This window comes from Schistocerca piceifrons, chromosome X (assembly GCF_021461385.2).
Source record: "Schistocerca piceifrons isolate TAMUIC-IGC-003096 chromosome X, iqSchPice1.1, whole genome shotgun sequence".
In the NCBI taxonomy this organism is placed as follows: Eukaryota; Metazoa; Arthropoda; class Insecta; order Orthoptera; family Acrididae; genus Schistocerca; species Schistocerca piceifrons.
In genome coordinates, this window is record NC_060149.1 from 492,133,020 (window position 1) to 493,286,452 (window position 1,153,433).

Sequence of the window (1,153,433 nt, forward strand, 5' to 3'; positions counted from 1 at the left end):
GGACCATTCGCAACCGTCTCCATGAAGCTGGGCTACGGTCCCGCACACCGTTAGGCCGTCTTCCGCTCACGCCCCAACATCGTGCAGCCCGCCTCCAGTTGTGTCGCGACAGGCGTGAATGGAGGGACGAATGGAGACGTGCCGTCTTCAGCGATGAGAGTCGCTTCTGCCTTGGTGCCAATGATGGTCGTATGCGTATTTGGCGCCGTGCAGGTGAGCGCCACAATCAGGACCGCATACGACCGAGGCACACAGGGCCAATACCCGGCATCATGGTGTGGGGAGCGATCTCCTACACTGGCCGTACACCACTGGTGATCGTCGAGGGGACACTGAATAGTGCACGGTACATCCAAACCGTCATCGAACCCATCGTTCTACCATTCCTAGACCGGCAAGGGAACTTGCTGTTCCAACAGGACAATGCACGTCCGCATGTATCCCGTGCCACCGAACGTGCTCTAGAAGGTGTAAGTCAACTACCCTGGCCAGCAAGATCTCCGGATCTGTCCCCCATTGAGCATGTTTGGGACTGGATGAAGCGTCGTCTCACGCGGTCTGCACGTCCAGCACGAACGATGGTCCAACTGAGGCGCCAGGTGGAAATGGCATGGCAAGCCGTTCCACAGGACTACACCCAGCATCTCTACGATCGTCTCCATGGGAGAATAGCAGCCTGCATTGCTGCGAAAGGTGGATATACACTGTACTAGTGCCGACATTGTGCATGCTCTGTTGACTGTGTCTATGTGCCTGTGGTTCTGTCAGTGTGATCATGTGATGTATCTGACCCCAGGAATGTGTCAATAAAGTTTCCCCTTCCTGGGACAATGAATTCACGGTGTTCTTATTTCAATTTCCAGGAGTGTACATAAATGACCTTGTGGATGACATTGGAAGTTCACTGAGGCTTTTTGCAGATGATGCTGTGGTGTATAGAGAGGTTGAAACAATGGAAAATTGTACTGAAATGCAGGAGGATCTGCAGCGAATTGACGCATGGTGCAGGGAATGGCAATTGAATCTCAATGTAGACAAGTGTAATGTGCTGCGAATACATAGAAAGATAGATCCCTTATCATTTAGCTACAAAATAGCAGGTCAGCAACTGGAAGCAGTTAATTCCATAAATTATCTGGGAGTACGCATTAGGAGTGATTTAAAATGGAATGATCATATAAAGTTGATCATCGGTAAAGCAGATGCCAGACAGAGATTTATTGGAAGAATCCTAAGGAAACGCAATCCGGAAACAAAGGAAGTAGGTTACAGTACGCTTGTTCGCCCACTGCTTGAATACTGCTTGGGGATCCGTACCAGATAGGGTTGATAGAAGAGATAGAGAAGATCCAACGGAGGGCAGCGCGCTTCGTTACAGGATCATTTAGTAATTGCGAAAGCGTTACGGAGATGATAGATAAACTCCAGTGGAAAACTCTGCAGGAGAGACGCTCAGTAGCTCGGTACGGGCTTTTGTTAAAGTTCCGAGAACATACCTTCACCGAGGAGTCAAGCAGTATATTGCTCCCTCCTACGTATATCTCGCGAAGAGACCATGAGGATAAAATCAGAGAGATTAGAGCCCACACAGAAGCATACCGACAATCCTTCTTTCCACGAGCAATACGAGACTGGAATAGAAGGGAGAACCGATAGAGGTACTCATGGTACCCTCCGCCACACACTGTCAGGTGGCTTGCGGAGTATGGATGTAGATGTAGATGTAGATGTAGACACATTTCGTGTGACCCCTAGCCTTATCGTTATGCTGAACTGCACACCTTTACTGTCTGTTATACAGCATAACATGCATGGAGACGAAGTGATACGAACATATTGTGTACACGTGTGAAGTCGAAAAACTAGCCGGGCATTGTCAGACTGTTTTCAGACAATGTGAGTGACTATTACTCCAAAAACGCTATTTAATATGCACTTTACTAATACAAATCAATTAAAAATTATCACGATAACGCTACGAAGGAAAGGTTCGTTTCAATAAAACACCGCCATAGCCGGTCGTAAGTCCAGTTGAGAAAGGAGGAGGGGGAGGAGTAACACCTCGTTCAAAACTCTTGGTTCACCTGGCCCTGGTGATAGCACATTGCGAGGGTCCCTTGTTGGGGTACGACGAAAGCCTCAACGGTAGCAACAGCAGAAGAGATGGACGGGGGTACGCTGAAGCTGACGGAAGAGGCACCCTTACCCAGTCTGGGAAGGAAATTAAATCCAGAAGCGCCTGTTTCATATTGAGCGGCTCCCTGCTAGGCGTCTGGCCACCATGTGAGGTGCGGCCGTTTCCTACACAAGTTACCTTCAAAAGTAAGAGGTGAACCCGATTAGCACAAACTAATCACCAAAACAATAATCAATATGGATAAGGAAGCTTTATGTGATCAGAATACCTGAGGAGTTCAGTCCTCCACCATATCCATTGGCGAGGTGTCAAATGGCCATCCAGATTCTGGGGGACCACAACATACAGTTTTGGGTGAATTGGAGCAACATGAATCTATAAGAGCAAGTCCAGCTGCAAGTACATCTACATCTACATTTATACTCCGCAAGCCACCCAACGGTGTGTGGCGGAGGGCATCCATTGTCGGCAGTCGTTTCATTATCTCTAATAAAATAATTGACTCAGTAGTAAGTTTTGACCCAACTGACGAAAGAACATCCTCTCTATCATTTAAATTCACGAGCAAAGTATACACAATTCTAAACGTCCATGCCCAATCAAGTGATAGAAACCAGAAGGAAACCAGACATATTGTAGATGAATATTGGAGAAATTGTGCTGGGCGACTTCAACTCACAAACTGGAAAAGAAGAAAATGTAGGAAATCTGTTGGTAAACATTATATTCAAAAGTGTATCAACAGAAACGGGAAACGGCTAATAGAACTATGTGATAACCATAGCATAGTCGTAAAGTCCACGTCCTTTGAGAGAAAACCTAAGAAACTAACGACGTATGTGTCACCTAACCCAATCTGTGGGGAAAAACAGGTAGACCACATAGTAATAAACAGGAAGTCATCTAATGAAATAATGAATGTCAGAGATAGAAAACCCGCAAATGTCAAATCGGATCACTACATCTCTGTAGCTAAGTTTAGGGTTAGGCATGAAGTACGCAGGAAATACAAGAGACAAAGAAGATCCCAAAGTACAACCATGATAAACTGCATCCGAGAAAATTAAAGGCAGAACTTCAAAACCAGGGACGATCTTAGAAATGGCATCATCGAAGCAGCAATCATAACGGCACCACCTACCAAACTTAAAAAACAGACATGGTGTAACGACCAATGTGTCAAGGCTCTATAAGAAGACAGAAATCATGGAAAAAGTGGAATGCAAACAAAAGTCAGAAAAACAGAGAAAACTCCCAACAAAAGAGAAGCTACTAGAATTTTCAAGAGAGAGAAGAAGAAGTTGATCATCACGAATGAGCTACATCAGATTAATGAAGATTTCATAAGGCATAAAACGAGAAATTATTACTAATTATTTAAGAAACAACTAAACAAATTTATACCGCCAATATTAAAACTAGTAAGCCCAAAGACAAACCAAATGACCCATACAGGATAACTGTGACAAAATATCAAAATAATTTGAATATTTACACAGTTGTCATAAACATGAAACCAAATTCACTTTTAGTGAAAATTATACTCAGACTAACAAATCACCATCCCCGAACTGGAAAGAACTTAAATAAATCATAAGGCAGACTGTGAGCATGGGATTAAGACGGAGCTATGGAAGGCTCTGGATAATGATATCATTCTTAAACTTAATAATATAATAGATAAAATCTGGTAGAAAGCTGAAATTCCGGAAGACTGTAAAACTCCCATCATACACCCTGTACACAAGGAAGGCCCTAAAACAGATCCCAATAATTATAGAGGAATATCGCTTCTGGCAGTAACATATAAAATCGTATCTAAAGCACTACTCAGTCGGGCGGAACATCAACCAGATCCACAAATAGGGGAATACCAATGTGGATTTCGGAAAAATAGATTATGCACTGAACAGATCTGAAATCTAAAAATTATCCTCGAAATGAGAAAACTGAGAAACAGGCACACAACTGTTACCTTCGTAGATTTCGTGAAAGCATGTACTTCCATTGACGGAGAATCCCTTATCAGCATAATAAAAGAACTCAGCTTAGATCCAAAAACTACAAACATTATCAAAGACGTACTGGCAAACACCTCATCTAAAGTTAGGTTTTGTGGAGATATCTCCAAAAGCTTTTAAGTGAAAACAGAAATCAGGCAGGGAGACGGCTTGTCGCCTATACTTTTTAATTGTGCTCTGTAAAAGTGATAAGAGAGCCGAGAAAATCAAATACGAAACGCATCAAATTGGGAAACGGAAAGGAAACATCCATATTGATTGCTTGGCATTCGCGGATGACATTACCCTGATCACAGGCCGCCGGAGAATGCGAAAGTACAAATAGGAAACCTAATTCAGTAAACAAAGAAAAATTGTTTAAATATTTCTTTCACAAAGACAGAGTTTATAACGAATATAAATATTGTCTAAAAAACTACACATAAATCAAAACAGAATCAAGAAAGTCAGTTCATTCAAATATTTAGGTGAGTCGCTAACAACGAACAATAGTGAGAAAGGAAGTATAGAAATGAGAGCAAAAAGATGGACATCGCATTCCAGACCACCAGAAACAAATGCAAGAAGAAGGAATTATCATGGAACGCCAAAATGAAACACTACAGTACAGTGTTGAGAAAAGAGGCTCTGTATGATGCCGAATAACTAAGCCTAGTACACAAAGGTGGGATAAATAAAGTAATGAAAATAGAAAGGAGGCTGGTTAGAAGCATATTCGGCTCAAGAACAATAGGAACAGAATACAACAGACCACGACCCAACAAAGAACTCTACGAACATGTAGAGAACATAATACATATTACACGCAAAAGAAGGATGACATTCTTTGGACATCTGGGGAGAATGGAAAACGACAGGTTCACAAAAGAAATCTTTAATAAAGTAATGAACCTTAAAAGACAACCAGTGTGGTTTACGTAGAATTTCAAATCCCCTTAAAGAAGCAGACATTGAGATAATGGACACAAGCAAGAGGAACTTATACATGAACGTTATTCAGAAGATGATGTTCAGTGAAAAATAAGAAAGAAAATGAAAGCAGCTTCATAACTTCGAGGAGTTTCGAGGACAGATATCAGAACGCATGGAATAAATGTGGACAGAAAGCAAGAAGAAGGAAGAAAGCATGAACTTTTTTACTGATTTAATGTGCTATGTAAAAGTGCCATTCGAATAAATAAAATAAAACAAAGTGTCCCAAACTGTCACGAATTATCAGGAGAATACGCATTTACAGCTGTGAAACGGTCTTTCAACAGTACTGCAGAAGTGACGTAACAGGAAGTATTACCATGCAAGTATGCAGATGTAAATTATGGTTAGATACACAATTAAATTCGTTTAACGAATCATTTAGTGGCACGGCAATACAGCTGATAGAAACAGAAACAGTGGGTATTAACGCTTCTGCTACCAACGGAGTTAATGGAATTACCACAGCATTTTTCGTGTATAATTTCACTCGTGCTTACAATAGGGAAGTCTTTGTATTTGTTCAGTATATATCCATTAGCGTTATTCACTTAATATATCCCAATACACTTATCGCATTTTTAGAATTATTTTCCATGACTTGTGTGGTGTTCGTGTTACTCTAGTCGGTAGCGTAACATGCGAAATTTATAGCTAACAAAATTTCATTTATAACCTTGTTATTTCATGCAGATGTAAAAAATATAATACTGTCATCAATATTGTTGTCATGGTGTACTTCGATTTTCATTGCTGAGATATAAAAACAATGAAAAACTGAATTAATAATGGGTCTTTGATGTTATTTTCGTTTGTAGCATGCCTAGCTTGTACTTTTGAGCAAAGGTTACAGTGTGCAAGAGTTTTATAGGATTACAAATAATCATAATCCAAGTGAACTGTGTGTCGAAGATTATGACGTGTACAATTTGCGGTGTGATGAAGATGAAAACGATAACGTTGAAGTTACTGAAGAAGTTATTGATGTCACTGAAACGAGTGAAATGCATCAAATGACAGCGACACCAGGATAAGAAAACTTATCAGAAGATGACACTGAGGATGATTATCCAACCATTTCTGGTATGTTTAAATTTAGAAGGCCAGTTCCCAATATTCTTCGACGAAAGGCTGGTCTTATAAATGACAGTAAAACTGTAAATTCAGCTGCAAATATATTTGGTCTCTTTCTTCCTGAAAACATGCTTGATATTATATGTGGGCATACCAGAGGGAAAAGTAAGGAAGCTCATGTTTCACATATACAATGAAATTCACCGAGGACAACCTAAAGACTGGCACAACAACGTAAAGAATGGCACATGACGAATCAGGAGTTGTTGGCATTCATTTCCATACAACTGGCTGCAGGAAAGACGGAGGGAAATCGGAGTAATGTTTCTATGTTATAGACTGGCCTCCCAGATTTCCGAAATCAATTTTCTACGGCTGTTATGCCACGTGCCAGATTTCAACAGTTATTACCTATTTTGAGGTTTGATGGCATAAGCACTCGCACCATGAGAATTGTAGATATAAATGACAAGCTTCAGGCAATAAGAGAGGTTTTTGACATCTTTGTAAATGAATTCATAAATAATTACATCACTAATGAGTACTTCACTGTTAATGAAAGACAGCTAACTTTTCGTAGCAACTACCGATTTCTAGTATTTGTAACATCGAAACCAGAAAGGCATGGATAAATATATGGGTATACGCAATGCCAAAGATGGATATGTATGCAATCTATAAGTATATACAGGCATGAAGGACAACCAGAAAGAAGAAATCTAAGGACAACGTATTGTGTTGGACATGGGTGGACCATATTTTCAGTCTGGAATGGGAATCACTACAGATAACTTTTTCACTTCCATGCCGCCAACTGAAAAATTGTTGGATCACAATATTAGTTTGAACTCTCAGTACAAACGAAAGAGAAATGCCACAAGAGTTTTTGCCTGAAGCAACAAAAGAGGAAAAATCTTAATTATTTGGATTCACAAGAGGGTAATCATTGTCTCATACGTTCCAGAGAAAAAGAAGTGTGCTATGCCGCTTTCAAACGAACACCATGACGGCTCAGTCGAATGAGAAAAAGGTAACAAGACACCTACCATAATTGTTCCCTATAATGAGACTAGAGGGATAGTAGATATGGGAGATACGCTGATAAAACAATACAGCTTTGTAAGTACAACAAAGTCCTCCCGGTTAGCCCTACGGTCTAACGCACTGCTTTCCGGGCGGGAAGGCGTGCCAGTCCCCGGCACGAGTTATGTGTATAGTCACTTTGATGAAGGGACAAAAATCAAAGTTTTATATAAAAAACATATTTATTCTTTTTAGATTGACTTATCGAAAAGCTGAGAACATTTTGTGACAATTGTGTCTCTTCTATTGCTTTTACTCACTGGTTTTTGCACTTTCTCCACATGAATCTAGCCCAGTCTTCATTTCTCTGACACAACGCACATCTTTTCCTTGTTGGTTATTTCGATGTCTCTTCTTTGGTACCTCTTCACTTCAATTACAAGTGCTTCAACGGCTCTTACAACTTCTGTATGTAGTCTAATTGTAGTCTAATTGGATTTCTTGTTCCTTCTTCCACGTGCTGTTACGCTAAGCAGTCTTAGGCACCTTGTCACTATTCGCGCGGCTCCCCCCGTCGGAGATTCGAGTTGTCCCTCGGGCATAGGTGTGTGTGTGTTGCTCTTAGCGTCAGATAGTTTAAATTAGGTTATGTTGTGTGTAAGCCTACGTACGGATGACCTCAGCAGTTTGGTCCCACAGGAACTTACTACAAATTTCCAAATTGGCACTCCCTCTCACACAGAATAACACAAATGGTTTCTTGATTGGTGTGGTGTGGTGTGAGGGGGGGGGGGGGGGGAAGAGATTAAACAGCTAGGTCACCGGTGCCATAAAATTAGTAAATTAGGGAACGATGGGGAAGGAGGTCGGCAGTACCCTTTCAAAGGAACCATCCCGGTATTTGTCTGAAGCGACTTAGGGTGATCACGGAAAAGAATAAGCAACCCATGTGGCTGACTAAATGGATAAGGATATCATGTAGAACGAAGCGGGAATTATATCAAAATGTTAGAAGTAGTCACAATCAAACTACAGTAGCCCGTTCCAAACAGTATTGTAAGATGCCTAAAATGGTATTAGGAAGGCAAAGAGTATGGTATGCAAATGGAATAGATAATTCACAGGATAAAATTAAAAGCATATGGTCAGTTGTGAAGGACGTGTCTGGTCAGCAGCACACGGTCGGCAATATAAAGTCAGTTCGTAGTCGAAATGTATTCTTACTGATAAATCAGATATATGTACAGTATTTAACAATTAATTTCTGGGCATTGCTGGTGAATTAAAGAAAAATTTAGTTTCTACATGGAATCATATAACTTTCTTGGCAAATGACTTTCCGATATTGATGTTTGAAATGCTGCTCTGTGATAGAGATAAGGGAGAGATTGAGTCAAAAATTACAGCACTGAAAGCTAAGGCCTCTCATTGATATGATGGTGTGCCTAGTAGAATATTAAAATATTGTGCTGCACATGTTAGCCCTGCATTTAGCCATATTTGTAATTTTTCCTTTGGGAATGGTCAATTATTTGAACGATTAAAGAACTCAGTAGTAAAGACGCTTTATAAAAGGGAAGAAAAGGGTAATGCAGACAATTTTAGAAATATTTCTATGCCATCAGTGTTTGCTAAAGTTATTGAAAAGGCTGTTTATATAAGGATAATTGATCATTTTATGTCACACGATTTGCTATCGAATCTACAGTTCGGCTTTAGAAGTCGTTTAACAACTGAACATGCTATATTCTCTTTTCCCTGTGGGGCACTGGGTAGGTTAAACAAAAGGTTTCGAACGCTAGGCATTTTTTTTTGATTTAACTAAGGCGTTTGATTGTGTTGGTGACAAAATATTACTCCAGAAGTTAGACCATTACAGAACAAGGGGAGGAGCTCACAATTGATTCACCTCTTACTTCAGCAACAGACAGCAAAAGGTTATTATTTACAATGTTGAGAATGGCTGTGATGTGGGGTTTGAGTGGGGTTCAGTCAAGTGGGGGGTGCTCCAGGGATCAGTGTTGGGGCCACTCCTGTTCCTTCTTTATATAAATGACATGCCCCCCACTATTACAGGTAACTCTAAAATATTTCTGTTTGCTGATGACACAAGCTTGGTAATAAAGGATACTGTGTGCAACGATGGCCCTGTTTCAAATAGAGCAGCTCATGATCTAAGTTCATGGCTTGTAGAAAATAAACTAATGCTAAATCACAGTAAGACTCAGTTTTTACAGTTTCTAACACACAATTAAAAAAACCTAAAGTTTTAATTTCACAGAATGGGCATATGATTAGTCAAACTGAACAGTTAAGATATCTTGGTGTTCAGATAGATAGTAAACTGTCGTGGAAAACCCACATTCAGGATCTTGTTTAAAGACTTAATGCTGCCATTTTTACTATACGAACGGTATCTGAAGTGAGTGATCGCTCGACACGAAAATTAGTCTACTTTGCTTATTTTCATTTGCTTATGTCGTATGGTATTATATTTTGGGGTAACTGTTCCCATTCTAGAAGGATATTTTTGGCTCAGAAACGGGCGGTTCGGCAATAAGTGGTGTAAGTTCATTAGTCTCTTGTCGACCCCTATAAAGAGTCTGGGTTTTTTGACATTGGCCTCACAATGTATGTATTCCTTACTGTTATTTCTTGTTAAAAATATTAGCTTATCCCCAAGAATCAGCAGCTTTCACTTACCTAAATCAGGATGGCTCCCGAATGCGAGTTCAGTGTACTAACCACTCCACCATCTCACTCGGTAATAAAACAAATAAAAAGACAACATAAACCTAAATACACAATGCGAATATCAACAAAGTAATTTCATAAGCTGCTAATAATATATAATTTAAAACCAGAAAAGCAAACGGTGTGACGATATCTTTCGCTGTGACCCGAAAGTTGGACTCAAATGCCGTGAAAAAGATTAAACCAGTGAATGACTCCAGTGAAATTTCGAGTCCTCCTTCTGATAACGTCAAAGGAGAAGCACCTGTGATGAGAATGGAAAACAGGCAACAAAAAATGGCTACATTAAATTGTCGAATACGTCCTTTTTAATCCAAACTGCCATTCATTCTATAAAAACCCAAGGGACGACAAGCATCAAACTCGTAATAATTTCAATGTAACTATCAGTGATGCTGTGTCAGTAAAAGTGAAAAGAACCTGATGAATGAGTTTATCAATTTTCAGACAACTTAAGAAAGAGGTGAATGAATGAAACAAGAAAAGGTTGCCTAGGCGAGAGAGTGACAGAATTTCTATGCAGTACCTCGCAGTTGGCGCATTTTGCTCGTAGTTTAGTTCCTGGTTGTGTCACAATACCTCTAGGCTATCACAACATTTATATGAGAATTATCGAAATTTAATTGTTTAAACAGACTGCTGTGTTAAATATTGCGGTACTTTGTGCCGAATTTGACCCAGTGATCTTGAGGCTTCTTTCAAGATAGTCCCTGTGCAAATCTTCTTCATTGCTTTCATATGCATAAACATCAATAGAAGTATTGGAGTTCTGTTCAAATTTTGGAAATATCTGTTAATGGAACTTGACAATTAGTTTTCTCTTTTTCAAACATTTCTTTGAATTCTAATCCAATATTTTCATAATAGTTTATTCATTTTGAATGGGCATTTATTGGATATAAATCTAATTATATAGAATAAAGAAATTTTTGATCATTTTTAACATTAATTACACCCTTTTTCATCTTTAATTACTGTTGATAAATCATTATAAGAAGAACTAAAAATTACAGTGTGTTTATTAATATTTAATTCTAATTTATCTATATGAAATAAAGACCACCCAGATTTTTTCCTTTGCATTGCTTCCATTTCGGTTAATAATTTATTCATTGATTTTTGATTATAATCTTTTAAATCAGTTGCTCTTAATGAAGTGGGCCGTTTGTTTTAAAATTAAATTCTTGTATTTCTTCTTTCCTTTTAAAATTACAATAAAATCTTATATTAACTTTAATTGCTCTTCTTTGTATTAAGATATTCTTTAATTTTGTGATTATTCCTTCTTTAATTTGATTAAAAAATTCTTGTACTTCAACAACATTATCATTATTACTAATTCCATAAGTTATTACTCTTGATTTGAAAGCAGAATCTTTCATGTAAATATATTTAGTAGATTATAAGAACTCTTCACCAACAAGAAATTTTAAACCTGGTAAATTTTTCTGATTACTTTTTTGTTTAATTTCTTGATATTTGTCTACTAGAAGACATGAAAATAATTTTCATTATATTATTAAAGTTTTTCATATTAAAGTTAATATTAACGTTGTTCTCACTTCAATATATTTTAATCAGCTCCATATCTTTATTAATTTTACCTCCAGCTTTTCTGATAAGCTCAATTAATTAACTTTTTGTACAGTTAGAATATTTTTTGTTTTATGATCTGATGAAGCTCTTTAAAGATTTTTATTACATTCATTATCATTAACACTGTTATTAATATTGTCAACAGGATTAACAATACGTTGATTAATTTTTGTTTATTAAGTTTTTCAGTAATTCTTCAAATTTTCTGTTTTAAAGCAATTGCTTGAAGTTCTTTTAAAGTTTTATATTTCAGTTCCCTCTTCTTCATTTCTTTTTTAATTTCTCTTCATTAAAATAATCAATCGATTGCAAAATATCCTCCCTAGTTTCATTTGAATAACCATATTCCATGCAATAATTTTCTAAATCTTCATAACTCAATCCATAATTTCCTTTACTATAAATTTTCTTAGTTTTTAAATAACTCAAATTGTTGGACAATTTGTTATCGTTCTATTTACACAGAATGAAATTCGTTTATCTACTTTTTAAATATGTTTTTGGTGAAAATGTACCTTTTGAGAGTTTTAATTTAAGTTTCAGTCGATTATATAGATAGGCAAGGTTTGATGGTTCTCATTTATAAAGAATAAAATTTATTAGATTTGAAAATTTGTAAACGAGAAATGAGAAGTGATTCTTGAGTTTCTCCCGGCGTATTTGATAATCAAAATATCCACGGGTGTGCTGCCGGCCTATAGTGTCCAACGGGCACAATATTTCGGCGATCATACACAGGCGCACTCCCGGGGAAAATCGCCCGCATTCTGAAGAAACACCGGGACGGAACTGTATTTTGTCCTCCAAATAAAACTCGTGCACTGGTGGGGAGCGCCAAAGATGACCTCGGTTTGAGGAAGGCCGGCGTGTATCAGATTCCGTGTCAATGTGGCAAGTCGTATATTGGTCAGACGATGCGTACCGTCGAGGATCGATGCCGTGAACACCAGAGGCACACTCGACTGATGTATCCGAGCAAGTCGGCGGTCGCTGAACATTGTTTGTCGGAAAATCACGCCATGGAGTATGACCGTACGAGGATTCTGGTACAGACGTCGAGATACTGGGACAGCGTTGTTAGAGAGGCCATCGAAATTCGCACCAATGACGACCTCATAAACAGTGACTGTGGCTATAATCTTAGCAAGGCTTGGGAACCAGCGATTGGGTTGATCAAGAGTAAATCGAGCAAACGTATAGTTGTGACAACCACGGCGGACAGAGCCATCACACCGATATCATCTCAGACGCCGTCGCAATCTGTTCCACCGCGCGACCGTGGCGCGGGGCGCGGACGGCGGAGGGAGCGCGCCGCGGGCGGAGGGTATTTAAATCGGCCGCCGCCGCGACCGAACCCAGTTCCCTCTGAGCAGCCATAGCGTACGGATCTCCGTGCCGGCACGTTCACAGGAGCTCAGTCCGTCAGTTCACCTGATGAGTGCGACATGTATGATCGCCGAAATATTGTGCCCGTTGGACACTATAGGCCGGCAGCACACCCGTGGATATTTTGATGAGAAATGAGAATTTCCTTTTTTCGATTTAGGCGAATGAAAGTTTTTGGTTAGGGAAAATTGCGAAATTAGATTCTTGGTTTGCAACCTGGAATTTTTACTCGAGAATGCTCTTTATCTCAGAACTATCATCAATATACAACTACCTTATGATGATCCTTATTTATAATAAAACATATTTTCAACGTTTGAGTACCACAAACAAGCATTATGCAAATCAGGAATGAAATTTCTACCACAAATACATCACAGTGTAAAATATACACTCCTGGAAATTGAAATAAGAACACCGTGAATTCATTGTCCCAGGAAGGGGAAACTTTGTTGACACATTCCTGGGGTCAGATACATCACATGATCACACTAACAGAACCACAGGCACATAGACACGGCAACAGAGCATGCACAATGTCGGCACTAGTACAGTGTATATCCACCTTTCGCAGCAATGCAGGCTGCTATTCTCCCATGGAGACGATCGTAGAGATGCTGGATGTAGTCCTGTGGAACGGCTTGCCATGCCATTTCCACCTGGCGCCTCAGTTGGACCAGCGTTCGTGCTGGACGTGCAGACCGCGTGGGACGACGCTTCATCCAGTCCCAAACATGCTCAATGGGGGACAGATCTGGAGATCTTGCTGGCCAGGGTAGTTGACTTACACCTTCTAGAGCACGTTGGGTGGCACGGGATACATGCGGACGTGCATTGTCCTGTTGGAACAGCAAATTCCCTTGCCGGTCTAGGAATGGTAGAACGATGGGTTCGATGACGGTTTGGATGTACCGTGCACTATTCAGTGTCCCCTCGACGATCACCAGTGGTGTACGGCCAGTGTAGGAGATCGCTCCCCACACCATGATGCCGGGTGTTGGCCCTGTGTGCCTCGGTCGTATGCAGTCCTGATTGTGGCGCTCACCTGCACGGCGCCAAACACGCATACGACCATCATTGGCACCAAGGCAGAAGCGACTCTCATCGCTGAAGACGACACGTCTCCATTCGTCCCTCCATTCACGCCTGTCGCGACACCACTGGAGGCGGGCTGCACGATGTTGGGGCGTGAGCGGAAGACGGCCTAACGGTGTGCGGGACCGTAGCCCAGCTTCATGGAGACGGTTGCGAATGGTCCTCGCCGATACCCCAGGAGCAACAGTGTCCCTAATTTGCTGGGAAGTGGCGGTGCGGTCCCCTACGGCACTGCGTAGGATCCTACGGTCTTGTCGTGCATCCGTGCGTCGCTGCGGTCCGGTCCCAGGTCGACGGGCACGTGCACCTTCCGCCGACCACTGGCGACAACATCGATGTACTGTGGAGACCTCACGCCCCACGTGTTGAGCAATTCGGCGGTACGTCCACCCGGCCTCCCGCATGCCCACTATACGCCCTCGCTCAAAGTCCGTCAACTGCACATACGGTTCACGTCCACGCTGTCGCGGCATGCTACCAGTGTTAAAGACTGCGATGGAGCTCCGTATGCCACGGCAAACTGGCTGACGCTGACGGCGGCGGTGCACAAATGCTGCGCAGCTAGCGCCATTCGACGGCCAACACCGCGGATCCTGGTGTGTCCGCTGTGCCGTGCGTGTGATCATTGCTTGTACAGCCCTCTCGCAGTGTCCGGAGCAAGTATGGTGGGTCTGACACACCGGTGTCAATGTGTTCTTTTTTCCATTTCCAGGAGTGTATATGCGAGATCTTTTAGACGCCAGCGTTTGACAGCACAAGCACCCTCCTCCACCACAATGTTCCACTAAACATATCTGTGAAGAAAAACAAAATCCTACCGACCACACAAACTAGCTATCGCGAGGCACGCGCTGTTCGTCATCTAAAGCGTAGTCCGCGTCCACACCGACTAGTAGAGAGACCCATACACGAACGAATGCATGCGCGCAATACAACTATTGAAAACGCGAGTTGATTATAGGATTCCTAAACTGGTACTCTTCGCTACATTCAAAAGGAGGGAGGAAGTTTCTGGTGCATGATAGAATAGAGACAATAGTAAATACCACTGCAATACAGAGTCCAGTGCGTAGTATTGAGAAGCACTAAACATGGCGCTCTTAAAACGTGATGCCATCGCTAGTAACAATCTGTTCATGGGTAAACGTCAGAGGTCGCTATCATTCGGAAATCTGACGTCGAGAGTGGGATTTTAGAGCACTATATAATCCGTAAGTTGCTTCTCTCCGCTAGATTAGGAAGAGAGAGAAGGAGGGGGGTCTACTGCATGATAAGGTAGAGGTAACAGTAAATAATAGTGGAAGACAGAATCCACTGCAATGTATCGTGTGAGAAGCACTAAACACGACACAAAGAAACCATAATACAGTCCATAGAAACAAGTTGTCATGGCTAGCCGTCAGAGACCTCTACCAATCTAGAATCTGACTATGCAGTTGGGTTTTAACGCACTATAGCATTCCTAAATTGTTTTGCTGTGCTACATTCGGAAAGAGACCAGAAGTTTCTACTTCGTGATAGAATCGAGACGTCAGTAAATACCACTGCAAGTCAGCACATTTGTCACTTCGCCAGCCCTCGCTGTCTCGGGCAAGGTCAGATTGGTAGGCGCATCCTTTGTACATATAAAAGGCTGAGCTAGTCTGTTACTTCCGGTAGACGACTCCCTGTGACTCCCTTTGTAGGCAGCCACGGTAGACTGCGGAACAAACAGCTGCAGCTTGGACGTACGTAGCAGTTCTAAGCAATTCCACCCCTACGTAGACCATCCAGTTTGAAAACTCTACTTTACCTAATCCGAGGCAGCGATGTTGTTGACCATAAACCTCTAATTAATCGCCGGAAATGTAGATTTCTCTTCTGTATACTATTTATTTTCGAAGATAGAAGAAATCAGACAATACTTGCACTATCACATCACCTAAGTTTGATTAATTGTTGAGACATTCATGTACAGGACTATGACATATATTATATTCCCTCTAATTATTTCTTCATCAAGGAGAAAAGTACCTTTTCTTATCTGCCTCGTCCTGCATCACAAGACTAGAATGTTAAATTCATTTTTGGCTCATGGCGAAGAGCTAAGATGTACCACTTTCACAGGACGCCGCCTCAATTTCGACCTCTCTCTTATGCCAACCTGATGTCTCGGCACATTCGAAGTCTATGAAGGTGGACGATTGAAATATCGTTAAAAGATATCGCCAAAATGAAGAAAACATGATGTGATGAACCATATCCGTAGTGTCTTAGCCATCGCCTACACACACAAGGAGGCATGTCACTGGTATCAAATTGATAGGTTAATTAATATAATGGATCATGAGAGTCACTTAGCATGGCGAGTAATTTTTCATTTCCAGTAGTAGGATTACATTCACCAGGTAGTTCAAACGGGAATGCCTGGGGGGCAGTCGATGTTCTTTTCGAGTAACTCTATTGACAACAGACATTTGAAGCTGCACACAGAAGGATTCTACGGCCAGCAACATACATTCACGGCAGGACCGCGCTATTAAGAACACGATCACGATGACTATTTTATCGTCACCACACATAAAAACCAGTCTTGGTTCTACAGGTACACACAAGAGTCACTGATAGTGTTGTGCTTCCAGGTAGGAATGCTGTATGCGATTTGGAAACAAGGCTTTCCATTCAACACATACCTGAGTTGGATTCTATTTAGATGTCTTTTAATAATCACAGCGACTAGTGGATCATATTCGTGGCACTCTCATATCTCGAACCGAGTCACCTTATCCGAACCTTTGAGCTACAGTGAAATTCCAATGTGGGTTTAGATAGTCCCTATCGATCTTGTAACTGCCCCTCAATCTCTGCCGCGCTATCCCTCCAGCTTTGTGAATATTATCGTTCCCATTTAAGTCGGAACAGAGCAGAAGTCTGAGAATGCTATATCCACCACATTCTGCAACCCTTGTAGAAACTGAGTGAGCTGACTTAATGCGACAGGACTGTGTTTTGAACACTCGGTGGATATGGGAACATGTTGCCATAGTTCCGCCAACCATGTGCGATGTGTAAGGTCAGCGCCATACAAAGCCTGCTCCCGCAACACTAGGTAGTATAAAAGACAGTACGGGAACTGAGAGAAGGATGAGGACATTGCTACTGCATTGCAATGCGTCCCCAAATTACATACAGGTATTGCAGTCTGAACGAGATCTGGGTCTCTCGGTGTGCATTCACGTCTGTCACCCAAACATTCTCTTTATCATGTACCACCCAACGGAGAACAAAAAACTACAAACTATAAGAAGCTCCACTAACGTCATGCTAAAGGGAATTGTATATATACAGGATGGAGAAACCGAAACTACTAAAATTACCAAAATTACTAAAGTTGTTCAGGTCGACAATGCACCATTATTAAACTACAGAAAGTTGGCGTCCCACGCTTCGATTGACCGTGGAATTGTCCTGTTGCCATTCATCGGTTGACCGGCAGCGCTATGGTTGTTGGTTCACACATACAAACGTCCCTCGCCCTATCACTGCCCCAATATCATACGCACACGTGTCGAATAGGTCTTGCTGTTTGGCCCCACCTCACGTCACAGGCATTCACATGTAAACTTCACTTTGGAGCACACACACGTCACCTGCGATTGAGTCATACAGTAAGCATGGGGGTACAGTATTCGTTTGAAGAATAATGAGATATGGTTTTTGTTTATGGCCTATCTGACAGAAATGCGCATGAAACTAGGCGGTTCTATGAGCAACGATACCCAGCAAGACGCCACCCACACCTGCAAACGTTTACAGCAATTAACTGGCGACTTGGTGAAACAGGCTCGTTAGTGGGATATAGCAGTGATGCTGGAAGACCTCAAACACGACAGGATGCTGTATTTGAGTGCTTGCAGGAAGCACCTATGACAAGTACTCGAGCAGTTGGACACGACATGGGGTCACTCATCAGTTAGTCTGGGAGATTTTGAGGGATGACAGCCAGCATCCGTTTAGACTCCACCCTGTCCAAGACCTATATCGTGTGTCGGACTATGAACAGAGGCTGAGGTTTTGCCAGTGGTTTCTGTGACGTGTTGCACAAGATCCTGACTTCCTTATCATTGTGTTGTTTACTGACGTATGCAACTTCCGTCAGGATGGCCTTTACTACACTCGCAATGTTCCTTACTGGGCAATGGGAAATTCTCACGTCACGTGTGTCCACGGATACAAGGAACGATTTTCTTGCAACGTTTGGGCATTGTGGGTAACCAATTGATTGGACCAGTCCGTCTACCTCCTCGGCTCACTGTTGCAAATTACCTCCAATTTTCCCAAGAAACTCTATCTAGCCTGCTGGAACATGTTCCCCTGGACATATGACTACACATGTGGTTGCAGCATAATGGGGCGCCCACAGATAACAGTCATGCTGTTTGCGGGTATTTAAATGAACTCTTTGAGGCCAGGTAATTGGCAGAGGTGCTCATAGGACATGGCCCCCGCAATATCAGACCTAATGCCACCGAAGTTTTTCCTGTGGAGACTCTTCACCGTTCTAGTTCACTCAACCAGGCGCAAACCACCTAGAAACGAAGAGTAATTAGTGTATCGCATTCAGCATGCCGCCAATCATAACAGGGCAGTGCCAGGAATCTTTGAAAGAGTTCGGCAAAACACTGTTCGGCGTTACCAAGCTTGCGTAGCGTCAATGGGTCGCCAGATCGAGCAATGACTTTTTGTAAACTTTGTCCTAGCTACAAAAAAGACCTATTCAGGGACGACACAATTTTTAACAGACTTTCTGTACGCAAACTAACATCTGTCGAGGGGTTTTTCCCAGTATATCTTATCATGAAACTATAATGGATGTGTCGGGACCTAGGCAGATTCGCCCCCAGGCCCCCAGAGTGCGTGGCTGGCGCTCTGCTACCGAGCATGCGGGCTTCCTTTTACACATCGGAATCTCTGGCAGGCAAAGCATTCATGGTCATGCATTATCCAGAGCATCCGGCAACAGGGCAATCCCACGGTCAATTAGAGTGCATGGCACCAAGTTTCCATATTTTAAAACCTGTACATTGTCGACCTACATAACATTAGAAATTTTAGTTCCTACTGGCATCAGCTATTCAGGGTTAAAATTTCGTGACACACTTTTCCTCCACCCTATATATATATATATACACAGGGTGTTACAAAAAGGTACGGCCAAACCTCCAGGAAACATTCCTCACACACAAATAAAGAAAAGATGTTATGTGGACATGTGTCCGGAAACGCTTAATTTCCATATTAGAGCTCATTTTAGTTCCGTCAGTATGTTCTTCCACCTACGCTCAATGGAGGACGTCGTCATGATTTCATACGGGATACTCTACCTGTGCCGTCAGAACATGTGCCTTTACAAGTACGACACAACATGTGGTTCATGCAAGATGGAGCTCCTGCACATTTCAGTCGAAGTGTTCGTACGCTTCTCAACAACATATTCGGTGACCGATGGATTGGTAGAGGCGGACCAATTCCATGGCCTCCACGCTCTCCTGACCTCAACTCTCTTGACTTTCATTTATGGGGGCATTTGAAAGCTCTCGTCTACTCAACCCCGTTACCAAATGTAGAGACTCTTCGTGCTCGTATTGTGGACGGCTGTGATACAATACGCTATTCTCCAGGGCTGCATCAGCGCATCAGGGATTCCATGCGAGATTCCATGCGACGGAGGGTGGATGCATGTATCCTCGCTAACGGAGGACATTTTGAACATTTCCTGTAACAAACTGTTTGAAGTCACTATGGTACGTTCTGCTGCTGTGTGTTTCCATTCCATGATTAATGTGATTTGAAGAGAAGTAATAAAATGAGCTCTAACATGGAAAGTAAGCGTTTCCGGACACATGTCCACATAACATATTTTCTTTCTTTGTGAGGAATGTTTCCTGAAAGTTTGGCCGTACCTTTTTGTAACACCATATATATATATATATATATATATATGCACCCTGTATATATATATATATATATATATATATATATATATATATATATATATATATATATATATACAGGGTGAGTCACCTAACGTTACCGCTGGATATATTTCGTAAACCACATCAAATACTGACGAATCGATTCCACAGACGGAACGTGAGGAGAGGGGCTAGTGTAATTGGTTAATACAAACCATAAAAAATTGCACGGAAGTATGTTTTTTAACACAAACCTACGGTTTTTTTAAATGGAACCCCGTTAGTTTTGTTAGCACATCTGAACATATAAACAAATACGTAATCAGTGCCGTTCGTTGCATTGTAAAATGTTAATTACATGTGGAGATACTGTAACCTAAAGTTGACACTTGAGTACCACTCCTCCGCTCTTCGATCGTGTGTATCGGAGAGCACCGAATAATGTGGGGATCCAAAGGGAACGGTGATGGGCCTTAGGTACAGAAGAGACTGGAACAGCACATTACGTCCACATGCTAACACCTTTTTATTGGTCTTTTTCACTGACGCACATGTACATTACCATGAGGGGTGATGTACACTTACACACATGGTTTCCGTTTTCAATTACGAAGTGGAATAGAGTGTGCCCGACATATCAGGCCAATAGATGATCAATGTGGTGGCCATTATTTGCTGCACACAATTGCAATCTCTGGCGTAATGAATGTCGTACACGCCGCAGTACATCTGGTGTAATGTCGCCGCAGGCTGCCACAATACGTTGGTTCTTATCCTCTGGGGTTGTAGGCACATCACGGTACACATTCTCCTTTAACGTACCCCACAGAAAGAAGTCCAGAGGTGTAAGATCAGGAGAACGGGCTGGCCAATTTATGCGTCCTCCACGTCCTATGAAACGTCCGTCGAACGTGTACTTCACCCCTCATGGTAATGTACATGTGCGTCAGTGAAAAAGACCATTAAAAAGGTGTTAGCATATGGACGTAATGTGCTGTTCCAGTCTCTTCTGTACCTAAGGTCCATCACCGTTCCCTTTGGATCCCTACGTAATTCGGTGCTCTCCGATACACACGATCGAAGAGCGGAGGAGTGGTACTCAAGCGTCAACTTTAGGTTACAATATCTCCGGATGTAATTAATAGTTTACAATGCAACAAACGGCACTGATTACGTATTTGTTTATATGTTCAGATGTGCTAACAAAACTAACGGAGTTCCATTTAAAAAAACGTAGGTTTGTGTTAAAAAACATATTTCCGTGCATTTTTCATGGTTTGTATTAACCAATTACACCAGCCCCTCTCCTCACGTTTGGTCTGTGGAATCAATTCGTCAGTATTTGATGTGGTTTACGAAATATATACAGCGGTAATGTTAGGTGACTCACCCTGTATATATATATATACACTCCTGGAAATGGAAAAAAGAACACATTGACACCGGTGTGTCAGACCCACCATACTTGCTCCGGACACTGCGAGAGGGCTGTACAAGCAATGATCACACGCACGGCACAGCGGACACACCAGGAACCGCGGTGTTGGCCGTCGAATGGCGCTAGCTGCGCAGCATTTGTGCACCGCCGCCGTCAGTGTCAGCCAGTTTGCCGTGGCATACGGAGCTGCATCGCAGTCTTTAACACTGGTAGCATGCCGCGACAGCGTGGACGTGAACCGTATGTGCAGTTGACGGACTTTGAGCGAGGGCGTATAGTGGGCATGCGGGAGGCCGGGTGGACGTACCGCCGAATTGCTCAACACGTGGGGCGTGAGGTCTCTACAGTACATCGATGTTGTCGTCAGTGGTCGGCGGAAGGTACACGTGCCCGTCGACCTGGGACCAGACCGCAGCGACGCACGGATGCACGCCAAGACCGTAGGATCCTACGCAGTGCCGTAGGGGACCGCACCGCCACTTCCCAGCAAATTAGGGACACTGTTGCTCCTGGGATATCGGCGAGGACCATTCGCAACCGTCTCCATGAAGCTGGGCTACGGTCCCGCACACCATTAGGTCATCTTCCGCTCACGCCCCAACATCGTGCAGCCCGCCTCCAGTGGTGTCGCGACAGGCGTGAATGGAGGGACGAATGGAGACGTGTCGTCTTCAGCGATGAGAGTCGCTTCTGCCTTGGGGCCAATGATGGTCGTATGCGTGTTTGGCGCCGCGCAGGTGAGCGCCACAATCAGGACTGCACACGACCGAGGCACACAGGGCCAACACCCGGCATCATGGTGTGGGGAGCGATCTCCTACACTGGCCGTACACCACTGGTGATCGTCGAGGGGACACTGAATAGTGCACGGTACATCCAAACCGTCATCGAACCCATCGTTCTACCATTCCTAGACCGGCAAGGGAACTTGCTGTTCCAACAGGACACTGCACGTCCGCATGTATCCCGTGCCACCCAACGTGCTCTAGAAGGTGTAAGTCAACTACCCTGGCCAGCAAGATCTCCGGATCTGTCCCCCACTGAGCATGTTTGGGACTGGATGAAGCGTCGTCTCACGCGGTCTGCACGTCCAGCACGAACGCTGGTCCAACTGAGGCGCCAGGTGGAAATGGCATGGCAAGCCGTTCCACAGGACTACATACAGCATCTCTACGATCGTCTCCATGGGAGAATAGCAGCCTGCATTGCTGCGAAAGGTGGATATACACTGTACTAGTGCCGACATTGTGCATGCTCTGTTGCCTGTGTCTATGTGCCTGTGGTTCTGTCAGTGTGATCATGTGATGTATCTGACCCCAGGAATGTGTCAATAAAGTTTCCCCTTCCTGGGACAATGAATTCACGGTGTTCTTATTTCAATTTCCAGGAGTGTATGTTGTTGTGGTCTTCAGTCCTGAGACTGGTTTAATGCAGCTCTCCATGCTACTCTATCCTGTGCAAGCTTCTACATCTCCTAGTACCTAGTGCAACCTACATCCTTCTGAATCTGCTTAGTGTATTCATCTCTTGGTCTCCCTCTACGATTTTTACCCTGCACGCTGCCCTCCAATACTAAATTGGTGATCCCTTGATGCCTCAGAACATGTCCTAGCAACCGATCCCTCTTTCTAGCCAAGATGTACCACAAACTTCTCTTCTCCCCAATCCTATTCAATACCTCCTCATTAGTTATGTGATCTACCCATCTAATCTTCAGCATTCTTCTTAGCACCACATTTCGAAAACTTCTATTCTCTTCTTGTCCAAACTATTTATCGTCCATGTTTCACCTCCATACATGGCTACACTCCATACAAATACTTTCAGAAATGACTTCCTGACACTTAAACCTATACTCGATGTTAACAAATTTCTCTTCTTCGGAAACGCTTTCCTTGGCATTGCCAGTCTACATTTTATATCCTCTCTACTTCGACCATCATCAGTTATTTTTCTCCCCAAATAGCAAAACTCCTTTACTACTTTAAGTGTCTCATTTCCTAATCTAATTCCCTCATCTACATTCCATTATCCTCGTTTTGCTTTTGTTGATGTTCATCTTATATCCTTCTTTCAAGACGCTATCCATTCTGTTCAACTGCTCTTCCAAGTCCTTTGCTGTCTCTGACAGAATTTCAATGTCATCGGCGAACCTCAAAGTTTTTATTTCTTCTCCATGGATTTTAATTCCTATTCCAAATTTATCTTTTGTTTCCTTTACTGCTTGTTCAATATAGAGATTGAATAACATCAGAGAGAGGCTACAACCCTGTCTCACTCCCTTCCCAACCACTGTTTCCCTTTCGTGTCCCTCGACACTTATAACTGCCATTTGCTTTCTGTACAAATTGTAAATAGCCTTTCGCTCACTGTATTTTACCCGTGCAACCTTCAGAATTTGAAAGAGAGTATTCCAGTCAACATTATAAAATCTTTCTCTATGTCTACAAATGCTAGAAACATAGGTTTGCTTTCCTTAATCTAGCTTCCAAGATAAGTCGTAGTGTCAGTATTGCCTCACGTGTTCCAATATTTCTACGGAATCCAAACTGATCTTCCCCGAGGTCGGCTTCTACTAGTTTTTCCATTCGACTGTAAAGAATTCGCGTTAGTATTTTGCAGCCGTGACTTATTAAACTGATAGTTCGGTAATTTTCACATCTGTCAACACCTGCTTTCTTTGGGATTTGCATTATTATATTCTTCTTGAAGTCTGAGGGTATTTCGCCTGTCTCATACATCTTGCTCACCAGATGGTAGAGTTTTGTCAGGACTGACTCTCCCAAGGCTGTCAGTAGTTCTAATGGAATGTTATCTACTCCAGGGGCCTTGTTTCGACTCAGGTCTTTCAGTGCTGTGTGAAACTCTTCACGCAGTATCATATCTCCCATTTCATCTTCATCTACATCCTCTCCCATTTCCATAATATTGTCCTCAAATACATCGGCCTTGTATAGACCCTCTATATACTCCTTCCACCTTTCTGCTTTCCCTTCTCTGCTTAGAACTGGGTTTCCATCTGAGCTCTTGATATTCATACAAGTGGTTCTCTTTTCTCCAAAGGTCTCTTTAATTTTCCTGTAGGCAGTATCTATCTTACCCCTAGTGAGATAAGCCTCTACATCCTTACATGTGTCCTCTAGCCATCCCTGCTTAGCCATTTTGCACTTCCTGTCGATCTCATTTTTGAGGCGTTTGTATTCCTTTTTGCCTGCTTAATTTACTGCATTTTTATATTTTCTCCTTTCATCAATTAAATTCAATATTTCTTCTGTTACCCAAGGATTTCTACTAGCCCTCGTCTTTTTACCTACTTGATCCTCTGCTGCCTTCACTACTTCATCCCTCAAAGCTACCCATTCTTCTTCTACTGTATTTCTTTCCCCAATTCTTGTCAATTGTTCCCTTACGGTCTCCCTGAAACTCTGTACAACCTCTGGATTAGTCAGTTTATCCAGGTCCCATCTCCTTAAATTCCCACCTATTTGCAGTTTCTTCGGTTTTAATCTACAGTTCATAACCAATAGATTGTGGTCAGAGTCCACATCTGCCCCTGGAAATGTCTTACAATTTAAAACATGGTTCCTAAATCTCTGTCTTACCATTATATAATCTATCTGAAACCTGTCAGTATCTCCAGGCGTCTTCCATGTATACAGCCTTCTTTTATGATTCTTGAACCAAGTGTTAGCTGTGATTAAGTTGTGCTCTGTGCAAAATTCTACCAGGCGGCTTCCTCTTTTATTTCTTATCCCCAATCTATATTCACCTACTACGTTTCCTTCTCTCCCTTTTCCTACTACCGAATTCCAGTCACCCATGACTATTAAATATTCGTCTCCCTTCAATATTGGAATAATTTATTTTATTTCATCATACATTTCTTTAATTTCTTCGTCATCTGCAGAGCTAGTTGGCATATAAACTTGTACTACTGTAGTAGGCGTGGGCTTCGTGTCTTTCTTGGCCACAATAATGCGTTCACTATGCTGTTTGTAGTAGCTTACCCGCATTCCAATTTTTTTATTCATTATTAAACCTACTCCTGCATTACCAATATTTTACTTTGTATTTATAATCCTGTATTCGCCTGACCAGAAGTCCTGTTCCTCCCACCACCGAACTTCATTATTGTCCACTATATGTAGCTTTAACCTATCCATTTCCCTTTTTAAATTTTCTAACCTACCTGCCCGATTAAGGGATCTGGCATTCCACGCTCCGATCCGTAGAGCGCCAGTTTTCTTTCTCCTGATAACGTCCTATTGAGTAGTTCCCGCCCGGAGATCCGAATGGGGGACTATTTTACCTCCGGAATATTTTACCGAAGAGGACGCCATCATCATTAACCATACAGTAGAGCTGCATGCTCTCGGGAAAAGTTACGGCTGTAGTTTATCCCTGCTTTCAACCGTTAGCAGTACCAGCACAGCAAGGCCGTTTTGGTTAGTGTTACAAGGCCAGATTAGTCAATCAACCAGACTGTTGCCCCTGCAACTACTGAAAAGGCTGCTGCCCCTCTTCAGGAACCACACGTTTGTCTGGCCTCTCAACAGATACCCCTCCGTTGTGGTTGCACCTACGGTACGGCTATCTGTATCGCTGAGGCACGCAAGACTCCCCACCAACGGCAAGTTCCATGGTTCATGGGGTATATATATATATATATATATCTCGACGGCCGCGGTGGCCGAGTTGTTCTAGGTGCTTCAGTCCGGAACCGCGCGACTGCTACAGTCCCAGATTGGAATCCTGCCCCGGGCATGGATGTATGTGATGTCCTTAGGTTAGTTAGGTTTAAGTAGTTCTAAGTTCTAGGGGACTGATGACCTCAGATGTCCCGTAGTGCTCAGAGCCATTTGAACCATTTTTTTACATATATCTCGAAAACAAATACCATTTATTTGCTGGCATCGAGCATATATAGTGATCCTATTAAATATACAGGTATTGATCCATTGAAGCACGTGGCCAGTGATCGAAGTCGCTTGCACAGACCAACGTAAAGTTCCATAGCCTGTACTATCGGAAGACCATATCTCACAGATTATCAGTCCCAAGTGAGGGTCCCTGTTTTGTTGTTAGACACATTTTACTTTTTGCTTTTTCCGCCCCGACTTTCAGGTCTGTGTCAAGTTCGAATCTGACATTAACATGTTTTGATCCATTGCCTCTCACAGAAAATTAGACATCACACAGTGTGAACCATGTTGCTGGTGCTCCAACAACACAGACATAAGATGATGTTAAATAACAGACAGACACAACATATGGAAACTGGAAGAGTTTTGTGGCGTTTTGGTGCATTTCCAAACAGCTGTCCAAAGGTGGTTGATGGCCTCTACAAATCATCATTTGCCGTGATGGAAGAGCTGATGCCTCGGTGTTCCATTTCAATTGGTTCCTCATAATCCAGTCATGTATTCGATCACTGTTTCAGTGCTAGCCATCCCTGGAAGGTTTTGCCCCTCGACCAAGACACTTTCTCCATCTCAAACAAGCGATTTCAGTTAATCTTCATGTGGTAATCAACTGCGTGCCAGTGAACTGATGGGATGGAAAAGACACGTTCGATACACTGTAATAATAAGCATCACACTTGATAGTGCGATCAATTTTCGCCATTTTGCCATAATATCAACACCAACTAATGACACGACAGCATGATTCCCAGTAACTCTATCATCGCCAGACCACCCCTTCGATATTTTGCCAGTACCATTCCAAATGTACACTCCTGGAAATGGAAAACAGAACACATTGACACCGGTGTGTCAGACCCACCATACTTGCTCCGGACACTGCGAGAGGGCTGTACAAGCAATGATCACACGCACGGCACAGCGGACACACCAGGAACCGCGGTGTTGGCCGTCGAATGGCGCTAACTGCGCAGCATTTGTGCACCGCCGCCGTCAGTGTCAGCCAGTTTGCCGTGGCATACGGAGCTCCATCGCAGTCTTTAACACTGGTAGCATGCCGCGACAGCGTGGACGTGAACCGTATGTGCAGTTGACGGACTTTGAGCGAGGGCGTATAGTGGGCATGCGGGAGGCCGGGTGGACGTACCGCCGAATTGCTCAACACGTGGGGCGTGAGGTCTCCACAGTACATCGATGTTGTCGCCAGTGGTCGGCGGAAGGTGCACGTGCCCGTCGACCTGGGACCGGACCGCAGCGACGCACGGATGCACGCCAAGACCGTAGGATCCTACGCAGTGCCGTAGGGGACCGCACCGCCACTTCCCAGCAAATTAGGGTCACTGTTGCTCCTGGGGTATCGGCGAGGACCATTCGCAACCGTCTCCATGAAGCTGGGCTACGGTCCCGCACACCGTTAGGCCGTTTTCCGCTCACGCCCCAACATCGTGCAGCCCGCCTCCAGTGGTGTCGCGACAGGCGTGAATGGAGGGACGAATGGAGACGTGTCGTCTTCAGCGATGAGAGTCGCTTCTGCCTTGGTGCCAATGATGGTCGTATGCGTGTTTGGCGCCGTGCAGGTGAGCGCCACAATCAGGACTGCATACGACCGAGGCACACAGGGCCAACACCCGGCATCATGGTGTGGGGAGCGATCTCCTACACTGGCCGTACACCACTGGTGATCGTCGAGGGGACACTGAATAGTGCACGGTACATCCAAACCGTCATCGAACCCATCGTTCTACCATTCCTAGACCGGCAAGGGAACTTGCTGTTCCAACAGGACAATGCACGTCCGCATGTATCCCGTGCTACCCAACGTGCTCTAGAAGGTGTAAGTCAACTACCCTGGCCAGCAAGATCTCCGGATCTGTCCCCCATTGAGCATGTTTGGGACTGGATGAAACGTCGTCTCATGCGGTCTGCACGTCCAGCACGAACGCTGGTCCAGCTGAGGCGCCAGGTGGAAATGGCATGGCAAGCCGTTCCACAGGACTACATCCAGCATCTGTACGATCGTCTCCATGGGTGAATAGCAGCCTGCATTGCTGCGAAAGGTGGATATACACTGTACTAGTGCCGACATTGTGCATGCTCTGTTGCCTGTGTGTATGTGCCTGTGGTTCTGTCAGTGTGATCATGTGATGTATCTGACCCCAGGAATGTGTCACAAAAGTTTCCCCTTCCTGGGACAATGAATTCACGGTGTTCTTATTTCAATTTCCAGGAGTGTAGGTAGTTGACTGTGCAGTACGGCCATTCATTGTTAATTACCGAACATATACATCAAAGTACATCAGATAGCGATCTATATATTTCTACCACTTCGAGCATAGTGCGTAATTTACGATCTTTCTGTATGCGGATAGGAGTCATAGGGCATTCTTGCATTCTTAGGATGAAGTTATAGACTGAAATATATCTTCGCATTGTCTTTGACCAGGCCTCCCTGCAGCACTGTCACCGATTTAATCTGCAGCTGGTCAGATGTAGGCCACATCTTGTGAAGGAATAGACCGAGCCAAGTCCACAACTGCGGTTCCATACAATCTTACTCACGGTACCCATCCAAGAGCACAAGATTTCTTTAGATGCGCGAATGTCGAGGGAGTTAGCATCCATTATCGGTTATTAGTAGTAGGTACAAATGTCATGTGACGTAATAGGAGACGGTTAAGAAGAAAATGAAAGTAGTGATTTTTATGCATGACGGAGCTCCTGGCGGATGGAATCTGTAGCATTTTGCGTAAATCAACTGTGATCTTAATTCTAAGGTATTGTTGTAGTGTCTGGCATCCAAAAAGGTACTGGTAAGAGACGACGTCAATACATGCACTCCTAAGGCTACAATGTTCTGCACTTCAAACAGGCTATAATGTTAGAGCGGTGCAGTTTCCGACCTTTTAGTCATGTGGAATGCAAAGCTGCCAATATTATAATGTAACAAATATATTCCCAGCGCATAACACACATTCTCCTGGCAGGTTTCTGTGCCATAAACTATGGTGACAAATTGTAAAATGAAAAAACTACTTCCTTAAAACATCGATTCTGTGTTATAAATGCACAATATAGCTTTCCAAAGGTGTATAGCGCCCACTGTTCACACCCGATCACAGTTTAGAAATTATATTATGCTCGCATTAGTCCTATATAAAATGATCGTTAGGAACGGAGAATGCCTCTTACAAGGAAAGAGACAAGTAGATAGCGGCGGAGTTTGACATGTGAAATAGTACATCATGTCACCACTAACTCTGTAAACAGGACATCTGTCAACCAGATGTGTACAGGAGATTTGCAGTACCTCACAAGCATCTGTCGCTAACTTAGAATGACCGTTGTTATGAAACTGAAGGCTCGATTTTAAGCTCAAGATGCGGCAGGAGAATGTACTACATCCCATAAATCTTCATTCATCTAGAGAAAAGCGCCGAAACAGGATGGACATGGCTATCAAATCAAATGTGTGTGAATTATTAAGGGACCAAATTGCTGAGGTCATCGGTCCGTAGACTTACACACTACTTAAAGTAACTTAAACTAACTTATTCTAAGACACACACACACACACACACACTCATGCCTGAGGGAGGACTCGAACCTCTGGTGGGAGGGGGCGATGGACATGGTTTATCATCATCACACAGCAGATCGAAATCCTCTGATGACTGAGGGGTTTGCTGCTAACGATCGTAAGTAGATACTGATGTAAGTCTCACACAGAACACGCAGTTGTACACGTGTCGAATTCAGGTTACGTCACGAAACTGATGCACGCCAACAGAACGACGTGAAAAAATGTTTAAATGATCTACAGCAACATCTCCCTATCTCTCTAGAATGCATCATCAGTCTCTTACCATTAAGTCATACCTTGTTGCAACTCAACCGATCACTCCATCCACTTTCTGTCATCCTTGAAGGCAGATGCACGTAATTTTACAGGCAGATGGTTCTCTTTTTTCCAGGAAAGCATCAAAGATAGCAGTCCACTAGCGGGTATCACTATTACCTCAATAGGCATACAGTAGAATGTTGCATTACAGCAGCTGTTTGTTAGCTGACGCCGCAAGGTGGTGATTGGCGGAGAGTACAGAGAAGCACATTGTAATGCTGTGTGTTAGTGTTTGAAACACGTAATCAGTCCTAGAGAATGTCAAACACGCGGTCCATTCTGTAGTTGTATATTGGAGTCACACAACGCTCTTTAGCTAAAGACATATACCACGTTAAACAGACTGTCCCAGCCATCTTAGCGCCGTCCACGAAAAAATGACTTGTTTTCCTGGTGCCTGGCGCTTCCGTGTCAACAACGTTTTCTCGTATTCCTCTTGCTGTCGCATACTCGTTCCCATGTACAGGAATTCTTCCGCACCAACCAGAAGATATGCAAGTACTCCCTAAATTTTCCCTCATTTCGCCGTATTTTCCCTCAATTTATAAGTATTTTCCATCTTTTCCGTAATTTTATCGATTTTATGTCACTTCTACCCAACTGATTGCGACATCATTTCTCCTTCCGTATTCTAAAATAGCTTATAAATGTAGTACAGCTGCCAACAGCTAGCGGAAATGCACAATTTTTCAGGCCAGGCGGTATAGTATAGCACTGTACGCAGTCACGCCCAGCCATATATTCTACAGTTGCAGTGTGTTTGCTCTGTTTTCTGCATGTCTTTATTTGTGGATGTCTCGCGGATGGCTTCCATTACTCACAGTAGTCACAAGGTAGCATTCGAGTGTGGATCCGCCACGCGTTATATCCGTAGTGATATTATATCTTAATGGAGATCCATAATATTCCACATCTGGGATAGGGATTGAAGGTGGATCTGCTGCATATTACTTCAAGAGCGATGTTCAGAGGCGGATCCACAACACGTGATATCTAGGATAGGGCTCGAAGGTGCACCAGCCACACGTTACATACAGAGCTGTGTTCTATGTTCGAAGTTGGATATGCCAGCAGGAAGACTTGGTCATAGGAGCCGTCCATTACACATGCCAAGAGACAGACACACAGAAAACAGAGCAAACGCACTGCAAGCAGCTCCGTCATGCGTAAAAACCACCAGTTTCTTATTCTTCTTAACTGTCTGCTATTACATCACAACAATTTCATATATACTCCCATACACCGATAAGGGGTGCTAACCTCCTCCACATGCACGCATCTGGAGAAGTCCTGTGCTCTTGGATGGATACTGTGAGTAAGATGGTGAGGAATAGCAGTTGCGGACTCGGCTCGGTATATTCCTTCATGAGAAGTTTACTATTTCTGGCCAGTTGGAGATTAAATCGGTGACAATGCTGCAGGGAGGGTTGGTCAAAGACAATGCGAAGATATATTTCAGTTTCTAACTTTATCCTTACAATGCGAGAAGGCCCTGTGGCTCCCATCCGCATGTAGAAAGATCGTAAATTACTCCCTATGCTCCAAGATCGCTATCTGGTATACTTTGATGCATATGTTTGAGAATTAGCAATGAATGGACATACTGCATAGTCATCTATCTACATTCGCAATGGTACTGGCAAAGCTTCGAAGGCGCGGTTTGGCGATGGTAGAGGTATTGGGAAGCATGCTGCCGTGTCATTAGTTGGTGTTGAAATTACGGTAAAATTGCTAAAATTGATTGCACTATCAACTGTGATGCTTATTATTACAGTAAATCGACCCTGTCTTTTCCATCCCAATCATTTACTGGTAGCCGTCGGTCACAGGTTCGAATCCTGTCTCGGGCATGGATGTGTGTGATGTCCTTAGGTTAGTTAGGTTTAAGTAGTTCTAAGTTCTAGGGGACTGATGACCTCAGAAGTTAAGTCCCATAGTGCTCAGAGCCATCTGAACCATTTGAACCATTCACTGGTACGCTGTTGATTACCACATTACGATTCATTGAAATCGCTTGTTTGAGTTGGAGAAATAGTCTTGGTCGAGGGGCAACATCTTCCATGTATGGCTAGCACCAAAACAGTGATTGCGTACATGACTGGAGTAATGAAATGGAACCTCAGGGTATCAGCTATTCCGTCACTGTGAATGATGATTTTAAATGTAGAGACCGTCAGTCATCTTCGGTCAGCTGTTTGGAAATGGCTCACAGCACTGCAAAACTCTTTCTATATTTTGTGACTGTCTTTTATTTACAATAATCCAGTGTCTTTTTGTGGGAGGAGCAACAACATGATTCACATCGTGTGATGTCTAATTTTGTGTGGGAGGTAATGGATCAAAACGTGTTAATGTCTGTTTAGAATCTGACACAGAACTCGAAGTCGTGGTGGAAAAAACAAAATGTAAGGCAGTGTACAAAGCGTGTTATAGAAGAAATAACAATGTATCAAACAACAAAACAGGGACCCTTTCTTGCGACTGATAGTCTTTGGAATATGGTCCTTCTACTGTACAGGCGATGAAACTTTACATTTGTCCTTGCTATCGAATTCAATCATTGGCCATTTGCACCAATGGATGAATAACTGTATATTTAATAGGATAACCTCATATATTAGATGCTGGCATGTGGAAGGTATTGGTTTTCGATATATATATATATATATATATATATATATATATATATATATATATATATATATATATATCTCAGATGAAGTTACCGGAGTTTTATTGTTCAGAGTTTTTTTACAATTCGTAGCTTTTTATTCTCTGTTTGGTGGTACATGATAGATAAAATGTTTGGGAGACAGACGTGGCTGCACCCTGAGAGACCCAGATCTCGCGGGACTGCAGTACCTGTATGTAGCTTGCGGGCTCACTGCAATGCAATAGCAAAATCCTCCCACTTCTCTCAGGCCCCGTACTGTCTTTTATACTACCTAATGTTGTGGGAGCTGGTTTCATATGGTGACCTTACATATCGCACATGGTTCGAGGAACTATGGCAACATGTTCCCATTTCCATCGACTGTTCAGAACACTGTCCTGTTGCATTAAGTCAGCTGACTCTGTTTCTACAAGAGTTGCAGAATGTGGTGGATATAGCGCTCTCCGACTTCGGTTCTGTTCCGACTTAAATGGGAAAGATAAGATGCGCAAAGCTGCAGGGATGGCGGGGCAGGGACTGAGGACAAGACTCATAGGAATTGTCTAAAGCCACGCTGGAGTTTTTTGTAGCAGATATGTTCGGAATAGGTGACTCTTTCCGAGGTATGAGAGTGCCACGAACATAATTCACTAGTGGCTGTAATCACTAAAAGACATATCCACAGGAACCAAATCATGTATGTGGCTGAATTGAAACACTTCTACCAGAAAGTGTAACACTATCAGCGACTCTTTCGTGTACCTGTAGGACCAAGACCGCTTTTTATGCTTATTGACGGTAACATAGCCGTTGTGATCGTGTTTTTACGATAAATAAATGTAACTGTAGTGCGACTAGGGCCTTCCGTCGGGTAGACCATTCGCCGGGTGCAGATATTTCGATTTGACGCCACTTCGGCAACTTGATCGTCGATGAGGATGGAATGATGATGATTAGGACAACAAAAAACCCAGTCCCTGAGCGGAGGAAATCTCCGGCCCAGCTGGGAATCGAATACGGGCCCTTAGGATTGACATTCTGTCGCACAGGCCAGTCCGCTACCGGAGGCGGACTTTTTACGGTGCGGTTCTGACATGTAATGTATGTTGCTGGCGGTAAAATACTTCTGTGCTCAGTTTCAGATGTCAGTTCTCAACAGCGTTCCACGAAAAGATCATCGTCTTCCCTCCAGGGATTCCCATTTGAACTACCTGGTGAGTGTAATCTGAATCTGACTACTGGGAAAGAAAAATTACTCGCCAGTCAAAGTGCCTCTCATGGTCAATTATATTAATTAGCCTATCAATTTGATATCAGTGACATGTCACCTGGCAGGCGTAAGCGATGGCTAGGGCACCATGGATATGGTTTTCACTTCATGTTTTCTTCGTTGGACGACATCTTTTAATGATATTTCAAGCGTCTACCTATACAGGGAGAGAGAATCACCGTAATAAAATCAGCTGTGTTGCCGAATTTATAAAGTGATACATAGTTTAAAACTTACTTTTACAATTTCTCTGCGCTATTACCTTAAGAGATTTCGTAGTTGGCGAGACAACTGGTTGCCTTAAGTGAGAGCTCCAAATTGAGGGAACGTCCTGTGACAGTGGTAGAGCTTAGCAGTCCGTCATGAGCCAAAATTGAGTTTAATATCCTAGTCCTGTGATGCAGGACGTGGCAGATAAGAAAAGATATTTAATTACTTGATGAAGGAATACAGAGATGGTACATAGCCTATGCCATAGTACTGTACATGATTTTCACAAGTAACGATACCTCAGCGACATGTAAGTGCATGTATTGTCCGATTTCTTCTATCTTCGAAAATAAATCGTACAGACGGGAGGAATGTACATTTCGCGTTATAAATTTGAGGTGTATGGTCAACATCAACGCTGCCTCGGATTTGGTAAACTAATTTTTTTAAACTGGGTGGTCTATGTCGGGTTGCAATTGTTTAGAACAGCTATGTACGTCCGAGCTGCAGCTGCTTGTTTCGCATTGCACCGCGGCTGCCTGCAAGGGCGGTCACGAGGAGTCGGGAACCGGAAAAAAAACGGATTAGCTCAGTCTTTTACGTGTACAAGGCTACCTGCAAGGGCGGTCACGAGGAGTCGGGAACCGGAAAAAAAAAACGGATTAGCTCAGCCTTTTACGTGTACAAGGGATGCTCCTACCTGTCTGATTATGGCCACGGCCGCGAGGGCTGGCAAAGTGACCAGTGTGCTGGATGAGGGAAACAGAAGCGGACGAGTGTGTGTTACGTGAAAGAAGATTCAGAATGATGGACATTTATGCTGGATGTACTGATAACATCAGTATTTCTTACCATTCCAGTCATCCCCAGATGCCCTCCATGGCCGGAGGTGGTGCACTCTGGAAAACAAGCGACTGCGACTGCTGCCGCGCCAGTAATTTTCACAGACCCTTTTACTCGTCGCTGGCGGTGTACTTGGGGAAGAGGGGTGCCCCGTGTGGACGTCCAGAAGGTGGGTACATGGGATGTGCGACTGTTTCCAGGTGTCTCCGACATCTATCCCTGATAGCTTCTTGCTACGGACTGGATCGTGAGTTAAGTGTGTCGTGTTTAGTACTTCTCAATACATCGCAGTGGACTCTGCCTTAGGTCGTGCGGTAGCGTTCTCGCTTCCCGCGCCCGGGTTACCGGGTTCGATTCCCGGCGGGGTCAGGGATTTTCTCTGCCACGTGATGACTGGCTGTTGTGTGCTGTCCTTTGGTTAGTTAGGTTTAAGTAGTTCTAAGTTCTAGGGGACTGATGACCGTAGATGTTAAGTCCCACAACGCTCAGATCCATTTGAACCTGACTCCAGATACTGGAATAATACACTAGACCTGATAGCACAGACCTCAGAAGTTAAGTCCCATAGTGCTCAGAGCCATTTGAACCATTTGTTTTTGGACTCTGCCTTACAGTGGTATTTGATGATGTCTCTATTGTACCACGTAGTAGAAGCTTCCTCTCTCTTTGCGAATGTTGCGAAGAGAACCAATTTAGGAATTCTATAGTGCTTTTAAAACCCCATAGCGACGTCAGATACCGGATTGGTAGTGATCTCTGACATCTAGCCATGACAAATTGCTACCATGGACTGGATCGTCGTTTCAGCGTGTCGTGTTTAGTGCTTCTCAATACATTGCAGTAGACTCTGTCTTCCAGCGATTTTTTTCTGTTGTCTCTACCTTATCACGCAGCCTTTTACGTGTACTAATATAGCTGAGAGAAGCAATTTTGGAAATTTGTGGTATATTCCTATGGGACCAAACTGCTGAGGTCATCGGTCCCTCGGCTTACACACTATTTAATCTAACTTAAACTAACTTACGCTAAGGGCAACACGCACACCTATGCCCGAGGGAGGACTCAAACCCACTATGGGGTGGGGGGGGGGGGGGGCAGCCGCGCGAACCATTGCAAGGCGAATCAGACAGCACGGCTACCCCGCGCGGCTGAGAGAAGCAGCTTCCGGATTATATAGTGCTTTAAAAACCCAATCTCGACGTAATATTCCCGATTGATAGCGATCTCAGACATTCAGCCATGAACTGATTATTACTACTGATTGGATCACGGTTTAAGTATGTCGTGTTTAGTGCTTCTCAATACATCACACTGGACTCTGGCAGTGGTATTTGCTATTGTCTCTGTTCTATCACGCAGTATAACCTTCCTCTCTCCTTCCGAGTGTAGCGGAGAGAACCAATGCAGGACTTTTCTAAAACCCATCGCGTTTCCAATAGTTGTTCTGCATGCGTTCGGGTAAGGGTCTCTCTAAAATGGTTCAAATGGCTCTGAGCACTATGGGACTTAACTGCTGCGGTCATCAGTCCCCTACAACTTAGAACTACTTAAACCTAATTAATCTGAGGACATCACACACATCCATGCTCGAGGCAGGGTCGAACCTGCGACCGGAGCGGTCGCGTGGTTCCAGACTGTAGCGCCTAGAACCGCTCGGCCACCCCGGTCGGCAAGGGTCTCTCTCCCGGCCGGTGTACACCAGGGCTATGCTGTAGACATCGAATGGCTAGTGCCTCGAGATTGCTAGTTTGTGTAATCGGTAGGATTTTTTTTTCCTCACCAGATATGTTTAGTGAAAAGTTGTGGTGGAGGAAGGTGCTCGTGCTCTCAAACGCTGGTGTGACCTCAGATATATTGTATTTCGTGCTACGATCTATTTATTATGGAAATTTCATTACCTGATTTGCGTATTGTTTGTGTGTGATACTCAAATGTTGAAAATAGACAGCTGTAAATTGTTAATGGATTAATCTGAAAGGGTAGTGTAAAGGGATTATTTCACTCTATTTTTTATATCGAAATTGTATCAGCTCTCCCTTTGCCTCCAGCATTATCTGATAGGAATACTGTATTCTGAGGAGAGAAGCAAACCTCCATCCACTTGTTTCCGGACGTTGGTTCACACAGACAATCAGGGAACGATCTCTGGAGGAAGACAGAGACAGGAAGCAAGTCTGGAATTTCCCGACCAACGGAATGCCCCCACTTTATGCTTTGTTTGGGGGCCATGAGATCAGAGGAGGCCGATATGTGGTGTGTGGTCTGTGGTATTTAGTAACTTGATCTGTAATTAGGACATCTGGTGCTTTTGACCTTCGTTGTGGTGCCTTGACGATAGAGACACACGGGAGACCCCCAATGGTGGCTACTATACCGCACTTCATTCCATTCATGATCTGTAGACCACTTCTGCAGGGTTTAACTGTCAGTGCAATATGACTGGTATATGTTTCTCGATCTGTACAAAATAGTTTGCTACTGAGCTATAGTAATTTGTCCGTGTGCAGAAAGTGACTGTGGGTTTCGATATATGTCATGAACTTTTAGATATGTAATCGTTCCGATTTCCCCGTCTGTGCTTAGACACCAGTGTGCTTCGAGAAGAGAGGAAAATAAATAATAAGAGCCGTAGCATCCCTGACTCTGGCAACAGATATGAACTCAGCGTTTCCACGTGCGTTCCAAACAAGAGAGCGTTGCAATTGTTCAAATATTCGGTGCTATGATCGATTTCCTAGCAAATTCTTTAAACAAACTATATTCCATACATCATCTTGTATCCTATAAGTTATTTATGTAAACAGTATTCCATACACTGCAACCAATATTCCGACAAAATCATTATTTAAATAAATAAACTGTATTTCAAACACTACTTTGCATCATGTAATTTGTTTAAACAAACAATATTCCACACATAGTCTAAATAAATAAACTATATTCCATATACTGCCAGAAATAAATAAACAATATTCCACACATTGTCTAAATTGATTAAAAATGTTCCATAAACTGCAGTCGAGTTCCCTCCAAATGACCGATCAACTGTGTCTTTTTCCCGACAATTTCCGGGAAGGGGAGCGCAGGGGGAGGGCTGGGGTTTTCCCAGAGGGTGTATTTACTTAACTGACTGGATTAATTAATTATTCCATCAAACTGATACCAAAAGTGTGGTTGTATCAGTGAGGGGCAGGGTGGGAGGTTTGGGGGTTTCCTGAGAGGTTGTGAGGAGGTGGAGAAGAGGGACGGATAGGGGAACAATAGATTAAGAACCTGTCAATCAGATGGGTGGATTATCACCAGGGGATCATAATCTGTCAATCAAAAGGGTGGATAATCCCCAGGGGGTCTCTAGGTTTGCCCCTGAATGCTACATGCCTCTCAGTGTAGGCAACACGCACTAAAAATCTGCCCTGGTGACGGCCTTGTCCCCCTACTTATACCTTCTGGATGCCAGATGGATGGGTTTGGTGAATGCCTGGAGAACATTACCTACCATCATATGTAATGCCAACAGTGAAGAAGAGAGAAATTGGTGTTACTTCAAGAGGGGTGTTTTTCGTGGTTACGGTGTGTTCTCCTTATTGTACTTGACAAAACGCTAAAGGCAGAAGGATATGAAAACGATTACAGCAATGTGTACCACATACAATAAAGAGACAGTTCGGAGACGATGACTTCGCATCAGCATGACAATTCTCCCTGTTACATCTACATCTGTAAGGAAGTTGTTCGCGGGCAATAACGTTCCAGAAATGGACTGGCCTGCCCAGAGTCACGACCTAAATGCAACAGAACACCTTTCGGATGATTTAGTACTTCTATTTCGCTCCAGATCCTAGCATCCAACATCACCACCTACTCTGGTTTCGGTTCTTGAGGAAGAATAGGCTGCCATCCCTCGACAGACATTCAGACACCTGATTGAAAGTGTCCTGTGCACAGTGGAATCTGTCATAAAGGCGAAGGGTGGGCGCATATTTTTGATCACAGGGTGTATTTTGAGCGTTTTTATACAAGGAGTTACAGCAGGTAAACCTAGCAAATATTCCAATAATTGTGGTGAATTAAATAGACAATAGCAACGATTGAAGAAATAAAAAATAGAGATAAATTCTTTTAACAATACAATAGTAAAGCTAATAAAGTTAATCGGTTAGTAAAGAAGAAATCTGGAGCAGTGGCAGAATGTTCTAAATGTAGGAAGCAACAAAGAAAGACGAGGAATTAAGTTGGAACATACTTCTCATTGCTGAATACCGAACCAGAAGTAAGGTATGTTTAGGGAAATATCTAAAATGACGGAAAAGAAAGTTATTTCTAAACAAATAACTTTAATCGTGTATTAATTAATAGAATGGGAAAATATTAAACACATCTACAGACAACAGACGCGGAAGTAATTAGAGTGAATGGCTAAAGTAAACAATTATTACAGCTCATCAGTGAAACGTAAAAAAGAACGTAAGTGGACAGCACGAACTGGAATGGAAACCCATAAAAAGTATTTTAAGAACACAGGATTCAATGGACACAATTACAGTTAGTTAAAGTCAATTATCGTTAGAGCTGATCAATGAAAAGAGAAGTAAATGGACAAGGCGTGAAATTTTTAATGATATCTACTGAATAATTCAGAGAAAAATGGCTCTGAGCACTATGGGACTTAACATCTTAGGTCATCAGTCCCCTAGAACTTAGAACTACTTAAACCTAACTAACCTAAGGACATCACACACATCCATGCCCGGGGCAGGATGCGATCCTGCGACCGTAGCAGTCCCGCGGTTCCGGACTGCAGTGCTTAGAACCGCACGACCACCGCGGCCGGCAATTCAGAGAAAGATCACTTATCCATCGTTCACTGGTATCAGATTAATAGGTTGCGTAGTACAATGAAATTGTTGGAAAAGTCGGTGTCACTAAAAATATTGTCATGAATGCAAGCGTTCCACGTACGAATCAAAATAAAGAGCATGTTGGCAGTCGGAAAAACGACTCTATACAGGTTCATTTATCTACCAACAGAAATTAGATTTCAGCTATATGTATCTTTTAAGTCCTTTTAAGTTACAGTGAGGGCGAGAAACACACACAGGCAGAATGTAGTCTCGGGTGTGAGAGCAGATTTCATCGCAAAGCTGCTGCGAAGCGGTGCGGCCGTGGGTGTTATCTGATAATCCGCTACCCATCGCACCAGCCAGCCGGACGGCTGTGTGCTCGTCCTCTTGAGGAGGCCGCTGAACAGATTTTGTCGGCCATTTCTTCTCTGTCTCTGTCTTCGCAAAAAGTTTTCACAGACCGTGTCGTACATGTAGTACGAGAAACTGAGGTGTCTTAAAACATTAAAGATTTTTTGCTATGAAAAAATTTCATGTTTTCTATACAATACATTAGAAACTCTTTTACTTCGTTAGAAAGGAAACGAATCTGATTGCTTTAAGAAAGAACAGATTGTGTCAACTAATTAGTGGGCATCTGTTTTTGACATTGAACTGTATTCTTATGTTGTGATCTTGCGATCCATCTGAATAGTTTCTGTAGAGGAGTGATTATATAACCCGCAGACTGCCGCTGTAAACTTTTGTACTCACCTAATTTATTTTCACACAAGCCTGAATGCGTTCGTTCCTCTGTTTCAAAACGTTACTCCACATCGCTTTCCATAAAGTTGCGTGATACTGAGCCCTAGCGTCTTGTTATTCGTCGTAGACGAAGATGTGCTCTTATCTCAACCGAATGGATAAATTCCGCAGTCTTCACGACACAAACCTTATAATGCACACACTTCTTTGTTAACAAAGGATACATTTCTCTCAGTCAGGTCCAAATGGAATTTGGCCTTCAGGCGTAGGGAAAGATCTGGTCTGTAGTTAACTGTCCGTTCACTGCCACTGAGTGACAGAGTCTGATGAAATCTCTCATAGTGAAACGATACATTTCAAAATATGGAAACAGTCAAGAGCTAATACACAAAGACAAATACTTCCTTCATAGCCCGAACAATTTTATTCGTTTTTCGCCGAGGTGGCATTTACAAAGGGTTGAGAACGTGTTCTCACATATCGGAAGGTGTTCATTTCAGTCAGTTCACGCGTGCCAATAATTTACTAATGACTAGATGCAACGTCATAAGAATTCCTCAGACTGCATATTTTAAGTACTATGATGTTCACTGATAAGGCGGAGTTTCTTCCAAATGTTTAACACAAATTCAGGAAAAACCCTTGTGTGAAACAAACCTTAATTTTTCCCCACGCGTTGTCTTACAAATAGTAGATGTAGATCAACACGTATATTTCGTCTTTGTCGATTTCGGAAAGATATTCGACACTATACGACGTGGGCTACTAATAAAAAAGATCCGATCGTCTGTGTTTTCTCGATGATATACAGATGCCTCCACGAATTTTTGCCTAAAAAAAAAGATGAAAAAAGCCAGTATATTAAACTAGACAGATAATGTTTTACAGAAACTGCACTGATGAGCTAAAACTATGACTACCTGCTTAATAGCTTGTTTGTCCGTCTTCGGAAAGAAATAAATCACTGACTTTGGAAAGAAATACATCACTGATTCTGCGTATCAGGGATCCGACAGTTTGTTGGTAGGTTTGTAAAGGTATGCAGCATGTGACATCTACGCACAGGTCACGTAATTCGGGTAAATAACGTGTCGCTGATTTGTGTACGCGGTAATGGCGCCCGATAGCGATGGGTTCCATAGGATTTACATCAGACGAATTTGGGCTCAGAGGCAGCAACGTGAGTTCCCTATAATGCTCCTCAAACCACTGCAGCACGGTTCGGGATCCGAGACACGACTGCTGAAACATGACAGGGCAGAAATCAAACACGAAGGTATGCAGCATTTTTGCAGCTTTTGATGTGCCTTCGATTACTACCACAGGTCCCATGCAAGCGCAGGAGAACGTTCTCCCGTAGCATAACACTGCTCCCACCAGCCTGCGTTCCTGGCGCACTGCACGTTTCGAGCAGTCGTTCAGCTTGATGACGGCATTTGTGGAGAGGAACATCGACCTAGTGCAGCAAAAACGTGATTCACCCGTGCCCACTGCAATCGTAATTGACGATGTCGTTGGGTCTACATGTGCACATGTTGGGGTGGTCTGATGCGGAGCTCCATGTTCAACAGTGTACGATGAACGGTGTGCTCCGAAACATTTGTGCGTGCACCAGCATTGTGCTCTTTCGGCAGGGATGCCACAGATCACCATCTATCCTACTTTCACAGAGCAGACAAGCCTCCGAACCTCACGTTCTGTGAAGAGACGTCAACGTCATTTAGCTCCTAGTGGTAGCATCATTGTCTTTTTACCTCTTTCTGTAGGATGTTCACGACAGTATCACGTGAACATTCGACAAGCTTCGCCGTTTTCGAAATACTCATTCAAAGGCTTTACGTAATAACAATCTGTCCTTTGACATAGTCCCTTATGTCAATGGACTTCCCCATTTGCAGCACATACCTTGTTCGCTAGGGTGGTCCATCAGTCTCTGCTGCGCTTACATACTTTTCATAGCACATCACGTGGCCGCAACGTCATCAGGCGGCACCCAACATCGCAGTGGGCAATGGTCATAATGTCGTGACTTATCAGTGTGTACTGACATTAGGTGTAACCAAATAAGTGTAACAGACACACACATGTTCTTAATATACATTTCTGACATTAAAATTGCGACACAATGAAGGAGGCATGCAACAAACGTCAAATGAGCAAGCACAGCACTACATTTCAATCGCAAGCCACATGACATATGGGCACAGAAATCCTTCCGCTGGATTACTTAGGACGCACCAAGTCCACTAAACAACAGCACTCACACTCTGGGCTACTACTGTAGAAGTCTTCCGTACCACCCAGATCACCGACTAGACTTGGCAGACACCAGTCAGCATTCACCCAACTAAGCTGGACATCAGCTAAAACACCATCTGGACCACAAACTACGACATCAACCGGACATGAACTGGGCACTGACTAAGCTTCAACCAAGCACACTGAGCTGGTCAAAAGTGAGAGACTTTATCTTCTGCATTAAGTGACATTATCATTATACCTATAAGTGCATACTGTTCTTTGTTGCACGTGAAAACTGTGAACTGTCTGCTTCTGTGTTTAGTAATAAAGATGTGGTTGACCAATATTATTACATAATGTCCTTGCCATCTCATAAGGACGAAGACACGAGAATGGCGACTAGGATGGTTTGGCTCCATAATTAACACATTACTCCACTCCAACTCTCACTCCTACAGTTTTGCCAGTTAATGGGACAGCAGCCTCACTGCGTAACCCAGGACAATGCTTGCTTGATTCAGCAATGTTGAATGACAATGCCCCCACCTGGTGATCTTCTGTATCATGCACGGTGCTTTCTGCCCACCTCTGAATTTCTTTGATGGCACCTTACACATCCCCTGATGCCCCTGCACACCCCCCTCAAGAATACACACTACTGCATCAGCTTCCTTCGGATATCGACACTACCTTGTATTCATGGCCCACCTTCCTTGCTGCACTGGACTGCCTCCTCCAAATTGATGTACTTCCAGAAGTTTTTTTCCTGTTTGTCTGTGGCAAGGATTCCTTAGGCTCTGTTGTCCTCTCTTACTCGAACGCATCCTTCGTCACTGATATCCTCACCAGTTCTGACATACTATCTAGCTCCACTGTTCTCTTCAGCCCAACTGTCGCCTCCTTAGGCTCTGCCACTAATGCCAGCTACTCCATGCCAGTTCCTGCACCACAGATCCGTCGGCTCCTGTGCAACAGGCCCCGCCAGTTCCTACGCCACGTGACCCCCTGGTTTCTGTGCCACAGGCCCCACTGGCTCCTGCACCATCAGCGCCACCCACATCACCAGTCTGCTATGGGGATACCTGCTCTAGCGCAGCCAGCTCCAGTGCTTTGGCTCTGGTGGCGCCCACTCCATCGCCTCCAGCTTCTGCGATGCTCAGTCTGGTGCCACTGGTGTCCTCGGCGCCCCCTCCGCTGGCTCAGGCGCCTCTTTCAGTTCCAATGCCACTGCCGACCTTCCTGCTGCCCCATTCGACACACTTATCAGCCACGCCCTTGTGGTTCCTGTGTCACACTGTCACGCATGTTCTGTAAATCAGTCCGTTCTGCCACAAAAGTTCTCTGCTTGGACTAAGTCGCAATCGCCATGGTAGTGTGCGCACATAGACTTTGTGGGACCTTTTTGAAATACTCGTTGGTTGATTGTGGTTGACTCATAGTAAGTTTCCTTTTTCTGTGCGAATGAACTCGACAACGTCACGTAGATGAATTCAGGTGTGGTCATCGATTTCTTGCCTAGAAGGTTTATCTGAAGTAATAGTGTCAAACAACGGACCTCAATTCACGTCAAATGAATTTGAAACGTTCTGTGAACGCAATGGCATTTTGCATCTACCTAGTGCACCGTACCGGCCGGCGTGGCCAGCGGTTCTGGGCGCTACAGTCTCGAAACCATTTTTTTTTGCGTTCTCACTTCAGGTGAAGACAGGTCGTACTTGGGTAGCTCTGTTGGAGCTGGGTTGGGTTGTTTGGGGAAGGAGACCAGACAGCGGAGTCATCGGTCTCATCGGATGAGGGAAGATCGGGGAACGAAGTCGGCCGTGCCCTTTCAAAGGAACTCCCGGCATTTGCCTGGAGTGATTTAGGAAAATAGCGGAAAATCTAAATCAGGATGGCCGGACGCGGGATTGAACAGTCGTCCTCCCGAATGCGAGTTCAGTGTGTTAGCCACTGCGCCATGTCGCTCAGTTCACTTCACGGATGCAGTCTGCTACAAGTGAGTTCTCAATAGACGGAACCCCCAACCCCCTTTTTGGCATTTCCTCCCCCCCTTTTTTCCCCTCGTCTGTTCAGGTCTCCCCCCCCCCCCCCCCAATCCCCCATCTGCCTTAGGCCGTGGTGTGTTACCTTCGTGTCTACTCTACAGTGCAGTGTTCAAGTGAGTGTTCAGTGTCGTATGTCCCCCTTTTTTAAGCGTTGAAAACATAAACCATACTATCGCTAGGTGCGTTTTTTATCTTTTGCGAACAGAAACCAGACCGTTGCCGTGTTTTTTAAATTGTGCCTGTCTATTTACTGTGTGTTTTCAGTAGTATCGTCAACCCCTTGTTTTTGTAATTTAACTTCCACAACTTTCCGCCATTTTACAGTTTCAAAAGTCATATTTTTATCGCCTGTTCTTTATTATTTGTTATCTTCTCATTATGTTTTTTAACTCTTCTGTAGGCTGTAGAGCGGCATATTAAGCTGCTGCCTTGCCTTTATTAAGTGATTTAAGCTGCTTCGTTGCACCGAGGATATCTACCTCTATGTTTCTCATCTTGGCAGATGTCCTTGATTGGAATTCAGGAATATTTACTTCGTCTTCTTTGGTGGAGGAGTTTCGGAAAACAGTGTTTAATAACTCTGCTTTAGTGGCACTGTCATCAGTGACTTAACCGTTGTTATCGCGCAGTGAAGGTATTGATTCCGTTTTGCCACTGGTGTGCTTTATGTACGACCAGACTCTCTTTGGGTTTTCTGCCGGATTTCGAGACAGAAATTCGTTGTGGAAATTATTAAAAGCATCTAGCATTGAAGTATGCGCCACATTTCGACCTTCTGTAAAACTTTGCCAATCTTGGGGATTTTGCGTTCTTTTAATTTAGGCATGCTTTTTTCGTTGCTTCTGCAACAACGATCTGACCCGTTTTGTGTACCATGGGGGATCAGTACCATCACTTATTAATTTATGTGGTATATATCTCTCAATTACTGTCGATACTATCTCTCTGAAAACATTCCATAACTTTTCTACACTAACAGGATCAGATCGGATGAAGTAAAGACTGTCTCTTAAAAAGGCGTTAAGAACATTTTTATCAGCTTCTTTAAATAGATATACTTTGCGTTTCTTTTTGATGGTTGTTGGTGTTACGGTATTCAGCCTAGTAGCAACTGCCTTGTGGTCGCTAATCCCTGTATTCGTCACAATACTCACTATTTGTCCAGGATTATTTGTTGTTAAAAGGTCAAGTATGCTTTCGCAACCATTTAACTCTACAATGTCACAGACTTTCAACAAAGTGCATTTAACATATTTATTGCGTCTTCTAAGGAACTGTCATGGAGGCAGCAGCTGAAAAAGACCTTCACAGGCAGCAATTAAATCAGTTTTTTCAAATTAAAGTAGCAAAGTGGAATCACTCAATGAAGGTCTTGAAGAAAGTTGTGTTACAAATACAGGAAGCTGGCTCTGCTTTCACTTCTTGTTCCTAGTTGGGATGTTGAGAGAGGACAAGTCATCCTCTCACTTAGTTTCATATGCAAGGCTGTTCTATAATGTTGTTATTAAACCCCACACATCATTTTCTGTGAGATGATAAGAAGTTATCAACATGAGCAGGCATTGATGAGAGCACGTACATTGTTAATGCAGGCAAAATCCTTATGGTAGCTCTCCTTTGAATAGTATTTTCAGGAGTGGAGAACAAGCAGGCGGCTTGGTTATTTAACAGTAAATCTTGCAATGGGCATTCGGTAATTAGAAGCGAGGTGCAAGTTTAAGGAGAGGAGCATCTCCAAGCCCTCACTGGAGACAGAATGCTGGTCCCAGTGAACTCTTGCACCAGCATGCAGACAGTGCTTTCAGCTGAAGAGGTGAAAAACTGACTGCTTGGCTCTACCTTTTAGGCGTTTCTGGCCACGGCAGGGACAAGGGTGCAGGAGAGAAATTGGGGCGCCTGGCCAAGGCCTTTCAGCAGTGTAATGAACTGGCGTCCATAAAACTCCACGAGTTTCCATGCTCACCTTGGATCAGACGCTACAGACAGAGCCATTATGTGGTGTTGTCCCTCTGCCTGCTGAGTTTTTTTTAGGAAGCCTTGGGCCTTCGGAAGAATTTTAGGATGGAATGCAACATTTATGGCTGCTCTCAAATTGTCTATGGTTGGAGACAAAAGCACTTCTCTTAGGTTAGCTGAGTCCCCAAGTTGGACATGCAGTAATATTAGGCTATCAAGATACTGACCTCTATGATGAATGTGTTGTTCACATTAAGTTTAAAAGAAAACTCTTAAAATACGCTGCCTAAAGTGCCCGTAGGATACACAATTCGGAAGCATAACGTCTTCTCCTCCCTGTGCAGAAATTTACCCAGTCAGGGGTTGGCTGCTGATCCAGCAGGGAAAAGGATATTATTAACATTGGTTAGGTTTGGCCGGGGAGATAGAGCAGTCAAGCTAGAGGAGACACATGGTGCTGGTGGAGTCTTGTGATTGGCGCGAAATCGATGTGGGGTAGTTGCGTTGGTGCACTTTTCGCGTTTACCTGGTTTTGATGGAAGGATATGAGTGTAGAAATCGCTTCTGATTCAGACTCCAGTCTGGAGAGAAGATTTTGGTTTTGACCCTTGTTTTGAGTGCATTACATTTGGGACACTCGTCCTGAGCATGACTTCTCTCTAACACAGTCTTGTCTGGGGAGCCTGTGACAAAGTCTTAGCTGTACCGACAGTTTGTATCTCAATTGTCTCAGACAACTCGCTGTGCCGAAGACATATCTTATTCGTGTGAGGTCTGACGTTTGACCTCCTTGTGTACACTGCTGTATAAGTGAGTCGAATTCGTCCTTGGTATGAGCGGCGCACAGGAGTGTCACACACTGGAATGTGCCGAGATACTAAGGTTCCATTAGAGAGTAATTTCGATCAGACTGACAGATCGCCCTCTCTGTGATAAAGAATTAAAGCCCTCCCCCCTTCCCCGCTACCCGCCCACCCCACACCATCGCTACTCTGCAGACGCTCGCACCACTACCGTCACCTGAGAAAGCTCTATGCATCGACAAAGGGGTATAGCATTGCTGCTCCGTATTGTTACAGCAAACTGAATCACATTATCGCCACTTGTTCTCGTCTGCACCAACGTATTGAGACTTCTGTGTAGAATAAATCCATTAATGTTTATTTAGGGTTGGATAATTTCAGATTGCGTTATCGATGTTTTGAGCCCTGGTAAATAGATTAAACAAATAAACCACAGTGTTTGCCAACCCATCGCCACCCAGTGGAGTGCTACTTATTTGCCGCTTCTATTTTTGTTTCCAACAGTTCATGATTTATTTGCCATCTCGTTTGTGTTATTTGTCCTATTTTATGATTAACAAACTCTTCTCATGTTTATAAAAGATTAATCCTTTGTTGATATGTTAATCACCCATCATTAATTGCCTACAGTAATGACTGGGCAACGAATTCATTAATTTTTCTCAACATTTAAGTTTCGTTTAAGATACTGATAAAAGTGATAACCTCCAGTGCAGACAAGCAATATCAACCACTGTCAGAGGGCTGAATCAATTTATCAGGCGCATGTCCAGGTAGACAAGTGGAAGGTCTACAAGTTAAAGTGATCACTGTCAGGGAGTAAACTTACAGTCGCCTGTAGTCTTTCAAATCAAACTGCAAGACCAGTGTAGTGATTTCCTGTCAGAGAGGTCAAAGTTCATAGTAATCGATAGGAAGCCTTTGAGTAAAACAGAAGCGATTTCTGGCGTTTCTTAACGTAATGTTACAGCTCTCTGATGTTCCTATATAAACGATTTAGGAAAAAATCTGAGCACCCATCTTATGCTGTTTGGAGTAGATGCTGTCGTTTATTGTCTAATAAAGTCATCAGAAGATCAATACAAATTTCAAAACGATACACAAAAGACGTCTGTATGGTGCGAAAATTGACAATTGACGCTAAATAATGAAAAGTGTGAGGGCGTCAACATGAGTGTTAAAAGGAATCCGTTAAACTTCGATTACACGATTAATCGGACAAGTCTAAAGGCCTTAAATTCAACTACATATCTAAGAATTACAATTACGAACAACTTAAACTGGAAAGAACACATAGAAAATGTTGTGGGGGAGGCGAATCAAACACCGCGCTTGTCCGTCCTCCTTTGGAATACTGCTGCGCGGTGTGGGATCCTTACAAGATGGGATTTACAGAGGACAGCGAGAAAAGCCAAATAACAGGGCACGATTTGTATTATCAACAAATAGGAGAGTGAATGTCCCTCGTATGATAGAGGATTTGGTGTAGACGTTAAAACAAAGGATTTTTGTTGCGGCGGAATCTTCTCACGAAATTTCAATCACCAAGTTTCACCTCTGAATGCGAAAATATTTTGTTGACGCCGATCTTTGTTAGCTAAAGAACAAGTAAAGCAGCCCAAAACAGAAATGTGCAAAACCAAACGGTTCTTGCCACGCTCCAAAAACATAGAAGAAGGATCGTCCAGGAAACAAAAGAAACGCTGGCGAGAACGTGAAGTGTATTGAAAAGATCGAGAACAAACAGGCAGAAATATCAGAGGACAAAGAAGAGTAGATTTGGATCACCTCACACCTACATCACCAGCACAAAGTGGAATGCCGAAGGAGAACACACCAGCCGCTATAGGGCGCACGACAGGGCGTGCGCCGTCGGTGACACAAAATATGGCGGAAACAGAAGCAGAGCATAATTGGATACGTCTTCAGCAGACTGATACATAACACTGTGAATCTGACGGCATAAGAGGAGGCCTTAACAGTGTTCAACGATTGTTACGAAACACATTTGTGGAGACGGTCGCAGAAGAACCGATGGAAAATTCTTTCGCAGGAAATGTCTTTCAGTTGGACCACAAGCTTTTCTTATCCATTCAAAATTTCCAAGTGTACAAAGAAAACAACAATGCATTATATCCAAACAGCTGGATATCTCAGTGAGATAAAGTGCTACCATAATCGTGCCCACTGAAATACAAGTTGGAATTTATCTGCGGAGTGTTGTAGCTCATACAAAGAGATCAAGGACACGTTCCTTAGACATATTGGTCGCAAGACACTCAAGAAAAAATCGAGAAGGAGACTATGCTGGGCAATGACCTAGAAACGTCAGGGTTCCATAGTCCGGTTAAGTTCTTTGAGTCGCTCGTTAAGAAGAACCGTTTCTAGGACCAGCCACACAGTCCCAAGGAAATTATGAGTCACTGTTGCATCAAACTACCTTCGCACTAACGACAACTCCTTAATTCCACTGATTCACTCAAGAGCACGCTACGCAAATTAGACCATACCAACGAAATACGAAACGCAAGAGAGAAGAACATACACAATGACCGTAATTGGGAAAGCTCATCAGAAAGGAACGGCGACAGACGAAATGGGCGAAATTATCGATCACAGGGAAACAACAACTCGAACTATAGATTGAATAATCAGCCACCGGGAGAGAAAAGAGGTAGACGAGACAGTTACAACAATAATTACAACGAATGGCAAAACGGAAACTGGGAGAACCAATTAAACAGAATCAGTTCCTGCTGGATACTTGAGAACCACAGAAACAAAGAAACAACTGGGAGAAAAATAATCATTAAGTTCTAAATATGCAGTTTAGGCTGCCTAACCCGTCGCAGGGGAAACGTAGCAGAAGTATAAATAGAAACTGACGCTCGGCTTCTGCGGACACAGCTCTAAACAAGACCGCAGGAACCATCGGAACGAGCAACATCAACACCTTAGAATATGAAGACACAAGAGAGCTTTTGTGTGAGGAAAAAGAAGTTATGACACGACCGGATCTACATCCCATTATTCAACTCACCACAGCCAACTTCAATCTGACCGGGATTGTGGACAGTGGACTCCGGATATCGGAATCTGCGTACAAGAGATGCATTGCAAATCTTCCGTGGCCAATAATCACGCTCAAGAAAACTAAAATGACTGGCGCGCTGAGAAGAAAGCACAAGGAGGTGCGACAAAAAAAAAAAAGAAAAAAATGGTTCAAACTGCTCTAAGCACTATGGGACTTAACATCTGAGGTTATCAGTCCCCTAGACTTAGAACTACTTAAACCTAACCAACCTAAGGACGTCACACACATCCATGCCCGAGGCAGGATTCGAACCTGCGATCGTAGCGGCAGCGCGGTTCCGGACTGAAGCGCCTAGAACCCCTCGGCCACAGCGGCCGGCCGGTGCAGCAACAAACCTGATTAATATACAGCTGCCAAGTACATACCTTGGAAATAAACTTTCTGGTCGTCCAAATGCTGGCTATTGAAAGAATATTCGGCATGGATTTCCCGAACCAACATTAGGCCGTATTGGACATGGAACGAGGAGAGCTCACACTTCAAAAAGATGGCGTCAGAAAAATTACATTTGCTGATTACGCAATACGTGCACAAAATCCTACCGAATGCCTCAACATAAAATACATAACAAAACGGCAGGAAGATAGAAATCAATTGAGGTATCACGAGATTAGACGTATCCCGGAAGAAGATGAACAAATTCGACAGGAACCTTACTATACTAGTGATAACATGTTACGAAACTTAGACAACGTTCCAACGTATGCCAAGGGGTATCTGGAAGAAATCTTGTTTGAAAACGCTGATATACAGGGTGATCATAATTAAAGTTACACTTTCAGAACGTTGTGGAAATAACACCATCGGTCAGAATGACGTCAAATTGCAACTGAATACAATAGGAAAAGGGGGAAAACGTATGGCAGAAGGAAAAAAAAACAGTGTGAAATTAACCAATAGATGACGCTGTATGTGTCAGAATATGTAAATGAAAACGGACGAAACTTCAGAGATAAAGAGTTTCATGGGCCACAGTCATACAACCTGGAAGAATTCTCAGCAGCAGAGACATACGGTGACGAAAGCCTTCATTGTGTGAGGCGGTCATTTTACTGGAGACAGCACTGGCAGCTGTAGGATAAGAGGGAAAAGCCGTGCACCTGGCGTGTTTATACCAGCTTCAATGGGTTGTGTGCATGACAGGTGTTTTCATTTACATATTCTGACACATACAGCGTCATTTATTGGTTAATTTCATAGTGTTTTTTTTCTTTCTGCCATACGTTTTCCCCCTTACCCTATTGCATTCAGTTGCAATTTGACGTCATTCTGACCAATCTTGTTATCCTCCCTGTCAAGTCATCCAAGTACTAGTCAGCGCTCCACCGCCTTACTGGTAGCCATCTCACCCTGCATTACACTATTCACCATGACAATAGCCTCTTCTCTGACAACCTCAGTAAGGCTAACCATTTTGCTTCCTACCTATCCGAGGTCTTCTCCATTCCTGACGATCCCCATTTTGATCACTCCCTCTTCCTCACCGACCTTGAAAACACTAATACCTCTGTCCCACCGCTTGCCCCTAGTTTTCAGTCCTTGGGTCAGTTACCCCTTTCAGACATCAACACTCTCATCACCGCACACATCATAATCGCCCTCCACTCCGAATGCCATACTGCCTCTGGCCACGATGATGTCACCTAATGTTACCTCAAGAAGTCCCTCCAATCCTTCCTGGCTACCCTTGCAACCCTGAACAACGTCCTCCTCCCCACTGGCTTTTATCAGACCTGTGGAAGACTTCCCGTGTCCTGTTGTTCCCTAAACAGAACAAAACCCCCTCTGACATCTCTTCCTATCTTCCTATGTTCTTTCCCTCCAACTAAACTGCCATCGCTCCACTCTCTTTGCTTCCCTCGACCTCCAGAATGCCTGCAACCGTGACTGGCATTCCGGGTTCCTCTTCAAACGCCATACCTACGCTCTCCCTATCACTTTTGTCCGTCTTGTTGCTTCCTTCCTCTCCAGTCGTCCCTTCTATGTCACTATTCACAATTCCAACTCCAGTACTTTCTATCCCTCTGCTGGCGTGCCCCAAGCCTCCAACCTTTCCCCTCTCCCCTATGTCCTGTATACTGCCAATATGCCCAAACCTCACCCTCCTGTTTATCTCCTCCAATTTGCTGAGGACACCACCTTTATGGCCCTTTATCCTACCCTTCAACGGTCTCACCATACCCTCCAAACCCACCTTGACCAGTTCACCACATGGTGCAACCTGTGGTTCCTTCATATCAACCCCTACAAGACCCAGACAATCATCATTGGCTGAACCCCCTGCTCCCTCCACTTCATGATTTCTGCCTAACCATGTATGGTCATCCTATCCACCTCACTCCTTTCATAAAATACCTTGGCCTCACTCTTGACCGCCACCTCACCTGGACTCCCCATCTCCTTATGATACAACACAAAGCCCATAACAGACTCTGCCTCCTGAAACTCCTGTCTGGCCAGACATGGAGATTGCATCCTTCCACCATCCTTCACACCTACAAATCCTTGATCCACACCATCCTTTGCTATTCGAGTGTCACTTGGATTTCCACCATTGCCAGATTCTATAAAGCCCGACAAGTCCTAGAATGCTATGCACTCCACCTCGCCTTCCGCATCCGCATTCCATCCCCATGTGCATCCTCTATGACCTCATCCCCTTCCACACCTTCTTCTTTTCCTTGAACGCATCCACACCCTGTATATCGACTGTCGAATTGTTCCACCCCACCCCACAGTGTCCCTCTTCCTCTCCACCCCCAGCTCGTTGCTGCATCTTTACCGTTGTGTCCTACCCTCTTTCCATCTCTCTACCTTTCGCCTCCTTTCCCAACGCAACTTCCATCATCTACCTGTCCCAGATGATGAGCTTCGCCCTGACATCTACCCCTCCTACCAACTCTAGCCCCACCTTCCTCCCCCTACTCCTCAGAGCTCCCTCTATCCTCCCCTTCCCCTCCCCTTCCATTTCCCTGAGGAGTTTCCCCCTCCTACACCCCCTCCCTCTCCCATGGCGCCCTTCTGTGTCTCTGCACTCCCTCCTGCCTTGTCTTCACTTTCCATCTCCCACCTTGCTCATCTCCTGCCTCTTGGTGTGCATCCTGCCCCCTTTTCCCTCTTCCTCCCCCCCCCAAGCACCCCACTGCACCTTCCTCCCCTCTTTTTCCCTCCTCTCTGGACTCCAGTCCCTTGGCAGTTGCCTACCATCGGTTTTTATTCTTCATGGGTGTTCCCTCATTTCCAGCGTTTTTTTGTAAGTGCCTTGCTTGTGTGATTTTTATACTGTGGCCGACCTTTAAGTTGTTTGACTACAGTGATTTTAAGTGTGCAACGAATTGCCAGCTACATTTTTTTTTAACTTTATGTCAACTTTTTAACTGTCCCCCAGTTCATGTCCCCATATTAGTGTACATTTTAACTCCCATCATCTTCATTTAATGTGTTTTTTATGTCCCCCTTTTATTGCCCTTTTTGTGTACGAGTTCCTCTTTCATGTATTTTTGTAAAGCCCTTTGGCTGAAGATTGGTGGACTATGCTGCTGCCAGCCCTCCCCTGCCCATATGGGGCAGGGGCATGAAATTACAATAGAGAAAAAAAAACTTTTCTTCCTTTCGTGTCAGCGACGTTCACCGTGACTGTCTCAATGCAAGATCGCGCTCTGTTGTAAAGCTATATTGCAAGAATGATGACTGTGCACACATCGCTCTGCAGAAGTTCCGGACACTGAAGGGTTTGAAAAAAGGCGTTGGTCCAATGACTGCTGTGGGTCTGCAGAAAATGATTCGGAAATTCGAAACGATGGGTTCTTTTGGTGTGCAACCTGGTAGAGGGAGGAAATGAATTGATTCGACATAAGTGGAAGCAGTGGCCACAGAAATGCAGGAGCAGACGAGTAATAGTGTGCATGGAGAATTGCCCTAAAATTGGACATATGCATGAGCACAGTGCGTAAAATTCTATTAAGCATCCTTCTTTGCTATCCATTCAAAATTACCCATTACACGAGTTGCTTCCTGTTGATCTGCCAGCAAGGAAGACCGTTGCTTCAGAATTTCTTGCGCGCTTGGAAGTTGACAATGATTTTGTGGACAGACGAAGCCCACTTCAATCTGACAGGATATGCCAACACACAGAACTGTCGAATATGGGCAACGGAAATCCACACGGAAATTAACCAGTACCACATCATCCTGAAAAGGTCACTGTGTGGGTTTACGGCCTTTCTTTTCCACAACCACGTCATTCCAGCTCTCCAAACGCTTGGATGGGATCACTTTTATGCAAGATGGCGCACCTCTGCACATTGCAAATCCAGTTAAGCTGCTGCTGAAGCTCCATTTCTGAAATACTGGAATTATCAGCCACCATTTCCCTCAAGCCTGGTCGTCCCAATCACCTGATCTTGATCCGTGTGACTTCTGGCTGTGGGGCTATGTGCAAGATGTAGTGTTTAGTGTTCCGATTGCAAACTTAGCTGCATTGAAGGCACGCATTGCGGAACACATTCTGCACATGACGATGATGATGATGTTTGGTTTGTGGGTCCCTCAACTGCGCGGGTAGCAGGGCCTGTACAAATTCCAGACCTTCGCTCAGGTCCACACTCGTCGCTTTCATGAATGATGATGAAATGATGAGGACAACTCAAATACGCAGTCATCTCCAGGCAGGTGAAAATCCATGAATCCGGGAATCGAGCCCGGGGCCACGTGCTCAGGAAGCGAGAACGTAACCAAAAGACCACGAGCTGCGGACTACGAACGTGACCCTGGAAACACTTCGATCAGTTGTGGAACATGCTGTTTCTCGATTTCAACTTGCAGAAAACAGTGGACAACATACTGAAAATGCTTTGCGCCAGTCGTACAGAAATTAATAATCATATTTGAGTTTTATTGATGCTTTCTATGCAGTTTTTGGTCTCAGGACAATTAAAAACCGATTTTTCCTATCCGATGTGATATGACCTTGACGTGGTGGATGGGCTTACATAACTAACAGTATCACACCTGTACATCCATGCACACTGAGTAGTACAGTATGTTTAACGTCAAACTTACACCTTAGGCATTGTTGTATGATTCATTCGTCATTTGTAGTCGACCACTACTAAATTATGATGCTCACAGTTCCATATATTGCTACATTTTGTAACTATTTATTTTTCTTCTGCCATATGTATTCCTCTTTGTCCGACAGTATTCCGCTGCAATTTGACGTCGGTCTTACCAGTGGTGTTATTACTACAACTGTTTGAAAGTTTCTCACCCAGTATTTCTGCCGAAAACTGGACAGTCCGTAATTACGAATACGCATTTCGAGTGCGTGATCACATAAAATTATTACTGCCACCTTACCAAATTCCACTCAACTACCGTCACAAAGTTTTCTTAGAGAGCAAGAGGATGCTAGACGATGACATCACTGAACCTGCAACTTCCACGTACAGCAATCCCCCACATGGGTAGAAAAGTTCCACAACTCAATTAGTTTGGTGCTGGATTCACGCCAAATTAATACCATGATAAAAGCAAAAACAGATCATCCAGAGATGCTGGAGGAACTACTACAAAACTTCCATGGCGTCCCTCGACTTGCGGTCTAGTTACTGGCAAATTACACTCCACCTAGGCTGCAGAAAATACACTGCATTCCTCGCCTTCGGTAGACGTTACCGATTCAAATGGCTACTAATCAGTTTAAACGGGTCCCCAGCTGACTCATTAGGTGATTCGATAGTATCTCAAAGGATTACGTAAAACAAAAGAATCACCACTGATGTAGATGACCTCTTGCTCGCGGAACTGACGTTGAGAGGAAACAATGTGATCTTAAGGGAAATACTGCAGACCTTCAGGGATAACTGCGTAACTGCCAACATCTTGAAGTTATGCATTGGGACCTCACGAGTAAAATTCCTCAGCCATATTATTTCCATGGAAGAAATCTCACCAGATCCGGACAAGATAGAGGCAACAGCCAAATCTGTAACACGAACAACTAAGGAACAACCCTGTGACTTTCTCAGTGTCGCAAATTTCTTAAAGAGATTCATTCACGTGAAGAAACTAGCTACACCACGTTTATGGCAGCTCACTGGGAAGAAGATGCCGTGGGACTGGGACGATATGGCGGAAGGTGAAATTCAGACCCTCAAAACCGCGCTGGTCAATGCACCGATTTTGTCGCACCCCAATCTGGCGGAGGAATTTTGCATGGTGATGGTTCAAAATGGCGCTGAGCACTATGGGACTCAACTGCTGAGGTCATTAGTCCCCTAGGACTTAGAACTAGTTAAACCTAACTAACCTAAGGACATCACAAACATCCATGTCCGAGGCAGGATTCGAACCTGCGACCGTAGCGGTCTTGCGGTTCCAGACTGCAGCGCCTTTAACCGCACGGCCACTTCGGCCGGCTTGCATGGTGACGGACAGCTCATACTCTGGGCTTGGCGTAGTGACCTTCCAGAAATATCAGCAAAGGGTGAAACATGGTGCATTAGACCCTCGCGTTTGGAAGCCGTGTTCTCAGTAAATGCGAGAGAAACTACGCTGTAACCGAGGTGTAAGCTTTGGCGGTAGTGTTTGGCCTCGAAAACCTCGATTTTTCGTGTGTGGGGGAAAAAGAAGAGTCTTGCCTTGCAATTCTCACTCACAGCGAATCTCCGCAATGAGAGACTGATGAGATGGACATTCATGCTACAGGAGTAAGATTTTACAAGTACGCACGTACCAGGAGAGGAGTACATCATCGAGGGTGCGCTGTCACTTTCACCTGTGGGACTGGAAGGAAGTAGCCCAAACTCATTAGAAGAAGAAAAATACAGCCCATGTTATATTAAAAAGGTGGCGTTTGAGAATTATGTCACCAGAGCATAAAGGCCATCAGTAGGGAAAAAGACAAGGACCCAGCTCTACTTGCTCTAAAGAAGATGTTAAAGGACGGGACAGAACGTAAGCTCAGGCAATTCTACCTATTGTGAAAGGGAATTGCAGTGAAGTGAAGGTGGGTTGGCATTTCAGATGAACCTACGAACAAGGTCATCTGGCGCTCTCACCTTAGCTATGGACATTTTCGAGTCGGAAGTGCTACCTGAAATTACGAACACCGTGCAACTTTAAAGATATGGACAGAAGAATTGGGAGGGCTTTGGCGGTGTGTAAAGCCTGTAAGGGAGCAAAACATGTTACGGTGACAATGCAGTCACCTCTGCATCCTCATAATTCCATCAAAACTAAAACATCTCGCAGCAACCGATTTAATGTGCTCTATTGTATGCACAGGTAGAGCGTATAGTAACTTCCTGGTACTAGTGGAGCTGACATTTAAGTATGTCACCTCAATCCCACTGAAAAAGGCAACTGCACAGACAGTGTGCAGAGCCGTCTTCACAGACTTCCTGACCCAAGTGGGTCATTTAGATACAGCTATATCCGAGACTGGACCCCAGTTCCGGGAAATGGAAAGCAATGTTAAGAAAACACCGGCTTCAACCAATATACGCATCCATACCGTATCCCCAGTCATCCACAACAGAGAGGATAATGAAAAGCCTGGGAAACCTTTATTGTGTATACTGCCTGAAGCGACACGCCTCCTGGGATGTTTCCCTACCCGATTTCCAGGATATGATGAACGAGTTGCAACATGGAGTCTCTAAGATAGCACCAGTGACTGTTCTCAAGAACAGGTAACCCAGAGACGTAATCCATAAAGTCGTAGACTTTCCCCCAAGAACCCAAGAGCAGAACAAGAAAATTGTTAACTTGGCACTCAGGAGATTGCGTGAGGCGGGAGTGAAACGAAAAGAGATGTGGGATGAAAAGTCATGCATAAGAGAACTTCGCATTGATCAAAAGATGTTGGTTAAAAGTTTATGTCTGTCTAACAACAAGAAACAGCTATGCCGCAAATGCTACCCTATCTATACTGGACCTGTCTAAGTCTGCAGGATCGCTCACATAGACACACTGGAGCTCGAGAAACCGAAATAAAGGAAATCTCTTGACATTCACCATATCTGTCATGTGGAACCATTTGTAGAATAAACGTATATAGCATTTCATTTAGGTCGGGAGCAGTTTGTACATAGAACTTACATGGATGAGCAAATTCTAGGTGATATTGTGTAGTGTAGTCTAGATTATCCATTTACTGAAATCTGATGTACTTGTAATAGTCATTTATTAGCTTATGGTATGAGTGCTTGTGGAATGTGGTCAAATGAGTTGCTTGGCTGTAACATCATTGTTCAATGTGTTCACTGATTGCTTGAAAATCAAACTCCGGATAGAATAGAAATTCGTTATAATTGATAACTCCTTATATAAGCTAATATTTTCTTGTGGCATGACAACCCACGCACATTGATGAACTAAGCTCTTTGTTCAACCAGCATTTTACCTATGTGACAAATGGTTGGTTGGTTGGTTTAAAGGGAGGGGGGGGGGGAAGGGAAAGTGAGCAAACTGCTTAGTTATCTGTCCCTCGTTCTTATTAAAACAATTCCAAGAGGGAAAGAATAAAACAGACGAGACGTACAGCACAATACCGAGGGGACGGAAAAACCACAAGAACAACAGAAGGGCAACAAACACTACAAGAAACAGGATAGGACAAGAAAACCACAGAGATACGCAAGAGTCAGGTAGAAGAGATTAAAACAAGAGAGCAGATTACCATGGCAGTCTGATCACGAGAATATAAAGGATAAGCCCGCCACTCTGCAACACATTAAAACCTCCAGCCTAAAAGCAGTAGGGGAGAAAAACAGAGGGGCAATGGACAAGCTCTAAAATTTAGATAGAAGGATAGCCCCCCCCCCTCACGGATTAAACGTAAATCTAAATCATCCGATAAGGCGTTGTCTCCTAAAATTAGCTGTAACGAGTCCGGGAAACGAAGATTATGACGCAGGGCAGCTAAAAAAGGACAACTTAACAGTATGTTGGCCACTGTCAACCGGGCGCCGTACCGACACTGAGGTGGGTCTTCACAGTGCAGGAGGTAGCCGTGGGTCACCGAATCATGGCCAATTCGGAGCCAGCAGAGATCCACAGGGTCCCTGTAAGAGGATCGCATGGAGGAGGACTTCCACACATTTGTTGTCTCCTTAATGGCACGCAGTTTGTTGAGTGTACTGAGATTATGCCATTTCATCTCCCAAAGCCGAAAAACCTTGTGGCATGATAATGAACGCAGGTCAGTTACCGGGATGCCGATCTCCAGAAGAAGTTTCCCTGTAGCCTGTTTGGCCAGCCTGTCGGCAAGTTCATTTCCTGAGATTCCGACGTGACCTGGGGTCCAGACAAACACCACTGAACGACTGGACAGTTCCAGGGCATAGATGGACTCCTGGATGGTCGCTACCAAAGGATGGCGAGGGAAGCACTGGTCGATAGTCTGTAGCTGCTCAAGGAGTCAGTACAGAGAAGAAACAACTCGCCAGGGCATGAGCGGATGTACTCAAGAGGACGAGATATAGGCACCAGCTCTGCAGTGAAATCACTGCAGCCATCTGGCAAGGAGTGGTGTTCAACATGTCCTTTGTGAACATAGGCGAAGCCACTGTGACTACTAGCCATCGAACCGTCGGTGTAAACCACTTCAGAGTCCCGGGACAGGTCAGGAATGGAGAGGACGTGACAGTGGAGGGCTGCGGGGTGAACTGAGTCCTTAGGGCTATTCGAAAGGTCCAGACGGAGCTTTGGCCGAGGTTTACACCATGGAGATATACATGAATGGACCTTGAGTAGAGGTGGTAAAGGGAAGGACTCCAGTTCAGACAGAAGGTTCAAAATGGTTCAAATGGCTCTCAGCACTACGGGATTTAACATCTGAGGTCATCAGTCCCCTAGAACGTAGGACTACTTAAATCTGACTAACCTAAGGACATCAGACACAGCCATGCCCGAGGCAGGATTTGAACCTGCGACCGTGGCGGTCGCGCGGTTCCAGACTGAATCAGACAGAAGGGATCGGACGCGAACAGCAATCGTAAGCCCTGACCTGGGCCACCGATGTGGGAGATGAAACGCTGTGGTTGGAAAAGGGAGACGGTAATTTGGGTGCTCAGGATAGCTACGAATATGTGCAACGTAACTAGCGAGCAGTTGTGCATGTCTGATCGGCAATGGAGGGACACCAGCCTCCACCGGTACACTAGTCAACCAGACTCGTCCTATAAGCTCCCGTCACGAGTCGAACACCACAGTGGTGCACTGGGTTCAGCTACCACAACGCTGAGGGCGCCGCTGAGCCATAAACCTGACTCCCATAGTCAAGGCGGGATTGAACAAGGGCTCTGTAGAGTTGTAGCAGTGTAGAGTGATCTGCACCTCAGTTGGTGTTGCTCAGGCAGAGGAGGGCATTAAGGTGATGCCAGCACTTCAGCTTAAGCTGACGAAGATGAGGAAGCCAAGTCAATCGAGCATCGAAAACCAGTCCTAAGATTCGATATGTCTTACTACAGTGAGTGAATCGTCATTAAGGTAAAGTTCTGGTTCTGGATGAATGGTATGACGCCGACAGAACTACTTCATTTATTTATTTATTTCATCAACAGTACAGAGTAACCCACCGCCTTGAAGTGTAAGGTGGGTCGGATGCTTCTGAATCTAATAGCAAAGACTTCTCATTGTTACAATCTTATTGGCACACAGTTGTTAATGCTTCTTTTTTAATAGTATAAAGAACACAATATATAAAGATTTCTCTGAGGTTACAGCGAATTGAATGATTCACAATTGTTAAAATGGTTCCATATAATTTGTTACTACCTAGTTGATGAGAATTAATTTGTATAATGCAAATGTGAAAGAAAAATGTTACAGAATGAACGTGGTGAAAATAATTTGTAGTATGCAGAGGGAAGTGATATGCGGTATTTGGATGTGTAATATAGTCTAAGTAGCATGTTGGTTAATAATGGTCTATTTCAATATATTTCGGATGAGAAGGTGTCTGTACAACCTCGAGGTATTCTCATCTGAAATGGTTTGTGCTAATGTATGTTTACAAAGATTATACAGATTAAATACTGATTGAGCTCTTCATACATGGAATACATGAATTTTAGCTTTACATGAGAAATACACTTATGTTTGTAACTTGTTAGTATAAATAGAATCTAGTTCATTGCTACTTGAATGCAATATACCTTAAATAACTTAATACATTTCTGATATATAAAATTCATTGATTGTAGCTTTGAACAGAGAAGAGAATATACTTCTGTCTGCACACAATAACACGAGCATACATTACTGCTTGTGTGCAGTATTGTTTAAACACTATGCAGGATGTCACTTGGGAGGAGGAGCCTCTGAATAAAAGTTCTTCGAGCCTTCTCCTCCCAAGCGACATTACCTTATTACTACAGTCTTAGCATGTGGTGCCGGTGTTTATTTGTTTTATGATTGTTGTGTTGTTTGTGACTGTGTTGTTGCATGCAGTGGCATGGATTGTTGGTTTTGGTCCCTTACATGTTGATCCCTTCTGAGTCATGTTCACTTAGTTTTCCTTCCTCTGTTTCGGACTCTGTGTTCGTGTTTGTATCCTTCCATGTGTTTGTTGTGTTGTTTGTGCTTGTCTACGCCTCCTTCCATATGGGATTTGGCGCTTGTATTCTTCGTGCAGAATGTTCGATACAATATCGGGTACGCTATTAATGTGTTCCAGTCATCGGGATTACGTATTATTCTGGCGATGTCGTTGTCGTTCTGTACAGGTCTCGCTTGTGCTAGCGTGTTGCAGAGCAGTGTGACATGTTCTGGTGTCCCAGTTTCTCCCATACGGTTTAAATGTACCGGATAGGCCCGTGGCCTGTCAGGAAATGGATCATCCCCCAGCTTGGGTCAACATGTTTCAGTTGTAGTATTTCGTGTACATCAGGAAAGAAAGAGTGTACTCAGCGACCCTTGTCGGATATATCCCGATCTTTCTGTCATGTTTGAATCTGCCACTGTTTCATTTGTGTTTTGTTCATAATGTTGGTTCCCACGATTTCGGTGACTTTATCGAGCCTGTCCGTCTTAAGCCAGTAAAGTGCAGCTCTGTAACGTATTGTTATGTCTATAGGGAAGGTCCCCATCACAACGCAAAGTACCTCTAGTGACGTGGTGCTGAAGGCTCCGCTCATTCTCAGGATTACACTACGTTGACGTCGTCTTGCAATTGTTCTGTTAGTCTGTATGTTCAGTCTGTGAGCCCAAGCACTTGCGGCGAAGCATGCGATGGATTCAAATATCGCAATGTGGTAGGTCCTTATCGTCTTAATAGGTCATTTGTACTTATTTGTGTTTAGTCTTGCTAGTTTGAGCATAATTTTGGAGGCTTTGTCAACTGTCAATTTTATATGATGGTTGAAAGTCTGTTTTTCGTCTAGATGCAGTCCGAGATAACGTGTGGCTTGTTTCGTCTGTATGCTTGTAAAGTCTAATTTTAGAATTGGATTCCTCTGTAGTGTCCCTCTAAGCACTAAATATACTGTTTTGTTGGGAGCTATTTTTAATTTATTTTCTTTGCGCCAACTGTTAATTTTCTGAAACAGTTGCGTGCCTTTTATCTCTAGTGCTGCTCTCGAGTTGGCTGACACTACTACGAGCAGGTCATTTTCATAAGCCACCACACCTCTTACCCTGTCGTCACTGTCCAGGGTGTCCATCAAGGGCTCGATTGTGATATCCCAGAATATTGGTCTGCAGATCGAGCCCTGTGAACATCTCTTTGTTATTCTCTTGTCAACCTTCTGTGTACCAGCCCTCCACTCCGCCACTCTGAGTCTGCAGTAGTCGAGGAGGATATTATAGAGGGAAGCTGATAGCCTCATTTCCCTTAACCTGGCGAAGAGGGACGGCCACCACAAGTTGTCAAAAGCCCTGGCTATGCCGACGGAAGTGCATGACACACGACTTCGCAGCTGAAAACTGGAAGCCGTGGGCTAGATCCCATGACTGCGCCTTGTGGATGTGTCGCTTAAGGCGCCGCCCAGCAACACCAGTACTGGAGGAGCAGTAAGAAATTCAAAATCGTCTGCATGCAGAGAAGGTGAGACAGACGGCCCTACAGCTGGTGCTAGATCGTTAATCGCCACTAGAAATAGAGACACACTCAATGCAGAGCCTTGCGGCAGCCTATTTTCCAGGATATGGGGGGAACTATGGGAGGTACCAACTTGGACACGGGAAGAACGGAGCAAAAGGAATTTTTGGATAAAAATAGGATGTGGGCCTCGAAGACCCCAATCATATAAAGTGGCAATGATGTGATGGCGCCAGATTGTAACATAAGCTTTCCTTAAATAAAAAAAAAAGACGGCAACCAGGTGTTGGCGTCTGGAAAAAGCTGTTCGGATGGCAGACTTGAGGGACACGAGATTATCAGTGGTAGAGCGACCCAGGCGGAAATTGCTCTGCCATAGAGCCAGTAGGCCACGTGACTCCAGGAGCCGACACAACTGCCGACTCACCATACGTTCTAGCAGCTTACAAAGAACGTTGGTAAGGGTGATGGGCCGATAGCTATTGAAAGGTCTCTGTTGGATTCCTTTCATGTTCGATTTCTTAAATCTGTTGTCATTTATGGAATAAATTCCTCTTCTAAATTTACTGTGGCGTTTCTGACTATCTGGGAGAAGACTGAGTAGTGGAACGTGTTACTTTTACACGTAAACAAGAACGATCTGACACACTACTACACTTTAAAACACAGTTTATATGTAATTCATGTCACACAGTCTCATACGGAACCTACATCCGCTTTCTGTTATATACTGTATATGATAAGATACTGTCATCCCCCTTCCCTTCTGTGTGAGAGGATGAATGATCAAATGTGTTTGTAGTTGCATGCTTGAGGGTAGCAGACAAGCCTGTCGGCTAGAGAACAGTAGGACCAACGTCGGAACAGGTAGCTACGCTTCCTAAAAGCAAAGAGGTTTCTATCCTTAGTATGGTTCTGTCCGTCCGTTGTCATGTTGGTATAGGAAGCTGCCCCTCTGGCCACTTCCGTTTGTCTTTGTGAGCCAACCTCAGGAAGCACGCTCGGCAGTAGGGAGTTGCAGTCTGGCGGTGACGAGCGTCTGAAGTGGTAAGATCTCCGGCTAAGCGCGTGTCTGCTAAGTCCATAGGACAATGGATTTGTTAAGTTCAGCCTAACTGAAAATTTAATCATCTTTATCTCGGGTTTAGCTCTAAAATATCTAAGGTTATCTTAAATTGCAGCGTAGTGTAATTCTCGTGTGAAGTTCAGATTATTTTGGGGTGGTTGGTTTGTCATTACTTTGCGAGTAAAGTGGAACCACGTGTTGATCAGTAACTCTAACTAAGTTCATCAATCTTAAATGTGAATGCTTGTGTGATTATAACGTCTCGTCTGGACAATATTTTACAATATAGCAACTTTTCTTTATGCTTTTCTTTATGTTCAACCCACGTGGAGTGTACTTTGCGAGACCAGTACCACGTGCTTATATAACTGTTTGACCCATCAGGTTAATAGTAAGACGTTAGTAACCAGTTCAAGGTTTTGCTTTTGTCAATTGCTTTTCGATCTAATGTATTTTAATTATCAAAATTATTGTGGAGTTGTACGCTTTGTGTAAACCAAATTGACCACGTGGAGCATGTGGTGTAATCATCAAAGTAGCCCTCAGCTATTCTTTTTGCGAAGACTTCACAAAGAGTTAATATGAATTTAGTATACCAGTGTGTGGTAATTACATGACGGACAGGATTGTGGTATGAACGTAATTTCTTTGGGTATAAAAACTGAATCTGTTGGTTGTGGTTAATTTCTTCTTGCTTATGTTTCAATGTTCTTCGTGAGTTATTTCATGAATGCAGTGTCGTATGCAGTCTACCAATCTTGGCTCCATATTTTATGTGTTCCGTAAGATTACAATCTCACATTTTTCAATCGTAAATAAGGCACCAGCTCAGTTATAACTCACGTATAATATGCTGAAATTTCAATGAACAATCTTAAAATAAATTTCCAAATATAAACTGATTTCTTTCTTTTTATTTAAATTCTCTTTATATATATATATATATATATATATATATATATATATATATATATTACCGGTTTTGTATGACTATTAAAAGATTATCATTAATGTTAGTCTGCTTGGTAAACCTAGACTAAATATCTGATGAAACAGTTACCCAGTAATCCACGGTTAACGTCCCCAGACAGATCACGGCTTTTAACCCACTTTCATTGTCAATTAGCACCGATATCAGCATAACAAATTAAGTTACAATATTACACATGGCGACCCTGTTCTGTGATTCCGCTAGACTCTGGAATCTCTGAAACGTTAGATTGCGAGCGTGTTATAATCTTAATTTTTTTTCCTACAGCGCTCAAACAACTTCTGTGTTGTTTCCGAGCAGACTTTCAAAAGATTCACGGCGTTGTTGATCGGCGTTGCGTTGTTTGTCTTGTTTTGTTTTTTATATTTGTGTGTGTTATATGTCTGTGTGTTTTTTATTCTCGCTTGTAAATTCCACTGTTTCGATCAAAGATAAAAATTTGTTTTGCGTGTGAAAAAGTGTGTACTAGGTTGGGTATCTTTCGTGTGACTGTCGTAATTTTTGGGGGACACATTTATTATGATTAGTGTGTTGCGGACTGAGTATAAATTGCACTAATGCAAACACGTAACCAAGCTAAAAGTAAGCGGTCCAACAACTTAAGCAACATGGACCAAGGGGATAATTTGATTTCCAATATTAACGCGTCGGGCGGTTCCGAAAATGCAATGGGGAATACTTCAGACGAAATGCAAAACAGCACGAACGGGCTCACAGCAGAGCCAGAAATTAATTTGCCTCCAACTAACCAAATTGATTTAGCAGAACTCATGAAAGCCTTATTGCAACAAAATAAAGAAAACACAGAGAAATCGATCCGCGAGCTAGGGGAACAAATGACGCAGAAATCAGAAAAATCGTTCGAACAAATGACGCAGAAATCAAAAAAATCGTTCGAACAAATGACGCAGAAATCAGAAAAATCGTTCCGAGAACAAAAAGAATCATCCGAAAAATCGATCCGAGAGCTAGCCGAACAAATAGACGAAAAACTAATCCAGCAGACAAATAAAGTCGACAAGTCGATGCAGAGAGTGTCCGATGATATCTCACAAAGAATAAACAATCTGGCAAGTGAGATAAAAAGCGATATTATGAAAGAATTAGGCCGTACATTTGAACAAATCGATGATCGTCTGCAAGCCTTAGAACAGAGCAAGCAGAGGGGCGATGCCGAATCTAAAGAAAGCGAAGAACGGCTACTTAGGAATTTCCAAGAGCTGAGGGAAGAATGCCAAAGGGAGCACCAGCAGGTACTCTCGAGGGTCCAAGAGGCAGAAACGCATTGTCCCACGTCCGTTAGCAATACAATAGCGGACAACAGTTTAGCGATCCACGCGTTGGAACAGCAAGTAGAACAATTGAAGCAGACTGGGGCGGAGGACAAGAGACAAATAGATGATAAGATTTCGGCATTAGCGGACATTGTAGGCACGATGAAGCTGACGGAAAGCGAGAACAATACTACACCGGTAGCGGCCGCAGAGACCGAAGAAGTGCGTTCGCTTCTGAGATTTCAGAAGGGACAATTCGAAGTGAACAGGCAACACAAGGCTGTAACAGGCGAATTACAAGAACGCGTGGCGCATCTGGAAAACCGCATGGCGTGTGATTCCGAACTCGCCAATAGCACTAAAAATAGCCGTACGAACAGTGCAGAGAGGGACTCCGGCCACGAGGGAGATTTTGACGACAGGGAAGAATGTAATTTGAGGGGCAGACATGAGAAAAATAGAAACATTCAAGGGCCTCGACAGGAGGAAATGCGGGGATTTGATTTCAAACATTTCCTTACGGTAAGAAAGTTTGAGATATTCCGAAATTCGCAAAAAGGAATACATCCACGAGCATGGCTCGAGCAATTTGAGTTCTGTCTTCCTCCCGACTGGGCAAGTTCACATAAGATAGAATATATGTGTGGCTATTTGGAAGGCGAACCGGCGATTCGCATGAGGTCGGCAGCGCGTCACTGCAACTCGACTCGGGAGTTTCGACAAGCCTTTCTCTCCGCCTATTGGTCGGAAGCGGCACAAGATAGGGTCAAACATGGCATAATTATGCTGCCAAATTTGAACCAGTCTGGTTTCGGCAGCCCTGCACGCCTATTCGACCACATGCTGCAGGCAAATCAATTTTTATACGACCCATACGGGCCTGCGGAACTAATTAGGATATGCATCACCAAATTGCCGATGCACTTGCGGCACGTCATTCTTGCGGGACGATGCAAAGAGGACGTGGAAACGTTTAAGACGCTTCTCCAAGAGTTGGAATACAATACAGCAGAATGCCCGCCTAATCAGGCACAAAGTTATTACGGGGCACAGCAGCGCGACCGCAGTCGTGGCCGTATTACTAATCAACGGCGTGACTGGTCGTCGCGACGGGAACGAAACAATAATCGGGACCGGCCGTATAGAAACTGGGGTAACAGTCGCGAACACAGGTGGAACCACGGAAATGATCGAGGACGTGGACAGAATCGTGAACGCTACAGGTACGGCAACCAGAATCGATACTACGGTGAACACGGTGGGAATAGGACTATAGGCGGAGCACCTCATGATGTTGAAATTCGGCCAGCTAACCCTAGACATAATCCAGCAAATGGAAATGAACAAAACCGGCAATGACAAACGATCAGCGCAGAAGGCGCCCAATCGGAAACAATGAACGACATGGCAAAGGAGTGCATACGGTATATAGAGAGGGAAGATATTAGAGAGGATTTGTTGCAAGAAACTACGAGTACTAAAATTTCGGGAGTAAATCCAGTCGTGACAGTTGCAGTAAACGAAATATGTTTTAAGTGTGTCATTGACACTGGAAGCCCTTTCTCGATAGTGAGCGAGGCAGCATTTCAAAAATGCGAAGGGACTGGCACTTGGCCCGTTTTTCAAGTGCGAGGAATTAAGGTGAAGGGCGCAATCTACGGTAAGAGCATAGAAATCCGAAGGCAAACTCGGCTTAATTTCACCTGCCAGGGAAGAGAGTTTGAGTACAACTTCTTTGTGCTCCCAATGCTGAATGTGGCAATGATTTTAGGAAATGACTTCATGAATGCCCACCATGCAGTAATTGACATGGGTGGAGGAGTAATGACAGTTCAAGTTGGGGATCAGCCAATTTGTTTAGAATTTGATGAATGCATATTACGTGCCGAGTCAGAAATTAGTTGCCTAAAATTTCAAGCTCAAACCGAGTCGCAACCCAGACTGGAGCTACTCGTGAACTATATAAGTGAGTCGTGCTCTCCGTCTGGTGAGCAGGGGAAAGATGTTGCGTTTGCTGATGCACTGAAAAAGAGCATCGCGGGTGTCAGAACCACGGACAGGGAAAAGGAGAAATTGTATTGTCTACTTAGGAATCATGAACGGGTATTTTCTGAGACTCCGGGGGCTATTAAGGGTTTTACGTACCAATTCAGAGTACGTGACCATCAGAAGTTTTCTGTTAGACCATACCCTATTCCCGTGGCGTATAAAGCCCAGGTGGAGAAGGAAATAAACAAGATGTTAGAACAAGGAATAATTGAGCGGGCAGTAAGCTCGTACAACTCACCCTTGCTTGTCGTGCCAAAACGCGACAACTCAGTTCGTTTGGTGCTAGACTCGAGACAGATAAACACAATTATTATGTCGGAAACGGACAGGCCTGAGAGCCTTGAGGAACTCTTACAACGTTTCCACGGGGTAAAGGTACTATCATCTGTCGACCTCCGTTCGAGTTTTTGGCAAATCGTGCTACACCCATCTTGCAGATTATATACAGCGTTCCTGTGTTACGGAAATTGTTTCCAATTCCGGCGTCTCCCGTTCGGACTAAACGTCTCATCAGCTGCTTTTATAAGGGGATTAAATAGCATTTTACCTGATGATCTGAAACAGCGAGTGACAATTTACGTGGATGACATATTAATTGCGGAAAAGTCGTGGGAGGACCATAATGACGTTCTGAACAGACTACTGGATGTTTTTGAGAAGGCAGGTGTAACAGTCAACTTAGATAAGTCACAGTTCGGACGAGAGAACATAAAATTCTTAGGCCATATTGTCTCAGCAAATGGAATACAACCTGACCCGGAGAAAATTGCGGCGATAGCGGAGTGTGCAATGCCGACAAATAAAAAACAGTTGCGAGCATTCTTAGGCCTGTGTAATTTTTAAAAGCGATTTATAAATTTTAGTGTACTTGGTACACCCCGTCTATGTGGTCTAACAGGGAAGAACGCTTTGTGGGTCTGGGATCAAGAGGCACAGGATGAATTTTATAAATTGAAAAAGGCATTGGTAGAGGCTCCCATCCTCGTGCATCCCGACCTGACACAAGAATTCTGTTTAATGACGGACAGCTCCATGTCAGGATTAGGTGCGGTACTGTTTCAAACGGAAGGAAATGATGATATTACAACTTGGAAAACAATCTCGTTTGGGAGCAGGGTGCTCTCTCGATGTGAAAAAAATTATTCCGTGACGGAACTCGAAGCACTCGCGATAGTTTGGGCATTCTCAAAATTTAGGTATTTTTTATTTGGGAGGACCACCAAGGTGTACACTGACCATCGTGCACTCCAATTTCTGATGAGCACAAAAATCACGCATGGGAGACTAGGACGCTGGGCACTATACCTACAGGAATATAACTTCACTGTAGAATACATTCCTGGACAGAAAAATGTAATTGCTGACGCTTTATCGCGTATTCCTATAGGTTTGGTTCACACAGAAGAAAGGGAACTCGGTGAAAATAATTTTAGCATCCTATACTTACAGAATGTAGCGTTCGAGAATTTTGTTACCACCTCTTTAGGAAGTATAGCGGACGAACAGGATAAGGACGCAGTATTGAAAGATATAAAGAAGAAGTGGGAGGACAAGGAGAATGTAGGAATACGCCAGCACTACTTAGTGCGCAATAAAATATTATTCAAGAAACGAGCCCCGGACGACTCCAGATGGGTGTTGGTGATTCCGGAGGAACTCGTAAACAAAATTATATGGTACATACATTTGAGTTATGGTCACTTTGGAGCACAGAAATGTTGTGAAAAACTGAAAGAGACATGCTATTTTAATAACATGCTACGGCGTATTCGTGGTGTACTTAGAGTGTGCGGACCTTGTCAGCGAGCAAAGGCGGCCACAGTGACTTATGCTGCATCATTGCACCCGATAATACCAAGCAAACTTTGTGACCTCGCGGCCGTGGATCTATTTGGGCCACTAATACGATCTAAAGCAGGTTTTGCATATGTTTTCGTAGCGGTAGAGCTAACCTCCAAGTTTGTGTGTCTGACTCCGTTGAAGCGAGCCACAGGAAGGACAGTGGCAACTGCATTTGCAAAGCAGTTTCTGCATGAAGTTGGGAGCGTGAAAAGGGTTATCTCGGATAATGGACCACGATTTAGATCGCAATACTGGCAGCGGATGCTTCGAAGAAAAAGAATTAAACCTATATATATATCTCTCTTTCACCCCAGCTCGAACCCCAGTGAGCGTATTATGCGTGAATTAGGAAAATTATGTAGGTTATACTGCAGTCGTGATCACCGATCGTGGGACATACACCTAAAAGGATTTCAGAACATAATTAATGAGTTGCCTAATACGTCAACAAAGCTTCCGCCAATCACTGTGCTAAAAAACAAGGAGCCCCCAAGCAAAATCAAAGAGGTGGTGCCTTGGCCACTAGAGCCGAGACTACGCCGGAACGCAATTGTTGACTTAGCTTTACGCAACATCAAGCGTGCAGCAGAAGCCAGAGTCAAGGCGTATAAGAAACACGTGAGAAAAACAGTGTTTCATGTAGGACAAAAAGTTCTTATCAGATCACACAAGCTGTCTAACAAACGGTCAGGTGTCTGCAAGAAATTTTTTAATCTCTTTAACGGCCCGTATCGGATAAGGAAGATTCCCCATGAAAACGCCATAGAAGTGGAAACTCTTCGATCGAAGAAATCAAAAGGGCTACACCATGTGTCAAACGTAAAACCATACATTGAGTAGAAAGGGCAGTGGGGAGTAGAGAGGACGGTGAAGAGAATGAATTGATTAGTTTAAATTTGTGACATGCATTTTGAATAATATGTTGGTAAAAATTAATGATAATGATGTTTTTATGTGATTGATTGAAGTGATGTTGTTAATTTGTTTTCTTTCCTTGTGCAATTAGGATTTAGTTTGATTCAAACGTAAAGATAAAAGGTTTCCTTGTGAACGAGTGAAATGCTGTTTTTTTTTGTGTGTGTAAATTGAAAAGAGCCGCTCCTGAGAGAAGCAAGATCTGTGTTGAATTAATGTAAAACTCAGGGGAATATCCGATCTGTGGGTATTATGGGTCTGGCAAACCCAGGTCCCCAGCTGTTAGTAGCCTTGTTTCCGATTTTCTGCTTTCAGTGCTACTATCTATCTATTACTATTCTATATCTGTCAGTATAAATGAGGATCTCTTACTATAGTATGCGTGCTGTATGAATATTTTAAGATAGGAGAACTCTGAGAAAGGAATGAGTAAGTTTGGAATCTTGAAAACAGGATGCGATAATACGATTGTTTAACCATTGGCTTCCCAATATGCGATGATATGTTAATATTGATGATATATGTCTTTTTTGTTCTTTATAGCTGAGTACGTAAAGTGCTGTCTGTGGATTTCGTAAGTATATTGATTCCCTTCAAGGTGAAAGAAGAATTGTGGTTTGTGTCATTTACGTGGCTCTGAAATATTATAATGGCAGTCAGTACGAGCAGTTTTTCAGCAAATGGAGAATGGTACAGAAATATGGATCCATTCTGTAGTCATGATTGATGTTGAGCCAAAGCCTGGAAAACTTATTCTGCGTTAATACTTGTCCCAGAAAAGCGACGTTTATGTGTTTTGCTGATGCTGTGAGCATTACAGCTTACTGTTTTTGCTGGTGCGGGATGCACTGCAGCCTATATGATTTGTACTGAGGAAATTTCCCTCTTGAAGGTAGAGGATGATTAAATAATTTTGATTATGGGAACGAAGGAAAGCTTGGTTTAAGGTAATAAGGACGAAGCAAAACATATGTCATTTAAACTGCAGGAGGATTCGGATCTTTTGTGTCTGTTGTAAGTTCAATATGTTAAGATGATACTGTTTTACAGAATAGAGGTGACCACAATTTTGCCATTCATGAGAAATGAATCCAGAATAACCACCACAGGCGAAATGACTGATTTGGAAGCGAGAGGTAACTTAAAGAAGGAACGAAATCGCAGCAAAATGGGTAAGAAAATGTAGTATAACCTGTATAGTGCAGACATTTTTACCGTTCTCAGAGCCATCTGTGTGATTAATTCTTGTGATAACGTAATTTTAGATGAAATTTTCTTACTGTTTTATGTGTGAATATATGAGTATGATAAATGTATAATTGCGAGTCTCTTTTCAGGTGTGCGAACTGGTATATATGTTTTGGTGTGTAAATAACCATTGTTCTTTTTACTGTGTATGTTTAAGGAAAGTTTCTCCATATTTATCACGTGACAAGACGTATGCCGCGAGCGTCAAGAAGAGGACGAATTAGAGCAATGTTGTAGTGGTATATACACGGTGTTGAAATAGCATTGAAGTAGCTTATTGGCTTAACTAGTAGTGGATAGAAGTAGAATATTGAGTAATGCATGTTTATGGGTAGTTAGTTTGTAGAATAGACAACAGGTGTGCATGTATGTGTGTGTAAATAACATGTGAACCCTATGCTGACACGACCTATACTTGCACAAGGCATAATCCTATTCATTTATAGTGAATTAATAAGTAGCATTTGATTTATTAAAACGTAAGTGAACCACATTAGTGATGTGGATTTAAATATTATATTGTCAGTTCATTTAATTCTTATTTTTTTTTACATTGTAAAGTCATTTCACTTTTATTTTTTTTTACATTGTCAAGTCATTTAAATTTTATTTCATATTGTCGATTCATCTAATTATTTTTATTAAAAAAAATTAAGTCTCACGTTTGTTCTTAAAAATTGTGAAAGGCAATACTAAGTGGTATTATGTATGACATTGTGTAATCACATAACTACGATAAAAAAAAAAAAATTCTGTGAATGCAGTTGAGAACGTGAAAGCGAACCGGCTAAACTCTTACGAGACAGCGGGAGCAGCCGGACTAGTTGTAAACTGGCGGGTTTCCCAGCGGGGGACGCTGTCAACCGGGCCACTTCGGGAGCGCGGTCGACAACAAAAGAAGGGCATGCGGCAAACACTTTCCCTTGCACCTGGAGCTAATGGGCGGCCGTCCCGGGCGACCCTTCCTCGAGACGATGACCTGAGATGGGCGAGCGGTCCACCGCGCGGATATCCATCTGCTGGCAACGCACCACACGCACGCGACCGTGACGAGACGGCCGCGGAGAGACAACACAAGGGGCGTGGAGCCTTTTGACAGGTACTGTCCAGAGAAACTGGCAGACTTCAACGACGCCTATCAACATCTCCTGACGGATGCCCACTGTCAAGCGACAGTAAACCATGGTTCGATGTTCTCTGGTCGCTAAGGGTGGCACAAAAGAAGAGCCACTAAGTGCCATCCTTGCCCAGGAATATCAACCTGGCGTGTCAATCGAGGATACCGCACGAATTTGACAACACAAACATGGAACCAAATCGAGATGTACGTGACACAGACCACCAAGAGAAACTTCATGAGAGGGCAGAGACGGCGGGATTGCACGCAACAGATGGACAAAAAAAATCCCTACTGACAGCTGCGGCGACGCACCCCCTTCCCCACCCCTTACACTGTGCCTCGGAACAGTGGACCTTGTGAGTGTATCAGTGAACAGTGATTATACGGTTCTTAGTTCAATGCATATTCGTGTGTTTCTGTCACAGAAACTTTGACTCGTGTGTTTTGCAGGGATTCGATTTATTGGTGTTTACTAGACTGACTCTTGTATTTTGCAGGTGTTCTATTTATTAATTTTTTTTAGACTTTGACTCTCGTATTTTGCAGGTGTTCTATTTATTAATTTTTTTTAGACTTTGACTCTCGTATTTTGCAGGTGTTCTATTTATTAATTTTTTTTAGACTTTGACTCTCGTATTTTGCAGGTGTTCTATTTATTAATTTTTTTTAGACTTTGACTCTCGTATTTTGCAGGTGTTCTATTTATTGTTTATTTTAGACTTTGACTCTAGTATTTTGCAGGTGTTTTATTTATTGGTGTTTTTTATTAGATATTGACTATTGTACTGTTTTATTGATCAATGTTTGTTTTTGTGTGATGTATTAGATTTGTGTTATTTTGTTTCGTAAATTCATTCATGTGGCATTGCTTCGTTTATCAGTCAGATTGCTATTCATTCTCATCGGACTGTGATCGATTAGCCTTTGCATGAGGCATATTTATAGTGAGGAACCCCTTAAGGGTAACAATCACATAATTAATTGTATTTTCAGGATAATGACACAGTGCTCATTGTTTGCTAACTAACTGAAATATAGTAGAGTGATTAAATTAATGCCACATAGTTATGTTAATTCTACAAATTATTAGTTTTATAAGATATAGAATTTTTTTTGCGATAACGACTTTGTAAAACATGGTTTTTTTCTTATCAATTTTTGCTTTTGCGGATTGTGCATTGTAATGTTCTGCTTGATAATACTGATGTTGTTTCATGTTCTTTTTTTAATTGCTGTGGCACATTTGCTATTTTCATAAATTTTGCTTGTTAATAAACAGTCATAAATTTGCCTGTGATCAGTTGGCTCTTGCAATGAGCAAATACTGGTGAACTCCATAAGGGTAACAACCAGAAATTGTTTTCATATTAATGACACAGGAACCATTGTTTTTACTTGCTGACCGAATTAGGTCTACACTATCTTTTAAATAGGTGTCACAGATTGTGTTTTTTTTTTTTGTTTGAAATTAGTAGATTTTAAAGATTTGTTGAAATTATTGTGTTTTAGCAAGTAGCTGGTGACCTTTTGCCTTTTCTTTACACTTTTGGTTTAAGTAGGGTGTGAGAAGCCTGCTTGGGAATGTCCTAGCATGGCCAGAAAATTCCCTGCACAGTCTTTTCCCGGAGCGTTGGGGTTATGAAAGGTCTCTGTTGGATTCCTTTCATGTTTGATTTCTTAAATCTGTTGTCATTTATGGAATAAATTCCTCTTCTAAATTTACTGTGGCGTTTCTGACTATCTGGGAGAAGACTGAGTAGTGGAACGTGTTACTTTTACACGTAAACAAGAACGATCTGACACACTACTACACTTTAAAACACAGTTTATATGTAATTCATGTCACACAGTCTCATACGGAACCTACATCCGCTTTCTGTTATATACTGTATATGATAAGATACTGTCATCCCCCTTCCCTTCTGTGTGAGAGGATGAATGATCAAATGTGTTTGTAGTTGCATGCTTGAGGGTAGCAGACAAGCCTGTCGGCTAGAGAACAGTAGGACCAACGTCGGAACAGGTAGCTACGCTTCCTAAAAGCAAAGAGGTTTCTATCCTTAGTATGGTTCTGTCCGTCCGTTGTCATGTTGGTATAGGAAGCTGCCCCTCTGGCCACTTCCGTTTGTCTTTGTGAGCCAACCTCAGGAAGCACGCTCGGCAGTAGGGAGTTGCAGTCTGGCGGTGGCGAGCGTCTGAAGTGGTAAGATCTCCGGCTAAGCGCGTGTCTGCTAAGTCCATAGGACAATGGGTTTGTTAAGTTCAGCCTAACTGAAAATTTAATCATCTTTATCTCGGGTTTAGCTCTAAAATATCTAAGGTTATCTTAAATTGCAGCGTAGTGTAATTCTCGTGTGAAGTTCAGATTATTTTGGGGTAGTTGGTTTGTCATTACTTTGCGAGTAAAGTGGAACCACGTGTTGATCAGTAACTCTAACTAAGTTCATCAATCTTAAATGTGAATGCTTGTGTGATTATAACGTCTCGTCTGGACAATATTTTACAATATAGCAACTTTTCTTTATGCTTTTCTTTATGTTCAACCCACGTGGAGTGTACTTTGCGAGACCAGTACCACGTGCTTATATAACTGTTTGACCCATCAGGTTAATAGTAAGACGTTAGTAACCAGTTCAAGGTTTTGCTTTTGTCAATTGCTTTTCGATCTAATGTATTTTAATTATCAAAATTATTGTGGAGTTGTACGCTTTGTGTAAACCAAATTGACCACGTGGAGCATGTGGTGTAATCATCAAAGTAGCCCTCAGCTATTCTTTTTGCGAAGACTTCACAAAGAGTTAATATGAATTTAGTATACCAGTGTGTGGTAATTACATGACGGACAGGATTGTGGTATGAACGTAATTTCTTTGGGTATAAAAACTGAATCTGTTGGTTGTGGTTAATTTCTTCTTGCTTATGTTTCAATGTTCTTCGTGAGTTATTTTATGAATGCAGTGTCGTATGCAGTCTTCCAATCTTGGCTCCATATTTTATGTGTTCCGTAAGATTACAATCTCACATTTTTCAATCGTAAATAAGGCACCAGCTCAGTTATAACTCACGTATAATATGCTGAAATTTCAATGAACAATCTTAAAATAAATTTCCAAATATAAACTGATTTCTTTCTTTTTATTTAAATTCTCTTTATATATATATATATATATATATATATATATATATATATATATATATATATATATATATATATATATTACCGGTTTTGTATGACTATTAAAAGATTATCATTAATGTTAGTCTGCTTGGTAAACCTAGACTAAATATCTGATGAAACAGTTACCCAGTAATCCACGGTTAACGTCCCCAGACAGATCATGGCTTTTAACCCACTTTCATTGTCAATTAGCACCGATATCAGCATAACAAATTAAGCTACAATATTACACTATCCACATCAAGTGCGTGTTTATTGGGTTTGAGCACTGGTATTATGGTACGCTCCCGCCATTGCGACGTAAAAATACCATCGCACCAGATCTAGCTGAAGATGATGAGGAGATGTGACTTGTCGTCGGACGAGACATGTTTAATCATGTGACTGTGGACCCGATCTGCCCCAGGAGCTGTGTCGGGGCAGTGTGCAAGGGCGCTGAGGAGCTCCCACTCAGTGAATGGAGCGTTATAGGATACACTGTGACGTTGAGTGAATGAGAGGACTTACCCTTCCATCCACCGTTTGAGGGTACGAAAGGCTGCGGGGTCATTCTCCGACGCAGAGTCTCGAGCACAGTGCTCAGCAAAGTGCTTGGCAATTGCGTTTGCGTCGGTAGATAACACGCCATTGATGTTAATTCCAGGGACAACTGTCGGGGTCTGGTACCCAAAAACACGTCTCATCTTCGTCCATAACTGAGAAGGTGACGTATGGCACCCAATGGTCGAGATGTACCTCTCCCAACACTCCTGTTTCCATCTTTTTATAAGCTGGCAAATGCGTGCACGGAGCCGTTTAAAAGCTATTCGGTGCACCAGGCAAGAGTGTGAATACAGGAGCAGTGGTAATAAGAATATTTAGTATAGGCATAATCTAAGAGCAGAGAGGGTTTAGAGATAAAGTTGATAGGTGTTGAGTAAACAAGAGAAATTAATTCCAAGTGTTGTGTAGAGTGAGCATGTTTGTGTGATGTGTGGATGCAGTGCCGGCCTAACATAGGAGTATGTGTGATGGGGAATGATACTAATACAACTCTCACCCACAGACCAGAGACAATTCACACCATATTTTTATGACGATTATAACTGGATGTAATGTTTAGCCAATACTATAACACTTATTTCATATATACTATGTGATCAAAGTGATCCGGACACCTGGCTGAAAATGACTTAAAAGTTCGTGGCGCCCTTCATCGGTAATACTGGAATTCACTATGGTGTTGGCCCACCCTTAGCACTGATGACAGCTTCCACTCTCGCAAGCATACATTCAGTTAGATGCTGCAAGGTTTCTTGGGGAATGGCAGCCTATTCTGCACTGTGTACTGCTCTGAGGAAAGGTATCGATGTCGGTCGGTGAGGCCTGGCACGAAGTCGGCATTTAAAAACATTCGAAAGGTGTTCTATAGGATTCAGGTCAGGACTCTGTGCAGGCCAGTCCATTACAGGGACGTAATTGTCGCGTAACCACTCCACCACAGGCTGTGCAATATGAACAGGTGCTCGACTGTGTTGAAAGATGCAATCGCCATCCCCGAATTGCTCTTCAACAGTGAGAACCAAGAAGGCAATTAAAAAATCAATGTAGGCCTGTGTCACTTAAAACAACAAGGGGTGCAAGCCCTCTCCATGAAAAACACGAACACACCATAAAACCAGAGTCTCCGAATTTTACTGTTGGCACTGCACTACACACGCTGGCAGATGACGTTCACCGGGCATTCGCCATACCCACACCCTGTCATCGGATCGCCACATTGTGTACCGTGATTCGTCACCCCACACAACGTTTTTCCACTGTTCAGTCGTCCAATGTTTACGCTCCTTGCACTAAGCGAGGTGTCGTTTGGCATTTACGGACGTGATGAGTGGTTTATGAGCAGCCGCTCGACCATGAAATCCAAGTTTTCTCACCTCCCGCCGAAATGTAATAATACATGCAGTGGATCTTGGTGCAGTTTGGAATTCCTGTGGGGTGGTCTGGATAGATGTCTGCTATTACACATTACGACCCTCTTCAACTGTCGGCGGTCTCTGTCAGTTAACAGAAGAGGTCGATCTGTACGCTTTTGTGCTGTACGTGTCCCTTCACGTTTCCACTTTACTCTCACAGCGGAAACAGTGGACCTAGGGATGTTTAGGAGTGTGGAAATCTCGCGTGCAGGCGTATGTCACAACTGACACCCAATCACCTGACCACGTTCGAAGTCCCTGAGTTCCGCAGAGCGCCCCATTCCGCTCTTTCACGATGTATAATGACTAAAGAGGTCGCTGATATCGAGTACCTGGTAGTAGTTGTCAGCATAGTGCAGCTAATATGAAGAACGTATGTTTTAGAGGGTGTCCGGACGCTTTTGATCACATAGTGTATGTGTTCATACGGCTTTGATTCACTCATTTTTGTTTTGTTGCTCTAATCATATGAAACTATTTGTAGATAAAAAAAATCAGTTTAAAGACATGGAACTGAAGCACACCATGAGGACTGCACAGACCTTTGGAGCTGTCAAACTCGGTATAGACGTATCCTGTGACGACAATAACAGCTTGAAGTAGAATGCCTGCGACGTGGTGACCCAGAATATTACTGAGTGGAGGGCCAGTCGGCGGCTCTGAAGAAATGCTGCGACAGCTGGGGGCTATCCAACTGCCTCAACAGCCGAACAAGAGTGAAAGCAGAGGGGAACTCCGCCATGCTAGCATAAACCAACCTATCCCGGGTGGCTACGATTAGAGGTGGCCTGACAGACAAATGTGGTGTACCACTGACATCATTCCACTCCCTCAAGAGCCTTGCAGACAGTCTAGCGCCAAGTAACTGACAGCTGACATCAATCACCTGCTGAGCGCTTGTGAATGGAAAGTGCCAGATAGGAGCCTCTTAATAGATATCACGCCAAACCCTTCAGGGACCTGTAGGTAATCCGGTACCTCAACAAGTTACGGAGGAATTCATGCATTTATGTAATATTCTATTTGAAAAATGTGATATGCAAATATCTTGTAGGTAGTAGAAACAATATTACACTGCCTAGGAAATAATGTTTCCTGCTTGTTTTGATTTTCAGAATGAATGTGTTTCTTAAATTATAATTATTGTCCAAGTGAATGACCTAGCAGAGGTAAATCACTGAGGCAGAGAACTCCACAGAACTGTAATCTGGTTAGGGACATCAGTCGTCTCTGACCACAGAAGTTGTATGATATAGTAAAAAATACTGCAGCAAGGTCTTTTTAACAGCTTAGTAATTGTTAATCTAAAGGCTGTGATACAGCAACGACCGTAGGGTCCACATGAATCATACTACACACAGGAATGTTCATATGTGTTCTTACAGGCTAGCAGCTTTGTGTGAGTGAGTGATGCCTTTTCTGTATGAGGTCAAGTTAGGAAAGCTTTTTTATGTGCGGTATTGGTTGGTAAAGTCGCCCCTATCGCTTACGTTATCATTGTGAGATCTGAATACTATATGATGATTTCCTCTGTGCCATGCCACACTGTACCGTTTTGAATTGAATCACTATCCATGCGAAAATCAACTGGTGTCAGTGAGGGAGGACAAGTCACACTCCCCCTTATTTTCATACTCATGGCTATTCTTTAATGTTGTTGTCACACCCCAGATATCATTTTCTGCGAGACGACAGGAAGTTACGAACAGGAGCACGGGTTGATGGCAGCATGTACACTGTTTATGCATGCGTTATCATTATAATGGCTCGAATTCGAACAGTATTTTCTGGAGTTGAGAACAAGCAGGCGGCTTGGTTATTTAACAGTAAATCTTGCAATGGACAATCGGTAATTGGTAACTATGTGCAGCTGTTAGGGAGAGGAACATCTGAAACACCTTACCAGGGACAGAATGCTGGTCCCAAGATCTCTCGCACCGACAATGCTTTCGGAAGAAGAGGCGAAAAACTGCCTACCTATATCTAACTCTGCAGACGCTTACGCCACTACTGTCACCTGAGACCGCTCTGTGCAATGACAAAGGGCTATAGTATTGCTGCTCCGTATTGTTTGGGCAAACGGTCTCATAGTCTCGCCACTTGTTCTCATCTGCACGAAAGTATTGTGACTTCTGTGTAGAATAAATCCATTAATGTTTATTTGGCGTTAGATACTTTCAGATTGCGTTATCCATGTTTTGAGCCATTGTAAACATATTAAACAGATTAACCTTAGTGTTTGCCAACCCAGCGTCACTCAGTGGAGTGGTAATTAACTGTTACGTCTATTTGTGTGGCCAACAGTTCACGATTTATTCGTAGACTCATTTAATTTGTGTTGTTTGTCCTATTTTATGATTAACAAACTGTTCCCTTTTTGATGACAGATTAATCCCTTGTAGACATTTTAATCACCCATCATTAATTGACTTCCATAATGACAGGACCATCAATTCATTAATTTTTATCAGCACTCAAGTTTAGTTTAAGATACTGATAAAAGTGATAACTTCCAATGCAGGCCAGCAATAACATTCACTGTCAGACGGCAGAATCAATTTATCAGACGCATGGCAACGCAAACAAGTGGCCGGTTTACAAGTTAAAGCGATTGCTGCACAGTGTAATCTTACAGTCGCCTGTAGTCTTTCAAATCAAACCGCAAGAGCACTGTAGTCTTGCAATGTTTCACGCAGTAATCCTTAGTATCGTCTGGTTTAAACTGGTACGGTGTGTCCATTGTAGTTTCGGCTTCGCGAGTGTGGAGCAGAAAGAACGCTGTGAAACCTGTAGAGTCTTATTTCGCTGTGATGTATATGTGAATGTCACGATAGGTAGAATTGTGTATCAGTCTCTCTGATCGACATCAACGTACATCGAAAACATATCTACAAATGTCTTATTAAGATATTCTTTGTGACCATTTTTGTGTGGTAGGTAGGCAGACGATATTTGCCTTCCATCACGACTTTCAACAGCTGCAGTGGCCCGGAACATAAAATAATTTGAGATATCATTTTGTTTGTGATGTGACAACGTGAAGTTACGTCTGATCCTAGTCCCGACTGGAAATCTTTTCCACGATCGGAGATCATCAAACGGGGTGTTCTGTCCTTCAAAATGATATCTTCCAAAAGGAACCTTCCGATTTCCACAGCTTTGGCACTCGTAAAAACTTTGGTGACAGCGTAGTGGGTGTAGTGTTTGAAGTCGTCAGTGCTCGTTTGTCGACTTCGGGAACCTCCCCAAGAAGTCGATTACAGCCTGACGGAATGGTGCTACTGCAGGCAGAATTGGTATGAGATGCTCCAGAACTGACTGAGGAATTTGCTTCCGTCGACATTACTTACAGTTGCTTACATAGTATGCAAAGGATCGGTAGAGCCCTGGCCAGTGATATCTGCATCTGATTCGGTCTAGAGTCTTCAGAAATCTGAGGTGACCAGATGTTGGAGCGTCATGAAAATACTTCACAATAACTGGCCACAGATGGAAGAAAGAAAGGAAGGAAGGATGATTAGAGTATCAACAGTTTGATCGTTAGAGATGGGCCGTAGATGAGCTGGGACGAGGAGCAATTATTTCCTCCATATTGGATCATATTTCCTCTTTTACACTTCAGTTATCCGCTTATTAACTGGAATTCTCCTCTGATTGTGTCTCGTTCTTCAATGCTTTTATCGTTTTTAGGAGACGAAGATATTTCCCCTGTTCAGTAGCAATTTCATTTAATACAGCGATGACTGAAATTTCTCCCACACTGCTACGTTCTTCCATAGGATTCCTTGAAAGGCAATCGGTGTCCTCGTGTTTTCTTTCGCTTTTATGTACCTTTCTAACATCGTACTACTGAACCCTCAGTACCTGTTTTCCCAATCGATCTGAGGAGTCCTTAAAGGTAGTCAGCCGCCATATAGAATACGATATTGCAGAAACCTTGTATCGTAATTCGGAATAACACAGGATCTCCAATACCGTATTTATCCGCCGACACCGGGCAAGCGATTTTTCAAGGAAAATATCTCACCTGTGCGTGAACATACTTAATGGATGTACGACTACAAGTTGTAGACACGTAGTTGACTACATATGGAAGTTTGGATCTAGCCGTGAGTCGTAGTCGGGTAGCCTAATGGTAAGGAAACAAGTCGCGATAAGCGGAAAATCCGGGTTCGAGTCCCGGTCTGACGAAAATTTTCACTGTCGCCATCCCATTATACAGCTGATGGTGGTATATATTCTCAATTGTAAATACATTACACGTATACCATAAAAAATGGTTGTCGATCACAGTGGTGAAAGGTTTCCGAAATAAAAATGCAAAACTCATTCTGTGTAGTAGAGTAGTTCATCTCGGATTTGGAGAGTACTCTGGAAACATAACAAATCACTTTTTCAGCACTGGCCTGAATGTAACTAGAACTGCCCTTATTCCGTAACTGCCAACGTCGGAGGGAAGTTCTGTCTCGGCATTCTCTTCACACAATGCTAGAACTCGAGAAGATGTTCTCCTTTAGCGAAAGGAAAGCTCTTTCTTGTACCTAGTTCCAGGAATATTCGATATCTATCTGTTGTTGTTCTTGAGAGGGACGTGATCTGGAATAGAAATCCTTTCTGAATCGCTGGTAGTATGGGAACATCCCGAGAAAACTCGTATCGTAAACGTTATGATGAGTCCGAAAATCTGTGACTTCTCGTATTTTCTTTGGATCGGATCGACGTCCACAGCAATCAGTTTGGTGTCCCAAGGTTTTTATTTTTTGTGCATTGAAGATGTACTTTTTAGGATTCAGTCAGAAGTCTCAGTACAGTTCCAGACAGTTTTAGGGTCACTCAGATGTTCTTCAAATCTGTTACAAAAAGTGACAGTGTCATTCCAATAGCACAAGCTAGTCCTTCATTTAAGTTTCTAAGCAGATTTACCATCATAAGCCCGAAGGTGGCTGAAACATTACGCAGTCCATAAAGCTTAAGTTTGAACTCATAGAAGCCATGAGGTGTAATGAAGCCAGCCTCTACATCCTCTATTTGGCATCAGCCTTTCTGCATGTTCCTAATTGACAAATGCTTTGATCCTTTCAAGCAATCTGAGGTGTCATCAGTACACGGCAAGGGGTACACATATTTTTCCGAGATTCTGTTTAGTCGTCTGTAGTCGACACAGAAGCGCCATGTGCTAACCTTATTCTTCAGAGGGACCACAGGAGAAGACTAAGGACTGTTTGAACGTTTACTGATATCATCTTGAGGGATCTCCTCTGAATCATTCTGGATTATCCGCCGTTTGATAGAGGACACCTAAGTGGTGGATAATCCCCAGTGTTGATACAATGTCTTATCACTGTCCGTTTGGTCCGTCTTTTGTTCACTCCGGATTTGGAAGCATCCGAAAATTGGCGCAGAACGGTTATTTTTAGCCGTCGTTGTTCTTCTATCAGACCAATTCCTACTGGCAGTAGCTTCCTCTTCTACAATGGATAACGGAACACGATTCTTCTGGACTCAAATCCTGCTCCTTCTGGGTGGAAGGCCAAAGTGCAACCCCCAACACAGACAAACTGTCCAGAAACAGGAGATGAAGGATAGGTTAGTGTACTTTATTTGATTTGGTTGGGAAACTGCAGTCAGATCTAATTACATAATTAATCACAAAGATTGGTCCTAATTACGCATCTATGTGCATAGTGCTTCACAAGGAGCGACTAAAGTCGCAATACAGTTCAAATACTGACGATGTCATACAACTAGTGTTATCATGCTGGGAAAAAAAATTCACAATACCACTCGAAACAAGTAGCAGACATACTCCACCTCTACACAGAATGATCCCTTCACCTACAACCTGGTGGGAAGAAAGCTGGAGTGGAAGGTACTATCTTCATTTTTGGCAGGAATTGTGTTCAGCTAATGAGATGTTAGTGTTGGACAGAGAGGAGTTTAATGAGTGTATTACCTGTAAACATAGAACTGAGAGCTGGGCCTACCGCTGTTTGACGTCAGAATTCGCTACAGTCGTTGCTCGAGAATCACCCTGCCGTGCAGGTGATCTAAATTCAGGAATGCCAATACACGGTACCACAACTGATTGGAAATGCTTCACTGTTCTACTTAAACGTCGAAAATGTGGTGAGAAAAACCAATACTTGTAAACAATGGGTCATGATGCAACACATGTACTGGGGATTGGGAAAAGTCATCGTCCCAAAAGATTGCACCAGGAGAGAGAGTTAGCAGTTGCATGTGTGTCCTCCTCAATGTGCGGTCACGAACTAACCACCTTAGAGCCACTCTTACCTCCTCCCTACCACCTCTCATTCCTCCCTCTCCTCACTGTAGGTGGGGATATAAGCCTGTTCTATCTTGTCGCTGATGGTCTACAATGAGGTATATCCCGTGGAAGTGTTAGTCTCTGGTCTGAGGAACTCAGTCACAGATGGACATTTCATGCAATCTGTTAAATGTATTTGTCAGAAAGATTGGAACCCCCCCCCCCGCATGGAACAACAACGACATTGGAAAATTTGGAAATTTGTGGTAAGATATTGTGGGACCCAACTGCTGAGGGTCATCGGTCCCTAAGTTTACACATTATTTAGTCTAACTTAAACTAACTTACGCTAAGGACAACACGCACACCCATGCCCGAGAGAGGAATCGAACTTCCGCCCAGACCGTGACAAAGCGCCTCAGACCGCTAAATTTTGGAGGACTCTCTAGATCACTTTTTCAAACATCTGCTGCTTGTGGGACACGCATCTGCCACCACCTATGTAGACTGTAGCCCCCTGCCAAATCTGGGAACAGAGTCTTCAGTCCAATGCACCCCTAGTGGAACATTATTGATGCCGAAAAAAGGTACAGACACACAGTAGGCTGCGACGCCAGTGGGCCACACAACAAAGTGAGATAAATGGTGGCTATCCTGACAGCTGGCTGTTTGTCTTGAGGAGCACCTGCGACCTACTATGGAGCACGGCACCATGCCTCCAGCAGCTCCACCCACATGTGCCGGCCATTCTCTGAGGGAAAACACGTCACTGTAACAGGATGTATATAACGTCAAAACACCTTTTATAGGCGAATATCAGCCAAAAAGTACACAATAATGATGACAATAAGAAACAGTCTGTTTTCCAAGAAAATAGGCGCAGTCCATTTTCTCTTAGTTTCACGAGCAAAATCGGTATAGTTCTTTACGTTTGACTACAGGATACAGTTTGCATCTCCCTCTTCTCCCCTCACCACCCGTCATTTTGCAACTTCCAACGATATGAAATAAAGTACAGCTCTGCTGCCAATTAAAGATGACCAAACTGCAGAGATCAGTGCTTTATAGTGGTAAATATGACAAATGAATTAACTTATTTCACAGTTCCTATACGGACTTACCCTGTACAAAATCGAAAAAACTTCCACTCTTTTGCTGTGAAAAATACCGACCACTGCAGAATGTTCTCGTTATTTCGAAACATTCATCGGAGCAAAGAAAAAGCGAAGATTTAAACCCAAAGTACATCTTTGAGAGTGTCCCTGGTGTTCAGGTCAGCGTCTGTAAATAAATTGTCATGCACGTGGGTATTACAACCATTTCAGACAAATGAAACAGCATTACAGAATACAGCCTCAGATATACTAACAACAAATACCGTGCTCCATAACTCCCCTCTACAGACATGTGTGTAAAGTTTCTGCCACGGTATTTGAAGTAGAAGTCCACATCCAGCAGACTATCATTTGCAATAGCAGCAGATTCTTGTGTTGTAGTTTCGAGAGCAATTTGATCATCACAGAACAGCCTGTTTCACGCAGTCTACTCCAGTGTCGGAAAAAACACTATAATTTCTAGATTCCATAATGAGCTATAATTCAGGTGGAGTCTACTTTATAATTAGAGGTTATGAAGTATGAAACAACACAGGGCTTGTGGTAAGACATATTTTTAAACATACAATAACTACGATAATAATAAAAACAGTCATGATTTCATGGGAATATATACAGTCGATTTCTATTACTTTTCTGCGCAAAATCAGTGCAGTTTAAGAGCATTCCCTGTGTTCAAATTACAAATTGTCTTGCAAAAGAGCATTACATTCGTTTCAGTCATATGAAATATTGATACAGATCAGCATCTCTACAGTCATTTATTACGTTTGAGAGCTCTCCTCATCGTTATTTTGTAACATCCAGAGCGGGTAAATAACTATGAACTACACCTGCATCCAGACTTTAACCAGTCATACCACTCCTTGTAATAGAAGGTCCTATAGGGTTTCATCGCATCTCTCTCTTCCGATGTATCGAGAAACAAATATGGTCTATGTGTTAACATTACATACACCGAAGTCGGTTTCACAAACCTGTGTAAAGTTTTGCTACCTGCACTGATTGGCTTGTAATGGGACATTCTCCTCTAGCATTACTTTTCCTCAGCAGCAGTTGTCGATACCAGTAATATTTTTCGAATTTAGGACAGGTCAACATTATCTCAGCTGCTTTTCTGAAAAATTTCATGTAATTTTATACACAATATATTGTATTTCAGGCTAAACTTTTTGAAACAGGAATTACTTTATTTTCAATGTTATAATCGATAAGTACTAGCTCTGAATGTGCAGTTAAAATTATCTTTTTTGAAACATTTGAAATTACGAATTATTTGGACACTTAAAATTTCTATTATTAATTATGCCATCTAGTAATGTTTATGCTTATTTCTGGATTCATTTACGGAATAATAATCGAAACTAATAGACGTTCACGTGTCAAGAAAAATTGTAAACCCTTTGCAATATGGTTATTACCGCAGAGTGAAGAGTAGTAAGCATGTCTCTGATGTGATTGGACATATTTTTGTATTTTGGGCGAACAATGTAATTTCAGATTTGATTGTGTATAATTCAAAAGAATGTATGGTATACTAAAATGTGACAAAGTGTACTATCGTAAAAACAAAAATTCTGCAACAACAATCTTCAAAATTATTTAGATCAGTTCAACCATGAGGACCTAAAACGTGAGAATTTCATCTTCAAGATACAGACCCCTAGACAAGACGAACTGGAGCCAACTCTACAAGAAAAGATAAGTGAACTAAAAAGTTTATTGTAATCTTACTCCTTTCAAATCTTCAGAAAAGACTTTGCTTATTGTGGACCATATCTGGAATTAAGGAAGGAGGGGGGAGATTACAAGTGTGGGCATCATCCGTGATTAATTGACTAATAATGAAGTTTTGTCTGTTGCAGAAAATGCTCTGTTTCATTGATTTTTGAAATTTATGTACCAATAAGTTTTTGGTCACATGGAGCAAAAACTGAAGGCTGCTCAACAAAGTAAATCATACCAACAGTGACGACGTACTACCAACAATGAAGGACCAGATCGAATGAAAGTGAAGAGGACTTAACAACTACAACCAGAGACATAAAGAAGGAAAGCTAAGTACAAACTATTTGTGAAGTTAATTTGTCTGTGGACTTGTGTGCTTGTTACCAAAATGAGTAGGGACGAAAGCAAAAGTGAGATAGAAATGAAAGCTGCAGGATCCAGTTTGGACATGTTTGGCCCGAGTAAAATCATAGTCAGTAAAGAAACATCAAAAACTGATACGTTGCAGTTAATTTTCGCAAAACTATAGGAAATGAAGACATACAGAAATAGCAAATTTAGAGCAGTTAAGGGTCAGTTAACTGAAATAAGAACTCAAAACAACAGCAAAATGGGCTGAGTACAAGATCAGATAGATCAACTTAATAATGAAGTTTCACTGCTATAAAAATGGGTTGTCAGGGAGGTTAGAAATTGTGAATGAAAAATGTGGAGTTTTAGAAAACAGAGTTATTGTTTTGGAAAACGAATTTGTAGCTGAGTCGAAATGAGTTTGTAGCAGAGTCAGCGAAACAATCAAAGAATGTTGATGACAACAGTGTTGAACAGAAGGCTGTAGCAAAAAAAAAAAACCAACAAAAAATCGCTAGTTTAAAGTAAAAAATTTAAATGTAGAACACAATATGCAAATTAATGTAACTGTTTTAGATAGAAACATTTCTACAGTTGAGGAAATTTTCATTCACAAAAATCTGTGTGCAAACTATAGTATTGCGTAGTCCAATACTAGTATCAAAAGTTTTCCTTTAGAAAATTTACATCCAGTGGATTTTCTGCACCATTGCCGAAATAGCTTTGCGTCAGGCATGGATGACTATAAAAAAAATAAAAAATAAAAAAAAACAAGATTCCTTGAAGACGCAGCTCTGTCATGAGTAAATTTAAATTTAAGTTAGTGGAAAACGTATCAGAGTTTGAAGAAAAGTTTTTTAAATAATTTTTGGTCAGAAGCTGAACAGGGGAGAATCAAAAGTGAATTTTCGAATGCTCCAAATTATAGGAATTTGGGCGGAACTTTAAAAGAATTTTGTAAGAACCAACTTAAAAAAAAAGGAGCACATGTTGACAAACCATTTGACGAAATGACCTTAGCTGATGAACTTTGCAGTATATTACCAGAAATACACTCCTGGAAATGGAAAAAAGAACACATTGACACCGGTGTGTCAGACCCACCATACTTGCTCCGGACACTGCGAGAGGGCTGTACAAGCAATGATCACACGCACGGCACAGCGGACACACCAGGAACCGCGGTGTTGGCCGTCGAATGGCGCTAGCTGCGCAGCATTTGTGCACCGCCGCCGTCAGTGTCAGCCAGTTTGCCGTGGCATACGGAGCTCCATCGCAGTCTTTAACACTGGTAGCATGCCGCGACAGCGTGGACGTGAACCGTATGTGCAGTTGACGGACTTTGAGCGAGGGCGTATAGTGGGCATGCGGGAGGCCGGGTGGACGTACCGCCGAATTGCTCAACACGTGGGGCGTGAGGTCTCCACAGTACATCGATGTTGTCGCCAGAGGTCGGCGGAAGGTGCACGTGCCCGTCGACCTGGGACCGGACCGCAGCGACGCACGGATGCACGACAAGACCGTAGGATCCTACGCAGTGCCGTAGGGGACCGCACCGCCACTTCCCAGCAAATTAGGGACACTGTTGCTCCTGGGGTATCGGCGAGGACCATTCGCAACCGTCTCCATGAAGCTGGGCTACGGTCCCGCACACCGTTAGGCCGTCTTCCGCTCACGCCCCAACATCGTGCAGCCCGCCTCCAGTGGTGTCGCGACAGGCGTGAATGGAGGGACGAATGGAGACGTGTCGTCTTCAGCGATGAGAGTCGCTTCTGCCTTGGTGCCAATGATGGTCGTATGCGTGTTTGGCGCAGTGCAGGTTAGCAGCACAATCAGGACTGCATACGACCGAGGCACACAGGGCCAACACCCGGCATCATGGTGTGGGGAGCGATCTCCTACACTGGCCGTATACCACTGGTGATCGTCGACGGGACACTGAATAGTGCACGGTACATCAAAACCGTCATCGAACCCATCGTTCTACCATTCCTAGACCGGCAAAGGAACTTGCTGTTCCAACAGGACAATGCACGCCTGCATGTATCCCGTGCCACCCAACGTGCTCTAGAAGGTGTAAGTCAACTACCCTGGCCAGCAAGATCTCCGGATCTGTCCCCCATTGAGCATGTTTGGGACCGGATGAAGCGTCGTCTCACGCGGTCTGCACGTCCAGCACGAACGCTGGTCCAGCTGAGGCGCCAGGTGGAAATGGCATGGCAAGCCGTTCCACAGGACTACATCCAGCATCTCGACGATCGTCTCCATGGGAGAATAGCAGCCTGCATTGCTGCGAAAGGTGGATATACACTGTACTAGTGCCGACATTTTGCATGCTCTGTTGCCTGTGTCTATGTGCCTGTGGTTCTGTCAGTGTGATCATGTGACGTATCTGACCCCAGGAATGTGTCAATAAAGTTTCCCCTTCCTGGGACAATGAATTCACGGTGTTCTTATTTCAATTTCCAGGAGTGTATTATAATGGGATTTAGTACACAGACCTGACAATTGTCTTGAACAATTTTTATGATATGCTAAGAGGCTGGATAGGGCTGTAGAAAGAAGAATGTACATAATAATCGGAATGATAGAAATAGCAATGGGAGTAATCACAGAAACAGAGATAATGGTAACTTCTATCAGGATCAAAGTGTCAATAGAGAGAGAAATCCTGAATATTAGCAGGATAGGAATAATGGGGACAACCATGGACATTTCAATAGAAGAAACAGTCATAGAAGTAACTAATGAGGAAACAGCAGTTAGTATGAATGGACACCCACAGTATTGGGGCGAAGAAACATAAGAAGCACAGGACCCCCAAGGCACTTGCAAATAGACAATAATAGCAGTGTTAATGATATGGCACATGTATCTGAAATTGAATAAAAGGAATATCAAATTTCTCATTTATGTTTTGATCAAAAGTTTTGGAATAATATGTTTAATTACAGTGATGTAAATGCTAATCACAAACCAGAATGTGGGAGTAGTGAGAATTTTGATGTAATTTGTACTAATGATTTCTTCTCTTGGGCGGAAAACAGTGTTACTGATGTATGTGACTCAGGTGATGACTGTATGGGTTCTGAACTAGGTGGTATTTTTTATGTAGATGTGAATGAGGGCTGTGAAGTAACTGAGGTTGGTACGTCTGAGACTGGTGGCTTATTCCAAATGAAAATAATGATGTAAGTGACTTTGATGGAGATGAGACTTTTATTGTCAGTGATGTTGTCGATGAAGTAATTTTGGAGGAATATGATGATGACGAATATCAGGTATTTGTGGAGTTTAAGAATAATGAAATTTCAGAGTTATTTGTAAGCAATGTTGACACCTACAGGTAAGGTAAGTGATATATGTGATGTTGTATAGTGAAAACTTTTTCAAGTGTTTGGGACCAGATTGATGGTCAAATAGATGAAGGTCTATTCTGGAATAAGTTTTCTGTGGTTAGTCAGAATTTTTATCCAAATTGGTGGAATGAAGTGAAAGAGGATCTAAGCAGGATGTGTAATTTTGACAGTAATATATTTTGTGTTCCTTCTGTTACAAGTTATGTTAGTTGTGCCATGGAATCTATTCATTGTGTTCAATCTTTACCTGACAACATAAGTAATCAGAGTAAAGTTATGATACCTGTAAAACTGATAAAACCTTGAGAAGACAGTTTTGATGTAGCATTTGATAAAATTGAAAGTGATCTTTTGCATGAAGTGTCTGACCACAGAGAGGATGATTCAGATTTTGGGGTATCTTTACATTAAGATTACGATTGATCAGTGGGAAGGTAACTGTTTGATTGACACAGGTAGCCCGATTTATGGTATAGCTGAACAATTTAGAGACAAGATCAAATGCAATAAGAATTTTGTGGAAATGCCAATTGTAGGTGCAAAGATAAGAGGAGCTGAGGGTAACCAAAGCAAATTGGTGAAATCTCAGGTGCTTTTAACTGTAAGTATAGAAGACAAGACCTCTGAACATGGATACTTATTGACCCCTAGTCTGGAAGAAAATATACACTATATTTATAGGTTCATACAACTATTTAATTCTGTTTTGTAATAGGTATGTCCGTTAGAATTTGGTACATATATGCCATGTGAGTAAATTGGTAGATCCTTTTACAATTTTGAAATGGGACAGTGCCATTAAATAACTAGTGATAGATTTCTGATTTTAGAATGCTATTAGTGTTAATTATTATTATTATTATTATTATTATTCTAGTGTACTCTGCAGAGTATAATCAAATTTAATTCTCATTAACTCTTTTGGGTAAAGTCATGAGTGTTGTGGTAAATTGAGTGAAGACTCGTTTTATTCATGTGTACTGTAAATATCAGGAGTAGTATCTTAAGGTTTCGTATGTGCAAACCAAACACTTATATATGCTAAACACAGAATTATTATTTCGGTACATCATGGAATATGGTCCATACCTCGTTTGTATGCATTTCTTGGATGTTCTGTCAGTGCAGTCCAACTTGTCTTGCTTCTGTACATAATTTCTTTTAATCTGCTAATTGCCAAGTGAATGTTACTTTGAGATATCTTTAGTGAATATGTGTATATTACCTTACTAGTTCCCTTAGTCATTGCATTTATCTCTGTTTATTTATGTACCATATGTGTGAACACTTTTTAATCCATTCTGACATAAACCCTGAATAGATGGGCAAAAAATAGGCTGTGTGATGTGAAGGAGGTATTGAACAGCGTACTTAGTACATAAAACAATGTTTCAGAATTCGATGTGAAAGCTACACAGTAAGTTACCTATCTGTTGGAGCATGTATAAAAATCTCTCGGTGTACATGGCGCGTCAACTCAGGATAAAACCCCAAGCTTTCGACCACTACCTCCATGGTCGTCGTTAGGGCTAAAACTGACTGTCGTGAACTAGCGACGTTCCCACCTCTGTCAGTTCCCGCCTCGCTAGTTCACGACAGTCAGTTTCAGCCCTGACGACGACCATGGAGGTAGTGGTCGAAAGCTTGGAATTTTATCCTGAATTGACGCGCCATGTACACCGAGAGATTTTTATTCAAGAAATACGTCGCGAAAGACTTCGTAGCCATGTTGGAGCATGTGATGAGAAATCTAGGAGGAAACTGAAAGATGTGGGTAGATCCACTGCCAAACACCTCAATGGCTGCATCCTTGTTGGTCCAGTCGACTTACAAGAGATCATAGGTGCTGGGTAATGTACCCAAGCTTGTGTCAACTACATCAGTCTTGTGACTGAAATTTGTAAATTGTTAGCGAAGAAATTAACTATATGAAAAATTCATGGAACTATTTGTTTAGAACAGCAGTCACAGCTATCGACGGTGTTATTCCACATAAATGTACTTTTTTTTTCAAGTAGGGGGACTAACTTCCTAGTACATGACGTAACTTTAAATAATGCTGTGGAAGGTTGATGTTCTGTGACTCATGACTTGTTATGTTCAACACAGAAATGTGAAAACTTAGAAAGTTCGAGAGTACATTCTATGAACCATATTGTAAATAATTATCAGAATCTGATAAAATTAGACTCTGTTAGGTTAGTATTCATAAATTTAAATGTATTTTTTTAACTTCACACTGAGTATATATTTTTTTATGAATTGTAAACGAATCTTCCAGGTTTCTACATACACTCATGGAAATGGAAAAAAGAACACATTGACACCGGTGTGTCAGACCCACCATACTTGCTCCGGACACTGCGAGAGGGCTGTACAAGCAATTATCACACGCACGGCACAGCGGACACACCAGGATCCGCGGTGTTGGCCGTCGAATGGCGCTAGCTGCGCAGCATTTGTGCACCGCCGCCGTCAGTGTCAGCCAGTTTGCCGTGGCATACGGAGCTCCATCGCAGTCTTTAACACTGGTAGCATGCCGCGACGGCGTGGACGTGAACCGTATGTGCAGTTGACGGACTTCGAGCGAGGGCGTATAGTGGGCATGCGGGAGGCCGGGTGGACGTACCGCCGAATTGCTCAACACGTGGGGCGTGAGGTCTCCACAGTACATCGATGTTGTCGCCAGTGGTCGGTGGAAGGTGCACGTGCCCGTCGACCTGGGACCGGACCGCAGCGACGCACGGATGCACGCCAAGACCGTAGGATCCTACGCAGTGCCGTAGGGGACCGCACCGCCACTTCCCAGCAAATTAGGGACACTGTTGCTCCTGGGGTATCGGCGAGGACCATTCGCAACCGTCTCCATGAAGCTGGGCTACGGTCCCGCACACCGTTAGGCCGTCTTCCGCTCACGCCCCAACATCGTGCAGCCCGCCTCCAGTGGTGTCGCGACAGGCGTGAATGGAGGGACGAATGGAGACGTGTCGTCTTCAGCGATGAGAGTCGCTTCTGCCTTGGTGCCAATGATGGTCGTATGCGTGTTTGGCGCCGTGCAGGTGAGCGCCACAATCAGGACTGCATACGACCGAGGCACACAGGGCCAACACCCGGCATCATGGTGTGGGGAGCGATCTCCTACACTGGCCGTACACCACTGGTGATCGTCGAGGGGACACTGAATAGTGCACGGTACATCCAAACCGTCATCGAACCCATCGTTCTACCATTCCTAGACCGGCAAGGGAACTTGCTGTTCCAACAGGACAGTGCACGTCCGCATGTATCCCGTGCTACCCAACGTGCTCTAGAAGGTGTAAGTCAACTACCCTGGCCAGCAAGATCTCCGGATCTGTCCCCCATTGAGCATGTTTGGGACTGGATGAAGCGTCGTCTCACGCGGTCTGCACGTCCAGCACGAACGCTGGTCCAGCTGAGGCGCCAGGTGGAAATGGCATGGCAAGCCGTTCCACAGGACTACATCCAGCATCTGTACGATAGTCTCCATGGGAGAATAGCAGCCTGCATTGCTGCGAAAGGTGGATATACACTGTACTAGTGCCGACATTGTGCATGCTCTGTTGCCTGTGTCTATGTGCCTGTAGTTCTGTCAGTGTGATCATGTGATGTATCTGACCCCAGTAATGTGTCAATAAAGTTTCCCCTTCCTGGGACAATGAATTCACGGTGTTCTTATTTCAATTTCCAGGAGTGTACATATATTAATTTGTATGAACAATTAGCAAATAGTGTGGAAGACGTGTACGATTGTGATCATAAATCGAGTATAGATTGTATAACAAGATGTATACATTTCTGATTTTCTACAATGATTTTGGTCCTCAGGCTACTCGGTTGTGTCATCATTCAAAGGTACACACATCAAAAAAAGTTTTGGCTCACCTCAGTTCCGAGACTTCCGGCACCTGTACGGAAAATTGGAATAGAGATCAACATAAACATCATTTCCGTCCTTTTCATTGCTCATGAAAACGACACACTGCATGTTGTACCACCATACAGCGAGACCTTCAAAAGTGGTGGTCCAGATTGCTGTAGCCACTACTACCTCTAACACCCAGTAGCACGTCCTTTAGCACCGATGCATGCCAGTATTCGTCGTAGTATACTATCCACAAGTTCATCAGGGCACTGTTGATCCAGAGTGTCCCACCTCTCAACGGCAATTCGGCGTAGATCCCTCAGAGTGTTTCGTGGGTCACGTCGTCCATTAACAGCACTTTCCAATCTATCTCAGGCATGTTCGACAGGGTACATGTCTGGAGAACATGCTGGCCACTCTAGTAAAGCGATGTCGTTATCCTGAAGGAAGTTATTCACAAGATGTGCACGATGGGCGCGCGAATTGTCGTCCACGAAGACGAATGCCTCCATAATATGCTGCCGATGTGGTTGCACTATCGGTCGAGGGATGGCATTCACGTGTCGTAAAGCTGTTACGGCGCCTACCATGACCACCAGCGACGTCGTCGGCCCCACATAATGCCACCCCAAAACAGCAAGGAATCTCCACCTTGCTGCAGTCGCTGGACGGTGTGTCTAAGGCGTTCAGCCTGTCCGGATTACCTCCAGACACGTCTCCGACGAATGTATGGCTGAAGGCATATGCGACATTCATCGGTGAAGAGAACGTGATGCCAATCGTGAGCGGTCCATTCGGCCCGTTGTTGGACCCATCTGTACTGCGCTGCGTGGTGTCGTCGTTGCAAAGATGGACCTTGCCATGGACATCGGGAGTGATTTTGTTCGTCATTTAGCCTATTCCGCACACTTTGAGTCGTAACACAACGTCCTGTGGTTGCACGAAAAGCATTATTCAACATGGTGGCATTGATGTCAGAGTTCCTCCGAGCCATAATCCGTAGGTAGTTGTCATCCATTGCAGTAGTATCCCTTGGGAGACCGGAGCGAGGCATGTCATCCACAGTTCCTATCTCTCTGTATCTCCTCCATGTCCGAACAACATCGCTTTGGTTCACTCCGAGATGCCTGGATACTTCCCTTGTTGAGAGCCCTTCCTGGCACAAAGTAGCAATGTGGACGCGATCAAACGGCGGTATTGACCGTATAGGCATGGTTGAACTAAAGACAACACGAGCCGTGTACCCCCTTCCTGGTGGAATGACTGGAACTGATCAGCTGTGCCCCCCCCCCCCCCTCACCCGTCTAATAGGCGCTGCTCATGCATGGTTGTTTACATCTTTGGGCGGCTTTAGTGACATCTCTGAACAGGTAAAGTGGCTGTGTCTGTGATAAAATATTCGCAGTCAACGTCTATCTTCAGGAGTTCTGCGGCTGGGGTGATTCCAAAATCTTTTTTATGTGAGTTTGTGACTCTTATTACCTGTATTTATCATGAGTACTGCATTATTGTATCTCACTGGAAATTCAGTTATGTGCAACCTCATGCTTAAGTCTGTTTTGGGTACCCCTGGTCATCGCAACTGTATGTGTGTACTCAAGGAGTCCGTGCAACTATTGACTGGGGCTAGATGCTTCCTCTAATTATTCTTTACATATGACTGAACTTACTGATATATGATCATGAACTTCGTTCATTTTATTGTGTCAAAACATTTCTGCTGGTGTGTATGTGGCGTGGTTTGGATTCATGGGTCGGTGCCCACATCGTATCCATAGGCCATAATATATTTTCATTATTTTCTCCTTCCATGTGTCAACAAATCTTCACATACTCTGGTTTATGTGGGTGATTGATTTTGTGCTCTACTCCTACTTGTAATTGAGTATATTCTTCTGGTATGTACCCGTCGTTGTGAGTTTTTCGAGTCGGCTCACTCGTCATACACTTAGGCTCTGAATATTTTTTTCTTCTCTTTTGGTGATTTTGAAGAGGTGACTTTATAGATGTAAATTTGCAATTTGTTATTCTAGTAATTCACATAGCCTCTGCCCTTATCTCTATAGTTTAGTGTTGTTGTATTGTAGCTTTGGCTTTATATCATTTGTCTTGAGATAAAATGTTCCACAGATCTGAAAATCTAAATGCCATGTCTTCATATATGTGTAGATTATGACTTGTACAGTAGTTATTTTTCTTTTGTTATCTGTAATATGTTATGTATTAGATACTTCAGTACATCTGTATTCTAACTTTTGGCATCATTTTATAAACCGTTTGGCAAACCTTATAGCAGGTCACAAAATGTCGTGAAAATAATGTTTCCATATAATGTGAGTGGGTAATTCTGACGGGACATCCTCTTCTAGCATTACTTTAACTCAACAGTAGTTGTCGACACCAGCAAATAATTTTGGAATTTTGGAAGTTCAGCACTATCTCAGCTGCATTTCTGAAAAATTTCATATAATTTCATACACAATATACTACATCGTGGATAATGAATTAAGAAAGGAGTGGGGAGACAACAGGCTCTCACAGAAACCTGGACATTCCATGGTGTAATCTATGCTGCTCCAACAACACACACACAGAGGCGATGTTTCGTATTGACAAAAATGTGGACGACATCGTAACATATGGAAACTGGAAGAGTTCACGGGATTGTGGAGAGTTTCCAAACAGCTGTCCGAAGGTGATGACCGATACAGGTAACCTCATCTTCCACAGTGATGGGGTGGCAGACGTCTCGGTGTTCCATTTATAAGAGCATTGTTTCTTCATTTTTCATTCGTGTACATTATAACTGTTCGGGTGTTGACCATCGCCGGAAGGTGATGTTCACAACACGCACAGGGTAGTAGAAATACAAAGAGGTATTGTTATCTTATTGGTGAAAAAAATGTGGAGAACATCGCAGCATATCGGATAAAGCGTCTGACTACGGATCAGAAGATTCCAGGGTCGAACAAATATTTTAACTGCTGCATTGTTTATTTACAAAAGTTTTCAAGAAAGAAACGGGCTATTTATGGAGATAGGCTCAGCGTGTAAATATGACGAGTCTGCAGCATCGAGGAACGCCTCCAAACAATTGTCTGAAGGTGATGACCTCTCCATTTAATCCCATGTTCCACAGTGACAAGTAGCAGATATCCAATGTCCCACCAAGGCTTTCCCCATCTCAAACAAGTGACGTCAGTCAATCATTATGTTGTAATCAATAGTATGTCCGTGGATGGATGGGATGTAAAAGACACGGTTGATATGGAGCGATGTACTGTAATAAGCACCGCAATTGATAGCGCGATCAATTTTAGCTATTTTACTAGTTGTTCGCCGGCCGGGGTGGCCGAGCGGTTCTAGGCGCTACAGTCTGGAACCGCACGACCGCTACGGTCACAGGTTCGAATCCTGCCTCGAGCATGAATGTGTGTGATGTCCTTAGGTTAGTTAGGTTTACGTAGTTCTAAGTTCTAGGGGACTGATAACCTTAGAAGTTCAGTCCCATAGTGCTCAGAGACATTTTCACCACTTGAACTAGTTGTTCCGTAGTTCTGACGCCATCCAATGACACAACCGAATGCTTCACAGTTTTTGTATCATCACTAAACCACCCCTCCACTACCTCGAGGGTACCATATACTAGACTGCAAATGGAGATAGATGACTGTGCAGTACGTCCATTCGGTCACACACACCAAAGTGTAACAGACAGCGTCCTATACCAATGCAGTTAAGTTATCTACATATTTCTAGTATATTTGTCATAGTGCGGAATCTACGATTACTACTGGCAACCTTTCCCAATGGATGGGTGTCACAGAGTATTCTCGCAGTCATATATGAAATTAGAGACAAAGTACCATGAAAAGCGGGGAATTGTGGGGTTTGGAAATATCCAAACAGTGAAGACCGAGAAAAGCTTAAACAATATGCTCTATCTGCATTCAGTTTTAACCCTCCCTCTCCCCCTGTAAACTGCATACGTTTTTGTACCACATACTTCAACAAAGGCGATACAACTACTACACAGAAGCGCTATATTAATGCAGGCGAAACATAAGTATCCCAATTCAGCACTGTGTTTTCACACGTACATATAGATGTTACCGAATTACGGTTGGTTCTCATAAGCAATGTTATTCCGTAGGTACTGAGTAGAAGAATCAATGTGTTTATCAGATTTAAGCAATTTCCCTAGCGGGTTCCGTAGGAGAGTGGACTGGTGCCGCACATATCAAGCTTAAAAGTGTGAGAAGCGTGTACTGTAGAGGTGTGGTGTTAGGACGAAATCGCTATATTATCCTACACATGAGCAAAACTAATATCAAACCAGGGCTTCTGCGTGCAAGAGGAATGCCACCATGGTCGTGGTCGCTACAGTAAACAGTAATAAGACCTTAATATTTCCTTCAGCTACTGATCATGGTGCTTACTCCTTTGTAAGAAGTCTCTATTTCTTCGTGCGCATTTTCGTGCAGAAGGGCATGGGTGGTAACTAAATGTATCAACTAACGACAATATTCATGTCGTTTATTTCTTGCTCTATTTCCTAGTGAGTCATTAGTCGCATTCATCAAAACCGCTACTACTAATAATAAGCACGAATGATGTGGGAAATTGAAAAGACGTATTAGAAAGACCTATAAAATCCATAAATTTCGTAAGAGACAGAACAGTAGCCTTCCGACTTTGTTCTAGTTGGTTTATAATCAGCTCGAGAGGTGTATACACAGAGACGACACCTCCGTAGTGAGGGGCAGCTCAGTCACTATCTAGGTAACCAGAGTAATGTAGAAGGAAGTAGTTTTCTCATTTTAATGTTTACCACCGTAGTGACTAAGATAGAAAACTTGAAGAGTGGTTGTTTTTCAGATTTTGGACGTATGTATCCTGCATTAGAGTATTAAGAGTATTCCATTCCGCATGACTAATAGTTCAGAAACCATATAGCTTTAACAATACAGCGTTTTTAGGTGCAGAACTGTGTAGCCATAAGAATGTGTTTTTATGCTCAACAGTCATTTCTCTCATCCCGATACCTGACTGCAGAGCCGGCCAGTATGGCCGAGCGGTTCTAGGCGCTACAGTCTGGAACCGCGCGACCGCTACGGTCGCAGGTTCGAATCCTGCCTCGGGCATGGATGTGTGTGATGTCCTTAGTTTAGTTATGTTTAAGTAGTTCTAAGTTCTAGGGGACTGATGACCTCAGATGTTAAGTCCCACAGCGCTCAGATCCATTTGAACCTGTCTCCAGATACTGGAATAATACACTAGACCTGACAGCACAGTTGATTTACGTAAAATGTTTCAAACTCCATTCATCTGGAGTTCCATTTTGTATAAACCACACATTTCTTCTTAACCGTCTGTTGTATCACCACCATACTCTCTTGTCTACTATGCACCGATAGGGATGCTAACCTCCTCGACATTCGCGCATCTGGAGAGATCTTGTGCACTTGGATAGGTGCCGTGAGTAAGATTGGTGCAGAGCAATCTTCGCTCAACAGCAGTTGCAGATTAAATCGGCGACCGTGTTGCAGAGAGGGCTGGTCAAGGACATTGGGGGGGGGGGGGGGGGAGGGGGATCTGTTAATCTCCGAATTCATCCTATGAATGTTTGAATACTCTGTAAGTTCCATCCACACAGAGAAATATGGCCAATCGTAATCATATATTCCACATTATGATTGATGTGCTAGAAACATGTAGATAACCTAACTGCATCGATATAGGACGCTGTCTGGTATACTTTGGTGTATATGTCCGAATGGACATAGTGCACAGTTATCTGTCAGCATTCATGGTCACTAGACTCAAAGTAGTGGGCGGATGGTTTAGCGATGATACAGAAATTGGGAAGCATTTGGCTGTGTCATTGGCTGGAGTTGAAATTACGGAACAACTGCTAAAATTGCTAAAACTGATCGTGCTACCAACTGCGGTGTTAATTAAAGTACATCATCCCATGTCGACAGTGTCTTTTCCATCCCAACCGTCCACTGGTACGCTGTTGTTTACTACATAATGACTGGCTGACGCCACTTGTTTGAGAGGGAGACAGCCTTGACGGGACACTGAATATCTGCATTTAGCAACAGGACAATCGTTTGCAGAGCATAACGTCATTTAATGTCCACTTATTTGCAAAAGTTGTAAACGTAAAGTTCTGTAGGGAAATTCCATAACAAAGTGCCGCAGAAGAGCTGGTAGCTCATATCCAGGAAGATGTGGGGTGTTATAACAACAGTATTATGCACGAAATAGGAGGCAAGGTAAAGATCGCCGAATGCTGTCGTCTAGAACAACTGCTGGAAGGAACAGAGCTAACTGTAAAAGCCATAAAAATCCATAGAGGAAAAAAAAGAGATACGATTTCGAAATCGGGAACATTCCTTCTTTGTATCTGTCAAATTACTGGTTGGAGAAAGGATTAGGAGAGTTCAATGAAGATTTAAATTATAAGATAAAAATTTGGTGAATGTTATTAAAACCACACCAAGCAAACATAAAGAAAGAGTAGTTTTCTGTGTATAAATGTACCTACAGAAACTAATAAAGGTTTTGTACGAGAAAATTTGTTTTCAAATTCTCTCTATCCTACGAAAATATACTAAGAAAAAGATTGTTATTTATGGTGATCTGCTAATACAGGATGTGCGTAGTTAGATGACTTGAAAAGTAGTTGAAACTAGGTAGTTAATGGTAAGGCAATCCTCGTTTCTTACCTATATGGTGCATTTTCCATCAATTGTGGTAGCTTGAATTGGCATTAATGAATTTCGATCACCTGGGCTATAGGGTGGTCGTTTAGAAATGCATGGGAGGCGACTGTAGTGAACTCTGACATCATACAGCGATAGACACGGTCCTCAGCTGTGTAGTTACAGGTAATACACTTATTAACCTCTTCTCTGTCCAACACCTGCATCTCATCAGTCGAACACAATTCCCACCAATAATAAATATAGTACCTTCCACACCAGCTTTTTCCCGCCATCTTATAGGTGAAGGGTTGAGTACGTCTGAAACTAGTTTGGAGTGGTATTGTAAAATTTTATACCAGTAGGATAACACCAGTTTATGACATCGTCAATTTTTGAGCTGTATGGCACTTTTAGGTTCTGCTTGTGCAGTGCTATGCATATAGATGTGTAATTAGGACCGATATTTATGATTAATTACATAATTAGGACCGATCCTTACCTTAGTTTACCAACTAAAATAAACAAAGTACATTAATATAACTATCCTCTCCGGCATCTGGACAGCTTCTCTGCATTGAGAGGTGCAATTAGACTATCTGCCCACAAGAACAGGGTTCGAGTCCTGCTTCAGGCGCCACCATTTGGAGTTTCCCGCCAATTCCCGGGTGGGAGCAGGGTGGGACGTCGGCAAAGTTGTGAGACAAAGAAATTCCTTCTATTTTGGAATTTCCCACAATTTTTTGAATTTCCCACTGAAACTCGGAATTCCCGCCAATAGGATAGGTGGGGGAGGGGGAGGTGATGGGAGAGTGAGGATGAGGGGAGGTGTGGGGAGGGGGTTTTGGACCAATGTGCCGGCTGGGGAAAATTCATAACATTATCCAGGGGCAGGGGTGGTGGTAATTAATTCAGCAATTTGATTAATTTGCATATCAATTTGTTATCAAAAGTGCACTCATGCTGCCCTTACCCCACAACTGGCATAATTGCATGACGTAGTGGGATCGTATGCTACATCGCACAAGGATTGTGATGATGATAGTAACAGACGGTGGACACTCCCCACCGCGATCTCAAGTCACCAAATTAAGTGTCTGAAACGACTCGAAGAGATCTTCAACGACATGTATTTGCCATTTATTGAAAGTGTAGGAGCGAATCCAACACGGCAATGCTTATGAAAGCACTTAAGATTCATACCGAAATTTTTAATTTATTTCATCGTCTTATATCATCTAGAACTGTTGTCTTACCAGTTTTCCAAGTTACACCAGAGCGATACCAAGAGTGAGGTGTCTTGCCTCCATGTCTATTTGTCGTCCTGGTTCTGCTCTACTTACGTGATCCACCAATTTTTTTAAGCGAAAGCCTGTCAGCGTATTATTAAGCTTTTCCAGTAGTATCCAAGATGAAACCTTATTACAATTAGAGTTGTCCACTGAGTCAGATTCAGCTGCGACTACTGTAGCATTTAATGTAGCAATCTGTTCTAACAATTACACTACGATGAAACAATCAGAAACTAAACTACAAGAAAAACGCGCCGTTGTGAGAAGCTGCATAGAAATTATGTTCTGCCATAAGTATTACGTTAACTTTTTTTCTGCCTTAACCTGTCTGAAAATGGAGAAGCTCACTCACCAGGCGCTTTTAGCTTTTATTGAAAGAGAATCACCAGCAGTTATATTGTAATCGTTTGAGCAGATGACACATTTCGTCCCTTTTATTGTTCATAGACTGAATGAAAGTTTTGCTTAAGAAAGGAATATTAGAGACATTACTGTCAAAAAGGTTAGTTCCTTCTCCTACATTCTCATCAGAACTGACACTGTTTCATTGTTATCAGAAGCTGAAATCGAACTTCCAATGCACTCATTCATTTGTTTTATTTGCTTCACTGCTTTATGTGTCCGTTTTTTTGTCATTCTGCAAGATTTCCGTGCGCAGTTTGCTTCCTTGATTTGAAACAGTGTGTTATCCACAACATACGATTTTTTTGTGGATGTTCACGTTTTGTGATGACTGCTAGTTTCCCATTTCATTGTGTTGTAGATGGTGCCAATGAGAAGATTTCTAGGGAAAATTGTTTTTAAGCGCAAAATATTAAAGATAATGTTATTTACTGATAATTTTGATAGTGTCTGGTACTGCAAGAAAAGTTAATCGTCCCTGGTGAATAAGCTTTTCAGCTTGCAGTATGCTTAAGACAGAAAAAGGTCATGGAGGCTACTGAACAGAAACGCTCCCATCTCAATGCAGTGGAGGTATCAGAAAGATTAGAGAGCCAGCACCAGAAGTTACGACGCTTCCATTCAGCTGATAAATCGAGGATATTTCATCAGTGAAACTTGTGTAGAAGGCCTGAATTCTCGTTTGGAATAGCACTGTTTCTATAGCGTAAGAGGATCGTGGGAAAATGTGGTGCTCCACGCTCTAGAACCAGTTACTGAAAAATGATGCTCAGATCAATGGTAGCCTGAAACCGCAGCGCCACTACAGACGATTTGTCCAAAATCAGGCACCAACCACACGTTAGTCCTTGGTGGAAACGCTACAAAATATCACTCATTTATCTTCACAGGCTCTTTATTGCTAGTGGACTTAAAAATATTGAAAAAGGAGTAAGACTGGGGTTTAACGACCCATTTACAACGAGGTCATTGCATCTGGAACCGGTATCCGGCGGTCATGTAGCAATTAGGAGCACTCATTTCGCGATACGAACCAGCCTCTCAAGGAACAGCTAGTGGATTCCCAAAAATTTCTTCCCGCATGCCGAGTGCTTCGAGAATTTCCGATAAGCCTGGTTTCAGACCTTCTGCATCCACGTGTTATGTTATTCGTCGTTTTGCATTCTTTGGTTCTGTTTAATTTTGCTCGACACTTCACCAAAAATGTTCACCCTTCTGAATTTCCATTTCTGATTTTATGTGATTTTGCTGTTGTTAATCTGCATCTTTACCGAAACATAAAGTTGATCTCGATTACATATTTCTGGTTTTTTAAATAGTGGAATAATTTTATTTTCGCTTTAAACTTGTCCATAATTTCTTATTACAGAACTTCTTTCGTAGCTGAATCACTTTCTCTGGGGCTCTTTAATTTTCTTTTAAACTACACGAGGTTGTTTGATGATTTTTTTCACTTTTTTTCTCTCCTAGGAGTTATGTTTTTGCTAACAGCTGCCTCGTACCGATTTCATGTCTTGGTTGCGTAAAGTTCGATTAACTTAATTTTCCGTTATAGTAGTAATGTGTTCATGAACTGATTTAATAGATTTTTTTTATTTCAATGTTTCATGAATAGTTCTCAAAATCTCTTTTCCAGTCCTATTATTCGTGTTTTGTCTCTAACAATTGCTCTTTAAGGGTATTTACATCCTTATTCTGACCAAATAATTTCATAGTTGTCACTTATCGTATCGTTTACTTCTGAGTTATTTATTAAATTATGTTAACTAAATTTAAATTGTCAACTGCCTACTCATTATCTGCACCAGTCTACGATTGACAGTCCGCAACATAAGTCTTGACCTCGTGACCAGTCTTGACATAGGTTAAGTGATGTATATCATTATCTGCTACTGTTTGACGAGTGCAATGGTTTCAATAAATCATCAAAAAAATAAAATAGCAAAAATGAAGCAATATATGTGTGAAACATAAAGATATTGACTAGAAAATTCATTTTGTTGTTACGACAGTCGAAATACTCATTAGATATCAGCTGATCTTTAAAAGGCTTGTCTCATATAGCCAGAGCGGAAAAGAAATAGAACGGTATCACTTGTAGCATGAGTTCGTAGAAAAGTCGACACTGCAGTTTCGAAAAATCGCGACAGTAATATCGAGACTCTCATAATGATATGGAAAAAAGGATCAAATGTGCAATTACTCATACACACATTATGATTCTGAACTTTTCCTACCAACCCATAATTTCCGATAGGTGCGTGAATACTATACTGCAGCTATTTTCCAGAGAACTAAGAAATACAGAAAAGGCTCACACTCATTCATGCAGGACAATACAAGAGTGCACACCACTACTGTGTCTATGGCAGTACTACCAGGTGCTTTTGATGATAGCAAATACTGCGTCAGTACGTAGCAGCTTACAATTTCATGCCTGAGCAGTAAACAACCACGGCGTAACGACATTATACAGACGTAGCTATGCGAAAATTTGAGCACAGCGTTGACGACGGTGTCTACTATGCGCACACGAACTTTTCCTCTCTTATCCAGTCTCTCAACAAAGAATGCAAAACGGCCGAAAAGAAAGCTTCTTGGCTCATATCTAATGCACCGTTAATTTTCAGTGACGCACCCCTCCAGCGTGTGCCCACGCAACTGTGAAGATCTACTTGTACCATTACATTTCTTCATCTGGATGAAAAAGAAAGGATTCCCGGGCAGTTTCAGCGATAGTGCAACAGTTACTTAATTGTGAAATATTTTATTTCTAAGGATGTGATGAAATACAATTTCAGCACAGGTTATACTTTTACATATGAAAAACACGTGAAACTTAACCCTGTTCACGTAATTTGAAGATCCGCAATACTTAACCCTTTCACTGCGCAGTTAGTCTGAAACGCTGCCTGACATGTGTAAGTAATTTTCAAGTGGTGCGTATATATACGACTGTAGCAGTTCATCGCTATTATGGAGAAAAAAGATAAGGCCCAAAATGCAGTAATATCGTGTTAAACTCGTTCCTTTTTTAATCTTTATAGAGAAACAGTTCAAAAAATACTTTATTAGTAGACAAATCTGAGGTATTACAATACAAAAATTTCAAAGAGTGGTATCTTTCTAAATAGAAATTCAAACATAAAGGTGGGTAACAATTTATACAAATGTATCTAGTGTCACTTCGTTTTTCAAGTTTTGCACCTACAATACACATTCTCTGGAAGGTCTTCTTCTTGATGTTCTTCGGATTAGCGAGATACAGTGGCGCTCGATTAGGCGTGATGGATTATCAGCATCAGTCGATCTCCTTTCCCTCTGTTTGTGGTCGGTAGTAAATCTCTGGGATGTCCTTGATGAGTTTTAGCTGAAAATCAGATCTTAAAAAATTTCTTTCCATTTGGGTTATTTATAACACATCCGCGTTTGGCAGACACAGATCCACTAAATGAAAAATCTTTTCATACCGTTTTACAGTTTTTCGTACACATTCTACTGAACTTAACTTCATCTCTCTCCTGTTGACGGGACTGACATTTTGAGCGTAGCTTGCGCTGCAAGGTGGTTTACTTTTTGCTTCATTTGTGCTTCTGTAAATTTTGTTAGTCGCTATAATTTCGCTGTTATGAAGAGTTGAAAGCAGTCCTACTTTCCGCTTATCCTGCTACTTGTGAGCAAGAAGTTTCTCTGTTGACAGAAACTCGATCTCACCTGTTTTACGATGTCTTGATAAAGCAGGCATGCCTTTACGCTTTTTCCTTACAGTCCTCAAGCATTAGTCACTTGGCCACGTAGATAAGAAAATAACGCCGGGCTAGTATACCAAATGCTAATATGCAGTGTATGATATTTAATAAGGTAGCGTTCCAATAACTTAAGAACAATGCTTCCATGTTTCCCAACATTTACACCAGAATCAGTTTATTTCTTTACATCCGTTGCTGCACACACAGAAATAATAAAACCAAGCATTATCCAGTTTCACATTTACACAACAAAGAAAATTTTACACCAAAGCTATGCGGTTTGGATGGAATGGACTGTTTGAGGAAGACACGACCATTGTAGAGCACAAAACTTTCATCACTGCACGAATTTTCAAAAGGATGGTAAGCATCCAGCCCGTGTGGAGTTGCTAGTCACCCATCGGGCGCCTCCCCAGGTGGCGGATTGGGGAACGTTCACCAGATATGGTGGACACTGGGGAAATAAAATACCCGGGGCGGACAAAAACTAGCAAAACAATAACTGCTGCCTTGCAGTTGGGAGTTGGGTCTCCAAAGGTTAAGGGAAGAAAACCCTGATTAAAAATCACCCGTTGGTGTTGGACGCAGGGTTGACAGCCCGCTCTGTAAAAAACAAATGTTGCGAAACTTCTACAAAGTAAAGTCGGACGGATGAAGGAAGACGGACCTGGCCTGGAAAAGGACAAAGAGGATGGAATACAAGTAAATAAAGGAGAGAAAATTAGGATGAAGAGAAATATAAGGCGTAGATCAGATCTATATATTGGTACTTGGAATGTAAGATCCCTATATCGACCAGGAGCACTGAAAGTAATGCTGGATCAAGTAATGAGTCTGAAGCAAAGTATAATAGCACTACAAGAAATTAGATGGACAGGGAGTGGAGTTTTAGAAAAGAAAGAGGCGAATGTATTCTATAGCTGCAGTGAAAGAAATCACCAGCTGGGGGACAGGATTTGTTGTACATCATCAATTAAAGCATTTGGTAATCGGGTTTGGACCCATTAGTCCAAGATTATCAACACTCACGATAAAGGAGAAATTCTTTACCTACTCCATAATTAATGTCCATGCACCAACAGAAGAATCAGAAGAAGAAGAGAAAGAAGTATTCTATGAATCTTTGGAAAGAGTATATGATGAGTGCCCAGGGCATGATATTAAAATAACAGCTGGAGACCTAAACGCTCAGGTGGGGAAAGAACAGATTTATAGACCAATAATTGGCCCCCACAGCAAACACGCAACAAGTAATGATAACGGAACCAGGTTTATACTGTTCGCAGCATCTAGAAATGTGGTAATAGGATCAACACTGTTCCCCCATAAAGAAATTCATAAGGGAATACGGAACTCACCGGATGGAAACTCAGTAAACCAGATCGACCATGTGTTGATAGATCTGAGACACAAATTGGACCTATTGGACGTGAGGAGTCTCAGAGGCCCAAACATGGATACAGATTATTTTCTGGTATGGGCACGGGTGAGGGCAAGGATATCTAACGCAGCGAAAGGAGACCGACCCAGGGCACAGAAATATAATATAACAACTTTAGAATCAGTGGAAGTAAGAGAACAGTATCAGGAGAAGATAACTCGGATTCTGGAAAACGCTGGAGAATATAACAATATTGAGGATCAGTGGGAAGCGATAAAAACGAAGGTGGAGACATCGGCAAGAGAGATACTTGGAATTGGGACAAGACAAGCAAGACCATCATGGTTTGATACTGAATGCGAAATAGTAACTGAAGAAAAGAACAAAGCTTATAGAAGGACACTGCGATCACACTGTACGAGGAGGATAGTAGAAGAATACAAAGAAAAACGGAGGATTGAGAAGAGGACTCACCAAAGAAAAAAGAGAGAATGGATGAAAGCAAGTGTCAAAGAAATGGAGCTCATGAGAAGCAAAAATGAAATAAGAAAATTCTATAGAGAGGGGAATGCGGCACAGAAGCCTTTTGATAGCAAAACAAGCTCAATAAAAGGTGAGACAAGGAATATAATAAGTGAAGGGAAGGGAATATGGGAAAGATGGCGCAGGTATATTGATAGTCTCCTCAACCCTAGAACAACTATACCAGAGAACCCAACAGACACCAATGGGGAAGAGGACCCAGACAACAACACTACCCCACCAAATATAGAAGAAGTGAAAACTGCCATGAAGATATTGAAAAACAACAAGGCGGCAGGGACAGATGGTATTCCAGCAAAACTGTTTAAGCAAGGAGGCAGAGAGCAGGAACAAAGCCTTCTGAAAATGGTCACCAGAATATGGGAAGAGGAGAAAATGCCCCAACAATGGAAAGAGGGTATCATATGCCCCATATATAAGAAAGGAGATAAGATGGAGTGCTACAATTACAGAGGGATCACACTACTTAATTTGGGATATAAAATAATCTCTAATATACTATTCAACAGAATACTCCCAACCATACAGATGGATACGGGGCCATACCAATGCGGATTCCTTCCTGGGAAGTCAACCATAGATCAAATATTCACCTTAAGACAAATCCTGGAAAAAACAAACGAATTTGGAGTTGGCACGCATCACCTCTTTATAGATTTCAAAGCAGCTTATGATAGCATAAATAGAGAGCAGTTATATCAAGCTCTAGATGAACTGGGAATCTCTAGAAAGTTGGTGAGGCTGGTGAGAATGACAAGATAGTGTAAGAATAGGAGGAATGATGTCCAACACATTGAGTATTAAAAATGGAGTGCGACAAGGGGATGCATTGGCATGCCTTCTCGTTAATGCCGCCCTGGAGAAGGTGAAGAGAAACGCAAACCTTCTGAACAGAGGAACGATCTTCTATAAATCGGTGCAGATACTGGCCTACGCAGATGACATAGATATAATAGCAAGAACCCAAAAAGCAATGGAAGAGACATTTACAGCTCTTGAACAGGCCAGTAGGTACATGGGGTTAGTTATTAATGAACAAAAAACATAATATATGGCAGATGGAAAAGCATATAGAGAAAATATGCCAAATGCAATAACAGTGGGCAATTGTACATTTGAGAGAGTTGAACATTTGAAGTATCTAGGCTCGACAGTTACACATCTAAATGACACCTCCTTTGAAATTAAGCAGAGATTAATACTGGGCAACAGAGCCTATTTTGCCCTAACAAGACTTCTATCCTCAAGGCTCCTGACTCGTACCACGAAATTAACTACGTATAAGTCACTTATACGACCAGTGCTTACATATGCCTCTGAAGCCTGGTCATTAACAACTAAAGATATTGAAACACTGGATGCATTTGAAAGAAAGGTACTTAGACGAATTATCGGCCCAATCTGTGAAAGAGGAAGATGGAGGAGGAGATACAACCATGAGTTGTATACAATATACAAGACCAACCCGTCAGAAGGATAGTAAAATCATCCAGACTGAAGTGGGCGGAACATGTGGCTCGCATGAATGATACAGAAGTACCAAAAAGAATATTACAAGGAAAGCCAGGAGGGCAGAGCGGACGTGGTCGACCAAGAGCCAGATGGGAAGATGGAGTAATCGAAGATCTTAGGAAGATGGGCTATAGAAACTATAGAGTATTGGCAAAGGACCGAGAGAAATGGAAGGAAATTGTAGAAGAGGCCAAGGCTCATCATGAGCTGTAGAACCAAGAAAGAAGAGGTAAGCATCCAGAAATGCTTTCCTTAGGTGATCCACAAATCCCATGATTTTCAGATTTTGTCATCTCCAGGATCTTCATTGATATGCACAAAGTGTAACATTCTTAATAAGAGATGGTACCTATCTCTTGGCATGATTTGCGCAAACACTGAGCTATCGGAAAATTTACAGTAAGGAAGCAGTAAATATCATCACTGTTTGTGCTTCTCCAACGCCGTAGTCTTGATTTTTCACTGTCATTGTCTCAAACGTGTTCGTAATACACATCACGTTGCTCAGCTGTGTAGTGTTTACAATTTCTTTGCTACAAAAACTTGAAAGCAGTAGTATAGAGTAGATCAATCATATAGGCTGACGATTTTGCAACCGGAATGTGCTATGGAAATTATACGTTTTGGGTCCAAATCAGAGTCTATCTATTTAAAGTCATCTGCTTTGTATATTTTAGAGATCTGTTAGGCACATGCTCAGCCCCTTGTTCGGAATCGGAGGAAGAAGTGATGCTAATATCAAAATCTGGATCTGCGTTTACTGGTTCGGCGTTTGCTCGTCCACTGATATTTTGAATACTTGTTGTGACGGATTCACCTGCAGGCTCAACAGCATCTCTATATATCGAACCATCAATAGCTGGATTGGACATGATGAAGTCCTCGTCGTCACTTCGATTCAGAAGACTGAGCAGCTCATCGTCTGTAAACGGAGGGTTGCATCGCATCACTTTATTCGATAATACTGAAAGCGCAGCACGCAAACTAGGTAATGTTACGGTACCAATGACCTCCAAAGAGAATTCACGATGCTGTGAATCGTTCGGGTAATTCCCAGTATTCCAACAATTACATCGCACACTCGTGCAACGATCATCTCCGGCTCAGTGACCGTGTAGTAAATGTTATACTTATCTCTACGATTGTAGCAGGGAACCCTGTAACTATGTTTCATAGCAGGTCGTACATATATACCTGCAGCATTGAAACAGGGTATATATACGTCAGCAGCAGTGAAAGGGTTAATAAAAAGCGGCAGAAGCCAAGACGAAAGGGACATCGTTGTTTTTTTTTTTTTTTTTTTTTTTGGTACTTCTGCGAAGATGTGAACTGTCCACTGCGTAGGACAGTGTCCGACAACTTGCTTTAAGTTTCTGCGTAAATCTCAGTTCATATCTTTCTATGAGGCAGCTTCCTTATGTAATTTTTCCGCCGCCTTAAGGCTAAAATCGCGTGTCTATATTTAAACCTCGTGTTAGCACACAGCGTATTGATTAGATCAGCGCTCTAGAGTTTCCATATTTATTTCCTGCAGTAACTATCGAGTAAGCAGAATTTCTAGCAGATACATCCATTTTCAGTAGATATATTTATTTCTGTTTTGAGAGGTTGCGGACCTTCCGTTCTCAGGCTATAATGACGTCTCTGAAGAGCAGATTTTGGTATTTGTTTGGTCTCACTGTTATATTTGGTATACATTCCAACGTCAGCAATGCCACAGTCTGGTGATTATTTTCTTTTGCGGGGTTATTTAGTACTTTCTAAGTTACTCCGCACTGCTTAGTTTGTACTTTTTGAGATCTTATTAAATTTTTTACACAGTACGTTATGGCTAGGAATTATGCTTGTTGTGAGAGGACACAAGAAAGTCTCACTGCTCCGTAAACAGCTGGCAGTTGGGTAGGCCATGGTCAACGAGCTTCTGGCTACTGCTGAAAGCTGCGGCGACACCAGGGCACCAGTGACGAGACATGCGACGTCTTTGGTTCAACTGGAATCCCCTGACGGCCTGGTTGTCACTGCGACATCTCACCGGTCCGTAGCCACTTGAGAGTGAGTGGCGGAGAGTGGTACATTATCTAGTCATTGGGTGGAAAGCGAAAGAGGGAACGGGTCACGCGGCTTAGGGTTAATACTTTTGAGCCAGAATTGGATGCCTCGCCTATTGGGCCAGGGGCCCATTTTCCTGCCCAATCCAGACAAGTGCAGAGGGAGCTCCAACGTCCTGCTGGTAATGGAGCTCGTCAGGGAAATAGCATGCAGGGCAAGAAAGAATGACGGTGAAAACTCGTCCGTGACGTGAAGGAGGCTCTGCTTGAAGCTATCGAGCGCACTAGGTACAACCGGCTGCAAATAGTGGCACATGTCATCATGGATGATGCCTGCCGCTTGCGTTCTAAGGCCATTCTCTGCTACTTTCGGCGGATGGCTAATCTGGTGAAGGCCGCTGGCATTGCACGCAGGGCGCAGATTAAGTTGACTGTTTGTAGTATCGCACCCGTAGTCGACCGCGGTTCTCTGGTTTGGAACGAAGAGGAAGGTTTAAACCAGGGGCTCAGGCGATTCTATGACGGTATCTAATGCTAATTACTCGACCTACGCTACCGGGTGGAAAACTGTAAGGCTGCCCCTAATAGATCAGGCGCGCAGTAAATGAAGGAAACGGCTGTTAGGGTAGCGGAGAACGGGTGACATGCACATTGTTTTTTTAGGTTAGAGAAACCTTCTTTGGGATTAGAGACAAACTGCTTGCCGAATTCGAAGTTACATCAACTACAATATTCTCAGAGAATGCTCGTCTTCGCAGATCGATTACAGAATAGGTTAATATGACATTATTAAACTGCATGAGCATCCAAGGACACGTCCCAGAATAAGTATGATTTACTGAGGCTATGCCCAACTAGTATTAGGAACAGAAAATAGGCTGAAACCGGAAGTGAATAGCATCGAAAACCTATGTTAAATTGCAAAATTTATCGTAAGGATAGCTTAGTCGCCAATGGTGGCAGCGTATTTATAGCAGTAAAGGACTCGATAATAGCAAGGTTAACAAGGATTCCGAACATGAATTAATGTGGGTGAGGTTAAGCACCAAATGTCGGTCAATAGTGGTAATCGGATGGTTGTATAGACCACCTGGGTCAGGAGCTGCAGTCGTAGAGTGCTTCAGAAAGAACTTGTAGAATATCGTTAGTAATATTCCTGATCATGTCATTGTAATCGAGGGTGACTTCAACTTGCCAGGTATAGTTTGGGACAGTCATGCTATGAAAGCTGGTGCCAGAGACAGGAATTCGTGTGTTATTATTATGTATGTCTTGTTCTTCGAGCAGATAAAAAGAGAAACAATTCCTAACAACAAACAGTCGTGAACTTCTCTAATCAGTTATCGTAGAGGAAGGTACAGGGTGACAATTGTTGAACTATATGAAGCAACATCGTCATAACTTCTGAACGGTTTGCGTTAGGACGATCTAACTGCACGATTGGCAGCGGGGAATGATGGGAATTAGTGTGGTTTGGTTTAGCGACGAAGCCCACTTTCTTTTGGATCGGTTCGTCAATAAGACAAATTACCTCATTTAGGGGACTGAGAATCCGCATTTCGCGATCGAGAAGTCTCTTCACCCTCAATGGGTGACTGTGTGGTGTGCAACATCCAGTCACGGGATAATCGGCGCGATATTCCTTAATGGCACGGTGGCTAACGAAAGGTATGTGAAAGTTTTGGAAGATGATTTATCTCCATTGTCCAAAGTGACCCTGATTTCGACAAGATGTGGTTTACGTAAGACGGAGCTCCTGGAGGAACATCTTGGCGGCCGCATTCTGGCTCTGGTGTTCCCAGAGGTTACTGGCATGGGCCTCGATTGGCCGCTATTGAGGTGTACATCAATAACCCCAAAGCCATTGCTGAGCTGAAAAAAGTCATTTAGGAGGTCATCGATAGTATCGATGTTCCAACACTTCAGCGGGTCATGCAGAATTTCGCTATACATCCGCGCCACATCATCGCCAATGATGGCAAACATATCGAATATATCGTAACCTAAAACCAGATATCCGTAGTGACGTCCACATGTTGAACAAAGTGTGTGTACACCGCAGTTTGTTGCTATTTTACGTTTTTTTCCATATAGTTCAATAATTGTCACCCTGTATCAGTGGTCATAAGATTGATACGAACTATGGCTACGGTTGTTACAAACAGAGTGTTATCACGGCCTAGCAGAAAATGCTACGATAGCAGTTATTAGTGATCCATATCCATTGTTTGTTTGGACATTGGCTATAGCGAGGAACATTACTGTTTGCATGTCGCCCATCGCTTGTGACACTTGTTGTAAATACAAGTATTGTTATTCTTCTTATTTGTAATAAAAACTATTAATGTGGTTTTGCTTGAATTGTTATGTAGCATACTGAGAACGCAGCATTCTTTAGGCACCCTATATGGGACGAGTGGCCAGGACCCCACAGAAAGGATTATGACCCCCTGGGAATAATATTCCCTTTTGATTGACAAGTCCTTAACTCATTATTCCCCCATCCCTCTCTCTGCTTCTCCTTCCCCCAAACTCCTCAGGAAACCGCCAACCCTCTTGCTCTCGCCCTCGCCCTTGCTGATCCGGGTACACTTTCATGTCTGAGTTATTCAAATAGCTTTCTTTTACTCTAACATTTTGATTGGCTACTTAATTAAATTGATCAATCAATTAACCCCTCTCTCTCTGGTAGACCTCCCCTGTCCCCTTCCCCTACCCGGGAATTGGCGGCTCTGTGCCGGAGAGGAAGGATCTAATGACAAACGGTTCAGATGGCTCTGAGCGCTATGGGACTTAACATATGAGGTCATCAGTCCCCTAGACTTAGGACTACTTAAACTTAACTAACCTAAGGACATCACACACATCCATGCTCGAGGCAGGATTCGAACCTGCGACCGTAGCAGCAGCGCGGTTCCGGACTTAAGCGCCTAGAACCGCTCGGTCACATCGGCTGGCTGATCTTATGACAAAAAAATTCAATTACATGGCAGAGGGAATATAGTTTATTTGTAAAAAATTGATTTTGCAGGGGTTGGGTCTCTCTTGCTCATCATTTTCTGCTGTTTGGGAAAATACAGGTCATGTAAAACACATCAAAAAGAAGTAATTAAATCAGTCGTTTCTTTTATTCTGATCTCACAAGGAATACCACCGCGAAACACCCACCGCACACAATGACACTGTTAAAAATGTTTCGATGGCGAAGCGTACGCCGTCCACTGGCCGAAACAGAATGCCATTCGCATAAGCTGCCCAGAGTCGGGGTGCATCGGCGGCCCACGCAAAGCGGCGAGGCCATCAGCAGCCGTGCCACAAACAAGAGTCTAACAGGTGTGCACCTAGGCCCATCGACTGACAGACCGGATGCGCACAAAAAATTCCTGTCGGACCACTTGCGCTCCCTCTCTCTCTCTCTCTCTCTCTCTTTCCTTCTCCTCCTGTTCTGCTGGGGCCCGCATCCGTCGTTCGTCGTGGTCAGACCAAACTGTAAGCAAAGCAGCGTTTAACCGGGTGAACCTCTGTGGAATACCGACGCACGTGAGAACACCTTCCAAGGCAAATTCCTGTCTGAGAATGGTTTCCGCCACGGGCTCTAAATTGCCCCAGCCTTTCTGGTGCAATTCCTTGTGTTGCATTTTACGAACTACTTTGGGAGTTATTACATCTGGTGTTGCGGAATATTGTCATATACATAACCTATCACAGGTATTAAATGTACCACTGCACAGAGAGAGAGAGCTTTGCAGATGATGCGACAATATTTAAAAATTCCGAGGAATACCAACACTGCGACACTTGAACACGGAGTCTAAAAGAACATATCACGAGACACTTTTGAAACCACCCCTGAGACACTTCGCACGCTTTTAAAGGAAATGCCCTTGTCTTTGACTAAGAGCTGCTTCAGGAACTACTAAATCCAACTGAATTTGTCTCTAAGTGCACTTTCAGAAAGATCGTTGTACAGTAGCTTGCTTCAATTTTGCAATGAATACCGCCAGTGATACTAAAAAAAAAAAACAAAAAAAAAAAGATTGCGGCACACTTGTGAGACCTCTCAATCTTACTCCACTACTCTGGAACATTTACGTGCATAAACAAATTCGGTAAAGTGTTTAAAACCTCAATACTTTTACAAATGTTGCTTTAAGCAATTTGTTTCAAATACATTCACACACAAAACGCTGCACTGTCTTTTGAGATGCACGTGGAACGAAAATACATCATGGCAAAATACACTCGAAAAAAAAAGAAATAAATCGCTAAAATAAATGACTGGAAGTACACTGCGTCGATACTCTGAAGACGATTCAGCATCACATAAAAAATATTGTTAAATACACTACCACAGTACTTTGCTACATGAGGCCCGCAAAGTGCCGACCGTCTGTTGGCGGCCGCAGCTCATCACAGAGTGAAGTCCAGATCGGAAGCAGAGTTTTTCGGCTTCATCAGCGAGCGCACGAAAACGGTAGCTGGCCAGACCAGCACCAACTTGTCATGCGAGCTCAAACCATCTCACGGCACGAAATTCAAGTCAAAATCAATAATATACTCATAAATATTCTTTATTCAACCAGTTTGTGGGAGACGGGGTTTCCCTACTTGGGCAGATATCATGGTTGCACCCCCTACCCTTGCTCCCCATGTCTTAACAACTGTAATCACAAAGGAATGGAATGAACTGCGGTATAGCAGCCACCGTTTGGGGTCCCCCACGTGTGTGTCTATCGTCAGGGCGCTGTCACGATGGTCAAATCAGCCCAATGTCCTAATTACGGATCACATTACTAAATACCACCGACCAAAGGTTCGATATTGGCCTCCATCGATCTCGCGGACCTCACACAAAGCAAGTGGTGGCATTTTATTGAACGGCAAATTCCAGACTCGCTTCCTGTCTCTGTCGCTCTCAAGAGGTCACTCCCTGCTTGTCTGTGTGAACCAACATCTGCAAATAGGAAGATGAAGGTTTTTATCTCTCCTCAGAATACTGTATTCCTATTGACTAATGCTAGAGACAAACGGAAAGCTGACCCAATTTCGATATAAAAAATTGAGTGAAATATTTCCTTTGCACTACCCTGGCAAAATAATTGTTTAACAATTGACAGGAGTCAAATAGATCTCCGAAAACGCTCACTTCCACCTTACTATGATACTTATTCATAATGAAACATATTTTCAACGTTTCAGTATCAAATGCAAACATTGCGCATTTTTAGTAATGAAATTTCCATCACAACTAGATCGTAGCGCTAAATATATTCGAGGTCTTGTACACGCCCTCCTCCACGAAAACGGTTCCATTAAACATATCTGGTGAAAAAAAAAAGATCCTAACGATCACACTAACTCGCGATCACGAAGTGCGCTGCCCCAGGGTAGTCCTGTCTGCGCTGGCTGGGAGAGAGAGACTCACAACCGTGTCGACCATTCCAACCTATACCGAACGCATGCGAGCACGCACTACACTATAGGAAACTATAAATTGATCTATCGGAAATTTGAAGTCACGATTGGATTTTTAAAGTGCTATGGACTTTCTAAATTACTTCTCTCCGCTACATCTGGAAGGTTCTACTACGTGATGGAATAGAGACAACAGCAATTGCCACTACAAGACAGAGGTCACTGTGATGTATTGAGAAGCACTAAATTCTACACTCTTAAACCACGATCCAGTCATCAGCAATAAGCCGTCGTGACTAGATGTTGGAGACAGCTGATAACGCTCAAACGTCCCGCTCGCTCATGTGCCAGGTCCACTAGCTGCGCGCCTGTCACCCTCGTACACCGCCAGCGCAGACGTAAGAAAGTCAGTGGACGCGCGTATGTTACAAGGATGCAACACCCCTGGCCATGGAGGGCATCCGGGAATGCTTGGAGTGGTAGGAATTCGGATGTTATCGATACATCCAGCGCAAACATCCATCATTGTGAATCTTCTGTCACGCAACACACAAACATACGCTTCTGTTGCTCTCACCCAGCACACTGGTAATTTCGCTAGCCATCGCTGCTGCGGGCTCGTTCAGATAGGTAAGCGCAATGTTTGTACACGTCACAGGCTGCGCTAATCCATTACTTCCAGTTTCCGCCTTCTCGTGACCGCCCTTACAGGATGCCGCGGTGCACTGTAAAACCAGCACCTGCATCTTGGACGTATACAGTAGTTCCAAACGATTCCACCCCGATGTAGACCCACCAGTCTAAAAAATCTGCTTTACCCAATCCGAGGCAGCTATGTTGCTGACCATATACCTCGAATTTCTCAAGCTAAATGTAGAATCCTCCCATCTGTACGAGTTATTTTCTAAGATAAAAGAAATCAGACAATACACGCGTTTTCACGTAGGGGAAATAATGTTACTTATTATAAAAATCCTGTACAGGACTGTGGCATAGGTTATGTTTCCTCTAAGTAATCTTTCATGAGGTAGAAAAATATCTTTCCTTATCTGTGACGTCATGCATCACTAGACTAGAATATTAAACTCATTTTTGACTCATGACGGGGAGCTAAGGTCTAGCACTGTCACAGGACTCCCCCTTAGTATCGAACTCTCTCTAAAGATAACCGAATGTCACACCACATATTAAGTCTCGTAAGGTAACAGCACATAGAAGGTGTAAATGTAAGTTTTATACTACGTATCACTTTAATAATTTGGTAACACATCTGACTTTATTAAGATGGTTGTCTCTCCCTGTATAGGTGGACGATTGGGATATCGCCAAAAGATATCACAGTAACGAAAAAAACGCCAAGTGAAGAATCATATCGACGGCCCCTTAGCCATCTCCTACACCCACCAGAAGGCGTATCACTGATATCAAATGGATAGGCAAATTAATTAAATTGATCATGAGAGTCACTTTGCATGACGAGTAACTTTTTTTTCCGTAGTGGGATTCAAATGGGAATCCCCGGAGAGCAGACGATGTTCTTTTCGAAGAACACTATTGAGAACCGACATTTGAAGCTGACCACAGAAGGATTCTAACGCCGACAACATATACTATATGATCAAAAATATCAGGATACCCGGCTGAAAATGACTTACAAGTTCGTGGAGCCCTCCATCAGTAATACTGGAATTCAATACGGCGTTGGCCCACCCTTAACCTTGATGACTGCTTCCTCTGTTGCAGGCATACGTTCACGCACGTGGTGGAAGGTTTCTTGACGAATGGGAGCCCATTCTTTACGGACTGCTGTACAGAGGAGAGGTATCGATGTCGGTCGGTGAGGCCTGGCATTAAGTCGGCGTTCCAAAATATCCCAAAGATGTTCTATAGGATTCAGGTCAGGACTCTGTGCAGGCCAGTCCATTACAGGGATGTTATTGTCGCGTAACCACTCCGCCACAGGTCGTGCATTATGAGCAGGTGTTCGATCGTGGCAAAAGATGCAATTGCCATCCCCGAATAACTCTTCAACAGTGGGACGCAAGAAGGTGCTTAAAACATCAATGTAGGCCTGTGCTGTGATAGTGCTACACAGAGCAACAAGGAGTGCAAGCCCCTTCCGTGGAAAACACGACCACATCACAACAACACCGCCTCTGAATTTTACTGTTGGCACTACATACGCTGGCAGATGACGTTCACCGGGCACTCGCCATACCTACACCCTGTCATCGGATCGCCACTTTGTGTACCGTGATTCGTCACTCCACACAACGTTTTTCCCCTGTTCAGTCGTCCAATGTTTACGCTCCCTGCACTAAGCGAGGTGTCGTTTGGCATTTACGGACGTGATGTGTGGTTTATGAGCAGCCGCTCGACCATGAAATCCAAGTTTTCTCACCTCCCGCCTAACTGTCATAGTACCTGCAGTGGATCCTGATGCAGTTTGGAATTCCTGTGTGTTGGTGTGGAAAGATGTCTGCCTATTACACATTACGACCATCTTCAACTGTCGGCGGTCTCTGTCAGTCAACAGACGAGGTTGGCCTTTACGCTTTTGTGCCCTAGTGTCCCTTCACGTTTCCACTGCACTGTCATATCGGAAACAGTGGACTTAGGGATGTTTAGGAGTGTTTAAATCTTGCATACAGACGCATGACACAAGTGACACCCCAACCTGACCACGTTCGAAGTCCGCGAGTTGCGCGGAGCGCCCCATTCTGCTCTCTGACGATGTCTAATGACTACGGAGGTCGCGCCCCATTCAGCTCTCTGACGATGTCTAATGCCTACTGAGGTCGCTGATATGGAGTAGCTAGCAGCAGGTAGCACAATGCACTTAATATGAAAAACGTATGTTTTAGGATATGTCCGGATACTTTTGATCACATAGTGTACATTACGTCTGAGGACCGCGCTATTAAAACACGATCACAACGACTACGTTACCGTCAACCTGCATAAAAAATGGTCTGGGTTCTACAGGTGTACACAAAAGTCGCTGATACTGTGACGCTTTCTGGCAGAAATGCTGTCTGCAATTTGGAAACAAGTATCTGCATTCAACGACATACTGTATTTGCGTTGCATCCTACGGAGACGTCTTTTAATAATTACAGCCACTGGTGAATAGTATTCGTGCCACTCTCATATCTCGAAACGAATCACCTTTTTGAACCTATCTGCTACAGCAAAACTCCAACGTGGTTTTAGGCAGTTCCTCTGCATCTTGTAACTGTTCCTTAGTCTCTGCAGCTTCGTCCATGTGATCGTCAGAATTTAAGTCAGAACTGAATGGAAGTCGGAGAGCGCTGTATCCACCACCTTCTGCAACCCGTGTAGAAACAGGTTGTGCTAAGTTAATGCACCAGGACTGTCTTTTGACTACTTGGTGGAAATGGGAATACGTTGTCATAGCTCCGTCAACAGTGTACGATGTGTAAAGTCAGAGCTAGAATGAAACTTTCTCCTCCAACACGAGGTAGTATAAAAGGCAGTACAAACAGTTATGGTGGTGTTTCTCATTGGAAAAATTAGAAAGACTCCACATCATACAGGAACTGGACGAAGGACGAGGATTTTGCTACTCTATTTGCAATGTGTTTCAAAACTACATGCAGGTACTGCAGTCTGAAGGAAATCTGCGTATCTTAGGGTGCATTCACGTCTGTCACCCAAACATTCTATCATCGTTAGTTTGGACTGTCCAAAAGAGAAAAACTACGAACTATAAAAGCTCCGCTAACTTCATCCGACAGAGAACTCAATTTACAGCATCTCTCTCTTCCGATGTATCGAAAATAAATACCGTCTTTGTACTGGCATCGAGAATATGTGACGATCCTGTTAAGTATACAGGTATTGATCCATTGGAGGAGGTGGCCAATGACAGAAGTCGCTTGCACAGACCAGTGTAAAGCTTCATCGCCTGTACCATAGGAAGACCACACCCCACAGGCTATCAGTCACAACATGGGTTTTTATACATGATGGTGCTCCAGACGGACAGAGTTTGAAGCATTTTACCTAAATCCACTGCGCTATCAATTTCAAAGTATAGTTCAAGTGTCTGCGGTCAGTACCAAGAAGGAGTTGGTAAGAGAGAACATAAACACTTGCACTCCTAAGGCTACACAGTTCTGTACTTAAAACACGCTATAATGTTAGATCGTTGTGGTTTCCGACCTATTAGTCGTGCGGAATGCAACGCTGTTACTATTCCAATGTAATAAATATATTTTTCGATATCGAAATTGCGTCAGCTTTCCGTTTGTCTTTAGAATTAAACAAATAGAAGTACAGTACTCCGAGGAGAGATGGATAACCCATCTTGCTGTTTGGAGATGTTGGTTCACACAGAAAAGCAAGGTGTGGCGTCTTGAGAGCGACAGAGACAGGAAGCAAATATGGAATTTGCCGATCAACAGAATTTTGCCACTTTATGCTTTGTTTAGGACCTGTGAGATAAAAGGAGACCGATATCCGGTCTGTGGTAGGCGGTATTTAGTAATGTGAACTGTAATTAGGGCCAGCCGGAGTGGCCGAGCGGTTATAGGCGCTACAGTCTGGAACCGCGTGACCGCTACGGTCGCAGGTTCGAATCCTGCCTCGAGCATGGATGTGTGTGGCGTCCTTAGGTTAGTTAGGTTTAAGTAGTTCTAATTTCTAGGGGACTGATGACCACAGCAATTAAGTCCCGTAGTGCTCAGAGCAATTTGAACCATTTTTTTTGTATTTAGGAAGCCGCGTGGGATTAAGCGAGCGGTCTAAGGCGCTGCAGTCATGGACTGTGCAGCTGGTTCCGCCGGAGGTTCGAGTCCTCCCTCGGGCATGGGTGTGTGTGTGTTTGTCGATTGGTTTGTGGGATTAAAGGGACTAAATGTGTGTTTGTCCTTAGGATAATTTAGGTTAAGTAGTGTGTAAGCGTAGGGACTGATGACCTTAGCAGTTAAGTCCGCTAGGGTTTCACACATATTTGAACATTTTTTGTAATTAGAACATTAGGATGTTTTGACCTTCGTGGTCGCGCCCTGACAATACACCCTCACACACCAGACCCCGAATGGTGGCTACTATACCGCAGTTCATTCCATTCCCTTGTGTTTACAGTTATTATGTCATGAGAAGCATGGGTGGGGGTGCAGTCAAGATGCCTACCCAAGTGTCGGAGCCCCTGTCTCCCACAAACTGGTTACAGAAAGAATATTTATGAATATATTATTTACTTTGATTTGAATTTCGTGTGTGAGTGTATTTGTCTAAAGCAACATTTGCAAAAGTACTGAGGTGTTAAAAACACTTTTCCTAATTTGTTTATGCCCACAAATATTGTGACTGAGATGTTTCACAAATGTGCCGCGATTTTTTTTAAAGCCAGTGGCGGTGTACATCGAAAAATTGAAGCAAACCACTGTGCAGTGTTCTTTTTGAAAGTGCATTTAGAGACACATTCAACTGGATTTAGTAACTCCTGAAGCAGCTCATGCTCCAAGACTAGGATATGTGCCACAAAAGTTTTCAAGGTGTCTCAGGTGCAGTTTCACAAGTGCGTTCTCATCTTTTCTCTTAGAGTCCGTTTTCAGGTGTGGCGGAATGCCTCAGAATAGTTTCAATATTCTTGTGTCATCTGCAAATCTCTCTTTTTGTGCAGTAGTACATTTAATTCCTGTGACATCTTCAGTTTATACAGGGTGGTCCATTGATCGTGACCGGGCCAAATATCTCACGAAATAAGCGTCAAACGAAAAAACTACAAAGAACGAAACTTGTCTAGCTTGAAGGGGGTAACCAGATGGCGCTGTGGTTGTCCCGCTAGATGGCACTGCCATAGGTCAAACGGATAGAGAAGCTATGCAAATAATAGAACACCCTAACAGCATGCACAGGGAATGGTTACATGTTACCAAAGGCCTGGCAGCTTTGAACCCAACCTACCGACAACTCGTTTTCGCGATCCAGTAGCCCCACTTGACCCAGGTTCAACAGTAAACACGTGCAGCCACAAGAGAACTGCCGAGCCACATAAACGTCTCGATTCTGGAAAATACTACCCATAGCGTAGATACAAGCCGCCGATTCGCTGTTGCCTTCCAGCCATCTGCCAGAATGGTTCGGGCAATAGCCTACCACACAGCCAATCCTCCACAGCAATGTTTACGTCGAATTTTCCAAAATAGACAATATATCACGGTGGATCATCACCAGAATACAGCAGTTAATTGCCCTCAGGAGGATTGCTGCAAAGACGGTCAAAATTTCGTATTTGAAGTGTTCTTAGTCTTTCATAATCATGCAGTCAAATGTCCAAAGCGATTTCATTGTAACTGAAATGTTAAGTTTTTCTTGTGGCAGGTGGAAATTTATGCAATTATTTAAGGAACTTCGTGTTCAAGGAACTTTGTGGGGCAGAGATAAGAGATAACTTGAATACTTTGTGAAAACTGAAAATTTACGCCAGGCCTCGACCCCAAGTCCTGATTTGCTGATTGTCGTGACCGGTACACCGAACCCTTCCTCGCGTTACAAGCCACCTTATAATCACCGAATTCCTCCTCGTCAGTGTAGCCACTTGGCTAAATTAATTCTTCTTTCTAAGGCTGTCCTTCGTTGAACATGTTTCTTCTTGAGTTAGTCTGATATATATGCAAAAAAGTACAAAGAATTTTGTCTTGAGGTTAACGTAAGTGAGAAAAAAAACTTAAATTCCGTGAGGAGGTGATATCCTGATAAATGTATTTAAAATACCATACTTCTGGTCAAGACTGCACTCGTAGCTTAGTTTTTGAAGATTTAGTGCTGTGTGTTGTTCATTTCGCCTGACATTTGAGCATCGCCGAAGCAGTATATCTGATATTTGTTACAGGGCTTTATGTAGTAGATAAGGTACCACTTATGAACTTTTGGACGATCTTGCTATGTCGTTTATTAGGCTTTGAATTTTGTGTTAATATTTCAGTGCAGGTTGTAAAAATACAAGGGGCGCACAAGAATAATAAAACGCTGAAAATACAACACAGTGCCATGCCTAATACCGATTAGGAAAACCATTGGCATTCAAAACTATCCAGTCGCCTCGGAATGGATAAATGTAGGTAATGCAAGGTTTTGAAGGGAACTTTTACCATTCCTCCTGCAAAATACTTGCAAGTTCAGGTAACGATAGTGAAGTTGGATGTCAATCCCACACCTTTCTTGCCGAAGGAGACCACAAACCGTCAATAACATTGATATCTGGTGACTGTCGTGGCCAGGGAGATGCGAAAAATCAGCCACGTGCTCACAAGAACAGTCCTGAACGATGCGAGCTATGTGAGCGGGCGCCCTGTCGTGTTAGAACATAGCATTACCATTAGGCAGCAAATATTTTACCATGGGATGGACCTGATCAGCCAAAATGATCCGTGGCAGTAATGCCACCTTTCTGAGTACTCATGATACCCATGGAATACCACTATATGGCTGCCCATATCGTTACCGAATATCCGCCATGTTTCACTCTTGGGACGTAAATTTGTCAATATTCGGGAACAGTGTGGAACACGATTCATCCGATCAAATTACAATATTCGATTGCCCCATAGTCTAGGTTATATGGTTTCGCCACCACGTCTTCCTGTTACGGGAATTTGCATCATTGACGAGAGGCTTTGGAATTTCAGCTCGTCCTGTAATTCTCTGCTTACGGAACTCCCTTCTTGTTGTTTTGGCGCTGACATGGTTCGCGAGTGCGATATTCTGTTCTGTATTGACCTCTGTAGTTGCAGTACTCTTAAATCGGGTGGCAGTCACTCAACACACACTTTCTTCCACGTTGTGACCTAGTGGATGATGGTATTCCGCTTCCCCTCCATGCGGTATAAATCTTCGATGTACCTTGGCTAGAGGAGCACCCACCATACGAGCATTAACCATTTTCCATGTTTCGAATTCACTTAGTTCCGACATGCTGCACTCACAGTTACTCAGAACACTGTTCTGACCATGCCTGACACTGGTAGCGTATTGAAGAAATTGTACAGGAGCATTTCGTAGTCAAATACAGCAAAGGAACCTGCAGGCTTGGCTAGCATCTGCATTAATATTCAAGGATACATTTCTTGTGAAATTTTCATATTTTTGTACAATCCTTGTAGGTAAAAGCCTCCACACTAGAGTGCATGTGTTGTCAAATATTAATGAGGCTTAATTCCTGCGTTTAAGTTTAAATTTCCTACCTGTAGTTGTAGATTAGTGCCTCATATCTTCGGCATAGGGCATAATTAAGGGAGGATGTAACGGAAAATGTAAACATTTATTTGAAAAACCATTACAGCCATATTTATTTCTGGACAAATCTAAAATTTTGCATTTGTAAAGCAAATAAGCTTTGTTTTGAGGGAAAAATATAATAAAATATGCATGATGAATATTTTGCCAGAAATTTGAATTTTTAATTTTTTGTCTTTTTTATAAAATGCCATAACTCAAATTATAAGCATGCAATTAATCTGAAAATTTTATTGTAGTGTCCTGGGAGGGTTATAAGACCACTGAACTACAGTTATTAATTTATGGTACAAACTGTGTCAGTAACAGAGTTTTTAATTTTTCACATCCTAAATTAACTTTTTTTTCTACATACAATCATCTAAAAATCAGAATGTAATTGCGCGATCTCGTTCGTTTTAGTACCAGGGACCCAGTTGCGATCAGTTTCTGAAAATTTCATAGCATGAGTGCATTTACTTTTCAAGAAAAGGCTTCTAATAACGTAAAAGATGTAAAACAGAGAAAATGAGGTTCAAAGGTTTTTTCTCGTACTTCTACATGTAATGTGCTTACCTGAATTTTAAAATTCTCCATACTGATACTCCTCATCCTCTAGGTTTCTCTTCTCTCCTCTCCGATTCTGCCTGGCCTGTATTTGCTGGTAAGACAGTGATCTGTTAGCCTTTTTAACCCTGCTCTCGTCGATGGTGTAAAATGCTTTCGTTGTAAACACACCAGGATCTACACTAACTCTCTTCAGCACTTCAATTTTGCCATTATTTCCGTTATTGTAACATAAAACTGCATCATAGACACCTATTTTGAGTACTTCAAGTCCACAGAATGGCCTTTTTGAGCACCTAATCCAAATTAAATTATTGAGACTTTCATTTGCATTTTGTGTCTTTCCATGAAGACACTTCCTCAATAAATCAGGGTTTGCAAGAAACCTGAATATGGGCTTAATTGCATTCACAACAAGTTCTGGTAATGAGTGTTTATGTGAAAAAGTCTCATTTCTGTTGTTGAAGTTGCAGCAATCGCCTAATCCCCTTTCGGACATAGGGTGTGCATTGGTGTTTTGTCAGTGGCTAAATTGTGGAAAAAAATTTCCCACACAGCACGCCTCATTGCCTCTAAATTATGTGTGTTTTTCCTGATAGCTCTCCCATAAAATAACCGAATAGAATCAATTTCTTTCAGAGTAAGCCTGCCTTTTACTCCTAGTGGTTTTCCAGCCTAAAGTATTTCACGTTTCATCTCTTTCAGCAAGCGACGAAACCTGGCACAAGCCTCTTTTGGATGTGGCCAACACATTTTTGTATTGTACGGATTTTTATCTGTTACAGCTTTGAACGAAGAGGAGCCCCATCGCCAAGGTATTTAGTATATCTAACACCATACTGGTTCTAATATCTGGAGAACATCCTCACAACAGCAGCAGCCTCCATGCCACCACTTGAGCCACTATAACTTTTAGAGCATGCTACTGCATGCTTTTTTCCATAGTTTCTCACTGTCTGCATTGTTGGACATTTTCCTTGTTGTGCATCTAAAACATCTAAAACATTACCTGAGTCAGTACCAACGACAGATGCAACTCCACACAGAGATGTGTGACCCCTTTTCATCCACGTCCCATCTACAGACGTACACAGTTAATTAACATTTGTAGGAGATTCAGTCATGAATATCTACCCTAGGATCTATTTCTTTTGGTTTATTTCCATCTACTAATAAGTGTTAGTATTTTCAAAACGTAGATAAACCACATGCAAGACATCTTTTAGGCAAAGATATAGATGTCAGCCAGAGATATAGATGTTAGCCAAAGATATAGAAAGAAAATGGGCTTCACACGGACCAAAATTCTGCAGAAGCTAGCAGTTTCCCCAAATGTTGGGATGGGGGGAGTGGTCGCCAGTGCAGAGTTAATCAGTTTAACTATTTAAAAGCATTTCTAAAGCTGCTATCACGATAAAATTCACACACAACATAGATTAAACTGTGTAGATCAAGAAAATAATGTTTTTGAAAAATCGATTTTTTGGACCAAAATCCATTACATCTCCCCCTGAACACGCAAAGTATGATGATTGAGGGATGTCCTATGAGGTCTCCTACGATGGAGTAATTGGTCCTTGGAGTGTGATTATATGTACATCTGCTACCTGCAGAGGTCGTTTAAGAATAAAATACTGATGCCCGTAGTTATCCTGTCGAAATTATAAATTTTTTGTCTTCATGACAAGCTGTGTGCAGATAGTACTGTAGAAATTGGAAGATGTCCACAGGTTCAAAATTTTGTTTCTGAAGGTTACTATCGAATCGTTTCAGAGTAAGATGGATGTCTTTTGAGGTAACTCTGCTAGATAGGCCTGCACTTTACAGTTTGTCCTAACTGATCTTGAAGTACGACGGTGTATCTTTCTTTTAATTTTATGTCCAGTTGATCATTTTAAGGGTACACTTGGCTCTATCCGTCTCTAATTTACAAGTTTCTATACCATTGTACTGTTACAGCGTGTACATTCCTTATCAAGTAGGGATGACAGCAGACACCAAAAGAAGTCAGAGACGCCACCGTAGACACAAAGCCAGGACTCACCACAGTGGTACAGGTACGTATGCCTACTAAATATGTAGACGATAAAAGGATTGAAAAAATGTGTGATGAGATGCACTAACTACATTAATGGAAACAAAAATGTAATTGTAATTGGGGGGACTGGAATACGATAGCAGGAAAAAGCAGAGAAGGAAAAATGGTAGAAGAAGAAGTAACGGAAAGGAAGCCACCTGGCAATATTTAACACAGAGCGCAAGTTAATCATTGCTTACACTTGGTTTAAGAATGATTAAACGAAGTTGAATACGTGGAAGAGACTTGGAAACATCAGAAGATTTCAGATAGATAATATACTCGCAAAACACAAATTTGAAAGGAGATTTGAAACTGCAAAACAATGTCAGGGGCAGATAAGAACACTGACGATAGGTTATTGGCTATGAACTGCAAATTCAAATTGAAAAAGCGGTAGAAAGGTGGGAAATTAAGGAGAAGGGACCTGCGTTAATTGAAAGAGTCACGAATCGTTAAAGATTTCAGTGGAATTATTAGGCAACTACTGACTGGAACAGGGGAAAGGAACACAATAGAGGATCAGTGGCTATGTTTGAGAGATCAAAGAGAAAAAGCCATCAGACGATCAAATATGCGAAAAAACATGGAATTGTGGAGATACTTGAATAATACACGAGATATTGATTTTAAATGACGAACGAAGAAGGCATAAAATGCAGTAAATTACTTAGGGATAAAATAATTCTAGGGTCTACCAAATGAGATAGTCAGCAAGTGTGTAATAGCGAAGCAGGAATATCTAAAGAATAAATGAAAAGTTATGGTAGCATGCATGAATATGGCAAAGCCAGACGTCGCTTATAGGAAAATTAGAGATAGCATTGGAGCAAGAAGCAGCAGCTGTGCAAATACGCTACTGGCCATTAAAATTGCTACACCAAGAAGAAATGCAGATGATAAACGGGTATTCATTAGACAAATATATTATACTAGAACTGACTTGTGAATACATTTTCACGCAATTTGGGTGCATAGATCCTGTGAAATCAGTACCCAGAACAACCAACTCTGGCCGTAATAACAGCCTTGATACGCCGGGGCATTGAGTCAAACAGAGCTTGGATGGCGTGTACAGCTATAATTCATCAAGAGTAGTGACTGGCGTATTGTGACGAGCCCGTTGCTCGGCCACCATTGACCAGACGTTTTCAATTGGTGAGAGATCTGGAGAATATGCTGGCCAGGGTAGCAGTCGAACATTTTCTGTATTCAGAAAGGCCCGTTCAGGACCTGCAACATGCGGTCGTGCATTATCCTGCTGAAATGTAGGGTTTCACAGCGATCGAATGAAGGGTAGAGCCACGGGTCGTAACACGATTGAAATGTAACGTCCGCTGTTCAAAGTGCCGTCAATGCGAACAAGAGGTGACCGAGACGCAATAGCATAAACATAAATGAAGTGCCTGATTAAAGGGTTACCTTGATAGGATAAATCAAGTAAATAAAATTACCTTCATTAAAAATTACATAAGACAGAATAAAACTACCTCCTTTAGTATGAAAAACTAACGTGCATCATACACCTTAATGTAAAAAGGTAAGCTAAACAAGCTAATGGGTTCATACCCCATTTATAGAGGTATCAATCCTCTCCTTTTTAATGACCAACAACTCTACAAAACTTCTCTTCCTATCAACATTAATGATGATGATGATGAGCGTTTGGCGTCATTGGCCGGGAGGCCCCTCGCGGGGCAGGTCCGGCCGCCATATCGCAGGTCTTATTACATTCGGCGCCACATTGGGCGACCTGCACGCCGGATGGGGATGAAATGATGATGAACACAACACAACACCCAGTCCCTGAGCGGAGAAAATCTCCGACCCAGCCGGGAATCGAACCCGGGCCCAGAGGACGGCAATCCGTCACGCTGACCACTCAGCTACTGGGGCGGACATCAACATTAATGATAGGAACGATCCTGTCCATTTCATCAAACTCCTGATTTGGAGTTTGAATAGGATTTGAGACCAACTTACTTTCATTTATTCCGCTCCTAACAAGAAATAAAAATATAATAATAAATGAATCATCAATTAAATATTTTATTGTCCAAGCAATAGCATCGACAATACTATTATTTTCAATTTTGCTGATTCAAATAAAGTATCCAATAGGATGAGAAACAGAATTTATTCCATCAATAATAATTAGATCTAGATTATTATTAAAAATCGGGGCTGCACCCTTTCATTTCTGATTTCCAGAAGTAATAGGAGCTTCAAGATGAAATAACTGTTTAACACTAATAACATGGCAAAAAATTGCCCCAATAATGGTATTATCTTATTGTATTCAACTAAGAATTATCATTTGAACAATTATTATTCTAAGAATTATTATTGGGGCAATAGGTGATTTAAATCAAACATCTCTACGACAACTTCTAGCATATTCCTCAATTAGACATTTAGGGTGAATAATTAGATCCCTAACCGTTAGAGAAAACATTTGAGAACTATACTTTATTATTTACTCACTATTAAGATTAATTATGGTCTTATTATTTAAGCAAATAAATCTATTTTTTATAAACCAAATTTATTCAGCCAGAAATATAAAAACTGAAATTAAATTCATAATATTTTTATCTCTTTTATCCTTAGGTGGTTTATCGCCATTCCTTGGATTTCTACCAAAATGAATTGTAATACAATCATTGATAGAAAATAACATAACAACTATTATAACAATTATGGTTGTATTAACTACAATTACACTTTATTATTATATACGTATTAGATTCTCAGCCCTAATTATGTCATACACAGAAAATTCGTGATCTATAAAAATAAAGTCTCAAAAATCAAGAATTAATCTTCCTATAACAGTAATAATTTCAACAATAGGATTAATCTCAACATCAACCTTAATCTCATTATACTAAGGACTTAAGTTAAGCAAACTAATAACCTTCAAAGTTATAATTAAAAGAATAATCTTTTAGGCCTTAGTAAAATTTTACACGTCTAGAATTGCAGTCTAGAATCATAATTGAATATAAGGCCTAAAGCATGGTAAGAGAGAAACATCTCATAAGTAGATTTACAGTCTACCACCTTAAAGTCAGCCATCTTACCACAAAAATGATTATTCTCAACAAACCATAAGGATATTGGTACTTTATACTTCTTATTTGGAGCATGAGCAGGAATAGTAGGAACATCAATAAGAATACTTATTCGTGCTGAACTTGGTCAACCAGGGTCTCTAATTGGAGATGACCAAATTTATAATGTCATTATTACAGCCCACGCATTTGTAATAATTTTTTTATAGTAATACCTATTATAATTGGTGGATTTGGTAATTGACTCGTACCATTAATAATTGGTGCACCAGATATAGCGTTCCCACGAATAAATAATATAAGTTTTTGATTACTACCACCTTCACTAACCCTTCTTCTTACATCTTCTATAGTAGATAACGGTACTGGTACAGGATGAACAGTTTACCCTCCTCTTGCAGGAGCTATCGCACATGGGGGGGCATCTGTAGACCTAGCTATTTTTTCACTTCACTTAGCAGGTGTATCATCAATTCTTTGTGCAGTAAACTTCATTACAACAGCAATTAATATACGATCAGAAAGTATAACTCTAGATCAAACACCTTTATTTGTCTGATCTGTAGCTATTACAGCCCTTCTCCTCCTTTTATCGCTTCCAGTATTAGCAGGGGCTATTACTATACTATTAACAGATCGAAATTTAAATACATCATTCTTTGACCCTGCAGGAGGAGGTGACCCAATTCTATATCAACACCTATTCTGGTTCTTGGGCACCCAGAAGTTTACATTTTAATTCTGCCAGGATTTGGAATTATTTCTCACATTGTATGTCAAGAAAGAGGAAAAATTGAATCATTTGGAACATTAAGTACAATTTATGCTATATTATCAATTGGACTAATAGGATTTATTGTATGAGCACATCATATATTCACAGTAGGAATAGATGTTGACACACAAGCATACTTTATATCAGCAACAATAATTATTGCTGTACCTACAGCAATTAAGGTATTCAGATGATTAGCTACACTATATGGAACTAAATTCAAATTCAATCCACCGTTATTATGAGCTTTAGGATTTATTTTTCTATTCACAATTGGTGGATTAACAGGATTAGTATTAGCAAATTCATCACTTGACATCGTATTACATGATACATATTATGTAGTAGCCCACTTCCATTATGTGTTATCCATAGGAACAGTATTCGCAATCATAGGAGGTGTTATTCAATGATACCCATTATTTACAGGATTAACTATAAATAATACATGATTAAAAATCCAATTTACAATTATATTTATTGGAGTAAACTTAACATTCTTCCCTCAACACTTCCTAGGACTAGCAGGAATACCACGACGATATTCAGACTATCCAGATGCATATACATCAGGAAATGTAGTATCAAGAATCGGGTCCACAATTTCCATTGTAGGAATCATTATATTCATTGTAATTATATGAGAAAGAATGGTTACAAACCGGGCAATCATATTTAGAGCTAATATAAGAAGATGAACAGAATGACTACAAAATAATCTGCCTGCAGAACACAGTTACTCAGAACTACCATTAATTTCTAGATTCTAATATGGCAGATTAGTGCAGTAGATTTAAGCTCTACAAATAAAGGTTTCACCTTTTATTAGAAAAATTCATTAATGGCAACATGATCAAATTTATCCCTTCAAGATGGAGCTTCACCATTAATGGAGCAACTATCATTCTTCCATGATCTTACTATGGTCGTATTATTATTAATTACAGTAATTGTAGGCTATGTCCTAAGTTACATATTATTCATTGCCTATACAAACCGAAACATACTTCACGGACATTTAATTGAAACAATCTGAACAGCACTACCAGCAATTACAGTAATTTTTATTGCACTCCCATCATTACGACTACTATATTTACTTGATGATTCAGTAGACGCAATAATCACAATTAAAACAATTGGACGACAATGATACTGAAGATATGAATATTCAGACTTTATAGATGTAGAATTTGACACTTATATAACACCAGAAGAAAACCTAGAAAACGACAGATTTCGACTTCTAGATGTAGATTACCGAACAATTCTACCAATAAATACAGAAGTACGAGTATTAGCAAGAGCATCAGACGTTCTACACTCATGAGCAGTACCTGCATTAGGGGTTAAAATTGACGCAACGCCATGTCGACTAAACCAAGGAACATTTACAATAAACCGGCCTGGACTGTTCTTTGGACAATGCTCAGAAATTTGTGGAGCAAACCACAGATTCATACCAATTGTAATTGAAAGAACTTCAGTAAACTTATTTATCAAGTGATTATCTAAGATAATCTAAGGAGTTAGTTAAAAATATATAACATTAGAGTGTCAATCTAAAATAACTAAATAATTAGTACACCTTGAAATACATCAGATGACTGAAAGTAAGTAATGGTCTCTTAAACCAAAAAATAGTAATTTAACGACTACTTCTGATGGGGAAATTCAATACAAATCCCTCAAATATCCCCTCTCATATGATTCTCCCTATTTATTATATTTTCGACTACATTAATTTTATTTAATCAAATAAACTTTTTCTCATTTAAACCAAACCTTATTAAAAGAGCAGAAAAAAGAACAATTGATATAAAGAACTTGAATTGAAAATGATAACAAACTTATTTTCAACATTTGAGCCATCAACTAATATCTTCAATTTATCATTAAATTGAACTAGAACATTCTTAGGATTATTATTAATCCCATCAATATTTTGACTTACACCATCACGAATTAATGTTATTTGAAATAAACTAAACTTAACCTTACACAATGAATTTAAAACATTACTAGGACCAAAATCCTTTAATGGAACAACATTCATCTTCATTTCAATCTTTATTATAATACTATTTAATAATTTCATAGGATTATTCCCTTACATCTTTACTAGAACAAGACATTTAGCATTAACATTTGCAATCGCTCTACCTATATGATTAAGATTTATGTTATTTGGATGAATTAATCATACCAATCACATATTTACACACCTTGTTCCCCAAGGAACACCACCTGCATTAATACCATTTATAGTATTAATTGAAACAATTAGAAATGTCATTCGACCAGGTACGCTAGCAGTACGACTAGCAGCAAATATAATTGCAGGACACTTACTATTAACATTACTAGGAAATACAGGACCATCTATAGGAATAAACTTAATTTCACTATTAATTATTGGACAAATACTTCTGTTAATTCTAGAATCAGCAGTAGCAATAATTCAAGCCTATGTTTTCTCAATTTTAAGAACTTTATATTCTAGAGAATATTACAAGGACTATTCTTCACAGTACTACTAGGACTATACTTCACTATACTTCAAGCATACGAATATTGAGAAGCACCCTTCACCATTGCAGACGCAGTTTATGGATCAACATTCTTTGTTGTAACAGGATTCCATGGTCTACATGTAATTATCGGAACAATTTTCTTATCAACATGTCTACTTCGACATTCAATAAACCAATTCTCACCAAGACACCACTTTGGATTTGAAGCAGCAGCATGATACTGGCACTTTGTAGACGTAGTATGATTATTCTTATACATTTCTATTTATTGATGAGGTAGATAATTGTTTTTCTAGTATAAATAGTACATTTGACTTCCAAACAAAAAGCTTGATATAAATCTAGAAAAACAATCCTAATTTTATCTACAAGAATTTTTATTAGATTTATTATTCCAGTAATTGTTATAATCCTTGCAACAACATTATCAAAAAAATTAATTAATGACCTAGAAAAAAGATCACCATTTGAATGTGGATTTGACCCAAAAAGATCAGCACGAATACCATTCTCACTTCGATTCTTCTTAATTGCAGTAACTTTCTTAATTTTTGATGTGGAAATCGCACTAATCCTTCCAATTGTAATTATTTTTAAAACTTCAGACATTATAATCTGAACAGTATCAACAATATTTTTTATTAAAGTATTATTAGGTGGACTATACCATGAATGAAATCAAGGAGCCTTACAATGAGCAGAATAAAGGGTTGTAGTCAACTATAACATTTGGGTTGCATTCAAAAAGTATTGATATAATCAATCAACTTTAAATAGAATAAGAAGCGAAGTATTGCAGTCAGTTTCGACCTGGAAGGTTGGTAAATAAAATACCCTTATTCTTATTAATTGAAGCCAAAAAGAGGCGTATTACTGTTAATAATATAATTGAACTATAAAGTTCCAATTAAGGAAATGTAAAGCCAATATGAAAGCTGCTAACTTTTTATATTAGCGGTTAAACTCCGTTAACATTTCTAAAATTTATATAGTTTAAATAAAACATTACATTTTCACTGTAAAAATAATATATGTATATTTATAAATACCTAAAAGTAAAAATACTTCCTTAACATCTTCAGTGTCACGCTCTAATTATAAGCTATTTAAGTAAACGAACAATAATACCACCAAAATAAATATTCAAAAAATAAAAGTTAAAAGATAAATCTTAAAATTAGAATCATATCAACCTTGTATATAACTAATTAAATAAATAAATAGTCTATAGAAATCTCGACCACCAAATAATTCACCTCAACCATAATCAAATGACTTTGATGAATAATAACCCAATTTTAAAGGAACATATCTAATAAACTTAGTCGAAATAAAAGGTATAAACCACATAGAACCAGCAAATCTAACAAAAGAAAGTATACTTAAAGAAAATAAATTTTGAGAAAAATCAAAATTAGAAATAAGATAACCCAAATAAGCACCCAAAACAACTACAGTAATAGTTAAAAACTTTAAATAATAAGGCAAGGCAATCACATGAGGAACAGGAAAAATTAACCAAGACAAAAGACTACCACCACAAACAGCAACAAACAATAAACGAATTATACCAAAATAAATATAATAACCCTTATCGTCAAATGAAAATCTAGAATAAAAATTATTATCACCAGATATTGAATAATAAAAAAGACGAAAAGAATAAGAAGCAGTTAAAGCAGTAGAAAAGAAATAAAGAAAACAAAAATCAAACAATTAATTCATCTTAAACAAACCATCTCAAGAATTAAATCATTTGAATAAAAACCTGGTAAAAATGGTATACCACACAAAGACAAACTAGAAACATTAAAACAAACTGAAGGTAAAGGCATAAAATTAACAATTGAACCTATAAAACGAATATCCTGAGTATCCTTTAAATTATGAATTATCGAACCTGCACACATAAACAATAAAGCCTTAAATAAAGCATGAGCTAATAAATGAAAAAATGCAAGTTTTGGATAACCCATAGCCAAAATTCTTATTATTAAACAAAGTTGTCTCAAAGTAGAAAGAGCAATAATTTTCTTCAAATCAAATTCAAAATTTTCTCCCAAACCAGCCATAAACATAGTTATACAACCAATTAAAAGTAAGAATCAACCACAATTATAAGTATCTAATATTGGTCTAAAACGAATTAATAAATAAACCCCAGCAGTAACAAGAGTAGAAGAATGAACCAAAGCAGAAACAGGAGTAGGGGCAGCCATAGCAGCAGGAAGTCAAGAAGATAAGAGAATTTGAGCTCTTTTAGTTATAGCTGCTAAAACAATTAATATAGTAATAAGCTTTATTTCAAAAGAATTAGAAATAAAATCATAATAATAAATATAATTTCAACCACCAAAATTCAATATTCAAGCAATAGAAATTAAAATAGCAACATCACCAATACGATTAGAAAGTGCAGTTAACATACCCGCACTATAAGATTTCACATTTTCATAATAAATAACTAAACAATAAGAAACTAAACCTAAACCATCCCATCCCAATAAAATTCTAATCAAATTAGCACTGATAATTGAAAAACCTATAGAAAGAATAAATATTAAAACAATAATAATAAAACGATTTATATTTTTTTCTCCAAATATATAATCCTCTCTATAATAAATAATCAAAGAAGAAATATACATAACAAAAGACATAAAAATAAGAGACATTCAATCCAAAATTAAAGTCATAACAACCATAGAACCATTTAAATTAAAAAGCTCTCAGTCAACAAAAACTCTATAATCAATTATTAAATAATAAATACCCAAAATAAAAATTATAGTTCTAGAAAAAATAAAGAAAAAAACTCAAAGAACAAATAGAAAACAAATTCACAGCCTAAGATGAAAAATTCATATAATTGATTCCACAAAACAACATTTTTAATTAAAATACTTAAGCAACCTAAACAAAAAAATACTCTCCCTTTAAACAAAGAATATTTAAAGGCAATCAATTTAAAAGTAAAAGATGATATTCACGAAAATAATCAAGAGAACAAGTATAAACACCAGAATAATAATTACCATGTTGAGAATAAGAATACATATATAAAGTATAAACAGCTCTAAAAAACGACAAAAAAATTAAAGCAAAAAATCTAAAAGAAGATCAAGACATAATTCTATTTAATAATCTAAGTTCACCTACCAAATTTAAAGAAGGAGGAGCAGCTATATTAGAAGATCTCAAAAGGAATCATCATAAAGCCATTCTTGGTATCAAATTAATTATACCCTTGTTAATTAATAATCTTCGTCTACCTAAACGCTCATAAATAATATTAGATAAACAAAATAAACCAGAAGTACACAAACCATGACCAACCATTAAAGAAAGAGAACCTATACAACCTCATCAATTCATAGTTATCAATCCTTCAATAACCATTCTTATATGAGCAACAGAAGAATACGCAATTAAAGACTTTAAATCAACCTGACGAAAACAAATAAATCTAACAATAACCCCACCAGATAAACCTAAAGACAATCAAAAATAATTAAACTTTAAACCCAAATAAGAAATAACCTTCATAACACGAAAAATACCATAACCACCTAACTTTAATAAAACACCAGCAAGAATCATTCTACCTGAAATAGGGGCCTCAACATGGGCCTTAGGAAGCCACAAATGAACCAAAAATATCGGCATCTTAACTAAAAAAGCAAGAATTATAAACACATAAAATATAAAATAATAAGAACCAAAATCAACCAATAAAGGAAAATATAAAGTATTAGAAAAATCATAAACTCTAAATAACACTAATAATAAAGGCAATCTAGCAACCAGAGTATAAAAAGTTAAATAAACACCAGCCTGCAACCGTTCAGGTTGATAGCCTCAACCCAAAATCAAAAGTAAAGTAGGAACCAATCTAGCCTCAAAAAAAAATATAAAAAGAAAGAAGACTCAATCTAGCAAACGAACAATAAAGCATAATCATTAAAATTAAGACTATAAAAACAAAAAAAATTAGAATGATAAGAACTTAAATAAACTGAACCTCTAGCAGTAATTATTAAGGAACAAATTCAAAAACTAAGCAGAATCAAACTAAAAGAAATATAATCAATACCAAAATAATATCTAATCATATTCAAATCTGCATATGAATAAACACAAATCATAAAAACAAAACTACACAGAAACATTAAAGAATGAACCAACCATCAACAATTATTAACCAAACAAAGAGGGATCAAAAAAATAGTTATAAATAAATACTTTAACATAAAGATAAACCAAAAGAATTTAAAAAATCATTCCCATGAGAACGAATTATTGAAACTAAAATAGAAAGACCTAAAGCACCTTCACAAACAGAAAAAACCAAAAAAATTACAGGAAAAAATAATCATAATCAAACTCAATAAGAAAAACAATAACCAATATAAATAAAGAAAGAACAATATATTCTAATCTCAAAAGAACCATTAATAAATGCTTATGTTTAGAAGAAAAAACATAAACACCAGCAAAATAAATCAATAAAGAAGTAAAGACAGAGAATATAAACATTAGTTTTAATAGTTTAAAAAAAACACCGGTCTTGTAAACCGGAAATAAGTCCAGCCCCCACTTTTAAGACTTCAGAGGTGAAAAGCTTTCCATCATCGGTCCCCAAAACAGATATTTTTAATAAACTAACCCCTGAAATGATCAAAATAATAATTATATCGCTATCAAACGTAATAAATATTAATTTTATTAAATTAAGACACCCAATATCAATAATGCTTTTCATTATCCTACAAAATTTACTAGTTGGACTAATAACAGGATCAATAATGGAAAGATATTGGTTATCATATATTTTATTTTTAACGTTTCTTGGTGGTATATTAGTTCTATTTATTTATATTACGAGAATTGCATCAAACGAAATATTTCAACTTAAATCAATTACGATAATTATTACCTTAACAATATGAATATTTATCATATCAACATTAATTATTTTAGATATAACAATATTTATAGACTTTTTCAAAAATCCTGAAACTATAAATATTGATAATTCAATGAATTATCAAGAAATAACAATATCTTTAGAAAAACTGTATAATAGACCAACATTCATTATTACAATAATAATAATAATTTATTTATTTTTAGCACTATTAGCAGTTGTTAAAATCACCAACATTAACTGGGGACCTATTCATAAAATAAGATAATTTACTAATGAATAAACCCTTACGATTGAGACATCCTTTAATTAAAATCATTAATAACTCTTTAGTTGATTTACCTGCACCTACAAATATTTCATTTTGATGGAATTTTGGGTCACTACTAGGGTTATGTTTGGTAATTCAAATTGTAACTGGACTATTTTTAGCTATACATTATACATCAAATATTGAAATAGCATTTAGTAGTGTAGTTCACATCTGCCGAGACGTAAATAATGGCTGAATTATTCGAACCTTACATGCAAATGGAGCTTCTATATTTTTTATTTGTATTTATTTACACGTCGGACGAGGAATTTACTATGGATCTTATATATACATACACACCTGAATAATTGGTACAGTAATCCTCTTCTTAGTTATAGCAACTGTTTTATAGGATACGTTTTACCTTGAGGCCAAATATCATTCTGAGGTGCGATAGTAATTACTAATTTATTACCAGCAATCCCGTATTTAGGAACAGATTTAGTTCAATGAGTATGAGGAGGGTTTGCTGCTGATAATGCAACATTAAATCGATTCTTTCCATTCCATTTTGTACTACCATTTATTATTGCTGCCATGGCAGCAATTCATTTATTCTTCCTCCACCAAACAGGGTCTAATAACCCCTTAGGGCTAAATGGAGATATTGAAAAAATCCCATTTCACCCATACTTTACTTTCAAGGACTCTATTACATTTGTATTAATAACATCATTATTAATTATACTGTGCTTGATTAATCCTTACCTCCTAGGAGATACAGATAATTTTGTACCTGCCAACCCATTAGTAACCCCCGTCCATATTCAACCAGAATTATATTTCTTATTTGCATACGCAATTCTACGATCAATCCCTAATAAACTAGGAGGTGTTATTGCATTATTCTTATCAATTAGAATCTTAATAATTTTACCATTTTATAATAAAACACCATTCCGAGGTATTCAATTCTATCCTATCAATCAGATTTTATTCTGAATTATAGTAGTTGTTGTATGCTTATTAACATGAATTGGAAAACGACCTGTTGAAGAACCTTACATTATAACAGGACTAATTAATGTACATGTTGCAAACGCATGAGAAAAACTAATTAAGGAATAATAGGCTAATCAGCTTAGGAAAAGCATATGTTTTGAAAACATAAAACTAGAAGTTTAACACATCTAGTATTAACTTTTCTTAAAAAATTTCACTAAATAAATGAAATAAATAAAATCTTTAAACCAACAAAGAAAATAAAAAATTTAAAGATAATGGCATAAAACTTTTTCAAATTAAGTATATTAACTTATCATAACGAAAACGTGGTAATGTACCATGAACTCAAATAAAACCAAAGGACATAACAGCAAGCTTAATAAAAAATATAAAAGAATAAAAGTCACCACCTAAAAAAATTAAAGCTAATAATATTCTTATAAAAACAATTCTAGTATACTCAGCTAAAAAAATTAAAGTAAAACCGCCTCCACCATATTCAATATTAAAACCTGAAACTAACTCAGATTCACCTTCGGCAAAGTCAAAAGGAGTATGGTTAGTCTCAGCTAAACAAGAAGCAAAACAAGCTAAAGCTAAAGGAAAAGAAATAATAATAAATCAACAATAAAGCTGATAATTTATAAAATCAAACATGTTAAAACTACCAATTAAAATAATTAAAGATAATAAAATTAAAGCCAAACTAACTTCGTATGAAATTGTTTGAGCAACAGAACGAAGAGAACCTAGTAAAGAATAATTTGAATTAGAAGACCAACCAGCAATTATAACAGTATAAACACCTAATCTAGTACAGCATAAAAAAAACAAAAATCCATAAGAAAAAGAACATATATAAGTTATATAAGTTAAGTAAGGGAAAATCACTCAAACAGCCGAGGAAATTATTAAATTAAAAACAGGAGAAAAGTAATAAAGTAAATAATTAGATATAATAGGAATTGGCTGCTCCTTACAAATTAACTTGATAGCATCACTAAAGGGTTGAGGAATTCCAACAAAACCTACTTTATTTGGACCCTTTCGAATTTGAATGTAACCTAAAACCTTACACTCTAATAAAGTTAAAAAAGCAACACTAATTAAAACACAAATAACTAATAAAAGAAAATTCAAAATAAACATAAATAAATCATAAAGTATCAATACTATTTGTAGAAAAAATCTACATAAATGAATTCTAAATTCAACACATTAATCTGTGAAAATAGTAATTTAATTAGTATTAATCAATAAAATAAAAAATATTTCAACCATATGGTCCTTTTGTACTAATATGAATTAATAATCTTAGGATAGAAACCGACCTGACTCACGCCGGTCTGAACTCAGATCATGTAAGAATTTAAAGGTCGAACAGACCTAATTACTGGGCTACTGCACCCAAAATTTTTCTTAATCCAACATCGAGGTCGCAATCTGCTTTGTCAATATGAACTCTCAAAAACAATTACGCTGTTATCCCTAAGGCAACTTAATCTTATGATCATAAATTATGGATCAAAACAACAAACATAAATAAATGATATAATAATGAAGAGTTTATTTATTCTTCATGTCACCCCAACAAAACATCATCATTAAATGTAGAAAGACAAACAAAAAACTATATAAAAATAAAATGTTAAGCTCTATAGGGTCTTCTTGTCCTAAAGAAAAATTTAAGCCTTTCGACTCAAAAGTTAAATTCAAAAATTTATTAAGAGACAGTTGATTTCTCGTCAAGCCATTCATTTCAGCCACTAATTAAGAGACTAATGATTATGCTACCTTTGCACGGTCAAAATACCACGGCTCTTTAAAAATCTGCTCAGTGAGGAGAGGACATGTTTTCAAGAGGACATGTTTTTGATAAACAGGTGGAAATCAATTTTGCCTAGTTCCTTATAATAAATTCACAAGGTAAAAATTATATACAAATAAATATACTAATTCTATCATTATTACAAAAATTTTACAATTAAATTTATAATCTTAATAAAAAACCTAAAATAATTATAAAATCAAAAATAAAAATAATGAACTAAAACATAATATTAGAAATAGCTGGTTTAAAGCTTACTATTATATTTTATAAAACAAATTATAGGTTATTAACTTCAAAGCTTATCCCTTAAAGAATAAATAAGTTAATATTTATACCTAAAAAATTAAATAAAAACAATTAACTTCAAATATTAAATTTTTTCTTAAGAAACTAGATATCTTGGGAAACGATTAACATCTCATTTCTATAAATAATTTAATTATAATTATGATACATTAACAATAAATTATTTATAAATCAACCCAAATCGAGACAAGTAAAGTAAATACTAAAATTTTGATAAACCCTGATACAAAAGGTACAATAAATAAAATCTACTTTTAAAAATTTAAAATAATATTTCATAAAACAAATACATTACCAATAAACTATAATCTAAAAAATCAATTCTACAAAATATACTAAGACAAAATTCGACAAAATTATTTTTATTAAATAATTAAATAAACAAAAATAAATATAATAAAATAAATAATCAAGATACCCTGATTTGCACAGAAAAATTTTCAGTGTAAATGAAACACTTTACTAATAAGTTATATCTTGAAACTCTTCCTAGATACATTTCCAGTACATTTACTATGTTACGACTTTTCTCATCTAAATTGAAGCTAAATTAAAATAATAAAATAGAATAATCAATAATGGGGAGCGACGGGCGATGTGTACACACCTCAGAGCCAATATCAGTTAAATTAAATAAATTAAATTACTATCAAATCCACCTTCATTAATAGTATTTCACCATCAAATCCGTAATAAACAAAAATCTATTGTAACCCACCTCCTCTTAATTACAAGCTGCACCTTGACCTGAAATATTTTATAATTATAAATCTTGAGAATTATAACTCTAAAAAGATTCTCTGATAACGGAAATATACAAACAAATAAATTAAGTAGAGTAAATCATGTATTATCAATCACGGGGTAGGTTCCTCTGAATGGAATGAGATACCGCCAAATTCTTTGGGTTTAAAGACCTCAACTAATAGTACCCTGGTAAATATAATTAACATTTAAAATAATAGGGTATCTAATCCTAGTTTATTATTCAAATTTCACAGATTCATAAAAGAGCTATAAATAAATTTTAACATTTCACCTTACAAATTTATATTTTAACCCTAAAAGTATAAACAACTGTTTTAACCAATAATATTCACTTGTATCAATCGTATAGCCACGGCTGCTGGCACGAATTATGCCGATACTAAATCAATTGCTAAATCCAAAATCACTTAATAATTAAATCAAATTACTGCAAAATAGAACATTTAGTTTAACAATACTTACATATAATACAAAGAAAAAGTGAACAAGTAAGCAAGAATAAAACTTTTGGAAACAAAATAAGAAATTGAAAAATTTATAAAAATAAGAAAAAATAAAAGATTCAAATATTTAAAGAAAAAAAAAACACAAAAAATGACAAAAAAAAAAAGAAACGTACCCTCGAATGACCACAACAACTTGTCTATTATATATAAATAAAGATTAATATGGAACATGTATACCAATAAATGTATTATATTCTTTCTTATTTAATCTTTCTTTTCACTAATAATAAAGAAAGATTAAATAAAATAATAAATATATTTTATACAATTATGTAAATTAATGTAATATGGTATTAATATAAAATTAACTTTATATTAAGTTAACTTAAATATTAATTAGTAAAATAATCTAATTATAGATAATATATTGAATTATATTATTAGAATTAAAATAATTATATATATTAATATATACTTTTTATATTTAATAATATTAATTATATTTATTATATCCAATTATAATAATATTTAATATTAATTTACATATTATTATATAATTTATAATATAATAACCTATTTTAAGCTAAAAACATAAGTAGCTATAATCCTAGGTAAATAAATGTATAAATTATCATTTAATAATTATAAAATAACATTATAGGTATTTAAATTAAATTAAATGTAATATATTAATATAATTTTTATTATATAAAATAAATATTCAGATTATCCTAACCGAGATAAATTAATTAGAAATAACCAAAATAATACGTAAACAAATTATAAAAAAATTTTTTAATTTATATATTAAATAAAATGAAGTGCCTGATTAAAGGGTTACCTTGGTAGGGTACATCAAGTAAATAAAATTACCTTCATTAAAAATTACATAAGACAGAATTAAACTACCTCCTTTAGTATCAAAAACTAACGTTCATCATACACCTAAATGTAAAAAGGTAAGCTAAACAAGCTAATGGGTTCATACCCCATTTATAGAGGTATCAATCCTCTCCTTTTTAATGACCAACAACTCTACAAAACTTCTCTTCCTATCAACATTAATGATAGGAACGATCCTGTCCATTTCATCAAACTCCTGATTTGGAGTTTGAATAGGACTTGAGATCAACTTACTTTCATTTATTCCGCTCCTAACAAGAAATAAAAATATAATAATAAATTAATCATCAATTAAATATTTTATTGTCCAAGCAATAGCATCGACAATACTATTATTTTCAATTTTGCTGATTCAAATAAAGTATCCAATAGGATGTGAAACAGAATTTATTCCATCAATAATAATTAGATCTAGATTATTATTAAAAAACGGGGCTGCACCCTTTCATTTCTGATTTCCAGAAGTAATAGGAGCTTCAAGATGAAATAACTGTTTAACACTAATAACATTGCAAAAAATTGCCCCAATAATGGTATTATCTTATTGTATTCAACTAAGAACTTTCATTTGAACAATTATTATTCTAAGAATAATTATTGGGGCAATAGGTGATTTAAATCAAACATCTCTACGACAACTTCTAGCATATTCCTCAATTAGACATTTAGGGTGAATAATTAGATCCCTAACCGTTAGAGAAAACATTTGAGAACTATACTTTATTATTTACTCACTATTAAGATTAATTATGGTCTTATTATTTAAGCAAATAAATCCGTTTTTTATAAACCAAATTTATTCAGCCAGAAATATAAAAACTGAAATTAAATTCATAATATTTTTATCTCTTTTATCCTTAGGTGGTTTATCGCCATTCCTTGGATTTCTACCAAAATGAATTGTAATACAATCATTGATAGAAAATAACATAACAACTATTATAACAATTATGGTTGTATTAACTACAATTACACTTTATTATTATATACGTATTAGATTCTCAGCCCTAATTATGTCATACACAGAAAATTCGTGATCTATAAAAATAAAGTCTCAAAAATCAAGAATTAATCTTCCTATAACAGTAATAATTTCAACAATAGGATTAATCTCAACATCAACCTTAATCTCATTATACTAAGGACTTAAGTTAACCAAACTAATAACCTTCAAAGTTATAATTAAAAGAATAATCTTTTAGGCCTTAGTAAAATTTTACATGTCTAGAATTGCAGTCTAGAATCATAATTGAATATAAGGCCTAAAGCATGGTAAGAGAGAAACATCTCATAAGTAGATTTACAGTCTACCACCTTAAATTCAGCCATCTTACCGCAAAAATGATTATTCTCAACAAACCCTAAGGATATTGGTACTTTATACTTCTTATTTGGAGCATGAGCAGGAATAGTAGGAACATCAATAAGAATACTTATTCGTGCTGAACTTGGTCAACCGGGATCTCTAATTGGAGATGACCAAATTTATAATGTCATTATTACAGCCCACGCATTTGTAATAATTTTTTTATAGTAATACCTATTATAATTGGTGGATTTGGTAATTGACTCATACCATTAATAATTGGTGCACCAGATATAGCGTTCCCACGAATAAATAATATAAGTTTTTGATTACTACCACCTTCACTAACCCTTCTTCTTACATCTTCTATAGTAGATAACGGTACTGGTACAGGATGAACAGTTTACCCTCCTCTTGCAGGAGCTATCGCACATGGGGGGGCATCTGTAGACCTAGCTAATTTTTCACTTCACTTAGCAGGTGTATCATCTATTCTTGGTGCAGTAAACTTCATTACAACAGCAATTAATATACGATCAGAAAGTATAACTCTAGATCAAACACCTTTATTTGTCTGATCTGTAGCTATTACAGCCCTTCTCCTCCTTTTATCGCTTCCAGTATTAGCAGGGGCTATTACTATACTATTAACAGATCGAAATTTAAATATATCATTCTTTGACCCTGCAGGAGGAGGTGACCCAATTCTATATCAACACCTATTCTGATTCGTTGGGCACCCAGAAGTTTACATTTTAATTCTGCCAGGATTTGGAATTATTTCTCACATTGTATGTCAAGAAAGAGGAAAAATTGAATCATTTGGAACATTAGGTATAATTTATGCTATATTATCAGTTGGACTAATAGGATTTAGTGTATGAGCACATCATATATTCACAGTAGGAATAGATGTTGACACACGAGCATACTTTACATCAGCAACAATAATTATTGCTGTACCTACAGGAATTAAGGTATTCAGATGATTAGCTACACTATATGGAACTAAAATCAAATTCAATGCACCGTTATTATGAGCTTTAGGATTTATTTTTCTATTGACAATTGGTGGGTTAACAGGATTAGTATTAGCAAATTCATCACTTGACATCGTATTACATGATACATATTATGTAGTAGCCCACTTCCATTATGTGTTATCCATAAGAGCAGTATTCGCAATCATAGGAGGTGTTATTCAATGATACCCATTATTTACCGGATTAACTATAAATAATACATGATTAAAAATCCAATTTACAATTATATTTATTGGAGTAAACTTAACATTCTTCCCTCAACACTTCCTAGGACTAGCAGGAATACCACGACGATATTCAGACTATCCAGATGCATATACATCAGGAAATGTAGTATCAAGAATTGGGTCCACAATTTCCATAGTTCGAATCATTATATTCATTGTAATTATATGAGAAAGAATGGTTACAAACCGGGCAATCATATTTAGAGCTAATATAAGAAGATGAACAGAATGACTACAAAATAATCCGCCTGCAGAACACAGTTACTCAGAACTACCATTAATTTCTAGATTCTAATATGGCAGATTAGTGCAGTAGATTTAAGTTCTACAAATAAAGGTATCACCTTTTATTAGAAAAAATTCATTAATGGCAACATGATCAAATTTATCCCTTCAAGATGGAGCTTCACCATTAATGGAGCAACTATCATTCTTCCATGATCATACTATGGTCGTATTATCATTAATTACAGTAATTGTAGTCTATGCCCTAAGTTTCATATTATTCATTGCCTATACAAACCGAAACATACTTCACGGACATTTAATTGGAACAATCTGAACAGCACTACCAGCAATTACACAAATTTTTATTGCACTCCCATCATTACGACTACTATATTTACTTGATGATTCAGTACACGCAATAATCACAATTAAAACAATTGGACGACAATGATACTGAAGATATGAATATTCAGACTTTATAGATGTAGAATTTGACACTTATATAACACCAGAACAAGACCTAGAAAACGACGGATTTCGACATCTAGATGTAGATTACCGAACAATTCTACCAATAAATACAGAAGTACGAGTATTAACAAGAGCATCAGACGTTCTACATTCATGAGCAGTACCTGCATTAGGGGTTAAAATTGACGCAACGCCAGGTCGACTAAACCAAGGAACATTTACAATAAACCGGCCTGGACTGTTCTTTGGACAATGCTCAGAAATTTGTGGAGCAAACCACAGATTCATACCAATTGTAATTGAAAGAACTTCAGTAAACTTATTTATCAAGTGATTATCTAAGATAATCTAAGGAGTTAGTTAAAAATATATAACATTAGAGTGTCAATCTAAAATAACTAAATAATTAGTACACCTTGAAATACATCAGATGACTGAAAGTAAATAATGGTCTCTTAAACCAAAAAATAGTAATTTAATGACTACTTCTGATGGGGAAATTCAATCCAAATCCCTCAAATATCCCCTCTCATATGATTCTCCCTATTTATTATATTTTCGACTACATTAATTTTATTTAATCAAATAAACTTTTTCTCATTTAAACCAAACCTTATTAAAAGAGCAGAAAAAAGAACAATTGATATAAAGAACTTGAATTGAAAATGATAACAAACTTATTTTCAACATTTGATCCATCAACTAGTATCTTCAATTTATCATTAAATTGAACTAGAACATTCTTAGGATTATTATTAATCCCATCAATATTTTGACTTACACCATCACGAATTAATATTATTTGAAATAAACTAAACTTAACCTTACACAATGAATTTAAAACATTACTAGGACCAAAATCCTTTAATGGAACAACATTCATCTTCATTTCAATCTTTATTATAATACTATTTAATAATTTCATAGGATTATTCCCTTACATCTTTACTAGAACAAGACATTTAGCATTAACATTTGCAATCGCTCTACCTATATGATTAAGATTTATGTTATTTGGATGAATTAATCATACCAATCACATATTTACACACCTTGTTCCCCAAGGAACACCACCTGCATTAATACCATTTATAGTATTAATTGAAACAATTAGAAATGTCATTCGACCAGGTACGCTAGCAGTACGACTAGCAGCAAATATAATTGCAGGACACTTACTATTAACATTACTAGGAAATACAGGACCATCTACAAGAATAAACTTAATTTCACTATTAATTATTGGACAAATACTTCTGTTAATTCCAGAATCAGCAGTAGCAATAATTCAAGCCTATGAAACTTCCTGGCTGATTAAAACTGTGTGCCCGACCGAGACTCGAACTTATGTTAACAACTCACTCAAACCACCCATTCCACTTAGAAGATTACAGACCTTGACCATTAACAGGAGCAATTGCAGCAATAGTTCTAGTATCAGGATCAGCAAAATGATTTCACCTATTTAACATTAACTTATTTATAATCGGATCTGGAATTACCCTACTAACTATAATCCAATGATGACGAGATGTAGTACGAGAAGGAACATACCAAGGACTACATACGGGATTTGTATCAATTGGATTACAATGAGGAATAATTTTATTTATTGTATCAGAAGTACTATTCTTTGTTTCATTTTTCTGAGCATTTTTTAGAAGAAGACTAGCACCTACTATTGAACTAGGGATATTATGACCCCCAATAGGAATTCAACCTTTCAATCCTATACCAATTCCATTACTAAATACAGCTGTTGTTTTAGCATCAGGAGTAACAGTAACATGAGCACATCATAGTCTAATAGAATCTAATCATACTCAAGTATTACAAGGACTATTCTTCACAGTACTACTAGGACTATACTTCACTATACTTCAAGCATACGAAGATTGAGAAGCACCCTTCACCATTGCAGACGCAGTTTATGGATCAACATTCTTTGTTGCAACAGGATTCCATGGTCTACATGTAAATTGGGTTATTATTCATCAAAGTCATTTGATTATGGTTGAGGTGAATTATTTGGTGGTCAAGGTTTGTATAGTCTATTTATTTATTTAATTAGTTATATACAAGGTTGATATGATTCTAATTTTAAGATTTATCTTTTAACTTTTATTTTTTGAATATTTATTTTGGTGGTATTATTTTTCGTTTACTTAAATAGCTTATAATTAGAGCGTGACACTGAAGATGTTAAGGAAGTATTTTTACTTCTAGGTATTTATAAATATACATATATTATTTTTACAGTGAAAATGTAATGTTTTACTTAAACTATATAAATTTTAGAAATGTTAACGGAGTTTAACCGCTAATATAAAAAGTTAGCAGCTTTCATATTGGCTTTACATTTCCTTAATTGGAACTTTATAGTTCAATTATATTATTAACAGTAATACGCCTCTTTTTGGCTTCAATTAATAAGAATTAGGGTATTTTATTTACCAACCTTCCAGGTCGAAACTGACTGCAATACTTCGCTTCTTATTCTATTTAAAGTTGATTGATTATATCAATACTTTTTGAATGCAACCCAAATGTTATAGTTAACTACAACCCTTTATTCTGCTCATTGTAAGGCTCCTTGATTTCATTCATGGTATAGTCCACCTAATAACACTTTAATAAAAAATATTGTTGATACTGTTCAGATTATAATGTCTGAAGTTTTAAAAATAATTACAATTGGAAGGATTAGTGCGATTTCTACATCAAAAATTAGGAAAATTACTGCAATTAGGAAGAATCGAAGTGAGAATGGTATTCGTGCTGATCTTTTTGGGTCAAATCCACATTCAAATGGTGATCTTTTTTCTCGGTCATTAATTAATTTTTTTGATAATGTTGTTGCAAGGACCGAGACGTGTTATTTTTAATATATAAATTAAATTTTTTTTTAATATATAAATTAAAAATTTTTTTTAAAATTTTTTTATGTATTATTTTGGTTATTTCTAATTAATTTATCTCAGTTAGGATAATCTGAATATATATTATATATAATAAATAATTTATATTAAAATATTACATTTAATACCATCACGCCGGAGATACGCCAGTATGGCGGCGACGAATACACGCTTCCAATGTGCGTTAACCGCGATGTCGCCAAACACGGATGCGACCATCATGATGCTGTAAACAGAACATGGATTCATCCCAATGAATGACGTTTTGTCATTCGTGCAGCCAGGATCGTGGTTGAGTACACCATCGCAGACACTCCTGTCTGTGATATAGCGTCAAGGGTAACCGCAGCCATGGTCTCCGAGCTGATAGTCCATGCTGCTGCAAACGTCCTCGAACTGTTCTTGTCGGTGGTTGCTGTCTTCGTCCCCATCTGCTGACTCAGGGATCGAGACGTGGCTGCACGATCCGTTACAGCCATGCGGATAAGATGTCTGTCATCTTGACTGCTAGTGAGACGAGGCGGTTGGGATCCAGCACGGCGTTCCGTATTACCCTCCTGAACCCACCGATTCCATATTCTGCTAACAGTCATTGGATCTCGACCAACGCGAACAGCAATGTCGCGATACGATACACCGCAATCACGATAGGCTACAATCCGACCTTTATCAAAGTCGGAAACGTGATGGTACGCATTTCTCCTCCTTACACGAGGCATCACAACAACGTTTCACCAGGCATCGCTGGTCAACTGCTGTTTGCGTATAAGAAATCGGTTGAAAACTCTCCTCACGTCAGCACGTTGTAGCTGTCGCCACCGGCGTCAACCTTGTGTGAATGCTCTGAAAAGCTAATCATTTGCATATCACAGCATCTTCTTCCTGTCGGTTAAATTTCGCGTCTGTAGCACGTCATCTTCGTGGTGTAGCAATTTTAATGGCCAGTAGTGTATTAAGAACTTAAATGGCGAGCGAGTACTAAACGAAGATATGAAAGCTGGATGGTGGAAGGATGTATAAAAGAGCTATACATAGGAAACGGACTTAAAAACAGTATTATGGAAAATGTAGAGGAAGCCGATGAAAAGAACGGGGTATGTGTGATATTGTGACATGAATTTGTTTGAGCACTGAAAGACATAAGTCGAAAGTAGGCACCTAAAGTGGATGATATTCCATGAGAATTCTTAGGCTCTTTGGGTTACCCAGCAATGACAAAGTATTTCACTTGTATAAATAGCTATTTAACATGTCTAAATAAATAAATAAGAAATGTATTCCAGATACACGAGACAGGCGAAATAGAGTACAACATCAAGCAGAATATACCAAAAGCAATTCCAAAGAAGGCAGATAGCTGACAGATATATTAGCGAATCACCAGGTTAATAAGTTATAGATGCCAAATACTAACAAAAATTATTTACAGAAGAACAGAAGATATGAAGAAGCCTACCTCCGGTAGCCTTATGGCTACCAAAGAAATGTAGGTACACGTGAGGCGGAACTAACGCTACGACTATTCTCAGAAAATAGACTGAAGAATGGCTGACATACGTTTATAGTGTGTATATCTATAGAGAAAAGTCTGACACTGTTGACTGGAACACATTTGTTTGAGATTCTGTAGGTATCTGAGGTAAAATATACGAAGTTAAAGATTATCCGTAACTTGTACAGAAGTGAGACCCTAGTTAAGAGAACCAAAGGACAGGGAAAGATAAGAAGTAGTTGAGAAGGGAATGAGACAATGTTGTAGCCTATCCCTCACGTTGTTCGGTTTGTGCACCGAGCAAAGAAAAAAGTAAACCAAGGAGAAATTTGGAAAGGGAATTACTCTTTAGGGAGAAGAAAAAAGAACTTTATATTTTGTAACAAAAAATTTATAAAATGAGTTGAACTGACTTAAATAGTATCTTGATAAGGCTTTAAAAGATGAAAATCAACAAATGTGAAACACGGATAATGTAACGTAGTTGTTTTGAATGACACATACACACTACTCTAGTGTAATATTCCACAATATTTATTATTTTACAAACAAAATCGGTTTGTAAAATTATAAATATTGTAGAATATTACGCCAATCCATGTGTGCTTCATTCATAATATATAAAATATTCTACCAAGAGCCAACGAAACAGTCAGTCAGTGGAATGTAGTTGGATTAAATTAGGTGATACTGAAAGAATTAGATTTGAAATCGAGACACCGAAATTTGTAGACGAGTTTTGCTATTTGAGGATCAAAATAACTGATGATGATGGAAATAAAGAGGATATAAAATGCTGTCTTACAATAGCAAGAAGCAATTTTTTGAAAAAAAGAAGTAAATCAAAATATAAAACAACCCCAATGTTAGGAAGTTTTTCTTGAAAATATCTGCCTGGTTTGTAGCCCTACACAGCAGGGAAACGTGAACGATTGATTAACAGTACAGACAAGAATGATATAAAATCTTTATAAATGTGATCAGACGGTATAGTGCTGACACTTAGCTCAGTCGCACAGATAAGTAATGAACAGATACTGAATCGAATCGGGGATGATGGAAATGTAAGGCACAAGTCGACAAAAAGAAAGGGTCGGTTGATGGCACACATCCTGAAGTATCAAGGAATAGTCAGTTTGATAATGGGAGAAAGTGTGTGAAATTAAAATTGTAAAGTGAGACCAAGGCGTAACAATAATAAGCAGGGACAAATGGATTTATGTTGCAATAGTTATGAAGACAAAAAGAGACATGCAAAAGATACACTAGCGTAGAGACATGCAGTAAGCCAATCTTCGAACTAAAAAGCGCATCAGCACCACACGACGGGATGAAACTACGCTGTGCCCCGTGCTTTGTTCTGTAAATCGAGCTAACATCCCTCCTATTTTCTGAAATATTTTCTCTACAAACATTAACGGGTGGTAAAACACCGTACTTCTTTCTTTAAAGGACATCAGAATAACTCCAGGAGATATTCCATTTAAAAACTGAAAAAGGTTGCATTCGTTTCGGTATCTTACTAGGAAAAACAGTTACGAGTTTTCCTTTATCCACAAAGCAAAATATTATCCCCTATCCGTACTGCTGTACCTCGGATATCTTGCTTAAATTTCATAAAGCGATTATGAAACACAACAGATGCCCTGCCTGTATTTTTCCGTGGATCGAGAACATATAATCTGATTTGCATAGTTGGTTTCAAACGTAGAGGAGCTTATGGTTTTAAGGCGCAAGATTAATCATTCCGAGAAGGTCAGAAGTCTTGGAATCAGTACAGTACGTAATATGAAGTTACATACACCACGTCCCTAAGTGCTGGCTTCAGCAATTGACATCGACACAGAGCGTTCCGTTTTGAAATCTTTCGTCTAAACGCGGAACTTTTAGTAAATTTAGATATAGTCGCTGTAGTAAACCAGCGGAAAATAAAAAAAGGCGATATTTTAAAATGGAGAGATGTCATCCAGAATTTGCTGGTTGCAGTTTTATGGGCTTTACCGAGTAGATACTGGTGACATACGCTTGCTGAAAAACGTTCTCGTGTATTACACTGCTACATTTTTCATCCTCTATAAAACTTTTTCTCAGTGTCTGAGTAATACTTCGACATTTTTCCCTACATCCTACGGTTATCTCGTGTATGTTCGTGGGTGTATTAAGGCAATTCCAAAACAATGCCAACAGTATATTGTAAAGTCCATACTGTTGATATACACTACATAAAGGCTATTGAAAAATACATTTGATATTATAAATAATAGTTAAATAGATGAACTCCATAACTGCAGAAAAAATTCCGTATTGTTTAATAATACATAAACCAAGTTCTCTATGTGTTTTGTTACACAGCTATACACAATTAACTGACACAAGCACATGAATATTTGTTCATTGGAACACTCACACCAACGTACATCTTGTTCAGTCAACGAACATTCTGAGACGAAGGCAGTGACGACGTCACTGCCCAGTCTATGGTGGTCCCTATCCTTGTGTGTAGTTTACTTGTGGGTGGCTGATTCCAGGCCGGTGGCAGCCCTCTTCCGACTGTTGCTAACGTGAGTTCCGGCCTCCAGAGATGATGCCATCAGACTGATAACGGGAGTTGATGATGAACTGCTGGTTGTAGAAATCCTGAAGACTTGGCTCAGCTGATGATGAACTCCGCTGAATCCCAATGAACTGTGCTCTGACTCGTTGAGACACGAGTCATAAAGAGGCGTGGATTACTGCATAGAATCTGCGCTATTGTTTATGCTGCAGGCGATAACGGGCCCCGCTCTTTGGTTTGTTGTCGTCATTGCCAGAAACTGTTGCACTTAATGTGGCCAAATACTACGGTTGCAGCTGGTGGTTCTGGGGAAAACAGTTCAAGTTCTAGCCGCTTTTGTTCCCGCGTGGATACAGGCACGTTGAAATGCTGCTACAACAAAAGGATGGACTATCCAGCAGGGATATGGACGTGGAACACAACGTCAACCAATCTAAAATACGTGGTATACACTGAGGTGACAAAGGTCACGGGATACCACCTAATATCGTGCTGAACCTCCTTTTACCCCACGTAGTGTAGCAACTCGACGTGGGATAGACACAAGAAGTCGTTGGATGTCCCCTGTAGAAATGTTACACCATCCAGCCTCTATAACTATCCTTAATTGTTAAAGTGTTAACGGTGCTGCATCTTGTTCACGAACCGATTTGTGGATTATGTCCCATAAATGTTCGACTATGGAGCCACCACCAGCTTGCACAGTCCTTTGTTGACAATTTAAGTCCATGGCTTTTTGGGGTCTTCGCCACACTCGAACCCTACCATCAGCTCTTACCAACTGATACCGGGAATCATCTGACCAGGTCACGGTTCTCCATTCGTCTAGGGTCCAACCGATACGGCAACGAGCCCAGGTGAGGCGCTGAGGGCGATATCGTGCTGTTGGCAAAGGCCCTCGCGTCGGGCATCTGCTGCCATAGTCCATTAACGCGAAATTTCGCCACACTGTCCAAATGTACATCCCATACCGATTTTCGCGATTGTTTCAGGCAGTGTTTCTTGTATCTTAGCACTGAAAATTCTACGGGAACGCCACTGCTCTTGGTCGCTACGTGAAGGCCATCGGCCACTGCGTTTCTGTTCCGAGAGGTAATGCCCGAAATTTTAATACTGAATTCTCTAACGATTTCCGAAATGGCAGGTCCCATGCGTCTAGCTACAACTATCATTCCGCGTTCGAAGCCCGTTAATTCCTGTCGTGCTGCCTTAAATCACGTCGTAAACCTTTTCATGTGAGTCACCTGAATACACATAATAGTTCCGCGAAGGCACAGTTCTTTTATACCTTGTGTACGCGATACTAGCGTCATTTGCATATGTGCGTATCTCTATCCCATGAGTTTTGTCACCTCAATGTATGAGCATAAGGAGTGCCAAATGTTGACTGCCAGGGTGCCTGCAACGAAACTGTATAGTCACTGCCAGTTATCGGCCATGAGAGAGACATGGAGTTTAACCGAGTAATCCCTTAAAAATTGAGAGCTGCTCAATGGGAAAATAAAGAGATGTAACAGAAAAAAAATGATATCGAAAAAGAATATCGAGGTTTAAAGCCGTGTCGCGAATTAGGTCAACAGATGCAAATCACAAGCCCAAAGTAGGGAATGTAATAGTTCATGTCTTCAGCAAAGGAATAATTCCAACATTTGACTGATGTAATTTAGAAAAACTTAAATCTGTTGCTGGACGGGGACTGGAACCGCTGTCCTCACGAATGTTAAGTATGTTAATACCGTACCACATCTTCTCGCGACCAGAAAAGGAACATGGCTGGAGTGCACAGCCATTGAATTGGCGGGATTCAGTTCTTGTTCTTGTGATAAGGAACGACATGGAGTTAGAACAATCTACGACGGACGACACTGAAGCCAAATGAAAAAATATCAGCATGGACAGAGATGTAGTTGATTCCAATGATTTTTGTTTCGTAATATTGGTACATGTTGCTCAGTACTGTAACGTCATATGTCAACTTTGCCAGCAGAACTCTTGTATAAGTACTCCACTTATAAATGTCTCGTTAAAATGGATAGACTACAATACTGAGTCGTCGTAAAAAAAGAGGAGTTTCATCGACGAAAGAAGTGCATCAGTAGTGTTTGAGGAACTATAAGGGACTGTCTCTTCCATTTGATAAATGGGCAACTGAACTCAAATGCTTCGTACTTGTCTTGAGGATGAAGCGCATGAAGAGCACCTCACCACCGCAGGTGATAATGTCGAGAAGTTCCACAGTATATTATTGTATGAACGGCAATAGACTAGTTTGTAGTAGCTGAGGTCACAAGTGCAGTCAACAAAACAAAACTGGTTCGCCCAGTTACGGATGCAGTATGGAGGGGTATGTGGTCAGCATACCGCTCTCCCGGCCGTTGCGTAGACTTCCCATACCGTGGAGCCGCTGCTACTCGGTCAGGTAGCTCCTGAGTTAACATTACCAGGTTGAGTACTTCCTAAAAAAGTCCTCCGACAAAGAAAAATAATTGGAAGTACCGCGAATCGAACCCTGGTCCTGCGCATGGGAGGCATCTTCACTGACCACTTTTCTGTTGATCTCATCTTGTTCGTTATTGTATGTTATATTTGTTTTGGGCGGACACATCATGATACCATTTCAAGTCCATGATTGATCCATGTACTCAGTTTCTTTGTTATTACAGAGGGCATCTACCCCTCCGACCGATCGCGCTGAGCTACTGTGCCGGCTACACTCAGCTACGGAGGCGGACTCGAAACAGATATGCAGGTACGACATTGGTTCAAATGGCTCTGAGCACTATGGGACTTAACTTCTAAGGTCATCAGTCCCCTAGAACTTAGAACTGCTTAAACCTAACTAGCCCAAGGACATCACACACATCCATGCCCGAGGCGGTATTCGAACCCGCGACCGTAGCGGTCACGCGGTTCCAGACTGTAGCGCCTAGAACCGCTTGGCCACCCCGCCCGGCAGGTACGACATTGCACGATCTTTCAGTTGACAGGACAAGCACCGAATATGGGTTTTCTACGGAAGCGTATGGTTTATTTCCCCCTTATTTTCAAGGTAAAATAGAACGCAGTTACGGCGGTAGTCTGTAGGAATGAAACTACAGATGCCAGACGACGGAATGTACTATTCTTTGCCGTACTGAAATAACAATTTAATTTGAGAAAATGAGTATTTATGTTGTAATCTGACATTATTTTCAATTTACCCAAAAGATACTATCATTATTGAAAATGATTTCAAAAATGGAAGAAATGTGCCTGTTACGGAAGAGTTTGCTAATGTGAGATAGGTAGATTCTGGCTAAAGTAAGTGCTCAGCTCTGTTGGGATGAATCAGAATTTAATTCTCACAGCGCTTGAGGCATTGAGCAGTTACAGTAAGACAATTACGAAGCCGGTTATTCTCGAGAAGCTACGTTGGGCTTATGTGCCTGTAGGGCTATAATATCTGAAGCTGAATAGCTGTTGGAACAATATTCATATGATTATATTCTTCACAAAGTACTCTTCCATTCGCTGTCATGAACTGTCCGTCAAATCTAGTGTAAGATGGCTTATTCGTAATATGCAACACCACGCGTATCCTAAACGCGACAACAGTGCATGTTAGGACACGTTATCTCATAGTAGGGAAGATTCATCTTACCATCCTGGTAGCTGGTTTTAGACTAATATTTTTACTAAGTGGTTTGAGAATTTTGTGAGCTTTGTGAAGCCATCTGGTGATGATCCTGATGTGCTAATACTTGATGGTCATCGTACCACATTTTTGTGACAGACAAAACAAGAGAAAATCTTGTCCACATCATCATTCAAATACCACAGGTCAAGCAGCAACATTATTTTTGATTAGAGGTTATTTGGACCGGTCTACTTGAGAGAAATGACTACTGAAAATGTTACAAACCGACTCTGGGACTGGAACTATTTCCACGTAACAGGCATATACACTGAGACAGACTAATGTGACGACCGCCTATGTTCGACTCAAATATGCAAAACAATTCACAGATAGCAGGTGGCAGCAGTAGCAGTGAAGGGTATATAAAACGTGCCGGGAGGACGTGAGAAACAGTGTAATCGTTGCAATGTGGAAACGGAGCAATTTGTCTGACGTGCAAAAGAGCATGATCATTGGCTTTCGGGCTAAGGGTGGAAGCATTTCCGAAACGGATGAGCTTTTAAACAGTTCGCGTGCGGTCAGGGTAATAGTATACCGTCCATTGCAAAATTACGAAATCCAAAACCGGAATCGAGGCCATAGGTAACGGCGGTGAATGACGACTGCGGAGATGTGTACGGGCGAACAGACGTGCAACTGCTCAGCAACTGACCGCCCAGATGAACTAGCGGGCTGCCAACGACGTTTTCTCAGTAACAGTTCAGCGAACTTTGTTGCGTATGGGCCTCCACTGCAGGCACCTGGTTCATGCGTCCATGATGACTACTGTTCGTCGTCGACGAAGGTTGGAATTTGCAAGTCAGTGCCTTGAATGGACGACCACAGAGTGGCGACAGGCGGCTTTTTCACATAAATCGCGTTTTATGCTTCATCGGACAGATGGCTGTTGGCATGTATGGCGTGAAACCTTTAAAAGCATACACCCGGCAGCCAGGAAGAAGCTTTATGGTCTGGGAAATGTTTTTGCGGCACGATCTCGTCATTCTGTAAGGTACAATGGGTCAATACAAGTATCCGTCTATCCTTCTAAACCATGTCCACACCCATGTGCAGTTTGTTTCTCCTCGGCAGGATGGCATCTGCCAGCAGGAGAATGCAACGTGTCACACAACTCACAGTGTTCGTGAGTGGTTTCAACAGCACCAGTGTGAGTGTACCGTATTCGAGAATCTGTGGGACCACCTCGATCGTGCTGCTAGCGCCATGGATCCTAACCGAGAAACCTAGCGCAACTCGTCACGGCACTGGACTAGGCATGGCTCCACATCCCTGTCGGTACCGTCTGGAACCTCACTGACTCTCTTCCTGCGCGTCTGGCAATGCAAAAGGCGGTAATTCAGGATTCTGATAGGTGGTCACATTAATGTGACTGGACAGTGTACTTAGAAATGACTTCGCAATAGAGCAGGAGTTTGACTTAAAAGCTCCGGACTTCTTCCAAAATAAACAATCCACATCAAGAACCACCAGATGTAGTAAAATCAGTACGTTCTTAATCTTTTACGTATCTAAGATCGTTTCCATACAGGGAACATTTTAAACATTCAAAGAGGTAAAAGCTGTAGCGGAATCAAAGGATACAAAAGCAAAAGTTTTATTCTTGGAAAAGGAAAAGAGAAAATTCAGGAAACAATCAACTTCATGTGGCAGGGTCACTACGCTGCATATTTCCAGCAATTACCCACACACATGGCTTTGTCATTTGCTGTGGTAAGGTCTGTCACTACGCAAGTATTGGCTGTTTTTCGTCATGTCATTAGATGTTGATGATCTTGTACAGTACCGTACTCACAAGAGTCGCTTTCTTTATAGCCCCATTTTCTCAGACTGGCACCGTGTAACGCCATTTCTGTATGGTTAAGCACCCCAATGCCGGGAACGGTAGATGATTCCCAGCAGCCAATTATTCTTGAGGTTTTATTAGTGTCTGATTAATAAAGTTTTGCATAAATGTTCTCGCCGTGTTTCAGGCGGCTCGTCCGAAGGGTTGTTAATTTGCATAAAACTTTGCCGAGAGTTCAGTCGGTTGCGGCGTAATTGGTAGCTGTATAACGGGTGCCTGTAATCATCAGACTGTTTCCTTCTTTCGGACTCAGCTGCAGCATGCCTTCTGAATGTGGGTGGAGCTATGCTGACAATGGAGTAAATTTGTAGAACTGGCTTTGATTTTAGGCAGCCAGACACTATGCGCACTGCCTCATTAATTGTCACGTTGAGATATTTAGTGTGTAGGGTTGTACCAGACGGGTGTTGCATACCCTTCTGCAGAGAATCTTAGTACGAGAGCCGATGTTCTCAGAATCTGAGACTGAGTTTCCCATTTTGTGCTGGCGAATTTTCGAATGATGTTATCTCTCGCAATACTTTTCCCTTAACGTTTTGACAGTACTTCTGAAAAATGTCAAGGTCCTCTCAAGTCTCATATCCAAATATTTCAAGTCATCATGTTTCAACTCCTGGCCCCGCCACATTACTTTCGATTGCCCGTCTTGTTTCTAATGTGGAAGCTATACATCTGAGTATTATAGGGATTTCCCCCGCAGTAGACAGCTAAGCCTTGGAGAATTAGTTCCCCTTCAACTTCCTCAAATGATTTCCCTTGTTTGGTCACGGCACATGTAAGTTATCTCGTCTCACAAGGTTCACCTCTGACCTCGAACGCTCGAAATCGCACGAAAACCTACTGAGACTAACACTCGGTCTTAAAAACAACAATGATTTTTATTTTTATTTATTTACACGTCTAGTTCCGTAGGACCAAACTGAGGAGCAAATCTCCAAGGTCATGGAACGTGTCAGTACATCAAATTACAACATAAAAATAATAAGTGTCATTTCTGTGCCAAACTCCGCACATGTCTCCTAACGACATCGGACGGTGTCACGTTCCAGCTACACTAACTAGTGCTCTAGTTGCGTGAATGGTATAGCTGCAATACGACTGTGTCTCTTGGAGTGTTCGCATGCGGGTTATTGTGTAAACTGAGTACAGTGATATCATGAAGAGAATTAATCCTACTAATGTACAAAGTTGCGACTTGCTGAATATGGAAATGAAATCGGGGTCGAGGAGATTGAGTACGCGGATATATTACATAAATAATAATCCAGAAGTATAATGGAGACAGCACAGAAATACATGACGTTACGCTGGAAGGCTGTGGCGATTATGGACAGGAAGAACCTGAACCTGAAAGTGGCTGTTCAGGCAGTACACGAAGTTCATTTACAGAGCAACAGGAACAGTCCTGTCAAAGTGAGTACGAACTATCTCCACCAAACCATCGAGGGCCGATGTATTAGAATGTACTCATGACGGAGTACTAGAGAACATTTATGAAGATTATTAAAATTGTGGCTTCAACTCTTATGGCAAACTACTGAGGTGCTGTAAATGCATTAAAAGAAAATCAAACAGCAGATTAATTCTAAATTGCGTGTATAGCAAGAGGCGAGCACGAGCTCGTTTCAAAGGAAACATACTGTCGCAATTACAAACTCTTAAAGAGAACATAATATGGCAATTTGATAGAGCAAGGTTGTCTGGATCTACAGTTCACTGTAGGCATCCGCAGATGTGAGCACTAGAAGCGTCTAAAATGGTTGACTTGCAAAATCTCAAAGCTTAATTTCTTTCAGCGACAATCTTAAAGCTGAATACGGCATTTCATTCATGCGTTTTACCACATTTGTTACACGTAAAGACATAGAAGACAACAATAGTAGCATGAGAAATTGCAGTTGTCTGTGGAGGAAATGAACATGTTTATGACCGAGCAGGGTATGAGAAAGGAAATGTTTAGAATAGTGAACAGAGTCAATCAAAGTATGAAATGTCTTTATCATCAACACTGTCTCACAGAGAAGAGAAAACTACAGCTAGGATGTTGCAGTCTGTCCATAGCTCTATCCACAGCTATACAAGTGATGTGGGTTTATCAATCACGAGGAAGACAAGCAGAATGTCGTACATATGTTTTCAAGAGGTGCAAGGCACTTTCCGCCCAAACATCTCAAAGAAAATTGAAATAACCTACCTACGAAACATTCATATGGAGGCAGGCAAAAGTGGGAAAATGAGTAAAAAACAAATGAAACCTTTTATAACTGCAGTCCTTGGCGAACACGTAAGATGTGAAAAGAGCCTATTACTGTGCGATTCCTGGTCAGGTCATACAGATGAAGTTTTCCAAACAAAGGTGTTAGGCTGAACATATTGCCACCGAAAACAACAAAATATTGCCAATTTCTTAATACTTAGTTCTTTGGACAATATAAGCTCTATGTCAGAAGGACTGCTGATTTTGGAAGACAAAATGTGCCAAATTACAAGTGATGATACATGATCATTATTTCATCATCAAACTTCGCTCTGAGATTAACAATTAATTTTCTGCACCAAAGTATATGTCTATGTTGCAATATACTTATTAAAAGGCAGGTTATGACATTGACATACCCGTATCATCATTCGAAATGTAATTTGTGTGGCTGTTGATATTGGACTGCTTGAACGAGCAAGTGATTTTGATAGTAAAAACGCGGCTTTAGTGAGGTGTGCACACTGTTTTTTTCCACCTTGTTTAAACCACTTCATCGAAATCCCCCATCTGTTCTATGAGTACTAATATAAGCCCTATCAGCTGTGTAGCATACGTGTGTTTTGCCCTACTATATTTACTTTAAGCAGAGGGCTTTTGGCACTGTTGATTGAAAAAGTGAGGGTACACTGACATCGCAGAATTACGTAAAAATTCCCTAATACGGTTTTAGTATCTTGTTACTTTGTTTCTCAGTAATTAAATGTAACTTATGGTACAACGCAATATTTTGCATGTAAATGACAAAGACCAAAGTTGTATTTTTAAATTTTTATTTTTTAACGATCGAGTGTTATTCTAAGTACGGTACCATGCGACTCCGAGCGTTAGAGGTCAAAGGTGTTCCTTGTCAGTGTTATACGCTGGTCATTTTTATAGATATTATATAAAAATGGTGACAGGGCACTGCCCTGGCGTAGACCATTCATTTATCTTCTTCAGCTGCTATTCCCCCCCCCCCCTCCCCGCCACCACCGTAGCATCACATATAAAAACGTATATTTTTTGGAGATATTCTACTACTTTTGTCATTCGGAAGCTCTTTGTTATGTTACAAAATTGGACGAGCAGCCATCAGTGGTTTACACTGTCATAGGTAGCCGAGAAATGTACAAAAGCGGCTGCAGTTATCTGCTACCGTTCGAAGGCGTCATCTATGTGTATTGAGAGATTGTGTATTTAACCACACCCTGATTTACCAGGAATAAATCCTGCTTGTTCTGGTATGATTTTGGTTTCTGTTATGACAAAATTCTCTCAAGAACCATTTTTTCATGGGCCTTGTAGAGACGACACAGGGTGATAGGCCCAAAATTTTGTGGGTCTGTAGGCTGTAGCAGGCCTACCATCTTGGCTTTCCTCCGGACTTTCGAAATGTGCATAGTGGTATATAGCTATTCATTAACTGTACAATCCATTTTACAGCTGCAGGCCCCAAATGCTATGTTTCGTCAGTGTGGATATGACCCAGGCCAGCAGCTTTGTTTCCTTCATTAGGTGATCGTTCTTCTTAATTCTTCAGTACCGAGTGACATGGAGAGGGTGTCCACAGCATTACTCAAACACGTTGGATTTTCACCCTTTTTCCCTTTAGACGTTATTTTTCCATTTGAAAGAAGGCAGGGACCTTTTCTGTCTGGAGTTACTACAGTACATCAGGTGCTAGAGCTGTAGGATGATTGTAGAGACTTTACTAACTGCTACACTCACCGGCCGTTTTGCTTAACGTTCCCCTCGATTTATTTAGTCCTGAAACCTCTAGGTATGTACTTTCTGGATATTTTATCTCAGCAGCAGAACAAAGGTGTGACGTGAACTGGTATGCGGTACCGATTGCATGATTTCTGGGCCCAGTTCTTCTGTAAGATCCTGCCACTTTGCTTTTTTAAAAGTAAAGCGTATTTTAAAGGGTACTATTTCTGGTCTAACAGCCGCACTGACTATACAAGTTATTCGTCTGTGTTGCGTCCATGGTATCGAGTTTACCACAATTTGTATGTATGGCCACTGATTATGTCACCAAGAAAGATACTGTCCAGATTGTACACTCTGTGCCATCTTCCACTGTTGAAGGATTTCTATCACCGTTAATATCTGTTTAATAGTAACCCCAGTCCGTGCTATGTCAGTTAAAATCGCCAGTAACAAAGTCCTGGAGTCGGAGGAGATCACACTTTTTCCTTGCACAGATTAAATAGTAACATCTACAGAAAGGTATTCGATATTTATCGAAGTTGTCATTAAAGCTCGCTTTGACAAATGCCCTGTTAGTGGATCAGGCTCAGCTTTTGATGTAACTGGTGCTCCGGTTTCTAAAGGATTAGTTACCTGGGACGCCCGAAGGTTTTCAAACAATCTGAAATACGGTGTGCGAGGAGGACCTTCCTTAAACGTCGTCTGGTACAAATTTAATGTAAGACAGTGCTTCAGTTGTGGAAACAGAACAAGAAACTGAATGCATATTCGGAAGTGGTCGTTTCGTCGAAGACTAACGTAGAGAAATAGGCACAGTGCATGGAATGCTCTCCCTGGGCTTCTAAGGAGTGCTAACTTGGGAAAGTGCTCTGTATATCAGGAATGCACTTTCGAAAAGCAGTTGACCCTTAATGCCAATAAATAAAAATTATTGATCATAAGTAGGTGGAACGATCCAGTATTAGATTCAATTACAATATTGGCAATAAAGTAACTGAAAATACGTAGGAATAACCATCCAGAAAGACCTCGAGAGGAATTGTCATTTAAGAAATAGTTTTAGGAAAAGCAAGTATCAGACTGGAATTCGTTGGAAGGATCTTAAAGAAATGTAATTCATCTACGGAATTTGTGACTTACTAGACGCTCGTTTGACCGATTCTTGAGGATTACTTCTCGATCTGGAATCGTTGACACGTAGTATTAATAGAAAAGGCAGACAAGATAAAAAAAAGGAGCACATGTTTTATCAAGGGTTCGTTTAGCAAAGGTGAGAGCGTTACCAGAGATGTTCATAAAACATTTGTGTCAGATGCTACAAGAGGAATGTCGTGCATTATGGAGAGATTTACTGTTAAAATTCCGACAACGTACGTTCTAAGAAAGACCTACTGCCTATTATTTCCTCACATATACACTGAGGTGACAAAAGTTGTGGTATAGCGATATGCACATATACAGATGGCGGTAGTACCGTGTACGTAAGGTATTACAGGGCAGTGCATTGGAGCTGTCTTTTGCACTCAGTTGGTTCATGTGAAAAGGTGTCCGACGTGGTTACGGCCGCACGACGGGAATTAACAGTCTTTGAACGCGGAATGGTCGTTGGAACCAGATGTATGATGCATTCTATTTCGGAAATCGTTGGGGAATTCAATATTGCCCTATCCACAGTGTCAAGAGTGTGCTGAGAATACCAGATTTCAGGTATTAACCTGTCACTACCGATAATGTAATGGCCTACGGCCTTGACTTAATAACCGAGAGCAGGGGCATTTGTGTAGAGCTGTCAGCGCTAACAGGCAAGCAACACTGAGTGAAATGACCTCCGAAATCATTGTGGGGCGTACGACGGATGTGGGCCAAATTTCGCTTTAATAGGCTATGGCAGCAGACGAAAGACGCGTGAGCCTCTGCTAACAGCACGACATCGCATGCAGCACGTCCCATGGACTCGTACCTCTCGGTTGGACTCATGATGACTGGAAAACGGTGGCCTGGTCAGATGAGACCCGATTTCAGTTGGTAACAGTCGACAGTAGTGTTCGAGTGGGGCGCAGACCCTACAAATCCATGGACCCAAGTTTTCAACCAAGCACTATGCAATCAGATGGTGGTCCCATAATGGTGTGGGCTGCGTTTGCTTGGAATGGATTGGGTCCTCTTATCCGACTGAAGAGATAATTGACTGGAAATGGCTATGTTAGGCTACTTGGAGACTATTTGTAGCCATTTATAGACTTCATATTCCCAAACAACGATGGAGTTCTTATAGATATCAATTTGCCATGTCACTCGGGCACAGTTGTTCGTGATTGGTTTGAAGAACATTTTGGACAATTCTAGAAAATGATTTGGCCACCCAGATCGCCCGACATGAATCCCATCGAACATTTATGGCACGTAATCCAGAGGTCAGTTCATGCACAAAATACTGCATCGCCAACACTTCCGCAATTATGGACGACTATAGAGGCAGCATGGCTCATTATTTCTGTGTGGTACTTCCAACTTCTTGTTGAGTCCATTCCACGTCGATTTGCTGCACTATGGGAAGGGCAGAAGGAGATCCGAGACGATATTAGGAGGTATAGCATGACTTATGTCACCTTACTGTACATGTCACGATATAGCCACGAATAGCAAATTCGAAATTGCAACTCATACGGAAGATTACCGACATAATCGAGGATGGATAATGTTCGCTGAATAAGAAGCCGGACGTGGACCAGTATGTACGGAATTACACAGTTACCTGAAGCATTAGCACCAATTCAATCGCTCGGGAGGGGCAGAGGGAGACAGAGAAAGAGAGAGAGAGAGAGAGAGAGAGAGAGAGAGAGAGAGAGAGAGAGAGAGAAGGAACACAGACAGAGTGAGAAACACACTCATTGATTCTATATTGACAAAAAACAAGGTAGAAACCAAGTAAGTGCACTGCTTGACAAAAAATTGTATCACGCAGAAGAAATATTCGGTCATCAGTGTAACTTCGGAAACGTATACACCATTCGCGAGTAGGGTATAAAAAGGGGTGACCACTGTCAGATGCTGAGTGATGACTGTGAGGGACACGGAGACGCTACGTTCTCGTGTGAGACAGCGTTATCATTACCTGACGCTTTGAAAGGGGCTTCATTGTGTGTCTCCATTTGGCCAGCTGCTCAAATGATGCAATGTCCAGAACTGTGGGCATTCAGATGTGACCGGAGCCTGATGTTAGACAACGTGGGAACATGAGGGCAAGTATATTCGTCTTCGAGGTTAAGGTCGACCACGTCTGCCCATCACAAGACAGGATCGGCGTCTTGTGCCCCAAAAACATCATAAACCATTCATACTTGCGCCTGCCATCCGAGAGCATGTGATGGACTCCTTGCAACATTCTATGTCATCACGTACCATTTGCTGGAGACCACCAGCATCTAGATTAGGGAGTTACCGTCCCATGTGTAGCCCGCCGTTAATATGAGAAAACAGATGGCTGCGTCTGGGGTGATGCCGTGACCAGAAAGTGTGAAGTGCAGTTTTACACTAACCCAGATGACAACCGTCAGCGAATGGGGTTGGCGACCTGGGGAGAGATTCCACTCTTCCAATGTTTTACAGAAGCACAGCAATGTTACTCCTTGCCTCATGGAGTGGGAAGCCATTGAATGTTTCAGGTCACGGAAGGTAGTGGCTGATGGAACTCTACTGCGCAATGGCACGTCACGAGCATCTTGCGTGCTCATGTGTTACTTCTCATGTGACATTATTCTGATGTCATTTTCCAACCGGACAATGCTCATCCATACATCGCACGTACATCTATGAGCTGTGTGGACGATTTCGAGGAACTCCTGTGACCAGCAAGATCCCCAGACCTGTCCCCGATATACACTCCTGGAAATGGAAAAAAGAACACATTGACACCGGTGTGTCAGATCCACCATACTTGCTCCGGACACTGCGAGAGGGCTGTACAAGCAATGATCACACGCACGGCACAGCGGACACACCAGGAACCGCGGTGTTGGCCGTCGAATGGCGCTAGCTGCGCAGCATTTGTGCACCGCCGCCGTCAGTGTCAGCCAGTTTGCCGTGGCATACGGAGCTCCATCGCAGTCTTTAACACTGGTAGCATGCCGCGACAGCGTGGACGTGAACCGTATGTGCAGTTGACGGACTTTGAGCGAGGGCGTATAGTGGGCATGCGGGAGGCCGGGTGGACGTACCGCCGAATTACTCAACACGTGGGGCGTGAGGTCTCCACAGTACATCGATGTTGTCGCCAGTGGTCGGCGGAAGGTGCACGTGCCCGTCGACCTGGGACCGGACCGCAGCGACGCACGGATGCACGCCAAGACCGTAGGATCCTACGCAGTGGCGTAGGGGACCGCACCGCCACTTCCCAGCAAATTAGGGACACTGTTGCTCCTGGGGTATCGGCGAGGACCATTCGCAACCGTCTCCATGAAGCTGGGCTACGGTCCCGCACACCGTTAGGCCGTCTTCCGCTCACGCCCCAACATCGTGCAGCCTGCCTCCAGTGGTGTCGCAACAGGCGTGAATGGAGGGACGAATGGAGACGTGTCGTCTTCAGCGATGAGAGTCGCTTCTGCCTTGGTGCCAATGATGGTCGTATGCGTGTTTGGCGCCGTGCAGGTGAGCGCCACAATCAGGACTGCATACGACCGAGGCACACAGGGCCAACACCCGGCATCATGGTGTGGGGAGCGATCTCCTACACTGGCCGTACACCACTGGTGATCGTCGAGGGGACACTGAATAGTGCACGGTACATCCAAACCGTCATCGAACCCATCGTTCTACCATTCCTAGACCGGCAAGGGAACTTGCTGTTCCAACACGACAATGCACGTCCGCATGTATCCCGTGCCACCCAACGTGCTCTAGAAGGTGTAAGTCAACTACCCTGGCCAGCAAGATCTCCGGATCTGTCCCCCATTGAGCATGTTTGGGACTGGATGAAGCGTCGTCTCACGCGGTCTGCACGTCCAGCACGAACGCTGGTCCAACTGAGGCGCCAGGTGGAAATGGCATGGCAAGCCGTTCCACAGGACTACATCCAGCATCTCTACGATCGTCTCCATGGGAGAATAGCAGCCTGCATTGCTGCGAAAGGTGGATATACACTGTACTAGTGCCGACATTGTGCATGCTCTGTTGCCTGTGTCTATGTGCCTGTGGTTCTGTCAGTGTGATCAGGTGATGTATCTGACCCCAGGAATGTGTCAATAAAGTTTCCCCTTCCTGGGACAATGAATTCACGGTGTTCTTATTTCAATTTCCAGGAGTGTATGTGTGGGACCAGCTTAGACGTCACGTCCGTCCTAGCGTCAGTTTCCACGACATCACAGACTTGTTATAACAGTTGTGGACTAATTTGCCTCAGGAGAGGATACAACATCTTTATGACACCCTTTTCAACCGAATATCTACATGCGTACAGACCACAGGTAGTGCAACGTCATACTGATAAGTGGGCTCATACTGCCAAATACTTTGTAAATCTGACTGAATTTTGTAATCACTGAAATAACGTCACATACCATCACAATCCGTGAAATTTCACTTCATTCCCTTTACACTTTCTGGGTGATTCACTAAGGTAGTTTACATTATTAAAACAAGAAATTAAAATTTTGGTACAGTTGATATGAGGCGTAAAGTCTTTTAAAAAAATACCAAAAGTAAGGATAGATTTGAATAACAGTTTCCGAAGCAGCCGAAACTATTTCTTAAAGCATTTCTTATTCAGATATTTTTAATTTAAAAGTATTTTAAGGCCATCCATGAAAAATGAGGAGCACAATTTGACTTAAAACTCATAATGGAAGTCACCCACAGAAACTGAGTGAGACAATCAGACACTTATTTAAATAATAATTTATGTGAAATGCGCCATTTGCCTTCCACATTAGGTGTTCGATGTTTTACCACACCGGCTAATTCTGTAGAGCAAAGAATACTTTCACATGCATAAATATTTTCTTTTCGGAACATACGCACGGAGAACTTAATTAGTTAACTGCGCCATTATCAGAGAGGCGGGCGAATTGAAAGCATTAACATCCAACAGTAAAACTACAGATGTCGAGTTACTTAACATCACGTCAGATCCTCGTACAAATGAGCATTGACTGGCACGGCATTGGCGACCAGATTTTTCAGATATCCCAAAATCCGTCGGCAGTCGTATTAATTGTTAATCCTGATAATAACGGGCGACAAAATTCGCTTACACTATTGAATTATTAACCACCAGCTTTATTCATCAGCTAGATAAACTGTGAGTGCTCTGCAATATAAATGATAAACACAGGTTCAAATGAGAATACATGTGTTGCCCAAATAAGCTACCCGCTCTTGACGTCGTCATCACATCCAGGTTCCATATTTGTAATGCACAATGCGCTGTTTTTAAGTATTTGGTATCCATGTCAAATCTCTTTCACCATATTTTATACATGACGGTATTTTGAGATAATATTGGCCGTATCTATGTTTTATTATCGAGCAGTATTACACACATTTTAATAATACTATAATTGATTCACTTGGGACACATACGAAGTGGAGCATACAAACTTTGTTGATAATGTCCGTAAATTGATGGTTTATCGATTTTTTTTATTCAACTATGCGTATTTCAGAGCAAAACTCCATTTTCAGGTTTCTCAAGCTTTTCATTATGGCCCGATGTGGTACTCACACCTGAAGGGAGTTGTATTGACAATAAATAGGAAAGACGCATGAGCTTTAACAAAAAATAAGCCGACCGAAGTGGCCGAGCGGTTCTAGGCGCTACAGTCTGGAACTGCGCGACCGCTACGGTCGCAGGTTCGAATCCTGCCTCGGGCATAGATGTGTGTGATGTCCTTAGGTTAGTTAGGTTTTAGTAGTTCTAAGTTCTAGGGGACTGATGACCCCAGAAGTTAAGTCCCATAGTGCTCAGAGCGATTCGAAACATTTTGAACAAAAAATAAACTATAGCGTTACTAAGTACCAGAATTTTGCTAAAATCTGCTTCACTTTTTGTCCAAATTGCAGTTTTCTACAATGGATATTATTACACGCGTGTCGTAACAGCAGAATGATGTACAAAAGTTTTGGCTACGTGAACTGTCTAGTTCCAAGGTCATTTGATTAAAATATGTCTAGTCTACATGTATGCTACATTTTGCAAATAGGATCGTTGTCAGAGACTTTACAAAATTTCCTCATATGTCCCAGTAATAATGTGTCGACTCGCAAGTCACCGAAGTGGCGTCAAATCGAAAGACTTACACCCAGCGAACGGTCTATCCGACGGGAGGCCCTAGTCACACGACATTTACAGTAATAATGTAAATTGTAAATGACATGAAGCAACGGAGGTAGCAACAGTGACCCCTCATTTGTCTGAAAGTGCAAATATTGCAATTGACTCAAATATACTTCATGTGTAACACATAAGCGAGTGGACATTCCACAAAGTCTAGAAGTTTTGAGATACTAAATTACACAATCAAAACTCATGCTAAATGTAAGGACAGATGTGAATGTACCATATATCTCAATACTTTGAAGTAATTATAGCGTAAGAAATCTCACCTGCCGTAGATCTAAGTTTCACGGTTTTTTTCCGTTCCTTCTAAAGCCAACTTCTCGCTAGTTGCATAAAATCACTTAAGTGGGAAAGTTTAGTTGGTTTAATTAATTTAGTTATAAGCAAAATAAATTTTTAAGGTCTATGACAGAAAGCTTATTTCTACAACGTAGTACGTCTGCAGAGTAGAACTACTCAAACATCAAGTGAATGTTTATGGAAATAGCAAATCTATGTGTCCAATATTGTGAATACGTTTCTTGCGATGATATGTGTGATAATGATGAAACAATGTAAAGCAAATTAACATCGGATAAAATGCATATCGTTGCATGACATATGATTAAGAATCATATGTTTTTGCCATTGATTTAACAATATAGAGTCCCTAGACAGAATTATGTATAGGTCAATACAACATCCCAAACAATAACAGCTAATGAATCTTTAGTCGTAAAATAGGTATCACACAGAGATGAATGCAGCGTGATCTTAAAAGAATTTAGTGTCTCCATCGAGGATATTTTTGATCATCGTCACCATGTGTTAAATAACTTACAGATGCAAACAGCTGCAACCATCCACTTAACGAAATATTTCTTTATTTTCCTAATTATTTTATAAATTGTTCAGACCCAATTTGAGATATGGTGTGCATGGAGCTTACAGAATCATTCTTAAGAATCCATCTGGAGACAGGATGTAGTTTCAGTGTAATAAAATGTATTAATACGAGTAACGTCGTGTCAAGACGGCTGGCTAGGTGAGGTACCCGGCTATAGGTTACAATGGTGTTGACTTCGATGAGCAGCGCGGCGGGATCAAAGAGACAGGTAAATGTTTGACGGAAGACCCAAAACCTAAAATTACGTAGATACGTTTATTCCGAGTGAAAGACACAACAGATGTAATGTTACCTGGCGGCGGTCACTACCCCAAGCTGCAGATTGGTGTCGAGGAAAGCTGTTCATTCGGGTTCTCCTAGGAGCAGGAATTTTGCGCCGCGTAGTACCTGAAGTGCCCGGTGTAAAGCATCTTCATCTCGACAGTGACAATGTACCAAAGGTTTTTCCGAGGCAACGCAACGCTTAGTACGTCAGCGCTTTACATAAGGCGTGACAGGCCAACTGGTTGTGGACAAGTCTATCGCTTTGTACGCTGTATTCCAGTAAAGCAATTTCTGCAAGTTAGGTGAAGTTCATGTACAAAATGGCTACAAAACTGTCCTAAAATCGGCAGGTGCGTTTCAGTGTAAACTGTTAATCGACGCAGTGTCAAAAACATGTTGCTGACTACTTTTCTACGCTTCGCCGAAGTGTGACCAAATAATCCTTTTCTTTGTCGTCCATTATATGTCAAGCTGTGAGTACACCAAGGAGTTTCCTTTTCTCTTCTCTCAGGTAGTCTATCAATACTGTATTAACACTTTGGTTAAATTAACAGCACTTTGAACAACTCTTCCTAGCAACACGTGTGGTCGGAATAGTTAATGGGTGTCATTTTCTGGCAAAACACAAATGCGCAACGTATTTAAGTTTTGTATTTCTGCTGGTGCAAAACGCCCTATCCGGTTTGCGCGGCTCAAAATTCCTGCTCCTAAACCGGGTATTCTAACGAGCAAACATTTTGCTGCGAGTGTGCAGGGCAGGGCGTTTACGTCGGCAGGGATGCAAAACTGAAATATGTTGCACGTTTGCGTTTTTCCAGACAATAAAACCAGAAGCGCATTAAGTATTCAGTATACATATGCTGTTACAGAAGATTGTTGTAACAGATTGTTGTTACTTTAACATTATTTCATCTGAGTTTACTTACTAGACCTGTTGACAAATTCCCCATTTTTCTCTCCAGATCACGTCTTTCTTCACTATGTTTTTAAAGTATGAGTTCAACTTGTCTCATATACACATGTATGTACGCGTAAAAGTAACAATTCATCTTCCTCAGCACTGAAACCCACTTCTAGCTTCTCAGGAAACTTTGTAGTCGTTTTGCACTTGTATTTTACCTGACGAACAGCAATTTTTTCATTAGAGTGCGGCGTACAACGCACAAACTCGTCCAGAACCAGCTGATTTTTGACGTCTGACAAAATGCGCTGGCACACTACATTTCGCCCTGTTGGGAAACAGTTCCACTGTTCTGTCACTGTTGAAGGGACGACATGCTACGCTGGGCGCATTATGTACTACGAGGCACAAAATTAATGTTTCTAGGAAAAAGCGGCTCTACGAAAAACCCAGTTTCCAGTTCTGCAAGCAGCCTCAAGTAACGCGCAGCATGCGCCGTCGCCTTGTCGAGCAGGCATTAGCTGAGATGAAGTTACATTGTTAGCACCCTCAAGGGATCAGCATTCGTTTGCTGGGTACCGGGTTGGCGATCCCGGAGTTCCTGAGCTGGGGACTGGTAAGTGCTGCAGTCGTCTGTCACCGTAAGCTCTGGGAATGCTTCAGCGACCACCTTGCAGCGCGGCGGCGGAACATGGTGTGTGTCACGGAACGGGGATCTGGCTTGACCACCCGGATCGTGAGGTTGGAATAAAGCTCCACAAAAAAAACCGCCAGTCTCAAGGTGTGCTGCGTACTGATGAGATTCATGGCTGTTGAGGTGGAACAGTCGTTAGCGGGCAAACTCTGGGGAACCTGCCGCAACTCAGTTGCATAAGGCTTACTCAGGCAAGCGGGGCTCTGCCCGAGGGGACCCCTATTTCCCTAGCTGTTCGTGCGACCGAAATGGATCCTCCGAAATTTTCTTTTCATCCTCCCAGCGGAAAGAGTGGGCCGCTGGAAGGTACCATCACCCAGTCTAACAAGAGGGTCTCGTGTAGTCGGTTATCCTGATTCAGTCAGTGGTAGCAGAACGCACACTGTTTGTGAAAATGTGTCTATTATAGTTAAAAGAAAAGAGGGTAGTTTCGGGAAAGTTTCTCCATTTTGCCGGCCGCGGTGGCCGTGAGGTTCTGGCGCTGCAGTCCGGAACCGCGGGACCGCTACGGTCGCAGGTTCGAATCCTGCCTCGGGCATGGCTGTGTGTGATGTCCTTAGGTTAGTTAGGTTTAGGTAGTTCTAAGTTCTAGGGGACTTATGACCTAAGATGTTGAGTCTCATAGTGCTCAGAGCCATTTGAACCATTTTTGGAAGTTTCTCCATTTTATGTACGGAATGGTTTAGAAGGCACTGTTCGAACCTTAAAATCTGTTAAGCGCTGGCACTACGGGACTCTGTTGGTCGAAACATCTAACTCCCAACAAGTGAAGAACCTTCAGAAAGCTCAATGCCTAGGGGAGTATACGATAGAAACTGAATTTCACAACACCTTGAACTACAGCAAAGGTGTTGTGACTTGCAGGGATCTAGTTCATATTCCTCGAGAAGAACTGAAACCTGAGTCGTCCTGGGAAGGCATTGTCGATGTGCAAAACTTTATGAAATCGGTGGATGGATGTCTTATCAAAACAGATTCTTTCAACCTTACTTTTGACAGCACCAAAATACCAGAACATGTCCAGGCAGCTTCCCTACGCCTAAGAGTATGGCTTATTTCCCAAACCCAATGTGGTGTTTTAAATGCCAGCACTTTGGACACACTACTGTTGGTTGCAATGGAGAAGCCACTTGTGCGAAACGTCGTCAAGCCACCCACGACGGAGTTGGTTGTTCCTCTCCTCTAAAGTGCATCAACTGCTCTGTGGATCATCCTGTTTGAAGTAGGGACTGCAGGAGATCAAAACAACAAAGAACATCACGTATGGTGAAGCCAAGAAGTTATACAAGTACATGCAGCTACCCATGTTCGCTGCCTTCTTTTCATTCGTTCTCAAACAGCCAGTCCAGGAAACCGAAGCCGCTACATAAATGGAGGGTTTGTCAATGCAGTTGTGCTGCTGCAGTTCCTTTCAAGTCTGCCCCTCCCCCCACAGCTTCAGAAAAGGCCATAGTTGCTGACAACATAGATCTTCATGCAGCTACAAAGGTTAAACCTTGTCCAACACCCAGCCCTGCTACAACCGCTACCACTATCACTTCTGAGATTGTGGTTCTAAAGCTGTCTCAGGCTGAAAACACCGAAGTCGAAAGCGAAGAATCGCCCTTTAGGGGAGACAGGAAGTACACAGTCTGACGATGTCGACGTCATCCTATCTGATATCTGTCTCGACTTTTCTTTGGAGGCGGTAGAGCTTGGTGTCGGATTGAGGCAATCATCCCGCCACAAGAATGAGGCTTTACCCATTGTGGGCTCCCCTCACCAGCCGAAAGTCGGGACGAGAGTACTAGGTAGATGGCTCCCATTCTCCAGTGGAACATTAATGGGTTCAGGACACACACAGAGGAACTGAAACTGTTAGCACAGGGCCAACCCCTGTTCATGTGTCTACAGAAAATATACTTTAAAGATAATGACACTTATGTGCTTCAGGGTTATAAGCTTTACTGAAAGAATGACCTCACTGGGGACAGAGCCAACGGAGGGGTTGCTGTGTTTGTCAATAACGTGCATCGCTCCTCTGCTCTCGTCCTTGCCACTGACCTGCAAACAATTACTGTTGCAATTCATGTGTGTTGGAGGATCACTGTGGTGAAATCGACTCTGAGGCTTTTGCAGATCTTGTGGAACAACTCCCAAAACCATCTCGCCTCCTGGGAGACTTCAGTGCCCATCATGTCTTGTGGGGATCGACATCCTCATGCCCTTGGGGTCGGGTTTTGGAAAGCCTCACGATATCTCACGAGCGGTACATCCTCAACGCGGGTACTCACACTTATTTTTGTACTGCTGCTGGGTCATTCTCAGCCATCGACCTCCCTTTCTGATCTCCAGCTCTCGCACACGTTATGCAATGGGAGGTCATTGATGATCTTCATTCTAGTGACCATTTTCCACTCTGCATTCACCTACTGGATGGAGCATTCCCTGAAGAGAAGCCACCAAAATGGATGGTCAGCAAGGATAACTGGACGCTCTTCAGCCCGTTGTCTGTGTTTGAACACTGTAACAGAGTCCAGGAATGGGCAGACAACATCACATGTGTGATCCATCATTCCACTGACCTATCGATCCCAAAGTCCTCAAATCATCTTATGAGGCGACCTGTACCTTGGTGGAGAGATGAATGCCGTTCAGTAATCCGGGACAGCTCTTAGAGAGTTTAAATGGCACCGGACAGCAGGAAACCTCATTGCCTTTAGAGTCAAGAGCCAAGACTCGACGTGTAATTAAGGAGAGCAAGAAAAGATCGTGGTAAGCGTTTCTGGACTCTATCAATCGTTTGACTTGTTCTACTAAAGTATAGGAAGCCGTCCAGAAGATTTCCAGTAAATACAGTCGTTTACCGACAGGAGCACGCTGGCAGAGCATTTGGCGAGAACTACTGCGAATGCCAGTCAAGATCCAGTGTTTCGCCGCTAACGTGCAACTGTAGAGAGGGGCAAGTTGGATTACATATTTCACGATCCTGAATCTTACAGCTGCCCTTTTTCCATTTGGGTGCTGGAATCGGCACTATCTGAGACTTATCATACTGCACTCGGTCACGATCAAATCAGGTACTGCATGCTTCGACATTTGCCAGCAGTGTCAAAGGAAATTCTCCTCGAATGTTTTAATTTAAAATGGGTGTAATGTCAATTCCCCATCTCGTGGAGAGTGGCTAGTTTGGTACCCCTCCTCAAACCAGGAAAGGATCGAACATGTCCCAGTTGTTATCGGAGTATTGCCTTAACGAGCTGTGTAGGAAAGATCCTGGAGCGAATGGTTAACCGTCGCCTGGTCCGGTTTTTAGAGATCGGGGAGTTTGGTCCACTGTCGACAACCTGACTCTGCCAGAGGCAGCTGTTCAGCAGGCTTTCTCACGTAAACATCAATGTACTGGCATTTTCTTCGGTATCAGTAAGGCGTACCACACTATTTTGGCACACGGCATTCTTGCACAACTGCGACGATGGGGCTTTCGTGGCCACCTCCCCATCTTCATACGGTCTTTCCTTTCTCAGTGGTATCTTAGAACCCAAGTTCGTGACACAATGTCAGATTATATTGAACAGGAGAATTGTGTTCCTCAGGGCAGAGTTTTAACTGTTGCCCTCTTTGCCATAGTCATCAACACCATCACGTCAGCGGTAAGGAGTCCTGTACAGTGCTCCTTATCTGTGGACGATTATGGTGTTTCCTGCTCTTCCTCTAGTGTTCCAACAGTAAACCGTCAGTTGCAACTTATAATGCAGAGGTTAGAGGAGTGGCCTGCAGATAAATGTGTGTGCGTTCATTCTAAACGTTGTCGTCGTATTTTTAATTTACCTGACATGCATATGAGGGACCAATCCTACATTTTAGAGACTTATTGAGGTTTCTAGGACAATTTCGTCTCCTAATTTTCGTGTTTTCAACACCTGAGAGACCTGAAAGCGAGAACCCTCAAGGCACTGAAATCATGAAATGCCTTAGCCACAGGTATTGGGGAGCGGACAGGGCGCGTCTGCACCAGTTTTATAGGGCTTTCGTGCGTTCGTGGCTGGACTATGGGTACCTGGCGTGTGGATTGGTGAGGTCTTCTTATCTAGAGATCATTGACGCTGCCCCTCTTAAGGAGATTCGGGTGGCAACGGGTGCTTATAGGACATACCAAGTCCCTGTACTGAGACCGGTAACCGCCACCCACTATCCAGTGGCAGCTCGTCATGGTGCGCCAGGCATGTAAGTTCCTTGCTGCTCCGACGTTACCTGTATACCGTATTGTTACTCGTCTTCCTCTGGAATGCCTTTTCTCCAACCGTCCACGAATCACAAGGCCGTGTGGAAAATTTGGAAATTTTTCATAAGTTCCTATGGGACCAAACTGCTGAGGTCATTGGTCCAAGACTTACACACTACTTAATCTAACGTAAAATAAGTTACGCTAAGAACAACACACATGCCCGAGGGAGGACTCGAACCACCGACGGGGTGAGCTGCTCGAACCGTAGCAACACCCCATAGACCGCGAGGCTACCCCGCGTGGCAATGCCGTTTGGGATCTGCGTGCAGCGTGTTCTGGAGTCAGTCAGTGTAGAGCAAGTACAACCCCAAATCCAGGGTTTTAATATTTGCCACCCTTGTTTCTGCAGAGGCCCAGAGTGATTTTATATTTAGTCAAGTACAGGAGAGGTGGAACTCCTCCTGTTTTTAATGCGATATTTTCCGATATTTTGTATGAGCACCACAACTATGTAGCTACCTTTACTCGAAGGTCCAAACAGGGGGACTCCGTTCCTTGTTCTGTCGTTTTTCGGATCGTGTCCTCAATGTCCAACTGCCTCAAAAATTTACTTTCTTCGACGGAGAATTACATGTGATGTTGCGGGCACTGGAGCAGATGCGACGTTCTTCCAGTGCTAAATTTCTTATCTGATCCGATTCTCTCTTCAACGTTTGTATCCAGCAGTTAAAGTAATCCAGAATATCTAGGATGCCGTCGTCTACCTACAACGGCTGGGGAAGGAAGTATCTTTTTGCTGGGTACCAGGGCACATGGGTATTGCGGGGAACGAAACTGCGAATCTAGCAGCCAAGGAAGTGTGTCGTAATTTCCAGGTATTTCAGTGTGCCATCCCCCTTCATGCCATAGCGTCGTTTCTGAGGTACAGCATCATGCTTCGATGGGAAGACGAGTGTCTGGAAGTGACAGAAAATCAAGTCCGACTAGAAAAGCTGACAACGCGGCCCTGGCGTACCTCCTTCCAGCCAAGTCGACGGGACGAGGTCATCCCTACTCGTCTTCGTATAGGCCACAGCCCTATGACGCATGGCTTCTTGCTGCGGCGAGTGGACCTTCCAGTGTGTGGTGCTTTTGACATATAGATCACTGTGCGATATACCTTATTGAAGTGTGTGTTATTTTCCGACCAGTGAGCCGCGGCGGATTTAGCAACGATCTGCCCTCGATTTTAAGTAACGTTTAAAAGAATGTGGTTCGAGTTTTAAAGTTTTGTGAATTAACCAATCTCTTTCCCAAGATTTTAGGGAGATGGTTTTAATGTGTTTACAGGGTGCGTGGGTGAGTGGTTCACCCAATTTCTTTTTCCTGGTTTCTTTTCTTCTCTTTTTTTTTCGTGGTCAGTCAGTGACATTTGCCTGTGCCTTTCTTTTAGCCCCTTTCTCGCTTTACTTCTAATTTAATCTCATGTATAGCTACTTTTACTTTTACAGCGTAGTTTTAGCGCGTGTGAGGTTGATTGATTTTGTGATCGCTGCGAATAAACATGGGTGTGGAACAATTTTCGGGGTTTTAGATTCATTCGTTTGTTTTAATGGGTGTAAGGGCACTGACAGCCTCACAGTTGAACGCCCATACACAAACACACACAAACACAAACCACACACGCACACACACACACACACACACACACACACACACACACACACACATATTGTCAGCACTGCAGCGAAGTTGCGCAACATCAGACCCCAGGTAGGCTGGCGGTACAGACTCTGTAAAAGTCGGCGCGACTCAGTGCAGGATGCACTTGAGCCTACAGAGTTGAACCAAGGACCCCAGCGCGGGTTCAACGACTGTGACCTGCAGGAGCAAGCCTGCAATAGTAGTTTGTGCCTACGCAACGCAGGGGATAACTCTGTAGCTAGCCAGGCCCAGGCACGAACCGTGAACTCCCAGGTAGGCACTCTGAAACCAGCATAAGTCAGCCAGCAAATGGTCAAAAATGGTTCAAATGGCTCTGAGCACTATGGGACTTAACATCTGTGGTCATCAGTCCTCTAGAACTTAGAACTACTTAAACATAGCTAACCTAAGGACATCACTCACATCCATGCCCGAGGCAGGATTCGAACCTGCGATCGTGGCGGTCACGCGGTTCCAGACTGAAGCGCCTAGAACCGCACGGCCACACCGGCCGGCAGCAAATGGTCCCCTGATTGGCAAACACCAGTTCGACTCCTGGCGGAATTATGCCTAGACGAAGCCATTAGTTCTATAGTTAGCGAAGTCGGCGTCTAGTAGTAGTAGCTAGCAGACCCATGTCAGGTTAACGACCTATCGAAGTTTGCTACAGACTTTGACCGACACTGAATAGCTGAAACGGACAGCATTTATGGTGGATCGGTTCGCCACTGTTTTGCCAAACCATCATTCGTTGACACGAAGTAGTGCAGTGCCGGGCTTGAATGTATCGTAATCCAGGTAGCTGATGATATGGTCTCCTTACGTACTTTGTTGATGTCAGCGGTGTTACAACAGCGGCAACGATTCTTGGTGTGCTGGCAGAATCCACTCGTAGCTTCCGCCTGCTTCCCTTCAATAAGGCTTCTTACATTAGCCCGTAGAGACATTTTCTGCTAACCTGACTCCGGGCTTCCACTCACCAAGTGAAAGAATCCGCGGCGCAAAAAGTGGTAGTTATTCTTCCATTTATGTTGAATCTTCAGATTACTCTTACTGGAGTCGCAAAGCAGGATTAGTGTCAAAGTCCCGTTGGCATCTTCCATTATTTTGAAAGGTTCCGGGGTAGTCACGCCTCATTCTATCCATAGCACACAGTTTAAATGTTTACATTTGTGAACACTCACATACTTAGTCATTGACAATGAATTCCGTTAAATTCGGATGATGACTATTTCACTTAACAATATTACTTTTTTCTTGCAAGCTTACCATTATGTAAGGACAGTACATTTGAATATTAAAGGCGTTTGTAGTGAGCTGCAAGCTACAAATACAGAGACACGTGGTTTCCTGTGCCATTCGAGCTCAGCTTGTGATACGTTCGTCTGATTCCTTAAACCGACCATCTAACCATACAGCAGTCTGATGTTCGTTTGATTTCGTAGGTCGCGTAATGCGCATAAGGTTCTAAATTGCGGCAGCAGCTGTTTGTACAAAGCCGGCTCCAGCAACGCCTGTTGAGCTCAGTGAATCCGAAGTACAGTGAAATATTAATATACTGAGCCTTCTTCCTTAATCAGATTTTCCAGTACCCTGATTTCTGCAAAAAAAAAAAAAGGTTCAAATGGCTCTGAGCACTATGGGACTCAAATGCTGTGGTCATCAGTCCCCTAGAACTTAGAACTACTTAAATCTAACTAACCTAAGGACATCACACACACCCATGCCCGAGGCAGGATTCGAACCTGCGACCGTAGCAGCAGCGCGGCTCCGGACTGGAGCGCCTAGAACCGCACGGCCACCGCGGCCGGCCTGATTCCTGCAGAAATCTCGTAAAGAATTTTAAGAAAGTCTAAACTTGCAGTACAACACTGGCCTTGTCACTTCTCATTCCATGGTTATAAGCCAGGCAGTGGTCGGTGAGAGCAGATTTATTCGGGGAAAGATACAGCAGCAGCTGCTTCTTGCATTTTATCTTTGTCGGTGGGCGTGACACACGTAGGATTACGTGATATTTTTTCCAAAAACTGAGCGTAGCAGCAAGTACTCTATAGTCTCATTACGCGGTCCGCAGAGTGATAACGTGTGATATCATAAATCTTAGAATATGAAAATAGATCCACGCTCTTCATCAAACTATTTCGTGAAAACCATTTCTCCGACTAGAAATAGGGGAAATTTTCTCTTCATATAAACGTTGTGAATGCCCTTGAACATCTCGGATAGGGAGTACGAGAATTACTCCCTTTAATACACTTACGCGAGATATTTATTTGTTCTACAGTTACATAGGCAAGATGATCCTATCTAAGAACTGCTGATGCCGTCTACTTAAAAAGGACTACAACGACACATAGGAGTTCGTGAAGTAAGAGAAACGGAAAGACCTGAATTTCACTGTCGTCCTTCCTCAACAACAAAAACTGCCAAAACGATTTAGAACAAAACTTGATGCGGAGACTTTAGGAAGGGCATAACTCAATAAAACAACCTTCTTTCTACAGGACGATTCACTGTAACATGACATATCTGGTTCACAAACTTTTTTAAATTACACTTTAAATAATCTAAGTGTTCCTCGCTATAAATTTGCTACTCCGATTAGAGTGGGTCACTATTTGAGCTGATGAATGGGAGAGTTAAGTGGCCGCTTCAAATGTTGATGTGGTAATTTAGTTCAGTTCTTTTCATGTTCGATGGATGATATTGCCAACTGCTCTCCGAAAACTTGGAACATGTCAGCAGTTTCACAAATGCGATACCTTTCCTTGTGAAAACATGGCTACATGGTAGGCATTTACATAACTGAATTCTTTGTTTTAATGTTAATCACCAACGAAGTTGGATAAATAAAATCCTGTACCATATACAGTGTGTTCGGTAATTTCCATTAAAAGCTTCTAGGGCTTGTATAGTTGACTAAGTAAATAATATTTCGAATAGGAACCGACATCCGAAAATGTACCATTTCCGTGCTACAACCGTTTGAAAACAACAGGGTAGCCATGGTAAGGGTGGTTACGTGGGGTCGGCTGATGTTATTTGACGTCTATCCTATCTCTCTGACCTGATTCGAGCCCCATTCAGTTGTCTGTGAGAGTCAGAGCAACACGGTTGAGTGCACGTTTGCCAAATACAGAAGCTCACGATAATGAAAGAGCTGCTCGTCGCCTTTATCAAGATCATTCTCCCCAACGTCCGACTCCACCACATAACCTTTTCGCCACAATTACGCAACGGCTTCGAGGAATGGTACCTTCACCGTCCGCAGACGTGACTGTCGTGCTCCAAGAAAACGCCGCACGCCAGAGTTGAAAAAGTCCGTATTGCATGATGTTGAAGAGAACCCTCAACAAGCACACGAGCAGTTGCATTGACTATTAATAAATAGAATTGTAAAACAAGTGATGCACTGGACACGTCTGATCAATTACTTCTAAAAGTGGTCGCACTACCAACATGTTTTCATACTCCATGTATATCAGCTGCTCAGAAATTATTCTATGGAGTAGAAGTTGTCAATTAGAAAAGATATTAATTTGCTTTAAAAGCTGAATTCTTTGCCAGGACATTTAATTCACAAGAGAGGTCCTCAATATTTTCATGGCTGTGTGTTTTATCCATTCTGTGCAAAAGTATTGTTAAGTTGTGCATATTGGAAGCTATTTTGGTTCCTTATGTTACATTTTTAATGCAACTATGATTTTAAAATATTGCCTGATTACTGAGAACTAAATTCATAAGAGCGTTAGTGGACTGTGAGGTTACTGTTATTATGCTCAGGTTTTCTGAACAGTTGCCTACGTGAAGTTCGAGTATGCACAGCAGATATTATTTTTACAGCACGTTTCTGTGCAATGAACACCTGGAGTTCATGTGTGGAATTGCCCCAGAAAATTGTTCCATACGACATCAAAGAACAGAAGTACCCAAATTAAGCTAATGTTCTGATGATTTTATCACCAGAATTAGCAATTATACAGGGTGAAGCGAAATTCGCGCACTCGGGCTTCGCAGCGCGGCACATCGCATGCCAGTGATAAAAAGATGTCTCTCCCAAAACTTCGTCTGGCTAGTATATCCGGCAGAAAAAGGACGTTAAAGAGTGACAATCTGGCAACACTGTAACCACATGCGAGTTGCGCAACGTTTCGTCATGCCGGGAGATCGCTTTGAGCATCTGTTGTTCTGAGGACAACGTATTCTGTTATGAAGGTCATGCGGTCGTTAATATGGACATTATTCTTGTCACAGGAAGCTAATGTGCAACGTCTGAGCGCTCATATTACACGTAATATAAATGACAGGTAGATGTTGTGTTATTGTACTGTGCTGTCATCCTTAACATTTCTAAACTGATATGGTTTTTGTAGTTATTCTGTCCTATGACAGATAATTTGTTTCAACTGTCTATTTCTTATTTGTCTAACCATGTATTTGTTACATTCAGCGTTACAAAAGTTGTAAATTTAGGATACACGTGACCTAAGAAATGGTGAATATTACAGAATAAAACGTCAGAATGAAATTAGCAAATAAAAAATGCGCACTAAGAACCCTCGACCACCTGCATGCTAACCCAAAACTTTCTACACTGTACGAACTACAAAGTATAACCAAGGTCTCCTGACGAGTAGTCACCATACATGTGGTTACAATGTTGCCAGATTGCCACTCTTCAACGTCCTTTTTCTGCCGTATATACTCTCCAGACGAAATTTTGGGGCAGACATGTTTTTTATCGCTAGCATGTGAGGAGTCACGCCGCGAAGCCCTAGTGCGCGAATTTCGCTTCACCCTGTATTGTGAGTAAATCTTACTGAACTCAAGCGTAGGGGAAGATCTAGAACATGTGATTTCAAGTTCACGTTTTTGTCTAGATGCCTACCCAAAAATTTTGTTTCACAAGTTTCCCATAGTTTCTTTCTCCGGTATTGTAATTGGTGGTGATGTATCTTGCCTTGCAATGAACTAAAGTAACTGTGATGTTTTCTAAGTTATGGGATAGTCCACTTATCAAGAACTTGTTAATACCACTTCATAACACGTTATTTATTGCTCGTTTTGTTGCAACTTTATTGGGATTGGTTATAATGCTAATATCCTCAGAACAGTGCACAATTTCTACTGCAGTGTACTATGGAAGCTCATTTATATATGGCAGGAACAAAAGCGATGTCATATTTGAATTCAGTGTTGAGCGTAGAGTGAATAGACGAATGTTATCTCTAAAAAGTGAGCAACACCTTGAACGAACACTGAAATAGGTTTCTATAAGAGTTGAACGCTGTAAATTATAAACCATAAAGTTGAACGCCTTAATTTTTTTTATGGGACTTAACTTCTAAGGTCATCAGTCCCCGAACGCCTTAATTACATGAAAAGGAAGTGACAGTTTTCAGTTTCTTTTAAGAGCTATCAAAGATTTAATATCTTGAACTATCAAATATATTCCTGTCCAGCCAATATATTTCAGTACTTCTTAATTGTGTTATGTGAATGTAATTCACTGAAATGAATGGAACAGTAAATTATGTATCTCATATATGAGTACTTCAGGTTCACATGATAATATTATGATGATAATATCTAAGCAAAATTAACTAAAATTTGGGAAATTTGTTTTTGTAGTGTGACTACATGCTTATTTACTTTATGCATCATTCATTATTTAAACTTTTGTTTTTGCGAATACTGTTTGTATTTCTAGCGTTCTACAATGTTAACTAAATTCTTAGCAGAACAGAATTTTACGTATGGGATAAAAATGAAGTTGCACTGTTTTAAATAGACTGGTCACGTATTGTTGTGGTTGGCGACTCCAGTCTATATCCGGCAATACTGATTTAGGATTTCCGTCGTTTCCCTAAATTACTCCAGGAGGATGCTGGGGTGGTTCTTACTATGACGTCATCATAGACTACATGTTCAATCCTTGTTAAACCAGATCTATAAACATACATGAATTTGGTGTTCTTTTGTTCCTAATTTTTAACACAATGACATGTCCAATACCCTTGCAACATTGATCCACGGATGGCTAAAAGTACTAATACTATTATAAGAATAATGATAATAATGTCGTTTTTGTGTTCATTTTATAAATCCTGAAACACGTATGTATTCAGTAGCAGCGATGGCGAGGCATGACAGAATCTCTGACCAGAGAGTTATTTATCGTTGCTAGTCTGCGCTTGACCGCGCATGAGCGCAGTAGTTGTACGTAGCGAGTCGCGAGAGCATGTAGTTGCGAGTTGCGAGTCGGAGTTGTGTGAGAGGAGTCGGCGGGCGTCGACATGGGTCTCTGGTCAAGGTTCACGACGAGGTATATTGTTAAATAAGGTAATGAAGCAGCATTGCGCACATCTGATAATGTAATGTATGTTAATTGTAATTAATTTGTTCAAGAAATGCCCCAATAATAATTTTGTTTTCAAAGCAATCGTTTTTAACAAAAGAATCATTCCAATTGAAACAATATTTCCTATGCTTTTCCTTCCAGAATCAATTTATCATGTTAATTATTGCACAGGGCCTAAGGTCAGCGCAGCTGCCCTTATAAAATTTATCAGGTTCACCTTAACGTTAATTTTGTGGAGACGTAACATTTTTGCACAGTTTTATTATCATTGATTTTTATTACTGTGGGAAGCTAACATTTGGCACTATTCGCAATTCTATTCAATTCTTTTCATTTTCATATTTTTACGGGGAGGTTACACTTGGCTCCATTTATATTTAATAATTATCTTTCATTTTTGTGGGGAGGTTACACTTGGCGACATCTGGTCCAGGATCGTATTTCTTTGAGAATCTTCTGAAAAGTAGTCAGATATCTGCTCTTATTTACTTAATATAATTAGCATTTGGCACAACGCTTTTACTAATTTTATGACTTTCTTTCTTCAGATCATCGGCAATTCGTTGCTCTCTGTTGTATTTGTATTTGTTGGATTTTTCATTGTCTTTGTCTCATTAGTGAATAGTTGTGATTAGTGTAAAAATGCCGCAAAAGACTGTGAATAGTGCATCGCGAAGTATAATGAATGAAATTACTGATTTAAACAACTTCACCGATAGTACTTGTGACACGCAGTGTAATGATGACAATCCTGCGTTCACTGACAATCAGTGCGTTCCAACCACCAAAAATGATGTAGATCTTAATGATGAAAAAGCGAACTTAATTGTGTCCTCTGTTAATTTGACGACAATTGATGACGCGGGGAGCTCTATTGTAATGAGCGCTGCCCAGCTTAACACACCCGGTTTGGAAAATTCAAGTAACGTACAGACAAATTTTTCTAATCAAAAAGGACAGTGTACTGAAAGTACGACGGATTTATTTAATTCCGAAATAGTGACTGACAGTATACATTCAGCTGGCAAACCTTTTTGTAAATCTCAGAATGACCAAATGGTCACACAAAACGCGACAATGGCGGGTACGCAATCAAACAGGACAGATAATAAAGTAGATAATGTTACATTAGGTCATATTATGGCAATATTGCTACAAAATAGGGAAGATTCCAGAAGACAGAATGAAAAACTAGACAACAATAATGAAGATCTCAAACAACTTTGTGAACAGGTGAGACAACAGAGTGAAGATAACAAACAATTTAAAGAAAATTTCAAACAGCTTAATGAAAATAACGAAAAACTCAAACAATACTTTCATGAAACATTAGACAACAATTCCAGACAGCTTAGGGAACAAATTGGAGACGTCGCCGCGCAGTGTCATGATACTAAGGAACAGTTACGCGTGGAAATTGAGGCTTGTTCAAAGAAGAGTAGCGAAGAAATTAGATCTGTTGCTCAAGAATTAAGGGATATGCAAACAGCTACAACAGAAACACTTAGAGAGGAAATTAGTGCAGTCGGTAGACAATGCTCTGAAAAAGCAACACAATTACGTGACGAGTTTAAGTTAATGACAGCAGAACTTTCGCGCACAATGGATGCAAAGATTGACGCGAAATTTGAACAACAGAACAGTCAAATTGACGAGCGTTTTAATCTTCACCTACAAAACAGTGATACGCGTTTCCGCAAATTTATACAGGATCAAAATAAAGTAAAACGTCAAGTCATGGAAACAATCACTGCACAGAGACAAGAAGATAAACGTAAAATGTTCGCGAAAGCAAAAACATACGTAGACAACAATATTGCTACAGTGTCCGACGAAATTAATACCATCAAACAGTCAAACACAGAATTACGTGACGAAATTTCCGATCTTAAATCGAAAACAGACACATACACAACAGACTTTCAGACAGTGACCGACAGACTCGAACAATTAGAAGTAATACAGGATTCCGATGTCGTCAAAGCTGACGTTAAAAAACTCAATGAAACCACACGTAAATTACAAAAACAGATTAATGCTTCTGACACTAAAACCGATGATCAGGTAAAAATACTGACTGAAAAGTGTGATGAATTGGCCAGTCGTATTGATATTATTGAAAGTAATAATGAGAACAAAGCAGACGATACTGCACCGATTTCATTTAATCAAACACCTGAATTCCAAAATCTACAACAGACAATCAATGAGATCGATTCATCTAATAACACCTTACATAGAAAATTGTCAAGTTTACAGCAAGAAGTAACAGAGATGAAAAATATTTCAGTTAATAACACATCACAGCAGACGCCATTTTGCGAACATTTGTCAGACTCACGTGGCGCGCATAATTTGGGTAACCTACAGAGAGTACGGGACTTAGATTCTGAACAGGCACAAACGAATAGATTCTCTTACAATACTGAACCTGTTCCGTCATACAGAAACGATAATTTCGATTACAAACATTTTCTATCAGTGAGAAAATTTAAAGTGTTTAAAAATGACAGAACACAGATTCATCCGCTAGATTGGATACAACAATTTAGCTTTGCTTTTCCACCCACTTGGCCCGTAACGGATAAACTTGCATTTATTTGCAGTTTTTTGGAAGGCGAACCAGCAACTCGTATGAGACCGATCGCGAGGCAATGTTATTCGGTAGAAGAATTTCAGAATGCTTTTCTGTCAGCGTATTGGTCGAAGACGACACAGCGCAGAATTAAAGATCAGTTAATTAGTTTACCAAATTATGAGAACACAAATTTTCCCAGTGTCACGCAATTTTTTGAACATATGGTCCAACAAAACCAGTACTTGAGTGAACCATATAGTGAATCTGCACTCATTCAATTATGTATTTCTAAATTGCCACGATCATTAAGAGTGTCACTTTTAACGGGTCAGCAAAAAGAAAATATTTCGGCATTCAGGGATCTGCTGCAGCTTTTAGAAATACAGCAATCGGATTATTCCTTTATAAACAAAAATTTTTCATATAATAACCAAGGCCAGCAAACTTATAGTAATTACGATCAACCAAGTAATTTCAATAGTAAAAGTAACAGACGCCTTAGGAACGACAACCACCAGAACCTTAATAGCACACAAAATTTTAGTTATCAGTATCGTCAAAATTATCAGCAGCAGGAACCATATTTTAGTAATAATAGAGGTTTTTCACAACAACAGCAACAAAACCAGCCTGTTAGCATACCTAACCAACAATGTAATGCACAAGGTCAACCAAACTTAAATGTTTCGCCACGTGGACGTATAGTCCCTGGTACAACAAATAGTAACGCACGGCAGCAAAGGAACAACTACGTACAGAAAACACAGTATTTTAATTCCAATCGCAATGCACCGTATAGGAATGACTATTACGACAGACGTAAAAATAATGAGGACAATTTTCAGCGTACATCTAACAACAGTCGGTCTTACCAACAGCAAAATTATCCACAAGAACATATTCTCATGAATGAACCCGACAGTAGGTATCATCCAGAGCGTAATACGTCTGGAAGAAATAACAGAACGGTTCAAATAGTCGAAATGCCACAACATCCTCCAGAAAATAATAACACGTCGGATAGAATCTGACTAGATACTGTACAGATCGCATCTTCCAGTAACGTAAGCAATAATTTTGACACGTAGAATCTTTTTCACGAAAAGGTTATTAATTTTGACGCCATCCGACACACGTTTGCATGAAAGACATTATCACGACGTACGTAGACGACATTCTTATTGCAGAAGCTAACTGGTATGAACACAGTATGATTCTTGAACGACTGTTGGAAACTTTTCATGCACAAGGACTCACAGTTAATCTCAGTAAATCGCACTTTGACAAAACTTCTATAAAATTTCTTGGACATTTAATTTCAGCAGAAGGCATTGCGCCTGATCCGGAAAAACTTCAAGATTTACGTGATATTACTGTTCCTACGACGAAAAAAACAACTACGCTGCTTTTTGGGATTAATTAACTTTTTCGTAAATTTATTCATCACTCTGCTTTAGACACACCTAGATTATGCCAATTGACAGGTAAAACACTATTTGGTCCTGGGATAAGCAAGCACATTCTGAATTTATGAACCTGAAACATGCTTTGTTAAATGCACCACTTTTATCGCACCCAGATCTTACCAGAAATTTTTCCATTGCCACCGACAGTTCCAACACCGCTTTAGGCGTGCATATTTTTCAGGAAATTGAAGAAGATGGCTCTACAATAATTAAAAACATCGCATTAGCAAGTCGCATTCTGTCACCTGCTGAACTAAATTATTCTGTTACAGAATTGGAAACGTTATGTGTTGTTTGGGCATTTACGAGATTTCGGTATTTTCTTTATGGGAGACACACTACAGTTTACACAGACCATAGAGCGATACAATTTTTACTTTCAGCTAAATTTACACACGACAGACTAAGTAGATGGAAGCTTTATTTACAGGAATTTAATTTTACAATTGTTCACATTCCCGGCACACAAAATGTTGTAGCAGACGCACTATCTCGTTCTCTCAGCAACAATCAGCAAGACGTCGCAACCAACTTCTGCAAAGTAAATTTCAGCATGATGTACATTCAACAAGTTGCATTTGAAAATTTTATTTCGTCGTCATTGCAGGACATAGCAAAAGAGCAAAATAAAGACAACGTGTGGAAAGAAATTAAACACCTCTGGCAAGATAGGAATAATGTTACGATTAGAAACCATTACACTGTACGCAATGACATTCTATTTCGCCGCTCTCATCCTGACAGCAACAATTGGTTATTATGCATTCCTGATGAACTGATTAACAAATTAATCTGGTACACTCATTTAAGTTACGCACATTACGGAGCCAGAAAATGTTTTCTTATACTGAGACAGAACTGTTATTTTACGAACATGGAGAAACGTATTCGACGAGTTTTAGCATCATGTGGAATCTGCCAGAAAGCTAAGTCAGACACAACTTCACATATTCCTCCATTACATCCAATTGTACCTATTAAATTGAGACATACGTCCGCTGTAGACATTTTTGGTCCAATTCCGAGAACTAATAGAGGTATCTGCTACATCTTTGTCGCTGTTGAACTCACATCAAAATTTGTTACTTTCACTCCGTTACGCAAAGCTACTGCTAAAACCGTTTCGAAAGCATTTGTAAAGCATTTTCTATTTCATGTAGGGCATGTGTTGAAAGTAATTTCTGACAATGGATCACAATTTCGTTCTGCTATATGGACACGTATGTTACGAAGTAGAAACATTTCTCCGATCTATATATCCAGGTACCATGCTTCTTGGAACCCCTGTGAACGATTAATGAAAGAAATTGGTAAACTGTGTAGAATATACTGCCACAAAAGACATATTGATTGGGGCACACACATATTCTCATTCCAAGATGTACTTAATTCCATTCCAAATGAATCCACTATGCTATCTCCGTCTGTTATACTGAAAAATGTTGAACCACCCAACAAAATTACAGAATTAGTAAACTTTCCTACATCTCGTCGACTACGACACCATGAAATAATTAACATTGCGCTGAACAACATCAAACGTGCCGCAGAGCGCCGGAGAAGACAGCAAAAACAAGTTTGTATACGCCGTGACTTTCACATTGGACAGAAGATATTAGTACGTACACACTATTTATCCAGCAGAATAAAAGGTAAGTGCAGTAAATTTGAACTTATATACGCAGGTCCATATCGGATTCGCAGCATTCCTCACCCCAATGTAGTACACGTCGAAACTCTGAGAACCAGAAAAAGTAAAGGCAACCACCATGTCTCCAATATTAAACCCTTTATTGAATGAAGACACTTTATGATTTAACATACTATGATGCCATTTACTAATTTTTATGATCACTTATGCAATTATATTCACATGACTAATTATTGATGATTATCGTATTTTTTCTTGGCAAGTGCCCGGCAAGGTAAGGTTAGCAGGTCGCTCTTCTTGTCGTTACATATCAGACTGTGCACATTTTTTCAGAGAAACTTACGTATCTTATGAATAATTATGCAATTTTATCTAGTGACATATTAATTTTATTAAATTCTCTCTCCATTAAAGTCCTTAATTCTCGCCTCTACTAACTACACAACATACAGGATGAACTCAAAGAAGGTCACATTTCTTGTCATCATTTTTTTTATGTATGTACGATTTTTTTTGATATGCACTGTGAAATAATTAAGATATAACACACACCAGTTGACTTTGACGTTTTTGCCCTATGATATCTCAAGATCGTGACTGTTTTACATTTTTTGCTGCTGCATTGTGATATTCTGTGTACATTTTTGCATTTGAACACTGTCTTTTTTTTACGTTTTCTGTCATGGTATGCTGTATGCTTAATTATGTTATCATAAACCAGTCATTATTTAGTGAGTATACGATGTAAATGCAAGACATTAATCTTTGTTCATCAATTTCAGAAAGAAATGATGCGTAAAAGAAATAAATTAAACAGAAATGGGAATTTCATCTTCGGAATGAACGAAAGAAGATGCAAACCTCGTGATGAAGAGTAAATGGATCAGGATTAACAAGCATTAACAAGAATATACTATACACATCGTAGAATAGCAGTCTTAACTAATTTTTTCTTTCAGAATACAAGGCGATTGATGCAGGCTGTCAGACAGAACTACACATCTTAGTTTTAGTGATGGAATATGCTAGAGATAAGGAATAGTTATGTAATGAGTAATGAAATGATTTTTTTGCAGATGATAATGAATGCTGATGAATAATGATGAAGAATATGCTACTATAGATAATGAAGTTTTTCTTTACAGGTGATGATAATAATGGAGTTATGATATTGAAGTGATGGATAGTGAAGTTTTTTCTTTACAGATGAGGATATTGTTGAAGTTATGTATTTATGCTATGTAGTTATTTAAGTATTTGTTGCAGTTTGCTTTGACAGCAGGTGTTACATTGCATAGTATAATGACGGAAGGTTTTGGAAAGGACAGCTATGGAACACATTTTTATACACATTTCACTACCTGTTAATTCGAAGTTCACTACTTTTCAGCATAAAATGCATTTCTTCTTTCAGCTTAATAATCCATTTTTTGTATATTTTCGCAGGAGAAATTATTTATGAAATTAATGTGCTATAAGCAGTTGTTCATTAAATTTATATCATTTATGAATGTGATTACATATACTCTACTTGTTTCATAATCTTGCAACAGCGGACTCATGACGAGTGACGTTACACATTTTCATTTACAGCAACAACCCAGAAGCAATTTTTTTTTCTTGCTTTCCCCTATAATTACCCAAAGCAATGCATTGCTAACAAAAGAAAAGTATTACCAGTTCCAAATAATGATACCAGTTTAAGAGAGTTCTGAGTAATGCTGATTAGCTATGAATAATATGCACTTGACTAATGAATGCTACTGATTACGGTATTGAAATGACCAATGATTAATAATGCTTTGTAACTAGGAAATGAATGCTACTAATTATGCTTTGTAAAAAGAAATGAATGCTGCTGATTATGCTTTGTAACTGGGAAAAGAATGCTACTGATTACTGTATTGAGGTGATTACTGTATTTAAAGGACCAATGATTAATAATGCTTTGTAACTAGGAAATGAATGCTACTAATTATGCTTTGTAACAAGGGAAAGAATGCTACTAATTATGCTTTGTAACTGGGAAAATAATGCTACTGATTACTGTGTTGAGATGATTACTGTATTTAAATGACCAATGATTAATTAATAATGCTTTGTAACTAGGAAATGAATGCTACTAATTATGCTTTGTAACTGGGAAAAGAATGCTACTGATTATGCTTTGTAACTGGGAAAATAATGCTACTGGTTACTGTATTGAGATGATTACTGTATTTAAATGACCAATGATTAATAATGCTTTGTAACTAGGAAATGAATGCTACTAATTATGCTTTGTAACAAAGAAATGAATGCTACTGATTATGCTTTGTAACTGGGAAATGAACGCTACTGATTACAGTATTGAAATGTCCAATGACAATGTTATCTGTAAATCAATTAATGAACATTTTTCTGTAATACTAGATACATGGTACAGAAATGTTCAATAACTGGGCTATGAATGCCGCAAACTACTAATGTAATTCCCAATGAAGACTAGTATGTGACGTAATGTCCTTCACCTTCTGACCTAACTACCCTGAATTACTGCAATATCCATTTTTCCTGTATATCCTCTTGATCATGGAACACTATATTTGGTTTTTGCACTAATTCTACGTTGGTGTGCCTTGTAAGAGCGTGGTGTTGACACGACATGCTGTCCACCACCGTGCGCGATGGAGACGTTATTATGGTCGCACTGTTTGGTGTACCTGATGTACTGCCAAAATGATAACATGGAATATTACTACGACATTTCAGTGTCTTGGGTACGCTGATAAATACTTCTGGGAAAAGAACTTCAGATTGTCTGACTTGGTGTTGTACTTCTATGGAAAGATATGGACTTTCAGTGCAGCTGCGTGCAACCTAAAGTGCTACAACCATGATGCAATCCTTCCCTTTCATATCCTAATTCTTGTAACATAGTGAAAATCATTTTCTTGCTAACATCATTTGTATTCATGACTATACATTTTTTTTCGAACTACAGTGCGAGTGCACATTTGTTATTTTCTAACATGATTACTACTCATTGTTTGTACATTTCGATTTGCTGATATATTCTGAACTACAGTGCGTGTGCACTTTTGTCATTTTTCTAACATGATTTCTACTTATTGTATATACATTTAGTGATTTGCTGATATATTCTGAATTTCAGTGCGTGTGCACTTTTGTCATTTTCTAACATGATTACTACTCATTGTATGTACATTTTGATTTTCTCATATATTCTGAACTACAGTGCATGTGCACTTATGTCACTTGTCAGCATGATTTTTTGCCATTATGTTTATTTGTTGTGAAAATACTAAAGAGTTTTTCAGTGCGTGTGCACTTATGTCATTTGTTTTGTACTCATTGTATATATGTTTTGTACTTGGTGCATATGCACCATATTTACTTCATGTTCTATATCTGTATATATGCTGTAATTGTAAAGATAATTAATTCTGAAACAATTTGTTGCTCATGGCAAGTCCAAATGACTCACCATCGCTGCCAAATTTCCCCCCCCCCCCCACCCAGTGGAGGGTTATGAAACACGTATGTATTCAGTAGCAGCTATGGCGAGGCATGACAGAATCTCTGACCAGAGAGTTATTTATCGTTGCTAGTCTGCGCTTGACCGCGCATGAGCGCAGTAGTTGTACGTAGCGAGTCGTGAGAGCATGTAATTGCGAGTTGCGAGTCGGAGTTGTGTGAGAGGAGTCGGCGGGCGTCGACATGGGTCTCTGGTCAAGGTTCACGACGAGGTGTATTGTTAAATAAGGTAATGAAGCAGCATTGCGCACGTCTGATAATGTAATGTATGTTAATTGTAATTAATTTGTTCAAGAAATGCCCCAAAAATAATTTTGTTTTCAAAGCAATCGTTTTTAACAAAAGAATCATTCCAATTGAAACAATATTTCCTATGCTTTTCCTTCCAGAATCAATTTATCATGTTAATTATTGCACAGGGCCTAAGGTCAGCGCGGCTGCCCTTATAAAATTTATCAGGTTCACCTTAACGTTAATTTTGTGGAGACGTAACATTTTTGCACATTTTTATTATCATTGATTTTTATTACTGTGGGAAGCTAACATTTGGCACTATTCGCAATTCTATTCAATTCTTTTCATTTTCATATTTTTATGGGGAGGTTACACTTGGCTCCATTTATATTTAATAATTATCTTTCTTTTCTGTGGGGAGGTTACAATCCGTACTTCAAAGTTTTATTGTTTTCATTTTTAATATTGTTGCTGAACGTGTTACGACATATTCTATAGCCTTCTGTTTTTTTTTTTTTTTTTTTTTTTTTTTTTTTTTTTTTTTTTTTTGTAATTACCAAGCACTCGTTCATTCTAAGATGTTTTTCGTGGCGCGTTTCTGGAAAGCTAAATATTTCTGTCAGGGACTTTGCAGTTATCACGAATTCGAGTTCTTTGAATGAACGGACGGGCGTAAGCAGTGTAACTAAGCGCGATATTGGGACATGAGGAAAGTCGTGCTGTTCGTTGGCCGTTGTAGCTGCTGAGTACGAGGTCGTCAACCTCGGCAGTGATGTGTGACAAATAACCTCCACACATAACAAGCCCACAATCACTACTCGCTTAGAAATTACAAATGTTAGGAAAGTACCCGGAGCAATGCCGCTGGCCGTCCTCCCTCTTGTCATATTCGTCTGGCACACTCATTAACTCTCGAAAGTAAATGTCGTTATTATTTTAGTGGTGACGTTAAATTTTACGAAGCGAGCAAGAGTTTAAGTACACACGACGAATATGTTATTACGTTCGGACCGAAAAAAAAGTGGCAGGACAAGAATTAGGAATGGATCGGCTGCGTCCTTATCGAAGGAACCATTCCTGCCCTCTCCTTAAGCGGCTTAAGCAAAGCACGGATAACCTAAATCCGTATGGCCACACTGGGATAGCCCGCTCCTCCCGAGTGAGAGTTCAGCATCTCACTCAATATCAGGAACACTGTGATAAACATTGTGTTCGCATTCCGCCAGTGCTCTCTTTTCCGGGTGAATTTTTAATTCACTGCACGAAGTTTTTACAACTTCGTCGAAAACGTACGTGAATTAACTAGGTATAACTAGCGACCCTCTTATTCCCAGCTGCTAAGATTTTATCGGATGTGAAACATTTTTACACAGGGGAAAGACCCTGTAGTTCTTTTCATTTATACTTAGGAAAATTTTGTTAGGTTTCCGGCAACATTAAATGGCTGACGCTGTAGATTCTGAAAATTTGTTTATAACAACAATATTTCTATCCGTTTACAAAGACAAAAGCGGCTTAACATAACTGGATGACCCACTGAATGCACTGTTTGTGCAATCACAGGTTATTTAAGCATACAGACAAGACAACAAAATCTTACAGTCGTTTATTTATAGGATGAGTCAATGGAAATTTCTGTGCCCAATTAATGCATCAAATCTTCTCCCATTTTGTCAGAGAGCGTTCACAGGAGGTGAATGCAAAGGTCATTATTAGTGATGTCATGGTGAAGTGTACACATCAGTGATTGACTAAATCCAACCATAGTTTTGGGAGATCTAAGAAAGTAAACTACTGTGAGCGCCAAAAGCGTACTTTTCGCACCAATCGTCATAAATTTTTGGTCACATGTTGCAGAGGACCTCAGTTGCGGTGAAATCAGTGGCAGAAGGATCGACCGAGACGCGATAGGACCGGTTTTCCATAGCCATAGTGCTACTAAGAAGCCATGGATCACACGATCTAAGACACGTCGTCACCCAGAATGGAATTAACAACAAGCCCTATATTGTGCAAGTTTCATCTTCTGAACCCGACATCCACTCTCTCCTGCATTCCATTCTTGGTCCCCCTCTACCTTTATGTCGCGAATTATATTTCATTTACTGAGCGAGGTGGAGTATTTAGGAGGATGGTGGTTCAAATCTACCTTTGGCCATTCCGATTCAGGTTTCCTGTGGTTTCCCTAAACCAATTAAGGCTTGTCCTGAAATAGATCTTTTCAAAAGGACACGGTCGATTTAGTCTTCTATCATTCCCCAACCCTAATTTGTGCTCCATCTACTAACTCTAATATTATTTATCTTCTTTTACACAATAACTATTCCATCAAAGAATGGCCTCCTTCTGATAGAGCGTTCCATTCCTTCACCAACACGGTTGACAATGCTTGATGGTCGTCGGTGCATGTAGACGTGTTGCAATACGTATCCCCAACGGATCTATGCTCTATGGGATTTAAGTCATGGGAGCGGGCAGACTTCGTTCCATGACCTCTTGCACCTGCGCTGTTCGATGCGATCCCGCATTGTCAGCCATAAAAATGAAGTCAGTGCCGAATGCAACTCTGAAAAGACGGAAATGGTGAAGTAGTAGTTTCACAGTAACGCTTACTGGTGAGTACACCACGTTCAAAGATCTAGAGGTCAATACGTTCATGCAACATTATGCCTCCCCATACCATAACACCTGGACCACCAAAGAAACATTTTTGACAATGTTCTTGTGTGCATTATGTCTTCCTACCTCTCATCACATTAGGATGCGTCCAGAATCACTACTCAGGCTAAATGTGCTCTGGTCCAAGAAGAGAACGTGAGGCTCCGGTCCCTAAGCTCTTGGCACCATCGCAAACGGTGCCACCGTTGTGAAAGTGTCGTCGAAACACAGCGTACTGGTAGTTAGGTAAAGACAGGTAAAGAGATCACTCCCATGCAGTCGCCATGCCATTGTAGAGCGTAGAACTTAGTGCCTTACAATCTTGTTAATGTGGTTTCAATTGCAGCCGCTGTTTGACCTCTTCTTGCCCGTTGCGCAATGTAGCGGTGGTCTGATGCTGTGTTTAACCGTGGTCGACGCCTCCTCTCCTTTCCAAGCAGTGCCTGTAGTTAAGAACGCTCCCCATGCAAGTCAAACAACTCATTCGACACACTTCATCCTTCTTCCAGTTTCCCGATGACGTATGAAGTCATCAAAATGTTGTCACCGGGCCACGCTGTAATGGATAACGCCACCCCTCCTTGCTGTTCGACACAGTCTTTTCCCATTCCTTCAACTGCCTCGTGTTGCTGGGTCAAACCCATTTGGCGCTGTAGTCATGCTGACTTCATGGCATGTGACATCGGACTTTCTGTGTGCGACTGGGAGACTTCTGGCAATATACTCCCTCACCTTCGTTCAGTTCCCCCGAATAGTTAATAAGTTACGTTACGTTATTTGTTTCGTTCTTGTGTTTTGAAGAGCAGTGTTGTTTCAGTCTCTGTACATGTTTTTCAATGAGTCGAGTTCGAATTTAGAAAAGTGATGAAACAACATTATTTTGAAAATTTTCAGAGTAAAACCTAGTCTGATGTAATTGTTGCCCATTGCTGGTCCACTGATACCGCGTATCTACTACCTACCAAAATAATTGGAGCGTGTACCTCCCTCGGTTGTTCAGTTTTATCTTTTAATGAAAGGCCACGTCAATCGCAAGGCCGAGAAATGGAACAGGACTTATGACCAAGCTAAGGAAGCAGTACCAGTGGAGGTGTATTGTACTGTATAATGAGTAATTGTCTGTAAGGAAAATTTGGGACATCATGTATAATTCAGTCACTCATCATCTACAACCTACATCAAGAAATATAGCCACAAGAGGAGATTTCATGTAGAACGGATGAGTGATGCGCGTTCCTCAATGTCAGTGCAGCTGTGTGCGGTGAGAAGGGTCACAAATTTCCGTCTAGCATCCCCATTTAGGTTCTCTAAATCGCTTAAGGTAACTACCGGATAGTCCTTCTGAAAGGAATACAGTCATTTTACTTCCTCATCTTTAGCCATTCCGTCCTGTGTCTAATGACCTCCTGGTCGACCGCATATTAAACTCTAATCTTTTCATTAAGATCAGTGTTACACAAGTAGATTATGTTTTCCCAGAGTAGAGAGTCCGAGTGCCAGACGGAACCAGTGGTAGATAGAGATCTGAGTTTTTCCACAAATCGAAATGTCTGATGTTTGAATAGTAAAATTTCGACGTCCGCCCGTCTCCTAGTGATCATGAGAAAACAATGCCTGCACCTCTCCTACACTTCCCTCCAATCTCAAAACCACTATTCCTTGATGCATCAGGATATGTCTTATTAATATGTTTCTTTCTTTAGCCAATGCTTTTCTCTGATTTGATTCGATACCCCTTTGCTAGCTTTATCAGGATTGAATCCACGGGGAAGCAATTGTGCCCATCGAGTGTATTTATTTCAAGTAGTAAAGGGTACAGCAACCATTAGCAAATAATGTGTATTGTTTATCCAGATTTCGGTCACTGTGTGGCCATCTTCAATGCAGTAAACGTAAGTTAAAACATGAAAACCATTTACATATGCACATAGTCCCAATTCGACTATTTATGTCAAAGACTGAGTTCATACTCGTATTTACTGCATTGAAGACGGCCACGAAGTCACCGAAATCTGGATATGCAACAAACATTAATTGCAACTCATTGCTGAAAAACTCAATAGGACCCGGGGCAAGTAAGGCTAGCAACCTGCTTCCCTGGTACTTTAAATATGATGCTGGCAACAATCAGAGCAATGTGCCTCGGACCTTTGGAGGTGACGGAGTCCCACCTCTAATTGACAAACCAGGGACTCCTAAGATACGACTCGGCAAACGAATGGTAACGAGATGGGGAGCTATTAATATCAATGGGGGCTACTCTGGGAAGAAGGCAGAGCTGGCAGAGGCTACAAATAAGATGAGGTTGGATGTTTTAGCTGTTAGTGACATTCGGGTAACGGGTGAGAAAGAAGAGGAAGTGGGAGAATACAAGGTCTACCTGTCAGGAGTCAAAGCAGGAATAGCACAATGCGATGTAGGGCTTTACATCAGGAAAGAAATGGAACCCAGCGTAGTTGCAATAAGGTATGTAAACGAACGGCTGATGTGGATAGATTTGACAGTGTCTAGCAAGAAAATTACGATTGCGTCAGTATATTCGCATTGTGAAGGGACAGATCAAGATAAGATGGATAGTTTTTATGACGCACTCAGTGATGTAGTTGTTAGAGTAAAGGACAAGGACAGTGTTCTGCTCATGGGTGATTTTAATGCCAGGATAGGAAATCGAACAGAAGGGTACGATAAGGTAGTGGGTAAATTTGGAGAGGATATGGAGGCCAACAGGAACGGAAATCAACTCTTGGATTTCTGTGCCAGTATTGGCTTAGTAATCACAAACCTCTTTTTTCAACATAAGAACATTCACCGGTATACTTGGGAAGGCAGGGGAACCAGATCTGTCAATGACTATATAATAACAGATCAGGAATTCAGGAAGGCTGTGAGGGACACACGTGTATTCAGGGGATTCTTTGATGACACTGATCACTATTTAATCTGCAGTGAAATTGGTACTGTGAGGCCGAAGGTGCAGGAGGTCAGGTCCATATGTAGGAGGATAAGAGTGGAAAAACTTCAGGATAAGGAAATCAGGCACAAGTACATAACAGTGATCTCAGGAAGGTACCAGTTAGTTAAATGTAGTCAATTACAGTCATTGGAAAAGGAATGGACAAGGTACAGGGACACAGTACTAGAAGTGGCTTAAGAATGTCTCGGAACAGTAGTGTGTAAAGATAGGATGAAGCAAACAGCTTGGTGGAATGGCACAGTCAAGTCAGCCTGTAAAAGGAAAAAGAAGGGGTATCAAAAATGGCTACATACTAGAACTCAGGTAGACAGAGAAAGTTATGTTGAAGAAAGAAACAAAGTCAAACAGATATTTGCAGCATCCAAGAAGAAATCTTGGGAAGACTTTGGAAACAGGTTGGAGACTTTGGATCAAGCTGCTGGAAAACCATTCTGGAGTGTAATTAGCAATCTTCGAAAGGGAGGTAAGAAGGACAGGTCAGGAAAACTGCTGGTGAATCTTGTTGATGCCTTGGGCAGATGGAGGGAATATTTTGAAGAGTTGCTCAATGTAGGTGAAAATATGATCAGTAATGTTTCAGATTTCGATGTACAATGGTATAGGTATGATGAGGGAAATAGGATCACATTTGAGGAATTGGAGAAAATTGTCAATAGATTGCAGTGCAATAAAGCGGCTGGAGTGGATGAAATTAAGCCGGAACTCATCAAATACAGTGGAATGTCAGGCCTGAAATGGCTACACAGGATAATTGAAGTGGCATGAGAGTCGGGACAGGTTCCATCAGACTGGACGGAAGCAGTAATCACACCAATCTTTAAACACGGAAACAGAAAAGATTTTAACAACTACAGAGGTATCTCTTTAATCAGCGTTGTGGGTAAGATCTTCTCAGGTATTGTTGAAAGGAAAGTGCGATTATTAGTTGAGGACAAACTGGATGACAATCAGTGTGGGTTTAGGCCTCTTAGAGGTTGTCAGGGCCAGATCTTTAGCTTACGGCAAATAATGGAGAAGTGTTACGAGTGGAACAGGGAATTGTATCTATGCTTTATAGATCTAGAAGAGGCATATGACCGGGTTCCTAGGAGGAAGTTATTGTCTGTTCTACGAGATTATGGAATAGGAGGCAAACTTTTGCAAGCAATTAAAGGTCTTTACATAGATAGTCAGGCAGCAGTTAGAGTTGACGGTAAATTGAGTTCATGGTTCAGAGTAGTTTCAAGGGTAAGACAAGGCTGCAACCTGTCTCCACTGTTGTTCATATTATTTATCGATCATATGCTGAAAACAATAGACTGGCTGGGTGAGATTAAGATATGTGAACACAAAATAAGCAGTCTCGCATATACGGAGGACTTAGTTTTGATGGCAGATTCGATTGAAAGTTTGCAAAGAATATTTCAGGGCTATGTTAGAAATGTAAGGACTATGATATGAAGATTAGCATCTCCAAAACGAAAGTAATGTCAGTGGGAAAGAGATACAAACGGATTGAATGCCAAATAGAAGGAACAAAGTTAGAACAGGTGGACGGTTTCAAGTACTTAGGATGCATATTCTCACAGGATGGCAACATAGTGAAAGAACTGGAAGCGAGGTGTAACAAAGCTCATGCAGTGAGCGCTCAGCTACGATCTACTCTCTTCTGCAAGAAGGAAGTCAGTACCAAGACTAAGTTATCTGTGCACTGTTCAATCTTTCGACCAACTTTGTTGTATGGGAGCGAAAGCTGGTTGGATTCAGGTTACTTTATCAGTAAGGTTGATGTTACGGATATGAGAGTAGCTAGGATGATTGCAGGTACTAGTAGATGGGGACAATGGCAGTAGGGTGTCCACAACGAGGTAATAAAAAAAAAAACTGGGAATGAACTCTATAGATGTAGCTGTCAGGGTGAACAGGCTTAGATGGTGGGGTCCTGTTACACGCATGGGAGAAGCAAGGTTACCCAAGAGACTCATGGGTTGAGCAGTAGAGGGTAGGTGGAGTCTGGGTAGACCAAGGAGAAGGTACCTGGATTCGGTTAAGAATGATTTTGAAATAATAGGCTTAACATCAGAAGAAGAACCAATGTTACCACTGAATAGGGGATTATGGAGGAATTTTATAAGGGGGACTATGCTCCAGACTGAACGCTGAAAGGCATAATCAGTCTTAAATGATGATGACGATGATGATGATGCTGTAACCTTTACTGCTTCTTTATTAGTCATCCGATCTGCCCAACTAGTTAACAGCTTTCTTTTCTAACACAATTCAAGAGTTTGTCTGTTGTGTTTATTGTCCATGTTTCGCTTCTGTATGAGACCACACTTTAGACAAATTGAGGGGGAGACGACATTCTAACACTTATATCTGTCAAATGAAACTATATGGCTACAGAGACCTTTCCAAGTCTGAAACGTTTATGATATGTACATGAAGACTGATGCGACGAATGAAAATTTGTACCGAGGATGGGACTCTAACCCCAGTCTCCTGCTCCCTAGGCGGATGCACTAGCCACTGCGCAGGCGGGAATGGGAAATTTGATCGAGGAGGCAGTTGTACAAAGCTAGTGTGCTTGGGTGGCGTAGTGGTTAGCACATCTGCCTAATGAGCAGAAGACCTGGGCTTGAGTTGTGACCTAGGTTCAAATTTTCATTCGTCGCTTCATTCTGCATGTATACTCAAATTTGTATTTGACGTTGAGATAGACATATTTTAAAGGTTTTTCTCAGCCTGCATTTCCAGTCCTCCTTACTTCATCATCGTCATTCGCCTTGCTACCCAAATATCAAAACTTTGTTACAATTTTAGTATCTCTGTTCCTACACTAATTCCCTCAGTGTCATCTGACTGTACTGTAGTGCATCGCTTTACCCTCGTTTTACTTTTGATACTGTTCATTTTATTACGTCTTTTCCAGACTGCATCCATTCCGTTCATTTCATCTTCCAAGTAGAGGAAGATGTTACAGAACATAGTAGTGTGGCATAAAGGTCTGCATCTGGCATTTGCGCTCGCTCGAATTGCTTCGAGCATGTAGTTATAGGAAAGTCCGGCAGATGACAGTATAGCTGCTATCGACGAGGAGAACAAATGCATTCGACTTCCTCCACCCTCGTTCGAGCGCGCGACGCTCGAAAGTCCCGACCTCGTACTCTTACCCGATCGCCACTCAGTCATTCACTGCATGGTCATATCGCGTGAACGTAAGACGAATAAGACTGTGGGAGGGAAGCTTAATTCGAAAGAATACATCCTGAGTGCGAAAGCAGGTGGTCATAGCAATGTTTGGGACAGATTTACATTAGTAATTGATAAGGATGGAAATCATGTTAGTTACGTGTACTGTGTCAGGTGCTCTGCTCTCCTGTCATATAGATCCACTGAGACACACCTGAAGATACATGTCTACAGAACATAACATAATGGATGTTCTGAAGCATTGCCAGCTTCAGTGAAAGTCTCTATAACTAAAAACGCTAAGAAATTACGCTAGGAACATTCGTCCATTTACATTGTTATCTGGCAGAGGATTTCGCTCTTTATGTCAGGTGTTCCTAAATGTCTAACATTCTGCATTAACCTACAAAGTCGGCACGAAATACTGAAAGACAAACAAATGAAATACTGGCGAGTATTGTGCCAAGTACTGTCCAGGCCATAGCTGTGAATGAATGTTAATGTACTGCTGATAGGGAACCGATCCCTATCGGAAAAGGTGTTATCTGTCGATTACTGCACACTTTGTTGATCAAGACTGGACTCTGGAAAACATGGTATTAGCAACAACTCACTTTCCAGAAAAGAGAAGATCTGGGGAATTAATTAAGAACCATACAGAGGAAACATTGTTTAATTTAGGATTAAATCCCCAACACCTTAATAAGACTTCTTTTGTCACCGACAGTGACGCTAATATAAGCAAGGCACTGCAATCCTTTCCATGTTATACATGCGCTGCACATCTTTTGATTATAGTCCTAGAACACGGTTTCGAAGACGATTGTTTGAGTAACGAGATTCGCCAAGATATGATATGTTACAACCCAAAAATCTGAAGGTGTTAAGATGTTCAATAGTTCTGGTTTCCAATATGAATATACATCTGAAAAGTTATGAGTCTTCAAATGTCATGGACTTGGTTTTATTTGTCGATATACTTAAATTATGTTGCTTTGCTATTTTACATAGCTCATGTAACGCCCTCTGTAAGTTATCTTCGTTATAGGCAACTAGAATCTGGTCGTCAGTAATCATAAAGAGTTATAATAAAATTTCTTTCTTTGAAGATGTTCCCTATATCAGATTTCAGAATCCGTTGTTTCCATTCCCTCAAAATGTCGTCTAAACATAAATTAAATGAATCAGTGAAATATACACTAGTCTGAGCTCTCTATTAATATTTCTTTGGAAGATATTTCCAGATTCTAGCCCAAAATTTATATATATAAGTACTTCGAATAACTTCGATGAGATGTAGTAGTATACGATTTTTTTCCTAATATCCATAGTTTTCTTGTATGTACCCTGCAGAAGGCTTTCTTATAATCGGTAAAGACCACACAAGTCATTATATCGTATTCTCTTCTTTCCTGTTATTTGTTTTAATGAGAAAATATTGTGGTAGCAAGATCTTCCTTCCTGAAAAGCAGTTTGTTCTTCAAGGAGTATACTGTCTACGATGTTTCTTATTCTCTTTACTGCTATCGTCACATGTACTGTGTATGCTGTGTTTAAGAGGATCGTAGCCCTACCTCTAATTTCCGCAATCTGTTATTTATCTTCTTTTGAAAATGGGTACTGCTATAGCTTTCTTCCATTGCATTGGTAATTTTGCTTGCTGTCAACATTGATTTATAAAATCTAAGGTATATAATAAACTTGTTATGCTCAGTATTTAAAAATTTGTATATTTAGAGTGGCCGTTCTGGGAGCTCTTCGTATTTTAGAGTTCTGTAAAGCCTCTTGAAGTTCGTAAAGGTCTGTTTTATCCATTTGTCGTAAGACATCAGATGATTATTTTTTTTTTTTTTTTTTTTTTTTTTTGCTTTCTCATTTTCCTCTTCGTCCGACAACTGATTATTGATCTAGCATCGATCTACAATCGCGGACGCCCGGGTAAATTTTAAACCTCTCTAGTTTCCATTCGCAACGAATCTAAATTCACGAAGACTCGTAACAGTTGTTCATTTTGATTAACTGCTGATTCGTCATTTATTCCGATTGATTCCTTACTGGCTGTATGCATTCTAGCATTCAGATCTCCACCTGTGACAGTACAGTCTTTCTTATGAAGAGTACTTCACAAACTCTTGTAAAATTTATCATATAGTCTCTTTCATCCTCCTTCTGGGGCATATACTTCTTTCATTTACGCAAACGTATGATGTTACCCTGCTTCTTCCGTTTCTGTAATATTTGTGGTATATTTATTTATGTCCGTTTACAGAGTGTCAGCGGCGCTTACCAGTCAAATAAAAGTCCATATTTTCGGAATGACTGTAGGCCACACGATTTTCAATCCACTGATGAGGTTGGCCTGTATTTAACGCGAAGGGATGGTGATGATGACGACGCCCCTCATCTCGGACAGACTTGATCCGAAACAAGTCGATTGCATTCTAACAATTCATTGCAGTTACGATGCTATCGAAAAATATTTAGGAGACAATTGTTTTTAGATTTCTGTTAACATACACATACGTAAATTTGAACGAATAGAGCAGATGATGTTATAAAAACAGCAATGAATTTTGTTTTCACTCCAAGATCGACCGTCCTTACAGAAGATGGTAGTTCCTTAGACTCCATTGAGATTTTTAACTGTTCCCAAATTTTTTGTCTAAAGTAAACTTTCTTTTCTCTTATGGCTCATACTGATGTCACGATTAGACGCTACTGTGCAGGAATATGCGTCTACAGCACAACTAAATCGATCTTGGGGTACTTCTATAAGCTGGGAGGAGGAACACTAGCCTACAGACACACAGGGATACTGCAACGTTAATAGCGGAAAAGCAGCGAGCGCATCAAACTCGGCTGCCTCTGCCCTCTGCGCTGCGCCTCGCTCGACCGCAGCCTGCACGCTGCGAGTTTTCATACTCGCGCACGCCATGGTCGAGAGCGGCGCGCTTGAGCGAGTACGGAGAGCAAAATTCCTGACTTGCGACGTATAGTGTGGTAGAGTGTCGCAGATGTCGAGAGGTCGTGGCGAAGTATGAAACAACACATCGACACCAGTACGTACTGTATTCTTGTTTGTTCTGTGTTGATGCGTTTATCCTACAAGTTTCTGCAATATTCAGGCCTTATATCTCACGAAGGGAGAACCGATAGAGGTACTCGAACTACCCTCCGCCACACACCGTCAGGTGGCTAGCGGAGTATGGATGCAGATGTAGATGTAGATGTAAGTAAACACATGTTTGTTACAGTCAAAATAAACTGTCACCACTGTCTCGGCGGTATCCTCTGCTTTATTTTCAAGCAGTTTAAATATTAATTATAATTTATTGTGGTCACTGAATGATACGTAATCTGGAAGTAAGGTCTTGCGGCAGAATTGAGTAGTACCCCATTCTGCCCCGTGCTGATTACTTCTGCATTTTTTTTAGATTTTATACACTAAAGATTTTTTGCTGTCCGTACAGAACGATTCGAGTCTACAAAAGAAAAAGTAACTCGCAAATTTGGTCTATTATATCTATACAAGAATCTGTAGAATCTATAATAACTGGAGTAGTGGGCCATAAGACAGCAGCAGCTCAGCTCAGCATCTACTGAACCACAGTAATCATACGAAGAAAAAACGCGAAAACAAAGACTATTATTTGAAAAAAAACAATGAATCGATTTAATTGTGTCTTTACTGTATAACAAGAAGCCAAACTAGTCGGATATTTGACTAAAATCGGAGCTCAACTATTTGGTTTAATAACAGTTGAACTAGCCTATGACCTGGTTAATCGTAACAACTTGGCTCTGAGCACTATGGGACTTAACTTCTCAGGTCATCTGTCCCCTAGAACTTAGACCTACTTAAACCTAACTAACCTAAGGACATCACACGCATCCATGCCCGAGGCAGGATTCGAACCTGCGACCGTAGCGGTCGCGCTGTTCCAGACTGTAGCGCCTAGAACCGCTCGGCCACTCTGGCTGGCGTAACAACTTGCCTCATCCGTCTGACAACGATGGAACAGAAGGAGTACAGTGGTTAAGATGATTTTTGAGGCACAATGAAACACTGAGTTTACAGAGGCCAGAGGCTACTTCAGCGACTCGAACTATGGACTTTAATAAATCAGCAGTTGACAAATTCTTTAACTTCTTCAGTACAGTAGTCGATTAATACAGACTTACTGGGTGGAATACTTGATTGTGATGAGACAGGAATATGAGTAAGCCCTAAAGGCCACTCAAGAATACTTGGTCTGAAAGGGCGTAGGCAAGTGCGAACTCTCACCTCTACTGAAATAGGTGACATTTCTCCGCATATTTTTTGTATGTCGCTCCCTTGTTAATTTTCCCAAAGAAACGGATGTGTCAGGAATATCAGACTGATCTCCCACCTAGTGCAATATCAGAGGTTCACGAAACAAGCTGGACAACTAAAGAGCTCTTTGCAATACGGTTCAAAGACTCGTTTACAGGGGTGAACAAACAAAATCGAGATTTTCTCATTCCAGACAGACATTCGACTCACACAAAAAGCTTGGTCTAATCATTCTAGAAAGGGATAACGGGCTATAAATTTGTATTTACCACCACATAACTCTCGAAGGCTACAGCCATTGGCTGTATCCTACAAGAAATCCCTAAGAAATTATGACAGGGATGAAAGTCATAAATGTGTTACATCATAACCTGGAAAAGTGATCACACTGCTACAGATTACGACTTAGTTTGGCAGAGAGTATTTGCAAAAAAAATTTCTCTGAGCACTATGGGACTCAACTGCTGAGGTCATTAGTCCCCTAGAACTTAGAACTAGTTAAACCTAACTAACCTAAGGACATCACAAACATCCATGCCCGAGGCAGGATTCGAACCTGCGACCGTAGCTGTCTCGCGGTTCCAGACTGCAGCGCCTTTAACCGCACGGTCACTTCGGCCGGCGAGTATTTGCAGTCCTCATCATTGTTACATGCGGTTAACGGCTTTCTAAAACCCGGAATTTGTCCTGTTGACAAGAATGTATTTAGAACTGAAGATTTCTTACCATCAGCAGTCACTGATATTACATTACAAACTTCAAAGAAAACTGTATCAGGTCCCCTCACAGGGGACAATTCCTACACTAATCTCATCGAGCATGCCTCATTGTGAAGTGGCGATATCTTTAGAATGTAGCTTCCAAATTTCCTGATCAGAGAGCATATTATCACTTCCAGAAGTAGTACTGAAAACAAACGTGTATCAGAAAATAAAGGCAAAACAGCTGCTCTTCATAAAATGGATCTAATTAACGCAGAGGAAGAAATATCAAACAAGGAAACCAAGACATATATGTTAAAGTCAGCAAAAAAGTGCCTTGAATTAGTACAGGACGTCAAGGAAAATCTGAAGATAGTAAAAAATATAAAGCTACCACGCGATCGAAAATAACTAAAAAGAGTGGTTCAAGCTCCAAAACATCCTCAAAACTAAAGGAGCCGAATTTGTCCAACGAGTGTGGTAAATTATAAGAAGCCGGTAAATGCCTTTGCTGGCTTTACTTCTCTGAAGAGGGTTGGATCAGATGTAGCGTGTGCCTCAACCGGGAACACAGTTCGTGTACGGGGTCGACAGAGGACGCAGTCATCCATGTGTGCGCTACATGTCAAGCATAAACGTTGTTTGTATACCATTTATCATTTATGACTAATTTTTGAATGTGAAATATTATTCTCCATTTTTCCCCATTCGTGGTGGTAAACGGGGAAAATTATCAATTCTCAAATTTTTCAATAAGAGTGCAAATTTAGGCAGTTAAATACTGATATGGTGATATATTTTGAAAGTTAATATTATAACAAAGAGGTCTGAACTATTTTAACGGCTTATTATCAGTTTCTCACACGTCAAGGGACTGTTGAACACGAAGCACCTCATTCTGCCAAAATTTCCCCCTACTTTCGCCGTCTCAGACCGAATGGCAGTGCCATTTAGAAACTATGACGTTTTTGATAGTTCCCTCTGAATTAGAATTCCTTTTCAAAACTTCATCCTTAGTTTCTATTACTGCTGCCTCAGCGTACAGATCGTACTCGATTAACATGAAGAATAAGCTGAAAATTTATCATTTTCATTCCAATTAGTGCATCCCTTTCATTTCCTTCGACTGTTACAACTACAGACTGTTTTCTGTACAAGTTGAGATAAACTTCCATTTATTGTGTTTGGCAGCAAGAAGGAAAATATTGATTTTTTTCTTCTGCTTCAGGAGCAACGTTTGTGACAGAACATGTTGGAGAATGCTTGTGTGTGTGTGTGTGTGTGTGTGTGTGTGTGTGTGTGTGTGTGTGTGTGACCACTGAGGAGAACGTAAAGTGTTTCGCCTCTATGCAGTTTATTGTGTAGAAAAAAAGAAGAAAGGGACATGAGTGTCGGTGAGAGAGCCCGCAGCAGGGAGACAGCTCCGCAGAGCGATAAGGCGGGTCAGTGGCGTAGCCGCAGCCGCAGTCGGTTTAATTTTGCGGCAGGCCGTTAGCCGCGTATCAGCGGGGTGGCCGGAGTTACTGGCTCTGTAAGCTCTCGGAAGGTCGGAGGTCGCCAGGAGCGAAACGTCTTCTGCGACTTCCTCGTGTCAGCAAAGTTTACGTGAACAAACATCTGCGCACGGGGCGTCGCCCGAGAAGATTGCATTACTCCAAGGGTGTAAACGTTTTTACAGCAACCATGTAATCAAGCGCGACAGCAAATGAAAGCAATATTAAACTAGACTTGCTTACTCAAACCATCGAAATCTAATAAAACATAGCTCTAGTCCACAAATACGTATCCGTAATGTGGGAGAAAATGAAATGGGGAGTGACCAAGAAAAGCAAGCAGAAATAAACAATAGACTGGCTACGAATGGTATCCCACAGATATTCGATAGAAGAGCAAATGCTGACGAAAATATTTATATTTATAGCTGAATAATTAACATGCTGCATACAAGCTGCAAACAAACTGGAATAGATTCAGACTTGAGTGGAAAATGGGGAAGGAAGATTAGGATTTAAAGTATTGTTAACGATTAGGTTGTTATAGTCGGAGTAGAAACTGGATTTGAAAAGGTTAGAGAAACACCCAGGTATTTGCCTTAAGCAGTTTAGGGCAACCAGAGTAACCCTAAATGTGGACGGACGGGCGGAGATTTGCGCCACAGTCCTCAAGGAAGTGGGTTCAGTGTCTTACCATACTTAAGTATAACCCTACTCCAACCTGCCTGTTAAATTCAGTGGAAGGAAAGCCGTTCATACAAATAAAAAAAAAAGAAGAAATAATGTCCGAAGACAACCCCAATAGAAATGTGTGATTTGCAACTAGTCGCACTAAATCTACCATGACATCCAACACACTATTCTCTTTTCACAGAAAACCCTTCTTCGAAAATACCACCAGGACTAAACACGGATCTATAGGAAGCACAAAGAATTAGAACCAGATCTAAGTGGTCCATTATCAAAGTGGTGGAAATTTATCACAGAAATGGCTTCAAAGGATCTGAAGAATGGGACACACACAGTAAGGAAGTGCAGCGTCTCATTTTAATATTTGGTCATCCTGTCATGTTCATGTAACTTTGTTGTAGAACGTGGTTGTCTGTTGTACTTTGCGATAGGAGACTAACTTATTTACTGTATAATTTTTGGCCTCATTTTACTACACGTTAAACGGCGATATAACTTTTGTATTAAGTATTTTTTATACAGGGGGCTTCAGCTGCACCTGGGTTTTAGGCAATCCGCAACACCTTCAGATCATTTACTTTTTCATATTCTCTCCCCCCCCCCCCCCCCCCCTCTCTCTCTCTCTGTACGCCCTAACTATTGACTTCTACAGAAAAAAATGAAAAGGAAATTTTTGTTGGACTTTAATGTCGTTAAATTACTCAAGAGAAACGTACAAATGTAATCTTCAAACGCGTTTCTTGTTGAATCACTCGAAAACCGTAGCCTCCAGAAAAAACGTATCTTAGTACAAAATTTAACTACATTTAACTTACTACAAAAAGTTCCCATTAATTTGCTGTAGGATTGGTAGATGGCGCACAGATACTGAGAGAATACGAAAACCTCGGATGTGATTTCTGAATGCATTGCGGGTTGCACAAAACCGATGGGTAGGGGCAGTTGAGCCGAGTCACCCTGTATTGACGATTATGATACTCTACTTGCGCGAGTACTATAATACAATTTATTCTTTACATCGTTCTAGTTTGTTCTTGAACATATGCTTCACAGATGACTCTATTGTTGTTTCACAGCCGCGCGGGATTAGCCGAGCGGTCTTGCGCTGCAGTCACGGACTATGCGGCTGGTCCCGGCGGGCCGGCCGCTGGTGGCCTAGCGGTTCTGGCGTTACCGTCTGGAACCGCGCGACCGCTACGGTCGCAGGTTCGAATCCTGCCTCGGGCATGGATGTGTGTATTGTCCTTAGGTTAGTTAGGTTTAAGTAGTTCTACGTTCTAGGGGACTTATGACCTCAGCAGTTGAGTCCCATAGTGCTCAGAGCCATTTGAGCCATTTGGTCGCGGCGGAGGTTCGAGTCCTCCCTCGGGCATGGGTGTGTGTGTTTGTCCTTAGGATAATTTAGGTTAAGTAGTGTGTAAACTTAGGGACTGATGACCTTAGCAGTTAAGTCCCATAAGATTTCACACACACGTTTTTGTTGTTTCACACTCACGACTGGGATTTTAGTACATAGTGTTTTTGTGAACTTTTCCTTGTTTGCTTATAGGGTTCATTATACGATGTATAATGCGTTGATATCGGTTATCATTCATGCTCACCAGTAACATGATTATCGTAATACATGCAGATAACATCTATGTCACGTAACCTCTCCATGCTTTTACTGCTGCTGTTCACGATGTCGTTTAATATAACTTACAGTTCTTTTGCGCGTTATTTCAGCCGTATTAGGCAGATTAGAAGCTGCTATGGTATATTGAGCACCATCACTATCAAAGGTTACGTGCCCATGTAAATGGATGCATTGCACTAGTATTAAGGTCTGCGTCAACTAACACCTATTTACTTTTCCTGCGGAGCTGGACTGTGAGGCTATCTGCGTTTCCCACTACGTGTTGACACCGAACTTGAATACGAGATGCACTTGGTCGGTTGATTCTGTACGTTTACGATGAGCAGTCGGCTCATTCAGGTTGGCTTTTCTTTAGATGTTACAATGCTTGATGCTACTACAACATTAGGATAGGTTTAGATTTATTACTCGACAAAGCGAACAGTATACTCCGCTATGACGGTAGCTAACTGTCCTATGAGACTAGTAAAGCCACATTCTACTTCACAGTTGAGCGTGTTGTTAACTCACAGTGCAAGAACGGAAAGGGATCACACAAAATGCCTTGGGAAACAGGCACTATAGCTTTATTGTTAACTTTATTAAATTAGTTGTCCATGGGTAGGAGAAAGGGGTGATATTGTTGAAGGAAAAGGTGACGGAAAGTGACAGTCGAGTAAGTCGATGGTGTGCAGATTTCGACAGCAGGAACACGATACTGAGATGAGTGGGTTTGAAACACCTCCTCCAAAGAAGAGAAACATGAATTGCATGCAATAAACATCCCATTGACGACATGGATAAATGTGTTATTATGTAGCAATAATGAGGAAGTATTGAATAGGATTGGGGAGAAGAGAAGTTTGTGGCACAACTTGACCAGAAGAAGGGATCGGTTGGTAGGACATGTTCTGAGGCATCAAGGGATCACCAATTTAGTATTGGAGGGCAGCGTGGAGGGTAAAAATCGTAGAGGGAGACCAAGAGATGAATACACTAAGCAGATTCAGAAGGATGTAGGTTGCAGTAGGTACTGGGAGATGAAAAAGCTTGCACAGGATAGAGTAGCATGGAGAGCTGCATCAAACCAGTCTCAGGACTGAAGACCACAACAACAACATGTAGCAATGTCTGCGATATTATAAACTACACAAGTAAATAGCAATTTAGGCGTCTTCCAAAGTGAGTGAACCGTTGTGAGTGCGCGACATCAAAAAAGTTGCCAGCGGTTGAATTGCACTATGTGAGCACATACCAGCAGGGCATGGCGCGACGCGCGATGCGACGAATCGGATGCGACCAGTTGGTTTGCTATTCTCGAGCGAGGTGGATGCTATTTGTGGTTTGTGATTCATGTTACAGTGTCTAAAGTTTTGATCAGTGCTTTTCGGGAACGTTGTACATAAAATGGTTCAAATGGCTCTGAGCACTATGGGACTTAACTTCTGAGGTCATCAGTCCCCTAGAACGTAGAACTACTTAAACCTAACTAACCTAAGGACATCACACACATCCATGCCCGATGCAGGATTCGAACCTGCGACCGTAGCGGTTGCGCGGTTCCAGACTGTAGCGCCTAGAACCGCTCGACGACTCCGGCCGGCGGAACGTTGTATATATCTGCATCAATATTTATACCCTGCAAACCACTGAGAAGTGCATGATAGAGGATATGTCCCATTGTACGAATTATTATGCCTTATTCCCGTTCCACTCAAGTGTTTTATGCAGCGATGGCTTTTTCTGTTGAATCCAAATATCATCGAAAGGGCAATAACTTGATTAATTACCTGTCTTGGGGACGCAGATTAATCAAAAGCATATTCGGTATTTAGGCAATCAAATAGCTAATCTAACATCGTTCCATTACAATTCAGGTTGACATGTTAAACCTAATTATTGCCCTACACAACTACTAATCAGTCTTTGATCAGACGAAACGCCCAGATAGCATGCTATGTTGTTCTAGAGGACTTATGAATTCTGGAAATGGTGACATGTAATTATATTTGGTACTTGGAATCACAGGATAAAAGAACTTGAAGTAATTAGATGCCTAGGAATAAAGACCATTTCAATAACGTTGCTGGAGAGACTAGTTTGATAGCTGGTATTACTACATGTAGCTATAAATCATTCTAAATGTTGTAAATAAACAAAAGATCTTTAAGGAAACTGAAATAATCAAAATCTCTAGTTACTTAGCGAGCACAACTTGTGACTTAACAAGAAACAAGGTTTCAATTAAAGTTCACTAGCCCACATACATCATCGTAAATGTTAACGTTTGCAATGACACGGCATGCTTGTCTGAGGAGGTTTTAATTGCTGTTAAAAAGGTGCACTGTTACCTCGAGAAGAACTAAAGTTACTTCCATATCTTGATAGACAAGCAAATGTTTCGAGTACTAATCATACCGCAAAATACGCAAATAATTGCATGCTATCATTTGCAAAGCATCTTGTTTCGAGATCTTCAACCGTTTATAAAATACGACGGCTGTTACGACCATATGATTCACATTGACATGAGCAAGACTGGGTGTACTGCGTGTGAGGTAGATATCATGCTGCTCTCAATTGTAAATACAATTTCGAAACGGTAGCTGCATTTCATAAGCAGTCATGTAAAATCTAAAGTGAACCATACTCAAAATCTACGCATTGCCTTTTTAACTCTGTCAACTCTTAAAATATTGTGCAGTGATTTACAGAATTTGATGCAGCACAGTAACTATGAAGAATAACAAAAAGAAATTCAGGCCTTTATGAAGCAAAGATATCTGACTGTAAGATGTAAGGAACGTTTTTTTACCAAACATCTTAAAATCGGATGATAAGTATTTCACAGTGGCAGGCACTTCCGCGATACACCGACAATAAAGCGGCTGCGGTCCCGCGAACATAGGACGGAGTTAACGCATCGCGTCGCTTCGCTTTGTATCGCTTCAATATTAGCACGGTCCCGCAATGCGCCGCGTTCGCATCAATCGCACGCGTGGGCGTGGGGTGTTAGTGAAAACCTCACAGCTTATGGCCGTTTATGTAGTCCCACTATTAGATGGCGTAGTTACAGGAACGTTATAGTCCAGACCAAGTGCAGATAGGTGCAATGGTCGTGGCTAATGTAGGCAGTGCAGTCACCACGACCCTGGCGTCCAGCTGTAGATAGTTCGTGATATAATGTTCCTGTTACCACACCATCTGATAAGCCTGCAGCGGCTCAAAAACCAGAGTTGTCGTCCGTCATTCAAACTGGGCTTAATGAATTCGCACCTTTTGCCACTCAGAACTGGACTTCGAGACTAACGAGACTAGCGAAGAAAACCTGAAAAACATTTTTCGGTCTAAGGAATTTTCTTTTAAAAGGATAAAAGGGGTAATGATTTATCATGTGAGAATGAAACGACATAGTTTCAAATAAAACAAAATAAGTTACACTTTTACAAGAATATGGAGCATCGAAATTATAGCAGGCAGTGGTTTATTTAGACCAAACCTGAATTCATAAATAATAAATGACTAAAAGTTGCGATGATACAATGTCAGGAATATTGTCAAACAGAAGGGCTACTTAATGTTTAATTGTTCTGCTATACAAGGCATTGGCGTTTATACTTGTAGAGCGTGACAGTGCGCCACTTACAAGAATACTGTTTCTCGGGTGTAAACATGTCAATACTGTCACCTTAGTACGGTCTTCCGTTCACTTTGCCGGGAAGTGCATGTTAGTGAAACTATTCTGATATATGACAAATGACTTCACAAGACGCCAGGCATTTGTGAGTATTCAATTATTAACAAAAATCTTAAATGTCGTGACTTATGGCGACAGACACGCTTCTTAATGTGTGTCTGTTTAGTTGTACTGTAGGTCACCTGATGGCATTCAATGAACCCATCTCGCCGTTCCTACACGTTCAAGTAACCTTATCTTAATTTTCCAACACCCGGTGCCTGATAGTCTCGTGGGGACTTACTCATTATACACTCCAGGAAATGGAAAAAAGAACACATTGACACCAGTGTGTCAGAACCACCATACTTGCTCCGGACACTGCGAGAGGGCTGTACAAGCAATGATCACACGCACGGCACAGCGGACACACCAGGAACCGCGGTATTGGCCGTCGAATGGCGCTAGCTGCGCAGCATTTGTGCACCGCCGCCGTCAGTGTCAGCCAGTTTGCCGTGGCATACGGAGCTCCATCGCAGTCTTTAACACTGGTAGCATGCCGCGACAGCGTGGACGTGAACCGTATGTGCAGTTGACGGACTTTGAGCGAGGGCGTATAGTGGGCATGCGGGAGGCCGGGTGGACGTACCGCCGAATTGCTCAACACGTGGGGCGTGAGGTCTCCACAGTACATCGATGTTGTCGCCAGTGGTCGGCGGAAGGTGCACGTGCCCGTCGACCTGGGACCGGACCGCAGCGACGCACGGATGCACGCCAAGACCGTAGGATCCTACGCAGTGCCGTAGGAGACCGCACCGCCACTTCCCAGCAAATTAGGGACACTGTTGCTCCTGGGGTATTGGCGAGGACCATTCGCAACCGTCTCCATGAAGCTGGGCTACGGTCCCGCACACCGTTAGGCCGTCTTCCGCTCACGCCCCAACATCGTGCAGCCCGCCTCCAGTGGTGTCGCGACAGGCGTGAATGGAGGGACGAATGGAGACGTGTCGTCTTCAGCGATGAGAGTCGCTTCTGCCTTGGTGCCAATGATGGTCGTATGCGTGTTTGGCGCCGTGCAGGTGAGCGCCACAATCAGGACTGCATACGACCGAGCCACACAGGGCCAACACCCGGCATCATGGTGTGGGGAGCGATCTCCTACACTGGCCGTACACCACTGGTGATCGTCGAGGGGACACTGAATAGTGCACGGTACATCCAAACCGTCATCGAACCCATTGTTCTACCATTCCTAGACCGGCAAGGGAACTTGCTGTTCCAACAGGACAATGCACGTCCGCATGTATCCCGTGCCACCCAACGTGCTCTAGAAGGTGTAAGTCAACTACCCTGGCCAGCAAGATCTCCGGATCTGTCCCCCATTGAGCATGTTTGGGACTGGATGAAGCGTCGTCTCACGCGGTCTGCACGTCCAGCACGAACGCTGGTCCAACTGAGGCGCCAGGTGGAAATGGCATGGCAAGCCGTTCCACAGGACTACATCCAGCATCTCTACGATCGTCTCCGTGGGAGAATAGCAGCCTGCATTGCTGCGAAAGGTGGATATACACTGTACTAGTGCCGACATTGTGCATGCTCTGTTGCCTGTGTCTATGTGTCTGTGGTTCTGTCAGTGTGATCATGTGATGTATCTGACCCCAGGAATGTGTCAATAAAGTTTCCCCTTCCTGGGACAATGAATTCACGGTGTTCTTATTTCAATTTCCAGGAGTGTATTTTGAATGAAATCTAATTAAACCAAACGCCACTTTCTGATGTAGCGCTTTTTATTTCACCACTCACATCTCACATTCGTTTAGCCAGCTTTATTCTGAAAAAAAAAGTTAGAAGCCGTAACATGCAGAAAGTTTAATATACTTTTTTTAAAGACATATTCGCAAAATAAGTGAACATACAAATTTGGAATCTCTTAAAATAAATAGTTTACCTTTAGTCACTGTTCGTATTTATTATATGACCTCTCCGTCTTTTAACTCGTTGAAGTAGCGAGAAATGTGACTAGTATATCTAGCTTTTTCCGTAATCCATTTTCCTGGGTATTCCAAACATTAATGGTTAAAACTATACAGAGAATACGGGTTCCTAAGCCGATTATTTTCAGATGAGAGACAAATGGCCAGAGTTAGTTATTTCGTTCACATTCACACTTATATCACTGCTCTGCAATTCACGCTTGAGTGTTTCGCAGAGAATTCCTAGAACTACTTTTACGCTAATTCTCTACCGATCGACTCTCGAATAACACGATGGAAAAATAAACATCTAAATCTTTCAGTGCGAGTTCTTATTTCTCTTATTTTATCACAACGGTCGTTTTTGTAAATGTCAGTCAAGAAAATACTAGGTCTTACGGTTGGTAGTTACAATTCCATGAAGCGTTCTCGTCCCAGCGAAAAACTCCTTTGTCAAATGATTGGTACCTCAAATTATTTGCCATATCGGTGACACTCTCTCCATTATTTCGTGGTAATACAAAACGAACTGCCCGTCTTTGAATGTTTTCGATGTCCTTCATCAGTCCTGCCAGGAGAAGCGTATTGTAGGCAGTCTATTTAATAGATTTATTGCACATTCTGAGTGTTCTGCTAATGAAGCATAGTCTTTCCTACGGCTTCATCATAACATTTTTTATGGCGATACTTCCAGTTTCAGTTAATGGTAATTATAAATCCGAGGTATTTAACTGTATCCATAACTTTTAAACTGCAAATGAAATTCAACGGAATGTAAACTAATTTCTTCGTTGTCACTTTTCGCACCATGCATACATTTTGCCTAAACTATTCTCTATTTTCATTCTCATTTTCTGAGGGATTTATTAGGCGATGAACGAAAATATTATCTGCAAACAATCTTAGAAGGAGGTTAACAGATCATTTTCTAAGTAGCTGATATAGATTAAGAAACGCAGATAGCCTGTTACACTTCCTAGGAAAACCTCTGATATATGTTGGCTGTCAATAGGTGACTTTCCCCTCAGTAACTACGAACTGAGGTGACCTTTCTGACAAGAAATTATGAATCCAATCACATAGCTGAAATGATACTTCATATGCAAGCAGTTTGATTAGAAGCCTCATGAGAGCAAAGAAGTCAGAAGCCCTCCAGAAATCTAAAAACATGTAATCAGTATGGGATTCTCTATCAATAACAACGCTACACTCAATGCGACTGGAACTGCAAACCATAACAGATGCTTTTTCACAGGTCAGCACGTTACCACAGAGCTGGCGGAGAAGTATGTGTCTTAACTTCTTCTTACGAGACCAATAGTAGCTAGAAATCGTAAACCGCTATTTGAAGGACGAGATTAATTGGGCCTCCCAGTGCAACGACTTTCCTGGGCTGAAAACCGTAAATTTACAATCTTTTGTTACGCCTCAAGCGATAATAACTCAGATTATTCAATGGAAATGACAGGTAAAATCAAGTGAACTTCGAGGCTTAATTCCGTGCACACCAGGAAGTAACTCGTCGATCACAGAGTTGCCAAACATACATTGCCTTGTTGCCAAATCTCAGTTACAATTCCAGCAGGAAGAGGACGAACCGATGTGTTCTTATAGTGGGCTGGGAAGTGACCATAGGTGGTGTCTCCAAGTCGCGGCTGCTACGGCCTGGAATACGTAATGCGTCTCATTCGCATTTCTGTAACTAGATTTAGGGACTGGAGCGTAGTTACTAATAATACTCAGAACTGACTGCAAAGTAAGCATCATAAATCAGTAACTCTCATAGTTGTTTTTATATTTCTTTCGTAAGTGTACTCAAAACTGAGAAACTCATTCACAGACGTTTTGGTGCCTCGCCGACAGTCGAGCACAACAAACAAATAAAAAAAATAATAATGTGTGTGTGTGTGTGTGTGTGTGTGTGTGTGAGACAGAGAGAGAGAGAGAGAGAGAGAGAGAGAGAGAGTAAAAAATTGTAAAGAAATTGAATCATGGTATGTAAAGAAATCATTTGTTAAAATGACATGTTCCACATAATTACGAAATACCGTATTCATGATCTATGAAACAAGAAATAATCTAATGTAATCTAATCTAATCATATCATATTGATGACTAGCCATGAAGAGTCATGAATTACAGAAGTTTTGCCAATACCAGTAATCAAATCTAAACTTGAAAATAAAAAACGCCAGTTTTTGTGATAAACCAGGACGTCTTTCAAGACCCTTTCGTCCCTGTTAATTAACCACGAAAGATATCTGATATACCTCTATTCTGAAGTAATAAAGTGTGCATGCATTTAAAGATGAAGTGCATGATGTGAAGTTCTGTGACAGAGATACGAACCGAACACGGTTCTTTCCCTGTCTACGGAATCCTTTTCATGTTAATATCAAACATCAGCAATTACTCGTAGATTAGATTAAAACTATAGTAATTGATGAAGACGTTACTTCTGTGAAAGAGCTACAAGTAGTCAGATCAGACATCGATAAGGAAATCGCAAGAAAACACTTTCTGCTCATAGTGCAGTGGTGAAAAACTTACAATGCTGCACAACGGGTAACGCCTCTTTCCGCTGCTGACAAGCAAATTTCTTAGCTTCTAGGAATACATAACTTTATTTATGAAATGCCAGATTTGCATACATCTTGCGTACAACACAGCATACCAATTAAACACAGACCCAATCAAAATCTAAGTTAGTAGTATTTTACCAATTCGTGTCGATACAGGCATGCTCGTGTACAGATACTCAGTTTTATTAAAACACACTTTCGTCGTAAGGATATTGTAGGTAGTTTTATTACATTTCTTATAATACAGCTTACAGTTATCGTAAGGTTTCCTTTAATGTTGTTAAAACAATAGTAAACATTAGAGAGAAATTAATCATAAACGATATATGCGAATTCTCTGATGTTATCTATAACAGTCTGAAAATGCACATGCGGTTTATTGATTACATGCATGTAGAAAACTTGTTCTGAGTTAAAGCTGTCAAACAAGTTTTGAAGAAGAATAAAATGCCACTACCAGACAACAGCTAATGTAGAAAATACTTTTCCGACGTATTTTGGCACGATGCGCTTTCCCCATACATAATACAAAAGTTTCGAGATGCGTCTGCTGCCTGGTTGTCTGTTAAGCCTGAAATGAACAAAATGTCATAGAAGTTAGCTATTATTCCACATGCGACTATTTTGAGTTGAGAATTGAAGGGAATTACGTTACAAGTTCCATTAGATTGATAACTTTAGCAGACAACAGAATTGCGTTTTAAAAAATATACCAGTGTATGTATACGAACTCGAGACATCTTATTTACCGCACGCGATATTTAGCATTATGCTACTAGCTCACACATAGCTACAACAGCTCCAGAAGTCAACAACAATTCCTCCAACACCTCTGCATTCTACAGCACTTTGGGAAAATGCATATGGCCAAGTCAATACTTATGAGAGACAAACAGTTATACCTTTTCTTTTGCACTGCACGACGTTTTCAACAAACAGATAGCGCAATAGAGTAGCTCCAGTGGAAAGGAACACTTCCTATTTAAATTTCTGCATCTTACACTGTTGGCAGTTCTGTGTAGGTAGCAGTTACGTGATTTTATTTCGGTGATTAGAAAATAAATTTGAATATATGCACTGGGTAGCAGAGGCATCTAGTTCATGGTGATTTGGTCAACCAAGTAAATGAATTTACTGAAAATGCTGCAAATTGATACAGGGTGCCTGTGTGTCAGAATTCTCAGCCAGTGTGGCACAACTGCGTTATGATAGAAAAATGAGCCACTGAGGAATGGACCTGGTGGTCTGGTGGGCTGATGATAGGTTCATATGTCTATGATCTGGGTTCTATTTCAACTTCGGTCAGTGATTTTAGATAGGGAGAGACAGATTCCATTCTCTTCTGTCTACACCAAGTGAAGAAGATATAATGGCATTGTGGTCTGAAATTCACTTTAAAAATGATATTCCTACTCTACGAAGTAGACGTTAGGTTGAGCCACAATAAAGTTTGGAGTGGCGACATGTAGAAACTCTATCACCAGTAACCTTTCTTATTCTACACTCCTGGAAATGGAAAAAAGAACACATTGACACCGGTGTGTCAGACCCACCATACTTGCTCCGGACACTGCGAGAGGGCTGTACAAGCAATGATCACACGCACGGCACAGCGGACACACCAGGAACCGCGGTGATGGCCGTCGAATGGCGCTAGCTGCGCAGCATTTGTGCACCGCCGCCGTCAGTGTCAGCCAGTTTGCCGTGGCATACGGAGCTCCATCGCAGTCTTTAACACTGGTAGCATGCCGCGACAGCGTGGACGTGAACCGTATGTGCAGTTGACGGACTTTGAGCGAGGGCGTATAGTGGGCATGCGGGAGGCCGGGTGGACGTACCGCCGAATTGCTCAACAGGTGGGGCGTGAGGTCTCCACAGTACATCGATGTTGTCGCCAGTGGTCGGCGGAAGGTGCACGTGCCCGTCGACCTGGGACCGGACCGCAGCGACGCACGGATGCACGCCAAGACCGTAGGATCCTACGCAGTGCCGTAGGGGACCGCACCGCCACTTCCCAGCAAATTAGGGACACTGTTGCTCCTGGGGTATCGGCGAGGACCATTCGCAACCGTCTCCATGAAGCTGGGCTACGGTCCCGCACACCGTTAGGCCGTCTTCCGCTCACGCCCCAACATCGTGCAGCCCGCCTCCAGTGGTGTCGCGACAGGCGTGAATGGAGGGACGAATGGAGACGTGTCGTCTTCAGCGATGAGAGTCGCTTCTGCCTTGGTGCCAATGATGGTCGTATGCGTGTTTGGCGCCGTGCAGGTGGGCGCCACAATCAGGACTGCGTACGACCGAGGCACACAGGGTCAACACCCGGCATCATGGTGTGGGGAGCGATCTCCTACACTGGCCGTACACCACTGGTGATCGTCGAGGGGACACTGAATAGTGCACGGTACATCCAAACCGTCATCGAACCCATCGTTCTACCATTCCTAGACCGGAAAGGGAACTTGCTGTTCCAACACGACAATGCACGTCCGCATGTATCCCGTGCCACCCAACGTGCTCTAGAAGGTGTAAGTCAACTACCCTGGCCAGCAAGATCTCCGGATCTGTCCCCCATTGAGCATGTTTGGGACTGGATGAAGCGTCGTCTCACGCGGTCTGCACGTCCAGCACGAACGCTGGTCCAACTGAGGCGCCAGGTGGAAATGGCATGGCAAGCCGTTCCACAGGACTACATCCAGCATCTCTACGATTGTCTCTATGGGAAAATAGGAGCCTGCATTGCTGCGAAAGGTGGATATACACTGTACTAGTGCCGACATTGTGCATGCTCTGTTGCCTGTGTCTATGTGCCTGTGGTTCTGTCAGTGTGATCATGTGATGTATCTGACCCCAGGAATGTGTCAATAAAGTTTCCCCTTCCTGGGACAATGAATTCACGGTGTTCTTATTTCAGTTTCCAGGAGTGTAGTAATTTATTTCTAGTGACGAAACAAACGCTATGTAGGATCACAGGACACTTATTCCATCTTTTATCTGAGCTTCTGTATGTCGATTAAATTGGTTCTGAACTGGGAATGCAATTCAGACCGCCCTTAACGCGGAATTTGATCCCTTAGTGACAATAAAGCTCGGCTACAATTTGTTGTTTGTTCAAAACTGCAGATTCCTCAACATCTCCACATATTGCGCGTGAATGGGTTCGAATCCTAGCCCGGCACTAAAGATTTCATTATGTATTATCAAGCTCTACCATGAGAACACCTATCTGCTGGTGGATAATAATTTCGATTTTTAATGTATTTTCATTCGTTGTCAACACTAACAATATTTGACGTTTTTGACTCCCAGTGAGACACACAAATATTTGAGAGATCACTTAAGTTCTAGATGTTATTCCGAGCTGCTGGTGGATAAAAATTCAGTAGCTGACGTCTCTTTGTGTGTAGTCAACAACGATGTGTGTGGAGCTCCATTCTTAGTCAGCACCGAACTCTTCGTCATTTTATTTCTAGTTCAAACATGCTCACATGTCGCTGCTGGTGCAACAAACCCATATTTAACGTTCGTTTTCTCTACAATAAAACAGCGATAGGTGCTGGGTTGGAGTCCTGGCAAGGAAAAAATTAATGTTTCGTCTCGTCATTTCAGTTAAAACATCTAGCTACTGCCGAGACAATGCGATATGTCACAGTTGATTGTGCTTGATATCTATCCGATTAGGTTCTGGGTTCGAATCCCTGTCCAACACAAAGCTTTACCTCATGGAATTTCAAATAAGTTACTTGTTATGAAGCAATATTATCATCTCTCGTAGTTCGTTAACAGGGACAATAGGTGCTGGGTAGGTAATAGCGTCCGTTAAAAATGTTTGCGTTATGTAATTTAAAGTTGGTATTTGCTAACTGATACTGTCTAAAATCGAGGTATATCACTCTCTGTGTGCCTAATCAGGAGTGACTGTTAGTTTCCGTCAGTCACGAAATCTTTGCTTAGTCTGCATGACCTGGGTTTGAATCCATATGCAGAACGAGACGGTTCGGCGTGTCATTTGAAGTTCACACATATTCTCAAATAGCTGCTAGTGAATAACTTAAATTTTTTTTGTCATTTTGTGTTAAATAATAAGTACGGTATGTTACTTTGAAGAGGAAATCATGAATACGACGAACTTACTACGTGCATTACCTATCTCACGTAATAATGAGAGTGGTAACATTTCAGGCATGTCATGTATTGTAATAAATGTGAGCTTACAAGCCTTAAGCACAGTCTCACCTGTGATAAGGTGTTCCCTGATATTTGTAATATCGTAGTATTACTTTACATCTTGAATTATTGCGATACAGAGCAGTGTTTTCTAGTGGTGACTTGTTGGAACCATTTTCAATAGTCAAACGACTGTACCAAGGAGCGATTAGAGGACCTGCTAGACAGCTGCGTTATGTGGGTTGTATACGAATCAGGCGAAATGCAATTCAGGTCGTTCGGATACTTTTGAGCTCGACTGTACCTACTATGTTTTATAGTGTTTTATTGATGTCGACGATCGTGCATAATTCAACATATTAAATTTCCAGCATGCATTTGATGTATAGTGCTGCGGAATATAGCGGCCGGATAGCGGAACGAATGTACAGAGTAAGATTTAGCGAGCGGAAGTCGTCCTCACTGAAAGAAATTTATGGTTGTGATCAGGAACATAGGAGAAGCAGAGTCGTTTAAGCCACAGAGCTGGCCGTGTTTCTTGACAAAGAATTGTTCACTAAGCAGATTTTGAAGGATGATGATGGATAGTACTAGATACATCAATAACCATCCATTAAGGTGTTAGTGAAAAGCATGCTTCGAAGACTGCAGCGGGGAGAGCTTTTGCTGGAGGAGAAATTACACACCATTACATACCTATCCAACAACGTTTGAAAGGAATTGGGTCAAATGAGTATTATCCTAGCTTTCAGTTCTGTGAACAGCTTATCCCCCACAGTACTGTATTGCTAAAATTCGCTCGTCACTCTGAACAGCCGCTATTCGCATAATTTGTTGCTATGAGGCATGGGTTAATTATACAGGGTGTCCGAAAAATCTTTCCCTGATTACATAAATTGATAACTCAGGCTAGAAGTAAAATATAAATATAAAACTGGTGTCTAATTATTTACGAACTATCAAAGTTTTTTTCACACATCAGTAAACTTCCACTTCCATTGTTACCCAATGACGGTAGCCGTCGATATGAGTTTGCGGTCGAAATGCTATCACGTATTGAGGACGATGATGGTTATCTCAGACGAATTGCCTTTTCCGACGAAGCGACCTTTTTTGTCAGTGGAGTAGTGAATCGCCATAATGTGGGCATTTGGGGTTCACAACGCCCTGGCGAGGTCATGGAGTGCAACAGAGGCAGTCCAAAGGTGAATGTTTGGTGCGCGCTATTGCACGATCGAATTATCGGGCCATTCTTCTTCGCTGAGGCTGCCATCACATCTGCAGTGTATCTGGATATGTTGCAACTGTATGCTGTTCCTCAGCTGCTTCAGTATCACCCCGATGTCTTGTTTCAGCAAGACGGTGCACCGCCTCATTGGGGTTTGGCCGTCCGTGCCTATCTCGAGATGACCCTTCTGGGCGATGTATTGGTCGTGATGGGCCAACGGTTTGGCCTCCACGCTCTCCTGTCATAACCCCATTAGACTTCTTTTTATGGTGTTATGTCAAGGACGAGGTCTACCGAATACGTGTACCAGATCTCGAAACCCTGCGGCAACGGATAACCACAGTCGTTGAATCAATCCCTCTAGTGATGTTGGCTAATGTGTGAACGGAAATTGAATAGCACCTAGATGTGCTACGTGCCACCAAGGGAGCTCATGTGGAAGTTTACTGATGTGTGAAAAAAACTTTGATAGTTTGTAAACAATTAGACACCAGTTTCATATTTGTATCTTACTTCTAGCCTGAATTACCAATTTATGTAATCAGGGAAAGACATTTCTGACACCCTGTATAAAAAAAAAACTAAATATTAATTTCCGACTGTTACAACCATACCTCGAATTACTTTTTTTTAGCATCGTTTGATATCTGTATAATTTTGATCTTAAAGGTTTGAGGGGCTCTGTATATAATTTCATTGCTACATTATTTGTAGAGCTGAAACGCAACAGAACTGTTCTAATAGCACCAATGACTGGCGACAGTTGGTGATCTATTGATATGAAACTTTTAACTCCAATAGAATAATGGAGCATTCATTTAATACAGTTGTCTCTACCGTACATTCAGATACAGAAATGCTACTATGGAGTCAGTCAAACGCATCTACTCATGCTGAAAGACATCTCATGGTATATATGATAAGTGAAAATCGTGTCCTTGGCAAGCTTAAACAGTACTTGCGCTTTTTGAAGAGAGTGAGAAGAAAGCAAGCACAGAATCAACGCTGCAACGAACGAGCAGCAACAAAAATGTAAGGAAAAGATGGAACATCTCAACGGTGTACTTTAATACATTGTTTGACAATTACTAAGAAACAGAGACATTGTTGGACAGCAATTATCATAGGAAATGATATACGGCATGAAACACAATACATACGTAACAGAAGTGGAGTGGTATATTTATGACGCAAATTGGTACACATTTCACAGCATTGGAAAGCAGGATAACAGACACAAATAGCGTCCGTGTTTGACACAGACCAGATTCCGAACTTTATGGTCGCTATCGGACCGTCAGTAAGGTACATGCTCTCCTCGGGTACTAATGCACATTTTGCACCTGTTACTCTTGCTGGCTGCTAAACTGTTGAGGAGTCCTTGTGGGATATTGTTCCACTCCTCTCTCAAGGCGGCTTCCAGCTCTTGCATGGTTTGGAGAGGAGTTGTTCGTTGAGAAACGTCTGCCATGAGCATCCCAGGCATCATGCTCAATGGAGTTTAGGTCCGGAGAGTACGCAGGTCATTCCATTCGTTCAACCTCTTCACCTTTCAGTGTGTCCGAACCTCAGCGGTCCTGTGTGGGCAGGCATTGTCGTCCATAAACAGAGAGTCGGAATCTACCACACACCTAAACAGATGGACATGATCCAGAAATGTAAATGAGCGTATGGCATCAATGGGCGGGAGGCCCCAATTCGGGAAAGTTCGGCCGCCAAGTGCAAATCTTATTACATTCGACGCCACATTGGGCGACTTGCGCGCCGGTGATGAGGATGAAATGATGATGAGGACAACACAACACCCAGTCCCCGAGCGGAGAAAATCTCCAGCCCGGCCGGGAATCGAACCCAGACCTGCTGGCATGGGAGGCGAGCGCGTTACCACCCAGCTGAGCAGGCCGACATGATCCAAAAAAATCTCCCTTAACATTACTTTGCTGTAATGGTACATCGTGGAAAGATATGCAGCGGTGTTCAGCCATTGTGCATAATGCCTGTCCACACCATAATGCTCAGGCCATACCGATGACGTTCATGAACTTTCTGTGGCTTGTGACGTGTTTCCTTCCCTCACCGCCCCCCCCCCCCCCATCTCTCCCCCTCTCTCTCTCTCTTTCTCTCTCTCTCTCTCTCTCTCTCTCTCTCTCTCTCTCTCTCTCTCTCACACACACACACACACACACACACACACACACTCCATACTAACTGCTGGCCAGAATCATTTATCACAGCAAAGCTGGATTCGTCGGAGAACATCACTCTGGATCAACCAACATGCACCTTTCACCAGCGTACTTTTTCTCGATTGTGGTGTGGTCTGAAGCGGGATGCTTTTAACGGGCTTCCGAGCGCACAAACCAGCCCAATTTAATCGCCACGAAATGGTTCTGGCAGACACGTGTACCGGTAGCTGTTTCAGGGTCTGCAGCGATATGCCAAGGAGTGAGATATTTGTTCCTTTTCGCTATCTGGAACTACTTATCTATCCTCTTGCGGCGTCTGTCTACGACAACCTGTATGATTTCACATAGCTTTTACACCGTCAGTGGCCTATTTTAATCGTGAAATGACACGTTTTGACACACTCATTACTATGGACGCACAGTTATACTTTAACCGGCTCCGAACCGTCCAGCTGCTCGTCCACGATCGTAAGTACTCAAATGGTGTCTCACAAACGTACCAAATGGAATGTCGCACTAACTGGTTCCACAAGAACCTTCATCAAACATTGTACTACATGTGCTCTTCGAATACAAACAGAGTGTTCCTGCAAAGGCTTTGCTGCAGTTAACACGTCCCGCCCTCTACATTTCCTCTTCCTATCAATGGTCGGTTGCTCCCTAGCAATTATCGGTTGTTCCGTAGCATCTGACAGTTGTTCCTTCAAATGGTTCAAATGGCTCTGAGCACTATGGGACTTAACATCTGAGGTCATCAGTCCCCTAGAACTTAGAACTACTTAAACCTAACTAACCTAAGGACATCACACACATCCATGCCCGAGGCAGGATTCGAACCCGCGACCATAGCGGTCGCGCGGTTCCAGACTGAAGCGCCTAGAACCGCTCGGCCACACCGGCCGACACAGTTGTTCCTTAGCAAGTATCAGTTGTTTCTTAGCAGTTTGCAAGCAGTGTAAGTAGTAATGGGAAAATATTGTTTCATGAGGATACAGAAAAATGTAATATGAACTAATCAGATGGAAAGGTGCGTGTATGATGTAACGCCAACGAAACATCTGCAAGGAAATACCTTATGAACACAGTCAAACAAGGCGATGTCAGACTGTTATAAGAAAGTGTATCTTCGACTAGAATGGGTGACCTTACATTTATTGACAGCACAAGGCATTATACAGTTATGTGAAAATCTTAGTTTTGTGGCGGCGTTCGTAGCGACAAGCAATTCGCTGTAGAAACGGCTTACGAAGTCACCGCCACACTTTTAATAGCGGGCCGACCGGTCCGCTGGAACAGTGAACAGAAAGATGAAAACCCAAATACTCTGATTAAATAAAAGTCGGTACTTATCTTTATTAACGAAGATACAGAAACACAGTAGTGAACTCCGTGTCTACAGAGATCTGTCTAGTTCGAGTCGGAGCGGCTAGGTCAGCGTCGGCTGACGGCAAACAACAACTCTGCTGCGATGAACACACAACTGACTAGCAAGTACACAATTCGGTGGCGAGTATACAACTGAGCGGCGAATACAGAACTGTCCTAGCGCTCGAGACTCCAGCGCTTAAGAAACCAGAAGCCAGCGGTGGCGCGCGCAGACTTGCGGTGATTTCCTGTCTCGCTGGCGCTGCTTATGCGGACGGCGTCCGGACTTTGATGCTGCCAACCTTTTGGCAGCGGGCTCGGGTGGCATTACTGGCTAGGATATAACACTTAGTATCTTGTTGATGATTCATGGATATCTGTGAACTAAGGACTAAGACATAGACTAATTTCAGCAAGGTGGCGGCTGCAGTATAATATGTGTTAAGTTCGGCTCCCGAAATTTAGTTGAATTCGAAGGTGCCCTCGCCTGTATTTTTCTCTAGTACCAGTGGAAATTGACTAAACAACAGTATTCTGTGCAGTAGTGCTATTTTTTTCTGTGCTTCATCAGTACCTACGCTGGAAAAATGGTAAACAGGAGAGTCAACAGCAGCGCGTCCATCGGCGGAGAAGCAGCAGATGCGGCGGGCCTGCCCTTGCCGGAAGGTGTGGCCGCGGCTCCCGGTATAGTGGAGCTGGTCCGCTCTGAGGTAAATGCTGCACTTCGCGATAAACGCAATCTCGATCTGATAGCAGGCACTATATCATATACAGTAACGGCAGCAGTACTGGCCAAAATAAGTGAAACTGTTGAGAGTAATACCGCCGAAATTACAGCATTAAACAAGTCTGTGTCTGAGTACGAGAAAAAGACACAGGAGTTGGAAATAAAACTATCCGCCGCGACAGACGAGCTAGAACAGTACCAAAGGCGAAATAGTCTACGACTGTTTGGCGTAGCAGAAAATAAGACAACCTGCTTATACAGGCTGCACGTGAAAAATTAGTCGTTGAAGTGACTAAGGCAGACATTGACAGGAGTCATCGGGTGGGACGAAAACTAACAGGTACTACCGAACCTCGTTCAACAATAGTTAAATTCGTCTCATACCGAAAAAGAGCAGAGATATTTACCCAGAAGAAGAGATTAGCAAGGACAGAGCTTGCAATAAGAGAAGATCTGACACGCGAACCGATTAAGATTTTAAACAGTGCCATATCCCATTTCGGTCTTCAGTATGTGTGGGCACAGGATGGCAGAGTAATCATCAAGACAGCAGCTGGAAAGAAGACAGTCACAAACATGACAGAACTGAATAATATTAAGTGAAGCTACTCGAGCCTAAAGTGCACACTCAACACCATTTGCCTAACAAATTGTAACATCCCCTACACTCAGATATCGTGTCTTGTAATTGTATTAACTTTTTAATTATCCCCATATTTGTGCCTTCTACTAATTGTTTTTGTAATTTTATTAACCTTATTATTTTTTGTACCTGTAGCTGTAACGTTTACTTAATTTTAGTTACCGCTAATACTATTTTTATTTGCTTAGTTTATTCTCTTCCATTCTGTAATAGTACCATTGTAATTATTAGTCTCTCCTTTAGTTCATTAGTCACCCATCTCTTCCGTTTAAATAGTTCATAACAAAAATCAGTATCAGTGTCATTTTAGTAAATTTCAATTTAACTGTAGCTTCCTACGATAATCTATTAGTTATTAAGCTTACTCCTCTCTGGTAGAATCATCGGCCTTTTAAATCACTCCCCTTTTCTTTCTTTCCACCTTAAGCAGTTTCAAATACACTAATTACATTTCATCTTTTACGTCAGAGGATACACGGTCACACACAACCGTCACTGTTTCAGTCATACTCCCCTCACACCGAATACTTCTACTCCATTTTCTATACCCCTGCAACCTCAGGAAATTTCTTGCGATCACCTATCTTTCTGCACTCGCGGAGTCGCAGACAGGGCGTCCAAAATCTCGGACACCCCTGTGGAATGTCACTTCGCAGAAGCAGCGGCCAGCGCCCCTCGTGGCAGGCAGTGCCTAACAAAGGGACAAACCAGTCTACCACCCTACTCCAGGCTGCTCAGCGGAACGCGTCAGAGCTTTTAGTAGCGCAATGCAACATCCAGTTGTTGCAAGTTACGAAGAACTTATCCTCCTCTTCAACAAACTAAACTACCACGTAATCATCCCATCCGAAACGTGGTTAAAACCACACATATCCTCTGCATCTATTCAAGAACAGATCTCAAAGCGAAAGTCTTATGTATGTCAAACGCTGCTGAAGATAAAGAGGCTGAATTCACGTTCACTGAAATAAATATACGAAGTCGGAAGTGCTTCATTGGTATCGTCTACAAGCCGCCAAAAATAAGCTCAATGAGCTCCTTCCAGTCAGAATTACATTCACATCAGTGTCAATACGAACATGTCATCGTAATGGGAAACATGAACATAGACCTGCTAAGAGACACTCCCTCTGCAATAAACCTAAGAAGATTCTATACCTGCAATAACACGAAGTTCCTTCCATTACATTCTACACACCATACGGCGCACAGTCATACTCTTATAGACATAATCGCAACGAAAAAGACTGACAAAGTAAGAGATGTTGGTCAAACCTCGGCCCCAGGCCTCTCAGCACATGATGTAATATTCCTGTGCAGCCATCAAAGATCAGATCGCATTATATCACTTGTGGGGAAATGAAACGTATTGATCTTGACGCTCTAACAGCCGATTGCTCAGAAATCTCATGGCATCAAATAATCAGAGAACCTACAATCAATGGAAAAATTAATGAACTTGGTGATAAACTCACTGACCTCTATGACAAACATGCACCTGTACGCACAATCCGCGTAAAAAAATCTCCTGCTCCATGGCTGACAACTGAATTACGTCAAATGATGAATAATTAGGGATGCTGCCCACAGGCGTTTCAAGGCAGATCCGAAACCCGATCGTTTCGAAGAATATAGAAAGCTACGAAAGAGAGTGAAACAATACATTCGCAACGCTAAAATCAGGCACGCTCGCTCCCTTGTATGGAGCGATCTGACGCCCACGACTCTGTGGAGGAATCTCCGTAGCTTTGGCGTCGGAAAGGCAAAATCGGTTACTGCTTTTCATGTCTCAGCTAACGATTTAAATGAATTATTCTCTGCACCTCTGAATACCCATATGGCTGATAATTATCGTCCACAAGAATCCCCTAACTGGATAACTAACCACGATACCTCCCATCTAAAACACTTAAGAATAAATACGGCAAGAATAACAGTAATGAGAATCTCTTCTGATGTGACAAGCAATGACAGTATGTATCAGCATAATCATGATTAAGAATGTTGCCGATTTCTTAGTACCGGTCATAACTGACGTATTTCATTTTTCCCACGAGACGGAATATACCCCAATGTATGGAAAAGAAGCATAATTCGACCCACCCCTAAGATCGAAAACCCGCAGCTGCCTTGTGAGTACCGACCAATTAGCATACTGCCTGATGTTTCTGAAGTACCTGAATATTTTGTTCATGATCAAATCACTGAACATCTGCAAAAATTCAACGTATATGACAAATTTCAATCCGGTTTCCGTAAACACCACAGAACAAACACTGCTCTAATTAAAGTAACTGATGACCTGGAATATGGCATCGACAGCCGAAAAACAACAATATTGACGCTACTAGACTTCAGCAAATCTTTTGACACAGTTAACAGCTTAATTTCTCAGATAGTGGTATGAGGTGATTTGAAAGTTACTTAAAAGACAGACAGCAATGTGTTGTCTGTGTAAACGAAAAAGCTTCCTGGAAACATGTCTCCTGAGGAGTGCCACAAGGCTCAGTTTTAGGGCCACTTTTGTTTTCTTTATATGTCAATGCTATTTCGCCGGTTCTTTCCCCCTGTAAATATCATTTCTATGCCGACGACCTGCATCTTTACCTAAGCGTCAGACCTGAAGAAATAAACGCTGCAATCGCTCAGATGAATGATGATCCGTCTTCAGTGGTGACACGGGCCAAAAACCTGGAGCTTAAATTAAATGCAAAGAAGACACAAGCAATCTTAGAGCTCATCAGAAATTAATAAGTTCAGATTTCCGCGAACGGCTGCCTCCTAATCTGCTCGACGTTATTCCAATACCATATCAGAAAACAGTTAAGAACTTGGGCGTGACTTTGGATGAGCATCTCAACTGGGCAGATAATTCAGTCGAAGTGTGCCGGAAGATGTCCGCTTGTCTCTTTGCTCTCAAAAAGTTTCGGAACGTATTTCCACACGACATGAAACGCCAGCTCGTGCAAGCACCCGTTCTACCGAATTTCCACTATTGTGACGTAATTCAACAGGGCATGAGTAGTGAAAACAAAAGACGGTTATAGCTAACCACGAATGCTTGTGTGCGTTACACCTGCGACATTCGCCGATATGATCATGTTAGTGCTTCATACTCTCAGCTAGGGTGGCTGCGGCCGGACAAGTAACGTGACTACCACACTCTATGTCTACTTCACCGGCTCCTCGTAACGCAAGCACCCCAGTACTTTGCTTCAGAGATTAAACACCTTTCATGCCATCATAATCGAAACACGAGATCACTGTTATTTGGCATCCTAACTGTGATCACTCACAAAACAAAAACATTTGCAAACTCCTTCTCTGTTGCCGCTGTCTGCCTCTGGAACAAACTACCTCTTACCTTGAGCAAATTTCATCCCCTGCTGCTTTGAAGAAGAAGCTGAAGCATTTCATACTATCATCCTCATAACATTTTCGACAAAATTAATGTACAACGCCAACCCATCCCTCTGTCAAATAGCAAAGCTAGTGTCTCTTATCTTGCGCCTTTCTCTTCTTCTACCTCCATTAACCACGCAAACATGATGTTTCTTTAACCGTGTTTCATCATATCCCTATTCTTCTCCACCCTTCACCATCAGTCTCCCTCATACCCCCTGCTGCTAGCACTCCTATCTAAATTCTCTCTCTATCATAATGTCGAATTATAGCAGTACTCATCATCTACGAATATAAACTGTATGTGTATGTATTTTTCCAAGTGTAGCTTTGTAAGTGTTTATTTCACTTTTTGTACTAGATGTAGTTTAATATGCCTACTAAAACATATGAAAGCAAAATAAGTAGAATGCCTGGTCAGATGTAAGAGAAGGCCTGATGGCACTAATCTTGCCAGGTTAAATAAATCAATAAATAAATAAAAATAAATAAATATTTTCATGAAGAGAAGAGAGCGCAAGCGTACATCTGAAAAGACATGCCGAAAACTGAGATCAAATAACCAATAAAAATTGTAATAAACGCGAAAGAAAGTTAAAGAGATGTAAAACAATGGATGCCAAACGAACATGACACTAAAAAAGGAAACAGAACAGCTTTTGTATTGCTAAAGGTTATCACTTTTCTTCACTCATTTATTTACTGTTTTGTATATTTATTGTTTGACTGAGATAAGCTGTAGAAATTTACAAGTATCGGACCTGCACAATTTGTTTTTCATAAGAATGTTAGGAGTATTGTGAAGACATCGGTGGCATAAGAGCTACCAAATATTAAAGTGAGACTACCAGTATGCAATTCTGATTTTTCGTGAATAACCTGTGCTAGCGATATACCCCATAAAATGTAGAGGACGTCAAACATAGTATAACCAAGATATGGGATTTGTGTAGGCAGTACAGAGCTGTACGGCAGCAGTTAATGATGTGAGTGTGGGCAAGTAATCATCATATCACAAAAGCGTACAAATAATGGTACACCACAACAAGATGGTACACGACAACAAGATGCACGAATCTTCAGACTAATTCTTGGAGTAAGTGGATAGATTGTATCATCACTTTTGTATCTGTCAATTACTGAGGAAACGTCATCATAGATAATAATTACATAGAACTGGCTTCTTCTGCATTACGAATAAAAAAGTGGACTGCATACGAGATGTCTAAAGTGCAGTTGTTTAGTTTTGGTGACTGCGATGCATGTTTGTAAAGAGTAGTGTTTTGATTGTGTTGTTGATAACGGTTAGAGGGAATGGAGAAAGTGAAACTCTGAGTAGGCATATAAGTTATTCCTCTCAAGACACACCAAGGGCGCAGCCGAATGTAACAGCTCGATTAAGCGGAGGGGTAAGCCCTCACACCAAAACACACTGTGAATAAGTCTGCAATTTAATCCAGGATATTTTCTGTCTCTTCTCCCTCTGCCGACCAAAGACTGGAGATGCAAATTTCTTACACAACCATGGCACGAACCTCTTTGAGTTAGTGGGAGAAGTAGATGGGAAGACATTCTAGCACTTGCAATCGCCATCGGGCAATTTCAGCACGTTATTAAGGTCACCGGACAAAATATTATTCACCCCTTAAGAGAGCACCCTGGTAAATTCGGACCGCTGTATATGGTACATAATTGATACCAGGTGGTCATGTAACCCTCCAATGTTGTCATAAGTTATGAAAGTGAAGCGGCGTGTACGTGCCAGAAGGTTATATGGAGTTTGTGCGGTAATATGGGTCGACGTGGAAACGTGACAGAATGGCAGAAAGGAGCTACCTTGTTCGGACATGCCCATGACTACATCGTGATAGAACTTTCCTGATTTGTTGGTATTGATCCGCGATCAGCTTAACATGTTTGCAAGAAATGGTGTAACATTCGCAGCCAAATGACAGTGCGTGAGAACAGTGGTCGTAGTAAGATCCTAACATTCAGGAGACGACTTCACGCCTTGTCAATGACATTGGCTTCAAGCCCGACTGGAAGTGCTGACGTCAATGATTGCAGATCTATCTGAACCAGTTCCCGAGTCAACTGAATGCCATGGAGATTTATAGCTGGCTAAACCAAGCCATCGCTAGTAACGGAACATGAAGCTGCACGTCGTCAATTAGCAAAACAACACTGGACAGGGGGTGACTGGAGGTGTGTAGTGTGGTCTGACGAGTCACGATTTTGTCTCTTTTTTTCCCTAATAATGTAGGACGTTGAATGCCCCGACGTCCCAATGAGGCGTTTAATCCGTAGTGTGTGGATGGCGTAGTTAAGGCCGGAGATGGTCCTGTGACATTTTGGGAGTGTTTTTCGACATATGGTTAGCACCACTCATTCAGGTTGCCGTGAACATGGATCAGGATATTTACATCAATTATCTCGGTGGATGTTTATTTTACATGTTCATGACGAGTATGCCGTAAACACTCCTATTTTACTAGATGATAACAGCCGTGTTCCCAGGGGTGCGTGCATACTTTCCTGGTCTGATAAACACTCAGGCACCGTACCGCACCTCGAGTGCCCCACTAAATCACCCGAATGCAGTCTTATAGTGGTATTATTTGGAACAGGGGGCGAAATGCATCACTTAACATTCTAGAAATTTGTAAGCTCGTTAGGGTTTATTCATCAATGAGTGGCTTCAGCTGAACTGGTATGCCTGAAAAAAACCTGTAATGTCTCTTCCTCGTAGAACATAGGCTATTATAAGGCTAGAGGCGGTATTAAACCACATGTCTCCTGGGTATTATTGTAACTTCCTTTGCACATTTTGTGGTTCTTTAGTGGTTACAGGAGCGAGGAAAAGATGCAGTTCGTGCACAGAGAATTCAGATATTAGTTTATTCTGCATCTAATATCAAAAAGTAAAAGTAAACCATAACTTCGTTTACTGTAGTTGCAGCCTCAGTTGCTAACAGTAGATTTGAATATAGAAATATATACAGTTACGAAGGGTTAAAATTCAGCCAGTCTTCAATACAATAACTATTCCGTAGTTGACGAGCCCTGACTGCTAAGAAAGTATGGAAGTGTTATGAAACGGCAAACACACAAAATGGGCTCTGTGTATCGATGTTTGATCTTAAGTAGATCCGACTCTGGGCCTCCGGAGAGGAGATGCTTGCATATCATTGGCAGCGGCGTAAGTGATCGTGCCAGCGCCCTCATGACAAGGTAGCGATTGTGGGAAACACGGCGGCGTGACTGGCGGCGCGCGTTTTTAAGTGCGGCCGGCCGGGTGGCGACCGATACGGCAGATACAACTAATTGTTTCTCCGCTGTGCCCGTTCGCCGGATCATATTCCGCACTGACAAATCTACTACATCTAATATTCTAACGTGAAATCCAAACTTGTGTCCCACTCGTCGAAAAACACACACACATCTTTGCGAGTCGTCGATAGTTACTAAGATGTGCTTTGTTTCTGTCTATAGCTATAATTCTTCCCACTGCGATAACGGCTCTACTAATGTTTCATCTTTTGTCCGAATAACTGAATTCTATTTATTCCATGTTTTTATTGTGTTTCTTGTGTTCAAAGTAGTGAGATCGGTTCTACCTGTCGTCGAAAAATGCTTGAAATTAATCTATGTATCGGATATTTCTGTAATGCTTCTAACAAATGACGTGTCAGCGTGCAATGCAAGCAAGTAGAAATTTGTGTGTTATAATCATGGCCATGGAAAACTCTGAAGCTGTTAACAAGCCATGTTACATAACGCAACTTACTCGTAACTTTGTTTAAATGATATACAAATCAAACTGGAGTCACAGATAAATATAATGTTCGATTTACTTATAAATTATTACCAAATGTTTTAAATTTATAGGTGCCAGCGGCAAACTTCTCATTGTATAATATGAAAAACTGTGTTTAATGAAAGAAAAAATCCTAATGAATTGTAATTTAATATCAAATATGCGATAAAAGTAGAAATCTGCTCAGAGCTACTACTAGCTTGGGACTTACATGAATGAACGTAGAAAGGAGAACTGAGTCTTTATTAACAGTGTTTTTAAAGTTCTTTTATTCTGGAAGGTCTGGTACATTTGGAGGAACTGTAAATCGGATACAAATTGTACAACGTATCACCTGTGATGTTGAGCAAATTCTGATTCTCGGTCGGAATCTATAGATTCGTAGCGACGGGCGGTGTGCGAGATAAATTATGCAACGTACGGCTCGACTGATTCAAAAAACTCTTATAGACAGACCGGATCAGTTACTGTTGCTGTTAAACCTACGAAACAGTCTCAATAATGGTCGCCAGCCTAGCACTGGCAGGTGAGATAGGGTTAAAATGTCAATTAAAATGTTAACAGTCCAAATAAGAAATAAACGTCCTGCAGTAATCTGACTGCTTTCAGAAATATTACGACATCCGACCATTGTAGTGGATGACATACACCGTACACAGCCAATACACAGCCTGCTGTTGGTTCTTTGCAACATCCACCGACAATTTCCACAAAGAAATACGAGATAACCGTTCAAAGCCAATAGGTCAAAAGTCACTCAAAAGCGAAGTGCTTCAAGTTTCCGCGGAAACATATGCAGATTATGGGTTTCAATTAGACTTACCTAAGACCGTCTCTTTCACTGAGCACCCCATGGGATTAATTAATGTCCCCACTACTGGATGTGATACCTAATCCACCAAACAAATTATGCAGACTCTAAGCAGAACTAATCGCCTGAAACCATCGAAAAACGATTGATAAGCCTTCTTCTCCCTCGGTGATGCACCGGGGATATTTTTGTGGAAATTCCGTGTTGGAAAAATAGCTTTACTGATTGCTAAGGATAATTAAATCCCAGATTTTGATATTTTATACACTTTTTAAACTCCACTTCCACTTCGGTGGGCCTACGACTTGTCTCCTAAACCCACAAAGGCAGCAGGCTGACATCTCTGTTTCGCGAAATCAGAGAGGCTCCAATTTTGCTTTAACATTCAATTCTGTCAACCAAAAAGCGTCAGGAGTGGAATGAGTGCATGCTTTTGGTCATTACCTTCTACCCAGGATGTTGGCTTTTGGGTCACTGACGACCAAGATCGTATTGTCCGTGCCCCACCGTCTATCATGCCAAATCCAGAAGAAAGAAAAGTAAAATTCTTGTCTTATTGAACTCTTTCTCAAATAATACTTTAAGGCTTTGAATTAAAGCCCAATGGGGAAATACTGACAAATGAAGAGATGGATGCCCTAGCTAAGGAGAGGTTCCAGGACAAAGTGTTATCATCTCTCAAAACTGCCGTGGCACAGTACATGCGATGGCATTATACATACCATCCCCAGACGCCCGTGGTAAGAGGGCAAGAAGTGTAGTCAAAATTCCACAGTAACAACTTTCAGACTAAGATTTCACCGTGGTAACTCCTGCCAGCGCCTTACCCCTTTCATTGAAGTCCTATCTCTACCTGCGACTGTGGCATGATTGAAGATACTATCACCTCTCTTGCGATGCCCACTGTATCACCAGGACAGTATTGACCTACCACTGAAACTTGTGAAACAGGCTTATGTCCTCATCATACGTCTGAAAACTTTGCTCGCTTCTAACGACATTTTTATACATAGAATTGTATGCGTATCTTAAGGCTAAATGGATTTACGTACATACACAAAATAAAAGTAAGATGAGAGTCGTTGGGACGATTTTTAATAACATGAGTGCAGCGAAATGGAATATACCGGACGCAGCAATATCGCTGGCGTCGCTGACAAATAAAATTATTACGTCTACGTCTACGTGATTACTGTGCTACTCACAATTGTCAGGCAGAGGGTTCAATGAACCACCTTCAAGCTGTCTCTATCGTTCCACTCTCGAACGGCGCGCGGGAAAAACGAGCACTTAAATTTTTCTGTGCGAGCCCTGATTTATCTTATTTTATCGTAATCATTTTTCCCTATGTAGGTAGGTGCCAACAGAATGTTTTCGCAATCGGAGGAGAAAACTAGTGATTGAAATTTCATGAGAATATTCCGTTGCAACGAAAAACGCCTTTGTTTTAATGATTACCACCTCTATTCACGTATCATGTCTGTGGCACTATCTCCCCTGTTTCAGATAATACAAAACGAGACGCCCTTCTTTGAACTTTTTCGATGTCATCCGTCGGTCCCCCCTGATGTGGATCCCACAAAGCACATCAATACTCCAGAATAGGGCGGACAAGTGTGGTGTAAGCAGTCTCCTTAGTAGACCTTTTGCACCTTCTAAGAGCCCTGACAATGAATCGCAGTCTCTGATTTGCTCTACCCACAACATTATCTATGCGATCGTTCCAATTTAGTTTACTTGTAATTGTAATGCCTAAGTATTCAGTTGAATTTACAGCCTTCAGATTTGTGTGACTTATCGCGTAAACGAAATTTAGCAGATTTCTTTTAGTACACATGTGAGTAACTTCACACTTTTCATTAATCAGTTTCAATTGCCACTTTTCGCACCACACATATATCTTATCTAAATCATTTTGGAATTCTTTTTGGTCATCTGATGACTTTACAAGACGGTAAATGACAGCATCATCTGCAAATAATCTAAGAGGGCTACTCAGATTGTCTTCTATGTCGTTAATATAGATCAGGAACAATAGAGGGCCTATAATACTTCCTTGGGGAATGCTGGTTATTACTTCTGTCTTACTCGATGACTTTCCGTCTATTACTACGAACCGTGACCTTGCCGGCCGCGGTGGTCTAGCGGTTCTAGGCGCTCAGTCCGGAACCGCGCGACTGCTACGGTCGCAGGTTCGAATCCTGCCTCGTGCATGGATGTGTGTGATGTCCTTAGGTTAGTTAGGTTTAAGTAGTTCTAAGTTCTAGGGGACTGATGACCACAGATGTTAAGTCCCATAGTGCTCCGAGCCATTTGAACCGTGACCTTTCTGACAGGAAATCGCAAACCAGTCGCACAACTGAGGCGATATTCCATAGGCACTCACTTTGTTAGAAGACGCTTGTGAGGAACGGTGTCGAAAGCCTTATGGAAATCTAAAAATATGGAATCAGTCTGACATCCCCCGTCGATAGCACTCATTACTTCATGAGTATAAACAGCTAGTTGTGTTTCACAAGAACGATGTTTCCTGAATCCGTGCTGGCTATGTGCCAATAAATCATTTTTCCCTCGAGGTAATTCGTAATGTTCAAATACAGTATATGTTCCAAACGCTACTGCAAATCGACATTAGCGGTATGGCCCTGTAATTCAGCGGATTACTCCTATTTCCCTTTTTGCGTATTGGTGTGAAATGAGCAATATTCGAATCTTTAGGTACATAACTTTCTGTGAACGAGTGGTTGTATATAATTGCTAAATATGGAAGTAGGTGGGCAAGGGAGCCGCTGGCGAACATTGTTAGTGCAGGTTACCTACATCAGGGGAAGGTGTATACTCAGGGGCAGACCTATTGTTCTCCTTTGATTGACTGGTACTGAAACTATTGTTCTATTAAGTGCTTTTCCATGTCACCACCATTTCCTTTTGATTGATGGGCCTAAACCTATTGTCTCCCCTGACCACTCCCCCTCCCCCAATCCCCTCCTCCCATGCTGCTACAGGTAGACTTTCAGATCAGAGTTATTGGAATAGACCCCCTCTCACTCTTATCAATTTGATTGACTACTTGATTGACGAAATTGATCAATTTATTAAGCACTCTGGTGGGAAAGTGCTACACACCCGAGCCACACCCCCCTGGGGGGAAGTTCAAATTCCATCAGGACAATGTAACCTCTACTAACCTAAGAAAACAGTGGGAAGATATGTCACATTGACTACTTAATTAAATTGATCAATTAATTAACCTCTCTGGTGGGAAAGTGGCATCCCCCCCTGCCATGCCCCACTACCAGGTGGGAAATTCAAATTTTGTCAGATCCTTGCGAGTGCCATGCCCACCATAACTTGGAATGAAATGGTTAAAGTCTCCACCACAATCCTCAACGGAATGCCAAATCCCCTTACCAACCCATGTTACCAGGCTAACATGTACTAACGTGTACTAATGTAAACTAATGTGTACTAATGTGCACAGTGCTCGACGTCATCCAATATGGTGGTGTGTAGACTTGGCAACAGCACATGAAGTCATCCAAGATGGCGGCCATGACGTCATTCAAGATGGTGGATTTTGGCGAGAAGTTTGAATTTTAGCAGGAAGATAGGTCACTTAGTCTACATCCACTAACCTCAGTCACCCAATCACCACCTCTTCCTACGAACTGGCATCAAGTTTGAATTTTGGCAGCAAACAAAGGTCACTTCTTGATTCGCCACCAACCTAAGAAATTGGTGGTAAAGAAAGGACGCTTGTACTAACCTCAGTCACTGGAGCACCACCTCCCGCAGAAAAATTGTGGGAAGTTCAAATTCCAACAGGACAATGCAACCTCTACTAACATAAGAAAATGGCGGGAAGAAAGGGCACCTCCACTAACCTAAGTCATCCGACCGCCACCTTTCGTAGGAATTGGCGGGAAAAAGACTCAGTTGATCGATCATTTGGATGGAATTCGATTGCTCTGTGTGGAATATTGTTTAATTAATTTAGACAATTTATAGAACATATGGAAATGATATATTGTTTATTTATTTAAAAAAAACAGTTTGAGGGTTGTTGGATTTCTCTTGTTCTTTGTTCTCGGCTGTTTGGAAGCATGTAGATCTAGCAAGAAGCAGTTACATGGGGCAAACATGTTGCATAACCTAATGTTAGGCACTGTACTCAAAATGGTTCAAATGGCTCTGAGCACTATGCGACTTAACTTCAGAGGTCATCAGTCGCCTAGAACTTAGAACTAATTAAAACTAACTAACCTAAGGACGTCACACCATCACACACATGCATGCCCGAGGCAGGATTCGATCCTGCGACCGTAACGGTCGCTCGGCTCCAGACTGCAGCGCCTAGAACTTCACGGCCACTCTAGCCGCCTTAGGCACTGTACTCTGGGTGTCTTAACCTAATGTTTTGGGCCCTTGTCGGCACTTAACCTATTGTTCCATTAACTGTTATTTCATGTCATGACTGGGTGTTGGTGCCGGCCGCGGTGGCCGTGCAGTTCTAGGCGCTGCAGTCTGGAACCATGGGACTGCTACGGTCGCAGGTTCGAATCCTGGCTCGGGCATGGATGTGTGTGATGTCCTTAGGTTAGTCAGGTTTAAGTAGTTCTAAGTTCTAGGGGACTGATGACCTAAGATGTTAAGTCCCATAGTGCTCAGAGCCATTTGAACCATTTGAACTGGGTGTTGTGTGATGTCCTTAGGTTAGTTAGGTTTAAGTAGTTCTAAGTTCTAGGGGACTGATGACCATAGATGTTAAGTCCCATACTGCTCAGAGCCATTTGAACCATTTCAAGTCACCCCCATTTCCTTAAACGATTGTACTGGCTTTGATACCAAATTAAGTAAGCAGTTATGTCCTCTCACCATTTTCTGGTACAGGTTTCGAATTTGACATGCTTTTCAACACTATTTCTGATGCGTTCCCCTTTGTCACCCACCCTCTTAAACTATTGTACTGTGTTTAAATAAAAATTACGCAAATTAACGTGGTGTTCTGCCCATAACCTGCTGTTCTGCTCCATATCACCCACTCACACACTCCCTCCGATTACCTACTGTACTGCTAGCAACACATTGATATAAAAAAATTATGCAAATTAATTAAATCTGTATTCTTCACATGTATGGGGTAGTTTATCTTAATTTGCAGCATCCTGTTGGTTGTTGAAATCTATGGAATATAGTTTAAACAAAAGATTGCTAATAGAAAACGTATCCCGCCAATCGACACCCGACGCTGACGCCGCCCCCGCATCAGCTGCCGCCGCGAGTCTCTGCTAGAGGTAACCCACCATGAGCCATCGCTCTCACACAGCTGCAGGGGAAAGTTGGGTCTGTTTTCATGTTTGCAGTTAGAATTCCCTTTTGCACATGCCGGAACAAAAGCACATACATTATAAGCCTGATGCTCAAGGTGGACCTATCTCACATCCCCTACTGCTACTAAGTATAATACTTGACCAATAAATGATTCCAAACGATGCAAAATAATATGTTCCCAAAATCAACGATGGGTAGTCATGTGTCATTAGGTTTTCTTGCGAGTGCAACCATTGTGTCTTAGAAAGAGAGACATAATCGGCCAGAAAGTTACCGATAGCAGCAACTACTGTTACAAGCGGTCTTGGCTCTGCTGGTGCAAACAATTATCGATGTTAAAAGCTACACTGGCTTTATAAATCGAGGTACGACATTACCTCTGAGTGAAGTGGTTTTTTCCGGACAAATACCGCGACAGTGATTGTATTAATGTGTATTATCAGACCAACACGTATCCCACGATGCAAATTACCGCATTTTGAAAGTGATTCGGCTAAGGAACGTGGTATGTAAGCGGTATTTACGACTCCCTCACACTACCCCAGCTAGATAATTCCACAGTATTGTAAAGCATTCTCTCTCGATGCAACGTGAGAGGGTCGGTGATATATCCACTGGGCTATAGGCATGGGTTGATTGAAATGGATCACAAACAATAGTACTAGGTGTGGTGATTGAGATCGCAAGAAATGTTCACAAGCCTTTCAGATCTCTAATGCCACGCTATTCGCTAGAAATGCTATCTGGTATTTGGAATCAAGTCTTTCCATTCAAGCACATACCTGAAATGGGTCTTTTAATGATTACAACCACTACTCAATCATATTTCTGGCACGCCCATATCTCCAAACGATCCACCTTTGTCGGATCTATCTGTTACAGTAAAATTACCGCGTCGTTTTAGGTAGCCCCTATGCATCCTGCAAATGCCTCCTCAGACTTTAAGAAACCATCCCTGCACCTTTGCGCACGTGATCATTCCAGTGTAAGTCAGAACTAAGTAGGGGTCAGAGGAAACTTTATCTACCAACTCCTGCAATCCGTACATCGCATATATCAAAGATCGTTTAGAGGAATGTGTCAAGTTTCATGACACATGAAATGGAAGTCCTCTGATGACCGACAGGTTTACCGTTAATGATCGCAAAGAGACTGTGCTTTAAACCAAAAGATTGCTAATAAAAAAACATACCCCTCCAATCGACGCCCGACGACGACGCCGCCCCCGCATCAGCTGCCCACCTTCTTGCAGCGGTGTACCGTACGTCTCTAGAAGAGCGCAGCGTTCCAAATGATTGGAAAAGGGCACAAGTCATCCCCGTTTTCAAGAAGGGACGTCGAACAGATGTGCAGAGCTATAGACCTATATCTCTAACGTCGATCAGTTGTAGAATTTTGGAACACGTATTATGTTCGAGTATAATGACTTTTCTGGAGACTATAAATCTACTCTGTAGGAACCAGCATGGGTTTCGAAAAAGACGATCGTGTGAAACCAGGCTCGCGCTATTCGTCCACGAGACTCAGAGGGCAACAGACACGGGTTCACAGGTAGATGCCGTGTTTCTTGACTACCACAAGACGTTCGATACAGCTCCCCACAGTCATTTAATGAACAAAGTAAGAGCATATGGACTATCAGACCAATTGTGTGATTGGATTGAAGAGTTCCTAGATAAAAGAACGCAGCATGTCATTCACAATGCAGAGAAGTCTTCCGAAGGTAGAGTGATTTCAGGTGTGCCGCAGGGGAGTGTTGTAGAACCGTTGCTATTCACAATATACATAAATGACCTTGTGGATAACACCGGAAGTTCACTGAGGCTTTTTGCGGATGATGCTGTAGTATATCGAGTTTTATGGTTGTAACAACGGAAAATTTACTGAAATGCAGGAGGATCTGCAACGAATTGACGCATGGTGCAGGGAATGGCAATTGAATATCAATGTAGACAAGTGTAAAGTGCTGAGAATACATAGAAAGAAAGATCTTTTATCATTTAGCTACAATATAGCAGATCAGCAATTGGAAGCAGTTAATTCCATAAACTATCTGGGAGTAGGCATTAGAAGTGATTTAAAATGGAATGATCATATAAAGTTGATCGTCGGTAAAGCAGATGCCAGACCGAGATTCATTGGAAGAATCCTAAGGAAATGAAATCCGAAAACAAAAGAAGTAGGTTAAAGTACACTTGTTCGCCCACTGCTTGAATATTGCTCACCAGTGTGGGATCCGTACCAGATAGGGTTGATAGAAGGGATAGAGAAGATCCAACGGAGAGCAGCGCGCTTCGTTACTGGATCATTTAGTAATCGCGAAAGCGTTACGGGGATGATAGATAAACTCCAGTGGAAGACTCTGCAGGGAAGGCGCTCAGTAGCTCGGTACGGGCTTTCGTGGAAGTTTCGAGAACATACCTTCACCGAGGAGTCAAGCAGTATATTGCTCCCTCCTACGTATATCTCGCGAAGAGACCATGAGGATAAAATCAGAGATTAGAGCCCGCACAGAGGCATACCGCCAATCTTACTTCCCCCGAACAATACGAGACTGGAATAGAAGGGAGAACCGGTAGAGGTACTCAAAGTACCCTTCGCCACACACCGTCAGGTGGCTTGCAGAGTATGGATGTAGATGTAGAAACCACATACAGAACACGTGGCTGTATACGAGTATTGCGCAGGTTGTATCACGCGACTGATGCATCCTGACAGAACAGTGGAAAAATTGACCTGCTACAACTTCTCCTTCTCTAGTAGGGTAAATTCGATAAGAACCGATCATAATGCTAGATTCATTCACAAGACAGGCTTTGTGCCGGGACGTAGGAGAGTGTACAAACTGATTCGAACAAGATGGAGATAAAGTATGTACGGAAAGTTCTGAGAAAACAAGAGTTCAAAGACAAGTTGAAGCAGACCATCCATCTCTTGCAGGGATGCCGTTACTCATCCGCCACTGTGGCATTAGGACATCTCCAGACCTGTAGCTGTAGGACACCAAAAATTGCGCCCATTTCTTTCTCTTGTGTAAGACAGTGCTTAGAATTCTGTTAGCGTAATTATTCTTATTTCCCTGTCTGTGCTTAGAGAGTGCTCTCTTCCCAAACAAAAAGAATGCTTTTATGATCAACGGTGTTTTCGCGAGTGTGCACAGGCTTTTAGCGGTGAGAACGTTTGCGTTTGTTGACAGCAGGAAGGGTAACACGTGATGGACGGGCTGCCACGCTATTCTGCGCTATTTTCGTAAACAGGTTCTGTTAGGGCAAGAATTTCCGTGCATACAAGCAGAGACATCAAGAAAATTTCTACAAAAGCGCACGATAAGAATTTATGGGACACTATGCAATTTGCGACACTTCGCTATAGATACTGAGATTCATTTCAGAACCACAGCTGACAAGAGGAGACATTACCTCTACATCGATCGGTGGCAGACTATAGCAGCGATCATAATATTTTATTGTAATTACACTGGTAAATATGTTCCTGGCTTTTAATATTCTTGTGAGTCCTGTATTTGATGATCTGTAGATAACTTTTGCAGTGCTTAACTGTCAGTGTAATTTAGCGATCTGTGCAAAATAATTTTACCGCTGAAAGTCCCATCTGTAGAAAACAATGGCGAAATGCACCCTGTGCTATTCTGGGAAGCATTGAAACATATCTCTCGGTGCTGGACCATACCACAGCTATGCATCATCGCGTATGGGACAAGTATGAGCGCGCGGCTTGGAGTTCTGTGACGTCAGTATAACACTCGAAAAATTCTAACTGTATACACGAAAAAAGACCCAACTTTCACCCGCAGCTGTGTGAGAGCGATGGCTTGTGCTGACTTGCCTCCGGCAGTGGCTCACGGCTGCGACTGCGGCCGCAGCGGAGGCGGCGTCGGCGTTGGCCGTCGAGTGGCGCAATGTGTTTTTTTTATTAGCAATCCCTTGTTTAAACTATACTCCATCGATTTCACCAACCAATTGGATGCTGTGAATTAAAAAAGACTACCCCATACATGTGAAGAATACAGATTTAATTAATTTGCATACATTTTTTATATCAATGTGATGCTAGCACCGCAGAAGCTAATGGGAGGGAGTGCGTGAGTTGGTGACATGGAGCAGAACAGCAGGTTATGTGCTGAACACTACGTTAATTTGCATAATTTTTATGTAAAACGCAGTACAATAATTTAAGGGGTTGGATGACAAAGGAGAATGCATCAGAAATGGCGTTGAAAAGCATGTGAAATTCGAAACCTCTACCGGAAAAAGGTGAGAGGACATAACTGATTACTTAATTTGGTATCAAAGCCGGTACAATCGTTTAAGGAAATGGGGGTGTCATGAAAAACCAGTTAATGGAACAATAGGTTAAGTGCCGAATAGGGCCCAAACCTTAGGTTAAGACACCCAGAGTACAGTGCCTAACATTAGGTTATGCAACATGTTTGCCCCACATAACTGCTTCTTGCTAGATCTACATGCTTCCAAACAGCTGAGAACAAAGAGCAAGAAAAATCCAACCCCCCCCCCCACACACACACACACAAACAGGCTTTTTAAAATAAATAAACAATATACCATTTCCATATGTTCCATACATTGTCTAAATTGCTTAAACAATATTCCACACAGAGCAATCGAATTCTCTCCAAATGATCGATCAACTGAGTCTTTTTCCCGCCAATTCCTAGGAAGAGGTGGCGGTCAGATGACTTAGGTTAGTGGAGGTGCCCTTTCTTCCCGCCATTTTTTTAGGTTAGTAGAGGTTGCATTGTCCTGTTGGAATTTGAACTTCCCGCCATTTTTGTGGGGCAGGTGGCGCTCCAGTGACTGAGGTTAGTACAGGTGTCCTTTCTTTCTCGCCATTTTCTTAGGTTGGTAGCGAAACCCCAAGTTACTTTTGTTTACTGCCAATATTCAAACTTGATTCCAGTTCATAGGAAGACGTGGCGATTGGATGACTTAGGTTAGTGGAGGTAGGCCAAGTGAGCTATCTTACTGCCAAAATTAAAACTTCCCGCCAAAATCCACCATCTTGAATGACGTAATGGCCGCCACCTTGAATAATGTCATGTGCTGTTGCCAAGTCTACACGCCGCCATCTTGGGTGACGTCGTGCACTGTGCACATTAGTGCATGTTAGTGCACATTAGTACACGTTAGACTGCCAACATGTGTTGGTAAGGCGACGTGGTGGTCAGGTGAGGATTGTAGTAGAGACTTTAACTATTTCATTCCAAGTACAAGTGGGCATGGCACTCGCAAAAATCTGAGAAAATTTGAATTTCCGCCTGGTACGGGGGCATGGAAGGGTGGGCATGGCTCTTTCCCACCAGAGAGGTTAATTAATTGATCAATTTAATTAAGTAGTCAATGCCAACTATCTTGCCACTGTTTTCTTATGTTAGTAGAAGTTGCATTGTCCTAATGGAATTTAAACTTCATGGCAGGGGTGTATGGCACTTTCCCACCAGATAGGTTAATAAATTCATCAATTTAATTAAGTAGTCAATCAAACTGATAACAGTGAAAGGAGGCCTATTCCGATAACTCAGACCAGAAAGTGTACCTGTAGCAGTGAGGGACCTTTGCTTTTCGCGGGCAAGTGTTCTACCAGCAGGAGAGATTCTGATAAGTTTGGAAGATAGGAGATGAGGTACTGGCAGATATAAAACTGTGAGGATGGGTGTAAGTGGTGCTTGGGTAGCTCAGATGGTAGTGCACTTGCCCGTGAAAGGCAAAGGTCCCGATTTCGAGTCTTAGTCTGGCACACAGTTTTAATCTGCCAGGAAGTTTTAATCTGCCAGGAAGTTTAAATCTGCCAGGAAGTTTCATATCAGTGCACACTCCGCTGCAGAGTGAAAATCTCGTTCTGGAAACATCCCCCAGGCTGTGGCTAAGCCATGTCTCCGCAATATCCTTTCTTTCAGGAGTGCTAGTTCTGCAAGATTCGCAGGAGAGTTTCTGTAAAGTTTGGAAGGTAGGAGACGAGGTAGTGGCAGAAGTAAAGCTGTGACGACGGGGCGTGAGTCGTGCTTGGGTGGCTCAGATGGTACTGCACTTGCTAGGGAAAGGCAAAGCTCCCGAGTTCTAGTCTCGATCTGGCACACAGTTTTAATCTGCTAGTAAGTTTCATATCACCGCACACTCCGCTGCAGAGTGAAAATCTCGTTCTGGGTTAAGTACCTGTCAATCAAAGGAGGACAATAGGGCTGCCCCTGAGTATTTACCTGCCCCTGATGTAGGCAACCCGCACTAACAAAATTCGCCAGCAGCCCCCTAGCCCCCCTAGTTATGGAGCTATCATATCAGCAAATTCTGAAAGGAACCTGCCTGGTATTCAGTCTGTACCGGAGGCCTTGCCTTTAGTAAGTGATTTAAGCTGCTTTGCTACACCGAGAATATCTACTTCTATGTTTCTCATCTTCGCAGTTGTTCTTGACTGGAATTCAGGAACATTTACTTCGTCTTCTTTGATGAAGGAGTTTCGGAAAACCGTGTTTATTAACTCTGTTTTAGTGGCGCTGTCATCAGTGACTTCACCACTGTTATCACGCAGTGAAGGTATTGATTGCGTCTTGCCACTGGTGTGCTTTACTTAAGACCAGAAACTCTTTGGGTTTTCTGCCAGATTTCGAGACAGAGATTCGTTGTGGAAGTTATTAGAAGCATCTCGCATTGAAGTATGCACTATATTTTGAACTTCTGCAAAACTTTGCCAATCTTGGTCATTTTGCGTTCTTTTAAATTTGGTATGCTTTTTTCGTTGCTTCTGTATCAGCAATCTGACCAGTTTTGTGTACCATGGGGGATCAGTACCATCACTTACTAATTTCTGTGCTATATATCTCTCAACTGCTGTTGATTCTATCTCTTTGAAATCGTTCCACATCTTTTCTACTCTTTCGTGATCAGATCGGAATGAGTGGAGAATGTCTCTCAAAAAGGCATTAAGAGCATTTTTATCAGCTTTTTTTAAATTGATGTACTTTGCGTTTCTTTGTTTATGGTTTTGGGTGTTACGGTATTCAGCCTAGCAGCAACTGCCTTGTATTCGGTAATTCCTGTATTTGTCACTATACTCCGTATTTGTCCAGGATTATTTGTTGCTAAAAGGTCAAGTATGCTTTCGCAATCATTTACGATTCGAATGGCCTCCTGAACTAATTGTTCAAAATAATTTTGAGAAAGCATTCAGTACAATCTCGGATGACGTTTTATGCTGCTGCCGGCTTTGAACGTATTATCTTTCCAGCATATCGACGGTAGATTGAAGTCACCACCGACTATAATTGTATGAGTGGCGTACCTATTTGAAATGAGACTACAGTTTTCTTTGAACTGTTCAGCAACTTTATCCTCTGAGTCGGGGGTCGGTAAAACGATACAATTAATAATTTAGTCCGATTGTCAAGTATAACCTCTACCCATACTATTTCGCAGGAACTATCTAATTCAATTTCACTACAAGGTAAACTACCTCTGAGAGTAATAAATACTACACCACCAATTGTATTTAATCTATACTTCTCGAACACTGTTCGGTCGTTTGAAAAAATTTCGGCTGTACTTATTTCCGGCTTTAGCCAGCATTCCATATGTATTACTGTTTGAACTTCAGTGCTTTCTACTAGGGCCTGGAGTTCTGGTTCTTTCCCAACACAGCTACGACAGTTTACAACTACAATACCGGTCGCTTCTACAACTACCTTACTGTGTTTTACCTACCATCTTTTAGACTTACGCCCATTCTGAGCTTCCCTGAGACCTTCTAACGTAAAAAACCGCCCAGTCCCTTCCTCACAGACCCCGCTAGCAACTTCCTGTGTGTAAAGGACTCCAGACCTTTTAAGCGGAACCCGGAATCACACAACCAGATAGTGTAAGTCAAGGAATCTCCATCCTACAGGGTCACAGAACCGCCTGAGCCTTTGATTCCGACCCGCCACTTGGCTCTCTACCAAAGGACCACAGTCGGTTCTGTCGACGATGCTGCAGATGGTGAGCTCCGTCTCAATCTCGCAAGCAAGACTGGCGGTCTTTATCATTTCCGCTAGCCGCTCAAAACGCTGTGTAGGTTCAATTACTTTTATTTATCTTTATTAACACAACTCGTACATATAATTCATACTTCAGGGAATGTAAAGCACTGCCATGGTAGAGCGCCTTAATGTACAAAGTAATTGGTAAAAACGTTTCTGTACTGTGAACTGGATTCACGTCTACGTATTCGTTGTGGATAAACCTCATGAACTGAAGGATATCCATCAGTATATCTAAAAATTGAACACCATCACTCTTTCATACATAGTTGTGCAAAACACAACATGTCTTAACAATGCCTATGGCGACATCAACGTCCACATTCAGGGGTCTGTGGAAGATCCTCCACTTATTTACCATTATCCCGAACGTGCAATCTACGAAACGTCTTGCTCGAGAATGACGATAGTTGAATACCTTTTTTTTTTGTATCAAGTCGCAGACCTACGTATGGACACATAATTATGTGTGACAGCGAATATGCGTCGTCAACAACAAATACATAAGGCACTGGCGTTTTGTTCATGTCCGAAATGTGTTTGTCTTCCGGAATGTTCAAGTTATTAGACAGTATTCGCTTATAGAACACTGATTGTTGAAATACCGTTGCCGCGCGGGATTAGTCGAGCGGTCTTGGGCGCTGCAGTCATGGACTGTGCGGCTGGTCCCGGCGGAGGTTCGAGTCCTCCCTCGGGCATGAGTGTTTGTGTTTTCTTTAGGATATTTAGGTTAAGTAGTATGTAAGCTTAGGGACTGATGACCTTAGCAGTTAAGTCCCATAAGATTTCACACATTTTTTTGAAATATTGTTGAGTACTACATTTAGAGTACGATCCCTCATCTACAGCGACAAATTTATAGTTTGCTTCACAAAGAGCCATTAATACAATAGAGAAATATTTCTTGTAGTTGAAGAACACTGATGCACTGTTTGCTTGTTTCACCAGTCGCACATGCTTTCCATCAACGACGCCGAGGCAGTTTGGGAAAGTGGCCTTAATTTCTACATCTTTTGCTATTTGCAGCCAGTCGTTTTTGGTCGGTTCTGACAAACACCCATCTTTTAAGATAATCCTAATTGATGAACATACTCTTCTTACAATATCTCGGATTGTTGTTATTCCAAGTCGGAAAGCATGATGTAAATCAACGAACGAATTTCCAGTTGCCAGATATCTGAATGGGAGAAATTATGAAATCATTTCACACTTTTGCGAGATAGATTAGTTTTAAGGCAACCTCTTTCTGAACAAAATGTATTGAAATATTTTTCTAAGATAATCTAATAAACAGAATAGTTCTAATCATTTTCTTTAAATTAACGTATGTCCAACCAGTTCCTACCACATATGGTGTGCGGAAACTCATCTAACATATCACTACTTGTAGCTTCCCTTTACAAAGAATAGACATTATTGGTAGCTAAGATAATATTTCATTTTTACAGGTATATCGTTACAGAAGAAATGGCGTAACATTAATGATTGATAACGCCGAGAAAAACGGAGATTAACAGGTAAAAGTGGTTCTACAGCTGTGAGAAAGACGCCATATCTGTATTTTAATCTCCTATCATGTCTGTATATTACCAATCCACCGTCGCATACACATAGCAGCGTGTCACCTTAAAATGCTGAGAATCAGGCGACAGCAGAAAGTGAAGTTCCAAGTGGACCATACCAGGCTAGGGTGCTCGGTAAGAAAAGGAAATCAGAAGACGAAATTGGAAGACTACTAATCGATGTTCTGCAAAAATTTGCAGAAGCCAGGCAGCAACTGGACATACGAATAATGACAGATGAGGAGAGGCTTTTTTTCGCGTCTTTGGTCAGCGATTTCAAAAAAATACCTCACCATCTGAAGTTGTCTTTAAAACGAAATTACTGAAGAAGCTCAACCACGTCCTAACTGTCTAAACACATCTTCCTACGAACATTATCCAGCGTACACTTTTCACCGTCCACAATCATCAGCCGCATATTCCTCACAAAATCAGCCTCTATCTACATTGTTATCTTGTGATGGAACAGGATATTATCAGAAAACCTATCCCACGCAGTCTAGTTCTTCTTCTTCTTATTCTTCACAAAATAATAATTCACCACAGTAACCACCAGAAACTACCAATGACGGCAGTATTGATAATCGTGTTAAGTCACCACTACTTACACATTTCGGTGAATCATCAAGTTAATTTAACTTCCTACATAATGTAAAATTAACAATTTCATTATTGGTAAAAATTTTCTTTAGTAAAACTTACCTTAATATGATTAGCAATTTATCTTCATTCCCTATGCATTGGCCGGCCGGTGTGGCCGAGCGGTTCTAGGTGCTTCAGCTTGGAGCTGCGCGACCGCCACGGTCGCAGGTTCGAATCCTGCCTCGGGCATGGATGTGTGTGATGTCCTAAGACCCATAGTGCTCAGAGCCATTTGAACCATTTGAACCCTATGCATTGTCGCATTGCTGTGTCTGCATCCCTTATGCTGTCTCCTATTTTCTTTAATATTTTATCAACAGTTTTTATAGACATTATAGTGAAATTGAAGAATTTGTATTCATGTTCACGAAGTTCACAGAAAAAGTGACAAACATTCTGTTTGTAGAGCGGGATTGCAATGTAGGATGTACCCAGTATCTTTTCTTCTTTCGTTTCGCCTGGCGATGCCAGAGGTAAACATCCGTTGCTATTTCCGTAATCTCCATCATGCGACTGAGCTGCGGCCAGCCGACCGCCAGCCGTGCCGGCCAGCCGCAGTCCTGGTCGCAGTAGCTGCGGCCACGGCCAGCCGTTGGTTGTGGCCGCTCTAGTGCGCTATTGTCCTAAGGCAGGGCTTCACAACATATATGCTCGCGGAGCAAGCTGTGAGCAGCCAGGCGCGAGCACGGAACAGCGCGAGCACACTACCCCTACTACTGGACCAGAGCGGAGAGTGGGGAGAGTCACGTGGGGCACACAACAGCTGCCGCCAGTCAATGTAAATCCGCGGCCACCTGCAGGGATATCACTCACGAATTATTACTGCGACAAATGAAACAAATAAAGGAGAATGTACAAGTGCCACATAATTTTATTAGCTTAGTGTATGCCTCTACATTCGTATTAATTTGTGAACTGTTACACAATAAAAGGCGTCACTGAAGTGTGGGATTCGCGGTTATCTTGTACTTTTTGCCCTTTACAATTGCGTCTATGTTCGGAGTAATTGTTCTTGTGCACTGTAGGCGCAGCGTGCAGTTTAAAATTCGATCAGACAATGCGTTTCTCAGGCGTGTCTTGTTACATTTCATTCCAGAGAACAGTTATTCACAAACATACGTGGAACCGAACATTGATGTTATTGTAGCCGCCAGTTTGTGCAAACGAGGAAATCTATCCTGAGGGAAGTGTCTGAAGAATTCCAAAATGTTTTTCTTGTTCTGAAATTTGTCTCTGTATTCTCTGTCACACTGCAGGTCAATAAGTTCTAGTTGCAGCTCAGGACGAATCAATATTCGCTGAATATGGAGAGGAGAACAGATCATAATCACTGTCTAGTGCTGTCAGATCTTGAAAGCATTGATCAAATTCTTCCTTAAGGGCAACTAAACTATGTGAATAACGTTCACAGCCTTTGTGAACATCTTGCATGGATGATAATTTGGGAAAATGATCTAGATTTACTGTTTCCAGTTGACTCACCCAAAGTGTCAATTTCATTTTAAAAGCTCGTATTCGATCTATGAAATGAGTAATTAGCAGATCTTTACCTTGCAGTGAAATGTTCAAAGCATTCAGATGGCTAGTTAAATCTGCTAAGAACGCGAGATCACATTTCCATGAAGGCTCTTTCAATTCAGGAACACGCATGTTATTTATTTCCATGAACATATTTATCTCATCTAATAGGGAAAAAAATCGATTTAATAATTCGCCAAGACTAAGCCAGCAGACCTCGCTGTAATAAGGCAGGCTACCATACTGGCTTTCTACACTCCTGGAAATTGAAATAAGAACACCGTGAATTCATTGTCCCAGGAAGGGGAAACTTTATTGACACATTCCTGGGGTCAGATACATCACATGATCACACTGACAGAACCACAGGCACATAGACACAGGCAACAGAGCATGCACAATGTCGGCACTAGTACAGTGTATATCCACCTTTCGCAGCAATGCAGGCTGCTATTCTCCCATGGAGACGATCGTAGAGATGCTGGATGTAGTCCTGTGGAACGGCTTGCCATGCCATTTCCACCTGGCGCCTCAGTTGGATCAGCGTTCGTGCTGGACGTGCAGACCGCGTGAGACGACGCTTCATCCAGTCCCAAACATGCTCAATGGGGGACAGATCCGGAGATCTTGCTGGCCAGGGTAGTTGACTTACACCTTCTAGAGCACGTTGGGTGGCACGGGATACATGCGGACGTGCATTGTCGTGTTGGAACAGCAAGTTCCCTTGCCGGTCTAGGAATGGTAGAACGATGGGTTCGATGACGGTTTGGATGTACCGTGCACTATTCAGTGTCCCCTCGACGATCACCAGTGGTGTACGGCCAGTGTAGGAGATCGCTCCCCACACCATGATGCCGGGTGTTGGCCCTGTGTGCCTCGGTCGTATGCAGTCCTGATTGTGGCGCTCACCTGCACGGCGCCAAACACGCATACAACCATCATTGGCACCAAGGCAGAAGCGACTCTCATCGCTGAAGACGACACGTCTCCATTCGTCCCTCCATTCACGCCTGTCGCGACACCACTGGAGGCGGGCTGCACGATGTTGGGGCGTGAGCGGAAGACGGCCTAACGGTGTGCGGGACCGTAGCCGAGCTTCATGGAGACGGTTGCGAATGGTCCTCGCCGATACCCCAGGAGCAACAGTGTCCCTAATTTGCTGGGAAGTGGCGGTGCGGTCCCCTACGGCACTGCGTAGGATCCTACGGTCTTGGCGTGCATCCGTGCGTCGCTGCGGTCCGGTCCCAGGTCGACGGGCACGTGCACCTTCCGCCGACCACTGGCGACAACATCGCGACAACCTCACGCCCCACGTGTTGAGCAATTCGGTGGTACGTCCACCCGGCCTCCCGCATGCCCACTATACGCCCTCGCTAAAAGTCCGTTAACTGCACATACGGTTCACGTCCACGCTGTCGCGGCATGCTACCAGTGTTAAAGACTGCGATGGAGCTCCGTATGCCACGGCAAACTGGCTGACACTGACGGCGGCGGTGCACAAATGCTGCGCAGCTAGCGCCATTCGACGGCCAACACCGCGGTTCCTGGTGTGTCCGCTGTGCCGTGCGTGTGATCATTGCTTGTACAGCCCTCTCGCAGTGTCCAGAGCAAGTATGGGGGTCTGACACACCGGTGTCAATGTGTTCTTTTTTCCATTTCCAGGAGTGTACATCCTCAAGGAAGCTTTTAAATTGCCTGTGTTGTAGCCCATGCTTCCTTATATAATTGGTTGTATGAACAACAACACTCATCACATATTTTAGAGTGATACTCTTTGCACTTAAGTTTTCCTGGTGGATCACACAGTGAACGCCCCTTATTTCATTCAGCACGGTCAGTTTTTTCATTTTCTCCTTCAACAGCGCAATGAAACCTGATTTTTTCCCTGTCATCGCTGGTGCACCGTCTGTAGACACTGAAACTAAAGAATTCCACGACAATCCTATATTTTCAACACTTTCTTCAACACTACTTAAAATATCACCTCCGGTTGTAGTGTTCTTCATGGCTACTACATTGAGGAGCTCCTCCCTCACCTGAAGATCTCTAGTAACACCTCTAATAAATATGGAAAGCTGCGCTGTTCCAGTGATATCAACACTTTCGTCCAGAGCTAGAGAATACGTCATCTGCCATTTCCTGTATGCGACGAATAATGGTCATGTTAGATAATGGCACAATCCGAAACTGTTCAACTTGAGATGGACACAAATGTTCCGCTGCAACTACGAAGCATTCTTTTATTAAATCGCCATCAGTGAAGGGGCGCAGGGATTTTGCTAAAAGCAAAGCAATTTTGTAACTCACTCTGAGAGCTGCCTCAGTTGATTTTTCTTCGTCGTCCAGATCTTCTTCGGATAGATTCCTTTTAAGTTTAATAACTTCCTGTGCACGATCTGATCCATCACATTTTCCACTTCCGTAGTCTTTCGCGTGGTACGACATATAATGTCGCTGCAAATTAAATTTCCTAAAAGAATTCAGCGTTTTGTGACGTACTAAACATTTTGCAAGATCATCTTTTACTGTAAGCAGATACAATTCCTCCCAATGGGGGTTGAACTGCGAAAACATGGTTGGGGTTACACAACGGTGACTTGACATGATTCTTAACCTGCGAAGTGACTGTTTGAGCTGATCGTAGTACTTTAAACGTTACAAAGTCGGCGCGAATTCAATAGGCACGCTGCGGCCCTGTTCAAACATGCGCGTGCATTTCCCCTCCCTCCCCTACCTCCGTACTCCGCAACCTTGCACCTGCTCGCGAGCACGTGGCTGAGCAGACGCAAGTACTCCCGCTCAAAACCGGTCAGTTGTTAAAGTGGTTGGTTGGGATTAAAGGGACCAGACTGCTACGGTCATCGGTCCGGCCAGTTGTTAAGCCCTGCCCTAAGGACTAAAACGCACTAGTGCGGTCACGGCCACGGTCAGACTTGCGGCTGGTCGGATGAGGCCAAATTTACACAAAAAGGGACAGTACAAAGCGTGTCGACCGCTGTTAGCCACCCTCACTGCCAACACTTTGTTATGCAACGGATCTCTGTCCAGTGAACCGCTGCGGGAAAAGTTGTGTGTAGTTCAATGGGGCATCGCGCATGCTGTACTGATAGTCTGCGGTCAGCTGTCAATGCCACTGCAGCCGTGTGGATCTTTTCCATTTCATTATTTAGCGCAGTCAGTGAAGATCACAGAAGGTTGAATAGGGGAAACACCGTGTAGCCGCATATTTTTGTACAGTGCTGTGAGGGAGTGTCCTGGAAATAACTTCACTGAAACAACGTTTATACAGTTAATTTCAGTGTATTAAATGAGTACTTATATGCAGTTGTCAGGTGAGGTATTATGTAAAATACGTTCCATGTCTTTAATTTGTACGTGTGATGTTGTCAGTAACATAGGTAGTGCTTCTGGGAACCCTTTCCCTGTTTGGTAAATGTGGCACCTTGCTGTTGTCTGTTGTCGACATCATGTTGTAGTAACTGGCAGTCAGTTATTGAATGACCTAAAAGTTCGCATCATTTAATTGCTGTCCTGGTAGACTGCATAAATCTCTTCCATTCAGAAATAGATGGCACTTATAGAGTGGGCTGGACTGAGTGCAGCAACTTACCGCACATCCACAGTGTATCTTCCTTCCTACATAGGCGTGAATATGCCTGATTGCACGTGAATGATCATGTTCAAGTTTAGAACAGTAATCTGCTGTAATGAATTGCTTGACTTGTGTTGAAATATCCGAAGTTCTACGACACGTAAATGGCCTACTTCTGTTGCAAATAGAGATAACGTAAGCCACTCGGCTTTTTCAGATTTTGGGAGAGCTGATGCTAGGGTGATGCAATTGGTTCAAATAGCTCTGAACACTATGGTACTTATCAACTGTGGTCATCAGCCCCTAGAACTTAGAACTAATTAAACCTAACTAACCTAAGGACACCACACACCTCCATGCCCGAAGCAGGATTCGAACCTGCAACCGTAGCGGTCGCGCGGTTCCACACTGAAGCGCCTAGAACCGCTCGGCCGCTCCGGCCGGCGGTGATACAATTGATACCCCCCATTATGTGAAAACTATTCCACACAGTGATAGTGGAATCAATGAACTCGACATTGTCGAATTTATGTTGGCAACGTTTTACATTTGGAAAAGAGTCGTCAGGTGGTGTCTCCAGTTGTTAAGGTATAATAACTCGTTCAACAAATGCAAATAAGCAACCACTTAATTGACAGAAAATAACTTCGCTTTACAAACACAAGGTCACTGAAGTCATTTTGTCTACTCACATAAGAGAAATGGACTGGAAATGCTGGGTAGGTATAGTCTGTCTGTAACCCCCACATTGGGGAATTTGCCTTCCCAGAAGAACAGTGCAGGTACTGTAAAGGATGACTAAGAAGCAATTTCTCGTCTAGAGTCCAGAGATAAACGTAGATTCTGTCCGTATGCATTACCTGCGTTACTGTTATTAGTAACTCATATCTGCATTCCATGTAGTGTTAACGCATTTTGTGCAAAATAAACACCCCTGCGCATGTCTGCATACTGCGTCGCCAATGATTCATAAGGCGCGCCGTGTAGTGCTTGCATAACTTCGTGAAACACTCTGTAGTTGTTTCTTGTGACGTAGTGGGTATATACAGTGGGGAATCACCTGCTTGACCTTCAGTTTGCAGATCTCTGAAGGAGGTAAATGCATGACCACATAAACTGACAACCTACTATCCCTTGTACTTCTACCCCCTCGAACCTGTTACACCCTCAGAACACAATTTAAATCTCAATACCGCTCTAATGCACTTAGATGTAATACACTTATTTAGTATATGTCTTTAAGGGGGATGTAATGGATTTTGGTCCAAAAAATAGATTTTTCAAAAATTTTATTTTCTTGATCTACACAGTTTAGTCTAAGTTGTGTGTGAATTTTATCGTGATAGCAGCTTTAGAAATGCCTTTAAATTGTTAAACTCATTAACTCTGCACTGGCAGCCACTCTCACCTCTTCTGATATTTGGGGAACTACTTGCTTCAGTGGAATATTTGTAAGTGTGAAGGCTATTTTATTTCGATATCTTTGGCTGACATCTATAACTCTTGCTGACATCTATATCTTTGCCTAAAAACTTTCTTGCATGTGGTTTATTTACGTTGAAAATACTGACACGTATTAGTAGGAGGAAGGTTGAATTCGCAAACCTTTATGTGGAAGTCAAGATTTATGCATAATGGGTGGTGAACAAATTGTGTTTAAGAAACGGAGGTTTCAGGGAAATCGGTTTACCAACAAAAAAGAGGATGCAGCTCGAAATGACGAACATAAGCTCTCAGCTTCAGCATTGAAACTTGGGGCAGGAGAATTGCACAGGTTCGTAAATGATGCTGATATGGATTCCACTGGATTCAGACTTATTGATTTAGAACTTCTCTGCCAGGCTATAAGGTTTTCATGTTCATGTGTTAGCAGTAAAAATACGGAAACCGTGATTGTTGTTGAAGAAATAAGAGTGGGAATAGCTCGTGATTTTAAATTAAACTGTAATTTGTGTGGCTATGAATTTTCATTTTCCTCCAACAAAACTGACACTGATACCTATGAAAGCAACTTTAGGTTAGCATATGCACTGAAATGCCTTGAACAGGGCAGGGAAGGAGGTAATTTATTGTGTGGTTTTCTGGACATGATCCACCTTGTGCAATGTCTGAAAAAATAAATAAAGAAATGTCTGATGCTGTATGTGATACTACCAAAGTTTCTATGAAGAAAGCAGTAAAGAAACTGGTGGAAATAATCCAAAAATGGATCCTGGGTAGGATACACTATGTAATCAAAGGTATCTGGACACCTAGCTGAAAGTGACTCACAAGTTCGTGGCGCCCTCCATCGGTAATGTTGGAATTCAATGTGGTGTTGGCCTACCCTTAGCCTTGATGACAGCTTCCGCTATCACAAGCATACGTTCAATCAGGTGCTGGAAGTTGTCTTGGGGAATGGTAGCCCATTCTTCACAGAGTGCTGCACTGAGGAGAGGTATAGATGTCGGTCAGTGAGGCCTGGCAGGAAGTCGGCGTTCCAAAACACCCCAAAGGTTTTCTATAGGATTCAGGTCAAGGCTATGTGCAGGCCAGTCCATTACAGGGATGTTATTGTCGTGTAACCTCTCCGCCACAGGCTGTACATTATGAACAGGTGTTGAAAGATGCAATCGCCATCCCCGAATTGCTCTTCCACAATGGGAAGGAAGAAGATGTTTAAAACATCAGTGTAGGCTAATAAAGTGCTTACCTTATTTGAACACTGCTTTCCCCCAAAACTTACCAAGGTTAGAGCAAAGTCTACAAAGAAGCCATGGATTACTCGAGGAATAGGGGTATCTTGTAAAACAAAAAGAAAACTGTATCTGTCAATCCGAAACATTTCCAATGTTGATGCTATAGCACATTATAAGAAATACTGCAAAATATTAAAGACTGTAATACGGATGTCAAAGCAAATATATTACAAGGAAAAGATAGTCATATCAGATAACAAAATAAAGACAATATGGGATATAGTGAAGGAGGAGACCGGTAGAACCAGACATGAAGAGGAACAAATAGCATTAAGAGTAAAAGATGCATTGGTGACAGATGTGTATAGTGTTGCAGAACTTTTTAACAAACATTTTATAACTGTTACTGAAAAGATGGGGTTGTAGGTTCGGTAGATGCTGCTATGGATTACCTTAGACCAGACATTTCAAGTAACTTCCATAATATGAATTTGACCCTCACTACCCCAACAGAAATAACGTCATCATAAAATCTTTAAAATCAAAAACATCTAGTGGGTATGATGAAATATCAACAAAGTTAATTAAAGAATGTGATTCTGAGCTAAGTAACATATTAAGCTATCTGTGTAACCAGTCATTTATCAGTAGAATATTTCCCGAATGGCTGAAATATGCTGAAGTTAAGCCACTGTTTAAGAAGGGAGATAAAGAAATAGCATCAAATTTCCGTCCAATTTCACTGTTGCCAGCATTCTCAAAAATTTTCGAAAAAGTAATGTACAGTCTTCTTTATAACCATCTTATCTCAAATAACATACTGTCAAAGTCACAGTTTGGATTTCTAAAAGGTTCTGATATTGAGAAGGCTATCTACACTTACAGTGAAAATGTACTTAATTCATTAGACAAAAAATTGCAGGCAACTGGTATATTTTGTGATCTGTCAAAGGCATTTGACTGTGTAAATCACAATATCCTTTTAAGTAAACTAGAATATTATAGTGTAACAGGAAATGCTGCAAAATGGTTAAAATCTTATATCTCTGGCAGGAAACAAAGGGTGTTATTAGGAAAGAGACATGTATCAAGCTATCAGGCATCATCCAACTGGGAACTAATTACATGTGGGGTCCCACAAGGTTCCATTTTGGGGCCCTTACTTTTTCTTGTGTATATCAATGACCTTTCATCAGTAACATTACCAGATGCCAAGTTTGTTTTGTTTGCTGATGATACAAACATTGCAATAAATAGCAAATCAAGTGTAGTCTTAGAAAGATCAGCCAATAAAATATTTGTGGACATTAATCACTGGTTCCTAGCCAATTCTTTGTCACTAAACTTTGAAAAAACACACTACATGCAGTTCAGAACTTGTAAGGGGTGTCCCAAGAGTATATGTCTAACATATGATGACAAGAAGATAGAAGAAGTGGACGGTGTTAAATTCTTGGGATTACAGCTTGATAATAAATTCAACTGGGAGGAGCACACCACAGAACTGCTGAAGCGTCTTAACAAATCTCTGTTTGCAATGCGAATTTTGTCAGACATAGGGGATATAAAAATGAAAAAGCTGGCATACTATGCTTACTTTCATTCCATAATGTCATATGGGATTATTTTCTGGGGTAATTCATCAAGCCAAGCTAAAGTTTTCCGGGCACAAAAACGTGCAGTAAGAATTATATGTGGTGTGAACTCAAGAACATCCTGCAGAAGCCTGTTTAGGGAACTAGGGATACTAACTACAGCTTCCCAATATATTTATTCCTTAATGAAATTTGTCATTAAAAATATATCACTTTTTCAAACCAACAGCTCAATTCATGGAATCAATACTAGAAATAAGAATAATCTTCACAAGGATTTAAAGTCACTTAGTCTTGTACAAAAAGGTGTGCATTATTCAGGAACACACATTTTCAATAACTTGCCAGCAGCCATAAAAAGCTTAACAACCAATGAAATTCAGTTTAAGAGAAGCCTAAAGGATTTATTGGTGGCCAACTCCTCCTACTCCATTGATGAATTTCTTAGGAAAACCAACTGATTTGTATATAAGTACAACATAACTTCTGCACAATTTCAGTGCAGTAATGTGTTCACTGAAAATTTGTGTGTGTGTGTGTGTGTGTGTGTGTGTGTGTGTGTGTGTGTGTGTGTGTGTGCTTGGGTGTGTGTAAGTGTGTAAGTATAATCTAACTTCTGCACCATTTCAGTGCAGTAATGTGTTCATTGTAAATAAGTATTACAGTAGTTGTATTACATGTTTCTTACCTTATAAATAAATAAAAAACTTTTTTATTTTAAATTCAGTGCAATAGTATTTGTAAAATGACTCTTAGTGTTCATTAAAAAATGACGATCATTCCACTTGGGACCTGTGGAATGGTACATTAGCTTATTTGTTTTAGTTGTAAATATTTGTCATGTATTGTTGTTTTTCTGACATGTTCCACATCCTGGAGGACCTCCTCACTACGGATCAATTGGAATGAAAGTAAATTTAATCTAATCTAATCTGGCACCCAAAACAACAAGGGGTGCAAGCCCCATCCATGAAACACACCATCACGCCACAGTACCATCGCCTCCGAATTTTACTGTTGACACTACACACACTGGCAGATGACTTTTGCCGGGCATTCGCCATACCCACACCCTGCCATCGAATCGCCATATTATGTATCGTGATTCGTCACTCCACACAACGTAGTACACTGTTCAGTCGTCCAATGTTTACGCTCCTTACACCATGCGAGGCGTCGTTTGGCATTTACCGGCGTGATGTGTGGCCTCTGAGCAGCCGCTCGACCATGAAATCCAAGTTTTCTCACCTCCCGCCTAACAGTCATAGTACTTGCGGTGGATTCTGAAGCAGTTTGCCATTATCTGTGTGATGGTATGGATAGATGTCTGCCTATTACACGTTACGACCCTTTTCAACTGTCAGCAGTCTCTGTTAGTCAACAGACGTTGTCGGCCTGTACGTTTTTGTGCTGTACGTGTCTCTTCACCTTTCCACTTCACTGTCATATCGGAAACAGTGGACTTACGTATGTTTAGGAGTGTAGAAATCTCGCGTACAGACGTATGACACAAGTGACACCCAAATCTGACCACGTTCGAAGTCCGTGAGTTCCGCGCAGCGCCCCATTCTGCTCTCTCACGATGTCTAATGACTACTGAGTTCGCTGATGTGGAGTAGCTGGCAGTAGGTGGCAGCAAGATGCACCTAATATGAAAAAGGTTTGTTTTTTTGGGGGGGGGGGGGGGTTATACATATACTTTTGATCACATAGTGTATTTATGACAGTGAAACTCCTACAAATGTTACTGACCTGTGTGTGTCTGCAGGTGGGACCTGGATGGAAAGGAGTCACACATCTCTGTATGGAGTTGCATCTGAAATTGGTATTCACTCAGGTAAAGCTTTAAAAGTAGAAATTATGTCTAAATACTGCCACCAGTGTGCAACAAGGAAAATATCCAAAAACGAAGACAGTGAGAAACTGCCAAGAAAAGCATGCAGTAGCATGTTCTAAAAATTTTAGTGGCTCAAGTGGGGGCATGGAGGCTGCTGCAGTTGTAATGCTAAATACCTTGGTGATGGAGACTCCTCTTCGTTCAAAGCTGTAACAGATAAAAATCCATACAACACAAAAGCAGAAAAGTTGGAATGTGTTGGCCACATCCAAAAGTGTCTTGGTGGTAGGCTTCGTCCTTTGCTGAAAAAGAAGAAAGGTGAAGTACCTGAGGATGGAAAATCACTAGGAGGGAAAGGTAGGCTTACTCTGAAAGAAATTGTTTCTCTTCAGTTATTTTATGGGAGAGCTATCATGAAAAGCACACATAATTTAGAGGGAATAAGGTGTGCTGTGTGGACAATTTTATTCCACAAACTATCCACTGAAAAAATATCAATGCACAATCTGTGTCCGAAAGACGATTGGTGTGAGTTCAACAACAGAAATGAGACGTATTCACGTAAACACTCATTATCAGAACCTGTTATGAATGTAATTAAGCCCACATTCTGGTTTCTTGCAAAGCCTGATTTACTGAGGAAGTGTCTTCATGGAAAGACACAAAATGCAAATGGAAGCCTCAGTAATTCAATTTGGATTAGATGCTCAAAAAGGCCATTTTGTGGATTTGAAGTACTCAAAATTGGTATCTTTGATGCAGTTTTATGTTACAATAACGGAAATAATGGCAGAATTGAAGTGCTGAAGACAGTTGGTATAGATCCTGGTATGTTTAAAACAAAACCATTTTACATCATCGACGAGAGCAGGGTCAAGAAATCTAACAGATCAGTGTCCTACCTGCAAATACAGGCCAGGCAGATTCGAAAAGGAGAGAACAGAAATCTGGAGAATTAGGAGTGTCAGTACGGAGAATTTTAAAATTGAGGTAGGCATATTATGAGCAGAAGTATGAGAAAAAAATCTTTGACCCTCATTTTCTCTGTTTTACGTTGTTTATGTTATTAGAAGCCTTTTCTCAAAAATTATATGCGGTAATGCCATGAAACGAAATTTTCAGGAGCTATTCGCAACGTGTTGCTGTCTTCCTGGAACTAAAAAATACGAGATCCTGCCATTTCATTTTGCTGCATGAATTAGATTCTCACTGTCTACAAAATTTTCCCACACAGAGAGTCCTTAAGTGGCCCCAACTGATGGAAGACCGAGCGCACCAGGTATAGATTATAGGTTACATACTTGGAACACATCTTTATCACACCTTCTAATATTCATCAATCTTTGTTGTTGCACATATACTTCCCATGATCATCGGTAACTCTATTGCCTGTAGTTGAGTTATGATGCATCGGTCTGGACGAAAAATAGCATTTACGCAATTCACATCATCGGAAGCAGTGGCTGTGACAGGACTTCCAGAATGTGGCTGATCATGAAGTTCAATTTTGGCAATTCCTTATGCTTTAACTCTCGTTATCTATGACCCAAAACTACTTCTTTCAAAAATCAAATGGCTCTGAGCACTATGGGACTTAACATCTATGGTCATCAGTCCCCTAGAACTTAGAACTACTTAAATCTAACTAACCTAAGGACAGCACACAACACCCAGCCATCACGAGGCAGAGAAAATCCCTGACCCCGCCGGGAATCGAACCCGGGAACCCGGGCGTGGGAAGCGAGAACGCTACCGCACGACCACGAGATGCGGGCCTACTTCTTTCAAATGCTTGATTAACATATGCAGCTCACAATGATTTATGAATGTTCATCACGGTTTCGTTTTCAGCAACCACCAACTCAGTTATACGACGTTTCTTGAAACGAGTGTGTAACGTAGATGCCACTGTGATGGTTCACTACGTCTGTCCTATCGATCGAAACTGTTCGAAACTTCGGACATGTCATCAACATTATTGCCAGTGTTCTGCCAGAGACAGGTTTTCACATGGTAACTCTCCACGCTCTCCTGTCTCCTGCCGTCCTCTTAAAGTTCGCGTAATTTCCGCTTCCCTTTATGTCGCCTATCGTCTTACATCCTCTCCCTCAAACTAGACCTTCTAAATATCCTGTTAGCAAGCACTCCCATCTCAACGAATGTTCCACCTAGTTCTTCTTCCTTTTTTATAACCTGCAGCAGTCTTCTCCTCTCACGAACACTTTCCAACACTCTTTCGTTTCAGCATATCCTCTCCATTTCACATCTCAAATGCTTCTAGTATTTCTTTTTTTCTTCGTCCTCTCGTGTCAACGTCTGTGTTTCTGCCCCACAGAGTGCCACACTTCAGCTAAATCGTTGCCAAGTCTTTTCCTCAGACTTTTATCTAGTTTGTTACGTAATAACTTCTTCTTTCTGATGAATGCCTCCTTCGCCGCAGCAATGCTGGTTCCCACCTGTTGATGGCACAAGTCTTCAGTTATCGTATTTCGAAGATATTTAAATGCTCCCACTTGGCTATTTAAAGCAACTAAAAGAACGTTCCCCTGAATCTAGTGTCCCGACACACAGTTAACATTTGAAAATTCAATACTTCACGGTATAATGTAGGAAGCGAGATAAAAATTGGCGCGCATGCCTGATATGACATGAGGTTTTACCGAAAGTAAGAAATTTCTCAAAATCACCAAGAGATGGCGTTTTCTGTGATAAAACAGCAATAATTAGCATAACAATCTATTTTTACCAAAGATGATGTTCTTTGTAAGAAATGCTCAACACACGCAATAAGGAAATGTGTTTCTGCCTTCTGCAAAAACAACTTATCTTGTTTCACTGTCCATAAATTGTTTGGAAAAGTTCCTCCATCTTTAATAGGTTTCATTTATTACCTGTTGAACAATACAACAGAAGAATACGAATCACTGAAGGGCTTACGGAAAAAATCAAGCACATCAACATAGCAACAGCAGCCAAACTCACATAATTTGATATCACATCGATGTACACCAGCATCCCCACCACAGAAACCATCAACGCCATCAAACAATATTAGAACAACAAACAAACAATTCCGAACCCTACATAAAAAAATAACAAACATTCTAAAACAAACCACAGAAGTTAGCTATTTCACATTTGACAACCACTTCTACTCACTATACGACGGACTCTAACATGGGTCATTCGATCAGCACTCAGTGGAATCATAGGCAACATCATCTTAAATCACAATGAAAACGAAATATCTGAAACAATAGTGAAACCCAAACAATACAGAATAATATATAAGGGGCATTCAAGTGAAACCTGGTCACTAGTGTAAAGTAACGGTAAGGAATTTACTAACTCAGAAATGTAGTTATATACAGAACACATACTCAAAAATAGTCGCCAAAACTGTTGGTACATTTATCCCATTGCGACAGTAGCCAGTAGATTCCATCCTTGAAGAAGCTAGTAGGCTGCTGTCGGATCCAGGCCTGGACCCAGTCACACCCTTCGTCGTCCGTTGTGAATTGATGTCCGCGAATAGCTTTTTTTAGCTAAAGCAAGCTTTACCTTTAGCAAGACTAAATCATTCACTTCCGCAACCATTTCCGGTGTGATGACACGATGAGATTGTCCAGGGCGAGCATCGTCTTCCAGTGACTCGCGCCCCTCAAGGAACCGTTTGCACCATTCGACAACATTTGAACGAGTCGGACTGTCCTACCCGTACACATCTTTCATCCATCGATACATTTCACGGCCTCCACCTCCCTTCGCCGCCAAAAATCGAATCACTCCTCTTTGTTACAGCTTACTCAGCTGCATGTTGGGTAGTGGACGATAACTTGTGTGACCACCTTCTCTTCGGCGTGAAACCTCACTGCCCCTATGCAACATCAAACTGTGCGCACGCATCAGTCTCTCTATCAATAGATGGCACTACCATATCCGCAGTTACGTAGTGCCACCTTACATGTAAGGCAAAGGTAGATGCACTGACCAGCTCAGTCTCTCCACCAATACATGGCGCCACCATCACCTCAGTTACATGGTGCCACCTTGCGTGTAAGGCAAAGGTAGATGCACTGACCAGGTTTCATTTGAATAAACCTCATACTGATATCATTATGTAGATGACACCACATGCCCTTAGATGAAATACGTGACTTTACAAAAATTCCACAACGATATAAACACAGCTTATCCACGGATAAAATTCGTCTTAGAATCAGAAAAGGACAAAAAGCTAAGTTTATTAGACATCGCAGCATACAGACACACTAACCAACACAAATTTTCCATGTTCGGAAAACCCACAAACTCCAGCACCAACATACATCAACAGTCAAGCCATTGCACTACCCACAAGGTGCACAGGTTGAATAAAACTTCCTTAAATGACGAGAACTACAGAAACGAGATACAAATAGTCGAACACGTAGCAGTTTAAAATAGATACAAAACAAACATCATAGTTAAACTAAACAAAAAAAAATGCACCCGTCACACAGTAGCCAACAGATCAACACACAGGCTCACAGAACATAAACACACTCAACACAAACACACGCAACGCATCTGAAAAAGAAGCATCCACAAAAACAAACAAATGGCACACACTCATTCACTACAACAAAGCTGCTCACAGAATATATAATATATACAGAAAACACAGACTGAAAATTTCCTGCCGAACAGAGACATCTGTACAAAAAAAGCTCAGGGCAACTAACACTAACACAGACTAACACAACATACCTGGGATCTACCACCTCATGTATCAAGACAGCAACTCAACTTACTTTGGACAAAGAAGTAGAAATTTCATCAGATTCGCTAAAGCAGAAGGAGTAACAGCGGTCATTCCAAATTTGAAGATCATTTCATTGACAAGAAACACAGACCAGCAGACGCAAACACAGACCTATAAATTCTTAAACGCAGCAATAGCTCTCCACATCAATTTATAACAGAAGAAAACTAGTGGAAGGAAAAAAATGAAAGATGAATACACAACATTATGCAATGGAACCCTATACTCACACCTCTAAAAGGAATTATCAGAAGACCAAGAAACATAACAAATGACAGTAGCGCTAATAAAAATTGGTATCACATTACGGCTAATATTTGAGAAATTATGTAACAAAACATTGTTAATCTGTTATGAACTGCAGATGACATGTTGGAAGGCAATAATTATAGCTGTGCTATAAATACTAAACAGACTTGCGAACACCAATATGTAAGAATAAGGTATATATTTATTTTTCTTGTTAATGTTCCTCTCCATGTATAAATACTATAATCTCAAAAACTGGTAAATATCATAACGTACTAGTTCTTTGTATCTTCAGTATATCCATTGTGGACAACAGACTGCGACTGTGAGTTAAATAGGCTATTTATCTGCTAATAAACATGCAACCAGTGGCTTTTTTTACTTTTCTGATACGATTTATTGAACTATAAACATGTTTTCAAGCTACTGCAGGCTCATCATCAGATGGAACTGTTACAAGAACCGTATGCTGTGGGCCAAGTGTAATAGATGCAGTGCTGATGCTGCTCGAGGAAAAGACAGGAATTTAGTAATCGGAGACGAAACGTTTACGAAACCATAAGTTTCGTATGTTTAAGGTAATTGCAGTGCAATGCCTTGTGGTATCCATATCAAATCTCTTCCTATGATGTACGTTGTTAACCTATGTAATCTAATATACACAGTATTTAGCTGCATTTGGTTTTACACTGATTCATATAAAGTAAACACTGGATGTTTTTACAGTGAATATGGATACCATAAATATTACATTTTACTACATCGTGGTCTTTGGAATTAGAAAATTGTAATACAGTACAAATGTTGCTATTACAGTTATTACATTTCAGTAGATTTTGCTAGCTGCAGGAGTGTTTTTAGATTGGCAACATGTTTATCATTATGGGTTAACAGTAATACAAAGGTAAACAAATGTAGTGGATATTTACTATGTAATCAACATTTTTTTATAAATTGCAGAATGCCATAGTGGATACACGGCAGGGAGAACAGCATTTATGCAGGAAGATGAGTAAGTGTTATTATTGCCATTTATGTTTTTTTGGTGCCAGGATGTCCTGGAAATTCTGGCAGAAAAAGTTTTGTGTTGATTCATTTTGTTCATTTAGGATTTTCTGAGGAGATTTTAGTCTGTGGCAGTAAATCTCTAATTGTTCAAGGAGGTCCATCCATATTCCTTTTCCAGCAATGTGGAGTACTAAAAGATTGTCATTGATATCACCAACAGTGTGTTCATGATGAGCAATATGTGATGCAAAACTAGACTTGATTAAGTCTTTGAGTCTAAAGGTGTCCAAATGTTCCTTGTAATAGGTTGCAAAGTTTCTGCCTGTTTGACCTATGCAGAAGCAAGAAAGGAGCATGTCAGTGTGTATATGCCAGGATCTTTATGCCAATCTCCAGTAGATTTATCATTGTGAACAATTTTGTTTTGCAGTTCATTGACAGGAAGGATATTTTTATGTTGTGTGACCTGAAAAGCTGTGCAAGTTCACATGACACATTGCTAAGGAGTGGAAAACAGACAAATTTTCGTATTTGTTTTTTAGCTTCTAGTGGTGATAGTGATTGCTTAAGTTTACTTTGGAGTTTTTCAACTAAGGTGTTTATCGAAGAGGCATTATAACCATTATTTTGGGCGATGGATAGAAGTATGTTGATTTCTTTAGATTCATCTTATTCACTGATACGGGTGCAGAGCATATGGTTTACAAATGACCTGAAGAAAGCAGTTATATGTTTATTCAGGTGACATGAGGTGTTTAAAATGGCAACGTCACTGGTTATGGGTTTTCTATATATCTGGAAGATATGTTTGTTATTGTGAGTGGAGATAGTCGTGTCAAGGAAATAAATTCCTTCAGTGGTCTGGTGTTCAACTGTGAATCTGATATTTGGGTGCATCTTATTCATTCCTTCTGCTAGGTTATTTAGTTCTTCTTTTGGACAATTGAGAAGTATTATAAAAGATATGTGGTATCTTTTATAATACACGATATTGTCAGTAAATTGTGGGTGTGCTAAGAAAAATTCTTGTTCCCAGTTATTTACGAATATGTCAGTAAGCTAGCCTGCAAGAGTGCTACCCATTGCCAGACCATTGCTTTGCATGTAAAATTTGCCATTGAATGGAAAAAAAGTTATGTGAGAGGACTAAATGACGCAACATCACTTGTGTACAAACTGCTGCATTGCTTAGCTTTTTGAATTTCATTAGATTCTTTTGTATTATGGGTGAGATTGTCTTTCCATGGGATATTGGTGTAGAGGTTTACAGTGACAAAAGAGGCATATGTTTCTGTGTCTGGCTCTATTAGATCTTTAATGCGGTTGATTAACTCAAAACTGTTGTTAATGGAAAAACTATTTTCAAAGGTGTAATTTTTCTTCAGTATATCAACAAGGTTTCTGGTAATTTATATCCTGGGCTGTTTATTTGGGTTTACATTTGGATTTCTGGGACAACCACTTTTATGAATCTTAGGCTGAGGCCTTAACATAGGGGCCTATGCATTCATTAGAACACAGTACTGAGCTTCTTTACTGGTCACTAGAAAATTGCAGTTTTTAAGTAGTATTTTCAGCTTCTCTTGACACTTTGGGCGGTGTCTATTCAATCCAGTTCAATTATATTGTTAGATTCAAAAAATTAATGTGTTTTGTTATTATATCACTTTAGTGTGTGATAACTACTGTGTTACTTTCATCTACCTTTATTACTAGGGATTCATGACTAGTAAGCTTTATATTGATATTTGTGTTATCTGTTCACCGTGGGCTGATATTGTAATTTTATTTTCTGTAAGATTTTTCTTCATAATTTGATTTGCTTTATGTGCTATGGCGATCTGTGTATTATGGCTTAGTTTGCCAAGGATAGTTTGGCTGTGGCACAGGCTATTTTGGTGCTAATGATTAAATTTTTGATATTCTCCTTATTTAGTATGGGAGCAATGTTGTATTTCAGCCCATTATTTAGTAAGCTCAGCTCATTACTGTTGAAAGCTGTATCAGAGTTGTTCACGACACTATGATAAAATTTATGTGGTGTAAATGCATGGTCTACAGATTCGTCTTTTGATTTGTTTGATATCAGATCTGAAACTATTTTCTTGGTCTTAGGTTTAGTTTCCAGTTGTAATTTATTAACCTGTGCATCAACCCCGTCAAGAAATGGCGTAAGGTGAGTTGGGTCGATGACACCACATAGTTCACAAAGCAGCTCATAAGGCAGTTTAGTTAGCAGGGCGGTCTTTTTGTAGTGCTTTCTGATTTCCGATTTTAGCAAGATGATTTCACAATTTCTTTTGGCTTTCTGTGCTGGCTTGCTTTTAGTATTGATCATTACGTTAATGTACTTTGGAATGAGTTTTTCTGTGGGACACTTCTTATTAAACTTGACAGCTCGGATAGATTGCATCAGTTTAAACTGTTTGTTCCTGTACGTGTTCATTGTTCGTTTACCTGGCGAGGTAATGGTAAGTTTAGTGTATCCATTATGGATGATTAACTGCGACTGTGATTTAAATTGGTAATTTATCTGCTAATAAATATGAAACCACAAAAAATTTAAAAAAACTAAAAAAAAGCGTTTTTGATACGATTTAGTCAATCATAAACATGTTTTAGAGCCACAGCAGGCTCATCATCAGATGGAGTTGTTACAAGAAAATTACGCTCCGTACCTAATGTAGCTAGATGCAGTGCTGATGTTGTTGGCAAAATGACGGAAATTTATTAACTGGTGACCAATTGTTTACAAAACCATAAGTTTCTTATGTTTAATGTACTTACAGTGCTCTGACTTGTCGTATCCGTATCAGATCTCTTCCTATAATGTGTATTATTAAACTATCTACTCAAATAAACACATTATTTACATGAACTTGTTCTAGCAGTGATTCACAGAAAGTAAGCACTGGATGGCTTTACAAACAATATGGATGTGACAGATATTAAATTTTATTACATCATTGTCTTTGGTATGAAATACATTGTATTGCAGTAAAAATATTATTGCTACAGATATTAACATTTCAGTACATTTTGCTAGCTTCAGGAGTGTTCTTGCTTCTACATAGATCGAACTGGGAGAAATTTTACAATTCACCACAAAGAACATACAGACGCCCTTTGACTAAAAATTAAAAGGTCTAGTTTTGCATCACACACTGCTCATCATGAAGACTCTGATGGTGATATCAATGATAGTCTTTCAGTGCTATACATTGCTGACAAAGGAATACACATGGACCTTTTTGAACAATTAGAAATTTACATCGACAAAATAAAATCACCTCTGAAAATCCCAAATGAACAAGATGAATCAACAAAAAATTTTTTCTTCCAGAATTTCCAGGACATCCTGCCACCAAAACAAAATAAGCGAAAATAATAACTCTTTATTCATCTTCCTTCATAAATGTTGTTCTCCTTGTCATGTAACAACTATGGCATTGTGCAATTTATAAAAAATTTTAATTACATAGTAAATATCCACTATATTTGTTAATCTTTGTATAAATGTCAACCCATAATAAAAAGTATGATGTCAATCTAAAAACACTCCTGCGAAGAGCAAAATTTACTGAAATGTAATACCTGTACTAGCAGCCTTTGTACTGTAATGCAATGTATCTCATGCCAAAGACCATGATGTAATAAAATGTAATATCTATCGTATCCATATTCATCGTAAAAACATCCAGTGTTTACTTAATGCGAACCACTGTAAAACCAAATGTAGCTAAATACTGTGTATATTTGAGTACATAACTTAATAATGTACATCATAGGAAGAGATTTGATATTCCACAAGACAGTGCACTCTAAGTACCTTAAACATAAGAAACTTTTGGTTTCTTAAACGTATCGTCACCGATTACTAAATTTCCTTCATTTCTGCTAGCAGCATCAGCACTGCATCTATTACACTTGGCCCACAGCATAATGTTCTTGTAACAGCTCTATCTGATGGTGAGCCTGCAGTGGCTTGAAAACGTGTTTTTGGCTGAATAAATCGCACCAAGAAACTAAAAAAAGCGTTTGGTTCCATAATTATTGCGAGACAAATCTGCAGTTTTTTGTATATTGTTCAACAGGCAATAAATGAGACCCACTGAAGGTGGAGAAACTTCTGGGAAACATTTATGGACAGTAAAACCTGAAAAAATGTGTTTGCTCAAGGCATAACCACATTTCCTTATTACAAGTTCGGAAACAAACACGGACAAGGAAATAATTTCAACCAAAAAATGAAATGTTCAGCGTATCAGTCCGTATTCATCAACAAAACCTGAAGTCGTGGGACAATGTCGTGGACAGCATTGTACAGCGTGTCAGTAGGTAAGGTGAGAAATTGCCGTTGGATATTGTCGTTTAGCATCCCTGACGAGGTAGGACGATCGCGGTAGACTTGTGACCTCAGGTAATCCACAATCAATAATCACACGAATATAGATCCGGTGATCTGGGAGGCCAAGCACGATGAAAGTGGCGACACAGCACACGATCCAAACGACATGCAAGAGATATTGCACACGTGTAGCAATATGAGGTAAAGTGCCATCCTGCATAAAAGTTGTAACTTTCAGCAGGTGTTTATCAGCCAGGCTAGCGATGATGCGATTCTGTAATGTATCGGCATACCTCAGACCTTTATGTCTGGCAATTGATGTGATAAATTAATATCATATCGTGACTTTGTCTTCAAGTCATAGGGTTTCCATGACAGCTCTAGGATCTTCGGTAGCTCAAATTCCCCAGTTGTGGATGCTGACAGACATTCCGAGTATGAAATGGACTTCGTTGCTTCAAAACACGTTAGACAACCGTCGTCATCTTCCTCCATTTGTAGAAGAGCCCACACCGAAAATACTTTTCGTGTCACAAAATCAGTGGGGAATAGTTCATGATGACACTGAATTTTGTACGGATAGCATTGTATGGCATTCCTTAGTGTTCTCCAAATAGTAGAGCGTGGAATGCCAGTGCGACGTGCCACTTGATGAGCGGTGTCTTCACCATGCGGGCATGAACCCGCTGAAGTCTCCATCTCTTCCAGATCTGTCATAGCACAATAAGCACCTGTGTCTGGTCGCCCACCAGTGGCTTCCAACTTCGTGATGATTTTCTTCACACTGACACTTATAATAGGACCTTTACCCATTCGAATACCCTGTTAGTAATGCTTCACTAACAGTGCCTTTTCTGTTAAAGTCGAAATGCCGCCATTGCTGGCACATCTGACTCCTTCTCTCACTGCAGCTCATTTTATACATGATTCTCATGCGGTCTCACTGACGTGTTGTTGTCTAGCGCCATCTGTTGGGCTCTCTGCCTACATAACTCCATGAATTAATGTAATTGCAAATGAATAACATACTTTGCAGTCGTCCTGTACATTAACGGATATAAAAATAATTACGGATCATTCATTGATTATCCCATGTATTTCTGCATGTCGTTTACCATGATATCGCGTAAGCACTTGGCAGAGTGTCTGTAGTAATCTCGTGCTCTACCACTGAATTGGCGGGATGAACTGGAAATAGTCACTGCATGACAGTAATGGAGCATCTCCGGCAGTATTCCGCAAGGTTACCGCCCTTCGATTGTGCCGTTCCAGCACTAATTGAAGTGCTAGGTTTTTCAGGTGCCAGCCAGCCAGCTAGCCGAGCAGCAGCAGCAGCAGCAGCAGCGGTCCCGGTCCCGGCCAGCAGCAGCGGTCCAGCCAGCAGCAGCAGCAGCAGCAGCAGCAGCAGCGGCGGTCCAGCCAGCCAGCCAGCCAGCCAGCCAGCCAGCCAGCCCAGCAGCAGCAGCAGCAGCAGCAGCAGCCCCGGCCCCGTCCGCGGCAGCGGCAGCAGCTGCGGCGTTCCTGCCACCCGCCGTCGCCGTCGCCGTCGCCGTCAGCGCCAGCAGCGTGGGACTCTGGTCTTCATCCGTCTTTGTCTTAATCCGTCTTCGTCTTCCTCCGTCTTCGTCTTCCTCCATCTTCGTCTTCCTCCGTCTTCGTCTTCCTCCGTCTTTGTCTGTCCCCAGTTTTTGTCCTTTCTTTTTCGTCCTGTGCGTTTTTGTTTCTCCCTGTCGTCATGTCCGACCCCACCACCACTACCACCACAGCCATCGTTTATACTTCCCCCTCTGCCACCACCACCACCATAACGTGGTGTGCCCAGTCACACCCCCCTCTTTCCATCCTGCCTCTTCTCACTCTCCCTTCACCCTCTCTCTTTGTCGCCCCCTCTCCAGCTTCTTCCTCCCGCTCCTCTCCCTCTGACCCTTTCCCCCCACTCCTCCGGCCTGTCACTGCCGCTCCGGCTAGGGTGGTGGCCCATTGGACCACTGCCCATGCCCAACTCTCCCCATCGCCTTCGCCGTCACCGCCACCACCGCCACCACCACCACCACCGTCACCGTCGCTGTCGCCTTCACCGTCACCATCTCCGGCGCCGACTGCTGCGTCCACGCCAGGACCTGCCCCTTCCCATCACCTCCCTATAGCTCCCGTCCCTCATATCACCACCCACCCTTCTGCCACCGTTAAACGCCCTAGTGGCACCACCACCTCCTCCGCTCCCAAAAAGACCCCGCCGCATCCTCCTTCCCCCCCCCCACCCCCTCAGAATGCCACGGATGTCTCCATGCCTGACCCCACTCCCTCCGCCTCCTCCTCCTCCTCCTCCTCCTCCTCCTCCTCCTCCTCCTCTTTATACAAATACCTCCTCTCCCATCCTGATCCTTCCCTTCTTGAGGCACGGAATCTCTCCCTCCTCCTCCGCCAACACTTCCCTGGTGCTCCCATCTCTCTCCTCACTCCCAGATGGGATTCCATTCTCATCTCCTCCCCCAGCCCAACCCTCCATACTGACATCCTCTCCCACCTCCCCATCACCCGTTTTGGCCCCAACGTCTCCCTCACCCCTGCTCCTTCTCTGTCCCCTACCTGCCAACCCCCACCCCTGCGTTGCCCGCCGACCCTCACCGCCGTGATCACTCGGCTTAGTCTGATGATCACGGAGGAGGAGGTGTTGGCGGAGCTCAAGGCGCATCCCATGCTGGAGGTGCGGGCGGTCTGCCACATTTTCAACTTGGCTGGCCCCACCCATCTTATGCGGGTTTTCTCCGAGGACGTCCCCTCCATTGACTGTCTCCTGAAGGAGGGTGCCCTCCTCTTCAACCAGCGCTACAAGGTCGACCCCTCCCATTCCCGTCCTCAATCCCTGTGCTGCCAGAGGTGTCTGCGCTATAACACACACCCAACAGCCGAGTGCTGCGAGGCCTCCACCTGCCCGCATTCTAGGCAGGCGCACTTCCTCCGCCAGTGCCCTAACTTTCAATCCCCTCCCTCTTGCAATACCTGCAATCTCCCCCTTCCCACCTACTCCCAAAAGTGTAAAGCCCGACCCCCTCCGACCACTCCTGAACTCACCGTCCCTGTCCATCCTCTGGATGCCCCCACCCCTCCAGCAATTCCCTTCGCCCACCCCCTACCGCTGAGGACATCATCAGATTCCTCACCATCGTCCTTCAGAATGTTCATCCTTTTTAGCGCCCCCACACTCTCCAACAGATATCCCTCGCCACCCGTTCCATTTTCCAACTCAAAATGTACGCCACCTACTCCAACAACCAGGCCCATTTCACCTTCTCCCGTCTTGACACCCTTGTCTAAATCCCTGACATGGCGCGACAGCACCGTATCCTTTTCAACAATATCTGCTCCCTTCCCGCCAACAAGAACCTCTTCCTGCACACCCTTGCCACCCACCACGTGGATGCCTTCCTCCTCAATGAAACCTTCCTCCAACCCCACCACACCATCCACACTTCGCCCTATCTCCTCCACCACTCTCATAATCCCCTCCCGATTGTGCGTGGCGGAGTTGCCATTGGTCACCACCGCCAGATCCCCGTTCCGCTCCAACCTCTCCTTCCCGACCCCACCGAACAACTGATCCTTAGTCTCTTCTTCCCCGGCCTTACCGTTACCTGCGCCACCATCTATGTCCGCCCTAACGCCCCTATTCCCCTCAACTTCCTCTCCCACATTGACCGTACCTTCTCCTCCTACGTGATCGCCGCCGACCTCAAGATCCATAGTCGTTGCGCCGTCCAGTTACGGCAGTGGCATCGGTTCCTCTCCTCCCTTCAAGGCGACCTCATCCCCATCCTCCAGCACACCCATCCTAAATCCAACTCTACTCCCGATGTTATCCTTTCCTCCCCCAACCTCCTTGGCTGCATAACGGTGGATGTCCTGGAGCCTATTGGTAACGACCATCTCCCTGTCCTCCTCACCATTTCAGACAGTCGTCGCCCCCGCCCTGACCCTCGTCATGACCCTGCCCGTAAGTACATCCATGACTATTCCCATGGCAACTAGAATGCCTACCGGGATACCCTTTCCACCCAGGTCAATAGCCACCCTTTCACCCGCCACCAGCCTAACGATGTAACCCATGCCGCCTCCTTTCTCCAACAGACCTTGTCTGAGGCCGTGGAGGCCCATGTCCCTACTGTCACCATCCACCCCCACCGTCCTACCTTACCCCCACAGGCCGTCCTCCTCCTCCGTGAATCTCGCCGTCTCTACCGTGCCTTCCTCCGCACGTGTGACCCAGACACTCTACGACGCCACTGGCAACTCCAGCGACACATTCGTAAGTTGCTCACGGCTAAGAAACGCCGGGACTGGCGACAGACATGCACCCATTTAAATGCTACCCTACCTATCAACTCGTCCAAGTTCTGGTCAGCCTTCCGTCGCCTTACTGGATCTAAACCCTCCCCCTACTATCCTCTTCTGCATGATGATCACCCCTTCCCTGACTCCCTTAGTAAGGCCAACCACTTTGCGTCTTACCTCTCCGATGTCTTTTCCATCCCCGATGATCCCCAGTTCGATTACTCCCTTTTTCCGGATGTCCGCGATCGAACTGACACCTCTGTCCCTCCCCTCGCTCCTGGTTTCCAGTACTTGGACAACATTGCACACACGGAACTCAATGCCCCTATCACTACACAGGATCTCATTGCTAAAATCCGCACGAAATGCAACACCGCTCCTGGTCATGATCGTGTCACCTACCGTCACCTTCGTGAAGCTCCTGTCTCTTTCCTCTCCACCCTGGCCAGGCTCTACAATGTAGTCCTGTCCACCGGTTACTACTCCGACCTGTGGAAAACCTCCTTATCCTTATGTTCCTTAAACCTGGCAAACCGCCGTCCGCTGTCTCCTCCTACCGTCCCATCATCCTTACCTCAGTCCTCAGCAAGGTCCTGGAATCTATCCTCGCCCGACGCATCCACCAGCATCTCCGTCAGCACCGCCTCCTTCCCGTTACCCAGTGTGGCTTTCGGCTGTCATTCTCTTCCAACGACCTTCTCCTTCACCTCACTCATCTCCTTTCCAACCAGCTTAATTCCCGTCGCTCTGCAATCTTCCTCTCCCTGGACCTCGAACGAGCTTATGACCGCGTATGGCATTCCGGTCTCCTCTTCAAGCTCCAAACCTTCGCCCTTCCCATTAACTACGTCCGTCTGATCGGCTCCTTTCTCTCCCGCCGTCCTTCCTATGTCACCATCCATAACACAGATTCCTACACCTTTTTCCCCTCCGCCGGTGGGCCCCAAGGCTCCGTCCTCTTCCCCCTTCTGTATCTTTTGTACACGGCGGTCATGCCGCCGCCGTCACCCCCTGTCCACCTTCTCCAGTTTGCCGATGACACCACCTTCCTTGCCCTTGCCCCCACGCTGCAGCGCACCCAACACCTTCTCCAATCCCATCTTGACCGATTCACCACTTGGTGCAACCAGTGGTTGCTCAAGGTCAATCCCTCCAAAACCCAGGCGATCATTGTAGGCAAAACCACCCCTTCCTTCCGCCTCCTTGATTTCTATCTTACTGTCTATGGCCGTCCTATCGCCCTCACTCCCACCCTTAAGTACCTTGGCGTCACCCTCGACCATCACCTCTCCTGGACTCCCCATCTCCGGACAATCCAAGCCAAGGCACGCTCCCGACTCCGTCTCCTCAGGCTCCTTTTCGGCCGTACATGGGGTCTGGACCCCTCCACCATCCTCCACACCTATAAATCCCTCATCCGCCCCATCCTTTGTTATGCGCATCCGGCCTGGATCTCCGCTCCCCCTACCTTTTATAAATCCCTACAAGTCCTTGAACGCCATGCTCTCCGCCTCGCCTATCGCATCTGTCTCCCCTCCTTCACGTGGATCCTGTATGCTCTCATCCCCTTCCCCCACCTCCTTCTTTTCCTTGAAAGGATATGGATCCTGTACACCTCCCGTAAACTCGATCCTCCTCATCCGCTTGTCTCACCCATCCTCTCCCACCCCCGCCCGCTGCCGCGCCTGTATTCCCACGTCCCACCCGGTCTCCATCTCTCCACCCTCCTTACTCTCTCCCAAGGTGGCTTCCGCCAGCTCCCCCTCCCTAATGATGTCCTCCTCCCCTCCATCTGCCCCTCCTATTAACTTTGATTCTCCCCCCACACTTCCTGTGTCCTTTCCTTTAGGCACTCTCCCTCCCTTCTCTCTCCTTTTCCCCCCATCCCCCTCCTTCCATCCCTCTTTCCCTGGGCTACCCCTCCCCCTTCCTCCCTTCCCCCTATCTCCTCTGCCCATGGCATCTCTGCTCTCTCCCTCTTTTTTTTTTTTTTTAAATGGCTCTGAGCACTATGGGACTCAACTGCTGACGTCATTAGTCCCCTAGAACTTAGAACCAGTTAAACCTAACTAACCTAAGGACATCACAAACATCCAGCCCGAGGCAGGATTCGAACCTGCGACGGTAGCGGTCTTGCGGTTCCAGACTGCAGCGCCTTTCACCGCACGGCCACTTCGGCCGGCTCCTCATCCTCTTCCTCCACCCCTCCACCTCTCTTGGCAGGTCCCCAGACTCGCACACGCTCCGTGGACTTTCGCGCGCCGGAGATCATCGCCATCAGTGTCTCGTGTGTGTCGTCGTGTTTAGTGTTTAGTGTTCACCGTCGCACTCCATCGTTCACCTGTGCCATCGCCATCTTCAGTGTTTGTGCGTCGTATCAACAGTTTGCAGTGTGGATTATCGTCGAGTGTGAACGGCTTCGTGTTTGTCTTTATGTGTCTACTGTTTTATTGCCCACCGTTCTGTAACTTATGTGTCTTCTCACTGTTTTTTCTCATTGTGTATCCTATGGCTGAAGAGCAGCGTAGAGTGCTGCTGGCAGCCTGCCTGTTGTACAGGTTTTCAAATAACAATAAATAAAGAAAAAAAAGAGTAATGGAGAATATTAAAAAAACAGTGGCGCGCTGGAACGTAATGACAAGCAATTCCATCATGATGCAGAAAATGAAGCTATCCTTTTACACCAGCAAGAAAAAGTTTGTGTGTATGATACTTTATTCGAATAGTAAGGAACATAAAAAGTGATGACGTGTACGCTTGGAAAAATCCTATCCTTCACCAGATAATTAGTGCCAAAGATGAGCACACAACCGCAATGCCATGCCAGCACAAATTTCTTTGATGCAATTACTCTATAACAAGTTTTAAGTGCAGCTGCATCTGCATAAATTTATAAAGAGTAGGAACATGTAATGTTACGTTACTGTTTTAACCAAGCCGTCCTGTATCTTACGTAAAACCGATAAGAGAAAGTCACATTAAATAGGAATAAATTAATCTTCACCAAATAATGAAATGTGAATTATCAGTAGCGATTGCCAACACGCTACTACTTAGGTTTTGATTTACTGTGTTAAACTGCATGCGTAGCTAAATGAGAAACTACTGTGGTAGTAGGGTGAACACCACTGAGGACAAGGGCTGCGCTTGAGGCACTTGTAGGCTTCACTTCCAGAACTCGCCTTCGAAACTTCTCCTCATCTTGGACGAGAGGTTCTCATCTAGCTGAGTTGAACTTAGATGCACGAAAAAACGAGTTGTTGTTCTTGAGACAATGACAGATTTTTCAGACACTTCAGCTGCCACTTGCAGATTTTAAGTATGATGAGATCCAGCCGCAACAGTGAAGCGAACTGTAGGGCAAGAGGAAGTTTTCATAATGATGTTCAGTAATTCAAGTCTTCTTTTCGAAGTTTTATTTGCATTTTGACCTCCAATATGCTTTCGACTCCGGCAGTAGATGCACACGCTGCACATTCATATCCTTCCATTGTATTTCCTATCTCTATGCACTAATCTATGGCAATCATGTTACAACCTCCACGAATAATGTTTTGCTCAGATACCCATTAAATTTGAAATACCATTCCCGATTCCTTGTCCAAGTTTGCCAAGGATTTAGTTTATCGATTTCAGTTACTGTTAAATTCGTTCCTTATGTAATTTGATTACTTAAGAGTAATGAACTTAATTCAATGTGATCATTGGTTGATTTAGTCGTGAAATTCATCCACTAATGATTGATCTGCTGATGATTTACATGTATAAATTTTTACAGGGCCTAAGTAATTTTTTAATTAAAGTATCCACTTAACTAACTCCAGCCACTCAATAAGAAAGGAGTACATACAGGTTGCTAACACTGTATCTTTCTTTTGGTGTCAGACGTCACTTTGACTTCATTTAGCTTTTGTTGCTAAACTACATCCAAATTATCTTCAACTTTTCTGAAAACTGAATTAAATAATGTTGAATATTTCGGAAGTGTCTCTGTCAGCCTTCTGGAGTGTGGAAGATATAACGATTATCCACACTAGGCTGAACGATGTCGCGAAGGAAGGAAGGAACGAAGATTTGAATTTAATGGTCGGTCGACGATGAAGTCAAGACGCACTGAGCAAAAGCTAGGACTGGTGAGGGAAATCAATGGCGTCCTTTTCAAAGGAACCATTCCGGCATTCAGCTTAAGCGAATTAGGGAAATCATTTAAACCCCAAGTTGGATGGGGATTTGGAGCACTGTCCTGCTGAAAGTGAGTCAATTGTCTTAGCGCTGTGCCACCTCACTCAGTGCATTTACTTTTCGACCCGTTAGTACTGTGAATCATTTGGAAGCTGTACCCAGATACGAACCATGGTTTTACAGAGGTAGGCCAATATAAAACCGTTCAGAAAAATGCTTTCGGCACTGTCTGGCAATCTAATCGTTTAAAAAAAATTACTACACCCCGACCACATTGGTGGTCACTTGCAGTATTTCTATAAAGTGCGGAATAACTTATTAACTTTAACACTTAAAGCATATTGTATCTTGCAACTTTGGTTTTGTATACGGGCGTCGCTTGAAATAGACTAAAGGTCGAAACTAGTCACGATGTAACCAGAGAGGGTCGGTGTAGATCAGTGGAGATGTGATAGCGTTTACATCCTTCTTACATTCCGAAATACAGTTCTTTGGAGATTACAACGAAAGCATTCACCATTGTATGCATTTACAATTTATTCAGAAGTATACGCCTCTGCCGCAGCAACTCGACTGTTCCACGCAAAAATGTCTACGAAGTGTACGTGATAGTACCCAATCTCGATAGTAGAACAGATAAGGAGCTTCCTAGAGAGATGCTATGCAGGTGGCTCTGTACTCACATGTAGGATGGCAGCGGGAAGCCCTGTGCAGCGCACGGCAGCTCGACCGGCTGGCGGTAGTGGGCCTGAACATGGCTCCGCGAATCCGTGATACGTGGCGGCACCGAATTCTGCGGTGACGTCACGAGCAGCCTACGAGAAAAGACAATTATGTGGATCGTCACACACTTCTATAAAAGCTTCTTTTCATCACAATAATGGCGTTACAAACAACTGTTTGAATCAATAGCAACATTGGAAATGTGGTGGTGAATCAATCAGCGTTCAGTTTGGGGTCTAGTACTGTTTCTTACATACGCGAACCCCCGCTAGAGCTCCTCATAACATGTGTCAAGCAGAGCTGGTATTTTTTGCAGATGACATAAATATTATAATTAATCCGTTTCGGTTAGACACCAAGCCAATAAATCGTAAATTTCTTTTTGAAAGAATTAACAAGCGGTTTTCTGTAAACGTATTCTACCTTGATTTCGAAAAAAGCACTGTATGTTTATTTGTATACAATAAACCTAACCTGATTCACGATTTCGCTGTGCATTTTGCATTGAGTAATGTTTCAAATTTCGGGTGTGCAGCCACAGAGTTTCCATTTCTTCAGCCGATATTTCCTAAGATGGTCAAAATACCGGTTGATGAACTGGAGTTCCTGCGCCTGCAACCTCAAAATACTACGGATCAACAAACAGAACAACTACGCCAACGTGTGACGTCAAGTGTGCTGGACTGCTGTTGAAGTTTCTCGTCAATATTTTATAAAGCTTTAGTCTTCACTTACTTATTTTAAAGTTTATTTGCGTTAATATTTTATGTAAAAGTAACTTAATATTAGATTTTCATTAATCTCAGTCATTCTTCCTGTGTTATTAACTCGAGCGGTTTGTTATCCGAGAGTGTGCTTCCGTCGTTTGTCCAAGCCTCGCGCCTCAGTAATGTGTTTAAATTTTGCGGAGTGTAGTTGCAACTGTAGCGGTTGTTGTTGTTGTTGTGGTCTTCAGACCAGAGACTGGTTTGATGAAGCTCCCTGCTACTCTATCCTATGCAAGCTTCTTCATCTCCCAGTACCTACTGCAACCTACATCCTTCTGAATTTGCTTAGTGTATTTATCTCTTGGTCTCCCTCTACGATTTTTACGCTCCATGCTGCTCTCCAATACTAAAGTGGTGATCCCTTGATGCATCAAGGGATCACCAATTTATTATTGGAGGGCAGCGTGGAGGCCTGTAGCGGTTATAAAGCTAAATACTGACAATGTTATTTGTGTTCTGTTGTACAGTTATTAAATGTAATAGTTTTCAGCGGTATTTCGTGCTGTTCATGACGAAATAACGATTTATTGAACTTTGGCAACGTTCGCTTGCTGTGCGTTGAAGTCGTTTAGTAAACTTGGTGCTTTAGTTTTCATCTGACGTATCTTATTGTTTCTAGTGAAATATTTCAGTAAAATTTTCATTCAAAGTTTTAACTTCGTTGAGTATTACAGTGGCCGCGTGACTTTTTGGTTTTAGCTAATAATTTTGTGAAGTCTTGTTGGTATTGTTATTAGAATTTCGTGAAGGTTTGTTGGTGTTGTTATTAGCTGCGGCGTAACAGTATTAATACAAGTAGTTCCTTTCTTCGTAGACAGAGAATTTCGAGACCGCTATTGTTAGTTCTCTAAATAGTTCTACCGGTGTAACTGAACTTAGATAACGTAGACTTATAGTTTTTTTCACTAACTGTAAAATTTTACCATGAGTGAGAAGTGTGGGCTCTATCGTAGGTTTGTGAGTAGTAGGTTGCGGTGTGGGATTTGTTTAAAGTATTTTCATTGGGGGAATGCAATGGGCAAGCCAGTGGGCATTCTAACGAGATCCTCTCCTGGAAATGAAGAATCTGTAGTAGAAATAAGTTGATAGAGGTACATGAGCGTAAGATCTGTGCCCTTCAGGTGCAGTTACACTGCGCAAAGGAAGAACTAGGTAGATTGAGGAGGGTGAAGGGTGGTGAGGAATGGGACCTGGCAGTTGGCAAGAAGACAGATAGGAGGAGGAGGTATCCAGACAGTTATAATTTGGGTATATGCAATAGATTTGACCAACTGTCAGAGTTGAGTGGAGAGGAGCCTCTAGTAGCTGTAGATATAGGGAACATGCAAAAGTCCTCAGCAGTTAGGTGGCGTAGGTCAATTGCAAAATCTAACAGAAAGAAGAAGGTTCTGCTGCTACTAGTTCGCACGGTAGAGGTGTGGGCCAGTAGTTTCAGGAAGAGTTGGGGAGTGGTCATTGTGAAGCCTAGTGCGGGGTTGGCTCCGGTGATTGACAGCATAGGGGAGTTAGTAGGAATTGTATGGAGGATCAGGTAGTGATAGTGGATGGAGCAAGGAACAGTCTTGATAGAGTTGGGGAGTATAACCTGGTAAAGATAGCTACTCTATCTGGTGGCACTAATGTGCATTTCGTGCAACTGTGTCAGCGTCATGATCGGCCTCATTTTAATGCGGCTGTTAGGTGCGTTAACATGGGGATGGGGAGGGCGCTAATGGCGCAGGGCATGGGTCACATTTCAGTGGTGCCGTGGGGTCTATAAGTAGATCGGGTTTCATTAGGCATGGCCTGCACCTCATCAGGTATGGGTAGGGGAGGCTGGCAAAGCTTATAGGTGACAATGTAGTGGGTGATGGTGGGATTAAACGTTCATATGTGTGTGAATTTCTAAGGGACTGAACTACTGAGGTCATCGGCCCCTGGACTTACACACTACTTAAACTTACTTATGCTAAGAACATACACACACACACCCATCCCCGAGAGAGAACTCAGTCCTCCGGCGGGAGGGGCCGCGCAGTCAGTGACTTGGCGCCTCTAACCACGCGGCCACTCTGCGCGGCGTCGTTAGATCACTCATAGAAAAATTCCTGTAGTAGTTGTTGTCAGCTGACAGGTATACCTGTTTAAAGGAAGTCCCTATAACTAAGGGCTCACTTTCAGAGAACGTCAAGTTTCCAAGTAGAGAAGGAATTAGCAGGTATTTGAGATAAAGTTAGTGAACTGCTTGTAGATGTTGGCTCTAAGATTATTGGTATGTCGGAGCACCACTTAAGTAATTTGGCAATTCAGAGGCTTCGTTTACCAGGATACATATTGGCTGGCTGTTTTTCAAGGAGTTCCTTGCTGGGTGGGGGAGTGGCTATGTACATAAAAAAACATTATTCCATTTAAGTCCATAGACGTATCAAGGCCCTGCACTGAACAGATATTTGAATGTTGTGCAAGGGCAGTTGAATTTCGTGAAACTAAACTTCGAATTGTTGTTGTTTTTAGGTCCCCTAACTCTGAATTCAGAGCATTTCTGCTCAAGCTAGAGAGGGTTGTTGATTCACTTTGTAGGAAGTACCAAAAATTAGTTATATGTGGTGACTTCGATATAAATTTTGTATATGATGGAGCAAAAAAAAAAAAAAAGGGATGTTGGTAGATATCCTAAATTCATATGATCTGATGCAGACTGCGTTTTTTCCAACCAGGTTGCAGGGGAAGAGTAGCACAGCCATAGACAATTTTTATTCATTCTTCATTACTAGATGGGCATTCTGTTAGTAAAAGAGTAGCCTTTCAGACCATGAAGTACAAATTTTAACGCTAAAATGCTTTTGTAGTCAAACAAATGTCACATATACTTACAAACTATGTAGGAAAGTTAAACCAACGGCAATAGAGAGTTTTTTAAACCTTGCTAAGGAACAAGAGTGGCGGGATGTTTATAGTGCCGGTAACACAAATGATAAATATAATGCTTTCCTTAACACATTTCTCATGCTCTTTGAGAGTTGCTTTCCATTAGAAAGTTCTAAATGGGGTACTAGCAGTAAAAGGCAGCCTGGTTGGCTGACAAGTGGGATAAGGATATAATGCAGAACATAGAGGGAATTATATCAAAATATTAGAAGTAGTCACAATCAAGCTACAGTAGCCAATAACAAACAGTACTGTAAGGTGCTTAAAAGATTATTAGGAAGGAAAGAGAATGTGGTATGCAAATAGAATAGCTAATTCACAGGATAAAATTAAAACCATGTGGTGAGTTGTGAAGGAAGTCTCTGGTCAGCAGCACAAGGTCGACGATGTAAAGTCAGTTCGTAGTAAAAATAATTTTGTTACTGATAAATCAGATATATGTACAGTATTTAACAATCATTTTCTGAAAATTTCTGGTGAATTAAACAAAAATTTAGTTTCTACAGGGAATCATATAACTTTCTTGGCAAATGCCTTTCCGAGATTGATGTCTGAAATACTCCTCTGTGATACAGACAGGGGTGAGATTGAGTCTATAATTAAATCACTGAAGACTAAGGTCTCTCATGGTTATGATGGAGTGCCTAGCAGAATATTAATGTACTGTGCTGCACATGTTAGCCCTGTATTTAGCCATATTTGTAATTTTTCCTTTAGGACTGGTCAGTTTCCTGAACGATTGAAGTACTCTTCATATAATGATAACTCATGCATATTGCATTTTTTTCTTTGGTAGGCTATATATTTTGCTATTAATAATATTACTGATTATCTATATATTTTTTTCTTTTTCGTTGTTACAGAACCTGTGGAGAAACTGTGGTCTATCACCCTCTTCCTCTTGATCAGCCACAGTAGGAGAACACCACGTGAACTTTGAGGACATCATTATCATCATCTTCATAAGCGTCGTCTTTGTCATCAGTCTGAGACAGAGTAAAGTAATACTTTACACATAATAATAAATTATGGTTGAGCCATCCACCCTGTCTCGAAAAGAAGCGGTTCGAAACATCTGAAATCGCCATTCGAATTTTTTGTCCAAGACCATATTTAGTCTGCTAAGCCTAATGACGACAATATTTCTATAAAAAAATAATGCTCCTTAGGAAATCAGGTTTTGCAATTAAAGCAGCCAGTCCCAAGCTGCTTTCCCATGACTTTGAAAGTCTGATGCCCCACATCTTCCGCATGTTTTGTATGGTTTTCCGAATAAGGTATTGTTCACGAGCTTGAAGAAGTTTTTCTAAAACTCATTTCGTGCATCATACAGTTTTGTGGATTAATCTCTACGTATATCTTCATCGAAGGAGTTTGCCTGAATGATAAGCTTCGATGACTCTTATTTAAAACCAGTTGGGTTTTCAAATACTGTTTCAAATTTCTTTAATGGATGACATAATTTTTAAGGTCGAAAACAGTTTCTTTGATGTATTACTGCTTGATGGAGTTGCTATTTTTTCTGGACATAAGAGTAACTCCAAATGTAAATCGTGCATATTTCCAGGATATTCAAGATCTACACTCCTGGAAATGGAAAAAAGAACACATTGACACCGGTGTGTCAGACCCACCATACTTGCTCCGGACACTGCGAGAGGGCTGTACAAGCAATGATCACACGCACGGCACAGCGGACACACCAGGTACCGCGGTGTTGGCCGTCGAATGGCGCTAGCTGCGCAGCATTTTTGCACCGCCGCCGTCAGTGTCAGCCAGTTTGCCGTGGCATACGGAGCTCCATCGCAGTCTTTAACACTGGTAGCATGCCGCGACAGCGTGGACGTGAACCGTATGTGCAGTTGACGGACTTTGAGCGAGGGCGTATAGTGGGCATGCGGGAGGCCGGGTGGACGTACCGCCGAATTGCTCAACACGTGGGGCGTGAGGTCTCCACAGTACATCGATGTTGTCGCCAGTGGTCGGCGGAAGGTGCACGTGCCCGTCGACCTGGGACCGGACCGCAGCGACGCACGGATGCACGCCAAGACCGTAGGATCCTACGCAGTGCCGTAGGGGACCGCACCGCCACTTCCCAGCAAATTAGGGACACTGTTGCTCCTGGGGTATCGGCGAGGACCATTCGCAACCGTCTCCATGAAGCTGGGCTACGGTCCCACACACCGTTAGGCCGTCTTCCGCTCACGCCCCAACATCGTGCAGCCCGCCTCCAGTGGTGTCGCGACAGGCGTGAATGGAGGGACGAATGGAGACGTGTCGTCTTCAGCGATGAGAGTCGCTTCTGCCTTGGTGCCAATGATGGTCGTATGCGTGTTTGGCGCCGTGCAGGTGAGCGCCACAATCAGGACTGCATACGACCGAGGCACACAGGGCCAACACCCGGCATCATGGTGTGGGGAGCGATCTCCTACACTGGCCGTACACCACTAGTGATCGTCGAGGGGACACTGAATAGTGCACGGTACATCCAAACCGTCATCGAACCCATCGTTCTACCATTCCTAGACCGGCAAGGGAACTTGCTGTTCCAACAGGACAATGCACGTCCGCATGTATCCCGTGCCACCCAACGTGCTCTAGAAGGTGTAAGTCAACTACCCTGGCCAGCAAGATCTCCGGATCTGTCCCCCATTGAGCATGTTTGGGACTGGATGAAGCGTCGTCGCACGCGGTCTGCACGTCCAGCACGAACGCTGGTCCAGCTGAGGCGCCAGGAGGAAATGGCATGGCAAGCCGTTCCACAGGACTACATCCAGCATCTCTACGATCGTCTCCATGGGAGAATAGCAGCCTGCATTGCTGCGAAAGGTGGATATACACTGTACTAGTGCCGACATTGTGCATGCTCTGTTGCCTGTGTCTATGTGCCTGTGGTTCTGTCAGTGTGATCATGTGATGTATCTGACCCCAGGAATGTGTCAATAAAGTTTCCCCTTCCTGGGACAATGAATTCACGGTGTTCTTATTTCAATTTCCAGGAGTGTACTTCCAGTATGAACCACGTCTTCGAATCGTGTCGTAACTTCTTACACATCAAAATTTTGGACTGTCTCTGAAGGAAGCCATTTCAAAACTGGTACGGCAAGATGCTGCTTCATTATCCAGCTTTATAAGCTATTCATATCACATGGAATATTCGTCGTATTTCTCATCTTAATCGGACAGGACTCTGTTATTGGCAACTGCATGTCTGCAAGAGAGCGATGAACAATTGCCCCTCTGATGCGTCGTTCAACAAATTGGAGTTGTTGGATGTCGATTATTAACTGCAACTACTCTGCCACACCTCAAGGTGCCTGTGAGGAATTTATTGTCACGCATAAAAATGAAATAATAGGAATTTTCATGAAGTTGAGGAAGCAACCAGTTTTGCAGCATGTCCAGGAATGACATGCTTGTGACAGTTTCCTCCGCAAAAAAGGCATGTCCATAGACTTTGTGAACAGAAACGACACAAAACATATTCAGTTTCGGTAGTCTCTTTTCACGTTCGTCGACGACGCCAGTATTTTGTAACACCCAAATTCTTACAATCTGACAGTTTACTTTACTCGATAGAGGAAACGTCGATTCGACCGAAAGGAAGAATCATTCGGGTGAAGTGTTCTCTCCATATCCTGGAGAGCTGTTATGCAAAATTCATACCTTCTAGTGTGGTCGTTGGGGTACAGTTGCTGCAGTAAGTGTAACTTGTAATTCTTCGTATGCAAACGCCGTTTCAAAGTACACAACACTATTGTTTGAGTTGAAGTTTCTGGCCTGCACGTCTTGTGGACATCTGAGGGCTCCGTGTGAACGCATCTCGGATATGCTCGAGATTTTCATCAGATTTGTGTGGCCGACCAGTGCTCTTCTCTTTTGTATCTGCAGCCAACTTCCAAGAGTTTTGTATGCCAGTTGTAAATAAACATGTCCAGCGGCGACTTCTTGCTCATTCGACGACGGAATGCACGTTGCACTTGAACAGTGGATTGTGTTCACTCAAATTCCAACATAGAAAATGATTTTGAAAGTTATCCTGGCATGAGACGCCACTATGAAAGTTAACCCGTGGGGTGACTATAGAAATTGATTGAGAATCTATGCAAAATTTAGTTTACTAACAACATTTATTTTTCGAAAGGAGAAACAGACATAAATTATAGTTATTGACTGAATACTGTAAACAACTAACAGTTGGGTTATGAGAACAATTGACAAGGATCCTGGGTGACATAAGTATGTCAAGTACTCTGGCCCTAAAATTGTGGATAATGCAATCTGACACTGAGCAGACTTTGATTGATAATCTACAGAAGTTTCTCAACACAGGTGCAGCTGAGAGTAAGTGGCGATTGAGATCGGTACGCTCTGACAAGGCCAGAGCAGCAGTACATTACCCTGCTTGCTTTGTGCGGCGATGTAAATTGCAGCCGGTGAGAAGTGCGCGGCGGTGGTGAGATGTGGAGGTGCCTCCTGTAAATAGAACGTGGCCACGAAAGAAATGCAAAAATCTCACTGTCTAGCGATCAGGCAGACGGATCGCAAGTCACTCTATACCAGAGCCTTGGAATCATGGTAGATTTCGGTGTGAGACACGCCCGTTCACTGGTCACACCAAGGAACAATTTGGCCCACTTATACGACATAGCGCACAAGCATACCAAACATCAAAATTGGTAAACTAAAATCGAATAATTGTGCCCCTGGCAAATGAGTAGTCTGAGATGTTTGAAGTCGGTACAGTAAGAACTTCACCACAGGCTCTCCATTCTAACTACTTGCAAGTGAAGTCAGTCTCAGGACAGGTCCCAAGTACCAACCACACATGCCAAAGCTTTGCCGTTTCTGCGAACTAAGAACCACAAAAATACCCCATGCTTTTAACGCCCTACCTGGCTCCATCTACGTCTGCTTAGGCCATTAACGCTCTAGGGTATCGTTCAAGGTTCGTAATGTTGTAACCAAATCTTTAATAATTTTCCGTATACGAAAAATAGGTGAGAGAGTAACTTGTCCTCTCTCAATTTCTCTTGTGTTGTAGTCACCATGTTGCTACAAACAAACAACGGTGCAGCTGTGTCAAAAACGTTCAATGTTCCCATATTCGCATTGTGTTTCTGTCTTTCATAGTTCATCAGTTATAAACAATTGATTAAACTAATTTTCTCATTACACTGATCGATCTTTAATGATCCATTGCAATTGTAGTTTATGTAGAGAGCACTGAATGTAAATCTCTTCTTTAATTTAAACCACCCTGTATACGTGTGTATGTAAATAATGTGTAACTATGACTTCACAATCACTTTTTATTATTAAGCTATGGGTATGGTCTTGTTCTGAATCAGCTTCGACTTTTCACAGATATTATTTAATTTGACACCATTTTTATGCATCATAAATTTTCTTAGAGAATTGTAATTATAGTTGTACGTATATTGGAATAGCGTTTAGCATTTACCATCAAGGGTTTGCTGTTTACCATTTAGGTATTTCCCGTAATGCATCTAGCGTTGTGTGTTTAGCGTTTACTGTTTTGCGTTTAGTTTTACCTGTTTATGGCTTAGCGTTTACCTTTTGGTGCTTAGTGTTTGTCGTTTAGCCTTTGGGATTTAGCAGAGGTTTAGAATTTACCATCAGGTGTTTAGCATTTACCGTTTACCATGTGTAATTTACCGTTTAGCATTTACTCTTTAGCATTCACCGTTTAGCATTTGCCATTTAACATTCAGCATGTACCGTTTACCATTTAGGATTTACCACTACGCGTTCAGTGTTAAATGTGCAATTACTGGAGGGACTGAGGGGTGTAAGGCACACTGTTGGTCTATTTCCATCGTCTTGGTTTTTTAATGTTGTGTTATGATAGGTTTGAAAGAAATAGGAGGGGGATTATAACGCACACAAACCCTCTGTATCTAAATTATGCAATGTAACGCCACTTTTATGCCGAAAATAACGCCTAGTTTTGGCCTTCATGGAAACAATGAATATATTTGACCTTCAAGTGGAGGTTAACGAAATTTTTACTACATATCTGCCATCATTTTCTAATACTATGTACTGATCGGCTGGAAAAAGAGGGAAGGGTGAAGGGATAAAACACGCTATTTGCCTGTTTCCATCATCCTTACTGGCTTCAGGTAAGGAGAGAAGGGGGCACGACTTCATGTGTCCCATTCTAAATATTGTCATTTGACACAATTTTTATACTATGTTCTGATTGGTCGGGGGCAGAGAGGAGTGGCTTTGGGTACAATGCAAAATTAGTTTGTTTCCATCATCATGTGTTCTTTATAATACTGCACTTTGATTGGCCGGAGATAAGAGGAGGGAAGGAAAAGAGTGCAATGGCGGTATGACGGCCTGTCAGCCGTGAGCCTTTCTATTGAAGCACCCGAAGACTAGAAACTCACATTTAGAGTTTTTGTTTGTTTTCATAGTTTAGTTCTTAAATACTTCACATGTTTTTGTGTGCATGCATAGTTCCAGCGTACCCGACGCAGAGTATCTGCGCTTACTGCAAGGAGTGTGGAGGCTTCTTAGGCGGTAGCGTCGCTCGAGGCGGAGTGTCAATGGCGACGCTGGCCCAGTGACTTTGTGAGTGGACCGGTAATCGCTTCTTCAGGTGGTCTGAGCAGGCACACGGGATACTGCTTTACTAGTTATTCGAGCTTCAACTTTAGGCACGTTATGGAACCCTTTAGGGAAATAGCGTCCATGGCTGGAAAGAATTCCGACGTGCAACCCACGAGTCTGGCGAGGGGCCTCATCGGAGATGTGGAGGAGACCCTGCCTGCGTCTGTTGAAAGTGCAGTGTGCAGTAGTCTGCAAGTTGTTGGTCTTGCCAGCACCAGTGACACCTGTTGCTTGGGTTATGAGGCCATCTTCAGTTCCTATAGGCGGCTGGCGCAAGTGGAGTAACCTGCTGGCCTCGCTCGCGGGGTGCAGGGAGAGCTCAACATCGTACTCAGAGTACATCGAGGTCCTTTGGTTTGCAACCGAATGGAGGATCTCAGCCATAGGCTCCGTCGATTCTGTGACGGTCATGGCTGTAGACTGTTGGACATGCGCTCTGGGGTGGAAAGTTGCACGGCTCTTCTTGAAAGGTCAGTGGTGCATTACGAAAAGGAAGCAGCTACTCGGGTAGCAGCGTGCTTGTGAGGTTACATGGGGTTTTTCAGGCTAGGCGATAATTTGAGGACCTCTGATGAACCCTCACCAATCGATACGCAGAGAGCGAAATCAGATCACGTACAACGTTGAGACACGTAGACTGTCAAAATTTTAATAGTAAATTGTTTAAGTATTCTTAACAATGCTCCTGATTTTAATGTTCTCCAAGAAAGTTCACATGCTCCAATAGTTCTGGGAACCCCGAGCTGGTTGAAACGTAAAGCAGAAAGCTACGAAATATTTAGCGAGGCATGGAACGATTATCGAAAAGAGCGATTAGACGCAATAGGAAGGAGAGTGTTCATTTCTGTCTACATAAATATTGCATCTACCGAGGTTGCAATGGAGAGTGATTGTGAAGTTATCTGGACTCTAGCAGCAGGTCGAAGTTAACTCAGGTTAATTATCGGATGTTTTACCGACCACCTGCTTCTACCAAAACAGTTGTAGAATGATTCAAGGAAATTCTGCTCTCAGTAGAGGGGGACTACATAGATCATGCAGTATTACATGGGGGCGACTTTGATCCACCGTGTATAGACCGTGACGTCTATGGATTCACTGCAGGTGGTACGGACGGATAGTTTTGTGAAGTACTGTTGCACATGTTTTCTGAAAACTGCCTTGAATTACTGGTTAGACAACCCACACGCAATGGAAATACTTTAGACCTTGTAGCTACAAACGAGCCTGACCTTATCTACAGTGTCAGTATAGAGACAGTGATTAGTGATCATTACACCACCACATTTTTTTTTTTTTTGGAAATTTGTGGTAAGTTCCTATGGGACCAAACTGCTGAGGTCATCGGTCATTAGGCTTACGCACTATTTAATCTAACTTACGCTAAGGACAACACAGACACCCATCCCCGAGAGAGGACTCGAACTGCCGACGGGGGAGCCGCGCGGAACCTGTCAAGGCTCCCAGACCGTGAGGTTACCACGCGCGGCGCGCCATCATAGCAACGATGCTTACTAATGATATTAAACGCGCCAAGAAAGCTAAGAGAGTATTTGTACTAGAAAAAGCAAATACGAAGTCGTTAGCATCCCACTTAGACAATGAGTGAACATCATTTAGCTCCAATATGAGGGACATAGAGGCATTATGGACAGAATTTAAACTGATTGTAAAGCGTGCTGTGGAGGCTTATATGTCAAGTAAGTGGATTAAGGATGCGGAGGACTCTCCGTGGTTTAATAGTCAATTCCGGGAGATACTGGGGAAGCAGAGATTGTCGCAATCTCGGTCCAAAAAAGAACGCACAAATGTTGACAGGAAAAATTTAATAGAAATTCGTGCGTCTATAAGAAGATAAATGCGCGGAGCGTGTACAACAACTTCCAGCGTCATACCTTAGAGAAAGATCTTGACGATGACCGGAAAAAAATTCAGGTCATACACAAAATCAACAAAATCACTAAGTGGATTGAAGCTTTCTATCCAGTCACTCTTAGACCAGTCTGTTGTGGCAACAAAGACAGCAAAAGGAAAGCTGAAGTTTGAAGCTTCCCGTTTAAGAAATCATTCACACAGGAGATCGTACAAGCATACCGTCGTTTGAGTGTCGCTCGAGCTTCCAAATGGAGGACGTAGAAATAGGTATTCCTGGCGCAGAGAAGTAATTGAAAGAGCTAAAAGAAATTGTTCAAATGGCTCTGAGCACTATGGGACTTAACATCTGTGGTCATCAGTCACCTAGAACTTAAAACTACTTAAACCGGACTAACCTAAGGACATCACACACATCCATGCCCGAGGCAGTATTCTAACCTGCGACCGTAGCGGTCGCGCGGTGCTAGATTGAAGCGCCTAGAACCGCTCTTCCACAGCGGCCGGCCAGCTAAAACTACTAAGTCTGCCAGGTCCAGATGGAATCCCAATTGGGTTCCCATTTATCGCGAATATTTCATCCAGCACAAAGTCCCAAGTAACTAGAAGACTCTAGAGTATAAGACTCAAGAATATAAGACTCTAGAGTATAAGAAAGGTAAAGGAACGAACCCACGTAATTACAGAGGAATATCCTTGGCACTTGTTTACTGCAGATATATTGGGCACTTTCTGAGTTCAAATATAATAAATTTTCTGTATACAGAAAAGCTTCTATCTAAATATCAGCACGACTTAAGAAAGCATCACTTTTGCGAAACTCAGCTTTCCCTAGTCTCACATGATATCCTACAAACTATAGATGGAGGGCTACAAAACATTGTTCAAATGGGTCTGAGCACTATGGGACTTAACATCTAAGGTAATCAGTCCCCTAGAACTTAGAACTACTTAAACCTAACGAACCTAAGGACATCACACACATCCATGCCCGAAGCAGGATTCGAACCTGCGACCGTAGCGGTCGCGCGGTTCCAGACTGAAGCGCCTAGAGCGTCTTGGCAACACCGGCCGGTGGAGGGCTACCGACGGATTCCACATTTGTAGATTTCCGGAAAGCAGTTGACATGGTGCCCCATTACAGAATGGTGACGAAGGTCCGAGCAGGTGGTTTAGTTCTCAGTTATGAGAGTGGTTAGAAGACTTTTTAAATAATAAAATCCAGTACGTTGTCCTCGATGGCGTGTTGATCAGGCAGCAGCAGTTTACCGTTATTTGCTGATGACGCTGTGGTGTACAGGAAGGTGTTGTCGTTGAGTGACTGTAGGAGGATACAAGGTGACTTAGACAGGTTTTATAGTTGGTATGACGAATGGCAGCTTTCTCTAAACGTATATAAATATAATTAGTGTGAATTTGTAGGAAAAACAAACTTGTAGCTTTCGAATATAGAATTACTAGAGTGCTGCTTGACACAGTCACATCAGTTAAATATCTATGCGTAACGTCGGAAGGTGATATGAAATGGAATGAGCACGTCAGATTTGTAATAGGAAAGGCAAATGCTCGACTTCGTTTTATTGAGAGAACTTTGGGAAAGTGTAGCTCATCTGTAAAGGAGAGGACACATGTAACGTTAGTGAGGCGCACTTTCGAGTAATGTTGAAGTGTTTGAGATCCCCAAAAGGTCAGATTAACAGAAGACAATGAAGCCGTTCAGAAGCGTGCTGCTGAATTTGTTACTGGTAGGCTCGAGTATCACGCTAGTATTAAGTAGATGCTTTGTGAACTCAAATATCGAGTAGTGGAGGATAGAAGACTTTCTTTCCGAGAGGCACAATTGCGGAAATTCAGAGAACCTGCATTTGAGGCTGAATGTACATCGATTCTGCTACCACCAACTTACAATTCGCGTAAGGACCGCGAAGATAAGCTGGGAGATAATAGGGCTCGCTCTGAGGCCTACAGACAGTCGTTTCTCCTCTGCTCTATTTGTGAGTGGAACAGGAAAGGACATGACTACATTTACATCTACATCTAGGTGATTACTCTGCTGTTCACAATAAAGTACCTGGCAGAGGGTTCAATGAACCACCTCCAAGCTGTCTCTCTACCGTTCCACCCTCGAAAGGCACGCGGGAAAAACGAGCACTTAAATTTTTCTGTGCGGGCCCTGATTACTCTTATTTTATCGCGATGATCTTTTCTCCCTATGTTGGTGGATACCAACAGAATGTTTTCACAATCGAAGGAGATAACTGGTGATCGAAATTTCATGAGAAGATCCAGTCGCATCGAAATCGCCTTTATTTTAATAATTGCCTCATCCGTCAGTCCCACCTGATGGGGATCCCAGACCGCACAGCAATACTCCAGAATAGGGCGGACACGCGTGGTGTAAGCAGTCTCTGTAGTAGACCTGTTGCTCCTTCTAAGTGTTCTGCCAATGAATCGCAGTCTTTGGTTTGCTCTACCCACAATAAGTATTTAGTTGAATTTACAGCCTTCAGATTTGTGTGACTTATCGCGTAATCGAAATTTAACTGATTTATTTTAGTACTCATGTGAATAATTTCACACTTTTCCTTATTCAGAGTCAATTGCCACTTTTCGCACCATACAGATATCTTACCTAAATAATTTTGGAAGTCGTTTTGATCATCTGATGACTTTACAAGACGGTAAATGACAGCATCATCTGCAAACAATCTAAGACGGTTACTCAGATTGTCTCCTATGTCGTTAATATAGATCAGGAACAATAGAGGACCCATAACACTTCCTTGGGGAACACCGGATATTACTTCTGTTTTACTCGATGACTTTAAGTCCATTACTACGAACTGTGACCTTTCTGACAGGAAATCACGAATCCAGTCGCACAACTGAGGCGATACTCCGTAGGCACGCAGTTTGTTTAGAATACGCTTGTGAGGAGCGGTGTCGAAAGCCTTCTGGAAATCTAAAAGTATGGAGTCAATTTGACATCCCCCGTCGATAACACATATTACTTCATGAGTATAAAGAGCTAGTTGTGTTTCACAAGAACGATATTTTCTGAAACCGTGCTGAGTATGTGTCAATAAATCGTTTTCTTCGAGGTATTTCATAATGTTCGAATACAGTATATGTTCCAAAACACTACTGCAGATCTACATTAGTGATATGGGCCTGTAATTTAGCGGATTACTCCTACTTCCCTTTTTGGGTATTTGTGTGACTTGAGCAATTTTCCAGTCTTTAGGTACGGATCTTTCTGTGAGCAAGCGGTTGTATATAATTGCTAAATATGGAGCTATTTTATCAGCATACTCAGAGAGGAACCTGACTGGTATACAATCTGGACCGGAGGCCTTGCCTTTATTGAGTGATTTAAGTTGCTTCGTTACACCAAAGAAATCTACTTCTATGTTTCTCATCTTGTTAGTTGTTCTTGATTAGAATACAGGAATATTTACTTCGTCTTCTTTGGTGAAGGAGTTTCGGAAAACCGTGTTTAATAACTCTGCTTTAGTGGAACTGACGTCAGTGACTTCTCCGTTATTATCGCGCAGTGAGAGTATTGATTGCGTCTTGCCAGTGGTGTGCTTTATGTATGACCAGAATCTCTTTGGGTTTTCTGCCATATTTTGAGACAGAATTTCGTTCTGGATATTATTAAAAGCATCTCGCATTGAAGTACGTGCCATATTTCGAACTTCTGTACAACTTTGCCAATCTTGGGGATTTTGCGTTCTTTTAAATTTGGCATGCATTTTTCGTTGCTTCCGCAACAACGGTCTGATCCGTTTTGTGTACCATGGGGGATCAGTACCATCACTTATTAATGTATGTGGTATATATCTCTCAATTGCTGTCGATACTATCTCTTTGAAAACATTCCTCAACTTTTCTACAGTTAGACGATCAGATCGGGAGGAGTGAAGATTAGTAGTGGTATGTGGCACCCTCTGCAAGGAACTGTATCGTGGCTTGTAGAGTATGTATGTAGATAAAAAACACTACTGGGCAAGAAAGTTGTTTATGTTAATTTTATTCTGATGGTACGCCTTCTTTTAATACTTCGCTGTAGTTGGCTGGGGAATAGAGTGGGGCGGGGGGGGGGGGGGAGGGGGCACTTGGGGCAAAAAGCGTAATAGAGCTGGTTGTAATTTTTAGAAAAGTTCCTAGCAATTCGTTTTAAATTTCCCACCAATGTCATATTGTATGAGAATGCAGGGTTTCTCGGCGAATCTCGATGGTAAAATCTTCTCAGGTTGACCGCCGTGTCAATGTGTTGTTCTCCAGCAACGTTTCAGCAAGTTTCTTGCTTGCCATCTTCGGACTACGCCTGAAGACGGCAAGTAAGAAACAACACATTGACTCGGCTGTGAACCCGAGAAGATTTCATCAATGTCATATTGGATTTTCTTGAATTTACTGACATCTGCTAGCTTTGGTTTTTAAATTTCCGGTTCTTTTTTAAAATTTTCTACCAATTTAAATTTGAAATATTTCGAATTTCTTACTAGTTATTTGAATTTTCCCGCCGTCTTCCATCTAGGATTTTTTAGACTTTCTGCCAAAATTTGAAATATTTCGAATTTCTTACTAGTTATTTGAATTTTCCCGCCGTCTTCCATCTAGGATTTTTTAGACTTTCTGCCAAAAGAGACTGCAGCACTATGACGGTGGTTCCACCTAATGGCAGAAACTTGAAGTGTGATCCTTGACGTATATGTCGTTACTACTTTCTCCCTCTGAAAAATTTCTGTGGCCGATGGAATTGGGATATAGGAGGTAGCATTGTCGGAAAATGGTACATGTCGAAATTCTGTGCTGAATACAGCTGGAGTACTCAATCTGTGTATGCATATGTTATCCAGCGAGATGGCTGCTACTAGTGACAAGTAGCGACGGGCAAGTTGCCCTGGATGAAGTTTATCCTACATATAGATTAATTCCATATTATCTTATTATGACAGCTATCTCTTCACAATAGTTAAAAGTGGATGTCTGGTTGCAAGATCCCCTCATGTTTTAAACATCCATAAATATTTCTAAGCTGAGCCACGAGTTCGTAAAATGTTGTATAGGCGATGTGCACTACACTTGTTCTTCCTGCCCACTGTAGACTGCATAATTAAAGTTAATCTATTCCTGTGGACCAACTTACTGAACTGGTACTAAGACAATTTATGTCCCAGTTCGGTGCTTTACTCTTGCTGACACTTCCTTGTGGTAGATCTCACAGCGTACTGGAATCGTTCAGAGCTACAAACAGTCTGTGTCGTTATTATAGTACTTGGGAGTTGCTGATCTACTTTAAAAATTTCGAGTGATGCCATTACGGTGCATTTGTCGACAAACACCTCAAAATAATTCACAGTCACTGAGTCAGATACATCTAACTTCAAAAAACGTGGTTAGCTGTATCTCACTCAGTGACTGTGAATTATTTTACGGTAAAATATGGGGGGATGTGCAACACAGAGATCAGAACCTGAGTGAATCGTAACAATGACAGAAGTGCTTAGAATGCAACAGAACTCTAGCACACTTTGTATAGCACAGCTATGATTTGCATGTTGATAGAAAAAATTAATCATCGTTTGTTTCTAAATATAAATATACTGTAGGAAAACAGTCGGAGCACCAAGAAGGAGTTGTGCGACATATATGAAAGTTGGTAGGCGTTTCTTACATCTGAGCCGGCCGGTGTGGCCGTGCGGTTCTAAGCGCTTCAGTTTGGATCCGCGTGACCGCTACGGTCGCAGGTTCGAATTCTGCCTCGGGCATGGATGTGTGTGATGTCCTTAGGTTAGTTAGGTTTAAGTAGTTAGAAGTTCTAGGGGCCTGATAGCCTCAGAAGTTACGTCCCATGGTGCTCAGAGCCATTTGAACCATTTTTTCTTACATCTGAAAGATAGAAGGTTCTTAAAACTTATGACAAGTCTCAGAAAACAAAAATACCTACAGATGAAATATAATTTATAAAGAGGTAGTTGAGCTGGCAAGTGTATCTGGGCCTCTCACAACAACTGAGAGTGGTTTTAATTACATATTAGCGATAAAGGAGGTTTTTCGAAATTTTTGAAAGTGCATTAATTAAGTGGCAACGGCCTTGCCGCAGTGGATACACCGGTTCCCGTGAAATCACCGAAGTTAAGCGCTGTCGAGCTTGGTCGGCACTTGGATAGGTGACCATCCAGGCCGCCATGCGCTGTTCAAAATAGTTCAAAATGGTTCAAATGGCTCTGAGAACTATGGGACTTAACATCTTAGGTCATCAGTCCCCTAGAACTAAAGACTACTTAAACCTAACTAACCTAAGGACATCACACACATCCATGCCCGAGGCAGGATTCGAACCTGCGACTGTAGCAGTCCCGCGATTCCGGACTGCAGCGCCTAGAACCGCAAGACCACCGCGGCCGGCGCCATTTTCCGGGGTGCACTTAGCCTCGTGATGCCAATTGAGGAGCTACTCGACAGAATAAGCAGCTCCGGTCCAAGAAAACCATAATAACGACTGGGAGAGTGGTGTGCTGACCCCACGCCCCTCCTATCCGCATCCTCCACTGAGGATGACACGGCGGTCGGATGGTCCCGGTAGGCCACTCCTGACCTGAAGACGGAGTGCTTTTTATTATTTAAGTGCTAAACTGTAGTACCGATGATCATAGAAAATGAAACGTACAAACCATGGACGTAATAATTTGATAAAGAAAAATGTAACTTGAGAGTATGGGTCACATTTTTTCGGGAGGTGGGGAAGACTGTGAACATCATGTCAGTGACTGTCGCTTGGTTTCAGAATATTACTGGCAGCACCAGATTTCATTTCCTGTAATGATGATGTGAACTTCCTTCAGATGAGAGTCGCATCCCCTGCGAGCAGTATAAACGAAACAAATAAAAACATCCTGCACGTTCTGGATCACGGACTTTGTAACAACAACAACGCTGTACTATTGTACATATAATAATTTTTGCTTCTGTTTTTCGATAAATTAGTATAATCGATGTTCTGATTTCATTTCTTTTTTGTTTCATGCCATTATGTTAAAGGAACTGTAAACAATTTTCGATGTGAATATTAATGTTTATGTCAAATTGCAAGCAATATTATAACAAAATGGAAATGTAAGAAATGTTGAAACTGTTGTAAGATGTTAAAGTTGTAATTGTGCGCCTGGTCCATACGTAGGCAATGTATTAGAATATGTAGAATGTAAAACCTCTGGTGAATACCCTATCTGTAGGGGAGCGGTAAAAGGTGGATGGCAGACGAGCGCGGGAAAATGCACACGGGCGCGGCACGGCATAACGGGCTCAGCAGTAGTAGTCGGAGTTGGGCATCGGTCTAAGTAACACGTTCTGGATCGAGGAGGCTCTCCTGGAAGACGTAGTTTCATTGAGCCTCGGATGTGCCGTTTCCGACGACTATAGAGCATGGCAAAATTACATAGGCACTAAATGGAAAAATATTGCGACGCTATGAAGAAGTAAAGTGCCGATACATTAAGAGCCATAGCTGTGATTGTATGTGTGCTCTGCGCCTCGCCATCTCGCCACCCGCCAACCGCCGCATCGATACAAACAGGTTGAATCTTTTAGTACTGTATTCGTGTGGACCGGTGTTACTTTTGTTCCTTACTGTTCAATAACAACTTAACTTTTACCAGAACTGTCCTATCATTTAATTATCCTCATCACTAACCTAGACAGGATCCTCTCCACATGTTGTGCAATCCGAGTGTCCCGAGATGAAGATTTAAAGTTTATGTTAATAATAATTACCTGCAGACCTATTTATGTTAGAATGATATTTAAAGAACTTTGTTGTTAATGAATATATAGGTAAATAATATAGGTATGACGAAGTTGGAAGATAATGTTGAAATTGGTTTAGTAATGAAGGCTAATTAATTTGAGACAAAAATAATGGTAGTTAAATGAGCAAGAAATAAGACAAAAAGAGTAGTAACTCATATATTGGAAATCTTGAGTGCTTAACGATTTCGATAATCAAAAATTTCACTACAGTGATCATAACAGTTTCAGGGTCCCCCCCCCCCCTTTTTTCTTTTCTATTCATGTAAATTCTGAAATGTACTGAACTGATTTGACCAGCAAAGTTAAAGTCAAGATAAAACCAAAAGTTATTAGTGTTTTACCTTTTTCAAAATTGACATTGTATGTGTGTTTCGAAAGTGTTATTTCTAGGGTAACCTATGCCCGATTTTAATCAGATCAATAGACTGTAGAAAGTTTGTAGTAAACATTATAGTGTATTGTTGTGTATTTATGGCTTGTTCATATTAGTACAGAAAGGGTAATTATTAGTTCAGTAGATTTTCTGGTTCTAAAATTTACCATATTATGTAGTGTTATTACGTGTTGTTTTGCATACACGTACTTCAACTTGTACAGGGCAGAAACTCAATTAATGCCTAATTAGGCTGGCGACCGTTTTATTAACAAATTGGTAGCATCTGCTGTGTTGTTTCTTGTCCGTCATAACGTGTAGTTGCACTTCAGACTTGCTTGACGTATCATTGTTGTTACTGAGTGGGTGAAAGTCTGATTTTGCCTCCATTCTGGTACACGCGGTCAACATATATACCAAAATCCTTTATTATAAGGTGAAGCCCGTCAACTTACCATAGTACAGGCTTTAATAAGTATCGTGCGCAGTAGCGTAGTGTTACAACTTGAACTCTTCTTCATGAACTGTAACATTTACCATCTTCACAGAAGGAAATTCCAAGCTCGGCACGATCTAGTTTCAGACAAAATCACTGAAGGGCCAAAGAAACTGGTATAGGCACGCGTATTTAAGTACAGAGATAAGTAAACAGCAGAACACGGCGCTGCGGTCGGCAACGCTTATACAAGACAGCATGTGTCACTGCTGCTACAATGGCAAGTTATCAAGATTTGAGTTTGAACGTGGTGTTATGGGACACAGAATATCCGAGGTAGCGATGAAGTGGGGAATTTCACGTACGACCATTTCACGAGTGTACCGTGAATATCAGGAATCCGGTAAAACATCAAATCTCCGACATCGCTGCGGCCGGGAAAAGATCTTGCAAGAATGGGACCAACGACGCCTGAAGAGAATCGTTCAACGTGATAGAGTTGCAATCCTTCCGTAAGTTACTGCAGGTTTAAACGGTAGGCCATCAACAAGTGTCAGCGTGCGAAACATTCAACGAAACATCATCGATATGGGCTTTCGGATTTAATGGCCCACTCGTGTACCCTTCATGACTGCACGACACAAAGCTTTACGTCTCGCCTGGGCTCGTCAACACCGATATCGGACTGTTGGCGACTGGAAACATGTTGCCTGATCGGTAGAATCTCGTTTCGAATTGTATGGATCGGATGAACGTGTACGGGTGTGGAAATAACCTCGTGAGACCATGGACGCTGCATGTCAGCAGGAGACTGTTAAAGCTAGTGGAGGCTCTGTAATGTTGTGGAACGTGTTCAATTGGAGTGATGTGGGACCACTGTTACGTCTAGATACGACTCTGACAGGTGACACGTACCTGGTCAGCAGCATCCATTGACATCCATTGTGCATTCCTTCGGACGTGGTTAATTCCAGCAGGACAATGCGATATCCAACACGTTCAGAATAGCTGGAGAGTGGCTCCAGCAACACTCTTCTTAGTTTAATAACTTCTGCTAGCCAACAAACTTCCCAGACATGAACATTATTGAGCATATCTGGGATGCCTTGCAACGTGGTGTTCAGAAGAGATCTCCATCCCCTCGTACTCTTGCGGATTTATAGACAGCCCTGCAGGATTCATGGTGTCAGTTCCCTCCAGCACTGCTTCAGACAATTTTCAAGTCCATGCCAATTCGTGTTGCAGCACTTCTGCGTGCTCGAAGGTGCCCTGCACGGTATTAGGCAGGTGTACCAGTTTCTTTGGCTCTTCAGTGTATAATAGTGTTCTCGCTTCTAGTAACTTCAATTCAGTACGGTGCGATCACGCTCCCAATAGAAAAAGAGGCGGTTCGAGTCAAGGAGGTTTAAATTTTCATTGGAATACACATTACAATGATCATGATGAAGAATACAATGATAGAAAGGAAGAGAGGACTTGGGAAAAAGTAGTGCTGAGAGGGAAGGCTAAAGGGGAGTTTGTGAGAGGCCCTACCACAAACTCAGGTACTTGTCAGACTGATTGCAATCAAACAGAGGATGAGGAAAGACTTCTAAAATGTAAGAGAAGCCCGTTTAAAGAAACAGAGAACGAAAATAAAGAGTATTATCAGCTTGTAGTAAGTGTTGAAATTAATGGTATTGCCACAGGTAGCTAACTGTGCGTCATTGCAAAAAGGTTTTGCGATCAAATGATAAACAAAGGAGAAGTACCAGTGTTACCTGTACAAGGAGTTAGGTCACAGGTTCTTTTGGAGGAAACAGTAAAATAATAAAGAAATAATAGAAGTGAGAATGCAACAACACTATTGAAAGTAAATGCTATAGTGGTACCAGACTTTTGTATTGGTCTTATCATAGAAACAGATCTTTTAGTAAACCATACAGCTGTCACAGACTCTGGGAGAGGCAATACGATAGTGACAGCAAATGATACTAATAATGAAGTCAAGTGTGCTAATAATTTTAGGCTTCATGAAGAAGCACAGAATAGATGCTACGTAAATATAATGCGTGAATATTTTCAATGGGAGGCCAATAAGAACTGAAGTATGTCATAGAAAGGATAGCGGGATTACAGTAATATTCTAACAAAAGTTTTAGATGACGAAATAAGGGCTAAAGAGTACGAGATTAAAGTAACTAACCAAACTGGAAAGGATAATCAGAGTTACTGCTTTTGAACTATAAGAAGGAGTTTTCATAGGAACTAGATTTATGAAATGTGACCCTTTCGTGTTCTGAGTCAATCCTCACAAGCCATTTAAATTAAAACCTTGTTTAACACCATTAGCAAAAATAAATGCCGTAGTAAGGAAAAGTTCAAAGAATGCTGGATTTAAAGATCGAATCCACTGGTATATGTGACTAAAAAGGACGGTTCAGTGCGAGTAACCTTAAACGCCAGTTAACAGAACCTCAGAAAGACAGGTCAGAACCTCATGTATCATTACTACAAAAATTTTAGGGGGCCATCATGCACTTTAAGACAAATAAACGACACACCATAAATGAGTTATGCAAACTGGTCACAAACTGATGTTCATACACGCATCAACGGGAAATTTTCAACTGTAAACTTTGGCGGCCTATGCATGAGTGTGTGTCGCTGCAGCGCAGTTTCACCGAGCACCTGGCAAGGGTACTACACAAGGGACATGCCGATACTGTGACATAAAGTCATTTCGAATATCATTCCGTGTACTCAATTGGACAGTAATTATTACTCGCAGACAGGAGCGTGAAAAATATACGCAGGAGTGTAGTTGGGGTCAAAGAAGCCGGTTGCAGTAAACGTTCAATCGTTCGGCATTTGAATAGGAGCGATGGGTCAACTAAATATTTTCGGTTTTGGAGAGAAAGATGGTGACTGAAGTAATGTGAAAAGCTTTCTCTACTACGAAGAATGCATGTCTTAGTGATAACCAGCTAAGCCTGCATACCATATCTGTGACACCCTCTCATCTGTTCCATGATAATACAAACAGCCCTTCTTTAACCTTTTTCAATGTCTTCTGTTAATCAGTGCGTTAAGTATCTAGTACTACCCAGCAATAATTTAGGAGGCAGTATCTTTTGTTCATTTATTGCATTTTCTACGTGTTTTCCAATGAAACGCAGAGTTTGGTTCACCTTACGCACAAAATTTTCTATGTGATGGCTCTAATTTATGTTGTATTTACTGGAATTGAAAACCTTTAATTTTTATAATAATTATCACCCAACCGAAGCCTAGTTGATCCTTTTCAATACTCATGTACATTGCATCTTTTAATGTTTGGGGTCAATTGCCACATTTCGCACCTTGCAGGTATCTTGTCTAAATCATTTTGTAATTTATTATGATCTTATCTTGAATTTACTAGACGGTAAATAACATCATCATCTGCAAACAATCTCAGAGGACTCTTTCTAATTGCGGCCAAATCGCTGAAATACAAAGTGAACCTAAAAAGTTCGGTGAACGATAGTTAGTATGAGACACCCGTACATGTCAGAAAGAACAGACGCCACTCATTAATATAACTGATTCACCTCGATGGACAATGATTTCACCACCTTCAGTGCAAATACACTGTTACGTTCGACCTATTGTGGGAATCTCAAAGCAGCGAGCATGAAGGACATAGATGGGAAAGTGTTGTGTAACGAACAAAGCAGACTTAGGCGAGGGCTATCAGAAGTTCATAAATTGAGTTTTGTTCCAATAGAAATCTGAACTGTCAGTTCTTTGTTAGGTCGTAACCCTCTTTGACTTCAAAATGCGACACTGTGTAGTCATAATACTGTGGTGATTTCAGCCCACAGTTCCAATTTCTGCTACCAAGTGGTACCACAGTCATGCACTGCAGTTTATTTTGGCAGGAAATTAACAAAAATCCAAGATGACGGACGGCCGGAATTCAAAAACTTATCAGGAATTTCAAAATATCTCAGTCATCCTGCATCTAAAATTTTTACAAAACTGCAGGTGATTTTTGAAATTAAAGGTCTACGATGGTCGGAAGTTAACAAAAAACTGGAAATTCAAGAAAGTCAAAGATACCTTGGTAGAAAATTTAAAAATTTGTGGGAAATTTAAAAATTTCCGACTGGCCAACTGTGCTTTATGCACAAACCCTCCTCAATCACAGTGAAGAATTAGAATGAGGTGTCTAATCAGAATAAATTCCAAACTGAAAATTCCATCTAGCTGAAGTCTGCTTTCAGCTGTTATCCTCCTCCTCCCCCTCTTCATCTCCCCTCCCTCCCTCTCTCACTCCTGCTATCTGCAGCCAATCATAATGCATTACCGAAATGTCAAGATGGCGGAAATAGCCCCAACTGTGTTCATGGAAATTTTAAAATCCTTCACAGCCTCCAGACAATCATAGCACAGTATTAAAAATCGAGGATGATGGAAACAGGCCAATTTTGCCCTGTATACCTTCCTCTCTCTTCTTATTGCGTAATTAGACCATAGTATTTAGAAGATGAGTAAAAATGAGGCTAGATACGTAATAAAAATTATGTAGCCTCCATTTGAAAGTAATAGATACTCATTATTTACTTGAAAGACAAGAAGTATCCGAACAACCAGAATAATCAAGAAACATCATAAATCTCCTTCTCCTCTCTTCTTTCTATCAGAGCCTAGTATTTATATGACAGACCCAATTACAATGTAGCCCAATCTGGGGTATACTGAAAAGCATCTGAACGCTCTGATTTATCTTCATATAAAAAGTCTCCTGTTGCATTTATATTAAATTAAATTAGATTCAGTTCTTGTTCCATAGACCCAATAATAAGAGGATTCTCGTGGGTGTGGAACATGTCAGAAAGTATAACATAAAAAACATAAAACATTTGAATATAATACTCATTAACCTGACCATTTGTCAGAATATGATCAAAATTGGTGGTTACATTACACTAAACTGGAACTGCTAATATTTACAGAATTAATACATTGTCAGAATGAAATACAGTTGTACACTTTTAATAAATTTATCATATACAAAATGCCAAATTTTTTAATATTGTGACCAAGTACTGTCAAAACTAAAATCTAACAGACATTTTTACTTAAGCTGGTATAACAATTCCTGTTAAGATATTAATTTATACAATCAAAAAGTCGTTCAAACTCTGTTTAAACTGTGCTTTATTTGAAGCCAAGTTTTTAATGGTTGCTGGGAATTAATATAAAACGTGTATTCCTCAATATTGGACCCCTTTTTAGATCAAGATAAGTGATTTTAGATCTTTATATAGATTGTTCTTATTCCTAGTATTGATACTATATATTGAACTATTGACTGGAAACAGAGATTTATTACTTGCAACAATTTTCATTAAGAGTAAGTATACTGAGAAGCAGTGGTTAGAATAAAAAGTTCCTTGAACAGGTTTTACATGATGTTCTTGACTTTATACCACAAAGTATTCTTATTACACACTTCTGCACGCTGAAAACTTTTGTTCACTTTGATGAGTTACCCCAGAATATGATCCCCTATGACATAATAGAATGAAAGTAAACAAAGTATGCATGTCTCTTGCTATGTTTATATCTCCTACTTCTGACATCGTTGTTGCAGCAAAGACAGACTTGTTTAGGCGCTTCAGCAATTTTGTAGTATGCCCTTCCCCACTGAATTCATTACTGAGTTGTAATCCCAGAAATATAACACTGTCAATCTCTTCTATCTCCATGTCTTCATGTGTTATACACATACTGGAAGGAAATCTCTTGCAGGTCCTGAACTGTATGTAGTTTGTCTTTTCAGAGTTCAATGACAGGTAAATTTGCTTTAAACCATTTATTAATGTGAGTGAAAATTTGATTAGCAGCCATTTCTAAATCTGTTCTTAACTTTCTGCTTATTGAAAGAAACTTAGTATCTGGCAATGTGACGTATGAGAGATCATTAATGTACACAAGAATAGGAAACGAACCCAAAATGGAACCTTGAGGAACACCACGTGAAATTAATTCCCAATCAGATCAAGACTGTCTGCTTACTGCACAGGTATTTCACAGCAACACCCTTTGTTTCCTGTTAGTGAGATCAGTTTCAAACCATTTTGCAGTACTGCCAGTGACATCATAATATTCTAATTTCTTTTAGAGAATTCAATGATTACACAGTCAAAGGCATTTGATAGATTACAGAAAATGCCAGGAGCCTCTAGTTTGTTATCTAATGAATCAAGTACATTCTCACAGTATATGCCAATAGCTTTCTCTACATCGGAACCCTTAAGAAAGCCAAATTGTGACTTGGATAATATATTATTGGCAGTCAGATGCTTAAGGAGATACTTGAACACAACCTTTTGAAATATTTTTGAAAAAGTCATCACAAGTGAAATTAGTCGATGGTCTGAATGAATTTCTTTATCCCCCTTCTTGTAAAGAGGCTTCATTTCATCATATTTTAGACAGTCTGGAAATGTTCCTTTCTAAGAGATTGATTACACAAACAACTTAAGATAGAACTCAACTCGTATTAGAACTCTTTGATTAACTTAGTTGATATGTTATTGTAACCAATATAATACTTACATTTTAAAGATTTTATGATGGATGCTTCTTTTTTGGGAGATGTGAGTGTCATTTCCATTTTACTGTTGGTATTTGTAAAGTCTGGTCTCAGACGCTCCATTGCACTGTTTACTGAACCTGATAATTCCAAATTGTCAATATCAGAAACAAAGTACTTGTTTAAGAGGTTTGCAACACAACATGCACTTGTTACCAGTGCTCACTTATTTTTAGAGGTATCTGTTCCTCTACCTTTTCGGCCCCATAAGGCTCTGTCTTCACTATATCCCACACAGTTTGTATTTTGTTGCCTGATGTAACTATCTTTTCCTTATAATAAAGCTGCTTTGACTTCTGCATTACTTACTTCAATATTTTTCAGTATTCTTTCCTTTGCATTACAATGCTAACATCAGAGCTTTTTCTAGGTATTAGATACAGTCTCCTTTTTGCCCCACATGGTACCTTTACTCCTTGTGCAATCCATGGTTTATTTTTAGACTTCTTTTCATTTGAGTTACCTTTATGAGAAAACAATTTTCAGAAGAAGAAGTAACTTTATTAATGAATACTTCATATTTTTCATTTGAGTCAGAAGTATTGTAAACATCTATCCAGTTCATGTCTTTGGACAGGATCCTAAAATTCACAGCTTTTGTCTGACTTATTACCCTCCTGTACTTTCATTTAATAGATTTTTTATCCTGACAGGTTTCAACATTTAACACAAGATGCTGCATGTCATGATCAGATAGCCCATTTACTATTGGTTTTGTGATGTGCCTTTTTTCCCCAGATTTGGCTACAAAGATGTTATCAGTAGCAGTCTCAGAGCATTTTCATACCCTAGTTGCAAAGTTCACAGCAGGAACTAAACTGAATGACAGTGTTACTGATAGCAATACCTGTCCACTGACACAACTTTCAAATAAATCCACATTAAAATCGGCAGCAACCACTATTACCTTGTTTTTTACTCTGAGGTGGGACAACAGAGCTTCAGATTTTTTATAAAGAGATTAAAGTTTTCTGAAGGTGCTCTATATATGCTTACTATTATAACGGACCTATTATGAAATACTGCTTCTGTTGCACAAGCTTCTAGCTGCTGCTCTGAGCAAAATTTATTAATATCAATTTCCTTGAAGTCAAAACAGTTTCTGACAAATGTGGCTACTCCTCCTTTCTCCATATTTACTCTACAGAAGCAAGAAGCTAACTTGAATCCTGTAATTGTGTGTAGCTTCATATCCGATTCGCACAAAAGTAGCCAAATTATTTTTCAAAAAAATACGTCAGAGTATCCGAATTGCATAAAATGTTAAAAATGTTGTCAACTATGTTTGCGTTACTGTGACAGATTTCCAAGAAAACGTTTATTGAAGAGCTCAGCTGTCACATCCAATCATTTAATTCGAAGATATATATCATTCGCTATGGAATACTGGAATGAGTGTATAACATATTCACTATAAACAATTAAAAAGTAATGTCTGTTTGAAAAAGGCACCTAATGGTTTAGTAATACGTAGTTGTCGAGCATGAGTTTTAATTTAAATCGTATTCTGCAAGTAGTGAAAAAAGTGAAATAAAATCAACTACTGTTTTATGTCCCAGGCGCTTACTGTCAACAGCAGAGAACTACACTGTGTGCTCTGAGTATATATATATATATATATATATATATATATATATATATATATATATATATATATATATATATATATATACGTGTGTGTGTGTGTGTGTGTGTGTGTGTGTGTGTGGGTGGGTGGGTGCGTGTGTGGGTGGGTGTGTGTTAGAGAGAGAGAGAGAGAGAGAGAGAGAGAGAGAGAGCTTAGAGGGAGGTTGAGTTTTGGAATGTATAATTTTAATAACAAACTAGTCTTTTGACCTTCGTGAATTTTCAACATTTCATGTCTCTGTCGTCATCTACTTCTCAGATAAAAATGTAACTTGCTTCTACATCACACTGTGTATATTTTAGTGAAATGTTTCAGAAATACCAAAGAGAAATAACAATAATAAAAATACATATGTTTTGAACACAGTTCTGGTATGATAAAACAGTATTCTTTACCCAAATGCTTCCTGCATGTATTGTATTACTATAGAATGGGTAAAATAAAATTTGTCCATAAAATATTTTATGCACCAGTAACGGGGCGGTATTTTGGCACCTTACAAAGGTCCAGTCCCACTCCTATACATGTGATTATATAGTGCTTAGACATCTATTCATAGGTTTGGAACCGTTATTTAAAGGTAAAGAATATAACTAACATCGTCAAGTACACGTACATAACAATATTTGCAGTTCACTTATTTTTTAGGTAATGGTCTTATAAAATGGTTCAAATGGCTCTGAGCACTATGGGACTCAACTGCTGAGGTCATTAGTCCCGGTCTTATATACGAGGGCTATTCGTAAAGTGAGGAACGATCGGTCGCGAAATGGAAACCACTGTGAAAATCCAACGAGGCTTTTCACAGTCGTTTTAGGCAGTGTCTCCAGTATGCCCGTCAATCGCTCTTTTCAGTTGAGAGCGGGGTGTGAGCAAGTAAAGATGCCTAGAACAACAATGTCTCCCGCCAAGAAGGAGGGATCGCTGAGAGGCTTCGCCTTAATGAATGCAGCCCACCTAACACAACTGCCACGCCCTTCCTTCTTCATGGCAATTCTCAACCGCACTCTGCCAGGGCAGCGAAGACGCTCCTGCAGCTTTTTTGACGGGAAGTGTTCAATCACCCACAACACTGTCCTGATTGACTCGTCCTGAGTATCATGTCTGATCACATGAAACGCTGGATGCGTAGAAAACTCTTTGGCGCAGGCTCCGCGCTGTAGACCACCGTAGAGAATTATCGGAAAGCACGGGCGACTGCCTTCTATGACGATGGTGTTGGAAATTTGGTACAACGCTCCGACAAATGTCTAAGTCGGAGCGGCGACTTTGTAGAGAAGTACCTGGAAGGTGTAGATAAATGTGCAAAGAAAACAGTTTTGACTTTCACTGTGGTTTCCATTTCGCGACTAATCGTTCCTTACTTTCCGAACAACCCTCGTAGAATGGCTGCATAAGCGTAGTGGAGCCGTGGACCCGAGGCCGACGTCCACGGCTGGGGGCAGACAGGGGGCCCAGTGGGGTGTCTCTGGGCTGCAATAGCTGGTTCTTGGACGGACTCTCGCCTTGGACGGTCGACGAATCGCGCAACGCGGTGTGGATGCGGTAACCGACCCAGATCAAGGCCAAGGCGCCAAGTTTTACGAGGAGCGCGGGTGCTGTATGAATGGTGAGGTCTGTTTCACAATGACCGACACCATATAAGCGGATGCAAATTCTTTCAAACACTGCTGTGGCGAATTGGAAGCGGTCAGGCGACAGGCTGGCGCCTCGAGTCGTTAGCTCTTTTGGCATGTACAGTCATGCTCGAAAGTATCCGAACGACCTGAATTGCATTTCGCCTGATTCGCATGCAACCCACATAACGCAGCTGTCTAGCAGGTCCTCTACTCGCTCCTTGGTACAGTCGTTTGACTATTGAAAATGGTTCCAACAAGTCACCACTAGAAAACACCGCTCTGTATCACAATAACTCAAGATGTAAATTAATAGCACGATACTAGAAATATCAGGGAACACCTTACCACAGATAAGACTGTCCTTAAGGCTTGCAAGCTCACATTTATTGCAATAAATGACATACCTAAAATGTTTCCACTCTCATTATTACGTCAGATATGTAATGCACGTAGTAAGTTCGTCGTATTCATGATTTCCTCTTCAAAGTAACATACCGTACTTATTATTTAACACAAAATGACATTAAAAATTTAAGTTATTCACGAGCATCTAGTAGAGAGTATGTATGAACTTCAAATGACACGACGAACCGTCTCGTTCCGCATATGGATTCAAACCCAGGTCATGTAGACTAAGATTGCGTGACTGACGGAAACTAATGGTCATTCCTTACTAGGCATACAGAGAGTGATATACCTCGATTTTAGACAGTATCAGTTAGCAAATATCAACTTTAAATTACATAACGTAAACATTTTTAACGGACGCGAATTCCTACCAAGTATCTATTGTCCCTGTTAACGAACTACGAGAGATATTAAATATCGCTTCTTCACAAGTAACTTACTTGAAATGCTGTGAGGTAAAGCTTCGTGTTGGACAGGGATTCGAACCCAGAACCTAATCGGATTGTTATCAAAAACAATGGACTGTGACATATCGGATTTTCTCGGCACTAGCTGGATGTTTTAACTGAAATGACGAGACTAAACTTTAATTTTTTCCTTCCCAGGACTCTAACCCGGCACCTATCGCAGTTATATTCTAGAGACAATGAACGTCAAATATAGGTTTGTTACACCAGCAGCGACATGAGAGCATATTTGAACTAGAAACAATATGACGAAGAGTTCAGTGCTGACTGGGAATCGAACCTCACACATATCGCTGTTGACTACACACAAACAGTCGTCAGTTAGCGAATTTTTCTCCACCAGCAACTCGGAACAACATCCTTGAACTTACAGTGATCTCGCAAATAGTTATATGTCTCACTGGGAGTCAAAAACGTCAGATATCGTTAGTGTTGACAACGAATGACAATGCATTGAAAATCAAAATTATTATCCACCAGCAGATAGGTGTTCTCATGCTAGAGCTTGATAAGTCATAATCAAAACCTTAGTGACGGGCCAGGATGCGAACCCATTCACGCGCAATATGTGGAGATGAGGAATTTGCAGTTTTGAACAAACAAAAAATTGTAATCGAGCTGTATTGTCACTAAGGGATCAAATTCGGCGTTAAGGGCGGTCTGAGCTGCTTTCCCAGTTCAGAACCAATTTTATCGGCATACAGAAGCTCAAATAAAAGATGGAATAAGTGTCCTGTGACCCTACATCTACATAGCGTTTGTTTCATCACTAGAAATAAATAACTAGTATAAGAAATGATACTGGTGATAGGGTTTCTACATGTCGCCACTACTGACTTTATTGTGGTTTAACCTAATGTCCACTTAGTAGAGACGGAATATCATGTTTAACGTGAATTTCAGAGCGTAGTGCCATTATACCTTGTTCAGTTGGCGTAGCCAGAAACGAATGGAATCTGTCTCTCCCTATCAAGAACAATCGGCAGAAGTTGGAATCGAACCTAGACCGTCAGTATATGAACCTATAATCAATCCAACAGACCTCCATATATTCTTCCATATCATTCATTTTTCTATAATAACTCCGGTGCGGCACACTCGATGAGAATTCTGACACACAGGCTCCCTGTAGTGGTTTGCAGCATGTTCAGTACATTCATTTACTTGGTTGACCGAATCGCCATGAACTAGCTGCCTCGGGTATCCATTGCATACATTCAACTCTATCTTGCAATCACTGACATAAAATAACGTAACTGCCACCTACACAGAACTGCGAACAGTGCAGGATGCAGAAATTTAAATAGGAAGTGCTTCTTTCCATTTGAGCTACTCAATTGCGCTACCTGTTTGTTGAAACCGTCGTGCAGTGCAAATGAAAAGCTGTAACTGTCTGTCTCTCAGAAGTCTACATCCGGCCATATGCATTATCTCACAGCACTGTGGAATGCGGAGTTTCAAGAGGAACTGTTGTTGACTTCTGGAGCTGATGTAGCTACATGACAGGTAATAGCGTAACGGTAAGCGTCGCGAGTTCTACTACATTCGCTGCTACGGTTTTTAAAACGCAAGTCTGCTGTCTGATGAAGTTATCAATTTAATGGAAGTTTGAACATAATTACCTTCACCTCTCAACCCAAAATAGTCAAATGTTCGAAAAGGGCTAACTTCCGCGACATTTTGTTCTTTTCAGGTTTAATAGACGGCCAGGCAGCAGGTGCACCTCGAAGCTTTTGTGTTTTGTACGGGGAGAGCGCATCGTGCCAAAGTAGTCAGAAAAGTATTTTCTACAATAGCTGTCGTCTGGTAGCGGCATTTTATTCTTCTTCAAACCTTGTTTGACAGCTTTAACTCAGAACAAGTTTTCTACATGCCTGTAATCAATGAACTGCATGTGCATTGTCAGATTGTTATAGATAACATCAGAGAATTCGCGTATGTCGTTGATGATTAATTTCTCTCTCGTGTTTAGTACTGTTTTCACAACACTAAAAGAAACCTTATGAAAATTGTGCACTGTATTATAAGAAATGAAATAAAACTACCCACGATAACCTTACGACGAAAGTCTGTATTAATAAAACTGAGTATCTGTACATAAGAGTGCCTCTATCGCCACGAAGTAGTGAAATACCACTCACTTGGATTTCGATTGGGTCTGTGTTTAATTGGTATGCTGTGTCATGTTCAACAGGTATGCAAATGTGGCATTTCACAAATTAAGTTATGTATTCCTAGAAACAAAATTTGCTTGTCAGCAGCGGAAAGGGGCGTTACCTGTTGTGCAGCATTGTAAGTTTTTGACTATTGCACTATGAGCTGAAAGAATTTTCTTTGCTTACCGATGTTTGATCTGACTGCCCGTAGCTCTTTCGCAAAAGGGATAAAAACGTTACAATCAGCGAGACTGGAACCGCGAACCGTAACAGACGCTTTTCTGCAGGTCAGCACTTCACCACAGAGCTAGCGAAAAGATACTAACTGTTCCTTCCTCTTACAATGCCAATTGTGGCTAGAACTCGCAAACCGCTATTTAAAGGACGAGATTAGTTGCGATTTCCAAGTGCAACGACTTTCCTGGTCTGAAAACCGTAAATTTACAATCTTCTGTTACACCTCAAGCGATAACAACTCAGATTATTCAATGGAAATGACAGGAAAAATTAAGTGAACTTCGTGGATTAATTCCGTGCACACCAGGAAGTAACTCGTCGATCACAGTGTTGCCAAATATACATTGCCTTGTTGCCAAATCTCAGTAACAGTACCAGCAGGAAGAAGACGAACCGATGTGATCCTACAGCGGGCTGGGAAGTGACCATAGCTGGCGTCTCAAAGACGCAGCTGCTACGACCTGGAATACGTAATGCGTCTGATTCGCATTTCTGTAACTAGGTTTAGGGACTGGAGCGTAGTTACTAATAATACTCAGAACTGACTGCAAACTAAGCATCATAAATCAGTAATTCTCATAGTTGTTTTTATATTTCTTTCGGAACTGTACTCAAAACTAAGAAACTCATTCACGGACGTTTTCGTGCCTTGCCGATAGTCGAGCACAACAAACAAATAAAAGTAAATCGAGAATGTGTGTGTGTGTGTGTGTGTGTGTGTGTGAGTGAGAGAGAGAGAGAGAGAGAGAGAGAGAGAGAGGGAGAGAGAGAGAAATTGAATACTGGTATGTAAAGAAATCTTTCCACATCATTACGAAATGTTGTATTCGTTGTAGGGAAGCAGCCTACTCACGCCGTAATAAATGCACATCAGTCTTTCCATTGTGTGCCAGCCAGTCCGCTGTAACTAGCTCTGACGTCATAAATGTTGCGCAATACTTTAAAAATCAAGCAAATAACCTAAAACGTTTCTAGCATATCACGAGTAATACTAAATCAATATGTGTTGAATGTCAGTTCAATAACTTTAACCATTTTCGAAATTTGGACGTTTTTCTGTAAAAATCATTGGCGCAACAGAAAAGAGCTAGAGATTTAAAAATTTATACTTAGATTCCTTTTCAATAATAATTTAATAGAAACAGTACTTTGGAGCTCACAAATTAAGATTTTAGTTGAAATTCATAATTTTCTGGTTTTTGTCTTAAAACTTAAGGAAGCAAGATAGATTAAGTAGGCTAATAAATAAGGCTAGGATGTTCAAATTTAAGTAGAAGGGAGATTCGCTATAACCATAAAGATGTGAGAAGTTTCAGCTCAATAACTGTAAAACTATAGCGATAGCGTATCTCCAAAGGGCAGGTTCAGAGCTCATCTACTGCGTATAGTGTAATTAAATTAATTCTCTCGCCCAAAATATTTAACTTAGCCACGTCAAACTTTTATTATGATTACTTACCCGTGTGCTGAATGCACATTTAAATTGAGAGCTTCATCGGCCATCAGCAAAAGAAGCTATGATTTATTCGGTAACTTAATGTGGAGCATTACTAGCCCAGCGGCTAGTCGGGAGAGCCGATTTGATCAGGCATTCCCTTAGCCGTCCGCACCGCGGCTTTATATATAAGAACGCTGCGTGAGGAAGCAAGGCCCCAGTTCTCTCCAGACGCTAAACAGCACGCCGTCTGTGTCGGGAGTCGCGTCGCGTCGCGTCGGTATCATTGCTACAAACAGCCTCGGATGCCGTATTAAGTTACTCGGGATACGTGTAACCATGAAATCATTTTCGAGAGAAGTGTTAATTCTGGGATGACTTTAATGATATATCTTCAGTTTGCGTATGTGGTATTTTCACGTGCCGCCGCGGGATAGACATTCTACCATTATTTAGCGTGGCGTTTGATGAACATTATCATCAAATTATGGCGAGCATTCATTTAAATATTTAATTTGGACAGCTATAGTGGCATCAGCGCATTAGACTCTGAACTGCTCTGTTAGTTAGATTGTGTGGATTCTTTTTTTTTTTTCATCTGTGACTTTCAGAATATAGAGAAAGTTTTTTTTTCACGATCGTTTTCGATTATAAATCCCAGGCAATCTCCTAATTCCTCAGAGCTATAAGCTGTAGCTATAAGTGTATTTCTCAGATGAAGTGGGCACTAGGAATTCTAATTACAGGCTTCACGTTTTGCTAATCACTTTCTGGTTGCCAATATTGTAGTTAGAGAGCCAGTGTTGAGAACGGCAAACAACAGCATAAATAATAGGAACATTTATATAACAATTAATTCCACCCGCCGCCCCACATATGGTTAATCGGCCAGGTAGTGTTTCAACATTCAAACATTTATACAACAACAATAAATATCCACCCGCTGCCCCACAAATGGTGCATCGGCCGGGAAGTGTTTCTACTTTCTACAAACATTTATACCACCGTAAAAATATCCACCCGCCGCCCCACATATGGTGCATCGGCCGGGAAGTGTTTCAACATTCAAACATTTATAAAACAATAAAAATATCCACTCGCCGCCCCACATCGTGATCTAATCTAAACTAATCATATTGCTGACTAGCCATGAAGAGTCATGAATTACCGAAATTTTCGACATTGTCAGTAACCAAATCTAAACTTGAAAATAAAAGACTACAGTTTTTCTAATAAACTGGGACTCCTATCAAGACCCTTTCATCCCTGTTAATAACCACGAAAGATGTCCGATATATCCCAACCCAGAAGTAACAAAGTGTGTGTGCATTTCAAAATGAAGCGCATGATATGAAGTTCTGTGATGGAGGTACGAACCCAACACGTAATCGGATTGTTAACTAAGTAAAATCAAATTTTAGGTATCGCTTTTTCTTACCAGCTGCCAGGTGTTTGAATCTAAAATATGGATACAATTTTTTGTGCGTGAGCGACAATCGAACCGCACTCCTATCGTTCTTCATTATCGTCCACGAATATAGCTTTACTATCAATTGCTTACTCACCAATAGTAAGATATGTGCTTGTCTGACCAGAAATTGTTGGCAACACATGAACACACATTAAAAATGCACGTTCATTTTCACTAGCAGGCCGGTGTGCACGTGATAGTGCTTGAAATGAAATTACGAATATTTTTGTACTGGATCAGGATTCGGACCTACATACTTAGCTTTGGAGGAGACTTAGAGAAGATTGCAGTATTGGGAAAAGGAACGAAATGATTGAACTATACTGTTCCGAGAGATTCAGATCCTCGAAAGAGGAGATACGAATTCGAATCACAGTCCAGCACCAAATTTTTCAACGTCTCTAGTTCAGTCAAGTACAAGTAAAACAAGAGCCCTGTTCCTTTAAATGGCTATCGGTTCATCAAATAAAATAAAATTTTCTAATGTAAGTAAGTTTACTGGATACAGTATTTCTGTTTACCATGACCTCCACCTATATCATTTCCCAACGTAAACCGGCTCTGCCCAGTTCGGAATATTGGAACGTGATGTTTAACGCGGATTCTGGATTATAACATCTTTCTCTTCAGGTTACCAGAGGTAAAGTAAATCTGTTTGTGCCTCCACAAAGGAAGTGCCTGAACCCCTATTAACCAGTTGGGTAAGTCAACTCAAAGGTCGGAGGAATACAACGGCATACCACCTCCAACAAGACCGTGCCTATTAAAGCACTGTGGTGTTCAAACCTCTCTTCCGACTGATGACTGCTTTGCATTATATGGGTTCCAAAATTAGTGATCTTCGGGTTATTAACATTTTTGTGTTTTCATGCTGTAGGTTTGATACCAGTAAACCTAAGTAACCGGGCGAGCACTGTCACCGTTTGAGTTGTCAAGGTGGTAGACGACGATGCTGTCGACCCCAGTTACAATCTTGGTCATGGCTATGTTTCAGTCGAATGCCTCAATGTGCCTTTTTTCGTATTTCAAGATATACTTTAATACACTTGGTACGCATTCAAATTGGTATCTGATAGAGCTGTATTTAGCAACATGAATCAGATATGTTTTCAGTGCTATATATTGGACAACACGTCAGTGCAGCGAGATTTTGTTTGTGTGTTGCGCATGGTGCAAGAAATATATGTGTTTTGTTTGCTTCTGTGATAGGTTTCACCCCACTGAATGCGAGCAAGCTCACAAATAGACTGTCAGTAACTGTAATTACGAAATAATACAATTAAAAGTTGTATTTTCGCATTATGTATCCCGATGAAAATAACTGTAAACAGGTCATATACCTATCTGCTTATTGTTCGCGTATCTCGATGCTTTCCTCAAAAAATAAAAAGAAAAATAGTAAGAGAGAGTGGCGCCATGTTAGTATCGTGATGCTGCAGGGATAGTTGATAGGTAATATAAACGAGCGGGGGCGCCTTATACACCTTAAGACAGACTACTCTGCCTACATTATCTGTCCCGGGTGTAGTCGATTAAGATGGGCTGCCTATCTTAGAGAGTATGATGTACGAGTATTTTACAGGCTAGTTTAATTTTGTCTTCCTGTTTTATCTGCATACAGCCATGGGTTTCATGCCACAGAACACCAGAAACTAGTCTAAGGTTTAAATGTAAATACAGTTTTTATAAATGGAAGTAAAAATCTTTATGCAGTGTCGCATTTCCCGACTATCCTTGCAACGAGCTGTACCAAACAACGAGTTCGTGGTAAAACTTTAATGAGTCTGTACTCTCTTTACCATCGCTTAATTTTAAAGCTCCAACAGCCACACATTTTTTCGAAATGGATAATGGGAATATTGTTCCACCTGTTATGGAAACAATTAACCTTTTTACTGCGCTAACATGTTTCAGCATCTTTGTGCCATCATAGGTGACTACTTTGTTCAGGTCTTATTTCCTAGAATGTTAGGTTGTGTAGGATCTTCTTTACTTCTTTCAATTATATTAGAGCTTGTCACAGTTTCTCTTGTGGTCTTTGTCCTAATCTTCATATACCCCTGCATACTGCATCCAATAATGCCATTTGCAGAGAATGACATGGCGGACGGTCGGGTCCTATTGGCCAGACACAACGCGAAACTTTACCTTACCTTTTGTCCTAATCTGTATGCTCCTTTCTTGCAGGGATAGTCATAGTAACACGGTAAGTGTTTTTAATAAACAATATTGCAGCTTAAGATCCATGTTCATAGGTTCAAGGATTACAACAGAGGTGGAATAATGCAGAGTGTGTAGGAAGAAATAGCAAAGAAATCAGGGTCCAATTGAAATCATTATATAACACACGAGATATTAGACTGATGAAAGGTGGAAATTCAGCAAAAACTGCTGGGAAAGGGGAATACAAACGTCTAAATAATGATATTGATAGAAAGTGCAAAATGGTAAAACGGGAATGGCTAGAGGATAAAACCATAAGAAAGATAGACGCCTCATATAGAAAAACAGACAAAAGAAGCGGCTGTATTAATATCAAGAGTTCAGGTGACAAGCAAAGAAGCGGAGACTGGAAGGTGAAAGGAATATACAGAGAAGATACAAAAAGGAAAGAAACTTGATGGCAGTAGTAAGGATGGCGACGAGGAAGCCGATGAAGATGAGACGAGGGATAAGATACTAAGAAAAGCATTTGTCAGATCACTGAACGACCTAAGTTGAAACAAGACACCTAGAATAGATGGAATTCCCTCAGAATTACTCAACATCTTCGAGAAAAACAGGGATTACGAAATTATAACACCTCTTTTTTAAGTTATGTGAAATAGGCGAACTACCCCCAGACCCTAAGACGAATATAACAAACAATCTCTGTACCAAAGAAGACAGGCTCTGACAGGTGTCAGTGTTACCGAAGCAACATTTTATTAAGTCAGGTTTGAAAAATACTAAGCAGACTGTCTACAGAAGAATAGGTCGACTGGCAGAGGCAAAAATGGGGAAGATCAGTTTGGGTTTTGGAGAGATGAAGGTGCACGCGAAGCAATTATGATTTACGGAAGCTGGTTAAGGAATGACAATCGTACATTTGTACCATTCGTATATTCAGAAAAAAATTTAGAAAACATTGGCTTGAATACACTCTTTAACCCTCTGAAGGTAGCTAGCCATAGGTTATCTTTAACTTGCACCAAAAACCAGGCCGTAGCTATAAGAGGTACCATATTGTTCAATGTGTACGTTGAACAAACAGAATAGGAAAGTCAGGAGAAATTTGAAAAAATGTGTTAAAGTTAGCGGAGAAGAAATAAATAAGCCATGATTTGCTGATAACACTGTAATTGTGTGAGAACATGAACATCAGCACACTAGGGTAATGCAATGAAACTGAATTAAATTAGGTAAAGCTGAAGGAACGAAGAGTAGGAAATGAAGTACTAAGAGTGGTACGTGGAGTGCTTTATTTCGACAAAAAATTAATTGACGATGGAGAATGAAGGAACATATTCAAAAGCAAGTGCTGAGGAAACGTTAAAAAAAAGAAAAACACATTTTTAAATCTAAAAAAATAAATAAATTTGTTAGGAATTCTTCTCTGTGATGGTTTGTCTGGAGTGTATCTAATGGAATCAAGGAATAGTCAATTTTTTAATGAGGGAATTGTGTGTGTGTGTGTGTGTGTGTGTGTGTGTGTGTGTGCAGCACGGTGTAGACTGCAGCAATAATGCACAGACGCTCAGAGATTCGCAGGATAGAATAGCGTGAGGAGCTGTATGACTGTCGAAACAGAGAAAGGTATGTGACCAGCGCATTACTCTGCGAACCGTTTATTGGCTTTCTAGTCCTTCGAAACGCTTGGGGCTCCTCAGTTGGCCTCATAGGTCGTAGAGCACCCCAGTCCTTTTATTCCACAAAAAAATACTACCTAGTAGTACTGGGAAATAAGCCCGTGCATTCTACACGAGTGCTAGAAAAATTAAGCTGCGTATTACAGTGTCATTTAAAAAATGTAAACGACAAATTTCTGGTAGATGTAGTAGTAGTAGTAGCTTTATTCATCTGTAGATCTCTTTTTACAAGAATGTAGGACATGTCCAAGTATTTACAAGTTTAGACCAATTTAAAATAAGCTAATTCGTATACACATACATTTACAGACTTCTACTTAGAGACAAACATTAGATTTACTCTTGGTATACAATACTTATTTTACAAATAACTTATTAAACAATGTAATGCCACACTGTTCACTCATATCTCACTATCAGTTACTGCACACAAAATACACATATTGTTTCGTAACATTTCACTCACTACACACATAAACACACACACACACACACACACACACACACACACCGGTGATCTCTGGGCCATTTTCTGTACCACAACTTCCTATTTGCTATCCTGAAATACTGAAACAGCATTCGTCTACAATGAGTGAGATATTGACCTCAGAAAGAGGAAGAGGTGTTAGCTTGAAGCAGTTCTGCAGTAGGAGTTTGCCATTTCATACAATGATAGTACTACGTTTTGGATTTCTGTGTCTCTACACCACTGCTCAGTAACACAAACTACTGTGCAGTTTAAAGATTAGAGCTCAACTTCTAACTGTTGTATTTTATTTTTTATTGATTGCATGTTTTGCTGGAGGATTGTTAAGCCTGTGAAATGCCCCATGTTACTCTTTCCAATGGTTTGTTTTTCTTTGTGACATCTGGTATGTGTGATATTTGAAGTGTTAAAATCTGTCTTGTGAGTGGTTGTTTCAGTAATTTTTAAACAGCTGGAGATAATCTTTAGGCCGGGCAACCTGTTGTCTCGATTTATCCTAAAAAAGACCTACTTCTCCTACCCACGACAAAAGGTATTTGACAATGTGTGGCCCGAGATCCACCCCCTATACTTTCATGAATCAGCTGTATCAATCTTCCGTTCCCAGTCCTGTTTAGGTGTAGGCCATGCCTAGTGAAACCCCATCTGTTGGTAGTTCCGACGGGCACCAGAGGAACATGAGCAAAGTTGGCTGCCCTCAGAGACAGCCCTAATCCCATATTGATTCGCCTCACAGCTCCATGAAGTTGTGGTTGATCATGACTCCGGAACAGCTCAACGAAGTGTACGTTGATGCCATGAGTCATGGAAGCTATCTTGTCCAGATCACCACCTGTGTCATACGCCCCATCCCGCTCCAAACTGTACCAGACCCACCCACTATCACTACATGGTCCTCTTTTATAAAGTCCTTAAATAAAGACCCTAGGTCCTCCATCACATGACATAGCCCTGCATTTGTCTTGAAGATACTGGTGGCCTGGTACGCTGCCCCTAAACTTTCCTGTAACTAAGGGCCTACACTTCGCCCATGGCTACTACCTAGCAGCAGCACTTTCTTCTTCCTAACACTTTGTAGACTCCTAGGTTTCTTGGCCTAGGTTGAAGTGTGCTGCACACTTTCTGCTCCTCGTTCTACCTGAGGCTCTTCTCCACTTAACTCTGGCAGTGGTAGATACCTGTTTTTGGTGTTGATGATAAAACTATCAGATCGCGTTCTCTTTCTTCCTATCCTCCTACCAGCTGCCAGTTCCCAGCCACCCTCCTCCCCCCTATCTTCCTTGATCCCTATCGGTTCCTTCCCTCCTTCCTCCAACTGTGCCTGATGGGTACAGATTTTCCTTTTCTGTCCCCCAATCAAAATGTTCCTTCTGCATACTCTGCAGTTCCAGGAAAGAGCCTCTTCTGTTTCCCCAACATTCTCCCCACTGCATTCCCCCCCAGTGAAAATATTTCCTGCAAGATTGGCAACAAATCCCTCTACTCACTACCTTATAACAGCTCCCACATTTCTCTCTAATGGTCAGTTTTGAAAGAATAATTAAGTGTCAAGAATGTTTTAAATTTGTCAAGGACGCGAGATTGGCAGTATGTAAACAAAAAGGACATAAAGTTTTATGTGCGGTTGTTGTTGTTTTTGTACTGATTTAGAGATACAGGGTCAGAACGCTGACTCAGTAATTACTTTGCTTTTAGAGAATTTAAGTTATCAAGCGTGTTGGTCAGGCTTTTAAACGTTTATAGCTCGGACAATTTAGGCCTAGGTCACGTCTATACAACTGGTAAACAATACGAAATGTTAAATACGATTTAGAAACATTTAATTACACCTGTCTTGCGACAATAGACACTGATGAAACTTGTAGCTGTCTTTCTTAAACGAATTTTGCGCTATCAAGGAAACTTGAATAGAATTTTTTTTGTTTAGGTCACGCAAAATTTCAGGTTATGTCGCTATTATCGGGACTTCAGATAACAAGAAGTTTTTTCAAGAATAAGCTCTGCTAGGACGCTAATATTCAGTTGTGTGACAAGAACGGACACTACAGAAATATACGAAACAAAATTTAAATTTGCCTCTATTTCCTCTTACATAAGTTCTTTCAGCCGACGAAGAAAATACCCGTGATCTCACTCGGTGGACATCTTGCTCGTATGGTATTGTACCGATTTCTTTCAGTATGTTTATTGTTGTCAACTGGTATCATGTTCAGCTTAAAGGTTTGTATCCATACAGCCCTTATTAGCACGGAGCTAGAAAATGTAGAGTTAGAGACAGTTTTCCAGTTAATTCTTCGAGTTAAGCAGTGAGTTGTATGCCAGAATATTAATGACATTGCCAAGCTATCTGGTAAGATGGCAGCCATTAAAAGTTTCTGCGCTGTGTGTACTCCGACGGAATTCCCCTTAAGAACGCGGGAGAGTGCTAATAAATTCTTGTTTAGTAGCAGCACTTAAGAGCACACTTAGCACCGAGACAAGCAGGAGCAAGCATACCAGCCACAGGCGATCCACCGTGCCAGAACAATCGTTCTCTGTAATAAAGACAGCGCTGTTTCATCGTTCAGCGAACACGGGTTAAGGGCCGGTGTTTGGCATGCTTTCCTAGCTAAGCCAAGAGACCTCCTCTAGCATGTTAACAAGTATGTAGAATCAAAGTGGATTTGTTGAACGGTACTCTCGTCAGGCTAGCCATTCCATCGAGAAGCAGTAGGCACCGGTTATTTTTCTCGCCAGGCAGTGAACGGCAATTGTTCAGTAAAGCGATGATATCTGCGGATGACTGTCGGTTGTTGTTTGTTTCTGTGCATGATATTTCTACTGGACATTTGTCAGTTATGTTCAGGTGAGCCGTTGAAGGAGACAGACAGTTAAAGTTTTGTCCAGTTGGGCAAAGGAGCTCCCCAAACGGAAACCATGCTCAAGGAATAATGGTTACATCACTCTACAGGCTTCATAGGGCACTATCAGCTAGAACCAAAGGCCGACAGTTGGATAAGGACGGTAGCCAGGCGTTAAATTCACAACTTCCCTTCCACATCATTGCAATGTTCCTTTCAAAATCAACAGAATTTCCGTGAAATTTAAAAATAAAGCAATTTTCCGGCCATCATCTACGATTCCAGCGATAAGGCATATCTACATATGACGTTTTTTGCTTCAAATTAGCGTTCCTGTCATATCCCTGAACACTGACCATTCCTCCTGGGACACCCTGTGTAATACTCTGCATCCCGTCAATTGTACAGTCTACTGTTGTAGACACCTGAGGCCATGCCGTGCGTCAGTCATCAGCAATGCAGGTATGTTGACAGTCTTTGTACAAACGTTAGGACTCCTGTGTAAATATGTACAGCTTGCCAATAAGCAGCGCAATCTATAAATCCTCTCTTCGTCGGTTGACCAGGAGGTGCCTGCTAGATGACCAGTGGAAATATTGTGGTGGGAAGAAAACGTCGATTAAGTGCAGTCCTGAAATACTCTCGAGTATTCACTGTTCCGGTAAAATTTGAAGCTTCACAGTACTTTTCGTTTTATGATGTATATACGACTCATTAATTATTATTTCATTCATGTTTCTGCTGGAAACAATGAAGTCAATAAAGCCGGCCAGGGTGGCCGAGCGGTTCTAGGCGCTACAGTCTGGAACCGCGCGACCACTACGGTCGCAGGTTCGAATCCTGCCTCGGGCATGGGTGTGTGTGATGTCCTTAGGTCAGTTAGGTTTAAGTAGTTCTACGTTCTAGGGGACTGATGACCTCAGAAGTTAAGTCCCAAAGTGCTCAGAGCCATTTGAATCATTTGAAGTCAATAACTATCATACACATATTTTGCCTGCTTGACTGAAAATTTCATTTTGTTCCACCTTCCCTGGTGACCCTATGAGATGTTTCAATGACACTCTTAAGCTTACGTAATATAGAAAAGAACACTTGCTTACGAATAAAGCGAATAGTATGATGTCGTCTACAAAGTAAAACAGTATAGACATGTGACGGTGATACAGATCTGAAACAAGGCTAAATGTTTTTAGTAAATAAGACTGCCAATGGTAATGTCAGAATTTTTAGAATTTTTGCAATACTTTGATGAAACTTAGAAACTGTAGAATGATAACCAGTTGTCTCCTAGATGCAGTTATTCTACATGAAGCGTTTTTTGACACCTGTCATCTACACAGATGTACTATAAATACGGTTTAAAAATAGGCGCATAAGTGCAGTGAAGAGTTTTCCAGTGATTTTTTAGTTTTTGAGTAAAGTATTACGTTCCAAAAATTACTTTTTCAAAGGTTAGAGATACTTCGCATACAGTTTATTTCACGTCTGTAAAAATCCAAATACATGAACTACTTGAGTCATTTAGATTTAAGCAACAATTTTTACCCAACACTAGAATCATCTAGATTTCATACACCGTAAGTAACCATAGGAAAACGTTTTGCAACTTTTTTCCTGCTGAACATACATAATTTCGCCGCTCTATAGCGGCTTCGATGAGAAACATGAACAATCTTTCGTAAAAGGTACAGCATATATATTACAAATTATCTTCGCTCTACGATGTGTCAAGAACGACTAGCCCATCGGTCTATATTACGAACAGAACGAAAAGTTTCAAATGAAATAGTTATCAACGTTATTGAGAATTTCAATGAAATAAAGGTGCGGTAAAATGTATTATAATAACATCAACAATAACTGCTAACTCGTACTAAGATTACGAAACTAACTGATATTAAAACTGTACGGGTTTCGTTTCCAGTCACATAAATAAAAAGGGAATTTTCCTACTGTAGCTTGTATTGCTTCTTTGCACTCTACCTGATGGTTGCTGTGCTAAATGCTGATCCTATTCTAAGTTTCTCACCGATATCTTTAAGTACGTGTATTGTAATCACTAGAGCGTAGAGTACAGACATTATAAATAATATATATATATATATATATATATATATATATATACATATTATTTTTACTACATATACAGTACAGATGTACCATTGCCAAGCAGACCAGAGGCCTCATTTAGTTTCGCCGCCCCGGGTCTCCGATGGGCTTAGTCTGCCACTGCGGTAAGGTGACTCAGTGGTTGAAGAAGATTTAGATGAAGCATTAGGATAATTGAAGAAGGGGGAAGGATTGATACGTGAGCGTAGGGGGCTATGTTAATGAGAGGTATGATCAACGACAGCGCTGATCATTAAAATTATAACACCGGATAACAAATAATGAAATTTTGCTTATTGTACGGATACAATATAGTGGGAAGTATGTACAGCGTTTTCATAAACAGTGTGAGATGTTGCATGGCTATTGCTGGGTAGGTTATGCTGAGAAATAATTCTTCAGGAAAAAATTCGATACGTTGCGCCTCTCCCGAGTTAATTAGCGATGATGTTAGCCAAATCTGGCCATTGCGTTCGCAAATTCAAATGGCCCGCCAGAAACGGCGTCGCCAAAGGTGTACTTCGTTTGGTTTCCTAAAACTGAACAACAGAGAAACAAAAAAATTGGATATGGGACGGTAGTAAGGATCCAACCCGAGCAAAAGCATAGCAGTCTCGTGCGGCATAATCTACGCTATCAGAACAACACACTATTTATGTATGGCGGTCCGCTTGAATTTGAGCACGCAGCGACCTGATTTGTTATCTGCAATGGTAATTAACCCCGTAACGCCACAATTATTAATTTTTTTCTTAAAGGAGCTACAGTCTGGAACCGCACGATCGCTACGGTCGCAGATTCGAATCCTGCCTCGGTCATGGATGTGTGTGATGTCCTTAGGTTAGTTAGGTTTAAGTAGTTCTACGTTCTAGGGGACTTATGACCACAGCAGTTGAGTCCCATAGTGCTGAGAGCCATTTGAACCATTTTTTCTCCTTAAAATTTATTTCTCGGCACAGTCCACCCTGCAACGGTCCTTCAAGCTTTTCATACTGCTTCTGACCACCCTGCAGAACTAAATATGTAGTTGACTTGGCGGTATACCGAAAGCAAAATTTAGGACAAAGGGCTGGCACCTCTGACAGCAACAACGGCTGCGCATCAAATGTAACTGAGCTTGGGTGACAGATGCGGGTATGCAATTCTATGCAGCTTCAACTTCATCAGCTGTTGGAGGGTGGTGGTGTGCCAGTTTCTCAGCAACGCACGACCAAATGCTTTCAGTCCGTGAGGGATCTGGAGAATGTGCTTGTCAGCATACTAATACAACGTCCTCTGTACCGAGGTCGGTCAGGATAGCGTGGGCACAATGCGGTATTGCATTATATTGTTGAAAAACAATTTCACGGATTCTTCAAAGATACGGCACAACAATCGACCGTAACACGTCAGAAAGAGTATGCCTGATGGACTGGCTATGTGAACCAGAGATGATCATTATGTGTACCCAATGGCGCCCCATACCATCACACCATGTGCTGGGCAAATTTGACGAGGACGAATGCAGTCTAGCAACGTATGTTTTGAAACTTCCTGGTAGATTAAAACTGTGTACCGGACCGAGACTCGAACTCAGGACCTTTGCCTTTCGCGGGCAAGTGCTCTACCATCTAAGTTACCCAAGCACGACTCACGCCCCGTCCTCACAGCTTTACTTCTGCCAGTGCCTCGCCTCCTACCTTCCAAACTTTACTGAAGCTCTCCTGCCAACCTGCAGAACTAGCACTCCTGAAAGAAAGAATATTACGGAGACATGGCTTAGCCACAGCCTGGGGGATGTGAATGTACGTTCTCATCGATGCTTCCACACACAGATACGTCAACAGTGATGATGTACACAGAAACAGAACTCATCTGAAAAGATGTCGTGATAATACTACGGTGTCCAGTGTTGATGTTGGCAGTAGCACTGCCAGGGCGCTTCTCTGTGTTACCGTGAGAACGGAAATTGTAATAATAATCTCCATACTGACATAAGTGGTGTTGCACAAGTCGTCGGACTGTCCGTGTGGATACTTGTCTTACTGAAAAAGGCCTCGTTCTAAAGTCAAGATACGACACGTAGCTGTGCACTGCTGCACGGCCGCGTGAACAATAAACCTTTCCTCTCTGGTACTAGTCGTGAGGGTCCACAGCTGTGTATTTCTTTGAGTACGACCCTCGTGAATCGACCGATTACATTTTAGCATGACAGTCATGGGAACCTGACCGACGCGAGAAGAAATATACCGGAACGATAAACTGCAGTCGAGACATACTGTACCATGATCATGCCGCTGTCGAATTCCGACACGTGCAGCTAGACGCTTCTCCCATGTTCTCCTTCTTACACGAAACATAACATATTCTAGTCACAAACAACCGAGATTAAAATTTCGGAATGGGAATTATACAGGTTGAGTCAGGAGGAAAGATACATGCTCTGAGGGGTGACAGTATCAATATTCTGAACAAAAGACAAAAGACCTCATATAGACATATGCCCTACTGCGAATGGTTTCAGAGATAGAACATTTATGTACATTGTTATTTGTTTTCTGTATTATTTAAATATTGTCATTGTTTACGACGTATCACAGTTGGGTGGAGGACGTTGAAACAAGAAATTGGATAGGGGGCACATGTGGTCTATCAAGTCGGGAAAATACCTCAAATGGGCCTACAGAAACAACCTAAGCTATAGGGAATTCACGTAGCGCTAGATTTTAAATATTCTCGTCCTTTCCCGTGAACTATTAGTTCCAGAGAAAAAATAAATGGGACCTTTTTTTGTAGGAAATTTAATGTAGTTTATTTTTTTACTGTGGCATGTTTTGTCTGGAGGGTGTGGTTTTCGGATAATTCAGGAAAACCGTACAAAAATGATATTTCATGTGCTTTATCTCGGAAACTATTCGGAATCGGGCACATGCCCATATGAAGTTCATTTTTCAGAATCACTAATACTATCGCTCCTCAAAGCACGTACCTTCTTCATGACTCACCATGTATACAGAATGTAGATGGGGTTAGTGTATTTTGTGCAGTTGTGCTGAAATGATAATTATTTGAATATCCAAGCGTATAGTGCACTGGTTACTGATTGACGTTTGTTCCGTTCTGCTTTTATGGTATTACACTTAAAATGACCACCATTGCAAAAGGAAAGGAAGGAAATTAAACGAGACCATTAGATACTGAGCACGAACTGCGATTGGACAAGAACATTTGGGTGTTTCCTCAGGATACATCCGAGCATTTGTCTCAATTGATTTAGGGAATCTACAGGGAAGCTGGATCAGGACGGCCGGACAGTGGTTTGAAGGCCGCTCCTCACGAATACCAGTCCATTGCATCTAGTCTCTGGAGAGCTATATGCGATAATAGACTGAGTGGAATCCTGGTGTCTTTATCTGTGTAGAGGGTAGAAAATAGGGCAACACTCGATGTGACAGATAAATTGGCACTCCACTCCAAGAGATCACTCGAAACGCTCAGCGCGCCACGGATGCAGGCTGGTGGCAGCAGTATTATGCTATAGGTGACATTCTCATGCGCTTGCATGGGACCTGTGGCAATAATCAAAGACACACTGACAGACGCGACAATCTGCAACCCTGGATGCTTCATGTTTTTCCCGACGGCAATTTAGTCTTTCAGCAGTATAACTGTCCGTGTCTCGGAGCCAGAACCATGTGACATACACTCCTGGAAATTGAAATAAGAACACCGTGAATTCATTGTCCCAGGAAGGGGAAACTTTATTGACACATTCCTGGGGTCAGATACATCACATGATCACACTGACAGAACCACAGGCACATAGACACAGGCAACAGAGCATGCACAATGTCGGCACTAGTACAGTGTATATCCACCTTTCGCAGCAATGCAGGCTGCTTTTCTCCCATGGAGACGATCGTAGAGATGCTGGATGTAGTCCTGTGGAACGGCTTGCCATGCCATTTCCACCTGGCGCCTCAGTTGGACCAGCGTTCGTGCTGGACGTGCAGACCGCGTGAGACGACGCTTCATCCAGTCCCAAACATGCTCAATGGGGTACAGATCCGGAGATCTTGCTGGCCAGGGTAGTTGACTTACACCTTCTAGAGCACGTTGGGTGGCACGGGATACATGCGGACGTGCATTGTCCTGTTGGAACAGCAAGTTCCCTTGCCGGTCTAGGAATGGTAGAACGATGGGTTCGATGACAGTTTGGATGTACCGTGCACTATTCAGTGTTCCCTCGACGATCACCAGTGGTGTACGGCCAGTGTAGGAGATCGCTCCCCACACCATGATGCCGGGTGTTGGCCCTGTGTGCCTCGGTCGTATGCAGTCCTGATTGTGGCGCTCACCTGCACGGCGCCAAACACGCATACGACCATCATTGGCACCAAGGCAGAAGCGACTCTCATCGCTGAAGACGACACGTCTCCATTCGTCCCTCCATTCACGCCTGTCGCGACACCACTGGAGGCGGGCTGCACGATGTTGGGGCGTGAGCGGACGACGGCCTAACGGTGTGCGGGACCGTAGCCCAGCTTCATGGAGACGGTTGCGAATGGTCCTCGCCGATACCCCAGGAGCAACAGTGTCCCTAATTTGCTGGGAAGTGGCGGTGTGGTCCCCTACGGCACTGCGTAGGATCCTACGGTCTTGGCGTGCATCCGTGCGTCGCTGCAGTCCGGTCCCAGGTCGACGGGCACGTGCACCTTCCGCCGACCACTGGCGACAACATCGATGTACTGTGGAGACCTCACGCCCCACGTGTTGAGCAATTCGGCGGTACGTCCACCCGGCCTCCCGCATGCCCACTATACGCCCTCGCTCAAAGACCGTCAACTGCACATACGGTTCACGTCCACGCTGTCGCGGCATGCTACTAGTGTTAAAGACTGCGATGGAGCTCCGTATGCCACGGCAAACTGGCTGACACTGATGGCGGCGGTGCACAAATGCTGCGCAGCTAGCGCCATTCGACGGCCAACACCGCGGTTCCTGGTGTGTCCGCTGTGCCGTGCGTGTGATCATTGCTTGTACAGCCCTCTTGCAGTGTCCGGAGCAAGTATGGTGGGTCTGTCACACCGGTGTCAATGTGTTCTTTTTTCCATTTCCAGGAGTGTATATTATAATAATGAACTCATGTTGATGTCTCGGCGACCAGATTCGTCTGATGTAAATCCTATAGAAGCCGTCTAGGTCGCCATTACCGCGAAGCAAATCAGCGGCACGTTATTTTTTCGAATTACACGACCTTTGCCTAGAGATCTAATGCTACGTACCTCAACAAACTTACCAACAAACTGTCAGACCCGTGATACGCAGAGTCAGTGATGCATTTCGTTCCATAGACGGACAAACAAGCTATTAAGCAGGTGATTGTAATGTTTTGGCTCATCAGTGTAATGTGTTGACTCATAAACACGCATTCAAAAATGGTTCAAATGGCTCTGAGCACTATGTGGCTTAACTGCTGAGGTCATCAGTCACCTAGAACTTAGAACTAATTAAACCTAACTAACCTAAGGACATCACACACATCCATGCCTGAGGCAGGATTCAAACCTGCGACCGTAGCGGTTCCAGACTGTAGCGCCCAGAACCGCACGGCCACTCCGGCCGGCCAAACACGCATTACTTCATCAACCAAATAAGCAGAAAAAGATACAGATACTTTCTTCAACACATCTGAATATCCGATGTTAGTAGAAAGTAGGATCAACATGGTTCAACTAATGTGAAACTAATCTCTGAGCTAGGTCAAAAACTCTGAGAAGTACCAAGCAAAAGTTACACTCCTTTTTTAAAGAAGATATAAATTATTAATGAGTTAGTTACTGTACATTATGCACTTCCGTCGTTTGTTTTTCACACAACGTGATTTTAACTCAATAAATTTGATCGTTGACACTAGTAGCGAAACGTTTGTGTCACCTCACTCTGTATAATGGCCACATTTATTCAAGATGACGGATCCAATTTGTTGGCCATGGATATGGCAACGATGCACTGACGTTATGGCAGGATGTTCAAATTTTGGTGTGAAAACAGGTCATTTGGGCTACCTCCACTAACCTAACTCCAGCCCCCCTCCCCCACACGTACTCTTTCCCGCCGCCCCCCCCCCCCCCCAAATTGGGAGATTGGCGGCAAAAGGACTCAGTCAGTGCTGGGCTGCTGGGTAGGCTAGATGTAAGTATTTATTTTGTACGCATTGCTTATTTAAACAATTTGAGTTGTCATAGACAATAGCTGCATTCAGTGTGTTCAACTTAAGGGCACTGTTGGCCCTCGCCTCTCCCCTCCTGTGATGTAATCCAAGACGACGGTCTGGGGAAAAAATGGTGGAAAAGGATTCAGTCTCTGTCTGGCTGCTCGAATAGGAGGATGGACATAATTGTTTACTGTGTGTACTAGGTGTTCAATGGATGAGATGTCTGTGCTGGAGAAGGAGGAGTTTAATTGATATATTAGCTGTAATCAAGCAGCTGAGGACTGTATCCATGATCACCTGGAGGCTGTTTGGAAAGCAATGTTATTTGGTGAATGTACAAAGAAGACAAATATGGTTCATCCAATAAGGAAGATGCTGCAAGGTGGGGCTAACTTACACTTCACAGCTCATGCTGATAAAAGTGTGTGGTGTAATTGTAGATCAATCGATAGAAGTGCTGTCAGTCTCCCAAAGCACAACAGGCAAGACATTCACTCTGGTGCGCGTGTGTCCCTCCCCTGGAGACCACGCACCAGGCTTAGGCACAACCACGCGGTAACCATGGGGGTGCCCACGTACTTCTGTCATGATGGAAATACCAGCACCCATCGTCTTTCCCATGCCCAGTGCACGGATACCCTTTGTCATTGAACACTAACTACTATGGGACTTATTAAATTGATGCTTAAGCGATGTGTGGAATACTGTCACATACATAATGTGAAGATGTCACGGGAACTAAATGTTGTGTTGTTGTGGTCTTCAGTCGAAAGACTGGTTTGATGCTGCTCTCCATGATACTCTATCCTGTGCAAGCCTCTTCATCTCTGAGTAACTACTTCAACCCACATCCTTCTGAATGTTCTTAGTGAGTTCATCTCTTGGTCGCCCTCTACGGTTTTTACCCTCCACACTTCCCTCCAGTACTAAACTGGTGATCCCTTGATGCCTCAGAATGTGACCTACCAACCGATCCCTTCCTCTAGTCAAGTTGTGCCACAAATTCTCTTCTCCCCAATTCTATTCAGTACCTCCTCGTTAGTTGCATGATCTACTCATCTAATCTTCAGCATTCTTCTGTAGCAACACATTTCAAAAGTTCCTATTCTCTTCTGGTCTAAACTGTTCATCGTCCATATTTCACATCCGTACATGGCTAGACTCCATACAAATACTTTCAGAAAAGTCTTCCTGACACTTAAATCTACACTTGATGTTAACAAATTTCTCTTGTTCAGAAATGCTTTCCTTGACATCGCCTGTTTACGTCGACCATCTTCAAGTATTTTGCTGTCCAAGTAGAAACATTCATCAACTACTTTAAGTGTCTCGTTTCCTAATCTAATTACCACAGCGTCACCTGCATTCCATTATTCTCGTTTTAATTTTTTTGATGTTCATTTTATATCCTCCTTTCAAGACACTGTCCATTCTGCTCAACTGTTCTTCTCAATCCTTTGTTGTCTCTGACAGAATTACAATGTCATCTGCAAATTGCAAAGTTTTTATTTTTCCTCCCTGGATTTTAATTCCTACTCAAAATTTTTCTTTGGTTTCCTTTACTGCATGTTCACTGTACAAATTGAATAACATCTGGAATAGGCTACAAGCCTGTCTCACTCCATTCTCAACCATTGCTTCCCTTTCATGCCTCTCGACTCTTCTGGTTTCTATACAAATTGTAAATGGCCCATCGCTCCCTGTACTTTACCCCTGCCACCTTCAGATTTTGAAAGAGAGAGTTCCAGTCAACATTGTCAAAGGCTTTCTCCAAGTCTGCAAATGCTATAAACGTAGGCTTGTCTTACCATAACCTGGCTTCTAAGATAAGTCACAGTGTCAGTATTGCCACACGTGTTCCAATATTTCTACAAAACTCAAACTAATCTTCCTCGAGGTCGGCTCCTACCAGTTTTTCCATTCGTTGGTAAAGAATTAGAGTTAGTATTTTGTGACCGTGACTTATTAAACTGATAGTTCGGTAATTTTCAGTCCTGTCAGCACCTGCTTACATTGGAATTGGAATCATTATATTCTTCTTGAAGTCTGAGGTTTTTCCGCCTGTCTCATACATCTTGCCTACCAGATGGATGAGTTTTGTCATTGCTTTCTCTCCCAAAGCTATCTGTAGTTCTAATGGAATGTTGTCTACTCCTGGGGTCTTGTATCTACTTAGGTCTTTCAGCGCTCTGTCAAATTCTTCACCCAGATTTTATTTTGAGCTTACGTCGCCAGCGACGTGCACCCACACTTTCGGTCTGTTAATATACAACCGTCGATCGTCGTCTATATTCAATGTCTCGGTATTTGTTTGGAAAACCACTTCATTCGGAACCAATGCTGAATCTCGATTTATAGAGCTTGAATAGTTTTTAACATGGATAAATTTACCATCAGCTTTTAACAACTCTTGGAGTGGCCTGGCTTTGATAAAAAAAGTCTTTGATAAAACTACGGTAATAAGAACATAATCCAAAGAAGCTTCTTACATCTCTAGTACTTTTAGAATTAGGAAATTCGGTTATAGATTTCACATTTTCTGAATCTGGCCGCACACCTTCGTTTGATACAAGGTGTTCAAGTATTTGGATTGCTTTTGCTCCAAAGAGACACATTCTTGGATTAAGTTTCAGTCTGCCTTGTTGGAGACACTTAAGAACAGCCCTCAGTCTTTTTATATGTTCATCAAATGTCCCTGAGAACACTGTAATGTAATCTAAATAACAAGGACACATTTTCCACTTCAGGTGCCTTAGAAGATTAACCAATGTCCGTTCCAAAGATGCTGGTGCATTACACAAACCAAACGGCATTTTCTTAAACTCATACAGGCCCTCAGGGGGTGAAGAATGTAGTTTTCTCACGTTCAGCCTCATCTACTTCGATTGGCCAGTATCTCGAGTACTTGTCCATGATTGAGAAAAACCTAGCCCCCTTCAGACAATCTAGTGTATTGTCAATTCGTGGAAGAGGGTAAACGTCCTTTTTAGTTATCTTATTAAGCTTCCTTTAATCAACACAAAAGCGCCAACTGCCATCCTTCTTCCTGACGAGGACCAATGGTGACGACGATGGGCTCTGCGAAGGCTGAATGATGTCATTCTTCATCATTTTCTCTAGTTCGTGGCGAATTATTCGAGCGTACGGTATGCTCTCTGGCTTATTGGTTGATGGTCTCCAGTGCTAATCCGGTGCTTCACCGTCGATTTGTCTAATTTGCTCTTCACCTGTGGATTGAATCATTCAGAGAACTCTTGAAGAATGGAAAGTAGCTTCTTCTGTTGTTCCTTAGTGAGATCTGGTGATAGTCGAGCTAGAAGATCTTGTTCGTGGTGGTAGCGCTAATTTCGCCTACAGACTCGGCATGGGAGGTTTCTATAACGCTCAGCTGTTCTTCAATTAACGGCTCAGCATTTGCTACGCACATGCGTCTTGGAAGGATCTGCGGTTCTCGGCGACAGTTAACTATCCACAATTCACCGAATCCGTTCTTGAACGAGACGACAGAGGCTGGGATGACCAAGTTATTCTTCAGTGGTATGCTTCTCTTACATTCCACTACAAGATCTATGGGTTGATGCATGGCATGACACGTGACAGTTATCTTTCTAGCACTAACTGCACGAATGATCACTTCATCCAGCACACATAGTCTCCACACACTCGGATGCGCATATTCCTGTCCACAGTATCTCATCTTGTCCAGCATAATCTTCGAGCGACCACAATCTATATTTTCTTGAGAAGCTTTCAAAAAGTCCCATCCGAGAATGACCTCATGACGACACTCTTGTAAGACGATGAATTCTAAGGGCTGTGTATGGCCACTTATACCCACACGAATGGTACATCTTCCTGTAGGTTTTACATATTTCCCATTAGCCACCTTCAGCAAAGATGTTTTGTCGTCAAATACGGTTTTCTGCAACTGGCGACGGTACTTCACCGAAATGACTGAATATGATGTTCCAGAGTCTGGAAGAGCTTGGACTGGTCAGCCATCCATGAGGATATCGACTTAATTTCCTATCATTTTTGTAGTTATCGACGGTGGAGGATTTTTCTCTTCGGCAGCCTCACTTCCAAGGAAGGTCGCACCCTTCAGTTTTCCAGGTTGCGGCGGCTAGGTGATCGGCTGGAGCTTCTAAATGGCGATGCAGACCTTCATCGACGTGTTGGAGAGTGTCCTCTCCAGCGGCTAGCTTACGGCGATGGCGACCTACGTCGTCCTGCACCCACATCTTCTTGTTCATCATCGTCGTCCCGGAGTTGGCCTCGGCTAAGATCGGTCTGCTGTCTTCTGGCGCGGGCGTCATCAAATATCCGCCCCCTTTCTCGACAATAGCGCACCACATGTCACAGTCGCCCACAGTGGAAACATACTGGTTGGTTATCCTGGGTCCTCCAGACGTCAGTCTTCCTTGGTGCCCAAACAGGTTCCTCATGCGGCATAGTAGGAACGTAACTCCGCATGGGTCTCGACTTTTTCACCGTTTTAAAGGGAAATGGTGGACAAGAGATTGGGTTCAATGTCTGTTCCACTTCCTCCGTATGACCTGTTGAAGCGTCTCGGTTTTTTGCTCGCCGTGCAAAATCCAAGTGCCTTCTGAACTTCCACTCTCACTATCTGACGAAGAACACTTGTGAAATCAGTTGCTTCCTCCATCACAGACATCGATACGATGTTTGGGAGCCGTTCATACTTCTTGCGTGTAATTATCTGTTGATGCATTGTCTCGATATACTGGCACCACATTATGAAGTCGTCTGCTGTTGAAACCTCCTTAAGGAGTAGGGCTTGATACATGTCCTCAGCAACACCCTTCATGAGATGTGCAACCTTATCTCCCTCCTTGATTCTAGGATCTACAATTTTACACAGCTCCAAGACGTCTTGAATGTAGGATGCTGTAGTTTCTCCTGGACGCTGTGCCCTGCACTTTATCTTCAGCCTTGCACTTCTGTCGTTGTGTGTCGCCGAAATACTTGCGCAGTTCCGCCTGGAATACTTCCCAGCTTGTGATCTTCTCCTCGTTGTTCTCATACCATTGCTTGGCAGTGCTCTCCAAGTAGAAAAATACGTTAGCCAAACTGACACTGTTAAATTTGGCTATACACTCATATACCTTCAGACACTTGTTTGGATCTTGGCCATCGTCAGCACAGAACCCGGAAGGATGTCTCATGTTGTGGCACGCAGTTGCTGTCACCGTAACGTCCTCTTCTTCTTCTTCTGTCTCCGATAGATTGCAATCTGTTGAATATGGCTCGAACTCGGGTTTCTCGCCATATAAAAGGCGGCTCTGTCGTGGCCTGATGGGAGCCACTGTGTCGCCGATAACGTGCGCTATCACAAGTTCCAATACCCAGCATCTCCACCAGAATAATGTCACGTAGAAGAAGGTGTAATTAGATGAACTTAACGAAGGTTTATTCAGCACTTGCACATACAAGAGCGCGGAGTGTACTGCCTCCGGCCAGAACCCCTATAGTATACATACAGCTACAGAACATTCCCGTACAATGATTCTTCACATTTGTGGATATTTCTAGAATGTACTCGAACTGAATATAGAAATTAAAATTGTACAGTCTAGGGAAGTTTTGAACTCACTACCCTCCATGCAACGGTTTAGTATCATAACCACTATACCACGGTGCTGCTCAGCCTCTGCCGCCACAATATTGTTTGGTGTAACCAGCATTCAGTTACTTGCGAAGTATCATACTGAGTGGGGGATGTGTGATAGATTGTGCTCAGCAGGCTTATAAAGTATGTGTACTGTGGCCAGCATTCTGACATGTGAAAAGAAAATGTCTTTTTTCCGTCGCAAGGAAGGTATGGGTTTCACATGGAAAGTACAATAGTCTCCGGGGAATGTAAGATTTTTCTACGTGGAAAATTATGTCCACTTATAAGGAGGACATAGATTTTCATATGCCCAGAGCCATCGTCGTAAGGAAGGGGTATTTCCAATATATCGCTCGTTGTCAAATGTCGTTAGATTGAGGCTGCAATCATAATATTTAATTGTAGGAACAGTGATACAATATATGTGGTTGTGTTTCCTAGCATGACTCTGCCTGACATGTTGGAGGCACATATCGGCAGTAGCCTGTGGCCGGAACAATTGACATATCCGGTTTACGGTGGGAGCCGCCCGAAAAGCACAGGGTGGAGTACAAGAATGCAGTTGACCTAACCACGTCGCCCTCTAGGAGGCTGAATAGTGAACTAATACTCAGTATGTGTTTGGCAGCCTTTGTGATCATGTGTGTTGTCTGTGGAAATCTGAGATGATTCAATATGGACATGTGTTTACGCTGGATAATTATTCACTCCCATGTAAATTGTCCAGCTGAGTTCTTCTAGACATTTCCCATCTTTAATTGGTTAAGCAAACGTCGATGGTGATTTGTGTTGTCTGTGTAGAGGGTAAAAAACAGGTGGAAGAGACGTTTACTAGTTCTCTAGACTTGAGAAACACCTTACTTGACTTTTCAATGTACGAGGATGATTTGGAATCTGTCACTGGCATAGGCACTCGTTACAAAATGCGAGTAGAACTACTAGTTTCCTCTTTTTTCCAGTTTCGTAGTTCAATATCTTCACAGACAAGGTAAATTTCTAGTTACTCGGCGGATTGCAGCACATCCCTCCTCCCTAAAGTCTCAGGTCTTAGAGATATAATTTCCGCTCTTTATCTTCGACATTAAACTGTGCAAGTGATCAGTAGCACACTGCTATGTCCTTGATATCGAGAACTATCTCGTAAATGGTATGGTATTCTGGCAAACCATGTGAAAATACGTATGTTGTTCTTAATCCCAGGGTCTCGAGGTGGCTGCAGAAAGTATGGCTCCAAGCAAGTAAGAAGTTGGGCCCAGAAACCGTAACGCCTTTGTGCCAGGAGAAACCAGCCCAGCATTGGTAGACCAGTTTGGAGAGTGACCGCGGTTTGCTGAGAGCGGTCTGATCGCGTATCAGGCAAGCGTGTTTGGGGGCAATTGACTCGTGACCGTTGGCCAGGGTGGATGCACGTGCTTATGAGTTTTTGGGATGTGTCTGTCTTCATGGTATATGTACGAGTGCCTAGTTGTTGTTAACTATATGCAGGATGCAGAAGTGGTGATTTTGTATGCTGCAGGATACGAATTGAATTTACTACATCGACATAGTTTGTGGTAATATAGCCCGGTTTGAGATCGATCACCGGCTGAAAAGTCTGCAGCTCATGGTCTAGTGGACAGTGTTGATGCCTCTGGATCACGGGGTCCCAGGTTCGATTCTCGGCCGGGTTGGGAGTTTTCTCTATCTGGGGACTGGGTGTTTGTGTTGTCCTCATCATTTAATCATCATCATCATCATCATCATCATCATCATCATCATTCGTGACAGTGGCTCGATTGGACTGTGTAAAAAACTGGACTGTTTAAATTTGGGACTTGTACAGGTGCTGATGACCGCACAGTTGAGCGCTCCACAAACCAAACATCATCATCACCGGCTGAAAAATTCATATTTTTCTAGACAGAAGCATAGCATAGTAATTGTGGAAGTGTCTTTGGTAGTAATTTTCGTATTTCATGATCTGTAGACCACTTTTGCCAGGTTTAACTGTCAGCGCATTATGGCACCTGTATGTTTTTTTTTTCCATCTGTAAAAAATATTTTTGTCGCTGCGAGTCCGTAATTTGTCTGTCTGCAGAAAACGGCGGACAGTGCTCCCACACCGGCAGCTGCAGCAGCAGCAGCAGCAGCAGCAGCAGTTGGGCGTGTAAATTCAGTAAGAACCAATCATACTGCACCGTTCACAAGAAGTTCCATGGCAGCAGAGAGTTACAAGAAAATTCCAGCTGTATTCTTCATCTGTAGGACAGTGCTTCGAATTGTGTTCGTGTAATTGTTCTGGTTTTCCCATCTGTGCTTAGACATTAGTGTGTGCTTCGAAAAGTGAGGAAAATAACGTCCCCGACTCCAGCAGAAAATATAAACTAAGCCCATTCACCGTTTCGGAAAAGTGATGAACATCTCAGCAGCTGTAGGGCTCAGAAATTTTGCTCTCTTTCTCTCTCTCTCTCCCTCTCTCTCTCTGGAAGTGCCTTCAAACAAGTAACTAATGCTCTAAAAGTAGTGAGCGTCCTGTTTAGAGTTACAGACATATTTATTTTGACTTCCAAATATCGTCGTTTTGGCGTGTAAAAGCAGATTGCAGTGGATATCGGTTTCGGGATCTATTTCCGACAAAATCGTGTGAAGTGTCTCAGGCAGATGTCACAAGTGTACCGCGATCTTTTCAAAGTCCGTGTTTGAAAGTGGAGGTATACATCGCAAATTGAAGCCGATTACTATGCAGTAATCTTTTTTAAAGTGAATTTAGAGACATATTCAGTTGAATGGTTCAAATGGCTCTGAGCACTATGGGACTCAACATCTTAGGTCATAAGTCCCCTAGAACTTAGAACTACTTAAACCTAACTAACCTAAGGACATCACACACACCCATGCCCGAAGCAGGATTCGAACCTGCGACCGTAGCAGTCCCGCGGTTCCGGACTGCAGCGCCAGAACCGCTAGACCACCGCGGCCGGCATATTCAGTTGAATTTATTACATTCTGAAGCAGCTCGTGCTCAGAGACCAGGGAAGGATGTGGTACTTCCACAAAAGCGCGAGAAGTGTCTCTAGGCTTCACATGTGTGCCACGCTTTTTTTATAGTCAGTGTTCAAGTTTGACGGTATACACCACAAAACTGAGGCAAACTATTGTGCATGGTCTTATTTAGAGAACTATTGAACTGGATTTAATAGCTCCTGGAGCATCTGGTGCTGAAAGAGAAGTGTATTTCCCACAAAAGCGTGCGAGATGTCTCATGGGTTGTTTCGCAAATGTGTCGCGATCTGTTTTTAGAGACCGTGTTCAAGTGTGGTGGTGGTATTTTTTGTAATAAAACGTGTATTTACATCGCAAATTGTTTAAACATTCTTGCGTTATCAGCAAAGCTCTCTCTCTCTCTCACTTTCTGTAGTGGTACATTTAATTCCCATGACATCTTCCAATTGCATATGTGATAGTATTCCGCACATTTCGTAAACACCAGATTTAATAACTCCAGGAGCAGTTCCTGTTCAGCGTCAAAGGGTATCTGTTCAATGAGGATGGGAAGGAGGAAGGCTGCTGGTATTTCCAACGTGACAGGAAGTACGTGGCCACCCCGGTGGCAGGTGGTGCCATGAGCCCTGCGTGTGGCAGGGAGCACATTGCACCAGAGTGAACGTCTTGGTTTTTGTGCTTCGGAAGACTGACTGGACCTTTATCAACTGATCTACTGTTACAGCACACTCATTTATCAACATGAGTTGCCAAGTGCAACTTAGCCCCATCCTGCAGTACCTTTATTATTTGATGAACCATATTCATCTGCTTTGTAAATTCACCAAATATCATTGCTTTCCAAACAGCCAGCAGGTGGCTATGGACACAGTCCTCAACAGCATGATTACAGCTAATATACCCATAAAACTCTTCCTTCTCCAGCACAGATATCACATCTACTGAACACATAGTACACACAGTAAACAATTATGTCTGTCCTCCCAGTCCAGCAGCTAGACGCAGACTGAGTTCCTTTTCCATCATTTTTCTCCAGACCGCCATCTTGGATTATGTCACGGGATGGGAGGGGGAGTAGGGCCAACAGTGCCCTCTGATGGTGGTGGTGTTGTGAACTAGGTCAGTTGGACTCAATCTCAAGATGAACACACTGGATGGAGCTACTATCTACGACAACTCAATTTGTTTAAATAAACAATGCGTACAAAACAAATCCTATCTGGCCACCCAGCACTGCCTGAGTCCTTTTCCCGTCAATTTCCAGATGCAGGGGGGAGGGGAGTGAATGAGGGAGGGTAGAAGGAGGGGGGGAGATGGGGCTGGATGTAGGCTAGTCGAGGTAGCCCAGTTGATCTATTTTCCCACTAACTTAAACTTCCTGCTATGAAATCAGTGCAATGTTGCCATATCTGTAGCCACCATCTTGGATCCGCCATGTTGAATAAATTTGGCAGAGTGGGGTGACATGAACTTAGCTCTGCTATAGTTGATCAGTAACGGATTTACATACTCACCCACTAGGCACGGGTCTAGGGGCGGCACCATAAGGGGGGTGGCATTTTTTGCTATGTACTCATTTTAACCATTTATATTTTAAAATAACTGCGCTTACAAACGACATAAATTTTTAATATTGTTAAACAACTTGCTAGTTTAAATAAGCGTTAAGAATGAAATTCGACAATAAAAGCTTGGAAATACACTGTGATTACTTGGTGGCTGAATCGAAATTTAACATTGGGTTCTGTCTGGTATCATCTTCATGATTGTTCAAAAAATTTGGAAGTAAGTTGTCACGATTGCCTTCTACAATACAATGTTTGAAATATTATTATTCCGAGAATGTTGTCGGCTTCTACTTAACCCTATCATATTTTCCCCAGGAAAATACCAGAACCCCTGAAAATCTGTGATAAACTAATCAGCAGTTTCTTCAATACTTTACCATGTGTGGGCCTCAGTATTAAAACCTGAATCTACTTAAATTTCTTGTACAAAGTACGGGGAAGTATCAAGTCAGCCCTCGATTACTGTAATTAATGTGAAAGCTCTGTGATCTTCAGTATCTAAGCTTTGATTTCATGACACCCGTTTAGCAAAACATGTAGATTCTGGTAACGTTTTATATTTTTAAACACATGTTTATACGAAACGAACATAAGCAGAATATCTAATAATGTGTGAAATACACTTCACAGAAGTTCAAAAATTTTATTTATTTATTTACTTAGTTACTTTTTTTTCGAAAAAAGAAGAAGAAACCAACTTTCGTTTGTCTCATTTACTGCGCTGCAGCCTGCACGATATCAAAATTCCCACTCTGTGTAATCGACTAGTACATGGCATTCCAAATATTATGTTAAACTTCTGAACTAAGCTTTTTTCTTCGAGGAAAGGTTCTTTTTATTTTATGTGGGAATAAAAGGTATATTTGCATGTAGACATAACAACAGTGTTCACACAAATGACAACGCACCACATCAACTGCCAACAACACTACTTAAACTTTGTAGTCTATCTTCTCTGCCCACAGAAACCGCAAAAGTGTTATAAGAATAAGTGGGATAAGTGTCGATCCAGGACAGCTAACTGCAAGAAATTACTAAAATTATTTGCTTTTGAAATTAGAAAGACAGTGTCAAGAATATTCAGAACATATTTGCGTCCCAGTTTAAATTCCGGCGACGCGGGAAACGAAAGCCAAAAAATGGACTGTCCCGTTTTCTTTACGCTACGAATTCCAGCCGGCAGGTGTGCTTCTACTGTTCACTGACAACGGAGAAACAGGCGACAATCAAATTAAATTATTCTTCATTTTCGTTCTTTCATAGCACAGTTATGTCGAGATATCCGAGTTGGTCAGTTCATCGTTCTGTGTTTAAAAGAAAAACCTATGTGCTTGTGTGCTGTGTTTAAAAAGCTTTGCGCTCATGTGCGGTGTAGTAGGATTGGAACTGGATGCAGTCTTTCTCTGTTCCCTTTTACAACTTTTTTTCTTTTGTTTTGATTGTTGGTTGACAATTTTGTAAGTGCCTTAACATGAATAACAGTGAAAAAAGCAAACGTGCAAAATTAAGTGGGGTGGCATTTCGGAAACTATCAAAGGAAAGGAGAGAGCGAGAACCAATGTTGTAAAAATGCTTGGCATAGTATATAAATTTTTCGCAAAAAATGTTGCTCGTTAAACTTCGAGTTCAAGTAGTATGTATGATAATTCTGGCAGTGCAGCTGTTGTAAAAGAAGTAAATACAGACGAAACAAAAGTTAAAAATGAAGAGGAGCAAATTGCTCTTGATTTCGAGTTTTACGAAAAACTAGGCATCGAGTCAGACATTACAAAAAAGAAATATCCTCGTTAGTGATGATCCTGCAGAATGATATGTCAATGAAACAACAATCGACATTCTCTTACAACGTGGCATTAATCAAAATTGTAACGGTGATTTTTCTAATTCAAGAGGATCAATAGGCGATGAAACCAGATATTTGAAGAAAAATATATTTTACCGAAAACTTTTAAGTGGTGAATCAACTTTGTGTGATTTTCTGGTATACTCCTGTAGCACCGGTGCTGTTTTTTGTGCACCATGTAATTTGTTCGTAGGTAAGGCTGCGATTGCTATTAACGGTATTGCAGATTTGAAAAATATTTCTAACATTTTATCTCATCATGAGAATTCGCTTGAAAACAAAAATTCTGAGTTACCATTCTTAACAAAAAAAGGTCACTTGGAACAATAGATAACCATTTCGAGTCATATGGTGAAACAGAAAAAAATGTACTGGAGCAGTGTGTTGAAAAGCGTGTTTGCAGTAGTGAAGAAGCTAAGAAGTCGACTTTAATCCTTTTCCCGCAGAGCACATTGAGCGATATGGAAATACAGGGCAGGGACATGCAAGTTATGTTTCTTCAACAATCTGTGATAAAATAATAGAACTTCTTCCTGAACGAATAAAAAGAATTATCATAAGTGAAGTAAAACAGGCCAAATATTTCTCTATAATGGTAGATTTTACTGTGGACATTTCACATATTGATCAATTATATTTCATATTAAGATATGTGAACGAGAATGGTGAACCTGTTGAACGTTTCCTTCTGTTTTTACCAAACCAGGGACACAATTCGTAAACTTAGCTCAGGCCGTACTAAAAGTCCTGTCTACAAATTCCATTGATATTACTGACTGTAGAGGCCAGTCATATGACAACGCAAGAAATATGTCAAGAACCTACACTGGTTTTGAGGCACGCATTAAAGAACGAAATCTGAAAGCGCATTATGTGCCTTGTGCAGCACATTCTTCGAATTTAGTCGGCACTAGTGCTGCAAGCTATTGTCGGGAAGCATGCTCATACTTCAGTGTAGTGCAAAACCTTTATAATTTTTCTCTGCTTCTACACTGCGCTGGGATGAGCTTATTTCTTTCATCAAACCAGGAAACAAAGCGGTAAAAAGTTTATCAAAAACACGTTGGTCAATAAGAGAGGTAGGGTGTGTAAGTCTATATGAAAACTGGGAGGGCGTTATCAATGCCCTCACACATATTGCCAATAATACGTTTGAAAAGCCACTTGTGCGAATTGAGCCTTCAGTTTTATTGAATCAACTCAGCAAGCTAGAAACAGTATTCATGATGAGAGTTTGGAAGGACATACTCCAGAGGTTTAATACTGTAAATCTGAAATTGGGAAGTGTAAATATTGATACTAAAGTAGTGCATGAATTATATGAATCACTTGTAGGATTTATTGCACCTATTCGTGGCAAGTTCGACTATTATGAAAATAAATCCTTACGGATTGTGACTGATATATACTATGAATGCACCTATAAAAGATCACGAAAACGCTAACTTCATGATGACGAAGAAGCGGACTCTGAAGGAGTTATTCTGACTGGAAGGGAAAAATTTAGAGTCGAAACATTTCTCCCAGAAGTCGACAACTTGTACGCCGAATTAGTGAGGAGGAAGGATAGCTATAGAACGCTGTTGGACTCATTCACAATTTTCAGTAACCTTACGAATAGTTCACCTGACGATGTTGCTGAACGTGCAGCAAAACTCCAAGCGTCATACGACACTTCCTTACCTAGTGAATGTGTACATTTTGCGGAACTTTTGAAATCTTCTGCGATTAGTGTAATACCAGTCGAATTGAGTAAATTTCTACGAAAAGAGGGGTTACAGTCCGTGTTTCCGAGTGTTGACATTGGTCTTAGAATATTTCTATTTGTGGCACCTACAAATTGTTCAGAAGAACGCTCGTTTTCGGCTCTTAAAAGACTGAAATCGTACCTACGTTCTACGTTGTCTGAGGAGAGATTGAACGCCTTGTTCATTCTTCACGTCGAAGCCGACCTAACTGATAAACGTCTGAACTATGAAGATATGATCAATGAGTTTTCTGCCGTCAAAGCTAGATGCAAACTCTGCTGAGTGGTGATTTTTTTATTTATTCATATTAGTTCTAAAAATTTAAGATTATAATGTGATTTTTATTATAACTTAGAGCACATTCATTGGATTCACAAACAACGTATTATCTGTATATTTTACAACTGCCGATGGCAGAACGCGGAACTAAACCTCGTTTACGTGCAGACGTGACCGAAGGCACCCGACAATACTTAAACAATACCCGAATGACCCAGGCCGCTCGGCGCTGTGCAGTCAAGTCATACTGATACTGTAGTATATTACAGCTGATGTGTATTCTTGGCGTCTGCTGAAATGTATAGTTATCGCGGAAATATACGTTATCGGAGAGTACGCTCACACGAAAAAGTGTTAATAAATAAAGTAGTTCGGTCCTGTCGATAAATTCCGTAAAGGCTTTGCTAATACCGTTAGAAAGAGCTATGGTGAGAGCAGTAACTGCAGCGCAAAACTGTTCAGTCTCACATGGATTAAAGGTATTGTGTACACTTATTATGCAGTATCTAGCTACACAGACCCTAATGCTTTCACGTTAACTACTACATTATAAAACAAAGTTGATTTTTCCACACTGGTCTGTAAAATTATGTAATAGCAATTCCAGTTCTGTGTTTGTTCGTCTGCATTTAGTTATTAGTTCGTGCACCGAAATCTTTATTTCATTTTCATTTCTTACGCTTTCCTATAGATTGACGTATTAATACCGAATGTGTTTTTCTTATCTGCTACAGTTTCAAGTTATTAGATCGTAAAACGACAGTTTAATTTAAATTTTGGACGGATGTCTGTAAAAGTAAGTATTAATTTCCAATATATATGACACGCTCGCTTCAATTTTTAGATCGTAACACAACTTTTTTATTTTCAACGGTTTCGTGGAAAAGAACATATTAAAAGTGAATGTGTAACCAAAATCCGTTGTCTCCTACACGCTCTGCTGAATTTTTAGCCCGTAAAAGAAAAGTTATTTTCCTTGTGTTCGTTTCTGTTATCTTTCGAGAGAAGAATGCGTTAACACAATGTAGTTTTAAATTTGTTTTATCCGTTGCCGTACACCACGTTCAGTTCAGGAACCATATTACACTTTGATTGAGCGCGACTAGACCGCTGACGCGTCCTTCAGAACAACGAATAGCAGAGTACGGAAACAGCTCACAACGCTCCCACCCACAACGTCAGTTGTGAAGTGATCGGGTAATAGGTATAGTTTAAAACTTTTTTTTGGGGGGGGGAGGGGGGTGGGGGAAGGAGCGCATATAATATGGTGAGCCTAGGGCACAAAATTTTTAAATCCGATATTGTTGTTGATGTCTTATCAACAGTGATGTCCGCCCCAATAGCTGAGTGGTCAGCGTGACGGATTGCCGTCCTCTGGGCCCGGGTTCGATTCCCGGCTGGGTCGGAGATTTTCTCCGCTCAGGGACTGGGTGTTGTGTTGTGTTCATCATCATTTCATCCCCATCCGGCGTGCAGGTCGCCCAATGTGGCGCCGAATGTAATAAGACCTGCGATATGGCGGCCGGACCTGCCCCGCGAGGGGCCTCCCGGCCAATGACGCCAAACGCTCATTTCCATTTCCATCAACAGTGATCTAACGTGCAGTTGTTAATACGACAGGAAGACAGGAGGGTGTACTACAAGGAACATGCAGAGAGATGCAGAAACAATATTTCATCGTGTCCTGTAATCATTTTCTCGCTTCAACTATCATTAAGATCCACATATGAGGATAGTATGTATGAAATGTGTCTTTTAACTTCAGGCACAATGAATCATTTTGTTCTTCTGGGAGCCCGTAAACATTTTCTTTACTTGTTGACCGGATTTATAAAGAGGAACGCCTACTGTAAAACAGCGCGATGTTTAGTGCGCAGAGATTTGTGTATTTTGTGCACGGTTTCAGTATAAGTCATAAGATGTTTCCTGGCACAAACTAGGGGAACTTTGTCTACATTCCAGTGAATAACGTAGGTTTTCATACAACTGAATTTCTTTAATCGCAGCTGGCTCACTTAGCCAAGTCGTGAAACAGCGTTAAAGAAACACCCAGCGAATAAAACGTCAGATAGAACTATAGCGTAAGTGGAATTATTCCTATCGCATTGAATAGTTCAAATAATACTAGTATTTCTGTCAGACACCATCTCAAGCAACCAAGTGATTGCAGCAAGGTGTTCTCGCTATGCAAGTAAATTATGACAGGAAAGAGGGGAAGTAACAGTGGTACACATATTATAAGGTGGCTTGTGGAGTAAAAGTGTAGATGTGGAGATAAATACGACTGAAGTTACTCTTTAATTACTGACGCTGTGCACATGCGTTTATAATTTTGTGTACTGGACTGTTGGGAAATGTCTGATGATATTAGTTTTTATATTTTTTGAAAGAAACTGCTGCCATTTGACTGTTAATTGTTCATTTATTGTACACAATCATGATTTCTGCTTGTTTGCCATTATCAAGTGCATGCTGAACTGGAAATTAATAAAGCTTTCGGAAGGAAATATACGAATATTAAAGGATCATATACGTACACGGAAGAACATCGCCGAAGTGTTAACTCGTTTCTTTTTTATTTGTTGTAAGCTTGCAATATGGAGATGTTCTGGCCCTCTCACATATGGTAGTAGACCTATCGCGCCATTATTTAGTTTAATTCTGCATACATGCAAATTGCCTTTAACATACGATGGACATACATCGTTATGCAAATCAGTGATCGGATACTCTGTAGCGACGTGTAAAGGCGGTCATTTGCATGGGTGACAGTTTTTTTAATCATGTCTCCTTCCACTTTTTGGCCGCTGTAGAGGTTTCAGCAGCCAGCTTTAAGCGTTCCCGGCGAGGGAAGAAAGCTGATGGATTTCCGCAAACGAGACCGGCCTATACAACAGCCGCGCCGGCCCAGCGGTTGAATAGACGGGGTCGGGTGAGGTCACCGGCCGTAAGAAAGGCGCCTAAGACGTCGCCCGTGGCTCGCCTTCTGATGTTAGCAGTTGGCGGCAATCGGACGCCCTGGACCGTGCTATACGAGGGCGAAAGTTGTTATGTAAAGCGGCTTGTTGCGAGAGAGGGGACAGAGGATAGACGCCACGACCTATAGTATTGTCTGCTGGGGCTTCGCGGAAGCGGGCATCCGTCTCGACGGGGAGTGCGCCACGGCGGCGTCACACGTAGACTATCTAATCAGCATAGTCCGTTGGTGTCCCACGCACGAGAGTTTCCAGGGCCGACATCTCGTGGAGGCTGTGATTGGAAAGCTTACACTTACGTCAGCTCATGAGAACACCCGCCGTGGAGATTCGCAGGAAGTGCTCTCATTGGTGGCTAAGGTGACGCAGTTTTGTAGTGGGAGGTTTGCTGTTTTTGTTTAATAGCCATGATTGACGGAAAAAATGTTGTTGGGCTCCGACTGGTTGAAAACTAGCGAAACGGAACAGAAGCTCTGGCGGAGCCGTGGAAGAATCATATGGAGAACAGTCCTTACCATTCCAGGGGTCTAACGGTACTTACCCTTCTGTACTTTAACGAAGAGTGGTTTGTTAGTCTTACCTGCCTGGTCACCAGGAGAAATGGTTTCGTGTTCGAATTTGGAGCCCTCTATTTTGAATGCCATAAACCTCACCAAAGCGCAACCGCCCACGAATCGCGGAAGTCGTCTACACGCCAAAATTTGCTTTTTGTGGTAATACACGCTGCTCCGGCTAACAGGGAATCTGTCCGTCGATTTCACGCCCCAGCGCAGCAGCCTTGTCTTCACAACGGATGCACTTAGCACCACTCTCCTTCATTAAAAAATAGGGTGGAAAAGAGTTCTGTCACTGACACGTTAGCTGCGATTACAATTAATTTGCATCTCGTTGCAGCCCCTGTCGCATACAGATGCTTCACAGCAGTTTGTTCAGATAGGTCCCCTATTGGATTTTGTCAGTACCTCTATCTATTTTTGTCCATAACTTTGTCAGTGACCCACGGCGCTTATGATTCTGATACACATCATATTTGAATTTCATGTTAGTACAGTGCATATCCTTCTGGTAAAGACTACACAACAGTCGGTCTGGTTATTTCCAGATCATACATTTAAAGTTGTAGCTCTAGGTATGCACTACGGTTCTGACATCAGGCCTCTTGCCAGTCCGGCTTAAAACCTTATACTTTATTGCTTATTGTTTCTAAAGACGTTTTCCGTGCACCTTGCTCCATAGTCACAGTATTATACAGGGTGTTTCAAAAATGACCAGTATATTTGAAACGGCAATAAAAACTAAATGAGCAGCGATAGAAATACACCGTTTGTTGCAATATGCTTGGGACAACAGTACATTTGCAGGCGGACAAACTTTCGAAATTACATTAGTTACAATTTTAAACAACAGATGGCGCTGCAAGTGATGTGAAAGATATAGAAGACAACGCAGTCTGTGGGTGCGCCATTCTGTACGTCGTCTTTCTGCTGTAAGCGTGTGCTGTTCATAACGTGCAAGTGTGCTGTGGACAACATGGTTTATTCCTTAGAACAGAGGATTTTTCTGGTGTTGGAATTCCACGGCCTAGAACACAGTGTTGTTGCAACAAGACGAAGTTTTCAACGGAGGTTTAATGTAACCAAAGGACCGAAAAGCGATACAATAAAGGATCTGTTTGAAAAATTTCAACGGACTGGGAACGTGACGGATGAACGTGCTGGAAAGGTAGGGTGACCGCGTACGGCAACCACAGAGGGCAACGCGCAGCTAGTGCAGCAGGTGATCCAACAGCGGCCTCGGGTTTCCGTTCGCCGTGTTGCAGCTGCGGTCCAAATGACGCCAACGTCCACGTATCGTCTCATGCGCCAGAGTTTACACCTTCAGCGCCGCTACCATTGCTGCACGAGAGACATTCGCTAACGATATAGTGCACAGGATTGATGACGGCGATATGCATGTGGGCAGCATTTGGTTTACTGACGAAGCTTATTTTTACCTGGACGGCTTCGTCAATAAACAGAACTGGCGCATATGGGGAACCAAAAAGCCCCATGTTGCAGTCCCATCGTCCCTGCATCCTCAAAAAGTAGTGGTCTGGGCCGCAATTTCTTCCAAAGGAATCATTGGACCATTTTTCAGATCCGAAACGGTTACTGCATCACGCTATCTGGACATTCTTCGTGAATTTGTGGCGGTACAAACTGCCTTAGACGACACCGCGAACACCTCGTGGTTTATGCAAGATGGTGCCCGGCCACATCGCACGGCCGACGTCTTTAATTTCCTGAATGAATATTTCGATGATCGTGTGATTGCTTTGGGCTATCCGAAACATACAGGAGGCGGCGTGGATTGGCCTCCCTATTCGCCAGACATGAACCCCTGTGACTTCTTTCTGTGGGGACACTTGAAAGACCAGGTGTACCGCCAGAATCCAGAAACAATTGAACAGCTGAAGCAGTACATCTCATCTGCATGTGAAGCCATTCCGCCAGACACGTTGTCAAAGGTTTCGGGTAATTTAATTCAGAAACTACGCCATATTATTGCTACGCATGGTGGATATGTGGAAAATATCGTACTATAGAGTTTCCCAGACCGCAGCGCCATCTGTTGTTGACAATTGTAACTACTGTAATTTCGAAAGTTTGTCTGCCTGAAAATGTACTGTTGTCCCAAGCATATTGCAACAAACGGTGTATTTCTATCGCTGCTCGTTTAGTTTTTATTACCGTTTCAAATATACCGGTCATTTTTGAAACACCCTGTATGTTACTAGCTTAACTGCTCTATAGAGGTGGATTTATAGACAAAGAAAGTTGGAGTTTTTGGAAATCGCTGACTTTTTGTGCTCTTCTCTTGCAGATGTTCACTATCAGCATATCATTTGTGTTATATTACATTTAGTATGCATATTTTTTTAACGTTTCCTATATGTTTTCGTTTTTTATATTTATAAAGCAGAAGGGGTATTTACGTAGTAAAACTTATATACTTGTACACATTTAATTTCATTACCTTAAAATGTATAAATTAACAGACAGCTCCAATGACCTTCTCAGTCTAGCTATTACTATATGATATCGGCGGCCAAATGTGTACAAATGATTAGCTGCATATCGTAGAGAAAAGGCGGCACTTCAGGCGTATCTATTTTCAGGATTTTTGGATTCGTAGCCGTAGTGCTGTCCTTCACTTGTTAAGATATTAGGTTATTTTGAAAGTAAATCGGGTGAGCTATCCAGAACGTAACTTTAGTTCATGGTTGCTTATTAAAGTGGCTTACGAAACTTTCCCATATGACCTTTGCTTGTCGATATCTATTGCGAAGGTAGATCTGGAGTAACTGGTATAATAGGAATCGTACGATATCACCTCGAGTTCATCGGAGGAGCAACCACTATTCCTGTTTCTAGGGATGTTTCTAGGCCTAAGCTAGAAAAGTAGAAAGAAAGAAGCAAGGAAGGGAGAAATTAGTATTCAACGGTCTATTAACGACGAGATAGTTCTAAACAGAACACTAACTCAGACTAGAAAAGGATGGGGAGTGAATGCAGCAATGTCCTTTTCAAAGGAATATCCTAGAATTTGCCTTGAGCGATTTAAGGAAACCATGGAAAACTAGATCGTGATGGCCGGACGGTGACTTGAAACACTGTCTCCCAGTGCGATAAGCACTGCACCATATTTTTCTGTCACTTCTTCTATGACGAGGGCTACAGAATAAATCCAAAACACGGATGAATTGAGTGAACCTTGTGGCATGCCGTTAGTGTTGTATATGGTAAGCCGTTGTACCTTAGTCAAGCCGATCACTTACCATCTACCGTAATATGAAGGCTGTGGTCGAAAGCGTAAGGGGTATGGACACGAGGCATCCACTAAAATATTGAAAGCGTCGAAAGTTGCAGATGGTAGTTACAGTTTCTTTCATTAGTGCAATCATGAACATTATTTCTGTAGCAAGTTATCTGCTAATCCGAGTTTCTGGTTAATTCCGTAATCAATAGATCACTCATTCCTAAAACCAAATTTGTCCTGAATGGAAACCAACACACAGGAATAGCTATTGGGGTACAGTCAATGCAATTGTTAGCAACTAAGAATTTATTGATGTTTACAGCTTTCAGTACTTGTCAGACTTACGGGATTCTTCCTATTTGTAACTCGTCCTTCAGCAATTCCGTCAAGCGGGCGGTAATAATCTGTGAAGCCAGTCTCTCTTAGCTTTTTAGTGGCCACCTAAAATATGTCATCAATAGTAAAGCATAAAAGACAATGGAACGAATGATGATACAATAGTTACAATACGAAAATTAGTTCAGTGCCGTAGTGGTGGTGGTGTATCAGAATTGATTACTAATCTATCTACCATGAGGTTCATGACTTACAAAATTTTATTTGATTTCTTATATTTAAAATAGATAGTGATCTTAATCGACGTGGAATCTAGTAGCTTGTTGAATCACTGAACTATGGGAGTCTCTACACTCACGAAGTGAAAGGAAAACTTCCAGTACATCTTACATAATAATATTTCCAAACGTCTTATTTTCAAGTAGTTTATAGAGAACAGAAAACACGCGATATGTGAGAACACTAACTTCCGACTGTGTATGTCAAACGGCTTAAAATAAATGAAACTGTGCAGTTGCACATGTTCAGAATGAGACTGCATCACACAAACGACTAATTAACTCAGTTGTAATATTTTTGTACGTGACTGATTGAGCTTAGGGTACATTTTTCTTCATCAATGGCAGATGTTCCTCATAGCCATTGGGCTACCGGTGAAACAAATATGGAACATCTGCTTACAACTACGTAATAACAAATATGGAACATCTGCTTACAACTACGTAATAACAAATATGGAACATCTGCTTACAACTACGTAATCGTGAATTTTCACCGCCATAGTATTAATACTACGTTCAATATATTTAGCCATTTCGACACGCATCGCATGAAATCTATATCATGTGGTCCATAATTTCGTTTGATTCTTTCAATAAACTGTGGCGACATCACGATGCACGAACAGATTTCGTCATCTGTCTTCTTCATTCGATAAAATCAGGAACTGTATGCTTATAGTACGAATTAATTTCTGATCTGACAATTCTAAAAGAATTTCTCAATAACATTTTAGTGTTTTCTTATAATTCATTCATGGCAGGCATTGCTTGAAATTAGATGTCAATTCATGTATGCCACAAACGGAGTCGTTCATATATTTTTAACTGCAATGTAATGCTATAATACTTCTAGATATCATTATTTGTTTTAGTTCCATCTGTTAACTCGTATGTATTGCTGTGTGGCGTTTTATCCTGCTTCAGTACTTGCCAGACTGATTCATTTGCTTTCAGTATTAGAAGGCTGGAAATAGCTTCCTTTTGCCCCAATTTGAGTCAGAAAGTCGTGGGTGGAGATACGGTTGCCCATGTGCGCATAACGTGATTGTGATGTGTTTATCCCGCTATAAATGGGAGAACTATTGCCGTTTTAGAAATTAACAAATTCAGTTCTAAAAGAACATGCAGTTCTCGGAGTTTCTGTAACTCTCGACTGCTCATGAGAGTTACGTTTCCTTTCTTTTAACAACCATACTTCTGTCTCTCAGAGCAACTGGTGACTTATTTTGTTTCCTATCATATCGTGGAAGGGACGCTAACTGTTTACTTCCTACTACCATTTCCTTCCGAGCCTTCTCGGAAACAAAAAGTCATTATTGCCAGCTTTTATTCCGGCCGAGAGATAGGGGCGCGCGTGGGTGTGCGTGTGGAAATTCAGTCTCCCTTCTCCTTGCGGGACGCTGAAGCTTTTGAAATATATTCGCCAATCAGTTTTGTACCTGCGGGGAAGAGGAAATTCGCCAAAGAAGAGCACTGAGACGTGAAGCTAACGAGGAGTCGCTTTCCAGCGAGAGGCAAGGACATGTTTTTCATAGGAAAAGGAGCAAAGGAGCAAACGCGAGAGAGACGGCGCCAAGTCTCCGCTGGTTTTGTGGAAACTCGGAGAAGGGGGAAGGACTGCTAATTCAGGCGAAGCTGGCGCGCCAAGCGGAGGCTGCGGGAACTAAACACGGTATGGAAGTGTAGGAGGGCGAGCTGGGGTAATGCGGCGCCCCTTTAACATCTCCGTCTGTGCGTGGAGGAGGAGGGAGCTTGGCAGATGGGGCTGGTGAGACGGTAGAGCAGATATACAACCTAATGCAACTAGGCTCGGAGCACACAGATAATTCATACTGGCAAAATTCAGCAGAATGCCCAACCAGACTTCGCAGATGTCGCCTACAAAAGCATCCATCAAGCGTTCTTTGAACCATTATTCTATGTCTCTACTGGAAGAGGATATGATGACGCGAAAAGCAAGATCCACGTGGTAAACGGACTGTCGTAGGCAAAGAGGAAGTGTGTACGAAGGAGACTCCCATATTTCCACGCAGAGCAGTAACAATTTTCCCGTGCACTGCAGTCACAATACCTACGTCTTGTACTTGGAAGAAAGAAAAACAAACAGCTGTACAGTAAGCATACTTATCCGAGAATGTCGTCGCAGTTACCGCTCGCAGCTACAGGTATTAAGAAGTTCTTCATTACTCATTCCAGTTCAAAATTCATGAGACGACGCAGCTAAATGAAACAATATTGCCCATTCAAGGAGTACTATACAGTATTCAAATACTACTACACATTATTGGCGGTGTGGCCATGCGGATCTAGACGCTTCAGTCTGGAACCGCGTGACCACTACGGTCGCAGGTTCGAATCCTGCCTTGAGCATGGATGTGTGTGATGTCCTTAGGTTAGTTAAGTTCTAGGGGACTGATGACCATAGATGTTAAGTCCCATAGTGCTCAGAGCTATTTGAATCCATCCGGGAAATTGCTGCTCGTCTTGAGCGAAGTGTTTCGGAAGTGTAACGGATGTGTGCTGAATGGTTTACGGAAAGCCGTAGAACAAGACGAATCGGGTGAGGTCGCAACAATCAGACCACCCCCTGAGAAGACTTACACTTCATCCGAACGGCATTGCAGAACAGAACTGCATCCTCCTCAGCTCTGGTGCAAGAGTGGAACAGTGTAACACATCGTACACATTAGGGGTGACAGTCCGTCGCCGTTTATTACAGCATGGGTTACGTTCGTGTCTTCCACTTCTCCACCTGCCTTTGACGAACATGAAAACACATGTTAGACGGCAGTGGTGTATGGAACGACGTCACTGGGGACAGGAATGGCATCACATAGCGTTTTCGAACTAATCTAGATTCCGCTTGTTTGAAAATGATGGCCCCATTTTGATTCGCCACAGTGAGGGGAAGCGACATCATAGGACTGCATTCGCACAAGACATACAGGGCCAACACAAGGCCTTATGGTGTGGGGTGCTATTGGGTACAACCACAAAACACAGTTGGTGTGTGTCCAGGCCACTGTGATCAGTGTGACGTACGTGAATACACCCTGCTACCCGTAACCATACTCTTTCTGCACAATAACCCAGACGCCATTTTTCAGCAAGACAATGCGCGACCCCATGTTGCTGCGCGAACACGTGCCTTCTTGGTGTGACAGGATGTCAGACTTTTGTCCTGAACCGTAAGATCACCAGACTCATCGTCAATCGAAAATGTGAGGGATATGGTGAAATGATAGGTGCAGCATTGTGACCCCGTGCCAACCACCACAGATGAACTGTGGAACCAGGTGAATGCTGCATGGATGACTATACAACGGGACGCCATTCGTGTCTTATTCGCGTCGGTGCCATCACGGCCGACCCTGTGCCTACTTGGAAACAGGATACATGCTGAACAGATGTGACTGAAATGCTAATCATTTCTGCAGAACATACCAATGTACATGTCCTGTGAATACTAAAGTCCAATCTCTAGTCTTTCAAACTGTTCTTTTTTCTGAACATGAGTGTATATTCGAGATGTTAGATCTCTCCCTTGCCTAATCCTCCCCACTCAACCTGCTGGAAACCGCCCATGGCGATGTCCTAGGACGCGATGGGAGGATAGAGTATTAACAGCCCTTAAACTTGTGGAGTCTGTGAACGGTGGAAGATGAGGCTACAGACCGGCAACGCTGGACTACCATACACAGTAGATATCTCCACTGTTGTGACTGACTTCCTTTTTTATTGTGTTTTATTTTTATTGTGTTGTTTTACAACTTTTATTTATTTTTTCTTTTACTGTATGATTAGTTCCCTTGTTTTTCCGCCGTGGGATTTAAAGGCGCGTTAACTCAGTAAATGGTGGTGATAATTATTCGATGTTAAAAAATTTCTCTCTCTCAGAAACGTTTCTCTTGGAACTGTCAGTCTGCGTTTTATATCATCAAAACGTCGGACAATGGCAGTTATTTTGCTGCGCAAATGGCGAAAATCGTGTCATTCACTAAGCTAATTCCCTCAGAATAATACGATTTTATTCGACTACGTTCCGTTAACTTCGTTCTATTTTAGTTGATGTTTGACTTTATAATCTCTTTTTCAAGGCATAATCCATTCTGTTCAAATACCGTTTCACGTCCTTTGCCGTCCCTCACCGATTTACAGTGACATCGGAACCCTGAAAATATTTATTTCTTCTCCCTGAACTTGAATTTACTCTCCAAATTTCTCCCCAGTACAAGTTGTAGACAACATTTCACTCCCTTTATTTTATCCCTGCTAGCTTCAGAAATTAAAATAGTGTACCCCGCTCACCACTGTCAAAAGGATTCTCTAAATCTACAGATTCAGTAAATGAGCTAAAAGTACGAAGTCTATCTTCTACGATAAAAAAACGGCGTGTGGACATTTTACGGGTCGGTCTGTACCAGTATTTTCACTCTTCTGTAAATAATTCGTGCCAGTATTTTGCGACCGTGATCTATTAAACTGAGTGTTGAGCTAAACTCATACCTCACAGAACAAGCTCTCTTTGCAATAGGAATTATTATATTGTTATGGAAGTTTTTCACTAGCCTCATATATCTCGAACACCAAGAGAAATAATTTTGCCATGACTGGCTCTCCCAAGGATCTCGGTAACACACAAACCAGGGGCTTTGTTTCGGCTTAGATCGTTCACTTCTCGCCATAATTCCTCGCAGAATCATGTGTCCCGTATTATCTTCATATGTTTCCTCTTCTCCTTCTATGATATTGGCTTTAAGTTTGTTTACCTTATATAGATCCTCTGTATGTTCCTTCCACCTTCCAGCCTTCCCTTCTTTGCTTTGCATTCTTAGCTCTTAATGTTCATACAGGACCTCATTTTTTCTCCATGTATAACTCATAAGTTTCCTATACGTGGTAGTGGTCCTTCCCCTAATTGTATATGTTTCTACAGCGGTGCATTTCTCGTTCAGTTATTCCGCTTTACGATTTTGCCCTTCCAGTCAAAGTAATTTTTGTATCTCTGTGTTCCCTTTCATCAGCGTCTTCTGCTGAAATTTTATATTCTCTCCGTTCTCGAATTAAATTCAAAATATCTTGTGGTATGCATCTATTTCTATCGTGCTTAGTCATTTTGCCTATTTGATGTTATGCTTCCTTCACTATTTCACCTCTGAAAGCTAATAATTTGTTTTCCGCTGTATTGCTTTCCCCTGTTTTGATAAATTTTTACTCAGTGATCACTTTGAAACACTCCAAAACTTATGATTATTTAAATTTATCCATGTTCACTGGTCTTAATTTCGTACTTTTCTGCTGTTTTCTCTGTTTTATTTTGCATTTCGTAACTAATAAATTATGGTCTGAATGTGTAGGACACGTAATCTCAGTGCATTTGATTGCAGCCTGGTGGTGGGTGTCCTACATACTCCATCTTTGAAGTCGTGCTGGAGTTGAGCTTTGTGTGGGCTGCCATGTAAAGGTGTACCACGAGTATTTCCATCTGGGGAAAACCATTTCCGCCAGAAACAACGGCCATAGGATCCGTGTCGATGAGACATATCGCCGTCGTCTATCACATATCGCTACAGTGTAGCACAGCAGATCGCTCGCCATCCAAATTCTGGACAATAACCAGTGAGCAGCCACACTAAGCAGACTGAGTAGCCCCAAAATGCATAATCTTTGTCATTCGGTTGCTTTATAAAATATAAATAATGTTTCCATGTAAAGCTTCATTTCGTACCTGTGAAAGTACCTCTGTGGGAATTTTCCCGTCCCACATTTTAAAGTCGACGTAGCCACTCAGGTCAAGAGACGAATCAAAATGTATTAAAAATTGTATGTATTTTGATGGACTTTGAACATATCGAGAGGAAGGGAGGTTCAAATGGCTCTGAGCACTATGGGACTCAACTGCTGAGGTCATTAGTCCCCTAGAACTTAGAACTAGTTAAACCTAACCAACCTAAGGACATCACACACATCCATGCCCCAGGCAGGATTCGAACCTGCGACCGTAGCGGTCTCGCGGTTCCAGACTGCAGCGCCAGAACCGCGCGGCCACTTCGGCCGGCTGAGGAAGGGAGGGGTGCTTATCTGCGGAGAAGGCAGACTTACGTATGATTTTTGACTAGGGGCATGAGCCTTTACAGTGGTTGCAGGAGAAATAGTAATGACGATCGATAATCTGAGTTTGCAACATTAGTGTACATCCATGCTACCTTGGCACTGCAGTACAGTTGGCAGTAAGGGAAACCACAACCATTATTTTGTCCTAAGAACAGACAGAACAAGTAATTATATAAATTAATGTCGCTGGTACCTCCAGTTCTCCCATTATTTCACCCATCCCCTTCCACCTTCAGTAAATGGCGGGAAATTTTGTCGAAAAAAGTTCAATTCCGCTACCTCCACGAACCTAAGTTCATAATACCCCTTCCCCCTCCCACCCAGTTCTCCCATGATGTTTCCCCTGAAAATGGAAAGTAAAGGTCAGTTGCGCCTACCTAACTCATGGAAATGGTTAGAAACAGTAATTTTGCAAGGATGTAAGGCAGAGTACTATGTTTATTTATTTATTTATTTATTGCTCAATTGGGATAAATTTATTTATTTATAGCTCAACTGGGATACCTCCAGTAATTTAACTCGATGAAGTAAGTGCTCACCCTGATGTAATAGGACGGACTGAGCTAGTTCACATTACATCCACCAGAAGAAGCTGTTGACCTTCCCTCCTCCTCCATTCTCCCCTACTCCTCCCTCACCTCCCCCACTTATCCGATTGTGCAGAAGCTTCAGGCAGTGCTGAGCTCCGGGATAGAACGGACATAAGGTATTTTTTTTTTTTTGGCAGAAATATGTTATTGGTGGTGTTATTCTGCTGGTGGATTGTCCTCCATCTTACCCGCTCCCACTTTCCGACGTGCATCGCCCCCACTTTTGCCGATAGCGCATGTGTGTGTTCGCCTTGAAGTCTGAAGACCGACTGCCCTTGTCCACAACACCGCCACCGGAGGGTGCTCGAAACTATCCTGCAGCCACGCCCCACTTTCTCCCGCGTCCTGACCACCCACATTTCGCTTTTCAGTTGCTTGTTTGGAGGCACTGTAAGAGATAAATAAATTTCAGAGTCCTACAGCTATTGCTGTGTTCATCCCTTACATGCGATTCTAAGTTGATTTAGTTTGTTTTTGTTGCTGGATTCATAGATGGTACGACACTTATTTTTTTATTTCTCACTTTTAGAAGCACAGTTCTACAACGGGAAACTAACATTTGTGTCTAAGCACAGACAGGAAAATCAGGACAATTACATATCTAAAGTTGATGACACATTTCGAAACCCACAACAGATCCCGAAAAAAAAGAACACCGACACACAACAGATCAGATGTTTAAAACATTCTCCTAGAATTCGAAGTACTTTCTTACAGGCGAAAATATGGCTGGAATTTTCATTGGATTTTCGATGTCTTATAACTCCTCATCTGGAGATGGTCTAAATCCACAATGGCGGGACGGGGGTGACAGCATCCCATCTGTCCAAACCAGAGGAATCTGGTCTGTCTGGACTTGCCTCCAAACACTCACAAAAGAAGAAATGACGTGACTCTGACTTTACAGAACTTTCTGTAGGTGCCTTGTTCTTCACCAGTCCTTTTCGAAACAGTCTGTAGAGACCCCTGTTCTCATAAGAAAGGATGTCTTGTGACTCTCGGACGTCATGCAACTTCCAGTGAATGGAACATCCCGATTGAGTCTTACTAAATAAACCCACCATAATGCTGTAAGTTGGGGAGCACTGTGCCCCATTCTCTACAGATGGCCAAATTACGAGAATTTCAGCGAAAAACTATTTTTATAGACATCGAAAAAAGTAAGAAGAGACTACAATCATATGGCACCGACAGTTACAGCCTACAAAAGTAGTCTACAGATCATATAATATGGAAACTATTGCCAAAGACACTAAGTCAATGACACGGATGTGCTAATGTCCAGGAAAGTTTGAAGTTTTCGGCGTGAAACCGATCTACAACCAGACTGTTTCACCACAAACGATTATACTGCCATTCCATATCGCTGCAGTAAAGACAATTCATATCCTCACATGTACAAAATGATCTCTTCTGGATCCTGCGTATAGCTAACGACCACAGGACACTCATACATATACTGCTAAGACACGCAAATGCCGAAAACAGAAGCATATGCACTATATATAGTCGCAGTGCTATATATCCCCTTAAAGGCTCGTCACTCAACGGTCATGAGGCAACAGATCCCGTACATGCTGGCCTGGTGCATTATTGTGGCCGGCCGTTGTGGCCGAGCGGTTCTAGGCGCTTCAGTCTGGAATTGCGCGACGGCTACGGTTGCAGGTTCGAATCCTGCCTCAGGCATGGATGTGGGTGATGACCTTAGTTTAGTTAGGTTTAAGATCAGATGTTCTTGGGGACTGATGACCTCAGATGTTAAGTCGCATAGTGCTCAGAGCTACAAATTCAGAATCGCTTCCCCTCGGCACAAACGCGTTACTGTATCTGCTCCGAATCTGTTTCCTTGCTTGCTCACTTTTCTACGCACATCACCAGACTCGGGGATTACAAGAACACACGTATTTTTGCAGGGTTCGCCATAACATTATACATTTTCGCGGTACTTCTCGATATCAAGCACTAGGCAGCATCCTACCGATCGCTAGCGCAACATAATTCCCAAGATATAAACTCAAGATTATTTCTCTACAAACCCCAAACCTTAGCGAGGTGCAGTATACTGTAAACCACTGAGTAACCAGAAACAAATAGAGGAAACTGATATTTTCACTATCGAATACCGACGTCGGAGATGTAACAGATTTCTAATCATTCCTATTATTTACAAGCCAACTAAGGTATTTCCCATTTCTAGAGAACAGGCAAACGTGTTTCCACATTCTAGATGCACACACCACAATTGATCTTCTCTCAACTAAATAAAGGCGCGAAATGTTCAGAGGCAGTCAACTGAACAATTTACATGGGAGGGAATAGCGGTCCAGAGCAAACGCACCTCCATACACTATCGTCTCAAATTTACACTTGATCACGGAAGCCACCTAACACATAATAAGTATCAGTTCGTTATTCAATTGTCTCGACGACGGAAAAGTTAACTCAGACGCATTCCTACACTCCAACAGGCCTCTACATTTAGACAGCTGCTGCCGTTAATGGCAAACGTGAATCATTCCTACCACAGGCCATGCATACACAGAATCATTTTAGAAAACCAGTGGCATATATATTTTACCATTATACCTACAATTAAAAGTTACCATCACATAGTCAAATGCGAACATATCACGCACCCCCCACTCCTACTAAGTATAATACTTGATCAGTATATGATTCCAGACGATGCAAAATAATACTGACCAAAAATCAACTATGAGTGGTCATGTCTCTTAGGTTTTTCTTGTGAGTGCTACCACTGTGTCTTAGTAAGACATAGTGTCAAAGAAACTCGATCGCAACAACTACTGTATGTTACCATCACAAGCGGTCTTGGTTCTACAGGTGCACGCAAGTAACCATGTTAAAAGCTATACCCGCTTTACTAATTGAGGTATGACGTTACCTCTGAATGAGATGGTTTTTTCCAGACAAATGCTGTGCGGTGACTGTAGCAACGTGTATTATCAGTCCAATATGTAATCCATGAAGCAACCTCGTGATAAAATTAACGCATTTTGAAAGTGGTTCACTCTCCGAATGTGGTGGTGACTGGATACATTCGAGTACAGTGCTATATTATGCCTCCCGATGAGTGCATTTGGGCTAGTCGTTGGCAGGTGTGCTACATTTACAGGTAATTTTAGAACACAGAACGAGAGGTTATGTCATGATCGCATGGATAGATCTGACATAAAATCGATAGAAACGTGAATAGTGACGAGGGAATAGGTATAAATTGACCCAATATACACCGAAATGGGGGAAATTGAGGATGTACTTGTGTATCTCGTGGTTCACACCGAACAATTTGTACATGGGAACAAGTATGCTGAAACAAGAGGAATCCGAGAAAACATCTACATCAAAACGAAGGGAATCAGGGAGCAGTCAATTCTTTTCTGTCGAGGCAGCGTTATACCGTATGTCTATTGAGGTACCAGTGATACACGCAAGTTGACTACTGTATTTGATGCTTTTCAGGAGGACAGAGAACCATTCACCTCTAAACTTACTTGCATGTGCGTTAAATGGCAACGTCAAGGGGATGGGGTGATCGATTGAGATGGAGCTGTAACGAGGTACGATTTAATGGTTAACTGATGCATTCTAGAGAAGGAGAAGTTGCTGAAGGTCAAGCTTTCCAGTGTTCTGCATCAGTCATGTGACACAGCCTGCATTTTAGTTGTAAACAGCCACGTGTTCTGTATGTGGTTTAAAGCACTGTCTACTTGCGGCAGTTAATGGTAAACCTGTCGGTCATCAGAGGACTTCCATCTCATGTGTGATGATACTTGGCACATTCCTCTAAAAGAACTTCGATTTATGCGATGTACTCCATCCCCCACCCTGTAACATCTTGGGTGTAAAATCGAGCTTTCAGCTTCATAACTAAGTTAGCGATAGGTGCATGTGAGGTGCTGTAATCCTTGTGTACGCATTTACACAACAGATGTGCTGTTTACAGAGTTAGTGATGGAATGACTTGTAATTTTCATATGTCGGACGCTGCTGCTATACATTTATATGTTTCCTTGTAGGAGGTATTCCCCACTACTAACGATAATTTTATATAGACCTGATGCAGGCATCATATAATTTATGAACCATAATCGTATATGAACAGTGGACACTATACATCTCCGGAAAGTTATATTGTGCTCGTATCATGCAGAGTAAGTGTTTTACGGAAGTAGTTGTTTTCGTTTTACCGTTCGATAACATAGATTATCGTAGAGAAACAGGGAAGAAGGATGTATGTCATGTGCTTGAAATATATTTCTCACAATGAAATATTAACAATACTACATTCCATACAACTGGTAGATCGGAAAGGCAGGCGATCTAACATTATAGCCCGTTTTAAGGGCAGAACGTTGTAGCCTTAGGAGTGGGTGTGTTTACGTTCTCTCTTGCCAATACCTTCCAGGTACCGATCCTAGACTCTAGAACTATACTTATGAGTTGACAGCTTGGTTGATTAACGTAAGAATGCGTCGAACTCCAACCAGCTGGTGCTCCATTGCGCATATTTAGTTTCTTGTTCTTCTTAACTGTCTGATATTACATCACAGAACTTTGAAATCTGTTACTATACATTGACAAGGAGTGTTAAGCTCCTCGACATGAGTGCATCTCGAGATGGGTGAGGACTCGTAAAGCTCCATTCATTCACGAGACGTGGAGAGTAGCGGTCTTCTTCTGGTTGGTTGCAGGTTAATTCGCTAACAGTGCTGCAGGACAGGTTGGGCAATGAGAGTGTGAGGAGGGTCTTTCACTCTCTAATTTTGCCCTAAAACAGCGAGAATGATCTGTGACTCCCATATGCAGAGAGATAGATCGTAAATTAAACACTAGGCTGGAGGTGATAGAAAGATGTTTATCGCTGTCTGGCATACTTTGATGATTTATGTGTTGGAGAATTCACACTGCATGGACGTACTGCACAGTCATCTATCCATGTTCACAACGATAATCGCAGAGTGGAAAGGGGTGGTTCAAAAATGGTTCAAATGGCTCTGAGCACTATGGGACTTAACTGCTGTGGTCATCAGCCCCCTAGAACTTAGAACTACTTAAACCTAACTAACCTAAGGACATCACACACATCCATGCCCGAGGCAGGATTCGAACCTGCGACCGTAGCGGTCACGCGGGGAAAGGGGTGGTTTAGCTATGATACTGAAATTTGGGAAACATGCTGTCACATCATAGGCCTGTGTTGAAGTTACCGTAAAACTGCCAAAATTGTTTGCGCGATTATCAACTGTGATGCTTATTATTAGAGTACATTGATGGTGTCTTTTCCATCCCATCCGTGCACTAGCACACTGGTGGTTACCACATAATGATTGACTGATATCGCTTGTTTGATTTGAGGAAAGACTTTTGTTGGATGGACAGCACCTTCTGGGGTGGATTGCACTGAAACATTGATCGCGTACATGGGTGCAATATGAGGAACCAGTCGAAAGGGAACGCAGAGTCGTCAGCTATTCCGTCAGTGTGAGAGATGAGTCTAAGTGTAGAGCTCGTGTATCACCTTCAGACTGTACTTTTTAAACTTCTGCAAACGCCATAAATCTCTTCCGGTTTCCTTATGTTGTAACTGTCTTTTATTTAATATCAGCGGATGTGTGGCGTGTTATGCTATCCACCATAAGAACATGATTTACACCGTGCAACGTCTAGTTTCCTGCGAAATGCCGTGGGTCAGAACTTGTTAATGTCAGTTTAGAACCTGGCACAGGCCTCGAAGTCATGGCAGAAAAACGAAATATTTGGCATTGTGTTTCAAGCAACAAAACAGGAACACAGGAAGCGTCTCATGCGGTTTAGTGTGTCTGTGGGATACTATCATTCGCCTAATCTTTAAAGTGGCCTCTGCAGTGCCTGTATATTTAATAGGGTCGTGCCACACAGGCGGCAGTAGCAGCAGCAGTTTGAGGTGTAAATTCAGTGAGGGACGGCATATACTATAGGAATGCTTGGAGGGCTAAACGCTGCGCTATTGTGGGGAGTATTGCGAAATCTCTTACTCCACGCTGGACCGCACCGCAACTATACATCATTGCGCCAGCATCGGTGCCTAGGTGACTTCTATATTGGATGAAGTTAGTGGGTTTCTTATAGTTCGTAATTTTTCTCTGTTTGGGGGGGGGGGGGGGGGGGGAGAGGATAACGATGATAGTATGTCGGGCTGATTGATTTGAATGGACGTGTATCTGCTTCGGACTGTAGTATCTGTATATAGTTTTGGTATGCACCATATTTCCCGAATGGTCAAAACAGTTCCGACTTAAATGGAACGATCACATGCGCAAAGTTGTGGAAATTGGATCAGTTGCAAGATGTATAGGTACTGACTGAAACCAGGTTGCAATTTTACTGTAGCAGACCAGTTTGATTAAGGTGACTCGTTGCGAGATATGAGAGTACCAGGAACATGATTGAGTAGTGCTTGTAATCATTAAAGGGATTTTCAATAGGATCTGGTGCAGGTATGTGCTTGAATGGAAATACCTGATTCCAATTCATGGACAACATCTCTAGCGGATAGCGTAACACTAGAGATTTGAAAAGCTAGTGTACATTTTCTTACGACCTCAATCAGCACATCATCTACTACTACTGATGGTGTTCCTTCTCAATCAGTCGTCTCCAATAACTAAGTGGAAATATAGCGGAACCTCTGATATGGTATTGAGACAGAATGCGCTACAAATACTGTAGAATTATCTAGCTGGGACGGTGTGAGGGAGTGGCAAATACCGTTCCTTAGCCAAATCACTTTCAAAATGCGTTAAATTTATCACGAGGTTGCATTGCAGGCTACGTGTTGGTCTGATAATACACATTCCTATGATCACTGTCACGGTATTTGTCTGGAAAAGAACACCTCGTTCAGAGGTAATGTCGTACCTCGATTTTTAAAGTGGGTATAGCTTTTAACATCGATACTTGTGTGCAGCTGTAGAACCAAGACCGCTTGTGATGGTAACATACAGAAGTTGTTGCACTTGAGTTTTTTTAACATCTAACTGATTACACCTCTCTTTCTGAGACACAGTGGTAGCACTCACAAGAAAAACCTAAGAGATATGCCCACCCATCGTTGATTTTCGGTCAGTATTAGTTTGCATCATGTGGAATCATTTATTGGTCAAGTATTATACTTACAAGGGAACCTCCCCATCGCACCCCCCTCAGATTTAGTTATAAGTTGGCACAGTGGATAGGCCTTGATAAACTGAACACAGATCAATTGAGAAAACAGGAAGAAGTTGTGTGGAACTGTGAAAATATAAGCAAAATATACAAACTGAGTAGTCCATGGGCCACATAAGCAACATCATGGAAGAAGTGTTCTTAGAAGCGCCGTGGTCCCGTGGTAGCGTGAGCAGCTGCTGCACGAGAGATCCTTGGTTCAAGTCTTCCCTCGACTGAAAATTTTACTTTCTTTATTTTTGCATAGTTATTATCTGTCCGTTCGTTCGTTGACATCTCTGTTCACTGTAATAAGTTTAGTGTCTGTGTTTTGCGACCGCACTGCAAAACCGTGCGATTAGTAGACGAAAGGACGTGCCTCTCCAATGGGAACAGAAAACATTTGATCGTAAGGTCATAGGTCAACCGATTCCTCCACAGGAAAGCACATCTGATATATTCTATAAGACACTGGTGACGCCATGTGCGTCACATGACAGGAATATGTTGTCGACCCATCTAACTTGTATACTTGGCGAATGGGTAAAAAGATTCTTCTACCTTGCCCGATTTAGGTTTTCTTGTGGATGTGATAATCACTCCCAAAAAAGTGATGAAAACATAAGAGTTTGTCACATAAACGGAAAATAAAATATTAAAATTTACACTCGATGGAAAAATGAACCTAGGACCTTTCGTTCCGCAGCAGCTCACATTACCACGAGACCACGGCGCTCCTGCGTTCCTATTGTCCTTATTGTTGCTTATCTTCCCTTGAACTACTCAGTTTGTGTATTTTGCTTATTTTTTCACAGTTCTACACAACTTTTTCCTGTTTTCTCAATTGATCTGTGTTCAGTTTTTCAAGGCCTATCCACTGTGCCAACTTATAACTAAATCTGAGGGGAGTGCGATGGGGAGGCTCCCTTGTTAGCAGTAGTGGGGTGTGTGTGATATGTTCCCATTTGAACATCAGGCTTACAATGTATGTGTTTGTGTTCCGATACATTTAAAGGAGATGACTATGTCCAGTCATAAGGAAGGTACAGATATTTCCATTTCCAGAACCACAGACATCAGCAGGGTGAATTTCCGATACTTCGCTCATTGTCGAATGCCGTTCAATTGAGACCACGATTATAACATTTAATTGTAAGTATAATGATAAACCAATATGTGACCAGTTTTCTAGAATGATTCTATATATGCATGGCCTATGGTGGGAATGATTCACATTCCCCGTTAATGGCAGCAGCTGTCCAAATGCAGATGTGTGTTGGAGTGTAGGAATGTATCTGAGTTAACTTTGCCATCGTCTAGATGACCGAATAGCGAGACACTGCCTGCAAAATAAAAACTTTCGTCCAGCACATGCAGAATCGTTTTTCTGCTATTTCCCACCCCCCCCCCCCCTCCACCACCATCTTGGATTATGTCACGAAATGGATGTCAGGTCCCTCTGCTGGTGGCAGTGTGTACTAGGTCCAGACCTCATGGTGAACACACTGTTTGCTGCCATCTTGGATAACAGTACTTGCATCATCACCTGATGTCATGGTCACTATCTTGGACGACAGCACCCTCTGGTGGTTGTGCTGTGTACTAGGTCAGTTTGAGCCTGGGCCTCGTGGTGAACACACTGTTTCCATCCATTTGGACCACCATCTTGGATTACATCACAGATGAGAGCACCCTCTGGTGGTGTTACTGTGTACTAGGTCAGCTGGAGTCCGGACCTCATGGTGAACACACTAGATGGCTGTGCCACATGAAATTGTTTAAAGAAAGACTGGTGCATGCAGAATAAAGACTGATGTCCAGCACTGGCCAAGTCCTTTTCCCATGAATGCTTAGGAGGAGGTGGCGGTCAGGTGACTGAGGCCAGTCCAAGTGTCCTTTCTTTCACGCCATTTTCTTAGCTTAGTACAGAAACCCCAAGTGACCTTTCTTTACTGCCAAAATTCAAACTTGGTGCCAGTTCATAGGAAGAGATGGCGGTCGGGTGACTTAGGTTAGTGGAGGTTGCCAAAGTGACCTATCTTCCCACGATTTTCTTAGGTTAGTAGAGATAACCATAGTGCGATGTATTATCCTGTTGGAATTTGAACTTCCTGCCATATTTCTGGGGTAGGGGAGGGGGAGGGGGAGTGACACTTTCCCGCCAAAAGCCACCACCTTGAATAATGGTACTTGCGTCATCGTCTGACGTCATAGCCGCCATCTTGGATGATGTTATCGCTGCCATCTTGGATAATGGTACTTTTGTGTAGAATGAACGTTGCTCCAATACTGAAGAGGCTAGCAAAGGATAGACTAGCATGGAAAACTGCATCAAAAACTTCTTCGGTCTCAAGACTGCTACAAAAGATCTGAAGATAGCCTTTAATAGCCACATAGCCACAACTGACCCAAAAACTGAAGGTGGCCTTTTATGGCCGCAATCGGGGAATAGTTTCTTGCAGACGTGATTGAAGGTAGTAAACAGCTACTTTAATTAAAAGCTTTGTTCTGATTTATTTTTTTTTTTTTTGAAGAGTAAGACCTAGAGAGAAGTCTGTAAGTACTGTACTGCATTGAGATTGCAATGTTCTCGTCGTAAACCTGGCTTAGTCTTCATGGCATCTCTCCAGAGGCTGTGTCGAGCTCGCAGCCTAGGGTTCGCTTTTCTGATTACATTACCTATGTAGAGCAGTGTATGCTTGACTACTCTCATTTTATTAGCTTTTTGACTGCGTACGTACAGCACTTGTTGTAAGTAAGATACGGATGTCCTTAATCTGAAGATTGGTTTGAACAACACTTTATTTGACACCTGCGAGGCCTTTACAATGCTTTGATAAGGCAATAATTCATCACCCTACATCATTTCGGCATAGTTCTGACAGTTGGGCTTACGTGTCACGTGACAACCGGTAGGGGAAGTTACGATACACCGATTTAACAGTATGTCTGTATACCAACGGGAGAGATGGCAATAATGCGTACATTTGAGGTCGCAATCTATTTAGCTTTTCAAATTATCGTCTCGACACCGGTATTTTACGTAACATATTTAGATTGGACGATTTCAAAGGGCTACAAAATCGTTTGAGATCAATATTATTCATAATTATAACGTAACATTTTCTCAATGTTGAGAATACAGCGACCAGCCTGTTGTACCCTCCCATTAAAGGTCTGTAGATGGCACATATCATATTTTATTTTATTGTGTTCAAGGAAAATACGGCTACTAGTATAACACATTTGTAAATAACAAAGTCTTGGTCAGTTAAATGGTAAATTGCAAGGACCATTTCAATCGTATACAAATTTATGTTACAATTTTTCTGTCGTGGAGAAAACTCTGATCCTTTTATCTGTTTATCACCGTATGCCAGCACGACGAGAAAGCCGGTGGCGTGCGCAGTCTGATAAATTTCGCTAAATAGCTGTTTGCATACCGCAGCCTAAAGCGGCCGCTTATTTTTCAGAGGCAGCTACAGGGAGCGGAAAGTGTCCTCTGCGTGTGGTGTAAAGAGCACAAACTTTACTAAATTTTCTTCTCGAACGTGAAATTGAAATTCTATGGATTGCTGGCTGAGGATGTCATTTCGGAAATTGGAATTAGAGCTATATATTACCAATGGAACAGTTCTGGTGACTGATGATCGTGATCTTCATCGTCCAACATCAGAAAATATTCTTGATGTGAGAGACTTTCATACACTAAGGTTACCGAGAGCACTTGGGCACTATGCTGTTAGATATTACTGTGCAGTGGTGAGACACTAAACTCCCATTTGGGAAGTTCAGGGTCCAAGTCCCCTTCCATTCATGCTAGTATGGGTTTTCCATGGTTTCTCTTAATCGCTTAAAGTAAGTGTCTGATGGTTCTACAACAGCTTTTCTTCCTCGACCCTCGTCAAAACGAGGTTGCGTTCAGTCTCCAAGGAATTCGTCATTCACCTCACACTTCACACTTCTATCCTTCCATTGACAAACTCTTTGACCTGATATTACATCAATTATACCAGAACGTATGAGACTGATTACGTAGTCAGTTTTGCAGTTCTTTGTTGCAGAAATTCACACGTTATGGTAGAACTGTAATACCTGTAGCTTGTCGTAAACGTTCGGCAACCATGAGTGCAATGGGTTAGTATCCCCTCATGTCCGTGATATGCGAAGAATGAAGTTGTTTTTGTTTTAAGAGGTATATTTTCAGTATCAGTTACTATCAAAAGAACCAACTTTTACTGCAAAGTCAGTGGATCTAGTGTGATCTTTTACTTACTACGTTGCAGGTCAAATGTTATAATTAATTCATTCAGGAGCGGATTTTGTTTTACTTGTATTTCAGAAATTTCGTTATGCAAAAATTAATTACGGTAAACATGTCCAATTAAATGCAGTTATCCTCAGCGAAATTTATTAATTAGAAACGAAATTAATTTTGAAGTGCTGTTTAATTTCATTTTTCACAGCATATTCACATCATAACAGCATTTATTCGTGTTTGCTCTCCCTCTGTTCGGGCATTATGAAACTTTCAGCATTGCATTCTATATTGCAGTCTCAAGGCCAATAACAAAAGGGGAAGTTTTGTATTCTGCAACGTGTAGTTCGCCAGAGCTTTTTCTTAATTTACACACACACACAATTATTTCCTTTTCAGGTGTTATTGCTAAATGCCATAGACAACGGTGCAACTACTAAATGAGATGATATAACGGTTAAATAACTGGTTCGGAAGTAATGGTCTTCATATGTCTGTAGGGTGACACTTGGGTAACATTGTCTGATGTCTCTGATCCATTTCAGCTAAATATTTTGATAGTTCTTTTATTTATATTTATCTACGTATTGCTACCCACTACATTAAGATTTTAATACGACTATTATCTCCAGATTGCTGTGTTTTCTCTGCACTAAGTCGCAATGCTTATGGCAATAATTCTCCTCTACCTAACTTTACCTCTACCGCTACGGCTATAGCAGATGAGTTGGACTACGGTGAAGGATTTAGTCCGTGCCGTTATTGAATGATCTCAGCAATCGTCAGCAACGGCGTAGAACAACTCATTCCGGAATGGTTACTTAAAGGTTTAAAAATAATGCTCCAGATTGAAACTTTAATAGCCTGTAACTACATTTACTTGTATTTGCAACGGATTATGAAGTGCAACCACTGCACATAATTTTCTGTGTTAAATTTGATTTATTAGCGCCTGCCTCATGGTTCAAATGGCTCAAAGTACTATGTGACTTAACATCTGAGGTCATCAGTCCCCTACACTTAGAACTACTTAAACCTAACTAACCTAAGGATATCACACACATCCTTGCTCGAGGCAGGATTCGAACCCGCTACTGTAGCAGCCGCGTGGTTCCGGACTGAAGCGCCTAGAACTGCTCGGCCATCGCGGCCGGCCTGCCTAAGATGCGATGCATTTTTACCCTTCTAGGTGCACAAATTTCCGTAAAATTTTCGTGTTATAGCTTTTTTAGAAATAGCAAATAGATTAATTTAATGAAATTTCCGCGTTAGTTTTAAGTAATCGTTGAACTGATGTAACGACAGAGACGGATAATCACAAGACGACAGGGGGAAGTCTGCATTTGTTTTCAGCGTCTATGGCCGAACCGCTAATCCAATCCAAAAGGGAAGGGTTTAATGCTGAAGACTGTGTTGAAATGTGTTTTACAATGTGATCGAATAGTCGCAATAGTTGCCGGATTGATAAACGCAAACAGTGAAAACTTAGGATGTGAGAATTGACACAAGGTTCAAACACTGAGATTAACTGAGTAAACGGAATATCAACCATGGCAGGCGAGTTCCAGACTATGCCGAGTTTGTGAGGTAACGGGCGAATTGTGGCGCCTTGAAAATATTCTAAGTTGGCGTGGTCGCACGGGCCGCTCGGCCAGCCGGAGCCCGGCAGCAAACACGTGGTGGCGACTCTGTGTAACCTTAATGGCAGTCATTTCACAGTTAGTATAAAAATTAATAGTAGCCAGATGAATCATGATAACTCAAAAAGAAACATGTACATTACTATTATTTGCACGACGATTCTGATGGTATAACCAGATTTTCAATATCTTTATTAGTTTAAAGTTCAGTATCTGACGATAAATTATACAAGTAACACCCAGCAAAGAATTTCCAAAATATAAGCGCTTCATCCGATTTTGTCGATCGCGGTATCTTTATAAAGCTATCGGTGTAAACCTAAATTGGTATGAATTACAGGCATGTAACATGAATAATACATGAGTTATTGGAGGTCAAAGTGGCCGATTACTATCGTTCGCGTCAGGCCATAAGTACCCCACAGTTGCACGAAAAAACGGTAGCAGCATGCTTATAAATTTATTTATTCATCTATCTACATCTACATCTACATTGATACTCCGCAAGCCACCCAACGGTGTGTGGCGGAGGGCACTTTACGTGCCACTGTCATTACCTCCCTTTCCTGTTCCAGTCGCGTATGGTTCGCGGGAAGAACGACTGTCTGAAAGCCTCCGTGCGCGCTCTAATCTCTCTAATTTTACATTCGTGATCTCCTCGGGAAGTATAAGTAGGGGGAAGCAATATATTCGATACCTCATCCAGAAACGCACCCTCTCGAAACCTGGCGAGCAAGCTACACCGCGATGCAGAGCGCCTCTCTTGCAGAGTCTGCCACTTGAGTTTATTAAACATCTCCGTAACGCTATCACGGTTACCAAATAACCCAGTGACGAAACGCGCCGCTCTTCTTTGGATCTTCTCTATCTCCTCCGTCAACCCGACCTGGTACGGATCCCACACTGATGAGCAATACTCAAGTATAGGTCGAACGAGTGTTTTGTAAGCCACCTCCTTTGTTGATGGACTACATTTTCTAAGCACTCTCCCAATGAATCTCAACCTGGTACCCGCCTTACCAACAATTAGTTTTATATGATCATTCCACTTCAAATCGTTCCGTACGCATACTCCCAGATATTTTACAGAAGTAACTGCTACCAGTGTTTGTTCCGCTATCATATAATCATACAATAAAGGATCCTTCTTTCTATGTATTCGCAATACATTACATTTGTCTATGTTAAGGGTCAGTTGCCACTCCCTGCACCAAGTGCCTATCCGCTGCAGATCTTCCTGTATTTCGCTACAATTTTCTAATGCAGCAACTTCTCTGTATACTACAGCATCATCCGCGAAAAGCCGCATGGAACTTCCGACACTATCTACTAAGTCATTTATATATATTGTGAAAAGCAATGGTCCCATAACATTCCCCTGTGGCACGCCAGAGGTTACTTTAACGTCTGTAGACGTCTCTCCATTGATATCTACTATTCATGAAGAAATTGGCTAAATATTTACTGTGTTTTAGAAAGCAGAGAGACATTAGGTTACTGGCCTGCCTATTGTTCTATTCCTTTAATACATATTTATTTTATTTGTTTATGTATCTAATAATGTGTGTTAGAGCGTTTTCATGGTCCAGCCGTAGGAATATTTATTTAATTTCAAGTATTTAAATGTAGATCCCATATTTCGAATATGTTTCATTATGTTTGTGAGTGTGCGCTTGTTTGAAGACAGGGTGGGAGCGCTCTAGCCAATCACAGCGATCATTGCAAAAGACACGTGGTGAGACTGTATGGAAGTAAGAAGGAGCATCGGTTCCGGAGAGGACAGGAGGTAGTTCGGGTATCGGTAGGATAAGTGCGGCAGTTCTGGACAGTACGGAACAGTCGGCGGAAAGACTTGCACATGGGAGCAGTTTGAGCGTGGTCGCGACGGATGGAAAAATTTCGGAGTGCCGACCTGTACTCTTGTGTGATTTCCGTATCTTCTGCAGTGAAGACGAAATGTGCGTTTAGAAGTGAATATCTCGCGAGCTATGTTGTTGCTCAAAACTAATTACGTGCAGTAGGAATCTATTGTTTCCCTGTTATTGAACTTATATTTTATTTAACTGCTGGACCATCGACACCAATAAATGTTTTGCAGAAATATACCGCATTCTCGAAAGTACTTCTACTGTCGTACTCATTATTTAAAGTCGTTAAGACAGCACCTGCAAATTTTATTTAATTGCAGTATTTCATTTGTAAACGTCTATGATACGTTCAAAATTCGCAATTGCCGAGTGATAGGAACTTCGACCATTCGATTCATGTGTGTATTCTTGTTGTATATTGTAGACTCAGCAGTATTTGGACTGTAAAGCGGCAGTGACGTATCCCAGCCCCTACACAACGAAACCAACCAAACCTTATAATATTGCAACGTTGAGTCGGAGGGAGCGTAGTCATTATTGGAAAGCGCGCATTTAGGGCTCGTCCGGAATTTGTGCCTTGCAAAGTGGTAATTAATTTGCTCTCTGTTATCCAACATACTATGCGAAGTGTAAAAACCTTTGCAAAACCAGTAGAGATATCTGTAGAGTGAACCTCTCGCTAAACATAGTGTGAGATCGGTTTTCTTCCGCAAGTAGGTTTCTGGAAGTAGTGAAATTACGCAGTAATTTCCACTTTTAACACGTGCTGGCGATAGAGGTCCTAATCTAACACGTTTAAGGTAATCTGCATGGGAGCCCAGAGTCTAAATAAGTTGAGTGCAGGGGAACAGTTGGGGTTAGTGCGTTTAAAGGACAGCGGTGTCGGAGACGGTTGGAACACGCGGTCATCGGCAGCAGGTACAGTTACATCAGGCGGTTTTCTCCAGTGGCGGACGCAGTCCAGCGGCAGTACGACGGCAGCATCTCCGAGTACTCCAGAGCAGTCTTCAATGTCGACTTCCACTACAACCGACGGCATCGCCATGGCAGAGGGAACCATTTCTGATCAGATAAGTGCCTTCGCATATACTGAGAGAGTGTTTGAAATTCAAGTTCCATTTATAGATCTCGCGAATACAAAATAGTCACCTAGTATGTGTAATTATGAAAACGGAAGTGAGACGGTTAGTCCGAAATTAAAGCGCGAAAGTGTAACTAGAGGGAATTCAGGCAAGGGGAATGAACTTGGGGGAGATATGTCTCAGCTAATGCCGATGATCCAGGGAATGGCCAATAATATCATTGCAGTTCGAACAGATATGGGTTCATTGCGAACAGGTATGGGCACATTGAAAACAGTTACGGATACAATTCGGACTGATATGGCTACAATAGAAATGAAATAGGTTCCGCTGAGAAAGAGGAAGTTGAAAAAAATTATGGGTAACCTTGAAAAAGGAATTGATGATAAATTAAAATGTTTTCCAGTGGATATGGGGAAAATTACAGACGAAGTTGTAATAGTAAAATCTAAAGTCGAATCAGTGGAAAAAGATCTTGGGGAAAAAATGGATAAGACACAGACGGAACTTGGGGCCAATGTAAGAGACTGTATAAAAGCGCAAGATGCTCATAAAAGCGATGTAAATTTAGGAATTAGTGACATTGCCAATCGTGTAGGTGAGGGTCAGACAGAAGTGGGCAAAATTAAAGATAAAATAAAGTCCAGTACCTCTAGTGAAAATGAATTTAAAAAAAATGCAACAGATAAAAAATGATTTAAATTCGTTAGCCTCCCAACAAGCCACGGCGACTATAAATATCCCTTAGGAAAATACCGGATCTGTGAAATGTTACACGGATGACGGAAGGTATCACCCAGTAGATTTCTTGGTTGCGCGTAGGGACCCTTTTTTTCACGGCATGTCGGACGAAGCGAAAATAAAATATTTTAAACGGCAGTTGGAGGGAGACCCACAGTCTTGGGCAAATGTTAGATGTAGTTAGTTCGAATCGTATGAAGAGTTCGAAAAGTGTTTTTTGAATAAATTTTGGAGCGAGGCAAAGCAAATGCCGACCCAAATTGAATTCTTAAACGGGCCGAGTTACAGGTGTGGTAATGGGATAATGAGAGCTCTTTGCAAGCGCGAACTTGGCAAACTAATGCATGTGAAAAATACGTTGGGTGTTTTAACGGAAATCACCACGTTAAATAGGCGATTACCCGAAGACTTGCAGTGGGATCTTGTCCATAGTCCATGTGATTCCATGGACGAATTTCTAGAATTTGTAGAAAAATTAGAGAGGGCTTTGAAGTTCAAACCTCAGAGCAAACCGAATGGTAGTTATCAAAATGGAAATCCAAATAATCACCATTAAAAAAATTGGTTCAAATGGCTCTGAGCACTATGGGAATTAACTTCTTAGGTCATCAGTCCCCTAGATCTTAGAACTACTTAAACCTAACTAACCTAAGGACATCATACACATCCATACCCGCGGCAGGATTCGAACCTGCGACCGTAGCGGCCGCGCGGTTCCAGACTGAAGCGCCTACAACCGCTCGGTCGCCGGCCAGTGTGGCCGAGCGGTTCTTGGCGCTTCAGTCTGGAACCGCGTGACTGCTACGGTCGCAGGTTCAAATCCTGCCTCGGGCATGGATGTGTGTGATGTCCTTAGATTAGTTAGGTTTAAGTAGTTCTAAGTTCTAGGGGACTGATGACCTCAGATGTTAATCCCATGGTGCTCAGAGCCATTTGAACCATTTGAACCGCTCGGCCACTCCGGCCGGCTCACCACCAAAATAACAATCACGAGAGATATCAAAGGAATTCTCAGGGAGATAGTAGCGGGAATGAGCAGAATGGTCGGAGAACGAACAGGAGTGATAACTTCCATGAAAGGGATCCGAGTAAACAACACAAATTTGACAGGAGAAATTCGCACGAAGTGCAACCGCGTAACAACCGGTCGGGAAACTGATGTTTGCCACATCTCAGGTCCGGGGATGGCGATCTAAACAGTCTATGAAAATGACTGGAGATAATGGTAGAAATGTTGATAGGTTTGGAGAAAGGCAACAATTATGTAATATGAAGAATGCTAAATAGGAAGGCTATATATGTGGCTCTTTCAATAAAAGAACGCGCGAACGGCGGAAGCATAGATTAGTGAGTGATTTAAGTAAAAATAATGGGAATAAATTTGCGGGGAATGATGTAAGTTATGCATGTGTAATGAATGAGTGTGTGAATGGTGATAAATGGAAAGATTCAGTGGTTCAAAAAGAAGTTAAAGAGGAGATGAACTTTGTGAAAGCAAATCGTATGGAGAGTTCTGAAGAGGTATTAGCAAATGCTAGCAATTGCAGTAAGGAAGGTGTTGTTGTAACAAGTATTTGTGAGTCGGCGTAAAGCGTCGATGTTAGTGAAGGCGGCGTAACTTTGGTCTCACCAACTGCAAGTGACGGTGATTGTGTTTCGGCGGAAAGCATCAGTGTTACTAAGGGAGGCTTAGCATTGGTCTCGATAGCAGTTGAAGTTAAAAATATATCTGCGTAGGTAGATGATTTCTGTTTATAGGAACAGAGTAATGGTAATTTATGTAATGATGTAAAAGCTACTGATATTGATACTTCGGAGGAAGGAATTTACGTGTTTCTAGTCACGAATGAAGGCAAAACGAAACTTATTGATGGATGTGTGAATATAAAACGTCTGTCAGAGTGTGAACGTGAGAATGTATGTAAAATAGGCTCGGGGGTTAATTTAGATGAAAGGTCTGTGTGCGATCACAGCGGAATGTAGCAAGTATAGAAGTCCTAAAATTATATGACAAGGTAGCAGCAATTTGTGTAATGTAGCGGCGGAGGATAAAGTTGTGTGCGACTCACATAAATTTAATTTGTTGACGGAGGAAAACAAAGGTTTCTGATGTGAATTTTTGTAGTGATTTAAATGGTGTATCAGCAGACGAGGTTGCTGAGACGTCTTGGGAGTATGTGGGTGGCAACCACACGGGCTCTTAGCTAAGCCTGGCATTACTTTCACTTACTTGTGTCAGGCTTCTCCTGTTTCCGTTTCTATCCGGCCTCCCTTGGCCAACTCTTGGTTTCTTCGACCCCAACGGTATTAGGTTTCTGAGGCCCAAGGGTGTCTTTCACTTTCGTCTCTAGTATCTATTATCTACCCTTCGACCCAACAGCGAAGCGAGCGTAAGAATAATCTTATATCCCAGGTTCTCAACGATCGTGGAGGCGGAAGAAGTCATGCCAGACGAACTGGCTGTAAAGGCGCCGCTCAGCCATCATCGAGCTCGCGGCAGTTCGTTGCAGTTCTGGTACCTGAAGTCACATGTCACACACATATGTGCCGTGGTGAATTGTTCCAGAATCATACTGTGTGGGTCACTTCGCCGCAAGCTGTAATCCACCTTAAAAAAATTCACGTAAATGGCAATTTTTCCTGCCATTTTACCTAAAGTCCAATGGCGATGGGATAAGGACGATGGTAGCAGGCTCCGAGTGAGGCTGGAAGCTACTAGTCTGGACCTGCACATTGGCGGCAGGTGTGTGATGGTCGCCTTCCTGAGAACCCGTGTGACTACTCGGGAATCTGGTCCTGCATCTGCGACTGGGCAGGCCTATTTAGGACGAACGCTGCCCACCCTGAATGGGGAAGGCCCTAAAAAATGTGGGCTAAACATCGGAAGTCACTCTTGAACCGGGATGGGAATCCGCACCCAGTAGGTCACTTCTTATACTGCGGACGTAAACAAAAGAAGAATGAAATGATTATGACAGTAGGGACGTGGAATGTCAGGACCTTCCTGGACGTGAACAATTACAGGCCAGAGACAAGAACCGCTCTTATCACCCAAGAACTAGCCCGGCTAGATATAGATATAGCTGCCTTGAGTGAGACAAGACTCTCAGGTGAGGGACACATTAGTGAGGTACGTTCAGGGTACACCATCTTCTGGAAGGGAAAGGATGCAGGAGAACCACGCATCCATGGTGCAGGGTGTGCCGTAAAAACGAAACTAGTGAAAGATCTTCGACTTACACCTGTCTCAATTAATGAAAGACTGATGACTCTTAGAGTACCTATTAGTTCAGACAGTTTCATCACCTTCGTCTCCGCATATGCTCCTACTTTAGACAGTGATGAAGACACAAAGAATCAGTTATACCACCAACCGAACAGTACTCTCTCTAAGATACCCATTAAAGATAAATTAATTTTATTTGGTGGTTTCAATGCCATAGTGGGTAGGGACAACTGTTTTTGGAAAGACGTCATGGGTAAACAAAGGGTCGGAAACTGCAATGCAAATGGGTTGTTACTTCTTGGTCTATGTGCTGAGCACGAGCTTTTCATCTCCAATACCCAATTCCGCTTGCCTAACCGCTATAAGGCTACATGGATCCCCCCATGCTTCAAACATTGGCATCTTATAGACTACGTTATTACTCGACAGCGTGACAAGAAAGACATTCTCATCACAAAAGCAGCACTGAACACCGAAGAGTGCTGGACTGACCATAGATTTTTAGTCAGCCGTTTGGGAGTACCAAAGTATCGCAAGCCACGATCCCACTTTTCAAACCCACCACGCAGAAAATTCAACATAAGCAACCTGAACAACAAAAAACGTTCGCTCACACTTCCAAGACATACTGTCTGAACAACTTAACAAAGCTCCAGCATCCACAGATGATGTCGAACAAGAATGGACCACATTGAAGAACATCATCAAAGAAACTGCTGAGAATGTTGTTGGTTTTAGTGCACGGAAAAGAAGTGACTGGTTTGATGACAAACATGGAGAAATCCAAGCCATCATCAATGCAAAGCGGAATGCTTACCTATCCCTTGCACAAGATCCGTCCTGCGCAGAAAAGAAAGCACACTTTCAAGAACTCAAGCAGAAATGTCAAAGTGAAATACGAGCAATAAGAACAAATGGTGGCAACAGAAAGCCACAAAACTCCAAAATCTTTCCAATGCAAGGAACCTGCATGGCTTCTACGGTGGTATTAAAGAGCTGTATGGACCTATCCGCTCCTCATCAGGAACACTGAAAGCTGCCGATAACTCCAACATTCTTACTGAAAGTCAGGACATCTTAAATCGTTGGAAAGAGCACTTCAGCTCACTGTTAAACCGCCCTTCTACTGCCGCTGGAGATTGTCTCAAAAATGTCCCACAGCACCCTACACAACCCTGGATGGCTGATCCTCCAACTTTTCAAGAATTTTGCAAGGCACTCAAGAGTGTGTAACCTGGGAAGGCTACTGGACCTGACAGCATCCCGATGGAGCTTATTGAGGGTGGCGGCTTGCCTCTAAAAACTAGACTCCTCTCACTCATGCTATTAATGTGGGAAACCCGCACGGTACCAGCTGACTTGAAGAACGCCACAATTGTCACCATATTCAAGAAGGGCGACAGAAGCGTCTGTGGTAACTACCTGGCAATATCTCTACTCTCTGTCACCGGCTAAATTGTTGCAAGAATCCTTTTAAATCGCCTCCAGACACTTTCAGAGACAATACTACCTGAGTCTCAATGCGGGTTTCGACCTTCAAGAGGGACAATTGACATGATTTTCTGTGCACGACAACTACAGGAGAAGTGCAGAGAACAGCAAAAGGCCTTACTACTTGTTTTCTACGATCTAGAAAAGGCCTTTGATATAGTTGCCAGAGAAGCCATGCTGATGGTATTGAAACACTTCGGCTGCCATGAACATTTTGTTGACTTGATTGAAGCTCTCCACGATGATATGACTGGACAGGTCCTCTGCCAGAATGAAACAACCGGTGAATTCCCAATAACAAGTGGGTTTAAACAAGGATGCGTTCTTGCACCAACATTATTTGCATTGTATCTGGCAGCTATCCTTTACGAGACATCCGTAAACAATGTAGGAATAGAACTAAAGTACAGGTTCGATGGAGGATTATTCAACCAGTCCAGACTCCATTCAAAAAGGTTAACCAGTACCACTCGTGTGAAAGAGCTGCAGTATGCTGATGACAATGCTTCTTCAGCTCATTCACCAGCAGAGTTGCAGCGGTCAGTTGATTCCTTCAGCAGGGCGTACGAACGATTTGGTCTCTCCATCAATATTCCAAAGACAAAGGTGATGGCGCAACCAACTCCTGGCTCCTCCGTTCCTGATTTCAGCATATCCATTTATGATACACCCTTGGAAGAAGTAGACCATTTCCTCTACCTAGGAAGCATACTGTCATCTAACTGCTCATCTGGAAAAGACGCGGAGAATAGATTACGTGCTACAGATGTAGCATTTGGACGTGTTACAAAGCGTGTCTTCCTGAATAACGACCTAACACTGTACACCAAACTGATGGTGTACAAAGCTGTAGTCATTTCCACCCTGCTATATGGTTGCCAAACCTGGACGTTATATTGCTGTGATCTGAAGAAACTAGAACGCTTCAACCAACAGAAGCTAAGATATATCATGAACCTGAAATGGGATGACTTCATATCCAACACGGCTGTTCTTGAGAAAGCAAAAATGTATAGCATGGAAGCTCTTATCATTAGGCATCAACTGAGATGGGTCGGACATGTCCAGCGGATGAAAAATGACAGACTTCCACGCCAAATGCTGTACAGCGAAGTGAGCAAAGGTAAAAGGCCACGAGGTGCCCCTCTCAAACGTTATAAGGATCAGTACAAGAAAAATCTGAAAAACTTGAACATCGATCCGAGAAACTGGTCCACAATCGAAGAAGATCGTAATCGCTGGCGCTCAGTTACCTCAAATGCTCTTCAAAACTTTGAGCTGGAACGTCGAAGAATGGAGAATGACAAACGCCGGAGACATAAACTCCTCCAGGCTCAGCCACGTCCTCCACCTTCCATCAGCTGTAATGTCTGTGGCCGCCTGTTCCACGCTAGGATTGGATTGCTAAGCTATCAACGACACTTTCACGCCTGAACCATGACAAAGGAAATTTCAGGAGAGAAATGAAAACTCGGATACGAGTATCAGCCGCCGCCGAGGACGACGACGACGATGGCTTAGGCATCGATGTACACTACTGGCCATTAAAATTGCTACACCAAGAAGAAATGCAGATGATAAACGGGTATTCATTGGACAAATATATTATACTAGAACTGACATGTGATTACATTTTCATGCAATTTGTTTGCATAGATCCTGAGAAATCAGTACCCAGAGCAACCACCTCTGGCCGTAATAACGGCCTTGATATGCCTGGGCATTGAGTCAAACAGAGCTTGGATGGCGTGTACAGGTACAGCTGCCCATGCAGCTTCAACACGATACCACAGTTCATCAAGAGTAGTGACTGGCGTACTGTAACGAGCCAGTTGCTCGGCCACCATTGACCAGACGTTTTCAGTTGGTGAGAGATCTGGAGAATGTACTGCATACAATTCGAACATTTTCTGTATCCAGAAAGGCCCGTACAGGACCTGCAACATGAGGTCGTCCATTATCCTGCTGAAATGTAGGGTTTCGCAGGGATCGATTTAAGGTTAGAGCCACGGGTCGTAACACATCTGAAATGTAGTGTCCACTGTTCAAAGTGCCGTCAATGGGAACAAGGTGTGACCGAGGTGTAACCAATGGCCGGCCGGTGTGGCCGAGTGGTTCTCGGCGCTTCAGTCTGGAACCGCGCGACCGCTACGGTCGCAGGTTCGAATCCTCCCTCTGGCATGGATGTGTGTGATGTCCTTAGGTTAGTTAGGTTTAAGTAGTTCTAAGTTCTAGAGGACTGATGACCTCAGATGTTAAGTCCCATAGTGCTCAGAGCCTTTCGAACCATTTTTTTGTAACCAATGGCACCCCATACCATCACGCTGGGTGATACGCCAGTATGGCGATGACGAATACACGCTTCCAATGTTCGTTCACCGCGATGTCGCCAAACACGGATGCCACCATAGTGATGCTGTAAACAGAACCTGGATTCATCCGAAAAAATGACATTTTGCCATTCGTGCAAGCAGGTTCGTCGTTGAGTAAACCATCGCTGACGCTCCTGTCTGTGATGCAGCGTTAAGGGTAACCGCAGCCATGGTCTCCGAGCTGATAGTCCATGCTGCTGCAAACGTCGTCGAACTGTTCATGCAGATGGTTGTTGTCTTGCAAACGTCCCCATCTGTTGACTCAGGAATCGAGACGTGGCTGCACGATCCGTTACAGCCATGCGGATGAGATGCCTGTCATCTCGACTGCTAGTGATGCGAGGCCGTTGGGATCCAGCACGGTGTTCCGTATTACCCTCCTGAACCCACCGATTCCAAATTATGCCAACAATCATTGGATCTCGACCAACGCGAGCAGCAATGTCGCGATACGATAAACCGCAATCGCGATAGGCTACAATCCGACCTTTATCAAAGACGGAAACGTGATGGTACGCATTTCTCCTCCTTACACAAGGCATCACAAAAACGTTTCACCAGGCAACGCCGGTCAACTGCTGTTTGTGTATGAGAAATCGATTGGAAACTTTCCTCACGTCAGCACGTTGTTGGTGTCGCCACCGGAGCCAACCTTGTGTGAATGCTCTGAAAAGCTAATCATATGTATACCACAGCATCTTCCTCCTGTCGGTTAAATTTCGCATCTGTAGCACGTCATCTTCGAGGTGTAGCAATTTTAATGGCCAGTAGTGTATTATTTCAAGAAGATTAAACGTTTAACAGTGAATTGATATGTAATTTTGTTGAAGCTGCAAGTGTCGATGTTTTGGAGGGGAAAAACAGTAAAGCTATGCATACTGTGGGAAGTGAATCGGCGAAATGTGTGGAAGAACTAACAGAAAATTCAGAGAAGGCTGAAGTAAATAGTGTGGATGGCGACAGTTTGTGTACAGAGGTTCGTACAAATAAGTATATGAAGGAGGAATGTGATTCTATAGAGACTGATTGGGGTTGGTACGGTAGACCGTTACAGTCGTTGCTGATACGTATGTGGAATTGAGAGAAGTTTAAATTTGATAAAGGTATATAGAGAAAGGGCAGAAGTGAGAAGCTGTCCTAAACTGTAATTAGTGGTAGTAATTTAGAGGGATAATTTATGTTTCTTTGGGGATTCATTAGTAACTTGTCGGTTTATTGTGTCACTGTACGTTTGCAAGACGGGCAAATTTAGGCACTGAGGGAGCATGGAGGTCAGTGACCTTGTGAAGTTAAATAATATATGTATCGATTTATGCTTTGTATAAGGGTGTGGCAAAGAATTTAGTGGTCAATTTGAAGGGTATTATAATTTTTTGGTGCGTGGAGGTAGAAAGGATTTATTAAAGTGAATTAAATAGAGCTTATGGGAATTTGAGCTTACTGTGATTCAGTCATTTGTCTTGTGACTTTGTTCCTACAGTATCGTTTTCCTCTGGAGGGAATTTTTAGCGAGGATCTTGGTTGGTTTTGGGAAGTGGTTTGTTGAGGGGTTTTTACTTTGGTTTACGTTGTAAAAAGATTTGTCACGATAAACTGTGGAGCTCGAAATGCAGAGGGAGACACGATTTCTGCAAGGCACTTGGTCAAAGGACTGATGTCAGTTGATCAATACTTTGTGCTAAAATCCGTGTGAGCGTGTATAGGGCGACGGGAAAAATTAGTGGAAGAAGGCGCCGTAGCGCTGAGTGAGTAGCACAAGAAGGGATTACAAAATCGCACATAAGTAAAAGTGCATTTAAAAATTTTATTTCTTGTCCAAAAAATTATTTATGCAGAATTGTAATGCAGGCATTTATTTAATGTACCGTTTCGTTTTTAATTTGTGTCAGTTTAAGTTACTTCGAAATTCATGCTGCTCCCACACCACAACGAAAATTTTGTGAACACTATTGGCCTGGCGTTTTAATTGTTTAATTCTGTTCTTTCTAATTTGTGTATATGTGCTAGTATGATCTGAAGGGTGCTACTTCTGAACATTCTGGCAAGCCAGAATGTTAAAAACTGGAGGTGTGTGACGTTACGGGCGAATTGTGGCGCCTTGAAAATATTCTAAGTTGGCGTGGTCGCATGGGCCGCTCGGCCAGCAGGGGCCCGGCGGCAAACACGTGGTGGCGAACATTAGCCGGACGAGAGGGGCTGCCCCAGTGCATGGACCAGCCGCGTGGCGGGGAATTCCGTTGTGACGAGGACGGTGCTTTGTGTCAATGAAGGAGATGTCTATGCCGGGAGAGCCAAAGATGGCGGACTTTGTGAAACCTTAATGGCAGACATTTCACAGTTCGTATAGAAATTAATAGTAGCCAGATGAATCATGATAACTCAAAAAGAAACATGTACATTAATATTATTTGCACGACGATTCTGATGGTGTAACCAGATTTTCAATATCTTTATTAGTTTAAAGTTCAGTATCTGACGGTAAATTATACAAGTAACACCCAGCAACGAATTTCCAAAATATAAACGCTTCATCCGATTTTGTCGTTCCCCGTGTCTTTAGAAAGCTATTCTTTTAAACCTAAATTGGTATGAATTACAGGCATGTAACTTGAATAATACGTGAGTTATTGGAGATCAAAGTGGCCGATTACTATCGATCGCGTCAGGCCATAAGTACTCCACAGTTACACGAAAAAACTGTAGCAGTATGCTTACAAAAATGTTCAAATTTGTGTGAAATCTTATGGGACTTAACTGCCAAGGTCATCAGTCCCTAAGCTTACACACTACTTAACCTAAATTATCCTAAGGACAAACACACACACCCATGCCCGAGGGAGGATTCGAATTTCCGCCGGGACCAGCCGCACAGTCCATGACTGCAACGTCTTAGATCGCTCGGTTAATCCTGCGCGGCCAGTATACTTATAAATTTATTTATTCATCTATGTCTTTAATTACATCCGATATATACTATTGATGAAGAAAATGGCTATATATTTACTGTGCTTTAGAAAGCACAAAGACATTAGAATACTGGCCTACCTTTTGTTCTATTCCTTTAATATATGATTATTTACTTTGTTCATGTATCTACTAATGTGTGTTAGAGCATGTTTATGGTCCAACTGTAGGAATCTTTATTTAATTTCAAGTATTTGAATGTAGATCCCATATTACGAATATGTTTCGTTATGTTTGTAAGTGTGCGTTTGTTTGAAGACAGGGCGGGAGCGCTTTAGCCAATCACAGCGATCATTGCGAAAAAGACACGTGGAGAGACTGTATGGAAGTGGGGAGGAGCATCGTTTCCGGAGAGGACAGGAGGTAGTTCGGGGGCGGTACGGGAAGTGCGACAGTTCTGGACAAGACGGGACAGTCAGCGGAAAGACTTGGACATGGGAGCAGTTTGAGCGTGGTCGCGGCGGATAGAAAAATTTCGGAGTGCCGACCTGTGCTCTTGTGTGATTTCCGTATCTTCTGCAGTGAAGACGTAGTGTGCGTTTAGAAGTGAATATTTCGCGAGCTATGTTGTTGCTCATAACTAATTACGTGCAGTAGGAATCTATTGTTTCCCTGTTATTGAACTTATATTTTATTTAATTGCTGGACCTTCGACACCAATAAGTGTTTTTCAGAAATAACCGCTTTCTCGAAAGTACGTCTACTATCGTACTCATCATTTAAAGTCGTTAAGATAGTACCTGCAGATTATATTTAATTGCAATCTTTCATTTGTAAACGTCTATGTTACGTTCAAAATTCGCAATTGCCTAGTGATAGGTACTTCGACCATTCGATTCATGTGTGTATTCTTATTGTATACTGTAGACTCAGCGGTACTTGGCCTGTAATGCGGCAGCCACGTATCCCAGCTCCTACACAACGAAACCAGCCAAAACTTTTAATATTGCAACGTTGAGGCGGAGGGTGCGTAGTTATTTGAAAGCCCGCAAGCTAAAAATACACTGATCAGCCAGAGCATTACGATGACGTTCCTAATAACCTGTATGTCCACGTTTTGCACGGATAACAGCAGCAGCGCGTCGTAGCATGGAAGGCATGAGGCCTTGACTGGTTGCCGGAGGACGTTGCCACCACATCTGCACACACAAGTCACCTAATTCTCGTAAATTCTGGGGAGAGGGGCCATGAGCTCCTACGCCACGTTCTATTGCATCCCAGATTTGTACGGTCTGGTTCGGATCTGGCGAGTTCTGGTGTACGGCATATCAACTGTAACTCTCCACTGTGGTCTTCGAACCACTATATCACAGTCCTGAGCTAGTATTATGGCGTATTATATCGCTGAAAAATGCCATTGCCGTCTGGAAATATGGTCGCCATGAAGGGAATAATGGTCTGCAGCCTGTGTACGATACTCCTTAGCCGCCATGGTGCCATGCACGAGCTCCACTGGACCTATGGTTGCCCACGTGAATGCTCTCCAGAGCATAATGGAAGCGCCACCAGCTTCTCCGTATCACAGTACAGGTGTCAGGGAGCTGTTCCCATAGAAGACGACAGACTCGCGTTCTCCCCTTGGCATGGTGAAGAAGGCATCGGGATTCACCAGATAATGCAACGTTCTGCCACAGCGCCAACGTCCAGTTCAGATGGACACGTGCCCATTGCAATCGTAGTGGCCTTTGTCGAGGTGTTAACATCGAAACATGCATACGTCGTCGGCTGTGGAGGCCCATCGTTAAAAGTGTTCGGTGCAATGTGTGTTCAGACATACTTGTACTCTGCCCAGAATTACAGTCTGATGTTAGTTCCACCACAGTTCGCCGCCTATCCTGACTTATCAGTCTGTCCAACATACGATGTCCAATATCTGCAATCAGGGGTGGCCACCAAACCCCATGACGACTGGACGTGGTTTACCTTGGTTTCGCCACATGTTGGCCGCACTCATCACAGCATTCCTCGAACACCCAATGAGTCGTGCTTTTTCCGGAACCCTCGTGCCGAGCCTCCGGGCCATTACAATTTGCCCTTGGTGAAACTCAAATAGATGACTCGCCTTCCCCATTCTACACAAGGACAGCACGCTCACTGACACTACTTGCACCGTGCATGTGTCTAACTAGCAGTCATTCCTCGCCAGGTGACGATGCTGTCACCTGGACGGGTTCATACAGATAGTAGGTTTGTGACCATAATGTTCTGGTTGATCAGTGTAGATCTTTAGTTGGCACTGATAATATTGGGGCTTCATACGTGTGTAGCTAAATTATAAATAGAGAACATTTGCTTAGAAAAAATTAATCTTAATTAATTAAGGGACGTGCGTACTACTTTCTGGGATGTACTCAAACGTATGACGATAATCAACATATACACTGAGGAGCCAGAGAAGCTAGTACACCTGCCTAATATCGTGTAGGCATCCCGAGAGCACGCACAAGTGCCGCAGCACGACGTGGAATGGACTCGACTAATGTCTGAAATAGTGCTAGAAGGAATTGGTATCATGAATCCCGCAGGAATGTCCATAAATCCGTAGAGTACGAGGGCTTGGAGATCTCTTCTGAACGGCACATTGCAAGGCATCCCAGATATGCTCAATGATGTTCATGTCTGGGGAGTTTGGTAACCAGAGTAAGTGTTTAAACTCAGAAAAGTGTTCCTGGAACCACTCTGAAGCAGTTCTGGAATTATGAGGTGTCGCATTGTCGTACTGGAATTTCCGAAGTCTGTCGGAATGCACAATGGACTTGAATGGATGCAGGTGATCAGGCAGGATGCTTATGTACGTGTGACCTGTCAGAATGATATCACTCAAACTGCATATACCCCACACCATTACAGAACCTCCACCAGCTTGAACAGTCCCCTACTGACATGCAGGGTCAATGGATTCATGTGGTTGTCTCCATACCTGTACACATCCATCTGCTCGATACAATTTGAAACGAGACTCGTCCGACCAGGCAACATATTTCCAGTCATCAACAGGCCAATGTCGGTGTGACAGGCCCAGGAGAGGCAGCGCAGTCATCAAGGCAACACGAGTGGGCCTTCGGCTCTGAAAGCTCATATCAATAATGTTTCGTTACATGGTTCCCATGCTGGAGCTTGTTGATGGTCCAGCATTGAAATCAGAAGCAATTTGTGGAAGGTTTGCACTTCTGTCACGCCGAACGATTCTCTTCAGTCGTCGTTGGTCCCGTTCTTGCAGGATCTTCTTCCGGCCGCAGCGATGCCCGAGATTTGATGTTTTACCGGATTTCTGATATTCACGGTACACTCGTGAAATGTTCATACGGGAAAATTACCACTTCATAGCTACGTCTGAGATGCTGCGCCCCATCGCTCGTGCGCCGACTATAACACCACCTTCACACTCACTTAAATCTTGATAACCCGCCATTGTAGCAGCAGCAACTGATCTAACAACTGCCCCCGACACTTGTTGTCTTATAAACGCTTTGCCGACCGCAGCACCGTATTCTGCCTGTTTACAAATCTCTGTATTAGAATACACATGCGTATACCAGTTTTTGGTACTTCATTGTATTTTAACATTTGTTGGCTGTATATACGTATGTCGATTTCCAGTGGAAATGGTCTGAACCAATAAGGAAAAGTTTCAGTTGAGTTCTATTCTTTCTTTCGATTTCTAAACCCAACTGAAAATCACTTCCGTCATTGTGAAACTGATAAACAGCGGTATAGGAAACACAACGGGATCCAAACGAAGATGAAATTTCATCGCACTACAAGGCAGGTAGTGTCAATTAGCAGGCGAATGAATTACGCACACTCGAAACTGTCACGAGTATGACAGTTCAGAAAAAATTATTGCTTTTGTATAAAAGAAAGAGAATCACATCACAATAATACTTCTCTACTGAAATTTCATTCAGTATTACATAGCAATAATACCACATTCGTACAGGTAGTCCAAACAGCGTACTTTATGCGAAATGCTCCTGAACTCTGAGAATGTCAGATTCTGTTTGTGTCTGCCACATTAAATATAAACCGTAGTTAACTGTGTAACAAAACACAAACAGGATTACACTTCAATATTTCTGTGTTCTACGTAGCTCCCTGAGCTTCGCGTAGGATTTATTTGATGAAAGATGGAAGTATCTCTGTTGTCGAATGTTCACATTCAGCATAATTGCTTGTACTAACATGAGGAATTGCGTTTCCGTTGCTAACAGCGTCTCTGAAGCAAACAATCTGCAAAGTGTCTCAGTGTTAAAAACATGACGCTAAGGAATACCTAGTCGTGCGGAATGAACAATTGTAAGCAGTGCAATATGTGATACTATGAATGTTTATTTAGTCATGCTTTTGTAACAAGTATGTGAACAAGTTATCCTTTTCCGAAGTGTAGTTGATTCAACCTGATACATTTATTTATCTTGGAATGATTAGGCTGATGTGATTGTCTCTTAGATATGACAAATCGTCCTTCAAATTCCGTCATTACAATCATAATGACACATGTATTGCAATAGCTCGCGGTTTTACTGTGGAACCTGACAGTTTAAGTTTGCAATGTTTCTGCTTTATGCATGTGCGCAGTTAATGTTTCACGGAATCGAGATCATATATTAGGATAATGATGAGATCATAGCTACATCTACACCCGTGCTTCGTAAGCCTCTTTAAGGTGTGTTGTGGAGGGTGTTTTGAGTACAACTGTCATTTCTCCCTTTCCTGTTCCAGTCGCGAACGGTTCGAGGAAACAGCGATTGCTGGTAAACCTCTATATGAGCTCGAACGTCTCTGATTTTAACTTCATCGTTTTCTCGCGAGATATTCGTGGGGGAAGCAACGTACTAATTGATTTTTCTAGGAACGAATGTTCTGGGAACCTTAACTGTAAGGCACAGCGTGATGCAAAGGGCCTCTCTTGCAGCTTCGTCTGTGACGATTCTAATTGAATCGTTGTAACTGGCGGCATGGGACACTGCGAAAGTTGGACGTCTAAGATTCTGCTGTGTGCATACACAAACTCTGACTCTGAGATATTATTATCGCGAGTAGTAACGAAAGAGCCGTTGTCGACGGAAGTCGGAAGTGCTCGGACGCAGGATGCGCTGGAGAGAAGCCGCGCGACACGAGAGGTCGCAGCTTGCCGTGATCGTGGTGATCGTGTTAGTAGCGTCGGAGTAGACTTTGGTGTTAATTGAGGATTTTTTGGTAATTTGCCTTTTCAGTGCGCGTAGTTGTTGGTTGCTTGCTCACTGGAGGGATTTCGTTAGATTTCTGTACGGATACACTCACAAGGGAACCTCCCCATCGCACCCCCCTCAGATTTAGTTATAAGTTGGCACAGTGGATAGGCCTTGAAAAACTGAACGCAGATCAGTCGAGAAAACAGGAAGAAGTTGTGTGGAACTACGAAAAAAATAAGCAAAATATACAAACTGAGTAGTCCATACGCAAGATAGGCAACACCAAGGACAGCGTGAGCTCAGGAGCGCCGTGGTCCTGTGGTCAGCGTCAACAGCTGCGGAACGAGAGGTCCTTGGTTCAAGTATTCCCTCGAGTGAAAATTTTACTTACTTTATTTTCGCAAAGTTATGACGTTCGTTGACGTATCTGTTCACTGTAATAAGTTTAGTGTCTGTGTTTTGCGACCGCACCGCAAAACCGTGCGATTAGTAGACGAAATGACGTGCCTCTCCAATGGGAACCGAAAACATTTGATCGCAAGGTCATACGTCAACCGATTCCTCCACAGGAAAACACGTCTGATAAATTCTATACGACATCGATGACGGCATGCTGCGTCGTGTGTTTCGATGTTTGTTTAGGTGTAGCGTCCCCATACTACGGCGCAATCACCTCGCATCGGAGGGACGGACAGATAATAACTGTCTGAAAATAAAAAATTAAACTTTTCACTCGAGAGGAGACTTGAACCAAGGACCTCAATTGCCGTAGCTGCTCACATTAACCACGGGACCACGGCGCTCCTGAGCTCACACTATCCTTGATGTTGCCTATCTTTCACGTCGACTACTCAGTTTGTATATTTTGCTTATTTTTTTCATAGCTTCACACAACTTCTTCCTGTTTTCTCGGTTGATCTGTGTTCAGTTTTTCAAGGCCTATCCATTGTGCCAACTTATAACTAAATCTGAGGGGGGTGCGATGGGGAGGTTCCCTTGTCAGAGTAACATTCGTAACTTCGTTGCAGGCAGAAACGTGTTTATTGGGTACTGAAACTGTGGAATAACTAAATGTCTGTGTGAAGTTTGTCAGCATTTAAATCACCAATTTTCTGAATGAAGTATATTAAAAGTTTTTATTGGTTTCTTTCATTTTACATCGTTTATGGTTAGTTGACCAAACCTCTCCTGATCATTCAATTTCTATGTATAAAAGTATGACAGTAATTTTTGCAATCAGTCTACGAATTGCACCCATCATGGATGGCAGTATCGCTTCTTGAAATATTTTAGCATGTTACTGATCACGCAGTTGCAAAGGCTAGATGAGGTACGTTGTCTGTTGCGTACAGGAGCATTGCAGAACAGTTGTTAGGAGACGTTAGAGGATATATTACAACTCGTAGTCAGATGGTTGAGATTTGTTTTCTTTATAATTTGTGGGAGAATAATTAATTTTATGTTCCTATTTTTTGTTTCTTTTTGTTTTCAATCAGAATGCTATCACTGTCTGAGACGGAACATCACACGCATATTTCAGTACATGCCTTTTAAAATAATTTACAAACCTGTTTCAACTGATACGGTGAAACTGGTGGATAATACAAACATGCTGGAGACGAGCATTCATCGTTGGCTCCAATCGTCTAGACTAAGCTGTTCACTGTTCATGCCTCATTCAATTACTACGTGATAGCGGCCTTTCGATAGAACCTGTGACTGCACAAATTTCCGCCATATTTTCTTCAAATGGTTCAAATGGCTCTGAGCCCTATGGGACTTAACATCTGTGGTCATCAGTCCCCTAGAACTTAGAACTACTTAAACCTAACTAACCTAAGGACATCACACACATCCATGCCCGAGGCAGGATTCGAACCTGCGACAGTAGCAGTCGCGCGGTTCCGGACTGGGCGCCTAGAACCGCTAGACCACCGCGGCCGGCATATTTTCTTCGAAAGTTTTGGGAGGGAATAGAAACAAGCGAACTTTTTACTGTACGTGGCGTCGATATTTTATGTCTACATAGCATGATCATCTACAGTCAAATCCTGATCCTAAATAATTTTCTGATGCTGTGTTACAGCATCTTCAATGAGTGTAGGGCAAGTGTTTACAGATTTCAGTACTGATGAACTATTAATAACGCACTAAAATTACTTGGGACTTCTTCATATCAGATTTTAGGTATAGTTTCTTCGACATTCTGAAGACTGAAGACACATTGTAGGTCATCGACCTAGAAAAAGCGGTTACGTGAGGCTAATACCGACGGGATGTCACTGACATACAAGGAGAAAAATTGTGGCCAGAGAGCTCATCTTTATGGCACTCGAAATGGAAATTGCCTCTAGGGCGACTTTTCATTCCCATGCTCGACGATGTTGTACGTTTCTCAAATATCTTTTAATTCACTTCAGTTTAACAATTTTAGCAGTCCCTTGTTTGTGAGCTATGTGTACCAAAGTTGCCTACATGAGATACTTGATTGAAGTCTAGTTATGACATCACAAAATTTGTCACTGTTGTTCTGTGGCTTATACGTCGTAATCGGTTACCGTAATTAGTGAAGTGTCAGTGCCGCAGTAGTCTGTTAATTTTAACAAAAGTAGTCGGTCTTAAATTACTGAGTTAATCGAAAACAATGTATCGCAGGGCACTGGATTCAGTGGGTAAATTACTTATTAATTTATAAAGGATTTACCATTTTAAGGATTCGTCGGATATGCTTAGCCTCTATTACTGTGTTGTATATTATTACGGTATGCTGATAATTTTTACTTTTGGACCGTCTAATTACAACTGAACGAAATACAGTAATACGTTCATCACGCGTTTCACCTTTATTCTTTGTGAGACGTCTTCAGTGGTAGGTTAAGTGAATGTAATTCTACATGTTGCGATTTTGTTCCATTTTTGGCGCTGTTCTTCTTATTATAATTGCCATTTGAATATCTGTTTTCCTGACTTCACAGCACTAGGAACCGAACAAGTTCTGGAAAAAAAAATATTCAGATGGAAATTATAAGTAGAAGGCCAGCGCCAAAAATGGAACAGAAGCGCAACATGTAGAATTATGGAATCTGCCATTGAAGGTGCCTTACAAAGAATAAAGGCAAAACGCGTATGGCAAGTATTATTGTATTTCGTTCAGTTGAAATTATACGGTCCAAAAGTTAAAAATATCAACGTTCCGTAATATTACACGCAACTGAGGACGACAAGAGTACAAATGTTGAAAAAAATTTACTGCATATCGGGTACATTACTACCTTCTCTGAACATGTTCCGTGCTGCAGATTGTCGGCCAGAACGTTGTCACCTTCAAGTAACGAAAATTGAAACATTGCAAGTGAAGTATTTGGCTGCATCGGTAAACTTAATCTGAAAATTTGTAGCTGGTCCTCACATTCGTATAGCATTTCACTCAACAGTCTTAGATTCTCTTGAAGCCGTATTTAACTTTAAATTTATATAACCTGGGCTCACACATTTGTACTATCTTGTCAAGGATATTTAAAGTGGAGTCAAGGAGAGTCAAGGAGATTTAAAGTGTTACCTGATGAGAGGTACAACAAGTTTCACTGTAGCATTATAAAAAGGCTGTAACATCAAGCGTGAATAAGTCAGTGACTTCATATTACTCTCCCATAAATGGCTCTGAGCACTATGGGACTCAACTTCTGAGGTCATGAGCCCCCTAGAACTTAGAACTAGTTAAACCTAACTAACCTAAGGACATCACACACATCCATGCCCGAGGCAGGATTCGAACCTGCGACCGTAGCGGTCTCGCGGTTCCAGACTGCAGCGCCTAGAACCGCACGGTCACTTCGGCCGGCTACTCTCCTATACTGTACGCTTATGAATCATGGAGATACCTGCAGTTTTAAAGTTACACGGACGCCATAAATCAAAGAGACAAAGTTAAAGAGTGGCAGTTAAGCCGGCGCTCTACAAGTTAGACAGGCAATGTGGAAATGCTAATTTGAAGTGAGACAAGTTTCAGAAGAAGTCCACAGATGCCCTGCCCGTCAAGAATTTAGCTTACGCCAAGAATACATTTACTGGTAACTAGCAACTGGTGCATACGCGGTCCTGTCCAATACAGTATATGGAAACATTATTCACACGTATAACTTTCTTCATATATTTGGCTTGTTTTTATTTTCGGTCCAAGGCATCCAGTTAGCTTATAAAATGAATAATGCGCAACATAAAAGTTGATTTATGAGTCTAAAAGACTAAGGAGATTGTCCTACGTTGTAAACCATTCTCTGTTTCTCTGACACTGTAGTATTATGTGTTTCAATGGTTTGTTGCAGTAAGTCATTCTCTACCAAAGAACACAACCTTAAAGATATAGTATTAATTAAATTCAGACTCAGAGGTCGTTTAAGTGGAATGAGTACCTGTCATTAATATTTTGTAGTTGCTCATAAACGTAACAAAAAACGACGCTGCTGAATTAAAAACCATACAAACATAGATAAAGTCATGGTGATTCTGGATGTAAAATTACACGGTTTGGCAGCCACTGAACACCGATGAAATTTTTTGTATTGAAATGACATAGAAATACATGGTGCACGCGACCCACGTCTCTACAGAACTGTTTCCAAGTAAACAAGACTCTACATCGCAAAAGGACACGCTAGACCTTACATAGTGGTTTCGTCCAGGATAATAGAAGGTCTTAAATGGTTCAAATGGCTCTGAGCACTACGCGACTTAACTTCTGAGGTCATCAGTCGCCTAGAACTTAGAACTAATTAAACCTAACTAACCTAAGGACATCACACACATCCATGCCCGAGGCAGGATTCGAACCTGCGACCGTAGCGGTCGCTCGGCTCCAGACTGTAGCGCCTAGAACCGCACGGCCACTCCGGCCGGCAATAGGAGGTCTCACTAATAACATTTATCCATACTGGTTTCATTACATGGATTAATAAGGCACTTAATTTGTTTCCATCACTGCGCATTTTCGGCCATAAGGCTGATCTCAAAAATTTGCATAGTACCGGAGACTAAAATAAACGTTTCCAGATTAGAGCCCAACCACTCATTAAATCTCACAGTCGTAAAACGTAAAGTTGGACCAGACTTCAAAATTAAAGACAAGGTGTCAAGTGTATCTAGAGCAGCAGTCATGCAGTGTACCAGTTGGCATATTCTTATACTCATAAGTAGTATGCTGCAACACTGTTGCTGTAGACACTCTTGACGTTATGTGTTTCAGGAGATCCCATAAGGATTTAACTGTAATGTGATTTAGTGAGAATAGTCTAAAACTTCTCCATCAGGCCCTTAGAACAGGAGGAGACACTTAAATTTAACCGATATGTGAAACATCCGCAAAAGCCACAAAGGGATGGCTTAACTGAGGTTCAAAATGGCTCTGAGCAGTATGGGACTTAACATCGGAGGTCACCAGTCCCCTAGAACGTAAAACTACTTAAACCTAACTAACCTAAGGACATCACACACATCCATGCCTGAGGCAGGATTCGAACCTGCGACCGTAGCAGTCGCGCGGTTCCAGACTGAAGCGCCTAGAACCGCTGGGTCACCGCGGCCGGCCGCTTAACTGAGGTGTTTTATTGGTAAAAGCACAGACATTCCCGTTACAAAGTAGCAGGTTAGGTGCTGGGTCGTTTCTTTATTGAGAAGTCAGGAATGCAGGCAAACCCTTTAAGCAGTACGCTAGGGAGCTACAAGTGTAAAGTACAGCAACATGGAGTACCTGAGAATTGGATGAGATTTCTCGTACTACATTTCGCCCACTGCAATATCGGAAATTGTTACCTTGGTAAAAGGCTAGAGGGAATGGTTATGCAACATCGATTATTCATTTGTTAGGATTGTAATTTGAGCCCAAAAATGATAAAAATCATGGCGTGGAAAATTCAGCGCCCTGGAGGACAGAGTGACGAAGACTAGTAGCAAAACTGCGAAGCAGGAGAAGAGCGAAGTTCAGACAGTCAGGAACAGGATCAGACAGTCAGCAGTCAGTCAGGTGGATCGATCAAAAGGTCAGTAATCAGAGAGTAAGGAAGAAGATCAGCCTGTAAGTGAATTTACAAAGCAAAGACAGAGAGAGAGAGAGAGAGAGAGAGAGAGAGAGAGAGGGAGAGAGAGAGAGAGGAATCGTACAGGAGGGGAATAACCCTAGGTTTGCCTTCTGGTAGCATGAATAGCCTATTGACAACATAGTATTCGTACCTTGAGATAGACGCCTGTAATCATTCTGATGTCTATCTTCACTTTCAGACGTATTCATTTCCTCTCCATGTTGAATGGATATTCCTCACAGTGTGATGCTAAAATCGTTATGTATCCGACTGCACTTCGTTGTCTGACCTCAGCCTCCCAAAAGTACGCTAACGCCGCCTCTGCAAGGTAATAACCACTGACAATAATTGACAGGAGAGCCAGCACAAAAAAACTGCATTGGATTCAAAGTGCCCTCTGCCAGAAAGATAAGGTCAGAGGTCAACCACTGCAGAAGAATTAATAACTTAAAAACCCGTGACGGTTTTGCCGTACATCCAGAAAAAACGGAAAATGAATCTGACGGCTCTCAACCTGCACTGACACCATCAACGAGGGATGACTGATGGTTTGTGCTGACTTCACATCTAATTCACATGACTTCATGCAAAATGGTCTCTGTCGAGTGGTGACATGATACTGCAATTCTCTCCTCCCCCCCCCCCCCAACCCCCACCCACCCCCCGTTGTGTTGCTGATAGATTAATAAACGTAAATAATCTGCTGATTAATTTTCCTAAAAAATATCTGTTTTACTTCACTTTTTGCACCCAGCGCGTGTATTCTATTTGATCATATCCCCATTTATTGCTGGTGGGAAGACGTTGAAACTATTAGACACGGAAAAAATTAACCGACGGGAAAAAAATTGCAACACCAAGAAGGAGTTGTGCGACATAAACGAAAGATGGTAGACGTGTTTCTGCAGCAGAAAGATAATGTCTATTCAAATTTCGCCTTAGTCGCTTAAGAGTAAGATAATGTCTATTCAAATTTCACCTTAGTCGCTTAAGAGTGGCGCTAGTAGCGCCACTATGAGAAAGCAAATCAGGTTTGATTTAAATAAAAGTTGTAAAGGTCATGAGCCTTAATTATCTTTGAGATTGGACGTGGTGAGCTGATGTTGGTCAAGAATGCCTTTAAGGGAACGAAGTCACCGTTACCAACACCTCACTGGGTTTGAACGAGGGAGTGTAATAGGGCTACGAGAAGCTGGATGTTCCTTCTGCGAAATTTCTGAAAGACATGGCACGACTGAAGCCACTGTACGTGATTGCTGGTAGTGGTGCTCACGAGAATATACGGTCTCAAGAAGACCGGACTCCAGACGGTCACGTGGCTCTACCGAGAGGGAAGACCATCGTGTTCGGCGTAAGACTCTAACGCATCGTACTGCATCTGCAGCAGCAGTAGGAGCAGGGGTTGACACTACGGTGACCCAAGGAACTGTTACAAATCAGTTACTTCAAGGACAGCTCCGAGCCAGACACCCTGTAGCGTGCATTCCGCTGATCCCAAACATTAACGAGTTCAGTGGTGTCAAGCGTGAGCTCATAGGAGGGCAGGGTGGAGGTCAGTTGTGTTTTCTCATGAAGATGGTTCCGCCTCGGTACCAGTGATAGCCAGTGGTTAGAAGGAGGCCAGTTGAGGGCCAGCGACCAACCTGTCTGTTTGCTAGACACACTTGACCTACTCCAGGAATTATGGTCTGGAGCGCTATTTCGTATGATAGCAGGAGCTCCCTCTTGGTTATCCCACGCACTCTCACTGCAATTTTGTTCGTTAGTCTGGTTCCTTGTTTCAAAGATATGCGACATAGAAAGGGGGCGGATCCTCCTCACCGAATTCCAAGGAAGATATGAGCCAGTTAATTCCATAATAAGAAGTTGTAAGTTAAGAGGAAAGTGTAAAATACTTTAATATCGCATACTAGACCAACCCCTTGTGCAAAACTCTTAATTAGCTCTTTCAATATGGGAGTGCTTACCTGACTGTACACCGCATTCTTAGCACAGTGTTCCTGTACCTGGAACACCAAAGGCACAAGCAACTGCAGCGTCGGACCACTGTCGGCTTGCACAGCCTTCGTAACCTCTTGAAATATTCATGAAATCTGAATTGATTTGTCAGGCACCTGGTAATTCCAGTTCCCAGACAAGTGTAGTTTCCCGAATTCAAGTACAACGTCAGCAATTTTTTCATGCTGCAAAGACACGGATTTTAGTGTGACACACAACAACGTACTCTCAATGTACTGCTTTACAGTTAACTGTGACCGTGAGTCTCTCACATGGCCACCTCTTTTTAAATAAGTTATGGCGTTTGTCTTTGATTCCAAAGATGCATAAACATTAGGGTATTATTTCAGAAACCATTTAGCCTCAAGGGTGTGGCTGAGAACAGTGATGAGGAAGGGCCTACTGTATCGCCGACACGGTAGTTCAGCGTGTTCGGTCAGAGAGCTCGTTGGCCTCTGTAATAAAAAACGGAGTGGAAGGATCTACAAACGAACTTTACCGGATGTCATGTGACGTCCGCAACGACCAAACACAACAACAACAACAACAACAACAACAAAAACTGTATAGAAGGCGAGTGGCACTTTTCTCCATATAATGTGGGAACTCTGAAACAAAGAGGACCACATTTTTTCATTCCAGCTCTCGCGAAATTGAATGCATAGTAAGAGTCGTATAGTGCACTTTAGAGTACGCGTCCGTCCATATGTCAGGTGTACTATCAGGCTTAAATGTATACAAACAACTTGAATTGCGTTGCGTGTGATTTATGTGCAACAAAGGTAACATAACTGTCCTCTGCTCTTTTCAGGATTGTTGTCTGACTACACAAAATGTTTAAGGCAAGAGACCACAAGAGAGAACTGGTCGCTATGACTATCAATCAAGATGCAGAGTAGTACCACGATAATATCAGAAAACAGGTTGTTAGAGATGAGACAACCATTACACTGGTAAACTCAAATTTATTACAATAAATGATATTTCTAAAAGCAGCTTTGGCCTTGAAATTATAGGACGAAAATTTCTGTAGTGGACCGGAATCCGTGACTCTAATCGACCAGTTATTGTTTCTGTCAACTAGACACGATAGATCTTAAATATCGTTATAATCACAAGTAACAAAGTCTGCACACGTTTAAACTTGAAATGGCACGGCACATAATTTTGTGCTGGACGGGGATTCGAACCCTGTACCTAATCGGCCTGTTAACTAAGCACAATCAAATGTTAGAAATCAAAATTTTTCACCAGTAGAGAGAGGACTGAAACAGAAATTATGAGACGAAAACGTTTTGCCCTACAGAAATTCGAACTCTGGGTCTATCGTCGTTGACTTCTAGTTAGGAACACACGTCAAAAAAAAATAGTTTTATTTCACTAGTAGCGAGCAGTACCCATGCCTGACCTGGAAATAACATGATTAAAACTTCTGTGCTGACTGGGAATCGAACCCTACACGTATCATCGTTGTTGACTACGCATGAAGAGGCACTGACTATCGGATTCTTTTTCACCAGTAACTAGGAGTGGCATGTTTGAACCTGAAACAATATGACGAAAAGTTCTGTGTCAGAGTGGGAGTCGAAACTGGTATCCTCCTTTATTGTTGACAAAGGACGGAGAGGCGTTAAAATTCATAATCATTTGTCACCTGTAGTCTGGTGCGCGTGCGCTACAGCTTCAAATGACAAGATGGCCACTTTTGTGCCAGACAACGTTTCGAACTAAGACGCACTCCTTTCGTGGAGACCTTGAGGTGTTTGGAATCAGGGGGAAACGATGAAACAGCGGAAATGTACGATCTCAGAGGAGTCAAACGTAGCGAAAGAGATATCTGAGTTTCAATCCCAGTCCATCTCCAATATTTTCCACATCTCCGGCTCATACAATAAAATATAAAAGGTCTGTGACTTAACCTGACGACTGGCTCAGTAATACAAAAAAACTCGTGTAAGGAAGTTTACTGATGACAGGGTTTCAAACTAGCGGCGCTTCCGCCTCTGTCGTGGCCCAGCCTTCACCGACTCACCTGCAATCGGTAGCGAAGGGACGTCGTGTTTAATGTGGATTGGAAACCCCAGTGCAACACTGGACTATTAAAGAGGCGTTACCAGAGGTGAAGCGAGAGTTTTTGTACTTGTTAAATTGATTGCCTGGGGTGAGAATGGAACGCAGACGTTAAGCATACGTAGATAAAATCATTGCAAGCTTTTTGTTTTATTTTTATGCTCTGACCACTTTTATATCCTTTTTTTTTCGGCCACTAAGCAGTCCGACCCAGTGACCACTTTTTTTTTTTTTTACAATAGTTTCATTTACACAATCTTAACATTATTTCACTTCACGTAAAAGAATCCTTACAAAATAAAATCAACAAAAGAAAATGCTCCTCTCATTAGCCAGTGTACTGCTTTTCTCTTCGTTCTCGGGTATGGGATGTCGTCAGGGTAAAGTAAGGACAACATAGAAATCGCATGCGACGCTGTGCGTTGGATGAAGGTGAATAGGGGCAGAGCAGTTCTCACACTCCCTTTGCGCCCCACAAACTAGTTGGTGGATGTCTGCATCTTGCACAACGGCGTTGCCGCGTCGTGTATTTACCATTCACATAATAGTACCATATAGTTCGCGCCGCCGTCGATAAGTTGGGGGGGGGGGGGGGAGTATTATTGCACCAGACCGTATTCCAGTCAACAGTTGGATACTTGCTTTCGGCCGCATTCCGTCGCTGTTGCAAAATGAGGGTGCTATATACTCTGCGGACTGCTGGTAGATCGTCAATGCCCAGCATACTGCTCAGGTAACTGTAGTCTTGCAGAAAAATACGGCAGTGGGACAATGCTGTAAGGATGTGGTAAATAACTATCGGCGGGCCCAGATTGGGTGGCACAATTTCCGTACGAAGGACTGAGATCAGACGGCTATGGTCATAGCCTCAGTCGGAAGAATAACGCCAAAGCCTTGGCGTACACACTTGTGAGTCCGAGGCCGCTACCAATCACCGGGAGAGTGAGCGTTGTGTAACTTACTTTGAAGAGATATCCTTGGTTAGCGTAATGGTCGAAGGATGCCTGGAGTCTGTCCTCTCGCGGCATGGGAATTATTCTTGCCAAATATACGAGAGTTGGAACTTAAATAGTGGCAACTATCTGCTCACAACCGATACATAAGAGTTACATGTTTGCACCTGTTACTGTCCTTCAAAGTAGTCAGCAGCGTTGTAGAACCCGTTGCCAGCGACGTGGAAGGCGTAGTATACCATTAGCAGAGCCTTCATCTTCGGAATCAAATCAAAGTCACAAGGACTTAAGTCCGGGGAGTATGGTGGATGGCACAGTACTTTCCAGTCCTATCGACCGAAAAGAGAAGCCACAGCTTCCTCTGCATGCCCCCGTGCATTGTCGTGCAAAATGATGGGTGGGTTGCGCAGAAAGTGTCGCCGCTTCTTTCTTATGGGTCGCCGCGAAAGTCGAAAGTGCGTCAGAGCCCCAGTACGGTGAAACTTATGGTGGTTCTCGTGTACGACTGTGATGGTGTTTTCCTAACGCATTACTTTCCTCCATGGCAGACCGTCATTGCACAGTATTACTGTTCGTGTTTGGAGCATCACCTGCGACCAGCTTTTCGAAAGAAGCGGCGACAAAAAATGGTTCAAATGGTTCAGAGCACTATGGGACTTAACGTCTGAGGTCATCAGTCCCCTAGAACTCAGAACTACTTAAACCTAACTAACCTAAGGACATCACACACATACATGCCCGAAGCAGGATTCGGACCTGCGACCGTAGCGGTCACGCGGTTCCAAACTGAAGCGCCTAGAACCGCACGGTCACACCTGCCGGCAAGCGGCGATACTTTCTGCGCACGCCACACATCATTTTGCACAACAATGCGTGGGCGCATACAGCGCAAGCTGAAGCTGCTCTGTTCGGTCGATGGGACTGGGAAGTACTGTACCATCCACCATACTCCCCGGACTTAAGTCCTTGTGACTAATTTGATTCCGAACATGAAGGAACCACTTCGTGGCATTCGCTTCAGAAATATTCCAAAGATTCGACAGGCAGTAGACCGCTCCATTTGCATTATCAACAGAACAGGCTCTGCTAACTGTATACTACGCCGTCCATATCGCTGCCAACGGGTTCTACACAACGCTGGTGACTACTTTGGACAGTAACAGGTGCAAACATGTAACTCTTTTGTATCGGTTGTGAATAAATAGTTGCCACTATTTAAGTTCCAACCCTCGTATAATATTGACACCAAGCAGACGTTAACTAATTCGACCTTTTCCAGCATATCTAGGGACCCTAAGGAGCGTAGGCGGATAAAGGTCCTGATATCGCTCAAGAGGCGTTTGTACGAGGGCAGTTCAATAAGTAATGCAACACATTTTTTTTCTCGGCCAATTTTGGTTGAAAAAACCGGAAATTTCTTGTGGAATATTTTCAGACATTCCCGCTTCGTCTCGTATAGTTTCATTGACTTCCGACAGGTGGCAGCGCTGTACGGAGCTGTTAAAATGGCGTCTGTAACGGATGTGCGTTGCAAACAACGGGCAGTGATCGAGTTTCTTTTGGCTGAAAACCAGGGCATCTCAGATATTCATAGGCGCTTGCAGAATGTCTACGGTGATCTGGCAGTGGACAAAAGCTTGGTGAGTCGTTGGGCAAAGCGTGTGTCATCATCGCCCCAAGGTCAAGCAAGACTGTCTGATCTCCCGCGTGCGGGCCGGCCGTGCACAGCTGTGACTCCTGCAATGGCGGAGCGTGCGAACACACTCGTTCGAGATGATCGACGGATCACCATCAAACAACTCAGTGCTCAACTTGACATCTCTGTTGGTAGTGCTGTCACAATTGTTCACCAGTTGGGATATTCAAAGGTTTGTTCCCGCTGGGTCCCTCGTTGTCTAACCGAACACCATAAAGAGCAAAGGAGAACCATCTGTGCGGAATTGCTTGCTCGTCATGTGGCTGAGGGTGACAATTTCTTGTCAAAGATTGTTACAGGCGATGAAACATGGGTTCATCACTTCGAACTTGAAAAAAAACGGCAATCAATGCAGTGGCGCCACACCCACTTCCCTACCAAGAAAAAGTTTAAAGCCATACCCTCAGCCGGTAAAGTCATGGTTACAGTCTTCTGGGACGCTGAAGGGGTTATTCTGTTCGATGTCCTTCCCCATGGTCAAACGATCAACTCTGAAGTGTATTGTGCTACTCTTCAGAGATTGAAGAAACGACTTCAGTGTGTTCGTAGGCACAAAAATCTGAACGAACTTCTCCTTCTTCATGACAACACAAGACCTCACACTAGTCTTCGCACCCGAGAGGAGCTCACAAAACTTCAGTGGACTGTTCTTCTTCATGCACCCTACAGCCCCGATCTCGCACCGTCGGATTTCCATATGTTTGGCCCAATGAAGGACGCAATCCGTGGGAGGCACTACGCGGATGATGAAGAAGTTATTGATGCAGTACGACGTAGGCTCCGACATCGACCAGTGGAATGGTACCGTGCAGGCATACAGGCCCTCATTTCAAGGTGGCGTAAGGCCGTAGCATTGAATGGAGATTACGTTGAAAAATAGTGTTGTGTAGCTAAAAGATTGGGGAATAACCTGGTGTATTTCAATGCTGAATAAAACAACCCCTGTCTCAGAAAAAATTCTGTTGCATTACTTATTGAACTGCCCTCGTAGTTGAGAGACATCGTGCTGCGCATTGTCTTAGAGTACACCACGCTCAAACATTTCATCTGAGTAACTACTTTAATGCGTCCTTCCGGTTGCGTAGGTAACCCGCGACTAATGTCCATAATTCCCGATTTTCACCTGTTCATTTGTGCACCAGCCGCTTTTCCATATCTCTCAACCAGAACCATGTCAATCTCTTCGTTAGAACGTACTAAAAGGACTACATCATCCGCATAAGCCCGATACACAAATTTATCTCTTCGCACATTGACTTCCCATAGCGTTTTGTGGAGCTGAATCAACAGCGGCTCGATCGCGAGTGCAAACAGGCCCATGGGGAGGGGACCCATCTCTGACGGAGCATTGTATCTGTATTGGTCCTGCTAAGAGTCCGTTCACTAAGACCATTGGCTGTGATCCGTGAAGAAGCCGTATTACCGTCGTGCCATTTAAATAGCGCGGTTGTCACCAACTCCTGTCTGATCTTTTCCCGTCAACAGTGTAAGGGCTAGTTTTAAACGAAGTGCCAAAAATCTTCCAAAGAGTTTATAATCGCTGTTAACAAGTGTTATTGGCCGGAATTGATGCACAGAGTATCCTGACGATGTCTTCGGAATGGGGATGATCAGATCTTGCGTAAAATCGCGAGGTACAGTCACATTAGGGGTGAGTAACTCCTGGAACAACTGTTGCAACGTCGGCGTTAGTATATCTTGAAATTCCCTGTAGAACTCTATGGGTAGTAAATCGGGTCCAGCGGATTTACTCATGCGCCCCTTTGCCAAAGCCGTCGTTACGTCCTCCTCCGTCATATCCGAGTGCATTTCATCGGCAGTACCGCGGTCCAGTCGGTGCGGCAGTGCCGTGAGCATTTCATCGAGTGCCGCTCCATCCGGAGTATTCTACAAGTACAAACGGGCGTAGTAATCCGCAAACCCCCTTTTTATTTCTGCCTGAGTTTTTAACAGCTGGTCGTCCTCTGTCCGAAGTGTCGTTGCAAGTTTTCTTTCGGACTACCCTTTTTGTCCTACTAAGTGGTGAATGGAGGATGGTTCATGCGCAAACTCATATCCTCGCCGTGCTCTAATGACTGTATCATTCATCTTTTGGGACATGAGTTGCGACACTTTAGCTTTGATGTGGTTGATTTCTATAAGACGAACCGGTTGCTGATGTGGATTGTTGTACAGATCACGAAGGACATTGAAGTAAAATTCCACTATGTCGTTGAACCATCGCATTCTATCTCGGGAGTAGCTCATCAGTGTCCGCCCCAAAGCCAGTTTGGCGCACTGTATCCACCACAGGAGCACCAACTGATGTAGATGTTTGCACCGTAAACATTTTGTCCAGGTTTCGGCGACTACTGCAAGGTAATCTCGATCCTTCAGAACGGCTGCATTCAGTTTACTCAGCCCTCGACTGCGACAGGTTACTTGGCGCGCCAATGTAATGGTGCATATATGTGCCAAGTGGTCTGAAAAGATCGTCGGCCAAAGTTCCTACCACTGAAGATTGGTACGAAGCTCGCGCGACGTATACATCCGGTCCAGGTGGCTCGCTGACGTAGCCTTAAAGTACGTGAACCCCGGCGCGTCCCCATGTAGGCAGGTCCAAGAATCCAGCAAGACCGTGTTACGTACGATGGTGGAGAGCCTGGGCACGTGTTGCAATTGAGTGTCTGATCGCGGGGTGACAACACGTAGCTAAAGTCACCTCCGAGAACGACGTAATGGTACCTGCCCGCTAACAGGGACATCATCTCAGTCCGATAGAATTCGAAGCGAGCGCGTCCGTTGCTGGAGCCAGATGGAACAGTGTTTACGTTCACCGACATCCGGATTATCAATGTATACGTATATTGATAATCCGTACGTCGACGAGCGTAAGCGCTGTTTCTCTCGCCGAAAGTGGAAACTTGATATTCGTAACTTCGGTACCCACCGTCAGGTGGTTTGCTGAGTATGGATGTAGATGTACATGTAGATTGCAGTGCCCATTTCGTGTGCGGTATCAGGATCGATATGAGCGCTATAAGCACGTACGGATTGGAGATCCGACTCTCTTACCTCCTATAACAAGGAGATATCGACCTCTGCAGCCCGTAACATGTCACTTTTACGTCAACTACTGATTTTGTTGATGTTTATCGTCACCGTTCGATATGTCTGTTGAGGGTTCATTCTGCACAACTCTGCTACATGTTCTGCAACTCGCCGTTCCGAGACGTCAGCTGTCTCACTTGCACCTCCTCGTAATGCACTGTCCATGGTACTTTGGTTGTCGGCCGCGTCCTGTGATGCTGTCGGTATGTCCGTCGTTCCTGCATCCTGGTTGTCACGCTCAATATCATCCGCCCATTTGACGGGATTGTGCTCAGGGACGGCTCGGTGCAGGGTCGGAAAATGTCGATCTGGACCACCGTATGGTTCGGGTTGTCGCACCGTACGCACAGCCATGGGTGTCACACAACTGTCTTCGCCGCCATAGTAACGTCGGGTAATCACTTGCTGTATGGGTTCCTGTTCTTTTGCATGGCCCATTGCGTTTGTGCTATATGTTTGATCTGTTCTCGATATGAGCGAGCTGCCTCGCCGGCATCAGGTGGTGAGATGCTGTTGTTCCTTGCGCTTCTTTTGTTGGTGCCGATACGTGTGTCCTCCTTCCGTGTCTGATGTTTGAGACAGCCCCATACTCGGAGTTCCAGAATCCCCTCCCATCTCGTGCACCACGTCAGTGACCACACACATCTCTTCCGTTCGTATAGGATCAAAGGGCGTTGAAACAGCGTGACCTGCGGCGTTTTCCACCCGTCTCACTGGTTCATACACTACGGACCCATCCTGCACGGCTGCTGTCTCCTGTGGTTCATCGGGAGGTACTTGTGCCACGGGGAGTGGTGCCGTAGTTCCTCGTGCAGCCTAGACGTGTGTGAGGGGGCATGCTTGGGATCGTTGCGATTCAAGGTTCTCTCCCACTGGCAATCGCGCAATTCGTCGTTGCAGGCACTCTGATCGCACGTGATCTTCTTTGCAACAACTGGAGCTTCAAATGGCTCTATGCACAATGGGACTTAACATGTGAGGTCATTAGTCCCCTACACTTAGAACTACTTAAACCTAACTAACCTACGGACATCACACACATCCATGCCCGAGGCAGGATCCGAACCTGCGACCGTAGCGGCCACTCGGTTCCTGACTGTAGCGCCTAGAACCGCTCGGCCAACCGGAGCATGTGCGAAGTTGGCCCTCATACATAATGACCGTACTGCAGCCACAAATGTGTGCATAAGAGGGAACGTATTTCCGAAGATCGATTCTCACTTAACGTACACCATTGAGAACAGGATACGTCACAAAGCTCAACCACTTTTCCTCCGTATTTGCGAGGACCGTCCCGTATTACAGCAAGTCCGACGTTAGTTGTTGCGCTGTCACCTTAAGTCGTAATTCAAAAACACGCACCGTTCTTATTCCAATGCCCGCTGGCTCCACAAGGACATTTCCTACATTTCCATCGGAGTGAAGGAACTTATAAGACCCGCCTGATGTCCGAAGGAGTCGGTCACAGCTATCGTCATTGATAAGTTGTACACATACGACGCTTGCTACTATCGAAAGATGAATGCTCATCAGTTCCTGAAGATCGAGTTTCACCACTTCTCTCAAAAAAGTTCAACTTCAAGCACTTTTGGTCGGGCAAGTCGGTCCTCGAATGTGAACTTCACTGTCGATTTTCGTAAAGAGGTAGCCATATGAACGTCGTCTGTGTACTCTGAACGCTTCGCTGCTATCACAACACTCGCCGCTTCCTCTACGCTGTTTGCCGTAGCTAGAACGAAAACAACACGTTCTCGCCTCACGGTTACTCAAGCCCGACTTGATCCAATAGACCACCAACCTACACAGAGGATTAGTTCATTTCGTATACTCACACAGAAAGAGAATTTGATTGTAATCTGTTGAAAATTTTTATTTCCTTGTTCGTTCACATCGATATACACTAGCAGACTGTGTGCTTCTGACTTGATTTAGTAATCACTGAAATAAAATAACGTAACGGCCAGCTGCACGAATTGGCAACAAGGTATGATTCGGAAATTTCTGCAGGAAGTGTTGCTTTCCACTTGCGATATTGTGCTGATGTATATAGTTATGGTCTGCTAATAAATATGACGCTGTGTAAACACAAACGCTAGATATCGAGCACACTCGTCTTTACGTTTTGAACTGCATTTCATCTCAGATAACGATCTAGGTAAGGTCCTGGTGACATTTTTTCATGCAAAGTATTATGTGAAAAGTATTGCTGTATGTAATCCACCAGGGTACAGCTTACCTAAAAAAAACCGGACAGGTTCAAGTAGGACTCGGTGTCTGAGGATTCCGTCTAAACTTAATTTGTGATGATAATAATAATTTCGTGTAGCTCAATGCCATGGTGCAAGTCTTTCTATTGGAAGCCACTTCAGCGACTTTCGTGTCCCTAGCCGACCCCAGATATCCAACAGGGGAGAGGGGTCCTACAGTTTAACGTGGAATTCGAGCCACTTTTGTTACTGGCGACTCCTCACAATATTGAGAGGTCAGTAGAACGTTAAGATGAAGACTGAAGAAACGTGATCCAGCCGAAACTCGATCCGTGACCAGTCGGGGTGCAGGCACGCACATCACCGCAAGACTATCAGGACCGGCGTGTATTTTAACTTTCATCTACAGGATTTCATGACAGTCTGCGTGTATCAATATATGTGAAATATTAAATATATGACCGTGTCTTTTGATTAAGTTGACTTAGAATCTTAAATATTTTACATCACGAAAGACTGTAGACGTTAGTATTTTACATATATTTCAACTTGACATTTCTATTCATTCCAGAGAAAAAGAAGTCGTAACAGACGAACAGAGAGACGAAATAAAAAATAAAATAAAATAACTGGAAACCACTGTGTATTAACCTCATAAACAGAAGATAATGGTTGACCATAACATAAAACAAAGGCGTGTGTGAGTCCTCAGAATGTAACAGTATGCATCTAGTGGCACAAAGAAGAAGTTACATGTTAAGAACTGCATTACGCGGATGCGTTCGCCGCAGTTGTGATCTGGTGTCAACAACGCAGACGCCATGCGTTCACGCAACATACGAAAAACAACCAAGGAAACTCCGACTAGTATTGCTCCTGTACGAGAACGCCCGTCTACACCTACTGATTTTAGAAAAGAAACTGTCCCAGGGGTTGGCTGGAAAGCGATCCCTAGTGCACTTCGTATGCAGATTTAGCACCCTCGAACGGTTACCTTTCTCGCTCCTTATCTAACAACCAGATAGAACATTTCTTTGTGGACGGAAATTCTCATTAAACTTGGATTAACGACATCCTTATCTCCTAAAAATAATTCTCTACAGGCGTGGAATCCAAAAACTGCCTAACCATCGTCAGACTATTTTAGTTAATGGGGGGGGGGGATACTTTGTTGATGTTTAATTTCTCTGTTATGTTCCATAAGCCAACGACATGTGCCATGAGTATATGCTCTGTTCTAATAAAAATGAATTACAACTTACCATGTAACCTTACGACTAAAGTCTAATATAATAAAAGGAATACGATCTGCAACTCGAAACTGCCCAAAACATCACAATTTAGCATCATATTACGCACCTCTGATTCCGATATGGTCTGTGCCTAAGTGATATTCAGTGTCCTACCCTAGAATCATATCGGGCTTACCATAGAAATGTATAAGTCTTGCAGTGATAATAGACCCACAATGAACCCAGTTATCAAATTATTCAGTGCCACATATAATCAACTGAATTGTGTAGTAAAATAATTAAGATGTGTGTCGATATAAACAGGAAGACATAACTTTTAACAAAGGTGCAAGGTTCCAGTTTCTTTTTTTCTTTTTTCTTTCTTTTTTTTTTTTTTTTTGCCCCTAAATTCAAACTGATGTGAGACTTAAGATGGTGATATTAGATTTCCTTAATGGTTTTCGATATGGAAGCTTATAGCTTGATAAAAGAAGAGGAAAGTAACCGACAAAAGGTTTGGGCCGCTGGCGTGATCAGAACCTATATCAGTGGCAGCATTTGCCGCACAGATCAGTCACGTTACGGCTTAGCTGGCGAGCCATTGCTGCTAGGAGTTCGTTCTCAGTGTGGTACTCTTCATTAATAGAGATTATTGGCAGTATTAAATATGGTTCTGTGTGAAATGACCTTTATGAAATCAAATAATAAATCTGACACCCTAATGTTACAAAACGGTTCTAATGGCTCTGAGCACTATGGGACTTAACATCTGAGGTCATTAGTCCCCTAGAACTTAGAAATACCTAAACCCAACTAACGTAAGGACATCACAAACATCCACGCCCGAGGCAGGATTCGAACCTGCGACCGTAGCGGTCTCGCGGTTCCAGACTGAAGCGCATAGAACCGTTCGGCCACACCGGCCGGCCCTAATGTTACACCTGAAGTGAAGATCAGTGAGATTATTTATCGGAATTGGCAACGAAATGTCAGGCAAATTTACCAGGACAATCCTGAATCACATCAGGAAGTAAATCGACCATCACATAGTTGCCGAGCGTATTCTATAACACTGTTAAATCTCTATTAGACTACTGACAGGAAGAAGACGTATCAGCTGATGTACTGACCTGGTTAACAAAAAATGGCTCTGAGCACTATGGGACTCAAATGCTGTGGTCATCAGTCCCCTAGAACTTAGAACTACTTAAACCTAACTAAACTAAGGACATCACATACACCCATGCCCGAGGCAGGATTCGAACCTGCGACCGTAGCAACAGCGCGGCTCCGGACTGGAGCGCCTAGAACCGCACGGCCACCGCGGCCGGCACCTGGTTAACACTTGGTAATCTCTCCTTTCGAAGACGTGGCGAAGCTGTTGCTACCGCTTTTCACTGGCATGTGAAATATCTGAAGCATAGCCCAGAGACTTAATTTTTCTTATTTTTTTATTCCATTTCTGCAACTATGATTTCGATCTACAAGATAGTTATAAATAATATCCAGATTCACTAACTGACACAAACATTTGAAATTATGGGTAGGGGCCCTACAGTAGTAGGGCAAAGTTCGTTGTGGCACAGTTTGTTGGTGTGAGTTGCCTACATCAGAGGCAGGTATGCACTCAGGGGCAAACCTATTGTTCTCCATTGATTGACAGGTCCTTAACATATTGTTCTGCTAAAAGGATCCTTTCTTTTGATTGACAGGCACTTAACCTATTGTAACCTATTGCTCCTCCACCCCTCCCCCTCTTCCAAACCCCCTCCCTCCTTGCTGCTACAGGTACACATTTTAGTCTGTGTTATTGGATAGCCCCTCTCACTCTTTATCAATTTGATTGACTACCTAATTAAACTGATCCCCCTCCCTTCCCATCCTCCCTCCCAGAAATTGGTGGGAAAGAGACTCAGTTGATCGGTCATTTGGAGGGAGATCGATTGCTGTGTATAGAATATTGTTTTAGGGGATTCAAGGCAGTGTATGAATACATGGAAATCGGTGGCTCTTTGGTGGAGAGGAAAGATCTCATAACAATAAAAATTCAGTTTGTGGAGGTTGGAAATCTCTTGCTCACCATGCTCTGCTGTTTGGAAACATGAAGGTGTTGTAAGAGGTAATTACATGAGGCAAACATGTTGCAGAACCTAATATTCAGCACTGTACTCTGGGTGTCTTAACCTAATGGTTGGTTGGTTGTTTTGGGGAAGAAGACCAGACAGCGAGGTCATCGGTCTCATCGGATTAGGGAAGGATGGGGAAGTAAGTCGGTCGTGCCCTTTGAAAGGAACCATCCCGGCATTTGCCTGGAGCGATTTAGGGAAATCACGGAAAACCTAAATCAGGATGGCCGGACGCGGGATTGAACCGTCGTCCTCTTAACCTAATGTTCGACCCTTTGTTGGCATTTAACTTTTTGTAATGTTAAGTGGTTTTCGTTGTCACCCCCATATCCTTAAATTATTGTACCGTCTTTGATACCAAATTAAGAAATTAGTTATGTCCTCCCAACATTTACTGGTACACTTTTCGCATTTCACATGCTTTTGAACTCCATTTCTGGCGCATTCTTCTTTGTCAGCCACCCCCTTAAACTACTGAACTGCGTTTTGCATAAAAATTATGCAAATTAACTTATTCTTCAGCACTTAACCTGCTGTTCTGTTCCATGTTACACACTCACGCACACCCTCCCATTAAGTATTGTACCGCTAACACCACGTTGATGTGAAAAATTTATGCAAATTAATTAAATCAATATTATAATTCTTCAAGCTTTCCTTTATGAGGCGTTGCCAGTTGAGATACTGGGACAGCGTCATCTAAGAATGTATTGAGAATAAGGTTGCGGAGAATCTCATTAACCAGGACACCGGTTTCCAGCTGAGCTCGGCCTGGAACCCATCACTCGACCTTCTGAAGACGCAACGTAGACAACAAAATGGTTCAAATGGCTCTGAGCACTATGCGACTTAACTTCTGAGGTCATCAGTCGCCTAGAACTTAGAACTAATTAAACGTAACTAACCTAAGGACATCACACACATCCATGCCCGGGGCAGGATTCGAACCTGCGACCGTAGCGGTCACGCGGTTCCAGACTGAAGCGCCTTTAACCGCACGGCCACACCGGCCGGCCGTAGACAACATCCAGACCCCAAGGGACATAAGTATAAGATTGGAATTAGAGATGACAGCCCAGTACATGTAACTAAGGACGTACGTAAATTGGCACCTCAGATAACAGACAAAGTATCTGAGGACACTCTTCCGAGTCTCGAGCGACGATTTGAACACAATCGGCCTGAGAATGGTGCTGCAGTTGCTCCTGGGGGCAAGAACGTCGGACGGAACGTCTAACACGACACAGCACGGTAACAGAACGTCCTAATTCACAGAAGGACTCAAATGACGACAGTCGGAAGATAAAACGTCTAGCACAGCTTGGACGCTATTCAGACTTTAATTCATCTATATTGACAACGGATAATAACCACAAAGTACGCGCTCAGCGTTCGGAACAGCCGCGGCTAGAGGAAAATGCTACAGCCGTTGCTATTGGTCGGCGCACACCAGGGACAGAGGGCCAGACGCGGCGCAGACTGCAGAGGGAACGCCTATCACAACGTAGGCATAAATACCATACAGGAATCAGTATCAGACAGCACCTGAAGAAGACTGCGAGTTACGTAGTTGAAATATCGTGCAGAAAAGCCGCGAATAACCGGCAGAAACCCGATTAATCAACATAAATCGATATTCTTCACATGTATGGCGAAGTTTCTTTTTCAATTCGCTGCATCCTATTGGTCAGTGAAATCGATGGATTATAGTTTAAACAAAAAATCGCTAATATAAAACACATCCCGCCACTCGACGCCCGACGCCGACGCTGCCGAATCCGCACACGTTGCCAGGAGCCGGGATGCGCCGGCGGTCCCCTCGAAGTGGCGACAAGTGGTGGCGCCGTAGTCAGCTGCCAAGCGACGCGTGTGGGTGAGTTCGGGTCCCAGAAGGGTGGGGTCGCGGCATCTCTTTCATACTTTACAAAAAATGGTTCAAATGGCTCTGAGCACTGTGGGACTCAACTGCTGAGGTCATTAGTCCCCTAGAACTTAGAACTAGTTAAACCTAACTAACCTAAGGACATCACAAACATCCATGCCCGAGGCAGGATTCGAACCTGCGACCGTAGCGGTCTTGCGGTTCCAGACTGCAGCGCCTTTAACCGCACGGCCACTTCGGCCGGCCCCATACTTTACACCTGAGAAATTCCTGTCGAAATATGTGTTCACGTAGGCACCGTTGCTGGCGCGATGATACTTAGCTGTGGTGCGGGTCCAGCACCGAGAGAGATGTTCCAATGCTTCCCAGAACAGCACAGGGTGCATTGTTCCTAACGATCCTAACGGGACTGTCCGTTCGTCACTAACCGACAATCTGCTGCTGCTGCTGCCAGTATGGCAGCACCGTCTGCCATTGTTTGCTGCAGACGAGACTTACAGTGGCAAATTTATTTTTTACAGATCGCTACATTGCACTAACAGTTAAACGCCGCAAAAGTTGCCAATAGATCATCAAATAAATACAAGACTCACAAGAGTATTGTGAGCAAGGAATATATTTACCAGTGTAACTACAATTAAATATTACGATTGCTGCTGCAGTCTGACACCGATCGATGTACAGCTAATGTCTCCTCTTGACGGCTGTGGTTCTCGAACGAATCTCAGTATCTACAGAGCTCATAATTTTCCACGTAGAAATCTCTCTCATCCCCTCGCTGTTATCTATGCGCTGCATCTATACATCCCTCACGATAGGACACACATTCATTTTCTCTGGTCATGCCACTACGTAAGCCACAGTAACATTACCCTGTAACATATACGCATTTTACACAAACAGTGCAGTTACCTTTTATATCTGTACAGCGAATGAAAAAGTTATAGTATACCTATAATCACGTAGGCTATATGTCTCAATTATCCTCATTCCTAGGAAATTACCTCACCAAGTCTTCGAATCAGCGTTTCTGGCCCGCATCTCGTGGTCGTGCGGTAGCGTTCTCGCTTCCCACGCCCGGGTTCCCGGGTTCGATTCCCGGCGGGGTCAGGGATTTTCTCTGCCTCGTGATGGCTGGGTGTTGTGTGCTGTCCTTAGGTTAGTTAGGTTTAAGTAGTTCTAAGTTCTAGGGGACTTATGACCACAGTAGTTGAGTCCCATAGTGCTCAGAGCCATTTGAACCAGCGTTTCTGGAAGGTGCTGCATCCTGCCAAGATTCTCTCAAACAAGTGTTATGAAGGACAGGCGTCCATCACTATGTGACGATGAATACCATACCTGCGGATGTAATGCTTAGAAAGATATCATCGACGCGGGTTGGTGTACTGTAATCAACATCACTATCGATAGAAGAATAAGGAAAATGCGGGGGTACGCTTAGGGGTGTCGATGAGGGGACGTATTGTTACAGCCGTATTGCCCATCCTGTTTGTACACTATAGCAGATCCGGTTGAACACTTGCATTGCTATATTGTGCAGCTGTTTTTACATCATTCGTATAGCTATCGGCCGCCAGACACTCGTAAATATACTGCGAAGACAGAAAGCATAAGCACATGCACCGTAGGTATACTCCTCGTTTCCCTAGATATTTCCCGCGAAGTCGGACAGTCATCCTTTCCTGACGCGTGACCATAGCGCCCTCAGCGGACCGAAGTTACTCTCAGAACTCTTCTACAAATTGGGGGTCGGCTCCCCTCGGCACAAAAGCGTTACTGCTTCCGACCTCGACCTGCTTGCATGCTCGCTTTTCTGCACCCATCTCCAGACTCTGGGATTACAAGAACGTATGTAATTTCGCATGGTTTGCCAGAATATCATATCATTTTCTCAATAATTCTCGATATCAAGCACATAGTAGTATCCTAACGATCGCTCACGCAACGTAATCCCGAAGGTATAGACTGGAAATTATTTCTCTACGAACCTGAAACTTTTAGCCAGGTGGAGCGTGCCGCAAACAACTGACTGACTAGAAACGTATTACGTCTCTGAAGACCTTTACGTGAAAACTCTAAAATAAAATAGAGCAAACTGATATTTCGACTCGCGAATACTGATGTCAGTGATGTAACAGATTCCAAATCATCCCTATAATTTACAAAATTAACTAAGGTGTTTCTCATGTCTAGAGAACCAACAAACGTGTCTTCCACCAATCCTTCACCTGCGAGATGCACACACCACAATCGATGTTCCCTCAACTAAATAGAGGTGCGAAATATGCAGAACCAGTCAAGCAAACAATTTACATATGAGGAAATAACGGTCCAGCGCAAACACACGTCCATATTGAATCTTCTCAAATTTCGAAGCGATCACGAAAGCTATCCAACACGTAGTAAGTATTATTTCGCTATTCGGTCGTCTAGAGGACAACACATATAAGTCAGCTACATTCCTACACTCCAACAAGCCTCTCCATTCGGACGGCTCCTACCATTAATGAGAAACCTGAATCATTCCCGCCACAGGTCACCAGCGCCCTAGGGAAAAGAACCGGTCTCATATATATTTTATCCCTGTATTTACAACTAAATGTTACGATTGAGGTCTCAGTTGATCGACAGTCGGCAACGAGCAAAGTATCGGAAATACACCCTGCTGACGGCTGTGGCTCAGGAAATAGAAATATCGGTACCATTCTCATGACTTGACATACTCTGCCCTTCGCTATCACAGTACTCCACATGAGTCCATTCCTTCTTTACGACTGAACATAGTCATTTCCTATGCACATGTTGGAACACAAACACATACTTTATAAGCCTGATGCTCAAGGCCCTACTACTAAGTATAATACTTCGTCAATGACTGATTGCTCGTGATATGAAATAATACTGATCGAAAATAAACGATGGGTGGACATAATATTTTCATGTGAGTGCTACCACCGTGTCATAGAAAGAGGTGTAATCGTCTTACAAACCACTATATGAAAAAAATAGCACAACCATATTACCATCACAAGTAGTCTTGGTTCTACAGGTGCACACAAGTATCCATGTTAAAAGCTATACCGGCTTTATAAATTCACGTATGGCATTACCTACGAATGACATGGTTTTCCCAGACAAATACTGTGACACTGAATATGGACAGTGATCGCCGGAGTGCTTATTATCACCACCAGCAGTGCACCATTGTAATAAAATTATCGAATTCTGAAAGTGATTCGGTTAAGGAGCATGGTATGAAACCTGTATCTGCAGCTCACTCAAGCCGCCGCTACTATATATTTCTCCAGTATACTGTCTCGATGCCATGTCAGAGGTTCCGCGATATATCGTCTGAGTTATAGGCGATGACTGATGGAGAAGGATCACAAACAGTAGTAGATGGTGTGATGATTGAGGTCGTAAGAAATCTACACTACCTTTTCAGAACTCTTGGGCTACGTTTGTGGTAGAAATGATGTCTATGATTTGGAAACAAGTTTTTCATCCAACCACATATGTGCGTTGGATCCTATGGAGAAGTCCTTTAATGATTACAGCCTCTAGTGAATCATATCTCTGGCACTCTCATATCTCGAAACGAGCCACCTTTCTCGAAACTATCTGCTATAGCAAAATTCCAACATGGTTTTAGGTGGCCCCTATGCATCTTGCAACCAACCCTCAGACTCTCCACTACTGTCCCTGCAGCTTTGAGCATGTGATCGTTCCAGTATAAGTCTGAACTGAGTAGAAGTCAGAGAAAGCTGTATCTACCACCTTCTGCAATCCGTGTAGAAACAGTCGAAGCTGAGTTACTGTGACAGAACTATGTTTTGACCATTCAACGGAAATGAAGCCTGCTCCTGCAACATGAGGTAGTGTAAAAGACACTACAGGAACTGGGGGAAGGATGTGGATTTTGGACACTGCCTTGGGGTGCTTATCCATACTACAAGCAAATAGTACAGATCCACATCCCTCAGGGCCCATTCACGTCTACTTCCCCAACATTCTATCATCATTGTTCTGTACCATCCACCATAGGAAAATTACGACTAATAAAAGCTCCACTAACTTCATCTGATAGAGAATTCAATAAGATTTTTACCACATCTCTCTCCTCCCATACATCGAAAACAATGCCTCATGTGTGCCGGCATCAAGCACATGTGATAATCCTATTAAATATACAGGTATTAATCCACTGCACAAAATTTTCATCACCGGTTCTGTAGGAGGATGACTGTATCCCACAAACTATACTGTAAGTCCCAAGAGATGCTCCCTGTGACCCTGCGATGTGAAAACAGTACTGCACTGAGACTAGTTTGAACTCGATAGCCATTCCCACCAAACCAGACCGACGTGGGCTATTAGGATTAGTAGAAAGCAAGGAAACCGTACGTATCCGGATGTGGGTTCGTATTCAAAATATTATGTACTCACTCCCCTCTAAGTCCTAGAAGTTTGTAACGGGAATTTATGAACACACTATATATGCACGCACTGAGTGTGAGCGCTACAGGCTTGCTGAGATAATACGTGAAAATGTAAATTACAGTCATACAAAACCGAAGCAGATACATGGAACTTACGTGTAATTATAGTTTTACTGTACAGGTATGTAGTATAAATGTCATATTAACACAAGAATATGCAATGGAAAAAGTTGATGTGTTTCATGTGAAATAGTAATGAGAGGAAATGCATTCAGTGAAGACTGCGATTGAATTATGTCGCCACCACAGCATATTCGGCGTAGGGACCATAAGAGGGTTTAAGGGATGTACAGAGGCATTTTCTTCGATCAGTGTGCTGAAGTGGAATAGGAAAGAAACTCGATAATACTGTTACAATGTACCCTCCGATATGCAATGTACAGCTGCTTGTTGGTTATTTGTTTATATGTACATATAACATGTTCACTGATGATTCTGTTGTCTGTGAGAATTGGTAGCGAATTTCCGGAAGACCTGTAGAGGACTGGTCACTTGTGCAAATACTGGAAGTTGACCTGAAACTACATAAATGTAAGTGTTTCACATTTATAGGCCCAGAAATTGTCTACTGTACGATTACACTATCGTACTACTGTAAAATGCCTTGGGGTAAGCAACTGGAGCGACCTAAAGTAGGAGCTTTATGCCGGGCTCAGATTAATTATCAGGAATCTTAAGGGAGCGCAATTCATCATCCTCGAGAAGTTGCTTACAAAACATCTGTTCGACCGATCTCTATCTATGAGTATTTGCTCGTCAACCTGAAGCGATAGCCATGCTGGATTAGTACAACATATAACGAAGATCTGAGCGGTTTTTATTTCTTTCTTTGTAGGATCGTTTAGTCGAAGTGAGAATATTGTGGGGACGGTCATCAACAACCATCTGTGGTAGATGCTACAAGAGATATGCTGTGCATGATGGAGAGGTTTGCTGTACAATTTCTGAGATGACTACGATGGGAACACAGAGTTAACACAGAGGTTTATGGAAAACCAATCATTCTACGTGAATGGAGCAGGATACAATGTGTTTTATGACTGGTAGACATTCCCCATTTTAATGTCTGATATCCAGATAATATTAATCAGGTGGCGTATACAGGATGCTGACCACCAGCCCAGGAATTCCATATGGGCATGTCCTAACAACTCTGAAATCGATCTATGTATACCAGGCAAATGGCAGCAAATCCCATGCAAATGTCACTCAGAGACTCTAACCCACAATTCGGTACCGTTTTCGGATAGAAGTGGAAGTAGTAGGTTTGTTTCTACAATATTTCTATCGCAATACATATGTTAGGTGCCCATGTTGAAGTACATATACACAATTCTAAGTGAAATCATATCACAAGTTTAGTCATATCGAACATTACACTCTCGAGTAGTACAGGCGAAATATGAACAGTCCGCTTGTTATAAAATGATGTTTCTTAACCATCTGCACGATTGTCTTCATCTGTTAAACAGTGTCCAGCAGTAGCTCTGTTTATCTAGGTAGCTCATTTGACAGTTTTGGCGGTAAGATCCTAGTTCACTTACGGTAGGGTTCTATAGCACCATATAATAAACTTTTCAACTTACAAACCCATCGCCATATGCAGCGTGGAACCAGCGCTGTACCGGTAACTGCTTTATACATTACGTTAAATAGTGCATAGATCGGCAGATGATGTAAGCACTTTCTGTCAAATAGGATTATACTACAATATAAGAGGGAAACGAGTGGACATACCTATATTGTCATAAAGGACTAATGAAACATTCTAGAATAGGTATAATACAAAGTGAAGAAATGAATCAGATTCCTTTGCGCAAGTTGTGAACACGTCCAAACAGGGGAACCTCGCTATGGACAGCATGCCAGGGTGATTGCTTGTTACCGTTATTAGCTCAGTTTTATTTTAAAATGTAAGAATGATGGCCTCTATGTGCATACACACCGTGAGTGTCAGACGCTGTCTCCTGGCCGTCGACAGGAATGTCAGAATATATGTTCAATATTGACGTTGGGCTGGTGCCTTTGTCTACACATGTGTGGTCCCCAGCCACTTTCCTCTGCAGATGTTAGTTATACCTAGCATCTTAGGTAAGCTGTGCATAAGTTGTTCCTCAGTCACTCAGTAGCAATGGCTGTGGCATTTACTTATCGCTGTGAATTTTTTTATAATAAATACTTCTTTATTGTTTCTGTGCTATCACTGTGGTGGTGATAACAGCCCAAGTGTACAAAACTGTTTATAATGTTATTCTACAAGTGTTTACATACATCTCTGTAGAATCTGGGTTTGATTCCACACTACATTTAAATGTCCACAATAATTTCATGGAATTAAGACTCCTCTTAGGTGCCCTGCTAGTAATTTCATTATTTTTGACACACTAATAAAGCAAGGGGAAAGTTCCTTACTGTGAAACATAGAATTGGTATGTATTACTTCTTAATATAACGTAATGTGCCAATTGTTAAACATTAAACTATTGAGATATCATTGGATCCATTTAAAAACTGCACCGTGGTGTTAGACTGTTAAACATTAAAAGCCACAGATGTATATGTTCTTTTAGATGGTATTGTTGAAAATGGGTACTTGGATTACTGGTGGGAAATCAAAAAATTTTAACAAACGGTCCGGAAGTCGTAAATAGCAATGGTAGCTGGTCGTACGCTGGAGTGACAGCGGAAAATTCCACTAGCCAACATATGCTGATTCAAACTGCAAAACCAAAATTATTTGTTGTCAAGACTGTCTGACGTCATTATTGGTTTATAAATTATGTTAATTAAAATAATTCAGCCAGATCTGACATAGAACAATGCCCCACCAACCTGTTTTCTTTTCCTTCCCATTCTTTTAAGCCGCTCAGTTGATCCAGAGATGCGAGCAGAATAAATCTGGCTGACCTCATCCTCCCCAACCAAGAGCAAAATGCTCATCCATCTGTTTTGTTTTTCCCATACTTTTTTAAGCCACACAGCTGGCTTTACCACATATTAAAATAACCTGGAAACTATGCAGGTTGCACTCATATACCAATCCAACAGCAAGCTAGTTCTTTTTTTAATTTCTCGCCATTATTTTAAATTTTACGCCATTTTAACTAATGTAATCGCCCTCGAAGCATTGGCCATGGCACATATCATACGGGTAATTTTGAACTGTCACATTCTAGATCATAAGTAAAACACCCATAAATTTGCGGGACCATACTGGTACTGATCCACTAGTAACGTCCACTAAGGCCATTTCATGCTCTTTTCACATTCCGCGAAATGCACATTTGCTCAGCACATCCCATCCGTGGTAGATGTGACAACCGGAGATATTACACCGATTGACAGACGCCAAGCCGTGTTTAAAGGGAAATCTCTGTTCCTCTTTATTAGGTTTTCTGGCTCCTTTATTTCTATTATATCTTAATTACACTATCCAACAAACTTGGCGTTTGCACTACGATACTGACCTCATTGTATGTTATTTTATGATTAAATTCCACACAGCACTCTGCAAGAGCTGATTTGATTGGTTATTTTAGGTGGATGTATGGCTGATGGTCCTTGCAAATCTCCTCGACTGTTTTGTCTGATCCATACAACTCTAGTTGTTATCAATCAAATATTCGGTGATGATGATACAGATAGAAGCCGTTGAAGAAAGAAATCTATCAGGGAAAAAATAGAAACAAGTGATGACGAAAAATACTATCAAGCAAGTGAATCACGACATTTGGTAATCTATGTACTTGATTTTTCATGGTTTACGATACTGTTGCACAATGCCAGATGTAAATACCTAACCGAGCCAATCTTACAAACTTAAAGCACATTACAAAGGCTAATACTTCATTAGAAGTTTAGTCTTATAATTAGTTTCCTTAAAAACGTACTTTACATCGATTTAACTGATCGTAGATTAAATTAAACTTCACAACTAAACTGAAAATGTTATGTTCAATCTTTTAGTACGTTATCCTCCTATGAACCATTTACTGACACTTTTTAACCTCAGGAATTCAAGCTATTTCTGATGATTATTAGCGCCGTACCTTGTGCGTGTGTCGGCAGAGTTCCTTGTAAGGAAACAGTCACCCTTAAGAGATGGCAGCCTTTTGGCTACAAGATGGCTACATGTAGACATATCCACCCCAGCCCTACGTTAAGAAGTGTTCACCCTTTTTGCCTGTACGATTTGACGCTGCCTGAATACTAACCGAATGATGAGGCCAATTATGCGGAGTGGTGGGCGTTACGCTGCTATTTCAAACCACCGTCGAGGCTTCCAGTTGTCATGGAAAGGAGGAGGATTAATAGGGTTTTGCTCCCCGCCGCCGACGAGATCATTAGTGATGGTGCAAAAGCACGTTTTGTAGAAGGATAAAGAAGGGGCTCGGAATTTCAAAGAAGCCATTCAGTCATTTAACTCAAACGAGTCAGAGAAACCACGAAATAATTAGACCAAGATGGCTGGCCGGGGATTAGAAACGCCGTCCTCCGGAATGTGAGTCCAGTGTCTTGCACTATACCACCTAGCTCGGACTCGTACACGTACTAGAGGATAATTCTTAGTAGCTACCTCCGTCAGGATTTGTCAGATGACAAACTAGCTGGACATCTGCCGGAAATATTAAGAAGTACAATGAAGTTTTGAATTTGTTTTTGTAATTTGTGTGCCATGGAGAAAAAAATCATTGGTAAGCTTTGGTGATACGCTGACTGTGTCGTAATCACTAGACCCACCAGGAGCCGTTGACCGCTACCTTAAGAGAACATTTTACACTGCTGAGGAAATTTAAGTGAAATGAAATCGTCGTAGGGTACTATTGGCTGGGAGACCACATCTGGGGTTGTTCAATGTAATTTGGAATTCGTTTTTGTAATTTGTGTGTCATGGAGAAAAACGATCGTTGGTAAGCTTTGGTGATAAGCTAACTGTGTAGTAATCAATAGACCCACTAGGAGCTGTTGACCGTCACCTTAAGAGAACAATTTACACTGCTATGGAAATGTAAGTGAAATGAAATGGTCGTAGGTCGTTATTCTCTGGGAGACCACACCTGGGGCTGTTCAGCCGCCAAATGCAAGTATTTTTATCTGACGACAGTTTGACGACTTCCTTGTCGATGATTATGAAATCATGATGAAGACAACACAACACCCACTCCTCTAGCGGATACAGTCTCCAACGCGGTTGGGAATCGAACCCTGGCCCCAGCATGGCTATCAGCCACGCTGACCACTGAGCTACGGAAGCAGACAGGAAATTTAAATGATCAGATTCAAGATTTTCGAACGTTAGTCTAGTGTGTTGACCATTGTGGAATATAACTTAATAATTTTTTAAACTGTGGAAAACGTTCCATATAGGAAGGGTGCTCACTGAACTCGCGTGTTTGGATATAATAGAAATTGACTTGACTTCATTTCTCATAACTCCTGTAAATTATCAGGTTCAAATTTTTCCGAATCCCACTGCTCGTGAGTCGCTACGAAAGTAGTGGAAACGAGGGGCAGCGGAGCTGGGTGATTGCAACAATCTGTCCTACTGTCACAAAAGCAGGAGCTCGTAGTGATAGTGCTGTTGTTGCTGTAACTGGGTCCTGCGCTGCTCCTAGTGCTGCTGATGCTGTTGCTTCAATAGTTCGTAAACTCTTCCATAGAGGATGGATACACGTAGTAACGACCTCGCTGCCACCTGTCTGTACCACTGGATACGAACAAAAATTGTTCTTCACACGCACGACAGAGGAGGCGCACTATGCGGCGCTCCGAGAAAAGTTCAGCTTTCTGCGAAACACGTTCATAAACAGCACAGCCGCAAAAAGGCTAAGGGCAACTTCTTCGAGGAAGCTGCACGCCGGATTATTCCAGAACGGATACTAGCTCCGACGTAAGCAATAACGAACAGTTCCTGATGTATCCAAATCGAAATCCAATCCATAGCGAGGTACTCATAGAATATTATAATGCCACATAATGGAGTGCTTCATGTAACTAAGCAAACTATATACTCTGCCCTAGTGCACGCTCGTTTAAAGAGGCCGAGAACTACAGTGTTTGCCCATTTGAGCCATGCCTGTTGGCGTCCTGTGCAGGTGTTTGTCTCAATGACTATGCTGTGCACACTATCAAGACACTAATCGATTCCGTATCCATGCCGGTGCCTGCTGGAGGAATACCATCGTTGCTACATGATGGAGATACTATAACCTGTACGGAGTGTAGTGGTTGATACAAATTTCTTTGACAGTCACATAATGACGTCAAAGTCCTTTGGATTTTTTTCAACTATTCCAAACATGAGTTACAAATAGCAGTTATCTAGCCTTATTGGTCTGTAGACAATGGTCATGACACCCACTGCACGCTTATCCTTTGCAGAACTTCCTTCTGGATATTGTGTGTGCATTCATATACATTGCCACTCGTGTCAACACTCTCGCAAGCCGTCGTGACACGTCTTAAATCATAATCTGGCTGCCATTTCCTTGTTAAAACCCTCAATAAAGCTTCCAGCATATCGGGATTTATTTAACCACGTGTAAACTATTTTATCTAGTAATACGCGTCATTGAGTGTTGCTACATACTAACCATACACCTCCTTCCTCACTATTTCCAAGACGGGGTTTGAATAGGAATAGTGTGAACATTTGATCTAGTGGATACGCACTGAAACTCAGTTTGTTTTTCTGTTATTCGTGCAGTTGTATCCGAGTTGCACTAGGCGGCACGATTAAATAGTGGTTGTGCATGATGATAATGCGCTACGCTATGGAGAAGTGGAAATTCATGCTTTAGTGTGGTCATCCAATCCTGGAAGCGCATCAGGGAGACTGATGTCATGATTACAAAAGAGACTGCCGCTGGCGCCCTCATTTCAGTTTGTGTGCTTGTTGTGAAGAGGGACACCTGAAAGTGATCTGATTTTCATTAGTTTTCTACAAGCAAACGTACATTTCCGGACAGGATTCCTTATCAAAAGCTTACTAAGTCCCTCTAAAATGCCTTGTAGCCAGTAATAAGAGCTGTATACCTGCCACGCCGTCCTGGGTTAATGCTCCGTCTTAGGCGCCTTGCCACCGTTTCCCGCGGCTCCCCCAGTTGGAGGTTCGAGTCCCCCCTTGGGCATGGGTTTGTGTGTTGTCCGTAGCGTAAGTTAGTTTAAGTGGTGTGTAAACGTAGGGTCCGATGACTTCAGCAGTTTGGTCCCACAGAAAAACGTACCACAAATAAAAAAAATAAAATAAAAAAAAGGATGCATACCTGCCGCGGAAAATGGCCACAGCAACAAGCCTGTTAAAACAAATTATTAGTGTAATATCACTGCACGAGATCCTTCATAGAGTAATGAACAACACAAAAGTGTCGGCATAATGAGTCCATCGCTTGTTAACACCATTCAAGAAGAGAAGTGCATGACATCTGTGCCGACAATATTTAAAATGTGCACCTTCAAAAATGGTTCAAATGGCTCTGAGCGCTATGGGACTTAACTTCTGAGGTCATCAGTCCCCTAGAACATAGAACTACTTAGACCTAACTAACCGAAGGACATAACACACATCCTTGCCCTAGGCAGGATTCGAAACTGCGACCGTAGCGGTCGCGCGGTTCCAGACCGTAGCGCCTAGAACCGCTCAGCCATACAGGCCGGCAAAATGTGCAGGTACCCGAGGAACAAATCTAATCACAATTTATTAATGTTGATGTCACATTAATACCCAGAAACAAAAGAAAAGAGCTACTAATGAAATACTCGGACTCCCTTTCAGCAAATAAGGCAAAGACACAGTCTTTTTCCACAAAGTTTTTGCTACAATTATTTTGAGATTGTCCTAGACTCTTCCATACCGACTACCCGAAAAAGGACATACTATTACGGTGACGTATTAACAAACTCTTCGAACGAATATGTGCACTTCGATGAAGCAGAAGACTTCTCGTCTGAGAAACATGTATGACTAGAACATGGCAATGCACCCACTCAAAGTTTTTTGTTTATTCACGTCAGGACTGTGAAAACTTATCTCCGCCTTATTCGCCGTATCTGGCACCTAACGACTTCTTCCTCTTTTTAAATATGAAGAAATCTCTAAGTTGATTCATTTTCACCAGTCAATAGGAGGTGTTTGCTGTGGTGAATAACTTTTCCAAGGCCAAAATAAAGTCTTCGTCAGTGATGACATACGACATATCTAGAAAAGATGCGACAACTGTAAGGGACCATGAAGGACTGATTAACTTGTTACAGTTGGATAACATGTGTAATGGGCACAGGGTTCGCTTTGACCCTGTGCCCATTACACATGTTATACAAATGGAGATGATATCTTAATTACTGACGACGCCTTTGGCATAATTGTTTTATTATTCTCCATTGCATGATGTAATTTTAGAAGTTTTACTTCTGATGAAGGTATATTTATATCTACCGAAACCTTGGTCAAGAATTTTAATAAAAAAAAAATTATCCTGAAACTGTTTTTGGCTGTCATCTTTTTATTGTGATGTATCTGACATTCAGTCTTACAAATTTACTCTGTCTGATGGACCACGTCCAGTTCATCCGCTCTCAAAACTCCGCCATCTCACTCCCCACATCCACCACTGCCGGCGGCTCACCTCCAACTGCGCAACGCTACGTGCTGTTCACATTCAACTGCCCAACACTAGAAAAGCGAATATTCCAACAATGCCAACCAGCCACAGAGTGCACACAGCACAGCCAGTGATTTTCATACAGAGCGCTACGTGGCGTCATGAATATAAAAACCTAAACAGCCTACTTACAGATGTCCTTAGGTTAGTTAGGTTTAAGTAGTTCTAAGTTCTAGAGGACTGATTACCTCAGATGTTAAGTCCCATAGTACTCAGAGCCATTTGAACCATTTTGAACCAAGCGAAATGCTGAGTGCTGGCTTGCGACAGTATGGGTGGCTTTGTTGTTAATATCCATCTATCTGCTTCCATGGTGATGAACAGCTGGTAACACGTCACCCACTTTTATAGAATATGTATATCCATATATACCGTAAACGAAACCTTGCCAGAAGTCAGCATATGCTGTACAACAGTTGTACAGGATACGACTATCGTATGCGTGTACAACAAATTTTATCTGTATCCAGTAAGATGCAAAACAAGCAACTGCATAAAAAATAGTGAGTTATCAGGAGTAAAAGTCGACGGAAGAAAGTGTTCGTTTTCTTTTTATGACGGGGTGGCGGCAGGGGGCAGGTGGGGGGGGGGGAGCAAGGGGTAGGGGGGCGGACGATGGGTGGTGGGGGGGAACGGTGAATCAGTGTCTAATTATGATTAAATATTTGGAAGGTGATGAAGGAATAACTGTCACATACTATCCTACGTCACTCATCTATCTACGTAGTTAATAGAAGCCAAAGCGGCAAAAATTAGCTATAGGTGGGGCCACGAACCTAGTCACACGTCAACACTCATTTCTCCAAACATCCATTACGTGGGCTTTGAAACAGTTCCTGTCACACCCCGTTCTCCACATTTCAACACTTGTGTTTTTCTTTACCCAAGGCCAAAATATTTAATGCAGGTAAGAGGATGCACGAAATGTGGAAGGCAGTCTTCCGTAAACGTAAAATCTATGGTAGTGGAGACCATCAATGGAAGGAGTCTTACCACTTCACGACAGACGGCAGTAAATGCAGCATCAGGTCACCGACAGCTAAACCACTCGGCCACAAGGCGAACTATTTAATATTTACAAAAGGACACCACGAGCCAGGAAAAGCGATCCGCAAATTACGCCAGCAGATGACAGACTGTGGAGCTGCAGGCACGCTGCTTACACCGGCAGGAATAAACAAGTCTGTCGACTAGCTTCCGGCGCCGATTCTAACTGACTCTGTGAGGCAGCCGCCGTAAACGCCCGATTCCGCCTCGCCGTCGTTCTTAAAGTCCTTTAGGCCGGTTCCCACTAGAGCGCGGCAGCGCTGCGTGCGACAACGGCAGCGGCAAGCGTTTTCCGCTTTGACGCGGCGGCACGCGGAATTGGCGTTCCCATCTGGAAGCGGCAGACGCTAGCGGTAGCCACAGAGGTATGGGCGGGACCCATTTAAACGCCCGGTGCGTTTGATTAATTACACCTTACACCTACATGAAGGAAAGACGAAGTTGGGTGAAGACATACAAAGTTTTCATTTTCTGTACAATGTGCTCTTTTACATATTTCACTATTCATGTTTTCTCATTTCATCGTAAACAGATTTCATGACTACGGTTCATGATTGTTCACTATCTCCTAACACATTGAGACAATGTACGAAAAAGAGATTATTCATATAGGTAAGAACATAAAGGCTTGGGAGAAGGGATGAAAGTGGAAGCTACCTGATAGAATTTCGCACAGAGCATAATTTAATCATTGCCAGCACCTTGCTTAAGAATCATGAAAGAATAATACCATACATATTTGGAACAGAGTTTTCGAAACCAGATTTTAAATTGTAAGACATTTCCGGGTGCAGACGCAAACCGACAATAATTTATTGGTTATGAGCTGCAGTTTACTGCTAAAGAGACAGTAAACGGTAGCAAGTTAAGGAGATGGAACTTGAATGAGTCAGGACCCACAGTTTTTCGATAATCTTAAAGTTACCGTAATGCAACGACTGACTGAAACAGAGGAAGGAATCCGCTAGAATACGAATGGATATCTTTGAGAGAAGAAGTGGTGAATGCAGCATAGTATGTGAACGTGAAAAAGGTACAGTAGAAATCGTTGGATAAAACGTGATATATTTAATTTAATTGACAAGAGGAAAAAATATAAAAATGCAGCAAATAAAGTAGGCCATGGGAAATGGAAATGTCCAAACATGACGTTGACAGAGAGTCCAAAATCGCAACGCGGTTTTGCACTTGGAAAACATAGGAGAATGAAAATGAGAATGAAAGAAAACCTTGCTCAAAGGAGAAGCAACTGTCAAGAACTCATTTGGCAAGCCAGAACTAAGCAAATAAGAGAAGGCTAGAAAGTGGAAGGAATATGTAGGGAGGAGAGGGGGAGGGGCTATTCAAACTAACATAAGCAACATGTTGGTATCCTGTGAAATGTCTTAACATGCAAGGGAATACTGGTGGTCCGATGAACGCTCTGCCAGGCACTTGAATGTGATTTGCAGAGTACCCATGTAGATGCAGATGTACCACTTAGCTAAGTAGACAGACTCAATACCGAGCGAGGTGGCGCAGTGGTTAGACACTGGACTCGCATTCGGGAGGACGACGGTTCAATCCCGCGTCCAGCCATCCTGATTTAGGTTTTCCGTGATTTCCCTAAATCACTCCAGGCAAATGCCGGGATGGTTCCTCTGAAAGGGCACGGCCGACTTCCTTCCCTAATCCGATGAGACCGATGACCACGCTGTCTGGTCTCCTTCCCCAAAAACAACCAACCAACCAACAGACTCAATAACTGCAAAACTGAGTTTGTAGCATTTGCATGTTTAGAGAAGGGTTTTGACAATCTTAATTGAAAAACACTCTATGAAGCTCTGGAGATGTCATCGATAAAACACAGGGACAGAAGATTATCTACAACTTGCACAGAAACCAAAATGCATTTCTAAGACTTCAATGACTTTAAAGGGAAGCAGTAATTGCGAAGGCAGAAGTTGAGAGGATATAAAATAAAGACTGTCAATAGCAAGAAAAGCGTTCTGAAAAAGAAAATTTCTTCAGATTGAATATAAATTCTAATGGTTGGGTACTATTTAACAAAAAGTATTTGTGTAGAGCGTAGCCTTTTATGTAAGTGAAACGTGGACGATGAAGAGTTCTGTCAAGAAGACAATGGATCCTTTCCAAACGTGGTAATAAATAAGAATGCTGAAGATTAGATGCGAGGATCGTGTAACTAAAGAAGAGGCACGGTATTAAATAGAGGAGGAAGGGGAAATTATGGCACAACTTGACTACTTAGTTGACGGGACATATTATGAGACCTCAAATAATCGTCAGTTTGGTAATAGAGGCTAAATGGTAGAGTGAGACCTAGGCTTAACAGCGGTAAGCAGATCAAAATGGATGTAGGATGCAGTAGTTATGTAGAGATGAAGAGACCTGCAGAGGATAGACTACTGTGGAACACTGTATCAACACAAAAGACGAATTGAATTTCTTGTTAATGCAGCCCAACAGCAAATAACATCACATTTCATTAGGTAGGTCTGCTGTGTACATATTGCCAGAATATTTCTTTATTGTAGCCTCTAGCACATATATTTGTTATGTATTTGTGTATACATCTCTATTATTCTCTGCAAACAGCCTTATGTTAGGGAAAAGTTACAACTTGAATACAGTTTTCTTATGGCGAGGTTAGACACTGGACTCGCATTCGGAAGGACGACGGTTCAATCCCGCGTCCGGCCATTCTGATTTAGGTTTTCCGTGATTTCCCTAAATCACTCCAGGCAAATGCCGGGATGGTTCCTTTGAAAGGGCACGGCCGACGTCCTTCTCCTTCTTTGTCTAATCCAAAGAGACCGATGACCTCGCTGTCTGGGCTCCTTCCCCAAACAACCCAACCAACCAACCTCTTATGGCGACTGTCAGAAAATGAAGAAGTTTAATTACTGTTATGGCCACTCTGCCATTTGTAGCATTTTCCATAAGACACGCATTCCTTCATGAAACAATAACCAGTGACTGGTTACGTTTTATCCATGACTTTCGAATGCACTGGAAGTTCTTAAACTTCGTAGAAGTCATCAGTGACAAATGCATCGTAATGCACTTTCACATATGCTGGCATACGTTTTTTTTGTGCAGTAGAGGCTTTTCCGCTGACTTCAGATATCATGTTACCGTTCTCAGGCATATTAAAAGCAAGTTAAACAAAAAATAAATACGGTATGTTGGCAACCTAATATGGAATCGGCAGTTGGATTATAACGCCTAAAGTGGTAACTGTGAAAGCAATTATTATGACTGGTTCTTCATAACTACTTGCAAGACCGTGATGAGCGAAACGTTATGGATATTGCAAGTGATACACATAATATTATATTTGGTGCTTTATGCTAAGGTGTTTGACACAAAGATTCGATCAGGAATGGCAAGTCTTTCGGTAAAAGAAATCGACTTATCAAATACTATACACCTGACTGTAAACACTGTTTTAGCGATGCTGGAAAGGATAATTGGCAATCAAGTGTTATTACATGTAATTATAAAGTATTCTAAACGTTGCAAATAAACAAAATATCTTAAGGCAAAAAGAAATAATAAATAATAAATTTGTTTACGTGGCCATCACCTGCAGCAAGCACAGAAATATTCGTTGTGTAAAAAACGAACGCCAGTTTCTTCCTGTGACGTATTTTTTCTTGTTCTACACGCTTTTCGCCTTTTACTTTAAGGCACTTCCAGTGGAATCTTTGTGTTATTTGTAGATTATGAAACAGTTCAGGTCTCTTTTTACGTAAATAGGTGATTACTGACAGTTACTTGAATTTTTGGCTGGCGTCTGCGTTTCCACTCACTTGGTCGCAGGCTATTGGTCGCACTATAAAATCACTTACGACACTAAGCACATTAATTTCATGTTACAAACTTTTTCCTTCACAATTTTTATGTTCTTGGCGATAATTGGTGTGGAGCACAATTATTCTTCTGTCACTAGCTGCAAATATTTTACCAAAACCTGATTTAGAGTCGTAACAACTGTTTTTTCAATTAATGTCTCCTCTTATTTGGTTTCTTAATGTACACGTTGCCAACCTAACGAAGCATATGCTGAAAACTAAAGATGACTGGGTGTTGTGTGATGTGGCTCTGAGCACTATGGGACTTAACATCTATGGTCATCAGTCCCATAGAACTTAGAACTACTTAAACCTAACTAACCTAAGGACATCACACAACACCCAGTCAACACGAGGCAGAGAAAATCCCTGACCCCGCCGGGAATCGAACCCGGGCGCGGGAAGCGAGAACGCTACCGCTCTTGTGTGATGTCCTTAGGTTAGTTGGGTTTGAGTAGTTCTAAGTTCTAGGGGGCTGATGACCATAGATGTTAAGTCCCATAGTGCTCATAGCCATTTCAACCATTTTTGAAAACTAAAGTCTGTTCATTCTGTTTTCTTTAAAGCTGTTTGTGTGTGCGTGTAATTAGTCAGGCTGAGCTGAAGAAATTGAATGTGAATGTAATATATGCCAGAGCGTAGTTGAAAGTTTTATTTAAATATATTGTGGAGGAGTTCATGTAAGAATGAGGACAAAGGGGTTGGGTGCTAGTATTCTGATAATAATCACATGTTGAAATGTTATTCTACTATTTTATCTATCAATGTAAGCAGTGAATTTACTCTTACATGAACTCTTCCACAAAACATTTAAACCAAGACTGAAATCAGCTGAACACCAAACCTTTCAACCACTGTCTGAGAACTACTGCATTAACTTTCAACATTCTATAACTACCACTGGCTAGCCACACACACATACAGTTATAAGGAGAGCAGAAATAAACAGACATTAGGTTTCAGCATACAATTCTTTTGGTTGGCAACATGTACATAAACAAATCCAACAGGACGGGATATGAAGTGAACACACTGTAGTTACGATTTTAAATCAGAGTTTTCGGTAACATGTCTATAGCTAGTGACAGAAGAAAGAAGAGCGAACATGAAAATTTGTTTATGTTCCATAAGCTAAGTTTTAGTTCAACCTCCAGCATGGTGACCAGGTGAGCGGAAACGAAGATGTCCGCCAAGAACTCGATTAACTGTTTAAGTAATCAGTTATTGACGTAAAAAAAGATGTGAAGTGTTTTATAATCTGCAAGTATCACATATCAAAATAAAACTGAATCATTCTAGAATCCAGCGAAGATGCCTTAAAGTAAAAGGCAAAATGTGTCTTGAACAAATAAAGTGCACCGGAGAAAGAAAAAAAAAAGTTTGTTACTTACCAAAGGAAGTAATCATCTTATGACATACCAGCAAATTTGTTTCGGTTTAACTACTGTAAGTCTATATAGAATATTGTAAACATTAATGTGTTCCATGTCACTGTAATTCTCATTCCACATGCTATTAAATGCCGTTTAAAAAATTCATCTACCCATTCTGAAAAACTGTAGTTACTTTCATGTTTCGGTAGATAAATAGATTTTGGATATTTATCATGCGATGAAATACGTGGCTTTTTACAAGTTATCGTTTGCAAAGAAACACGTTTCGATTTTTTGAGCCGCTTACGAAATTTGCGATTGATATAACCACATGGTTTCGACGAGCAAGAAGAAGTATCGTCGCATCGCGAGCGACCCACTCGCGGCCACCGAACTGCCCGTCCGCTGACATATCGTTCAACATCTCGAGAATGGTGATAGCTATCGTTCTGCTCTCAGCCTTAAAAACAATTTCGATATGTTGACTAAATTTCAAATGGTTCAAATGGCTCTGAGCACTATGGGACTTAACTGCTGTGGTCATCAGTCCCCTAGAACTTAGAACTACTTAAACCTAACTAACCTAAGGACATCACACACATCCATGCCCGAGGCAGGATTCGAACCTGCGACCGTAGCGGTCGCGCGGCTCCAGACTGTAGCGCCTAGAACCGCATGGCCACATCGGCCGGCTGACTAAATTTCATACGCAATAATGTATTACCTAAAATGAACTGTACGCAAAGTCCACGCAATGCGTTTTTACCTCTGCACACTCAATAAAATTTCGTGTAAAGGTTTACGTAAATGCGATACAGCAAGTAACCACTACGAATAACGAAAATAAATTCGGTCTCGGGAAAAGATGTCAGGCTGTAACATGCATATGAATCAAATTTTTCTACCGAATAGTTTCCTTGAAATCGGATGAGAAGTGTTTCATAGTTTCCGCCGCGTCCGCGCCAGCGGTTCAGTTCGTTTGGCCCGAGGCTCCGTACCTGACGTCACCTTCTGCGTGTTCTGTGATTGGCGGCGCGGACCTGAAGCGCGGCACGCGGCAGCGGCAGCGATTCGACATTGGCAAACCGCGACGCAGACCCGGCTGCGCTGCGCTGCTGACGTCGTTTCCAAGGCAACCACGCCGGAGCCGCGTGGTTTTGACGCGCGGCAGTCCTAGTGGGAACCGGCCTTTATGCTCGAGGCGTTTCTACAGTCAGTAATGCACCACGAATTACGGCCTCTCCATGGAAGTCAAAACAGCTTATTCAGTTGTCACATTTTAAAAAATTAACACATGAAGTAGACTTCCTTAGTTGCTCATCAAGAAATGTAAAACATTTTCATGAATAAAAGGAAATTGATTTTATAAGCTTTACTAAATGGCCTGGATATTCATTTTGAAAATTTTCTGGTAGAGAAGGAACCAAAAGATGAACTGTTTTTGTAGTGAAGTACCGAAGACATTTCATTTCAGTGTATTCATAAAAACACCATTCAAATTATGAAACAGTTGAACAAAGTAATATGCATAATGTGTATACGTATACTTACAGGATGAAAATTAAGAAAAATGATCCTGGACAGCTTCTGTACTTCGGGCACAGTGGATTCATGTGCAATAAGTATTTGTGGTACCGTGATATACTTTTGTATGTTCATTTAGTGTCATGTATGGATACTGCCTGCGAAATTTATTGCGAATGGAGTTGTAGAAAGAAGCAACACATTTAAACATCATGCATGTTGCGACTGTTTTGTAAACGTCCCAACGGCGTCGCCTCTTCCTGGCTATATAGCCTACTATCGTTTTCACCTACAGCCATTGGTGTTTCACAGTTAAAAGCTGTCAAAAGCGCTGTCAGGTGTGAAGGATTTCCTTAAGTTAACTCGACAGTAGGAGTTTATTAGCAGTGAAGGATAAAAGTATTAAAACTTCATGCATGAAACGGCATGTTTCCACGAATCTCAGTGTTTATGACATCATATCTCTTGAACTACGTGCCGCACGACGATATATTTGAGTAGATATAGTCAGCAGCGTATGTATACTGTCAGCAAAACATGTTACGAATACAGTTAGTAGAAAAGAAGTAATAAATTTAAAAGTCACTCACAATTCCACGGTTTTTCACATACTTCAGTGTTTATGATGTCATCTCCTGAAGTATGTGTGGTACCATGATGCACCTTTGTATGTGCATCTAGTGGCATGTATGGATACTGCCAGCGAAATTTATTGTGAACGCAGATAGTAGATAGAAGCAACACATTTACATTTCAAGCATGTTGTTTATGACGTCATATCTCCTGAACTACAATAGGTGGATAGTTCTCACTCTCACAGTGACTGTTGCCTGACACTAAGGAATATGTGCACCAAGTTCGGCTGAAATCGGTCCAGTGGTTTAGGAGGAGACGTGTAACACACACACACACATACACACACACACACACACACACACACACACACACACACACACACACTTACACATACACAGATCAATTTTTATTATATATATGGATTATTGCTGGGGCACAGCATAGTCCTCAGTCTGTAAAGACTCTTCATATCACAGAGCACGAATATCTACGGGGTGAGTGGAACATATTGCACAGGCAGCCAGCAATTTTTACGTGATTAACGTATAGCACTGTTCGTTTACATTTTCAGCAAAGACTGATACAACACAACTACACTTACGTGCCATATTTTTACACACTGATTAGCAACAGCAATGGTGAATAACTGTTGCCACTACCGATACAGATACAGGGTGGTTCAAATCAAACTTTCGCTACTTGAGAGGGCCCTCATGAAAAACGAGTGATCGTAGGAAAAAGAACGTGGTGGAAATGTTTGTAACGACATGAGAAATAGAAATAATGAATGAACTGTTGAACGAAACACATTTTAACTTTCGCATGATAGGGTAACACGTCGACCGTTTGGAATGACAAATTTTCCAATTGACAAAACCAAAAGAAAACGAGCTGTTAGTGTGGCGGGGTTCTGTCAGATTTCTGCTACAAGTAGAACGTACCGAGTGATTATAATTGAAGTACAGCTACTTACAGATGACCAATGATGGCTGTAATTATGGTATGGGAGCTAAACGTGGTAGATATGCTGTTGCGTTTATACGGCAGTGAATTACGATGTAAAAAAAGTTAGTTCCAATTTTGACCAGCGGATGAAACTTAGCACTGTGAAAAAAAAAGTATAGAAATGTTTTCATATTTAATGGACTAGGAACGGTACGTTGGCAGAAAGCGTCAAACACCGAGGATCAGGCATAAAGTTCATTTTATTATTAACTCCACTTACACAGTTTCTTGAATATGAGCGCTGGTGACGTCGCGAGATCTGTATCTGTAAAATGAGGTGATCAACAGTTGCTTGCAGCATTTCCGGTGGAATCTTAACAATGTGTTCCTGTATACTAGCCTTCAAATCAGGTGCAAACTAAACATGTCCCTAGTAAATGCGTTCTTTTATATATCCCCATAGTCAAAGGCGGCATCGATTTAGATCAGGTGATCCTGCAGGCCCTGCATCTGGAAAACCTCTAGAGATAATACGTTCGTGAGAGGTTGCATTAAGCAGATCTTTCACTGTTGGAGAGACATGAGGTGTTGCCCCATCATGCATGAAAACAGTCGTTCCCACACTGTGGCGCTTTCCCAAAGCAGGAATCACATGCTGTACAAGGAGATCTTGATAACATGCAGACGTCAAAGTACATCTGACTGAGGCCAGCGAGAAAGATAAGCCGCAAAGTGTACGTCACAGAACGTGAAGCTACGGGTCTTATGAGTGCTGACAGCCGTCTCCAGCATGGAGTGAGTAACTATTTCAGACAAGTTTAATAATTCTTAATTACGTACTTAAATGTATATGAGGTCTCGATAGCAAACGACAGATTTAAGAACTTAGTGGATGTCTTTTCGCTGATATATTGATTTTCCGTGGGACCAACATGGAGCCAAGTGTTTGCGTAGAATGACGGACAAGGCTACTAGTTTGACGTCACAAGATTGTTGTGGGGCGCGTATTTCTCTCGGGCCCCAGCACCTCACAGGCCCTTTGGGTGTATTCTTTTTAAAGAATGAAACGACAATAATAGTGCCTGTTAGTCCACACACACACACACACACACACACACACACACACACACACACACACTCGCTTACGATGAGTACAATGACCCTTCACGCACAACATGCTGTTTAAAAGTACCCCATATTCGGTATTTCCGTGTTTTCACTGCACTCTGTAGTGTAGAATGTGCTTCTTCCAGGTGCCAAACCAACGTCACCCACGTTTTAGGATTTCATTACCATCTTCTTTAAACTATTTAATGACATCGGGCCTCCCCTCAAACATTACAATTGGCAATATCCTCTCTATGCAGCACTGCAATTGCTGTTGTTCACATAACGCAGTTTCACTAACAGTGCACGGTGTCTCTTCTCGATAGCCAAACTGTGCACTTACGTCATGGCTTGTCGTATGACAGCGTGGATGCCATACTGTAATACTAAGAATGTAGAGCGCCAGATCTGCACATGTTGGCTAAAAGTGGAATTAATTTTTTTCTGATATAAGTCGGTCCTGCTGTAAGGCATTAGCATATCTACCAAGTTTCGCTGCCATACGATAATTACAGTCCACACTGGACCTCTGTGAGTAGCTGCACTTTGATTATAACCAGCTTGTGCTGCAATGTATGGATAAATTGCCCAGTTACAAGAACGCCAAAGTTCCAAGTGATACCATTTGTTTGCTCGTTGTGCAACAAAGTTCTATTTGATAGGTGAAACTTAATTTTTTTATTGTTGAATAATTTTTTGTAACTAATGATAAATAAAGTTAAATTTTTGTATGTTTATTAGATTTCATTATACAATCTTACCATCCTAACAAATATTAGGATTTAAATGGGGAAAATATCTGCCATGTAATCTGTTAATTTTTGGGAGGGAATTTATTGAAGAAATAAACATAGAGGTAAGTGAAACGTGTAAATTCATGAGACGCTTGAATAGCACGATCAGAGACCATGTTTTTGTAGTTTCCAGAGGTTGTTTGTAGCAGCAGTTTTACAAAGAATGATGTAGGGGGGAAGGTTAACACAGTTATGTTGCACTTTTATTACAACATTTTTTTAAATGTTCTTTGCAGTTCACTTTGACAAGTATTGACCAGTACCACATCAAAAAATTACTTTTGTAGGTGCAGAGACAGCTGAATAATGAGTTAATGAAACTTTGTCATCAATTTACATGAAACGAATGAACTGTTGTTTGACATCTTACCATTCCAAAGGGCCGATTTGTTAATTAAGTGCCATGTTTACGTTCCAGGTTACAAACGTTGCTCAACGTGAGGACGATCTGTATCCAGGAAAGTCTGGAACCGCACTAGTGATACCAAAACACAACTGTTTGCTGTACTTTTCGAACGGAGCACCATGGAATGTTCAGCCATCGTGACACAGATCCTGCACTGCTTGAAAATCGCACATTGTTTCCATAATTCTCAGTCATGGCGAGAGTAGCTTCTTCAACAATTTGTGGCGCAACTGGCCGTCTGTCTCTCCCACAAGAACTTCCCAAATGGCCAGTTAATTTGAGCTTCCGAAGCATGTTCTTCAACCACGGTGCGGAAAGAAGACCTCTCCGTGTTTCTTTAATGTAACTATACTCGCGAAGAGCACCAGTATTAGTGGTGGTGTTTTGGTAAAATGTAATGCATTCTTATTCTTGTGTTTCAGTCCTGTATTGCTGTATCAGTAACGACGCTAACGGCAATGATGACACTAACACTACTGACAACGCAAACCTGCAGCGCACATTCTGGACATCGATGTATAAAGTTGCGTACCCAGACAATAAATAGTTTTTCGTCTACACTGGCTGAGGTAGCGAAAGTCTTATTATAATCACCCTGTACATTAAAGGACGAAAATTACCTTTCATAGGTAAATACCACAAATGTTTCATCATAGTTGTCATACTAATAAGAGGCGCTTATGTGTTGAAAAATATCGGGACATGTACTAAGTTGTTAATATCGTAGGAATAATTTATGTTATTATATGGCCATATATTTATGAGACAAAATGCTGGATTTCAGTTACATGGGAGTGTGCTACCAGTCAATCTGTTGAATGTACACATATTTTGAGCAATTTTCACTTACAGATAAGACATATTAGACAGTCTGAGTCACTGCTTCCACATTATACAGTTCTGCAAACTATTGTGCTTACTTTTAAATTCTTCTGGGGATGCAGCGTTATATATGTCAAGGACATTAAGTGTACATTACGCCAAAACGCTGCTTTGTGTAGCAGTTGCTACTGTTGTGACTTTATTTTCATTAGCTGTAGGCCTATTTCGGCTCAAAGGCCATTTTCAAGCACTCTGCAACATATAATACAGTATTTAGATCATATATCTGTCAGTTTTCGTGATAAAAAATTATTTTGTACATTTGGCATAAGACTTCCTTCCATATTACGTCGTTGACGCTGTTGCTGTCAGATATCCTACTTGGTGCGTTTTTAAGCAAAGCACAGGCGAAATTATAAATTACTCGCTAAGTAATGTCTCAGCAGTGGAATTTTTCTTTGTTGGCCAGTATCGTTAAGATCTTGTTAACATTTTGTAAGTTTGAAGGCTTCGAGTTATGTCAGCGATGTTACATTGTTACAGATTTGTTTTTATAAATCTATGGAGTTGTGTGATAGTAAAGTCTTTGCAGCTCTATATTGGTGTTCGTTTTATGAAATTATCCGTGGTCAATAATTTCAATTGAAAGCCTGTGCTTTGCTTAAAAACGCACCAAGTAAGATATATGACAGCAAGAGCGTCAACGACGTAATAATGAAGTCAGTCTTGGGCCAAATGTACAAAATGATTATTTATTACGAAAACCCACAGATATATGATCTAAATACTGTACTATATGTTGCTGAGTGCTTGAAAACGGCCTTTGAGCCGAAATAGGCCTATAGCCCATGAAAACAAAGTCACAGTAATAACAACTGCTACACAAAGCAGCGTTTTGGCTTAAGGTACACATATTGTGCTTACTTTAGAATAGCCACAATTGGAAACTATAGCAGTAATAATGCCTATGTCATGGAGAATCAGTAAGTATAATTAATAATGCAGTTCCCGAAAAACGGATGAAGGTTATACATATGTCACTGGAAAGGAAAAAGGAAAGAATTCTGTCTATGATAAATCAGAAAAATGCTACGTGACACTGCTCCAAATTCGGTAGTTTTTTTGCTACACATACACCTGGACACGCTAGGAAACCATTTCGAAATGCTGCCGCAGAATAATTTATTCAAAAGTGATTCTCAGAAATCCAATCAATCGTAGTACAAAGCATAATAATAGGGGTGATTATTCATTATTTTCTCATAACAAAATGGAAAAAATTACCTACATTTGGGCTGTGACACGTGTTTCAAACAAGAGAAATCCCCTTGCAATTATCTCTTCCATGCTTTAAGCCAATTCCATTCCAGATAACGAGTGTAAATGTCGACGATACAAACGAAATGCATGTACAGAATCCGTGGTACTTTTGAACGATATCTGTTTGTACTTGCGATGTAATGACGTTTTGAATCTCCAGAATGCTCATGGACACGTTTTAGGCTACGCTTTATTCACCTATGCTGTGTATTAGAATAGTCACTCCAAAGATATTTCTTCTGTATAGTGCTGTATAGCGCAGCGTTGTCTGCGGCTCATGCAGTGTTTCCCCTCGGTCGCTGCTCGTCTCCTGGTACCAGCAACGCGGTGTCAAATCGAACACGAGACACGACTGAGCACTTCTCGCCGTAGGGAGGGGGTGACGTAGCGACGCACCCGTTCAACCGCCAGGTGGGCCGACGACCACAGTCTCTTTAAAGTGACTAACACCGTATTACACTGTCAAAGTTATCCGAAAAATCTTACATAAAGCAAAGATCACGCTCTTCAGCGTCAATTACGAAATGAAGACCTTCATAGGTATGTAAATGACGAAGCGGTCCTCCCCTTCTCTGAGGAGGAAGTTGCTGCTCTCATCAAGTCCTTAAAGAAAGGAGAAGCCCCCGGGCCAGACGGCATTGTGGCGGAGGTGGTGCAGTTCTGAGCCCCACAGCTAGTTGCGCCACTACACATCTCTTTAACGAATGCCTCAGGCAAGGCAAATTTCCAAAAATATGGAAAACCGCAAATGTGGTAATTATTAAGAAAGGCCCCGAGAAGGACCCTGCTGAGGCCAAATCCTATAGGCCCATCTGCCTGCTGGACGGTTTTGGCAAACTCCTCGAAAAATTATTAGCGGACAGACTGACCGCTCACCGCATGCTGCAGGGGATGAGCGGCAGGCAATTCGGTTTTAGGGCGGGGAGATCGGCATCTGATGCAATCGCCCTGGCGGCCGAGATCTGCGGCGCAGCCCCGTGTAAGTATGTTGTTGGCATCATGGTGGATATCGGTGGCGCCTTCGACAACCTGTGGTGGCCTTCGCTCTTCTCCTGTCTCCGGGAGAAGGAGTGCCCAGGGCTGCTATATGGATGTTTGAGGAGCTATTGTGAAAATCGGGAGGTATGGCTATCATCCCCTAGCGGGAAAGTCCGGAAAACTATCACCAAGGTTTGCCCCCAGGGCTCTGTGTTGGGTCCCCTTTTTTGGGACATCCACATGGAGCCTCTTCTGGATAGTCTGCAACAGAGCGAAGATGTGCTAGAGGTGATAGCCTACGCTGACGACCTCCTCCTGCTGGTCGGCGGCCGAAGTCGCGAGGACATAGAACCAAAAATAGAACGAGCAACAGACAAACTACAACTATGGTGCCGCAACACCAAAATGACTGTCTCACCAACCAAGTCGACTTACTTATTACTCAAAGGACAGTTAATGAGAAACCCGACTGTGCGAATTGACGGTACGCCCGTTCTTCGGAGACGAGAAACGCGCTACTTGGGAATCATCATCGATGAAAGGTGGAACTTTGCAAAGCACATAGAAACCGTAACCCAGAAAGCACTACAACTACTAAATAACCTGATTTCCATTGGACATAAGAGATTCCACCTCCCGCCTCATTTAATCAAGCTCTATCATAACAGTATACTGATGTCAATAGTGGGTTATGGCTCGGAAGTCTGGGCTCACAGGCTCACGAGGGTGGTGCCTGCCGTGACGGGAGCATACAGAACATCCCCAGGAGGAGCCCTGTTAATTATAATGGGGCTCTGTCCCCTAGATATAAAGATTAGGGAACAAGCTGCATGGTACTGGGCCAAAAAGGACATTATCACCAAGGCAGAGGAAATTATGGGGGCACTAGTCAGGGGAAAAGGGGAGATACGGGGAAGGGGGGTAGATCTATGGCAGGAGATATGGGAGGCAGATGAAACTGGTAGTAGAACCTTTCAGTTCCTACCAGATGTTAAGGAAAGATTGAAAATGAAATACTTCGAGCCAACTCGGGGATTGTTCCATTTTCTCACCGGTCATGGCCCCTATCCGACTTATTTATGTCGGTTTGGGAAAAGGGCGACGCACGCGTGCGACTGTTGCGCACCGGAGGGTACTCCTGACCATGTGGTTTACGAGTGCCCGCTTTTCGATGATGTAGCCGGGACATTGAGACGACAACTACAAAGTAAGAACACCTATGACCTTCTAAGACAAGAGGAGACCTTTCAGAGACTGAATACGCTAGCAAACGAGGTATCACAAAAAGCATTGAAAACTTTTTTGCGAGACCTTCATGCCTAGATAAATAGAAATCACCGATTGTGACCACTGCCCCAATCCCGTGCCGCCTGTTCGTGGATAGGTCGACTTTACAGTTGGAATCCGCCACGTCCAGGACCAGGGGGACTGGGGTGAACCCGAACTAGACAACGCACCGATTATGACGTAGAATAGGAAGTAGATTTAGTTAATTAGAATAGGATAGTAAGTTACGAACCTGCAGCGATAAATTACCCCTTGCCTGCCCTGTGCCAGGGGCATGCTCATAGGGATTAGCTCTATGAGCAAGGCATAAGTCGGTTTATATATTAACACTGGCACAACTGTAACGCTGCAAGCTGTTAATACTAACCTTTCGTAGTAACCAGAAAGTATGCTAACACTAGTTAAATAAGAATTAGTCTGCCTAGTAATAATCATAGTACTGTCTGTAGTCAAGTAAATGTAGAAGCTGCTATTGTAAAGTTAGAAATATAGGACCCACTAATCACTAAGGTGGTGGGTCATTTTTGTATAATTATTATGTTATGAAATAAAGAAATTAAAAAAAAAAGATCACGCTCTTACTTGTGACAAAAATGTTATAAAAGAACCGCAGATAGTCTAAAGCGTCATTTATAAAAGACTAGTTGTTATCCGCTGCGCTCACTTGCATGTCATTAGTTTTATTATGATGAATGATGGTAAGTAAGCTAATGATTTTACGAGAGCTCTGTGTATATAGAGGTGTGGAGATGTGTGTATAAAAATGTACGGAGTGTCGGTATCTAAGTACGTAATGAATGTGCTTATATTATTTTGCTGTATGTCGAATGACGACTAATTTGCAATTAACATAGTGACTTAATACATCAGAATCAAATACAGCCTTAACAAAAGCCTCCCACGTTCCACATGTAAAGGTACGGCTCTATGTTTGTCGTACAGCCTTCAAATGACGCCGTCGTTGTTAATCTTCAAGCTTCTTCGTAGTTGTAACAGGTATGTGCGCTCAGCGTCTAAAATGCAACGGGATTGTTACTGTTCTAATGTGCATGTAGCTCTTAAGGCCGCTTAACGTCCTGCAAACAAGTTCCGGCGGACATGAGATTGTCCTGAGGTTTGTTGGATTCGAGTAACACTCGAAACTTGAGCTCTCTTAGAATTATGCGCTAAATCAGAATTACGTTTTCGACACTTGAAGTAATAGTTTTAAATATGGTTCTCCGGCCTGTTGTCCGATTTTACAGTTGTATGTCCGCCAAAACTCTCCAGCTACACCATGTGGTGCAGGAACTCAATATCATAAACCACGCGCACAATAATATTGGATATGCACAGTCACAGAATAATCTATAGACACAAAGAGTCACCGACCATCGCTCCAGCGTCCTCTGTACGCCACTCACGTATACCATATTTAACTATGTTAACAATATTAAAAAGGAGAAAGGCTTTGTAAAGTAGCCTATGGTCTTCGTCAGGTTTCAAGTTATCTCCATACCAAATATCATCGGAATCTTTTCAACGGTAGAGTCGTGAAAACGTAACAGAGACAGATTCTTTCGCAGTTAATAATACTGGTATTAGTATGGATGTATGAACTAAACACGTTGAAAACTGAATAAGCATTGTACTGACTACGTTGTATCATAATACGTACAACATATCAACCCAGACAAGTATTTTGACGAATGTGATAAAATTCAAAAGTGAAAGAGTAAATATCTTTTCCAAAGAGTAAGAAGGTTTCCTTAATTTGCGTAATAATCTTCAAATCAATAAATATCCTGTTCTACACACTTTTCAAAAGTGCGTATCTTCTTCATCAAAGTTCAAACTATCTGATGCGAAATTTCATGGATAACAGTCGAACGGTTTAGTCGTGAAAACGTAACAGACAGAGTGACTTTCGCATTTATACTATTGGCATGGAAGCACTGTATTCTAACAGTTAACCCACGGCTGCACTCGCGTATCAGTAAAATTAAATGAAATGTGCTTGTCCCTTTATTGGTCGGGAGACCCCGGTTGGGATATTCGAGATCTTGGTGAAAGTTTACATATTTGATGCCATTTCGGTGACTTGCACGTCGATGATGATAAAATTGTGACAACGCACATATCCAAACGCGAGCAGGAAATTATTGACCAGGGCGGGAACTGAGCAGCCTCGCCAAGTGGCCTTGCGGTTCGAGGCGCTATGTCAGGGATTGCGGGGTCCCTCCCGCCGGAGGTGCGAGTCCTCCCTCGGGCATGGGTGTGTGTGTGTGTTGTTCTTAGTTTAAGTTAGTTTAAGTAGTGTGTAAGTCTACGGACCGATGACCTCAGCACTTTGGTTCCTTTAGGAATTAACACACATTTGAACATTTGGAACTGAACACGGGAACCGATGATGGCGAAAAAGCAACGCTAACTGCGTGACTACGAGGTATTCATGCAAATTTGGACACAACAAAGAAGTTATAATAGGTACATAACGCACAGCGCCTAAAATGTGATAATTTTGTGACTGTTATTAGCATAGAAGTATGGATTAAGCACGTAGAGGTTTGTGTAAGCATTCTTTTCATTAGGTTGAATTCTATTCTGTAGAACATATCATCATCATCATCATCATCATCATCATCATTTAAGACTGATTATGCCGTTCAGCGTTCAGTCTGGAGCATAGTCCCCCTTATAAAATTCCTCCATGATCCCCTATTCAGTGCTAACATTGGTGCCTCTTCTGATGTTAAGCCTATTACTTCAAAATCATTCTTAACCGAATCCAGGTACCTTCTCCTTGGTCTACCCCAACTCCTCCTACCCTCTGCTGCTGAACCCATGAGTCTCTTGGGTAACCTTGTTTCTCCCATGCGTGTAACATGACCCCACCATCTAAGCCTGTTCGCCCTGACTGCTACATCTATAGAATTCATCCCCAGTTTTTCTTTGATTCCCTATTGTGGACACCCTCCTGCCATTGTACCTGCAATCATCCTAGCTACTTTCATATCCGTAACCTCAACCTTATTGATAAGGTAACCTGGATCCACCCAGCTTTCGCACCTATACAACAAAGTTGGTCGAAAGATTGAACGGAGCTCAGATAACTTAGTCATGGTACTGACTTCCTTCTTGCAAAAGAGAGTAGATCGTAGCTGAGCGCTCACTGCATTACCTTTGCTACATCTCGCTTCCAGTTCTTTCACTATGTTGCCATCCTGTGAGAATATGCATCCTAAGTACTTGAAACCGTCCACCTGTTCTAACTTGGTTCCTCCTATTTGGCACTCAATCCGTTTGTATCTCTTTCCCACTGACATAACTTTCGTTTTGGTGATGCTAATCTTCCTACCATAGTCCTTACATTTATGATCTAACTCTGAAATATTACTTTGCAAACTTTCAATCGAATCTGCCATCACAACTAAGTCATCCGCATACGCGAGACTGCTTATTTTGTGTTCACATATCTTAATCTCACCCAGCCAGTCTATTGCTTTCAACATATGATCCATAAATAATATAAACAACAGTGGAGACAGGTTGCAGCCTTGTCTTACTCTTGAAACTACTCTGAACCATGAACTCAGTTTACCGTCAACTCTAACTGCTGCCTGACTATCTATGTAAAGACCTTTAATTGCTTGCAAAAGTTTGCCCCCTATTCCATAATCTCGTAGAACAGACAATAACTTCCTCCTAGGAACCCGGTGATATGCCTTTTCTAGACCTATAAAGTATAGATACAATTCCCTATTCCACTCGTAACACTTCTCCATTATTTGCCGTAAGCTAAAGATCTGGTCCCGACAATCTCTAAGAGGCCTAAACCCACACTGATTTTCATCCAATTTGACCTCAACTAATACTCGCACTTTCCTTTCAACAATACCTGAGAAGATTTTACCCACAAGGCTGATTAAATAGATACCTCTGTAGTTGTTACAATCTTTTCTGTTTCCATGTTTAAAGATTGGTGTGATTACTGCCTTCGTCCAGTCTGATGGAACCTGTCCCGACTCCCACGCCATTTCAATTATCCTGTGTAACCATTTAAGACCTGACATTTCACTGTATTTGATGAGTTCCGACTCAATTTAATCCAACCCAGCCTCTTTATTGCACTGCATTCTATTGACCATTTTCTCCACTTCCTCAAATGTGATCCTATTTCCATCGTCATTCCTATCCCATTGTACATCGAAATCTGAAAGATTACTGATCGTATTTTCACCTACATTGAGCAACTCTTCAAAATATTCCCTCCATCTGCCCAAGGCATCAACAGGATTCACCAGCAGATTTCCTGACCTGTCCAAAATACTTGTCATTTACTTCTTGCCTTCCTTTCGAAGACTGCTAATTACACTCCAGAATGGTTTTCCAGCAGCTTGATCCAAAGTCTCCAACCTGTTTCCAAAGTCTTCCCAAGATTTCTTCTTGGATGCTGCAATTATCCGCTTGGCTTTGTTTCTTTCTTCAACATAACTTTCTCTGTCTACCTGAGTTCTAGTATGTAGCCATTTTTGATACCCCTTCTTTTTCCTTTTACAGGCTGACTTGACTGTGCCATTCCACCAAGCTGTTTGCTTCATCCTATCTTTACACACTACTGTTCCGAGACATTCTTAAGACACTTCGAGTACTGTGTCCCTGTACCTTGTCCATTCCTTTTGCAATGACTGTAATTGACTACATTCAACTAACTGGTGCCTTTTTGAGATCACTGTTATGCACTTGTGCCTGATTTCCTTATCCTGAAGTTTCTCCACTCTTATCCTCCTACATATGGACCTGGCCTCCTGCACCTTCGGCCTCACAGTACCAATTTCACTGCAGATTAAATAGTGATCAGTGTCATCAAAGAATCCCCTGAATACACGTGTGTCCCTCACAGCCTTCCTGAATTCCTGATCTGTTATTATATAATCATTGAAAGATCTGGTTCCCCTGCCTTCCCAAGTATACCGGTGAATGTTCTTATGTTTAAAAAAGGAGTTTGTGATTACTAGGCCCATACTGGCACAGAAATCCAAGAGCTGTTTCCCGTTCCTGTTGGCCTCCATATCCTCTCCAAATTTACCTATAACCTTTCCATACCGTTCTGTTCGATTTCCAATCCTGGCATTAAAAACACCCATGAGCAGAACACTGTCCTTGTCCTTTACTTTAACAACTACACCACTGAGTGCGTCATAAAAACTATCCATCTTATCTTGGTCTGTCATTTCACAATACGAATATACTGACACAATCCTAATTTTCTTGCTACACGCTGTCAAATCTATCCACATCAGTCGTTCGTTTACATACCTTATTGCAACTACGCTGAGTTCCATTTCTTTCCTGATGTAAAGCCTTACACCCCATTATGCTATTCCTGCTTTGACTCCTGTCAGGTAGACCTTGTATTCTCCCACTTCCTCTTGTTTCTCACCCCTTACCCGAATGTCACTAACAGCTAAAAAGTCCAACCCCATCCTACTTGTAGCTTCTGCCAGCTCTACCTTCTTCCCAGAGCAGCCCCCATTGATATTAATAGCTCCTCATCTCGTTACCATTCGTTTGCCGAGTCGTATCTTAGGAGTCCCTGGTTTGTTAATTAGAGGTTGGATTGCGTCACCTCCAAAAGTCCGTGGCATTTTGCTCTGATTGTTACCAGCATCATATTTAAAGTACCAGGGAAGCAGGTTGTTAGCCTTACTTGCCCCGGGTCTCATTAAGTTTTACCCCTAACGGTTGAGGGACTAACCGGTGGATTTGGTAGTCTTTGCCGTCTGAGTACAAAGGTCACCACGACTCAGAATATATCCGAGATGCCCAGCCTTATTCCAAAGTAACTGGTATCCCGACTGTCAGGACCACTTACTTGGACACTCATACGTTGCTCGTGGTTCATGAACTAGGACATGACAACAGGAACCCACACCATGAACATATAAACACTAAAACCACTAACAAATATCATTAAGTTCAAAAGTGAAATAGTAAACAGCTTTATCAAAGAGTAGTTATTGTGTCATAATTCGGGTTATATCCTTCATATCAATAAATAAGTTGTATTACACACTTTATATAGTAGCCTACGTTTTCTCTCAGCGTTCAAGCTCTTTCCATACCAAATCTTATTAAAATCTGTTCAGTGGTTTAGTTGTGAAAGCGTAATAGAGAGAGTTACTTTCATATTTATAATAATAGTATGGATAGTTGATGGAGATCGTTTAGAGTGTCATGGGGCTAAGGAGGAAACATTTCTGGTGCAAGAGAATCTTTCGACAACAACACGAGTTACGGCACTGATAATCTCCAGAAGGGCTAGGTTTCCCGAAGTAAAAAGTCATTTAGAATTAAACAGGTAATCGTTAGTTAGAGTAAAATGGACTGAGGAACTGAATGGAGGAGTCGTAGTTTAATCGAACCTGTCATCAATTAAATTCAGGAGCAGTATTGTCTTAAAGAAAGTAATTACGAGAGTAAAGATCAAAGAAAGTATTAGTCTCTCTCTTCACGTGTTTCAAGCAAGGAGGCTAGTAACTGTCGGATTCACCTTCTTTACACTCGTTAACATTATCGTAGAGCATAAAAAATCAAGTCCATAGATTTACCTATTTTTTAAATCACTCCATTACTTGTATTTTGCGCCGGCCGCGGTGGCCGTGCGGTTCTAGGCGCTCCAGTCCGGAGCAGCGCTGCTCCTGCGGTCGCAGGTTCGAATCCTGCCTCGGGCATGGGTGTGTGTGATGTCCTTAGGTTGGTTAGGTTTAAGTAGTTCCAAGTTCTAGGGGACTGATGACCACAGCAGTTGAGTCCCATAGTGCTCAGAGCCATTTGAACCATTTGAACTTGTATTTTTCCACAGTACATATGCATGTTTCTGTCTTTCCCACGACGGAATTCCTGTAGTTTTTGTTTCAATCGCATATATCACCGCCTTATTTCTGAGAGCAAATTTTGCAACCAAATCACCATAATGAATAACCCTCACCTACAGATAAGAACGGAGACTCAGGTACTAACGACGCAAATCATCATAGGTGGTAGTCGTTCGGTCAGGATATGCACGAGAACGTCTCATTCTTACAGGTAATATACGCAAAAGTGTAGCGTACTGCCCACTGTGCGATAGTTGAGGATCATAACTTGTTAACACTTGCAGGGCAACTTCCATACTTCTAGCACTTGCCAACTCGCCACTAGGAGGGGCATTGCTGATATGTCCCGGGCTGGTCACTGGTTGAACACTTTTGACATATGTTACAACGTCGTCTCACCACCTTCTGCTGATGGCCATGATACAAGACAGTCTAATTGTATGCTCCAGTGTACTGTCGGTAACTCGAAAGTGAAACATCGCGTCGTATCACTGTAGGAACTCTGGTACAGTTCCGGACAGTCGTGTACTCGTAGTGCACAAAATCCGACGAGCTTTTTGACTCGATTCAGGACTTCCTCCGAGGCAGAACTATATGTTTAGTTGTTAACGGATTACAGTTATCACATGTAGAAGCACTACAAATGTAGCCCAAAAGAGTAGAATAGGGCTGGTCACCATATTCGGGATGTCTTTTCGATGTGTATGGGAACGACGCTTGTAGAAAGTACAGGTAATTTACAAACTAGAATTTCTCTTCCATTATTCTTTTTTTTGTTTGGCCAATGGACGCAGCCAAAGGTGCCCTGTTACCATTGTGACATCTGAAATGGCCTTATCCAGGAAAACCCGCTATGGGTTATGGGTAGCACTAAGGGTGAGAAATGTGACCTGCTGTTGGTATATGGAATAGTGGCCTGTCCTTCTGTGGATCACACCGTTCAGCATGGTGTTCTCTATCTTCTGTTTCATAGAGTGGATATTATGGCAGACCGCAGGGACGTTACGTATACGTATGTAGTTATACGCATACATATATTCTACCGCGCTTCTACATCGTTTTGTATACCTCCTTACTTGTTTATTTATTTATTTATTATAGTTTCGACGTTACTTGACGTGTACGGAACGGTTCTGCTGTAAGCGGGGCGCTGTAATCAAACCTTTCCCCATTTTCCTCACAAATCCTACTTGTAGAAAATGAACTCGACTGCGAACTTCGTGGCACGGATAAATATTATTATATACTGATGCGAAGAATATTCCCTCTCGACTTGTTTTTTGTTGATAAAATGAAAGATACCGTGCGATATGTGTTTTAACCATCTGGTGTGCCGTTTCCATGAATAACCACAATAGTAGAAAAAGGAAGGAAGAATAGACAGTACATTGTAAATGCCTGATCTTCAAATTTCGATCAACAGAAATGCTTCGATTTAGCACGCGTTCAATGGATGCCAAAGAGGATCAAGTGGTTACTCATTGCACGATTAATATTTTTGCTTTTGCACCGCCTTTTGGCGTAACTGTACGCTACGCGCAAAACAGCCACTCGCTTTTACCGCTAAGAGTGGTGGCTTGAAGAGCTGTTGTGTTATAAACATTCATTCGACATCCACTGTGGGAGGAATAGTTTCTGATAAGGTATGAACAACGATTTTCTTCAACGCTTGAAGGCCTGTAGTGCTTACAATGTGTGGTCAGTTTCTTTATTTTGTATCTGAAGGCTTAATTAGATTTTTTCTTCTCTACAGAGACGGAAATTTATTCATAAACATACTCTTTTGCAATAACTTAGAGATGCCAGCCAGCTCAATGCTGCCACATACGTGAAAGTTAATAAACGTGAAGACATCTCATTATTTGCAGGTGTAGTTATTTTCAAAACTGAATTTAGACTATTTATTCACATGTCATCAAGGTGCACTACTCACATACACACGTCGCACACGTTCTATACCACACACACATCTTTTCAGCTGAATCAGGACAATGGCGATAGTCCTGTCTCCTCACCGTGCATTAACGTCTGTGTGTCTGGGAAGCATAGGCAGCACCATAATCTTGATTATACTGTGCTTACACGACTTAATAATATTAATGTTAAGCAAATCACCACATATCTTCGTCGTCGCATAATAAATGCACCTAATATAACACATCTGGTTATTTTCTCAACAGTCAGCGTCCATCCATAATGAATCTGTTTGCTCCAGGAAAATGAAAGTTAGCATTTTATATCATAGATATTAGGGGGGGGGGGGGTGGATCTTCTAGTAACATGCATTATACTCTGAAAGTCTATTGTGCAATAACAAAAACTTTATATTTTAACACTCCTTCCATTTTTTGCCAACCGCTACAGTGTTTTAACTGAGTGATTCCTTAGTGTATGTTGTGTGTTATTTATAGGATAGTTTTGCCTGTCATTTAAACGCGTTGGTTGTACTCACCTCTTTCATTTCCTTGGACAATTTGTTGTATAATGTGTACAGTTTAATTACATTCTACAAAATACTGAGTTCTTCGTTTACTTTTTGTCAGTACGTGTAAGTTACGTCTGGCTGTTGTTTCCTGATAATGAACATAACTTTTAGTATAAAATTACTAATGTTTTCCTTACTGTACGTAATGGATGTATAGATGTACTGAGACAGTGCTTTTGCAACCCCTAACGGTTCCAGAATATTTTGAAAAAGAACAAGGAGAGAGCAAAAACTTCCCCAAGAAATTGCTTCACTTATAACACCAATCACCTACCTAATAACGGTAGCCCAGTTTGCGTATGACTTTTCAAGCGTTTCCCTCTTGCGACTAGCCGTGATCAACTCAATACAGAACATCACCGCCTCGCAGTCCAGACCGCACCGCAGACGGAGCGTCTAGTGGATACCATCTGTCTCGGCGAATCGCAAGTACAGTAAAAGTGCCGGTTCCACCCGTTACAGTCAGTGTTATCGCATACGAAATTCCCCTTCATGGTGGTCCATTTTGATATTTGCGCTACGGATTTTATTTCTCTCAGGCCTTTCTTTAATTGGTTTGTGTTAGTCTGGTATCTGAACACATGCTACGCACTTCAACATTCCTGGAACATTCTTGTACCGGATTTGTATTGAGGCCACTAAGATTGTACGTATCAGAATATGTTCATCTCGAGTTACCACCGGAGAGCTTAAATACAATTTGTAGTCCAAACCCAAAAGACTTTACTTGCATGACGTTTGCTTCATCCACTGTGTCTGTATCTGCGACATTTTTTTGTTTCTGGGTAGTGTGAGACTTTATATAGGGTCTCATTTAATGACAAAACCTATGGAGAGGCCTACAGAAAGAGAAGAAAACTCTACTTCATCGTAACAAATAAAAACTCCCAGTATTGTTACCATATGCCATTCTATACTTATGAAACAGTGCTGACATAATAGCAAATACCCTTGCGGAAACGTATGTAAGGATGTCAGACAAGAGCGTAAATTTTGTTAGAGAACATAATATTAACACGTTGAGGTGACAAAAGTCATGGGATAGCGAAATGCACATATACAGGTGGCGGCAGTATTGCGTACACAAGTTATAAGACAGCAGTACATTGGCGGCGCTGTGATTCATGTTAGAATGTTTCCGGCGTGGTTACGGCTGCACGACAGGAATTAACAGACTGTGAACGTTGAATGGTAGTACGAGCTAAACGCATGGGACATTCCATTTCGGAAATCGTCACTGGATTCAATATTCTGAGATCCACAGTGTCAAGAGTGTGCCGAGAACACCAAATTTGAAGCATTACCTCTCACCGCGGAAACGCAGTGGCCGACGGCCTTCGCTGATCGACGGAGGACAGTGGCGTTTGCAAAGACTTGTCAGTACTAACACACAAGCAACATTGCGTGAAGAAACCGCAGAAATCAATGTGGGACGTACGACGAACGTATCCGTTAAGATTGTACGGCGAAATGTGGTCGTAATGTCCTATGAAAGCAGACGGCTTACGCGAATTCCTTTGCTAACTGCACGACATAATCTGCAGTGTATACATTGAAAGTAGAGGCGGGAAAAAGGAAAGGAAAGGGAAGGGACTACTAATGTCGGCTGCATCGAGACTTTACGTGAGTTCAGCAGCGATGTGTGAAAATGTGTGGTGGAGAAGAAACTCGAATTCGGGATCTCGTGCTTACGAGTTAGTTGCGTCAGCCACTGCGCCACACGGACAAGTGCTTATAGGAATTGTGGCCCGCCTCTCGGCTGAGCCACATTCCAACGTAGCTTCACTTGTCCGCAGTCCCTGTCCATATTCTCCATGCTATCTACTGTGAGATTCCCCCTGGAGGCCACATGTAATAGTGCATCCGCACTGAAGAAGGTGGATCCGTTTGACCAACGAGGCGAAACATGTCGGAAAGAACAGACACCATGCATTCATATTACTGTGTCGCTTTGATGGGCAACGGATCCACTTTCTTCAGTACCGATGCAAGAATACGTCTGACATGGCCAAGAACTGTGGATGGGTGGGCTCTAGGTGGGAATGTGGGTCGGCAGAGAGGTGTGCTGAGATAGTGGCGCAGGGGTTAACACAACTGCCTAGTAAGCAGCAGATCGCAGGTTCAAATTCCGGTCCGACACACATTTTCACTCGTCGCCGCTGATTCTGTGTGAAGTCCCGATGCAGCTGACATCAATGATGCGTTTTATTTCCTTTCTCCGCCCTCCACCTTCAGTTTAGTTTACATATAATATATCACAGCTGCAGATTACGTGTGGAGTCCGTTCTTTCGGCCATGTCCTTAAGAACGGAGACCACACATTCCTTTAAGAGAATGCAGCGCCTCTCGTGGGCCCGTGACCATTTAGGTTAGACCATAGACGACTGAAAACCGTGGCCTGGTCAGATGATTCTAGAAATCAGTTGGTAGGGTTCAAGCGTGTCGCAGACCGTACGAAACCACGGACCCAAGTAATGAAGTAGGTACTGTGCAAGTTGGTGGCTGCTCCATAATGGTGTGAGCTGCGTTTACTTGGAATGGACTGGATCCTCTGTCCCACACAACCATGTAATTTGTGTGCAATGCACCATGTCGCCGGGCCACAGTTTTTTTGCAGTTGGTTTGAAGAACATTCTGGGCATTTCGAGGGAATGATTTGGCGAGCCTTATCTCCCGACATGAATCCCATGGAACATTTATGGAACGTAATACACTCCTGGAAATGGAAAAAAGAACACATTGACACCGGTGTGTCAGACCCACTATACTTGCTGCGGACACTGCGAGAGGGCTGTACAAGCAATGATCACACGCACGGCACAGCGGACACACCAGGAACCGCGGTTTTGGCCGTCGAATGGCGCTAGCTGCGCAGCATTTGTGCACCGCCGCCGTCAGTGTCAGCCAGTTTGCCGTGGCATACAGAGCTCCATCGCAGTCTTTAACACTGGTAGCATGCCGCGACAGCGTGGACGTGAACCGTATGTGCAGTTGACAGACTTTGAGCGAGGGCGTATAGTGGGCATGCGGGAGGCCGGGTGGACGTACCGCCGAATTGCTCAACACGTGGGGCGTGAGGTCTCCACAGTACATCGATGTTGTCGCCAGTGGTCGGCGGAAGGTGCACGTGCCCGTCGACCTGGGACCGGACCGCAGCGACGCACGGATGCACGCCAAGACCGTAGGATCCTACGCAGTGCCGTAGGGGACCGCACCGCCACTTCCCAGCAAATTAGGGACACTGTTGCTCCTGGGGTATCGGCGAGGACCATTCGCAACCGTCTCCATGAAGCTGGGCTACGGTCCCGCACACCGTTAGGCCGTCTTCCGCTCACGCCCCAACATCGTGCAGCCCGCCTCCAGTGGTGTCGCGACAGGCGTGAATGGAGGGACGAATGGAGACGTGTCGTCTTCAGCGATGAGAGTCGCTTCTGCCTTGGTGCCAATGATGGTCGTATGCGTGTTTGGCGCCGTGCAGGTGAGCGCTACAATCAGGACTGCATACGACCGAGGCACACAGGGCCAACACCCGGCATCATGGTGTGGGGAGCGATCTCCTACACTGGCCGTACACCACTGGTGATCGTCGAGGGGACACTGAATAGTGCACGGTACATCCAAACCGTCATCGAACCCATCGTTCTACCATTCCTAGACCGGCAAGGGAGCTTGCTGTTCCAACAGGACAATGCACGTCCGCATGTATCCCGTGCCACCCAACGTGCTCTAGAAGGTGTAAGTCAACTACCCTGGCCAGCAAGATCTCCAGATCTGAGTCAACTACCCTGGCCAGCAAGATCTCCGGATCTGTCCCTCATTGAGCATGTTTGGAACTGGATGAAGCGTCGTCTCACGCGGTCTGCACGTCCAGCACGAACGCTGGTCCAACTGAGGCGCCAGGTGGAAATGGCATGGCAAGCCGTTCCACAGGACTACATCCAGCATCTCTACGATCGTCTCCATTGGAGAATAGCAGCCTGCATTGCTGCGAAAGGTGGATATACACTGTACTAGTGCCGACATTGTGCATGCTCTGTTGCCTGTGTCTATGTGCCTGTGGTTCTGTCAGTGTGATCATGTGATGTATCTGACCCCAGGAATGTGTCAATAAAGTTTCCCCTTCCTGGGACAATGAATTCACGGTGTTCTTATTTCAATTTCCAGGAGTGTAGATAAGACAGTTAGTGCACAAGATCCTGCACCAGCAACCATGGGCAATTCTGGACGGCTGTAAAGGTAGCGTGGTTCAATATTTTTGCAGGGGATTTCCAACGACTTGTTGAGCCCATGCCACGTCAAACTGCTGCACTACTCAGGGCAAAAGAAGGTCCGACACGATATAAAGAGGTAACCCATAGGTTTTGTCACCTCAGTTTACGTACTGTTGGGCTACTAATGACGCATCAGTAGGAGGCAGAAGGAGCTGATAAGAAAGTCAAGAGTTGGAATGCAACTCGTGCCATTGACATTAGCAATTCGTGATCTCTGCTTATTAAAAACGACACAATGCACAAATCCCGATGTGGTGGATATGGTGTAAGTTGGTTGATTTGTCACGTTTCTAATACCCCACCTATTCATCACTCCTGACGCATGGATCTGTACGACGAAAAGTAGGTTTATTAATATGTTGTATATTACTGAATGTTACAAGTCTGATATTTTACAGGTTATGACTGAGTGTTTGTAATCAAAAATTAACTGTGATTAATGAGGTATATGTGTCAAAAAGAATTAAATCTCAAATATTTAACGCTATGCGCTATCCACTCGAATAGATGCTAATTAATTCACTAGCTTTATTTGTAGCTCTAAAGATATTCATTATCTGATCGGAACTACAGGGCGAGACAGTCAAAGGGGAAAATTAAAAAAAATCGAACAAACTACGGATTTAAGTAACTTTTTTAGATGAATATAGTGTAACTCAGTAGAAACTGATAGTTCACATTGAATGTTATCGTGTTTTTAAATTTGACATCACAAAATGGGCTTCCTTTCTTTCACACATATCGTCGGAGTCAAAGATGAAAGCGCCCATGAAGCTGCGTAGCATCTCCAGTGGAACATTGTTTACTTAATGGCGAATCTGCTCGTTCAAATTATCTCTGGTCCTCGAAAGCTATGGACTTGAGGAACCCCGAAGAAATATGTCTGTATACGATAAATTTTGTGTAAAGGGGAAGGACGGAATATCGCCATTTCTGCTGATGTGACAGCCAGGAATGCGAGTCCAATGAAATACGTTGACACTGAATAAATATGCCTTGTTGAACCATTTTGCTGGAACTGTGTTTATTCATTTGGATTGGACGATGGCATCTAAGGTCGTGGTGGTAAATTAAACTCTCGATGGAAAGTACGTTTAGCTCCAACAAAACCATCTGAGGTATTGTAACACGCCGTTACAGGAAACACATGTGACAAATTTGACAAATGATCCATGACAACTAAACATTCCACCCGCCTACATGCGCAAGCTTAAGTCCCCAACTACCATAATCCCCTCACAACGTGTAACATTGTAGATGACCTGCGACAGCAATCGCACAACTTGCGTACGGGCCGCTAGACGCCGCCGCGAGCGCAACCGTATATAAGTGCCGATGGAGTTCGGCCAGCACTCATTTTGTTGGCATCTCATTCTTGCCTATTCTCCGATTTGCTTAGTTGCATAGCTTTTATTCGTGTATGGCTAATGTTATTGTGCTCTCTTTCAGCCATTCTGATTGTTCTGATTTACACCCAACTGAGAAGTGCTCATTTTGGCATTTCACTTTTGCATATTTCTCATTTTGCTAATAATATGCTCCTTAGCTTTTTTACAGTTGAATTGATTAACATAGTCTCATGTACTGGTAGTACATTTCAGCCTGTTAATACTTTGGTGTTCTTTAAACACTGTAATAATTATCGGAAGCATTTCTTCCCTTAAACTTGTGTAAAGTATTCGCGATGTAGAATTTGTTCTGTGACACAGGTGTAAGGTTTTGAATATAAATTATATACGAAACTGTGCTTCAAAAGGAATTTATTTTTTCAGTTTGTACTACATCAGACGACAATTTTGTGATATGAGGGAGGAATTTGAGGGACGAACCCATGGAAATAGTCTTAAGTGATCCCCTTTAAAAATAAAAATTTGTGTGACACTGTAGGCACCGAAAATTTTTATACGTCACACAGACAGCCTTTCCTCAAATATCCATGCTTCACTGCTTCACCCTGTACTTATCATTTGTGACAATTTGCAACTTAGACTATTAAAATAAAGATTAAAAATAAATAAAAATACACAGTTGCGATAATTCCCATGACAATATGTCATCTGTTATTTTTATATGAAAATCATCACTCTAATTGGTGTTTACTGTGACCTGACTTGTGGTTAGACTGTCTTTGGCTTGTAGCATGCCCACTAGCTAGTTAATCCGTCAGACTTTGTCCCAATGGTCGTTATCATTAAGTACGACACTGAGTGCACGGTTAATGCCGTTCCAGTGAACGAGGGTGATAATTTGTACTATCAACCTCCCCATGTGGTTGATAAGGTTCATGAAGATAAGAATATCGTAGTTGATGCAGTGCTGCTGTGAAGCTCTTATTGAAACAGACGACATGCATTTCTAAGAGATAATTTTAAAACAGTGAAGGTGGAAGATACATGGAAACATCATGTTTCAAACATAAATTGCTTATGTTAAGTGGTTAAGTTTGGGGTGTGTTGAGTGAATAGCTGCTTCATTCTTATCTTCTTATGAGAGTACATGCCATGGTACCAGATAACTATCCACCTCATCTTGAGCATGTAAGCTAGTTCCTGCAACAGGCTAATGAACACCCTCGTTTTCCTGAATTTATTATGTTTACAGATAAGGCTAAATTTACTCGGGAATTCAGTTGCAGTAGTTGCAACTTCTGGAGAGCAATCACTCACAGCACTTACTCAGTTTCAGAGCCAATAAATTAGCTCTTTGCTCACTGCTATTGGCAGACTGATGGATGCACAACACACTGTGAAAAAGTAAACAATAACCACAATATAGGCAGACTTTACAAATGTGCACAGCCGAGAAATCAAAATCTCCTGGTGGTAACATTCAGTACCTTATTTCTCCTCCACATTCACTGTAACATGCTTTCATCCTGCTGTTTACAAGGTGAACCAGACATTGCTGCTCAAGCCAGTCCCACTCTTCCATGATGGTGTTTTTGAGGTAATCCGGTGTATGAGGAGCGTTCCTGTGACGAAACACTGCATCTGTAATAGCCAAACGGTATGCCAGAAAATACCGCAGATAATTCCTGCGGTATCAACAACGTCTTCGTCGACCACACTCGACTCGTCACGTGCTGCTTTTAGCTACGCGGGTTACGGCACATTTCAATCTCCCGCCAGCCCGCCGTTGTGTAAGCTCGATCTTCCATCGCTGACTGTCTCTGATTTTTTTTTGGGGGGGGGGGGGGAAGTCCCACGACTACACGCCTCCAGCGGGACTCTAAATAATTGGCATGACGTCACTGCGCGTGGCTCTCATCGGCCGGCGCGTCTTTTCAAGCAGCCGCAATAATGGCTTAGCCTCAGACTCAGTGGCTATACCGACTCTGAGATATTATATAGATCTAGCAAGACACTACGTAGCATTATTATGCCAGTGACTTATCAGTTTGCATCAGAATTCAAGACAATTTGTTTCTATCAAGAACGTCACTCCCACTGTATACAGGTTGTTCAAAAATTCAGTACCCAAACAACAGGGATGACATAGAAGACAATACAAATATTTTTAATTCGTAGAGCAACTATGTGTCGGAAACCAATCTAGCATGAGCACTGAACATGCATAGGTAATACACGAGTGGAGTAGATAAAAGCAATTGTGTGTAACATTGTTGCACCAAATATGAGTTTGAGATACGTAGTTGTTGTGATGTTGTGCTCTTCGACGCAGAGTGAGTAAACAGCGGGTAGCACTAGTGCCTGCGTGACAATGGTAGTGTCAACATTGGGTGCTACACGTGAGGAGAACTACGAGACATGCACTTTGTATATTGTGTGGCTGAAGGCAATAGCCGAAGAGCCCAGCGAATGTACCACGAATGTTTCACTTCACGCAGATGTCCACTTTATCGCACATTTACTGCAATCCTCGCACGAGTGGGAAATAACGAAACGTTGATGATAAGGAGGGCTAATGCGGGCAGACCACAGACGGTGAGTACACCTAACGTTGAAGAAGAATTGCTGTTACACTTTGAGAACAATCCGAGACAAGTACACGAAACATTACTGCTGTCCTCAGTATTCACCGTGGTTAAGTTTGGGGTGTGTGGCGTGAATAGCTGCTTCATTCTTATCTTCTTACGAGAGTACATACCATGGTACCAGATAACTATCCACCTCATCTTGAGCATGTAAGCTAGTTCCTGCAATAGGCTAATGAACACCCTCGTTTGCCTGAATTTATTATGTTTACAGATAAGGCTAAATTTACTCGGGAATTCAGTTGCAATTAGAATGTATGGTCGGATGAAAACCCACGCATTACAATTGTGCTAGGTCATCAGAGACGTTTAGGAGGAAACTTCTGAGCCAGTATCGTGGGCAACCACTTACTTGGGGCCTTACATGTTGCCTGCTCGATTCAGGTGGCCAGTGTACAGTGTTCAAAAAATGGTTCAAATGGCTCTGAGCACTATGGGACTTAACTTCTGAGGTCATCAGTCGCCTAGAACTTAGAACTAATTAAAGCTAACTAACCTAAGGACATCGCACACATCCATGCCCGAGGCAGGATTCGAATCTGCGACCGTAGCGTGTACAGTGTGTTCGTGGAAATTCACCGGCCGAGGTTAATGGAGAAGGAACCACTACATATCGGAAGGAATGTGTTGTTTCAGCCCCAACGCACTTTGCAAAATCACCCCAAGCAGTAATAACCAATAGTTTTAGCAATCGGTGGATCGGCCGGGGAAGACCTTTACATTGGCCTGCAGGATTCCCGTATCTTGCCCCATTAAATATCTTTCTCTGGAGCGACATGTAAGCCGAAGTGTATTCTTATCCAGTTGTCTCGGAAGCGGAATTGGTTGTGATAATTCCTGCAGCTGGCACACAAATGCAGAACACACCAAGCATTTTCCAGCGAATACAGGACTCCCTGCCACGTCGATACCGTTCTGCGCTGGGTTAATGGTGCTCATTTTGAACATTTATTGTAATGCAATAGTGATTAGGTCAATAAATCATCGAAGAACATCTAACACCATTTAATTCTCAAAAAAAAAAAAAAAACAACAGTCTGCATACTCAGTACTCCAACAAAACACGCTTCCGACGCGTGGTTACTATTTGTTTTTGCCTCCGTCATATCCGTTTTATTTCGGGCGGTGCATTTTTGAACACCCAATGTAAGTCAGTATCACAGAAGGACCTTACCGCACTACAAAGTTAAGCGTATCTCAATTATTAGTTGTACATATCACAAATAAACTTAATGTGTCACCTTTTGTCTTTATTACGGACATATCAGACATCAATTGCCAAGGAGTATGCTGCTTAAGCTCACTGGTACTCGTAACAGTGGCTATTCTTAAGAGTGCAGTTGCTAGAAATTCGTCAAACTTTTCACAATTTCATAATTTGTGTGTGCAATGGCGACTTCTGGAGAGCAATCACTCACAGCACTTACTCAGTTTCAGAGCCAATAAATTAGCTCTTTGCTCACTGCTATTGGCAGACTGATGGATGCACAACACACTCAGAAGAAAACAATTACTGAAGCACAGAATGCTAGCGGCAAGGTGCCGCCTCCTCCCTTCCACTCTTTCGATGCAAAACAAGAGGAATGGACTGTTTCGTGTGCAGCTCGAGCAACTTTCCCCTGCATACCACAAATTAGGTGAATCACGGCGCTCTTTCTCTTTTTCTGAAGTAGGAGGTTATATTTCTACATTCTGCAGGAAGTTGCTCCATGAGTTAAGACAGCCACATTCCACCCTATGAACGCATTGTTCAGAAAGTGGATAATTTCTTTCATGCTCGGATTCATGTAGCTGCTGCTTGGTTCACGTTTTCTCATATGCATCGTCATAATAATCAATCTTGCGGGAAATGGATCGCTGAACTTAACGGCATGACTATGAACTGTAACTTTATCCGATCTTGTGAAGACTCATTTCAAAACGAGATGCTTCGTGAAGCCATTGTTCACAATCCTGTTCATAACAGAATTCAGGATTGTGAACACTGACACACTGTCTGTGACGTGTTTAAAGTAATCGAAGTTCAGAAAGGGCAAGACTGTGATGAACTTGATTGTAATGTGCCTGTATTTGCAACGCTGACTGCACAGCTCACAGCAACCCCATTTTCGCATGACACGCAACAACCGCCGACTCACGCAACTGCATAAACACAGTTCGAGATGCTCAGCCGCTTCCTCAGATGATTTCACCTATCGAAGTCTTGTCTGACATGTCATATGACGTATGACCGCAAAAACTGATTTCTCGACCACATGGAATGCCGACACTGGCACAAACGAAGACACATATAGCAAGTGTGCATGTAAATGAAACGCGAAGTAAATTCTGTTCCACACAATTCTCAATTCGAGAAAATGTAAATAAATGTTATGTCTCATTTGGCATCCAATCCACTCCTCATGGAAAACCACACAGGAAGAGCAGACGAAACCGACAGAAGTGCATAGCAAAACGCACAGCGCAAAACTTACTCATTCTAACCAGCTCTCCTCTACGAGACGAGCAGCTGAAGCGCTTCGTCAATCACAGTTCAGAAAAAGACAGTCTTCCGCAAGTCAGAACAAATAGTTCACGTTCACACATTGAACTGCGAACTGTTCATCTCTTTGTGGATTTGGAATCAATCTGTACCACATCAGTCAGGTACTGGAGCTTCAGTCACAATGATTAATCAACAAACTTATGAGCAATTGGGACACAATCATTTTCGAAAATCATACTTGCACCTCACGATCTATAACGACGAAAGTATGCTGACGAGCGTAAATGTTATGACCACCTGCTTAATAGCTTGTTTGTCCGTCTTTGGAACGGAATACATCACTGATTCTGCGTATCATGGATCCGACAGTTCGTTGTTAGGTTTATGGAGGAATGTGGCATTAGATGTCTACCTACACAGCTCATATAATTCGTGCAAGTAACAGGCCACTAATTTGCGTCTGCTGTGATGGCACCACGCGACCCAGATGGATGGCATAGCATTTCCATCAGGTGAATTTGGTAGCCGAGACATCAAAGTGAGTTCACTATAATGTTCTTCAACCCAGTGTAGTTCTGACTCCGAGACACGGACAATTACACTACTGAAAAATGACATCGCCGTCGGGGAAGACAGCAAGGACGAAGAGATGCATGTGGTTCGCAACTGTCAGCGTGTCTTTGATTGCTACCACATGTCCCATGCAAGCGCAGTAGAATGTCTTCCATAGCATAATACTGCTCCCATCAGTTTGCGTCAATGACACGCTACTCGTTTCTAATCGCCGTTCACTTTAATCACGGAGTTTCTGGAGACGACCATCTACCTAGAGTAGCAAAAATGTGAATCACACAAAGAGCCGACGGTCGGATCACACTGGTCCCGTTCCCACTTCAATCATAACTGACGATATCCTTGGTTCAACATGTGAACACACAGTAGTGGTCTGCTGCGGAGCTCCATGTTAAACAATGTATTCATATGATGAACGGTGTGCTAAGAAACACTTGTGCATGCGCCAGCATTGTGCTCTTTCGGCTGAGATGCCACAGATCACCATCTATCCTATTTTACAGAGCATAAAAGCCTCCAGACCCCACGATCTGTGAAGAGTCGTAGCCGTCCAAAAATTTAGTGCTTACAAGGGAACCTCCCCATTGCACCCCCCTCAGATTTAGTTATAAGTTGGCACAGTGGATAGGCCTTGATAAACTGAACACAGATCAACTGAGAAAACAGGAAGAAGTTGTGTGGAACTGTGAAAAAATAAGCAAAATATACAAACTAAATAGTCCATTGGCCACATAGGCAACGTCATGGACCACGTGGTCTCCCGAGCGCCGTGGTCCCGTGGTAGCGTGAGCAGCTGCTGAGTGAGAGGTCCTTGGTTCAAATCTTCCCTCGAGTGAAAATTTTACTTTCTTTATTTTTGCATAGTTATTATGTATCCGTTCGTTCATTGACGTCTCTGTTCACTGTAATAAGTTTAGTGTCTGTATTTTGCGACCGCACCGCAAAACAGTGCGACTAGTAGACGAAAGGACGTGCCTCTCCAATGGGAACCGAAAACATTTGATCGCAAGGTCATAGGTCAACCGATTCCACCACAGGAAAACACATCTGATATATTCTATACGACACTGGTGACGCCATGTGCGTCACATGACAGGAATATGTTGTCGACCCACCTAACTTGTACACTTGGCGAATGGGTAAAAAGATTCTTCTACCTTGCCCGATTTAGGGTTCCTTGTGGATGTGGTAATCACCCCCAAAAAAATGATGAAAACATAACAGTTTGTCACATAAACTGAAAATAAAAAAGTAAACTTTTCACTCGATGGAAGATTTGAACCAAGGACCTTTCGTTCCGCAGCTGCTCATGTTACCATGAGACCACGGCGCCCCTGCGTTCACCGTGTCCTTGATGTTGCATATCTTACCATGAACTACTCAGTTTGTATATTTTGCTTATTTTTTCACAGTTCCACACAACTTCTTCCTGTTTTCTCAATTGATCTGTGTTCAGTTTTTCAAAGCCTGTCCACTGTGCCAACTTATAACTAAATCTGAGGGGGGTGCGATGAGGAGGTTCCCTTGTTAGTAGTAATTCCACTGCCCTTTTACCTCTTCCATAGATGCCCAAGACAGTAGTACGTGAATATTCGATCAGCTTCGCCGTTACTCGTTCATGCTCTGCGTAATAATAATCTGATTTTTGTCAAAGTCGTTTATCGTAATAGATTTTCCCATTTGGACCCCATATCTTTGCCAGGGTGATCCCCCGTCCGTGTGTGCTCCGCTTACATCCTTTTGTTATTACGCCACGTGCCCGCAGCGTCACCACGTGGATTCCAACGCCGCCGTGACCACTGGTCATAATGCTTTGACTCATCGATGTATTTCTGTTGTCAGTACATGCGCTTTGCATACAATATAGAGAAATACTACCATATCAGTGCCATTCACAGTAGTTCAGTCACGTTCCAGTTAAAATATTTTTAACATCGATGCTTTTGACGTGCTACTGATACACAATTTTCCCATGCCAGTATTCATCATTTTGGTGAAAAATATGGACATTTTATGCGGTGGCACTCTGGGAAATACGAAAAATTTTCATCCGCACATTACGCTCAAGGACACTGCTAAACATAAATTTGGCAGCGCTAGTCCGCTACTCCACGCCACTGACAATGACGTTCCATTTGAACTCAAAAAGTTATAACAAACCTAAAATTTGAAACCCATCACAGCTAGTTAGTGAACATCTCCACTTCTCCTCAAACGTAAAGTGAACAGGAAGACTAGATTTTTTGCCAACTTCAAAGCTATAGTTAACGCTCAAACAGTAGTTAATTCCTTCCCGCCTCCACATGTTGTTATGAGTCGCCTAGGAGACGCATGTGTCTTTTCAGAAACTGATTTAGCCGATGCTTATCTTCAGCTCCTCTTAGATGAGGAAAAAAAATGTATGGTGGTTAACATAAGTGTCGGCTTATATCAATACCAGCGCCTCCCCCTATGAAGTGCCCGTGCTCCGTGTTTTTTCAAAAGGACCTTCCTGTTCAAGTCATTTAGAATACATTATTATATCCCACATAACAAAGGACCAGTATCAAAAATTTTTGAGTCTCTTTTTCGAATTCTAACTGACGAAGGGGGCTCAAGTGTAATCTACAGAAATATTCATTTTTCGGTACTGAAGTCTAATATTTGAGACATGTCATTGATGCCCATGGCTATTGTCACTGGACAGACGTTACCTTCTCCTACAAATGTATGAGAACTCCAAGCAGTTCTTGGCAAACTAACATACTACATCAAATTTATTCCGAACGCAGAGTAAAGAACTGCTCCTTTGTGTTGCCTGACTTGTGACTTACTCTGAAGATGGCCGGAAGACACGCGGCCGAAATATCAGTGGAAGAAATTTTATTCGAGCACCTGCGTGCCCAAAATTTCATGGAGACGCGCATTGTTCATACCCCATGTCTTATGCATTTCGATCGGCAAGAACCAATAGTGTTAGCAGTGGGCGCAACATCACATGGAATAGGATCATTTTTTCTCACAAGGTTGTCTACACGGATCACCCCGTGGCATTCACGTCTAAGACGCTGAACAAGACCCATGTCAGCTACAGTCACCTGGGAAAGGAAGCTTCAGCTATAGTTTAGGGTGTCACAAAATTTCATCCATATCTGCAGGGTAGAAAATTTTTTCTCGTGACCAATCATATGTCCCTGACTGCTCTTTTCATCTGGCGCAAGATGTACCTGATCGTTAAGTAAAGAAGCTACAACGATGGTCAATACTTCTTTCCATTAATTAATATGAAATTATACACCGACCTACAGTACAGCATATAAACCAGGTCACTCTGTCTCGCCTACCTATGAGAATGGTCCACATTTCGACGCATCAAGAGTTTCTTGTCTTCAAATTGATCATTTTGATTCACAAGCACTGCAAGCTTTCCCACTGTCTCTCAACGGTTCGCACAGGCTACTGAACACATTAAATCACTATACTCGCTCAAATACTACATTGAAATGCGTTGGCTTCCTAATCCGTAATCAATCTCATACGCAGAAGTTCGGAAATCTCATGTGCCACGCTGAACAAACGCGAGTCATGTTTGCTTCATATTTACTACAACAAGTGTTGAAACTATTGAATTGAGGACATTGAAGAATTGTTAGAGCTACGTAGCTAGTGCCCCAGTTTTGGTTGTGGCTCGGCTTGATAAACACATGAAAGATCTGATGGTCCGCTGCCGCACGTGAGCGGATAACTAGCCTACGTCGAGTTAATGATTTTTAAGTTGGCCTTGACCTGGTGGTCCTTGGCAATGTATTCATATCACATTTGCTGGTCCTTTCTGGAACAGAAGATTGCTCGTTATCGTCGATGCCTACAGCAAATATCCTTTTGTCATTCCAGTGCTAATGATTACTAGGGCTAGCACTATCAAAGCACTCGCTTTAGTCTGTTGGTTAGAAGAAGTGCCGATAAACAATGGGCTTCGACAATGGTCCACAAGTTTCTTCGCCAGAAGTTCAAAAGTTTTTCCAACAAAATGGATTTCAGCATATGCGAACTGTATTTTTCTCCTCGCAGTCGAACGGCAAAGCTCCTGTTCTCAATCTAACGGTGCAGCCGAAAGTTTTGTTTGCACGTTCGGTGCTTAGATGTCCCATCTTCATGTTTCTCCCTCGAAGCAACAGCTGTTTCTGAGCACTTATGGCACTAAGCCTGATAACGTTTCATCAGCAGAACTATTACACAGTCGTTGCCACAGTAGTCTGTTTCATCTTTGTTTCTCTTGCCGCTCCGTTTACAATGCTAACTTCGCAACGAAGTTCCGTCTGAAGGACAAAGTTTTCTGTTATGTCTAAGAAATACTCACAAGTTGGAATCCGGTATTTTCACTCTTACTTCTAGCCATGCTCAGTATACCACTCACGGCGTATCGGGCACCCATCGACGGCACCAAAACAAACTTCGTTTTCGTGGTTATAGTAATCTTGCCATAATTTTCATTTTTCAGACACGCCGCCTGCAACTCAACCCGCTGCCTCCAAACAGCCCTTGCCGGTGCCTGGCGTCTGGGCACATGGGTCTTCCATTGACTCTGACATGGAGATCGACCCCTCCTACCTACTCAGCCACTGCCGCCTCCGCAGCCGCTGCCGCAGCCGCCGCACCTGTCACCATTTGCAGTAACAAAAGTCGCTTACAGGGAGTCTGTATTAACCGTACAGCCTCCTGTGTTCTCAGCAGTGCAAATGCTGCAACCACCTGTGCCGTTGGATGGACGTCCTACCTCTGGTTTTTCGGCAGATGTCAGGGCGCAGTTTGGTTTGCATCATCTGCTGTCATGCCTCAGCCAAAGCCATCAGCAACGCCTCACTACAGACCTCCCCTCCGTCGTCGCCCGCACCTACACTATGCGATTATGGTGTGAAATTTATTTTTCGGTGTGTGTGTGTGTGTGAGTGGCGGCGGGGGGGAGGGGGGGGGGGGGAATGTGGTGTCGATATCATCTTCATTAACTGCACCCGGGCCGCCCGGTGTGGCCGTGTGGTTTTAGGCGCTTCAGTCTGGAACCACGTGACCGCTACGGTCGCAGGTTCGAATCTCGCCTCGGGCTTGGATGTGTGTGATGTCCTTAGATTAGTTAGGTTTAATTAGTTCTAAGTTCTAGGCGACTGATGACCTCAGAAGTTAAGTCACATAGTGCTCAGAGCCATTTGAACCATTTGAACTGCACCCGGCGCACTGTGCGCTGCTCATAGTACAGGGGAGGCGGCATATTTAAATCTCCCACCAGTGAGCCACCGAGCGAGTTCGGTCTTCCATCGTTCGATGTCTACAATGAGAAGCACTATCTATACACACCACCTAAATACGAATGTCCTTACTGTCTGCGTCTCTGGCCGGCGCACCTTTCGACGTAGCTACCCTCAAAATTTACCTCGGACTCAGTGAATCTACGAACTCATACCAGCCTTAGTACGGACGACTGCAGTGATTAATTACATCAACACAGCACAACACTACGAAGCATTATTAGTTACCAGTAACTTATCGTATAATAATATAATGATGCTGGCGTGTGACGAGGGCCTCCCGTCGGGTAGACCGCTCGCCTGGTGCAAGTCTTTCGATTTGACGCCACTTCGGTGACTTGCGCGTGGATGGGGATGAAATGGTGATGATTAGGACAACACAACACAACACCCAGTCCCGGAGCGGAGAAAATTTCCGACCCAGCCGGGAATCGAACCCGGACCCTTAGGATTGACAGTCTGTCGCGCTGACTACTCAGCTACCGCGGGCGGACAGTTATCGTATTGTATCTACATTCAAGACTATTTGTTTCTATCAAGATCATTACTCTCCTATACATACTTAACACCACAGAAGGACCTTTCCGCACTACAAAGTTTAGTATATTTCAGCTATTACGTGTACCCACTGTAATTGAACTTAGCGAGTTATCTTTTCGTGTATGTCTGATTGTCTTTTTTGACCACCTATCTTACTGACACATCAATTCCATTCGGTTAAGTCCTGATTTCAACATGTCAAGTAGATCTGGGTGAAGTGCACTCGTGCTTTATCGTCTTGGTAGAAGAATCCATCGTTGACATGTTGTTTTCAGGAACAGGTAGTAGGTTTAGGAACAGTATGACAGTACTGAAAGCCCTAAAAATACCCGCTATAGCGATGAGAGACGTCCAACATCCCTGCATGGTACTTGTCCAAATGTACAAATGTGTGTGAAATCTTATGGGACTTAACTGCTAAGGCCCTCAGTCCCTAAACTTACACACTACTTAACCTAAATTATCCTAAGGACAAACACACACTCCCATGCTCGAGGGAGGGCTCGAACCTCCGCCGGGACAAGCTGCACAGTCCACGACTGCAGCGCCTTAGATGTACCTGTCCAAACCAAGGCTAACTCTTCTCCCAGATGAACACGAGGGCCATGCCTCAGTCGTACATTGGTAACTAGGTTCCTCCACAGTCTTCAGCGATGACCATCAAGCGTCAGACGTATGCTTCAATCGTCGATCAAGAGAACCAGACACCACTTATCTAAGTCTAATTCCAAAGTGATGATTTTCTCACCTTCTTCTTGCATCACGGTGCTGGAAGATTTATGACGCCATTCGTAATGGATGTCTCGAAGTCAAATTGATAATGAGGACATGGTAGCCTAGTGTCTGGATCTACACGGTCTTACCAGTTTCCTCTACAAACGCGGGGCGCACCATTGTTACGTCATTCTCGGGGTACCTATGAGTCATAAGTTGTTGGAAGGGGACATTAGCTGCTGTTGCTGATCATAGGTAACCACTAAGAGTTAGATCCGCAATCATTTTCTGTCTCATGGTTGCGCGTGAATGTTCAGAAGAGGTCGCTATGGTGTATGGAAATTCGACGGGCTACTTTCCGTAATGACAAACCTTCCTGCCGTGAAGTGGCAATGCGCTAATGGTCTAAGCTTGAAGTGACACCTGAGACACTTTGACAGACTGATGAGTATTCAGTAGCCGCATACCCCGTTCACACACTTAAACACAGCGTGGTCTACAGAACTGCACTCAGAATGATTACTTTTACCTCCCTTACACATTTGATTGTACATAGCGATTTAATTTGGTGTAGTGTACATTGAGAAATGGGTTTCCGACAAAAAATCAAACTATGCAAGTCATCATGGGGTTGCGAATCATGGTTTGATGAGATTCACTCGAAGCCCAGGGATATTGGAGCACATTTCTGTAAAGGTTTAGCCGGCCGGTGTGGCCGTGCAGTTCTAGGCGCTTCAGTCTGGAACCGCGTGACCGCTGCGGTCGCAGGTTCGAATCCTGCCTCTGGCATGGATGTGTGTGATGTCCTTAGGTTAGTTAGGTTTAAGTAGTTCTAAGTTCTAGGGGCCTGATGACCACCGATGTTAAGTCCCATAGTGCTCAGAGCCATTTGAACCATTTTGTAAAGGTTTATCTTCGTATTTTGATCCAGAGATCACTCTCTCGACATCCGTATGATTATTTATCGAACGCTCTGGTTGGGTTATCTAAAATGAGGTGACAAAAGTCATGGGACAGCTCCTAATACCGTGTCGGACCTCTCTTTGCCTGGCATAACACAGTAACTCGACGTGGCATGGACTCAACAAGTCGTTGGAAGTCCCCTGCAGAAATATTGACCCACACTGCCTCTATAGCCGTCTAGAATTGTGAAAATGTTGCTGTTGTAGGATTTTGTACACGAAATTACCTCTCGATAATGTCCCATAAATGTTGAATGGCATTCATGTCGAGCGATGTGGGGGAAAAAATCGTTCGCTCAAGTTGTCCTCATGTTATTCAAACCAATCACCAGTAGTTGTGGCGCAGTGACATGGCGCATTTCCATCCATAGAAATACTATCGTCGTTTTGGAACATGATGTCCATGAATGTCAGCAAATGGCCTCGAGGTAGCCGAACATAATCATTTCCAGTCAACGATTGGTTCATTTGGAGCAGAGCACCCAGTCCATTTCACGTAAACAGAGCCCATACCATTATGTATCCACCACCAGCTTGCACAGTGCCTTGTTGAGAACTTGTGTCACACTCTGACCATACCATCACCTCATACCCATTGAAATCGGGTATCGTCTGACCAGGCGTCTATGATGCAATCGACGTGGTCACGACCCCAGGACAAGATCTGCAAACGATTTCGTGCTCTTCGCAAAGGAACTCGCGTGTGTCGTCTCCTGCCACAGCCCATTAACGCCAGATCTCGCCTCATTGTTCTGACAGATATATTCTTCGTACATCTCTCATTGACTTCCGAGGTTGTTTTACGTAGTGTTGTTTGTCTTTTGGCACTGACAAGTGTTCGCATTCACAGCTGCTCTCAGTCGTTAAGTGAAGTCCGTCGGCCACTGTGTTGTTCGTGGTGAGAGCTAATGCCTGAAATGTGGTATTCTCAACACACTCACGACACTGTGGAACTCGGAATACTGAAACCCGTAACGATTTCCGAAATGGAATGTCCCATGCGTGTAGCTCCAACTGCCAGTCGACGTTGATAGTCTGTTAATTCCCGTCGTGCGGCCGTAATATCGTTGGTAACCTTTCCACATGAATCACCCAAGTACAAATGACAGCTCCGCCAATGCACTGCCCTTTTATACCTTGTGTGCGTGATACTACCGCCTTCCATTTACGTGCATATCGCTATCCCATAACTTCTGTCACCTCAGTGTATAATTATTTCACAATGAAAAGAATGTTTTACCTAAGAAAGGAAATATAAAGTTCTCCAATAATATCAGGTAACAAAATAAACTGTCGCAGGGTCAGAATAGGCACGGAGTCCATTTGAAACAATCGCAGAATATGCATTGTGATCGAAAGTGCTAACACTGGACTAAAAAGAACATAATAGCGGCTAAATGTGGTAAGTGGTACTGGCACAGGTCAAAGGACTTGGCTGTAGCGTCCTCTGTGAGTAGCTGAGTGAATAATGAGCGATTTGTTCAGTCGTATCAGCTGATGAGTAGGAGCAGGAGCACCAGAGAGGTAATGAGTAAATGGCAGTCTGAGCACAGAACTTGGAGATATACGACGCTACAGGCTGATCGTCTATAACATGAAAGGCTGCAGCCGTTAGATGGCTCTCACTGCTCGGCGAAGCACACCTGCTCTTTTCCCCTGAGAGGCAATATTTGCCGGATGGTCTGCGCCTTTGATTGCGGCGGGGTCTGTTTGATACGTCACTGCTTCCCCACGGGACGGCAGCTCTCACATCAACGATGGAACAGTCGATAGCCTCTGTACATGAGCTGATCGACGAGTAAACGGAAAAAGAATATACCTTCTATCGTGATTCTTCAGCAGGACAGTCACTTTAATTTTGCTCGCAATACTTAGTTCAAAATATTTTAAAATTTCATTTGTATTAAGAGCAGTCATTACGTATTAGGTAAATGCAATTTCCACGGAAAAAAAGGTCGCCAATTCAAGCCCCCTCAGAGTAAGACCTTTATTGTCACGAATATTTGCATTTATATTCGGCTGTTTAGAGAAACATTTCTTCAAACGTTTTTCTTGCACAAGGAAGCGAATACCCGAAAGACCATAACAACTGACGCAGACAATCTCTTTCAGTACGCCGATCTACGTGTTTATTTCTCTTCAGGTCTCTCTATCTTTGACACACGATCTTACGAAATGTAATTGCATATCTTGATCATTTTGGAAGAATACATCAGAAAAATCTCTCATATCCTTGTTCTTATTGAACTGTGAGGTATCTGTAATCCCGGAAACGTATTTTCGGTAGTGGTCTCTTCCTCAGGGCAAATACAGTTTGCGGAAGCTAAAACAGACCACTGTAAGTACCCACATCAGAAAAAGTTTTACATCACCTCGGTTCCGACAGTTCCGGAACTTGTACAGGAAATTGGAATAGAGATTAACATAAACATCATTTCCGCCCATTTTACTGCTCATGAAAACCACACATTGAATGTTGCACCACCATACAGCGAGAACTTCAGAGGTTGTTGTCCAGATTGCTGTACACACTAGTACCTCTAATACCCAGTAGCAAGTCCTCTTGCATCGATGCATGCCTGTATTCGTCGTCGCATACTATCCAAAAGTTCATTAAGGCACTGTTGGTCCAGATTGTCCACTCCTCAACGCCGATTCGGCGTTGATCCCTCGGAGGGGTTGGTGGGTCACGTCATCCAAAAACAGTCCTTTTAAATCTATCCCAGGAATGTTCGATTGGGTTCATGTTTGGAGAACATGCTGACCACTCTAGTCGAGCGATGTCGTTATCCTGAAGGAAGTCATTCTCAAGATGTGCACGATGGGGGTGCGAATTGTGTCGTTCATCAAGACGAATGCATCTCCAATATACTGCCGAATTGTTGCGCTATCGGTCGGAGGATTGCATTCACGTGTGGTACAGTCGTTAGGGCGCCTTCCGTGACTACAGGTGGCGTACGTCGGCCCCACATAATGCCACTCCAAAACGTCAGGGAATCTCCACTTCGCTGCAGTCGCTGGAGAGTGTGTATAAGGCGTTCAGCCTGACCAGGTTGCCTCCAAACAAGTCTCCGACGATTCTCTGATTGAAGGCATATGCGACATTCATCGTTGAAGAGATCGTAATGCCAATGCTGAACGGTCCATTCGGCATGTTGTTGGGCCCCTTTGTACCGTGCTGCGTGGTGTCGTGATTGCAAAGATGGACCTCGCCTTGGACGTCGGGAGTGAAGCTGTGCATCATGGAGCCTACTGTGCACAGTTTTGAGTCGTAACACAACGTCCTGTGGCTGCATTAAAAACATTATTCAACAAGGTGGCGTTGCTGTCAGGCTTCCTACGATCCATAATCCGTAGGTAGCGGTAATCTATTTCAGTAGTAGCCCTTGCGCGGCCTGAGCGAGGCATGTCATCGACAGTTCCTGTTTCTCCGTATCTCCTCCATGTCCGAACAACGTCGCTTTGGTTCACTCCGAGGCGCTTTGACACTTTCCTTGTCAAGAGACGTTCCTGGCTCAAAGTAACAATGCGGACGTGATCGAGCCGCGGTATTGGCCATCTAGGCATGGTTGAACTACAGACAACACGAGCCGTGTACCACCTCCTTGGTGGACTGACTGGAACTGATCAGCTGCTGGACCCGCTCCGTGCAATAGGTGCTGCTCATGTTTCGTTGTTTACATCTTTGGCCCGGTTTAGTGACATCTCTGAACAGTCAAAGGGACTGCGTCTGTGATACAATATCCACAGTCAACGCTTATCTTCAGGAGTTCTGTGAACCGGGGTGATAGAAAACTTTTTTTATTTGTGTATATACAGGAGGAGTAATATTTGTGACGTACGCTACTAATTTTTAACGTTTGTAACCGCCGAATTATGAGACTGAATTTGATTTTTTTTCATTGGAAATATACACTCTTATGTGGTACTGGAAAGTAAATTCGAAGCCGAACATGAGTGTATTTCATAAAATATTAAGAAAATAACAAAGCCATTAATATATAGTGAACATGTGTAAAATTAAGTAACTGCCTTTGCATATACTAAAACAATGAACACAACATAGCATTATGTGACATGACTTTGGTAATCCATTATACAAGACAAGACATAGCAAGCTGTCTCGTTTCTAGTCATCTGCGTTAGATCTTTTACTGCAAAGGCACGCAGAAAAGTAATGGCACCGAATCTGTTATGTGAAAACTCTTGACGCTGTTTAAATAAAACAAATGCTGTTAACGTTATACATCTTCATTCTTCATGTATACATATTTATTTATCTACTCTGGCAACGAACGTATTTCTTCCAATGAGAGACCAGTTTGTTGATACTGTCACGGTAGAATGTTTGACTTAGTTGATGGAGCAACAACCTCACCCCCACTTCATTACTATCAAAGTGAAGTCCTTAAAGGTGTTCTGTAACTCTCAGAAACAGACGAAAATCGGATGGGGCCAAGTCGGGTCTGTATAGAGGAAGATCGATGATAGTGAACCCAAAGCGTCGCATTGTTGTAGAACTCGGAGCGCTCGTATGAGGTCTGGCATTGTATTGCACCATGTGTGGATGAACTCTTCAAATTCGAAACTCGATAACAGTACGACGTTTCTCACGCACCGACATAGTTACGTTACGCACCGCCGCGCTACACACTATAATTCGGAGCTCTCTAGAGGAAGACAGCTGCAAATATATAGTCATGAAGAATAAAGATAGAGAGTATTAATAAAGTTAGTTTTATTTAAAGACACTACTTGCAGCTAGATACAGGCTGACCAAAATAAAACTTTAGCAAGAAGTATTTCCACCTTTTGTCAGCGTATTGAAAACACTAAAGAGAGCTTCGGAAAACTGCGGGAAAAGCGTCCGAATATCACGTAACATTCTGTAAGTCAAACTTCGGCTGCAATGTTTTGCGACTAAATCATAACGCCTGTTAACTGTGCAAGTGGGATTTCAAAGTTCACCGTCGTACAACGTTATCGGAATGGACCTTCATTTTTCCTTTACAACGTTTTCTTAGGCATCTCTCCTAGCTGTCCAGACTAACCTACGAAAGTTCAGTTCGGCCGCTGGTTTGTGAATGAAGTGGTGTGTGGACATTTGGATTCTCAAGTTTTCGTCGCTTTCAGTTAGTCTACTTCACTATATCCGCTTATGTGAACGGACAGAATCTACACCATTATGAATGAGAAAATCCTCATCCGTACGTTGAACATGTGTTTCATAATGTAAATATTGCGTAATATAGCAGTCACCTTTTTCCCCATCTCACTCCCTCGTCATCTTAATTAGTCCATACACACTGAGGTGACAAATGTCATGGGATACTGATATACATACATATACCGGATGATCAAAAAGTCAGTATAAATCTGAAAACCTAATAAACCACGGAATACTGTAGATAGAGAGGTAAAAATTGACACACATGCTTGGAATGACATGAGGTTTTAGTATAACAAAAAAGAAAAAAAAAAATATTGCTTGACGCGTGAAAGGTCTCTTGCGCGCGTCGTTTGGTGATGATCGTGTGCTCAGCCGCCACTTTCATCATGCTTGGCCTCCCAGGTCCCCAGACCTCAGTCGGTGCGATATCATTGGCTTTGGGGTTACCTGAAGTCGCAAGTGTATCGTGATCGACCGACATCTCTAGGGATGCTGAAAGACAACAACCGACGCCAATGCCTCACCATAATTCCGGACATGCTTTACACTGCTGTTCACAACATTATTCCTCGACTACAACTACTGTTGAGGAATGATGGTGGACATATTGAGCATTTCCTGTAAAGAACATCATGTTTGCTTTGTCTTACTTTGTTACGCTAATTATTGCTATTCTGATCAGCTGAAGCTCCATCTGTCGGACATTTTCTGAACTTTTTTTTGTTCTAGTAAAACCCCATGTCATTCCAAGCATGTGTGTCAATTTGTACGTCTCTATCTACATTATTCCGTGATTTATTCAGTTTTCAAATTTATACTGACTTTTTGATTACCCGGTAAATTGCTGTAACAAGGCGTACACGAGATATAAAAAGACAGTGTATTAGCGGAGCTGCCATTTGTACTCAGGTGATTTATGTGAAAAGGTTTGCGACGTGATTATAACCGCACGACTTTGAACGCGGAATGGTAGCTGCAGCTAGACGCATGAGAGATTCCGTTTAGGAAAGCGTTGCGGGATTCAATACTCCGAGGTCGACAGTGCCAAGAATGTGTTGAGAATACCACATTTCAGTCGTTATCTCTCACCACGGACAACGCAGTGGCCGACGGACTTGACTTAACGACGGAGAGCAGCTGCGTATGGTAGTTGTCAGTGATGACAGACAGGCAACACGACGTGAAATAATCGCAGAAATCAAAATGGGACGTACGGCGAACGATTCAATTACGACAGTCCGCCGAAATGTGGTGTCTGTGGTGTCACCGCCAGACACCACACTTGCTAGGTGGTAGCTTAAATCGGCCGCGGTCCATTTAGTACATGTCGGACCCGCATGTCGCCACTGTGTGATCGCAGACCTAGCGCCACCACAAGGCGGGTCTCGATATACGAACGAGCACTCGCCCCAGTTGTACGACGACATTGCTAGCGACAATACGGACGAAGCCTTCTCTCATTTGCCGAGAGACAGTTAGAATAGCCTTCTGCTAAGTCCATGGCTACGACCTAGCAAGGCGCCAATTGTGACAGTGCATGTATCTTACGAGTCGCATTTGTATAGTCAAGAGAGATGTATCACAAGGATCATTAAAGTTAAGTATAAAGCAGCTACGTACTTTTCTTGCTACCATTCAATAGTTATCCTGTTCCAGACTTGACGCCAGTCGGCGTGTGTGTACGCGTGCCTTTCTTTCGGCTACTACCGTGTGGCGTAACAGTCTTGTTACGTCACTACAGTGTCAATCGGCTATGGCGGTAGACGACCGGTGCGAATGTCTTTGCTAACAGCACGACATCGCTGGCGGCGCCTCTCCTGCTCTTGTGACCATATCGGTTGGACCCTAGTTGACTGGAAAACCGTGGTCTGATCAGAGGAGTCCCGAATTCAGTTGGTAAGAGCTGATGGTAGGGTTAGAGTGTGACGCAGATCCCACGAAATCATGCACCCATGTTGTCAACAAGGCATGGCGCAAGCTGGTGGTGGCTGCATAATGGTGTGGGCTGTACTTACATGAAATAGATTGGGCCTTCTGGTCCAACGTAATCGATTATTGACTGGAAATGGTGACTTTCGGCTACCGGAGGTCATTTGTAGCCATTCACGGATTTGATGTTCCCAAACAACGCTGACGTGTCACCGAGCCACAATTGTTCGTGAGTGGTTTGAAGAGCATTCTGGACAATTTAAGCGAATTATTGAGCTGAGTTTGTGAACAAAATTCTGGACCTCAACACTTCCGTAATGATGAACGGCTATAGAGGCTGAATGGCTTTTTATTTCTGCAGGGGACTTCCAACGACTTGTTGAGTACAAGCCATTTCGAGATGCTGTACTATGCTGGGATAAAGGAGGTTCGACACAATATTAGAAGATATCTGATGACTTTTGCTAAGTGAGAGTACAATGAGTGGCAAAAATTCATAGGACGGTACTGAGACACAAATATAGTGTCTCAATACAGTCGTGGTCGAAATGGGTTGCTGATACAATCAAAGACAAATCGGCGGCGACCTGACTCACAGCAGACCTTCGATCGCCTCATATAAATACGTGGAACGTGACGTCCGTGTGTCCAACACTTCTGATCATCTTGTTCGTCGGTTTACGCGCATGGAAACACTGTATTATAATGAAGATACACCCCAGACACTGTTGACCACGGAAACCTAAATTATTGTATAATCTCAGACATGTAATGGACATGCGTCTTGCACCGAGTGTTGTCTGGTGTTGGAAGACGGTGATCTCCCGACCCACTGCCGTGTTATTACACGTGGCACACTGTTCAGATAACGTGTCTCCACTAGTGCTAGACAGGGCATCTACCCACCATATACAGGACGTACATATATGATCAACAAGTTTTTTATAATTTGTAGTGCAGAAGGATTTGTGAGTATCTTTCGTTTTCATGTGGTCCCATTCGCTATTTCCATCTTATTCATCTAAAAACGTACTACCGTGACTCGCACTCCACATGATCACGTCTCGTAATACAAACTCCTCCGATTACGCGCCTCTAAAGCTGGCGATCTACACTCGAAATACAACAAGGCAAACATCATCACATTACTGGCTATAATCCATAAGCGATAGCCACAGATGAAAAAATACTACCAGCGAAAAGTACCGCACCGTAGGTGATTCTCCTTATGTGTAACCACACTCGAAAACTACCAAAGAGAACACATCGCTCCACTGGCGATAGCACTAATAGAACCACAGCGAGATAAAAAGAAAGAACGTGCTCGAACGTGTGATGGCGTGCGAGTATGGCTTTTCACTTTTTTCGCTGTGGTTGGATTAGTGTTACCGCCAGTGAATGTGTCATCGTTGAGCGTGGACAGCCCATCTCCATCTCGCAAAACACCCATCGATATCAGTGGCATGATGAAAATCACATGAAGATCCACTGTCGGATCGCAAATCATCTTCTGTTGCACTTCTATCGCCTCCTGGCTCCGAATGGTGGAACAGAAGGTGCATACCCCCACCCCACTGGTAATGAACACAATGTCAGCAGAAGCAACCAAACCATTGTTACAATCCAAGATGAATTCTGAGAAGAACTGTGTCTCCAAGATTTGTACAATTATTTCTGAACCAGAACTGGAATTTTCACATTGTTCCAACACATTTGTTTGCTGTGGTGTGACATGCTACTAATACCAATTTTCAGTAAGTTATCAAAGTGCAAAATCTGTACAGAAAACGACAAATGCCAAACTCACTGATAGGATGTCACTGGAGAAAATCTTATCCTCTAATTAAAATAATAAATCATCCGGAAAAAGTAAGAGCCAACAAATAAAGAGAAATGCACTAAATAACTACGTGAATGAATTGGAAACAAATGATTCTTAACACTAACGTAATGATATAATGAGGGCGCAGCGGCCGACTGTCAATTCCCACGTGGACTTCTGCTGCAGTTTCTGTTTGAGGGGTTAGCTGATCTGATTTCCAGTGCGTCGCTATGGAGATCACGTTACGGACTTCACCTTCCAATTCCTCCATTATTCCTTGTTTGCCCTGAGCTACAGACCGGCTGCATGAAGTGGTTAGAATTTTGCATTTTTCTCCTGTTGCTATTATTGTTTTCGTGAAGTTAGCGCCAGACGTTCAGCCGCCTACTTCTGCCCCCTACTTCTATCATCCCACTGAGGCTCATTATTAAATCTTGGGCCTTGATATTGGTTTCTTGTGTTCTGGCGTAACCACAAGCGCCGGATCGAAGAGGAAGTACGCAAGTCCAGAGAAGGTGGTGACGCGAATCCAGCCAATACCCGCTGACAAGGAGCGCCTCACGACAGTAGCAATTCAAATGGTTCAAATGGCTCTGAGCACCATGGGACTTAACATCTGAGGTTATCAGTCCCCTAGAACTTAGAACTACTTAAACCTAACTAACCACGGACATCACACGCATCCATGCCCGAGGCAGGATTCGAACCTGCGACCGCCGGCCGGAGTGGCCGAGCGGTTAAAGGTGCTACAGTCTGGAACCGCACGACCGGTTCGGTCGCAGGTTCGAATCCTACCTCGGGCATGGATGTGTGTGATGTCCTTAGGTTAGTTAGGTTTAAGTAGTTCTAAGTTCTAGGGGACTTATGACCACAGCAGTTGAGTCCCATAGTGCTCACAGCCATTTGAACCATTTTTTCGAACCTGCGACCGTAGCGGTCGCGCAGTTCCACACTGAAGTGAATAGAACCGCTCGGCCGTAGTGGCCGGCGACAGGAGCGATCTCTGCAATAAGTTAATATAAGCGCCGCTTCTGCCAACCTCGGCCGAACATTAATGGACAGTATTTGCGTAGTATTAGCACGGCCTTACAGAGAGTGCTACGATAGCAGTTATTAGTGATCCAAAAATTGTGTGTCAAACTTGCATGAACATTATATATAGCAAAGGACTCCGATTTATGTTCATGTCGAACATCGCTTGCGACACCTTTGTTATTTCAGAATTAAGTATTGTCAAACTGCTTTATTGAAATAAAACTACTAATGTTATTTGCTTGAATTGTTGTATAGCATTCCGGGAAGGTAGCATCCTTTAGGCACCCAATACGATACGAGTGGGCAGGATCCCACAACTGGCGACGGGTATCCTCCGTACCCTGTGCCTGACGTCCTCAGATTTTTTTGTGTTTTTTGCTGGTGCCTTAATTTTCTCTTGTCTTTACTTTGCAGGGCCACTTATTGCTTTAACAGTTTCTTGCCGTTTTTGCTCATAAGTGCTTTCAGGTGGGTGGAGCAGAAATTTTACTTGCCTTGTCCATTTGTCACATTTGTGTCTTCCAATATGCCCACTCCACCTGTCCCGCTCCCTGCTCAGGCGCCGCAGCTGCAAGCGTCAGATGCCACACAGCTAATGCAGATGTTTCAATTCCAGACGCAGCAGACCTTAGCACTACTCAACACACTGATGCAGCTAATCGCCAACACTGAGCGCTCGACGGAACAAGCACCGTCTACTACAGCTGATATGCCAGTTTAGTGAACAAGACAAGGAATGGCTCGAGTGGCTGCACCAGTTCGATGCCCATATGCTAGCTCACAACGTCCCAGGTGCTGCGAAACTTCCATGTCTATTATCCACAGTAGGAAGTGCAGTGTTCAGATTAATTCAAAAACTCTTTTCTAACGCCACTCCGGGTGAGCTTGCGTATGACAATGTTATCTCTTCGCTGACTAACTATTACGACCAACAAGTGAATGTGGTAGCAGCTAGTTATCAATTCTTTAATCGCAAAAAACGGTCAGAACAATGTTATCTCGAGTGGGTAACAGTTTTGTAAGGTATCACAAGGAAATACAAATTTAAATGTGCTTGTGGTGCTTTATATTCAGATGTCATGGTGTGTGATGCGATCATGTACAACGTACCTGCTGTCAAAATCAAAGAACAAATTTTTAAACAGTCAGATCCGTCATTTAACAAGTAGCGCAAATACTAGATCAGTACGACTCCGAGCCTTGTCGGGTCATACGTCTGAGGAGCCAGGTATTTTTCAGGTTGAGTCCCTCGCTTGTGACCGCCCCATTCCGCACCGGCGGCTTGCGCTAGCCAAGCCGAGTAAACAACCGTCCAAGCCGCGTAAACAGTTCGCTACACAGGCGGCTGCACAGGAGAAGAGAATGAAGTCTAGACCGAGGTGTTATTGACGGCACAAACGCAAAGAGTGCCTCTTCCGACCAGCTCAGTGCTACGCTGGTGGTACGAGAGGACATGTGCAATCCGTATGTTTGCAACGGAACAAACATAAGAATTCGACCCACTCACAAAAATCTGATCACGAGGCCCATGTCATTAATGCAGTAAATTCAAAGTCTGCAACTGGCAATCGCAACACTAGTAAGCGTGCAGTTTCTTCAGGGATACGCTAGTCGAATAAACTTTTTGATCATTTATTTCTTTGTAGGAAATATGTGAAATTTGAGTTGGGCACTGGTGCCCAGAAATTTGTTGTCACATCGATTCTCAGGATTCTGACTTGCTTCAATCTTTTCCGCTGAACTATAGGAAAATTGCACAGGCCACGGTAGCTGATTCAGATTTGAACATTTTGCTTACATTCGCACATCTTGGCCTCGTTCCTTGCATAGCATGAAGAACTCTGTAGTCGTCGATACTTTGCAAGTCGGCATAGCCTCGCTGTACAGAAAAGTGTGATTCTTGTTCAAAATGACAGTGGACAGTCACGTGTGTTGATCCCTAAAGTTTTGCAAAATGAAGTGTTGCAGTTACTTCACCAGGGACACTGGGGTATTGTTCATACGAAACAGTTAGCGTGTCGACACTGTACATGGCAGGGTATGGAGGTTCAAATAGAGCAGATGAGGTCATAGTGTCGCGCATGTACGGAAAATCAGTCCGCTCCGCCACAAAAATTTTCTGCTAGGCGTAAGTCGCAATCGCCGTGGCAACTTGTGCACATAGTCTTTTGCGGGACTTTTTTGGAACACTCGTTGGTTGATTGTGGTTGACTCGTGCAGCAAATTTGATTTTGCTGTGCCCATGAACTCGAAAACGTCCCGTAGCACAATTCAGGTGTTGTCATCGATTTTTTGCCTCGAAGGTTTACCTGAAGTAATAGTGTCAGACAACGGCCCTCAGTTCACGTCAAGTGAATTTGAAACATACTGTGAACGCAATGGCATGCAGCATCTAACTAGTGCACCGTTCCATCCACAGTCAAACCGCGAAGCGGACTTCCTTTTGTCACAACATTCGAGCAGCAGATGGTGAAACTTCGGTCCGCACACACCAAAGATCAAGCATTGCAACTGTTTCTCGCCTCATATCATTCGCACCCACAATATAATATATTACTTGACAGCCACCGCCATCGGATACTTCTCCACCTGCTTCACTCTCCTCAGCATCCGGCGCAGAAGGAAGGCCGCAAGTATCGGTTCGCTCCACATGACATTGTCTTTTACAGAGTTTTTAGTAGCAGAAGGCGGTGGGCGCGAGGCGAGATCGTTCGTCGACTTGGCGCTTCCCTGTACCTTCTTTCAGGTCCAGATGGCTTGCAGCACTGCCATCAAAACCAACTTCGCCTCTGTCATGTACACGACGATCTTACAGTCCCTCTTCCTCCAGATTCAGAGACCCAGAGGACAGCGCGGCCACAGCAGCAGCAAGAGGGTGTCCTCACGACACTGCATGACGACCCCATGGAGACGGCGTCATAGCCTCCTACACCTCCTCTCGTCCAACCGATGGAGCTGGATCCGCCCACACCGCAGCAGTCGCCCTCATCTGGTCCATGGCAGCAGAGGGTGGACACGTATCCTTCTGGGTGTTTTCCGGGGACGTTTCCTCCTGAGCGCAGGCCAGATGTCGGGGTACGACCGAGAGCATGACGTCCCCCGCAGCCACAGCTTCCGGTCCGACGTGGAGCTCACGCTCCTGCCTCCGCCGCCGTGGTCGCACGCCCTACACGACGACGGTCCTTCGCTTTGGGGGGAGGAATGTTCTGTCGTAACCACAAGCGTCGGAACGAAGAGGAAGAATGCAAGACCAGAGAAGGCGTTGAGGCGATGCTAGTCAATAGCTCGCTAACAAGGACGGCGCCATGACAGGGGCGACCTCTGCAAGGAGGTAATATAAGCGCCACTACTGCCAACCCCGGCTGGACATAAGTGGACAGTATTCGCAGAGTATTAGCATGGGCTTGCAGCGAGTGCTACGATAGCAGTTATTAGTGATCCACAAACGGTGTGGCAAACTTGCATGAACATTATTTATAGCAAAGGACTCGGATTCATACTGCATGTCACGCATCGCTTGCGACACCATTGTTATTTCATAGTTAAGTATTGTCAATCTGCTTTATTGAAATAAAACTACTAATGTTATTTGCTTGAATTGTTGTATAGCATTTCAGAAATGCAGCATCCTTTAGGCACGCAATACAAGACGAGTGGGCAGGACCCCACACCTTGTTGCCCTGTTGCTGTTTGTATTTTGCCCGTCATTATTTCCACCAACTAAACCTTGCGAATTTCGTTCATTATGTCTCATTCGGTCCGTCACAATTTGTGCATTCTTGACAAAGTGTAGCTCTCGTAGAGCGCTTTTGAATGACACTATTGTGTCTTTGAATTTGCCAATGAGCAGTTCTTGGTTCCACAATGGCAGTCTCATGTAGCAGTGTCGCATTACCTCCTTGTCTCTATACGGTTGGCTCATGTAACCGTTCTTGTTGACAAGCGTCTCAAAAAATATTACCTGACAGCGGCACCCCGATGCTTCATAATCCTTCCCTAGCATAATCTCCTGTGTAATACTTCGGAGTCCTGTGACTAGTAGGTCTTTAAGAAAACCTCTCTGAATTCACCATAGCTGAGGCACTTCGTTGCAACGCTACCCATGTGCTCTGCTATTGAACCCTCCATCCACAGACAAATTTCAATTTCTATTCTAGTGGCCATGAATCGAGAAGCAGCCCTATCGTGTTGAGCAGTTCATGACTGGGGATGTAATGAATTGTGTTTCGCTTTGTAGACCTGAAAATTTTGTGTTGAGAGAAAATGTTTTAAGTCAAAATATTCATAATTCGCGCCACTGGATGTTCACTAACCACTGGCGCGAGTGCGCCCGAGATTTCATGGCCGACTGATCCCTGAATGCTTTTGTACTCTCGTCTCGTGCCATCAGAGTCACGTAGTAATGTTCCCGTACGTCTGAGTCGCCTGCAATTGTTGTCCGGATCGGTACTCTGTAACTACCGGCCACTGACTGCGCGGTCGGCAGAGCACAGTACTCCGTTAAGCTGGCGTTCCTTCTGTACATCGGCCTGTGCCGGGGATGTGGCAACGAAGTAAGCTGCGAAATTTTGCCTTTGACATTCGTGATGACCAACAAACTCACACGGACATACTGTTGCTTCTGGCTGAATTTCTACGCGACCTAGTCGTTCGCACATTGGTCTCGTCTTATCTGCCAGCTCATCCTGCTAGGTAGTGAGACATGTTTCCTTGTCTTTGATTTCTAACATTTAATCCCAAGTCTTTTCAGCTACTCTCTTTCCCTTTTTTTTTTTTTTTTTTTTTTTGACAGCACAAATAGACTTCTTGGTTGCGCTCACTTTGGCATTTGCCAGCGCTCCCTGACCTCGCGCAGCTTGGGATTTTTGCCGCGCATCTCGTACTACTAATCCGGCTGCCCTAGGCGTACGTTTGGTCTCTACTGCTACTTCTCGCGTCTCATCTGAAGTTCTCCTAACGTCTTTAACCTCCGCCATTACACCCGTAAAATCATTCCTGACCTGATATACATTTTCGACAAACTCATCGGCCCTCCTTCGAATTTCTTTAATATCTTACATAACTTCGTTCTATCGCTTTTCCTTCTTGTACAGTCGCTTCTGAATTTCCCTAATTGCATTAATGAGGATTTCTTGTCCTTGGTTTTCTTCCTACCATCTCTTCTTCTGTTCTCTGCCTCTTGAATTAATTGAGTGACTGATTACACTTGCACACTTTCAGTAACGTACCGAGGACTAGATGCACGCGATTCAACTGCTCCATGACGCCTTGACCGCGAAATCGGACTGTTACTTCCCCTGACTGTACCTCTTTCCGTGTTTACAGAACCTACATGCCCTGCCATCTCGGCATCGTTTTCACTTTCATTTCCTGAGTGACTGGACCCCCATCATCGAAGTATTCTGCATTTGACATTTTTTACCTGTTTGCAGACTGATTTAAATTAATTTCTTCCGCCGTTCGATCTTGTTGGTTGACTGGTTGATGTGGGAGAGGGGCCTAACGGAGATGTCATCGGTCCCATCGGACTAGGAAAGGATGGGGAACGAAGTCTACCGCGTCCTTACAGAGGAACCATCGCGGCACTTGCCTGAAGTGATTGAGGGAAATCATGGAAAACCTAAATCAGGATGGCCAGACGCGGGTTTGAACCGTCGTCCTCCCGAATGCGAGTCCAGCCGCATCAATGGCTGGCTCGTGTTCCGTACTGAACGATTTTAGTGTGTAACCTTTCTCACTACACAAACGTGCTTTGCTTCTCGTAAGTATTCAAATCGATTACTGGTTCTGCAAGCCTCCGACTCTAATGTATCTGCCGGCCGGTGTGGCCGAGCGGTTCTAGGCGCTACAATCTGGAACCGCGCGACCGCTACTGTCGCAGGTTCGAATCCTGCCTCGGGCATGCATGTGTGTTATGTCCTTAGGTTAGTTAGGTTTAAGTGGTTCTAAGTTCTAAGGGACTGATGACCTCAGAAGTTAAGTCCCATAGTGCTCAGAGCCATTTGAACCATTTTTCTAATGCATCTCGCTACTCAACTCTATTCTGATCTTCTTTTAAATAATGCACAAATTCATGCCTAAGCTCAAATGGCTCAGATGGCTCTGAGCACTATGGGACTTAACTTCTCAGGTCATCAGTCCCCTAGAACTTAGAACTACTTAAACCTAACTAACCTAAGGACATCACACACATCCATGCCCTAGGCAGGATTCGAACCTCATGCCTAAGCCCATGAAAGAAACCTACTCTAAAATGTCGTACACATCCCCGTAGACCGATCTGTTCCACGAAAGCTTGCTCAACGCTGTTAGCAATGACGTAACATCAGACAAGAAGTGACACAGAAGCCGCTGACAAGAAACAAGTAAACAAAAATAAATGACACAAACAATACATACACTGAAATAAAATAACTACAACATACTAAAAATTGCTGAGTTACATCGCCTAGAGCCAAATGCGAGTCTTAACATTCTCAGTGCACCATAGTCTCACATTGAAAAAAGAAAAACACTCTCCTTTCCCCCAAATTCTGTTCTAATGAATTCATCTGCGGCCAAGCATAACACAAACCATGGTTCACCTGAGAACAGGGAGCTGTGAATGTCATTTAATAACCGCAAACCAATGCAGCAATACTTTACCCTTTCACCTTGATTCAGGCGGCAGCAGAAAACGGCGCCCTATGGGCGATCAGCGGTGCGCTGCGGCAGCTGTAATTTCTGATGCATCCACGAAAATTTGCAAACTACGCGGTCTGACGTCCTGATTATCAGAACGCGATAAACTTCCCTATCAGAGCACTAAAATCCCTAACAAATTTGACACACAGGCAAGACGGTGTCTGCTGGAATATTCAAACATCAGGACGAATAAGTTCACCCTCCTGATACTCGATATGTCCGAAATGATATGCAGTTCTACGGTCAGAATAGTTGGAAACTGTCTCACCCACTAAGGAAAGACCTGAAATTCTCCACCAGGGAATGGCCAGAAGGCGAGGAAGGCATAGAATCACAACCACTTTCCACCAGGCCTAGGTACAGGAGCCAAATTAGCAAATCGAAACCGCCCCCTACTGCACAAACCAATCGAACTATTTTCTATTCATTGAATCTCCCCTCTTGACTCTTCTGTTTTCCTAGTACTTATTCCAGACACAGCACAGGGCTTCCCACACTGAGGGGTCAAGCCTCCACTTTGCGTATCCAGAGAGGAGTTGGGGTTGGGTTCTTTGGGGAAGGAGGCCAGACAGCGAGGTCATCGGTCTCATCGGATTAGGGAAGGACGGGGAAGGAAGTCGGCCGTGCCCTTTCAAAGGAACCATCCCGGCGTTTGCCTGGAGTGATTTAGGGAAATCACGGAAAACCTAAATCAGGGTGGCCGGACGCGGGATTGAACCGTCGTCCTCCCGAATGCGACTCCAGTGTCTAACCATTGCGCCACCTCGCTCGGTCCATCCAGAGAGGAGCCAATCAGCACTTACAGATATTTGTTGTCTGAAAAAAGAAGATTTTAGACTAGGGAGGCGTCATTCTCATGGTAAACATGACAATGTTTTGGCAAAAAATGGGACCACAATCCCTCATTTACGGATAGATCTAATCTTTCTGCCGTCTACAGGTACGATCCACTGAGCGCTGCTTTCCAGAATCACTCGCACAGCCAGGTCGCTGCACTCAGCATTTATGGCCCCAAATTTATCTCCTTCGTTGTTCTCCATTGACTCCACTATGGCCCCTCGGGTACACGTTCTCTACAGGTTACACATAAGTTATATGGACATTCTGTTGACAATTTCCTTCTGTAAAAAGTCATTAAACACATTTAGCAAATGTAGTACTGGGGAGATCATGACCTAAAATATGATCGTCAACCTGACTGACAATGTTGTTAAAGTGAGAGAGTGGAGTTCCACCTCCCAAGTTATTTAAGTAGTTACTTGTACAATGACATAGTTGCATTGGCTCAGAGGACCCAGTGGAATCTTAGAAATAAATGGACCTTATTTATATTGTAAGTGGCAAATATACATGAATTACTTGCAAATAAATACATCGGTGGAACGCCAGAACAGAAGAACGGGGAAGTAAAAGAGAAAAGGAAAGGAAATGAACAACAGCGAGTTTGTTAATTGTCTGCTAGTTCCATGGAACAAAGTGGCGAACCCCATAACTAGGTGGAGCAATTCAGTTTGTAGCATAGTTTTTCAGTGGCAAGTGAATGCTGATCAGTTACTTGATAATTTCTTACGATGTGTTTCAGATCACCTCTGTTTTTTTACATGTCTTCATTTATATACTAGTACACAAAACTTAAGGATGAAATAACTTTCCAGTTATGTGTCACTGTCAAGTAACACTGCTAACTGAAAACTGTATGGTACATAGAAACAACTGCTACCGTATAGTGCAGAAGGTAAGTAAGTGAAGTATGCAGTGAGACAAACAGAAATAACTCGTTTATTCAAAGACAATAGTTACACTGAAGTTACTGCGATTTCCGATGGTCCCCTGGGCATATCAAACGCCAGTACATGGTTCTTAATAGAATGTGTGATCACCACGCACTGCATTGTCTGCTCTGGAATGTACTCCCATGCTGGCCACAATGTCGGTATGGAGTTCTTGTGGTAGGCCTCTCCTTTCCTCCACCAAAGCGCCTGACAACTGCTGGATGATCATTGGTGCATGTGGACATGCTTCAGTCGTAACACTGGACCGCTAAAATGATCATGTTTGACAACACTCCTGAGTGTATTACATATTAACACATCTTGCCAGATGAAGGCAGGTCCTGCATTGTCGAACATGATCGTTTCGGGATTCTAGGTGTTATGGTGTGGGGAGGCATAATGTTGCATGGACGTATCGTCCTGGAGCTCTTTTAATATCGTAGATTCATCAGTCAATGTCACTGTGACAATGTACGCCTTCCTAATGTGCGTCTTTTCATGGGTTCATTGGGCACTGACTTTATTTGTGTGGATGACAATGAGCAATCGTATCCAACAGTGTAGGTGGAGGAGCTCTTGGACAAGAGGACATTCGGCGAGTGGATTGGCCTGCCCGTTCCCCTGATGTAAATCGCATCTAGCACGTGTGGGATAAGTCGGGAAGACGTATTACAGCACGTCCACATACAATAACGACAATCCAGCAGTTGTGAAGCGTGCTGGTGGAGGAATGGAACGCCCTACCACAAGAACTCCTTACGAACAGTTTGGACATCATGGGAGCACGGTGCAGAGCAAGAAGTGCCGTCCGTGGTGATCGCACACCCTGTTAAGTACCATATCCTGCCTTTTTTAATGTCTATGGTACCATCATAAATGGTGGTGACCTCGGTGTAATTACTGTTTTTTAATAAAAATCTCATTTCTGTTCTTTTCATGGTGTAATTGTTTTAGTTACGTGCTGTACTGCACTGTACTGCTGCAGTTCTTCCTATGTATGGTACAAGTTTAACCGACCTACATTACTTGTTAGTGACATGTCATGTCAAGGTTACTTTCGTCTTTAAATTTTGCACACCAGTGTACTTTGTTTGAAATTTCTCTCTCTCTCTATCTCTCTCTCCCTCTTTCTCTCTCTTACGCATATGCATATCCATATTGTACTGTTATACTTTCAGAGATTCTGCTACGGAGTAGAAGAATTCGTCAAGCAATCATTTCAGATATTTTACGTTGATTTTTGTTACCTTATACATTTTTCAAATCGCTGAGTAAGTGGTCGAAGAATTTTACATTTCAGTACATCGCTGTTTTATGTGCCACACAAAAGCTGAGTAACTGATAGCGTAAGCAATTTATACTTCTAGTATTACATTTATCAATATTAGCTGAGAATCTTGGCGTTGCGTGGATATTTATTTATATCTGTGAGCGAGACCTCATATGCGCGGAATCCATTTTTGACTGATATACCTTCTTTGCACACAAAGTTCGAAATAACGTTATTGGTGACTTGGGCGAAGAGCTTGTTTGCTTCAGTAAGATGGGAGACAGTCATATAGAGCAGGCTGTGCGAAAAGCAACTGACACTAAGATCCACGCCCACAAAACACAGCGCCTGGACTTGTGCTTTGTTTATGGTCATGGCATAATATAATCTCACCAGACATTGCGTACGCGAAATTGTAAATTTTTAGGACTAAGTGGTGTTTAGGGTAGAAAAACAAGGTCGCCTGAACCACTTCCCATCAAAATATTTACGTCTATGATGTTATGTTGGAGAGACGTAGCTATAAGCCTCTGTTAATGAAGGACTCTGAGGTGCGAGGAAATGCAAGACACTCTCAATCAGAATTAAATCACGCATTTCTTTCGGAAGGAGTTCCCAAGTATCGAATTAAAGTTGATGTTCTCGAACTGCAGTAAGTCTCCCCTCATGATCTTCATTGGACCTGTGAGGCCGTGCAGCCATCAGTGATACTGCCGTTATAGTGTGTTCGAAAAGACTCAACCGTATTCTAGGCTTTCTATCCATAAATAAAACGAAATGAAAATGTAATAAATAGGCACCCAAATCAAAAAGCAAACGTAATATATTCGCTTTTCCTGGAAGAGAATATAAACAAAAGTACTGAAAGAACCAAAGCAATGACAAGTTTTTAACATAAAAAGTGAAATCCGTAAATCCATTTATCCTGGCCAAGTAAATTCACTCTTAGTTAGCATTCGACGTAAACCTCTAAAAACACATCTGACACTAAGTTAATGAAAAAGAAAACCTAATACACCATCTATTGATTCTTTGCTGTACTACGTAACTAACACCACCACCAAATATTTTGGTTCTTTAATGTACTATGCCATGGTAATTAAACATCCAGCTACTAAGGTGAGCAGGCTATTATAGATAAAATTTTGAATTACGATATATATTTTTGTGTGTTTCGATTTTCATGAAGTAAAACCTCACATTGCTCCTAATTACACTTAAGTTGCCTGTGGCAACTCCATAAAAATTCGTTTAGTACTTTATGAGATTAGGGTGTTCAGACTGGTAAACCGAAACACATAGCCCTTTTAGATAATGTTTCCGTAAGGCGAGGTTCAACAGCTGTAAAGTATTTTATGAAATGCATTTTTTACGATCAGCTGTTTATTTGTTCCATTAGTCACCTGCCGGCTTTGGTTATTAACCATGAACCAGGACGTAAGGTATAACAGATTAGTTGAAAGCATCCCATATTCCTTTGAAGCTGAACAATATCGAAATTAACCATCATCCAGGATGTAGGTTGCAATACATTAGTCAAAAGCGTCTCATATTCGTTTGTGCTGCACAGTATAAAAATTATCCACTGAATTGTGTTTGTGCAATTTCACTGGATAATTTCGATAGTTTTCACCTTCAAAGGAATATGGGATGCTTTCTACTAATCTGGTGTATTCTACTACATCCTGAATGATGGTTAACAACCGAGATCGGTACATAAGGAATGGGACAAATAAACGGCTGATGGTTAAAATGCATTTTATAAAAAAAAAGATTTAGTCAAAGCTTTAAATGACAGTCTCTTTTTTCCGTAATTCGATTTTGATAGAATGAAGCCTGTATATTTCCCTAAGCTGCGCTCTAGTTACCTGATGAAATACCTTTAAATTTATATGGTAGTTTTGAAGTTTTACGTGTTCAAACAACCAGACCCAATGGTTTTACAGTTTTGTTAGTAGTATAGATAGATATAGGTTACTGTTGCTTTCGAATTACGATTGGTTGTTGATATAAAATTTCATAAGGGGGTAAATTTCATAAGGGGGTAAATTGCATAAGGGGGTAAATCAATTCGCCCCATAGGGGTGTATTCTGGGTTCCCGCGTGTTTGTCGGTCTCCCGGCTTGGCGATCGGGCCCACTAGAAATACGGCCCTCACACTAGTCGGTCTGTCCGCCACACTTGTTGAAAGCTGTGTTCCACGCAGGGTCTATGAAAAATAAGTGTGTTATTCAAAAGGTACCCGCGGAAGTTCGTAATTTTGTCATTTGCCATCTTGAGTTTCATGCACTTAAATGCGCAGTCAAGAATTATTAAACTCGTCTGAAATGGTCACACGCTCCCTGCCGGAGATGGTTGGTGGCATTCGGAAGACATGCAGTATCACATGCTGTAAAGTACGCGCCACGACCTGTCTCTCTTGTAGACCTCGCCTGATGATGAGGCCTTACAAGAAACAAAGGTCGTGGCGTGTAAGTCACAGGTCGTGACACTGAAGGTTTTACGTGTGCCAGCAGCTGTCTACAGGGAGCAAGTAATTATTTCAAACGAGTATGACAATTCCTTACTGCACGTTTGAATGCGTGCAAGCTCGTAATACTCGTGGCCTCCGCGTGGCGACGCGTGACATCACTGGGCAGCTACTGCACAGTGTTCACGGTGTTAGGGCAGTTGCTGGTAGTGCTTCCGTGAGTGTAGTTCGTGACCTGTGGTGTATTCCGGTACGAAGTGGCATCTTTTGTAATCTTGCGCGTTGTCAACAGTATTTTCCGAGTGAAATATGCAAAAACACTTCGGACTGTACTGTTGATAAGTACAGTAACTCTGGGTGTAGAAACGACGGCTTTCTTTACCACCGGTTTCCGAAAACTTATAGCTCCAACGTGAATGGTCGTCTCGTAAATGAGAGGACAAGATCAGTATTAAAAATGGAAGAATATGTTCCGAACATTTTCGTCTACAGCATTACAAACGGATCTTACAAAATGAGTTATTCAGTACACCTACAAGAAAGTTTCTGAAGTCAGACGCAATTTTATCCCAGAAAATACCTAACTGGCATGGAAATAAACTTATTGATACAGGTCCCGGCAAGAGAACACAACGTAAGAGAAAGAGAACGTCGTAGTGTCGTCAGAGCAATGCGGAAGAGGGTTCTCGAAACATTGGAATTCTCTCTCCCAAGAAAACAGAACTGGACAAGTCTGTTAACACAGAAGTTCCTTCCGATCTGGTCTATTTTTTCTACAGAGCAAGAAATTTAGGACTTCAAGACTGAAGAAATACTTCATTGCAGAAAAAGAATTGCTGGCATGAATAAAGCTAAGGAACAGAGACTACCTCTCAAAGCAATTGTTCCACCTAGTAAGAATAAGGGGAGAGTAAGTAAGGAGGTTAAAACTATACTGTCTCAGTGTTTCACTAACGGACGGCCGGCCGGTGTGGCCTAGCGGTTCTAGGCGCTTCAGTCTGGAACCGCGCGAGCGCTACGGTCGCAGGTTCGAATCCTGCCTCGGGCATGGATGTGTGTGATGTCCTTAGGTTAGTTAGGTTTAAGTAGTTCTAAGTTCTACGGGACTGATGACCTCCGATGTTAAGTCCTATAGTGCTCAGAGCCGACCCACTAACGGACGAATTCGGTGCCTGTTGAATAAAGAAAAAAATTGTGAAGTGGCGTTTGGAGGACGTGGTCATTGCCCTTACTTTGTGAGTCTTGTCTTCAAAATCATATCCTTATATAGGAACAAAGAACCGTACTTTGCCCTGTTTATCAACGCTCCAAAACCGGGAAAAGCAATTTATCTGTCAACCAGGCATTTTAAAGGAAATACTAGATTTCATGAAGGCTAGATCACCAATTTTGACACCATCTAAAGCCATGGCAGTGCTAAGCTGTGATAAAATGAACATTGACAGTCGTGCGAGGTACGAGTCATCTGACGACGTCGTAATTGGACCACACAAGAACGTTCAAGTAGCCATGATAGAAAGTTTATTTTCAAAGTGGAATTAGCCCATATATACCGATTTTGATGTGGCAGTGACAAGCAATTTGTTGCACACGTTCACTACAGAAATTGAAGCAGCTAGGATTCTTGTTGTAGCTGTTACATGTGATATCTGAGCAAATAATTCAGAATCGTGGAAACAACTTGTGCACCCACAAGTGAGACGTATTTTTTGAACACTATGCATGGATATTATGGTTTGTTTTACGACCTACCACATTTGCTAAAGTTATTAAGAAATTACTTTGTTGATTACGGAATCACCACGCCTGACAATACCGTATTTACGAAGACTGTAATAGAAGATATCCTGTAGCATCACACACCTATCAAATATCGGAAGCTGTCATGCATGTGTGGGGACGTGCACGTCAGAACGTTAGAATGGCTACACAAATATTTGAACGTCGCGCTGCCAGAGCTGTGAGGTAAGCCCTCCATCATGATCGCGTAGGGAGTTTAATCGGACTGATAAACCACATTTTCAGTATGTTGACCTCGAGGTACACCCCAGATCAGATGCACCTCATAGAAGTTGTATGGTTTCAACCTCAGAAGCTAAGACAATTCCCTGAAGAAGTGTTTGGAAACTTGCTCGAATATGTGAGTAGAGAAAAGAAACAATCTTCTACCATTTCAAAATGGTGTTGATCAATAAATTTCATTTTTAGACTTTTCATAGATGTGAAAATTGCACGGGTGACCTATATCTTGCCTACCAAACCGAATCACTAGTGTGTCAAAAATTTCTTTTCTAGGACTCGTGGTCTTCGTGAATTTTGTAATATTACGACGCCCTCCGAAGTTAAAAAGAGATTTCACAGACGAATGCTAACTGACAATGAGACAAGCATATCTTTGTCCCTTGGAGCTTCCATTACAGAGGACCAAGTTGAAACCCCCACAGAAGAAACTGGGTGATTCGAGAATTTTATTTGTAGTGAGTGGGCAACAAAGTAACAAACATGTCACGTCAGTATACTTCATACGAAGAAGACTTGCTTCGAGATTGCTATCTTAGTGATTCAGCGTGCTCCAGTGAAGATGCTACTCAAGATGCCTCGAAATACTTGGCAGGAATGCTAACTTTCGTTTCTGCTGCAGCACATCAGAGAACACCGTTTGCGTCTGAGAGTCCGACACAACGTTTCATAAGAAGCGACATATTTTAAAATTCCTCTGTGCTCTTTAAACTCGTTAAATTCTTGCCTGTTTGTTTATTTATTAGGCACAGTTCCACGTTTATTGACTGTATAGAAAATATTTCGCCCATTTTTAGTATGGATAGGAACTGTGATGGCTGTGTTCAGATGCGATCTGAGTTGTAACCCTCCATTTACAGCTCCAGGTAGCGTTGGTTTCAGTCCCACATCTTGAGACTGCTGCCAGTGTGCATCACTGAAGGTAGCCGGACATGGATATCCGAGGAACGTGCAGCACATCCCACATTTCTACCGATTGGTCCACTTTTGTAACCGCTCCAGGTACTGCGTACACTGAGGTTGACCCATCACCCGTGGTTTGAGTGGATGACGTTCCAAGATGTGTCAGGCAGCGATAGACATTCAGCGGGGATGATCAGAGAGCTTTTCCAGTTTGTGTGACGTACAGATTCCGGCGCTATCTGTGACTGACAAAAACCCTGAGGCAGGTGCAGTCTCTCGACCTGTTCCAGAGGAAACCTATCTGCCTGTAACGTCTGTGCATTCACACAGGGTGGGATTAATGGTAGCTAAAAGCTCCAACATTAGGCGTGTAGTGGGTAATACGGCAGCCAGGAAGAAGAGGAATGCAGTATGCACTCTGCGTGCATACTGGGAGGAGTCGCTCCAGATGTGGAAAAGATGCTTCCGGATGTCAGGAAGACCACAGGTGGCAGCCAACTACAGGTGGTGGCCCATGTCAGTACTAACAATTAGTGCCACTTGGGTCGGAAGAAATTCTTTCTGGTTTCTGGCTGCTAGGTGAAGTGGTAAAGACTGTTAGTCTTGCTTGTGATATGAAGGCAGAGCTCACCATCTGTACCATCGCCGACAGAACCAACAGTGGTCCTTCGGTACAGAGCCTAGTGGAGGACCTGAATAAGAGACTAAGATGGTTCTGCAACTATGTAGGCTGCAAATTCGACTTGCGCCATCGGGTGAAATGTTTCTGAGTTCCCCTTTATAGGTCAGGGGTCCACTACACACAGAAAGCAGCTACTAGGGTAGCGAGGATTGTGTAGATGGGGCTGGGCGGTTTTTTTAGGTGGTAGCCTTTAAATCGGCCGCAGTCCGTTATCATACGTCGGACCCGCGTGCCGCCACTATCAGTGATTGCAGACCGAGCGCCGCCACACGGCAGATCTCGTCTAGAGACTCCCTAGCACTCGCCCCAGTTGTACAGCCGACTTTGCTAGCGATGGTTCACTGCCTACATACGCTCTCACTTGCAGAGACGATAGTTTAGCATAGCCTTCAGCTACGTCATTTGCTACGACCTAGCAAGGCGCCATATTCAGTAATTAGAATGAATTCTGAACAGACAATACTGTGAATTATGCACCGTTAAGAGCGACGTTCATCATTAATGGATTAAAGTCAGCCCGCATCTCGTGGTCGTGCGGTAGCGTTCTCGCTTCCTACGCCCGGGTTCCCGGGTTCGATTCCCGGCGGGGTCAGGGATTTTCTCTGCCTCGTGATGGCTAGGTGTTGTGTGATGTCCTTAGGTTAGTTAGGTTTAAGTAGTTCTAAGTTCTAGTAGACTGATGACCATAGATGTTAAGTCCCATAGTGCTCAGAGCCATTTGAACCATTTGATTAAAGTTAAGTATCAAACTAATTACGTCCGCTTTCTGAACTCTAATTCCTTGTCATGTTCCAGACCTCACGTCAGTATAGTTCTTCCCTAGTCACGCCAGCCTGCGTGAGCTAAAATGCGTGCATTTCGGCCTCCATTCGTAACACGGTGTTGGCTCTTCTGCCAACACAACAAGAAGGTCTTGGGAAACTACAGAGAGGTCATCAGTCTAAAAGGTTGCTGGACAAACACAGGAAAGTAGACCTAGCAACATTATATATTGTAACTGTAAATTGTCATAGATGTGTTGGGAAAGAACCAGAGCTCCATGAGGTAATAGTAAGTGATGAAGCTTAAATCGTTTACGTACAGAAAGCTGGCTAAAGCCAGAAATAAATTCAACAGAAATTTTTCAAGTGACTTAACGGTGTTCTGAGTGGATAGATTAAATACAGTTGGTGGCAGCATGTTAATTGCTCTCAGAAACAGTTTACAGTGTAGTGAAATTGAAGTAGATTCATCCAGTGAGTTTGTATGGGTACAGATTATACTTGACCACCGGAAAAAATTATTAATTTGTTCCATCTATCGACTGCCGACTCACATGACACAGCTGCAGAACAGTTCAAAAAGTTTCAAATAGGTACTCCACTCATTTAACCACACATGAATTTCAATGTATATGTGTGGTTAAATGACTACTATGTTTTATTCATAATGACAGATGGTTTCGTTTTATTATAACATTTTGGTTGTTTCGCTAGTATGTATTTCACTGCCTACGTCACGCGAGACTCTCGCGCATTACACTAGTGCCCTTTCTCGTTAGATGTTCCAAGCGCAAGCTTTATCCGTTTGACACTAGGACACAGGTAAATTGGTTCTATATTTCTATTTTACATAAATATCTTTAATTGGCCTGATACGTTTTATTTATTAAGACAGAGTTTGAATTAACACAACCTTTAATAATTTTTGATGCGCTTATGTACGTATTCATGGGTTTTTTAATATGCGCGAGTCTGGCATATGCAAGTGCCCTCTTTCGGCGAAACCATCTGCCCTAGTGCTTTCACACTCGTGTCTCAATAGTTCATAAGCGAAGTAATGGTGCTAAACTGTTCGCTTTGACCCTGTACCCATTACACATGTTATACAAATGGAGATGATATCTTAATTACTGACGACACCTTTGGCATAATTGTTTTATTATTCTCCATTGCATGATGTAATTTTAGTAAGTACTAAAGATTTTGTGCCTGTATTACTTTGGTAATTTCACCGTTACTTAAGCTTCTGCTTCTCACTTTAGTTGATATGGCTTTTCTAGTGACTGTGTCTTTCTGTTCAGGAAGTATTATTTCTGATGAAGGTATATGTATATGTACCGAAACATTGGTCAAGAATTTTAATAAAAAAAAAAATTATCCTGCAACTGTTTTTGGCTGTCATCCTTTTATTGTGAAGAATTTTAACAGTTGCTGCTACAGCCATGTTTAAAATCTTGTAACGTCGTTTTGTTGGAGGATATTTCACCAGATACTATGCTCGAATGTAACGAGTTTCCTAGAGAGAAGGAAAGCTCCTGCCCATAAATCAACATGGATCTGGCTAGCATCGCTCTTGAGAAACACAGCTGTCTTTTCTCACACACGACATATTGCGGACCAAGGATACAGACCAATAGACAGATTCTATATTCATAGATTTCCGGAAAACTCTCAACACTGTGCACTGTTGAAAAAGGATCGAAATATGGAATAGATTGTTGACCATTTGAATGGCGTAAGATCTCCTTGAGTAATGGAAACCAGTACATTGTACTGGTTGGAGAGTACTAATAAGAAAGAAAGAACGCGTGTTGAGTGCCCCAGGGAAGTCAAGCAATACCGTTCCTGTCTTCCATGTGTATAAAAGATCTGTCGGATATGGCGCGCAGCAGTCTGAGACTGTTTGCTAATGACACTGTTGTGTATGAGAAAGTATGAAGTAAGGAATGATTAGGATTTAAAATCCCGTCGACGGGGTCAGTGGAAAGGGAATATAATCCTCGCTTTGGGGAAGAATTGAGAAGGAAATCGCATTTTAAAATGGTTCAAATGGTTCTGAGCACTATGGGACTTAACATCTGAGGTCGTCAGTCCCCTATAACTTAGAACTATTAAACCTAACTAGCCTGTGGACATCACACACATCCATGCCCGAGGCAGGATTCGAACCTGCGACCGTAGCAGTCGTGCGGTTCCTGACTGAAGCGCCTAGAACCACTCGGCCACTGCGGCAGGCAAATCGCATTTCAGAGAAATTATTTTGGCTTTAGTGTTAAACGATTTAGATAAAGTGCAGGAAACCGAAATCTGAATATTCGTATGGCGATTTGAATCATTTTAAGAGTCCAGTGTCTAACTACTGCTCCAACTCACTCGCGTATACGAGAATGTGTCGTCGGTGAGTGTCTGTAGTATCGGCAATGACGTGAGCAAAATCTACATTTGGTACGATGAATACCAGATTTCTTTCAGTGTGGACAAACGAAAGTTGAAGCAGTTAGGTGGAGGAAATATAGTATTACTGTTCGAGTACGGCACTAATGGCATGCCAGTCACGTCGATTAACTGTGAAGGCGTAACGATGCAAAATGGCATGGAATGAAACTATCACATACAGTAAGTTCCTCAACGTTCCTTTTTGGGACCGACACTGCTTAAAATAAATTATATTTGTCTGACATACGACATTTGTATCCAGTTAACATAGCTTCCTTCGTTGATCTCACAGCGATATATTGCACTGACAACTCTGTAACGAACATTTACGTCTGTCTCCAAGGGGTTCTTTTAATGCTTGCAAGATAGTCTACAGAATGACAGATAGGAAAAAAATCAAGCAACTTTTCAAACAAGAAAAAGTCAGGACTTTCAAACCCCCCTGCTGTTATTCAATGAAAGCATACATTGGATTGAATCCCTAAATATTTTTGGGTTCACTTGGATAATCGCATTACCGTCAAGAAAAGTATACCGTAACGGACATAGGAAGTAATACAAACATGGTGTTAAATCGCAAATTTTACCTACAGATAACGAAACCAACAATGTTATTTGTCTGCCCCTTGTGAGTACGTGTTGCGTCCACACATATTAACAAGCTTTGCGTTGTCCAAAATAAAACATTGCTGACTATGTTAAATGCTCCGTGATTCGTTAGAAACTCAACAATCCATAACGACCTAAAACTATTTCAGAAGAAATCCACTCCGTAACTGAAAGCTTTTAGAGCAATTTTCCTGATTAAGCTAACACAATAATTAGTCTGTTATTCACATATGACATCCAAGACCAGCACTAAAGTGAACGTCCATAACTGGTACTCTTAACAAGTTAATAATAAAAAATAGGACTGTCGTACATAATAAAAATTTGCAGTTACACACACATGTGTGATAGAGTTGTCCAATAAATACGTGTAAGAATACTTGTAAACCTATCATTGCTTAAAATTTAATGAGGAACCAATCAAACTGTAAAAGAAATACTTGAATCTACGTTATATAACCATTAGTACTTTGTCATGTTGTGAGGAGGAACCATACAAAAGGAAACGAAAGAAAAATACAATAAAGGCCAACTGCGGCTTACTGGGAAACTTGTAGGAATGTAAGGGCACCGATAAAGAGACCGCCCACAGAAAGGTTATGTAAGTCGTTTGTGAGTCCTCGAAAGAGATCGGAGTAAAGGAAGAAATCGGAGAAATTCAGAGGCATGCTGCTGATGTGTTATCGGTCGATTCGGTCAATGCGAGAGTGTTACAGAAGCAATCCGTGAGCTTCGTTGAGAGTACTTGGGGGGGAGAAGACGATTTTTTCCGGAAGCGGAAATTTAGAGAACGAGCATAAACGACAGGGGAGTGGTTTTACTGCCTCCTGGGGGGGTTCACTCTGCTCAATGACCGTACCTAGAAAATACGCGCGAGTAAAGCTCGTTAAGAGGTATACTGTCAATCATCTATCCCGCACTCAATTTCAGAGTGGAACAGGAAAGGAAGTTCTGAAAAGTACTTTAAGGCATACAATGTACAGTGGCTGTGGGTGTAGATGCAGATGTAATGCTGGTTTGTGTGTCAAAATGATTAACTGTGTCAAAAGCAGGAGCAAAGTTCCGTCAGGCAAGGCAGTAGAAAGGCTAATGAAATAGAACGATTTCACAACACGAGACTACTGTGTATATTCGGATAGACTAATCAGGCCGCTTTGTTGTTGATATAAATGACCAATGAAAAGTGCAATACTTAATTATCAACGAAAGTAATTTACAACAAACTTTGTCATGAAAGGGTGAGTAAGCACATTAGTTATGACAACCATGAGCAGCTGGATTAGGAACACTGACGTAGTAGCGTGTAGCAGTCCACGCCATCCTGAGGACGGCACGGACTACTATCAGACGCGTAAAGCGACCCATGACGCACAACCGTCGCTCACAGCTGATGATTGGTGGGAGGTACGGCCGGAACGCGCCAATCTCCATCGATGGCGTTCCAAATGTTCTCAAATAAATTAAAGGCAGCCTATCTGACAGCACCCTTACGTCTGTGGAGTATTTCTGACACGAATCGGGTCCCCTCGTCGGAGGTTCGAGTCCATCCTCGGGTATGGGTGTGTGTAATGTCCGCAGCGTAAGATAGTTTAAGTTAGATTGAGTAGTCCGTAAGCTTAGGAACCGATGACCTCAGCAGTTTGGTCCGATAAGACCTTACCGCAAATTTCCAAATTTCCACAAATCGGAATCGGTGGGCTAACGAATCGTCTTGCTGAAAGCTCATGTCGTCTTCAGGGTACTCTGAGCCAACTAACGAATGTACATGACTGGAAACCATTACTCCGCAAAGCGAAGTAGAGAACCGGCTGTAGCGGGAACTAACTTGGACACCGCCAGGCTCCAGTTTAAAACAGAGCGCGTTTTTGCTGCACAACGTAAGCGAGGAAAGTGTCGAGAGAAGTGCCTTATGGTGTAGCCACTGCGACATGCCATCACTATAACTCAAATATTTGGTAATGAAATGGAAAAGCGGCGACAATCCAGACGGAAACGGCGACAGGACGTGCAAGAAAAATAATAAAGCTGAGTTCGTCGATGGTGTGCAGATTGCGTCAGGAAGCACACCATGACGAGGTGAGTGGAATTAAATTACTTTCTTTTCCCCCCAAGAAAAAGCTGAATAGTGCACCCATTATGCCACTGACGATATTGATAAATATATTAGTAATCAGCAGTTTTGCGATATTATGAACTATAACTTTGCGAGAGCTTCACAGGATATGTTGCATATAACTTTATTTCAAGGCTAGAAGAGAAACCTGAGAAGGGGAGAACACAAGATGGGGTATGTGGATCGAAGAACGGACTGAATAGTAAAATGATTGGTGCAAGAAGTCTCATCCTGATGTACTTACGTTCAGAACATATTCCCCTTGGAAAGCGGATGAGATACATTCAATTAACATCCATTAAAATTGTCTCAGTTTTCGGAACAGCACGATAGAGTAGAGGGTAAGTAAAGAATAAGTTGGAAAATAACTTATGGGATCATTAGCTAGTACGTTGGAGGGGGGGGGGGGGGCGTGAATTAGATCATGGTCAAACATGAACTCAGTTTTTCTACTCTCTTTTGCTCTATTTTTGCTTTACTTACACTTCTGATAACGTCTGATAACTGCTTTCGTTACATAGGTTACAAAACAGATGAAGAAATGGTTCAAATGGCTCTGAGCACTATGGGACTTAACTTCTGAGGTCATCAATCCCCTAGAACTTAGAACTACTTAAACCTAACTAACCTAAGGACATCACACACATCCATGCCCCAGGCAGGATTCGAACCTGCGACCGTAGCGGTCGCGCGGTTCCAGACTGTAGCGCCTAGAACCGCTCGGCCACACCGGCCGGCCAGATGAAGAAGTGATACAATACAATTGATTTTATATTTAATACGCAGCAAGCGGAAACAAATTTATATACCATCTATCGATTCGTAATTTTTAGAGTTGTTGTCGTCATCGAAATATTATTACAGAAATGGTTCATGCACAATGAACGGTCCACCAAGACCATCATCCTGTAGCGGTATTTGAATATCAATAACTTTAAGGGGAAACTTTTTTCATTAAAATTGTGTAATATTGGTTTTCCGTGTCTTAATTTTGCAGCAATAAACTAGCGTACCTAAATTCTTCTTGACCTCTTTCCAAAGATAATATTTCCTGTACGATAGGCGACTAGGGTGAACGGCTTTCGGGTGAGATATCTGGTACAGTACACTCCGTCATCATACCATTTGTTCTCGAATCACCATTCCCGACCCCCATCCTCCTCTTGTGGGAAACATTGCCCTTTATCTGAAATTTGTTTTTAGAAGGTGCTTGAATAATTATTATTATAAATTATAATTATTTAGAGAGAAAAGGCAGTTTCAAAAGAGATAAACCACATTTAATTTTTACCGAAAGACGGTGTGTCAATTAAAGTGGCCAGTGGTTTAATTAGACGAATCGGGTGTTAATACATTTAATTCTATGCACAAGTGTTGACTGAGAAAGTTGCTGTGTCCAAGGAGTATTCTCAGACAAAATTGCCGGTCTGTGTTTAATACCTGTGTTATGCAGGGCATTGGCGTGGAGACGAGTAGCGTGTGACAGCGTTCTACTTCTAACAATGTTGGCGTCTACACTCTTATTACATCCCCTCCCTATTTCTCCGGCCGGCCGCGGTGGCCGTGCGGTTCTGGCGCTGCAGTCCGGAACCGCGGGGCTGCTACGGTCGCAGGTTCGAATCCTGCCTCGGGCATGGGTGTGGGTGATGTCCTTAGGTTAGTTAGGTTTAAGTAGTTCTAAGTTCTAGGGGACTTATGACCTAAGATGTTGAGTCCCATAGTGCTCAGAGCCATTTGAACCATTTTTTTGATCCCTATTTCTCGAGCGTAAACATGAATGTGCTGCCACCTGGGAAAGTTTCAGTTTGCTTTGCCAAGTAATAGGTTCCCGTATTTTTAACAGGAAAGAGACAAGTTATAGAAATATAAAACGTAGCATTTCACTCCCTTCAAAAGTTCCACACGTGAAAATAGCTCCATCATCCGTACGAAAGCTCTCTGTAGGCGACAGTCCAATGGCAATGTTCGGAATCCCATGCTAATTTCTACACTCTATGAAACGTGGAGCCACACATATGGTGAGAGTGCAGATATCGACGGTGCCATTGTGTAGTAGACTCGTACTCTCTTGCCTCTGTATACCAGTACTGACAGGATGAGCAGGCTATCTGATTACAACTGCTTGAGATTTGACACTTGAAGCCTAGTATGTTAGTTCATCCTGTCAGTGCTTTCACCGTCACAAGAGAAATGCCAGTTTGCCACAACCAAGTGTCGAGAAGTGCAGATTACAGAAGTAATTCGCCTGCCACAATTGGAAAGATACGTTCTGCCCGTGTTGGCGGACCGTTCTCTGCTCTCAGAGGCCTAACCGAACAGTAGCTGAAGGCTTGTGTGGTTAAGCTGAGCGCCACCTGACAAACATAAATCTATACCAATCTATACCAATACTAAATTCGAAACTAAAACCGTCACTATTTGTGTGTTTGAACACGATAATCTCCAAAACTACTAGAGGAATTTTCATGAGATTTTCACAGGTTACTTAAGCATAGCTTGAAGTTGCATACAGACTTCACTTCATCAAAATCGGATCACAGGAAAAAAAGAGAGCATCATTTAAACTTTTAAGAGTCTGCTCACCCTAAGAGTTCGGGTATTTAGCTTAGTGACATAATCATCACGGCGTATTACAGCAAAGAATCAATAGATGGCCTTGTTAGTTTCATAATACATCAAAGAACCGGTAATTGGCACTAATCGCTTATTTTACCTTTGTTACAGAAGTATTGTCCAAAGTTTACATCAGTGATAGAACTAAGTGCCGCAGACTTGTGAAAACATGGCTAGGATATAAGAATTTCCTGATTTCGCTTTGTGTATTAAAAACTTAAGGAAGTTGCTTTGCTTCTTTCAATTAGTTCTATTTATATTTGACTTCTAGGCTAGGAAAAAAAGAAATTTCCTGAGTTTCTTTTGTGATTTTCGTACCTACTTATTACTTGTTGATTTCGTTTGGTTTATGAATAAATATGTCGAGGAAGCTGTCAAATCATTCCCAATACACTAAACCAGCTAAAAGACTAAGGGCTATGCGGGTTCAAGAAACCAACGATTATCGTGGTTCCATAAGATCAGGCTTTAACTCACTCTTTGGATACTCTTTCAAAAGGGAGGCGCGACTTAACTCTAATTGAGAGCACAAGTATTTTCTCGCTCCTCACTACAATTCACGAAAGTATCGTTCACCAATAGGTATGAAGTGACTGCTTGACAGAGCTGGGGCGAGTCACTGGTAACAATTTGAAACACAGTGAAAGTAGTGAGACGATGCGGCTCCTGGTGCACCTTTGATACCAAATTGAATTCAAATTCATATGCGCATTAATTATCTGATCAATTAATCACCCCCTCAGATAATGTCATCGGCTATCCCGAGCCTGCACACGGGTCCCCATTACCTCCCCCTCATCTCCCCTCCCCGCCGCATCACCGTTCACAACATGGCCTATTGGCAGGAATTTCGAATTTTGGTGGCAAATTTAAAAATGGTGGGAATTTAAAAAAATGACATTTTTGTACCAGTGTTTTCCAGACCTCCCACCGCACCCCCTACACAGGAATTGGTGGCAAATTCAAAATGGCCCCAGCACTTTCTGGAAATCGAGCCCAGGTGCACCCCCTAGACAAGAAAATGTCGATCTGTAGGAGGGAAGGTAAAGATCAGCCCTAATTATGAAATTAATGATGAAGATGAGGCCTAATTACCCGTCTATATGAATAGCGCTACACAAGGAGCGCCTAAAATCACAATACGGCTCAAAAATTGACGATATCGTGCAATTTGTGTTACCCTGGCGAGAAGAAAAAATTCACAATACCACTCGAAAGCCGGCCGATGTGGCCGAGCGGTTCTAGGCGCTACCGTCTGGAACCGCGCGACCACTACGATCGCAGGTTCGAATCCTGCCTCGGGCATTGATGTGTGTGATGTCCTTACGTTAGTTAGGTTAAAGTAGTTCTAAGTGCTAGGGGACTGATGACCTTAGAAGTTATGTCCCATAGCGCTCAGAGCCATTTTTGAACCACTCGAAACTAGTGGCAGATGTACCCAAAATAAACTCTGCATAGGATAATCCCTTTACTTAAAAGTCGAAATAGATCTCTTTTCTCCACTTGTGAACTGGTGGGAGAAAGGCTGGAGTGGAAGGTACTATCTTTATATTTGGTGGGGAATGTGCTAAATTGACGATATGTTGGTGTTGGAAAGAGAGGAGTTTAATAAGTGTATTACCTGTAAGCATACAGCTGAAGAGTGTGCCTCTACCATACTAAACAAGGAATGGGATGAGGTGATAATGGAGAAGAGTAGGGGGAAGATTTTTCAGGAAATTGTGGTGATACAACGCGATGGACTGACGATGCATTTCACAACTGACAGGTTATGTTCCCTGAGCTGGAGTTGTTAATGTTACTGAAATTGACAGTCAGTCCACAGTGCAGGAGACGACTTCACACACCCTCTGCCACCGCGTTTTACTGACCGCGTATGTCTCTTGATCTTTGATGTCAGAGTTCACGCAACCCACTGCATTGTTCGACAATCACACTCCAGCCTAGGTGCTAGAAATTGAAATAAACGGTGCTCTCTTTATTTCTCGACGACCTTGTCATATTCCACTGCACCAAAGAGATCATCTTGGTATAGCTGCTGTGTGACTAGTAGACTGGTACGTAGAATGGTTCAAATGGCTCTGAGCACTATGGGACTCAACTGCTGAGGTCATTAGTCCCCTAGAACTTAGAACTAGTTAAACCTAACTAACCTAAGGACATCACAAACATCCATGCCCGAGGCAAGATTCGAACCTGCGACCGTAGCGGTCTTGCGGTTCCAGACTGCAGCGCCTTTAACCGCACGGCCACTTCGGCCGGCCGGTACGTAGTAAGAAGTTTCTAATGGTTCAAATGGCTTTCAGCACTATGGGCCTTACTTCTGCGGTCATCAGCCCCCTAGATCTTAGAACTACTTAAACCTAACTAATCTAAGGACGCCACACACATCCATGCCCGAGGCATGATTCGAACCTGCGACCGTAGCGGCCGCGTGGTTCCGGACAGTAGCGCTTCGAACCGCTCGGCCACCTCGGCCGGCAGTAAGAAGGAATAGCGCAGCAAATCATATCTGAAATGTCAGGAACGTCAATCCATGGTATCACATTTGATGGAAAAATGATCGCTGTCCTAATTACACATAAAAATGGTCGTGAAAAAAAGCAGTACTAGTAAGCAACAATTCATAAGGCAACACACATACTGGAGACTGAGAAAAGTTTTTGTAATAACACAATTAATTCCAAAATGGACCCCAAAAAATTGCTCCAGAAGAGAGGGGCAGCAGCTGCATATCTTTTATCCTCAATGTGCTGACGCAAACTAACCTGCTGAGAGCCAGTCTTACATCCCCTCCATCCATCCTTCATTCCTCCCTCTCCTAACTAGAGCTGGAGATACAGGCTTGTTCTATCCTGTAACTGATGGTCCACAAAGAGATTCATCTGATGGCAGTCTGTGGAAATACAGTCACAGAAGGACAAAATACTCAGTAACAGGACACTTCCTGAAAGTTGATGAACGGATTTGTTGGAAACACTGGAACCTCCTGGAACAACATCGAAAATCTGGATAATTCTCCAGAATGCTTTTCCTAACATCCGCTGCCGCCCATCTCTGTCATCCACCGCCTGTCTCCATCTGCTGTAACTGAGAGCACTGTCTTCAGCCAGCCGTAGCCAGAGGAATCGTCTCCAGTGAAGCACATGCATGTGGCTGGGCACGGCCAGTAGGCCACGGAAGAAAGCGAGACAAATGACGGCTATAACAAATAAACAAGGCAGCATGTAGTTGGTTTAAAGTGCAGCTGCAGCTGCTCTTCAACTGCCATGACTGATTGGTTCGACAGGTGCCCACCTTTCTGCGAGAAACATTTCAGTGTAACAGTTGTTTGTAATGTTAAGGTACCTCATGTAAGCGACCATCTATTGAAAAAACACAGTTGCGACGACGATAAAAAACAGTCTTGTATCCACGAAAAGAGGCGCTCTCCATTTTCTGTTAGATTTATGAGCAAAATCTGTACAGTCTGATAACATTCCCATCTTCAAATTATAATTAGTCATGCACGAGGCCATTACCCAACATTGAACAGCATTTGTACAATCAATGTCTTATGTTCAACTGCAGGATACAGTTCACATCTCTTTCTCTCTTCCGCCACCTCTCATTATTATGTGACATCCAACAATATCAAAAAGAATACTACAGCACTGGTGCCAATTACAGATGATCAAAAAGCAGAAGTCGGAACTCAATAGCGGTACATCTGACAGCTGTAGTAACTTCTCTCACATTCCTTCAACTATTTTGATGCTAAAACTAGTGATTACTGCAGAATGTCCTAGTTATTTCGAAAATTTCATACGTTAAAGAAAAAAATTAGGATCTAAGTCCGGAAAAAATCATACAGTCTAACGAAACATCGATATTAACCGATTTCTTTCAGTTTAATGTCATTTTTTGAGAACGTTCCTGGCGTTCAAATCAGTGTCTGTAAATAAACTGCCATGCACGTGAATATTACAAACATTTCAGACATGTGAAATAACATCACAGAATAGAGTCTTTCACTGTGTCTGTTCACATATTGAAAAAAAACGCAATCATTATAGGTTCGACAGTTGTAAGTAATAATTCAAGAGGACATTGTTGACTTGTTCATTATGGCAGGTCATCTTTTAGCAGTGCAATGCTATATTGCGCTGGCATTTACGAAATGTAATAAACGAGGCGTGAGAGCATGCCTTGTAATAGAACCTCCTAGCGTCACCTACTAGAGAGCCCTACAAGATACCACCGACACATCGAAAATTAATACTCTGCGTGCTGACATTTGACATATGTGCTCCATAACTCGCCTTTACCGACCTGTGTGTAAGGTTTCTGTCACCCATACTTGAAGAAGAAGACTACAGCCAACAGAACATCGTTCGCAATAGCAGCAGAATCCTATGTTTTAGTTTCGTAACCAAATTGGCGATCACAAAACAGCCTGTTTCATACAATCTTCTCACATGTCGGGAGACCCACTATTACCTCCAGGTTCCACAGTGAGTTACAATTCTAGTGGTGGATATTTTACAATTAGAGGTTATGAAATATGAAATAACAGAGGACTTGCAGTAATATGGCTAAAATGATTCAAATAGCTCTGAGCACTATGGGACTCAACTGCTGAGGTCATAAGTCCCCTAGAACTTAGAACTACTTAAACCTAACTAACCTAAGGACAACACACACATCCATGCCCGAGGCAGGATTAGAACCTGCGACCGTAGCGGTCGCGCGGTTCCAGACTGTAGCGCCAGAACAGCTCGGCCACCAGCAGCCGGCTGCAATAATATGTATTTGTAAACATACTATCATTACGGCAATAATAAAACAGACATGATTCCATGAGAATGGACACAGTCGATTGATATTAGTTTAATGAGCAACATTGGTGCAGTTTGAGAGCATACCGCTTGTTCAAATTACGAATTGTCATGCATGAGGACATTATATTCATTTCAGATATATGAAACATCGATACAGCTCGGCGTCTATACAGTCATTTATTATGTTCGAGAGCACTTCACTTTCTTATTTTGTAACATCCGGAGTAGGTCAAAAAATCTATGAACTATCTGCATCCAATCTTTAACCTACCATACCTCTCCTTCTAATAGAATCTCCGTCAAACTACAATATTTAACCACATCTCTCTTTTGACATATTGAAAAACAAATACCGACAGCGTTCTGACACCGATCAGAACTCACATTCACAAACATCCGTGTGTGTGTGTGTGTAGAGTTTTGTTACCTGTGGATGAAAAAGTAGCATATCCAGCATGCTATCGCTTGCAACAGATGATTCTTGTATTACACAGACTGGTAATATATATATAGGTGTTCTGTCTCTAAGAATCTAGGGGCACTATTTTCTCGTATTAGACATGTACATGATCACGTTTCCAGTGTTGACCATCACTGGAAGATGCTGTTCACAACACGCACGGGACAGTAGCGGAGAAATGGGTACTGTAACCTGGTTAGTAAATATTTTAAAAAATGTGTGGTGTACATCACAGAATGTGGAAATAGGACAAGTCTGTAGCATTGAGGCACGTCTCCCAACATCTGCCTGAAGGTGATGACCTCTACATGTAATTTGATGTTCCATAGTAACTAGTACCAGATGTCCAGTGTTCTGCCAAGCCTCCCTTCATCTCAAGTAAGTAGTGTTGTCAAACATTGTGTGGTAATAAACAGCGTACCAGTGGATGGAAAAGAGACCATCGATATGGGATGATCTACAGTAATAAGCACTGCACCTGACAGCGCAATCAATTTTAGCAATTTTATCAGTTTTTCCGTAATTTCAACGCCAGCCAATGACACAGCAGAATGCTTCCCAACTTCTGGATCATCACTAAACCACCCCAACACTACATTGCAAGTACCATACACTAGACTGCAAATGCAAATAAATGACTGTGCAGTACGTCCATTCGATCATCCTATAACGATGTAGTTAGGTTATATACAGTCTTAGACAAAAAAACTGACCGCCGGCCGGCCGCCACAAGACGAAGTCCGAGTCGTTCACTTAAGGTGGCCAATAAAACTAACCGCCCCTGACAACTCTAAGTCCGGCCATCGGCACAATATGGTAACACTGTACGATGCGGAAGTGTTAAGAGGAAGTGTTGTCTACTTCCTAGATGATACGGCTGGAGTAAGCCCGTGGTCTTGCGGTAATCGTCGTGCATTCTAAACTTAGAGTCGCGTGTTCGCGTCCAACTGGTTTTTTTTTTTAACCACATTTCGGTCTAAACTTATGAGTCTGATTGAACATCGAAGACAATTCGCTTAACATTCTACCCACCCGCAATAACAAGTATTCCAGAAACAATTCCGCAGGACAGCTCGTGGCTGCGTCGCGATCAAAAACAGCTTTCGCTCGGACGTTTCCTCGCGCTGCAGCGGCTACCGGTCACCGGCCAGACGCCACCCGCCACCTGAAATCAGGCGCCGCCCATGTGAAAACGGCGCCACGCTGTCAGTGTATGTATCAATACCATTTTCGAATTTGAAGTTCTAGTTAGTATCTTGCAGTTAAGCATTGGATTATGCATACCTGAAAATCGGTTAAGCATTGTAAAATTGAGTCGCGAGTGGAAAAAGGTGTCACATCTGCAACACAATATTTACTTTGGTATAACAGAGGGATGAAAGTAGAGGAGGCAGCTAGAAAGATTAGAACTGTGTTTGGAGCGAGTGCTTTTGGGAAAAATACGCCAGAAAAAGATATTCTTGTTCCAACAAAGATCGTTCTGGCATGAATGATTTTCCACATTAAGGAAGTCTCGACTACTGATATATGTGACAGATTACCATTTTACCATCATGCGACATTTGCATTCAACAGGCAAAGTTCAGAAGTCTGATGTAGGAGTACTGCATGCTCTAATTCGAAACAACAAAAATCAACGGAGTGACTATTGTTGAACGTCATCAGGTCGCTCATTGAGCATTCCTTTTCAGTACTGTTTCTGGTGACGTGTTATGATGCCTTTATCGTTAACTTCCTAAGAAGAAATGAAAGTCTGAGTCCCACCAAAAGACGTAGACTAGAGCAAAGAGTAGTGTGAACATAATGTTTTACATTTAATAGCTCCAAAAGTGTGTTTTGGACCACAAATTCTGCCCCAAGGGGTGTGTGCAACACAGCTGGAATTTGTTGTCAACAATTGAGACACCTTTCGGTCGCAGTGTAATGCAAATAAAATATTCATTTTACTAATACAAATTAAATTCAGCTTACTAGAGAAACATCACGACAGCAGTCTATCTTAATAAAGCATTAACTTCAAAAATGGTTCAAAGGGCTCTGAGCACAATGGGACTTAACTTCTGAGGTCATCAGTCCTCTAGAACTTAAAACTAGTTCAACCTAACTAACCTAAAGACATCACACACGTCCATGCCCGAGGCAGGATTCGAACCTGCAACCGTAGTGGTCGTGCGGTTCCAGACTGTAGCAATGCATTAAATGTCTGTAAGACGATTGATCCTATTCTAACACGAATTAGTAGGATATTATCGACTTTTGACTTCGAAAAGATCTGTATTTACTTCATTTCCTGTATCTTTCGCAAGTCTTATGAAAATGTGGCATTTCATAGATAAAATTATGTATTAACAACAACAAAAAATATGTCGGCATAAAACAAAAGTGGCATTATGAAACTGGCAGTACCGTAAGGTTTTCGCTCTGACACTAAGGGTTACAGTAAGTAGCAAGACGAATTTTGCTCGAGCGTTATCTTACGATTCCCTTATTGCGTTTGTATCTGCCTGCTTGTAGCTCTACTACAGAAGAATTAAAAATCTGGCTATCAGCGAGTCTAGAAAGGCGAACGACAGCAGCTTGCACCTGGTAGCCAAGCATGTTACCTGAGAAATGGTATTTTCCTAAAGTGGGAAGACGTTCTTTTGTGGTTGAATTGTTGGCAAATATCAGTCAGACTTGTGCCGTTGGTCTAAGCGTTTCGGTGTATTGAATTTGTACCAATGATTTTTCTACAGGTTTTTTCTGTCCCAAATAGAGGGTTGAAGTCTCCCATTAGTATTTTCACGTCATCTTGGTGAATTTTGCTCATAGTATTTTCGAGTGTGTTCCAGAATTTTTCGACATTTTTGGTGTTTTTCTTATTTTCGATGTTGATGGGGACATGTGCATTGATGAGTGTATATTTTTTACTGGGGCTCTGAATGAGCATAGTCCTCAGTCGATTGTTGATGGCTGTGATTTCTTTGACAGAGTTGATGATAGATCTGTATTCGAGAAAAGCAATGCCAAAGATTGGTACACCTTTGGCTACCTTTTGTTGTATTTTGCTCTTGAAGATGAAATGGTTTCCGTAATGCAAGATTTCATTTTCAGTTAGTTGTGGTTCTTGAAGAGCAATGATGAGAATTTTTTGTCGGTCTATTTATTATGTGAGATTATTTAGTTTTCGTATTTTGATAATGACAGTGTTTAGTTATATAAAAAAATGGTTCTTACGTTTGTGAAATCTTATGGGACTTAACTGCGAAGGTCATCAGTCCCTAAGCTTACACACTACTTAACCTAAATTATCCTAAGGACAAACACACACACACCCCTCCCCTAGGGAGGACTCGAACCTCCGCCGGGACCAGCCGAACAGTCCATGACTGCTGCGCCTCAGACCGCTCGGCTAAGCCCGCGCGGCGTGTAGTTTTCAAATGCATGTTTTCTGCTTGTAGGGAAATTTACATGAGATCTTCAATATTCTCTGCTGTGCTAACCTGGACTCCCCAGAATCCGAAATTCCAACTGCCACCTGTCGACAGCCGGGTTGTGTACCACCTGGGGTAAAGTTGACTTTGCTTGCACGGTTCTTGTTTGCTTGTGTTTCATTGGTTTGGCCTGGGTGATTCCAGGATCGGACAGGACCAGAGGGTGTTGAAGCCTTTGGAAGCAAATATTTTCAGCCGAGCTCATTGAGCTAACAGACGGTGACCAGAGTAGCGGTGGTTTTCACTCAGACGTGTCTGGATTTTGAGTTCAACGGATTGAGTAGCCGTTCAGGATTGTGTTAGTACTTGGTTCACCTCAAGAATTTGATTTCCTCGGTACCACCCATATGGGGGAGGGTTTCCCCTATCGGATCCACGGTATTTTTATTATTATTATTATTGTCATTATGTCATATGGTGCATCTTCCCACCACTGAAATAGATGTGCATTGTTCGATTCAATATTTCCGTCACAGAAATTGGGTTATAATTACGTGACATTGCTGCTAGTAGACATATTTCTCACTTTTTCTTAGGCAGTTCCTACCTGTTAGTGGAATTTATGTGCGCAGCATTGTTGCAATACATACGTTCAAATTATTCGATTTCTGTAATTTCATTTCGATACCAGATCGTTTTAATCGGATGCAGCCAGTCAGGCTTAATGAGGATATCCGAATACGACTCTCATCATTTGATAGACTGGGTAAACCACATTCTTAATCGGACGGTTGAATCTAGATCAATTATTTATGACAGGGCGTAAAGTCTTAAACACTGTGGAAAATAATAATACAATGTGCTTATTACTAATATTTTATTTAAATATAAATGTATGAACGAACGAGATAACAGTTTATTTACAGGAGCAGAGCCCCATCCATCATAGCAAAGCAGTGCGAGATTGGTTTCAAGCCCAAGAGAGGATAAAGCTGTTGTTGTTTGTTCCACGATCACCGAACATCAACCAGATAGAGAATATGTTGGCAGAGGTAACAAGGTCATTGCCGTGTGGACCTACAAATGCAAGCGACCTTTGGACGAATATAGAAAACGTATGTTGGGAAGTAAACCATCACGCTACACTGTCGACGTCTTGAAGAAATCAATGCCCCTAAGCCTTACTGATTTGGAATTCCGTATATTCTAACTATATCCACTTATTTCAAATTTTTAGCCTTTATGTCCCTGCCGCTGCCTCCATTTTAAGCCACAGGCGTGAGGCGGGCATGTCTAGTATAATATCCAGTCCAAGAGTGGATGTCCTGCTAATTCCATCTGTTTGTGAAAGCAGGCCAGTCCCTGCACTTTGCCTGACTCCCTAGCAGACACCTTCTGTTCGACTTTGTTGATGTTATAGGCCAATAAATTATCATTGGTCTTTTTGCAGGGATGTATATCCAGCACGTACTGGGTTTAGACCCCAGTTGACCCTACAGCAGCTTCTAGTGCTTATAAGATTATCTTTCGCAGTGCAAAACATTCTTTATGTGAGGTGTTCATAATAGTTTTCCATCCGGGGCTACCTCTAGATACACTACAACCCTCTCTAAAGTTTCATCGAGAAACATAATTTTTCAGTATGTGTGCTGGACATGCTTCCCCATAAATAATACTACACCACTTTTCGTGGGGCTCGTCTTTAAATACTTTTTCACAATGTTCAGTGCACATAGGTTTAACAGTACTAGCAAATTTTCTAAGTCTTACTGTGAATAGATCGTCTACCTATTCTTTTCCAGAATAGTCTCCCGCATTAAGCTCATCTATGAGTTCATTCACCACTAGGTTCTTCATCTCTAACCATTTACTCGAAGGTCGTATTACTCGACATCCAGGAAGATACAGAGAGCATCCAGAAAGGGTAGTGCTTTTTCCACCTTCCCAACAAGTTGGTGAAGTGTTACTTCACATGATTTGCTTCGCAAGTATTATGGAAATGTTGCAGTTCATAGATAAAATTATGTATTCACAGCAACAAAAAATATGTCGGCAGAAAACAAAAACGTGGCATTATGAATTTGACAGTACCTCAAGGTTTTCGCTTTGACACTAAGGGTTACTAAAAGAAGCAAGACGAAATTTGCTAGAGCGTTGTCTTACGATTCCCTCATTGAATTTGTATCTGCCTGCTTGTAGCTCTGCTTGAAAACAATTAAAAATCTCGCTTTCGGCGAGGCTCGAAAGGCGAACAGAGGCAGCATGCAGCTGACAGGCAAGCACGTTACCTAGGAGCTAGCGAATAGGCGCGGTGTTTTCCACTTACTTATTGACTCAGTAATCGCTATGGCAGCTAAACCGCAACATAAGAGGCGACAGTAGTTGTATTTCCCATGTGGAACGACTTTCGTGGACTCAAAAGGATTAACTGATATCCTTTGTCACATCTCAAGCGAAAATCACTCAGCATTAAATTGAAATGACACGATAATATCAAGTGAATTTAGCAGGATAGTTCTGTGCCATCAAGGAAGTAACTCGTCGGTTACAGAGTTGCAAAACATATTCTGCGCTGTTGCCAAGTTTCAGTTATACCGCCAGGAAGGATACCAGTTGAAGTGTTCTGTGAGTGACCTCGAAGTGACTATAGCTTCGGTTCAAAGTTGAGGGTGGCGAGATCCGCAAGATCCTCATTATATGTCAATGAGTCTTATTCGCATTTCTGTAACTAGGTTTAGGGGCTAGAGTGCAATTACCTGTAATACATCGATGCACTGAATGCAAACTAAATGTCATAAATTAATAACTGCGGCAATTATTTGTGTTTTACTGACTTAATCGCACCGAAACCTTGAAAGCGTGTTCACCACACGCGATTCACAGTTTTGGAGCTTCTCAAGTGGTTGAGTTAGCAATGTATATTTGCTGTACAATATTGTTATTGAGATAACTGTCATTGGTACATCCACCAGAAGACAGACATGGCCTGGCTTATTGTTGTCAGCTTTCCTGACGGATATTCTGCCTTTGTTCGAAACATGAAGACTTAGAGTGAATTCGAATATTCCATATGTCGAAAATTTGATGTTTCTATTCTTCCAGCTCTAACATTCAAATGACAGTTACAATAAGCGGCAGAAAGGCGCCTGTGAATAAACAGTTAATAATGCAATCATAATTAGTGGAATCTGACAAATTCTATCTGTCATCTGATAATTGTGAAAAACTACTTTTTTCATCTCCACGGCACCACAGTATGAAATCAAGGGTTTCATAGGATACCTATACTTAATTTCGTTGTGATAGTTTCAATGACAGTACGGGAGGAGCAAAACCATCTGACTTGAAACATACTTTTCCAGCGGGATTTGAATCTTTGGCTACAGTTGCAGTAGCACGTCCAGTGAGGTATCAAGAATGTGAGCAATCACTCATTGCTATAGTATAGGCTAGGGCAGAGAGAAGCAGGTTTCCGACAAAGTAAACGATGAGAGACACTGTCGCTATCACTTATTAAAGAGGAATTGTTCAGAAAATTACAACTATATCTTGTGAAATGAGTATGTTGGTGCAGCTCCAGTCCGGCACTATCACTGAGTTGCCAAGCATTTTCCGAATAGCACTTAAGATAAAAATGCGTGAGTGTGCGTGTGTGTGTGTGTGTGTGTGTGTGTGTTTGTGTGTGTGTGTGTGGGTGTGTGTGTGTGTGTGTGTCTGTTGTTTCGGACATTTCCGAAAGCCAGACACTACGAATCGAAATAGACAGCCTTGTTAATCAATTAAAGATTGAAGGACAGATGTCCAGGCTGTCAAGCGCATTAAAATAGAACAGCGGCGTCAGATGAAAATTTGTGTCTGACCAGGTTCGAACACGGATTCGTAGTGTCTTTCCTTTCGGACATTCGCGAAAGAACCGCGCATGTGGTATGCGGCAAAGATGGGAATTCGCGTCTGACGAGGAGCTTGTGTAGATAGGTGCTCAAAAGAGGTTGGCTGCTGCGTCCCGACAGTGCCCACCGTCGGAGGTTCGAGTCCTCCCTCCGGCATGGGCGTGTGTGTTGTCCACAGCGTAACTTAGTTTAAGTTAGTTTAAGTAGTGTGCAAGCTTAGGGACCGATGACCTAAGCAGCTTGATCTCATAAGTTCTCACAACGAATTTACAAAATTTTAAGTCCAAAATACTGCATCTCGGTTCTTACAATAGTGCAATAGGTGCGCTCTGGTTAGCTGTAACTGAAGAGAGTCTCCAACTCGGATTGTGGTTAATGGCCTAATAATTTAAATTGTGAATATATTTCTGAATAAATGTTTGTTATGTGTTTTTCCGTCACCCTTTTCACTGTTATAAGTTATGTTCTACAAGGAACGCACGCCATTGGAAGCGACAATCTGAAATTTATCTTACTTTAATTACTACTTCACTTTTGTTCCACAATTTAAAGGTATATATGGGTGCAAACATGGAATACATGGGAATAATACAGCTGCTCAGTGACAGGTATGGGGGAGGCATTGAGGCCTGGCCTCGGATCTTCGACTCCTGCCATCTTTGCCTCCGCCTACCTGGTGCTGAAAGTCTTCTCAAACTTAAAAAAAAAAATAATAGTGCAGTGATCAGCATGTCTGTATAGTAAGCAGGAGGTCCAGGTTCGAAGCCCAGTCGGTCACAAATATTCATCTGCCGTCTTAGCTGTATTTCAAGGCTCTGTGACAGTGTGGACGTCGGTCCTTCTATATTTAAGATGCAATTGCTTTTTGAGGCAATAGAGGTGATTTGCGAACATTTTTCTTGCCATCAGTGTAACGGGACTTCAACGGCATCCAACCCTTAGTCATTGCTTTGTGGCGCCGCTAACCCATGTCATATACAAACAAACATAAACAAATCGCGGCGACATTGGGCGCTGCTAATCGCTGCACTTGTCGCGAGCCTCGAAACACGAGCGCACTGTCTCTGCTAACGATACTATGGAGTTAATACATCTTACTTAACGTAGTATGCAGGTCGTGGGATGGGTAAAAATTCATTTTGTCACTTCCCATCGCATTAAAATACTTTACAGTCATATTTGATGCAATATTTATTGTTGGTTGTCTCTCTGATGTTAATAGTATTGATTCAGATTGTGCGTGAACACGAAAAAACACACACACACACACACACACACACACACACACACACACACACACACACACACACAGACACACACACCTACACACACACACACGCACGCACACACACAAACAGTCATTGATTCCAGTGAGGGCGACAACTACTGTGTGTTGAACACATGCACCAGTCAATTCCTCGGTTGTCGTCGAGTGGGTGAGATTTTTCAGTTACCTTGCATTGCAAGAATTGTAAGGAGGAGACTGAAAGCAAATGGACTTGTATCTAAAGAACTGCGACAAAGCAAAGCTTTGTCCACATGGGTTTTGTGGACGAGTATACTTTTAGTAACCAACCCACCCACCATCATTACGTAAGATTTCTCGAAGGCTTAGGGGCATTGATTTCATCAAGACGTCGACAGTGTAGCGTGATGGTTTACTTCCCAACATACGTTTTCTATATTCGTCCAAAGGTCGCTTGCATTTGTAGGTCCACATGGCAATGACCTTGTTACCTCTGCCCACATATTTTCTATCTGGTTGATGTTCGGTGATCGTGGAACAAACGACAACAGCTTTATCCTCTCTTGGCCTTGAAACCAATCTCGCACTGCTTTGCTATGATGGATGGGGCTCTGCTCCTGTAAATAAACTGTTATCTCGTTCGTTCATATATTTATATTTAAATAAAATATTAGTAATAAGCACATTGTATTATTATTTTCCACAGTGTTTAAGAATTTACGCCCTGTCATAAATAAGTGATCTAGATTCAACCGTCCGATTAAGAATGTGGTTTACCCAGTCTATCAAAAGATGAGAGTCATATTCGGATATCCACATTAAGCCTGACTGGCTGCATCCGATTAGAAAGATCTGGTATCGAAATGAAATTACAGAAATCGGATGATTTGAACGTCTGTATTGCAACAATGCTGCCCACATAAATTCCACCAACAGGTAGGAACTGCCTAAGAAAAAGTGAGAAATATGTCTACTAGCAGCAATGTCACGTAATTATAACCCAATTTTTGTGACGGAAATACTGAATCAAACAATGCACATCTATTTCAGTGGTGGGAAGATGCACCATATCGGATTTGCTGATGACATAATGACAATAATAATAATAACAATAAAAATCCCGTGGGGCCGATAAGGGAAACCCTCCCCCATATGGGTGTACCGAGGAAATCAATTACTTGGGGTGAACCAAGTACTAACACAATCCTGAACGGCTACTCAATCCATTGAACTCAAAATCCAGACACGTCTGAGTGAAAACCACCGCTACTCTGGTCACCGTCTGTTAGCTCAATGAGCTCGGCTGAAAATAATTGCTTCCAAAGGCTTCAACACCCTCTGGTCCTGTCCGGTCCTGGAATCACCCAGGCCAAACCAATGAAACACAAGCAAACAAGAACTGTGCAAGCAAAGTCAACTTTATCCCAGGTGGTACACAACCCGGCAGTCAACAGGCGGCAGTTGGAATTTCGGATTCTGGGGAGTCCAGGTTAGCACGGCAGAGAATATTGAAGATCTCATGTAAATTTCACTACAAGCAGAAAACATGCATTTGAAAACTACACGCCACGCGGGATTAGCCGAGCGGTCTGAGGCGCAGCAGTCATGGACTGTTCGGCTGGTCCCGGCGGAGGTTCGAGTCCTCCCTCGGGCATGGGTGTGTGTGTGTTTTTCCTTAGGATAATTTAGGTTAAGTAGTGTGTAAGCTTAGGGACTGATGACCTTCGCAGTCAAGTCCCATAAGATTTCACACACATAAGAACTATTTTTTTTTATATAACTAAACATCGTCATTATCAAAATACGAAAACTAAATAATCTCATATAATAAATAGACCGACAAAAAATTCTCATCATTGCTCTTCAAGAACCACAACTAACTGAAAATGAAACCTTGCATTACGGAAACCATTTCATCTTCAAGAGCAAAATACAGCAAAAGGTAGCCAAAGGCGTACCAATCTTCGGCATTGCTTTTCTCGAACACAGATCTATCATCAACTCTGTCAAAGAAATCACAGCCATCAACAATCGACGTAGGACAATGCTCATTCAGAGCCCCAGTAGAAAATATACACTCATCAATGCACATGCCCCCATCAACATCGAAAATAAGAAAAACACCAAAATTGTCGAAAAATTCTGGAACACACTCGAAAATACTATGAGTAAAATTCACCAAGATGACGTGAAAATACTAATGGAAGACTTCAACCCTCTATTTGGGACAGGAAAAACCTGTAGAAAAATCATTGGTGCAAATTCAATACACCGAAACGCTTAGACCAACGGCACACGTCTGACTGATATTTGCCAACAATTCAACCACAAAAGAACGTCTTCCCACTTTAGGAAAATACCATTTCTCAGGTAACATGCTTGGCTACCAGGTGCAAGCTGCTGTCGTTCGCCTTTCTAGACTCGCTGATAGCCAGATTTTTAATTCTTCTGTAGTAGAGCTACAAGCAGGCAGATACAAACTCAATAAGGGAATCGTAAGATAACGCTCGAGCAAAATTCGTCTTGCTACTTACAGTAACCCTTAGTGTCTGAGCGAAAACCTTACGGTACTGCCAGTTTCGTAATGCCACTTTTGTTTTCTGCCGACATATTTTTTGTTGTTGTTAATACATAATTTTATCTATGAAATGCCACATTTTCATAAGACTTGCGAATGATACAGGAAATTAAGTAAATACAGATCTTTTCGAAATCAAAAGTCGACAATATCCTACTAATTCGTGTTAAAATAGGATCAATCGTCTTACAGACAATTAATGCATCGCTACAGTCTGGAACCGCGCGACCACTACGGTTGCAGGTTCGAATCCTGCCTCGTGAATGGACATGTGTGATGTCTTTAGGTTGAACTAGTTCTAAGCTCTAGAGAACTGATGACCTCAGAAGTTAAGTCCCGTAGTGCTCAGAGCCCTTTGAACCATTTTTGAAGTTAATGCTTTATTAAGATAGACTACTGTCGTAATGTTTCTCTAGTAAGCTGAATTTAATTTGTATTAGTAAAATGAATATTTTATTTGCATTTTCCATTAGTTTTCTAAACGCAACAGTAATCATCAAAGAGAAATTAATCAGCAGCTGAATTTTCTTTCACGATATCTAAAACAATCTGAGAATGCTACAGTTGTTTTCAAATTCTACGCCCGTAGAAACCTACTTGTTTTAACGAGGTCGTAAACCATAGTAGTTTTAAGAGTATTTTCGTCTAGAAATGAATTGCCTTGACGGTGGATCGATCAAGAGCGGGAAAGGTAATATTTTACGAATACATGACGAGAGGGACAACTGCTTGAGGGAGGACTTCCCTATCAATACAAGTGTCTGAGAGTCGACTTTCCTATCAATCTCCTGTATAGTTTTGTTTCTCAAATCAACAGAGTGAGTTATCATGCAGTAGCAAAGGTGATGTAGTTTTGTTGCTCGACTTTCTTACACTGCGGCCGAAAGGTGTGTCAATTGCTGACAACAAATTCCAGCTGTGTTGCACACACCCCTAGGGGCAGAATTTGTAGTCCAAAACACACTTTTGGAGCTATCAAATGTAAAACATTATGTTCACACTACTCTTTGCTCTAGTCTACGTCTTTTGGTGGGACTCAGCCTTTCATTTCGTCTTAGGAAGTTAACGATAAAGGCATCATAACACGTCACAAGTAACAGTACTGCAAAGGAATGCTCAATGAGCGACCTGATGACGTTCAATAATAGTCACTTCGTTGATTTTTGTTGTTTCGAATTAGAGCATGAAGTACTCCTACACCAGACTTCTGAACTTTGCCTGTTGAATGCAAATGTCGCATGATGGTAAAATGGTAATCTGTCACATATATCAGTAGTCGAGACTTCCTTAATGTGGAAAATCATTCATACTAGAACGATCTTTGTTGAAACAAGAATATCTTTTTCTGGCGTATTTTTCCCAAAACCACTCGCTCCAAACACAGTTCTAATCTTTCTAGCTGCCTCCTCTACATTCACCCCTCTGTTATACTAAAGTAAATATTGTGTTGCAGATGTGACACCTTTTTCCACTCGCGACTCAATTTTACAATGCTTAACCGTAGTTCATGATTTTCAGGTATGCATAATCCAATGCTTAACTGCAAGATACTAACTAGAACTTCAAATTCGAAAATGGCATTGATACATACACTGACAGCGTGGCGCAGTTTTCACATGGGCGGCGCCGGATTTCAGGTGGCGGGTGGCGGCTGGCCGGTGGCCGGTAGCCGCTGCAGCGCGAGGAAACGCCCGAGCTTAAGCTGTTATGATCGCGACGCAGCCACGAGCTGTCCTGCGGAATTGTTTCTGGAATACTTGTTATTGCGGGCGGGTAGAATGTTAAGCGAATTGTCTTCGATGTTCAATCAGACTCATAAGTTTAGACCGAAATGTGGTTAAAAAAAAAAAAAAAAAACCAGTTGGACGCGGACACGCGACTCTAAGTTTAGAATGCACGACGATTACCGCAAGACCACGGGCTCACTCCAACCATATCATCTAGGAAGTAGACAACACTTCCTCGTAACACTTTCGCATCTTACAGTGTTGCCAGATTGTGCCGATGGCCGGACTTAGAGTTGTCAGGGGCGGTTAGTTTTATTGGCCACCTTAAGTGAACGACTCGGACTTGGTCTGTGGCGGCCAGTCGGCGGTCAGTTTTTTTTGTCTAAGACTGTACATATTTCTAGCACATCAATTATAGTGCGGAATTTATGATTACGACTTACCATCTTGCCCTGTGTTGATGGGAGTCACAGATTATTCTTGCATTCATAGGATAAAGTCGGAGACTGAAATATATCCCCGCATTTCCGTGACTAGCCCTCACTGCGACACTGTCTCCACAACCCACTTCAGTTCACCACATTTCATGGTATTTTTTCTCTAATTTTATATATTCTCAGTCAGTTTAGATAATTTTGTTAGGTTCTCGCGATTTTACATATTTCGCCGTATTTTCCTCAATTTTATGTATTTTCCATGCATCTGTGGTAATTATACGAGATTTTTCTCGATTTTTACCTATTGTATGTAATTTTTCGTATATTTTGATTGTTTTCCATATGCATATGGTCATATTGGTGATATACCGTTGTAGTGTTTGATTTTATATGAGAATAGCTGTGTGCCTAGTATGTGTGTGTAAAATCTTATAGGACTTAACTGCTAAGGTCATCAGCCCCTAAGCTTACACACTACTGGACCTAAATTATCCTAAGGACAAACACACACACCTATGCCCGAAGGACGACTAGAACCTCCGCCGGGACCAGCCGCACAGTCCATGATTGCAGCGCCTTAGACCGCATGGCTAATCCCACGCGGCTGCGTGCCTAGTATGCTTTGGTGTATATGACCGAATGGATGTACTGCACAGTCGTCTATCTGCTTCAGCAGTCTAGTCTATGGCACCCGCAAAGTGGTGGAGGTGTGGTTTACCGATGATACAGGCACTGTGAAGCACTCTGCTGTGTCATTGGCTGGCTTTGAAATTACGGAAAAACTGGTAAAATTGCTGAAATTGATTGCGCTGTCAACTGTGGTGTTTATTGCAGCACATCGTCCCATATCGATGGTGTCTTTTCCAGCTCATCCATCACTGGTTCGCTGTTTATTACCACATAATGGTTAATTGACACAACTTGTTTGAGTGGGGTTTGGGGGAATACTGGACATCTGGTACCTGTTAGTGTAGAGCATGGGATTACACGTAGAAGTCATCACCTTCAGACGCTGTTCGGAGACGTTCCTCAATGCTGAGGACACGTCCTATTTCCATACGCTGTGATGCCGGCCACATTTTCTTTTTTTATTATTTTTAGCAATAAGTTAAGAGTACCCATTTTTTATACTGCCACGTGTGTGCTTTGAACAGCACCTTCCGGGGATGCTCAACATTGGAACCATGATCACCTGCATGCCTAATATGAGGACGTTGTGATCTTGGCCTCTTCGAGACGGAGCAGCGGGATATCTGTTATCTTTCGCTGTAACACAAGAGTCGTCTATTGCGAGTGATAGACTGCTGGATACGATCTATTTTTCCTGCACAGGCGACAAAACCTTACTCACACGCGCAGATCTGTGAAAGTGAATTGTGGAGCAATTATGGTTGACGCAGAACTCCGATGGTTTTTTTTTCGATATACCGGAAGAGAGATGTGGTAAAATGTTATAGGTTGACGTTAGGAGATTCTATTACAAGTTGAGGTATGGCAGGTTAAATTTTGGATGCATATAGTTCATAGATATTTTTACCTACTCTGGATGTTACAAAATAACAAAGAGGAGTGCTCTCGAACATAATAAATAACAATATAGGTGCTTATCTGTATCAACATTTCACATGTCTGCAATGAATATAATGCCCTTATGCACGACAATTCGTAATATGAACACACGGAATGCTCTGAAACTACAATGGCTTTGCTCATAAATCTAACAAAAATCGACTGTGTCTATTCTCGTAGGATCATGACTGCTTTTTTTATTATCGTTACGTTTGTGTGTTTACAAATACATATTACTCCAAATCTTGTGTTATTTCATATTTCATAACCTCTAATTACAAAGTATCAACCACTTGAATTGTAGCTAATTTTGGAACCTAGGAGTGACAATGTTTTTCCCGAAATGTGAGAATATTGAGTGAAACAGGCTGTCCTGTGATGGCCAAATTGCTTATGAGACGACAGCACAAGAATCTACCGCTATTCTGAATGATTTTCTGCTGGGTATAGTCTTCTTCATCAAGTACAGGTGACAGAACCTTTAACAGGTCATCAGAGGCAAACTATAGCCTGTTGGTTTGCTAAACATAAAGTGAATATGTTTTTTCCGACATGTGAACAGATAGCGTGAAACATTGTATTATGTAATGTTATTTCACGTGACTGAAATGTCTGTAATACTCACATGCATGACACTTTAATTGCAGACAGTTATTTGAATGCCAGGGCCACTTCAATCGGTGTCATTTCGTCCATCAAACTGAAAGAAATCGGTTCACATAAATGTTTCGTTAGACTTTATGTTCTTTCTTCAGAGTTTAAATTCCCACTTTTTCTTTATTCCGATGAAAGTTTCGAAAGAACGAGGCCATTCTGCAGTGATCGGTAGTTTTTCGCAAAAAAATAGTGGAAGTTTTCTCGATTACACTGAGAGTGGATAAGTGTGGGTAGAGGAGGCCGGCAGAGCTTATAGGTGACAGTGTAGTGGGTGGTGGTGGGATCACTCCCTGAAAAATTCCTGTAGTAGTTGCTGTTAGAGCTGCACCTTTTTTTTAGACAGAGGTCAGCTGATAGGTATACCTGCTTAAAGGAAGTCCCTCTAACTAAGGAATCACCTTCGGAGGACGTCATGTTTCTAAGTCGGGAAGGAATCAGCATATTTCATCAAAATGTAAGAGGTATTAGAGATGAAGATAGTGAACAGCACATACCTGTTGACTGAAATTATTGGTATATCGGAGCACTACTTACATAATTTGACAATTCAGGGGATTCCTTTACCAGGATACAGATTAGCTGGCTGTATTTTAAGTAGTTCCTTGTGGAGTGGGGGAATGGCCAGGTACGTAAAAAACAGTATTCCATTTGAGTCCATAGACGTATCACGGCACTGCACTGAACAGATATTTGAATGTTGTGCAAGGGCAGTTGAATTTAGTGAAACTAAACAGCTAATTGCTGTTGTTTATAGGTTCCTTAAATCTGACTTCAGAGCACTTCTGGTGAAGCTAGAGAGGGTTCTTGATTCACTTTATAGGACGTACCAGAAATTAAATATATGTGTTGACTTTAATATTAATTTTGTATATGATTGTACAAGAAAATGGATATTGTTAGATGTCCTAAATTCATATGATCTGATGCAGACTCTGTTTTCTCCAACTAGGGTGCAGGAGAACAGTAGCACAGCCATAGACACTATTTTTATTCATTCCTAATTACTAACTGGGCATTCTGTTAACAAAAGAGTGAATGACCTTTCAGACCATGATGCACAAATTTTAACACAAATAGGCTTTTGTACTCAAACAAATGTCACATATAACTACAAACTATGTAGGAAAGTTAATCCAATGGCAATAGAGAGTTTCTGAAACCTTGTCAAGGAACAAGAGTCTCAGGAAGTATATAGGGCCGACAACATAGGTGACAAATATAATGCCTTCTTTAACACATTTCTCATGCTCTTTGAGAGTTGCTTTCCATTAGAACTATCTAAACGGGATACTAGCAGTAAAAGGTAGCCTGGGTGGTTGACTAGTGGGATAAGGATACCAATAGAACAAAGCGGGAATTATATCAAATCGTTAGAACTAGTCACAATCAACCTATATTAGTCCTTTACAAACAGTATTGTAAGGTGTTTAAATGTTAATAGGAAGGCAAAGAGTATGTGGAATGCATCAGAATAGCTAATACACAGGATAAAATTAAAACCATATGGTCAGTTGTGAAGGAAGTGTCTGGTCAGCAGCACAAGGTCGACGATATAAAGTCAGTTCGTATAAAAATATTTCTGTTACTGATAAATCAGATATCTGTACAGTATTTAACAATCATTTTCTGAGAATTGCTGGTAAATTAAATAAAAACTTAGTTTCTACAGGGAATCATGTAACTCTCTTGACAAAGGCCTTTCCGAGATTGGCGTCTGAAATACTCCTCTGTGGAAACACACAAGAGAGAGAGTCAATAATTACATCATTAAAGACTAAGGACTCTAACGGATATGATGGTGTGCCTAGTAGGATATTGAAGTACTTTGCTGCACATTTTAGCCCTGTATTTAGCCATATTTGTAATTTTTTCTTTAGGAATGGTCAGTTTCCTGAACGCTTAAAGTACTCAGTAGTAAAGCCGCTTTATAAAAAGGGAGAAAGCAATAATGTAGATAATTGTAGACCTATTTATATGCAACTAGTGTTTGCTAAAATTATTAAAGAATCTGTGTATGTAAGGATAACTGATCATTTTATATCACACAATTTGCTATCAAATGTGCAGTTTGGCTTTAAAGATCGTTTAACAACTGAAAATACTGTATTTTCTCTGAGAGTTACTGGATTGGTTAAACAAAAGGTTTCGAACGCTAGGCATATTTTTTGGTTTAACTTAGGCATTTGATTGTGTTGATCACAAAATATCACTCCAGAAGGAGAACCATTACAGAATACAGGTAGTAGCTCACAATTGGTTCACCTCTGTTGTGTACATAGTTCTGCGTAGTCAGCGCGTACACAACTTTCCCAATAGAGCGCGCCCCGCTAAGCACAACAGCGCAGGCGCAGCGCTCGTCCGTCTCCGCACTACGAGATGGTGCTGTCTTAGAGACGGACCAAATTCTGCTTCCGCCCATCCGCGTATTAATATGTAACGCAGCCAATGAGATTGCTGCTAACGTAGAACCTTTTCTCCTCGCGGATCACACTCGCGCAGTGATACATGAACGCTCGAGGTATTATAATGAGTGTACAGACCTCCGATTAGTCAGTCTGCATTAGTCTGTACCAGTCTGCATTTGTCTGTACCAGTCTATAGTCAAGTTTCAGTCTGCGCCTGATAAGATTACCATATTCCTGTACATAGCCACGAAGATAAATGACTAGACACTTTGTCAAGTATCAGAGATATGTGAGAATAAGATTAACGTACCAAGACCAAAGGAACTTCAGATTGTCAATTGTAAACAGCATCCAGAATCAAGTTACGTAATGTCTATGATTTTTATTATTTTAATAAATGTGTGTGAAAATTAATCAAGTTCTGTTTAAAGTTGGTCACCGTCAATCTGCTACTCTAAGCGGGAAAGTGGCATTTCTATCGTCTGACCTACCGGCAGAAGATGAACACGCCATGATAAGACCACGAGACATATTGCTGACACTCGCCTACCTCGTTAGAGCGACAAGTCAAATAATCTGATGGTGTGTGTACCGAAGGTCTTACAGTACGCACACCACAACCTCTTACCTTAACAACAGACAGAAAAAGGTCACTATTCACAGTGTTGAGAATGGCTGTGATGTGACGTCTGAGTGGGGTACGGTCAAATGGGGGGTGCCCCAGGGATCAGTGTTGGTACCACTCATGTTCTTTATTTATATAAATGATATGCCCTCCAGTTATGGGGTAAGTCTGAAATATTTTTGTTTGCTGATGACACTAGGTTGGTGGCAAAGGATGTTGTGTGCAACACTGGCACGGTTTCATTTAGTGTATTTCATGACAGAAGTTCATGGCTCGACGGCTTGTAGAAAATAAACCAACGCTAAATCACATAATACTCTGTCTTTACAGTTTCTAACACACAATTCAACGAAACGCAAAGTTTTAATTTCACAGAACGGTGTAGTGGTACTTGAATTACGTAACCATTATGGTACCTCACCTGAACCTCTCGATACCAGTAATATTCTACTGTATTTTCTGTTAACTACTTAACATATTTCTGAGACAACATTCAGATTTGATTTCACTTTTGATACATCGATATGTTTATATTGCAATTATATTATTCTTGTGTATTCTTTCTTCTGTCACTATGATCTTTGACGTACTTGGAACTCTGATTTTTGGGCGCGTAAGCGATTATTAGTTAGTTGTTAAAGAGTTAGTTGTTGAGTTGTTAGAGAGTCGGACCTTGGGACGGTCAAGTCTTGGACGTCATGTTGGAAAGATGCATTTTGTAGTTGGCTTATAAAATGTGAGGAGTATGTTTTCAAGTATGTTTTGTATTGTGAAGTGATGTTTGTGTGTCACGTGATATTGCAATTAAAAGGAAGTGTAACTTAAATTCGGAGTGCTAATTAGTTTTTTACATCACCATTGTCCAGTAAAAGTGTAATCTTCAAGAATGGTTTGTGAAGCGCATCTACAAAACTTTTGAATATAGCAGAATAAAACCTAGGCCTCTTTGCATCCGAGCTTGGAATCATAACCACCTAGATTGTCAACGATTGAGCCATAATTTTCGACGAGACCAGCGTGGGAAACACAAAAAGATGAGTGTCTAGTTTTTTCATTATTACATGAAATGACTATTAACTGTGCTCTAATGACACCTGCCACATAATATGGCTGTTGTTGCCCGAAAATGCAGTATTTAGCAGCGTGAGCAACACCACAATCGTCATTAAATGCTGGCCTTTGTTGTGGTAGGGTTGTTAGAATGGGCATATGAATACTCAAACTGAACAGTTCAAATTTCTGGGTGTTCAGATAGATAGTAAACTGTTGTGCAAAGCCCACGTTCAGAATCTTGTTCAAAGACTTAATTATCTTTCTTTACTATTCGAACAGCATCTGAAGTGAGTCATTGTTCGACACGAAAATTAGTCTACTTCGCTTATTTTCATGGACTTATGTCATATGTTATTATATTTTGAGGTAACTCTTCCCATTCTAAAAGGATATTTTTGGCTCAGAAATGGGCGGTTGGGGCAATAAGTGGTGTAAGTTCGCGAACCTGTTGTCGAACAGTGTTCGGTAGTCCGCGCATTTTGATATCGGTCTCTCAGTATATATATATTCATTAATGTAATTTGTTCTTAACAGTATCAGCTCATTCCCAAGAAGAAGCAGCTTTCATTCAATTATTACTCGGCAGAAATCAAACCTGCATTTGGATCGGACATCCTTAACTCTTGTGCAGAAACGCGTGCAGTATACTGTTTCTCCCATTTTCGTAAACCAACCACAAGAATTCAAAAATCTTAGCAGTTATCCACGCGCTTTCTAATCGAAACTGAAGAGTTTGCTCATGGGCCAACCCTTCTATTCTGTCGAGGAGTTTCTTGAAAAATTAACCTGACTCTTGTTGTATTGTTGACTGTGTTTACTTAAACTTATAGGTTAACTTTTTTGTGTTCATGAACATTTTATTTTTATCTGTTACTGCTTTTACGTTGTAGTTTCATGTACTGACACGTTCTATGACCTTGGAGATTTGCTCTTCAATTTGGTCCTACGGAACTTGACGTGTAAATAAAATAAAATGAATGCAAGATAAGTTTGTACGTCTGTCATATGCATCGCTATAGAGCTCGAATCTCTGCAGTTTGAACATCTGTAATTGGCAGCAGAGCTGTAGTTTTCTTTCTCATGTTTTTGGATGTCACAAAATAACAGGAGGTTGGGGAGAGATAGTGATGTGAACTGTATCCTGTAGTCGACCGTAAAAGAATGATTGTATAGATGCTGATATTTCAATCGTCTGAGATAATGTAATGCACTTGTGCATGAGAAGCTATTAATTTAAACACGAGGAATGCTCTCAAACTATAACGATTTTGCTTACGAAACTAAAATCAAATGGACTGCTCCTGTTTTCGTGGAAGCAAGAATATTTTTTATTGGTGTCACAATTGTGTCTTTTGAACAAATGCTCGCTTATATGAACTGCGCTGGCTTTCAGTACAACTGTTACACTGAAATGTTTCTCGCCGAACGGTGGGCACCCTTGGAAGGAATCGGTCATGCGACAGGAAGTGTTGCTGCAGTTGCACTTATACACTCCTGGAAATTGAAATAAGAACACCGTGAATTCATTGTCCCAGGAAGGGGAAACTTTATTGACACATTCCTGGGGTCAGATACATCACATGATCACACTGACAGAACTACTGGCACATAGACACAGGCAACAGAGCATGCACAATGTCGGCACTAGTACAGTGTATATCCACCTTTCGCAGCAATGCAGGCTGCTATTCTCCCATGGAGACGATCGTAGAGATGCTGGATGTAGTCCTGTGGAACGGCTTGCCTTGCCATTTCCACCTGGCGCCTCAGTTGGACCAGCGTTCGTGCTGGACGTGCAGACCGCGTGAGACGACGCTTCATCCAGTCCCAAACATGCTCAATGGGGGACAGATCCGGAGATCTTGCTGGCCAGGGTAGTTGACTTACACCTTCTACAGCACGTTGGGTGGCACGGGATACATGCGGACGTGCATTGTCCTGTTGGAACAGCAAGTTCCCTTGCCGGTCTAGGAATGGTAGAACGATGGGTTCGATGACGGTTTGGATGTACCGTGCACTATTCAGTGTCCCCTCGACGATCACCAGTGGTGTACGGCCAGTGTAGGAGATCGCTCCCCACACCATGATGCCGGGTGTTGGCCCTGTGTGCCTCGGTCGTATGCAGTCCTGATTGTGGCGCTCACCTGCACGGCGCCAAACACGCATACGACCATCATTGGCACCAAGGCAGAAGCGACTCTCATCGCTGAAGACGACACGTCTCCATTCGTCCCTCCATTCACGCCTGTCGCGACACCACTGGAGGCGGGCTGCACGATGTTGGGGCGTGAGCGGAAGACGGCCTAGCGGTGTGCGGGACCGTAGCCCAGCTTCATGGAGACGGTTGCGAATGGTCCTCGCCGATACCCCAGGAGCAACAGTGTCCCTAATTTGCTGGGAAGTGGCGGTGCGGTCCCCTACGGCACTGCGTAGGATCCTACGGTCTTGGCGTGCATCCGTGCGTCGCTGCGGTCCGGTCCCAGGTCGACGGGCACGTGCACCTTCCGCCGACCACTGGCGACAACATCGATGTACTGTGGAGACCTCACGCCCCGCGTGTTGAGCAATTCGGCGGTACGTCCACCCGGCCTCCCGCATGCCCACTATACGCCCTGGCTCAAAGTCCGTCAACTGCACATACGGTTCACGTCCACGCTGTCGCGGCATGCTACCAGTGTTAAAGACTGCGATGGAGCTCCGTATGCCACGGCAAACTGGCTGCCACTGACGGCGGCGGTGCACAAATGCTGCGCAGCTAGCGCCATTCGACGGCCAACACCGCGGTTCCTGGTGTGTCCGCTGTGCCGTGCGTGTGATCATTGCTTGTACAGCCCTCTCGCAGTGTCCGGAGCAAGTATGGTGGGTCTGACACACCGGTGTCAATGTGTTCTTTTTTCCATTTCCAGGAGTGTAGATAAACAACATGCGGTCGCCTTTGTTCGGGGTAGCCATCATTTATCTCGTTTTGTTCTGTGACCTACTGACCAGCCCCTGCCACGTGTTCTGCAGGAGACGATTCCTCTGGCTACGGCTGGCTGAAAACAGTGCTCTCAGCTACAGCAGATGGTGACGGGCGGTGGATGACAAAGATGGGCGGCTGCGGATGTTAGAAAAAGCATTCTGGAGAATTATCCAGATTTTCGGTGTTGTTCCAGGGGATTCCAGTGTTTCCAACAAATACGTTCAACAACTTTCAGGAAGTGTCCTGTTACTGAGTATTTTGTCCATCTGTAACTGTATTTCCAAAGACTGCCATCAGATGGATCTCTTTGTGGACCATCAGTGACAGGATAGAACAAGCCTGTATCTCTAGCTCTAGTTAGGAGAGGGAGGAATGAAGATGGATGGAGGGAATGAAAGACTGGCTCTAAGCGGGTTAGTTTGTGACCGCACATTGAGGGTAAAACATGTGCAGCTGCTGCCCCTCTCTCCTGGAGGAAAGTTTTGGGGACTGTTTTTGTGGTAGTTGTGTTGTAACAAAGATTTTTCCAATTCCCGGTAAATGTGTTACATTATGACCTGTTGCTTACTAGTGCTGGTATTTTGCACGATCATTTCCATGTTTAATTAGAACAGCGAAGAATTTTTCATCAGTTGTGGTAGCATATATTGACGTTCCTAACAAATCATTGATGTTTTTCAGTCCTATTCCTTCTTACTACGTACCAGTGTACATGTTACATAGCAGCTATACCAAGGTGAACTCCTGGGGGCAATGGAAAAGTACAAAGTTATCGAGAAATAAAGAAAGCATCGTTTATTTCAATTTAGAGCACCAAGGATGGGGCGTGATTATCAAAAAATGCAGTGGGTTGCGTCTGTAGCGAACTCCGACATCAAACAGCAAGACACATACGCGGTTGGTAAAAGGGGGAGCTGGAGAGTGTGAGAAGTCGTCTCTTGCACTGTAGACTAACTGGCAATTTCAGAAACATTAACAGCTCCAGCACAGGGAACATGTCCTATCAGTTGTCAAATGCATCTTCAGTCCATTCCGCTGCATCATCAGCATTTCCTGAACAATCTTCCGTCTATGCTCGTCCATTATAACCTCTTCCCATTCCTTGTATAGGATGGTAGAGAGACAGTCCTCAGCTGTATGCTTACAGGCAATACAATTATTAAACTCCTCTGTGTCCAACACCAACATCTTGTCGATTGAGCACATGTCTCACCAAAAATAAAGGTAGTACCTTCCACTTCAGCCTTTCTTCCGCCAGTTCACTGGCGGAGCAGAGAGATATATTTCGTCTTGTAGGTAAAGAGATCGTTTTATGTAGAGTTTATTTTGAGTATGTCTGCCATTAGTTTCGACTGGTACTGTGTAATTTTTCTTCCCAGCAGGATAGTACTAGTTGTACGACATCTTCAATTTTTCAGCCGTATTGTGATTTTAGGCGCTCCTCGTGTAGCGCTATGGATTTAGAAAATGTGTAATTAGGCCCGATCTTTATGATTAATTATGTAATTAGGTACGACTTTTACTTCAGTTTCCCACCCAAAGTAACTAAAGTAGGCCGCTCGGTGTAGCTGCGCGGTCTCAAGCACTTTGTCATGGTTCGCGCGGCTCCCCTCATCGGAGGTTCAAGTCCTCCCTCGGGCATAGGTGTGTGTTCGTTGTCCTTCGCTTAAGTTAGTTTTAGTTAGATTGCGTAATGTGTGAGCCTAGGGACCGATGACCCCAACAGTTTGGTCCCATAGGATCTTGCCACAAATTTTTCCAAATTAACTAAAGTACAATAACTTAATCATCCATTTGTGCAGTTGTACAGTTTCCCTGTGTAGGTGGGCACACCTGGGCTTTCCACTCAGAAGGACTGGGGTTCGAGTTCCTTAAAGTGCACTTGGTATTTAGAATTTCTATTTCTTGCAAATTCCTGTGTGTGTGTGTGTGTGTGTGTGTGTGTGTGTGTGTGTGTGTGTGTGTGTGTGTGTGGAAAAGGGGGGGGGGGGTGACGTGGGCCGTCAGCAAAGGCTTGGGACAAAGACATACTCGCCTTTTTCGAAATTCAGACCAATTTTGATTTTCCTGCCAAAATTTGACCTCCTGACATAACTGGATGGGATTCGAGTAGGGTAAGGGAGGGTGGCTAGAAGAGGGGCGGGGAGGGGGCGGGGACCCATGTATTAGCTGGTGAAGACCCATGATGCACCCATGATGTTATCTGGTGGTAATTAATTGATGAATTAAATTAATTTGCATATCAATCTGATATCAAAAGTGCATCTTTCCACTACCAGCGAACTGTGAAGACAACCGGTGGAGCGTCTGGTGCTGGTTATGAAAGGAACAAGATGCATCCTGCGTAGGCTGGTATTGGAAATGGAAATGGGCGTTTGGCGTCATTGGCCGGGAGGCCCCTTACGGGGCAGGTGCGGCCGCCTTGGTGCAGGTCTTATTACATTCCACGCTACATTGGGAGACCTGCGGGCCGGATGGGGATGAAATGATGATGAAGAGAACACAACACCCAGTCACTGAGCGGAGAAAGTCCCCGACCGAGCCGGGACTCGACCCGGGCCCGTAGGACGGCAATCCGTCACGCTGACCACTCAGCTATCGGGGCGGACATGCCGGTATTAAAATGCTATAGCTGACCTCTTAATGATCAATCCATGACAGCAGATCCCTCATGACATAAAACTATATACGGTCGTGATTCAGCTCTGAGAAAAGATTAGCACTAGAGTTTATAGCCATGTGGCACACTACTTCTGTTGGTAACCAGGTTGATGCTACCCTAATGTGGTGAAGAAATCTACTTTTTTGTAATTCCGACCGCAGTTAAAACTTTTATTCGGCATTGCTGAGTAGATAACGAGGAAAATGTCAACTTCAGAGTACACCAAGTGGTGAATGAGCTTACTGTGAGTAAACGGCCTTTAGGCTTTATGGAGAGTTAATTTGTTTCTTTTTTCTGATCAATAAACCTCGTTATTGGTATAGATTGTTTTAATACAACTCACCTATTTATGATTTTGAATCCAAGTAACAGAATTACGAATTGAACTGGGAGGAACACTTCTTATATGAGCTACATGTTCAGAAAAAATTACTGCTGACACGTGATTTTCTCTCTGTTAACACTATCCGTCGTATATGACCGATTGCCAAATGTGAAAAAGTCAGTTTAGGAGAACGACAAGTAACACACAAACCAAGGGGATAGAAATTACAATTAAGTGACAATTATTGAACTAAATGAAAGAAAATCGTCATAACTTCTGAACTGTTAGCGTTGGGACGTTCTAACTGCAGGGTTGGTCACGTGGTCTTATTGTTGTCGGCCATTTGTAGTGAGAATGTGCAAAATAAGCAAAGTTGGCACATTTGGGGGACTGAGAATCCGTATTTGACTATCGAGAAGTCTCTTCACCCTCAGCGGGTGACTGCGTGGTGTACAATGTCCATTTAGGGAATAATCGGCGCAATATTCCTTGATGGTACGGTGACTATCGAACAGTAGGTGAAGATTTTCAAAGATGATTTCATCCCCAGTATCCAAAGTGTCCCTGATTTAGACAAGATGTGTCTCTTGCAAGACGGAGCTCGACTCCATCACAGCAGGAGAGTATTTTATGACTTGGAGGAGCTATTTGGGGATCGCATTCTGGCTCTTGGGTACCCAGAGGCCGCTGGCGTGGTCCTCGATTGGCCGCCATATTCATCGGATCTGAACACATGCGACTCCTCTTTGTGGAGCTATATTAAAGATAAGGTGTACAGCAATAACCTCAAAACCACTTATGACCGGAAAACAGCCATTCTGGAGGTCATCGACAGCATCGATGTTCCGACACTTCAGCGAGTCATGGAGAATTTCGCTATTTGTCTGCGCCATATCGTTGCCAATGATGGCGGGTCATATCGAACATGTCATAAGTGAAATCCGAATATCTGTAGTGACGTTTTCATGTTGAACAAAACTGTGCACGCCGCAGTTTGTAAATAATTTACTTTTTCTCATATAGTTCAATAATTGTCACGCTGCATGTGTGACGGTGGTGTACATTCCCGGTTGCGACGAGATGGTTCAGAATGATACGGTGAATCATTCCATCAACACATTTTAATCCAGGCGGTGTAGTGCGACACTAGTCCGGTTACAGGCGGGAATAGTTCGAGAAGAAGTAGGGTGATGAAGTGGTCATATTGTCTCTGCTATTGACGGGATGTACCGATCACAAAGTAAACCACGGCTGTAAGAGGGGCAGGAAGCGAAACTAAAAGGTTTATGCGTGTGGTTTTCACCGATCGACTGGCCGTTGCAAGACCGTGTAGCATGGGGGAGATGAAGTGGCAGAAAGTTAAACATCGCTAATTATTTCACGGTCACAGCATGAGTAAATCCATTACCAACAGAGCTTTATAACAGGCAGTGGCACCACATGTTTGGAATGCAGTACAGCAACCATTCTGCGTGACATGGATTCAACATGTCCGTCATAGGTTTTCAGAGGTATGTGGCAACAAATTTATGCGCACAGGTCATGCGTTTAACGTGAATTACGACCCGAAGGTTTGTTGATTGCAATGCTAGAGCCCCATGCCGAGCCAAATGTGCCCAAGCAGGTACAGCAAGGCGAATTTGATGGTCAAGAGTAGAGTGAGCTAATTATCATGCTCCCCAGACCTCTGCAATAAGACCCTAGCCCTGTGATATGGACAGTTACCCTCCTGCAATATGCCATCACCGTTATACACTGATGAGCCAAAACATTATGACCACTGCCCACTGCGAGGTTGTGTCTGTTGGCACTGTGATCGCCTGACGTGGTAATAGAAGTATATGAGCGGACCGGAGTCGAATGGGAAATCATTATAGCTGCGATAAGTGATGAAAATGCGGAAATCCGCCAACTTAAGCGACTTTGACAAAAGCCAGATTGTTGTGGTCCACTGCTTGGGAGCGAACATCTCGGAAACGACAAAACTGGTCGTCTGCTCGCGTGCTACTGCTGTCTCTAGCATTTATGGAAAGTGGTTGAAGAATGATGAAACCAGCAGTAGGCGACAAGAAGTGGAACGTCCATACCTCATCACAGAACATGGGAATCGGACGCTTGCTCGCTCTCTAAAGCAGGATAGGCGGCGATCTGTGGCAGATCTGATGACGCAGTACAGTGCTCGTGCAGACACAAGTGTTTTTCAGCACTCCGTTAAGTACACAGCGTTGAAAGGACAGCGGAACAATGGAGTCATATCGCCTTAAACCAGGTCGATGGTCCGTACCCATATACGCCGTCATCCAGACGAACGGCTGCTCGAAACATGCAGCGCGCCAGGGACACAGGCCGGTGGGAGCAGTATTATGTTATGGGGTTTCCATGGGACCTCCAGTAGTAATCGAAGATATCATGACAGCTATGGACTACGTGAACATTATGAGAGAGCACCTGTAGACCTTTATGCTTGATGTCTTTCTCAACAGCGATGGCATCTTCCAGCAGGATAACTGTCCGTCACACAAGGCCAGAATCGTGCTGCGATGATGTAAGCAGCATGGTAGTGAACTCACCTTGACACCTTAGTCATCCAATTGGGCTTGTCTGAAACCGATAACATCCAACTGGAACGGTATCGGGCGACAGCTCCGCACCCACAAACCAACCGCCCATAAACTGTGGGAAATGTGTGACCTGTGCATAGGCATCTCTTGCCACAAACCTCTGTAAACCTATCAAGTACTTGTCGAATCCACGGTACACGGCATCATTGCTGAATAGGTCCAGAGGTGGACCAAAACGGTTTTAAGTAGGTGGTCATAATGTTTTCGCTCATCTGTGCGTAACCTCCCTCTTAGTAATCGGCCTATCCAGCTTGCGATAGAAGTGATACCGATAAGTAGGAGGAAAGGGTACAACAGACCCTTCTGATGGAAAGTCTACTAAAAATAAGAAGTATTTAAACCGAACAGGGCTATAATTTGCAAAAATGAAAGTTATTTTGTGCATTCACTCACTAACAACACTGGACAGAAAAGGGGTACCACTGATCATGGATCCAAAAATTACACTAATGAACGAAAAGGAAATAATTAACACGTTTTTTGGACACTAATTTTAAGTGAGTATGTAATGATAAAGAAAACTGAGAAGTCACTCTTACGTTATGTATGACATGAAATTTTGAAAAAGGCAATCGAGTAATGATTTGAAAATATGTAATTAAACTGTATGCTAGTATTGAACTTCGTTACGTGAACAATGATTTTCAGTGACCTCAACATAACGTCATCAAAGAAATTTAGAAAAAAAACAAGCACTTTTTACTTTGCCATTACTTATTTTGCAAATTGCATTTCATATTATTGTCTGAACAACTGAGCCTTTTTTACTGACCTGAACAGAATTAAACACTGGAATACGTACCAAACCAAACAGCCATGTATTCCAAGCTATACGTAAAATAAATAAAACTTCCGCACCCTTCATTTGTGCATTTCTTTAGATTTGGATTTTTTTCCAGTGATTGATTCTCAAATGTCATAAAATTGCTTTACTTTAGCCATATACTGAAACCTCTGTTGTACAACAGTTAATTGAAAGTAAACTGAGGATAAAATTCTTAAAAGTGAAATTATTCATTAATAAACTGGCTGTAACTATTCAATGTGTTTCTTATGACACTCAGTTAGCATATAAGGAAAAACAAAAAGGAACAAGGATCCTGCTTGGTAAAAATGTCTGAGGGCAATGAGGACACAATCGCCCTGAGTTTAACTGATTATTATTTACTTAAGTTTTATCAATCAAATCACATTCCGTTGTGCTGCTGGGTTAGCCGTTAATACTTTCTACCAATGAACAGTTTTACTTCAGTGCTGTGCATGCGATGAGACTCGGAGCCGATGACGAAACTGTGTTGCTGGAACTGCTGCTGTTGTTGAAGGCGGTAGCATCTTGTGGAGCCACGGCTAATTACAGGAAATGGCAATCGTAATTAATACAGACTCTTCCGCCAGCCCAATGTCCGTACTCCTGCTACTAGACATCTGGACGACGGGCGTACATGATGCTGCCGAAAATGGTACTCTCTACTGCGAGAACGTTAAAACCACATTTCCGCACACTATAAGCGCTGGAACCCGTCTCTCTCTCTGTCTCTCTCTCTATCTCTCCGCGATACAACTCCCTACCCAAAGATTTTACACAGCAAAAGCACTGCTATTTTCGTTGCTAGTCGATGAAAATAACAATTCCTTTGGCTTTTTTCCAGAGCTTATAAGTTTCACAGTAAGACACAGATAAATACAATCAAAAGTCAACAGACTTCTACCTAAATTTACATGTACAGTTAAGCAATGTCCATACTTATTAAAAGAAAGCATTTAAATTACAAATATTTACATACAATTCAGAAAAAAATTGTGTATCGGTAGAAGGTGCCACAAATCCTGCATTTTTGGTGTTACAAGTGTAGCAGTGCATCAAGATTTTTGCGTGACTAGATATGCTAAAACAATAAAAAATTTCTTGGGATCTCCCAAGAACCAAAAAATGTTATTAGAGCTACAATGCATAATCAGAAATACACTCTGGTGAAATGGTGTAGTTGTTGAAAGCCTTAGTGGCTGCTGACATCAATGATAGGTATCTCAAAAGGACAAACTGAAATTGGTTTGCCTGTTCCCTGGTCGGTTGACGTTGTTTACACGATTACGAATTGGTTGTCACTAATTGTGTTGTTCGTTGGGTATTTACACTATTTCAGAGCAGACTATATCAATAACCACAAACTTCAATGTGTAGTTACGTAGGCATGGACTTTTCTTCTACCTATTAGCAAATAATACACTATAATTACTATTTTGCCGCGCCATATCGAATACATATACATCTATAGGCTACTCTGCAAACCATAGTGGAATCTATGACAGAGGGTACGTGTAGTCGTACCAGTTATCAGGGCTTCTTGCCGTTCTATCCACGTATGTATCGCGGAAAGTATGACTGCTTACATGTTTTTGTGCCCACTGTAACTGGGTTAATCTTATATTCGATTTTCTATCGCAATGAAATGTAAGAAGGCAACCGTGTGACAATTCTGCAAGCGTAAATAGGTAGCCTTTGACTGCAAAAGAGGTGTTTATTTTTTCTCAATCCACGACCGATTTCTGGACTGTAATGTCCCATCTTCAGATGTGTTTCTTCACATAGCAACGTGTTGCGAAAATTACATTAATATGTGCGTAAGAACATAACAGCATTATCCGTGAACTCTATGTTACAAGTTGTGAGACATACCGGTAATAAGATCAGAATACAACTTCTTGTCCATAATTCTGATTCTACATGAAACCACAATCATTCACAGTTATCCATCAAGAATTTAACGAATAATATTTTCTATTTTACGTGTGTTAGTGGCATTGTATATTGTTGGTAATCGATCTAAATTTGAATTAACCATTTTACGGTGGGATTGTGTATTTAACTCCCGAAAATGTGAAGCAATTTAAATGACAGATGAAACTACAATCGTACAGCCACAACTGTGGGTTCTTTCCATGCTCTGAGAGATGGCTCGTTCTTAACTGCTACAGATGAAATATTAGTTTACTTTATTACGCAAATAAATAATAAGATTTACTGAAGTTGAGACAGTTCTTTGCCGCAGCAGAGTGTAGAACTCTTGCAATTGCCATTGACGAAAAAAGCATCTTTTGATGCATACAATCAGAAACTGTTCTCTTGAATTATTTAAAAAGGAACACGAACACTCACAACCACAAGAAACTTTTATTATGAGGTTACGCGTTTCGATGTGTTATAGACCATCTTCAGACCTATCACCATGATGGTAGACAGTGAGGGTGAACGGAACAGGTGCTACGATTCCACGAAAGAAAACTGCTGTTCTCCAAGAGAAATGTTCCCAAAAATTACTGTTGTCTTGAAGTACAACGTTCAACATTAACACAACTACATGTTCCACTGAAGCCGCGTGGGATTAGCCGAGCGGTCTGAGGCGCTGCTGTCATGGAATGTGTAGCTGGTCCCGGCGGAGGTTCGAGTCCACCCTCGGGCATGGGTGTGTGTGTTTGTCCTTAGGATAATTTAGGTAAAGTAGTGTGTAAGCTTAGGGACTGATGACCTTAGCAGTTAAGCTCCATAAGGTTTCACACACATTTCACATTTTGTTCCACTGAAACTTCGACTAAAATTGAGCCGGCCGGTGTGGCCGTGTGGTTCTAGGCGGTTCAGTCTGGAACCGCGTAACCGCTACGGTCGCAGGTTCGAATCCTGCCTCGGGCATGGATGTGTGTGATGTCCTTAGGTTAGTTAGGTTTAAGTAGTTCTCAGTTCTAGGGGACTGATGACCTTAGAAGTTAAGTCCCATAGTGCTCAGAAACTTAACTAAAATTGTCCTACTAGACGATATTGATGGTGAAGCAGAGATCATGAACTGGGGCAGAGATTTTTCATGCTCGATACTATGTTGACCTTAGTGCAAGGCAGCTGCTGTGCCGATAGGGAGAGCGTGCCTTATGGAGTGTCTCTCATTGGTTGTTGCGGATTACAGCGAGCCATCACTAATGGCTGTGGTAACGATTCACGTACCTGACTTTTGTGTGATACCACGATATTTGGACGATAACACAATAAAAATTAGTGAGTATTGTTTGAAAAGAACAGGAGATGTAACGCCATACTATTTTTATGGCACAGCCACAGGTTAAAACTAGGTTAACATTCACCTGTGAGAGACAATATAAACACAATAATATTTTGTACCTTACGAGTACAAAATGTCATGTAATGTTTCCAACCAATTTTCAGCGAAATTACGAACCATACTTTACATACTACTACTGTAAATAGCCCCAGATTTTAGTGAAAATTTGTTGCAAAAATTATATGACTTCATTTAATACACGTGAGATACAAAACATTATCGTATTAATGTTTCGCCTGTAATTTTTGAGTAATCACGCAATGGGTTAAACAACATTATTTCTATTATTTTTAGTAACAGTTATTTTATCGCATGATAGAATCACAAGTGAATATGTAGCTCGTTTTAACCTGTTAATTTTCCGGTGTAACGACAAGCGCCAGCACGATATCGAAGAACGGAAGAGCAGAGAGGGCTGTGAGATGACGTCAGCCAATAGTACGTTTTCTAGGACGACACCATGATAGGAGCGGCACCTATACGAAGAGAATATAAGCGCAGCGCCGCGTAGCCGCGCCGCAGTGGAATGCGAGGTGCTATAGTAGTCTTATGAACTGAACTGTTTTGCTTGCATTGAAATTGTATACACCGAAGGACATTGATTATTTTCATGTCACCATTTGCTTGCAACTTACCTTTGTGAACACGCAAAGTTGAGTGTTATCAATTTAACTATCAGTAATAGACTCCTTTAATACGATTTGCTTGAACTGTTATCTAGCGATCCGAGGAAACAGCATCCTGGGCACCATTAGACTAGTGGGCAGGATACTACAGTGAATATGTACCCATGGGGCACAATAATTTTATTTTATTATATCTCACGTCCTTTCAAAATAGTATTCACTTATTTCTAGCGAAGGGTTTTGTTTTAACACAATAAATAACTGATGATTGTAGAGAGTGATACAAAAAAACGGCTCTGAGCACTATGGGACTTAACATCTTAGGTCATCAGTCCCCTAGAACTTAGAACTACTTAAACCTATTTAACCTAAGGACATCACACACATCCATGCCCGAGGCAGGATTCGAACCTGCGACCGTAGCAGTCCCGCGGTTCCGGACTGCAGCGCCTATAACCGCAAGACGTGATACACACATTCCAAATAAAAAACCAGTTAATTTAAATGTAGGCTGGTTTTCGACAACATATAATGTCACCAACACATGTAAAACAGAAAATATTACTCGTTAGATGCTTGGTCTATGACTATGAATAGTTATAATTTCAAGTAGAATCACACTTAAGCACAACAACTTTAATTATGATATTATTACCAGTAGGTCTGACAACTTGTAAGTATGCGAGAACTGCTGTTACGTTGTTAGGCATGGACGTACGATAATTATTACAGATTGTTGCTATGTGAACAGGGGTATCATAGGATGGTACTGGCAGTTCCGAAATCAATCGTGCATTGAAGAAAATAAACAACGTTTTCACAGTCAAAGGCTATTTACTTACAACTGGAAAATAATCTGATCTTGTCTTTGCGACCACTATTGAGAGATACGTAGGGGGTTGTAATATATTCCTATATTCCTCATTTAAATTTGGTTCTACAAAGTTTCTAAATAGGTTTACAAGGGATGCTGTATATATCTTCAAGCGGTTGCCAGTTCCTTCACCATTTCGTCGCACTCTCTCTTGGGTCAGCAAAATCGGTGATGCTGCCCTCGTTTACACCTGTTTAATATTCCTTGTTGGTAATATTTGGTGCGAGTACCATATATCTGGATGGGTTGCACGAGTGTTTTCTCTTCTGATTCCTCTGTAGATTAATTGAATTTCCCTAATATTCTACTAAAGAACCGCAGTTTGCCTCAGGCTTTTCATGCCACACAGACTGTATGAACGTTTCATTTCATACACCTATTATTTCTTACACCCAGGTGTTTGTATGAGCTGACCAATTCCAGTCGTGTATCATTGAAATTACAGTCATAGGATGCTACGTTTTTTCGTTTTGCCGGCCGGAGTGGCCGTGCGGTTCTAGGCGCTACAGTCTGGAACCGAGCGACCGCTACGGTCGCAGGTTCGAATCCAGCCTCGGGCATGGATGTGTGCGATGTCCTTAGGTTAGTTAGGTTTAATTAGTTCTAAGGTCTGATGACCTCAGAAGTTAAGTCGCATAGTGCTTAGAGCCTTTTTTTTTTTCGTTTTGCGAAGTGGAAAATTTTTACATTTCTGAATATTTAAAGCAAGATGCCAGTCTTTGAACCGCTTTGAAATCATATCAATATCTGACTGAATATTTGTACAACTTCTTTCAGACATTACCTCATTAAGGTACGAAAAGTCTGAGGTCACTATTAATAATTTCCGTAACGTCATTAATATACAACGTGAACAGTAAGGGTTAAACACACTACTCTGGGAAACACCGGAAGTTACTTCTAGATCTATTAATGACTCTCCATCCAAGATAACTTGCTACGTCCTACATACCTACGTGACGTCAGAAGTTGCCTGCTGGCGCATGCGCAGTTCGAGTTTGGGATGCGACACGCGACTGTTGCGGCAGCTGCCGCAGCACTGCACCAGTGAGCAGTGTTGCGACGGAAGTCGAACGACACAAAGGCGTACGGCTGCCAGAAAGATGTCGAGCCAGTCAAGGAAAACTGAAATGAGCCACTCACAGGATGTGATGCTCTGTGAGCTGGTCTCGCAACATCCTTGCCTTTACGATCTGAAGAACCCTAAATATAGGGACACTTTGCTCAGAGACAGAATTTGGGAAGAAATTGGTGCACAATTGAAACTGGCAGGTAAGTGAAATATATATTATTTTCTCATTAATGCAAATTTTTCAGTCCTGTTATGAAAATCAGTATAATCCATGCAGATATAGAATTAGAATGATGAAAATGAACTTGCAGGTCAATTTTCGCGTTACTCTTTTTTTGTGGAGATAAAAATTGAAAACAGCAAGTACATTATAAAAGTACAACGAGAAAGTTACATTTTACAATACCTTCACTTCGAAAGTAAACGGTAGATTGGTGTTTTGATGATACCTTCCAGTTGTGAAAAACCACCACCAGATTGTTGTACAGCTTTCTGTAATCAATAGGTGTTCGTTTTTGAGGAAGGCGTTTCTCAACAGATTGCGCAAACTGTATTCCGCAATAGGTAATTTGTCACATTCACTTCAATTCATTGGTAGAAGATGGTGCTCAAAAAATTTGTGCCAAAAGTTCACAACTGTTTTACAAGGCCCTTCTGGTCTGACACAGTTCACAACTTAAATTCGTCTTTTGTAAATCCTGGAGTCATCTTTTGAGTGCAGTTTGGCAAGATTAAATGTTCATGTCATCCATAAGGATGTATGCTGTCAGAATATAAGAATAGGGAAGGTCATTTGGATGGGAATAAAGAGTCAGTCGGCTATGAAAGTAGCCTTAGATTGTTCCAAAAGTTTCTGCATGGGAGAAACTGACAAGTATAATTTGGGGAAATTTTGTGAACAAGCACGGACAATATTCCTTCCACATTTCTGCCAGTGTATACTGTAGACGTTCAGAACGAAAATTCTAGAGATGTGTAAGGTGTAACCCTATCTTGTTAAGAACTTGAAACAATGCAATGACGCTAGCGTGCCCTTATTGTTAATAAACCTATCTTCATTGGAATTTTAGGTGAAATATGCAAAAACAGATGGAGGAATATTCGGGACTCTTATCAGAGAAATAAACGAGAAAGAAGGCTTGGAACAGGTTCACATGCCTCAGCAAAACCAAGAAAATGGATTCTGCTTGCTTACTTGGCTTTCCTGGAGACAGTTCAACAAGAGAGGCAGTACGTATATTTGTTGATTTTAAGCACACTGCTTTCATCTGCACATCTGTTTCGTTTCTTTGCTATTGTAAACAATAATTTTTGCGTCATATTGATATATTTAACGAGCTATAACCAAAAACACTTCGTTCCAGATCTATCTCCAATATTTCTCTATCCGAAGAAACGCGTGACAGTATAGTTTCTGACATTATAACTGATTTCGAGGAGAATACAGACGTTGAATCTCTTCATCCAGAAACGTCTGAAATGACAGAGGTGGAATGCACAGTAGATCTATAGTCCGTGAGACGAGTGATTGGTACTGACATTTCCGGCGGGCAGACGGCGCTGTTGCCGAACGTGGCTCACAGCACGCGGCGCTCTGTCTGCTACACGCATTCTCTAGCAGCAGAAATAAAAGAGAGACAAAATACAAGTCGTATTGGTACGCGTGAATTTATTTAAAGTTGATGCTTGAAATATATTAACTCGAAAACTGATAAGAGCTATTTAGTACAAGTATCTAAGATGCTGAAACATAATAAAGTAATTTGTTAAACTTCACAACTGAAATGAAAACTATTTTCGCAAGTTGTTGAACATTAGCAGTTTTGCTTTCCATTGTTAAGTATTAGCATTGTTAATTTGTTCTACTACAAGCTACAGAATAATTGGTCAGTGTATTAAGAGTTATAATCTGAAGAAAGTACTCACAATATGATGATCTGATTGTAGATCGATAGCAAACTCCCTCCTTACATTCCTGAATACGTTGTAGTTACTGTAATGGAAAAACACCACTCACATCGCTGTCAGAATCTGATTTGACATTGTCTTCCTCAGCACTACTCCAACTATCACTGCTCTCTCCCAGATGTATAATTAAATTTTCGATGCATTCTTCCACAACCCCTTCGTTTTTGGCCGCCTCTCTGATGGCACTTGCAGTGCTGTTTACAATTTTAGCCCACGTCTCGCTTGTCACTTTATTGATAGCTGCTGGAAGGAGAGTTTCCACTTCAGAGATCATGAATTTTTTATTGTTCGCAGCAATGTAATTTTTTATCTGCGCCCACACTCCTTCAATTGCATTGAAGTGACAGTGGTATGGAGGAAGCCGAACGATTTCATGCCCGTGCCTTTTAGCAATCTCGTCAATTACATATGTTGGAAATTGGGGTTTCTTTTGTGCCACAATTTTGAGCAGTTCCGTCTTCCTTAAATCTTCTCTGAAATCTACTTTTCGCCGTTTCAACCACTGAATGATATCGTCTTTTTTTGTTGCCAAGGTTGGTGCCTTATCGTGAACAACGGAATGATAACGCGCATTGTCCATAACAATCACTGATGGACTTGTCAGATTCGTCATAAGCGATGTCTCGAACCATTCTTGAAATACTACACTGTTCATTTCTTCATGGTAATCTCCCGTCTTTTTTGACCGAAACATTTTCAAGCAGTTTGGCACAAAACCTTTCGATGTTCCTGCATGTAAGACAAAAATACGCCCTCCTTTGCCAACAGGCACTGCCATTGTCCCCTCGGGCGTTCCATCATTCCAGCCTCTACGTAAAGAATGGCTGGCATTGACCCAAGTTTCATCTAACCATACTATACTTTCGAATTCCACACCCATGATCCTGCGCAGAAATCTGCACCGCCATGCAACTACATCTGTCCTTTCCAGTAATATTTTGCGTCCGTTAAACAGTGAATAGCTGAAGCCTATGTCTTTCAACACTGTACGCAATGAAAATTTGCTCCCTTTAAAAAGATCGTCTTCCTGAAGCGACACCTGTAATTTAGATAGAGTGGGATGTTCCCTTCTCTTACAATAGCTGTATATATGACGACGAATAGCGTCTTTCTGAAAATCGTCCAAAGCTGTCACCTGCTTATTTCTCGGTCACTTCTTTCCTGGTGTATGCAGCTTTGTTGTGCCACTCTCGTCACAATCTACACTACACTGTTCTTTCCCTATCTTTACAACAGTGTTCTTACTTATTTTCAATGCTGCTGCAGTTCTCTTCACAACCTGAACAACAGGAATTAAGGGCCCACCTTTGTCCTTTTCTTTCTCAAAGTAATCCCTCACAGAGCACACGAATTCACGGGCCCGGGTGTGTAGCACACTTTTCTTCCTCCGTTTCACTTCTTGTGTTGGGCTGGTACTACCCGCCGCACTAGACATTGTTTACAACGAAACATAAACAAAGAAACACTAAAAACAACAAAAACGAAATGAACTGCGAATTCAACTTCAGACAAACGACGAACGACCGCACCGCCTGCACGCGAACACAGGTAAGTTTCATAAGCGCGCGCGACCGGGTTTCAGAGCGGCAACGTGGCCCTTGCTACCCGCTCAAAGTCAGGCCGTCATTGGCTGCCTGCCTGCGGTCGCTAGGCAACGGAAAGACGCTACCGAGCTGTCAATACCAAAGACTCGTCTCCCAGACTATAGGTACAGCTTCCAAGCAGTTGAATCAAGAACCTCGTCCCAGCGGCACAAACGTACGTAAAAGGAAGAAGTTGCGTTCTGAGGATAGAATATTTGACTTGCTCGAAAAACGACAGAGTGAGCGGGAAAAGGTATTTGAAGAAATAAAAATAAGATACCTGGAGACAAGTCCAAAGGAAGATGATGTCGATTTGTTCTTACGCAGCATGGGCCTGACAATGAAATCATTCCATCCTACTATTTTGGCAGAGACCAAAAAAAAAAAAAAAAAAAAAATCTGCATTCTAGTGACGGACATGCAACTTGAAAATGAAAAGTTTCAGACTGGCAGAACAGCCTAAAACTATCTGAGGTGATTGTACCGTAAGCGACATGCACTGTATATTTTCTCTTTTGTAAAAATGTTTCTTCATTTATAAAAGTGTGCAGTTCTTTTTAAAATGCATGTTGTTTCATTCAGTTTCACGAATTTTTTTGTCGTTTAAATCAGTTTCAATTATGAAAAAAAACTTGCTTATAGTGTTGAAAATTATTCTTTTATTTTTGCCACTACCAACTGAAAAGACAAGTACATTATAAAATTAACTATATTAATAGGAAATATGGCTGTCCTTCATAACAGTAATAATCATTCGTTGTTCTTGCCTGGGGTTCAATATCTGTTTTGCCAAGGTACAGAACCTTCATTTGCGAAATAATCTGTAAACTGCTTTCTAACCTGGAAACCTTCCATTTGAGAGAAACCGCCATGAGGTGTGATGGCAACGAAGTTTTGCGTTGGTTGCTGCAGCGTTTTATCTTCGGTGTAGTAGGGTTCCCCATTTCTCTCGAGGTAGGCATCTCTCAATAGATTATGTAAACAACATGCTGCAATAACTATTTTGTCACACGTAGTCACTTTAACAGCAATTGGTTGGTAGAATACTCTAAAAACTTGGGCCAGGAGTGCAAAACTGTTTTCCGAGACTCTTCTGGCCCGACACAATCTGTTATTGAAAATTCTCTTTTGTGCATCCTGGCGTGCTTCACTTCTTGTATATGGTTTCATCATATGTTTGGCAAGACGGAATGCTTCATCACCTACAATGATGTATGGTGTCACAGTATCAGAATCTGGAACAGCAGTTGCAGGAGGATAAACCTCCGTTTGGCTTAGCAAGGTCCCTATTTTTGCTTTATGTAAGATTCCGCTGTCTCCTTCTTTTCCATATGATCCAACGTCTATCATTACAAACTTATATTTTGCATCGACAATAGCTAAGAGAACAGTAGCGAAATACTCATGGTGATTGTAATAAAGGGATCCAGAATTAGGTGGGCAAATCATTCTAATGTGCTTGCCATCTATAGCACCGACACAGTTTGGAAACTGCCATTTGTTACAAAATTCCCTTTCATTTTCCAAAAGTTTCTCTTTTGAAGGTACTGGCAGGTAAAGTGGAGAAAGTCTGTTGACAAGTGCGGTGAGTACTTCTTCCACTAGTCTACTTATGTATCCTGTGGAGATTCGGAAGGAGAATGCCAAGGATGCGAAAGATTCTCCTGTTGCCAAGAACCTGAAAATAAGAGAACCCATTAAGCTACTATTTTGAATAGACTTAGCTTCCATGGGATACTAGTGAAATATGCACGAACAGACGGAACATTTTTGGGACTTGCGTGGAGAAATAAAAGAAAAATAAAGCTTGGAAAAGGACCAGTTTTTTGCTAATGTGGTGTTGGGGATAATAATTGAAGCCTGTGGTTGATAATTTTTTGTTAAGATGACCATGTACATGTGTAATGAAATGCATAACAGTGTTTGCTGGAATAATTTCATTCATACCAATTCAGTCGGTTTTGTGGTGCACCATAAAAATTAGCTTAGGTCATATGAACGTAGGTAAATGTTGTGATGCTCCTTGTAGATTCATCTGTCTCATGTATGATATAGATGACGTGTGATAAGTAAAAGAGTATTGTTTTCCATATTCCTTGGAATACGGTTTATGACCGAATCTGATGAACTTACGTAAATGTAAATATTAGAGGACACATTCTCATGCATTTCCTTACAACTTTTGTTGGTACATTTAACGAGCTATAGCAAGAGAGACTTTGTTCCAGATATGTCTGCAATATTTTGCTCTCTCAGTTGAAGGAACTGATTTCAAAGACAATACGAAAGTTGAATCTATATCAATAAATCTGATAAAAGCCTGAGACAAAAGAAAAACAAGCTGCATCAAAAGTTTCAAATGAACAAATAATTGCTCTGATCCCAGCGCCGCAAATGTACATAAGATAATAAAACTACACGTACCTTAGCGTCACTGAGAGTTTTTCAGCTGCACTGATAGGTTTCTTGACCCAGCTGCACGATTTTCTCTGTATGTCACTTTCTATAAGTTCCAAAACATGAGCAAATTGCCTGACACTTAATCTGAAATAATGCCTGACTTTCGTATCGTCATTTAAAAGGTGCCTGTTAATCAAAATGTTGTAACAGCCTTCATGGCCACGTGTCGCAAAAAGACAATGAACCTTCTTCTATTTCCTTTTGTTGTGGAGCCACAACAACATAACTGTGTCATCGTCTTCTTCTTGCTGTAAAATATGTAAGTACTTTAAAGTGACATCGAATGTGGCTCTACTTCCCTCCATCGTGTCAATGACAGACCGCAGCTTGGGAAACACGCGCCGCTACTGACAAGTGAAGGTCAAATACTGCTGAGCGACAGATGGCATTCCCATCCGTACTTATCGCGTGATGTACTGTGAAGCGACAATGCGATACTCACGGGAAGTAATACTCAAACCCAGTGTCGCTATGATTTACCTACCACATCATATAAAAAATATAATTTATGGCAAGGCGATATTAAACTAATTTGAACGTTTTTTCACTCTGTTGAAAAACGTAAATTTTTGACATTTGTTGGTTTTGTTAGGACGTCTACTTCTACTTGGGTATCTTCGTACAGGTTCAGAAGAAAATATTAGAGGTGAGTAGTTTATCCTCTTCAGAAGAATGAGAAGAAAATATATTGAAGGCAGCATGTCTTTAGTTTTAAGAAACCTACATTTCGTGGCATTTTAAATGAAATTGTCAAGAGCATATGGAGAAATATTAGTAACTCATACCAGAGAAATATATGACATAAAGCGGTTTCATTAGGTCCAAATGTGTCAGCGAAACAAAACAAGTGCATTCTCTATTGTGTGATGACCACATGATTCACGTTGCGCGTCGACAGAACTGGCGGCTAGTCGCGACACTCCGGGAGATATATGAGCCCAAATCTCGGAAACGGAGATCGATATCATTCTGATCTCAACTTTAAAAATAATTTCGATATGTTAACTTCTATTCATCGGCAACGATGCATGACCTAACGTGAACCATACGCAAAGTAGCCAGCGACCACATTTTTCACTGTACACATTTCAAATTTTATGCAGTAGGTTACTTGTAAATTAAGTATCGGAATAACTGTGACGAATATCGGAAAAATAGGCACCTCATTATCAAGCTATGATGTGAAACTGTAAGGTACGCAAACATCAATTTTTGTTGCCTTTTACTTTCCTCACAATCGATAGAGAAGTAATATACAGCGAAAAATACACGTAAAACCGGAAGAGGTAGTTTTCAATTTTTTAAAGTAAAAGGAGAATCTTTATCGAAAAACTAACTCTGGGAGCCGATATAATTTTGTTCCATTAACATACAGTATTTTTTACAGCAAGAAAATCGGAATTCTTATTTTTCTAATGTATTTGAATCCGCCGCCGCCGCCGCCGCCGCCGACTAGAGCTTGGGTAACGGCGACGACTCCTGTCGTGTTGCGGCCTTGTCGCCGTCTGCCAGCGTGGGAAAAGAGGTGGGGGCAGCGTCGCAGTCGCAGCCAACTGTCGCGTCTTGCACAACGTAGCTTAAGACTACTGAATCCCGTCACATATTTTGTTTATTGACCCATGCTATCGTACTGTGGCATCACCACCGTTTAGGATAGAGAACGTTAGTTTTGTGCGATATTCGGAGCATGAGTTACAGCCAGATGCGGGTCGGATTGCAGTAACTTACGCATACCAGCAATTGCGAAGTCAAATAGGGGCCACAGGGGCGTAGAACTGCCATAGAGGGCGCACACAGCAGTTTCCATGGCGCAAGTCACAGGCAGAAGAGGGCCACCGGCCAACCTAAGTGTTAATGCATACGTGACTCGAAGCGGCACTCTTGACAAAACAGAGGTGCACAGCCAAGTATAAATAGGTGCCATTTTCTAACGAGATTCATTGAAGTGTGGCAGCTCTCCTGGATGGCAAGGCGTGTGACACCGCTACACGCAGCAACAGATGGGGCGACAGCGTCCCAGTCCACGGCGGGTCGTTGGTTCGATCCTCTGAGGCCAACGTGGGGTCCGCAGCCAGCCAGGGCGGGCCACTCTTCAGCTCGCTACTGTGGGCAGTCGTCTCGGCTCCCGACACACGCCAGAGACTTCCGAGGCGAGGGCCGCAGATTCAGACGCCGGATCACGGGCGCTTCTTCGTCACCACGTTCTTAGCCACGCCTGCGAGGACGCAGCTGGCCGCCTGCAGCTCACACCGAGCTGCGCTGAGACGGCAGGGGCGCAGACTGCCGAGTCAATTGCGGCATCCTGGCTTACAAGGCCGGTACGACACTGTGTTGCGTTGCGCAGGCCGCTGGGGTGCTTCCACAGCATTGCGGAACCATGTGACGCAGATCGAGGTGAACGGATCGCTGTAGCGGAAACAAATAAATAATTTGGAAAGTTCTTGTCGAGTTTTAATACTGCACCTCCTGGCACCCACCCACTACGTTTGGTGTCAATACGCCACATTTGGCGTCTGATACCACTACATTTGGTGTCAGAATAGCGGACGTCGCCTGTCCATTACGCCGTTCGAGTCAACCGCCTGCAGTACAGTCACAAGATGTGGTGAATGCTGACAAAATTGTTCTTTTTCGAGTGTTGGACGTTTACTTTCTTTTTTGTGTTTTTGAGAATGGCTTCTGCCAAGCTACATTTTAGATGTTTAGCGTGGGCACAGTAATATTTTGTTGTCAGAGTAAGTGTTAGTATGTTTAGGGAGTAACATTGTTTTGCGGCATTTAATTACTTTCGGTGTTAATTTGAGTATGATGTTACTGAGTATGATGATACGGAGTTGTAGGAAGTCAGGTTATTCTTGTACTTAAATGTTTGTTTCTGGACTAAGTGGGAACGAAACCAACACAATGGCAGAGTCAAGGACGCTAGGTGTGTCGGAACGAGAAGCGATACGGATTTTGATGGAAAAGATAACACAATTGACAACAGACAATACGCAATTGAGAAGTGAAGTAGCATCTAGAAGTGAGTGGGAAACCACGTCGGATCAGTCGTTGTTGCCTAGGGAGCGGGAGATTGACCCAGCCGCCGTAAGTTTGATTATCCTGTTTTCTGGAAAGACATTTGAGGATGTGCGTTCGTTTGTGGAGAACTTGGAAATTTCACTTGCGATGAATGGTTGGTCTGATGAACAGTTGTTACATGAAGCCAATATTAGATTAACAGATGAAGCGAAAACATATGTAATGTGTTCTGAGGCCTTAAGGAAGGCAGGACAGTTTAAGCAGTTAAAGGAAGGGCTTTTACAAAGGTACAAGAAACAGAATAGCGCTCGGTACTTCAGGGAGAGGTTAAGTACAATGACAAAGAGACAGGGGGAGACGGTGCAGAAATTTGCGGACAGGATAAGGGAAATTAATTAGTATATGTACGAGTTGGGTTGGTTGGTTTGGGGAAGGAGACCAGACAGCGTGGTCATCGGTCTCATCGGATTAGGGACGGAAGTCGGCCGTGCCCTTTCAGAGGAACCATCCCGGCATTTGCATGGAGTGATTTAGGGAAATCATGGAAAACCTAAATCAGGATGGCCGGACGCGGGATTGAACCGTCGTCCTCCCGAATGCGAGTCCAGTGTCTAACCACTGCACCACCTCGCTCGGTGTACGAGTTGGGTCAGAGCGATGAAGCGAATAGTGTTCTGTTGCAGGAGGCCGAGAAAAGGGCACTTGGTGTATTTTTGAGAGGGCTACTGGCGCAAATATCATAGAAAGTCTGTGAAGGGACTCCGAAAGATTCGTATTCGGCCATTCAGCTGGCAATTCAGTGTGAGGAAATAGATGTAGCAACACGGGTACGCGAGAGACAAACAGCATTTGCAGCGGGTATAAAATGTTATAAGTGTGGACGTACGGGACATGTGCAGAGGCAATGTACCCAGTCACCGAGGGATAGAGGAAGGGGTGGAAATCAGCAGCGTAGAGGATGGAGAAGTTTAGATAAGAGAGGTGAAAAGTAGTTAAACGACAGAGGAAGTCCAAGACCCACCTAAGGGAGCTCCCCTTTAATTTCAATGCTACAAATACGTATGCAGAGGTGGAATGTTCAGTGGTAGGATCCATAGGAACTAAAAAGTTTAAGATTTTGTTGGACACAAGGGCGCAAGTGTCAGTGGCTACTAACAATATAATGGGACGAAGGAAGTTAGACCCACCACGTTACAGGTTGCGTGGAGTGGTGGATAAGGAGGTCACGCCTTTGGGGTCGGTGACAGTTGACTTTCGCATAGGGAAAGTCTGATTTAATGCATGCATGGAGGTGGTACCATGGGTAAGCGAGGGCTACGACATGATCCTAGGAGCAGATTTCTTGCATCAACATCATGCCAAAATAAGGGGGGAAACAGCACCTCGAACTTGTTATTTAAGGGGGTAGGGGTAATATATATGCTGAATTCTTCATAGTTCCTGTCTCCCCCTGTACTGGACGCCTAGCGCCACCATTGACGCAACACTCCCAGTCAAGTGGACGAGTAGTGATAGATCATGTATATTCTGAAGAAGATACAGTATCCAGAGGAAGGTATAGTACTTTCGTAGTGCTTTTGGTATCTCTGGTACATGACTCCATGTATCCCTCTGAAGACACCCACGTACAGCAGCTTCCAATTGCTTGACGCTATACTGTGTTTATCATAAGAATAAACATGATGCAATTAAGCCATGTATTCTACTGCGTTTGCTGGAATCTCATTGGATTTAGTTCGACGAACAGTGAAAGCCAAGCTGCCTCAGGCACACTGAAGTTCGATGGTAAGGTTACGTTTCGTGCTGTGCCTTCGCGGACATCGACTGAGTGATGATACGGGAAGACAGCTTTACTGGCGCATTTGACTTGTACAGCATTGGACAGCCAACTGTTTCAAGTAAGCTGCAGTATTGTGAGCAGTTGCAGTTACGACGTAAAGAGAGACAGACAGAGAAACAATACAGCTTCGAATGTTATTTAATTTTTAAAGAGAATGAAATAATATTCTGCAAAACGCCAGCAGAGAGCACACTTCTCATGGGACCAGACGGAAAGCATAACATGCTCTCGTTCTTACCTAGCATAGGACTGTAATTAGTAGCAAGAGCATGAAAACTACTAACTTAAGCACAGGGTAATTTTTCTACGCAAGATATGTTGGTGAAAAAGCCTATTGCAGGGATTTTATCGTGTGTATAAATACAGAAGCCACTGACCGTATTGCGTACACATTGTCGTCTAGTAACCTTTCAATTCCTTATATATTCGAATCCGAAATTTAAAGAAAAAATCAGTGCTGGTACTGTCTTCTTCTACACTGACAACGAGTCAATCCACAATAGAATCCACGAAGCCATCCAAGAGTCACATTTCTTTTCTCTTCTCTTGTGGTGTGCCGTTCTGTATCCCGCTAGCGTTGGACAGTGACGTGTGACAAAACTTTGTGTATAAGTTCCAATGCGACTGGCAATTTAAAAGTCTTGTTATTTCTCTCTAAAAATCGCTTAATTTGGCTCTAGATTTGTTCTGTTCGTTTCATACTGCATTGATACAGTGGTAACTGTAACAATTCAGCATTTCTATGGTGTACTCAGTGCTGTGAAAATTGTTTTCAATGTTTCTATGACTCTTATAAGTCTCGCTCGTGTGAGATCACATCTGTGATATAAAACAATGGACATAGTCAAAATATAACGTATTAGATCTTTCACTTTTGTGCTAAAATTTAATTTGTGATATTTTCTTAAATGAAACAACCTTTATTAACAATCTTTTACAAAATATAGATTATATTAACAATGAAAATTTAAATTTTGCGTCAAATATGTCAATAAGTAGACGTGCACTTTACATTAAAATAATGATAATGGGATTTTGTTGATTAGAATATATTTGTTGAATTATACAATTAAAGATGTAGGTATTCCAAACTGTACGGAAAAAGGGCGGCCAAGGCGGGATTTGAACCCTCGAGCTATGAATTATAGTGAATTACCCAACTCTACCGGTTCAGCTACACATCCGGTATTTAAAAAAACCTTAACCTTACTAAATACAATTCCTTGGTAATATTGAGAACTGATATTTTTCTGCAAACTTGCCAAAACCATTAAGAACAACCTGCTTCTCGCCACGTTTTAATGGTGTTCAACTCGCGTGTTTCACTACCGAGGTGGAAGCAGCTTTAGCCATTTTCACACTACGTATTCACAGCGCGATAATCAGAGCGCAACAGAACAAAGACTGCGACTGTAAATAATTTTTTAACTAGGAACTGCATAGCAAAAATATGTTTACGAAAAACGTTGATGGCTGTTAATACATTAGAATATCTTAAAGTTTCATTTACCGTGACACAGAAATAAGATACCTTATACATAAGTAGGACCTACTTTCAGGAGCATAACGACACCAGCTTCGTGTGCTATGGCTGCCGACCAATCATCTCATTTACGGTTGTTTGCACCGGGTCGGTTATTATGTTGAACAAAGTATGGTCAGGGGGAATTGTAGTTGCTTATGAACTGCGCATAACTCGTCCCAGCATACACAGTGTGGCTGTATTGTGTCTGGTGCAATACTTTCCACAACAGTAAACACACAATTTTCAACGAAGCTTGCTGATTTTCTTTTAATATTTGGGTCTGATTAGCTCCAGGTATTACCAGTAGTGTTTTAGAACTGAAGCGATTGATAGCCAAAATGAGAAACACTTTAGACACTTGGAACAAAATTTTCTATTCCTCTGTAACATTTTTCTAGATATGTTGACTACCTAATTCAACAATAGCATTAATTTTCGATAAATGCAGAGAGCACACTGCTAACTCCTGTCAGCAGAGGAAACCACGCGTTAAGAAAGGACGTGTGATACCACCTAATATCGTTTCGGACCTCCTCTTGCCTGACACAGTGCAGCAGCTCGACGTGGCATGGACTCAACAAATCGTTGGACGTTCCCTACAGAAATACTGAACCACGCTGCCTCTATAGCCGTCCATAATTGAGAAAGTATCGTGGTGTAAGATCTTGTACACGAACTGACCTCTCGAATATATCCCATAGGTGTTCGACGGGATTGACGTCGGATGATCTCGGTGGCTCAATAATTCGCTCGAATCGTCCAGATTGTTTTGATATACCGCATTGTCATCCATAGCAATTCCATCGATGTTTAGCTACATGAAGTCCATCAATGGCTGCAGTCTCCAAATAGCCGAACATAACCATTTCCAATCAGTGGTCGGTTCTGTTGGATCAGAGGATCCAATCCATTCATGTAACCGCAGCCCACACCATTATGGAGCGACCACTAGCTTGCACAATGCCATTGTTGACAACAAGGGGCCATGGCTTCGAGGGGCCTGCGCCACACTCGAAACCAACCATTAGGTCTTACCAACTGAAACTGGGACTCATCTGACCAGGCCACGGTTTTCCAGTCGTCTGGTGTCCAATCGATAAGGTCACGAGCTCAGGAGAGGCACTACAGGCGATGTCGTGTTGTTAGCAGAGGCTCTCACGTCGGTTGTCTGCTGCTATAGCAAATTAACGCCAAATTTCGCCGCAAAGTCCTAACGGATACGTTTGTTGTACGTCCCACATTGATTTCTGCACTAATTTCACAAAGTGTTCCTTGTTTGTTAGCACTGACATCTCTAAGTAATCGCCGCTGATTTGGGACGTTACGTGAAGGCTGTCGGCCAATGTGTTGTTCGTGGTGAAAGGTAATGCCTGAAATCTGGTATTATCTACACACTCTTGACACTATGGATGTTAGAATATTGAATTTCCTGACGATTTACGAAATGGAATGTCCCATGCGTCTAACACCAACTGACATTCCGCGTTTCCGCGTTCAAGCTCTCTTTATTCCCGTGGTACAGTCATAATCACACTGGACACCTTTCCTCATGAATTAGCTGAGTACAAATGACAACTACGCCAATGTAATGCCTTTTTATACCCTGTGTACGCAATACTACATCCATCTGCATATGTGAATATCGCTATCCAGCGAGTTATGTCGCCTCAACCTATAGCAACCCTTGTTCAGCTCGATCGGTATGTTTTTTTTTTTTTTTTTTTTTTTTTGCGCTGATTTATAAGCCCTCAATATTTTTAGTCTATTAAGAACAGATTTGACCGTCGCAAGCCCTATATAATCTTTTACAATTAACAGTAACTGAAAATCAAAACATGCAAATTCTAGCATTACAGTTTTTCTTCTGATTTTTTACCTTTATACTTACGGAGAACCAGCGAATTTCTCGGTGTGATGTGTATCATGAAAACACTTGACGCATGGAAATTATGAGCACCACGACCATCGTATGGAGACACACGCCAAAGCCTTACTTTTTACTGTGAAAATTATTAGGGAAAATAACACTCGTTAAAGTAGTTAAGTACCCCGCGATCTGGAGACAATATCGGAGCATTTCTCAAAATATCGAGCCTTTTTACTTTTACGGACCGACTCTTTCCGGAAGTTTTTGTTTGTCTCCAAGAAGTCAGTGGTACATTTGGTCCTTGATTCCAACACGACGAAAACCCATTGACTGTAAGAAATCAGAATATGTACGCAAGAGCCACCAACCCTGGAAAGTTCACAAAAGAAACCTGTCATCAGTTTCTGGATAGTGTTTTGTGACTACATAAAAATTTAACGATTTCTGTACGTTATTGATTCGTGAGTTGGACAAAAGGATGCCTTCTTATTCGATGGCCTGTTCGTCGATAACATCAGAAAACCGACGTCTTCATTAAAAGTAATTCCGCCAGATTTATGCCGTTCTGTCAACCCTAAGACGTATACTTCTACCCCGGGTGAAGAGTTACATTCGCCGATTAGGCTACCGAAGTGCCCTACTTTCATCGCACAGCGAAGGGTACTCACAAACAGAAGCAATTCCATTAAAATAAATGGTTCAAATGGCTCTGAGCACTATGCGACTTAACTTCTGAGGTCATCAGTCGCCTAGAACTTAGAACCAATTAAACCTAAATAACCTAAGGACATCACACACATCCATGCCCGAGGCAGGATTCAAACGTGCGACCGTAGTGGTCGCTCGGCTCTAGACTGTAGCGGCTAGAACCGCATGGCCACTCCGGCCGGCCTCCATTAAAATACACGCATCTCCAGGTCGCGATGTATTGAGCAATGTTGTTGGCGTTTATTTTCTCCTTTAATACTAACAAACCTGGCTGTGTCATATGTGCCTTGGAATGTTGATTGTGGTGCTGCGAATTTTAAATGTTCTTAATGTTTTCATGAGTTATCACCCTGGCGAATTGGGCTGTTCTCTTGAAGCATAAAAGAGAAAATCAAAGCAAAAACTTAACTACTAGAATTTACATGTTTTGGTTTACAATAAATGTTAATTATGAAAGATTATATAAGATTTGTGACGATAGAATCCTTTTTAATGAGATACGAAATGCATATTTCTTTGGTAATTTATTCCATTTAATTTCATAGCGTCACAAAAGGTATTGACGTTATATACTTTCGTGACAACAAAAGGATTTGAACACGGGGCGCCAATATACGAAACTTGGCTGTTAGCCACTGCGTTAGCTACTCGATTGGTTTTACGACGAGGGAGCGGACTGATGAAGTCGCGTCCAGTCAATTTTTCAGAAATTATTGAGTGTTGGCACCTAAGCTAAAATAAAATGATAATTAAATCAAGACCTTAAGCTATCGACAGGCGTTGATATACATAAACGGGGACAGTTGAAAATGTGTGCCCCAACCCGGGATCTCCTGCTTACATGGCAGACGCTCTATGCATTTTTTTTTTTTTTTTTTTTAGTTGATCTCATTTTGTTAGTTATAGTTTGTTTTATTTGTTGTCGTCCGTTTAAGTTCTTCGTTGATCCATTCACTCAGTTTTTTTTTTTATTGCAGATTATCCATCTGAGCCACAGAGGGCACAGAGGATATTGCGACTACGGGGATTTATCCGTTGCACGGCCGCCGTGAGACCCACATTCCCAACTTATTATCCACACACTACATTCGTAGTGCCCCTGCCCATTACACTCATTACTCGCGGCAAACAATCTTACCGAGTCCCGTAAGAGATTGGGCAATGCGTGTGCATCCAGCACAGAAGAAGGAGGGCATTGGCCAGTTAGCATTAATTTTATGAAGATGGTATCTGTTCATTCGGACATGTCTGAAAGAACAGATAGCTTCTTCATATAAGCTAAAACAGGTGTCACTTTATTTTCGCCTTCTTTCACCCTTTGAAGTTTCGACTGTGTCTGGTTCATAGAGATTCCATCGTACTGACGCTATAAAATGCCAAGAACTGACAATGAATGAAAGTGAAGATGAAGGTGCATGGGATTAGGTTGTTAATGCTTGCTGCTCGGAGTTTAAGGTGATGTATTGCTTTATCCAAGAAAGTAAATAATTCAAACAGTTGATGCTTCATAAAATGTTATTATTTGTATTTTGTTAAATGTTTAATGTAAGTATATATTACTTTTATATTTTAAAATATTCGCTATTTTGAGTAAATAAATTACAGTAATGAGACAACATACAACAACCTTGTACACTAAATAACATAAAACGATATTTGTATTACATTGGTAAAATAAAATAATGCAACAATTATTTTTTACCCGTGTGTCTTTCCGCCTCTTTACGAATCTCAAGTACAATACATGTTACGTGACCTGAAACACTGTGTGAGCATCCATAGAAAGTTGTTAGTTTATATATTATCAGCATTGGTGCCTAAAAGCACATTAAAGATGGTTTGGTTCACTTTACTACATAATTTGGTTTCAGGCGTATACATATGAAGTTGCTAAGTTAGTGAATAGGCAAAAGTATTGAGTTTTGTGTTGAACGACGTTTTGAGTATTGTGACAGCAGGTGGCTGTGTTGTGCACAGTTTCCATTACAATAGGCGGAAAATAAATATATCGGCATTATTATCCCACAACCTTTGTATAAAAACGAAATCTTACTGTGAATGTCGCAAGTGCCTTGCAATTGCGGCGTTTTTCCACGGTCTAGAGACAGAAAAAATTTAATTTCGAAATGAATGGCAATTAAGTGTCACTGAGTGAGGCGCACAGCAGCAGGATAATGAGGCGACTCACCTGCCCGCGACTGCGCTGAGGCGGTGCTCGCCCGTCAGCAGGTGTCGCGTCTCGCAGCGGTAGGCCAGCACTCCGTCGGACGGCTGCACCTGGCGGATGTGCAGCTCCCCTGACGAGAATACCGAGTACCTCCCGCCTGGCAAGCAAACAACACGCACTTGCTACTCTCCATTACCAAAGACTGCTACACATGAAAAAGGTAAGAAAAAGAACGGCGTGAACACTAATGTTACTCGGCTTGTTAAGGAATTGTATAACTACAGTAGGAATTTAAATAGATTTGAATTGCAAGACCACAAACGGTCAAAAATAAAATGTGGAGAAATGTTTCAATTTCGGGTTATTAAGGGAAGAACATAGCTCACAAGACCAACAATTCGTCAGCCCCTTAAAAAACCATACAGGTCGCACTGGGTTGCTGACTGGTGTCAGGATGTCATCTGACACTCTAAATCTGACGTAAGTAATGACACTGATGTAATGTTTATGTCTCAGTCAGTTCTGTTCAAATGGTTCAAATGGCTCTGAGCACTATGGGACTTCACTTCTAAGGTCATCAGCCCCCTAGAACTTAGAACTACTTTAACCTAACTAACCTAAGGACATCACACACATCCATGCCCGAGGCAGGATTCGAACCTGCGACCGTAGCGGTCGCGCGGTTCCAAACTGTAGCGCCTACAACCGCTCGGCCATCCAGTCGGTTCTGTGAAATCAGCATTGTAGTATGGGTCAACGTGGAGACGTGACGAAATGGCAAAAGGAAGCTATCTTGTTTGGACGTGTCCATGACCACCCCGTGAATGAGGCTTCTGGACTTATTGGTGTACCAACGCGGACTGTCCAACGTATCCACAACGAATGATGTATCATCCAGACACAAATAACACAGCGTAAGGTCAGTGGTCGTGAAAGATCCTAAGCGATAGGGAACCAGAAGCGAGGGTCACGCTTTATGGTGGCAGTTGCTTTCTAAACCCGATCGGAATTGCTACCGTCAGCGAATTAATCAGCTTCCGAGCAAACATCACGACGGGAACTGCATGCAATGGACATTTGGAGCAGGGTACCCCAAAAAAGTCCTTTTCTCTCTGAGGCATATAAAACTATATGGTTTCAATGGGCCAAGCAACACAGAAACTGACTGGAGGCGTGTACTGTCGTCCAGCGAGTCGCGGTTTGCCGCTTTTCGAATGGTGCATTCCGTCGAGTGCATCGATGGCCTAACGAGCATTTAATCCGCAATGAGTGGAGGGTGTAGTTCGGATCTGTCGTAGTTCTCTAATGTTTTGAGGGTGTTTATCGTATCATACATTTGGATCACTGTTTCACGTTACTGTAAAGCGAACCAGACTGTTTGCTTCAACATTCTCGGTGACCGAACGCATCCCGTTCTTTTGTTACTCAACCACCATAATTGGTGTTGATATCATGTGCACAAATGACCTGAAAGCACTGAGAGTGCCGTGCATTTTCCGTAATCACCACTGTAGTTAGTTACTGTAACGTCATCGCGTGTTTCCGATAATGACCGAGTGGAATAATATCGTGGTTGAGTAGTATGAACGATTTATTCTCCCGACACCTTCGACTTCCAAGGTGCCAACAACCGCGTTCCCAGGGCCGCACGCATATGTTCCTGGTTTGAGAAATCCTTAGGCACCCTACCGTGCCTCTAATTTTCCCGTAAATCACTCGTTCTAAATCCCATATAAAATGTCTGGGGCTATATGGAACATATGGTGAAATACAGCGGCTGCTAGCTCTATTTAGCAATGAATGGTTTCAGCTGTATAGGGCATATTTGAAGAAACTTACGGACAGACTTCCTCTTCGAACTGATACCATTAAGTATGCGATGTTACAGGGTCTCAACGTGGTGTCTCTGGAAGACGACTATTTCTCTTTCCGATGTATTTATTACGATGTTTACTAGTCATAAACACGTGATATCTTCCAGTTACTTCTAAATAGGCACAGAAGGCTTCAGAATTTGTTGGCAGTGGAAAATGCTCATCCTGTCTTAGGCTAGACATGATTAGCAGTATGAGATTAATCTACGGGCTGGAATTGTGGAGGACTGTTGGACATCGACTCGTTATGTGTGGTGTCTACAAGGGCTTGATTCAGAACACCCCTCCAGGCCTGTTAAAGATTTCGCCCCTGCAGATATGACGGAGTATGTGTTTTATGCATACCTAGGCTCCAGTACACTTCAGTCACATTATTTTTAGATACGCTAAATGGTATTTACCGTGAATAATGATCACGTAGGAGTAAATAACCTCCGTGGTTTCTGTGTTTCCATGTCCTCAGATAACGCATTTATAATCTATGGGATTACATTTAAAAAATTTGGTATACGCATCAGAAATTCCTAGTGCTGCGGCGTTTCATGTGCGATGGGCAGTCCGTGATGTATTGTTGCTTTCCTGACTGCTGTTACAACCCACGATAGACGACGATGCCGTTGCATCAGAATACTGTGGCCCATGGCAAAGGAGTCTGGCGGCAGTGGTTTTCTCGGAACTCAAGTCCTCAAACTCCACACTTGGCACGGTGACAAGTGTATAGCTTTGCGACCACATGATGTTTGCAACGTCCTATGCGTTGTCCACCTACGATCTAGCTGTATCATGTGTACTGATATCACTTTCTTGCCCAGCTTAACTAAATTGCCATGCTAAGACTAATAAATTGGCGTTGAAATGTTCAAATGACACTCTCACTGTGGCGAGAGAAGCGATATCTCTACACCATAGCAGTTATCTTTTCACCAGCTACTCGTGATTGTAGATTTGTCTCTTGCTGGTGTAAGAGAAACTGACTGATGAGTATAAGGCAACACGGAAAGAAACTTTTAGGAGAACTGAGATTCATGTCTTCAGCAATCGCAGACGATGTGATTTGTCGCAAGCTGGTCGACGACGAATACCGTAGGCCACCTTTACGATCTGCAGTCACATTTCGATGGTCATATACAAGTGTGTTATACATCGATTGTCAGGTAAAGGGAGTTTCACTGACAATTTCTGTGAGCTTAAAAGTGTTTCCGAAAGCGTACTGTTACCAACGCAGAGTATTTTGAAGGCGAATGAAAGAGCTTGTCTGTATCGTCTGTTTTTTCTTTTTTATGGAATCCTTTAGTGTACTTTTAAATGGTAATTGAAAACCGCGCTAGCTACACTTATTTTACGCTGATTACGACAGTTCGAAGTTGCTATGAATTTGCATTTAGTGCAAGTTAGGTCCTATGTTGCAGCATATGAAATGTAACTAACATTTTGAATTTTTATTTAAGTTTTTAAAGATATTGTTACCTGTCATCAGGCTCGAAAAAATTAATTGTAAATAAAGCGCTTCATCCCGAACTCGCATGCCAGAAGGAAATATTCTCAAATTCGTTACATCTCGTAAACGATTTCAGATACTGAAACAAGATTTTGGCAAATTTCATTACGCGAAAAGGAGGGTACTTCGCCATATGATTTCGATGCTACACTTCCATATCTACCGCGATGTTCAACCGACTACAGATTTTTTGAATGAAATGATGTAATACAGCGTGGAGCAGAGGAAACGCATATTTTCCCCATTGAATGACTGCGACACGGCTTGATAAAAATAATAAAAACAAGCATTAAGTGATGCAGTTTTGAAATATACATACTCTAATTAGGTTCGAAAAATAATGTCTTGGAGATGACGTCCTTCATGTTGGATACAAATTTAGATCCTCTCCCGAAAGTTACGCATGGCTCTCTCCAACATTTCATTCGGCACGGCTTCAATTTCCTGACGAATGGAATTATTCAGGGCATCGATTGTGCGAAGCTTTTTATGTAGACTTTTGGTTTTAAATATACCCACAAAAAGAAGTCACATATCGACAAACCGGGTGAGCTAGGGGGCCAGTAAACATCACCATTTCTTGAAATAACATGTCCTGGGAACATTTGTCGAATCACTTCCATGGATGCTCTCGCCGTGTGAGCTGTGGCACCGTCCTGCTGAAACCATATTTCTCTCATGTTCAGTTGACGCCTTTCAAGTTTTGGATGAAGAAAGTTGTTTAACATTTTAAGGTAGCGCCCTGATATCACAGTAACTGCAGTTCCTTCCTCTTAAAAAATATAGGGTCCAACAATCCCCATCTTTGAAATGCAGCACCACACAGTTAATTTTAAACTGTGGAGAGGTCTTTGATGTAATTCATGTGGGTTCTCCGGCGCCCAATACCGACAATTTTGAACATTGACGTAACCGTCTGCATGAAAATGTGCTTCATCACTCATTAAGACTGTAGCATCTGCATTTCCCGTAAAAATTTCGTCAATTACGCGACAAAACTCTCTGCGCTGCACAAAATACCCTTCACTAAGCGTCTGGACGATCATTATCTTGTACGGGTGAGACTTAAGATCATCATGTAAGATGCGGTGAAGCGTACTGCGTGACATACCCAGCGCTACAGCCTGTTGTCTAGCCGATCGTTTCTCACTCGGTCTACATTTTCCGGAGTACGAAGTGAACAGGGAAGACCAGGTGGTTTCTTTTTCATCACAGATCCAGTACCTCTAAACGCTGCAACCCATCAGAGTACAGTATTTCGATCAGGCACTGCACCTCAACGTCCTACTCTAAAACTTTGACGGAAAAGACGTTGCTCTGTGACTACGGAATCATAGTTTCTAAAGTACTGCTCGAAAAAGAACACACGATGCTCTACGCTCCAACGCTCCATAGCGACTGAAACTGTACTGTATGGGCAGTCTGCCAACATTCATTGAAGGTCAATAACCCCTCTCATCGCCGCGTACTAACGGTTCAAAAAACATGCGTTTCCTCTGCTCCACTCTGTATTAGACCGCCTACTACAGCTGGTGAAACGAGAATTACTGTGAGTAGTTTTACTGAGCACAAAATAACAACACAATTATATGTATTTTTTATTTTTGTGCATGTAAACTGTACTTGTATCTAAAGTAATTACTTTGGTTATATAAAAGAGCAGAAGTCAAACGATCGCCAAAATTTTTATTACTTATAAAATGCAATTTATATTATGTACGGATATAAAAACACACAATGGACTAACGCTGAATGATGTGCAGTTCTATTTATTTGAAAGACAAGGAGCCAAACAAACAAAAAAAACAAAGGGATTTCGTCGGCTCCCAGTTTCTTTTTTACACACTGATTTACATTACTTTCTCTAACAGTCCTACCACCCCTACCAGTAATCCCACTATTTACTACATCATTTATGTAGTGTACCAAAACTATGAAACCACAGTTTTGGTAAAGTGTAACCCTATTTCTTAATGTGCGTTTAGTATCCTAAGAGTGGAAATTGTGTGGGTTTACATTTTTTGGGTTTATAAACATTTTATTTTATCTGTTATTACTTTTATGTTGTAATTTCATGTATTCACACGTGCCATGGCGTTAGAGATTTGCTGCTCAATTTGGTCCTACAGAGCTTGACGTTTAAAATAAAAAATGAAATAGATTAAATGATCAGAATCTGAGAAGTTTGGCTCGTTCAGACGAGATGTGAAGAAATTAATGAAAGAGACTGACCAACTAGGAGTTATGGGAGTAGTATGGTGATGGCGAGTCACCACACGTAGTGGGTTGCCTACATCAGCGACAAGTATACATTGAGGGGCAATGATGACATCATGCCTTAACCTATTGTTCTGCTTCATGCCAGCCCTTATCCTATTGTTCTTCTACGCCACTTTATATGAAATTGATATGAAAATCAATTAAATTGTGGCAGCTGTTTGATTTCTGACCATAAACTGTTGTTTTCCTACATGGTTTTCCTTCTAACTCCTCCCCCTCCCCTTAACCTCATGTTGTGTTAATTGATTTATGTCTCCCCGGGGGTGGATTTATAGCCCCCTGGAAATAATCTATCCTTCTAAGAAGCCCCTACCCTTCCTCCCTCACACTCCTCCTCACCCAACCCTGCAGGAAACCTCCAAACCTTCCCCTTCCCTCTGGCTGACACAAGTACTTTCAGGCCTGAGTTATTCAAATAGCTCATTCTACTATATCAAATTCATTGACTACTTAATTACATTGATAACCTTTTGTGTGGGACTGTTTTCCTTGCTGGATCCTGCACTCTTCTGGAGACATTGATTGATTGGCTATTTGGCAGGAAATCGAATGCAGTGAATGGGATATTGTTTAAAAAATTGCTGGTAGACAGGGCAATTTGTGAAATATTGTTACTTTAAACAATGTCTTAGATGCAAGACAGTGTATGAGATATAGTTTCTTTATTTATTTGAAGAATTTGTTGGGAAATTGACTGCAATGTATGTAATACTGTTTATTTAAACGGTTTGAGGATGACAAGGCAGTATGGAATATTTAAACCATTATGACACTTTCATTCCAGCTGCGCAAGAAACACTCACCACAAGTAACTGAACTGTCACCTGGGAAAAAAATCCTCACCATCATGTCCCTGAAATTCGAAATTTGTGGTAAGGTCTTATGGGACAAAACTGCTGAGGTCATCGGTCCCTAAGCCTACACACGACTTAATCTAACTTAAACTAACTTACGCTATGGACAACACACACAGCCATGCCTGAGGGAGACCTCGAGACTCCGACGGTATGCATGTCCCTGATTGTTAGCTTAATTGCACCCCACTGCACACGCCACTGGTCACGGATCACTGCAGCCACTGGACCACATTAATCCTCTGCAAAAACAGAATCTGGTAGAGGCATCTCTTTGAAATTTGTTACCAGACTCACGTCTTGCCTGTCTCTCTTCCTCTGTAAGTCTCCCTCTCCCTGTCTGAAGTGGTTTCTTCCTGTTTGTGTGAACCAACGTGTGCAAACACACACAGACCAAGATGTCCTCCCACCCCTCTTCCATTCTATCCCCTTCCCACGCCCTCACCGCCCCCCCCCCCCCCCCATGGCGCTCATGGAGACCTGTCGCTGGTAGTCGATATATACCTTTGTTCTCACACTTCTACTGCTATGGAAACCTGTAGCGGATGAAAGAAAGACTTTTGAGAGGAAGTAAGTAGTGTCTGACTTGTGCCTACTAACCTCTCCTTTCTTCTGATCTAAGCAGCAGATACCCAGGAAATCCTCAGCTATTCCAAAAACGAGAGATTGTGGATGTCTTTCAGATGTTCCCTCACTTTATGAGAAAGAACGACTAATAATTAATTAAACTGACACCCTTTGTGTCTGTGTAGTTTTTCCTTGAATTCTGTGAGTGGATAGTAGGACTGGTATATTTGGCGTGATTCAGTCCTGCAACCACCCAGATTCCAAACTATTCTGGATCTCTTTCCTCTTGCTTCCTGTTTGTGGATATTGGCACAGTTTGGTCATTTGATGGAAAGTCCATTACATTGGAGGTATCTGAGAATTTCAAATACCAGCTCAGTTGCATGCTACATCGTTAAACAATCTGTGGAGGGGTTCGAATGCAGTGTGTGCTCCCTGTAACACTATTGGAAACTCTTATTTGAACAATCAGGGATTTCATCTCTTGACTGGATGCGATAAAATCATAGTTGAACTTCCCAACTTCGTCACGAATTCGTACTGTCACAGTTGTGGAATTCCCGACCAGTAGAGGTCTGCTAAATGCCTTTTATAAACCACTACAGAAATCCTAAGTTTGTTCCATCAGCTACACCTGAACGAAGAAGGAGGTAGACAGGGCCTACCGTTTCACAGGACTGTAACAACAACAAATACCACTGCAAGACAGAATGCACTGCAAAGTCTTGAGAAGCACTAAACCAGGAGCCAAGTAGTTACCATGGCAAGATGTCTGAGATCGCTGGAAACATTCGTACATACAGCCCACTCAGCTCCTAGATGTCCACACTCACAACTCCTGTCCCCTCGTACACCACCAGCGCCAACACTCAGAGGTGCAGAAAATTGCTACCATGACCACAGCCGGAGTCGCAGATGTCTGTGTCTGTCAGAGTGCACCACCTGGACCATGGAGAGTGCAGGGGATGAATTGAGTGGTAGGAATTCGAGTGCCGAGTTCGAGTCTCTGTCCGGCACACAGTTTTAATCTGCCAGGAAGTTTCATACCAGCGCACACTCCGCTATAGAGTGAATATCTCTTTCTGGATACCAATACCTCCAATACCAACACTTGTCAACGATCGATATTGAATCGCTCAGTTTTCCACGGAGAATACATGCAGCATACATGGTTGCGGAGGCAGCCCAATGCACATGGAGTATTAGTTCGCTTTTCATCTGAACAGAAGGCGACATCATAAAGTAAGCTGCATCCCCATTCCCCACCAGACCGGTTCAGGAGTCTCGCGCCTTATGCCGGAAATGCCCATTTGTTCCGCCTGCCGGATACCTCCGCCACACACCCGAATTCAAGGCACAGCCACGCTAGGAAAACAGCTGCATCTTCATCAGTGTAATTATAATTAAATATTACGATCCTAGCGCAAAATCTGGTGACATTAATCAATCAGTAATGTATCTGAAATAGCTCCTCCTGACGATTGTGGCTCTGGAAATATTAGTATCTATATGCTCCTTATGACTGATCATGATTTTCGATGTAAAAGCTCTCATACCTATTCGGCTATTAATGCATTGAAACTTGCAACGCCCAATGTCAAATCCAAACCTCTCTTACGACTGGGTATAGTCATTTTATTTACACTAGAGCACGTCAAAAAGCTGCTCAGTCTCACTAGCTTCTCGCTGAGTACGCGGCTCATTATCGCTGGTACAGGCGCGTGAGGTGGAGACGACTGACGTCACGCTATGAAACTGAGCTTAGACGAGGATTGTCGAATAGGACACGTGCCGGTCCGAGACTGCGAGAGCGCGAGCTGGCTGAGAGACTCGCATTATCGTAACGTAGCGGTACTCAGTAAATTAACACGGCACTAAACTCAGCATGAGTGGTTGCTGAACCGGGACCAGTGCAATGACTACCAACACAAAAGATGTTGTGTTGAAGAAACTTGCTGATGGGACGGACATCATGATAAATAAAGTGGGAGTAAGGAGTGGCAGTTCCAGTTCGGAAAAATTTCAGGAAAGCCCTTCAATTATTACTAAATAATTACAGAATAGAGCTTCCGAATTCGAGACGTGATAGTATCTGATTAATCGAATCGCTTCGTTTGTGCAGCATTTTTTAATGTATTGATACGTTTGTTGTGTACGTAAACGAAACGAAAAATTGTCTTCGTGAAACATACATGAAGGTGACTATTGCGACTGTTTCAGGTGATTGTTGAAAGAGACACACATCTTCCAGTTGGTTACGTTCAGTGCCAAAATGGAAATTGTGGAGCATTGCTTGATTACAAAGGAAGGACAACCGGAATGAACAGACATAAATGTAATGATAATCGACAGTTGTCAAGCTTTATAGCTGCCAGTGCTGATAAAATATCCGTTATTCACGGTAAATGATAACAGCCAAACGGTTGCAGGATAAAGATTTATGAAAATTCTTGACCACGGTTTCGGTATATCTAAATATACCTTCATCAGAAGTAAAATACACCGCATTTCAGGATTTTAAATGAGCTGTCCATGTATTTCGAAACAGTCTTTGAAACCAGGGCAGGTACATATTTCAGGATTTTAAACGTGGCTGAAACAGCAACTGTTGAAATTCTTCACGGTAAATGATAACAGCCACACAGTTGCAAGATAAAGATTTATTAAAATTCTTGACCACGATGTCGGTATATCTAAATATACCTACATAATTTTAATAAATCTTTATCCTGCAACTGTTTGGCTGTTATCATTTACCATGAAGAATTTCAACAGTTGCTGTTTCAGTCATGTTTAAAATCTTGAAATATCTATTACGGCCAAATGTGTTTTAATGTGTGCAACAGAACTCCGACCATTTAATATGGCCGGCCAGGGTGGCCGAGCGGTTCTAGGCGCTACAGTCTGGTACCGCGCGACCGCTACGGTCGCAGGCTCGAATCCTGCCTCGGGCATGGACGTGTGTGATGTCCTTAGGTTAGTTAGGTTTAAGTAGTTCTAAGTTCTAGGGGACTGATGACCTCAGAAGTTAAGTCCCATTGTGCTCAGAGTCATTTAATATGGTAAGTGGTGAAGTATTCATAAGCTTAGCTCACGAACTGATAAATACAGGAGCAAAATATGGACAAATCACCGACCAAGACGTGCTACCTTCCCCAAGGACTGTAGCACGACATATTAAGGAATTGGCTGATCAAGTCAGGAGTGAACTTATTCCAGCAGTAAATGACGCAACTGGTAAAAACTAGTGTGCAATGACGTGCGATCTGTGGACAGACAGTTACCGTAAGACCCATTACCTGACTGTCACGTCCAGCTGCATTGATGAGACGGCGGACAAATGGAAACTAAAAAACAGTATCAAATGTATTTTATTCCAGTCTTTGGTCACAATATCAATTGTGATCAAAGCCTGGAATAAAAAAAACATTTGACAGTATTGCATCACTGTTCATATACGCGACTATTCGCAGCTGGTGAAAAAAACAGTGTACTCTTAACTACGAGGTTTCCTAAGGTTGCCAAGACTGGTGAACATATCATTACGGAAATATATGAACAACTGGCATAGTTGCAGATATCGTCCTCGGAACTAAGACAGGCTACAGATCAGAGAGCTAACATCAACAACGCACACAAACGACTCCCATGTGTGATGCACTATATTAACAAGCACTGAGGCACACATTCAGTGAAGGTTTCTTAATGAATGAGATTTCTGCAGTGTATGACTCTATCTTGACTGTACGTAAACTAGTAGGCTTTATGAAACGATCTGGCTTAGTCGCGAGATTAGATGAAATCTTACACCATGATGTAGAAACCAGGTGGAACAGTGTGTACATGATGTTAGACTCATTACATTCACAGAAAGGCCTAATAGAGACCGTTTTGCGCGATTAAAACAAACGCGAGATGATGACGTTGTATCAGAATACGACTATGGAAAGCGTTATTCAATTTCTGAAGGTTTTCAAAGAGGCCACGGACGATTCGGAAGGAGACAATGAGCCAACACTACTGTTATGTCCTAGCCAGTAATGCCACCCGAGCCCGCTGCCAAAAGGTTGACAGCATCAAAGTCCGGACGCCGTCCGCATAAGCAGCGCCAGCGAGACAGCAAATCGCCGCAAGTCTGCGCGCGCCACCGCTGGCTTCTGGCTTCTTAAGCGCTGGAGTCGCGAGCGCTACGACAGTTCTGCATTCGCCGCTCAGTTGTATACTCGCCTCCGAATTGTGTACTTGGTAGTCAGTTGTGTGTTCATCGCAGCAGAGTTGTTGTTTGCCGTCAGCCGACGCTGACCTAGCCGCTCCGACTCGAACTAGACAGATTTCTGTAGACACCGAGTTCACTACTGTGTTACTGTATCTTCATTAATAAAGATAAGTACCGACTTTTATTTAATATGAGTGTTTGGGCTTTCATCTTTCTGCTCACTGTTCCAGCGGACCGGTCGGCCCGCTATTAAAAGTGTGGCGGTGACTTCGTAAGCCATTTCTACAGCCAAGTGTTTGTCGCTACGAACACCGCCACAAAACTGGCGACGAGGTCTTCCGAACTCGTGTGCAGGGCTGGTTCAACTTGTTCTTGTTATACTAATTATAGCGATAAACTTTTGAGGGCTGGTTTAATTTGTGTTTACTATGTCTGCCGAATTACAACAGTTGATCTTGTTACAGAGTCAGCAAATACAAAGTCTGGTGGAAGCAATCGCCAAACAAGCGGCTAATCCTCCAACACAAAAGGAACAAGCACAGGCAGCACCACAGTTCCGGGCTTTTGATGAATCCAGAGAAGAATGGCAAAAATATATCGCGCAGTTGCAGGCGCACATGACAGTCTACAAAATCACAGGTACTGAGCGGCAGCTTTATTTAATTTCCACTGCAGGCGTGGAAATCTATCGACTACTTTGTAAGTTGTTCCCGGAATCCCAGCCAGATGCTTTAGACTATGACGTTGTTGTTAACAAGCTTGCTGAGTATTTCGAGTCGCGAGTTCATGTGGCAGCAGCCAGATTCAAGTTCTTCAGATTAAAGAAACTGCCACATCAATCTAATAAACAGTGGTTAACAGATTTACGGGGCCTCACCCGTCAGTGCCGATTTAATTGTGTGTGTGGAGCTTCCTACAGTGATGTCATGTTACGAGACGCTATTACTCAAAACATTGCAGATTCTCGTATTCGTGCTGCTATCTTAAAGTTGCCTGACCCGTCATTAGAGACTGTGATGAACATCATTGAAGCCCAAGATACTTTTGACTATGCTGAGTGTGAGTTAGATCAGCCATGTATTTCTCAAATTGCCTGTGCAAAGCAAGTTATGTCACGCCCGCGGCCCCACCGGCAGAGTCAGACTGTAAACACTAGCCGGCCGCGTCATGTTAAACACATTCGTCAGCCGCGTGTGCAAAATGATAGAGTTAAGTCTTGCCCTAAGTGTTTTCTTGCTCATCCTCGTGAACGTTGCCCGTTGAGAAACGCGGTTTGTCACTTTTGTCAAAGGAAAGGGCACATCCAGACTGTTTGTTTGCGTAAACGCAAGAACAATTCTAGTGCTGCCCAGCCCATGGATATTCATGTTCTTCAAAGCCAGCCCGCCCAGAAGGTCGCGTTTAAAGACTCTTCCACGGTTCGTGTGGGTAATAAACTTGTTCGCAATAAGCCACCCACCCAGCCCTCTGCTATGCGACCCAAGCGTAATTCAAACGCTGTGAACAGTGATGTACAGACTGCAAGTGACGCGGGAGTTGTTGTTCCACCCGCCCCACCCACGAGTTGTCGTAAGCAGCAGACACGCGCTAAACGCGCTGATTTTGTGTCTTCCGCCTCCACTGCACCGATCCAGAGACAGTGTAATAAACTATTTGTGAAGCTACGCTACCAGGATAAGACCTTCAATTTTCAATTAGACACTGGTGCGTCTGTGACTCTCATAAATAGTGCTACGTATGCGGCTATCGGCCGTCCTAAACTTTCAGCGGCAAAACATTCTTTGGCTACTTATAGTGGAGAACGAATTCCTGTGTTAGGTGTATGTAGCGTGCCAGCCACATTCCGTGGCAATACAAAAACAGTTTCATTCGCAGTGCTCCGCGCTACAGACAGTGTAAACATTTTCGGATTAGACTGTTTTGACTTGTTTGGCCTGTCTATCCAAGACAATGTGTTGCAAATTAATTCTGTTGTTGTTCCTCAAGACAGCATAACCGAGCTGTGTAAACGATACAGTGACATATTTAAAGACGAACTAGGTTGTGCTGCGAACTTTGCCGCTCATATTACGTTAAAAGATAATGCTCAGCCTCGATTTTGTCGCGCTCGTCCAGTGCCTCACGCCCTCCGGGCACCTGTAGAAGATGAACTACGTCGTTGGCAAAACAACGGTGTTATTCAACCCGTTTCAGCGAGCCAGTGGGCTTCTCCCTTAGTTATTATAAAGAAACCGTCCGGCAAGTTACCGTCCGGCAAGATTTTAAGTCGACAGTTAATCCTCAGACTGTCATTGATTCTTTTCCTTTGCCTAGACCGGACGAGCTGATGGATAAGTTAGGGGAAGCTCGTTTCTTTTCCAAAATTGATCTCCGTGAAGCATATTTGCAATTGCCCCTCGACGAGCAATCACAACAGTATTTTGTCATAAACACGTCGTTGGGGTTGTTCCGTTTTCTGCGTTTGCCTTTTGGTTGTGCGTCAGCTCCAGCTGTTTTTCAGCGTTTTTTGTCACAATTTCTGGCTAATGTGCCATCGTGTTGCAACTATTTAGACGATATTGTTGTGTCCGGTCGGACGCCTGCTGAACATTTCCGTAATTTGGAGTGTTTGTTTAAAGTGTTGTCTCAGGCAGGCCTACGTTGCAACATCGATAAATGTTCATTTTTCCTTACGGAGATGGAGTATCTGGGACATGTTATTAATGCTCAAGGCATTCATCCCTCCCAGTCACATTTAGCAGCTATTCGTGATTTGCCCGCCCCTCGCAATCTGCATGAATTGCAAGCAGTTCTTGGCAAATTGACGTATTATATTAGGTTTATACCTCATGCATCACAGATTGCTGCACCGTTGCATCGTCTCCGCCGTAAGAATGTTCCGTTTGTGTGGTCAGCTGATTGCCAATCAGCCTTTCAGCAGCTTAAAGAGGCTTTATTGAATGATCGTTGTCTGGTCCATTACGACCCTAACAAGCCTCTGGTGTTAGCTTGTGATGCCTCTTCTTTCGGCCTCATTGCTGTGTTGTCTCACCGAGTCGGTAACGCCGAACGTCCTATTGCGTTCGCATCTAAATTGCTAAACACAGCTCAGTGTAATTATAGCCAATTGGACAAGGAAGCGTTGGCTATTGTGTTCGGTGTCACAAAATTCCATCACTACCTCTATGGTAGACCATTCTCTTTAGTCACAGATCACAAGCCCCCTGACGTCACTGTTTCATCCGTCTAAACCGGTTCCTCAGCGGACAGCTCAGAGACTACAACGTTGGGCTCTTTTGTTATCACAATACCAGTATGAGATACTGTATCGCCCTACAGCTCAGCATGCAAACGCTGACGCGCTTTCTAGATTGCCGATTGCTGCGGATGATGTCTTCGATTCCTCTGAAGACTCTTGCCATCAGATTGACGCCGATGAGCATCAATTCCTCCGGGATTTTCCGATTGATTTTCGTCAGGTGGCACGTGAGACAGCTACGGATCCTCATCTGTGTTTACTATTACGTTTTGTTCAACGTGGTTGGCCGTCCAAGGCAAAGGACATATCGGATCCTGTGGTTCGTCGCTATTATCCGCAACGTCATCTGTTGTCTGTTTCGCACGGAGTTTTGCTGTTACGCACCGAGAATGACCAGCTTCGTGTAGTGGTTCCCCAAGTGCTCCAATCAAAGGTCCTCGACTTGCATCAAGGTCATTGGGGAGTGGTCCGCACCAAGCAGCTTGCCCGCCGTCATTGTACATGGATCGGCATTGATAAGCAGATTACGCAGATGTCTACAGATTGTTCGACGTGTGCCGAACACCAAGCTGCTCCGCCTCAACGCTATTTTGAGTGGGCACGCCCTGCCGGTCCCTGGCAGCGAGTACATATTGATTTCGCTGGTCCATATTGGAATTCTCGTTGGCTCATCGTAATAGATGCATTTAGTAATTTTACGTTTGTTGTGCCCATGCAGTCTACAACGTCTGCACAAACTATACAGGCGTTGACTTCAATTTTTTGTCTTGAGGGTCTTCCAGAAGTTTTAGTGTCTGACAATGGTCCACAATTTACCTCTGCTGAATTTGAACGTTTTTGTTCTGCCAATGGCATTCGCCATGTTCTTACTCCGCCGTTCCACCCTCAATCGAATGGTGCAGCGGAACGTTTTGTACGCACATTCAAGGATCATATGGACCGCCTTCGTGCTACGCACTCTCGTCAGCAGGCCCTCATCACGTTCCTGTCGTCGTACCGGACCACGCCACCCGACGGCCCTTCGCCTGCGGAGCTTCTCCACGGCCGTCGTCATCGCACCCTACTACGGTTGTTGCACCCCCCGGATCGACCCGCCGCTTCTGAGCATCACACGCGTTTTCAGCGCAACGACGCCGTTTTTTTCAGAGTTTATCACGGTCGCCGTCGTTGGGAACGTGGTACCGTGATACGTGTCCAGGGTCGCGGTTTTTATACTGTTCAAGGTGCTACTGGGGTGCACAGGAGGCATCAGAACCAGTTGCGCCGCGCTGGCCGCCCAGATTCTGCCGCTCGTTCTTTGTCCACAGATTTGGTCCGCGGCGGGTTCCAGCCGCGCCTTCCGACTTCGCTGCCGCCCCCAGGGCAGCAGCAGCAGCCGTCGCCGCTACCACGCCGACAGCCCGTCCCGTTGATGCCTCCCGCGCAGCTTCAATCGGGAGCGGCTCAGGTGGTCGCTCCGGCGCCTGCGGTCCCTCTTCAGTCGCCACCGCCTTCGGAGCTGATGGACGTCGACCCCTCAGCCGAGCCGCCTTCCCAAGCGGTGGCTGTGCAGCCTGTCCTGCAGCCGCTTTCCTTGGGCACCCCCAAGGAGTCTGACACCGCAGCGCCTTGTCCGGCGCCCACTCAGCAGCCGTCGACGCAGCGTCAGGAGACGCTGCCTCTCTTCGTGGGTCCCGACGCCCCGTCGCGTCCAGTACCAGAAGCTGCGCCCGTGGTCACAGGCGTGCACCCTGACCTCGGTTTTCAGTCGGTGTTTCCCGAGGCCCCGCGCGGCCAATGCTGGGGTGCGGACCGGGGACTGCCACCGACAACAGTCTCCGCCCCGGTCTCTTCTGCTACGCCTGCGGCCAGACCCCTCCCCCGCCGTCGACGCTCGCCACGTCATTATTCAACGACGGTGCGGCGATTTGGGGGGGAGGAGTGTTATGTCCTAGCCAGTAATGCCACCCGAGCCCGCTGCCAAAAGGTTGACAGCATCAAAGTCCGGACGCCGTCCGCATAAGCAGCGCCAGCGAGACAGCAAATCGCCGCAAGTCTGCGCGCGCCACCGCTGGCTTCTGGCTTCTTAAGCGCTGGAGTCGCGAGCGCTAGGACAGTTCTGCATTCGCCGCTCAGTTGTATACTCGCCTCCGAATTGTGTACTTGGTAGTCAGTTGTGTGTTCATCGCAGCAGAGTTGTTGTTTGTCGTCAGCCGACGCTGACCTAGCCGCTCCGACTCGAACTAGACAGATTTCTGTAGACACCGAGTTCACTACTGTGTTACTGTATCTTTATTAATAAAGATAAGTACCGACTTTTATTTAATATGAGTGTTTGGGCTTTCATCTTTCTGTTCACTGTTCCAGCGGACCGGTCGGCCCGCTATTAAAAGTGTGGCGGTGACTTCGTAAGCCATTTCTACAGCCAAGTGTTTGTCGCTACGAACACCGCCACAAAAACTACCATTTGTAATGCCGTGCATTTTGAAACTGATAGGTCTCTGCGAAACTGGAGCCGACGTTGTGACAATGTGTAAGCTAAAGGAAAGGGCAGAACTGTTTCTAACAGAAAGTTCTAAATGAACTGCATGACAGTCAACACGTGGCAACGTTCTTGCATCCCTGTTTCAATGAACTATTAGTTTTTCCCGAAGAAAGAAGAGAAAAAATCATCACGATGTGCGGAAAATGTTAAATAACGTTGTTGATAGGAATGTAACCAACGATGTCATGCCTTCTCCCACAAAAAAATCTCAAAATTGGCGAACATTCATCTCAAAATCGAAAGATGAGGTTGATAAATATATGAACATGGAGGGTCCAAACGATGAGTTCACACACCTTCTTTCATGGTGGAAAACAAATTTGTGTGCCCTGTCGAAACTCAGCGAAGACGTTTTCTGTATAGTTGTCAGTAGTGCCTCGAGTGAAAGAAATTTTAGTAAGGCAGGGATGGTACTGACTCAGAAAAGAAGTTGTCTCGATTCCGATCGCGTTAATGATATTCTCATCATCCATAACAATAAGAGAACCAAATAAGGTAAATTTGAAGGGCAGAAGCAAGGGCAACTGACAACTGGTTTTATGAGGTGTATACGTAATCAAATATAATATTGAGAAGTGATAAGTAATGACTGCACAATTATGCAGTGGATATTACATACTTCATACTAAGTAATGTAAATTGTTCTATAACTATGGTACTAACAGGAGAACAGACTGAACTACAGTGCAATATCTTCAGAATGGGATTGCTGAATTAAGGTTGTAAGTAGGCTGTTTAGGTTTTTTTATTGGTAACGCCACCTCTGTATGAAAATCACTGGCTATGCTGTGTGCAGTCTGTGGCTGCTTTGCATTGTTGTAATACTCGCCATTGTAGTGTTAGGCAGCTGGCTGTGGACAGCGCGTAGCGTTGCGCAGTTGGAGGTGAGCCGCCAGCAGTGGTGGATGTGGGGAGAGAGATGGCGGAGGTTTGTAATTTGTCATGAACTGATATATGTATTATGACTTGTGATGATATTAAGGTAAATACATTGTTTGTTCTCTATTAATATCTTTCATTTGCTAACTATCCCTATCAGTAGTTAGTGCCTTCAGTAGTTTGAATCTTTTATTTAGCTGGCAGTAGTGGCGCTCGCGGTATTGCAGTAGCTTGAGTAGCGAAGATTTTTGTGAGGTAAGTGATTTCTGGAAGATATAGTTTAATGTTAGTCAGGGCCATTCTTTTGTAGGGAATTTTGAAAGTCAGATTGCGTTGCGCTAACAAAATATTGTATGTCAGTTTAAGCACAGTCATGTATAAATTGTTCAAAGGGGACGTTTCATAGAAAATGTTCTAAGGGGACGTTTCATATGTCGACCCTTAGCCGAGGATACCTCACTGGAATCTTCTGATTTTTTTTTCTTGTAGTTTGTGTAATTAATGTAGATTTTGTTTATTGCTAGCGCGTAATTTTAGAGAAAATCTCCTTTGTAGTTGCAGTCTTTCATTGTTGTACAGTAAAACAGTTGTGGCATGCATGTAGATTTGCACCAAGTATTTCGCAGCTGCAATTAACTAGATATTATTTTCAGTGCTATGTTAATGTGTTCCCCTATTTTTGCTCTTCAAATTGTGTTCTTCTGTGTTGTCGTGTGAAATACTGTGACAATAATGGCGTGTGAAAAACGTAACACTAGGCTCCAAAGTAAACTGAGAAATAATAGTGACGACGAGCGTGGCTTATCAGCACCACTGTGTAGTGAATTAACAGACGTTCCAAGTAGTAATTTGGTAACTGTGCATAGGGAAATGGAGCGGGCGGTAAATAATGGTGTAGACAGTGAAACAGGTAGTGAACCGGGAAGCATTATCGATCGATCGGTCGGCAACAGCTCACCTCAGGAATCCGAAATGACAGGACACAATTTTACAAATACTGTAGATTCAGGTTTTGCGTCCTCACCCTTTTCTCAAATAAGTCAAGACACATTTTCAGCTTGTCAAAATGTGAATGTTGCCGGTGCAAATGCACTGCCGAAAAGAGTAGAGGAACAGATTCCAGACACTTATGCATTGTTATTACAACTAATGCAACAAATGGAACAAAATCAGAGACAAACACAGCAAAAGCTGCAAAAGTTAGACACAATGGAACAAAATCTTAAAAATTTAGACTCATTGGAGCAAACTATTGAACAAACACTTGAGGATTTAACTACTGAGTTACATAACATTGAATCGAAATGTCAAAAAGTCTGTAATGACGTAAAAACACAAATTTGTGAGCATTTTCAACCTATTTTTTCGCGGCATGAAAATGCATTACAGAATCACGAAGCAGCCATAAAAGAACTGCAAGCCATTGTTCATGAAAATCATGAGACCTTGTGGGCTAAAATTGACTCAGTTGCATCTACCGATTCGGTTACGCAACTTGCAATAACTCAGGAAAACTTAAAGGACACAGTAGATTCGATTTCAACACAAATGGACACTCTGAAACTTGGTTCAGAAAAACACACTGAGGAAATATGTTCACTATCGGAGAAAGTAGCCGAACTTTCGGATCAGGTCACTAACTTTTACTACAAAGGTAGATGATGATCTGAATGACACAAGACCTGTAGCCTTCACTGACACAGAAGAGTATGAACAAATTAGAAAATTCAAACAGAATCAAAATCAAATTAATACACAACACCAAAGAGAAATCCGGGAAGTACAAGATCAGCTGACACAGGTAATACAAGAATTACGTATTTCAGAGGACACTCGCGCTCCAACACGGGAAGAGGGACTTAGAAACACGGAAAAGCCGCAAAATAATAACACAGGGCATTTCGGAAGTTATGAAAGAAATTGGCAATGTGCACCAAATTTTGAGATGGAACCGCCGAAATGACGTAACAATGACCGATATGCGACTCGCCGACATGATGATTTTGACTATAAGCTGTTCATTACTACACGTAAATTCAAAACATTTAAGAATTCTGGCAACGACATTCATCCACAAGCATGGCTCCATCAATTCTCTCATTGTTTTCCTCCCAACTGGTCGTTAGAACACAGATTAGAATTTATGTGTGGCTACTTGGAGAATGAACCAGCTGTAAGAATGCGATCGGTAATTCACGATTGTCACAGTGAAGGAGAGTTTTACCATGCCTTCCTCTCAGCATATTGGTCTCAAGCCACACAAGACCGAGTAAAACATAGCATCATAATGATGAAACGTTTCGAACAATCTGAATTTTCCTGTCTTATGAAATATTTTGAAGACATGTTGCATAAGAATCAATATCTTTCAAACCCATACAGCCCCTCAGAACTCATCCACATTTGCTTAATCAAACTGCCTGAACATTTACGACATATTATTTTGGCAGGACGTTGCAAAGACGACATTGAAGCATTTCAGGGACTCTTACAAGAATTAGAAATTGACACTGACAATCGCGGAACGCGAAACCAGGAACACAACAATTACAGGTCACATCCGTCGCAATTCCACGATGAAAGAAGTAATAGCTTGACACGACAAGGCTATTCTCACAACACAAATCGTGACCAAAACAGACACCACCCGTATGACAACCGTTGGCAGAGTAGTAATAACTACAGGGAAAGATCACCTCTCCGTGGTAATGACTATCACAGAGACAATAAGAGAAACAGACAATATGGTAACCAGAACTATTATTGTCAAGGGAGACAGAATAACTTTAGACGCAACGGACCAGCGCGCAGTTACGATTCAGGGAGAAATTTTCCACCACGTGGCCGACAAGAAAGAAACTGTGTAAACTACCGACAAAACGACAGACCTGAATTCCATCAGAACTGGCGAGCTTCAAACAGGGCAGGGCCTTCTCGTCAAAGTGAATTTGTAGAAGTTAGGTCTCCTAATCCCAATAACGGCGCGCGCCAACAAAGAGACAGACAATGACTCGCGCCGCAGGCACCCACGTGCCCCAGGTGGCTCAGAGAAAAATAACATAGACGCTAACCTTGAGAAAAAATTCCAGTATTCTTTACCGACGTATACCGCCTGACAATTGCATTCAAGTTCAATCTCTGAGTACTATGAAGAGTAAAGGATTGCACCTCACTTCACATGTAAAACCGCTTATTGAGAGATAATCTGCTTTTTAACTTTGTCATTGCCATAAAACTTTTCACTTTACATTACTAGTATGCTTGTCAGAATCTGTTAACATGCAACAATGTTTGAAGTTAAATATCCAGTCAAGAACCAAGAGAACTTATTTAAACAGAAATTACGAATGCATTGTTATAATGAACAGACGACACAGTGTTGTTAATTGTACATTCTTGCTTGTTAGTTGCACGATTACGTAACGACTATCAGGCTTACATACTTAGGACACATACTGGTACTGCTAATGAGATTTTAATGCAACTTTTGGTTTACTTGAAAATACATTCTGGGTTTAAAGTACTTTCTGTGAGATACCAGAGGACACAGTGGTTAGTTTATGTGACAGCTACACGATGTTATCACGACGCTACTAATGAGTGACAATTCACAATGTTGCTTTTGCAGTGTATCTGTTTTATATCTGCACAGTTTTCTGAATTCTTCTAGGAAGAAAAACATGTTTTAGTAGTAACTTTTGTGGTATAGCAACAATGAGACAGCCTTTTTTGTGGCATAACAATACGTTACTGTACAGTACTTTCTTCATCACGCCAATAAGCGTAATAACTAAGATATCTATACGCAAAGCATTTCACTTTTGTTTATCATGAGGTAAGTACATTGACTTCTGCAGAACTTAGCTTTCGGAGAACAATAACTACGACACTTCCACAGAGATTATGTTGCGACAAGATGCACAGTTTAGTGCTACAGTACACGCATTTGAGTGATTAATCTTATACTTAAAACACTTATTTTTAAAGATTTTTTTTAATTACAAAGAATGTTTTCCGTGATACATTTCATTCCATTGCTGTAATTTGTAACACCTGGGAGTATAATTACATTTATCCTCAGGGGGGTACACACTTACTTCGTGTACCATGTGTGTGGCAACCACAAGGAACCCTAGCTAATATGGTATTTGCTTATACAACTTTACACATCGGTACCATATTTCTCTAACACACAAATTACACAGCTATCTGATCATGTAACTGAGAGATAAACTTTTTTTATTACATCAGTGACATATGTTTACGCAATTACAGAGTTGGATTACTTCACACTTATGAAATTGTATTTTGTCTGTACTGTGTGATCTGTTCATATTTTTTCGGAACCATTGTGATACTATGAGAGCTTTGAATGATATATTTGGTATGGGATCATGATTTTTAAAGTACGTTTGAGGCAGATGACACTTTTGACATGAGCAGAGAATTTTTTTTAGGTTTTGAAATTACTGCAGAAAGCTACGACGTTTTTGAGATTTGACTGAGGTGTTATGATGTTATTATTACGACGACAATGTGTATTACGCTGTTGAGATATGTTTATGATCAATAAGATGATGCTACCATATATGAGGAATAAGAAGTATGTTGGAAACCAAGAATCGTACTTTAAGAGTAATGAAATGTGTGTAAATGTGTGACTGTATCACAATGCTGACGAATATTTTTTTTTGGACACTGTTATATTTACAAGATTTTGTTTCTACACATTTGTTACGCAAATTTTCGACCTGTGAAATGTTTATATGAGACTGTCACTGTAGCGGAAACTGCTGTCGTAAATATGTCGGTAAGAAAGGTAAGTGACCGTGACGTAATGCGTTGCGAGCGGCCAGGTGTGCCAGTTGCCTGGAGGAGAAGCCATTATTGCGAGCCCTTTTCAGCGGCACAGGTAGAAAAAAAAAAAGGGGACGCCATTAACCTCGCTTCTGACATTCCTTTGTAGAAAGCATCGCAAAAACGACACGGTCGAACTTGAAAACATATGATTACACTAGCTCTTAATTTACGATATTTACTGAAATGCCTAATGAAATGACGAGAAATATTTTTACATCTGCACACCTGATTATGACAAGCGTCTTTCTACGAGAGTTGAGAGAGTTTCTACTGACTTACGAAATGCCACATGACTATTGAATGATGTTTTTATGCTTTGGTTTGCGTAATTGCTTATTTCATTTGACATCTGTTTTTCAGCTGTGTTGCAGCATTGGTTTCATAAAATAAAATTAAATGCATTTGCTAATGTGAACACTTTCTGTCAACAGATCTATTAAATAATAATTTTGTGATCCACATTCTTCAAAAAAGGAGCACTTGGAAAGGAAAGAACAATAAGAAGGGACTAGTAACAGTAACTGCATACATAATATTCTTTTCAAGTACATGGTAATATTTCTTTTGCAATAAGTTGTTGTGGTGCACCACTTTAATTACTTAGGCATTAAGATGTGATTATACATTTCCCTTATCTGCATTGTTATCTTTAGTGTACTATTTTTTCTGCTTGAGCTATGTCATGTTTAGATATAAGCTGCTGTTTGCCAGGCATAGTGCTACTGAACTTTAATTTGTGTTACTCTGCTAAGCCAGATTAATTTTTTTGTTTGCTGCGCATTGCCTCATATTAGTTGTAATGTTGAATTGCTTGGTAATTTAGATTTACTGTAGCTTGCTTTGCGATTTTCCATTTTTTTTCATTGCTGTTTATATTAATTGTTTTATGTGCTGCTGCATTGCCTCGTCCCTTAGTTTAGCATCTGAGCTCAGTAGATTTAAGTTAGCTTAAGAGGGGGTAGACTATATAAGAAACTGACTATGGAGAATAGGTAAAGAATGCATTGAGAAGTTATACAAAAAAAAAAGTACAGAAAACAGGTTTAGGTAGAATTTTCTTGGAAATAAATGTTGAGGTGAGAAATGTGTGAACATATAAATACAGAAAGCATGCTTAGATAGAATTTTTTTGGTTGAAACAAATGATGAAATAAGAGGAAAGATATATGAAGTTTTGGGTTGGACTGCAGTACCAAATGTTACACTGAAAACGAACCCTATCCTTTCCTATTGGTGTTATCCCACTATGTGTTTGTGTACCCTTGTGTAGTTGTTTTCTTCCTGTCTCTGTGTATTTTCATAGAATTTTTTCCTCTTTTAATATTAAGCTACATTCACTATGATGAGGAATACTGTTATCCTCAAATATAATTGGCATTAATAATATGTTATTTACTTTGTAAAGATGTTAGACATTATTCATTCTGTTTAAATGCTCATGTGTGAAGTTGATGTTTCGCAAGTTATTCTGATCTTCTATGTATGTACTCATGTCATAATTCCTGTAACACTGACGTATATGTCTATTTCTATTCTTTTGTAAAGCCTGTACTACAAATGTTATCTATATTGTTATGTTTTTAATGATGTATTTTGTACCTTTATTGTATTCTTATGTTATAAAATTGTAATTTTCACCAGTTCATGATATTATTAACTTGTTAGTTACATTTCACTGCACACGTTTCTGTTGGTCATAGTATATGGACAATATGTGAGAAGTTGGGACTGTTAGTGTTTGCACGTGTGTTAATAATTCAGCAAGGGACTGGATAACAGCATTGCTGGTTCTAAGGACAATTCCAAAAACTTTGTGAGTGCACAAGTGGTGGTTATGGACTTGCTATATTATCCGCAAGACTCTTCAATGGTGATTGTGCACCTGCACAGTCACAACAGATGGCTGCTGGCTATCTCTACAAGGACTACAGTGGGTCTGCATCTTTGATGACTCACCAGTACCATTATCTCTACAAGGACTACAGTGGGTCTACATCTTTGATGTTCCATCAATACCATTATTTCTACAAGGACTGCAGTGGGTCTGCATCTCTGGTGGCCCACCAATACCACAATCTCTACCAGGACTCCAGTGGGTCTGCTCTGTGATGACCTACCTACCAATATTCTTCAAAACTTCGAAAGACTCTGCTGTGGGTTTGCTCCATTGTGGCCCATTACCTGTCAGCATGTCAAGAGTCAGCACTGTCTTTCCGTTGGAAGGACAACACTACTTTTTCAAGACTGTATGGAAATCCACTACTTCTATGTGCAATTTCTTTTACTAATGAGAAACTGTAATTACTATTATGATGAATGATCAGGACTATCTTTATGGACTGTGAGAAAATTTTAGCTTTTGACCAACATTGTATCAATAAGTGTGTGCATTTCATATCTTTGTTACTGTAATTGTGAAAAATTTTTGTGAAATCTGTATTCGCCAGTGCCCAACACCATTTGTAAAAATTTTTTGTGGGGAGCATGGGGGCTATGTAAGTAGGCTGTTTAGGTTTTTTTATTGGTAACGCCACCTCTGTATGAAAATCACTGGCTATGCTGTAATTTGTCATGAATTGATATATATATTATGACTTGTGATGATATTAAGGTAAATACATTGTTTGTTCTCTATTAATATCTTTCATTTGCTAACTATCCCTATCAGTAGTTAGTGCCTTCAGTAGTTTGAATCTTTTATTTAGCTGGCAGTAGTGGCACTCGCGGTATTGCAGTAGCTTGAGTAGCGAAGATTTTTGTGAGGTAAGTGATTTCTGGAAGATATAGTTTAATGTTAGCCAGGATCATTCTTTCGTAGGGAATTTTGAAAGTCAGATTGCGTTGCGCTAACAAAATATTGTATGTCAGTTTAAGCACAGTCATGTATAAATTGTTCAAAGGGGAAGTTTCAAGGTTTCAGATTAATTTCCGGAACTATATTGTACAATATTCGTTTTGACTATGTACACTTTCTTTTAATTAAATGAATTTATTATAGTGTACTATGGTCGTTTACATAGCTTGAGTAGAACAAAATTGGTTGTGTATAAGACGCCACTTCTTCACTAAGTAACAGAATAATTTCAACGTACTGTTTAGCAGGTGGATCAAATCCTCAGCTGCTGCTTTAAATCGTTTTTTTTTTTTTTTGGCTGCTGTCGGTACAACAGTCTTTAGTTGGTTGGTCAGTTAGTTAGTTAAATGTTCGATAGATCATTTGAATGATTCTTTTATTTAAATGATGTGGAAAGAGCGTCTTTTTTTCTCTGGCTACCACATTTTCAATAGACATTCATCAATGGAACAGAAGGAGTTTGCCAGGAGTTTAAGTTCGATTTAAAACTCACTTTGTTACTTGCCAGAGATTTTAATTTTTAAGTTCGATTTAAAACTTACTTTGCTACATGCCAGACATTTTATGTTATGGGGCAAGTAATCAAAGATGTTTGTTGCTGCATGTTGAACTCCTTTCTGAGCCACTGGCAGCTTTAATAATGGCTAAGATATTTTTTCCCTCTAGAGTTCTCCCTATGGACATCACTGTTCTTCTCGAACTGTGATGGGCTGTTTATGACCAATGTCATTAGCAAATATATGTATTTTGACGGCGCAGTTAAAATGCCAACCTCCTTGAAGATTATTGTGCTCACATGATTTCCGTGAGTGAACATCGCATATTAATTTTACTGCTCTCTTTTGTGCAATCAGTACTTCCTTTCTAAGAGATGAGTTACCTCAGAACATCATTCCATAACGCATTTCTCTTTGTTGAGTTCAAGCATCGTAATCTTAAGGTTCTTTCAGTTCTAGCAACAGGTGGATCCGGCTTTTTGTAGTTTTTCTTATGTCTGTTTCTGTGATTTGTACATTTTTAGTCAGAAAAAACAGCATATAAAAATAAAATTGCAAGGTGGTGATGGTTATTAGAAGGGTATCAAACGATAACAAACGGTAGTTACGTACAGTGATTAATACATTAACACCTGAAAAGTGGAACACCTCAAAAATTGGTGGTTTCCTTCAAGCGTTCCAAGTATGTAGCTACAGAGCCTGCGAAAGACTGTTCGTAAGTCTAAACCACCTACCTTCTCGAACATTCTACTCGTACAGCATTGTTGGAAAAGTGAAATATCTTTTATAGAGCTAGGGCCTACAACAAAATAAAAATAAAACACAAAAGTTACACAATTAGGTTTGATAGCAAACGTTACAAAATTAACTTTGAAACAGATAATATGTTAACAACCTTGCCCTAATGCTAACGGTGGTCGTAATAAATACAATGAACCGTATTATGTCTTCAAAGAGTGAAGACACAGTGGGGTAATAAATCTGTAGCTAAATAAAGAGGAAGAAGTAAACACAAGCATAAAGGCAATAAACTTCAAAACTAATTCCGCGAAAGGAAATCTTGCGTATGCGCAGTTACACACGAAATAGGAAACATTTGTAAAATGAGACGTCACTTTAAAGTGAAGTAAGTACAAAACGCGCACACACAAAATTCAACATTAATACCTACTGTAGGCAGGAAAGTGGGTGGCTGGGTTTCCTTGCTACTGCAAGAAATGACTTCGTGTGAATGCTTAGCTTAGACCCCACGATAATCGTGTCATCATGTAGAAAATAGTTTACAGCCATCATCTCTTGCTTTGTCCTAAGGTATCACGATTTCCCTTGTCGCCGTTACATGACAGTTTCTGAGTAACCAGGATGCCACCACTGATAGCACTTTTACAGGAAACTTTGGCAGCTTTACATTTATAATTACCTGGACCGGATTTGTTCGAATGTCTCGGTTTGATTCATTCCACCGAAATGTGTCTTAAATCTCCCAAAATGCATTCATACATACCAGCACAACTGTGACATGTCACACGTTCATGTTCCTTACTACTATACATCTAACTCGGATAGCCGTACGCAGTACGACCCGGATTCAGAACGGCCCCCTGCGACCGGCGGCGCTGCAAGTGGCCAGCCGAGAGTGTCGGGTCGCCTCATTATCGAGACCGCGCTCTCGGAACGCGATAATCTCGCAGGCAGCATTCTCGCTGCTCAGTCCCGCTTACGAGAACGAGAGGGGATTACGGCGACGACTGACGGCCTCTAATTTACACATGTCAGAACACTGATTGCGTTAAGTTTACATCCCAACACATTCTTTAAAACCTGCTGATCACAGCGATTCTATTACACATCCCCTATTAAGTGTAAAATATCGGTAACAACTGAATGCTCGTAGCACCAAACGATATAGACAGAAAATTCCGGAATGGATGGATATGCTCAATTTGTTTTTCTTGCGAGTGATACCATTGTGTCTTAGGAAGAGAGACGTAATCGTCCTAAAAGCAACCAGCCATTAAAAACATGATCGCAATGACTATGTTACTATCATCCTGGGTAAAAGCGGTCATATTTCTGCAGGCACACACAATTATCGCTAGCGTTATCCATGTTAAAACCTATATATGCTTTATAAATCGAGGTATGGTACTACTTTCGAGTGAAGTGGTCCTTCACACAAATAACGCGACACTGAATACATATGGTGATCGCTGTGGTGTGTATTAACAGACTGGAAGTATGAGGCACTTCGCAAGCGGTGCTAAGTTCTTCATAAAATCACCCTTCTCACTAAATTTAGAAAATTATTCGGCTAAAGAACGTGGTATTAAGCCGATATTTGCAACTTCTTCATGCCGCTGCTAGATACTGCTCATGCTAACAAACAGTATTTGTAATGCATTCTATTTTGATGCCATGTAGGCAGTGTAATAGCGATTCTGTAATATATCCACGGGGTTACAGGTGAGGGACGATGATGGTTGATTGAGAATGGTCACATACAGTAAGAATCACTTAAGAAATGCTATGCTAGGTTGAAGTTGTAAAAAATGTACAAAATGCTGTGGCCAGTACACTGGCTCTTCAAATCTATAGTGCCACACATTCCAGTGGAAACGCTGTCTTCGATGTGGAATCAAGTCTCTCCATCAACCACATACTTACGTTGGATCCTATGGAGAGATCTTTTAATGAATACAGCCATTGGTGAAACATATTCGTGGCACTCTCATATCTTGAAAAGAGTCACCTTTTTCGAACCAATCTTTCTAGGACCCCATACAGCAAATTTCCAACTTTGTTTCAGACAGTCTGTTTGCGTCTTGTAACTGTTGCTCAGTGTCCGCCCCGTCCTCCATGCAGCTTTGTTCATGCGATCGTTCCAGTTTAAGCCGGAACTGAGCGAACGTTGGAGAGCGCTATATCAGCCACCTTCTGCGTCCCGTGGAAAAACAGGGTGAGCTGATCTAATGCGACAGGGCCGTGTTTTGACCACTCGGTAGAAATGGGGACATGCTGTCGTAGCTCTGCCAACTGTGTACAATGTCTTAGGCCAGCGTCAAACGAAGCTCTCTCCTTCAACACGTAATACAAATGACAGTACCTGCAGTTATGGTAGCGTTTCTTACCGGAAATTTTAGGGATACTTCACATCATATGGGAACTGGAAGAAGGACGAGAAATTTGCTGCTGGCTTGCGGTGCGTTTCCAAACTACAAGTCATACCGGCCCTGCAGTCTGAAGGAGATCTGCATCTGTCAGGATGCATTCATGTCTATAGCCAAAACATCGCTCTCTCTCTCTCTCTCTCTCTCTCTCTCTCTATGGCTCTATCTGTCTGTCTGTCCGTGTGTTTCTCTCTCTCTGTCTCTCTCTCTCTCTCTCTCTCTCTCTCTCTCTCTCTCTCTCTGTCTCTCTCTCTTTCTCTCTCTCACCCTCTCTCATGCATCTCGTTTTTGGTGCGTTAGAGTATTAACAATGTTTCATTCCACGTGACTGATATACTGAAAATCACACTGCTTTAACGTTATAACATGTGTAAGTGCAGAACCGTATCGCTTAGGAGTGTGTGTTCATTTTCTACAATCATTTCTCTTTTTCCATTACCTGTATGGTGACGCATCCAAACACTACAACAATACTACACAACTGGTAGCAGAAGTGAAATACGTAAAATGTTTCAAACTCCTTCCATCTGGAGCTGCATCATGCATACACCATACGTTTTTTCTTCATATTAATCGTGTGTTACATCACCGCAACACTCCCGGCTGTATCAGGGTCATTCTACTATACGCCAATAATGAGTGCTAACTCCAAGGCATGTATGCGTCTAGAGAGAACGTGTGTAACCGGACAGATTATGTGAGTGATATTGGTACACAACAGTCTTCGCAGGACGATGGTTTTGGTACTGGAATGAGAATACCGCACTATATCACATGTGTCAGTCGGTTGTGCAAGTTTAAAACACGTGTTATACTCTTTCCAATAAGAAAATACTGTAGTGTATTGATTACGTAGAACTAATGACATTCTGTTCCTTAACGAGACGTCGAATGTAGGTGGTATAGTGCACTCTTGCTTCTGGTCAGTACCAAATTAAAGCTGCAACAGTGTTGCTGGGAGGGTCGTTTAAAGACAGAGGAATATTGCGACATGCATAGAGAGGTCATCTAGAGTTTTGAGTTTTGCTCAGGATCCACGAGTGTGAGAGTACTTTGTGACTCCCACGCACGTAGGCAGAGATGGCTAATCGTAATAAAATCTTACTGAATTTGCAAACTGTTTCGGCTAAGGAACGTAGTTTTTGCACTTCCTGTCTGCCGATGGCTATTTGCTACACTAATAAACACTATTTGCGTTGTGTAGGCAGTGTAACAGGGTTCTTCATGTGTCCACTTGAATATGACCCTTGCAAGGTAATGGTGGGTGATGGTTTAGCAATGATACAGAAGCTGAGAATCATGCTGCAATGTCATTGGCTGATAGCATCACGAGATCGGTGAGATTAGTCGTTTTGTTGACGTGACAAGTCATCGAGGGTGATGCTTTGAAACTCAAGCAATTGGGTAAAATTGGTTTAAATTACGAAAAAAGTGGCAAATTTAAGAAAATTGATGGAAGACGTAAAACTGAGGTAAACACGACAAAAATGGGAACCGATGAGGGCACTTAGATGCTCACCTTAGTGTATAAAAATCATTCCACTTCTCCACTAGTGCAAATGACAACTGATGATCCGTACTATCTGTGCTCTAAGGGGTTAAGTTTTACAGAATAACCCCCTGTTCCACGTGCGGTTAGTGCACTGTAATCCATAACAATGAAAGACGCCGTGTCCAAAGATTTGGGGGTCATGATGACCGCCACCTAGGACACCAAAACAGTAATCGTATACCTGGGTGCGATATGCCCCGCCAATATTAGGAATCAGTACTCTTGGTCTCTTTGAGAACGGAACACCGAGACATCTGCTACCCCGTCACTGTGAGACATGAGTTTAAATGTAGAGATCATCACCTTTGGAGAGATGTTTGGAGGCGCTCCACAATGCTGCAGAATCTTCCAGTTTCCATATGCTGCGATGTCTTCCATATTTTTGTCAATGAGAAACATCACCTCTGTCTTTTATTTCAACCATCCATTGTGCTATGGGAGAAGCTTAACTTACACCATGTGATGCCCTGCTTTCTGTGATATGGCAAATGATAGTCTGTGGGAATGGTCTTCTTCCAGTACAAGCAAAGAAACTTTACACAGGTCTGTGGGAGCGACTTTGATCACTCGCCACCTGCTGCACTGAACCAATATGTGTATATTTAATGTGAAAACCACATATTCTAGATGGATGGAGAAACGCATACTGTATTTTTTTCATATATTGGAAGAGAGAGACACGGTAAAATCACATCGAGCTCTCTGGCAGGACACGATAGCGAAATGCTATTGCAATGAAACGTATGGATATTAAAAGTTTAGTTGCTTATAGTTCGCAGTATTTCTCTGTTGGGTGGTACAAAATAACTTCGAGAGAGAGAGAGAGAGAGAGAGAGAGATTCTTGGGTGACAGACATGAATCCAGCACGAGAAACGCAGACCTACTTCGGATTGCAGAGTACCTGCAGTACATAGTTTGGAAACGCATCACTATACAGGAGCACAATCCTCGTCCTTATTTCAGTTCCTGTATGACGTGAAGTCATCCTAATTTTCCCGATAAGAAACACCAACGTAACTGCTCATATTGTCTTTTCTACTACATCGTGCTGCAGGACAAAGCTTCGTTTGGCGCTAGAGTTACACATTGTACACGGTTGTCGGAGCTGCAACATGTTCCCATTTCCGCCGAGTGGTCAAAACACGGACCTGTGGCGTCATATCAGCTCACCCTGTTTCTCTACTGGATGGAGAAGGTGGTCGTTATAGCGCTCTCCATCTTCCGCTCATTTCCGACATAAATTGGAACGATTACATGGACAAAGCTACATGGAGGGTGGAGCACAGGCAGATGAACAGTTACAAGATGTAGGGACACTGTCTAAAACTATGCTGGCGTTTTGTTGTATGCGGTCCTTAGCAGATTGGTTCGAAAAAGCTGACTCGTTGCGATATATGAGAGTGCCACGAATATGTTTCACCAATGGCTGTAATCAATAAAAGACTTGCACATAGGATCTAATTCAAGTGTGTGGTTGATGGAGAGACTTGATTCCAAATCGAAGGCAGCGTTTCTAGCCGGCCGGAGTGGCCGATCGGTTCTAGGCGCTACAGTCTGGAACCGTGTGACCACATCACACACATCCATGCCCCAGGCAGGATTAGCACCTGCGACCGTAGATGTCGTGCGGTTCCAGACTGTAGCGCCTAGAACCGTCCTGCTACCCCGAGCCGGCTAGCCGAATCACTTCGTAAATTCGAAGAATGATTTTATTACGAGCTTACCTTCGGTCTGTTAATACACACCACAGCGATCACCATCTGTATTCAGTGCCACAGTATTTGTGTGGAGATTTAGAGAGCATGTATAGATTTTAGCATGGATGTCGCCAGCGATACATGTGTGTGCCTGTAGAAGGAAGACCGCTTTTTATGCAGGGTGACCGTACCATAGTCGTTGCGACCCTGTTTTTAATGGCTGGCCGCTTATAATACGATTACGGCTCTATTCCTTAGATGTAAATTTAATGTGGTCACTGTTCTCACATGTGCAAAGATGATGCCTATCTCAGGTGGAAGGGAGTTATGGATTTGCCGTAGGACATCCCGATTTTCATTGCATCGATAGTCATAAGGTTATGAGAGGTTTTAAGTGGAAATTTATGATCAGAAATAAGAGGGATACAGATATTGATATTTATAGAGCTACAGTCGTCAGAGGGAGGTATTTCCGATAAATAGTTCATTGTCGAATGTCACCAGATCGGCGCTAAGATCGTAATATTTAATTATAATTAAGCTGATAAATATTTAGCTGGTTTCCTAGCGTAGCTGTGCCTGGAGTCCGGGTGTGTGGCGGAGGTAGCTGGAACGAAAGGGTATTTCTGGCTTAAGGTGCGAGCCTCCTAAACCAGTCACGTTAGGAATGTGGATGCTGCTAACCTCGACGGCCGGCCGGGGTGGCCGAGCGGTTCTAGTCGCTGCAGTCTGGAACCGCGCGACCGCTACGGTCGCAGGTTCGAATCCTGCCTCAGGCATGGATGTGTGTGCTGTCCTTAGGTTAGTTAGGTTTAAGTAGTTCTAAGTTCTAGGGGACTGATGACCTCAGAACTTAAGTCCCATAGTGCTAAGAGCCATTTGAACCATTTTAACCTCGACGTGTTGCCGTCTCTTTGGGTGTATGGTTAACTAATTCTCCATATGCGTTGGACTGTCTCTGCGATCGTGTGTTCTGCATGTATTCTCCATGCAAAACTGAGCGATTCATTGTCGATTAGTGACAAGTGCTGGTGGTGGAGGTATTGATAGCGTTCGAATTCCTATCACTCCATTCATCCTCGGAAGCCCTCCATGGCCGGGATGGTGCACTCTGATAGACACATATGTGGCTGCAGTCACAGTGAGAGTCTTCTCTGACCTGTGAACGTTGGCGATGGTGTTGTATAAGAGGATGGGCGTGCTGCGTATGAACATCTGGGAGGTGAGTGGGCTGTATGTACGAGTGTTTTCAGCAGTCTCAGGCATCTAGTCTTGTCAACTACTAGGATCGAGGTTTAGTGCTTCTCAATACATCGCATTGCACTCCGTCCTGCAGTAGTATTTGTTGTTGTTATTATCCTGTAATGTGTTAGATCCTTTCGTCCTCCTTCGATCTAATGTAGCTGAGTGAACAAACTTTCTAATTCTATAGGGCTTTATAAAATATTCTTAGCCGACATGTAGTGGTCAGGAAGTACACAACAGTGACAGTATAAATTCATGCCTAAAGTTCAATTTTCAACTATGATCTTATACATCTCTGTTTCCAAACGTGGTGTCAAATTTCCGATTGGTCAATTTATTGTTTGCAATAGTGTTACTGTGGGCACACACATCAGTACATCGCCTACGCAGATTGTTTAAGGACATAGCATGGTACTGAGCAGAAATTAGAAATCCTTCACTAACTCCAATATAATGGACTTCCAATCAAATGACCTAACTGTGCCAATATCTACAAATAGGAAGCAAGGGGAAAGATCCAGAATGGTTAGGAATCTGGGTGGTTACAGGACTGAAACACGGCTAATATACCAGTCCTACTATCCACAGATAGGATGCAAAGAAAAACTGCCTGCACACATAGTGTATCTATTTAATGAATTAGTAAATCAATCGGAAAGGGTGAGCGAATATTTGCAAGAGTTCTACAGCCTTCAATTTATGGAAGGGCTAGGGATTTCCCAGGTATCTGCTACTTTGTTCAGGACAAAGAAGGGGTTAGTGTGACACACAACAGACGCTAGTTATTTCTTCTTAGATGCCTTTGTTCCATCTGCTGCAAGTTTCCATTGCAGTGGAAGTGTGAGAACAAAGGGATATATCGTTTACCAGCGCCAGGTCTTCATGAGTGGCGTGGGTGAGAAGGGGATGGAAGGAAGGAGGGGTGTGGGGCCATCTCGGTCCGTGTGAGTTTTGATACATTGGTTCACACAAGCTGGAAGTAACCACTTGAGACAGAGAGACAGTCAGATAGAAAGGGGGAGAGGGAGGAGGAAGTAAGTCTGGTATCAAATTTCAAAGGGATGCCACCAGTGGCCCTACCTGATGGTTTGTTTGCGGATGATTAGCACGGTCCAGCAGCTGCAGCTGTACCTAACCCCCTAACTAGTGGTGTGCTTGGTAATGTGTGATTGACCCTGCAGTCAGCAACGCGTTATGAACTTTTTTTGGTTTCGTCAGATTTGTTTAGCGCAATTTGTCACAGTGTATGAGTGGAGCTTAATGGAATTCTCCAGATCACTGGATGCAAGGTTTCCAAGATATGTGACATGCCAAATGAGAACCAAGAAGATCCCAAAATCATATTAACAGAGCATGCAGAATTTTACATATAAGTTTAGGCTTGAGAAGCATAATCAGTTTTTCACAAGACCATACAGTTTTCAGCTGATCTTTAAAGAGCAGGTGGAACAACAAATTAAGGCGATGTTGGTACAACGGGTTATTCAAATGGTTCAAATGGCCCTAAGCATTATAGGACTTAACATCTGAGGTTATCAGTCCCCTAGACTTAGAACTACTTAAACCTAACTAATCTAAGTTCATCACACACATCCATGCCTGAGGCAGGATTCGAACCTGCGACCATAGCAGCAGCGCAGTTCCGGACTGAAGCACCTAGAACCACTCGGCCACAACGACTGGCCAAGGTGTTATTGAAAGGACAAGCAGTAACTACAGTAGTCCCCTGCTTGTAGCACCAAAGAAAGAAGGAAAAGGCAGACAGATGCTGGATTCCAGCCATATGAACACTGTCACTGTGCCTCAACCTCTAGAAGTGTTTTTACCAAAATACCGCACGAAAATCATTTTCTCGGCAGTCGATTTGTGGTTGAGTTTCTGGCAGATCGAATTAGACTCCAGTTGCCGGCAGCGCACTGCATTTTTATGGTATGGTAGATGTTATCAGTTAAAGAAGTTACCTTTCCGTTTGTTTACATCCGTATGTTTATTCATTCGGGTATTTGACATGGCTCTAAAGGAGGAAGTTGAATGTTTCATCACCAAGTCCAGTTTCGAAAAGAAGGAATTTGTGGTTCTGGGACATCTAATTTCTTGATACAGAATCCATCCTGACAGGGATAAACAAAAGACACTGCAGGAATTCCCAACAGCAGTGACCAAGAAGGAAGTGAAGAGCTTCCTTCGTTAATACATTTATATCAGAGATTTATGGGGACCAAGATCTTTGCATCACTGACTGTGTGCTCTCACAGGAAAAGAACATGCCCTGGAACTGAGATGAGGAAAAAAACAGAGAATTCACAGATATGAAGCAAGCTTTAGCATACATTCCCATTCTGGCCCACCCTCGTCGGAGCCTTCCATTTTGTGTTGGTTCATACTGCAGCAAAACTGTGATTAGGTTGGAGATGTTATAGAAGTTAAATGTGAATGGAATAAAGGAGTAAAAAGCAATCATCCTCAGCAGTTGTGTGCTAAGCAAGAAACAAATATAACTATTTTGTATCAGAATCGAAGACGTTATCTATTGTCTCTACATTCCAGATATTTTGGAACTCTTTATAAGGAAGAACTATCGTATTGTACATGGGCCACAAAGCTCAGAAATTTCTGATGGCAACAAAACTCACACATGGAAGGTTATGTAGTTGGTTTACTTACCTTCAGGTATTCGCATTTCAAATGAAGCACATTCATGGTAAAGACAACGTTATTGCCGACATATTCTCGTATTCGCCAGATGGGTTAACTTGGGATGCAGAGGTGAAAATAAATGACGACATATTCAACATCCTGTTCATGAAAGTCTGCAATGCGGAAACTTAATTGTTAATGCCCTGCAAAACATAGCAAAAAAGTAAGGCAGCGATACTGTACTACTGAGAAATACTGTATTATTCCACTGTGTGAATCGAAACCTATGTCATGGGTGGTATCAGTGCCAGAGGATCTGATAAATGAACTGATCTGGTACACCCAACTGAGCTATGAATATTTTGGTCTTGGGAAGTGCGCTAGCAAACTTTAAAAATCGATGTACTTTAACAGCATTGACTAGCCAGCGAGGAAGGTGCTGGCAGCTTGCACGAAGTGTGAAAAGACAAAACGTTCTTCCTCATACCAAGCTGTTCCCATTTTCTTTTTATCAATAGGAAATTACTTGACTGCGTGGCCATCGAACTCTGGTATCTGATTGTGAGCACAAAAGGAACACACCACTACGTCCTAGTAGCAGTCGAGTTACTGTCGAAATAAATCGCACTGAGATCACTGAAAATGGCTACCAGGAGTCCTTTCTCAAAGGTGTCTATCGCCAGGAGTGCCCATGGAAGTGTGATAGGACCGCTGCTATTTTCTGTATACTTAAACGATCTGGCAGACAGGGTATGCAGCAGTCCATGGCTGTTTGCTGATGATGCTGTGGTGTATGGGAGGACGTCGTTGAGTGATTGTAGTAAGACACAAAATGACTGGACAAAATTTTTAGTTGAGGTGATGAATGGCAGCTAGCTATGAATGTAGAAATGTGTAAGTTAATGCAGATGAGTAAGAAAAACAAACCCAAATGTGTGACTATAGTATTAGTAGAGTGCTGCTTGACATAGTCACATCGATTAAATATCAAGGCGCAACGTTGCAAAGCGGTATGAATGGAATGAACATATAAAGACTGTAGTGGAGAAAGCCAATAGTTTAATTCGGTTAATTGGGAGAATTTTCAGGGTGTATACGAGGAAAAGGAAAAAAAATTCCCGGATTTTTCCCGGATTTGCCGGTTAAAAATACACTTTCTCCCTGATGAAAACACACTTTTTCCGTATTATTAAGTGACAGTATATTTTCCCTCGGAGGTATAAAACTTATCAATCCTTTGAATGTTTATGTTTTTATACACGGGCGTAGAATTTCCCGGCACTTTAGAAAACAAAACTCAGGGAAGAAATCTCCTTTTGGAAAGATTTGTGATATGCAGCAACATGTACGCTGCATATTTTCGTATTACGCAAGTATAAGTTCGAAATCCACCAAACACCGCATGTTACTTTCCGAACCATTGTAATCGAGATTGCGATGCGCTTTTGTAAGCCAGTCATAGCTCATGGCATGTGATCCCACCAGCTGATGCCAGCGGATATTCCGACAAAAGGACACGTGATTTAGTCAGCTAATAGCAGCATCACTTAAATAGCACAGATATACAAACAATAAAAGTTAATGTTTTAAATTAATATACATAGTGTTGATACAAGAAAAACAACTTTCACATATAATATTGGTCTCTAAGGTTAATATGACGCAAGAGAAGCTAAGCTTTCACATATAATGTTCACATTTTTTGGTGCGTGTTACACTTCAATATATATCACACAAATGTGTAAGTAAAATTTTTAGCCGAGTCCAGTGACTTTCCCTTAAAGTTTTCCACAAATAAATTAGCTACCGCAGAGGAGAGAGAGCTTTCCATAGCGCTACATCAATTTGCTCACAATAACGACATGAATGTCTGATTTTCTGGGCTCGAAATACTTCTAAATGGCTCGTTATCAAAAGCCCTGTGATTTAAGAAATTGCCGGCCGGTGTGGCCGTGCGGTTAAAGGCGCTTCAGTCTGGAACCGCGTGACCGCTACGGTCGCAGGTTCGAATCCTGCCTCGGGCATGGATGTGTGTGATGTCCTTAGGTTAGTTTGGTTTAAGTAGTTCTAAGTTCTAGAGGACTGATGGCCACAGATGTTAAGTCCCATTGTGCTCAGAGCCATTTGAACCATTTAGGAAATTCATCGTACATTCTCGCACATAGTTCAACTTGCGTAAAAGGAAATTGAATTTGAAAGTAACGCTGTTCAAACCACCATTCGCAATATTTTCCCACGACCTGTTAGAAATAGGTTCGTTTCAGTAGTCGTCAGATAGCGAAAGATAACAGGTGCCACCGTGCTTTGGCAGCTGCTATGACGCAGGAAGCCCGTACGTTCCGCGTGTAAAGCATTAAAAGATCTTACATTATCTCATAAAAGAAAAAAGCCATCAGAGGATACTCCAAGAGTATCGGAATTTCGTGAACCATACTAAAATGGCACATTTAAAGTGCATACTTAAAGAGCACATTCGTATGTCCGGATTCCCAATGAAGTAGGCCTCGACCTGATATTAAGCTTTTCAGTGTGGGTTACAGAATGTAAATTTTCTTGGAGTACCAGTGCTGTATTAACTCATTTCTGATTCTTTATTATGGCATAATGCCATAAGTGCTAGAAGATGAAAACGTGCACTTGAAATGCAGCGAGCAGTTCAAATTAGCCAATAGTGTGGAACTAAACACTTTGTTTCAAACACATTGTTTCAAACACATTGACTGCCTCAGCGTGAAAGATTAATAAAAACCAAATTTCTTTAGCAAACCGATAAAAATAACTTCATTGTTCTACAAGGCGATTAATGCATAGCTGTCAGAAAAGTGGATATAAAATAAAATATTAAACTAATAACGTATATTAGCCTTCCGCAATTATGTGAATGTATTTTAATTCACTTGATAGCTCCTGGCCACAGAAATCCATTTTATTTTCATTTGACGTGAAAGCAGTAAGCGAAGAGGAAACAGTAAAATCACTAAATGTAAACACGGGACGCGTGGAGACTATACACTTCCCCACTATAGCTTAGATTACTCTGTGCATCAGCCCCGGATCTAAAATATTTCCGAAGCGGGGCAATGTTAAGATAGTGGCGTCACCGGTCCCTCCCCCCTTCCCAGCCGCCCTCCCTTGAGCGTTTGAGATACGACGTCAAAAATTTAAAAAAAAATCGTATTTTCAAAAATATGTTCATTCTGTAGCGCAAATCTTTCTGAAGAGTCTGATACATAAAACGTATATGTTCGACGAAATGTAAGCCATGTTATCCGCACTTAAGTGTGCCAGAGTGCAGTGCCACCCCTCTTCACACAGCATTCTTCTATCGCACGTCACTGTACATCGTTCCGTGGAATTGAAACGTGTATATTTTGTACTGGATGCCATCAAAATTATGGCATCCAGATGCTGTGATATGCAAATGATTAGCTGTTCAGAGCATTCACACAAGGTTGGCGCCCGTGGCGACACCTACAACGTCCTGACATGAGGAAAGTTTCTCATAGACAAACAGCAGCTGACCGGCGTTGCCTGGTGAAACATTGTTGTGATGCCTCGTGTAAGGAGGAGAAATGCGTACCATCACGTTTCCGACTTTGATAAAGGTCGGATTGTAGCCTATCGCGATTGCGGTTTATCGTATCGCGACATTGCTGCTCGCGTTGGTCGCTGATCCAATGACTGTTAGCAGAATATGGTTCGGTGGGTTCAGGAGGGTAATACGGAACGCCGTGCTGCGTCCCAACGGCCTCGTGTCACTAGCACTCGAGATGACAGGCATCTTATCCGCATGGCTGTAAGGGATGGTGCAGCCACTTCTCGATTCCTGAGTCAACAGATGGGGACGTTTGCAAGACAACAACCACCTGCACGAACAGTTCGACGACGTTTGCAGCAGCATGGACTATCAGCTCGGAGACCATGGCTGCGGTTACCCTTGACGCTGCATCACAGACAGGAGCGCCTGTGATGGTGTACTCAACGACGAACCTGGGTACAAGAATGGCAAAACGTCATTTTTTCGGATGAATCCAGGTTCTGTTTACAGCATCATGATGGTCGCATCCGTGTTTGGCGACATCGCAGTGAACGCACATTGGAAGCGTGTATTCGTCATCGCCATACTGTCGTATCACCCGGCGTGATGGTATGGGGTGCCATTGGTTACACGTCTCGATCACCTCTTGTCAGCATTGACGGCACTTTGAACAGTGGACTTTACATTTCAGATGTGTTACGACCCGTGGCTCTAGCCTTCATTCGATCCCTGCGAAACCCTACATTTCAGCTGGACAATGCATGACCGCATGTTGCAGGTCCTGTACGGGCCTTTTTGGATAAGTAAATGTTCGACTGCTGCCCTGGCCAGCACATTCTCCAGATCTCTCGCCAATTGGAAACGTCTGGTCAATGGTGGCCGAGCAACTGGCTCGTGACAATACGCCAGTCACTACTCTTGACGAACTGTGATATCGTGTTGAAGCTGCATGGGCAGCTGTGCCTGTACACGCCATCCAAACTCTATTTGACTCAATGCCCAGGCGTATCAAGGCCGTTATTAAGGCCAGAGGTGGTTGTTCTGGGTATTGATTTATAAGGATCTATGCACCCAAATTGCGTGAAAATGTTATCACATGTCAGTTCTAGTATAATAAATTTGTCCAATGAATACCCGTTTATCATCTGCATTTCTTCTTGGTGTAGAAATTTTAATGGCTAGTAGTGTATCTAGCAGAAACGCACTCCTAGCCTTCTTGACTGATTTATTAACTATATTTCCACTGCGTGTGGGCTGCCGAGCAAGCTTCTCAAGACCCTTTTCAGAATACGTGTTCAAAAGTATTTCGCATGTTTGTCTGTTTGTGTCCCCCGCAATGAATCCATAGACATCGGAGTGTATACTCGGTAGGTTTCAGCCGCCTCCTACTAATATTGCATGATCTGAGTATTTCCGCGCTACTGACCATAGACTTTTCTTGAATGACTAAAGAACTGCCACAGCGGAGTCGTGTGGCCGGTAAAAATATTCAACAATAAACTTGATTTTACCTACATCTGTCATATGTGCTCAAATAACGTCACTACTTCACTCAACTTCGGCCTCTATCTCACGGCCTTCCACTTCGGGTTCAAGCCAACTCTCTGTCCCGAGAACAATTCGAGTGCGAGAATTTTCCTGGAAGACAGTAAATTCGGGAACTAAATTACGAATACTTCGATAGTTTACTGATAAAATTTTGACATTCGAAGCGATTTTACTCTGAACGCCGTCTGACTTCCCTTGCTGCATTTCGACTGGCAAGTGTTGATCAAAGCACCTCAAACCACCGTCTAGCCTAAAGATCCCTTATGTGCACGCCGTAAGTACTCTGCTACCTGAATAACTGCTTCCTTTGTTTAGTGCACCCCTGACCTATCAAGGGAAGTCCTCCAAATCCTCACACGATAACGAAGGTCTAGAAATCTGCAGCCAAGACCGTCACAGAGTCTATGAAGCCTTTGGTTGAGACTCACTACTCGGCTCCTAACGAAGGGACGCCGAACTCTGGGAACAATGCTACAAATTGTGAGCTCTGGTTGCACGCCGCGAGCGAGGCCAGCAGTCTTCACCACCACTTCAAGCCGCTTGTATGCACTGAGAATGGCCTCAGAGCCCATGCAACAGGTGTCGTTGGCGCCGACGTGAGCCACTACTTGCAGATGACTGCATATTATTTACTCGATACCTACAGTCATGTCCACCTCAGCTTCTCGGATGTGCCCCCCCCCCCCCCCCCTGCCCGGCAGACATACCGAGTTACCGAGTGCACATTGGCTTCCTTTCAACGCCGAACGATACCTGCCTAAGGGGCTCCATAATGCGTCTAGCGTTGGAACTCTCGATAACTAGTCCCTCCACCCCGACCACCCCGAGCGACGCGAACGCGTTACCACCCGCCACTCACCGACCTGTGAGCCGCATTCACAGCGTCGGGTATAGCAGGAGGTGACTCGGAAGCAGAGCCCGTGGGGAGTACAAGCAACACCTGAGGTGTCCCATGTGGCGCGCCAGAATCTTCGTCACCGCTTACCCCGAGGCACCAGCCTTAAAGTGATTGAATCTAGCCAAAAGAGCATTCAGCTTATTCTGCAACGGCATGCAGCATGCACACGTCCTAACCACCCTAGCAAGACTAACTGAAGAAGTAAACTATATTAACAGACAGAATCCTAGATGAGCAACTTGCTACCCATCTGAACTGTCACCAATGGACGCTGATGCGTTAGTTAGCTATGTAGCTGGCTGTTCAGTGAGCAACTACTGCGTTACAGATTGAACGAATTCGCCCTTACAAAAACGCGAGATTGGACCTCTTAAGCTGAAAAACACTCACGAAATTTAATAAATACACTACGAGGAAAATAAAGGAAAAGATAAACATTAAACTTCCCGCTCTGTATATGTATATCAACCGGTGAAACACAAAGCAGAATCGACATGATCTACTTGTTGCACCCGGGAAGGCATGAGTTACATTTTGAATTGGCCTTAACTTCCTTTTTCACACAAAGGTACTTCATATTTTGGCTTCTTGGGTTGCACATACACCTCACGAATCCTTGCCCCTTCCTGTGGATTGACAAGTAGTTGCAATTCGGAGAGGAATTTTACGGTCAGGAACTTCTTCAGTTCTCATTTAGTTCTTTGGATATATGGTGAATTCTGATCTTGCGTAGAGCTGCCTCAAGATTCCTTCTGCAGTTCTAAATCGGTAAAAGCAAGCTTCCGTCACGTTTATATCAACTGCCAACAAATTTCGTCAGTCACTCCGCCCTTTGTCGACGTCAGGAATCGGAGCACGCACAGTGGAACGCAAGGAAACAAGATTAACTTTTCGTCAGAATCCCTTTTCATTTTTTGTATGATTCTTAGGTTAAATTTCGATTCTGTTTTACTTTAGATGGATTTCTCAATATTGAAGCAAATACTGCACAAACTGCTAACTCCATAACCTCCTGCATCGTTGCCGTCATCGCCTTCAAGCGAATGCGCACAGATGGCATGAACGTTTCGGCGACACATTCGACATGTATGAGCACCGTTGGTTTTCTTTAACCAGACGCAACAGATAACAGAAAAAGAAGGATTTTCGTTAGCCACAGAAAGGAAGGCTCTTCGATAACCATGGCTTCGTCACTGTTTCTGTTTCCTCCATCGTGGATTACATTCTCATCTACGTCTTCTGCAGGGAGCTGTGCATCTTGCAGTGATTTGTCTCGTCTTTCTTTCTGCTGCCACGTTGCTCTTAAGCTCTATATTATTTCTTTCCATCTCATTCCCAGTCTCTACGTCTTGCTAAAACGTCTTCAGGCAGGGACGACGTCGAGAGATCTACTCCAGCTTTGTAGGTGAACAGAACTTTGTATAGTGACCTGTTAAAACCAGAATGAAAAGCTCTGTTTTTCATAACTTTGACCAGTCGCAGTCCGTCTCTCCATCAGCTAGTTTCTTTCATATTACATGTCCTGATTTTCCCTTTCGAAACTCACCTGACTTTGAGAGTGGCGTGGCTTACCATAGACGATCTTCAAGGTGGACCAATACTCCTTTAGGCTTATTACCACATTGTTTGCCAGTTTCCTGCCTTTATCAGACTATGGAATCTTTGGAACACCAGGCAACTTAAATATGTCGATGACGTTGTAGGCTATTTCCTCGGCTCTCTTCGATTTCAGAGCACTGAAAACTACTAACTTAGTGAGATGATATTGGTAGACCGTTAAAAACTTTTACTCTCTATCAAGATGGGACTGAAAATCGATGAGATCGACGTAAGAACAGTTACTGAATTCTGAAAAAAGCATTGGGTTGACCACAACACCTTCTTTAACACCTGCCGGCCGCTAGTGGCCGAGCGGTTTTAGGCGCTTCAGTCTGGAACCGCGCGACCGCTACGGTCGCAGGTTCGAATCCTGCCTCGGGCATGGATGTGTATGATGTCCTTAGGTTAGTTAGATTTAAGTAGTTCTAAGTTCTAGGGGACTGATGACCTGAGATGTTAAGTCCCATAGTGCTCAGAGCCATTTTTTTCTTTAACACCTTCGAGCTTCTTGTGGCAAGGCTCACAAAGGTGAATCTATAGCTTAATATCATGATGGGTAATGTTCTTATAGTTAGGTGAAAGTTATTTCAACCTCCCTCCATGACCAATAGCCAAATGCACCTTATGGAGTATATCAAATAACTCGGAGTCCGAGACGTAAAATTGAATAGCACTCGTACTTCCTGTAACAGGGTAGATTAACTTAGTCTTAGTCTCGACCATCATTACCTCATAGCGTTTCAGCAGCCAATAGTGCTGTGGTTCCTTCTTTATGGTTGTCTTAGCCTTCCTCACATCGTTGACTAACTTTTAGTAACTGGTTTCGATTAGGAAAACACAGTTTTTAGCAGTGTTAAATCTTATTTGAGATAATTCATCGTAGAACCACCGGTTCATGTCAGCGTGGCGTGATTAGTGTCTTGGCACTACACTCCTTTCCGCCATGATGATATAAGATCAACGACGGGAGACCGTCTGTAGAACTTCAGGCGGATGCTGTACACTGGAGAACTATTATGGTGATACCCGTGGTGTGATAGTTGAATGTCGCACAACAATACGCTGTCTTCTCAGTCATTTAACAAAGACCCAAATAGCCACCGTAAACAGTGATGGCGAGAAAAAAGCGCCCGGATTACGCGTATTATATACTTTGCCAGCAGACAATCCGAAAAAGTATACTGCCTAGGCAATGTATAAAACATCAGTCTTTCGATAGTTTGATGTTAAACTTTAGGCTTCTATACATTACCTAGGCATTCTGTAGAATGCTAGATTTCACACAACGCCATAACATATGTATGCAGACTCAAGCGACGGATAGAACTTTGTATCAAGGCCAGGATCCGAACCCGAGTCTCCTGCTCACTTTTTTTAAACAGCTTTCGCTTCACTGGCGACCACGTTTCCAATTTTTAATTTTTTTCACTGAACAAAAACAATGTTCAAAGCTATTGAGACAAATGTTTTAAAAACAAAAAGAAAATTTAAAGCAAGTCCCAAAAGTGGAACCTACGACATCTGCATGTAATGGCCCTATACTAACTACATTTTTGTCGATTTTACCGAGCCATATAGTTGTATTATTCTTCCTTCTGGGAAAGATGGTTGAATCGGGATGCAGTATAATTTCACCGGAGATTGCCGCTTCCGTTGTCCTGCCAAGGAAGGCCAATTTTCAGCGAAGCCAATTACAATGCCTGTGTTCGCAGGGACCCAACCGATGACATAATGTGTCCGTTTCATGGTAACGACTGCATTGGTCTGTCACACTAAGGCCAATGCGAAATAGTCGAACATTTGTGGGGACAAGGTTATGAACGGCTTGGTACCATGAGCACACCACTTCCTTCGGAAAAATAGTCACGCTGACGTTGAACCAAACAATCTTCGAATCTGTCTCTGGTGGAAGAGAAAACGTCCAGCGACATAACAGCAGTTTTACAGAGAGATGTGACAGGCAAAGAATATCAATCAAATAAGTGACGACAGTAAAAATTTTCCGAATATGGCTTAATTTATTATTTATCCTACCAAGATCTACTTTGGGGGGGGGGGGGGTAAAGCTCGCTGATCATGGGCAGGAAAAAAGACTAACTGTAAGTGACTGCGGGATACGAAGATACATTAAAATAGTGCGTCGAAGAAATAAAGTAGATGCCTTGGCCTGAACATCAGGGAGGCCCAAACCTCCCATCACACCCGACAAATAGAGTTTCGCCACATGAACGTGACCGATAATTGTTGTAATTTTCGGGACAAAAAATTTGTTCAACAAAATAGTCTTTACTCAAGACATAAGTTTCCAAAGTCCGATCGCCATGAAGTACCGAGACGGAGCGACGCACGCGTTCAAGAATCGCTCCTTGAATCCTATCCACGACGAGATTTGCAATTTAACGCATCCATATTCAACGGACAACGATCAGTAGTAATACCCAGCGATCGATGACCCACGGAATGTCAAACGCGTAAAAAAAAAAAAAAAAAAAAAAAAAAAGACTGCAAATTGAGTAACCGACATTTCCGGTTGTTAACTTGTGTTCCCGCAAGACGACAAAATACATCTAAAGCATCCTTGAGCACCGGTATGTCGTCATGAATACGAAGAAGAACCATTACGCCATCGGCATCTGCGCGGACGATAAACCCTTCTCCCAGTGGCGGCCAGCCAGCCAATCTAGCATCTATGGACCGCAATTAGGGTTTCAGAAATAGCGTGAATAACGTCATAGATACAGGGATCCATTGCAAGACACTTCGACGCACTTCTATGGGAAGGGGGGGGGGGGGGGGAGCAAGACGACCAATCACTCAATAGGCCCCGAAAAACCAGTAACTACATAGATGGATTTCTGTCGAGCAATATCACTAAAAGCAACAGCTGTCAACATTTGCAACAGAAAATCATGATTAACTCGGTAAAATGAGTGATTAAAACCAATAAAAAGTAAAGCACAGGAACAGTGGGAGCAATCTAGATCACGACATTTAGCAACAGGATTCATGAGAGTACGGCCCGGGTGACAACTCTGAAAACGAGCGACAGTGTCAGCAAGCAAAATCGAAAAACGGCTATTTATCGCCCGGGTTACGATTTTATAATTTTATAATTGAGTAGCATTATCGTTCGGACCTGATCTACGGACAGACCTCCCGCTTTTGGAAGTAAAACGTTTTATCCTTTCTCAAAAGACGGTGGGGCGTGTACCCCTTGCACTACATCATTCACCATGGATGTTATCGTATCCCCTATCAGAGGCCAAAACCAAACATAAAATTCCTTGGAAAGAACATCCAAATCCGGCGATTTGCGGGTAGGAGAGCGAACTGTAATGTCGGAGGGAAGTAAATCAGCAGACGGTATACTGTCCGATTACACTCCAGAGTAAAGATCCGGAACATACCGGGAAAGTTCACGCATTATACCTGGTTGGGATATACACTCACGTCCATCTATAGAACTAATGGTAGTGGGACACTTCCTTTGAGATCACATTCGAAGCCGAATTGGATGAGACGCCAACTCATCCTGGAGGATCGAACTCGACTGAGAACGCAAACGGCGGCCATCCAGTTGCATTCACGCGGTGAACATTAGTAACTCTCAAAGGGACGTCTCGAGCACGATCATAAAGATCACGAAGGACACCATAATGAAATTCCAGAGTTATCATTTCAGTCGCTTTACCAGCGATAAAACGCATGAGTACGGTGCGAAGCCGAGGTCTGGCAACGGAAACCCAGAAGCTATCCCGACTCCACTCAACGACATGCGGAGAAAAAACCGAGAGCTGTCTATATCATCTGACTACTCGAAAGGGAGTCGGCAGTATCCTGTTTCGGCACCGTATCAAAATGAGGAAGCAATAGTATTGAACGAGAACATATGGAGGCAGAATATCAGACGATGTCTCCGTTAAATAACTGGAACCCACTGGAACAGACGTTTCTTCAGGTGGAGGAGAAGACACAAATGCGACACGTATTTTAACATCAGCAGAAAGTGCCACAGCATCGCTGGCGAAATAAGAATCACAGTTAACGTCAATATTCAAAGCATCACCACAGGAAGAAGCACACTCTACTATCACCTTCTCGGAGAGGTGAGGTTGGCGAGGGGTGATTTCAGAATCATCACCATCCTGAGTTCCCCGGCGTTTGAATTGTGCTACCGATGTCGGTGCCTTAACGGCAGCAGGGGCAGCACCCGAACGTGCCGGTAACGGCGGAAAGTTGTGCGGAGTGGGCATAATGTCTCCCCAACGTCCTCTAAAGCAGGGGAAGTACTGACAGCAGATTGCGGACTCACTAATTAAGCTAATATCAACGGTCGATGTTTTTTGTAGGACGACTTTAAAACCGTAACACGACGAGGAAGGGAAGCAACGCTGTCTTAAGAAATGAATCGTCCACTTCGGGAATATACTCTATTGCAGCAATTGCAAGAAGGGCAGGACTGACGGAACTATGTCGATGTGCAAACATCACTTGAGAACCAATTCGAGAGAGAAGTCGGTGTGTTGGTATGGGATCTTGAAACTTCTGAAAACTGGATACGAATCATGTTAAGCAGTGCCTACCTACTTAGATGTAACGCGAATCGTATCAATCACGCGTACTCTAGTCGAAACTAAACGAAACTCAACGGTACAACGACGACGATTATTCTTGGGAGACTCGACATACATTATGGTGCGGGCAAAGAATCCCGCCGCCAGAGAACAAACCAACAACAAACTCCGTCGGGGCTGCGGTACAGGTGGAAGTTATCACAACCTGCTGGCTCGACGCACAAGGCGCAATTATGCTCACAAGGCAGATGTGCTAACCTCTATGCCACCCTGGCGGAGTAGCTTCGCAGAACCGCAGGGACTATCTTAGCACGCCTCCCTCCTCGATACGAATTCACATTCACACCTCAGCCCGCAAACAGTATTTCAAAGGCTCTCAATTGTATTGGAATAGCACCTCTGCATTGAACGATACGGGGGATCCTGCAGGAAACTAAAGGGTAGGTGCTTAAATTTTGTACAGCGCCTTACATGAAATTAACAAATGGTTCAAAGGCCTCTAAGCACTATGGGACATAACATCTGAGGTCATAAGTCCCCTAGACTTAGAACTACTTAAACCTAACTAACCTAAGGACATCACACAATCCATGCCCGAGGCAGGATTCGAACCTGCGACCGTAGCAGCAGCGCGTTTCCGGACTGAAGCGCCTAGAACCGCTCGGCCACAGCGGCTGGCATGAAATTAACACATGTACTGTTAAGTTACTTGGATTAAAGATACTGTAAGTAGGCTGTTTATGTTTTCTTATTGGCAACGCCACCTAGTGCTCTGTATGAAAATCACTGGCTGTGCTGTGTGCAGTCTGTGGCTGGTTTGCATTCTTGTTGGCTATTGTAGTGTTGGGCAGTTGGAGGTGAGCCGCCAGCACAGGTGGATGTGGGGAGAGAAATGGCGGAGTTTTGAAATTTGTAAGACTGGATGTCATGAACTGCTATATATATTATGACTTTTGAACACTATTAAAGTAAATACATTGTTGGTTCTCTATCAAAATCTTTCATTTTCTAACTATGCCTATCAGTAGTTAGTGGCTTCAGTAGTTAGAATCTTTAATTTAGCTGGCAGTATTGGCGCGTGCTGTATTGCAGTATTTCGAGTGACGAAGATTTTTGTGAGGTAAGAATTCATGAAAGGTATAGGTTATTGTTAGTCAGGGCCATTCTTTTGTAGGGATTACTGAAAGTCAGATTACGTTGCGCTAAAAATATTGTGTGTCACTTTAGTGAATGTCTGAGTACGTTCAGTTTTGCCCAGCTGTTTGAAAATCAAATAATGTAAGAGGTTTATCTGCATAGTAATTCATTAATTTTTCTAAGGGGACGTTTCATAATACAATGACGAAAAAAATTGCAGCATTAAAAAGTAATTAATGTAGTGGAACAAAATTTCGAGAATGCATTGAAGCGATTAACACTGCAATGTCACAAGTTAATGTACTCGTAAGATAAGACACTGCAAATCTGAAATGCTGGTACATTAATAACTTATGGAAACGCCAGTGTGTTGCATGGAAGCATGCAGATGTGCATTCATTGTGTTGTACAGGTGCCGGATTTCAGTTTTTGGGATGTATACCATGCCTGTTGCACTTGGTCTGTCAAAACAGGAACGGGTAATGCTGTCTGTGGATGACGCTGGAGTTATCTTACGATGATGTTACATATGCGCTCGACAGAGATCGACAAGGCCAAGGCAACATGACGACACTTAGTAGAGCATGTTGGGCTGCAACAACGGTATGTGGAACAGCGCTACCTTGCTGGAAAACACTCCTGGAAAGGTGTTCATAAATGGCACTACAAAAGGTCGGGTCACTTGAGTGATGTACGAATTAACAGTCAAGGTGCGTGGGATAAGCAAGAGTGCTCCTGCTGTCATACAAATCGAACCGCAGCCAATAACTCCAGGTGTATGTTCAGTATGTCAGTGATGTGTCAACAAACAGCAGAACGGTGATATATTTATTGTGTTATTCCCAGTTATACCACAATAAAACGGCGACGAGTCAGCAACCATCTACATTGCAAGCTCTACTAACACAACTTATTCGTCAACAGGACGAGAACCAGAAGCTGCTATTCAAAACCCTCCAACCACTTCTTCAAAACTTACTGCAGACGCAAGCAACACAGCAAGTACTGGCTTTTCATTCCTTTGACGAGGCTGTGGGGGATTGGGAAGTCTAAAAATCAAGATTATTTGAGAATTTCCACGTATTCAAGATAACTGAAGCCATTCTCATGAAATCTTTGTTTCTGTCATGGTCTAAACTTGAGATTTACCGGCTACTATTCAAATTGGCCCCCTTTTCTAAGCTTTCAGAGCTCACCTTTTAAAATATTCTTTCGATGCTGGCAAAATATTACCTGCGGCATACCCATGTTAGGTCCTCCCGGGTAGCATTTTACCAATGCAAGAAACAGCCAAACCAGATATATAGAGAATGGGCCGCAGAGTTGCAATCTTTAGGGGTGAAAAAGTCATTTTGTTACCCCTAAAAGTAAGCAATTACATGCAGAAGAAACGATCAGGGAAATGACCACCCGTTGTACTTCAGACAGGGATTTCCAGCACGAGGCACTTCAACTCGAAGGCCCGTCATTCGACAATGTTTTGGACTTGGCACAAAGCTTCGAAGTAACCCCAGCAGCAAGAAAGATACTGGAGTCGTGTATAGACATAGCAATCGTTAATGCAAACACATCCGAGCCAGCAGCCAATGGTCACACTAGTTGCGATTTGAACGTACGTGATTAAGAGGAGCTGCCAACGACATATCATAATGTCACCCGCCACATTACCTTCTTAGTCGTTAATAGTGATTTCGCTGAAAACTTGTTTGGACTGTACTCTTTTCAGAAACTGGCGTTTTCATTAGACGATTATGTGAATTTGGTGTCCGAAGATAGATGTTCCGTACTCGGACCTAGAGACACTTTTGCCAGGAGTACGAGGACGTGTTTACTCCGGAACTCGGCACCGCAAAGGATTTGAGGTGCACATCGCACTGAAACATAATGCAAGGCCTCGGTACTTTCGAGCCCACGCCGCTCCGTTAGCTGTCAGAGACCAAGTAAAGGAAGAATTGGGTCGCCTAACTGCAACTGGAGTTCTAGAACATACACCTTCTATCAGTGGGGTACCCCAATAGTAGTAGTGCGAAAGCCATCAAGGAAGATCCGTCTGCGCGGATTCGGGTATCGAAAAAGACGATCGCGTGAAACCCAGCTCTCGCTATTTGTCCACGAGACTCAGAGGACCATAGACACGGGTTCCCAGGTAGATGCCGTGTTTCTTGACTTCGCAAGGTGTTTGATACAGTTCCTCACAGTCGTTTAATGAACAAAGTAAGAGCATATGGACTACCAGACTAATTGTGTGACTGGATTGAAGAGTTCCTAGACAACTGAACGCAGCATGTCGTTCTCAATGGAGAGAAGTCTTCCGAAGTAAGAGAGATTTCAGGTGTGCCGTAGGGGAGTGTCGTAGGACCGTTTCTATTCACAATATATAGTAATGGCCTTGTGGATAGCATTGGAAGTTCACTGAGGTTTTTTGGGGATGATGCTGTAGTATATCGAGAGGTTGTAACAACGGAAAATTGTACTGAAATGCAGGAGGATCTGCAACGAATTGACGTATGGTGCAGGGAATGGCAACTGAATCTCAATGTAGACAAGTGTAATGTGCTGCGAATACATAGAAATAAAGATCATTTATCATTTAGCTACAATATAGCAGGTCAGCAACTGGAAGCAGTTAATTCCATAAATTATCTGGGAGTAGGCATTAGGAGTGATTTAAAATGGAATGACGATATAAAATTAATCGTCGGTAAAGCAGATGCCAGACTGAGATTCATTGGAAGAATCCTAAGGAAATGCAGTCCGAAAAAGAAGGAAGTAGGTTACAATACACTTCTTCAACCACTGCTTGAATACTACCCACCGGTGTGGGATCCGTGCCAGATAGGGTTGATAGAAGAGATAGAGAAGATCCAACGGAGAACAGCGCGCTTCGTTACAGGATCATTAACTAATCGCGAAAGCGTTACGGAGATGATAGATAAACCTCTTACGTATCTCGCGAAGAGACCATAAGGATGAAATCAGAGAGATTAGAGCCCACACACAGGCATACCGACAATCTTTCTATCCAGGAAAAATACGAGACTGGAATAGAAGGGAGAACCGATAGAGGTACTCAAGGTACCCTCCGCCACACACCATCGGGTGGCTTGCAGAGTATGGATGTAGATGTAGATGTAGACGTCGATTTTAAAGCACCGGCAATGCCCAATCACTCATTGAGGCATATCCTATCCCAAAGTCGGAAGAACTACTGTCAAAATTAAAATGTGGAACCTTCTTCTCTGAAGTTGACCTAGCGCACACACACTTCGAACATTCCATCGATGCAGAGTCTCAACAGTTTCTTACACTTAACAAGCCGCACGGGCATTATCGTTTTAAACGCCTAATGTTTGGTACAGCAAATGCCCCCGCCATTTTTCAACGGTTTTTGGAACAATTAGCACTCAAAGTGGATGGATGTATTAACTATTTCAAAAATGGTTCAAATGGCTCTGAGCACTATGGGACTTAACGTCTATGGTCATCAGTCCCCTAGAACTTAGAACTACTTAAACCTAACTAACGTAAGGACAGCACGCAACACCCAGTCATCAAGTATTAACTATTTATACGACATCATTGAAAGAGGGAGAACCACGGAAGAACACCTTCACAATCTGAAATTTTTATTCAACGTCTTAACGGGGGCTGGCCTAAAATACAGAAAATATTTTTTTAAGCCAATCCCAGTTGTTGACGGTCCCGTGCCTCTCATGTTTTGATCTAAAAAAGCAGATAGTTATTGCAACAGACACATGTGATACAGGCGTCGGATCGTTCCTGGCACACAGGGAGGCGGATGGTTCTGATCGCATTAAAGAAATTCCAAGATTCTGTTTGTGCCACAAAGTTTCACCTCGTCACAGACTATAAACCGCTGATCTCCTAATTCAAACCAGCACCAGCGCTGGGCTTTATTTTTGGCTCATTTCCAGTATGAGATTCACTTCCGCAACACGAATGAGCATGTAAACGCTGATGCCCTCTCCCACCTCCAGCTCCAGAGTTTGACAGAGAAGAAATTCTGTATGTTCGCGTCGACGAAGATGGAGAAGCCGCTGTAGAATCTTTTCCCATTACCAGCTACAGGGTTTTAGACGCAACAGGTAGCAACGAGGTACTCCAACAAGAAATAAGTCTGGAGTTACATACACCATGGATGGCCCGAACGACAACCTTCCAAGGCTTCCGCGGCATTCCGTCAGTTCTTTAATGTCCGCCATCAGCGCATGTTGATCTATTGAGTAATTCTACTCGTACCGACGAGGGACACCCACGAATAGTCATTCCTTATTCTTTACGTCAGCACGTCCTGCAACTATTGTACCTAGGTCACTCGGGGGAGGCGGTGGAGGGGGGGGGGGTATCGCAAACTAAACTCCCGGCTCGCAGGTTCACTTACTGGCAGGATATGAACCAAGAGATTGAACGACTGACCCAAACATGTCCACCATGCCAAAGCCAGCAGCCAGCCCCACAACATTCATTTTCATCTCGGCCGCTATATACTCGCCGTTGAGCGCGGGTACACATTGATTTCGCCGGACCAGTTTTTAACGCCATGTTCTAGATAGTGGTTGATGCCTACTCCAGATTACCATACGTTGTCCAATGTAGTGCCATGTCAACCACCAACTGAATCACAGACTTAGAAAAAACTTTTATTATTGAAGGTCTGCCGGAAGTGCTCGTAACTGATAACGGTCCGTAATCCAATAGCGAGGAGATTCGTGGTTTCTGTGCCCGGCATGGCACTCACCACACTCCAACGCCCCCGTTCCGTTAACAATCGAATGGAGAAACTGGGAGGATGGACCGCACTTTCAAAACTCAGATGAAGAAATACCTCCAGGATCACTCCACTGATGCATCACTAAGTATTTTTTGGGCTGTTACAGGTCCACAAGCATCGGAGACAAAAGTCCTATGGAGCATCTCCACCGACGGCAGTCCTGGACCTGCTTGAGCCTACTCATGCTCACGCTATGGCCAGCACCACCACAGCCTGCATCCATGTTCCATCCTGGGGTCTTTGTGTGGGCGAAACGATTTGGCTGGAACCAGCCAGGATTCTGGGAACAATTGTCTAGCACCAGGAACGGAAGGTATATGTGGTGCAGCTTCCGGATCGGGATGTTCTGTGACATGCCAATCAACTTTGTCCCTGACTAGCTTCCTAACTGTTTTTTCCGTCCCCCTCTCTGCACCAGCATTACCAGTCACCTAGTTCCCATCCTACCCCAAGACGCACTGCCAGAGAAACACCAGACTTATGCATGCCCTTTTGATATAGTCCTCTGATCAACACCACACCCTAACAAGAGTGACTTACCCCAGACGCCGCCCAGCCTCACAGGTTGCCCTTCACGGACTACGTGATGTAGCCTGGTCACCAACCAAGAGCAATTCCGGATGAAGCTGAAGACATGCCTCTGGCTCTTCCTGCTCCACTGGCTCCGTTGGCGAGATCCAGACCATACAACCTTCGCCCCCGGCCGGGGCGTTTTCGTCCATATGCTTCTGCGCCCCAGGTCACCAACGCCACTGAGGTCTCGGAATACGACCCCGTGGATGTGGCGTTAATTCGCAGCAGATGCTTCCCCACTAAAGCTAGGGAGAAGGTGTGTGTGGTGTCCACCACTATTAAATCTCCGCACCGAGTAACGACTCGCCCCCTTACGATCAGCCGAGGAATGCATCGTTGGCCGCACTTCTCCGTGCGCGGCCCACTGGTAGCATCGCAGGCCGCCTTCGCGGACGCGCGCTTCAAAACACAGCGGTGGCCACCCATAACATTCAACGACTGGCCGCCCAGAATAAACAGCGATCACATCCGCCGGCTCCATTAACTATGGGGCCTCATTTAACTACGCCACTGATGTCTACAATGCAGTTCTCATAGTTCTATGCTCTACTGCACAACTCACAACTCGCAAGTGCTGTGCTGCGGTGGACCTGTTGTTTGATGTTGATTCGGCTGAGCTCTGGACTTTGAACCCGAATGCTATATTGGAACTCGGGCTTTGACGTTCACTAAGCTTAGTATGTCAACGGACTTGTGATTTCCGCCGAAATTCTGCATTTCACTTGCATTTCCTGGACACTTAAAACCACCATCAATTTATACAATTTTCCATAAAGTGATCATCTACAACTTTTCACTTGGTAACATAACTATTTGTCTCAGTATTGTGTTAATAAACCGTGAATGTTGATATATTTATTGTGTTATTCCCCGTGACAAAAATACTGCTGGTATCAAAGAAGGCAAATCTACAAATTTACCTTCTCTTATGATGCAGATGTTTCTGATTTTATCAATTAATTGTTGGGAGTTACGAATTGTGAATTTTCCTTCATTAGTGTAAAGCCGATTTATCAAACGATTCAACATTTTAATTAATTGATGCGCCATACTATGTACACCGTTAGGTATGGGATGAACCAGAATATTTTTCTTGTGAATTTTCGTGTACACTCTTAGTGTAGGAGTTCTAGGGTTCATAATTATACACTCTCTAGTATCTTTCTGAGCGAAAATGAAACTGCAATTCGTAACTGCTTACTTGATTTTGGCATTATATTTGTTAGTTGGCTTCTGATTTAATTTTGTTATCTTGTTATTGTTAAAGAACTCTTGAGCGTTCTTTTTCTAGACACTAATCGGTGTAATAACTAGGGTGTTGCATTTTCTGCTTTAATTCCTAGAGCATGGTTTCAGAATCTGATTGTAAAAAAATTTTGTCCCATATATTTCGGTTTTCATAGGTCAATTTTCAGCGGTCCTTTGCGCTGTGTGCCCATTTGTGTTTGCAGCTCTGTACACTATGAAAGTCCGATATCAGCATGCTAAATAGTATATCCGTAAATGATTTCATATTTAATAATATTACTTGTATGTCACTCCTTGTCTTGGCACTATTAAATGGCTTGCCTCTGTCAGAACATTTTATGTCAGAATACCTCAGACCGTTACTCTAGATTAATTGTCCAACATTTTATTTTGTATTCTATCCACAAGCTAGAGTTACACCCTGTCACTTATGTTTGCCCTAGAAAACAATTTTGTTTACTCTTTAAAATATTTTAATTTTAGTGATAACCTTATGCTTTTAGCTTGCTATGTTTTTTAATTTATATACCACTGCTCCTTTTAGCCCCCTCCCATTTTTGCGGCTAGTAGCTCTTTACATAAGACGTTCCCAAGCCGTGGTACGAGAATAAATTAACTATGGATTCGGTATATTGCACTTTTTGCTCTCGTATGTTTCACTCAGTCAATAAATTTTGCTGTAACAAACTACCCTGTTCCTATTTTAAATACTGGCAACTGTATATTTTAAGTTGCTATAGTTCTTTAGCTGATGCATCATTTGCTACATTATCTGTAAGTAGCCTCCTTTCAAGTAAGACTATCTTAGATCCATATTATAAAGTTATTAATTTTTTCTTTTCAACATATAATTATTTTGCTGTATGAAACAACTCATGTAAGTTTTTTTAATATAACTCTACTATTGTATTATGTAACGTAAAAAACTGCTTGTGTCATATTCCGATCCATGTATTAGAACAACTCTTAAGGCTCTGAATGGAAACTCTCTTCAGTCATAAATGTCGTTTTCTAGCTAAAGTAAAAATGATTTGCCACTCCACCGTTCTCGGGTGTACTGCCTGATATAATAGCCGAAAGTTCACGATACTTCAGCTGACAACCGATTCGCATCAGGTGGTGCTGATGGAATGAAGTGGCTGCTGCGAGCTGGTGGTGTTCATATCGGCCAGGCTCTTTAGCCTCACTGGCCCACGCCGTTCATGATGGCGGTCGGAGAGAGGGACAGTGGGTGCAGGGAGAAGAGTCACAGCTGGCTTTCATGATCAGCTTTGATGGAGCTATACACTGGATCCATGCTTTACTAACTTGGAATCCTATGTCCCTGTTGATTAAATTACAGCCACGTGGATTTCAATTGCTCCTTTGATAATGTTGTATCAAATTTAATCGGTAGTAGTCAGGAATTTCCTTTGCTTGAAATTCATTTTATGTCCATTTTCAGTGCAGTGTTCCTCTATTACAGGGCTGTTGGGTTGCTGGGCGGGTGTGGCGCTCATGTTCTGTACATTGATCTTCAATTGTGCTGATAATTTAATTAACAGGCACACGGCCTCATAGCTGAGCAAGGTATGGCAGCCAATACTAAGCTCCATCAAAGCACAACATGAATCTGGAGGCGAGATGCGACAGAGAAGGCGGGCGGAAAGCAACTGAGACTCCCCCTCTCTCCCCCTCCCCCGTCCTACCCAATCACAGCCGCACGCATTCTACCACTGAGCACGGCGCGTTGCAGACGAGGCCCTAACTCTGAACGGCAGGTATAAATACCACCGGCACGGAACAGACACTTCAGTCCATCAGCGCCACATAATGATGGTGGTTCCACCTTTTAAAATATGCTTGTAATAGTATACAGTACGTTACGTCTCTGACTAATGATCGGTCTATGGACACACTATTTCAAATCCAAACAAGTTATAAAAATTGATGATCGTATGTATGTATGGTATGTGTGTATGAATGTTCCACATCTTCTCCTAACCTACTGGACCGATTTCAACCAAACTTGGTACACGTACCATTTACTGTTTGGAATGAATCACTGTTTAGGTAAGAACCAACCACCTATCAAAGGGGCTGGAATGGGGGTGACAAAGCGGTGTTGCACACGAAATGAGAATATCCATACTTTAGTCATCTACTATTCGAGAATGAAAGCGCCTAGCGGAATGCATAATTTCAAACCATCTCGCTGGCAGTCCCCAAAAAATAATGATAAGAAAAAAGTTTCTTGCTTACAATACTTTGGCTGTTAATGCAGTAAAACTGCCGCATGAAGCATGATGTTTTAATTTATTACTTCATTACTCCTAAGTGTATTCGTGACATTTTGCAGACAGTATTTAAATATACTACTGAATGTAACAGAGCAACTACGCCATTGTATGACACTTAGTTCAGGGGATATTACGTCATAAACATTGAGATGTGTCAGATACTTCCATATCACGCATGACATTTGATTAATTAATTCTTTATTTCTAACACTATTCGCAATACATTTCACACACAGTAGACACATATACCACTAGGTGTACCTACAAAATTATATCACTGTACAGTGCATAGTTCAGATCTGACATCATAAACATTAAGCTGCGTGAAAATGAAACTGCAGGGCGAAATTTGCTAGACATAGAGGTAAATATGTGTACAAATACGCGTAAAATATGTTAACTGTGTGTGAAATAGATTTTACATGTGCGTATGCGAACGAACTCACAGGTAAAAAGCTCATCCTGAACCCCTGGAACGATTTCAGTCAAACTGGTACACATATTAGTTACTATCTCTAAATAAGTACTGTAGTCTAAGAATCATTAGTCTCCTGTAGGACTGAGTGTGATAACGTGGAGAGAGAAGGGAGGACGGGCCGGCCGAAGTGGCCGTGCGGTTCTAGGCGCTACAGTCTGGAGCCGAGCGACCGCTATGGTCGCAGGTTCGAATCCTGCCTCGGGCATGGATGTGTGTGATGTCCTTAAGTTAGTTAGGTTTAATTAGTTCTAAGTTCTAGGCGACTGATGACCTCAGAAGTTAAGTCGCATAGTGCTCAGAGCCATTTTGAAGGGAGAACGAGGAGAATGGAAGACAGCGAGGGGGAAGGACGAGATAGGCATAGATAGAAAGAGGAGGAGATGAGCCGATATAGGAGGGTGCAAAATGGACAGAGAGTGGGAAGAAAAGTAGACAGAGAGAGATACGAAGGGGGAGGAGATGAATGGGGAGAGCAGCAGGAGGAGATGAACAGAGAGAGGGAGGAAGGGAGGAGAAGGAGATTGGCAGAGAGAATGTGAAGGAGGAGTTGGAGAGAGAGAGGTAGGAGGAGGAGGAGGAGGAGGAGATGGACAGGGAGTGGGGAATGAAGGAGGTGGACAGAGAGAGGAGGTGGTGGAGACAGACAGAGAGAAGGAGGGGACATGGGCAGATGGAGTGGATACAGAGATGAGAGACGAGAGTTGGATAAAGAGAGAGGGGGTGGGTAGAGAGAGGGGAGTGGAGAAGGTGGATTGATAGAGGGGGAAGGAGGAGAGGGTCAGAGGGAGGGGTAAGGGGAGATGGTTACAGAGAGGGAGAAGAAGGCGAGGGACAGAGAGAGGAAGAGAGTAGGAGACAGACTGACACAAGAGTGGAATAAATAAATAGCCAGGCAACGCCAGGTTTCTCAGCTAGTTGCAGTATATTTACTGTAATTGTTTCCCGCGTGCACCGAAGTGACAGATGGTGACGAGCAACTAAAGCGAATGCATATAGCGTCATATAATGTGGCACTAGTTATGAAGATGGCTATTACTCTTCGCAGTAAGCTATCTGATTTTAATTTTGACGGTTCCACGTTATGTGCTCGTTTTATGATTGGTTATATCTGCCGTTTGACAACGTGATAACTGTGCAACAAATCGATGTAACGCAAGGTGTAATAAAGTGAATATTAGTCAAAACCAGCAGAGATGGAAAACTTCAAAACGTCTTTTAACAAGTATATGGATATGGTACCCCATGTGAAGAAAATGAAGGTATATTTTCTCCGGCAATTCTAAAAAATTCTATAGTGGCAGTTACAATCGTTCACACAGAACACGTTGATGGCACTACATGGAAGAATGCGTGAGATGATGATGAGGTGGTAAAACTGTTCATTCCTAGCTGTACTTTCTAGCCAAAATTTGATAGCAAATATCATTATCTGCTTGTAGAGCTGAGTGATTAGAAATAGCAGTTACAAGCAGTTACAGTCGCAATAAAGTAGAACAGGTGTGTCCCCATGCCCCTACGACTTTAACATCTTAATTAAAATAAAGATAGGTGTAGAAATTCTTTACCGGCGGAGAACATATCTGCAGATATATCATAATTACTCAGGGCATGTAAGTAAAAAAGGAAAAAAAATTATATGGCTACGGTGTCTTCCGCGACGGAGTTCTTGGATGCAAAATTTTCCCGTAACTGAAGGTTTCGGTAAGATCTGAACTAACGCAGATTCCAATATTAAGTAGGGAATAATGAGTAAATTCGTATACCATGACATATACGCTAATGTTTCACACAGTTTCGTTTTGTAACAGGGGAAGGTTGCTATCGATGGGCCGGCTCTTTCGATGGGTTGACTAAATTTCTCTTTTGATATTGACAATAGGCGCATACTACCGGTCATTAAGTGTACCACGTGCAACGTTTCGCCATCTTATCTGGGCGTTGTTCCACGAAGGCACTAAGCCCCACTGAAAAATGATAGAATTGCACAAAGTTCTTGTAATTCATTAGTATTGGTGATCGAAAAGTAGTACTGATATGATAATAGTGATTAAATTTCTGCAGCTCTCATTGGAAATTACGACCAGTTCACAACATTTTGCCTTACATACAATATAAAGTTAGCTGTTGTCGACAGAGACTAGGTACTGTTACGTGATGCAGTGTTAGTAGCCTTCAATGAGCCACCTCGAATATTGTCTTGTACCATTTGTAAATAGGCCCCTATGAACAAAATTTATGTAATGGTTTTCGTTGTAGTTTATCTAATAGTGCGTAAGTGTTCCGATAGTTACACAAATGTGATTTTTTAAGGAGACATTTTTACTTTTAGCCACCTTGATTTTGAATACGTATTATTTGGTTCAGATGAAAAAGAAACTCCTAAAATAAAAAAATAAAAGAAATGTATTGACAGTTATTTAGATGTGAGCAGTATTTGATAGCTGTTACAGTATTGCCCATTCACAGAAAGTGCCTGGCCAAATGAAGGAATCCAAGTGCTTTGATTTGACCGAGGGAACATGTTTTTATTTTACAAATACATCGTTAAAGCTGAATAATTGTGGCTCCTGCATCTACTATAGTGAAATTTAAAATATAAGGTTAAAAAAAAACACTAAAAATAAAATATTTATTACAATATCCGATCATTTTATTATACGACGGTTGGAACTTTAATAGTGGCAACTATTTTTTTACAGCTCGTACAAAATAGATACGTGTTTCAAAGTTTTACTGACCTTCAAAGTAATCACCAGCATTGTGTATAACCCGTTGTCAGCGATGTGGAAGTCGTAGGATACTCTTAACAGTGCCAGTTGTGTTGACAGTTCGAGCGACGAATTTGTAGCAGTTCTGAAGCGAATACCGTGAATTGTTTTCCTTGGTTTAGAAATCGAGTTGAAGTGACGAGAGCTTAAGTCAGGGGAGTGCGGTATGTCGTATAGCACTTAGCAGCCCCATCAGTCAAACAAATCAGTAATAACTTGCACAGTACGTGCTTGAGCATTGTCCTACAAAATGATGATCAGGTCCTGCAGAAAGTGCCATCACTTCCGTCTCTGTGCTGTTCATTTTTGGAACACAATCTAAGACCAGCTTAGAGAGTGCGGGTAACCTACTATGAACAGCATTGTGAATGCATTATCGTAGCCAAGATAGGTACTAAGCCCACGCCTACCACAGTAGTTCAAGTTTACTTGCCAACTAGCTCCGCAGATGTTCAAGAGATTCAAGAAACGTATGATGAGACAAAAGAAATTATTCAGGTAGCTAAAGGAGGCGAAATTTTAATAATTATGGGGGGACTGAAATTTGATGGTATGAAAAGGAAGAGAAGAAAAAATCTTAGGTAAATATGGACTGGGGGAAAAGAATGAAAGAGGAAGCCACCTGGTAGAATTTTGCACAGAGCATAATTTAGTCATCGCAAACACTTGGTTTAAGAAGATCGTATACGAGGAAGACACCTGGAGAAACTGTAAGGTTTCAGATTGATTATATAATGGTTAGACAGAGATTTAGGAACCAGGGTTTAAACTGTAAGACATTTCCAGGGGCAGATGTGGACCCTGACCACAATTTATTGGTTATGAACTGTACATTGAAATTGAAGAAACCGGAAAAAAGTACGAAATTTAGGAGATGGTACCTGGATAAGTTGAAAGAAGAGGTTGTTGAGATCTTCAGAGGAGCGTTCTACGACGCTTTACTAGAAAAAAGGAAAAGAGTACAGTAGAAGACGAATGGGTAGCTTTAACAGATAAAATAGTGAAGGCAGCAGAGGGTGAAATAGGTAAAAAATCAAGGACTACTACAAATATTTGCATAACACAAGAGATATTGAATTTAATTCATGAAAGGGGAAAATTTTAAAATGCAGCAAGTGCAGCAGGCGAATGGTAATCGAAAAGTTTAAGAAATGAGATGGACACGAATTGCAAAATTGCGAAGCACTAATAACTAGGGGACGAATGTAAGCATATAGAAGCATATTTCGCTAGGGGAAAGGTAGATACTACCTACAAAAAAATTAAGGAGGTCTTGAGGGATAAGAGAGGCAGCTGTTTGAATATCATGAGCTCGGATGATAAACCAGTCCTAAGCAAAGAAGGGAAAGCTGAAAGGTGGAAGAAGTATATAGAGGGTCTTTACAATGAAGATGAACTTGAAAGCAATATTATAGAAATGGAATAGGACGTGGATGAAGATGAGATGGAAGATACGATACTGCGAGAAGAATTTTACACAGACCTGAAAGATCTAAGTTGAAACAACGCTCCAGGAGTAGACGATATTCTGTCCGAACTACTGATAACCTTGGCAGTACCAGCCATGACAAATCTCTCCCATCTGGCGTGCAAGATGTATGAGACAGGTGAAATACGCCCAGACTTCAAGAAGAATGTAGTAATTTCAATTCCTAGGAAATCGGGTGATGGCAGGTGTGAAAATTACCGAACTATCAGTTTAATAAGTCATGACTGCAAAATACTAAAGAGAATTCTGTACGGAATAATGGGAAACTGGTAGGAGCAGACCACGGGGAATTCCAGTTTGGATTCCGCAAAAATGTAGGAACACGCGAGGCAATACTGTTTCTACGACTTATGCTAGAAGACAGGTTAAAGAAAGGCCTGTCTACATTTATATCATTTGAGGACTCATAGAAAGTTTTCGACAATGCTGACGAGAACACTCTCTTTAAACATTCTGAAGGTACCAGGGGTAAAATACAGGGTGCGAAGTGCTATTTACAACTTGTACAGAAACCAGACTTTAGTTACAAGAGTCGAGGGGCTTGAAAGGGAGGCAGTGGTAGAAAAGGGAGTGAGACAAGGTTGTAGCCTATCACCGATGTTATTCAGTATGCACACTGAACAAACAGTAAAGGAAACCAAAGAAAAATTTGGAGGAGTAATTAAAGGTCAGGGAGAAGAAATAAAAACTTCGAGGTCTGCCGATGACATTGTAATTCTGTCACAGACACTAATGGACTAGGAACAGCAGTTGAGCGGAATGGTCACTGTCTTGAAAGGAGGATATAAGATGAACATCTAAAAAAGCAAAACAAGGATAATGGAATGTAGTCGTATTAAATCAGGTGATTCTAAGGGAATCAGAAAACGAGACAATTAAACTAGTATACGAGTTTTGCTATTTGGGCAGCAAAATAACTGAAAATGGCCAAAGTAGAGAGGGTATAAACTGCAGACTGGCAATGGCAAGAAAACATGTCTGAAAGAGAGAAATTTGTTAATATCGAATACAGATTTAAGTGTTAGGAAGTCTTGTCTGGAGGTATTTGTCTGTAGTGTAGCCATGTGTGGAAGTGAAGCCTGGATGATGAACAGTTTATATAAAAAAGAATAGAAGTTTTTGGAATGTGATGCCACAGAAGAATGTTGAAGATTAGATGGGCCAATCGTGTAACTAATGAGGAGGTACTGAATAGAATTGGGTAGACAAGGAATTTGTGGCACAACTTGGCTAAAAAAAGGGATCAGTTGATAAGACACATTCTGAGACATCAATGGATCACCAATTTAGTATTGGAGGGAAGTGTCGAGGTTAAAAATCATGGAGGTAGAAAATTTGTAAATTTGTGGTATGATCTTATGGAACCAAAGTGCTTAGGTCATCGGTCCCTGAGCTTACACACTACTTAATTTAACTTAAACTAACCTACGCTATGGACAACACACACACCCATGCCCGAGAGGGGACTCAAAAACCTCCGACGGGGGGAGCCGCGTGCACCGTGACAAGTTGCCCTTAGACCGTGCAGCTATAGAGGGAGACCAAGAAATAAGTACAGTAAGCAGATTCAGAAAGATGTAGTGTGCAGCAGTTATTCGGATATGATGAGGTTTACACCAGATAGAGTAGCATGCAGAGCTGCGTGAAACCAGTTTTCGGACTTATGAGCTCAACAACAACGAGGTCATGTGGAGAGAATAACTCCCAATGTTCCCAAGAGTAATCCTCTGCAGATCAATAGCTCATCCTGTATAAATATGTAATGCAAAAGAAATTTGGAAGTTATCTCAGATAAGAAAGTCAGCAACCGAAGAGCACTGAAGAGTACACTCTTACAAGACTTGGTTCTTGCTCCCGTATTTCTCAGTCTCTGTAATACAGCATTTCTCCATACTGACAGATGGAAATTCGCTTACGTGGATAACCTAGTCATTGGCACTCACGGAAAGTCCATAGAGGAAACTGAAAAGATGGCGACAGAACATCTCTGTCATGTTGCAGTACGATCATATGTGACGACTGAAAGGAAGTTCGAGGAAAACAGAATGCTCATGCTTCCACCATAATTACAGGAAGGTCTACTGGGAACTAAAAATCTATTTTAATGCGTCTACTGTAAAATACAACAATACTGCAAAGTATTTTGGTGTCACGCTTGACAGATCGTTGAATTACCTATCACACGTATCTAATGCTATGGCCAATGTTCGAATCAGAAATGATCTATCACAAAACTTCTGCTATCTCTGGATCTCGGGGTCCTGGGTTCGATTTCTTGGCGGATCATGGATTTTCTCCCTCCGGAGACTGGGTGTTCGTGTTGTACTCATCATGTCATCATCATTCGGGAAGTGGAGAGATTGTAACTGGAAAGATAGGGAACTTGTACAGGCACTGACGACCTCCATGTTAAGCGCCCCACAAACCAACATCGACATCATCATCACGGGGAAATCAAAAGATGCAATGCCCCGCTGCTCTGCAATGCTGACTGTCTCAGAATATTGTGCTCCTGTATGGCTAAACATCAACCATATCTACAATCTCTATACGTAAGTCAATAAAACAGTACCCATGATTACAGTCTGCTAAACAACTAGATCAATTTATTTCCAACTTAAAGACTCATCTCTATTGCTAAAATAAGAAAAAGCAAAAAAGAATAAAGATTAGAGTTTAACTTCCCAACGCCAGCGAATTCATTAGAGTTGGAGCACAAGCCCATATTCGGGAAGGAAGGGGAAGGAAATTAGCTGTGCCCCTTCAAAGGAACCATTCCGGAATTTGCCTTGGACGATTTAGGCAAATTAGGTGAGACCCAAATGTGGCCATCGCGTTATTTGCCTTAAGCGATTTACGGAAATCATGTTAAACTCAAATCTTGATAGCCGGATGTCGATTTGAACCTTCGTGCTGCCAACTGTGAGTCTAGTGTGCTAGCCTCTGTGGCACCTCGTTCAGCGGAAACAAGAAGGCAGGAAGCTTTGATGCGTGAGTATAAGACGATTAATACACAACTCATATCGATCCCTTAATGACAATATCTCATGTACGACATCAGACATGTAGAATCCTGACAACCAGCAGTAAAAACTGCCGTAAAACTTCTTGATGACGTAATTGATATACACCACAAACTCAAACATTCTGAAGAAAATGGCTGACCAATTTTGCAGTTGTGGCGAGATACCGCAAGCAATCCATGACATCATGCCCGAGTGTACTTTGTCATCATATCCAGGCAATAGATAGGTCTTCCTGACACTAACTCCAGATATAGATTGTACTGACAAATTAAATTTCACATTATGAGTGTTTCTCCATTGCGCAATTGCATCATAATATGCGAGGAATTGCGGACTATGAGTAACTCACTCAGTAATAATATCATGTATTCTGCCATATACTACATAAGAAGATAAATTTTTCTTCAGCAATTCCAGGGCCCCAAAAGTAATCAGTACGAAAGGAAGAATTCACGTCATTTGTAAGAGATGCATTCTTTTCCTTATGAAGCAGAAATGCTTATCACTTTTTCAAGTCTTCCTCTACAAAGGAAAAACCACGAGTACTTGCCGGCCGGTGTGGTCGTGCGGTTAAAGACGCTTCAGTCTGGAACCGCGTGATCGCTCCGGTCGCAGGTTCGAATCCTGCCTCGGGCATGGATGTGTATGATGTCCTTAGGTTAGTTAGGTTTAAGTAGTTCTAAGTTCTAGGGGACTGATGACCACAGATGTTAAGTCCCATAGTGCTCAGAGCCATTTGAACCATTTTTTTGAACAACGAGTACTGCCAGAGTTTAATTCTCGTGCCATTGCAAATAGGAGTGACATAGATACTTGTGTCAATGACACTTAGAAACACACAACATTGTTAAAACTGAAAAAAATTCCAGGGACCGAAGGAATCCGTGTAAGAGTCTAGACAGAATTTACCGCTGATTTTAACGACAACGACCACGTAGACACCTCGAACAAAAAGCTGTGCCCTAATTTTGGAGGAAGGGGACCTCACACCCGTTTACGACAAGGTTAGCAGGAATGATGTACGAAACTTCTCTCCAGTTTCTTCTAAATCCGTCTTCTGTAAAATCTTAGAACACAATCAAAACTCAAATGTAATGGGCTATCTGGAATAGAATGTCCTCTTTTACGCCAACTAGCATTGATTCCGAAAGGGTCGACCAACTTGTGCTGTTCTTACAAGATATCTTGACATCTACGGATGAATACAATCAGGTGGGTGCAATATTTCTGGGATTCCGAAAAGCGTTTGACTTAGTACCACATCAACATTCAGACGAAAGTAAGTTATACTTATTTTGTAATTACACACATCAGAAATGTTTTGTATCACCTCGGTTCCGAGAGTTCCGGAACCTGTACAGAAAATTGGAATAGAGATCAACGTGAATATCATTTCCACCATTTTAATTGCTCCTGAAAGCCACACATTTCATGTTATACCACCATATGTTGAGAAGTTCAGAAGTGGTGGTCCAGTTTCCTGTACACACCGGTACCTCTGATACCCAGTAGCACGTCCTCTTGCATTGATACATGTCTGTATTCGTCGTGGCATACTATCCACAAGTTCAACAAGGCACTATTGGTCCAGACTGTCCCACTCCTCAACGGCGATTCAGCGTAGATCCCTTGGAGTGGTTGGTGCGTCACCTCGTCCGTAAACAGCCCTTTCCAATCCATTTCAGGCATGTTAGATAGGGTTCATGTCTGGAGAACATGCTGGCCACTCTAGTCGAGCGATGTCTTCATCATGAAGGAAGTTATTCACAAGATGTGCACTATGGGGGCGCGAATTGTCGTCCATGAAGTCGAATGCCTCGCCAATATGCTGCCGTTATGGTTGCACCACGTATCGTACAGCCGTTACGGCTCCTTCCATGACCAACAGCGGCGTACGTCAGCCCCACCTAATGCCACCCCAAAACAGCAGGGAATCTCCACCTTGCTTCATGTCCGCAGCTCGTGGTCTAATGACTAGCGTTGCTACCTCTAGGTCCCTGGGTTCCGGGTTCGATTCCCGGCCAGGATGGGCATTTTATCTGCCTCGGGACTGGGTTTTTGTGCTGTCATCATCATCTGTGACAGCGGCTACATTGGATTGTGAGAAAACTTGAATTGTGTAAAAATTGGGACTTTGTGCAGGCGCTGATGACCTCGCAGTTGAGCGCCCCACAAATCCAGCGTCATCATCACTTTGCTCTACCCGCTGGACAGTGTGTCTAAGGCGTTCAGCCTGACCGTGTTGCCTCCAAACACGTGTCCGATGATTGTATGGCCGAAGGCATATTCAACAGTCATCGGTGAAGAAAACGTGATCAAATCCTGAGCAGTCAATTCGGCATGTTGTTGGGCCCATCTGTACGTAGTGGGTGGTTGCAAAGATGGACATCGCCATGGACGCCGGGAGTTAAGCTGCGCATCATGCAGCATACTGCGCACAGTTTGAGTCGTAACACGATGTCTTGTGGGTGCACGAATAGCATTATTCAACATGGTGGCGTTGCTGTCAGGGTTCCTCCGAGCCGTAAACCGTAAGTAGCTGTCATTCACTAATGTAGTAGCCCTTGGGCGGCCTGAGCGAGGCATGTCATCAGCAGTTCCTGTCTCTCTGTATCTCCTCCGTGTCTGGACATCATCGCTTTGGTTCACTCCGAGACGCCTGGACACTTCCCTTTTTGAGAACCCTTCCCGGCAAGAAGTAACAACGCGAACGCTATAGAACCCTGGTATTGACCGTCTAGGCATGGTTGAACTACAGACGACATGAGCCGTGTAGCTCATTCTTTGTGGAATCAATGGAACTGATAGGCTGTCGGACCCCCTCCGTCTAATAGCCGCTGCTCATGCATGGTTGTTTACATCTTTGGGCGGGTTAAGTGACATCTCTGAGCAGTCAAAGGACTGTGTGTGTGATACAACATCCACAGTCAACGTCTAGCATCAGGAGTTCTGGGGTCCGGGGTGATGCATAACTTGTTTAGATGTGTGTAAAACCTCCTTTTTGCTGTAACTTATTTTATTTTCCCAGACGCATTTCGCCTCCATCTTGCTAGAGCAAGTGGGACCTACAACGGTACAGTTTTGGTATTTTTATATTATTAAACAGTTCAGGTAGCGGTTTTTTATGTATAAAAGTAATTACTTACAACGTAATAAAGTTACAGTATTACCGTTTTTAAAAGCACAATGTCCGAAGAAATGGTTATATCGAGTGGCAAAAGAATAGTATTACTCCACAAAAAAAGAAGGAGAAATATGTCAGAATTCAAAATTGTGCTTATATGTGGGTAATAATGTGGTAGTGCGACCTCCACACCAGATGAGAGGAAACGCAGATTACAGTAAATACTAAGTAATAACTTTTTTTACACAAAAAATCGCGACGTGCACTGTTTAATAATCTAAAAATAACAAAACTGTACCGTTATAGATCCCACTGATGATGCCTTAGAGCAAGAAAAAGGCGAAACCCGTCTGGGAAAAATAAATTAAGTTGCAGCAAAAAAGGCTGTATTATTTTAAAACAAGTATTTCTATGCTTATTTTTTTCAGCCATAATGGCTATGTTTGTAAACCGTGACTGTGTGGGAAAATGATTTATTTCAAGTTTCTGCTACCAACCACTTTTTATTTTATGCTTAATCTAACATAATGCAACGTGTTTCGAACATGTTTTGTTCATTTTCAAGCGTTTGTACATACATACATCGAGAAATGTTACTTAAAAATAAACAGTTTTAAACTAGATTAATCTAGAACACTTTGTTTTTTACTGTAGCTGCTGGTGTGGCATTTGGGGGGGAAGGAAGGGGGGCAGTGTATATCTAGAAATCGAAGTCACTGAAGTCCTCTGCTGGTTTTCTCCTTTGTTGTTGCCTATGTATATCACAGCCTGTATCGGATGGAGATAGTTTTGCATCAGTTATGTGTTACGAAAATAGTGTGAAAGGCTTTTATATGACAGTTGATCACTTACAGTTACATCCTCTTGCTGCTTCACTTATGTCACTGGTGTAATGGCGGAGCTGTTGATTGACATTACACTATTACACATTATATTTTGTCACTGAATGCCACTGCACAAATTGCTTCGATGTTATACACACAACACAAGATAGCGGACTGTTGCATGTGAGTCTGTAAGGATTATCGAGGTTTTGTATCGATATTCTTGGTTCTAGTCGATTATTTACGTTGGCATTTCGTGAATCTATAGAGTTAGAACTGGCTTAAGACTGTTGAGGAGCTTTTGAATACGGTTATTTCATTAAGAATGTTATCTCCATGCTTTGTGTTATGTATGAAAATTTCCATTTCTTCCATGATATCCATTCTTTAACTTTTTCCTATTTTTTGTAAAATTTAGAGGTTGTCTTCGATTTTCAAAGGATGGCCTGTGTCTTTAATGTGAGTTGCTACTGCTGATTTGTTACATTTATGAAGCCTGTAGCAGCCTAAATGTTCTTTGAATCGGGTTCTCACATTTCTGCAACTAAGGAGTAGTCATTGAAATTTCCTGGAGCGAATAAGGGAAATCTGGGAAAACCTAAAACTGAATGGCTTACCGCGGATCTGAACAGTCGTCCTTCCAAGTCCAGTGCACTAACCAAAGCACTACCTCGCTCTGAGCGAATAGTACGTTAAGTAGACCTAGGAACTGGTATAATGGGAAGTTTTTCTGACATGTGTATCCCAGTGGTTTACACAGTATAGCTGTAGATGTAGGTTAAGATTGCATTAAGTTTGAATGATAACATGACTACTTTTACGGATTTGGTTTACGTATATTAACGCGCATGGCTGGCTCTATCGTCTAGATGACTTATGTAAATTGAGAACAGCACAAATTTTGTCGGAAAACAGAAAATTTGAAGATATTGGGTTTTCTGTGCGCTTTTATTATAGGTGGCGTTAACTCATGGCCGGCGTAATCTAAAAGCATTTTCTCTTGCGCCAACTAGCTGTTACAAGGGATACGTTTCTATTTCGAGGTACACTAAGTAGGGTGCACCACAGTGCGTAAAAAAAAGAAAAAATCGAGACACGGGTTTTTACTCTCTCATATTTGTCAAAGCGAATTTGTAAATGGGTTCCTCAATTCGTTTATAGCGCTCTTTATTCCTTTAGCAGTGCCTATATCAAACGGAAATCCGAAAAGAAACCTTTAGAAGTTAAAATTCACTAAAAATTATCACGGAAGTACAATTAATCAGGAGAGAGTAATGAAACTGTTAAGAGTTTCAATACAGACTGACACAGCTTACCGGCTAAATTCTAGAAGTTGTCAAAGCTTACTTTGTCTTGACGTAACAGGACCCAGGGTACATTTTTCTACAGCTTTTCGTAGATTCGTTAGATAATTTGAAAAGAGCATATTTGTACCATCACCTGTACAGTTGTATGTTTATTATCCATTGGTTTCGGTTATTACAGACATCATTACAGGAGAAAGCAGTAACGTACAAGAAAGACGCATATACACAAGCATCACAGAAAATGGGAGAATAAATAAATGTCATTTTAAAAAGTGAACTTCAGTGGATTAAAAGAACTTTTCGTCAAACATGGCCCAACCAAATGAAGAACATACAAATTGTAATTGACTGTTGTAACAAAGCCTTTGTCGATCTATATACACAGTAGCTTCATCTGCAATTATCATACAGTATAACAGCTTGTAATGTCGTTCTCCATACAGTTCTCTAAATTGGCTTCTTTCACAGTGTTCAGTTCAGATAAATACCTTCGTTTTAACTACTAAAGTTGATTTTACAACTGTTACGAATGTGTCATATTTTCGGCAATGACATGATATTTATATGTTGCTATAAGAGTTGCTAGAAAGTCACCTGGTCATTGAAGGGAGTAGAACATAAAACATCCATGAGTTTCACTTAGAACCATGTTTCCATACTCAGTGAAAGTGATTTCCCCATAGGACACGGATGAAAATCATTTACATATTAGAAGTGTTGTGTGTGTACGTGAACAGTAGATTTCATCCTTTGTGATTCACTAGTGTTAAACTTATATCTCAACATTTGTTCATCTCATTTTATTCGTCATTAGCTCATGTAAATTTAGTAATTATCTAATCATTATTTTTGTTGACACTGCTGTTAGCAGCCGCTGTGTTGATGTTGCATATAAAAGTTCACGAGTAAGAATTCAGTTTTGCTGCAGACTCAGATATCCTCCGCAGTGCCTGTCGTAAACGACGCAGCCTGCTCAAGAGTCTTGGATCAACTTTAATGTTCTCCTGAAGAAATTTTATTACTGGAATTTTGTGCTAAAATTATTACTTGTGGAATAGCATATTTGTTCACATGGAAGCCCGGGACCTGACATTATTATTATTACTATCATTTCTTGATGTCACATAGCTCTGACATTTAGTTACATCCGCAACTTTTCCTTTTCATTATTGAAGAGATACTAACTTTCTGGCATATCATAACTCTTGTGTCTTCTGTAAGCAGTGTTATATAGCTTATAAATATATCAAGGGCGTGAATATAAGCCACCAAAAATCTGCCAGAAAGACATATCTATACTACTGTATTAATAATAAAACTGTAAATCCGGCTTGTCTGTCTGTTTGAACACGCTAATCTCCAAAAATAAGAGACGAATTTGCATGAGGTTTTCGCAGGTAACGTGATCGTGACTTAGGCAACGTTTAGGCTTTATTTCATCAAAATCGGATGACCTAAAAAGATTTCGTGTTTTAAACTTTTATGTGAAACCGTCATGTCTGCCTGAACACATTAATCTACAAAACTAGTAGATAAATTGGCATGGTGTTTTCACTTGTAATTTGGGCGTAGCTTTGGGCAAAAACAGGATTCATTTAATCAAAATCGGACCATGTAAAAAAATTTAAAATTTTATCCATACTATTATTACAAATGCGAAACTAACTTAGTCTGTTACGTTTTGACAACTAAATCGCTGAACCGATATTAATGAAATTTGGTATGGAGATAAAATGAACCCCGAGGAAGAACATATGCTACTTTAGAAAGCAAAAAAAAAAAAAAAAAAGAAAGTCGACCCCTAAGAGGGTGAAGTTGGGAATGGAACACCATTTTTAAATCAGTGAACACAAACCATGTTAAAACATTATTCCAACTAAAAGTTCAACTCCATCCAAACAGGCATCGGAAGCTCCAACGGTACCGACCCCAATCGCTGTGTCACCCTCAGCTGACAGGGGTCACTGGATGCAGATATGGAAGGGCACGAGGTCAGCCCATCGCTCTCCTGGACGTTGTCAGTTTTCATGACAGCAGCCTCTAATTTTGCATCCAGTAGCTCCTCAATTGGCCTCACAAGGACTGAGTGCACCCTGTATGCTAACAGCGCTCAGCAGTATCGAACGGCTCTCCTTCTACGTTCTAGGAAAGCCCAAAAGCGCTTAACTTCCCTGAGCTCCGTGTTACCACTGCGGTAAGGCTGCTGGTAAAATATTACTAAATTTGTTGCATAATGTACATGTTGTATAATGTACAGGTACTTTAAGAGCTTGATGCACAGATTCGCGATCCTGCCCACGCCTCTTCGTACGCAATGATCGGCAGCTACGCTGCACATTCCGCCGCATCATGCATTCTGCGTTGGGACAACTTTGGTGGGTGGATGGGGGGTGGGGGGGGGGGGGGAGGGCAGGGATCTATGCTTACTCGTACTGGAACGAGCAGACACGTGATGGCAGCTGATGTCATTGCACGTACGTCAACCTACTCCCTTATCATCAGTCTTCCTAACAAAACAATTTATATTCGAGCACAGCCGCAGGTAACAGCTAGCTGTAAGCATATACTCTCGATACTCGGTCAACGATCATCTTCAGTCACTATAAATGTAGTTACAGTGCAAGCCACTGCTGCAACGATAACTCTCGTTGACTGAAGATTACCTTGTCGAAATTAGACTTGACAATAAAGAATACATCATTTCAGCAGTTTCTTGATGCTTAGTAATGACTTGGTTCAAACGTTATCGTATTATATGCCTGAAAACTTTAATACTGTAATTTGGTGGTTTACGTAGGTTAAATGATACCAGTCGATTTTGAAGTTAATACGATTTTTTGTACCATTAACTAGTTTACAAGCCCCTGGGAGGCTCAACAGCGAACGGAGGTGTTACAGGAAAGTTACTTTCTAGATATGGAGAATGTGAATGTGGACGGTAGCGTCGTGGCTCTGTTGGAAATAACGAAAATGAGGCGTTAGTTAGCAAAATGTTTACGGAACGATCGTTACGTTTGAGTGTATTTAGAATGCGCTCCCTCGTTGTATCCATGACAAATTTATTCCGAAAATGTACGCTTCTACTAGATCTTCCTCTCCCTTTCTCTCTCGCTATATGGATGCACTTGGTTTTTCGGTAAACAAACACTCAAATGAAGTACAAAGAGTATGAAGATGCCAGATATCACACATCACCTCGTTTCGAATATTGACGTGAAGAACTTTAAATTATAGAACCTTACATATTGGGTGCGTATTGCTAGTTGCAACTATGCATGTACGATGAAAAATACTCTGACTGTCATAAAAAGAACTGCACCTGGAAGGACCCGACCGATCCACTGCAAATTTGGTGGGTATGTTGCACACCGTCAGCTACGCCAATGATTATTTTAGAATGCATGTCTGTGCACTCGGGGAGCGTGGATGGAACCGTGACGTCGCGACTATTGGATGACACAAGAGGGGCCTGAAAGGTCGTACTGTCCAGTACGACAGCAAAAAAAATGGTTCAAATGGCTCTGAGCACTATGGGACTCAACTGCTGACGTCATTAGTCCCCTAGAACTTAGAACTAGTTAAACCTAACTAACCTAAGGACATCACAAACATCCCATGCCCGAGGCAGGATTCGAACCTGCGACCGTAGCGGTCTTGCGGTTCCAGACTGTAGTGCCTTTAACCGCACGGCCACTTCGGCCGGCTGAGTACGACAGCAGGTATCGTCACTAGAGCACACCTGAATGTGCAGTATGACCGGACAACACGTTTCACAGTTAGATGTGTTCGAGAGGTTACTCATCGCAAGGCTGTGGGAGGCTGGGTGATCCTATCATCATACTGTATTCCACATCGCTCATATGGACACTATCATTGCTCGTTATTGGTAGCAATGGATACAGGAAGGCACGCACTTACGACATGTACGATCTGAATGTCCGATACAAACCACAGCACAAGGAGGGAGGATCAAAGGTTTGTCTGCCACGTGTGGATAGGTTCAACGAAACTGATAGGGGCCACTCAGCAGGCTGTCCTGTCTTCTCCCTGTAAGCGGTAGTAGCACTCTGACCATTATGACGCCTTGGACTCTTACTCTCATAGAGTCGCACCCGACTCGTCTGGAGATGGCAAAGATGGACGTGGGACTAAGCAGACTCACAGAATGTCCTTTCTAGTTACGAGTGCAGCTGCTGCCCTGGAGGTGTCTAGAGGCGCAGTGGAGTGCACCATGGGGAGCTATCACAAATACCACCTTCCTGGAGTGACGGTTTTGTGGGAGCGATATCCCATGGGGCCCTATCACCATTAATGTTCCTGATAGGCTCTGTGACAGCAGCACGATACGTGGAGGTCTAGAATAGTTGGTTATGTAATGGTAGAATAAGTTATACAGGAAGAATAATATATCTTCATATTGTCGTTTATGAGGGTGTCTTGGCGCCAGGATGTCTTGAAAACGGACGTTGGCACTGTTTAGAGTGGTATCATGAATCGTAAGAAACGCTTGGAATATGAGTGGCTAGTAGAGTGTTCAACAGTCAAATGCGCGATGGAAAACTCTGTGTGAAATAATCCGCTACAGTTGATCGCTTGGAAGACCCAGATACTTACGCCGAAATGTTGTACCTGAGTATTACATCTGTATCTATATTCATGCTTTCCAAATCACTACGGTGTTTACAGCAGAGAGTACTTAGCATGATACCACATGTTAGCATTTCATGTTACAATGACGTATCCAGTGCGGGAAAAGTGACTGCCTCAGTGCATGAAGTAAGCAGTCTGATCTGGTCTTCATGATAACTGGAGGAGTGACATGCAGCGTGCTGAAGAATATTTCTAGATTCTTTACTTAGTACTGGCTCTTGAAATTTTGTAAGTACGCTTTTGCAGGATAGCTGGCGTCTCTCTTCAGGAGTCGAGCACTCCAGGTGTCAACATTTCCGTGATGCGACCGTGACGTCACATGATGGTGCAAGTACCGTTATCCAAGATGGTGCCTATGGCGGAAAAGTGACACACCAACTTCCCTTTCCACTCACAAAACAATGCAACAGACACGCAGACACCGCCCGCTGCCCCCCCCCCCCCCCCCCTATCCATTGGACCGCACATGCTCCCAGAATTCGGGATGCACTGAAAGCCCAGCAAAGTGACGCGGCCGTCAGCTGTCAAACCATACACAGGCGCCTGTTTGGGTCCCGCATGCATTAGGTGGCGGCATCCCTCTCATGCTCAACACGTGAGAAATACCTATCAAAATACGTGTTCACCTACACACCGGTGCTGCTGTGACCAGGCTGGAGTGCAGACGCTTGAAGGCGCACAATTACAGCCACGAGCTGCTGCCGGATGCAGGTGGAAGTTGCCTCTATTTTCGAGTATACAGTCACTGTTATACTGATGACACTGAACTCCAAGGCACACTCATGCAGACCCCATATGCGAGACGCCTCTGGGCAACACATGTCTTTAGAGTTGATGACAGAGTAGCACAGGGCGTATTGTTCCTAGTGCGAGATGAGACACGTCTAACACTGCTTAACTGTCCACCATGACTGATGCAGTGCCACGAAGTGCATGCGCGTAGCTACAAACGTTCGCAAGTGCATCTAACAAGGTTGTCGACCTTATACTGATGTCACACATCTATGTAAAAAATAAGAACCGAGTCGACCTCGTGGGAATTGTATAGTGACTTAGAAACACTTGCTTTATTGATGTCCCAGCTTGTATGCACAAAAATTCTTGCCCTAACAGAACCTGTTAACGAAAATAACGCAGAATAACGTCGAACGCAGTCTTCCTGGCAGACCTAACGTGGTAACCAGTCCATCACATGCTACCCTTCCAGCTTTCAACACACAGACACACACTCAAAAACGCTCCCTCCGCTATGTGGAGGCTCCTATATGCCAGCACAAAGGATGAGAATGAATCGAGAATTATGATTGGCTCCTATCGAATTTACCCACCGAATTACTGTTGCAGCCGGTATTGAAGCACCGTCCACCGTTTCTCCTTCAGCAGACGAGGACTTTTAGCGGTTATTTTACACAGATCGCTAAGTTGCATTGACAGTTGAACCCGCAAAGTCGTCTACAGGTCATCAAATGCATGCAAGACTCACAAGAATATTGGAAGCCTGGAAGATATTTACCAGTGTAACTACAATTAAATATTACGATTTCTGCTACAGTCTGACATCGATCAATGTGCAGGTAATATCTCCTATTGATGACCGTGCTTCTGGAACTAATCTCAGTATCTATAGTGCACATAATTTTCCATGTAAGAAACCTCGCTGTTATCGATATTCTGAATCTATACATCCCTCACGATAGGACACACAGTCATCCTCTCTAGTCATGCGACAACATAAACCATAGTAATTTTACGATGCAATACATACACATTTTACACAATTGTAGCCACATTAACTTTACAATACATTATATACACATTTACACAAACAGTGCTGTTATCTTATATATTTGTACAGCACTCGAAAAAAATTATGGTATGCCTACACTCAGACTGGCTATATCTCACGATGCTCCTCGGTCTTAGGTAAGCACCGTCAGCCTTTTCTTTCTTTCTACAGACGTGACATTCAGCGACAATAAACTATTTTACACTGATCACCATACTGCACAGACAACTAAACCTCACAAAGTGGCATACATATTGCCAAATGCGGAAAGACTCTTCCTCAATTACACTGCTCTCCCACAGAGGACACGAGCTCGAATATTATACCGTGAAACCTAATTCCAACCCAGCAATATATAAAAAAAATGGTTCAAATGGCTCTGAGCACTATGGGACTCAACATCTTAGGTCATAAGTCCCCTAGAACTTAGAACTACTTAAACCTAACTAACCTAAGGACATCACACACACCCATGCCCGAGGCAGGATTCGAACCTGCGACCGTAGCAGTCCCGCGGTTCCGGACTGCAGCGCCAGAACCGCACGGCCCAGCAATATATCACCACGTACTGTGTCGATGTAGTAAACATACAAGTTATATCCTCTGCCATACAAAATCCCCCCTTTTACATTAGAGCACCCTCAGTGGACCGAAGTCGCTCTCAGAACTGTTCAACAAATTCGGGATTGTTTCCCCTCCGCACAGAGGCGTTACTGTTTCTGCTCCGAACCTGCTTCCTTGCTTCCTCGCTTTTCTACGCACATCTCCAGACTCGGGTATTACAAGAACACACATATTTCCTCATGGTTCGCCATAATATTATACCATTTTCGCGATACTTATCGAGTCGCTCTCAGAACTGTTCTACAAATCCGGGATCGTTTCCCCCTAGGCACAGACGCTTCACTGTTTCTGCTTCGAACCTGCTTCCTTGCTTGCTCGCCTTCCTACACACGTCTCTAGACTCGGGGATTACAAGAACACACGTATTTTTGAATGGTTCACCATAATATTATACCATTTTCGCGGTACTTCTCGATATCAAGCACTTGGCAGGATCCTACCGATCGCTAGTGCAGCATAATTCCCAAGATATAGACTGGAAATTATTTCTTTACAAACTCCAAACTTTAGGAAGGTGCAGCATGCTGTAAACCACTGACTAACTAGAAACAAATAGAGGAAACTGATATTTCCAGTCTCGAATCCCGACGTCGGCGATGTAACAGATTCCAAATTATTCTTATAATTTACAAGCCAACTAAGGTCTATCCCATGTCTAGAGAACAGGCGAACGTGTTTCCATAGGCTAGATGCACACACCACAATCGATCTTCTTTCAACTAAATAAAGGCGCGAAATGTGCAGAAGCAGTCAACCGAACAATTTACATGGGAGGGAATAAAGGTCCAGTGCAAACGCACCTCCATGCACAATCTTCTCAAATTTTCACTTGATCACGAAAGCCACCCAACACATACTAAGTATTAGTTCATTATTCGGCCGTCTAGACGACGGCAAAGTTAACTCAGGTATATTCCTACACTGCAACAGGCCTCTGCATTCAGACACCTCCTGCCGTTAACGGCAAAAGTGAATCATTCCCACCACAGGCCATGCATACACGGAATCATTCTAGAAAACCAGTAAAATATATATTTTATCATTATACTTACAATTAAAAGTTACAATCACGGTCTCAATTGAAGGGCATCCAACAATGAGCAAAGTACCGGAAATACACCCTACTGAAGACTATAGCTCTGGAAAAGGAAATATCTGTACCTTCCTTAAGACTGGATATAGTCATCTCCTTTACAAATGTCAGATCACAAACACATACATTATAAGCCTGATGCTCAAATGCGAACATATCACGCACCCCCCCCCCCCCCCCCCCCCCCGCTATTACTAACTATAATACTTGACCAATAGATGATTCCAGACGATGCAAAACAATACTGACCGGAAATCAACGATGGGTGGGCATGTCTCTTAGTTTTGTCTTGCGAGTGCTACCACTGTGTCTTAGAAAGAGGTATGTAATCGGCTTGATGTTTAAAAAACCCAATCGCAACAACGACTGTTGTTACCATCTTGGTTCTACAGCTGCACACAAGTATCCATGTCAAAAGCTATACCCACTTTACAAATCGAGGTACGACATTACCTCTGAATGAGGTGGCTCTTTTTTCTGGGAAAATACTGTGACGGTGATCGTAGGAATGTGTATTATCAGACAATAATGTAGCCCACGACGCAACCTCATGATCAAATTATCGCATTTTGAAAGTGATTCGGCTAAGGAACGTGGTATGTAAACAGTATCTGCGACTCCCTGACACCGGCCCAGCTAGATAAATCTATAATATATGTAGCGCATTCTGTCTTGATACCATATCAGAGGTTCTGCTATATATCCACCAAGTTATAGGCGATGACTGATTGAGAAGGAACACAAACATTAGTAATAGATAATGTGTTGATTGAGGCCGTAAGAAAATGTACACTAGCTTCTCACATCTCTAGTGTCACGCTATCCGCTAGAAATGATGTCCATTATTTGGAATCTGGTCTTTCCATTCAAGCATATACCCGTGTTGGATCCTATTGACAATTCCTTTAATGATTACAGCCACTACTCAATAATATTTATGGCACTCTCATATCTCACAATGAGTCACCTTCCTTGAACTTGTCTGCTACAGCAAAATTACAACCTGGGTTTAGTCAGTCCCTACGCATCTTGCAACTGATCACATTTCTACAGCTTTGCGCATGTGATAGTTCCATTTTAAGTCGGATCTGAGTAGAAGTCGGAGAAAACCAAATCCACCACCTTCTGCAGCCAGTGTAGAAACAGAGCGACCTCAGTTAGTGCGACAGGAGCATGTTTTGGCCATTCGGTGGAAATGCGCACATTGTGGTGCGTCCCCAAATTACTGTACATACAAGTACTACAGATCCACGTCCATTCAAATCAACCAGCCCAACATTCTATCATCGTTATTCTCTACACCCCAACAGAGAAAAATTAAGAACTATAAAAGCTGAGCTAACTTCATCTGAAGTAGAAGTCGCCTAGGCACCGATGCTGGTGCAATGGCACATAGCTGCAGTGCGGTCCAGTGTTGAGAAAGAGTCTCCTCAATGCTTCCCTGATTAGCACAGTGTGCAGCCCTCCAAGCATTTCTAACGGTATACCCCGTCCCTCACCGAATTTACACCTCAAACTGCTGCTACTACTGCCACCTGTGCAGCATGATCCTATTAAATATACAGGCACTGCAGAGGCCACTTTAAAGTTTGATCACCTAGACTCTAGGTGAATGATTGTATCCCACAGACTATACTAAATCGCAAAAGGCGCTCCCTGTGACCCTTTTGTTTGAAATGCTGTTTTCTAACACGCTTTGTACAATACCAAACATATCGCTTTCCTGCCACAACTTTGAGGTCTGTGTCGGGTTATAAACTGACATTTAGACGCTCTGATCCAGGGTCCTTTGAAGGAAACTAGACGTTGAATTGTGTAAATCATGTTCTTATGTCGGATAGCATAACATACCACACAGCAGGTAAACATGTACTTCGATAGGAATTTCTCAGGTGTTGAGTATGAAAGGGATGCCACCACCTCATGCGTGCAGGACCCAAATGGACGCCTACATGTGGTTTGCCAGCTGACAGCCATGTCACTTTGCGGGGCTGTTGGTGTGTCCCGATTTCTGGGAGCATGTGTGGTCCAATGGATAGTGGGGCAGAGGGCTGTTTCTGTGCGTGTCTGCTGCATTACTTTGCGAGTGGGCCTGTAGGCTGTGCTATGAGCTATTTGGATAATTTACGAGTACTGAGCGTATCTACACATCACTGTGTTGCATTATTAAGGCGTAGTTTGCAGGCCTGTAGTGAAATTATTTTGGTAAGCTAGGAGTTGTTTGCGTGTCAGCAGAGCATTATTTAGGAGTGGTTTACAGGTCTGCAGACTGTGTATTGTGACCCCAAGCGTATGTTTTGTATCAGTGTGATGAATATACACCATCTCTAAATAAACTGTTCCAAAATAAAGAAAGTTCACTCCATCCTTATCTCTCCAGCAGCTCAGAGCAGGCTGAGTCACTTTCGCACCATTTTCCCCTTCCAGACCACATCTTGGACTATGTCACAGAAGAGATGACAGCACCCTCTGGTGGCAGTACTGTGTACTAGGTCAGTTGGACTCTAGATCTCGTGGTGGAGACACTGTCTGCAAAATGAAGACTTATGTCAGGCACATTTAGAGTCGTTTTACAGCCATTTTCCCCCACTCCAGACCGCCATCTTGAGTTACAGTACTTGTGTTATCAGCTGACGTCACGGTAGTGACCTCTCGTGGTGATGCTGTGTACTAGGTCAGTTTGAGTCAAGACCTCATGGCGAACACACTATTTCCCGCCATTTCCGCTCACCATCTTAGATTATGTCACAGATGAGAGCGTCTTCTGGTGGTGGTACTGTGTACTAGGTTAGTTGGAGTCCTTACCTCGTGATGAAGACACTTGATGGTTGTGTTGCAAGATGTTGTTTAAATAAAGACTTATGTCCAGCACTGGTCAAGTCCTTTTCACACGAAACCTTGACAGGAGGTGGCGGTCAGGTGACTGAGGCTAGTCGATGTCTCCTTTCCCTCGTGACATTTACTTAGCTTAGTAGAGAAACCCAAAGTGACTTATCTTCCTGGCAAAATTCAAACTTGGTGGCAGTTCTTGAGAGGAAGTGGCGGTCAGATGACTTAGGTTAGTGGAGGTAGCCAAATTGCCCTTTCTTTCCCTCCATTTTCTTAGGTGTGATGAATTATCCTGTTGGAATTTCAACTTCCCACCATTTTTCTGGGGGAGGGGAGGGGGTGTGACACTTTCCCGCCAAATGCCGCTATCTTGGATAACGGTCCTTGCGTCATTATGTGACGCCACGGCCGCCATCTTGGATAATGGTACTTTGGTGTAGAACACACTTTGTCCCAATACTGATGTGACCATTCGCAACATTCATCTGTGTGCAGATCAATATCGCCAATTAGTCCTATTTAATATTAGGACCAAACGCTAGAGCAATATTCTAGAACTGAGCCGGCCGAAGTGGCCGTGCGGTTAAAGGCGCTGCAGTCTGGAACCGCAAGACCGCTACGGTCGCAGGTTTGAATCCTGCCTCGGGCATGGATGTTTGTGAAGTCTTTAGGTTAGTTAGGTTTAACTAGTTCTAAGTTCTAGGGGACTAATGACCTCAGCAGTTGAGTCCCATAGTGCTCAGAGCAAATATTCTAGAACTGATCTCCTAAGTGTTTTGTAAACAGCCTGCTTTGCTGTATGACTCCGTTCCATAGATATCGTACCACTGAATTGGATGCTGCTACCTGCTTTACCTTAGCCGAAACTATGAGGTCGCTTCATTTCATATCGGCACCAATAGTTAAATCCGACAACTTGTATGAATTGACTCAGTCCAACTATTATTTATGATGTTGTAGTCACGGGATACTACTTTTCTGAATTTTCTGAAGTGTACAGTTTTACATTTCTATATATCTGGGACAAGCTGACAATTTTCACAGCTTTTACATATTATCAAGATATGATTGTGTACTGTATCATATAGTACTTCACTATAAATAAATGCATCATCTGCAAAAAGTATGAGATTACCATTAAAACTTTCTATAAAGCCATAGATATTCAATGTGACCTGCATAGGCTCCAACCAGTATTCTTGTGTCACATCCACGTATGTCAATGACTCTCCATCCCAAGTGACACACTGTGCCCTTCTTACCAATAATTGCTTGACCTAATGACAAATTTTGCTTGATACCCCAAATAATTTTACTTTTGTTGTGTGTACTACATGTAGCGCGCTTTTCGAAAGCGAAGAAATACAGCATCCACCTGAGTGGCTAGAGCAGTAGCTTTCAGGATGTCTTGTGAGAAAAGCGCAAGTTGGATTTCGTACCCCGATATTTTCGGAATCCATGCTGGTTGACATGGAGGAGATCATTCTGTTCGTAACAATTAATTATGTTTGAGCTCAGAATAAGTGGCAAGATTCTCCTATAGATGACATGAATGTGACTGGATAGTTATTTTGTGTCACTTGTGAGAACACTTTTGTAGACTGGTGCGAACTGTGTTTTCTTTCAATAACTTTGTTCAAGGGATCTATGGTATATTATGGTTAAAATGGGAGTTAACTCAGCCACAAATTCAGTATAGAATCTGACAGTGATTTAATCGGGGCTTGGAGCATCGTCTAATCTCAACGATTTAGATGTTTCCCAAGGTCACTAACTCTAATCTCTGTATCACTCATGTTTGCAATGGAGCGAGAAGCAATCTATGGCAATAATTCTATAAAAACGAATTTCATCATTTGTGCTTTCGGTTTGTTACCTTAAATTTCAGTTTGTGTGTGATCAGTATCACTACATTAACTTAGACGCCACTGGCAAGGTTTAAACAATTTCTTCCGGTTTTTTGAGAGACCATTCGGTGAGATTGGTTTACGGAAGACAATGCACTGCCCTCTTGACATCAAACGCACTTGATCGCATCTTCCTGTCTACAGCTCTATGCTTTTTTTCACACATATTTTACAATAACCTCTGTTACTCAGCAGGCTTGTTTAGAGTGACGGTCTACCATGGGGGGTCGCTCCATCACGGAATGTTCTAGCACATACATATGTATTCAGTGAATGCCTACTTTTTCTTCTAAACTTCAGCTGCAGTCCCCTACTTGTTTCAGACAAGAGGAAAGCATTTTGATTTCCTCTTTGACTTGTGACACTGCAAGTCATCGTTTGCTTTAATCATAAATACATGACTGAGTGACGTTAAATGTTATTATTTTCACATAAAGAAAAGTATAATCTTCTCAAAAACCTTCAAATCGTGAGTTACACCTTAATTTTTATACATGAATTAGTGAATCTACTCATTTCACTTTTATTGTCTTTGCCTGTGGTCACTTTCAGAACTAAAATTCATAATCAAATTAATTAACTTCTTAAGACTGAGTCTTAAATTGCTGGTGTACTAAGTACCACCAAAATAAACTGATAACAGCGAATACCCGAGAGAGTATAATTGAGAACAGTGGCGTATTTAAAGTTTACAAACTAATGAAAAGTTTTATTAATCCTTATGTAATTACAACTATCTGATAAATCTTACACGAATATCACAAGTACAGATAGGAGAAGGAATGGTGTTTGACTGTCAAAGCTTATATTGTTTTGGAAGGTATACAAATTTACTTCTGAATTTATCACTTTTACATTGAAATCTGGCTTTGTTTTTATGAATCCACTGTGAGGCCCAACTCTCTTCAAATGGAATCGTCTTCGACCAAGTATACCACAAACAATGGTTCACCTGAGAACGGGAAGCTATGATATCGTCGGTGCAGCGGTATTTTACCCTTTCACCTTGATACAGCCAGCAGTAGGAAACGGCGCGCTGTGGGCAAGGACTGGTGCGCTGCGGCAGATGTAATGTTCTGAAGCGTCTACGAAAATAGCAAACTTCGGGGTCTAGTGTTCTGATTATCAGAACGCGGGAAACTTCCCTGTGAGGGCCCTGAAATCGTGGCAGATTTGAGCGTGAGGTGCACACGTTCACAGATCTGGCAAAGCCAATTTGACACACAGCCACGACGGTGCGAGCTGGAATTGTCAGACGTCAGATAGCCGATTGGGGAGGACTGAGTTCACCCTCGTGACACACGATGTATCCGAGATGATATGCAGCCTTATTGTCCGTACAGTTGCAAACTGCCCCTGGTTCTTAGTCCATCACAATGTAAAGGCACAAGTCTCAAAATGGTTCAAATGGCTCTGAGCACTATGGGACTTAACATCTGAGGTCATCCGTCCCCTAGAACTTAGAACTGCTTAAACCTAACTAACCTAAGGACATCACACACATCCATGCCCGAGGCAGGATTCGAACCTGCGACCGTAGCGGTCGCGCGGTTCCAGACTGAAGCGCCTAGAACCGCTCGCACAAGTCTCATCCACTAGGGAAAGACCTGAACTTCATCAGTAGAGGACCAGAAACAAAGAGGCAAAGAATTACAACCACTTTCCACCAAACCTCAGGGCCGGGAGCCGAATTAGCAAATACGAAACCGCCCTCATATTACACAAACCAATCGAACTGTCTTCTACTCATTAAATCTCCCCTCTTGACTGTTCTGTTGACTTGGTAGCCATTTCAGACATAGCACAGGGGTTCCCATGCTGGGGGAGCAAGCCTCCAATTTGCATGTTCTAAAAGGAGCCAATCAACGACTGCAAGTCTTTCTTGTCTACAAAAAATAGATTTTAGACCAGGGAGTCATCGTTCGCACGGTAATCGTGCCCATGTTTTGGTAAAAAACATCTACCTAGATGGGGCAACTGTCCCTCATTCACAGAGATATCTAATTTTTCCGGGCTGACCATTTCCAGTTTCTTGAAAGAAGACTGTTAAGCTCCCCAGACAGTCGTGCCCATGAAATACATGTTTTTGCCGCTTACTTAAAGAACTTCCTGGCGTCAGGAGGGTTACATTCTTACCCCCACTAAACACGCGCACCAGCCACACTGTCCTTATCGTCCCAACTTAGTTCTTGAGAATGCACAAACTGTTATGACCTTTCCACTATTTGTACCAAAGCTCAGTTTACAGCAGTCTCTCTTAAATTGCTTCTCCCATCCACTCTCTGCTAGCTGGCCGCCTTCGAGACAGACTGATGCTTGGCCGAGGTAAAGTGTTTTGCGAAGCGGCGCCCATCTGTTCGACCCAAGCAGACGGAGGAGAGGGCTTCGGCCAGAAGTGCCTCTGCAGGTACGACCCCCTGAGCGCTGCTTCCCAGAAACACAGTCAAGTCGCTGCACTCAGCATTTGTGGCCCCCAATTCATCTCTCTTCCAGGTCTCTGTCGCCTCCACTACAGATCCTCGGGTACAAGATTGCAATAGGTTACACATGCAGTTATAGGAACATTCTGCGCACAATTTGCTCACGAAAAAAAAAGTCATAAACCATACATACCAAATCTAATACTGGGGAACACCGAGATCACCATCTAGAATATGAACGTTAATCTGACTGAGAATTTTGTTAAAGGGAGAATCACCAGACTGCGCACGAAGCTCGTCTTAACCCCTCATATCTCCGCTTGCCGTACGAGAATGAGTAACGGACTCCCTGCAGCATTCTGTGTCGTCCCATTCCATTGGTCGGAGACTAACAGCAACCATACTAGGGAGCTGCAGTCCCATGCATATGCTGCCGTTTGCACGACTCAAACGACCGTGTTTGGAGTTGTGCCCTGACCAGGAAGTACGGACAGCTGATGATTGGCGTCGCATTGTGTTCAGCAATGAATCGATGTTCTTCACTAGCGCCGACGACCATCGTCGGTGAGTATGGTGGCGACCTGAGCAGATATCGTGTTCCTCTGACGTTTTGGAGAGGCACTCTAGTTTTACTCCTGGCATCATAGCACAGGGAACTATAGGATATAGCTTCAGGTCACAGCTGGTAGAAACTGAGAGAGCTCTGACGCAACAATAATATGTCACGGACATCGTGCGTCCCCATGAGTAACCGCTTGTGTAACAGTATCGTGCAATCTTTTTTGAACTAGCGATAAAATGCTCCTATCAATGAACTGATAAGTGGGGTACCAGCTGCATCATTCTACCTTCCTCAGCATCTTTAAAAATTTTCCGAAAAGTTTTGGCAAGCGAACATATCTACGCTCTTTTTAGCTTGCAGCTCACCTCTCATCCCCACGTGAACTCATAACTTAACTCGCTTACATGCACTAGTTCATTGCTGTAAGTCTCTCGCCGGCCGGTGTGGCCGAGCGGTTCTAGGCGCTACAGTCTAGAACCACGCGACCACTACGGTCGCAGGTTCGAATCCTGCCTCGGGCATGGATGTGTCTGATGTCCTTAGGTTAGTTAGGTTTAAGCAGTTCAAAGTTCTAGGGGACTGATGACCTCAGCAGTTAAGTCCCATAGTGCTCAGAGCCATTGACACCATCTGTAAGTCTCTCATACCCATCCTCTCCCACTTGCCAGTTCTCACTCACTCATTCAGTCCAACTCATTGTCATTATTTCTTTGTGTCTCTCTGTCACTGTCTTGTGTCCCACAATGCAGTCTCATTCTTTCTGATCTGCTACCGAAATCTCCTATTACGTGCACCGTCTCCCTCTTGCTCTCTCTTACTGCTACTGTCTTTTTCATTCCTTCCCACTGCTGCAGCCTCTTCTCACTGTCACTATCCCTCTATGCCCCGTTGTCATTGGCATAGACTTCGTCTCTCATCATCATGGCTGCCATCCACTTCCATTTTCTTCTTCTTATTCCTACCCATTGGCAATGTCTCCATCACTCTTTTCCTAGCACTATTTTGTCACAGTCAAGAATTTTCCACTGCCACTGTGTCTCTCATTCTCTCACACTGCCATTGCCTCCTTCGCTCTTTCTATACAACAAACGTCTTATATCTTCCAGTATTTATTACTCTTCTGTCTCTTTCCCATTGCCACTGTCTCCTTCTCTCTCGGCATATAAGAGTGCGAAAATGTTTGTATGCCAAAATTTTTGGGAACATTTTTAAAGGTTCTGAATTAGGTGTTGGAGATATATACAATTTCAAAAATGCGAAAAAAGGCTCTAGAATTAACATTATAAAAGACGGCAGCGGTAGTGAAATAGCTGGTAATTTTTACACAGGGCAATTACAGAGAATCCTTGAACCATACCTGTTTGTCACACAGCATTTCGCAAGGCAGTGGAGGAATGAAGTCTTAGTTTACTACCTTGGATTCTTGAGGGCACTCCTGTAATTTTTGTTTTAAAACCATGTTACTGGTTTCTCTGTTACTGGTTTGGTATGGTTTTTATATAAAGTTCTCCATATTTAATATTTTATGTATTCAGTCAATTCAGTCGTGGTGGCTACCTTCCGAAGTCCACTATAACGGTTAGCTGTGGGGGCCTTGTTAATTCAGACGAGCTTCGCGTCAACATCAGCAGGTGGCAGCACCTTGGAGGGATGATGATTAGCAGCCCTCAGAGCATGAGAAATCCTGAGTGCAGCTGTCAAAACACAATCTCCTGTGTCATAAGATACTCTGATTCTGCTGCTAGTGTTACATGTGGATGCACGCGAGCGACCGTGTCCTTTAAAGTTTTTCGCAGCTGGAATGTACCGCCGAATACATAATGCACTCTGCGAAAATTCCACTGTTATTTGTAGGCTCACACTGGCGTGAGTCAAGCTCAAACACTTCTAGCTTTCAAAAGCATACATAAACTATAGATTTAATATTTCATGAATACATATTACACATGAATTTGGATGCAAATTTCATCAGAATTCCATTGATGATCATAGTTTTCAAGTAGCTTTAATGGTTTTATTATAAATAGTGTTTAAATTCACACAGACGCCGTTTTACGTCGTTATATCATTAATAAATATAAAACAATCAAAATGATTACAATCGTACTTCTTTAATTACATCTACTTACTAACGCTGCAGCTACTTTCACTATTTCATTTGTTATTACCAGGAAATTCACTTTTTGATGTACAGAATATACTTTCTGACCTGCAATTGAAAATACACAATATTCACGAGAAATTTATTTTACCAGTTCTATATTACTCACTGAGATACATCCATTGCCACTACCTTTATATCAATCACTTAAGACAATTAGCGAGATACTAATTTTTAAAGATTATTTTATTTCCAAACTATATAAAATTATGAAACGTGAAAAGAAATCTCAGCTAGCGTGAGGATCTGTCCACGAGGTGGGAAAAACCTTCATCATCCAACAGCTTGGGGGATGTCGTACGGTCATTTATAATGTAAATTCTGAGGCTTCGTACATACCGCTGCGCAACACTACCAGTTCACCTAGATAAAGTTTTATATTCAAGTACGAGAATTATTTTAAGCAGGGGGAAATATAGCAGTAACAAAAAGAATATGGAGTTTCATCCAGTCTAAGGAAACAAGGCTAAGATGGTTCGAAGTATGTGAAAAAGATCTAAGGCAGATTGGTATCTCAGAGAGAGAAATTCCTGAGATGAACAAACTTAGAAGATTGATGAACAACTACCAAGGTTTTAAAATGGCATCAATGTCCAAAAGACGGAGAAGACCATTATCCGAAGAGCATAAACAGGCGCTTCTTGCTGGGTTCAGAAGATACTGGCAAGAAGTCAAAGCTGGAACAAGAACAAGACCTGGACACTAGAGTGAAGTTGGTTGTTACCACGCAAAATAGAAGCTCAACTCGACAATATTTAAAAAAAAATAGCAGTAAGTAACAACATCGAAGTCTCTGTGTTTTTGGTCCTACTATATTGATATTTTGGTTCTTTACACTACCAAAAATCCTCTCTTAGATTTTTAATAGGTGATGTTGCGAATGTCTTTCACCTTAAGACAAAATATTTTCAACTCGTCTGATTTAGAAAAAAAAACCCGCAGCTGGCGAACTGGTTGGTTGGGAAATCTATTATTTCGTGTGAGACAGTCACAAAGACAATGAAAGATTTTCAACGTGAGAACTCTAAATAATTTTGTGTTAGGCGACGTAGTCTGAATTTGAAAAAAATCATCTGTAGTTAACTTTGAAATTGAACAACATTTGGAATTCGTTAGTTCACGATTATAGAACTTCATCTTAGAATTTTGCTGAAGCAACTTTAAATATTTTTCGTTCGTTTCTGAAAGTTTAAGCCAACAGGTGCTGCTAGTCAGCTTAGTTAGGCCCTCACTCTGACAGGTAATATTTCAAGGTTAAGCGATTGTGAATAGTGTAAATGGATAGTTTAGTTTTGTACAATAATCTCAGTATTTTAATCATTTGAAGCAGTGTGCAAAGTGAACATTATTTCACCACGTATTACTGCCTGCGTATATTAAACTTGTGACCGATTTTATTTAGGGTTAATGTGACGTATGCGCTGGTGGGCCCTTGGACAGTGACAGGCAACAGCTTGAAATTCAGCCACTCACTAGGAGGAAATAAGGAGAGAGCTTTTCCTTTCTTTTATTCAATGTCTTTATTCGTGGAGATGCACATGGGAGCTCACAAGTCGAACTTTGGTGGGAGCAACAGAAAATCGTGCTGTGTGACATACTGTCCAGCATAGAGCCTGAACACATCCAAGAAGAGTTCGTTGCTCTGGGCTATCATGTGTGTACTGTCGTTAAGATGACGCAGCTTCGATCACTCGAAAATGTACTGCTTTTCCTGATCATCTCGACAGACGTAGTGGAGAACCTTACTGAAATTATGGTGCGGACAGAAGATTTACGGCCAAGTGAGGACCAGTCAAATGCGTCTGTCGTCAAGGCATCAACCACTTACTTACTCGGCACTGCATCATGTCGGACAAATGTATGAGTTTGCCGGAAATCACCCTCTCTCGAAGAAGGAGAATCCAACATGCGTTCTCTGTTGCAACAGTAATATTGCAAGCTCCTGTGGGTGTGAGGTGTGGAAACGCTCCACTGCCCACCAACGTGGATAACCAGCTGAGCCATGACAGACAAAGAAATCGGCGAAGGCTCGACCTGGCATCACAATCGTTCGTGCAGCCTCCGGGAATATGCCATTGAGCTCATTACCGTCTCCTGCCACTACTCCTGTTGCATCGGCAATGCCTTCGTCGCAGTCTACTGCCACTGCTCCACTGGAGCAAAAGGCACCTGAAGATACACTATAGACCGTCTCTGATGTTCCTCAACCGGGCCCTTCATCTCGACGTACGTCGCTAGTTGACGCAAGACTGTAGAGCAAAAGAAGAGCGCAGCAGTAGAGCCTGTTGTCTAGAGCTCTTTCATTGTGGTGGTACCAGCGCCGGTATTGCACCAGCCGCCTCTCAGCCTGATCCCAAAGTCCTCATACCACAACTAAGCTGATGGAATCCTCTCGCAGCAACTCCTCTCTGCACCAAAGAATGCTGCACTGGGACTTGCAAACCTTAGAAGTCTGACAATGGGCAGTTCTAAAGCATTGACAGTCACTGCATGTAACGCAAATGGTGTCCGCACATAATCTGGCGAACTACACCAATTCCTCCATGACGAAGCAGTTGACGTCTGCTTGATAAAAGAAACCCACATAAAGCCAGGAATCTATGTCAGAGTATCAAAGTTCTCCTGTTTCCGGACGGGTAGGCTGACAGCATGTGATGGTACTGCTGTTTATGTCCGCAGTATCATTCGCCACTACAAACTACAACCACTGCAGTTGGCCTCTCTGGACGCAACGGGCATCATTGCGCATACATCGATGGGCTCCATGACATTCATCGCAACCTACAAGCCACCATCTCGCACCCAGAATCCGGTAGAACTCGACTCCCTGCTTAGTCTTAGACGAAAAATATTCGTTGCCGGCGACTTCAGTTCAAAACACGTCGCCTGGCGCTCCATAATCAGGGATGCCGATGGCTGTCGCCTCCTGTGAGCAGCGAACGTCATGAATCCACTATAGTGCATCCTTATGACACAATCAACTTTCCCACATGTCTTGGACAGCCAGACGTAATTGAAATCGCAGTCGGTAAGGGTATCCCGCAACAGATAACCGTTTCCTCATGGAATGCTCTGTCCTCCAGCCTCTTTCTGTTGCCTTTGACGTCGATGTACATCCACTGCAGCTGCCATGGCGAGGAATTTTGCTTTTGGGGGCCCACTGGGACTGTTTTCGAGACACCACTTTCGTATCACTTGCTGACCCTCCACCTCAAGCCGAAACGGGCATCAAGGAAGCGCTTTTGCACTTCACCAACGCCAAGTTCAAGATGCTCTGAGAAGCTGCACCGCCTCCACTGCACATAAATCGTGACTACTGATGCATGTTGTCAGTGGACAGCCTGGCGCAAATCATTGAGAAGAACTGGGTGTACCAGAATTGACAGCGTAGACGAACTTCCGCCATCAAAAGAATACAGAATCTTTTCCAACAGGACATAAACTTGCTAATTGAGGCACATCAGAACTTTAATGGGCGAACACGATCTCCACAGTCCACCTCGACGTTGGTTCGGCCTGGTGGAGAACCAAATACTTCCTCCACCACCTGCAGCGTGTTCCTCCGCTCCAGGATTGAAACAGAATTCTATACGAACCTAATGCAAAAACTGATGTCCTCATCGACGCTTTTGAAGAAATTTTTACGCCAACAGAAGATCCCGTGGGTGCTGACCACGATGAGCAGGTCGCAGACAGACCTCTACGCTATCTTGAGAGCGAGGATGGAGACGACTCTATTAATGCCACATTAGCTGATGGAAATTTCGCTAATCCCGTGTGGACTCAAACCCAGGATAGTGGCAGACCCTGACGACATATACAAAACTATCTTGAAGCAGATGCCTCTGGCAGCCCCCGCCCACTTGGAAGTGAACTTCAATGAGATTTTCCACATTGGTCACCTCCAACTGACGTGGAGACACACCAAGATAAAGACCATCACAAACATGAGGAAGGATCTTCGTCTTGCACAAATTTACTGCGCTGTTAGGATACCGTCAATCGAGTTCCGCCAAGGCTACTTGACAGTACACCTACTTATGCCGCTGGTTGAATAGGCCTTTGACGCGATGGAGTGCCATAAATATCTGAGAGCAGTGTTCATAGGTGGCTCGCGAGCAGTTGACAGCGTCTGACACACGCCTCCTGTCCAGACTACTCAAGCAGGGAGTGTGGGCATCCCACTGTCGCCTCATACACCCGTATGTAGGTGACAGGACCACCTATGTGAGGACAGAATCTGGACAATCTACAGCTCATCGCATGAGGCGTTCCACATGGCTCGGCTTTAGGACCACTCCTGTAGACACTCCTGAGATTGATTGCCGCCCAGCGTGCTATCTATACTGGCGATATAGCGTTATACAGCAGGAGGATGAACACCGCCATCCTCCGCTGTAGACTCCAACTGACCACTAACACTTTCGCTGAGTGGGCTGTCAAGTGCTAAGTCCAGTTCAACTGCGCGAAGGCACAGTTTCCGAGAGTCACATGTCGTGTCATTGCAGATTGGCTGCAGCCTGTCAATGTCAGCAGCAGCCCTGTCCCCTGGAGGCCGACGGCACGCTATCTTCGCGTCACTCTAAATTGTCAACTTACCTGGCGCCAGTACATTCAGGAAGTGAAACCCAAGCTCTGAAATCGTTTACGCAAGCTCTGTCACCTGCAGAATGCCATTGTCAGGCAGCCGAAAAACGCATGAAGAAGCTCCAATCTCTGCAGAGTCGCGCTCTCCTCTTGGCTCTGTAACCGCCAAGAGATTTTCCATTTGGACCATTCCATGATATCGCAAAAGTCTCAAGCCTGCAATACTGCTTCCGAACTATTGTGCATACCTTTCCTACGATGACATGGCAGTTCAAGAACATGAATATACAGACGCTGGGCCGAAAGATTTAGAGCAGAGTCACAACAAGATGCCACATGTCCTCGCTTCTCAAGCAGCGTCTTTAAAAGAAATCAAACAGCTGCAAGAAACAGAAGACAATCCAAATCAGAAGATCACGTTCATGGCTTTCCTGGTGGGCACAAAGGTTCGTGTTGCGAACTCCACCACCTTCAGTGGGCCAAGACACACTGTAAAGTTCTAGCAGTGGCATCTGTCGGGAACAATCATCACTGCGAGTATGATGCACTGACTTACTCTAGAGCAAGTATGTCAGCAGGCAGCTATGGCAACAAAAGTGCTCACACTCTATCGCCTAAATGGTAGGGTGCTCTCGCGGTAAAATGGGACACTGAGATGTCATTATGTAGCCCAAGGGAAGAACAAACTCAGCACCGTCTTCAGAGGAATGACCATGTGTTAACTTGGCCGTAGCCTTAAACGCATTCGTAAGAACTTAATGGCAGGTTTCTTGGGCTGCTTTCACACGAACGATTTCGTCCCGACGATTCAGCGGCGCGGTTCAATCGAAGAAATGCGCGACTGTAGCGCGTCTGAGCCGCGCGGTCGAACCACCGAGCTCTCGACTAAACCGCGTGGCGGAAGCTCTGCGGCCAGGGCTGTCTGTGTGCCTGTGGGACCAACATGCGGGATGGATTTTGACGAGGATGTGTTGCTTTTCGCTATGTTATTAAAAGGAAATACAGCTGCCACCGGTGTCGACGAAAGTGCTGGATTCTTCCTATGTTAACAACTCGAGAGAAACGCGTACCTTCATTTACAATTTACAAATAATTGAGAGAAAGCTCTGCAAAATTCGTAACTGCTTCAAAATATCTGCGACGTCCTTTGATGAGTTATATGCTGTGCCCAACGCTAATCTAACGAGGGAAAGTACGCAAATGAGCAAAGACTAATGGTTACCTGAAGGTAAATAAGATTCTCATTTTACATATACATCTATTTTGAATGTAGATTTAACAGTAATTTGTTCTGACGTACAATATTAAAATACAATGAAATAACACTTTAAAATTTACGCTACCCTCAGAATAAATCCGTGACTACTGACGAATCAGATGATACAGGTGAAAGTGTGGCATCGCGATTTGATGTACCTGTGCTTTGAATGACTTCAATAATAGTTACGGGTGGATTTGAATGTACAGATACTAGTATGTGTGAGGCGAACTGAAAATAGTTTTCTGGGGAACCGTATAAGCTGCCATACTTCATACATTATTTCAAATATGACGTCCATCTGCATATGCCGCGGCACAGATTTTAAATCATCCAACAATGACAGTAGAGAATACTTTTCATGGTCATCTGTTTCTGGTTTTGATGAATTCTTTTTCTTGATGTTTGCTAAAACAATTTCTCCTCCTCAGTCATTCTCTGAGTCTTCGAGAATTCCATTCTGAACGTCGGGAATATTTTCCTCATGAGAATCAACAACTACTTCTTGCAACTCTGCTTGTTTAATTGCAATTAAAGGTGCTAGGAAATTCAGCATATCTAAATACACATAGATTTTGTTTGATTCTGCAGAATAACCACTTTTTGACGCTTTCCTCTAGCACAGTCCACTTGTGTAACAGTCACGAATTTTCACTTCTTCTGTGACTGTGTGGCTGCAATAAACCAAAAGTCTCTTATTTCATGTGCCTTACTACAGACTGTAGATTTACAGAGCTGCACTATTCCTTCAAATGCGGTATTTCCACTATATCCAAAATCATGCCAGACACTTCTCATGGAAAATGGGACAACCCACAAAGCAAATGCAAGCCATCTGCATCGGAAGACTTCTGGATTAATGTAGCAGAAATGTTTGTAGTGCACGTTGTTTTTTCTGTCTTAGTGCCACTGACGGGAAGCATGTAAGAACTGTTAAACCTGAACAAACACCACATTGATGGGTGACCGTCTGCCCTGCCGAGCGCTGTAGGCAAGCGGGATGCACTGAGCCCTTGTGAGGCCAGTTGTGGAGCTACATGATTGGGAAGTAGCGGCTCCGGTCGCGGAAACTGGCATGGGCCAGGAGAGCTGTCTGCTGATCGCGTGCCCATCAATATCCGCATCCAGTGACACCTGTGGACTGGGGATGATACGGCGGCCGCTCGGTAGCGTTAGGCTTTCTTTTAGGAGTGCTAGTTCTGCAAGGTTCGCAGGAGAGCTTCTGTAAAGTCTGGAAGGTAGGAGACGAGATACTGGCAGAAGTAAAGCTGTGAAGACGGAGCGTGAGTCGTGATTGGGTAGCTCAATTGGTAGAGCACTTGCCCGCGAAAGGCAAAGGTCCCGATTTCGAGTCTCGGGCCAGCATACAGTTTTAATCTGCCAGGAAGTTTCATGTCACCGCACACTCCGCTGCAGAGTGAAAATCCCATTCTGGAATTTTTTTACATCTCGTCTCAAATATTAAGTTTTACGATCTTATTTCCATTATCTAAAATTACAGGATGACTAGCTACTTCAGTAAAAGTTTCTCTTTCAAAGTCACTTTTGCATCAGAGAAGAGCAGAAAATTGTTTAGAACGACACAGAAAATGTGTGTGATTCAACAATCCAAAAACGCTAACAAACGACAAATGCATCACTACCACGCGAGGCGGCAATTTTTCACCTTCCCCTCTGTAGCCGCGCTATTATATAGCCAATCTGTGAAAGGGTCTAATGCGGTTGAATCGCCGCGACCAGTGGTGCGGACCGACGGGTCACGCGGTCACATCGACAGTGTGTAAGGCGTTATCCGAACTGCGCTCTAGAGTAGGTGTTTTAAAATCCACTGAAAGCAGTTTTATGGTCGGATGAAGAACTTCAAACCGTTGGTCAGACACTCCAGTATCCATTTATAACACGTCAGTACAAGATGCCTAGCTACAGTTAGAACTTACAGATCTGCAGTGTGACTAACGGTTGCGTGATAAGTGTCATAATAAAATATCTCTTGTAGACTCATATAAAAATTTTCTTCAATATACATTTTCACGACTTCACAGTTTTGCAGCTAGCATTATGTCAGTCTTTGGATCCACATATTTGTGCGAGCAACTTTTTTCCGCAGTGAACAGGAAGATATCTACCCACAGAAGTTCAGTGAGAGACTTCAACTTAAAAGCTTACCTTCGAATTAGTAGTAGTGATAAAGTAGTATCAGACATTGATGCTTTTGCCGGCCGCGGTGGTCTAGCGGTTCTGGCGCTGCAGTCCGGAACCGCGGGACTGCTACGGTCGCAGGTTCGAATCCTGCCTCGGGCATGGGTGTGTGTGATGTCCTTAGGTTAGTTAGGTTTAAGTAGTTCTAAGTTCGAGGGGACTTATGACCTAAGATGTTGAGTCCCATAGTGCTCAGAGCCATTTGAACCATTTGAGCCATTGATGCTTTAGTGAAAAGCAAAATAAGTAGTATTCATTAGCGTCTAGTGTTTCTAAGTTTAAAGTGAGAATAACATAATCACGAAATACTAGGTGATGTCAGTTTGAGCTTGGTCCGAAAACGACATTCATCGTAAGGCTTCGTCAGTCGTAAGAAATATCATGTTTCATACTTACCTACCTCATATTCTTCACCTCATCGATTAAAACAAATGTACGTTTCATGTCATTGTCATTTCTCCTTAATGCAACAGTGTTAGGAAACAAATTTGTTACGAAAGGCATCAATTAGCCACCGTGAAGCAATGAATCTCAGTAGAAGTACTCGGTCTTCAAATAGGAAGAAGGTAGGGGCACTGCTAGTGGAGGGTATACAAAGCATATCGGGGGGACACGGAAGAATGTACCAGTCGTTGTTATAAAGCGAAAACGGGTCGATTTATTTGACGTCCAGAAAGGCATGACCGTTGGCTTTCAAGCCATAGTTGGAAGTATTACCAAAATGGCTAAGTTTTTAAATTTTTCGCACGCCGCCATGGTTAAAGTACACCGTGCATGGCAGAATGGCGCTATACAAAACGGTGCTAAGGCAAATGGGGTTCACCACATGCCGTAGATGAAGGGGTGAACGACAGCTGTGGAGATGTATACGAGCGAACAGACGTGCAGCTGTTCAGCAACTGAGTGCTGACATGAATCAAGTAGATACCAACAGAGTCTCCTCAACGACCGTTCAGCGAACGTTGCTGTGTATGGGCCTCCGCAGCAGGCGCACGGTTCATGCACCCATGCTGACTACTGTTCATCGGCGAGGAAGGTTGGAATTTGCACGCCAGTACTGCAACTGGACCTCCACTGAGTAGCTACGGGTGACCTTTCCAGATGAAACATGTTTTACGCTCCATTGGACAGATGGCCATTGGCATGTATGGTGTGAAACATCTGAAAGCAAAAATTCTGCAACAATCGGCGGAAGGGTCCAGGCCCGAAGGCATTCCGTGGGTGATCTCGTTCTGGAAATCACAATAGTTCAATACAAGTGTATTTCTATCATTGGGGATCATGTCCACCCCTACATGCAGTTTGGTTTTTCTCAGCACAATGGCATGTGCCAGCAAGACATCGCAACATGTCATGCAGCTCACAGAGTACGTGGCTAGTTCGAAGGGCAACAGGATGGGTTTACCGTACTCCCCTGTCCACCAAACTAGGAGTTTAAACTAAATCGAGAATCTGGGGCGCCTGGATCGGGCTGTTGCGCCATGGATTCTCAACCGAGCAACATAGCGCAGCTGGCCACGGCACTGAAGTCGGCATGCTTCCATATCCTCGTCGGTACCTTCCAGAAACGCATTAGCTTATTCCTGCACGCCTCCCAGCGGTCCGCGCTGCAAATGGTGGTGATTCAGGTTTATGGTAAGTGGTCACGTTAATATGAGTGGACGGTGTATTAGCAAACGCAGAAGAGACCACTGTCAACAGTTTATCATGCCTTGATCCGAGTCCTCCTCACTTCGCTTCCTCTTCCCCTCCTATTACTCGCCCTGAGCTGACCGGCTGTTCATTGCTGAGGCATGAGGGCGAGCCACCTCGGACGAGCAGATCAGTGTACAAACTTGGTCTACAACAGGGATACTCAAACTTTTTCCCTCGCGCCCCCCTTATGAAACATAAATAATTTTGCAGTTCCCTCTACTTTTCTTTCGTTCTTCAGCACTTCTCCCACTTGAAACAAAAGTAACCCGCGATATCTATTCAGTTTTCTCTAATTTTTGCAAGTATCAGTTAAAACTACAACAAAAACAGCAACAACAATATAGTCAGTCTCCTTCAAGTGCATCACAGTTAAACTTTGTTTAAATTTTTATACTTTTGTATTAGAGAAAGGCAGCGAAATTTAACAATTACAACTAGTTTATACATAAGAACGACTAAGTGTGCAGTTGTAGGAACTGACTATACCCGGGTACTTCATTACCCATCTTTTTTTTACAAATTACTTATTTTGTTAAAATTTAACTGTTCCCATCTATATTAATTCTAATTCATGCCGAATGTTTTAATATTCGAAACGTCACGACTAAAATGACGATAGAGCAGTAGTGAACATTTAAATGCCAATTTAAAAATTATTAGATTTAAAATGACCATCCAAAAAGAAATAAACAAGATTAAAAATGCAGATGGGTCAAAATTCGTAAAGTTTCTTATATTTTCACATCTAGTGTGACGTGTGTGCTTGAATTTGAGAAGAAAGTAGATCTAGTCTTTGTTGCACCTCTGAAACAGTAACTGGCGAACACCCTTCCACCTGCAGGTCGAGACTGATGTTTAGTTTCGATAACTCCCATTGCGGAAAATTTTTACCACACAAGCAAGTTGATGGGAAGGGGAATAATATGTCCACTGCCATTCTAGCCAGATAGGGATAATCATGCCGAGTCTGCAACCAAACATTTTCAACAGGCATCGATTTAAATTCCATTTTATTAGCTCCTCATGCTCTACTGTTGACAGGTGTCTCATTAGCGGCCTATTATGATAGTATCGAACGGGCTGTGGATCCATTCATAATGAGGTGAAAGTTCTGGAAATTTATTTTCGGATTGTTGACAGAGGTTTTCGAGATGTAGTACATACAATCTACTAATTTTCCTCCACGAAATCATTCACACAAAAAACACCTCGCCATTACCCTTCTCCATTTGTATTTTTCATAGTCCCAGTGTTCTCTTAAGCGCAGGAGTTTCCTCGAGTAGAAAGATGATATTCCTTTTTCGGCCTTGAAGTGGTACATTAAGATCATTCAATTTGTCTAAAGCGTTGGGCAAGCAGCACAATATTAGAAGCCATTATTCATCCTGAAGCAGACCTGGGAGTGTAGGACTGCTGTTCAACAGGAAAAGACGAAGTTCATCATTCAGATCCGCAATGGAATGAAGAACCTTACTACAAGACAACCAACGTATCTCCGTGTGTAGTACACGTGAATCATGAATTTAAATCACCTCCTTGCAAAGAACGTAAAATAGTCTACAGTTTCAAGCTTATCCTTTCACAAAATTAAAACACCGACAGCACTGTTCAGCACTTGATTGAATTCCCATTGTATTAATTCATAAGCCAATGCTTCCATGTATATCATTCAATGTGTGAATTTGACAAAAGGACACACTCCCTTAAACCCCTATTTAATTCTAATAAATGCTGCCGCCACATCGGTACACGTACCAATACAATTAGTCCATGACAGATTGCTGTCAACATAAAAGGAATTGGCAAGAAAGAAAATATCTTCGCCTGCAGTCCTCCCTTCCAGAGCTATACAAAATAGAAAGTCCACGGGTCTTTCATTTTTGATGTTATAGGTTGTTGCATCAATACGACGACCAGGGTATTTTATGAGAGTGGTGTCAACTCCAGACTGTCTCCAATCCTTTCCCCACGCATTTTGACGGTTGCGGGAAGAAGTAATTTCTCACCAATAACGTGTGGTGATAAGGATTTTGCAAATTAATGTGATACATCTTGAACTCTGGTGGGGTTCTCTTAGCAACTGATACCTCATTTTTGAGGAATCTGACGTTTTCGTTTAGTTGTTGTTCATGCCGTTAAAAAGATTCGATGGGTTTACCGGTATGGTCTGGATGTTTCTTCTGCAAGTATCATTTTAGTTTTGTGCTCTCCAGGCTATCGTTAGCTAAAAACAAAAACACATTGTGGTCTTCCTCGCTATTCAAAAGAAAGTTGGTAAAGCCTAACGTCAGGTAATCAACTTGATATTTACGCACTTTGGTTTTTGTGTTTGGAACTAACGTTGGTGATAACAACAGAGGAAGACGCGTAAGGAGAGTGGACTATGATAAAATTCGAACCTTTTTTCTTACCACTGTGAATCTACCAGTTATTCATGAAAATAGCCGAACTTGTGTCACTTAATTTTAAATCCAGTTAATTACTTCCACTGAACATGCTCTAAAATTTAACTTCTAGCTAACTTATTACCTCTGAACTGACTTTAGAAGCCTGGCTGAAATCTAGTGCACAATCACAATGGCGATGATTAACAATATTATATTGTAGTCAGTATAGCAAGGAAGTGGCGATCACATTATCAAGCGGTATTTGTTCACCGAATTCCTCTTCCCACATAACATGAAATCCAAATATTTCAGTGAAAGCCGGTGCCCCCCTCTATTACTCTTTGCGCCACCCCACTATGAGAACGGCTGACCTAGAGGACGGATGTTGCTGACACCGGGCACACGAGCATTCATGGATAACGTTAACCGTTTGGAGTTTCCCCTAGTGGTGCTTCTTTTCACTATAGTCACCACATATTGAATTTACTTATTCTACACAGCGTACCAGAACGATGCTTCTTGAGGGTTACTTCCTGTGTATTTTTGTACCGGAGACCTGTGGTGTCTATTGGCTCAATATAGATTCATTGTATTTCGTCTGAGATCTTATCTCTCTTTGTCTTTGTACCTCTACTGCAATGGAAATATCTGCACAAATGAGCAAATGTCCACTGCATTCGGTGAGCGTCTATTTAGCAAGCAAACTTGTTCTATTCACTCATTCACATTGACAGCAGCAATGCCAACTGTATCCGTCGACCTCAAGCTTGAATTCAATAGTATTCGGTTCTGTCGGAGGTTGGTGTCTCCGGCAGTGTTAGTTGCATGTTAACAATGTTACACAGTACTATCAACAGGTTTCCTGACAAGAGTTTGGCGATGTGTACCTCGTGTCTCGTTTCACAGCATGGAATGGAAAAGATTGAACACACTGTGATAAAAGTGTTCGTGTTTCGTCTAAGGGTTGTTGCATTAATCTGTTTTCTGTGTTGAACATTTTAATGACTGCTGATAACACCTGTATAAATATTTTAACAAAAAATCGGTAATTGGGATTTACAAACCGATCACATAATTTAGTTAAGATAAAATTAATAGTAATACCTCTAACGAGTTACCAGAGACGACAGGTCCCAAATACCGAAGTACAGAGAAAATATTGCTGAAGGACCTCTGAAATCTTATTGGTGGTGTTGGTTTTCATCCTCTGTGCTCGTGTTTCAGTAGTGCTGACCACTTGATATAGACGCATATTTCTGCTACTTGATTCTCTACTTCTACAGGAGACAGACAATAACGACCAATTTAAAACTCACATCCATGACCGAGATGGTAGTCAAAAACATCCGCTTTACGAGGCAACAACACTACCCTGAGATAGTGGAGTATGGCTGCTGCCTTTCTAATCTCCCCGCAGTTAGTAGGTCGCTAAACTCAAATCTCGGTTTCTCTTTCGATAATTATCAATCCTTTTTTTTTATTCACCATTCCATATATGAGACTGTCTGTGGAAAGGTACCTCGATGACATCGAAGGATGAGAGCGATCGGCAGACCGTCAGTTACGTGGCTGGTTGTTTACGGCCTTCCAAAGCTGTCGGGCGCGGCATTTATCTGGGCGGGTCGCAGGGCGTGCCAGCAGACACGGGATCCGCCGTTCATCCTGCTGCTGGCCGCGCCAGGAGCCGCAGTAAAATACGAGCCTCTCGATTCGCCGCCCGTCCGATATTTGAATTTTAAAGCGAAAGGGCTGCCCACAGAACTCGTTGCCTAATAAATGGGGATGCGGAGCATCGGCCTGGCCGCTGTTGGACCAGTGCCCCTGCCTGAAATAAAGCGGAACGCGCGGAAAACCCACGTTGGCCGTACGACAGGGTCGTCTCACTCGGCTGTCTGTATTCTACCGATATAGCCGAAGCGCTCCGCCAAGGCAAGACACTCAATTAGTGCACCGGTTTTCCAGCAGCGAGTAATAATCTGCTGCTGCAATAACCAGTACGTACAAACCGTGTAGCTTAATCGTTTTATTATGCGCGTCTGCTCTGATGTTGCATGAGTATCGTGTCTTTCCCACTAATAACTTTTACATACTTGCGTATATTTTCTGTGCTCCAGGTAATATTGTTAACTCAGAGTAGAAGTTCGCGGAAAGGGGAAGTCCTGTCAGTGCGTTACACGACGATGACAGCGTGGACACAGTGTGAGCAGCTCACTAAAACACACAGTTTGGCCAACCTCGTAGGACGAGGTAACAGGGTATGTCGGCGCTATTAGAAGCCGGGAGGGTTTGCTGAGACTGTTTACCTCAAACAGTCTGATTGACAGACAATTATACTGAGGCGTAATTACAGCATATGTTAAGTCGTAACAGTAAAATAAATGAAATTCAATTAAAATTGCTTTTCCTGGCAACAGTTAAGCGGCAGGCAGACTTAATTGTTACAAAACTCCAGTAAAGGGCCCAATTATCCTTATAGCGAAATTAAGTTTAATTTAATCAAAAGGAAATCTATTTTTAACATTTTGAGCATGACAATTTATAGACACGCAATGGTCGTACACGGTAGTAGTAGATAATTACTGACTGCCACATATGACTGCCTTCAGTAAAAGCACTTATATACACTAAGGTGATAAAAGTCAGGGGATAACGATATGCACATATACATATGGCCGTATTATCGCGCGCGCAAGGTATAAAAGGCAGTGCAATGATGGAGCTGTCATTTGTAAAAGGTTTACGACTTGATTATGGCCGCACTATGGGAGTTAAGACTAGGAACGCGGATGGTCGTTGGAGCTAGACGAGTGGGACATTCCATTTCTGGTATCGTTAGGGAATTCAGTGTTCCGAGATCCACGGTGTCAAGAGTGTGCCGAGAATACCTAGTTTCAAGCATTATCTCTTACCAGAGTCAAGGCAGTGGCCGACGGCTTTCATGTAGCGCCCGAGATCAGCGGCGTTTACTGAGAGTTGTCAGTGCTAACACATAAGCAACAATGCATGAAATGACCGTAGAAATCAATGTGGGTCGTACGACTAACGCATCCTTTAGGATAGTGCAACGAAATTTCGCTTTAATGGGCTATCGTGGCAGACGACCTACCTGATTGCCTTTCCTAACACCTGGACATCGCCTGCAGCGCCTCTCCAGGCTCGTGACCATACCTCTTGGACCCTAGACGACTGAAAACTGTGGTCTGGTCAGGTGACTCGCGATTTCAGTAGTAAGAGCTGATGGCAGGGCTTTAGTGGCGCAGATCCCACGAAGCCAAAGATCGAAGTTGTCAACAAGGCACTATGCAAGCTGGTGGTGGATCCATATTGGTGTGGGCTCTGTTTACATATAATGGACTGGGTCCTATGGTCCTAATAGACCGATCATCATCGGGAATCGGTTGTGGTCGGCATCTGTTCCCAAACAACGATGGGATTTTTATGGATAACAGTGCACCATGTCACCGTCCCAAATTGTTCGCAGTCGGTTTGAAGAACATTCTGGAAATTCGATAGAATGATTCGGCCACTCAGACTGCCAGACAAGAATCCCATCGAGCATTTATGGGACACCATCCAGAGGTAAGTTCGTGCATAAAATCCTGCACCGGCAGTCCTTCCACAACCGTGGACGGCTACAGAGGCAACTTGGCGCGTTATTTCTGCAGGGGCTTCCAACGACTTGCTGAGTCCATGTGAAGTCGAGTTGCGGCACTGCGCCGGGAAAAAGGAGATCCGACGATATTAGGAGGTATGTTATGACTTTTGTTACTTCAGTGTAATTATATTTCGAACTAAAATAAAATACAATTTAAGAAATTAATCGAAGTAGCTTTTTCATAGCAGTTTGCTGTTGTCTACAAGAAAGTAAAGTAAGGAAGTGCAGGGAGACTTAGATAAAGTTTCCATTCCACACAGTGTTCGGAAGGTTTCTTTAAATGTGGATGAATGCAAGAGATTGCCTATAACAAAGACAAAGACTCCAGTTGCATCTGATTACGAAGTTATGGTGAAAATATACAGCATGACGCATTGTTTAACTATTTTAGGGAAATACTAAGAAGCGTTCTGGAATGGGATGTTCATGTATTATCATGGAAATTTCTATCAGGGGAGGCGACCGGAATACTTAAAGATTTTAGAAGGGTTCTAAGAACGTGGACGGGATCATTAAGGGAAATAGCATACAAGATGGTAATGGGATCGGTTCTGGAGTATCATTCCAGAGTTTCGAGGCTTTATCAAGTACGCATAAAAACAAACACTGAATGAATTCAGGGACGCGCTGCGAGGGGTAAAAGGTCAGCATAGCACTTACCAAAGTGTAGTAGAAATGCTGGGGGGATTTACATGCGTATCCTTGGAAGGAAGACGAGGCATTATAAGAGGGAGTTGTTTTAGCTGCGTTTCATGTAATTGTCATTTACTCTGGAATAGACCAGCATCCTAATTTTGTGCTATTTTTATTATGTTTTTATTTTGATTAGGGAAAGAATTCATATGGTCCAATTCTTTCATTTTGTATTTAAGATCGTCGGCGTTTCTCCGTTTCCGTAGTCAGCATCATACCTAAGCTCGGTAATTCGTGGGAGTAGTCTTAACTCTTTTCTGTGTAGAGTCTTAGGAATTTTCCCGTGAGTCCTATTCAGATATGCCCTGTAGCATGGTGTTGTCTAGAGCAAAGGAGATTCCTCTTTGTAATGACCTGTTGCGAGTGACCAGGACCCTCGTGTACAGTCTTGGAAATTGTCCTGTGAGTTTCTGTTCAGAAATTTGTCCAGTAAACTGGCATGGTCTGGAACAACCGTCGCGCGTCGTTTCTAGCATACCTCCGATTGGGGAAGCATCGAGCGGTTGTTTTTAGCATTATCCCTATTCGTCCGCTAGTTTCGCATTCATCCGGAAACTCCGGGTAACAGGCGGGACAACAAAGTCTTTTGAGGACATTCACCCTGAGGACGTCGTGGTGAGTATATCATGCTCCTCGGAGTACGCTCAGCATATGTTTCAGTCTTGGTCAGGCTTCGTTAAACTTTTCAGGTTGAAGTTACGCAATCATCGCGATTACCTAAGTTAACAGTCAAGAGAGATTTATGCCGAAAAAGCTGTATAATTATATTTCTTCGGTTTAATGTTGATTTTCGTGTTTCCATACTTTGAGCTAGATCTCGTACTGAAATGGGTCGAGGACTTCTTTCTGGATTTACTGATTGATTAACGTTATATTGTATAATGTGAAGCAAATAACTGAATAGACGTCTTGCTTTGTTGGAATCAGTTAGTACAATACCTTTATCAGTTATTATGTAAAGTCCTGAGGTTATTAGATCTATTGATTTCTGTCGGTAAATTTTGTTTTCCGTTTTGGTCATTTCATTCAGATTTATGTTTCGTGAGTATAATTCAGGCTAACCTTGCACATATGTGTAGTACCAAACTTCACATGGGCCTTGAGTACATTCTGCTTCTCACTGGAGGACTGACCAATCGATAAATTCTCCTCTCACACAGCGGACAGAATATCTATACTTGTATCTAAATTTACCTGCGTCATAATTTTCCAGTTGTATTATATTTTTTGAGGGGTGGTTAAGAAACTGGTGTCCAACTACGATATTTCCATACAACAGTATCATACTTAGTTTTCTTCAAATGGTTCAAATGGCTCTGAGCACTATGGGACTCAACATCTTAGGTCATAAGTCCCCTAGAACTTAGAACTACTTAAACCTAACTAACCTAAGGACGTCACACACACCCATGCCCGAGGCAGGATTCGAACCTGCGACCGTAGCGGTCCCGCGGTTCCGGACTGCAGCGCCAGAACCGCACGGCCACCGCGGCCGGCCTCAGTTTTCTAAGAGGAATGTATACCCCAGAGCGTTTCGGATTTATTGAAGTTATTAAGACTTTGGTAAATCTGATGGACTTCTATTTTCGTCCCTTTGAAAGCTCATGCTATGGCAGTCCCAACTAGTATGTAAACACTGTGTGATTTCCTCTTGCACTTTACGGTCGCGTGAATGATTGTGTGTTGTGGGACTCAGAGCTCATTATACCTCCTAAACCATCCACGTCACTCAAAGATCCCGTGCAGATGTAAACTGTAAAGACTGTTCAGTGAAAACCCAAGTTTCATCTTAAGGGACCATAGTGGTAAGATTTATCCCCCTATACAACACGATGTAGGCTGTGCGAAGGAAGAACTTCGCTATTAACGAAATGTCCATCTTATAGAATAAAATTCACCTTCCCTGTCCCCCCATACATATTCGGCCGAATTGCTGTCTCCTTTATGAAATCATGGACGGAAAGAGAATTCTGCTTAGGAAACGTGTAACAATTATATAATGAAATCTGCTCCTTGTATCATCTTGTCGAAGTCCCCGAATTAATTTCCGTAGCGCATTCTGTTGCTTTATACCGTCAATAAAATAGATTTATATAGCAACTTCGCAGGACATTTCGCACAGTGGAAATGAGGTATGCAATGCTGTTTTCCTATTTTACAAGAGCTATACAGCTCTTCAGAAGTTCATGATAAGTGGCGAAATGGTATCTCGGAGGTACAACAACTAAAACATCTAAAATACGAATATGAATAAGGGGTAGGGATACCAACTTTACAAGAAACAAGGACCACTTTTAAGTTCTCGCAAAACCGTGTTGTGTAAATTCAGAGAATTTGTATTCAAAGAAGATTTAGCGACCATTATGCTGCCACTATATTACAATCACGAAGGGAAGACGAGAACAAAAGAACAGGAAGTAGGGATTAACATACGTATACAGTCAGTCATTTTTGCCTCTCTCAATACGCAAACGGAGTAAGATTCTGTAGTATCGGTAGTTCCGAAGCCAGAGCGTAGGTTGGCACTACAAGAGCGGAAGATCTTCGCCGACTACAGCGCCCTCTAACCGACGTTGTGCAGCTCTACGAGCGCCGCTCCACTTTCGCCCAGTTCATGAAGAGCGGGCGGCCGAGAACCATCGCTTTAGCTTAGCTTGCTATTGAGACTTGACTTTCGCTGCACACCTACGTGCTCATCACCTAAAGTTGTATAATATGTTTGCATATGTTTATCCCATAGTAAAAACACTTTTACTTTACTTGCAGTACCGAAAGTTTTACCTCACTTGCTCCTACTCGCTTCCTTTCATTCGGCCTCTTTGTCAGATTACAGGAGCAGACCCACGAGCCGCCTTCCAGGTAGGATACAAAAGATACAATATCGATGATACTGATATGGTGCACCGTCTCTTATGCACTGTACAGTGGCTTGCGGAATATGTTTGTAGATGTAGTTATACCTAATCTAAACAACGTTGGAGACATGCCCAATAGGATAGGTGCTGCACATGAGCTCCGATAATTCTCTCTACTCTGAATGTAGTGCGATGCGTCTTAGGGAGAAAGTCAAGGCCAGGAACTTGAATAGATAAGAAATACGAAATATTCCCAATGGTAGTGTGGAGTTCACGAGGTGAACAAAGGTAAACAGTACCCTTTATGGGCTGTGTTCACAAATAGTTTTATTTGTATATTTATCGGTCTTTAAGGTCAGATCTTAGTAGTGTAGATTAATTACGCCAGCATTAGCAATAGTTGCCGTACCTCACTTCTTTAGACAGTCAGATCAGACAGCTTTAGAACTATTTTATTCGTCAATTAGCTACATTCAACACTAAATATTTTCGTGGCTGAGTTTGTAGTGCGCAGATGCAAGTGGAATTGGTCACAATCCGAAAACTGATAGAGGTTTTAAAGAGTAGGCTAATATCGACATGTAAAACTAAACTGCATACTTCCACCCAGTGTCTTACAGCATAATTTCCTGGTGTAACTCATCATTTAAAAAAAGAATATTTATTGTACAAATTACCAAATGCCACGCTCACTCACAATCGTCTAGCAGACACATATTTACAAAGTTACGTATTTTAACTGCTTCTTCGCGTTGTGTACATTCACCAATTCTAAAAATTAGTACAGACACTCAAAACCGAACATTATTTTGTCTAAACAGCTTTTCTGTATTTTGTGCCGCTGCGACGATGTCACGGATAAACTCTTATTCACAACGCGGAACTCCACGCCACTCAACCGAAATGAGTGGGACCTGTTGACGCTAGAGAGCGTGACTTGCATTTTCTCGCTAGTAGTGCCATTACTCGCATTTACCCGGTGGAGCTTTGGTGATACATTGTCAGAGGCTTTGGTGGTGATTTTCAGTATGTTTATGTTATTCGTTTAATAATGACATATTTGAACGTAAAGACATTTGATACGCTAGTATGTGGAAATTGTCACCAAAATTATCTACAAGCAAAGTGGACTTCTGTAGACAGAGATGAAATTCCGTCCTCCATCTTATGAAATTCGAAGGCTGTTTCCAAATCCACCCCACACAGTCTACGTCCTTGTGCAACCAATGGCTCCTCAAGATCAAGCCTTCCAAAACCTAGGTAATAATCTTACAACAACCCACCTCCAGCCTCCGCCTTCATGACTTCTCCCTCACCATTTACAAGCGTCCTATCCAGTTAAGTAATACAATAAAATATGTATGACGGACACTCGACTGGCAACGCTGAAACCTCATCTAATGACTATATAACAGAAAGCCTACTAAAACAACTAACTAACCGAACATGGGGATCGCACCCCTAGACTATCCTCTACACTCCATGGTGTACGATAACGTCGAAATCTTAGCCTCGACTTCATCCTTCTGGGACTCAGTAGTGAAGGAAGCAATTGAAATTCGCTTTGCGTCGAATTCAATTAAAAGAGACAGCGGCTTAAGCTTGGGCAAATCTTGGAATCCGGCAATTTTTGTAATAAAATCACAAAGACGTCGCGATGGTGCAGATCGCAGTGATACTTCGATATCACCGTGTGGATCGACTGCGCAGCCATAGATCTATTTCCATGCATATGCCATACGTTTTTGCCGCGGATTAACGTCTCTGGCGCATTGTGTATCTGTGGCCGCATGCGCAGTGGTGCGGTCCACAGCTTTAAAAGGACGGAGCAAGTGCTGAAGCGTCAGTCCCCTCGGCTCACTCTGAAGATGGCTAGACGATATTCAGCCGAAATATTAGAAGAAGAAGAAGTCAAATTTATGCGGCTGCACGCCAGAAATTTTATGGATCAGTATTTTCGCCGCAAAAATATGAAGACCCACAACTCAAGCTTAACCTATTCATTTATTACCCGCAATATACAAGACCAACGCAATCTGTCTGCTATACGTTGTCAACATGACTGCCAATAATTAACACAAAAGAATGGCCTGAATTGCAAGAAATCCTAACAATAATACAAATCCAAAAAATATGAAATTAAAGAAATATGAAACTACCTCCAACTCTGTTAATTGCCTAAACTCATTTCAATCACAAATCCCGATTCTGCAAACGCCATTCTTTTTCGTAAGTCACTTACCTCACAGAAAATGTTCATAAGACAAACTACAGCAATTACAGCAAGTAGCAACAACGGCCAGTTAAATAAAAAGATTCTAACTGCTATAGACTCTAACTACTAGGAGACATATCGTTGGCAAAAAGAAAGATTTTGTTGAAGAGCAAACAATGTATTTAGAAAATTTTACCTTATTCACGTGAAATCCAGTTCCAGAAATTATATAGTTGTCAACAATTCCACTGGACAAACATCATCAACCATACATCCATTCTCATACATTTCCTTCCTCATTTTCTTATAAACACATCACCTCATCTCACTTTACAGTGCATGTCCTACCAACACAGAGTCTTCACTAAGAATATCATGTCCATACACTTCGCTATCCAATCGCTAACTGCTAGACCGTCCGACCACAGAATCTCTTGCCGAGGGCGCAGAGCGCTGTCAGCGATATCAACACAGTCTATAGCACTGCCTACATACGAACATGCTACTTATAACTATCAGCCACAATATTATGACCACTATTCACCTTTGGCGCGGGTAATAGCGGTAACGCGTCGTGGCATGGAAGCAATGAGGCCTTGGTAGGTAGCTAGAAGGTGTTGGCACCACATCTACACATACGAGTCACCTAATTCCCATGCATTGAGGGGAGAGAAGCCATGAGATCTGACGCCACGTTCAATCACTACCCAGATGTGTTCGATCGGGTTCATATCTGGAGAATTAGGGGACAACACATCAAAAGGAACTCGCCACTGTGTTCCTTGAACATCTGCATTATACTGGGTTTGCGACATGTGCGATATTCTTTGGCCGAAACTGTGCTTTGGACGAGCTCCATTGGACGCATTTATGTCCACGTGAGTGTTCCCCAGAGCATAATGAAGCCGCAGTCAGCTTGTCTCCGTCCCGCAGTACAGGTGTCAAGAAAATTTTCCCCTGAAAGACAATATATTCACACCCTCTCATCGGCATGCTGAAGAAGGTATCGCGATTTATCACACCATGGAAAGCTCTGCCACTGCGCCAACGTCCAGTGCTGATGGTCATGTGCCAATTTCAGTTGTAGTTGCCGATGGCATGGAGCTAACATTGGCACATGCATGGGTCGTCGGCTGTGGAAGCCCATTGTTAGGAGTATTCGCTGCACTGTGTGTTCACACACACTTTTACTCTGCCTAGCGTGAAGGGCTGATAATATTTCCGACACAGTTCTTCATCTGTCCTGTTTTACCAGTCCGCCAAGCCTACGACGACAGACATCTGTAACGAGTACTAGCCGCCCGACCCCACATGGTCTGGACGTGATTTCACTTTGGTTTCGCCACATTATGAAGACACTCACCAAAGCACTCTTGGAACACCCGACAAGTAGTGCAGTTTCCGAAATGCTCGTTCCGAGCCTCCGGGACATCATCACAATCTGCTCTCGGTGAAACTCAGATAGATCACGCGCCTCCCCTTTCTACACTATGACAGCACACTCACTGATTCTGCAGGTACCGTGAGTGTGTCTGCCTGGCAGTCATTCACTACTGCCGTCTCCTGGACGGGTTTATAACGATAGCAAGTCGATGGTCATAATATTCTAGCTTGTCAGTGTGAGAAACAATCGTGACTACAATACCTCCGGAACTAGAATCATTGACAGCAAATTTAATGGAATATAATTTTCTACTTGAAGTGGACCCGTGGTCTAGAGGTAGCGTGTTTGATTCATAATCAAAACGTCCTCGGTCCCGCATTCGTGCGGCTCGGACGTCTGTTTACGTCCCTGCCGCGGAGATTCGGGCGTGCGCGGTTGTTCACTTCGTGTTAGCCTTCCCTAGTGCTTGCACCTTCCAACTAGAATGGCTCATTCGTATCGAGAATCTACTATCAAGATCAGCATTAATAATGAATTTGCGCAACCGAAGGCATTTGAAGTAGAACGATTTATACGAGAAGAAATTAAAATTGAACCACAGGATATGACTGGCATACACTTCTCTATCACAAGCAGTGTGGTCTACGTCAAACTGGTTAACGACACGGTGTGTGACGAGATCGTACGTGACCATGAAGATGGACTTAAAATTTAAACATTCAGACGGCCATGTCGGAACAGTAGCTATTTATCATGCGGGACCTGGATTGAGAACTGTAAGAGTATTTGAGCTACCATTTGTGGTTCGCCGGCCGTTGTGGCCGAGCGGTTCTAGGCGCTTCAGTCTGGAACCGCGCGACCGCTACGGTCACAGGTTCGAATCCTGCCTGGGGCATGGAGGTGTGTGAAGTCCTTAGGTTAGTTAGGTTTAAGTAGTTCTAAGTTCTAGAGGACTGATGATCTCAGAAGTTAAGTCTCATAGTGCTCAGAGCCATTTGAACCACTTCAACCATTTGTGGTTCCGGCTGAGATTATGGTTAACGCGCTACAATCCTTTGGTCGGGTATTTAGTAACATGGCATAAAAATGGACAACCTTTACCACGTACCCGGTACTTAATAGTGTGCGACAAATACGGATCGAGCTGTGACTTCTGAAATTTTCCCGGCGTATTTCTTCTTCTAATAATTTCCGGGTATGCAGCCGGATCCCGTCGACATTCTGCCACGATATTTCGGCCCAGAGACGTCCGGCCATCATCAGGTGAGTACACAACTACTGAAGAGCCCAGGTGCAGTCTCGGTATTTATGCCGAATCTCTGCGGCATAAATAAGAGATTCGGCATAAATACCGCGACTGCACCTGGGCTCTTCAGTAGTTGTGTACTCACCTGATGATGGTCGGACATCTCTGGGCCGAAATATCGTGGCAGAATGTCGACGGGATCCGGCTGCATACCCGGAAATTATTAGAAGAAAAAACGGATCGAGCTGTCAAAACATGTGCCGCCTTATCTCACAATTGGAGGCTGCAGAGCGATAGTCATTTACGACGGTCAGCCGAAAACTTGCTCAGGTTGTGGTCAGGAAGGCCACGTTCGCTCAGTGTGTCTCTAACGAAGAATTGCAAAAATTACCGACTGGTGAATCTGTAGCAACACCCGTGGCGATGTCTCTCCCTCTCACATATGCAAATGTGTACCGGAAGGACGCCCCAACGAAAAGTGACAGCGCCCAACAGCTGGACAGGCCAGTTGAAAAGCCGACGCCGGCGCATGACGATACCAGCATGGTGACGGCGGAGACGCCCCCCCCCCCCCCCATCGACCGATACCACCAGTACAGAGATCGGATGAGCAAATGGCCATCGACAGTCGAATAGTGCCAACGGCTGCCTTCGTGTCCGACTGCAGTGGTGACAAAGACACTCGCCTACATTCGGATACGGAAATGCACGCGCGTAAGTTCAAAAACGGTTCAAATGGCTCTGAACACTATGGGACTTAACATCTGAGGTCATCAGTCCCCTAGACTTAGAACTACTTAAGCCTAAATAACCTAAGGACAGCACACACATCCATGCCCGAGGCAGGGTTCGAACCTGAGACCGTAGCAGCCATGTGGTCCCGGACTGAAGCGCCTAGAACCGCTCGGTCACAGCGGCAGGCCACACGCTTAAGCAACGGTCTCCGATACGGTGCAAGAAACGACGTCTAGCCCCGTCGGGTGACAATACGTATGCAGGGCGACGATCAAGAAACGACCGAGGAAGACGGCCACCTTACAGTGGATTCCGAGGCTCCTCATCCAGAACACCACCGTCACGACAGTAGCATACGTAAAAAGCGATCTGAAAAACTTTACATCACACGGCAGCCAGCAGTCCACTGCCACTACCAAGTGTGAGAAGAGGAGCCACAGAGAGACGGGGCTGGCGAGCCCCGGCCGATGGAAACTTGTCCCAAGGAGACTGGGTTGATGATTGTGGAGAAGACCCACCGACAGTCGCAACAGGCGACACGGCGGGCGCTGCGCCCCTCAAAAATTCAACTTATAAACAACGACGGCGGGCAGGACGGGGTCACGTAACGCGCCAGTACAACAGCAGACGGCGTAAGCTTCTATAGCTGATATACATGCGACGGAACGAAGACAAGCATATCTGCTCTCTTCTATCAGTATCAATAATATCCTTACTCAAAGACATGCTCCAAGCAGCGGACATCGACATCGTCCTCCTACAAGAAGTATACGTAGATGAATTTCCTGTCATGTACGGGTACGTATCATGCGTATCACACGCCTTTGAAACTGGTAGCGGCATAGCAATACTTCTTAAAGAAGGCATCACGGCAGAGGACGTACTGTACCTACCGTCGAGCACGGGGTTAACAATGACACTACTTGAGGTACGACTAATCAACATCTATGCACCGTCCCATACAGACTGGAAGTAAGAGCGTCCCCGCTTACTCGCAGACGAAACTGCCCAGCTCTTCCAAGGTCGACACGACCGATTAATCCTAGGCGACGATTTTAATTGTGAACTTGCACCGAAAGACCAATTTCCTCGATATACCCCGCGCCCAGAATTACGAATGTTGCTGCAGAGGATGCATCTGGTTCATACCTGAGAGCCATGGCCTTCGTCCTGGATAAACACATACAACGAGTCTTTCCACTAGCCGTCTCGACCGAATATATGCCACACGCAACCTTAACGCTTACGTCCTGGAAGCCAACAGCCTATTCCGACCATACAGCATTAATATGTACAATTTTCCTCCGGCGACAGCATGTATGGCGAGTCGCAGTCCTTGGAAAATGAACATCACCCACCTGCGGGACCCAGCTTCTCGAGACGTTATTGGAGATGATTGCAGATCTTGCGAACGACGCCTTCGGTCGTATCCCACGACCGTAAGTTCGTGGATGAGTTGCGCCAAACCGACGTTGCGCCGTGAAATGATGACATATGGTCGTCAGCAGGCAGTGTGGCGACGTCAGACGATTTACTTCTATTTCACCATGCTACGGGAATGCGCTAACAAATGTCTTCTCCGGAGCGGCAAGAGGCGGTACAGCGAGCAAAGGCCAAAATTATATCCATCATGCGACACCACCTTGAAGATATGGTGGTCAGGGAGCGGACACTAGATCTGGTTGCAGGAGAACGCCCATCGATGTATCACATCATCAGCGAAAACAAAACACGACGAGGAGCCCTAGTTCATGCTGTGGACACGGATGATGGCAGACACCCAAAATCACAACAGGAAATATGCAGTGCCTTTGTAGAACATTACACTCAACTTTACACCACGGTAGATACCGATATAACGGCCATTAAAGAAGTTACGCATATGATTTTCGGCATCATTGATCCAGAGGCGGAAGCACAACTGGTGGAGGAGATTACAGAGGAGGAACTGATGGAGGCCATTGGTAGGGGAGCGGTGAACAAATCGCCGGGACCAAATGGCCTCCCTCTGCAATTCTAAAGGACCTTTAGCTATGTGACTCCACCACAATGAACTACTATCTACCGCGAATTAATGTCTCCTGACGTGGGCTGTGGAGGGGCTGATTATCCCGATACACAAAACCTCGGGTGGTACACGGATACGGGACTACCGACCACTGACACTCCTTAAATACTTTAAAATATTCACCAGATTATTAGCAGCACGCGTCCGAAGAGTATTGCGCCAAGTACATCTACATCTACATCCATACTCCGCAAGCCACCTAACGATGTGTGGTGGAGGGTACTTTGAGTGCCTCTGTCGGTTCTACCTTCTATTCCAGTCTCGTATTGTTCGTGGAAAGAAAGATTGTAGTTATGCCTCTTTGTGGGCTCTAATCTCTCTGATTTTATCCTAATGGTCTCTTCGTGAGATATACGTAGGAGGGAGCAATATGCTGCTTGACTCCTCGGTGAAAGTATGTTCTAGAAACTTCAACAAAAGCCCGTACCGAGCTACTGAGCGTCTCTCCTGCAGAGTCTTCCACTGGAGTTTATCTATCATCTCCGTAACGCTTTCACGATTACTAAATGATCCTGTAACGAAGCGCGCTGTTCTCCGTTGGATCTTCTCTCTCTCTTCTATCAACGCTATCTGGTACGGATCCCACACTGGTGAGCAATATGGAAGCAGTGGGCGAACAAGTGTATTGTAAGCTACTTCCTTTGTTTTCGGATTGCATTTCCTTAGAATTCTTCCAATGAATCTCAGTCTGGCATCTGCTTTACCGACGATCATCTTTATATGATCATTCCATTTTAAATCACTCCTAATGCCTACTCCCAGATAATTTATGGAATTAACTGCTTCCAGTTGCTGACCTGCTATATTGTAGCTAAATGATAAGGGATCTTTCTTTCTATGTATTCGCAGCACATTACACTTGTCTACATTGAGATTCAAGTGCCATTCCCTGCACCATGCGTCAATTCGTTGCAGATTCTTCTGCATTTCAGTACAATTTTCCATTGTTACAACCTCTCGAATACCACAGCATCATCCGCAAAAAGCCTCAGTGAACATCCGATGTTATCCACAAGGTCATTTATGTATATTATGAATAGCAACGGTCCTACGACACTCCCCTGCGGCACACCTGGAATCACTCTTACTTCGGAAGACGTCTCTTCATTGAGAATGACATGCTGCGTTGTGTTATCTAGGAACTCTTCAATCCAATCACACAATTGGTCTGATGCTGTTACTTTGTTCATTAAACGACTGTAGGGAACTGTATCATACACCTTGTGGAAGTCAAGAAACACGGCATCCACCTGGGAACCCGTGTCTATGGCCTTCTGAGTCTCGTAGACGAATAGCGCCAGCTGGGTTTCACACGCTCGTCTTTTTCGAAACCCATGCTGATTTCTACAGAGTAGATATCTAGTCTCCAGAAAAGTCATTATACTCGAACATAATACGTGATCCAAAATTCTACAACTGATCGACGTTAGAGATATAGGTCTATAGTTCTGCACATTTGTTCGACGTCCCTTCTTGAAAACGGGGATGACCTGTGCACCTTTCCAATCTTTTGGGACGCTACGCTCTTGTAGAGATCTACGATACACCGCTGCAAGAAGGGGGGGCAAGTTCCCTCGCGTACTCTGTGTAAAATCGAACTGGTATCCCATCAGGTCCAGCGACCTTTCCTCTTTTGAGCGATTTTAATTGTTTCTCTATCCCTCTGTCATCTATTTCGATATGTACCATTTTGTCAACTGCGCGACAATCTAGAGAAGGAACTACAGTGCTGACTTTCTCTGTGAAACAGCTATCGAAAAAGACATTTAGTATTTCGGCCTTTAGTCTGTCATCCTCTGTTTCAGTACCATTTTGGTCACAGAGTGTCTGGACATTTTGTTTCGATCTACCTACCGCTTTGACATAAAACCAAGATTTCTTAGGATTTTCTGCCAAGTCAGTACATAGCACTTTACTTTCTAACGTTACACTCAACTTTACACCGCAGTAGATACCGATATAGAGGCCATTAACGAAGTACTCTCACTTGATGAAATTTCACTCGGAGGAGATAACAACATCCAGACAGCGCTTGATGAATTACGCGATTTGATCGCCCTAGAAAAGAAGTGCCGCCTCCGTGCAGCACTAGCGTCAATAGATTTTGTCCAAGCCTTTGATAGAATTAGCCAAAACTATCTTGCAGAAGTCGTGTCACACATGCGATATCCACGACCATTTATAGCTGTCGTAATGCGGCTACTCAGCAATGCCTCCTCCAAAGTGCTCGTCAATCGACGTAAGATAAAATATCTAGTCGTAGCGAGATAGCTCAGACGAGGATGTCCCTTTATCGACGACATTATATGCACTGGCTCTCGACCCGTTACTTTGCGACGTACGACATCGCTTGACAGAACTGACTTTTCGAGGATACACATTCACGTGCAAGTCGTATGTGGATTACCTAGTACTGATTGTGCGGAATGTACACGATATGAGTGTGGCTTTAGATTGGATACGCAAATATGGAACGGCCACAGGCAGCCGTAGAAATATGGGCAAGTCTGTAGCGATGAATATTGGTGTTGGACTAACGGAAGAATGTGTAGCACCCTTACGGCTCACGGATACCTTGAAATGCCTAGGTGTTGTTTTTACCAACGACATATGTCGCACAGCAGCGTACAACTGTAAGAGACTACTACAGTCATTCAGGTCGTGCATTAGAGGGAACATCACACGGGCATTAGACATGATCCAGCGGGTCACGTATGTTAACACATACGTGGCGTCACGAATTCTACATTTTGCTCAAGTACTCCCAGTGCCGGTGGCGATAGCATGACGAATACTGGCGGCGTTCGGTTCTTTTGTGAATGCAGGTCTACTGTTTAAGGTAAGATACGACGCCCTTACCCTCCCTCTCAATAGGGGAGGACTGGGTCTTGCGCATGTTCGTGATAGAGCGGTGGCACTATATATCAGAACAATGTTAAAACTGTGGAGACGACATCAGACTTGTCTGGCAGGCATATTAATTGAAGAACTAGCACCAGTTTCTCGAATGGATCCAGTGGCGGTCCAGCACTTTTCTCAGTCACTCCAGCCTATACGCACTTTTTTTTATAGAGTGCAGCTACGTTCAGACGGCTCTGCTCGAAACCAGACATGCAACGGCACGTGACATATATCGGGTACTAATGACTGGACGACACCCAATCCGGTTGAGAGGAAGTATCCACATATCAATTGGCAAGTAGTATGACGATCGATACACCGTGTTTCCTTAGACACAGAGACACGTGCAACGTGGTACCTAACAGTTAATGGTAAAAATGTTATCCGATCCAGACTCCAAGCAATTCATACGACAGATTCACAATTCTGCCCTCAGTGCCAAACTGTGGATAACGATGAACACCGCTTCATATGCGGCTCCTCGGCAGAAGTGTGGCATTAGGTGACACAAATGATCACTTTCTTTCTTCGAATGAAAAAATGGTTCAAGTGGCTCTAAGCACTATGGGACTTAACATCTGAGGTCATCAGTCCCCTAGACTTAGAATTACTTAAAACTGACTAACCCAAGGACATTACACACGACCGAGGCAGGATTCCATCCTGTGACCTTAGCAGCAGTGAGGTTCCGGACAGAAGCGCCTAGTACCGCTCGGCCACAGCGGCCGGCTCTTCGAATGAGACAACAAAGCATTGAACCAAGGACTATATTCTTCCCAGACGGGACATACCAGTCACGTACCAAAACGAATGCCGTAACGTGGCTTCGAGGCCATACGGTGCTCTATTTGTTCAGAGATGGCCCAAAGAGTGTAATGGACTTTCGGGCCTTTTCACAGGAACGACATCTAAAGATCGTGAACAATTCGAAATACCGACAGTATTTCTTTAACTTCCTATGGAGTGCCTTTCAAGAGCCCCTGCATAGCTGGAACGTCCAGGGTAGGAGAAGTTAAATTATAGATGTGAAGAAAGAATGAACGGAGGATATGAATCTTTGGATACATTATACTTACGAGAAGACATACCCGGATGACAGAACAGTGGGGGGGAATGGAAATACGACTCTTCATTGTGATGTATGTTTCTTTCTTTATGTAATGCGAGAATAATGTTCAGTTTAATAGCTTTCAAGTAATACGAAATATTATTTGTGGTATCACATTGCAGTGGTTGTTATCGATATTTATCTTCACTTAAGTATTATATTAAAAAAAAGAAAGAGAAGAAGACGGCTAAGATAACTGAAAAAGAAAAAAAAACAGAAACCTCGCTACCGCTTAAATTTTGATTAATAATCAGCATTGGCGGCCGACGACGTCCGGCATAAGGAGTCACCCATCATTCCGCCAACGGCCTTATCAAAGAGGACGGAGGAGCGGATAGAGGTTCAGGGCACTCTCTTGTCCTAGGGGTGGGAAACTGCCCCTAAAGGCGGAAGAATCAGCAATGGTCAACGGGATGAGGATGCAGAAGGTAATGGAAACCACTTCATTAAAGAGACATAACGTGTATCCACAGGACATGTGGCCTGTAATTGAAAAATAGACTTCTGTAAAAAATTTCAACTAGTAATAGCGAATACTCTGTTCAAGAATCACAAGAGGAGGAGGTATACTTGGAAAAGGCCGGATGATACGGGAATATTTCAGTTAGATTACATCTTGGTCAGACAGAGATTCCGAAATCAGATTCTGGATTGTAAGAAGTATCCAGGAGCAGACATAGACTACGATCATTATGTAGCAGTGATGAAGAGTAGGCTGAAGTTTAAGAGATTAGTCAGGAAGAATCCATATGCAAAGAAGTGGGATATGAGAATACTAAGGAATGACGAAATACGCTAGAGGTTCTCTAAGGCTGTAGATAGAGAAATAAAGAATAGTCCAATAGGCAGTACCGTTGAAGATGGATGAACATCTCTAAAAAGGGCAATCACAGAAGCTGGGAAGAAAAACATAGGTACAAAGAAGGAAGCACAAAAACGTTGAGTAAAATTCAGGAATACAAAAATACAAGTCGATACAGAATGAAATAAAGAGGAAAAGTAAGGAAGCTAAGATGAAATGGATGCATGAAAAATCGAAAAAGAAATGATTGTCGGAAGGACAGACTTAGCATATAGGTCCGTGCCGAGTGGCCGCGCGGTTTGAGGTGTCATGACACGGACTGCGCGGCCACTCCCGCCGGAGATTCGAGTCCTCCCTAGGGCATGGGTGTGTGTATTGTTCTTAGCATAAGTTAGTTTAAGTAGTGTCTAAGTCTAGGGACCGATGAACTAAGCAGTTTGGTCCCTTAGGAATTCACACACATTTGAATATTAGCATATAGGAAAGTAAAAACAGTCTTCGGTGAAAGTAAAACCAAGGGGGGTAACATTAAAGGTGTTAACGGAATTCCATTGTTACATGCAGAGGAGAGAGCGGATAGGTGGAAAGAGTACATCGAAGGCCTCTGTGAGGAGGAAGATTTGTCTGATGTGATGGAAGAAGAAACAGGAGTCGATTTAGAAGAGATAGGGGATCCAGTATTAGAATCAGAATTTAAAAGAGCTTTGAAGTACTTAAGATCAAATTAGGCAGAAGGGATAGATAACATTCCATCATAAATTCTAAAATCATTAGGGGAAGTGGCAACTAAACGGCTATTCACTTTGGTGTGTAGAATATACGAGTCTGGCAGCATACCGTCTGACTTTCGGAAGAATAACATCGACACAATTCCGAAGAGTGCAAGAGCTGACAAGTGCGAGAACTATCATCCAATCAGCTTAACAGTTCATGCATCCAAGTTGCTGACAAGAATAATCTACATAAGGATGGAAAAGAAAATTGAGGATATGTAACATGACGATCAGTCTGACTTACGGAAAGGCAAAGGTGCCAGCGAGGCAATTCTGATGTTGCGGTTGATAATGGAAGCAAGACTAAAGAAAAATCAAGACACGTTCATAGGATTTGTCGATCTGGAAGAAGTGTTCGACAATGAAAAATGGTGCAAGATGATCGAAATTCTGAGAAAAATAGAGGTAAGCTATAATGAGAGACGGGTAATATACAACATGTACAAGACCCAAGAGGGAATAATAAGAGTGGCCCACCAACAACGAAATGCTCGTATTAAAGAGGGCGTGAGACAGGGATGTAATCTTTCACACCTACCGTTCAATTTGAACATCGAAGAAGCAAGGATGGAAATAAAAGGAAGGTTCAGGAGTGGAATTCAAATTCAAGGTGGAAAGGTATCAATGATACGATTCGCTAATGACATAGCTATCCTGAGTGAAAGTGAAGAAGAACTACATGATCAGCTGAATGGAGTGAACAGTCTAATGAGTACAGAATACTGATTGAGAGTAAAACGAAGAAAGACGAAAGTAACGAGAAGTAGCAGAAATGAGAACAGCGAGCAACTTAACCTCATCTACTTCGTGACCACGAAGTAGACGAGGTTAAGGAATTCTGCTACCTAGGCCTCAAAATAACCCATGACCGACGGAGCAAGGAGGAAATCAAAAGCAAACTAGCACTGACAAAAAGGGCATTCCTGGCTAAGAGATGTCTGCTAACATCAGACAATGGCCTTAATTTCAGGAAGAAATTTCTGAGAATATATGTTTGGAGTACAGCATTGTAGGGTAGAGAAACATGGACTATGGGAAAATCGGAACAGAAGAGAATCAAAGCATTTGAGATGTGGTGCTTCAAGCGAATGTTGAAAATTAGGTGGACTGATAAGGTAAGAAACGAGGAAGTTCTGTGCAGAATCGCAGAGGAAAGGAATTTGTGGGAAACACTGACAAGGAGAACGGACAGGATGATAGGGCAACTGTTAAGACATCTGGGACTGGCTTCCATAGTACTAGGAGAGATGTAGAGGGCATAAACTGTAGAGGAAGACAGAGATTGGAATAAATCCCGCAGATAATTGAGGACGTAGGTTGCAAGTGCTACTTTGAGATGAAGAGGTTGACACAGGAGATAAATTCGTGGCTGGCCGCATCAAACCAGTCGGAAGACAGATGACGCAAAGAAAAAAAAAAAAAAGACAACGAAACTTCAGATATCTTTCAGTTCTTGTGGTGTAAGCTTTCTATTAGCCTGTAATATTCCCACGAGAGTTAGGTTGTGGTTCCTCCTCAAATCCTTGGCCAAATCAACTGACGTGTAATATCTATCTACGCTGAGATTGCGCCCTGAGAGACAGCTTCAGTTGAATTTGATTGTTGTAGACTATCATTCTTCTTCCTTGCATACTGCTCCATACCTGGGTTTAGACTCTGTGAGGATTCATGTAAGTATACCATACTTTCCAGATTTTTCCTTCATGAACACTTTGAAGGCCCGCCTGCCACGGAACAGTGACAATATTTCATCAGTAACAGTGTAGATCCCAGCAGAATAATATCTTGGCAATAATTCATTCATTTTATCAAATATCTCTCGCATTGCAGGAAACTTGCCATGTTCCCTGCGTTGATTTCACGTCTCTCTGTCCTCAGATCTTATTAATTTAGTAAGCTGATTGAATCTAGTTCTACTCTTAGTATGAGTACAAACAAATCTTCCTGAAGTACGGACTTAGGTCTGGGGATCTAGGAGGCTAAGCATGACGAAAGTGGCGGCTGAGCACACGATCATCACCAAACGACGCGCGCAAGAGACCTTTCACGCGTCTAGCAATATCGGGTGTTTTTTTTTTTTTTTTTTTTTTTGGTTCTGATAAAATCCCATGTCATTCCAAGCGTGTGTGTCAATCTTTACCTCTCAATCTACATTATTCCGTGGTTTATTAAGTTTTCAAACTTATACGGACTTTTTGATCACCCGGTATATACCATGAATTGAAGTTTCTCAAGTTTGGGTAAATTCTGTCTCAATGCTTCTTCATCAGTATGATTTATTATAATGTTAACAATTTCTGGAGGAGAAACATTTTCAAATAATTCTCTTATTGTTCGTACTTTACCTTCTTTCTTATGCCTTCTCCCGCTTTCACTATGTTTTGTGCTACTCGTCTTGTGATATGAGGAAGTTAGGACGTAAGAACTATTCCGGTGGTTGTAAAATATTTCTCAGTGACTTCACTAGCTGCGTCATCATCCGCTGCAGGTGCCAGAGTTCGTCTTCAGTGTCTATTTGTAGACCATCACTGTCCACATCCTCGCGCATAACACATTCCTCTTCTGTTTCACTCACCACTTCATCACTATCATCGAATTAAATTTCAGAACCTGTAGATTCTTCTCAAATGTCTAATACTCCTCTCTCAGTCAGAAGGCGAGGGTACATTTTCAGTCATAGTTGTCTCAAACACTGGACAGAACGACAATGAACAGTAAAGAACAAGAAACAATCAGAAATCAAAGAGAAATGAATAATTATGAGATCATTGTTGCTACCCACTCAGACAAATTCAATTCCCGGAGAGTCTACACTGCCGAAATGTTATAATTTATGGAATAAGTCATTCGTTGTCAAGTCACATCTACTACTAAGGAGGTAGACTTTATGACGACCACCGTTATACTTAAATTAATGGATTAAGTTTAGATGAAAAAAATTATATATTTATAAAATCTGGTAGAGAAAATAATAAAACACAATAAATACTTTTATCAGAATTTTAAATTGAGAAATACCGGTCTAAATTATGATACTTACAAAAGGTACTGTAATGGTTAATACAATGGAAAATGAAATGAATTAGTGCATCTTTGTATTCTAACACCACATAGTAGATAAGCACTCAATGAAATCCTGTACAAAAGCTATACTGTGTTCACTATCAGTTTACGGCCAAGCGAGGTGCAACTGACGTTCTTTCCCTATGTCTTTAATTACTGAATTTAGACCCGTAAAGAACAAACTAGTCAGTTGCTTCATTAAACCAATGAGATAATACCGTAACTTAAGAACAAAGTTCCCACATACTATCGGAAATAGGGAGCGTCTCACTATCGTATGTTCTCCTAATCTCACTATTATGCAAAAACACAAGAACATCAGCATCCCCAGACAGCGTCCAGTACCTAGATTTCTGCACCTGTCATTTCGTTAGTGCAAAGAACGAGGTATTCATCATTAATGGACTGCAATAATTTCGTAAGGTTCACTCATTTAACTATTCGTACCGTGATTGATCACGAGGATGACAAAGCCTATAGGAACATATTTGAACAAGATGGCAGTACGGATGCATGGAATTATTTTACGTATCACAATAAATCAGTGTCTTAGAATGAGTGAAATAAATAAGATATTTAAACAACTTATTTTTTGTTCTCAAAACAATGCAGACATATCAAACAGACTATGAGTTCTCACTGTGTTTAACATTAAATGAAATTCAAGAAAACGCCAGTACACTACATGTATTCGAGTTACTTTCCCCAGCAAGACAATAAATCATTTATAATACAGGAGACGTTATGTTTGAGCCTATTGTGCAACGGACTGAAAAGATACTACTCGATCCTCTAAATCAGCTTCCCTTTTATAAAAGCGAGATATCTATGGGCCTTTGTGTCGTCGCACGCAAGGATACCATTTCACCTTAATAACTGTGTGTGGACTGATTGCAAGAAAACCGTGCAAACGTCGAACACACGACTGAAAGAACTCACACATAGCCTGTTAATCATCTCGGCAAGTACGAGGGTGTGCTGGAAAGTAATGGCACCGAATTTTTTATGTGAGAACTCTTCAAGCTTTTTAAATAAAAGAAACTTCAATAATATTCTACATCTTTACCTTCATGTGTACATATTTATAGCATTATATCGCTAGAAGGCTCCGAATTGTAGCGTGCAGCTTGGCGATGTGTAACATAACTACTTCAGTGAATGAGAAACAGCATGCTATAATCGAGTTTCCAATTTATTGGTTGGTTGATTTGGGGGAAGGGACAAAACAGCGAGGTCATCGGTCCCATCGAATTAGGGAAGGATGAGGAAGGAAGTCGGCCGTGCCCTTTCCAAGGAACCATCCCGGCATTTGCCTGGGGTGATTTACGGAAATTACGGAAAACATAAATCAGGATCGATGGACGCGGGTTTGAACCGTCGTCTTCCCGACTGCGAGTCCAGTGAGCTGACCACTGCGCCATCTCGCTCGGTACGAATTTCTGATTCGAAGAGTTTTTACACACATGGATTACCCTCTCGTTTAGGATGACAAGCCAGAATATACACAAGCACTACGACATCTGCAACAATCCGACGCTTTCTGTTTTCTGTCGCCGATCATCCCCCAGACAGTCTCGACCTGGCCGCATCCGATTTTCATCTGTTTCCTAAACTTAAGGAACACCACCGAAGACTTCACTTTGACAGTAATGAAGCGTTGCAAGCAGAAGTGATGTATTCGTTGCGTCAACACTGTCAAATATTCTGTGGCTGCGCTGCCAGCGCCGCAGATTGCTGAGGGGAAAAGCCCGGGTTCGATTCGTGGTCGGGTCTGCTATTTTCTCCTCTCGGGGACTGCGTGTTGTGTTTTCTTCACGTTCTTATCGTGATAATTGACATTCCACTATTGAGATGACTTAATGAGCACGTCCTAAAAGCTAATAGATTAAAAAAAACATTCTAGAGTGACGGTACCAACAAACTGGTCTCTCACTGGCATAAATATGTTCGTTACCAGGGGAACTAAGTTGAGGCGAGAGACAGAGAGAGAAGAGAGAGAGAATAATGGCGTAAAATGAGAACAACATTTGTTTTATTTAAAAATTTTTAACAGTTTACACAGAAAATTCGGAGGCGTTACATTTCAGCAGGCACCCGTAATTGTAAAGACCTCACCCACAATCTTCATCATTGTAACACTCAAACTGCAGCACTCCAAAGTCAGAACGAGAATGCAAATCGGTTTAGAGTGTGTGGGATGTTGGTTGTGGTTGAATGTATTCCTCTAGGATACACAATACCAGACTGCGGTGACCAACAGAGTGAGGAACCACACCAAATGAGCATGCCAATTAATTTTAAAGAAGGATACTGTCATGCAATGGGAACATCTTATTTAACTGAATATTAGTGGTGGTGGCCCAGTTATACATGAAATTAATTGTTGCTACCCCACTCACATATAATAATACATTGGTGCATAACTTCGTAGCGTTTCTGTTTTTCATGTTGGTGTGCCGGTTGCTATGGGTTTATTTACAGATGTTCCTTTGTCATTCGTAGTTCACTGTTGCTATTTGCGTTTACATACAATCATTTTGCCATTTGGAGCTGGTGAGTGGAGCTGTGGATGTTAGGAAATGGAGTTCCAAGTGGAGAAATCGTATCATTACCGACATATGCCTCTGTTTGGGTTCAATAGAGGAGTGAAAGCAATGGAGGCAGGCGGAAACATTTCGCTGTGTATGGAGGTAATGCAATTGGTCCGAGAACGGCAAGGAAACGGTTTTCTCGTTTGGAGGAGCATCTTTTTGCCGTTATTGACTCTCTATGCCCAGGAAGACCTTTGAGAGTTGATGAAGGTCGTTTAAATGCATTAATCCACAATGATCAACGTCAGTGTATTCGAGAACTGACATATGTGGTGAAGTGTGATCATTCCACCATAATTCGGCGCTTGCATGTATTGGGGAAGGTTCGGAAATAGAGTGTATGTGTACCGCATGCTCTAAGCCAAAATCATAAAAATCTGCGGCTGGCCATATGAGCATTTTTGCTTGCTCGTCATCAAATGACAACACCGACAATTTCCATCCTGTATCATTTATGGTGACTGGGAATTGTGTCTTTATGCTATCATAAGGAAATGAATGGAACGGTTGATCCCAAACAAAGCAGCATCTCACCGTACGAGGATCTGCGCGCATCCTTAAAAGATAATTTTATGTATCTGGTGTGCTGTACTACTAATTGCTTCCCCGAGTTGTAACCATCACTGCTGACATTTATTGTCAATAACTGAGACCTTTTGCAGACTAGAGACTGATGACCTTAGCAGTTAAGTCCCATAATATTTTACACACATTTGAACTCAGATTTTCATCTTCACCGCTCTCTATCGATCAAACTTCAAGGAACTTCCTTCGCGGATGAAAATGCAATCCGAATATGGCTAAAAGAGTTCTTCGCCTCAAAACCATGTGATTTCTACAGTCGCGGAATCGAAAAGCTACACCAACGTTATCAGACTGTTGTAAACAGTGAGGGACAATATATTATTGATAACTAAAATCTCTGTTATGTGTGTCTGTTGTGTTTATTAAACTTATGGATAAACACAACGAACTTATGCACCAACCCAATATATTAAGGGAAAGAGGGATCTTCTAGTTATGAATGCTAACATTTAAACGTGAAAAATGCCCATTGATACATCAAAAGAAGCATTCACAAACGAACTGAGTATTATAACACTAAAGCATTACCTTGTCGCTGGTGGGTGGGGAGGATGACATACAGTTACGTTAATAATTCACAAGCATGGCTAGTGACTGAATCAGCTGTTACTTACATACTGAAAGCACACGGAAAGCTAGGAGCGAATACCATAAGACTGCCTAAATGCGCAGTGAGAGCAATAATCATGACCTGCCACCTTAAAATTGCGTACTCGCCTCGTAGAGATAGCTAATTATCTTCGCGTATGAACGACGACTGCGTGTGCAATGGAGACACATCTTACCACGCTCGCAGGGCCCGAATAAATCGGACGGCGGTAGTAGCTACTTGAGTTTCAGTTTCACCTGTGTATTTGTATCTAATGTTTAAGTACAGATATCCTTCCAGTGGCAACAAGGCTCGTCTCATCAGTAACCTCTCCTGCCTTAACTTGAAGTCTTAACTTTACAAATGGCTAAAGTGAAGTTGTTACTCTGCACAGGCCTATTACCGAAGCGTTCTCCTTCTGGTCGTCCTGCAACTTTGCAGTTTCTCGTCAGAGCAGGAGGTCGCTGGCCAATAAAACACAAGTGAAGATGTTAAACAGTCTCGTATACCCGTAGATCTTTTCTGTGTCGAACCAGTAGGTCTCATACATGTGGAGGAAGGCAGAAAATCTCTCTCACTCCTGGCCTAGTTCTGAAGAGGGCCTATCTGATGTTCTGCACTTAGACACAGCGGAAAAGCGCGGGGTCCCCAGAAAAAAAAAACAGTATGACCCAATCAGAAAGCGGAATTCCGAAAGTTTAAACCTAACGTTAATCCGAGACGCTTAATGAAAATCCACATGACGTGTTACAAACCACAACTACCTAGAGATCTGTTATCTTGCTAAAGGCCTTCTGCGGAATATCCCATATTTATTTCAACAGAAATGAGCGTGTCCCGTCTGGGGAGTGTGGGCGGGGAACGAGGATGGCTGCGAAGGCCTAGGACTGAGCATTTTTATGACGGCAGACTCCCCCTAAAAGGATATCTATCTCGTGCCAACTTGTAAGCTTTTAACTCTCGGAGCCTTCCACCGTACAGCTTAGTAAATTTAAAGAAAGAAATACACTCCTGGAAATTGAAATAAGAACACCGTGAATTCATTGTCCCAGGAAGGGGAAACTTTATCGACACATTCCTGGGGTCAGATACATCACATGATCACACTGACAGAACCACAGGCACATAGACACAGGCAACAGAGCATGCACAATGTCGGCACTAGTACAGTGTATATCCACCTTTCGCAGCAGTGCAGGCTGCTATTCTCCCATGGAGACGATCGTAGAGATGCTGGATGTAGTCCTGTGGAACGGCTTGCCATGCCATTTCCACCTGGCGCCTCAGTTGGACCAGCGTTCGTGCTGGACGTGCAGACCGCGTGAGACGACGCTTCATCCAGTCCCAAACATGCACAATGGGGGACAGATCCGGAGATCTTGCTGGCCAGGGTAGTTGACTTACACCTTCTAGAGCACGTTGGGTGGCACGGGATACATGCGGACGTGCATTGTCCTGTTGGAACAGCAAGTTCCCTTGCCGGACTAGGAATGGTAGAACGATGGATTCGATGACGGTTTGGATGTACCGTGCACTATTCAGTGTCCCCTCGACGATCACCAGTGGTGTAGGCCAGTGTAGGAGATCGCTCCCCACACCATGATGCCGGGTGTTGGCCCTGTGTGCCTCGGTCGTATGCAGTCCTGATTGTGGCGCTCACCTGCACGGCGCCAAACACGCATACGGCCATCATTGGCACCAAGGCAGAAGCGACTCTCATCGCTGAAGACGACACGTCTCCATTCGTCCCTCCATTCACGCCTGTCGCGACACCACTGGAGGCGGGCTGCACGATGTTGGGGCGTGAGCGGAAGACGGCCTAACGGTGTGCGGGACCGTAGCCCAGCTTCATGGAGACGGTTGCGAATGGTCCTCGCCGATACCCCAGGAGCAACAGTGTCCCTAATTTGCTGGGAAGTGGCGGTGCGGTCCCCTACGGCACTGCGTAGGATCCAACGCCCCGCGTGTTGAGCAATTCGGCGGTACGTCCACCCGGCCTCCCGCATGCCCACTATACGCCCTGGCTCAAAGTCCGTCAACTGCACATACGGTTCACGTCCACGCTGTCGCGGCATGCTACCAGTGTTAAAGACTGCGATGGAGCTCCGTATGCCACGGCAAACTGGCTGCCACTGACGGCGGCGGTGCACAAATGCTGCGCAGCTAGCGCCATTCGACGGCCAACACCGCGGTTCCTGGTGTGTCCGCTGTGCCGTGCGTGTGATCATTGCTTGTACAGCCCTCTCGCAGGTTCCGGAGCAAGTATGGTGGGTCTGACAGACCGGTGTCAATGTGTTCTTTTTTCCATTTCCAGGAGTGTAGTAAATTGAATACAGCCACTGGCGATGCTAATCCAGATCTGCAGTAACAGAGCATTGTAACTGAACATCTGCTTGATCAAGGGAATTTTCATGTTATCCTCCAAAGATATGTTAGTTGACAGATTCCGAAAAAAATGGCCGCGTTACAAGTATAACCATAAGAAACTGTCGAGTCCCCATTCAAACTACACAGCCTTTTGCTTAGACACGCGTGAACATTTCGCATTGCCTGGGGGTGCTAGCAGCAGACCAAAGTTAGATACTCGTTTCATAGGAGACAAAAAGAGACAACCCAAATAGTTTGCCTCGATTATTCTAAGAATTAGAACGCACTTGCAAAACGTTGTGAAGACAAACTCGCTATTTTAGAAAGCAAAAATATTGCGAGCAGAAATGAAAATCACAGTGAATAGGGAGTTTCCAAGTTAAACTTAAAAAAAGTTTAAAATCGCAACGGACTGCAGTAGTGCACCTTCAAAAAATAAATTACAGTCATTTAAGTTCTAAAGTTGATTTAGTCTCAATATGCAAACGTAGCTTTCTACGGTCATGTTTTACTGTAAGTGTTAGCATTTCCAAAGCTAATGTACTTCTTTCCGTTCAACGTTGTACCTGCGCAGGTTATTCCTAACTTCAATTTCTGTGGATGAAAACAGTAGTCTGCAGCTGAAAGCGATGTTTTGCATACTATATGTCCTCGTGAACTGATGACTGCACCTAATTCAATTAATTTAAGTCACACAATAATATCGTTATCTCGGTTAGATACGTATTATTTGATTCTAGTGTTCTGTGATGGTATTAACCAGAAAGAAAGTCTTGCCCAATTCACTGATTGTAACATACGCTCATGGTCAACTCAGCTCGAAGTACATAGGTAGCACCGGTATTTGGCGGTATTACATCACATCGTCGACACGTGAGAACAGGTACTTCACAATGGGCGGCGGGTTGCACAAATATAGATGAACTTGCTGCTGCCAGCTTCAGGCAAGTACATGTAAAAACAATAGTCGTTTATAGAGCTGCGACACCACTGAAGCGGTACCATAGAGACGTATACAAAACTGCTATACTGAAGTAGACGCGCGAAGCAACCGTGCTGAGTCCAGTACAACTCTCGGATCTTCTTCCAGCTACCCTACTACAGGTTAATATGTGTCATATAAAAACAGATACCTTGCACAACCACAAATACACAGCTTTGAAACATGAAGTTCTGAATGTAACACACACACGGAGGATATGCGGGACAACGACATGGTCCTTGTCACATTGGAATTTGACCAAAGATGTAAAACCTGTTCAAGGAACATGAGTAGCTAGTATAACTAGTAGAGGCTTCGTCAGGGCTGCAGGGCTGTACACTATCACTTCTCTTGTTTAACATTTACTCTGAAGCTATTTTCAGGGAAGTGTGGCCGGAAGAAAGCAACGGGACCATTATAAACGGAGAGATAATTAACAATATTAGGTACGTAGATGCCACTGTTGTCATAGCAATGATCTACCTGCGCTCCAACACACGATACACAATTAGTCTCCAGCCGTAGTGGCCGTGCGGTTCTAGGCGCTGCAGTCTGGAGCTGAGCGACCGCTACGGTCGCAGGTTCGAATCCTGCCTCGGGCATAGATGTGTGTGATGTCCTTAGGTTAGTTAGGTTTAATTAGCTCTAAGTTCTAGGCGACTGATGAGCTCAGAAGTTATGTCGCATAGTGCTCAGAGCCATTTGAACAATTTAGTCCAGCGCAATGAAGTGTTTGGCCTGTTTGTCAGCACTTCCAAGCCCAAAGATGTAGTCTTCCCTGAGAGAAGAATCCAAGTAACCTTCTCAATAAATGAAAATACATTTAAACAATGGAAACCTGGAGGGTCATCGACAAGTCCCAACTTCCGAACATGACTGCAGCACAAGCGGAAGCTATCCGCGCACTGAGGGATGACGCTCACACGATGGTTCTTCCAGAACACATGGGAATGCAACAGTGCTGTTACGCACCGATGACTGCTAGAAGACCCGAACCTACAGGAAACTCATGAAAGACCCAACCTCGACAATGGCCAGAAAAACCACGGCACTGCTGAAGAACTCAGATCTACCAGAGGCAGTGAGGGTATTGCTGCGTGCCAGAGCGCCAACGACACTTCGCCTATATGGACTGCCCAACATACACAAGGAAGGGGTGCCTCTATGGCCAATACTCGACACCATCAATTCGCATAACTACGGACTGGCCAAATATCTAGCGACACTCCTAAAACCTCCTGTTTGAGATTGTTGTGATCACGTGAAGAACTCGACAGATTACGTAAGAATACTTAAGAACATGCTATTACAAAGAGATGACCTTCAAGAGAACTTCGACGTTACATCGCTCTTCACGAAAGTGCCTCTGCAAGACTCCTTGGCTCTACTGAATCAAGATTTCGATCCTCAAATAGTGAAACTCTTTGAACACGCACTAACGACCACCTACTTAAGAGCATTGGAGAGTTTTATGAGAAGACGAATGGAGTGGAAATGGGATCCCTTCTTGCACCAGGGATAGCAAATCTATCCATGGAACAGTTTGAGCCGGCCGGAGTGGCCGAGCGGTTCTAGGCGCTATAGTCTGGAACCGCGCGACCGCTACGGTCGCAGGTTCAAATCCTGCTCAGGGGCATGGATGTGTGTGATGTCCTTAGGTTAGTTAGGTTTAAGTAGTTCTAAGTTCTAGGGGACTGATGACCTCAGAAGTTAAGTCCCATAGTGCTCAGAGCCATTTGAACCATTTTGAACACTTTGATGAGGTTGCCCTCCAGACGACTCGACAAAAACCTAAGCGCTGTTAACGCCATATTGACGATACTTTTGTGGTTTGGGATCATGTCAGGCAGACACGGGATGCGTTTCTGAACACTTAACAGTATCCTTGAAAACATCTGCTTCATTATGGATATAGGGGAGAATGGCTGTTTCACATTTCTGGATATACAAATAAGGAAGAAGGCAGATGCCACACTAGGCCATTCAATACATAGGTAGAAGAATCACACACACCTGTACCTGCATGCAATAAACTACCACTATCTAGTGCAGCAGCAAACAGTACTGTCCACCTTGGTACACAGGGCGCAAGTGATCTGTCACGAAGAAAGTCTCTCAGCCGATCTGCAGCACCTGAAGGAGATATTTCGCAAAAATGGGTAGAGCCAAGAGCAGATTAGGAGAGCACTCAAGACGAGACAGGTCGCAGAATGTCGGGAAGAGGGAGAAGAAGATAAGATACTCGATTTTTTTCCGTATTTGGGACCGCTATCAGCCAAAATAGGGAAGCTTCAAGAAAAATCGAACACAAAAACCGTCTTCCGACCAGCACCAAAGATGGAATAGTGTACTTGGTTCTGCGAAACACCCACTTAAACTCAACGTACCAGAAATCTACAGGATCGCCTGCGCATTTAGTCAGCAGGACATTCGACAAATGGAGCGATGTATTTCTAAACGCTGCGAGGAACATATCATGCATGTGCGGCTCAGACAGACGGAGAAATCGACGATATCAGGACACAGTATCAAGGAAGATCACACATGTGGCTTCGGAAACACCAAGTGCTCTGCCGAGCCGCCGGCTATTGGGACAACGTCATAAAAAAGTCTATCGAAATTCGAAGTCAAGAGAATCTTGTAAACAGAGACGAAGAGTACCAACTGAGTGGGCATGGAATCCAGTGATAGCGGCATTTCGTTGAGAGCTATCCCACCATCGTCCCCCTCGCCTGAATGCTCTGACCCACCACCGCGACTTAACCGCCACCCGCCCTCCGGCCTTTATGTTACCACCATCCCAGAACCATGTGAAGAGGGGCACATAGCAGATATAAGTAGGATGATATCCGCAAAATATCGGCACTTCGCCAGAAGGTGATGAGAATGTCGCTCGTTGAAACGTCTCGGTTTCATAATACTGCCACGCGGCTGGAAACCCGAAAACTTTTCATCAACTATATACGCTGGGAAAGTCTATATTCACATATAAAATAATCCGAGCTTTTGCTCCGTCTCTAATGATCTGGTTGTCGATGGGACGTTAAACACTAATGTTCCTTCTTTTTTTCGCATATTTTCAGTACTTCCGTACTATGTAAGCCATATTATTAAAAGTTGTGCGTTCTTGCAACTTCTGTGTTCAGGTTTTGCGTTCAAAATGGGCGTAGCTGACGTATTTATATTTATTCTGTTGGATGTACACATTCTCCTGTGATCGGAATTCACATGCGCCATTTGATACATACAGATGCTCACAAAAAGAGTTGTAGATATTCACTTTCAACAGGTCATCACACTTGTCACTGATCATATTTAAGATGTCATCTGCGTCTTGTTCAACCTTAATGTTCATCAGTAAAATCTTAAGGTCCTTCTCACCTGCTACACGCTTGACATAGTTCATACAGATTTCTTTAAACTGTATTTACTTCTACTACATTTCTAGATAACCTTGACAGCATATCGGCAATAGCATTGTCTTTTCCTGTTATGTATTCAAGTTCAGACTTATATTGTTGAGTTCTGAGTGTCCACCTTGTCAGGAATTTGTGCAGCAGTTTACACTTCATTAAAAATGATAATGCTGTGTGGTTTGTGCAACCAATGGTGTGTGTTCTAAGCGGATAGTATGCAGACTTAGTAAAACCTAAAATGGTTCTCGACGCTACTCTCTTAGTAACGGTATACTTTCTTACCCACACAGTAAATGCTTTGCTGGCAAAACAATCGCGTGGTGCTCACATCAGCCATAGACTTCGTATATTTGCAATAGATGCGACCTGATCCCATAATCACTGCCATCAGAGCCTAGGTAAAATTTTTATGTCAAGTCCTGGTCGTTTAAAATTAATGCTGATATCATAGTCGGAAAGAATATCTTAGAAGGCTTTCTGTTGTTCCTCTCACCAGTTCCACATGAGATTTACTTTACCGATGTCAATTTATGAAACGCTGTGTCCGATGGAGGAGCAACCGTGAAACCCCCTGTGTTTTCGAAGGTTTGATACAGGGAAGTTCTCGATTTTCATCTTCTGTGGTCAGACTCGATCTCTTTGTACGTAATAATATGTCCGAGGACTTTTATTTGCTCCTTTCCAGACTCCACCTTCGCCAAGTTTGCAGTGACTCAACCTCCCTTAAACGCACTTACGACACAATATAAGATGTCGAGGTGTTCCTTCCACGATGCAGAATCAATTAAAATATCGTAGACATAAACAGTAACTGACTTACTTAGACTGACAGACAAAATGTGGAGCACAAAGAAGGAGAGGAAACGAAGTGGAACCTCATGGATTGTAAGGGTATCTGATGTTACTGCGTGATTAAAAAATCGAGTCAGATTGATGAAGATCTTGGCAGTATGAGCCCACTTATCAGTATGACGTTGTACCGCTCCGGCCTGGATACATATGCTGATTCAGTTGGGAACAGTGTCGTGAAGTAACTGTGTTCTCTCCAGAGGCAAGTTGCCCCCAACTATTGTAACTAGCCTTCGATATCGCAGATACGTACACTGGGACGGAGTTGACATGGTCCCATCCATGTTCTATCAGGGATCTGGGAATCTTGCTAGCAATGGGAGAACCTCGGCATTATGCAGACAGTTCATACAAATAGGTGCAATGCGTGAACCAATACTGTACCGTAGAAAAACGGAACGAAGATATTGGCACATGAGAGGTAACACATATTTTCCTCAATCACTACCAGCGTGACGTGAAGTCATACCTAATGGTTCTCCACACCATGACGCCAAGAATAACACCACTGTGCTGTGCAAAAACGTTGGAAGAATAATATCTCTCTCCAGGTCCACGCCAAACTAGTGGACGAAGGTCATGCAAAGTAACGCAGAAGTGTGGTATATTGCTGAAGACAATGTGACACCTTTCATCAGCTGTCCATGCTCTCTGGTCACAGCATCTCTGTGGAAGCAGTCGTTTGTGTTGTGGTGTTAACTACAGCGGAACCTGGGGACACCAGTTCACTAGTTCGGCAGCAGCTAGTCTCCGATGAATAGTGCGCAATGAATCGGTATTACACCAGCGGCCATTAAAATTGCTACACCACGATAATGACGTCCTACAGTCGCGAAATTTAACTGACAGGAAGAAGATGCTGTGATTTGCAAATGATTAGCTTTTCGGAGCATTCACCCAAGGTTGGCGCCGGTGACGACACTCACAACGTGCCGACATGAGGAAAGTTTCCAACCGATTTTTCATACACAAACAGCAGTTGACCGGCGTTGCCTGGTAAAACGTTATTGTGATGCCTCGTGTAAGGAGGAGAAATGCGTACCATCACGTTTCCGACTTTGATAAAGGTCGGATTGTAGCCTATCGCGATTGCGTTTTATCGTATCGCGACATTGCTGCTCGCGCTGGTCGAGATCTAATGACTGTTAGCAGAATATGGAATCGGTGGGTTCAGTAGGGTAATACGGAACGTCGTGCTGGATCCCAACGGCCTCGTATCACTAGCAGTCGAGATGATAGGCATCTTTCCCGCATGGCTGTAAAGGATCGTGCAGCAACGTCTCGATTCCTGAGTTAACAGATGGGGACGTTTGGAAGACAGCAATCATATTTACGAACAGTTCGACGACGTATGCAGCAGCACGGACTATCAGCTCGGAGACCATGGCTGCGGTTACCCTTGACGCTGCATCACAGACAGGAGCGCCTGCGATGGTGTACTCAACGACGAACTTGGGTGCACGAGTGGCAAAAGTCAATTTTCTAGGATGAACCCAGGTTCTGTTTACAGCATCGTGATCGTCGCATCTATGTTTGGCGACATCGCGGTGAACGCACGTTGGAAGCGTGTATTCATCATCGTCAAACAGGCGTATCACCCGGCCTGATGGTATGGGGTGCCATTGGTTACACGTCTCGATCACCTCTTGTTCGCATTGACGGCACTTTGAACAATGGACTTTACATTTCAGATGTGTTACGACCCGTGGCTTTACCCTTCATTCGATCCCTGCAAAACCCTACATTTCAGCAGGATAATGCATGACCGCATGTTGTAGGTCCAGTACTGGCCTTTCTGGATACATAAAATGTTCGGCTGCTGCCCTGGCCAGCACATTCTCCAGATCTCTCACCAACTGGAAACGTGTGGTCAATGAAGCCCGAGCAACTGTCTCGTCACAATACTCCATCACAACTCTTGATGGTGTGTGGTATCGCGTTGAAGCTCCATGGGCAGCTTTTCCCGTACATACCATCCAAGCTCTGTTTGACTCAATGTCCAAGCGTATCAAGGCCGTTATTGCGGCCACAGGTGGTTGTTCTGGGTACTGATTTCTCAGGATCTATGCACCCAAATTGCGTGAAAATGTAATCACATGTCAGTTCTAGTAAAATATATTTGTCCAATGAATACCCGTTTATCATCTGCATTTATACTTGGTTTAGCAATTTTAATGGCAAGTAGCGTATTTCAGGGAGTTCATTACATTTCCTGTCCGCCCCGATAGCTGAATGGTCAGCGTGACGGACTGCCGTCCTAAGGGGCCCGGGTTCGAATCCCGGCTGAGTCGGGGATTTTCTCCTCTCAGGGATTGGGTATTGTGTTGTCTTCATCATCATTTCATCCCCATCCGGCGTGCAGGTCGCCCAATGTGGCGTCGAATGTAATAAGACCTGCACCAAGGCGGCTGGACCTGCCCCGTTAGGGGCCTCCCGGCCAATGACGCCAAACGCTCATTTCCATTTCCATTACATTTCCTTGGATGGCAGACATAGATGCAAGAAGGTTAAGATGTGCTTAGTACAATATACAGTATTTTCTTCCCATGTGGTGGTCAGACGTGGTCGACTTTGACGACGAGTATGACTATCCTCAAATTCCCGTGCAGTCCAGCATCAAGCTACTGTCACATACGAATGCCCCACAAATCTGGCTACTGCACCACTGAACCAACCAGTCAAATAGAGACCCACAATGAGACACCTTTCCTGCTCTGTCAGATGCTGAAAACGCTACCTCACACAAGTATGCAACATCTCCGGATCAATCACAGTGATCATTCAACATCTCATACTGTTCATGGATGAAGGATCTTCATACTTATATTCATGCTAGCAAAGTCTATTTTCATTGTCTGTCAATGACTTTAAAAAAATTACAGTACAGCTTTGAAAAATAAAACAATAATAACAACTATAGCTACTGCTATATCACTGTACTATAAAGTTTGTGTATTAACTATATAGCAAAGTACTCACCTCTTTGCACGCCATAATTTGCAAAAACCTTATATTGATATCTTGAGCTGTTTCTCAAATATGATCCATATTTATGAATAGTTCTCTTTTGCTGTATTATGGTTTGTGTGTTCAGCACTGATCGCATTACATAGAATCTATTACCTCGAGACTGGAGGTACATGAAGATCTCATCCCGAATCTAAAGAAAAATTCGGTTTTATGAAAAGACAGATTGCTACTGACTATGAAGATGACGTGATAAACTGATATTCCTAACTGGACCTCCCAGTGTTTGAAAAATTAACAAATTTTGATGCGCAGCAATTTATGCTCAAATATGCACCAAATGCAAAATCATGTAGCCACTATTTTTCGTTACAACATATTCCAATTTTGTTTATTGTTTTACTGATATGCAAAATAACAGTCAACGGGATGAGAGGCATTTCATCTGAAAGATAACATACAAGTCTACAAGATGCGAAAGAAATTATTTTTTTCTGAACAGCTTTTTTTTAATGATATGAGAAAGATTGTAGGTAAGGCAGAATGCGTATGAAGCTCTACTCATGTGGGAGTGCTGCACCTCGATTAGCGAGCTAACTAGCATTCTCAGTGTTAGCGTCCACAGATGGAAATTTGAATCGTCAATTTTACAGAGGACCATGAAGTAAAACGACTGTATAACGGTTCGGAACCATTCGGACTGAAACGAATGTCAACGTATCTAGAGGAGCATTTGTTACTGAAAACAATGGCACACACACCGCTTAGCATACGAGGCCCGCCGCCCGACGGGGTGTCCACTCAAAACTGCACCCCCTCTCGCCGTGGTGTATCCCGTTAGCCTTCCTTGGAGGGGTGGCGTCCGGGCCATTGCCCCTCAGGTGCAAATAACTTGAGAGAAGGCAGCATTACCCAGTGACTCGGTGAGTGTAGCGACCCACCACTCAGTGTGTACCCACTGGTGCATATAACTGTCCTGTAAAGTGTGGCTTGTCAGCACACAGGTTAGTTGGTTTCTTTGTGTTCCCACACCAGTTTAGGTGATATCGTCCATTGACGAACTGAATACTGGTTCGCCAATTTCGGTACTATCAAAATTTAAAATACTGTTATTTACAAAAATCCCCAATTTTCGGTTGAATTATTCTACATATTGATATCTCTTACACTCACAGCAGTACCTTGTCGGTTGGCGTTCGTTGTTACTGGTATGGAAGCACCATTTACAGCAGATCTCCTGCGTCAGCTATCTCTGAAGACTGTGATGAAGTCTCCGTTCGACACACACATCGCTAGCTATGAGGTTCCTTTCCGTTGTTCACTTCGTTGATATTTACCCCTCCTGTCGACAATGATTGATTGGTTCATAGTTAGTTTTATTTGATGATAGGTTATGTACCATTCATTAACTACAATGGATTGAGATGCCATTATTAGTTTATTATATCTTTTTTCGAAAATCGTTATTGATTTATATTAACGAAATGGCCAAGGGGTTGGAATAAAACTTCAACTTGCATCAATGCGTCAATCTTAGACTGTATCCCTACTTGTGAATTACTACTCAGTATTGTTTCGGCCATAAGATTCAGTACGTTCCTTGGATTTCTTTCGAATACCTCCTCCAACCTGCAGTTCGCTATCGATCACATTTGGAAACTCCACATAAACAACCTTGGAACTCGTTGTTGAACCCAGAGACACTTAGCCGTGTGTTGTCGCATCTCGTAGAGATCGTGCTTTTTCTCGTATCGATACATATGCAACAACCTCACATTGTATATAAATATTGATAAACTAAAACTGGAAGTTGGCAGCACAAAACTGCTGTTGAGATTCCTTTTCCAGTTTACGGGGAGGATGAAAGATTACGGTATAGCTTCCCGTCGATGACGAGGTGTTTAAAGACGGTCTCAGATTAGACAAGGCTACAGAAGGAAATCTGTCGTGTGCTTTCGTGTGCAGACATCCCAGTATTAGCCTTAAATGGTTCATGGGGAGCACGGATAACCTAAATGCCTTTGTACGGAGGGTGGCGGTAACACCTTCATCCGTGCGTTGAAATGTTTTCAATGAGTGCGACAGATTTCACTGACACACTGTACCGTCATCAGGGGCTACGTACGTCAACGTGTCAACAACATTAGTAATCCAACAAACACAAAAAACCTTAAAATAAATGCTACCAAAAGCTCTTTCCTTAACCATCAACTACTCTAGTAAAATGCTCATACCCTAATACTCTAGTGGGGTCTCGGAGTACCGCAATAAGGTAAACGAAACTGTAATTTAAAGAAATTCTATTTAGAATTGCACTTTTATGACTAAATATTATAAACATTTTTACGCATTTGAGATATGATTACAAACAGTTTTGGCACACTGAAAATCTCTGATCGGGACAAACATGTTTTGAGCATTTTTCACACACTATTTGGGTTTTCTTGTCTGCATTTCTTGCACACATGTAGCATCTTGCTTTCGTCATGGGTTCTGGCTCTGAAGATGTTGAGGCAAGAGTAGTACCACCAAGTATAACGACGTCTCTCCGTTCACGAGAAAGGGGTAGGACATCTCGACGTTGTATATGGGGTTTTACTAAATCCATTAGCAGCCTCCACAGCAATTCTTTTTAAAAAATGGCTCTGAGCACTATGGGACTTAACATCTGAGGTCATCAGTCCCCTAGAACTTAGAACTACTTAAACCTAACTAACCTAAGGACATCACACACATCCATGCCCGAGGCAGGATTCGAACCTGGGACCGTAGCGGTCGCTCGGTTCCAGACTGTAGCGCCTAGAACCGCTCGGCCACTCCAGCCGGCGAATTCTTTTTAAATCATCAGTTTGATGAAGTTGTTTGGGGCACTGAAATAAAACAACACCATTGACTTTTACTACCTTTAAAATGGCATAAAATGCAGCAATCGACCATGCGGGTGTTCGCCGTGATACCGAATAGTTTGCGCACATTAGGTCCAGTGCGTCTACTCCTCCATTTATGGTGCTGTAATCCATGACCATTTCAGCTTTTCTTCTTTGAGTACTAATTTTGTGATCGTGGTGCATAGATGAAAGCAACACAACAGCTCGACCTCTCCGAGGAACATGAGAACAAATGGTCTTTCCTTCGTTATGCTAAAGGTTTCTGGTGCATCACAGATTTCAAGTGACATGAACCAAATTGTCTACTGTCACATTTCTATTGCTCCCATCAATTGGTGTTACTAATTTCAAAATATGCTGTCTTGATAATATACTTATATTTGTCACTTTTCCTGTGTACACAAATACATAGCATAAATAGAATGTTCAGAATTCACAAAGGCACATAACTTTGAGGCCGTATTTGGCTGGTTTCTTAGGCATACACATGCGAAATTTGCACCTACCGCGAAACGGTACTAACATTTCATCGATTGTCACGTTCACTCCTGGAGTATAATACTTTTGACATTTGTATATAAAGAATTCCCAGACATCTGTAATAGCTGCAAGTCTGCCATCAGCTTTCCTAGCATCTCCCGCAGTAGTACAATCGAAATGCAAACAAGACTAAATGAATAAAAATCTATGAACGCTCATAGTGGCTCGAAACACATGACCAACAGTTCCATCATTTACAAAAAGTCCAACAACATTTTCTTGATTAGATTTCATTACTTCAGATAAATAAAGCAGACCTTGAAATGCTCGCTGGTTGAGATGCTCTGTATTTGTTTGGCATGTCATGTATCCTGACGTTTGTATTGGTGAGCATTAGTTGTAATAAATCTTCAGTAATGAATAATTCCCAAGCAGATATATATTAGTAGGGGGACTAGGCCGGGGTCACTCCAAGTACCGTTATCGAAGATGAAGGCGATGACGTCATCCTAGATGTCGGCTGTGACGTCATCCAAGATGGCGTGTTTGGGCCAGAAGTTTGAATTTTGGCGAGAAGATAGGTTTATTGGGCTACTTCCACTATCCTAAGCCGCCTCCCCCAGAAAATGGCGGGAAGTTCAAATTCCATCTGGACAATGCAACACACCATGGCTACCTGTACTAACCTAAGAAAATGGCGGGAAAATGGGTCAGTTGGGCTACCTCCACTAACCTAAGTCATCTGACTCTTTCTAGAGACTGGAGGGAAATTAGAATTTTTGCGGTAAAGAAAGGCCACTTGAGCTATGTCTACAAAACTAAGAAAATGGGAGGAAAGAAAGGGCACTTGGGCTACCTCCACTAACCTAATCACCCAACAGCCACCTCTTCCTTGGAAGTGGTGGGAAGAGGACTTGACCTGTACTGGACATAAGTCTTTATTCTGCATGCACTATTTATTTAAACAGTTAAAGGCACTACCACCATCAAGGGTAGTCGCCATGGGGTCTGGAGTCCTACTGGCCTAGTACACAGTACCGCCACCAGAGGGCACTGTCGTCTGTTCTGTGACATAATCCTAGATGCCGGTCTGGGGTGGAGGATAGTGGCAGGAAACAGTGTGTTTGCCATGGGGTCCAGAGTCCAACTGACCCAGTACACAGTACTGCCACCACAGGGCACTGTGGTCTGATCTGTGACGTAACCCAAGATGGCAGTGTGGAGGGGGGTTTGTAGAGAAATAATTTCCAGTCCATCTTAATTAGACTGATAAAAAACTCTCGCCCTTACATGCTTGGGGTCACAATACACAGTCTGCAGTCCTGCAAACTACTCGTAAATAATTCACTAGACTGATGTGCAGACACACAAAGAACTCGTAATTTACCCAAATAACGCATATAAAACGCTCAGCAAACTGCTCACAACCCATTAACTGTCCAAATAATGCACTGCACAGCCTACAGACCTGCTCGCAAAATAATGCAACAGACACTCAAAAAACGCACTTATCCACTGCCTGTCACCCCCTGTTCACTGGACCACACAGGACGCTACCGCATACACTCCCTGAAGTCGGGATGCTCTGGCAGCCACTGCGAAGTGACGCACAGGTGACCGTTTGGGTCCCACAAGCACGAGGTGGCGACATCACTTTCATACGTGGTACCTGAGAATTCCGCTCAAAATACGTGTTCACCTTGTTAAAGATAACTGGGATAAAAGATAACTGCACTGTTGGTGTAAGATATGTATATATTGCAGTGTAAAGTTACTGTGGCTTATGTTGTTGCATGACCAGAGAAGGTGTATGTGTGTCCTATTGCGAGGGGTGTATAGACTCAGCACATAGGTAACTGCAACGGTATGAGAGAGATTTTTTATGTGGAAAATTATGTGCAATACAGGTACTGAGATCCATTCCAGAACCACAGCCATCAAGAGGAGAAATCAGTTGTACATCGATCGTTGTCAGACTGTAGCAGCAATTGTAATATTTAATTGTAGTTACACTGGTAAATATGTTCCTGTCCCGTTAGAATCGCTAGGAACAGTGCCACCTGTGGTATTGTGGGAAGTATTGGAACATCTCTCTCAGCACTGGACCCGCACTGCAGCTACACATCATCGCACCAGCAGTGGCAAACACAAGCCCACGCAGTCCAGAGGATGACTTGGCACTTATTTAGATAGACATGTGATGCAAGTATACAAGTTGAAGAACTTTCACATGCCGTTGGCAGCAGAGGAAGAGTGATGGCTTGCACTGGCTTGTATCCGGCAGTGGCTCGTGGCGGCATCAACACAGTCTGCAAATAGGTCTCGCACCCATCTGGTTGCATCAGCAACAATGCCCAGGTGAACAAATATATCAAGAAGAATTTCTCAGGTACCAAGTATGAAAGGGTTGTCACCGCCTCATGCTTCAGAGATCCAAATGGCTAACTGTGCATCACTTTGCGGGGGCTGTCGGTGCATCCCGGCTTCTGGGAGGACACGCGGCACTGACTGGCGGAGCCCAATAGACAGGGAGCAGTGGGTGCCTGCATGAGTTGGTTGTGTGTTTGTTGCATTATTTTGTGAGCAGGTCTGTAGGCTGTGCTATGCATTATTTGGACAGTTTACGAGTTGTGAGCGTGCCTGCTGAGCATTTTACATTCGTTATTTGAGTAGTTTACGAGTTTTTAATGTGTCTGCACATCCATCTAGTGAATTATTTATGAGTAGTTTGCAGGTCAGCAGACAATGTACATAGGCCCCAAGCACGAAAGGGCGAGCGTTTTGTATCAGTCTAATAAATATAGATAGGAAATTATTTATCTACAAACCCCCTTCCACACTGCCATCTTGGGTTGCATCACACAACAGACGACAGTGCCCTCTGGTTGCGGTACTGTGTACTAGGCCAGGACCTAGTGGTGAACACAATGTTTCCCGCCATTTTCCCCCACCATCAGGGATTACATCACTGAATGGATGACAGTGCCCTATGGTGGCAGTTCTGTGTGCCAGGTCAGTTGACTATGGACCCCATGGCAATCACACTGTTTCCCACCCTTTTCCTCGACCCCAAACCATCAACTAGGATTATGTCACGAAACTGATGGCGCTGCCCTCTGGTGGCGGTACTGTGTACTAGGTCAATAGGACTCCGGACCCCATGGCGACTACCCTTGATGGTGGTAGTGCCTTTAACTGTTTAAATAAATAGTGCATGCAGAATAAAGACTTATGTCCAGCACAGGTCGAGTCCTCTTCCCACCACTTACAAGGAAGAAGTGGCGGTCGGGTGATTAGGTTAGTGGAGGTAGCCCAAGTGCCCTTTCTTTCCTCCCATTTTCTTGGTTTTGTAGAGATAACTCATGTGGTCTTTCTTTACCGCCAAAATTCAAATTTCCCTCCAATCCCTAGAAAGAGGTGGTGGTCAGATTACCTAAGTTAGTGGAGGTAGCCCAATTGACCTATTTTCCCGCCATTTTCTTAGGTTAGTACAGGCAACCATGGTGTGTTGCATTGTCCTGATGGAATTCCGCCATTTTCTGGGGGAGGTGGGAGCGGAGTGCAGGATGCCCAATAAACCTATCTCCCCGCCAAAATTCAAATTTCTGGCCAAAATCCGCCATCTTGGATGACGTCACAGCCGACATCTAGGATGACGTCATCACAGCCATCTTCGATAACGGTACTTGGAGTGACCCCAGCCTAGTCCCCCTACTGACATATATCTGCTTGTGAATTGTTCATTACTGAAGATTTATTACAACTAATACCAATACAAATGTCAGGATACATGACATGTCAAACAAATACCGACCCAGTCCCCCTACTCGTCACAGTTAAATCAAGCGTTTTTCTTCACATATAGCGCCTGGAAGGCGAATAACTGTATTGTCAGCATGGGTACAAGTTGTAGGCGGAGCTTCATCTGACCAGCTGTAGCACTGCTTTCTTCCAAAATAATAATTGTCAGTGGAATGTATAATACACGCCTCTTCATCTGAGTCTCTCAACTACTTTCTGATATCATTTCAGAGGTGGAATTATGGTCACTTCGTATAATTCATCATCATATGCAGTGCTCTGCTCATCAGGTTGCAAAAACGCAGGATCATTCACTATTCTTTCCAACTCGTCATCTGTTAATGACTTCGATGATGCCATTCTGAAAAATAATGCATACATACTCACACAATCTTAAAAATTATCGCTATCATTGAAATTTTGCTCTCTCAGACTTCGGTCGCGTAAAACACTGATTGACACAATGAAAAACAACTTACGTTAATACTATGGTAGAGTACTCTCAGACCTCTTTCTCTTTATGTCACTAAATATTACCGGAAACACCGCAACCAACACTCCGCGTTAAGCGGTACCAATTCACTGAGGACTACCAAGAACACAGGCGCCTTCTCTTGTTCCGGTCACATACTGCGTACTGTATTCATATCGCCTGGAGTTCTCCAGGATCCCGCTACAGCAGTTAAGGGTTAATATGATACCACAAACCACTTAAGCGCGTTATGAAATAGAGGAAGAAAATTATACATAAAGTAATTTATTCTACACAGTAATAATATTAACTGCAAATCTCAAACGTCTACGGAACAGGTATCTTGCTTAATACGATTATCCAGTCATTAAGTATATTAACCTCGGAGGGAATGCACAATACTAATTCCTAACTAGAAATTGCTATAATTTTCGTCGTCGAACTGAAAAAAAAAAATGGAAATGTCGTGTGGCTAGGGCCTCCCGTCGGGTAGACAGTTCGCCTGGTGCAGGTCTTTCGATTTGACGCCACTTCGGCAACCTGCGCGTCGATGGGGATGAAATGATAATGATTAGGACAACACAACACCCAGTCCCTGAGCGGAGAAAATTTCCGACCCAGCCGGGAATCGAACCCGGGCCCTTAGGATTAACAGTCTGTCACGCTGACCACTCAGCTACCGGGGCGGACGTCGAACTGATAAAGTGCTTAAGTGCTTGAGGTGTCTTACTGTTTGCTAAGAAAAGAGTATTGGGCAGCAATTATTTTAACACTGATAATTTTTTTCCTTGGATGACTAATGTTGTTGTCACACTGATGTTCATAGGCCTGATGATAGCGCTGTGTATCACCGAAACCGATCGCGTTCAATAAAGGAATTTAAACACACGGCTTCAGATGTTCCCATGTTGTTGTTGTGGTCTCCAGTCCAGAGACTGGTTTGATGCAGCTCTCCATGCTGCTCTATCCTGTGCAAGCTTCTTTATCTCCCAGTACCTACTGCAACGTCCATCCTTCAGAATCTGCTTAGTCTATTCATCTCTTGGTCTCCCTGTACGATTTTTTCCCTCCACGCTGCCATCCAGTACTAAATTGGTGATCCCTTAATGCCTTAGACGATGTCCTACCAACCGATACCTTCTTCTAGTCAAGTTGTGCCACAAATGTGTCTTCTCCCCAATTATATTCAATACCTCCACATTAGTTATGTGATCTACCCATCTAATTTTCAGCATTCTACTGTAGCACCCCATTTCGAAAGCTTCAATTCTCTTCTTGTTTAAACTATTTATTGTGCACGTTTCACTTTCATACATGGCTACACTCCAAACAAATACTTTCAGAAACGACTTCCTGACACTTTCATTTATACTCGATGTCAACGAATTTCTCTTCATCAGAAATACTTTCCTTGTCATTGCCAGTGTACATTTTATATCCTCTCTACTTCGACCATCATCAGTTATTTTGCCCCCCAAATAGCAAAACTCATTTACTGCTTTAAGAATCTCATTTCCTAATCTAATTCCCTCAGCATCACCCGATTTAAATCGACTACATTCCATTATCCTCGTTTTGCTTTTATTGATGTTCATCTTATACCCTCCTTTCAAGACACTGTCCATTCCATTAAACTGCTCTTCCAAGTCCTTTGCTGTCTCTGACAGAATTACAATGTCATCGGCGAACCTGAATGTTTTTATTTATTCTCCATAGACTTTAATTCCTACTCCGAATTTTTCTTTTGTTTCCATTACTGCTTGCTCAATATACAGATTAAATAACATCGGGGATAGGCTACAACCCTGCATCACTCCCTTCCAAACCACTGCGTCCATTTCATGCCCTTCGACTCTTATAACTGCCATCTGGTTTCTGTACAAATTGTAAATAGCCTCACGCTCCCTGTATTTTACCCCTGACACCTTCAGAACTTTAAAGAGAGTATTCCAGTCAACACTGTCAAAAGCTTTCTCTAAGTCTACAAATGCTAGAAACGTAGGTTTGCCTTTCCTTAATCTATCCTCCAAGAGAAGTCGTAGGCTCAGTATTGCCTCACGTGTTCCAACATTTCTACGGAATCCAAACTGATCTTCCCCTAGGTCGGTTTCTACCAATTTTTGCATTCGTCTGTAAGGAATTCGTGTTAGTATTTTGCGGCCGTGACTTACTAAACTGATAGTTCGGTAATTTTCACATCTGTTAACACCTGCTTTCTTTGGGATTGGAAGAATTATATTCTTTTTCAGGCCTGAGGGTATTTCGCCTGTCTCATACATCTTGCCCACCAGATGGTAGAGTCTTTCAGGGCTGGCTCTCCCAAGGCTATCAGTAGTTCTACTCCCTGGGCCTTGATGCGTCTTATGTCTTTCAGTGCTCTGTCAAACTCTTCACGCAGTATCATATCTCACATTTCATCTTCATCTACATGCTCTTCCATTTCTATAATATTGTCCTCAAGTACATCGCCCTTGTATAGACCGTCTATATACTGCTTCCACTTTTCTGCTTTCCCTTCTTTGCTTAGAACTGGGTTTCCATTTGAGGTCTTGATGTTCATGCAAGTGGTTCTCTTTTCTGCAAAAGTCTCTTTAATTTTCCTGTAGGCTGTATCTACCTTACCTCTCGTGATATATGCCTCTACATCCTTACATCTGTCCTCCAGCCATCCTTGTTTAGCTATTTTGCACTTCTTGTCGATCTCGTTTTTGAGACTTTTGTATTCCTCTTAGCCTGCTTCATTTACTGCATTTTTATATTTTCTCCTTTCATCAATTAAATTCAATACATCTTCTGTTACCCAAGGATTTCTACTAGCCCTCGTCTTTTTACCTACTTGATCCTCTGATGTTACCATAAATCCTCATAAACAGATCGACCGTCATCCCACTCACCATAGAAAATGGAGACACAAATTTCTTTGGGATAGTGGGATATTTTACACGAGTAATTAATGTAAAAATTGTGCAACATGTCAGCAGCCTTTAGCAAAAAGAAGTCGTAGTAATAGGTGATTTCTCGTATGTAATTTCAGGTTCATATTTGGTAACTGTTACTATCTAAATAATAATTTATTCCACAGCTTTTTGTGCATAGTGAATAATGATAGTAACTGCTGTGTCGAGTAGCGATCACGCACGGAAGCTATGCTTACTTAGCATTTTCTTTAGGTGGTGGGTTTGATTCTATATCCAGAACAAAACAGATCGTTATGTCATTTAAAGTTCGCACATGTCGGGAGAAGCTGAACAATTTTCTCCGGAACCCTTCGTGACTAAATAGTTCACGGATGAACGGGTGGGTGTCAATGCCAAATGAGGTGTGTAGGTGACGACGGCCGACATGTTGCAATAGGGAGCCTACATCTTCTCAGGGCTCGTCCGTATTTCGTTCTCGCTCGGGAACAAGAGAAAGCACCCCAGATGGTGCAGGATGACTACTACTTCGCATCTCTAGTCTTCTGGAGAGAGGGATTAAGATCGTTAGCTGAGTTCCTTGAACAGCTCAGTGTCTTCTCCACCTGCTTTCGTGTCTTGGTGACTTGTGGATGTATCGTCTGAGTGGCCACCTCCGTGGCCGCCAGCTCTGTTCCTGCGAAAGGCTTGATACTTGCTGCAGCTGCGCCAGCTTGCCAGTGTGGGCCGTTGCAGTTGAAGCACGAAGGGGCTGCGTCTGGATCCCTCGTGCGATGTCTGCTGTAGTGTTCGTCCACGCATTTTACGCAGACCGCTGCGTTCCGTCACTATCTTGCGACGTGGCCGAACTCTTGGCAGCGGTAGCACTGCAGTTGTTTGTCGAGGCCCTTCAGCAGTTTCTCCACAAGTATTACCTAGCTTCAAAATTCTTCTCGACACGTGGGTGAGCCTCTGGTCGCCGTCCAGGAGGTATGGGGGTTCTTACACAGCTGGAAGATGAAGAGTGGGAGCCTCTGTCTGTTTCTGCGCTGGTGCAGCTCGACAACTACCACCAGAAGCCCAGTTTCCAGAAGTGTTTGTCCACTTCTATAGACGTGACATACCAGGGCAGACATCAGATGAGCGCCTTCAGTCAGCGTCTGTAGCCGTTTGTGCTCCTAATGTTTGTGGTTGGCTTCTTCACTGCTCCTAGCCACGTGCTTTCGATATGTGCTGTTTCTGACCCAGACACTGTAGCCTGCCTTGGCTAGCTGTGCCAGATTGGCACGAATTTCTTTCCGTGGGATGCCACCAGTGTAACGGATGATCACGGGCGGCAGATCTTCATCTACCGACTAAGACGAGGGGGGGGGGGGGGGGGGCTGGTCGCCCCTCACTTCTGATTCGGCACTTATTTCAGCGGTTGCTGCTGAGAGGCTAAGTCTATAGTGACAGAGACTACTGTCGCAGTTGTAAAGCTGCCTCCCTCATTGTCTTTTTCAACTGTCTCCTCAGCATGGAAGGAGAAACTACATCTTCCTCTTTCGGGTCGTGTTTCTACAGTCACGCTTTCTGCATATGATAGTGGCTATATCCTCAGTTTGACTTGGGAGCCCTCGATTAGTTTACTTAAGAAGAGGAAGGAAGTGCCCCAGAACTGACTTCATGAGCGGGTGTAGGAACAGTAGACGTGTCGACAACACGTGTTCCTCGGTGTGGGCATAGGATGGAGCAATGTGTCAGCAGGAAGCGTTGGGGAGGAGATCCTCGACGAGGATGGCGGATAAAAAGGCAGATCGGAGGGAGGAATGGGGATTGGGAGAAGAGAGAACAGCTCTGAGACGCCCCCTGCGGTCATTTCATCAGTAAACCTGATAATGGCACCGTGGTCACTCAACGAAATATTATACCCATTGAACACTGATAACGGGCCGTTCATCCATGAACCATTTCGTCATAGCATTATAGTCAAAGACCACAACGATATTGAGTTCTTCGACCAGGTAGACAACGTACAGATTCAAGCACACCATGTAACCCACGGGTACCGCACACTATTTCCTTACGACTAAAAATGACACACAAGGGATGTGGAATGAAGAATGGAGAAGACGGACAATCAGTACAGAGAAACATTGTCAAGAAAACACTCTGTGAGCCTGATATCACAAAATGGTTCAAATGGCTCTGAGCACTATGGGACTTAACATCTATGGTCATCAGTCCTGATATCACACGGGTACACGAAACGGTGTTGAGAGAACTTCATAAAACCACAGCACAAACGAAAGTCAATTGTTTATTCCAACAAGTGACTTCCTGAAGTGTTACCACTTTCATCAATATTCGAGACGATTAATGTCCTTGACTCTACCACGTAAATAATGCAGTAAGTATTACTGAAAATTAATTTTTTGTAAGATATTTTTGAAGAACATTTGGACTCCCAAAGATCTAATCCGCAGTATTCTCGCTCTCTAGTAGGTTTTCCATTTTTTGTTAACCTTCATTCGTTTGGCAAGTTCTTTTGCAGAGCCTGACGGTTGAACTAACCACTTAGAAAACTAAGGTTAATTTCCTCAAGTGGTCTATAGAAACCTCATCATCAACAGCTTTTCACTAGTATCTTTCTATACTCATGATGTCACATGGCTCTATGTGCAGTATTAAAGCCACATGTCGCCCTTGTTATCGAACAACAAGTGACACTGAATATCGTAAGTAGTCCTGAGCACCTAGTCGTACAAATGTCAGAACTTTAAATGACATGACTAACTGTTTTGTTCTGGATATGGCTTCAAACCCACTAACTAAAGATAATGCTAAGTAAGCATAGCTTCTGTGCCTGACCAATACTCGACACAGCAATTATTGTCATTGTTGACTAGGCATAAAAAGCCATGGAATATATTATTATTTAGATAGTATCACTTATCAAAACTGAATTTTAACTTAAATACGAGATTTTGATCTAGACTGGGAGTCCTGTCCAGCATCTATTGACTTTGTAAACGAACCACAATTGTTGTTGAATATCGTTTTATTCGCAAGTAAACTTCAAATGACGGAACATAAAGACTTACATTTCATGGGTATTCGAACTCAGCATATGATTTGTTTGATAACTAAGACAATCAAATCTCAGACGTAAGTTTTTTCAGGAGTAGTGAGCTGTCTCATCATGAAATGACCAGACGAATCATAATTCGTGGATTCTTCGATTCAAATACAGCACTTACCACTGTTGTTTCCTAGCCTTGAATCGACATTAAATACATTTTTTTTCATTAGTACCGAGATATGAAGATTTTTTGAGTAGAAATAAAGTGACGGAGCGTTAACTGTAGATTGGGAATCGAAACCCGCACATATAGCCATTGACTACACATTATTAGACGTTCACTATCGAATTCTTTATCACTAGTACCTGGGAGTGGAATATTTGAACTTGAAATGATTTAAGAAGGAGTTCTGTGTCTCATTGGGAGTAGAAACATTCATCAGTTGTTATTACTGACAATCCACTAAGAGGCGGTAGAAATAAAAATTTTTATCCATCAGCAGCTAGGGGTTCACATGCTAGAGCTTGATAAGCCGTGCTGTAAATTTTTCGGGTGACCTGGATACGAACCCACATACATACCTTACATGGTGTTCTTGAACAGTTTGGAATCTTGGGCAAACTACGAATTAATCGAACTGAATCATCCCGCGAATTTGGAAATCCAATTTCTAATCACAGTCCAGCACCCATATCTACAACATCTCAAGTTCAAATAAAAGTTGAAGTTATTGCACATTGTCCTTATATGACGATTGATTCATTAAACAATGGAAAATTACTAGTCTAAAAAAGGCTACTGACGACAGGTTTTCTAAATGTTGCGACTTCCATCTCTGTCAGCGCCCAGCCTAATCTCTGGTCAAACGGTTTTCAAACACTTTTGACAAAGGAACCCTTTTGAAATACTAAATATCAACGAAAATCATAAAAAGTAGGTACATTTTACCCTACTGACTTCTACAACAATATGCTCAACAACACACAACCATTCAATCCACAAAATAACACTGTGGATTCCACTATAAATTGATTAAAATGCTTTCCATTTAATGGAAAACAAGAATTTATTTACTTATTTTTCATTTTTCACCACCTATTTAATGCCAGCCTTGATAGAGAAGAGATGGAGATACATCCTGTGTCTGGCAGTATTTTGTATTTGTAGCTGCATATGCTGAGAATCTGGCTTTACACATGTACGTTGATAGGAGGGAGAAGAGAAGTCAGAGCCGATGCTGAATTCCGTAACTAAAAATAAACAAGTGACATTGTTTTCGACAATCATTCTATGCTTGAATCTGATGTCACTTCTATAAAGTATACATAGGTTTCGTTTGACATATTTTCTGGCTTCTGCAAATCAAAGGGATTCTGGATCCATGAATTCATTTTCAGTTTTGTATTTTGCTCTTCAGAAAAATACATCTCAAAAGATGAGTGCATATGGTAGAAACCTATTCCTCAAATATTTCAGCTGTCTTCCGTCTCACCAACGAACATATTCAAGGTTATAAAGCGTTCTAGTTCTATCTTGCCTTAGTGCCTCATCAAGAACCAATTTTAGATTTAGTGGCGTCTTCTTTGTGGCCAGTCTTTGTCTATGCAAGATACACTGGCTGGAACTACAGTTTGATACTTTAATTTCTATTAGTGATATCGGTTTTTCTGTTGTACCAGTCATTGTTTTGGCCCTATCTGTACAAATATCTATACAATCTTTCCTACCGCAAAGTTAGTTTAAAAAAATTGATAATCGTGTTAAAAATTTCTTTTTTGAAAGTGTTAGGTGGCTGCAATGTGCACGTAAGTAAGTCTTATGGTGAATGTTATTACAGATGTCGTACAATTCTCAGCCAGACGGTCAGTCCAGCAAGTTGCAAGACGAATTTGTTGAGCTGTAGGCGACCTGGTAGTTCTTGCTTTATACGGTTTGCGAGATCGTTAACTCAACGCGAAACAGTATAGTTCGAAACAATGTCATGTGAAGCCATATTATAGAAAGATGCTTGGCAGATCATTCCTTGAGAATACATTGTACTCGTATTACGTTTGCCTCACATGATTTTATTATATTCTCAGTGCGTGCTTCACCCTGCTGACTATACACAATGTCTCCATTGCTTTCCCATTCACAGTTTGAGTACATACTTCACATTTCTTTGACTTCTTAACAACTGTTCTTTCTTACATATAGAGAATTCTTCATTTTTGTCTTTGCAAATAGGGTGTATAGTTTCAAACCTTCGGTGCATCATAGCAGCCACCATAGAACTAGTCAGAAGTAGATTGCTACATAAAAATCAGAAACGTTAGCTGTTGGAATCAACAAATCCGAGAATGATGTAAGATTTGTCGTAGTTTCTTCTTTTCACCTTTAATGACTTGTTAGATACCTTACTGCGCGAAACAATGGAGCTTCAAGTTGTTACATCACATTCTTGAATTTCATTGTCTTGATCACAAATCTTTTAGGTTAATGCCACATCTTCCCGCCGAACCACCTTTGTCCTTTCGATGAAGTCACGGACTGTGTGGCTGGTCCCGGCAGAGGTTCGAGTCCTCCCTGGGGCATGGGTGTGTGTGTGTTTGTCCTTAGGATAATTTAAGTTAAGTAGTGTGTAAGCTTAGAGACTGATGACCTTAGCAGTTAAGTCCCATAAGATTTCACAAATATTTGAACATTTTGAACACATTACTTGTTTACTAATGAAACGACACACATGGAGTGAGTCCACTGATTTGGTTGCTGCTTACTGTATAGCGATGGGACTTCCAACATCCACAATTCAAGTGTACTAAGTGAGTTTAATCCACCTGCCACATTTACTCAAGAGCGGATCTACATGAATATGCGGGCAGGTGTTCTTGGTGTTTTGCTGGCCTATATCTATGCCCTAGGCCATTACATGGCGGGCGTTAATACAGTTTCCTTGGCAGATCATCACCAGAATTGCTGCACGACATGCCACTCATTAGAACACAGCGCATGTAGTTCCAGAATGAGAGGACGCTAGCACATTTCACTCGTTCTGTGCGTCCATTCTTCAACCAACACTCCAGAAAAGTGGATTGGCAGAAACAGTCCTGTATCATGGCCTACTGGAACTGCTGATTTGTTTAACAAGATGGATGAGTTTAACACCGTGTGAGGAAACCTATTAAATTAAGACTTTATCGAAGCAATAGCACAAATATATCCTTATCTGTGCCTCTTGATGAGACAAGATTAAAGGAACTATATTCAAATTTGACAGCAACATAGATTGCACACGGTGGAAGGTGAGCTGCTCAGACGACAGATCATGCGATCACAGATTGTGAAAACTCACCTCTACTCATAGAGAACAGATTGCTGCAAACAGCCACAGATGACAAGCAGTTTCCAACCTTCTCGGTCCCCATCCATGCCACTGAAACTTCCGTCGCGACTCTCCAAAGAATTCTTTGATCGTCCGAAGGTCGCAACCTCTCAGAAAATCATAGATGTAGCGGCTGAATCTATCTATACCTTTGTTAACGTAATGGCCAACAAATGCCACAAAATATTCGATAAATCGGGGGAAGCCTGCAAACGTCACACCTCACACGTACACCATGCACAATACCCTTTTCGAAGTTTGTACGCAACTAAAATCGTGTTATTTACGGTTGGTAGATTCCTCCGTGCCTTATGCTAGGCGAATCAATGCAATCTCATTGAATGGATCCTTATTTTGGAGCGAGAAACTAGCGTCGTCTTGCCAGCACTTTTGGTGGTACCAGTGCCTCAGTCCTAGAGACACAAGCACAGGTAGCCCTGGCTATCATATCTTTTATCTCCAAGGGATGCCGGAGTAGTCTCCGATTGCAGCACCTTTGGCGCAGCCTACACACACACACACACCACACAAATGAATGTAATGTGTTGCCTTCAGACTGACATCAAAGTTAGGCCACCCACAAGTGGAGTGTGGTTGAAGCGGTAAGATTTAGCTTTGGCCTCTTCTGATGGTACAATAACCTCCTTAGCCCACACAGTGATCACCATTTGGATGTGAAGTTTTTCTCTTCTAAAACACAGGCCCCCAAATAAGCACGTTAAAATATGCTAATTGTAGAAAAGAATCGATATTTCATAGCGATGTGTGGCAGTCATGTCACTCAGTTCTTATATAAATAGTGACAATGAGTTAGAAAATATAATTTTTCGATTGCAAATACGCTACTTTATTCGTAAATTACGATATTTCTCACATCTTCCGTTTTGTGAGAAGTCTCGGATTCTTTCAACCATAGTTGCTACTACAGGAGTGAGAGAGTTTTTCCGGTATGGATGCCTCACTAGCTCGGTGAGATCATGCTCATTTTCTGATGGGAGTTCAGCTGTTGCTATGGGACCATTCCGCTAGGAAAATGATATATGTAAGATTAGTTTTTCCACCTTCTCAGATGCAACAAACAAGGACCAGAATGAAAATCAATTACGAAACCTTTATATAACCTCTGAGTTCATACCGCAGTTTTTAAAAGCCGAATACGCAACTTTCAATGAATAATCAGTTTACTCATTAAAGGTGCCCCAATTTCATTAATTGCTGTTATAATATTATTATCGCTATTGATATTTATTCGGCCTTAGAAGCTTTTCTCTTCCTTACATTTCTTATTGGTTAATGGTGGATTTGGAAAGATGGAAGCATTGACTATTTGCCACATGCAGTATCCTCCTTCACATCTGTTGTCCATTTAATCTTTAGAGTAAAAGGAGAACAACCAATCAGAAAAGCTATAACAAGGAACCAGTAACGGAGGTGCAAATCTACACTCATTTATAATGATCTATCACTGTGATGAGAAAGTAATTCGTAAGTAAGTAATATGAACTACTACTACCAGAAAGCCATGAATGTTTGGTCTTGAATAGCCTAGAATGGTTTTCCATTGTTTCAACTGTTGGTTACCTTGGGCTAATTGAATGCAGCCAAAAATGTTTCATGACAGTAGGATTCTAATGCATCAGTAATAAAATGTGAAAAGGTTGAAATACTGATAACTTTTTGGCACAAAATCCAGGAATTATCAGGTGATAGCTACTTCTTTGAAGTAAGCTGCTTAATATCATAAGTCCACTTGAGAAATAATTCAAATTTTGTGTGAATTGTTGTAGCTGACTTGTTTAGGAATACCAACCTACATTGTGAAATTATGTCTATTATCCTACAGGAATGAGTTGGTGAAAGAAGAATTCTTCCTAATCAGTTTATTATTCATAGTTGAAAAATGAGTTTTGTTAGCTATGGGACAAGCTGCGAGAACTTCAGCGAATTTAATGAGATAGAAGGAGAGGATAATACTATACATATACAGGCATTAATGATGAGATGGGAGTACTATATTCATCAGAGTTCTGGCACAAAAAGCATAATCTTTAAAAATTTTCAGATTTAAAATGACAATATTAGTTTTGCTGAACCCTAGATTTAAATATTTATTTATATCGAAAAACGAAATTTTTAAAAAATTAAATTTATTCAATTAAAATTTAATATTTCAAAAATTAAATTTAGAAAATACAAAAACTGTAAAATTTACAATAATTCAGTAACATTAACTGAATGGTCATTATTTTCCTTTTTCACCGAGATAAAAAAATTTAACCCAACAGTTTTATCTAATTTATCATTAACTTCTGAAAAGATTTTGGTATAACGATCTGAAAGAGTAATTTTATTTTTATCATCTAAAAGCAATAAAACCTTTTCTCCATATTTAGTTATCAAAATTTGAGCTTTTGGAATACTTTAAAATTCATTTATTTTCATACCCAATAATTTAGTGAACACTCCTGCACAACCATTACTATAAATGCAAATGTCAATTACTATAATATCAGTACTATCATTTGTGTTCATTTTGTTTCACTTTTATTTATATATTACAGTTTTGTTTCCGAAAATTAAACCATTTATCAAACTTTTCAGTGAAGAAACAATATCAGTTACTCTATGAAAAAGATCATTATCATTAACAAATATTCCAATAGCAAGATTATATTTTACATATATTAATTCAAATGACATTATCTGAGAAACATTACTACCAACTGCTTTTTCATTAGCTACAATAATTTCATTATTAAATCCTAAAATTTGAGCAATACAATCTTCTTTAACCACAAATTATTTAATATTACTTTCAGTAACCACTCTATTTGAAATTTTATCTTCTTTAATGTGTATATTTGGTTTTCTCAACTGAATAAATTTTTCAAAATTTTTCAGTCTGTAGTGACCAAAAGCAATTTGTATTGTGCCTTCTTTAGTGTATAAAGTTGAATAAAAACCTTGTCGTGAAATATATTATAGGTTTCTTTTTTTGTAACAGTTAATTTTTTGTTCAGAACAGATGAATTATTGTTCAACTGAAATAATCTACTCATATATATTATTCAAAATATGTTAATAAATGACAGTTAGGGAACCAAACATAAAATTTCAGAAAAAATTAAAAAATGTACACAGGAAAGTTTTATCAATTTCAGAGTGATCTTCAATAATAAAACAACATTAATTATTGATATTGATATTCTATTGCCACGATTGTTAAATTGGACCACTTCATTGGTTTCTTTAATCTAACATTTTTAATCAACCAAAATAATAAGAATTTATAAAAAGATCTGAAAAGACTGCTGATAAAATTAATGAAAATGTTGCTAATTTTATTGTAAGTGAAAATTAATTAAAAATAAATAGCTCAGTAGTAGTTTTTGATGATTTCATTCTTGAAAATGAAGGTAGACTTAGAGAATATTTTATTAGAGATAGACAAATAGGAATAAATTATTTTTAGATAGTTCAAAATTATTCAAAAGTTCTAAAACAATTACTTTGATACAGACTTAATTTTTTAAATATTTTCAGACAAGATGACACAAATTTAAATAATATTAATCATGAATTTGATGGAGGTAATTTAAAATTTGATGATTTTAAAAAAAATATGTAGCAAATGTTGGAATAAAGATAAATTCGGTTTCATAACAATAGATATGACAGGGAGATAACATAAAAACTATCCATGTGCAAGCGTTGAATGTAAAAGTTGGATACAAAAACAATGAACATAAAAACATTGGACAAAAATGTTGAATATAAGTCATGAATGTAAAATAAAAAGAATGGTTATTGTACTTTTATCCTTTATAAATGTTTTCAAAGTATGGCCCAGACGTTGTTGAAAAGCAAAACAAAACAGAAAATTATAAGAACAATTTAAATAAGAGCTCTAAAAATGGAAGAAACAAACAAGGATAGGTTATAATTATTTAGAAAAGGAGACCAACCAGTAGTTGACGCAACTGAACAAGTTAAGCCAGGAATCTAAGGTATAGGTGATAATGTTTTGAAAGATATTGAAGGAAGTAGAGAAGCTGGAAAACCAATAGTTTCTTATAATCAACATTAAAATTAGTTTTTGATTCATTTAGAGGAAATAAACCATAAGAACTATTAAATAGTTTTGGAACAAATAATACATATTGTAACATCAAAAGGATCTAGAAATTTGACGAATATATTTGTATATATTTGTATTTATTTGTTTTAAAACTATTATGTATGATTTATAAGTTTTATGATGTTTTAAATTTAAGAAATGGTCATTTTGGGAAATAAGGTATATGTTAAACTCAGTAATGATTAGAAAGAATGAAAGATTTTCAATCATTAGAATCAAAAGTTAATAATAAGATGATTTCATATTTTGAAGTTTCAATCGAAAATGAACGATTTTGAATAGAATTTAAAAACAATGAATCAACAGTAGATCCAAAATTTCAGCAAATATTATCATCAGACCAAAAAATAACACTACCATTATTATTGTTAGAAACGAAAATGAAACATATTCATTCATAAGTAGACTCAATAATAGATAATACATTTAAACAAATTCAGAAAATTTAATGCCATTTTTATAGTGACTAGAAGTTATGATCTAATAGATGTAAAAGACGTAGTGAACAAACAATACTTAGTAAATGAATTAAAGACTCTTGTTAGTAAAGCTGAATATACATGAATTTTTACACAGTTCTGTAATTGTGTCAGGAAAATGGATTGTAATCAGTTTAATAATCTTCCTAATCACTTTACAAAATAAGAAACAGATAATGCTTTTTGAGATTAATTTTCAAAACTGATTTTACTCCATATTTAAGGGAGTTAAGTTTTCTTAAAGGTAAAGTATGTGATTACACTCTTAAAATGGTTGGGGTATTGGTAAAAATATTAACAGAGATTTAACAATTAATGATTTTGTTCTTTCGATGAGTCTTTTTGACAAACTTTACAAAATAACTCCTGACACCCAATCAACATAAACGGTACAGAAATAAAAATTTCTAAGTGTAAGATTGGAAGTTTCTGCTAAAACTTTTCCAGTTAATGTAAAATTAATTTTATGTGGTGAAATAATTTAACTGTTTTTTAATCTATAGAAATGGAGAATCATAATCAATCCCACTGTTTAAAATGTAAAACGTTTACTGACACACACACATAATTCTGATAGATTAACAACTAAAATTGGAAAGCATAAAATTGAAGGACTTTTTCTACTATTAAAACATCAGCAAAAAATTGTAGGTAATGGATTAAGTGTTCAAGAACAAATTATTAATGAATTACATAAACTAATGGTAACACTTTTTAAAGAAAGAACGTAATTTACTTTAAATGGATGATTTATGACAAGCTAAGGTGGTTAAAATGGATTCTGGAAAATTTAACTGAATTTCAAAAATAAATATAGATTATAAATTTTTATGAACTTTTATAGATGTTTTTAAAAATTTTCTTGCACTACTCTGGTTAAAGATAAGTCAGGATAATAATATATATGGTACTTTTGAAAATATATTCAAGTTGAGGAAACCAAAAATGTACAGACATATGATGGTAAAGAATTATTTGACAAGCAATTTCAAGAATTAATGACAAAATTTAATTTTAATTATTATTCAACTTTTCGTGAATTAAAAGCATATGCATGTGAATGATTTAATAGAACATTAAAAGGAGAAATATAAAAACCTTGCCATGCAACTAAATTATAAATGGGTTGAACTAGTTTCGAAATTAGTTTATGGATACAACAACACAAGACATTCAACAAGAAACGAAAAAATATGAACAAAGCAAATAAAAAAAAATTGAAAACCATTTATGTAGCATATTTGTTAGATAGTAATGCTAAATATAAAATTGGTAATAAAGAAAGTATAAGTCATTCAAAGGATTTTTTGAGGAAGGATATACAGCCAATTTGTCAGAAATTTTTGAAATTGTTCATGTTTTTCTTTCTATTCCAATCACTTATGAATTGGAAGATTTAAATGGCGAAGATATAAACAGAAATTTTTATAACCAAGAATTATTAAAAACGAATTTTCTAGATATTTCAGTTATTTGAAAAGTTTTAAATAAGAAAGATCAAAGAGTATGTGTTATGTGGTTAGATTTTGATGATTCACACAGTAGTTGGGTAAATAAAAGTAATGTAAATTTTGGAACAGTTAATAAAAATTTTATATATAAATGGAATTAGTAATTGAAATTCAAACATGATTGGGACCTAATGCAACATTCATTTGCTTACTGTTTGATTAAAGATGATAAGGAAATTTTTATATTCAAATAAAGGGTAGAAAACTGTATTAATATTGGAATAATTTGAATATTTTAAATTTGGATTAATGGATCAACTGTTATTCTACGAATTTCGTTTATTAGATGTACATAAAAATTATTATGAATGTTATTTACAATTTAAATATGAAACAAGTGCTTCGTAATTTAGTTAAATATTCCAAGTTTGCTTGAGTAGTCATATCATCATCCAAGTGTTCTCAGAATGATTGTTCAAAGTTTTGAAATAATTTTATTAGCGAGTAATTCTTAAAATAATTTTCTTTTGTAGACACAAATTTAAGGAATTTGGTACATAATTAATTGTTAAAAATTATTCGAAATTTAAATGTCTGTTTCTGATAATTTTTATATGTTTTTCAACAGTTTAAAATTGTTTGAGAATACCATAATAATCTTAAATAAAACTATTATTGTGTAATTGTACACTGACAAAAGTGGATATTAAGTTACAACCCGTTAATTGAGGAACAAAACGTGGGAATAAAATAGTTATTTGTTCAATTCTATCACATAAAATTTCTACAGTTTTATACATATTTCACCTTTTATTACTGTTATTTATTTTGGTCTTTTAAATGATTTATTTGACTTTCATTGAGATGTTTTATATTATTCTTTATTTTATATTATCCTCATTTTCTTATTGAAGGTAATCCATCTTGAGTAACCCATATTCTAATGTTTTTTAGATTTTGAAATTAAAGATTAAAGATCTCCTTCACAGAAGAAAACAGTTGATTTTTCTTCTACTTTCATTACCTCCGTACCTTCAAATCAGAGGGGTTTAAGTTTCTGATGTAATAGTATCATCATCAAAATACCATAATGCTTTATTTATACATTTGAAGATTTTAAAAAGTAAATGAAAAATTCTTCTAAATATATCCCTAGCTGTAATTATAATGATACAAATAAACAAGGGTCTTATCATAAAGTGGAATGTTTTTGTGGAAAACTTGTTTTTAAAGTATATCTGAAAAAACATAAAAAATTACCACGTCATGAAAAAATATTATAAACTGATTAATTTTTTTACTTTATTGTTTGTTTTTTTTGGTTAATCTTCTATACAACTGTTTAATTCATGTAGAAAATCATTGCCTTTATGTATTATTTTATTTGAGTTTAATTTATAATGACCATATGGTACAGTATCAATTCCACATTGTAATATCATCAACAGAACTTAAAACATTTACATTCGACTGCATAAATTCATGTTTTAATGATGCAATTAATTCAGTTTTTTATTTTATTTTATTATCAAAACAATTTTTATATTTCCCAGGGGCACAGATCTTTTATGATGTGTGCAGTGAGCATGGGTCTTCAAGCTGAGTGTGACACTGCTTCCACATTCTTGTGCCAGGTCTGTCCTGTTATCTTTCATATCAACCACCTTCAGTCAACACTTTCTCATATCTGACTCTGATGGTATGATTGCATCTCAGGCCTAGGGAGTCTTTCATTTTACTTTCTCTGCCTTTCATTGCCCTTGCCCTTGTGCTTCCAATAGCTCATCCTTCGACTGTCGGAGTTCTTTCTCTTTCCATTTCTCTTGAAGTTAGTTAACAGCTTCAATGGCAGACAAGGTCTGGTGACGCAGTGGCGAAGAAGGTGGTAGAAACAACTTCAGCAGCATCTGTACTCCATGTTAGGTGCGGCTACAACAGGTTTCTGTTCTCCATGTCGTTAGTGGCCTTTCCTTCTGCTGGCAATAGCTCTAAAATGTTTGGTGACAGGTTATGTAACGAGCTGACTGTAAAAACTCTGTCACATGTTTATAGAAATGTTGTCTTGTGGATCTGGTACAAAGGCTAGGGCATCCCCTATAGGCGACGTGCGAAGGCAAGGCCCAATCAGCGTGAGAAATATGCTTGGGTTACCGTTGCATGAGTCGCAATCGCTAAACAAGCTAGCCGTCACATCCTGTCTTGCAACAATCAGTGCTGCCACCATGACTCGACAGTACAATGAGCTATCTAAACCCCTTGAAACCCAATGCATAGACATCTGTGCAGTTCAAGAAACATGGTGGAGCAGAAGCTAATCATAAAACATGGGATGCAGTTACAAGTTAATGTTTAAGGGCACACATGGAACAGCTAGTATTGTAGTATCATTCAAGTTTGACGGTACTATCTCTGAAGTGCAAAGATATCATGACTGCCTGATGAAGATTGTATACATCACAATGGCAGAAAAATCCACTTTTTCAGTGCCTACGCTCCACAAACTGGCCAAGTAACTTCCATCAAGCACGCCTTTTGGAGGATGCTTGACACAAAGAAGCTGAAATGCCCCCAGACGATTAGATGACCATCGCTGGTGATGTTAATGGGCACGTATGGTTCAGAAAGGAAGAAGACACTGCTCATGGTGGGCATGGATTCAGAGAAATGAATGACGATGGTCAGTTTATCCTCGATTTCCCAGTAGGTCATAACCTGACAATTATGAACACATGATTCAAAAAGTGATTCACATATAATCGTGTATTACAGCAGCACTAATGCGACACAGATCGACTACATCCTCATGACATGCCATGATCTCATAGATGTGTGCTTGATGCAAAGGTCATCCCCCATGTAACAGTTGTGTCACCACACCACCCATTGATCTGCAAGCTAATAGTCCAGTTGCCAAAAAATAAACAAGTAGATTGCCCAGGACCCGAGAGAAACAAATGGTGGAATTTCAGTGGTAAGGATGCTGACATCATGGCCCAGTTACCACAGTTGGAGAAAGCTGACAGAAACTGAAGGTGTCTGCTCACGAAGCTGCACATACAATTCTTGGGACAACAAAACCAGGATGACGGAGGGTTGATAGAGATACATGGCTCTGGTATGACACTGTCACAGACGTGGTACACTCAAAGTAACGATTGTTTCATGGGTTTGTACAGGACACTGGAGCGATGGACTGTGTAAAGAACAGCCCAAAGAGATGCAAAGCAGGTTGTAGCAGGAACCAAATCCTCTTGTTTTGCTGATTGATACGAAAAACTTAACACACGTGAATGTGAGCAGGACTTAAACTGACTCACTAAAGCAAGACATCGCAAGGATGTTCATCGGTTCTACATAGTCAAACATCAGACTGGTAATCTGCTTGTTAACTGGAAGAAGGCCAGAAACGATGGCTCAGCTACTTCAAAAAGATCTCAACAGAAGAGTTCCCCCAACCACCAACACCCATCGGCCATGCTGTTGAAGGGCATGCAAGGGAAATTGCAGTTGAAGAGGTCAAGATGGCTTTGAGGACAATGAAACCTTGTGAAGCCACTGGCGCAGATGAACTTCTAGCACTGTTATGGCGTTCCTATTATTGGAATGCAGCCGAATCTTAAAGGAACTCTTCAACAAGATCACTAACGAGGTACAAACACCAACTGATTGGCTACAGAGCAGCACTGTGCCTATCTTTAAGAAGAAGGAGAATCCCACTGAGTGCACCAACTACCATCCAATTCGACTTCTCTGCCCCTCCATTCATGAAAATCTTTGAGCGTGTCAAGACCAAAGGATATGTGAGGTCACACCGATTTCCAGAAACCAAGCTAGATTTGTGAAGAACTGCGATTCATGTTGCAAGACTCTTAGCCGAGAAACATGAAAGACCCAAGCTGCTGCACATAGCATTCCTGGTTCTCGAAAAGGCCTTGGATCGGGTGGCACACAGTCTCATCTGGCTAGCACTTCAACAGCATGATGAGACATAGCAGTTTATTAACAGGGTGTAGTTACTTTATGCACAGCCAAGAAGTTATGTCTGCACATCCTCAGGACTATCCAAGGGCCTCCCCATCACAGTAGGCGTCCATCAAGGTTCTGCATTATCACCACTTCTGTTCATTCTCGTAATGGACACCATGACAGCTGACCTGCACCAGCCACCAACATGGACCCTACTTTATGCTGACAGTGTGATGCTGGCAGCAGAAAACAAGCTTGATGTGTAGAGTTAAACTCAAAAATGGAGTGACAGGTTGGAACTACATGTTTTGCGCCTTAATTTGAACAAAACCGAGTACATGACATCAGAGAGACATGAAATGGGAGCCATTATGATTAATGGTCGAGATCTTACTCATGTGAGTAAGTTTAAGTACCTTGGCTCTACAATCACTGTTGACAGTCGACTAACCAAAGAGGTCAACACCAGAACTCAGGCAGCCTGGATGAAGTGACAAGCAAAACGAGGAGTCACTTACAACCACAGGATGAAAGATAATTTAAATTCAAAAATCTATCGCACTGTCATCTAACCAGTCGCCTTGTACGATTGTGAGTGCTTGCTGATTAGAGTTGAGACAGAACAACGCCTAAGTGTGGTGTAAACGAAGATGCTTAGGTGGACAGTGGTCTCACTAAGTTAGACCACGTTTACAACGGCAGCATTTGGTGTTGCACCGATCCAAGACAAGATGCAAGAGATTCATCTTCTCTGGTTTGGGCATGTCTTACGCATTGGTGATGACCCTACTGCCAAGACTGTTATACACTTGAAGTCATATGCACCTATACAATGTTGGGCTGATACGATTCCTAAAGACCTCAAATACGTGAACATCCACCCAGATTCAGGTGTGATAGAGCAAAATGGAGACAATGGACCCATGTACAGGACCATGCAGGCATGCAGGACAAATGATGAATGAAAAGAAGAAGGACTAAACGATTTTCGTAATCATTAAAGGTAATTTCATTTTTTAAAACAGATTTTGTAAATACTTTAGATATTTCTCTTCTTTTTCAACAACTTTATAAGCACATCAATTCGATCATAATCAAAAATGCTCTAACATAATTTTTCCATTATCTTCTCGTTTCATTTTTCTTAAAATTTTCTTGTTTACTTGTGGAATTGCATACATATTATCATTTGAACCAACACTTGTGCCGGATTCGTTTGTCATCGATTTCATATCTTTATAAAAATCTTAGGGATTATATCGTAAATAAGAGAATTTGTATCCATGTAACATCAATCAATATTTTCACCATATTTTGGTTTCAGTAAATTATAATGAAATTAGTATACTTTTTAAATATGTACAATACTCATTTCAATATAAAGTGGTTTACTGAATTTTACTATTGTTTTGTTATGTGAATTGCAACTAGATTTTTTTGAAAATATAGTAGTATGGTAATAATTGATTTTGGAATATATTTTGTATAATTTTTTGTTTCTGTTATTATTGTAATATTTTGTCTATTTCCATCATTCTTCCAAACACTGAATTGTTCATTGATTTATATAAATCTTTTTCAACAACACTTTTGGATATAGTTCTCATTTTTGTATTAAAATCAGTGAAATTTTTCTACCAGTCTGTTTATTAAGTGATAAGATTCTGTGAGATTCCCTAAATTTTAAACGAAGTTTTAGATATTGTTTAATATTTCTGTAATTTAATACATATATTTCTGAATATTTCTTGTTGTTAATAATATATTTCCTCATTCTTTTGCATATGGTAAATACTTGTGTAAATCATGTAATTATTTCATTATTAAACTTCCTGGCAGATTAAAACTGTGTGCCGGACCAAGACTCGAACTCGGGACCTTTGCCTTTCGCAGGCAAGTGCTCTACCAACTGAGCTACCCAAGCACATCTCATGGTCCGTCCTCACAGCCTTACTTCTGCCATTACCTCATCTCCTACATTCCAAACTTTACAGAAGCTCTCTTGCAAACCTGAAAGAAGGGATATTGCGGAGACATGGCTTAGCCACAGCCTGGGGGATGTTTCTAGAATAAAATTTTCACCCTACAGCGGAGTGTGGACTGACATGAAACTTCCTGGCAGATTAAAACTGTGTGCTGGACTGAGACTCGAACTCGGGACCTTTGCCTTTCATGGGCAAGTGCTCTACCAACTGAGCTACCCAAGCATGACTCACACCCCGTCCTCACAGCCTTACTCCTGCCAGTACCTCGTCTCCTACCTCCCAAACTTTACAGAAGATTCGCAGGAGAGCTCCCAAAAACCTTTATGTTAATCCAGCTTTACTAAAAGATACGTATTTGTGGTCGTTATCTGGAATAGCATTAAAATATTATTAATTTTCAGGTAGTTCATTAATAAACAAATTAATATCATAATTTGTTAAATTAAGAATATAAACTGGCTCAGATTCAGGGTTATGATAATAAAGATAACAATCTTCATGAACACTTCCTTTATACTTTCTGTTAAATGACAGTGATCTCTTACTTTTTTTCAACATCTCGAAATTCTTTCCCACAAATAAAAGAATTTTTTGAATTTTTAAAATTTGTTTTATCTGCCTTTGGTATTTTTATTGGTACATTTCGATCATATATTTTAGCAATTTCTCTATTTTCTTGTTTTAAAATTTCAACGAATTTTATAGCTGGGACTTTACCAGTATATGGAATAGGAATTTTATAATCGCTTTTAGAATATGTAACATAATAAAAAATTGGTAAATGTTTTTGATATATATATAAGCTTAGTCGGTATTTGGTTGACAAATGTCAACATTTTTTAAAAGGACAGCCAAAATCGGAATAAATTACAAAAGCTGATCATGATAAATTATTCTAAACTTTAAATTTAATTTTTACACTTCTAGAGCCATATCTATTTTCACTTCTTTATGTTCTTTGCAATCGTTTTCATTTTGTTTAATTTTTCTTGTACATGAAAATATCTTAAACACCTATTGTAATGAATAGTTTTTGCATTGTGTATGCTTGTTTCTGAACTGATTACGCTAGATAAATTTTTTACCCAACAATTATGTGAATTATTTTTATTTCAAATTAAAAGAAGACTGACATGTTCCTCTTGTTAATTTTTTGTATGATAAAAAGATTATACAATAATTTTTTATTCATAATTGTAAACATTAATTGAAATATTTGACTTATTTTAAGATTTTATAATATGTTTTAACTGAACCGAAAAATTAATATCCCCTTTTTCAAAAAAATCATCCAAATCTTTTTCAACATTTTCATATTGCCTATCTCTCTCCTGATCATGATCTACTAATTATAAAGCTTATTTTATTGAATAAAGAAAACATTTTTGATCAGTGTTTTCTTACATTAAATACATATTTTTTATCTCTACTTCCATTTAGTAAATCGGTATAGGAAAAAACCAAAACTTGGATTGCATCTATTAAAACTTCAGTTCTAAATTGTTTATTTAAAATGAAGTCCAACTAGGGATTTCCTTTGCACTTCTTCCATTTTAGTTAGTTGTTTATTTGTTGTTTTTGATAATAATGCTCTAAATTAGTTGTTATTAATAAACTTCATTAACTGTTTCACAATTAAATTCTTGTATTTCATCCTTTTAAAAATTACAGTAAAATTGCATTATAGTTTTAATTGCTCTTCTTCATAATAAAATATTCTTTACTTCAACAAAATTATCAATATTATTTCCATAAGTTGTTATTCTTTATGTAAAGGCAAAAGCTTTCCTATGTATTAGTAAAATATCGATATCATCTAGATAGTTATAATGTGAAAACTTTTGCAGGTGGTATGTTGTTTAATTTCTTGATATTTATCTCCTGAAAACTTTTGAAAATAATTCTCATTGTCGATATTACCAAAATTGTCAGCTCTATTGATGAGATCAATTAATCATTGTTCATTAAATTTATAATAATTTTGTAAATTTTTCGTTTTACAGATCTGACAAAGTTTTCTTAAAGATTTTTTATTCAAGTCATTATCAATACTATAAATCTCATTCTCAAATTGTTTCATAAGCCAGATTATTTATTAAATTTAGAACAAATTATTATACTGTCGATTTGATAAAGTCCTTTTAAAATTTTTTTATTGAATTCATTGTCGCTATTTTCAACATGATTTAGAGTAGAACTGATTAAAATTCTTTAATTATTTTATTATAGTTTTGCTAAATTTCTTGTTGGACAAGTTGATCAAAGTTTTAATATGTGTTTATGTCTTAGATGTATAATCTTCATTTCTTTCATATTAAAGCAATCAATAAATTTCTCTAGATCTTGTCTAGATATATTTGAATAACCTTTCCCTTTACAATAATTTTCTAAATCAGAGTAACTTCTCACCAAATTTCTAACTTTTGAAATAGCTCTGCTTTGGAGTACATTTTGTTTTGCTTTTACTTATATAGAAAGAAATATATATTTTTTAAATTTAAGACATTTATGGTTCAAATGTACTTTGAGTGTTTTAATTAAAATTTCAGTCAATGATACAGATAGGTGAGGTTTGACATAGCTTGTGTATAAAGAGAAAATATATTCGATTTATATTTCATAAATAAATGAAAATTTGGTTTGTTAATGTTGATAAACATGATCTTGGAGAGCTTATTTATGAGGGAAAAATTATCAAAATCATACATTTTTTAAATAAATGAATATTTTGTTCAGCTCTAGAATTTATTTATAAAGAAACAATTTATTAGACTTGTACTTTTTATTAAATGAATATATTGTGGCCATATATAGATAAATTTTTAAATGGGGGAACAGCGTAACTGAAATCTTGGTTTATATCCGCGAATTTTTTAAAAAAGATGCGCTTTGTGACAGAACTCTCATAAATATACTATTGATGTTACTTTCTTTTCCTGTATTCGAGTTGCTGTGAGGTTCTGATGTGATGGTAGGAGTAGTATACTAATATTTACAGTGAGATAACCGCTCTACTTGTTTAGAATAATGCTTTTAGAGGCAAAGCTGAGGGATGATAGAAGATATCAACAAAACTATTCCTACAGTGTCTATTGGCGGAAATGCATAGATCATAAATAAAATCAGACGCTGTTTTCAACAAGTGTAATCAAAGAGTCTGTGACTGTACCTTTTCTATCATAGAAGAGAGGTCCCATCAGCCTGAGGGATGCAGGAAATAACAATTATTTTCTGTAATATACCAGTTTTATAAAACAGACATTTAAGATCCACTGGTAATGGCCAAGCGGATTTAGAGTACAGAAAGACTATATAATGAAAAGTATAAACATAGATGTGGGGTGCAGTATCAGCCGTACTTTGAAACACTCTCGCCGCCAGTCACGCCAGCGCAATTCCTACAATCGTCACCGCTGCTTGAAGGCGTTGTCACAAATGCTTAAGCCACTGTCAATGATACGCAAGCACCCCTTCTACGTAGCTCCAGCGGTGGTCTACTTAAGTTCAAACAGTGATAAACAGAGGCAATTATTAGTATGCTCGATATTTCATAACATTTACATTTTGTCATAGCGGTGAAGACTCGTCATCTCTGGAATAGTCATTGGATAGCAGACTGACTAAATTGTAAACCTTTCTATTTGTACTTATTGGCACATTCAAATATACTGTTAGAAACTGATGCTGCAAATACAGATAACAAAGTTAAGTGTTACTTTTAGCACTTGATGTTAAACGTGGAATAAATTAATATCTGAATTCCCTGTCCACAAAGCGTATCATTCCCTCGCCCCTGTTTCCATTAAAGAACTATGAAGTGTGCAAAAGGAAGATAAGAAAGGGTAGGCGGAGTAGCAGGGGAGGGAGGGAAGGGTTTTAGACTGTAAGGTGTATGGTGATGTCACTCTCGCTTATAGCCTCCATGCTAGTTAACCACAGCAATAGACCCTTTGATTACACTTGCCTGTAGACGATTTAATATATCTGCTCAGCAGACAGCCATCTGCATTGGGCATATTGCAATGATTAACGAACATGTGATGGAGTTATGTTGTGTGTAGGATGCATAGATGTTGATGGTTGTCACACACAGATGAACAATTATTTCAGAAATCAAGTCTGACTTATAAAATGGCTGACAACAATAAGTGTCAATGAATTGTGCTTGTTTGACACAATGCATCTGGAAAGTCTTCATCCAGTACCGTCTGCCAAACTGTACCATCACATTAGTATCCCAAGATGTTGCCCTGGATCGCTGTGTGTAAACACCACATAATGCTACATTTTTTAAACTTTCTTCCAATTTTGAACTTCTCTTTGAGCCCTTCATCAGAATGAATGGAAAATATTTTATGATTTACACTTAATGTAGACCTCTACTTAACAAATACTTCTCGTTTATTCTAATATGAATTTTCTGATAACTTAGAGAAGAGAAAGAAATTCAGTTATGACAGCGATGAGGAGTGCAGTTTAATTAATTTCCGCTGTGCTTAATTTATGGTGTTTCCTGACTTGTACACCTTTTCTTATACCTGTCGTATGTCAGGCAATTCTTACTCTGATGGCGGTTTCCACTACGTCTTTTAATTGCAAACTTTACTCCAGCTTTGTTACCCTACTCAAGAAACACATTTGCTTTGGAGACGTATATTTTCTGCCGTATGTGTTAGTGGATCTTGAAAATATCATAGAACACGTCTGGCAACTTTGTGACTATCGAGCTACTTCCTGGAGTTACAGCCGGCCGGTGTGGCTGTGCGGTTCTAGGCGCTACAGTCTGGAATCGAGCGACCGCTATGGTCGCAGGTTCAAATCATGACTCGGGCATGGATGTGTGTGATGTCCTTAGGTTAGTTAGGTTTAATTAGTTCTAAGTTCTAGGCGACTGATGACCTCAGAAATTAAGTCGCATAGTGCTCAGAGCCATCTGATCCTGGAGTTACACGGAATTATCCTGTTAAAATCAGTTGATATTTAGTGGTATTTCGGTAACAAATTCTAAATTATTTTCACTTATGGTGCGTCATTCAGTTATAATATGTATATTATATGTTCTGGATGGTCTTTTCACACAGAAATCACAAACGGTTTCGTCTTTCGTAGTGAACCACCTAAACAGCCACTCGTATCAAAGCACTACTTCCCAGACAGAGAGGTGCCCTGGAACTGGATCGAAACCAGTCTGTGGATTCATGACGAGGTTTTGTGTGCCGACCAGCCTGAATGTTTGTGTTTTCCAACGTCCCACTAGGTGAATACCAGGCTGGTAACCAAGTCCTGCGTCAGGTACAAGATTTACAAAACATTAGCTCACTTCCAGATACTCCATGCAGAAATTAGGGGTACACATGATAGGTACCGGGGGGGGGGGGGGGCTAAGAGGGTGGCGACAGAGTGGCCGTCCGGCCACCCTTTAAATTAACCAGCAAAGCAGGTATTAACCATGCTGACCCTGTGATAATGCGTGAGAAAAAGGCACAAGAAAAATAACAAGGAGAGAGATTGCGTCTTTCACGTTGTTAATTATCTGTCTTAGCCTTCACTAGGATGATGAGGACGCACTGAATGCCACAGTTCGTCGTTAGGTCTCTGGAAAAGATTTCCCACTGTAAAACTGAGGCTGAATCGGTCTAGGTAAGAATTTTACAGGAGACTAGTGCTTTACATCGTCTGTGACAAAGCTGCAATCAGCCAAAATGAGAATCAGTACTGAAATCTTATAAACATTTTTCAGTCATAAGACTTCTCGCTGCATTCAGCGACCAGTAGACATACAGAGAACTTGTAATGTTTCAGAAGACTCATCTAATGTGACACACACAGTTATGACCAAATTATGAACGGCCATATGTAGATGTCGGTGGTCTCGTGGCTCAATGGTAGGTCGGCGTGTATGAGATCTGGCTTCTATTCCCACTTCAGGCCACCAATTCTGCTCGTTTGAAAAATATCATTGTGTGTTCAAGCTCTAGCATCTGCACAGCTAACTGCTGGTGGAAAGTAAATTTGATGTTTAACATCTCTTCATGCGTGCCACACATAACAATTGGTGACGTTTTTGACTCCCAATCAGACACAGAAGTTTTCGTCATATCATTTCAAGTTCAAATATGACACAAATAGCTACTGATGAAGAAGAAGTCGATGGCGAACGTTTCATCGTGCGTAGTCGACGACGATTCGAGCGGGGTTCGATTCCGAGTCGGCACTAAACGCTTTATCACTTAATTTCTGATTCAAATATTCGCAAATCTCGATATTGGCGAAAGAAACCTATATCTAACGTCCGTCCGTTCCAAGGAAACAGCAGTAATAGGTACCACCGGGTCGAGTTCAAGAAGACTAAAATTATTCACTCGTCTTGTCATTTTGTGTTTAAACATCAGAGCAGTGTCGAAAAAATCGATTCTGAGCTTCGACTGTGTTTTATGTTTAAACATCACAGCAGTGTCGAAAAAATCGATTCTGAGCTTTGACTGTGTTTAGTTTCCAACCATATTAGATGCTGGGTTCGAATTCCCGTTCAACCTAAATCTTTACTTCCCGTCATTCCAGATTTCTTACTTGTTAATGAAGCAATGTTTAACATCTTTCCTTGTTAGTTAACAGGTACAACAGTTGCTGGAAAGCAGTATCTGTCTAGTACAGAAATTTTCGTATATCATTTCAAATTCAGATTTGCTAGCTGATACTGGCTAAAAATTAAATACTTCACATCTCTTTACGCCTAGTCAGTAATGAAGATCAGTGCTGTTTTATTAGATAACAAGGGTGATAGGTGACTTTCGAACTGCACTTAGTTCCATCTGCCATTAAGAAAGATGCGCTGTTGGCTGCGAGGTTTCCACAAACCGTTCGACGGTGTTAATCATGGTTTTTCTAACTGTTTACTTCACTGATCACTATCTACAGCTACTCATCACGCGAACGACGGTTAGTAGAAATCTGGTAAATCTTTTAGAGAGCAAGAATATTTAGAATAATCATAGATCTTTGGTTGCCCAGATATTCTTGCAAAATATTCCATTCGCAAGAAAATTTAGAACCGAATAAGGACTACAGTATGATTTATGTGGTCGACTTACGGCATTAATTGTCTCAGGTGCTAACGAGAGTGGTGATATTTAAGAAAGTCACTTATTGTAACAGATATGATTTTACAGGTGTTAAGGACCATCTCATCTCTAATAACGTGTTTCCTGTAATTTACATTGTAGTCGTATTAATTTACATCTGGACATATTGCCACATAGCGCATTCTTCCTTAGTGGTCATTCGTGATAACAATTTTTATAGTCAAACGATAGTACCGGAAAGAGTTTATAGGACCTACAAGAAATTTAATTTTTGTTGTCTGAACTGCAATCAGGAGGAACGCAATTCACGTCGTATGAATACCTTTGAGCATGTTAGTACCTGTAAAGACGAAGTAGATAGGAGCCACATAATCTTTCGATTTACGAAAAAGAAGGTAGTGCTAGACAGAACACAGAAACGATTGTGAGCCATAGGGAAAATGCCTACGTTTTTACTGCTCTGTTGGAAGTATCTGGAGTCACAAGTTATAAACGTTAATATAGAGGAAGTAGGAGTGCTTACATAACTGTCACGGAGAAATATGCAAACTGCTAGGAACCGAACATGTCTTATCCGCAAAAACATGATTAGAAAACATTTTGGACCGGATAAAGAACCGGATAATAAGTCGCTTGAAGGAGTGGTTCGAACTTCCCAGCACGAGTGAACATGAAATATAAAAAGTTTTAATCGTCGATAAATATCTCACAGCTGTAGCCATTACCCACACTCATGCTCATAAATTAAGGACAATGCTGATACATGGTGAAACAACGCTCTGGTGGGTGGTTTGCGGGTTTAAATCACCTCGGGGTATGACCGTGCGTTGCGTTTCACTTGCAGTCGTCGCACGGTGGCGCTGGCAGCAGTCCACATACTCAGAGATGTGTTGGTGCATGTCAGAGTACGGTGCAGCGAGTAAGTGTGCAGACGTTTTCAGACGTGCTAATGGTGACTGTTTGCTGAAAATGGCTCAAAGAACACTTATTGATGACATTATGAGGAGTAGAATGCTAGGGCGACTGGAGGCTGGTCAAACGCAGTAGGTAGTAGCACGGGCACTCCGTGTTCTACAAAGTGTGAGCTCAAGGTTATGGCAACGAGACCAGCAGACAGGAAATGTGCCGAGGCGCTACAGCACGGGACGTCCACAGTGTACAACATCACAAGAAGACCGATATCTCACCATCAGTGCCCGCAGACGGCCACCGAGTACTGCAGGTAGCCTTTATCCGGGACCTTACCGCAGCCGCTGGAACAGTTGTCTCCAGAAACAGTCTACAGACGACTGAACAGACGTGGTTTATTCGCCCGGAGCCCTGCAAGGTGCATTCCACTGATCCCTGGACACAGGAGAGCCCGTAAAGCCTGGTGTCAAGTACATTGTCATTGGAACAGTGGTCCAGGTTAAGTTCACGGACGAGTCAAGGTACAGTCTGAATAGTGATCCTCGCTGAGTTTTCATCTGGGGTGAACCAGGAACCAGATACCAACCCCTTAATGTCCTTGAAAGGGACCTGTATGGAGATCGTGGTTTGATGGTATGGGGTGGGACTATGATTGATGCACGTACACCCCTGCATGTCTTTGACAGAAGAACTCTAACAGGTCGAGTGTATCGGGACGTCATTTTGCACCAGTATGTCCGCCTTTTCAGGGGTGCAGTGGGTCCCACCTTCCTCCTGATGGATGATAACGCACGGCCCCATCGTGAAGGATTACCTTGAAACACAAGATATCAGGCGAATGGAGTGGCCTGCCTGTTCTCCAGACCTAAACCCCATCGAGCACGTCTGGGATGCTCTCGGTCGACGTATCGCTACAAGTCTTCAAACCCCTACGACCCTTCAGGAGCTCCGACATGCACTGCTGAAAGAATGGGAGGCTATACCCCAGCAGCTGCTCGACCACCTAACCCAGAGTATGCCAACCCGTTGTGTGGTCTGTGTTCCTGTGCATGGTGATCATGTGCCATATTGATGTTGGGGTACATGCGCAGGAAACAGTTATATATATATATATATATACATAGCATGATTTTACTACTAAACCATAAAAGTTATTGTCTACATCTGCATCCACGTAATTACTCTGCTATTCACAATAAAGTGCCTGGCAGGGGGTTCAATGAACCACCTTCAAGCTGTCTCTCTACCGATCCACTCTTGAACGGCACGCAGGAAAAACGAGCACTTACATTTTTCTGTGTGAGCCCTGATTTCTCTTATTTTATCGTGATCATCATTTCTCCCTGTGTAGGTGGGTGGCAACAGAATATTTTCGCAGTCGGAGGAGAAAACTGGTGATTGAAATTTCATGAGAAGATCCCGTCGCAACGAAAAACGCCTTTGTTTTAATGATTGCCATTCCAATTCACGTATTATGTCTGTGACACTATCTCCCCTATTTTGCGATAATACGAAACGAGCTTCCCTTCTTTGTATTTTTTCGATGTCATCCGTCAGTCCTACCTGATGCGGATCCCACACCGCACAGCAATACTCCAGAATAGGGCGGACATGTGTGATGTAAGCAGTTTATTTAGTACACCTGTTGCCCTTCTAAGTGTTCTGCCAATGAAACGCAGTCTTTGGTTTAGCCTGCCTACTGTATTATCTATGTCATTGTTCCAATTTAGGTTATTTGTAATTGTAATCCCTAAGTATTTAGCTGAATTTACAGCCTCCAGATTTGTGTGACTTATCGCGTAATCAAAATTTAGCTTATTTCTTTTAGTACCCATGTGAATAACTTCACACTTTTCTTTATTCAGGGTGAATTGCCATTTTTCGCACCACACAGATATCTTATCTAAGTCATTTTGCAAGTGGTTTTGATCATCTGATGACTTTACAAGACGGTAGATGACAGGATCATCTGCAAACAATTTAAGACGTCTACTCAGATTGTCTCCTATGTCGTTAATATAGATCAGGAACAATAGAGGGCCTGTAACACTTCCTTGGGGAACGCCGAATATTACTTCTGTTTTACTTGATGACTTTCCGTCTATTACTACGAACTGTGACCTTTCTGACAGGAAATCATGAATCCAGTAGCACAACTGAGGCGATACTCTGCAGGCACGCAGTTTGGTCAAAAGACGCCTGTGAGGAGCGGTGTCGAAAGCCTTCTGGAAATCTAAAAATGTGGAATCAGTTTGACATCCCCTGTTGATAGCACTTATTACTTCATGAGTATAAAGAACTATCTGTGATTCACAAGAACGATATTTTCTAAATCATTGCTGACTATGTGTCAATAAATCGTTTTCTTCGAGGTACTTCATAATGTTCGAATACAGTATATGTTCCAAAACCCTACTGACAATCGACGTTAGTGATATAGGTCGGTAGTTCAGCGAATTACTCCTACTTCCCTTTTTGGGTGTCGGTGTGACTTGAGCAATTTTCCAGTCTGTAGGTACGGATCTTTCTGTGAGCGAGTAGTTGTATATAATTGCTAAATATGGAGCTGTTTAGTATGCGAATTTAATTTTCTTTCCGTAACGGTAATAATATTGTTATCAATGTCAGCCTGTCATCATGCCTAGATAGTTCTCAAAACTGACGAATGTTGGTATGTACAAATTACGGATGTCTACATGGTAATGAATCGAAAAGTCAATAAAACAGAGACAATTAGCGATGAAGCACAAACAGAAATCCACAACATTACCTCAACTGGATTATTTCAACCACAGAAAATCTAATTCCGTATTTCTGGGCATGGGTTTAAACACCGTTTCGTGTTCCGACGGTGGGGCCGTGTTAAAATTTTTGTTTAGTCATCTTAAAGAACACCGTTCGTGGATTCCGCAAGTTCAGTCAAATTTCTGCGTGGTCCTACACGAGAAATTAGTACGATTCCTATCGTTATTGAGGACGAACTGAGATTATGGTTCTTGCCCTAACACAGCGCTCACAGTGCAACATCAAACTTCATTCAAATTTAAAATTTATGTCCTGCATTCTATACATCGCCTTTCGTCATTAAAGAAAGTTGGTAAAATTTTTTCTGGTTATGCAACAAGTGATATTTGGATCTCTCTCTTGTGTGTCCTCAATATCGGTCTGAATGTCACACATTATACTTCGAATATTACTGTGAACAGAATGATTTTAAAAACCCTAATTAGTAATAGGTGGAGAATTTGAATTGACTGACAGCGAAATGACAGGCCGCAGGTACAATTCAGCCTTCAGTAACTGACTGAGAAATAAGACGAAACAATTTTGCAAGAGAAAAGATTGAAAGCAAATGTAGCACTTTTTCATTCTAAATGGTTTATGACCTACTTCCTAGATTCGGCTTGAAATTATGCAGTTCTAATAAAAAATGTTAGCGATTTAGCAACAGTCAGCTGGTAAGCATTATTTGTAAAACAGGTGAAGCACAGATGGGCACCAAAGTATGGAAAGAGGACCGGCGCTCAAAATGTAAGAGCGTATACGTGATTCAGCTGTGGCACCAAGGCGAAGACGTGATATGGAGTGGAAGAGAAAAGCGAAAAAGAACTCACAGCAGCACTTCCCGCGCAATATTTTGTACGGGGGACAAAGGGCGGTGGGTTTGCTTTCGGAGAAAAATGGTCGCAAACGTCAGCGAACCATGCTTGCCGGAACAAACACTGCAACCACTGTCCCTGTGACAAACGGCGGAGGTACGACGCGCCCAAAAACCCGGCAGTGGTGCCGCGAGGAGCACACGACAGGGCGCCTCGCTGACTGCAGACGAGGAAAAGCGTCAGACTGTCCCGTAAGCCTGCAGATCCCACTGCAGCTGAACATCAGTAACGTCTTGAGAACTGCTCGTAAAGCGTTAAACACTTATAGTCTGTAGCAGATCAAACGCTGTAGATGTGATATTAGTACCGCTACGTTTATTCGCTAACAAAGTGGACGTATAGTCGTGATGAGAAGTTTACAGACCCCGTGCAGCTAACAAAATTTCGGTTTTCCTTCGTTTGCGTAAATTGTTTCCAACAGAGATTAGATTTCCTACGCTAGAACCGATTCTTTTTCGCAACATCCTCCAGCACAGCTATCACTCCGTTTCCAGTTGCAGCAAGTTCCTAATGATCCGGTTTAATGCTGGCCCCGGAACTGCCCGGATAATCGAATAATACGGATACTCGGACATACACATGTTTTTACCGGAAGCTGCTGCTTTTTGTATTTACAGAAGACGATATTTGTCACATTTGAAAACACTCTGCATTAGTTACGTGTTACTCGCTGGAAAGTGACAACTTATGTATGAATTTATACTTAAAACAATGTACAGGGCTATTACAAATGATTGAAGCGATTTCATAAATTCACTGTAGCTCCATTCATTGACATATGGTCACGACACACTACAGATACGTAGAAAAACTCATAAAGTTTTGTTCGGCTGAAGCCGCACTTCAGGTTTCTGCCGCCAGAGCGCTCAAGAGCGCAGTGAGACAAAGTGGCGACAGGAGCCGAGAAAGTGTATGTCGTGCTTGAAATGCACTCACATCAGTCAGTCATGACAGTGCAACGACACTTCAGGATGAAGTTCAACAAAGATCCACAAACTGCTAACTCCATTCGGCGATGGTATGCGCAGTTTAAAGCTTCTGGATGCCTCTGTAAGGGGAAATCAACGGGTCGGCCTGCAGTGAGCGAAGAAACGGTTGGACGCGTGTGGGCAAGTTTCACGCGTAGCCCGCGGAAGTCGACGAATAAAGCAAGCAGGGAGCTAAACGTACCACAGCCGACGGTTTGGAAAATCTTACGGAAAAGGCTAAAGCAGAAGCCTTACCGTTTACAATTGCTACAAGCCCTGACACCCGATGACAAAGTCAAACGCTTTGAATTTTCAGCGCGGTTGCAACAGCTCATGGAAGAAGATGCGTTCAGTGCGAAACTTGTTTTCAGTGATGAAGCAACATTTTTTCTTAATGGTGAAGTGAACAGACACAATGTGCGAATCTGGGCGGTAGAGAATCCTCACGCATTCGTGCAGCAAATTCGCAATTCACCAAAAGTTAACGTGTTTTGTGCAATCTCACGGTTTAAAGTTTACGGCCCCTTTTTCTTCTGCGAAAAAAACGTTACAGGACACGTGTATCTGGACATGCTGGAAAATTGGCTCATGCCACAACTGGAGACCAACAGCGCCAACACTATCTTTCAACAGGATGGTGCTCCACGGCACTTCCATCATGATGTTCGGCATTTCTTAAACAGGAGATTGGAAAACCGATGGATCGGTCGCGGTGGAGATCATGATCAGCAATTCATGTCATGGCCTCCACGCTCTCCCGACTTAACCCCATGTGGTTCCTTTCTGTGGGGTTATGTGAAAGATTCAGTGTTTAAACCTCCTCTACCAAGAAACGTGCCAGAACTGCGAGCTCGCATCAACGATGCTTTCGAACTCATTGATGGGGACATGCTGCGCCGAAGGTGGGAGGAACTTGATCATCGGCTTGATGTCTGCCGAATCACTAAAGGGGCACATATCGAACATTTGTGAATGCCTAAAAAAACGTTTTGAGTTTTTGTATGTGTGTGCAAAGCATTGTGAAAATATCTCAAATAATAAAGTTATTGTAGAGCTGTGAAATCGCTTCAATCATTTGTAATAACCCTGTATTTCATATCACTTGTTGTCAGTTAACTTACGGCGAATAATCGTTCATCTTTTTTCTTCGGTCCTGTTTTCTATTCGCTTTTCTCCTGACGATGCTCTCAACTCCCGGGCAGCCAAAAATTGCTATAATAAGACCTTCTCCTGCTTAGTCTAGTTACAGACCCATTTCAGTGCCTCAGTGTTCGTTACAATGGATTCTGCGAAAGCCTCCTCATAGCACTATCTCTCTGTTAAACACAATTCGTTCACTACGTCCGCGACTTAGCTATTCCAATCACGTATATCAAGGACAATTTTCCAATCAGCGTCCTCACTACCAGAAATTTATGTCATAAATGAAAATTATCGTCCTAATTATAATAGCACACATCAGGTTTCACAACATCTATTGTGGGAGAGGAATTGCATCACGTTAACGGTTTAAGTCGGTGTAATACGCAGCGGATCGCTTATTTAATAAGATACGGTTTATTGTATCAATTAAATAATTCTCGACCCACTGCAGGCTCAACATCAGATGGAAATTTTACATGAACATTATCTGAACCATGTACAGCTAGACGCTAGGGTCATGGTATTGCACTGCCGACAGTGTACATATCATATTTAAAACATTCTCCGTTTCCTTACCGTGTCAATTCTGGGTAATTCGAGTGTGGAAGCAATTATATAGGTCAGACCATTCGTACCGTTCCCGACGCTGTGCAGAACACCAACGCCATATTAAAAATAAAGAACTGGGAACACCCTCACGAACAAACATAAAATACTGTTCAATGGAACAAAAATTCTGTCACAAACCTCCAATGGGATTCTGTTATTAAGGAGGCTGTTGAAATGAAAATGAGGAGAAGAACTTTAACCGTGATAGCGGATACTATCTGAGCGGGGCATGGAAAAGAGCGCTCGATGCAGACAAGCAGCATAGACATTCCTTCCAAGGTTTACGTTCCAAAGGAAGCAGTGGCGCTACCAGCACACACATTGACACCGTCTGCGACAGCAGTACATAGTCGCCGACCAATCCAAAGCCGCTCAATCAGAAATCAGAAGCCGTCCACGAACTATATAAGGCCACCACAGCAGCAGTGAAGACCCCTCTCCTCCCCCTCTCTTCTCCTGAGCCGCTTTCCCCTCCTATGCCCCCTCCCTCTCCTATGCTCCCCTTCGGTGTCTCTGCACTCCCTCCTGCCTTGTCTTCCCTCTTCGTCTCCCACCCCACCTGTCACCTGTCTCTTGGTGCACACCCTGACACCCCTACTCTTTTCATCCCGCCCACTCCCCTGCTGCACCTTGCCCTCCCCTCCTTTTCCATCCTCTCAGGCCTCTCCCTCAGCAGGTCCCTCCTGGCAATTTTATTCTTTGTCGTGTGTGCTTCATCTCTCCAAGCGGGTTTACAGTGTCTTGTACGCAGTGTTTTTAATAGTGTGGTCAACTTTTAACCTGTGTGTGTGACTTCAGTGTCTTTTTTGTGCTCTACGAATCGCCAACAGTGTTTTTTTCACTTTGTCAACTTTTTAATTGTCCCCCCATTAACGTCTCCATGTCAGTGTATTTTTCCTCCATTATCTCCCCTTACTGTGTTTGTATGTCCCCCATTTTTATCGCCTTTCTATGTATCATTTTCGTCTTGTATTAGCTGTCATGTCACTTGGCTGAAGAGCAGCGGATCGTGCTGCTGAAAGCACAATAAAGAAAAAAACCACAGTGAAGACAGTCAGTTGCTCCTGACGATGACGATAGAGACTATCGTCGGAAGCCTGAGATTTTATCCCGAACTGGTGTGACAAGAAAACCGAGAATGTGCCATCGCGAAAGACTTCGTTCTCAGTGTACATATTAGCCAGCTTATGCATACACAGACACTGTATTTAATCGCAATTTTAAAACACAAGAAATTTCAGATATTGACTATGAGTTGGCACTGATTGAAATCAACTGGGAAAGTTGAAAAATGGTGCCAGACCGGGATTCATAGCCAGGTCTCCTACTTACTTGGCAACTGCTCTGACCACTGAGCCATCTGGACACAGTGGTCATTGAAGCTGGACGGACTGCCCTAGCACGCCTCCCGTCAGACCCAAATTCTCAACTTACCCACATACTACTAACTTATTGCCCTTTGACTATTATCACCATGACTCACAGCATTGTTAACCCAAGTTTACCTAGAGTAAATGCTTGTCATGGATACCAGGAGGCAGTGGAAGCACAACGAACATGGCATCTAGTTGCACATCATCCAGATAATGTTCCTGTAAGACTTTCATATAATGATGAGAACAAATTGTATCACATTCAAAACGCGACTGATTGCATGTTACACCTATAGGATCTGCAAGCCGACTAATCTGCACAGCGACGTTGCCAGAAGTGAAACAACTAATTCCTGACCGCAATGTTGCAGAGTCAACGTCTGCTCTATAGAAGTACAGACAGATTCGATTACACGGAGTTACGGGGTTCATGAAGAAGTAACTTTCAGGCTTGGTTTTTAAAACATCACCTATGTAGAAAAGACGGTGGATGGCGTTTATTGAGTGGCTTCAGTAACTGTAATGATTCAATGCTCTCCTTTTAAACTGTTTGTCAGTGGAATTATTTTCTTTATTCAAATACATTGAGATGCAGAGGAAGAGGAGAGGGATGTGGAACAAAAGGAATACAACAGTGGCAGCCGATCGGCAAGTAGTGGCAACCGAACTGGGTATCTTATCAGATTGAATTAATGGCTGTAATCAAACACCTGCAGGTTACAAGTGAATAGATTGAGTTTACAATAGTGAGCTAAATGAAAATATTTCTATAATACTGAGATATTTTGTGATTCCAGAGCAAGCTCGCGAACAGAGCAATAATACTTATTATAATGCTTATTAGATCTCCGTACCTATGACGATTTGAGCTTCAGTGCTTTCTATTTGCGTTTGCAGCTCTGGTTTTTTCCCAAAACTGCAACGACAATTTTAAACTAAAATACCGATCGTTGCGATGTCTACCCTCATCCTGCATTTGCCTTGCACCCTTTTAGACTTACACACTTTGTGTAACTTCCCAAGACTCTGTAAGCTAAAAAACTGCTGAGTTGCTCCCACACAGGCCCCGCTATCCGTCTAGCCGCTTCCTGTGTGTAATGGACCTCTGACCAATTGAGCGGAATCTAGTAGCCCATAATCCTATGGCGCAAATCGAATACCCTGAATCCTATATGATCGTACACCATATGAACCTTTGATTCAGACCCTTCACTCGGATATGCAACAATGTTGCAAAGTTGGTCCTCTCGACAATGATGCAGATGGTGAGCTCTGTCTTCGTCCCTCAAGCAAGATTGGCAGTCTTCCCAACTTCAGATAGCCACCAAAAGCTAGAGAGGATCACTTTTTATCCAAAGCAACATACATTGTCTGTAGCGACATCAGCTACCACCTGCAGCTGACTGTGCCATAGACTCTTCACGGCATCCAGAAGGACCTGTTCCTCATCTGAGATAACTCTCGTTGGATTGCACACTGGACTTCCTCTCCCCCCCTCTCAACCATGCCCCTTACGGGCGTCATCGCACGCCTAGACAGGAACTCTCAGCTACCACTAATCCAACCCTCTGTGACGGCTCAGATCTTGCAAACTAGGAGGCTTCCTCTGAAACAGAGCAACGCCTACATCTGGCTCAATATTGTTATGACACAGATAGTGCGTGATATCTGTTCGCCAGGTAAGCCAGGGAGCCCTTTCGTTTGCCCCTCAGAAAGTCTTTCGCTGTCCTCAGCACGTTTAACCACATCCCAATCGACCACAGGTGAGGGGTCAACCTCAGCGCGGGAAGTACCCGGGGTGGCTACAGTAGTTGACCAATCGCCCCCACGACCGGTCCCCCAAATTTATGCCTTTGGCAAGAGCCTCAAACTGTGTGGCCAAAGCCTGCACCACCTGGAGCTGTGAGTGAATGGTCAACAACTCAGCTCGCATCTCAACAAAGCAACAACAGCCCCTATCCGTAAGTAAAAATGCCTGTCACGATGAAAACGGCGGTATTACGAACTACACAGTTGTTAAAACTGGAACTGTACCTGATACACACACATGCACGAAGTTCAAAAATTAATAGTAAAAAGCACGTAGCAAAATCAAAATAAGTCGCTTTTTAATAAATGCTGTGACGACTCACAAACGAGACCGTGGGCTCTGATGCGCTGCTGCAGAGATGAACCCTGCCACCTTACTGAATAAACAAATCGATTCATTGGTTCGTACAAACAACGACTGGTAGGTCAAAGAGGTTTTAGGCTTACAAATGGTCATCGTTCACTTCGATACATGATATTTAAGATGTCTGCATATACGAGCACAAATTATTTGTCTTATCACACCGACACAGTATAAATATGCTGTAAAGACATTCGGCCAGTATTTGAAGTTCATACATAGAGCGAGATTAAAACTAAAATCGTCTACATCGTCTACAGATAATGGCCGATACAGAGAACATTTCATCAAGTGAGCGCTCAAGGCAAAGGAGTCCTCTGTACGGCATGCACACTTCCTTGTCCCGTGGGTGAGCGGTCGAACCGGAACTGCAGAAACAAAACAAAAATGGCTCTGAGCACTATGGGACTTAACTTCTGAGGTCATCAGTCCCCTAGAACTTAGAACTACATAAACCAAACTAACCTAAGGACATCACACACATCCATGCCCGAGGCAGGATTCGAACCGGCGACCGTAGCGGTCGCGCGGTTCCAGACTGTAACGCCTAGAACCGCACGGTCACCCCGGCCTGCGCAGGAACAACAATTAAATATTTCACTCACAGCAATTTGATCCAATTGAGGACATAAGAAAATACGATAATTGTCATTATAGATGCTTGCATCGGCTGAAAAAGAGTAAATAAACGTAAGATTTTATTAAAAAGGAAAAGCACACTATATTTTCATGAAAGTAAACAAGTGCGAATGTATATCAATTACGCTCATAAAAATTAAAAACATGAGAAAGACCTGATCATTCTTGTTGCATACGTTCATGTTACCTGTAATTACATGGCTGATGTATCACTGTTATGTTAGACATCTTTGATGATAAATAAAGATGGTTTACATAGGACCACACTCTCTGTCCTCTAACAAACTGTACAGCAGATTTTATCAAGTAACGTACGTAACACGGTACATTTATATTTCACATTTGATTCATCTACATCTACATCGATACTCTGCAAATTACACTTAAGTGCCTGGCAGAGGGTTCATCGAACAACCTTCACAATAACTCCCTATTATTCTACTACCGAAGAGGGCGCGGGAAAAAGGAACACCTATGTCTTTCCGTGAGAGCTATGATTTCCCTTAATTTTATTGTGATGGTCGCGTAAACAAAATACACACACCAAAAAACGTTTTGCATCACCCAGGTTCCAAGAACTCCTGAAGATTGACGTTGACTGTGGATATTGTATCACAGACACAGTCCTTTTGACTGTTCAGAGATGTCACTAAACCCGCCCAAAGATGCATTACTCGCTCCTATTAGACAGAGGGGGTCCGACAGCCGATCAATTCCAGTCAGGAAGGAGGCAAGCGGCTCGTGTTGTCTGTAGGTCAACCATGCCTAGACCGTCAATACCGCTGGTCGATGGCGGCCGCATTGTTACTTTGTGCCAGGAAGGGTTCTAGACAACGGAAGTATCCAGGCGTCTCGGAGTAAACCAAAGCGATGCTGTTCGGACACTGAATAGATACAGAGGGGCACAAACTGTCGATGAATGCCTCACTCAGGCGGTACAAGGGCTACTACTCCAACGGATGACCGCTACCTACGGATTATGGCTCGGAGGAACCCTGACAGCAACGCCATCATGTTCAATAATGCTTTCCATGCAGTCACAGGACGTCGTGTTACGACCAAAACTGTGCACAATAGGCTGCATGATATGCAACTTCACTCCCGACAGCCATGGAGAGGTCCATCTTTGCAACAACGACACCATGCAGCGCGGTACAGATGGGCCCAACAACATGCCGAATGGACCGCTCAATTGGCATCACGTTCTCTTCACCGGTAAGTGTCGCATATGCTTTCGACCAGACAGTCGTCGGAAATGTGTTTCGAGACAACCCGGTCAGGCTGAACGCCGTAGATAGGCTGTCCAGCGAGTGCAACAAGGTGAAGGTTCGCTGCTGTTTTGGGGTGGGATTATGTGGGGCCGACGTACGTGATATTGACTGTATGATACGTGAATGCCATCCTCCGACCGATAGTGCGACCATATCGGCAGAATATTGGCGAGGCATTCGTCTTCATGGACGACAATTCGCGCCCCCATTGTGCACATCTTGAGAATGATTTCCTTCAGGATAACGACATGGCTCGACTAGAGTGGCCAGCGTGTTCTCCATACATAAACCCTCTCGAACATGCCTGGGATAGACTGAAAAGGGCTGTTTATGGATGACGTTACCTATCAACCCCTCTGAGGGATCTACGCCGAATTGCCATTGAGGAGTGGGACAATGTCGACCAAGAATGGCTTGATGGACTTGTGGATATTATGCCACGACGAATACAGGCATGCATCAATGCAAGAGGACGTGCTACTGGGAATTGGAGGTACCGGTCTGTACAGCAGTCTGGACCACCACCTCAGAACGTCTCGCTGTATGGTGGTATTACATGCAATCTGTGGTTTTCATGATGAGTAAAAATGGCGGTAATGCTGTTTACGTTGATCTCTACTCCAGTTTTCTGTACAGGTTGCGGAACTCTCGGAACCGAGGTGATGCAAAAATTTATTTGATGTGTGTATTTTCGCATTCGGAGGTGACAGTTTATGATGGATCTCCCGTAAGAGTATTCCGCCGCAACGAGAAAAGCTTTTGTTTTGATGGGGTCCATCCCAAATCCTGTATCATGCCCGTGACACTCTCCCACAGATTTAGCGATAATACAAACGGGCACCCCCCCCATGAACCATGGACCTTGCCGTTGGTGGGGAGGCTTGCGTGCCTCGGCGATACAGATAGCCGTACCGTAGGTGCAACCACAACGGAGGGGTATCTGTTGAGAGGCCAGACAAACGTGTGGTTCCTGAAGAGGGGCAGCAGCCTTTTCAGTAGTTGCAAGGGCAACAGTCTGGATGATTGACTGATCTGGCCTTGTAACAATAACCAAAACGGCCTTGCTGTGCTGGTACTGCGAACGGCTGAAAGCAAGGGGAAACTACAGCCGTAATTTTTCCCGAGGGCATGCAGCTTTACTGTATGATTACATGATGATGGCGTCCTCTTGGGTAAAATATTCCGGAGGTAAAATAGTCCCCCATTCGGATCTCCGGGCGGGGACTACTCAAGAGGATGTCGTTATCAAGAGAAAGAAAACTGGCGTTCTACGGATCGGAGCGTGGAATGTCAGATCCCTTAATCGGGCAGGTAGGTTAGAAAATTTAAAAAGGGAAATGGATAGGTTGAAGTTAGATATAGTGGGAATTAGTGAAGTTCGGTGGCAGGAGGAACAAGACTTCTGGTCAGGTGACTACAGGGTTATAAACACAAAATCAAATAGGGGTAATGCAGGAGTAGGTTTAATAATGAATAGGAAAATAGGAATGCGGGTAAGCTACTACAAACAGCATAGTGAACGCATTATTGTGGCAAAGATAGATACGAAGCCCACGCCTACTACAGTAGTACAAGTTTATATGCCAACTAGCTCTGCAGATGTTGAAGAAATTGAAGAAATGTATGATGAAATAAAAGAAATTATTCAGATTGTGAAGGGAGACGAAAATTTAATAGTCATGGGTGACTGGAATTCGAGTGTTGGAAAAGGGAGAGAAGGAAACATAGTAGGTGAATATGGATTGGGGGACAGAAATGAAAGAGGAAGCCGCCTGGTCGAATTTTGCACAGAGCACAACATAATCATAACTAACACTTGGTTTATGAATCATGAAAGAAGGTTGTATACATGGAAGAACCCTGGAGATACTAAAAGGTATCAGATAGATTATATAATGGTAAGACAGAGATTTAGGAACCAGGTTTTAAATTGTAAGACATTTCCAGGGGCAGATGTGGACTCTGACCACAATCTATTGGTTATGACCTGTAGATTAAAACTGAAGAAACTGCAAAAAGGTGGGAATTTAAGGAGATGGGACCTGGATAAACTAAAAGAACCAGAGGTTGTACAGAGATTCAGGGAGAGCATAAGGGAGCAATTGACAGGAATGGGGGAAATAAATACAGTAGAAGAAGAATGGGTAGCTTTGAGGGATGAAGTAGTGAAGGCAGCAGAGGATCAAGTAGGTAAAGAGACGAGGGCTAGTAGAAATCCTTGGGTAACAGAAGAAATATTGAATTTAATTGATGAAAGGAGAAAATATAAAAATGCAGTAAGTGAAACAGGCAAAAAGGAATACAAACGTCTCAAAAATGAGATCGACAGGAAGTGCAAAATGGCTAAGCAGGGATGGCTAGAGGACAAATGTAAGGATGTAGAGGCCTATCTCACTAGGGGTAAGATAGATACCGCCTACAGGAAAATTAAAGAGATCTTTGGAGATAAGAGAACGACTTGTATAAATATCAAGAGCTCAGATGGAAACCCAGTTCTAAGCAAAGAAGGGAAAGCAGAAAGGTGGAAGGAGTATATAGAGGGTCTATACAAGGGCGATGTACTTGAGGACAATATTATGGAAATGGAAGAGGATGTAGATGAAGATGAAATGGGAGATATGATACTGCGTGAAGAGTTTGACAGAGCAATGAAAGACCTGAGTCGAAACAAGGCCCCCGGAGTAGACAATATTCCATTGGAACTACTGACGGCCGTGGGAGAGCCAGTCCTGACAAAACTCTACCATCTGGTGAGCAAGATGTATGAAACAGGCGAAATACCCTCAGACTTCAAGAAGAATATAATAATTCCAATCCCAAAGAAAGCAGGTGTTGACAGATGTGAAAATTACCGAACTATCAGCTTAATAAGTCACAGCTGCAAAATACTAACACGAATTCTTTACAGACGAATGGAAAAACTAGTAGAAGCCAACCTCGGGGAAGATCAGTTTGGATTCCGTAGAAACACTGGAACACGTGAGGCAATACTGACCTTACGACTTATCTTAGAAGAAAGATTAAGGAAAGGCAAACCTACGTTTCTAGCATTTGTAGACTTAGAGAAAGCTTTTGACAATGTTGACTGGAATACTCTCTTTCAAATTCTAAAGGTGGCAGGGGTAAAATACAGGGAGCGAAAAGCTATTTACAATTTGTACAGAAACCAGATGGCAGTTATAAGAGTCGAGGGACATGAAAGGGAAGCAGTGGTTGGGAAGGGAGTAAGACAGGGTTGTAGCCTCTCCCCGATGTTGTTCAATCTGTATATTGAGCAAGCAGTAAAGGAAACAAAAGAAATATTCGGAGTAGGTATTAAAATTCAGGGAGAAGAAATAAAAACTTTGAGGTTCGCCGATGACATTGTAATTCTGTCAGAGACAGCAAAGGACTTGGAAGAGCAGTTGAATGGAATGGACAGTGTCTTGAAAGGAGGATATAAGATGAACATCAACAAAAGCAAAACAAGGATAATGGAATGTAGTCTAATTAAGTCGGGTGATGCTGAGGGAATTAGATTAGGAAATGAGGCACTTAAAGTAGTAAAGGAGTTTTGCTATTTGGGGAGCAAAATAACTGATGATGGTCGAAGTAGAGAGGATATAAAATGTAGGCTGGCAATGGCAAGGAAAGCGTTTCTGAAGAAGAGAAATTTGTTAACATCCAGTATTGATTTAAGTGTCAGGAAGTCATTTCTGAAAGTATTCGTATGGAATGTAGCCATGTATGGAAGTGAAACATGGACGATAAATAGTTTGGACAAGAAGAGAATAGAAGCTTTCGAAATGTGGTGCTACAGAAGAATGCTGAAGATTAGATGGGTAGATCACATAACTAATGAGGAAGTATTGAATAGGATTGGGGAGAAGAGAAGTTTGTGGCACAACTTGACCAGAAGAAGGGATCGGTTGGTAGGACATGTTCTGAGGCATCAAGGGATCACCAATTTAGTATTGGAGGGCAGCGTGGAGGGTAAAAATCGTAGAGGGAGACCAAGAGATGAATACACTAAGCAGATTCAGAAGGATGTAGGTTGCAGTAGGTACTGGGAGATGAAAAAGCTTGCACAGGATAGAGTAGCATGGAGAGCTGCATCAAACCAGTCTCATGACTGAAGACCACAACAACAACAACAACACAAACGGGCTGCTCTTCATTGAACTTTTCGATGTACTCCTTTAATCCGACCAGGTAAGGATCCCAAATCACGCTGCAGTACTCCAAAAGAGGACAGACATGCTTAGTGTACACAGTCTCTTTAATAGACATGTTTCATTCTCTTAGTGTTCTGCGAATAAAACGCAGTCTTTGGTTTGCCTCCCCCACAACATTTTCTGTGTGTTCTTTCCAGTTTTAGTTGATAGTATTTGTAATTCCTAAGTATTTATTTGAATTTACGCCATTTAGACTAGACTGATATATTGTGTAACCGAAGTTTAACGGATTCTTTTTAGCACTCATGTGGATGACCTCACACTTTTCAGCCATTTTTCGCATCATTCAGATTTCGTTTCTAAATTATTTTGCAATTTGTTTTGATCTTCTGACGAGTTTAATAGACAATATATGACAGCAGCATCTGCAAAAAACCTAAGAGGGCACCTCAAATTGTCTCCTACATCGTTTATATAGATAAGGAACAGCAGAAGGCCTACAACACTACCTTGGGGAAGGCCAGAAATCATTTCTGTTTTACTCAATAACTTTCCGTCAATTACTACGAAATGTGACCTCTCTGACAGGAAATCACGAATCCGGTCACACAACTGAGACGATATTCCACAAGCATGCAATTTCAGTACAAGACGCTTGTGTGGTATAGTGCCAAAAACCTTTTGGAAATCTGGAAATACGGAATCAAATCGCAGTCTCTTGTCAATAGCATTCATAACTTCGTATGTGTAAAGAGCTAGTTGTGTTTCACAAGAACGATGTTTTCTAAATCCGTGTTGGCTGTGTGTCAGTAGGTCGTTCTCTTCGAGGTAATTCGTAATGTTCCAAAATCCTGCTGCATATCGACGTTACTGATATGGGCCTGTAATTTAGTGGATTACTCCTACTATCTTTTCTGAATATTGTTGTGACCTGTGCAACTTTCCAGTCTTTGGGTACGCATCTTTCGTCGTGCGAGTGGTTGTATATGATTGTTACGGAGGGGGGGGGGGGAACTCCGTCATTTTTTAATTTATTTGATATAAATCTCTCAACCACTGTCGTGACGTCGTGAGTTAATGCGCGATAACAATTATTGCAGTAAGCTACACTGCAATACAGCCCGCAGTATTGGAGACAGAGGATGTGAAGGAGACCACTAGTTGGGACCTACCTATGAGTCATATACACCTGCTGCTACTGCAGAGTGAGAAAGGCTCCTGTGTCACTTTCAGCGACTGTATATTCATGCCACCTATGAACCTAAATAAATGATATTACATATTATTAAATCAATTTCAAAATCGGTACACTACCCTTTGTTATTCAGGAGACGATTGTGTAAAAATTTCAACACTGTAACTATCATAGTTTCGGAGATGAAAAAATTGTTAAAAAGTCAAAAATCGACACTTAGGGAACTAAATTCAGTTAGGAAATAAAATAGTTCCCCTTTTTATATAATTGGAAAACATAAACGGAACTCTCAGTGTGCAGATTTAATTAATTGAGATTTTCATATTCTAAATTTAATTATTTTTCGTTTTCGGAATACAAAGATCCCCTCCCCCCCCCCCCCCCCCCCCCCCCCGATGAACCATGGACCTTGTCGTCGGTGGAGAGGCTTGCGTGCCTCAACGATACAGATACAGATAGCCGTACCGTAGATGCAACCACAACGGAGGGGTATCTGTTGAGAGGCCAGACAAACGTGTAGTTCCTGAAGAGGGGCAGCAGCCTTTTCAGTAGTTGCAGGGGCAAGAGTCTGGATGATTGACTGACGTGGCCTTGCAACATTAACCAAAACGGCCTTGCTGTGCTGGTACTGCAAACGGCTGAAAGCAAGGGGAAACTATGGCCGTAATTTTTCCCGAGGGCATGCAGCTTTACTGTATGGATAAATGATGATGGCGTCCTCTTGGGTAAAATATTCCGGAGGTAAAATAGTCCCCCATTCGGATCTCCGGGCGGGGACTACTCAAGAGGATGTCGTTACCAGGAAAAAGAAAACTAGCGTTCTACGGATCGGAGGGTGGAATATCAGATCCCTTAACCGGGCAGGTAGATTACAAAATTTAAAAAGGGAAATGGATAGGTTAAAGTTAGATATAGTGGGAATTAGTGAAGTTCGGTGGCAGGAGGAACAAGACTTTTGGTCAGGTGAATACAGGGTTATAAACACAAAATCAAATAGGGGTAATGCAGAAGTAGGTTTAATAATGAATAAAAAAAATAGGAGTGCGGGTAAGCTACTACAAACAGCATAGTGAACGCATTATTGTGGCCAAGACAGACACAAAGCCTACGCCTACTACAATAGTACAAGTTTATATGCCAAATGGCTCTGCAGATGATGAAGAAATTGATGAAATGTATGATGAGATAAAAGAAACTATTCAGGTGGTGAAGGGAGACGAAAATTTAATAGTCATGGGTGACTGAAATTCGAGAGTAGAAAAAGGAAGAGAAGGAAACGTAGTAGGTGAATATGGATTGGGACTAAGAAATGCAAGAGGAAGCCACCTGGTAGAATTTTGCACAGAGCGTAACTTAATCATAGCTAACACTTGGTTCAAGAATCATGAAAGAAGGTTGTATACATGGAAGAACCCTGGAGATACTAGAAGGTTTCAGATAGATTGTATAATGGTAAGACAGAGCTTTAGGAACCAGGTTTTAAATTGTAAGACATTTCCAGGGGCAGATGTGGACTCTGACCACAATCTATTAGTTATGAACTGTGGATTGAAACTGAAGAAACTGCAAAAAGGTGGGAATATAAGGAGAAGGGATCTGGATAAACTGAAAGAACCGGAGGGTGTACAGAGTTTCAGGGAGAGCATAAGGGATCAATAGACAGGAATGGGGGAAAGAAATACAGTAGAGGAAGAATGGGTAGCTTTGAGGAATGAAATAGTGAAGGCAGCAGAGGATCAAGTAGATAAAAAGACGAGGGCTAGCAGAAATCCTTGGGTAACAGAAGAGATACTGAATTTAATTGAAAAAAGGAGAAAATACAAAAATGCAGTAAATGAAACAGGCAAAAAAGAATACAAACGTCTCAAAAATGAGATCGACAGGAAGTGCAAAATGGCTAAGCAGGGATGGCTAGAGGACAAATGTAAGGATGCAGAGGCTTATATCACGAGGGGTGAGGTAGATACAGCCTACAGGAAAATTAAAGAGACTTTTGGAGAAAAGAGAACCACTTGCATGAACATCAAGACCTCAAATGGAAACCCAGTTCTATGCAAAGAAGGGAAAGCAGAAAGGTGGAAGGAGTATATAGAGGGTCTATACAGGGGCGATGTTCATGAGGACAATATTATGGAAATGGAAGAGGAGGTAGGTGAAGATGAAATGGGAGATATGATACTGCGTGAAAAGTTTGACAGAGCACCGAAAGACCTAAGTTGAAACAAGGCCCCGGGTGTAGACAATATTCCATTAGAACTACTGACAGCCTTGGAAGAGCCAGTCCTGATAATACTCTACCATCTGGTGAGAAACATGTATGAGACAGGCGAAATTCCCTCAGACTTCAAGAAGAATGTAATAATTCCAATCCAAAAGAAAACAGGTGCTGACAGATGTGAAAATTACCGAACTAACAGTTTAATAAGTCACAGCTGCAAAATAATAACGCGAATTCTTTACAGATGAATTGAAAAACTGGTAGAAGCCTACCTCGGGGAAGATCAGTTTGGATTCCGTAGAAATGTTGGAACACGTGAGGCAATGCTGACCCTACGACTTATCTCAGAAGAAAGATTAAGGAAAAGCAAACCTACGTTTGTACCATTTGTTGACTTAGAGAAAGCTTTTGACAATGTTGACTGGAATACTCTCTTTCAAATTCTGAAGGTGACGGGAGTAAAATACAGGGAGCGAAAGGCTACTTACAATTTGTACAGAAAGCAGATGGCAGTTATAAGAGTCGAGGGACATGAGAGGATAATGGAATGTAGTTGAATTAAGTCGGGTGATGCTGAGGGAATTAGATTAGAAAATGACACACTTGAAGTAGTAAAGGAGTTTTGCTATTTGGGGAGCAAAATAGCTGATGATGGTCGAAGTAGAGAGGATATAAAATGTAGACTGTCAATGACAAGGAAAGCGTTTCTGAAGAAGAGAAATTTGTTAACATCGAGTATAGATTTAAGCGTCAGGAAGTCGTTTCTGAAAGTATTTGTATGGAGTGTAGCCATGTATGGAAGTGAAACATGGACGATAAATAGTTTAGACAAGAAGAGAATAGAAGTTTTCGAAATGTGGTGCTACAGAAGCATGCTGAAGATTAGATGGGTAGATCACATAACTAATGAGGAGGTATTGAATAGATTGGGGAGAAGAGGAGTTTGTGGCACAACTTGACCAGAAGAAGGGATCGGTTGGTAGGACATGTTCTCAGGCATCAAGGGATCACCAATTTAGTACTGTAGGGCAGCGTGTGGGGTAAAAATCGTAGAGGGAGACCAAGAGATGAATACACTAAGCAGATTCAGAAGGATGTAGGCTGCAGTAGGTACTGGGAGATGAAGAAGCTTGCACAGAGTAGAGTAGCATGGAGAGCTGCATCAATCCAGTCTCAGGACTGAAGACCACAACAACAACAACAATACAAAGATCAGACAAAATTAATATCTGTGTTTAATATTGTTGTGGGAATAAATGTGAGTAAATGAGAGTGTGTGCGTGGGACATTCATCAGATTTAAATGTTGCATGATATACCATCTTAAGTTACCTGCAAGAGTTACACAAGCCTGTCGTGGGAAAATGATCCTAGGAAATTTAACCACTTTGCTTATGACGTATGTCTAGGGGTGACTGCTGTTGTAACAGAGCAGCCGGAAGGTCGGCTGAAGTAAAATCTGTATCTAAGGAATATTTTCGGAATTATTGTCTTTTCGTTTTCGTTTATTAAACATTACTTAAATATTTGCATGTCAGAGTGATGCATATGTATCAGTGTATAAGGACTGGTGCAGGCCAGTTTTAGCGCGAGTATGATCATGAACAAGCATTCTGATTGGCAGCGAGTATGGTCAGCCAATCAGAATTGAGACGGTTCCTGCTCGTTACTTGATAGTTATACTGGGAGTGAGGCTGCAAGAAGGGAGTCGCTCACTAGCTTTGAACGCGGACGGTCATGTTACTAGTGCGAGTCAAAATAATGTGTAAAATGAAGAAATATTTGGCATCTCGTGTCCAGATTGCGTGGCTGTAATAGCAGTTGCATTTATGGAGAGAATTGTGAAGCTTGGAAGCTTTGGAATTGTTATGTTGGAAAGATATTTGCGTGTGAAAATTTGGCCTTCATAGTACCCGCATGGCATGTTTCAGTATTCAACCACTGAGCATCTTTGGTGAGCAATTTCTTTTTTAGAAATCCACAAGAAGAACCAAATGTAATAACTCAAATTAGTGGTGAAATTAATGACTGTGAGAACGTTCTTTAGTTTGGGTTGTGTCTGTACAGATTTCTGGCTGCTGTGCGTATGAAATGTGTGTATGAATTGTGAACGGGAAGGAAATAGCCTAACAACCATGGTGGCTGTATAGTATCTAACAGTGTTGTACGATTTGACCCCACTAAAAATCTTCACCCTAAATAATTTTGGAGTGATTTTGATGAGGTTTGGTAAATTATGGAGCGATAAGCAGAAGATTGGACTCATTACTTCTAATTTTATGGGAGAGGCAAGAATGTGGGGAAACTTGGCCTCAGATAAATACGATAAATTAGCGGTATTTAAGCAAGCCTTTTTTCGAAAGTATTGGGGAAAATGGAAACAAATGGAGGTTTTAAATAAATTTTGGTCAGGGGAAAAGTATGATCCAAAGAGAGAGGTCATTAAAAGATTTGTACAGAAATGGGTAACTACTTTGCCATATTTAAATACCACGGTTGAAACAGAACAAATTATTCTGGGAATTTAAAACAAGTTGCCATTGTACTGGAGGAACTAGATAATTTCGGTACCCTGGGATGCCATTGTTCGTTTTATCGATTATTTGGAAAGGGTGGAAAATATTTTAAAAGAGGAAGAAAGTACTAGGAGAGAGTTTAGGCCTCCTGCTCGGCCAAATGACAACAGAGCCGAAGTTAATGTAAACAGAATCGGCATACAGCGTACGAACAATTATAGAGGCAGATACAGAGGGAGAGGGGCTCTGTTGGAAATAGGTTCAATGACCGAGTACAATACTTTGAACTTTGATTGCCTTCAGCTGCAGTCTAATGACATAACGGGTAGGTGCGGCCCGACAGGTGACAGAAACGTCAGAGGCAGTGATGTCATACAAGAGGGAAACTGAAAGCAGTCTCTTATGGCGCTAGCGTTTACAGACTGAAATCACGAAAGTTAAACCCGCTAGCGACACTCTTTGTAATGAAGGCACCAAATAAACAGCAGGGGGGGGGGGGGTATTATAGAAAACAGTAGGGCAGGGTAGAGTGGCATTGTAACAAAGTTTGTTTATTTAGGAAATGAAGAAGCATCTTGTGAAAGGAAAAGTCAAAATAGAGATCGTAGTGACCATGTTAGTAAGGAACCATGTACAGAAAGCGAAGATTCAGATCAGGAGGTGGGGGTGGATCAGCACCGCAGAACAGATGAGAGGCTACCTGGAGAATGTGGAATTAATGCTATGGAAACGCAGCAGGAAGAGGATGACAGTATTGCGGAGTTTTTGAATAAAGTAAGTGGAGTTATTTCAGAAAATGAAGACGAGGAATTGGGAGAGGAAGAAGAAGGGGGTAATATAGACAATTCTGTCAACACCTTGGATAGGGTTGCAGAAACAGAATATGTTCTAGATGGAAAGTAGGGAGAAGATGGAGATTATTTTTCCATTATGAGTAATTTAGTGAAAGAGGCTAGTAGTAGTAGAAATAAGGTGAAAGATGCGTCACTAAATATACAGTTAATTTCCACAGGAGGGATAGGTTTTGATAGGTATGAAGTAGTGCAGGATTTACTAGATGAACCTGAGTCTGTAGTCAGAAAACAATATATAGAACAACCTACAACTGAGGTGACAGTATTTGAAGAAAAGTTTCCTTGTCTAATTGATACTGGTTCTGAAGTTTGTGCAGTGTCCCAGAATTTAGCGAATGTTCTCCCTAAAAGTAAGCAAATGGTTATAATACCTGTGGGTGAGCTGAAAATTGTGGTGATCACTAGGGAAAGTAAGAATGAGGTTAAACAGGAAATATTGCTACCAATCATAGTAAGTGGAGTACAAATAGAATTAAATTTTTTGATTATTAATGGACTCAGTGTTGAAATGTTGGCAGGTGTTGATTTGTTACACGAATATGAAGGGTGGGTTAATTTTGGGACAAATGATGCTATTATTAGAGTACATGGAAAACCTGTAGTTATTCCAGTCGCTGGAAGAAGACAAAGTGTAAACGAAGAAGAAAGTAGCAGTCCAATACGGTACCGCAGAGCGGCTACATTGATCGAAGGCTATAATGAGTATGGTGAAAGAAAGGTAGTGGATCCTTCTGAGATAGAAAATGTCAGGATTAGGATCGACGAAAAATTATAAGAAATAACGGATTTGACTGACGTACAAAACAATGATTTGAGACAAATTTTGAACAATCATTGTGAAGTGATTTGAGACCAACCAGGACTAGTTCAGAATTATGAGTGCTATTTGACTGTAAAAGAGGATGCACATTTTTTCCGAAAGCCATTTACTGTTCCGCAAGTACATAAAGAGGCAGTTCAGGAAATGCTCGAATGGGGAATCATAGAGAGGGCAGTTAGTGTATATAATAATCCATTGGTTGTAGTACCTAAGAAGGATGGTTCCATTAGGCTTGTTTGGGACGCCCAAGCGTTTAATAAAACTATATTGCCAGAAAGTGATGGGCCTGATAACATAGAAGAATTATTACAAAAATTTTAAAATGCTAAATTTTTTACGTCCATGGATGTAACCTGTGGTTAGTGGAAACTACCTTTGGCAAAAGAATCTGTGAAGTACAGAGCTTTCCTGTTTGAGGGGAGATGTTATCAATATAAGGTTGTGCGCTTTGGATTAAACATTAGCGTTTGTGCATTTGTTAAGGCAATGTCCCAGTTCTAGACCAACTGCTTAGGGGAAGTACTGTTTATGTGGACGATGTATTAATCTCAATTCCTACTTGGAAAGAGCACTGTATGTTGTTAGACAAAGTATTAGACGCAATTAAAAAAGGATTAATGATACTGAAACAGGACTAAACAGAATTTGTGAAGAAATAAATTAAATTTCTGGGACATACTGTTAGTGGCAATGGGATCATGCCCGATCCAGAAAAGATAAAAGCCATTAGAGATTATGCAGCACCGACCACAAGAAAAGAGTTAAAAGGTATGTTTGGCCTTTTTGGATTTTATCGAAAATTAGTACCTGGTCAGTTATTTAATGCACCTTGTCTGACGGAACTCTTAAAGAAATATGTACCCTATAAGTGGACTAATGAGGGTCAAAGGGCATTCGAAGAACTCAAAGGGGCACTGGTGAATAGGCAGATTCTAAACCATCCTGATTTTTCCAACCCCTTTTTGTCTTGGATCTGACGCCTGTGGTTATGGTCTGGGGGTAGAATTATTTCAAATTGAAGCAGTAGTAGAAAATCAGGTACGTAAAACAATAGCTTTTGCTAGTCGGTCATTGCAACAAGCTAAAAAGAATTACAGCATTTCAGATTTAGAAGCATTATCAATCATTTTAGGTTTGCAGAAATATGAGCAATACTTGTTGGGCCATAACGTTTTAGTTTTCAGTGACCATAGTGCATTGACGTACCTACAGACATGCCAACTTAAACACAGCAGACTTCCGAGGTGGGCCATGTGTATCCAGTAATTTGATCTTTGCATACAACATAGAAAAGGCTGCAAAAACATTTTGGCGGATGCATTATCTCGATATGTAAAGGAGAACGAGCAGGATGGAGATTTCTTAGGAACACGGGATCGTGATGAAGTTTTGCTGGCGGTCATTCAGTTACAGGAAGAGCGACCAATAGAACGTATTTGTAAAAATCTCAGGCGGGATCAAAACCAAGACGACAATGTTAAGTTGGTAAAAAGCAGGTTAGGTCATCCTGACTTTCCTAAATTAACAGAGTGTTACTAGATACACAAGGACACAATTTTTAGGCAAAGAAGGAACACAGATGAAAATTGGCGTATTTGTTTCCCAGAACAACACGTGGACTTACTGATTGATTATGTACATGGGAAATGTGGACATTATGGAGCCGGGAAATGTATTGCAAAGTTAAGTGAGGTAGTAATTTTCGATAATATGTGGCGAAGAGTACAGAAGAGATTCGAATCTTGTGACAAATGTGAAAAGGTGAGAGCAAATAATAGAATTAATCAGTGGCAAATGTACTCAGTGGAACCTCAGAAAAGGTTGAATTTAGTAGCTGTGGACCTGTTTGGCCCTTTGCCAGTTTCAAGGGGAGGTTGCGAGTATGTGTGTGTGCTAGTAGATGGTTTTACTAAATATATATCCTATTAAAAAGTAATTGCGAATAAGCTAGAGAAAGACTATTTTATAAATATTGGGGTGCCAAAAGCAGTATTATCTGATAATGGGCCACAATTTATTTCTAAGCCATTTGCAGAATGCTTAAGCTAAAGAAACATAGAACATACAAAAATATCTGCCTATTTTCCACAGCGGAATATGTGTGAAAGGATCATGAAAGAACTAAACCGTCTCTGTAGAACATACTGTCAGATGAAGCGTTCCGCTTGGGCCAATTACTTGGAATATTTCAAAGAAGTGATTAACCATCTAAAACATGAAGCCACTGGTTTTCCTCCAGTAGAATTAATGTGTGGGATTAGACCTAATAACCTCTTATTTGGCCTGATACAGATCCCTAATCTTACTGAATAGGCAATGGAACATAAGAAAAAATTAGTGCAAGAAAATATCAGAAAAAAGGCTCTGGAGAGGAAAAGGCGACATAATGCGAGGGCAAATCCAACTAGTTTCCAAATCGGTGAACTAGTGCTTGTGAAAACCAAAGATAAATCAAAAAAGCTTACGGCAGAGACGAGAAAGTTTACTGATAAATATGTGGGACCTTTTAGGATTGCAGCCAAACCTCATGCCAATGCTTACAGGCTAGAGTATGTAAAGTCACACAAATTACTGGGTTTAAGAAACATTCATTTAGAAAGGTATATACTGAAGTATCAATTAAATAACAGTTACTAAGAAGCCTCAGAGGGCGTCGCACTCTATGCAATGCTAAGTGTTTGATGAACACTGGGTGCTCCAGTTATTGACAATACTATTTCCCTTTCTTTTAGTATTGTCAATCTTCCTCTTCTTCATTCAGAATTTTGACTATGTCCTTCCATCTTCCCTACCAGTAAATAGTGTACTAGTGTAATACAAAGTACACAGAGAGCTGGTGTCCCAGTAGAAACTAAGAAGTGACTAATCAGATGAAAGAGAATTGCCTATTAATGACAGAAAATATTACTTTAAGTTACTATACGGTAATATGAAGAGTAATAGAAAAGTTTTTGTAACCTGTAAAGACTTGCAGCGTAAGATATGTGTTTAAGGTAAGAGAGGGCCTGTTCAAGGAAGTAAACTCTACAACTGTAATAACTACACTGGATTTGTACCCTAAAGATTTGAGTAATATTTAAGTGATTTTATAAAACTGACTTTCTCTTGTTGTAAGATGTATATAGAAGGAGCTGCAGGACAGCAGGAGGTGGACTGAATGATTTCCAGTGCTCAATAATTTTGTATTTCTTTACATAATGTGTAATGATGTATTTTAGAGGCACAGATGGTGGCGGAGATTACTCTGCAGGATATCTTATGATGTTGTATTTTGTTCTTTGTGTACAATAACTTATTTGTGTGAAGCCAAGCAGTAAATTTGGTTTTCCGAAAGAGAGTTAAGAAAGAGTGTTGTTCGGGAGTCAGCTGAATTTGTAACAGTAACTTGCTCAGTGATTAAAACAGATGTCTGGGAAAAGATTTCAGTAATAGTGCCAATATTGGGTAATGTTGATTATTTTGAGGGACAGTTAATTCATTTTCTACTAAGCTAATTATACTGAATTTAACTACTGTATATGAGATGTTGAGTTTTGATGAACTATGAATTTGTCTGAGAAAAAAAGCTTTGTGTAAACGAGAGAAGTAAATTTAAAAATAACAGTCCAGTTTTACAAAAATTTTTATGGAGTTCTTTACTTTGTAATTGGAGAGCAGCAATTGCTGACTAAAGTATATATGTGTCTTAGGTTAGGATGTACATATTAAGCACGGATACTTAGACATATTGTGTTTTGCAGGTACGGAAAAACTGTACAGAACCCCATACAAGACTGAAAGAGCAATCCAATTTGTAAGTAAGACCTGGAAGTATGTAGCCCAGTGACGAGCCATGATGTGACCCACATGTAAGTGTTGTTTAGGAGTGATCCGAACCAATTTTATTCATCAGAGACAGTTATCAGAACCCCAAAGTCGAGTCAGAGAAATGTTAAGTAGAAAGACGACCCCATATCGCAGTGAATATATTCTGTTAAGGTTCAGGTAAGGACACCCCACACAGTGCCTAAACTGTATTTTAGTAAATTTTTGAACGTTGATAAGCGATGTAATAACATTACTATTTTTGCTTAAAGTCAAAGTGAAAGATCCAGAACTTTTGTTCAAAGAAGATTGTAATTTCAAGAAAAGTGCAATGTAAATATTTTGCTAATTTAATTGTGAGAAAAACGTGATTTTGGAGAAAGAAGGAAATTTCCTGTAAATTAATTTTATTTTATGCTGTTCAGTCATAGTCTTTGATATTCGATGTAATTGCGTATAATACTGTCATGAAGTTTAGATATTTGGTTAACTGGGAAAAAAATTTCATTAACAGCGTCGTTGTAGTGAAAGATTCAGCTTTTGTTTGTAATAAGAACCATAAAATATGCAAAGGAGAAATCCAAGGTTCTTAGGGGGTATGTGACATCGCGAGTTAATGCGCGATAACAATTATTGCAGTAAGCTACATTGCAGTACAGCCCGCAGTATTGGAGCCGGAGGCTGTGAAGGAGAGCACAAGTTGAGTCCTACCTATGAGTCATATGCACCTGCTGCTATCGCAGGGTGAGAACGGTTCCTGTGTCACTTTCAGCGACTGTATATTCACGCCACATATGAACCTAAATAAATGATATTAAATATTATTCAATCATTTTCAAAATCGGTACACTACCTTTTGTTATTCAGGAGAAGATTGTATAAAAATTTCAACATTGTAACTATCATAGTTTCGGAGATGAAAAAATTGCTAACAAAGTCAAAAACCGACACTTAGGGAACTAAATTCAGTTAGGAAATAAAACAGTTTACCTTTTGATATAATTGGAAAATATAAACAGAACTCTCAGTATGCAGAATTAATTAATTGAAATTTTCATATTATAACTTTAATTATTTTTCGTTTTCGTAATACAAAGATCAGACAAAATTAATATATGTGTCTAATATTGTTGTGGGAATAAATGTGAGTAAGTGAGAGTGTGTACGTGGGACATTCATGATATACTATCTTAAGTTACCTGCAAAAGTTACACAAGCCTGTCGTGGGAAAATTATCGTAGGAAATTTACCCACATTCCTTATGACGTAGTTTAGGGGTGAATGCTATTGTAACAGAGCAGCCAGAAGGTCAGCTGGAGTACAATCTGTGTTTAAAGAATATTTTCAGAATTATTGTCTTTTCGTTTTCATTTATTAAACATTATTTTAATACTTGCATGTCAGATAGACGCAAATGTATCTGTTTATAAGGACTGGTGCAGGCCAGTTTCGGCCCGAGTATGATCATGAGCAAGCATTCTGATTGGCAGCGAGTATGGTCAGCCAATCAGAATTGAGACGGTTCCTGCTCGTTACTTGATAATTATACTGGGAGTGAGGCTGCAAGAAGGGAGTCGCTCACTAGCTTTGAACGCGGACGGTCATGTTACTAGTGCGAGTCAAAATAATGTGTAAAATGAAGAAATATTTGGCATCTCGTGTCCAGATTGCGTGGCTGTAATAGCAGTTGCATTTATGGAGAGAATTGTGAAGCTTGGAAGCTTTGGAATTGTTATGTTGGAAAGATATTTGCGTGTGAAAATTTGGCCTTCATAGTACCCGCATGGCATGTTTCAGTATTCAACCACTGAGCATCTTTGGTGAGCAATTTCTTTTTTAGAAATCCACAAGAAGAACCAAATGTAATAACTCAAATTAGTGGTGAAATTAATGACTGTGAGAACGTTCTTTAGTTCGGGTTGTGTCTGTACAGATTTCTGGATGCTGTGCGTATGAAATATGTGTATGAATTGTGAACGGGAAGGAAATAGCCAATAGTTTAAATGTGGACTGAATAGTACCATTTCTTTGGCTATAAGGACAAAATAAACTTTTTTGTGTGGAAATAATGGTTATTATTTTCCAGAAGCTAATCTATTTTCTTACTGCCCGATAAAATTGAATGACAGATTTTCTACAAATCTTTCTGTCATTACTAATGTTGGGTGGCCTCAGTAATTGTAGATAATAGTTGGTTTTTCTTATCAACGTTGCTTTTACATCATCTCGTAAGTATCTATGTGTTGCCGAGTGAAGGGACATCGAGCAGGCTTCTGAGGTTGGTGAATTTTAATATGAAACCCTCACAGAGAACAAAACTCCGCCCCACCGCACTGTCGATACTATTTCTTTAAATTCAAGCCATGTCTGGTCTGAAATTGCTTTGTTAATTTGGAATTATGTTTATCTTATTTGCACTTTAATAAAATCGCTTCGCATAAGTCACTGCGGATATTAGAAACAATCTTATACTTATCACCCACAGAAATTCAAAACCGTCATTAACGTATATATCTGGTTGCTAATGACCAGAGCTTTCATATTTGTTTCTCCCTAGGTTATGTTTTTGGTTGTCTGTAATACGTGCTGTGTTTTTAAATTTCCTACTTTTGTTGTAAATGGGGAAGCAGCAAAAACTGTCAACGCATATATATTCAGTGCTATGCTGGAACTGCATTTCAATGCTAAGTGCACTATCACTACACATTTCACGTTTACGTACATTTCCCGACACTTTAGCGGATCAGATCGTACTAAAAATGACGTGTCTTAGAGATATCTTTTTTGTAAAGCTGTGTATCACTAAAACTGCATATTTTAATAATACACAACAGTAAATATGGGAACCACTAAATACGGTATGTTAGCTGTATATAATTTTCACTCGCCTCATCAGCTGTAGGCTAATATATATTACAGCTGATGAGGCGACTGAAAATTTGCGGGAAGACCTGGAATCGAACACATGGCACAGTGGCTCAGACAATTGCACGGAATACCCTTGCACGCCTTCCTCCTCTATCGAAGTTCCCCCTTCCACACGAACAGCGAACAGAATCGCCAAGGCTCTCCATGTTACGGAATGGCACCTCAGCATCGAACATAAATGGGGGATCCAACCTGAAACCCAGGTGCAGGTACTTACACAAAAGAAACTACACATTTTACTTTGCTAGTCTCTTAAATATATGATATTATGCATACAGACTGACAACGCATGTGAAAATTTGTACCAAAGCCGGGAATCAAACCTGGGTCTGCTGTCCGCTAGGCAGGTGCGTTGGTCACTAAACCACATCGGCAGAGTGGTTCACACAACTGCACGCATTTCCCACGCATTCCTTCCTCCTCATCCGAAATTCTCAATGCCGTTCCAGTCTACTTTAAACTCTTCCTTACACACGAATGTAGTTGGCGAGGCTCTCCATATTCTGGGAATCCAGGTGTAGGTACTTATACAAATTTTCGTGTGTAAGGGGGTAATTTAAAGTAGACTTTGGTGGCAGTGAGAATTTGGATGGAGGAGGAAGGCGTGTCATGGTAATCCGTGCAGTTGTGTGAGTCATTTTGGCAGGTGACTTAGCGGCAAAGGCACCTGCCGAGTAATCAGGAGACCAGGATTCGATTCCCGGACTTGATACGAATTTTCACAAGCCGCTTCGCTCTATGAACATAAAAACATATCTGAATGGGGTCAGTAAAGTCTCTGAAATTATTTCATTTCATTATGATTGATCTCAGGATCCCCTGAATGCTTTTACCATCAATTCGTCATTAATTGATATTTAGTTGTAAGAACTCGTGCCAGTGGTAGGATGTTTGTGGTAAATCGTCAGTGCGTCATTCCTCTGAAATAGCATGCTGCAAGTCATAATACAAAAAAGCAAAACGCAACAAAACCAATATGGCCAATGTCGCATCAATTGACATATCCACTACTGGCCACTGAAATTGCTACATCAAGAAGAAATGCAGATGATAAACGGGTATTCATTGGACAAATATATTACACTAGAACTGACATGTGATTGCATTTTCACGCAATTCGGGTGCACAGATCCTGAGAAATCAGTACCCAGAACAACTATCTCTGGCCATAATAACGGCATTGAGTGAAACAGAGCTTGTTTTGCATGTACAGGTACAGCTGCTCATGCAGCTTCAACACGATACCACAGTTCATCAAGAGTAGTGACTGTCGTATTGTGACGAGCCAGTTGCTCGACCACGATTGACCAGACGTTTTCGATTGGTGAGAGATCTGGAGAATGTGCTGACCAGAGCAGCAGTCGAACTTTTTCTGTATCCAGAAAGGCCCGTACAGGACCTGCAACATGCGGTCGTGCATTATCCTGCTAAAATGTAACATTTCGCAGGGATCGAATGAAGGGTACAGCCACGGGTCGTAACACATCTGAAATGTAACGCCCATTGTTCATAGTGCCGTCAATGAGAACAAGAGGGGACCGAGACGTGTAATCAATGGCACCCCATACCATCACGCCGGGTGATATGCCAGTATGGCCATGACGAATACACGCTTCCAATGTGCGTTCACCGCGATGTCGCCAAACACGGATGCGATCACATGATGCTGTAAACAGAACCTGGATTCATCCGAGAACATGACGTTCTGCCATTCGTGCACCCAGGTTCGTCGTTGAGTACGCCATCGCCGGCGCTCCTGTATGTGATGCAGCGTCAAGGGTAACAGCAGCCATGGTCTCCGAGCTGATAGTCTATGTTGCTGCAAACGTCGTAGAACTGTTCGTGCAGATGGTTGTTGTCTTGCAAACGTCCCCATTTGTTGACTCAGGGATCGAGACGTGGCTGCAGGATCCTCTACAGCCATGCGGATAAGATGCCTGTCACCTCGACTGCTAGTGATACGAGGGCGTTGGGATCCAGAACGGCGTTCCGCATAACCCTCCTGAACCCACCGATTCCATATTCTGTTAACAGTCATTGGATATCGACCAATGCGAGCAGCAGTGTCGCGATAAGATAAACCGCAATCGCGATAGGCTGCAATCCGACCTTTATCAAAGTCGGAAACGTGATGGTACGCATTTCTCTTCCTTACACGAGTCATCACAACAACGTTTCACCAGGCAATGCCGGTCAACTGCTGTTTGTGTATGAGAAATCGGTTGGAAACTTTCCTCAAGTCAGCACGTTGTAGGTGTCGTCACCGGCCCCAACTTTGTGTGAATGCTCTGAAAAGCTAATCATCTGCATATCACAGCAACTTCTTCCTGTCAGTTAAATTTCGCGTCTGTAGCACGTCATCTTCGTGGTGTAGCAATTTTAATGGCCAGTTGTGTATGTTTATATCCCTCCCCACAACGCGGGGCCAACGAGATATACGGGACCTGTAATGAACTTGTGATGTCGCACTAACCAGCTTGTCCGCCACATTTCACGAACGCTCCGCTCCGTGCAGGGCCCACAGGAAATCAATATTTTATAGAAAAGGTACCCACTAAAGGTCTTAATTTTGTTGTGTGCTACCGAGAACTTGCATGCATTTAAATATGAAGTCAAGAATTTATAAAGTCGTCCGAAATAGCTACTTGCTCTCGGCCGAAGACGATTGCTGGCGTCTTAAGACGTGCAGTGTCACGTGCTGTGCCGTACTCGCCACGGCCCATCTTTCTTGTGGGCCTCACCACAGCGTCTGTTGTTAGTGGGTAGAGAGGGGGGAACCGCACAGGCTTTAACGTTTCCTAGCTCCGGGTGTATGCCCTCTTCTTATTGTACTTCTTCGGAGACAGCTTTTAGGGTGCGTGCTGGGGATAGGGATCGATGCGCGATAGATGTGACAGCTCCATGCCGCTGTCAGAGTCTGTTACCACAGATATTTTCACCGGGCGCCTGCCAGTCAACCTCAGATGCCCTGCCGGCCGCGGTGGTCTCGCCGTTCTAGGCGCGCAGTCCGGAACCGCGTGACTGCTACGGTCGCAGGTTCGAATCCTGCCTCGGGCATGGATGTGTGTGATGTCCTTAGGTTAGCTAGCTTTAAGTAGTTCTAAGTTCTAGGGGACTGATGACCACAGCTGTTAAGTCCCATAGTGCTCAGAGCCATTTGAACCATCAGATGCCCTGACATATAGTGACGAATGTTTCTCCTGTCCCCGAACTTACTAGCGCTCTGTGTGTATTCTGCGCATGTGTTAAGATCCTCGTGGCAGGCTGACTACATGGCGAGAAGTGCTGTTGCTCGTGGAGTTGGGGAACTCAGTTTTCCTCAGAATTGCATCTCGTCTTTGCTGTCTGTGTAATCTGGTGTCTAAGCTTGGGGGAATTCGTGGAAATGATAGTGTTCAATGCACTGTCCAACTGGTATGAGCTATTACGGTTCGTCCGATTTTCCGGCAAACGTATTTACACCTGATTTACTAACAGAGTCCCAAAATGATGTTTTTGTCTCCACAATTATTATTTTATCATAGTCCTCTCAATGTCCAATGGAAACACAATGCTCCAAAATAGCGGAAATGACTGCAAACAGCAAGCCATGTTTATGTTCGGAACAGCGTTCTTCCACAGCGGGCGGGGTCTGGCTTACGTAAATCATACCACAAGGGAATTTTTGTGAATTCTGGCCTCCCGCATTGAAAAATGATCCTTCAGTGATCCCAATAAGTGTGCGAGCTTAGACGGTCGACGGAAAACCACTTTGATGTGAGCTTTCTGGAGGATTCTGGCTATCCTGAGCGAAATATAGCCAACAAACAGAAGAAAACAGTAGAAAACACTTCCTCGATTTTGCATTAACTCAGAGTAGCCTGTTATTCTGCCAGGTGAAATATGCATTTTCTCTAACACTGTCTTCAGATGTGCGAGCTCTTGAGGCAACTTTCTGGATCCGAAACTGCATAGGCTTGTGAGCAAGTGTTTTAAACATACTCATGGTAGTGTGATGGTTGACAACAATTCGACGATGGTAGATATAAGTCGATATGAGTGGGATTACAAAAAACCAGGTTCCCCAGGGAATAATCATTCTTTTGTCCAAAAAAACTTCAGGAAAGTCAGGCAGAAATTTTTTACATAAATTTAATTTCACAATGATATATATGTTTTCTTATTCCATTTGTAGAATTCCCCCACAGACTATATGACTTTGTAATTTACGACTAATTGCTATTGGGACCTGGGTTGCACATCTCTAAATGATGCATTAGTCCTCACCCATTAGCTTCGAATGTTTGCTTCATCACCACGAAAACACCCTGAACATACTAAATTCAGTGCACGGACATGCAGCGATGACAAATTTACTTAATGATATCAAATGTGATGGATGGAGGAAATCAGATCGATAGGACATATCTCTCACGGTCACGATAACACGTGAATTCCTGGAGTACTGCTTGAATGATTGCCATCTACGACGGGAAACGAAAATACAATGGCTTGCAACGAATCAGTGAACAAACCAATGCAGGTCCTCCAATCAGATATCCCACACTCCGATGTGACTTGTAAGTGTTCCTTACCTGAAGATCTACCTATGTTTATTACATTGGCATAAAAGGCGAATCTCTGTCAGCAGCTTCTCAAAGCTTATGCTTACCTTGTGATAGTTGAATTCTCCAAGGTTTCTGGTGCATAGCTTCATAAAATGTTTTGAAGTGATTTTAGAGTCCAGACAAAAATAAAAACTTTGGTTGATGTCTATTATTATTCAGCACCAACCAACGCATTGCTTCACTTCAATATGGCGTTGTCATCGTTACCAAGATAATTATTTAGTGTTGAATTATCTGAAACTGTTGTTATCGTACTTTAGTAGTAACTGGTCTAACTTGCAACTGTTACCAATTTTTTAATTTTTTTTTTTTTGAAGGATCGAATCACCTGAAAATGTTGCACTCCCCATTGCGCTAGTAACTAACGTAACTCACCGATAACAAAGCACCAGTTGTACACTACAATTGACAACGTTTCGTAAAAAAAAGGTATATATTTTCATGTGGAGTGAAAAGTAAGTGATGAATAACCAGCCGGCAATCGCAATGATAATTACAAATGGCTCTGAGCACTATGGGACTTAACTGCTCAGGTCATCAGTCCCCTAGAACTACTTAAACCTAACTAACCTAAGGACATCACACACATCCATGCCCGAGGCAGGATTCGAACCTGCGACTGTAGCGGTCGCACGGTTCCAGACTGTAGTGCCTAGAACCGCTCGGCCACTCCGCCTGATAATTACAAAGCCGCTCATTCTGTCGCAAGCTAGCACCCAGCAGTACGCTATGAAAATGTCATCTAACCTACTGTAAGCCATCTGAAAATAAGCCTTAAAATGTTCGAAAATCGGTTTATGGAATAATCAAGTATTTCATAAAAGTCACTGATAAAAGCTCTCTGTGTATATATTGAATAAATAATCGCACTTTCATAAATATCCGCGATGGATAAACATAGTATGGTAGTCGTTTATAAGAACAATTTCAGCTAGTTTTCTTCCGCACTAAACGTACACTGACGGAATAAAAATTCAACACCGAATCATATTTACAGTAGAGTAATGAAATTTGGGGAATACATTTGTCTTGGTAGTATAATTAAGTGATCTACATAGCAAGAGCACAGACTAATTTATGCGCGAGATAAGCCATAGCCCAATTAGTGTGAAACGCTGAAGCACTAATAACCAGTATAAGCACCAGAATGCCGAAAGCAAGCAGACAAACGTGAATGCATTGTGTTTTGCAGGTTCCGGATGTCAACTTGTGGCATGGAGTTCCAGGCCTGTTGCACTTGGTCGGTCAATACAGGGACAGTTAATGCTGCTTAAGGATGACACAGGAGTTGTCGACCGATGACGTCCTATATATAATCGACTGGAGACAGATCTGATGATCAAGCAGGTCAAGAAAGAATTGTCGACACTCTTTAGTGCATTTTCGGTTCAAAAATGGCTCTGAGCACTATGGAACTTAACTTCTGAGGTAATCAGTCCCCTAGAACTTAGAACTACCTAAACCTAACTAACCTAAGGACACCACACACATCCATGCCCGAGGCAGGATTCGAATCTGCGACCGTAGCGGTCGCGCGGTTCCAGACTGTAGCGCCTAGAACCGCTCGGCCACTCCGGCCGGCTGCATTTTTGGTTTCAACAAAAAAAATGGTTCAAATGGCTCTGAGCACTATGGGACTTAACATCTATGGCCATCAGTCCCATAGAACTTAGAACTACTTAAACCTAACTAACCTAAGACATCACACAACACCCAGTCATCACGAGGCAGAGAAATGGTTTCAACAGCGGTGTGAGAAAGAGCGTTATCCTGATAGAAACCATTCCCTGGAATGCTGTTAACTAATGACAGAACAAGTTGAATCACTAGACAGAGGTACAACTTTCCAGTAAGGGTGCATGGGATAAACTCGAGAGTGCTTCTGGCCGTCCGCAATCAGGCCTTCTGGCGACGGTACATTCTGGTGACTACTGCTGCCAGCAACAATATACAGTGGCTACATCCCTGCCAAGTCTTTCTGCAGTATCACAAAAGGAACATACAGCTGCTTGTAGCCCTATTACGCGACCCCTTTCAGACTCTGTGAGGTGTTGAGAACGGTGCCTTTGTTGCCATAAAGGCATTCTTGACTAACATCAACTCACCACGCCCAGTCTCAAAGGTAACTGATACTCACGACTGTTACATCGTGTATTTAAAGAAAACCTGATATGCGTTATCATAGTGGTTTTACTAGCGCCACACTTGTGCGACTGGCACTAAATTCAATATACACACATCAAAAAAAGTTTTGCATCACCCCAGATTCCAGAACTCCTGAAGATAGATGTTGACTGTGGACACTGTATCACAGACACTGTCTCTTTGACTGTTCAGAGATGTCACTAACCCCCCCCCCCCCCTCCCCCAAAGTTGTAAATAACAATGTATGAGCATCGCCTATTAGACGTACGGAGTCCGACAGGCGATCAGTTCCAGTCATACCATCAGGAACGAGGTAAACGGCTCATGTTGTCTGTAGTTGAAACATGCCTAGACGATCAACACCGCAATTTGATCGCGTCTGCATTGCTACTTCTTGCTAGGAAGGGCTCTCAACAACGGAAGTGTCCAGGCGTCTCAGAGTGACCCAAAACGATGTCGTTCGGACATGGAGAAGATACAGAGAGACAAAAACTGTCGACGACATGCCCCGCTCCGGCCGCGCAAGGGTTACTACTTCAGTGGATGACCGCTACCTACGGATTATGGCTCGGAGGACTCAAACTGTGCGGAATAGGCGGCATGATGCGCAACGTCACTCCCGAGGTCCATCTATGCAACCACTACACTATGCAGCGAGGTACAGATGGGCCCAACAACATGCCGAATGTACCGCTCAGGATTGGCGTCACGCTCTCCTCGCCGATGAGTGTCGCACACTTCAACCAGACAATCGTCGGAGACGTGTTTGGAGGCAACCCGGTCAGGCTGAACGCCTTGGACATACTGTCCAGCGGGTGCAGCAAGGTAGAGGTTCCCTGCTGTTTTGGGGTGGCACTATGTGTGGCCGACGTACGCTGCTGGTGGTCATGGAAGGCGCGGTAACGGCTGTACGATACGTGAATGACATCCTCCTACCGATAGTGTAACTATATAGGCAGAATGTTGGCGAGGCATTCGTCTCCATGGACGAAAATTCGCGCCCCCATCGTGCACATATTGTGAATGTCTCCCTTCAAAATAACGACATCGCACGACTAGAGTAGTCAGAATGTTCTCCAGACATGAACCCTATCGAACATGCCTGGGATGGATTGAAAATGGCTGTTTATGGACGACGTGACCCACCAACCACTCTGAGGGATGCTTGCCGAATCGCCGTTGAGGAGTGGAACAATCTGAACCAACTGTGCCTTGATGAACTTGTGGATAATATGCAACGACGAATACAGGCATGCTTCAATGCAAGAGGACGTGCTACTGGGTATTAGACGTACCGGTGTGTACAGCAATCTGAACCACCTCCTCTGAAGATCTAGCTGTATGGTGGTAGAATATGCAATGTGTGGTTTTAATGAGCAATAAAAAGAATGGAAATGATGTTTACGTTGATCTCTATTCCAATTTTCTGTACAGGTTCTGGATTTCTCGGAACCGAGATGATGAAAAACTTTTTTTGCTTTGTGTAAATCAACTTTCAGATGTAGAAGCACGTCTACCGACTTTCGTTTATATCGCACCACTCATTGGTGTTGTGATTTCTTTCCGTCAGTGTGTAAGCACTGTAAACATTAATATTCGTCAGTTCAGTTCCTAGTTAAATCTACTTTTGCTGATTACATTACGTGGAATGCTTATTATAATAAAGAATCAACGCTGTTAAGAATATTGAGTCAAAAAATATCGTGGAAATCTAAGCCGTTCAGGTAATATGAATTATTTCCGTTGACAGTACACATGTAAGATGATTATTGAAAATATCCAACATTACGAAAACGTTTTATGCAAATACTTGAATGAAATAGGCGTATTATTTACAAATTTTTTGGTAATTTTTATTGTTAGAGGACCATACTGACATTCATGAATATTTGTTTTAGCTACATAAGGATGTCTTCATGCAGGTGGCATAGTTCCATGGAAGATGAAATTCTGGCTGTTAGTGTAATAAACCTGCAGGTAAGAGGTTATAGAAAAGCTCGCAGAAAATCCAGAATTTGGAGGAGACTCTAATTCAGACGACGTGGCTACTATTTCTAGACTATCAAACACTACTACAGTAACTGATGGTTGTCTTGGTAACACAGTGCCAAGTGAATCAGTGGGACCATATCTACTATAGATGCAGCAGGTAGTATAGACGGTTTGGCTTCGCTTGAAAATCATTTCATGAAAGTTGTGAAAGTGGGTTCAAATATTGATTTATATGCTTGCTCAAAAGTTAGGTCTGAGCCCCAGTACCCTGTGAAATGGCTTCCTCCTTAGGGCATACATTTACCAACAATAGTTGGTATTGCTAATTTCCTGCAGATTGTTTCAAACTTTTTAACCACAGATTTTTTGCACCTGATTGATTGATATGAATATTTAACATTCCAAAAGTCATTGTCCATTGAGAAACACAAATTAAACTGTTATTTTTTTAATTATTATTTCCAAGGAATACATGCTTACATGTATTACATTGTTATGCGGATAAAACATTTCGTCACTGGAAGGATTAAGCTTCAGCTGCCGACCAGCACGTTCTCGTCTGCGCTGTGGTCACTCACAAAGGAAGCCTCACCACTGCTGATGTCCCCTTCTCTACCACGCAGTGCGAACAGATATGGTCCGAGTTATTTTGTTCTCACTCTGCCGGTCATATGGAGCTATGGGATATAAGTGTCCTCTGTTGAGACAAAAATGGAGGTAAGTTTATTAGCCAGGAGGTGCTGAAATGTTGCGTATGAATAAGTACTAGGCACGATTTCTACTGTTTACTATTGTGGCCTACGATAAATGCATAACGCAATTAGTGTCCTAGTGCTGTTACTCTCAGACAGTGTACTGTGTTTAGAAAGTGATATACATGATTTCTGATGCGAACTTTGAACTTGAACACGTATTAAGCATAATTGTTGAAAAAAATCACAAACGAACTGGATAAAATAATGGGGACTAAAAGCATGAATGAACTTTGTTCTTAATGGTTTTGAAGTTAATTGCTCTGCTAACAGTGTATTTACTGCATTACATTTTCCAATTATTTGACCTGTTTATTTATTTTATCTTCCAGTATACAACATGTTAACACTGTTTCATGTGCCAAACACAAGTTAAAAGGCTTTTCTCAAACGATAAGTCAGAATTCGGAATTTGTGGGTCGACCGTCACACACAGCCTTTCAGTAATGTCACTTCCATTTGACACTGGAGAACACATGTAAAAGCCCATAAAGAAGCTGAGACACAGTGTACAGTGAAATGGAAATGATTATTTGATTTTGTTTTGAAACAAGAGTAATGCGCACTGGATATCGTTTTACTTCCTCAGCAATTACAAAGCTGTTCTTTGCATAACCCAAAATTATTTTTCTGAAAGGTTATTTTGTCACGCGTAACGAAAAGTTACTGGTAAGAAGCGCCACACGTTGATTATGTCGTATTTCACAAAAAGTGTCATTAATTTGGACACTTCCTATAGTACAGAAATCACATGTCGTCTCTAACTCTCAGCCATCAATCTCCATTTGACATTCCGCTGGAATTTTAATACTGCAGACAAAAGGTGATAAGTATTAAAAGCTTACTTGTGAGTCCTAAATACACAGTTGTGATCATCAGTTGGAGAAAAATAACGTGAACGCTAATCCAGTATAGCGTATGGTTATATTCTGCCTCCGAAACAACCTGGATTTTTTACAATTTGTCGATGGGCAATAAGCTATTCATTGTTCTCCCCATAATAGACCACAATGGCTTCATAACATCATAATTTAATGATTTCGGTATAAAAGAGGATATCTTCAAGCTCCTCATATTAATTTGGCACACATCGAGTTGTGTGAAAGGTGAAATTCTTATTTTGGGATCGTTGAATACCAACTTTGAATATTTTGGCGCAATTTAATGACCTGTGACTGAAAAAAAGAATTGTAGTACTTTTGTTTGTTCGACCGGACGACAGTCAGTGGATTGTTTTTATACAGCGAGCGCCTGCAGTGGTATACAGTCATCGTCGGGTCAGTAGTACAGCACAAGAAATCGCGTAACATGAATATGAACTGTATGAAAACTGGAAATAAAGAATGAAGATTTAATCTCATATCAAATAGGCTGCAAACAGTATGTGGTCAAGGGAGTTAAAACCTACGTCCAGATTGTCCTGGAAAGCAGCTTCAGTGGCTTCTGCCGCCTTCTATAACTACAATGCACTACAGCACAGACGGTCATAGTGTTGCGCATAAGAAAAGTTCATAGTATTTCGCGCTATTTCAACCATCTGTCCAAGAGGCGTTGCCGGGAACGCAGAGCCAACCAGAAGCTGCCCCATGCCCAACATGTCACGCCAGATGAGTTGGAGAGTCCACTGCTTAAAGGTGGCCACATACCTAAGTAAAAGCATGACGATAATTTTATGTGAACATTGGCAAATACCCTTCCCCTCCATACACTACAATCACGCTTGTATAAGCAATTGTTTAGTGCGAGAAACACGACAGAGGGAAAGTGATATGTGGTTATTAATAAAATGAAAACATATTCTCACCTGAAGTTACTCTACGAGTTTAAGATATACACTTTCCATTAAAAAGCATTATATAATGATGAGTGACGAGATAACACCGCACGATAGACTGACACCAATAATGAGATTTTCCCGCTACCTGAAGGGGCTATTAAGATCTCAAATACTCATCGCTACATATACGTAATTTTATTTTTCTTTCTCTCCTGTAATTGGTTCTGGGAGGGATTTATCTTTTTAATAACGACGTGTTGGTCCGTGAAAGTCAGTTGTTTTTGTATTTTGTTCAAATGGTTCAAATGGCTCTGAGCACTAAGGGACTCAACTGCTGAGGTCATTAGTCCCCTAGAACTTAGAACTAGTTAAACCTAACTAACCTAAGGACGTCACAAACATCCATGCCCGAGGCAGGATTCGAACCTGCGACCGTAGCGGTCTTGCGGTTCCAGACTGCAGCGCCTTTAACCGCACGGCCACTTCGGCCGGCTGTATTTTGTTAAAGGTACCGGGTGGTACATATCTGTAGAACCAAACTTGTAAAACAAAAATAGGTGGACAAACAGAATGTTAAAGGCAAGTAGTATGAGATGTGATAGTGGAAAACCTCAAGGCTATGTTATCAACATGGCAGCCATTTTGGAAGCTGCAGTCTAGCATGCAACTCGTAGTTTTCAAATAGAGGGTGAGGGCCATATGACATATCGAAGAAACAGAGAATTACACGAGAAAAACAATGGTGTAATTGATTTACACGTAAAATGTTTTCATTCTCAGCTGTACGTCGTATTTTGACCGAAAAAGACGATTGCTAGAGATACATCATACAAGCTACAGTACGTGTTCAACTTGTCATCCAGCACGTTTTAAGCGTCGGTTATTCGCTTCACCAATTTCTCATGGACTATAACTTTCACATGAACTAGGATGAGAGCACATGCATCAAGAACCCGCTCCCCTATGAGTGCAAGGTTTCTGATCTCCATCTTCACATTTCCCCACAGATAGAAATCTCATGAAAGTAAATCCATAGAACGTGGCAGGCCACTTCACTGCGCCTCTTGACCTATCCATCTTCATGGAAACTGGACGTCCATGTATGCCTTTACAGCAAGCCCATAATGAGATGGAGAACCATCGTGTTGAAAGAAGGTTGGAAATGTGTAATCTTCAGACAGCTGCGACAGTAGCACATCTTGATTGAATGACTGCAGATAACAGACCGCTGTTCATGTAACCTGGATGATGAAGGGGCCAACAGAACGAGAACCCTATATTTTGCCACAAATTATCACTTACATCGTTGTAATTACCTTCAAATGATCCAGTCAGTGAGGTTAGACATCCGACCCATATGTGTGATTCTGTTTATTTACCTTTCCGTTCACACAGAAATTACATTTGTCTGTAAACAGTGCGTCATAGCGAAAACGACAATATTCATCCAGCTCACGTGTCATCATTTCTGCGAACTGAACCCGAAATTCCGGATCGTCCATAGTGAGATGCTTTAACAGCTATATTTGTGAGGTTGTCTATAAAAAGTGGCATAGGTTGGAAGTCTCCGTGATAACACGTGTATTTGTCTCTACTAACGTCAGAGCAGTGTCAGTGCACTCGAGTTACGTTAACGACATCAGATTTCACGTCATCTGTTGGGAAGGAACATCACGCGTGACTCGAGAAGGAATAAAGCTGTACTTAAATGAAACATACCATTGCTCTTCTACCGTAACTCTCTATTTTAAACGTCAGATGACCAGCAGGAGAAGAAGGAGATTATCATTAGACACGGAGTACAAGCGTGGCCGAGCGGATCTAGGCGCTTCAGTCCGGAACCGTGCTTCTGCTACGGTCGCAGGTTCCAATCCTGCCTCAGGCGTGGATGTGTGTGATGTCCTTAGGTTAGTTAGGTTTAAGAACTTATAAGTCTAGAGGACTGATGACCTCAGATGTTAAGTCTCATATTGGATAGAGCCCTTCAGAGTACAAGCTCGGACTAGGAGGGATGGGAAAGCAAATCGGCCGTGCCGTTTCAAAGGAACCATCCTGGCATTTGCCAGAAGTGATTTAGGGAAATCACGGAAGATCCAAATCGGGATGACCGGACGCTGGTTTGAACCATCGTCCTCCCTAATGCGAGTCCAGTGTGCTAACCACTATGCCACCTCACTAGGTGTGCAATGACCTCAATTCAATTTCAAAATTCGATGTTACATCCAAGATAGCGTGTTTCAAAATGACCACCATGTCGGTAACATAATCTCATAATTTATACCTCTCTGCCGTATCACACTGCCTTGCTTTAAATTCCTGTTTATCCACTTTTTTGTGTTTTAGAAGGCTGGAATGCTCCACCGTCTGCAGCTGAGTTTTTCAGTGCATAAAAAATAACTTCTTCGGTGCAGCCACTACATTTAGCTTCTGAATACTGTAAATTCGTTTTCAGTGATATTTATATTGAAGCCCATGTTGATTCAAGTAAACACAAGAATGAAAATCAAAATATAAGTTATTGATGGCATTTTCCAAACGTTTTTGAAGTTGGAACACACATGAACGACAGATGTTTGAGCACTCTGTTGACGTTCACAAAGGCAAATGGTTCTTTATAGCTGAATTTATTTCTAGTTCAGAATCATCAAGAACTTTGTTTAATTTGGGACTCGACGAAACTTTACTTTCTTAATACACTGGAGACATTCTGAATGTTGTTTTCGAGAAGAAAACTTGTTATATTGTTACTGCCTGTCTCTCTAGTGGATCCGGACATATCAGTGTACAAAAAACGTGAAACCAACTTGATGTGTGCGACATACTCCTTCATCTAGAACAACTACATATATCCTCCGGAAGCCGCTGCGCAGCGCATGGTAGAGAATACTTCGTACAAATATTATTGATTTTCTTTACTATTCTGTTCGCGCAGTTAGCAAGGGAATATTAAGCCTCTGTATGTGCTTCAACCTCTTATCTTGTTCTAATAACTCAAACGCGGTATGTACACTATGTGACCAAAGTATCGTACGCTCCCAAAAACAAATGTTTTTCATATTAGGTGCATTGTGCTGCCACCTACTGCCAGGTACTCCATATCAGCGACCTCAGTAGTCATTAGACATGGTGAGAGAGCAGAATGGGGCGCTCCGCGGGACTCACGAACATCAAATGTGGTCAAGTGATTGGGTGTCACTTGTGCCATTCGTCTATACGCGAAATTTCCAAACTCCTAACATCCCTAGGTCTAATGTTTCCGATGAGATAGTGAAGGGGTAACGTGAAGGGACACGTACAGCACAAAAGCGTACAGGCCGACCTCGTCTGTTGACTGACAGAGACCGCCAGCGGTTGAAGAGGTTTGTAATGAGTAGTACGCTGACATTTATCTAGACCATGACACAGGAATTCCAAACTACATCAAAGGATCCACTGCAAGTACTATGACAGTTAGGCAAGACGTGAAAAAACTAGGATTTCATGGTTTTGCGGCTGCTCATAAGCCACACATCAAGCCGGCAAATGCCAAACGACGCCTTTCTTGGTGCAAAGAGCGCAAACATCGGACGATTGAACAGTGGAAAAACGTTGTGTGGAGTGACGAATAACGGTACACAATGTGGCCATCCGATGGCAGGGTGTGGATATGGCGAATGTTCGATGAACGTCATCTGCCAGCGTGTGCAGTGCCAACAGTAATATTCGGAGGCGGTGGTGTTATGGTGTGTTCATGTTTTTCATGGAGGGGGCTTGTACCTCTTGATGTATTGCGAGGCACTATCACAGCACAGGCTTACATTGATGTTTTAAGCACCTCCTTGCTTCCCGCTGTTGAAGAGCAATTCGGGGATGGCGATTGCATCTTTCAACACAGTCGAGCACCTTTTCATAATGCACAGCCTGTGGCGGAGTGGTTACACGACAATAACATCCCTGTAATGTACTGACCGGCACAGAGTCCTGACTTGAATCCTATAGAACACATATGGGATGTTTTGGATTGCCGACTTCGTGCCAGGCCTCACCGATCGACAGCAGTACCTCTCTTCAGTAGAGCACTCCGTGAAGAATGGGCTGCCGTTCCCCAAGAAACCTTCCAGCACCTGATTGAAGGTTTGCGCCGGCCACGGTGGCCGAGCGGTTCTAGGCGCTTCAGTCCGGAACTTCGCGACTGCTACGATCGCAGGTTCGAATCCTGCCTCGGGCATGGATGTGTGTGATGTCCTTAGATAAGTTACGTTTAAGTAGTTCTACGCCCTATGGGACTGATGACCTCAGATGTTAAGTCCCATAGTGCTCAGAGCCATTTGAACCAGTTTTGGAAGGTGTGCCTGCGAGAGTGGAAGCTGTCATCAAGGTTAATGGTGGGCCACCACCACATTGAATTCCAGTATTACCGATGGAGGGCGCCACGAACTTGTAAGTTATTTTCAGCCATATTTCCGGTTACTTTTAATCACATAGTGCATGATTTGTGTATTTTTTAATTTTCCTGTGTTCAATTTTAATTTCTATCAGCATATTTGCCCAGTATGGTGTTTCACATATACATCTGTACATCGAATCTCACCCTCAGATATGTTGTGTAGGATACTTTCTGTACTACTGTTTCTTCCCCGTGTCCTGTTCGAGTCACGAACAATTCGTGTGAAGAATGATTGTTGGTAAGCCTCCAGGTGAAGTATAACCTCTCTTATTTGACATTCATGGTCTTTCCTCAAGATATACATTGGAGGAAGTAGTGTATTGGTTGAATCTTCCAGGAAAGCACGCTCTCGGAATTTTAACAGTATGCCACACCATGATGCACAATGCCTCTTACACCGTCTTCCGCTGGAGTTGGCTCCGTGCGGCTTTTGCCCTTACTAAGTGCACCTGTAACGAAGCGAGCTTCTCTTCTGTGTGGCCGTGCGGTCGCAGGTTCGAATCCTGCCTCGGGCATGGATGTGTGTGATGTCCTTAGGTTAGTTAGGTTTAAGTAGTTCTAAGTTCTAGGGGACTGATGACCACAGATGTTAAGTCCCATAGTGCTCAGAGCCATTTGAACCATTTTTTTTCTCTTCTGTGTATTACGTCTATTTCCTCGGCAAATACTATGTGACGATAAAGGAAGGAACGGAGATTAGCGTTTAACGTCCCATCGTGATATAGGTCATAAGAGACGGAGCACAAGCTCTGAGTTTCTCAAGGATGGAGAAGAAAATCGGCCGCGCCCTTTGAAAGGATCCGTCCTGGAATTTGCCTGGAGCAATTTTGGGGAATCACGGCAAACCTAAATGGCGATGGCTGGTCGAAAATTTGAATAGTCGTCCTGGCCAATGAGATTCCAGTCTGTTACAGACTGATAAAGCAGTATTCATGTATTGATCGAATGAGTGTTTTGTAAGCTGCCTCCATTGTGGGTGGACTACAGTTTATGAGGATTCGTCCAGTGAATCTGTCTGGCAACTACCTTACCTGCGGTTCGTTTTATGTGGTCGTTACGCTTTAAATCGCTCTATACGCATACTCCTAGATATTTTATGGATGTTACTGCATCTAGTGATTATCTGCAATCGTGTAATCATACAGTAATGGACCTTTCAGACTATTTATGCGGAATACGATACATTTTTTATGTTGAAGGTAACAAAAATAAGTAGTAAGGACTAAGTAAAGAGTCGATAGCAACAGTTTCCACATTATACAAATGTATCGAGGTAGTCAGAAACAGTCCGAATGTAGACCGTATCCCAGAACTGTCAGTGGCTTGAGGTGCACAGGTGGAGCGTGTGGTGTTGGACAGACACAGGAAGTACAGTATGAATGCGGCGAAGTATTCTGTATCTCTGTCTTCGAAGAACTCAGCAGGTAGGCCCCTAGCGTAACTCTTAACCTGTGTACACGTGAGCAGCAAGGTATGATGTGAAGTGCACCACCGGGTACAGAGGGGCTCAATTAAATGTGAACAAATGTGGGTGCTAAGATAGAACTCGTTATTTTGGGATTGTGTTTTAAAGAGGGTTCTCGAGATACAGGCTGACGACCTGATCAGTAGCGACAGTGGCTTCACTCTTGCTAAAGCTTGGAAGGCAGCACTCACTCAACTGAAGTCACAACACCGGCCGAAGCGACTTCCGCGCATTTAGTAGAAAAAGTAGCATTTTCGCTTGCACTGTTTGTTTGAATGATAAATCTAGTCAGCCGTATGTAAGTGGAATGAATTTATATGTAATATTTTGAAAAAATGTCAACATCCGTCTGTAATGAATCCAAGCTTGCAGGATGTGTAGAACAGTACACCAGTACCAACAATATTTAAATAACTAAGACTGATATGACATGGCGCACTTTTAGTTCTCTCAAGCATGAGCAAAAGGGGTAATGTTTATTACTACTCCTACACAAAATTCTATAATACTTGAGTACTCTAGCACTTGAACTCCACTGTTTGGCAGTACTGACCGAGTTATGCTCTGAGGTGACAAAAGCCGTGGGATACCTCCTAATATCGTGTCGGACCTCCTTTTGCGCAGCGTAGTGCAGAAACTCGACTTGGCATGGACTCAACAAGTCGCTGGAAGCCTCCAGAAATATTGAGTCATACTGCCTCTATAGCAGTCCATAATTGCGAAAGTGTTACCGGTTCCGAATTTTGTGCATGAACTGTCTTCTAGATTATATCCCATAACTGTTCGATCGGGTTCATGTTGGACGATGTGGGTGGCCAAATCATCTGCTCGAATCTTCTTCAAACCAATCACGAACAACAGTGGCACCATGACATGGTGCTTTGTCATCTACATATTTTTCATCGTAACTTTACTGCAAAAGGTCTTCCAGTAGCTGAACATAACAAATTCGAGTCAGTAACCGGTTTAGTTGGACCTGAGGACCGAGTCCATTCCATGTAAACGCAGCCCTCACCATTGTGAAGCCACTACCAGCTTACAAGGTGCCTTGTTGACAACTTGCTTCCAAGGCTTCATGGTGTCTGCGCCATGCTCTAACACTACCATCTGCCCTTACCAACTGAGATACCGACGCATGTAACCAAGTCACGGTTTTCCGTTCGTCTAGGGTGCACGAGACCAGAAGAGGCTCTGTTCCAACGGATACGTTCGACTGCCGTCCCACATTGTTTCCTGTCGTTATTTCACTCATTGTTGCTGGTCTCTTAGCACTAATAACTCTACGCAAACACCGCTGCTCTCGGTCGTTAAGTGAAGGCCGTCGACCATCCTGTTGTCCGAAGTGAGAGGTAAGGCCTAAAATTTGGTATATCCGGCACACTCTTGACACTATGGATCTATGATGCTGAATTCGCTAACGATTTCCGAAACTGAATGTCCCATGCGTGTAGCGTTCAAAGTCTGTTAATTATCGCCGCGTGGCCGTATTCACGTCGGATACCTTTTAACGTGAGTCAGGTGAGTGCAAATGACAGCCCCGCATATTCGCTGTTCTTTTATACCTTGCATACCTGATACTACCGCCATAAGTATATCGCTGTCCATAAGCTTTGTCGTCTCTGTGTATACATACAGCATCAGCTATGTTTAGGATGGGCTTTTTACGGAATTGAAAATGCTGAAATTTAGCTCCGTAATGATGAAATTTTAATCAGAATATGAGACAAGCGCGGAAATTCTGGAATATCACTTCAGTCTTTCGATCAAGTTGTTTATGATGCAATATTTTTCATATCTGTCAGTTTATAATGTGGGTAGAATACACTTTTTTGTAGTATGCCCACAGTAGCTTTGCCATGTGACGGTTCTTCGCCACAATGAAGAAAGTGTTCTGTTTGCTACGATGTCTTCACTTCATTCAAAACCTGACCGAAATTCTGTTAGCTCGTATTATGTGCTCTATGAAACTGTGTGGGAATATACTGAACGCATTCCGCAAGTAAAGGACGGTGGTATCAACCTGAGCGCTGCTGTTTACAACTTTCTTGATGTCACTGGAGAATAAACAAGCTGAATTTCACCAGATCTGTTTTCGCACAATCCATATTGGTTCTTACACACAAGAAATTCGTTCTCTAAATGAGTAATAACGCATAAGTGTTAAACGTATTGCATTGTTTTACAACAGACCGTTATGCGCATCTGTCAATGGATCCTTCTCCGTACGATAATTACCAGAATATTTCTCTAAACGTTTGAAACACTTGGTTACGTCAACGATCTACAATGAACTGCTGCTAGAAGAGAAGCAAGCTCTTCCACTCAAAGGAAGTAGGTTACAGTACACTTGTTCGCCCACTGCTTCAATATTGCTCACCAGTGTGGGAACCGTACCAGATAGGGTTGATAGAAGAGGTAGAGAAGATCCTTCGGAGAGCAGCGCGCTTCGTTACAGGATCATTTATTAATAGTGAAAACGTTACGGAGATGATAGATAAACTCCAGAGGAAGACTGTGCTGGAGAGACGCTCAGTAGCTCGGTACGGGCTTTTGTTGAAGTTTCGATAACATACCTTCACCGAGGAATCAAGCAGTATATTGCTCCTTCCTACGTATATCTCGAGAAGAGACCATGAGGATAAAATCAGAGAGATTAGAGCCCACACAGAGGCATACCGACTATCTTTCTTTCCACGAACAATACGAGAATGGAATAGAAGGGAGAACCGATAGAAGTGCTCAAGGTACCCTCCACCACACACCGTCAGGTGGCTTGCGGAGTATGGATGTAGATGTAGATCTTGGGCGTAATCTACACTGATCAGCCAGAACATCATGACCACCTATCTAATAGCCGGCACGTCCACCTTTGGCATGGATAACAGCGCCGACGCGTCGTGGCAATGAAACAATGAAGCTTTGGTAGGTCGCTGGAGGGTGTTCGCACCATATCTGCACACACTACTCAGCTAATTACCGTACATTCCGCGGAGAGGGCGATGAGCCCTGACGCCACTTTCAGTTACATCCCACATGTGTTCGATCAGGTTCAGACCTGGCGAGTTTGGGTGCCAGAACTTCAACTGGAATTCACCACGTTCCTGCTTCACACCCCTAGCCTTGCAACATGGCACATTATCTTGTTGGAAAATGTGACTGACGTCTGCAACATTATCGTCATGAAGAGATGTACGCAGTCTGTAACCAGTGTAGAATACTCCTTGACCGTTATGGTGCGTTACACAAGCTCCACTGGACCCCTGGATGCTCATGTGAATGTTCCCCAGAGTATAATGGAGCCCCCGCCAGTTTGTCTCCATCTCACAGTACAGGTGTGATAGAGCTGTTCACCTAGAAGATGACAGATTGGCGCATTCCCATCGGCATGATAAAGAAGGTATCAGGATTCATCAGACCATGCAATGCTATGCCACGCCGACAACATCAGTACTAGGGTAAAGAGAGCATCAGCACCCATTGCAACTTGCGTTCATCAGGGGCAAGTACACAATCAGCAGCAAACCTGTTTTCTCTTTACAATGGGAGGTCCTAAACCTATTGTTCTGCTAAGAGGATTATAACCCCCTGGGGATAATCGATCCATAACCTGTCATTCGGTTAAGCGGATCACCAATTCACCGCTACCCTACCCCTCCACCTACCCTTTACCCTTTTATAAACCTCACATAACTTCTGATATCAAATTAAATGTCTGCTTAATTAAATTGGTTAAAAATTGGATGCAAATAGCTGAGTTGTGCCATTTTCGGTATTCACGATCTGCTTCAGGTTATTCAGATAGCTTCTCTCCTACCACTGTATAAATTTGATTGACTAATTAATTAAATCGATATCCTTCAGTTTTCCTTGCCTCTACGTTCTGGAAATACTGATTGACAGAAATCAATTGCAGTGTATGGAATATTGTTTAAACAGTTTAAACAATGTGTGGAATATTGTTTATTTAAACAGTTTATGGGGTTCAGGGTGGTGTATGGAATATAGTTTATTTAAAGAATTAGTCTGAAATTCGATTGCTGTGTGTGGAGTATTTAAACAGTTGCGGAGCTTTTTTCATTCTGATCGCATAAAGGAACATGTAATTACACTGTCACAGACCACATAAATATATCTGAAAAACTTTCTCAGTCTCACCACCCACGCAGGCTGCCCAGAGTCAGGGCACACTGGAGGGACTGGGAAACGCCAGTGGTCTCGCCGCACCACTGTCGGCTGTCGGCTGCTCCGTAGCCCTGTGAAGTACTGTGCTAATCCCCGGAACAAAAGCACTCATCTGTGTCGGTATCCTCTGCCATCTGAAGTGGTCTGTATCCATGGTTCAAATGGCTCTGAGCACTATGGGACTTAACTTCTGAGGTCATCAGTCCCCTAGAACTTAGAACTACTTAAACCTAACTAACCTAAGGAAATCACACACATCCATTTCAGAGGCGGGATTCGAACCTGCGACTTTAGCGGTCGCGCGGTTCCAGACTGTAGCGCCTAGAACCGCTCGGCCACTCCGGCCGGCTCTGTATCCATGAGTCAACCTGACGGATACCAGTGCATGAGAGAGACGCCTTCCTTCCCAGGCAAATACCTGACTTGGAATCGATCCAGAAAAACTGCTGAAGCAAATAACTAATTAATTTTCGGTCACATGATCGCATGATCGAGATTTAGGGGATGGAAGACGGACGCGGTAGCTACCGCACGCACACACACACACACACACACACACACACAAATTGATGATGTCAGAAAACTAGTATCAGACTGGCTCGAAATACACTTTAAAAAGATAGGAACTAAATGTTGTACACAAAGAGAGAGAGAGAGAGAGAGAGAGAGAGAGAGAGAGAAGAGAGAACTATAGTTTGCTTTGCAGATAACATAGGAGCTAGCATGTGATATTAAATAATCACACTTTCTCATTTCGCCATGAACTCTGATTGCCCCAGGCTTCGTGGCGCAGTTTCTTTGTGGTACACATGCAGTTGAACATGAACTGCTTCAGGAGTTATTAAATGTGGTGCGGAATGTCATATCTTGAAGATGTGACACAGGAACTATTACTAAAATCGTCAATATAGACATTTAAACAATTTGCTTCCCACACACATACCCACACACACACACACACACACACACACACACACACACACACACACACTCACAGTCACATAGTTTAAAACTACTCGAAATGAAAAAAAAAGAGCGACACTGCACATTAATTGGCGTGCAGAAACAATAGTGTTATGTTTTTGGCAAAAATATCATTAAATAATCCAAACCTATTATTATTTGATGTCACGGCTGGAAGTGGTGATGTATGAAATGATAGCTGGAAATTCAAATTTCGAGTTTAATTTATACCTTCACGGTTATGGAGTTCCTGAACACTACAGGCCTGCTAAGTGTATTTTCCTTTTGAAAAGTGCTACAGAACTATTAAGTTGACTGGTTTTCTCAACTACACCAGGATGTGCGTGGTAGGATAGAAACAACAAGAAATACCGCTGCGATTCATTGAGAAACACGATCCACTCTCTTACATCCCGTGTACTCACGTTCCAAACGTGCACTATACTAGCAACAAGCGCATTCGCGAAGGCTACCTAACGCATACTGTGTATCTGTTCACTGTTCACCCATCCAGGGGAAAGTCACGAGGCAGATCGACGTAAGCTGCAGCAGACGGCAAGCTTTTTGGGACTCTCCGAACTGGTGTACAAAGGATGGGCAGCCTCAACCCAGAACAAAGGCATCCCCTGAGATGCTGTTTCCAATCCCGACCTGCTTGCTTACTGCTATCCGTTCTACAGCAATCTCCATAGTCAGGAGAGAATTGAGAACCAGGCACATATTTATCATTGTAATTACAATTAAATATTACGATTGCTGATCCAGTCTACCGAGCAATGTACTGGAAACATCTCCTCTTGATGTCTGTGGTTCTGGAACGAGTGTCACTGAAATATCAATATTTATCGCACACATAATTTTCCACTTAAGTGTTTCATCCCCTTACGGCTATCGATATGTTGATTTTATACATATCTTATGACAGGATATAGTTGTTTTCTTTGCACATGCGGAACATAAGCCCACAGTAACTTTGCACTGCAATATATAAGAGATGTATAAAATCAACATTTCGATAGCCTTAAGGGGATGAAACACACACACACACACACACACACACACACACACACACACACACACACACATATATATATATATATATATATATATATATATATATATATATATATTAGACAAGTACAGCAGCTATCGTTTATATTTCTATAGCACCAGAAAAAATTATGGTATGCCCAAACTCACACTGGCTAGATGTCTCGATTCTCCTCAATAATAGGCAATTATTTCACGTTTAAGTTTATGAAGTCCGCAGCTTGTGGTCTCACGGTAGCGTTCTCGCTTCCCGAGCACGGGGTCCCGGGTTCGATTCCCGTCGTGGTCAGGGATTTTTCCTGCCTCGAGATGACTGGGTGTTGTTGTGTCGGCTTCATCATCATCATTCATCCCCATTACGGTCGGAGGAAGGCAATGAATGGCAAACCACCTCCACTAGGACCTTGCCTAGAAAGGCGGTGCGGGTCTCCCCTACGCTCTGTAAAGGAGTATGGGACTCATCATCATCATCAAGTTTTTCAAGTCAGCGCTTTCGGAAGGTTCTGCTTCCAACCACGACTCTCTCAAGTGTTCTAAAGAATAGGTGTCCGTTACTATTGTAAGTAGGTTGTTTAGGTTTTTATGTTGGTAACGCCAAGTGGCGCTCTATATGAAAATCACTGACTGTGCTGTGTGAAGGCTATGGTTGGTTTGGATTGTTGGAGTAATATTCGCCATTGTAGTGTTGGGCAGTTGGCTGTTAACAGCGCTTAGCGTTGCGCAGTTGGAGGTGAGCCGCCAGCAGTGGTGGATGTGGGGAGAGAGATGGCGGAGTTTTGAGAGCGGATGATCTGGACGTGTGTCCATCTGAGACAGTAAATTTGTAAGACAGGATGTCATGAATTGATATATATATATATATATATATATATATATATATATATATATATATAATGACTTTTGAGCACTATTAAGGTAAATACATTGTTTGTTCGTTATCAAAATCTTTCGTTTGCTAACTATGCCTATCAGTAGTTAGTGCCTTCAGTAGTTTGAATCTTTTATTTAGCTGGCAGTAGTGGCTCTCGCTGTATTGCAGTAGTTCGACTAACGAAGATATTTGTGAGGTACGTGATTTGTGAAAGGTATAGGTTAATGTTAGTCAGGGCCATTCTTTGTAGGGATTATTGAAAGTCAGATTGTGTTGCGCAAAAAAATATTTTGTGTCAGTTTAGTGTTGATCAGAATAGGTAAAGAACGTAATGTCTGAGTACGTTCAGTTCCGCTCAGCTGTTTGAAAATCAAGTAATGTAAGAGGTTTATCTGCATAGTAATTCATTAAGTTCTCTAAGGGGACGTTACACTATGAGATCATCAACAGCGTTCCCGTGGATGAAAGGGTTGAAAAGACATCATCTATACGGGCCGGTGTACTGTAATCAACATCGCTGTCGATAGTGCAACGGAGAAAACCCGAGGATCCGCTCAGAGGAGCTGACGAGGGGACGTTCTATGTACTCATTTTGTTACAGCTGTGTTGCCCGTCCTGTTTGTACACTATAGCAGATACAGACCCTTACATTGCTATATTGTGCAGCTGTTTACGAAATGAATCTGTCACCCTTTACTTTCGTATATACCCCTCAACAATTCATCACATCAAATTTATCCTCCCCTTACGGCTAGATAGACGTAATTATTTATTATTTCCCACAAAGGCCTGGTCATATGCTGGAACATAAGCCACATTACCGATACATTCAAACAGCGTAAAGTTTCTGACTACCATGTATGGGTGCATAAATAAAAAAAATTATTGTTGGTCCACATTCGCACCTACTGGGTGTCGTTTTCGCACTACCCAGTACCGAGAAAACCTCCCGCCATCATATATTTGTCGATGAATAAAGGATGTAATTACAATTTAAAGTATCCTTAGCATCTTCTTCACTCTATCGATTTCACCACTTCTACGATATCTTTTGTATTTTTGTAAATCCAACCAACACACAGTGACGTCTTATATATATTCAGACCGCCAAGTCGGGGTTTGTGTTAGTGCATTCCGTGCAAAGTTACTGGAGACCTACTACCAAGTTCATAGAAATTTCCCCTGACTAAGAAATTATTGGGAGTGCAATATATACTAGAGTACATCCATTCATAGTTAATTTTCGGAGACCAATCAGATTGGTGGAGAAACAGCAAAACCGTGCTGTATCGAGACTAAGCACATTTTATGTTCATGTTGTCAAGCACCATACCTGTTTAACACTTTGAAGTGGGAGGAGAATCACTGCGAGACAGATCTGTTGTCGCAGCTAGAAAAATCGAACTTTTTACGAGAAAACAAAAGAGGCTGTTAGAACGTCATACAAAGATTTTGTTCGTTACAGGTGCGAGAAACGGCGACTTAATGATACATACCTATTCAGGTCCTACATCATGCATGTGCGCGAGCTGAATTTTCAAAAAGGAATACTACCTTATGCAGAAACCTCCTATAGGCTTGAATGCAAGGAATGTATTATTCTAAGCACTCAATAAACTTTTGTTGGTCCCTTTCAGCGCACCAGCTGTACATAACTGAATAATCTCTACACTTCAATTGTGTGCGGTATGTCTGTAAATAAGGTAGTGCCGTAACTCCGACTGTGAATTTTAGGAGTGGTAGTGAGTGTAATGTGCGATGTGTGGTCATACTTTAGTTATCGCTGTTGGAGGGGGATGACGACTGCACCATTCTGCCCATTCAGGAACACAGTTGTACCCACACATTAGAAGATATATTCTAGAGTTCTTTCTTCCTAAATATGTTACGACAATTAGGCTTGAAAACTACGGATTTGCTGGGAAAAGAGAATGTTACTGGGCCAATGGCCTTGCCACAGTGGTAACACCGGTTCCCGTCAGACCACCAAAGATAAGCGCTGTCGAGCTGGGCTAGCACCTGGAAGGGTGACCATCTGGTCTGCCGAGCACTGTTGGCAAGCGGGGTGCACTCAGCCCTTGTGAGGAAAACTGAGGCGCTACTTTATTGAGAAGTAGCGGACCTGGTCTCGTAAACTTGATAGAGAAGTAGCGGATCTGTTCTCGTAAACTGACATACGGCTGGAAGAGCGGTGTGTTGATCACATGCCCCTCAATATCCGCATCCAGTGACGCCTGTGGGCTGAGGATGAAACGGCGGCCGGACGGAACCGTTGGGCTTTCCCAGGCCTGTTTGGATGGAGTTTTTTTTTAATAGAGTGTTACTGCTTACAACGTGTTTGAGAGGGAGAAATCAAGAAATGTGCGTAATGGGCTCTCAGATATTTATATAAAACTGATTAAGAGTTGACACCACGTGAACATTTTTGATTACTACACATTCCATATAAAGCTTGTCGCATTAGCATGTGTTACACGTTGCATAAATTTTATTTGCTACCTGATGTGTTTAAAAGCGATGAACTCATTTAAAAGTATGAATCCCCCCATTAAGCACTATGACTCGAATGTGCGATATCAGATTGATGGACCACAGTCAGTTAAGATGTACTGTACTGGGTGTATACCAAAGATCAATAGTAATAATAATGTGTGTGTGAAATCTTATGGGACTTAACTGCTAAGGTCATCAGTCCCTAAGCTTACACACTACTTAACCTAAATTATCCTAAGGACAAACACACACACCCATGGCCATGCCCAAGGGAGGACTCGAACCTCCGCTGGAACCAGCCTCACAGTCCATGACTGGAGCCCCCTAGACCGCTCGGCTAATCCCGCGCGGCAATAATAATAATAATAATAATAATAATAATAATAATGTGTGCTCCGTGGCCAAGTAAGATGCTGCTACTTTTTAATGACTTATCTCTTCACTTCATAGTTTCTATGACGATGCGTGCAGACAGTTCGTATTTAAAGATATGGCATACACAGAAGATATTGGTACAAATGAGACATTCCCAGCAAGTATTGCATAATCGAGGTCTTTCAAGGATGTGAAGTGCGCTAAAACACGGCAGAGTGCGAAGTGGTTAACACAGTTCTAAAAATGGACTTTACCGAGATGATCATGGTACATCCTATAATAATATGTTGACGTCGCTTCGATTATTCGACACCACTGATACCGCCATCTACGTCAAGGGGACAGAGAAGCTCTCATGGAAACGTGGAATCTTTAAGTTTGCTGCTATTCAAGACCTGGAATTCTGCGGGTTTCCTGCTCTCCATCGATCCAAGAAGATGTGTGAAAATAGTGTTGCTGTTTTATTTTCTTATGAAACTGTAAAATTATTTTGAGAGAGAAATGAAATTTTACTGTACAACCTGCGTGTACTTTTTTTTCATACCTTGATAGCATACAGTGTGGCCAAGATACCACGTCTGTGAGTCTCCTAGATATAATTTTAGACATTTTTGCTGTGTGTATTCGGATGCTGACGCGGTCACTTCCCTCCCATAAGCCAATTCGTGCTGCACGGTAGGCGTAATCCTATGCAACCAGTCTATATATTTTGTTATCTATCATCTTAGACTTCACCTCCTTAATAGCAGTCATCTGCCCTTTCTATATACACACAATGCAATAGGGGATAGGTTTCTTTAGTTCTTGAGATTACAGTTCAGATCTTGAGATTACAATATAGTTCTTGAGGTACAGTTCAGTTCTTGAGGTACAATTCGACTTTGCTGATACCAATGTCGAGATACTTTTAACTTACATGCTACAACAGTAACACAGCTCACAATGTTTTTGCGTTTTTTTTACAGTAGCACTGAATGAGGACGTATTTACAATTTTTCCAGATATATAAATGTATGATAAAAACTAATGCAGTGATACTTTTTCTTTTTACTACTGCAACTAAATTCCACAGTCCCAGTAGCATAGCTCACACAATAATGTTGATGGACTCTATACACCTAGAAACTAATTTCCACAGACCCAGTAGCAAAGGTTATTCATTAATTCTGATGGACTGTGAGCTAAAATAGAGTATAGACACTTAACAATTAATGTAAGTCGGATGGCTAGGGGCAAATGAAAAACATAAGAACTATTATATTTACATGACACGTATGATGCGTATTATATATATATATATATATATATATATATATATATATATATATATATATATATATGCACAATACACATACGGCGGATGAGTAAATAAATGTATAAATATTTTTTGATTGTTTATAACTTTGTTCAAATGGTTCAAATGGCTCTGAGCACTATGGGACTTAATTGCTGTGGTCATCAGTCCCCTAGAACTCAGAACTACGTAAACCTAACTAACCTAAGGACATCACACACATCCATGCCCGAGGCAGGATTCGAACCTGCGACCGTAGCGGTCGTGCAGTTCCAGACTGTAGCGCCTAGAACCGCTCGGCCATCGCGGCCGGCTATGCCTTTGTTTCCGGTTTTTTAACTTTTTTTCACACACACATGGTGTATGTGTATACACGTCTACATAGTACACATAAACATTTACACGACACATACACACACAAAATTACATACACTATGATAAAAGGGCCATACTGCTATTCGGCAGACACACACACTATCTCTCTCTCTCACTCATTTCCTCCCTCCCATTCAATCAGAGTCCCCCATCACTTCTCTCGCTACAGTGAAGTAGTGTGAGTACGGGAGAGTTTCATTCCCGTCGTCGTGGGGCGACAGGTCGATTCAGACTGCAGCACCTCATCTCGTCTCGATCGAATACTAGTTTCCGTACCACATGTGGCGGCTGCCATGCAGCACCACGAACACCACTGTACAGGCACCGCAAATAGTCTTCGATAGAAAAGGCTCTTGATGCCATATGATGCACACCCTTAGCCCACCTCTGGGTGGCACTTTCCATTGCGCAATACGCATACATTTTTGGTCGCAGACCTGGAAACTCCACCATCGGCAATCTACTCGCCCCGTCCTTCAGAAGGCCGATAACCTTCTTCTCCTGTGAAACAATACCATAAGAATTATTGGTTGAGTATGAGGACGTGTCCAATTCATTACTGTGGAACCTCTCTATTTCATATGGATTGCAGTTATTCACCCAGTAGATCCACATAAAGTAATTTACGATCTACGAAATGCGTTTTTGGAAACTCGTAATGAAAGTGGTACATGTAGAGTTTGGTTAGGTCTAGTATACACTTTCCCACATAAATAGATTTTGTAAACACCACTGCAGTCTTTGCCATCTCCGCAGCAGCAACGTTCTTATTGAATATGGTGACCAGCTTTAAATTTCGTCTGGCAATGCAATTTATTACGCCCAAACGCCCATCCCATTTCATTCTAATCAAAATTTCACGATGTTCTCTTAAAATAAAAAAAGTCTCAGTCTTTTCCCGAAAATTGAATTATACGTTAATTTATAAAAGTATTTCTCAAGCTCACACTTCGCTGAAGCTCTTTTGCCACGTATCCAAATCAATATACTCTTTCAGCCAGGGGGACTACTTGAAGGAGATAGCTCAAGTGATTCTAACAGCTCCTCCCCAACCTGAAACACTGCTGGTGATAACAATAATGAATAACGTATCTCCGTATATTCTCCAGCGTTGTCATCAGTTTTGGATCGGAGCCTCCTCGCAGACCTAGTTGCTCTGTATAAAGCGACAGATCGGCGAGCGCATCATGAAAACTAATAGGGTATGTGAGTTCTGTCTCGACCACATACCCTACATCAGAATCAGCCGTCATAACCCCCCCCCCCCCTTCTGATTTTTCCACCTAGCCGGGAACCCATCGAAACTCACAAATCGGTAGTGATTGTTGCATGGCGTGCTTGTGTAAGTTACTTACATCCAGGTGTATGATGTAATTCAAGTCAAAGGATGCGATGAACCTGTCACACATCCATGGATTATTTTCCTTCGCATGCCTATGTAGACATTGGCAAAGTCCCCAATGGATTCATTACTCAAAGAAAAGAAATATGTCAGCATCGGTCAATAATTCGATGCTGCACCTCGTTTTCTTGAGCATTGTGTCCCAAGACCACCCGGGTGCCATGTAATAAAAGGCGGGATCCAGAAAATGTGTGGTCATGCATAGACTCCGGAATTTCTCGAAAACAACCGCAAGGCAGCGCATATCTGCGTCCACGTAAAGCTCTGTATACTCTCCTAAAGTGGAGATGTTGAATTCCCGCCAGACATTCACGGTATGCTCATACACTGCATCAGTCTTGGCATCGCCTGTAAGGTCGCTTAAGAATGCACTTACGTCGGGTAGGGCCGGCCGCTGTGACCGAGCGGATGTACGTGCTTCACTCCGGAACCGCGCTGTTGCTATGGTCGCAGGTTCAAATCCTGCCTCGGGCATGGATGTGTGTGATGTACTTAGGTCAATTAGTTTTAAGTAGATCTAAGTCTAGAGGACTGATGACCTCAGATGTTAAGTCCTATAGTGCTTAGAGCCATTTGAACCATTTTTTTTTTATGTCGGGCGGCCTGGCTTTGTTGAGTTTTGCCATACTATCCACATACTAGTATGGGAAACACCTTTCCTAGTCACAAGTTGAAACTTTTCCCCTTCGGGAAATGCAGCACGAGTGATATGTACATTCTCCCGACGTAGAGTTTCAACGAGTTTCTGGAGTGGGGCCTGCATGAAGCGTAGCGTGTCAAGGAAACAGAGCGCAATTCTCGTTGTCATTTGCTTGGAGAACTAAATGAATTTTTCGACGCTCTCAGGTTGGACACTGAACTGGTTTTTCTCCCAACCGACATCAGCCAAATACTTATCTATAAATTGAGCGTGTTACCGACTTAAATTATGGAAGAAAACTGGTATGTGTCTTGGTAACCAGTACTTCAAATTGCACGTATTGTGAGCTGGGCCACGGAACTTCCTCGTAAGATGACAGTTGTCACTACGAGGAATTTCCGCTTTTCTACCTAGCGGCAGTCCACAAATATGACAGTCAACCGTGTTATTGCGTAAATCTTCATTCTCCTTCGATTTGACGAAGGGAATGTTTTCACTGTAAATATTATCATCTTCCAATGAAAGTTTTTCAAGCTGAGGGAGCAGCGAAGCCGCAGGATTGTCCCTGATGTCAGATTTGTAGCGGTTAAGACTTGAATCATAAGACGATACAATTTGGTACGCAGCCGCATATGGTAGGTGTTTTCCTGTAAAGGTGGTATGTGAGGTTGTGGGGTCACCTTCACAGCGGGTCACAGGAGCGAGAAGGCATTCAAGTCGGCGTACACTACAGACATCGCTCCTGATGGTGAGCATTTTTAAATTTTATATATTTGTCTTCCTCAGTAGGCATAACAACATGTAGTGGGTCCTTGAAAGTGCAGTCTACTTGATGCGCCGCTAGCAACTTGTCTGAAGAAAAGGAAATGAGGCAACTTAAGCAAATATGCTGTTTACCATTATACTTACTCATTTGAATTGAAAGGAGTCGGGACATGTCTTTAATCCAAACATAATGATAACTGTCGTTCTCCTTATTTTTCTCATCGGAGAATCAGAGCATATTTACGTGCATCTTACTGTCACAGATTAATTTTGAGAAATTGAGGGGCCCGACAGTTACATGTGGTCCTGCTCATCTGGTTTGCTTTTCTTCTCCAAGACATAAACAGGAACTGATATTACGGTATTCTGAGCGTCGAATTTGGGTACATCCTGGATTTCGACGGAAAACTCAATACCATCAAAGTTATACCATCTGGGGTATAGGTGCATTGTACTTACCTGTATGCTGTGGATCTTTTGTGTAATTTCTTTCGCGGGCCAGGACTGACCACGCAACATATGCCGGATTCCTTCTGTTTTTGACATCAATGCATACTCTCTTATTAGGTATACCTTTAGAGGGCTCTATATAGTTGGACCCTCCATTTCCGGATCATAGACATGTGTATGGATGTCCAGGTGTAGCATTCGCTGAGTGCTCTAACTTCCATCTTCAAAAATCGGTCCATTATAGCATTCAAAGTGGATTCACGAAATAACTCGGTGATTGATGTGCTTCGCGTTGTCACGCAATTTCCCCCTCCCTCTCCCCCTCATCCCCAAAGATAGTGAAGACGGTTGGCAGCACTGGCGCAGATCGCACACGCTTGAATATTAAGCTCGTGAAGATGAGTAACTAATTTTATAATAAGTGTCAGTTAAATTAATATTACACTGTACCGAAGTTAATTAGAGTCTGTTTTATTTAATCTATTGAAGGTTTCTCTCGTTTCAAAGTATTTCTCGAAAAAACAAAAGCCCGCCGCTGTGTTCGAATCCTGCCTCGAGCATGGATGTGTGTGATGACCTTAAGTTAGTTAGGTTCAAGTAGTTTTAAGTCTAGGGGACTGATGACCTCAGATGTTAAGTCCCGTAGTGCTTAGAGCCATTTGAACCATTTTTGAATTTGAAAAAACAAAAACGTAACATAAGGGCCGGTTTCCGCTTACTTTAGACGTAGGTTTACATACAAATTTAAGACATTTCTTTATGTATTAAGTGAAGAATTTGAGTTGTTTTAACTACACAAATATTTAGTAATGCCGTATCTACTAGAGCAATTGAAGGTTTGAAGTTCTATCTTTTATTTCCTTTCAAAACGCTTAAAGTACGCATTGCGCATACACGATCTTAGGCCTAATTTTTCGAGTATACAGGTTTTGATTTTTAACGTTAGTTTAGCTGCATTACGTTACTACATTAATAGTATACACGTATATTAGTGTTCCACATAACTTTAGTGACTTCTGTGATCTGTAGCTAGTAGAATATTACTGTGATTGCCTAGATAAATTTTGTAAAAAATATTGTAAACAACGATGAGCATGAAGTGTTTGAGGAAAGTCAGTTCTGGGGTTCTGTGCAGCTGTTGTGGCAGATGGTTACATTGGGGTGAATGTAGTGGCATGGGATTCGGGGAGGTAAGTGTGTCTCTTCTATGGTATTCCAGATTATGTTCAAGGGATAGGAAAATAGTGGAAGAGGAAGAGAAGGTTAGAGCCCTTCAGGCTGAAGTGGATAGTCCCAGGGAGGACCTGATGAGGTTAAGGGGGGAGGAGGGTGAAGACGGTGGGAAGTGGCAGCAAGGAATAGGGGCCACAGAAAGAGAACTGTATCAGACAGTTTCATCACTGGCACAAACAAAAGATTTGCATTGCTACCTCAATCAGCTAAGGAAGAGACTCAAGTAGATGTAAGTGTAGTCAGCATTTAACAGACTTTCACTAGGAAACCAACTGTTACAAAAAAGTAGAAAGTAGGAGGATAGTTCTGTTGTTAGGTTTTCTTGGTTCTTGCTTTCATTTGGTATGACCGACCCAACTGAACAGCTCTGTCAGGAGGGTCAATATGGAGCTATATCAGCTGCTTCGGGCGCCTACTTTGTCAGGCATAGGTTTGGTTCCTGTTGACGATATTGATAGGTGGGACTTCACAAGCCATGGTCTGCATTTCAGTAGGAAAGGGAAAGGTTAACTGGCTGGAATGATAGCAATATCTTTAAGGGCTGGCACTGAAAATCATGGGAGTACTTTTCTAGGCTAAGATCAGTGTCCAGTCATCCTACATTGATTGAAATTAAGCAGAATGAGAAGTTCAGACAGGCAGGTACTAGACGTGCGAAAATATCACAAGATTCTTATTACAGTACAGTGAAAAATAGTGTTAGTATGTCAAATGATTCACATAAAAGCACAGAGGAAAAATATATTGCATCAGAATATCAGGGGATTAAATAACAAAGTACATGAGCTTCTTGTTTGTTTAGAAGATTTAGAAACTGAGGGTGGAACAGGTGTACTATGTCTGTCTGATCATCACATCGCCATATCGTCACAGTTATGGAAATGGTAAATGTAGGTGGATATAAGCTTTCAGCACATGTCAGTAGAGACACCATGGAGAAAGAAGGAGTTGCCATATATGTTAATATCAGTCACAATGTGAAAAATTTGGAAACAATGGAATTTTGCGTAGAACAACTTATAGAAGCATGTGCATGTGAGCCGGCCGGAGTGGCCGCGCGGTTAAAGGCGCTTCAGTCTGGAACCGCACGACCGCTACGGTCGCAGGTTCGAATCCTGCCTCGGGCATGGATGTGTGTGGTGTCCTTAGGTTAGTTAGGTTTAAGTAGTTCTAAGTTCTAGGGGACTTATGACCACAGCAGTTGAGTCCCATAGTGCTCAGAGCCATTTGAACCATTTTTTTGTGCATGTGAGCTTAAACTAAATAATGGCACTTTTATAATTGTAGCCGTGTGTAGGTCCCCATTTGGAAATATTCAACTATTTTTTAAAAACTTGGGTTCTTTGTTGTGCTACCTGTCAGACAAAGGAAAGCAAATTCTAGTTTGTGGAGATTTCAACGTAGATTTTCTGAAAGAGTCCGATAGAAAGCTTGACCTTGAAGTATTACTTGGTTCTTTCAATTTGACATCAGTTATGATTTTCCTACTCGGGTGGTACAGGAAGGCAGCACACTGATAGATCAAGTTTTCATAGACCAAGATAAATATAACCAAATAAAAACTTTTCCTGTTAAGAATGCACACCTAGTTACAGCGTATGATATAGCTCCATACAGTAATGCAAAACAGTCCTTCAAAATAGTGTGTTCCATTAACGACTTAACAATTCAAAATTTTAGGGAAAGCTTGCAACAGTTATACTTGGATGAGGTGCACAGGGAACATGATGCTAATTTAATATTTAACCTCTTTCATGATACCTTTGTGAGTATATTTGAAAACAGTTTCTCAAATAAATCAGTGAAGTATAATTGTAAGAAACCATGTAAGAAGACATGGCTTACTAAAGGGATAAAAATATCTTGTAAACAGAAAAGAGAACTGTATCTTATATCTAGGAGGAGTAATGTACTCAAAACAACAGTGAAACATTATGAAAACTACTGAACTGGATTTAGAAAGGTTATTAAAAAGTCCAGAAGTATGTGCATTATGTCTGACATTAGGGCATCTGATAACAGAATTAAAACAATTTGGAATATTGTGAAAAGGGCAACAGGGCAACCCAGAGCACAAGAAGATTGTATTTCTATCAAACACAATCAAAAGTTTGTTAACAAGATGTCAGAAGTAGAAAACATTTGTAATAATCATTTTATAAGTGTTGTAGAGAAAACAGGATACAGCTATTATTAGAAAATGCAGGGCATTGTATGGAAGAGTCAGTACCTATGCAATTTGATAAAACTGAAATTGAACCCACCTCTCCTACTAAAATAAGGAAAACAATAAATTCACTCAAAAGTAAAAGCTCACATGGAATTGATGGCACTTCCAACAGAGTATTAAATGCTTGTTTCCAGCAAATAAGTAGGGTTCTCAGCCACATATGTAGTAGCTCACTGAAACAGGTAATTTTTCTCGATTGATTGAAATACGCTATTGTTCAGCCATTGCATAAAACAGGGGATAGATCTGATGCTTACAACTACCACCCAATCTCAGTTCTGACAGCATTATCCAAAATTCTTTAGAAAGCAATATATTCAAGAGTAGCATCACATATTTGTAGAAACGAAATACTAACAAAATGTCAATGTGGTTTTTAGAAAGGCTTTCCAACAGAAATTGCTATATATTCTTTCACTGATCAAATATTAAATGCATTGACTAGCCCAACATCAACCATTGGGATATTTTGTGATCTCTCAAAGGCTTTTTAATTGTGTGAATCATGAAATTCTTCTAGATAAGACTAAGTATTGTGGTATGAGTGGGACAGTGCACAAATGATTTGATTCATACTTAACTGGAAGAATGCAGAAGGTTGAAATTAACAGTACAGATAGTCTGCAAAAACCAGCAGAGTCCTCTAACTGGGGAGGTATCTCACAGGGTTCAGTCTTGGGTCCATTATTGGTCTTAATATATATTAACGACTTTGCACTGTATATTCATGAAGATACAACGCTAGTTCTTTTTGCTGATGATACAAGCATAGTAATCACACCCAAGAAGCAAGAATCAGCTGAGGAAATTGCTAATAATGTCTTTACGAAAATTATATAGTGGTTCTGTACAAATGGATTCTCACTAAATTTTTAGAACACAGTTTACAGAATTCTGTACAGTAAATGGCATAACACCATTGATAAACATAGACTATGAACGGAAGTCTGTTGCTCTCAAAATTTCTGGGTTTGTGCATTTATGAGAAACTGAGTTGGAAGAAACACATCGATGCTGTGCTGAAACGGTTAGGTTATTGCAAATTTTGGTGATAAACATATCAGTAAACTAGCCTACTGTGCCTATTTTTATTTGCTGCTTTCATATGGCATCATATTTTGGGGAAATTCGTCATTAAGAGAGAAAGTATTCACTGCAATAAAGCGTGTAATCAGAATAATAGCTGGAGCCCACCCAAGATCATCTTGCAGACATTTATTTAAGGAACTCGGGATATTCACAGTACCTTCGCAGTAGATATATTCACTTATGAAATTTGTCATTAATAACCCATCCCAATTCAAAAATAACAAAGAAGTGCATAGCTAAAACACTAGAAGAAAGGATGATATCCATTGTTTTGGATTAAATCTCACTTTGACACAGAAAGGGGTGAATTATGCTGCCACAAAAATCTGGCTGACACGTGCTTCGGTGGCTGTGAGAGCGATGGCCACGGGCGACATTAATGGGGCAGTTTTCTCTCATTCCTGAACATTGGCGCTGCAGTACGGCACAGTGTGCTGCGTATGGACGACTGGAAAGTGAGTACCAGTAATTTGGATGTAAGAGTATTTTCAGCGATCTCAGGCACCTAACCTTGGATGGATCGTGTTTCTCTACACATCGCAGTGGTATCTGTTGTTGTTACTATCCTATCACACTGTAGAACCTTTCCTATCTCGATCTTCGTCCTGGTGAAGCTGAGAGAACCAGCCAACTTTGAAATTCTATAGTAATTTTAAAAAAAAGAAAGTACACTTAGCAGGCCTTTAGTGGTTGGGAAACCCATAACCGTGATGGTACAAATTCACGTCGACTTTTGAAACTACAGCTATCATTTCATGCATCACTGCTCCCAGTTGGGACATCAAATAATAACTGCTTTGGATTACTTAATGAAATTTCTCGTGGTGGTTAGGGGGTAGGGTTTGGAGCGACATGGAAAACCAGTTAACCGAGCAATAAGTAAGGACAGATTATCCCCATACTCATAATCCTCTCAGCAGAACAATAGTTTAAGGACCTGTCAATGAAAAGAGAACGATAAGTTCCCTTGAATGTATAATTTCCCTTGATGCAGTCAACTCTCAAGTCCACAGATGCTCTCTTTACGCTATTATAACGTCCAGTACTGATGGTCACATGCCCATTAAGTCGCAGTTGCCAGTGTTGTATTGCAAATTGGATATGCATGGTCATCACCTGCGGAGGTCCTTCGTTAGAAGCTTTCTGTGCACTGTGTGTTCGACGCAACTGTAACCTGGCCAGCATTAAAGTCTGATGCTAGTTCCGCCACAGCTCGCCGCCTGTTCTTTTTTACTAGTCTGTCCAGCCTACGACGTCCGACATTCGTAATGAGGGATGGTCGCCCAACCCCATGACGTCTGGACATGGTTTTACCTTTGCTTTGCCACGTGTTGAAGGTGCTCTCTACAGCACTCCTCGAACACCCGACAATGCTCATGGCAAGCCTCCAGGGCATCACAGCCTGCTCTCAGTCAAACTCAGATACACTCCTGGAAATGGGAAAAAGAACACATTGACACCGGTGTGTCAGACCCACCATACTTGCTCCGGACACTGCGAGAGGGCTGTACAAGCAATGATCACACGCACGGCACAGCGGACACACCAGGAACCGCGGTGTTGGCCGTCGAATGGCGCTAGCTGCGCAGCATTTGTGCACCGCCGCCGTCAGTGTCAGCCAGTTTGCCGTGGCATACGGAGCTCCATCGCAGTCTATAACACTGGTAGCATGCCGCGACAGCGTGGACGTGAACCGTATGTGCAGTTGACGGACTTTGAGCGAGGGCGTATAGTGGGCATGCGGGAGGCAGGGTGGACGTACCGCCGAATTGCTCAACACGTGGGGCGTGAGGTCTCCACAGTACATCGATGTTGTCGCCAGTGGTCGGCGGAAGGTGCACGTGCCCGTCGACCTGGGACCGGACCGCAGCGACGCACGGATGCACGCCAAGACCGTAGGATCCTACGCAGTGCCGTAGGGGACCGCACCGCCACTTCCCAGCAAATTAGGGACACTGTTGCTCCTGGGGTATCGGCGACGACCATTCGCAACCGTCTCCATGAAGCTGGGCTACGGTCCCGCACACCGTTAGGCCGTCTTCCGCTCACGCCCCAACATCGTGCAGCCCGCCTCCAGTGGTGTCGCGACAGGCGTGAATGGAGGGACGAATGGAGACGTGTCGTCTTCAGCGATGAGAGCCGCTTCTGCCTTGGTGCCAATGATGGTCGTATGCGTGTTTGGCGCCGTGCAGGTGAGCGCCACAATCAGGACTGCATACGACCGAGGCACACAGGGCCAACACCCGGCATCATGGTGTGGGCAGCGATCTCCTACACTGGCCGTACACCACTGGTGATCGTCGAGGGGGCACTGAATAGTGCACAGTACATCCAAACCGTCATCGAACCCATCGTTCTACCATTCCTAGACCGGCAAGGGAACTTGCTGTTCCAACAGGACAATGCACGTCCGCATGTATCCCGTGCCACCCAACGTGCTCTAGAAGGTGTAAGTCAACTACCCTGGCCAGCAAGATCTCCGGATCTGTCCCCCATTGAGCATGTTTGGGACTGGATGAAGCGTCGTCTCACGCGGTCTGCACGTCCAGCACGAACGCTGGTCCAACTGAGGCGCCAGGTGGAAATGGCATGGCAAGCCGTTCCACAGGACTACATCCAGCATCTCTACGATCGTCTCCATGGGAGAATAGCAGCCTGCATTGCTGCGAAAGGTGGATATACACTGTACTAGTGCCGACATTGTGCATGCTCTGTTGCCTGTGTCTATGTGCCTGTGGTTCTGTCAGTGTGATCATGTGATGTATCTGACCCCAGGAATGTGTCAATAAAGTTTCCCCTTCCTGGGACAATGAATTCACGGTGTTCTTATTTCAATTTCCAGGAGTGTAGATCGCGCGCCTTCCCCATTCTAAACGGACACCACGCTCACTGGAGCTGCATGCGCTGTGCACGTGTCTGACTACAATCCGTTCAACATAAGAATAAACCTGATGAGAGCAAACACAAACGCGATGATTGGTCAGAAGCCGTAGCACACGTTCACTGGTGTTGTTACGCTCTAGGAAGTAGGTCCTACTTATGTATTGGATATCTTATTATTAAGTTACGTTAAGTGAAACTTTAAGATATTAAAATGTATTAACAACCATCAACGGTTTTCTTAATCACGCTTTAGTTACCTTGTTTTAATTTCACAAATCGTGTACAATCACATCCTCTGCAACAATGTGGTCTGACTGCCGCGCTGTTAATATGGCAGTATGAAAATGGCGGAGGCTGCTTTATGTTCCGTAGTCAAACACAGACTTCGAATACGGTTGAAAAGTGCCGAGAATTAAAGGCTGTTCTTAACGTTTTTCATATATTTAGGGAGATATTCGGCTTTGAAGTTTTCCCAGCTTTGTATACAGTATAATGTAGTTGGTGACGATTCCAACATGCCGGCATGGTAACTCAGGAGGTGTTCGGTCAGATGGTTAGCAGCCCTCCGTAATAAAAAAACTGAGTTAATGGATCAACGACGAACTGAAACGAGTGTCTTGCGTCGTTCGCCACGAGCAGATGCAACGAACGAAAAAAAAAAAAAAAAAAAAAAAGGACTGAGTGAACGAATCAACGAAGAACCTGAACGGGTGTCGTCGGACGTCCGCCCCGGAGATATCCAACAAACATTATAGAACAAAATTAGATAAAAAAAAACGCAGTCGTTAGGGTACTGGACTCTGAACCACATGCGGTAATTCGCGCATAGGTGCGAATCACCCCAATGTAGTATTTTTTCTCGTTCGATTTCAAATACCTACAATTCGCAATTATAAAAGTCATCACCATTATTTATGAATATTGCACGTCTTCTGGTTTCTAATTACGTATTGGACGCGAAATTCCTGTTTCCATTTCAAATACAAATTCTTAATTATCGGCGTTTTATGAGAGACTGTTCATAAAAGTTGATTAAATTAAGAAAACATAATAATTTAATTTTGTAAGGCAGAAATAGAAAACTAAATTCTCTTTATTTGGACTATGTCTATCGTTTTATACCCCAGAGGTAAGTAAGTATCGTAGAAACATGAAAAACAATCATTTTCACAGCATCGAGCACATCACACAATCCGAGCGAGGTGGCGCAGTGGTTAGCACACTGGACTCGCATTCGGGAGGACGACGGTTCAATCCCGTCTCCGGCCATCCTGATTTAGGTTTTCCGTGATTTCCGTAAATCGCTTCAGGCAAATGCCGGGATGGTTCCTTTGAAAGGGCACGGCCGATTTCCTTCCCCATCCTTCCCTCACCCGAGCTTGCGCTCCGTCTCTAATGACCTCGTTGTCGACGGGACGTTAAACACTAATATCCTCCTCCTCCACATCACACAAATACTTTACTTTTACATTTGCTACTGTACCATTAGAATATGAACCCAACAGAACTGATACGAAGCCAAGCTGTGGGATTTGGCCCAAGAAGTAACGAGACCGTTAAGCTGCCAGACGTACTGGAACTAACGGACGCAGCTTTTTCACACTTCACTGCCGAGCGCTGGCGGGATATACAACGGCCCATCATAAAATAAGACTTCCAGAACTGACATGTATTTCTCGGATTCGGATAAGGAAATAGCTAAGAGATTACCGGACAACTGACTTTAAGTAATACCTTCAGTGGGTTCAATATTTAGCCATACAGCGAAATCCTTCAATACTCTCTTATATTACACACAGCTTATGCAGAAAAATTACCATGTGGTTTAGTCAGGAATTTTCATCATTCTTGTTTTTTATTACAATAGTACGTTAGCTGAAAACGATACCGTGTTGCGGTTTTCGTCTAGTTGTCTAACGAGCGTATTGTGGTATTGTGGGAGATTTGCAGTGTATTATTTCATTCCGCTTAAAAATTAAATGACATTCGAAGCTGAATTGCTACCGTGCTCGTCTCTTATGTGTGAACTACAGCTGACCACGTCACTGCAGGCTAGCTGTACCAGCTGACCGGCGAGTGCAGTCCAAGTTAAATGCTCTGGCAAAGCTGTTGTCCCGTATTATCGCTAAGTCGATGCGCGCGTAACGCACAACCAAAACTTACCCTTATTATCGTACTTTACAGTACTCGCGACAGCTTGGCTGCAGTCCCACGGGAAATGGAAATACAATGAGTTTCAAGCAAACGCGGAAGAATATATAGTGCAATGTTTACATCAGGTTTATTCTTATGATGAACGGATTACAGAAGTCATTCCTCGCCAGGTGACACTGCTATCGCCTGGATGGGTTTATATCGATAGTAGGTCGGTGGTCTTAATGTCCCGGCTGATCCGAGTAAATAGACTCGTAGCGCTATCCCCATCAGATCCAAGAGTCTTACAAACGATCACTTATCTCAATAATATCATTTCGACGTTCGTGCGACAATCGAAAGGGAGAACCCTTTTACAATCTTCCTCAGTGAAATGCTTTCGGTAGACAGAAATCAGTATTTTGGCCTCCTCCGACATTCTTGTGCTCCAAGAGCGCACATAGGGCGCCCCCCCTCCCACCACCGCCCACTCAGTGAAAGAGGAAAAATGGTGTAATCATCATTTTCCTAGAAAGATTTAAAAGTCGGTATTATGCAGGTTTGTAACAAGTCTAAATTACAAATTTTCTACCGATACTTACAAGTCGGTCTCCGTCTTCGAAAATATTAGAAATACTCCTTAGCCCTAGTTCTAGTCTCCTTCCCCTACCAACTATAGTATTTTTGCCCCTTCTTGTTCTCAGTGTGAAAATGCCCCACGAACGCCTGTGTCGATGACAATCACCCGTTTACTGCCTTCCAGTAAGACGCAAATTTCTTAGGGTATTTCGTCAAACCGGTAGACCTGCATCTCCACTTTCATTTAGCATACAACGAAAAAGATATAATAGACAAATCCAACAAATAACGGATCATCTGTGGAACAGCATCAAGTAATCTTGAATAAGAAAATTATTAATTAAAAGTGGTGCGCGTCTTATTGTTTGACTCAGAAGATTTTACTCTGAGAAATAGAGCTCAGATATATTATTCATTTCCACGAAACTATATAGAAGAGAGGAATAAAATAAGAGGTAGAGCCGTAACAACAGAACGAGGGTTATTATATATAACGTACATACAAATGAGGCTTTAATAATTACGTTCTATCCGCGACACATACAAAGATTACAAAGAAGTCCGACGGTGTTGTCGTTTCAATTCAAGAAGTTTCTGAAATCATTTGTTAGTCGAATTTGAATAAATTACTGAACATGAATCAGGAATGGCAGAAGAAGAAGAAAGGAAGCTCTTACCTGTGTCTATATCGGTGACAATGCGATCGCGCGTACCACGTAACCATGACGTGACGGCGACGTAATCCCTGACAAAAGAGGGGACGTGACAGCGCAACACAGCAGTGTTGCCAGCCATCACGAACTCGTCGTAGACCTGCACCTCGTAGTACTGTTTCACCACCGCTGGAACATTAATAAAAAAACCTGTAGCTGCTGCAGCAGCATCACACAGCTAATGTAACTATTACATGGGTCAAATACTATAATAGGGTATGTCAATTATTACCCGCAAAGTGGTTATAAAATTTAATTGTAATCAAATAGGAAACTTCAAAGAACATCATTTTTCGACATTGTCTCCTTGCGTTTCAACGCACTTGGTCCATCGTTGTACAAGCTTCCTCATGCCCTCATAAAAAAAGGTTCTCGGTTGAGCTGCGAGCCAGAAATGCACCGCTTCTTTCACTGCTTCGTCCGAGGCAAATCGACGGCCCCTTAATGCCTGTTTGAGTGGACCAAACAAGTGATAGTCAGAAGCGGCAAGATCAGGACCATACGGAGGATGATCCAGTACTTCAGATTTGAGTTTCTGGAGCGTTTCAGCAGTGTGGGCAGCAGTATGCGGACGGGCATTGTCGTGCTACAACACAACACCTTTTGACAGCAATCCTCGGCGTTTGCTTCGAATTGCAGGCTTTAGCCTGGCAGTAAGCATCTTACTGTAAAGTACACTGTTTATTGTTGTGCCCCTTTCCCCATAACATTCCAGTACTGGACCTTGTGCGTCCCAAAAAACGACAAGCATCAGTTTTCCTGCGGACGTTTGGGTCTTGAACTTTTCTTGCACGGCGAATTTGGATGTTTCCATTCCATACTCTGCCGTTTACTCTCCGGCCCATAATGATGGGTCCATGTTTCGTCATCAGTAATGATCCTGTCTAAGAAGTTGTCCCCTTCGTTACCATAGCGATCCAAATGATTTTACAGATGTGCAAGCGCGTTTGTTTATGCAACTGTGTGAGTTGCTTATGGATGCATCTTGCAGAAACTTTATAAGACCCAAGTCTGTTGTGGATGACTTCGTAGGCAGAACCGTCACTAATCTGCAGCTTCGTCACTAGTTAATCGTCTGTCTCAGAGAATCATTTCACGTGAACGCTCAATGGTTTCTTCATTTGTGGCGGTCCGGCTCCTTCATCGTGCGTAACACTTGTGCGACCATTTCCGAATTTTTAAATCCATTCGTAGACACTCCGTTGTGACAAAACGCTGTTCCCGTGCTATACCGAAAGTATTCGATGTATTTCGGCCCCCGATACGCCTTGCGACCACAAAAAACGGATCACCGAACTTTGCTCTTCTTTGGTGCAAATAGACAGCGGAGCAGCCATGATTAAGTGCATGGCAGAGATAAAAAACTTAGTAGCTTGAAAATAGCAACGATATAACAACAAATAAACAAAGCGTGCGTCATCAACGAAAAACGAGAGTACTACCAAAATAAACAAAAATATAACTAAATTGCGGATAATAATTGACGTACCCTCGTAATTAAGTGTGTTAGAGAAAGTCCAGTAAAAGTTATGGGAGACCTGGATTCCGGAAGTGTGTTCAATAAATTTATTGTAAAACTGCAAAACGCAATCGGTATGAATCAGAACTAGTATTTGGGAGTAACGTGTTTCAACCCACCGCCTGGCCACCCTGATCAAAGCTTCCCGTGTTTTCCATGAATGACTGTAAGTGAATGCAGGGACAGTACATTCATCACGTGTTTTATTTCTCTATCGTTCTGCAGATAAGCTAGTGCTTCATCTCTGACTATTTCGCGGTCGGTGAGATGTTAAAATATATCATTCTTTCCATTTATTTTTTTCTGGCAACGAATTGACGGGCTTTTATGACAAGCACTGAACGCTGAAAAACAGAACATGCCACTACTGGAAGCAATACAAGTTCTCGTATTAAGAACTAATGACTAAAGGCTAATAATGCTGCCGGATAGGTCTTTCGCGTCTCCAGTTTTGGTTTAATATTACGTGAAGGTCATTAAAACAGGGAAAATGTATTTTGCGTGCATAAGCGCCAAACCAACAGATGGAAAAGCACTTGCAAAATCAGAGAAACAAGAAACAATTAGAACGGTTGCGTTATTACCCCCGCATACGACGAGAAGCTTAAGTGAAGCGGTTGGAAACTAATGCCGTCGAGGGTACTCTGGTTGAAACGCAGGAACGAGAGATGGTATCTATTCCGCAAATGATGCAATTGTATATTGAGACTTTAAAACCTCTCGATGTTGCCCTAATTTAGTGCAGCATGCTCTGTAGTTGGACTAAATCCAGGAACTGCACATGAGGTTGACTCACAAATGGACGCCGTACCCCAAAGAAATAATTAGCCGGGGAATTGCGGTGTAAGTCTGTTCACAGAGAGAAGCCGGACGACTTCGATCCGCTCTGGCTGCTGCCAAGCTCAGCGATATAATACTGAATATTGCATATTCACCGATTGTTGTCACACTGTAGGTTTCATTACTGGCTCCTTTTAATTTTAAATTGTCAATGAGAACTGATACGGAGTTGGTAGTAACAAGAAACTATCAACGTCAAACCATTAGTTTCAGTTTCACGAATCCTGTACGTTTTTGTTCACCCATGTCTCAGTTTTTACTTACGTAAATTTCCAATACATAGCAGTTGGCACCTGGTACGGCGGCCACTAGATGACTCTCCCAACGCCATTTACAGCATAAACTGACACGTGAGAGTAAGCGTAATGCGAACTCTGCGTGACGTAAGTGCGGCTTGTTCCCCTTTTACTGCTGGTCACTACTTGGCAGCCAGTCTTTTGGGACGCAGTGGGTGGAGTCTACTCCCTCTGCTGCCCACACCACCTCAGAATTCGTTCATATTCTTGTGGACAGACTGATAAGTCTTGATATTTGTAGATGGAAGCATGTGCACGTGGACAGATTTCTAAGTTTTCCTCAAAATATTTAATTAGGGTCATATCGGGCGAACGCGCTACCCAGAAGTAGATTTTCTTTATCCTGCGTGCGAAAATGTCCCACGTAAATTGAGTGAGAAGTGTTATCAGCCTTCAACTGACCAGGCTCAATTGACCTTCATGAAAGGTCAAAGGAATCGAGTTATGTCAATAGAAAAGTGAGCTGTCTTGTACGAAATTATTATCGGCAAGTCGTATACCCTGTTTACAAGCTGGGTTCACGGATTCGTATTCTCTGTTGTGTTGGCAGAAGAGCCAACGCCGTGTTACTAGTGGAGGCCGGAATGGACGTGTTTTAGCTCACGCAGGTAAGGACTATACTGACGTGACGTCTGGAACATGACAAGGAATTAGAATTCAGAAATCGGACGTAATTAGTTTGATACTTAACTTTAATCCATTAATGATGAACGTCGCTCTTGACGGTACATGATTCACACTATTATCTGTTCAGAACACATTCATAGTAACTGAATATGGCGCTTTGCTAGGTCGTAGCAAATGACGTAGCTGAAGGCTATGCTAAACTGTCGTCTCTGCAAATGAGAGCGTATGTAGTCAGTGAACCATAGCTAGCAAAGTCGGCTGTACAACTGGGGCGAGTGCTAGGGAGTCTCTCTAGACTAGACCTGTCGTGTGGCGGCGCTCGGTCTGCAATCACTGATAGTGGTGACACGTGGGTCCGACGTATACTAACGGACCGCGGCCGATTTAAAGGCTACCACCTAGCAAGTGTGGTGTCTGGCGGTGACACCACACTTTCGTTGTTGTGTTCAGGCGTGGTGGACTGGATACTTGATAACGACTATACCTGTAGTTCCTTTCCCAAATAGTCCAACACCGAACCACTATCACACTCGAACGCCCAACAAATGTGGGTATTTCAGGATTCGACGAGTTGGGCAAATGAAGACCTACAATAAGGCCGTTTTCAAAATCAATCAGATACCGATAACACTGTCTCATTCGAGTACGAGACATCTTCGTGGCTCTCACAGTGACCACTCAATACCTCATGCTTTGCACGCCGTTTATATCCTTTACCAGATCTGGTAACAACAGTAAACAAGAAAAATGCTAATGCACTCAGGGCGCTGCATCTGTCACGGAAAGTTGCAACATTGATCGTTTACACAATCTCCGATTGTGTGTACCTGTACGAAGTTACAATGATGTACCACCATGTGTTCTGTATGCTTCATTATTTTCGTCAGGCAGTGTGATAGATTTTGTTCCTTTTATAAGGAAGGCTTACGCTGTTGTCATAAAATAACTACACAAGTGGATTACGACCAGAGACATCTGATTCAAGGTCCTGTACCTTAAATGGTTCAAATGGCTTTAAGCACTATGGGACTTAACATCTGAGGTTATCAGTCCCCTAGACATAGAACTAAAACCTATCTAACCTAAGGACATCACACAAATCCATGATCGAGGCAGGATTCGAACCTGCGACCGTAGCAGCAGCGCGGTTCCGGACTGACTAACTTAAATGTTGGTTACTTTTTTGCGAGTACTTTTTCATTTTCTTCTCATGGTCTCTCTGTCTCTTCTGTCCGCACTGTTGGTGTTCTTTTGTGCATTGTTATCATTTTATATCTCAATGGAAGGCAGGAATGTAAATTAAAAAGGAAAATTGGGTTTAAACGTCCTGTCGATGATGAGGTAATTAGACATAGAGAAGAACCTCAGATTGGGGAAAAATTGGGAATTAAATCGGCCGTCCACTTTGAAAGGAATGATTCCGGCATTCGCCTTTAATGATTTAGAGAAATTATAGAAAACATAAATCTTAACGACAGCATGGGGATTTGAGTTGCCGTCCTTTCCAATACGACTACAGTGGGTTGCCACAGTGCCAATTGGCTCACTCGTATCTTCATATGGAAATGAACCTACGCTCATCTGCACCATTCACAAACGCATTCAGCGTCTAGTAACAAGAAAAGACTTGGCCATTCGTAGCAAATCTTTGCCCAATCTTTGGCATATCTGTGATAATCGATCAGCATGAATGTGACTTCTCCTTTCACGTACTGCCCGATAGCTCTGAAAAAGAAAACATTAGTCATCCTCTTGAGAAGGAAATGAATAAATTTATTCCACAACATACGATTTTTGCCTACTGAGAGCACACGTTGTCAACTATTTCCTCTAGTTTCCACACCATCACTAGTGGTCTGGTAACAAATTCCAATGTATATCTCTCAAAGGTTATAAATTGGTCTACGTAACTGGAGAAGAACATCTTTCTTCAAATGTGGCAGACGTAAATTGTTTATTGGCTTTAATACAGGCCCATGCATAATTAGGTATCTATACGAACCCAAACGATGTGACCTACATCCGTACGTTTTTATAGGCGAATGGAGCATTCCCTTTGACCACTTATATTTATTCCAATTCGTGTCAGTGACGTATGACTGCAGAACACGTCAGTACATAATCAGAATTAATTGAAAGGAACAGATGAGATATTTTTAAAGCGGTGACTGCGAAACACGAACATGAAAAGAAATGATGGTAATAATAGTAATAATAATACGCCATAAGTATTAGATATGTGATAGGGGAAAGCTGGTGATCACGGTTGTTTGTTGTTTGGAACGAATCCGACGTCTTCCTACAATGATTCTGAAAATTCATGAAAAACGGACGAGTATATCATCAAGGTTAAATGAGGAATAAAAGCCTAAATCCTGTGTGCATGAAAAGTTATAGGTCACTTCTCGAATCATATTAGTCAATTACAAATATCATAACACAACGATGTGCACTTACGTCACTTTCCAAGATGCTACTCCAGGCGGGTGTAAGATGAATGTGCGCAACGGAAAATAATAAACGCTGAAATGATGATTTGGCCCTGTCTGACTGCCCCCTGAAGCAGATATTGGAATCTCTTAATTCTTTTTAAGATATCAATTACAATCTAAATATAAATGAATGAGGAAGGAAACTAATAGTACTAAATGATAAGCGATGTTGCTCAATATATTTATTATAGATTAAAATCATCCTTTCAAGTATAATTCTCTATATTTCCTAACTAAAATTACAGATCAACTGCCCACTCTGCCACGCGATCTAACATAAATAACGCGAAATGACTGACATCTTCTACGTACAAAACACTAGAAGACACTACTTCCAAAATGATCTACAGTGGTGTGGAACCTCAGTGGAAATAAACTAACATGATCACAGCTGTTTAGCTTTATAGCCCTAATAAGCCGAAGCAATTTGGGTTATCACCGTATGTACTGCGTCTAGTGCGTCAGCGTCCTGGTTCTCGTACACTTCTGCATCGATGGAAGAACTTCAGCCACAAAATAAAATCTTCCAAACACTAGGACTGCAGAAGGCGGTCCTCTGACTAATACAGTCTGTTACTGTCTTCTCTCTGTGTTCTACACACGAGAAACGCGAACTCCCAGCCACTATGACGGAGTTCAGATATCGTCTCAACGTAGTATAGGCAGAAGGAGTGCCCTCAATTACTGAGCGTTGCGTACTCAACGACGACTTCCAACCCGGAGATGAAGTCCAGAATCGTATAGGTTCGCAACAGTACAGTGCCTAACCGTTCTAACTATAAACCCTCCTGAGAGAAAAGACAGCAAGTCCGTCTGTAGCAACAAAGATGATACCGAGCGACCGTCACACACGGGTGCTCACCATGGAAGACCACGTCTCTCCACTGCTGTCTTCCCAGCAAGGCTCGGCTCCCCACCATCGTAATTCCGAAAACGAATCATATTCCCGAAACCACGGAATATTCTCCCTCTCTACAGATTCTTCCGAACGCCGACCAACCATAATTTAGTCCGTTGTCGTCCAGCGTGGAAAGTTTCCAAGGAAAACCTATACTCGTACAATGGTACGCTTCTGAGTAAAAATCCTTGGAAGTAACCCATCCTGCGTGGTCACCGGTGTGCCGCTTCTTCGTTCCTCTCACCTGCGTCCAAGATTTACAAAGTTCGGAAGTTTTATCCGGTTATCCTTCCGGCCCTACTACAATAGCTGCCGGTCGCGACTCTATTGTGCCCCGGCGCTCAGGTGTCTCAACGTCCGCCTTGCTGCTTCCTATGTTAAAGTAGGACCAACACACCTGTGTGGGCCTTCCATTCAGAGCTTGAGTTCCGCCTGCCGTTTCATCTACACTGGCGTTCCTACTTCTACTAGTATAGGCAATCATTCATTACGCAGTTTTGATAATAAAGGCACTCCGTCGGCTTTCATACAATAAGCGTTAGCAATTATTTACAAGGCGTACGTGACAATGTCTGTCTCCTTTATGTATTCATATATACGATGTACAACCTATCAAACGATACCTAATTGTGTTTGTAGATTACGGCAAAGTAGGTGGATGGGTGCTTGTAAGGTGCGAAATTATAGCCACCTTACAACTTAATTATGAATATAAAGGGAAGGCAGGTTAGAGTTTACCATCCCGTCAGTGAAAACGATGAAAGTTCGGCAGAGGAGTACTCCCTGGGACAGGAATAATTTTTTGGGTGGGAATGGGGTGGAGGGAGGAGGCGGAGGAAAACTGGGCCACGTCCTTTTTTAAGGAATTATTATTCCTACATTATCCTAACTGATTTACAGATGCCACTACAGACTAACTTTGCATTGCCGAACGATGCAAGACGCCGCTACCCCCCCTCCTTCCATACGAACTTCGAGTACCTTAAACATTGCAGTGCTTCGATCGGTCAGGTATGAACAGTATTTTCAACTTTTCTTTCGTTTTGTTGATTATGTGGACCTAAATTATTTCTTTAGGAGAAGAAGGAATTTGAAAGCAGAAAATCGTCAAATTTCGTTTCAAATCCAGCAGTGTGTCGCTAAAGATACCTTTACACAGACAACAGAAATTGCGTACAACCGAAAATACAACCCGGAAATGTTGACTAGGAACACTGCCTCCCATACGAGATTCAGCTAATTGATGACAACATTTACGGCGACTGTTTCTCGGCAATGTATCGTGCAATATATATCCGGCTTACACGGTCCGCATTATTGAAGAGAAATCGACGAAAGCGAGCTATGGGGAATAAACGAGCTTTCTTGTCTTGCATTCTGTAAGAGAATAAGTTATCAAAATACACTGACGTAAAAAATGTAACACCGAAAAATAATTAATATAGAGAAATGAACTTTCGGGAAAACATTTGTCTAGGTAACAAGTTAAGTAACATTGCAAGATAACAGGTTAATACAAGCGCGAGATAAGCTATTGCAAATGTGAAATGCTGCTACATTAATAACTGGTGTAACCGCCATAATGTTGAATGCAAGCATGCAAACGTGCATGCATTGCGTTTTACAGACGTTGGACGTCAGTTTTTGGCCTAGAGCTCCATACCAGTCGCACTTGGTCGGTCAATTCAGGGACAGTTAATGCTGTTTATGGATGACGCTGGAGTTGTCGTCCGATTATGTCTGATATGTGCTCTATTGGTGACTGATCTGGTAATCGATCAGGCCGAGGTAACGTATCGACACTCTGTAGAAAATATCAGCTTACAACAGCAATATGTGGGCGACCGTTACCCCGCTGAAAAACACCCCCTTGAATGCTACTCATGAATGGCAGCATAACAGGTCCAAGAACTAGGTTGGCGTACAAATTTGCAGTCTGAGTGAGTGGGAAAATCACTAAACACCAAATCACTCCCCAGATATAACTCTAGGTGTAGGTCCAGTGTGTCTAGCAAGTAGACAGGTTGGTTGCAGGCTCTCAACTGGCCTCCTTCTAACCAACACTCGGCCATGACTGGCATCGAGGTAACACCAGCTTTCATCATAAAACACAACTGATCTCCACCATGTCCTCCATTGAGGTTTCGCTTGCCACCACTGAAGTCGCAAATGTCAGTGGTTTGTTTAAGTGCTATCTTTGAAGTAACCGATATGATGTGTCACTGTAGTGACTACTGCGGCTCAAATATCTACTGAAGATGTAGTGCCAGAGCCACAATCCGATCACAACATTTTTCCCTCGCGGTACTGCAACGTGGCCGTCCAGAGCCCGGTATCCTAGCGACCGCACATTGTCGTGTCCACCACTGCCAGTTGTCATGTACAGTAACTACATTCCATAATGACGTCTTTGCCGCTTTAATGGCGCTCTTGACTAACATCAGTTCACCACGTCAAACCTCAAAGGTAGCTAACGCTCACGACCGTTGCAACATGTGTTTAAAAAAACCTGATTTGCTTTCTCATAATGGCGCTACTAGCGCCACTCTTTCGCGACTGGCGCGAAATCTGAATAGACATCGTCTTTCAAAAAATGGTACAAATGGTTCTGTGCACTATGAGACTTAACTTCTGAGGTCATAAGTCCCCTAGAACTTAGAACTACTTAAACCTAACCAACCTAAGGACATCACACACATCCATGCCCGAGACAGGATTCGAACCTGCGACCGTAGCAGTCGCGCGGTTCCAGACTGTAGCGCCTAGAACCGCTTGGTCACCCCGGCCGGCTAAACAGTAATCAAAAAAAGGGCAGTTGGCAAGTTGTTGCCCATGAATATGAAATCACAATTGATGAAGCTTTAAAATGTTTTAGAGTACTTAACCTTTCTAAAATAAAGTTTTAGCTCACTGCTGCAGAACTTCTGCTACGACGGTAGCAACGAGAACGTCATTTCTGAGACAGCTGTCTTGTATATACTACTTCCCTTCTCCATAGGGTTGGCTTGGGTTGTTTTGGGGAGGAGACCAGACAGCGAGGCCATTGGTCTCATCGGATTAGGGAAGGAAATCGGCCGTGCCCTTTCAAAGGAAGCATCCCGGCATCTGCCTGGAGCAATTTAGGGAAATCACGAAAACCTAAATCTTTTTGCGAACTTCTACATTCTTGCAAACAACGAAGCAATCGAGTGCCTTTACACACGAGTCCTAACTTACCAAGAGAAACGAAATAATATCCTTTCACGTTTCAAATTATGTGACTTGGCATTTCAGTGCTGTCGGCGTGAGACATAGGACGCAAGCCAGAGAGTGAGAGGGTAACGTTCACAGACATGGTTGGAGATACATGTGGCCCGACCATAGGCAATATTCTACACCCTTGGAGGACAACGCCGCAACAACTCCGTCATACTTCGGCAACTACTTGCAATAGCCAACATCATCAGCAGTACTTTCCGGACATTTGGCAGTACTGGCATCTGTTGCAACGGCTTTGCAGCAATATTGATGACAAAATTACGGGCACCACATATTGATGTAAGATATGGCGTCTGTGAAAGCCCATTAATACCATTACCGTCTGTGGTAGCCTATTGCAAAATTTAAAGTTTTTGAATGACAAGTTCTCGGTTTTATTGTACCGTCTTTATCAGCAGGTGACTATCATAACTGATACTGTGGCGGTTTACAGCGTGTAACAGTTGAACGAAATCCTCATGCTGACGACATACCTAGGAGCTTCAATGACACAGGTCAAAACTTTACGTCAATTATAATGAAGATTTCTGTAATACGCACCCGTAAATTTAAGATATGTGTCCTATTTAGTGTTAAATCTGTATGGAAATTTTCCGGTAGAATAGTAGCACCCCCATGAGTTGTGTACAGCTACTTAGCATGAGCACTGCCTGTACGTATCAAAGCTGATGACGTGCATTGAATTCGATTACGATAATTATAAAATAAATAAGACACATGATGTGGAGAAAGAACTTTAATATCAACTCGTCCTAGCCCAAAGAAATCTGGAAGAATAGTGACAAGCTGAAGACCTTGAAAAATCTTTGTAATGTAATTCAGTATTATGACTACCTGTAAATCTTTGAGCCACGTAATATGTTGTGAATCTGACGTGAAAAGAAAGGTAATGTAAATTGGTTGGGTTAGAGACTACCTGCCTAGTCTGATTTGGAAAATTCTTAGCCTGTATGACAATATACGTATAAAGGGTGTTACAAAAAGGTACGGCCAAACTTTCAGGAAACATTCCTTACACACAAATAAAGAAAAGATGTTATGTGGACATGTGTCCGGAAACGCTTAATTTCCATGTTAGAGCTCATTTTAGTCTCGTCAGTATGTATTGTACTTCCTCGATTCACCGCCAGTTGGCCCAATTGAAGGAAGGTAACGTTGATTTCGGTGCTTGTGTTGACATGCAGCTCATTGCTCTACAGTACTAGCATCAAGCACATCAGTACGTAGCATCAACAGGTTAGTGTTCATCACGATCGTGGTTTTGCAGTCAGTGCAATGTTTACAAATGCGGAGTTGGCAGATGCCCATTTGATGTATGGATTAGCACTGGGCAATAGCCGTGGCGCGGTACGTTTGTATCGAGACAGATTTCCAGAACGAAGGTGTCCTGACAGGAAGACGTTCGAAGCAATTGATCGGCGTCTTAGGGAGTACGGAACATTCCAGCCTATGACTCGCGGCTGGGGAAGACCTAGAACGACGAGGACACCTGCAATGGAAAGGCAATTCTTCGTGCAGTTGACGACAACCCTAATGTCAGCGTCAGAGATGTTGCTGCTGTACGAGGTAACGTTGACCACGTCACTGTATGGAGAGTGCTACGGGAGAGCCAGTTGTTTCCGTACCATGTACAGCGTGTGCAGGCACTATCGGCAGCTAATTGGCCTCTATGGGTACACTTCTGCGAATGGTTCATCCAACAATGTGTCAATCCTCATTTCAGTGCAAATGTTCTCTTTACGGATGAGGCTTCATTCCAACGTGATCAAATTGTAAATTTTCACAATCAACATGTGTGGGCTGACGAGAATCCGCACGCAATTGTGCAATCACGTCATCAACACAGATTTTCTTGAACGTTTGGGCAGGCATTGTTGGTGATGTCTTGATTGGGCCCCATGTTCTTCCACCTACGCTCAATGGAGCACGTTATCATGATTTCAAACGGGATACTCTGTGCTGCTAGAACATGTGCCTTTACAAGTACGACACAACATGTGGTTCATGCACGATGGAGCTCCTGCACATTTCAGTCGAAGTGTTCGTACGCTTCTCAACAACAGATTCGGTGACCGATGGATTGGTAGGGGCGGACCAATTCCATGGCCTCCACGCTCTTCTGACGTCAACCCTCTTGACTTTCATTTATGGGGGCATTTGAAAGCTCTTGTCTACCCAACCCCGGTACCAAATGTAGAGACTCTTCGTGCTCGTACTGTGGATGGCTGTGATACAATACGCCATTCTCCAGGGCTGCATCAGCGCATCAGGGATTCCATGCGATGGAGGGTGGATGCATGTAACGGAGGACAATTTGAACATTTCCTGTAACAAAGTGTTTGAAGTCACGCTGGTACGTTCTGTTGCTGTGTGTTTCCATTCCATGATTAATGTGATTTGAAGAGAAGTAATAAAATGAGCTCTAACATGGAAAATAAGCGTTTCCGGACACATGTCCCCATAACGTATTTTCTTTCTTTGTGTGTGAGGAATGTTTCCTGAAAGTTTGGCCGTACCTTTTTGTAACACCCTGTATATAGTCGACATAGCCTAAACCAGAGACGGTGGTAATGTTGAACTCTGTGATCTGGAGAGATGTCTACGTTTCAACTCATCCGAAAGGTGCTCCATTGGGTTGAGGTTGGGAGTCAGGACAGGACAGCCTATTTCAGGAGTGGTGTTATCCACAACCCATTGCCTTCCAAATGCTGCTTTGTGACAGGGTGCACTGTCATGCAGATACAATCTTCACCCTCTGTCAGCGACACAGCATTGTAAAATGTGTTCATATCACTCCGAATTTATTCTTTTCTTAACCACGGAACCCAGCTCCATACCATAACACCACTCCTCCGAACATCATTATTGAAAATACATATCGTTGCAGGTAATGCTGTTGCTACCATCGGATTACCGCACCGTATATCAAGGTTAACCACTCCAAATCACTCAGTTTCCTGTTATCCACTGTCCACTAGCGTCACTCTTTACAACACCTCGAGCGTCGCTTAACACTGGCTACAGAAATGTGAGGCTTGTGAGGAGTTGCTCGACATCTGTGCTCCAGACTTTTTAAGGCCCTATGCATTGCCACTGGTCTAGCGGAACTGCTGACACCTTCGGCACTCAGGCATGATTCCTTCCGCTGATTTCATTAACATTTTTACAACTACCCACGACAGTGCTCTACGGTTCCTGTCCGTCAGTATAGGAGGTCCCTTCGCATTTCCAGTTGCCAGTCACATGACCCACAGGTGACATGGGGAGATTTAGAGAGGTTTAGATGTCCCTGAAGGATTTGTTACTCTTCTCAGCTGCCAGTTAATAACATGTTCGAAGTCACTGAGCGACTAATTCTTCTTTTACAGCTTTTCAACCAACGACACAAAACTCCCTGCCTCCTTTTATACTGACCTGCAGTCGTCAGAACCACATTCCATATTACATAGGGTGTCCGAATACTTTTGATAAGATCGTGAATTTAAAAACTCTTGACTATGACGCTTTTAATGTATAAAATTTCCTCACGTGTAATTAACAATGGAAACAGTAAGTCAACCTGACACTTCATGATCAAAATGAACAAGGATATGTACAACAATCTGACCATCAAATTTGTCACGAAAAAAATACAAACTGAAAATTAGGAAGGTATGGCAAACATAATTGTTACGAATTATCATGAGTAAAACGGACACCAAAACTAGCTCAAATTAGCAACAGTTTACGCGATTTGGGTAATACTCGTTATTGTTTTGCTATTTAAATGATAGACGAAACGGACGATAAGAAAATGTAGAACGACCAGCGAAAATGAATGTAGATGAATATGATAAACATACAAGTCGATGGACAAAACTGTGTGTTTATACTAATCGAGAGAACAAATTTCGTCAAAAGAGGCGAACTCTTACGAAAAATCCTAAACACAAGGAAACTCATTCGAGTAAAATGGATGCAAAAATGGTATGTCAAATATGAAGCACTAATTGTATGCTGTAAAGCATTCATTATTTTGGTATAAACAATGGAAAATTACGAACTGTTCGTTATAATAGTGAAAAAGTGAAACAACGTGACCCAGAGAGTTTCGTTCTGTCAAGATTACAGAATGATCCTCACTTTTATTTTATACACCTGGCTTAAGCCGTCATCCTCACGCGAGAAGAGATCCTACTCTGCCTTTTCTGCTGCGCCGTAAGCGAGAAGAGTTCCTGTAGTGTAAGTGGAGAATCTGATATGGTGGCAGCTAGACCTGAAGTTGGCACAAAGCTTCATGTTTTACTCGTGGATTCTGCTCATCGTGATGGAAATCACAGGAAACAGTACATTAAGTTAACAGAGAAATATTTCCCTCCACTAACTTCTGTGAATTTGAATCCTCAGAATGCCTATACTCACACAACAAAGCTGTTTTAGTAACCACTTCTCAGGACGTCCATATTGAGAACCAGTAAGAGTTCCCACGGTTTCGTATTTATTTCCCTGTTGGGGAGAGCGATTTTACTGCGTCTATAAAAATGCCCAGAGTTCGGATGTTCGAATGTTGAAATGATTTCTCATGTCCTGAGAATTCACAAGGTCACACATGAGAAACTACAGTTATAAAGTAATTAAGTATGCGATGTAAATTGAAAGCGGAGGGCGGAGAAAGGAAAGTCAAGGGAAGGAACTAATGATTTCAGCTGCATCGGGATTTTATGTGCAATTGGCGTCGTCGAATGGAAATGTATGCCGGACGAGGACCCGAGATCTCCTGCCCACTAGACAGTGGTAACCACTGCGCCACCTGCACACAGTGTCCATCGTAAATGCGAGGATCACGACACGCTTCTCGGCCGACTCACATTCTAACCTAGAGCCACCTATTCGCAGTCCCCGTCCATGACCTCCATGCTCGCTAATTTTAGATTCCCGCTGCAGATCGAAATCTGGAATGTGTATCTGCAATGAAGGTTGCGGATTCATTGCCCATCGAGGCGAATCAATTTCGTGCATGCATTACACTACGCATTCATATAATGAAGTGTATTGTTCTGAAAACAGATGAAGTAGTATACATACTATAATCAATGGTTGCTCTTTCTGAACACATTTTCCTGCCACAAGAGTCAGCGGAAACATCAACATCAATGTTAATCCTACCACATAGTGTTGGAGTCCGAAAGATAAAAGAATGATCTTCATAAGCAGAAGCCTTCGGATAATTAACAAATATTATTCCGATTAAATAAAATGATGAAGATGCAAAAAGTGGAGAAATGACTCATGAAGATAACGAATAAGTTTGGGTAGCAAGTGACTCACAAACAGTTTAAAATGGTACTTGTTTTTGACGATATAAAATGAGGAGGAGAGTGTTCCCTATATTATTGTTCTCTCTCTCTCTCTCTCTCTCTCTCTCTCTCTCTCTCTCTGTCTCTCTCTCTCTCTGTCTTTCTCTTTCTGCATATCTGCTGAAGGAAAGATTTAGGGTGTAGATTGGTTCAAATGGCTCTGAGCACTATGGGACTCAACATCTGAGGTCATCAGTCCTCTAGAACTTAGAACTACTTAAACCTAATTAACCTAAGGACATCACACACATCCATGCCCGAGGCAGGATTCGAACCTGCGACCATAGCGGTCACGCGGTTCCAAACTGAGGCGCCTAGAACCGCACGGCCACACTGGCCGGCTAGGGTGTAGAGATTCCGTTGATTGAAGAAGATGGTATGGCGCAAATTCTAGCATATTCCTCACTTTTTTGCCTTCATAATATTTTTATGTTTCACCCTACCTCGTTCGCTGTCATATGCCCTAGACTGTGGACTCACAACAGATATGAGTACATAGAGCGATAAGTCATAACATTACGACCACCAGCTTCTGCCCAGTTAGGACTACAGGCTTAGAACGAAATACAGCAGCGAATCTGCGTGATAAGGATTCGACAGTTCCTTAGGAGGTTTATTGGGATACCCCAGATGTCTAGGTACAGATCGCGCTATACCCGTAAATAGCTAGCTGGTGGTTTTTGAGAGTGGGTCTGGCGCCCTGGCGTCCGATAGCGTCTCATGTCTGTTCTATCGGATTCTGATCAGGCATATTTGATGGCCAAGACATCAACCTCAGTTCACTATTATGCGTGTCACGCCCCACAAACCACTTTAGCAAAAAAAATTTCGTTCAAATGTGTGTGAAATCGTATGGGACTTAACTGCTAAGGTCATCAGTCCCTAAGCTTACACACTACTTAATCTAAATTATCCTACGGACAAACACACACACCCATGCCCGAGGGAGGACTCGAAACTCCGCCGGGACCAGCCGCACAGTCCATGACTGCAGCGCCTCAGACCGCTCGGCTAATCCCGCGCGGCCACTTTAGCATGACAATTAAAATTCTTCTGGTCTTTGTACCGAAACATTGTATAAAATACTTTAAATATAAAGTGTAAAACCGACGTTTCGGCCGTATTACAACGGCCTTCCTCAGGGCAAGATAGGTTTTTCAAGAGGAAAGGTGCCCTATTTATTGCAGGCGATCCGTTTCAGCACGTCATATTTGTGGAACTTTATTGACCGTAGAATATAATAAGCTAGTGATGACGAAATGGAGAGGGTAGGAAGGGAGCTATTCGTGGACTGTTCGGCGTGTCAGTGATTGTCAATAGACTGCAGATAACGTTGGCATCCGGTGGGCATTTTTTCTTCTTGGTTTCTGGCGGAAATACTGACAGCTCCTTTTTAGATGTTTGTTTAAGATGTCGCGTCGGTGCTCGGAGAGGCTACTGTTCGCTGCCCGTCGGACTAGGCTAGGCTAGACGACATCCAAGACGCCATAAGTTTGTAGCCATCCTCTCTATTAATGTTATCAGGCAGCTTAATAATTTGAGTCATCTCTTGTATTGTGCGTTGGTGCGTACACTACTCTTTCGCCACCAGATATGCGTATTGGAACATGATACGTTGTCCGATTTCGTGTGCTGTGAAAATCGCATATTGCGTTCATGTTCTGCTATCCGTATACCGATTGGCCTTCCTGTTTCACCTATGTAGGCAGCTCCGTACAGACTGCTTAATTCATATACTTCTTCAGTATTAACTTTGTTCGTTGCACCCTTGGTACACCCTATCGTGATTTGAATAAACAAGACCGCTGTGACTGTCAGAATTCTTTATTGGAGAACGCGACCGGTTTCGCAAAGTTCTTGACGCGGATCCTGTGGCTGCTGTCGAAACTAATTTGAAAACTTGTCGGTGGAGGATATTGCGTAGCCGTTCACTGACGCCCTTCACGTACGGTAAATGCACTAGCGGAAGTTTCCCTTCCTTGCCTCCTTCTCTTGTTTTATTCTGGATGGCCTTGGTTACCTGTCGCATAACGTTGTTGGCATAACTGTTGGCGCGTAACGTGTGGTGGAGGTCTCAATTCTTCTTTGATGCTGTCAGTGTCACTAAAATGGTAGGCACGGGTGGTCATCGTGTGCAGAACTGAGTATTTCTGATCTGGGTAATTGTGACTCTCCCTGTTCAGGTACCGATTTGTGTGGGTTGCCTTCCGGTACACTTTGTATTTCAGCGTACCTTCCGCAGTTCTATATACCTCGACGTCCAAAAGTGATAACACACAGTCCTTTTCGGTTTCGAGGGTGAACTTTATACTCTTAAGCAGGCTGTTTAAACGCTGAAGGAAGCTTCCCAACTCCGCCTTTCCGGTGCCCAGATAACGAATGTGTCGTCTACATACCGTACCCAGCAACGGGGGTGTAACAGCGCCGAAGATAGGGCCCTTTGCTCAAAAGGTTCCATGAATATGTCCGCAGTGACTGGGGCTTCGCGAGACCCACTGCCAGTCCATCTACGTAATTCAGGCTTTCGCAGCAAACGCGCTCGGCGCGCAGACGGTGAGCGCGGGCCTGCGAGCAGAGAAGATCGTTGTTATATCCCCTGTCGCATTATAGATCAGTTAATACACGCTGCAGATCAGCGCGAATTGGTTACTGAAAAGTTATGTCATTATCCCATTCAGTTGCGCTACGAATTCAGATTTTTTTCGTTCAAAATGACCGGACCTCCATCTATGTACATATAAACTAAACCATTTCATGACAAACCTACATTTTGCACACTTCCTTGAACATTGCTAATGTTGTCAAATTCAGCTCTGTGCCGGCGATAGCGACACATTCATAGAGCGCTAAGGAATAGGCAACACATTCTTCACAAAGGTTTTAGAAGTTCATCTACATCTACATCTACATCCATACTCCGCATACGGTGTGTGGCGGAGGGTACCTTGAGTACCTCTATCGGTTCTCCCTTCTATTCCAGTCTCGTATTGTTCGTGGAAAGAAGGATTTTCGGTATGCTTCTGTGTGGGCTCTAATCTTTTTGCTTTTGTCCTCATGGTCTCTTCGCGAGATATACGTAAGAGGGAGCAATATACTGCTTGACTCCTCGGTGAAGGTATGTTCTCGAAACTTCAACAAAAGCCCGTACCGAGCTACTGAGCGTCTCCCCTGCAGAGTCTTCCACTGGAATTTATCTATCATCTCCGTAACGCTTTCGCGATTACTAAATGATCCTGTAACGAAGCGCGCTGCTCTCCGTTGGATCTTCTCTCTCTCTTCTATCAACCCTATCTGGTACGGATCCCACACTGCTGAGCAGTATTCAAGCAGTGGGAGAACAAGCGTACCGTAACCTATTTCCTTAGTTTCCGGATTGCATTTCCTTAGGATTCTTCCAATGAATCTCAGTCTGGCATCTGCTTTACCGACGATCAACTTTATATGATCATTCCATTTTAACTCACTCCTAATGCGTACCCCCAGATCATTAATGGAATTAACTGCTTCCAGTTGCTGACCTGCTATATTGTAGCTTAATGATAAGGGATCTTTCTTTCTGTGTATTCGCAGCACATTACACTTGTCTACATTGAGATTCAATTGCCATTCCCTGCACTATGCGTCAATTCGCTGCAGATCCTCCTGCATTTCAGTACAATTTTCCATTGTTACAACCTCTCGATATACCACAGCATCATCCGCAAAAAGCCTCAGTGAACTTCCGATGTCATCCACAGGGTCATTTATGTATATTGTGAATAGCAACGGTCCTACGACACTCCCCTGCGGCACACCTGAAATCACTCTTACTTCGGAAGACTTCTCTCCATTGAGAATGACATACTGCGTTCTGTTATCTAGGAACTCTTCAATCGAATCACACAATCGGTCTGATAGTCCATATGCTCTTACTTTGTTCATTAAACGACTGTGGGGAATTGTATCGAACGCCTTGCGGAGGTCAAGAAACACGGCATCTACCTGGGAACTCGTGTCTATGGCCCTCTCAGTCTCGTGGACGAATAGCGAGAGCTGGGTTTCACACAATCGTCTTTTTCGAAACCCATGCTGATTCCTACAGAGTAGATTTCCAGTCTCCAGAAAAGTCATTATACTCGAACATAATACGTGTTCCAAAATTATACAACTGATAGACGTTAGAGATATAGGTCTATAGTTCTGCACACCTGTTCGACGTCCCTTCTTGAAAACGGGGACTCTGAACGTCGTCTGCCGTAAACTGTGTGGGACGTATGACTGATGTTTGATAACGGTACCATATGAAATTGTTCGATCTGAAGTGCAGATAAACGTTTAGCTGAAACTAACAAGCATTCTTCCATTGAATCACAAACGGTTACAAAGTGGCACACTTACTCTTCTTCCTCTTTAGGGAGAGTTTTCTGTTACTCGTAAGTTTTAAAACGTCTTGTACAGGTTTAGGTCCCTCACATTTTGCGTTTATGTATTCTTTGATGCGGTAAGACACGTAGTGCCTTTATAACATCAATTTTCTGAAAATATTTAACGTCTTACGTCACACTAAACACTTTACGATCTCATCTTTTTATGTAAAATGATAAGATTCCTCGGACTGTGGACTGAAGTGCGAAGACACTGTCCATTTTACACAATGCGACTTGCTATTGCAATTATAAGGAGGCATTGCTATCAGAACTGACCTCTACTTCACATTTGGCTCTTCTCTCGTGTTGTCGATAGCATACAATGCGCTCACATTTCCCTCACTCTCCACCACGCTGCAATCTATTCAGTTCGCGAGGAAGATTGTGGGCAGACGCGACTGCTCACGCTCAAAATCAAGGAGTTGTTAAGCCCCGATTCTAATTTTTCGTAGTATTTTCCTCGCCAGGTGAAGTACGTTGATGAATAAAACAAGAGAAGAAAGAAAGGAAGAGAAGTTTCCGCTAACGTCTTACCGTACGTGAAATGCGTGAGGAGTAGCTAGGCAACGTACTCCGCCGACGAGGTTTCAAACCGATTTCCCGCAGCAGCCGCAGTATCATCGACATGATAGATTTCACCAAGGATGAAGTGCACAAAAATAATACTGCGGGAATATATGGGGTAAGTTTTGAGTGCAAGCTTCCTACTTTGGTGAGAGAGGGAGGCCAGTCAGCACATTAGTAGCGGAACATGAACGCATGTGCAATAACAGGAAGTCCATGTGCTGGCGAAAGTGTCGTGGAGGCATCAGCATAAAATATGAGGGGCTATTGGAAGTCTTAAGCGGCCTGACAGCGTTAATAGAGAAGGTGGATACAAACTTGGGCGTCGCGGCTGCTGGCTATCCTAGACGGGCGAGTCGCGAGCAGTTGCGGGAAAGAAGCCTCAACGGGTACGGGCGCCATAGCCAAAACAAACAGCTATGGAGAAACTGTCAGTGCACTTAACGCGCACACCAGGAAGGAAACATGGCCAGCAGAAGCCCAAACGCTTATTTGGCGACTTTCGACAATCACTGACAAGCCGGGTAGTCCACGAATGGCTTCCCTCCTACATTCTTCCTTTCGTTATTACTAGCCGATATTTTACTGCCAATAAAGTTTCACAAATATGAAGACGAACTGTCTACAATAAGTAGGGATACCTTTCCTCTTGCGAAATAAATCTTTCTCTGAGGAAGGCCGTTGTAATACGGTGGAGGGGTGGGTTTTGTAGTTTTTATTTAAAGTATTTTATGCGCTGACGTAGTCAACACTCAGAAGAACTTCACTTCGATTCTGGTCTTGTGACATGAAAAGATGGGGAAGATGGGGAAGACATCAGGCACCAAGCAATGCAGATGGTCTGCAGTAGTATACGCATAATGCACAACTGTCATGCTGCTTTCGATAACTATCACCGACCCAGCGGATATCCAGGTGAACGCCCTCCATAGTATTACAGTGCCCCCATCGCTAGGCGTCCGGAGAGGAGTTCCCAGTGTGACCATCAGTATGGAAATTACTATAACGGCCAAGGACTGTTCCTTACAGTCGTTACGAGTATCATAAGAATCTAAAGAAGGTGTTTTTACGTGACTGTCTTTACGCCAAAAATCTGATGACAGCAAGGAAAGGATGCATTCGACCAGCGGAGAAGCGTTTAGCGTTGTAGTAAATCTCTGTGGACCACCTGATGATGGAACTCAGGAAGTGAAGAAACAAGTGGAGAGGTTGAAGAGATGGACTCGTGAAGAAATTACACCGTTAACCAAGATATAAGTGAATAAAATGGGAAATCTTCCCAAAAAAGGTAATAACTTCGTTACAGTGATGCGTAACGCATATTCTATGAAGAGGACGTTACGTCGACAGTCGTCAGCGGAGCCAAGCGCTTGTGGATCAACAAGAACCCAAGAACACTAACGAAATTTATTTTCGTGGTGATCTCTTAAAAATCAGCGACGGCAGTGGTTTTATTCTGGAAGATGATAGATTAAAGTAGAGAATATTCATTCATAGTGGAAACAAAGGAAAAGAAAGCTTAAGAACGTCTTCCTATTTTTTTATGGATGGAATATTTACGAGCTGTAGCAAGCCATTTGCACGTATCTGTGTTATACAGGCAGAGTTAGGAGCCCCAGTGACGTAATAAACTCTCTTGCTGCTGTATTTGCATTGTTCCCTAGTAAAAAGAAAGACGCATATGTCCCTCTGTTTCGTCTGCTTAAAGTTGTTCCTGAGTAGTGCGCTAGAGCAGTAAACGTTGAATTTGAGGCAGCTGCGGTATCAGCTCTTTGAGTAGTTTTACCCTCAAGTAAAGCAAATGGATGTTATTTACATAGGAAGAAGACTTCAAGATCTCGGTCTAACTAAGAATTACCACCAGAAGGAAGATTTAAGACTTCACGTCAGCATGTGTGCACGGCTGGGATTTGTATAACCGGAGGACGCTAGTAGCGGATAGGTTGAGATTCAGACACAAGCTTGGAAGAACTTCTTACATATTCACATAATCGATGATAGTGCCTCCGTTTCACAGAAGTCTTAAATATATCGATTTCTGGACATTAAATGAGAGTTCTATATTTCGGTACAATGGAACGATAGGTGAAAATATGTTGGTAACAGAGCAACTACTATATCTAAAATCCATCTTATGTAGTGGAACACCATAAATGAATGGGTGAAAATCATAATGGTGTAAGTAGTATACAATGTATTGTGAGAAAAACGACCGTGAACATTTCAGTTTCTGTATAAAGCTATCGGTTATACAATATGAAACAAAAGATTTATGCAAAGTTTTACACTTGAGGGACATATACAGAGTGAGTCACCTAACGTTACCGCTGGATATATTTCGTAAACCACATCAAATACTGACGAACCGATTCCACAGACCGAACGTGAGGAGAGGGGCTAGTGTAATTGTTTAATACAAACCATACAAAATTGCACGGAAGTATGTTTTTTTAACACAAACCTACGTTTTTTTAAATGGAACCATGTTAGTTTTGTTAGCACATCTGAACATATAAACAAATACGTAATCAGTGCCGTTTGTTGCATTGTAAAATGTTAATTACATCCGGAGATATTGTAACCTAAAGTTGACCCTTGAAACCTCCGACGTTCAGTTTCGTGTTGTAACAAACACGGGCCACGGGCGTTTCACAGGACGTGGAGGACGCATAAATTGGCCAGTCCGTTCTCCTGATCTTACACCTCTGGACTTCTTTCTGTGGGGTACGTTAAAGGAGAATGTGTACCGTGATGTGCCTACAACCCCAGAGGATATGAAAGAACGTATTGTGGCAGCCTGCGGCGACATTACACCAGATGTACTGCGGCGTGTACGACATTCATTACGCCAGAGATTGCAATTGTGTGCAGCAAATGATGGCCACCACATTGAACATGTATTGGCCTGACATGTCGTGACACACTCTATCCCACTCCGTAATTGAAAACGGAAACCACGTGTGTACGTGTATCTCACCCCTCATGGTAATGTACATGTGCGTCAGCGAAAAAGACCAATTAAAAGTTGTTAGCATGTGGACGTAATGTGCTGTTCCAGTCTCTTCTGTACCTAAGGTCCATCACCGTTCCCTTTGGATCCCTACATAATTCGGTGCTCTCCGATACACACGATCGAACAGCGGAGGAGTGGTACTCAAGCGTCAACTTTAGGTTACAATGCAACAAACGGCACTGATTACGTATTTGTTTATATGTTCAGATGTGATAACAAAACTAACATGGTTCCAAAAAAAAGGTAGGTTTGTGTTAAAAAACATACTTCCGTGCATTTTTGTATGGTTTGTATTAACCAATTACACTAGCCCCTCTCCTCACGTTCCGTCTGTGGGATCGATTCGTCAGTATTTGATGTGGTTTACGAAATATATCCAGGGGTAATGTTAGGTGACTCACCCTTTATATGATAAGTATGTGGAGGTCCTTGGTGCAAGGCGTTATACGCACATAAAGATTTTTTTTGCATCACCCCGGTTCCCAGATTTCCTGAAGATAGACGTTGACTGTGGATACTGTATCACAGACACAGTCCCTTTGACTGTTCGGAGACGGAGGGAAACCGGCAACCGACCAGTTCCAGTCAATCAACCAGGAAGGAGGTACGTGGCTCGTGTCGTCCGTAGTTCAACCATGCCTAGACCGACAATACCGCGGTCCGATTATTTATGCATTGTTACTTAGTGCCAGGAAGGGCTCTCAACAGGGGAAGTGTCCAGGCGTCTCGGAGTGAACCAAAGCGATGTTGTTCGGACATGGAACAGATACAGAAAAACAGGATCTGTCGATGACATGCCCAGCTCAGAACGCCCAAGGGCTACTACTGCAGTGGATGACCGCTATCTACGGATTATGGCTCGGAAGAACTCTGACAGCAACGCCACCATGTTGAATAATGCTTTTCGTGCAGCCACAGGACGTCGTCTTACGACTCAAACTGTGCGCGATAGGCTGCATGATGCGCAACTTCACTCCCGACGTCCATGGCGAGGTTCATCTTTGCAACGACGACACCATGCAGTATGATACACATGGGCCCAGCAACATGCTGAATTGACCGCTCAGGATTGACATCACGTGATCTTCACCGATGAGTGTCGCATGTGCCTTCAACCAGACAATCGACGGAGACGTGTTTGGAGGCAAACCAGTCAGGTTGAACGCCTTAGACACACTGTCCAATGAGTGCAACAAGGTGGAGGCTCGCTGCTGTTTTGGGGTGGCATTATGTGTGGCCGACGTACAGAGCTGGTGGTCATGGAAGGCGCGGTAACAGCTGTACGATACGTGAATGCCATTCTCCGACCGACAGTTCAACCATATCGGCAGCATATTGGCGAGGCATTCGTCTTCATGAACGACAGTTCGCGCCCCCATCGTGCACGTCTTGTGAATGACTTCCTTCAGGATAAAGACATCGCAAGACTAGAGTGGCCAGCATGTTCTCCAGAAATGAAGCCTATCGAACACGCCTGGGATGGATTGGAAAGTGGTGTTTATGGACAATGTGACCCACCAACCACTCTAAGGGATCTACGCTGAATCGCCGTTGAGGAGTGGAACAATCTGGACCAACAGTGCCTTGGTGAACTTGTGGATAGTATGCCATGACGAATACAGATATGCATCAATGCAAGAGGACGTGCTACTGGGTATTAGACATACAGGTGTGTACAGCAATCTGGAACATCACCTCTGAAGGTCTCGCTGTATGGTGGTACAACAGGCAATGTGTGGTTTTCCTGAACAATAAAAAGGGCGGATAGGATGTTTATGTTGATCCCTATTCCAATTTTCTGTACAGGTTCCAGAACTCTCGGAACCGAGGTCATGCAAAACTTTTTTTGATGCGTGTAGTTTAAAAAGTTCACTTATACCATTATGGTTTCAAAATGTCTTCATAAAATGCCACTTGTATCACAATGCCTTTAAAGAATAAACTATTTCCTCTTACTCGCCTTCAATCACTTCAACATTATCAAAGTTTTCAGGGTAGCATTCTTAATCACCTGGCTGTGCAGTGTACTGTGGAAAGTGTGAAAGATGATGCTGACCTCTGCCACGATCATGAGGACGACCAAAAGGGTTTGTGATGAGCTCTGAATCGGTGTTAGGCTCTATTAGAAGTTGTAGTATACTGGAGGAATAAACTGTACCAACGAGGTCAGGTCATTAATTTTTGCATGCTTGAAACATACTGGTGCATGTCGAAGTAGTGGAAAATATTCAGGTATTGTTCCAAACCTACATGGTCGTGCAAGATTTACTTTTCAAAATTGTATGTCTTCATTCAATATCTCTTTGATGAAATAAGTATTTGGTTCAGCTTCTTTGTATTGCATCCATCTCAGTGTCAACCAGCTAACCTTTTGCTTCTCAGTGTCTATTTTTCTGTTGATGAGATGTTGTGCAATGGGTTCGGTAGATCGGAAATCATCTTGCTTCATTTATTTCACATGAAATGTCACTCTGTCATTTTCTACAAGCTTCATCCAATCCTGTGGCACAAATATACTCTGTGTTTGCTTTTTCTTCCTCTCAGTCTGAGAAAAATCAGCATCATTTTCAAGGGAACTATGCCTAAGTACGAGGAATTGTTGATCAACAATTTCAATAGAAGTATGAGCAAAAATATAGACCCAAAATTGATTATTTGATTTCTGTTTTGCCCAACGCAACTATCACAGTAGGCAATGACATGTATAATATCAGATGACAATGATTTTACACACTTCAGTAAGCAAGAACCAATTTCTGAAGGTGCACGTGAGGCAGTACTTTCAGACCACATATACATGAAAGCATGAGCTGTTCTACAGTCATGTATTCCAACATTAAATGTCCAAAACTGTCTCTTGTAGTAAACAACATTAAGCAACATAGGTTGTTAGCATTGGAGTTGGCAATGTTTTTTCAAGGTCGAAAGTAAGTACATGTGTTGAGCCTTCTTTTGACCTCTGTATATCTGCTTTCTTAGCGACTACTGCTAGTTCAACTTTCCTTAAGTGAAGCTTTTTCTCCAGCTTTAGATTGTTAATTTTACTGGTATCTATCTCTGCTTTGATTAAATTTTCTGATTGGTCATAAGTATTGCAGGTGTCACTCCTTGGCTTATAAAACGATATATTAATTTCTGAATCGAACACCTTACGGTAAATGCAGGCCTTCACTGTCAAAATTTTTTCTTCCTCACACTTCTTAGTATAAAACATATACATTTTTGAAACAGATAACCTTGACGACAGGTATTTCGTTTGACGATTATGTTTAGGAAAATAGTGACTTGTGTAATGAGGAAAGCTTTTTATGAGGTTCCCTACGGTAGTGAGGCGATCTTCTGGTTCTTTATTTCCAGGAGCATATTTACTACGTTGATCAGCCTGAGATAGGCCTTCCACTCTTGGTTTGTATAATGCAGTTGTGGTAAACTCCTTACACACTTGATTACCATCCAGGATAATGACAGTGCTTTGAGTTTTTAATTTCTTACAATTTTGTTTTGGACGTCTTGGTTTGGCAGTTGAAACACATTTTACTATGAAGGACGTTTGTTGTTGCCAAGAACCAGTTTTACAAAACTCTTAATGGATCGTTCTTCGCCTTTCTTCTGTGAAAGTCCTGCATTCATATCGGCAGGTATGTTGAAATGGCTGGATGACTCTTTCATGCATAATTTTTCCTTTTGTAGATGTATATTCTTGTCCCACGTTCTTTAGGCGTTTTGCTTTATTCACTTTCCATGACTCCACGATCCTCTTTCTCTTTTTTGAAACAATATTTTCTCGAGTTTCTTCATGAGGGGCTTCTACTGGCCAGCTATGACCTTCGTTTTCATCGGAAGATGATGCATCTGGACAGAAAAGGAAGCATCGATATGAAGCAAATATCTACACTCCTGGAAATTGAAATAAGAACACCGTGAATTCATTGTCCCAGGAAGGGGAAACTTTATTGACACATTCCTGGGGTCAGATACATCACATGATCACACTGACAGAACCACAGGCAGATAGACACAGGCAACAGAGCATGCACAATGTCGGCACTAGTACAGTGTATATCCACCTTTCGCAGCAATGCAGGCTGCTATTCTCCCATGGAGACGATCGTAGAGATGCTGGATGTAGTCCTGTGGAACGGCTTGCCATGCCATTTCCACCTGGCGCCTCAGTTGGACCAGCGTTCGTGCTGGACGTGCAGACCGCGTGAGACGACGCTTCATCCAATCCCAAACATGCTCAATGGGGGACAGATCCGGAGATCTTGCTGGCCAGGGTAGTTGACTTACACCTTCTAGAGCACGTTGGGTGGCACGGGATACATGCGGACGTGCATTGTCCTGTTGGAACAGCAAGTTCCCTTGCCGGTCTAGGAATGGTAGAACGATGGGTTCGATGACGGTTTGGATGTACCGTGCACTATTCAGTGTCCCCTCGACGATCACCAGTGGTGTACGGCCAGTGTAGGAGATCTCTCACCACACCATGATGCCGGGTGTTGGCCCTGTGTGCCTCGGTCGTATGCAGTCCTGACTGTGGTGCTCACCTGCACGGCGCCAAACACGCATACGACCATCATTGGCACCAAGGCAGAAGCGACTCTCATCGCTGAAGACGACACATCTCCATTCGTCCCTCCATTCACGCCTGTCGCGACACCACTGGAGGCGGGCTGCACGATGTTGGGGCGTGAGCGGAAGACGGCCTAACGGTGTGCGGGACCGTAGCCCAGCTTCATGGAGACGGTTGCGAATGGTCCTCGCCGATACCCCAGGAGCAACAGTGTCCCTAATTTGCTGGGAAGTGGCGGTGCGGTCCCCTACGGCACTGCGTAGGATCCTACGGTCTTGGCGTGCATCCGTGCGTCGCTGCGGTCAGGTCCCAGGTCGACGGGCACGTGCACCTTCCGCCGACCACTGGCGACAACATCGATGTACTGTGGAGACCTCACGCCCCACGTGTTGAGCAATTCGGCGGTACGTCCACCCAGCCTCCCGCATGCCCACTATACGCCCTCGCTCAAAGTCCGTCAACTGCACATACGGTTCACGTCCACGCTGTCGCGGCATGCTACCAGTGTTAAAGACTGCGATGGAGCTCCGTATGCCACGGCAAACTGGCTGACACTGACGGCGGCGGTGCACAAATGCTGCGCAGCTAGCGCCATTCGACGGCCAACACCGCGGTTCCTGGTGTGTCCGCTGTGCCGTGCGTGTGACCATTGCTTGTACAGCCCTCTCGCAGTGTCCGGAGCAAGTATGGTGGGTCTGACACACCGGTGTCAATGTGTTCTTTTTTCCATTTGCAGGAGTGTATATAAAAATCAGTTTCGTAGATAACATTCCCAAAATGATCTCGTCGTTTTGGTGAATGAAAGTGTGTCAAAGGAATGCTAACGTACCTCAAAGATGTTAAGAATATCAGTGGCATACCGGTACAGGTGACAATATTTTCGCGACAGTATTTTTCATGTGGAACATGATTTCTATTGACAGTAAAAAGAAGTTGTTATGGTAGTTTGATGTGTGCTTATACAGTAAAAAATAGTTTAAGACATTTCTAATAGCCACAAAAGTCATTGAAAATTTCAAAGCAAAACCTTATGTAGTCACTAAACTGTTCCATAAAATGCTTCAGCTTCTGAAAGACACTGAATACCTTGAAAGGTAGAACTACTCATTTCTGATAGAGATTGCGTCAGTAATTGACAGCCTAATTCGCGACTCTTTGGAGCGTCCGCCACGTTTTTGCTTGTACCGTCGTGACACTGCCTATCGATTGTTATTCGATAAATGTAGTTATACCACATGCCGATAGATGGAAGACGTTAACAGTAGGCCCCTGGATCTTTGTGCCACTGGGGAGTATCCCTTGTTTCGTGTTCGAATTTACACATACCTCAGTTTTGCAGAAAATGTCACTTTTACCGTTATGGTTTTCACACATTCTGATAATTACACTCCTGGAAATGGAAAAAAGAACACATTGACACCGGTGTGTCAGACCCACCATACTTGCTCCGGACACTGCGAGAGGGCTGTACAAGCAATGATCACACGCACGGTACAGCGGACACACTAGGAACCGCGGTGTTGGCCGTCGAATGGCGCTAGCTGCACAGCATTTGTGCACCGCCGCCGTCAGTGTCAGCCAGTTTGCCGTGGCATACGGAGCTCCATCGCAGTCTTTAACACTGGTAGCATGCCGCGACAGCGTGGACGTGAACCGTATGTGCAGTTGACGGACTTTGAGCGAGGGCGTATAGTGGGCATGCGGGAGGCCTGGTGGACGTACCGCCGAATTGCTCAACACGTGGGGCGTGAGGTCTCCACAGTACATCGATGTTGTCGCCAGTGGTCGGCGGAAGGTGCACGTGCCCGTCGACCTGGGACCGGACCGCAGCGACGCACGGATGCACGCCAAGACCGTAGGATCCTACGCAGTGCCGTAGGGGACCGCACCGCCACTTCCCAGCAAATTAGGGACACTGTTGCTCCTGGGGTATCGGCGAGGACCATTCGCAATCGTCTCCACGAAGCTGGGCCACGGTCCCGCACACCGTTAGGCCGTCTTCCGCTCACGCCCCAACATCGTGCAGCCCGCCTCCAGTGGTGTCGCGACAGGCGTGAATGGAGGGACGAATGGAGACGTGTCGTCTTCAGCGATGAGAGTCGCTTCTGCCTTGGTGCCAATGATGGTCGTATGCGTGTTTGGCGCCGTGCAGGTGAGCGCCACAATCAGGACTGCATACGACCGAGGCACACAGGGCCAACACCCGGCATCATGGTGTGGGGAGCGATCTCCTACACTGGCCGTACACCACTGGTGATCGTCGAGGGGACACTGAATAGTGCACGGTACATCCAAACCGTCATCGAACCCATCGTTCTACCATTCCTAGACCGGCAAGGGAACTTGCTGTTCCAACAGGACAATGCACGTCCGCATGTATCCCGTGCCACCCAACGTGCTCTAGAAGGTGTAAGTCAACTACCCTGGCCAGCAAGATCTCCGGATCTGTCCCCCATTGAGCATGTTTGGGACTGGATGAAGCGTCGTCTCACGCGGTCTGCACGTCCAGCACGAACGCTGGTCCAACTGAGGCGCCAGGTGGAAATGGCATGGCAAGCCGTTCCACAGGACTACATCCAGCATCTCTACGATCGCCTCCATGGGAGAATAGCAGCCTGCATTGCTGCGAAAGGTGGATATACACTGTACTAGTGCCGACATTGTGCATGCTCTGTTGCCTGTGTCTATGTGCCTGTGGTTCTGTCAGTGTGATCATGTGATGTATCTGACCCCAGGAATGTGTCAATAAAGTTTCCCCTTCCTGGGACAATGAATTCACGGTGTTCTTATTTCAATTTCCAGGAGTGTATATGAGTATTTTCATTTGGCTACGTGATATTAAGAAGCCAAGATGTCGAAGAAGGAGATCCTTTACATACTGGCTGTGTCTGGTAACATTCATAGACGGTGGCTAGAATGCAGACACGAAGAGTACGAGGAAGAACCTCCACTGACTGAGGGATCGCTGCTCAAACCATTTGGCGAAAGATGTGACCGCAAATGTACGGCCAACCCTGCCGACCAGCCCTGCGTCTGTGGCGCGGCTCAACTTTCCAGGTACTGTTCGCCTGAGTGATGGCGTACTCAGATCAGACTATTTACGTGACGTGACAAGAAGCGTGATTCATCCAACCGGACGATAGACAGGTTTCATTTAGCCACGGTTCATTCTCGATGATCTCGTGCGCATTGCAATCATAATTGATAATGTCGGTGGGTCTACATGGAAACACGTAGAGGTCGTCTCCTACGGAGCCACGTCTTCAACAATGTGCACTGAACAGTGTGCTCCAAAACGAGTGTCCTAGTGCCATACTGATATCAGATATGCCACATATCGCCACCTATTGTCCTTTACAGAGCAGACATCTTTTCGGCATCTAGTTCTTTGATGAGGCGTGGACATCCAATAGTAGTCGCCTGCTCATGGTTTCACGGTCCTTCAATCCCTCTTGCTAGTTGCTCACGACAGTAACACACGAACAGCTGGCTAGGATCGACGTTTCCGAGATGCTCGGTGCCAGGCGACGGGCCACAACAAGCTGCCATTTGTAACAGTCTCTTATATCGACGGACATCCTCATGTGCGTCCTGTATCGTCGCCAGAATAATTCGCCATTAGCCTCGACTTCACCTGTGTACTTTCCTTAAATAGTCACGTGCCTGTGACGCCGCCAGGTGGCATTCAATCTCGAAGTGGCCAATAGTCATAATATTGTGGCTGGTCAGTGTATAGAAAAATTAGGTATTTAATGTTTGCAATAAAACATTATTCATGTGAAACTACTAGAGTGCTAAAATCAGAAAATTTAGTGAAACAAAATTAGTGTTAAAAATTTAATCCCACAGTTGTTTGGAGTTTCATCTGTTAAAGTCATTACGTGGAAGAACGAAATGTATTTAATTATATTAGTTTGGTTTTTGCTATAAAAAGCTTTTATAGAATTTTCTGGAGCATCAACTCTTTCTACCAACGTTCTGGTAATAACTGGTGCACGGAATGCCTAGGATAGCTCGACGCGTTGTGAGGATCAAAAAACCATCTCCATGTTTGTCAGATGTATATTGGATGCACTGCCCAGGACTTGAAAGGTCCCATAATTTCATGGCACAACAATAGCAGTTTTGTCACTAAGAAACGTAAATTATATTATTAACATGATTGTTAGTCCTGCAAACGAAAGCGAAATTTGTACCTGTCTGTCAGGACAACACAACGAATGAGTTACCGAAATTGGAAACACCATAATAAGTGTGACAAATAGTGTTGGATAAGTAGATTATTATCAAGTAAGGATGTAAAATTAGAGGGTGAGTAATTATCTGTTTTGTTATGGAACTTTTTTTAAAAAATCGTCTTCACCCGTCACAAATGCATGCTGCAGCTGAACCTCTGAGCTGTAGTTAACGCGGTCTACATCCATAAAGCAGCAAGTCAGCAGAAAAGGCAGCACTATCTGGTGGGCAAGCACTGGAGTGTGTTCCTTCATAAGACGCCACGTGTCGCAAGACACGTACGTGGCAATGTTCACTACATCGGTCGGTGCTCTGTAAAGTCCGCAGCTCGTGGTCGTGCGGTAGCGTTCTCGCTTCCCGCGCCCGGGTTCCCGGGTTCGATTCCCGGCGGGGGCCAGGGATTTTCTCTGCCTCGTGATGACTGAGTGTTGTGTGATGTCCTTGGGTTAGTTAGGTTTAAGGAGTTCTAGGGGACTGGTGACCATAGCTGTTAAGTCCCATAGTGCTCAGAGCCATTTTTTTTTTTTTTTTTTTTTTTTTGCTCTGTGAAAGGAAACTTTCAGCATTTCCCCTACTAACGTGATTGATTGGCGGAAGAAATTAGTTGTTGCGGTGGCACGACGGCACCAGAGCGACAGAGATGCAGATTCACCATGTGACCCACACTAAGCGAAACCTATCTCGGCAGAACTAGACCAAGAGGGTTTATACATGTTATAGTGAAATAATCCCTACAGTAAATCGTGATCACGAAGTCTTCTGTGAAAGTCCGAACACTTTTAACACATATTTTTCACCGAAAACGTTGTCGTTTCAGTATTCGAAAATAAAATCAGATTTTGTCCACCGGCTAGGTTTTGTTGCAATTACTTACTTTGGCAATCGAATTAATTGAAACATTATACCTTGGTTATTTAGTGGGGCTCAATATAATTATACTACAAATTTAGCTGTTAAAAATCAATTTACGTACAAGGAGTTCTCATACATGACATCCAATTCGGAAACCCGTCTACAGGAAATGTTAGAGGTTTACCAACACTGTGCATTAATTATGGTAGAACTCGTAGAATGGAATTGTGTGGCTTTAGTTTGCGACTTGTATCTCGGTACAGAAAGATTAAATAAACACGCCTCTGTTGCCGAGGGCGATAACATACGCCTGTGCGGTGGAGCATGACTCGGAAGTTAGCCGGTTCTAAGCTTGGTGGTAGATAAAGGTTTCACTGCCAGTATTTGGCCGGAAAAGAGTGGAGATGTGGTGGCGTGAAGTTCCTGGTTACCAGTTGTTGATTAAACTCCAAACTTCTCTGCACTGTCTCCGGTAGTGACAGCATATAAGGCTATTGATGGTGTCCGTCAGTGTGATCGGGACGCTGAGTTCTGAGGCCTTCTTTGTGCTATCTGAGAGGAGGGGACTATGTACCTTCACCAGTGTTAACCCAGTCGCTTCTCTCATCGTTTTCTTATAATGTAAATATAACACTACACTATACACGTAGCAGTTACAATCACCTACACTTCACAAATACACATACGACACAACTCATACAGAGCGCAAAAAAGGAACCAATGTGCGCAGTTGAAGAACACGCTTTCCTCTAGGCGGCTGAATCCACAACGTGGGAAATCCCAGTCGTAAATGCGATACGACGTTTAATTTTAAGTTTAAATAACATTTGTTGAAAGTGAGTAGGTATTGTTCAAGATTTTGACGGCTCCTCTATTCTCTTCATTCAGAGAAAATGCGTCTTATCTGTGTAAATAACAGTTTTTTGTTGTATCTATGGAGAGCTAACTCTCTGAACGAAAGCTGAACACGCCGGCAAAGAAGTGCTACGAATTTAATTTTGGGTCCGAGGCTGTTTATCATGACAAGAAAACACGCGCCCCCCCCCCCTCCCACATACAATATGGTGCTTACCATCTTTATGCTACTGACTGCCTCGTTAGAAAGATTATCCTTGGATCTGATAACTGGGTAAAACCTGAAATAAAAAGTTCTGAGATCTTTAGCGAGTCTTGGAATGTTTATCCGAAAGACAGATTAAACGCCGTTGAAGGGGGAGTCTTCATTGCAGTCGACAAAAACATTGTCTCTACTGAGGTTAAAATTTAGTGTGGTGGTGAAGTTATCTGGCTGCTCATAACACGTCCAGGTGAAACCAAGTTACTTGTTGGATTTTTTACCGATCACCCGACTCCACTGTGACAGTTCTAGAGGCATTAAAAGAAAGTCTATGGTCAGTTGTGTGTAATTACCCAGATCATGCCATACTACCAGGTGTTGACTGTAACCTACCGAGTATAGGCTGGGATGTGTATGGATTCACTGCAGGGGATACAGGCAGACGGTCCTGTGAAGTTTTCCTAAAACTGTCTTGAGTAGCTCGATTGCCAGCCATCACGCAGTGGATGTATCTTGAACCTTGTAGCTACAAGTAGGCCGGACCACATCGATGGCGTCAGTATAGAGAGTGGAATTAGTAATCATGATATCATCTAGCGACTATGGTTACGAAAGTTAATAAATCAATCAAGATGGCTAGGAGAGTGTTGCTGGTAGAAAGAGCAGACAAGCAGCGGTTAACATCACACTTAGACAATGAACTGCAATCATTTAGTTCCAGAATGATGGCCATGGATGAATTATGGGCAAAGTTTAAAGACATTTTAAATCCTGCTCTGGGCAAATATGTGTCTAGTGAGTGGATTAAGGATGGAAAATACCCATCGTGGTTTAACAATGAAATTCGGAAAATGAAGAGGAAGCAAAGGCTCTCGGTTCAAAAGAGGACGCGTAAATGACGACAGGCAAAGAATAGTAGAGATCCGTGAGTTTGTGAAAAGATATATGCGAGAAGCATACAACAGCTACTACCGTCATACCTTGGCTGAACATCTGTCACAGAACCAAAAAAATTCTGGTTCCTCGCAAAACCACTAAGCAAGTCTAAGGGTGTCGTTCAGTCACTCGTCAATCAGTCTGGTTTGGCGGTAGAAGAAATCAAAAGGAAGACCGAAGTTTTAAATTCCACGTTTAAGAAATCGTTCACTCTGGAGAATCGTACAAGCGTACGGTCGTATGGATGATATACACTACCATTTGTAGAAATTGCAACACCAGAAACGAAACGCATGAATTCAATAAATTTAATACCACTGGTTAGGTTCATGACAAGTAACAAATGATTACCTTTTCTAATCTGTACATGTACTTTGAGTCCTACTATTCAATATGTCATGTGGCCACCATACGCTGCAATTAGATCTGCCATACGCCGTGGCATTGAATAAATAAAGTTCTGCATACGTTCCTGAGGGATTTCCCTCCACGCAGTTTGTATTCGAGTCCACAAATCCGTGACACCAGTTACTGGAGGGCAGTGATGCACCAGGTGCCGACCAACCAAATTGCAGACATGTTCGATGGGCGACATGTCTGGCGAACGTGCAGGTCAGGGAAGCAATGGTACCCGTCGCTCTTCGAAGAAGGCCTGAATATTCCTCGCAATATGTGGCCGGGCATCGCTTTTCGAAGAAGGCCTGTTCATTCCTCGCAATATGTGGCCGGGCATTGCCCTGTTGAAATGTAGCCTGTGGAGATACCTGAAGCAGGGAGAGTACCTCAGGCTCCACAACCTCTGTTAGGTACCGGTTGCTGTTCAAAGTGCCAACAATACGTACTAGGCGAGATCGATTGTTATCACCAATGGCGCCCCAAACCATCACGCCTGATGTTTATCCGCTATGCCGCTCCACAATGCAGTCCTCCTGATTGCGCTCACCACGGTACCCCCGGACACATATGCGGTCATTACTGCAGGACACGTTGAAGCGGGGCTTATCCGAAAAGATTACATGTTGCCACTCAGCGCTCCAGTGACGGTGTACACGTGCCCATTGCAGTCTGAGGAACTTCTGGTTTCTGAACAATGGAAGCCGACGTAATGGCATGCGTCCAACCAGTCAAACCTGTAGCAGATGGCGACGAACCATCGTTGGAGACGAGCTCACACCTGTTGCAGTGCTCCAGCGACGAGCCAATACTGTGGATGACGCTGTATGGTCCGCAATGGCCATGCGGACTAGATGATTGTCATCCCGTGGTCCAGATCCCGCTCGTCGCTGCATAAGACCTTCCTCTATTCGATACTTCCACATACGCATGACTGTCGTAGCAGCGTGCCCTGTGCAACCCGAAATGTCACGGTATGACAACCCCGTTTCCCGGAGAGCGATCATTCTGCCCCGTTCGAATTCGCTCACGTGCCGATATGGCTCCCTTTGACGTCGACGAGGCAAACTGGCACTCACTGTATTGTTTCCACCTTGTGTGACGGCTCTGCACCGACTACACTAGGCACAACACCAACACTGTCGGACAGACACGAGAGGGTTCTGCTCGGCCTACGCGTACCCCACGTCGCTGCAAAACGCATCACGTATTACAAAATTGTTAAGGCTTTCGTGGCCACTTGTTGACAAACTGCCTATTGGCTTCTGTCTCGGATTCTTCGGCCGACGTTCATCTACTGATATTACTGACGTTTCGCCAGCACGAGTGGCTGGCATTGTCAAAGCTTCACCCTCCATTGCCGGTGGTGAACTGGAGACGAGCTCGCGGCCGCAAACTATATTTATCGTATCTACGACAGAATGGAACGAGCTTTTCTTCATGCCGGCCGCGGTGGTCGTGCAGTTCTAGGCGCTCCAGTCCGGAGCCGCGCTGCTGCTACGGTCGCAGGTTCGAATCCTACCTCGGGCAAGGGTGTGTGTGATGTCCTTAGGTTAGTTAGATTTAAGTAGTTCTAAGTTCTAGGGGACAGCCGTTGAGTCCCATAGTGCTCAGAGCGATTTGAACCATTTTTCTTCGTGAACGAATTCATACATCACGGAGAGACTTGGCAAGAACGGATCAGGAACTTTTGGACATTTTCTATCAACCAAATAGCAAAAAGCATCGAGACAACTGGGACAAGAGCGACAGCATCACTCACAGGAGCATGCAGAACGAACTCGAGCGCTGCACCGAGCGACAGAAGAAAAAGTTTGAAAGATGCCGGAAGCAGACCGACAATGCGGTCCCCGACATGTCACACACAGTGGTCAACCTCACTCAACGACTGTTAACCGAAGAGGAAGTTTCTGTTCTTCAAAAAGGAGGGTATTTCGCTATCGTCCAGAAAACTATACCTATGGATGATATCATTGCCAACACCTGCCATTCGGACCCTTCCTTGTGAAAGGGCAGAGGAAATACGCACTGTAACAGCCAGGATACTGCGACGAGCAAAACCACCAGCTTGCAACCTGAAGAAAGAAGAGGTACAAGCCATTAAGAATCTTAACGCCGACAAGAGTATATTGGTACTGCCTGCTGATAAGGGGAATGCGACCGTCGTAATGAAGACCGAAAATTATGATCAAAATATCCGAGACCTATTAGATCCGACTACGTACCGAAAACTAAGCGCAGATCCGACGCAGCGTATCACAAGGAATACGAATCGATTGATCAAGGCGTCTTCTCTGTCGGCGGACATACAGAGAAACCGGTGCTACACAGAAGCCCTACCACCTCGGCTGTATGGATTACCCAAGATCCATAAGAACAACGTTTCACTAAGACCGATTGTTAGTGCTCCTGGCTCACCGACGTATAAACTAGCAAAACACTTGGCCTCTCTGCTCCAGCCACACGTGGGGAAGACCGACACATATATAAAGGACTCAGGACATTTCATTGAGAAGCTGAAGAAACTGAAACTTGCACCAAACTGCATCCTGGTCAGCTCTGATGTTTTTCTTTGTTTACGAAAGTGCCACTCAGTGACGCTCTGGAGCGCATGGTTCCATTTTCCCGCAAGGCATCATAAAGCTCTTCCATGCATGTCTCACCGCTAGCTACTTCACGTGGAATGGCGACTTCTACGAGCAGCTGGAAGGCGTCGCCATGGGTAGTCCTCTTAGTCCAGTGGTGGCCAACTTCTCGATAAAACAATTCGAAGCACAGGCACTGGACTTGGTGACTTGCCAACCTAAGGTGTGGTACAGATACGTCGATGATGCATTCGTTGTGTGTAGCCATGGTGAAGAACAGTTCGCTGACGTCCTAAGACACTTGAACAGCCTCCATAAAAACATAAAATTTACCATGGAAGTAGAAAAGGACAAAAAACTGCCATTTCTAGATGTGCTGGTCACAAGGGATGGCGAAAACCGGGGCCACAGCGTGTATAGAAAACTGACACACACGGACCGATACCTGCACAAACTATCAAACCACCACCCGAGCCCGAAAAGAGGCATGATTAATACGCTCGTAACGCGAGCAGGACGAATATGTGAGCCGCAGCACTTCAGACGCGAAATGCAACACCTGGAAAGTGTTCTGAGGAGCAATGGGTAAATTATATTAGAAGTGCAACAGAGCCAAACACCCGGCGAAGTAAGGAACCAGAAAAATAAATGTCGGGTACGGCCATTCTGCATACATTCCCAGAGTGACGGACAGAATCGGCCGTATATTGCGCAAACATGGCGTAAAGACGATTTTCAAACAGACAAGGAAGATCAAAGACTGTCTTAGATCCGCAAAGGAGAAAAGGGACCCACTTGCAATATCGGGAATATACCGTATACCATGCACATGCGGAAAAGTTTATGTTGGAATGACTGGACGATCAGTCAACACCAGGATGAAAGAACATAAGCGACGTTGCAGGTTGGGGTAGGTGGAGAAACCGGACGTGGCAGAGTACGCACTGAGTGAGACCAACCACGTAATAAAATTCGCCGACACGAAAGTTTCTGTCTGTAGAGAGGCATTATCACAAGTGCTTGTTCAGAGAAGCTGTAGAAATACAAAAACACGAGAACAGCTTCAACAAGAAAGAGGGAAGCCTTAAGGTAAACGGATCCTGGCTTCCCGTGTTGCAGAGAACAACCGTCGCAATTAGGAAGAGGAGAACTGCACCGGAAATGACCGCGGAGAAGCCCTCGGACGTTGGCGCGCCAGGTATATATAGTCTGCGGCCGCGAGCTCGTCTCCAGTTCACCACCGGCAATGGAGGGTGAAGCTTTGACAATGTCAGCCACTCGTGCTGGTGAAACGTCAGTGAAATCAGTAGATTGACGTCGGCCGAAGAACCCGAGACAGAAGCCAATAGGCAGTATAACGTATTGCTTGCACACCCGTCACCACTTCCACCAAGTGTGGCACTATTCGGATAATTCCTTCTCGGTGTTGCACTTTTCACAAACGGCAGTGTAGTAATAAGCATACCTGGCGTAGAGAAACAACTGAAAGAGTTGAAAACAAATAAGTCGCCAGGTCCAGATGGATTCCCAATTCGGTTTTACAAAAAGTGCTCTTTGTCGTTGGCCCCTTCTTTAATTTGCATAAATCACGAATTTCTAGACCACCGGAAAGTGCTAACCAACTGAGAAAAGTACAGATGACTCCTGTGCATAAGTAGGGTAAAAGAACGGCATGCAAAATGACAGATCAGCATCCTTAACATCCATTTGCTGCGGAGTTCTGGAGCATATTCTAAGTTTGAATATAATAAATTTCCTAGAGACCAAACACCCCATGTCAACGAATCAGCACGGGTTTAGAAAGCATCACTTATGCGAAACCCTGCTTAAAACTTTCTCACATGATATACTGCGAACTATGGATGAAGGGCAACAGACTGATTCCATATTTCTAGATTCCCAAAAAGCATTCGACACGGTACCCCACTGCAGACTGTTAACGGAGATACGTGCATTCGGAATAGATTCCCAGATATGTGACTGGCTTGAAAACTTCTTAAGTAACAGAACCCAGCATGTGGTCTCCAATGGCGAATGTTCATCGGAGAGAGGGGTAACATCAGTAGGGCCCAGGGAAGTGTGCTATTTTCTGTATACATAAACGATCTGGCAGACAGGGTGGGCAGTAATTTACGGTTGATCACTGATGATGCTGTGGTGTACAGAAAGGTTCGAAGATAAGTGACTGCAGTATGATATAAGATGACCTATACAAAATTTCTAGTTGGTATGAGGAATGGTAGCTGGCTCTTAATGTAGAAAAACGTAAATTAATGCGGATGAGCAAGAAAAACAAACCTTTAATGTTCGGATACAGCATTAGTAGTATCTTGCTTGGCACAGTCACATCGTTGCGAAGCGATATAAAGTGGAACGAGTATGTGAGGATCGTGGTAGGAAGGTGAATCGTTGACTTCGGTTTATTGAGAGAATTTTAGGAAAGTACGGTTTATCAGTAATAGAGAAAACATATGGGACGCTAGTGGAACCTATTATTGAGTACTGCTCAAGTGTTTGGGATTCGCACCAGATCTTATTGGAAGAAGACATGGAAGTAATTCAAGGACGAGCTGATAGATTTGTTACCTATGCATAGGGAGCTCACGTGGGACTCTCTGGAAGGAAGAAGACATTCATTTCGAAGAACATTACTGAGTAAGAGAACCGTCATTTGAAACAGCCAACATACATTTCGCCTAGGGACCAAGAAGATAAGAGAAATTAGACCTCATACGGAGGCATATAGACTGTCAGTTTTTCTTCTCTTTGTCTGCGAGTAGAATAGGAAAGGAAACGACTAGTTGTGGTACAGTGTACCCTCTGCCATGCACCGTACGATGGCTTGCGGAGTGTGTGATTATGTATGTAGATGTAGATGTAAAAAAATTGGGAAGAGTTTCGTGGTAACTTTCTGACAAACTGTGTGTTGGCTGCTCTCTCGGGTTCTTTGGCCGACGTTTGTTTAGTGATTGTTCTGACGTTTCGTTAGCGTGAGTGGCTGGCACTGTCAAAACCTCATCCTCCACCACCTGCAATGGAGGGTGAAGCTTTGACAATGTCAGCCACTCGTGCTGGCGAAACGTCAGGAAAACCATCAAACAAACATCTACAGAAGAACCTGAGACAGGGATCCTTAAGATATGGATATGGATATGGATATGGAAACATTCAAAAGACAGCCTAAAATATTCTTATTTCCATATTACAAGAACAAAACGATATGAAAATTTTCCGTCACCCTATTTTACCATCTGCTTTGAACGCAAATTGTCGCAGAAGAAGTACTGATACAAATGACTCTTGAAAAACGGACGGTGAATGAAGAAGAAACAGTGACATACACGCAGAGACTGAAGGATAACCGTTAGCTGACCATATATTTCAAGATCATTAGCTATCAGTTAAGACAGAAAACAATAATTTCGGGAAAAATGGCACCAAATGACTCTGAGCACTATGGGACTTAACATCTGAGGTCATCAGTCCCCTAGAACTGAGAACTACTTAAACCTAACTAATCTAAGGACATGACACACATCCAAGCCCGAGGCGGGATTCGAACCTGCGACATAGCGGTCGCGCGGTTCCAGACTGAAGCGCCTAGAACCGCTCGGCCACATCGGCTGGCCAAAATGGCACCCTAGCAATGAAATACTGCCTGTGCAGAACAATTGTAACATTATTAACATTGAAACCGGAAGAGTGATGGACCCTGCCTTGTAAGAAACGTTTTGGCCTGAGATCAGAAACAAAGACACTAAATTTTAAAGAAAGGTGTTAATTAATGTTGTAAACACATTCATTAAAATAAATTGCTGCGTACACGACATCTAGACGGATACTATAGCTAGAGATAGAGGTTACGTTGCAATTTTTTCTACATCAGACATAGTTTATTATTTGCTTCATAATGGCCTGAAATTACTTTAGATTCAGAATCTCTATAACCACACTGGAAGCCAACCAGTCCAATCGCATTAATGTGACCACTTCCTACGTTCGACGTCAGCGTGCAATAACTACTCACAGACGGCAGGTGGTAGCTCTAGCAGTGGAATGTATCTGAAACGTGTAAGGTTGGTCGATGGAAAAGGGTAGGGGGGGGGGGGGGGGGGGGGGAGTGGGCGGACAACAGTGGAGCCGCTGTCGTAGTGCGGAAACGGGGCCATTCATCTGACGGCCAGAAGGTCGTGACTGATGTCTTTCTGGCCAAAGATGGAAGGATTCCCGAAACGACTAAGTTTGTAAACTATTCTCGTGCCGACGTGGTTATAGCATGCCGCATATGGGAAAACGACGCTACCCAAAAGCGTTTCCAAAGCATCTATAATTATCACGGGCCACAGATGATAGCGGCGAACGAAGGCTGCGGAGATGTGTATGGGTGAATAGATGTGCAAAGGTGAGCAACAGACTGTCCAGATGAATCAAGTGATTGCATACAGTGTCTCCTTAACAACCGTTTAGAGAACGTTGCTGCGTATGGACCTCCACAGTAGGCACCTGGTTGACGCACCAGTACTAACCGCTGTTGATCGGCGACGAAGGCTGAAATTTATATGCCAGGTCGAAATGTTTCAAATGGCTCTGAGCACTATGGGACTTAACATCTTAGGTCATCAGTCTCCTAGAACTTAGAACTACTCAAACCTAACTAACCTAAGGACATCACACACATCCATCCCCGGGGCAGGATTACGCAGTACCTGAGCTGGACGTCCACTCAGTGCCGATAGGTGGCCTTTCAAGATGAATCACGTTTTACACTCCATGAGACAGATGGCCGTTGGTGTGAACAGCCTGAAACGTCTGCAAGCAAAGGGGTTCAGGCCGGAGGACGGAACGTTATGATCTGCGGAATATTTTCGTGGTATTCCCTAGGTGACGTCGTCGTTCTGGAAGGCACAGTGGATCAACGCGTCTATGCACATATTCTTAAGGATCATTTCCACACCTACATGCTGCTGATATTCCATCGGTGTGATGACATCTAGGAGTAGGATTATTCAACATTACACACAGCTCGCAGTGTACATCAGAGATGAGCCGTCTGCTCTTGAATTGATTCAAATAGCCCGATCATCCTAAAGAGTGGAAGATGGAAGATTCGTAAAAAATGAATATTAGCTCATGTGATTTCGAAATGCGTCTCTCGTGGCTCTGGAGGATGAAAATTCCGCGCTAGTCTGCTGCAATAGCGCCCCACCCAACATCCTTAAGAAGACGCTTCCCAAGCTACAAAAATGTGTTATGGACCATGTGCACATGTGGATTTATGTACCTTATTAGTACACGAAGTTCTTATCGTCCTTGAAAAGATAAAATAAAGAAAGCTCAATTTCTTTTCTTTTTTTCCATTTTTTGGGTGTCGGGCAGTACTCATTCAGCCATCTCAATAGCAATACTAATTATGACGATATGAAAGTAAGCATAACACAACACCGAGCCTCCAAGTGGAAAAAAAAAATTCGACCCAACCAGTTATTGAACGTGGGTACCTTTACTGCACAAGCCGCTGCGCTGTCCGCACAGCTACTGAAGCAGACGACCAACGATGCTTCAGTGTGACACTTAAAGGGAGAAAGCACCTCCAGCATCATGTTTCCGCTTGCGATTTCAAAAGAATGTCTCAAATTTGAGAAGCTCAATAAACTCTTACATACTTTTGAGTGAGTTGTTACTTGTTATCCTTTGACTTGGCACCGCACTCGGAATGTGTGAGCAGCGAGCATAAAAGCTGCCGTCGGAGCGTATCGCAAAGCGACCCAGGCATCAACTCCCCCCCCCCACAGATCAGCTACTCTCACTCTCACCGATCGGGCCGCAAGCTGTCTCTCTAGCTCACTGCTCCCCACCATTACAAAGTAGCTGACTAGCTCATTGCTCACCCACCATTTTTACTGATCGGATTGCAAGATAGCTCACTGCCCCCCCCCCCCTCTTCGCCGTTCTCACGGACAATATCGCTCGGAGCAGACCACACAGCGACTGGAGGCGTCACTCTTCTGGCTTTTGGCACAGTGATACAGCTTGCAACTCGCTTTCTTGACTGAACACCTCTTCATTCTTTGTATCCTTATTTGATTTGTTCTAGTTGTCTTCTTGTTTTGTTGTTCTGTTTTCTTACTGTGTGAGTGTTCTTGTTAGGTGTACTATTATGTCTTCTTCTATGTCTGTTGCGTTTATAGTTGCTGTTTTCGGTGTTTTGGTATCCTTTATGCAGGTTTTAATTATTATATGCAGAAGGGATAATAAATATAACATTATGTATAACACATAATTATTTTTACATACATGGTAGTGGATGTGTAGAAGTTGTCTCAGGAGAAATCGTCAATACTCAGAGATTTGACAGGAACGATCATTTGAAGCAAAAAACTAAATATGGACATATGCCCTATTCCAAATGTTTTCTGAGATGGAACATATGTAAAGTTACTTTTGTACGTTTATCTTCAATAACACGAAATACGCGACCGCTAGCGAAAACTTGTCGCAGTACAAAATTAAGCTACCTTAAATTTACTTTAAAAAGGTGCAATTAACTTTTTTCTCGAGGATTTACAGGTTGCGTGAAAAGAGCGAGAGAATTCGGAAAATCTTAAGCAACGTACATGCGTTGTTGTGTAGGTAAGCCAGTGTGAGGCAGTTTCCTGACATGATAGACCATGTGTCCTATATCAAATTATTCGTCCCGACTTCGTCAATGCTTCTATGGTGCACTGTAAACAATGCCAGTGTACTGAACAATAAAGAAAATAAGTAACGATGTACATTAAATATGTTATATCTCGGAAACCATTCGCAATAGTTCGTTATTCCACATGAAGTTTTCTGCTTCAAATGATTGTTCTTCTCGTACCCCTGAATATTGACCATTCATCCTTGCGAAACCTATATATTATGTTTAATTTTTTATTTATTCATTTAACCTGAACAGATTAATGCCTTCAGGTGTCCTCTTGCATCAGATCAGAGTTTTAAATGTAACTGCAAAACTTATTACAATCACAGTTACTTAAAAATCATAATATTTTGAACGTAATATTTATTCTTCATCTCTCAGCATGTATTAAGCATTTGCCAGTGACGCCCTCTTGGTTGAAACTGTTGATTTTTCGCGGTCTTTCAAAATGTTTTTAGCCCATTGGGTGATAATTATCACCAGTTATGCTAATCTGTCACCTTTCATTCTTTTGATATAACCCTTCAAGTTGTTTCTGTATTATTTATCTGCTTATTGAAGTTTGTCACTCTCAGCTGTTTTCCGATGTCTACATTCACTGCCGCTCGCGGTGGCCGTGCGGTTCTAGGCACTTCAGTCCGGAACCGCGGCACTGCTACGGTCGCAGGTTCGAATCCTGCCTCGGGCATGGATGTGTTTGATGTCCTTAGGTTAGTTAGGTTTAAGTGGTTCTAAGTTCTAGGGGACTGATGACCTAAGAAGTTAAGTCTCATAGTGCTCAGAGCCAATTAAGAGCTGTATCTACATTCACTCTCCCGTCAGACAGAATGTACCCAGCTACTCTTCTAAGCAATCGGGTCTCTAGTGCTTGTATTCTGATGAGAATGATTGTTTCTGCTGTGTTGTCCAGGCAAGAGCTTCAAGGTCTACAGAGCAGTAGCTGTTGTGAGCAGTAGTAGGTCAACAATAAAGCTGTTCATTTGGATTGCGACGTCGCCCTATACAGTAAACGCTGAGCTCAAAAATTTTTCGACGGCATTGTGAGCTCAAGAAGTAAATTTTTGCCACTACAATCATTTACCTATGTGAAATAATCAGTAACTCTGTGTTTCGTTTGTGGTTCAATGAAGATTATCGCTAAGGACAAGTAGTTCCTTGGTTGGGACAGTAGGATTAGCTGCAGCTTCTAATTTGCTTAGTCTTCCCTAGATCACACAAGCTTTTCCACAGAGCAACTGTTCTTTGTTTTACATTAATGTAGTGGCTTTTCTTAGTTATCATTTCTCTCAGATTGATTAAATCAGTTTGTATTCTGCTTGTGATCAATTTTGTTTTCAAGGGTAGGAGGTCTTTGTAAGTACAATGTGCAGTGTCTCCGAGATTCAAGAACCGTTTCAGCTCTTCCCCTAGCCAAGGCGCAGGTTTTCCCTTCAGGTTTCCGGTCTTTGGGGGAGCATATTTATTGTGTAATACAATTAATTTGGTAGTAAACACGTGGAGCTGTTCTTTCACGTTCAGGAAGGGTATGGAAGTCATCTCCCAAATTATATCTAGTGCCTCCGCTGCAAGTTCAAGTACAATGATACACTTAAAGTCTCTCTATGTTGGCACAATAGCATATTTTAGAGAGTAAGTCATGAATATGGTGATGTGAATTGATATTTCAGTTACGAGTTTCTTCGCTTTTGGATCTCGTGGCAAATATATGTATGGGAGCCTGGCTATAGGCTGCGATATGAGTAGGTGCAAGATGATATACTGTTACATTTGAAGAAGAAATTACACACCTAAGTTTGACAGTGAAGGGGCAGAAGACTTATGTTAGTATTCCTAGGATTATCTGTATGCCTCTCAGTCGATCCGAATTTTGAAAGATCAGTTTTGAAACATGCTATCCCTACTATTTCGGAGGTCTGTAGAGTAACACATTTGGCCAATTTCCTTAGTGGATTTGATGTTTACGAAAATATATTTCATTTGTTTGTCTCCATTAACATTGGATGTTAGTAGCAATAAGTCAAAGTGTTTGAATGCCATAACTCCACCTGTTTAGCTGTTACCTCTGCGGTGTCTTAGGACAGTGAAGTATACAGGGTGAGTCACCTAACGTTACCGCTGGATATATTTCGTAAACCACATCAAATACTGACGAACCGATTCCACAGACCGAACGTGAGGAGAGGGGCTAGTGTAATTGTTTAATACAAACCATACAAAAATGCAAGGTAGTATGTTTTTTAACACAAACCTACGTTTTTTTTAAAAGGAACCACGTTAGTTTTGTTAGCACTGTGGTGTCACCGCCAGACACCACACTTGCTAGGTGGTAGCCTTTAAATCGGCCGCGGTCCGTTAGTATACGTCGGACCCGCGTGTCGCCACTGTCAGTGATTGCAGACCGAGCGTCGCCACACGGCAGGTCTAGACACACTTCCTAGCACTCGACCCCAGTTGTACAGCCGACTTTGCTAGCGATGATTCACTGACAATTTACGCTCTCATTTGCCGAGACGATAGTTAGCATAGCCTTCAGCTACGTCATTTGCTACGACCTAAAAAAATGGCTCTGAGCACTATGGGACTCAACTGCTGAGGTCATTAGTCCCCTAGAACTTAGAACTAGTTAAACCTAACTAACCTAAGGACATCACAAACATCCATGCCCGAGGCAGGATTCGAACCTGCGACCGTAACGGTCTTGCGGTTCCAGGCTGCAGCGCCTTTAACCGCACGGCCACTTCGGCCGGCTGCTACGACCTAGCAAGGCGCCATTATCAATTGCTATTTATCTTGTGATGCATGTACCGTCAGACCGATGTTCACCAATTATGGATTACAGTTAGGTATTCCAGAAGCTACGTACTTTTTTTACTAGACTCAACTCCTTTAACTGTTCCAGACCTCACGCCAGCCTGCGTGAGCTTAAACGCGTGCCTTTCGGCTATCTCACAGTGGCTTGGCTGTCTTGCCAAGTCACAACAAGCACATCTGAAGATATAAACAAATACGTAATCAGTGCCGTTTGTTGTATTGTAAAATGTTAATTACATCCTGAGATATTGTAACCTAAAGTTGACGCTTGAAACCTCCGACGTTCAGTTGCGTCTTGTAACAAACACGGGCCACGTTCGGCGAGCAGCATCTGCAGGGACATGTTTACGATGACGACCGTGTTTACGAGTGTGGCTGTAGTGCACTGTTGTGGTTTGGTCTAGCTGTCGCAGTGTCCGCATGTAGCGCTTGCTGCTATTGTCATTCTGTATTCGTCTCCGCACGCAGACCAACTGTAGTACACCGTGTTACCAGACGTCTGTGATAGTGTAGTGTTGTAGGAACTGTGACCATGGTGTATTCGAACTCTGAAAAGGCGGAGATGATACCCATCTATGGCGTGTGTCGACGAAATGCAACTGAAGCCTGCAGGGTGTATGCAGAACGGCACCCGGACAGAGAGCATCCAACGTGCCGCACATTGCAAAACATCTACCGCCAACTGTATGCAACAGGTATGGTCGTAGCACGCAAACGGGTCCGTAACAGGCCCGTCACAGGAGAAGTGGGTGCAGTTGGTGTGTTAGCTGCTGTTGCCATGAACCCACACATGAGTACACGGGACACTGCGAGAGCCGGTGGACTGAGTCAAAGTAGTGTCATGCGTATACTGAATCGTCACCGCTTTCACCCGTTTCATGTGACGCTACGTCAGCAATTACATGGTGATGACTTTAATCATCTAGTGCAATTCTGTCAATGGGAATTAACAGAGAATGCGTTGCAGTTCTACCTGTTTACCGTTGAAGCGGGTTTCACAAACCACGGGGCAGTGAATCTACGGAACATGCATTACTGGTCCGTGGACAATCCTCGCTAGCTCAGACAGGTAGAGCGACAGCGACCGTGGACCGTGAATGTATGGTGCGGAATCATTGGCGACCACCTCATTGGTCCTCACTTCATTGCAGGGGCCCAAACAGCTGCAACATACATCGCGTTTCTACAGAATGATCTGCCAACGTTGCTCGAAAATGTCCCACTGGAAACGCGTCGACGTATGTGGTATCAGCATGATGGTGCACCTGCACATTCCGCAATTAACACTAGGCTGACCCTTGACAGGATGTTCGACGGGCGTTTCATAGGACGTGGAGGACGCATAAATTGGCCAGCCCGTTCTCCTGGTCTTACACCTCTAGACTTCTTTCTGTGGGGTTCGTTAAAGGAGAATGTGTACCGTGATGTGCCTACAACCCCAGAGGATATGAAACAACGTATTGTGGTAGCCTGCGGCGACATTACGCCAGATGTACTGCGGCGTGTACGACATTCATTACGCCAGAGATTGCAATTGTGTGCAGCAAATGATGGCCACCACATTGAACATGTATTGGCCTGACATGTCGGGACACGCTCTATTCCACTTCGTAATTGAAAACGGAAACCACGTGTGTATGTGTACCTCACCCCTCATGATAATGTACATGTGCGTTAGTGAAGAAGACAATAAAAAGGTGCTAGCATGTGGACGTAATGTGCTGTTCCAGTCCCTTCTGTACCTAAGGTCCATCACCGTTCCCTTTGGATCCCTACGTAATTCGGTGCTCTCGGATACACACGATCGAACAGCGGAGGAGTGGTACTCAAGCGTCAACTTTAGGTTACAATATCTCCGGACGTAATTAACATTTTGCAATACAACAAACGGCACTGATTACGTATTTGTTTATATGTTCAGATGTGCTAACAAAACTAACGCGGTTCCACTTAAAAAAACGTAGGTTTGTGTTAAAAAACATTCCTCCGTGCATTTTTTTATGGTTTGTATTAACCAATTACACTAGCCCCTCTCCTCACGTTCGGTCTGTGGAATCAATTCGTCAGTATTTGATGTGGTTTACGAAATACATCCAGCGGTAATGTTAGGTGACTCAACCTGTATATTTAGGGAACTGGAGAGCATGCTTAGCTTGAGTCAGGTGTCAGCACTCTTTAGAAGAAAGACATTGATGTCGGTATTCTGAAATATGAGGAGGAGTTCCTCGATATAAGTTGAAAGTGATGGCCAGTTACGTTCTACAGTAACAATACAGACAAAATGGCTTAACCAGTGGCTGCATGAATAGACAAGCTCGTTGCTCCTAAACAACAGGCTTTAGAGTTCATTAGCATTGCTTTTTTCCAACCTTAAGCCGTAGCATTATCCTGGCATCTCTTGTTCACGCGCTATGTAGCCCAAATTTGGACACTACATTATTAAAAATTTTTATCTTTCAGCAGTGAAATCCTCGCATATTTTCAGGCTTGCCTTCGCGAGTTTCTTAACCACATCTTCGTATATGCTACAGACTTCACGACTGTGGTTCTAGGTTTCAAAAATCACAGCGTTCTATATGCTACTCTATCACTTCTGATAATAGAATGTGCTGCATGTATATTTGTTCTCACTTTAAGCTTTCGCACATTTAAATTTGGTGTGTTAACAGTAAATAATTTAATTTTATCAGTGTACTTTTCAGTGCTGCACAACAATATACCATCCACATTGCCTTCACCTAGAAGAATTACGAGCGATGTCTGGTACCATTTTAACAAATGTAAGAAAAAGGAAAACGCCTCTACTGTCGGCAGATAATTGCCATGGCTTCTGGCTCATCATCAAACCTGAAGATACATCTAACATCGAATCATCCTACAGTACCTGTAGAACGATGTGGTTCAGGAACTCGATCACGCCATCAGTCGATGCAGAAATTCGAGAAGTCATGTCTCGAGAGCCGTCCGCACTGACGACTGTGTCCGCCTCGGGTGAAGGTATCCTCTCAGAAAAGCAAACTGAGTCTCAAGCTCTATCCAGCACACCAGTTCTGAGTCAGGTCCTGACTTATTTCCTATTGTGATGCCTTCACGGCCAACTGCTTTTCATTTACAATAAGCAATAAGTAATTTTCTTAATATTTTAAAGCCACTCACATTAAGCAAAAGTTTGGCACTAGATTTACAGCTTATGAAAGTGATTTGCAGAGAATACCATCCTTTCTCAATAGTCGAGAAGGCAGAATTTATTATACGGGGTGTCCCATTTTAATCTATACCGGCCGATATCTCTGGAGCGGCACAATTCTGAAAAAAAACGTGTGTAGTAAAAGTTGTAATGTTTGAAGGGGGTCATGGAGGGATTACCTCGAGATGACCTTCAATACTGTTTTCAAGGTCAAACCAAGGTCAAATTCATTTTAGCAAATGGTAACGCCTATTTTTCATTCCATATTCATATATCACTCGAAAAAATACACATTGTTTGTAGGGAACATTTTATTGGAAAAACCAATGATTTATCGCCAGAGGGTACTTCATTGTAACTTTGCCAGGCTACCAGTATCTCGAGAACGAAGCGAGATCGGGAAAAATTTTCAATGAAAATCTTGTATGGTTTCTGAACTCTTTCTAGTGGTGAAACTTTCGTGAACTTGAAATGGCCTTGAAATTTTTCAGTGAGCATTAACCTGAAAGCAAATACCGACGGCATTAGCGGAACCCAATGTGCACCACGTGGAGGATGCCCAGCGAACTTTGCACATCGTTAGCCCTGAAAAGGGCTGATTAACATGGTTCTCACTAGAAAATTAGGATCTAAGAAGCTCGATGAACTGCTCATTTTGCGTAATGCCGACGGTATTTGCACTGGCGACAAACCATTGGTTTTTAGAAAAAAATGTTCCCTACAAACAATGCGCATTTTTTACATGGAATATGAATATGGAACAAAAAGTAGGCGCTACCATTTGCAAAAAATGAATTTGACCGTTATCTGACCTCGAAAGCAGGGTTCAAATTCATTTAGAGATAATCACACCATGAGCCGCTTCAAACCTTACAACTTTCGCTAGAGACTTTTTTTGCAGAATTATGCCACTCTTGAAATATCGGCCGGTATAGATTAAAATGGGACACCCTGCGTACACATGCTTTGCCCAAATTATAATTAACCAAGACCAAAAACGTTGTCAAACGCTCTAACGCGCAGTCAGCATTAAGAATTATTTGAAAAAATTAAAAATGATTTGACCACCGTGAAGGCAGTCTGTCTTTCATCTGATGCGTAGACAAGTATAAATAACATTACTTTCTACGCACTCACTGCACCTTTCATAGATGAGAAGAGTGAACTACTAAGTCATACCTTTTAGAGTGCTCACAGTTCGAAGACAGACACACTGCAGAAAACATCTCAAACTGGGTAGAGTCTGTTATCCCAAATACAATATCAATTTTAAAATCACTTCCATAATAACAGAAAATGTGTAAAATATGAAATTAACTGCCATACTTATGAAACTTCCATATATATGACGCTATTTACATTATTTAAACGTCACTGCGCGACATACAATTCAGACGTCCATGCAGAAAACCGTTGACAATGTCAAATGAGTTGTTATCCTTCTTGAGGAGACACCCTTACTTTAAGCAATCTTGCAGAAATGCAAACAATTTTAAAAAAGACTGACTGTAACCGACACAAGATGTCCCAATCTAGCAAAAATTTAGTTTAAATAAAGATCCTATAATTTATTGCCTCGCTAATTTAGGTGAAAAATCGATCATCTTAAACTGAAAAGATACAGGCTGGGAGATAATGCAGCAGGCTTTACATATTTTGAAAGTTTCCGATGAGGTAGCCAAAGAAGTCCTCAGAGAGAATAGTCTCACTTTTAAAAATGAAATATTGCCAAGATGAATGGAATTAAAATTAAAATCTTTTAAAGACCAACATAAATAATATCTTCAAGAAACAGAATCATTGGTAGATTATTAGCTTAAAGGTTTAGCAGAATGGTTTGGAAATATCTCTAGCAACGAATTGATTAGTAACACAACGTTACTGGACCACCAATCAAAAGCCAAAGATTTTCAGACGACAAAACATTTCAGGACTGCTACATCAAGGCTTCTGAAGAAATGAAATCGTTGGTTGTCCATAACAGTGCTCATTTCTCAACCAGTTACCACTATAGCACAGAGACTTCTTCAATGTGGGAGGAGTTCAATGAAACTATTAGTCAGCTTCAAGCAAGTCACACCCAGAAAATGTAGCAATTGTCGAACTGAAGAAATGTTTAGTCGAGGGATATTTGCCTAGAGAGTAACTCCTTAAACTTCTGAGAAACAATGAAATTGCTGTGACCTGCTCTTATCAATTGGCTCTAAAAGTATTATGTATCACAGCAAAATCAGTGGTCTGTGAACGAATATTTTCAAAAGCGGGACAGATGTGCACTAAGAAGAGAAAGAGGCCCAACTAAAAAGGGTCAAATTATATTTATGAATGACAATATAGATTAATTGTTCCTTTATGGGAACATATATGGTAATACTGACTGTAAATGATGAATGCAGAAACACTTCTAATACAGTTGTAATACTTTTTATATTGATTTTTTCAATAAAAGTATCAAAATATAACAACAATCAGTCTTCATTCTTAAAACTTTGCTACTTGATAAAAAATACTTAAGATTTTGTTGTAATATTTATAATTTTTACAGCAGACAAATTTTAAAACTTTTGTATGTGAAAATTGCTAGGGACATAACACAAAATTATTTCTCCTGTTTACACGTTTTTTTCAAAATAGGACCAAATTAGATAAAAAGACAGGTTTGGAGAACTGAATTAAAACGCCACTTTACCTTGCTTTTACTTATTTTTGTGAGTGAATGGTGAGTGTTAAGTCATGAAAATGAGCTAGTTCAATCCAGTGAATGACCAGGTCTGATCCGATCTCTGAAAAGAAGAGTTCTGCCCGTCTCTATTGTAAATGCGTAGTACAAAGAACACCAAGATTAGTGTACCGTATTCCGTTGGCACTAAAGTTGCACAGCTTAATAAATCAGTCCAAATTCCTGAGGAGCAATATGATTCCGTAGCTGTGTCGGTCAGATTACCAAGGTCAAACTGCAGAAGCTCGCGTGTGATCACATTTTGGCGGGCCATGATAAAGACTCGATACCACGCAGCACCTTCCGTCAGAATTTAGAAAATAATAATAATCGACATGCGAGTGTTCACTTTGCGAAAATTTTAGAGAGCAAAGAATAAAAGTGAGCAGCAAATTTTTCAGATATAGTATAAGATAGCAAACGCAAAATAAATAATCCATATGTTTTTCCTATTTAGCTATCTCTCCACTATATTTATGTGCGTTTCAAACTGATTTGTGGTGATATCACCATCTTTAGATTTGTGTAGTCAGTAGGATTAGGTATTGAAAATTTTGGTCGGTGTAAGTGATTTGCATCTAGATAAATATGGGCTTACATAACATTTGAGGTGAACATCGTATCAGATTTTATGATGTCTGATTCAAGGGAATTTCGAGGCAACACTTGAGAAATGGACAGTTGGTTGTATCTAATTACGTGCACAGAATGTGCACCATGTAAGCAGGCATTATCTGTCAGTTGTGGAAATATAAAGTAGTATGGCCACTTAGGCTGAGTGGTTAGCCCTAAGTCGTGGGGAATAGGAGAACATGTGTTTATAAGAGTCACTAGTTAATGACGATTATATCCTGCTAAATTATGTTTTTGTTTCGTGCTGCTGTTTGAATTCTTTTGTGGTGCAGAAACTATTACGTAATATCAAAATTTTTTCCTGGTCTTGGCAGCAATAGGCAAACCAAGAGAAATCGACAGAAACATAACCCACAGAAGGGGCGTTGCCGAGAAGGAAGGATTACTCCCCTACGTCCACGTTCCTAAGATGATTATAGTGGAGGCTCACAGCTTAAAACTAGCGACGAGAATATGCACTGCCCTCAAACTGAACCCCGTGCCTCCACATAATTTCAAGTGCCAGCACCGAATAACTGTTCTCATGAGTGAAAGTGAAAATGTCGTAATTCTTGTGTGTCAGACATAAGTGTCACTCGCGCTGGGTGCAGCCAGAATGTTTTGGTCTATGGTTTACAGCGTGTTGAAGCATTTATAGGGAACGTATGACTTGAGTCATAAAGCATGTATCACATTTTGTCATTTTGTTGCTTGTATGTAACAAGAGCCCACTCATCACTCTTCCATACGTGTTTGCCTGTATAAGTTCGTTGCCCTAGACGCACAGAGACTCAAATTACGGTGCCCACAGCGCCTTAATTTTAACTGTAAATGTAACAGGGACGTTTTTTACATTAAAATAACATTTGGATGTTAAAATGCCATACATGAAGCATATGATTTTCAATAGATTCGTGCCCCAGTCCACCTCAGACTGAATGCTTTCTCATTGCCTGGGGAACTAAAATTTGTGCCAAGGGACAACATAAAAAAAGGAAGAGAAGTTGACGAGAGGTGTTGCACATACCTTTACGGTCATAGCGTACCTTTATTACCATTCATATCAGATAAAATTATGCACTGCTGATAAATTATTGTTAGTGTTAATGTAGTGTTCTTATATAATTAGACTAGTTTTTCTCTCTAATAGTAACATGGACACGTATACAGTGATCATATAAAGTATATCTAAAAGTTTACTCCAATTACTCAGTTTTTTTGCGCTATTATATTTCATATTCTGCACGTTCTGTTTCTTCATGTAACATCGATGTACCGATTGTGTATGAGTACTTGTACTACAGATATTGTTTTTATAAAATTCAGTTATGAGATAGGATGTAAGTATGGTTCGACCTTATGTCACAAACTTTTTATCTCCTGAAACAAGTGATCCTGAGGCGCCCCAACAGTTTTGAGGAACAGGAATACATTGATCGGCTGAAGATTATTAACCACCTACCTAATATGGCGCATATGGCGCATTATCTTCTTGAAAAATGCCACTCCCATTAGGAAACATGATTGTCATGAGGAGATGTACATGATCTGCAATCAGTGATACTCATTGGCCGCCTCGGTGCCTTCCACGGACTCCACTGGACCCACGGATACCCATGTGAATGTTCCCCAGAGCATAATGGAGCCCCCTCCAGATTGTCTCCGTCCCACAGTACAGGTGTCAAGGAGCTGTTCCCCTGGAAGACGACAGGTTCACTTCCTGCCATCGGCACGATGAACAAGGTATCGGGATTCATCAGTCCATGCAACGCTCTGCAACGTCCAGTGCCGAAGGTCACGTGCCAATTTCAGTCGTAGTTGTCGATGTCGTGGTGTAAACATTAGCACATGCGTGGGTCGTCGGCTGCGGAGGCCCATCGTTAGCAGACACACTAATAACCTGCCCAACATTAAAGCCTGATGTTAGTTCCACCACAGTTCGCTGCCTGTCCTATTTTACCAGTCTGCCCAGCCTACGAAGTCCGAGATCTGTAATTAGGGGCAGTCGCCGAATCCACGACATATGCATGTGGTATCTCCTTGGTTTCGCCACCACATCACTCCTCGAAAAACCGAAAACAAGTACAGTTTCCGAAATGTCCGTGCCGATCTTCTGGATCATGACAATCTGTCTTCAGTTAAACTCAGATAGATCGCGTGCCTTCTCCATTCTGCACACAGAAAGAACGCTCACTGAAACAACATGCAACGTGTGTGTGTCTAACTAGCCGTTATTCCATGCAGAGTGACGCTGCTATCGCCTGGACTGGTTTATGTTGATAGTAGGTCGGTGGTCATAAAGGTCCGTCTGATCAATGTACTGAGACATTTTGTAGTAATTAATGTTTCCTTCCACTAAGGTGTCAATGTGTTTATCAAAGAACTGGACAGTTTTTATTACACTATGATTTGCTACTTAAATTCTTTGTGGTCGATGTTTGCCAGAGTGAAATTCCTTTCGCCACATCGAGTAATTTGCCTATTGCATTCATATGAATGAAAAGAGTGATTCCCACAAGTGTAAATGAGTAATATATATATGTATATATAAGGTGGTCTATTGATCGTGACCGGGCCAAATATCTCACGAAATAAGCGTCAAACGAAAAAACTACAAAGAACGAAACTTGTCTGACTTGAAGGGGGAAACCAGATAGCGCTATGGATGGCCGCTAGATGGCGCTGCCTTAGGTCAAACGGATATCAACTGCGTTTTTTTAAATAGGAACCTCCATTTTTATTATATATTCGTGTAGTACGTAAAGAAATATGAATATTTTAGTTGGACCACTTTTTTCACTTTGTGATAGATCGCGCTGTAATAGTCACAAACACAGAACTCACAATTGTACACGAACAGTTGGTAACAAGTAGGTTTTTTAAATTAAAATACAGAACGTAAGTACGTTTGAACATTTTATTTCGGTTGTTCCAATGTGATACATGTACCTTCGAGAACTTATCATTTCTGAGAACGCATGCTGTTACTGCGTGCTTACCTGTAAATAGCACATTAATGGAAACAATGCTCAAAATGATGTCCGTCAACCTCAACGCATTTGGCAATACGTGTAACGACATTCCTCTCAACAGCGAGTAGTTCGCCTTCCACAATGTCCCCACATGCATTGACAATGCGCTGACGCATGTTGTCAGGCGTTGTCGGTGGATTACGATAGCAAATATCCTTCACCATTCCCCACAGAAAGAAATACGGGGACGTCAGATCCGGTGAACGTGCGGGCCATGGTATGGTGTTTCGACGACCAGTTCACCTGTCATGAAATATGCTATTCAATACCGCTTCAACCGCACGCGATCTATGTGCCGGACATCCAACATGTTGGAAATACATCGCCATTCTGTCATGCAGTGAAACATCTTGTAGCTACATCGGTAAAACATTATGTAGGAAATCTGCATACATTGCACCATTTAGATTGCCATCGATAAAATGGGGGCCAATTATCCTTCCCCCCCATAATACCGCATCATACATTATCCTGCCAAGGTCGCTGATGTTCCACTTGTCACAGCTATCGTGGATTTTCCGTTGCCCAATAGTGCATATTATGGCGGGTTACGTTACCGCTGTTGGTGAATGACGCTTCGTCGCTAAATAGAACGCTTGCAAAAAATGTGTCATCGTCCCGTAATTTCTCTTGTGTCCAGTGGCAGAACTGTACACGAAGTTCAAAGTCGTCGCCATGTAATTCCTGGTGCATAGAAATTTGGTAGGGGTGCAATCGATGTTGATGTAGCATTCTCAACACGGACGTTTTTGAGATTCCCGATTCTCACGCAATTTGTCTGCTACTGATGTCCGGATTAGCCGCGACAGCAGCTAAAACACGTACTTGGACATCATCATTTGTTGCAGGTCGTGATTGACGTTTGACATGTGGCTGAATACTTCCTGTTTCCTTAAATAACGTAACTATCTGGCGAACGGTCCGGACACTTGGATGATGTCCAGGATAACGAGCAGCATACATAGCACACGCCCGTTGGGCATTTTGATCACAATAGCCATACATCAACACGATATCGACCTTTTCCGCAATTCGTAAACGGTCCATTTTAACACGGGTAATGTATCACGAAGCAAATACCGTCCGTGTTGGTGGAATGTTACGTGATACCACGTACTTATACGTTTGTGACTATTACAGCGCCATCTATCAGAAAGCGAAAAAAGTGGTCCAACTAAAACATTCATATTTCTTTAAGTACTACACGAATAATGTAATAAAAATTGGGTTCCTATGTCTATGTGCTTCTATATTCTGATTGGATGTCCTGCATGCTGCAATAATGATGTGTCGAGGGCTGCAAGATGCCGTCAGGGGAGAGCGGGCACTGGAGGTAGACCGCTGGCCGCTATGGGAGTCGTCCCTTGGGACGTAAGAGGCAGTGTCATTTCAAGCCGGACGGTGAAGTCATGGCTACGGGAGTGCAGAAGAACGGCGCTTTGTGCCCCGGAATTGCAGACGGCTGTGAAGCCGCATAAGCCGCCCCCTCCCGTTTCTCGAGTTTCAGGTGGTGGCTCTGAGATCTATGAGACTTAACATCTTAGGTCATCAGTCCCCTAGAACCTAGAACTACTTAAACCTAACTAACCTAAGGACATCACACACACCAATGCCCGAGGCAGGATTCGAACCTGCGACCGTAGCAGCAGCGCGGTTCCGGACAGAAGCACCTAGGACAGCTGAGTCACAGCGGCTGCCTCTAGTTTAACAATTCGATTGTCATTAAGCTGGACATGCCAAAAGTTTTCTGACGGCATTTCTTTTCTGATACCTTAAACTGTCTTGTAGTAGCTATGCAGTCCTTTCGAGCGGCAACTTGAATGGTGAGTTACAGACTCTCGCAGATCGCAAGCCAAACCCTGTGTGTATTATTGATACTGTGCTCACAGGCCCATCGCTATGTTTTAGTTTTACACCATCATTGGTGGTCCTGACTATCCTTTCAGAAACGTCGTTATTTATAGATTATGCATACACTATGTTCACAGTTTTGTTAATCTGAACACGTAACAGTTCCCCAACAAGCAAATTTACATAATTTATCATCCATTATGAATAGGATGAGTGGTAGGCCTTTCGGTGTTGCGTTCAAAACTAAATTTCAGATTTCCTCTCCTCGACAAAGACATGGTATTCTCAGTTCAACTGATCTTTCGTGCAGCACGTATCTGAGCACGCTTCCCATACCAATCCAAACTTCCGTATGTCACACTGGGCTATCATATAAAGATGTAGACAGTGTGAAATATGGAAGGTGTAGTCGGTCCAGGGAACGCGCACGGATACCCGAAATGGTTAAGGAGACCATCATAATCATCGTTTAAGACTGATTATGCCTTTAAGTGTTCAGTGTGGAGCATAGCCCCCTTATAAAATTCCTCCATGATCCCCTATTCAGTGCTAACATTGGTGCCTCTTCTGATGCTAAACCTATTACTTCAAAATCATTCTTAACCTAATCCAGGTACCTTCTCCTTGGTCTATCCCAACTCCTCCTACCCTCTACTGCTGAACCCATGAGTCTCTTGGGTAACCTTGCTTCTCCCATGCGTGTAACATGACCCCATCATCTAAGCCTGTTCGCCCTGACTGCTACATCTATAGAGTTCATTCCCAGTTTTTCTTTGATTTCCTCATTGTGGACACCCTCCTGCCATTGTTCCCTTCTGCTAGTACCTGCAATCATCCTAGCTACTTTCATATCCGTAACCTCAACCTTGTTGATAAGGTAACCTGAATCCACCCAGCTTTCGCTCCCATACAACAAAGTTGGTCGAAAGATTGAACGGTGCACAGGTAACTTAGTCTTGGTACTGACTTCCTTCTTGCAGAAGAGGGTAGATCGTAGCTGAGCGCTCACTGCACTAGCTTTGCTACACCTCGCTTCCAGTTCTTTCACTATGTTGCCATCCTGTGAGAATATACATTCTAAGTACTTGAAACCGTCCACCTGTTCTAACTTTGTTCCTCCTATTTGGCACTCAATCCGTTTATATTTCTTTCCCACTGACATTACTTTCGTTTTGGAAATGCTAATCTTCATACCATAGTCCTTACATTTCTGATCTAGCTCTGAAATATTACTTTGCAAACTTTCAATTGAATCTGCCATCACAACTAAGTCATCCGCATATGCAAGACTGCTTATTTTGTGTTCACATATCTTAATCTCACCCAGCCAGTCTATTGTTTTCAACATAAGGAGACCAATTGTAAGAAATCGGGGCTCGACTCTTAGTGTGGCACAGATTTCCTTATATCACTATTGAGTAGTAGATCTACACATAAATACAGCTAACTTCAAGGATTTCGCAGTCAGTGAGTAAATTTGCAAGTATTCAGTATTTCATACAGCTATCGATAGTCAACACCATCTGTTCTTTCAGACATGCATGTAAGTAATACGAGTCTAGGAGGGCACACGGCCGACCGGGGTGGCCGAGTGGTTCTGGCGCTACAGTCTGAAACCGCGCGACCGCTGCGGTCGCAGGTTCGAATCCTGCTTCGGGCATGGATGTGTGTGATGTCCTTTAGTTAGTTAGGTTTAAGTAGTTCTAAGTTCTAGGGGACTGATGACCTCAGAAGTTAAGTCCTATAGTGCTCAGAGCCATTTGAACCATTTGAGGGCACACAACCAGAACGACATTAGTCTCGATTCCTCGTTGCTTCATTCTCCCTGATGCAGGAACACAACTCACATTACGAGCATGAGGTGATGAATTTAGTGGACCATTATGTAAGGATGTGGACAGAGTGACATTTGGAAGTTTGGGTTGTTTCGGGGAGCGTGCACTGATAGCCGAAAAGAATTTGCCGGTGGCTGCACATCTTGCGGAGCTGAGCGGGTGCTCGGGAAAGTGTTTACGTCGTGCTTGCGGATGGGAGGCGAGCACCGTCTAAGGCTGAGACTTACGTTGTGTGGTGTAATTCACTCTCAGTAAAATGGCGACAACTTCGTACCCTGCGTTGTCCAATCATGGTTGTATGGACACGACCGAAAGCCAAAAAAATTAGAAAGAAAACCAGAATGGTCCCATTCAACAGATAAAACAGTGTTTAGTGAGTATTTAGTTAGAATGAGTTGCGGCTGCTTGCTTTTGAAAATTGTGAACGGATTCTTCATTTGTGTGGCCATAGTGTCTACAATTGCTTTATGATTCTTCATGGTATTTTTGTTCTGTCGTTGCAACTACAAAAATGCGTGATTTTTTTCACAAGTCGTATTTCACTTTATTGAGGTAAAGCATCATCAGTGGTCTGTAATTATGTTATTTACATTCTGATTTGCTTTCTGATTGAAAAACAGTTCGTTAACAATAAGTTGATTCGTACTTACGGTGATTTACGGTTGATATCCTGCTTACATCGGGAAATGACGTCTGCTAGCACATTGTTGTTCTTCTGCGCTAGACACTGATAATTTTGGTCAAATTTTTTGTTGTTCTGCAGGACTATGCATTTCTTATGCTTTCACAACATAATTTTATGCTCACCACTACATTCTGTTTGTTTTTGTACTTCTAAGTATGTGTTGTGGTTTGTGTTTTTGTAGTGTTGCCAACATAACCGTTCCATTACTTTGTCCTTGACCCACAACGTTTTCTTTCACTAGATTATTGTATGTGCGTAATTCTGTTTAATTACGTTTCTATGTATTTATGTACTGTGTAAGAATAGGAAAGGAATAGTGATGGAGGGTCTTTTTTTGTGTAGAGAAGGGAGAAACCATGATGAATGGACGTAAGTATATAGCAGTGTGATAGAGTGTAGGTTAGAGGAGAAGGTGAGGAGCGAGAAGTGAGACGAAATTTTGAGTGGAGGAAGGGTGGGGGGGAGTTTGAGAGAATGGGATGGAGTGACGGGTGGAAAAGGCTCTTTTCTTTTTCATTTAATTTTATCTGTTATTCTAAATAGAGTCTGGTTTCCATTATTTATTTGGTCGTTGAGCAACTGTTTCTTTTGTGTTCATGCTTTTCGTATGTGGAAATTATAAACAGTCGCTCAATGACGAAATAAATATTGGAAATCAGGCTCTATAAAGAATAACCGATGGAATTGCATGAAAAACAAAAGCACCTTTTCCATCCTTCCCCCCTCCCACTTCCACCTCCCACTCAAAATTTCATTTCACTTCTCGTTTTTCACCTTCTCTTCCAACTCACACTCCATCACACTGCTATATACTTATGCCCACTCATAATGGTTTCTCCCTTCCCTCCATCGCTATTCTTTCCCTACTCTTACACAGTACATAAGTACACATAAACTTAATAAAATAAAATTACACACATACAATAATCTAGTAAAAAAAGCTGTAAATCAAAAACAAAGTAGTGGAAAGGTTATGTTAATCACTGCAAAATACAAACCACAACACATACTTAGAAGTACAAAAACAAACAGAATATAGAGGTGTGCATAAAAGTCTGTTGTGAAAAACATAAGAGAAGCCGGCCGGAGTGGCAGAGCTGTTCTAGGCGCTACAACCTGGAACCGCGCGACCGCTACTGTCGCAGGTTCGAATCCTGCCTCGGGCATGGATGTGTGTGATGTACTTATGTTAGTTAGGTTTAAGTAGTTCTAAGTTGTAGGGGACTGATGACCTCAGAAGTTAAGTCCCATAGTGCTCAGAGCCATTAAAACCATAAGAAAAGCATAGTCCTGCAGAACAACTAAAAATTAGATCAAAATTATCAGTTTCTAACGTATAAAAACAACGATGTGCTAGTAGACGGCATTTCCCGATGTAAGCGAGAAATCAACCAAAAAACACAGTAAGTACAAATTAACTTAGTCGTAAGGAACTGTTTTTCGATCTAAAAGCAAATCAAAATGTGAATAACTTAATTACCGACCACTTATGATGCCTTACCTCAATACAGCGAAACGCGTCTGGTGAAAAAAAAAAAAACACGCATTTTTGTAGTTGCAGCGACAGAACAAAAATAACCTTAATAATCATGAACGGATAATCGAGGGACTAAAACTATCTGAAGAAATTGTGGACACTTTACAGTTAGATTTTCGTGCAATACTGTTGACTTGTGAAATTCCTCTCCATTGAAATTTGCAAGAATTTTGTGGTGGACTATGGTGGCGTATAGAAATTTCATCTTATTGACGGGAGCGTGAGTAATGTTCAATTTGTGCCATCAGGTTATGGAGTCAGAAATGTAAGGGTTTTACTATATGAGTGTCCCAATGAGTTAACTGCTCGTGCCGTCTAGCACTACCGTGTGGTTTTGTCCGTCAGTAATGAGAAATGGTCGATTGTCTGTCCATATACAGTCAACAATGGGTTGCGAAGTGTTTGTGTAGCTCTAAGTAAGGACATCCAGTCATATGTTGCCACTGGCAATTGTCGTGCCCAGGTTACCTACATTTGGCAACAATAAACCTGCTCACTTTTTCACTCCACTGAACATTCAAGCATAAATTGCTGCCGTCTATGCCAGATTCAGCTTCCTCGTGAGAGAGTTATCAATTGCAGTGGCAATTTTGTATTTTATTGAGTCAGTTTGTTGCAGGAACTGCATCACAACCCAGATAGGAGGCTCAAATCCAAGTTGTGGAAGAACCAGTTCCGATTCCAATCGGTGCAAATGACGATCATGAAGAGACAGGGATTACTCCATCCTCGCTACCCCGACGGAACAATTTACCTAGGAAAACGAAGGTGCATCAGCGACTGCTCAACATAGTACAAGTGAGATGGAGCAACAGATGCAGGTAACTTTAACTCCACCATCTACACCAGAAATGCTTCCGTCAAAAAACAAAAAAAAGTACGTAAAATGAAAAACGTCCGTAACAGTGTTAAAGAACAGAAACTGGATACTTCGGCGAATCCATCAATGTTAGACCTTGGAGGCAAAACTGGCTGAAAGTCCTAGTGTCCTACGCATAGCGGGAACTTACCGCTGCAAGATCGGATACGAGAGCAAATAGAGCACCTAATGGTATTGCTGAACACTGAGAGAGAGCAGGCTGCAGTGACTTCAGAGCGTCACATAAAAGAGCAGAGCAGCGAGCAACTATCGCAGTACTCCCGCAGGCATTCATTCGCTTGGCACAGCCTCATACCCGTTCAGTGGCCAGGCGGACGCTGCCACGTCGACCTACACGGCTGCCGCTGCTGTGCAGAGCAGGACATACACGGGCTGTGGTGGTAGCAGGGAGAGTATGAGGAGAAACAGCTGCCCGTCGTCGTCTGTCCCTATACAAACTAATAATACACTAACGATATACAAACAGTGACATCTTTAAAGTTGTTATGCCGTGCAATGACGGCTTTTTCTTTTACAAACTAATGCCATTTAGGTGTGTTATACACGGTAGGGATCTTAAAACAGCTTAAAGCGAGTACCAGGCGCCAATTCCCCACAGTGCACTCTCGCCATCTCTGTACTGTACAATTAATAGTCAAGATGCTGAAATAGGGGAAAGGTGTTCTGCAACTGCTAACAAAATATTAAAATGAGGATGGAATGGCAACGGTTTTCCGTCCACCAGTCACGCAGTTCAACAATTCGATGTGGTATCACGGTGGTACGGAATGGGGCAAACGAATGACAATTTGACTTACAATATCACTACTGTCAACGTGAACAGGATGTGCAATGTCGTCAGGACGTGCGCGCTTATAGGATTCCCTTAGGGCCGGCCGCTGGTGGCCGAGCGGTTCTAGGCGCTTCAGGCTGGAACTGCGCGACCGCTACGGTCGCAGGTTCGAATCCTGCCTCGGGCATGGATGTGTGTGATGTCCTTAGGTTAGTTAGGTTTAAGTAGTTTTAAGTTCTAGGGGACTGATGACCTGAGATGTTAAGTCCCATAGTGCTCAGAGCCATTTTGATTCCCTTAGAATATCAGTGTGGATATTTCGCTGCTGCGGAAGACGACAGATGAGATCAGTTTGTCTGGGATTTTATCGATTACCACCATCAACAGACAGACCTCAACAGGCGCTCCTATTTTATTGCGTATAGGAATCTATTTCACGCATGTAAACCGTCTCCTTAACGGAAGAGGGGTATCTTGCAGAGTGAACAGTATACTAATAGTTAACGAGTACGTGTCTGGTAGCAACTTTAGGAGCGAACGTTCTTCGTTGAAGTGCTTACTAAACGGGAAAGACCAGTCACCGAACTTAAAAATGTGTCCAGGATTACAACATCTTGTTCAGTGTTTGGAACTCACTGATACGTGCGAAAAGCTGTTGTGTGATCGCACTGCTTACAGCTATGCAAATACCCAGCTGTCCAGTGGCATAGACAGGATTTATGTTTCGGCAACCTTCCGTCCGCGCATAATGAACTGCGACATAGCGCCAATTACTTTCTTTGATCACTGTGCGTACTGGTGTTATGTAAATCTCCAACGTGCTGAAGTATATCGGAATAGAGGATCTCGGAAATTGAATAGCAGTTTATTAGCAGACACTGCACTTAACGACGAAATTCACGAGGTGTGAGCCATGTTGTACGTTGTGAAGTTAGGTACTGCAGTATCACCCAATGGTTGATGCACTTCGCCAAATCTAAGTTACGATTCACTCTTATCAGACATCCGCAGCGGTAAACGTTTTGGCAAAAAAAAGTACAGAATTTTACTTTCAGTGCCTGCGCGAGCTACACCAAAGCGGTAATACGGACGCCTGTTGATACGTACCGCGATATTAAGAGGTGAAAGTAAAAAATATATCCATTCTTAAAAAAGAAATGGAGGGTACGATATGTCCATTCGCAACCGACGACCACTTCAGAGAATAAAACATTCTGAGCTCGAAAGGACGCCTCCATGCTGCGATAGTTGACGTCATCGACGAAAAAGGGTATGCAATCACTACAGAACGCAGCATAATATCGAAAGTCCAGAAATATTACCGCAACCTATACAGTGAGAAGGAAATAAACGAACCCCTTTGTGATACTGTTCACGAAGAAGTAAGCCGCCGGACATCTGAGGAGGAATCTGAATCACTTGACCTGTCATTCACTAGTGATGAAATTGAGACTGCTATCAACAGTGCTGCTAAACGGAAGTCTCCAGGGCCTGGCGGCATTTGCGCTGAGCTTTACCAGCATTACTGGATCATCCTTGGACCTACCCTAGTCGAAATCGAATATATTGTAGAGTGAGGCTAACATCCGGTGTGAACTTAAGAATGGTTTCATTATCTTCATATCTAAGAAAGGCAACAGCAGCAGAACTGATAAAGTGTACCAGGTCACATTGTTGAACTGTGATTTTAACATCATAACGAAAGCAATGAAGGTACGAATACAAAGACTTTTGAAAGGGAGCCTGAGGACATATCAGTTCAGTGCTGTACCTGAACGAAGACTCATAATATCGAAAGTCTTCTTAGATGTTGGGAAGGCATTTGATCGAATAAGCCATGACTGTTTACCCAAGGCAATGTTAAAGATGGGACTTAGTAACCGCTTCGTTTCTCTAATTAGAACGTGACCAGCACTGGTTCGTCACAAGAACTTGTAATCCATGACATAGTACTCGTTAAAGCCGGTGCTACGGTAAGTGAGCGGGATTCACCTTATGAGAAAGGATTTTCGCATAGATATCGACCGCGTGTACCCGAACGGTGGCAAATCAGACTTACATCCACTCTGTAATAACAATGATACGTCAAGTAAGTTCGAAATGCAATCATACGTCAGGGTGGGCCAAAAGCAAACCAGAAGATGCTACCAATGTGACATTAATACGGTCGCCAGCCTAATTAGGCATTAATTGAGTTTCTTCCCTGTACAAGGTAGTATATATTCATGCAAAACATCAAGTTGTGACACTGCATAATACGGTAGAATTTTAGAACCAGAAAATCTATTGAACTGATAGTTTCACGTTCTGTACTACAATGGATAACCGTGAATACATAACACTACACTATAATGCTTACTACAAAACTTTATAGTGTCTATTAATCTGATTAAATCGGGCATAGGTTACCCTAAAAATTGTACTTTCATACCACACACAATATGTCAATTTTGATAAAGACGAAACACTGATAAGTTCTGACTTTTATATTGACTTTAAATTTTGCTGGTCAAGCCAATTTAGAACACTTCAGAATTCAAATGAATGAGGGGGGACCCTGAAACTGTTTTGATCGCTGTATTAAAAAAAAAAAAAAAAAGGTTACTGAATTTATTATTCATTCAAGATTTCCGGTATATAAGTTACTCTTCTTTTCATCTTATTTACTGCTCTTTTAAATACGTTTAAATCTGTCTCGAAATAATAACTTCATTACCATATCAATACTAAAGTTATCTTTCAACTTCGTTAGACCTTCGCTATATATTTACTGGTTCATTAACAAAACATTTCTTTAAACACCATTTTAATATAGCTAGTTCTGCAAATAATTATTATTAACACAATTTTTAATTTTCATTTCGGGACACTCGGATTGTACAACGATTGGAAAGGACCCTGTCTAGGTTAGTTGTGAGGATAATTAAATGATGGAAAAGTTCTGGTAAAATTTAGGTTATTATTGCACCAAACAAGCACAGATAACTCTCTGATCCATACGAATACAGTACTAAAAGTTTCAATCTGCTAGTATCGATGCGGCGGTTGGCGGGCGGGAAGATGGCGAGGCACAGCGCAAACATACAACTACAGCTATGGCTCTTGATGTATTGGCACTTTCATTCTTCTTAGCGTAGCAATACTTTTCCATTTAGTGCCTATGGAACTTTGCCATGCTGTGTGGGCGTTGGAACGGCATACCCGAGGCTCGATTAAGCTATCTCTTCCAGGAGAGCCTCCTCGCTCCAGAAAGTGTTGCTCAAACCAATGCCAAACTACTACTGTGCCCATTGTGCCGTGCAGTGCCCGCGCGCATTTTCCCGCGCTCGCCTGCCATCCACCTTTTCGGCTCCCTGGCAGACCGGGTATTCACCCGAGGTTTTACATTCTACATATCCTAGCACATTGCCTACGTATGGACCAGACGCACAGTTACAATTTTAAACATCTTACAACAGTTTCAAATTTGTTACATTCGAAATGGCTCTGAGCACTATGGGACTCAACTTCTGAGGTCATCAGTCCCCTAGAACTTAGAACTGCTTAAACCTAACTAACCTAAGGAGGCAGGATTCGAACCTGCGAACCTAGCGGTCTCGCGGTTCCAGACTGTAGCGCTTAGAACCGCACGGCCACACCGGCTGGCCTGTTACATTTCAATTCTATTACAATATTACTTGACATTTGACATCAACATTAATATTCACATTGTAACTTATTTACAGTTTTCTTAACATAATGGCATGAAACAAAAATAAATGAAATCAGAACATCAATTACTCAAGTTTATCGTAAAATCAGATGAAAAGAATTACTTATATGTACAATAGTACAGAGACGTTGTTGTCACAAACTGACACACAGACATACAAGTTGCGTAGTTACAACTGGGCGATAAATACGACAGGGATGCCCACTTTACAGGGAGTTATATTCCATTGCTGTGTTGCCATTGTTAATGAACGTCAGGGGCGAAGTAACGGACACTACAGATATCTCCGCAGTGAACTCTTGTAACAACACTTCGTCACGAGAAGACGTATCCTGCAACTGTGACAGGAGCTAAGCTCAATACTACGAAGATAACTCAACTGCAGGTTGGTAATGACATTGGTGACACGAGCCATATCGCTTGGTACGAGAAAAAGACGTGCCACAAGACCCTTGGACTCTGGATTGGATTGGATTGGATTGGATTGTTTGGGGGAAGAGACCAAACAGCGAGATCATCAGTCTCATCGGATTAGGGAAGGACGGGGAAGGAAGTCAGCCTTGCCCTTTCAAAGGAATCATCCCAGCATTTGCCTGGAGCGATTTAGGGAAATCACGGATAACCTAAAACAGGATGGCTGGACGCGGGATTAAGACGTCATCCTCCCGAATGCGAGTCCAGTGTTGTGGGTTGGCAGGAGAGCCAACACCGTGTTACTGGATGAAGCCGAAAGGCACGCGTTTTAGCTCACGCAGGCTAGCGTGAGGTCTGGAACAGGACAAGGAAATTAGAATTTAGAAAAAACGGACGTAGCTGGTGGAATACTCAACTTTAATCCATTAATGATGAACGTCGCTCTTGACGGTACATGATTCAGTATCAATAGTAACTGGTAATGGCGCCTTGCTAGGTCGTAGCAAATGACGTAGCTGAAGGCTATGCTAACTATCGTCTCGGCAAATGAGAGCGTATTTTGTCAGTGAACCATCGCTAGCAAAGTCCGTTGAACAACTGGGGCGAGTGCTAGGAAGTCTCTCTAGACCTGCCGTGTGGCGGCGCTCGGTCTGCAATCACTGATAGTGGCGACACGCGGGTCCGACGTATACTAACGGACCGCGGCCGATTTAAAGGATACCACCTAGTAAGTGTGGTGTCTGGCGGTGACACCACATCCAGTGTGCTAACCACTGCGCCACCTCGCTCGGTCCTTGGACTCTATTTTGAGGCTGTGCCTGATAGGATGTTCACCCTCAACTGGACAAACCAACTCAACAGAATGTATTCCCTCTGACAGGGAACTTTGCCTCATACGAAAGGTCCAAACACTTAAGGTTTCAGTGGAAAGTAAGAGGCACTACATAGCACAGATTCTGTCTATCTCTGACAACATAGCTGACGGTGAACAAAGAACGCTGTGCTGGTTTGTGATTAGAGGGCGCAATTTCAAAATAAGGTTTGATACCGTAACCCTGTCAGTAATAAAAGGCGGACTGAATCTCGTGAGCTCATGGCAGCGTTGTGAGGCTTTTCCGATCAACTGCGTTAAGAAGAGCTTCTGTAGCCACCATCCGAGTCTGATTGTGGCATTAGCGTGAAATTGTTAACCAGCGAATTGTGAACTTCCTGTCAGTATTGCCCTGATACCTACTAGTTACCGTCATCTAAGGCTATATTACTTAGAGTTTAACTAGCAGACAAGATTAGTAACTCCTTCCAGTCACCACCGACTTCAAAGTGATATGAGTTCATGACACAAAACGATGTCAGAGTTCGTGTCGAAAAAAATGGCAGGATATGAAATGGAGCAGAATTTGGAGAAACGTCAGTAATGGCAACCTATCTTTCCAAACCAGATCGCAATGATATCTCAAGGTCAACGATAAAAAAATAGTAGCAAATGATAAATTAAATATTATTCGTTATCGCTCCATAACGATGTTCTAGATAAGAGTGCAGGTGGATACCCTCAGTAATAGAATAACATGGGACCAAACATTCGATATAATTAAGTATGTATGCCACAAAACAGCGATTATAGATTGCTCAGCCCTCAATTACATCTGTTTAAAGGATCTTCCTCTTCGTCAGTGATACCCACGTACTAAAGAACCACAATGCAATGTTTGACGATTATTATGTGTATCTTCAATATGAAGATTACAAAACAATTCGGAAAAAGAAATACGCAGAAACATTTGACCACATGTTATGAATTATGAATGACTGTAGTTTTTCTGCAATATCCCAATGTGGAGGAGCAAAATTCATATTATTTAATTTCAAGAAGAAAACTAAGTTTCCACAAGAACATTTTGTGTTCGCTACCTTTCTTGAGAAGATACTTTAGTTCCTTTTAAACATTCCAGCCTACTAGTTTTACACTCTGTAGCATCATCCCCATTTAAGATAAGAAAAAAGTTAGATTCGGTGCAATATTTCTGAGCGCACAAGTTACAGCCAGGCGCCGGCCTGTTGACAGTAAGTTACGCTTACCAGCGGCTGCGAAGTAGAATGGAGGTCACAGGGCTGTAGAACCGCTTAAAACAGTAAACGCAGCGGTATGCATGGCGCAAGTTACAGGCAGACGGGGCCCAATGGCCCAACCTAGGTGTTATGAGTACATGACTCGGAGTGGCGTGTTAGCAAAACTGAGAGCCCAGTCGCATAAAAATAGGTGCCGGTTTTCTAACGAGGGGGATTCAGGTGTGGCAGCTCTCCTGGACGGCGGGGCGTGACACACCACCGGCTACACGCAGCAGCAAATGGGACGCCAGCATTCCAGTCCATAGCAGGTCGCTGGTTCGACCCTCTGAGGCTAATGCGGGGTCCGTAGCCAGCTAGCAACGGGCCACTCGACAGATCACTACCGCGGGCAGTCTTGTTGGCTCCCAACACATGCCAGAGGCATCCTGAGGTGAGGGCCGCCAATTGGCCTGTCGGATTGCAGGCACTTGTTGTCGCCACGATCTTAACCACGACAGTGAAGAAGCACGCAGCTATCTGCCCTGCGGCTCCCAGCGAGCAGCGCTGAGGCAACGGGGACAAAGGCCGCTGAGTCGGCTGCCAGCGCATCCTGACATCGTACTTGGCCGGCACACTGCAGTACGTTGCACGGGTCACTGAGGTATAGCCCTTCCCTGTCAAGCTGTTTTGCAGACAGAAAAGTGGCGTACTTGGCATTGCGGGACCCTGTGATGCAGACAGAGAGGAACATGGCACTGTAGCTGGGAACAATAAAACACTTGAGGATCAAGGCCGAGTTTTAATAACCGCATCCTGAGAGCTTCCGTCCACGTCCAACATTCCTCCACTGCACGCCAACTACATTTGGCAGCGATAGTGATAGCTCTCACGAAATCAAAGAAAATGGCTTTTCTGAAGGAGTGCAATTTTATTTCACATTCTAGAGACGCTGCGAAACTGCAGTGAACATGTAGTTCACTTTCTTTGGCTACAGGAGAACGAATTCCATTATTTCCTTATCACATCTCCAAAACTGATACTTGTTTGTACGATGTCCCAAGAGGAAATAAAAAATCCAGTCTACTTTTCCTTTCTGCAATAGAGGACTACCTTTTATTTTAGAAGGTAGAAGATTATCCTGTTACGTCTAATTCCGGATTTTCAGCATTCCGACAGTTAAAAGCAGAGTGCACTGAGCATATTATATCGTAGCAGTGAAACTTGCCAAATAAGGCACTAATTGGAGAGTGCAAGGAAGGGCTATAGGAGGAGATGGGATCCTTTTTTTTTAGAAAAGTAAGTGAGAGAGAGAGAGAGAGAGAGAGAGAGAATAGCTGAAGTGTTTTACACGACTGCCGCTCATAAGAAGCAGAAAATTCAGGTAGAGTCCAGGTTCGGCGCGAATTTTCGGATGTCACACTTGGGTGGTACATCTATACCCTCGTAATACAACTGACGTCAAGGAATTCGCCGTCAGCGAATAAATTTCGAAGTATTTAGCACAGCTGTGGGTCGTGAACAGTGTCCATTCTTTCAGACAAGAATGGCTGAACAGTCTAACGCCAGCTGCTTCGCTGGTCGATCACTGAGTATGAAGCTGATAACACACAAAGTTATTCCTCTTTATTACGTTAGTGAAATAGCCTCCAAAAATTGTTACTAAAATGAAGATTTGACTATGTGGTGATAGCTGGTTAGTATTATAAACAAAATTTCTCTGCCTCCTGATGACTGGGTGTTGTGTGATGTCCTTAGGTTAGTTAGGTTTAAGTGGTTCTAAGTTCTAGGGGACTGATGACCATAGATGTAAAGTCCCATAGTGCTCAGAGCCATTTTTATAAACAAAATCTGAATTACTCTTCAGCAGTCTGTCCATCTTCTATCAAAGTAGCTCATCAGGTCACAAGAATATACAGTGGCCGCAATTTCTCAAGATAGATGTACTCGTGGTGCCATCTGTAGTCGATACTTCAGTCCAATTTATAATGCCATGCCCCAGCTACTTCATCTTCGCTCAACTGTGGTGTGAAGCGCGGGAATAAAGCTCCCACAGTCAGAAATATTACAATGGTCTGCAAGTGGAATATTCATTAAAATAAGCTGTTCAAATGAATGCTAATTTTCCTGACCACAAAACTCGATGCGTTTTCTAAACGACCTGCAGACGAGAATTAAAGTTGTTCGTGTCACGGAGCGACAAGCTTTCTCCACATGCTCTTTGAAGTTACCTGAGTTCGTGGCCTCGATGACATAAGTACGATTTTTAAGGTATCTCCACAAAGGAAATCTACTAGTGTTAAATCGAGCGACGGTGCGGGCCATTCATGAGGACTACGGCGTGCTAACCAGATTTTTTTACTCTCACAACGTCATACGGAGAATGAACTGGTTGAACATCATGATGGATCGATATACGACTATCGTCTAGACTGACAAGTTCAAGGAGGAACCTATATTGTCAACGATAAAAGGTCAGATGAATCTCACCTGTCAAGGTACCTGTTAAATAGTTTAGTTAGATGATCTCTTCCCCATGGGTTCTACATCACACATTAACTGGCCTCCTACTTTGACAACATACATGACATACGCACCGAGGATTTTCTGTGGCCCTGTAACGCATATCTGGACGGATCACTGCATCATAATTTATGAACGTGAATTCCTCAAAAAATATAATTGTTTGTAAGACGTTCCCAGTGTAGCTATTTACGGCCCGTTCGAAGAAAACAGCTCTCCGATTGAAACTGTTCTTAAGTGCTGTGTCAGTGGAAGTGGTATGGATGAAACATGTGACCCTGAATTATGGAATACACAACCTCACCTCTTGTTGGCCTTCGCCTATTATCGCCGCGCCTTTTTATGGTAGTTGTATCACGAAATCGTTGATCAGCACATAAGAAAGTAATGGATCTCTTTGACCAAAATATCTCACAGCATACATCATGATTGCTTTTTTGGTATCGTGTCGGCATTCAACGAGAATCAGTAACATGTCAAAGTAAGGAGTCGATGTTTATACCATGTTTATTCCACGTCAATACCCATGGTGGAATGAACGTCGTTTGTTTGTGTATTCCGACCTGCCTTCTATACGACACTGTAGGGATAATCCTACAGTAACACTGAATTGTGGACACTTGTCGCTTTGAGAAACCAGCAACTTTATTTATGAAATGTTGCATGCATCCGTAAATCTTTAAACGTTTCTAACTCCCTGCCTTCAATTGACAGAAATTTGGAGTAAACTATTTTCTACTCAGGTGATTTAAATCAGTCAGCTACGTAACAGAAAAATAATATTCTGTTCACGAAACTGAGCTTTAGTCTCTACAAAATAACTAAATAAAATATGTTCAGAATACCGCAGATAGAGTAATGTTTCTTACGTTTGCTTATCTAAATAAATGTTCCCTTAACATATTATTTTGTAAGTTTCAGAAAAAAACACCTTATCTGAAGTACCCTGTATAATATAGCGACGAGTCAACGCCTGAATTAGCGAAATTTTTTCATTACTACCGATGAACAATGGATGTACTCTGGAGAGATTAGGACATTGAAAGACGAAATGTCACAATAATTGCCATATTTATGACGTAGTGAAATTTACAATGAAAGCCGGATATGCTATTAAGCTGTCCATTTAATGTGGTTACAAAGGCATTCAGGTATTCGGCACGGCGATGTACTCGTAGTTGATAGTGTAACTAGGGACCGCACTGAAGGAAGGGAACAGCTACTTATAGAGCTTCTCTATTCCGACTTTCTTCTACTTTCAATAAAAGAGGCATGCCCGCTATGTGAACAGCAGTGACAAATATCACAGCAGAAGAAAGGATTGACATACGTTTCAGTTCAGTACACCATTCCAAATTTAAAAAAAAATCGTATTGTCGACAGAGTCGTCATAGGACACATGTTACACCAGTTCACCAAATAAGGTTAGGGTACGCGAGTTACGCTTCCCAGTTGTATTGGGTCGAACTGATATAAACTTCCAGAGGAAGCAAACTTCCTAGAGTTAAGGGAAATCTTAGTTATGTTATCTTGCTCTTTGTTAATTTATACATGAATAAATTATTCTTGTACTTTGGATTTACTGTTTGACTAGTAATTTACCTTGTCATTGGTTATGGACAATATTGTTTTTTCATGATGGATTGCGCTGTAGCTTCATGCGTAAGACAAATTCAGGTTCGGTTTACTACAAAAAAAAAAAAAAAAAAAAAAGGTTCAAATGGCTCTGAGCGCTACGGGACTTAACTTCTGAGGTCATCAGTCCCCTAGAACTTGTAACTACTTCAACCTAACTAACATAAGGACATAATTCACATCCATGCCCGAGGCAGGATTCGAACCTGCGACCGTAGCGGTCGCGCGGTTCCAGGCTGTAGCGCCTAGAACCGCTCGGCCACCCCGGCCGGTGGTTTACTACACATTGAGTTAATATTTCGCTAGTCACGCTTTTAAAAAGGACGAAAATTATTCGTGTGTTAAGAGCAAATATTAGGCCTGTTATTTGTTTTATGGAACAAATGTAATGTGCGCTCTTCGTAGAGGGTGTGAAATGTAAACACTCGAAACCCGTAAAGGGCAGTAAAATATGTCTGATAACCTAAATATCACTTCTTTGACCGAAATTTTTCCACTATGGTAATGGATGACACTACCGTAATTTTACAAACATGCAAGTGTATTTTAGGCACATATTTTAATGATTCGCCAGCTCTTTCTTTAATTTTATGCACTTGCCCTCAAAAATCTTAATTTAGGAAACAATAATTTAATGTTTCAGTTTTTCATTCTGAATGAGCATTTCTATTATACCATGTTTTCGCCAACAAAATTTGGCTGTACGCTTGGATCATTAGACGAAGAACAACTAACCTACTGAATAAGGAACATTCTTCTGAATGCAAAGAATTTCCCGCGCTACTCTTCGACCGCACTTTGGTTGCCTCCGTAATCTCTATTGTACATCTAAATGTACCAGTGTAGTACGTGGTCTTTGTCGGATGCCAAATCTACAGCCTCGGATTTCTCAAAATTCCGCATATGTGGAGTCATCCTCAGATGAGCTTCCGCATTTCAGTGCCGTGCAGTAAAGACGAATGGCAGCATACGCATATGGGAAAGCTAGATAGCATATTTTCCCAGAGAGAACGTTCAGGGCAGGCCATGTTAAAGCGAGTACACAAAGAGATGTAGATAGCCGGAAGGAGCATTTTTTCAAGCACAGTTCTCTCGGGGCTGGCGTATCGCACGCCAGCGTGCTGTTTTCCACTTTGCGGCTTCCTTCCTGAAGAGCGGCGTTCCTTCAAAGAGGGCGAATCAACTTAGGGGGGGAGGTAGCAAACACCCTTTGCACGCCCGTCCAATCGTAAAACAGGCGGTGCCCCGAGCCCAGACATGCAAATGCCTTCATTTAGCGCTCACGGGCCGACTCACGGCTTCTATTGCGGAGCTTAACGCCCCTCCCCCACACCATCCCTCTCTACCATTCTCTGCCTGCCGCCGCGTTCAAAATTGGCCTGGCGTATCCCCAGTGGCGGATGTAAAATGTTGCCCCCAAAGCAACCTGCTCACAGAACTGCGGACATGTAATGTGAGGCTGACTAGGAGAACACGGCAAGCGTCATAAACGGTTTTTCCAGAAGCTCGGCTCAGTGGGAAAGGGGTGAGAAAAAGCGAACACGCGTATCTGCTTATCTGTAGGTACTCGACCGTTTCTGAGAATACGACGATCGAACTTTTCAAGGTACTTAATATGCATTTCAGCGTATGGTAACCTCAGACGAAACGGTGACACTGCCTAGTGCCGCGGTCTTTCAGTTTTGTGCCTCGTGTTCGAAACCCGATTAGTACTTTTATTTACCTTATTTCATTTTATTTCTTCATTTAACTACCCATGTCCATAGACGGTTACTACACAAAGTTTCTCATCAAGCTAACGGAACAAGGGCGTCATATTAATTCTAAAATTGCAACTGTGTTTCAAAATATGTGTCATACATTTAGTATATATTGTATGTGTGTATGGTATTTTAAGTGGTTACAATCTTTTTCATATTCTTATATATCGTTCTTATATAAATTCTCATAGATATTCTTATACTTCATTCTTAGGTTTATTCTTCAAGAAAATTTGGTGTATTTTCTTGGATGATACCGGTCGCAAAATATTCGACACACAGATATTCCCAACACCACGAGCTACGCACGAAGGCAGGGTTGTGGCAGTGACATTTCCTCGTATGAACCTCACTCGGGCAACAAAAGCCGTTAACAGCGCTGTAGATTTCAGGCATTGGAAATTAATTCGTAGCGAACCACGCATAACAGATCACTTTCCTGAGAGCTGGCGCTTGAAATCAAGTCAGATAAATGAAAAACAAAAATAAAAATAAAAATCGCATAACGAACACGGGGCGCTAGCCACGTTGGCATCGCTTCCGTTGAGCTATTTACCCGCTAATAGACATATAAAGAACCTCTTAAACTTTGACCGTCGTTATGTCAGAAACGATCAAGTACCTGTGGAAAGCCGAAAAGCCGAGACACGTGTTCCTTTACTTTGAACCCTCTTACACAGAGCGCAGTTTCTGATGGCAGTTGCCGTGTTCTCCTAATGAATATATCCTAACTGGAATTCTATAAGGATTTTGAGGCATGATGACACAAGTTTCGGCACCCTTTTAATGGTTACATGAGGAGTGCAATTGGACATCATTTTTCTGGGACTGTGAATAGCTCAGAAGTTTAAAATTTAAATTTATCCATGTTATATGGATGTTGTTTGAGGTCTCCGACTGTATTATAAGATTATGTGGAATAATTTATACTGCTGCAGTCACTTTTTACTAATATTTTATTAGCACGATGCATTTTGGCAGCATGCTACCATCATCAGGTGCATTATACATGTGGTGTCACCGCCAGACACCACACTTGCTAGGTGGTAGCCTTTAAACCGGCCGCGGTCCGTTAGTATACGTCGGACCCGCGTGTCGCCACTATCAGTGATTGCAGACCGAGCGCCGCCACACGGCAGGTCTAGAGAGACTTCCTAGCACTCGCCCCAGTTGTACGGCCGACTTTGCTAGCGATGGTTCACTGACAAATTACGCTCTCATTTGCCGAGACGATAGTTAGCATAGCCTTCAGCTACGTCATTTGCTACGACCTAGCAAACCGCCATTACCAGTTACTATTTATGCTGTAAAACATGTACCGCCAAGAGCGATGATCACCATTTACGGATTAAAGCTAAGTATTCCAACAGCTACGTCCTTTTTTGCTAAAGTCTAACTTCCTTGTCCTGTTCCAGACCTCACGCCAGCCTGCGTGAGCTAAAACGCGTGCCTTTCGGCTTTCTCTCATAGTGGGTTGGCTCTCTTGCCAATGCACAACAATACAGTTACGTATACACTACCTGATAAGTTATGTACATTAGTTGTGAGTGCCAGTGGAGTGAAGAATCGCAAAAGGAACCTGTGTGCAAGGATAAATCTGTTACAATGTGTACATTATGTGAATAGCATGATTACGTAATATATTAATAAGTTTACTTACATTTCTGTTAGCGATTTCATTTTCTGGCACACAGAGCACAGTAACAGGTAAATCAAAACGTAGCATTTTCACAAACATCTGTTTACATCTTTCCAAAGAGTTTTAAAATCTAAGTTAAACTACTTACAATTTCAAAGACTGTTAACATCTTTCCAGAAAGTTATGAGATCTCAGCTTAACCACTTACAGTTTCAAATACAGTAATATATACACTACCGGCCATTAAAATTGCTACACCAAGGAGAAATGCAGATGATAAACGGGTATTCATTGGACAAATATATTATACTATAAACTGACATGTGATTACATTTTCGCGCAATTTGGGTGCATAGATCGTGAGAAATCAGTAAGCAGAACAACCTCCTCTGGCCGTAGAAACGGCCTTGATACGCCTGGGCATTAAGTCAAACAGAGCTTGCATGGCGTGTACAGGTACAGCTGCCCATGCAGTTTCAACACGATACCACAGTTCATCAAGAGTAGTTACTGGCGTATTGTGACGAACCAGTTGCTCGGCCACCGTTAACCAGACGTTTTCAATTGGTGAGAGATCTGTATCCAGAAAGGCCCGTACAGGACCTAAAACATGCGGTCATGCATTATCCTGCTGAAATGTGGGGTTTCGCAGGGATCGAATGAAGGGTAGAGTCACGGGTCGTAACACATCTGAAATGTAACGTCCACTGTTCGAAGTGCCGTCAATGCGACCAAGAGGTAACCGAGGGGTGTAACCAATGGCACCCCATACCATGACGCCGGGTGATACGCCAGTATGGCGATGACGAAAACACGATTCCAATGTGCGTTCACCGTGATGTCGTCAAACATTGATGCGACCATCATGATGCTGTAAACAGAACCTGGATTCATCCGAAAAAATGACGTTTTGCTATTAGTGCACCCAGGTTCGTCGTTGAGTACACCATCGCAGGCGCTCCTGTCTGTGATGCAGCGTCAACTGTAACCACAGCCATGGTCTCCGAGATGATAGGCCATGCTGCTGCAAACGTCGTCGAACTGTTCGTGCAGATTGTTGTCTTGCAAACGTCCCCATCTGTTGACTCACGGATCGAGATGTGGTTGCGGATAAGATGCCTGTCATCTCGACTGCTAGTGATACGAGGCCGTTGTGATCAAGCACGGCGTTCCGTATTACCCTCCTGACCCCACCGATTCCATATTCTGCTAACAGTTATTGGATCTCGACGAACGCGAGGAGCAATGTCGCGATACGATATACCGCTATCGTGATAGGCTACAATCCGACCTTTATCAAAGTCGGAAACGTGATGGAACGCGTTTCTCCTCCTTACATGAGGCATCACAACAACGTTTCACCAGGCAACGCCGGTCAACTGTTGTTTGTGTATGAGTACTATAGAAGGGGGTTGGTTGTCCCCAAAAAGAGCTTCAAATGACTAACGTCATCTCACTGGCACTAATAAACTCGAGAACGCGATCGGCTGAGCGCGTGTCATCTGCTAAAATGGAAGATACATCAGGCGACAGCTGTAGACGGGCGCGTAACGGAGTAAAATAGGGGCAGTCAATTAAAAGGTGTCTTACCGCCCACAGCTGAGAGCAGTGGGGACAGAATGGGGTGGGGTCGCCACTTAAAAGATGTCGATGGCTAAAAAGGCAGTGCCCTGTCCGGAGTCTAGTTAAAATTACCTCCTCCCGACGACGCGTTCGGGGGGAAGAGATCCAAGCACAGGGAAGAGCTTTCACGTGACGCCATTTATTATTGGGTCGACCAATGTCCATGCCATAAAAGAACAACACGACGACATAAAACACTCCGTAGATCGGCGAAGGGAATCGTGCGAATAGCTGGCCGAAGAAGAGAGACTGCAGCCTTGGCCGCTATATCGGCCGCCTCATTTCCACAGATACCAACGTGTCCTGGGATCCAGAGGAACGCCACAGAGACGCCCCTCAAGTGGAGCAAGCGTAGGCAGTCCTGAACCCGGTGGACCAGAGGGTGGACAGGGTAGAGAGCTTGGAGACTGAGGAGAGAGCAGAGAGAATCTGAACAGATAACATACTGTATCCGCTGATGGCGACGGATGTATTGGACAGCCTGGAGAACAGCGTAAAGCTCCGCAGTATAAACCGAACACTGGTCGGGAAGCCGAAATCGATTTATGGTGTCGCCAACAATATAGGCACTCCCAACACCTAACGATGTTTTTGAGCCATGAGTGTTAATATATGTGGCTTTCTTCATTTGTGCACATAGAGCAAAAAATGCCCGACGATTTCACATAAATTTTCTCAGCATGTTATAGTCTTAGGTGGAGATTTCAATTTACCAGATATAGACTGGGACACTCAGATGTTTAGGACGGGTGGTAGGGACAGAGCATCGAGTGAGATTATACTGAGTGCACTATCCGAAAATTACCTCGAGCAATTAAACAGAGAACCGACTCGTGGAGATAACATCTTGAACCTACTGATAACAAACAGACTCGAACTTTTCGACTCTGTATGTACAGAACAGGGAATCAGTGATCATAAGGCCGTTGCAGCATCCCTGAATATGGAAGTTAATAGGAATATAAAAAAAGGGAGGAAGGTTTATCTGTTTAGCAAGAGTAATAGAAGGCAGATTTCAGACTACCTAACAGATCAAAACGAAAATTTCTGTTCCGACACTGACAATGTTGAGTGTTTATGGAAAAAGTTCAAGGCAATCGTAAAATGCGTTTTAGACAGGTACGTGCCGAGTAAAACTGTGAGGGACGGGAAAAACCCACCGTGGTACAACAACAAAGTTAGGAAACTACTGCGAAAGCAAAGAGAGCTCCACTCCAAGTTTAAACGCAGCCAAAACCTCTCAGACAAACAGAAGCTAAACGATGTCAAAGTTAGCGTAAGGAGGGCTATGCGTGAAGCGTTCGTTGAATTCGAAAGTAAAATTCTATGTACCGACTTGACAGAAAATCCTAGAAAGTTCTGGTCTTACGTTAAATCAGTAAGTGGCTCGAAACAGCATATCCAGACACTACGGGATGATGATGGCATTGAAACAGAGGATGACACGCGTAAAGCTGAAATACTAAACACATTTTTCCAAAGCTGTTTCACAGAGGAAGACCGCACTGCAGTTCCTTCTCTAAATCCTCGCACAAACGAAAAAATGGCTGACATCGAAATAAGTGTCCAAGGAATAGAAAAGCAACTGGAATCACTCAATAGAGGAAAGTCCACTGGACCTGACGGGATACCAATTCGATTCTACACAGAGTACGCGAAAGAACTTGCCCCCCTTCCAACAGCCGTGTACCGCAAGTCTCTAGAGGAACGGAGGGTTCCAAATGATTGGAAAAGAGCACAGATAGTCCCAGTCTTCAAGGAGGGTCGTCGAGCAGATGCGCAAAACTATAGACCTATAACTCTTACGTAGATCTCTTGTAGAATTTTAGAACATGTTTTTTGCTCGCGTATCATGTCATTTCTGGAAACCCAGAATCTACTATGTAGGAATCAACATGGATTCCGGAAACAGCGATCGTGTGAGACCCAACTCGCCGTATTTGTTCATGAGACCCAGAAAATATTAGATACAGGCTCCCAGGTAGATGCTATTTTTCTTGACTTCCGGAAGGTGTTCGATACAGTTCCGCACTGTCGCCTGATAAACAAAGTAAGAGCCTACGGAATATCAGACCAGCTGTGTGGCTGGATTGAAGAGTTTTTAGCAAACAGAACACAGCATGTTGTTATCAATGGAGAGACGTCTACAGACGTTAAAGTAACCTCTGGCGTGCCACAGGGGAGTGTTATGGGACTATTGCTTTTCACAATATATATAAATGACTTAGTAGATAGTGTCGGAAGTTCCATGCGGCTTTTCGCGGATGATGCTGTAGTATACAGAGAAGTTGCAGCATTAGAAAATTGTAGCGAAATGCAGGAAGATCTGCAGCGGATAGGCACTTGGTGCAGGGAGTGGCAACTGACCCTTAACATAGACAAATGTAATGTATTGCGAATACATAGAAAGAAGGATCCTTTATTGTATGATTATATGATAGCGGAACAAACACTGGTAGCAGTTACTTCTGTAAAATATCTGGGAGTATGCGTGCGGAACGATTTGAAGTGGAATGATCATATAAAATTAATTGTTGGTAAGGCGGGTACCAGGTTGAGATTCATTGGGAGAGTGCTTACAAAATGTAGTCCATCAACAAAGGAGGTGGCTTACAAAACACTCGTTCGACCTATACTTGAGTATTGCTCATCAGTGTGGGATCCGTACCAGATCGGTCTGACGGAGGAGATAGAGAGAAGATCCAAAGAAGAGCGGCGCGTTTCATCACAGGGTTATTTGGTAACCGTGATAGCGTTACGGAGATGTTTAATAAACTCAAGTGGCAGACTCTGCAAGAGAGGCGCTCTGCATCGCGGTGTAGCTTGCTCGCCAGGTTTCGAGAGGGTGCGTTTCTGGATGAGGTATCGAATATATTGCTTCCCCCTACTTATACCTCCCGAGGAGATCACGAATGTAAAATTAGAGAGATTAGAGCGCGCACGGAGGCTTCCAGACAGTCGTTCTTCCCGCGAACCATACGCGACTGGAACAGGAAAGGGAGGTAATGACAGTGGCACGTAAAGTGCCCTCCGCCACACACCGTTGGGTGGCTTGCGGAGTATCAATGTAGATGTAGATGTAGATGAAGGGGTACCATCCCTGGGTAACTGACAAAGGTCACGGAGCAGGCAGGTCCGGGGACGGAGCCAAGGCGGTGCTGTACCCCAAGTTGTCAAGAAAGTTTTAGGAAAGCGAAAGGAAAGAGAATGGAGTAGTTGACGGAAGCGGACTCCCGGTGGTAGTAGGGAGGAAGGGCGGCCTGCATACCCTAAATCCAAGGAGGCGCCGAAAAAAATGTCATGGGTCGGATTAGTAGGCATGGAAGACAGATGGCTAGCATAACGACTCAAAAGGACTGCTCGCCGATTGGACAGCGGAGGTTCAGCAGTCTCAGCATAAAGGCTTTCCACAGGGCTGGTGTAAAAAGCTCCAGACACTAAACGTAATCCACGGTGGTGGATAGAATCGAGACGCCGAAGAGTAGACGGCCGAGCAGAGGAGTAAACTATGCTTCCATAGTCCAATTTCGAGCGCACTAAAGCGCGATAGAGGCGGAGAAGGACCACTCGGTCCGCTCCTCAGGAGGTACCATTCAGGACACGGAGGGTGTTGAGGGATCGCAGACAGCGAGCCGAAAGATAGGAAACGTGGGAGGACAAGCACAATTTTCAGTCAAACATAAGACCCAAGAATTTACCGACGTCCGAAAACGGAAGGTTGACAAGTGCTATATGTAAGGAAGGTGGAATAAACTGTGTACGACGCCAAAAATTACCACAAACGGTCTTACTGGGAGAAAAGCGGAAGCCGGTTTCGATGCTCCAAGAGTGGAGGCGATCGAGACATCCTTGAAGACGTCGTTCAAGAAGGCTGGTCCGTTGAGAGCTGTATTAGATCGCGAAATCGTCCACAAAGAGGGAGCCCGAGACATCAGGAAGGAGACAATCCATAATGGGATTTATGGTAATGGCAAACAGTACAACACTTAGCACAGAGCCCTGGGGTACCCCGTTTTCTTGGGAGAAAGTACGGGGGAGAGTAGTGTTCACCCGCGCTCTAAATGTGCGCTCTGCCATAAATTCGCGAAGAAAAAGGGGCAGCCGACCTCGATAGCCCCAAGAGAACAGTGTGCGGAGGATGCCTGTCCTCTAACAGATATCGTATGCTCCCTCCAGATCAAAATATATTGCTACTGTTTGGCGTTTTCGGAAGAAAATGTTCATGATATAAGTGGAGAGGGCAACAATATGGTCAACTGCAGAACGATGCTTTCGGAAACCGCACTGGGCACGTGTTAAAAGACTGCAGGACTCCAGCCACAAAGCTAAACGGCAATTCACCATACGCTCCAAAACTTTACATACACTACTCGTGAGAGAAATGGGGCAATAGTTAGAGGGGAGATGTTTGTCCTTTCCAGGTTTCGGATTATACAGGCGAAGGAGGTAACGCAGATTATGGTATGATAAATGCAGCAACATTTGGATGTGGATACCATCCGGTCCTGGGGAGGAATAGCGAGAAGAAGAGAGTACATGTTGGAGTTCCCGTATGGAGAAAACAGTGTTGTAGCTTTCGCGATTTTGAGAGGAGAAGGCAAGAGGTTGCATTTCCGCAGCGCATTTCTTCGGAAGAAACGCTGGCGGGTAATTTGAAGAGCTCAAAATCACAGCAAAGTGTTAACCCAATGAGTTAGAAATTGCGACGGGGTCTACTAATGTATCATGCGCGACAGTGAGTCCAGAGACCGGGGAGAAACTAGGCGCGCCAGATAACCATCGAATCCGACTCTAAACTTCCGAGGAGGGAGTGAAGGTGTTAAAAGAGCTAGTAAAGAAATCCCAGCTTGCCTTCATGCTATCGCGGGTGACGCGACGGCATCGCGCACGGAACTGCTTATAGCGGATACGGTTGGCCAATGTAGGATGGTGTCTGAAAACGCGAACAGCACGCCGCCGCTCACGTACTGCGTCACGGCATGCCTCGTTCCACCAAGGAACTGGGGGGCGCCGCGGCAATTCGGAGGTGCGAGGTATTGAGCGTTCCGCAGCTGAAAGAATAACGTCTGTAATATGAGTGACCTCATCGTCGACGCTAGGTAAGTGACGGTCATCGAATGTCGCTAGAGACGAAAAAAGTGTCCAATCGGCTTGGGCAAACTTCCAGTGTCGCGGGCGCATATATGGCAGGTGTGGCTGCTGTCGAAGGACACATGGGAAGTGGTCACTCGAGTGTGTATAAGCAAGGGCGAACCATTCGAAGCGCCGAGCTAGCGGAACAGTACCGACCGAAAGGTCCAAATGAGAGAAATTTGTCGTGGAGGCAGCCAAAAATGTATTTTCCCCAGTGTTGAGGCAAACAAGATCCGCTTGGTGGAAGACGTCTATCAATAGTGAGCCACGCAGACAAGGATGTGGAGATGCCGAAAGCGGGTGGTGGGCATTGAAGTCCCCAACCAGCAAATAGGGGGGTGGAAGCTGACCAAGAAGATGAAGGAGATCAGCTAGTGCCATTGGTGTGGACGATGGAATGTATACAGTACAATGAGAGAAGGTGTATCCAGAAAGGGAAAGACGGACAGCGACAGCTTGGAAGGAAGTGTTTAAGGGGATTGGGTGATAATGGAGGGTATCATGAAGAAGAATCATGAGTCCTCCATGTGCTGGAGTGCCTTCAACAGAGGGGAGATCAAATCGGACTGACTGAAAATGGGGGGAAACAAAGCGGTCGTGGGGACGCAGCTTTGTTTCCTGAAGACAGAAGATGACCGGCGAGTAGGATCCTAAGAGGATCGACAATTCATCCCGATTGGCTCGAATGCCGCGTATATTCCAATGGATAATGGACATAGGATGGACAGAAAATGGAAGAATGTGAGCAAGGTTGCCCTCAACTCAACGACAGCTCAGAGCTTGCGACTGACAGCGTGGAACGGCAGTCAGCCGAAGTCAGAAGATCCTGATCCATAGGTTGTTCAGAATCAGCTCCTGCCACCAGCGATCGGCCGGTTGATCGGCCGCCAGCAGTGCCGGCGGCACAGAAGACGACCGAGGGCGGCTACCGCCAGGTGGTGCTGTAGATGAGACACGCCGTGGCGGAGAAGGAGAGGAACTGGGTTTCTTATTAGCCTTCTTGGCAACAGGGTGTTTATATGAAGGAGGAACTGATGGTTGTGAATTTGTGGTACGTAAAAAATCTTCACGTGTAGGCTCTTTTTTGGAAGTCCGGGTGTCTGAATTTTGGGCTCGAGATTTAGCAGAACCCAATGAATGGTGAGCCTTAGAGTGAGCAGGCGAAAGTGCGGAGGTTGAACGGGCGATCTTTGCGCTGGCCGATCTGACGACTGTGGCACTAAAGGTGAGATCACAAGTCTGCATGGCCGCTTCCTTTGTTGGCCCAGGAGAGGCAAGGACAGTGCTGTTTTTACCTGTCTGAGGCACAGTGGGCTTTCGACTGGCGAATAATTTTCGAGCAGCAAAGGTCGACACCTGTTCCTTCACTCTGATTTCCTGAATGAGCTTTTCGTCTTTGAAAATGGGGCGATCTCGAGAGGAAGCAGCGTGGTCACCCATACAGTTGATGCAACGAGGGGATGGAGGTGGACAAGCACCCTCATGGGCATCCTTGCCACACGTAACATATTTGGCCGGATTGGAACAGGACTGGCTAGTATGACTGAACCGCTGACACTGATAGCAACGCGTAGGGTTTGGGATGTAAGGGCGAACGGAAATTATCTCATACCCTGCTTTGATGTTCGATGGAAGTTGGGCTCTGTCAAATATCAAGAAGACAGTACAGCTTGGAATGATGTTCGCATCAACCCTTTTCATGACTCTATGAACAGCCGTTACGCCCTGGTCAGAAATGTAGTGTTGAATTTCCTCGTCGGACAATCCGTCGAGGGAGCGCGTATAAACTACCCCACGTGTGGAATTTAAAGTGCGATGCGCTTCCGCCCGGAGAGGGAGGGTGTGTAGCAGTGAAGTACGCAGCAATTTTTGGGCCTGGAGGGCACTGACTGTTTCTAAGAACAAGATGCCATTTCGTAATCTGGAACAAGACTCTACAGGACCTGCAATTGTGTCGACACCTTTCTGAATAATGAAAGAGTTGACCATGGAGAAGTCGTGACCTTCGTCTGACCGAGAAACAACAAGGAACTGTGGCAACGATGGGAGAACTGTCTGTGGCTGAGACTCACTGAAACCAATGCGGAAGTATCCCCCATGATTACCAGCTTCTCCGATGGCGCGATCCTCCCTTGTGGGGGCCCTCTCCGAGGGCACTCCGGCCTTAGGTGATTGTTCACAACTCAGGTCATACTTCCCGAGAAACGGATGGAGGGACCAATCGGCACTTTCGGAAGGTATCAGCTCGGGTAATCACCCCTCACTGGGCCTGGCTGTTACCAGGGGGTACGTACGTGTCCTACGTGTGTACCCCGGTGCGGCGAATTACGCATTACCCCGTCACCGGCTACGCATGGAAATACGTGGGTTGGTCTTCAGACACGCACAGGGAGGAAAAAAGAGAAAGGGAAAAACAAAGAAAGGGAAAGGAAAGAAGAGAGGTCTCAAACGCCGCAGCGGAGAAAAGGGTAGAGAAAAGGTACAGAAAAGAGAAGGACAAAGGAAGGATGAAGACTTGCAAGCAGAGAAAGCGAAGAGTGTGTTACATTTTCGAGCGTCCGTCTCTGGACGTAGGCACAAAACATACTCCCAGAGGGGGAGAAAGGGAAGGAAAGAGGCGGTGGGGAGGTGGGGGGCGAAGATGGGGGATGGGGAAGGATGCGGAAAAGGAAGAATGCAACCTGGAAAGGAAGGAGGGCCACATTAGCTCGGGGTCCTGTGCTCGCTACACGCGTATCCACAAAATAGTTGTGGACTCATGGGGGGATTTTTGGTTCTGTTAAATAGTGCTCTGTATGCAGCAAGTTTGCATTTTTAGGGGTGACAGGATGAGCTGTGTATGGTAGTGTCTGTTGCAGTTGACTTCCTGTAAAGTTTGAAGGCGTGTGACTTGTTTTATTTACTTATGTTTGGATCAAGGAAATTGATGCTACCATTGCTCTCATATTCCACTGTGAATTTTGTATTTCTATCTTGTTTATCCGTCCCCTTCGCTCTGTTGCAGAGTATGAGACTTCATTATCATTATCATCATCATCATCATCATCAGCATCATCATCATCATCATAATCATCTTGTTTATTGAGTGTGTCGAATATTTTGTTAATATCATTAGTGTCACCATCAACCAGGAGTAATGTATCATCAGCATAACGTTTATAGTGATGATTCTATCCATAGAGCTTGATTTTTTAGGAAGAGATTTTTGCTCAAGGTGGTTAATATATATGTTGGCAATTGTATCAGCTATGCTTGAGCCCATTGCAAGATATCTATGTTGTATGTAGAGTTTGTTATTTAATGTAAAATAGTTGTAGTTTAGTACTAGTTCAATGAGTTTCACGATCTCAATAATTTCAGGCAATGATAGTTTTTGATGAGTTATGAGGTTTGACCTGATGAAATTGAGTGTTTCGGGGATGGGAATTTTAGTGTATAGGTTTGTAATGACAAATGATACAATTTGGGCTGAATGGGGAATTATGATGTTTTTAATTTCGTCTATGAGCTGCTTATTGTTTTTTTACTGAATAGTTTTTAGTGTATGTGTATTAGAATCTAGTTAAGTTTGTTTGTAATTTGGTAATCGAAAAATTAAAAAATGAGCAGTCATACAGGGATAACAATAATGCAATGCACGCACATAATTTTTACTATAGAGTTATCAGTCAGGCAGAGATAATATTCACAGATAAAGAAAACAACTTGCTAAACAAAGGATTCATATATAATGTACAGTCTGAACTAAACCCCAAAATCATAGAAGATATTATTGTTTCAACAAAAAATGCCACAGATATAGAAAAGTTAAACAATAACGAAAAGGCAGTTATATCTCAGAAGGCTATAAAAGCCGTAAACAGTGAACTAAACAAACAAGAATCAAGTTATAAAGTTCACCAGGTGGATAGAAAAACATTCAGACATATAAACAGCAAGCTAAGAATTCATAATACTATAATGACCAAAGGAGACAAAGACAATACATTATCTAAATTGAAAGAAGCTCAATGCATAAGAAAAACACGAGATTTTTATGCTGAAAATGGCATCACTGAAATACAAAAAGACCCAACAAAGCATTCCAGGCAAAACTCAAATCACATCTAAAAAACACAAACTTCCTGCTAACTGACAGTGAAAAGAAATATAGCAGTATCATGAATCCTCAGGTACCAAAGCTAACATCACAACCAAAGGCACATAAAGAAGGGTGTCTAGTTCGCCCAATTGTGAACCCAAGAAACAGCCCAGGTTACAAAATTACAAACAAACATAACCAGATTCTAACTAAGACATACACATACACTAGAAAGTACTCAGTGAAAAAACAATCAGCAGCTAATAGATGAAATTAAAAACATCGTCATTCCCCCTTCAGCCCAAATTATATCATTTTACATTACAAACCTATACAGTAACATTCTCACACCCAAAACACTCAAAATGATCAGGTCAAATCTTATAAAACATCAAAAAATATCATTGCCCGATATTATTGAATTCATGGACCTCGTTGAAATAGTACTAAACTACAACTGTTTTATATAAAATAAAAAATCTACATAAAATATAGAGGTTTTGCAATGGGCTGAAGCATAGCTGGTACAATTGTCAACATATATATTAACCACCTTGAGCAAATATCTCTTGCTAAAACATCAAGCTCTATGGATAAAATCATTTACCATAGACGTTATGTTGATGATACATTACTCCTGGTAGATGATGACACACATGATATTAACAACATACTCGACACACTGAAAAACAAGATTGAAATGTAAGTTTTACAGTGAAATATGAGAGCAATGATAGCATCAATTATCTTGATCTAAAAATCAGTAAATAAAACAACTCAAACTCCTTCAAAGTTTACAGGAAGGCAACAGCAACAAATACTACTACACACAGCTCATCCTGTCACTGAACAACACACAAACTTGCTGCACACAGAGCACTAGTTAACAGAGCCAACAACATACCAATGGATAAATATGCACATCTTGATGAGCTCAGCATAGTAAAACAAATAGCTTCAGCAAATGGCTAAGGTGAAGTATTAATTGATAACCTTACGCAAAAAAGGAAAAACAATAATAACCCACTTCCTATATATGAAATGAAAATGAAACCCACGGTTTGCATATCTTTCACAGGCAAACTCTCCTACAAATTAGCAAACATTCTCAGACCACTGCAGCCGGCTACTACCTGAGGGCGAAGTACTCCACAGCGCAGTGGCAACCAGAGACCTCCTATCCTCGAGATGTTGAAGGCACGGGAGGAGGAGAAGAAGGGTGGTAGATACAATTGCCTGATGTGATTTTAAATCTTGATTGAGAACAGATTTTTGTAAGTGAAAAATAGTAAGTAATATGACTACGCAATATGTCAATCATATGCACATGTAGACTCAATATTATTATAACAATATTCGTGTACTGGTGTAGTGCACCTATATGTACGACTCAAAGTCAAAATGAATGAACCTGAACGAACTTACTTCACTTTATCTGTTCCATCTTTGATGTTAATACATTAATAATAACACACTACTTCTTTTCATTCATTTAGATTGTATTTGTGTGTCGCAATATACACTCCTGGAAATGGAAAAAAGAACACATTGACACCGGTGTGTCAGACCCACCATACTTGCTCCGGACACTGCGAGAGGGCTGTACAAGCAATGATCACACGCACGGCACAGCGGACACACCAGGAACCGCGGTGTTGGCCGTCGAATGGCGCTAGCTGCTCAGCATTTGTGCACCGCCGCCGTCAGTGTCAGCCAGTTTGCCGTGGCATACGGAGCTCCATCGCAGTCTTTAACACTGGTAGCATGCCGCGACAGCGTGGACGTGAACCGTATGTGCAGTTGACGGACTTTGAGCGAGGGCGTATAGTGGGCATGAGGGAGGCCGGGTGGACGTACCGCCGAATTGCTCAACACGTGGGGCGTGAGGTCTCCACAGTACATCGATGTTGTCGCCAGTGGTCGGCGGAAGGTGCACGTGCCCGTCGACCTGGGACCGGACCGCAGCGACGCACGGATGCACGCCAAGACCGTAGAATACTACGCAGTGCCGTAGGGGACCGCACCGCCACTTCCCAGCAAATTAGGGACACTGTTGCTCCTGGGGTATCGGCGAGGACCATTCGCAACCGTCTCCATGAAGCTGAGCTACGGTCCCGCACACCGTTAGGCCGTCTTCCGCTCACGCCCCAACATCGTGCAGCCCGCCTCCAGTGGTGTCGCGACAGGCGTGAATGGAGGGACGAATGGAGACGTGTCGTCTTCAGTGATGAGAGTCGCTTCTGCCTTGGTGCCAATGATGGTCGTATGCGTGTTTGGCGCCGTGCAGGTGAGCGCCACAATCAGGACTGCATACGACCGAGGCACACAGGGCGAACACCCGGCATCATGGTGTGGGGAGCGATCTCCTACACTGGCCGTACACCACTGGTGATCGTCGAGGGGACACTGAATAGTGCACGGTACATCCATACCGTCATCGAACCCATCGTTCTACCATTCCTAGACCAGCAAGGGAACTTGCTGTTCCAACAGGACAATGCTCGTCCGCATGTATCCAGTGCCACCCAACGTGCTCTAGAAGGTGTAAGTCAACTACCCTGGCCAGCAAGATCTCCGGATCTGTCCCCCATTGAGCATGTTTGGGACTGGATGAAGCGTCGTCTCACGCGGTCTGCACGTCCAGCACGAACGCTGGTCCAACTGAGGCGCGAGGTGGAAATGGCATGGCAAGCCGTTCCACAGGACTACATCCAGCATCTCTACGATCGTCTCCATGGGAGAATAGCAGCCTGCATTGCTGCGAAAGATGGATATACACTGTACTAGTGCCGACATTGTGCATGCTCTGTTGCCTGTGTCTATGTGCCTGTGGTTCTGTCAGTGTGATCATGTGATGTATCTGACCCCAGGAATGTGTCAATAAAGTTTCCCCTTCCTGGGACAATGAATTCACGGTGTTCTTATTTCAATTTCCAGGAGTGTAAAAATGTGCAAAGTAGAGGAATATCTGGTACCAACTACAGGTCAGAAAACGAAGATTTTGACACAGTGAACAAAGCATATTACCGGTGTCAATATGTTAAATTGTAAACCTCTCATTCTCGCCATTGTAACAGTTCATTGCGCTCGGGCATTGGGCGGCTGCGGAGGAGAGGAGCGAAGGACAAACAACTGACGCGAGTGGAAGTATACTTTCAGATGGTCATAACTGCATACTGTCAGAATTATGACCAATACTTCCCCGCGGTATCGACTGCAGGGTCCGATATCTGGCACATGTTCTTTTATCTCCTTAATAAAAATGGTTCAAATGGCTCTGAGCACTATGGGACTTAACAGCTGTGGTCATTAGTCCCCTAGAACTTAGAACTACTTAAACCTAACTAACCTAAGGACATCACACTCATCCATGCCCGAGGCAGGATTCGAACCTGCGACCGTAGCAGTCGCGCAGTTCCGGACTGCGCGCCTAGAACCGCGAGACCACCGGGCCGGCTATCTCCTTAATACAAGGGTCAGGTTGGTGATGTTTCCGAGAGAGATATTTGTCTCTGATTTGCATTACCCTAAGAGATATTTCGCATCACATTAATGATCCCCGCATGGCTATATGCTGTTCCATATAAAATACTTTATTTCTTGTAAGTCTCACTATTGCATAATTTCAACCAATTCGCTATTATCGCATGTATCTAAAAACTTAGCGAAAAATGCAGGATAAAAATCAAGATCAAAATAAAAGACAAAGTCGCACGTGTAAAAATTACAATTTCGGTAATAGCTTACAAATATATGAAGAGTTGAACAAAAACATAAAACACAAAAAAACACATTACCATTGATAAATACAGGTCCTGTATGGTTTTAAAGGAATGTGATACCATCCTCTCTGCAGAACAGTGGCAAGTTCAGGTTACAATGATGAATGTGAATAGCAATCACGCATCCTTCACTGCAAAGCAGACCACTAAGGCTTAATAATACTGAGATCTGGTGACTGGGGTGGCCGGGGAGGATGCGACAACTCATCCTCATGCTCACAAAATCAGCCGTGCACGATGAGAGTAGTGCAAACAGGGGCCCTGGCGTCTAGGAACACAGAATCACCATTCGGGAAAGAACACTGTACCATGGAATGGATCTTGTCGATCAAAATGGTCACAAGTTCCTTTTTAGTGATGTGATGTTGCAGAGTACCTAGGAAGCCCACGGTATACCACGATATGGCTGTCCAAGTCATCACCGATCCGCCGCCCCGTTTCAGTCTAGGAACTCTGTCAGAAGCTGGATACGGTGTGGAAAAAGACTCATCCTACGAAGTGACATTCTTACATTGCTTCACAACCCAGATTTTATCGCTTCGGCACTATGTTTTTCTGCTGTGGGCATTTGCATCACTAATTGGTGTTTTTGGAATTCCAGCACGCCCTGGAATTCCCTGATCATGGAGCGCCCATCTTGTTGTTTTCATGATGACAGGGTTACCGAGTACTGAATTCAGTTCTACAGTGAATTTTTCAGCTTTCGTCGTCTTATTTTTCATCAAAATCATATTCAATGACCGTCAATCACGATCAAATGACACACACTGTCGTCCGCGTTCTGACTCAGCGGATGATGTTTCGTCGCCTTCGTTGTATGTAGTATAAATCTTCAATATGGGGCAACGTGGAACGCTAAACACTTCGGCTACATTGGTTATGATATCATACACAACACGAGAGCCAAAAAATTGCCCACGTTCGAATGCACTGAGCTCCGACATAATGTACTCACAACTACACAGAACACTGATCTACTTATGACTGATACTTGCATCGGAATTGAGAATATTACACAGTTGCCGTTGTTGGTGAAGTACAACACTGCAGCCTGTTGTCTAGGATAGCATTTGGATTTATGCTCAGACATGCACATCTCGCCGTGTTCCCACATTTTTGTCCAATTCCCGTACGCATGCCGGCCGGGGTGGCCGAGCGGTTCTAGGCGCTACAGTCGGGAACCGCGCGACCACTACGGTCGCAGGTTCGAATCCTGCCTACGGCATGGATGTGTGTGATGTCCTTAGGTTCGTTAGGTTTAAGTAGTTCTAAGTTCAAGGGGCTGATGACATCAGAAGTTAAGTCCCATAGTGCTCAGTGCCATTTGAACCCGTACGCATGCCGCGTGTAGTCGCATCACCGCGTTTCACAATGACTGACAGTTCGTGTTTTCAGGCATTTATAAAGACCATACTTTTGTGTCAGATCAGAATTCAATGTGAGTACACTATTGCCCTGAGTTGACGAAAGTCATAGGACACTTCCTATTAACGTGTCAGAAATCCTTTTGCACCGCGTAGTGCAATACCTCGACGCAGCATGGGCTTAACAAGTCGTTGAAAGTCCCCTACAGATATGTTGAACCATGATGCCTCTATAACCGCCCGTAATTACGAAGGTGCTGCGGGATTCATGTTGGGTGATCTCGGTCGAATTGTCCAGAATTTTCTTCAAACCAACCGCGAACAGCTGTGGCCTAGTGCCATGGTGCACTATCATCCACAAAAATTCCTTTGTTGAATGGCTGCAAATAGTCTCCGTGTAGCCGAACATAGCCATTTCCAGTCAATGCTCGGTTCAGCAGGACCATTGAATCAAGTGCATTCCAAAAAAACAAAACCCACTGCATTATGGAGCCACCAGCAGCTGGTGCCTCGCGGGGTATCCACAAGGTCCATTGCGCCTTGTCAAGGTTCTCTCGGCTTCCCCCCGTTCGAGGTTCGAGTCCTCCCTCGGGCGTGTGTGTGTGTGTGTGTGTGTGTGTGTGTGTGTGTGTGTGTGTGTGTGTGTTTTCCTTAGCGTAAGTTTAAGTCAGATTAAGTAGTATGTAAGCATAGGGAACGATGACCTCAGCAGTTTGGTCCCATAGTACCTTACCATTACCACCACCAGCTTGTACAGCGCCTTGTTGACAACTTTGGTCCGTGGCCTCAGGGGGTCTGCACCACACCCGAACCCTTCCATCAGCTCTTACCAACTGAAATCGGGATTCATCTGACAAGACCACAGTTCTGCAGGCGTCTAGGGTCCAACCGATATGCTCACGATCCTAGGAGAGGCGCTGCAGGCGACGTCGTGTTGTTAGCAAATGCAGTCGCGTCGGTTGTTTTATTCATGGGATGGACACGAAAAGGGTAACACCAAAACCACAACACATAACCATTCCTAATTCGAAGTAGAAAAACCGTCAGCAATCGAAACAGCTTTCAGCCGTCTCAGAGTGGATAAATACAGATCCCTCACGTTTTTCAAGGAAATCTTATACCGAGACACGTTCAGGCAACAATGATGGAAACGGATAGCGATCACGCATCATTCTTTCGAATGTATGCCTCTAAGATTCAATAATATTGAGGTCTGGTGATTATGGGGGCCCGAACAGATGCGACAGTTCATCCTCGTGCTTACAAAACCAGTCCTGGATGACGCCAGCTGTGTGAACAGAGACCCTGTCAAGGAACACGGCATGGACATTAAGGAACAAACACGGTGCCATGGGATGCACCTTAGTAGCTAAAATGGTTACATAACCCTTATTAGTAATGCAACTTTGCAGAGTATCAAGATATTGCTATCCATATCAACACCGAATCTTTCACTCTTGGGTCTTAAACCCGGCCGGATGTTGGAAACAGTGTGCAACAAGACTCAATCGACCAAGTGACTTTTTTCCATTGCTCCACAGTCCATGTTTTATGGCTTCGGCACCAAGTTTTCGTACTGGAAGCATTCACATCATTGATGACTGGTTTTGCAATTCCAGCTCGCCCTGCAATTCCGTTCTTGTGGGGATCCCTTCATGTTGTTTTTATGCTGATAGGGTGCGCGAGTCTGACTTTCAGCTCTGCAGGGACTTTTGCAACACTCTTCCTCTTATTTTTCGTCAAATTCCTCCTCAATGAGACTCCGTCAAGAACACCCAACACACTTTTTGGTCCGTCTTGTGGCTTACGCATGATTCTTTTCCACTTTCCTTGCATGAGGTATAAATTTTCGATATGATGCTCTTCAAACGTCAAACACGTCGGCTACATTGGTTTCGTAAGCACCCTCCTTACGAGTTCCAACAGTTTGCCCACTATCGAATGCACTTAGCTCCGACGTAATTAACTCACAACTACACGGAATACTGTTCTGACCACGATTCACCCTTGCAACGTATTGAGGACATGGCGCAGATGCCATTCGTAGTCAAACTCAACAGCGCTACGTCCACACTTGGGTGGTCTAACGGTGTTTCCTTGTTTTTACCTAACCCATGTATTAGACCTGGTGTAATTGCTGCATGTCGATGAAGAAGCCAGATTCCGTATCACGCAGTCTAAAGTTATACCATTATAAATTATATTTCCTAGATAAGTTAATCAAGCTCTAGAACTTGAGTATTTTAACCAAAAAGTTATCCATTACACTAAACCGGGCGTCACAGGTATATAGTCACGAAAGAAAAAACTGGTAAACTTGATTAGTGTTGTCAAAAATCATACTATACACTTTTCTACACTGTTGGTATGCAAGAGGCCGCGCTGTGTCGTCCGAGTGTGCGAATTTCTTTTCTGTGTGTGTTTGGGGGTGGGGGGGGGGGTGGGGGCTGTATGTGTGTAATTTTGTTGTAGAACGTGTTCATGTGTCTGAGAACTAATTAAATGGTTTAAACATGTATTTAAAATTAAATAAACTCATCGTGTCGTCCTCTGCCAATGGTGCCATTCGAATGCAGTATAAAACACACTCCTGAAAATTGAAATAAGAACACCGTGAATTCATTGTCCCAGGAAGAGGAAACTTTATTGACACATTCCTGGGGTCAGATACATCACATGATCACACTGACAGAACCACAGGCACATAGACACAGGCAACAGAGCATGCACAATGTCGGCACTAGTACAGTGTATATCCACCTTTCGCAGCAATGCAGACTGCTATTCTCCCATGGAGACGAACGTAGAGATGCTGGATGTAGTCCTGTGGAACGGCTTGCCATGCCATTTCCACCTGGCGCCTCAGTTGGACCAGCGTTCGTGCTGGACGTGCAGACCGCGTGAGACGACGCTTCATCCAGTCCCAAACATGCTCAATGGGGGACAGATCCGGAGATCTTGCTGGCCAGGGTAGTTGACTTACACCTTCTAGAGCACGTTGGGTGGCACGGGATACATGCGGACGTGCATTGTCCTGTTGGAACAGCAAGTTCCCTTGCCGGTCTAGGAATGGTAGAACGATGGGTTCGATGACGGTTTGGATGTACCGTGCACTATTCAGTGTCCCCTCGACGATCACCAGTGGTGTACGGCCAGTATAGGAGATCGCTCCCCACACCATGATGCCGGGTGTTGGCCCTGTGTGCCTCGGTCGTATGCAGTCCTGATTGTGGCGCTCACCTGCACGGCGCCAAACACGCATACGACCATCATTGGCACCAAGGCGGAAGCGACTCTCATCACTGAAGACGACACGTCTCCATTCGTCCCTCCATTCACGCCTGTCGCGACACCACTGGAGGCGGGCTGCACGATGTTGGGGCGTGAGCGGAAGACGGCCTAACGGTGTGCGGGACCGTAGCCCAGCTTCATGGAGACGGTTGCGAATGGTCCTCGCCGATACCCCAGGAGCAACAGTGTCCCTAATTTGCTGGGAAGTGGCGGTGCGGTCCCCTACGGCACTGCGTAGTATCCTACGGTCTTGGCGTGCATCCGTGCGTCGCTGCGGTCCGGTCCCAGGTCGACGGGCACGTGCGCCTTCCGCCGACCACTGGCGACAACATCGATGTACTGTGGAGACCTCACGCCCCACGTGTTGAGCAATTCGGCGGTACGTCCACCCGGCCTCCCGCATGCCCACTATACGCCCTCGCTCAAAGTCCGTCAACTGCACATACGGTTCACGTCCACGCTGTCGCGGCATGCTACCAGTGTTAAAGACTGCGATGGAGCTCCGTATGCCACGGCAAACTGGCTGACACTGACGGCGGCGGTGCACAAATGCTGCGCAGCTAGCGCCATTCGACGGCCAACACCGCGGTTCCTGGTGTGTCCGCTGTGCCGTGCGTGTGATCATTGCTTGTACAGCCCTCTCGCAGTGTCCGGAGCAAGTATGGTGGGTCTGACACACCGGTGTCAATGTGTTCTTTTTTCCATTTCCAGGAGTGTAGCATCAGGTCGGCACACGGCTTTGCCGGACGTAGTCAGCTTCTCGGGCCTTGGAGCCGCTACTTATCGCTCAATGTGACATGGCACCACAATGATGAGTATAGACCATCTCAGTCCTTCCAACAGAGCAAAATCGATAGCATTCCCAGAAATTGAACATGCTTTCTCCACATTTCAGTCGGACAAGCAGACCACTTAGCTATGGTGGCGGATGTCCTTATTACTGACATGACGTTATACTGTACTCTTCCTTTTCCCTTTTTTTTTATTATTAGTTTCTCCCAATGTTCTCGTGGTGGGTTGCATACACACCACCCGGAATATTTGTTCTCTCTGCAGTAAAATGCTTCACCGAAATAGTAAATACTCCATTAAATATGTATTATTTGTCCGAAGATCTAAATGAAGTACAGTAGAACTAAATCCGTCTAGATCAAAATTATTGGGATATACACCGGAATTCATTTAACTTATTCCGATGTTAAGAACATCAGAGTCGGAGCGTTATGAATTTACAACTTTGTAAGTGTTCAGTGTTCCTTAGTAATGAACAATTAGCTGGCAATGTACTAACTTGTGAAGAATGTATTAAGAGTAGCAGATCGTATCTGTAAATACTATTCTGAAACCAAAAATTATCAGGTGAAAAGACGAATTTAATACGTATATACACTGAAATGCCAAAAAAAAAACTGGTACAGGAATGCGTATTCAAATACAGAGATATGTAAACAGGCAGAATACGGCGCTGCCGTCTGCAACGCCTATATGAGACAGGTGTCTGCTGTTACAATCACAGATTATCCAGATTTAAGTGAGTTTGAACGTGGTGTTATAGTCTGCACACGAGCGATGGGACACAGCATCTCCGAGGTAGCGATGAACTGTAGATTTTCCCGTACGACGATTTCACTAGTGTACCGTGAATGTCAGGAATCTGATAAAACATCAGATCTCCGACATAAATGCGGCCGGGAAAAGATCATGCAAGAAGGGGACCAACGACGACCGAAAAGAATCGTTCAACGTGACAGAAGTGCAACCCTACAGCACATTACTGTAGATTTCAATGCTGGATCATCAACAAGTGTCAGCGTGCTAACCATCAAACGAAACATCATCGATATAGGCTTTCGGAGCCGAAGACCCACTCGGGTACCCGGGTACCCATGATGACTGCACGACACAAAGCTTTACGCCTCGCCTAGGCACGTCAGCATCGACATTGGACTGTTGATGAGTGGAAATATCTTGCCTGGTCGCACGAGTCTTGTTTTAAATTGTAACGAGCGGATGGAAGTGTACGGGTATGTAGGCCACCTCATGAATCCATAGACCCTGCATGTCAGCAGGGGACTGTTCAAACTGGTGGAGGCACTGCAATGGTGTGGGGCGTTTGCAGTTGGAGTGATAGGAGACCCCTGATGCGTCTAGATACTGCTATGACAGGTGAGAAGTACGTAAGCATCCTGTCTGACCACCTGCATCCATTCATGTCCATTGTGCATTCCGACCGACTTGGAGAATTCCAGCTGGACCTTGCGACACCCCACACGTCCAGAATCGCAACAGAGTGGCTCCAGGAACACTCTTCTAAGTTTAAACACCTCCTCTGGTCACCAAATTCCCCAGATATGAACATTAATGAGCATATCTTGCAACGTGCTATTCAGAAGAGATCTCCACCCTCTCGTGTTCTTACAGATTTATGGACAGACCTTCAGGATTCATTGTGTCGATTCCCTCCAGCACTACAGCAGACATTAGTCTGTGTCACGCTGTGTTGTTGCACTTCTGCGTGTTCACATGGACCCTAAACGGTATTAGGTAGGTGCACCAGTTTCTTTGTCTCTTCAGTGTATCTGTGGGTAGTAATATTACGGTAGCACGCTCTTTGTTATTTAGTGAGAGTTTAATGACAATCCCTTAAAGTGAAAATAAATTATCAATATCATTAACATATCAAAATATCCTTAAAGCGTAATAGATGCCTTACGCCATATATGTGAGAGTCAAGGAAGCGACACAACACCGGAGCCACGGAGGCCGGCTGTTTAATATATTCCCTTGCTTTCTATACAACCGTAGTACATGCTAAGGGAAATCCACCCGGCTAGCCGCGCTCTCTAACGCACTGCTTCCCGAGCGGGAAGGCGTGTCGGTCCTCGGCACGAATCCGCCCGGCGGATTAGTGTTAATTTCCAGTGTGCCAGCCAGCCTGTAAATGGTTTTTAAAGCGATTTTCCGTCTACCTAGCAAACGCGGGCTGGTTCCCCTTATTCTGCCTCAGGTACGCTATGTCGGCGATTGCTGCGAAAATACTGTCTCCACGTACGCATACACCTAAATTACTCTACCACACAAACATCTGAGGTTACACTCGTCTGGTATGAGACCTCCCTGGGAGGTCCACTGGGGGCCGAACCACACAATAACCTTAGCTTCGGTGTGGGGCGGCAGTGGGTTAGGTGGCCTGTTGTGGCGATGTGAACCACTGAGAGCCACTGCGGGACGAAGCCTCTACATCGTTTCTAGGTCCCCGGTTCAATAAACGCAATACACATATGCTAAGAAAACTGAGGCTTCGAACACTCTGCTTCCGCAGGACTCGCGTCGTCACCAGCACTAGAACTCCGCTTTCACGATGTTCTTCGTACATACAAGCAGTTCTCCACATTCCTTCTGTTACATCATGCAGTGAGGACTGTCGTACACAATCAATAGAGTTGCTCACAGCTGTCGGACGACATCATCGCACTCTACTGTTAAGGGGATGCATCGAAAAAAATTTAGGGCGAAGGAAAATATGTGACATTGCAACACGTAAACCATCCCTGTGGAAAGACAGCTTTAGAGAGCGCCGCTAACTAGCCCAGCTTCACTATTAATTTTCAATATACTTGCATAACATGTAGCCTAGTAAGCCTAAAACGTCATTGATTCAGGTCCACTGAATAAGTTTCAAACTTGGCTGCTCCTTTACAGCAGCCGTGGTGCTTGAACTAGGGTTATGGATAAGATGTTTACGGTATTCTCTGTGGCCATTCTGCAACTTGTAGTTGGCTTAATTGAGGTTAGCTGTGGTAGATGTTCAAGACAGAGGATATAATGGTGAGAAGGGAACATTTAAAGCTGAAGTGGCGAAGAGATTGACTGATGCACGAGATAATAATTAGTGCGAAGACATTATTTCTAAAATAAGAAGTATTTGCGGGAAACATTTGCTTATATCGTAGACGCGCACATTTCTTAACGGTACAGAGCTAAAAGATGAGCTAGAAGCGAGTCTTTCGATCTCTTTCCTTGTTTAATCGTTTATAAGGCGACTTCAAATTGATAACACAATGGGATACTTTCCTGGGAGTAAAACTCTGCCCCTCGCGGGCAATGCTCTTACCTATAGCTGCACTCTTTATGTAACAAAAATTAACTGGTCACGTGAATTATACCCTTTTATGTAACCAAAGCAGTTACTTTTCAAGCAAGTACACTTTACCTGTACCTGTACAAACATTAAAAAATCTGTACCATTGCTGCTGTTATTTTATACTCAATCAAACGTTTTTCATCATTATCAGAGGAGAGAATCTACTCTTATTACTGAGAAGTCGAAAGTTGATTATGAATAACAGAAAACAGTGTTACATAAGCTGGACAAAGTATTCAAGTGATGTTTCATACGTTTTTGTTTTGTGTCTCTTCTTAATTTTACTTTTTTTAAAGGAAATTACGTTTTCTAGCGCTATATAATAAATCTGTGTTTTTTATTTTTTGTACATCTCTGTTTCACGTTAAAAATCAACATTTTTCGTATAAAGCCTGAATTAAACACTGACAGTCGGAATCTTCCTACAAAAACCTTCCAATTTTTAGTAAGTCACAGAATGATGGATAAGGAAAAAGATGGTCCACCGGTTATGTGGCCCATTAAATAAACTCACTCATTTTCTTGACAGTTTACTGCTTTCGATCTCTAGGGGGATCTAGTAAGACACTGACTGCATACGCAAACATAACGATCGAAATGAGGTAACGCCCGATAGCTATGCAACACACCCAATGTACAGGTAAAGCGATTACAGTCTGAACTGACCAAGCCTACTAGCAAAACTAATAAAGTCTATGCTTACCTATGATAGTTTTCTGTAGCCTTCTACAGTTTTACAACACTACTCCTGCTTACTTAGATATCTATGCACAACTGCGGATCCAAAAAGACAAATTTTCTTCCACCAGTCGCTCTCTCACGCCTTCTAAAACTCACAGTAGTGCTACTGTATACATTTCGCAAAAGACAAGGTTCGAGTGTCAAGTCCGGATCTGGTACACAGTTTTAATCTGCCAGTAAGTTACAAACCATCGCAAACGTCACTGCAGAGTGAAACATTAGTTCTGGAAACAATACTCCATGATGAGGGAAACAGCATCTCTACAATATCCTGCCATACAGGAATGCTAACCCCCCAAGGTACACAGGAGACCTTCTTTGAAGTTCGGAAGGTTGGAGAGGGGTCCTGGCGGGAGTAAAGCTGTGACGGCGCGATGTGAGTCCCGACTGGATAGCTCAGTCTGCAACAGAATATTTCACAAAAAGCAATTTCGCTGATTTGACCATGCTATAGATACAGTTGTGGAAAATGGAAATCCAACACCTCTAAATATGGGAAGAATAAAAAGTTTAACTCAAAACTATCTAAACGGTATAGGACCCTAAACTGAATATTCTGAGGTAAAGAAACAACGGTCAGTAACTAGCAGTTCAAGTAATATTATTGGCCAAGTAATATTATTGGCCAAGTAATATTAGATCTTGAATGATAAGTATTTTTGTGGCACATCTTTGTTAACTGCTTATGCTTCATAACTACCTGCGCATTAGAAACATCTGGGCAAAGGTATTTCAAAATAATGAGTGAGGATAAGCGCCATTGCTGGCCCATTGAGGTCATCCCTCACACCACCGAGAAGTGTAAGGAATTCTAGGGAAAGTGTAATTCAAAGTTGGGCGAGAAAAACAATTATTCGGATGACAGAATGCTGCTGTCTGGAGAAATAGAATGGTCAGATAATTCTCACATTGCTACAATCATAACAATATGCAGTGGTGGGAGTGATTAATTCATTTATTAGTGAATGTAACTGTATTTATAAATTTAACACTTTATCCATGATAAAGTCTGGTGTGGCCAACACAGTAACTTATTTGATATGTTGTAAATATCTTGCAGTCGAAAACGGCAACCATGGACTGCAAGTTTCTAACAACAGAATGCTTCATGGTCATTCATAATTAATAAAAATGCCTCAAATGCCATTTTCTTCGACTCCTTGCCATAGAACTGCATTACAACAGCATCACCTTAATTTCACAGTTTTTGATAGAAATAATACGCTTTTAGCGAACCCTTTTTACTTTTGTGTGTAAAATACAATTGTCTTAGTCGCTGGTCGGGACCAGGCACAGACGTCCGTGGATGACTAGCACTGGTCGTGAAAGTTTTCTAACCATCCCCTTCTATCACCACTCTTCCGCCCTGTAGGCGCTGTGCAAATTATTTTCGCACACCTCGTTCCGTGCCTTTTTACCGTAACCAAATGCTACGACACTTGTGTCGCTCTTAAAGTTTGTAAGTAAATATTCAGTTAATCCACAGTATTGTCAAGCGTTATTGGATTTGTGGTCAGATCCAAAGGTTCAGAATCACGATAAAACGGTGAAAAATATGTTTGACAACTGGGGGATTTTTGCGATGGAAACTATTACGGATATTATGTGATCGTGTCGTGCATTTGTTTCGCAGTTGATTTGCCTATGGACATTTTTTTTTATGATGGTAGCTATGTTGAAATTGAGCCTTGTGCGCCATGCATGTGATCACAGCTTGTCCATACAATTCGGAACGTTTCGTGTTGTTCCCAATGGTTGCGAACCTATTCCACCTAACTTCGAGTGGCGCTGCAACAGCACGTAAAAAAAGTGAATTGCATATTATTATTATTGGCCATGGTGACCTATTTAGGTACCGCGACAGTGTATCAAAAATTATAAATAACATCCGCAACCAATGACTTTTTAATAATATTGTATTGAAAATGCATACCTTTCAGTTGTCAATAAAATATTATTGAAAAGAGAAACTGGAAGAGGAAATTATCTATGAGAGCTGCTTATTGTTTGATCTCGAGCTGTCCGTGACTAAAAGAATTTCATTTCATCTTCTTTACTACTGATGAGCAGCACATGTGAACATGATCATCATTGTTCATGAAGCCTTGCTACTTCTGAGCGTCATTTTTACTGCAGTTTAGTGATCCAGCGGATTCATGACAGTAGCTTCCATCAAGGTTAACGGAACTTTAAAATTTTTTTTGGTAGCACTGTTAACCCATTGAGGCATAAGAATCCAGGCCCTGAAGAAAAACGCGTTTCCGCGGTTGTGTGCTTGACGTTATCGCAGAGCTTTCGGATGATATGTCATTGAGGTGTTGTTAGCGTACATGGGGCTCGTGTTTTGTGTATGCAAAATGGACAAATTTTTGAAAAACAAGCACGCCATCGAGGTATCCGATTCTTGAAGTGAACAAACGCTAAGTGCAAATAAAAAAGCAAAACAGCGGACTACCCGTAAGTACAAATAAAGCTACTTAAGCTATGGTTGCAAGTGGACTGGGAGTGAAGATTATCCATTCACACTATGCTTAGTATGTGAGTATAAAATGGCAAATGAATCTCTGCTTCCTAGTAAACTAAGCAAACGTTTTAAAACAATGCATTCACATTTGCAAGATAAACCAATAAGCTATTTCAAAAGATGTCTGACCAGTAAACAAGGGCAGAAAATTCTTTTAAAAGTGTAATGTCTGTTTCTGATAAAACTCTGATCGCTTCCTTCCAAGTCTCTGAGCTAATAGCAAAGAGTATGAAAGCTCATAGTATAGGTGAGTCATTTATTTTGCCTGCTTGCAAAAAAATAGTCATGACGATGCTAGGGAATCAAGCAGCTGTGAAAATAAGCAAGACTCCTTTGTCAAATGATACAGTTCACAGGCGTATTATAGAAATGTCTACCGATATTGAGAAAAATGCATGCAGTAATAAACTCAAGAACGCAAACTTTGTATTGCAAGTTGACGAATCAACAGACATTACCAAACAATCGCTACTGTTAGCATTTGTCCTCCGTTTCATTAATCAAAATGAAATAATAAATCAGTTTATTTTTTGTAAAGAATTAAATGTGTCTACCGAAGGTGAGGACGTTTCTAAAATTTTTAATGATTATCTTAATAAGTGGCAGTTAACATGGAAGTCGTGTGTAGGCATTTGTACAGATAGCGTCCCTTGAATGATAGGTGGTGGTATGGGCCTTATTTCTTTTCTAAAAAAACAAAATGAAGATGTTATCGTAACTCACTGCTTTCTTCATAGGTGGGCCTTAACAGCAAAAACATTGAGAGAAAAATTGAGAGAGGTCTTAGGGCGAGTTGTCAGATGGTAAATTTTATTAAAACAAGACCTGTCAAAACCCGTTTATTCGAAAAGCTTTGTATCGAGATGGAGTCAGAACAGGCGGTTGTCGACGGAGAAAGTACTTACACGTGTGCATGAGCTAGGTCAAGAACTTCTCGTGTTTTTCGAAGAAATGAGACATTTACACTTTTGCAACCTGTTTCGAAGTTAATTTTGGAATGCAAGATTGCAGTCTTTGGCCGATATGTTTCAGTAGTTCAGTATGTTGAACACTAGCATGCAAGGGAAAAAAGAAAATATCTTCACACTCACTGACAAAATTAAAGCGTTTCACAGAAAAATATAAACGTGGAAAAGAAAAGCTGTTCAAGGAAACTTGGAAACGTTCCCTTTGGTAAAAAGTACGTGCATAGATGAAATACTTCCAATAGTAGTAGGCCATTTAATAAGTTCAGAAGAGAAACTGAGTTCATATTTTCCATCCCTCAACACTGAACAGTACGACTGGATTCGAAACTCATTCATGGAAACATCAGGTGATTTCGGCTTAACATTAACAGAAGAAGAAGAAATGGCAGCTATATCTACTGATCGTGAACTGATGATCATGCATAAGGAATTGTCTCTTGAAGTCTTTTGGATTTCTATAAAATAAGAATATGTGTCGATATCTAAATGCCTTTGAACATTTCACTTCAATTTTCGACGTCATATTTAGATGAATTAGGATTTTACGCCCTCACCACAATTAAATGTAAAAATAGAGGAACCATTCAATGTATTGACGAGAAAATGATAGTTTGTCTTTCAGATATACCTCCAAACAATGAATAAATAGCGAGGACATATCAGGCTCATGTTTCTCATAAACACCAGAAAGGGTAGATGTAAAGTACGTTACATTTGCATTGCATTATTACTTTTCTCTATAATTTGAATTAATCGTTAGTTTTATTGCATTATTTCATTTCAATACGTTTCACTTAATTAACAGCTTCTATTGCCTTTCGTCTAGGCAGGGTGGAAAGCGACACGGCACTCGGCCGTCGCTTTTGGATGACAATCGTGCTTCATGAATCTCGCACATATTTTACACAAAAATTATTTGTTCATATTTCGATAATGTATTTTTTATTAATATAAGTCGTATTTTCTGTAGTCTGGACGCGAAATTCAAAATAAAATGACTAAACTGTTGATCTATCACAGTATTTGTTTCCTGTATTGACTTTTGTAAAATATTCCTCAGAAATGTGTATATAGTGCTCCCAAAATTATATGCGACCTTTTAAATGCGCCCGAACCTCAAAAAGTTTGAGAACCACTGTTCTATAGTGAAGTAGCTATTAGTGACGGATGTTCAAAGACTGAACATTACTCGTTACAGGAACTTGCACACATTGCACATCGCTCGGTACGCCCATTCTGTTTCCAAGATACTGAAAGTAAACTTAAAGACAGGCATTCCATAGGTTTAAGATCCCATAATTTCCGTCGTATAGTATCCAACCAATAAGATTGCAGATGAAATCTCTCTTGCTTTAGGGTACTCATTTCTTGAATTCCACAACGTGGAGGTGTTAAATATTTTTGCAATACTGGGCTCGAACTTGGCCATAACACCGGAAACCTGTAAGATGTAATTCTACCTCTTGCCCCAGTTCATGATACAAGCTTTTCGGGGGAATTACCCCATTAATAACATCTCTCCTTAAGTTGTTGTTGTTGTTGTGGTCTTCAGTCCTGAGACTGGTTTGATGCAGCTCTCCATGCTACTCTATCCCGTGCAAGCTTCTTCATCTCCCAGTACCTACTGCAACCTACATCCTTCTGACTCTGCTTAGTGTATACATCTCATGGTCTCCCTCTACGATTTTTACCCTCCACGCTGCCCTTCAGTGCTAAATTTGTGATCCCTTGATGCCTCAAAACATGTCCTACCAACCGATCCCTTCTTCTAGTCAAGTTGTGCCACAAACTTCTCTTCTCCCCAATCCTATTTAATACCTCCTCATTAGTTACGTGATCTACCCACCTTATCTTCAGCATTCTTCTGTAGCACCACATTTCGAAAGTTTCTATTCTCTTCTTGTCCAAACTAGTTATCGTCCATGTTTCACTTCCATACATGGCTACACTCCATACAAATACTTTCAGAAACGACTTCCTGACACTTAAATCTATACTCGACGTTAACAAATTTCTCTTCTTCAGAAACGAAATCCTTGCCATTGCCAGTCTACATTTTATATCCTCTCTACTTCGACCATCATCAGTTATTTTACTCCCTAAATAGCAAAACTCCTTTACTACTTTAAGTGTCTCATTTCCTAATCTAATTCCCTCAGCATCACCCGATTTAATTTGACTACATTCCATTATCCTCGTTTTGCTTTTGTTGATGTTCATCTTATATCCTCCTTTCAAGACACTGTCCATTCCGTTCAACTGCTCTTCCAAGTCCTTTGCTGTCTCTGACAGAATTACAATGTCATCGGCGAACCTCAAAGTTTTTACTTCTTCTCCATGAATTTTAATACCTACTCCGTATTTTTCTTTTGTTTTCTTTACTGCTTGCTCAATATACAGATTGAATAACATCGGGGAGAGGCTACAACCCTGTCTCACTCCTTTCCCAACCACTGCTTCCCTTTCATGCCCCTCGACTCTTATAACTGCCATCTGGTTTCTGTACAAATTGTAAATAGCCTTTCGGTCCCTGTATTTTACCCCTGCCACCTTCAGAATTTGAAAGAGAGTATTCCAGTTAACATTGTCAAAAGCTTTCTCTAAGTCTACAAATGCTAGAAACGTAGGTTTGCCTTTTCTTAATCTTTCTTGTAAGATAAGTCGTAAGGTTAGTATTGCCTCACGTGTTCCAACCTTTCTACGGAATCCAAACTGATGTTCCCCGAGGTCCGCTTCTACCAGTTTTTCCATTCGTCTGTAAAGAATTCGCCTTAGTATTTTGCAGCTGTGACTTATTAAAGTGATAGTTTGGTAATTTTCACATTTGTCAACACCTGCTTTCTTTGGGATTGGAATTATTATATTCTTCTTGAAGTCTGAGGGTATTTCGCCTGTCTCATACATCTTGCTCACCAGATGGTAGAGTTTTGTCATGACTGGTTCTCCCAAGGCCATCAGTAGAACTAATGGAATGTTGTCTACTCCCGGGGCCTTGTTTCGACTCAGGTCTTTCAGTGCTCTGTCAAACTCTTCACGCAGTAACTTATCTCCCATTTCGTCTTCATCTACATGCTCTTCCATTTCCATAATATGGTCCTCAAGCACATCGCCCTTGTATAAACCCTCTATATACTCCTTCCACCTTTCTGCCTTCCCTTCTTTGCTTAGAATTGGGTTGCCATCTGAGTTCTTGATATTCATACAAGTGGTTCTCTTCTCTTCAAAGGTCTCTTTAATTTTCCTGTAGGCAGTATCTATCTTACCCCTAGTGAGACAAGCCTCTACATCCTTACATTTGTCCTCTAGCCACCCCTGCTTAGCCATTTTGCACTTCATGTCGATCTCATTTTTGAGACGTTTGTATTCCTTTTTGCCTGCTTCATTTACTGCATTTTTATATTTTCTCCTTTCATCAATTGAATTCAATATTTCTTCTGTTACCCAAGGATTTCTATTAGCCCTCGTCTTTTTACCTACTTGATCGTCTGCTGCCTTCACTACTCCATCCCTCAGAGCTACCCATTCTTCTTCTACTGTATTTCTTTCGCCCATTCCTGTCAATTGTTCCCTTATGCTCTCCCTGAAACTCTCTACAACCTCTGGTTCTTTCGGTTTATCCAGGTCCCATCTCCTTAAATTCCCACCTTTTTGCAGTTTCTTCAGTTTCAATCTGCAGTTCATAACCAATAAATTGTGGTCAGAATCCACATCTGCCCCTGGAAATGTCTTACAATTTAAAACCTGGTTCCTAAATCTCTGTCTTACCATTATATAATCTATCTGATACCGCTTAGTATCTCCAGGATTCTTCCAGGTATACAAGCTTCTTTTATGATTCTTGAACCAAGTGTTAGCTATGATTAAGTCATGCTCTGTGCAAAATTCTACAAGGCGGCTTCATCTTTCATTTCTTCCCCCGAATCCATATTCACCTATTACGTTTCCTTCTCTCCCTTTTCCTACTGACGAATTCCAGTCACCCATGACTATTAAATTTTCGTCTCCGTTCACTACCTGAATAATTTCTTTTTTCTCGTCAAACATTTCATCAATTTCTTCAACATCTGCAGAGCTAGTTGGCATATAAACTTGTACTACTGTAGTAGGCATGGGCTTTGTGTCTATCTTGGCCACAATAATGCGTTCACTACGCTGTTTGTAGTAGCTACCGCGCACTCCTATTTTCTTATCCATTATTAAACCTACTCCTGCATTACCCCTATTTGATTTTGTATTTATAACCCTGTAATCACCTGACCAAAAGTCTTGTTCCTCCTGCCACCGAACTTCACTAATTCCCACTATATCTAACTTTAACCTATCCATTTCCCTTTTTAAATTTTCTAACCTACCTGCCCGATTAAGGGATCTGACATTCCACGCCCCGGTCCGTAGAACACCAGTTTTCTTTCTCCTGATAACGACGTCCTCTTGAGTAGTCCCCGCCCGGAGATCCGAATGGGGGACTATTTTACCTCCGGAATATTTTACCCAAGAGGACGCCATTATCATTTAATCATACAGTAAAGCTGCATTTCCTCGGGAAAAATTACGGCTGTAGTTTCCCCTTGCTTTCAGCCGTTCGCAGTACCAGCACAGCAAGGCCGTTTTGGTTAATGTTACAAGGCCAGATCAGTCAATCATCCAGACTGTTGCCCCTGCAACTACTGAAAAATCTGCTGCCCCTCTTCAGGAACCACATGTTTGTCTGGCCTCTCAACAGATACCCCTCCGTTGTGGTTGCACCTACGGTACTGCCATGTGTATCGCTGGGGCACGCAAGCCTCCCCACCAACGGCAAGGTCCATGGTTCAAGGGGGGTCTCCTTAAGTACCGATATTAATTTCACTGCTTGAATGAGGGAAATTTATCTGACATGCTACTGCCGCAGAATTGCCCATCTTCAGTAGAATCCAATCTACCTGAGAGGTGTCAAAGTAAATCCACCTCGGTGTCGCAGAATAGGTGTCGTTACGGGGCTACGTGTGTTCCATTCCAGCCACAGGCACTGCAAGTTCTCCACAAAGTGTCGGCTTGTCGGCTTTGTTGTTGGCGTCCCTGCGGCCGACTTAACAAGCGCGCCGCGGAGGCGTTAATGGCGCCAGAAACGGGAGACGTCTCGAGGGAGCTTAATTGGACGCATCTTTGATCACTGGCGGCGCTATTGTGCCGTCACGTGCGAAACGAGTGCTGTAAAGGCGTGGCTGACAAAACGTGTCATGTGACGGCAAAGAGGTTCCTTGCTTTTATCAGCCTATGAAGGGGGCCGCCTCTGTCTCAGCGTATGTGGAAGTTCTTCGAGTGCTACCAGCTGTTGTACTTCGTGATTAAGAAAAAAAAAAAGAACGTGGGAGACTAAAAATCGATAATTATTTCTGACAATCCTTTTTATAGATCCCCAACACCGCACTACCAGGGATGTTGAGAACAATGACTCATAATACGAAAGCTGTACTTTGGGAACTTGCATAATGTCGAGCTCTATGTTGGGCTCCAAAAATGTGGAACTTTCTCAATATCGTACTTCACGCTGGGCGTCAAAAATGGGAAATTTAAACAGGTGTATAGAGAAATACTGATTAGTATCTCATCTGCTGGGATCCAGGCTTGATCATAATTAGGATTTGTGCAAAACAGTAGAATGAGTGACAGTTGTACAGAGACAATAATATCAAACAAATGATTAAGAACACAAAAAGAAAACAAGAAACGTTATTAAATGTAGGATCACAGGGCGCTTGCACTGGGCAGGCACGGAAAAAAATTTATTCTCTGGTCGCTGCTGATTATGCGTTTTAGGAGACAAAACACCTAACTTCATCAGTCTTCTGTTCACCCGCCACGAAGGAATCAGTTTTCTAAGTGTTTGCATAGCGCGTATCGGATGCGTGATGGAGATACCAGCCTGATATTCACTAGTGGGATGGGAGAAACCGCTAAAAACGCACATCCAACCATACCGGCATACCGGTCTTCGTCGTTAATCCGCCGTGCGGATTCGAACGGCGGCTGACGTACCTCCTCTCGTGGAAGTGGGCGCTGCTTTGTCCATTAGATCTCACCACAGTCTTCAAGCAGTCGCCGGACTGTTGTGACCGAGCGGTTCTAGGCGCTTCAGTCGGGAACCGCGCGACTGCTACGGTCGCAGGTTTGAATCCTACCTCGGGCATTGATGTGTGTGTTGTCCTTAGGTTCGTTAAGTTCAAATAGTTCTAAGTTCTAGGGGACTGATGACCTCAGATGTTGAGTCCCATAGTGCTTAGAGCCATTAGAACCATTTGAAACATCTGCGGCAATATGTGTCTTGGATTGTGTCCTTGTCCTACATCTTAGCGAGCGGGCAGTGCCTAGAGGATGATTGAAGCTGTCGGTGGTTGAATGGTGTGTTCGCTTTGCGCAGGCTAGAGAGGATTAGTCCACTGCACGCCAATGGCGAGCACTACACGGCCGGCTCGTTTACAGTTCACGTAATAGCGTCACCAGGTGGGGCCAGCCCTCCGAATCGAATGTGTGTAAGCGGCAGCATTACAGTGTCGGCACCCAAGGAATCGGATTTTTATCGAATGACGATGGTCGTGGTAATGACTTATCGGCAGCAGGGCAACTGCAAATCAAACCGCGCTACCAACTTTTGAAAGCGCGCGCGGGTTACCCGCGCGACCCTATGTGCCTAGCCACGGTTCGAGCGGCTCGCCCCGAGATTCGAGTCCTACCTCTTGTGTGTGTGTGTGTGTGTGTGTGTTGTCCTTAGCATAAGTTAGTTTAAGTTAGATTACGTACAGTGTAAGCCTAGGAACCACTGACCTCAGCAATTTGATCCCATAGGCACTTACCACAAATTTCCCGATTTCCAAGTCTTGAGAAGAAGTCCCGACACAAACTCTCTTGAAGGAAGTTGCACTTCTCACTGTACAGAAAAGAGGCCTCTGAGAGTTAAAACTCTACCAAAAGTAGTGTCTCCCTCCTCTCTCTTACTCGCCGCTTTTGGTACAGATATCCCCTTGCACATCCAGAGCGCTATAATTTTACTATCACATCGTACCATTGGCTCACAATATATTAGTGCCAGGCAATAAACGATTCTTCCTGGACGGTTCTCCTTTCCATCCATCGATGCAGTGTGTGAAGTCGCATGGAGTGGCTGTGCGGTTAGAGGCGCCGTGTCACGGATTGTGCTGCCCCACCCGCCGGAGGTTCGAGTCCTCTCTCGGGCATAGGTGTGTCTGTTGTAGGCTAGTTTAAGATAATTTAAATAGTGTGTAAGTCTAGGGACCGATGACCTGAGTAGTTTGTACACTTAGAAATTCACACACACACACACACACACACACACACACACACACACACACAGGGTGCGAAATGTCTGTCGTCCTGGACAGATTTCAACGTATAAGCGTCCAGCAACCGTTCTCAATGTCTTGTCGAGCAGGATGACGGCTTGCGACCTGTTGCAAACAAGCTTACCCTTTCGATGTGTCTTCAGGTATCTTAAGAATAATCGCTCAACTACAGGATGTTTAGCTCTCCCGTTATGTTTCTAACGCAGGCGGAGGTTTAGTGAAAGAATGTGTATTCTCAGCGCAGAAAGTCGGCTGGCGATGAGACCTCTCTCTTAGCCATAAGATTTGTACAATAAGATTTCTCCGATGGGAAACCTTGCCCTTCTCCATACATCCGCTTTGTCTGTACCTCGCGTTTTGAGCAAATATTTCCACAGACCACCAACAAGCGTTTAAGCAGTCTCTTTTGTATGTAAAAGTCACACGTTGTCTGTTATACTTTGCCATTCTCTATATTCCAAAAGTAATGTAGAAGTGCTCACACCTTAGTTATCAACTGTACATATAGTGTGCAGTGATTCTTCCTCTATTAAGAGCTGATTTCTCATCATCATCATCATTGTGATCATCATTCGTAATTATACATCATCATTGACCCATTTTTCATCGAGTGCTGAATAACCCCTTCCCCCGACTTTTCCGTGCAGTACGGTCTTCAGCTGAAAGCAACCAGTGTATCCATGTTGCCCCTGTCTGCCATCTGAAACAATACACCTAACTCCCATTAGGTTGTCGACTTATTCTTTTCTTATATTACGGAAATCATAAAAGAGCTTTCAATATCCATCTGTCTTTTATTCTCCTGGCTATATATTTCGCGCTCACTTATTTCATTCTTCGTGCAGACACCTTTAAGTCTTCCGCTCGGGAAGCTTAAGCTTGAGTACTCTGTTTAGTGGATGAAATGCACTACTGACTATTTTGTCTTCTTACTTTATTTCCGTTTATTTCTCTTTCTTTATCCCTCTAGTCGTCATATTCAACTGATCACAAAGAAAAAAAGAAGTCAACCGTGCTTTGTTACTAATTCGAAGAATTTGCTTTGCGATTTGTAGGCTATGTATTATTTTTTGCGATCTTAAAATTTATTTTCAGCCCGTTTTCCAACTAGTTACATTCAGCTCACACATGCCTTGTGTGCTACAAGCAAATGATATAAATGTCGTCAGTAAATGACAATGGCTCAGATGTATTCCACTGACAGGTTTTTCATGTGATGTTCCTACTTCGTTATTATTAATGAAAACGTGCACAGTTTGCAAATATATACAAATGCAAAAGCAAATACCAACACAAATACAATTCTGAGTTACATTACTCTAGACTTAGTTTTATTATTGACACTGTTCTTTTTCTGCAGCTTCTTGCATAACATCTTGCACAGTGTTCATTAGATAGTTCACAAACGGAGTCTTCATTCGGCTGGTGGAATCTCATGTTTTGTCAGAACTTGTGGTGGAATCTATGTGTTTCATATCACCTTACCACGTGTCAGATTTCGTAGTTTGCCTTTTTCCACTTTTCTATCATTATGGCGTCATTAGAGTAGAAGTCGTTCTAGATGGAGTTATGTTTTTCTATGAGTATTTGCCGTTTGCTTCCGTAGGCCTTGTTGTTGTGCAGGAGAATTTGCATTTTGATGTCAGTATGAAGAAGGATTCTTTCATTAAGATGTAGGCAAGTCTTCATGACGCTCTGTATATAATGCCCTCGATGTCGACGGAGGCCGGCCGGAGTGGCCGAGCGATTCTAGACGCTACAGTCTGGAACCGAGCGACCGCTACGGTCGGAGGTTCGAATCCTGCCTCGGGCATGGATGTGTGTGATGTCCTTAGGTTAGTTAGGTTTAATTAGTTCTAAGTTCTAGGCGACTGATGACCTCAGAAGTTAAGTCGCATAGTGCTCAGAGCCATTTGATGTCGACGGGACATTAAACCCTAAGCTTCCTTTCTTCCTTTATTTTTGAGGGTGCTGGCTTCCCGATGTCCAGAAGTCCTTTCGTATAGCGGGATTTGACTTTCTCCAGTGTTACTAAGTCACTGACTTTTAGTTTGTACCAGATTATGGTTCAAATTTTTCTGAGTACTATGGAACTTAACATCTGAGGTCATCAGTCCCCTAGAACATAGAACTAATTAAACCTAACTAACATAGGGACATCACACACGTGCATGCCCAAGGCAGGATTCGAACCTGCGACCGTAGCAGTCGCGCGGTTGCAGACTGAAGCGCCTAGAACCGCAAGGCCACCGCGACCGGCCCCAGATGATGTGGAATCTGTAAGTTTTTATTGGTGCTATGGCTATTTTAAATAGTTTCATCTCCATTTTTATTGAGAGTTTTCGAGGTTGTTGGACGTTGTAAATAGATTTCATTGCTGCTGTTGCTCTTTCTTTCATAGAGGTTTTGCAAAACGTCACTGTGGTTTACAGGGTGACTACGAGACATTTGTTATGTTATGTTATGTTAAACGGGGACATAGGAACGACGGAGAGGATCCGTCCCCTCACCAGCCGCAGTAGTCCACAACCCCACGACGACTACCGCAGTCCACTTCACCCCTCCGCCGGCCCCACACCGAACCCAGGGTTATTGAGCGGTTCGGCCCCCGGTGGACCCCCCAGGGAACGTCTCAGACCAGACGAGTGTAACCCCTATGTTTGCGTTGTAGAGTAATGGTGGTGTACGCGTACGTGGAGAATTTGTTTGCGCAGCAATTGCCGACATAGTGTAACTGAGGCGGAATAAGAGGAACCAGCCCGCATTCGCCGAGGCAGATGGAAAAACGCCCAAAAACTATCCACAGCCTGGCCGGTTCACCGGACCTCGACACAAATCCGCCGGTCGGATTCGTGCCGGGGACCAGGTACTCCTGCCTGCCCGGAAAGCCGTGCGTTAGACCGCACGGCCAACCGGGCGGGCTAGGAGACGTTTGTACTTTGGTGCTAGTTTTATGGGTTTGTCTTGAAAGGACAGAGCGTCTTTTGGTGACAGCTGACCACGTTTTCCGAATATTATGTTTGTATTTTTTGCGGTTTATTTGTAGATCATTTTCCACAGCCCATGACGTGAGTCTCATTACTACCTTTTGTAGCTTTTCTTTGTCTTCTAAACGTATTACCGTGTCAGCCACGTAAAGTATGAATGTTGCTGTGCTGTCCATGATGATCTTCGTGATATCTGTTGTCATGATGTTGAACGGTGTCGAAGTGATCGGGTCTCCGTGTAGTACTCCGTTTGTTTAGATACGGTGATATCATCAGATAGTAGGTTGTGGTTGTGTCTCAGGATGTCTGAAAGTACTTTCGTTATTTGGTGTGCATCACCAATTATAAGGCAGAATTTTCAGATAAGTGTTTTTCTGTTTTCAGCGTCGAATGTTTTGCTGTAGTCTATAGAGACCAAAAAATATTTTTCCATGGATGTCGTAGTGTGCCTTGCATTTTCTCTATAAAACGGGTCACTGCATGTAGGGTGCTTCTTCCCTTTATGAAACCAGATTGGTTCTCTGATATTTTCGCATCTGCTTCAGCTGTAAGTCTGCTGTTCAATATTTCCACGAAAATTTTTAACAGGCGTGTTTTAGAGGGCTATGTCTCTGTATGACTCTTGGTTACAGGTCTGTATGGGTCTTTGTTATAGGTTCCTCACTTTCCCTGGAAAGGACTTCGATCGTTGAAGATCTCCACTGTTCTGGTATTTTTCCTGTGGATATGCAGCTATTGAACAGTTGTCTTTCATAATGTGATAGGATCCCTTGAAGTGTTTTGTATATGTGCCGTCTGGCCCTCAAGCCTTCTTGTTTTTTGCCTTTGTTATCACTTGGTGTATTTCTTATCTTGTTATAAGGGTGTGACTTCCTATTCTTTCCGTTGTACTGTATTCATAGGCTGTTTCACTTGTGTTGGAGATTCAGAATGACTGAAAATAGTTTTCCCATCTGTTCAGTGAGATTCCTTTTATTGCTGGTGGCCTAGCTTCTTTTGAGCGCTGTGAATAGGTCTCCTTGAGTACGTTGTGTTTGTCTTCTTGCCTCTTCTATGTGATCGCGTTGTAGTTTTGGCTCGCTGTAGTGCCTACAGCATCTTCCGCCGTTCATCATAACACAACTTGTCGAGCCATCGTTGCGATTTCCTATCTTTCATTTCTATGTGACACGAATGCGGAGTCATGGTTCATAGCTCCACTGCATCCGTTGCCTGGCATAGCTGCATCAGACATCTTCGTTTCTCTGTTTTTCCTTGTCTTTCTTTTAATTTCTCTTTGTCTGATTTTCTCGAGATCTTGTTTGAGTTGGGCTTGATTGTTGGTTATGGCTGATGAAATTCAAAGTTGTTGTGACTGGTAAATCTTTCCGTATTAATACCATCGCTGATGTGCAGATTGCGTTCTAGTTGATGGCATTTATCTCTTCGCCTCCGAACAATGTGAGGTCTATCGCGCTGCTTCCATTGGGCGTTATCTTGGTTTACAGGTCGGATTTGTTGATGAGTCGATATCCTTTATCATTTAGCATTTCCAGGATCTGACCTGTTCTAGTGTTCGATTCGTCTATCCTTTTGCTGAGATCGCCTGCAAGAATTACTCTTTTGTCGACCTTTGTTTGTGTTAATACTTCTTTTGTTTTTTCAGTTTCATCTTCTACTGTCATCTACGGCTGAGCATATATGCGTGTTATGGCGTGGTGATTTGTTTTAACACGAACTGTGTTTTCATCTCTTATTATTTTCTTTATTAATCCTATACATGGTTTGAGGAAGATGGAAACTCCTCCCGCTGGTCTGGCATGTGAAAGAGTGAAAGGCTTAGTATCCTTTTATAGTATGCTCTTCTGTTAAAAAGGTTTCTGTGAGGATGATGGCGTCGCACTTTGCTAACGTCTTTGTTAGTATAAATGGTATCGCATTTTTTTAGCCTTCGATTATCCATACGAGAGTATTTGTGTGTTTATTGCATTTGTGCTCTTTCACCGAAGTGTAATTCTGAGACTAATTATGGTGATATGTAGCTTTAGATGTCAATTTATCACTATCATGGCGAAGTCTTATGAAAGGTTTACCAGTGACGTAAACGTTCTTCAGCAAATTAATACAGGCTGAACCTAGATTGTTAAGATTTTATTACGAGTAAGTAAAAAGCTTTCTTAAGATCTCTGAATTCCATACAGAATGGCAATTTATACCCATTCCTACATACTACAGTATAAATATATTAGCGGTTTGCTAATGATCTATTATGCTGTACACACTTTTAACGCCACCTGGCTTCTTTTCCCGATTAAAATTCAGTGCTTTTGCATATGTTTGGTAGTAGTTTTAGTGAATTTCTTGCACATTACGAATGGAATCTCAGATGTATACAGTTTTCTACATCTTATGTGTTTACTATATTGCGAAGAAGAATAATCGCAGAATCTTTCCAGGGAATTATGTTCTCCTTCAGACATTCTATAAACAATTTTGCATTTTCCGTTTGTATTACTGTTACTCAAGCTTAGAAGATATCTATTGGTTCACAATCTTCTCCACGTTGCCTTCCTTTCTTCACACTTTGACAAGATTTATACACTCATCTGACATTTCTTCCGATATATCATTGTTTCCATGTATGAATCTCTCATACTGATTCATTTCCTGAAATAAATAAACATTTAAAGATAACTTGGAATTTTTGCATGCGATACCCAATATAGCTTTAACTATAAACGATGTATCCGTGTCACCACTGAAAGCAACTCTCGTTTCGTCTTTGAAAATGGCAGGGTATGCGTTGTCACAGCACGTTATTCGATTTTTTTCAACTCATCTCTGTGATCAAATCGTCATCGAAGTGTGTACATCAGTAAATGCAACAGTCAGAAATCGGACTTCGCCATACAGGAGCTTTTCGGTGCACTGGGACCACGAACCTTCGCAGTTTGCCGGGCACCTAATTTTTTACGAGAGGAATGTTTGAAAGCTCGTTCTTCTGGAAAAGTTGCTATCAGGTACTAATGTGATCAGTGGTTGCTAATGGATTAGTGAAGCTGCTCGAGATTTAAAACTACCGCTCGCTGTTCGTGGTACGGCTGCACACCAGAAAATAAAAGGCAAATAAAGCCATTATCATGCCACTAAACAACTTAGACTTTGGAAACGAGACGTGAAGCCATTCTAAGGACTGAGTCGTCGTTTCCCGTAACAAAGATAGGCCATATCATAACTTCTGTCACCAGATCTAAAGAATAATGGCTTTTTGACTCCAAGTGTACAAACAAGGTTGGAGCAGTCATACACGTCGGGTGTCAAGTACAGAGGTATTCATTTCACACACACTTCCCAAATAATTATGCAAAAGAGAAGCACCTGAACTACACAAATACTCTGAACCATCGTATGAGTTGCTATATACGTAATTACGACTTATGCGTTACTTTCTTACAATCCCCGTACCAGGAAATATTGTAAGGACCGGCATGTTGTTATGACTGGTAAATATTTATAGGTTTTGTTGGCTTCTGTCAGGGGGGCTGCTGCCGACGTTTGTTTAACGGCTGTACTGACATTTTGCGAACACGAGTGGCTGGCATTGTCAAAGGTGGAAACCAGCAACCACGGCGAACCTTTTGGAATGCCAGCTACTCTTACTGGCATAGCGTCAGTAAAATCATTAATCAAACGTCGGCCGAAGTTCCCAATACAGAAGCCAGCAGGAAATACGTCGACATGTACACACGAAAGCCCAAAAAAATTTGTACTCTCGGTATTTATCTTGAGCTTTATGGTGTGAAAGGAAAAATAATGCGCCCATCAGCTTCATTTGAATAACTTGCACTTCATTCCTCATAATACAGAATGCAATAATAATTCGTATCTTGTTAGCAGCTAGTAACATTAATTCTACCCGCAGTCGATTTCACAAGAAAATATGAACACTGATATCTAGTTCTTTTCCCTAGTTATCATTGATATCACCTAGCACTGGGTTTGCTTCAAATGGATCTAAGCACAATGGCACTTAACATCTGAGGTCATCAGTCCCCTAGACTTAGAACTACTTAAACCCAACTAACCTAAGGACATCACACACATATATGCCCGAGGCAGGATTCGAACCTGCGACCGTGGCAGCAGCCCAGTTCCGGACTGAAGCTCCTAGAACCGCTCCGCCACAACGGCCGGCCTGGGTTTGCTTCATGTAGCATTGTGGGTAACGTGCTGCTGAATTCTTTCCTTGGGACACTGTATAGTAATGTCTCCAAAGCTCAGGGCTATATGTCACAATTGCTAAAGCATTGAACACGCGTTCGGAGACAGCAGCATTCAAAATCAAGTGCGTCCATGTACTACATTTACATTGACTATGGCTTTACTAAATAAAATATTTAGAACGGTTTTCTTTTTCTTTTCTTGATTATATGATTTCTCCGTCCTGGGGATGGCTGTCAGCAGTTACTATGGTGTTCACCAGGGTAAAGGAATTTGTTGAACTTACGGGGCAATTTTTAGTGTTAAAGAGATCAATATGTGGATGGCAGCTTTGATTTTTGGAGGGGTGAGGAAAGGGGGAATATGAATGTAAAGTTTTGCACCGATATCTGAGCCGGCCGCGGTGGTCTAGCGGTTCTAAGCGCGCAGTCTGGAACCGCGCGACTGCTACGGTCGCAGGTTCGAATCCTGCCTCGGGCATGGATGAGTTTGATGTCCTTAGGTTAGTTAAGTTTAAGTAGTTCTAAGTTCTAGAGGAGTGATGACCACAGTAGTTAAGTCCCATAGTGCAAAGAGCCATTTGAACCATTTTTGAACCGATATCTGAGGAGTTGGTGAATGCCGTATTGATACTGGACGCCGAGCGTGTGGCAGTGAAGAGAGGGTGGGCTGTAGTTTTCCAGAGTTGTAGAAGAAGTTTGAGGAGGGCTGGGAATTTAAGTAGTTGGAGCAGGTTATGTATAGATAGATTAGAAATGTGAGATGAGGTACTGAGAAGAATAGAGAATCGATCCTGACAACGGGTCAGAGACCAACCTGCTGTCGAAGAGATGCAATAATCCGCCATTGTGAAAACAAGGCTTCAAGTACGTGACGTGGCTGCTGTAGAAATTCAATACCTCGCTATAACTCACGCGGGGAAACAGGCCAGTTGCTGTTGTCGTACGGTACATACGATTATTATAAAAACCCCGCTTGGCCATAGATCAATCCGTCAAAGGGTCCTCGATTTTTGTGTTTCCGGGTAGGGGTGGCGGTTATCGCCGTACACTCGGTTCTCGGGTACACTGGCTTCTTTCGTCTCCAATTTAACTTGATTGTTAAACCACCCACACAAATGGTTTCAGAAATAACAAATTTAATGTTTTAATTGCGTGTAATAATAGACTTCGACAAAGACTGAAAAATTAAAATAAAGATGAGGGAGTAGGAGATCACTCTCAACATGGGGTTGAGGTAGCGGCAGAAATCTGTCTCATTCTGTCCAGCAAAGATTGCGAAATTGAAGGAGACGGCTTGGCGACAGCGAGAGCGAGAGGTCACAAGAATGACTTCCTTGCATTCTCATTTAGGGTGGTACAAATTTAGGCCCTGAAGCAACCCTTAAGTTAAGAGTTCAATTATTATCCCAAGTTTATAGTACGTCAGTAAAATTGCATCAATCATATTTATCTCTTCTTCCAAGGAACAATGTGGATCTTTTGTTCTTATATGATGTGCCAAGTTTGTTGTGCTTCATTTCGTTTTTAATCTTTTAAAGAAATTAGAGCATTTTACTTCATTGCTACAGCACTTCATAAAATACTTCCAAACTAGGTATTGTACCATTCTGCAATACACTCTATATTCGAGGATGACAGCGAGAAACTACGGTATAGACCACGTGCGGGGAAGTCTTGTACATTGCAAGTACATGCTTACAGATCACGCCACACGGTAACAGGTACATTATAGTCTCTGCAATGCAGTGCCGATTCTCATACCATGTGCCTGCTGCTAGACTCTACCTGTAGGCGTTGTTATTAAAATAGTATTGATCGTATTTCCCAATTTCTATAACAAGCCAATATTTCAAAGCGATGAAGATTTCTCAAATAAACATTTTTCGTTTTTTAAAACAGTTTCATTCACAAAAGAAAAATTTTAGCACTGCAGTTATGGCAAATTAGTATGCCAGTTTTTACCCGTTTCTAGCAAAGAATGAAAACAAAAACCGTTTATAACCGAGACTAAACAAATACTGAACAACACCGTTCATTCAGAACTAAAATACAGGTAGTATTATTAACCGGTGGGTTTTCCCCATCCCTATTTCCGTTTCTCGACGGCTCTCGCTATTCTAACGTTGTTCGTCTCTCAACGGGGTTCACTTCCTGAATCCTACCACTCATTAACCAAGTTCTATGTGCTGCAACAGTTGGGCTGCATCGACCACTTTCACTGACTTCCGTATTTTTGTATCAGAGCATGATAATAGAGCATGACGTTGAAAAACATCTCATGAGTGCTCTTAAAATCTAGAACACCGTTGGCAGAGATGAAAATGGTTCAGATGTGAATTTGTAGATGCACATGACGGTGGAACTGTGCAATACTCATTTCATTTCAGTGTCTTGTAGCCTTTCTGTCGAACAGTTAGAAACCATAGTTTTCTGGGATAGTTTGAGATCGGAAGTTTGTCCCAGTTTTGTCTATATTAGGTGATTCTGCATAGTAATGTGGAACTAGGGTAAGTGTAATAAGCGAGTAAAAAATGGTTCAAATGGCTCTGAGCACTATAGGACTTAACATCTGAGGTCATCAGTCCCTTAGAACTTAGAACTATTTAAACCTGACTAACCTAAGGACATCACACACATCCATGCCCGAGGCAGGATTCGAACCTGCGACCGTAGTGGTATCGTGTTTCCAGACTGAAGCGCCTAGAACCGCTCGGCCACACCGGCCAGCAATCAGCGAGTAGTTTTTCTAGTTATTATTGTCTGTAATTTGAAGCAACATATTATTACATAAAATAAATTGGATTACGACGAGAAATTCTTCATAACGTCAGAGGAATTTTTGGGAGTACCAAAGCGGTGCATGAGAGGCGATGCCGGCACTGTCGTACATAATATGCCCAGGGCAAGGAAATGTACTGACGTGCTGTTTTCACTAAATTCTAGCAAAAGCTCTGACCTACGTAAGCAATGTTTAAAGTTAATAGTTTCTGAATTACGATACATACTTTATTTAATGGACGTATATAAATTGTCCTATGTCATTCGAAAGAGATTTGGAGGTGAACATCAGCGACATAAGACATGTGGAATTTGATCAATAGCGACAGGATAACAGCACCGCAAACCACTATCGGGAGAAGAGGCCCCATCAGTTCATGCCCCACTGTGCCAACTGTAAGCAAACAGGTATCTGTGGCACGGTTCACATGTTGGTCTGTACACTTGAAACCCTTTAGTCTATTTGCAGGTAATTCACTCGTTGAGCCATTGGGGTTTTCACAGTAAATACTGCAGTAAAAAAATTGAATGTGATATTCGTTTAGAGGGAATGTTGCCAAACACAACAGTAGCGCGGTTGTATGTTATAAGGTATCCTGATCGCGCCAAGCCATTGCAATCTATCTCTGCAAACATTATTACCAAAATTCAAGAAACTGGAAACGTGTAGATTAAAATACGCCATCGAAACAGAACACCAGTGGATGAGAGAAATGCATCAAACATTTTATCAGTGGTAGTACAGAAATAACGTGTCACTACGGAGTACTTTGAACAAGCGAACTGGATGAGTCAAAGAAGTATTCACATAATTCTACATTACAAAGAACTTTTCATTCCACATTTTTCTCTGTCAACAACTTCAAGGCTATGATACTCAAAATCGGTTACTGTTCTCTGAATGGTGTTGGCCAGATGTACAAACTGATCGAAGTTTCTACGCAAGATTTTGTGTGAGGATGCAGCATCATTTACAAACTACGCTCGAATCAATCTTCGCAATATGTTCTCTTGGTCAGCTGAAAATCTACGGTCTCTGAGAAAGTTGGATAAGAAAAGACGTTTCTCTGTTGACATCTGGTGCGGACCTACCAAGAATCCCATAATTCGTCTCTGATTTAATGATGACACTGTAAATAGTCACAAGTATCTCAATTCCTTAAAGATATGGCTTCGCTATTATTGGAAGACATTCAACTAGATATACGCGGAACCAACATGTCGCATGTCCCGTCCATGCCACACTGATAATTACAGACCATATTAACGGAAAATTATGCATTCATTGGACGGATAGATGGGGAAATATAAAATGGCCTGAACGCTCTGGACTTTCAACACACGTGAAAATTAAAATTGGATTTCTAGAAGGAAGCAACTGCTACTTCCAAAGATAGATTTTAAAAGGATATACGATGAGTTGGATAGAATTTTTGTTTTATGTGATCAATGGCAGCTTACTACATACGTAGAGGAATGTAACTTAGTGCAGATGAACAGGAAAAAAATCCCGTAGTTTTCGAAAACAGTATTAGCGTTTCACCGCTAAACAAGTCACGTCGATTAAATATCTAAGCGTACCGTTGCAAAGTGATATGATATGAAACGAGCATCTGAGGTTGGTAGTAGGGAAGGCTAATGGTCGTCTACGGTTTATTGCCAGAATTCTAGGGAAACTTAACTCATCTATAAAAAAGACCGCGTGTACAAGACTAGGGCAACGCGTATAGAAGACTAGGCATGACTGAAGAGGACATCGAAGCAATTCACAGGAATGCTGCTAGATTTCTTACCGGTAGGTTCGATCAACATGCAAGTATTATGGTCATGTTTGTAAACTGAATACATGTAAATGTTCAATACATTCAGGTGCATATGATAGTTCTGAGCCTACTGTAGCTATGCAACATGGAACAGATATATTACAATACTTATTTCTAATGATCGCACTGCTCTACTGAGTTTTTACAGAACTCAGATTGCACATAAAAATCTCATTATTTGGTGTCATTAGCAACAGGTAACAGAAGTCATGGGACAGCGGTATGCACTTATACAGATGGCGGAGTATCGAGTGCACAAGATATGGAAGAGCAGTGCATTGACGGAGTTGTCATTTGTGCTCAGGTGATTCATGTGGAAAGGCGTTCGACGTGATTACGGCCGCATGGCGGGTATCAACAAACTTCGAACGCCCAATGGTGGTTGGAACTGTATATATGGGACATTCCGTTTCGGAAATCGTTAGGGAATGCAATATTCTGAGATCACAATGTCAAAAATGTGTCGAGAATATTAGATCTGAGACATTACCTCTCACCGGTGGACAACGCATTGGCCGACGGCCTTCACTTAACGACCGAGAGCAGCGACGTTTGCATAGAGCTGTCAGTGGTAACACACAAGCAACACTGCAAGAAATAACCTCAGAAATCAATGTTGGACGTACGATGAACGTATCTGTCAGGGCTATTTAGAAACCATTAGCAGCCACTCATGGACTTCATGATCCCAAACAACGATGTCATGTCAGCAGTCTGCTGTTGTTCCAGATTGGTTTGAAGAACATTCTGGCCGGCCGTTGTGGCCGAGTGGTTCTAGGTGTTTCAGTGTGGAACCGCGCGACCGCTACCGTCGCAGGTTCGAATCCTGCCTCGGGCATGGATGTACGTGACGTCCTTAGCTTAGTTAGGTGTAAGAGTTCTAAGTTCTAGGGGTCTTATGACCTCAGATGTTAAGTCCCATACTGCTCGGAGCCATTTGGATCATTTTTGAAGAACATTCTGGACAATTCGGTCGCATGAATCCCGTCGGACATTTGTGGGATGTAATCAAGTGGTCAGTTCGATAACAAAATCCTGCTGCGGAAGTCCTTTCGCAGTTATGAACAGCTACAGAGGCAGCATGGCTCAATATTTCTGCAAGGGACGTCCACCAACTTGTTGCCTTCATGCGACGTCAAATTGGCGTCATTCGCCGGGCAAAAGGAGGTCCGATTCTACATTAGGAGGTATCCCTTGACTTTTGTCACCTCAATGTGTACACATCAGTTCTACTATGAGATTCGTTAGTGGAGTAGATGGAGTTGTTGACCAATAAATACTTTAAGCTTTCTTTAAACTGATCGTTATCTAGGGCTTTTTATAACTGCTTCAAAATTATTGAAAAAGTATGTTCGTGAATAATATGCTCCTTTCTTGGCTAAAGTGTAACAATTTAAAACTTTTTGAAGATTATTCATACGTAAACCGATTCCATGAAACGAGCTGTCACTTTCAAAGATAGATAAATCTTCTATTTCAGACCTCATTACAGAGCATTTATTCTTTGAATAATCAAAGGCTTCTTTGTAGATTTTTGTCTAATCGGGGTTAGTTTTGGGGTAAAATAGTGTTCAAATAAGGTAGAGACTTTATGAATAAGTGTTATACTTTTCATTGAAGCCACGAGCACTGTACCCATCACTCCAGTTGATGGGTTTGAGAAATGTCCTACAATAAGCACTTGTTGGCATAGTGACTACTCTCTTGAACTCAGATTTAGTAGACCCCATACTATGTTCAGTATTAAGATTTAGCAAAAGGAACTGCATATCGTGGTCCGAAACGCCATTGGCTGTTGGATTTGTAATATAATTTTCTTCAGTAGACCTTTCTTCAAAGATATTACCTTGTTTGTGAGCAAATAGCTACCTTGGATGGAAAGCTTACAGTAGAAATTAAGTTGAATGATAATGTTACTGACTGAACTTTTTTTGTGGTTGAACAGGTCAGTAAAGCTCGAAGGTGATTTATGAACAGTTTTAAATTCCCAAGAGGCGCTCTGCATACACCTACTATTATCAAGGATTTGTTATGCTAATCTGCTTCTGTTGCACTTGCAACCATGTGCTGCTGTACGCAAAATATTCGAATGTCTATGTTCTGAAATTTTGACAATTCCTTATGAATGTGACCAAATCTCCTTTCGCCATTATTTGTGTTCTACAGTACTGAGATGCTAACTTAAATCATGTAACACGTGACACATCTACACGAGTAGTCAAATGTTATTCAGAGAGGCAGAATGTGTGTATTGGGTTTGATGACTAATTCATCAATGCACATAAATAGTTGAGTGATTTTATTTCTTAGTCGTCGAACACTTTTAAGGAATAAAGATAACCTGTATTTCACATTGACGGAGATCAAACTGGGTGGAAATAAAATTTTTGCAGACAGCTAAAATTTTTAACCAACACCTGTGTCTGCTGATGCAATATGCCAAACTTACGTTGTTTACTTTCTTTCTCAAACTCAAGATATGTTTCAATCCTAACCTCTGTACTTGACAACTTTTTCTACTCAACATGTGAATTTATAAATGGATATTATGTGTATGGCTGGTTCACATTTATCAAATTTTGCTGTACGTAAAGATTTAAAAAATATATATATTATCTAAATGGCTACCATGTAGTCATGTTTTCGCTGAGAGTGTGAATCTGATCTGAGTAGCTGCTGACACGTTTCACATCATGGCGAGCTGCCAGGAATATGAGCTACGGACAGGCAAAAATCTAAAATAAACTGAAAGTGCTTGAAATCCTATGGTAACGTGGGCTCGAGAGTAGCTGCGTCAGCTGTCTTAGGAGTATGATTCCTTAATAGTATGGAATATTGTTATTTATTTGGGTTTAAACCTTTTATTATAAGGTAAGTTTCTTGGGTGTTTGTCTGTTCTGCACAAATTTTGCAATTGATTTTAAACTAACTTCCAACTATCTAGAGACTTGAAACTTCCTGCATAGCACAGAATTGGGTGATAATGCCATATGAACTCGCTTTCTTGTATGGTAAAGAGTACTTTATACACCACTACTACTTTCAATTTTTCCTGTTTCAGGCGCAAGTACTTCACACTGAGAACGATTGGTTGAACCATGTGAAGTCGAACTGAAATAAATGTGTAACTCATCTTATATATCTATTTTAATCTCATCAAAATGTCTAGCAGCAACTGAAAAATTTCACACACACAAGACTAAAAAGCAAAAAATAATAATAATTGAAATGAAAACCTTTAATATAACACATTTCTGAGATGGACTAAATAGTACTAAATAATTCTAACCCCATACAGATTCCTAAGCCCATTCAGGTAGTCCAGAAAACTTGTGCTTGTTAGTTTTTAACAGCTGTGACAATACCTGCAAAATTTACAACGAAGAGCGTGGAGCGCATGAAATAGATAATAGCAAGGAGTGTAGAGTCTAGTTGTTCTTGAGGAAAATCACACAACTATTCATTACATTTGCAATGCCAGAAAGTTGTTAGGGACTTAAGTGAACTATTAATGCATCAGTTACGACACGCTCCAAGTGTTTTGGGTTTAAGTTTTACAAGTATTTTCACAGATGTTAAATAGTGACAAGTGAAAATTTTCCAGCCTATCTCTAAGGAGTTAAGACACTGTACGAGGCTACAGTTATTTAAATAAATTTAGTTCACTTTAAAAACGCGATATATTAAGGAGTTTTTTATTTAAATTATTGTCATTTATCTAGCCAGAAGCAAATGAGGAAGGTTAGGGTTTAATGTCCGATCGAACACGAAGTCCTTAAAGACGGAGTACCAGCTGGGATTTGGAGAAGATTGGCGAAGAAAATCTATGTGCCTTCTCCAAATAATCACTTCGACATTTGTCGTAAGTGCTTAGAAAAACCATAGAACGCCGGAAATTCAATGATCAGGTGGGGCCTGAACCGTTGTTCTCCTGAATTCGAGTCCAGTGTGGCAGCCACTGTTTCTCCCTACTCGGAAAAAGCAAAAAGTACCCAACAGGAAAACATGTTTGAACTAAGAATCGAATGTGAGAAGTGAGAATCTTTAACAACTACAGATAACAATTTGGCCACAACAAGGGCACTTATGATAGCAATGAGTGAACACTGTCAGTAAATATGTATGATTCATGAGAAGATGAAATAATCTCAGAGCTGTTTGGATGTCATAAGCCCATGTGTATGAGCATGGGCTTGCCCATTTCAAAATCTTCAAATAGCTGAATCTAGACAGCATTGGTTTAAACAAACCCTAATCTGTACAAATACACTGTCTCTGCGGAAATAATACCGTTTTTGAAGTACCCTTCTGCTGATCACGATATATGCAGACAAAGTAAGTAAAATAAGTAACGTTTGTTAGTTACAATTGCGCTATACGTGCTGAACAATGAGAAAATTATTCCAGCAGAATTATTTCGTTTATGTGTTTGGGAATTCCGCCTAAAACGTACAGGTAGGTTAGCTGAAACTGTCGTAGGTATCGAAACCCGACCAATACTGCTCGTTTATTGCTGATTTGGCAACACCGCTCGAAAATTTTGGTCAACTTTGTTGGTAAAGCGTACCAAAACAGGGAAAATAGGTTGACATCGAAATCTGTCTGGCAGGCATTATTCCCATAGGTAGGTCTGAATACGCACGCTCTGCAATGTCCAGGAGCGGGCTGCATGCTCGTGAGCCCCCCTGGATGGCGGTTTATTGTTCCTTTCAGTTACGACGGTAATCCTTAATTACCCGTACGAGCGCCGAGGCGAGGAGAAACAGACTGTTGCGAGGGCCGCAAACGATCCGAGCGTTCAGTTACGCGCCGTTTGTCTGCTGATTACAGGCGACATTACGCTAATGCTATACGAGAATTAACGGCAGACGTCGGTGTCGGCGTTGGCTTTCGGCAGTCGGTGCACAGCGTTCGCTGGGTGCTGCTCGTGCTTTGTCTGCGCTGTAGCAGGCAGACGTGCATGCCTGGCTCGCCATACCGTATTGCGCTCGCTTGGCTGGCGTCGACTTCATTTGCAGGGACGGCTGCTAACCGCACTGCACTGGCAGTCCACCGAGGTCCTCTCGTCCTGCATGTCTCGAGCCTCATGTGTGCCCTACTGTCCAAAGTTCCGACCGCTGCTTTAGAACAGGGTAAACACCTGCTGCGTGTTTGGTTTATTAACGATACTATCATCACGCAAAAAACGTTCCTTCAGAAATCCATTTACGAATAAATCAATCAAATTATCCTCCAGTGTTATTTAAAACCGATTTTTAACCGAGAAAGGTAGGTGGTTACCACACTCGACTCGCATTCTGGAGGAGACGGTTCAAATCCGCTTCCGGTCACCCAGATTTAGGTTTTCCAAGATTTCCTTACATTGCTTAGGGCAAATGCTGGAATGGTTTCTTTGAAATGGCGCGGCCTATTTACTTCTGCATCCTTCATTAAGTTAAGCATGTGCTCTGTCTCAAATGACCTCGTTGTAGACATGACAATAAACCCTATAGTAAGAATGCATTTTTAACAATTTAGATAACTTGAAGGGACTTTCAGCGGATTGCTTTTGAATCGATCAAAACATTAACATCCCAAAATCTTTGATTTCCACCGAAATGTGTTAACACAGCCACACACTGCGATCGTGATGGTTTTCTTCCCCACTCCGAATCCAGCCGATGGCTCGAAGTTTCATGTGCTGTGATGACGGTTTGGAGAAATGAAGCATCTCGTTCACGCCAATGGATAGAAGCGCTAGCTGTTTCTCACAGTGATTCACGCTGTTTGTCAATAAATCTGCGTGGCAAAAATCTGGAAAAGATCTTACACTTAGGCAAATGGGCCGGCCGAAGTGGCCGTGCGGTTAAAGGCGCCGCAGTCTGGAATCGCAAGACCGCTACGGTCGCAGGTTCGAATCCTGCCACGGGCATGGGTGTTTGTGATGTCCTTAGGTTAGTTAGGTTTAACTAGTTCTAAGTTCTAGGGGACTAATGACCTCAGCAGTTGAGTCCCATAGTGCTCAGAGCCATTTGAATCTTAGGCAAATGTTTGTGAATTACAGCGTTAACGCTCGCTCCGCGCTCTCCAGTTCCACCGTATTAGTCTCTGAGACAGCGGACGATTTTGTTGGTCTGTTGGTTGATTTGGAGGGGGGAGACCAAACAGCGAGGTCATCGGTGTCATCGGATTTAATGAAGGATTGGGAAGGAAGTCGGCCGTGACCTTTCAGGAGAACCATCCCGGCATTTGACTGAAGCGATTTAGGGAAATCACGGAAAACCTTAATCTGGATGGCCAGCAGCGGGATTGAACCGTCGTCCTCCCAAATGCGAGTTCAGTGTGCGACGATTCTGTGCCATCATCTACTGCACTTACTTGACGGCGCCTGAGATTATGCTTGCTGTCGGTGACGTGCGCACGAGGCAACATTAAGTGCTTCGTTTCCTCTCCGAAATCATTTACACTACTCACGAATATGTTATCAGCTCAGATATTTGTTCTATAAACTTTTATCAGTAATAACAATTAACTAACTCTACATCACACATTAATAATAAAGTTTTGTTAATAGTTAATACAGCCGTAGAATTAAAAGCAAAGACATACGTAAGTACACCGGAGGAAAACATTGAAGTATAGCACCGGCACTAACGTTGCTAACTGCCTGAGTTTGGCGAGGAAGAGAGGTCACAAGTTTCTTCAGGTACGCCATATAAAACTGGAGCCATTAAATGGTGAAGCTGAAAAATTTCAGCAGCTGTTTCATGGTGTTCCGGTGTTTGAGCGAGTCAGTCGAGCTGCGATAGGAGGACTAAGTTTTCGTCTACTAGGAACGTGTGCGTACTGTCCTGTGAACACGGCTGTTGTCCTGTTCGAAGATGAATGTGTCCATAGCAAGGTCATCACGATACACAGTCATCGCTGACCCACCCAGTGATTATCGGCAAGACACCCTCTCGGAAGTATTAAAAAAACTCGCCACACAATTGTACAGGAACTCGAGATACTCGAACCCCTTCATCCTAAATGTGGGAAACTACGGTCACAAGCGTAAGTGAAAAGATGATCACACACGGACACTCTTTACTAGAGGCATTTAACCATGTATGGCAAGCTGAAATACACAAACAACGCAAATATCGCCGAACCCCCGTATCTAAGCAAAGCTGACTGGAACGGTCAGCTGAACGTAAACAGCCGCCCGATCAACAACAGCATGGAAGCCAATTTGCCCACTAAACACAAACAAAACTCACCTAACGTTACACACAGTGCTATCGATTTTATGGCCCGTCGACTATTCATCTAACGACTCTGACGTGCTACAGGTAAGCAGACGCTGCAGCTGGCCCTGGAAACTTCATCGGTGCCCAGCCTCAGCAGTACCTCACGACGATACGGACTGATGTCTTTATGATGAACTTAAGCTATGACATTGTCACAGAGGATTGCTCGTCACCCAGTAACTGACCAAAACCTCATCCTTGCATGACCCGTCGCAGTAGAAAAGGAAACCGCTGTTGATCTTTGTACCCATCCAGACAGTCGCAGAGGGTTTTCCCCTTTCCACTAGCCTTGGCTCTTTTTCTCCTTTTACCCCAAAAACCCGCTACCCTTCCATCACTTTTTGTTCATTTTGTATCACATCTGTGGGTCCTCGTCAGCGGATAATCCTACCCAGACGCACGGGCAACATCACAGACCCGCATCCTGTTAACCATTTCAACACCATCTACAGCGCTTCAAAGCGACCAGTCTGTTCTTTTAAGGTACCGACTGATGTTTCGTCCGCTGAATTAAGATCACGTAGTTTGTAACTGACACCGGAAATCCCGGAAAATCCATTCACAAGACCATTCAGACGAATTTTCTATTAATAAATACACTTGCTGACAAAAACAAATGCCAGAAGTAGAGGAGGAAACAAAAAGAAACTTCACAGGTTGAGAGGGTATGTGATGTTATTGCAATGATTACCAAATGGAGTCAAACTGACAAAGAACTTGGGAGTATGAGCCCACTTTTTAATTCAGAGGGTCTCGAGAAACTTCTAGAAAGGCTCCAGTCGCAAATGGTTTAGGTGAACATGTATGCAAGACACAGGACGAGGGTAGGCGTAGGAACCATCACTACTGCAGTTGTAAATTATTGTAGCTGCGTTGGGAAAGAACCAGAGCTCCAAGCGCTATTAGAAAACACTGGAGCTCCTGAATCTGAAATCGTTGAAGGTACTGAAAGCTGGCTAGAGCCGGAGATAAGTTCAGCCGAAATTTTTATCTCGGACCTGACGGTGTTCAGAAGGTATTCATTAAATACAGTTGGTAGTGGCGTGCTTGTTGCTGTTATAAAGAATTTATCTCGTAGTGAAATAGTAGTGCACACGTAGTTTCTTTGAGCTCGAATGGGTAGTTTTACAGCACTCCTCCTCCTCTCCCCCCCCCCCCCCCCCCTCCCAGAGCCCCACTCCCGATTCATATTACACAGTTGCTGGTAGGCTACAACAAGGTATGAAACATCATTCGAAATTTTTTTGAATGCTTCCTTCGAAAATTATTTTCAGGAATTCGTTAATTAGCCAGCTCGAAGTGTAAATGATTGCTATAACATACTTGACCTCTTAACAAAAAATAAACCTGAGAAAACAGGGTGTAGCTTGACAGATACAGAGCTGAACATAGCAACATCCAAATCCACTCTAAATAGCTAAAAATAAATCTTTTTTAAAGAAGCAGGTCAATATTCGCTTGTCATCTTGCTAGGAGACAGTCTCCGCTTTTTCCAGTTTAACTACTTAAGCATAGACTTGCAATTGAAAGATTTATATCAAATAAATTAATAAAAGGCGGAAGACACCCGCCATGGTACACAGAAGAGGTCGGAACACCGTTGCAGAAGCAATGAGATAAGCTTGTCAGATTTGAATGAAAGTAAAATCTCCAAGATTGGTGATGTTTTACAGAAGCACGAAATTTATCGTGAACTTCAGTGCTAGATGCTTTTCATAGTTTCCACAATGAAACTCTGTCTCGAAATGTAACCCTTGTACGTAAAGCACACCACCGGTAAGTTACAATCAGAACATTCACCACGCGATAACCAGGATTATATGTTACCGATGACAGTGACACTAAAGTGGGGTTAATATACACGGTTTTCCAAAATTCCCTCACCAAATATATTGAAGTACATATTGCAAAATTCGAATCAAAAACACCCTCCAACTTGTGTAACTTAGAAGTATATGCCCTCGGTGCAGCGAAGCGACTTAAATAACTTAATAAAGGCAAGACTACCGGTGACGATTGTAGATCAACTAGATTCCTATCGGATTATGATGATGTAAGAGCTCCATATTTAGCATTTATGTACAATCGCTCGCTCGACACAAGTCCCACCAGTACGTGAGAAGGAAAAAAGGAGTAAACCGCTGAATTACAGAGCCATATCGCAGACGACGAAGTACAGTAGGATTTTGGAAAATATGCTGTGTTAGAATATTATAAGTTACTTCGAAGAAAACGATTCAGACTTTTCGCAGATGATGCTGTCATGTACCGTTTGGTGAAGTCATCAGAAGATCAAAAATAATTTCAGAATGATTTATGCAAGATATCTGTATCATGTGAAAAGTGTGACTTGACTCTGAACAATAAACAGTGTGAGCTGATCCATAAGAGAATTAGCAGAAATCCATTAAATTTCGGTTACACTATGAATAACGCTAATATAAATTGCTCTAAATTTAACTAAATTCCTATGGCTTAATACTACGAACAACTAAAAATGGAAGAATAACATAGAAATGTTGTGAGGGAGGCAAACCAAGGATTGTGTTTTAGAATATGAACCTGTCTGCGAAAGTAACTGCCTACACTACGCTTGTCCCTCCTCTGGTAGATTACTGCTGTGCGGTATGGGGTCCTTATCAGATAGGACTGACGAAGGATATCGAAAAAGTTCAAAGAAGGGCAGCTCGTTTTGTACAATTGTGAAACAGAGGAGAGAGAGCCACGGATATGATAAGCGAGATGGGGTGGCAGTCATTAAAATAGCGACGAGGTATCTTCACAAAATTTCAAGCACCTACTTACTCTTCCGAATGTGCAAACATTCTGCTGACGTCCACCTATACGGGGATAAATGATCATCGTCACTAAATAAGCGCAATGAGAACTCGCATCACAAGAGGATTTAAGTATTCGATTTTACCGCGCGCTGTTCGAGATTGGAACAGTACAGAAATAGTCTTAAGGTGGTTTGATGAACCGTCTGGTAAACACTTAAGTGTGAATTGCGGATTAGTCTTGAGGATGTATCTGTAGACGATACTGTGTCCCGCTCTGATCTCGATGCGTACACTGCTTCGGTTAGGAAAGGTGTCATAAAGTCATTACATTGTCTCCTGAAGCCAGCTCGTCCATAACTGTTATAAATGGTCCTAGGTATCCTGAATACCGGAATTTTGACAGAGTCGACGTCCGAGCTGGTCCGGCACCTGTTCTATCAGGGACAGATCTGGTAATCTTGGTGGCCACAGGAGTACCTCAGTATCCCACAGACAGTTCATAGAGGTAAGTGCCATGTGTGTACGAGTATTGTCCTGATGAAAAATGGCACCATGACACTGTCTCATGAGAAGTAACATACACTCCTGGAAATTGAAATAAGAACACCGTGAATTCATTGTCCCAGGAAGGGGAAACTTTATTGACACATTCCTGGGGTCAGATACATCACATGATCACGCTGACAGAACCACAGGCACATAGACACAGGCAACAGAGCATGCACAATGTCGGCACTAGTACAGTGTGTATCCACATTTCGCAGTAACGCAGGCTGCTATTCTCCCATGGAGACGATCGTAGAGATGCTGGATGTAGTCCTGTGGAACGGCTTGCCATGCCATTTCCACCTGGCGCCTCAGTTGGACCAGCGTTCGTGCTGGGCGTGCAGACCGCGTGAGACGACGCTTCATCCAGTCCCAAACATGCTCCATGGGGGACAGATCCGGAGATCTTGCTGGCCAGGGTAGTTGACTTACACCTTCTAGAGCACGTTGGGTGGCACGGGATACATGCGGACGTGCATTGTCCTGTTGGAACAGCAAGTTCCCTTGCCGGTCTAGGAATGGTAGAACGATGGGTTCGATGACGGTTTGGATGTACCGTGCACTATTCAGTGTCCCCTCGACGATCACCAGTGGTGTACGGCCAGTGTAGGAGATCGCTCCCCACACCATGATGCCGGGTGTTGGCCCTGTGTGCCTCGGTCGTATGCAGTCCTGATTGTGGCGCTCACCTGCACGGCGCCAAACACGCATACGACCATCATTGGTACCAAGGCAGAAGCGACTCTCATCGCTGAAGACGACACGTCTCCATTCGTCCCTCCATTCACGCCTGTCGCGACACCACTGGAGGCGGGCTGCACGATGTTGGGGCGTGAGCGGAAGACGGCCTAACGGTGTGCGGGACCGTAGCCCAGCTTCATGGAGACGGTTGTGAATGGTCCTCGCCGATACCCCAGGAGCAACAGTGTCGCTAATTTGCTGGGAAGTGGCGGTGCGGTCCCCTACGGCACTGCGTAGGATCCTACGGTCTTGGCGTGCATCCGTGCGTCGCTGCGGTCCGGTCCCAGGTCGACGGGCACGTGCACCTTCCGCCGACCACTGGCGACAACATCGATGTACTGTGGAGACCTCACGCCCCACGTGTTGAGCAATTCGGCGGTACGTCCACAAGGCCTCCCGCATGCCCACTATACGCCCTCACTCAAAGTCCGTCAACTGCACATACGGTTCACGTCCACGCTGTCGCGGCATGCTACCAGTGTTAAAGACTGCGATGGAGCTCCGTATGCCACGGCAAACTGGCTGACACTGACGGCGGCGGTGCACAAATGCTGCGCAGCTAGCGCCATTCGACGGCCAACACCGCGGTTCCTGGTGTGTCCGCTGTGCCGTGCGTGTGATCATTGCTTGTACAGCCCTCTCGCAGTGTCCGGAGCAAGTATGGTGGGTCTGACACACCGGTGTCAATGTGTTCTTTTTTCCATTTCCAGGAGTGTATAATGACGTAGGATTCCACGACGTACCGTTGTGCATGCATCCTGGTCGCGGCACCTCGCTGAGGCAGTCGTTTGTGTTGTGGTGTTAACGCCAGCCTACTAATGGGGAGGTAATTCATAGTCTGGCTGCTGCTACTCTCAAGACCACTGATGCTGGATGACACAGAATGTTGTAGTGAGTATTGCTCCTCTTGGAGGGTAGGCGCAGATGTAAAAGAGTTAATATGTGCTCGCTGCACAGTCTTTCTGTTTTGTTGGCAGAAGAGCCAACACCGTGTTACTAGTGGAGACCCAAATGCACGCGTTTTAGCTCACGCTGGCTGGCGTGAGGAGGGAAGAATTATACTGACGTGAGGTCTGGAACATGACAAGGAATTAGAATTCAGAAAGCGGACGTAATTAGTTTCATACTTAACTTTAACCCATTAATGATGAACGTCGCTCTTGACGGTACATGATTCACAATATTATCTTTTCAGAATAGTAACTGAATATGGCGCCTTGCTAGGCTGTAGCAAATGACGTAGCTGAAGGCTATGCTAAACTGCCGTGTCTGCAAATGAGAGCGTATGTAGTCAGTGAACCATAGCTAGCAAAGTCGGCTGTACAACTGGGGCGAGTGCTAGTGAGTCTCTCTAGACTAGACGTGCCGTGTGGCGGCGCTCGATCTGCAATCACTGATAGTGGCGACACGCGGGTCCGACGTATACTAACGGACCGCGGCCGATTTAAAGGCTACCACCTAGCAAGTGTGATGTCTGGCGGTGACGCCACACTTTCGTTGTTGTGTTCAGGCGTGGTGGACTGGATACTTGATGACGACTATACCTGTAGTTCCTTTCCCAAATAGTCCAACACCGAACCACTATCACACTCGAACACCCAACAAATGTGGGTATTTCAGGATTCGGCGAGTTGGGCAAATGAAGACCTACAATAAGGCCGTTTTCAAAATCAATCTGATACTGATAACACTGTCTCATTCGTGTACGAGACATCTTCGTGGCTCTCACAGTGACCACTCAATACCTCATGCCGTCTCACAGTGACCACTCAATACCTCATGCCGTTTTCAAAATCAATCTGATACTGATAACACTGTCTCATTCGAGTACGAGACATCTTCGTGGCTCTCACAGTGACCACTCAATACCTCATGCTTTGCGCGCCGTTTATATCCTTTACCAGATCTGGTAACAATAGTAAACAAAAAAAAATGCTAATGCACTCTGGGCGGTGCATCTGTCACGGAAAGTTGCAACATTAATCGTTTACACAATCTCCGATTGCGTGTACCTGTACGAAGTTACAATGATGTACCACCATGTGTTCTGTATGCTTCATTCTTTAGTCAGGCAGTGTGATAGATTTTGTTCCTTTTATAAGTAAGGCTTACGTTGTTGTCATAAAATAACTACACAAGTGGATTACGACCAGAGAAATCTGATTCAAGGTCCTGTACCTTAAATGGTTCAAATGGCTTTAAGCACTATGGGGCTTAACATCTGAGGTCATCAGTCCCATAGACATAGAACTAAAACCTAAGGACATCACACAAATCCATGCTCGAGGCAAGATTCGAACCTGCGACCGAAGCAGCAGCGCGGTTCCGGATTGACTACCTTAAATGTTGGTTACTTTTTTGCGAGTACATTTTCATTTCCTCCTCATGGTTTCTCTGTCTCTTCTGTCCGTACTGTTGGTGTTCTTTTCTGCATTGTTATCATTTTAAATGAAGGATATTAGTTTCATTACAGTGTGTATAGGTTTTTTCTGATATTTTGGCGATGTTTGTTTCCAATTATTGTCTTGTTTTTGTGTTCTATTTATTCGTCGACTTTTTTATCCATGTAAACCGGCGGCGTCATTGTTTAGTCTGTCTGTCGTCTTCCATTCAGTAGACATTTTCAGAAAGAGTAAACTTCGTTTTGGCGTTACATCCGATATTTTACGTACATTTTGGTGTATACTTATTGGTCACTGCTTTTAATTTTGCTACCGTATTTATTCTCTGTGTTACCTGTTATTTTGCTAATGATGAGTGTTTCAAGTATCTCTTGTCTACCCTGATTGTAGTTCAGTGCTACGCACTCGCCAGCATATAAACATTTAGGACTTGCTAATCGACCACATTACTATTGCACCTGGGACTGAGGGCACTTCGGTCAGCGTATCGCTAGATTTTATCGTGACGTTTCACGAGGACACGCCGAACCCCTTGATAATATATGCACAACTGTCTCGAAATGATTCACAGTGCGATGCGCTTTGCTTATTCACTGCTGTACTAATACATGGGTTGGGTAAAAAGTAGTGACAACGCAGTTTTAATTCATACCAGACTTTATTGACGGAAGTTCACCGTATTATATGCTCTTAATATAATCGCCCAGCATCTCGGTCACCTTCCCCCACCGCGCTCAAAGAATGTCTTCTCTTTTGTTGTATCGCATTCCACAAAGAGGTTACTTCATTTTGGCGAAAAGCTAGTAATAGTATCGACCGTGTGACATCACGGATTGTCATGAAGGATCATGGGATGTAGTGGCAGAAAGAAACAGTCTTGTGGGCTGCAGCCACGTGTCATTTCAGTCTTGATCGACACACGTTGTTACGTTGTTTCAGACACTACATACAGCAACTGACTGAAACACAGACGCCACCGATCGCTGCACTATGACCTTCTGCTGTCAGCTGCAGACAGTAGGCATTCCATGTGCCGCACATCCTTCATGTTACGACAGTATTGCCACTACTTTTTATCCAATCCATGTATATGTGGTCTGTGTTCTTTCGTACATGTGCAGATGCACTCTTAGTCCGACCTCTTCCGGGAATTGGCGTAATCAATTATTGTAATGGACAGCTGACGCTATGTATATAGTGTTGGACGTGAAGCGTCATAGGATAGGCGAAGCGATGAAGGAGATAGCTGTGTAAAGCGGGAAATTTGGTTGGAGTCCCCGTTCGGCACAGATTTTCGCTTGTCGCCAATAAATTTGTTTCAGTTTCCGAGTGCGGCTAACGTCGGAATTTCAGTTTCGTCATGTATACATACGACCTTGGGATCTGAAACAGATGATGTGTGTTCTTTCGGACATGACAAAAAGAAGAGGCACCACACATACACTGAAGCACCAAACTGGTGTAGGCATGAGTATTCTAATACAGAGATATGTAAATAGGCACAATACGGCTCTGCAACAAGTGTCTTTCGCAGTTGTTAGATCAGCTGCTGCTGCTACAATGGCAGGTTATTAAGATTTAAGTGAGTATGAACTAGGTGTTATAGACGACGCACCAGCATGTGGCCAGAAAAGTATCCTTCAAGAACGGGACAAACGACGGCTCAAGAGAATCGTTCAACGCGACAGAAGTGCAACCCTTCCACAAAGTGCTGCAGCTTTCAGTGCTGGTCTATCAACAAGTGTCAGCGTGGGAATCATTCAACGAAACATCATCGATGGCTTTCGGAGCCGAAGGCCCTCTCGTGTACCCTTGATGACTGCACGACACAAGGCTCTTCGCGTCGTCTCGGCCCGTCAACACCGACATTGGACTATTGATGATTGGAAGGCATGTTGCTTAGTCCGCCGGGCCTCATTTAAAATTGCATCGAGCGGATGGTCGTGTTCGGATATGGAGACAACGTCGCGAATACATGGGCCCTGCAAGTTCAAATGGTTCATATGGCCCCAAACATTATGGGACTTAACATCTGAGGCCATCAGTCCCCTACACTTAGAACTACTTAAACCTAACTAAGGACATCACACACTTCCATGCCCGAGGCAGGATTCGAACCTGCGACCGTAGCAGCGGCGCAGTTCCGGACTGAAGCGCCTAGAACCGCTCGTCCACAGAGGCCGGCGCCCTGCATGTCAGCAGGGGACTGTTGAAGCTGGTAGAGGCTTTGTAATGGTGTGGGGAGTGTGCAGTTGGAGTGGTATGAGAACCCTGATACGTCTAGATACGACTCTGACACGGGACACGTACGTATGCATCCTGTCTGATCATCTGCATCCATTAATGTCCATTTTGCATTCCGAAAGACTTGGGCAATTTCAGTAGGACAATGCAACATCCTAAACCTCCAGAATTGCTATAGAGTGACTACAGGAATACTTTTATGACTTTAAACACTTCCACTGGTCACCAGACTCCTCAGACATGACCATTATTTTCACCAACTGCGACATGGTTGCGTATACAAACAGTGATCCAATACTGTCAAATGTTTTTTATTCCAGTCTTTGATCACAATATGAATTCTTTAGACGTTGACCGGTTTCAGTCCGTAATGAACATCCTCAGATTTATAATATACAAATATATACGCCTTGTGAGCAGTGTGTCTTTCAACATAATACAGCAATACGTATCACAATATCCTGTCACACAACCAGGGAAATGTAGAGAAAATACGGTAAAATTTACCTTTTTTACACCATGTCCTAAAGTGATAAGCCCATAATGGCATGTATATTATAGATCTGAGGATGGTCATTACGGACTGAAACCGGTCATCGTCTAAATAATTCATATTGTGATCAAAGACTGGAATAAAAAACATTTGATGAACATTATTGAGCATATGTGGGATGCCTTGCAACGTGCTATTCAGAAGAGATCTCTACTCCCTCTTATTCTTACGGATTTATGGACAGCGCTGCCGGCTGGGTGTCAGTTCCCTCCAGCACTACTTCAGACATTAGTCGCGTCCACGTCATTTCGTGTTGCGGCACTGCTGCTTACTCGAGGGGCCTTACACGATATTAGGGATGTGTACTAGTTTCTTTGGCTCTTCAGTGTATAAGTATATGCGGCTTAACGACAATTTGTGATCATCCAGTGCAGATGCACTCTTCGTCTGGCCACTTGGGAGAATCAGGGTGGGTTCTTAAATAACCAAACATTACAGAAATTCCACATAACGCAATGAACAATGTTAAGCATGATTAATAACTAAACTACATTATATTATATTATAGGTTAAACGATAATAATGACTTGTATTGAGTGCTATTGATATCACATTTTACACAATGTACAATATTAAGCACAACAAATAATATTACAGGTTAAACGGTTATAATGGTTCAAATGGCTCTGAGCACTATGTGACTTAACTACTTTGGTCATCAGTCCCCTAGAACTTAGAACTACTTAAACCTAACTAACCTAAGGACATCACACACATCCGTGCCCAAGGCAGGATTCGAACCTGCGACCGTAGCGGTCGCGCGGTTCCAGACTGTAGCGCCTAGAACCGCTCGGCCACCCCGGCCGGCAAACGGTTATAATGTTTTTCTTTTGTGGTCTTTACATTGACTGAGAAACTGTTAACCTGAGGACTCTTCATTTCTGTCGTGCAACCAACATGTTTTTTAACAATGTATACTAAATGGATACTGTTATATACAATGATTAGAGTGCGTAATCTTACATTACAGCAGGTTATACGGTGTTGAAGCCATATTTTGTGGGGTCCTAAAATTGGTTGAGCACTATCTAACTGAGCACTAGTAACTAACGTTGAGAAAAAAAACATGTTTCATACTGTAAATAAAATGTTATTCAATGGGCAACATTAAGCCAAGTCCAAGGCTAAAATGTAAAATATTAATGTATTACACTTTTATTGCTGAAGTTTGTGGGGTAAGGAACAGGGAACGATAACAGAATTTCCTAGTCCTTACCCCACAAACTTCCACAATGATCTTGTAATACGTTAATATTGTATATTTTAACCATTGACTACGTTGCCCATTTTATAAACGGTTATTTACAATGTAAAACATGTTTGATGCTCAGCATAAGTTACTAGTGCTCTGTTAGTTCACAACCAATTTTACGACCTCACAAAATATGGCATCAAGACCGCATAACCTGTAATACTGTAAGATAATGTGTCCTAATTGTTGTGCGTGAGCTCTGGGCTTTGTTTCTTACCTGCCTTTGGATCGAGTAATCCGTCGTGCCGGTAATCAATCGAAGGGGAAATTGTAACTCATTTTTGTGTGCGATAAGCCAGTTTGGTCTTAGCGGCCATTATTTCAAAGGAATGTCGTTATCATAAGTTTTGATGTTTATTGTATCTTCCTGGCTACGCACTATGTTTGTGTACGGCTTGCATTTGCCTAAATTTCGTTGAGGAGAGCCTTTTGAAACATTAAAACTGTAATATCCTGGACATGGAATTTAATTTCGTTGTTAGATTTTGCTCCTTCCTTTTATTTTACATGGGAACTCCGTCGCTATAACTCTGTCACTAGCCCCTAGATTTTCATTACATTAGTTTCTTAGCATACTAAGAGTACTTGCTAACGATTCTGGAGTGCGACGGTTTTGTATGAGTTGATGGGAGCAGTCAGTTTCACGAGAGTCCAGCAGTGGTAGACATTTTAATCTAACTCCGTATCAAAGTTCAGACGGCGTCTTGTAGTTGTAGGGGAAAAGAGAAGATTAAATTCGTCCTGGAGCTTAAACAAGGAATACTCACTTCACATCTGCGTTTCTGTTATACTGGATAATTATCTCACGGTATCCAATTGAAGGACATCAACTTTAGAAGACTCAGTACAGAAATCAATGGAAAATCTAAATTTTTGCACAGACACTTGACGTGCTGCGTATTCTCTCATTTCATGCTGGCAATTCCATTCAAACAAGAATTTAATAAGAAGGTCACGCGATAATAAAGACTAAATTAACTGATACTCCAGGTGATATGAGACGACTTTAAAACTGGACGCAATAATTGCTAACCTTTGTTCGTAAAACGCTACTTTTTGTGTTGAACTTCAGCAAAACGACAAAAGATTTGTGTACTATACTTATCAAATAGCTTTTAGGCATGCTACTTTTACATTTATTGTTGTTCCTTTGGATTGCTGCAATTGTAAAATATGTAACCTCTAGTCTGACCTCTTGTTGATGACAACATATATTCATGAACAGAAGAAATGAGGTACAGGAAAAGTATTCGCAGCTGCGAGGCCCAAACTTCAGTATGTTGTCATCCATGTGTCATTAACCTGCACGCGCACATTTACTCATACACGCATGCATGTCCGAACGAACATTGTATCATGCCTCTTGCAAACACAGGCACTGCAATATCGTTTCGATAAGGAATGAACCGTCTACTTGTTGTGCCGTAGCGGACAATTTTAGCACAAACCTGCCTTTAAGAAAACTGAAAAGCAGCGATATTTAGACTCATTTTATTGAAGGCATGTATCAGAAGGTAACGACGACAGTTAGCAGATGCGCTTTACTGGAATTACTAATGTACAAATTGATCTGAAGATGGTTGTTTGGTATTCTCTAATGACCTCCTCGTGCATAGGTCTTGAAAACTTGGTTGAATCCGAAAAGGGCCTAAAATTATTTTTACGGTACAGACTGCAAATAAATGTGTGTCTAACTGCACTAAAGAGTGGTTTATCTTGATTCATTAGAAACAAGACATAGTGTCTACCTAAATGTAACTGTAAACCTTCATGACGTCTTCATAACGGATTAAACGAAGTACATAACTGTAACAGCGTTTGGGTTGTGGCTAGCGATAAAATTTTCGGTCAACGTACAGCTGTAAAATTGCTTGACGCATGTTTAAGAACTGCACTCTAAACGCCACAGGAGAGGAAACACAGCTGTAGTAAAATGGTTGCGGTCGAAACATTTCAATCTTCGGCTGGTACTGGTCGAAAATTTTCTGTGACTTCAGTGTGACTGCTATTATCTTCTGTGTTATGGTTTCACAGTCACGACTACGTTATACTAATCGGCAGCGACGCCTACCGGCCTTAGAGGAACTGCGTGTCTGCGATTGGACGGCAGTCGGAATATTTCTTACATACTGTTTTAGAGATAATTATCCACTCCTTTATGCAGATTATACCACAATATAGATGCAGTAGAGTTTAAGAGTTTATTCTTAATTCATTTTTTAAGAAGAGTATTCTAACAGAGTTGTTTTTGGGGAGAGTCCTCCTTGAGCAAAACACAATTTTTAATTATTCTTCCAGTTTCCCAGACATGTTTTGTTGGCGTTTCAGTATCATCAAAATGATTCACATGGCCCTGAGCACTATGGGACTTAACATCTGAGGTCAACAGTCCCCTAGAACTTAGAACTACTTAAAGCTAACTAACCTAAGGACATCACACACATCCATGCCCAAGGCAGGATTCGAACCTGCGACCGTAGCGGTCGGGCGATTCCGGACTGAAGCGCCTATAACCGCTCGGCCACACCGGCCGGGTCAGTATCATCAATGGGTTTTATGTTATCATACCCACTACAGTAAAAATGATTTTTATTAATGGTACACATAGAAATCTCAGTTTTCAAAGACGGTATTTACATATTTGAAAAACGAACAAAATTTGTATATATGCCTTGTTACCACATGCTGTTGATTCCCCGGATGTTATGTAATTTAGTGCGTTGCTTTGTTTCACAGTTTAGCATCTGCAGCCATGTAGAACAATATTTAATTCGAAATTTTGCGACTGGGCATGTCATGTATATGCTAACAGCTACCTAATAATATGTGTGTGTGTGTGTGTGTGTTTGAGTGAGTGAGTGCTCTTCTGTGATCTGTGTAATTGGTATTAAAGCTTCTGCTTGTTTGCCTTATATAAAATGATTGGCAGTCTTGGTATATGCTGTGTTCATGCTTGTGTTGGTTGCTCTCAATTTTCTCTGTATTGAGTTGTCTGTCATGTAGGCTATTTTTAGTCCTTGGTTTCTGAATATGTTGCTATCCTATGGCCTACTTTGTTGTTGTAAGTAAAAATGCACCATTTGCTCGTTGTTGTAGGTGTTTCTTGTTCATGTGTGCTTGTGTGTGTACGTGACATCTGTGTTTATGTTCTGTGTGTCTGTGTTTGTTATTTGGTTATAGTTTGTTTGTTTTGTGTGCAAAGTGTGCCCCTTATTTTTGGTTTAATTTTATGGTTCCGTTCCTCTATACATTTGTACCATATACATTCTCTATGGCATTTGTTTGATTGTTTGTAATTCATTTTTGTAGTTCTCTTGACTGAGTGTAATCTACCTTCTCCAACAACTAATCTATTTGTCAGCAAACACGGACAAAAGAGCTTCAACCTCAAGTGGTTATCTCAGAGCCCTGCCAGGCATTTCCTTGCAAGCTCTATAACAAGTTCTGGAACACCACAGCAAAATTACATCAATCTACTTTTAAATACCGAATTCAGTACGCACATACTTACTTATGTATACACAAGCAACAGAAGCATACACAACACCGAAAAGCTGATACAAAAAATTAGACACCAGCATACCCGCAACAGCCTTACTCACATCGTTCGACATCACATCAACGTACATGAATAACCATACCATGGAAACCATGAACATCATCAAACAACAATTAGGAGAAGAGATTGTCATTCAAAAATTGCACATACGAGAAATATCTAACATTCTAAATCTGATCACAGATCAATGTTATTTCTCATTTGACAATTAGTTCACGCACCAAGGGATGAACTTACCACTGGGTCACCAGTCAGTGGACTCTTACACAACATCTTTCTCAATCACATTGAAAACAAAATATCTGAAACAATATAAGCCCAAAACAATACAGGATACTGTACAGGCATCGCTATGTAGATCACATCATTTATCTTTTAGATGAAACAACCATTCACATCCAACAACTCCACAATGATTAAATACAGTTCCCTCCAATATAAAATTCATCAAAGAAACACAAATTAACAAAATGTTAAATTTGCTTGACCTCACAATACACACAGACAACAACCACTTCTCTATATTCAGGAAGGTCACCACCGGTAGCACAGCCATACGCAAATACTACAAACATCCAACTGCGCACAAACTAGCTGGTTTTGGGTATGTGGTGCACAGACTGAACAAATTTCCACTCAGTGAAAATAACTACAAAAAAGGATTACAGACAATCAAACAAATAGCCGTACAGTATGGCTATGATAGAAACTATTATACAGAAACTGAATCATAAAATTAAAACAAAATTAAAGGGGACACTCAGTATACAACCTGTCACCAACCTACAAACACAGACACACAGAACATAAACACATACAAGAAAATTACACAGAACACACACACACACACACATACACACACACACACACACACACACACACACACACACACACACACACACACAAATACACATGAACAAGAAACACCTATAAGAACAAGCAAATGGTACACACTTACAACAGCAAAGCAGCCCATAGAATAGGCAACATATTCAGAAAACAATGACTATGAATAGCCTACATTGCAGACAACTCATTACAGAGAAAATTAAGAGAAACCAACACAGCCACACACACACAACACAGCCTGCATTTACCAACTGACCTGCGAAGACTGCAAATCCATTTGTATAGGGTAGACAAGCAGAAACTTTAATGTCAGATACACAGACCCAGGAGAGCACTAAAAAAGTAAAAGCTATCATTCTACATTTGCTGAATACCTTATGGACAGGAAACACAGCCCAACAAACACCAACACTGACCTGAAAATTCTCAAATGCAGCAACATCTCCCACAAAAACTGATGATGAAAGAAAACTATCAAATAAAAAAGTCATAAATGAAGGAAAACACCTGGTAAATGCATACATAGTTCACTTCAATGGAACTCTGTTCACTGCTCTGAAAGAACTATCAGACAACACTAAGTCATAAACACCCAAAACGCCCTTCCCAAAACAAACACACACACACACACACACATTTCTTCATAGTATTAACTAATGGTAAGCATAACAATAAAATGCCCAATCATAAATTTTGGAATTAAGTAACTGTTCTACATTAAGTTCTATATTATTGTAGATGACAAACTGTGAAGCAAAACAACTGCATTAAAATCGTAATATCCAGGAAATCCACTGCATGTGGTGAAAAGGTATATATACAAAATTTTGTCCGTTTCTCAGATGTTTAAATACTGCCTTTGAAAACGCAAATTTATACGTGTACCAGCAATAATTTTTTTTTCCTGTTTTATGGAATATAACGCAAAATTAGTGAAACTTAAACGAAACATTTCTGGGAATAAAAAGAGAAATACATATTCGGTTTTGGTCAAGGCGGACTCTCTCCGAAAAAAATTTTTTGCAAGCAAATACTCACACAAGAGATTCAGCTTAATGGTTAGTATTGCTAATGTAGATATCTGTTAAAAATATATTTTTGTGCAATTCTCGGTCTCTGAGATTCAAGAGAGGATCTGAATTAAGCGATTAAGCGATTAAGCGATGATATGGAATATATGCAATCGACTCAAGCAACGTACAATTAAAGCGGATTTTAAGAAATAGGATTGATCCACATCCTGCAAGGCAACGAACTACCATTGGCGATATCACGTAAGAACAAACGTACTAATTAACTTCCAACGATTTCAACTCTTATAGGATCCTGGAAAAGGAGATCAGTTCGTAAGGACCAATGCAGAGCTGCAGAAGAAAGAAGGGCTGGCGCCAATGAACAATGGGTCCCTACAAAAGCAAGTAAGCTGCCGTACTACCCAATGTCATACATTTCTCCCTATATTTTATACCTCGAAGACTGTTGTGGGTATGATATCCACCTGAGCTTTTTCAGCTGATGTTTAATTTATTCCACGACGGTACGCTGAATTACACAGTTTTGTTGATTTCCTTGCGACGTCCTCCCAGTAGTCTTTGAGTGAACGCTCAAGTTTCAACCAGGTTTTTAGCCGATGATGGCAGTTTGAAATCAAGTTGTACATTAACTGAAAATCAAAATAAGCTGTGTTCCGCAGTTGCGTAGAGACATGGATGTTGTTAATGGAATACATATGTCTGTGATACGTAGTAGCATATCCGTGAATGCTGAATGGAACGTGCTACAATATTGTTCGGATCCGATCATCATCAAGTACTACTCAAGCTCGGTAATTCAAGAAATGACAAGACACCGGACTGATTCATTTCAACATACATTCCCTATCCTAGTTCTGTTCCCCACTTGTTCTTTTTCTCAAGTGAGCCAGTCTTCGTAAACATTGGAACCCCAATCTTCCATCCCTGAGAAACTAGTAATAGTTTAGTTAAACAGATCACTGAAGTCTCGTCTCTCGTGGTCGACTAGGAGCTAAGTTGTACCTTTCAAGCCTTTCTTCTGTCGACAGGAGAGCATTAAAGTGTTGTACCATGCAGTTCCTGTCTCTGTCCAATATGAAGCGTTTAAGCACAAATTGTGTTAGGGCGCACCCCGATGGACAGCCACCCGTGCCATCAGCGGCACTGAATATTAACGGCGGAAGCCTGCGGCGCAAAGCTTTTAACGGAGCATGCCACCGCTCCGCTGTCACGCTGCTGCGGCCACGGAGAGGAGTTGCAGGGCCTGCTCAAATACGAGCCGCACATGTCAGCCGCTACTTCACTAACAGCTTTTATGTCTCACTTGGAAGGGCAAATATTTTAAATTCTTCTCAAAAGTTATGCACATTTCTGATATTTCCACGGAATTTGTGGACAGTAGAATTTCCAAAGCTAATCTATATATACCTACTATAAACAGTGGAAAAGATATAGCATCACGTTTACAGAACAGAAAAAGAATAATTCCTAATTTACAACACAGCCTGTAACAGACGTGGTCTTTATCACAATGGATTTTGTGACACCCACAACATGAGTGCTACCATTGCCATACCACCCTTCTCTTTACCAACATGATCCTTACACTGCACAGTATATAACATGCGATGACCGTTCAGTTAACCTGGTAGCAAGTTCAAAGGCAGTATAGTGAAGTGCGTATCAGTAGAATGTTTTATTCAATTAAAGTAATTACAGTTAAGGAAATAACTGAGTAATTTGTGCTAACTTGCGTATCGGTGTTCTTCTGTTGGAAAACGGGCTCAGAGCTCAAATAATCAAAAGAGAAATAATATCTCCATTTATATAAAAGTTAGTGTAAAATAAAATTAAAAAGTGATAAAAATGTGGGCTAGGTGCCTGATGTTCCTTTCAGTCCTTCAATTTGTATCAGTCACATATCACTTCTTTCAGTCCTGGCAAATTTTATTAATGTAAAAAATACCGAGGTTAACCATGATTCAGAGTCTGTTTTAAATCATGCATCTTCCTATAATTGACTGGGTATGTGAGAACTCCAAAGACCTTTTCAATAAAACAAACGTGCCATTCGTGGGCGAACTCATCGAATTCGAAACCCGATTACAGCACTCTGTTTCTCACGCACCAACATAGCTCCGTTAACTACTGCAATGTTACACGCTACAGTTAGGAGCCCTCTAGTAGCTGAGGGCTGCATATATGTAGACATGAAGAATAAAGCTTAAGAATATTAATAACAATTGTTTTATTTAAAAAGCTTTAAGAGTTTTCGCGTAAGAAATGTATATGTACACATAGTATCCCAGAAATGTTGCAAGCAACTTTGAGGTGTTGTAGAGGGTGTCTTGAGAAACAAATAGCGGACAGGAACTCGTGTCGGGAATGGTCATCCAACGACACTACGAATCAAAGAAGTTACGAGCGTCGGCGCCTACCCCTACGCCACCCTTTCGGCAGCAAATTTGGCTTTGCACACCGACGGACCGTAGGCGGGAAGTCTCGCAGTGTTTGTTGTTCAGTAATCGCAACTGACTGCCACGATCGCAATTGGGAATATGGAGGTAGCTGTCGTGTAGACAGACCTTATGTCCTACTAATGCTTCGCTCTGTACCTTGGTGGGTGGTACGTTCGGAGACGGAGCTCCATCTTCAGTTTATTTTTCCTCCTGTATACCAATTTTAGAGGGTTCCGGGAGAAAAATAAACTACGGATGGAAACAAGTGTCTCAGATCGTCATCCACTTAGGCATTCATAGGAGACAAGGCCTTTCTACGCAGCAGTTGGCTGCATCTTTTCCACGAGCGATGATGGCAAACAGTTGCGATCACACAATAACACACAACACGCGAGACGTTCCGCCTACAGGCCATCAGGGTGCTGAGTTACGTTTGCTGCCAAACGGGTGGCCTAGTGACAGGCGTTGACGCCTTTGACTTCAACACACTGTAGCGTCGTTGGATGTTGTTTCCGGACACTTGTACCTATCCTCGATTTGTTCCTCAAGACGCCCCCTATAACCTCCCGGAGTTGGTCGCAACATTTCTAGAACATTCTGTATATAACTATGCGGTGAGTCATTTAAGATGTAAGCTCGCAGCTCGTGGTCGTGCGGTAGTGTTCTCGCTTCCAGCGCCCGGGTTTCCGGGTTCGATTCCCGGCGAGGTCAGGGATTTTCTCTGCCTCGTGATGGCTGGGTGTTGTGTGATGTCCTTAGGTTAGTTAGGTTTAAGTAGTTCTAAGTTCTAGGGGACTGATGACCATAGATGTTAAGTCCCATAGTGCTCAGAGCCATTTGAACCATTTTTTGAACTTAAGATGTAAGATCCCTTTTTATTTCGCGTACTGTTCGAGGTTTCGAAACGAGGTTTTCGGCAAACGATAGAATGCTGGGTGTCACGTACTTTTGTTATGTGATTGAATCTTAACTCCTGTATCGATCGCAATACTGAACGAAGTATAATTTTTTGTACACAGTAATAAACATTCTAACAACATCCGAAAGCGCTTGAAAAGACGGGTAAAGTTATTTAATATTGTTTATTATGATGTTGAAACTCTTCGCAAAATAGTCTGATAAAACATTCTAAAATTGAAAGGCAAATCAGCCAGAATCGGCTGTTGCATTCAAAACACACTCATACCAGACTACGTCGCTGTATCAAGCCTTCCGACTGTTTACGTGTCTTCACTGCAGAACGAGCTGGAACAGTGTCATCTCTCGGCAGGTCATTTCCGCTTCAACATTACTCGCGTGTAGACATGTACACCAATGAGGAGACGTCAGACATGCTACTTTTATACTGCCGATGTAAATGAAATGCCGTCGAAACGGTACGGCGGTATAAGGATGTCTATCCTGATCGCCGCTGTCCGTTGCGCCAGGCCCTAGCGCGAATTATTAGGTCAATAGTGTGAATAGGCATCTTCAACGTCAAATCGAGGACGAGGACGAACATTGCAGCTGGCAGAGCACAAGAAGAATCTGTTGTGGCTACGACGATTACCAATCCGTATAGTGGGACGAGACGTATTCCAAGAGAATGTGGGATCAGACGGACAAGTATCATTCGCTTCTTGCATCAACATTAATTCAACCCTTTACATCTGTCACTACATCAGACACTCTGAGGACGCGATTTGGAACATCGAATAGAAATTTGCTGGTTTGCTCAGCAGTGCCTTGGAGACGGTACTACGTTTTCCCAACTGGTAATTTTTTTAATCGATGAAGTAACCGTTTCGAACCAAGGTAATGTGAGTTTACGTAACACGCACTGCTAGGGGTGGAAAATACACGTTGGCTTCGTCAGGTACTACATCAACGACCGTGCAGCATAAATGTATGGTGCGGCATTGCCGGCCGCGGTGGCCGTGCGGTTCTGGCGCTGCAGTCCGGAACCGCGAGGCTGCTACGGTCGCAGGTTCGAATCCTGCCTCGGGCATCGGTATGTGTGATGTCCTTAGGTTAGTTAGGTTTAAGTAGTTCTTAGTTCTAGGGGACTTACGACCTCAGATGTTGAGTCCCATAGTGCTCAGAGCCATTTTTTGGTGCGGCATCACGGAAAGTTCCATTTTGGGATATTACATAATCCCGGGGCTGTTAAACTGAAATACGTATACACACTTTCCTTTCAACATGCTACCTGTTCTTCTACAAGAGGTGTATGTGGTACAAAGAGAATGGATGCGCAGCGTAGTCTTCCCGTGTAGCAATCTTCCCGTGTTGCAACGCAAATAGTGAAATAAAAGTTTTACGACTCTTCAATAGCACTTAATGCTGCAGTAATACGGCCGGCCAGGTCCCCTGATCTGACTCCTGTTGATTTCTTTCAATGGGGAGCATTGAAATATGCAGTCTATGATGAAGCACAAATATGCCACACGATATGACTCGTCGAAACGCCACTGCATGCAACGGCACATCATCCAATGCACTGTCATCTGTTCATCTGTCTCTCGAACGGTGATTGCAGTCATGCCTTGCATTAACTGGTAATCAATTTGAGCATATGCTGAAGTACAGCGTGAAACTGCGTTTCATTAAGAAACGTAATCCTTTTGTGGGTGACATGTCGTCAGTCCTTCAAAATAAAGTGTTTAGTTTATTGAAAATATATTCCCTCTAATTATAGTTTTAAGTAGTATCTACAGACACATTTGTCAGACAGCAGGTGTTGTACCTTTAAGAAGCATTAAGGCGTCTCCAAGCACAGACAGGACAAGTATTTTTCCCAGTTTAAGAAAGTTAATACTGTAGCTTCTTTTTTCCGTGAATAGCGCTGTTTATCATTATGAAGTATGAACGGCCGACATTTCTGTTCAGCAAACTGCCTATTGGCTTCTGTCTCGGGTTCTTCGGTGTTCAGTTTTGACAATTAAGCAGGAAGGAGCTGGGGATTTGGTGAGGCGTGGGGGGGGGGGGGGGGGCGGTGGGTTTAAATGGGAAACTGCTTGACGTAATCTGGAAACAGACACACATTTGGAACAGTTTTCCTAAGTCTCATCTGATGCGACAGAAACTAGCATATGCCATAGTTCCATATACAAAAGTCATGGCTGACAATGTATTTATGTCGCACAAGAAATAAGGTCTTTATCTCAGTATAGTAGGCATGTATTGCTACGTGTAGGGTGTTTATTGGTGAATGAGGACAGAGTACTGCACAACATTACATCAGTATTTACTTGAAAGCTCCAAGTTACGTACACGTGGCAATACTAAGCCATTAATGGTTATTTTACCATGAGTAGCAGGTCAGGTATCAAAGTGTGGATGCGTTGACGCAAAATGGCCAACCTATAGTGACAGATGTATTCCTCTTAGACAACCCCTTACGACTATGTAAGAACAATAGGAAATAAATTATTGACATTTTTGCCGAAAAACTGTTAGATGCAGAGAAAAAAAAAACAAATTTAAGTTCGTACATGTTAAGGTACCAACGTCGACAATATTAGCCCGCCTGGCGTGGTCTAACGCGCTGCTTCCCGAGCGGGAAGGCCTGCCGGTCCCCAGTACGAATCCGCCCGGCGGATTTGTGTCGATATCCAGTGTGTGGGCCAGCCTTTGGATGGTTTTTAAGGCGGTTTTCCATCTACCTCTGTGAATGCGGCCTGGTTCCTCTTATTCTGCCTTGGTTACGCTGTGTCGGCGATTGCTGAACAAACACCATTTCCACATACGCGTACACCATAATTATTCTACTACGCAAATACTTCGGATTAAACTTGGCTGGTATGAGACGTTTCCGGAAGGGGTGGGGGTGGGGGGGGGGGCCCACTGGGGACCGAACCGTATAATAACCCTGGGTTCGGTGTGGGGCGGCGATGGGGTGGGTAGACTGCTGGGATCTGTTGTGAAACACTGAGGGCTACGGCGGGACGAAGCCTCTCCGCCGTTTCTACGTCACGGTTTGATACATACATACATACATATAAATATACATCACAATATATGCACTTCTATCCCTAACACCCTATATAATGACAGATCCTGTCATGCGCGCTCTGCTTGGCGTCCTTTACACAGCAATAATTAACAATGGCCGCACTGCTTTTCTCTTTTCGTACCGTTAGCGGATTATCTTGGGAGGGGAGTCAAAGTCAACATTAACAAGCACTATGTAACTGTAATTCCCTTTCAGAGATCTGCTGAATGCAGTTACTAAAATTACATGGTTCCACTAAAAAGAGCCATATTTGCTTCAGTATCTCGATTGATACCAGAGTTCAGAGCACTGTCTATACAAAATATTACATGCCACTCAGCATAATATGAATTGCAGAAAACCTTGTAACTATATCTGGAATCGTTCATAAAATACATGCATCAAAAAAAAGTTTTCCATCACTCCGGTTTCCAGAACTCCTGAAGATAGACGTTGACTGTGGATATTGTATCACAGACACAGTCCGTTTGACTGTTCAGAGATGTCACTAAACCCGCCCAAATATGTAAACAATCATGCATGAGCAGTGCCTATTAGACGGAGAGGGTCCAACAACCGACCAGTTCCAGTCATTTCACCAAGAAGAAGGTACACGGCTCATGTTGTCTGTAGTTCAACCATGCCTAGACGGTTATTACCGCGGTTCTATCGGTTGTGCATTGTTACTTTTTGCCAGTAAGGGCTCTCAACAAGGGAAGTGTCCATGCGTCTCGGAGTGAGACTAAGCGATGTTATTCGGACATGGAGGAGATACAGAGAGACAGGAAGAGTCGATCACATGCCTCGGACAGGCCGTTCAAGAGATACTACTGCTGTGGATGACCGCTACTTACCGATTACGGCTCGGAGGAACCCTGACAGCAAAGCCGCCATGTTGAATATTGCTTTTCGTGCACCCACAGGACGTCGTGTTGCGGCTCAAACTGCGCGCGGTAGGCTGAACTCCCATCGTCCATGGCGAGGTCCAGCTTTGCCGCCACGACACGATGCAGCGCGGAACAGATGGGCCCAACAACATGCCGAATGGGCTGCTCAGGATTGGCATCACGTTCTCTTCACCGATGAGTGTCGCATATGTCTTCAACCAGACAATCGTTGGAGACGTGTTTGGAGGCAACCCATTCAGGCTGAATGCCTTAGACACACTTTCCAATGAGTGGAGCAAGGTGGAGATTCCCTGCTGTTTTGGGGTGGCACTATATGGAGCCGATGTACGCTACTGCTGTTATGGAAGGCACTGTAACGGCTATACGATACGTGAATGCCACCCTCCGACCGATAGTGCAACCATATTGGCAGCACTTAAGCGAGGCATTCGTCTTGATGGACGACAATTTGCGCCCCCTTCGTGCACATCTTGTGAATGACTCCCTTCAGGATAACGACACCGCTCGACTAGAGTGGTCAGCATGGTATCCAGAAATGAAGCCTATCAAACATGCCTGGTATAGATTGGAAAGGGCTGTTTATGGACGACGTGACCCATCTACCACTCTGAGGAAACTACGCCTAATCACCGTTGAGGAGTGGGACACTCTCACCAACAGTGCCTTGATGAACTTATGGATAGTACGCCACGACGAATACAGGCATGCATCAATGCAAGAGGCCGTGCTACAGGGTATTAGAGGTACCGGTGTGTTCAGCAATCTTGAACACCACCTCTGAAGGTCTCGCTGAATGGTCGTACAAAATGCAATGTGTGGTTTTCATGAGTAATAAAAAGCCCGAAAATGATGCTTATGTTGGTCTCCATTCCAACTTTCTGTAAAGGTTTCGGAACTCTCGGAATCGAGGTGATGGAAAACTTTTTTTGATGTGTGTAAAAGAGGTGTTACATCTCACGGCCAACGGCATTGCCGCAGTGGTAACACCGGTTCCCGTCAGATCACCGAAGTGGTGTTGGGCTTGGATGGCTGACCGTCAGGTCTGTCGAGTACTGTTAGCCAGGGGGATGCACTCAGACCTCGCGAGACTAATTGAGGAGCAACTTGATTGAAAAGTAGCGGCTCCGGGCACGAAAACTAAAAAGGACCGGGAGAACTGTGTGCTGACCACATGCCCCTCTCTATCCACATATAGTGACGCCAATAGGCTGAGGATGAGACAGCGTTCGGTAAGTGCAGTTGAGACTTCCGAGGCCTGTTCGGATGGAGTTATATCTTACGCCACTCATCCTATGTATTGAAAGCAGGATTTTAAGTGCCCATTCGATAGAGTGGTCCCAAAATATCTACTGTGTGTTCGTTTTAATTATATATTTAAGGGTGAATGAAAAACCGGAATCTTTTTAAACGGTTGGATACAACATTTATCTATTTTTCCGTGTAATACCCATGCAGTTCCATGCGCCTATGCCAACGTTGGACAATCCTCTGCGCAAAGAAGTTTTAGGGATATATGCCTGAACAATTGTACAGAGCTCCCTGGACTTCCTCATTATCAGTCAACGTTGAGCCACTAAGAGCTTGTTGCAGTGGGTCAAGAACGTAATAATCTGAAGTTTCCAGATACGCGGAATGCGGGGTATGGGTCGAGCACACGAACTTCACGTATCCCTGCAACCATCCACGTGCCTTTCTTTCATTCCTTATTTTAAATGTTTTGGAACAGTCCTTGCACACCAGTATGTCATGAACAGTATAGTGGGATGATCCGACACTAACATTCGTCGTTGCTGCAATATCACTCACAGTAATACGCCTGTTTTCCGTACCAACTCATGAAATCTCAGTGCTGTTCTCTGTGAATGCACAGGTAACGCGCCCTGGCGTGGCGATTCTTCAGCATTTGTTACACCCAGTTGAACTTTTGTGTTCGACTCAACAACTTTCACCATATTGCGGTGCTGTCCGACGATGCATTTCGATGGTTCAAATGGCTCTGAGCACTATGGGACTTAACATCTGAGGTCATCAGTCCCCTAGAACTTAGAACTACTTACACCTAACTAAACTAAGGACATCACACTCATCCATGATTCGAAACTGCGACCATAGCAGTCGCGCAATTCCGGACTGAAGCGCCTAGGACCGCTTGGCCACCGTGGCCGCACGATGCATTTCGATTGGTGTCAACCCTTCATCTAACATAAATGTAATGACACTACACTGCTCCACGTTGGTGCAATCTGCAACGGTGCAACCATCTGTTTCACCGATTTCCTGTATCCTGTTCGCGAGGTAACCGTGCCAGTCTCATCTGACAGTGTTACTAGGACAAGACCAGGAAATAAGAAAAAGAGTGAAATTTGTCGAGGTTTTGGATTTATTACGCAACTTTGCCAGTTATTTATTGAATGGACCTTGTATTAACAGGGGAAGGAAAACAAGACGGAAACGAGGACTCCAGCAGCGACTCGCATGCCACTCTGCCACTCGCTGCCTGTTGGTTCCATGCAGTCGCTCTACTCAGCCACTGTTGGAGTTCTGGCTATTCTTCATGTTTTTCTGTCCCTCTTAATACATAAACAGGGTGTTACAAAAAGGTACGGCCAAACTTTCAGGAAACATTCCTCACACACAAAGAAAGAAAATATGTTATGTGGACATGTGTCCGGAAACGCTTACTTTCCATGTTAGAGCACATTTTATTATTTCTCTTCAAATCACATTAATCATGGAATGGAAACACACAGCAACAGAACGTACCTGCGTGACTTCAAACAATTTGTTACAGGAAATTTTCAAAACGTCCTCCGTTAGCGAGGATACATGCATCCACCCTCCGTCGCATGGAATCCCTGATGCACTGATGCAGCCCTAGAGAATGGCGTATTGTATCAGAGCCGTCCACAATACGAGCGCAAAGAGTCTCTACATTTGTACCGGGGTTGCGTAAACAAGAGCTTTCAAATGCCCCCATAAAAGAAAGTCAAGAGGGTTCACGTCAGAAGAGCGTGGAGGCCATGGAATTGGTCCACCTCTACCAATCCATCGGTCACCGAATCTGTTGTTGCGAAGCGTAAGAACACTTCGACTGAAATGTGTAGGAGCTCCATCGTGCATGAACCACATGTTGAGTCGTACTTGTAAAGATACATGTTCTAGCATGATAACGTGCTCCAATGAGCGTAGGTGTACGAAACTAAAATGAGCTCTAACATGGAAATTAACCGTTTCCGGGCACATGTACATATAACATCTTTTCTTTATTTGTGTGTGAGGAATGTTTCCTGAAAGTTTGGCCGTACCTTTTTGTAACACCCTGTAGATAAAAATGATACAGTATTAGATAGTATTTGATTAATCTGGGACCTCCCTATCAAATGGACACGTAAAATTCTGCCTTCAAAATCATTCAATTTGTTAATGAAAACAAATCGGCGCTCTCCGTTGACACAGGGGGTTACATGAAACGTATAATGGGCACTACCTGTTTGGGCCGCGTTCATTTACACACAGTAGATTCGAAAATGCAAATATCCGCCGAAACACCAGAGAAAATGTCCCTGACGACTCTTGAGGGAGACATACTGTATATATTAATAGCGAGACCATTACAACCACTCGTCACCACAATATCACACTCAGCGTCAAGTCTCTACAAATCATAAATTCCTATCATCTCTCAGTTATTGTGGTAGGAAAATAAAACGCAGTAAGCGCAGTGTAGTGAAACTGTATTCAGTGCATTTTTATCCAGTGAAATATATGATTTTGAGTCCAAAAGCATAAACAGTAAAGCCAAGGGCCGGCCGCGGTGGTCTCGCAGTTCTAGGCGCGCAGTCCAGAACCGCGCGACAGCTACGGTCGCAGGTTCGAATCCTGCCTCGGGCATGGGTGTGTGTGATGTCCTTAGGTTAGTTAGGTTTAATTAGTTCTAAGTTCTAGGGGACTGATGACCACAGCTGTTAAGTCCCATAGTGCTCAGAGCCATTTGAACCATTTTAAAGCCAAGGGGGAACCACAGAAAATAGAAGAACGTAAATGTTCCAAATTTACGAATGTGGGAACGAAAGGGGCAAGTAGAGGACAATGAAACAAGCAAATAATCCTAATGAACATAGTTCAGCAAAGCAGTCGTTTTGGCCATACGACGTTATTACGAGCATACGAACAACTGTCAGCTTGGGTAGCCGAATGGTCAGCGTAGAAGGATGAGATGCAAAGGTCCCTAGTTCGATTTCTTGTACTACCAAGAATTTCTCCTTGCTGAGGGGTAGACTTAGCCCCAGGATGCCAATTGATGAGCTACTTGAGTGAGAAGTAGCCTCTTATACTGCATCCGTATGACGGCGCAATCCAAAGGATAACAAGGTGGCCTGTCGACGTATCTTGGGACTCAAAAGCCTGGACGAGGAGCTCCTTCTATATAAACGCCTTGTAACAGAGTCCCAGAGGATCCACACTGTAGGTATGCACTTGGGGACTAACACATTCCCCCTTCGGGGGCCCGGGGGTTCTAATAGGCCCGAGGCATTCCTTCCTGTCGTAAGAGGCGACTAAAAGGATTCTCACACGTTTCGGCTTTTATGTGATGGTCCCCCGTAGGGTTTGACCTCCATTTTTCCAAATTCTACAGAAGTGCGGGCCATATGGGGAAGGAAACCTTAAGAGGTGCATGAGTTATCCATACTGCCCTTAGATAATATCTCCTGAACCTCTTTTCATGGCTTTGCAGCTCCACCAGCAATTCAGCTATCTGGACGAGGACACTCTCTGGGGTATGTCATCTTCTTCTGTCGTCTCCTGTCCTCTTTCGCCCCAATGACAATACTGGATTCCTCTGGGCCTAATATACAGCACGGTAGCCAGCCTGTTATGGTGCGGCCAACATGTACCTATTTGGTGGTGGCCCCCTGACAACACAGGGATCGCACTGCTGATGCCTGAGCTGTGAACTCCCCACGTATGCCAAGCAGAAGATGCCTTTCGTCCTGGGGCATCCAGACTTCCGGCAATGGCCATCATGCCAGGTGGCCTTTGCTGTGGCTGAGTGGCGCCTGTGGGGAGAGCCCCTGATCGGAGTGGGTGGCATTAGGGCAGATGACCCGCAATGAAGCAGATTAAGACATCTTTTGCTGGGGACTGAATGGCCCCAGCAGTTTCCAAGAAAGGAAATGTTGATTACAATGCTAACAGGTATGACCCTAAATCGTTCCCCTCCATAGAAACATGTTGGGAGGCACGTAGGGCTTCAGAGCGACAGGATCCTTATTCGCCACGTTACTTAGTTTGCAGCCTAACTGATGGGTACTCCTTTATGGAAACGAAGCCTCTCTTTTTTTGTTGAGCACCTGGAAGATAAGGTTGGGGAAGCGACAGCGCTATCCGAAATGCGCAGTTGGTCGTTTTTTATTCAGACGGCATCCGAACTCAGTCGTTGTCGTTACTCGCCTGTCCAAGCTGGGTGATATCTCTGTTTTGGTCACTCCCCACAAAAGCCTCAGTATGGTCCTGGGAATTATTTCTCGTCGCTACCTTCTGTTACAGTCAGATGACGAGATACATGCTAATTTAGAATGGTGAGGAGTTCATTTCGTCCAGCGCGTTTACAGGGTACCCAAAGACAATAGGGTTGCTACCGGTGCCTTCATCTTGTAATTTAAGGGTGATTCATTACCTAAAACGGTCAAGGTTATGGTTTAGTCAAACCTATGTCCCTCCCTTTATGCAGTGATTTAAATGTTAGAAATTCGGGCACATGTCCTCCAGGCGCCCTTCCAGTGCCACATGTAGAGACTGTGGCTGTTCGCTTCACCTGAATACTCAATGTGTGCCTTCTCCCATCTATGTGAACTGTGGGCAGCATCACTCCCCCTGCTCGCCAAACTGCCCAGTACTCCAAAAGGAGCGCAAAATTATGGAGTATAAGATCCTGTACCGACTATCTTACCCTGAGACTAAACTAAAATATGAACGACTAAACGCCGTTCCCATGCTATCTTCATATGCTGCCGCCGCGACGGCATCGCAATCGATCACACCGTAACACCCCTCCTCTAAGGTAGCTCCAGTGGGCTCTCAGGGCCGCCCATCTTCCTCCTGCATCCAGCTGGCTGGGCGCACAGCCTCTTCCGTTGCTCAAAGAGCTTCTACTTCGGAGCATCGCCCCACATAATGCCGGGGACATCTGTCCCTCCACCTAGCCACAGAAACAACGGCCTCCTCCAGCTCCCCTTATGTAGAAAGGGTCCCTTGGGACTCTACCTTCCTTAGTTTCCACCTTGTCCCAATGGACACCAGCCAGTGGTTGAAAGAGGCACAGGCTGCTGGTCAAAGGGCTTCAAGGTCGTCCTCTGTCCCTGAAGATACTTCCCAGAAGCCCTCCCGGCAAGCCCCCAAGGAGCGGCGAGACGGCAAACTTCGAAGAAGAAGTCCATTAATAAACTAGAGCCTCCAGTGCCCCCTACATCAGCACTCCCCCACGGATCTGTGTGAGAGGATAAGGTGGGGATTCTGTCGTCCCCTGAGGACCTAGGTATCGCTCATGCCTCAGATGCAGTGGTACTGGATTCCAATGCTCAATCAGTGGTCACAAGTGATGCTGAGGCCTAGTTTGCCTCCTTGGTCACTCCATGCTACCTCAGACGACAGAAAGCGTCATTCTCCAGTGGAACTGTGGCGGTTTTTTCTCCCACCTGGCTGAGTTACATCAACTCTTAAGCAGTAAAACTGCCTTTTGCATTGTCCTTCAAGAGACCTGGTTTCCTACAATGTGGACTCCCGCCCTTCGTGGCTACCAGGGGTACTACATAAGCCGTCCTGCCTGTGACAGATTGTCAGGTGGAGTGTGTATTTTCGTCCTCCCCTCTGTCTGTAGCGAACTTGTGCCCATTCAAACACCTTTGAAAGCTGTGGCTGTCAGGGTGAGGACACCACAGGAAATTACGATCTGTAACATCTACCTCCCTCCAGATGGTGAAGCACCACCCCATGTTTTGGCTGGACAAATTTCGGAACTCCTCCCTACCTTTTCTGCTTCTGGGTGATTTTAACGCCCATAACCCTTTTTGGGGTGGGGCCAAAGTTAATGGCCGTGGCAAAGATGCTGAGAACCTACTCACTCGCCTCGAAATTTGCCTCCTAAATACAGGTACCCTCACACATTTCAGTGTGTCATATGGCACATATTCGGCCATTGATCTCTCGGTTTGCAGTCCTGCCCTTCTCCCATCTATCAACTGTAGAGCACATGACGACTTGTGTGGTACTGATCACTTTCCACTTTTCCTACCCCTACCACAGCGTCCCTCATCTCGATGCTTGCCCAGGTGGGTTCTTTCCAAGGTTGACTGCAACACTTTCACATCCGCAATCAGCATAGAATATCCGTTGCATGTCACCATCGATGAAGTGATCCATGTCATCACTGATACAATTCTTGCCGCAGCTGAATCAGCAATCCCTCTTTCATCCGGTGGCCCCCGCCGGAAGTCAGTGCCTTGGTGGTCGCCTGGAATCGCTGCAGTTATAAGAGATCGAAGGTGGGCCTCCAACGACATAAGCGCCACCCCTCACTGGAGAACCTTATTCCCTTCAAACGGCTCCGAGCGCAGGTTCGCCTCCTCATCAAACGAAGGAAGCAGGAGTGTTTGGAGCGCTATGTCTCCACCATTGGAACAGGAACCTCCCCCTCCCAGGTTTCGAACCAGCTCCGCAGACTTTATGGCTACCAGAACCCAGCAGGTGTACCTGGAATATCCAAAAATGGAGCTGTATCCGCCGATCCCGACGTAATTGTGTAGCATCTTGCTGAGCATTATGCTCGCATCTCTGCGTCGGAGAATTACCACCCCACCTTTCGTCTCCTCAAACAGAGGGTGGAGCGACAGTACCTCTCTTTTGCTCCACGCCACCCTGAGCCTTACAACGCTCCCGTCAGTGAGTGGGAATTCCTCAGTGCCCTGCCAACTGTCCTGACACATCCGCTGGCCCAGATCGCATCCATTCGCAAATGCTGAAACATCTGTCAGTGGATTCCCAACGCCACCTCCTTGCTGTCTTCAATCGCATTTGGAGTGATGGCGACTTCCCATCGCAATAGCGGGAAAGTGTCATCATTCCAGTGCTAAGGCCTGGGAAGAACCCACTAGATGTTGACAACTGTCAGCCTCACCAACGTTCTGTGCAAGCTGCTTGAACATATGGTGAGTTGGCAGCTGTGTTGGCTCCTTGTCTTGGGACCTTCTGGCTCCGTCCAAGGAAGGTTTTCGTCAAGGACGCTCCACCATCGACAATTTGGTGTACCTGGAATCTGCCTTTTCCTGGCGACAACACCTCATTGCCGTCTTTTTCCATCTCACGAAGGTCTACGATACCACTTGGCGTCACCACATCCTCGGTACTCTGCATGAGTGGGGTCTCCAGGCCGATTTCATACAGAACTTTTTATCCCACCACACTTTCAGAGTTCGCGTCGGTGCTTCCCATAGTGCACCCCAAGTACAAGAGAATGGGGTCCTGCAGGGATCTGTCCTGAATGTCACACTCCTTTTAATTGCTGTCAATGGTCTCGCATTAGCAATAGGAACGTCAGTATCTCCTCTCCTATACGCTGACGATTTTTGTATTTCATTCTGCTTGTCTTCTAACGTTATGGCTGAACGCTGCCTGCAGGTAGCTATATGGAAGCACAATCGTGGGCCCTCACTCACGGCTTTCAGTTTTCGGCCACCAAAACTTGCGTGACGCACTTTCGTCGTCGTCGTAGTCGTACCCATCCAGAACTTTGCCTCGATGACCAACTACTAGACGTAGTGGAGACTTACCGCTTTCTGGGATTGGTCTTCGACGCCCGCTTAAGTTGGCTCCCACATCATCGTCAACTTAAGGACAAGCGTTGGCGGCACCTTAATCTTTTTCGATGCCTGAGCCACGCGAACTGGGATGCTGATTGTTGTACACTGCTGCAGCTGTACCAGACCCTCGTACAGTCCCATACTGATTACGGGAGCGTGGTATGTGGTTCAGCAGCCCCCTCTACACTGAGTCTACTAGACCCCATACACCACCATGGAGTTCGCCTCACGGGTGCCTTCCAATCTAGCCCTGTGAACAGCCTTCTTGTGGAAGCTGGCGTTCCTCCATTGCGGCTCCAGTGGCAGCTATTGCTCGCAAATTATGCCGCCCACACACATAGTTCGCCTCGCCATCTAATTGTCTTCTTTCCCCCAACACGGTGGCCTAGAACTGGGCTTCCCTTCACCGTCCGTATTCGGTCACTTCTTCATGAACTCGCGCTTGCCCCTTACCACCTTTCCTGCAGGCCAACTTCCATACACCTCCATGGTCCATACTTCGGCCACGGCTTTGGCTGAACCTATGGCAAGGCCCCAAAGGCTCAGTTCCACCTGAGGCCTTCTGTTCCCTAGACATCCTTTAATACTTATATATACTAAGATGGTATATGTTCTTTCAGACATGCCCGAAAGAACAGATACCATCGGTGACCATGCAGCTCGTTAGATGAAATTACAATGAAATGAACACCCTTAGCTGCTTAGCTTTCGGACATGTCCGAAAGAACAGATACCATCTTAGTATATATATAGTTAAGGCTCTCCGGCCATTTGACCATCTTCTTCTTCTGTGCGAATGCACAAACAGTGCCCGATCTCTTGCGGGAATCGGAACCGCGCCGCGAGTAATGAGTATAATGGGCGGGGGCACTACGAATGTAGTGCGGGACAATACGTTGGGAATGCTCGCAAGGCTCCCAGGTAGATGCTATTCTCCTTGACTTCCGGAAGCCGTTCGATACAGTTCCGCACTGTCGCCTGATAAACAAAGTGAGAGCCTACGGAATATCAGACCAGCTGTGTGGCTGGATTGAAGAATTTTTAGCAAACAGAACACAGCATGTTGTTATCAATGGAGAGACGTCTACAGACGTTAAAGTGACCTCTGGCGTGCCACAGGGGAGTGTTATGGGACCATTACTTTTCACAATATATATAAATGACCTAGTAGATAGTGTCGGAAGTTCCATGCGGCTTTTCGCGGATGATGCTGTAGTATACAGAGAAGTTGCGGCATTAGAAAATTGTAGCGAAATGCAGCAAGATCTGCAGCGGATAGGCACTTGGTGCAGCGAGTGGCAACTGACCCTTAACATAGACAAATGTAATGTATTGCGAATACATCGAAAGTAGGATCCTTTATTGTATGATTACATGATAGCAGATCAACCACTGGTAGCAGTTACTTCTGTAAAATATCTGGGAGTATGCGAGCGGAACGATTTGAAGTGGAATGATCATATAAAATTAATTGTTGGTAAGGCGGGTACCAGGTTGAGATTCATTGGGAGAGTCCTTAAAAAATGTAGTCCATCAACGAAGGAGGTGGCTTACAAAACACTCGTTCGACCTATACTTGAGTATTGCTCATCAGTGTGGGATCCGTACCAGATCGGGTTGACAGAGGAGATAGAGAAGATCCAAAGGAGAGCGGCGCGTTTCGTCACAGGGTTATTTGGTAACCGTGACAGCGTTACGGAGATGTTTAGCAAACTCAAGTGGCAGACTCTGCAAGAGAGGCGCTCTGCATCGCGGTGTAGCTTGCTCGCCAGGTTTCGAGAGGGTGCGTTTCTGGATGAGGTATCGAATATATTGCTTCCCCCTACTTATACCTCCCGAGGAGATCACGAATGTAAAATTAGAGAGATTCGAGCGCGCACGGAGGCTTTCAGACAGTCGTTCTTCCCGCGAACCATACGCGACTGGAACATAAAAGGGAGGTAATGACAGTGGAACGTAAAGTGCCCTCCGCCACACACCGTTGGGTGGCTTGCGGAGTATAAATGTTGATGTAGATGTAGAATGTGGGTTTCGCGGGAGACGTGCCAGAGATAAATCCCTGCAGTCGCGCTATCCCCTGTGTACTCGGTGTCTCAGATGGATAGAGCGTCTGCCATTTAAGCAGGAGATCCCGGGTTCGGGTCCAGATCGGGGCACACATTTTTATCTGTCCCCGTTGAGGTATGTCAACGCCTGTGAGCAGCTAAGGGTGTTCATTTCATTGTGATACTTTGATACTGTTAATCCAGGAGTCTCTTTATGCCCTCTGCACCAATGGACGCTCAGCGACCTTCATTTGGACCCCAGACCATGTCGGGATTCCAGGCATTGAGCTTGGTGACCACCTGGCCAAACAGGCCACTACTAAACCATCTCTGGAGATTGGCCTACTGGAGACCGATTTGCGAGCAGTCTTACACTGCAAAGTTTTAGCGATCTGGGATACTGAATGGCGCACTCTGAGTACACCAAATAAACTCCGTACTATCAAGGAGACGACGAATGTGTGGCTGTCATCCATGCGAGCCACTCTGTTGTTCTTTGCCGGCTCCGCATTGCTCATACGTGGCTGACACATGGCTACCTTCTTCATAGTGAGGACCCACATTGGTGTCACTGTGACTCCCTTCGGACTGTCGTGCACGTCTAACTTGACTGCCCAATTTTAGCTGGTCTGCGGCGGACTTTTAACTTTCCTAGCACCCTACCATCGGTGTTGGGCGACAATGCTTCAACGAAAGATTTAGTTTAACGTTTTATTCGTCAAGGGTTTTTTTTATCGTATCATCAAAAGGTGGGCGTTTGGCCTTCTCTCTGGGGCCTCCACCCTCCCTCCATTTTAACTGTTACCCTTTCTTTGCATTTGTTTGTCTTTGTGTTCGTCTTTTCCCTACATGTGTTCATCTCGCCTTGTATTTTTGGGTGGGTATTTTAATACGTTGCAGAGTGGCTGGCTCATCCACTTTTATTCTTGTGATCAGCCACTCAGACCATCTGCTCTATGGTTTTAATACAATCTTCTACTTTTACGTTCCTCGTTATTTGTTTGTCCCATTCGTTTTCTTTTTAGGTATGGTTCCACATTCATTTTTCCCCCTTTTCCTTTCCCAAACGTTCTTTGGGAGCTGTTTTACCCTGAGCCTTGTTTGCGTGTGGTACAAGGGACTGATGACCCTGTAGTCTGGTTCCTTTATCCCATAAACCAACCAAACCAACCAACAAACATATTACGGAAATTGTTCCACATAGCCACCGTCCTTGAGCAAGCACTGTTCGGCACGTATCCTCATCGGTAGTCACACACGTTAAAAAATCGTGACAACCATTCTCATTGTGTTCCCAGAGTTGATACACACTTTCGACAGTACTGAAATACACCAGAGTCTTTAAATGTCACCACATAAAAAAATTCAACGGGTTCAAGTGGGGTATCTGAGAGACCATAGTATCAGCAAACCACATTCTGATTGTCGCAACAGGCATTGCGTGCGTCAGAGGCCCAAAGAGGCGTGTGGAGGATGTCATTTCAACAGTATCGGTTACCTAGTTTTGCCCTTTCTTCTTCTTCTTCTTCTTCTTCTTCTTCTTCTTCATGATTGCTATGCTTTGGATACTTTCGTCTCACAGGTTGTCAACAGTCATTTTCAAGCGGCTGCACACCGAGATTCCTGATTTTGGAACACCCTGGGGGCACATTGCAGTTCGGATAGCTCGCTAAATTATTCGATTTGAATCTCACAGAGAATTTATCCGACTAATTGGATCAACGGATTAAACGCAGTGATCAATATCCCTGTACATACACGGATTGTCAATCATCAACGAATGACTTCAACTGGATATGTAATACTTGAACAAACTTGTGCACTCTTTTAATAGCAAAACTGAGGCTGTTATCAAGATAAGAGCCGTGGTTACACATTATTAACGTGCTGACTCTTGGAAGTGATTCATGTTTCGTGCAGTGTGCTTATTACACTTTTTATTTTTTTATTTTTTTGCGTGTGAGACCAAGCTCTTAAATTGGTCCATAAAAGAGACACAGAGGCCAGGAACGAGATCAAAACGCCCCATGTGGAAACTGGCGGCGATTTAATTCACAGCAGACGGTCAATTGCGCCATATGTCTCTGCGGAGACGACATGATATCGTTGAGTGTGACTTCCTCTGTGTTATCGAAGTTCTTCTCACGAATTTCTCCTATTTTTTTCTCCTTCACCGTTTTTCCTACAGGGATAAATATTTCTTTGTTAAGTTGCTCTGTCTGTCATTAAATATTTTTATGTAAATCCCTGACCGTTCTTATTTTGTGTTTGTGGTAGTGTCTGCACATTGTTTATTCACATTTTGTTTCCTTACCCTTTATATCCATTCAATATCTCTAGGTTATATTTACAATACTGAGTTCCAGAATCCACTTTGTTACTCTGACTTTATATTTGATTTCATGTGTGAGACCAGGCTGTTGAAGTGGTCCAGAATCTCCCCAGCGTCTCTCTGCCATTTCTCACACCGCGAATGTGTCGTCGACTGGGTAGAAAAAGAGCTTTGGTGTATGGCACTCCGTTCGGAGCGCCACCTCCTCAAAACGTTCCATACAGAAAATTGCAGTTCCATGTGATAGTAGTGATGCCGTACCTTCTCCAGCTATTTGTTGAATAAACTCCCCGTTCCACTTGTATTACATGATTGTCAATGTGTGCTCAAAAAGTTTAACTGTTGGTGGCTCGAAGGATTGAGCCAGGAGTGCCAAAAGTCTTGAAGAGGTACATTTGTGAAGAGCGACGTAATTTCGAAGCTCACAAGCAAGTCGTCTCTCTGCAGTCGCAGGTCCTTAAGAACTATCAATACATCTGCTGAGTTCTTTACATGGTAACTAAAGAAATTCAAGGCCTGCTAAAGGAATAAGCAGAGAAGATTAATCGGGAAATCTGTAGAGCCATCGAAAAGTCTCGACTTCAACAGCAGATGTGGGTGCGGCGGAACGGATGACTCAGCGATCACTGACTAATGTTATTCACACAATGGTCCCACCCGCAGATAGTAGGAATGCTATAGCGCTCGTGCATACCGGTGACTTCCAAAAACTGGCTCGTTGCTACAGGATACGGCGTACTAGAGGCTCAAGAAGGATCCAGACGTGACGATGACTGTGAAAATGGCAGATGTGGCAGATCTGAGTTTTGGAAGAGCAGCTAGACAGCTAGATATTTGGTGAGTTCGCAACTGGGCATTTTAATGTCGATGAGTATTTACGAATTTGCAGCATGCAGCAAGTGTTGTGTATTGTCCCCAGAGGCATTCTTTCCTTGTGGATATTCGAAGGTCCATACAGACGTGATTTGTCTGGCGACCTTGGATAAAATCGTTTCTGTACTTTCTCTGGCAGACCTGAGTTCATCAACACAGCAACCATTTCCACAATCATCGTCATGTTTGGGTCCTTCTTCAGCTTCTTCTAGGCCGCCAACTGCAGCAACGAGTCAATTTTTAGCGGGTTAGCATTTCCAGAAGACCTTCGTGTGAACATCATTTGTCAGTGATCGCTGAGTCATCCGTTCCGCCGCACTTATACTTTTTTTTCAAAGTCGAGACTTATCGGTGACCCTACAGATTTCCCGATTAATCTCCTCTGCACATTCATTTGGCCGGCCTTGAACTGCTTCCTCTACGCCGCCAATAATGTCTCGTTTCGGTATGGCCCTCGAGATGGGGAGAAGTTCAGCCCTTTCACGAGGATTGAAATCGTATACTTCTGCTTTTATTCAGATTGAGTAGTATTTGTCTGCGTTAGTGATTTTACCACCTCGGTAGCCATGGATTTTCTCTATTTCCCATTTCGTTGAGCTGCCATTCCATCTTATGTAGGTAACTGTCAACAGCACAGTGTTAGATGGGAACAAAAATTGGTTTTGTTGCCTACAGTAGTGATTCCTTTCTTCTGTCAGACTAGTAAAAATGCGTCCTGTAGTTGCAGTAAACAGTTTTGGTTCAAAATGGTTCAAATGGCTCTGAGCACTATGGGACTTAACTTCTAAGGTCATCAGTCCCCTAGAACTTAGAACTACTTAAACCTAACTAACCTAAGGACATCACACACATCCATGCCCGAGGCAGGATTCGAACCTGCGACCGTAGCGGCCACGCGGTTCCAGACTGTACGCCTTTAACCGCTTGGCCACACCGGCCGGCTAAACAGTTTTGGTGAGGCTAGTTCTCGTCATTTCACCGCTCTGTTAAGATTTTCAATTGTAGTCGATTATATTTTTCCAGTTTACTTCAGATTTTCCTATTTTCATATACATAATTTAGTAGGTTGACTAAGTTCGTAGGTTTTGCTTGTCCTTTTAACATTTCTGACATGGTTTTATGTAGCGCCCATAACTGATATATAGTTTTAATTTTTTATAGAACAAGAACATTTCTCACAATATCTTAATACTTACTAAAGTTATTGACGATTCTGTTTTACGATCTCAGGTTCACCTTGCCGGGGCGTTAAAACTTTACGGCGTTGAGAGAAACTCGGAACCGTGGCAGGCGGACCTCCACTGCATTTTATTACCGTCGGAGGACGGCGTGGAACACATGACCTCCACTCGGTGAGTCAGCATCGGCCGTTATGCTGGTCGGTCTTGGCCACAAATGGTCCGATCTGGACTCAACGGCGTATACTATCAAGTGCACCACCTATTTCTAGTTGACAGGCATGGCGTAAGTGCTCATAGTCTGAGTCTCCATAAGACTATTTGATAAAAAAATGTGAAGCATACATTTCTGAACCATAATTCGAACTACTAAGTGTCTAAGCACATTAACGAGTATAAAGCAGAAAGGTTCCACTATCTTCTTACATCTTCAGCAAACTTCTCAGTGACAGGATATTGTTCTTAGTCGGGCAGTTCAAAATATTGATTGAAAACAACCATAAATTGGAAAATTCTTAATTTCGCATTAAAAAACGCAGGAACTCTGAAAGAACCCCTACTGACGTTTGCTTTCATCGACGGTATCATCTCCCAGAATCAACACAATACCGTAATCGTGTAGGCCATTGCCTCATAAAGCTTACAACCCCAAGAGTATTACCTTTCAGTTACGCTCATCTATCTCGGCGCAAATGTCGCGCACTTCCTCAGATAAACAGATGCCTAATAAATATCACATTAGGATGTTATGCTCGCTCATATGTGACTATAAGTATTTAACTTTAAGAAAAAGAGTGCTAGATGACTGAGAAACCGTATCTGCATCAATATTATACTTTAGCCCTTTCCCCAGTCTTATCCTCAAGTGCTCATTGGGATTACGTCTGATGATCTCGTTCTCTGCATCCATGAAGAGTCTTCCTGGCTGACTGGGTCCCGTAAAACAGGCATACAAGAGAGCCACGATCGCAGTACATGCAGACTACGGTACTCATCATATTACTGTGAAAAAAAATTGAAAAACTGAACCAATATTTCAACCGGGCAGCCGAGCGTTACCATACCACGCCACTAAAGGTTCAATAACACCAATTTTTTTTCCTGCGCTTTTCAATCTATGAAACGATAGTAACATATAGAGGATATTTCTCAGTCCCAGTTAAAGGTATGTGTAGGTTGTTGAGGCGACTTGATACATAAAAATTTACTAAAATGGTCCAGTCCTAATCAGGGAGCAAACAAAAGCAACACTAGTTGTTTACTCTCACCTTAATATTGATCTTTCTTATGTTATTGTATTGGTGCAGTAAACTCTGATACACTCACTCACAAATACAGTCAGTTCCACAAGAAAAATGTACTCCATAATTTTAAATGTAACGTCCGCAGCGACATCTGTGGTAGTGATCTCGAATCTATAACCAATGTGGTTTTCCCAGTGTGTAGGTTAACAGTGTGACAGTTGAATGTTTTGTTTTGTCGGTGGCAGTTTAAAAGAATTCAAAATATCGGAAGCGTCACGGGACAGTGATCCTTGTAAATCATACAAAGGGACGAAGTTTTCATATGGAGCTGCTGTTAGAATTCTTAGAAAGTCAAAAACATTCGTTGCGAAGTGGGTCAAACGATATTTAGTGGTTGGAGTTGGGTTGGGTTGATTTGGGGGAAGAGACCAAACAGTGAGGTCATCGGTCTCATCGGGTGAGGGAAGGATGCAAAGGAAGTCGGCCGAGCCCTGTCAAAGGAACTATCCCAGCATTTGCCTGAACCAATTTAGAGAAATCACGGAAAACCTAAATCAGGATGGCCGGACACGAGATCGAACAGTCGTCTTACCGAATGCGAGTCCAGTGTGCTAACCACTGCGCCACCTCGCTCGGTGAAGGTTGGAAATGTGGGTGATTTACCGAAGAGAGGGCTAAGGTGCCAAGCTATAATCGGTAGTGGCGGGCGGCGATTGGATTAAGTATTAGGTAATTGTGCATTTATTAATAAGATGTATTTTCATGTAATCATACATTTGTAACTGTGCATTTTATTTCATACAGATAACGGCGTACACTTCCTTCCAGACCTGGCTGTACGTCAGGAGTGATACACGCCCATACAACATGCAAAAATGTCTTTCTCCTACAGCACAGAAATCCCATGATGAAGACCAAGGCAGTGTGTTGCTTACTGACAACTTATTGACATATTCACTGTTAACGTTCAGGCTGATGGAAGCCAACGAGAGCATTCCAAGATGGAAAAACAGAGACATGACGCAGGTGGAAGGCACAGATGGTTACACGAGAAAAACAGTTAGGGGGAACCTTACGCATTCCTTATGGTTCCCGGGGTAGAAGTTTCAGTTCAGGGAATAGGATGGTAATTCCATACACTGTTGTCAGGTGCCACAGTACACCGCAATCGCAAACGGCCACATTTTAGTATATGCGCCAGATATGCTCCTCGCCTCTGAGAATCGCAAAGTTAATGAATTGGCATAGATTACAGTGAGATGAAAAGTGGTTACAACTGTTGTATAGCTGCCGCCAGCTGCTAGAGAGAAATATCCACCCTCAGGATGGGGCAAAAGTGACGTAAAACACTGTTGCTGCAAGCCAAAAGTGGAGGAGCAGTGACGTTTAGCTCTCAAATGAGCGCTACTTCTGCTTACCAAAGAGTTCATTAGTGCAACAGCCAGGAAAACCCTGACCACGGAGTAGGAGAAGGGGAAGGACTCGAATGTGGTATACAGGAGGCACCATGGTGGTACAAAGCCTCACATCAGATTGGCAGATTGGCCGATGCCTGGAAAGAAACGGTAGGATTGGCAGGCAGAATGCAGAGACGTCAAACAGTCTGTAAGCAGAACCCTTTAAAAGCTTGGGATTTTCGTATTTCAAGCAGTCTTCAGCTAGAGCATTTGGACGCAAACTTCGTGACACTTGACGCGAACTTCAGGTAAGTTCTGACTTTTGTCTCTTTCCTCACTAGGAGTACTGCTCGCAATGTTTGAATTTTAATATTCTGCTAGTAACTTATACTTTTGTTTCTTAGTTCTCACCCCTTGAACTAAGACACTGTCTTTTGAACCAGCAGTGGAACATGTGCTTTTTTCTCACGTCTAGAAATAGCCTTCCGTGTAGTCCTTTAGTCTGAATGCAATAAACAGGCATTTAGACTTTTGAGTCCCTCGCGTCAACTACGAGAAGCTTTATCGACTCCCAAAATCCACTACATGTGACAGCGTTTGGCGCTCATCCGAGCAATCACCTGACTTCACTGGAATCTGTCTCTCTGTTCTTGCTTCTGACCGCTGGGAAATTGCAGACTGACGTGAACTGCCCTTAAGTTCTCATTACGCTTCCTCTACCCTAGGTCAATTCACTATAGCCGGCCGGTGTGACCTTGCGGTTCTAGGCGCTTCAGTCTGGAACCGCGTGACCGCTACGGTCGTAGGTTCGAATCCTGCCTCGGGCATGGATGTGTGTGCTGTCCTTACGTTAGTTAGGTTTAGGTAGTTCTAAGTTCTAGGGGACTGATGACCACAGATGTTAAGTTCCATAGTGCTCAGAGCCATCAATACACTATAAATCGTCTGTACTCGCAGATTTGTTCGACTGCTGTAAGCATGTGTGTGCCATATGCTCTGTGCACAGGTCTTACACGGTTCTAACAGTCTACCGTTGTATGATATGTCACAACTGCAAGACATACGAAAGACGTCTAACCTCTACGAACAGTGACGTGATTTTACCAGACATAGAGGCGCCCTAGTCTCAGATGGAAATGGAAGAGCCCATTTAACACCATTTAACACCATAAAGCAGTTACCGCATTGATGATTTCAACTGTAAACAGAAATATTAAAAAAGGTAGGAAGATTTTTCTCTTTAGCAAAAGTGACAAAATGCAGATTACTGAGTACCTGTTGGCTCAACACAAAAGTTTTGTCGCAAGTACAGATAGTGTTGAGGATCAGTGGACAAAGTTCAAAACCATAGTACGATATGCGTTACATGAGTATGTGCCAAGCAAGATCGTAAGAGATGGAAAAGAGCCACCGTGGTACAACAACCGAGTTAGAAAACTGCTGGGAAGCAAAGGGAACTTCACAGCAAACATAAACATAGCCAAAGCCTTGCAGACAAACAAAAATTATGCGAAGCGAAATATAGTGTGAGGAGGGCTATGCGAGAGGCGTTCAATGAATTCGAAGGTAAAGTTCTATGTACTGACTTGGCAGAAAATCCTAAGAAATTTTGGTCTTATGTCAAAGCGGTAGGTGGACCAAAACAAAATGTCCAGACGCTCTGTGACCAAAATGGTACGGAAACAGAGGATAACAGACTAAAGGCCGAAATACTAAATGTCTTTTTCCAAAGCTGTTTCACAGAGGAAGACTGCACTGTAGCTCCTTCTCTAGATTGTCGCACAGATGACAAAATGGTAGATATCGAAATAGACGACAGAGGGATAGAGAAACAATTCAAATCGCTCAAAAGAGGAAAGGCCGCTGGACCTGATGGGATACCAGTTCGATTTTACACAGAGGACGCGAAGGAACTTGCCCCCCTTCTTGCAGCGGTGTACCGTAGGTCTCTAGAAGAGCGTAGCGTTCCGAAGGATTGGAAAAGAGCACAGGTAATCCTCGTTTTCAAGAAGGGACGTCGAACAGATTTGCAGAACTATAAACCTATATCTCTAACGTCGATCAGTGGTAGAATTTTGGAACACGTACTATGTATAATGACTGTTCTGGAGACTAGAAAAGGAATCAGCATGGGTTTGGAAAGAGACGATTGTGAGAAATCCAGCTCGCGCTATTCGTCCACGAGACTCAGAGGGCCACAGAGAAGGGTTCACAGGTAGATGCCGTGTTTCTTGACTTCCGCAAGGCGTTCGATACAGTTCCCCACATTCGTTTAATAAACAAACTAAGAGCATATGGACTATCAGACCAATTTTGTGATTGAAGAGATCCTAGATAACAGAACGCAGTATGTCATTCTCAATGGAGAGAAGTCTTCCGAAGCAAGAGTGATTTCAGGCGTGCCGCAGGGGAGTGTCATAGGACCGTTGCTATTCACAATATACATAAATGATCTTGTGGATGGCATCGGAAGTTCACTGAGACTTCTTGCAGATGATGCTGTGGTGTATCGAGAGGTTGTAACAATGGAAAATTGTACTGAAATGCCGGAGGATCTGCAGCGAATTGACGCATGGTGCTGAGAATGGCAATTGAATCTCAATGTAGACAAGTGTAATGTGCTGCGAATACATAGATAGATAGATCCTTTATCATTTAGCTACAAAATAGCAGGTCAGCAACTGGAAGCAGTTAATTCCATTAATTATCTGGGAGTACGCATTAGGAGTGATTTAAAATGGAATGATCATATAAAGTTAATCGTCGATAAAGCAGATGCCAGACTGAGATTCATTGGAAGAATCCTAAGGAAATGCAATCCGAAAACAAAGGAAGTAGTTTACAGTAGGCTTGTTCGCCCACTGCTTGAATACTGCTCACCGTTGTGGGATCCGTACCTGATAGGGTGGATAGAAGAGATAGAGAAGATCCAACGGAGAGCAGCGCGCTTTGTTACAGGATCATTTAGTAATCGCGAAATCGTTACGGGGATGATAGATAAACTCCAGTGGAAGACTCTGCTGGAGAGACGCTCAGTAGCTCGGTACGGGCTTTTGTTAAAGTTTCGAGAACATACCTTCACCGAAGAGTCAAGCAGTATATTGCTCCCTCCTACGTATATCTCGCGAAGAGACCATGAGGATAACATCAGAGAGATTAGAGCCCACACAGAAGCATACCGACAATCCTTCTTTCCACGAACAATACGAGACTGGAATAGAAGGGACAACCGATAGAGGTACTCAAGGTACCCTCCGCCACACACCGTCAGGTAGCTTGCGGAGTATGGATGTAGATGTAGATGTAGATGTTCCTCAGAACACGATCAGTACCAGCTGCGAGAGCGAAAAATGACAGTAGAATTTGCTGTATATTTGGCTTGAGTTATTTCCATGATCTGAGATGACATGGGTCTTATAAACCAAGGTAGGAAGTATCCCCCTCGCGCTGTGCCGGATGGTAACAATTACCAGCCTGGCTATAAAAATCAGTATGAGCTGACTTCCTGTAAACGACAGATGCCAACCTATCATCAACGGAACACCAAGGAAGGGAGGAAGACAGTAATCCTTTTCCATGGTGAAGCAAATATTTGGATGGACTGAAGTGGGATGTTTTAAACATCTGTGGAAATTCTCGTTGGGATAAGGGCAAGCAACAGAATTGTCGTCTGCAATTTGCTGCGCAACGAAGAAGTATAGACGTGGATTTAGGGAATTCTTCTAAATTTCGCGCAGCAATGGCTGGAACGTAGTAGTTGATTGACCGATTGGCACATAGCATGGCAGGCTTGGGCGATGTTGATATTTTGCAAATGTGTCTGCTAAGCAGGTTTACGACAATGCTAACAGACGGGAAGGCACGCTCGGTGGTCGGGGCAGCACAAGGCACCGACGTGCTGTGGAAAAAAACAGATGTTGCATTTACAACATCACCTAGTGACCTGTGTGTAACTGCCGAAGCGGGCTGACGAAAGCTCACATTGTAATTATCAAAGAGCCCTACACTTGCCTCCTCCAGAGGAGCTACGTCAGAGGTGTATGGAAAAGACGTATAAATAAGCGAGCCCGGAGGCTCAAAGCAGTCAGTCGTGTCGCCATTCTGTTTGCGTCTAGATCCGGAGAGAATGACAATTGTGTAAGTTGCAGGCCAACCACGACGACCTTTTCGGCCGAGCGGTTCTAGGCGCCACAGCCTGGAACTGCGCGACCGCTACGGTCGCAGGTTCGAATCCTGCCTCGGGCATGGGCGTGTGTGATGCCCTTAGGTTGGTTAGGTTTAAGTAGTTCTAAGTTCTAGGGGTCTGATGACCTCAGACGTTTAGTCCCATAGTGCTCAGAGACACACTTGCCTGTGTTACTCTGCACATTTCGACTTGAGGGGATCCCTCTCTCCAAAACAATACTTCTCGGTAGTTCTGACATATTACAACCCCTGATCTCGGTGGGTTGTAAGAATTTGGTGTCAGAAGGAGGTCGTTTCGCTTTCCAACGCAATACGTTGTGTCGGAAAATGCCCGTACATTTCCAACACAACGTTTTGGTGAGAGACTTGGTTTTGGTGAGCGATGAGTGAGGCAGTGGCACTTGTAGGTACCAGCTGCGCAGGATGTTGTGTGGTGATTCATTTGATGCTACTGAAGAAGCTACACAAGGAATCGAAGGATTATGTGATAATGTTTTGAAAGCTCTAGAAGAAAACAGAAAAGTAGTAAATCAAATGATTCCTTATAATCAACACTTCAGAGGAATTTAATGATATTCCACCAATTAAACAATATGATAGTGATAAAACAGATTAAACATTAAGTCAATCAAAAATAAAAGAATTATTAACGAAATATGAAGAACAGAGAAAAAACACAGCTCCAAAAAGAGAACCAGCTGTTAAAAATATCAATGTGAGTGAAAGAATGTTGGAATATTTTAACAACAGTGAAGATATACTTTTTGCATTAATACCTTTTGGTGCATTTAAATTTGTTGTTAAATTACCGGTAAATTCTTATGGAGATAAATTAACTATTGGTGGTAGGACGTATGAAGTTACAGATGGATTAATGAATGTTTCAACTGAAGAATAGGTAACTGTGGAAGATACGAATACACTATTTACAGATTGTGATTTATCAAATTATGTTGATATATTATACTATTTAGGAGCATTATATTCCAACAATAAACCAAATGAATAAAATCGAGTAGAGGAAATAAATGTAAATATTTGATAAAAGAAATTATTGATGATAAAAAGAAATAGATTAACTACAAAGTGATGAAGAAAATGTTGGTGAACATTTAGTAAAAAAAATTCATAAAAACCAGCTGAATATACTTGGATGAATGATGATGGAGATGTAATTGGTAGCTTAATAGCACTTCATTGAGAAGAATTAGTTAGAAATAAAATTTGTCGTAATCAAAATGTTGGAATGACACAAATGTTAACAAACAAATTTAGTGATTTTATTAGTAATAGTCCTAAAGGAATTCTTTATTTAATTAGATTCCTGAATAATGTACCATATACATTTTGGAAAACAGAAAAACATGGTAAGCAGTTAATAAAATGGGCTTTAAAATATTTACCAATACCAGAGATGCATCTACCAGTGTATTTGTACATCAGACCTTTTACTAAACTAGAAGAAAGATTAGCATGTTGTGATCCAGGAAAAAAGTTAATTAGATAAAGCATTTAAAAAACGTGATATTTCCTATGATTTTCATAAGGATTTAGAACCCAGACATCAAGCTGATAAAGAACTTTAATTAGATGCAAGTGATGCTCCCTTACAAGAAAAAATTACTGTAACTGCAGTTAGATTAATTATGTATGGAAAACGAAAATTAGGAAAGGTCTTAGAATCAAAAGAAGTTTTGCATCACCTCAATTCCGAGAGTTAGTAACCAGTACAGAAAAAGGGAATAGAGATCAACATAAGTAACATTTCTGCCCTTTTTCCTTGCTCATGAAAACCGCACATTGCAGAGGTGGTGGTCCAGATAGCTGTATGCACCGGTACATTTAATACTCAGTATCACGTCCTCCTGCACTGATGCATGCCTGTATTCATCATGCCATACTATCCGCAAGTTCATCAAGGCTCTGTTGGTCCAGGTTGTCCCATTCAACAACAGCGATTCGGCGTGGATCCCTCAGAGTGGTTGGTGGATCACGTCGTCCATAAACAGCCCTCTTCAGTTTATCCCAGGCATGTTCGATATAATTCATCTCTGGAGAACATGCTGGCGACTCTAGTCGAGCGATGTCGTTATCCTGAAGGAAATCCTCGACAAGATGTGCACGATTTGGGCGCGAATTGTTATCTATGAAGACGAATACCTCGCCAATATGCTGCCTATATCAGGCGCACCATACAGCTTATTGCTCACACATTGAGCATAACATGTCCTGTGGCTGCACGAAAAGCATTATTCATAATCCGCAGGTAGTGGTCATCCATTGCAGTAGTAGAGCCTGGCCGGTCTGAGCGAGGCGTGTCATCGACAGTTCCAATCTGTATCTCCTCCATGTCCAAAAAACATCGCTTTGGTTCACTCTGAGACACCTGGGCGCTTCCCTTGTAGAGAGCCCTTCCTGGCACAAAGTATCAAATGGTTCAAATGACTCTGAGCACTACGGGACTCAACAGCTATGGTCATCAGTCCCCTAGAACTTAGCACTACTTGAACCTAACTAACCCAAGGACAGCACACAACACCCAGTCATCACGAGGCAGAGAAAATCCCTGACTCCGCTGGCAATCGAACCCGGGAACCCAGGTGCGGGAAGCGAGAATGCTTCCGCACGACCACGAGCTGCGGACAACAAAGTATGAAGGCGGGCACGATCAAACGGCGGTATTGACCATTTAGACATGGATGAACTACAAAGAAGAGAATCCATTTACCTCCTTCCTGGTGGAATGACTGTCAGACCCTCTCCACCTAGTAGCCACTGTTCATGGATGGTTGTTTACATCTTTTGATGGGTTTAGTGACATCTCTGAACAGTCAAAGGGACTGTATCTGTGATACAGTATCCATATTCAACATTTGTCTTCAGGAGATCTGGGAATCGGAGTGATGCAAAACTTTTTTTGATGTGTGTATTAATCGTTATAAATTTTTTATCTTTATAAATGAATAACTGTTCAATTGATTACACTTTGCTACCAAGTGGCATGAATAAATAAAAATCAATTACATTTAAACTGAATAAGGAACAATTACATAATATTGAGCCATTTTTCACTGATGTTCAGATAAGAAAGAAAGAGAAAAAACTGGTAGAAATTTACGTGCTTCATTAACTCTCTCTGTTGTGAAAAGATCATTGAATATCTGACAAAAAAGAAACAATGAAAGGATTAACACAAGGTGAAGGTGGATTTCTTCCATTACTTTTAGCTGCATTACCTTATTTAGCAACTACTGCTTCACTTGCTGGTGGTTCTGCAGCAATCTCAAATGCAGTATTCAACAAGAAAAAAGCTAATGCAATACTCAAAGAAAAGAAAAGGCATACTGAAGCACAGGAAAAGAAAGCTGGCACTGTAGTAAGAAAAGTAAAAAGGAATTGAAGAAGTAATTACAAAATTGAATTATCCATTATCTAGTTTTGACACAGAAGCATTAGTAAGACAACTAAATATTTTTTTGGCACTTTTATGATTCGTATTTGATACTTTTGGTGGAAATATTCCTAAAGAATTGGTTAAATATCTCAGTTTGAGAGAGTTGTACTATAACTGACAACTTATTCAGAATTTGGATCAAGTAATATGTGGGCATTTGTGTCTTGTTGATTTGAAAGAAACTGTTATACATGAATTACAAATTAAATAATCTTTTGATTTCAATAAATGGCAATTGTTGGAAATAAGGTGCATCCTAAAGGTCATCCAACTTATGCTCAAATAAACTTAGGGAACATACAAGATGAATTAGAAGTAAAAATAGAAAGATTGAATTGCATGTTGTTTGTGAGTGACTAAAGATTATATTGACTTTAAAAGTAGATGAAGTGCGAATGTAAAAGACCCAGTAAATGGTAATGATTCTGTTACTAAACAGTACTTAGAAAAATAACACATTACAAACCCTGAATATACAAGTTTTTATTGAAAGTGTGAATTAATATTCGCCTTCAGTTACAACTTTTCGTGTTAAATTAAGTACATGTTGCATTTCGGACCCTGTGGGTGTATCATGAGGTGTAATTTCTCTGTCACAGAAAAATATATTAATGAAAGTTTCACAGATTCATCAAGATTATTTAATCACTGAAAGTCTTGATAAAGAAATAAAAAGCACGCATTTGCCTTAGAGAAGTGTAATAGATTAGAAAATAAATTATATGACAGTCAAATAATTGAATTTACATTAATAACTGGAGATAAACAAAAGGATGCACAATTCAGAATCTGATCTCAGGCTTTAAAAAATTATTGTTGTTGGTAACAATATAATCAGTGTTAGGGATATGACCACTTTGATATTACAGTGAGTGTGTCTGACAAAATATGTCATAAATATTTATAATCAATAATTCTACACAAATGTAATTTTCTAACAGTACGATACAAATCTAATTTTCTAACAGTAAGATTCTGTTAAAACAGTTCCAATTGATGTACAGATATTTATGTTTGGTGAAATAATTGAATTCTTATTAAATTTGCTGTCCATGTGTTATGACAGCATTGCTTTGCATTCAGTCCTTCAGGACAATGACGGCTATAATGTGAAGTGTAAATGTTCACTGAATCCTCACAGGTTAAAAACTAAAAATGGAAGAACGTACATAAAAATAAATTCATTAAAATATTTCTAGGTGAAAGTATAAATACAAACATTGAAGATGTGCTTAGTCCTTCAAGATGTACATGTGAACAAATTAATAATGAATTATATAAATGAATAGGAAAAAATTTTGAAAAAAGGAATGTAATTGGTTTGAAATAGATGTTCCATGGCCAGCTGATTAATTTAAAATGAACTAAGGAAATCTAAAAGGAGTTTTGAAATTAAATAAAGGTTATAAATATTTTTAAATGCTACAGATGTTTTACAAAATTTGCTTGGGCAATTCAGAGTTAAAGATAAAACAGGTAAAAATATAGTTTATTGTTAGAAAAACTATTTATCGCTTGAAAACCTGATAACAGCAAACACATTTGTTAAAAAGAATTTCAAGAATTAATGAAACAATTAACATAAATCATTATTCAACGTTTTCAGAATTAAAAGCAACTGTTGCTATAGGATTTAATAGAACATTGAAAGTAAAGATATGGAAAATTTTTCTCCTCAAAGAAATTATAAATGGGATGAATTACTTTCGAAATTAATGGACCAATATAATAACACAAAACATTGGACAAGGAAATGATACCAACCAAAGTTTAATGAAGATAATTACAAACCAACTGTTCTTGTACCTAAAAATAAAAATAAATTTAAAAAAGGTGATAAAGTCAGAAGAGTAAACTTAAAGGAGTTTCTGAAAATGGATATGTAGCCAATTGATCAACAGAAACTTTAGAAATTGAAGATGTAATTCATTCAAATCCAGTCACACATTAAGTGAGAAGTTTAAATGGTGAAGAAGTAAAACGAAATTTTTATAAGAATGAATTATAAAAAACAAAATATCCTGATTTTAATCGTGTTAAGAAAATTGTAAATAAGACTGGTAATAAAGTAATTTCGAATGGTAGGTTTCGATAATTCACACAATAGTTGGGTAAATAAAATTAAAATAATTCCTTAAAATATTAATAAGAAAATTTTATATAAAAATCAAGTTCATTGTTGAAAATTTAGATATGTTGTCTGTTGGTTTAATATTCATTCAGCAAATAGTTTTATTAGAGAAGATAAGCAGGAGCTACAACACTCTGACACTGCTCAAGTATATTTTGGTATTCAAATAAAGGTTAACAAAATGGATTTAATATCAAAAGTAACTGAGGATGTTACATTTGAGTTGATGGAATTTAATGTTAAATTAAGTGAGTTTTGTTTATTAGATTAACAAAATATTCTAACAAATGTTATTTAAGATTTAATGATGATAAAAGTAATTTGATATTTACTTTTATTGAGAAATAATTAATTTGCATGTTGGAAAATCCTCCTCCTTTGAATTTTCGTTATCTATCAAAGTTTAAAAATATCCTATAAAAGTTTTTGTATATAAATGCACCAAACAGTACAAATAAGAAAATTAGCTCTTTCATTTCTTCTGTCTGTATGTTATCCTGATGATGACATCCAAATACATAAATCAATTAACTGATGACAATGAGAATGATTTATACAATCTCAATGGAGAAGAAATTTGTATTGTTTATGAATACTGTAAAAAAGCAGCTCTCATTTACTTACTTTAAATGTTAAATTTTATATTTACATTTGGATTTGATTTTCTTTAAATATTCTTAGACTCTTTCCATATATGTCATTTTGCATTAATTTGGTATCTGTTGGAGATATCTTACTGTTTGTGTAACTATATCATCAGGATTTCTGAAATGATTGGTGTTAGCTCTTCGTTAGTTAAATTGTCTAACACAAGTTTATCAATTGACTCATTATTTACTTCAGTTGTGAGTTCTTGGGAGAAATTATTAATGGTCACATTCTCTTACGTGGTAGTAATCAAATTTATTATCTGGGTGTTCACAATTATTGTATGTAAATAATCTAGATTTGCTTGACGGCTGTTTCTCCACCAACTTTATAAAAGTGTTCTTTCTGTTGTTGTTTTGTTGTGACTACATAGAGTATATCGTTCATTTCTATAGTTGATATGTTCTGATTTAATTGTTTTGATTCAATACATTTAGTTTTCTTCTTCTAGCTATATAGCAAGTTGTTGATTTTGTAGTTCTGGTATGTACATTTTATTTTGAAAATCCATAGCAAGTTCTTTGAATTCATCTGCTTCAACAGATGCTTTGTAGTTTAGATAATAAATGAATTTATCCTCTGTTGTTATATAATAAGCTTTATTTTCAACAGAAACCTTAGTTCTTAAACTCATTGTTGACTGCAGTGGCTGAGCAGTTCATGACGCTTTGGTCAAAAACTGCGCGATTGTTATGATGGCAGGTTTGAATCCTTCCTCGGGCATGGATGTGTGTGATGTCCTTAGGTTAGTTAGGTTTAAGTAGTTCTAAGTTCGAGGGGACTGATGACCTCAGATTTTAAGTCCCATGGTGGTCAGAGTAATTTCAACCATTTTTTCTTAAACTCATTATTCGTTTTTTAAAGTTTCGGACAGTAAAATCAAGGTTGTTCTACATAAATTATTTGTTGTTATATTTCTGATTTCACTTTGAATATAATCATAGTCTATAGAAAGGGAATTGTTATCTTAAATTTCCATATAATAAGTTATATTTGTTTAAAGATTCAAAAATGCCTTTAAAATTGTCTCAATTTTTGGGGCGGCATCAAAGCCTCAGAAATCCTAGTTTAATGAAAAATAAAAATGAAAAATTATTAAACAATGGAACCATGTATCTTTCATGTTAAAACGTAATTTTAATTGATAAATATTCTTTTCAATAAATTCAAATATGTTCATCATATTCTCTGAACTAATGACAACTGTATTAGAAGTACTTGGTCCCAGTACTAAGACTCCTTCATCTATCGATGGAATAGCTCCCCTTTAACAAAATTATTATTATTAAATTCTTTATACTTTTCAATGAAATTACGGTTTTTGTTATTCTTACTTCAGTAATGTAATATTTTATATCTGTATATTCAATATTATAGTCATTTAAAGATTAAAATTAATTAGATTTACTATCCTTTAAATTTCCAGAGCCTGGGACACTATCGCTGAAATTGTGCGCTGAATAAAGTTTAAAATATCATTTCAATTAAGGCATGCTTTTCATCAAAGAAAGCATTAGTTTTCTGAATTTCCATTATTTTTATACAAATTCAAAAAAGAAAATTTCTAATAAATTCTGATCCTAAATAGTCTGAATGCTTGCAGTCTTAATGTTAGAGCAAAAGGATTAGGACTTAGAGGCTTTTCTAAAATGAGAAAACAAAAAAATCGCTCTGAGCACTATGGGACTTAACTTCTGAGGTCATCAGTCACCTAGAACTTAGAAATACATAAACCTAACTAACAAAGGACATTACACACATCCATGCCTGAGGCAGGATTCGAAACTGCATTCACAAGGGTCGCGCAGTTCCAGTCTGAAGTGCCTAGAACTGCTCAGCCACTCCAGCTGGCGTGAAAACAACAACTTATTGAGTTTATGAATAGTGGTATTATTAATGAAGAAGTGCAACAACAGTGAAGTGAAAAATGAAAGTGTAAAGGAATTAAAACTTAAAGCAAACGAATAAGCAATTGAAGGAAATGGAAAAGGAAATATTATTCATTGATTGAGTGCAAATTTTAAAATTATCTTTTTAAGGAGTTATATAAAATATGTTTGACAACCACTGAAACATACAGAAATAACATTCTTGAGTATATGAGAAATAGTGACTCATCCTATGAAATAGCAGGGAAATATGTATTAAAGCATTAAGAATTGTCTGTTGATTTTATGTGAGAACTGACAGATAAATTTTATTGTGACTTTATGTTAACGACAGAACGAGAATGTCTCACAATGATTGGAATTTTTGTTAAGATATGAAACGATTTCTGAAGATTTTAGAAGAGAATTCCAAAATAAAATAAATTGGAATGTAATATTGTACCATAATTTAAGGATAAATTTCATGAGAAAGTTTCAAGACAATTAAGATTGGAGAGTAATATTAGACATAGCAAAATTATATGCAGATTTAATTAGAGAATTTCCTGATGGATTAAATTGGGATAGTCAATCAATTAAAGAAATCTTATCTCAAAAATTTATAATGCAATATCAGAGTCACCTAAATTAGCAGAATATATCATTAGACGAAAATCGTCTGAGAATTTAATAAGAAAATTTGAAGATAAATTAAATTGGAACATACATCTAGTGAAGAGGGACTGTCTAAAATATCTTATGAGAGAATTTCAAGGTAAAATAGATTGGAATTACATGTCAAGTGAACAAGATTTCTCACAAGATTTTGTAATGGAATTTAAAGACAAATTTAACTGGGCAATAATTTTAAAATGCAAGGACTATCTCACTCATTTCTACAAAATTTATTCAAACTATATGAAATAATGAAACAGTCTGAAGGTTGTGAATGTCCTATTTCCTTAAGTAATGAAAATCATCAATTTATAAAAGCAAACAACAATCATATTTTTCATAAAGAGTTTATTGTTGAATGGTTAAAAGAATAAAGTAAATGGCCAATATTTGGAATTGTAGATTTAATGGGGAGCCTATTACAAATCACCGTGAGGTTGGTGTTTTATTGGGTGATGATAGTGATAGTGATGATTATTGACAACAGATTAACCTGTAAATATTGTAATTTTGAGAAGTCAAATCATAAGTTTACTTCACTGAAATATACAAAATATGAATACAGAACGATTTGTAGATAATGTGTGAATGAATTCTATATAAAAAATTACAATTATAATCGACTTCCTTTTGTATGTGGAAAAAATATTTCGAAATATTTTTATAAAACTTATTTAAACGAATTCCATGTGAAGATGATCCTAAAACATTACTGTGAATGTGAAGTGAAGAAAAACAAGAAACTTATACAGTGTCAAAGAAATCTAATGCTTGTCAAAAGATAATCCTTCTCGAAATCTAATGCTTGTCAAAAGATAATCCTTCTCATAAGGACAACCATAATAGTAACTGTAAAAATGTATTTCAGAGAATGCGAAAAATAAGAAAGGTCAGTCATCTCATACTTAATTTCAAATATTTTTTTAATAAGATTTCTCACTGATTAATTTAAAAAATTAATTTTTACAAATCTAATGAATTTTATTTACTGTAATTAGAAAGGACAAATGGAGCAATTCACAGCTGTTCCTCGCGAGTACTATAAAATGAAATAATTTAAGAGGATATAGTAAATTAAATATTAAATAAAATCAATATAATTAGCTTTATTTACAGATATTGCATCATAAAGTTAAATCTACGATTAGGAAGTCTTTGGAAACAATTACCTTTTCATAAAATTAAATCTGATGTTGATGTTTTCAAAACTAAAGAAGATAGAAACTTCAAAAAATATTTCAATTTTCTAATGACATCTTTGAGAAACAATACTCCATTGCTAATAATGAAGATAAACCACTGAAATTTTTTCCTTTTTTCTGCTGATCTTTTGGCAAAACAAAAAGCAAGGACTAATAAAGAAATATTATTTCTTTTTTATACTAACCTATTTTAGCAACCCAGAGAGAGAAGAACAGTTAACTACTATCTAGTTGATACTGTATTTCAAAATATATCAGAAAGTATAAATTTTGAAGAAAACATAAACTGAATTGAACATAATTATTTCTTAAGTTTCGTAAAACGAAAAATTATGAAAGCTGTAAAAGATAATGTAAGAATACATCTAGGATTGAAAAATAACTTCAAAGCACTTTTGTGAGTACCAAATTCAGACACATAGAAACAGTATGAAATTCCTGTTACAGACAGAAAACTATAGGGTCACAAATGAAAGAGAAATAGTTAGAAAAATCAAGAATGGTAAACTAACTATTTATCAAGAATATGTGATTCTTAAGTACACAGAACAGGATGGTCAATAAACTGTCATTGGCTTACTGCCAGGAATTAACAGAAGTGTTCCAGTGAGAGGATCATTACACATAAAATTAACAGATATGACAGAAAAAAAGAAAACGTGTTAATGTGAAAAATTATGATCAAAAATATTTTCTGTGGGCTATAAAATCTACATTGTACCCTGTAGATAAAATTCGGACAGAGTTAGGAAAGACATAAATGTTGGTCTTTATCTCGATCATAAACTTAAAAATTTAAATTTGTTGTAGTGGTTGATCATATTCCAAAAACTGAAAATAAAATCAATGTATCCATCAACGATTTTTCGTTTGATGAAAACTATCAGGTCTATCCATTACAAATTATGAAAAGTAAGAAAGAAACACATGTAGATCATCTTTATTTTAAGAAAGAAACTAATTCACTGTATTGTTATGTAAAAAAATTATCTAGACGTGTTTCTAGTCAAATTAACATACAAGAAGTAAAATTCATTTTTGATTTATGTATATTCCTTTCCGCTAGTAAAGGAGAATTAGATAATCACCATCAAGCTGTTTAGTTAACGAACGATTAAAAGTAGAAATGCCAGAGAAAGGTTCCTATGGTGGTTTTAAAATTTTATCAACCAACACAGAAAATTCCATTCGTTATCTATGCTGATTTCGAAAGCTTGCTATTTAAGATGGACATCTGTCAACTGAATCTATAAAATTTGTATACAGTGTAATATCAGGAACATGAACAAAGTGGATTGTGTTATTATATTAAATATGTAAATGGACACTATAGAGTCCCTGTTGTTTATAGGGGACCAAATTGTCATGAAATATTATTGAATGTATAAAAAAAGAGGCTGAAGGTACTGGAAAAATGTATACTGATTTCGAATATATGAAACCATTAACTACTGAAGAACACTCAAGGTATGCAAGATTGGAAAGATATACATTGTGTAACGTGTTATTATTTACCAAAATATAGAAAGGTTTATATCATGATCATTTGACTGAAAAATTTGTAAGTCCATTATGCAATAAATGTAATTTACAGTTATAATGTAAAGTTTTGCAACAATTTATTTACATAATTTATAAAGGTATGTTTCACATCTGTTTGTGGAAGAACTTGGTCGTGATGAAAAAGAAATGTATCTATCACCAAACAATGAAGATACATAAATTAGTTATGGTAAGAGAAAAGAAAACTTAAAAGAGAGATTTATTCCGACAACTAAATTTTTGCTTTCAACACTTGATAAACTTTAATCAAATTTGAAAAGAAATCAAATGAGAACTAATGGAAAATTTTTCCCAGAACAGTTATTTAATGTATTCATCATTAATGGTGTCTATCTACATGATTACATGGCGTCTTGGAAAAAAAACTGAAGGGACACAATTACCAGCAAAAGATCAATTTTCCAGTAAACAGAATGACTGTGAAATAAGTGATAAAGATTACAAACATGTAAAACTAATTCGGAAAAAATTTAATATTAAAAATAAAAGTGAACATTACGATTGCTACTTTAAAACATGTGTATTGTATTGTCTTATGTATTTGAAAATTTTAGAAAAAGTGTTTAAAAGCATATGATTTATACCCATCTTGGTATTTTACTGCCCCAAGATTATCTTGGGATGCAATGGTGAAAATGACAAAAGTTAAATTAGATTTATTAGATAATGATGATATGATTTTATTTTTCAAACATAAACAAGCAGATGAATATCACAGTAAACAATAAATATAATAACGATTCTTATATTAAAATGATATGAAATTATCTAGCACATTTAGAGGCAAATAATTGATAAGGATTTGGTACGAGTCCGTATTTATCATATGACGAAATTGAATGTGATAATCCAGATTCTTTTGATAGTACAATAATAAGTGAAATTTCAGATACTGCTTAAACTCGATATATTTTTGAACTAGATTTAGAGTATCTGAAAGAATTACGGGATTTACATAAAGATTTACGACTTGCCCCTGAAAATAAAATTATGCCTGGAATTAAACAAAGCAGATTGTTAACTACCTTAGAAAAACAAATAATGACATGGTTCATTATACAAATCTTAAACAGTATTTAATGTTAGGAATGAAATTAACAAAAATACATACAGTTTCAAAATAGAAACAATTGGATTTGTTGATGAATTATATAGATAAGTGCAGAAATGAGAAGTAAAGCCAAAAATGATTTTGAAAACGATTTCTATAAACTTATGAATAATTCGGTCTTTGGCAGGACAATGGGAAGTATAAGAAATAGAACTGATATAAAATTGGTATCAGATCGATAAAAATGTCATAAAATAATAGCAAAGCTTAACTTTAAAGGAAGAACTATGTTTAACGAAAATCTCGCTTCTATTCATATGAATAAGACAAAAATGATATTTAATACACCAAACTAAACTGGAATTAGTATACTTGATTTATTTAAGGAACTGATATATGACTTTCACTACAGATTAATGAACTGAAATATTGGGAAAATACTGAATTGTGTTATCAAGATACAATACCAAAACTGAAGATTTCTATGAAGACATGAAAATGATGATTGATAAATTTGATACTAATGATTTTCCTGAAATTAATGTTTATGGTATTTTACAACCTAACAAGAAAGTTATAGGAAAAATGAAAGATGAATGCAATGGAAAAATAATGTATGAGTTTAGCAGTCTGAGAGCAAAAATGTATGCCTCGGAAGTTGGCAATGAAACAGAAAAAATTTTAAGAATTTAAGAAATTAATGTCAAAAGTAGAATAATCTTAGAAGATTATTAAGATTGTTTTTAACAATAGAGAATAATACAGAAGAATTAATAAGATTCGAAGTGAAAAACATGAAATATACACAGTTGAAATAAGGAACAATGTACTGAGTCCTCATGATTAAGAGGTTAAGTTTTGAAAAATAAAATAGGTGCATTGCCATATGGGCATTACAAATTATAATCATTTCTTAGAATCACCATAATTCATTTTATTTACTTTCTTACATTCACTTTTTATAATGATTATTGAAATTCATTTTCTTATATTCACCTTTCATGAGGAAAGAGTTCGCTGGACTGGAAAATTTGATTATAGAAGACTGCTTTGATAGGTTCTAAGTAAGTTTTGACTTGAAAGTGATGAAACTACACGAGTGAGCTAGTGAGCCAGGGCTGGGCCAGAACCTACTAAAGTAATGTACTTAAGTTTTGCAGTAGCTTTTTTAGGGCGCATGTCTGTGTAGGAGTGGTTCAAGCAATGTCTTCAGACATAGTCAATCTCGAATGTCCTATTACAGGAAGTAGTCGCATTCACTATACTGTGTAGGGTGTAGTGTAGTAACAGCAATGAACAGTAAATCACAATTACGGAGTTTGGTCCAAGATTTAAGTCCTTATAAAGGTTGTATTTTTATTTGAATCTCATGACATAATTTTGTTGCTATAATTCTAGAATTGCTTCCAAGGAAAGATATAACAAACTAATAGTGGTTTTCCTGTAAAAAATGTTTAATGAAATTGATCCAACCGATCATCAGCAGCTGGAAGGGAAAGAGGAATCACAAGGGAAGACATTAAGTGGAAAGATCAGAAACATAACATTTCAAACTATTCTAATCATTTCATTTCTTTATTCCCTATTTTCTACACTTGGCCTACTATAAATACACTGAAGAGCCAAAGAAACTGCCTAATATCGATTAGGGCTCTGCGAGCACGCAGAAGTGCTGAAACACGACGTGACGTGAACTCGTCTGTGTTGGAGGGAACTAACACTATGAATCCTCCAGGTCTGCCCATAAATCCGTAAGAGTACGAGGGGCTGGAGACGTCTTCTGAACAGCACGTTGCAAGGCATCCCCTATACGCTCCATGATGTTCATGTCTGAGGAGTTTAGCGGCCGCTAGAAGTGTTTAAACTTGGAAGAGTGTTCCTGGAGCCACTCTGTAGATGTTCTCGACGTGTGGGCTGTCGCATTGTGTGCTAAGTCTGTCGGAATGCACAATGAACATGACTGGATGCAGGAGATCAAACAGGATGTTTACGTACGTGTCACTAGCCAGAGACATACCTACACATATCAGGCGACCCATATCACTCCAACTGCACATGCTCCACACCATTGCAGAGCCTCCACCGGCTTGAACACTACACTGTTGACATGCAAGGTCCGTGGATTCATGAGGTTGTCCTCATTGGCCCCGTTCTTGCAGGATCCTTTTCCGGCAGCAGCGATGTCGGAGACTTACGTGTGCCGACTGTAACACCACCTTCAAACTCACTTAAATCTTGATAACCTACCGTTGTAGCAGCAGTAATCGATCTAACAACTGCGCCAGACACTTGTTTTATATAGGCGTTACCGACCGCAGCGTCGTATTCTGTCTGTTTTCATACTTCTGTATTTGAATACGCATGCCTATACCACTTTCTTTCCCGCTTCAGTGTGTATTCCTTTTCTCAAGTTTTATTTTTTGGATATCTGAGGCATCTTATTTTACAGTAAACCATTTATACTGCGTAAATCCTCATGCTGTATCTTTGTTGCAGGTACCTTCTTCATCTATTTTACTTCCAAAATATCAAATTAATTCATCTTTTCAAGATTCTCTCCCTTTAGTTATCTAGGATGTCCTCCTACTGAGGTACAGCAGCATATTGTTTTCCTGTTTGTCAGAGTCCATAGTAACCATCAGCTAGCATTCGCTCAGTTACATTAAACATGCTACGCAATTCGATATCACTTTCGCCTAGTACTGCTGCGTCACTAGGAAACTATTTCGTACTGAAAGTCTGTCCGAGATTGGTTATTTCCTAGTCGAGGTAGCCTTTTGCAACCACCAATGGCATTTCGGCACCCACCCACACACACACACACACACACAGTGAGGCGTAGAAAGTCATGGGACAGTTCCTAATAACGTGTCGGACCTCCTTTAGGCTGGCTTAGTGCAGAAACTCGACGTGGCATGGGACTGAACAATATTTAACCATGCGGTCTCTATAGTCATCTATTATTGTGAAAGGGTCACCGGCGCACGATTTTCTGCATGAACTGATCTCTCGATTAAGTACCATGTCGAGTGATCAGGGAGGCCAAATCACTCACTCACTCTCTCTTCGGAATGTTCTTCATACCAGTCACGAACAATTGTAACCTGGTGACAAGGCGCTTTGTCCTACATACAAATTCCATCGTTGTTCTCGAACATGAAGCCCATGAATGGCTTCAAATGCTCTGCAAGTGGCCGAACATAACCATCTGCAGTCAACGATCAGTTTAAGTGGGCCATAGGACCCATTGTACTCCATGTAAACACAGCCCAAACGATTATGATTCCACCACGAGCTTGCACAGTGCCTTCTTGACAACTTGGGTCTATGGCTTCTTGGGGCCTACACCACGCTTGAACCCTGCCATCAACTTTTACCAACTGAAAGCGGGACTCATCTGCACAGGCCACCGTTTTCCAGTCGTCTAGACCCTAACTGATGTGGTCACGAGTCCAGGAGAGGCGCTTCTGGCGATGTGGTGCTGTTAGCAGAGGCACTGGCATCGGTCCCCTACTATCCTAGACCATTAACCCCAAATTTCGCCGCACTGTCTTCACGGATACGTTCGTTGTACATCCCAAATAGATTTCTGCAGTTATTACATGCAGTGTCGCTTGTGTGTTAGCACTGACAACTCTATGTAACGCCGCTGCACTCGGCCGTTAAAGTGAAGGTCGTCCGCCACCACGTTGTCTGCGGCGAGAGGTAATACCTGAATCTGTTATTCTCGTCACACTCTTGACACTTTAGACCTCGTAATATAGAATTCCCTAACGATTTACGAAGTGGAATGTCCCATCCGTCTAGCTCCAACTATTGTTCCACTTTCAAAGTCTGTTAATTCCCGTCGTGCGGCCAAAGTCACGTCAAAAATCTTATCACATGAATCACCTGATTAGAAAAACCAGGACCGTCAATGAACTGTCCTTCTATATCTTATGTACCGGATACTGCCTCTATCTGTATATGTGCATATCGTTATACTACGGATTTTGTAACCTCAGTCTGTTACAAAAGTGGATGTATTTATCTCTATACGTATCTACATATGTATGTTCCACATCTCCTATTAAACCACTATATCGATTTCACCCAAAGCTGCTACACATATCACTTACTGTCTGAGAAGAACCACTGTTCGGGTAAGAATCCCCTACATCTCAAAGATGAAAGATATAGGGACGAAAAGGAAGAGTTGCTCATGTCATGTAAATAACCTTTCCATCTATTTATTGGAGTGAAGGTGATAATGTGAAGGGAGGGTGGGGAGGGGGGGGGGAAGACATGAACAGACATAGAGGGGAAATGAGAGGATGGTCACAGATATGGGGGAGGAGGAGGTGGACAGACAAGGTGTGGGGGAAATCTAAATAGAAAGGGAAGAGGAGGAGATAGACAGAGAGAGGGGGATGATGAGGTGGGGAGAGAAAGGTGGCGGATGAGATGGAATGAGGGAGGGTGAGGAGGAAATGGTCAGAAATATGGGAGAAGTGGAGGTGGACAGAAAGAGGTGAAGTAGGAGATGCACAAAGAAGGGAAAGAGGAGGAGATTGACAGAGAGAGCGGAAGCAAGAGATGGACTGACGGAAGAGTGAGGAGAAGATGTTCTGAGAGATCGGGAGGAGGAAACGGACGGAGGAAAGGAAAGAGGATATGGACAGAGAAAGAGGGAGAAGGAGACGAACAGAAAGGGGGTCTGGGGATGCTGGCTGAGAGAGTAGGAGGAGGAGATGGGCGGAGAGAGGGGTGAGGAGGGGATCAGAAAGAGAGGGGGAGGAGGAGATGGATACAGAGAGGGGGTTAAAGGACTGGATGACCTAATAGAATTGAAATAAATATATACCCTGGTAATGCTGGTACTCAGTTAGTACAAGTACTAGCAGTGCCAATGAGAAAGCATCTCATACCCTGGTTTTAGCCGCTTTTATCATTTCGTTAGCACTGACAACCTCAGCTCGGTTCGTATTAAGGGAATGGATAACCCTTCCATCCCTGTAATTGAAACCATACTGCCTAAGAATTGAAAAAATATAAATATTTCCTTCAGTACTATAAGACGCCTTCTCCAAACTTTATCTCCGAAGCTGAGAAATCAGTGGGGCTGAATATATGGAGGACCCGCTTTCGATTCCCATTACTGCCAGGGATTTTTCCTTGTTGCAAGGACTGGTAATCGGCTTACACAGACTCGAAAGGCTAACTGAGGAGCTCCTCGAGCCATTAGAAGTAGTTTCAAGAACAAGAAACGGACAACGACCGGGAGAGCGATCTGCTGACTACGTGCCGCACCACACCGCAGTCAATGACTTAATTGGCGGAGAATAACACAGCATTCGGTAGGACTAGATTGTCACGTCCAGGGTCATAAAGCGGAACTTCTTTCCAAGTTTACGAATGCAATGTATCTTCCTTCATTTTCCCTCAGATTCACGTCTGTTATTAACTGCAGTGATACACAACCTAGGTTGTACTTGATTTCCCGAAATCGCTCCCAGATAATGCTAGAATTGTTCCTTTGAAAGAGCACCGCCAATTCCCTTCCCCATCCTTGGAACAATCCTAGTCAAGCTCTCAACCCACCTCATACTTATAGGGTACTTCCCGTCGACCAAGTATCATGAAATTTGGCAAGAAGTAATGTGTCACGTTACAAGTAAAGGAAGCAATCCTAAAATTTTTAATTTCTGATCAGATCACATAAAATTATTATGAGCTTACACTGCATTCTTAATCCGTTTGTAGGGATTTTGATATGGTTTTCAGTAATAGGTAGTTATTCTTGAAGAAGATATGCGTGTACAGAGTGTTCCAAAAATACACGTCTGTACTTCAGAGCAAGGTGCAACACATGCAGGAGATAAGATAAAGTTACATCAACATGGGTCCGAAAAGGGATATTTATTGCGATATCAGACACAGAAGTCCGTCACCTAGTACTTATTTTCATAGTGATGCACCAAGTCCAGTGCCTTATTAGATGTGTTGGAAATGCGTTCCTTCGTTCAACACGCAGACTTCTGCTCGTCGTCGCCACGAGGCATGAACACGTTAAAAATATCCCAGCGTTGTACGTATTCTTTCATTACCCGAACGAATTCTTGCAAGACGTCGTGTTCCATCCGTCAAAGGTGTGCAGTCTCACCACTCTTTAAATGGCCCCACGGGAAAAGTCGAGCGGTTTCAAATCAGATGAGAGCGGGAACCAAGCAATCGGTCCACCTCTAACTATCCTGCGATTAGCATAACGCTGACTCACGTATTGGCGGACAAGAAAACTAAAATGGGCAGGAACACCATCTGAAGTACATCTGTAGCCGGAGCTGCAGTGAAAGATCTTCCGATATAGGTCGCAACAGTCTGTTCAAGAATTGTCTGTACCTCCATCCCTTCTGGCGCTAGGGAAGAACATAGGGTCATATGAAGTGATCCTCGATAATCCCTGTCCAGGCGTTGATGTCGAATCTTTGTTGACGGGCCGCTTCAACAGCAGCGTATTGATTGACGTATGCTCTCTCACGCCACTTATGGAAATATGGGATGCCATCTTGAATGAATTGCTATAGTATGGAAATTGAAGGCGGAGGAGGAGAGAGAAAGGAAAGGAATGGAAATGGTGGCATCAGCTGCATCGGGACTTTATGCGGAATCAGCGGCGAAGAGTGGAAATGTGTGCCGGTTCTGGACTTGAACCCAGAATCTCCTGTTTTTAGGCAGTTGCGTTAACGATTGTTCTATCCGGACACAGTGTTCATTGTAAATGCGCAGTATATCGCGGCACGCTCCCAGGCCGGCCCACATTCCCACTTAGTGCCATCACTGATTTGCAGTCCCCTTCTAGGTCCTTACTGCTCCCTAATTTTGGATTCCCGCTGGAGGTGGAACGTCGAACACGTCCGAAAGAACAGACACCACGCATTCATATAGTTGCCTAATACGTCCATAACACCACTGTTGCGGAAGCAGGTCTCATGCCACACTGTTGGACACCGGCACAACGTAAGTTATGCAAGACAAATCGCAATGTTAATGCCTTAATTCGCTGTTATTCACACAGCTGTCGCTAGACAGTGTTGTAAGGGATATGCATCTGACGACCTGAGCACAGAGTGCTGATGTGCGGACGCTGTTTCATTGCATCTTAAGAAAGCATCCTCAGTTGTAGACGTGTTGCTTCGTGGTCGTAATCTTATCCCAGGTAAAGATGTGAAACTACCGTGCTCACATAAACGGCGATAGACTTCATGGAATTTCTTCCTGTCAGCGCACCGGCGGTCTGGATAACGTTCGTGGCACAACTGATGAGCTTATACAGCACTGCAATTCGCCAACCAATACATTAAATGTATGCGCGCCTACTCTGCATTTGAATACACCATTGTCTAAAAGAAGACGTCCAGGAGAATCATCAAATAGGATTGTACCATGTTGTCCGCCACAGTAGTCTGTAGGGACCGCCACGAAGTACAATAATTCCAGCCAGACCACGGTCCGTAGAGACCGCTGTTACACTACAGTATCGTCACACAGGACTGCGAGAGCATTAGGCACAGTTCGTAGGGAGAGTTACCGAGCGAGGTGGCGCAGTGGTAGCACACTGGACTCGCATTCGGGAGGACGACGGTTCAATCCCGCTCCCGGCCATCCTGATTTAGGTTTTCCGTGATTTCCCTAAATCGTTCCAGGCAAATGCTGGGATGGTTCTTTTGAAAGGGCACGGCCGACTTCCTTCCTTAATCCGATGAGACCGATGACCTCGCTGTTTGGTCTCTTCCTACAAACAACCAACCAACCGTAGGGAGAGTTATTAATGTATGCGGTAACCGACGTCCATGTCCGATATCTCAACAAATGTCCATTTCCGGACCCATGTTGATATGACGGTCTTTTATCTCCTGTATGTGTTGAACCCCGGTCTGAAATACTACCCCCTATTTTGGGAACACCATGTATAGCACACAAATATTTCGCGCTAATTCTCTGATATACGACGAAGCGAAGTTCCCTGCCACTGTGAATTCGATGACATTGCCATCTAATAGTGATAGGCGTAGGGCTGCTCGGCTACTGCGAAACACTGGTGCAAGTATCCCGGTCTTTCAGGAAATGCTTATTCTATATACAAATGTTCCTGACACTTACAGCACCTGCAATGTTTCAAAGCAAAGTAATACTGGCAACTGACGCAGGATTGTATTTCCACTGTTTGGAATGAGTTCCCGATATCCCACAAAACATCCTTTGAAACGTTCCACAGAGCAATCTGATGTTTGCGTAAAAACAATAGCCCTGCGGCTGGTTGTACTGATGTATCCTCTGATTACTTCCGTCAAATCTTACCAGTAATCTGAAGAATTACAAGAACAGGTGAAGTCAACACATCTGCAGTTGCCAGTCAGCATAGCATGTTAATATAGGTCCAAAGTTAACAAAACAATTAAAAATACAATAGCGAAGGCTAAGGCACTCAAAAATCTTTGGATTCCTGGGACTGATACCTAACTAGCTAGTATCGATGTCGATAATAAGCAAAATCGGCAACATAATCTATACCTGGAATTGATGAATTATCTATATAAATAGTTAAGTTGGTACAGAACCCTGGATGTCCTACTTGCACTTTTCCTGTATTATTTTTAATAATGAGGTAATTTAATTTTAAGTACAAGAGCAGCACGACTTCACTACGGTTATCTGTGCAGTTACGTAGTTTAAGACACATACGGAGTAAAACTGCTTTATTCACAACATTACATGTATGTGGGATTTGGCCTTTTCTTCCGTCATAACTAGCTTAAAGGTCTGTAAAAAAATAATTTGCTACGTTACACACTTTATATTTAAATATACTGAAGCGCCAATGAAACTGGAATAGGCATGCGTATTCATATACAGGGAAGTGTAAACAGGCAGAATACGGCACTGCACTCGTTAACGCCTATATAAGACAACAAGTGTCTGACGCAGTTGTTAGGTCGGTTACTGCTACTACAACGGTAGGTTATCAAGATTTAAGAGGCTTTGAAGGTGGTATTACAGTCGGCGCACCAATTATGGGACACAGCATCTTCGAGGTAGCGATGAAGTGGTGACTTTCCCGTACAACCATTTCACGAGTGTACTGTTATTATCACGAATCCGGAAAAACATAAAATCTCCGACATCGCTGCGGCCGGAAAAAAGATGCAAGAACGGGACCAACGCCGAATGAAGAGAATCGTTCAATGTGAAGGAAGAGCAACCCTTCCACAAACTGCTGCAGATTTCAGTGTTGGGCAATCAACATGTGTCAGCATGAAAACCATTCAACGAAACATCATCGATAAGGGCGTTCGAAGCTGGAAGCGCACTCGTATGCCCTTGATGACTGCACGACATAAAGCCTTACACCTCGCCTGGGCCCGTCAACAGCGACATTGGACTGTTGGTGATAGCAAACATGTTGCCAGGTAGGACGAGTTTCGTTTCAAACTGTATTGAGCGGATAAGCGTGAACGGGCATGGAGTCAGCGTCGTGAATCCATGTACCCTGCATGTCAGCAGCGGACTGTTCACGCTGGTGGAGGCCCTGTAATCTTGTCGGGAGTGTTGTAGTTCAAGTGATATGGGACTCCTGATATTTCTAGATACGACTCTGACAGGTGACACTTACGTAAGCATCCTGTCTTATCACTGCATACATTCGTGTCCATTGTGCATTCCGACGGATTTGGACGGTTGCAATAGGACAATGCGACACCCCACAAGTCCAAATTTGCTACAGAGTGGCGACATAAACACTATTCTGAGTTTAGGCACTTCCACTAGCCGCCAAACTCCCCGGACATGAACACTGTTGAGCATATTTGGGATGCCTTGCAACGTGATGTTCATAAGGGATCTCCACCCTTTCGTACTCTTATGATTTATGGACAGACCAGCAGATTCATGGTGTCAATTTCCTCCAGCACTACTCCAGACATTAGTCGAGTGCATGCCGCGTCGTGTTGTAGCACTTCTGCGTGCCCTACACGATATTAGGCAGATGTACAAGTGTCATTGGCTCTCAGTGTATAACAAATAACTGTTCAATCTTTCATTGCAAATCTAATATATTTTGTGGTTTTCACATCTAAGGATGTGCCATTTAGAGGACTTGCAGATTTAGCATAATGAGTAGGGAGTGGCTAGTACACTTGGTTCTACCCATACACATTGAGTTGACAAGAGTCACGGGACACCGATATGTATACTGACAGGGGTATTGTCGTGTACACAAGGTATAAAAGGCCAATGCATTTTAATGTATTTTCGGAGCTGTCATTTGTACTCAGGTGAATTTTGTGAAAACGTTTCCGACGTTGTTATGGCCGCCAACTGGAGTCAGCGGACATTGGAAGTCTAATAGCAGTTGGAGCTAAACGCATGGAACATTACACTTCGAAAATCGTTAGGAGAATCACTATTTAGAGGTCCACAGTGTCAAGAGTATGCCAAGAACACCACATTTTATGCATCATGGACAACGCTCTTCACCTAACGACCGAGAGCAATGCCGCTTGCGTAGAGTTGTCAGTGCTAACAGACAAGCAACAATGCATGAATAACAGAAGAATTCAGTGTGGGACTTACGACGAACGAAATTTGGCGTTAATGGACTAGGCAGTTGATGACCGACTCGAGTGCCTTTGCTGACAACACAACATCGCCTGTAGTGCCTCTCCTGGGATTGTGACCATATCGGCTGGACACTAGACGACTGGAAAACCGGGACCTGCTCAGATCAGTCCCGATTTCACATGGTAAGAGTTGATGGTAGGGTTCGAGTGTAATGCAGGCTCCACCGAGCCATGGACTCATGTTGTAAACGAGGCCTTGTGCAAGCGGGTGGTGCATCTATAACGGTTTTTGGTGTGTTGACATCAATGGACTGAGTCCTCTGTTCCAACAGAACTGATCATTGACTGGAGAGGGTTAGTTCGGCTATTTGGAGACCATTTGCTGCCATTCGTGTACTTCATGTTCCCAAAATACTATGGAGAATTCGAGTTGGCCACCCAGATCGCCCGACGTGCATCCCATGGATTTGTGGGACATAAACGAGATTTAATTTTGTGCACAAAATCCTGCACCGGCTACACTTTAGCGAGTACAGACTTCTGTGGAGGGAGCATGGCTTAATATTTTTGCGGGGGACGTCCAACGAACTATTGAGTTCATGTTACGTGTTGTTGCTGTACTACGCCGCACAAAAAGAGATCTGAAATCATATTACGGGGTATCCCATGACTTTTGTTACGGCAGTGTAATTGTCTGATGATTATTATTAAGGCTACATAGACACTGCTTATAGTGACCGTTCCGTTCACCATATGTTGTGCATGGCAAATTGGTGTGAATTAGTCATACACTGAAATAATAAAAGTTATGGGATACCCAATAACATAGTGATGGACGTCCTTCTGGCCGGCATAGTGCAGAAACTCGACGTGTTATGAACTCATCAAGTCTTTGGAGGTACCCTTCAGAAATACTGGGGTCCAGAGGATCCCGTCTATTCCATGTAATCACAGCCCACACCTTTTTGAAGCCACACTAGCTTGCACAGTGCTTTTTTGAAAATTTGGATCTATTGCCACGGTTTCCCAGTCGTGTAGGGTCCAACCGATATGACCACGAGTCCCGGAGACGCATTGCAGACGATGTCGTGCTGTTACCAACGACACCTGCGTTGGTATTCCGCTGCCATAGCCCATTAACGCCGAAAGTTCGCCACACCGTCCTAACGGATACGTTCTTCGTACGTCCTACTATGCTTTCTGCGGTTATTTGACGTAGTCTTGCTTTACTGTTAGCACTGACAGCGGTACGCAAACGCCGCTGCTCTCGATCGTCAAGTGAAGGTCGTAGGCCACTGCGTTGTCCGTGGTAAGAGGTATACCTGAAATTTAGCGTTTTTAGCACACCCTAGTCGGAATGGTCTCGGAATATTGGATTCCGTAACGATTTCCGAAGTGGAATGTCCCCTGCGCCTAGCTCCAACTGCCTTTCGGCGTTCAAAGTCTATAAATTCCCGTTGTGCTGCCAGAATCCCGTTGGAAACTTTTTCACATGAATTACGCGAGTACAGATGACAGCTCCTCGAATACAGTGCCCTTTTATACCCAGTGTACACCATACTACCGCCTTCTGTACATGTCTATATGGCTATCCCAGGACTTTTGTCACCACAGTATATTGCGTATGTTCGACAGGATGCTACAGTGCTGTAGGAAATGAGCAATATAGTGTTTTCATTTATTATAATGATACTGAAATTAATTTACATCTTGCACAGAATCCGGACAACAGCATACAGCTCGGGGGGCATGAAAGGGATTCAGTTGTCGATAAGAGAGTGAGGCAAAGTTGTACCTAATCCCCAATTTTGTTAGTAATTAGTCTTCAAATTTACTGGGAACGTAGTAATTTTGTCCGGGTCAGTAAAGGACATCGTTGATCAGGTGAACGAAGCAGACGTGGCTCGAGAAGAACGTATAAGATGTACATCAACAAAAGTAAAGCAAGGGTAATGGAATGTGGTAACATAACACTAGGCGGTGATGACGGAATTAGATTAACGAATGAGACACTAAAAGTAGTGAATGAGTTTTGTTATTTGGGTAGCAGCATAACTGGTGATAAGCAAAGTAGAGAGAATATAAAATAAAAATGCAAACTGGTAATACCAAGAAATGTGTTGCCAAAATACAGATATATGACACAATATAAATTTAACTGGAAGGAAATAGTTTCTGAGGGTATCTGTCCGAAGTGTAGTCCTGTACGGAAATGATATATGGACTGCGGATAGTTCAGACAAGTAGAAAATGAAAGCTTTAGCAATTTGGTGCTACAAAATTATTGTGAAAATTAAATGGGCATATCTAATAAATAACCAGGAGGTATGGGGCCCAAATGGGGAAAATAGAGACCTGACTAAAAGAAGGAATCCGTTGGTAGGATATATCCAGAGGCATCAAAGAAGATGTACTAATTGTGAAGGTTGACTAAAATTCAACTATAGTAAACAGGTTCATATGGAGGTAGGACGCACTAATTATGCAGAGATGAAGAGAAGTGCGCAACGTAGACTACCATGAAGAACTACATCAAAGCAGTGTTTGGACTGAAGATAACAAAAACTGTCATTGATATCAAAATCATACAAAACGTTTCTTCCTATCCCCGGACATTATGAGGCTGCTAAATACCTTACGATTCCATAACACGAAAAAACTCAATGTAGCTAATATGAAACAGTTTACAATACATCCAAACGCTACAGTTGACCGGAAAAGTTCGCCCTCTGTTCACTCCGTGAGATATTCCTACACTAGCTGTAAAACAGCTAGAACATTGGCTGCAAATATAGACAATTGCAGCTAATATTGCTTTGTGATAATCTCTGACCGCGTGCCCCGGCAGCCGTAGTATTTCCATTGCTGCCGTAATTGATTGAATGAATAGCTTCACAGTTTAGGTGCTGTTGTGCTAGTGTGTGCTAAAATTAAGCTACTCATCGAAATTGCTCAGTGTATACGGCAGAACGTTTCACTGATAACAAAGACATCTTCTAATCGCATGATCAAATCTCTATTTAAAGAGACGTCGCTCTTTAGCAGTGCAGTGGGTTCTGAATTTTCGGTTAGGACACTGATAACCTCGGCGTTTAGCGCCCGTGCACACACACACACACACACACACACACACACACACACGAACTCAAAATTGTTGAGTCGATAGAAGATCCTAAACTGAGCATTATGATATGAGCAAATAGTGGTCGGAAATTAATATTTAGTTTTTACAGACAAAATATTTACACCTATGTCTGTTCATAGGCTTGCAGCAAGAAACTGACGCAATGCGTCATACTCCATTGTTACACTTAACCCCATTGTTCAAAACTATTTGCCCCATATTGCTTCCACACGTTCTTTACAACAGGCGTGTAATGGCTGCTTCATCAGTAATTTCTACACGATCGGTTTCGACATGTGAATTCCACGACTTCGTTGACAGGTGACTATAAGAAATCTTCACCTTCACGATCCAACACAATCGCCTAAAACTCTACTGGACGAATGAATCAGTTTCAAGAGCCGTGGCCAACTCTCTTGGCCGGAAAGATTGAACTTCTCGTAAGTTTCTATACACGGTGACAAATTTCTTTCCACCCGACTGATGCCAGTTGCGAAGCTTTATTCTGTACATTCATTCGACTTTCCGGGTAATACACGTCGCAACATATTTCATATGCATCTATTAGTTCTTGTAAAGTGTAATTCTTCAACAAGTCATGAACTTGTAATCTCCACCGTGAATACATCACAGGTGGTTGTGTTCTGTTGGGTAAGGTAGTGGCACCAAGGTCCATGCGAATGGCCGTTCTTTATAGTGAAATACAATAATTGATTAGCGACTCCATGGAGTGCTATGTGCACAACGACCATATACTTGAAATTAGAAGGAAGGTCAATGTTGTCCGTAATACTGATGGTTTATTGATAGCAAAATCGATTTTCAATCACATAGTGATCATCTTCAGTGCTGTGGTGTACAAATTAAACTCATAGGCACTGGTATCAAGTTGTTATCAGTAACCAAAGCTAAGACACGATCTGTTTGTACACCACAGCACTGAAGATGATCACTATGTGATTGAAAATCGATTTTGCTATCAATAAACCATCAGTATTACGACCAACGCTGACCTTCGTTCTAATTTGAAATATAATAAATTATATAACATAGCTCTCCCATATTAACTGCTTATTCAAGACTTCTATGGCCTAAGAAATTCATTTCCGTTTACTGCTCCTTGCCTTAAAGTCCACAGTTCAGGCTCTTGTATCATCTGCATAACTTTGACAATGTAGGTGTGAAATAATCTTTACATTATCTTTCTGGTCACTGTTTTTAGAAATCGAGCAAGCACAACATGTGAAAATCTCTCGAACACATCCCTGGTATCGGGTCAGGCTACTTACAATGCATCTTCCCGTATGTTCCGCTTGCTCTCGTCAACGAGTGTAGGAAGTTATAGGAAATCGTCCAAGAAGTTCCGCACTCAGCTACATTTCTACGGGCCAGATTTGCCATACACCAGATAACCTTGTAGTTACCGTCATACTAATAGAGCTCGAGTTCTTAGCTACAACTATGGAGATCAGAACACAGCACATAAGATGGATTAGCAGCGCGGGCTTCACAAGTCGTCGTATACGTATATTTTGAAGCCAGATCCGAATCAAGCGAAGACGTACATGTTTACACATTTACGATTTATCGCTAGACGTGTAAACCGTAGTAAGGATAACTGAAGCCCTAGTGCAAATTGACTCTAGACCACTATTGAATTTTTTGCACGTATGTAGTATTGTGTTTGATTTTGTCTTGTTTTCTAAAGTATTTTCGTGACTATACTCGTTATTGTACTTCACGGGTTTAAGTTTAGTTCATTTGTGCTCATTTAAATGAACAGTCCGTTGTTACTGCAAAGGTCCAACAGATGATGCCACAATGACTTAGATGTCAGCTAGTCTGCTTGGTACACAGTGGACACGGAATCGGTATCTGATACTGTCACGGATTTTCTCTGTGAAGGGATCCACTCAAGCTCATGTGAACATCTGAATAGGTTGTTGACATAGAACAGGCAGCTCTAGTTTCGTAATACTCAGTTTGCCAATCTGGTGCCACTCCACTGCTACCACTGACAGACGCATTGTCCTTAAGACAATGCGTCTATCTATCCTGTCGTTATACGGGATATGAATGGCGGTGGGCAGAGCACATATTCAATGGCAATAAAACATGTAGCACGTGTGGATTAGTACATCAAATAATGAGCTACGATCGTACAACCTTTTCCCTGAATAGCCGGTTTTAGAGTTAACGCGTATTCATAATTTCTCTGCATTGTTGTGGAGTTAAGTAGCCTAGATCAGTCTCCAATTATTATAAATTCATATGATGCTGCTCTACAGCACTCGTTCGGGACATTCCATCAATTTATAAAGCGACATTTACTTAAAAATTTGCTGACTGAACTATTACCCCAACAAATATTAAAAACTTCTTTAAGTTATGAACATAAAATGTAGTTATGTAATAAAATGGAACACTTGCAGCCGGTACTGTTGATAGTATTTATTATATAGCCACAGTTTTGGTGGCTCAGTGCATCATCTCCACGCCTTAATTGACTCTGAGGGGATTAACTGCAATCGTTTACACGATCCCATCAGTGGCCAACTTTTATCAACAGATTTCCGTAGACTGTAACAACGATGTTGTGTCTCGAACCAGAAACTAACCCTCAGCGTCAGTCAAGGCCTGAAATGGAGTACAGAATCACAGTAACTGGTAGCTATGTAATAAACAGCATCTAAAGGCTGCAGGTGTAAAATTTTATTATATAAGTGAACGACCGAATTCCGTCAAACCTTCTATCAGAAGGATGGACATTAAAATAAAATGTAGTTATTTTCGAATCAAGTTCTTTAGTCGGTCATACTAGAAGTAGAGCTATGCCAAAAGGCAATCTGATATCTCAGGAGAGTAATCTAATCTCCACCACATAATACTCCATACCGATTGTGTGCTAAACGAATTCCTATAGTGAAACATGAAAACAGCATGACCTCCTAAGCTCTACAACCACGGTAGAAAAAAATTGAAACTGCTATTTCTACTAGGGAACTGTCTGTCCTGGTCAATGAGAGCGCGACTGTTTTTCAGCTTTGAACTGAAGCGTAGGGAAAAAACAGAAACATTCGATCGGAATGGTTGGACGGGGATTTGAACCGTTGCCGCCTCAAATACAAGCCTTGTGTTTTATCACTACGTCACCTTGCTTTGTTTCCAGACGTAAAACTAAGACCTACTGTTGCAGCGACTCATAAAATGCGAAAGATCCTTCAACCCTTTGTTTGCTACCTTCAATAAACACTCTAGAACATATGTAACTACCTGTTGCAGTTTTAACTCAACATAAAAAAGAAGGAATATTGAGTAGAGGCTGCAACACCGTTTTACTCCCTCGTGGACTACGGCTTCCCTTTCACATCCTATTACAACGGTAGTTTGTAACTGTACAAGTTGTATATCATCTTCCATTCTCTGTATTTTATCCACGTTATCTTCAGAATTTGAAAATGTGTTTTCCAATCAACATTATCAAAAACATTTTCTAAAGTTACAATTGCTATCAATGTAGGTTTGCGTTTCTTTATCCTATCGGTTGAGACAGATCTTATGATCAGTACTGTCTAGCATGTTTCTACATTTCTCCGTTAACCTTTCCGGATCTTACCCGAGGTTAGCCTCTGGAAGTTTTTCTTTATTCTCACAATAATTTGTATCAATATTTTGCCAGAGAAGCATTTTCCTGAAGCCGCGGCCTCCATGTAACGGAATGAGAATAAATGGTCGCTGTGTTGAGCAAGCAGCTGTCATATTTTTTGTCACTGTCCTCGCGTCTACCTAATCACGAGGAACATTGGCAGCGCCCTTTCAAAGGAAAGAAATGAAAACAAATGAAATGATTTCGATTGTTGGTGGTGTACAGCAACCAGCCACAAATTTGGCTAAGTTTCTGAATTTATACAGTTCATCAGCAGACAGATTTCATAGTTTCATCAAAACATATGATGCGCTGATTTACTATGTTTTGTCAAAAGTACGAAAGCCCTCTGATGATGACTTGTACAAATCTAAACCCGTAATGGTAATTCTCTGTAAAGTAAACTAAAACTATTGTGTGAGTAGCTGCAGTACTCCACGCTCTCTAACCATGTCTTCATTTGAAAAAATCTCAGGAATCAAATGACTTTTGAAAAAAAAAAAACGCTCCAGAGATGCAGGATTGGCGTACTGTGACCATCACTTTACTTCAGTCACAGTCTCATTCTGTGACACAGTCATGGCCAAATTCGGCCGACATTGTCCCTCTTAAGATGCAATAATATGAAAAATTTTGTCGCTAAATCTACTTGCTAGTTTAGTGTAAATGTTTGAAATATACTGAGGTGGCGAAGCGATATGCACTTATACAGATGGCGGTAATATCGCGTATACAAGGTATAAAAGGGCAGTGCACTGACGGAGCTGTTATTTGTACTCAGGAGGGAAACTCATCATCGCTCCCCCCCACCCCCTCAGATTTAGTGGTAAGATGGTTCAGTAGATAATCCGTCAAAAACTGAACACAGATCAAGCATTATAACAGGAAGAAGGTCTATGAACTGTAAAAATAAGTAAATAAATAAAATAGAAACAGTGAACGTTCGAAGGACCAGAAGTGCAATATAGAGCATGGTAAAACAGCAACGGCCTCGTGGTATGTGGTCTACCTGTATAGCGTAACAATAAATTATCTACGAATTGTAGGAAACTAGACCACAGTTTTAAGAGTTGAAGGACATGATAGGAAAGTAGCAGATTAGAGGAGAGTGAGCGAGTTTAGTCAGTCATCCATGTTATTCAATCTGTGGGTAGAACAAGCAGTATGGAAACTAGAGAGAAATTTAGGAAGATACTTAAAGTTCAGAAAAGAAAGTGGTCACGTTGTCGGACTGCTATGCGAGTGAGTCGTGTTCAAACATTCCCAGTGCTAATTTCTTTTTTTTTTCTTTAACTGTTCACTATATTCAGATTTGCGTCTGTGTCGTACTGTAACGTCCGTTTGATACAGGGAGGTATAAGGGAGGGACGTATAATGACAGGTGATTCAGCAAAACTACACTATTAGCATCCAAAGGAAGTAGCTTTCGAATGGAATCCATAAACGTTTGGTGACAAGGTGACAAGTCAGCCGAATCCTTCACCGGGAAACAAGTCCGGTTTGTCATACACGGCATTAGTACGTGTATCGTATGGTAGGAATCTATTACCGACGCACCTAATTTGTACGCCTGGTAAGTGAATGAGATAGCTTCCTTGTCCGAGTTAGGTGTTCGTGGCAATGTGAATGTGATCACTCCCAAGGAAGTGATTAAAACACTATAGTTTGTCACATAAGACGTAACAAATGAACGTAAAAGTTTCCCAATCAAACAGTTTCTCTGTGCTCTGTCAAAATATATTTTTTTAAGTTTTTAAAATTGCGTTCAATTCTGTAAGTTTTGACTATTAAATTCCTTTGTTTGAACATAGGTTACAGCCTTCTATTTGTTGTTTTCATTTCTTTGAGACGTCTATGTTGTATCTCGCCTGCTCTCACCATTCATCACCTTTACTTGCAACGGTAAGTTATTCTTACCACATGACTACACTGAAGTGCCAAAGAGACTGGTATAGGCATGTGTATTCAAATACAGATATATTAACAGGTAGAATACGGCACCGCGGTCGGCAACGCCTATTTAAGACAACAAGTGTCTGTCGCAGTTGTTAGATCGGTTACTGCTGCTACAGTGGCCGGTTATCAAGATTTAAGTGAGTTTGAACGTGATGTTACAGTCGGTGCACGAGCGTGGGACTCATCTTCGACGTAGGGATTTTACCATACGATAATTTCACGAGCGTATCGTGAGTATCCTGAACCTGGTAGAACATCACATCTTCGACATTCCTGCGTCGGGAAAAATATCCTACAAGAACTTTACCAACGACGACTGAAGAGAATCGTTCAACGTGAAGGAAGGCCAGCCCTTCAGCAAATTGCTGCAGATTTCAATGCTGGGCCATCCACAAGTGTCAGCGTGCGAACCATTCAACGAAACATCATCGACATGGGCTATCGGAGGCGAAAGCCCACTCCTTTGCCCTTGATGACTGCACGACATAAAGCTTTACGCCTCGCCTGGGCCCGTCAACAGTGAATTGTTGTTGAATGCAAACATGTTGCCAGGTCGGACGAGTCTCGTTTCAAATTGTATGTAGCTGATGGGTGTGTACGGATACAGAGAAAACCTCATCAATTCATGGACCCAGCATGTCAGCAGGGGACTGTTCAAGCCGTTGGAGGCTCATTAATGGTGTGGGTCGTGTGCAGTGATATGGTTCCCCTGATACTTCGATATACGACTTTGATAGGTGACACGTACGTAAGCATCCTGTCTGATCACCTGCAGCCATTCGTGTCCATTGTGCTTCCGACGGACTTGGGCAATTCCAGCAGGACAATGCGACACCCCAAAAATCCAGAATCGCTACAGAGTGTCTACAGGAATACTCTTCTGAGTGTAAACACTTCCACTAGCCACCAAATTCCCCACACATGAACATTACTGAGCATATCTGAGATGCCTTGCAACGAGCTTTTGAGAAGAGATCACCACCCACTCCTACTCTTACGGATTTACGGACAGCGCTGTAGATTCACGGTGTCAGGTCCCTCCAGTACTACTTCAAATATTAGTCGAGTCCATGCCACGTCGTGTTGCTGCACTTCTGCATGCTCGTGGGGGCCCTATACGATATTAGGCAGGTGTACCAGTTTCTTTGGTTCTGCAGTGTATAACCAAGAGCATAGAAAGGGAACAAACATTTCAATGAACGGGAAACAGTTCATAATTTAAAAAAAAAAAAAAACACGGCACGCTCGCATGGCAGGCGAACACCGCGACTTCTTAACCCCGACGCCGTAGTTGATTTTGCTTTTTTTCCATAGTTCATTACACCTTCTCCCTGTTTCTATGCTCGATATGTGATCAGTTTTTGACAGACTATTCACTGAGCCATCTTTCCACTAAATCGGAGGGGAACGATGGGTAGTTTCCCTTGTCAGGTCATTTTTTGAAAATGTTTGAGACGAGATTACGGCCGTACTACGGGAATTAACACACTTTTAATGCGCTAGATGTATAGGGCATTTAATTTCGGAAATCGTAAGGAAATTCAGTATTAACAGATCGACAGTGTCAACAGTAATTTGAGAATACCACATTTGAGGCGTTACCTCTCAGCACGGACAACGCAGTGGCCGACGGCCTTCACTTAACGGTCGTTAGCAGCTGCGTTTGAGTAGAGTTGTCAGTGCCAACAGAAGGGAATCACTGAGTGAAATAGCAGCAGATAACAATGTGGGATTTACGACGAACGCAGCTGTTAGGACAGTGCGGCGAAATTTGGTGTTAATGCATATGGCAATACACGATCGATGCGAGTGCGTTTGCCAACAACACATCGCCTAAAATGCCTCTCCTCTCCTGGACTCGTGATAATATCGATAGGACCCTAGACGACTGGAAAACTGGGGTCTGGTGAGATGAGTCCCGATTTGAGCTGGTAGTAGCTGACGGTAGTGTTCGAATGTGGCGCGGACCCCACTAAGCCATGAATACAGGTTGTCAACAAGTCAAAACTGGTGGTGGTTCAATAATGGTGTCTTCTGTGTTTACATGGAATGGACCGGTCCTCTTATTCAACTGCGGCTGGTCCCGGCGGAGGTTCGAGTCCTCCCTCGGGCATGGGTGTGTGTGTTTGTCCTTAGGATAATTTAGGTTAAGTAGTGTGTAAGCTTAGGGGCTGATGACCTTAGCAGTTAAGTCCCATTAGATTTCACACACACACAACTCTACACTCTTATTCAACTGAGCCGATAGTTAAGTGGAAATGGTTGTGTTTCGCTACTTGGAGCTCATTTTCAGCCATTCGTTTACTTCATGTTCCCAAATCACGATGGAATTTTTATGGATCACAATGCGCCGTGTCACCAGCTCACAAATGTTCGCTATTGATCTGAACAACATTCTGGGCAATTCGAGCGAATGCTTAAGTCACACATCGATTTCTTATGGACCATTATTGAGAGGTCAGTTCATGCACAGGCAATAGTTTTGCATTTATGAACGGCTATAGAGACGATATGACTCAATAAGTCTGCAGGAGCTTTCCGATGACTTGTTGAATCCGTGCCACGCCGAGCTGCGGCACCAAGCCGAAAGAAAACGGTATTAGGCGTTCTCCTACGACGTTTGTCACATCAGTTATAGTGCTTTTAATTTATTATAATGTTGTTCTACCAAGAAGCGACGGAAGAATCAGCCAGTGAACTTTATCCCTAGGACATGTCGAAGGGACAATACTGCCACGCACTACATTTCTCCGCAGCCCTAACTGTTATTCCCCCTAAGTCGGACTCTACCAGTTTTTCCATTCTTCTGTAAAAATATTGTGTCAGTAGCTTATTAAACGTACAATTTCCTAACCCTTAACTCACGAGATGTGGTATCTCAAACCTCGCCAGAATTTTCCAAGGCGCTCTCGTAGGTCAATTATGGCGAAAAGTTTCTACACACTACCTACCCTCTTTTAATCACCAACCCAACAAATAATTATTGTCAGTTGCGTTATCGCCTTTCTTGATTGTTGTTGAGATGTGTTGCTGATATGTGATGGCGTCTCCTAGACCGCGCCTCGTGTAACACGCACCTGCTTTCTTCAGTTCAGTACAAAATGTGTTAGCAAGAATGTGACAATTTTACTCACTCTAAGCTCGATGAAATTTTTTGTCAGTGGATGGAGAATGATGTCAATGATGTAGAACAAGAAGTAGACGAAGACGAAAACGATTTTTCAATAGCCAGTGATCACAGTTCTTCTAGCGAACAAGACGACCATTCAGAGGAAGAACTTATGGACAATGGTGATGAGGACCTTTCTGTTTCTCCATCAAAATACTTAGTGTTACTTAAAATAAAATGTGTTCTGAGTACTGTTAAAGAAAGATGTAGATTTCAATACTGAATATTAATTTTGCAACCTTTCCTTTTCTGGCTAACGAGTTCAGTTTTTATACGCAAGTTTAAACCTCGGAAATAATTTTTGTCCGAAAATATGCTTTTTACAGAATACCATAATTTTTCAGAACGTAAACTTTAGTTCTCCAACAGTTTGTTTTGTGTACTATTGAAAATGCTTCACAGAAGTATGTGATTTTTGCTTGATACAAAAATAAATTACTGTTGGCTTTATTTAGTGCAATAGAATCAACAAGGAGTATTTAAACAAGCTGGGCAGCCCCCAGCAAATAAGGCGCCGTTCCGCCAATACCCGCCTGCTTCATATGGTGTGTGGAGCTTAGAAGTGATCTTCAACAAGCGGGTAGATAAAGTACACCTACGAAAAACTAAATGGAAATAATACAGAAACCGCTAATTAGTATTGCCACCTGGAATGACAGGACCATGTGTCCAAGAAACATTGACGATACCCAAGAGATTGATTTCATTCTTAAGACTGCAGTTACTGATGGGGAGCTCTATCACTTGGATTTGTACATTTTGGGACTACAAGAGACGCGGCTACCAGACACGGGCTCTATTAGGGAAGCTAATTACACGTTCTTCGGAGAGGGGAAGTCTCAAGATGGGCCAAGACTTCACGGTGTAGGATTCGCGGTTAAAAACATCCTCCTGAACAGTACTGTGCCATCATGTGGTGGAACGGAGCGGATTCTTACTTTAAAAGTATGATCTTGAAGTGGAAGTATCAATATCTTTAATGTGCACGTTCCCACCTTATCATCCAGCGTAAAAGAGGAGGATCTGTTTTATGATTTACTCAGCGACAGAATAGCCAAAGTACCTGGCTCAGAGTCACGTGACTTTAATGCTCGAGTTGGGTCAAATAATGATATGTGGCTGACTTGCCTGGGTCATCGTAGAGTGGGAAAAATAAATGATAGTGGCCAGAGACTGCTAGAAGTGTGCTGAATTCATGGTATGTGTATCACAAACACATATTTCCAACTTAAAGATCGACATAAGGTGACCTGGAGACATCCCCGCTCTCATCACTGGCACCAACTTGATTTTGTCAAAGCCAGGCATACAGATCTAAAAAATGTCCTACTGACATGAAGCTACCATAGCGCTGACTGCAACACTGACCATGCTTTGGCTGCGAGCAGACTGAGGCTCACCCCTAAAAAATATCACCACGCTAGATAGAGAAGTCAACGGCGGATCAACACATACCACGTTTATAGCTCGCAACGGAAACAAGGATTTGCCAGTAGTTTTGGAAGTGCTTTATCAAGAAACGCACTACCAGAAATGGCAAATAGGCACATCTTTCAGACGCCACCTACAACTCGGCAGTATTGGCTTACGGAATGAAAGAGAATAGAAACAAGGGTTGGTACGAGAAAAATTTCGAGGAGATGGAACCAGTCATTGAGGCAAAACGGAAAGCCCTGCTTGCTTATAGAATAAACCCAAATGTAAGAACTCGGGATAAATGGGGAGAAGCTTCTTTGCTTGCACAACGAACATCTAGGAGATGCGCAAATACCTACTGGCGAAATTTGTGTGCAGATATACAGAAAGCTGCCAATCCTGGTGACATTAAGGAAAAGTACTATGGTATTAAGAGAGCAGTTGGTCCAACTGTCAAAAAAACAGCTCCTCTGTAGACGCAGACAGGAGAAGTTATTGCTGATGAAGACAAGCAGATGGAGCGCTGGGTTGAACACTACCTCGAGCTGTATGCAGCTGAAAATGAAGTAAGCAAGGATGCAGTTGATGCCATCAAACAAATGCCAGTTATGGAAGAGCTTGATGCAATGCCCACTATGGAACAACTTGGCAGACCGATAGATTGCCTAGCTAATGGAAAGGCTCCAGGTGAAGATGGGATCCCTGCAAAGTTTATTCAGTATAACAAACCTGTCCTTCTACGGCACCTACATTCACTTCTCACAACCATCTGGGAAGAAGGCTGCGTCCCACTATGTATGCGAAATTCAAAGATTGTTACTTTTATAAGGAGAAAGGAGACAGAAGTGATTGTAACAATTACCAAGGCATCTCATTAAGCCAGAGTCATCCTAATACGATTGCAATTCCTAGCATCTAGAATCTACCCAGAATCTCAATGCGGCTTCAGACGTGGCCGTTAAACCGTGGACATGATTTTTTTCTCTACGACAACTGCAAGAGAAGTGCCGTGAGCAGCAGAGACTACTGTGTATTGCTTTTGTTGACCTCGTCAAAGAACTTGATTTAGTGAGCAGACTTTTGCTCTCCAAGTTGCTGCAGAAGATTGGATGCCCACGTAAACTACTACGAATAACTGTTTCTTTCCATGAGATAATGCAAGCTACAGTCTGTTTCAAGGGTAAAACATCGGAATCATTCCCTGTAAATAGGGGTGTAAAGCAGGGGTAGGTGTTAGCTCCTACTCTGCTAGGCATTTTCTTTTCCCTTCTACTGAGATTTGGTTTTGAAGACTGTGAGGAGGGAGTGTATTTACATACAAAGTCTGATGGAAATCTCTTCAACATTGCTCGTCACAATGCCAAAACCAAAGTCAATACAATTATTATTTGAGGAGTTATTATACGCAGACGATGCAGCTCTGGTAGTAAACTCAGAGGATGAGCTGCCGTATCTAATCAACCAGTTGCCACATGCATGTGGAAAATTAGGTCTACCATCAGCCTCTAAAAGACTAAGATCACGGCGCAGGGCACCAACAACCTTCCATCCATCAGCATTGACGGCAATCCTCTCCAGGTACTTGATGATTTTACCTCCTTGGGATCCACAATATGTAGCAACTTGTCTGTGTACACTGAGATTACCAACAAAATTGCAAAAGCATCGGTTGGCATGGGTACATTGAAATGCAGAGTATGGAAAAATGGGCTACTCATGTTAAAAACTAAATTGCAAGTATATAACACTTGTGTTATCAGCACCCTCTTGTATAGCTATGAGACATGGACAACTATTGCTAAACTCCAATCACGACTGAACAGTTTCCATCTCCGTTGTCTCTGGAGGATCCTTCAGATCTCTAGGAAGGACAGAGTACCCAACATCGAAGTATTACGGGTCGCAAGCAGAACCAGCATTCGTGCACTACTGAGACGCTGACGTCTAAGGTAGCTGGGACAAGTCAGGCGAATGGATCCAGAGCGAATACCGAAAAAGGTGCTGTACGGAGAACTTCGGAAGGGTGTGAGGCCAGTAGGAAGACCGCACCTTCGCTTCAAGGATGTCTGCAAGACAGATCTGACCAAGGCCAGCATCGATCCAAGTCAGTGGGAAAGTACAGCTTGTAACCGTGTCAAGTCTCGAGATGCTGTGCTCAATGTGGTTGAGCTCGCAGAGAACGAACGCATGCAATAAGACATCAAGAAGAGGGGAAGACGGTAGGAGAGAGAGGCTTCTGGTGCAAGTATTTCACAAAAAATGGTTCAAATGGCTCTAAGCACCATGGGACTTAACATCTGAGGTCATCAGTCCCCTAGAACTTAGAACTACTTAAACTTAACTAACCTAAGGACATCACACACATCCATGACCGAAGCAGGATTCGAACCTGCGACCGTAGCAGCCGCGTGGTTCCAGACTGAAGCGCCTAGAACCGCTCGGCCACAGCGGCCGGCGGAAGTCCTTCACATTTCAAGTTCCCAAACTCCAGTAGAGACTGCCACTCGCGAGTGGGACTTTTCAGCCATAGCAGATGTTGCAGAGTCTGAACTAACTATGCTACACCACTATCCTTCGAGGATGGACGGATGCCATTATAAACAGTTTTAACCATAAATGTTATATAACATAAATTAAATTTTCAAATGGTTTAAAGCTTAAATATTGGTTGAAAGATAGGGGTCTCAGAGACCACATCACTTACTATATGTTACAGAAAACTCACTTCGTGAGTTAAGAGGCAATATTCACACCTGTCATCACTTGGTTTCTTATGAATCGGAATTACCACATTCTACTTCAGTTACATTGCCTGCCTGATAACATTTACACATGCCACTCCGTAGCTCAGTGGCAGTCTGCCTTTGGCTGAGATGAGAAATTGTCGCATTGAGCTCCGTGGCCAGAATACGTCGCCAGCGTAGAAAGTCTGGGTTCTTCCAATAGACAGTAAGAGGAACTGAGTGAAGCACTCAGAAGACATGGTCGGATGTCAATGTAATTTGTCACACATACAGACCATAGGCGGACAACTGAATAATGAGGACTGCAATTCTCTGTGACAGGTAGGGCGGTCACCAGAGTGCATTTGTATTGTTCGTATTCAGTATTGCAATCAGGCTTGGTAGGATATGTAAAAGGCGTGGACTGTATCAGATGTTGAGTCATCACTGTGAAGGACACGGAGATACCGCCTCCTCATGTGAGACAGAGTTATGAGCACCTGCCAGATTTTTAAAGCGACTTCGTTGGGGTTTTCGCTTTGGTCTGTTGGTCGAATCATGCGGCATCAAGATTTTTTAGGCATTCGTATATGACAGTCGGCCGATGTTGTACAGCTTGGAATGTGTGGGTAAGCAGATCGTCGTCAAGGTTCCAGTCGAAGACACCGGATCATCACACGGGAGGATCGCTGTATTGTGCACCAGGCACATCTTCGACTCTTCATATCTACGCCAGACATCCGAGAACAAGTAATGGACACTTTGCAACATTCTGTGTCATGCTACACCATTATTCGGAAACTAAGGGTAGATGGACTAAGGAATTACCGACCCACGCGTAGGCTGCAGTTAACAGCAGAATATAAACGGATGCATTGGAAATAGTGCTGTGAACGGGAAGCATGGAATGCCGATGAATGGCGTGGCAATGTATCATGAGTTACCCTTACCCTAGATGACCCATATTGCGGCCACCTGAGAACTTCCATTCTTCCAGTGTTCTGGAGTTGTACAGTAGTGTGTTACTCTTGGAATCATGGCGTGGGGAGCCATCGGTATGACTTCAGGTCACGGATGGTAGTATCTGAACGGAGTGATAACTCTCACGCTACGCTATTGTGCAGTCTTTTAACAACATGACGACATTAGTTGAGACATGGCACACATTTTCTTATGAGAATGAATTTGCTAAAATTTTTGAAACATAGTCTACCGCCCAGAGGTTACAGTATGAAAAGAAGTAAGACAAATAAAGATACATCTACAAAACCGCGTACCCTCATGTACACTATCCGATAAAGAGTGTCCTGATAGGCGATGTAATGCGGAATTGTGCACTAGGTGTCACGAGAGGCGGCCAGTATAAAAGGAGGTGAAGGGTACTGTGTGGTCATTGAGAAGCAGTAACAGGAGAATACAGTGTCTTCGAATGTGGATTAGTCATTGGATGTCAGCTGAGTAACAGATCCATCAGGGACATTTCATCCCCTCTGACACTGCCCAGCTAACTATTTCATCCTTGCCATACGAGACCTGTAAGTCTGTAAACGTCGGTACATGCGAATTACTTTCTTTTTGCTGTTCTTAAATTTTAATACCAAGACGTGTTTAATATCCTTGTATAAGAGATTTCGTATGGATAAAGTTTACAGTTGATGATGTGACTGAAGTGAGAACGCGAAGGAACAACCACAGCTGAACCAGTACCAGGCAGGCCCACGTTATGGCGGCCAGTGAAAATCGAAAACTGGGGATGGCGATTGTAGAAAATCACATGAAATAAGCATCACGAATGAAACATGAGTTGCAAAGCGCAACTAGAAATCCAGCTAGCACCATTACTCTTCATAAGGAGTTAAGAATATTGGGGTACAATGGTCGAGGAACTGCTCATAATCCATACATTTCTGGAGACAGTTTTAATCGCCGGTTGAAAGAACAACGCCGTTGGACAATAGATGGCTGAAAACGAGTGATGAGGAGCGATGAATCACGCTATACCCTGTGACAACTCAATGGAAGACTTAGGGTTAGGCGAATGCTTCCAGAAAGTAACCTGCCATCAGGTGAAGTACCAACAGTGAAATATGGGGGAGACAGTGGACAGTGTCACGGTATGGAATGTTGCCCGTGGGTACGGTGTGATTCCCTTATTGCATTGAAGAAGACACTAAATACGGAAAGACATGACACATTTTACAGCATTGTGTACTGCATATAGTAGAATCGATGATTCTTTGCATCAGCAGGGCAATGTAGAAACATTCTAGAAATTTACTGACCTGTTCATAGTTAGTTACAGGTTCCGTAGACCATTGGAATATTTATTTTATATAAATGATACCAGACGAATGAGTTTTCAAGATATTTATACATGATTGTTGTTAATATTATGTAAGTAGGCTGTTTATGTTTTCTCTATGTAAGTAGGCTGTTTATGTTTTCTTATTGGCAACGTTACGTAGCGCTCAATATGAAAATCACTGGCTGTGCTGTGTGCAGTCTGTGGCTAGTTTGCATTGTTGTCTGCCATTGTAGTGTTGGGCAGCGGCAGCTGGATGTGAACAGCGCGTAGCGTTGCGCAGTTGGAGGTGAGCCGCCAGCAGTGGTGGATGTGGGGAGAGAGATGGCGGAGGTTTGTAATTTGTCATGAACTGATATATATATTATGACTTGTGATGATATCAAGGTAAATACATTGTTCGTTCTCTATTAATATCTTTCATTTGCTAACTATCCCTATCAGTAGTTAGTGCCTTCCATATTTTGAATCTTTTATTTAGCTGGCAGTAGTGGCGCTCGCTGTATTGCAGTAGCTTGAGCAGCGAAGATTTTTGTGAGGTAAGTGATTTGTGAAAGGTATAGTTTAATGTTAGTCAGGGCCATTCTTTTGTAGGAAATTTTGAAAGTCAGATTGCGTTGCGCTAAAAACATTGTGTGTCAGGTTAAGCACAGTCATGCAGAATTGTTCAAAGGGGACGTTTCATATGTCGACCCTTAGCCTAGGATACCTCACTGGAATCTTCTGATTTTTTTCTTGTAGTTTGTGTAATTAGTGCAGCTTTTGTTTATTGCTAGCGCGTAATTGTAGAGAGAATTTCCTTTGTAGTTGTAGCCTTTCATTGTTGTATAGTAAAACAGTTGTGGCATGCATGTAGATTTGCACCAAGTATTTCGCAGCTGCAATTAACTAGATATTATTTTCAGTGCTATGTTAATGTGTTCTCTTATTTTTGATCTTCAAATTGTGCTTTTCTGCGTTGTCGTGTGAAATATTGTGACAATTATGGCGTGTGAAAAACGTAATACTAGGCTCCAAAGTAAACTGAGAAATGACAGTGAAGACGAAAGCAGTGTGTTAGCGCCACCGAGTAGTGAATTAACTGATGTTCAAAGTAGTAATTTGGTAATTGTGAATAGGGAAATGGAGCGGGCTGCAAACAATGGTGTAGACAGTGAAACAGGTAGTGAACAGGGAAGCATTATCGATCGATCGGTCGGCAACAGCTCGCCTCAGGAATCCGAAATGACAGGACACAATTTCGCAAATACTGTAGATTCAGGTTTTGGGTCATCACCGTTTTCTCAAATAAGTCAAGACACATTTTCTGCTTGTCAAAATGTGAATGTTGCCGGTGCAAATGCACTGCCGAAAAGCGTAGAGAAACAGATTCCAGACACTAATACATTATTATTGCAATTAATGCAACAAATGGAACAAAATCAGAGACAAACACAGCAAAAGCTTCAAAAGTTAGACACACTGGAACAAAATCAGAGACAAACACAGCAACAGCTTCAAAAGTTAGACTCATTGGAACAAACTCTTGAACAAACGCGTGAAGATTTAACTGCTGAGTTACATAACATTGAATCGAAATGTCAGAAAGTGTGTAATGACGTAAAAACACAAATTTGTGAGCATTTTAAACCTATTTTTTCGCGGCATGAAAATGCATTACAGAATCACGAAGCAGCCATAAAAGAACTGCAAACCATTGTTCATGAAAATCATGAGACCTTGTGGGCTAAAATTGACTCAGTTGCATCTACCGATTCGGTTACGCAACTTGCAAAAACTCAGGAAAACTTAAAGGACACAGTAGATTCGATTTCAACACAAATGGACACTCTGAAGCTTGGTTCAGAAAAACACACTGAGGAAATGTGTTCATTATCAGACAAAGTAGTTGAACTTTCGGATCAGCTAAATAATTTATCTACGAAGGTAGATGATAATCTGAATGACGCAAAACCGGTAGTCTTTAATGACACAGAACAGAGCGAACAAATTAGGAAACTGAAACAAAATCTGAATCAAATTGATACGCAACACCAAAGAGAAATCCGGGAAGTACAAGATCAGCTGACACAGGTAATACAAGAATTACGTATTTCAGGAGACACTCGCGCTCCAACACGGGAAGAGGGACTTAGAAATACGCAAAAGCCACAAAATAATAACACAGGGCATTTCGGTAATTATGAAAGAAATTGGCAAGGTACACCGAATTTTGAGATGGAACCGCCGACACGACGTAACTATGACCGAGATGCTACTCGCCGACACGATGATTTTGACTATAAGTTGTTCATTACTACACGTAAATTCAAAACGTTTAAGAATTCTGCCAACGACATTCATCCACAAGCGTGGCTCCATCAATTCTCTCATTGTTTCCCTCCCAACTGGTCATTGGAGCACAGGTTAGAATTTATGTGTGGCTACTTGGAGAATGAACCAGCTGTAAGAATGCGATCGGTAATTCACGATTGCCACAGTGAAGGAGAGTTTTACCATGCCTTCCTCTCAGCATATTGGTCTCAAGCCAGACAAGACCGTGTAAAACATAGCGTCATAATGATGAAACGTTTCGAACAATCTGAATTTTCCAGTCTTATGAAATATTTTGAAGACATGTTGCATAAGAATCAGTATCTTTCAAACCCATACAGCCCCTCAGAACTCATCCGCATTTGCTTAATCAAACTGCCTGAACATTTACGACATATTATTTTGGCAGGACGTTGCAAAGACGACATTGAAGCATTTCAGGGACTCTTACAAGAATTAGAAATTGACACTGACAATCGCGGAACGCGAAACCAGGAACACAACAATTACAGGTCACATCCGTCGCGATTCCGCGATGAAAGAAATAATAACTGGACACGACAAGGCTATTCTCACAACGCAAATCGTGACCAAAACAGACACCACCCGTATGACAACCGTTGGCAGAGCTGTAATAACTACAGGGAAAGATCACCTCTCCGTGGTAATGACTATCACAGAGACAATAAGAGAAACAGACAATATGGGAACCAAAATAAATACTATCAAGGGAGACAGAATAACTTTAGACGCAACGGACCAGCGCGCAGTTACGATTCAGGGAGAAATTCTCCACCATGTGACCGACAAGAAAGAAACTATGGAATCTACCGACATGACGACAGACGATATGATCGTAACGACAGACCTGAATTGCATCAGAACTGGCGGGATTCAAACAGAGCAGGGCCCTCTCGTCACGGTGAATTTGTAGAAGTTAGGTCTCCAAATCCCAATAACGGCGCGCGCCAACAAAGAGACAGACAATGACTCGCACAGCAGGCAGCCGCGTGCGCCCGCTGGCTCAGGGAAAAATAACATAGACGCTAACCTTGAGACAAATTCCAGTATTCTTTACTGACGTATACCACTTGATAATTGCGTTAAAGTTGAACCTCTGTGTATCAGGAAGAGTAAAGGTTTACACCACATTTCTCATGTAAAACCATTTATTGACAGATAATCTGCCTTTTAACTTTGTCTTTGCCATAAAACGTTTCACTTCACGTTACTAGTATGCTTTAGAAACTGTTACCATGCAACAATGTTTGAAGTTCAATATCCAGTCTAGAACCTAGGGAACATTTTTAAACAGAAATTACGATTGCATTGTTATAGTGAACAGACGACACAGTGTTGTATTTGTACATTCTTGCTTGTTTGTTGCACGATTACGTAACGACTATAAGGCTCACATACTTAGAATATTTACCAGTACTGCTAATGAGATTTTAAGGCAACATTTTGGTTGACCTGAAAATATATTCTGGATTTAAAGTACTTTCTGTGAGATACCAGATGACACAGTGTTAGTTTATGTGACAGTTACACGATTTTATCACGACGCTACTAATGAATGACAATTTACAATGTTGCTTTTGCGGTGTATCTGTTTTATATCTGCACAGTTTTCTGAATTCTTCTGGAAAGTAAAACATGTTTTAGTAGTAACTTTTGTGGTATAGCAATAATGAGACAGCCTTTTTCGTGGCATAACAATACGTTACTGTACAGTACTTTCCTCATCACGGCAATAAGCGTAATAACTAAGATATCTATACGTAAAGCATTTCACTTTTGTGTATTATGAGGTAAGTACATTGACTTTAGCAGAACTTTGCTTACAGAGGACGATAACTACGACAGTTCCACAGAATTATCTTACAGCAAGACGCGCATTTAGCGCTACAGGACACGCATTTGAGTGATTAATCTTATACTTAAAACACTTATTTTCAAAGATTTTTTAATTACAAAGAAAGTTTTCCGTGATACATTTCATTCCATTGCTGTAATTTGTAACACCTGAGGGTATAATTACATTTATCCTCAGGGGGGTACACACTTACTTTGTGTACCATGTGTGTGGCAACCACAAGGAACCCTAGCTAATATGGTATTTGCTTATACAACTTTACACATCGGTACCTTATTTCTCTAACACACAAATTACACAGCTATCTGATTATTTAACTGAGAGAGACAAACATTTATTTTACTGCATCAGTGACACATGTGTACGCAATTACACGGTTGGATAACTTCACACTTATGAAACTGTATTTTGTCTGTACTTTGTAAACTGTTCATATTTTTTCGGAACCATTGTGATACTATGAGAGATTTGAATGATATATTTGGTAAGGGAGCATGATTTTAAAGTACGTTTGAGGTAGATGACACTATTGAAATGAGCAGAGAATTTTTTTTACGTTTTGAAATTATTGGAGGAAGTTACGACGTTTTTAAGATTTGACTGAAGTGTTATGATGTTATTATTACGACGACGATGTGTACTATGCTGTTGAGGTATGTTTATGATAAATAAGCTGATGCTATATGAGGAATCTGATTATGCTATGTAGCTATTATGATGAAATATTGAAGACGTGTTGATGAATATGAATATGTATATGTGTAATAAGGTAAGGAATAAGGAGTAGGGGTTAGGGACTCTGATTTATGAAAAGGTTGTTGGAAACCAAGAATCGTACTTTAAGAGTTATGAAATGTGTGTGTATATGCATGAATGTATCACAATGCCACTGAAAATTTTTTTGGACACTGTTATATTCATACGATTTTGTTTCTACACATTTGCAAAGTAAATTCTCGACCTGTGAAATTTTGTATATATGACTGTCACTGTAGCGGTAAATATTTCCGTACGAAAGTTAAGTGACCACCTGCACGTAATGCGTCGCGGGCACCCAGCTGTGTCAGACGCCTGGAGAAAAAGCCATTATTGCGAGCCCTTTTCAGCGGCACAGGTAGAAAAAAAAGGGGATGTGGGACGTGTCAAACACCTGGAGAACAAGCCATTAGGGTGTGCCTTGTGTGCCTTTCATCACTAATGCGACACCCTCGTTACTTGAAAATATATGATTACTCGCACTTTGTGCTAATTACTGAAATGCTTATGAATTGATGGGAAATATTCGTACATCTGCACACCTGATTACGACAAGCGTCTTTCTACGAGAGTTGAGAGCTACTAACTTATGAAATGTCACATGACTACTGAATGATATTTTTATGCTTTGCTTTTCATAGTTGCTTGTTTCATTTGACATCTGTTTTCCAGCTGTGTTGCAGCATTGCTTTTATAAAATAGAATGCATTTGCTAATGTGAACACTTTCTGTCAACAGATCTATTAAATAATTATTTTATGATCCACATTCTTTAAAAAAGGAGCACTTGGAAAGGAAAGAACAATAAGAAGGAACTAGTAACTGCATTCATAATTTTCTTTTCAAGTAATTGGTAACTTTTTGGTAGAATAACTTCTTGTGGTGCACCACTTTAATTACTTAGACATTAAGATTTGATTATACATTTGCCTTATCTGCATTGTTATCTTTAGTGTACTATTTTTTCTGCTTGAGCTATGTCATGTTTTGATATAAGTTATTACATTTGCTGCTGCTAGCTTTGCCAATCTGTATTTTTTGTCATTGCTGCTTGTGTTAATTATTTTGTGCTGCTGCATTGCCTCGTCCCTTAGTTTAGCATCTGAGCTCAGTAGATTTAAGTTAGCTTAAGAGGGGGTAGCCTCTAAGAGAATGAGTTGCGATGAATTGGAAGAAATGCATTGAGAAAACAGGTTTAGGTAGGATTTTCTTGGAAATAAATGATGAGGTAAGATAATGGAAAATAAATGTTGAGGTAAGAAATGTGTGAACATATAAATACAGAAAGCATGCTTAGATAGAATTTTTTTTGGTGGAAACAAAGGATGAAATAAGAGGAAAGATATATGAAGTTTTGGGTTGGACTGCAGTACCAAATGTTACACTGAAAACGAACCCTGTCCTTTCCTATTGGTGTTATCCCACTATGTGTTTGTGTACCCTTGAGTATTTGTTTTCTTCCTGTCTCTGTGTACTGTTTCATAGAATTTTTTTTCTCTTCTAATACTAAGCTATATTCACTATGAGGAGGAATACTGTTATCCTCAAATACAAGTTGCATTAATAATATGTTATTTTCTTTGTAAAGTTGTTTACAATTCTGTTCTGTTTCAATGTTCATGTGTGAAATTAATGTTTCGAAAACTATTCTCATTATTTTATGTATGTACTTATGTCACTATTTTTGTAACACTGATGTATATGTCTATTTCTATTCTTTTGTAAAGCCTGTGCTACAAATGTTATCTGTATTATTATGTTTTAATGATGTATTTTGTACCTTTGTTATTGTATTTTTATGTTACCAAATTGTAATTGTTACCAGTTCTTCAAATTAAGTTACATTTCACTGCACACGTTTCTGTTGGTCATAGTATGTGGACAATATGTGAGAAGTAGGGACTGTTAGTGTTTGCACGTGTGTTAATAACTCAGCAAGGGACTGGATAACAGTATTGCTGGTTCTAAGGACAATTTCAAAAACTTTGTGAGTGCACAAGTGGTGGTTTATGGACTTGCTATATTATCCGCAAGACTCTTCAATGGTGATTGTGCACCTGCACAGTCACAACAGATGGCTGCTGGCCATCTCTTCAAGGACTACAGTGGGTCTACATCTTTGATGATCCATCAATACCATTATTTCTACAAGGACTGCAGTGGGTCTGCACCTCTGGTGGCCCACCAATACCATACTCTCTACCAGGACTACAGTGGGTCCGCTCTGTGATGACCTACCTACCAATATTCTTCAAAACTTCCGACTGACTCTGCTGTGGGTTTGCTCTGTTGTGGCCCATTACTTGTCTGCATGTCGAGAGTCAGCACTGTCTTTCCGTTGGAAGGACAACACTACTTCTTCAAGACAGCATGGAAATCCACTACTTCCGTGTGCATTTCCTTCTACTGCTCAGACTTTGAGAAAAACACTATATTTTACCGTAATGAATGATCAGGACTGTCTTTATGGACTGTGACAAAATTTTAGCTTTTGACCAACGTTGTATCAATAAGTGCGTGCATTTGAGTTCTTTGTTATTGTAATTATGAAAAATTTTATCAAATCATTATTGGCCACTGCCCCAAAAAAAATTTGTAAAATTTTTTGTGGGGAGCATGGGGGCTATGTAAGTAGGCTGTTTATGTTTTCTCTATGTAAGTAGGCTGTTTATGTTTTCTTATTGGCAACGTTACATAGCGCTCAATATGAAAATCACTGGCTGTGCTGTGTGCAGTCTGTGGCTAGTTTGCATTGTTGTCTGCCATTGTAGTGTTGGGCAGCGGCAGCTGGATGTGAACAGCGCGTAGCGTTGCGCAGTTGGAGGTGAGCCGCCAGCAGTGGTGGATGTGGGGAGAGAGATGGCGGAGGTTTGTAATTTGTCATGAACTGATATATATATTATGACTTGTGATGATATCAAGGTAAATACATTGTTCGTTCTCTATTAATATCTTTCATTTGCTAACTATCCCTATCAGTAGTTAGTGCCTTCCATAGTTTGAATCTTTTATTTAGCTGGCAGTAGTGGCGCTCGCTGTATTGCAGTAGCTTGAGCAGCGAAGATTTTTGTGAGGTAAGTGATTTGTGAAAGGTATAGTTTAATGTTAGTCAGGGCCATTCTTTTGTAGGGAATTTTGAAAGTCAGATTGCGTTGCGCTAACAAAATATTGTGTGTCAGTTTAAGCACAGTCGTGTATAAATTGTACTAAGGGGATGTTTCAATTAATAAACATAAATTTTTAGGCCTACTCATGGATCTACATTCGAAAATCAGATTTTTTTCTTTTTCTTCGGGCTATCAGTTTTTAAATAGAAATTAATTTCATGGGAGAGAAGGACTTTGTAGGAAAAAATGATATCAATATAGATTTAAGGCTTGCTTTCTTTATATTTCAGACATTTTATATTGTTGCGAAAATGATAAATATTTGTTGCTGCATGCTGAACTCCTTTCTGAACCATTGATAGCATCTGTAATGGATAATCACGGTCATACTTTCCTTTAGTGTTGTAGGGATGGATATCACAGTTTTTCTCAAACTGTGAGGGATTTCTTATGACGAATTTAGTAGTGTATATATGTGTTGTGGCGGTGCCGTTAAAATACCTAACTCCTTCAAGAGGTGGAACTTCCTGGAAGATTACAACTGTGCGCCGGACCGAGACTCGAAATCGGGACCTTTGCCTTTCGCAGACAAATGCTCTACCGACTCAGCTCAGCAAGGACGACGCACGACCCGTCCTCACACCTTTACTTCTGCCAATACGTCATCCCCTACCTTTCAAACTTCGCAGAAGCTCTCCTGCGACGCTTGCAGGACTAGCATTTCTGGAAGAAAGAATACTGCGGAGACATGGCTTAACCGCAACCAATGGGTTGCTTCCAGGATCGAATTTTCACTCTAATCAGCGAGAAAGTTTCATATCAGCACACACGTCGCTGTAGAGTGAAAATCTTATCCTGGAAACAATCCTCAGGCTGTGATTGAGCGACGTCTCAGCAGTATCTTATCATCCACGAGTGCTAGTCCTGCAACTTTCGCATGAGAGCCTCTGTGAAGTTTGCAAGGTGGAAGAAGAGGTAATGGTAGAATTAAAGCTATGAGGATGGATAGCGTCACGCTTTGGAAGCTGAGTCGGTAGAGCACTTGCCTGCGAAAGGCAAATGCCCCGCGTTGGAGTCTCGATTCGTTACACAGTTTTAATCTGACAGTAAGTTTCGTATGAGTGCACAGTCCGCTGTAATGTGAAAATTTCATTCCTGACGACTGGGGAAGGACATCACATATGCAAAATATGTCAGAAAATTGAGTCATCTGTCTCCAAGACTAGCAATTAAAGGAAGAGCAAAATTAGCTGAAGTTAACCGTTTGAGAGTCTCCGTAATATGCTTCATACATTTGAAGTTTTCATCAGTATGCACGCCCAAACATTTGGAGCTTTCTACCCGTTGTACTGACTCTCGTTCATGTGCTAACAACTGATTATAGTGTGTTTTCTCAAAATTTAGGGAGAGTCTATTATCGTGACAGAGGATATTCCCTTAGCCAAGCTTGGGAACCAGCCATTACCCGGATTAAGGAGAAGATAGAAATATTAAAGAATGTTCTGACTTCGAAGGCAGGAGGAAGAACCTCCGAAACGCTGCCGGCAAACCTCCATGGGCGCGGACCTACGAGGGAACACCGTCATGCAATTTCTTGACGTCGTTGTAGCGCTTCTAGTTATTCTGCTGCTTCTTGCAGGTATCGGTGCGGAAACTGTGAGTGCACGTGGAATACGTGGCCTAGGATCTTATTCTGTAGAGACTGTAGTCGCTGTATGTGTGTTCGAGCTGCGCAGCCCCAGACTTCGCAGGTATAATCAATTAGGGGTCGAACGTACATGCGGAAAATCAAAAGTCCGTTTGTGACGAAGAGGTCTGAGCCTTCGTTGATGAGGGGGTACAGGGCCCCTATCCGCTAATTGACTTTTGCACGGACGTCTTGTATATGCAGCTTCCAGGTTAGTCCTTTGTCGAGAATGCCGCCAAGATAGCTCGGTGTTGTAGAGGCGTAGTTGGCGGACAGGCATAGTTTTCCGACGAATGAAGATGGGTGCTTGCGTCTTAGTAGGATTAAAGCTGATGCGCCACTTGGCTGCCCACCGCTCAAGGGCGTTGAGCGCGCTTTGTAAACGGGGCACGAGGACCTCTCTCCAGCGGCTTCACGTGTAGATCATCGTGCCGTCAGCGTAGATGCCCTTCTCCACACGTGGTTGTGAAGGGATGTCTGACGTGAAGATGGAATATGCACCCAGACGAGAGCCACAAGTCGGGCGTCGAACCCCGGCGAGGACGGCCGAGAAAGAGCCCACGGCGCAGATGGCGCAGGGAGCGCCCGAGGGAGGGGGGGAGGGGGATCTGATTATATCTCACGCCTGCCGTCCCTTGGCAGTACATCAGCATATCTGATGATGGCAACTAGGTCGATTGCCGAAATATTGTGTCCTTTGTACGCTCACACCAGTCTCTTCACCCGAGATTCATTTCGTCAGTCTATTATCAAATAATCGCTTAGTAAAACTTGGAAAACCATCAGTTATAATCTTTTCTGTGGCTTTCTCTCTAACGAGATTTACTGTAAAGCTAGTATCGTGTGCAAAAAGTACAATTCTGCATTTTCACTGTTACGTGGAACGTCATTAACATATACAAGGAATAGGAGGGGACCGTAAATTGAACCCTGCGGGACTGCCTTCGTGATTTACTCCAGTCACTAAAATTTTCGACCTTACCGTCGTAGTCTCAATATTTTAGCAACACTTTTGGCATTCCGTTGCTCAAGAATGACTCAAACCTGCTGTGTGTTAAGTCATCGATCTGTAAAATCTTAGTTTTTCTAAGAGCATAACATGATCTACACAATCAAATGCCTCGGGAAAACCATATAAGACATCAACTGGCGATAGTTTAATATTTAATGCCTGTAATATTCCATGAGGAAATGTATGAATAGCATTCTTATTCGAGAAACCCTTCTGGAATTCAGAATGTGATATGCTAAGTGAATTGTTTCTATTTAAATACGAGAGTTTGCTCTAGAGTATATTCGTTTTTCCCACATTTTGGAAAAAGACGTCGTTAGGGAAATTGTATGATAATCAGTTCAGTCATTTTTGTCGTTTTTGTTCTAAGGGGTTTATGCAACTGAATATTTTAATCTGCAAAAAGAAACGTACTGTGTTACTGATGCATTACATGCGAGATTAAGGGTAGTACGTATTGTTTTGAACAACTTTCCAGAATTCCAAATTGATATTCATTAGCAGAACATGAAATAACCGCGACGACTATGGCAAATCTACACAGGCTGGAGAAACATGCATTTATATAAGAGAAATAACACAGCTTAAATCAAGACATGACCTAAAAACAGTTGGTGAAGACAAACTATTCGAAATATCAGCTATCGAATTAATAGATCCTCATATCAAAAATAATCCCCCATGAACCATGAACCTTGCCGTTGGTGGGGAGGCTTCCGTGCCTCAGCGATACAGATGGCCTTACCGTAGGTGCAACCACGACGGAAGGGTGCCTGTTGAGAGGCCAGACAAACGTGTGGTTCCTGAAGAGGGGCAGCAGCCTTTTCAGTATTTGCAGGGGCAACAGTCTGGATGATTGACTGATCTGGCCTTGTAACATGAACCAAAACAACCTTGCTGTGCTGGTACTGCGAACGGCTGAAAGCAAGGGGAAACTACAGCTGTAACTTTTCCCGAGGGCATGCAGCTTTACTGTATGGTTAAATGATGATGGCGTCCTCTTGGGTAAAATATTCCGGAGGTAAAATAGTCCCCCATTCGAATTTCCGGGCGGGGACTACTCAAGAGGACGTCGTTATCAGAAGAACTAAAACTGGTATTCTACGGATCGGAACGTAGAGAGTCAGATCCCTTAATCGGGCAGGTAGGTTAGAAAATTGAAAAAGGGAAATGGATAGGTTAAATTTAGATATAGTGGGAATTAGTGATGTTCGATGGCAGGAGGAACAGGACTTTTGGTCAGGTGAATACAGGGTTATAAATACAAAATCAAATAGGGATAATGGAGGAGTAGGTTCAATAATAAATAAAAAAAATAGGAGTGCGGGTAGGCTGCTACAAACAGCATAGTGAACGCATTATTGTGGCCAAGATAGACGCGAAGCCCATGCCTACTACAGTAGTACAAGTTTATATGCCAACTAGCTCTGCAGATGATGAAGAAATTGATGAAATGTATGATGAGATAAAAGAAATTATTTAGATAGTGCAGGAAGACGAAAATTTAATAGTCATGGCTGACTGGAATTCGAGAATAGGAAAAGGGAGAGAAGGAAACATAGTAGGTGACTATGGATTGGGGTTAAGAAATAAAAGGGGAAGCCGTCAGGTAGAATTTTGCACAGAGGATAACTTAATCATAGCTAACGCTTGGTTCAATAATCATAAAAGAAGGTTGTATACATGGAAGAATCCTGGAGATACTAAAAGGTATCAGACAGATTATATAATGGTAAGACAGAGATTTAGGAACCAGGTTTCAAATTGTAAGACATTTCCAGGGGCAGATGTGGACTCTGACCACAATCTATTGGTTATGAACTTTAGATTAAAACTGAAGAAACTGTAAAAAGGTGGGAAATTAAGGAGATAGGACCTGGATAAACGGACTAAACCAGAGGTCGTACAGAGTTTCAGGGAGAGCATAAGGGAACAATTGAGAGCAATGGGGGAAAGAAATACAGTAGAAGGAGAATGGGTAGCGTTGAGGAATGAAGTAGTGAAGGCAGCAGAGGATCAAGTAGGTAAAAAGACGAGGGCTAGTAGAAATCCTTGGGTAACAAAAGAAATATTGAATTTAATTGATGAAAGGAGAAAATATAAGAACGCAGCAAATGAAGCAGGCAAAAATGAATACAAACATTTTAAAAATGAGATCGACAGGAAGTGCAAATTGGCTAAGCAGAGATGGCTAGAGGACAAATGTAAGGATGTAGAGGCTTATCTCACTAGGGGTAAGATAGACACTGCCTACAGGAAAATTAAAAAGATCTTTGGAGAAAAGAGAGCCACTTTTATGAATATCAAGAGCTCAGATGGAAACCCAGTTCTAAGCAAACAAGGGAAAGCAGAAAGGTGGCAGGAGTATATAGAGTGTCTATACAAGGGCGATGTACTTGAGGACAATATTATGGAAATGTAAGAGGATGTGGATGAAGGTGAAATGGGAGATACGATACTGCGTGAAGAGTTTGACAGAGCACTGAAAGACCTGAATCGAAACCAATCCCCAGGAGTAGACAACATTCCATTGGAACTACTGACGGCCTTGGGAGAGCCAATCCTGACAAAACTCTACCATCTGGTGAGCAAGAAATAAGAGACAGGAGAGATACCCTCAGAGTTCATGAAGAAAATAGTAATTCCAATCCTAAAGAAAGCAGGAGTTGACAGATGTGAAAATTACCAAACTATCAGTTTAATAAGTTACAGGTGCAAAATACTACCAGGAATTCTTTACAGACGAATGGAAAAACTGGTAGAAGCGGACCTCGGGGAACATCAGTATTGATTCCGTAGAAATGTTGGAAAACGTGAGGCAATACTGACCCTACGACTTATCTTAGAAAATAGATTAAGGAAAGGCAAACCTACATTTCTGGCATTTCTAGACTTAGAGAAAGCTTTTGACAATGTTGACTGAAATACTCTCTTCCAAATTCTCAAGGTGGCAGGGGTAAAATACAGGGAGAGAGAGGCTATTTACAATTTGTACAGATACCAGATGGCAGTTATAAGAGTCGAGGAGCATGGAAGGGAAGCAGTGGTTGGGAAGGGAGTGAGACAGGGTTGTAGCCTCTCGTCGATGGTATTCAATCTGTATGTTGAGCAAGCAGCATAGGAAACATAAGAAAAATTTGGAGTAAATATTAAGATCCATGGAGAAGAAATAAAACCTTTGAGGTTCGCCGATGGCATTGTAATTCTGTCAGAGACAGCAAAGGACTTGGAAGAGCAGTTGAACGGAATGGACAGTGTCTTGAGAGGAGGATATAAGTTGAACATCAGCAAAAGTAAAACGAGGATAATGGAATGTTGTCAAGTTAAGTCAAGTGATGCTGAGGGAATTAGATTAGGAAATGAGACATTTAAAGTAGTAAAGGCGTTTTGCTATTTGGGCAGTGTAGGGAAGCAGCCTACTCACGCTGTAGTAAATTCACATCAGTTTCCATTGTGTGCCAGCCGGTCTGCTGTAACTAGCTCTGACGTCATTAATGTTGCGCAATACCTTAAAAATCAAGCAAATGACTTAAGACTTTTCTAGCATGTCAGGAATAATACTAAATTAATGTGTGTTAAATATCAGTTCGATAACTTCAGCCATTTTCGAAATTTGGACGTTTTTCTGAAAAAATCATTGGCGCAACAGAAAAGAGCTAGAGACTTCAAAATTTATATTTAGATTCATCTTTCATAATGATTTAATAAAAATAGTACTTTGGATTTCACATATTAAGATTTTAGTGGAAATTCACGATTTTGTGGTTTTCGTCTCAAAACTGAAGGAAGCAAGATAGATTAAGTAGGCTAGTAAGTAAGGCTAGGATGTTTAGATTTAAATAGGTTGGAGGTCCGCTATGATTATGAAGATGTGTAAAGTTTCTTTTGAATACCTATAAAATTATAGCGATAGTGGATCTCAAAAGTACCAGTTCAGAGCTCATCTACTGCGTGCAGTGTAATTTAATTAATTCTCTCGCCCAAAATATTTAACTTAGCCACATCAAAATTTTATTATCAATACTGACCTGCGTGCTGAATGCACGTTTAAATTAAGAGCTTCATCGGCCATCCGCAAAAGAAGCTATAAATTATTATGTAACTTGAAGTGGTGTGTTACTAGCCCAGCGGCTAGTCGGGAGAGCCGAAAAGATCAGGCGTTCCCTTAGCCGTCCGCACCGCGGCTTTATTTATAAGAACGCTGTGCGAGGAAGCAAGGCCCCAGTTCTCTCCAGACGCTGAATGACACGCCATCTGTGTCGGTAGTCGCGTCGCATCAGTGTATCTGCTACAAACAGCCTCGGGTGCCATATTAAGTTACTAGAGATACTCGGAACCATGAAAACATTTCATATGAAGTGTTAATTCTGGAATGATTTTCATTATCTAGCTTCAGTTTGCGTATTGTCGTATTTTCACGTGCCGTCGCGGGACAGACATTCTACCAAATATTTAGCGTGGCGTTTGATGAAGTATTTTCATCAAATTATGGCGAGCATTCTTTTTTAACATTTAATTCGGACATTTATAGTTGCATCAGCGCATTAGACTCTGAACTGCTCTGTTAGTTAGGTTGTAGGGATATAGTGAACTATTTTGGAAAACCGTTTTTGATTAGAAATCCCGGACAATCTCCTAATGCCTCAGAGCTATAAGCTGCAGCTATAATAACATTCTCAGGTAAAGTGGGCACTAGGATCTCTAATTACTGGTTCCATGTTTTATTAAATCACTTTCTGGGGGCCATAAAGTAAATAGAGAGCCAGTGTTGGGAACGGCGAAAGACAGCATTAACAACATTCTAAAAGCCAGAAACTGATTCAACATGCAAGTGTTTATGCAGCAAATTATTTTTACAAAGATATCCGCCGCCCCACATATGGTGCATCGGCCGGGAAATCAACTAAGTGAAAGTGATTTTTAACTATTCGGATTCGCGAGTGAAATGCGACACGCAACTGAGTATAAAACAGTGAAAGTGTTACGTGTGTATGTGGACGACGCAATTGGATTAACAACGCATCTGGATTGACGGAGCTGGCACTGAGTCTAGCGGTGCTGCCGGCATCGCGAGAAGCCAGTTTCTCCTCACCGCAGTCGTCCGCTGGAGTAGCCGGCGCAGCCCCTGCAATTGCGGGCCACGCAAACACACAACAGCCGTCGGTGAGCCGTCTGCAGTTCAACGTGCCACGTCGCATCAGGAATCCTGGTACGCCGAGCCGGCAACGCCGTAAGTCGTGCAGAAGGAACTAAGTTAAGTGGAAAGCTGTTAAAAATTTTACTAACCTGCACTAAAAGACTGTCGGCGATGGAACCGCCAAAAGAAACTGAAGTTAAACTTATATCAGAACCCATGTCTGTTGAAGGAACTGTAAATCCAGACAACGGTTCAAGTGTAAATATGCATGAAAGTAGTAATGTTAAAGTGAAAAATGAAGTATTGTCTCCTGACAATAGTGTGCGAAGGGGCAATGATTCAATAATAGAGACCCCTGTAGTAAAGCGGAAAGTAGAAATGGTAAATTTATTGAATGATAGTTTCTCTGATGAATTAAAAATGAAACAGTCATCAGAAATGGTAGAGTTTAAGAAGGAGAAGTTAGAGATGACTAATCAATCAGAAGTTTCATTTAATTTTGATGATTCGGGTATTGGAGCTAGTTTTTTGTCACCTGAGTGTGATAAAAAACCCGCCAGTGAGCAACCCAAAGATGCTGGGGCTGTTGATGTAAATGTTATATTACAAGCAATAGCTGCCAGTAATGCACAAATGACAGCTGAATTAAAGTCTGAAACGGTGGCCAGTCAAAAAAATTTTAATAAACGATTTGAGGCAATGGACAATAAATTAGAATCCAATAAAGCTGAATTAGAAAATTCTTTCAAGGCTAGTTGCAATAAGTTGAAAGAGGATCTGGACAGTTTGAATTATAAAATTGATTACAACCATGAGGATATTAAGAAAAAGGTTGCTCAACAGTTTTCTGAAATGTATAAAACAGTTAAATCCGAAGTTGCTCAGGTTCGCAAAGACTTCCAAATGGAAGATGCGAAGCTAGAGCACAAGTTAACAGAAAAGATCGAGGCGGAATCTGAACTGTGCTCAGATAGATTTAAAGATGTTAATATTAAAGTAAACATATGTCAAGCAGATGTAGATGCAATTAAAACTGACACTACTCATATTGTGCAAAGAGTAGATAATGTTGAAATGAAAGTAGAAAATATCAGTACTAACATTGCTAACATTGAGAGTAAAGTAGCTTCAGTAACTTCTGGTAATGGTAGTATACAACAAGTTGTAGCTGCAAATGCCGCTTTTATCGGGTTTCGGCAGTTCTTGCGGTTTGATCCAGATAAAAATATCCACCCGCTAGATTTCTGGAACGATTTTGATGATGTGATTCCACCAACTTGGTCTGAACGAGAGAAAATCTCGTTTATTAGAAGCCATTTAGCAGGTGACGCCATGCGTTGGTCAGCTGATGTTACGTTAAAGTGTAAAACATTAGCGGAATTTAAAACAGCTTTCATTAATGAGTAATGGTCTAGCAATAAGCTAAATGAAGTGTTGAGAGAATTTTGGAGTGGAAAACGCTTCAATGCAGGCAAGGAATCAATTAAAGAGTTTGCTAGGTCATGGATTTCACGTTTGTCACATTTGGCGGAAAAGCTAAAACCAGAAATGATTATACTAGGTCTTGAAGCCAAACTGCCATGGTATTGGCAAACTAGAATTATATCAGCCCCTAGAGACAATGTGGATCGTTTCATTGACTATTTGGAACGTGTAGAACGTGTTGCTGCCAATGAGGAGCAAGCACGTAATAACCGAAATGCCAATAACAATAGTAGTAATTTTAGGAACGAGCAAAATGGCAATGTAAACATCAGAACAGTAGGTGTTCGCCATCCTAAGAGAGGTAGGAATTGGGGAAATAATTATCAGAACCAACAATGGCGTCCAAGGGATAATAATTTTGTTCCAAACAGAAATATGCATGTAAACAACAGTACGGAAAGTAATGCTGTGCCAGTCAACTATAATGAAACTAAAGGAAACAACAGTAGGCCGAGGCAGGAAAACTAGTTCCCGTCTATGAGGACACTGGCGCTCACCAGGCGGTTACTTTTCCTATGCCAGTAGTAAAGGGAATTGGTAAGACAGATCAAAATACTCAAACTGAACAGGTGGATGAAATGTCGGTAGCATCTAAGGACACAACAGAAATATTAGATCACTCGCAGCTTTACTGTATGATTACATGAAGATGGCGTCCTCTTGGGTAAAATATTCCGGAGGTAAAATAGTCCCCCATTCGGATCTCCGGGCGGGGACTACTCAAGAGGATGTCGTTATCAGGAGAAAGAAAACTGGCGTTCTACGGATCGGAGCGTGGAATGTCAGATCCCTTAATCGGGCAGGTAGGTTAGAAAATTTAAAAAGGGAAATGGATAGGTTGAAGTTAGATATAGTGGGAATTAGTGAAGTTCGGTGGCAGGAGGAACAAGACTTCTGGTCACGTGACTACAGGGTTATAAACACAAAATCAAATAGGGGTAATGCAGGAGTAGGTTTAATAATGAATAGGAAAATAGGAATGCGGGTAAGCTACTACAAACAGCATAGTGAACGCATTATTGTGGCCAAGATAGATACGAAGCCCACGCCTACTACAGTAGTACAAGTTTATATGCCAACTAGCTCTGCAGATGACGAAGAAATTGAAGAAATGTATGATGAAATAAAAGAAATTATTCAGATTGTGAAGGGAGACGAAAATTTAATAGCCATGGGTGACTGGAATTCGAGTGTAGGAAAAGGGAGAGAAGGAAACATAGTAGGTGAATATGGATTGGGGGACAGAAATGAAAGAGGAAGCCGCCTGGTCGAATTTTGCACAGAGCACAACATAATCATAACTAACACTTGGTTTAAGAATCATGAAAGAAGGATGTATAAATGGAAGAACCCTGGAGATACTAAAGGGTATCAGATAGATTATATAATGGTAAGACAGAGATTTAGGAACCAGGTTTTAAATTTTAAGACATTTCCAGGGGCAGATGTGGACTCTGACCACAATCTATTGGTTATGACCTGTAGATTAAAACTGAAGAAACTGCAAAAAGGTGGGAATTTAAGGAGATGGGACCTGGATAAACTAAAAGAACCAGAGGTTGTACAGATATTCAGGGAGAGCATAAGGGAGCAATTGATAGGAATGGGGGAAATAAATACAGTAGAAGAAGAATGGGTAGCTTTGAGGGATGAAGTAGTGAAGGCAGCAGAGGATCAAGTAGGTAAAAAGACGAGGGCTAGTAGAAATCCTTGGGTAACAGAAGAAATATTGAATTTAATTGATGAAAGGAGAAAATATAAAAACGCAGTAAGTAAAACAGGCAAAAAGGAATACAAACGTCTCAAAAATGAGATCGACAGGAAGTGCAAAATGGCTAAGCAGGGATGGCTAGAGGACAAATGTAAGGATGTAGAGGCCTATCTCACTAGGCGTAAGATAGATACCGCCTACTGGAAAATTAAAGAGACCTTTGGAGATAAGAGAACGACTTGTATGAATATCAAGAGCTCAGATGGAAACCCAGTTCTAAGCAAAGAAGGGAAAGCAGAAAGGTGGAAGGAGTATATAGAGGGTCTATACAAGGGCGATGTACTTGAGGACAATATTATGGAAATGGAAGAGCATGTAGATGAAGATGAAATTGGAGATATGATACTGCGTGAAGAGTTTGACAGAGCACTGAAAGACCTGAGTCGAAACAAGGCCCCCGGAGTAGACAATATTCCATTGGAACTACTGACGGCCGTGGGAGAGCCAGTCCTGACAAAACTCTACCATCTGGTGAGCAAGATGTATGAAACAGGCGAAATACCCTCAGACTTCAAGAAGAATATAATAATTCCAATCCCAAAGAAAGCAGGTGTTGACAGATGTGAAAATTACCGAACTATCAGCTTAATAAGTCACAGCTGCAAAATACTAACACGAATTCTTTACAGACGAATGGAAAAACTAGTAGAAGCCAACCTCGGGGAAGATCAGTTTGGATTCCGTAGAAACACTGGAACACGTGAGGCAATACTGACCTTACGACTTATCTTAGAAGAAAGATTAAGGAAAGGCAAACCTACGTTACTAGCATTTGTAGACTTAGAGAAAGCTTTTGACAATGTTGACTGGAATACTCTCTTTCAAATTCTAAAGGTGGCAGGGGTAAAATACAGGGAGCGAAAGGCTATTTACAATTTGTACAGAAACCAGATGGCAGTTATAAGAGTCGAGGGACATGAAAGGGAAGCAGTGGTTGGGAAGGGAGTAAGACAGGGTTGTAGCCTCTCCCCGATGTTGTTCAATCTGTATATTGAGCAAGCAGTAAAGGAAACAAAAGAAAAATTCGGAGTAGGTATTAAAATTCATGGAGAAGAAATGAAAACTTTGAGGTTCGCCGATGACATTGTAATTCTGTCAAAGACAGCTAAGGACTTGGAAGAGCAGTTGAATGGAATGGACAGTGTCTTGAAAGGAGGATATAAGATGAACATCAACAAAAGCAAAACAAAGGTAATGGAATGTAGTCGAATTAAGTCAGGTGATGCTGAGGGAATTAGATTAGGAAATGAGGCACTTAAAGTAGTAAAGGAGTTTTGCTATTTGGGGAGCAAAATAACTGATGATGGTCGAAGTGGAGAGGATATAAAATGTAGGCTGGCAATGGCAAGGAAAGCGTTTCTGAAGAAGAGAAATTTGTTAACATCGAGTATTGATTTAAGTGTCAGGAAGTCATTTCTGAAAGTATTCGTATGGAGTGTAGCCATGTATGGAAGTGAAACATGGACGATAAATAGTTTGGACAAGAAGAGAATAGAAGCTTTCGAAATGTGGTGCTACAGAAGAATGCTGAAGATTAGATGGGTAGATCACATAACTAATGAGGAAGTATTGAATAGGATTGGGGAGAAGAGAAGTTTGTGGCACAACTTGACCAGAAGAAGGGATCGGTTGGTAGGACATGTTCTGAGGCATCAAGGGATCACCAATTTAGTATTGGATTGCAGCGTGGAGGTTAAAAATCGTAGAGGGAGACCAAGAGATGAATACACTAAGCAGATTCAGAAGGATGTAGGTTGCAGTAGGTACTGGGAGATGAAAAAGCTTGCACAGGATAGAGTAGCATGGAGAGCTGCATCAAACCAGTCTCAGGACTGAAGACCACAACAACAACAACAACAGTATTTGATAGATACCGTGTTAGAGACGCTTTCCAAGTGGGAAGAGAAAGAGAAGGCGCAGCAGTGTAACGATAGGGACGAGCTACAAAATACTGAATTGACAGGTGAAGAAGCAGATGAAATTCATGCTTATATTTACGATGAGGATGATGTGCTCTTATCTAAAGTGCCTGTGCAGTATGTGGATAATGTACTAATAGATTTAGGACAGGAGATAAGTGAGAATGTAGAAGGTAGGCTGTTGAGGGTCGATGAACCCAGTAGCTGTGACCAGTTGTCACTTGAGAAGGAAACCGACGATAATGGTGGAAGTTGTTTAGCTGTAACTAGTGTTATGCCCGGTCTGGAGGCGCAGAATCGCTCAGACTACAGTAATTTGGGTCATGTTCAGGAAACTAAATGTAATGAAGTCGTGCGGTGTTTTGATTTAAAATTAATAGACCGACTGGAAAAGGCAGCTGAAAATGTAATTCAGGAAACCCCTACACACTGTGACCTAAATGTAATGAAGACAGATGTCGATCACTTTAGTTGGAGACAAATCCAAAAGGAACTACTAAATGAAGTTGAGGAACCACCTGTACAACCTAGAATAAGCCACCCTATAATAATAGTGAATATGTTGGGTATCAATGTACGTTGTCTCTTAGACAGTGGAAGTGAGGTGAGTGCAATATCTCAGTCCTTCTTTGATGTATTACCTGGTAAAAACAGTATTACGGTAATGAGGGTATCAGGACTAAGAATAATTGGTGCTACTGGCAAGGTTTCAAAAACGATAAAGCAAGAAGCTTTACTACCCTTTAACATTAATGGTAATTTAATTGAGCATCCATGTTTAATTGTAAACAATCTCAGTATTGAGGTTTCAATTGGCATAGATTTCTTGTCAAAATATCAGAGTGTTGTTGACTTTGAAAGAAGCCAGTTAAAAATGGTCTTGCCAATAACCGGAGTAATTATAGTACCTTTTAGTGACAAACATGTAGTAACTGATGATGGAACTTGGGAGCTGCCTATACGAGTTCTGAAAAATAGGAGGTATTGGGACGAAGGTGTTAATCTTAGTACAAGTAAGCTGAACACAGAACAAGAAGAAGCAATTATTTTGGACAAAATAGATGATAAATTGCAGGAAATCGATAAAATTTCAGCTAATCAGAGGGAAGAACTGAGACAGGTTTTAAAAAGGCATCATAAGGTATTTTCAGATCGACCTGGCATAGTCAAAGGTTATGAATGTCAATTAAAGGTGAAACCTGGCCAAGTGTTTTTCAGGAAGCCATACCAAATACATGTAGCTAGGAAGGAGGCAGTTCGGAAGAAGATACAGAGAATGCTAGAGTGGGGTGTGATTGAAAAAGCGGTCAGTGAGTACAATAATCCTCTTGTTGTTGTACCAAAAAGAGACGGGAGTGTCAGATTGGTCTTGGACGCTCGTTGGTTGAATGAAATAGTGGTTAGGGAAAGTGATAGACCGCAGGACATGGACGAGTTATTGCAAAAGTTCCGGGGAGTAAAATTCTTAACTTCTATGGACATCACGTGTGGGTATTGGAATTTGCCACTGGCGGAAAGTTCAAGGACGTACACAGCTCTCTTGTACGAAGGAGTCTGTTACCAATACCGTGTGGTACCTTTCGGACTTAATATCTCTGTTTGTGCCTTCTTACGTGTGATGTGCCATGTTTTAGGACCAGCTTTAAGTAATAAAATAACAGTCTACGTAGATGATCTGTTAATAGCAACTCCTACCTGGGAAGAACACATAGCTTTATTAGAGGAAGTGTTAGAGGCTATTGAGAAAGGTGGCATAAAACTAAAGATTGAAAAGACAGAGTGAGTTAAAGAGGAAATAGGTTTCTTGGGATATAGGATAAGTGGAAAAGGTATTCTGCCTGACCCAGGCAAGCTAGCAGTCATTGAAAAATTTGAGGCTCCCAGAAACAAGAAGCAGTTGAGATCGATGTTCGGTCTTTTCGGCTTCTATAGGCGTTTTGTTGGTGATCAGGCTTTTAATGCTCCCTGTCTTCACCTCCTGCTGAAAAAGAATACCTCTTGGGTTTGGACAACAGAATGTCAACAGGCGTTTGAGGTGCTTAAACAGTCTTTAATTAATAGTCCAATTTTGCATCATCCTGACTTTGAGAAACCATTCTGTATGTCTGTTGATGCTAGTGGGTATGGTATAGCTGTGGAGATATTCCAAGTAGAAATAGAGAACGAACAAGAAGTGCACAAGACTATAGCTTTCGCAAGTCGATCTTTACAGGCAGCAGAGAGAAATTATGGCATCTCAGAACCAGAAGCATTGGCAATTGTATTTGGGGTACAGAAGTTTGAGCAGTATCTATTAGGTCACAAGATAGTAGTTTACAGTGACCATAAGGCATTGACCTTTTTAAAGACCTGTAAATTGAGGAATTCTCGTTTGGTAAGATGGTCATTGTATCTCCAGCAGTTTGACCTTGAGGTTAGATACATTCAAGGGAAAGACAATCTGGTAGCTGATGGGTTATCTAGAAGTGCGGAGCTCTGTGATGACGCGGGAATTACAGCAACAGACCCAAATGACGTTCGAATGTTTGCATTGCACGAAGTAAAGGAAGAAAGTGCATTAAAGAGAGTGATTAAGAACTTGGGACGTGAGCAGAATCCAGATGACCAACTGAAATTAGTGAAGAGCTATTTAGGAAATGCGAACTATCCTAAGGTTTCACAATACTATTGTCTGCATAAAGGTATTCTGTTTAGAAGGAAGAAGGTAGGTGTTTCTGAGTGGAAGCTGTGCTTTCCCTCACAACATGTAGACTTACTAATCGACTATGTACACCTGAGGTATGGGCACTACGGTGCAAAGAAGTGCATTGCAAAATTACAAGAGAAGATTGTGTTTGACAACATGTACCGCCGTGTGGCCAAGCGTCTAGCATCGTGTGTAGTGTGCCAGAAAGTCCGTGCTGCCAACACCACAATACAAGGGGATATGCATTCAGTAGAGCCAACTGAAACCCTAGAATTACTGGCTTGTGATTTGTTTGGCCCTCTTCCTGTTTCGAGAGGTGGTTGCACCCATGTTTCTGTTATTGTGGATGGATTCAGTAAATATGTTAAGCTATACCCAATTAAAAGAGCAAATGCAAAAACATTGGTTGAAAAGTTGGAAAAAGATTTCTTCGTGAACGTTGGCGTTCCGAAGAATTTGCTGTCAGACAATGGACCTCAGTTTACTTCTGATAGATTTAAGGAATGTCTAGATAAGGCCGGCGTGAAACATCTGAAAATACACTCCTGGAAATTGAAATAAGAACACCGTGAATTCATTGTCCCAGGAAGGGGAAACTTTATTGACACATTCCTGGGGTCAGATACATCACATGATCACACTGACAGAACCACAGGCACATAGACACAGGCAACAGAGCATGCACAATGTCGGCACTAGTACAGTGTATATCCACCTTTCGCGTCAATGCAGGCTGCTATTCTCCCATGGAGACGATCGTAGAGATGCTGGATGTAGTCCTGTGGAACGGCTTGCCATGCCATTTCCACATGGCGCCTCAGTTGGACCAGCGTTCGTGCTGGGCGTGCAGACCGCGTGAGACGACGCTTCATCCAGCCCCAAACATGGTCAATGGGGGACAGATCCGGAGATCTTGCTGGCCAGGGTAGTTGACTTACACCTTCTAGAGCACGTTGGGTGGCACGGGATACATGCGGACGTGCATTGTCCTGTTGGAACAGCAAGTTCCCTTGCCGGTCTAGGAATGGTAGAACGATGGGTTCGATGACGGTTTGGATGTACCGTGCACTATTCAGTGTCCCCTCGACGATCACCAGTGGTGTACGGCCAGTGCAGGAGATCGCTCCCCACACCATGATGCCGGGTGTTGGCCCTGTGTGCCTCGGTCGTATGCAGTCCTGATTGTGGCGCTCACCTGCACGGCGCCAAACACGCATACGACCATCATTGGCACCAAGGCAGAAGCGACTCTCATCGCTGAAGACGACACGTGTCCATTCGTCCCCCCATTCACGCCTGTCGCGACACCACTGGAGGCGGGCTGCACGATGTTGGGGCGTGAGCAGAAGACGGCCTAACGGTGTGCGGGACCGTAGCCCAGCTTCATGGAGACGGTTGCGAATGGTCCTCGCCGATACCCCCGGAGCAACAGTGTCCCTAATTTGCTGGGAAGTGGCGGTGCGGTCCCCTACGACACTGCGTAGGATCCTACGGTCTTGGCGTGCATCCGTGCGTCGCTGCGGTCCGGTCCCAGGTCGACGGGCACGTACACCTTCCGCCAACCACTGGCGACAACATCGATGTACTGTGGAGACCTCACGCCCCACGTGTTGAGCAATTCGGCGGTACGTCCACCTGGCCTCCCGCATGCCCACTATACGCCCTCGCTCAAAGTCCTTCAACTGCACATACGGTTCACGTCCACGCTGTCGCGGCATGCTACCAGTGTTAAAGACTGCGATGGAGCTCCGTATGCCACGGCAAACTGGCTGACACTGACGGCGGCGGTGCACAAATGCTGCGCAGCTAGCGCCATTCGACGGCCAACACCGCGGTTCCTGGTGTGTCCGCTGTGCCGTGCGTGTGATCATTGCTTGTACAGCCCTCTCGCAGTGTCCGGAGCAAGTATGGTGGGTCTGACACACCCGTGTCAATGTGTTCTTTTTTCCATTTCCAGGAGTGTATCAGCGTATTTCCCCCAAGGAAATATGAGTGAACGTATTATGAGGGAATTGAATAGGCTTTGCAGAACTTATTGTGCTCGGAAACACTCAAGTTGGGCAGAGCACATTAAGTATTTTGAGAATGTAATTAACAACTTAAGACATGATGCAACTGGTTTTGCACCTTGCGAATTGATGTTTGGCCAAGAACCGCACAATGTGATTGCAGATATGGTAGAATTCCCTATTCTAACGCAAATATCCGCAGACGAGAAGAAACTAAAAGCTAGGGCTAATATGAGTAAAAGAGCGTTGGAAAGGAAGAAGCGTCATGACGCAAAAGCTGTACCTACTAGCTTTGAAATAGGCCAATTAGTCCTTGTCAAAACCAAAGAAAAATCCAAGAAAGTAAATGCAGAAGAAAGACATTCATGTTCATATACCAAGGACCTTTCAGGATAATAGGAAAACCACATGCCAATGCATATAGGCTGGAGTATCCTAAAAGTAAGAAGCTATTAGGTCTCAGGAACGTGATCGACCTAAAGAAATTCATAGGTAGTGAATGAATGCTGTAGGGAGGAGGTTGTTCTGTAACCTCTACACAGTGTGGCAGCTGTGCAGTCCCAGCTGTGTGAGATCTTCTTTCCCTTTCAGGTCTCACTCAATCTTCATCTTTCCTATCCTCAAAAATTTCGACCTCTTCTTTCATATATGAAAATTTTCTGTCATGGCTATCAAGCCATGAGGTATGTAACCATTCTATCTACCGATTAGTGAAGAAAAATACCTATTGTGACAAACCTAATAGTGACAAACAATAGGGAAGTATGATGTAATTAAGATACAAATGTATTTGAGTAACAATTATGTATAGTACCCTGGTAATATAGTAAGTACAAAGTGTTGTGTTATTGGAAATGGTCCCACAATAATAATTTAAAAAGATGTATGAATTCATGTACAAGCAGGATCTGAAGTGGTAGTGAAACCTAGTGTGTGCATTAGAGCTAACTAATAAATAGTAAGAAAGAGATTGCTTAGTGTTAGGAAAAATATGCAGATAAGTTGTAAGATTAAACTCACCTGGAAAGGCAGTGTAATAGAATTGAGCAGTGTTTGTGGTTGAGACGTGAAGGACACGTCCCTGAAGTATTTATAAGGTTGAAGCTGGCCATTATTTTAGTGTAGTGTGTGACAGGATACACCTACACGTATTGAGGTTATGAGCTGGAGGCGTGAATGCGACCATAGGTACCCTCATGTTAGATGAGACAGAGCAGCTCATGGTGTCCTATAGGTTTAAGGAATTTAGCATTACGCTCGTCCATAATTACTTGATGCACTTTAGTGGTAGGTCTGAGAGAGACTACCTGAGGTCTCAGCGTCCGATCGAGTGGAAATGGATTGCCACGTGAGCAAACTAATCAGCTGCAGTACACTATGAATATGAAATAAATGTGCTATCCTATGCTTTAAATATTAATACAGTGAGTGTTAAATAAGTTCATACACTAGCAAAGTAAATAAGTAACATAATGACAAACGTGAAACCTTATTTTAGCTCAGCATAAATACACTTCAAAGTAAGTAAGTACCCAAATGCAGATGTGGAACTGACAACAGCAGAGGACCAATAAGTGGATTTAGTAGTCAACTAAACGTAGTGTGTTTTGAACACTCACAACTGTACTATTACCAAAAGTTACTCACATGTACAAAGAAGCTGAGAAAACAACCACTAATCATACTCATACTATCTCTAACAATAAGGTAATCAAAGATGAGTCAGATAAGTGCTTAAAATGCAAATGTATCAGGAATGTACCGAGCATTGGTTCAGTGTTCCGGCCCAGAAATAATAAATTCAGATTAAATATGATTTAGGATTGTATGCCTTAGGAGCATAAATTTTCTCTAATACGTGACTAACGGCGTTTTGAGCCATTTGTTTATCGATTATGACAATTAAGTAACCACAAGAGTAAGTAAAATTGAGAAAGGTTCTGTTAACTTTGTTCCAGCAACATATTGAAGGATAAAATGTATATATCCCCATTTCTTTGTGACCCACCCTTAGATATTAAGTGAACAGAGTCTGAGGCACTCTTTTTGTTTGTTCTACAGGACAAACCAGATAATGGCAGCCTGGTAGCTGTGTGAAAGCGTGGAGTGACTTGGACACAACTCACAGTGACCTCTCCCCTTTCCCCCATGTAATTTAGAGAGAACGTGAAGGATGCACACCATAGCAACTTCCCCTCCTCTACCCTTGTGAATGGAAGTGTAGGACGCCAGCCAAAGCGGCTACAACCACGTGTGTAAAAATTATTTGTGAAATTTTCTTTCAGGTTTAGAAAAGACTGCTAAGAGATAATCATCTGTTTATGTATCATGTTATTTTCTTTGAATTTGTGTATGTAAAAATGTATTTAATGTATTTAATGGATCTAAGATTTTCATAATTTTTCAAATTGTATGTGTTTGTTTGTCTAAGGCAATATGTATGCCAAAATATTGCATTGACTTTGCTTAAAATTTTGAGTAATGACATTGTTTAAAAGGCAGTGAACATGCCCACAATTTAAATAATTAATGTAGGTAATCTATTTTCTTTAATGTTTCTACCGGTTTATATTTCAATTTTGATTTTTCATAGGGAGTTAAACTGTACTCTTGCTTCCCTTTTTTTAATTAATTTTTTTTTCATTCATTAACATTCTTAAACAAAAAATTTAAGTAGAGGGTGATGTAGGGAAGCAGCCTACTCACGCTGTAGTAAATTCACATCAGTTTCCATTGTGTGCCAGCCGGTCTGCTGTAACTAGCTCTGACGTCATTAATGTTGCGCAATACCTTAAAAATCAAGCAAATGACTTAAGACTTTTCTAGCATGTCAGGAATAATACTAAATTAATGTGTGTTAAATATCAGTTCGATAACTTCAGCCATTTTCGAAATTTGGACGTTTTTCTGAAAAAATCATTGGCGCAACAGAAAAGAGCTAAAGACTTCAAAATTTATATTTAGATTCATCTTTCATAATAATTTAATAAAAATAGTACTTTGGATTTCACGTATTAAGATTTTAGTGGAAATACATGATTTTGTGGTTTTTGTCTCAAAACTGAAGGAAGCAAGATAGATTAAGTAGGCTAGTAAGTAAGGCTAGGATGTTTAGATTTAAATAGGTTGGAGGTCCGCTATGATTATGAAGATGTGTAAAGTTTCTTTTGAATACCTATAAAATTATAGCGATAGTGGATCTCAAAAGGACCAGTTCAGAGCTCATCTACTGCGTGCAGTGTAATTTAATTAATTCTCTCACCCAAAATATTTAACTTAGCCACATCAAAATTTTATTATCAATACTGACCTGCGTGCTGAATGCACGTTTAAATTAAGAGCTTAATCGGCTATCCGCAAAAGAAGCTATAAATTATTATGTAACTTGAAGTGGTGCGTTACTAGCCCAGCGGCTAGTCGGGAGAGCCGAAAAGATCAGGCGTTCCCTTAGCCGTCCGCACCGCGGCTTTATATATAAGAACGCTGCGGGAGGAAGCAAGGCCCCAGTTCTCTCCAGACGCTGAATGACACGCCATCTGTGTCGGTAGTCGCGTCGCATCAGTGTATCTGCTACAAACAGCCTCGGGTGCCATATTAAGTTACTAGAGATACGCGGAACCATGAAAACATTTCACGTGAAGTGTTAATTCTGGAATGATTTTCATTATCTAGCTTCAGTTTGCGTATTGTCGTATTTTCACGTGCCGTCGCGGGACAGACATTCTACCAAATATTTAGCATGGCGTTTGATGAAGTATTTTCATCAAATTATGGCGAGCATTCTTTTTTAACATTTAATTCGGACATTTATAGTTGCATCAGCGCATTAGACTCTGAACTGCTCTGTTAGTTAGGTAGTAGGGATACTAGTGGTTTTTATCAGTGAATTTCAGAATATACTCAACTATTTTGGAAAACCGTTTTTGATAAGAAATCCCGGACAATCTGCTAATTCCTCAGAACTATAAGCTGCAGCTATAATAACATTCTCAGGTAAAGTGGGCACTAGGATCTCTAATTACTGGTTCCATGTTTTATTAAATCACTTTCTGGGGGCCATAAAGTAAATAGAGAGCCAGTGTTGAGAACGGCGAAAGACAGCATTAACAACATTCTAAAAGCCAGAAACTGATTCAACATGCAAGTGTTTATGCAGCAAATTATTTTTACAAAGATATCCGCCGCCCCACAGCAGCAAAATAACTGATGATGGTCGAAGTAGAGAGAATATAAAACGTAGACAGCAATGGCAAGGAAAGTGTTTCTGAAGAAGAGAAATTTGTTAACATCGAGTATAAATTTAAGTGTCAGGAAGTCGTTTCTGAAAGTATTTGTATGGAGTGTAGCCACGTATGGAAGTGAAACATGGACGATAAATAGTTTGGACAAGAAGAAAATAGAAGCTTTCGAAATGTGGTGCTATAGAAGAATGCTGAAGATTAGATGGGTAGATCACATAACTAATGAGGAGGTATTGAATGGAATTGGGGAGAAGAGGAGTTTGTGGCACAACTTGACAACAAGAAGGGATCGGTTGGTAAGACATGTTCTGAGGCATCAAGGGATAAGAAATTTAGCATTGGAGGGCAGCGTGGAGGGTAAAAATGGTAGAGGGAGACCTAGAGATGAATACACTTAGCAGATTCAGAAGGATGTAGGTTGCAGTAAGTACTGGGAAATGAAGACGCTTACACAAGATACAGTAGCATGGAAAGCTGCGTCAAACCAGTCTCAGGACTGAAGACCACAACAACAACAACATCAAAAATAAATTAATCATTTCGTGTGTACATCGATCACTTAGTGGTCGTGCGACTACATTTTTAAATAAGAGAAGAGATAGTCCAGATAAGGTCTTAGAGGATATACATATAAACATGATTACCACAGATTAAAGCAGTAGCACCCTCATTAACGTCTTTCACAGTATCAACAGTGCAACTTGGATAACAGAAACGATAGCCTCCGTAACTCTCCATGTGATCACAATAGTGGACAGAAAAAAAGCCATTTCTACCAAGTAATAACAGCAAAATCAGTATCGAAGAAATCTCTAAACGACAGAGTTACGAAAGGCTTTTATGAAAAGTCAAAATGGACGATTTTTCAGTGGAACTACCAAATAAATGTTGGGATAAAGTGTAGTGAAAAAGTTAAGTAAATCTAGAATTTCTTTAAGTTATCGACATTGAGTAAATTAAACTTTGTAAATACATTTGCAGAAGTTCCCACATCAATATCAATGTCTCAGAAAAGCAAATGGATAACAACAGATATTAGAAGGACCTTAACCACGTTAATTCAATGAAAAAGAATAATAACAAACTAGAGCTTTTGACTTCGTTACAGACGTACAAAACGATTTACAGCATGGTACTCATTGCTGCAGTGATTTTATGACAAGATAATATACGTTACACAAGGAAAAGAGAGAGAGAAACAAAACCACGACATGCAGGTCCAGGATGGGGATAAAGTGAGGAAAGTGTAAACTTTAAATGAAATGCTTATCAGAATCAAAATAAGTTAATATAGCAGTTCTTCAGGCTGTCAAACTAGAACCAATACTTTTTTAATGTACAGCAACGACATTCAAAGTTGTGCTTGTCATGGGGTAAAAACTCACTCTGCTAATGACAGCAACATTATAGTCACCAAAAACAAGATAACTCCTTGATAGAAATCAGATAAAACCCTAATGGAATTTGCAATTGTTCAATAAACACTAAAGCTATACTGAACACTAGGAAGACTAACACTAAGAGTTGTAGTTTCAAGGCGGAAAATGAGACTGTTAAACCGAATGTTAATGACAACTCGACAGTCTTCCCAAGAAACACAAAATTTCTAGGAAAGAATAATGATTCTCAGTTGAAGTGGTGTGAACACACAAAGACACTTCCGAACAGAATGTCATTAGCGTATTACGACCTTAGAGTCCCGTCATCAGTGATTAGCAAGCAGTGTCTTTTAGTTACATACTATTCATACATACATACATACTTTTCTAGGAAACAAATGTTCAAATCTTCAGCAAAGGGTAATACGAATAAAATCCAAACATTACAATCAAGCTCACTGTAAACAGCTGTTCGAATAGTGCGGATTTTAACTACAACATGTGAGTTCATTGGCCAAGTTATATAAATGAAAATAATTACTGTTGAAATATCTCTGCCCATGACCATAGAACAATATGAGCACTAAGTTATAATTAACAAGAAAAAATGAACATTAACCTCAGAACATCACTTTCTGCCTAGGAATAAAACTGTACAAGAAATTTCCCAAGGAAATTCTACATACGAGCTCTTTAAAAATGCAAGAAAAAAGTACCTCTTAAGCTCTATATTCTATACCGTGAAGGATCACTTAGATAACATGGGATAAATGTATAAATGTAACGCTACAAAACAATAATAATAAAACATTATTCTCAACTCTGCTTACAGTAGCTGCCGGATGAACTGAGTAACTCAGTAATTGCTGTTGCCGGTCCTAAGCTTGTACAAAGGAGGAAGGTTGATGTACATAGGATACATTAAAGAATTTCCACGAAACAGCGTGAGGACACCTCTAACGCTCAATGCCTTACCTGTAATAACGAAATAGGAAAACGTCGACCTCCATAATACCTTTAACTTAGCAGCATGATGGTAATGTTTGCAAAGAGTGCAACTACCGGAGACTCTATTAAAGTGACTAGCCTTTCTTGGTCATTGGATTCATACGAGAACTATCGAAACTTTCATAATCTCTTCTTCGCAAAACCTTTTACTGCTACTGTAATCATCAACACATTTTTAAAAGGTTAAAGAAACTGACAGATATACCTGTAGACAAACTCAGCACTACGAAAAACGAGATACGAAGGCGAAAGCATCTTTGATTCAGGAAATTACAAAATGTACAAAAGGAAAGCAGGAATCTAGGAGCCCAAATATCACTATAATCTAAAACTGGGTTTGCAGTCAAAAGAGGAAACATATTGAATATTGAACTTATCTTCACCTTCTGAAAGAATATCACTAGAATCAAGCAAATCAGGCAACAAATATAATCCATTAATCCGTTTCCATTCAAAAAACAACAACAATGATCAAAAGGGGCCACTTAAAGTGGAGGAATTCTGCGAATTACTGGAAGAAATTACAGTCGCTATACCCTATTAGCTTACCAAAATTTTGATGTGAGACTAACACACAAAACGGCAAAGGAAAGGAATTCAGAGCAACTGTAGAAACGCACCCTGTTCACCAAACGACAAAAAATAAAATAAAAAGAGGGATGGAGACTAATAACTCATGTGTAGCCTTTGTTCTGAAACTGATGTCAACACATTTTTTTGGCAAGTCCTAAGGCGCAGTCCGGAACCGCGCGACTGCTACGGTCGCAGGTTCGAATCCTGCCTCGGGCATGGATGTGTGTGATGTCCTTAGGTTGGTTAGGTTTAAGTAGTTCTAAGTTCTAGGGGACTGATGACCACAGTAGTTAAGTCCCATAGTGCTCAGAGCCATTGTTTGGCATGTCCTAAGAAGAAGCAAACTCCAATTTCTTTTCCTGGAGAATTTTAAATTGATTACAAAGCCATCTCAACGAGAAATCAAAAATAAATCTTGAATTTAAAGTAAAAAAAAATGAGTCATCGATTCTGATTAACACCTGCCTTTAGTTAAATCCTGGGTAAACAGAACTAAACCAAGATTAAGTGAAAATCCAAGAACTGATCCAGAGTTTCTTTAAGAAAATTCTAACATACACAACGCAAACATCCTCAGCCAATAACCTTCCAGCTGATCAGAACTGAAAGATACATCCGTAAAAACGTCCCACGGTATTGGTACACCCCAAGAAAAAGTAAATATAGGTGATGAAATAATTTCTGTAACAAGGCCACAGGCCAAATAATCAAATCCTGGTAAGATTAGAATTTCCATGAAACCACACAAAATTGGCATGAATTCACTACGATCCAGAAACAGAATTCGAGTATTATTTGACCTTTAGTACGCCATTATAATAAAACTAGACTAGCAAAAATAGAACAAGAGATCAAGAGGGAGAAAAGTCACAATATGAGGCACCAAGTCTCTGGTTTAGAGGACAAGCTGAGACACTCGAAATAAATAATAATGAGAATAGTAAATTCTTAGCAGACTCTTCAGAGATACTGCAAATTGTGAATTACCCTCAGTCGAATTTACATTTGAGGAACCTGAGTCAAATACAGAATCAGAACCTCCAACAATAAAAGAAACTGACAAAGCACTGTGAGAACTTATAAATAATAAAACTCTAAATGAAGATGGGATTTAGCAGTAGTGTGGAAAATAGATGGTAAAAGCCTCACGATGAATGTGTATAAAATTCTAACACATATTTTGGTGCAGGGAGAAAACCCTAAAGAATGCCAGTATACCTACTACACAAAAAAGAGGACAAAAATGATAGAAATAACTATAGAGAGATTTGATTTCTGCCAATTACTTACAAAATTCTTTAAAATCACTCTTAAAAACCTTGAAGTAGAAATGGGCCATGAAATTAGCGATTATCAAGCGGGTTTTAGGAGAGATGGATCATACGTGGGACAAATTGTCAGCGTCACCACCGTCTTACAATTCACAATGACAGACGAACGATGACCACCTTTGCAGACTTGATAGACGCATATGGTTGAGTTGACAGACGTACGTTTTTTGACGTACTAGAAGAGTTTAATGTGGATAGGGAGACAAGACAGTTGATTTAACAAACAGTAACTCATACCAGCTCAAAAGTTGCGTGCCAAGACGACATATCTGAAACTTATAAAAATACGGCTGAGACAGGGAGACGTACTGTTACCATTACTGTTCAATCTTACAACAGAAAAATTAATTAAGACATGGGAGAAATAAGTAATAGGAATAAATATTACCGGAATAAGGAAAACCAGAAGTCATTTACGATGTTTAGCTGACTCAGATGAACTAACAAGCTTTCCAAACATTAGAAACCAAACACTTAATTTCTTTGGTAAACTTCATGAAACAGCAACAAAAGTGGACTGCAAATTTCTTATGACAAATCCTAATTAATGGAATGTTCTCCAGGATGGTTCCATAGTCTGGCAAAATATCTTAAGTATCCAAATTCAAATACCTAGATAAAATCGTGCAAAATCAATAAATTACAAACAGCTTACAGAGCTATATGAAATACCATACAATATAAAATCAATATCTCGTAACGAAAAATTGAAGTATTGCAGCTCAAGTAGTGAAACTTGAAACGTTATGTGCATCAGAGACATCTGACAGCGTCATAGGAAGTAGATCAGTAACTCAAGACATACATAAAGAAGAAATGAAAATACTAAGGGCCGGCCGGAGTGGCAGAGCGGTTAAAGGCGCTACAGTCTGGAACCGCACAACCGCTACGGTCGCAGGTTCGAATCCTGCCTCGGGCATGGATGTGTGTGATGTCCTTAGGTTAGTTAGGTTTAAGTAGTTCTAAGTTCTAGGGGACTTATGACCACAGCAGTTGAGTCCCATAGTGCTCAGAGCCATTTGTACCATTAATTAAAACACTAAGGGAATTTTATGGTCCGGTTTGCGTTGAGGGAATGTGGATGAAACGGAAGTCTAACGAGCTATATCAAAATATGGAGAAAATCTCGGACATTAAGAGGAACAAATGATGGACATTTTATGGCCAGATCCCCAGAATAAACGAATTACCTACCTTGCACTCTCAATTAAAGTTAAAAACAACTGGATTCTTGAAACTGAAAAAGATCTTCAGGAAATAGGCAATACAGACACGTTTCCGAACGACAGCTCCATTCAGAACTTTAACTGACAAGCAACAATTTTAAGCTAAACCAAGAGTTACATTTACGAGAACAAGGACAGAAGAACGTAAAAGAAAAGTCACAGTGAAAATATGAAGACTTTTGGCGTAAAAAGATAGCAAGCACATCATCGAAATAGGTTCAATAGCACTCCGTAGCTGGGCAAAATGATGTAAGAAAAAGCTATATTTTGATCCATACATTCGTACTGTAATTTTTTTCTGTGAAACCTTGCTCCAAAGGTATCAAATGGATAATATTAACATCATCTCCGCTTTCTGAGCACCAGGACACACTCGTTATGGAGGGATGTTGCCTCAGTGTTTCAGGCAAGTGAACTGAAATTTGCATTACACAAAATGACAACCAAATATCTCCACTAGGGTCCTAAGGCCAGCTGATAGTGTGCGTAATGTTGTATTATAAAATAATGTGTGTATAGTGCGTGGGGCGATCGGTACTGAGAAATGAATGAATAATATAGCACTAGACGTTTACAGTGTTGAATAAATTCCTTGCAAACCAGTACAAACTGAATGACGTTGCACTGTTTTAAACTGACTGGCCTTTTGTTGGGGAGGATGGAAGCTCCATTTCTACCCTGACAACCTCATTTACGTTTACCGTGGGTTCGCTAAATTACAAGGGAAATTCTGTGATTGTTCCTATCATTAAGTCATGGTCGACTACGTGTCCCATTCTTGTCAAACGAGCTAAGGAAATAACTAAATTCTTATGTATATGAATTCCTATATTTGTAAACTGTGATACCATAATCTGTCCAAAACCCTCACAAAAGAGATCTACACACACATACGCCCATCTTAATGCCTTACGCAGAACTAGGACTCATCGGAAAAGGTGACAAATGTCCCCAGTGTAGTCGTTGGGAGCATTCTCTGAAGGAAGGTCTTTCTTTGACGCCGCAACAATGGTCACCGTGCCCATAACTGTTGCTGCTTCTGACATCGTTGCAGTGTCCATGTGAATAATTAACTATACGCAAAAAAACAGTTTCTAATTAAAAGGGGTAGCTCAACGATCCTACACTACAGAGCGAACAATATGCCTGTCCTCTTGGGCGCTATTCACGTCAAACTGCTGTGGTTCTGCATGTTGTTGAGTATAGTGCTCTCCAACCCACCGATTCCATATTCATATGACTGACGTACGATTCCGACCAACGCATAAAATAATATCTCGGAGAAAACAACTGTAGCCTCGAAAAGCAACGATTCTACGTCTATCGAATTCAGACATATCTCTCTCATCTTTTCTCGATATTCTTATAAGAAAACAACATTCAAATGCGACTTCTAAATCAGAGACCAATTGCGTAATCTTTTCTTATACAGGGCGATTAGAAACAATGTGACAAGCTTATAATATTGCTGGAGGGGAGGCGGGGAGCTGACAAATAAAAGTTATGAAAAAAAATTGATGCGTTGCGCCGTTTCCAAGTTATTTGCCATTGAATTTAGCTAATGAGGTCACTGCGTTCGCAGATTCAAACAGCCTGTAAGAAACAGTGTCACCAACCGTGTTCTTCGTTTGGTTTCCTCAATATAAAAAACCGTAGTTTTTGATCACCTAACTTAAATTTATCACTTCCGAAAAAGGCCTATTTAAAATGGTACTGACGATTTGAACTAGTGGTAATTTACGTACCCACAGATGTCTGTGCATTACCGCATTTTAGTGAGTGCAAGTCCTTCTATATGCAAGTGCGATGACCGTAAACAACTAGCGAACGGCGTGAAGTACCGAATTTTTATCTTAACAATTATTTCGTAGCACAATCTCCCCTGCAACATCTTCATAAGCCTTTGGGGCTCTTTCTGACCACTCCATACATAGAATATCCAGGGGTTGGACAAAAATATGGAAACATTGCGAAATACGCACGTTTGAACACAAATGCTAATGCTAGTCAAGCCTGCCGGTTGCGCTGTTGTATCTAACCACGAACGGCACTTGTGCAATGTCCTCAATACCTTGCAAATAGCAGTCGCATTCGGAACAGAGTTCTGTTTAGTTGGGGGTGCATTATGTCGCAGCTAAGTGAATTCGAACTTCGGCAAGTTGTTGGGGCTCTTATGGTTGGTGCTTCCGTAAACAACGTGGCTGTAGTGTTCCGCTTTCTCCGTATACAGTATAAATCATCGATACGGTGCTTCTTGAAACGCCCCAGTGTGGAGTCTGTTTTCTGTGAACATGTAGACGAGCAGATTTCAGCCCACTTCATACAGTGTCCAGTTTCGTGTATCACGGAAGTTTTGGAAAAGAGAACTGCCAATGTAGTTGAGTTTGCTAGGTTCTTGTATTCAGTCGCTTAACATCTATAGTTTTTGGTCGGTTAAGATTATGTTTTTTATGTTGTGAGTTGTTTTCTTCTGACACGATCAGTAAATATCGTATTTTCATGTTCCCGTTTTGATTTTTTCACAGAATTAATATAATTCATGACTTGATGGTGAAAAATGTCAGTGACGAAACTTGCAACTTAAGTATCTCCTTCTATTTGTAAGTGTTGAGACATTAGACAGTTATGTTACGTGGTAGACGTTTGTCGACTTGCCGTAAGTACTGCTGCGCAGCAGCGCCGTTCTCAGCTGCAGAGGGCTCGCAGAAGCGCCGTCCCACGGCTTTCTGGGTGGATAATTGGCGCCCAACGGATGGATTAGCCGCTAGCTATTGCTTACCAGCAGTGATTAATGACAGTCTATTCCACAATCGATTAGCGGCCTTCGGCTATTGCTGCGCGCTACAGCCGCTCGTGCACACGACGGTGCGAGGTAATATCTACAAGCGGTAGGCCTGCAAAAGGGTCCACTTTCGGCTTGCGGTTAAAGTGACGGATGCTTTCATCTCTGTCTTTCCACGGCTGACCAAAGACAAAACAAATCGCGGATTGTTACAAAAAGCTGTGTTTGTTTTGGCTTAAGTAACGGGGGGTACTAAAAGGTCAATAATCTCGGCGAGAACTAGAAAAAAAAACAACATAATAATATGTTGACGCGAAGAATTACCGCCTGTCTGTTGGTACGCGCTTTAATGTAGGGTGGAGATGACTACGCGTAAAAATTTGAGACTAGCTATTTTATTCCATTAGTCTATTGAACGAAGGAAAAGTTGCTTACATACTCAGTACTAGCTCTAGTCTCTTTACCTTTAGTCCATTTTCCCTCCACGACAGCAGCACCATCGTTGCAAACTGTCCCCGAATACCAGTTCTGGGGATTTCCTCAAAATGATTTCGCGAATCCAATGTCGCCTTTCTTCCTAAGATTCCAATTTAAGTTCCTCGAGCACATCTACTACACTTTTTTATAGTTCACAGTGATCTGTTACGATGCTACCAGATCTGTCTGCAAATCTGGTAAGTTTCTGTTCTTATGCTTACTTAATAAGGGGTGCAAACCACGTAGACGCTCTCCACAGTTGATCGTACTGTCCTGTATGCAGTTTCCCTGACATATGCACAGCACGTTTCAGGAACACTTCCGTTTACTCTAAATCTTCCAATGGTCTTCCCTACTGCAGATTACATGTTTTGGGCCTTTGTCGTATCGCCTCTTCCTGCATGTTTCAATGATTTGATGGAGGCTACAAATTTACGCCAGATTTTGTAATCTAATGTTTTTGACATCTTTTCTATCTAACGTATATTATCTTCCAATTATCCCAGTTCGAAGAGAGCTGCCATTCAGCATACCGCATTGAAATACTTTCAGAGTAGATCTGCTTCTTCTTACGATCATACTGACAATATTTTCCTATTGAAAACAGCATCCTGAGCGAACAATCAACATGTGTGATAAATCATTTGTGTATACTAATAATGTTTCCTTGTGGCAACATGTGACGATTTATTAATTTCTGTTCAATATTCGCTGTCCAGTATAGCGTTTTGTGTTTTATTACAAAAATATTCCTCACTACAATGGCGTATTTGTGAAAATAGCCTCAGAGGGGACAGATGGCCGCTCCTTCAGCAGCATCAGAGCAGGTATACGGGAGGAGGTGTTTAATAGTTATCGGGAGCTCCAATAGTTATCGGGAGCTCCAACGTTAGGCGTGTTATGGAGATTCTTTGGCAGACAGCGTTCGGAGTTGGAAAGACAACTAATGTGCACTTGGTGTATTTCTCTGGAGGCCTCATCCAAGATGTGGAGGTAGCCTTGCCTGGGGCTATCGAGCGTGCAGGCTGCAGTTGTCTGCAAGTTGTGGCTTAAGTCAGCACCAACAGCGCCTGTCGCGTGGGTTCTCAGGCCATCTTCAGTTCATACAGGCGACTGGCGGAAGTGGTGAAGGCCGCTGGCCTCACGGGTGGGGTGAAAGCAGAGCTCGCAGTTTGCAGCACTGTTCCCAGAGTTGATCGGGTCCTTTGGTTTGGAGTCGAATGGACGGCCCATGCCAAAGGATTCGTCGACTCTGTGACTGTCTTGGCTGATGATTTCTAGACCTGCGTCATCAGTTGGGATTCTTAGGTCTCCCCTTGATTTGTCAGGGATGCACTACACAAAGGAAGCAGCAACTCGGGTAGCAAAATGCTTGTGGAGTGCACATGAGGATTCCTTAGGCTAGCCAGTAGTTTGAGGTACTCTGATGGACCCTCACCACTCGGTACGCAGCAAGGGAATTTAGACCGCGTGCAGAGTAGTGGAACTTCCACTGCCAAATTTTATCAGCAAATTGGCGAAGAAATCGTGAAAGTACTCGCGCTCAAATTATTACCGGTACCAAGAGCTGACTGAAACCCGAAGAGAAAAGCTCTGAGATATTTAGCAAGTCATGGAACGTATACCGGAAAGAGAGATTAGAGGTCATACGAGGGGGAGTGTTCACTGTCGTTGACAAAAGTATTCTCTCTATTTAAGTCGAAGTTGAGTACTTGTAATATAGTGAAGTAATGTGGTCTCGTGTAACAGATCTAGGTGAAACCAAGTTAATTGTTGAATTTTTTACTGGCCATGCGCTTCTTCTGTGGCTGTTCTAGAGCCCTTCAAAGAATGTTTGCGGTCAGTATCGCTTATATACCCAGATCATGCCATAATAGTTGGAGGCAACGTTAACCTACCGAGTATAGACTACGATGTCTACGGATTCATTGCAAAGGGTACAAATAGACAATTGTGCTAAGTACTTTTGAACTCATTATCTGAAAGCTGTCTTAACAGCTAGTTCGGCAGCCCACACGCACTGAATGTATCCTTGCAGCTACAAATAGGCCAGACGTAATTGATAACTGTAGTATAGAAACCAGGATTAGCGATTATGGTGTCACTGTAGTAACTATGGTTACGAAAGTTAATAAATCAGTTAAGAAGTTTAGAAGGCTGTTTCTGCTAGAAACAGCAGGTAAGCAATTGGTAGCATCTCACTTAGACATTGAACGGACATCGATTAGATCCCGTAAGATGGACGTAGAGGAATTATGATCAAAGTGTAGGAAGATTGTATGTCGTGGTCTGGAAAATTAGGTACCCAGTAAGTGTTACCCTATTTACTATGCCCACTCTTCTCCAGATCCAATTGGAAAAGATCAACCATGGTTTAATAACGAGATTCGGAAAATACTGAGAAAGCAGAGGCTGTTGCACTCTCTGTTCAAAAGAGAAAGCGCAAGTGACGACAAACAAAGGCAAGTAGAGATTTGTGCGTCTGTGAAAAAATCTGTGCGCGAAGCATACAAGAACTACCACCGTAATATCTTAGCAAAAGATTTGACAGAGAACACGAGAACATCTGGTCCCATGTAAAATCGCTATGTTGGTCTAAGGCTTTCATCCAGTCACTTGTTGACCAGTCTGCTGGGGCAGTTGAAGATAGCGAAAGGAAAGCAGAAGTTTCAAATTTCACGTTCAAGAAATCATTCACGCAGAAGAATCGTTCAAACATAGCATCGTTTACCGTCGAACAGACTCCGGTGTGGGCAACACAGTAATAAACATACCGGGTGAAGAGAAATAACTGAAAGAGTTAAAAGCAAGTAAGTCACCATGTCAGGGAGGAATCTCAATTTTGTTTTTCGAAGAGTACTCTACGGCTCTGGCACTTTTCTAGCTTGCATTTATTGCGAATCTCTCGCCCAGCGCTAAAGCGTCAAGTGACTGGAAAAAGCGGAGATGACTCCTGTATGCAAGAAGGGCAAGAAAACGATTGGCCAAAATTACAGACAAATATCAATAACATTGATTTGCTGCAGAATCCTTGAACACATTCTCAGTTCGAAATTAATAACTTTTCTTGAGACCGAGAATCTTATGTCCACGAATCAGCATGGTTTTAGAAAGCGTCACTCCTGCGAAACTCAGTTTATCCCATCCTCACGTCATGGACTCGCACTATGAATGAAGGGCAACAGGCACATTCCCAGTTCCAGATTTCTGGAAAGCGTTTGGCATGATGCTCCATTGATCCAGTATGTTGTCCTCGACGGGGAGTGTTCAGCAGAGGCAAGTGTATCGTCAGGAGCGTTGCAGGGAACTGTGGTAGGACTGCTCTTATTTTTTATATACATAAATTATTCGGCGGAAACGATGGACAGCAGTCTCCACTTGTTGGCTGATAATGTTCTTGTGTTGAGTGACTGTTGGAGGATACGAGTTCTTGTTGGAATGAGGAATGGTAGCTGGCTCTAAGTACAGAAAAACTTAGGTTAATGAGGATGAGTTGGAAAAACCTTAATATTCGGATACAGCATTAATAGCGTCCTGCTTGACACAGTCACGTCTTTTAAATATCTAGGTTTAACGTTGTAAACCGATATGAAGTGGAACGAGCATGTGAGGATGGTTGCAGGGTAGGCTAGAGGTGGACTTCGGTTCATTGGAAGAATTCTAGGAAAGTGTGTTCATCTGTAAAGGACACCGCATACAGGACACTAGTGCGACCTATTCTTGAGAACTGCTTGAGTGTTTGGGATCCGTATCAGGTCGGATTAAAGGAAGACATGGAAGCAATTCAGAGTCGGGCTGCAAGTTTTGTTACTAACAGCTCCGAATAACATGCAAATGTTAATATTCTTTGGGAATTCGTGTGGAAGGAAGGCATTATTGAGAAAATTTTGAGAACCGGCAATTGAAGCTGACTGCAGAACGATTCTACTGCTTAAAACATACATTGCGCGTGAGGACCACGAAGATACGATACGAAAAATGAAGGCTCATACGTAGGTATACAGACAGTCGCTTTTGCATCGCTCTAGTTGCGATTGGAACGGAAAGGAAATGGCTAGCAGTGGTATGGGGTACTCTCCGCCACGCGCTGCACAGTGGACTGCGGATTATCTGTGTATTAGATATCTAGGTATTTTGTATGTTCGTGTCTTGGTCTTTAATTTAGATTGTGATCAATGTTGAACGTTGGAAATCTACATTTACTGCCTACTTCATGTATAAGATTTTGCTGATATTCCATTGCAGTGGATTGTTTGCAACACAGTATTACCGAAAGTAGCGGTAGATGATGTGTATGCCCAAGACAGAGAAAACTGGATCATTGCCATCACATAAACTATTCTAGAAACTTCCCGAAAGATTAAATCTCTGCCTTTAAGCGTGATTCGGGAACAGACCTGCCGTATTTGCGAAAATTTCTCTTGAAGAAAAGGCTATCTGTGCAAAATAACTTTCATGATCCGATTGTGGCTTGAAGCGGCAGAACAGTAATAATTCAGTCAGTTCCAAAACTTAAAACTTACGAGAAATGAGAGATATTCAATCGAAAGAACCAGAACAGTGTAATAGGTAAGTGTGACTAGCTGATCACATGAGTAAAATAGGATGAACCAGCCACCTAGCACCATGATAAAACCTTGGGCTCGAGTTCTGACACTACAGAAAACTTAAGGATTTACTACACTCGTCTCCTCGTTAGCTAAAGTAGAGGACCAGTCGCTAATTACATGTTCTTCTGCCTCACTCAGTTGAACTGTGGCACATAGTAATGTTTGAGCTATAGGCATCAAAGACTATAAGGTCTTCCCCGCAGTACGAAGCCATGAGTTAGTGGACTGTGTCCTTTTCGTATGTGCGTTGGGTGACTTCATCCCATCCAAATGACCAGTACAAGATTCGTCGTGACCCATTCTTGTGAAGGAAAACATGTTCTATAGTCGCCTCTAATGTGGTCAGTTTATCGAAGGTGGAGTGATAGTTTCTGAACCTGCACTAACTAATTTTATGTATTGATTCGAAGATCCAGACAGGGTGGAAAATGAGAATCAAGTCTAAGTTCTTTTCCACTCATGTGCTATGGGCAATGGCACGATAACTATTCGTTAATGGCGGTCCTTTACAGGTATCAGTAGCAGATTAAAACTGATCCCGTCTATGAGTCGATAAACTGTCCTCTCACCTAGAAAGAATTAAAATGTGGGTGAAATATTTCTTTAAGTCTCTCTGTGAAATACAGCCACAGCTAATAAACCGTCATTTAAAGCCCTACTACTACCGTTCAGCTACCACATGGAGAAAGGGCAGTTCACCTATGGTGGAACTGAAGTCCCAGCTGTCCTCACCAACCGACCTGTGGGCTCGAAAAGCTGGATCACAACTGGGGATGGTAACACTTCCGACGAAATATTCCACCATTTTATGGTCTACATCCTGTGGGCAAGACTGGGCACTTGCATTCCGCATCACAGTACATACTAGGCACGCGCCACACTCTCATAAAGTGCTTCTGATATTCGCCCATGGAGTACTGTGTTCACACTTCTTACTCCCTTAATGGCTACAAAAGGATACGAAGTTCTCTGCAATTTTCCATTTCCTGAAGCTACGCCAAGCCGACCGTCTGCCCCTCTTTCCGAAGAGGCTGCCTTCCTAAATGGCCTGAAGACAGTGGTAAGGATTCTTCCGCTGTGCGTTGGATCGTGTTGGTAATATGGTCTATCCATTCCTGGGTGCTCTGGCACTGTTTAAGCACAACACATTGGCTGTTCATCGCCCAGTTTACCTTACTGAACACCAGACATGACTGCTTAATTTCGGCCACTGTTCCATGTGTGAGATGAATCCATATGTCGAAGAGGTCACTACCGTGCAAGTTATCGACTATTTCCCGTTGAAGTGTGTGTGGGATGGGTGGAGCGCATACTGAGAGGTCTATAGCAATCAAAGAGACCATTGCAGTGCTGGCCCCTATTCAATAGGTTTGTATGTGGGGATATTAATAGGCATCCAATAGCTCTTTCCATGAGATAGGCCGTTGATAGCTCCATAATTCATCGTGTTCGTTAAGATCCCCACATAGGAGAAAAGGTTGTGAGAGTTTATTAATGAGATAAGTGAGCGACTCTTGGTCATGTCTTCATGTGGGGACAGGTAAGGGGGATATAATGGTAAGCTGTGATAAATACGTACTGCTTGTGGTGTGGTAGTGAGTGGGAGGGTTGCAGAGTGGAATGCACCGTTTCCAAAAACCGCATCTCCTTTAACTTTCTCCTCAATACAATGTGGTGACAAAAGTCATAGGATAGCGATATGGGCTTATACAGAAGCCAGATGTCAGCAGTATCGTGTACACAACGTAAAAAAGGACAGTGCAGTAGTAGAGCTGTCATTTGTACTCAGATGATTTAAGCGGAAAGGTTTCCGACGTTACTGTGGCTGCACGGCGGGAACTAACAGGTTTTGAAGGCGGATTGGTAATTGGAGATAGATGCATGGGACATTTCATTTCGGGAATCGTTAGAGAATTCAGTTTTCTGAAATCCACAGTGTCAAGAGTGTGCTGAGAATTCCTAATTTCAGGCATTACCTCTCATCACGGCTAACGCAGCGTGCGACGGCCTTCACTTAACGACTGAGAGCAGCAACGTTTACGTAGAGCACATAGTGCTAATAGACAAGCAACACTGCGTGAAATAGCCTTTGAAATGAATGTAGACTTACGACGCACGTTGCTGGTGGGACAATGTGGCTAAATATGGCGTTAATGGGCTATGGCAGCAGACCAACGACGCGAGTGCCTTTCCTAACAGCACGACACCGCCTCCAACACTTCTCCGGGGCTCGTGACCATATCGGTTGGACCCAAGACGACTGGAAGTAAGTGACGTGTTCACATGAGTCCCGATTTCCGTTGGTAAGAGCTTATGGTAGGGTTCGAGTGTGACGCGGACCCCTCGAAGCCATGGAACCAAGTTCTCAACAAGGCACAATGGAAGCTGATGTTGACACCATAATGGTGTGGGCTGTGTTTTCATGGAGTGAACTGGGTCATGTCGACCACCTGAACTGATCATTGACTGAAAATGGTAATGTCCGGTTACCTGGGGGCCATGTGCAGCCGTTCAAGGGCTTCATTTTCCCAAACAACGATGGAATTATTTTGGATGGCAATGTGTCATGTCACCAGGCCACAGTTGTTCAAGATTTTTTGAAGAACGTTCTGGGCAGTTCAAGTGAATGATTTGGCCATCCAGATCACCACACATGAATCCCATTGCAGATTTTTACGACGTAATCAAGAGGTCAGTTGATGTACAAAGTCCTGCACTGGAAACACTTTCGCAATTATGGACGGCTATTGCGACAGCATAGCTCAATATTTCTTCAGATGATTTCCAACGACTCGTTGAGTCCATACGACGATGAGTTGCTACGCTACGCAGGATAAAATGATGCCCGCACGAATTTAGGAGGTATTTCATGACTTTTGTCACTTCAGTATAAAATCGCCCTCTTTGTGAATCACGCAGTACAGTGCCGTCGGTGTCTTTAAAACGTAAACTCGACAACTCAAATATCTGGCCACCCCTGAATTTAAATGTGTATGACGCATCTGACAGTATGCGACCAACATAGGCTAGCTGTGTCCCAGGTCCTTGAAACGCCTGCTAAACCCGCTGAGCAGAACAGGTAATAGGATTGTGGAAAGGGCCAAGGGTTGAGGTCAGTTTCTGCTTCTAACTGTCATTTATTGTAATTAAATAACCTTTACAATCAAAACGCCACATAGCCGAATCATTACAGAATGCAACTCTTTCACGGCTGAAGGCCTCCAACAAGAAATCTTAACAAGATAAATATCCAATTAAGAGAGCAGAAAAGTAATTCAAAAAATAACATACGCACCGTGCACTACAAATGGCTGAGGGCCACAATGATATTCCAAAATTTTAGAATATATTACCATAGACCTTTCAAGGCAGAAGGCCAACAAAAATTTTTGTTAAAATCAAAAATTCAATTAAGATACCAATAAAATAATTTAAAACCCCAAAAACCAACATGTGCAAGGTGCAACACAAATGGCTGAGGGCCACAATTAAATTTCAAAACTTCAGAATATATTACCACAGACCCTTAAAGGCAGAAGGCCAGCATGTTTAACAACAAGAAATCTTAAAATCCAATTAAGGTAGCAATAAAATAATTTAAAGAAGCAACATATGCAAGGTGCAATACCAATGGCTGAGGGACACAATTAAACTTCAAAATTTTTAAAATATATTGCCATAACCTTTAAAGGCAGAAGGCCGCAGTGTGCAAGCTTGAAAGATAAATCTAAAAATTAATTTGGCAAAATTTTAAGAAAACAAAACAAATAACCATAAGTCTAAATAAAATTTAAAATAGCTGACAACAGATAATTAAACACCAGTGGCACTCAGAAAGCCTCCAGGGAGGTCGGTCTGCCCTCGTTCATTTAGTTGAGACAGGTGGTGAGCCCAACTATATTTGATCCGTCGGAACCCAACCAGGGGCAGCCACGGACCGACTGACACAACACCTTGCTTCCCGTCAATCAGTACATGATAACTCAAACCGGCAATGTTACAGACGTTAAATTCCACAGTGGAGTATGTATTAGCTGTAAAAATTGCACACCATGTTGGACAGCGACAACAGGTGAGGAAAGGACGCTGCCTGAAATTACGTTAGTGGCCAGGTCAGGTAACCGGAACACTAACGACCACTAGGCAGAAAATTCCGCTGGTACACTTGAATTTGAAACACGGTAATAGTTAACTTCGCTCAAAAGAACACTGCCTGAATTTACATCAGTGCCCAGGGCAGGTAACCGGAACACTAACGGCCACAAGACATAAAATTCCACTGGTGCGCTTAAATCGTAATCGACCGAAATAGTTAATTGCACCGCATGGCGACTAAATCTCAGCAGTAGAACTCAACTTTGACGTCTTGGTTCGGCGAACCACGAAGCTCGTAGCGATCAGACGGCTCCACACACGCTCCGACACTGTGCAGGGGCTGCCAGCGGCCCCAGCCCACTGCACCGGACGGCCGCGGTGGTCTAGCGGTTCTAGGCGCTCCGTCCGAAACCACGCGACTGCTACGGTCGCAGGTTCGAATCTTGTCTCGGGCGTGGATGTATGTGATTCAGTCGGCTCTCAGCCGTGGCAGCGTGCAGACGGCCCCGCGGGCCGGCCAGTGCTCCGCTGCAGGCGTTGTTACTTCCGCGACGTAGCTTCAAGGCTTGTGTCCGTCCACCGTGAACAACATGTCGAGCGCTTACCGCCGTGCGACCCTTAAAGTTTCCTTCCCAGCTGAACATGCGCGACCTCGTGCACATGAAGTTGAAACGTTCTTACGTGAAGAAGTTCGTTTAGATCCTAACCACGTTATCGGAATCCATTTTTGGATCATGAGTAGTGTCGTTTATATTAAAATGACAAACACCGAGGTGTGTGAAGATGTTATTCGCCGCCATGCCAATGGACTTAAGTTCAAATACTCTGATGGTCACGTCGGAGCTGTAACACTTGAACTCGCAGAGGACGGTCAACGCACGATTAGGATGTTTGAACTACCTTTTGAATGCCGAAGGACGAAGTTGTCTCTGCGTTACAACCATACGGTAACGTCATCGGTTACGTAGAGGAAAAATGGCAAACCTTCACGACCTACCACTTCCTTAATGGTGTGCGTCAGGTCAAAATTGAACTGAAAAAGCATATACCATCATATCTGACAATTGGCGGGGTGCGAGCCATTGTCATGTACGACGGCCAACCCCGAACATGTGCGGGTTGTGGACAAGAAAGCCACGTCAGACCCGCCTGCATGCGACGCCGCCTGATCCAGACGCCGGTCGGAGAGGAAGCGTCCCCAGCGGTGATCACTCAGATCCCTGTCACATATGCCAAGGTTGCCAAGGAAGGTAGCACCTCTCCACAGGGTCTTCCTGCTTCGTTGACGTCGTCTGATCAGGTAGATGCAATCGCTACTGAGAATCCTTCTGAGGTGCCACAGACGCCAGATCCTGACCTGCCGAATCTTCGCAGCAATGTGACTGAAAATGCTACTGAGATGGACGTTGATCCGGGAGTGGTACCTACTTCTGCTTTCCTTCAGACTGGTCAGGAGTCAGACGAAGCCACCCGCAATCAGACTCTGAACGACATTTTCGAAAACAAGGGTCGACACGAAAGAGAAAGGAACGTAGCCGTACACCCCCTGATGAATCCATTCTACGGATGGATACCAGGGATGCAGACCCGAAGATGGACGGCAAACCGCTCTTTGATGACCAAAAGTATGATGCGAACGACCCGCCACAGGCGACCACAGGCAACGACCACCCCTCCTTACTGGCGCCGTCGCCCCCATAGGTCGACGTTGAAGACAGCCTATCCGATGAGACGAAAACTACGTCTCCTCTCCACGTCGATGATGTGCACAGCAGATGCCCTACCGCAGTATCAGTCTCCTGGGCAGACGACGCGGAGATCGAAGGGACTGGGGTGGACGGTGCTGATGATGGGGCGCCCCCATCGCTTGCGCCCGCGCCCGCAAACTCTCCACAATAGCAGCCTCTTCAGCGGACCGGCAAGATCGACGACCTCTCGCTCCTGAAGAAGAAGCCCCACCTGTGCCTGTGGGAATCCAACACCAGCATTATCGTGTCGCTACGATTAACCTCGCGACCATTCGTGCGCCCCACAAACTGGCGCTGCTCCGCAATATGATTTATGATGCGGACATAGATATTGCGCTTTTTCAGGAAGTGCATGTCGCCGAATTTTCACCATCACATGGCTTCACGGCGCATCTTTCTCCAGCCTCGGACACCGGTAGTGGTGTTGCCATCATCTTACGCGAAGGTCTTCCTGCCGAAGATGTCCTATACCTCCCCAACGGCAGAGGTATGGCCCTTACTCTCTTTGGTGTACGCATCGCCAACATTTACGCGCCGTTGGGCTCCAGCTACCGTCGTGAACGCAATGCCTTCTTCGCGAATGAAGTTACACCCCTTTTTATGGGACAACACGATGACTGGGTCATGGGTGGAGTCTTCAACTGCACCCAGCGACCTCAGGATCAATTGCCGCGTCACTCACCATGCGCAGCTCTGGAAACCGTCGTCGCGCTGCTACAATTTGTTGACACGTGGAGACATGTTCACGGTGATCTTTTGGGCTTTACGTACTACACTGCGCACTCCTCTAGCCGACTGGATCGCATCTACATCTCGCGATCCCTAATTCAACACACTCGACAGGCTGAAATCTGGCCTGTTGCTTTCTCAGATCATGAGGCTTACTTCTGTGATGTTGTTCTCACAAGACAGGCAGTATGGCATGGACGTGGTTTATGGAAACTGAACACGGCACTTCTTAATTCACCTGACTGTCGACTACTAATAGAAGACACTTGGATCAGATGTAATAGACGCCGACCCACGTATCCGTCTACCATATCCTGGTGGATCCAGTGTGCAAAACCTGCTCTTCGAAAAACTTTAATCCGGTATGGCAAAGATGTTGTCGCCTGGAGGAAGAGCACTATGGACTTTTACTACAGGATCCTACGAGAATGCTCCACGATGCCAGCCTCCCCTGAGCGCCATATAAGGATGGACCATGCTAAGGCCCAAATCTCCAATCTCATGCGAAGGCATTTGGAAGGAGCAATAGTACGATCTCGTACTGCTGATCGCATGCCTCATGAACATCGGTCGATGTACCATATCATCCAAGAACGCCAAAACCGACCCCGAAAATTGATTCACGTCCTAACAGATCAATATGTGCGTCCCTACGTAACCCAATCTGCAATAGGGAATGTGCTTCACGCCCACTACCAGCAGCTATACGCCGCAATTCCACATTCCCTAGAGTTGATCGAGGAAGTCACACAGCTCAACTTCGGTGGTATCCCAGGAGATGCGGCGATTGGCTTGATGTCAGAGGTGACTGATGAGGAAGTCCGCGATGCGATCCGGGCAGGAACCATCAATCGCTCCCCAGGAACCGACGATCTTCCACTCGAATTTTATCGCACCTTCCGTGATTTGTTAGAGTCCACCTTCACCTCCATCTGTCGGGAACTGATGTCTCCGGAAGTACCTGTGCCGGACGCTTTCATGGAAGGAATTATTATTCCTGTACATAAACCGCATGGTGGCAACAATATAAGTGATTATCGGCCCCTCACCCTCCTTAACACTGATATGAAAATCTTCACTCGCCTTTTGGCGGCACGCCTTAAAAACGTTGCCCGATATGTTGTGTCGCCAGACCAAGCATCTTTGGGTGGGGATAATAATATCCGCACGGCTTTATGCCGCTACAGGGATGTGGTCGCCGTTACCCAGGCACAACGCCTCTCTGGGGCACTTGCGTCTTTGGACTTTAGTCAAGCTTTTGATAGGGTTGACCATTCGTTCCTTACGGCCGTTCTCCACCATATGGGTTTCCCAGTCGCCGTTATCACGGTAGTGATGTGCCTTCTGCGGGGTGCCTCGTCCAGGATTATGTACAATGGCAGACTCACTCCACCGATAAAAATAGGTCGATCCGTACGTCAAGGTTGCCCTCTATCAGCAATTTTGTACTCCTTTTCCTTGGAATCCTTGCTATGTGGACTAAGACAACGTTTGGTAGGGTTGTCTATAGATCGCTACCGATTCTGTTGCACGGCCTATGCTGACGATGTAGTCATCTGTTTACGTAATGCCGACGAGGTTCGAGCTGTTTTGACGTGGGTAGCGACTTATGGTGAGGCGTCGGGTAGCTCTTTAAACGTACGTAAGTCACAAGTTATGTACATTGGCACGGGACTTCCCGTGGAGTGCGTTACACCTCTCACCACCGTTGATACCATTCGCTGTTTGGGAATAGATTTTTCATCTGATCTCCGGCGTTCAGCCACCATCAACTGCCGACGCCTCCTTTTAATGATCAGAGCAGGTCTTATCGACCATCGCCTTCGATCCCTAGATATTCTCCAACGAGCTCGATATGTCAATATATATATCGCATCCCGAGTTCCCCATGTAGCACAAGTTCTACCTTTCCCGCTTACTGTGGCACGTCGCATGTTGGCAGCGATGGCATCTTTCGTCAGCTCTAGGCTGTTGTTCAAAGTTAACAATGCAACCCTTACTCTTCCCCGTGAACGAGGTGGGATAGGTCTGTTTCACGTGCCGGATAGAGCTCGCGCCCTATTTGTCAGCTCCCAGATGACGGTATGGACACGTTGCCCAACGAGCCTCACTGGTCTCCTCCTGTCGGCATATTCGCCGGTCTCACTGTCAGCCCCAGTGATGATCTCGGATGTTCCGGCCCAGTTCCATTATATACGGTACTTCTTTCTTGAACTCAGTTATCTACGCCTCACCTTACCAAGACCGCTTTTACTCAAGACAAAGGCAGTATACAATGTCCTCCAATTAGGTCGTCCACCTAACCCGATTGAACAAAAGTTCCCCCAGGTTGACTGGAGTAATGTATGGCGCACGGTGTTCGCCTGTTACCTTGACACGAATGTTCAATCTGTCTGGTACCTAACTGTCAATGGTAAGCAAATCAGCCAATTTCGCCTTCATCGTATCCACCTCGCCCAATCACCTCTATGTTCCACGTGTGGAGAGCCAGACAATGATGAACTTCGGTTTATTTGCGGACCGGCGGCGGAGGTTTGGCACATGGTTCGACGTATTGTGGCTTTTCTAACGCGGGACATTCCGGATCGGATTACTCCCCTTTCATTATTATTTCCGGAACGTGACTATTTTCCTCGGACAAAGACCAATGCTGTGAGTTGGATTCGCGGACATGCCATTCACTACCTATTTGGACAAACTGTAGACTCTGTACTCGATTTTTGGACATACCTCAATGACCGTTATTATGTCGTTGTCCGACACCCAAAATACAGACAATTTTTCTCGAACTTCCTTGGGAGAGCTTTCCACGAGCCGCCTCCGAGCTGGAATGTTTTAAGCCAAGAGAGAAGAAGGTTTTCTGTTTGAACCAATGAACATTTCTAAACAATTCAACGGAACACATCAATTTTGAGAAGACGTGACTCAACATATTACCAGCGGGGTGCAGAAGGCCTCTGATCAAATACACAACAAAACTACACAAAACAAAATAAAAAAATAAAAAAAAAATTAAAAAAAGGAAGATTTTGTTGTTTGTAAGGATAGCCCTAACTTTGATTTCCCATATTTCCCCTGGTATATAGGTAGCTCTCTGGAGTAGCCAGGAGCCAACGCCTGAAGTGGACCAGATTTTTTTTTTTGTTATAGGATGAAAAGTGGCGGTGGCACTTAGGTTTTTTTTCCTTTTATTCTTCTTTTAGTTCCATTTTATTAAGGGGCTTTCTAAAAAAAAGTTGGTAGAAAAAAGGAAAAAAGAAAAAACAAAAAAGAAGAAAAAAAGAAAAATAAAAAAGGGGAAAAATAACAAAAAAAGAGAAAAAGACAAAAACAAAAAAGGTTAGCTAGGTTTGAAAAAACTAAAAAAACAATATAAAAAATGCGCTCCGTCCGGAACCACGCCACTGCTACGGTCGCAGGTTCGAATCCTGCCTCGGTCATGGATGTATGTGATGTCCTTAGGTTAGTTAGGTTTAAGTAGTTCTAAGTTCTAGGGGACTGATGACCACAGATGTTAAGTCCCATAGTTCTTAGAGCCATTTGAACAATTTTTTTTTTTCGACTGCACCAGGCGGAGATAACTTCCCTCGTCCGCGACAACCGACCGACTCAGTCCAGACCCGCTTGCCGGAAACTATATGCACCAAAGAAAAGATGGTACACGGCGCAAATATCTATACACATCACTGTTGCAACTCGTAGAAGGAAGAAGAACCACAACGTAATCGCGACAAGGGCGGGAAACCATACACAGGTAGACAACGAAGTTCACGACAACGCACAGTTGGGAGAGAGCACGGATCAGTCCTCTAATCCCTCTGCACTGCAATCGTTTTAGTATAGACAGTGGGTACCCCAGCAGACTACTGGAGAACACTACTGCTCATAACGGCAGTCAGCCCAGATGTAACCGAATACTGTCATACAACAAATATTGGAAAACACGTTACTAGTGGTGAGACAGTCCTTAACGCTTGTAAATTAAACTTCATTCCAGTTGGTGATTCTGCAGAAGTCTTATCGAACTCATTAAATGACAAAATGAGTTGTTGTTTGAGATCTGAAATTGAACCCACAAAGCGGGTGTGTCTGATGGAGACTCAACTAGGCATAAAGAGATGTTAAAATATCAAAATGTTCACAGTATCAGTTTGCAAGGCCGAATGTCCGGACCTGGAAATCAATGACCATATGCGTAGCACTGCACCGGAAACCCCATGAAGCTTACATACATAGCCCATGAGAAATAACAAGAAAAACATTACTAGCGTAAGAAAGCTTACTAGAGGCAGAATTTCTGCAGGCAGCGACTTCCACGTCTGACAGTCAAAGCTAATCCAACTACGTTCCAGTCAGTAGCAAATGGACGTGTTTAATGTTGATGTGGAACCGCGCCAGAGTCCTGCATTCTTTGCTTGGTGTTACTAGAGGTGAAGAAGTTATGTTTGTGGGTGTTGAAAGCTGGTACCCCCAGCGGTAATCGAACCCACACCTTAGCCATTACAAACTAGCCTCAGTACTACCAACCACCGAATTTCACATTTGTTAGCATCATTGTTTGGTCAAAATGGGATACGCAGCACAAGATACGAGAAGTGTTGACTTCCACTTGAGAAAACTCTTGGCGAAATGACTGGGAAAGGCTTGTGTGTTTCTGTTATGATAAGACCAATTTCAGCGGCATCATACAGCGGCCACTTGATACAGACTGACGTCTGCCAAAAAGATCGCGATGGATCGGGCATAGAGCCTATAATCTCCAGCGGACTTTTCTGCTCTCGAATCAGCAAGTACAACATTGTGTAATGTTCGGTGCGATATAATACTACGTCTCAGCATGCTCCGTGGCGAACTGGTATGGCATGTTGATTTAACCGTGTGTAACTATAGTCTTATTTTGTTGAAGTTCATAGTACAGCTCGTGCCATGACAACTTGAATGTTCCTCATTTTTAACATAATGGGGAGCATTGCTCATGCATTAGAAAACAAGAGTCTAAAATGGAATAATGTCTAACATTTGTGGTGTTGTGTTCTGTCTGTGTTTAATAAAAGGGTGAAAGCAGTTGGGGGCCCTATATGGAGTGAGTGCTATCGGAAAAGTCAAGTTGTATCCTTTCAAGCATGGTCAGGAAGGGAAAGGGGTGTTGATGAATGAAGTTTCTGCGGTTTACTGCTATAACCAACGGCATTGTATCCGATAAGTGTCAGGTATGACGACCAATTAACTTTCGTGAGACACTTGACTTCAGTAGTCATATCGAGCTTAAAAGAAAGGAAGGAGGATTACAGTACAACGTTTCACTGAAAACGAGATTAGGCGTGAAGCAGAATCTCGCACGGGGAACGATGTTGAGTGAAGCCGTCTGTGCCTTTTCAAAGTACTAGTTTTGGAATTTTCAGTAACAGATTTAAGGAGGTCACCGTAAAACAAAATCTGTGCGACCTGATGGCGATTTGAAGTACCATATGGTAACTTCATAAGGAGGAAATAGTGGGTAAACCATAACAAAAAAAAAGGTTCAAATGACTCTGAGCACAATGCTCAGGTCATCAGTCCCCTAGAACGTAGAGTTACTTAAACCTAACTAACCAAAGGACATCACACACTTCCATGCCCGGGGCAGGATTCGAACCTGCGACAGTAGTCGTCGCGCGGTTCCAGACTGTAGCGCCTAGGTGTTTTGTGTTGCGAACTGCTCCACTGGGATGTGTCCTTCGGAACTGACATTGGTTGCCAACAAATGGGATGCCTTGCAGTCGCAGAGTAACAAACGCGACTTGGAAGACAGCATCAAGTGCTTGGCTGGCACACACACCTACCGCACGTCTTCTAATCTGGCACACGCATTTGTTTACCTTTCTCGCCTCTTATCGATCAGCCAGCAATAAAGCTAGTTTTTGTTTTATTTCGTTTATTTTTGTTTGTTTTGTTTTGGTGAATGCGCTTTTAATCGTGGCTTAATTTTGAATCAGCAAGTCGTTACATGGGTGGGATCGAAAAACTACCTGAGCATCAACAGACGATTTTCGATAACGAGATGGAATAAGCTGTCGACAATTTCTCTAATATTTCAGTCTATTTTGTTCAATAAACTAACGTGAAACACTATTAATAGAATGGTTCAAATGGCTCTGAGCACTATGGGACTCAACTGCTGAGGTCATTAGTCTCCTAGAACTTAGAACTAGTTAAAACTAACTAACCTAAGGACATCACAAACATCCATGCCCGAGGCAGGATTCGAACCTGCGACCGTAGCGGTCTTGCGGTTCCAGACTGCAGCGCCTTTAACCGCACGGCCATTTCGGCCGGCCGCTATTTATAGGCACTACACTTACACAACTGGTGTCTCTTCATAATACCATGCAACGAATGGCTACCTTAATTAAACGCGAAGTCTTTTGCCATACTCAAGTAGTATTACCGGGCTATAACGTAAATACTACAGTGTAGCTTTGACAGTAGTGGTGAACGAAAAGCAGTTAACAGCGTGTTCACTGATACGATTTCATTAACACATATTTCTATTTTCAGTAGCAGTTCCGCAGTTCAAAATAGTTCAAATGGCTCTGAGCACTATGGGACTCAACTGCTGTGGTCATCAGTCACCTAGAACTTAGAACTAATTAAACCTAACTAACCTAAGGACATCGCACACACCCATGCCCGAGGCAGGATTCGAATCTGCGACCGTAGCAGCAGCGCGGCTCCGGACTGGAGCGCCTAGAACCGCACGGCAGTTCCGCAGTATTTTGTGTGTCTTACCTTTACATCTACGAGTTACTGAATGAAGTGAGATGTTTTATGATTACAAAATTTCTAAATGTCGTTCTGAGTTCGGTATAGTTGTTTGTAGCTCTGTCACGAAAGAGGTAAAAGTTACTCTCGCGCTAGTTTGGACCTGAGTGTTACTGCCTCTTACTCTTTACAGTGTGTCGACATTTTCATGAAGCAAGCGAGCGACTGCAGCGTTCATCACCTCCTCATTGCCATTGTGATGGCAGATACGGATAATTCACAATGTGAACAACGAGATTAGCTGTAGTTGCTGCGTGAAAGTGATTTCCCCCTTCTGTTATCATGTATTTGCTAAGTCGATGACACACCAAAGTGGAATTCATTTAGAAACTTTGATTGGTGTGCTATGAATATATCAAGTGAATCTTGCAAGATAATTCTCTGTCATTCCAGGAAGTAACAAAACTATCGCAGCGTCTCCAGACATGCTGCAATATGTTGTTATGGCCCTATCATAGTCGTAGCAGGACGATTATGTTTCTACAGGCAATGAATTTCTTGAGTGGGCTCACAATTTACGAGTGCATTTTATGCTACAACGATGCTAGTAGTTTTCCTTCAACGTCATGAAGAATATTCTAATATTTATGGTGAAGGAATCGAACGGAAAGTTGCAGAGACCACCGCAATACATACGAAAGTAAATAAACGTAATCCACAGAGCTACAGATCCATTTCATTGATATCGATACGTACCAGGAATTGTGAACAATTACTTTGTTTCAACGTTATGAAATTCCTCGAAATATATCGCCACCATGAATTTGGAAAACCGGTCGGGGTGGCCGAGCGGTTCTAGGCGCTTCAGTCTGGAACCGCGCGACCGCTACGGTCGCAGGTTCGAATCCTGCCTCGGGCATGGATGTGTGTGATGTCCTTAGGTTTAAGTAGTTCTAAGTTCTAGGGGACTGATGATCACAGAAGTTATGTCCCATAGTGCTCAGAGCCATTTTTTTGAATTTGGAAAGGATGTCTTTTGAGACACAGCTGTTACTTTATTCCCATGACATGCTACGTGCAGTGGTTCTCAAGCTGATTCCGGTTTTACGGACTTTAAAAGACGCTTTTGATATAACTCCTCATAAGCGGCTTCCAACCACATTGTTTTCCTATTGGCTGTCATCTGCGTTGTGCGACTGGATTCGCGATTCACTGTATGAAAGGTCGCAGTTCGCAATAACTGACGGGATATCATGTAGTAAAACGGTAAAAAATAATAAAGTGGAAGCAAAGAGTGTGATTCCGCAAGTAAACTGATGCAAACCTTCTGCTATTTCATATATATATATATATACAGGGTGCTCCATTGATAGTGACCGGGCCAAATATCTCACTAAATAAGCGTCAAACGAAAAAACTGCAAAGAACGAAACTCGTTTAGCTTGATGGGGGAAACCTGATGGCGCTATGGTTGGTCCGCTAGATGACGCTGCCATAGGTCAAACGGATATCAACTGCGTTTTTCGAATAGGAACCCCCATTTTTTATTACATATTCGTGTAGTACGTAAAGAAATATGAATGTTTTAGTTGGACTACTTTTTTCGCTTTGTGATAGATGACGCTGTAATAGTCGCAAACTTATAGGTACGTAGTATCACGCAACATTCCGCCAGTGCTGACGGTATTTGCTTCGTGATACATTACCTGTGTTAAAATGGGCCGTTTACTAATTGCGGAAAAGGTCGATATCGTGTTGATGTATGGCTATTGTGATCAAAATGCTCAAAGGGCGTCTGCTATGTGTGCTGCTCGGTTTCCTGGACGACAACATCCAAGTGTCCGGACCGTTCGCCGAATAGTTACGTTATTTAAGGAAACAGGAAGTGTTCAGCCACATGTGAAACGTCTACCACGAACTGCAACAAATGATGATGCCCAAGTAGGTGTTTTAGCTGCTGTCGCGGCTAATCCGCACATCAGTAGCAGACAAATTGCGCGAGAATCGGGAATCTCAAAAACATCGGTGTTGAGAACGCTACATCAACATCGATTGCACCCGTACCATATTTCTATGGACCAGGAATTGCATGGCGACGACTTTGAACGTCGTGTACAGTTCCGCCACTGGGCACAAGAGAAATTACGGGACGATGACAGATTTTTTGCACGCGTGCTATTTAGCGACGAATCGTCATTCACCAACAGTGGTAACGTAAACCAGCATAATATGCACTATTGTGCAACGGAAAATACACAATGGCTGCGACAAGTGGAACATAAGCAACCTTGGCGGGTTAATGCATGGTGCGGCATTATGGGAGCAAGGATAATTGGCCCCCATTATATCGATGTCAATCTAAATGGTGCAATGTGTGCTGATTTCCTACCTAATGTTCTACCGATGTTAGTACAAGATGTTTCACTGTATGACAGAATGGCGATGTACTTCCAACATGATGGATGTGCGGCACATAGCTCGCGTGCAGTTCAAGCGGTACTGAATAGCATATTTCATGACAGGTGGATTGGTTGTCGAAGCACCATACAATGGCCAGCACGTTCACCGGATCTGACGTCCCCGGATATCTTTCTGTGGGGAAAGTTGAGGGATATTTGCCATCGTGATCCACCGACGACGCCTGACAACATGCGTCAGCGCATTGTCAATGTATGTCAATGTATGTGCGAACATTACGGAAGGTGAACTACTAGCTGTTGAGAGGAACGTCGTTACACGTATTGCCAAATGCATTGAGGTTGACGGACATCATTTTGAGCATTTATTCCATAATGTGTTATTTACAAGTAATCACCCTGTAACAGCATGCGTTCTCAGAAATGATAAGTTCACAAAGGCACATGTATCACATTGGAACAGCCGAACTAAAATGTTCAAACGTACCTACGTTCTGTATTCTAATTTAAAAAACCTACCTGTTACCAACTGTTCGTTTAAAATTGTGAGCCATATGTTTGTGACTATTACAGCGCCATCTATCACAAAGCGAAAAAAGTGGTTCAACTAAAACATTCATATTTCTTTACGTACTACACGAATATGTAATAAAATGGGGGCTCCTATTTTAAAAAACGCAGTTGATATCTGTTTGATGTATGGCAGCGCCGTCTAGCGGGCCAACCATGGTGCCACCTGGTTTCCCCCTTCAAGCTAGACAAGTTTCAGTCTTTGTAGTTTTTTCGTTTGACGCTTATTTCGTGAGATATTTGGCCCGGTCACTATCAATGATCCACCCCGTATATAGAAAACAATCACAATATTTCTCTTAGATTAGTGGCAGATAATGCTTCCGTCTAGTATACGCATCACAAGAGCAAAGCTAATTGCAAAATGATGTTGAAAATATATCTTCATGGTGAAAAATGTGACAGTTGACCCTAAACAATAAAAAGTGTGAGGTTCCCCACATGAATTCCGAAACAATTCTGTTAAAGTTCGCTTACACGAGAAATCAGCCACATCTAGAGGTTGTCGACCCAACTATATATCTAGCAGCTAAGACCACGTACAACGTAAACTGGAGCCGGTACCTGGAAAATATTGAGTGGAAAGAAGCCCAATGACCGCGTTTTATTGGTAGAATACGTAGAATATGGAACGAATGAAATAAAGTGACCGCCTACAACACACTTGTCTATCACCTTCCTGTGTATTCCTGCGCAGTATCGGGTTCCTACTAGGTACAACTGGGGAAGACATCGAGAAAATTAAAAGAAGGGCAGTCCAGTATGTATTGTCACGAAACAGGAGATTCGGTCACGGATATGATAAACGAGTTAGGATGGAAATCATTGAAACGTCACAAAATTCACTAAATTCCAATCGCCAAGTTCCTCCGCTGACTGCCAAGGTATTTTGTTTCCTCCCAAATACATAGGAGACATGACCATTGCGATAAGGGACATCAATGCTTATACGGTAACGTTCAGTTGTTCATTATTTCCACGCTCTTTTTGAGAGTGGAGCTGTAGAAAATAATGTGATAGTTGTGCAAAAAACCCTGCCAAGCACTTGATTGTGAACTACAGAGTATTCATGTAGATGTCGATACAGATGTCAAGTGAGGGGTAACAGGAATGGGGGAGGGACCTAGGAATGGATAGGAGTGCTGAAGCATAAAATAAGAGAGTTGAAAGCTTGTAAAGTATTCCTCCCAGAAGAAGACATTACTGCAAATGATAGACTTTAATCCGTTTTAGACTCCGTTTTCTAATGCATTAACGACGCTCCCCATAACGTCAAAAATCAGAAATATTTAAAATGTCACGGCATGAGCTATAGTTCAAACTTGAATGAAATAGGACCATAGATGCATACGCTTGTACCAACACGTCATACCAATTTGCCACGGAGTATGCTGAAACATAGTATTATATCATTCGCAACGTTACATAATGCTATACTTCCTAATCAGAGAGCAGGAATGTTCGCTGGAGATCATAGGCTGTATGCCCGATGCGTCGCAAACACTTTGGCGGACGCCGGTCTGTATCAAGCGACCGCTGGCTGTTGGCGCTTAAATCGGCCTTACCATTACAGACACCCACAAGTCCTTTCACGAACATGTTTCCGCAGGAGTTTTCTGTTACTGGCTGGTTAGAAAATGAACGAAACTGCTTCTGACTAAAATTCTTAGCAGACAGACGGAACACGGCTTAAAAAAGAAAGGAAAAGGATTGGTTTGATATACGACTTTGCGTTCGCACAGCTTGAAGTTGACTACTAGACTACGAATAGGTTATTCACAACAGCAGCTCAAGTAGAAATCAGCACTTCTCGTACCGTGTGCGCCGTACCCAATTATGACCAAATCATGTTGCTAACACATGTGAAATTCGGTAGTTGGTTGGACTTTGGCTAGTTTGTAATGGCTAATGTGTGGCTTCGATTCACGCTGGGGGCTCTAATTTTTAACAGCCATAAATATAACTTCATCGCCTCCAGTAAAGCCAAGTAAAGAACACAGGACCGTGCAGTGGTTCACATCAACGGTAAACACGTCCATTAGTTACTGCTGGATCAGAGTTGGATAAGTTTTGGTTGTCAGACGTGGAAGTCGCTGCTTGCAGAAACTCTGTCTATAGTAAGCTTTGTTACACTAGTAAGGTTTTTTTAGCTCACGTACCAATCGCCACATAAGGTCACAGTACCTTAATTCATCATTTTAGTGACCTTGAAATTTTGAAAATATTTGTACAGGGCTAGGATTCGAGTTCAGATCGAAATTTTTGTCTGTATTTGAACCCTTTGAGATTATACTATCTCATCATTTCGTTGTTTCGTCACGATGCCAAAGTTCTCCAGGTCTCTAAAATGGTGCGATCATAACTACTGAACTACTGAAATGGAACTGTATAGTTGACACCTCTTCGTGTGAGGTCAACAACGACGATATGCGTAGTGTTGGAGCCCAGGCAGCGAAGAACTATTCGTTGCTTTACCTCTAGTAGAACATATGAAAATCTCACTACTGGTCAACAAATATTAAAAATGACATGTCTGTTCCTAGTTATAAGATAAATTCGAAAGGTGCCGATTTCAAGTCCCTGCCAGGAAAAAATCATTTCTATTGTAGTTTTAGGTTCCAGTATCATGCTACTATTGAATATATTTAATATCTGATGGTTCAAATGGCTCTAAGCACAATGGGACTTAACATCTGAGATCATCAGTCCCCTAGACTCAGAACTACTTAAACCTAACTAACCTAAGGACATCACACACATCCATGCCCGAGACAGGATTCGAACCTGCGGCCGTAGCAGCAGCGCGGTTCCGGACTGAAGCGCCTAGAACCGCTCGGCCACGGCGGACGGCTAATATCTGACATCTGATTGTGTTTAGTTAACAATTGATATAAATACTGCGCTCTACTTCCCGTTCATCACCGCTACTGTACTACATTTCGATTCACACGTGTGCGTTGTTCTTTATTACATAACTTCTGTGGTTGCTTCTCAACGTCAATATATGCTTTATGGGATTTCTGGTGGAGCAGCGCGGTTCCGGACTGAAGCGCCTAGAACCGCTCGGCCACGGCGGACGGCTAATATCTGACATCTGATTGTGTTTAGTTAACAATTGATATAAATACTGCGCTCTACTTCCCGTTCATCACCGCTACTGTACTACATTTCGATTCACACGTGTGCGTTGTTCTTTATTACATAACTTCTGTGGTTGCTTCTCAACGTCAATATATGCTTTATGGGATTTCTGGTGGAGTGCTAAATGTCTGGTCATTGATTTCCAGGTTCGGACATCCGGCTTTGCAAATTGATACCAGTGAAAACTTCAGCATTTTAGATCTCTTTATGCCTAGTCGAGTCTCGATCAGACACGCAAGCTTTGTTTGGTTAGCAGTGTTTTCTAATTCAAATGACGAACAAAAACTCGTCATGTACACGTACACACTGGCCCCCCATGCGGTACAGTTTGTAGTTTGTCCACACCTGAACTGAACCTACTGATACACTCTACTATGGGAATTATCCAAAAGGTAGAATTCTTGTCATCCTTCCTCACTTTATTTCATCCAATGTGGGTAGTTTGTAGTGGACAAGGGAAGAGTTCTTAGGGTTCATTCCAGTTCCCACAGTCATCGAAAGCTATGTCATAACATAAGTGTTATTAACGAGGTAGGACCAAGGTCGAATGGTGTGACCCTTTTGTACCAGATGTTTTTGGCCTATTGATTTCGTTCACTTGTTTGGGCTTTTGAATCGCTATTATGGATGTTTCAACACTAGTGAAATAGGAAATCTTGAATGGGCCCCAGCAAGACATCACACATTTCAAAGCAGATGGTAGTACTTAGGTAAGATGGTATATTTTAATCAATAACGTTTATATGTTTCTGCAGAAACTGTGTCATTTCATCGAGGTCACATGATCTTACGGTTTTGTATGAGATGTTTTTGATCTATTGTTTTTGTTTTATTGCTAGTATTTTGGGAGCGTTGGTACAGCTGTTCGAAGCGTGAGTGGAATATTAAAGCTTCAGTGTACCACAGCTAGGCAATACACGGGTCTGAGTAGGATAATATGCGTGTGTAAGATGGTAAAATATATTCAGTGATTTTAATTTTTCTGCACGATGTCAGTGTCATGACGCAAACTGTGGATAATTCAAACATCTTGATTTCAAACTATTGTATTTTTGTCACTTATCAATATTATTGCTCAAAACTAACTGTACGATTTAACTTGAGTTCTACTAGACGTTTCCTTTCGTGCAAATTAATTAGCTTTTCGTTCAGTCTGTGTCTATTGTATCACGGAAGTAATACAGCAAGTCTCAGCTTCGACACATATTAAGGCTGGAAGTTCTTGCATTGTTATTTATTCTTTAATTTTGTTATATGCTAGCCAGTAATGCCAACCGAGCCCGCTGCCAAAAGGTTGGCAGCATCAAAGTCCGGACGCCGTCCGCATAAGCAGCGCCAGCGATACAGGAAATCGCCGCAAGTCTGCGCGCGCCACCGCTGGCTTCTGGCTTCTTAAGCGCTGGAGTCGCGAGCGCTAGGACAGTTCTGTATTCGCCGCTCAGTTGTATACTCGCCACCGAATTGTGTACTTGCTAGTCAGTTGTGTGTTCATCGCAGCAGAGTTGTTGTTTGTCGTCAGCCGACGCTGACCTAGCCGCTCCGACTCGAACTAGACAGATTCTGTAGGCACGGAGTCACTACTGTGTTTCTGTATCTTCGACACTAAAGATAAGTACCGACTTTTATATAATCAGAGTGTTTGGGTTTTCATCTTTCTGTTCACTGTTCCAGCGGACCGGTCGGTCCGCTATTAAAAGTGTGGCGGTGACTTCGTAAGCCGTTTCTACAGCGAATTGTTTGTCGCTACGAACGCCGCCACAACAAATTTAATTTACTATGTAACTTGACCATAAATTTTCATTTACATTTTTTGCTGTTTTCCTTTTTGTTTTAGTGGAATAGCAACGTTTTAGCATTTTAAGCTCAGCCCCAGATTACCCGTTACAGCTTGACCTGAATATAAAAAAAAAACTATGTACGTTAGGGCAGAATTATCCAGCAGGAACACGTCTGCGCCCATTTTAACCACATTAGTTGTAATATACTACAATCTAGTTCCGATTCACGATCCTTTGCATATGAAAACTAGTTCTAGTTTGATCTGTGGCCTTCGGTATTCGAGGTAATCCGTCGTTGATGAAACAATCCTCCAATATAGCAACTGCAAATGGAATGTGAACTGTGTTGCATTCAGCGCGGCAACTTGAGTAGTCGAGTTCTTGGGCACGCAGAGTAGAACGCAAACATAAGGATTCCCATTGGAAACGTTCTCTGCTCGAACATCAGCTGTCTGTCTGTGCTATATGTCAGTAATATTGCATGGCACCTGACGGCAGGGGCATGCACTGCCAAATACTAATAACCCGTCGCCGAAGCGCTAGCCTGTGTTCGACAGATTGCGCCGTCAGCCTATCTCCGCACCACCAGTACATTACCAAGTTCGCCATGGTCCGTTCACAACGGCTGTGCAGTCTACAGTTGTTCCTCCAAAACCTGGGGTATTTACCAACTGGTGTTAAACTCGGTAGAGTTCGACTGTGTATTAGGAAGATAATTTGTTTAAAGAAGCCATCTTAACTGTCACGGTTAAGTTGAACTAGAGTCTATTAGATATTTCCCTATAATTTTCAAGCACTATCAGTGCGTGTCTCAATAAGGTAGAAGTCATAATGGGGAAACGAATGTGTACATAGGGTTAGTTGAAATGCGCTCACAGCCAGCATATAGTAGTTGTAGCTGTAGTTGTTGTTGTTGTGGTTTTCAGTCTGAACACTAGTCGCATATAGCTCTCCATGCAAATCCGTCCTCCATAAACCTCTGCATCACTACATACCTACAGAAAACTACATCACTTTGAACCTCCTTACTGGTCTCAGGCTTGTTCACCTTCAACAATATTTACCCACCACACTTTCGTCCGTTATTGATCGACGTTTACTTGATGCCTCATGATATGTCTTATCAACACAATCCTTCTATTCGTCTAACAATGCACAGGCTGAATAAAATCTACAAACCTGGCTCGTTCAATTTTCAAACACTGCTTCTCTTTAAGCCAGCATAGCGTGGGAAACAACAGGGTGGTCATAAATTGTCTGAAAAGCTTGTAAGGGTGTTGCAGGGCAGATTGTATTCAGAAGTAATCGTTAAGGAAAAAAAAATTCGATATGTTATGCCGTTTCTGAATTAATTAGTATTGAAGATAAGCAATAAGGCCGTTCCGTGAATTCAAGCGACCCGTCAGATACAATTAGTGTCCGTTGTTCTCGTAGCATAAACGATACCGTCCGAGACTGCACAGCCTTTGAATCGGCTTCCAGCCTTACTAGTACCCCTTGTCCAATATTTTAAACCCTCTCCTGTATGGTTTTAGGAAACAAAACAAAGGAAACGTTTGGTGACTTCGTCTCAGGGGGCTGCTTGAATTTGTGCTCGCAACAGCGTGATTGGCTAAATTAAATGATAATTAACTCGGAAACGGTGCAATTAGTTTTTTCTTAACAATCATTTCTCAGTAAAACCCTTCCTGCAATACCGTTACAAGGTTTTCAGACTATTTCTGAGCGCCCTGTATACTGAGTGACCATTCAGAAGTGTATAACAGATTTTTGGTCACTATCATACACTGGCTACAAAGTCACTTGAATATAGTACAATGTAAGATTAGCCCGTAAGCGCTTTGCATGTACAGACATAAGCTGTTTACAAGTTTAATGAATTTTGTGCACGAGGCCCACGGTCATTTTAATACGTTGCATTCGATATGTGGACTAACTTACCTTCTGCTTTGGGTAAACAAAAGCAGCAGCATTTCGCTAATTTGTGACAAGAGTTACAGCCAAATGTCGCTATTTCTGTTACAGTAGAAGAGCATGTAGTTACCGTGACTTTTTAAGCTTTTTACCGTTCCTCATCTTATTGTTAAGCCTCTATTTTAATAAATAGTGCTACAGTGACATTATTAACTTGCTTCCTAACACACACAGACTTTGAAATACACTAGTGTGAAAATCTTGAGGACAAAAGTAACATTCACGTGATATGTCAATATCAAGCAAAATATCTCGATGAAACAAGGACCATACATTGAAAGAACTGCAGCAGTGTAGTACGGAAGATATCTCAAAGAATTATGCAATGAAATGAACAGAACTGATACCTTCAGTCAGACAATATTTACACTATAGTCACCGCGATTTATGGTGGACTTTACGAAAGGCAGGACATGGTTCTTGACAGCGTGTGTGATCCTACCGACTGCAAAGCATGCAGTGCAACTTGCTAACCTGCTGGTCACAAGTTTGTTAAAGAGATCCTGTGATATGGCGTTGCGTTCGTCCACTAGTGCGGTTGACAACTGCTGAATGGTCGTTGTAGCACGTGGAAGTGCCGCAATCCGTCTCCTCAACGCACCCCACACGTGCTCTATGGGATTTAAGTTGGAGCAAAGGACAGGCCAGTCCACTCGCCAAATATTCCATCATTGAAAGAGCTCCTCCGGCTGCATTGTTCGACGCAGTCACGCATTGTCATACATAAAACTGAAGTCATTGCATAATGCACCCATGACAAGACGTACATGGGGAAGAAGTACAGTGTCAAAATAGAGGTGATCAGTGAGAGCACCGTGTTCAAGTATTTGGAAGTCAGCATGCGCATGCAACATTATGCCTCTGCACACAATGACATCTAACAAAACGATCATATTAGACAGTGTTCCTGGTAGCATGACGTGTTTCAGCATGTCGCCTACGAGAAGGAGGAGGTGATTAGTGTTTAACGTCCCGTCGACAACGAGGTCATTAGAGACGGAGCACAAGCTCGGATTAGGGAAGAATGGGGAAGGATATCGGCCGTGCCCTTTCGAAGGAACCATCCCGGCATTTGCCTGAAGTGATCTAGGGAAATCACGGAAAACCTAAATCAGGGTGGCCGGACGCGGGATTGAACCGTCGTCCTCCCGAATGCGAGTCCAGTGTGGCCTACGAGTGTATCACGGTACTGGCTTAGTTATGCAGTTTCAAACCCTACAACTGACGTTCGTATAGATTTTATCTCACAGTTACGTGATTTTTAGCGGCATAAAATTAATAAAGTCGTTTTGTTTGTCTGGCCATCTTGAAACTACTGTGCTTGTATGGGCTACATCTAGCTGGAAATGTAATTAGTTTCTGCATAACATTTACAAAAGCCATATTTCTTTCATTGCCGTCAAGGGTATGTTTAAATTAATATTATCAAAGCAGCCAACTAAGCCCATGGCATTGAAGCCCAATCAGCGAAGGCCAGAAAGGTCGAGTATCGGAAATATTTCGTGTCCTCGCACTTATTTGTACTGTGTCAGGAGGGAGTGCCATGAACATTCATACTGGTGGGAGATAACTGTGTGGTTGGGCGTGCATTTGAAGGTCACTTCCGTAAACTCTTCTTGAATATCTCGGGAAACACAGCCTCTTGCGAAAACGTATCCCAGCACAAAATGTAGCTACGTTAAATTTCCTGCAGAAATGTTCCTATTTGTTTTTTTCTGTACGACTGTTAGTTTGTACAGAGAGAGTGAGTGAATACTGAAAATCTCAAATCTCTGAAGCCCACAAATATTCACATACTTCTGAGTGACTTGTTAGTTCATATCCTTTGACATAGATCACAATTTGAATGTGTTGTCAGCTGCTGTGTGAGTTGCATGTGTGGTAATCTTGAGCCACTACTCTAACAGAGCAGACTGCAAAATGTCTTAGGAGTCACATGCCTCCCACCACCTCTCCAGCTGACGTGGCTCACTGGCTGATCTGGCTCATCAGCTCTTTAGGCTCATTGCCACTCCCATGGAGCTGATTCAGGAATCACTCTGCTCCCCACAGCTCACAAACTGTAGATTGCAAAGCGACTGAGGCATCTCGCTACACTTTACACTCTTGCCTCACTGACTTATTCGACTCGCAGCTCACTTTTTTGACTCAAAGACTCTATACCTGAGTACAGCTCTACTGGAATATCTTCATTATAGAATAACAGTACATGTGGTTGCATAAGTATTTGTAACATATAATAGAACGTAGACATCTTGTTTTTATTAATAAATTTATTTATTTAATCTAATTAGACTAATGCCTTCAATATCCCTTCTACATTTTACCTGAGCCTTACGTGTGATTTCAGCACTTACTACATCAGTTACTTAAAATCCACAATTTTTTTTAATTCAAGATGCTTTTGCTTGTTATTGTCTTCTTGGTTGAAATTATTGATCATTCTTCCTTTTGCTCCATTTTCCTAAAGACAGTATGCCCACTTGGTATTTCATCATTAATTTGGGTATTCTGTCATCTTCCATGACAGTCCTTCGAGTCGTTCCTGTATTCCCTAATTTGCTCATTTAAGCTATTCATTCCCAATTCTTCTCTGATTTCAGCATTCATCACTCTTTCAGATACTGTGTACCTAGTCACTCTTCTTATAAGTGGATCTCCAATCCTTCTATTCTTTGATCAGTTATTTTTGTTACAGTCCACGACTCACTTCCAAATATCATAGCTGGTGCTAACTTAGGTAGGTTTTCCTTTGCTACATTAATTCTGAAAGCAGCTCTACTCTATGGATAAATAATGATAGTATCCTATTGGTTAAAATATTCTGGAGATAAGACAGTCCCCCATTTGGATCTCCCAGTGGAGACTGCTGAGGAAGATTTCGTAATCAGGAGAAACAATCCCGGCGTTTTATGGATAGCAACAAGGAATGTTAGATCCCTTTACCATACAGGTGTGTCAGAAAATATAAAAAAGGTAACTGGATAGGTTGAAGTTAGATACAGTGGGAGTTAGTGGAGTTCTGTTGGCAGGAGGAACAGGACTTGTGGTAAGGTGAAAAAAGGGTCTTAATAAAAGTTCAAGCAGGATTAATATAGGAGTACCCCAATAGTACCAAAAGTTTATATGCCAACTAGCTCTGCAGATGATGAAGAGATTTAAGAAACGTGTGATAAAATAAAAGAAGTAATTTAGGTAGTAAAGAGAGACGAAAGACACTTGAAAGTTTGAGACTGAAGACAGAGATTTCGGAACCACATTTTAAATTTTAAAACGTTTTCAGTTGCTGATGCGGTCTCTGACCACAATTTATTGCCTGTGAACTGTAGATTTAATCTAAAGAAGTTGGAGAAAAGCAGGAAATTAAAAAGATGTTACCTGGATAGGTTGAAAAAAACCAGATGTTTTTGAGAGTTTGAGATGGAGCATTAGACAACGATTGACTATAGCAGGCGAAAGGAATATGGTAGAAGACGTTTGGATAGCTTTAGGAGATGAAATCTTGAGGGCATCAGAGGATCCAGTAGGCAAAAGAACAGGGCCTAGTAGAAATCCTGGGATAACACAAGAAATATTAAATTTAAATAATGAAAGGACAAAATGTGAAAAAGCATCAAATGAAGCTGGCAAAAGCTTATACAAATGTATAAAAAATGTGGTTGACAGGAAGTGCAAAAAGGCTAAGCAGGAGTGGCTACAGGACAAATTTAACGATTTAGAATTATACTTCACTAGAGGAAAGATAGATACCGCCTATAGGAATATTAAAGAGGTCCTTGGAGAAAAAAGAATCAGTTGCATGAATATCAAGAGGTCAGATACAAAACCAGTTGCAAGCCGAGAAGGAACAGAAATGGAGAGGACGAAGATGGGGATCAGATGGGAGAAATATACTACAAGAAGCATCTGCCAAGCACTGAAAGACCTAAGTCGAAACAAGGCCCCACGAGAAGACGATATCCCGTCAGAAGTACTGATGGGCTTGGGAGAGCAAGCCATGACAAAACTCCTCCATATGGTGTACAAGAGGTAAAAAAAAACAAAAACAAAAAACAAAACAAAAAAAACATACTCTCAGACTTAAAGAGTCGAGGGGCATGAAAGGGAATCAGTGGTTGACAAGCGAGTGAGACAAGGTTGTAATCTATCGCTGATGTTATTTAAAATGGTTCAAAAATGGTTCAAGTGTCTCTGAGCACTATGGGACTTAACATCTGTGGTCATCAGTCCCCTAGAACTTAGAACTACTTAAACCTAGCTAACCTAAGGACATCACACACATTCATGCCCGAGGCAGGATTCGAACCTGCGACCGTGGTGGTCACGCGGTTCCAGACTGTAGCTCCTAGATCCGCTCGGCCACTCAGACCGGCGATGTTATTTAATCTGCACGTTGAGCAAGCGGTAAAGGAAGTCTAAGAAAAATTCGGAATAGGAATTAAAGTTCACGGAGAAGAAACAAGAACTTCAAGTTTACCGATGACATGTCATTGTGTTCATTCTGTTAGAATCAGCAAAGGACTTGGAAGAGCATTTGAACGGAATGGACAGTGTCTTGGAAGGGGGATATAAGCTGAATATCAACGAAAGCAAAACAAGGATAATGGAATTTAATAGAAACAAATCAGGTGATGCTGACCGAATGAGATAAGGAAACGATACATTTAAAGTAGTGGATTAGTTTTGTTCTTCGGGCAGCAAAATAATTGATGACAGTCGATGTAAGGAGGATGTAAAATGCAGAGTCGAAATGGCAAGAAAAGCGTTTCTGAAGAAGATAAACTTGTTAACATCGAATATAGATTTAAGTGCTAGGAAGTCTTTTCTAAAAGTATTTGTGAGGAGTGTAGCCATGTATGGTAGTGAAACATGAGTGAGGAACGGTTTAGGCAAGAAGAGAACAGAAGATTTTGAACTGTGGTGCTACAGATGAGGGTTGAAAGTTGTATGGATAGATCATGTAACTAATAAGGATGAACTGAATAGAATTACAGTGAAAAAAATGGTTCAAATGGCTCTGAGCACTATGGGGCTTAACATCTGAGGTCATCAGTCCCCTATAACTTAGAACTACTTAAACCTAACTAACCTAAGGACATCACACACATCCGTGCCCGAAGCAGGATTCGAACCTGCGACCGTAGCGGTCGCGCAATTCCAGACTGAAGCTCCTAGAACCGCTCGGCCACTTCGGCCGGCCAGAATTACAGTGAAAAGGAATTTGTGGCACAACATGACTAGAAGAATGTATCGACTGACAGGACACATTTTGAGGCATTAAGGGATAGCCAGTTCAGTACTGGAGGGAAAGGGGGAAGGTTAAAAATAGTACAGGGAGACCAAGAGATGAATACAGTAAGCATAATCAGAAAGATGTATGTTGCAGTAGTTATTCAGAGATGAAGAAGGTTGCACAGGACAGTGTAGCGCGCAGAGCTACATGAAACCAGTCTTCGGACTGAAAGCCACAGCAACAACAACTTAAGTTCTGAAGGTTCTATACAGTCTTCTGTTAATGTAATTAAATCTTTCTACTTTCTTTTGTATACCCATTTCTGTCAACAATTAAATAGTATTTCCTAAGATATTGGTAGAGGTTACTCTTACCATTTTCTGATTATTTATTCTTATTGGGCTGGGAATTGGCTTCTTTCTCCTGAAAGCCATAACTTTTGTTTTCACTTAAGATACAAACAGACTATGCACCTCAGATGTTGTGGCTAAAATATTATTTACTGTTTGGAGAGTGTTCTCAGCTCCAAGGAAGACACGACTCAGGATGTGCTGTGATTTTCGAACAAAAGTAGTAGTTACCTAAGGCACATTTGCCTAGAAAAAGTGATCCCTTAAACTGGTGAAAAAGAAAAAAATCAATACACAACACTATATAAGCTGGTTTTTAGGATATTGTGTATCCCAGCTACGTCAGTGCCCTGTGAGAGTATAGTTTTAAGAGCTGGTCAGATATGCACCAAGAAAAGAAACTAACTTCGAGTAAAATCATAACACTAATTCAGTTTTTCTTCTTAGGTATAAACATTGTCATACTGATTGTAAATGACGATTGTATATACTTATATTAATTACAACTGTTCTATAATGTTTATGTTGAATTGTATCTCCAATAAAAGCATGGAAACATATCGAGAATCAGTCTTACTTTTAACATTTTAATCTTGATAAATATTTATGATGTTGTTGTAACATTATTAATTTTTACAGCATACGAAATGCAGAACGTTAAACCTCAAAATTACTAGGGACATAACGTTAACTCACTCCTCTTTCTGTGACATTACCGAATAGGACTTAAACAGACAAAAATTCGTTTGCAGTGACCTGAATTAAGAAGGCAACGTGACTTCCTATTATTTATTTTTGTGATTGATTCGGAGAAAGAGCTAGTTCATTCTGGTGAGTGAACAGTTCTGATCTGATCTCAGAAAAGAACGATTTTAGCCACCTCTACATTACATTCGTTGACGGCGCACTGGCTGGGTTTTGTGTACACAATACAGCTGGCGCTGAGATGGGAGCATTTTTAGGTGCGAAAAATGTAGGGTGGGTGGGTGGGAGGGTACATGGAGCTTTCGCTGCTCTTACATTATGATTAGACTTCCAACTAGAGCTTTGCAGGTTCACCAGTTCCTTCTTTTACGCGATTGCATCCTGACTATATTTGTTTGTGGTATATTTATTTATGCCTTTGCACTTCGATGTAGAAGTTTACCCAAAGATGTTGGACGTAGTGGCACACATTTCTATCCTTTCTTTCAATAAAGACTTGAAAAGACCCAATGTAAACATAATTTGCTCATTATTTTGAGCTCTGACAATTAGTGAGTCCGCATGTGCAGCTGCTGGTTCCATGTGACGACTGTCGGTATCGTTGGAATGGCATCTGCTCTGTTTTCCGTATCTACATGACGGATTTTATCTGACCTGCTCCTTTGCTGCTCGTTATCATTGTCGTTCATTGATCGCTTCTGTGAGTTCTTCTCGGGAATCGTCAGCTCGATATCTTCATCTTGTACCGGAGTAATGTTGACGCTGTTCACAGTATTTAAAGCGCCCACTATCATAAAACGTAGTTCTGTCGCTGATAACTGACTATTATCATTGTTCAGTTCGCTACCACTGGTACTGCCACCATCGCTACCCTCCGTGGTGGCGCCTGGTCGTTAACTTTGCTGAGAGGAACTTGAATTTTGCCTCCTCACCACACGCAAAGTAAACAAGAAAACCGAGCTGTTGACGTTAGCCGAGCACTGCTCTTCCGCGTCCGTACTCTCCGAAGGCACCCAGCGAACTGGAAGGAAGATTAGTGTTAGCGATCGGAAGTTTTCCCGGCGTATTTCCAATTTGAACAGTTCTCGGGTATCCGACCGGATAGTGACGCTACCCGGTCGGATATCCGAGAACTGTTCAAATGAGATTAGTGTTTACCGTCCCGTCGTCGTGAAGCTCGTAAGAGACCTCCACACAAGCTCGGATTTAGGTGCAGAATTAACGAACGTATTTCGACAGGCGTCGATTTTCACTGTTTATAGAGGATCTAATCCTATGAACAGACAGTGGAAGTTTTTATGATGATCCACTTGTCGCCTATTTCGAAGAACGTGTTCCAGAGACGGTGGAATTGAAACCTGCGTGCTTTTTCAGGTATGCGACCGATGCTTTGGTTGCTTGACCTAGTGGAAGTCAGAATTAAATTGGTATTTAGGAACATTAGAATTCAGTCTATCAGAATATTTGCTTCACGATGGAAGTGGTAAACGGTGGTTATCTTTCCGTCCTTGATATGTTGGTTAGGAGGAAGGTTCATTGTGCGTTAGGAGGTGCCGTTTAGAAGTATTTTGTTAGCTGAATTAGACCATCTTAAAGACACCTCCTGACGCTGGTCATCTTTGGTTGGGTAGTGGCGCTAGTGTTCACGGTGTATGTGTGTAATCTTTCCGCATACACCTCCATACTGAGGTTTTAAATTTCCTTACACAGCTCTATCTACGAGGGCCGTTCAGAAAGTAACCTCTGGTTGATTTAAAAAAATACACCAAGTTAAATAAAAATATTTTAATATATACATCTTACAACTACATCTTTGCACTATTTTTCTACATAGTCTCCATAGCGATTGAGGCACTTATCGTATCTCTTCACAAGCTTTGAAATTCCTTCTGCATAAAAATCACCCGCTTGTGCCTGGAGCCAGCATGTGACCGCATCTTTGAGCTCTTCGTCGTCATCAAACCGCTGTGACCCGAGCCATTTCTTCAAATGCATGAAGAGGTGATAATCACTTGGCGCCAGGTCTGGGCTGTAAGGTGGATGGTTGATAACGTCCCACTTGAAGGACTCAAGAAGGGCCGTTGTTCTGCGAGCAGAGTGAGGACGGGCGTTATCGTGCAAAAAAACGATACCGGAAGTCAGCATACCACGGCGTTTGTTCTGTATAGCCCGTCGTAACTTTTTTATTGTTTCACAGTACACGTCTTGATTAATGGTCGTACCACGTTCCATGAATTCAACCAACAACACCCCTTTGGCATCCCAAAACACCGTTGCCATCAGTTTTCTGGCAGAAAAATCTTGCGAGGCGTTTCTTGGTTTGGTTGGCGAATTTGAATGTACCCACATCTTTGATTGTTCTTTTGTCTCAGGGTTCACGTACTTAATCCAGGTTTCGTCACCGGTCACGATTCTGTTTAACAATGGTTCTCCTTCGTCCTCATAACGTGACAGAAAGTCTAATGCAGAGGCCATTCTTTGAGTTTTGTGGTGGTCGGTAAGAATTTTGGGCACCCATCGTGCACAGAACTTACGGTAACCCAATCTTGCTGTCACTATCTCGTACAAGAGAGTCTTAGAGATCTGTGGAAAACCAGTAGACAACTCCGACATTGAGAAACGTCGATTTTCACGAACTTTTGCATCAACTGTCTGAACGAGTTCGTCAGTCACCAATGATGGTCTACACCTCCTCTCTTCATCATGAACGTTTTCTCGTCCACTTTTAAATAAACGTACCCATTCACGGACAACTCCTCTACTCATAACTCTTGGTTCGTACACGGCACAAAGCTCACGATGAATAGCTGCTGCAGAATATCCTTTGGCTGTAAAAAAAACCTTACGACAGCACGCACTTCACATTTGGCGGGGTTTTCTATTGCAGCACACATTTCAAACTGCCACAAAAACTAAACTAGCGCAAGTACGACGTTCACTCGACCACGGCTTGATGCCGACTGACGCACAGATGGCGTCGCTACTCCCCCCACAACCCGCACTGTGACCAATCGGAGGTTACTTTCTGAACCGCCCTCGTAGTTGTATTTTTGATTTGAAAATGAGAGGCTGTGCACCTGTTCAAATATCGGGAGCTGACGGAAATGTCACCCGGCAGCAATCCCGTAACTTGTTCGTATTATTTTCCTGCTTTGGTAAAACGACAGGAAGGTGCCAAGGTTCTAAAAGAGTTTCCAGCGTATGGTCGAAAACTATTAGAAAGCGAAAATTGAGATATAGTACAATTTCTTCCATCACTCTTTAAACAGGTTTTGATAGAAATAGAGACATTTCAGTGAAAAGCTGGTAGCAAGTATTCTTTGCTATTGGAAACCCTCAACAATACTGATTATATTCTGCACAACTTACAAGTGTGAAAGTAATGCAGTGAAACTAAAAACGAGCGACACAATAAATTTGGAGACTGACTCGCGACGTGCATAGGTTGAGATTAACCCGAATATAGATGTAAAAGTATTTTCAGCCATCTCTACGATGCATTATTTATAGCCTCCGAATATGTGACTCTTATTTATTGGAAACATAATTATTATCAATACTACGTCATTTACGAGCAGGAGTGATCAAGAGCTAATAATTTTTATAGTGTGATGTTGTTAGGCTCTAAATTTCGTTTTTTCCATTTATATATAAAAAATTCGTGTTAGTATTTTGGAGGACGACTTATTAAACTGATAGTTCTACACTATTCACACCTGTCAGCACCAACTGTCTTTGTCCATAGATCTGCTTTAGAAACATTCACGCCCGTAGCAAGATCCTAAGTAGGTTTCTGTATGATTTTTTTCATATCTTTAACTTTTCTGTTAATTCAGAAGTCATAATATCAGACCTGAAGGCTTTGTTCACCAACAGCCGCTTATGTGTAGATGGCTAATGTATGGTCGAACCGATTATATTTGTTAACCTATTATATGTCTGTGCCTATAAAAAAACTGAGTAAATAATATGTCAGCTACTTCCCTCCGTAGAACGAATGAAGGTTTTCCATTAGCTTCTAGACGTAGCAAATGTTTGCGGCAAATGTCACTGTCATTGACATGTTTCATTACCGATTATTGGGTGTCGACGTCAAGAAACAATTGAGAGGCATGGGTGGAAATCGTTCCGTTAACAGTATTAAATTGATATATATCGCTCACAGGCGCAAGTGGTTATTTGGGGTGGAAATGTTTGGTTCTTCTGTTACTGCAGCGGTACCGGTTTGATCATTTAATTTTGTCGGTTTTGAAACTGAAGAGGCTGTTTGATTACTTACGAATTTGGAAGAGCTTTATGTGCTACATGGTTGTATTTTCTATCGAATCATATGTAACGTGATCTGTCGAGAGCTTAACTGCTGAAATGGTGAATTAAGCGCATCGGATCGACCTAGAGATCATGTGATCCTCCACCATTGATGTAAGTCACGGCAGTGAAGTAGAGTGTATGTATGTAATTAGAGTTGTAAGATGGGTGGATGTGGAGACGTGAAAGGATCTATCGTCTTTAAACACGTACGTGACCACGTAGTCAGTGAATTTGTCCAATTTGTTGGTGTATCAACGGGGACTGTCCAACGTGACTCTCAGTAGTGACATATGAATTGCAGGCATGTAGCACAGCGTAAGAACAATTGTACAACGATCCTCGCCGAAAGGAACCGGAGATGACTGTCACGCCCTTTAATTGATAACTGTTTTGAATCGTGACAGAAACTGCAACTGTCGGTGAATGTATGTCCATCTCAACCAACCTCTGAGAGAACACTGCGATGGGAACTACGAACAATTCACTTTTTATGTCTGCCATCTCGCAAGAACGTAAAGCGTTGCATAAATCAGTACGATATCAGTATGTCAACTAACACAGAAACTGGACGGAAGGAGACTGGAGATGCGTAATGAGGTCACACGATCCGCGATTTGCTCTCTTTTCAAATGACACAAAGGAATGAATGCAGCGACATCTCAAAGAGGCGTGAACCAGCAGTGTGTGGAGGATGAAGTTCAAGTAGGAGGTGGTTCTGTGATATTTTTGGGTGTTTTTCGTACTGTTACTTGGATTCACTCATTCATCTTACCGTGAACATGAACCACAATGGTTTTTTTCAACATTCTCGATGAGCATATGATGCAATTTTTTTAACAGCTTCATGATGAATTTGCTGCGGGCGCTTGCATCTTTCAAAAGGACAACAACCGAGCTTACAGGATTGTACGCACACGTCTCTGGTATACTCAGTCACTCAAGCTTTATCCCCCACAAAATATCTGACGGAACAGCGGGCGATACGTGGCAATGAACACTCTCTTCATTTGGTAGGTCTACGCAACGGTATGTGTTCATTAACGAGTTGCGTCAGCCGTATATGTTATACCCTGTTGGGATACCCCTCCCACCGGAGGTTCGAGTCCTCCCTCGGGCATGGGTGTGTGTGTTGTTCTTAGCATAAGTTAATTTAAGGTAGTTTAAGTAGTGTCAGTCTAGGGACCTATGACTTTAGCATTTTTGGTCCCTTAGGCATTCACACCCATTTGTGGGGATACAATGCCAATTGTCCATTATCATGTAATGTTCGCACGCCACAGCTGAACAACGAGTCGTTACTCGCGAATTCACTGTTGTTGACATACCTTCGGATTAGAGAAACTGCATTCGAAGATTAACTACCGTTCTGATTACAGAGTTCTTTATAGGATGTCTAAATACACCTATACCCGGAGTTTCATGCTCTTGAGAGCAATAGTTCCGGAGTTATAAGTGTTTTATGGAAATTTGTTTGAAATTGAGGTCTGCTCTAGATTAAGACTGCTAACGCCACATTCGGTAAGAGGGTCTACTTAAGTTATACAGGGTGAGTCACCTAACGTTACCGCTGGATATATTTCGTAAACCACATCTAATACTGACGAACCGATTCCACAGACCGAACGTGAGGAGAGGGGCTAGTGTAATTGTTTAATACAAACCATACAAAAATGCACGGAAGTATGTTTTTTAACACAAACCTACGTTTTTTTAAATGGAACCACGTTAGTTTTGTTAGCACATCTGAACATATAAACAAATACGTAATCAGTGCCGTTTGTTGCATTGTAAAATGTTAATTACATCCGGAGATATTGTAACCTAAAGTTGACGCTTGAAACCTCCGACGTTCAGTTGCGTGTTGTAACAAACACAGACCACGGTCGGCGAGCAGCATCTGCAGGGACATGTTTACGATGACGACCGTGTTCACGAGTATGGCTGTAGTGCACTGTTGTGGTTTGGTCTAGCTGTCGCAGTGCCCGCATGTAGCGCTTGCTGCTATTGTTATTCTGTATTTGTCTCCGCACGCAGACCAACTGTAGTACACCGTGTTACCAGACGTCTGTGATAGTGTAGTGTTGTAGGAACTGTGACCAAGGTGTATTCGAACTCTGAAAAGGCGGAGATGATACTCATCTATGGCGAGTGTCGACGAAATGCAGCTGAAGCCTGCAGGGTGTATGCAGAACGGTACCCAGACAGAGAGCATCCAACGTGCCGCACATTGCAAAACATCTACCGCCAACTGTATGCAACAGGTATGGTCGTAGCATGCAGACGGGTCCGTAACAGGCCCGTCACAGGAGAAGCGGGTGCAGTTGGTGTGTTAGCTGCTGTTGCCATGAACCCACACATGAGTACACGGGACATTGCGAGAGCCGGTGGACTGAGTCAAAGTAGTGCCATGCGCATACTGCATCGTCACCGCTTTCACCCGTTTCATGTGTCGCCACATCAGCAATTACATGGTGATGACTTTAATCATCGAGTGCAATTCTGTCAATGGGCATTAACAGAGAATGCGTTGCAGTTCTACCTGTTTACCGATGAAGCGGGTTTCACAAACCATGGGGCAGTGAATCTACGGAACATGCATTACTGGTCCGCGGACAATCCTCGCTGGCTCTGACAGGTAGAGCGACAGCGACCGTGGACTGTAAATGTATGGTGCGGAATCATTGGCGACCACCTCATTGGTCCTCACTTCATTGCAGGGGCCCAAACAGCTGCAACATACATCGCGTTTCTACAGAATGATTTGCCAACGTTGCTCGAAAATGTCCCACTGGAAACGCGTCGACGTATGTGGTATCAGCATGATGGTGCACCTGCACATTCCGCAATTAACACTAGGCTGACCCTTGACAGGATGTTCGACGGGCGTTTCATAGGACGTGGAGGACGCATAAATTGGCCAGCCCGTTCTCCTGATCTTACACCTCTGGACTTCTTTCTGTGGGGTACATTAAAGGAGGATGTGTACCGTGATGTGCCTACAACCCCAGAGGATATGAAACAACGTATTGTGGCAGCCTGCGGGGACATTACACCAGATGTACTGCGGCCTGTACGACATGCATTACGCCAGGGATTGCTATTGTGCGCAGCAAATGATGGCCACCACATTGAACATGTATTGGCCTGACATGTCGGGACACACTCTATTCCACTCCATAATTGAAAACGGAAACCACGTGTGTACGTGTACCTCACCCTTCATGGTAATGTACATGTGCGTCAGTGAAAAAGACCAATAAAAAGGTGTTAGCATGTGGACGTAATGTGCTGTTCCAGTCTCTTCTGTACCTAAGGTCCATCACCGTTCCCTTTGGATCCTTACGTAATTCGGTGCTCTCCGATACACACTATCGAACAGCGGAGGAGTGGTACTCAAGCGTCAACTTTAGGTTACAATATCTCCGGATGTAATTAACATTTTACAATGCAACAAACGGCACTGATTACGTATTTGTTTATATGTTCAAATGTGCTAACAAAACTAACGGGGTTCCATTTAAAAAAACGTAGGCTTCTGTTAAAAAACATACTTCCGTGCATTTTTTTATGGTTTGTATTAGCCAATTACACTAGCCCCTCTCCTCACGTTCTGTCTGTGGAATCGATTCGTCAGTATTTCATGTGGTTTACGAAATATGTTCAGCGGTAATGTTAGGTGACTCACCCCGTATATTCATGGGGATACCGGCGTTTTGTGATTGCAGTAGTGGTTTCTGAATTATTCACGCTTCTTTCGTTTTTGATCGTATCTCTGCAGGCTACCTAGTATCAGTTTTGATCGAGGGTCAAAAATTATTCATGTCATTGTATAAGGCAGTTGAGATGTGGAAGCTGTTGCGAGTGTGAGTTCCTTCAAGCTGATAACGCCTGGCGTAGATATTTTTGAAGAATCCGCTATTAATCACAAAAAAATTTTTTGGTTGGAATACATCCTCCGTACCCAGATTTGTAGATATGAAAATACAGTTTGCAGTTACGAGAAAGCAAGTGATCCTCTTTTAGGCAAAAATTGCAGGGGATTGGTTGATGCCAGAGTTGGGTAGTGGGATGTGATTTAGTACTTGTCTGTTACAATGTCTACAACAGTTTAAAAACCAACAACCGTTTTTCTTGCAGTCTGATCCTGTCAAATATATATATATATATATATATATATATATATATATATATATATATATATATATATATATAAAGACGTAGGCATTTGAGCACTGGAATTAGTGTAAAGCAAAGCCACGCTGAGTTGGTTAGACTTAGGGCTTTAGAATGTTTTTGATCAGGCAGCGACGTGTTGTGAAAGTAGTTTGAAGATTTTAAGGTAAGTCTCTCTAGAGTTACCACTAGCAGAGACTTGGCGTACTTCTGTGGTTCGAACTAAGTAGGCGAACGTTAATTTTTACTGGACTGTTACATCGAGCCGGGACTTAAATTTCTTTTTTTTGGTTAGAGGTGTTCTAATGTAATACAACAAGCCTTTTCGTATTCATTCCATTCCATGCTTTTAAAGACACATGGTAGCACAAACACATTTCAGACATTTGTGAGGGTTGATGTTTTAAGGTGTTCAAACATTTTGCGTACATTAAGAAGTTTTCGTTCTTCAATTGATGGAATGTTGGGATTCTGAAAGGTTTTTATGATGTATTGTTCCGGGTAAGAAATGGTGTATGTTACTGGAGAATATATGAACTATTTTATCAAGAACTCTGTTTACCATTACAACCCTACATCATTACCCGCATCCTATTTTTAAAATGTTTGTACAAACGTGAATTTTCTGGCTAGGCATAGTGCTTTTCCGTTTCTTAATATGCCTTTGTTGTAAGACAGCTCACATCGCACGCCTATGGGGAGTTGTAAATTAACTACGAAACATAACATTTTGTAATTGCAGCCCTAACCTGAAGAAACTTGTGACCTGTCTTCCTAGCCTAGTAGAGGCCATTGTCAACGCTAGAGACAGTGTCACCCTATGCTAGAACGATACCTTGCGCTCCGTCGTTCTAACCACAGATAGGCAAATCGGGACCGACTGTCCACCGTGTTATTCTCAGTCAATGACCTCATCTGGATGCGTTTATTGGTGAGCATGGTGTCAGCACATGACTCTCCCACACAAGGTCGGTTTTGCAGACCTTAAGCCGCTTCTTGTCAATCAAATAGCTCCTCGGATGATGTCCTACCAAGGAAAAATCCCTATCAGTACAGAAACTGAACGCAGGTTCCCCGCATGGCAGTCAACCGCGTTGGCCACTCACCTACGGGATATATCCTGGTGGTTACTAATATTTTGTACGGTATCCTTACGTATGTTGTAGCTACAGTCACGTACTTATATTGTCCTTCTACTGGGTTTTCGGGATACAGTAATCATTGTATATAACAAACGGCAGAAAGTGGCCCAGATATTAGTGCAGTCACTTCCGGTACTGCTTGTAATAGTGACGCTATCACTGACAACGCAGCTAGAAACTGATATTGTAGCTATATATTACCGACTATTTTTTTAAGTAGGAATATCGCATATGTAATGAATTCACAATTTTTATAACAACACAGCAAGAAAAACTACTTACTTCAATGATACTGATAAATTGTTTATTGTAGCCTTAGACGTCAATCTGGCGACGAGCTAGTAAACTCACCCTGTCCCGGGTGTCGTGGACAATTGACTAGCCGGCCGGAGTGGCCGAGCGGTTCTAGACGCTTCAGTCTGGAACCGCGCGACCGCTACGGTCGCAGGTTCGAATCCTGCCTGGGGCATGGTTGTGTGTGATGTCATTAGCGTAGTTAGGTTTAAGTAGTTCTAAGTTCTAGGGGACTGATGACCTCAGATGTTAAGTCCCATAGTGGTCAGGGCTATTTGAACCATTTGACAAAAAAAGAGATGGGGCCCCTCCACGCCCGCACCAACGTGGTGACCAAACCAAAAGTTCCACTGTCACCTCCGTAAACATGTTAGTTGTCTAGTATGTGGATCACAGGATGCTGGGCTGTGACGTTGTCCGTGCGTCTGGGTAAGGCTACGCATTAACACGGTCCATCAGGTGATAGATAGTGGACGAAACGCGAGTGAGGGTAGCGATTTGAAGAGCAGAGGAAAAAAAGTGCCATGGCTCGTGCCGTGGGAAAAAAACCTCTGCGACAGTGGGATGGGTAGTAAGAGCAGTAGTGGCTTACTAGCTGCGATAGTTCATGCAAGGTTGGATTTGTTAGTATAGGTATCATGCATCATTACCATGACAAGCGATGGCGATGTGTCCCAGTTGTTGCTGCTGCTGCATTCCTGGAACAATCAAGATCGTTATACAGTAGTGGGAGATCGGCCATAGATCATCTCACTGTGTGGGGGATGTGTGGAGCTTGTTTGCATGCAGTGTACGGTACGGCTTCCCTGTGTGGTGCCAGTTATTCGGCAGTGTTCTCCAATACAGCTGGATATCCAGTAATGGGTCTGATAAACAGGGGCTCGCCTGTGCCGTTATGTTTGCGTATGCTTGGCCATAGATGTTATGTCCTTACAAGTATGTCTTTTGGTCTTTTATGTTTCCATCTATGGTTGTGGTCGTAGTTCCCCAGATTCAGAATAAACGGGTTCTGCGAATGTCTGGAGTTTCTGTATAGTCTTGTGGTGAGTTTGTGGATTACCTCCGTGAGAGTCTCAAGTCGGTATTCCCGGTGAAGGTCCGCGATGCGTGTGTATCGTGGAGCATTGCTTATGATTTTGAGTACTTTGTTTTGTATGAGCTGCAGACGGCGCAGACGTGTAGGCGCAGCGTATCCCCAGACAGGAGCTGCGTACGTCATCAGGGGTCGGATAAGTGTCATGTACATGGACCTCGACACCCTTCTGTTCAGTGTGCTACGCCTGTTGAGCATAGGATAGAGCTGTTTGAGCCTCGCGCTAGCTCGGTTGGTCATGTGTTGTATGTGGTCCCCCCAGAGTAACTTCCGGTCCAGCCAGACACCGAGGTATTTGACTTTCTCGCGGAAACGTATTGGGCGTGCATGTAGAGTTATTGGTCTGCAGTAGCGGTGTTTGCGCAGTTGCTTCGGTCTTCTAGTGAACAGAACGGCTTCGCACTTGTCGACGTTTACTCTAACACGCCATTTCTCCAACCAAGGCTCGGCCACTCTGAGTGCAGTCTGTAGGCGTGACGTAATGTTTGATGGTTTCCAATCTTGCGCAAGGATGGCTGTGTCATCCGCGTAGATTGCCATCATTGTGTTGTGTGTGGTTGGAAGATCGTTTATGTAGAGGTTAAACAACAGGGGCCCTAGGATGCTTCCCTGGGGTACTCCCGCGTGTATACCGTGTTGTGTTGATTGTTTTCCCTGCACGTCAGTGTTGAAACTCCTGTCTGTGAGGTATGAGTGTATTAGACGCAGCAGCCCGTCAGGGAATCCCGCGTCGCTGAGTTTGCGGATGAGGCCGTTGTGCCATAGACGGTCGAAAGCCTTTTCGATGTCCAGGAACACTGCCCCTGTAGCTTTGTTTATGTTGAAGCCATGTGTTATATGTTCAACGACCCGTAGGAGTTGTTGTGTTGTGGAGTGGTGATTCCTGAAGCCGAATTGCTCCGGTCTCAGGATGTTATTTGTTATGCAGTGCCTAGTGATGCGTTTGAGAATCACCTTCTCAACAATCTTACTGAGCGAACTCAGAAGGCTGATGGGTCGGTAATTTTGTGGGAGGCTGTGGTCTTTCCCCGGCTTCCTGAACATCAGGACCTTGGCCGTCTTCCAAAAGGCGGGGAAGTGTTGGTGTTTTAGTATGGCATTCGTTATGTGTGTTAGGTACTCAGTTGCTTTATCCGTGAACTCCTGGAGGACACGGTTTTGAATGCCATCATGACCAGGGGCTTTCCTAGCAGCGGAATGCATTATAGCCCAGGAGACTTCGGCTGTGCTAGCATGTCGAATGTCGTCGCGCGGTGGTTGGGCTAGAATGCGTGTAACCTCTTGGTCAGTAGCAAGTGTGAACACTGGATCTGATGGTACCAGGTTCGGCGTGAATGACGCTGCGAGTGTTCGAGCCATTAGTTCTGCTTTCTCTTCCGCTGAGTATGCAGGTCCGTCAGGCCCTTGAAGCGTTGGGGTGTATATTTTCTCCCTGGTGAAATGTCGGGCTAGCTGCCATACGCCAGGTCGTGCGGTGTCCAGCCCTTCGAGTTTTTGATTCCACTGTTGTGTTCTATGTGTTTGTATTTTATCGTGTATGATGCCCTGTAGTCTGTTAATGTGCCGTTTGAAGTACGGACGCCTGGTGCGCTGCCATTGTCTCCTGAGGCGATTCCTCATTGAGATTAGGCCCAGGATTTCCTGGGGCAGGGCCGCACTGCGTTGTTGTGAGGTGCGATCAGGTATGGTGCCTGCCATTGCGTCCCGGACGGCGTTAGTGAGGGTTTCCACTGCCTCGTCAATTTGTCCTGTTTCGTTAATTTCGTGTATAGGTGGGATGTGGCTATCAAGCGTTTGCTTGAACAATGTCCAATTCGCACGCCCGTAGTCCAACATCTTGCGTTGTTCTGTGTGCTGCAGTGTTTCCTCGATGTATAGTATTACAGGTTGGTGGTTTGAGGGCAGATCGTTTTCAACGGCAACGTTGAGTGTCGCTGTAATGCCCTTGATGAGGGCCATGTCTATCACGTCTGGCCTGTGTCCCCTCTGATAGGGAATGTGCGTCGGTTCAGCCGGCGCTAGTGTAATGTAGTTTCTACCTAGCGAATGTTCGTACAGTTTTTTGCCGTTGGGATTTCGTATGCGTGAGTTCCATTCTGGGTGTTTTGCGTTCAGATCTCCAGCGACTATTACTCGCGGTGAAATGTTGAGTAATGTGCTGATATCGCGTGTTGAGATGCCTACAGGGCTGTTGTATACCGATATCAGCGTGGTGTAGGCTCCGTTGAACTTGACTCTGACGGCCGTAGCCTCGATTTTTTCCAGTTCAGGGAGCTCTATGTTTGTGTGCTCAATGTCTTTGTGTATGACGATTGCAGTTCCACCTGCCACGGCGTCGCCCGGTCGGTCGGTACGATAGACACAATAGCCAGGAAAGTTTAATTGTTTGTGCGGTTTAAGTTTAGTCTCGCTCAGTAGCGCGACAAGGATTCCCTTGCGCTCCATGAACGCGGCAAATTCTGCCCTTTTGTTGTGGATCGAGTCTGCATTCCAGAACAGGATCCGTGATAGTGTATGCGGGTCTGCGTTATGGGCCGGGTGTGGTGTATTATTCATGTAAGAGTGTGAAAGAGTGTTGTGATGGCAGTGTGTATGACAGCCCAGTATTGCCCGGGTTCGGCGCTCATGAGCTGGGTGATGAGTGTAGTGACGGCCGTCAGCACCTTGGTAAGGATTTGAACGGTCGTGTGTCGGGGGAATAGTGTTTCCAGTATTCCCCCAGGTGGTGTGCTGGTGTTGGGTGTGGCAACCTGAGGTGCTGTTGTGGAGTTAGCGGCCGCTTGTGCGGGTATTGGTGTGTTGTTAGGAGCGGCATTTGTGCATTGTGGCAGAGGTTGTGGCGATTGACTGCCTACTGCCCACCGAGAGCCTGAATGCTACCTAATGGCGTGGCCGACATGTCACGCGCTAATAAATGTATTTAAGTGGAGCGGAGGCAAATGGGGAATCGTTCTGCCGAAGATACGAACCTCAAATGAATAAATCGACTAACATAAGCGACTTTGACAAAGGACATATTGTCATGTCTCGGCTCGTGGAAACGTGCATCTTGGAAACAGCGATGGATTCCGGGAACAGCGATCGTGTGAGACCCAACTCGCTTTATTTGTTCATGAGACCCAGAAAATATTAGATACAGGCTCCCAGGTAGATGCCATTTTCCTTGACTTCCGGAAGGCGTTCGATGCAGTTCCGCACTGTCCCCTGATAAAGTAAGAGCCGACGGAATATCAGACCAGCTGTGTGGCTGGACTGAAGAATTTTTAGCAAACAGAACACAGCATGTTGTTCTCAATGGAGAGACGTCTACAGACGTTAAAGTAACCTCTGGCGTGCCACACGGGAGTGTTATAGGACCATTGCTTTTCAGAATATGTGTAAATGACCTAGTAGGTAGTGTCCGAAGTTCCATACAGCTTTTTGCGGATGATGCTGTAGTATAGGGAGAAGTTGCAGCATTAGAAAATTGCAGCGAAATGCAGGAAGATCTGCAGCGGATAGGCACTTGGTGCAGGGAGTGGCAATTGACCCTTAACATAGACAAATGTAATGTATAGCGAATACACAGAAAGAAGGATCCTTTATTGTATGATTATATGATAGCGGAACAAACACTGGTAGCAGTTACTTCTGTAAAAGATCTGGGAGTATGCTTACGGAACGATTTGAAGTGGAATGATCATATTAAATTAATTGTTGGTAAGGCGGGTGCCAGGTTGAGAATCATTGGGACAGTCCTTAGAAAATGTAGTCCATCAACAAAGTGCATAAATTTCGAAAGTGTGACAAAAATATGCACGGAAGCCTTAGAAAAACATAAAGCGTACATTGTGTCGTATTTGTATCATCGTAAGCAGTTGTCGGTTCTTCTGTGTAAGCACTCTTTGGTAGCATTTCTAATGTGATTGTCAGTTTCGATGTCTCCATTGCGGATAACTTGCTCCAGGTATCTGGAAAAGACAGCCTACATTGCTTTTATTTGCAATATGATTGCCTTTAGCGCAGAATTCTTAAGACGTTCCACAACATCCAACGGAAGTACGAGAGTTATTTGGAAAGCAAGGAAATGGAAACCACGGTGAAAATCCGATGAAACTCAAAGTATACAAGTCGATCGCGTCACGTCGCTCGTTTCATTTCTGAACGCACAGTGAGAACATAAAATTGCCTAGAAAACACTAGCTCCCGCCATTAATGCGTGCCTGCTAGAATTCTAAAACTACCTTAGTCTCCTATTCACTATCAGAAGTAAGTGTAGAGCGGGTTAGTTTTCGTGGTAGCTTTGGTCAGTTAAGATTGTAAACACGTTGCCGATACTTTAGGTGTGTTTCATATCGCTCGGGCGTCACCTCATTTTGATCGCTTTTCATGCGTATGCGATCCGTGTCTTATTATATTCTACTAGAAACCGGGACCTGTGAAGCCTCTAGAATGTGAGTGAGCATATATTAAGGACCGTGCAACATACAGATCATTTTTTTTCTCCGTAGTTATCCTCCTCTCAGTTACTTAAAAATAAACAGTACTTATAGCAAAACGGAAACTGTCAATGTTAAAAACTGGTTTTGGTCGAGAATTATTGATCTGCAACGTGAAACAGACGGATGTTGTGGTAGACATAAAAACCATACAGATTTATTATATAGCCCTAGAAAACGCAATTTCTTCAAAGGACGTATTAAAAATTCTCAAAGCAAAAACATATCATACGTCGCTTACATAAAACACGTTCCAGTCAAGCATAAATATCTTTCGTACTTATCAACAAAAACAAGACGTCCTGGCCTTTGATCATAATGAGGAACGTTCTGCTGAGTAAAAAAGACGTTTGTACATGTAAAATGCACTTACATAAAAAAGTAATTGCTTTGGTTGCATAATAGCGTAGAAGTTACGTGATTAACTAATTTTATTACTAATATAATGTATTTTATTTTGTAAGGATAAAGAATACGCAGTGGACTAACACTCAACGATCTGCAGTTTCCATTATGTGCAAAATAAACCAACAAAAGACAAGGAGAAGTTGTAGTCTCTCAGTTTCTCTCTCACACATTCATTTATGTTCCTTTCCCCTATAAATTCTACCAATAGTACCGTTAATCCTATCATTTATTACATCATTTATGTACTATACCGAAACTGCAGTACCATCGTTTTGATAGAACGCAACTTTAATGCCTACTGAAATATTTCGCTTGATTTAACGCAACCAAACATACTTAACTGTCATTCATTTCCTTCTCCATAACAATTGTTGACTGTAACTGCAGGGCCAATGAGGACACTCACGTGGCGTCTTCGATCGGAAATGGTTGATCACCCACCACACAGCCAGAATTTAAATCCCACTGGCCGGCCGCGGTGGTCTCGCGGTTCTAGGCGCGCAGTCCGGAACCGTGCGACTGCTACGGTCGCAGGTTCGAATCCTGCCTTGGGCATGGATGTGTGTGATGTCCTTAGGTTAGTTAGGTTTAAGTAGTTCTAAGTTCTAGGGGACTGATGACCACAGCAGTTGAGTCCCATAGTGCTCAGGGCCATTTTTTAAATCCCACTGAGTTTCTTCTCTGCTCACGTGAACCACTGGCTATGAGGTCAACGTTTTGGTACAGAAAACGAACTACAGAGCAGCGAAGAGAATTGGCGGAAAGCATAGGTGGCTGACGTCAACGACGAGTTGGAACAATGCTACGATAAACATCTAATTCGGAGCGACGACTATCTAGAGAAGTAGCTAGAACGTATAACTAACTGTTGCAAATAAAATATCTGTGATTTTCACTGAGGTTTCCATTTCGAGGTGGATCGGACCCTACTTTTTGACAAACCCTCGTAAATGTGGCGACCGCTGTGTCTCCATCCAATGTCGTTTGTTGTGCAGAACAAACGTTGCTGTGTTTGTAGTATGTTGTATCCTGTTGGAAGAAAAAATTATTTTAATTTACTTGTAAACTTTGCAAGCCACCATATGGTGGCGGCGGCGTGGTCTTCATGTACCACTGTTACAATTTCGAACCTGGATTTTTTAGCACTAGCGCATTTCTGCCTTCAGTATATCTATATGCCATGTTGCTCATTAATGCTTAAACGAAATGCAGAGATATCCAATTTAAATCCAACTTGTTATGAAACTCAAAACAAGCACTGATTCACCTTCTCGTTCCGGAGTTGGATTTACTGTACGTGTATTTGCTGCAGCTATATAAGCTAGAGTATTTGGACTCCCATATGTAATGCAGGAGAGAGGTGTAGATGTCATGAGAAACTGACCCGCCAGTGTAAAAGGAGGCGTGAAATAATGTATTGCAGTAGGGAAGCAGTAACTGCAGGTCTGATCAATCAGGAGAGCTCAGTGGCTTCGAACTTTGACTAGTCGTTGGATGTCACCAAAATAGCAGATTGATCAGAGACATTTCAACACTTCTAAACCTACACAAGTCAGCTGTTGCTGATGTGATTATGAAGTGGAAGGAACAATCAAACCTAAAGCAAGACCAGGCAGACTTTATGTACTGGCAATTAGGGAACGTCGAGTTTTGAATGTGGTTGTAAAAATCGCATGTAATCAGGAGAAAGAATCACTCGTGAGTTCCAGTGTGCTACCAGCAGTCCAGCTAGCATAACTGCTGGGTGTAGGGAGTTAAAAATAATGGGGCACGACAGTCGAACAGCGTCTTACATGCCAAATATTTCTGTAGCTACTGCTGGCGACGCTTGTGGTTATGTAAAGACCGACACAACTGGATAGTGAATGACTGGAAACGAATGATTTGGAGTGATGGATCACTCCACACCCTGAGTGAAACTGATGGAAGTGTCTGGGTTTGGCAAGTACCTAAGAACGTTACTTGTCATCATGTGTAATGCTAACAGTGAAGTAAGGAGGAGGTGGTGTTACGGTATGGGTGAATTTATTGTTTCTTGAAGGTGGACCTCTTATTGTGCTTAGGAAAATGCTAAATACGGGAGGATATGAACGCATTTTACAGAATTGTGTACTGCGTAAAGTAGAGAAGCAGTTCGGAGACAATAATTGATTGCATCAGCTGCCATAAAGCAGCATCAGTGGGGCAATGGTTTGTGAGTAATAACATTCATGAAATGGACTGACACACTCAGAGAACCGACCTCAGTCCAATGGAACACTTTTGAGATGAGCTAGACTGTCGACTTGGCTGCAGACGCCGCCGTCCCGCATCACTATTTACTCTCGCTTCGGCTCTTAAGGAGGAATGGCTTCCATTCCCTGACAGGCATTCGAACGCCTCACTGAATATGTCCCCGTTAGAGTAAAGTCCGTCATAAAACCGAAAGGGTCCAGAATCCCATATTAATCTCTTCTGATAGATGTGTTTGGTATTTAGTTAAAATATAAGTAAAATGACGGCACTAAGTACATGCTAACGAAAAGAAATATTTTATTAAGAACTGAATAAATGATGTTGCGCTGACTTTTCGTTATGAGCGAGCGTGAAACTGCGATTGAGACTACGGGCGGCGCCGCTGTTCAGTACACAGTTAATCTTATTTCAACATTCCTAGGAAATAGTTCATTCACTAACAGTACGATGATTTCATATCCATTAAGAAGGAAAAACAGCTTAACTGTTTTCGAAATGGTATTCTGTTCGCTATTCCCGTGACTGACCATTTTTCTGGAATCTCCCTGCCGAGACAAAATCTCATCTTTAGTTAAATTTGGGCAATAATGAGTTTGTGCTTTTATTTAAATTTCTTCTCCTTAATTTCAAAAAAAAGTGTCGTTTCGTCAATGTACTGGTTAGGGCTCATGAAAGTACCGTTTCAAGTTAGTTTTTGGTACTGTTTCCACGTCATTGGTTGTTTATAGGTACAACAAAACATCCAAATTGTACTACAAAGCTCTTGAAAGGAACTGCACTTCAACTAATCTGTTTTACAAAAGCTTTATTAAGTTCTTCTCGCACGTCAAGACTTGATAACAGCATGTTGACGAGAATGAGTTGGTATTCGAAATTGCCATTGCAGAGACGTTTATTCAGATATTAAGAGGAATAGGCTGTTGCATTTCGTTATAATTATTCCCTCACCAGTACACTAAAAGATCGATGGGTCTAGAAGATCTCTGCAGTTATCTGAAGGCCACATAATGCATTTACTTTACCATCAAGGAGAAATAAAAAATGGGGCGTGCGTAGCACCGACAGAGCTGGAACCTCTAGTCTACTGGAACGGATAATTCGACGCACATTTTGGTACACTGTGTATGTTGCCACTTGGCGTTAGTACTACGGAATTTAAATGTACAAGGTCATCTCTTCTAGACAGAGTTTATATGAGATTTGACGCACAGCTTTGATCAGCAGATGCTGGTTCATCATGGAAATTTTGTTTTTCCTGTATATTATGTTTTTCCTGTATATTAGTCTTCCATTTAATTGGTTTAATAAAGATTTTTTCGTGTTTCGTAGCTACACATATACTGCTATACATTCCCTTTAACTTCATTTTACGCTGATTGTAGATGCTAACTGAACCTGTCTCATACGCAAGCGACCTATTAACTACTTTTTGGAAATGGTGTATTTTTTTTTTTTTTTTGCAGGTAACTAAGAGAGATAAATTTTAAAAATAACCATAAGAGAAATATCATCTCTCCAGAGCATTCTTTCTGTTTCTAAGGCGCTTGGTCTAGAATCAGTGTTAATAAATTGTAAACAATTCAGCATGGAAAGGTCAAAGACGCATGGATCAAGTCGTTGGGTCTTGATGCACTGATTTTGTGCCAGATACCTTGTGAGAACTGTGACCGAAAGAAAGTTATATTTTATTTTCAAAATTTCCTGAGATCTCTCTTGTTAAGCTCAATTTCATTTTCTAAATGCTATCCATGAAACATAGTAGGTAGCGAAAACTACATGTTTCTTGAAAACGGGTGATTTGAGTTGAATTTCATTTATCACCACATTTATATAGCGAAATCTGTGATATTTGTATTTAGCTTGGATGGTAAAAGTATGTAACATTATGATATATTTCAGAGGAAAAGAAAGAAACACGGTTTTCCCCAGTAACTGACGTCCCCATCAGTAAATTTTCCTGTCAACAGCACTATAACATAATACAAAGGTAATGAAAGGAATATTTTGAACTGCAAGACGAAGTTAGTGCCGTAGTAAGAATGCCCTAGTCTTATCAACAAATGCACATTAAGCTGGGAGTTACATAATCAGTAGTGACAATGTCCATTCTGCTGTGTTACAGAACAAATATATATTTATTTTGATGAACTTAATGTGTGGTACAAGGATCGAATTACGATTGGCGACTAACTCATAATGTGTCTCACTTGTGCCAATAAGTGAGCTGTGAATATTTTGATAAGTAGTACAGAGAATTTAACTGTGGAAATGCTTAATATCAGGGCCCATTCTCTTTGGAAAGCGTGATAGGGGGGTGTGGGAGACAGCATTGGGACACTTGGTCTAACCATCGCAGTTTTTGTGTAGCTGACGTATTTTTTCAGACTTTTATGCGTGGAAAGGACATTGTAACACTTGAGAAGGAACCCAGAAGTATTTTTGTGGACATAGACGCTTGTGTGGCTGACACATGTTTGTAGACACTTAGGAGATGGGAAGAACATTGTGCCACTTCCCAACCACTATAGAACAATTTAGATTTGGAAATTACTGAAGTTGAGTGATTTCTTGTGCCTTACACCAAGCGTGATTAATATATCAAAGTACTGACATTACTAGTGCTTCCACCCGTTTGTGATGATGAACAACAGGAGCATAAAGCAGCAGACGATTTTATTTCACATTTTGAAATTTTGATGAATAACATTTGAAGTAAACCTCATCTTCAACCGCAACATACTTCTTATTCTGTAATTACATTGCTTATGTTAACATTGGCTTTTAACTGACTATGGAGAGTGTGTTTGGTACTGTTTTTCATATAAGAGAAATGCTAATACGACAAACTGTATTATGTGCTTTTGATGACACTTGAAATTCATCACAGATCAAGCATGTTTTCAGACTATAAATATTACTGGCAGTCAAATGAAAACTAGACACATGGAAAACAAGTAAGTAGTGTGTTTATTATTTTAAAACTGATCGCTATAACTGGTAATACATTTATCCCACTGTGAGACAAGGTGGTTAATGCCTTCATGGAAAAACGTTTGCGGTTGCCTAATGAACAATTATTTTACCCAGATGCGCACCTCTTCGTCCGAAGCAAATCGACGGCAACGAATATCTTCCTTAGGCCCCCAAAAATATGGAAATCGCATGAGGAGAGATCGGGACTGTATAGAGGGTGTGTAAGAACTTACCAGCAGATTTGTGCAGCGTAGTGGAAAGAATCTCGGCAACATAGGGGACAGACATTGGAGCAAGTAATAGCTATATGCTTTGTAGTAGTTCGTTCTACAGTGTGTTGCACATATGATGCAAGGGTTGTCTCCAGTGGTGTGCGAGATCAAGTGTTCCTTGAGGGAGGCCTCAAACACTACATATGCAGTTTGGCTTTGTAGTTGGTCACGAGATCGAATCCGGTCAGGTACCTAACTTCTCAGTCTGCATTTGCGACGTTAGCCGCGTCATTTCAGTCTTATGGATGTATACCCGGAAAGACACATGTTTCGGATTCTACCCGAAATTGTAGGTATCCTTACCCTGACAGGATTATTGGGGTCGATTAAGGGTGCGAAAGGCACCGAAATAGGTTACATTTGAAATAACTTACAAGCAGGTGACTGAACATCCCTCTTGAGAGACTCCGAGCCAATTATGTTTTGCGGAGTCTGTTGTGCTGTTTTATTTACTCCTATGATTGTACAGGTGATCTAAAGGGAAGGAAAGCACTCCATGTGATAAAGCAAATTAATGAAAGGAAATGATAATATGACCCCACGAACAGATGAGTTACCCAATGACATAAACAGTTGAACATTTACTATTTCGACAAAGGATTCTATTGATTGACCCTAACCCTGCCACAGTTGGGTGGACGTGATAAAAGATAACATATACGAATAATACATGAATACGAATAGTGACTGTAAGCATCGTTAGTAAATTGCATAAAGAATATGGGAAAATAGGTTTGCACACTAGTGAGTACGCCAAAGTGAATGTTGAAAGCAAACTAGCGCGTTTCGAAGTATTAAAGCGGAATATTAGCTCTTGAAGTGAATGAGCTAATATCGCATCCCAACGAAACTAATAGCTTTAATGGTGGCCCATCTCACTAAACTCGTAGCACATTGCGGAAGCCAGTGGGGATAGCGGCTGCATATTCTGAGTACAGGTCTCTCTCCGTACCCAGTGCTCATGTGAGAAAATCCTTCTGTGCCATCACAAAGCTCATCAATCGCTCAGTATCTTGTCTTTACGCCACAATCTCCTAGCAATCTCTGTCACTACTTCTCTATATCCTAGCAGCAAGTCATCACTCTTCAAAGGCCTTCAATCACCAAACACGAAGTGCTTTTTTCTGGATGCTCTGAAACTTTGCTACCCCAATCAGGGCCAGAAACTCGCCGGCCACTCATAGTAGGCATTGCGAGTTGCATCCATTAAATCTTAAGAAAAGATGTTAAACAATCTCCTACTCATGCAGATTTATATTATGTTTAACCAGTGAGGTCTTAGTGTGGGGAGGCAGGCCGAAAATCACTCCCAGCCCATGGTACAATTTCTAAACGGACCTATGAGATGGTTGACATGCAGGCACAGACAAGGAAGGACGTGTTCTACCAATCAGAAAGCTGGATTAAGAAATTTAAACCAAACTTGATTTAGTGGCGTCGCATTTGAGGTAATGGTGATTCACAAGCCAGCCTGTATGAGACGATACCTGGATAGAGATTTCTTATCTTTCTAAAAGGCTTCTACGAACAATGCTTTCTTTTAGACAGAAAACCAGCCCAATATCATGCCTGGAGAGCGTGGGATGTGGGAAGCGAATGCCAGTCTGATTAGCTGAGGTTGCGACTTTCACTTGGACTCCGAACATTTTTATGGTAAGTAGTCTGTTTCTCTTAAGAGGGGTCTTATCTTACGCTAACCAGCTCATAGGCTCTCAGTTCTGCAGCCCCAACACTGAATTACAACGATATATGAAGAGGAAACAATAAAAGGGACATTCACTGGAGGTACTGAATGTTGATTGCAGTTATTAGACAGCACCAGTGATCGACTACTTGATCAGAGGATACGTTCATAAACGTATTATGAATTATGTTGTGCGACAGTCTGAAAGGAAAATGGTCATGTAATAATGTCATATGAAGTTACTTTCACCCCTTAACGGTCGAATATTGTGGCATGTGGCTTATCGATTTTATCCAAGAATTAAATTACATGATCTAGGAGTGGCCTTCGTAGAAGTCAGAGGAAATAATTACGTCATCCAGTGCCACAGATTGGTGCATCAGTAGCATCTGCATTATTGTTCGAGCCAAGTACTGGAACTGGGTGTTGCCCTGTATCCATAAAGGAGAGGCTAATCCCAAAATCCAATTGTTCCTAGTGATGCATTACTGCATTTATAGCGGTAATTAAGTTGATAGAAAAATTTACATTGTGGTTCTCAAAATCTTTATCAGCTACATCAAGATCATCAGCAAGATTATCCCGATAAAGGCAGTGGTTCCCCAACCGAGATAAGCGCATTTCAGGGTCAAGCTGTCCATCATGGAGAGACTCCAGTAGACAGTTCATAATACTATGGTCGAGCAATAATCCAGTGTCGCTGCCCTTTAAGCTTTCAGTTTCAGTACGTACACAGCGCTGTAAGCAGCTGATATTTACACACCAGCCTGATATGCTAAAAGGCTCAACGAGTTTTTCAGATGCCTTTCTAGACCGCTCCTTGCTAGTCTACTTTGTTCTTAGCTCAAACAATATGCTGTCTACCACACTGCCGAGCAGCAGGTCAGAGACTCTTTTGGTGATCGAGGCCCTCCAGCGCGGGTGCTGGTTCCCGCTCATCACTGGAGACAGCAATTGCGTCGTATGTGAAACATCCTGTCTTTTGAGTAGTAGTACACACTGATGTAGTGGGACGCGTAAAAATGTTTACTCTATGGTTCCAAGATACTAGTGTAGAAAGCACAACTTTTAGGATGTGTAAGCAGTTTTAAGTTCAGTTTACGTAGATATTACAGTTGTATTTACCTGCCGCACTCCTTATTCGCCAGTTTTGCTAAATCTTACAGACATTTCGTTGCATGACTATACTTATAATCGAAGAATTACTCTGGTATCATAGATATTTGCCAATTTTAAACGCACTATATGCACTAAGTTGCCCAGCGAATGGATCTGATGTAAAATGCACTGGACATAAAATACAGGATAGTCATCTGTAAGGTATTTGGAACACGGAAAATAATATTACCTCATAGGTTCGTGATACTAATAAATGTTCATTTCATACATGTGAATATTCTTTCTTTTTATCTCTCCCATATGTTTCAAAAGGCTAGTTGCAAGATAGTTTCCACATTTGTACCCCAAAGCCTATGAAATTTTTTTCCCGTTCTTGGGATTTCGATTGTGACATCTGCATATCATCACTTTATAGCCAGTTTAGTTTTTAATTGATTCTTGAATTTAATTTATTCCACGCTCTGAGAGCGTACTGGAAACACACATCTGTGTACTACACGGATGTATGTTTCCAGTACATTTCGTCATATTTTAATTGGAAACAGTCCTGCATAAATAGGTGACGTTTTGATGTTCATTATACTTGATACTTCATATCTGTAAAAAAAGAGTGGCTTCTTTTGTGTGAGGCTGTCATCAAGTTTCTGTTTTGAAAATGGGATATGCACAGTGATCTTTCTCCTCACAAAATTTCCCTTGAAATCGATAGTAGAGGATAAAAGATAAAATCAGGCAAGTGAAAATCTTATAAGATAAAACAGTCAGCTCAGTTTCTCTGCCTGATTGACCCTTTTCACATTATCGTGAACCATCATTTGTGTAACAAACTCATTAGGATATCACAAGAGCGTGAAAGCGATATAAACGTTCCTTTCCTAGCTTCGAGCGTCGAAACAGTTCCTTTAGACGTACTGAGTGTCATTTTCTTATAGATAAACACTTAGTGAGAAAAGGAGGTGGCAGCTTTAGAACAACTGGTCTGTAGCACCCTTACAAAAATAAGTTGGTTCGTAGTGAGCGTCATTTTTAAAGGTATCTAAAACTTACATGCAGACTAAATAAAAATGGGATAAGTACGAAACAATGCAGGATGACACAGAAGGGATGATCAATATTCAGGAATATGACAGGACCGATCATTCGAAGCCATAAAGGTAAACATGAGCTATAGAATGGATACCTTAAGATATATGAGAACTACTTCATCTTTGGTACTATAAAATTAATCTCGTTCAAAATGGTTCAAATGTCTCTGAGCACTATGCGACTAACTTCGGAGGTCATCAGTCGCCTAGAACTTAGAAGTAATTAAAACTAATCAACCTAAGGACATCACACACATACATGCCCGAGGCAGCATGCGAACTTGCGACCGTAGCGGTAGCCCGGTTCCAGACTGTAGCACCTAGAACCGCCGGCTACTAATCTCCTCTACTGCTACCTCTTTGCTTGCCTTATTTTGAGATGTTGTATTATATAACAAAATCAGAAAAAATGTCCAGTAAACATAAGCTCTAAAGCGCCTACCTTAAGACCTATGAAGCACTTGTCCATTTTGACTTCCTCTCTTCCACTGAGCAAATGCCCATATTTCTGAAGGTATCAATTTTACAGTACATGTTTGCTGAACATTTCTTTTTCTGTTCCTCTTCAACATCACCTCCTTCCAAAATATGGAAAGCAAATAGCTTGCTGTAGAAGAGATTTGTTACACAGTGCCGAGGTTGAAGAAGTCCTCATAGCTGTTACGGTATACATTTTAGAGTCCATGTTTACTAGACTTTCTCGCTTCGAATGGTCGTTGCCGTCTTATCTCAGAATATTAATCACTCCTCCTGGGACCCCCTGTATTATTAATAAAGTGATATGTACAGGATGAGTAAAATTGACATTGCCTGGAAAATATTTCACACACCTTAAGATCGACAACCCAACTTATGCCATCCACAAATTGGGCAGATGAAATAAGTTGGCCGGCCGTTGTGGCCGTGCGGTTCTAAGCGCTTCAGTTTGGAACCGCGTGACCGCTACGGTCGCAGGTTCGAATCCTGCCTCGGGCATGGATGTGTGTGATGTCCTTAGGTTAGTTAGGTTTAAGTAGTTCTAAGTTCTAGGGGACTGATGACCTCAGATGTTAAGTCCCATAGTGCTCAGAGACATTTGAACCATTTTTTTTAAATAAGTTGCAATGCCTACGGTTCAAGACACCGAAACGAGATTGTTTACAAATGCCAGCACGCGAGGAGGAACGTACGTTGTATAATAAATACTCGAAACTTTTTAGTCACCGATATGTGGAAGTAACTTGTCCGCAACAGTGAGAGGGTCGGTGGAAAGGAACATGTAAAAACGTCAATAGTGTTTAAGGAAAACACAGACGTTGCGTATAAACATGTCGACAACACTTGTGGAGCAGAGGAGCATGACGAGTTACCTTGTCCACAGCAATCAAAAGGCTAGCTTTCGAGCTGAATATTGGGTAATACTATAGAAAGTAGTCTGTGAGCTAATACGGAGGACTCCGTCTGCAGGCCACAAGTGGCCCATCGGGACCATCCGACCGCCGTGTCATCCTCAGTTGAGGATGCGGATAGGAGGGGCGTGTGGTCAGCACACTGCCCTCCCGGTCGTTATGATGGTTTTCTTTGGCGAGATAATTCGACGGCCCTCAATTTGTCCATGCTGTAAAGAAATGATGGGATGGAAACTGTAAACTAAGAACTGCGAGCTGCTCTGCTACTGAAAATACTGCTTCCTGATGACGAAGAAGAGGAGAGAGATCAGCATAGGTTACGGACAATGTTGTGGGGAGACTGTAGATAAAATGCTTCTTTACTCCTTAACTTAACATGAAATTGAGTAAACAACATTAAGACGGAAAAGCAAGAAATCTCCAGGGCCGGATGGAATTCCTGCCGAAGTAATAAAAGACTCATGTGACCAATTAGATATTTACTTGTGAGAACTGTACAACGAATGTCTCTTGCAAGGAAGGGTCTCTGAGCAGTGGAAGAACGCTGAGGTGCTGATTAGTAGTAAGGGGCAAGGCAAAGATTCGGTGACACGCAGAAGCTACAAACCAATTGGTCTTCTGATCGTTTTCGGTAAGTTACTTGAAAAATTATTATGTCAGGGATTACAATATCATATACTACTACACTGGATGAACCCTCACCAGAATGGGTTCAGAAGAGACAAATTAACAGAAGAAGCAATTAATAAGCGACATACAGTCATTACACGTACGCTATAATGATGATGATCAACATTACTGGTGATTTCGATATCCTATGGTAGCCGTGTTTCTAGGGTCGCCTTGGCAGGCTGGAGAATCCAGAGGTGCTGAACATCTGCCTAAGAGACTATTTCAGCGGGAGATAAGCATCTTTAATATGCTCAGGAAACACTAAAACAGTTCTGGAATGTAGCTTTAGAGCCCATACTATAGAAGTTATATGCAATCGGTAACGTATATGGATTTGCATATGACGTGTTTATTCGTCATAAGTGATGAATCCAAACGATCTGTACAAGACAAATGTAATGTAGAGCTCGGTGAACTTGAAGGATGGTGTCGAAACGTCAAATTAGACTAGCCCCTAACAAAACTACGTACCTGTCGCAGAAAGGAAACCTAGAAGGGAATTTTAAAATAAAATTAAATGACATAACTAATAGAAGAAGCGTAGTAAGGAGTTATTGAATGGTATTCTGAGACGAATGGTCGCGCGGAGTGGCCGAGCCGTCTGGGGCTCCTTGCCACAGTTCACGCGGCTCTCCCCGTCACAGGGCATTGTTGTGCTGTTGCTACTAGCGGAATTTAGATTAAGTTAGACTAAGTTCCATAGGAAATTACCACCACCGAGACCTATGTCATAATTTTGCACATGATACTGAGGAGACAGACACAAAAGGTACAAACGTGGTGAAAAAAATTACAGCCATAGAAAATAACCAATTTCAACTTCCCTTGAAAATAAGCAGAGCACGTCACCAGTCTATATTTGCATCAGTCGTATGATATGGTAAGAGCGTATTGGCTGATAAACTGCACTTTGTGAAGCCAGCTACATCAGTCAGATGAGTTCAACGAGGAATGCTACTATGATTAATGGGCGCCTACTGTACTATTCCGAAAAATGTATTGTTAGCAGATTCTAGAAATATGGCCACTAGGCATGGAAATCGGTTTAGAGAGCAGCCCTTTATTGTTAAAAAAGGAAATCAAATGAAAGTACGAAGAATACTTCAAAGTCAGGCCAACCCCAAAGAAAGTTAACACGAGATCATGCATAGTATAACGGTGGAAAAATGAATGGTACACTTCAAGCACAGATACGAGCACACGGGAATCTCTCGATAACATCAGGGAGAGGCCAAAAATGAGATTTCTTAGCCGGTCGAGTCGAATGACAGGTACCTGAACGATCAAGGCCCATATGTTACGTATCAGTACAAAATCAAAAGAGAGATGAATGACATTCACGTCTATGGCAATGTGAGAGTTCCATAGCAGACATTGTTGCACTGTGGGCTCTACGGAGCACTAAGGAACGATTCAATCTGGAGCATCTTCGACGGCACTGCAGCCGCAGTATCTATGAGGTACGTGGAAGACTTCACGGTACATTCTACGACGCGTCAGCATGCTTCCATCACCGCTAAACAACACACTCAACAGATGAAGTCCTGGGTAGCTGCGCGGCCAGCGCCGTGGATTCCTAATGGAAATACGAGAATTACGAGTATACATATGACACATTGAAGACGACATTCAGAAGTTTGGGTCTGGTTTGCGTAATGCACGGATAGCTGAAACGGTTAAGGTAACAGCTCGCGTAAAGCGGGAAACCCGGTGTCGAGTACCAGTCCGGCATAAATTTTCTATGTCGTCCATCAATTGCAGAGTTGGAGGTGGTTCGTATTCCAACTACGAATATATTTCATGATTTAACGGAAAGACTTTCCAAGAATTTAAATTACGTTGGTGCAAGTGATCAAAAACGTGTGGATTCTGAGACGTTGCAATGGATCGTGAAATAACTTGTTACGCGAACTCTCTACTGACGTGCTGCCCTATGTCAAAGAATGTGGATGTTGAGTAGGGTTTTATGAGGGCTGACGGCGGGTCCAATAGTGCAAAAGCAGAAATTATAGTCTGAGTACACCCTAATAACTAAAGAAAAACAGAACAGAATCTGCAATACTAATGGCAGTATTGGTAGTTGGGTATTTCGTTAAGGGATTTATTGTACTTTGATAGTCATAAAAAGTAGTTGTAGGATTAGCATCTTTATAGTGACTACCAATAATAAATAATGAATATACACATTTGTTACTATCCACTAAAATGTGAATTGTATGGCCTATTTTAAATTCTCAGACTATACGCTGTAACTGTAATGAATAAATAAATAGTTATCTCAAGGTGATATAATATTTTCCGTGACAGCTTTATTTTGCCCACCCTCTGCATGTGAGTCACGAGTAACTGAGCCTTTAATTTTCAATACGGTTAACAAATTCACCAATACACATTACTTACGAATACATGCATTTAGGAAGTATCTTGAAAAAGACATTTAAAATTAAGCAACTTGACGTATTAATCGCAGTATTCAGGATCGATTTGCTTAGGTACTTCAGTTTCCTCTTACTTTGAGACTTACTTTGGGACATCAAGAAAATACAAAATACCCATTAGATGCTTCTCTGAGACATTCGGTGTAACATGTTTCAAGGGCAGTTAGGAAAGTTCGTGGAATCACCACCAGACGTCAGAGATAGCACAATAAGATTCCCGTGCAGTATATCAGAATTTCAGAGCACCCTGGGTGACTTTGTTCCTTCATATTCAGTTGTCTCCAAGTGGACAAATGAGTTTAAACTTGGTCGGGAAAGCTTACTTGATGATTCGTGTAGTGGTCGTCCAAAATGAACTACTGCCCACACGTTACTGCAGAAGTGCACAAAATGGTCATAGAGGATCGTCGACTGACGATACGTGAAATTTATGAAGTTCTAGGGATATCATCTCGACGGGCGTATCACATTCTAACAGTGGAATTGGATATGAGAAAATTATCTTCCTGGTGGGTGCTGCGATTCTTAACACGATTTCAGAAATGCTTCAGAATGGAAGTACCCGAACAATGTTTGGCACGTTTTCACACTATCTAACCAGATTTCTTAGTCCTGTTTGTGGTCACAAGTAAATCTTTGGTCCATTACTGTACCCCAGAGACGTAACAACAGTCAAAGCAGTGGAAACACGTTGATTCGCCACCAACAAAAAAAGCAAAGGCAATACGGTCGGCCGGAAAGTTCATGGCGCCAGTTTTTTACGATGCAAAAGGAATACTGCTGATAAATTCTCGTCACTGGTCAAAAAATTACGGGACAATACCACCCAAACCTCGTGGACCAACTACAGCAAAAGATATGCGAAAAAAGGCCAGCTTTGGCAAGGAAGGCTATCATCTTTCATCAAGACAACGAGCATCCTCACACATGTGTCGTTGTCATCCTGTGTACCCGACAGGGCTCGGAGGTGGAACTGTAGGAAGAAAATCAATGAGACACCAATGCCGTCACGTGTGATGTGAAGCGGGTTTGGACGGCACAAGCTTTTCTTTTCCCATTCATTCATTCGCATGTCGTGTGCCGTAAATCACAGCATGACGGAACGTCTTCAGAGATACGGGACGAGTCAAGTTACACGTTAACAAAAGAAGTAGCCACTAGAATTAAATTCTGTAAACTACACCAACACCAAATTATGTTTTTTTAATGTGTGTGAAATCTTATGGGACTTAACTGCTGAGATCACAAGTCCCTAAGCTTGCACTACTTAACCTAAATTATCCTAAGGACAAACACACACACCCACGTCCGAGGGAGGACTCGAACCTCCGCCGGGACCAGCCGACCAAATTATGACTACTGCTTATTTACTCATAGTAATAATTATGCGAAACACGTCTATGCTACTCTAATACGCAAATGTGCATTAGGAAAGAAATTAGATACTTAAAAACAAGTCGCTTTTCTCTCATCTATAATACTCAGTTCGTGATTTAATCTACTGCTTCTAATTAAGCATTTATATAACTGTACAAAGGATATTATTTGGTGCCTATATACTGGCGGTCCAAATCTGTTTTATACGAGCATTAGAGTTAGGCAGAACTTAATTCCTTGAGCCTAAATATTGTGATAAGTTATAGAACAAGGGTATGCTCAGGTTTCCTTGCCATTTCTTTGTGAGTATCTGAGATGTTTCAGTATCCTGCCTGACGTCTACAAGCAACTATTATTACCTTTTGCAACAGACTGTAAAATTCCATTCTGAACCCTATAATATAATCCATTGTCTCTATGGATATTGTTCCTTTCTGGTGTTGTCATTGTAGATTTCACAGCTAATCCTAAATTCGTCATTATTATTAAACACTAATACCATTAACGGGAGAATACAGGGTGATCAAAAAGTCAGTATAAATTTGAAAACTTAATAAAGCACGGAATAATGTAGATAGAGAGGTAAAAATTGACACACATGCTTTGAATGACATGGGGTTTTATTATAACCGAAAAAGAAAAACAAAGTTCACAAAATGTCCGACAGATGTCGCTGGACAACAAAGCTGCTACCGCGGCGGGTGAGAGGTACCCCGATATGTTACAGAATCGCATCATCCCCAGCCTGGCTGATAAACACCTGCTGGAACATACGATTTTTATGCAGGATGGCGCTCCACCCCATATTGCTAGACGCGTGAAAGATCTCTTGAGCTCGTCGTTTGGTGATGATCGTGTACTCAACCGCCACTTTCGTCATGCTTGGTCTCTCAGGTCCACAGAGCCCAGTCAGTGCGATTATTGGCTTTGGGGTTACCTGAAGTCGTAAGTGTATCGTGATCGACCGACATCTCTAGGGATGCTGAAAGACGACATCCGGCGCCAATGCCTCACCATAACTCCGGATATGTTTTACAGTGCTGTTCACAACATTATTCCTCGACTACAGCTATTGGTGACGAATGATGGCGGACATATTGAGCATTTCCTGTAAAGAACGTCATCTTTGCTTCGTCTTACTTTGTTATGCTAATTATTGCTATTCTGATAAGATGAAGCGCTATCTGTAGGACATTTTTTGAACGTTCCTATTTTTTTGGTCCTAATAAAACCAAATGTCATTCCAAGCATGTTAGTCAATTTGTACCTCTCTATCTACATTATTCCGTGATCTATTGAGTTTTCAAATTTATACTGACTTTTTGAACACCCGGTATGTTGGCACGTAAGTGTGAGAAATACTTGGTGCGTGAAGAGGCTTCTACAACATGTTCAGTTATCAATTTCACTCAGTGTTCTCACTGCACACCTCTATGGAGTAAACACTTTATTCACTTCACTTGTATTGCCATAGAAGACTTTGACGCAGGACAGTACGGAGTGAAAATATCTAGAATGTGCTAGAAATCCCCTATATAGGTCAAAACAATGAGATATCTAAGGGCAAAAGAGGCAGATCAGAGCTTTTCGTTTAATATATCCAGATCCAGGTGCCACATAAGTTTATTAGTGGATGCCTGGAAGATTCACACTTTCAGCTTAATCCAGTGTTAGCCATTTCACGTGTGCTTTTGATAGTTGTGTTTGCAGGAGCTGTTTGCTTACCTGCCCTGACCTGCACGCGGCGGCTGACGATGGTGCCGACAATGTTGGAGGCGGCGCAGCGGTAGGCGGCGCTGTGAACTTCCGGACGGTACTCCTCGGCGGAGAAGGGTTCCAGCAGAAGAGTGCCGTTGGCGAGCACGCGCCGCAGCCCGGCCACGTCGTCAGCTTCGCTCCCGTCCGACAGCAGCCACGAAATCGTCTGCAAACCAACGACATCCTTTCTGAATGGACTCCACTTCAACGTTGGTCTAGCAGTTCATACAGTTGTCATTTCAATATAATTTAGTAATTTGGTAAATCATTTAGGTTCTACAGCGAAACGTTATTTTGTCGCATCCTGCCATCCCAGGGATACGGAAACCAATTTGGTGAGCGACAGTGATAAAATTAGTGTGACACACAGTGCCGCTTTCGGTGGCCGCGACTCCACAATTCGTAGCAAACACGTCACATAGCGACGGTTGTTGGTTCACTATTGGACACACACAACCATCCCGGGGGATGGGACGGACTGCATATTTCTATCCATATCCAGTACCAGCTCATACAACTCCCGCAACTCCTTCGTCTCTCCTGCGTCTCCTCTAAACTTGAATCCTAATATACTATACTCTTTCCTATCATTGAGGTCCTTTGCCTGTTGTCGTGCCCATATGAACACTTCCAAGTTTTTCTCCTCCATCCCCATCCTCCTTCCCTAGCGTATTTTAAATCCCCATCCTCTCCAAGAGCATGAATTATTCGCTAAAATTTGGCATTACTTCCCACCATAGCTACGCTTTCCATCCTATCTCAAACGATGCTACAGCCTCACTCCTCATTCCTCTCCAAACACCTAAATCATACCTCCAACCGTTATTTAACACGTCAGTATTTCACTCCTATTCCTTATAAATACACTGCAAAAACAGGAACGTACGCAGGGGACATGTTCGGAACTCAGTGTAACTTCGTACACACCATCGGAGCGTGTGAAAATCATCATGTTTACCATTCTCTGCGGTAGGTAGAATGACCACAAGAGTGCATTTGTGTTTTTGTGTTTAGCATTGTTACGACGTTTGGCATGGTGTGCAAGAGGCGTAAACACCGCCAGCTGTTGAGTGATCACTGTCAAGGACACGGAGATGCTCCGTATTCGTACGTGACAACTTTATCACCACTTGGCTGTGTGTGAAAGTGGTATGATTGTAGTCTGCATTTGGCCTGCTGGTCGCATTGTGTAGTATCTCTATGTGTAAGACATTTGGATGAGACAGTAGTGAGATGTGGGACAGCATGAGAACGTGAAGGCAGGCGTTCTTCTTGTCACGGTTCTGGTCGCCCACGTCGGACCATCACAACGGAGGATCGCGATATTGTACACTAAGTACAATCAGAACGCATTCGCATTCGACGCCTGTAGATGTAATGGACTCTCTGCCACATTCTGTGTCATTCCGCACTATTGGTCGAAGACTAGCAGCAGCTAGACTAAGGAATTAACTTGCATGCGGAGGATGCCGTTAACGTTGCGTTTAGAGTGGCGCCGTGACCGGAAAGCAAGTACTGCTGATGAATGGCGTCGCATTGTGATCATTGGTGAAGCGTGGTTCTGTTCCTCCACAGATGACCATCGTCAGTGTGTACGGCGGCGAGCTAGGTAACTGTTCCATTCTCATATTATATTAAGCTTGAACAAACTATATAATTGGATGGACGAAGAGCGGAAACTGGGCCGCTGTTACCCCACCTCCAGTATAGTGAATGTACACTGAAGTAACAAAAGTCATGGGATACCTCCTAATATCGTGTCGGACATCATTTTGCCAGGCGCTGTGCAGCAAATCGACGTCGCATAGACTCAACTAGTCGTTGGAGGTCCCCTGCAGAAATAGTGAGCTATGCTGCCACTATAGCCGGCCATAGCTGCGAAAGTGTGGCCAATGCGGGATTTCGTGTACGAGCTGACTTCTCCATTATATTCTATAAGTGTTCGATGGGCTTCATGTCGGGAAATTTGGGTGGCCAAAGCATTCACTCGAATTGTCCAGTATGTTCCTCAAACCAATCGCGAAAAGTTGTGGCCTGGTGAAATGACGCAGTTATGAATAAAAATTCCGTTACAATTTGGGAACACGAGGCCCCTACATAGCTGCAAATGGTCTCTAAGTAGCAGAACGTAACCATTTCCAGACAATTATCGATTCAGTTGAAAAATAGGACCCACGCATTCCATGTACACACAGCCCACACCCTTATGGAGCCTTGTTAACAACTTGGATCCATGGCATCATGGAGCCTGCTCACACTCGATCATTATCATCAGCTGTTACCGACTGAACTAGGTCACGGTTTTCCAACCGCCATGGGTCCAACCGATATGGTCACGCGCCCAGGAGAGGCGCTTCAGGCGATGTCGTGCTGCTAGTAAAGGCACTCGAGTCGGTTGTCTACTGCCATAAAATATTACGGCCAAATTTTGCCGCACACTCCTAACGAATACGTTATTTCATGCAGTGCTGCTTGTCTGTTAGCACTGACCACTCTATGCAACCGCCGCTGCTCTCGGTCGATAAGTGATGGCCGTCGGACACTACGTTGACCGTGGTGAGAGGTAATGCTTAAAATTTAGTACTCTGAGCACGCACTAACATGGTGAACCTCGAGGTATTGAATTTCCTAACTACTTGCGAAATGTAATGTCCCATGCGTCTAGTTCCAATTACCACTCTGCGTTCAGAGTCCGTTAATTCCTATTGTGCGGCTATAATCAAGTCGGAAACCTTATCTTATGAATCATCTGAGTGCAAATGACTGGTCCGCCAGTGCACTGCCCTTTTATACCCTGCGTATGCGAAAAGACCGCCGTCTTTATATGTACATATCGCTATGCCAGGATTTTTGTCTGCTCAGTGTAGTTATTTGTGAACACCATCACGGAGTATCATTGGCTAAGGTAGTTCCTCGAAGCCTGAGAAAGAAATAGGAAAGCAAAATATTTTGAACAAGATTATGAAGTAATGTTTCCTAGCAAGAAGTATAACATCGTGAATATAGTGTTTGGCAATCAAGTTCCGAAGTAATCTCTCTGAAGTTGAATCCCCCTGCTCTGAATCTCGTAACAGATCAGCTGGTAGTTTGTCTGCTAGTAAAATCGTTTCAGCTGACATAACGACACAGGGGACGAGACTTGTTAAACAAGGAATATTATAAAGTGATTCACAACAAAAACAGTCCCTGCGCTAACCTTGTTCTTGGCCCTCTGTGAGAACAGTCATCTGCCGACAGAGTTTTATTCCAGACTCAAATGTATTCCCTCTCTTCAATGTGATCTCAGAATTAATAAAATACAGCGAATGGCTCTTATTCCCCACGTTGTGGGAAGAAGTCTGATGATTTTAATTCTGTCACCAAGTCGGTCACATTTAGATATTTCATTAAAATGTAGTTCTTTAACTGGCTAATATAAATTCATAAAAATAAGGAGGGAATGTGAGTAGTTTGACAACAGACCTTCCTATCATTGTGCTTTTTCGACTACAATCAATATTTCTTGCGTTTAAAAGAATTGGAAGATTAATTCCAGTCCAGTTGTCTTACTTGATCCGTTACAGAACTTTCGGTTAAGATATAAAATTAATAACATGTCTTTATTCTCTTCGTAATTCGATAATTACTATCAATGCGATCAAGAACAACCAAAACAGCTACAAGGAAGCCGACGACGTATTTTCTCTAACGTTATTCAGACTTTTATTGAAAAAGTAATAATTATCTTGGAAAAATAAGTAAACTGAATAGTTATACGCTGTTTAAAATTCATTATCATTGTTTGATCTTCTTAGACGTTCATCAACCTTGTACAGTATGGATCTCCATGACATCCCATTGAGAAACCGTTGAAAACATTTCAAGGAGACTGTTGAAGTAACTAAATTGTGATACCTAGGAGCAATTACTGAATCCTCAGAACGTGAGCGTGAACCTAACAAGCAAATAATAACCAAACCACAAAAATACCATAGACGTAACTCATACAAAAAATATTGTATCGCCGAATGCAGATTAAAATACTAAATAATTGCAGTTAACCGTGAGGCATTATATACGTTGGTCGTTGGTCACTGGAGGTAGGTTGCTACTTAGAGACATAGGAAAACGAGGAAGAAAGTTATTTTACCTCAGTGGACAAAAAGGAAATATGGCTCAACAGAAAATCGTAAGAAATATAAAAACATTATGAGAAAATCTGTCATTTTTCAGAAAGAGGTGACTGAAATTTTACGGTCGCATTACTACAGTGAAAAGCTGTAGTCTGAAAAATAGTATTCACAACGTTTCTTGCTTAGGGAAAATTAAGAACAAATGGTTACTTCAAACTGATGATGCCATTAGAAATGTTTATTGCGGAGGACAATATGGATGAAAGAGCTTAATACCAACTCTGACAGTTACCGATTTACAGAAAAACTAAGCAATGCAATTGAAGACTTAAAAGCAACTTCAACGAGACGACGATAATACTGTTCGAACAATACTGTAAATACTCCATCTAATTAAATATATTAGCACTAATCGTCAGGACATTGCGACGTAAAAATAATAGTCATATGAGTACAGTAATAACTTCACTACGCTGTACAAAATACCGGAGCTGTACATCGCAAAAGTCGTGGCAGAGGATAAAAGTGAATAAGACTCGAACAGGAAG